General features: G+C 47.2%; 3 protein-coding genes and 2 long non-coding RNA genes across 11 annotated transcripts; 2 read left to right on the top strand and 3 right to left on the bottom strand.

Moving 5' to 3' along the window:
* The first annotated feature begins 62162 nt into the window (after positions 1–62162).
* Positions 62163–65280, top strand: LOC116953269 (uncharacterized). The gene is made up of 3 exons (XR_004404568.2): positions 62163–62775; positions 64122–64168; positions 65081–65280. It is a non-coding gene; the product is annotated as an uncharacterized LOC116953269 (long non-coding RNA).
* A 66980-nt stretch (positions 65281–132260) lies between these two features.
* On the bottom strand, positions 132261–177125 carry LOC116953171 (uncharacterized). Of its 3 annotated transcripts, none has more exons than XR_004404548.2 (4): positions 159707–163920; positions 151080–151140; positions 149104–149214; positions 132261–133344 (listed from the first exon to the last, which is right to left on the bottom strand). It is a non-coding gene; the product is annotated as an uncharacterized LOC116953171 (long non-coding RNA). The 3 variants fall into 3 exon arrangements; XR_012947185.1 differs by lacking the exons at positions 132261–133344; positions 159707–163920 and adding exons at positions 146070–147694; positions 176876–177125; XR_004404547.2 differs by lacking the exon at positions 132261–133344 and adding an exon at positions 146070–147694.
* Positions 177126–199272: 22147 nt separating this feature from the next.
* On the bottom strand, positions 199273–314825 carry LOC116953185 (BMP/retinoic acid-inducible neural-specific protein 1-like). Of its 2 annotated transcripts, none has more exons than XM_076074841.1 (11): positions 314807–314825; positions 313034–313847; positions 265944–266317; positions 252966–253156; positions 243857–244026; positions 228324–228429; positions 223470–223706; positions 215935–216157; positions 213466–213835; positions 205740–206309; positions 199273–202537 (listed from the first exon to the last, which is right to left on the bottom strand). In XM_076074841.1, exons 3-11 carry the CDS (start codon positions 266270–266272, stop codon positions 202046–202048), a joined length of 2688 nt encoding a protein of 895 aa, XP_075930956.1. In that variant the 5' UTR covers positions 266273–266317; positions 313034–313847; positions 314807–314825; the 3' UTR covers positions 199273–202045. The 2 variants fall into 2 exon arrangements, with proteins under 2 accessions (XP_075930956.1, XP_075930957.1); XM_076074842.1 differs by lacking the exon at positions 314807–314825 and adding an exon at positions 268639–268818 and having other exon boundaries at positions 313034–314701.
* LOC116953184 (astrotactin-2-like) lies at positions 314790–798324 on the top strand. Of its 3 annotated transcripts, XM_032973123.2 has the most exons (25): positions 314791–315258; positions 372538–372725; positions 429896–430148; positions 433253–433456; positions 440846–440995; positions 456828–456935; positions 460691–460837; positions 465259–465429; positions 520593–520677; positions 568540–568614; positions 570455–570592; positions 605280–605430; positions 671902–672068; positions 683171–683437; positions 711602–711726; positions 727184–727288; positions 735447–735635; positions 754868–754927; positions 755953–756248; positions 763213–763346; positions 765233–765387; positions 783759–783900; positions 785474–785574; positions 786084–786267; positions 793111–798324. In XM_032973123.2, exons 1-25 carry the CDS (start codon positions 314901–314903, stop codon positions 793340–793342), a joined length of 4185 nt encoding a protein of 1394 aa, XP_032829014.2. In that variant the 5' UTR covers positions 314791–314900; the 3' UTR covers positions 793343–798324. The 3 variants fall into 3 exon arrangements, with proteins under 3 accessions (XP_032829017.2, XP_032829014.2, XP_032829016.2); XM_032973126.2 differs by lacking the exon at positions 456828–456935 and having other exon boundaries at positions 314790–315258; XM_032973125.2 differs by lacking the exon at positions 754868–754927 and having other exon boundaries at positions 314793–315258.
* Positions 798325–803127: 4803 nt separating this feature from the next.
* LOC116953181 (pappalysin-1-like) lies at positions 803128–929622 on the bottom strand. 2 transcript variants are annotated; one of them, XM_076074839.1, is made up of 24 exons: positions 929215–929622; positions 904130–904902; positions 901332–901669; positions 893751–893896; positions 892784–893080; positions 890334–890526; positions 889814–889935; positions 885441–885957; positions 880637–880765; positions 880366–880457; positions 865508–865704; positions 853189–853305; positions 852466–852607; positions 848993–849203; positions 844998–845262; positions 841016–841205; positions 839387–839595; positions 833731–833895; positions 832828–832966; positions 832000–832109; positions 828129–828200; positions 817773–817874; positions 813142–813183; positions 803128–810108 (listed from the first exon to the last, which is right to left on the bottom strand). In XM_076074839.1, the coding sequence occupies exons 1-24, from the start codon at positions 929516–929518 to the stop codon at positions 809995–809997; spliced, it is 4986 nt and encodes a 1661-aa protein (XP_075930954.1). In that variant the 5' UTR covers positions 929519–929622; the 3' UTR covers positions 803128–809994. The 2 variants fall into 2 exon arrangements, with proteins under 2 accessions (XP_075930954.1, XP_075930955.1); XM_076074840.1 differs by lacking the exon at positions 813142–813183.
* Between the last annotated feature and the right edge of the window lie 85120 nt (positions 929623–1014742).

Raw genomic sequence — 1014742 nt, 5'->3', positions numbered from 1 at the left:
GGAACCCGATAATATTTGCCCCGTTGTTTCAATTGCCGCGCCGGGAAATCGAACCGGCGATCTCTCGCTTGCAAGTCCGGTGTGATGACCGTTAAGCCACTGTGGCAGCATATTCGTGATATTTGTGTGTGGTTACATATATTTGCCAGTGTATTATTCGGGCATTGTTTATCTCTTGCTGGTTCACTGCTGATGTGAATTTTAATGAAATATCTTTTTTTTCCTCTTCCCAAGACTGCACAAGTGACTGCCGAATAATTGCCAGTTCACTTCTATGTACGCAGTGCATGATTCTAGCCTCGCGAAATATGTGTGTACAATCATCTCCAACGCATTTTAATAAGGGAATCGTCTTTTGTGTGTGTAGTGTATACGGTAGCGGACGTGTATATATTTTGGGGAGCGGTGGTGCTGCGATTAGCGTGCTGCTCTAAGATCCCGGCCCAACCGAGCTCGATTGCCACTCACGGTCACCAACAAACTCCAGTGACGATTATCTGAATAAGTTCAGGGCCTCCCCTAGGTCCACTCAGCCTTAAATGTGTTTCCCGTGTTCGACGTGTGGACAACACAAATTCGGAGACAAAGGCGGCCGGGCTTGGTGTTGGCCACCCACCTCAGCATGTGCCGTGCCGGCCTTCATAGGTGCTCACTAACTGCACTTGCTCCAACAGCCTGTTAAAGGAAATAAGGGGGATCTTTGTATATTTACCAATAATTACATCATTGGCCCTCATTAGGCAACTGCTGGATGAGCACCTCCCCTATGCCATATCAGTCATGGGTTTTGTTTGACCATACTTCACCACGCTGGTCAGTGCGAGTTAGTGAACGGATGTGGGTGGTAGATATCACCAGCAATGTGAACTCAGGTGACTGGTTTAATAGTCCATTGTGTCAACCACTGCCACTGTTTTCCCACCCCCTCATTAGTATCCATATGTAGTGACGTAAATGGAGTCACTATGGCGTATAGCGCCAGCGACTGTCACAAGAGTGTAACTGTGCGTCTTGAGCCTCTCTCTGGCACCAGGGTAGATATGGCATGGAAGCGGGGCCCTAGAGGGCATGGTTCGGATGACGGTCAGAGAGGGGGCATGACAGTCTGGTTGACCCCGAGAGGGCACGTGACTGGCACAGGGTAGCGAGGGGGCCCAAAGGGTGGCTTGAGGGACACGTGATGCTCGGTCGAGAACCTGGGAAGATCCAGAAGGGGGCGTGGCCGAAGGCGGAGCGACGCCACGCTCGGGAGCATAAAAGGGAGGTCTCGAAAGCAATCGCGGCTGTCTGTTGGAATGGAACCCGTCGGTGCTTCGTCTCTTCGATCCTCGGTCTTTGGTCTTTATGCTCGGCTTCGTGGGTCAGGCAGTGTGTTGCTGAATGACCCGGTTATGTAGTTACCCCGTTGTGGTATAGTTATCCCGTTGTGGTCTAGTTAACTGAGTGTACGTTTATGCAGTTACCCTATTGGGGTGTTAAAATAAACGTGTTGCCTCCAAGTTCTAGTGTGTGTCTCCGTAAAGTACACTACACATATGTAGTGAGCGACTTCCGAGACACGACGTGTAGAGGGCTCCTTGTTTATTTCTCACACTTTACAGGCACAATCGCAAAGCGATATATATACTGGGCTACCCGTAGCTGATCCACTCATTCAGCCCCATCGCCGGCATCTAACTATATAGCTGGCTGACTAATACAGCGACGACGATAATGGGAACCGTACAGTGGATCGGCCATGCGGCCGGACGATGAAGAAGGGATGACGGCGAAGACAGCGATGGCAGCCAGGACCCCCACGACAGCCCCAAACCTCCGATTATGTCCCCCTTATATACTCGTCGGCGTGGCCAAGCCCCGCCTCTGGCTACGCCCCCTTCTAGAACCTTCGAGCAGGTTCCCGGAGCTTCCCGACTGATCCCCGCCCCTGACCTTTAGCCCAGTTACGCCCCCATTATGGTTGGCTATTATATAACGCACCCATACCCGTAATTATCCCTCCTGATCAACAGATGGCACCCTGTCACTACACATATTTTTAATTTCACCACATTAAAATAAGTAGTGTTTTATATTTTTATTATTTTATTGTTTCCCTTCTACGTGACTTTACCGAAAGAACCAAGAATATAGTGTATTATCCTTGCGCAATGTGCATCTCCATGAACCCATACTGGCTAGTGTGGTGAAGTATGGTCAAACAGTGGCCTGGTTCGTGGCTGTACGTGATTATAGCATGAGACGCAGGCTTTCGCGACAAACATTACAATTCGTAATTGATTTGTGTGGCCAAGTACAATGCGTACGCAATCCCCAACCCAACATAGGCAATTAATAAAGCTGTCACGGGAACCGACGTGCCAATTTATTACTGCTTCAGCAGCACCATCGGTGTGTTGTTTTTGTTGAACGATCCAGAACATTTAACAATTGGGTAGAATGTTTCGGCGGTACAGTAGTTACAACCAGCATCGTCAGGCAACTGCCACTAGACATGTGCGCAATTAATAAAAACACGTGTTTATTTTGCATACATTTTCCACACTTTATAGCGTCTGTACAAATGGTTGCACCACAGTTTGTGGATCAGCAGTTCGCCTGTGGTGGAGTAAAGTGTGGGAACTCTCGACATGGCATTCACTCTAATCTGCCTCCAATGGTGTTGCAGAATATAGAGGGACATTGTTGAGGCCTTCATCCAGCAGTGGATTGACTATGGCTGATGGTTCATATGATGATCACGATTTAAAAAAAAAAACGAATCTTCGCATTCGTGTATGTACGATGTTGAGGCTGCAAAAATCTAAAGAATACGTCATTTTATATTTAACAGCTTAAGATTAAACAAAGGTTCACCTTGTAGCATACGTGTACGCAGACACGCATGCACACATGTATAATAAATCGCACCCAAAACATTTTGACTCCCGCAAGACGAATGACTTATTGCCATTTAATATGTGCGTTTAATTTGTCTGAAGACATTTGACTTCACGTTTTTATTTATTTATCTTACATTTTTAATCACGTTCATGAATTTTGGCAGCTTAATTAAGGACCCAGTAATACCAACCATTTCTAGCCATAATCAATATTAGTCATGCTGGCTTAACAATTTCGCTGCTCATGCATTCACGTGTACTGTATGGGAAATCACACCACGTGTGTGAGTGCGTGTGTACGCACGTCTGTATATGATGTGTTGTCATCTTGGATGTGCGGGGAGTGGTGATGCAGCGGTGAGCGCGCTGCGCTCCGAAACCCGGCCACCCGAGTTCGATTCCCGCTCAGGGCCACCAACACCTGTGACGATTATTATCTGAACTGGTTTCCGGGCCTGCTCCAGTTCAACTCAGCCTCAAATGGGTATCCGGTGTGCGATGTGCAAACATCACCACAAGGGAGACAAAGGTGGCCGAGCGTGGTGTTGGCCCCTTCGTGTGCCGTGCTGGCCTTCATATAGGTGCTCGCTAACAACACTTTCCCCAACAGCCTGTTAAAGGCTATACAGGAATCTTTGTCTTTTGTATGTGTGAAGAGTGGTGGTGAACACCGAAGACTGAATTTTGATTTAAAGCTTTCGTGACTGCAGGGATTCATATTCTTGGTTCTTTTGGTAAAGTCACGTAGAAGGGAAACAATAAAATAATCAAAATATAAAACAATAAAATTCTCACGACGTTTCGACTGCAACACAAGCAATCATCATCAGGCGTGAAAACCACAGCAAGAAAATTTGAAAAAAGTGGCGGTTTTTTTTATATAACGTTAGCACCACGGAGAGCGATTTGACAGTTTGTTCAGATGGACGAGGCCATCTATGTTCGGAAAAGAGGAGGGGGGAGACGAGGACTGAGTTCAATTCCCGCACACGGCCAACACCAGTGATGATTATCTGAACCGGTCCTGGGCCTTCCCTAGGGTTGACTCAGCCTTAAATGAGTACCTGGTGAAGGTGTGCAAACAGCAGCACTCGAGAGACAAAGGTGGCCGGGCGTGGTGCTCGCCACACCACTCCCTCGTGTGCCGTGCCGGCCTTCATAGGTGTCCACAAACAGAACCTGCCCCAACAGTCTGTTAAGGCTGTAGGGTGGAGGAGGGGGTATCTTTGACGTACGGTGTGTGCATAGTTAACAAAAAAATCTGATATTAACTGGCCAAACATATAGATCAAAATTCGTTTTATTCCAATCACCCCTACTGGACACAGCAGGAAAAAAATAAATGTGTTTTTATATTTTAATGTGCCATAGGCTCTCTCTTAAATTGGTCTAACTGATCCTGGCCTGCATTTATAAATGCCACCACACCCCCCCCTCCCCCCTTTTATTACAGCACAGAGGCTGAGCCGAAACAAGCGCATCCAATCTTCTGTCTGTTGCTTCTGCATAGAATATCACCCAGATTCACCGCCAGACATTTTATTTATATGCAAAACTGAAATCCTAATGAAATGTTCAAAGGTGGCCTTGGGCAAGTATACGAATGCGGAGAGGTTTATGATTTTACGTGTAATACGAAATAAAAATTGAGTAGACCCCCCCCCCTCCCCAACATATTTGTTGGTAATGTAGCGGTTAGCGCTACGCTGCGATACGAACCTGGCAACCCGAGTTCGATTCCCGCTCACGGCCAACACCAGTGACGATTATCTGAACCGGTCCTGGGCCTCCTCTAGGTCGACTCAGCCTCAAATGATTCCCCGGTGCGGTGTTAGAACATTGCCACCGGGGAGACAAAGGCGGTCGGGCGTAGTGCTGGCCACTCACCCCCTCGTGTACCGTTCCGGGCTTCAAAGGTGCTCGCTAACAGCACTTGCCCCAACAATATGGTCAGGCTATAGGGAGATATTTGGCTTTGTTATATATGAACGCTCGGTTGCTTTTGTATTTCAGAATTATCTCAGTCCTTAAAAAAAGCATTCTCCACTGTTCACATCGGTGTATTTATTGGTCTTCGGGGACATAACTCTACCAGTCGTCCAGCTAATAATATTGATGGGAGCTGATGTTGATGCATCACTTAGAGCTGATTCATTCAATTGAGTGCAGTGAATTAGGGGAGTTGGGAGGGAAAAAAAAACAACTCAAACATTGGCTTTTGGATGTCTCGTATTGGTCAAGAAACCTGAGCAAAGTGCCTGGCTTCAGAAGTCTTTGCCTGGAGCGTGCTCGTGGTGAAATGGAAGTAGTTTCTCTCATTCTAATCGGAAGAGAAAAACAACACTCTTTGATTTGGGTGCATCACTAACGCTGGATAGCAGCTGAATGTAGAACAAAAGGTGAATTGTGTATGCGTGCAGCGATGGCAATGGGGAGCGATAGTGTAGCGGTTAGCACGCTGCGCTACGAACCCCGCGAACCGAGTACGATTTCACGCTCACGGCCAACACCGGTGCCGATTATCTGAACCAGTCCTGGGCCTGCCCTAGATCGACTCGGCCTCAAATGAGTACCTGACGCGATGTGTAAACATCGCCACTGGGGAGACAAAGGCGGCTGGCGGTGGTGCTGGCCATCCTCACCCGTCGTCTGCCAATGTCAGCCTTTACAGGTGCTCAACTAACAGCACTTGCTCCAACAGTGTGTTAAGGCTGTACGATGTATATTTGTCTTTGCAGTAGTGGCGTGTGTGTCTTTCTCGCCAGGGGTTCACAAGAAAGGGGTTGTTGGCAAGGCAATGTCTTTGTTGTTTGTTTGTGTGTGTGTGCGTCAAATCAGTGGTTCGATCAATACGGTTGCACCTGGGAGCCTGGTCAGAGATTTAGAAACCCCTGGATCGTCCTCCTCCTCCTCCTGCTGCTGCTGCGATGGCTGCAGGTCTGAACTCGCCTCGGCTCCGATGAACACCTCGAGTGGAAGTTGAAAGAGAAAGGAGGAGGAGAAGGAAAGGAGGAGAATGCCTGCCAGCTTTGCGTAGGGCACGTGGCAAAAACACAAATGTGCGTCGTTTACCAATTCGTTTGAGGTTCATAACCTCTGGTTTGACAGCTGCGCAACTATAATTAGTGTGGCCTTACAGAAAATAACCACCTTTCCGCCCGACGACTGCCGCAAAGCCAATTTTTTGTCTCGCTTGAAAATGTCATTTAAGAAGGGACAAGTTTTAACCCTGGCAAAGAACAACCCAATTAAATGCAGACCCGATTAAACTGCCCACCCATTCCGAGGGCAATAATGGCGAGGGAGGATGGCTGACTTTAACCCCCTACCCCCTACCAATTATTTGTATTTATTTGTTTCTTTGCTCCGGGCACGAAATTGTACAAAACGCGAGAGGACGATCCAACAACGGCTCTGGGATAATAATAATAAAAAAAAACGCGGCGATGGCTGAGCGCTTCGCGAACGACTGATTTTTTTTTTGCACTGACCGTCACGCGCCGCCGTCGCCAGCTCCGGCGCGCCGCTCGAGTCCGACCCCCAGCAAACGAGCGTCCGATCCGCTCCTAGGACGGAATGGGATCTTGCTGTCAAATTCCCCATTGCCGGACGTGGATTTTTTTTAGGCGTTTCTCAATTTATATTCCTGGCCGCACGCACGCTCGCTCAAGCTCGCGCTTGCATTTTATGTTATTTTTTTTTGTGTCCGTGCAGAGTTGCCGAGCAGATTCTCCTGCAAACCACGACATTATTTTAAAAGGGGCGTTGTCAAAGTAACTACAAATGCGTTCCGGTCATTGTCAATACATCAACGGATGAAGGGCCTCACCCATGCAATGTTGGTTTATTTAGGGGGTGGTGGTGGGAGGAGGGGGGGGGGGGTTGCCCGACTTCGCCACGCTGGTTATTGCGGGTTGGTTATGGAGGGGTTGGATAGGACATGATCAGTTCTGTTATCACTTGCCACTGATGTTAGCCTTAGCTAGGTTTTGAACCCGGGTAACTAGGTTCCAAAGCGTAGCATGCTGACCACTGTACCACCGCTCCCATATCATTTATATTATTAGCCAGAACGAAAATGACGTCCTTAACGCCGGTTTTGACCAGAAAGGCTTTCCCAATCGCAACAGTGAACGTTTTTGTCACGTGGAAACATTAACGTGTTTGCAGTTCATATTGAGGATACCAGGTGTTCATTAAAAACAGGCGTTATTAAAGAGGCATAAAGCCTGATGGGGGGGCAATTGTCGAGTTAATATGCCAAAATTGTTCAGACAAGTGTGAATCCACACAGATATATCTCACTGAAGGGGCGCGGTGGCGCAATGATTAGCACGCTACGCTATGAACCTATCGTAGACGCCACGGTGGTGAGATGTTAACTCCATCGCCTGGTATACAGGAGGTCGCGTGTTCGATCCCGACCCTGACGCTTGTATATCTGCACGTCCTCCGCGATTAGAATCAACGTGCGTTTCGAGTATTTGGCTGCTCTATATTTCCACGTGATAAGCCACTTCGTCGAGTGATCATTTGTGGCCAGGTCGCCTCTGAAAAAGAGCTACATAGCTCAGTGGGCCTTATACCTGGTAAGATAGAAAATAGTTTTTAATATTTTAGATCAGTTCAATTGAGTTGGATTCCCAGCCACGGCTAACATCAGTGGCTAGTGATAGCCTGACCTGGTATTGGCCCCTGCCTGCACCAACCTGTCCTTGACCAGCGTGGTGAAGTATGGTCAAACAAAGAGGCCTTCAATTTTGATTTAAAGTTTTCGTGACTGCACTAATTCATATTGTTAGCTCTTTCGGTAAAGTCACGTTGAAGGGAAACAATAAAATAATAACGTGACTTTACCGAAAGAGCAAACAGGCCTTCGTTCAGCAGTGGATTAACAAAGGACTGTAACACAATTATTTATTGAATTATTCTAATCATACTTTCTGGTTATTTCGGTGAAGTCACGTAGATAGAAATAATAATGTTAGAAAACACGACGTTTCGGTCGCAACACAAGCGGCCGTCTTCAGGTGAGAAAAAAACTCCCCCCCCCCGCTCCCCGCCCCGTGCCTATATAAAGCCACAACAGCAGATAATGTTTTTCTCACCTGAAGACGGACGCTTGTGTTGTGACCGAAACGTCGTGTTTTCTTTTATTACTTTTTTCTATCTACGTGAATTTACCGAAAGAACCAGAGAGCATGGATTCCTGCAGTCACGAAAACTTCGAATCATTATTCTAATCACCCGTGATGCACGCTGTCATTAAATCAAGCGGTCAGCTCGAGCCGGTACACTACGGTACGCTCTACCCGCCAGGCACGTACGAGAAGAGTTCCACTCACGACGAAGTTTCCAAGAAGCTGTAAAACATAACGGCAATCGCACACGTGCATGGTCTCCAGTGTGACGACATTCATCCTGCGGCACTCCTAGATTTCCATTTAGACCGCTCATTAGGGGGCCGTCCATAAATGACGTCACGCGATTTTGGATTTTGGACGGCGTCACAAAAAGTCAGACTCCCCCTCAAATATGACGTCACAAAGCTCTGCCCCTCCCCCCCCCAAAAAAAACATGCTTCAAATCGCTTTAAACTATTGTAATTGTAGTGTGTATTTAATGTGGCCGCTGCACTCTGATGTTGTAGGAGAAAACGTTTATTTAAAAAAAAGTATATTTAATTAAGTAGAACGTGTTGTCTATATTTATTTAAAGTTGCGCATTTCTCAAACCCCCCCTTCCTCGTCCCACATCGTCACAAATGTCTGACCCCCCACCCTAGGTGCGTGACGTCATTTATGGACGGCCCCTTACAGGGTGGGGTGGGGGTGGTAATTCTACAAATGTGCGTGATTTCCCTCGGCATAGACTCCCTTCTTTCTCAACACTAAGAGGTTGCTCGTATCCGTTTCCAGTGCCTGTAAAACTCCACTTGATCACGACTGAGCATTGTACCCTCACCACCGTTGTATTATTGTTGTTGAGTGTTTAGCAGTGACGCATGTGGTAATGTCTGTAACGCAACTCGTCATGGTTTTGCCCGCGTGTCATTACGGGCGGGAGTTAATGCACGTTCAAAATGCGGTCCGCTACACAAAAAAAAACGTCCCACACTTGTTGAGTTGCACGCTGGGAATAATGACTCTACTCTGAATTCTAGGAATATCTCCTCATTTCCCCTTCCCTCAGACGTTGACATTAAAACCAAAAGCAGCACACACACACAATATCCCATGATCACCTGGGGTCACGAGAACGCGCTGGCAGTACCGTTGTATTCTCGAAGGTGGTTGTCTACAAGTATGTGTTTGTTTGAGCAACTCTAGACATATACTCGGAGACGCAAACAAATGTTGGCCGCGTCCATCATGTGCGGATCCCACGTGTATGGGGGGGGGGGTTCATTTTCCATTCAGCGTTTGAATGCAAAGTGCCCAGAAGGGATTGCAAGTCTGTGATTTGGTGGTGGGGAAAGAACACTCCGGATAATGCTGCATCGGGCTTTGTTACCGCATTTGTGCCTTGAGGGCATTGTCTTTTCAACACTTGGATAATGCAAATGGGATGAACGGCTCTGAAGCACAGCTTATGTCCCGACAAACACGGGGCGTGCTGCGTTTGGTTCAAACATGTACGTACGCATGTTGCATGAGACATCAAATCAAGTTGCACGAGACATTGGATACGTATGGTGGTACGGGTGTTCAAATTTCAGCAGATATGCTTAAACTTAAAGTATTTTTTTTGTTTTTATTTTACCAGGTAAGGCCCACTGAGCTATGTAGCTCTCTTTTTTTTTGTTCAGAAGCGACCTGGCCACAAATGATAATCCAACGAAGCGGCTTGTCGCGTGGAAAATGATAGCGGCCAAAGACTCTCAACGCACGATTCTAAATGTGGAGGGGAAAACCCGGAGGACCCGGAGAAAAATCCACGCGACCACGGAGAGAGAGACACGCAGACTCCAAAATATACAGCAGGCATCAAGGTCGGGATCCATCCCTCGACCTCCCGTAGACCAGGCGAGGGAGACAACATCTCGTCGCCCCTGTGGCGTCCCCTAACACGCCCTGGTCATGAGACAACGAGACCCAGGTGCTCTCTCGAAGTAAAATAACGCTTTGAGGGAAATTAAGAAAGACTTCGCGACCGTTTGTGTTTAAATCAGTTGAAGGTCGGGTTTGGGTGAGTGGGTGGATGGGTGAACGGAGCAAGAGCCCCCAACTTTTAATGTCAACAGCCACTTTACGTATTTTGATGGAGACAACCGACTGTGAAAATGTGTAGCTTCCTCTTTTAAACGCTGTGACGGAGCAGTGGGAAAGATCATTGAAGTAAAAACAAGCGGGGGAGGGAGGGTTTTTGGGGGCGGCGGGGGGGGGGGGGAGGCGGAGCTGTAATGTTACTGGACTCTTAATCCTTATGGGATCCAGAGAAAACAGTTTGGAGGTCAGATGGCGTGCCCCTCCGCTCCGACCTGGCTCGGCACTCCGAGGACGTTCGCCCGGCCCCGGAATCTCGAGTGGGACGTCGATCCTTTTGCGAGTCGTTGCGGCAACGTGGGCCAAATGGGCCCACGTTGCTCGCCTCTTTGCCTGACGCTGCAGGCGTCGACCAGCATAAGGGGCCGTCCATAAATGACGTCACGCACCTAGGGGGGGGGGGGGGGTCAGACATTTGTGACGATGTGTGACGAGGTGGGGGGGGGGGGGGGGTTTGAGAAATGTGACGTCACATCAAAATGCGCAACTTTCAATAAATATAGACAACACGTTCTACTTAATTAAATTTACTTTTTAATAAATGTTTTCTCCTACAACATCAGAGTGCAGCGCCACATTAAATACACACTACAATGACAACAATAGTTTAAAGCGATTTGAAGCATGTTTTATTTTGTTTGGGGGGGGGGGCAGAACTTTGTGACGTCATATTTGAGGGGGGGTTCTGACTTTTTGTGACGCCGCGTGACGAAGGGGGGGGGGGGCATCAAAAATTGTCCAAAATCGCGTGACGTCATTTATGGACGGCCCCTAAGTCCAGAACGCGATTCGTTCACGTGTCACCGTGCCAATTCGGGGTGGTTGCTGCTGCTGATGCTGCTGCTGCATGGGAAGCTGTCACCACTTTGAGACAAAGATGAAGACCCCCCCCCCCCCATAACCTTAACATACTGTTCGGGGGGGCAAGTGCTGTGAGGGAGCAGCACCTCTGAAGGCCGACACGACACACGACTGGGGGGGGGGAGTGGTTGGCCAGCACCGCGCCCGGCCGCCTTTGTCTCCCCCAGTAGCGATGTTTACACACCTTCACGGGGGTACTCATTTGAGGCCGAGTGGACCGACGGGAGGAATCCCAGGACCGGTTCAGGTAATCGTCACCGGTGTTGGCCGTGAGCGGGAATCGAACTCGGGCGGACCGGGTTGGTTCGTAGCGCAGCGGGCTTCCCGCTTCACCACCGCACGCACGCACGCAGACACACAGACACACACACACAGACACACAGACACACACACACAGACACACAGACACACACACACAGACACACAGACACACACACACAGACACACAGACACACACACACAGACACACAGACACACAGACACACACACACAGACACACACACAGACACACACACACAGACACACACACAGGCACACAGACACACACACACAGACACACACACACAGACACACACACAGGCACACAGACACACACACAGACACACACACACAGACACACAGACACACACACAGACACACACACACAGACACACACACAGACACACACACACAGACACACACACACACAGACACACAGACACACACACACAGACACACAGACACACAGACACACACACAGACACACAGACACACACGCACACACACACGCAGACACACAGACACACACGCAGACACACAGACACACACAACAAAGATAACAAAGATCCCCCATATAGCCTTAACAGACTGTAGGGGCAAGTGCTGTTAGCGAGCACCTAGACAGACACACACACAGACACACACGCAGACACACACGCAGACACACACGCACAACAACAACAACCGCCATTCGCCACTAAGTGGCGGTGACGTCACCACGACGCTTGTGCCAGGCTATGTGCACCCTGAGGCCACGTGAAGTGTCGAACGCCCGCTGGCAGGAGGTCACGGGGCAGACCCAGGTGCCACGGGTCGACTGACTGAGATGACTGGCTGATGCACCACCTGTGCCCCCTACTGTGCCAATCTGCTGTGCTTTAGCCACCCGGCGCTCCGCTCGTTGTTCTGAGCGTCGCTCCTCCGCCCTCCGTTGTTGTTGGAGGGCGACTACCTCCAACTGCCCAGTAGCGTCCTTCACGAGCCTCCTCCACAGAGGCCGATCTTGACACCGCTGGTACCAGTCATCGGCAAGCCCACTCAGCTCCACGTCCTCCTGTACCACATCACTCCATCTCTTCTCTAGCCCGTGCCGCGCCCCCTTAGCCCCCTCAATCCGGCCGAACAAAAGCTGTTTCGGCATGCGGTGGCTGGGCATGCGGGCTACATGACCCAGCCATCGCAGCCTTCCCCGCCGGAGGACCTCACCGATGGGACCTTGCCCAGATCTTTCAAGGATTTGTGAGCTCCTCACACAATCCAGTCTGGTGAAACCCAGGATGGATCGTAGGCAGGCCAGCCTAAATGTTTCTAACCGGCGAAGATGTTCCATTAGGGGGGTCCACGTTTCGCAAGCGTAGAGGAGGGAGGGAATGACCGTGGCCGAGAAGACCTGAAGCTTAGTGCGGAGCGACAGATCAGGTAGCTTCCACACAGCGTTACGCAACCGATGAAAAGATATTGCCGCTCGACTGATTCGGAGTGAGACCTCTGCTGTTAAACTGGAGCCAGTCATAAGCACACTGCCCAGGTATGGGAAACTCTCCACTCTCTTCACAACTGCCCCATCACCGATTGGGAGTTGTGGGGGTGGAGTGTCCGATGGTACAAAATACCCAGGCAGGTGCTTAGTTTTGGTGGGGCTGATGGTAAGGTCCCACCTCTTAGTGGCACGCTCCAGTCTCAGCAGCAGCGTCTCCAACTCCTCCTCTGAATGAGCAGCTATTACCAAATCATCAGCATACATAACTTGGTTGAGCAATAGGGAGCTATCCCTTGACCGCACCCGGGCATCGATCAGCCTCCCATTATATCTGTACCATATGGAGATTCCCCCGGTACAGCTATTGAAGGCTTCACGAACTACGTGGTCAAAATAAATGTTAGATAATGTGGGAGCCAGAGGACATCCCTGTCGCACCCCAAGGTGTACAGGGAATGGCTCTGACTCCCGGCCACGTAGTTTTACCCGGGCCCGCTCACCATCATGAAGGTCCTTAATGATCGTGAGCAGAGGGTCAGGTACTCCAAAAGCACGAAGAACAACCCAGAGCCCAGGCCTACTGATGGTATCATAGGCCTTGACCAGGTCAATAAAGCAGAAATGTAGGTCTTGTTGGAATTCCCTACACCTTTGCTGTAGCAGACGGACAGAAAATATTGCATCTGTGCAGGACCGCCCTTTCCTGAAACCGCATTGGGGCTCCGCAAGCCTCTCCTCAGCGTGCCTGGCAAGGCTATGTTGAATAATCCTTGCCAGGACCTTTCCCGGCACACTGAGGAGTGAGATGCCCTGTAGTTGTTACAGTCTGTGCGGTCCCCTTCTTAAAAAGGGGGACCACCAGGGCATCCTTCCAATCCTGCGGAACCCGTCCAGTGGTCCAGACTGTTGTTATGATGTCATATAGGGCAGTCTGTGCGCAAACGCCGTCCTCCCTCAGCATTTCGCTTGGGAGATCATCTCTGCCCGCTGCCTTTCCTGGTCTCAGGCTCCGGATCGCCTTCAGTACTTCCTCAACAGATGGCACCTCAGCCAGCCACTCACAGGGGGTGACTTCTTCCAATATTTGAGGCACCGCAGCCTCAGCAGGGTCATCCTCACTTTGTGCCACGATGTTTTCCTGGCTGAGGGATTTTCCCTCCCCCAGGACCTCACATAAATGCTCAGCAAATCTGCAAACCTGTTCATGGGGGTCGGAGATTGGGTCACCGTTTTTCCCCTAATGATGGTAATAGGTGTGGCGCTGCAGATTACTTTTTTGATGGAGTTAAATAGAGATTTGTGATCACGGGCCACTGAGGCAGACTCCATCTCCTCAGCAACCCGCGACCACCACCCATCCTTGCAGCGCCTCACGGCTCTCCGAACCTCCGAGCGAAGGCTGCGGTAAGCCTCCTCATTCTCTGACGTGGGATTCTGTAGCCGATGACAGTGGGCCTGTCGCTTTTTCTCAACCATCCTGAACACCTCCTCTGTCACACACAGACACACACGCACACACAGACACGCACACACAGACACGCACACACAGACACGCACACACAGACACGCACACACAGACACGCACACACAGACACGCACACACAGACACGCACACACACACACAGACACAGACACACGCACAAAGATAAAAAGATAAAAAGATCCCCCATATAGCCTTAACAGACTGTAGGGGCAAGTGCTGTTAGCGAGCACCTATGAAGGCCGGAACGGTACACGAGGGGGTGGGTGGCCAGCACCACGCCCGACCGCCTTTGTCTCCCTAGTGACGATGTTTACACACCGCACCAGGTACTTATTTGAGGCTGAGTCGACCTAGGGGAGGCCCGGGACCGGTTCAGATAATCGTCACTGGTGTTGGCCGTGAGCGGGAATCGAACCCGGGTTTCCAGGTTCATAGCGCAGCGCGCTAAACGCTACGCTATCGCTCCCCACACAGACACAGACACACAGACACACACACAGACACATAGACACACAAAGATCCCCCGTATAGCCTCAACAGACTGTAGGGGCAAGTGCTGTTAGCGAGCACCTATGAAGGCCGGAACGGTACACGAGGGAGTGGGTGGCCAGTACCACGCCCGACCGCCTTTGTCTCCCTAGTGGCAATGTTTGCACACCGCACCAGGTACTCATTTGAGGCTGAGTCGACCTAGGGGAGGCCCGGGACCAGTTCAGATAATCGTCACTGGTGTTGGCCGTGAGCAGGAATCGAACCCGAGTCGCCAGGTTCATAGCGCAGCGCGCTAACCGCTACACTATCACACAGACACACAGACACACACACAGACACACAGACACACACACAGACACACAGACACACACGCAGACACACAGACACACACACAGACACACACACAGACACACACGCAGACACACAGACACACACGAACACACACAGACACACAGACACACACACGCAGACACACAGACACACACGCACACACACAGACACACAGACACACACACAGACACGCGCAGACACACAGACACACACACACACACGCAGACACACAGACACACACACAGACACACACGCAGACCCACAGACACACACGCACACACACAGACACACAGACACACACACGCAGACACACAGACACAAACAACAACAACAACCGCCATTCGCCACGAAGTGGCGGTGACGTCACCACGACGCTTGTGCCAGGCTATGTGCACCGTGAGGCCACGTGAAGTGTCGAACGCCCGCTGGCAGGAGGTCACTGGGCAGACCCAGGTGCCACGGGTCGACTGACTGAGATGACTGGCTGATGCACCACCTGTGCCCCCTACTGTGCCAACCTGCTGTGCTTTAGCCACCCGGCGCTCCGCTCGTTGTTCTGAGCGTCGCTCCTCCGCCCTCCGTTGTTGTTGGAGGGCGACTGCCTCCAACTGCCCAGTAGCATCCTTCACGAGCCTCCTCCTCCACAGAGGCCGATCTTGACACCGCTGGTACCAATCATCGGCAAGTCCACTCAGCTCCACGTCCTCCTGTACCACATCACTCCATCTCTTCTCTAGCCCGTGCCGCGCCCGCTTAGCCCCCTCAATCCGGCCAAACAAAAGCTGTTTCGGCATGCGGTGGCTGGGCATGCGGGCTACATGACCCAGCCATCGCAGCCTTGCCTGCCGGAGGAGCTCACCGATGGGACCCTGCCCAGATCTTTCAAGGATTTGTGAGCTCCTCACACAATCCAGTCTGGTTAAACCCAGGATGGATCGTAGGCAGGCCAGCCTAAATGTTTCTAACCGGCGAAGATGTTCCATTTGGGGGGTCCACGTTTCGCAAGCGTAGACACACACGCACACACACAGACACACAGACACAGACACACAGACACACACACACACACGCAGACACACAGACACACACGCACACACACAGACACACACACAGACACGCGCAGACACACAGACACACAGACACGCACGCATACACACAGACAGACACACAGACACACACACACAGACACGCGCCGATACACAGACACACAAACACGCACGCAGACACACAGACACGCACGCAGACACACAGACACGCGCGCAGACACACATACACACAGACACGCGCGCACTCACAGACACACATACACACAGACACGCGCGCACTCACAGACACACAGACACGCGCGCACGCACAGCCACACAGACACGCGCAGACACACAGACACACAGACATGCGCGCACGCACACAAGACACACAGACACGCGCACGCGTACACGCGCAGACACAGAGACACGCGCGCACGCACACAGACACACTGACACACTCGCGCACGCACACAGACACGCACGTACACAGATACACGCGCGCACGCACACAGACACGCACGCGCACGCACACAGACACGCGCGCGCACACAGACACACAGATGCGCTCACGCACACAGACACACAGACACGCGCGCGCCCACACACGGAGACACACAGACACACTCGCGCACGCACACAGACACACAGACACGCGCGCGCGCACACACGCAGACACACAGACACACTCGCGCACGCACCAAGACACGCGCGCGCGATGCACGGGGACACATTCTCACCCGTCGTTTTGTTACTGGGGCAAAAGCGCACGTGCGCAGTGAGAGTGTGCGCTCGTCGTCGCCCCGTTCAATTACAAACGCGTCCGTTGAATGGAGAGAGAGCGAGCGAGCGAGCGATGTTTGTATTGTAAAAAAATATATTGTCCTAAATCCTTTCACGCATGGGGGGGGGTTTCGTAATGGCTCGTTGTGAATATGCTCGCTGCGTCCTTGCAAAGCTGTCAACGGCCGACCGCTTGTCTGTCCCTTTCCAGGCGACGCGCACATTGCCCCTGCTATTAGTAGGTAGATTTTTTTTTAATATATAGTTTTACAGGCAGAATGAAGTGAAATTCACGAGTGAATAAAGTGATTAGCCACGGCTCGCCCTTGCCACGGTGAAGCCATCCGCTGGAGACCCTGCGCGCCGTATAAGTCTATGAAAGCTGATTGAGACAGCTCTTTGTGGATTCATTGCGATGCCTCAAGGGCCAATATCTTCCCCCGTCGCCGGCAAACGCGTCGTTGTCTTGAGAAAAATGTTGTTGTTGTTTTTAATTAATGAACTACACACGTGTCGGTACTCCGCTCGCAAATGAATCCGCGACGACTGCTGTCACAGCGGAGGAGCTGTGCTGCCTATTGTTAGTCCACTTGGGCCATGAACCCGACAGCAGCCTGCAGCCACGCCACACACCCAGAGGAATATCTTTATTGGGGCTGGTGCCAAGGGGCCGTCCATAAATGACGTCACGCGATTTTTTTTGACGATTTTTGACCCCCCCCCCCCCCCTCGTCACACGATGTCACAAAAAGTCAGACCCCCCCTCAAATATGACGTCACAAAACTCTGCCCCCCCCCCCCCCCAAACCATATTTCCATTTTGAAAATAAAACATGTTTCAAATCGTTGATTTAAAGCTTTCGTGACTGCGGTGATTCATATTCTTGGTTCTTTCGGTAAAGTCACGTTGAAGGGAAACAATAAAATTATAAAATATATATGAAACAATAAAATTATCACGACGTTTCGACTGCAACACAAGCAATCATCATCAGGTGTGAAACCCACAGCAAGAAAACCACAGCAAGAAAAATTCACACCTGATAACCACAGTTAAAAAAATGTTTCTTGCTGTGGTTTTCACACCTGATGATGATTGCTTGTGTTGCAGTCGAAACGCCGTGAGAATGTTATTGTTTTATATTTGTATTATTTTATTGTTTCCCTTCTACGTGGTGACTTTACCGAATGCACCAAGAATATGAATCCCTGCAGTCACGAAAGCTTTAACTCAAAACATCAACAATAACAATTCAGTGGGTATCCCTTCACTCCATCCCCCCCATCCTAAAACACAGCTATCCGTTGTATGATTTCTCTTAGGGGCTTCAATCATCTGCCGGAAGATTGCAAATCGCATAGCTATGGGGTTCCCCTTTGCACAGTATCAAGATGTTGAATGTTCAAGAGAGGCTTCTATACCTTTTCTGGCATAAAAGCAGGAGGTGTTAAGATGTTCAAACAACCACACGGATACCGATTACGTGGCATCAAGTCTGCATGAACCACATGTACTTGCGGTAAAGCACACCAAACAAACACGCTTTGGTGATATAATGTACGCACTGTGTTCTTGACTCTGATTGGCCTGCACCAGAGACGGCCTCTTTCACGGCTTCGTCTTATCGGGGCTTTGATCAAAGGCTGTCCAAAAGGTGAGCAGTGGAGAGGCTCGAACCATCGATGTTGCCGTTGTTTGTATTGTCCTTGTACTTGCTTTGTTTTAATCATTCAGCGTGAATGGTGGAGTGGATAAGCAACGCATTGGTTTATAATTGCAATTTTCATTTTGGGACGGGAGGTTCATTTTGACCTCGGTGCAATGAATTGCGTACCATGATAAGTTTGCAAGTGACACCTCGTTCAATTGAACGGGTGCGGTGGTCCAGGAGAAGTTATCTGGACAAACATACATAATACGTATCGCAAGATGACCCACGTGTAATCGTATATCGTTTTCTCAAAAGGGCCAGAACAGGTGGGCTCATAATGCCTTATTTAAGTCTACCCATGTACAGTAAAACCTTGGAATGCGAGTAACTTGGTCTGCGAGTGTTTTGCAAGACGAGCAATTTTTTTTTTAAATAAATATTAATTCGATAAACGAGCGAGGTCTTGCAATACGAGTAGAGTACGTATACGCTTTGTCTGCCGAGCGTCACGTGATCACAACTGATATACGAGTGCTTTGATTTACGAGTGCTTTTGATTACAAACACGATTCCGGAACGAATTATGCTCGCAATCCAAGGTTTTACTTTACTTAGTTCCCTTGATCTGCAACGGTGCTCAAAATCATAACTCTTGAATTATGCATGCGTCAGCGTCACACTGCGAGTCGCTTGAATTAAAACGGAGGAATTCAATCTTTGCCCGACGCTGCTGAGTATTCCATACCGGCGTGCGTTCTCTTACCGGATCACACCACGTGAAGAGAAACGTTGACAAGCTGAGCCGGTATTATTGAAACTTGGGTTCAAGTGTACTGTAACATTGCAGCGGTTGAGAACAGAGTGGCCAGGAGATGGGATAAGAATAGAACACAACCGTGCCCGAGTGAAATTCCCTATTGTTGGATGTGCCAAATTGCAAAAATTATTTTATTTCATTTAAAAAAAACATATCAGCAAATATGTGTTTTAGTATTCATTTCATGGGGGGCGTTGGGGGTTAGGAGTGGTATGAACAGTGATTAGCGCAATGGGCTTCAAACCCGGCGACCTGGGTTTGAATCCCATTAACAAATAACATCAGTGGTGAGTGATATCTGAACCGGTCCTGGGTCCCCTCTCGCCTATACCAACTCAAACTGATACAGCGTGGTGAAGTATGGTCGACAATTTCCCCGTGATCCAGATGGCGCGGAGGAGGTATTCATCCAGTAGTGGATTGATAAAGGGCTCTATTGACATTATGATAGAGTTCAGGATTAAACATGCTTTTTTTGTAGGTTAAAGTTAAAGGTTCAGCGCTGCAATTTCCCACTCACGATGCTGCTGGCGGAAGGGTCTCGGGTGGAGGAAGCTCGAGAGATAACTTGTCAATGGCGTTGTGGCCGTTACTGTCAAATCTCAAGGATTACCCTCGGGACTCACGTTTTTTTTCTCTCTCACAATTTTGAGTGTCTAAACGGCCGTACAATTGATTCCCCACGCTGTTTGTTGTTGTTGTTTATTTACCTGTTGTACATAAGTCACTCAGTCCTATGTACTGCAGTGCTCCGGCAGTGGCTGCCTCTGGTTCATATCTTACGCGAGGGTCATCTATAAAAAGTGTTGTCTTTACTCCCAGCCCCTCTGTGAGAGGAAAACTGCAAAATAATGACAACTATCCAGGGTTACTGTATTATTAATTCCTTTACTACGCGGGGTGCTCACTAAGTGACGTTAAATTCGCCTATTGCTGCTGCTCTAAAACTCATTCAGTAAACGCGTCACATCCCCCCCCCCCCCCACGTCTCCCACTTTTCGCCAAAAGTAAATATGCCCTTCCCTGCTGCGTGACAGTAACATCTTTCTTTGCCTCACTATTCTTGTTGTCTTTCTGTTTTCCCTCCTCCCCCAAGGTTTGTTAAGTAGAGGGTCTCACTGACTTTAACCCTACGATAATGATCGTAGCAGCAAAAGTAGCAACATATCCTACGGGCCCCGTACATTCATGGGCCACGCGCTAAATGCTTTCAAGCTATCAATTCCGGTTCAGTGATTCTGCACTTGCTCTATTACTCTAGTACTATACTGCCTTCAACTTTTATGAACGACTGGGTGTTTAAGGTTAGCGATTTGTCGTATTTCCTGGCTATAGAGCAAATGAAAAAATACAATAACTTTACTATGCAAGTTAAAAATGTGTGTTTTAATATTTATGTGTGTTTTTAATTTAGGGCCCCTTTATAACATATTCTACAGGCCCTGCACTTAGCTTAATCCGGCACTGGCCGATGGAACAATCTGCTGACCAACTTCCCGTGTGGTACCGCTGTGGGTGAGGGTGGGGGGCGGACAGAGGCGAGAGAAGGGATTTCAGAAACTTGCCACCGTCGTCTCGACTGCCTGCCGCACCGGGAGATCGAACCGAGGCCGGCGGACCTCTCCTCTGCATCGCGAGTCCGGCAGCGCGGTTAAGTAACCAACCCACCACGGAAGCAGCAGCAGCAGCAACAGCAGCAGAATCACCATCACAATTTATATCACAACGCCAGCGGAATCTACCCCCTTACATTTCCACCGGTAAATTACTCAATCCGGTACCCGTGTCTCATAAATCATCGCTCCATCCGAAATTAATTGGCATTTACCGCACTCGTCTCCCGTACAACAAGAGCCATGACAGGGGGGGGGGGAGGATTAGCGTCGAGCGCGCACTTTTTTTTTTGCATTCAAATATATCGCAGCGTTCTTGCGGCGTTTTAAGTTTTTCAGTTTTCAGTTTCATTTATTAGGTACTAGCTTTACTACCCGACTTCGCCCGGGACTTGGATTCACCACGCCCGGCCGCCTTTGTCTCCCCAGTGGCGATGTTCACACACCACACCAGTTACTCGTTTGAGGCTGAGTCGACCTAGGGGAGGCCCAGGATCGGTTGAAATAATCGTCACCGGGAATCGAACTCGGGTCGCCGGGTTCGTAGCGCAGCGCGCTAACCACTACACTACAATGCGTTACGCTTCATGCGCGGGTCACATGACAGATTCGTCTTCACAGTTCACTTGCCATGCAAAAAATAAATGCATTATTGAGCTCCCCCCCCCCCATAAAAAGTTTATTTTTAGAATGTTTGCATGGTGTACAGTCTGGAAAGTACCCACATGTCAAATTTCAAGTTTGTTGCATGTCGGAAAGTACTCTAAACATTTTGAACAGACACACACAATCACAACTTTGCCTTGTTATATTATTAGGTATAATCCTGTGAGCCATGCGGCTCTTGACTCGGGTGCAACCGCAACACACCAAAAACATTAACAAGAAACATCTTAAAGTGACTACACGCAACAGAAACATCCAGGAAAAAAAAACAGCAAAGTCTTCCAGAAAAAAAACACCGCATTTAAACGCTGTGTGCAAAACTCGAAGGCAACGTCGCCAGAGTAAGCGTCCGGTCGCGAATTTTGCTGATGTCAAGTTTCGGGTGGGCTGCGGTATGTGAATAGGAATACCCCACGGGCCTGACGTAGCAGTTAAATCATGAAATACGACGAGTTGTCTGGGGAGACCGACGCAGGGTTGGTGTTCGTCCGCGCGGATTCGGAGTTACACTCGGAATACGTTTTATTATCCGAGGCAATAACCCATTGAGCTGGGCTGCTCCTTTTCAAGGGTCTCTCGGCCAGCAGACAGACACTGCGGCAAAAAAATGAATAAAACTCGATATAAAATAGAATAAAATATTTTTTTTTAAACCGAATGATCTTACGAAACAAGTACGCGCATTCGCATTTGTATTGTATTCGACCTCAAAGATGTCTGCTTAAAAGAGTTACAGCGATGGCACAGTGGTGATGGCACGGTGGTGACGGCAGAGAATAGAGACACCAGTTGGTCCCAAACCTTTGGAGCAGCTACTACGTTCATCGCTTCAAAAAAAACAAGTTGCATAACAAAATCTAGGAATCTTGAACCAACGATGGGAGTCTGGGAGCCTGTGAGCCACCCGTCGTATGGAGAACCCTCTCGGACGCGCGAAAAATCGATCCAACTTGTCCGCCGATGATCCAACATTCTGGGGGACATCATAATAATAATAATAATAACCGAGAGCTCGTTACGCGTTGAACATTTGAAATTCCAATAAACTTTTTTCCCCTCTTAGAAATGGTAAAATAAGAACAATGGTGCGATTTTATTAAATGAAAAAAGGTTATGCCTCTCTTTACAGCCTTTAAAGGGTGATTTGAAGCTTTCGTGACTGCAGGAATTACTCTTTGGTTCTTTCGGTAAAGTCACGTAGAAATAAAAACAATAGAGTAGGACATCTCTCTGTGTGTCTCTGTTTGGCAAATGTCACACTTAACTTCAAATTTTAGCAATCTTTGGAGATCGTAATCAACCAGGCTATGTGTTAACTGTGTTAGCCGACTCTCTGTGTTGCATTACATTCTGCCCCCCCCCCCCCTCTCTATTTAAGGCCTCGACACAGAGGCATTGGGTCTCTGTGTGTCTATGTGTGTGTGTCTCTCTGTGTGTCTCTCTCTGTGTGTCTGTGTTGTCTCTCTCTGCTTGTGTGTCTGTGTTTTGTCTCTCTCTCAAATTTAGTTCTACCTGATGATGGTTGCTTGTATTGCAATCGAAACGTCGTACTTTATTATTTATTTTATTTCTACGTGACTTTACCGAAAGAACCAAAGAGCCTTCAAAGAGGTTACCGAAGGTCTCCTATTCATGAATGCCATCAAATACCCAGATTGCCGGAGCTGTGGCTGTCAAAGTAAGAGTTTACTTGATTGGCTTGTGGCTTCTTGGTGTGAACTCAACTTTAATTTAAAATAAATCAATCCTTTAAAGGTCCAATATTCTCAGGCGCAGACAACCCCTAACCCTTTCACAAGCAAATAAAACTTCAGACCTACTAAATATTTTAGATAGTGGATGTTTTTCTCATCACTCGAGTAATATTATCATGCTGCATGAAACCTTTCGGCAGATTGGTGTTGCTTTCTTAGACGCTTCACGCAATGATGTTCACGTATTACCAGTTTGCTCAGTGGTAGAGCAAGCGGCTCGTAATCGGAAGGATGCGAGTTCAAATTTTGGTTGGGGTTTAACTCAACCCAACGTCCCTCTGGGGTCGACAAAATGGTTCGGACTTCCTTTGTGGGGAAGCCAACAGCGGTTGTCGAATGGATATACTCACGCTCGTCATAGCAATGTGGGATTGCCACCAATGCCTCAGGGCTGTAAACGGGAGATGAGCACTGCCTCAATGCTCATTTGATCCGAAAAATCACTCTGGTTAAACATTTTTGCTATCAATAAAATTATTTTAGTAATTAATCCACCAAATAAAAATTGGGATTTTGTCCCAATTCAACGTTGTATACTTTCCTGAAACGAGCAAAATGTGTGGAGCTGCCGAAGCAATTGGCAGATGTTTTTATTTTATTTCAAATGAAATAAAATTGGAAGCTCAGTGAGAGCGTCACTGACCTGTGGAATTTTAGGAACACTTCGCTATGGCCGGAAGCCATTGCCTACAATTGCGTTGGCACAATTCATGTTTTGCGGAACGGTAGCGAAGATCGCAATTTTATTAACACTCAGGAGTGCACGAACGGGGTAGATAGGCTAAAGTCCCCTCCCCCTCCTCCCTCTGAAGGAGAGCACCGTGCTTTATATCGTTTCCACTTCTTGGAACAATATTGGTTGGCCAAGTCTGTAAGTGCCTGTAATACCCATGAGCAAGGGCCTACGTTTGAGGCCTGCGGCATATCCGCAGCGAGATTTATGCCCCACTTAGTGCAATCTGGTCAGTTATTGTCAGCGAGAAAAATTATTTACCGTCGATAGGCTGTGGACCATTAAGCCTTTAGGAAGCAGTCAGTACTGGCACACTCTAAAGGTGATCGTACTCTCCCGACAATTTGGGGGTTTTCCCACGCCATTTCCCCCGATGCAAAATATTATATGAGCTGCTCAGATCGGGACAAATCTGGATGAAGCTTGTGTTTTGGATAAATCTGACCACTGCTTCCCCTAGTGGGCAACGGGAACGGACACTTGCAATCGGATCGCAGACAGATGTCGCATTGCTACAGGCCAATATTCATCAAACATATCATCATCATCGGGTAGCATTATGCATCTCCTCCCTTAATTTTTTTTTTTTACTAGGTAAGGCCCACTGAGCTATAATGATCTTTTTCAGAAGCGACCTGGCCACAATTGACAGCTCAACAAAGTGGCTTATCCTACGGAAATATAAAGCCTAATCCTCTAAAACGCATGTTTATAAATGTGGAGGGAAAAACCGGAGGACTTGAAAAAAATCCCACGTGACCACGGAGAGAGATACGCAGGGTTGGGATCGAACCCACGAATTATAAAACGATAAAAATATATATACGATGACAAATTTGTAGCAAATTCATATGGCGATAATCGTCATATCTTGAGATATGATATCGTTTCGTGAAAATGAAATCGCGGCCACCCTACATGTCACAAGTCAGGGCACGAGAAGGCTGTCATCTGCTTAGTCCATGCACCGAAGCAGAATTTGGTGCCGCCTTAAGTAGCACACCGTGAGTTTGACCAATTATTTTTTTAAGGTGATTTAAGTTATTTTATAACCCACTTGTTACAATTTGGCCAGGTAGCTCAGCGGTAGAGCGAGTGGCTCACAATCAGACGATTGTGCGTTTGAATCCTCGTTTGGGTTTGATTCAGCCCATTATCTTTCCGAGGTGAATCAAAATGATTACAATTTTGTGGGGAAAGTCAACAGCGGTTTATTTTTCCATGGAAAGACTCATCCACTGCCATAGGAATGTGGAATTTCCACCACTGGCTCAGGGCTGTGAACATGAGATGGGCAGCGCCTCAATGCTCATCTGAGCAGCAAATAACTTTGACTTTTTCACTCTGCATCATTCACTGTTGAGCAGACAAAGACGTCGGAACCAACCTGTCAACACGGAACGTTGGGCCAACGTTACATGTCGCACTGGGGCACTAAAGCTACACCGCCTCAGGTGGTACCGACGAGTGCAACATCTGGTCTGGGCTCATGGACTATCTTCCCTCAGCACTCACTTCAACAACGAACTACATTCTGCATTAGAGGTTTGGCAACTTGCGCAGGGAGTTACGAACCCGGCGATCCACGTTCTATTCCCACTCAAAGCCAACACCAAGTGACTATTATATCTGAACCGGTCCCGAGCCTCCCCTAGGTCGACTCAGCTTCAAACGAGTACCCGGTCTGCGATGTGTAAACATCACCACTAGGGAGATAAAGGCGGTCAGGCGTGGTACTGTCCAGCCACTCCCTCGTGTGCCGTGCCGGCCTTCACGGGGTGCTCGTTAACGGCACTTGCCCCAACAGTCTGTTGAGGCCATACCGGAGATTTTTGTCTGTGTTGTGTAGGGCACACGGACGGTGCATCAGCCAGTCATCTCGGCCAGTCAAGCCATGGCACCTGGGTCTGTCCCGTGACCTGCTGCCAGAGCAGCGAGCCTTTGACACTTGACGTGGCCTCGGCGTGCACCTGGGCTGGCACAAGCGCCGTGGTGACAGCGGCTCCACTGTGTTGGCATCGTGCGCGGCCGCGTGCGGTAGGTAGGATTACGACGCACGCGTCGATGCGAAATGTTTGCAGAGGCCTGCCTACCGCAAAAAATGTTGGGACGTGAGGAGGACGAGGGAGGAGCACGCATCCTGCGGGCCACGGGATAATTGTGGAGATGGAGAGATGATCACGTGCCACGTGGCACCAGCGTGGGATCAGCCCTGCTGATTGCTAATTAGTTTCTCCGTTTAAACTGTGAAGAGTCGCGCGCGCGCGCTCGCATCACTGCGCTCTAATTCTAGCGCGACAGTGCAACGTGTCCCCAGTGCGATAATGATATTGGTGGGTTTACTTTGCGCATTTGGAGCATCATCTTCGTCATCAGCGGTGGTCATGGTCGATCCACTGCTGGATTTGTTTTTCAAATCTTTAATTGCGGAATTCTTTGATTTTGTGTGCCGGCCGAGTCTCCATTGAAAGAAAGATCTTCCTATACCATTGGGCTTCACTCGGGAACGAAACTTATCTTGATTGTGGAAAACGTAATCTGTAATCCGCCAGCTTCTCCCACGATCCAGCGACTTTAACGACCCACACAGCGCCTGCACCATGAGCTAATTTCACTCGTCCGTCTCCACGGTGGGTGTCCTCATTTATTCACTCCTTGCTTTATGATGGTTGTTCTTCTATCTTTTTTAAACTGATAAAATTTATATATATTTTTTATTGTTGCCTTTGGTAGTATTAATTTGAAGTGTTATATATAAAACAACACTTGTCTGCCACACAAAAAAGCAACTCTGCTATAATGGTGATGATAATTGCTATGAAAATAATGGTAGTTGTTCGATGCTTGTCAAATTTGTCGGTAAATTATTGCAGAAAATCGTAGCCTATTTCACATCAACAGATTTACACCGTCAATAAGCAATTGGCAGAGTGACTAAGATACAAATGTAATGCATGTTACCATTACTGAGCTGTAATTAAGAAATTAAAAAAGTCAAAGTGATTTCCTCCTCAAGTAACCATTAAGGCGGTGCTCATTTCATGCGTAGAGCATTGAGCCAATGCTGGTAATTTCACATTCCTATGGCGGGGGCAAGCCCATCTATAGTTATAATCACTGTTGACCTCTCCATACAGCGGTACTAATTTAATCGACCCCGGCGACCGCTGAGCCACCCTGAACCAAATCTGAACTAATCCGACTGGGTTAAATGTTGATTTAAAGCTTTCGTGACTGCAGGTATTCATATTCTTGGTTCCTTCGGTAAAGTCACGTAGAAGGGAACCAATAAAATAATAAAAATATAAAACAAGCAAGAAAATTGCTGTGGTTTTCACACCTGATGATGATTGCTTGTCCTAGATTTGAAGCTTTCGTGACTGCAAGGATCCATACTCTTTGGTTCTATTCGGTAAAGTCACGTAGGTAAAAAAATTCTAAACAAATACAAGATCCTGGTCCGGTTCAATACAGTACACAAAATCCGTGACCTGATCCCATCCGTGAAGGATGTCATTCCTGACTTACAGTACCCCGGAGTTTACAAATTGAGTTGTACCTGCGGTGATTGCTATATCGGGGAGACGAAACGACATATCTCTGACCGAATTCGCGAGCACAAATCAGATCTGAAACACGGCAGAACGAATTCATCTGCTGTGGCTGATCATTGTTACAACGCTATGGGTGATCATGAGATTGTCTTCTCCGATACCAAGGTTCTCTGTAAACCTACAGGTTATCACCAGAGATTTGTCCACGAAGCCATTCAGATATACAAACACAGACATAACTTCAACCGAGAGGATGGTTTCAAATTAAGCAACCATTGGAAAGACGTTTTAAATCATACCAAACGTCAACTAATTTCTAACAGCAATTTCAAGTAATGGTATACCAAGCATATTCCTTCCGAACTTTCTATTGAACCCTTTTTTCTACTCTCCCCTGACAGCACATTCTTGCCGATCTTTATTTTTTTCCGTTTCTATTGCACACACACAGTGACCCATCCTCCGCACCCTCTACACAACAACATGCTGATCCCCCAGCTAATTTTCTGACTGTAACACCCTGCTGCTTCAACACTTTAACACAGCTATTTTTGATATGTAAACTCCTTTGTCAAGGCGCCCTGCTCCTCCCACCGAGCTTAAAAGACGCTGCGAATCTTAGCAGCGGTCATTGAAGTGCTGTCGTCCCGACAGTTCTGTTCCTTCACCTGAAGAAGGCCACTTGTGTTGTGGCCGAAACGTCGTGATTTGTGTTGTTTTATTTTTTTACCTACGTGACTTTACCGAATAGAACCAAAGAGTATGATCGCTTGTGTTGCAGTCGAAACGTCGTGAGAATTTTATTGTTTTATATTTGTATTATTTTATTGTTTCCCTTCTACGTGACTTTACCGAAAGAACCAAGAATATAATCCGACTGGGTTAAGAAAATAGTGTGGACAATATTATACGATTCCTTTCCAGTAAAATGTAGGTAGCACACCACACGATACACTGCATGTAAAAGGTGTGACAGCAACGCTTGCTTATAACCTTTGGCTAGTACCCCAAAAGGCCCCTTCCTATGCACATCGCCTGCGGGTGTGAGTCGCATGGGTTATCACACCTAAGGCCAGCCCTAAATAATAAATTCAACGGCACACTCCGTACAATTTGGCTCACAATGATAAACTTGTGTGGAGCGCAAGGAGCCAAAAAACTCGGACGCGTTCGTCCGTAAAAGACCACCACCACCACCGCCGCGCAATGACACGACGGTCCTCTTATCCGAGACCCGTTTTATTATTGCTATTCGCGAGAGCTATAGGATCCCCGAAAGCTCCCGTTATCCGTTATAGGATCCCCGAAAGCTCCCGTTATCCGTGCCCCTATTCTTCCCCCCTCCCCCAGTCCTGCATAGGTATAACTGTTTCCGATCGTTCGTGTATGTTTTACGAATATGTGAAGTTCGTCGTCAAATCCATCCTACCATCTGCAATTTATTCAACACGTCACCGCGGTTCAAGAGGTGTTCTACTATCGTCGCCCAAATCTGTACAAACATGATCGCTGCCTCTTATCGTGGGCAACTGGGATGGAAACTTCCAATCCTGAGTACAGACACTGGCGGAGCCAGTGGGGGGGGGTGGGGTGGCACGTCCCCCCCACCCCACCCAATGATCCGATCGAAATTAGGGATTTTGCGACCCCCACTGCCACTGTGTAGCATAGTATTATGTGCCAGGGACTCTATGAGATGATAGGACAATAGTCTGAGTCCATAATTGGCAATAAGTAACGGCAAAGCGGTTATAAGTGACTCACAGAATTGTGCACTGTTGCGTATACAGAGTCCACGACTTCCCTGAAGGCATCAACACCTTCAGCGAGCGCGATGCCGATCACACAACGCGGTTCGCAATTCGACCCTCGATCGATGGCTGAGTCATCGCCGCACACGCGCCGAATAAAAAACAAGGGACAAGTCCTTACTTACTAACAACTCCTCTATCATTTTTCATTGCTGGAGGGGTTGACCCCCCTACCTGAAAATCCTGGCTCCGCCTTTGATTACAGAGATAGGTTAGTGCCTACCCGATGTCGTGAGCTCTGTTGTAGTAGACCAATCGTTGCCGGGCGAACACAATGTTTTTTTTTTAATTGGCGAGGCAGCACTCCCATCACTGAGCACCAGAGCCATACCAAGTTGCCACAGTTGCTCATTTTGGATGTGTTGCCGGTGACGATTGCTCTGAAATTCCCCGAGCATATGGCTTTTAAAGAGGGGCCAGAGAGAGGCCGACAAGGATATGAAGGGCACGTTCAGTAATGCCATTCTCATCGCAAAGTGCCAGGCGTGAATTTGATTTCACGTTGCCACCTTGTCCACCGTAGGCCAACCCCGGACACGTGTCTCAGTCAGGCCTCGGTCTATTAGCAAAGCTGTGCAGTGTATTGCAATAAAGTTCAACGCAATACCAGTGCCATATCTCGGTACAAGTAAATTCCCTCCACCTTGACAAATCGCCACACTGTTCGGGTCAATCCCGGACAGGTGGCAACCGAAAATGTATTAGCCAACATGGTTCGGCCTGACATGACAATCGTTGCCTCAGTCGCCTGCTCCTGCCTGCACGCGAGCAGAAAATATTCACGGTATTGCATCCGACTAAGTAGCCCTGAATGTGCCCCAGCTCATCGGACACTGGCAGCTAAGCCATATTGAAGGTTGGTTAGTGCTCGGATGGGTGACTGCTTGGGAATGCCTAGTTTTGTTGGCTTGGGGAGCGAGGTGGCCCGCAGATGACAGACAGTACAGCGATTGAGTCTTGATTCCACCTGTGCAGAGCACTTAGCGTTTGTTACCCCCTCGTATGCATGGTGGGGTTCCTTTGAGCACTCTGCTTTTCTTCCACATGAAGCCAAACTCTCGTAAATGGAAGCGACCAGGTCCCTCCTAAGCAAGCAATTGCAGGTTCTGCACTTTTACCTTTTTATTATTATTCTATTCGTAGAACATATCTATTGATGCTGAAAAAAATGCAGCCCATCTTTTCAAAGATCCCAACCTTCAAACCGCCTCAACCCCCTCCGAATGTCCCTCCCACCCGACATCACTCCCTCAAATTAAGAAGGAGCGCTCTTCCTTCCGATATTAGGAAGCCACTGGGGCGATGCACTTTGAACTCATCGAGATTGACAAACTCAAACTTGATTTGGTGCTTTCGTGACTGCAGGAATTACTCTTTGTTTTTTTCGGTAAAGTCACGTAGAAATAAGAAATAATAATAAAATGATATAATAGCATACGACGTTTCGATTGCAACGCAAGCAATCATCATCAGGTATAGAAGAGCTAAATTTAAGAGAGAGAGAGGAAACACAGAACCGCAGATATATACAGACACCTAAGTAGAGGGAGTTAACACAGAGACACAAAGAGAGACACAACGTACGGAGCACAGAGAGATAGGGTCTCTGTGCCGAGGCCTTAGCATGTAGGGGAGACAAAGAGAGATGGAGAAGCACATCAAATCGAACAAGATTCAGTAAAATTTGGAAACAATATAATGCAGCACAGAGTGTCGGTCAAAACACAATTAACGCATGGTCTGGCTGATTACGTCATTTCAAAGTTGCTAAATTATAGGTTAAGAGTGATAGAGCACAGATCGCAGACACATATATAGACATCTAAGCGGAGAGAGTTAACACAGAGACACACAGAGAGAGACACACATGGAACACAGTGAAACAATGCTTCTGTGTCGAAGCCTTAAATAGAGGGAGAGGGGGGGGTGGAGACAGAGATAAAGGGATACAAATTAGCATGGACTGGGCTGAGCAAGTAGAGGAGCCACCGCACATGCCGCTGCAGTGTGGTGAGGGGGTGGAGGGACACAACAAAAAAATCAGATTAGCATGCCCACAGGGACTGTGGAGAGAGACAAGACACATACACGTAGACACAAAGGCAGAAACACAGGGAGAGACAACACAGAGACACAAACTTAAGTTAAGTGTGACATTTGAGATAGAGACAAGACACATACACGGAGACACATACAGAGACAACTTGATTTGGTGCTTTCGTGACTGCAGAAATGACTCTTTGTTTTTTTTCGGTAAAGTCACGTAGAAATAAGAAATAATAATAAAATTACATAATAGCATACGAAATTTAGCTCTTCTATACCTGATGATGATTGCTTGCGTTGCAATCGAAACGTCGTACGCTATTATGTAATTTTATTATTATTTCTTATTTCTACGTGACTTTGCCGAAAAAAACAAAGAGTAATTTAGCAATCTTTGAAATAACGCAATCAGCCAGACCATGCGTTAATTGTGTTTTGACCGACCCTCTGTGTTGCATTATATTGTTTCCAAATTTTGCTAAATCTTGTTCGATTTGATGTGCTTCTCCATCTCTCTTTGTCTCCCCTACATACTAAGGCCTCGGCACAGAGACCCTGTCTCTCTGTGTCCCATACGTGTGTCTCTCTTTGTGTCTCTGTGTTAACTCCCTCTACTTAGGTGTCCGTATATATATCTGCGGTTCTGTGTTTCCTCTCTCTCTCTCTTAAATTTAGCTCTTCTATACCTGATGATGATTGCTTGCGTTGCAATCGAAACGTCGTATGCTATTATATCATTTTATTATTATTTCTTATTTCTACGTGACTTTACCGAAAAACCCAAAGAGTTAATTGACAAACTCATTTCTTTGGAACTGATTTTTTTGTGTTTAGTTTTGTTGTCCTTCTCCCGCACCTCCGGTTAGCCACGGTTGGATACAAGGCGCCAAAGAAGTTCAACGTACAGAACATCCACACGAATTCTCACCTGCGGAAGGAGTTCGAGCGGTATCTGTTGCCTTAAAGCCACAGTCATCAGCCGCCTCTGGCCCCGCGCGCACTCAGTTATTTCTTTATTTTTACCCGCGTATTTACTTATTCCTATCAGCAGCAACAGAGGTCATTTAGGCAGCTGAATATTAAAAGTTGCCCGTGGCAACGGAACAGCTCTGTCTGTGTTTTCCGGGGTCCCCTATTTTTTTTTGGGGGGGGGGGGGGGTCAGGTGGTCCATGCAAGGCTGACGATGCGAACTTGTGATCGCTGAAACAATTCACTCTCACGGTGCTAGTTCCAACTATCCATGTTCTTGAATGCTTGCATCGCGGTACATTTCAAATATATCTGGGCACAAACGTCGGTGAGATGTTAACTGCGTTGCCAGGTATACAGGAGGGCGTGGGCTCGATCTCGTCCTTCTCTCTCTTTCCCTGTGGTTACCTGGACTTTCAACGGGTCCTCTGGGTTTTCCCTCCACATTTAGAATCAACGTCACGCGTTTAGAGTATTGGGCTTCCATGAATTTCCATGCGATAAGCCACCTCGTTGAGCTATCGTTTCTGGCCGGGTTGCTTCTGAAAAAGAGCTGTATAGTTCAGTGGCCTTACCTGGTAAAATAAAATAAAAAATAGTTTAATATCGTCTTATTATTCGTGAATTATTTTCATGCAGTGGTGGCTGGTTGGTCAAGATATTGGTGGTGCATGGGTCGAGAGGGTGGGGTTAACAGGACAAGAGAGGAAGATGGTAAGGAGGGGAGGGGGGTGTAGTCACTCACAACTGCAGGGTGGGGCACAGTGGGGAGCGGTAGCGCATTGCGCTAAGAGCCCGGCGATATGAGTTCGATTCCCGCTCACGAGCAGCACCAGTGAAGATGATTTTAATCGGTCCTGGGTATCCCCTAGGTCGACTCAGCCTCAAATGCGTACCTGGTGTAATGTGTGAACAATGCCACTGGGGAGACAAAAGCGGCCGGGTGTGGTGCTGACGATCCACCCCGTCGTGTGCCGTGCCGCGAACAGCACTTGCCCCAAAAAGTCTGTTACAGGCTATACGGGGGACGCATGTCTTTGGTGGGGGGAGGGAGGGGGGATACAGCAGTGAAGGGGAGGGGGGGCAGGATCCCGAGCCCCCAATCATTGGCCAGAAAAGGCGAATTCACCGCCAAGTGGGAGCTGCTGTATTCGTTGTGTCATTGCATCACAGCGGGTGGTAGGGATCGTTTGTACAGCAGCAATGACGTGCACGTTTTCACCAGCGGGGCAATGCACAGCAGTCGACTTGCACTTACGAACAGAGCCGCCTTAAGGCAGCTGTGTGCGTGCAGTACGATGACTTAACGAGTGCAATACGTCAAGTGTTTATTCGGTGTACGTGCTTAATGATGAGCAGGCGAGTACTGTCTTTGTATTATTAACTCCACCTATCAATGCGCTTAATAAAAAAAAAGGATTTACTTTTAAGTAAAGAAAAAAAACGGTTATAACCATCTTTTCAAAGTAAAAAAAAAATCAAACTTAAACCCAAAACACAGCGCGAGATATTCCTAATGGTTAAAGCAAATAAAGTAAGTCCCTAATTGAATGCATTTCAGAATATCAGGATCACAATATTCATTCATACTGGAGGAATTCGATGAGCTATAAAGCTCTTTTTCACAAAATGTCCAGTAGGGGCGGGTAAGAAGGTTACAACAACAAACAGTTGAAAAACATGATAGTCGTGCAAAGTTCAAGAAAAGTCAACAAATCACCCAAACACATATCCACAACTATCCCCAAGATTTCACTTTACACTTGGCTCACATTCACAATTTCAGCGACCACTGTGACCATCTCCTTGACAGCATCGTGGCATTAATGACTGAATCCGTCTGTGCAGAAGTTCAGGGCGTTATAACCCAACCCCCTCGTGCGCGCGAGTTTGTATGGGCAAGCATTCCAACGCAGGGTGGAGTTTTCGGCGCTAATAAATTGCACTCGCCGAGGGCAGGCACCTGCTACAAGCACTGCGTGGTTCTTATTCTTTGGTTCTTTCGGTAAAGTCACGGAGAATGAGAATAAAATAATAAAATAAAACAATAAAATTCTCACGACGTTTCGGCCACAACACAAGTAGCCGTCCTCGGGTGAAGAAACAGGACTGTCCAGTAGACAGCGCTTGAGCGAAACGTCGTGAGAATTTTATTGTTTATTTTATTATTTTATTCTCATTCTACGTGGTGACTTTACCGAAAGAACCAAAGAAGGTGAATCCTTGCAGTCACGAAAGCTTTAAATCGAAATTCACTGCGTGGTTCTTCGAGTGCGGTTAAGTGTTACATTTGATCTAGATTTGAAGCTTTCGTGACTGCAGGAATCCATACTCTTTGGTTCTTTCGGTAAAGTCACGTAGGTAGAAAATACAAAATAAATCACGACGTTTCGATTGCAACACAAGCTCCTGGTTGATTATGATTCCCACCTGATGATGATTGCTTGTGTTGCAATCGAAACGTCGTGATTTATTTTTTAATTTTATTTTTTATACCTACGTGACTTTACCGAAAGAACCAGAGGGTGTGTTGCATTTGATGTTTTATTACTTTCAAGAGTGGAACATTTTGGGGTGCCGAAACGTAACTCGGCTTTTAACATGGGAGTCAATGGGAAAACGATTTTTGTTTAACGACTTTTTTCACTTAACGAGCAATTTTTGCCGAACGCATCTCGCTCGTTAAGCGAGACGCGCCTGTTCTGTACACGAGGCCGTGACGCTCCGCTCACCACTGCCATCTCCTCGTAACGACGATCGTTGTCATCAGGGCTTCATTTTTCATGGAATATTTTTTTTCCGGGAACCTCACCCACACCACATCCCCAACAACCTGGAGCTCAGCACCGGAGAGCTCTGAGCTGAATGGAATCCCTGATGACGATGATTATAACAACACACATTGTGGTATCCTCCCAGTACACGGCGGTCCAGATGTCTTGTGACCCCCCCCCCCCCCCATTTAATTCTCTTAAACGTAATATGTTTTAAGTAAGGTTAATTTGAAACAAAAATGAATGCGCAAAAGGACAAACAATGTTAGGGGTAAATTCATTGGCGGTATCAAGACATCTGGACCACTCTGGAGAACATCCATGCAACAAAGCTAAAGTGACGCATCCCCAGTATAGCCTTTTAACAGACTGTAGGGGCAAGTGCTGCTAACGAGCACCTATTTCAGTTTTCAGTTTAATTTATTTGGTATAGCCCTGTGAGCCATTCAGCTCTTGAATCGGGTGCAACCGCAACAAACAACCGCACACGAGGAGGTGGGTGGCAAGGACCACGCCCGGCCGCCTTTGTCTCCCCAGTGGCAATATTTATACATTGCACCAGGTACTCATTTGAGGCTGAGTCGACCTAGGGTAGGCTCAGGACTGATTCAGACAATCGTCATTGGTGTTGGTCATGAGCGGGAATCGATCTCGGGTCGCTGGGTTCGTAGCGCACAAAGACAAAGATCCCCCGTATAGCCTTAACAGACTGTAGGGGCAAGTGCTGTTAGCGAGCAGACATAAAGGCCGGCACGGCACACGAGGGGGTGGGTGGACAACACTACGCCCGGTCGCCTTTGTCTCCCTAGTGGCGATGTTTACACATCGCACCAGGTAACTCATTTGCGTCTGAGTCGACCTAGGGGAGTCCCAGGACCGGTTCAGATAAACGTCACCGGTGTTGGCCGTGAGCTCGCTGACCACTACACTACCGCTCCCCGGACAGGCGCACACACACACACAACCGCGCGTGCATGCATCAAACACAATGGAGACTGTCATCGTCGGGGCAATGATTGTAAAGAGAGGGAATGGGACTTGGTGAATGATTCAACATCGCCGTTGGCGCTCCGATTACCCGCGAACCCTAGGACCCAGCCCGCAGGACATTTAAACGCCCGGGCTCTCGCGTGTTTGTTGCGGGGGATGCGGCGATGCTTTTTTGTTTGTTCTGGACCTTGGGGTAGCTGCAATTGCAGTCGAGGCATTTGTTCAAAGGCATTCGCGGCAACATTGCACCGTGTCTCAGTCAAGAGACCAAGCGTACGGGCGCTCATTAATTTGTGCAATGTGCTCCTTACGATTGACTTTGGGTGTGGGTTTTTTTTTTTTGGGGGGGGGGGCTTTGTGTTAATTCATTGATATTCTTTGTTCTTTCGGTAAAGTCACGTAGATTGAAAATAAAAATAACAAAATAAAATTTAAAATAAAAATAATAAATTGAAAAGAATTAAAGCTTTTTTTGCTTTTTTTATCTACGTGACTTTACCGAAAGAACCAAGAATATCAATGAATTCCTGCAGTCACGAAAGTTATCTAAGTCAAAATTAAATTAATTAAGTCGCGCGTGAAACTCGGTTCGAGGCCGTCGGCTCGATTATATCCGCCGACCTCGGCGGTGATGATGATTGCTTGCGTTGCAATCGAAACGTCGTATGCGATTATGTAATTTTATTTTATTATTATTTCTTATTTCTACGTGACTTTACCGAAAAAAACAAAGAGTAACTACCCTATTCTTGGTTCTACGTGACTTTATCGAAAGAACCAAGAATATGAATCCCTGCAGTCACGAAAGCTTTAAATAAAAAAAATACAACTACCTTGTTTCGTCAAAGCTATATATTCATTAACATTATAAAAACATGTAACGATTGTGAACCAAAGGAATGCCAGGCTGAAGTAAAGATTAAGAAGCACTGCGCTAGACCCACGTCACTTGCCATGAGATGGAAATAGAATGGGAATGAGACTCTTTATTTATACTGGAGCAATCCGATTAGCTGTAAAGCTGTTTTTTTTTTCTCACAGACACTTCGTAAGATGAGAGGAGAGAGATGCAGGCAAGAGATAGATGAGAGAGATTATAGTAATTGTCTCGTTTCTGTTTATTGTGATTTGAGCTGATATTTGATGCACCCCTATCTATGCTAGCTTATGCCTAACGCAGCCACGATGCAGGAACACACACAATATTTCGCATGAGCGGACTGCTCAGGGGATTATTCATAGTCTGGTTTTGAGCGATGTTTCAATTCAGCCTCAGTGGCAAACACCGACTGCTGTGGCCTCTCCGTCATTGCCCGAAACGTCGCCTGGTTATATATTTATATATAAATATTTGCTGCCACAGCAGTATAAACGGGTACACGCTGAGTTAGTGGCTCGGCAGGCGGTTGTGTGTGGTTGGGTAAAGTGTAAGGAATCCTACCTCTGCCTAGATGCCTGTTCAGCATGAACGAATTGCCCAAAATACGCACCCTTTAGACATTTTATATGTGGACCTTCCCTCTCGTGGAATCTCTTCTGTTAACAAGAGCGTGGACAAGCAATTGCAGGCCTGCACCTTTTGACGTATATAATAGTGCGATCTTTGTGCTGAAAAGGGCCCCATGTTGTGGATGGAGAGCCCTCGCTGATCACACATGGGAGCCCAACAGTATCTGTTTAACAAGGCTGGCGCTGCTGCTGCTGATGATGATGCTGATGATACCCTGAAGGGTGAAGCAGGCCACCTCACAGCTCGTTTTGCTTGCATGCTGAAACAAATCCTGCTGAGTGATATTGGCCTGGAAAGTCCATGAATGTAAGCCAATGGATCTAAAAATACATGTTATTGTTATGTTGAGAAACAGGCAGATGTCTGCCTCTATACTATAATCTGTCGATGGGATTTTTTTTCGTACCAGTATCATAATGATGCCCTGTTCTCCATGTCGCCTTCTCTGGTCTGAAACACTGGTGACATGGGGCCTTGAAGAAGGCTGTCGCTGGTGTCGGCCAATTAGTTACAAGGGCAATGCATATATTACCAGCGAATGTTATTTGGGTCTTTCGTTAAAGCCACGTAGAAGGAACAAATAATAAAAACAATACAAATAATAAAAATATCACGACGATTCTATCACAACACAAGCAATCGTCATCAGGTTAAAAATATAGCAGGAGAGCTGCTGAGAATATATATAATATTTTTCACCTGATGACGATTGCTTGTGTTGCGATCGAAACGTCGTGATATTGTTATTTTTTTATTTTTTTGTTCCATCTACGTGGCTTTACCGAAAGACCCAAAGAATATTAATTCCTGCAGTCACGAAAGCTTTAAGTCAGAGAAAATTTGCTGGCATGTTTTACCACAAGCATGTGTGGTTAATGCAGACTTGATGCCTTGAAACAGGTGTCTATCTGGTATTTGAACATCTTAACACCTGCTGTGTTATTTCCAGGAAACCTAAATCCTATTCTTATTTTCATCAAGATGCTCTGCGACCTAAGATGACAATGTAGCAACGCGTGTAAGACTTGGCCATTTAAAAAAAGGACTGACAGAGAGACGACACTGGCACTCGCAATGTATCGCTCCAAGAAGGGCACTCTGCATCTAAGCTGGGCCCAAAGAGTGACCAACGTAAAAGAATAAGACCACCTGATGATGCAGGCAGCGATGAGAAGGGAAACTGGCACTGTTTGGACACGTGTGTAGGATAGACAATAACAGGAACATTAAAAGTGTGTTGTTTGGAAAAATTTGGAAGGAACCGGAAAGAGAGGGAGACCTAACAGAGGATGGCTTGACGACAACGACGACGACAACATCAGAGACCGGTGCCAGAAAGACGTGGCCGCTATTTGGGCATCTTAGCGCAAGACAGAGAGCAAAGTGTAAACAAATTACCAAATGTGCAGTGGACATTTATGGGCTATCTGCCCCATAGATAGTGATGACGATGATGATGATGGTGACGTTGAGAAACATTGCTGGCAAAGTCCATGGCGATGCCGCTTTGCCCGAAGACGATCCCACAATGATCCGCTGCGGAAGTTTTCCTTCCTTTTGCCCCCGTCCAGCCACTTCACGATCTTCCGACGACTACGTGAGCCGTTGCATAGCTGCGCCTTTAACTTCGTTCTATTCCCTTTGGTTCTTTCGGTAAAGTCACGTAGGTACAAAATAAAATAAATCACGACCGTTTTCGGGCGCCCGAAACGGTCGTGATTTATTTTTATTATGATTCCTGCAGTCACGAAAGCTTCAAATCAAGATGCTTCGTTCTATTGTTTAACGTGTTCGCATCCGCGAGAGAGAGTGCAGTTTCACTTGAAAACTCAAAATACGTACCCTTGAAAACGAATTTCTTTAAAACTGCGTTTTGTGCTTAGTTTTGTTGTCCTTCCCCGCCCCCCCCCCCCCCCCCGCGCGTCCGATTGATTAGCACGGTTTTGTTACGTACGGTGGAAAAGAAGTTCATCATACGTACACTAAGGCGGCTGCTGTTAAGTGCAAGTAGACTACTGTGTAGCATCAGCTCCCCGAGACCCACGTTCTGCTCCCTGGACTGATCCTGAGCACCCGGTGTGAAGCGATCACACCGTTATGGTGATTAGCAGAGCGGCGAGAGGAGGCCAGCGGCTTTCCGCTCTTGGAGATCATCGTCGTCATCATTTCCAAATCTGTTGCTGAGCTTTTCCCCCGGACATTCCAACTCTACGCGTCCACCGCATTTATCGGCCGTCCCTTAGTCCTCTCGCCAACGCATTTGGTTACATTTCTCTTCGCTGTCGTCCTCGACACATCGGGGGTCGTGGTGTGCAGATTTCCACGCAGACGCTGCCCTTTAAGGGCAGTGTCTGCCCTTTAAGGGCAGTGTCTTTAAGGGCAGTGTCACGCCAGCAGAGGGCAGGGCGACGCCTCCGTGTCGTGACCACAGTTGTGCGGAACTCTTTTCGGTTCAGAGATGCCCCCTTTTTTGCAGTGATTGAAAGAGGCGAGTAGCTCCGCGAGGCAAAATGGGTTGTTGGGTCGGTGCCACGTGGGGTAGAAAATGCGACTCGTGTCCACCATGGGCAGTGTCTCACCTTGGGCGGAAAACCTTCCCCTATGTATATGTTTACCTTACTCTTTGGTTATTTCGGTAAAGTCACGTAGGTGAAAAAATAAATATAAAAAATAATGGAAATAAACAAATCGCGTCGTTACGATTGCAATCGAAACGTCGTGATTTGTTTATTTCTATTTTTTCTATATTTATTTATTATTTATTTTTTCCACCTACGTGACTTTACCGAAAGAACCAATGAGTATGGATCCTTGCAGTCACGAAAACTTCAAATCTGGTATGTTTACCTTGTTTCACGGACACTGCCTATTCAAATTGCGTAGGCATTTCATATCGTGTACTGATTTTTGTTGTGTTTAGGCTGATTTTCCTTCTCCCCGCACCTACGATTAGCACGGTTGGCTACGTACGATGCGAAAGAAGTTCAACATACATGCATAAGTACGTGTAAGAGTTTTCCTTCAAAAATAAAATCTCAATGAAACACACTTCTTGCGTGACATATTCTCTCTCACAAAAGCTACCGCGGTGACCTTGCTATCACCCACATTTGTGATTTAGAGATATAATGCTCCGATACACTTATCAGTAGCCTGTGTCACCCGAAGGGCACCGATGAGTCATTTTGGGCCTCTGGCTCAAAGGACAAAATAAGGTTTCCTTTGGTATCCCATGGTAAACATTGCGCAATGTCACATGTGGCGAGCACGTCCGTGGATAATGAACCAGACACTCAGATTGCACTCTGCCTCTGTGGCCTCTATCTGATGTGAGTGATAGGGAAGGCGCCTGACATTCGTGGGTTCGTTTCTCAATCCGCTTTCTCCTGGTGAGGGTCGCGCGGGCAGCATGTTGAGTGGGGCGGTCCAGACCTCACTTTCCCTAGCGACAGACTCTAACACTACGTTACTATACACTGCTATACACTACATTACTATACACTACACCATACACTACATTACTATACGCTACTATACACTACATTACTATACACTACTATACACTACTATACACTACGTTACTATACACTACTATACACTACTACACACTACATTACTATACACTGCTATACACTACACTACTATACACTACAATATACACTACTATACACTACACTATACACTACTACACACTACATTACTATACACTACTGTACACTACACTATACATTACTATACACTACATTACTATACACTACTATACACTACTATATACTACACTATACACTACTATACACTACACTATACACTACTATACACTACATTACTATACACTACTATACACTACTACACACTACATTACTATACACTACTGTACACTACACTATACACTACTAAACACTACACTATACACTACTATACACTACACTATACTATACACTACCATACACTACACTACTATACACTACTATACACTACGCTATACATTACTATACACTACTATACACTACTATACACTACACTATACACTACTATACACTACTATACACTACATTACTATACACTACTATACACTACATTACTATACACTACTATACACTACATTACTATACACTACTATACACTACTATACACTACACTATACACTACTATACACTACACTATACACTACTATACACTACATTACTATACACTACACTATACACTACTACACACTACATTACTATACACTACTATACGCTACACTATACACTACTATACACTACACTATACACTACCATACACTACACTACTATACACTACTATACACTACACTATACATTACTATACACTACACTATACATTACTATACACTACTATACACTACTATACACTACACTATACACTACTATACACTACACTATACACTACATTACTATATACTACTATACACTACATTACTATACACTACTATACACTACACTATACACTACTACACACTACACTATACACTACCATACACTACACTATACACTACTATAAACTACCACACTATACACTACGTTACTGTACACGACTACACTATACACTACTATACAGTACAATATACACTGCTCCACTACACACTACTATACACTACACTACACACTACTATACACTACACTAAACACTACACTATACACTAGTATACACTACACTATGAACTACTATACACTACCCTGTACACTACACTATGAACTACTGTACACTACCCTGTACACTACTATACACAGACTCTAGCTCTTCCTGGGGAATTCCCAGGAGTTCCCAGGCCAGCCGAGCGACACACTCCCGACACCGTGTCCTGGGCCGGCCCTGAGTTCTTCGCCAAGTGCGCCTTACAAGTAAATTATTATCATTTATAGAGAGCACTTTTTTTTTGTTCACGTATCGGACTAATTTTATTCTATCGAGAATTCGGAGGTGCCAAAATAAGGGGCTATTGCCTGAAACGTCATCTTTTAAATGCTTGCTTTTTTATTTTCAAGGCCGCAGTGTTTTTGATGAACGTGTTGAAGTTGTATTGGTTATTTGCGCATTGCACGATCATTTACGTCGGTACAAGTGCATTGTACATTGTATATAAATACATTGTCAACATCATCATCATCAGCAGCAGCAACCATGATCAATCCACTGCTGGATGATGACCTCCCAAAACCACCGCCACCTCTCGCATCGTAGGTAGAACACAGCTCATTATGTGCTGCTGCAGAGCACTGCGGGCAGCAGGAGCAACAACAACAGCAGCAGAAACAACAACAGCAACAACAGCAGCAGCAGCAACAACAACAACAGCAGCAGCAACAACAACAACAGCAGCAGCAGCAACAACAGCAGCAGCAGCAGCAACAACAACACCCAGATCTGGCTGCTGGCTCAAGGGGTGACAACGGTGAGCTAAGGTCAGACACTAAGCATGGAGCGCTGAGATGCTGGGTTCAGATCTGGGCCAGCCACCTGAGATTACATCTGGTTCTACGCCGAGTGGTGGGTCCAAGGTCTTGGCCATGCAATGGATTTTCTTTTTTCGTCTTAATAATGCATTGTACTGTAGAGGCTGCCACCGTGACAATGTGTGACGTTTATTATGTTTTCAACTCTGCGTTTTGATCGGTTGACGCCCCAATCCAGTGAGGATTTATTTAGTGTCTAAATGTTGCCACATCTGTTCTGAACCAGTAGGCATATGTATATATATATAATATAGGTAATCAGTCATAGGCAGAGATACATAGTTCTTGAGACGAGACTGGAACAGGGGCATGGAGAAGACAGCATGGATGGCAGTGAGAAGGGAGCTCTAGACAATGAGGGCAGCAGAAGAGAATAAGTGACCTCCCTTTCAGAGAAGGTTGACTGGGGACTCCAACAGAAAGTCTTGGTTGCTGGAGCAGAGAGGTCGTTTAGGGGAGAGGAGTGAGATGAGTTGGCAGAGATAGGAGAGTGAGTGGAGGGGAGGGTAGTGAGATGAGAGATAGGTGAGTAAGTGGTTGGGAAGTAGAGCGAGATGAGATAGGACAGTAAGAGGAAGGGATAGTTGGGAGATGAGAGGGCAGTGGTAGGAGAGTGCGTGGAGGGGAGTAGAGTGAGATGAGAGGGAGAGGTAGGAGAGTGCGTGGAGGGGAGTGGAGTGAGATGAGAGGGAGAGGTAGGAGAGTGAGTGGAGGGGATTGGAGTGAGATGAGAGGGGAGAGGTAGGGGAGTGAGTGTAGGGGAGTAGAGTGAGATGAGAGGGAGAGGTAGGAGCGTGTTTGGAGGGGAGTAGAGTGAGATGAGAGGGAGAGGTAGGAGAGTGCGTGGAGGGGAGTGGAGTGAGATGAGAAGGGAGAGGTAGGAGAGTGAGTGGAGGGGAGTGGAGTGAGATGAGAGGGAGAGGTAGGAGAGTGAGTGGAGGGGAGTGGAGTGAGATGAGAAGGGAGAGGTAGGAGAGTGCGTGGAGGGGAGTAGGGCGAGACGAGAGGGTGGAGGATGTTGAAGGCGGACGAAGCATGCGATGCTGACATCGATGTGTGACCTGGATTGGGAGCCAGCTGCAGGAACCGGAGTCGTATCGGGGGAAGACTCGGCAGCAGCAGCAGCGTTTAGTATCGCCGGGAGTTTGTCGACGAGAGATATGGGGGGCAGCCTGCAGTGGTGAGAGTTGCCCGTGGTCGTGCCAGTGTGTGATCAAGGCACCGACGATGCCGAGTTGTACACGATGCTGTGCTATGTGCAGCCATGCAACTACTTTGCTTGCACCACTGTTGGCGGTAAGGTGCCTCCACTAGAATTAAAAAAAAACAGTTCCAGGGAACCCCTCGAGAGGACATTTGGCCTACTCTTCCATGTGGCCCGACTTCTGGGAAGAGATGGAAGCACAACGCACCGTGGGTTTGACCGCTGCGATCGGGGGAGGCGGGAGGCGGGATAGAATTGAACCGTGCGACCTCCGGATTGCAAGTCCGGTGTCCGATGACCTTCCCACCGCCGTGACGGCACCCCAGACAGGCGCCAATGGCATTGGCATCACCGTCTCAATGTGAAAATCGCCGTGCGTACGTTTCACTCAATAACCTCTGTGGCGCAAGAACCCATAAAAAAAATGGTACGGCCGATGAGTGTCGGAGGCGACGATTGAGAATGTAGGACAAGGTGGGGCCGTCAGGGATGCGTTCAGCGGCAGCTGGCATGTGCGAGGTGTGTTCGCGGATGGAGGCACGGGGGTCGTGCGGAGTTGAGATATTTGGGAAGAGAACTAAGGCCCCTTGATCAATGACGGCGATGTTTTTAGTTTTTTTTTTCTTTTTTTCCCGTCCAGGTCTCCCTCCACCAGAGAGGCGTCTTGGTCCGGACGAGCTCTTGCGTTGTGTCAGAACAAGGGGATTGCAAATGTATCCACGGGACGCTTTTGTGGCCAGGTCAATATTGAGATGGGTGAAGTATGGTCAAATAACCACACATGCCCGACGCGGCGTGGGGAGGCCTTCAGTCAGTTGTAAACTGTGATAACTGCTGTTCTTTTGAACACGATTAAATAGGTATATACTATCTGCATGCATTCATACTTTTATACATGTTTTTACATCGTTGAAGATGTATCCATTTTTTACGTAAACGTACGTATGCATTTACTAAACGTACTTTTTTGGGACTAAGGGAAAGGGTAAAGTTACAGCAGCTCTGAAATTTGGCCTACTCTTCCACGCTCGCCAGACACCTGGGACGTGGTGGAAGTGTCCCACGATTTGCCCAACGACACACGACGTTCTACCGCTGGGAGGACAGAGGGATATTGGATGGATTGGTGAGGGATTTCATCGAGCATATTGCCCCATTGTTTCATCGAATCGAACCGGCGAGCTCTGAGTTGCAAGTCCGGCGTGGTGGCCGTTACACCGCCCACCACCATCATCACCATCATCATCATCACCATCACGATCCATGAGCACATAGCCCCCAGCAGGTGTCCTCCACTACACATTTCGTCATTTGTTCCCACTGTCCTCTCCGTCTTGTGCCCATCTGCTTAAGTAGTGCCGCATTTTTCTGGCACCAATCTCTGATGTCGTCCTCCTCGTCGTCGTCGTGGTCGTCAATCCATTTTCTGTTAGGTCTTCCTCTCTTCCCGGTTCCTTACATTTTTCCAAACAACACACATTTTAATGTCCCTTTTGTTGCCCGTTTTAAATGTGTGTTTACAAATAGTGCCAGTTTCCTTCTCATCACTGCCTGCATCATCAGGTTGTCTTCTTCGATGTGCAACCTTTTTTTTTACTTCTACGTGGTCAACTCATTTGGGTCCAGCTAAGATGCAGGGTGTCCTGCCGTAGCAGTACATTTCGAGCGCCAATGTCTTATCTCATGTCAGTCTTTTCTTTTTTTAATGCCCAAGTCTCGCGGGCATACAAAGCCGTACTCAACGCGCATGTTCTGCGCTGAACGCCACTCGTGGCAGCGCGTACACATCGATGAGCGGTTTCAACAATTAACATCGGCGTGGAGAGAGAGAGAGAGATCCACTTGCGCAAACGCGTATGCGTCCTCGCTTGCGACTGAATGCCCCTTTAGATCTTGCCACGCTGCGACATGGCACGCAGCGTCATTACATTTGAGCGTTTTTACACGCGGCACGCCCGTTAAAAACCACCCACTGCTATCGTCCGCAGGGAGACCGTTCTCGGAAAGGATTGAGGAGTGACCGGACTGTCAGTCGGCTGAGTTTGTCACACGCACACAGTTCAGGCGAGTTGGATTGTCGCGCAAATGCAGAATAGATTTTCTGTGCGGAGGTTGCGTGCATCCTCCGGAGGTGGGGTGGTGGGGGTGGATGAGGACCCGCAACAGATTGGTAATTGCGTTGTAATTCGCTTGCGCAGGTCCCCGTTTCCACCGGGAGTTGATGCTCAATGACATAGGGAGAGGAATATTCATCTGCTCGCCACTCCATGCGAATTTTTCGTCTCCGCGCGCGTCCTCCACCGGCGAACAGTCACTCCGCGCGCCGCGCAATGCAAACTGCCAAGCGTTCTCGGAAGGCCAGGACTAATTTTGGACCACTACAATTTTTCTGTCAAGTGACTTCTTTTTTCTCTATCTCTCTCTCTCCCTCCGCACGTGTCACGTGTCTCGTAACACTTTGCCGTACTGTTCTTTGTCGCAGTCGGAGAAAAGGCTTATTAATTCAGACGCGTGTAACGCTTAGTCGCGCACGTGCAAATACCGGTGTGCGCGAGTGCTCGTGCCAATAAAAGTATCCTGGAGTGAGTTTTAAAATAGACGCGGGGGCTGCGGGAGGGGCGGGGAGGGGGAGCGTGGTTTTTTTTATTTTATTTTAGGAATGAATACTGAACGGAGGTTGAACAGCCCACCTTGTCTTACATTCTCGATGGCCGTACTTTTGTTGTTGTTGTTGTTGTTGCGGTGTAGAGGTCATTGAGTGAAACGTCCGCACGGCAATATCAACATTGGGACGGTGATGCCAATGCCATTGGCGCCTGTCTGGGGTGCCGCCACGGCGGTGTGACGGTCAGCGGGCATGGGACTTGCAATCCAGAGGTCGCACGGTTCGATGCTATTCTCCCCGGCGCAGCAATTGAAACAAACGGTGCATCGCTCTTTCCATCTCTTTCCAGACGTCGGGCCAGCATGGAAGAGTAGGCCAGATGTCCTCTCGATGGGGTTCTCTGGAACTGCTTTTTTGTATTCATAGTGGAGGTCCTTCCCGCCAGCAGTGGTGCAAACAAAGTAATTGCATGGCTGGGCCTTTTCCTCAATCACTTATTGTACCCACACAGCACATACCACACGGCATTGTGTGTAACTTTGCATCGTCACGTGACTCACGCGCGATGCTTTTATGAAGAAGGACACTTTCCGAAACGTCAGCGTTGACTAGGTGATTGTTTTAGCTCATCATCATCTTTGTTCCACCGGGTATACAAATAAAAAAACCGACGAGCATTCAAGTCTCATTCACAAGGGCGACCTGTGTCAAAACAATGGTTAGTTTGACACGTATTTTCAGGTGCCGCACGTACTATCCAACCCAGTCATTCCGACAAAGAGAAAAATAATCGGATGGTTACTAAGCTTGGTTATCACGGTGTGGCTTTGGCTCGGACCGGTAAATTACCTGGAGGAAAACCACTCGTACCGCGACGGTTTGACGCTCAGCTCGGCTCGGATGTGTCAGTGGAAGAAGGGCTGCTAATGTCTTAAAGGGTTCTCACGTCGTAAAAGTCTATGAATCACTCAATGAACTGTGAATGACTCTTGAAATATAACCACGTAGCATAATACATCTAACGTTGAAGAGACACTTACAGTGTTGGAAAGCCCCCTATCAATTTCTAATTATTTTAACATTGAATCTCCACCCACGTGTGCGGCCGCCACAAGGTCCGCCGAGCACCCAGAGCGATCCATTGAGCTGCGGCATTTAAATCTGCGCGTGCCAGGTGTGTCCCACAGAGTGCGTCGTTAATGCACGGACCCTGCGTCTGGATTAGCAGTCGCCGTCCAAACAATTATCCTCTCTCTCCGCTGACCCGACACGTTCGTAGCTGGCACAACACGACGTCCAAATTTTCGGAGGGGGCAGCGCTGTCTGCTCGGCGAGACAGATCTGGGACGTTAGGTGGTCCTAAGCCTGGATGGCGCTTGGTGACCACCGTGCACAATCGGGTGCTATAGGCTGCGGGGCGACACGGCGAGCAGCAGAGGGCTTTGCAGCAACATGATTTGTTCACGGGGGCTTCCATGCTGCCACGTCTACTTCCTTATGTGTACACCGGCCCGCACTGACTGGCATGGTGAAGTTACGGTCAAATGACCCCCGATGACCTCCACGCTGTTTGTGTCCAATTTGTTTTCCTTCTCGCACGCACCTCCGATCAGCACAGTTGGCTACGTACGGTGCGAAAGAAGTTCAGCATGCACGCAGACATACAGCGTGGCCTTCCATCCGGTTGTGGACCCTCAGCCAGCAGTGGTTGGGATCCGTTCAAATATAATTCGCCACTGATGTCAGCCGTGGTCAGGTAATGAAATCAGGTCGCGGAGTTCATAGTACAGTGCGCTAACCACGTCGCCACCGCAGGGGATACAAAATCGCTTTCACGAGCGAGAGGCCTCGCCGTTAGCCATGGTCAATCCACTGCTGGATGAAGGCCTCCCCGAGCCCCCACGAATCCTGCAATGTTGACACATCTATCTGGCACCTACACACAAACTGATTTAATCGCTCCATCTCCTCGGTGGACATCCTCTCCAGAAGCTTGAAAGGTACATTTTCATATCCACCAATTATTTTGGTCGGGATCTGACGTACGGTATCACATATAAAATCCCTGCATGGCATCGTTGCGCTATGCTGCACGTAATGCCGCCCGTAATTCGCATGCATGAATCGGCGTCACAAACACAAATCTGACGAAACCCGAGGACAGACTTGACCATATCTTGGAGCATTGCCTTTAACCTATGACGAAGACGGTTAAAGCCTCACAAGACATATACCGAGAGTGACCCTCCACTGATGCGGATTTTAGTGCATGATACAGATGCATTCATCGCAAATAATTGCCCTAAATCAACCAAATTCACAATCACTGCATGCATAGGTTGCGTGCCTATATATATAGAGCAATCAAGGAAGCCTTACAAGGAACAGTTTCACACATGCATAGGCAATGTATTGGTGCATTTGGGCATGATCCCTTGTGGTCTGTATGTGCAGTTCCAACGAGGGCAGATTGGAATAATAGCACAGAGACATGGGTCTGTCTCCGTGTAATGGCGTAAGTATTCAGGGCTTTGCAAGCTGGGGTCATTGTGTATGTGTATGTATGTCTGTGTATGTATGTATCATTTATTTTGCACCGTACGTACGTGAGGGGGAAGGACAACAAACTAAACACCAAAAGCAGTTCTAAAGGAATGAGTTTTCAACCTAGATTTAGAAGTACGTAGCTCCAGTGGCTTTCTAATATCGGAAGGAAGAGCGTTCCAGACGGTCGCAGAAGCGCATCTGAAAGCGCGCGATGCGGTGACCATTTTTGTTCGATAGAGAGCAAAATGCTGATGTTAGGATCACCGGCGTTGGCACGATGGTTTATTCTCCTTGGCGAGGTCAGCAAGGTATTGCTGTTAATTTGTAGCAGGATCTGTGTGTGTCATGAACATCTTCAGTGTACTGCAACGTTGTGCATCTGGATACTCATCGGACGTGTGCTCTCATGCCTTACATTATCATTGGTCATGCGGTGAAACTCCAAACTCCTCGTAATCGCGACACCCATTATCTGTGGCCTGTAATCGATCTGTGGGACCTACTTTTTTTACCTGTGTGTTTTTTTTTGTTTTCTGATATGAGGGTAAGAGTCCCACGGCAAATGAATCCTCTAATCCCCTTTTTGTGTTGCGCATGGCAGACGTCACACAGCAAAATTGAGCCAGGCCCTTCCGCCTGCAGTGGTGTGAGCAAGAAATTGCAGGGATGTGCCTTTACCTCTATTATCCCCTCACCCCCCCCCCCCCCCCCACCGCATCAATGCGGGATAAAAGGAAATTCAGTCTTGGCTTTTCATTCAGTCTAGAGACTCGGCAAGGGGCATTAATGGTACGCAACACAGGGCCAAGCATAGAGTGAAATATAAATGCGCAGCCCTGTGATTGCTTGCTTACTGCAACGCTGACCGAAGTGCCTCCACTCGAGGAAGACGTAGACTTCCCCTGCAAGAGGGTATTGTGGGCTACTCGTCCACACTGGCCAGGCATAGTGGAAGAGATTGGAGTATCCCACGGTTGACCCCACCAGAGTCGACCTGCCGATTGCCCAACCGTGACGTAAACCCCATTCACGCATTCACACTGCCGGGTGGCAAGAGGCGTAGGGAGATTTAAGAAGATCGCACCGTCATCTGCAACCGGCGACCCTCTGTGTTGCAGAGGCCAGCGCGCGAACCACCATGCTTGTTTACCCGCCGTTTGCCATTGCACGTGAAAACAATGGGCATGTGAACACATCGCATGGAGGCATAATTGAGCTGTCTTCAGCTCTCAAATGGAGGCACATCTCTCAAAGGGAGTAGTCACTTCAAGGGGAGATGTCAATGATTTAAAAGTGGTGTGGGCTGGGACACCGCAAAGGTGGCTTGTTCGCCCATCATTGAATAATTGCCGCCGAGCAATTAACCGAGCACTCTGCTTACCCTGCACATGTTTTCTAGTTTCATCAATGCAGGGATCGTCTCGATTATGAACTGAGCGAATATGTTTAACAGTTAGGGGCACTGTCGTAAACAAAATGGCATTTTAATGACCCAGGCAATTATGGCCAAAAATAGAAATGGTGAGTGTGTTCTAATTCTGTCGATTTGCTCTTTTCGCCATCATTAAGATTAACGCGGGGATTTTTTTTTTGGTGGGAATTGTTATTAATGTATGAATTTTATAATTGAGATTTTATGTTTTAATTAATTTTTTGTTTAAACTCAAAAACCCAACACACGTCTGAATAGTTGTTTCCAACCTGGGTCCCAGAAAATGGTCGCAAAAACGATGATGGCAGCTGATGAGCACGAACCATGATTTCGGTTCCCACTCAACGTTTGCCAAATACACCGCTAGACTGGCGCGAAGTAGGAATTATTGGCATGAGAGACGCCTATCCATAATAATCCCATATAGTTGTATATTATTGGTCCATCCTCCGAACAGGCGTAGAGGGATGCAGTGTATAGCGAGGACAATATAAGGCGAGATGGATGTGGCGTGCCAGCGTAATTTACGGAACAGCATTTCGGACCTTCCCCGATTAAATTAAGCATTGGCTGAACCCAACTAGTGCAGACGGGTGTTGGATTATCATTATTGTATTATGATTATTGCATTCTTCTTATTATTATTATTGGTATCGTGCGCTCATCTCGCCAAGCCAGGCAGCAGCAGCAGCGTGGAATGAGGGCCCAGAGACAATCGTGTCCGGTTCAGGGGCCGCAGGGTGGTGGTGGTTTGCCTACAAGGCCGTATATATAAAAAAATGCTATGCTATGTAAATAAAAACAATAATTTGTTCAACCTTGGCCACAATATCTAGACTTGTCTTCATATAAATCAATGCATAGTTTTCTGTTTATATGATTGTGGTTATGGTTGTACTTTATTAATCCCTAATCTCTGCCATTACATACAATGAAACAAGAAATGGTAAAAAGTTAAAACAGAGCAATGTAAAACAATACACTATTAGACATTATTGTAAAAAATAAAATAAAAGTCCATCCCATGTGTTAGTGAATTTTAAATATTTTAGGCAGGAAATTAGTTTTCAAATTTAGATATTTTTCTGGGTTGGGACCCCCAGACACCCTGGAAGATTTGGTCCCCCCCAATGTTGACTCCATGGCTACGGCCTTGGTTGGCCATGACACACGGACGGACCCTGCGCCGGTACAAAACCTTTTGCGCAGGCACCCTTACCTAAACTAAACATTATTTTTTCGTTTTAACAGGTAAGGCCCACTGAGCTATGTAGCTATTTTTTCAGAAGCGACCCGGCCACAAATGATAGCTCAACTCAGTGGCTTGTCACGTGGAAGTGTATCGCAGCCAAATAGTCTACACGCACGTTTATAAATGTGGAGGTGAAAAATCGGAGGACCTGGAGAAAAATCCATGCAACCACGGGGAGAGAACTCCTAATATACAGGCGTCATGGGTCGGGATCAAACCCACGACCTCCTCCATACCATCTCGCCGCCGCGAGATGTTATCTCGTCGATGCATGGCAGGTCGATGGCAGGAAGACGTTGGCGATGAGGAAGTGGTTCCTAATGTCTTGGTGGGTGGAGCATTCCTCACGCCACTGTGATACCATCGACGAGTCTCGAGATCTAGTAATAGGGTTTACCCTTTTAACTGGCACAAAAACTGACACCTTTATTCAAGGCATCATGTTTGCAATAACCACAACACAAGCAGTCAAAATGCAAACAAAAGAGACAACTCTGATAATAATAATATGCACTGTCCTTGGATTTGATTGGTCAACACCCGAGACGGCTTTTCTTAGAGCCCAGTCTCCACTGGTGTTGGACCAGAGGTGTAGCACGTCCGGGTTTTACATGGGCAGAGTTCTGAGTGATGGCATAGGACGGGGGATAAGCACTGGGTTGTCCGATATGGTTTGCTCGTGATGGATTACAGTAATTGCCAAGTGTGCTTTATGTTCTTTAATATTTTCTTTTCCACGTGCGCCTACAAGCACCGCGCGGCCGCGTTACACGCCCTTTCGTTTTCCTGAATTATATCGGCGTACGGGGGCCCAGGTGGGTTTTTAAACTACGAGAATTTCGCCGGCCTGCGGGTGCCTTATTCTAACTCCTGCGGAGCACTTCTCAACGCTTCATGCCTCGCCCCCACTGACGTTCCCTTCTCCCCCCCACCCCCCCCCCCCCCGGCAATGAGTGCAGATACTACTGACTATTGTATATATGGTGTGTAGGCATATATGCCGACAAAAGAAATGTATTTATATATACGTCGGGGGGGAGTCGACAATTTTTGGAACCCTGTTGGATCAACTTTTTACCCCCACATCTGGGGAGAGGGGGGGAGGGGGGGGGATCCACGTTCTATAACTTTTTGATTCAGGCCTTCTGAAAGGCCCTCATAATTTAGTTGACGGACAAGCAGAACGCCGGGCTTTTATAATGGATGTACAGCTGAGGGAGACGAGGTGGTGATGACGTTGTACTCTCCAGCGAACCGGCGTGTTTGGTGTATTTAAAGTGCATGTACAATAATAATAAAAAAAATGTTGTCATTCCACTGCTGGATGAGGGCCTCCCCAATCTGTGGGGCTCAAGTGGAGGGTAATTTCATCATACTTCAGCACACTGGTCAGCCTGGGTTGGTTAAGGTGGGTGAGCATAGAGGATGGAGTGCAGTACGCTACGATGATACGGGTTGATGTAGTGACCTCTGCTACCCACCCCATTACAAAGGCGTTTCACGCATGGTGGTCACCCTTCCAAGGACTATCCAGGCTCAAGCCTGCTCCGTTTCTGAGAGCTGAATAAGATCAGCCCCATTGCGGGTGAGCTGGCCGCAGCAAGTGTTAACTGTGGTGCAGTAATTTATGTGAGTGTGGAGGGAATCAAAGTGAAGAAGGATGCATGCGTAAAGAGAATCAGGGGTTAAAGGATTCACTGGATAGTGTAGTTAGGGCTATAGTATTGGCTAGTATGTTTATGGTTAGATCTATGATTAGGATCTAATTGGCAAGTATAGATGATGTCATGGGTAGAGCTATTATTAAGCTCTGATTGGATTGGAGGTTTATGAGTAGAGCTATAATTAAGCTATGATTGGCTGATGCGGTTCGGGTTAGGGGTAGGGTTATGTCTTCTTTGGTTCTTTCGGTAAAGTCACGTAGAATGAGAATACAATAATAAATTGATAAAATAAAATAACACAATAATATTCTCACGACGTTTCGGCCACAACACAAGCGGCCTTCATCAGGTGAAGGGGACGAGACTGTCTGGAGGACAGCGCTGTCCTGTCGTGAGAATATTATTGTGTTATTTTATTTTATCAATTTATTATTTTATTCTCATTCTACGTGACTTTACCGAAAGAACCAAAGGTAGGGTTATGATTAGGCTCATATTGGCTCGTGTGGCGAGTGATAGGTATGTGATGAGGGTCTTATTGGCTAGTCTGGTGTGGATTATTGCTATTATAATTATCAAACGAGTATGGCAAGTGTTAGGGTTAGAGCAATGATTACGTTTTCATTTGTTAGCAGGGGAATGACTAGAGCCCCACTATTAGGCTCTGATTGGCTGGTGTGGTACATCACTTAATAGTGTTGCCCATGCCCTTAGTACCAATCAGAAACTTTTCTCAATTGATCCACTCTTCCACTTTCGTTTGTTTTCACGAGGAATTAAATAAATAGCATCTGTGAATGGCTAAAGCAAACTTTTGTGCGTGTGTGTGTGTGTGTTTTTTTTGCCCATGATCACACTTGAACGTGTAAAGAACAAAGTACGTAACACACACGGCACAGCAGTCGCGCGTGCAGCTTCCACGACATCGGTGGAACAAGCAGCTCCCAATATCGCGGATCGGGATTGACTCAGCCCATCATTCCCCACGGCGAGCTTGACAGTGCCTGATCCTGCGCAGAGAGAGATTCGTCCCCGCCATAGGAATGTGGCATTTTTATGCCACTGGCCGAGGGCTGTACCACCTCAATGTCCGAGCTAGGAAATTCCTTTAGCCTCGACAAAACGACACAACGGGAGAGGGGAGGGGGAATAATGCCATAGATCGATTAAGCAACTCCATCTCGATTAATCAAACTCACCGTTAAAGTGGAGGAAAAAAAGCAAATAACACTGAGGCAAGTGTATGTCAGTTGGAAGGGCCGTGACACGGGGAAGCGACCAATGATGGAACGGGAGCCAAGTGAGGGAGAGCCACACTGAGAGTGGGAGAAAGGAGCCGGGGAGGGGGTGACAGAGCAATTACAGACGTGGGATAATGCGCGCATTTTTAATCTGCACGCGATCACGAGACATTGGGCAGCGTCTTCACGCTGCGTGTATTTGACAACGATGATGAAGATTATTATAATTAATGAGCCTGCTCGGTTCTTTGTTAAATCAACTTGTGGCACGAGAATAGACCCGTACAGTCTGTTTTTGTCAATCCACTGCTGGATGAGGGCCTCCACAATTTGTGCTGATTGGGTGGGGTTGGGTGGGGAGGTTATTTGGCCGTAATTCACCACGCTGCTCAGCATGGGTTGGTTAAGGTGGGGAGCATACAGACCAAGCTAACACTAAACTACGTTTATTTTTATATTCTTGGTTCTTTCGGTAAAGTCACGTAGAAGGGAAACGATAAAATAATAAAAATATAAAACAATAAAATTCTCACGACGTTTCGACTGCAACACAAGCAATCATCATCAGGCATGAAAACCACAGCAAGAAATTTTTTAAAAAGTGACGTTTTTTTTTACGTTAGCACCACGGAGAGCGATTTGGCAGTTATTCAGATGGACGAGTCCATCTATGTTCGGAAAAGAGGAGGGGGGAGACGAAAATAATGGATGCGGTCTGAAAGCCACCGTAAGCGTGAACAATCAATTAAGACCCGAAATGGTTCATTAAATCCTTCCAATGATTGCTAAGCCAGAATCCATCTTCTCGGTTGAAATTGTCTCTGTGTTTGTATATGTGGATAGCCTCATGAACGAATTTCTCATGATAGCTAGATGGCTTGCAGCTAACCTCTGTCTTGGAGAAGTCAATGTCATGTGAGCCTACTGAATTATAACAGTGATCTGCCACGGCCGAGGTGTTGGTCCTACCGTGTTTTAGGTCTGCTTTATGTTCACGAATGCGGTCCGAGACATGTCGTTTGGTTTCTGCACTGTTACTACCACAGAGGCAGCTTAGTTTGTAGACGCCAGGGTACTGTATATCCGGAATCACATCTTTTACGGACGGAACCAGATCACGGATTTTATGTAATGTGTTGAATCGGACCTGGATCTTGTGTTTATTCAAGATTTTGGAGATCTTTTTGTGATCCCCGCAATGTAGGGTAAAGTGATGGTTTTGAATGGCTCCTCAAGAGGGTCCTTCTTCATGGTTGGAGTGATAGCTTTGCGGATTGTGTAGTAGGAGTAACCATTAGCCTTTAGAGCTTGGTGTACGTGCTTGAGTTCACTGACTATGTGTTCCTGGTCGGATATGCATTGGGCTCTATGGTGCAGAGTCTTGATGAGGGAATTCTTCTGGGATGGATGGTGGGAATCCGGTTTCAGGTAAGCATCCGTATGGGTAGCTTTCCTGTAGACCTGATGGTCATTGAACCATCAGGTCTCTTTTTTATTAGGACATCCAAAAAAGGAAGCTTGCCATCTTTTTCGACTTTCAAGGTAAATCTGATGGCTGGGTGTATGGAATTGATGTGGTCGAGGAATTGGTCTAGAGCAGGCCGGCCATGTGGCCAGATGACAAAAGTGTCATCCACGTACCTCTTCCATAAGGTTGGGCGCAGAGTGGCAGTCTGGATGGCGTCAGTCTCAAATTTCTCCATGAAAATGTTGGCTACAACCGGAGATAGGGGGGAGCACATGGGGGTGCCCTCAGTTTGTTTGTAGAAAGTTCCATTCCAAGTGAAGTATGTATTGGTTAAGCAGTGTCTCACCAGTGGGGGTACCTCAGTGTTTAATCCTTGATGAACCAATTCTTCAATGATTGCGATGGTGTCAGGTACAGAAACTTTCGTGAATAAGGAAACTACATCAAAACTGACAAGCAGGTCGTCTGGGGACAGGGAAATACCATTGATTGTCGATACCAGGTGAGTAGAATTTTGTACCGCAGAGGTGGTTTTTCCAGTGAAATGCCGCAGGATTTCAGACAGAAAACGAGCCAGTTTGTAGGTGGGGGAGTTGATAGTACAGACGATGGGACGAAGGGGTGTATCTACTTTATGTATTTTTGGTAAGCCGTATAATCTTGGTGGCCTGGCAGCAGAAGGTTTCAACGAGAACTGTTTGGTTTGATCAATTAATGCAGTTAAATCAGAAATGATTTTGTTGGTTTGTATGACCAGGCTGTTGGTGGGATCTCTTTTTATTTTTGTATAGCTGCCATCGTTGAGTAATTCTTGAATTTTGTTGTTATATTCTATTTCTTATCCAGGTAAGGTCCACTGAGCTACATAGGCACTTTTTTCAGAATCGACCTCGCCACAAATTATAGCTCAACGAAGCAGCTTATCGTCGTGCGGAAATTTCTAGGAGCCAATTACTCAAAACACACGTTGGTTATAAATGTGGAGGGGAAAACCCACAGAACCCGGAGAAAAATGCACGCGACCACGGAGAGAGAGAGAGACACACCGCAAACTCCAAATATACAGCAGGCGTCAGGGTCTGGATTGAACCCACGTCCTCCTGCATACCAGGCGAGGTGATTAAGATCTCCTAGCGACCGTGATGATGATGAGGAGAGAGAGAGAGAAGCCCACTCCAAAGATACAGCAGGCGTCAGGGTTGGGATCGAACCCACGTGCTCCTGCATACCGGGCGAGGCAGTTGGGTGAGATCGCGTAAATTTAAATGTGTCGTTAAAACCCGCCACCACCCGACACAGCCAACTAGTAAGGGTTGTCACGTAAACAGAACGTGGCCAATTAGTCACTAGTACAGCACACCGGTGTGTTGGAGAGCCAAGCCACAACATTTACAATCTGAGTACGACGTTTCGCCAGTAATTACAACTAGCTTCATCAGGCGATTGTGCTGAAGCAAAAGCGAATTGGCACGTGTTGTTCACGATACAAACCTAAATAATTGGCTGTGTCGGGTGGTGGCGGGGTTTAACGACACATTTATATGTACGCGATCAAACCCAAAACGCTTTATTATGAATAATAGTGGTCGCTAAAGCCTACGTTTTAAATTGTATTCAAATTATCATTATAATATTACACTGTGTAAAAAAAATGTGTCCCTATTGTAGTAAGTGTTATTTTCTAATTGCGTATGCCTCAAAAGTACAGAAAATGGCTATTATTCCCCACAAACTTTGCTTTTGTGACCAGGACAGTGATATTTTGAAATGTACCTATTTTCAATGAGAATTCCAGATAGATTCAGTGCTGAGTAAACTTGGAGTAACTTATAGAACATTCTAAAACTTTCCAGTAATATAAATAGTAGAATAAATACAGGGGCCTTAAGCCCACCAGTGCAGTTTAGTTCCAGCTGCCTAAGTGGATACATATCTCCATTTTTCTGAGATGGCAACAAGAGACTGCAAAGCATCCGGCAGACGCATTTTGCTATGTCTGCGGCAAATGTATCAAGACAAGAGTGAAAAAGTACTCTGTGGAAGTATCTGCTAAGATGTGTGAGGCCGACAAGGCATATTTCGGCATGCCTGTCGGGGATCAAGACAAACCCTGGGCACCTCATTTCACCTGCGAGCAATGCAAAAAATCTCTGGAAGGCAAGATGGACAATTGTGGCTCGGGATTTAATGTTATAAAATTTGTTACAAATGTTTTAATTGTAAAAGTTTTTAATTTTAAAATGTTTTATAATTTTCAATGTTATTGATAAAATATATCATATATGAAAAATGTTGCGAGAATCTCTTACACATTAGTCATGGGTGAAATAAATGTATTTTTGTAGGATGGTACAGAGGGGAAAAGAGAGCCATGAAGTTCGCTATCCCAATAATTTGGCGGGAACCCACTGACCACTCAAGCAACTGCTACTTCTGCATGGTGGACCCTTCCAAACGTCGGACTGGCCAGAATGCACCTGCTATCACGTATCCGGACCTTCCTTCATCCATCGCCCCGGTGCCACACTGCCATGAGCTCCCCGTACCCACTCCTCCGGAGAGAGAGCAGCCGTCTTTAGAAGAGAGCAGCAAGTCTTAGAGCGAGGAAGACGCTGTAGATACAGATGACAATTTCAGAGGTGGAGCTGAGGAGAGAAATCCATACTACCCTAACCAAAAAGACCTCAACGACTTGATCAGAGATCTTGGTCTCACAAGTCCAATGCCGAGCTTTTGACATCTAGGCTCCAGCAGTGAAACTTGTTGGATGAAAGTGTGCAAGTCGCAGACCAGAGGAAGCGTCACTAACCTTTTTGCAGCTTCTTCACCCTTCAAAATGGGCTCTGCTTCTGCCACAATGTGACCAGTCTGTTCAAGGCAATCGGAATCGCCTGTAACCAGAATGAGTGGCGCCTCTTCATTGACAGCTCAAAAAGGAGCCTCAAAGCCGTGCTGCTCCATAATGGTAACAAGTACCCGTCTCTTCCCCTGGCTCACTCGGTGCACCTAAAAGAGGATTACAACAGCATCAAGACCTTGCTGGACGCTATGAAGTATGATGAGTACGGCTGGGAGGTCATCGGAGACTTCAAAATGGTGGCATTCCTGATGGGTCTCTAAGGCGGTTTTACCAAGTTTCCCTGCTATCTTTGCCTTTGGGACAGCAGGGACACCAAGGCGCACTACCACAGGCGGGACTGGCCACAGCAGACCGAGTTATCTTTGGGGAGGAACAACGTCAAGTGGGAGCCACTGGTGGACCCCCGGAAGGTGCTGATGCCACCACTGCACATCAAATTGGGCCTCATGAAACAATTTGTCAGAGCTGTAGATAAGGAGTCGACAGCCTTCAAGTACCTTCAAGACTTCTTCCCAAAGCTGTTTGAGGCAAAGGTCAATGCCGGTGTCTTCGTCGGACCACAGATAAAGAAGATCCTGGAGTGCAATAAATTCCCCAAGAAGCTCCACTAGTAAGGAGAAAGCGGCTTGGAACAGCTTTGTCGCAGCGGTTCGTGGCTTCCTGGGCAATCACAAGGTCGAAAACTATGTGGCGCTCGTTGAGACTCTGGTGAAGAACTACGGCACAATGGGCTGTAGGATGTCCCTCAAAGTCCATATCTTTGGTGCTCATCTTGATAAATTCAAGGAGAACATGGGAGCGTACTCGGAGGAGCAAGGCGAGCGCTTCCACCAGGATATACTGGACTTTGAACGCCGCTACCAAGGACACTATAACGAGAACATGATGGGAGACTACATTAGGTGATTCGTGAAAGTGATTTACAGTATAATCGTAAATGTCGAAAAACTACTCACTTCTAAATCTGTTGTAGTCATTTTTGTATTACTTTAGTATAAATACATGTACATTTAGATTCATATGTTGTTTTTTACTTTAAGTGAACAAAAAGACACAAAGTCGCACGTTTTCTCATTGAAAATTGGTAAATTTCGATATATCACTGTCTTGGTCACAAAAGCAAAGTTTGTGGGGAATAATAGACATTTTCTATACTTTTTATGGCATGAGCAATTGCAAAATAACACTTACTACGCAGGGACAAAAATTGTGTTACATAGTGTAATCATCGTGTATAGTGAATTTACTCAGGAGGATGCCGCTGCATTGGGATGCGAATACCAATTCCAATGCTCAGTGACGTGTGGCAGGACCCCGGAGTGTCCGGAGAAAGCCCACCACGCGCACAAAGAAGGCACGACACTCGAAGCATCGCACAGATAGATTCATCAATTGTCGTATTGCACCGCCATCTCCTGGACACCTCGCAAGCCTCACACACTCGGTATTCACAGGCAGTCGCCCATCCAGCTGCTAACCGGGCGCACGCCGGGCTCAGCTTGCGAGATCCGACGTGCACAAGTAGAGCGATTCGATCGAATGATTGTTGATTGTTTTGGATTAGACACGTGATTGCAGAGCACAAATAGATACTCTGAATTTAATTGAGCCATAGTCACGCATCTTCCTAATCCGAAGAGCACCCTGACCACCTGAACAGGTGTGATCCAAAGGTCCATTCTCTATTGTAATTTGAATATAGTTAACCCAGCTCAAATATATATATACACACACGAAGGATGACACATTTATGGATACCCCACTGATCTCCAATGACCCTCGTTGTGGCCTTTGCAACAGGTGATTTAATGCTGTGTTGTAAAAGCGATGGACTCCGTATCTTACGGAGGAACAGCGAAGGGTCGTGTTGTACGATGCGTCATACAGAGCGTTACAAGATTTCGCAAGGGTGTTGATATTGGTGGAAAGCGCGTGGAGACATTGAAACAACATGCAGTTTTCTCCAAATGCATTTTTAGTTGCGTAGCTATAAATGGATCACTGCATACACGCCGTGCTTATCGTAGTCGTGGCTGAAACCACTTCTTCTTCTTCTTCCGTGTGTGGCTGATGTAGACGCAGAGCGACAACTGCAATTTCACATTCAGGTGGTCAAATCAGATAACCGCATCAGGAGCAGTGTATCGCGCTGCGATGTCTCCTTCGCATTTGTGGATCGGGGGCATTGCATCGTTGTTATGTTGTGCTACGGTCTATTCTGGATGACCACAGTCACACACTCCTGGAAAGTTTTTTTGTTTAAATGTTCCACGCGTGCATCGGGAAGGTTTCCCCGCATCTGCAAATTGTGTTTGTGCGGTGAATGCGGGCTTGGGGTTGGACCACGGCCTTCACGAATGCCGCGAAGAAGTACGTAGAGCAATCTCCTTGTTTGTGACTTTTATTTGAACGTGTGTCGCAGCGTTGATTCAATTGCTTTTAGTCGTTTCAGTCTTCAAACGCGTGGCATTTTAGCCGAATGCTACTTTGGTCCGTGGATTTCATTTAGTCGTGAAATCAAATTAACAATGCCATTTCTTTATTGTTTTATTTCACAGTTGCGTGATGTGAACTGTCTCTGTGCCGGTGTTTAAGAATTTATTCTGCAAAATTTTTTATGACCGCACGAAAGCCAGGGACCGACAGCTCGATTAAAATCCCCGACGGGTTGTCTCGGCTGGACCGAGAGTATACGAATACAATATTTAAACCGCTGATTCAATTAGCACTCGGTTTTATTGGGCCATTTTACGACGCGAATTGACAATCAAACGGACGTTAAGGTGGTAGAATATGGAAGTTTATACAGTATTTGATTGAGCATAGCTGGTGATGATGATGATGGGAAACAGCACTTAATGGCTCTCAATGCGCCCGATCTCGGAAGCTAAGCGAATTTGAGCCTGGATGAGTGCTTTGGATGGGTGACCACCACGGTTTTTAAAACACGCTGCTGCGACGCTACGTGGAAATGGAACGGCGCGACAACATCCATTGTTGTACTGCACTTGCATGTTCCCACGCAGTGGTTCTTATCCTTTACTGCATATATAATGTATAATAAATGCATAGCTTTGAAACAAAGTAGTTGTACTTACGTGCCCATGCTTGCTTTGGGTTTCGTTGATTTGCCTTCTAAAAAAATAAATCTTGCCGTGTCTCGCACCCCCAGAAAGGGCAACTCGCACCCCGGGTTAAGAAGAACCACTGCTCCCACGTCTGCGCTCTGGTCTGGCTTTGACAAACACGCACGGACCAGCAATGCGGTAATATTGTTACGTAAGTGCCACTATCTGCAACAGTGTGGGGTAGGCCGGCATCCAGCAGTGGATAAACAAAAGAGGCTGCACATGTACAGCCATGTCTGATACGCACACACAAATTAACAACAGCACAGTTTGCGAAGTGCGTTGAGAATAATGTCGCTGCATGATTGGTCCGTGAAACTTAGGTTTTCCGAATGGATATTTTTTTTTTTACTCGTCTCAAGTTTAATCGTTGCGTGTTCTCTGGTCAACGTTTAGAATCAGAATATGCATTTAGACTGGAGGAATCCGACGAGCTATGAAGTTCCTTTTCACAGATGTATAATTTATCCAGCAGTGGAACTGACTTGGAAGAATACGTTGAGAATGTCACCTTCAGAATGTTACACATACAGTGCAGTGCTCGGTTGGGAATTATTTGTGATTTTATATATAAATAACATTTAACCTATAGGGTATGTGGGATGAAATGTAAATATGTTGAACTTCTTTCGCACCGTACGTAGCCAACTGTGGTAATCGGGAGGTGCGGGGGGAAGGACCACAAACTCAGGGGCCGTCCATAAATGACGTCACGCACCTAGTGGGGGGGTCAGACATTTGTGACGATGTGTGACGACGGGGGGGGGGGGTGAAAATGTGACGTCACGTAAAAATGCGCAACTTTAAATAAATATAGACAACACGTTCTACTTAATTAAACAGACTTTTTTAATAAATGTTTTCTCCTACAACATCAGAGTGCAGCGCCACATTAAATACGCACTACAATGGCAATAGTTTAAAGCGATTTGAAGCATGTTTGGGGGGGGGGGGCAGAGCTTTGTGACGTCATATTTGAGGTGGGGTCTGACTTTTTGTGACGCCGTGTGACGATGGGGGGGGGGGGGTCAAAAATCGTCCAAAATCGCGTGACGTCATTTATGGACGGTCCCTAAACGCGAGGCTGAGTTTTCAATGGAGAGATAACGCAGCCGTGGTGTGGTTGTTAGTTCGATCTCCCGGTGCGTCAATTGAAGAAAAAAACACAACAGGGGCCAAGTATCTTTAACGTGCTTAACCGCTCCCGCATCTGTCCCAGCCAGCAGTATAAAATGTGAACACCCCAGTCGAGTGTCGAGTTGCCGCGTGTTCCGCGACGTTTGGCCTGCGTGCCGAGAGTAGTCCGAAGAACCCTCCCGAAAGAGGGACCTTCAGAACCCCATCGTCGAGGCTCTTCAGCGAAAGTGCTGACGTGAGCAAGCCATTGCAGGACTGTGCCTTTAACATTTGCTCGGCACGGGGAGGAAATGAAATCTGGAATTTGCTGTTGGGCTGATCCGTTGAAGAAAATTAACGCTGCCCTTCGTATATTCACAGACATCTGCATCATCAAAGAGGGTCACCACCACCGTCATCGCGAGGAGGTAAGCCCAGTATGCAGTCTAACAGGCAGGCGGGCAATTCATTGTAACACGTACGCTTTCGCAAACCATTATTATCTATAATAAAGTGGTTTTCCCGGTGTGATCGCTTAACCTGCCACCACCCGGCAGAGTCAAGGAGTAAGGTTTGTCACGTAAACCAAAACGTGCCAATTAGTTACTGCTGCAGCACACCACGTGTTGTGTTGGTTGAGTAAACCCCACAACATTTAATAAATAAACTGAAACATTTACATTTCGACTACTCGAATTCATGGCTGCAGGAAACTTTTTCTTGAGCATCGCCATTCATTTTACAGCCTGCAATGGAAGTGTTGGGGTGCCCCGTGAAATTGGGATGAGAGACGGGTGGTGGTGGTGGTTGTTGTTTAGCTGCGCTGTGCTAACCCTGTGCATCTGCCCACGGCTCACGAAAGGTTTCGTTGTGTTTGCCGGGCAGAGTGGTCCATAAATGATAATGCAGTCGGTGAATTTTATTTCCAATATTTTTTTCCCGTCATTCTCTGTAACTTTTTATCCCGATTGTGCCACTGCAGAACAGCGTAAAACTCCCGTGTTGGAGAATGGGCCACGGAAAGTGGCTCTCACAGAGCTACCTCCTTAGATCCCTTTATCAAGTGACCTCTGGTCCTCCAAAGTAGTGGGCAGCGCTTTCCCTCCCACGCAGGCGTTTGAGAGTCGTTTTCATCGCATGACCGGTCAAAACCGGCGTTTCAATTCTCGGGAGCTGGAATTGATCCGAATATTTTAAGCATAGAACCAAATCTAATGCGACGATGGACTCGTTGCGGTCCTTCGTGACCCGGCGCTGAGGACCATCAACTCACTGCGCTTGCTAACCTGAATTCAACTCCCCCCCCCACCCCCCCCCCCCCCCCCACCGGCTCTCGGCAGGAACAGTTCGGCGCCCGAACGGGGGTGGACGGAGGAGTTAATCGCTGCTCTGCGGGACTTCTACTGGCGATGATTTCACTTGGCACGCGGTTGGTGTTTTGTTCTGAAGATTTATTGTTACGTGCACTTCCCCCCCACCCACCCATTTTCCCCCCTTTTAAAGAACCCCTACGTTCCACCCCCCCCCCCCCCCTGCTGGCAGTCCCTGCGTGAGATGGGGCAGTGAGCCCCGACCTTGTGCCCTTCACAGAACCCGGGAGCACCTCGTTCTGTCTTCAGTCCGCTGAATTTCTGTAACCCCCCCCCCCTGCTCTCCCTTCCCGTATGACGGTTCGTGATTATTTTTTACCGGGCTCTTGTCAAATAAAAATAAAAACAGCTCTGACCTATGAGCCGCTTGGCCACGTTCACAGGAGGTGAATTTGCTTAAGCATAGAGAAAGCGGCACCTCGATAAAAGCCCTCGCCAGCGCATAAATTGCTCCATAATGCATGCTTGTGTGGATAAATACGAAAGAAAAAAAATCCTGCACGTGCATAAATACATATTTACTATGTTTTAATTTATTTAACCGGGGCATCCTTAATAAGGCGAGTATTCAGTTGCCATGAACAACCAGGGAAAATTGACAGCTCACTGAGTGTGCTATGCACACACACACACACACGTAATTAATGTGTTTTTGCTGCTGCTGATTATAATGGTGCGGCTGAATTGCAGCAAGCCGGAATGATTTCCGTCCCGTGGAACACCAAAAATATATAAAGGACGGAAAATAGTGTGGTGAGCGATGCACTGAAATTTTGTTGTGGAAATTATGTTGCATTAATAATAATATGAATACTAATTAATTACCCAGGAAAGACTCATTGAGTCTCAACATTATTTCGAGGAGGGTCCCTGGCCCGTTAGCATGTTTGCCCAAATACCATGAATGTATTTCATATATATGTACACAGTTGCTGAGCACAGGCTCAAATACATTACAATGTCCGACAGCCAGCAATAAACGGCACTATCGCTGTTGTAACAGGTAAGCGTTGATGAATTTTTTGGTCAGCGCTCTTGGTTTGATGTGAGAGGAGGGGAAACCGGACGAGTATCCGGAGAAAACATACCGGCATGGAGGGGTGGTGACTCCACACTCGCCGAGACTTGGTAACATCTCGAAGTCGAATGACTTCGCTACAGCACCTGGAAAGCGCTTTGACAGTCATCATCCCCCGGCACCTCCAATTAACACGGTCGGCTTCGTACGGTGCGAAATAAGTTTGACACGCGGGTACATACATCTTCCTTTGGCGCAGCTTTCTAATGAGTCACTCACGAGTCCATGTTAGGGGCTGATAGGCAAAGCGCAGGCCTGCAATTGCCTGCTCACGGGGCCGCTGGCAGAAGGGCCTCCGCTATAGGAAGTTTTGGAGAGTGACCCTTTAGCGCAGGGGGTTTAACCCCCGGGCCTGCGGACCGGTACTGGTCCGTGCCCTGTTAGGAACCGGAGGTAAGCGGTGAGTCCGCGCGTGGCCCACCCATTATTTTCTTATTTATCACTTCCGTCCGCGCACTTGTCTCAGTCACAGTGTTGGTAAGCCCACAAGCTAACAACCCTCGTAGCAAAAATGAGTAAACAACAAACGTCGCTGGAGAACTTCTTTGAAAAGGGGAAAAGACCCAATGATGACCACCCCCCCCCCCGCCCCGGTCCGTAAAAACAAAAATTGTCTTCCACGAAACCGGTCGCTGGTGCCAAAAAGTTTGGGGACCGCTGCTTTAGAGAATCCTTTGGTCTAACATTCCACGCTGAACAGATGTGCTTGCCACAAGTGAACTACACAATACCTTGCTGATCGCGTCGTAAACCGTCACACGAGGCCCCGGTCAGCATCGCAGAAGCTTTGAGCTCAGCCATCGAACGAAGACGGTCACTGCATCGCGCGCTGTCGGACGCGCTACTGCGCCAGTCTGGGAAACGCTCTCCCGATATTAGGAAGCCCCTGGAGCTACGCATTATTTTTAAAATTCAGATTGAAAGCTAATTTATTTTTCACAACTGCTTTTTGTTGCGTCACCTCCGATGAGCACGATCGGCTACGTACGGTGCAAAAGAAGTTCAACATGCATACATATATGCGGTGGAAGAGAGGGATGGGAGTAACCCGCTCTTCGCGCCACCACACGCGGCCTGCCCGATCGACGATCTGTTTGCACCCCCTTGAGTAGACCGCCGGGTGGACGGGAAACGTATGGGCGTGGGAGTGGGGATCCTTTAAAAAGCGTATCCCATTGTTTCAACGGCCGAGCCAGGGAGATGGATGCAATCGAACCTACGACATGTGGATTTAGAGTCCATCGTGCAGCGTGCGAACCACAGCGGCATAGTATAAACAATGCCGCTCATTACGATGGATGTTGAGCAGGAAAGCCTTCTTAATTTTGACGCTCATTTGTCAGCAGGGCCTTGCTCTATTGGAATGCTTGGTCGGTTCTATTAATGAGAGATTGTCGCAAAATCCCCATTTTACAATAAGGGCATCTGTGGGGGGGGGGGGGGGGAAGAGTTCCTATAGCTCATCGGATTCCTCCCAGTAAATAGAAATAGTCTGAATCTGGTTTTGATAAATGCAGGCAAGCGATTATGCGATTTAAAAGCAACGCATTTTTTTTATTCTTCTTGTTTTGTTTAAACATCCCAGTTGTGATCCAGTCCATCCCCACGGACGTGCCACAGTGACTTCGCGGCTGTACGGCGTGCGAGCATTCTCTTCCGTGTGGAATGTTTAATGCTCAAGGTCAGCCGTGATGACTAGGGCAAAGCCATACGCTGTCTCGTAACGGAACTCAAACTGTGACTGATTACACGGACAGCTATCAAGCTCTTAGCGGTTTGGTTAATAACCGTAAATGATACGGAGATGCCCTTTAATTTGCCGCGCGGCATGCGCATCTCGGCGCGAACAGCGATTCGGAATAAGGCAAATGGATGTTGGTCATTTTCAAGATCATCCTCCTTTGGTGGAGGAAGTCGCCCACTGCAGAGGTATAATTTCCCGTGCGAGTTGTTCGTAATTATTTTGATGCAATAATCATTTTGCGCAGATGGGCAAGAGGATTGTTGCACACCTTGCTGAGCACGTGCCGATTATTATTTTTTTGCTTAACAAATGTGGGCGCGTCTCGTCTGGCAATGCGGGATCTTTTTTTTTACTTGCTTTCATGATTACAGTAATTATCGTGTGCGCCTGCATTGCCGGAGCGGTGGGTTAGTGGGTGTGGATGGCACGGACTGAATGCGTCAGGCCCCCGCTTCAATTGGAAAACAAGATAAGTCTTCATAGGAGGCTCTGCACGTATCTACCTCCCTTTCTTAAAGTTCTCGTTCATCCCACACTTGTAGAAACAAACCACTTAATTTTTTTTTGTTTTAGGCACACCTAATTATTTCCACACCCCCCGCCCCCTCCCCCATGATTTATGAAAGAGCTGAACCAGTACCGGCATTTTGAGACCATATACAGTGCATGTAAACGTGTGTGTGTGTAGTTTGGTAGGTCACCAGTTCATTTCCCAGTGCTCGCTCACCCATGCACTTAAAATAATTGGGTATCGACTGTCATTCTGCTCACCACTCTATGGTGAACGATGTGAGCCAGGGTAAGCCCCAGCCCCCCCCCCCCCCGTCACCTGCTCGAGCCAAGAGATTCATCTTCTCGTCCAACAAGCCACTGCGGCAGGCGTGAGCGTCATCCCACAGACTTTCGGGTTAAGGCAACGGTCCAGATGGTGTCGCTGTTGTGGGATTGTGGAACGGTTGAGAGCCATCCCCATTTTTTTTTACAAGCTGCCCCGGGTGGAAGTGCTAACAGCTTAGACCGGCTGTGCTGTGACATGGGAGGTGAGGGCTCGTCACTGTGGGTGGCTCTGCTCGCGTAACGGTTTGACGTGGAATGCGATGCAGGCATTTCTCCATGAACGCTGGCTGTGTTTATTGAATCATTTACTGAATGGGGTGCGCATCTACCCGTAAACAGAAGGCACGCCCTTTCCCCCCCCCCCAGAAATGTCCATAGTCTGTTGTTGTTTTTTGCACGATAAATTGGTAACCTGTTTTGAACAGAATTGTTTAGTTTTTTTTCTACGCAGCAATTTGCAGTCGTTATCTTTTTTTGTGCTGTCATTTTAAGCCCACTCGGCTTGCAATGCAGAGGTGGGCAGTGTCGATTGCGTGCACGGTATGTTGAACTTCTTTCGCACCGCACGTAGCCAACCCTGCTAATCGATTCGTTCTTCAAGCACGGCGGTTGTAACAATGTTGGACGTTTCCTAACATCGCCCCTCTCGCCTGTCTCCTCCACCCAGCAGTATAAATGTGTTCACCACAGCATTGGTGAACACGTGCAGGTAATTGCAGGGCTGCACCTTTAGACTTTGCACTTTTAATTAACAGCGCCATTAGAGGTAAAAATAGATATTTGCAGCCTAATAGTGTGTGTGTGTATACTGTTGTAGCGATGGAAATATGCTGGCAAATACATATTATATGCATGAAAACAACCTGGTTTCTGTATCAAAGCTCGGCGCAGGCATGCTTTTATGATGAGAGCAGGGCTCTATAACAACTTATTTCCGGTACAACCTAAGGGTGGCAAATGCTAGCAATTATTTTTCAAGAGCATTTTATTTTCCAATTGCGAATATGCATGGTACCAATTGCTCTTTGTAGCCTCGTGATAAAATCGGGTGGTTTCATAGATATCGTCACGGTAAAACGACACATCTGCAGAATATGAAGACGAATATAAAATTGCGTGTGAACTTAAACGGACGGGTATTTCTGCCCATGGCAGACACTACCCCATGGTGTATACCGGGTAGCAGTTGCCACCGCAGGTGGTACCGACAGACCTTACCCCCCTCCTCCTCCTCCTTGGCTTCTGAGACCGAGTTAATGAGGGTAGGTGCCAACGCTTGCGGGTGCGTGTGGGTGTGGGCCGGATAAGACAACCTCGGGCAAAAGCTCGGCACGGTGAGAGTAGATGGAGGAACGCTCCTGCTCAATGGACACATCCCCACGCAAAATAGCTCGACGTCATGCTAAAGAACAGATTATGTTTGGTGGACATTGCGAAGCCAATGCAACTTCAAATGACTGGATCGCTGGCAATTAAATCTGGGGAAAGGGGAGGGCGGGGAGGGGGGGGAAATATCTGTAGAAAAAGAGATATATTTGTTTTAACTTTTCAAAATATTGGCACATTGCATCCCGCGTGTCTATCGCGTAGGTATTTATACAGCGGCGCGTTTGAAGGCAAAGTATAAACACTTCAAAAGCACGCGAGGTGTACATGCAGCATTTCAACGAAAAAATGTTCAACTCTGAGCTAATATTTGTTTTTGGACAAATAGTGCATGCATGCAAGCCTAATTAGTATAATTTGAATCCGCTCTCGAAGATAATACGAATACTGTATTTATAATAAAGTTTTTCTTAATATTGTATTTCTAATTACTTTTGGCAGCGAGTCTTAAGCCTTTTTTTTCCAGCAGGGTCCTGTTGTTTTCACGGTTTGGCTACGTGTTAAAGTAGTTCTACGTACATAAAACGTTTTAATTATTTTTTTTACTTACATGTGGGAGGAAAGCGGAGGCCGTGGACAAAAAGTTACACGCATCATTGAATTTCCGAGGACAAATCGTTTCCTTTGTAAAATTTATGCGGAATGTTCCTCGATAAGCAACGCGTAGAGCCCTCGGCCTTGATTACACACTCGTAACAATTCACGCCGTAGTTGTGCACCGTGTGTGTGTGTATATAGCCCTCCGATTAGCACGGCTGGCTACGTGCGGTGCGAAAGAAGTTCAACAATGCACGCACAGTCGAAAACTCATCAACTCGTGCGTCGGTTCACCCATCTGGCTGCGTAATTGAACTCAACGCGGTTTGGCCCAAACGGCGGCCGCCGATAGAATCATTCTCCGTCGTTCGAAAATGATCATTAAAAGCGGCGGCATTCGAAGAGAATGAAACGGTCACGAGAGGGAGAGCGAGCGGCTCGCTTTTGCGTGGTGGCCTCACTCGGAGGATGTGCCCTCCTTTGGAATGAGCAGCCCCCCTCTGTCAAGTGGCAAAGTGAGCGGCATTCGCTGTCCGATCATTTCCACCCCACCTACCCCTACAACCCCACCCGAGAGAGGATGTGATGGCCACTGACGGGAGTCGCCACCACCACCACCACCACCCACCCCCACCCGCTCCCCCCTCTCGGAGACCAGCGAGCAGAAAACCAACAGCTCCATTTGATGACGAGTCGAGTGAGAGATCGCACGTGCCGGACAGCTGACGGAAGCGACTTTGGCAGCTGACGAGGTGGTACGAGGGTTCGTGGTGGGGTGGCGGGCGGATGGGGTGCCACTGGTAAAGTCTGAGGGGTGTGGGAGGGGAGCGAGGCAGGGGAAATTGAGGTTCTTGGGTGCAGTAGTGAAGGTGGTGGTAGTCGGGTTACCTCCTTACTAATTGGCTGTGTCGGGTGGTGGCGGGTTTAACGACACATTTGCATATTTACGCGATCTAACCCCCAAAAAAATCTTGTAATGAAGGGTTACCACCTGTCCGCTTTTTTTTAAGGGATCGTCTTCTTGTTAAGGTGGCTGTCGTGGCGGTCAGTAAGCTTCCCCGTGATATTAAATAGTTATTTGTCATTCGTGTTGTTTAATGCAACCCAGTGTTTTCAATTCAGCTGGAATAATCTGAAATACTGTTCTGGGAAATGTTGAACTTACTGTTGTGTTCATCCCCCGCCCCCAAGCTCTACAAGATACACATATATGAATATATGTGGATATATGAATCGGCATACTCTAGTGGTAGTGCCTTGTGCCAAAAATCCAGCCGAGCGGCGTTCCGTAAAAAAAAACATCGAGTGAGAACACAACGCTCTGACTGCGCCACTCAAGACAACGCATTTGCATGAAGTCCCTTCCCCTCTTCTGCCAGAGTTGAGATATTCCACTTCCCACGATGTGTCCTCGTACTATTTATTTATTTCCACACCCTCCAGAGGTGGCAACCTTTAAGTGGAGGCGGGCGGGGGCGCGGGGGGACTGCGGTTGATGGATTTGGTGACGGCGTCTGGAAACCTCGGAGGCAAATGCCCCACGCTCTTCTCTCGCCGCATTCCTCGCACGATGCGCGAGCCCGACTCTGACGAACTGCGGAGTTGCAGGCGCTTGCTTCGGCTCGCAGTAAGGGTTTTTTTTTATTTTTAATCCGAGGACGCTAGGTGGTGGCTACACCGCACGTGGCTGCCTGTGTGGTGTTTTCGTGCATGGACTTCTTCCTGCCGTACTAATCGGATGTGCGGGGGAAGGACAACAAACTAAAAGCAAAAAGCAGTTCTAAAGAAATGAGTTTTCAATTTATGTGAGTCTGTGGGCCTTTCTGTGAGTCTATGGGTCTCTGTGTGACTCTGTGGGTGTCTCTGAGCCTGTGGGTCTCTATGTATTTACGTTAAAATTATTCCCAACCGTGCTCATGGGAGTTGCGGGGGAAGGACATCATGTGTGCATGCTGCGATCCCGCACTGTTCGGCGTCGAGGATGATAAGGAGGAGGAGGGGGAGCCGTACCCGGGCTCGACAGGAGAAGGCGGTCCAGCAAAGTTCGTGGCTTCCACGTGTACAGGATGGTGTTGTCACACCCCCCCCCCCCTCCCCCCGGACGTGTGCGTTTTCTCCAGGCACTCCGGTTTTCCTCCCCACATGTAAACCACTCCACGAATTGTCTGAAAGCACCTTAATATACAGAGGCCTGCAGAGCTTGGGCAATCGTTGGCGGCGGCCCGGCGCATGGCTTGCTGCGTTCTCGCTCGTCCGCGGTTTCTCCTCGCACCTCCGAGGTAATTCTCTCGGATTGGAGAGGTGAGTGAAGTAAAACTCACAATGGTATTCATCAGTGTGCCGAGCAGTGCATCTCCACAGCCATTGGTTTCCGGATATTAGGTTCGTGACATTATTCCGTTCTTTGAGTGGCTTCAGATCCCCCTAGCATGACGCTTGTGTGGTATTCATATTAGTAAATACATCCGATTTTGTAGCGCCCCCCAAAAACGTTGTGCAGAGAGCCGCTCGAACAATTTCGAGGCGCGGAATCAACGGTGCAAATCTCGCCGGATCCTCACACTTTTGAATGCCCATCGGTGTAAGATGAGCAGTGTGTCTCCATGTAGCCGTCTCTACACATTTAAACTAAAAAAAAATTGCAGTATTAATTCATACCGAATCGAACTCTTTTTTTTAGTTTGTGCCAGTATCAAGATGTTGGAAAAAAGGCCTTACCTTCAGGGGCGGAGTCACAGGGGGGGCTGGGGGGGGGGGGCTTAGCCCCCCTGCATTTTTTGGAAAATTGGTAATCGGGATAACCGAATATCCGGCTGCTGCAAAATGCTGCAGGCTGCCACCTCGTGTGCTGCCCTGCAGGCTGCCACCTTGTGTGCTGCCCTGCAGGCTGCCACCTTGTGTGCTGCCCTGCAGGCTGCCACCTTGTGTGCTGCCTTGCAGGCTGCCACCTCGTGCGCTGCCCTGCAGGCTGCCACCTTGTGTGCTGCCCTGCAGGCTGCCACCTTGTGTGCTGCCCTGCAGGCTGCTTGAGCGGCAGCCTTTCGAACTTATCGAACTTATTAGCCACATCAGCGGCTCCGAACCTATTAATAAACTCCGCGTTCAAATCCAATAAAATTTGTTTTATACATTTGTGGCGCCCATTGGAAAACATAAACACTGGATATCTCAGAATATTGAAGTCAGCCCCCCCAAAGTCGAAATCCTGGCTCTGCCCCTGCTTACTCTTTTCCGGCAAGAATACAAGCAGTATTAAGATGTTCAAACACCAAATAGACACCCTTATTTACAAGGCCCCAAATCTGCATTAACCACACGTGCAAACAAACATGCTTTGATACTAATGAATGCATTGTACCTTGCATCTGATTGGCCTACTCCTTGTAATAGGTGTTTATTTGGTGTTTGAACATCTTGACACGTGCTTTTTTTCTTGCGGGAAGCATTAAAGCCTATTGTTTTGTTTTCATCGGGATTGATTCACAATGGATTTGTTTTGTTGGGTCTGTTAGCGTAAATGCAAATACAATCAATCGTGATTCATAATATTGGTCGCGAAATCCTACGTGTTTAAAAAGAAATTAAAAGTGTGGCCCCACGTCCTTCTGGTAGCGCGTAATCACAGCGATATATAGATGGGTGGGTACAGCAGGTCCTGTGTGGTGGGGGAAAGTGTAGGTACCTCTTTCACACCATCTGGCCGGCATTGGAAGAGAAGGCCTAAAGCTCTCTGAAACTCAATGCAGATGATACCCCCCCCCCCCTCCCATCTGTCCAGCAGTCAGTTGAATTAACAAGCAATTGCAGGGCTGCACATTTTTGATATTGACTTAAAACTTTCGTGACTGCAGGAATTCATATTCTATGGTTCATTCGGTAAAGTCACGTAGATAGAAAAAAATATAACAATAAAATTATAAAAATGAAAATAAAGTGAATAAAAAGAATACAAATTTCACGACGTTTCGATCGCAACACAAGCAATCGTTTTTTTTTCTATCCACGTGACTACCGAAAGAACCGTAGAATATAGTAATAAGTTTTACCCTTTTAACTGGCACAAAAACTGACACCTTTATTCAAGGCATCATGTTTGCAATAACCACAACACAAGCAGTCAAAATGCAAACAAAGAGACAACTCTGATAATAATATGCACTGATCTTTTACAATTCACGTCTAGATGCTTACAGTGAGGGGAAAAAGTATTTGATCCCCTGCGGAATTTGGACGTTTGCTCACTGACAAAGAAATGATCAGTCTATAATTTTAATGGTAGGTTTATTTGAACAGTGAGAGACAGAATAACAACAAGCAAATCCAGAAAAATGTATGTCAAAATTTTTATAAATTGATTGGCATTTTAATGAGGGAAAAAAGTATTTGACCCCCTCTCAATCAGAAAGATTTCTGGCTCCCAGGTGTCTTTTATACAGGTAACGAGCTAAGATTAGGAGCACACTCTTAAAGGAAGTGCTCAAAGAGCTCTCCAAGGAATGTCAGGGACAAGATTGTAGACCTACACAAGGCTGGAATGGGCTACAAGACCATTGCCAAGCAGCTTGGTGAGAAGGTGACAACAGTTGGTGCGATTATTCGCAATTGGAAGAAACACAAAAGAACTGTCAATCTCCCTCAGCCTGGAGAGGGGCTCCATGCAAGATCTCACCTCGTGGAGTTGCAAGGATGATGAGAACGGTGAGGAATCAGCCCAGAACTACACGGGAGGATCTTGTCAATGATCTCAAGGCAGCTGGGACCATAGTCACAAAGAAAACAATTGGTAACACACTACGCCGTGAAGGACTGAAATCCTGCAGCGCCCGCAAGGTCCCCCTGCTCAAGAAAGCACATATACATGCCCGTCTGAAGTTTGCCAATGAACATCTGAATGATTCAGAGGACAACTGGGTGAAAGTGTTGTGGTCAGATGGGACCAAAATGGAGCTCTTTGGCATCAACGCAACTCGCCGTGTTTGGAGGAGGAATGCTGCCTATGACCCCAAGAACACCATCCCCACCGTCAAACATGGAGGTGGAAACATTATGCTTTGGGGGTGTTTTTCTGCTAAGGGGACAGGACAACTTCACCGCATCAAAGGGACGATGGACGGGGTCATGTACCGTCAAATCTTGGGTGAGAACCTCCTTCCCTCAGCCAGGACATTGAAAATTGGTCGTGGATGGGTCTTCCAGCATGACAATGACCCAAAACACACGGCCAAGGCAACAAAGGAGTGGCTCAAGAAGAAGCACATTAAGGTCCTGGAGTGGCTTAGCCAGTCTCCAGACCTTAATCCCATAGAAAATCTGTGGAGGGAGCTGAAGGTTCGAGTTGCCAAACGTCAGCCTCGAAACCTTAATGACTTGGAGAAGATCTGCAAAGAGGAGTGGGACAAAATCCCTCCTGAGATGTGTGCAAACCTGGTGGCCAAATACAAGAAACGTCTGACCTCTGCGATTGTCAACAAGGGGGTTGCCACCAAGTACTAAGTCATGTTTTGCAGAGGGGTCAAATACTTATTTCCCTCATTAAAATGCAAATCAATTTATAACATTTTTGACATGCGTTTGTCTGGATTTTGTTGTTGTTAGTCTGTCTCTCAATGTTCAAATAAACCTACCATTAAAATTATAGACTGATCATTTCTTTGTCAGTGGGCAAACGTACAAAATCAGCAGGGAATCAAATACTTTTTTCCTTCACTGTAAGCAGAGGTGCTGAATGTACTCAACCTCCTTCGAACTGAAGCGGCCGACGCTGACAGTCGAGTCCGCTCGGAGTCTTCCTCGTCGATTGTTATTCATCTCGCCAGCCAAAACTTGTTTATTTATTTATTTATTTATTTTAGACGGTGGGCTGGGGGGGGGCGTGGAGGCACCGCGCTGGGGTGGCCTTCGGTGTCGAAGGTGAGGGCCTCCCCCCCGCACTCCCAGCCCCCGCCCCGCACCCCCCGGAATCTCGTGACTCACCGTTTCAAACAATAAAAATTCCCCCACAGCCTAGCACAGTGGACGTGGGGAGATGTCTGCGCACGTGTCATCGTGGTGACGAATTGCGATGCCCGATTTTCTTGATAATAATTCTAATAATAACATTATGTGTGGGTGGGTTGCGGGGGGGAGAGGTCCTGTGGCTGTTCAGCGCGCTGCGCTACGGACCCGCCGACTCGAGATCGATTCATGGCCATCGACACCAGCGGCGATTATTTGAACGGGGCCCGGGCCTCGTGTAGGTCGACTCGGCCTCAAATGAGAATCTGGTGTGGTGTATAAACATTGCCACTGGGGAGACAAAGGCAGCTGGGTGTGGTGTTGGCCACCCACCCTCTCGTGTGCCGTGCCGCCCTTCATAGGTGCTCACTAACAGCACTTGCCCTAACAGTCTATGCAAGGCTATATGGGCAATCTTTGTATTTATGTAAAGGGTGGCCCACAATTCAGGACACAGGGTTATTATATTTATTTTAACAAATGTTCAAACTGACTTGCATTTACATGAATGCATGCACGAATTCTCTCTTGAAATGCAGATAATATTTTAATTAAATTACAGGTGCAATCTGTGAATATTAATCACTAACGTATTGTCTCAGTTCATTCAGGGTTCCTCGTCGAGTTTTATAAACGACGTATTTGAGGTGACCCCACCGCAAGAAGAAGAAGAAAAATAGATATTAATACTGATAATATATAAAATATAAATGTAAATAATCAGAAACATTTTAAATACCAGTGTTCAAATAGGCGAAACAACTCCGTGCCCTGACTTGCTCGGCCACCCCATGTTTAGCTTAAGTCATGCAAGAGATGTTAACTACCTCGCCTGGTAAACAGGTCGTGGGTTTGGACCCGATCCTGACGCTTATATAAACATTTGGAGTTTGCGTGTCTCTCTCTCTCTCCCCATGGTCGCGTGGATTTTTCTACGGGTCCTCCGGTTTTTCCCTCCACATTGATAATCGACACGCGTGTTGAGTTCTTGTGGCTGCAATGAATGTCCACGTGATGACAAACCACTTCGTTGAGCTTTCATTCGCGGCCAGGTCGCTTCTGAAAAAGAAACTACAAAGCTCAGTGGGTCATACCGGCTAAAATAAATGAAAAAAAAGTGGTGAAAAAAATGCATTTCAAAACGCCGTAGGATTTGTAACTTGCACACATCTCGCATGGAGGTGTCAGAATGAATAAACATTTCCAAACTTGTAACGCGGCCCCTCTGCACAGCATCGCTCGCTCTCTGAAGCGAGAGAACACCTCGGAGACGAGATGAGGAACCGCAGACGATCGGGAATAGCAGCCGGTGCCAAATGTCTCCGCCCTCAAGCCCCGCGGTCCTCTATATATCAAGGTGTTATTGTATTTGTGTTTTATTGGCCAATTAGTGGCTTTTAATTGTGGAAGGAAACCGGAGCGCCCGGAGAAAACCGATGCGTTCGAGGGGGGCAAAACTCAATCCAATGCAAATGGAAGAGATGGAGCCCACGTTTCCTGTACCACCGGATTACGGTTCGGTGGATCACACAAGATCTCTGCGTGATCCACCAACCCTTGCCTCCCCAACTTCTGGATTTAACAGGCACGCGTAGCCACCAGCGCTCGGAAGTCCGACTGCGGTGGGTTTATGGGCCGTCCATAAATGACGTCACGCACCTAGGGGGGGAGGGGGTCAGACATTTGTGACGATGTGTGACGAGGGGGGGGGGGTTGAGAAATATGACGTCACATCAAAATGCGCAACTTTAAATAAATATAGACAACACGTTCTACTTAATTAAATAGACTTTTTAATAAATGTTTTCTCCTACAACATCAGAGTGCAGCGCCACATTAAATACGCACTACAATGACAATAGTTTTAAGCGATTTGAAGCATGTTTCATTTTTCTTTGGGAGGTGGGGGGGGGGCAGAGCATTTGTGACGTCATATGTGAGTGGGGGTCTGACCTTTTTGTGACGCCGTGTGACGAGGAGAAGGGAGGGGTCAAAAATCGTCCAAAATCGCGTGACGTCATTTATGGACGGCCCCTTAAGCGATTGAGCCGTCTAGCTCTCTCACGCGTCTTTTTGCGTTGTACAAAAGCGTGTGCTGCTGCTATTATTTACGCGGTGCGGTTGTTTTAAAACAAAATCCCCACCCCCAAAAAAAAATCCGTCTCCGTTTCAAGAGCGATTAGGATAGCGCCACGACCATGACGCCAACACATAACGCGTTCTGCACCCCCACGTGGAACCGGCGGGAGACTTGCCGAAAGTGTGCGCCGTCCTTTTTTTCAAGCGGGAGCTCTCTCGTTGTGCCCACGGTGCACGGAGGCCGAGGGCTTAATGAGTTTCTCGCGGCAAATAATTGCGTGCGCGCGCGCGCCTTAATGAACAAACAGACAATGTCCAAGGGAATTACAATTCTCTCTACCCCCCCACCCCCCCCACTCGGGATGCTCCCAAATTTCCTGGTGGTTTAGTTACAAAAAAATGTATGTTATTTACAATTCTGTTTTCACAACCGCTCCCGTGCAGTGTCTTACATTTTATTTATTTATTTTGCATTCTTGAAAAAAACAAGTGTCATTGATGTCCATTTTCATTTGCCGTGCAATAGCTTGTATAATTTAACGCGATTTCTCATCTGTGGAACGCAACCATGCTCCCCCCCCCCCCTCACTCACCAGATGTTTCCCAATTCTGTGTTCAACGGAGTGATTCAAGCCTCCTTTCATGATCGCCCGCACGCATTATAGATTTTTAACGGACGTATTCTTGTCCATTAATTACCTCCTCGTGCCTTGTTTATGCGGGTTTCTCTATCTCTCCTTTCTTGTTGACATACTTCAATGGATCCCTTTTTGTGTGCCCGTATCCGTTCCTCACAAGCCGACGGCACCGCTTTATGTTTGCTGTTGCTGTTGTTGTTGCTCAATGTCCCCGCGAGAATTAAATTCCTCGGCGATGTGATTCACGACTCTTCCCTTACCTGCATATCGCAACGCCCCCACCTCTCCCCCCCCCTGCATGCATCTCGAACATTGTGTTGCGCAGCAGATTCGTTTGTAGATCGAATAAAACAAACAACCGATCAAACGAACGTGCATGTGCACGGACGATATGTGCACGTTTTTAAAAAAAAATACTTCTATTTACTCTTTCTTTGACGCATCCCGTTCCAACGTCGCCCGATACGCACCGTGCAGCACAGCGGAACAAAGTGTCCACGGAAACGGCGCCGGTTGAACCACGGCGACGAAAAGGCAGGAGTGTGACGAGTGAGTGAAATACGATGACATTCAATGCGAGCGTAAAAACATCACTGTAGTCCGGCAAACCCCCCTCCCCACCCTCCCTCACCCGTCCGCTCCCTGATGGAAATAAATGCGCGTGGCGCGCGCTTCCGTCGTAATGAATACAAAATATGTACAAAACGAAACTATTACATGCTTACTTTGCCTCTAATCTTCCGTCCCATCTGTTCGCCCGCACGTGGGGCAGTTCTTAATACAAATACGTTTTTGGAGGTCATTGTCTAAGAAGGCTCGTTAAGCGTGTCCCTCCTCTTCGGCTCACTTAGAGTGATTCTCTGTTGCTGTTTTTTTTCAATGTGCCTTTCTTTTTTTAATAACCCGTGTCGCATGTGTACAATAGATCTCGTTTAAGGCTGGCCTGTAAAAAAAAACAACAACACGCAACTGGAGGTCACCTACGTGAAGGGTTTTATGGGTTGCTCTGCTCCACCTTTAAATAATAATTTCATCACAGCATGGCGGGTAATGCTATCACGTGGTTGTTTTTTTTTCAAGCGCGATTGTGTTTTAACTGGCTCCCTGTCGTTATCTTTATCGGGTGCTCTTATGCGCAATGTCCGACGTTTCGCCGGCACCTTTTTTATTTTGTTTCATTGCTCTTCCTGAAGAAGATGCCCTCCCCCCCCCCCTCCTCCTCGTCCCCAAGCATGTGGAGCGAAACGTCGGACATCGTGCCGAACAGCACGCGACACAACCCAAAAACACGTTAGAGAGCAAAGGGACATTCATCTTCGGTGGTTGAGAATCTCTACTGAATCTGTTTTAAAGTGTTGGGTTGATGATGATGATAATCATTTACACCCCTTTGTCAATATGCTGATGGGTGAATGTCTTACTAGAATCCGAATCTTTATTTAGACTGGAGGAATCCGATGAGCTATTAAGCTATTTTTCACAAATGTCCAATGTGCGTTAGTCATCACGGATCACTGCACCGTACTTCGTCATGCTGGTCTGTGCAGGTTTTGGTGAAAGTGGGGGGAGGAGAGTAGAGGGGGGGGGGGATAAAATGTATAACTTTCCTGAAGAAGCAACCAGCACGTGGAATGAAACGTCGGGGTATTGTGCCGAGCAACACACGTGACAACCCGGATGAAAACACGTGCGATAAATATACATCACGATCGTTTAGACCTTAGTAGTTTGTTAGTGTGTTTGCTATCGTCACAAACTTAGGGGCCGTCCATAAATGACGTCACGCACCTGGGGGCGGGGGTTAGACATTTGTGACGATGTGTGACGAGGGGGGGGGGGGTTTGAGAAATGTGACGTCACATCAAAATGCGCAACTTTAAATAAATATAGAATTGTTATAACAACACTAATTGTTATAACAACACTCCTACAACATCAGAGTGCAGCGCCACATTAAATACGCACTACAATAACAATAGTTTAAAGCGATTTGAAGCATGTTTTATTTTCAAAATGGAAATATGGTTTTTGGGGGGGGGCGGGGCAGAGCTTTGTGACGTCATATTTGAGGGTGGGTCTGACTTTTTGTGACGGCGTGTGACGAGGTGGGGGGGTCGTCCAAAATCGCGTGACGTCATTTATGGAGGGCCCCTTAGCATACAGCCACAGTGGTGACGCTATATATATATACCCTTGGTGTGGCACGGTGTGTCTTGGGATGTGTCGCATCACGCTCATGAACAATTCCATCTTCAAAGTTGGAGGTACAAATTGAAAACGTGAGTCTGTTGCGCAATACGGACTCTGTTGCAGTGTGCATGGAATCCAGAATAAGTAGACACGACTTTCTATATTGTGCTTTATATATCGTGTGAGACAACACAGAGACACACACAGAGAGACACACAACATAGACACACAGAAACAACACAGAGACACACAGATAGAGACACACAACATAAACACAGTCTCTGTGTGTCTATGTTGTGTGTCTCTCTCTGTGTGTCTCTTTGTCTCTCTCTGCTTGTGTGTCTGTCTGTGTGTCTCCGTGTCTGTGTTTTGTCTCTCTCTCAAATTCAGTTCTACCTGATGACGACTGCTTGTGTTGCAATCGAAACGTCGTATTCTATTATTTAATTTATTTTCTTTCTACGTGACTTTACCGAAAGAACCAAAGAGTAATTCAAGCAGTCACGAAAGTTTCAAATAAAGTTTACATACAGTGTCTATATAACATGGCAGGGGGAAATTGCCTGGTCATGGAATGATGCTTCCTACTATTTAAAGACTTCACAGGAGTGCTGAAACGATGTTCCATCATCATCCATGGTCGCGATCCTGCGATGTAACAATCCACCTAGCACTTGTAAACAAGCTGAATGGATCACTCCATCTCCTCGATGGGTGTCCATTCGGGCGCTTTCCCATCCCTTCGCTACCAATGCGTTGCTATGCTTCACAATCGAAGTTTCATCCCTTCTAGCCATGACGTGTCCTGTACGAGCCCGCTAATTTTCCCAAACAGTTCAAATGGTGCTGATTTTTAAAACCCGCGTGTGTTCTCTAATCCATGCTTTCCTCGTTCCGTCTCTCTCAAGAGGACTTCCAAACGTGCTTCTTTCTGATATGTTTCTCAATGTTGCTTTTGCTCTAACTTTTTTTGTTGCACGAATGACCATGTTTCTGAACCGTGGAGTATGGCAGGTGGTAACACACCGGTGACATGGATGGACATTGGTTAATTGTCTACAGAAAGTTCACCAAACAACTGGAAATAACTTCAGAGAATGTATATCTAGGGCAGCGTTAGAAGACGGACCAGGATTTTTTTTAAAATCATCTAAAATAATGAGCTTGGCGTGTTCTTAAAAAACTTAAGTTTAATAATTAAATCCAGCCATAACATATGCAAGCGTGGGGTTTACTCCTGATACTCCCTGTCTCGTCCCACGTTAAAGTTAGAACGCTCCTCAATAGAATTGGACAAACCTCGCAAATGCTGCTGCAGCAGCAGCGCCCTCCTCCAAAGAGATTCTGTGACGCTTTCGTCGACAACCAAACGGGATGTTACAGTATTTTATTATGCCTGGATGCAGCCAGCCGTGGTGTGGTAATGTTTCGCACACTAGACTTGCAATCAAGAGATCGTCGGATGGAATCATTCTCCCGGCGTGGTAGTTTAATCAATAGCGCAAATCTTGATTTGAGGCTTTCGTGACTGCAGTAATTCATACTCTTTGGTTCTTTCGGGAAAGTCACGTCGATAGAAAATAAAAATAATAGATCACGACGTTTTGATTGCAACAACAAGCGATCGTTTTCAGGTGAAAGAAACAGACTGCTGTGGACGAGGCATTAGTGAAAGTTTCACCCCCCCCCCCCCCCCTTCCCTGTCCGCAGGGCAATATGAATATAGAAATATGTTCACCACACTGAGTCGATCAGCAGGTTGCGTGTCGTGGGGTAAAGTAAGAGAAAATTATACCTTTTCAAATACTTAAAAACACACAAGTAGGCCCAAATACCACGGATAAGCTCCTTGTAGCGGCCCTTCTGCCAGCAGTGACACGAATGAATTTCAGGGAAGCACCTTTAACCTCGTTTAACCACTAACCAATATACCTGTGCGTGTGTACATTTTGCAATTACACGTGCAGTGTTGTGTTTATTAGAGAGAGTAAGAAAATTGGTATTTGGCCAAACATCCGCCGATGCTGGAAATGTACCTCCCGAAATGACTCAACTGAGGGGGGGGGGGGTTGCACACGTGAGCAACTTTTTGGGCCCCCCTGAAAAAGAGCCGTGAAACTCGGCGAGGCTGAATAAAAGAATAGAATAAGACCAGGAAAGCCTTCCACCTCAGCCCTATGGGACGCTGTGTGTAGGTTTCAACAGTGCCCGCACAGACCTGGACATTTGAATGCAGCGTTAGAATGGATTGTGTGTTCCACCAAATTAATATTTACCTCACTCATATATTGATGACCGCCCCTAAAGATACAGAATATGAGGTTGTTGTGTTGTGTGTGTGTGTGCGTGCTCTCTGTCCGCCTCGCATGTGTGGTTTGGGGGCCATGGAGAATATCCTGTAGCAGGATATATTGTCAAGAGCTATTCCAGTCTCCATTTTCTATCCACGGGAGTCCATGCAATATTTATTAAAATCCGGAGATATTTATGCCGGCTGGATCCATGGTGATGCACACACATCTCATTTACCCGGGGCAAAGTCCAGCGTGGTCAGCAGCTTCCATCGCAGAAGACATTTTTTTTTAAGCCACTCGGGCATAGGGGAAAACAATTCCTCCCAGGTCAACGATATTGTTGACGTTTTAGTGAGATTAATTAGCGGCGTTTGAAGTCCAAGCGTGGACATTAACGGGCTCTCCCCTCGCCGTTGTCTCCATAATGCAACGGGGATATATGGAGTTTGTAGAATTTGAGAGCGGTGTGAAATTGCCTCTTGTGCCTGCAGTGCCGGATTAAGCTAGTGCGGGGCCCTGTAGCAAATGGTATAAAGGGGCCCTAAATAAAAAAAAAACACTTAAATATTAAACCACAGATTTGTTTTTACTTGCATCGTAAAGTAATTGTATTTTTTTATTTACTATACAGCTAAACTTAAACACCCAGTCGTTCATAAAAGTTGAAGGCTGTATAGTACTACAGTAATAGAGCAAGTGCAGAATCACTGAAACGGAATTGATAGCTTGAAAGCATTTGGCGCGGTGCCGCTGAAAGTGCGGGGCCCGTAGCTACTACTGCACACGTAGCTACTACTACATGTGTAGCCACTACTACATGTGTAGTAGTGGCTACACATGTAGTAGTAGCTACTACACACGTAGCTACTACTACATGTGCAGTAGTAGCTACATGTGTAGTAGTAGCTACATGTGTAGTAGTGCTACTACTACATGTGTAGTAGTAGCTACTACGTGTGTAGTAGTAGCTACTACTACTACACACGTAGCTACTACTACTACACATGTAGCTACTACTACACATGTAGCTACTACTACACACGCAGCTACTACTACATGTGCAGTAGTAGCTACATGTGTAGTAGTGCTACTACTACATGTGTAGTAGTAGCTACTACGTGTGTAGTAGTAGCTACTACTACTACACACGTAGCTACTACTACTACACATGTAGTAGCTACTACTACACACGTAGCTACTTGTGCCACTGCGATAATCAGGCACTGCGTGCCTCCAGCGCATTGGCCGCTGACCGTGCCGTGAGTGGCGACAGCGCGTAGCGGCAATTCGATTCGTTCGATGGTCCCCGGCGCGGGCAGAGTTCGAAGCGGGTGACGCAAGCTTCTCACCCCCCCCCACCCCCTGCCCCACCTCCCGCTCTTGTCCACACAGCGTACGATAAATAAACGTGGCATTTTGGGGCCGTCCATAAATGACGTCACGCACCTAAGGTGGGGGAGGGGGGGGTCAGATATTTGTGACGATGTGTGTGTGGGGGGGTTGAAAATGTCACATCAAAATGCGCAACTTTAAATAGATATAGAATTGTTATAACAACACTAATTGTTATAACAACACTCCTACAACATCAGAGTGCAGCGCCACGTTAAATACGCACTGCAATGACAATAGTTTAAAGCGATTTGAAGCATGTTTTATTTTCAAAATGGAAAAATGGTTTTGGGGGGGGGGAGGGAGGGTTCAGAGCTTTGTGACGTCATATTTGAGGGGGGGGTCAAAAACCGTCCAAAATCGCGTTACGTCATTTATGGACGGCCCCATTGAACGCCGCGGTTTATTTTTAATGAGCAGGTCACATGCGATGAGGTTGAAGCGAAGGTAACACTCCTCACCTCATTCACGATCTCTGGCCGGCGTGAAAGACAAGGCCAAAGTATCTTCGGGGGTGGGGGGGTGGGGGGCAATTCCCTGGCGTCACCTTTAACCTTTGATGACGATTAACAGGCTCCAATAACACAAAAGCGTCGTATACGGCACGGCACGTTTTATTTAACGCTGTTCCATTTGGCAATCCGTTTTAGCTCCCATCTCACCGCTTCGGCCGTCACTCGTCACTGATTTCCGTGCCGTGGCCGGGAATTAAACTGGGGTCACAGAGTTCACAGTACAAGGCACCACCCATAGTATCACACCCCTCCCCTCCCCCCCCCCATGCATCATGTCTAGGGAAAGGTAAAGTTACAGCCCTGCAATTGCTTGCTCACGCCACTGCCTGCGGAGGTATTTAAACCTGCTCTGCCATGCTGGCACGACGTCTTGGAAGAGGCCACCGTGCCCACACTTGACCCCACCACACCCAGGCCTACCTGCTTTGTCAACTAACTGCGGCATAGCAATTATGCTCGTGACAAGTTGAGCTGATTTTTTTTTAATCTTCAGAGCCTTGGATGCAACTGGCCGCAGCTGTGTAGGAGTCCAGATTGACGGAAGAGTGCGAGTGTGCATGTGGGACTGCCACTGGCATTATGATCCCAATGCATTATAATTATAATCCCACTGGGTTATAATGCCAGTCTGGGTGTGGACTCTCTCTCTCTCTGAGTTTCCCCGGAGGGAAGAGACGCGGGCTGAGATGACCAAAGCCTGCCTTTTAACGGAATTGGGATGATGGCGCATTTTTCCACAAGTCGTGCCAGAGATATCGGGGATGATTTCCCAAATGTCAATTAAGGCTGTTGAAAAGCGTTGGTGCATTAGCGCCAGTCTTTCTGTAAAACGGGGTCACGATAACCCTTGTATAGTCGATCCGATATGAGTGAAATTTGTAATCCATGGTTATGTTGCCATTATGGACTTGCTCTAAGAAAATCTGGCAAATCGATCGAAGGGGTTTTCCAAAACACTTGTCGATACATATCCGAAAGGTATCGGTGTAAGCCTTTTCGGCCGATGCGATGACATCACGCGGCCAATGCGTGTGAGCCCTCGAACACTTCACCGCGTTGGCGCGTCGCCTCTCACGGTGTCGTCACACCTCACGCTCCCGATTACGTCACTACTGTTGACGTCATTCACCATAGCCAATTAAAAACTCTCCGTAGGGCAGGAGGCAAATAGTTTCAGTTTTTTGCAGTTTCATTTATTAGGTGTAGCCCTGTGAGCCATTCGGTTCTTGAATCGGGTGCAACCGCAGCAAACGAAAAACAAAAACATGAACAAGAAAACATCTTAAAGTGATTATGTGACTGTGCAAACAGAAAATCCAGGAAAAAAACATCAAAATATTCCTGAAATAGCACCGTACACCAACGCTGTGTGCAAAAATCCCAGTGGGATGCAAGTCAAACAACGACAACAACCACAAGACAACTTAGATTAAAGCCATCAGTTTAACTCCGTACTACAAAAAATAAAACATGGCCAAACCAAAAAACATTTTCTAAATCACCAAAATAAAGCCATAAAAGCAATGTAACAGTGATTATAGGAACTGTGACCGAAATTTTACAATAAACGATATAAACAACATGTACCACCAAACCCTGTAGCCATAGTTGGCTGCATGAGTCACTCCACAACAGCAGGGAGCATCAGTAGAAGTATCAACATTTTTCAATGCACCTTTAAAGATCAGCACACTAAATCAAAACACAAGATCATACTTTGCAGCGGTCATCCGGAGCAAAACATTTGATTTTAGGCCACTGAATAGCACCACGGCCTCACAAATAAGGGTTAAAAAGAATGCATCGCGTGTGCGTGATTATTGTTATTGCTAGCCTTTTGCCCGTCCAAGGACTGGTGTATTTTAGTAAATCTGAAGCTTGCAAGCGAAAAGCAGACCGCGACGTGATATATTCATTGCATCAACTCGTGAGCAATTTGTAAGGCCGTGGTGACACAGATCTATTGTTCATCATGACGTCCTTTTTACTTCGATGTCTCAACAGCGTTGCGGAGATCACGTGACGTGAGGGTTCAGCCTTTGTAGTGAGGGTTGTAAGTAGACACCGAGGAGGATGGACGAGGTGCCTCGCCCCCCCCCCCCCCCATGTGGAGTGACGTCAGCTGCTAATTATTATTAATGGTGGGGGTGTCCATTTTGAGGACGTCACCTCTTCATGATAATTAATGAGGAGGGCTGTTCGATGTGGAGTGACGTCACCCGTTCATGATTATTAATGAAGGGCAGGTCCGTGTGGAGGATGTAACCTGTTCATGATTATTAATGAGGGGGGGGGGGGGTGCTGGTCGACGTGGAGTGACGTCACGCGCGTTACACACAGACGTTCTTGGGTAAATATTGTAGTACATTTTCGTCCTCGTTTGTTGACACGGCGTTGCTACTGACTGCCACGAGAAGCGATTACTGTGCGTAACGTATCCACCGTGTTGAGCTGCTATGCCCTCTCCCCACTCCATCCCCCCATCCGTGATCGTGTGGTACCTTATAAACTACAGGAATGATGAGCGTTGCCCCTAACAGAGCATAACAATCAGTGCCTTCATTGTCTCCTCCCCCGCCCCCCTCTCTCGCTGGCGTAACGACCCAGTAAAAGCTCGTAAACTCTGCTGAGATTCGACGAGATACGGGGCGGCGTGCGATGTCCAGGACAAGGACATCCCCTCCCCCCACCGCTCCCCGATGTCTCCATTGGGATGTCACTGTCGATGAACATTTATGCGCGCGGAATAAAAACCGTTGGGGGGGGGAGGAGGAGCGCAGGAGCAACGGGTTAGGGGCCCTGCGCTGTGAGTTAAACTGTTAGGACAAGTGCTGTTCGTGAATCGCTAATGAAAACATGGCATGGCACATTAGGATGAGGAGGATGAGGAGGATGAGGAGGTGGTGTTGTCAAGAACACGCAGAGCACGCCTTTGTCTCCCCAATTCTGATGCATTGGTACACGGCACTCATTAGACGGTTAGAGGTTCAGTCGACTTAGCCGAAGCCCAGAACACGTTCTGTAACTTTCTACTGACATTAACCATGCGCACAATACCCTTAACAGGCTGTTGTTGGGGCAAGCGCTGTTAGCGAGCACCTATGAAGGCCGGCAGGGGGTGTGTGGCCAGCATCACGCCCGGCCGCCTTTGTCTCCCCAGTGGCGACGTGTACACACCGCACCAGGTACCCATTTGAGGCTGAGTCGACCTAGGGGAGGCTCAGGACCGGTTCAGATATTCGTCACTGGCGTCGGGTTCGTCGCGCAGTGCGCTAACCGCGACACTACCGCTCACAACGTTCTGTGGACACACAGACAAATATCCCCCGTATAGCCTGTAACAGACTGTAGGGGCAAGTGCAGTGTGTGGAAACACTGCACACACACAGACGAGTCGTGGAGGCGGGACATTTCACTTTTGGAAGCGGTGCAAATTGCCAAAGTGGACGAGTGAGATCGAGTTAAAGGGAATGAGGAGGAGGAGAACCCTGAGCAGAAACAGAACTCCTTTGGCGCATTCTTTGAAACCCGCACCCTGTGTGACTTGGACGTGTGACGTTCAGGGGCAGTGCCACCCCTTCCCTCCCTTCCTCCACCTTCCCGGCACGGCACACGAAGGAGTGGTGTGACCAGCACCCCGCACGGCCACCTTTGTCTCCCTGATGCTGCTGATTACACAACTTCCCCGGGTACTCATTTGAGGCCGAGTCAACCTAGGGGAGGCCCAGGACCGGTTCAGATCATCGTCACTGGTGCTGAGCACCCTTATAGCTTTCACAGCATGTTGGGGCAAGTGCGGTTAGCGAGTACACACACACAAAGACAAAGATCCCCCTGTTACTTTCACAGCCTTTTGGGGGAATCCGGTGAGCTCTAAGGCTCTTTTTCACAGATGTCCAGTAGGGGCGGGTAAGAACGCTACAACAACAAACGGGATAAGGACACGACAGTAGTGCAAAGTACAAGAAAGGTAAACATCACTCAAGCACAAACAAATACAACAACTAAACCATCACCATCCTAGCAGGAAAAAAACTCACTGAGGTGCTAACTTATTTTTAGGAAGCCACTTGGCCACAAGTGATAGCTCGACAAAGTGGCCCACCATTTGGACATTTACAGCAGCAAAATCATCTCAATGCGTGTCTTGATTTGAAGCTTTCGTGACTGCAGGAATCCATACTCTAAATAAGGCAAAGTAAAAACAGTGTTCATTTATTTGACACAGATGAACCCCGCAATCCACGCCCCACTTGAAACATGCATCACGTAGTTAGAAATAAAATAAAATACAATTATATTATTTCTAACTACGTTACTTTACCGAAAGACTCAATGCATGTTTCAAATGTGGCGCGGAATGTGGGGGTCGTCTGTGTCAAATAAATGAACACTGTTTTTACTTTGCCTTATTTAGCCATGCTGAAATGTATCGGTATAGAAGGATACTGCATCTAAAGTGGATCCTAAGAGTGACCACCATAGCAGTAAAAAAATAAATATTGCACGATATTAATCTCCTCATACCGATTCAAAACACGCTCATTGTAACCTGCCTAAGTTACGTGTCGACGGTTCTAAAACACCAGATAGACCTTAAAAGTTTGCCATTGAAGTATGAAGTCTATTTCTCGTCTTTTAAAATTGTCGTGTTTGTTCATCGTGCATTTCAGCTTTAATCTTGAGCGCAGCCGTTACATCCTATCTTCCGTTGCGTCTTCGGACATCAAGAGGACTTTTAAAAGTGGAGGCTTTTAAAACGGAATAGTTTTGGGTTCTCAAATCCCTGGTGGGGAGAACAAAAAAAATGACACGTTTTAACTTTCTGCGAACAAAGAAATTCCAAAGCTGGAGATGTGTTAAAAGTTTGCAATGACTCTCGCAGGGATTGTGAACGGTGCGCAGGACGATGTCTTTCTTTCCCCTCTTGTGAATTAGCTCCCATTCTCAGAATCTCTATTTAGACCGAAGGAATCCGAAGAGCTATGAAGCTTTTTTTTCTTCACAGATGTCCCCCAGCAGAGGTGGGTCAGAAAAGTAACGACAACAAACAACACAAAAACAGAAGTGCAAAGTATATCGGCGATCTGATCCCTTCCCCATTACGCGATCTCTACCTGCCATCCTGCGAAACTCTACCTACAGAGTGGCGTAGTGGTGATCATCGTTCCTCACAGCAAGGAGGACCTGGGTTCGTTTCCTGACCCGAGCGCCTCCTCTAAGCGGAGGTTGTCTTCTCTCCCGCTGTTCTGATTGGGTTTCCTCAAGGTTCTGCCGCTTTCCTTTGTTGGGAAAAAAAATGAAACCCCATGCAATATCATCGGTATTGGGCCAAAACGTCCCAATGCTGAAAGATTACCTGAAAGTTACTCAGGATTTCACACTCAACAGCGGCATCATCCTGAACAAGTCTTGGGAGACTCGGTGAGGCTTTCCTAAGTCAACAATCTCAATAATAACAAACTGTCTTCCTAATGCCCTCGTTAATCTTTCCCCTATCCCTGTCCCTCTTTCTCTCATTCCCTCTCTCACTCCCCAAGTTCACAAGTGGAGATCACCGTGACTATGCTCGCGTTTGTCGGCTGTGTAATAGATGCATACCCCGATTATTTTTGTCTCTTGTTGTTGTTGTTGATGTTAGGAAACATGTGAAAGAAGTTGACAGTGACATAAGTTTTGGAGGCGATGGTGGCAACATCAAGTCACTTTGCTGCGCCTTTTTGGCACAAATCTGCCACTCAATGCGCCATCGTCATCATCATCACCGCCACAGTAATACTCGTGAAGTGGGTTCCACGGAGACTGGAGACGTAGTCTTTAGAGGCAACACGGTTTATTGTAAATATTAACAGAAAGCCCCCCCCCCCCCTTTACTCCCGCTACCTGGGGAGGTATGGCCTCCGGGCTGATGTGCCCTATCACTGGGGCTGCGGGCTCTGAGTCCTCCGGCTAAGGGTGACCTAGGGGAGGCTACGCTGACCCGACCCAGCCAGGGTACGGGTCCCGACCACTGGCCCACGCTCGGCCCCGCCCCTTAAAAGGACGTCGGGTCCCGGGGTCCTGGGGTCCTGGGGTCCTAGCCTAGCTGGCCGTCTGTCTTCGTCTTCAGAGCACTGCCTCGAGACGTCCTGAGGTCCGTCTTTTATACCCACCCCTCGCGGACTCTCCGCCCCCGGTACCGCCCCCTTTCTGGAACCTTCCAGGGGGCTCTGGAATAACCCCCCAACCCCTCTCAACGGTCCGGCTCTCTCTCTCTCTAGCTCAGGGTGGCACCCCCTATAGACCCGTGGCCGCAACTACAGGTAAGTATTTCCGCCGCTACACTCGTAAGCATAAAAAAGACAACATTCTCTACAATGAGAAAAAAAATATGTATATAATACAGGATATCGAAAGTTATTTTTTTTTAAATACTTAACCAAATTGTGGCCTGCTAGTTAGTGATATCACCACGGGGACCCGCGAGGAGCACGTGGGCATGGCGAGGCACCGACGCGCGCACGTGTGGCCACGAGATCGGCACACATTTCGCGCACGTGGTGCCCGTGAGCTCGCACTTGGAAGATTGCAATTACGCCGGCAGGAAGCAGATCCCCCGCTCCCCACTGCCCCATAGCCGCATCCGTGCGCAAAGCGGCGATGTTTTTGCTGGAGACTGTTTGTCATGCCTTAATTGAAAGAGCGTGTTTACTGTAATCCTGATTTATCGACTCATCTGGAAATTAAACTCCCCCACGCCCCGTAAATATTATCATTACGCAGCCCCTTCCCACAATGCAATGAGTGGTAGGTAACGGGCGTCGGGAGTTGAGCTGGCGATAAACAATGAAACTTTTTTTTTTTGCGGAAACTTGGGATGCACGTTTCTTTTTGTTTCCTTTAAAAAAATAAAACCAGAGTGAGTGTTGTTGCGAGTGGAAGTGGAGCGGTTATCACACTCTGCTGTGAACCAGGCAATCTGAATTTTATTTCCAGCTATGGATAACATCAGTGGCGAGCGGTGTCTGAACCGTCTTGGGCCTCCCCAAGGTCGACTCGGCATTGAGTGGGTACCTTGTGCTGTGTGTAAACGTCAGGACCGAGGCGACAACACTCTAATTTGTGTGCTGTAACGACTATTTTAAAATCATGATAAAGGTTTTTGGGTTGGATCGCGTAAGTATAAATGTGTCGAAACCCTCTACCTTCCGACACAGCCAATTAGTAAGGGATTTGTGTAGTAAACAACGCGCCAATTAGTTACTACTTCAGCCCACCGGTGTGTTGGAGAGTGAATCCACAACATTTACAATTTGAGTTCGACGTTTCGCTGGTAATTACATCCAGCGTCATCGGGCGATTTTCCAGAATAGTGATGGGAGTGGAAGTGTAGCGCCCGATCATGCTGGATGTAATTACCAGCGAAACGTCGTACTCATTGTACATGTTGTGGATTTACTCTCCAACACACCGGTGGGCTGAAGTAGTAATTAGCTGGCGTTTTGTTTACGTGACAAATTCCTTACGAATTGGCTGTGTCGGATGGTGGAGGGTTACGACACATTTATACTAACGCGATCTAACCCAAACATCTTCATTATGAATAATATTGGTCGCGAAAGCCTACGTGTTAAACTGCAATTTTAAAATGTTGCTTTTTGTAAATGTCCAACATTATATTCTGATTGTACTATCACGTCACCTTCAATTTAGTAAACTTTTGAGTGCAGAACCAATTTCATGCTGTTGGTTTTATTTGCACTCATTGGCGACTGGACTGAAACCATCAACTCGCCGCTACACATGAACATCGGGTTTAATCACAGACTGGTTTCTAATCCTGGAGATCTGTGGTGCCAACTCTGCGCTCTGATCTCCGTGATGTCCTTAATAGGTGCTCATTAACAGCACTTGCTCCAGTGCTGGCACATAACACTGTATCATTTTAATAAACTGATTTTGTTTTGGTTATATATGTACATGACTGCAATAGCTTACAGCCACCTTCACACATTTAAGGACAATTTATGCCATGGGAATAGTGGGAAATCTAAGTAGGAACCTTGCGATTAAAGCCATTAGCAGATTTCATCATGGACAGTGAAGTGACTTATTTATTCTGCAAATGAAAAAAAATAAACACGTTTTTGCGATGAATTTATGCGAAAAGCAACGTGATTAGGGATTAATGTGTGGATATCACGAGATAGGGGAGGGACGCTCACGCCGTGGTGCAATGCAGAGATCGCCGGTTAAACCCGAGCTTGCCCCGCAGTAGTTGAAGCAACGGACACCTTTCTTAAATACATCCGCAGCAGGACAGATGGGTGCACCACAGTTAGTCGATTGGCAGGTCATGCGTTGGGGTGAAGTGTGGTTAACTCTCACCTCTTCCCATGATGTGTGGCAACCATGGAAGAGTAGGCCCACATACCTCCGGAGAAGGGGGGTTTAATTTCGATTTAAAGCTTTCGTGACTGCAAGGATTCATCTTCTTTGGTTCTTTCGGTAAAGTCACGTAGAATGAGAATAAAATAATACATTGATAAAATAAAATAACACAATAATATTCTCACGACGTTTCGGCCACAACACAAGCGGCCTTCATCTTTCGATTTAAAGCTTTCGTGACTGCAAGGATTCATCTTCTTTGGTTCTTTCGGTAAAGTCACGTAGAATGAGAATAAAATAATAAACTGATAAAATAAAATAACACAATAATATTCTCACCACGTTTCGGCCGCTTGTGTTGTGGCCGAAACGTCGTGAGAATATTATTGTGTTATTTTATTTTATCAATTTATTATTTTATTCTCATTCTACGTGACTTTACCGAAAGAACCAAAGAAGAAGGGGGGTTTCTCGAGTTCCCTAAGATGTGAACTACCCCACCTGGTATACAGGAGGTTGTGGGTTCGATCCCGATCCTGACGCCTGCTGTATATTTGGAGTTTGCGTGTTCTCTAAGTGGACGCGTGGATTTTTTCTTTCTTCGAGTCCTCGGATTTTCCCCTCCACATTTAGCATCATGCGTGTCGAGAGTATTTGGCTCCTGCTATAAATTTCCACGTGATAAGCTACTTCGTTGAGCTATCATTTGTCACCATGTCGCTTCTGAAAAATACATTTTCAGCTCAGCGGGCCTTACCTGGTAAAATAAAAATAGCTTAGTTTAATTCTAGATTTGAAGCTTTCGTGACCGCAAGGATTCATACTCTTTGGTTTTATTCGGTCAAGTCACGTAGATAAAATAAAACTAAATAAAAGAAAAGAAAATAATTAAATCACGACGTTTCGGAGGCAACACAAGCTTCCGTCTTCAGGTGGAATAGTCACAGCAAAAGATCTGTTTACACATTTTTTATTTTATTTTGTTTTATTTATCTACGTAGCTTAGTTTAGTTTCAGCAGTGGCGTGAGCAAGAAAATTGCGGGACTGCACCATTTACATTTATGCTCGTTGCGAGATAACCAGCCACTTCCGGCTGACTTCCAAAAGGTGATCAGAATTCAATTAACGTTTCAAACTGCACATGTGTGCATCTTCCATGAGCTCCGGTGGATGGGGAAGAGAGAGGGGGGGAAAAAAAAGGAGGCGAAAAAAATCATCGGAGTGGTTCAGCCTCGAGGAGGAGCAGGTCAGGGCGTGAGGGGTGTGGGGGAAATGACAAGCATAACGCCAGGTCAGCATTAATTATAGCGCGGCTGTCAAAAGGCATGTCAAACTTTATCAGCGGGCCCACCGAGCGAGAAATGAAGACACGAAGCATCTCGCGGGCGTAGAAATTAATGCAAAGCATCAGCAGCAGCAAAAAAAAGGGGGAGCTTCGCTGATAACCACCGAGGTATTAAATTTGCAGAGTCAAGCGCAATGGGGGGGGGGGGGGGGTGGTAAATGCGCGTGCGCGTGTGTGCTGCCGTGTTAGGGCCCTGCACTTTGTGTATCGCCACACAAGCTCAGTTGCCGGCCTCGTCTGTTATAATTGCTCACCGGGTCGTGAAGCAATTAGGGACGAAAGAAACATCCAATTTTGTCCTTGAAGGCATTTGTTTCGGATCGCTCCACTGCTTTGAGAGCACGCGTGCGGAGCAGTCTTCCTACAGCGGAATTAAAAGTTCCGCGTGTAAAAAAAATGTTTGATAAATGTTCGTAAATCCTCGTTCTACATGCCCCGTATTTATTTATTTTCTTCTTCGCGAATTTAGAATCGGCGGGGCCTCGTGCATCGAGTGAAACCACCACCTGCGTGCAGTGTGAAATTGATAGATTGGTTTATTAATGTGATTGACAGTTTAACTTAATAAAAAAATTTCATTACGCCTATGTTGTGCAAATGAGTCGCAGGCCTTTTGTTGAAATGCTAACCCGTGCAGTCCACATAAAATATGATCCCTTAACCGTAATCCCCAGACATGACCTATGCGCATGGGCCATTTATTTAATTGGTTACAGAGAAAAAAAAAACATTGACTGGTCTATTTAATTGGACACATTGGGAAATCTGCCCAACAATTTGTTTAGTTCGTTAGTTATACACACACCATACAATGCAGGTGAGTGATGCATTGCTATAAGCGTTTCCGTATTGCAGTTATTATTATTATTATCAATAAATGAAAATCCGTCATGTCGTGCCCGATGACCTAAATATTACCACGGTAAGTTTATTTCGGATGAGGCTTGCTTGCCTCGGCAACATTTCGCCAGAGCTCTAGCGCAGAACGAAGCCTCTCATCAATCTTTTTTTGTCAATTGGCCGAATTTTCCAGGAGAGACACCGATATCCGGGCTCATCTTTTATGACAGCTGCACGAGCCAATTATGTTTGGCCAGTCACACCTCCTACTGTTGCCGTAGCCCATTTCGCAGTGAGTCAGTAGAGCAAATGGAACACACTCACGGATTGCGAACCGCGAAGCCGTGGTGCAAATAGTCGGGCCGCACTCGTCGCAAATTCGATTCGATCGCCCGAAGCGGCAGTTTCTTGAATCCCACCGTCTCTGTTCACCCGGCTGTGTGACCGAGCTCAGCAGTTGATTGGTCGGTAGGGCAAAGTGTGGGTGCTGCCATTTTCTTCCGAGATGCTGTGGCGAGCATGCAAGAGTAGGCCAAAATACCCTCTGGCGGAGGCTCTCGACAGCTCTCTGTAGTGAAGAAACCCCTAACGCGAGGCAGTGTGGGGTAGTCGAGCAATTGGTGGGGCCGCATCTTCACCTCGCTGCGTAAACAAGCGGCCGTATGGGGAAACGCGATTTCGATGACTGTGCCATTTAATTCCTCCGCGCCGATAAAAAGGTCAGCGGCGTTCCTGCTAATGTCGGGCCGCATGATTTAAGGAACTCGTTTCCCATAGCCCCTCTGCCAGCTCGAGTGAAAAGTTTTGGGAGCTGCCATGTTTTGTCTTGACATTGCACAGAAAACACAAACGCGCGTGCGCACACACACGTTTAAATGTCACGCTCGCTTCACGGCTTTCCACGGTTGCGCCGTACATAACCCCGCGATGTTGTTGCTCGGCACGATGTCCGACGTTTTGCTCCACGTTGAGGGAGATTCTTCCAGGAACCTTGTTTTTTGCCGCACGAAACGTCGGACATCGTGCCAAGCAACTCGCGCCATCGCCCAAAATAAAACTTCTGAAGAATGCCGTTAATGTGGAAGTACGCGTGCTCGCTTGTTAAGGCTAATTTTTTTAGTTTCTCCCTGCTTTTTTTGACCAGTCGGAATTTGAAGATGGGCGAGGAGTAGAATCTGGGTGCGGTTGCGATGAAACGATGAGATGCGGAGTGCATGCCGATGCTTTGTTCTTTTTTTTCGTCGTCGGAGGAAGGTGTGAGTGTGTAGACGTTGGGTTGTTGATTACGATGTAAAATAAAATAAAACATTCTCTTGAATCCACAAAATTCGGAAAGTTCAAGCAACGAAGAGAGTTGCCTCACTAAACTTTTTGCTCTTAACGCCACAAAGTTTATATATTTGTGTGTGTGTGACCGAGTGGAATTTCAGTCGTGTAAAAAAACAACTAATATACGCAGTATACAACACCAAATGCATTCTTTATGACAGTCGACTTCAATGTGATCTCTTTCATAACGACATTTGGCAATTAGCAAGCATCCCAGACAGAGGGATTGGGCCCTCTGTCTGGGATGCGTGCTAATTGGCTTGTGCCCTCTGTCTGAGATGAAAATATACCAGCTCAGAAACTGATCACTCGTAATGTCCATTAACCTAATAAGCACACTCTGTAATTGCAAGCTATTCCATGATGAATCACAGCGATTCTTTCATCTTTGCTCGAATGGCAAGATTCCCTTTAAACTAACGACCGGGTTCTGTTTTATGGTGCCCAGAATATAAAGGCTGTGATGATAATTCAGTTGCTAAAAGGTACACAGATGAACTGGTTGACCTTTTTTGGTTCTTTTTTTTCACCCCCTTTGACATTTTATCCGTGCGTGAGCACAATACGGGCGTAGGGATGTGCCAACGATTTTCTTAGAAATTATTTTAAACAATACTAAAATCAGGCTTGGATCCTGATTTTCTGAAACTTTAATTTGAATATTTCAGACTGATCCAAAAGCCGGTAATGTCACTGACACGAGGTCACGTCCTCACGTTCTTCCTGTCAAAAATTATGTCGCGTGACGTCGATGTCGTTAGCATGTAGACACTTGAAAATCAAACATGACGTAAGCCAGCATTTGCTCGTGCCGCTGCTGGCGGAAAAACCTCCACTCGAGAATAGTTCTAGAGAGCATTTGGTCTCCTCTGCCACGTTCATCTGACGTCGTGTCGGAAGAGGTGGAAGTACCCACGCCTTACCCCACCGCGCACAACCTGGAGTGTACCCATTTACAATCCTGGGTGAACAAAGGCAGTGGGTGGGTGGGGGGTGCGGAACTCAGAACCTTTCCCATTGCTTCAACTGCCACGCGGGTAGATGGGATTGAACCGGTGACCTTTGGATTGGAACTCCAGTGTGCTGACCGTTACAACCTCTGTGGCGGCTCCCTTATCAATGGAATGAAAATTATTCAAAATTTGTTGGGAAAAAAATTTATACTAAAAAAAAACAGGATTCAATATGTCAAAATCCGAAAACCATTCCGTATACGTCGCTGTGTCATCAAAGTCTTGACGTGGAATAATTTAGAAATGAGACACTAAAGTGGGCGTTAAAAAAAAAACCGTTTCATAACCAGGTAGGATCCGACTGAGACAATGTATCTCTCTTTGGGAAAGCCATCTGGGACGATAACCTTGTAATTTTCACGGAGTATCTGGAATCGCTTTGCCCTAGTGGAGCGTAATAGAAATATTTAGGGTCAATTTCCACTTCAGCACATGAAACGCATTGTCATTTTCGCCTAGAAAAAAAAGATACATCTGCAACAGGGCACCATGCCAGACTCTCAACAGGTGGCACTCGATTGCGAAGAGAAGCTTCCTGCAAAAGGCACACTGACAACGCGACTCTTGTTCATGCTGCTGGGGCGGTTGGCGCACTGCGCCATAATCCGTTTGGGCCACGTTCAATTCCCATTCTGAAGCCAGTGATGCGAGTTCAGTTGAATGATATCCAAACTGTCCCTGGCCTTTGCACATACCTCTCCACCAAGTTCACACTCACTCACTTCACCAGCGTCGTGAAGTGTGGTGCTTGTTTTTTTTTTATGAAGGTGTGAGTGGCGGTGCAGTTGTTAGTGCAGTGTTATGAGTTTGATTCCTGGCTTTGGCTAACATCAGCGGTGAATGTACATCTGGACGTCTCGGTTGCAAGTCCAGTATGCTCGCCATTACATCTTGGTAGCATCCCGAGCGCATAGTTAGAAAAAATATACACAGCAGCATAATTTATTCAATGACTGCTGATGAGACACTTTATATTGAAACCGGCCTCAGAGTTTGCTGATGCAGTATTTGAATCAATGCTGCTAAAATGAGGCGTTCCCAGAAGGCCGTGCGGCTGATGGATTGTATATAAATACTTCACATTTTTTTCGCGTGCAGAGACGCGTTGTCTGCTTCTTTATATTCTCCACAAATACGCTGATTATTATTTTGAATCGACGTTTTAGCATCGATTCCGTGTGCACCGCGCTTCGCGCACAGACAGCAGCCACTGTCGAGGCAGCTGCACTCACCACGCGAGGAACCATAACACAAACAAATAGCTCCTCGAATTTGTATCTCATCGTCAACCGAATCGTGCCAACTCATCAAATCCCGCCCCGCTTGCGGGCACAACCGGGATGTCTGCCGTAGTAATGAGCCGTTGAGCTAGCTCGCGGGCATTCAATTGGCATTCTGCGCTCTTTGCCACCTCGAATATTGGCGGTGGCGGCAGTTTGGGCCATCTCGCGCGCACTTCAGACTAGGGGGCCCACGGATCTCTCCGAGGTGGAATGCGCATGTCGAGAGTGTGCGTGCTCGCTAACAGCACTTGCCCCTACAGTCGGTTAAGGCTATACGGATGATCTTTGTCTTTGTGCGTATCGCACGTGTGCAAAATCCCACCGGGGTTTGTTTTTAATTTAGTTTGGTAAACACGCAACTTGTAATTGCCCCAAAACCATTATAATTAGATCAAACAGAGGTTTTTTTTTTGGGGGGGGGGGAGAGATTCTCTTTGGATTTGAAATGGATATGTGCAGAGTGAATACTTCGTTTTTTTTATTTTCAGGACTGAGATTACATTTTCTTGCATTTAAAGAAATTGGTTATTAAATACTTATTCACAACGTCTTATTTCAAATTTTATGCCTCGCTAATCAGGGGTACACATGGGAAATTATATATATATACACGTGTTTTGTCAATAATCGCAAAAGCATGTGCTTATGCGCCAGATGTCCATTGAATTATTGTTATTAGCTACAAAGGAGAAAATGCACCCAAGAGGTGGACCACTGCGCAGAATAAATTTTGAGAGCAGTTCGCGTGCTGGAGAGAGAAGGAGGTTGGCATCGCAGGGCCAGTGAAGAATGGTGCCAGCATGGGAAACTTTCATCCAGCGGTGGATGGATGATGGATGATGTTTGATTAAGTAAAACGGAACATTACGACAACCGTTTCTTTATGCCACTGCCTACAGAAGGGCCTCCACGAGAGGAAGTTCAATCCCTCTACAGGGTAATTTGGCCTACTCTTCCCACGCTGAGCAAACAACTTGGAAACAAGGCGAGAGTGCCCACAATCCAACCCACGACTTGCAACTCGCTGATCGACTCGCTGTCGTGAACCCGCTTAATTTACAATGCTGGGTGGACAGAGGCAGGAGACATTCAAGAAAATCTGCAAACCAGTTTCAACTGCTGTGCCGGGAGATGGAGTTGAATCGGTGATCGTTGGATTGCAAGTCCAGTGCGCTCAACACGACACAACATTGTCGTTGACGATGATACGAAAAACATGTCTGTTTATCTTTAAAAAAAAATGTAACTATTATTAATGAAATTACTGCTTGATAACTTTACAAGGCCAGTTTACTTGCTTCCTACAAACCGCCCAGTGCTTCATAAGGCGCAGTATTAAACACACAGCTTACACAAAATGTGTCTGGTAATGAGCTGGGAGTTAATTAAGTACAAATTTTTGCAACTACGGGAGCAGCCTTTAATTGCGCATCATACTTGACACGGGGAAAATTTCAACCTCGCGTAAAATTTGCATTCCGACGTGGTCTTGCCAACGGGATGTGCTCTCATTTAAGTGGCTTTGAATTTGCACGCATTTAAAAAAAAAACAATAATTGTCTTGCATTTAGATAATAGCGTGTGCAGTTTAGATTTAAATATTTTAAATGAAATTTCCATGGAGATGAAATGTAAAAAAAAAGAAAAAAACGAACGTGATTTTTTTTTCTGGCACTTAAGAAAATTGCAAAGAAATTACAATTTAAGAATGCCATAATCATAATTATAATCATGAACCATTTTAGCTGCCGAGAGAATTCTATTTTTTATACAGATAATTATCATACAGAGTATCCACATTTCCAGTCACAGCCCCCTTCAGAATTAACGAAGAAGAATATCGACCAGATTTCGGATTTCCTGGCATATGCAGTGACACCAAGACCCATAATAATATTCATCCCAATCCACATTTACAATATTACCTTGTGCCTTGACCTCTACCCTCCTAGCAGTGACATCAGCCCTAACCCCGCAGAGACCTCATGCCCTCATCGGGGACCTCATCCAATGACTTGCGCCAGCATGCCCTTGCCTGTGCACTTTTTCGCAGATTAATCATTATATCCTGGTGTGTTCCATTCGTCCAAGAATCGGTAACTAAAATAACAAGAACAGACATCTTTTTTGTCGAATTTGGTAAGAAAAAAAAAACGGAATATGTCAAGTGACGCAATGCATAAAATAACGTTATTAAGCGGTTCTTAAAGAGCCGTATGCAGCTCTGGAAACGCAGATTGCACACCCCTGCCCATGGTAAAATGGACATCCATGGTAAACTGGACTTCCATTGTAAAAATGTACTTCCATAGTAAACTCGACTTTCATGGTCAAATGGACTTCCATGGTAAAATGGACATACATGGTAAAATGGACTTCCCTGGTAAACTCGACTTCCATGGTAAAATGGACTTCAGTGGTAAAAATGGATTCCCATAGATTAGTCTTCGTGGAATCGCCGCTGCTGTGCACGTTGCTAATTATTTACTCAAAACGTTCACGTGCCCATGATGTTTAGTTGAAACTACACGGAGCTGACACTGCTGGATGAAGGTAAAGTGACGCCGTCCACGTCATGGGGGAGGTTGTTTTTTTCTTCTAATTTACTTATCACACTTCACCACGCTGGTGAGTGCGGATTGGTCAAGGCAGCGAGCAAAGAAGTGCAGTACAGTAATGCATTGTGCTGAACTTCCGAGCCGATATTTTAGCTCGCGGGAGGACCCTGGACCTACCGCTGCGGTGCCAGCTCAGCGCTGCGGCCTCTGAGTCACCCAGCATTTGAGAGTGAGGACCACGTTCGTAAAATCGTTAAGACAAAGATCCCCCCGTATAGCCTTAACAGACTGCTAGGGCGAGCGCTGTTAGCGAGTATCGGCGAAGAAAGCCGGCACGGCACACGAGAGGGTTTCGGTGACCAGCACCGCGCCCGGCCGCCTTTGTCTCCCTTGTGGCGATATTTACGCACAACGCACCGTGTGCTCATTTAAGGCTGAGTCGACCTAGGGGAGGCCCTGGACCGGGTCAGATAATCGTCGTGTAAAAGCATCACACACACACATATACGTGTGCACACAGAAGGGTCCACACACCCCCCCCCCCTCTCCTTTACCTGAGCTAGAGGTCCCTTGCGGACAATGTTGGTGAAACCGGTAAATTTTTGTCCTGGTCGTAAACCCCCCCCCCCCACAATCCCTGCTGCCCTGCAACTCTCTTTTGCGCTCCGGCACTGTGGAAAGGCAGAGAGAGAGAGATGGGTCGGCCGAGTTGCCTATTCAATCTTCCCGCACAATGCTGCCTCGTTCAATCTGGCTGGCCTATTAATTACATCACTGTTTATTCCCTACATGCACCGTAAATAGCAAGGTGTACCTTTCACGCGTTGGTCCAGGCTCGCGGATCTTAAGAAATGCTTTCCGAAGGGTTTATTACAAGGACAAAGAGAGTCGTGCGCTTGCACGTGTACAGCGAGTGCCGTGCGAGCTTGTTATTGAGACTCGCCCACAATCGTGTGCTCAACTTCGCATTTGCACACTTAACGAAGCGAGGGGACGTTGCATCGCCACATCGTGTGCGGTTGTAATTGCCACCGCGGCTTACGATGGTTGTTTATTTGAGTTGGGTTTTTTTTTTTTGCGTGTTTATTTCGTCTTGCGGGAAAGTTGCTTAGTTATGTGCACGGTACCGGTGTACCGGTGAGTGCGCTGGACTTGCGGTCCAGAGGTCATTGGTCTCGATTCGAACTCCGCGGGTAAAATTGTCTCCATCGCCACAGTTAGTCAAACGGGCAGGTCGCGAGTGACGGAGTCAATTTGCCTCTGGCCAGTGTTGGAGTGTCGGCCAAACGCAATCTAGAAGGGCCATCTTAGGCTTCCTCGAGTGGAAGGCCCCCACGTCAGCGGTGGTGTGAGTGGTGACATTTCAGGTCTGCTCCATTTAACTTTACACCAGCTTGAGTGCTTTTTTTTGGAACGTTAGCATTGATAGTTTTGAGGAAATGCATGTTATATTTAACGCTTACTTTTACAGCATACAATAAAGTTGTTGTCTATGATCCAGTCCAGTAAATAACCGCACACACACACGAAGCAAGCGCCTTCCATAAAGCTGATAACATACTTCAGGGGCTACTAACATTATCAAGCACCTATTAATACCATGCCCGGCTGATTTAGTCTTCCCAGTGCTCGTGTATTTCATATCCACCACATCCGGAACTCGCTTAAAAGCTGAGTCGATCCAGGAGAGGCAAGTACCCGTTCAGATGACTTGCCACTCAAATTAGCCATAGCGCCGAATGAAACCTGGATCGTCTGCTTTAGTGGTGCAGTATACTGCACCACCGGTACACACACACACATGATTCAAATAAGCAATCTACTTAATATAATTGGGACCAAAATGTAAATATTTGTTTCATATAATCTACTTATTCTTGGGCTAATTATATGCAACGCATTTAGTTTATTGCATTGCCAAATTAAAAGACAGATAAAGCGATACAAAATAACATCTTCATCATCTGATGGGTTACTGTTTTGATTTAGTTTTTGTTGCTCTAAACTTCTTGCACAAACCATGAATTACCGCTGGGTTGTGCTTCTCTGAGAGCTGAGACCCAGCTTTGAAGCAGTCAAGTTGTTCTTCAAAAGTAAACATCAGTTTGTCACCACGGTCAAATAAGATTCGTGGCAAAGTCCAGCTCCATTGGTGGTCCTTAACCAGTGATGTACATTCCACATTGCCATGCCGGGGCTGATTCCATCCAAAACATTGCTTCTCACAAAACAAATCCTTCTTTTGTCCACCTCATGGGAATGATGGGCTGAACTGACTCTCCCAACTAGAATCAAAGTCAACTACTGTTTTATAGTGAATCTAGTACTCTTACCACAATGCCACCCAGACGGACATCTGTGAGTGCAATTTAAGCATAGCCTCGATTTACCGTATTGTTATCAGTGTTATTGTAGCTTCGTTCGGCAATGCATTTACACCCTCTTGAGAATATAAAAAAATATGATATCAGCTCTCTGCTCTTCTAATTTGCAGTTGTGCAAGCCAGGGTACAACTATCGTGAATTACAATACATCTGACATTCAGTGGTAAAGTCTGAGCAAGGTTATTATACAGAAAGAAAAAGAGGGAGGCCCGATTCACCTAAGGATGTTTACTGCAGTTGCACTTTCATGGCTTACAGAATTATTAACTTACTTGCTCAAATACGCTTACATATGTAAAAGCATTTATAAGTATAGACTCGCTCCTATGTCTCCACGTGTAATGTCAAATATGTTTAATCCGTTAGCCCATTGGTTTTCCAGACCAATAATATCAAAGCAGCATTTAAGTAATCAAACTCTGGACTGGCTTTGACCTTCTGGGTCTTATCACCTGTCATGCATATTATATATCCGTACGCACACAGAGTGGTGTTCACTAGCCTTACATTTTGCTGCGAAGGTGCAGAAAGATTAACGTATAACTTCTATTATCATGATTGCACCGAAGCGTGCATGAAACATGTTCACACTGTCAGGGAGAGAATAAAAGTTAACGTAAAGAAAAGCATTATATTGTTTTTTTTCTTTACGTGCATTTGAAGAATGGGTCTTAAACAGCCAATGAATAAATAGGCCCTCTGAGATTTTCCGGCCACGAGTGATGCATTGCGCGATGGGGAATTCGCTACTCCGCAAATGAACGAGGCCTCGGTCGCAAGATGGCCGGTCCCTGTGCTTATTTTCTGTTGTTGTTGTTTTAAGCGCGCGTTTTTTTTATATTTCGAGAATATTTTTTGTTTCGTTCCACGCGAGTTCACGGGCCGAGCGCGAGCCAGCGGGGGGCGAATGGGACGGATAATAAGGTCACCGTTCATCACGTCTCATCGGAAAGCGCTGTGTTTTAATTTTCATTGAAAATTACAAGTGTTCCCGACGTGAAAATCAATGGACGTACAGAAGGAGGCCCTCCGAGCCCTGACTTCTGGGGTCACGTGAATGCCCCCTGTGAGGGTTGTTGCGGTGTTTGGATGGATATTTTATTTTTGCTGGCCAGCGATCGCGTTCCCTTCATCATTCCCGCCTCTCTACTCTGACGTAGCGGAGTGATCTGAGCAAGACAAATGTGCTCCCATACACTGCACACGCAGCTGTAGTTAGTATTATTATTACTATTGTTACTATTATGATTGTTTATCCAGGAGAGCCTCATTGACACTCATAACTATCTTTCTGGAGGGTCTTGCCAAGTTTTTTTTGCAGTAGGGGGCAATGTTACAATGTGCAATCCCAATTGAGTAATTGGCAGAAAATTTTTCAGCAGTGGGATGGTTTGGCCAATGCCAGCCACATTGTTTTTTTGTTAGCTATGAGAGGGAACCAGAGAATCCGGAGGAATCCCATGCAGAACAGGTGGAAGGACATACAAACTCCACACAGAAAGGCCACTGAGTTGGGATTCGAACATAGGCCCTTCTTCCTGCGAGACATACGTTTCGCCACTGGCAATTGAAGGTTTTGCTTACCCAAGGACGTTGGTGCTTAATACAGTTGTTATTACCCATGAATCGTCAGTCTGAACAAGATTATATAATGAAGATCACCATCCATGGTCAATCTACTGCTGGATGAAGGCCTCCCCAAGTCGTCAGCATCTTTCATGAAAAATAAGCTGGCTTGGGCACGACACATCACGACTCGAACGTATGATTGCCAGTGGTCTAGAGAAAGGATTGTGTGGGAGCCAAGGAATGCATAACGTTCCAGAGGACGTGCGCTGAGGAGATGGAGCAATTACATCAGCCCGTGTGGAGGCGCTCGGTGGATTACACTATGTAACACAATTTTTGTTCCTGGGTAGTAAGTGTTATTTCGTAATTGCTTATGCCTAAAAAGTATATAAAATGTCTATTATTCCCCACAAATTTTGCTTTTGTGACCAGGACAGCGATATTTTGAAATTTCCCTATTTTCAATGACAAAACGGCCGAATTTGTGTCTTTTCGTTTAGATGAAGTCAGAAAAAACAACATATGAATAAAAAAATACATGTATTTACACTAAAGTGATACCTAAATGACTACAAAAGATTTAGAAGTGAATAGTTTTTCGAGATTTACAATTATACTGTAAATCACTTTCACGAATCAGTCCCCAAATGTAGTCTCCCATCATGCTCTCGTTATACTGTCCTTGGTAGCAGCGTTCAAAGTTAGGAAATGGCACTTACTACCCAGGAGCAAAAATAAATAAATATTTGTTACACAGTGTTATCACAACACCGGATCGTGATAGATGGCAGTGGCTTGGGGAAGTCCTCATCCAGCAGTGGATTGACCACAGCTCGCGCTCATGATGATGAGAACAAACGTGTTGGAGCATTAACGACTGAACCAGGATACAAATGCCTGACGATATCATCAGAGGCGATTCCATGACTACACAAGTAGATAGGAGGGAGCAGCGGTGGGGAGGGTGATCAGAAAGCTCGGTGCTGGAGAGAGGATCTGAAAAAGATCAGAATTTATATCAGAGATCGCAGCCGGCGAGGATATGAAAATAATGAACATTTTTTTTCCGTCAAAAGGTACTTCAGCTACAGCTGCCATGATGACATTAAGGCTCTCAAGCCACCGAATACCGAAGGCAATTCGAATGAACGCTTTGGAAATAGGCGGCGGTGTACGACGCAATTGAGCCACTTTTAAACGAGCTGAACAAAATAAAAGAACCACGCTGCGTCATCGTAAATGGGAGCATCAGTGCGGAGGAAGCTCGAATGGAGCGGTGGTGAGAGGACGAGTGGTGAGTTTGGCATTGGAGTGAAGAATGAGAGAAATGAGGCTTTGTTCGATTGCCCAGCCATGAAGGACATCAAGATAATGAAAATAAACCTTTTTTTCGAAAAGGAAGGAATCTCTGAAATGCGTGTGTGAGAAGCCCATATAATTCAATTATAAATGATATTGACTTTGATTCTAATGGACAAACCTCACATTGCTGGAGACATCTGTCCAACTGATTCAACGCAGGAAGCGATCACTTGGCGTAGATAATTACAAGGGAAAAAAAACCGGAGGATTTGTTGAAATAAAAAAAAAATCTGGGTCAGAATGTAGCAGATTTCAGATCAACCATTTAAGCAACGAATTCAAATTTCATGGAGCAGAATTATTATTCAATGGATGTTTTAATAATGAATCTACTGACGTAGCAAAGGTTAAAGATTGTTTTGGTTATGCCGCATTGGCAGTTGGGGTGCACAAGCACAAATGACAACATTAAAACTCGGCACATTCCTCGGTAGCACTTTGGCCTTAAAAACAGACAAGACAAATAAAATTAGCTGTGCTTCAGACGCATCGCACATGAAACGATTGCCAAAACTGTCACCGATAATGTACGTTTCCTTTTTAAGACCACAACATTATTGAATTGATGGTAATGGTTACTCCATTGAATGTGGGGGGGTGGGGGTGGAAGGTTAAAAAAAAGTAGAAAAATGGATCTGACACCACAAAAAAATGGAGAAATTTAAAAAGAGACACGAGATGAGAAGCCGAGGACTGAACACACAACACGGCAAACGATTATTAAAGAATTAGAAAGGCATCGTAGCAAGCAATGAGTGAATGAAAGCAGCAAAATGGAAATGTGATGATTGGTGATGAACAAATGGTTAGGCCTTTGTGGAAAGATGGAATACTCTTTTATTTATTTCTAATTTAGTCATTACACTTGTTTATCCAGGAAAGCCTCACTTGAGTGCCGAGTCTTTTTTTCCAGCCGGGTCCTGCCAAGTTTTTTTTTTTGCGCAGTAGCCGCGGCAATGATTTTCCCCGTACGATTCCCAGTGGACAAGTTTTCAAACGTGCCAAATTTGGGCCATGACGCTGGCACGCAGGGGCCCACCCCTTGCAAATGTCATCACGGGATCTTCAACGTCCGCTGTGATTCAGGCAGCGTGTATTAGAGATAAACAAAAACAAAACATGAGAGGAGGAATAATCTGACGATCTGTGTCGTCAAAAATGGACAGTTTTTCCTCGCTTTATGCACATTCGGTTTGTGTGATTTTGCGTATAAGCGGCAAACCTATTCCCAAAAATCGCTATATGCGATTTGAATTCACTCGTATGCGGCTACGTGGCCGGGCGTGGAAAACATTCGTGTACTGTATGCGTGTATACTCAGCATGTGCACATTTTGTTGGAATACATCTACGACCGCGTAATGCGACGGAAACCTGTACCTAAGGGCTCAAAACATATTTTACGATGAAGAAGAGAAACCAATCTTGATTTGAAGCTTTCGTGACAGCAGGAATCCATACTCTTTGGCTCTTTCGGTAAAGTTACGTAGGTAGAAAAATAATCGATCACGACGTTTCGATCGCAACACAAGCAATCGTCATCAGGTGGGACAACCACAGCAAGAAACAACTGCTGAAGTAGGCGAGAGATTTGCCTTGGCACGAGATTATATAGTAGGCCTCGGCAGTAGGGGGGGGGGAGAAGGAGGGGGGAAAGCGGCATCTCTTCAGAAAGGTCAGAGACTCGATCAGGTGACCCTTCTTGTCTCGCAGCCTGTTAAAATATCTAATAGTTGTGTGGAAACCCTCCCCTTAGAGGCAGTTGAACAATGGCTCGCTTGAAGAAGCAAAGGCTGCCCCTCGCGGTATGAGAATAAGAAAACTCCTGGACCAGATGGAATTCCTGTGAAAATCATCAAAGAAGTAGAGATACATTTATTAAGTGTTTACATATAAATGAGACACCGCGATCGTGGAATTATGGCTCCAATCATTCTTATATTTAAAAAGGGCGAATCTACTGATCTAAATAATTGCAGAGCCATTATCGTGAGAAAGAATGGGGGCCACTTCCAGAAACGTTGCCTATTATATACTTGTATTGCGTTTAAGGCCACAGTGTTATTGACGAATGTGAGCTTTCATTTTCCAACGGCTCTGTAATTCCACATGTGTATAAATCGTGCACGAAGGTCATTGGGGGACGGGATAATGAAAGATTTTGAGGCCAAACGGTCACATGAGCAAGCTCGCTTTAGGGATACCATCGCCCAAATACACACTGTCAATATGATTCGGGTACAGGATTAATGAATATCAAATGCCATTGTGCTGAGCCTTCATAAGACTATGAAAAGGGCATTTGACTCTGTGAAAAAAAATCGATTCAAGCATTCACAATTTCACAACCCATGACCCAAATTAAATAAATGTGTAGAAATTATGAAGATATTTTTTTTTTGTTTACGAATATGATTTGGAAAAACCCCCCATCTACTTCAAGCTTTCGTGACTGCAAGGATTCATCTTCTTTGGTTCTTTCGGTAAAGTCACGTAGAATGAGAATAAAATAATAAAATAACACAATAAAATTCTCACGACGTTTCGGCCACAACGCAAGCGGCGGTCTTCAGGTGAAAGGTACAGACCTGTCGGGACGACAGACGACAGAGCTCTGTCGTCCCGACAGAGCTCTGTACCTTTCACCTGAAGACGGCGGCTTGCGTTGTGGCCGAAACGTCGTGAGAATTTTATTGTGTTCTTTTATTATTTTATTCTCATTCTACGTGACTTTACCGAAAGAACCAAAGAAGATGAACCCCATCTACGTTTGAGATTGCACGAGGAAAGAAAGAAAATATAACAAGATGAATCGAACAAGGAGACACGCTCTCACAACAGTTATTCACTGTGAATTTAGATTGTTTTTTTTTAGCGAAAAACTCGAGTTGACAAATAAAGGCATAACCACGAAGGGCGAAACTACGAACCGTCTCTAGTTAGTTGACAACATATTCATGATAACAAGTCGTGGAAATGAACTGCAGGGAATTATTGAAGAACTTAATAAACAAAAAGGTGGCTGTGCAGTTGGGCTCGAGAAAATAAAATCTTCAGCAAACCAAAAATCAGCTGAAGATGTCCGTTGGAAGAATACAACTGGAAGACGCACTGCACATCTGTGAAAAAGAGCTTCATAGCTCATCGGATTCCTCCGGTATAAATAAAGATTCTGATTCTGAAGGCGAACTGGGAACAGTTAGATCGCGTCAGTATACATGTGATAACGTCACCTTGCTCTATTTAAAACCGGAAGCAGGTCGATCTCTTCACAAATATGGCAAAATGGGATGAAGTAGCAAACTAATTGGTACGTTTTGTTAACCTGACAAACTTTACTAACTGGCCGTGTCGGGTAGGGTGGTGGGTTAACGACACATTTATACTGACGCGATATAACCCAAGATTATCAAGTAAATATGTGGACCAAACGAGGTTGGAGTGATTTTGAAAGAACGTAACTTAACACGGTGAAAAGCAACATAACCAGTTTAAACGTTGGGACACCGAAAGAGCAGAGCGCACGACGAATCCTTGCCGAGGCACACGCATTGAGAGTCCACCGAGAGACAGAAAAAGGGGAACGCGTCGATCGGAGAGCGCACTCCGGTTTTGGAGGCGTCGTGTTGACCGTTGAGGAAAAGCGAATGGACTTGGCCAGGACGCGTCACTAGAAGGGACGATGGCCCCGCGGGGTCGAGGTTGACAACGGAGTTGCAGCTAAAGGAGGACGGGGGGGGGGGGGTTGTGCGCGCTTGAGAGGACGTCGGTCATGAAAGTGGAGTGTGGAGTGATGAAATTAGCTCGTGCACGACTGGGGCTAGATTTGAATGTTGCGTTTCGTAACCATGGCCATTTGAGCAAATTGACACGGTGATCGTTTAGACTTCAGAGCTACATTATTAACTTTTTTTAAATGCGGCGATTTAACAGGAGATTGCGCTTTCACTGCTTGCTCCGGTTGTCCGGAATTCCATCCCTGAATTCCATCCCTGAATTCCATCCCTGTGGCCATACACAAGACTGATAACCTTGCCCTATCCAAGTTCAGGCTCTAGGCTTTCTCCTCTGCTGCTTATGACCGGTCGCTCCCTATGGAGTCTTCTCCACGAACAGATTTCCCGTTTTTTTTTCTACACCAGAGATGCAATCCCAGTAAATACGCTACGTTGGACCAACATCGGCACGCGGTTCGAAACATTGGACCACCGTTTACTGCGATGGCATTTCAGCCTGCAACCTGGCACTGCTGAGCAAAGGGCCTTTCCCATCTGTTTCCATTCCTTCCTTTGTTTAAGTGTTTCCTGTTCCAGGAGTGGCGGCTTCGTACGTGCAGCTTACTCGTTGTACGAGCGCCACGGTGGGGAGATGTTAACTACTCCGCTGCTATACAGGAAGTCGTGGGTTCGATATTGACGCCTGTATATTTGGAGTTTGCGTGTTCTCCCCGCGGTCGCGTGGATTCTTCTCCGGGCCCTCTGTTTTTTTCCCTGCACATTTAAAAACATGATTGCGTTTAGATAGCGTTTGGCTGATTCCACGTGATAAGCCACTTTGTTGAGCGATCGTTTGTGACCCAGGTCGCTTCAGAGAAAATCTATATAGCTCAGTGGGCCTTACCTGGTAAAATAAAGACATATATTGTGTTTTGTTTAATTTAGCATTATATTATTCATAATAGTAAAGGTTTTTAGGTTAGATCGCGTAAGTAAAAATGTGTCGTAACCCTCCACCACGTAAACAACCTGCCGAGTAGTTACTACTTCAGCCCACCGGTGTGTTGGAGAGTAATGCAACACCACACACGTGGGCTGAAGTAGTAACTAATCTTCGCGTTGTTTACGTGACAAACCTTACCGGCTGTGTCCGGGTGGTGTAGGCTCACGACACATTTACGGGATCTAACCCCCCCCCCAAAAAAAAAAACTCCTTCATTGCGAACAATTTTGGTCGCGATAGCCTACTGCGTTGTTGAACTCAGCATTATATCGCACGGTGAAAACCAACGCTCCCGGCCAACAGCAGGGCAAACAATCGTTACCCGTGACCGGTTCGTCCGATGAACGGGAACCATTGCGGCTCGGGGCGCAAGGCGATCTCGCCTTCAATCTGCGCAAGGCGGACGAGCAATCGCTAGCGCTCCGTCTGACAGGCTGGGCCGCTGAACTTGCCCGGTTGCTCATCTTGCCTACATGCGGCAAAGGTGAATAACCCGGCGCAGAGGGGACTCACACTGCTTGGGCTCCACACTCTCCCCCCACCGCCACCGCCACCCCTGCCGTCCTCTCCGTGACAGCCAGCCATCCACTCGGGCGGGCGGGCGGGGGGGGGAATTGCTTGCGTGAGTGATTATTTCCAGGGTCCTTGTTTGGTGACGGCAAGCGGGTCGCCCATAAATCCTAGGCAGCCATCCGGCACCCACTCAAAGTCAAGGTGTTCACATCAGCTGCCTAAATAAACCCAGCACCAGCTCTCCCGAGTGCTCGTAAAAAAAAAGACAAAGATAAAGGGCCCCCCCACCCTCTCTCTCTCCCCTCCCTCCCGCCTCCGCGTGCAGCCTGCACAGTCTGTTGGGGGCAAGTGTTGCCGGCGAGGATCTGTGATGGCCGAATCGGTGCACGAGGTGGTGGCATGGCCAGGCACCACGCCTGGCTGCCTCTTTGTCTCCCATGCGCTGGTGTTTACAGACCGCACCAGCAGGTATTCGTTTAAGGCTGAGTTAACCTAGGGGAGGTACAGGACTTGGTTTGAGGGAATCCCCGCTGATGTCAGATTTGGCTGGGAATTGGGCCCTGGTGTCCGGGTTTCCGAACGCAGTGCGCCAACTGCTGTACCACCATTCCAACCACAACAACAACGGCTTCTATTTGCCACAAAGTGAACGATTTGACATGATCAGAGTACTTGTGCCAGGCTAGAGTCACTTTATTGCCTTGTGAATTGTGGAAGGCTCTCTACTGGCAGGAGGTCACGGGTCTCAGGTGCCATTGGTTGACTGACTGAGATAACTGGCAGATGCACCACCTGTGCTCCCTACTGCGCAAACTTGCCTAATTTTAATCGCCCGGCGCTGCGCTCGTTGTTGTGAGCGTCGCTCCTTCTGCCCTCCGTTGTTGCTGCAGGTCGACTGCCTCCAACTGCCCAGCAGCGTCCTTCAAGAGCCTCCACCACAGAGGCTGACCTTGACACCGCCGGTACCGGTCATCGGCAAGTACACATCGTTCCAGATCCTCCCATAAAGCAGCAACCCATCGCTCCTGAGTAGCGCACCGCGCACGCTTTTCCGTCAGACTGTCGTCATGCTGTGTTGCAGTGGTGTAAAACATCTGCAGTGTGGCCAGCGTCGCTTGCACAGCTGATGTAAATATAATTAAGATGCACAGCGCACACTTTCGAAGGCCCAACAGACGCTGTCTCCATCCATATGCGCAAGCAACGCCCTTCCTATTCATGCAAGTTAATTCAATTAACCCTTGCTAACCCCAACAATAAATAGGCATGCCATAGGGAGCAGGATTATTATTATTCTACTCATAAGGAGCTTTAAAGTATAATCCATTTGGGTAAAGTTAGTGGAACACATCTGCTGTGTGCGGAGTCGTATATTGTATCTGCATGTCTCTGAGTTAAATTAATTGTACAAAGTAAACACAGTGCTGTGTTCTGTTTATGCCATGACTATTTTCATCTCCTTTGATATTGTAGCTGTTTGATTACGTCCGCGCGCGCGCGCGCGCGTGTGTGTGCTTGCCTATCATTTTTTATCAATTTCAGTGCCGGTTTTGCGTCAATTCTAAATTGGCTTTTGGATGCATTAGCGGCAATAACTTGCCCAACTACTGTCGCCGCAGCCTCCGCCGCCCTTGAGCTTACATCCACGGAGATGGCTTCGCTTTTCTTTATTTATTTTTTGTTGAAAGGCGGGTTTTCTTATGAAAGATATCCCGCAAACTTGACTTCAATAATCAACGGCATCCCGTAAAAGCTCCCTCCTTACGGCATCTTAGCCTTTTGTGCTCCGTTTATCTCCTCATTTCCGTCCACATCTTATCTTTTTTACCTTTTTATATATTTTTTTAGATTGAGAGCGCTCATTGATTCCTCAGTCATGATCTCCCGTCGTCACATTCGCTCTCTCCCCCTCGTCCTATTCCCTTGCCCACCATTTGATGCCTATTTGCCGGGGTTGGCATTCCCTTCGGAGGTGAGAAATCGAATTAGGACAGTGGCTAACTCGATCATCTCAACCTCGGGCTGAATGGGTTGGGCAGCCGTAACCGAATTATCACCAAGAAGTGATGCAAAGTCATTATATGCATATATGTGTACAGTCGCAAACTCGATTTAAATAGAAGTGCTGTTCAAGTGAAGCCAGCCAAGTAACAACCCTCTTTGCACCTCCGATTAGCACGGTTGGCTACGTACGGTGTTAAAGAAGCTCATCATACATTCATACACCCTCTCTGCGTTGGCTCTTGCACTTGCCACGGGGTTTCTTACGTGTTTTGTTTGCTTTGGAGAGAGGTGCGGTGGGCGGTCTTATGCCTATAGCCGATCGATGAGAGGTGTGGGGTATATGACGTACCCCAACATGTGCAGCCGATGTGTACGGCCAGCCCTTCCTAGTGTGCGGCCCAGCCCTTCCTAGTGTACGGCCCAGCCCTTCCTAGTGTACGGCCCAGCCCTTCCTCGCTAGCTCGCTCGCTTACCCGCACGATGTCCACCGGTACGCGTGCGCACATGGGGGCGATCGAGGACGCGCAAAGATGTGCGCCCCTTCCCCCACCCCCCACCGTTCATGTTTTATGAACATTTGCTTCGTCACCCTCCATCAAGTGTCCTCTTGAGTGTAAAACAAAAATAAATGTGCAGCTCTGAAGTAGCTTGCTCGCACCACTAGTGCTTGGGAAGGGGCCACCACTAGAGGGAGCTGAAGAGGGCCTCTCTCGAGGGTTTTTGTCCTGCTATTCCACTCTGGTCAGACGTAATGAAATAGGTGCTTAGTAGCCACACTTTTACCCCACCACCACGTGACCTGGCTGTGGTGCACGCATTGTATACTGCAGCTCGGCACTGCGGATTCCACTTCCATCTGGGACCGCGTGCCCCTAATAGCCCAAGGATCTGCGGATCCGTAATTGGACTCCTCGGCCACCTCAAGAGCCACCACCAAACCTGATGGGCGTCATCCTCGAACCCCGAGGGATTGCCGATGACGACGACTGGTGGATAGAATTTCAGGAGTGAGGAATTTAAGAAACCTGCTCTTTGCTTCGATTGAATAACACCGATGGCCTCCGGATTGCAAGTCCAATGCGCCAACCCCGTGACACCGCGGTAGAGAACCCCTTGAGTAGAAGTCATTGCAAGAATAACAACAAAACAGCTTAAATATAGACGTGCGCACGTGGAATGGTGGTGCTATCAAGCCGATGTCCCTGGGCTGTTTTTTTTTATTTTACCGTGCGAATAACAGCAAGGTTTCTGTTAGAAAATAAATCTATTAAAAAAAGGCAATCTTGCCGTCCTGCAATTGGGCCAAAAAAATAATAACATCACTGTGTTATTTTGCTTATTTTTGGCTCTCGCAACCTCTGCGCTCCGCAGTGTTAAAGTTAAAGCCACGAACTTCGGGCTTTTGTTCGTTTTCCTGGAGCAGGTGGTGGTGGTTGATGCGGTGGCTCTAAAATCCGCAAATGGCCAGACTGCGAACGAATGGGCCGTCGGGCGATTCGGTGATGTCTACATACAACCTTTGGCTGCCCTCACTGCATGCTCCTGCCATGGAAATTCGTCTTGCCTATGGTTTAGTGAATAGCAACTTGAGGATCAATATCCAACTTTGAAAGGCACGCGACTGCTTCGGGTGATGCCGAATGAATTGCAGCTGGTGCCGGCGCCTCCGTTGAATTTGAAAACTTGGCAGCGGTCGTTCACAATGTGCTCCGTATGTGTGTATGCGTGTTGAACGTCTTTCGCACCGTACATCGCCAACCGTGCTAATCGGAGGTGCGGGGGAAGGACAACAAACTAAACACAAAAAGCAGTTAAAAATAAATGAGTTTTCAATCCAGCTTTAAAAGTACATAGCTCCAGTGGCTTCCTAATATCGGAAGGAAGGGCGTTCAAGATGGCCACAGAAGCACATCGGAAAGCGTGATGCAGTGTGTGAGTCCATGGGTCTCTGCGTGATGAGTCTATGGGGTTCTGTACGATTATATGGGTCTCTAATGCATGTTGAACTTCTTTCGCACTGTTCCGAGCCAACCGTGCTAATCGGAGGTGTGGGGTCAAGGCAATAAACTAAACACAAAAAGCAGTTCTAACGAAAATAATTTTGATTCTAGACTTAACAGTTCATAGCTCCGGTGGCTTCCTCATATCGGAAGGAACAGCGTCCCAGACGGCCGCGGAAAGCGCGCATCTGAAAGCTCGCGACGCAGTGAGACCCATCTTTGTTCGATGGCTCGCCAAAAAGCTGCCTCTACGAGGGTCTCCACGGTCACAAATTCGAGACATCCTTCGATTCGCCACCCACGAAGGTGGCGACCTGCGTATGACGCGATGGGTCACGTGCAATGGCGGAGCCAGGATTTTCAGGTAGGAGAGAGGCAACCCCTCCAGCAATGGAAAATGATTGGGGAGTTGCTAGTAAGTAAGGACTTTGTCCCTTGCTTTTTATTCGACACGTGTGCGTGGCGATGGCACAGCCATCGATCGAGGTTCCAAATCGAACCGCGTTGTGTGATCGGCATCGCGCTCGCTGAAGGTGTTTGCGTTCAGGGAAGTCGTGGACTGTATACACAACTGCGCAAAATTCTGTGAGTCACTTATAACTGCTTTGCCGTTACCTATTGCCAATTATGGACTCAGACTATTGTCCTATCATCTCATAGAGTCTCTGGCACATAATAACATGCTACACAGTGGCAGTGGGGATCGCAAAATGACTATTTATTACTAATAAACCCCAATGATCCGATCGAAATTAGGGATTTCGATCGGATCATTGGTGGGGGGGGGGGCATGTGACACCCCTCCCCCCCACTGGTCACGTGAATTCCGTTTGAGTCATGTTGCTCCGCCGATTTGGGGGGAAAGGCTCCGGCACGAGGTGGTTTCGCGGTAATTAAAATGGATATTGCAAGGGCCAGACTGGGCACTGAAGTAATCTTGCATCAAGCTCATAGGACAGTTCACTCGATCACGTGGAAGACTGTGTTGGCCTTTTGCTTCAGTCACGTTTGTCCTTCTGGGGAAATGAATTTAAGTGGAATATTTCCGAGATATCGTCTCGGTGGCTCTGAGCTTAACTAACTCGCGCTAAGTTCCCGCCAGGTTTTTTTTTTTGTTTAGATTTTTTTAATTGACTGGTTGAAAATGCATCATTATAATGCGTCCGCGTAAGATCCAAAATTTGTCAGTTCTATCTGATGCTAGTTTGGCACTGGTCCCATATAACAGCAGTGAGTCGATTTTGCAGCTGATGACATTTCTTTGATTCGTCGTTTGCATTGGAAGACGCCGCGTGCTCGACAGCCTGCCGACTGTACTTGCTAGGTAGTGACAGTCAGAAGAGACGGATGTGTGACTAGCGTGCAAGCACATAGGGCGCCTCTAGTTTCTTGACGTGTAGAATAAAGAAGGTGCCTTCAGAACCCTGAGTCATTCACTACACATGGATGAGGATCAAAGTTACAAATCAGCGGTGGCGGTGGCACCCGAATGGTGAATTTTGTTTTGCCTCTCAGCAAGATGGCCGCCTGAGGCGTGCGCGATCCCGGGGGCGATCCCGGGCCGCGTTCCCAGCAGCGGCTGGCGGGGGCCGCTTGTGGGGGGGCCGCTTGTGAGGGGGCCGAGGGAGCCGAGGGGGCCGACGAAGCCAGGGAGGGGCAGACAGAGCCGGGGGGGGGGGGGGGGGGGGCGACGGCGCGAGCAGAGGGAGCCGACACTGACTTTCTCATACATCATGCACTGACTCACTCACACATCATGCACTGACTCACTCACACATCATGCACTAACTCACTCACACATCATGCACTGACTCACTCACACATCATGCACTGACTCACTCACACATCATGCACTGACTCACTCACACATCATACACTGACTCACTCACACATCATGCACTGACTCACTCACACATCATGCACTGACTCACTCACACATCATACACTGACTCACTCACACATCATGCACTGACTCACTCACACATCATACACTGACTCACTCACACATCATGCACTGACTCACTCACACATCATACACTGACTCACTCACACATCATACACTGACTCACTCACACATCATACACTGACTCACTCACACATCATACACTGACTCACTCACACATCATACACTGACTCACTCACACATCATGCACTGACTCACTCACACATCATACACTGACTCACTCACACATCATACACTGACTCACTCACACATCATACACTGACTCACTCACACATCATACACTGACTCACTCACACATCATACACTGACTCACTCACACATCATACACTGACTTTCTCACACATCATACACTGACTCACTCACACATCATACACTGACTCACTCACACATCATACACTGACTCACTCACTCATCATACACTGACTCACTCAATCACCATACACTGACTCACTCACATCATGCACTGACTCACTCACTCACACATCATACACTGACTCACTCACACATCATACACTGACTCACTCACACATCATACACTGACTCACTCACACATCATACACTGACTCACTCACACATCATACACTGACTCACTCACACATCATGCACTGACTCACTCACACATCATGCACTGACTCACTCACACATCATGCACTGACTCACTCACACATCATGCACTGACTCACTCACACATCATACACTGACTCACTCACACATCATGCACTGACTCACTCACACATCATGCACTGACTCACTCACACATCATACACTGACTCACTCACACATCATGCACTGACTCACTCACACATCATACACTGACTCACTCACACATCATGCACTGACTTACTCACACATCATACACTGACTCACTCACACATCATACACTGACTCACTCACACATCATACACTGACTCACTCACACATCATACACTGACTCACTCACACATCATACACTGACTCACTCACACATCATGCACTGACTCACTCACACATCATACACTGACTCACTCACACATCATACACTGACTCACTCACACATCATACACTGACTCACTCACACATCATACACTGACTCACTCACACATCATACACTGACTCACTCACACATCATACACTGACTTTCTCACACATCATACACTGACTCACTCACACATCATACACTGACTCACTCACACATCATACACTGACTCACTCACTCATCATACACTGACTCACTCAATCACCATACACTGACTCACTCACATCATGCACTGACTCACTCACTCACACATCATACACTGACTCACTCACACATCATACACTGACTCACTCACACATCATACACTGACTCACTCACACATCATACACTGACTCACTCACACATCATACACTGACTCACTCACTCATCATACACTGACTCACTCACTCACCATACACTGACTCACTCACATCATGCACTGACTCACTCACTCACACATCATACACTGACTCACTCACACATCATACACTGACTCACTCACACATCATGCACTGACTCACTCACACATCATACACTGACTCACTCACACATCATGCACTGACTCACTCACACATCATACACTGACTCACTCACACATCATGCACTGACTTTCTCATACATCATGCACTGACTCACTCACACATCATACACTGACTCACTCACACATCATGCACTGACTCACTCACACATCATGCACTGACTCACTCACACATCATACACTGACTCACTCACACATCATGCACTGACTCACTCACACATCATACACTGACTCACTCACACATCATGCACTGACTCACTCACACATCATGCACTGACTCACTCACACATCATACACTGACTCACTCACACATCATGCACTGACTCACTCACACATCATGCACTGACTCACTCACACATCATACACTGACTCACTCACACATCATACACTGACTCACTCACACATCATACACTGACTCACTCACACATCATACACTGACTCACTCACTCACCATACACTGACTCACTCACACATCATACACTGACTCACTCACTCACCATACACTGACTCACTCACATCATGCACTGACTCACTCACTCACACATCATACACTGACTCACTCACACATCATACACTGACTCACTACTCACTCACCATACCCTGACTCAATCACATCATGCACTGACTCACTCACTCACCATACACTGACTCACTCACACATCATACACTGACTCACTCACACATCATACACTGACTCACTCACACATCATACACTTACTCACTCACTCACCATACACTGACTCACTCACACATCATACACTGGCTCACTCACTCACCATACACTGACTCACTCACATCATGCACTGACTCACTCACTCACACATCATACACTGACTCACTCACACATCATACACTGACTCACTACTCACTCACCATACACTGACTCAATCACATCATGCACTGACTCACTCACCATACACTGACTCACTCACACATCATACACTGACTCGCTCACACATCATACACTGACTCACTCACACATCATACACTGACTCACTCACACATCATGCACTGACTCACTCACACATCATACATTGACTCACTCACACCATGCACTGACTCACTCACACATCATACACTGACTCACTCACACATCATGCACTGACTCACTCACATCATACCCTAACTCACACCATGCACTGACTCACTCACACGTCATGCACTGACTCGCTCATCATGCGCTTCCTCACTCACGCATCATACACTGACTCACTCACACATCATACACTCGCACAACCACTGACCCATTCACTCATCATACACAGGTTCACTCAGCGTGCGCTGGCTGACTCACACATCATACACTCGCTCACACTGCCGCTGACTCGCTCACACATCATACACTGACTAACACATCATGCGCTAACACATCGTGCGCTGACTCACACATCATACACTCACTCACGCTGCTCGTGACTCACACATCATACACTGGGAGTGTCGTGCTGCCAGCTTTGGCTGCAGGTTTTGTCGTACGTGTTATGTATATCGTTTATTGTTAAATTTAATTTCACAGTTCCTATGATTACTGTTGTTACATTGTTTTTGTAGCTTTATTTTGGTCTGGTTGTGGTGTAATAGTTTTCTGCAATGTAGATTCATATTTTGTTTGTTGCGGTTGCACCCGACTTAAGAGCCGCATGGCTCACAGGGCTATACCTAATAAATGAAACTTGAAACTTGATTAACATAATAAAGCATTAAAGCTTTCGTCACTGCATGAAATTACTCATTGGTTTTTTCGGTAAAGTCAGGTATGTAGAAATACAATAAAATTATATTTTAAAAAAACAATCACGATATTTCGATCACAACGAAAGCGATCTTCATCAAGATGAACATAGTGTAGAGAATTTTGATTTAAAGCTTTCGTGACTGCAGTAATTCATATTCTTAGTTCTTTCGGTAAAGTCAAGTTGAAGGGAAACAAAAAAAATAATAAAATATATATAAAACAATAAAAATTCTCACGACGTTTCGACCATAACACAAACGGTCGTCTTCAGGTGTGTTGGTTTGCATAAATTAATTTTTAAACGTTGTATTTATTTATTTACTTATTTAAACGCGTTAGCGGCACGCGCAGCGATTTGGCAGTTTATTTAGGACTAATCCATTTATATTCTGAAAAGAGGAGGGGGGAGACGATTTTTTTTATTTTTTTTTATTTTTTTTATAAATGTATGCTGTCTGAAAGCCACTGTAAGCGTGAACAACCAATTAAGACATGAAATGGTTTATCAAATTTTTCCAATGATTGCTAAGATAGAATCCATCTTCTCGGTTGAAATTGTCTCTGTGCTTGTATATGTGGATAGCCTCATGAACGAATCTCTCATGGTAGCCAGATGGCTTACAAAGAACCTCTGTCTTGGAAAAGTCAATGGCATGTGAGCCTACTGAATTATAACAATGATCTGCCACGGCCGAGGTGTTGGTCCTACCGTGTTTAAGGTCTGCTTTGTGTTCACGAATGCGGTCCGAGACATGGCGTTTGGTTTCTCCATTGTAACTACTACCACAGAGGCAACTTAGTTTGTAGACACCAGGGTATTGTATGTCCGGAATCACATCTTTTACAGACGGAACCAGATCACGTATTTTATGTAATGTGTTGAAATGGACCTGGATCTTGTGTTTATTCAAGATTTTGGAGATATTTTTTGTGATCCCCGCAATGTAGGGTAAAGTGATGGTTTTGAAAGGCTCCTCAAGAGGGTCCTTCTTCATGGTTTGAGTGATAGCTTTGCGGATTGTATAGTCGGAGTAACCATTAGCCTTAAGAGCTTGGTGTACGTGCTTGAGTTCACTGCCTATGTGTTCCTGGTCGGATATGCATTGGGCTCTATGATACAGAGTCTTGATGAGAGAATTCTTCTGTGATGGATGGTGGTGGGAATCCGGTTTCAGATAAGCATCCGTATGGGTAGCTTTCCTGTAGACAGAGTGGCTCATTGAACCATCAGGTCTCTTTTTAATTAGGACATCCAAAAAAGGAAACTTGCCATCTATTTCGACTTCCATGGTAAATCTGATGGCTGGGTGTATGGAATTGATGTGGTCGAAGAATTGGTCTAGAGCAGGCCGGCCATGTGGCCAGATGACAAAAGTGTCATCCATGTACCTCTTCCATAAGGTTGGGCGCAGAGTGGCAGTCTGGATGGCGTCAGTCTCAAATTTCTCTATGAAAATGTTAGCTATAACCGGAGATAGGGGGGAGCCCATTGGGGTGCCCTCAGTTTGTTTGTAGAAAGTTCCATTCCAAGTGAAGTATGTATTGGTTAAACAGTGTCTCACCAGGGGGGGTACCTCAGTGTTTAGTCCTTGATGAACCAAGTCTTCAATGATTGCAATGGTGTCAGGTACAGGAACCTTGGTGAATAAGGAAACTACATCAAAACTGACAAGCAGGTCGTCTGGGGACAGGGAAATACCCTTGATTGTCGATACCAGGTGAGTAGAATTTTGTACCGCAGAGGTGGTTTTTCCAGTGAAAGGACGCAGGATTTCAGACAAAAAACGAGCTAGTTTGTAGGTGGGGGAGTTGATAGTAGAGACGATGGGACGAAGGGGTGTATCTACTTTATGTATTTTTGGTAAGCCGTATAATCTTGGTGGCCTGGCAGCAGAAGGTTTCAACGAAAACTGTTTAGATTGATCAATTAATGCGGTTGAATCAGAAATTATTTTGTTGGTTTGTGTGACGAGGCTGTTGGTGGGATCTCTTTTTATTTTTGTATAACTACCATCGTCGAGTAATTCTTTAATTTTGTTGTTGTATTCTATTTTATCCATGATGACAGTAGCATTGCCCTTGTCAGCTAAGAGGACTACAATATCATCCCTCTTTTTTAATTTATATAATTCAAAACGCTCATCTTTGCTGAGGTTACTAGCTGGCATCTTAGCGTTTTTGAGGGTTGCAGCGATTTCAGATCTTGCTACGTTTGCAGCGATGTGACCCAGGCCCCTGAGAGCAACGTCTACTTGGGCAATTATATCATTAACTGGTATGTGTTTAGGTGTGACTGCAAAGTTTAGACCTTTAGCTAAAACGGATTTCAGACCATCGGAAATAGAACTGTTACTGCGATTAATTACGACTTTGTTAACGTCTAACTTTTTGGTGTGTGGGTCCGGTCTTTTGTTGAAGAGGAGGTTAAATTTGGAAATCAGGTTTTTCTTACATTTGGTCGACATAGTAGCAGCTGAAGAGGCAGTCATATTGTCTACATGTTCCCAATCCGATGTGGACATTGTTGCCGTCAATGATAAGTGTGATTTGTAGAGTGTCTTGTCTAACTGATCTAGTTCGGTGCGTATAAGTCTAAATTTTTCGTCTCCCCCCTCCTCTTTTCAGAATGTAGATGGACTAGTCCTAAATACACTGCCAAATCGCTGCACGTGGCGCTAACGTTTTTTTATAAATAAATAAATACACCGTTTAAAAATAAATGTATATGCAAACCAACACACCTGAAGACGACCGTTTGTGTTATGGTCGAAACGTCGTGAGAATTTTTATTGTTTTATATATATTATTATTTTGTTGTTTCCCTTCAACGTGACTTTACCGAAAGAACTAAGCATATAGTGTAGAGAAGTTAAATGGGAACGTGACGTCAGGTGTGCGGTCAGGTGCGAAGGCGTCACGAAACGCGACGTCATGCGCGCTGGGCGGCTCGATGACGTCACGTCTCTAGTATAAAAAGGGGACCCCGTGACGTAAGCGGGATCGTTGCTGGAGTCGGGGTTGGGAGTAGGGTGGAACGGGGAGCCAGGGGCAAGAGGGTAGGAATAGGGGATAGCACAGCGCCAGGGCTGGAGGCGATTGTGCTCCTCGGTCGGCCGTGTTGGCTGAACCCACGGCCGGCTGCAGAGGAGACAGCACAGGGCAGCCGGCTGTGACGGGGGCTAGTGGGACGTAGGCCGAGACCCCTAACCCCTGTGAAGTTGTTACACCCTCGTGTATTGCGATAAGCTTCGAGTAAACTTACGGCGAAAGCCCCTAAACCATTACCTTGGCCTCCGAGTCGTCGGGAACTCTTCAACAATAGTGCAAGATGTGGCTTTTTTACCGAATACCCAGAATGCACCCGACCTCGAAATATCTAAAGCTCAACGTGGGTTGAGTCTGTATGGTGCTTTGATGAGCGACCATCACACGTAGCGGGTGAAGCGAACTTCGGGGCTTACCGGGTGAGCAGTAGAGGGCAGTTTCGCAGAATTCACTCCCAGTAACCCACTCTCACCAGTGTAGAGAAGCAATCATCATACAACTCCCACAACATACGCATGGACTGACAAAAGTGTTGTCCATCTACGTGATCAGTTAATGAATGACAATGGTTCTTATGTATTGTGAACCTGTAACTGTATTGTCTATGACTTGATTTGAAGCTTTCGTGACTGCAGGAATTACTCTTTGTTTTTTTCGGTCAAGTCACGTATAAATAAGAAATAATAAAATAACATAATAGCGTACGACGTTTCGGTTGCAACACAAGCAGCCATCATCAGGTACAGAAGAGCTAAATTTACGAGAGAGGGGAAACACATAATCTCAGATGTGTATACAGACACCCAAGTGTCTGTATACAGCATACCAGCCAAACAGGGTTTAGCAAAATTTGGAAACCATATAAAGCAACACAGACGGTCGGTATTGTCTATGTTGGGCAGCAATTGAGAGCAACTCATTATTTTCAGATGTTTTAAATTACATATCCCAACCTTACAAGATTTAAATACACCACAGACATCTATAATAGCAAAATGCTTTAAAACGTCTATCACCTCCATGGTAACACCGCAAAACTCAAATTTATGTCAAACCTCTCTCGTTGATTTATGTTAATGGTTTATTGCATCTTAAATGGTTACATGTAAGGGCCATAAATAGCAGGAAAGCCTGCCATATAGTGCCGAGGTTAGGGGTTTAGAACTGGGCGGACGATGATTTATGAAAAATGCACGGACTTGCAAAAATGTCTGTTTCAGCAGCGCTATGCGGGATGCTGTCGCGGTGTAAGGGTCAGCACGCTGGACTTAACGAATTTAAGGTCATCAGTTCGTGTCTGTACTTTGAGCTTCTTTCGAACCGTGTGTATCCAACCGTGCTAATCGGAGGTGGGGGAGGGTAAGAAACCATGGGTCTATGTGTGAGTCAGTGGGTCACTGTGTGACTATGCATGAGGGTAAGTTGAACTTCGTTCACACCGTACGTCGCCGACGATGCTATTCGGAGCACTTGTTTGATAGTGAGGACATCCTAGAGATGGTCTATGTATGTCATAAAACGTTTTTTAGTTTTTTTTAATAATCATTAGACGTGGTTAATCTACTGCTGGATGAATAATAAACCTAAGAGTGTGATTTGTAATGCGAACAATATTTAGCACACATAAATAACCGGAGCCGAGCTTAGAGTTACTTGACATCCAGGCAAAAGAGCTGGAGCCTTTTAAGCGTCTCTTAAAAGTCCGTGTACGTATGCATGTATGTTGAACTTCTTTCGCACCCTATGTTGCCAACCGTGTTAATCGGAGGTGCCGGGGAAAGCCAACAAACTAAACACAAAAAATCAGTTCTCGAGAAATGGGTTTTAAATCTAGATGATTTCAAAGTGCATAGCTCCAGTGGCTTCCTAATATCGGAAGGAAGAGCGTTCCAGACGGCCGCAGAAAACGCCGCGCGATGCGGTGACCGTCTTTGTTCGATGGCGAGCTAAAAGCCGCTGCGAGGACGACCGGAGTTTGCGCGATGGTTTACGCTCCTTGCCGAGATCAGCAAGATATCGTGGTTCATTTGTGGCGAGCACTTAATGAGTGTGAAAAGTTAGATTGGACCATCAGCTGTCGTATAAATGGGCACACCACACCGTCGATCGGTAGGTCGCGTGCGGTGGGGTCAAAGGTGAGTACTCCCTCACATCCTGAGACGTCTGGGCCAGCACTGCAAGGGCCCTTTAGAGGTCAATCTTCACTGGAGGCCCTTCCACCGCCAGACGCGTAAGCAAGCAGTTTCGGGGGCTGCACCTTTAACGCCCTAATGCTACGCGGCCGCAATTGTTGACAGCGCTGGTCAAAGTGACGCACACGCTGCACACTTAAATTCCGCGCGTTGGCGATGTGAATTGAAAGCCTCCTCTGCACGAAAGACGAATTAACCTAATTTAGCACGCTCCACCTATGGGGGACCTCGCAGTCTAAAAAGTGAAGGCTTCATTGCAGACGTTGCCGTTCTGCCAACTCGCTGCAATTAACAAGGACACATACGTTGGGGAAGGGGGGGGGGTAGTAGGGCGTTGTGCCATAATGCAATTTTATTTTATTTCATTATATTTATTTATTTTTCTCTCCACGGGCAATTAATATCGATCGGTTACGCGCAAGGCCATTTCAAATTCTCGAAATGGGTTTGGATTCCCCGTGTGCCCGCGAGCGCTGGATGTTAACGGAACGCGGAGGTGAATGACCTACGGGGCAGATATATACACTACGCCCCCCTGTCGCCACCCCCCCCCCCCGTCCTCTCTAACTAAATACACTCGTGCATAAATAGAGAAAGACGAACATCCCCTCTTTAGCCTTGCTTGCTGTTCGAGGAAAGGGCCGTTTGCCAATAATGCACTTTGGGTTTCCTTCGCACTATGCGGGTTCGGTTTGTGCGATTTCTTGCTGCATATATGCGGCTAAACTATTTCTACTCACCCCCCCCCTCCCCCCACAATTCGCTCTGCGTGGTTTCAATTCACTCTAATGCGCGACTATGCGGTCGGACGTGGAACAACAATCCGTGGGCTACTCGGCAGGCAGCTGTCTCGTGCGCTGTGGGTTTGGTGGCCTGTGTGGTCCACGCTACGCGATTTTGCTTTGTCGGGCCCTTTTGTTTCTTTGGAATGCATCTACCGCTAAAGGTCGTCTTCGTCTCCCTATGGCCCAGCTGACTTAGAGGGGGGCACAGGTCAAGTTCGGATACAAAATGCGCCTTAAGTCTTGTTACCGTGACCAGTTATTAAGCACGGGTCAAATGGATTTCAGGATACAAAGACAAAGATTCCTCCATATAGCCTTAGTAGACAGCTGGGGCAAATGCTGTTAACGAGAACCTATGAAGACCGGCACGGTACACGAGGGGGTGGGTGGCCAGCACCACGCCCGGCCGCCTTTGTCTCTCGATTGGCGAGGGACAAAGGCGCCAGGCACAAGACTCATTTGAGGCTGCGTCGACCTAAGGGGAGGCCCATAACCGGTTCAGATAATCATTTACTCATGTTGGCCCTGAGCAGGTATCGAACTTGGGTGGCCAGGTTCGTAAACAAACGCACACACACACACGCATGCAATAAAACATAGCCAGGAATTGGCCCATCCCGTGGATTAGACAGGACTACACCAGGGGACTAATGTGCAGAAATCCACATCTCATACATCAGCACGTGATCTGAGGGAGCCCCCCTCCCCCCCCATCGTTGGCACGTTATTTATTTATTTACTTACGGGGGCTTTAAATCATCTTGGCAATTGTTACACGCGCCGCAAATGTAACGCGTGCACAAAGTTGGAAGTGTGAGAGAGACGGGGCGGGGGTGGACGGGGGGAACCCACCGCGCATTGTAAAAGCGAATTCATTTTTTTTCTTGAAAGCCAACGTACGAAAAGCTTTTGAGCTGACCTTCCGAGTTCTAAAGAGGGCTGTGCATTACTCCTGCTGAGATTGAACTCTGACATTTAACCGTGTAAGGCATCCAAAATCCATTACACAAAGGTCTCCAGTTTCGGCCGGTGGCATTGAACCTTGTCGCTCGTCGTTTTTTTTCACTTCATTTTTTTCCCTCCTTGTTCATTTAACGCTCGATTTTTTTCCTCTCTCTTTTGTCGTTGTGTTTTGTGTCTGTGGTTTTCCCCACCTCCCCTCCTCCCCCCAACCCTCCCCTATCTCCCACCCTCCCCTTCCTCCCTCCTCTCCCAGAGGTTGAAGGGGTACAGGAGTTTCACAAAATCCCCTTCCCAAATGTACACAGCCCTCGGGCGTCTGTCGATAACCTCTTGTGCGCCTGAGCAGCCGTGGCGACGTTGTGCGTCGTACGTGCGGTGAGCTTCTTTCACGCCGTACGTAGCCGACCGTGCTAATCGGAGTCGCTCTCGTCGGAGCAGTTGTTTGACAGCGAGGGCATCTGTAGATGACCTCTGCCCCGCGCAGACAGACATACAGACACACAGACAGACAAACAGATAAACAGACACATAGAGAGACAGACAGACAAACAGACAGACAGACACATAGACAGACACACAGACAGACATACAGACACATAGAGAGACACACAGACAGACACATAGACAGACACACAGACAGACAGACAGACATACAGACACATAGAGAGACAGACAGACATACAGACAGACAGACACATAGACAGACACACAGACAGACATACAGACACATAGAGAGACACACAGACAGACACATAGACAGACACACAGACAGACAGACATACAGACACATGGAGAGACAGACAGACAAACAGACAGACAGACACATAGACAGACACACAGACAGACATACAGACAGACAGACACATAGACAGACACACAGACAGACAGACATACAGACAGACAGACACATAGACAGACACATAGGGAGACAGACAGACAGATAGACAAACTGACAGACACACAGACAGACACATAGACAGACAGACAGACACATAGAGAGACAGACAGACATACAGACACATAGAGAGACACACAGACAGACACATAGACAGACACACAGACAGACACACATACAGACACACAGACACACAGACAGACACACAGACAGACACATAGAGAGACAGACACATAGAGAGACAGACAAACTGACAGACACACAGACAGAGACACAGATGCTTGCACGGGGCGTGTGCTGTCAGTGCGGTACTTCGGTATTTGAGTACCTTTACCTCACCATCATCCATCCACTGCTGGATGAAGGCCCCCCATGCTGGCACCTCTCCTCGCTGGTCCTCCGATGCCAACCTCCTTCTCTTCACAGCTTATCGATTGCTCTCATTATTTCTTCTCTGCGGTGGGCAACCTCTTTGGGTGCATTCTCTCCTTTGTAGCTAAAGCACAATAATTCATTGGACATCTGGTGCATGAGCGTATGCGGCTTTTGTTGTTGTTGTGATTATTGGCAAACATCCAGCAGTATCGATGGATACTGCGCCGTTACACGAACGGCCGTGGCGCTCTCGAGCTCCGTCTAGTGGATGCCCTTCCACCAGCAGTGGCATGAGCAAGCAATTGCAGGGCTGCGCTTTGAGAAATTGAACTACCCGTTCATTTGGAAGTGTCTTGCATTATATATATTTTTTTAAATGTAGGAAACGTTAAGGCTTTAACATATGCGTGCGTGTTACAACGTGAAAATGCCGCCCGGAATGCGCCCGATCTCGTCACATCTCGGAGGCTCAGCGGCGTTGAACGCGGACAGCCCTCGGATGGGCGACGTCCACCGTTCACGGAAGCCAGGCGCAGTCGGCGTTGTTGGCGACAGAGGGCTGTGCAGAAATGTCTCTGCAGCGAAATCCAACGTGCATTGAACCCAGGTATGGTCAGATATATATGTCTCTCGTGGGCACACAGGGTACGAACCGGGGGGGGGGGGGGGGGGGTGCCTCGTACAGCAGTGGATTGACAAAAGACGTCCTACGTGCACACGCAGGAACCTGTATTCAAAGGTTGCACATCGACAAAGACCGGATGGTGCAGCCGGTGATGAGAAGGACACTGTCACTATTTGGACACATATGTCGGATGGACGACAGCAGGAATTATTTGAAAGTGTGTTGTTTGGAAAAAATGTAAGGAACCGAAAAGCGAGGAAGCCCTAACAGAGAGTGGCACGATAATCTACGAGATTGGAGCCAGAACGATGTGGCGCTCCGTGAGCATGTTGGCACAAGGCAGAGGAGAGTGGAAATAAATGACCAAATGCGCAGTGGACGCTTATGGGATATCTGCCCCATGGATCGTGTGGTGATGACGATGATGATGTGGACGGTAAGATAAGCTAAAGGTGCAGCTCTGCTATTGCTTTCTCGTTCGGTCGTGGAATTGCAAAATCGTACCACCGGCTGAGCGTTCAAATCAGATACGGACTCTCAAGCGGCGCAAACGGCAAATACAAAAAAGCAGCGGCAACGGAAATCGTGGACGCGAAAACAAAGACGGTGGCGAGACCCACGCTCGAGTGCGCTATTAATTGTGTATTGTTCAGCAGGGCATTACGCCGATAAACAGAAACAGAAAGTCACATCTAAATTGGTCATCAGTGTTTTTTGTCAGTCGATCATGCTGGCTTCGTGTGAGAGCTTGGCACCTTGCTCTGGGATGTCACTTTAGTACACCCACTGCCCTTGCTGATGTGGCGGGGAAGCAAAATACGTTGAACTTCTTTCACACCGTACGTAGGTAGCCGCACTCAATCGGAGGTGCGGAAATGGCTAGCTCAGAGTTGGACATTTGTACGATACGTAATTTTCTATTCTTATGTTGTGATAACTTTGAGATTTTTGTTTCCATAACATTTATTGATTTGTTTATTCTTTCTCGTATTTTTTTAGCGTTTAATTTACTTTCATTGCTACGAATAGGATTCAGCGCTTAATGTGATTATGCATGTTATTATTGTAAAAATTGTCAGATGCAGTTAGCATGAATGATGCTGTGTAGAATTTAAATCGTTATGCGTGCTACTTTATTCTATTTTAATCATGCATTGTTGTGTTTGTTTGCAAATTCGAAGTGTAAATTATGTTCTGCTGCCATCTTATCAGAGAACCCCATTCGGAAATGAGATGTGCATCTCAAAGTTTCAATCCCTGTTCAGTGAGGAACGAAACGAAATCCAAGCATTAAGTCCGATTCACAGATTTTATTAAAGGCCAGTCCAGTCCCATCACCACCGTCTGGCTGCTCAACCACACCACTCGCACCAACCACCTCGACACCGCAAACCACCAAGTATAGTTGAAGCGTGGCGATGCCGTGAGTTTTTACTTTTGTGATACCTGTGACTCTACTAATACGTAATTATTCAGACGACTATTTGACAAATGGTCATCGGAAATTATTTTTGTTAATTCTCATCAGGCCCCACGGTGTAAACTCCTTATTATCCTCGCAATTTTCCTGGCCTCTCTATGTGCTGCGATACCGTGAGTTTCACTTTTTGATACCTGTGACTCTACTAATACGTAATTATTCAGACACCTATTTGACAAATGGTCATCAGAATATTCTGTTTTTTTTATTCTCATCAGGCCCCACGGTGTAAACTCCTTATTATCCTCGCAATTTTCCTGGCCTCTCTATGTGCTGCGATACCGTGAGTTTCACTTTTTGATACCTGTGACTCTACTAATACGTAATTATTCAGACACCTATTTGACAAATGGTCATCAGAATATTCTGGTTTTTTTTTATTCTCATCAGGCCCCACGGTGTGAACTCCTTATTATCCTCGCAATTTTCCTGGCCTCTCTATGCGCTATGAAGTTTTCATTAGCTTCCGACCAAAATTAGAGAGGCGTTCTACTGCTTGGGCTTTTCACGCGCGTGGCTGTGTCGCCCTGAGATGTTTTTGTTCGGGTGTTGCCGCACGTCGTTTAGCACGTCTGATGATTTCGCTCCGCGCAAACCAGTTCCCGGAGAAGCTCCCGGCGTGCGTGGAGCGGAACGTCGGGACGTGGTACCAGACGACACGCGGCATGACCTGAAAACCACATCGGGGAGAGCTATTGAGAGAGAGGCATGAAGGGGAGGTGTCCGTCAGACACCCTTGAAGATTGTGGTGCATTCACCAAATTACCAGTGCCTTAAGGCTCCGAGACTTGAAGTCACTGCTTCAATCTTGTCCCTTGAGGACATACTTTCGAGCACAATAGCAATAAATGGGCGCTCGCTCGGGTTGTTAAGCCTGGCCTCTCATCCTCTTAACGTGCAAAACACTGCACACCACATTTCACAAGAGTAACGGGTTTTTTTTGCACGGCGTATTGGGAGTCTGTAGAGGGGAAAATATGCTCGAGATCAATTCAGAGTCTGTAGACTACACTACAAGCTCCACACTGGTCCACACATAGTAGCAATATACTTTGGTTATTACGGTAAAGTCACATAGGTAGAAAAATAAAATAAAAAAATAATTTATCTCGACTTTTGGATCACAACACAAGCGGTCGTCCTCAGGCGGAAAAAAATAATAATAATGATATCAATAAATAATGACATGTATTTCCCCAGGATAGACTCAATTGAGCTTCAAGAGGGTCCTGCTCTGAGATGTTTGGCCAATGTCATTAAAAATTTGTTTGGTTACGTGTAGGAAGAAACTGGAGTACAGTACCTGGAGAAAACCTTACCATGTGTACGAGCATGGCACAGAAACTTCACAACAATTTTTGTTTTTATTTTACCAGACAAAGCCCGCTGAGCTACGTAGCTCTTTTTTTTCAGAAGTGACCTGGCCACAAATGACGGCTCAACAAAAGTGGCTTATCACGTGGACATTAATATCAGCAGGCAAGTAACTCTAAAGATCCCATTGCTGTGGTGCCATCTTCTGGTACCACCTTGCATCCCACGTCTACAGCACCTGGTTGGTCTTCTACGGGGCTGTCTGCCGTCCAAGAACTAACCAGACTCAACCTTGCTGAGCTACTGAGATTGGCTGCAGTTCAGGATGATGTGGTTGTAGGCGCCCTCTTGTAAATGTAAAACTCGTTTCGCTTTATAATTTTTAATTTTGAAAAAAAAAGTTGCAAGAAACTTGCACAAATTTAGTTCGTAAATGGAACAGACGCAGCCCTGCAATTACTTGCTCACGTCGCTCCTGACAGTAGAGTCTCCACCTGCATCTCTACAGAGTCCCTGTAGAATATATATATTTGGCCTGCTCGTCAACATCAGCCAGACATTTTGCAAGAGGCCCGGAAGGACCCACAATTCACCCACCACACGCGATCTGCTGGTCGACTAACTGTGGTGTTGTTATGCATTTACACTGCCGGGGTGGATAGAGGTGGCAGGGGATGATTTTAGAAAGCTGCCTTAATTGTTGCAACTGCCACACCGGGAGATCGAACCGAAATGGCGACCTCTGGATCACAGCTTCGGTGCGTTGACCGTTACACCAACCATGGCATCAACCTCCCAAGTAAAGCTACCGCTTGAGTTAGTGCCTAACAGAGCTTGCGCACATGGACTTAGTGACCGATTACACCATGCTCGCACGTATGTATGCTGAACTTCTTTTGCAACGCACTTAGGCAACCACGCTAATCGGAGGTGCGGGGGAAGGACAACAAACAGGGAGCTCACACTCCTGGAATTGCGCGAGGCAACTACTGACAAATTTACTAATTCCCCCACACGAGAGCCTCCAGGAATAAAGTATTTATTCGCCTCTTTACATTATTTGGCCGACTGCACGGAACCAAATTAAAAGTATGAGATAGAGGATCGTCTTAGTGTCGAATGCTTCGATGATTCTCTGCTCGTGCGGGTTACGTTACAGGGACGCGATATGCCCTGGATCAATGTGGGTAAATGTTAGGTTTAAAAGGTGATTTTTCATTTAATCTTTGTTTTCTTCTTCATCAAACCTAGTCAAAGTCTGTCGCCGACTTGAAACCTGCTTCTGAAAACATGCGCTTTTAATTATGTTTTTTAAAGAAATCAATTTTGAATAGTGAAAAATCGCCAGTGGCTAAACCAAAAAATGTGATTTGCGCATGAATAATTAAAGGTAATAAAATATTAAGTGTGGTTCATTCCGGTGCCATCAATTCGCAGAACTTGCTGGGTACAGCTTGTCTGTGCCGATGCCACGTGTCTCATTTCATTCATGTTTAGCTGGGAATTGCATATATTCATGTGCATTATCACCCTTTGTATATGAGGCTATCAAGCAATGCACGCCTACGGGACAGGAGAAGATAACGCAGTTTCTGTCATTGAGCACTTTTTATTTTTGCTCTGTGATGCACCTGTCTGTCTGTGATGTGCTGCAAAAACTTGAAGCAAGCCAGGCTTAAAAAAGGCAATCCTGATTGCTCCTAGGACTCTTTGTGGTGCATCGCGTTATTTGCCAAGTGATGGGCAAAAGCACCAGATCACCCTGTGAGTTTGTGTCCCTTTGGGGCTCATTTTTTAAAACCGCAGGCTTGCTCAGCACAAAGACAAATATACCACAAAATATCGCCTTTAACGGATCGTTTGGGGCAAGTGCCGTTCACGAGCGCCTATTAAGATCGGTTGCGGCACACGATGGGGTGTTGTGGCCAAGGCCGTACCCGGCCGTATTTGTCTCCCCAGTGGGAATGTTTACGCACCCGCACCAGGATACCCGTATGAGGCTGAGTCGACCTATGGGAGGCCCGGCGCCAGTTTAAACATTTGCCACTGTGACTACGCTGGGGTCGTGGTCGCGAACCCGCCGCTCCCCTCGCGCAGCACACACACACACACAAAAGACAAAGATCCCCCATATAGCCTTTACCAGACTGTTGGGGCAAGTGCTGTTAGCGAGCATCAATGGAGGCCGGAACGGCACACAACGGGGGTTGGTGGCCAGCAACCACACCCGGCCGCCTTTTTCTCCCTAGTTGTTGATGTTTTGCACACCGCGCCAGATACTCATTTGAGGCCGAGTCGACCTAGGGGAGGCCCAGGACCGGTTCAGATAATCGTCACCGATGTTGGCCCGTGAGCGGGAATCGAACTCAGGGTTCGCACCGGGTTCGTAGCGTAGCGGCGATAAGCGAGGCACCACTGCTCCCAACACGCACACACGCAGACCCACACACACACAGAGCCCACACACGCAGAAACTCACACACACGCACGAACACTGACGAACACACGGTAACACACGTGCACAAAACACACCGTGGACACACGGGAATATGGTCACTAATAGCCCAAACCTGCATACATCAGCAGACGCGTTCTGCAAACATGTCCTTCGTGAAAAATGTCCCTGTGCATGTGATTCACGGATTTTAAAGCAATTAAAATACATAAATACTGAGTAAGTGCGCAGCTGTATACACAGACGGACATCGGAGGTGAATGCTTGCGTGTTTCTGAAGCATTACGTCGTGGCTCTTTAAATGCTATAATTTATTTACTCTTTGAGTATTCGGCTATGGTGTAGCGGTGTGCACGCTGGACTTGAAACACGGAGGTTTCTGGCTACATTCGATCTCCGGGAGCGGCAGTTGAAACGATGTTCAATGAATGTGTGTTCAATGCCTCCTTGCCTCCATCCACCCAGCAGTGTGCGTGGGTACACAACAGTTGGTCGATCAGCAGGGCGAACGTGGTGGGATAAAGTGTGGGTTACTCCCACCTCTTCCAATGGCCAGTGTGGAAGAGTAGACCAATTACATTCTCGTGAGGCTGCATTGAGCTCTTTCTAGTGGATAATGTCACGTTGTCACTTTCCCACGTTCAGCTCTTCAACTAAGCCACGTTATAATTATTTTGTATTTAATGTATTAGATAATTTGGGTCCAACTGGGTAGGACCCATCACCATAAAAAGAAAGCATCCTAGCCTGTAAGGTCAGTTGATGCAAGCGAGCCTGACTGCTTATGAAACGATATGTCTTAAACCAGTCCAGAGTTTGCTTGTCTTGAACGAATGCTGCTGAGATCATGCACTCCTGCGGCTGATGGCTTGTGTAATTTTTTTGTTATTATTTTCACGTGGAAAGAAATATATATATAGACGAGAGAGACACATGGTTTTCTTATTTATTTTGTGGTTTATAATCGGTGATGGTGGATAGCGCAGCGAAGGACAACTATTAAAACAAAGTTAAGGTGCAGCCTTGCTATTGCTTCTTCCAACACCACTGCTGGTGGAAGGGCCTCCACTGTAGGGAGTTCTCGATCAGTGTTATTCACAAATTTTCGGACGGGGAGGGGGGGGAGGCACTTTCGCCCATAAGCCATCATCAGTGTCAGCGCCCCCACAAGCGCATTGTCGGGTGGCCGCATGTCAGAGGCCCGCAACCAAAGGCCACCAGGGGCCCAACAGTGGCACGCGGGCCTTGCATTGAAGAACACTGCTCAGGATAGTCGCTCAACAGGGTTTACTATTGCACGTGGGGCAGCCGTCTTGGAAGAGGCTGGCATGGCCACGCACTTTGTCTCAACACACGCGACCTTACCCATCAACGAACCCTGCTGGGTGGATAGAGATGGCATATGGCGAGGGGTGTTAAAGGATTAACCTGCAAACTCTGGGTTTGAAAGTTACAGGCTTGCTTCACTTAACCACGACACTTCGGCAGCATTCCAAAACAATGTAACGTGTAATACATGCTAAAATGTTACGGTGTATGAATGCAAAGCGTCCACTTTCATTGGAACAAGGTAGGAGGCAGTGCAGCAAGTAGGTTCAATTCATATTTTATTTCTCCCCTGGAAATCTACTTTGCACTAATTTCTGGATACGTCTTGTGTCTTATTCAGAAAAGCCTCGATCGTGACGTTCAGTAAGGTCTCGCACTTAGGATGTTTTGCCATTTTCAATACAGAGTGACATATGTAAGAATATTAAACAAAACCCGAGTTTTAGCCAATCGTTCCAACACAAATGAAGGCTTTTGCCGTGTAAAAAAACACGACGACGCTGTCCCAAAAAAACGAACAGCTGAATAAGTAATGTGACGTTATGCTGTGAAGAGAATTGGAAAAAATTATGTTACAAACAGTGAAGCTGTATTATTAATAGCCGATGGTATTTTAATTACCGTCACATTATTGTGGAGGGTAATTATTGGAGCCCTAGGCACATCGGAGGCCCCAGAGCCGGGCCTTCTCCAGCAGCTGCGGAACTGGCTGAGACCCAATCTCCAACTTGTGTGTGCCACGCAAAAAAAAAAGATTGATGATTATTTTTCAGAAAAGTAATTGTCCATTAAATTACATTACGCATGTTTGGAATTGTTTAGTATCGTATTTTTTAATGCAATTTTTTCAGGCTTATTTTTCAAAAGTCCAATTTTAATATCAGTGCAGTATTTATAATAAATAAAAATAGTTCACTGTATGAATGTTCCAACTTCACTGGCAAGTGGTGTGAATCGCTACAGGCTCGGCGTGTACATGGTGAGGTGCCACCCCTAAGGTCAGTTTCAGTTTAGTTTTCTTGAACCAGGTGAGATCTCAAAGGGAAGGGTGCAGGTGCCATGACTAGACTTCGATACGACTTAAAGTCCACGATAGCCGTATCGTCCCTTTTGCAAAATACAGCTATTTCGTCATTATCCATCGCTAATTGTGTTTTTTTTCCACAAACAGTTTCTTTCCCGACGAAATAGTTACAGAATTACATGCAATGTTTAACGTTGTAAATAAATAGCTGTTGTGAAATTAATTTGCTCCCGTGCACTGCAAACATTTATTTCGGAGTAATTGATGGCATAGCAATTCAAATTGTAAATGCTGTGGGTTTACTCTCCAATCCACCGGTGTGCGGAACTAGTAACGATTTTTAATGTTTTGTTTACATGACAAACCTTACTAATTGGCTGTCGGGTTTCACGACACATTTATATTTACGCGAAATAACCTAAAAAACCTATATGAGCAATTCTATGATGTCATAATTTTCGTTAATTACGTGTTATGGTTTTTTTAATTTTTAAAATATAAATGTTGTAACTGACGGCAGGCATGTGCGTAGCACAGATTGTGACGTTGCGATTATTGGTAGGCTTACCCGGAGGCTTTTGGTGATGTTGCAAAAATCATCACGCAGTGCGATTTGACAAAGTGCAGCATCGCGAATTTTTGTTTAATTTTAGCATGCAACTCTAGCTTAGCAGTAACCGTTACTCTCGATTGCAAGGGTCTCGCTTCATCCGGGACGCGTTGTCCCATTGTAAATAATACACGAGCGAACGCATTGTTTTGATTCTAAGTGGATTTAAGCAAAGCCGTGAATAATAGAATTAGAAAATAATGGCACGAGGAGGTCTACTCGGTGGAATTTGAAATGCCAGACATGGCCAGTATAGCTCAAGGGCTGTAAGCATTTGCAACATTTCTCTGCCAAGTAATTTTGGAAACTTTTTCTTGGGGGCCAAGTCCCAATTTGTTTTGATTAGCAGAAGAACAACAGATTGCACGGGAATATAGTGTGTTGCATATTTAATGATTTGAGGTTGCATTAATATTTATGCGTCTATTAAAAGATGCATAGCTCTATACATCTCTCTTTTGATCAATACCCCCCCCCCATCTCCGCCCCTTGCAAATGCGTAATTAAATTAATGAAGTATATTTCTTCGTTCGTTCGTTTCTCAATCCGCTTCTCCAGGTGAAGGGCGCAGTGGCAGCATGTAGAGTAGTGGCGGTCCAGACCTCCCTTTGCCTGGCGACAGCCTCTAGCACTACACTACTATACACTACTATACACGACTCCACTATAAACAGAGGGAAAAAAGTATTTGATCCTCTGCTGATTTTGTACGTTTGCCCACTGACAAAGAAATTATCAGTCTATAATTTTAATGGTAGGTTTATTTGAACAGTGAGAGACAGAATATCAACAAAAAAAATCCAGAAAAACGCATGTCAAAAATGTTATCAATTGATTTGCATTTTTATTAGGGAAATATGTATTTGACCCCTCTGCAAAACATGACTTAGTACTTGGTGGCAAAACCCTTGTTGGCAATTACAGAGGTCAGATGTTTCTTGTAGTTAGCCACCAGGTTTGCACACATCTCAGGAGGGATTTTGTCCCACTCCTCTTTGCAGATATTCTCCAAGTCATTAAGGTTTCGAGGCTGACGTTTGGCAACTCGAACCTTCAGCTCTCTCCACAGACAGGCTAGGCCACTCCAGGACCTTAATGTGCTTCTTCTTGAGCCACTCTTTTGTTGCCTTGGCCGTGTGTTTTGGGTCATTGTCACGCTGGAATACCCATCCACGACCCATTTTCAATGCGCTGGCTGAGGGAAGGAGGTTCTCACCCAAGATTTGACGGTACATGGCCCCGTCCATCGTCCCTTTGATGCGGTGAAGTTGTCCTGTCCCCTTAGCAGAAAAACACCCCCAAAGCATAATGTTTCCACCTCCATGTTTGACGGTGGGGATGGTGTTCTTGGGGTCATAGACAGCATTCCTCCTCCAAACACGGCGAGTTGAGTTGATGCCAAATAACTACATTTTGGTCTCATCTGACCATAACACTTTCACCCAGTTGTCTTCTGAATCATTCAGATGTTCATTGGCAAACTTCAGACGGGCATGTATATGTGCTTACTTGAGCAGGGGGACCTTGTGGGCGCTGCAAGATTTCAGTCCTTCACGGCGTAGTGTTACCAATTGTTTTCTTGGTGACTATGGTCCCAGCTGCCTTGAGATCATGGACAAGATCCTCCCGTGTAGTTCTGGGCTGATTCCTCACCGTTCTCATGATCATTGCAACTCCACGAGGTGAGATCTTGCATGGAGCCCCAGGCTGAGGGAGATTGACAGTTCTTTTGTGTTTCTTCCATTTGCGAATAATCGCACCAACTGTTGTCATCTTCTCACCAAGCTGCTTGGCAATGGTCTTGTAGCCCATTCCAGCCTTGTGTAGGTCTATAATCTTGTCCCTGACATCCTTGGAGAGCTATTGGTCTTGGCCATGGTGGAGAGTTTGGAATCTGATTGATTGATTGCCTCTGTGGACAGGTGTCTATTATACAGGTAACAAGTTGAGATTAGGAGCACTCCCTTTAAGAGTGTGCTCCTAATCTCGGCTCGTTACCTGTATAAAAGACACCTGGGAGCCAGAACTCTTTCTGATTGAGAGGGGGTCAAATACTTATTTCCCTCATTAAAATGCAAATCAATTTATAACATTTTTGACATGCGTTTTTCTGGATTTTTTTTTATTCTCTCTCACTGTTCAAATGAACCTACCATTAAAATTATAGATTGATCATTTATTTGTCAGTGGGCAAACGTACAAAATCAGCAGGGGATCAAATGTTTTCCCTCACTGTACTACACTATACATACACCACGATACACTGCACTACACACTACCATATACGACTACAGTCACTGCACTATACACTACTATACAGTACTATAAACTACTACACTATATACTACATTATACACTACTATGCACTATACACTACTGCACTACATACTACATTATACAGTATTATACACTACACTATACTATACACTACTATAGATTACTAAACTATAGATTACGATACACTACACTATACAGTACTACACTACTATGCACTATACTCTTTGATTCTTTCGGTAAAGTGGCTACTTCACCCGGCCGACCGAGTTGGCTGATCCCTCGGTCGGTGCTGAGGGAAGAGCCTGAATAGCCTGGGTGGGTGCTAGGGACCTCCCAGTACCCTTTCCCTGGGGAATTATACGATAGTCCACAATAACTGTTAGGCATAAGCCCCTACTTAGTTCCTAGGCGTAAGCCCCTAATAAACCTGGCGTGAGCCCTTACCAGAAGATACGTCTCCTTGTCGATTCTTCTACTCAACATTTGTATAAGAACTCTGCACGGATGTTCTCTTGGGCGCGTTCTCTCCTACAGCTGCCACTCTGTCACCACCGCCGCGCATCATCCGTGTCTCACAGTGTCCTGCTCAAGCCCACTTGACGTTTAACGCGTCAAAAGTACGTCTCCCCCTTGCCAATGTTCTTTCATCCACGTGTTCATCTTTCTGACGCTCAGAAATTCCAAGGTCACGCCTCTGCATACTTCGTTATGCGCCTTTCAGCTTTTACACTTTTTTTTTGGGCAACGTGGATATTTCTCATACGTACTTTTTGTTATCACATTCTGCATACGAAATCATCCTATGACATCGCGTGAGTAAAATGTGTGGACAATTCCCTTCCCGGAGAAGCTCCCAGCACATCACGTCACATGTGTCAGTCTACCTGAGTGTTTGATTGACACTCGCGTGGGAATTGACGTTTTGATTATGGGTCTGTCTTGGCAAGTCGCATGTTCAGAATTTCACTGCTGTCAATTGTAGTAGAGTATTTGTAGCAGTCGTGCTGTATGTATGTATGTTGAACTTCTTTCGCACCGTACGTAACCAACCGTGCTCATGCAGAGGTGTGGAGGAAGGGCAACAAACTAAACACAACAATCAGCTTCAAAGAAATGAGTTTTCAATCTAGATTTGGAAGTGCATAGCTCCAGTGGCGTCTTAATATCGGAAGGAAGAACGTTCCAGGCGGCCGAAAAAAACCCCATCCAATTGGCAGATGTACTTGTTTTTGATGGAAAGCGCACACAGCCTGGGCATATGCGTCACGTGTTCCTCGAGTCACCTTATTGAAGTACACCAATACATTTTGACTTAACACTTTCGTGACCGCAGGAATTCATATGCTTTGGTTCTTTCGGTAAAGTCACGTAGGTAGAAAAAAATAAAAGTAAATAAAATAAAAACTACGACGTTTCGATCACAACACAAGCGATCTGAGTGACTTTACCGAAAGAACCAAAGAATACACCGTTCCAATCAGCTGATTGCCCCGAACTCACAAATAAATACTGGCGAAGGATACACAGGACAGGGATGTTCGTGACAGGTATTGGCCGTTGCCTTGTAGAAGACTTGTCTCACGAATGTCGGTTTAACCACGTAACAAATGGCACTTTGCAAAATGTACACCTCCGACACGGGCAAAATAAATCCGGATTGTTGATAAGCAACTCAATTTAATTATCGCTTCGTATGGAAGGAGGGATGGGCAGCCAAGCGAACGGCTGATGAGTGCGGCGTTTTTGAGCTTTCACGGAGCTCTGCTAGAGCCGTGCTGCTATGAGCTGGGCATTTTAAGCCTGGTAGATGTCACCCCGCCCCAACCCACCCATCTCTACCACCCCCACTCCTCACTAGAGATTTGATGAATTTTAAAGAATCGGGTGCTGTGATTTGATTTAATGATCGACTTAACACCCTGCAGCAAGTGATTCACAATTGATTGTTTGGGTGAGTACTAAAGCTAGTGTGGGCAAAGGGACACGTTCACAGTTCCATTTTACCCCCAACTGTATTCATATGAGTCCGTGCTACATCTTGTAGTCCATCGGCTGAAGTGGCTAGGCAAGTGAATGGGGCTGGCTGCAGTGCTGGATTAAGCTATTGTGGGGCCTGTAACATATGTTATAAAGGGACCCTAAATAAATAAAAAATACATAAATATTAAAACACAAATTTTTTACTTGCATAGTAAAGTAATTGTATGTTTTCATTTGCTATACAGCCAGATAATACGACAAATCGCTAACCTTAAACACCCAGTCGTTCATAAAAGTTGAAGGTGGTATAGTACTATAGTAATAGAGCAAGTGCAGAATAACTGGCATCATCTGGTCGAGCACCAATTGGGTCGAGGCTCAAAAGAAAGCCGTCCCTTGGTGTGGACCAATCAGTTTCAAGGACAATGCATATATTACCATAGTATGTTTTTTTTGCATTTTGACTGCAGGTATTGTGGTTAATGCAGACATTAATCCTCGTAAAAAGGTTTCAGTTTTGTTGCCAGAAAAAAGGGGAAAACCCCTATTATTATGAACCGGAATTGATAGCTTGAAAGCATTTAGCACGGGCCCCTTGAAAGTGCGGGACCCGTAGCATGTGTAGCTACTAGGATAATCCAGCACTGGCTGGCTGTGTGGCTGGTGGGTGGGTGGGTGAAACTGGGTCCGTCAATGCAGCTGCATTGCAGCTGTGCCTCTAAGTGTCTGGTTATACTGGTAGGAACGAAGTTGTAAACTGAGTGTACCAGCCTGCAATAGATTAATGCGTCCGTCCGTCCGTCCCCTTTCAATACTTTAACGAAGTGAAATCTCGTGCTGTTGGGTGTAAAAAAAAAATTCAAATGTTCCTACCAGCCCACCCTGCAAGGACCTGTTTAGGCCTGCTATGAGTTAGCCACCTCACCAGCGAATTTGACGATGATTTTTCTTTTTTAAATGTTGGGTTCACTATTTCAATTTAATGATAATAAAAAATTTAGGTCCCATTTTTACCGTCCCGTTAATATTGTTTCTCATTTGATTACGTCTCCTTCGTACGGGTTTCCACCGTTAACATACGTGGAATATTTGCATGGCTAAATGCGTTGTTTATTAGCGCAGGCAGCATTCGATGTGTGTGTCTCGTGAGCGTGAATATAAATTGTAATTGATTAATCGATGCATTGTTACATACTCTTTGATTATTTCACGTAGATAGAAAATTAATCGATCACGACGTTTCGATCGCAACACAAGCAACCGTCATCAGGTGAGACAAACACAGCTGTGTGTTTTTTTCACCTGATGACGATTGCAGATGACGATTGCTTGTGTTGCGATCGAAACGTCGTCATCTATTCATTTTCTATCTATGTGACTTCACCGAAAGAACCAAAGAGTATGGATTCCTGCAGTCACGAAAGCTTCAAATCAACATTGTTACATGCCTGCTGGAGTTATTATATTGCTGTGGTGTTGTGGCTGTGTTTGGTTTCTCATTTAAATCTGGTTAATTTCAGTCTAACCTGCCATAGGAATGTGGTATTTTCAACACCGGTTCAGGACCACCAATTGAAATGAGCATTACTGTCAAATGGGTACAGTGTATGAGCAGCGATACACTTGTGGATTTGACTTTTACAACGATCTAAATTGCAAACGGATATATCAGTCGAGGCACATGGAGCTTAATTACAACGGCTTTTATATGGTGTTTAATTAAACACGTCTGGTTAATCGTCAGTTATTTCCACGATCAATTAATTACCACTCTATTTGGCCTCGAGTAAAAGCGGCAGATACAGCAAACGCTTCCCTACCCCCAGGTATTTATATATATTTTTTAATGAATAATTTACAGCCCACTGCTAAATGACGGCCTTGCCATGCTAAGTTGGTCATGGGGGATTGTTTGACCATACTTCACCACGCTGCTCAGTGTAGGTTGGTACAGTGATTGGGGGTCCCCAGAACCAGTTCAGATGTTACCAGCCACTGGGGTGAGCTGCGGGGTTCCAGATTCGAACTCAGAGTCCGCTGTGTCTCGAGCACAGATCGCTGACTGATGTGGCCACCGCTACATTGAGCCCATCATTTTCGACGTTAATTTGTGACCCAGAGGCAATTTATATTGCTCCGATCACTCCACCACCATCTAGAGTGGGGAAAACCTTTCAAAGCTGCTGAATGCATATGACTGCTGTTACCTTGTATTTAATTATGAATGGGCTGACACAATCACACTAGTGGACAATGAGTCCAGGATCTCATGTGCAGCAGCTCAAGAGTTCTGATGTCTGACAGCAATATCACTGAATCAATAATTAAGCAACCACTCGCAGATCATTTAAACATGAATGCGGCTGAAGGTCCCTCCTCCAGACAGGAATTGAGCCACATTGATGATTTACGCTTGTCAGATTGTTAAATGTTTTATTTTCAGAGATGCAGTATATACAAAATAAGACTTACATTTGCATTGCAATAGTAATGATTTGTTGTTGATAAACACGAGGGCAGGGCTCGGCACTCAAATTAACAAGATGAGACATTTTTTCGAATTCGGTATATATTAAAAAAATACAATATTTCAAGAGCCGCAATGCACTGTGGTGGTGACTACGTGACGGGTGAGTCCCTTAATAAATAACGTCACGAGGCCAGCCCTTGAAGGTCGGTATGCCACTCCGGAGGTGCGGGTTTTGCCGACCCCTACACTTGGGTGTCTCCAATGGCGGAGCCAGGATTTTCAGGTAGGTGGGGGGGGGCAACCCCTCCAGCAATGAAAAATGATAGAGGAGTTGTTAGTAAGTAAGGAGTTGTAAGTAAGGAGTTGTTAGTAAGTAAGGACTTGTCCCTTTCTTTTTTATCCGACGCGTGTGCGGCGATGGCGCAGCCACCGACCGAGGGTCGAATTCGAACCACGTGGTGTGATCGGCATCGCGCTCGCTGAAGGTGTTGATGCCTTCAGGAAGTCGTGGACTCTGTATACGCAACTGCGCACAATTCTGTGAGTCACTTATAACCGCTTTGCCGTTACTTATTGCCAATTATGGACTCAGACTATTGTCCTATCATCTCATAGAGTCCCTGGCACGTAATAATATGCTTACACAGTGGCAGTGGGGGTCGCAAAATGCCGATTTATTACTAATAAACCCCAATGATCCGATCGAAATTAGGGATTTCGATCGAATCACTGGCTCTGCCAGTGGGTGTCTCAGAGTGCTTTACATTGGCGTCTCACCTCAACACAATTTCAAAGGGCACCCCCAGTAGCAGCCGTCCCTGTGGACGCAAGATGCCTCATTGCCTGGCCTACATTTGGGCATGAGTCTTCCACCATGCATGATCGGCATTGTGTAATTATATACAACACAATCATGCAAACAGTGGCAGGATGTTAACTACCTCGCCTGGTATACAGGAGGGTCGTGGGTTTGATCCCCACCGTAACGCCTGCTGTATATTTGGAGTTTGCATGACTCTCTCCCTGTGGTCGCATGGATTTTTCTCTAGGTCCTCCGGCGCATTTAGAAACGACACGCGTTTGGAGTGATTGACTGCTATAAATGTCCACGTGATTACCCACTTCATTGGGCTATCATGTTTGATATCCAGGTCGCTTCTGAAAAAGAGCTATGAAGCTCAGTGGGGCCTTACCTGGTAAAATAAAAAAAAACAGTTGAATAGTTTATTAATATTAACGTGCGCTTTTGCCTCTGAAAAGAATGGGGATTAAAACACATTTAGAACTTTCAGTAACGATTATTTTACGACAAAATTAGATTCAGTCGGCAATTAATCAGAATGTTTGTTTAGGCTGATGCTTTGAAGCTCCCTTTTTTACATTTGGCCGGTATGAGCGATGAAGAACGTGGCAGGAAGTTGTACCCATCTCGGACACGCTGAGAGAACGGGTAGACTCAGGTGGTTCAGGAGATATGTCTCGTTATGGTTCAGGGCTCGGGGATCGTGTTACCCATTACAGGCCACGTGCTTAGGGGCCGTCCATAAATGACGTCACGCACCTGGGGGGGGGGTGGGGGGGTCAGACATTTGTTACGATGTGTGACGAGGGGGGGGGGGGGTTGAGAAATGTGACGTCACATCAAAATGCGCAACTTTAAATAAATATAGACAACACGTTCTACTTAATTGAATAGACTTTTTAAATAAATGTTTTCTCCTACAACATCAGAGTGCAGCGCCACATTAAATACGCACTACAATGACAACATTAGTTTAAAGCGATTTGAAGCATGTTTTAGATATATTTTTGGGAGGGGGGGGGAGAGCAGAGCTTTGTGACGTCATATTTGAGGGGGGGTCTGACTTTTTGTGACGAAGAGGGGGAGGGGGGGTCAAAAATCGTCCAAAATCGCGTGACGTCATTTATGGACGGCCCTATAGCCACCACAGCTCGGCATAGGTAGCCGATGTCACGCCTCACCAGCGTCCGAAACGTGCCGGTGTGTACGTACGCACGTCTGTACGATGAACTTCTTTCGCACCGTACGTTTGCCGGATTACCGTAGGCGAGCGTGTGGCTCGACAGGACACGTCGTAAGAAGAGAGGAAGGTGACGCCTGGCCAAGAGGCAAGGCCTTGAGAAAAGGTGCTTCTAAGAGATGGGCCGGGCTAGGAAGGAATGTGGAGTGGACGTGGAGCTGAGGGTCCGGGGTTCCGGAAAAAGTGGAGAAAGATCGTAGTCGGGGGAAGGCACCCTCTCCCCACGTGACAACATCAGGAAAGAAGAGTAACGGATAACGTACAACACCAACAACGCATCTCTTTTTGTTCTTCGTTAATGGTGCAATGTGTTCATTGTAATGGTCCTGAGCGGTGGCTTTTTCTCCGCACATTATTTGTGCTTATCGCCAGAACAGCACACACACGAGGCAGCACACCGATATGCCGTGCGCAGCGCCATACCCCCCACCCCCCACCACCACCACCACTCATTTTTCCCGCACCTCCAAACGGGGGCGCGCGCCGGTTAACAATTGTGGCGGTCCCTTCGAGGTGGGTGTCTCCAATCATTCTCGCTCCGTGGGCTACCCGGCTCCGTTGCCATATTTGACACGGGCAGACAATTGCAGAGATCCTCCTCATCCCTCCTCCTTCTCCTCGTTAATATTTAAAAGCGTGTTTGCATTTAATTGCGAGCAAAGTAATTGGCAAGTCGCGATTTACACGCATTCGTGACTGCGAACGCTGCATTTTTTTTCCCTCCTTACGAAATGGAAGCACATTGCTTCAGACGCGTGTCTGTGTTTAAAGATGGGGGGGGGGGGAGCGGTGGTGCAGTGGTTAGCCCGCTGCGCTCCGAACCCGCCGACCCGAGTTCGATTCCCGCCTCACGACCACCAACGCCTGCGACAATTATCGCAACCTGTCATGGGCCTTCCCTAGGTCGACTCAGCCTTAAAATACGTACCTCGTGTAATGTGTTAACGCGAGCATTGGGGAGACAAAGACGGCCGTGCTTGGTGCTGGCAACACACCCCGTCTTCCATAGGTGCTCGCGAACAACACTTGCCCCATGAGTCTGTTAAAAGGCGACACGGGGGAATCGTTATCTCCCTTGCAGATACCGCCTGTGTGCATGTATACACGTTTTAAACTCGGAATGAAAAGGTGGCAAACACATGGCACAATTTATATCGGCGTCCAGCGGTGTCAGGGCCGCCACTTCCCCGCTGTAGACGGGGGTAGGGTAGGGTGGAGGGGGTGGGGGGGAGAAAAGGTGACTTCAATCCATCCTTATTACCTCGCGTGCCCCACAAACGTCTGGCCAAGTTAAGCAGCGCGCCAAGCCGGTGCCACCGTGGTAAACTCCCGCGGCCTTGGGGCGCTGACGGCGAGGTGATTTACGCTCGGCTCAAAGGGAAGCGTGCCTCCTGTGAGACAACCAGCGGCCGATTGGTTCCCACTGACACTCGACCTCTGAATGAGATGAAACAAAACTAATTCAAGACATTCGCCGATAACACCGTGGCATTAAAAAAAAATACATAAATATACAAATAGGTGACGTTTTAGGTAATGACCCTTGCCCATCGTACACAAATTAGAAAGGGTCGTAGCCAAAACATTTACGGGTTTTTTTTTTTAAGGCCACAGCGTTATTGACAAATGTGTTGTTGTTGTTGTTAATTGTGGTTGTGCACCGCTGCGAAGTCAACACCGCTAACGCAGTGGTAGTGGCGTCACCAGAGAGCTCCTCTGGATCAGGATCCGTGCATTTGGCGGAGGGATGATGGTGTCATCTTTTGATGGAACCGCTGTCGCGGGAGCGGGCACGACCTTTCGTCTTCAACGTGGGACCGCAAGGAGATTAAATGAATCAACAATTCAGCCTCATTTCGGCCACTTAAAAAAAAAAACATGTGTGTTTTCGAAGATGGAATAGGTTGTTTCTGTGTGTGTGAGTGTGTGCGGGGTAAAGAAGCTTGAGAGAGGTGGGGTTATTTTTTGCCGCTGATGCGCGCGAGTTATTTTTTTCTTCTTCCCGTTGTCGCTTTTAAAAGTCGGACGCAGCCGTTGTGGTCGATGCGGCAATCTTACCAATGAGCCGGAGATTAAAGCAACGAATGAAGGAACCTACGTTGACGATGTAAGGAAGTGCCCATTGACAACAATGCATTAACTGCATCGCCGTAAGATGTGCATCACCCATCTGAACGCATTTTAATGGCATGGCTCGGTTGTGCGGACCAACCCGGCCGGGTGTTTGAAAAGTCAACGTCGTTAATGGAAAAAAAACCCGTAATGTGCCAGCCTTTTTGTCCGCCCACTGCTGGATCACCAAATTGAAAATGGTGCCTGGTCACCAGATGTCGTTGGGAAGCGCACTCAATGTGTAATGTTAGGGCCCCTTGTTAATGCAGCAGCAGCAGCAGCATTTGTTTAACAAGCACCGATGAAACTGAGAAGTTTGAAACCGGTCCAGAGTTTGCTTGTTTAAATAAATGCTGCGTGATAATATTGGGCTGGAAAGACAACGGGGCTTATGGGTTTTTTGTTTATTATCTATGGGGAAACAAAACAATAAAGTTGGGCTCATGTTTTTCTTTTACCAATACTGCTGCACGTCTATGCATAATGAGTGTGTGTTCTTCATTTCTAATGTGGTTGGTTATCTCATTAATGTCTCATTTATGTTGTCTAAAAAAAAATATCATTTGTAAAAAAAATGTGTTCACGCCATTAGTCTAAATACAACATTACCATAAACTTTACATATAATTTGCATGCATTCAGAAATAATGACACGTGAGTCTACGCATGTATCCCGAGTGGTAACGTTTATAAATATTAATCAATGACTCAATGCATTGTTGCACCCCTAAAAATATGTATTTTGCATAAAAGACAAACACTGGACACAGACACACCAATCAATTGCCTTACCATCATTATCAACCTTGATTAATCCACTGCTGGATGAAGACGTCCGCCGAGCCATCGCCATCTGGCACACGGAGCGATCCGTTTCAGCCCCTTGCAAACATTATGAAGCGAAAACAAGTCGAGATTTTTTGTTTGTATTCTCGTTATAAATGTTTGATTCCCCCATTAACATTCCTCTTAAGAACGCCTCCGCCCGGGAGTAAAGATGCAGCTTGCAAACGGATGTCTCGCTGACTCCCACCCCCTCCCCCCTTATCGGTTAGTGTCCATGTCTCGCAACGACAACGGGGCGCTCGCTTAGGCCACATGAGTGTTGATTTATTGCGCTTTGGCGAGGCAAGTACTACTTGGGCACTCGGGGAGGGAGGGGGGGGGCAGGCACCTGCGTGTGAAATGCTGAGACGCTGGACTTCTGTTTATGCCCCCCAGACCCAGCGGTCCTCTGCTGACTCCGTGGAAAGCAAAAATGCGCCAAGGCTGGGGTGATGCATTGCAGGGCGCGATGCGATTTGGACTTTTGTTTGGAGCCTCGAGAATGCAAACAGCTTTCTCGGGATGCCGCGAAAAAAAAAACATTGGGACCGCCACGGGCGTACTGCGGGAACGGGAAAACGGAGGCGTTGATATGTTTAAAGATGAGGTGCAAGTTTAAAACTACTTCCACGGTTTCGGGGGGACCCTGCCGTGCCACGTCGGTTTAGCGCACTGGACTTTGCAATCAAGAGGTCGCTGGTGAGTGCATCTGTGGTGTGGTGGTCTTAAGTTTGGGTGTGCTCTCCATCTCTTCCGAGACGTTTGGCCAGCAGGGAGGAGTAGGCCACATACGACCTTAAAAGGGGGCTCTGAAGAGCCCCTCCCCCTAGGCGGAAGACCTCTCTCAGCAGCAGTGGCAAGACCAAGCAATGGTTTCAACTCAGGATTTCAAATCCAGCGCTCAAAGCATCGCAACCGAGGCAGCGTTCCATAATGAATTAAATTAATAATGAATTCATCGCTCTTGATTATTAATTGAATAATGCATTCGGTCTTAAGTTGCTGAGAAACGGGCTAATAGCCATAGGAGAGGTCCAGGGAGCACTGCCCATCACCGTGTCCCCACTCTTACTTGCCTTGCCCTCCCCCGTCCCACCAGGGATCTAATTAAGCAGGCGCCCAAGTAAATTAGATTGCCCATTCCTTCCCTCTCAGCCGGCTTTGGAGCTGTCACGTAAAAGCATTGCGTTAGGGGCACCTTCAATGTCGGAGACCAAGGAGAAGGGGAAACTCAAAAGTCGGATGACGGGAGGCTTGTAAGGGGCAACGGTTGGGAGGGGGGTGAGGGGTCAAGTGTCGTCTGTGCAGCAGCAACAGCAACAACGACAGTTGCCTTATCTGGCAGAAGGATAGGAAAATCAATTGATGGTACCTTTGTGGTGACATTGATGATGTGTGTCGAATTTATTTGGCACCGTACGTAGCCAGCCGTGCTAATCGCAGGTGCGGGGACAGGACAACGACACCGGCATTTGACCTCGCGACTTTCATTGTCATTTTAAATTTTTACTTAAAACTTTCGTGATTGTAGGAATTTATATTCTTTGGTTCTTTCGGTAAAGTCACGCAGATAGAAAATTAATTGATCACGACGTTTCGATCGCAACACAAGCGACTGTCTTCAGGTGAGAGAGAGAAAGCTTCTGAAACAAGGTCTTATATAGGCCTGAGATGGGTGCAGCCTCAGGGTAAGAGGACAGGGCTAGAGATGGTCTCCCTGAGGCTGTGGAAGTGGCTATTGTAATGTGAGAGATTAGCATGTCAATGCACGAGCTTAGTATGCCGCAGCATCGGTGACTTGCCTAGTATGTCGCAGCATCGGTGATTGAGGGAGGAGGACATCCAGCCCGTCAACACAAAGGCATCCAACGCAACTCAGAGAGTCAGCTACAGTCTGTTACAGGCTATACGGGGGATATTTGTCTTTGTATTTGTGTCCACAGAACGTTGGCAGCGGTAGTGTCGCGGTTAGCGCACTGCTCTGCGACCCGACGCCACCCGAGTTCGATTCCCGCTCACGGCCAACGCCAATGACGAATATCTGAACCGGTCCTGAGCCTCCCCTAGGTCGACTCAGCCTCAAATGAGTACCTAGTGCGGTATGTAAACGTCGCCACTGGGAAGACTAAGGAGGTCAGTTGTGGTGCTGGCCATCCACTCCCTCGTGTGCCGTTCCGCCCTTCATAGGTGCTCGCTAACAGCACATGCCCCGACAGTCTGTTAAGGCTATACGGGGGGATCTTCGTTTTTGCTTGTCCGTGGAACACGAAGGTGACACCAAGCCAAGGCACTTTGGGACTCCGTGACACACAAAAAATGCAGACTTGCGCAACACCAACGAAGCGACAAAGCAAGAATAATTGTATGCAATCGCTTATCGCCAACAGCTAAAATGCAACGAATGGCCTTGTGAGTGTGCTTCAACATTTCGCGGCGTGGGAGTATATCTCAACAACACCACCCCCTAAACTCACGGCGCAATCATTCACAATGAACGTTGAAGCGGCGTCTGATGGACTATTTGCGTGACTCCTCGCGGCAAATTAGCTATCTCATCCGCCGCATCTGTAATTGAACGTATTATAACGTGGAATGCATTTCCCGCCGTTAATTATTCATTTGTTAAGCGTCTCGGCGGTGATTGCGGGACGTGGGGAAATATATTCGCGGTTTGTCACGTCGTGTTTCATTATTGGACGCGTAATTTGGGTAAGACGAAAAAGTTGACACGTCTCGGGAAAGCAGTCATCGCTCCGTCTCTTTCCAAGGACGTCCTCTTGGGAAAGTTCCCTCACTTCGTTAGCTCTGACCACCGGCCACCGGTCCCTTCTAGCGCCGTATCCATCAAGGTGATGCCTCTAACCTTGGGTGCGTTCTCCAATTCCACGTCTTTCTCTCTCTCTCTCTCTGGGTGCCCTGTCTTTCCGAGCGTGCACTTTTTGTTCGTGCACATTTTTCAGCTTTTATTCCATTCCCTTTGTCAGTCAACACGTCTCTGTGCCATATGCATCGTCAAACAATGTAAGCCAATTTTAGTTGCATAACGTAATTTGCATTTCCCACGCCCTCCTCTAACTTGTGTATGTTTGCTACAAATCCATAGACCAATTGTGTTTGCAACGGAGTGTGTGTGTGTGTGTCAGCATGTTGGATTTCGAAAATGGCCCTGCGTCTCCCCTGGATTTGACTTCTCCTTAAATGAGCACCTGGTGCAGTGCGTAAACATCGGCACTGGGGAGACAAAGGCGTCCGGGCGTGGTGCTGGCCACCTCCACCCTCTCGTCTGCCGTGTTAGCCTTGATTGGTGATCGCAAACAACCCTTGCCTCACAGTCTGTTGAAGGCTCTATGGGGGGGGGATCTTTGTCTTTGTGTCAGCCACGAGACTCTTCGGAACGCACGACATATACCGTTTGGTTAATCGAGGAAGTAGTAAGACATTAGGTGATGACACTGGAATAATATGGAAAAGGCAGACTGCGGTGGCATATTAAACGTATGCACCAGCATCAGAGCACCAGGCACACCGCTTTGGACAACTTCATTGTCACAGCTGTCAGTGTCACGACTGCTCTGTCTCGGAAAAAGAAAAAAAAGACACGTCCGTCAATAGCACTTGTGGCCTTAAAAGTAAATTAATATAATACGTGACGTTTCAGGCAATGGCCCTTCTTAGGTCATGAATAGAGAGGCCAGTGCTGTCAACCTCGCTGGCCTCTCAATTTACGTGCTATGCAAAAGGGCCCCAAAACGTCGCCCATTGTACACGTGTTTCCTGTTAACGCCGATACAGTGTTGTTATTGACGAATGTGTCAAGTTATTGTTGTTGTTGTTGTTATTATATTTGCTTGTGCAGCACTGCCAATCTAAGCAGCCGGAGCAGCAGCTTCGCCACCAATTCATTTGTACCGGAGGCTCCAAAACATCCAACGGTCTGCAGGGCGATATAGCACAAGTTGCTGCTGCACACAGATGCATTCGAAATCGTCATTATACTTCACGTGTCAACAAAGATCGCTAATTGGAAGCGCACAACAACGATGATGATGATGATGATGATTAAGAGATGCATCTGCGTTCACTAATGTGTGCCAGCTCACTGTGGCGCTCAGACTCTTTGAAGTGTATCTCCGGAACGCAATGAGGATTATTTTTTAAAAAATATATATATACCGTTGAGAAAAATGCGCGTCGTATTCATAACATCTTCAGCATGCAATCGAGCAAACAAACAAAGCGAAACGAAACAAACGGGACTTCTGCGGCAATCCGTCATATCATGCATCTCGTTTAGACACACAATTACTGGCGGTGGGGGGGGGGGGGAAGAATTACGGAGTGAAAAAACGGAGGCGCGCAAAGAAGCTTGGAGAGATGCACGCTTGCGGTCACGTGCATATAGGCGGAAAGAGGAACACGTGGATGAGAGCAGGTGCGCAGGTTCGTCGCTTCATTAAAGCTGTTGAGAAACGCTGTTTTGTCGCCGGAAGGGTCGGCCATCCGATGGTACCGGGAATAATGACGGAGTGGCAGGCAGGGAATAAAATCGGGTCTTCGAGGATGTACACCAAAGGGACGAAGCAAAATGTAAAACTGTTTAACTTGCAGTGGGGCCAGGTGGATTATTACGTTGCGGGATCACGAGAGGTGGCGGCAGCTTAGGAGGCCTTCGATGAGCAGTGGGTCGAACATGGCTGATGATGATGAATAGAAAGGAATGTTAATTCCAATACAACAGCTATCAGAGTGCAAACGCAACCTGGGAGCGGTTATCGTTTAAACTAATTTGCATATTCGGAAATTAAACTCTGGAGCTTCATATCATCCGGCATTATGTCACGGATCTTGTGGTGCAAGGACAACAGACTATGAAGAAGAAAAAAAGCAGCTCTAAAGAAATTAGTTTTCAATCCAGATGTAAAAGTGCATAGCTCCAGCGGTTTCCTAATATTGAAAGGGAGAGCGTTCCAGAGGGCCGCGGAAGCCCATCTCAAAGCAGGCGATGCTGTGACCGTCTTTGTTTGATGGCTAGCCAAAGGCCACTGCGAGGATCAACACGCAAGATCCAGGTCCGATTTAACACAGTACATGAAATTTGTGATCTGATCCCATATGTGAAGGACAAGATTCCTGACATGCAATATCCCGGCGTCTTCAAACTAAGCTGTGTCTGCGGCAGCAGTTACATTGGGGAAACTAAGCGACATGTCTCGGACCGGGTTCGTGAGCATAAGGCAGATTTGAAACACGGTAGGACCAATACTTCTGCCGTGGCTGATCATTACACGAAATTGATTTCTGTAAGATAATGGTACTTTGCAAGCCTACTGGCTATCAACAAAGATTCGTTCATGAAGCCATACATATATACAGACACAGACACAATTTCAACCGAGAGGATGGTTATAAACTCAGCAATCATTGGAAATATATCATCAACCACTTTGGGTTATGACTTGATCTGTGTTTTCTTGTCAACCTCCACCGTCAGCAGTGTGGGTGTGTGTAGCGAGGTACAATGATTGCCTGGAGGCCCTTTGATTGGTGTAGACCCACTGCTGCTGATACACTAGGGCTACGCCCATCTCTAAACCTTTATAAACATATTATTGGTTCTTTCGGTAAAGTCACGTAGAAGGGAAACAATAAAAAAATATAAAACAATAAAATTATCACGACGTTTCGACTGCAACACAAGCAATCATCATCAGGTGTGTTTTATATTTTTATTATTTTATTGTTTCCCTTCTACGTGACTCTACCGAAAGAACCAACAATATGAATCCCTGCAGTCACGAAAGCTTTAAATCAAAATGTAACCGCCTTTTTAAACAGTTTGCCTTTAGAGGCTAACCCCCCTTTTCCTGATGACGACCGCTTGTGTTGCAATCGAAACGTCGTGGTTTTTATTTTTTATTTATTTTATTTTATTACTGAAAGAACCACAATAAGTCTACATTATAGACTGCCAGTACGCTCACTCAGGTTAATAACCATTGCTACAGTCTACACCATAGACTGCCAATATGCTCACCAGCTTAAAAAACAGTCTACAGTCTACATTATAGACGGCCAGTACGCTCACTCAGGTTAATAACCATTGCTACAGTCTACACCATAGACTGCCAATACGCTCACCAGCTTAAAAACCAGGCTACAGTCTACATTATAGACTGCCAGTACGCTAACCGAGGTTAAGAACCAGGCTACAGTCTACATTATCGACTGCCAGTACACTCACCAAACTTCATAACCAGGCTACATATTCTTGGTTCTTTCGGTAAAGTCACGTAGAAGAGAAACAATAAAATAATAAAAATATCACGTAGAAGGAAACAATAAAATAATAATAAAAATATAAAACAATTGTTTTATAAAACAATTGTTAGCCGTGGTTCTATAAAACAATTGTTTCGACTGTTGTTTTATAAAACAATTGTTTTATAAGTTGTTTTATAAAACAATTGTTTTATAAGTTGTTTTAAACAATTGTTTTATAAGTTGTTTTATAAAACAATTGTTTTATATTTTTTATTATTTTATAATATAAAACAATTGTTTTATATTTTATTATTATTTTATTTTCATCGCTTCCAATTGTTTTATATATTTTTTATTGTTTCCCTTCTACGTGACTTTACCGAAAGAACCAAGAATATGAATCCCTGCAGTCACGAAAGCTTTAAATTAAAACCAGGCTACAGTCTACATTATAGACTGCCAGAACACTCACTCCGATTAAGAATCAGGCTACAGTCTACACCAGTGTTTTTTATTATTATTTTTATTCACTTAATTTTTATTATAATTTTTTCTATCTATTTGACTTTATCGAAAGAACCAAAGAATATCGGTTAGCATTGCTCATAGTGCAGTGTACCAACCACTGCATCGCCGCTCCAACCGAGTAAAATTAAGGAAAACGTCATTCCGTGAGAGGCTTGATGGTTGGGAATCATTTCACCCACAAAGTTTGCTCATCCCATAAAAAATCAAACTTCGATTTTAGTTTTTTACCGGGTACAGCCCACTGAACTATATAGCTCTATTTCAGAAGCGACCTGGCCACAAATTATAGCTCAACGAAATGGCTTATCGTGTGGAAATTTATAGCAGCTAAATACTCAGAACGCACGTCGATTCGAAATGTGGAGGGAATAGCTGTAAGACTCGAAGAAAAATCCACGCGACCACGTGGAGAGAGACACTGAAACTCCAAATATACAGACGTCACGGGTCGCGATCGAACCCACGCCCTCCTGCATACCCAAGGAGAGATAGTTAACATCTCGCCACCTTGGCACCCCAAAATCATCATCATCATCATCGTCATTAGGCGTGATCTATCCCACAGGCTGGACGAAGACGGCACGGCTCACAAAGTCGTCGCTGTCTCTCGGCGTCCTGCGAGACGGCCAGGCGTCGAGCTGTCATGCCTCCACGGGGGCCACGTTCAATTTCCATGGTGGCGTGGCGTCAGTGTTCGTGGTTGTTAGCCGTGGTTCTATCCACTGCTAGGTGAACGCCTCGAAAGGGCTGTAAGCATTATGTCACGGGTCTTGCGATGTAATGACGCGTCTGGTTCCTACGCGCTAGCGAATCCCGTTGCTCCATCTCCGCAGTGGACGTGACACTGCTACTTATGTTGTTCGTTTCGATCAGCGGCCGTCATCGCTTCCAATGACGTGTCCTGCCCAAAGCCCATTTATACTTTTCCTAACAGTCGATAGAATGTCCTCAGCCTGGGTGCATTCTCTACATTCTCTACATTATCTTACTGTCTCCCAGTGTAATTCGCAGTGTGATCCTTTGCATACTTTTTTACTGTGTTTAAGTGAATTTCGCATTCATCTATTTGCGCATTGTTAAATTGTGTTCACGTTATCGAGTTCAAACATTCCATACGAAACCGAACAATCTTATTTACCAGGGAAGGTGCACTGAGCTCTTAGCTCTTTTCAGAGGCAACACGGTCATAGAGGACAGCTCATCGAAGTGGCTTAGAACAGGCATCGCCAAGGTCTGGGATGGAACCCAGGACCTTCTGTGTACCAGGGGAGGAAGGTGACATCTTCTCGCCACCGCAGCATCGCCCCATACACATTTAACCTATCGTTTCCCTCCATACTTTATAATTTTGATCCCGGGCCGCCTTCAATAAACGCCCTAGGCATACACGAATGTGCGGTACCCACATCTGGTTAATCGGAATGTATTTCAGCCCGGGAACCCCACCTCAAAGCTCCCTGGTGTGAAGTTTATCTATCTTTTTTTGCTGGTGTCATTGCACCGTGTGCTGAGGCTTGAAACACTACATTTCTAAAGGGTATCAGCAGGGAGAAATTGAAAATCATCTATTCACCCTTAACTGGGCCACATATTGATTCGCACAAGCGTGTTTACAGCGCATGGCTATCTACGGCTTAAGCTGGTCTGGTGGCTCCGGTTTTTTTTTACTGATTCGGAATCTGAAGTTTCTGAATTCAAAATGTTCCCCATGGGGGTTTCTGAGCAGTTCTGGGCCATTCCCATTGGGTCCCCTCCCACCCCTCTTCCACCGCCCTCCTCCTCATCCCTCCATCCCTCCCTCTCACCTCTCTTTGTGGCCACAGGGAGTGCAGTCGCCGACTCGTATCCACTCAAATCTCTCTGGGCGCTCTGTGTACTGGATGAAGAAAGGCCATTGCTAAAAAAGACACATTGCCATTTTCACGAACAAAAAAATAACAATTTCAAGGCCGCAGTGTTATTGACGGATATGTGATTGTTGTTGTTTGTTTGTTGTTTGTTCTTGTGTACCACTGCCAATGAAGTATCACCAAAACAACGTGGTGTAATTTTTTTACGTGTGTGTGTATACATGTATATCTGCGTGAGCTCATGCGCCTTAGTCCATTGAGACGTGTGAGCATCTCCTTCACCGATACGGGTGGGGAAAAGTATGGGGTACTCCCCCCACAATTTTTCAAGACGTCTGACCGGCGTAGAAGAGTATCCGCCAAGCATCCTTTTCGCAGGTCACCTCTCGAGCTCCCTCCAATGCAGATTGCAGGGCTGCACCTTTGCTTTGTTTATGGTCCCTCCCACGGTTGATAGAAAGAAAAAAAAACGAGTTCACATTCAGTGGGGAAGTCAACGACAGCGGTCGCCCTACGATTAGAAACTGGACCTCTTTGCCTTACGAATGCGCCTTGCTTTTAAAATATATATCAGTCTTTATTGAGCAGGTTTATACAATTAAATCCGGCGAACTTGCAGCTATTGAACCTGCTACGGCTGGAATAAGACGCATGGGGCTCGAACCATGATCTCGGCGGTGCTAGCTCAGTTCCCCCGTGGCATGCAAATGTATCGACACTTTCTGAATCACGGCACACCGTGGAGAAGCCCTTTTGCTGTTAACGTCCGCCGCAAATAAACCATGAATCCCTCTAGGAGCTGTGCTTTCATTGCGTCTAATCCTGGTTTGTTTGCAAACTGCAGTGTTGGCCTTCCCTTATCCACCAGGGCTTTTGGTCCCGGCCGATATGCAGATGTCCAAGATTCGAGCGGTTTTGGTATTTCCAGCCACGGCAATTATTTTATTTGCTGCCAGCCACTACGGAAAAGCAGCGGTGCATCAGCACATACACAGTTCCGTGTGAACATCTAAGCGAGCAAGTAAATAAATAAGTAAAGCGCGAAACCAGGGTCCTACCAAATGGCATTTCATCTGCAGGGAGGACAGGGGGAATACTTGATGAATTAGCTGACCTTCAGGCAGAACATTGTGGGCCCAGCTGTGTGAATGTCAGAACCTGACATGCACTACTTTGCAAGTTTTATTGCAGTCAAAAAAGGTGATTTGCTGGCGCATGTTTTGGCGCAACAGTCCAGACCGATCTGTCCCCGGAGCTGCTAGGGAGTGGCTGATATTTTTAAAGTGCCTTCCGTATAACGTGCCCCCATGCCTGTGGTACACGCGGCGAGACTCCCCTTATCCAAGCACCGATTACCAGATACTCGTATTATATGGGCACCACAGTGGCGATGTTAACTACCTCGTCTGGTTTACAGGAGGTCGTGGGTTCGATCCCGGGCCTGACGCCCGCTGTATATTTGGAGTTTGCGAGTTCTCCTCCGTGGTTGCGTGGATTTTTCTCCGGGTCCTCTGATTTTACCCTCCACATTTATAAACATGCGTTAAGAGTATTTGGCTGCTGTGAATTTCCACATGATGATGCGCCACTTCGTTGAACTGACATTTGTGGCCAGGCTTCTGAATATATATAGCTCAGTGGGGCTTACCTGGTAAAAAAATATAAAAAAATAAACAATAGAGAAAATATTATAATAGCATGAAAATAATCTTGTGGGCAAATGTTTCCCAACTATCAAGCCACTTCCGGAATGACATTTTCCTTCATTTTACTGGGTTGGAGCAGTGCTGCAGTGTTTGTTACGCTGCACTATGAACCCTGCTAAGCGAGTTCAATCCTCGCATTGGATTTTGGTTAGCCATCAAAGAAAGACGGTCACCTGGTAAAATAAAAAAAAGCTTATCTTATTAAAAAATACATATATACCTCCGTATTTACGCAAGCAAAATCCTGTTTAGGCATGACAATTTTCAACGGGCTATCGACTGGATCGTCGTTGCCGTGTAGGTTTTGAACGTTGCACTGTGATTTTTGGGTTTGCCAGCGCGTGTTGTTCGGCGCGGAGTCCGACGTTCCACTCCGCGCGCAGGGGGCCTCTTCAGGTGCTGAATATTCAGTTCTTTATTCGTTGCAGTTCAGCGCGCCGAAGAAGCCACCCCCAGCATGTGGAGCGAAACGTCGGACATCGTACAAACAACGGTGCCGTACAGCGCAACCGCGAAGAGAAAAACATCCTACACAGTCCTATCTATTGTTGAGTGTATGTAGGGGAGACTTGGAAGGGGATTTGTTTTCGATACAATTTCGCCGTAATACTGTGGTGAAGTACATCTATATATGGATCACCCTACAACATTTACGAACAAACAAAAATCTCTCTCTTGCGACGGCCGCAGAGTGGTGAGACGGTGCTTTGGAAAATCGCAAATGAGCCTTGTGCCCCGTGGTCATTTGAGGTCTCTGTATGGGGCAAATGCGCCTCGTAATGGCAGCACGATGCCTGCGCGATAGCTTCATATTTATGTCGGAGTGAAACAGCATTTCCCTGGAAGCCCCATGTGGCTACATAGCTTTGTGTGTAGGTGTAGCAGCAAAAAACGTGAAGGCAAAAGCACAGCCGTGCAATTTCCTTGCTCTCACGTCAGCGCTTGTGGGAGAGTCTCTAGCAGCGGTAGCTCTGTAGAGCCACTCTAGAGGCTATTTGGCCTACTCTTCCACCCTGGTCAGATGTCTTGGATGAGGTCGGGGTGCCAACATTTTCCCCCACAGTACGCAACTCGTCGACTCTCTGATTCATGAGTTTATTTGGATAGGTGGACAGATGTTCGGGTGAATTCAATGAACTTTACGCCATTTATTTGTACTGCCACGCAGGGAGATCGAAATAGACATTTGGATTATAAGTAGTGTGCAAACCATTACACCACAGCAGTATGTAGTATGCAGTGAATACAATCAATCTCGTAGACTAGAATATTTGTGCTAAACATTGCATTGAAGTGAAAGAGATGATTATTAAATAAAATATTTAAAAACATATATATTCCAAGTGTGTTATTGGCATCGTGTGATGGCATGTTGAAATACATTTCCATTAGGAATTCCTGCGGTGTGTAGTGCCTTTACCCTGTGTTTGAGGATTGTCACATATGTCATCACAGGACTATGTCTGAACTCACTACTGCAAAACAGGACTTTTCATCCACGCTACGAGCCCAGCTTTTATACGCCTTCCAGGCAGTGTTCATCGCACGTCGGCCAAACTGAAATTTAAAATTCTCACCGCTGGAATAAGACAAATTACGTGCCAAATCAAATTTAATATGACGGACGAATTTAATGCAAGTCACACAGCCACTCCAATAAATATGACTTTGATGGACATGTTATAGAGTGAGCAGTGGTTGCTCGGACAGGCAAGTGTTGAGTGCAAGCCGCCAATGATGTCAGGGTTCATGGATCAGTTCCTGAAGTCATCACAATGCCAAGTGTGTGGCCTTACCAAAGTGCACAGTCTGCTTAAACATGAAAGGTTATAGCATTCACAAGGGGTGGGTCATTGCATATCAAGTCCAAACAACGCAAACACCAATTTTGAAATGCCTACGGGGTAAAGATGAAGGTGCAGCAGTGACTTGCTCACTCCACTATGTTTGTGGATAGGCCTCTCCACTCCAGGTAGCTTCTAGAGGGCCTCAGTAAAGGGTATTTGTCAAGTCATCTCAATTTCTTTTTGGTAAAAATGTGGCACAAATGTGCCACCCAAAGCGCCATCAAATCATTAAACGTAAGAAAAAACAATTATATAGAGTTAAAACATAACTGAAAGCAACTTGTGGCTGTGAGTTCGTTGTATTGGTGAGACTACCAAGCACTTTACCCCACCACATGCAACCTTCGGATCGACAAAACTGTGGAGTCTCCGTTTTGTGATGCTGTTGCGAATAAATGCGAAGAGTTTCACGAAACTGGCCCATTGCTACTTCATCCGGCAGTTCGCCAGCATCGGCTTGAGCAAGCGTGACCCTACTGATGGAACGCTGTGCAGCGAAAATTCGTCCAGATTGTGCTTTGCATTAAACTAATACTGCTGAAATTATGCACTGCCAGAAGGCCTCGTGGCTTTGCGGTTGATGGGAAGTGTAAAACATGTGTTTATTTATGTTTACGTGGAGAGACAAATATATCAATGAGATATATTTTCTGCTTATTTATATTGTCAAATAATTTCAACCGCCATACAGGGAAACCAAATCGGTGGTCCCCCTTGGAATGGATTGTAATTCCAGTTTTGCGAACCGTCACACCGCAGCAACTACTGTAGTTGTAAAACAACTTGTTCCGTGTAAAACTTCAATGAACCAGATGGCCCTTAACAACTATGAGATAACAAATGTGGCACGGGTTATTGCGCGCGTTAGTAATATCAAGGGTTTTAGAGGTAGCTCACAGTTCAGAGCGCAGGGCCAGCACTGCTGGACTCTTGGGTTGCGATTGAACCGGGTTTAACGAGTCTAGCGAGTCCATGGGCTCTGCCCGCTCACCAACGCATGTTCCTACACACGCACAAATAAAGAAGAAGAAGAAGAAGAGAAAAAATACCCCTCATCCTATTACACTTTCTTAATTCGAAAGGTTGTGAAATAAGTTTTCGATTTTTCACGTGACGCATTTGTGTTTTTTTTACCCGATTTAAAGTTGCTTCATTGCTGTACTTTTTTTTATTTTGCGAAAGTAATTTTTGGTGACTCAGGGTCCCCCCTGCAATTGAGGCTCTGGCTTGGTCACTGGAGTTCGTCACCTGGTTAAACATTATAAACTTGAAACTTACCCTTTTTTTTACTTCATTCGGCTAAACTCCAGCTCTTAATGATGGGCCATTTCTGTTGATTGCCATTTATTGAAAATCAGCGGTGTGTGTGAGAGAGTGCCTTCCCTCACGTAGAAAAAAATGAACAAAAATCACTGAAATGGATTTCAGAAGAAGTCCTCCAAACTCCGCTTCTGTGGGAAGTGTTATAACACGGTGGCGAAATGTTAACTACCTCGCCTGGTATGCATGAGGTTGTGGGTTCGATCCTGGCCAACGCCTGTATCTCTCAGCACGCGTTTAGAGTATTTTGCCGCGATACATTTCCACATGATGATAAGCCAGTCCTGTTGAGCTATAATTTGTGACCAGGTCGCTTCTTGAAAAAAGAAAGCTGTAGAGCTCAGTGGGCCTTACCTAATAAAATAATAATATTTATCCAGTGCTGTGTGACAACTTTAAGAGGGTTTGTCATTTTTGTTCTGACACTAGGGGCACAGTATAACAATGGGATGACATTTTGTTAACATTGTTAACATATATACATGCGTAGGAAAAAAGAGTAAATAATTAAAGATGCCTTAAGTTGAATTGCTCGCTGAGGAGGAGCGTACGAACGATTTGTAGACCCCCACCACCTTGCATCAGCGGCGCGTGTGCTGCTAGCTCAAGCGGACTCGTTGGTGGCGGTCGTTTGTTGTACAGCGAAGAAGTGACAAGGCTTGTGAATAAGCGACACATTCAGAGCGCCTACGTTTTTTTTCTTTTCGCCTGGAGAATAAAATCAAAAGTAAAGCGTGCCCCCCTCCACCAACCCCCCCCCCCCCCCCTCACGGCCTGGTCTGGCAGAATGGGGCCGGCACCCTTGGTGTAACTTGAAGTGTGTAATCTGTGAAATTCCACCCGTTCCCTTTCCTCCATCCACCCCCTTACCAAGCCATACACTAAGAATATTGAATATTATAGGTGCATCTCTCTCTCTTTTTCTCTCTGTCTCTGCCAGAATCGCTGCTTATTAATTTATGGCGTGGTTTTCACATTTCTGCAGCTGTGTGTTGTTTTTCGGAGCCTATCGTGAGTTTCTCTCTCACCGTGCATCAGTCGTTTGTCAGATCTAAGTGTGTCGCGCCTTTGCAAGTGATCTGCCGGCGATGCTTAAGGATCATCTGACACTTTCTTTCATCTCCAAACACTCCTCCCCCCACCTTGGCTGCTTTTTTTTTCCCACAGCTTGACATATTTTTTAAACTTCACAATGACAGTGGTGTTGGCTCTCCGATGTGTGTCTTCGGGGTTGTGTCGCGCAGTGTCCGGCATGACATTTGCGTGATGTTATCGCTCCACTTCCTGGGAATTTCTTCAAAACCCTCAATTGAATTGAGAATGTTCCTGAATTTGAGCCGCACGTGCAATAGCGTTCTTGAAGAAACTTATTCAAATCTTTACCACCGCGTAGGTTTTTGCGGTTGCGCCAAACATCTCTCCGATGCATGCACGTTTTGTATGTTGAAGTTATTTTGCCCGTCATGGTGTCCGACATTTCGCTGCATCATGCTGGGAGCTTCTTCAGGAAACATTTTTTTTTCTAGAATGGGTTCTACGGCGTCGGTTTTTCGCGCTTGTGGCGTGTCACCTCACGATGTGTTGTCGGGACGTACCGCGCGTCGTTTAGCACATCTGGCGATTCCGCTCCACGTTTTTCAGCTCCTGCAGAAGCTCCCAGCACGTGGAACGAAACGTCGGCCACCGTGGCACAACCGTGAAAAAAATCCGACGCAGTGCAAAAGATGTGCGTTTATTTTACGGGTTGAGTCTTCCACGGTATAAACTTATTTCCGGCAGATGTTGGCACTGTTATAGTGCATGCCGCTCGAGGTTAGCGATTGGCGGACCGATAATTTGTACCACCTTAGCGGATTTACTTATCACGCGAGGTGCGTACCTATAAATGTGTGAATGTGCACATTAATATTTAAATTTCGGGTCAAAAGATGTTGTGCGCGGTTAATTTAGCCACTATAAGTCGGATGAATTAAACTCCACCTATTTAATTACCAAAGTTAATTAGGAGCCCGAGTTTCTAGGGTGCTATTTCCTTGGCAAAGATGGAGGGAGGATACTAAATTAACTTGAACCAGATGTCGTGGTAATTGTGTATAATTTAGGATAAAATAACGGATTGAAATTAAACCAAAAAACGTCACGTTCCACATAAACGCACTGTTCTTTAAATTTACTTAATAAAATAGGGTAATGTAATTTTTAAAACTTCCAAAACTTAAATTCGTAATGTCCTTTATTCAGGAAATCTGACTCTTCTCACAAGGGTTCTGCTGGATTTGATTGTTTGGCCCGTTCCATTCATCCGTGTTTGGTTTCATGTGCGAGGGAAGCGGTGAACCGAGGCGTACAAGGGAGTAACACTCGAAGCTCCACACAGATAGATTCAAGGATCCACTGCTATATTGCAATATCCTTGTCACCCCGAAGGCCAAGCCGACGACACCTTGTATTCCAAGGCAGCCTTCCATCCAATTACTATCCAGACTCAACTGAGCTTAGCCTAAGAGATCTCTCGAAACCGGGAACATTGACGGTGATTTGGTTGCAAATCAGCCGGGTGCCGTGTCGTGGCTCGGGAAAAACCAGAGGGCTTCCATCGGAACGGCGAAGCGGATTCCTCTTCGTCAGCGTGCGCCGCGTAATTTTGTTTTTATTACACGCTTTCTTTTAACTCACTCTGTCTGTTGTTGTTGTTGTTGTCGTTGTTGTCGTTGTTGTCGTATCCTCAAATCTTGTAACTCAATTTTAACCCACTTCCCAATGTGGCATCGACTGCAAACTTGGTATACTTATGTCATACTGATGACAATACTATATTCTATCATAAAAATATATATTTTTACAACATTCTTTTTGGAAATGTTATGTTTCGGCTTGGGTCTAATTGTCCACGGTCAACTGACGTTGGCTATAATTGGTCACGGTCCCCCTTACGTTGTGGCAAGCTTCGGGGCCACTTCCTGGAGTAGTGGAGTTCTGCCATTACTAGTACATTGCTTAAAAGCGTGTTTTAAAAAAAAGTTGTTTTTAAATATTACTTATTTTGCAATTCGCGTCCCGGTAAAAAAATGTTGCGGGTGAGGGGAGGGGGCCGGGCAGATTCGCACAAATGCCCCTGAGGAAGGAGGCCAATGGGGAGAGGCAGGAAAGGGGATGGATGAGGAAATCCCTTGGATTTTTGTTTTTTAACGAACTCGCTCATAGGGGGGAGAACTGCACGAAAAAGTAATAACGAAAATAAATAAATGAGCTCGTAATCTCACCGGAATGCTATTTGTATATTTAACTCGCAGTAATAAGGATGTTAAGCGAACAATTCATAATAAGTCACTTTGGTTCCATTGAATCCAAAATAAAGGAAATAATACATCGTTAGTCGTGCTTTTAAACGGACGCAGTTTTTAATTTCGGGAAATCCCAAGGGCTTGGTTTCCCATGAAATGTAATTTCCCTAAAATGGACAGTTTTAAAGGATGTCGAGGGAGGGCTTTTTCACCCTTTTGATGAGCAACGGTTTAACAACGCAACCTTTGTTAGGAATGCACGAAGTCGTTGCCGATCGGCGAGTGGTCGCGTGACTAGATACCAAGGCCGTAGCCATGCAGTCAACATTGGGGGGGACCAAATCTTCCAGGGGGGTTGGGTGTCCCCCCCCCCCCCCCCAGAAAGAAAATCTAAATTTGAAAACGAATTTCCTGCCTAAAATCTTGAAAAATGTTACTAACACATGGGATGGACTTTTTATTTCTTTTTTTCAATAATGTCTAATAGTGTATTGTATTACATTGCTCTGTTTTTTATTTTCTTATCTTTTCTTGTTTCATTGTATGTATGGATTAATAAAGTATAACCACAATCATATAAGAGAAATCTATTTTATAGCAATATATTGGGGGGACATTTTGAGCATATTTGAATATTGGGGGGGGGGATGTGTCCCCCCCCCCCCAATATATATATTATAATTATGGCCTTGGTAGATACCAACGCCCCCCTTTCGCTGATTCGCTCTCAGCGTCATTCCTGCTCCACACACACACCCGCCTCCCCCCTCCCCGCATCGCCCCCCCACCTCCCCCGTCCAAGCTCTGCGGTCCTCTATGCATGTGACAGGAAAACCACGCGTGTGAGAGGACAACACTCTCTCCCATGCAGAAGGGACAGGTGGGAGTCCACATTTAAGGGTATAGCGCCTCAATGCCCGCAGGGAGGGAGCCTCACAACAATTGTGCGATCCACCAACCCTTATCTCCACAACGCTGGATTACCGGCTATGTGCATAGCCACCACCATCCTCAGATTCTCACCCATCTGCTCCCCAAAAGCTTGCTCAGCTCTGCCTTTAATTTCCCCAGATCACGGACGGGGGAAAACAGCAGAATGGGTTCTTTTTTTGTGCACTAACCCTCATATTTCTGAATTCTGCTGGCTCTGTTGTGTCGCTAAAGAGGGTAAATAAGAAATTAATATTTTTTTGCAAATTGGCACCGGACTCCGGAGCGCGTGGCAATATTCTGCAAAGCAGCCGCGTGTATGCACGTGTGTGTGTGTGCATGTGTGTGTGCATGTGTGTGTGTGTGCATGTGTGTGTGTGCGTATGCGTGTGTGTATGTGTGTGTGCGTCAAGGGATGGCTCCCTATTGCTCAACCACGTTATGTATGCTGTTGACTTGGTAATAGCTGCTCAGTCAGAGGAGGAGTTGGAGACGCTGCTGCTGAGACTGGAGCGTGCCACTAAGAGGTGGGGCCTTACCATCAGCCCCACCAAAACTAAGCACCTGCCTGGGTATTTTGTACCATCGGACACTCCACCCCCACAACTCCCAATCGGTGATGGGGCAGTTGTGGAGAGAGTGGAGAGTTTCCCATACCTGGGCAGTGTGCTTATGACTGGCTCCAGTTTAACAGCAGAGGTCTCACTCCGAATCAGTCGAGCGGCAATATCTTTTCATCGGTTGCGTAACGCTGTGTGGAAGCTACCTGGTCTGTCGCTCCGCACTAAACTTCAGGTCTTCTCGGCCACGGTCATTCCCTCCCTTCTCTACGCTTGCGAAACGTGGACCCCCCTAATGGAACATCTTCGCCGGTTAGAAACATTTAGGCTGGCCTGCCTACGATCCATCCTGGGTTTAACCAGACTGGATTGTGTGAGGAGCTCACAAATCCTTGAAAGATCTGGGCAGGGTCCCATCGGTGAGCTCCTCCGGCAGGCAAGGCTGCGATGGCTGGGTCATGTAGCCCGCATGCCCAGCCACCGCATGCCGAAACAGCTTTTGTTTGGCCGGATTGAGGGGGCTAAGCGGGCGCGGCACGGGCTAGAGAAGAGATGGAGTGATGTGGTACAGGAGGACGTGGAGCTGAGTGGACTTGCCGATGACTGGTACCAGCGGTGTCAAGATCGGCCTCTGTGGAGGAGGCTCGTGAAGGATGCTACTGGGCAGTTGGAGGCAGTCGCCCTCCAACAACAACGGAGGGCGGAGGAGCGACGCTCACAACAGCGAGCGGAGCGCCGGGTGGCTAAAGCACAGCAGGTTGGCACAGTAGGGGGCACAGGTGGTGCATCAGCCAGTCATCTCAGTCAGTCGACCCATGGCACCTGGGTCTGCCCCGTGACCTCCTGCCAGCGGGCGTTCGACACTTCACGTGGCCTCAGGGTGCACATAGCCTGGCACAAGCGTCGTGGTGACGTCACCGCCACTTAGTGGCGAATGGCGGTTGTTGTTGTTGTTGTGCGTGTGTGCATGCAGGGTCGGAGCCAGGGGGGTGACAGGGTAGACAATTGTCACCCCCGAAAAACAAAATCGAAAATCTGAAACATTCTGCGTATAAGCGTACGACACTCGGTCTGGCCGACTCCGTGCAACTGCATTGTCAGAGTGTGTCGCCAACCGATGGCGTCTAGTTCAACAGCCTGACTCTCTAATCATTCTTGAAATTAAAATTTGTTGAATGTCACCCCGGGCTGAAAATCCTGGCTCCGCCCCTGTGTGCATGTGTGTGTGCATGTGTGTGTGTGCATATGTGTGCATGTGTGTGTGTGCATGTGCGTATGTGTGTGGGTGTGAATGTGTGCGTGTGTGCATGTGCGTGTGCATGTCTGTGTGTGCGTGTGCGCATGTGTGTGTGTGTGTGTGCATGTGCGTATGTGCATGTGTGTGGGTGTGTGTGTGTGTGCATGTGTGTGTGTGTGTGCATGTGCGTGTGTGTGCATGTACGCGTGTGTGCATGTGTGTGTGTGTGTGCGGTCGGGCGTCGTGCTGACCACCCACCCCCCTCGTGTGCCGTGCCGGCCTTCATCGGTGCCCGCTAACAGCACTTGTCCCAAAAAGTATGTTAGGCTCGGGGGATCTTTGTCTTCGTGTGCGTACATGCGCACGTGCGTGCGAGAGAATTCAGTGCCGGTGTGAATTCCCACCCCCCGGGGGGAGGAAAGCACGACCCGCGTCTGTAACGCTGCGAGCGAGACGCTGCGCATCGGGATTTTGCGCATCTTGGCGAGCGAGTAATGAATAGTCGACTGCATAAGTACGCGGACGGATAGCTACGGTGGTTTCAGCTGGAACGCGCGAACACGAGGAGTGAACGTCGACGCGTCGAGGCGCGCGTTTCGCTACCCGCATGCAAGAGCGTGGATTTTCAAAAAAAAAAAAAACAAATGTGCGAATGTCTCGTCGCGGTTTAAAAAATGTTAGTTGCATTCGTGCCCATCGTTTAGGTTTTTATTTTTGAATGTGGTCACCGGTGGATGTTGGACATCGCTTGTCCATTTTATTGTTGTTGTTGTTGTCGTCAGGCGTCTGTGGGGCTCACTGAGCTGTTGACGGATGACCCAGTGGGGGGGGGGGAGGGACGCACGGACCAGTCGTGCGTCCGCGTCGTCGTCAACTGACAACTGCGCGACGTTGGACGCCGGGAAACAATACAGAGGATGTTTCAGCGTGGCACCAGCAACTGTGGGTGCTCGTGCCCTGCTGAGGAGTGGGCAAAACTATCGGGGGCATCTCAGGCAGGGCCTCCAACAACAATTTGACAGAAAACAGAACTATTACAACTCTGTCCCCTGTTCGAACTTTATCGAGTAACCAAAATAAACTCCAACAGTTGCATAACCATCTCGTTCATGTTATCCTTGGCTATAGATTGCTTTACCTCCCTCCACTCCCTCCTCCACTAGCTAACCACCATCACCAGCAGGGCCAGGCTACAAGATCTCCTGCCTCCACTTCCTCCTCCACTGGCTTCCCACCATCACCAGCAGGGCCATCTACAAGATCTCCTGCCTCCACTCTCTCCTCCACTGGCTTCCCACCATCACCAGCAGGGCCAGCTACAACATCTCTGCCTCCACTCCCTCCTCCACTGGCTAACCACCATCACCAGCAGGGCCATCTACAAGATCTCCTGCCTCTACTCCCTCCTCTACTGGCTAACCACCATTGCCAGCAGGGCCGGCTACAAGATTTCCTGTCTCCACTGGCTTTCCACCATCACCAGCAGGGCCATCTACAAGATCTCGTGCTGCCTGTGCCACTGTGCCTCTACTTTCACTTTTCCACCGCACCTCTCTCCGCTGCTGTCACGCTGCACTAAAGCTCACGGTGGAACTCTCAGCAGCACGACCCACAACCTCCTCTCCACACAGAGGACCGGAAACCGCCACAGCCAGGCATAGTTTCTCCGTAGCAGCCCCCGCACATCTGGAACTTAGCCATCATCGTCCCGCTGCTACTGCACATTCGCAGCAGCAGCATTCAATTGACAGCACCCTCTAAGCGACACTTAAAGGCCCCAAGCTCCTCTCTCGCCTGGCTTTCCAGAGACGCTGAGCTTGGCTCCACATTTCAGAGTCACGGTCTTTTATGTCTCTGGGATATTGTGCGCATCTTTCAACTGGGGAAGGCTTCCGTCTCGATCAGCACTTTGATGTTTGATGTCCGTGAGATTGAGGTTTTCCTCTTCCCAAAGCTCCTCCCAGTGTTCCCTCCATCACTGTCCCCTGCAGCCGATCACCATTCACACCATGCTCACGTATTCATGGTATTTTTGTTTCCCGTACTTGATCTCAACTTCCTAGTCTCGGTTCTTTGTCTGTGCCTATTCTATCTAGGGTTTTATCATTCATTTCACGTTCATAACACATTTCAAGAATTCTCCTGAAGGTTTTCAATTTCCAAGGCAGTGATTACCATTTGTCCTCCTTGTTCAAAGTCCGTATTCACATTTACTCATTAGCTATTCAATACACCTTCACTGTTAATTCAGATGTCTATAATTTGACATGCTTATTCAATTACGTGAATGCGTAATATTTAATCACTATTATTATAATATAATCTCGATGGCGAGATGTTAACTACCTCGCCTGGTATACAGGAGATCGTGGCTTTGATCCCGACCCTGACCCTGTTGTATGTTTGGACTTTGCGTGCTTTCCCTGCGGTCGCGTGGATTTTTCTCCGGGTCCTCCGGTTTCATCCCTCCACATTTAGAATCAGCGTCACCCGTCTCGAGTATTTGGCTGCTGTAAATGTCCACGTGATAAGGCAATTAGTTGAACTATCATTTGTGGCCAGGTCGCTTCTGAATGAGAGCTATATCGCTCAGCGGGGCCTTACCTGGTAAAATAATAACATTGAAATATGCTTTTATTGTATGAGCAAACCTTGTGGGCAAAATGTTTCCCAACCATCAAGCCACTTGTGGAATGACGCTCTCCTTCAATCTACTGTTTTGGAGTGGTGATGAAGTGTTTGGTACACTGCACTATAAACCCTGATACCTGAGTTCGATCTCCAGCTGTGACGACAAAGTTAAATCTGAAACGTTTTGGGTCACCCCCCCACCCCCGCCAATCCCCCTACACCAACCCGCACTGATCTGTGTGGTGAACTATGGTCAAACAACCCTCATGGCAAACATGGTGTTGGGAGTCCATCAGTATTGGATCGGCAACAGGGCTGTACGGTACATTGCGATTATTTAACCTACTGATTTCATTGCAAACGTGTTGAACTTAGCCAACGTCACGAGAGAACTACTACAAGGAAGAATCACACGAGTTGCAACGTACTGTATGTTGGTGACAAGAGTCCGCACAGCTGAAGCTTTGGAGGATCAAAGTGAACATAATCGTGCGTCTGGGTGTTGACCGCCAACTGCCGTGACGTGCAACGCCGCGGGTGACGCCGGTGCCGAGCCGAACGTGAGCGAGGGTGGATTTCAGAGCGGCTGAAAGGCTCCCCCAAGTTACGATCGGACCAATATCGCATCCATATGCAAAAGGCGTCTCCGAGACACGCCGCGGTCGTGACGACAATGTATAATAAGGGTGAAGTAAGAATCGTGGGTACACACCCGAATGCGCAGTGCGTTTGCGTGTGTGCATAATAGACAAATGTGGAGTACGATCCTGGCCACATTAATCTCGATGTGCCGTGACTAATTTAATAGGCACTCACTATCAGCGCTTGTCCCAATAGTCTCTGCAGCTAAGCAGGGCCCTTTGTCATTGCGCTGTCTGCGTTGGAGACGCTGCACTCTTACACATTGTTCGGAGGGCCATTCCAATCATGAGAGCGACAGACGCTTTTAGGGAAAGCAATGTGCACGGCGCATTTCACGCAAATGGGGTTATAGCATTGGACGGAGAACCTCACGATGAGAAATGTTCAATAATATTTTTCTCTCATAATAAAGGTTTTTGGGTTAGATCGCGTTATTTATAAATGTGTCGTAACCCTCCACCACCCGACACGGCCAATCAGCAAAAAAAAGTGTCACGTTGACAAAAGACAAATAATTCACTACTTTAGCCCACCGGTGTGTTGTTAAAGAGTGAATCCACAACATTTACAGTTTGAGTACGACGTTTCGCTGGTAAATACATCCAGCATCATCGGGCAATTCGCCAGAAAGCCTACGTGTTAAACTGAATATTTTTCTCTGTAATTGTTTTAACCACAAGTCCACCCTTCCCTGGATGTGCTCTCGGCAGAGTGTCCATTAGGATTTCTCGCAGAGCAGTGGCCATCCCTTCGTGTATTAGAGAATGGCCCACGGAAGCGGACATCACAGAGCTACCTCTGAGATCTCTTTCTTCAAGTATAGCTTCCGATCGACGGCAGTGAGATAACATTTCCCGTCCAATCTAGATTTGAAGTTTTCGTGACTGCAGGGATCCATACTCTTTGGTTCTTTCGGTAAAGTCACGTAGGTATAAAATAAATTAAATCACGACGTTTGTTGCGCCCGAAACGTCGTTATTTAATTTATTTTATTTTATACCTACGCGACTTTGCCGAAAGAACCAAAGAGTATTTACCGCCCACCCCAATACGTAGAATCACGTTTATCACGTGACGGTCAACCCAGTGTTTGAATTACCAGAGCTGGAATTTATCCAAATACTGAAACGAATTAAATGTCATGGCTTTTATTTTGGACAGTCAGTGGTGACACGTGAGGATAAAAACTATATATATAAAACATAGGCACCATTTTTTAAAATTAATTTGTAAAGTTTCTTCCACAGTAGGTTGGTGCTGCGAAACGCTAAATAACCCATTTATCTCGCTCGTGGTGGATGTGCACGCTTGCAATTCAGAACTGTAGAGATGAGGGCTGGTGGATCGTACAAATGTTCCAAAACTCCCGTCCCGAGCCATACCCTGGGTTTGCCAGGCAAATGCAGTCAGGGAAATGTGGACTCCATCTGTTCCGTCTGTATGGAATCGAGTGTTTTCCCCTTCCATGCATTTGTTGTCTCTGGGTGCTGCAGTTTCCTCCCACATGTCAACGCCGATTGGTCGATAACACCTTCATATATAGAGGACCACAGAGCTTCGGTAATTGTTGGCACCAGCTCATCGTGTGGTTGCCTTTATGTTTGTCTGTGGTTCCGCGTGCCTCTGAGTCGACTCTCTCCCTACGAGAGTGAGTGAATACTGTTCGTCACATTACAAATCGAAATTATTATTTTCATTTCAATTTCATAATTGTAATTCCACAGCTGCGGGATCACAAACCGTACCGTGTTCACACAGAGATGTAAATATTCCCCAGATGTGCATTACAGATGGGTGATTCCCATCTTAATGATCTTAATGATGGGAATCACCCATCTTTAATCGAATGCGATTCCGAGTGATGTGGCTGCGGGGGAGGGGTGCGATACATTGCACAGAATCAATTAACCGATAGCAATGATGGTCCGGATTCAACTGCTTTGGATCCAACCGGCCAGAATTCGTTTTGCGTGCGCACGTGTGTGTGTGTGTATCGCAAGAGTGTGCAAGGATAGACACAGAGAGAGAGAGAGAGGGCAGGGTAGATTGTCGAAGGCTAGGGTTTTAATGTACCTGGCCACACATAAATATATCGGTGGCAACAAATATATTGGGAATGCGCTCCGTGCGACAAAAATAAATAAACATTTGCCCATGTGCGTGGATGCGTGCCAATGAGCATATTTCATGCCGTATTTATTTAAGATGTGTACAGTCGCACACATGTAACATGTGCTTGCGCTGTTGCGTTCGTGTAACTATGGCAGTATATATCAGTGAAATGCAGTGAAACAATTATTCCGTTTCTTTCCACGACATCGATTTAAATAAGCAGTTCAACGATCAGCATGGAAATATGACACGGGTTGCATGCTATGGGGATGTTTGCAGTCTAAGTTTCCCAAAACAAAGACATTGCGCATTAGAATCGCAGCGGGTGCCACTTGTCGAATTACCACGGCAATAAATAGCACACACATGGTTTCTACATTACCGAAAGAATCAAGAATATGAATCCCTGCAGTCACAAAAGCTTTAAATCAAAAAAATTATTTCTACATTTAACGATTATAACCCCCCCCCCACCCCAAACACACACAGAATTACAAATCATCACAATTGTTCCTAAGAAAACTACCAAAACACCGCAACGTCTACGGAGCCCAATCATCCATCTTATTCCAAAGTGACTAGTTACCAAACACGGTGATGAACGCTCGCGATAAGTTCGCAGCTTCCCGTCACGGAAATGAAAGTGGGAATGATAAATTAAAAGACAAAGTTCAATCCCTGCGGTTGGCCAAATCTTTAGCGCTATTGATTGCCGGTGCTCGCAGTCCCGGGCATACGCCGCGGTAAGCAAAAAATTTGCCCGTAGTGACCATCCCCGTCACGCAATAAATACCACACGCCGGCGCATTTCTGTAGTGCTTGTGTTTGTGTCACCGGCCACCGCTTCCTGCTCACGTCCATCTCCACTCCCTCCCCGCCCAGAGAAGAGTCGACGGGCGAGGGGCCGGTCTACGAAGCAGGCTGCGGGCCCGCGCAGTAACTCCTTGACCGTGTGCCATCGCTCCATTGCCCTGGGAAGACCGTTCGGCTGTAATTTGAAGAGGCCCTCCACCGTTCTCTCTTTTTTTTCTCTGTCTCGCTCGCTCTCTCCCCTCGGTTCCGTTTTATATTTGCGGACGATAACCATGGGGCTCGGGATATGTTTGATGTGGAGGGGGGTGGGGGGGGGGGGTCCCCTTTGTTGATTCGCTTTCCGCCACCTCCCCCACCCCATCGTGACTTCGCATTTCCCTTCTACGACCTCGTCCTTCCCACTCCCTTTTCTCTACCCCTATAACTACCGACCTATCTCAATTTTGTCCCCGTTGATGAACATTTTTGAAACTTATTGAACTATCAAATTAGCAGTTTCCTGTCCACCAACAATCTACTACTTCTAAAACAATCTGGGTTCCGAAAAAAATACAGCACCACATCTGCTGCATTAGACTCTCTGAATCACATTTACAATAGCCTTGATGATAAGCAGAACTGTGTCCGTCTCTTTCTTGACCTGTCCAAAGCTTTTGATACAGTAGACCACAACACCCTGCTTAGTAAACTAAGTTGCCTTGGTTTTTTTCCGAAAACGCAGTAAAATGGTAAAAAATGTACCTCTTTTCTCGCACCCAAACTGTATTCACAGATGGTTGGAGGTCAAACAGTGTTAAGATAACAAAAGGGGTTCCACAGGGTTCCATCCTCGGCACCCTCTTGTTCTCTCTTTATGTCAATGACTTGGGCACTGACCTGGATCATTCCAAGGTAAATCTTTTTGCAGATGACACGATACTGATTACTGCTGGCCGCTCTCAGGATGACGTGATTGCTAAGCCTCAGGGTGATTTCAACAAACTACAACATCAGCGAGTTGCTCTTAAACTAGTCCTGAATACCTCCAAAACCAAGGTGCTATGCTTCTCACTAGGACTAAAGCAGGAAGTTATTTTCCACAATTACATTCCTTAAATAATGATCAAATAGAGCAAGTCAAGATGTATAAGTATCTTGGGGTCATCCTGGATTCAAAACTGAATTTTAAAGATCACATTGATTATATTGGTAAAAAGACAAAAATAAAAATTGGTTTTCTGTATCGACACAATCACTGCTTCCCCCCTATGTTCCGTTTGGAATTGATAAAAACTACCATACTGCCGCTACTTGATTACTGTGACATAGTGTATAAATCAGCCCCAAGTACTGTACTGAAGAAGCTTGATTCCATCTATCACTCGGCCTTAAGATTTACATTGAACTGCCCATATAGGACTCACCACTGTGATCTCTACATTGGGTCAAACTTAACATCTCTTAATGTTCGACGGCTTGTGCACCAGATCTTATTTAGTCACGATGTACTTACAAAAAAAATCCGCAGAATGGTTGCTGGATCTGCTCTCTGTTTCAAAGAACAATTTTGACCTAAGGTCTTCGCTCATTTACCAGCTTCACATTCCCTATTGCCGTACAAAAACTGGAGGAAGGGCTTTTGCTATTGATGCCCCCAGGGTCTGGAATGCTATTGCCAATAAACTGCAACTTGAATCACTACTTATGAGATCTTCACTCAAAACTGCTCTAGTGGAGTTACCCCTAGCTGCCACTGCTATTCAGTGGCCTAAAATTAAATAAAATGTTTCGCTCCGGATGACCGCTGCAAAGTATTATCTGTATTTTGATTGAGTGTGCTGATCTTAAAGGTGCATTGAAAAATTTAATACTCCGACTGATGCTCCTGTTGTTGTGGAGTGACTCATGCAGCCAGCTATGGTTCCAGGGTTTGGTGGCACATGTTGTTTATGTCGTTTATTGTGAAATTTCGGTCACAGTTCCTATGCTCACTGTTACATTGCTTTTATGGCTTTATTTTGGTGATTTCGAAAACGTTTTTTGGTTTGGCCATGTTTGTTTGTTGTAGTACGGAGTTAGACTGATGGCCTTAATCTAAGTTGTCTTGTGGTTATTGTTGTTGTTCTTTGACTTTTGCACACAGCGTTGGTGTACGGTGCTTTTTCTGGAATTTTTTGCCGTTTTTTCCTAGATTTTCTGTTTGCACAGTCACATAGTCACTTTAAGATGTTTTCTTGTTCATGTTTTTGTTTTTTTGTTTGTTGCGGTTGCACCCGATTCAAGAGCCGAATGGCTCACAGGGTTATACCAAATAAATGAAACTGAAACTGAAAGCTTTCCCTTCGGTGTCCTAGAGCCCTAGATCACAGCCGCGGGGGGGACCGGGTGGGGTGTGGGTACGGCTGTTTTGTCACAAGCTCGCCTACCCACCCCGTTGGCTGTCTACTTCGATCCTGTTCTGTTGTTGAAAAGCTTAAATAATTATTAATGGTATTGTTTAAGGTTTAATGGGGCTATACTTTTTGGGAGATTCCCATCCTTGCATTTTCAATTTCTGGACTTGATCTAATTTTGCCACCACCCCTGAGTCGTTATTTAACATTAATCTGCTACGAGGAAGGGCCATATGCCAAAAGTTTCGTCCCTTATAGATATATATTTTCCCTCCTCTTAGGGCATTTCCATTGACGAATGTGTTACCGGTGATGCGTCACAACTTATTTTTGCTTTTCCACCTTGGGTACTTGTCAGTTCCGGATTTTGAATGTTGATGTCGCGATTGTACAGCAAAGTTCAAATGAAAACGGAAGAAAACACATTTTAATTCTGCCTCATATCTGCCAGTACTACACACAATGATGCAGTGGTCCTTGCTACGCAACTACCTATACGATTAATCATTGTGCTACGGTCTTGCTTGTCAACCATAGTGGTGTGTATTTTTGTTATGCGTTTTTTTGGAGAGGGCTCCTTTAACATCTGAGACTCCTCGATCTGGAGTCTCCCTGCAGTTTGATACAATTTGCTTGTGGATCACGTTCTTCACGCATAGCAAACCAGCGCGCTTTCAGAATTAACACAAAAAAATATCTCTGGCATTAATTATAAAAACCCAGTTGGCCTTGCAGTACGGCACAAAGGATAAGCTAAATGCAAACAAACGTGCGTTTTTTTTAATTCGGTCTAAAATATTCAACTTAGTCTACATTCCTAACACTACTTGGAAACGCAGTTGCAAGGGCGGTGGGGAAGCATGGCAATGATGCCCTCCCCCCACGACTTTCCCTTCCCTATTTTAATTCCGCCGCGTTAATCCGGCGCTCACGATGCCAACGCAACCGGAGTGCGACTTTGAGGCCAAGGCGTTTGTGCCGCATTGGCACGTGGTGTGGCGGTGGTGGTTGCGGTGGTGGCGGTGGTGGTGTCGGTGGCGGTGGTGGTTGCGGTGGTGGCGGTTGTGGTGGTGGCGGTGGTGGCGGTGATGGTGGCGGTGGTGGCTCGTAAATAGCGGCACGGGGCAACTGAGCCCGGCCGGTGACGTGCGGTAGCCACCATCCACAGTCCCCGCTGCATTTACAAGATCAAATCTAGATTTACAAGATCCGTTTGTTTTTGGGGGTGTCGTCCTTCCCCCTCGCACCTCCGACGAGCACGGTTGGCTACGCACGGTGGCGAAAGAAGTTCAACATGCGTAGATCAGGCGATCAATTAAGGGTGCAGTTTGTACTCCCTCGTTTCGTATTTTTTGTTTACCGAAAAAATACACACCGTGCTTTTTACCCGCTGCAACGTGCGTTCGCCTTCACATCTTTAAAACCAACAAAAAAATGCTGATTGCGATACCGGCATCACGTAATGAGATAAAACGTCTGTTCGGATCTCCCGCTGCGCAGTGCAAACCTTTTGGCGTTCAGAACGGCACGCGAAAGCGGATACCACCAGAGCTTCCCTGTTGAGATCCCTTCTACCGTGCGGACCACACAGTCGCGGGCAGAACCTTCCCACTCGCTGTGCATATGAGAGTAATATTCGTCGAATGAAGGTCAAACCACTCCAGTTTATTTACTTCTCAAAGATTGAATTCTGCCATATGAAGTGTAGAACAATATTTATTTCGATGGTGTTTTTGTGTGTGTGTGTGCATGCAGTCTTTGCTGTGCCGGCTGAGACCATCAAGCTCATTTATACACGTGGGAACCCAGATCGATCGTAGGAACCCAAAATCCTGCTTTAGAACCCAGAAATCCCAGCGGTGCACGTTCAGCGCTCTGACCTCTGAGCCACCTTTGCCACCTTTCGGCTCGCATTGATGCATTAACGCTTGCCGACCCGGTGTCGCCTCGTCCCTTGTGTTCTTGCCGTGTTGCTGTGTCGCTTGAACGCCAGGAGCAAACAACCCACGCCCAGTCTCTCCACTCCCTAGGAGAGACTGACCCCGGTGACCTCTCGCGTTGGCTCGTCCGCGCGGAAAGAAGGCCTGGCAGTAAATTTGCAAGTGTTGGGATGTTCGGTGTCCCGGACAATTTAACCGACACTCGCGCTAAATAATGAACCACCCTCAGCAGCAACCTGAGAAAACAAGGTGCTGCTGAAATTAACACCCCTGACTTGCACGGCGAAGCGCAGTGTTGCCACGAAGCACAATCTTAATATGAAAATAGTCCAGCCAATTATTTTTTAAAATGTTCAAAGATGACTTTGTGGTGAGGTCGTTGCTGTTGTTGTTGTTGGGATCAAATTGTTGCGATAGCTGCATTTAAGTACCTTTACATTTTTTAAGGGCGCATATAAATTTCACTGAACATTAAGCGCGCAAACGATATATACAAGGCAAAGGTGCAGCCCTTGCAATGGCTTCCTTCTGTGACTGCTGGCAGAAGGAGCTCTACTGGAGAGAGCCCCCTCCAGAGAGTATTCTGTGGACTCTTTCATGCTTCACCGAAACAGGTAGCCACTCTTTACCCCACCACACGCAACTTGCCGTTCGACTGACTGCGGTGTAGCCATTTAGGGGCCGTCCATAAATGACGTCACGCACTTAGGGGGGGGGGTCAGACATTTGTGACGATGGGTGACGAGGGGGGGGGGGTGAGAAATGTGACGTCACATCAAAATGCGCAACTTTAAATAAATATAGACAACACACTCTACTAATATTCTTGGTTCTTTCGGTAAAGTCACGTAGAAGGGAAACAAAATAAAAAATATATAAAACAATCAAATTCTCACGACGTTTCGACTGCAACACAAGCAATCATCATCAGGTGTGAAACACACAACAAGAAAATTTGAAAAAGTGGTGGGTTTTTTTAAACGTTAGCACCACGGATAGTGATTTAACAGTTTGTTCAGATGGACGAGTCCATCTATGTTCGTTCTACTTAATTAAATAGACTTTTTAATAACATCAGAGTGCAGCGCCACATTAAATACGCACTACAATGACAATAGTTTAAAGCGATTTGAAGCATGTTTTATTTTTTTATGGGGGGGGGGGAGGCAGAGCTTTGTGACGTCATATTTGAGGGGGGGTCTGACTTTTTGTGACGCCGTGTGACGAAGGGGGGGGGGGGGTTAAAAAATCGTCCAAAATCGCGTGACGTCATTTATGGACGGCCCCTTATTGCAGACTGCTGCGTGGACACAGCGTTTAAGAACCTTGCCCCATTGTTTCAACTGCCTTTGAATCGCAAGCCCAGTGTGCTGACCGTTACGCCATATCAGCGTATGACAATAGCAGCATAATCATTTACACGCTATAAATATAAAATACTAGCTTTACTACCCGACTTCGCCCAGGACTTGGATTCACCACGCCCGGCCGCCTTTGTCTCCCCAGTGGCGATGTTCACACATCACACCAGTTACTCGTTTGAGGCTGAGTCGACCTAAGGGAGGCCCAGGACCGGTTCAAATAATCGTCACCGGTGGTGGTCGTGAGCGGGAATCGAACTCGGGTCGCCGGGTTCGTAGCGCAGCGCGCTAAGCACTACACTACAATGCGTTACGCTTCCACATGCGCGGGCCACGTGACAGATTTGACGTCACAGCTCACTTACCGTGCAAAAAATATATGCATTATTGAGCTCCCCTCCCCCCACCAAAATAAAAGTGTATTTTTTTTATAATGTTTGCATGGTGTGCAGTCTGGAAAGTACCCACATGGCAAATTTCAACTTTGTTGCATGTCGGGAAGTACGCTAAACATTTTGAACAGACACAACTTTGCCTTTTATATAAATGGAGATAAATATTCTTCTGAGTTATTGGCTCCTTTGTGGTCGCGTGACGAGGAAGGAATTTTTATTTTTTGGGATTTGAACCTCATGGCAGGATCCCGGGGTAACATATCCCCCGGCTCTCGCATAAACATTATATTATCATGTAAACAATAACTTTGCTCTTTTTCACCAATGGGTTTGAAGGATGGTGGCAAGTGTTGTCATGTTAAATTATGCCTTTAAAACTGAAAACTACTTACCTGCAGTACCTATATTTAAATACACTATAGAAAAAACAATTTACACCCCTCTGTCAATCATTCTCAGTGTGGATTTGTGAACACACTTTGTGACTGCAGGAATTCATATTCTTCGTTTATTTCGGTAAAGTCACGTAGATTGATAGAAAAAAATAATGAAAAAAAAGTTAATCAAAATATCACGACGTTTCAATCGCAACACAAGCGGTCGTCGTCAGGGGTTATCCTCTAAAGGCAAACTGTTTATAAAGGTTTGGAGATTAGCGTAGCCCAAGTTTGTCAGCAGCACCAGCAGAATGGACGGGGCAGTAATGCCAATGCAGCAACAATGCCAATGCAGCAGCAATGCCAATGCAGCAACAATGCCAGTGCTGTAGCAATGCCAATGCAGCAACAATGCCAGTGCTGTAGCAATGTCAATGCAGCAGCAATGCCAATGCAGTAGCAATGCCAATGCAGCAAACGGCCGCCAGGAAATCACAACACCCCGCTCTACACACCACACTGATGACGGTGGCGGTTGATTGACAAGAAAACAAGTCAAGACCCAAAGTGGTTGATGACATCTTTCCAATGATTGCTGAGTCTATAACCTTCTTCTTGGTTGAAATGTGTCTGTGTCTGTATATATGGATGGCTTCATGAAGGACTCTTTGTTGATAGCCAGGAGAATTGCAAAGTAACATCATCTTAGAGAAATCAATTTCGTGCGAGCCAGCCGCATTAAAATGATGATCAGCCACGGCAGAAGTATTGGTCCTATCGTGTTTCAAATCTGTCTTATGCTCACGAACACGGTCAGAGACATGTCGCTATGTTTCCCCATTGTAACTGCTGCTGCAGATACAGCTTAGTTTGTAGACGCCGGTATATTTCATGTCAGGAATCGTGCCCTTCACAGATGGGATCAGATCACGAATTTTATGTACTGTGTTAAATCGGACCTGGATCTTGTGTTTGTTCATAATTTTGGAAATCTTTTTGGTTACCCCTGCTATGTATGACAGGGTGATGGTTTTGATTGGATCCTCAGATGGCTCCTTTCTCACGGTTGGGGTGATGGCTTTGCGGATTGTGTAGTCAGAATATCCATTCACCTTGAGAGCTTCGTGTACGTGTTTGAGTTCACTGGTTAGGTGTTCATGGTCGGAAATACATTGAGCTCTATGGTGTAGCGTTTTGATGAGGGAATTATTCTGGGATGGATGGTGGTGGGAATCAGGTTTTAGGTAGATGTCAGTATGGGTTACTTTCCTGTAGACAGAATGGCTCATTGAGCCATCTGGTCTCTTTTTGATTAGGACATCCAAGAAAGGTAGCATGCCATCCTTTTCTACCTCCATGGTGAATTTGATTGCTGGGTGTAAGAAATTATGTGGTTGAGGAATTGGTTCAAAGCTGGTCGGCCATGTGGCCAGATGACGAACATGTCATCCACATACCTCTTCCACAAGGACGGGCGTACAGTGGATGCCTGGATGGCGTCTGTCTCAATTTTTTCCATGAAAACATTGGCTACAACCGGAGATAGGGAGAACCCATTGGGGCGCCTTCAGTTTGTTTGTAGAATGTTCCATTCCAGGTGAAGTATGTATTGGTGGGGAAGTGTCTCACAAGGGCCTGTGCATCAGCATTCAATCCTTGTTGGATCAAATCTTCAATGATTGCAATGGTATCGGGCACAGGAACTTTGGTGAACAAAGAAACTACAACGAAACTGACTAGCAAATCACCTGCGGTCAGTGAGATGTCCTTAATTGACGATACCAGGTGAGCTGAGTTAAGTACAGAAGAGGTGGTCTTACTAGTGAATGGCTGTAAGGTCTCAGACAGATGTCGGGCCAGTTTGTAGGTGGGTGAGCCGATGGTGGAGATGATGGGACGAAGGGGTGTACCTTCTTTATTGATTTTTGGTAAGCCATATAATCTGGGTGGTCTTGCAGTCGAACGTTTTAAGGAAACCCGTGTGTTCTGTTCAATGAATGAAGCTGAATCAGTGATGATACTGTTAGTTTTTGTAACGAGGCTATGGGATCTATTTTAATTTTTGCGTAGCTACCATCATGAAGTAGATCCTAAATTTTGTTGTTGTACACGGTTTTGTCCATGATGACCATGGCATTGCTCTTGTCGGCTGAGATGGTGATGATATCATCCCTGATGTTGCTGACTGGTATCTTAGCGCTTTTGAGGGTTGCAGCGATTTCAGATCTTGGTCACGTCTGCAGCGATGTGTCCCAAATCCTCAAGAGCTACATCGACTTAAGGGTAATGATGTCATCCACGGGTATGTCTTTGGAGGTGACTGCAAAGTTTAACCCTTAAGCCAAAACCGACCTTAGACCATCGGGAATTAGGCTATTACTAAGATTAATAACAAACTTGTCAACGTCTAACTTTTTAACGTGTGGGTCTGGTTTCTTCTTGGAAAGGAGGTTGAACTCAGTAATGGCCCAAGAATGATCCGCGCCAGGTGGGTCGCGGCGTTTGTGTGCGCGGTTGGACGGAGTCGCCAAAAAGTAAATTAATTCATTACGATTTTAACTTCCGTTTATTCGGGACCCTGGGGTCCCGCCATAATGTTCATTTGTACATATATACTTTTTTTCGTATTTTTTTAAAGTGATCTGCTTAACTTTCCTATACTTTGCACCCCAATTGTTAATTGTTTTGCATTGTTTTTTGTAACTTGCTGACCCACTCCAACTGGGAGACATCTGTGAAAAAAGAGCTTTATAGCTCATCGGATTCCTCCCCCAGTCTAAATAAAGATTCTGGAAGCCAATTCGAGTGTCGTCTGCGGTTCAATAACGTGATGCGGCATCGCACAACAATGTGCCGGCAGGCGTGTTGACAATTTTTCTTGTTGGTTGCGTCTTTAAGGAAACAGCCGGGGCTTCTGCGTGCAGATGGCATCTTCATGCTTCATATTCTTCTCCGCGGAGATGATCGCGAGACCATCTGCACACCGAGAGTGCTCCGCGTAGCTTCGGGGTCCGCCAAACTAACCGCAGAGACGGGGCGGTATGAGCCTGTCATCTTCCACAGATCGCACTGCAGTGGCGTCAATCCTTGGCCACAAAATAAAAACGCCGGGCAGACTTCAGATCACAGTTGGGGCCCCGGGCGCTGGGCCTAAGCAAAGCTAGCGAAAGGTATAGGGGCCCAAGTAGCGCAAGGGGGTCCACAGATTCGTGACAAATTTGGATGCAGTCGTTAATTGTCAGCTCGAATTATTCAAATCCGACAACCTCCGTAAATGCTGGGAAAACTGATTGCACCAGGAGGATGTGTGCAGGCTGGTGTGAGCACACCTTTTGCGTGTCATGCAATGTCAGGTTAAATTTAAATCATAATAAGTGTAAAATAATTGGCATGGCGGAGCCAAGTCGTCTCTCTCTCTCTTCTCTCGTCTCACTAGATCTCACCGTCTCTAGATATAGATGTCTCTTGTAACATCTCCTGAGGATTTTATGAATTGAAAAAGGCTGGCCCTCCAAAAGTAGTTTCTGCTTCGGGCTTCAAATTGGGTTTGTGCCAGCGCTATCTGTAGTGTTCATAACAAGGCTAAGTTGTACTCTCTATAATCGTCAACATTAATTACAGTTAGTATTGTGACGCTGTTAAGGGATACATAGAACTGCATTCTAATTGATTTACTTAACCGTGCAGATTTAATGAATTCGCCTCGTAGGCGAGTGTTCACAATTTTTGTACCATTAATAATCTCCAATGCTCTAATTTTGCGTCCATAGGAGGAAGGTTATTTTACTCTCACGGGATTAATGATCTCTGCCCAAGCAGTGCTGAAATCTTGTGGAGTTTGCATGTTCTCCCCGCGGTCACTTGTATTTTTTTCCGGCTCCGCCGGTTTTTACCCCCACATTTATAATCAACATGCATTTTACCAATGAATTCCGTACGGAAGCATATTTTAACAACAAAGCCACTCCTCTCATTTGATCGACATGAACTCTCTTTGTGCCAACATTATGACGTGTTGCTCACAGCTCGGGAGCAGAGGTCCGAGGTAACGTCACCGATCATGTGATTGTCATCACGTGCACTGTGTGCACCACGGTGGCTAGGAGATGTTAACTACCTCGCCTGGTATACAGGAGGTCGTGGGTTCGATCGCAAGCCTGACACCTGCTGTATACTTGGAGTCTGCATGTCTCCCTCCCCATGATCGCGACGATTTGTCTCTGGGTCCTCTAGTTTTCCCCTCCACATATTAGACTCAACATGCGTTTAGAGTATTTGACTGCTATACATTTCCACGTTATATAAGCCACTTGGTTGAGCTATAATCTGTGGCTAGGTCGCTTCTGGAAGAAAAAAAAAACTATATAAAGCTCAGTGGGGCCTTACCTGGTACAAATAAAAAAAAATCTTTATAGTTTTGCATTGAAATGTTCCCCAATCTCCCAGTGGATATGGGGAGCTTGTTCTTCAAAGGAGGAGAGGGGCAAGCTGGTGAGTGGGGGGGGCGGAGGGAATACTGAAGAATGCTGCAGATGCAAAAATGTTGCTGACAAGAAACACTGCGTGGGTGGAGGCTGGCGACAATGGGCCCCGATGGAGCATGGCGGCAGACGGCGGCAGCCGAAGGGGTTAACGCCGGCTCGGGGTTTTCATTTCGGCATCTTGCAAATCGCGATCTGTGCACACAATGCGGATGGCCATGCATTAATACAGAAAAGTCGGTGAAATGGTCCAAATGCGGCTGCCAGTGTCGGCGGCGCTGCGGGGAAACCGGCATCGTTTTTCATTGAAGAGTGCTTTTGGCCGGTAAAGTAAAATATGTATTATCACGTTTGGACTGCTAATTAGTGGAACACATGGCACCAATTATCATGTCGCTAAATGCATCCAGCATTCCGGCTATCGCAGAGAAATGCGAATGCAAGCCCAACGTGACATTTTTGGATATTGTTTGAAAATGAGAAAGGAACACAAAGGCACGATCATCAAACACTCGCACAGACGCAAGGCAGAGGGAGGGAGGTGGTGGTGGTGCTCGTGTAGTGGATTCGAATTAGGTGCACACAACTTCTTGGGAGGCAACACTTATTTATTAATGAACACAACAGTTACCTCTTACATTACGTATAGGGTGGTGACCACCGACCTACTCTAGCTAACACACACTTCTCAGATACTCTAGCGTGGCCCAGCCAGGTGGGCTACTGGCAGGTCCGCTGACTGGAGGCTTGACTCTTCTTGGCGTCTTCACGATGCATCTTCAGTCTTGATACGGGCAGCAGCCTCGAACCTCGTGGGGAGGCTGCTTATATGGGCCTCGGCGTGCCCGGGCCCTGCCCCGGCCACGCCTCCCTTCGAGAACCCTCTCGAAGCCCCCCTGCTGTCCACGTGCCCCCCGAGGTGCCCCCGGCCCCCCACTGGGGTCCAGTCACGTGTCCAGCCGGGGTCACAGAGAATGCCACGGCCTCACACCACCCTCGTGGCCTCCAGAGTCCAGAACCGGCCCTGACGTCATTCCCGCCTCCAGCCGGGATGACGTCACGTGTGTGTGTAGACCCGCGTGGTCGTGACGCTCCCCCGCATAGTGACGTCACACGTGTGCGTATGTACACAGTAGTGATGGTACAATCACTACACTCGCGTAGAATTACACTTAGAGGCGGACATAGAAATCCACGGATTAGAGAATCCGAATCTTTATTTAGACGCAGTGAAGAAGACTATACCATTGTATATAAACTAAACTGTATACAAATATATTACTAACACCAGGGAAAACCCACGGAGCTATGTAGCTCTTTTTCAGAAGGGACCCTGCCACAAATGATAGGTCAATGAAGTGGCTTATCACGTGGAAATGTACAGCAGACAAATACTCTAAAGGCACGTTTCTAAATGTGGTGGGAAAAAAAACTCGGGACCCAGACAAATATCCACACGGTCACAGGGAGAACATGCAAATTCTAAATATACAGTCGTCAGGGTCAGGATTATAACCCACGACCTCCTGTATACCAAGAGAGGTAGTTAACATCTCACCAACCGTGGTGTAATATCTAGCTACCATGGTGTACATTTTACGTACGTATCGGAATAAAAACAAAACCATGGGTATTTTTTTTTCCACCAAACTCTAACTTAGTGCACTAAGTATTGCAAATTTCAAGCTCAATTAAAATCTCACTGCTTTTGCCAAGCTGTGACGGAAGTTGTGTGGGATTAATGTGGAGCAGACACCACGTGGGCTCCCAGTGGGGAAACGCTGCGATGCTGACACAAGGAGACAATTCCCCATTACAGTCACACACGCGTCTGATTAAAACTTTTGCTGCCCCATGAGCATGTGGCATCAGCCGGCAAAGGTGGCTTATAAATGTCACTTTCACGGTGTGCCTGTTATTACTATTGATATAGAAAGGAAAAAAAATCACACTTGTGTGCAGTTAACCATGCGCAACCGGAGAAATTCTGTTCTTTTGATTAAATGATTACACTATGCAACACGGTTTTTGTCCCTGGGTAGTAAGTGTTATTTTTTATTTGCTTATGCCTAAAAAGTATAGAAAAGTGACTATTATTCCCCACAAACTTTGCCTTTGCTACCAGGACTTTACGTGAAGGAATGACACAAATGCACACCACGTTTTCTCATTGAAAATAGGTCAATTTTAAAATAGCAATGTCCTGGTCACAAAAGCAAAGTTTGTGGGGAATGATAGACATTTCCTGTACTTTTAAGGCATAAGCAGTTAGGAAATAACACTTACGATCCAGGGACAAACATTTGTTTTTGTTACAAAGTGTTATCATCTGCCGTTGTCGATCTGCTTCTGGTTTTGATCTTCCACGAAGCTCATGGTCCACCCTACAACTCATCCACACAAACCATGGCAAATGCGGATACCTGAAGCACAAAAGGAAAATATATATATATTTTTTAAAAAAATTCTCCAGGAGTGTGCGACTGTGGTCATCCAGAACAGACCGTACACAACGTTTAACGATGCAATGCCACGATCCACAGGAGCCAGCGGAGTCAGCGACACGCTGACTCCGCTGGCTCCTGACGTGGTCGTCTGGTTTGACCACCTCAATGTGAAATTGTCATTGTTGCTCTCCATCTACATCAGCAGCCATACGAAAGAAGAAGAAAAACGGAACATTGTGAATTTTAATTGAATGATTATCATCTGTCGTTGTCAATCCACTTTGGGATGTGCCCCCCTCGCTGACTGTTTATGCAATGTCGCAATCCACATTCTCCTTGTGGATGATCTGATAGCATCGCTAGATCTCCGCTTTGATAGCATCGCTACATCTCCGCTTTGGTCGCTTCTCGGGAGTGTTCTCCCCATTGTCCTTTGGCTGCCATTCCATCGCCAGTCTTGTCCATCAGCCATCATCCCGACGGGACATCTATAAAAAACTTCTGGACATCTGTGGAAAAGAACTTCATAGGTCATTGTCCCCCAGTATAAAAAATATATATTCTGATTATGCTTCAATGTGCCCTGGCCAAGTGAACTTATTTTTCCTTCACTGTTACATTTTTGTTTCTTATGAAGCCACTGGAGCAATGCACGTTTAAATACACATTCTAAACTAATTTCTTTCGAATAGCTGTTTGTGTTTAGTTTGTTGTCCGCTCGGCTACATACAGTGCGAAATAATACCAACATAGAACGATGTCTGCGTCTGTCATTTGATCTCCAGTGAACCTGTTCCCCTTTCTGTCTCAGGCGTGCATCTGATCTCTCCACGCATCTCTGAGCACCCGTCAGTCTTTCCTCCTTTCTCCTTGTGCCTGTGTCTCCGATCTGCAGTTATACGCCACAGCTGGCAATACGCAATGGTTGAAGAAAAAAACGTTCCTGTTTACCAAAGGAACTCCAGCATGATCTCCTCTTCGTTTCGTAATGTTCATCGCACATATTGCAAACCCTGTCACATAATTGATGAATGACGTTTCAAATGTGGTCCCTTATTATTGTGTACATGCATAGTGGCAGTTTTGTTTAGAGAAAAAAACATACCTTAACGTCATGCATTTTTAATTGGCTACAAGAACACTCCGTGTGAAACAGCATATATTTTTTAAAAATCTGCCAATGCTATATTTCCTATGACTCGTTAATCGATGTCATGTGGTACTGCTTTGGCTGTACAATACGTTCTTAGACCGATCGTGATGAAATCAGCTAATATTGGGGGAAAAAAAAAAAACTTCAAAGTACAAGCTTTGCTCGGCATTTGAATACTCCCGCAGTTCTATTCGATCCTTTGTTGCTAATTATCTCACGGTGAACCCACGGTGTGTCTCGCTTTTAAGGAACAGCGTTGCATCGACGTTGATAGTGCCCTGGGCGCGTCCACTTGTGTTTTTTGTTTTGTTTTTAAAGAATTCCACCCATGGATTAGCATTCTTGCTTTGATAATCCTTTTAACACAAGGAGCACGTGCCGTGATTTAACGGGAATAATGGATGATGTATGTGGGCCTGTCCGGCTGTTATGCTACCAGGCGTGGTGGCGTTTCAAAGTAGCTGGTTGCAGAGGTTCACAGTTCAAGCCTTGTGGCCGTCCTGGTTAATCCTTTCGAGTGGACTTACAATTGTTATATTTTTTTTAACGAAAAAAATCCATAGCATGTCGGTTATCTCAGCCTATATTGTGGTTGGTAATTGATTTTTGGCTTGGGCTACATAATGATCTGACCAAGTTTGTGTCATTAACACCCTCTACCACTCAACACAGCCAAACAATTTAATTTTACTAAATTTGCTTTCTCAAACTTTCGATTTTCTTGTTCTAAACCATTGTCTCTCCTCCTGCCACTGTGGTCCGGAATTCTACACTGCTCCCTCCTTGTCCCCTCGTTTGTCCGCCTCCCCAGTCCTCTCTTTGCCCAGGCCCCTCCCACCCTCTCTCTATTTAAGGCCTCGGCACAGATTCGTTGTCATGTTTGTCTTTGTGTGTGTGTCTCTCTGCATGTGTGTCTGCCTATGCTGTTTCCGTGTCTGTGCTTTATCATTCATTCTTACCTGATGATGGTTGCTTGTGTTGCAATGGAAACGTCGTATTCTATTATTATTTGATTTTATTTTCTACGTGACTTTACCGAAAGAACCAAAGAGTAACTCCTGCAGTCACGAAAGCTTCGAATCCAGTTTACAACCAAACAAGTTTAACACGTAAGCTTTCGCGAGCAATATCATCCACGTGTATAAGTGTTCAACAACGCGCTAATTATTATTTTTTCAGTTCGTACCGGTAAGTTGAAAAACAATTCTCACAACCAAATGTGGCAATTCAATGAATCAAATCTATTATAATTAAGATATTTGACTTGTATAATCCCTTGACGTTGTCAATTGACGCACACATAGCAATACATAACGACGCGTATACAAACGCTTGAAATCGATCAATTATACATCGATTAAACAGACGTGGGTAACACTTCCAATCGGACGCTTCGCCATGGAATTGGAGCTATAAAATCAATCGTCTCGTGTGTATGCAGGTACTGGATGGATTGTGGCATCGCGAGCGTGAGAGAGATGCCAAAAGCATGGAGCGCCACGGTGGTGAGATGTTAACTGCCTCGCCTGGTATGCAGGGGGTTCCTGGGTTTGATCCCGACCCTGACGCCTGTTGTATATTTTTAGTTTGCAGTGTCTCTCTCCCCGTGGTCGCGTGGATGTTTCTCCGTGTCCTCCGGTTTTTATCCCTCCCCGTTTAGAACCATTTGTTTAAAGTATTTGGCTGCTGTAAACTTCCACGTGAAAAATCCACTTTGTTGAGCTATCATTTGTGGCCAGGTCGCTTTCGAAAAATAACTGTACATCTCACTGGGCCTTTTTATCTGGTAAAATAAAAAAAAATAAACGTTTAGTTGAGCAGATATTTGGTGCATGTATGTTGGACTTCTTTCGCACCGTAACGTTGCCAACCGTGCTAGAGGCCCTCATACAGCAGTGGATAGATCATGGTCGACGACGGATGGCGACGAACGTGGCACCAACAGCGCAAACAGAGAATAGGACCGCAACGTTGGTGGTGATTGTGACGACGATTGAAAACGAATGGGGTGGTGGCATGTGGTGGCAACGTGAAACCCTTAACACCGGGTGCCTGACAATTGCTCGGCGCTAGAGACTCAGCAGTACTCTGGTGGATGTTGACAGCGCTACCACTGATTAAGTAACAGCAGCTTCACAGAAGCGTTTGGAGTGATGGCAAGGCGGTTAGTTTTCATTTTGTATTTTTTTTGCTATCCCCTTTTGTCTATCATTTCTCTCCTATTTTCACACAACAAACGCAGTCGTCGCCAATTAAATGTGGTGCCAGACGAGGATTATAGATCAGGCTGCTCATAATGGGTCTTCCGTGCCATATATATTGTCAAGTGTCTAGTTAATGAGAACAGATTGTCTGCTCAGCTGATGCTGCAGAATCACTGGCGAAATGCAGGGGCATCATTCACACTTGGGACATTGACTACAGTTGGCCACACAATAACAATCAAACGGGAACACTAAACATTTAAAATATCGTGCAGATTTTTTTTCTAAAAAAAATATATTACTTAAAAAGCAGCGGGCGTTTGCTAAATAACCCAGTGGCCTGGAGTCCAGGGGGTGCTTTCAGTGGGCAGACTACCGTGGCACTACGAGATTGAAGTTAGCCCCTCTTGAACGTTGTGTGTTCGCAGAGGGCTTGTTTAAAATAGTGGAGATAACTGCACAGCTCCTGTCACGATATGCTCTGGGCTAACAGCTCATTAAATAATAATGTGCCCCAGAGTATTGTCCAGCGCTCCGCCCATTGAACGTACCGGAAAGGGAGTACAGTACAATACTTTTCAGGTTATTATTTTCCACGCGCAAAAATATATATCACGAGCCTGTAATTACAAGTTTGGTGCCACATTGTCCAATTTTACAAGCAAAATAGGCACCCCCTATGATTCAATCGATGCTAAAAGCATAACTTGTAAACAAAAATAAACGCCCTCTGCAGCGTACGATCTGCTGAGATGTGTGGTTCAGATACATCGCCGTGAGCAACAAAAGGCGCAAACTGAAAAGTGCAAAAAGTATTGAGAATTGCTTCCTTGCAAGTCGGCTTATAAACAGGAACGCATGGATTCAGACGACGTAAGCAGGCTAAATATATAATTGTGCTTGGTTTGTTGTCTTTCCCCCACACCTGGATGAGCACGGTCGGCTACGTATGGTGCGAAAGAAGTTCAACATACGTACTGTACATTGAAACCGTTAACCCATTTCAGCAGCCTTGGGCAGGACACATCGCTAAAATAGATTTAGAGCCGATGGTCAAGAATAATAAAAGAGCGGCGGCCAAGGCATGGAACACAGTCCTGCACACGGCAGAACAATGATGAATGATCCGCGGGCGAGAGGTTGCAGTGGAGCGGGGCGGCAGTGGGTGGCAAAGATGCTGACGAAATTAAATTAAAAAAAAAATTCCACAACAGTGCGAACAAACAAAAAAACCAAACCAGACGCGTCGCGCCTGCTAGGAATGTTGCGGGCGAGTGCTCACGCGCGGCGATTTATCAACAGACTCCGACGGAGGCCTCTCATCCGTGGCTAATACTTAAGCGTTATCTCGTCAATGAGTGAACACGGTGAGGATGTGGAGTGCCAAATCGATACGCCCGTGGAAATTGTTTTTTGTTTCGCCACTAATTTGGCCACGTTTTTTTTTTGGGGGGGGGGGGCACGGGGAGGCTAATAAAGTCCCGCCACGCCTTGGTGAAGGATTGCCCGGGGTCGAGGCTCTCGGTAATTTCAGGAAAGGATTCCCAATCTCACTTCGTAGTGGAACTGCTGGTGGGGTTGGGTTGGGGGCGGTTCGGTAATAATGGTGAGATGCGCAATTACCGAGAGAGATATTGATGAATGCGGTGCTGCCACTGTGTGATGCTTAGCACACCGCATGCCGGAATACGGGCGGTTCAATTCAATCTCTCCGTGAGCAACAGTCCAAGCAACGGTGCAATCTAGATTTGAGGCTTTCGTGACTGCAAGGATTCATGCTCTTTGGTTTTTTTCGGTAAAGTCACGTAGGTAAAATAAGAATAAAATAATAATAAAATAAAACAACTAAATTAAATCACGACGTCACAGCTGTGACTATTCCACCTGAAGACGGAAGCTTGTGTTGCCTCCGAAACGTCGTGATTTAATTTAGTTGTTTTATTTTACTATTATTTTATTTTACCTACGTGACTTTACCGAAAAAAACAACGAGTAGTAACGGTGCAATCTGTCCACCCCACCACTCTGCCTCTGTGCACCGAGCCGAATGAATGGGTACCACCACCATCACCAACGCAGTTAGTTGGAAGGCAGGCTACGCGTAGTGGGGTAAAATGTGAGTATTCACATATTCCCACCTCTTCCAAGACCGGCGTGGAAGTGTAGGCCACGTGCTCTCTGCAGGGCCTCTCTCTCGAGCTCGCTCGAGTGGAGGACCCTTCTGTCGGCAGTGATGTGAACAGGCAATTGCAGGGCTGCACCTTTACCCGTATTTTGATACGCGAAAGTCGAATTGGCTGTTTTTATTTGGTTCATGCCAAGGGACACCGAGCACGTGAGTCGTCAAGGCGTTCTATATTTTTTTGCCGATGAGAGCTTGCTTATTAAGCTGGCACAGTGCTATGAAGCCGGTCACGCAAGTTCACTTCTCAACCAACATTGAGATGGCAGAGTGATGTATGAACCCATCCTGGGCCTACCCCCCCCCCATCTCCCCCCGCCTTCAGAAACCCACACTGACCAGCATGGTGAAGTACGGTCAAACAACCTTTGTGAACAACATGGCACGGGGAAAGCCTTTATCCAGCGGTGGATTGAGATGGGGCCATAATTGTGTGTATATTTAAAATAAATAACAATACACTCTTTGGGTTCTTTCGGTAAAGTCACGTAGATAGAAAAATAACTAATAGAACACGACGTTTCGATCGCGACACAAGCAAATCGTCTTCAGGTGAAACAATACAGCAGGCGGACTGCTGAGGCAGGAAGAATTGTAGCGAGAGAGCTACTGCAACCAAAGGTTACATGCGTTTGACATGGGTACAACCCAAGGGTAAGTGGGCGGGGGGCTAGAGATGGAATTTGCAAGTCAATGTAAGATCGCAGAGCTAGGCATAACTCGGCTAATCCGAAGACGACTGCTTGTGTTGCGATCGAAACGTCGTCATCTATTCGTTATTTTTCTATCGACGTGACTTTACCAAAAGACCCAAAGAGTATGAATTCCTGCAGTCACGAAAGTTTCAAATCAAGATTAAATAATAATGTGTTTATAGATGCAGGTAGATTGAAATGGTGCCGTGCAAGGATGATATCTAGCCCCCCCCACCACACTGATTTACAATGACCCACTTTCTTTATTTTGAGCAGCTGATTGGATCCCGTGGAAGCGATGGTCCCCACATCCTACAGAGAGTATTGAGATAAACAAAACAAGCAGTGGCGAAGAGATATTTTTCAGAAAATTGGATCGAAAATGAAAAATAATATTGTTTTAATAACGACGAGAATTAGAAGTGTGTTATGTGTGCAGGTCTGTTCCCCCTGTGTGGATGTGAAAGCTGGATGGATGTGAAAACAATTAAATACAATTATAAAACAATTATAAAGACCCTCCAAAGGAAACGTTGAAGCAACAGAAGGAGGAATTTAAAAGTGATTATGGATGGACAATGAGTGAAATAACTATAATACGGGTAACAGCAGGGTACACAAAAATAAAATTAATGATAATTAGAAAAAAGCTAATTTAGATGTCTCGGACATTTGATGGGACAATTTGAGACTGAATATAATTGTTGGAAGGGGACAATTATGCGGACAAGAAGCCAGGGCAGACGGGCGAATTACGTTACATAAGCAACTGAAACAAAGATATGCAACTGGGAGAGAGAGAGAGTATATAATGCAAAGTTCTTGAGCAACATCATTGACAAGAGCTACATGGCAGCACGAGATCGCCAACATGCTTGAGAAAGGACATGGTGGCATGTTGAGAGAGAGTGACATTGGTGAGAGATGCGTAGAGGCTCTGAAAAGAAAACGTACTTTTATCTGTAATTTCTCCCTCCTTTTTTCGTGGTGTATCCATACATGGATCGAGCTGCGTGGTACAATAAGCATCTATTCCCAACATCGGGCCCGAGTTTGGGTGTGCGTGTGTGCGAGCGCGCGAGTTATGCATCGCCTCTGCTGCACACTCACCGCCGTCCGAAGGATGGTTTTAGCCATCGCATCTGGCGATGTTGAGACAATTTAACAAGATTGTGCGTCGACCGAACTTGAATGTGTGTGCGCAAGTGAGAGCATGAGAGAAAGGATATGTAAATAGATGTACAATGATAATGCCAATTGTTTAGCCAGGGAAAGCCTCACTGAGTCGAGAGATTCATGTTTTCCGAAGCGCCCTGATGATCAGTGCCGGATTAAGCTTGTGTGGGGCCTGTAACATATGTTATAAAGGGGCCCTAAAATAAAAAAAAGACACAAATATTAAAACACAATTGTTTAAATTTCGATTCAGCCATTTCAATGCTAAATTATATGCTAATTCCTTTGTCAAGGCGCTTTGTTCCTCTCACACAGCTTAAAGGCCGTGATCTGAACGTGGCTCTTTCACTCCAGCGCTGTCCTACCAGACAGTCTCGTCCCTTCACCTGATGAAGGCCGCTTGTGTTGTGGCCGAAACGTCGTGAGAATATTATTGTGTTATTTTATTTTATCATTTTTTTATTTTATTCTCATTCTACGTGACTTTACCGAAAGAACAAAAGATGAACAATTGTTTAACTTGCACAGTAAAGTAATTGTATTTTTTCACTTGCTATACAGCCAGATAATACGACAAATCGCTCACCTTAAACACCCAGTCGTTCAAAAAAGTTGAAGGCGGTATAGTACTATAGTAATAGAGCAAGTGCAGAATCACTGAACCGGAAATGATATCTTGAAAACATTTAGCGCGGGGCCCTTGATAGTGCGGGGCCCGTAGCTACTACTACATGTGTAGCTACTGTTGCTACTGGGATAATCCGGCACCGCGGCTGATCCCGACACTGACGCCTGTATATTTGGAGTTGGCATTCCTTGCATGCTTCTCTCTCTTCCTGTGGTCGCGTGGATTTTTTCTCCTGGTCCTCCGGTTTTTCCCTCCACGTTTAGAATCAACACGCGTTTAGTATATTTGGCTATGCATTTGCACATAAGCCATTTCGTTGAGCTATCATTTGTGGGCAGGGCTCTTCTGAAAAAAGAGCTGTATAGCTCAGTGGGGCTTACCTGGTAAAATAAAACGTTAAGGTTTAGATTAAATACTGGTATGATTGGCCAATGCGATTAATGGGGGTTTGGCTCTCCGATGTGGTTTTCGGGTTGCTACGCGTGTTGTTCGGCACGATTTCAGACGTTTCGCTCCACGTTCTGGAAGCTCCTTCAGCTCTTTTTTTGTTTTGTTTAGGAACCGGATGCTCGCAGCACGTAGCGTCAAACGTGGGACGTCGGTGCCGACCGGCTGGCGGTACACCCAGGTGAATGCACCCGGGCGCTCCACGGCCACACCCGCGAATGTACGCAGTGCTTCACGAGCGTCTTGACTTCGTGCGAGAGAAATCCCGGAGTGCACGGACACATTTCTGGCCACCCCACAGTTCCGCGCGCACACCACCTCGCAAGCACTGGTGGTCACTACCCAGCCAAGTGCTAACCGCGCTCAAAATTACCTGCTTAGCTTCTGAGAATGTGACAGTTTTCGGCAACGTTCGGGGTAGATTTTGTCGCTGGCGAGAGAACCGCCTTTTCGTAAACGTGATCGTGAGATCGAACGAAAAATCGGACTCGGTGTAAACTTGCAAATATAAAACAAACGTAGAAATAAAATTGAAAAAAAAAAACGCGAGTTACGGAACCCGAGCAGTCACAAACACGACGGCAATAGAAATACCTTTTAATAAATGTGTATTCCAACATTTAAAACTCTTGTCATTACATTTTGACTTTCACAGTTATAAATTAAGCATAGAGTGGGCTGCGTGGGTCCAACTTCGCGGTTAGCTGTGCGAATCCTTCAAACCGTCATCCCAGTCTTAAACAAAATAAAAAAAAAAACAACCTCCCCACCCTCCCCCCCCCCCCCAGAAATAACGAAACACTTAAAATGTACGACTATTCATTCCGAAATGTTTGTTAAGTCCATATTTAACTACAATTGTTGGCTTGGTCTTGTCTTGTTCACAGAGTCGGTGAATTCACAAGAGTCCACAGCGCGTCTTTGATTATAAAATGTCGCCACGTCTTGCACTGGTCAAAGTTAAACCCAGATCCCTCCCCTCACCCTGCTGCCTCTGCCCATCATCCATCGTGCTCATGCAAGGTGCATCTCCTGGGTCGCAACTCGAGACAAACACAACCCATGACAGGTCCACTCTGGCAACAATGAAAAGGCAGGGGCCACTTGCGTGCATCATTGTTTTTCTCCAACGACAATGAAAAGAAAAGAAAGCAGAAAAAATATTCCCCGATCCACCGCTTGCATGAACAACAGTTTTGCTTTGTCTACAAGAGCGCATTACTTAACTTCACCCGCGCATTTGAATGCTGAAAATTAGACATGTTTGATCCGTATTTCACTTCCTCGATATTCTAACGCTTGGTCGAATCATCATTGATGTTATATATATATTTTTTCCCGTCATCAAAAACACTCGCGCGGAACGAAATGCACGGTCGTTTCAGCCTCCGTTTTCGCTTCATTCAATAAATACAACTTACATCACCATGGACACAAGTAGCGATTGCACTTAGGAGCCACCTCGACCAATCGCGTTCATAGCTTCAGCATTTGCCGATAAAACGCATTTGCTGTCTCAAATGGTATGGCAACATCTAATAGATTTACAAACGAATGTGATGTTTCTTTTTGGTGCTGTTGATAAGTGTGCATGTTTGTTTTTGCGCGCGAGCGTGGTATGGGGCGGTTCTGTAGCGGTTGGTGCATTGTGCTATGAAGACGATTATATGAACCAAACCTGGTCCTCCCCTAGGTTGACTTGGCCCTCAAATAAGTACCTGGTGCGATTTATAAAACATCGCCACTGGGGAGACAAAGGCGGTTGGGTGTGGTTAGGGGCCACCCACCCCCTGCTGTGCCGTGCCGGCCTTCATGGGTGCTAACAGCACTTGCCCCAACAATCTGTTAAGGCTACACGGGGGATCTCTGTCTTTGTGGCGCGAGTGTGTTTGCGTGTGCGTTCACGAGAGTTGGTCAACAAGTTCTGAGAACAAGATCACTTGAACAATCCACTTTTGTTTGGGTCATCGTTTAGGCCCTATCACTGATGTAACTACCGTGCGTCAACGTCAATAATAATGTACAGCCCTTTGACAATCTAACCCTGAATGAAGGCTTTCCCCCTACGCCTGTGCATGTCACGAGGGGTTTTTTGATCGTACATCAACGTCAATGTCGCTGGGCAGTGCATGTGGGTGTGGGCGAGGGGAGCATAGAAGTGGTGACCTAAGTGCAGCGCAACAATGGATTTCGCTACGCTGCCAGCTGCAGTCCTCATAGCAAGAGCCCTGTACGCTTGCGGTGGCCGCATTATCAAGCACCGTGCAGACAAAAGAATGCTTCGTTGTCGAGATCTGATATTTAATTTGACCAGAGGTAATAATAATATTATTAAAATTTGTATTCTCGATCATCCTGATTATTAACCATTAACGTATTTTACAGATTAAGACGCATTTTCTTTTCGCCCCCACATCTGTATGTTACAGCCAAAGTTGGGGATGCATCTTTTAATTTTGGTCGGTGTGCGCGTGGGTGTGTGTGTGTACGCGTGGGTGTGTGCGCGTGTGTGCGTGTGTGTGTGCGTGGGTGTGTGTGTGCGCGTGTGTGTGTGCGTGTGTGTGCGTGGGTGTGTGTGAGTGTGTGTGCGTGTGTGAGTGTGTGCGGGTGTGTGTGCGTGTGTGTGTGAGTGTGTGTGACCAAATCTAACAAAGGCAGCCGGGGCGTGGTGCTGACCACCCACCCCCTCGTGCGCCGTGCCAGCCTTCATAGCTGCTACTCGCTAACAGCACTTGCCCTCAAGGTCTGTTACAGGCTATACGGGGAACCTTTGTCTTTTTGTCCTTAACCAAATCTCTAGGAGCCTAATGAAATAAAAGCAACAAGTTTTGGGTGGGTCTTACTCCCCTGGGCGTCTTACTCCCCTGGGCGACTTACTCCCCATGGGCATCTTACTCCCCATGGGCCTCTTACTCCCCTGGGCGTCTTACTCCCCTGGGCGTCTTACTCCCCTGGGCGTCTTACAGCAATCTGGCGAACACGATCTCTTGTGTGCGAATGTTAAAACAAATGTAAATGAGAATCATTAGGGGTGCATTTCTGGGTGATCTGCTCGTGGAACATGAACCCGATGTATATGCGATATCTTGTTCTCAAAAACGTTTCCGACGCCGCTTCAAAACGCATTCACGTCGTGCGTTTTGATCCGCGCGCGAGCGCATCTTTGCATCGTTCGACTTTTATAGACAGATATACATATATGTTCATTTCTTTATCCTCATCTTCTAATTTCTTCTCGCTCATTCCTCCTCTCTCTCGCTCGCTCGTTCTCTCTCTCTCTCTCGCTCTCGCTCTCGCTCGTCCTCTCTTAAAATTCCCTCGTCGACGGAAGCAAGGGCTCGCCGCGCCGGACGACTACGTGCAGAGCTTTGTCCTTTCCGTCTCGGGCATGAGCAGCGCCGCGGAATCGAACGCGTCCAGCGCCTGGTTGAGCCGCGCCACCTCCGTGCCGTTGAGACGCACGCGGTGGCGCAGGAGACACCCGAAGAGGTCGTAGGGCGGGTGGCGCGTCGCCGGCGCCAGCCAGTTCACTCGAGCCCGCAGCTCGGACAGCGCCAGCATCTGCTGCTGCTGGTGCTGCTGCTGCTGCTGGGTTTGGGCGGCGGTGGCGGCGATAGCGGCGCCTCCCTGCGCCTGCACCTGGCCGGAGCGCATCACGGTAGAGCGCAGCAGCTCGGCGTTGAAGGGCAGGCGGTAGCCGAACACCTGCACCGATGTAATCTTCATGAAGCCGCGGCGGGGCGACGGCGGAGGTGGCGGTGGTGGTGGCTGGGACTTGGCCGGAGGGTCGGACGTGTCGGCCGATTCGCTGCTCTCCGTCCGGTTGTTGGTCAGGAGCCCACCTGACTTTGGGTTGCAAAGACGGGAGGGAGTGGAGGGGTGGGGGAGGGAGCCAGGGAGTGGAGGGGTGGGGGAGGGAGGGAGGGGAGGGAGTGGAGGGAGGTAGTGGAGGGAGTGGAGGGAGGGAAGGAGGGAGTGGAGGGAGAGTGGAGGGAGGGAGTGGAGGGAGTGGAGGGAGGGAGTGGAGGGAGGGAGTGGAGGGAGGAAGGAAGGGAGTGGAGGAAGTGGAGGGAAGGGAGAGAGTGGAGGGAGGGAGTGGAGGGAGGAAGGGGGGGGAGGGGAGGGGGTGGAGGGAGGGACAGGAGGGGAGGGAGTGGAGGGAGGGGAGGGAGTGGAGGCAGTGGAGGCAGTGGATGGAGGGAGGGAAGTTTGTGAGTCGTTTTACGGTGACTATGGTGGAGTAATGCAGTGGTTAGCGCGCTGTGCTACAAATGTAACGACCCCAGTTCAATTCCCACTCACGGCCAACGTCACCAGTGGCGATTTTCTGAACCGATCCTGCACCTCCCCTAGTAGATCGACTCAGCCTCAAGTGAGTACCTGGTGTAAACATCGCCACAAGTGAGACAAACGTGGCTGAGCGTGGTGCTGACCAACCACACCCCACCCCCCTCCGTGTGCCGTGCTGTCCTTTATAGATGCTCGCTGACGGCACTTGCTCCAAAAGTCTGTTGTAAGGGAGATTTTGGTTATATTTGGTCTATTGATTGTTCCGGATGCAGTTGCAATAAACCATCGTCATCGGCCACGTTGTGTGACAGTAAATATATTGGTTGGCACGAGTAAGTCCGTGGGGGTGGGGAGCATGGGAACGAGAGAAGAGGGATATCATTTGTGCAGTTTTTACAATGTTTGTAATGAGCAGGTAAGTAGAACGAGTTTTGTTGAAGCGGAGGGAGTGGGGTCAAATGGCATGGGGTGAGCTCGGGCGATGGAGCCAACAAGGGGAGATGGCGCTCCACCACACGGCACAGCAAACAAACTCGGCTTCTGAAATGCCACGCATTGTCCCGCTGCCGTGCAACGCTGGCACTGCTGTTCCTGCTGGTCCTGTTTTTATCTGCTGCTGATGACGAACGCACGTACGTTGAACTTCTTTCGCGCCGTGCATCGCCAAACCGCGCTATTTGGAGGTGCGGCGAAGGACAACACGATGTGGGGAAGGATGCTGTTTACACTGTGGCTGCTATTTTCCAGCTGTTGTTGCTGCTCTCTCTGATGTTTCGTCGTGACCCATTACCATTCCGATGACGTACGTGCACTAAGATTAAATCACTTTATCGCCACGGCTTCAGATCGGAAGATGCACCGAGGCTCCCCACGAGGCCAGTTCGGCACTACACTTCTCTGCGGTGAGTGTAATGTCTTTTAAAAAAAAAACGGTGATGCGCATCTCAAAATAAAATTAACGCTGAGCCGCTTACACGTTCCGAGCTTCAGCGGTGAACGGGACACCCACCCTGCAGCTTGGAGATGTTTCAGAACGGGAATGGGCGACCTGGTCTGGTCCCTCTATCCCATCTGATCTCGCTCCCCCTCCCACCACCGCACAATGCTAACCCTTCGTACTACATAACACAATGTAACGATGAGTGTTATTTATCGTTTAATTTTGAGTTGAGCAAGGACCCTTGTCTCACGGAGCAGAGTCCTTGCCTGTGGCATTGTGGCGGTTTGCCAGTGCTTGATTCCGACAGGCCCGGCTCAGCCGATGAGACGCTGTGTGCCGGAACCGGTCCTGATTTTGCCTGTGCTCAATCAGCAGCAGTGCTGCAGAAATCATGGACTCCGATGGGTCGTGCAAGAAATGTTTTTATTTTTATTTACGACGGACAGATGTATGAAGGAGACAAAGTGGCAGCTTATCCGCTCTTCATACTTAAGAGTTATCTAACCATAGCCTGGATAGGACAGCCGAGGTGGCTTTTCCCTTGCCTTCCTCAGCAATGTTTTTAGATGACACAAACACCAGATGCGGTTTATTGCCATCCCCAGGACGCCTGTTTGCACCACTGCTGCTGTTTATGCTGCTGCTGCGGCCGATATATTTTTTTGTATTAATGATGCTTCCGCTGCTGATGCTGCGTTGCAGTTTCTAAAAGCAACGCTGATTCCGTTGGCGCTGCCCATGCCGTTATTAATGCCGCTCGCGTGGCATTGTCTTACATGCCCAATTGTGGCAAGGAACACTCGTGCACAAAGAATATAACAATAAAATTGCGCACAGCCCTCGCTCAATCCACTGCTGGGATGAACGCCTGCCTATGCAGTGTCGCTCACGGCCGATGTGTGACCATACCTCACCACGCTTACCAGTGCAGGTTGGTGAAGAGCGGTGGGGCCCAGGACTGGTTCAGATGTGACGCTCCCTCAAAACGGTGATATTTCCTGTCTGGTGTGATGACTCATGGGATCTAAAACATTTTAAAGTTGCGAATGCTTCGTGGAAAGGTAGAAATCTGTGCTGAGCGCCATCGGCGAGTCGTGATGAACAGGTGATGAACACGCGTAATGATGAACACATGTATGGAGACCGTGGTTAGGAATATGGAGGAGACCCCCTTCAAATACCATGTTCCAGATCGCTACTCCTACGTGAAAAGGGGGACAGTGAGCCCAATCGCCCTCCCCTTACCCCGTGGGTACCTAGCCTCGGGCTTGTCGTCCACGGAATATCTGTACCCCTTTTCCCTATCGCTCGTGCTTTGTAATGGACTCTTGTTCAATAAAAAAAAACGTAAGAAAAATAAGGAGTAGAGTTTTTTCAAGTCATCCAATAAAAATGTAAACGTCAAAGGGAATTGCTAATAAAATGAGCATCGAGCCATTGGTGCTCACCTCCCGTTTACAGCCCTGCAGAGCCAGTGGTGGAAATGTCACATTGCCGTGGTGGGCCCGAGTTTCGCCATAGCACAACCACTGCTGACCTCCGCAACGTTACGTTTTGATGAGATTTCGATCGCAACACAAGCAATCGTCATCAGGTGAGTGCCCGTGCTGCGATCGAAACGTCGTGATCGATTATTTTTCTATCTACGTGACTTTACCGAAAGGCCCAAAGAGAATGGAAAAAGCGTTAACCAGGGCGGCCGCGGGGTGCTCTAAAACCGCGAACCTCCGCAACAAGCGGCGACGGCGCCACCGATCGTCCGCGTCGCCGGCACGGAACGAGGGGGGAGCCGCGCACGCGATCCGCCGTCCCCCGTACCTTCAGGCCTCCCCTGCTGCGCATGTAAATGTGCACCGTCTCGAAGAACGACTTGTAGCGGTTGCCCAGGCTCAGCGTCCAGTTGTGGCACTGCACGACGGTGCCCGGTGGCGGGAAGGCGCCGGCGGCGCCCGAGCCCGTCGCGGGCCCGGCCTCCGGGTGCCGCACCTTCTCCCAGCCGGGGTAGCCGTCCCTCCCGGCCGGCAGCTGCCAGCTCTCTGAGTGGCTGCCGCCGAAGGGGTTCACCGAGACGGTGAGCAGCGGCTCCCCACGCGCCGCGCTGCCGCCCGTTCCGTTTGCGCCGCCGCCGCCGCCGCCGCCGCCGCCGCTGTTGCCGCCCCCGCCCGAACGGCCGGCGCCCGTCTTCGCGTGGCAGACGTGCAGGCTGATGCCCAGCAGCACGTGCAGCGAGGTGGGGCGGTGGCGGTTGCTGCGCAGGCTGATGAGCATGCGGCGGCGGTAGAGCGGGTCGAACCACGAGTCGAGGTGCAGCTCGTTGCTCACGAAGGCTGCGTCCGGGACGACGAGGCGGTGGTCTCGTTTCTGCAGGAGGTACTTGAGCTCCAGGTCCTGCGGAGGTGCGTCGGAGAGTGTCGGTGAGGGTTTAACATCACGCGAACTCCGGGCATCCGCGCAGCAGCAGCGGCTGTTGGCTCGGCCATCGAACAAAGACGGTGGTCACCGCATCGCGCGGCGCTTTCAGATGCGCTTCGGCGGCCGTCTGGAATGCTCTTCCTTCTGATATTGGGAAGGTACAGGAGCTACGCAATTTTAAGTCATCTCGATTGAGAGCTTATTTCTTTAGAACTGCTTGTTGTGCTTAGTTTGTTTTCCTTCCCCCACACCTCCGATTAGCACGGTTGGCTATGTATGGTGCAAAAGAAGTTAAACATACATATATGGGTTGTTATAAAGGGTGCTAAATGGGTGCGGCATGGGCTGGAGAGAGATGGAGTGATGTGGTACGGGGGTATGTGGAGCTGAGTGGATTTGCCAAAGACTGGTACCAGCGGTGTCAAGATCATCCTCTATGGAGGAGGCTCGTGAAGGGCGCTACTGGGCAGTTGGAGCCAGTCGCGCTCCAACAAGAGCAGAGGGCAGAGGAGCGACGCTCACAACAACGAGCGGAGCACCGGGAGGTCATGTGCCATGACCTCCTGTCAGCGAGCCTTTAACACTTCACGTGGCCTTGGAGTGCACCTGGTCTGGCACAAGCGCCGTGGTGACTTAATTCCCACCTAGTGGGAATGGTGGATGTTGTCGGTGGGTGGAGTAATTGGTGGCTGGCCTGAGACCATCAATTCACTCTTTCCAGTTGAGGACTCGGTTTAATCACGGGTGGAGGAAAACCCAGACTCAAATTACACTAATAGCTGATTTACATAAACTTCACAGCATTATAAAGCTGCACTTAACTTGCCCGTTAAAAAAACGAGTTCATTAATCTTTATGTATGGAACCTGCGGAACGATTGTTATACCAGTGGAAGCATCATTGTCATAATTACCTGTGACAATAATACTACCAGCCTGATGGCTCGGCGGGAGGCAGAGCGGTTCGAAATGAGTAGGTTGCAAGTTCAAATCCTGTTTGGGGGTTGACTCATCCCATCATTCTGCCGGGGTCAATAAAATGAGTACCGCTAGGCGGGGAAGTCAACAGTGGTCGTCCTATGGGTAGATCCATCCACACCATAGCAATGTGGAATTTCCACTACTGGCGCTGCAGGGCTGCGAGGAGAGGTGAAGGATGGTAAATGGGATTGAGCACAGGGAAGAGGACGAGAGGTGAGGACATGGAAGGAAGTTGAGAGAGGCAAGATGATGAGGTGGGGCAGGGCTTTTGATGAGATCTACAGACGAGTGTCAACGAGAAGCGGGCAGAGTCGAAGGAGGAGGAGAGGCGAAGTGTGAGAATTAAAGAGGAGGAGGAGGAGGGGGGGGGGCGCATTGACCGACTCTTCCACGCAGGCCAGACGCGGGGAGAGCGGCACACGCTTTAAAACCGGCACGCGCCACCGTCCTGCCGTGATCCACCTGGTTGTACCGCTGGGTTGGACGGCAAGGTGTGGGTGTCTGGGCGAGTGGTTGGACCAAACAACAAAAAAAAGTGACAACCATATTGCGGCCTCCGCCTTGGGGATGCTGTATACGGTTGGAGGGGCTCATCCACCCCCAACACCCCCCCCAACAGTCCCCAGGAATTTGAGAACTCGAGTGTGATTAATTACCCGCACGATGCGCCAGTGCCTGCTATTTAAATTTAGGTCAACGTGTCCCCGGTCCCGGAGGCGACTGTGGATTCATTATTAGTGGGATGCGGTGGGTGGGGGATTGGGAAATTTTGTCCGAAAGCTACGTTCTAAAGCGCAAATAAAATCACGTTGAAAAATGTTTTTTTTTATCTATGAACATATTGGCTTCCTTAGTCTACGAGACCAGGTCAGATATTTCACTTGTTGGTACCACCTGAGGTGGCATAACCTTCGTGGTTTCAATTGCCCTATGTGGCCGATGACGGTGAATTATGCAAAAGCATTTAAAACGAGTGGGCCTATCAAGTAATTCACTCTTATTAGCCATATAGCTACATCGGTACGACTAAAGTTGTTTTTGCCAACTTAAATGGTCCCAATTTCTGCTCTGACTTATGGGCTACACGGATGACCGACGTTACCCACCAGCCACCTGTTCAGGTAGTTCTCTGCGGCGAGTAAAACGATGCCTTTAAAAACAACGGCACTATGCCACTTGCTCCTTGCAAGACTCGGCGGTGAACGGGACCCCCACCCTGCATACTTGCAGCCGTCTCGGAATGAGAAAGAGTTCACATGAGTAATAAAGGCGTCCGAGAGGGTGCTACTGCTTAAGGTCCCACCACCCTCGTGTCAATGGAGCCCTGTCAATGCTGACCAAGGATAATAACAAATGCATACCCCCTGTGTACTATAGGTAGAGAATCATGAAATCATCAATTAAAAATATATTTTTTATGCTCGTGATTCAAACGTCAAAATGCATGTCGAAGAAAAGACGATTTACTGTGAATTCAAATATTACACCAACATTGCGGCTATTGTTTTTTTTTATTTTACCGGGTAAGGCCCACTGAGCTGTATAGCTCTTTTTTTTTTTAAAGCGACCTGGCCACAAATGAAAGCTCAACGAAGTGGCTTACCACGTGGACATTTATAGCAGCCAAATACTCTAAACGGATGTTTCTAAATGCGGAGGGAAAAACCCGAGGGCCCGGAGAAAAATCCACGCGACCACGGGGAGAACGTGCAAACTCCAAGAGTCGGGATCGAACCCACGACCTCCTGTATACCAGGCGAGGGAGATAACATCTCACCACCGAGATGTTAACTCAGGGTAATAGAATAAAAGAGATGGAACAATACACAGATTCCACATACGAGTCTGTACCATTGAGACCAAAAAAAATTACAATTTGCTAATTGAAACATTTATCCAAAATCGTGACAATTCATCATATTGTATAGAGTACAAGAGGTAGTAACGTAATGGGATTGTATTCCACTCTTAAGCTATGACCCACGATTCCACGAGATCAAACATTGATTTTACTGCAACATATTTTTCCATTAATTCTGTTTTGACGCACTGCCTTACAATAATCATAACGAGATTACCGTACTTAGGAAAGAAGGGCATAACAAATGTAACTGATTATACCCTCCACTGACATCTGAGAGCCATTGAAAGGGAAGCACCCCTTTCCTATCAAGAGGCGCATTTGCCTCGGGGAAATGATCGGTTGGGCTGATCGGAGTGACACACACACAAACACATGCACGTGCATACACAAGGCGTGAAGACTTGAGTTGAGCAGCTTCAACACAAAGCACATCCATGCGTTCACCATTCTTTGCTGCACGTTCACAGCGGGGCCGTTTGATGGCACACCACCTGCAGGCGTTAGGCCTCTTATTCTGATGCAACCATTTTGTCAAATTGAGTCGCCATCATTCCATTGATGTGCGTGATGCATTGAGGGGGGGGGGGGGGGTGGAGTTCCCTTCCACAGATTGAATGCCAGAAGCATGTTGATGACCCACGCTTGTTTGCGAAGAGATGTAAAATGCGCAACAAGTGTGATGGTGGTGGTGCTGCTGGCTCTTTGAGGACCCCTCCCACACCCCACCACATTTAGATATATAAAGTCCTCGTGAGGGAAGAGATCTGGACAAGCGAAAGGGACGTAGCGAGGAGACAGAAGAAGAGAGATAGCAGGCGAGGCAGACGTGCAGTGAAACTGACAGATACATAGTCGAGAGACTGAAATAGATGATGCGAGATACAGAAAAATAGGGATCAGGAGGGATTATCCTTTGAATGTTATTTATTCATTTTTCTAAATCCGATAATAATTACACTGCAGCTGATTTATCGCTCGCCCCTATTCCATTCATAAATCCGGGGCTCCCTTGAGCTATTTGGGCGCTCTTACAGTGAGGGAAAAAAGTATTTGATCCCCTGCTGATTTTGTACGTTTGCCCACTGACAAAGAAATGATCAGTCTATAATTTTAATGGTAGGTTTATTTGAACAGTGAGAGACAGATTAACAACAACAAAATCCAGATAAACGCATGTCAAAATGTTATAAATTGATTTGCATTTTAATGAGGGAAATATGTATTTGACCCCCTCTCAATCGGAAAGATTTCTGGCTCCCAGGTGTCTTTTATACAGGTGACGAGCTGAGATTAGGAGCACACTCTTAAAGGGAGTGCGCCTAATCTCAGCTTGTTACCTGTATAAAAGGCACGTGTCCACAGAAGCAATCAATCAATCAGATTCCAAACTCTCCACCATGGCTAAGACCAAAGAGCTCTCCAAGGATGTCAGGGACAAGATTGTAGACCTACACAAGGCTGGAATGGGCTACAAGACCATTGCCAAGCAGCTTGGTGAGAAGGTGACAACAGTTGGTGCGATTATTCGCAAATGGAAGAAACACAAAATAACTGTCAATCTCCCTCGGCCTGGGGCTCCATGCAAGATCTCACCTCGTGGAGTTGCAACGATCATGAAAACGGTGAGGAATCAGCCCAGAACTACACGGGAGGATCTTGTCAATGATCTCAAGGCAGCTAGGACCATAGTCACCAAGAAAACAATTGGTAACACACTACGCCATGAAGGACTGAAATCCTGCAGCGCCCGTAAGGTCGCCCTGCTCAAGAAGGCACATATACATGCCCGTCTGAAGTTTGCCAATGAACATCTGAATGATTCAGAGGACAACTGGGTGAAAGTGTTGTGGTCAGATGAGACCAAAATTGAGCTCTTTGGCATCAACTCAACTCGCCGTGTTTGGAGGTGGAGGAATGCTGCCTATGACCCCAAGAATACCATCCCCACCGTCAAACATGGAGGTGGAAACATTATGCTTTAGGGGTGTTTTTCTGCTAAGGGGACAGGACAACTTCACCGCATCAAAGTGACGATGGACGGGGCCATGTACCGTCAAATCTTGGGTGAGAACCTCGTTCCCTTAGCCAGGGCATTGAAAATGGGTCGTGGATGGGTATTTCAGCATGACAATGACCCAAAACACACGGCCAAGGCAACAAAGGAGTGGCTCAAGAAGAAGCACATTAAGGTCCTGGAGTGGCCTAGCCAGTCTCCAGACCTTAATCCCATAGAAAATCTGTGGAGGGAGCTGAAGGTTCGAGTTGCCAAACGTCAGCCTCGAAACCTTAATGACTTGGAGAAGATCTGCAAAGAGGAGTGGGACAAAATCCCTCCTGAGATGTGTGCAAACCTGGTGGCCAGCTACAAGAAACGTCTGACCTCTGTGATTGCCAACAAGGGTTTTGCCACCAAGTACTAAGTCATGTTTTGCAGAGGGGTCAAATACTTATTTCCCTCATTAAAATGCAAATCAATTTATAACATTTTGACATGGGTTTTTCTGGATTTTGTTGTTGTTATTCTGTCTCTCACTGTTCAAATAAACCTACCATTAAAATTATAGACTGATCATTTCTTCGTCAGTGGGCAAACGTACAAAATCAGCAGGGGATCAAATACTTTTTTTCCCTCACTGTAAAGCGCGACTGCTCGGCTTGCTGCTGCCTAGCGCCAAACTGCGTGTGCCTGGCAAAGCACCTCCTCGGAATGAGACCACGTCGTCAGAAACTGACATACGTACGTCAGTTTCTGTACGTAACTGACGTACGTACAGAAACTGACGTACGTACGTCAGTTTCTCTTCCGATTCCGTTCTGATGATGGGACACATATGTCAACGCCGATGATGTACGCGTCCACCATCAAAGCTAAAACCGGTAGGAAAAGCCAACGTGTTAAACCGTGAGAGAAAAAAAAAAAACTACAACTAACTAACTTTGTCGGTACCGAGGCTCCCACGAGGCCGTGCGGGAGGGCGTGTGCCACAGCTTGGCGCCAGCTACCGTAGAGTGGCGGTCGTGCCGCTACGTTGTCTCGGCGCTGAGGACAATGTCTTTAAAAACAACGGCGCTACGCCTCTCTCAATAAACCTAACGGCGAGCCGCTTGCGCGTTCACGATATTCAGCAGTGAACTAACTGGACACCGCACCGTGCAACTTGCAGACGTCTTGGGAAGGGTTAAAAAAACACACACACACACACGGACGTGGTACGAGCTGCGTTGCGCAGATGGCGCTCGGCATTTTGCCCTCGGGCTGCAGAATCCTAGTCGCATCCCTTCAACCATCTGCACGGCAAATGACATTAACACAGATCCTACATTGCCCCTAATCCGCCCGTGAACACTGGTTCATCATCCGGATTATTTGTGGGGGGGGGGGGGGGGGGGGAAAGAAACAACAACAACAACAACGATCGACCAAGCACCTGCTAATGAACGCCCCCCCCCACCCCCCCCCGCTGTTGGCGGGGGGGGGTGGGGGGGGGCGCGCCTAATTAAACCCGACACATGCCAGCTGTGGACAGTTGCGTTCACACTGAATAAGACTTCGCGGGCAGACGCTCGTAGGGGGAGCACTTGTTGGAAGCGCGCGGACGTGGCCGCGGCTAAGGACGCACGAGCAGCAATGTAGGCGGTCAGGGTGGGCCGTTAGGGCGATAACGTCCGCGGAAGGGAGATCAAGCGGAGCCGCCGATATTCCTGGGCTCGGGGCTACGGTATCCGCCGGATGTTTTGCGATGAACCCTTGTTGCACTCTGGTGCGATCGCTGACACGTGCATTAAACAGCTGTCGATGTTGCGGCGCCTCAGTGCCGAGTTGTTATCTCTCTGGCCTCATATGCAGGAGAGTCGTGGGTGGGTTCAATCCCCGTGTGCTGGTCGCGTGGCGTTATCCCGGGGTCTCTCCGGTTTTGCCCTCCACATTTTAGAATCAACATGCGTTCAGAGTAAAACGGCCGCGACACATTTCCACGCGATTATAAGCCACTTCGTTGAGCTATCATTTGTGGCCGGCTAGGTCGCTTCTGAAAAAAAGATCTACACTTGCTCAGTGGGGGCCTCACCTGGTAGGTAAAAAAAAAAGAACAGTTCACAACGTAAACATTATTCATATTCTTAGCTCTTTCGGTAAAGTCACGTTGAAGGGAAACAATAAAATAATAAAATATATATATAAAACAATAAAAAAATTCTCAAAACGTTTCGACCATAACACAAACGGTCATCATCAGGTGTGTAAAAAAAAAAAATGTGATTCGTGTTCACGAACGCTCCGCCGTCGCACCTGCAGGTCGAGGTCCGACTCGAAGTCGATGAACAGCTCCGTCTCGTCCGGCCGCGCCGCCTGGGGTCTGCACGTCCCGTCGGGCGCCAGCGTGTAGCCGGCGCCGCACCCGCCGCACCGCGTCGCGTTGCCGCGGTCGCACGACGTGCAGCGCGTGCCGGGCCCCGTCCGGCACGGAAGCGGACGCTGGCACACGGCGGGGCCTGGCGAGCCGGCGGGACACACGCACACGCCGGACTCCTCGGAGAAACGGCCGCCACTTCCGCCGGGGCCGCCGGAGCCGCCGGAGCCGCCGCTGGCGACGCCGCTGGCTCCGTGGCCCGAGCAGTAGAGGAGAGATTGGACTCGCTCCAGCCAGACGGACAGCGGCCTGCCAGGCAGCATACGGGGCGGGTGAGCGATGCGCTGTCTCAGGTGTGAAGCTGCTAAACCGGTCCTTCACCCGCGCCTCCGAGCAGCACGGTTGGCTACGTACGGTAGGAAAGAAGTTCTACGTGCGTACATACAACAACAAACCGTTTTTGTTCCACCAGGTAAGGCCCACTGAGCTAAACAGCTCTTTTTCAGAGGCGACCTGGCCACAAATCGAAGTGGCTTATCACGTGGGCATTTACAGCGGTCAAATACTCTAAGCGCGTGATGTTGAATCTAAATGTGGAAAGGAAAAACTTGAGTACCCGGAAAAAAAAAAAAACACGCAACCACGGGGAGAACACGAAGACTCCAAACATACAGCAGGTGTCAGGGTCAGGATCGAACCCACGACCTCCTGTATACCGGGCGAGGTAGTTAACATCTCGCCACACAGTGCACGTGCGCGTGATGACATCACATGATCGGTGACGTTTCCTCGGACCTCTGCTCCCGAGCTGTGAGCAACACGTGATAATGTTGGCACAAAGAGAGTTAATGTCAATCAAATGTGAGGCGTGGATCTCATGTGATTGACATGTTTTCGTAATGCTTGTGTATCTTTAGTTTCATTCATTTAAGATGCTGTTTTGATATATAATTGCTCGCCATTTTCTAAAAGACGCGAAGGCTCCCTACGAAGGAAAAAAAACAGATGCTCTCTAGCACTGCAAAAGTAAATTACTCGAAATAAAAATACATATTGGCTCCGTAACAACGTGCTTAACTAACGTTCTTTGAAATATAACAATGAGCATGCAATTTGGTATCCCCATTCAGGTTAATTACAGTAGTGAATACAATTTAGCCTGCCGTTTAGTTAGTCCTAACATTGCTGTCTCAGTACATCGCACACTTAAAACCAATTTAGAATTATTCAGGTTAAGAGTACATTATTGTTTCATTATCTGGAAGGTTTTATCCGGTGGGGTGACTCAGTGGCAGAGCGAGCGACTTGCAATCGGAAGGTTGAGAGTTCAAATCCTGGTTGGTGGGGGTTGACTTAGCCCATCATCCCTCAATGGTCGATTAAATCAATATAATTTTCTGTGGTCGTCAACAGTGGTTGTCCCTAAGTATAGACTCTACCCCAGCATAGCAATGTGGAATTTCCACCACTTGCTCAGGGCTGTATATAGGAAATGAGCATTGCCGTAATGCTCACTTGAACAGGGAACATTCTGAGTTAAAGCTTTCGTGACTGCAGGGATTCATATTCTTGGTTCTTTCGGTAAAGTCACCACGTAGAAGGGAAACAATTAAATAATAAAAATATAATACAATAAAATTCTCACGACGTTTCGACTGCAACACAAGCAATCGTCATCAGGTGTGAAAACCACAGCAAGAAAATTTTGTTGCTGTTTTAAATTTTTATTATTTTCTTGTTTCCCTTCTACGTGGTGACTTTACCGAAAGAACCAAGAATATGAATCCCTGCAGTCACGAAAGAAAATATTCTTGCTGTGGTTTTCACACCTGATGACGATTGCTTGTGTTGCAGTCGAAACGTCGTGATAATTTTATTGTTTTATATATTTTTTATTTTTTATTGTTTCCCTTCTAGGTGACTTTACCGAAAGAACCAAGAATATGAATCATTCTTTGACTCTGTTTGACCTCAAAGGATTTTCTGCACTGGATTTTCCTGTCCACCTGTTTTTCACAAATAATGATCGCGCTCCGCCAGTGTGATATACTGTAACGCAGTCCATAATTTGATCCCATTTACGCAGTTTGTCTGGCAAAAAAGAAAAAGCTAAATTCGCAAACTTAAGAGGTCAAATTCCGGTCGGAGGTCGACTCACGAGACCATGATTCTCTCCAGGATCGATAAAATAATTACCACTTTGAAAAGAAGTCGACAATGACCATAGCCGTCCGATCACGCGTTTGCAGCCTGTACGGTGTGCTGTTTGACACGTTGTCCGACGTTTCGCTCCACGTGCCGGGAGCTTCTCGAGGAACCGACTCGGGAGAAGCTCCGAGCACGGGGCAGCGAAATGTCGAGCGAAATGTCGAGTGAGTTCCCGGGCAGAAATGTTAACCGACACCGACCTCTCAGCCGGCATCTGCACGGTGGGGTTGCTGTCGCAGGTGCGACTCAGCGAGTAAATCCGTCGCGCCGTGCGCTCCGCCCTGGCGCGGACGCCGGCCGCGTAGACGCGGACGCGGCCGTACTGCAGCTGCAGCTCCCGCTCAGACGCCCACAGCTGGTAGAGCTCGGAGCGCGAGAGGAAGCGGCTCGAGGGCAGGCGGCGCACAAACGCCCGGAACTCCTCTGCGAGCCAGCAAGGGAGGGAGGGGAGGGAGGGGAGGGAGGGAGGGTTAAAGTGGTAGAAAGAGGCTTTGATTAGGTTTTAATTACAATTAAGATACGCGTTGATGGATTCTGTACAATTACTAGAATTTTTTTTTTTATTGGGGCGTTCCTGTAAAAACAATGTGTAAATCACGGCGCGCGATGCCAGGGAGAGGCCGTTATAAGAGGTCTCATTTATATTTTTGAAAAAGCATCCGCCATTCAGAAATCTTTCAGAATCAGAATGCTTATTCATCTTGGCAGAAATCCGATGAGCTATACAGCTCTTTTTCACAGACATCCAGGAGGGGCGGGCCAGAAAGTTACAACAACAAACGGTACAAAAAAAAATACAACAAACAACACATTCAATGTATTTCAAAATAAAAACAATATTGATTAGCAAAGGGTAAAAGCTCAGGTGGCAGGCTTTCAATAGCGTGCTCACACTACCACGACTGGCGGAAGAGCTCCTACTCGCGGCAACTCAAGAGAGCCCTCCCCCCTGGAGTGTATTTTGCCTACTCCTCCACCAACTGCAGCTGCAGGCAAAACTTGAGAGAGGTGAGAGGGGCCGGGGCCACACTTTACCCCACCGCACGCGAACCGCCGAGCGACTAAACTGTGGCTCACCGATTTAGAAGGCTTGGATTTTAACAAACGTTCACCATCGTTTTCGTTGCCACGCCGGGAGATCGAATCGAACCGGCGTCCTCGACGGCATTGCCCGGCGAAGCACAGAATGCGGTGATAACGTGGTAATGCATATTCTTACCGAAAGAGCTAAAAATATGAATTACTGCAGTCACGAAAGCTTTAAATCAAAATTTAACGTGGTAATGGTAGACAGAGAGGTTGATGGGGGGCTTAATATGATTCGGGAGATCCGAAAGCCACACATCTTTGGAGCGTGTCTTTAATTGAAGACACCGCTGAGTGCTGGGCACATTTCTCTTCTGACACTCGAGCCAAACTAAAGATACAAATTTTAGGGAGCCGTATGTACCATTTGAATAAGGTTACTGTTTGGCGGAGGTCAGTCAAAATCCCGTGTATGAGAGGGGGTGGGGGGGGCAGAATACAAAAAAACTCAATTACCACTGCCATCAGTCCTCAATTTAATTCTGGGTGCGTAAATATTTAGTAGGCCGTTTCAAAGGCTGTCACGCAGACTCGGCAAGTGAATATGAGGATGTGGCAAAACTGCGATGATTCGCTCATCTCCGTTCAGTGTTACTTAGACAGCTAGCAGTGGTGCACGTTCCTTGCACTGGCGGCAGGGCTCATCAAATGCCACTAAGTACTCTCTCCTGGAGCCGGAGACCCCTCAATCACGGGACTGCTCTTCATTATTCGCCTTAATTATTTTTAAAAGGGGAAGTGACACATTAACCAAATGTTTCGCTCGCCCGCTTTTGCAAATTATGGCAGGCGTTACTCGAGAGGAAATTCTTCTTGCGGTAGACCACAGAGGCCATTAAAGTGTCGGTGCCAGGCTCGGAGGATCTAAAGGCGCCTTCGGAAGCATGGAAAATTAAATCTTATTGCCCCGCCACCCACAACCCCGCCCATCGGTTCCTGAGACTCCTCGCCAATCCGCCGCCGCTGCAGCCGCTGTATGATTTGAGCGCCAGCGTGTAACTCCTGCAACTCGGGCCACTCAGAGACATTATTACATTTATTAGCAACGAGACACCTGGGCAATTTCCACGGGCATCGCGGGGATACGCGGACACGTTGGTGAGTTATTGGACACTACCAATTTCCTAACGGCATCTTGAACCCTCCAAAGAACCGAGGGAAAGACGGGCTCGGGAAATGTGCCCGAGTTAATTTCATTTAAAGCTGCACAGTCTCAAAGATTGAATGACCGTCCGGTCGCTGAATGGCCACGCGTGATAATGCCATTGATATTCCGCGGCGGTGCTCTGCAAGGCAAACATCGAAGCGTCAGTGGGAAAGGATAAGTCACAAGTGCGGCACTTTCCGCAAATGCAATTTGCTTTCATTGCCGCCCACTCTTTCTCGTCTCAGGGCGTTGATTAATCATCTGAATTGTTCTACATGGGGAAAAAATAAATAAAATGAATAACGGTAACACTTGGTGTGCGCGCGCGCGCGGCAATATCACGATGGAATGAATTTTGACATCACGGTAAATATGCAAAAAATAAAACGCGTATATTTTTTTGTTTTACTTGGCCGTTTAAGAAAACGTGATTCTTGAGCTAACATTACTGGTACAAACGTTGCATTATTGCCAGGAACAAGGGAACCATACGACAAAATAATCGCCGAGGCCTTGCTTTCCCATAAGTCTCGTGAAATGGGGCAACAACAATTAATGAACTGTTTCCAGAGGACATCGATTCTACCTCCCGGCGTGGCAGCTGAAACAGGTAAAAGCTTTATTGCAGCCCTTCCACCCAGTCAACCCAGCAGCGTAAATGGGTTCAACCCGGACAGTCGATCGGCAGATCGCATGTGACGTCTGGCTTGTGTGGAAGAGTAGGCCAATTACCCTCTGAAGGGGCTCTCAAGAGCTCCCTTCTGCCAGCAGAGGCATGAGGAAGCAATTGCAGGGCTGGTTATACAGGAGGTCAAGGGTTCAATCCCAATCCTGACGCCTGTATATTTGGAGTTTGCATGTTCTCCCTGTGGTCATGTGGATTTTTTTCTGAGTCCTCCAGATTTTCTCTCCATATTTAGAAACATGGCGTTTATAATATTTGGTTGCTATAAATGTCCACGTGATGAGCCACGTCGTTGAGTTTGTGGCCACGTCACTACTGAAAAGGAACTATATAGCTCAGTGGGCCTTACCTGGTAAAATAAAAAAAATAGTTTAGTTTCACAATTTACCGTTATCATAACTGTTCAAACAAAAGGGGTTGTAAGGTTACTGACAAACGTTAACTCATAAGCAAAATGAAGAAACACATTTGAAGTAATAGAGTCATATTAAGTTTACAAACCTAAATGCATAGTGAATGAATGTGCAGCCCTTGGTCAATGCACTATTGGACGAATGCTTCCACACGCTGTGTCAGTTATAGGGATGTCTGATCATACTTCACCAGGCTGGTCAGTGCGAGTTGGTGAAGTTGGTGAACCCAGTAATGGTTCAAATATCGCGAGACACTGATTTTAGCCACGACCAGGAATTGCATTTCAGGTCGTCAGGTTCACGGTGCAGCGTGCTAACCACTGTGCCACTGCTCCACACCGGCAGAGTTTATTGAATACAAATGATCAGAATACAAATCATTTATTTATTTGAGAGAAGAAAGGAACGAGGCAACAATATGGACAACTGGTCTTTTGAGATATAGGCTGTATGTCAAACTCGGGTAATATATTTGCTCAAAGAGATTTACACAGGGATATCTCGATTTCTGTCCCGTATATATATGAGGAAGCTGTATTGGTGTTTGAAATAAAAAATGAAAAATATCAATATCAACTGGCTCTTATCACAGCGGTTGTTTATTTGGCACTGATAAAAAAAATGGTCCACATGAAAAATATGTGCGTCTCATCTCTTGCATATCCGACGGCCTTATATTTTCACTCAATATGGTTTTGCGGTCAATGTATCAATTATCTTTTTTAACCGTGCATAACGATCTTGGCGATGAATCACTTGGAGATGCTAATCATTCAATATTGAAGAAGAAAAACCCACGCCAAATGTGCATTATTATTTGTATTTGTACTTGTATCTTGATCTCAATATTGCATTTACTTGCCGTTCAGGTTCCGCCAAAGGATTGTGGCCAACGGCCCTCTAGCCAGGGCCTGTGATGACTTAGACATTTCACTGCCACGAATGTCAACGGCTCCGTTTTCACCAACTCCGACCGCCACTGCACCTCATTACATTTTTCATTGCAAGTTTAATCGCCTCTTATATTAGCCGTGCGGGTGGTGCCGCGATTGGTTCACGCTCGAGACTCCTCATTCCGAGGGTTGCGAGTTAAAATCTCGCGTTGGAGGTTTTGGCCCGGCCTATCATCTCTTCAAGGGTCATGAAAACTTGTATCGCTTTGTGGAACGTCAACGTTGGAGAGGATTTTTTCTGTCAAAATACATTTTTTTGCACTGTGCCCAATGCTCCTTTGAGCATTAAACACCACTTTCATTCAATGGTTTTAAAGTAAAATATGTATGTGTGTGTATATATACTGAAATAAAGGGAGTGGTGTAGCGGTTGGAGCGCTGCGCTACGAACCCGACGACCTGAGTTCGATCCTTGCTCACGGCCAACACCAGTGACGATTATCTGAACCGATCTTGGGCCTCCCCTAGGTCAAACTCAGCCTCAACTGAGTATCTGGTGCGATGTGTAAACATCGCCACTGGGGAGACAAAGGTGGGTGTGTTGCTGGCCATCCACCCCCGAGTGTGCCGTGCCGGCCTTCATAGGTGCTCGCTAACAGCACTTGCCCCAACAGTCTATTAAAGGTTATACCGGGGATCTTTGTCTTAAATACTGTAACGTATTTATTGTCTTAATGGATGCTCCCATGGTGTAACAGTCAATGCGCTGGACTTGCAATCCACATGTCGCTGGTTAGATTCGATCTTCTGGCGCGACAGTTTAAACATCTATCAATCAATCAAGTCAAAACTTTGTTTCTTTAAAGGCACATTTCTTAAAACAGGGAGCCTGTAATACATTATAATTCTTCAATATAAGTTTAAAACCATTGAATTGCAATAATAATTAGGTGAACCTTCAACCACGCATTTGGTTACAAATGTGTTCACCACGTTAGTCGATTCTGTAGTGTCACGTTCGGTGGGCTAAAGTGTGGATACTCTCACCACTTCTAAGATGTCTGACAAGCATGAAAAAGTCAACCAAAATGCCATCGAGAGGGGTCCTCTAAAGCTCTCTTTCGTGGAGGCCCTTATACCAGCAGTGGCCTGAACAAGCAATTGAGGTCGTGTACCTTTCCCATACATTATAGATTTTTGTTAAATATATATTGGTATCCCTAAGCGATGAGTAAAACTTAAGACAGTCTTCTAATGAAGGCTTAGCCTCACCTTAGAAATACAATGCAATACCATAAAGCGCGTCCATACATTTTCAAAATTATTCCTTCAGCTGCGTTGCGTGCAATTCAAACGGAACTCCTGCCATGAGCCCTGCACAGCATCGCACCCACATACCAAACGCTACAGCTATCACATCGCCAATATGCAGTAAAATGAAATTGCTGCTGCTTTGGCCACTTCATTTGCTGAAATCTCCCGCGGTGGCCACGGGGACCGGCAGATGTTTTTTTTTTGTCGGTCATTTTATCAAATTGCCAATAGTTCTTAGTTCCGTTGGGATCCCGTGAGAATTGTTAGTTCTGGCCCTTTCCGTGAAAGTTTATTGAACCCAGCGGGGACTTTGCACATTGTCCCGCACCGTCCTCCTTTTTTTGTTGTGAAATTATTATTAAGTCGCCTCCTGCGCGGTGGTTAGCGCGACAGACAACGGGGTAAACGCTGCGGCGGCCGAGAGCGGGCAAGCAGTTCAATAGCTAGAATAGAAACTGCTCTCCCGCAACAACAAAAAAAAAGCTTAATTTCACCTTTGAAAAAGAAAATACATTTCAGACGCAATACTGTACATTCAATTGGCACCGCTCAATGAGCGACAGGTGAACAAGGAGCCCCTTTTTATTTGTGAGATCCAATTCACCGCGGGCACACAAGACGGGTGGCAGGACCCAGCTGCCAATTTCACCCGTTTGCTCCGAGGGCCTCTCGGAGCTGATGAGAGCCTGGTAGAGTGACAATGCCGCAATTTTTCGCGAACGGTTTGTGCTTCGGTTTGACCTGGCTGTTTCGCGGGACTACAGCACTTGGGACATGGTCAACGCTCACTAGGCGCTCAAAGTAGTCGGTGGTGAGGTCATTTCACGCCACCCTCCGCTGGCATTCAATTCTGTCGCCAGTAAGTGCCTGTCGTCGCGTCCCGAGAACTGACGCGAAGGTAATTTACCACGGATGTCACGATGCAACGCTGTCCTTTTTTCTTTTTTTAAATGAACGGAATGTAAATAAGGCTCAGATGTTTTAAGTGCCGGTCCGTATTCAGAGCGGGGCACAAGAGAGTGGAGGGATAAAGTGTGTGCGATGTGTAGTTTACAGGCGACATTTTACGATGTTTAGGCTCAAAAATAATGCGGAATTCGAAAATGCGTCGTCATGGATGAATGACTTCCCACTCAACTGCAATTTTGCATAGTGTGGCAATAGATGATGTCCACTTGTAATGCGCAACACAGTAATTGCTCGCTCTCGAACAGACAACTACTCACGAGGCACAAATAATCACAGACATCGCCTCCGCAACGAGCGGTTAATGCGCAGACTCTGATTCTTTATTTAGACTCGATGTATGTTAAACTTATTTTGCACCGTACGTAGCCAACCGTGCTAATCGGAGGTGCGGGGGGAGGACCACAAACTAAACACGAAAAGTAGTTTTAAACATTAATTTTCAATCTAGATTTAAAAGGGCATAGCTCCAGTGGCTTCTTAAGGAAGAGCGTTCCAGACGACCACGATAGCACATCTGAAAGCACTCGATGCGGTGACCATCTTTGTTCGATGGCAAGCCAAAAACTCATTCTAGATTTGAAGTTTTCGTGACTGCAATGATCCATACGCTTTGGTTCTTTCGGTAAAGTCACGTAGGTAAAGAAAATAAAAAATAAAAATAAATTAAATCACGACGTTTCGGACACAACACAAGTGTCCGTCATCAGGTGGGACAACCACAGCAAAAAAAAACAGTTGCTGAAGCAGGCAAAAGAGCCACTAGTGACAGGGGGTTATATAGATGAGGGAGGGGGGGGCAGAGCCAAGGATAGCCAAAAGCTGTCACGTGATGGTTTATGCTCCTTTAGGAATCTGTGAAACTATGAAGCTCTTTATCACAAATGTCCAGTAGCGCTTCCCATCCCGCCCCCCTACGCCCCACACCCCCACACCCCGTGCCCCCACACCCCCACACTCCACACCCCCACACTCCACAAGGATAGCCAAAAGCTGTCACGTGATGGTTTATGCTCCTTTAGGAATCTGTGAAACTATGAAGCTCTTTATCACAGATGTCCAGTAGCGCTTCCCATCCCACCCCCCTACGCCCGACACCCCCACACCCCGTGCCCCACACCCTGTGCCCCCGCACCCCCACACTCCACACCCCCACACTCCCACACCCCCACACCCCGTGCCCCCACACCCCCCGCACCGCGCGCACCCCCAGCACCCCACCAGCACCCACCAGAGTTCTCGAATGCCTCGTAGGCCGCCGACCACTTCTGGCGGAGGCGGCGCAGGGTGTCCCGCAGGGCACGCACGTCGGCCTCGGGGCAGTTGCACTCGGGGAAGGCGGCGTGGCAGCGGCACGAGCAGGCGGCGCCGCGGCACTCGAACCAGCCCTGCCCGTCGCACAGCACGTGGCCCAGCGCCGCGCGCACGAAGCGCTCGCGCAGGTACGCCGGCAGGATGCTCTGCATGCCTGCGCGGGGCGGTGGGCGGTGGGGTCAAACGTCGGTGGCGTTTTCGGCGGTCACTTCGGAAACAAAAATAATAAGTTACATTTTGATTTTAAGCTTCCGTGACTGCCGGGATTCATGCTCTTGGTTGTTTCGGTAAGGTCACCAACGTGGAAGGGAAACAATAAAATAATAAAAATATAAAACAATGCGATTTTCACGACGTTTCGACTGCAACACAAGCAATCATCGTCATCATCATCAGGTGTGAAAACCACAACAAGAAAATTTGTTATTTTTATTATTTTATTGTTACCCTTGTACGTGACTTTACCGAAAGAACCAAGAATAATAAAAAAAATAAGTTAATACCTCGGTGGGCTTTGCCTGGTGGGGTGGGGACGGCTTGGTTTTATTCGTGTGCTTTTTGGGTGATTTGTTCGCCTTTGCTGTGCTTTGGGGCTCCTATCGTCTTTTTGTATTGATTGTTGTAACGTTCTTACCCGCCCCGAATGGATATCTGTGATAAAGAGCTTTAGAGCTCGTCGGATTCCTCCAGAATAAGTACATTTTCTGATTCTGATTTTGGGTGGTTCAACCGTTGTGCGTGTACGTGCGCGTGTTGGACTTCTTTCGCACCATACGTAGCCAACTGTGCCAATCGGAGGTGCGAGTTAAAGCCCTGCTCTGGGCGACACCTGAAAAACGCATAGATTGTCCACAGTGCCATGGAAAGGACACTGCCTGACACAGACGCGTGATTCGGTGTTTGTTCACTGGCTGGTTGCATCGCGTTCGGCTTGCCCCGATCAAATGTGGCCCCGAAATAAAATACTAACAATTTGTATTTATAAAGGCGGAAAATAGTTAACAACAGCCACGTGAAGAAGCAGTGAGAAAGACGTTTGAGAATAACTAAAGAGAGAAAACCATTTTAAACGGATACGTTTTCAGTGGTGATTTGGGTGCAGCATCGAAATATCTTACTCGTGCCACTGCTGGCGGAAGGGCCCCCTTATTCAAGAGTAGAGCTCTCGGGAGCCGCTCTAGAACGGCCGTTCTCAACCCATCGGTTGTGGGCCCCTGACTTTCAGGCTGCGGCATGGACACCGTGCAGAGCGAATATTGAATGTTGCACGGGGAGACGTGGACGCCGCTTTGCGGCGGCAAACGCACGGATGCAAGACAACGCGCCAATAGCGATTTTTTGTTGTTGTTTAAGCACCATGATCCCATCTTGACGTATGATATCGTTTCGTACGGTATCGTGAAAATTGATATCCCGGCCACCTTCCCCCCCACCCCACTTAGTGTTGGGCGAAGCGGAGGAAGAGGGGGCGGCCGTAGAGGTGTCGTTATTTATTATTCATCGAACGCCTTTGGAAACGGCGCGGTTCAATTTTGCCACGATCAGCTGCTTTATAATGAGGTCCCGTTCGATGGTTAGCGCCGCTGAGTTACAGCCCTGCCGTGTGGTGCTGTGCATGGGATGCTTGCCTCCCGTGAGCCACGGGCAGAGAGTTTCCCCACTTGAATCTCAGACGTTGCCAATTTGCTCGTTCTGCCCAGTGTGGGCCTTCCCAAAAGGGGTGGCCAGGTACAATACATTATGCAGAAATGTTCTCACTTTAGAAAAAATCCGAGCCACATTGACTGATATTTTGGCCGTCTCTCCCACAACGTGCAATTTCTGAGATGCCGGTTGCTGCAAATGTCGCATTCTGAGATCTATTCAAACTATAACTATTTTTTTTATTTTACCAGGTAAAGCCCACTGAACTATATAGCCCTTTTTCTATAGCGACCTGGTCACAAATGATAGCTCAATGAAGTGGATTTTCACGTGGAAATGTATAGCAGCCAAATGCTCTAAAAGCACGTTTCTAAATGCAGAGGGGAAAACCAGAGGATGCGGAGAAAAATCCACGCGACCACGGGTAGATGATGCATCAGGGTCGGAATCAAACTCCTGTATACCAGGCGAAGTAGTTAACATCTAGCCACCATGGCACCAGATCAGTATTGAGGTGATTCCCTGCCAGTTTCTGCTCACGCCACTCTTGGCAGAAGGGCCTCCACTAGCTGCAGGTTTAGAGAGCCACCCTAGAAGGACATTTGTTGGCCTATTCTTCCTTACTGGCCAGACATTGTGGATGAGGTGGGGGTACCCACCCTTTACCCCTACCACAGACGACCTCCCGATTCGACTGACTGTGTTGCTCCGCGTTTATACTGCGGCTGGTTGCACAGGGACAGCCAGAAGCATTTATAAGAAGCTCACGCTATTGCCTCAATCGCCACGGTGAAAGATCGAATGGAACCGACGACCTATGAATTGCAAGTCGTTGAGTGTGATCGCCATGTACACCACGGCATCATGAGATCAATTGAATGCCCGTAATTTCATAAATGCAGCGAGTGCGTGTGAAAAACAACGAATGAGTGGTTTTGAATTTTCAATCCGTCATTTCGAAGAGTGGCAGCAGTGTCAGCGTCAAGACTGATTTGGTTAATGTGCCTGTCAAAGCCATTACGATGGCACAATTCATGCCAAAAGCCGGCAGTAAAACAAATAGGATACAAAAAAAAAGAAGAAACCAATTGAGCGATAAATATTTAATGATGTCTAAAACGGTCCACTCCTGAACTTCCTGCCGTAATGACGGCTTAATTTTTTTTCTTTCGCGTTAGCAGATGTGCCGAATCACCCTGGGGAAGGTGCTTATACATGCAGGACAAGTGCTGTGCTGACGTGCAAAAGGCACTGGCTTTATCAGCGTTGTGCAGAGAATTTCCGTTTTTTTTTAATTCTATTTATTGCATTTTATTGTATTATTTATTGGATTTCGCCACAGCTCTTAAAGAGACTTCACCGCCGCTGCTGCTGCTGCAGCCGCCGCCACCGCCAGACAAGCACGGAAAGTCCGCCCACGCGACCGCACACGCCTGCGCTGGGTGCATTAACCTATTCAGGTTTCGCGGAACACTCCTGTAGGTGTCATAAATATGCCAGATTAAGTAAATTAATGTCTGGGAGTTGTGAAAACTCAATCAGCTGGATCGGAAACACACGTGGCCCGGGCCGTGCAAATGTGCTCTCGCCAAGCCTGAGAGTGCTTAAGTCTTTAAAGTATGTTATTTATCTACATTTTAAAAGTATAGTGGGTTTTCAATGAAGCGGCTGGTCACTGGCGAAGGTCGTGAATGAGAGTGTCCGTTCGCAGCCACGTATATTGCATCGTTATATATTTATTTAAATCCAGAGGTCTCTGGTTTTCGATTCGATCTCGTGGGCGGCAGTTTAAGCAATGGGGGGCGAGTTTCTTAATTCCTACCCCTCTTGCCTCTTTCCGGCCAGCAGTCGAAAGAGATACACCGCAGTTAGCCCATCGACAAGCCCCCGTGTCGATGGAGTAAAGGGTGGGTACACCCACCTCCTTCAAGACGTCTGGCCAGCGTGAAAGAGTAGGCCAAGTGACTCACTAGAGACTCTCATTCTCGTGGAGGGCCCTTTCACCAGCGGCGGGGTGGGAAAGTAAAAGCAGGACAGCATCGCGACACTTCAATAAAATTGTTTTTTTTTCAATCTTGGCTTTCCCCGTAATTTTAAACTTATATACATCTGGACAGTTAGGCAGTAAATGAGCTGGATTTTTAAAATATATATTCCCGCTTCGAATTCACGTATGGGATTTATGGATTGCCCTAACCGTAATGACTATTCTGGCAAAACAATCTGTTGGGGGGGGGGGGGGGGCAGCAATTTATTCCAAATGCTCTGAAGGCCCCCCGGAATTGCGAACAATAATGGAATGAGAGCAAGTGAGTAAGCCAGGGTTTGGAAGCAATACACCTTGAGATAGGCACACAGGACAGCAGATATTTTGCTCAGCAGACCTTCACGAGGGTTACACGAGAACATAAAAAAAACAGCACCGCAATGGAGCCGCAATCTTTACTCCCTAATAATAGTGGTGCTTTGTGCCAGGAAAGCAGATTTGTTAGCTTTGTGTAAAAAAAATAGCTTTTACTACATATATCGGTTCAAGGATGCAGCGTTTGCACGTTGCGCCAATAGCTTAACTGCGACGGCTTTTCCAATAGCGTGCGGCCACACGGCAGCAAGCCTGAAGCCTGACCCCCACTGATGAGACCCGTGAAGGTCAAAACCAGCCCAGAGTTTGCCTGCTTAAACACAACGCTGCTGCGAAAACACTGCCCAAAACGCCGACGGACTGGATTTTGTTTCATGTGGAGAAACAGACTTTTGCGTGTGTCTGGTCATCAAATCTTCGTAAAACGACTGAGTGCTGTACATTCGCACACACACATGCATACATACATGCATGCATAAAAAGTAAAGTTTAACTCATTGGCTTACTGGTTTTCTACACCGATATTATCCAGCAGGATTTGTTTAGGCGAGCAAACAGTCTCATCAACAGAGGCAGGCTTGTTAAATAAATTATGCTGGCTTGCTGGATGTTATCGGATAGGCAAGACCTCTCCATCCAATTGTTGGGGCTATGTTCAACACAACAACAAAAACATATTGTGGGTTTGTTTATTTATAGTTATTTCCAGATTCATGGTTTAACAACAGCCACAGACGTAACATGATTCCTGGATGGAGCACTCACCAAGAAGCTGTAACTTGTTCTCCGGCGTCTGGATAAGAACCGAACTGACCAGGTCCAGGTTTTCGTAGGAACTGCATCCGAGGGGACCCTTCCTCGTCTCAATCACCTGCGGGCAGAGCAGCAGCGGTCAAAGCCAATCCACCCCTCCCCAAACCCCGTCTTTACCACCGCTTTCCATCAAAGTCAACGACAGGAACACAACGTGAACCACATCCGTACGCTGGCCCCACATTACAAGACCCCTTCCCTGCTGCGGGCTGTTTGGTCAGCTCAGCGGTCATCAAAGCTTCCACCAGGGAGGTAAATATCCCCAGTGGTCAGTGTCCTTATTAGGTCTGAGCCAGGGGACTGCAACAAAATTACACAAGGGGAGTCAATTTTGTTTTCCAATCCGGTAAAAAAAACACACGCAAAAAAAACCTAAGCATTTAAAAAGCCGCCAATGCACGTGAAGAGGAGACGGCGGTCCTTAACGGAGAGGGAAACGTGAATAAAGATTCTGATTCTTCTCTCAACTCATTACACCTCTATCTTTTGTTCACATTTCCCTAACCTTCCTATATTTGTATCTCTGCCTATTGCTCCTCTGTCATTGAGGAGCTTCTGCATTGAAAGAGGTTTGCAGGGTGCCGAAAAATTGTCTGCTTTGGGCCCCAAATGAGCCGCCACCAACTAAGTTACTAACTTTTTATTTCCCCAGGTAAGGCCCACCGAGCTACATAGCTCTTTTTTCTAGGAAGCAACATGGTCATCACAAATGATATCTCAACGAAGTGGCTTAATGTCGCGTTCAAATTTATAGCAGTCAAATACTCTAAACGCATGTGTCTAAATGTTTCCTCCGGGTCCTCCGGGAAACACCGGAGGACCCGGAGAAAAATCCGCCCGACCACGGAGAGAACATGCAAACCTCCAAACATACAAGCGCTGGGGTCGGGATCTAACCCACGGCCTCCTGTATACCGGGCGAGGTAGTCATCTCGCCACGGCAACCAGTGGTGTCAGTGAGCAATGTTCTGGGACATTACCATTGCCACCAATTGTGTTATGAAGTGGATGTCACACACCCTAATGGCTTTGTTCGAAAGACATAGGCTGTTAGTGTGCACGTCAATGCCCTCTGGTGCAGGAGGACCTTCAGCCAGAGTTGGCATGAGCGAGCAATTGCAGGCCTGCGCCATTACCTATTTTACCTTTTACTTAGCGGGAGGGTTTTGAAACGGGTCAGCCCAAGCCTGGGAATTGCTATTTAAGAGCCCCCTTTTCTCACCGGTGAACATTATTCGATTTCATTTGTCTGATGGGGCCCAGCTGGGAATTGTGGTGAATTCGAACGGGGCCAATTTCAAATCTGTTTCTCCCCACGTGCCCGTGGCAAAACTGAAGAGCCTCGCTCTGACCGTTGCGGGGACATGATGGGGGGCGCTTTCAAAGCGTAGCCCCTCCAGTTGCCGCTGCCGCCGCCGCCGCCGCTGCTGCGTTTTGAGCCACGGGAGGCAGCAGAAAAGAAAAAAAACCACCGCGGGAGCTTCGCGTGCGAAACTACAACGAACAGCGAAACGCTCCGCACGTTTAGTCCAAAAACACGGCCCTCAAAAGGAGTCGACGAAAACGCGGTCGTGAAAGTGTTGTTCCGTTACGCGCACAACCGTGGTACGCTTCGTGATTCCGCGTCGGGCCGCGCTGGCGCACCGCTACGGTTACCGGCAGATGTTCGGGGTTCATCCTCGAGTGCCAGCCAGTGTTGCGACAGAGTAAAAACAGTGTGGCTCCAAACCAGCTTGCTGTATGCAAGTATGTACGTTGAACTTCTCTCGCACCGTACACAGCCAACTGTGCCAATCGGAGATGCGGGGGGTAAGTACAACAAATCAAATGCAAAAATCAGTTCGAAAAACAAACATTTAATTTCTATCAGCGTGCATTCGTGATGGACCAGACTCACAAGAGTGTGTGGTAACAAGTGCCCAGACTTGCTTGCTAACGCCACTGCTGCCAGAAGGGCCTCCACTAAAGGGAGCAATGTTGGGCTCCTCTTCAGGGTATTTTGGCCTCGTCTTCCACTCCACGGAAGAGGTGGGAGTACCCACAGTTTACCCCACCCACCCACCCACTCACCGCACGAGACTTGCCCATCGACTGCCTCTGGTGGTACCCATTTACACCTCTGGCCGGACGGAGGAGGTTTGGGGTATTCAAGAAAATTGCCGATTGTTTCGACTGTCACGCGGGGAGGTGGAGTCGAACCGGCGGCCTCTGGATTGCAAGTCCAGCGCGCTAACCAATGCAACCATGGCTGCATCTCGGCGTACACAAGCTAAAAGCAATGCCCCACAGAGGAAAGCCATTACAGCATTATGAAGCCTCTCTTTGACAAAAAAAAAATGTCCGTAATAATGTGTGCTTGGGAAGCAATATATTCCCTTAATTGAGAAACTGGTCTGTAGTGCGTGCCACTGCGGAGCGTGCCACGACACCTTTTTAATTAAATACAGAATCTTAACCCTTCCGCTGATGGCATTATCATCATCGTCATCATCTTCCAGCGCCAGCAATAACGGCTGAGGCAATTTTGCACTTGCATGATGGTCATGAACCTTTGAGAGAGGGCGATCAACGATCGTGTATATTTTGTGTCTGCATTTGTTTGTGTTTGCCTATTCGTCCAAATAGCTGTTTTAGAATAAAAATAAGAGGTCTGTGAGAAGCTATTCGTTGCGCTTTTAGGTACGCGTGCACGCACGTGAGTGCGCATCCGCGCTGGCGAAACTGTGGGCGACATGGTTAGTGCTCCCTGCAGCGGTTTCTTGAGTGTACTTTGCCAGACTGCGAGAAGATTAATAACAGGGCCAATACACTAGGAGAGGTGAAAAAAATGTAATCAAATAAAAATTAACGGCAGGACGTAAATTAAGAGCGTATCATAAAATGGTGGTAATTTCATATGTTGTATTCAAAATGAACAATTATTGGTCAGCTGGGGAACGTAATATCATATTTATCAATGCAAATGTTCAGCATTTCATATTCTCGATGGCGAATTAATCCTTCCAAATGGGCAGACTGCTTACTGCAAAAACGTCAAGTGCCGAACGATATGTGAACATTCCCTGGGAAACCTTACATGTGTAACTGTGTTTTTATATCTACACGTTATCGCTGAGCGATAGCGCGTTTTGTCGCTTGTTGCAAAAGTTTGCGGTGTTTTGAGGCCGGCAGCCAACCCTGGGTAAATACTTTGGGGGCGTTTTCACCATAAAATACTCCGCGCCGTCTGCTCACGCAGCGACCGTTAGAGATCCCGTGACGTCGTTCTAAGCCATTAGAACCCAGGCGTCACGGGGTCTCAATTTCCCCCAACGTGAAAGCTTAACTGCTAATCAAATTAATTTGGTAAAAAAATGACAAAGCAACATTGGCAGGCTGTACTCACCTGTGAAACGTGCGATTAGGCATACACGTGTCTGCTTATTTATTTAACTAGTTATATATCGTGCAACAATTACGTAAAAGATGATTGGGTGTTACGTATAATATCGTTTCGTGTCTAACTAAAACCCATATGTAACTGAGAGGACTTCGATCCCGACACTGATGCCTGTATATTTGGAGTTTGCACGTTCTCCCTGTGTTCGCATGGATTTTTTCTCCGGGTTATCCGGTTTTTGCCTCCACATTTAGAACATGCGTTTCGACCATTTATATTCTTTTGCTGCTATAAATATCCACAATAGTAAGCCACTTTGTTGAGCTATCATTTGTATCCAGGTCGCTTTTGAACAATAAGTTAATACCTCAGTGGGCTTTGTCTGGTATGATCGAGATGGGTCTATTTTTATTGGTATGTGTTTGGGTGATTTGTTGTTGGAACGTTCTTACCCACCCCGACTGGACATCTGATGAAAAAGAGCGTTATAGCTCATCGGATTCCTTCAGTATAAATAAATATTCTTGATTCTAGACAAACATGGCAATTCACCAGGATCGATTTAAGCGAGCCTGACTCTGCTGACGTGGCACCGAACATCAAAACCGTTCAATCATTTTGTTTGTGTTGAACCGAACGCTGCTAAGATTATGCACTCCCAGAAGGCCGTGTGGCTGATGGGACGTGTAGCCATACGTCTCCATGATGACGCTTATGGTTATCTCGCAAAACCAATCGGCTCCGCGATAGCTTCGCGCTATAAGAATGGCGGCGACGCGAAGTGTCCGAACATTTGACGACTGATCATGACGTAAAATTCCCGGGTTTGTTTATTGTTGTAAACTCCCGCGCAAGTGAAGCCGGAGTATTTACTGCAAATGACACAGCGGAGGAAGAACGGTAGCTACAGAAGGTTACCGGTAATTGAATTTGATATTGATCGATCGACTTTATTTCACCAGGTGAGAATAAATTGAGACCAGGAGTCTCTTTAACAAAGGGTGGCCGGGGTCAAACACACGATGACAGCACCGGCGGCACGCATGCGGAGTTCTGATCCTAAACACACAGAGCTGAGAGATCTACGCGAGAAGTTTCCAAATTGCCTTCCTTCAGTAGACACCGAGGATTGTCAGAGCAAACAAAGAATGAACAAGTCGTGCCAACAGAAAAACCGTGGTATGTGAAGACGAATGTTAAGTGCGAATGAGCGTAATTTTTTGTAAGATCACATTGTTAAAATTAACTTTGTATTTTTTTTCATATTCAATTGTGTGATTTGTGGACGCTTGCTGCTGTGCCTGTCTGCTGGCCGAGTGACCCTTGAAGAAGAGTCGTATAGCTCCATGGGTTATTGACGCGGGCAATTAACTTCCGATTCTGATGTCGCGTACGTCAGGATGCCACGGTGCATCGCGAGCCCGGTTGGCGCACCGGGCTTTGCGATCCACAGTTCGCTGGTTTTAAATTCCCCCTCCGCCGCCTGTGGCCCACCCCGCAGTGTCTATGGGAGAACACCGCGGTCGATCGATCGGCAGGTTGCGTTGTGGCGGGGCGAAGTGTGGGTAACACCCACCTCTTTCAAGACGTCTGGCCAGCGAGCCCAAAATGCCTTTGAGTGGATGCCTTTCCGCTAGCAGTGGAGCAAGCAAGAAAATGCAGAGCTGCAACTTTACCATCGATTTTTTTTGTCTACCGGCAAATTACGAGCGCAACACTTTTCATAATAGGGTGCAAAATTCGATCAGGAGAAGATAGCGATGTGATAAGACACAATCGCACTCAATCTTTCCGAGTAGATCATATTCGGTGTCGTAAAATAATGGGACGTTAACTGCGGAGCGGACGCCAGGATTATTCCAAGTCACAAAGCATCACGGGTGACAGCCCCCGGTGGGAGGGTCGCTCATCCTCCTCTGCTCCCTCCAGAGCCTGAAATTTCCTTCCTCCAGCCCTCCGTGCTGTCGGCTCCCTGCCCCTGTTCAAGTCACATTCTCTGGAGGCCTTCATCATTATAACTCAGCAAATGATCGACTGTCTTTACAAATATTCTTTGGTTCTTTCGGTAAAGTCACGTCGATAGAAAAATAATAAGTTAATATAAAATATAAATAATAATAAACCCAAAAAACATTCATGTAGACTGTAGCAATGGTTATTAAGTTGGGTGAGCGTACTGGCAGTCTATAATGTAGACTTATTCTTGGTTCTTTCGTGAATAAATAAAAAAAGAAAATACAAAGGTGTCACTGATCCTTCTCTTCACCAATCCACATGGACCTGCATGGTGAAGTATGGTCAAACAACTCTCACTACCAGTGCAGATTGGGGGGAGGTATTCATCCAGCAGTGAGAACCCAAGAGATCGGGATGGTCTCTTGTAAATGAGACCATCCTAGTGTCTTGAGTTCTTACCTGGTGAAACAAATATCTGTAAAACTTCAATCGCCTGTTGGATTGACAAAGTGCCATAAATAAATAACTGCAATGATTGTTCCTGTCCCAGCATTTTGAGATGCACTCAAATATTAGCGCAATATCAATCTAAACTGTGTTGTATTCTCTAAATTTGGTGTGAACTCGCGGTATCATATAGAGGAAATCTTAGGCTCATCTTAAATTGCAAGGGTTAATGTTCACTGAAGGTTTATTATATACGCTCAGGTAACTCAGCAGAAACCTCAGGATCATTAAAATGCCACAGAATATGGAATAACATATCATTCGGATTTAAAGTGTAGATCATTTATTCCGGAAGACTTTGAGATTTGTGTGCCACATGTTCAGTTTTTGGCAACTCAGGCCCAATGTTAATCCAAAGGATTTACACTTGGGAAAAAAATATAGCTAAATTTATCGCTTTGGCACATTCCTGTCGGCAACAGCGATTATTAAACAGCTCATTAAAAGTTCATACAAACGACATTGACTGCATGAAATTGAGTGCAAATGCCAGTGTGTGCGAACGCTGGGTTGGATCAATCTGTGAATTTCTGTCGGATTATTGACGCAACGCAGCTGATTTCACCTGCACGGTAAATATTAATACCGAGGATGTGCATCGTCTGCAATTCGTAGTGTGCCCGTCTCACTGTTGCCACACGGAATGAATTTGATCACGTGCCATAATTTAAAGGGAAAGTGGTAATTTGGTCGCCTTTATTAGGCCATTTGTTTTTCTTACAGGACATTTAGCACTTTACAAGTTTGTAAACTTTTATTGCCCCGCGTGTCATTAGCAGTCACGTGGGAATTATGGGAAGACAACGTGGAAAGTGTGCATAATATTCCCACTGGAGATGCTCAACAATCTTGGCCCGGGTTAATGTTCTTGGAGACGCGATGGGATTTCCCCCCCACCCCCCCTCTAATTATTGAGAGCGGGGAAATTGCGCAAATTGGAATATTGAGCCGACAGACCACTTGTGCATATCAAGCAATGCAGAGACTCGCAGCGACATGGATTTTCTCGCTGTCGATGGGAAATCAACCGCGCATCTGTTTTTTGGCGGAGTACTGTTACTTTTGATAAATTGACGGGTGTTATTATCGGGAACAAATGCCACATTTATAAGATTACTTCATTGCTCAGGGGGAATGACAGCACGGGGGAGCTTAAGTTAGGGGGGTGGGGGTCTTGCTCAGACTGCATTGGGCGAAAATATCTGTGAAAGTCGATGTCCGAATTGGCAACGCTCTCCAGACAAGAATGGAGAACGACGTCAAGGGTGAAACTACGGAACAAAAATGCCAACGATGAAAACAATCGGCAATGAATTTCCACCCTTGACACAGAAGGATCTGCACGTTTTGAAAATGTGCCCATTTGGAAAGATTTTATAAGAATAACACATTTAGTTATCACGGAAGAGTAGGCCAAATACTCTCCATCCGGGCTCTCCAGAGCTCCCTCGAGTGTTAAACACTAATGCCAGCAGTGGCACGTGCAGGCAATTGCAGGGCTACACCTCTACCCTTTAAAAAAATAATTCTAAAATAACACTGAATTATAGTCTGTAAATGGCCATAAAACCAATCACAACAGAACAATCAGTGCATGTCAGTTTCGTTGAGCTGGTGGCATGAATAAGGACGAGAGCTTTTTTGCACGCAACAACACATCTTTGTGCGTGCGTTGTTCAAATATAAACAACGATGCAAATGAATAAAATCGCCAGCATCACAATCATCATCATTATCATCATCAGTGCCCAGCCAGAGGGCACATAGCCTGCTTTTCAATGCGTGCAGCCCGCTTCTGCCACACAATTTGGGCCGGTGGCTTCCTCTCGGCGCCCTCTCCCTAGAGAGACGACCGGCGCTTACTCGTGACCTAAACGTGCAGCCCTGGCGCGAGCCATATGGGCTGAGGCGATGCCACCGACCCAAACCCGCATTTTGCGCGAGACGTAAGTAAGCGGACAGGCGACTGGGCCTTTGCGACCGTCAAGCCCATCTGCCCGTCGGCTTGCCAGCGGATGAAAGGAACGCTTGGAGTATTCGCGGCTGTGCGACTTAATGGGCAGGGGCGTTCCTCCTGCCCATCCCTCGGCAGCCTCCGCTTTCCATTCGGCGCGTGAACGCTGCTCCGTGGCGCCCTGCGCCATCGGCTCTCCGCGCGATACGCAAAAATCTGTTCGCATCGGGCTGCCCGTTTGCCTTGGAGCCCAACAAAAGCCAAAATTTATTACGTCGCAGTGCTTTGCGCGATGTACATTTTTTTTCACCCTTTACTCGTATATGGATTCTTCCGACGCGGCAGTTTCCCGAGTGCCCCCTCGCCTACATCCGTGCGCCCACCGTTACCGGTGCGTTCACCGCGGTTAGTCGATCGGCACAGCAGGTCGCGTGCCGTGGGGTACAATGCGGGTACTACTACCACCTCTTACAGAATGTTTCGCCAGCGTGGATGGGTAGGACAAATACCCTCTCGTGGTGCTCTCTAGAGCTTTCTTGAGTGGGGGTCCCTTCAGCCAGCAGAATGCGCGATTGTTGGGCTGGAATTTTACAAATTAATTTGCTTGGACGGGCTGCCCACATTGTTACATGTTGATCATGTTAGAGTGGTGTGCAGCCGTCTAAAGAGATGCAACACCATTAATTATATTGTAAAATGCTTTGTTTACCCAGAAAATTCCCGTGAGTACTTTAAAATTATATATATTTTTAAGAAGACTCCTGCTTATAATTTCATGGGTATTTTTGTAATACATATATTTGTTTGTACATATATATACGATCTGGGATGCATCTGTAGAGCCTGGAGAAAAGTCAAGTTTACAAGCGGATATCACTTATCTACTGGCACATCAGAGCTGAGCTAGCATCGAGGCCCTCACAAATAGGGTGGTTTTCCAAATGGCCAAATGCAAAAACCCGGCCAGAACCAAAACGTGAAACCTTGGCCTGGTGAGCAAGCAGGGCCAGGGCCAGAGTTAATCATCCTTGCAAGCAGCGGCTGTTGGCTAGGGGCGCTGCGATGGTGAGATGTTAACTTCCTCGCCTGGTATGCAGGAGGTCGTGCATTCCATCCCGACCCTAACAGCTGTATATTTGGAGTTTGCATGTTCTCCCCGTGGACGTGTGGATTTTTCTCTGGATCCTCCGGTTTTTCCCTCCACATTTAGAATTGATTTGGCTGCTCTAAATTTCCACGTGATAATCCACTTTGTTGAGCGATCGTTTGTGGCCAAGTCGCTACAAATCAAACAATCAAATTATCACGACGTTTCGATTGCAACACAAGAAATCATCATCAGGTGTGAAAACCACAGCAAGAAAATTTGAAATTTTCCTGTTGTGATTTTCACACCTGATGGTAATTGCTTGTGTTGCAATCGAAACGTCGTGAGAATTGTATTGTTTCATTTTTATTATTGTATTATTTCCCTTCTACGTGACTTAACCGAAAGAACCAAGAATATGAATCCCTGCAGTCACGAAAGCTTTAAATCGAAATTTAAACTCATTTCTTTAGAACTGCTTCTTGTGTTTAGTTTGTTGTCCTTCCCCCGCACCTCCGATCAGCACGGTTGGCTATGTACAGTGCAAAAGAAGTTAAATATGGTGCTGTTCAGTTGTACCGTGGGAAAGAGGTAATAATACCTCCACTCCACCCAGACAGGACTGAAACCTACTCTCTGGTCGTTAAAGAGGGGTTCCACTGTACGTATGTATGCTGAACTTCTTTCGCACCATACCGTAAGCCAGCCATAGTAACCGAGGTTTGTACCCGCACGCCTTTTGGTGCAACGTCCAATATTCTGGTGACCTGAAGAAGCTCGGCGGCAGGTGGAGCGAAATGTCACAACACCGGCGGCCGAAACCAACACTCGTCGCGACCCACAAACACACCGGACAGCTTCAAGCAAAGGATGTTTGATAACGTGGGCTAGCAAGCACTGGGCTGATGCGTTTGTGTACATGGGATTATAGCTTTCTCTATGTTTATATATTTACCGTGTCCTTTCTCAAAGAGGTTGGCAATCATGGCCTTCCATTTAGCTCTGTCGATGATATCATTCACGGATTTTGCATTAGATACTCCCTAAAAACGAAACTATCTTTTTTATTTTACCGGGTAAGGCCCACTGAGCTATACAGCTCTTTTTCAGAAGCCACCTGGCCACAAATGATAGCTCAACGAAGTGGCTTATCACGTGGAAATTTATAGCAGCCAAATACTCGAAACGCATGCATATAAATGTGGAGGGAAAAACCGGAGGACCATGAGAAAAATCCACGCGACCACGGGGAGAGACATGCAGACTCCATTTATACAGGCGTCGAGGTCGGGATTGAACCGACGACCTCCTGTATTCCAGGCGAGGTAGTTAACATCTCGCGCCCCAGTTGCATCCAACTGTTCAAGTTGCCTAGGTAACTTAACTCACTGTCAGCTTCTTGTAAATAAAATGTTTGTTGTCTCGCTGTCTCGTTACATTTCCAAGAATTCTAACTTGCCTTTCGGAACTATATATGTGTAATCATATACTTTTAATGATTGTTGCTATCTTTGTATGTGTGCTTGTGTGTGTGTGTGTGAGATCAATGTCATGGAGACAGTGATTAAATATTTGTTTCAACCTAAAGCAAATGATCATATTATCACACTAAATCTTGATTTAAAGCTTTCGTGACTGCAGGAATTCATACTTATTGGGTCTTTCGGTAAAGTCACGTAGATAAAACAAATAATAGATCACGACGTTTCGACGACAACACAGGCAATCGTCTTCAGGTGAGAGAGACAAAGCTATTGAGACAAGGTCTTATATAGGCCTGAGATGGGAGTCCCCTCAGGGTAAGAGGGCGGGGCTAGAGATGGCCTCCCTGAGGCTGAGGAAGTGGCCATTGTGAGAGATTAGCATGCCAATGATGCTTCGGTGGCAGATCGAGTAGGACATCCAGCCTGTCAATACAAAGACATCCAACCTAGAAATGCAACTCAGAGAGTCAGCTAACATCGGCAGGAAGGATGGAAACATCACAGCAGGTTAAGACTTTACCTGGTTAATCACGACCTTCCAATGATTGCTCAATGTGTACCCATCTTCTCGGTTGAAGTTGTGTCTGTGTTTATATATATCTGGATGGCTTCATGGACAAATTTGTCTGCTAATTTCTGACAATACAATGGCCACTTTCACAGCCTCAGGGAGACCATCTCTATCCCCGCCCTCTTACCCTGAGGGGCACCCATCTCAGGCCTATATAAGACCTTGTCTCAGTAGCTTGCTCTCTCTCACCTGAAGACGATTGCCTGTGTTGCGATCGAAACGTCGTGATCAATTATTTTTCCATCTACGTGACTTTACCGCAAGACCCCAAAGAGTGTGATCACACTAGCTTATTCATCAGCGTGCACACGTTCTCACGCCATTGCGACACAGATGTATATGACAATAACGATAATGAATTATGATGTGAGTGATATTGATTGAAGGCCCTACCACACCATGTCAGCCATGAATGTTATTTGACCATACTTTACCATGCTGGTCAGTGTGGATTGGTGAATATTACACGAAATACAGGCACAGACACTATATTACGGCCAGCAGCACTAGTTATTTATGGAAACATCTACACGGGCTTTCGAAAATATGAAGAAGCACTGTTGCCATATACTTACTGCCCCTGAAAATGTATTTGAATGGCACGAAAAATATCCCGAAGCAAAATGTGATGCCAATTCGCTCGTTAAATTCCTTGAGATTATAGCCAGATGAGAGCTCATTGAGACTATACGTCTCTCTGTCAAGGCAGACCTGGGATACGCACACATACATACAAGGATAAACATCAATTGCACAACAACAACATTAAGTGCAATATATCATAAATACACCTTTAAAAAATATCAAGGTATTTCACAGACGATGGGATAAAAAAACAAACAAATACAAAGCCACTATGCGCTGTTTGTAGACCGGATGAGGAGAGCGAAATGATTACAAGAATTTGCACTCCCATTTTCTAAGAAATGTATCCAATTTATTACAAAAAGACCAGCTGTTAGGCAACACATGCATTGAGATTATTTAGATTATTTTGGTGCTTATAAATGTCCAAATGACGGGCCACTTTGTTGAGCTATAATTTGTGGCCAGGTCGCTTCTGAAAAATAAGTTAACACCTCAGTGGGCTTTGCCTGCTAGGATGGGGATGGTTTCGTGTTGTATTTGTGTGCGTTTGGGTGATTTCATTACCTTTCTTGTACTTTGCACTACTATCATGTTTTTGTACTGCTTGTTGTAACATTCTTACCCTGTCCCCCCACTGGACATCTGTGAAACAGAGCTTTATAGCTCATCGGATTCCTCCTGCATAAATACACATGCAAATTCTGATTCTGAATACACATGGGGCAAAGAGGATGGGGAGCGAGGGATGAATGGAGCGATAGAGGAAGGGAGCAGAAAGGGTTGCAATGGCAGAGATGAGCTCCTGATGAACGGTAACAGACAAAGCAATTTTTGGGGGGCCCAAGTGAGCCAGCTTGTTTGAGGCTTCCAGAAGGCCCACGAGCAAAGCATGCCATCAGCTTGACACGCACGCCGCCTTTCCCCAACTCCATGAAGCACTCTGCTCGTATTACCATAACTGTAATCGCAGGGACGGGATAGCCGAACACTCCAATGTAATGCAATCGCAATTCAACACAATTGGGAATTATAAAGTGCCCGAATACAACATTATCGCAATGTCAAAGGAAATAACAACGGTGGAAATCCTACTTATCATTCTGCACTCCACCCAGCACTTTCTGCCGGCACGGATAAGTGGGGTTACCGGTAAGACTAGGGGAGGTTTATAAGCAGGTAGGGATGTTTATAAGCAGGTAGGGAGGTTTATAAGAAGGTTGGGAAAGCTGCCGCGGTTGCAGTGGCAAAGCCACTGGACCTGCGATCCAGAGGTCACCGGTTAGTTTCGACCTCCCTCAACGCGGCAGTTAAAACGATGGTGGGAAGTTTATTAAATTCCACCCCCGTCGTGCCCCCATTTCCGCGTCTGTCCTGTCCACCCAGAAGTAGACATGAGTATGAAACAGTTAGTCCGATTAGTCGGTCGTGTGTCGTGGGGTAAAATGTGGGTGCTCCGACCTCTTCCCAGATGTCTGGTTAGTTTGGAAGAATATGCCAAGTAAATATCCTCTAGGGAGGGGCACTCTGTAAGGGATCCCTACAGTGTGTGAAGGCCCTTCCCACCAGCAGTTACACGAGCACATCATTGCAGCGCTGCGCCCCCATCCTTTGCCTGGAAAAGCTCATCAAGTGAAAACGTTAGTGCAATATGATGAAATTCCTTAAGAGGCTGCGTTGGCAGTGCATGGAAATGTATAATATCAACCCCCAACCCTCTTCATTCATCGTCAACACTTGCTGAAGAACGGGAGAAATGCAACGATAGCCCGACGTGTTGGGCAACAGCCCTTCTTCAGGAAGGCCACTGATGGTAAAGGACGCCGACTAGCGGACGGTTTCCCGGGGGTTGTGCCGCGTCTGGTCGGGCACGACGACCGACGTTTCGCACCCCCGCCTCGTGCTGCGCGGGAGCTGCTTTGGAAAGTGAATTATCCCGAAAAATGAAGCTCCCAGCAGCACGTGGAGTGAAACGTTGGACATCGTGCCGAAACGACGACCCGAGAGCTACGCGGCAGCACGACGGTGAAAGGCGACGCGGCGGCTGAGATTATACTTCACGGCAGCTGCCTGGGAAACTCTGAGGTTGACAAATGAACAGTTTGTTACTCATTATCTGTTAATGGAAAAACTGATCATTTATCAACTTCTAATTTTTCAAGGCGCCGCAGTGTAAAGATTTGTCCTCAAAGAGATTTCCGTTGTGAATTTAAGGGCATTTTGATGATGATGATGATGATAAAGTGTGCTCCCCATATAAATGCTAGTCTATCTCTCTGCCTTCTCCCCTCTCTGCTCTAAATAATGACCTTTTTGCGTACAACTTGAGTTTCATGCATATTTCTCAGTTATAAGGCAAAATATAATGGAGCTGGCGAAACATCCCGAATGTAGGGACACAGAGCTTGGAAAATTGTTAGCGCTGGTTCTGGCCGTTGGACAGCAACTCACAATATTTCACAATTCGGTGCGACGTTTCACTTGGTAGCTACAATCGGTATCATTGAAGGCCCAAAACTGAAGGACATTTTCACAATTCTGGCTACTGCTTGATAATGGCGGTTGTTACAAGCAGCGAAACGTCGAACCCATGTAAATGTTGTGAAATTACTCTCCAACACACTCGTGGTGCTGCTGAAGCAGTAGTGAATTGGTGTGTTTGTTCACGTGACAACAACATGAATTGGGTGGAGGAGAGTGGACAGCACACATTATTGAAGCTATCTGACCCAAAAATCAATGACGAATCATTAAATTGGTCGTGAAAGCCTTCGATGTATTCAACAGCAATGCTGTCAGTTCCATTGGAAAACGTTTCACAGAGCACTTACGTAATGGGTAACGGGTATTTATTTACATCTGCAATCGTTACGTTCGTCATTTCATCACGGGAAATGAAACATTAAAAAGTGAATAGATAAATAAACGTAAAAATGTAACATCATTTCTTTTGAACGGAAACCAAATGAAACATTATTTAAAAAAAGTGAGCCGCGATAATCACGATGCGGCAGTGGTGACATTTCTCAACAACAACAAAACGATTCTAGATTTAAAGCTTTCGTGACTGCAAGGATCCATACTCTTTGGTTCTATTGGGTAAAGTCACGTAGGTAAAAAATAAAATAACAAAAATCACGACGTTTCGGCCACAACACAAGCAGCCTTCATCAGGTGAAGGGACGAGACTGTCTGGAGGACAGCGCTGGAGTGAAAAAAGCCACGCTCAGATCACGACCTTTAAACTGTGTGAGAAGAAACAAAGCGCCTTGACAAAGGAATTAGCATATAATTTAGCATTGAAATGGCTGAGTGATTAGCTTGTGACTGGTCACAGAAATGGCTATGTTAAAGTTAAAGCTGCTCGGTCTGAGCGTGGTTGTGTTTCGCTAAATTCTCCTGTTTGATTTGTACTAGGTGCCTCGGTGAATGTATATGCTCTGATTTAACATAGCTATTTTTGTGACCAGTTACAAGCTAATCACTCAGCTATTTCAATGCTAAATTCTATGCTAATTCCTTTGTCAAGGGGTGCCTCTGCGGATGTGTATACTTTAACTTAGCTATTTCAATGCTAAATTCTATGCTAATTCCTTTGTCAAGGCGCTTTGCTTCTTCTCACACAGCTTAAAGGTCGTGATCTGAGCGTGGCTTTTTTCACTCCAGCGCTGTCCTACCAGACAGTCTCGTCCCTTCACCTGATGAAGGCCGCTTGTGTTGTGGCCGAAACGTCGTGATTTTTGCTATTTTATTTTTTACCTACGTGACTTTACCCAATAGAACCAAAGAGTAAACAACAAAACGGACGGTGCCACCCTCGTGGACCTAGCTCTCATCGGTGGTGTCGCGCCCTCATCTCTCGCGCGTGGCGTTCGGCTTTCCCGAGCAGCACGGCCACGCACACAGCCCTCCCCCCACCCCCCCGGCCCACCCAGCCACCACCACCGCCGCGGTCGACTCACGTTGATGTGCCCCGTGGAGATCTGCATCTCGTGCAGGCGGCGGACCGTGGTGTCGCGGTCGATGAAGTAGGCGGCCGTGAGCTGGTGGAGCAGCTCCTGCGTCTGTGTCGCGTTCTCCACCTGCTTGTCCACTTTCCCTCGGTCCACGTACACGGTCAGCGCCTCCTCCCCTGCGCCATTCCGACAGCGCCGTGGTTAGCTCTCGCGCCTGACCGCCCGTCCGCCCATCCGCCAGCCCACTCACTCAGCAGCGCTTGTTCAAAGCCCACCATCACAAATGTGGTACGGTGCCGCCTTACACAGGGACAAATAATGGGTACAAACGTAAAACATAGGTTGAATGGGAAAAATGTGTAGCCTTTTAGTATCGCTATGCCGCTGATGTCAGCCATGCTCAGGAATTGAAATCACCGATGAGATGAGCTCTTGCACAGGAGCAAGATGCATTGTGGGATCATTGTTGGACCCCAGAAAAAAGTGTACACGAGGGGGTGGCACTCGGCACTGGCATCTCCTGGTCGTCTCACGACCCAGGCCTACAACACCTGGCAAGTCCTGGTGGTGGTTACCCACACACGTGGTAAACTATCTTAATCCGCTTAGTTTCGGATATCTGATAAAGTCGTTTAAAGTACATTTGACCCGACAGAACCTTAAAAATCCTACAGCTGCCCTCGCAAAAGCCTCTTTTGCAAATGGGTTTGATGTAATTACATTTGGAAAAAGCCGAAAACTCTGAACACATCGAAAAAAATGCTTCTAAAAATATCACAACATAATTTTCATTTCTGGTTTAGGATAAAATATATATATATGCGTGTATATTTTTTATTATTATTATTACCACAAAAGAAGAATATCGTCACTCGACTATTGGAAGGAGGCTTCCTTCCCCATGCTGTGTCAGTAATGGGAGGTGTTTGACCACACTTCACCAGACTGGTCAGTTGAGTTGGGTAACTGTGGTGGCGGGATAAACCGGGTACAATTCAAGCAGCACTTGCCACTATGGCTCAATTAAAACTACCTCGCCTTGTTTACAGGAGGTTGTGGGTTCCATCCTGACCCTCACGCCGATATATCTGGAGTTTGCATGTTCTCCCCGTGGCCGCGTGGATTCTTCTTCGGAGTCCTCCGGTTTTTCCCTCCACATGATCAACATGTTTTCGAGAATATTTGGCTGCTCATACATTTGCAAATGATAAGCCACTTCGTTGAGCTATCACGTGTGGCCAGGTCGCTTCTGAGAGATATACAGTATAACTCAGTGGGCCTTGCCTGGTAAGGTAAAAAAGAGTTTTAGTTTGATTTTAGCCATGTCCCGGTATCAAACCCAAGTCAGCAGATTTCATAACACGGTGCACTATCCGCTACCCCACCTCTTCCCGTGCAGACAACATGTAATGAAAAATACATTTCCCAAAGCTGCAATCCACCTAAAGTGTGGCAGATGAGAGCCGAATGATAAAATTTTAAAAACACTATTAAAGCCTCGGCAGAGTCTTCACAGAGGCAATCGCTTGCTCGCGTACAATTTATTTGCTGAGCAAAACACCGAGAAGCCTCCTGACCCAGATAGGAAAGTATATAAAAGCGGATTGGCTTTCCTGAATGCAAACAATGAACGGGAGAGCACTTATTGGTGCGCCATCTGAGACATCACAACTCGGAAAATATGTGCCTGTAGCCTGTATTTATTGTACGCTCACAATTTTCCGAAGCACACACAGCTCTGTTGAAATATTTTTTTAATATATATAAAATTTCCCATCGAGTTGCACGCAGCAGCTGACGTCAGGAGCCAGCTGTTACGTCGACTCTACCGCCACCTTTATGGTGACAGCGAAGCCAAGGGCGCAGTGACCTGCCCGCTGATTAATAATGTTACACAAAAACAACTATTTATTTTTTGTCCCTGGGTAGCAAGTGTTATCTCCTAATTGCTTATGCCTCAAAAGTAGGTAAAATGTTCTTTGGTTCTTTCGGTAAAGTCACCACGTAGAATGAGAATAAAATAATAAATTGATAAAATAAAATAACACAATAATATTCTCACGACGTTTCGGCCACAACACAAGCGGCCTTCATCAGGTGAAGGGACGAGACTGTCTGGTAGGACAGCGCTGGAGTGAAAAATAGTTTATTATTCCTCACAAACTTTGCTTTTGTGACCAGGACACAAAGGCAAAGTTAATAATCGACTCAATTAATAACACTGTGTAACACAAATTAATTATAATTTGTCCCTGGGTAGTCAGTGTTGTTTTTGTATTGCTTATACCTAAAAAGTATAGAAAATGGCTATTATTCCCCACAAACTTTGCTTTTGTGACCAGGACAGTGATATTTTGAAATTTACCTATTTTCAATGAGAAAACGCGGTGTGCATTTGTATCATTCCTTCACGTAAAGTCCCACTCACAAAAACAAAGTTCGTGGGGAATAATAGCCAGTTTCTATACTTTTTAGGTATAAGCAATAAAAAAATAACACTTAGTACCCACAAAAAAATAATTGTGTTCACATCGTGATATATATAATAATAATCAATGGGCGATCGCTTTAGCAGTGCCAGGCCAGAGGTAAAACAGAAGTAAAAACGGAGCAAAAACTTCGTGGGCCCCCAGAGTTGTGTGTACGTTGAACGTCATTCATGGCCGTATGCAGCCAAGCGTGCTAATGGGACTTGTGCGGGTAAGAAGCACAACAAACAAATCACAGTTCACTTGTTTACATCACTTGTTTACATCACTTGTTTACATCACTTGTTTACATCACAGTACACTTGTTTACATCATAGTACACTTGTTTACATCACTTGTTTACATCACAGTACACTTGTTTACATCACAGTTCACTTGTTTACATCACTTGTTTACATCACAGTACACTTGTTTATATCACAGTTCACTTGTTTACATCACTTGTTTACATCACTTGTTTACATCACTTGTTTACATCACAGTACACCTGTTTACATCACAGTACACTTGTTTACATCACTTGTTTACATCACTTGTTTACATCACAGTACACTTGTTTACATCACTTGTTTACATCACTTGTTTACATCACAGTACACTTGTTTACATCACTTGTTTACACCACAGTACACTTGTTTACATCACAGTTCACTTGTTTACATCACTTGTTTACACCACAGTTCACTTGTTTACATCACTTGTTTACATCACTTGTTTACATCACAGTTCACTTGTTTACATCATAGTACACTTGTTTACATCACAGTACACTTGTTTACATCACTTGTTTACACCACTTGTTTACATCACAGTACACTTGTTTACATCACCTGTTTACATCACTTGTTTACAACACTTGTTTACATCACAGTACACTTGTTTACATCACTTGTTTACATCACTTGTTTACATCACAGTACACTTGTTTACATCACAGTACACTTGTTTACATCACAGTACACTTGTTTACATCACTTGTTTACAACACAGTACACTTGTTTACATCACGGGCGCGTTGCTAACGCAGGATGTTGTTGTTGCTGCCGTCGTCAGCGTCGTTGCCATCGTCGTCACGCGTGCAGCGAACGAAGCGTGAACGGAATATCAACTCAAATTGTCGTTATTCTTTGGTTCTTTCGGTAAAGTCACGTAGATAGACGAAATAATAAAAAATAAAAACCACGAATAAAAACCACGGCGGTTCGATCGCTCGTGTTGCAATCGAAACGTCGTGGTTATTTGATTTGAAGGAAACCATCCTCTCTGGTTCTTTCGGTGAAGTCACGTAGATAGAAAAAAAAAAGAACAACAAAAAAACCACGACGTTTCGGTCGCAACACAAGCGTCCGTCTTCAGGTGAGAAAATTATCTGCTGTTGTGGCTTTATATAGGTACGGGGAAAGGGGGGGGAGAGGAGTTGTTGTCGAGTCGTGCCCGCAGGAGTTCATGTCAATTAGCTTGAATTAGTAACCATACACTAAGACGAGACGGGTGGGTGAGTGAAAATCATAGCAGTTCAAACTTGACGTGTTTTAGCACGTCCTTCCAATGATTGCTCATTCTGAATCCATCTTCTCGATTAAAGTTGTGTCTGTGTTTGTTTGTATATCTGGATGGCTTCATGAACAAATCTCTGATGGTAGCCCGAGGGTTTGCTGAGCACCTTGGTCTCGGAAAAAAAATCAAATGTCACGTGTGCCCACAGCGTTGAAACAATGATCCTCCACCGCCGAGGTGTTGGTTCTGCCGTGTTTCAAATCCGCTTTGTGTTCGCGAACCCGGTCTGAGACACGTCGCTTCGTTTCACCAATGTAACTGCTGCCGCAGACATAACTCAGCTTATAGACACCAGGACATTGCATGTCTGTAATCGCATCCTTCACCGATGGGATCAAATCACGGATTTTGTGTACTGCATTGAACCGAACTTGCCATCGAGCCCCCCCCGCCCCAAAAAATAAAAAAAATAAACTCTATTAGGAAAGGGTGCCACTTTGGAGAGATTGTGATTGATCTCAAGATAGACTGGTCAGCGCCATGAGAATGTGGAATTTCAATCACTGGCTTCGAAGCACCAATGAGAGACAAGTGCCATCAGATTGCACACTTCTGCTTTTGAATGAGAGCATGTGTACAATTTGGCCGATGGACTGTTTCGACAACGCACTCTTCCCAATGACAAAACGAATCCTGAGAAAACACACCACCCTCTCGTGTGCACGGGTCCTTTCGGGCCACTCTGGTTTCCTCCCGCACAAAGCCAAACACTCATTAATGTAATTTGCCAAACATCACAATATAGGACCTTTTCTGAAAGCAAAGAAAAAGTCTTAAATCCGAGTGAGACCTTCCTGGGTAATCCGGTGCCAATGCTCCAATCAAACGCTCTTACCGCTCGGCTATGTTAACGCGGGCATGATCTGAAAGCAAATCAGAGAGCTATGCAGCGCAGCACAGCCACCAAAACCTGCCCAAGGAGATAATAATTGCCGCTGTTATTTATGATTTCAAATCAACGATTGTATGCATTTTCTCGGTTCAAAAAATATACATTTGGATTGAGGCATCAATTCAAATTAGCAACGTACGCTCTAATGGAACTTGGTGAGAGAAATTATGTCATTCATTTTTTTTTTAAAAGGTAACCAAATAAATCGATAAACACTGTACGTACGCTTGGCTCCGCAAATGCACTTCGTATTGGCAGGCCTCACCACAGAGGTAGGATGGGATAATGGCAGGGACCCCACACCCACAATGGCAAAGCCCTGTCCGTTTACAGAGAAGAAGTGATTTATAATGACACGTTGCCTGACGTTGGACTACAGTCATCACAAAATACAAACCAGGAGTTTCAGCATTCATGGACAAAAACGGATGTACCAAATATGAGATAATATTCAGATATGAATGATGTGAAGTTGTGAACATAAAACAAACTAGTGAATCTAACATGAATATTCAAGTTAATCTCTGCACCCCCCCCCCACTTCACAACTTCCCTGTCACTTGACTACATTGCTCTCATTTCATGACATAACAGTCTCATCTTTGTCTCTCGTTTCTAATCTCACTACATCTCTCTCCCTTGACGCCATCTCTCATTTCACTCCACTTCTGTCTCATCCGCATCTCTCTTCTCTCATCTCAAATTTAGTTTTCTCTCTCTCTCTCATCTTTCCACTTCTCTATCAATTTGCCAGTATCCCTTTTACCATTTCAATTCGGGGATTATAAATTGAAAGTGGGGGAGGTGGGGGAGTCACAAAAAATGATTTCTGTGTCTGGCCCCCACAGGACAGCAGAGACCACTGGTCGCTACAGTTTATTTTTTATTTTTTTGTGTGTTCGATGACCATAACAGATTTCTAACAGGAACTCGACCTCTTATGGGACTTTACACTCGGGGTCAAGTGCTTGCTACTACCACCGTCACTGCAAGGTTTCCATTGTTTTCCAATCACGAGCCGTGGGCAATGTCCCGATTAGCGTTCATACTAAAATCGCTCGGGTAAATACGAATAGGCAGACTGAGGGGGTGTTCATCTGAATGGAAATTCTTCACGTGGAAAATTGTGCTTTTTATCAGTGCCGTAAACGCAAGGGGTATAACGATGCATCAATCTGCCGATTAACATCGATTCGTACGGCGAGCGGTGGCACAGCAGTTAGCGTGCTGCACTACGAACTCCGGTCGCCAGGGTTTAATATGCTGGTCCTGGGCGCCACCTCCCCCCCCACACCCACCCACCCTCTATCACCAACCTGCACCGACCAGTGTGATGAAGTATGGTCAAACTATTTCAATGACCAACGCAGGACGGGAGGCCTCCGTCCGGTATTTTATTGACCGACGGCTGTAAATAATAATTTAAAAAATGTATAGAAGCAATAGCAATGATAATAATACTACAGATGGAAAACAGTTAGGGTGGGAGAAAACACGTGACCCGAGTCCTTCCTCTTAAACGGACAACACAGTGAGGTGAGATGTAAAAATCCACCTTCTGCACGTACGTACGTTGAATCTCTTTCGCACCGCACGTAGCCAATCGTGCCAATCGGAGGTGCGGGGGAAAGGACCTCTCCAGCAAACACGGCTAGAAAGGTCATCAAGCCGATGCGATTGATGCCATCACACCTCACGGTCGCTTCATCTCTTGCTGGCAAATCCCTGCCGGCTGTTAAATAATTGACGTGGCCGAGCCGTAGGTGCGTTTGCCACTCGTCGCGGGGGGGGTTCACTGTTCGAAGCCGGCAGGCCGTTCCGATCAATACCGCAACAACACTGCGTGCCGTCTGTTTCGCAGTGGACGTCAGAGATCCAGTGACGTCATTCGCAAGGAGGAGGCCATTGTGTGCCGGCGTCGTGGTTCATATTTTGCCAAGAATTTTGTTTTAGAATTACCCCGCAGATGACTCGGTTAGGATCATGCATGGCAATCCTCAGCCCCCAACTGCGAAAACCTGGCATGACCGCCAGCCACCCCATCCCCCTTAGCGAAAAATATTCACGGGCGGTTTATATGAGACCACGCTTCAAGTCTCATCGCCACTACCGTCTGGCTTTTGGACTGCCGCTGGGTCTCTGATCTCTGGGTTGCCTTCTCCAGTCAATGTCTCAGTCGCGAGAACATTCCCTCCTCCATCCTGCCCACATGTCCCATCCATCACGACGTCTTCTTAATCCTGATGAAATATGCAGCAATTCTCCTGCCTTGCTCTGTTGTGAACTTCCATGTTGCTTACCCTCTCCTACCGTGACATTCTTATCTCAGCTGACAGACGTAACTGATATATTGCACGCCCGTGATCCTTCTCTTGGGAGGACAGGATTGGTGGACGACACAGAGATGAGTGAAACCCCCAAACCAGCTGGGCTGTGAGGTGAAACCAAGAGTAAAGGTGCAGTCCTGCAATTGCTTTTCCCAAGCCACTGCTGGCGGAAGGGCCTCCAATAGAGGGGGCTTTAGAGAGCCACTCTAGTGGGCCATCCTGGCCAGATATCTTGGATGAGGTGAAGGTACCTGAACTTAATCGCACCAAACGTGGCCTGCCGATCACCGATCTGTGGTGTCCCCATTTATACTGCTGAGTGGACAGAAACAGGTGGAAATAAGAAAGTTGCACCACCATTGCAGCTGCCACGCCAGGAGACAGAACCGGCAACTTTTGGATTGCAAGCCCAGCGTGCAAACTATTACCACAAGGTAGCATCCCTATGGCTATAATAAGTTGATTTAATTAATCTGCGTGCAGCTTTCAGTGCTATCGCCTCGTACGTGTGGGTTTTCTCTCAGCACTTTGCATCCCTCCCACGTGACAAATGCTCATTCATGAAAAATAATCCGAGTGTCCATTGCAGCCTTTAGATTCAGTGAGCCTTTCCTAGGCACATTATGATCATCAAAGTGCATGGTCGATCCACCGCTGGATGAAGGCTTCCCAAAGCCGCCGACACCTCTGCGATGTGACAGTTCACGTAGCGCCCGCACACCACCAGATTTCGCCGATCCATCTCGTCAACGTACGTCCGGCCGGTCGCAATCATTATTCTAGAAAATCACGGATCAAATAAAACCAGAGGGGGTGGTGCACCCATGACCACATTCACATATTTTATTATCTCTGTCCAGAGCCAATGCTCAGATGACCTAGACGGGACCCAGGCCAGATCGACTTCAATGAGCACAATGTACTTGTTGGCAGAGGGCCAATTAAACCTGGCAGAGGCAGATGGTCATTAGTTCTGCCAGGCTTGAAGGAGGGTTGTATTTCAGAAAACACACAAACAGCTCTTATCTCGTGGCGTATACCTGCCTGTGCCGTGTGCCCCGGGCGGTGCGAGCTGAGATTGAAGCTTCGTTAATGAGAGGACACATACACACGGTGGCCCAAAAAGTCAGGACACATAGGGTTATTTAATGCACTTTATCAGTGGCATGAAAAAAATAATCATTCTTGTTCATTCTCTCGGTTCATATTTTATATCTCTTAAAATGTTTTCCTATTTTTCCATCTTCCCTTTCAGAGGACGTTTAAAAGCGGCAATAAAATTAACTGAAGACGAACGAGTGCAATTGTTTTTTTTTTATGGATCAGAACCAGAATCTTTATCCGTACCGGGGAAATCCGATGCTAATGACAGCAGTGCTAAAGACGGTGAAGGAGGCAGTGATTGGGGTTGAGATGTAAAGCAGGGCGGGGGGGGGGGTGGGAGAGCCAATGGGAAGGAGATGGATGAGCGAGAGTGGGAAGAACGCACTCGTACTGGGGGTGGTGGGTGTGATGAGAAATGGGAGGTAACGAGCTTGTGAGGAGGGTCGGTGGGGGGGGGGGTGGGGGAGTGCGGTGTGGTGGGGACTGGGTGAGGTTAGAAGATTGACGTTTAGGTGCGATCGGCGGATGCGTCGAGCTCAGGGCCGCGAAGGGAAAAGGTGGCCAGATGAGCACCTCCGACTAGCATCTCTGACGAGCACGGTTGGCTACGTATGGTGCGAAAAAAGTTCAATATACATACATAAACATGCATACCAATGCCCCGACGCTCAAAACTGATCTGGAACTTCGCCCTTTGATACCGAGAAGGGTGGGGAACGTAAGGTAGGCGGCGGTGGCGCCGTTACCTCCAAGCGTGGCGGAGAGCAGGACGTGCGTGCCGTAGCGCCGGATGAGCCCGTCGGTGAGCTGCTGCGCCGACGGCCGGCGGCCGAGCCGGCGCAGCGTCTGCAGGAACTCGGGGGCGAGTCCCACGTGGGCGCCCAGACCCTCCTGCCGGCCGATCGCCACGTTGTTCACCCTCCATCGCGCAAACTCCCTGCATGTGACGGACGCGCACGCGCAAGCACAACACGCACGTGGGTCACCGAACTCAGCGACTGGCAGTCGATCGGCAAGTCGTAATGCCATAACGCCTTTCCTCTGTGGGGCACTGTTTTTCGCTTGTGTGCGAGCATCTACGGTAGGTCGAGATGCAGCCACGGTTGCATTTGGTAGCGCGCTGTACTTGCAATCCAGAGGCCGCCGGTTCGATTTCGCCTCCGTGCTTGACAGTCGAAACAATCGGCAATTTTCGTTAATACCCCAAACCTCCTCCGTCCGGCCAGAGGTGTAAATGGGTACCGCCAGAGGCAGTCGATCGGCAAGTCTCGTGCGGTGAGTGGGTGGGTGGGGTAAACTGTGGGTACTCCCACCTCTTCCGTGGAGAGGAAGACGAGGCCAAAATACCCTGAAGAGGAGCCCAACATACTGTACATACATACGGGATCTGTACGCACAGCACAGATCCACGATATGGCCTGCTGCAAGTATGACCAGGTGTGCATACACAAATACAAAGATCTCCCGTGTAGCCTTTAACAGACTGTGGCCGCAAGTACTCTTGGCGAGCACCTATGAATATCAGCATGGCACACGAGGGAGTGGGTGGCCAGTACCACGCCCAGTACTGATGTTTGACATATCACACCGGGTACTCGTTTAAAATGAGAAAATATTGAGAAAGCAACCTCCAACTTTTCGATTTAAAGCTTTCGTGACTGCAGGGAGTCATATTCTTGCTTCTTTCGGTAAAGTCACGTAGAAGGGAAATAATAAAATAATACTAATAAAACAGTAAAACTATCACGACGTTTTGATTGCAACACAAAAACCGCCACTTTTTAAAAAAATATATATTGCTGTGGTTTTCACACCTGATGATGATTGCTTGTGTTGCAATCGAAACGTCGTGAGAATTTAATTGTTTTATTTTTATTATTTCATTCTTTCCCTTCTACGTGACTTTACCGAAAGAACCAAGAATGTAACCTCCAACATTTTAACTTTGAATTTTTTGGAAAAATGTGCTTTCTTTTGTTTTATTGTACTGATACAATCTGGCAACATACAAATACGTTTCAGGTTCATGATTTTTTGTTAACAGAGATAATAGTCCCGTTTAGCCAGTTGCCCATCTATTTTTGCGAGGGAGATCAGTGGCACACGGACACAGCAGCAGTAACAACATCAACAAAAATAAAGACAAAAAGCGTTAATATTGCAGAGCACAAGTACAGGGTCCTTAGGGAACAGTGCACAAGTAACAAACGAGGTCTTTGAAAATACAGTAAAACCTTGGATTGCGAGCATAATTCGTTCCGGAAAAGTGTTTGTAATCCAAAGCACTCGTAAATCAAAGCACTCGTATATCAGTTGTGATCACGTGACGCTCGGCAGACAAAGCGTATACGTACACTACTCGTATTGCAAGACCTCGCTCGTTTATCAAATTAATATTTATTTAAAATTTTTGCTCGTCTTGCAAAACACTCGCAGACCAAGTTACCCGCAATCCAAGGTTTTACTGCACATGCAAATAGAGTCCACAAAATATATAGAATTAAACGGATATTGGAAGCCACTGGAGCTATGCACTAAAATCTAGATTGAAAACTCATTTATTTTTAGTTTATTTTGTTCCCCTTCCTCCGCACCCCCGATTAGCACGGTTGGCTACGTACAGTGCGAAAGAAGTTCAACATATGCACGGTACACACGCTACCAATCGACCAAAGTCAGATGTCCTTTTATAGGCACTCCATTAATGAATGCAGTTCCCATGGCCGTCGCAGGGAGAGAGACGTGAATCCGAATGGGCAATCACTTCCCACACACCACCAGCTGCACTTTGTTGATCAAAATGAAAAATAAATAAATCCATGCACACTCTATTCCACTCTTTTAAGCCTCAAGGGAATCTTGGATTTTTTTTCACTCTTCGTCTTTGACCACCCCGTTACCCTCTTTTGCTAATAGCGGGTCTGGCAATTTCAATCTAAGCGGAGAATCCCACGCTGCGCCGGAATGACATTTACCATTGACAGGCCTGTCTGTATAAACCCTCCAAGTGGAATTGATGAATTTGTCCTCTTCCAATTAGTGCCGGTCTACTAAGGGCCGGATTAAAACCGTCCAAACTCATTTCCCTTGTGTCCCCAACAGCTGTCAGCGAAAGGACACCTACGTCCCATTAGACCGAACGGGAGTTGAACCCGGGTGCAAAAAGGTTGAGAGGCTAAGGCCACAAATACGGATTGCGTCTCCCCGCGCCTGTTCATTTTTAATTTACTGTAGCCGCACGGCCCCTGGCCGCGGGATGGGTCGGCGATCACCGGTGGAATATCCACGGGCTCGTGCGGGAGGAGGCGGTGATCTCGGCGGCAAGTGCTCGATACAAGGCAGCCGCTTGCGACGGCTTGGGACGTTCCTCCAGTTCCTCGCGTGATCTTCCATAAGATGCATTCAATCCGAATTGTAAGAATCCTAACCGTGATTCTGCTGCGATTTGGTCAACTCGCAGCGACACGCGGGGTCTTAATACACCCGTTGTGAAGACATTTTCTTAAACATCAGTAGTAGTAGTAGTATTTATATTCTTGTATCTTAACTTACATTTGTCTTCTGCTGGATGTGTCTCACCAATCGCTTCCACCTGCCACAACTTTGTGGCGCTGACTGTGCAGCACGCTCTCCCCTGTTTTGCTTTTGCGTAAAATGATATATTTTTTTTAAATCGCGATTTTGTAGAAACTACAATTTCTCGTGATTTTAAAATGTGCAAAACAGAGTTCAAGAGGGACCATGTGGTGTACACCTTAACCTCGTAGATGATGCGTGGATGAGGGCGATCGCGATTCAGTTTAATATAGAGTATATAAGATCCCGATTATATGAGTACATTCGTGAGAGCGAAACTTAAAATCAGACCATTGCTGTGCGGCTCTGTGGCGTTATTCCATGCGGTACACCGTGTCGTTCGGAACGGTGTCCGACGTTTCCCTCCGCGTGCTGGGAGCGTCTTCAGTGACTTAATTATCCACGTGCTGGGAGCTTCTCCAAGTGAAGCAACTCATCGAAGGTCGCACCTCCGATTAGCACGGGTTGGCTACGTACGGTGCGAAAGAAGTTCAACATGACACAGGCGGGAGACGCATACCAAGGCGTGCTAGACAGCTGCCGCGCTATGCCACGCGCATTTCTGCCTTCTCTCAAATTAGCCGGTAGATATATGCATATATTGTTATAAACGTGTGGCTGAATTAGATTCAGTTCCTAATGAAGCTCGAAGCACGTGGGGCTAAACGTCGGACATCGTGGCGCGCAACACGGGGTAGCAACCCGGAAACACAAATGCGAGATCGAGGCATGAAATCACACCGCACACGCGGCCACAAACGGAGTTTACCTATAATTACAATACACCCCCCCCCCCCCCCCCCCGCCTCTAATCACTGCACCTGATATGAGTTAAGTGATGACGTCACCCTGCTGCTCTATATAAAACCGGGAGCAAGCGAGGGCTTTACCATTCTGGCGAATTGCCCGATGACGCTGGATGTATTTACCAGCGAAACGTCGTACTCAAACTGTAAATGTGGATTAACTCTTCAACACACCGGCGGGCTGAAGTAGTGAATTATTTATCTTTTGTCAACGTGACACTTTTTTTGCTGATTGGCCGTGTCGGGTGGTGGAGGGTTACGACACATTTATAAATAAACGCGATCTAACCCAAAAACCTTTATTATGAATAATATTGGTCGCGAAAGCCTACGTGTTAAACTGGAGTTTACCTCCGCTAACGGAGAAAAATCCACACGACCACGGGGAGAGAGAGACACACACAAACTCCAAACACACAGGCACCGTCAGGGTCGGGATTGAACCCACGCACCTCCTGCACACCAGGCGGGGTAGTTATCATATCGCCAGCGTGAGCGCTTTAGTCGGGAGCGCGCTGGTGCTTAGCTAGACCCTTCCGGCGTGCGAGGACTCGAGCCGATAAGAGAGCGGGCCCCCCCCCCCCCACCTCCACATCCTCGGGAGCTTACGGCCGTTAGCGTAACGCGTGGATCGCACGCCCTTGAGACAACGGGACGCTCGGAAAGCTAATGTTACATCCCCGCAAGAGGAAAATAACGGAGTTTGGCCCTTCCCCCTGGGGATCCGGAGCCGCTACTCCCTGACACCTGCCTGGCCCCTGAAACAATAATGACGATGGCTTTTTATCGCATGAGATTAAAAAAAAAAAAGTGTTATCGTAAATGCTTTCATAAATTATGAAAAGCAAAAAAAATTGGTCATAACTTTGACCCCAACGCTAATGACTTTAAAAATGGGGGTCGAGCAGCTAATTAGTGTTTAATTGCATGGCTTATACCTCTAACGGTAATGGATTCTCTGCTTGCCTTGCCAATTGAGCCTATCTGTAATTGCATTAAAAGTTAAAAACACACCTCTCCTATTCAATGTGCGACGATTACTTGTAAGTGAATTGCCCTTCGATGGCTTTTGATGCAAGATTGCTGACGTTAATTTAATCAATGTGTTTTTTTTAAGACCCTCACCCCACTTCTTCCCTCCAGATATAAGTTAATGGTATTGGGAAAATGTAAAAAAATTAACACGATGCCATCCTTGATGTGAACTTAAAGAGCATCTTAAAAAAAATCTGTATTATTCTACCCATATTAATGCGCTTAAAAAAATAACTTAATTTTTTTATGCTAAGAAGCGGGAAACATTATAAAAGCATCAGACGTTGAAGATGTGACACACTGATGCGCGTGCAACACCACCATGCTAATAGTCGGGGCAGCAAGTGTGTTTAAGGCCTTTTTAAACGTAAGTGCATGCGATAATTACATTTTTGCAGTGTGCTTTGACGACCGAAATTAATTGCTTGTCTGTGTATATTGAGCCGAACAGCCATGCATTAGTTATGTGTCTGTACAGCTAATGCCATCAAAGTGCTGCTCCTGATTATAGACGGAGAAGCATTTTCTCCAGAGCACAACCGTGGAATGGCAGAGTTGTTGTTTTTTTTTAGCTCTCTCGCCGCCTCATTCCAAATGTTAAACACGACACTCGGACATTAATGTACAATGTCGTACGTGTAAAAACTTATCAATGTTGTGAAGTGCTAATGTTATTATCGAATGCACTTAACCGAGCAAAGGGGATGGCTTTATCAATTGCAGTGACGCAATTTGTGTGGGAGCGGGTCGTGTGGTGGTTATGTATGTGCGTTGAAGTTCTTTCGCACCGTACGTAGCCAATCGTGCAAATCAGAGGTGTGGGGGACGGACAACCAATTAAACACAAAAAAGCAGTTTTAAATAAATGAGTTTAGATGTATGCTGCGCTACAAACCCAGCGACCCGAGTTCAATTCCCGCCCGCGGCCAACACCAGTGACGATTATCTGAACCGGTACTGGGCCTCCCTTAGGTCGACTCAGCCTCAAATGAGTACCCGGTGCGGTGTGCAGTAAACATCGTCACTCATAAGACAAAGGCGGCCGGGCGTGGTGCTGGCCACCAACCCCCTCGTGTGACGTGCCGGCGTTCATAGGTGCTACTCGCTAACAGCACTTGCCCCAACAGTCCCGCAAAGGCTGTACGAGGAACCTTTGTACGTGAGTATCGTACGAGCCTTGAGTGGTGTGCATCTCCATCGCTGGTGCTCAGCAAGCAATGGGAAAATCCACATTGCCTATGACGGGGGCACCAGTCTTGCATATAAAACCGTCAGAACGTTTGGTGATCGCGCCATTCTCATTGAGCAAGGCTATCTTACGAATGCAGGGTGCTATGTTTCACGGGCTGTCATAACCTGCAGTGGTTTCACGGTACGTGACGATGCAGTTATACGTAGCTTTGCAAAAATGAGGTAATTTTGCAGGTAATTCTTCAAACTTGGAAAATTTTGACCTTGGCACTTTCATAATAACATCACGGAGGATATTCGACTTCTACCGTGAAGCAGACAGCGCGTTTGCGTTTTTTTTCTCATTTTATTCAAACATCCGCAGTGTAAGATATTGGCCGTCTACAAGGTTAACGTACTATCACGACAAAGCGGTACTAGTTTTACTGACCCTGCAGGAAAGAAGGAAGGGGTAAGTCGACCCCGCAGGCCAACGTGTGAACCCTGAGCCTTCACATTGGCGAGCCGGGCAACGCGGCCTATCGCAGGCCACCCGGATGGACAAAATCGGAGCTGCGATGTACGTTCGTGCCTTGAACTTCTTTGGCACCGTACATTCGCCAACCGCGCCAATCCGGACGTGCTCGTTCTGGGGGGGGAGCGTGTAAATGCGGCGCTGGCAAGAGCACCCTGACTGACACGGGTGAAGACAAAGGTGGTGTTTTGGGCGGTGATTGCAGTTGCCAGCAAGCTGCGGCCTTGAGCTCGCGATGAAGCTCTAAATCGTGCCTCGCACGCAAACATAGATTCGTGTCTCTCGTCGTTTGACGCAAGCGAAAAAAAAAAATCTGCCTGCAGAAAAAAAAAATCATCTTTCACCCAGCCCTAATCCCCGGCGAATCGATCGAAGCTTGCATTTTTTTTTTTTTGCTGAAGATCTCCGCGACGGAATTGAATTCTTGAACGCCCACACCTTCTTTTTGAGCGCGTATGTTTTTCTCGCCGAAGTCACGGCAGGCCTACTGAGGCGCAAGACGGTAAACGACGCATTTGCGGTGGCCGCGGAACGTGAACGCGGCGGAAATTCGCCTGCGGCGAAGCAGTGCCGTTTCGTTTTTAACTCGGCTCACTCCTTCGCTCTTGGTTTTCCTTGACGACGGTCGCCAGCATTCCAAAACGGCGTCCATTGTCTTCCGAATGTTGAATGGGGCAAAAGCAGGCATACGTATTTATTTATCTATCTAAATGGAACTATTTTTACGTTGATTTTCATTGCAAGCTCAGGGCGAATAACGCTTTTACTCATGAAATCTCAGAAAAGGCTTCGATCCATAAAGTAATGAGACGATAACATTACGAATAATTTGGAGAAAAATAAAACCTTCAAAATATCAATGACGAACCAAATATTACATAAAGCAGCAGCTTCCAGACACCCGTCTTATCTTGCTCTTTTACAGCATTGTCAAGCTTGCAAATATGGGAACTTAAAGCTATCTTTATGACACTAGCCGCTTTGAAAAACACCACCTATCTGGACTGCCACATGCCATCCACACTCCCCCACCCCCTTTGAGAAAACCAATTCCGATGATTTCATTGCAGAGAGACACACCTCTGTGGCCGTGTTTACTCGTCAAAAAACGGTGAGGAAAAGTTCAAATTTCGCATCAACAGCAGAGTGCTGATCGAGACGTCGTGCCAACCCGGGAGTTTTTCGGAGGACGTGCGCCATCTGTGCTTCGTGACAATATTGGCTCTGAAATTTGCACAAGGGCCCAGACATATTGAGAATTAATGGAGTTGGGGGAGGAGGAATTCCTAGAAAATCCGATGAGAATGTTCAAATCCCGGTGCACCTGCGGTATGTGACGGTTAACTTTTCGAGCACGTCGGTAGCACCGAAGCCGACGGCCGATTGCTCTTTTGACACGTTATAGACGTGCTGGATAACGGAACATACGCATTTTCATGACATCATCCAGGATATTCTTGGTTCTCTCGGTAAAGTCACGTAGAAGGAAAACAATAAAATAATACAAATATAAAACAATAAAATTCTCACGACGTTTCGACTGCAACACAAGCAATCATCATCAGGTGTGAAACCACAGAAAGAAAATTAGAAAAAAGTGGCGGGTTTTTTTTTTACGTTAGCACCACGGAGAGCGATTTGATAGTTATTCAGATGGACGAGTCCATCTATGTTCGGAAAAGAGGAGGGGAGTGACGAAAATAATGGATGCGGTCTGAAAGCCACCGTAACCGTGAACAATCAATTAAGAACCGAAATGGTTTATCAAATCCTTCCAATGATTGCTAAGCCAGAATCCATCTTCTCGGTTGAAATTGTCTCTGTGTTTGTATATGCGGATAGCCTCATGAACGAATCTTTCATGGTAGCCAGATGGCTTGCAAAGAACCTCTGTCTTGGAGAAGTCAATGTCATGTGAGCCTACTAAATTATAACAGTGATCTGCCACGGCCGAGGTGTTGGTCCTACCGTGTTTTAGGTCTGCTTTGTGTTCACGAATGCGGTCCGAGACATGCCGTTTGGTTTCTCCAATGTAACTACTACCACAGAGGCAACTTAGTTTGTAGATGCCAGGGTACTGTATGTCCGGAATCACATCTTTTACAGACGGAACCAGATCACGGATTTTATGTAATGTGTTGAATCGGACCTGGATCTTGTGTTTATTCAAGATTTTGGAGATCTTTTTTGTGATCCCCGCAATGTAGGGTAAAGTGATGGTTTTGAAAGGCTCCTCAAGAGGGTCCTTCTTCATGGTTGGAGTGATAGTTTCGCGGATTGTGTAGTCGGAGTAACCATTAGCCTTAAGAGCTTGGTGTACGTGATTGAGTTCACTGGCTATGTGTTCCTGGTCGGATATGCATTGGGCTCTATGGTGCAGTCTTGATGATGGAATTCTTCTGGGATGGATGGTGGTGGGAATCCGGTTTCAGGTAAGCATCCGTATGGGTAGCTTTCCTGTAGACAGAGTGGCTCATTGAACCATCAGGTCACTTTTTTATTAGGACATCCAAAAAAGGTAGCTTGCCATCTTTTTCGACTTCCATGGTAAATCTGATGGCTGGGTGTATGGAATTGATGTGGTATTCACCAAAGTTCCTGTACCTGACACCATCGCAATCATTGAAGACTTGGTTCATCAAGGACTAAACACTGATGTACCCCCCCTGGTGAGACACTGCTTAACCAATACATACTTCACTTGGAATGGAACTTTCTACAAACAAACTGAGGGCACCCCAATAGGCTCCCCCCTATCTCCAGTTGTAGCCAACATTTTCATGGAGAAATTTGAGACTGATGCCATCCAGACTGCGACTCTGTGCCCAACCTTATGGAAGACGTACGTGGATGACACTTTGTCATCTGACCACATGGTCGGCCTGCTCTACACCAATTCCTCGACCACATCAATTCCATACACCCAGCCATCAGATTTACCATGGAAGTCGAAAAAGATGGCAAACTACTTTTTTTGGATGTCCTAATAAAAAAGAGACCTGATGGTTCAATGAGCCACTCTGTCTACAGGAAAGCTACCCATACGGATGCTTACCTGAAACCGGATTCCCACCACCATCCATCCCAGAAGAATTCCCTCATCAAGACTGCACCATAGAGCCCAATGCATATCCGACCAGGAACACATAGCCAGTGAACTCAAGCACGTACACCAAGCTCTTAAGGCTAATGGTTACTCCGACTACACAATCCGTGAAACTATCACTCCAACCATGAAGAAGGACCCTCTTGAGGAGCCTTTCAAAACCATCACTTTACCCTACATTGCGGGGATCACAAAAAAGATCTCCAAAATCTTGAATAAACACAAGATCCAGGTCCGATTCAACACATTACATAAAATCCGTGATCTGGTTCCGTCTGTAAAAGATGTGATTCCGGACATACAGTACCCTGGCATCTACAAACTAAGTTGCCTCTGTGGTAGTAGTTACACTGGAGAAACCAAACGACATGTCTCGGACCGCATTCGTGAACACAAAGCAGACCTAAAACACGGTAGGACCAACACCTCGGCCGTGTCAGATCACTGTTATAATTCAGTAGGCTCACATGACATTGACTTCTCCAAGACAGAGGTTCTTTGCAAGCCATCTGGCTACCATGAAAGATTCGTTCATGATGCTATCCACATATACAAACACAGAGACAATTTCAACCGAGAAGATGGATTCTGGCTTAGCAATCATTGGAAGGATTTGATAAACCATTTCGGGTCTTAATTGATTGTTCATGCTTACGGTGGCTTTCAGACCGCATCCGTTATTTTCGTCTCCCCCCTCCTCTTTTCTGAACATAGATGAACTCGTCCATCTGAATAACTGCTAAATCGCTCTCCGTGGTGCTAACTTAAAAAAGCTACTTTTTTCTAATTTTCTTGCTGTGGTTTCACACCTGATGATGATTGCTTGTGTTGCAGTCGAAACCTCGTGAGAATTGTATTGTTTTATATTTTTATTATTTTATTGTTTCCCTTCTACGTAACTTTACCGAAAGAAGCAAGAATACGAATCCCTGCAGTCACGAAAGCTTTAAATCAAATTCATCCAGGATATTATAATGAATAAGTGCGCTTTGGCAGAACGCATCCCTAGAAAAAAACTACAGACTATTTTTTTTTATTTTCCCAGGTGAAGCCCACCAGCTGTTGTTCAGAAGCGACCTGGCTATCACGAATGATAGCTCACCGAAGAGGCTTATCACGTGGACATTTACAATAGCTGTCAAACACTGGAAATGATAGTCAACAGTAATAACGGAAGGAACGTGTCCAAAATCACACCCACCGAGGAGACGCAGCGATGGAATCAACTCATGTGCAGCTGCTAGGCGGATTATTATCACAGACTGGTGAGAGATTGATGACAGTGGCTCAGGGGATTCCTTCAACAAGCAGTGAATTGAACATGGCCGATGATGATTACGATGCCAGAAGTCGGCTTTCTTTGGGCGAGTCTGGATCCACGGTAGCTGGTACCCGATGGATCGGGTATCGTGAGGCGCAGTTCGGGTTTGTAACGAAGGGCGATCGCATTGCACCGTACGCTTAACGGTGCTGTATTACACCGCATGGCTGAACGGCCAAGGTCTTTCGGTTGTATTTTAGTGTCTCTGTACCTCATCCTGCGTTTTGTCTTGTCCACACGCAATCGTGATCAATGTGCGCACAGAATTCAACACGTATGGCTCGGAGCGCAAAATGACGGGAGAGAAGTTAAGCGTTCACGGGCCAGTGTCAGTGTGCATTCCTCACATATCAATTACAGATTGAGTGTTTAACGATGAAGAGCAGTGGCACAGTCCTTGGCACACTCCGCTGTGAACCCGGTGACCCGAGTTTGAATCCTGGCTATGGATAACATCGGTGGCAAGTGATATCTGAACTTGCCAGCGGCATCTCGATCAATCGATCAATCGCCGTCCTTTATTCAACTGGGTGGAAGCCAATTTAAATAATCTATTTTGCAAAGGAGATCTTAGAACTTTAATTAGGCCAACGTGTGTTTAGTTTATATATTTTTTTACTTAGCACGTGGCCTCTGCGACACCTTGCATCTGACATTCAATAATTACGAATGACCCTACGGACGCTGTCTTAATGTCTTGATATTCATCAGATAGCATGCTTCCAGCAATCCCATGAAACTTATACACACGGGATGCAGTGGTGGAAGCACGGGTCAGTGCACCAAGCTATGAACCCGGCATCCCACGGTGATGAGATGTTTTCTTCCTCGCCTGGTATTCAGGAGGTTGGGGGTTCGATCACGACTCCGATGCCTGTTCTATATTTGGTGTTTACATGTTCTCCCCGTGGTAGCGTGGATTTTTTTTCTTTGGGTCCTCCGGTTTTTCCCTCCACATTTAGAGACATGCATTGAGTTTATTAGATTACTTTGGTGCTATAAATGTCCAAATGGTGGGCCACTTTGTTTGTTGAGCTATCATTTGTGACCAGATCGCCTCTGAAAAATAAGTTAATACCTCAGTGGGCTTTGTATGTGTATGGGTGATTTGTTTACCTTTCATGAACTATGCACTACTATCATGTTTTTTTTTTCCTGTTTGTTGTTGAAACGTCCTTACCTGCCCCTACTAGACATCTGTGAAAAGGAGCTTCATAGCTCATCGGATTCCTCCAGTATAAATAAATATTCTGATTCTGATCCCGACTTCAAATTCCGTCCATAATTGATGTCACCATTGGCGAGCAACATCTGAAAACCGTTGCCCTCACCTTGCGCTTTTACCAAACCCGAACTAACAAGCGTGGTGAAGTATGGTCAAACAAGCCCCCGTGACCGACGGGGCCGTATAGAGGCCTTCATCGAGCAGCGGATTGACAAAGAGCCACACACGCTCACGTTAACTTCGAAAAAGAAAAAAAACTAGGCACTGTGTGCCCAGGTCACGTGCCGCAATTCATTACGCGGCAAATAACTTGCAGAGATTACGCTGCAAAAGTTCAAAGTCTCAAAACCTTGCAGTTACATTTTATCAAAATTTAATAGTGAAATGTTGTCCCTCAAATTAAATTGCGCCCTCATCGGCGTAAGTGCAAGTCTTAGTTGGCGACACGTGTCGCTCCCAGCCCCTACCCCCAATCACCATCCCCCCATGCGTCCCGCGCCTTGCCAAGATCTGCACGCTGGTGGCGCGAGGTCACGGCATTGGCCCCTTGAATGGAAAACAATGATAATAATAAGAAACAACAACCATCATTCACAGCCGGACATCAAGGCACAGCCAGATTAAGACCTCCCGCTCCCCCCATTGCCGTGGCGGTCTGTCATGGGGCACCCTCGGTGGCTAGGAGATGTTAACTACCTCGCCAGGTATACAGGAGGTCGTGGGTTCGATCCCGACCCCGACGCCTACATATTTGGAGTTTGCGTGTTCTCCCCGTGGTCGCATGGATTTTTTTCTCCGAGTCCTCTGGTTTTTTCCCTCCACATTAAGAAACAAGCGTTTTAGAGTATTTGCCTCCCATAAATTTCCACCCGATAAGCCACTTCGTTGCGCTATCATTTCGTGGCCAAGTCGCTTCTATCGTCGAAGCCCCGGGCTGCCGCGTTGCCCACCTGTGTATGCGGTAGCGGGTGGTGAAACCCTGGCGGTAGCAGTCGCTGAAGTAGGAATATTCCGGAGCGTGGTGGAACGGCCCTCTCTCAGCCAGGAGCCATGATAGAGGCTCCGTGCCGCCACCTCTCAACTGCTGCTGCTGCTGTTGCTGCTGTTGCGACACCTGCTGCAGCTGCTTTGGCTGCTGCTGCTGCTGCTGAGAGAGGGAATGCAAAATTCTGGAGGCTGGGCCAGGTCCGATGGCCTGCGATGGCAAGGCCAGCCAGGGCTCGGCGATCCAGGGCCCCAGCAGCAGCCAGCAGAGGAGGTCAAACGGACGCCGACGCATCCTTCCCGACGGCGACCGCGCGCCTTCATTCTCGCACCATCGTCCCTGCACGCGTCACGACAACAACAACAACAACGATGACGACGATGACGACGATGACAACAAACTACGTTAGTAACGCGCCCGTGACGTAAACGAGCGTACCGGAGCGCGGAATGACATGCGAAGAGCAGTAGGGGAACGGGAGAGAACTATGAAGGGTAGGGATTGTTTTTTGTGTTTAGTTTGTTGTCTTTCCGCCGCACCTCCGATTAGCACGGCTGGCTACGTAGGTTGCTAAAGAAGGTCAACACACATATACACGTAAAGAACACACTCATCCATTCGCTCACCCACTCAGTCACCCACTGACGCACTCAACCACTCACCCACCCACCCACCTACTCACTCATTCAACAACAACAGCTTATATTTACGATGCACTCATGACATGACGGACATCTCAGAGAGCAAATAATGTATTGAAGAGGAACGGGAGAGTTGAACAAGGAAAGAAGAGAACGGAAGCTATTGCAACTATTTTTATTCTAGCAGGCAAGGCCCACTGAGCTATACTCTGGTTCTTTCGGTAAAGTCACGTGGGTAGAAATAAAATCAATCACGACGTTTCGAACGCAACGCAAGTGAGCTGTGTTAAGTACTGCTGAGGTAGTCTTGCGAGTGAATGGACGCAAGGTCTCAGACAGAAATCGGGCCAGTTTGTAGGTGGTTGAGTTGATGGTGGAAACGATGGGACGAAGTAGAGTACCTTCTTTATGGATTTTTGGAAGACCATAGAATCTGGGTGGTCTAGCAGCCGAAGGTTTTAGGGAGAGCTGCTCGATTGGTTGGATTAGAGACGTCGAATTAGTGATGATATTGTTGTTTTTTTGTAGCCAGGCGATTGGTAGGATCTTTGTTGATTTGAGCTATATAGCTGTTTTTCAGAAGCGACCTGGCCACAAAAGAAAGCTCAACGAAGTGGCTCATCATGTGGAAATGTATAGCGGTCAAATACTCAAAATGCACTTTTATAAATGTGGAGGGAAAAACCGGAGGACCAGGAGAAAAATCCACGTGACCACGGGGAGAGAATCACGCAAACTCCAAAATATACAGGATTCACGGTCGGGATAGATCCCACGACCTCCTGCACACCAAGCGAAGGAGTTAACATCTCGTGATGAAGGGGGGGGGGGGAGCCCGGCGTTTAGTTTTTTGGGAGAGACTTAAAAGCACAGGGGGGGGGAGGGCGACTGGGTGGAGTCGCTTGTGGAGGGAGTCATCCCTGAGGCTAAAACGTCGTACAGTGAGGGAAAAAAGTATTTGATCCCCTGCTGATTTTGTACGTTTGCCCACTGACAAAGAAATGATCAGTCTATAATTTTAATGGTAGGTTTATTTGAACAGTGAGAGACAGAATAACAAAAAAAATCCAGAAAAACGCATGTCAAAAATGTTATAAATTGATTTGCATTTTAATGAGGGAAATAAGTATTTGACCCCCTCTCAATCAAGACAGATTTCTGGCTGCCAGGTGTCTTTTATACAGGTAACGAGCTGAGATTAGGAGCACACTCTTAAAGGGAGTGCTCCTAATCTCAGCTTGTTACCTGTATAAAAGGCACCTGTCCACAGAAGCAATCAATCAATCAGATTCCAAACTCTCCACCATGGCCAAGACCAAAGAGCTCTCCAAGGATGTCAGGGACAAAATTGTAGACCTACACAAGGCTGGAATGGGCCAGAAATATTTCTGATTGAGAGGGGGTCAAATACTTATTTCCCTCATTAAAATGCAAATCAATTTATAACATTTTTGACATGCGTTTTTCTGGATTTTGTTGTTGTTATTCTGTCTCTCACTGTTCAAATAAACCTACCATTAAAATTATAGACAGATCATGTCTTTGTCAGTGGGCAAACGTACAAAATCAGCAGGGGATCAAATACTTTTTTCCCTCACTGTACACCGCCGGTCGACCAGCGGATCTTGGGAGCAAGGACGAGTCTATAGCACATGGTTCGGTGCAATACGGTAATATTATTTTCTGAAAAAAACACCTTATTTTTTGGGCCTATGGAATATTCAACAAAGGCACACCATCTAATTTCCTGTGCAGTTGTGCGAAGTCCCAGGGTCACTGACAGGTGAGAATAGCAAAATGGGTTCTCAAATAAATATATAAGTAGAACAGGCAAGTCCGTTCCCTTCAGCAACGTGCAGCCACCTAAATCTCCGCGACGGGAAAGGAGATGGGAATCTGTGACTCAAGATTGCATTTTTTGCGCGATTGTTGGTGCTTATATCTTTGTTAACTCAAGCATAAAGTTCCCTGTTTCGTCGCAGTCACGTGAAGCCGCCGCGGCGCAGTGGTTAGCCATACCGGAACCGCGATCCAGAGGTCGCCCGGTTCGATTCAATCTCCCAAAAGGCGCGGCAGTTTCTTAGCTCCCACCGCCTCGGTCGACCCAGCGGCGTGAATGGTTGCAGCGCGGTCGGTCGGTCGGACGGTCGGTCGGCAGGCCGCGCAAAGCATGGGGAACTCCCACCTCTTCCCAGGTGGCTTGGCCAGCGTGGAAGAGTAGGCCAATGGAAAAAAAAACAACAAATCTCCTCTAGAGAAGGCACCTCTGTAGAGGATCCCTAGAGTCTGACGGCCTCTTTCCACCCGCAATTTGCAGGGCTGCACCTTTCACCGCATTTGATGTCCGTTTCCCTTTTGGCAAAGACGTGAGCGTCCAAATCTCCGCAATGGTAAAGGCAGATGGGGAATGCGACCTGAGATTGTATTTTCGCGCGACGGCTGCATCTCATTTCTTTGAACGGTCACCTCAAGGATAAAGTCCCCCCGTGTTGGTCACCACTTTGAGTTCGGCAGTGGTCGTGTGCCGCTTGTGTTTTAGCCACCGTCCTGTCCTGGCTCCAAGCCGAGACCAGGTCAACTCCGCGTGTAAATTTAGCTGATTGGCATGAGCCGATTCAATCAGCTCGTGTGTTTTTTTTACAGGAGCGGGTTTAAACAAACAAAAAAATCCACAGTATTACAAGATTCGTAATGTATCGATTGGCTCCAGATACCTTACGTCCGTGTGATTAATCGCACAACGTTTTGATGAATGCGTCTTTTAATTTTAGAACATTTTTTTACCTTCTCTGCTCATGAAAAAAAAATTACGTGAATATTTTACTTTAGTATCTTACACCGCATTTACAATGCCAAAAATGCAACACAGTGCTCTGACGGTGCAATATTAGTTGCTTGCGTCTGTTAATTTTGTCATATCTAAAATTTAGATTTCAAGCTTTCGTGACTGCAGTAATTCATATTCTTAGCTCCTTCGGTAAAGACAATTTCAACCGAGAAGATGGATTCTGGCTTAGCAATCATTGGAAAGATTTGATAAACCATTTCAGGTCTTAATTGATTGTTCACGCTTACGGTGGCTTTCAGACAGCATACATTAATTTTTCGTCTCCCCCCTCCTCTTTTCAGAACATAGATGGACTAGTCCTTCTAAATAAACTGCCAAATCGCTGCGCGTGGCGCTGACGTTTTTTATAAATAAATACACCGTTTAAAAATAAATTAATTAATGCAAACCGACACACCTGATGACGACCGTTTGTGTTATGGTCGAAACGTCGTGAGAATTTTTATTGTTTTATATATATTTTATTGTTTCCCTTCAACGTGGCTTTACCGAAAGAGCTAAGAATTTGTCATATCTAGTTAAATGATGACATAACCCTGCTGCTCTATTTAAGACCGGGAGCAAGTGAGGGCTTTACCATTCTGGCGAATTGCCCGATGATGCTGGATGTATTTACCAGCGAAACGTCGTACTCAAACTGTAAATGTTGTGGATTCACTCTTCAACACACCAGTGGGCTAAAGTAGTGAATTATTTGTCTTTTGTCAACGTGACACTTTTGTTTTGCTGATTGGCCGTGTCGGGTGGTGGAGGGTTACGACACATTTATAAACAACGCGATCTAACCCAAAAACCTTTATTATGAATATCTAGAAATACTCATGCGTTTCCGCTTGAAACAACGACGGACCAGCGTGGCGAAGTATGGTCAAACAATCCCCACGACCAGCACGGCGTGCGTAGGTAGGCCCGCGTCCAGCAGCGGAACGAGAAAGCAATTTTGACAAACGCGCGTGACTAATCCAAAGGCGTACAATATTTTGTTGTTGTTACAGGCTCAAAATACCCAAAACCCCAAGCAGCAGTGACAAAACAGCGCTACTGAAAGCAGAAAGAGATAAGCATTGATCGTTTTAAAATTATTATTATTAAGCAAAGTTGCAAGAACTTGGGAGAATAGACGATGGGGGGGAATTTCAACGTTGAGCGGCGCGAGGGAAGAGGCGGAGAGAGAGGGGGGAGCCGAGCGGTGGTCGAACGGTAGAACACTTTGACTCTCAGTAAGGTAACAGTCAACAAGTAAAGCACGCATGACGAACTTCTTTCACGCCGTACGTAGCCAACCATGCTCATCGAAGGTGCTGGTAGCTACACCACCCCAATGTGTGCCAACCAAGCCATAGCAGGTCCATGCTAACGGTCGTTGTTGTTGCAGAATACCACAATGAGGGTGCATCGACTGTCTAAGCTCGTGTGTGTGTGTGGATCACGTGTGTGTGTGTGTGGATCACGTGTGTGTGGATCACGTGTGTGTGTGGATCACGTGTGTGTGTGTGTGGATCATGTGTGTGTGTGTGGATCACGTGTGTGTGTGTGGATCACGTGTGATGAGCAGTCATGTACCGTGCTACGAAACCCGGCGGCCCAAGTTCAATCCCCTGCCACGGCTACCATCGGTGCCCTTCTGTCGTCCGGCTGATGTAGATGCAGAGCATCAGCCACAATTTCACATTCCGGTGGTCAAGCCGGACAACCGTGTCAGGAGCAGCGGATGTGCATCGCATTCGTGTTTGTGGATCTGTCAATGCGTCGTTATACGTTGTATGGTCTGCTCTGGATGCCCACAGTAGCAGACTGGAGAGTTTTAAATTTCCCATTTGTGCATCACGTATACCATCGGTGGTGATTATGGGAAACATGTCCTGGGCTTCCGCCGAGGTCGAAACATCCTCAAAAGAATAGCTGGTGTGGTTCGTAAGCATCTGCAGTGGTGGTACAATGATAGCCAGGCATGGTTTATTTATGTACGTCGAACTTATTTCGCACCGTACGTAGCCAACTGTGCTAATCGGTGGTGCTTGGCCACCCCGCACCGTTCCGCACCTGCGGGTATGGTGGTCGCACGCAGTGCGGGTGACACAAAACATTCAACGGCGCACAGAATGACTTTGGGCAACAGCCCCCTAAACTGCGTCGCACGAGCGACGAACGCTCCTGTGATTCCCAGAGCGATGAGCAGCACGCTGCAGGGTAGCAGCGCGTCTCCCACGGCCGGTGCGGCCGCTCGCCGTAATAATATTGAGGAATGATCGCTTGCAAATTGTTTTCAAAATTTGGCCGTCAAGTCTCCTTACGCGCTCCGCGTTCTGGCATTTACCGGCACACCATTCTTTGTTTAGTTTGTTGCTCCTTCCCCCCTCCGCACTCTCCGACTAGCACGGCTGGGCTAGGTGCGGTGCGAAAGAAGTTTAACGTACGAACGTTCATCTCGCCCACCCCCCCCCCCGCCGCGCCCCAAAATCGACAATGCACATCATTACCTCCACTCCAATGTGCCATGAGTATGGATGACAGTGTCCCCCCCCCCCCCCGGTACACATCACGTGTGTGGCTAAAGTATCCCCGGATTATTAGAAAGGGCAGCCCTGCTTCATAACGCAATGCGACGTCGCGCTGTGCGCTGGCGGTCAAACGAAACAAAAGTCGCGAGCGAAAAGATTCATTGTTCATCGAAACCTGTCATCCAAAATATCCTCAGCTATTGCTTCCTACGTCAAATTGAAACCTCTGAAAATATGTTAACTCCCTGGCCTGTTATACAGGAGGTCGTGGGATTGTTTCCGACCCTGACCCCTGCTGTATATTTGTAGTTTGCATTTTCTACCCCCGTGGTCGCGTGGATTTTTCCTTCCGCATTTAGAAACGTGCGTTCATATCATTTGGCTGTTGCTATACATTCCCACGTGACAAGCCACTTCGTTGAGCTTCCCTTCTTGGGTAGGTCGCTTCTGAAAATTAAATTGTTGAAGTCTTCCAAAAATAAAAGGAGGTTTTATTTATTTATTTTATACTCCCCCCCCCTCCTCCCTGCCCCCCCCCCCCCCAAAAAAAAATGGTAGTGTCTAGTAAAATGCGGCAAGATATATCCATCTTGAAAATGTGGGTAAACTGGCTTTTGTCTAATTCACATCTCGAGAGTAATATAACTGCAACGGACCTCAATTACACCGCGTAAATATTTCATTGGCACAACTTCATTACGACAACAATAAAACATTCATGTGGAACAAAATGTCGTACAAACTAGGGGAGTAACGATGCATCAATTAACATAAATTAATGAGATTGCGATGCAATGCATTTGGAGGAGGAATGCTGCTGCAATCATAACACATTAGGAAGCCACTGGAGCTATGCACTGGATTGCAAACTCATTTCTTTAGAACTGCTTTTTGTGTTTAGTTTGTTCTCCTTCCCCACGCACCTCCGATGAGCACGGTTGGTTACGTTTCTGTGTGAAAGAAGTTCAACATGCAAACATACATGATGGTTGGCACACTGGACTCGCGATTCATAGATCGCAGGTTCGATCTCCAGGCACGCGCGGCCGTCAAAACAATGCCCACCATTCTTACATTTCCCCACCCAGAAATGGGTACAACCACAGTGAGTTGCCCGGTAGATCGTATGTGGTGGGGTAAAGAGTGGTTACTCTCAACCCGACGGAGCCGAGGGGGGGGGGCGACAGAGCCGGGGGGGAAGGCGACGGCGCGAGCAGAAGGAGCCGACACTGACTCACTCACACATCATACACTGACTCACTCACACATCATACACTGACTCACTCACACATCATGCACTGACTCACTCACACATCATGCACTGACTCACTCACACATCATGCACTGACTCACTCACACATCATGCACTGACTCACTCACACATCATGCACTGACTCACTCACACATCATGCACTGACTCACTCACACATCATGCACTGACTCACTCACACATCATACACTGACTCACTCACACATCATGCACTGACTCACTCACACATCATACACTGACTCACACATCATGCACTGACTCACTCACACATCATGCACTGACTCACTCACACATCATGCACTGACTCACTCACACATTATACACTGACTCACTCACACATCATGCACTGACTCACTCACACATCATGCACTGACTCACTCACACATCATGCACTGACTCACTCACACATCATGCACTGACTCACTCACACATCATGCACTGACTCACTCACACATCATGCACTGACTCACTCACACATCATGCACTGACTCACTCACACATCATACACTGACTCACTCACACATCATGCACTGACTCACTCACACATCATACACTGACTCACTCACACATCATGCACTGACTCACTCACACATCATGCACTGACTCACTCACACATTATGCACTGACTCACTCACACATCATGCACTGACTCACTCACACATCATGCACTAACTCACACATCATGCACTGACTCACTCACACATTATACACTGACTCACTCACACATCATGCACTGACTCACTCACACATCATGCACTGACTCACTCACACATCATACACTGACTCACTCACACATCATGCACTGACTCACTCACACATCATGCACTGACTCACTCACACATCATGCACTGACTCACTCACACATCATACACTGACTCACTCACACATCATGCACTGACTCACTCACACATCATACACTGACTCACTCACACATCATGCACTGACTCACTCACACATCATGCACTGACTCACTCACACATTATGCACTGACTCACTCACACATCATGCACTGACTCACTCACACATCATGCACTAACTCACACATCATGCACTGACTCACTCACACATTATACACTGACTCACTCACACATCATGCACTGACTCACTCACACATCATGCACTGACTCACTCACACATCATACACTGACTCACTCACACATCATGCACTGACTCACTCACACATAATGCACTGACTCACTCACACATCATACACTGACTCACTCACACATCATACACTGACTCACTCACACATCATGCACCGACTCACTCACACATCATACACTGACTCACTCACACATCATGCACTGACTCACTCACACATCATACACTGACTCACTCACACACCATACACTGACTCACTCACACATCATACACTGACTCACTCACACATCATACACTGACTCACTCACACACCATACACTGACTCACTCACACCATGCACTGACTCACTCCAACATCATGCACTGACTCGCTCATCATGCGCTTACTCACTCACACATCATACACTCGCACAACCACTGACTCATTCACTCATCATACACAGGTTCACTCATTGTGTGCTGGCTCACTCGCACAATATGCACTGACTCGCTCATCATGCGCTTACTCACTCACACATCATACACTGACTCACTCACACATCATGCACTGACTCGCTCATCATGCGCTTACTCACTCACACATCATACACTGACTCACTCACACCATGCACTGACTCACTCACACATCATGCACTAACTCGCTCATCATGCGCTTACTCACACATCATACACTGGGAGTGTCGTGCTGCCAGCTATGGCTGCAGTTTTTTTGTCGTACGTGTTATGTATATCGTTTATACTGATAGGAACGAAGTTGTAAACTGAGTGTAACAGCCTGCAATAGATTAATGTGTCCGTCCCTCCGTCCCCTTTCAATACTTTAACGAAGTGAAATCTCGTGCTGTTGGGTGTAAAATCAGCAATAGACAGTGCAGAGACTTGTCCTACCAGCCCACCCTGCAGGGACCTGTTTGTTAAATTTAAAATCGCAGTTCCTATGATAACTGTTGTTACATTGTTTATATAGCTTTATTTTGGTTATTCGAAAATATATGGTTAATCTAAATTGTCTTATGGTTGTTGTTATTGGCTTGCACCACATTGTGATTTTTGCACACAGCGTTTTAACATGTTTTTTGCGTGGAATATTTGTTGGTTTATTCCAGGATGTTTCTGTTACGCGTTGTCGCTTTAAGATGTTCTGTGTTCAAATGTTGTTTGTTGCGGTTGCACCCGACTTAAGAGCCGCATGGCTCACAGGGCTATACCTAATAAATGAAACTTGAATCCAGCGTGCAAGAGTAGGTCTAAACACTCCCTCGAGTTGAGGCCCTTCAGCCGGCAATGACGTGAGCAAGAAATTGCAGGGCTGCGCCTTTAGCCCCTTACACTACAACTGCACCTTCACAGGCATTGAGTCATGTATGCTGTGTCAGAATGGATGTTTTGCCAATTTATATATTTTGTACATAATGGGTTCGCGTGACCCCCTGCAGTCACTTGGAAGGTGGCTGCTTCTGAAAGGAATTGCTGAAAAAAATATATACCGTGCAGCAGCATGGAAACCCGCTACAAGTATACACGCATGCTTAATGAGCAGTGGACTCTTAAAGCCATCCTCACGAAATGTACTTCAATCCCCACTGATTGCACGCCCCGAAAAAAAATGGCAAGCCGAGAAAGCTATCGAATCAACCGATCCGAACGGCTCAAGGTGCGCGGGCAACACCCCAAGCGAAATCAGAACCCTAACAAAACATATTTACAGCCAGTGTTTACGCAATCAATTCCCTGCGTCCGAGGTGTACATTACTAGAGCGCGCAGACGAGACAGCGGTGCCTAATGAATGCTGAATTAGCAGGTGGTAGGGCGACGGCGCTACGGCGTGTGTCTGGCATCGAAATTAGCCTCGGCGCGTCCGCCGTGGCGGTCAGGCTAAGGTGCCCCCTTTTTTGGGGGGGAGGGTGCGACGTTTGGAAAATCCCGTGATTGCGTTTTTCCTTCTGAGCAACAGCTAAATGTCAATTATCTCCCTTTGGGCCAGATGTTTCTTATCTGTGAGCAACAGAGATAGCGCTTGTGACCTCGAATTGCGAGTCCCTTGTTAGTCAGTATCTATAGTACGCCGCGATTGCGCGCTTATTTATTTATTCGTGGAATTGCCTCGAAATCCCAACGTTTGAAAATGAGATCCGAAGGAAGGTGCATTAGCATCCGCTGCACGGGGCTTCATTTGCAATGCATTGCTTATGGCTACCGTCTAACGGCGCAGGCCAGCAATTGCTTGTTCACGCTGCTGATGAGAACTCAGCCCCTCCAGGGGGTAAGTTGGCCTACTCTTCCGCACTGGCCGGACATCTCGGAAGAGACGGGAGTACCCACGCTTTACCCCACCACAGGTGACCTGCCAATTGACGAACCGTAAAATGCTTGCGGACAAAGTCAAACATTTTTTTAGTTGAGAAATTGAATTATTTTCGTTTTTCTGCTACGCATTGCGCAGTCTAATGAAGCTGAGCTGCCTTACCTGTGTGGCCTTTTCAGTTCTTGGCCATTTTATGAATGCTGAATTTTTTAGCCATTTTACAAAAACGATAGATCGTTCAAGGGGGAAGCCATGTCGAGTAAGGTCAGCAAAGTTGGAGCTTATTCTTTGGTTCTTTCGGTAAAGTAACGTAGAATGAGAATAAAATAATAAAATAAAACAGTAAAATTCTCACGACGTTTCGGCCACAACACAAGTAGCCATCCTCAGGTGAAGAAACAGGACTGTCCAGAAGACAGCGCTTGAGCGAAACGTCGTGAGAATTTTATTGTTTATTTTATTATTTTATTCACATTCTACGTGACTTTACCGAAATAACCAAAGAAGATGAATCCTTGCAGTCACGAAAGCTTTAAATTCAAAAAGTTGGAGCTCTTTGTGAGATTTTTTTTTAAATAATAAAGCAAACAATAAAGTATTGGCTCATGTTTATGGGTTGGTCGTAAATTTATCATCCATTTTTTTTAATGAATACAGACGTCAGTTTGAACTAGGTTGATAAAGCTACTCGCAGCCTCACACACTTGATTGTGTAAAGATTGTATCGAATGTGTCTCATCCCTCTAATCCCCCACGTGGCCTCCATGGCATTACCAAAAAAACAACGTCGTATAGAGGTTCAAGAAAGTCCCAGGTGTTCGCCACAATTTCAGCTGTGGTCGTTTCGAAAGTGCTCCTGAAGATCACTCAAGATAACCAGTAAAAAAATGCGAATAAAAATAATATTTCCGGCATTTCAGTCACACGGTCTAATTACAATTCTTCAATAAGTCATGTACGGCCCTTTGTTAATCCACTGCTGGATAAAGGCCTCCCCAAGCAATCACCTTCTCTCATTATTCCTCAATGCAGCAATGCACCTAGCCTCCCATTCCTTGGATGACACTCCGTGGAAATTCCTGTACGGCCAACATCATCCCTTCTAGCGACGTGTCCTTTCCAAGCCCACTTGCTTTTCCACAAAGTTTGAATGATGTCTTTATCCACTGAATGCCCTCTAACCCACGTGCTCCTCTCTCTCTCTCTCGTCTCTTGGTTTAATTGCAAGCAGGCGTTTTTTTTGTTTTGGCTAATTGTTGCACTTTTGATGAATTCAGAAACACTTATCATTTTTCGACGAAAGAAATGGACAAGACCGTGAAAAGCGCACAAAGAAGCACGGGAGAGGTGGCACGTGTCGCTTGCTCCGAGAGACGGGAACAAGGAACGCAAGTCAGAGACGCCGCTTGGGCAGGACACGTTGCTAGAGAAGGCGGCGGTAGCTGCCCGTCAAGAGCGATGGCAGAGTGGCAGCCAAAGGGAGGCGTCCACTGCGGAGATGGAGCAGCGAAATCGGCCCGCGATGGGTGCGTTGCGAGACCGTGGGAACGTTCGCAACGGATTTGGATCGGCCCTTCGTCCAGGAGTGGTTAGATTACGTCCGCCGTTTCTAACTGCGGATGTATTGTCGGACATGTGGAGTATTTTTAGAGTGCACGTAAGTGTTAAAGTTGCCTCTGTGAGCTTCAGCGCTGCTCGTTATTTTCGCGGCTATGGGTATCTGTGAATGCGATAATTACTGAGTGCCGCATCGCACTATAACACTAACTTTAACAGTGGGTTTCATCTATAACTCAGTGTCTCCGAAATTAAACAAGTGGGTCTTTTCGATTTAAAGCTTTCGTGACTGCAAGGATTCATCTTCTTTGGTTCTTTCGGTAAAGTCACGTAGAATGAGAATAAAATAATAAATTGATAAAATAAAATAACACAATAATATTCTCACGACGTTTCGGCCACAACATTTTGGATCAGCGCTGTCCTCCAGACAGTCTCGTCCCTTCACCTGATGAAGGCCGCTTGTGTTGTGACCGAAACGTCGTGAGAATATTATTGTTATTTTATTTTATCAATTTATTATTTTATTCTCATTCTATGTGACTTTACCGAAAGAACCAAAGAAGTGGGTCTTTTATTTTAACATGAAAATAATGAAATCCGTAGCAATAATAATAATAATGCTGATGTATTCATACAGGTAAGCTCCAATGAGTCTCAATACTTCTTGAGCAGCAAGAGGGTTCTGCACTGTGATGTTTGGCCAGTTTCCACGAGTGTTTTGCATGTGGCAAGAAACCAGAACGCCCGGAGAAAAGACACAGACACACGTGAAGAGGTGACAGATTTGATAATTCGATTATTGTACGGCCATCTCCTGACCTTTCATCAGCCACTTGTTAAGCAATAACTTGGGAAATTGTGGATAAATGTACCATGCCATTTTTTAGTGGCCTGGAAATCATACATTTGAGGAATTTGTCAATTCGCTGCTTTGAAGAGGACCTCAAATGCTATGTCAAATCTAGATTTGAAGTCTCCGTGACTGCAGGGATCCATACTCTTTGGTTCTTTCGGTAAAATCACGTAAGGTATAAAATAAAATAAATCAAATCACTTCAGCAATTGTTTCCTGCTGTGGTTGTCCCACCTGATGACGGATGCTTGTGTTGCGCCCGAAACGTCGTGATTAAATTTATTTTATTTTATACCTACGTGACTTTACCGAAAGAACCGACGAGTATGCTACAGTGTGTCAAACTTGGGGGGGCAGCGTATGACGATGCCTCCCCATGCTGGTTCGTGCGGGTTGATCACAACGGGTAAGGAGGATCTCAAGGCCGGTTCAGGTATTATCCGCCAAACGCACGAGCCGTGGCCGGGGATTTGAGTGCGACCTCATAACGAGTACGTTATTATTCATAAGGTCAAACTCGCTACACACACACACACACAGTGTTTGCCACAAATGAATAACGACACCTCGCTGATCTCGTCAAGGATTGTAAACCATCGTCACGCGAAAACTCCGGTCATCACATCGCAGCAGCGGTGGCTTTTGGGCTGCTGGCCATCGAACAAAGACGACCGTCACCGCATCGCGCGGCGCTTTCAGATGCGCTTCCGCGGCCGTCTGGAATGCTCTTTCCTTCCCGATATTAGGAAGCCACTGGAGCGATGCACTCTTAAATCAACTAATTTCTTTACAACTGACTTCTGTGTTTAGTCTGTTGTCCCTTCCCCCCACGCCGCCGATTAGCACGGTTGTCTACGTACGGTGCGAAAGAAGTTCAACATACATGAGTAGAGTAAAAATGTGGACGTGACGTCATGTGTGCCGTCCAGTGCGATGACGTGTGACGGAACATGAACGTCATGCGTGCTGGGTGGGGCAATGACGTCACGTCTCCTCGAGTATTTAGGGGGGGGGGGGACCCCGTGACGAAAGCGGGGTCACTGTGGGAACGGGTCATGGTAGAAGGGTGAAGGTGGAGCGAGTGGTGAGTCTGGGGAGAAGCCAGTGGAAGCCGTTGGAGGTGCTTCTCTCTCCGGTCGGTGGAGTTGGCAGAGTCCCCGATCCGACGCGAGAGAGAGAGAGAGAGACCGGAGCTAGCCGGGCTGGGACCAGACAGAGTAGGGTCGTGTGGAAGGACTCGGTCTAGGAATCCCTAACCCCTGGGAGTTGTTACACCCTTGTGTTATTGTTAATAACTATAATAAACCTTTGGCGCAAGCCCTTGACCTTCAAGTCGTCGCCGGGAAGTCCTCAACACATCTCTGGTGAACCGGTTCATGAAACGGTGCGCTAACCACTGTGCCACCGCTCAATATCCAGTGTGGTTATCTAAAAATATTGTGCGACATATGACTTTTAAATGGGTCTATTTTCTGCTCGGCGAGGACACATTAATATTTGAACACTTAATTTATTTTCTATTAATGAAAAAAAATCAATGTTATATTCAATTTGAGAAAATCAATTGGGATCACTCTAATTGTATCGCGTGTTCATAAAATTGAAAGAGTTAGTGTCAGTGCTGATGCTGCATCTATTGTAGGTGCCGTCACTTTGCATTTCAGTTTCTCAAGCTCACAGTTTCTCTGCAGTAGAGCTTTAATCTGATTAAATGCTTAATTTATACTTTGGAATGCCCTTAGGATAAACCTCCGAGTGTATTTTAAAACGAATTTCCCGCTGAATTATTTGCATGCTTTGGCGGTGATTCTGGCACTGCCTTGCTAACAAAATGTCACCAGTTGCTGTCCATTCACCAAACGCGTACTGTTCAGCACACTATTCCCTGGTATTCAATAAATATCCATTGCTTCACAATTCGCAGATGGCAGTGAGGCAGGGATCGCTGAGCTGTCACTCCGGTTGTCTCCGTTAAATGATTTATTTTCACCACTTTCCAAAATATAAACCTGAAATTTATAAAGGTGCATTTATTTGTATTTGCTTATCCTGGTTGCACTTTTGGCTGTCGAGTTGTAAGCATGAAGAAAGGTTAAATCATCTCTGGATAAATTACTATTGTTATAATGATGAAAAAACATGTAAAAAATATATGGCTAAAACATCCTGACATTTAATTGATGCTGCAGCCGCATAACGTGGTTGAGCAAAGCTAAATGAAAATAATAATTATATTAAGATGGAAAACAAAGAGGCTGTGAACCCATTAGGTAATCTGAGAATTATCTATAATTATTATAATTATTGTAATGAAATACAAAGGAGGGCGGGCATTCGGTAACAAGGGCGAGTTAATGCACAGCTCATCATTACGATGAGCGGAACCGATTTCTTGAGGCCACCGCGACGTGAATTGCCACGAGGCGGAAGAGCTATTCATACCATCGACACCTTTGGTCTATCCACTGCTGGACGAAGGCCCCCCCCCAAAGCCACCGGGCATCGCTGGCAGTCCTGCGACGCAACGGTGCGTCTCGGTCCTGCACTCGATCGAATCTCATGGTTCAATCTCCACAGCGGAAGTTCTCCGGGTTGCGTTTCCCTACCCTGGGGCCGCCACCCCATTGTTAATCTCGACACATCGCCCATTGTCCCCTATCGAGACATTTCGTACCCACGTTCCGCAAACGTCATTTATGATTCCCCTCCCCCCCCCCCCCCCCACCGTAACTTGCGCATTGCTCTCTCATCAACCCCCTCCTCTTCCTATCTCCTGTGGCATTTCCATAGAACGCATCTCGCCGCATGCTGCATCGCGCAGTTTTCGGCATTTCTTCATCATTGTGGTGCGTGATTGTGATCCAGATGTGGCACGCGTAAACGAACACCCGAATACATCGAGAATGGTGAGTGATTATTTGATATTTAAAAAGAACAATCCGCGAATCTTACCCAGCCAGCCATGGAGAAAATCATCTCCCTTTCAAACGAAATCTACGAACAATACGGCGAATTTAACCTCGCCAATTACGCTTTGTGAAGAACAACTCGAGGTAATGTGGCCCCATAAACTACGGCTGTGCATTCCTCGTACGAGCCATTGCATCAAGTAGCCGCCGAGATAAAGCATCTGCATTCGTGTCGTTAGGGTTAGCAGTTCAATTTGGCTTCAAAACGCCTCCATAATGAGGTTATAATCGTCCGAGCCTGCAAACGCATTACAATGACATTTTTTTTCTCTCCCTCCAATTAAAAAGACGCAGCAACGGCATAGGCCGGTACATCCCGTTTAAAAATCAAACGCGCCGCCATCACCACCTGCACCGCCGCCCCTCCGACTATCTCGCTCCAATCACGGTGACATTTCTTTTTCGCTCAAAGCGCCACGTGTGACAAAGCGGCGCCGTTCCCGAAAAAGCAACCCCGCTTCGAATCGACCGTCCGCCCCCACGGATAATTTCGCGTGGCCGTCCACCAGAGTTGAAAACGTGTCTGCTGGGGGGGGGGGGGGGGGTCGCATCGGTTGTACCGCCCCGAGTCTGTATGTACGTTGGACTTCTTTCGCACCGCACGTAGCCAATGGTGCTAATCGGAGGTGCGGGGGGAAGAACAGAGCTGAACACAGAAATCAGTTCCCAAGAATGAAATGCAGCAGAGGTTTCCACCTCCTTGTTTTTTCAACCAAGTAAAGCCTCAACCTGAGCTATTAGCGTGATGATAGCTTATCCAAGTGCCTTATGTCATCATCATCACACGTAGCAATGTATCGCAGCAGCCAAATAATCTAAACGCGTGTTTTCTAAATGTGGAGGGGTGGGTAAACCCAGAGAAATATTCACGCGACTCCCATGGGATGAAGGGAACACGCAAGCTCCATACATAGAGCAGGCATCGACATGGTCTGGGATCAAACCCACGACTTCCTGCATACCAGGCGAGGGAGATGACATCTCGTCGCTGCGACGGCAAAAGCTCCTTTGGCGAAACTCTTCCCTGACTGTTTTGAGTCGCTTCGACAATGCAAGCTGTTTGGCCAACAAGTCGGGCAACCGTGTCAGTGGCATCGGTGGCATGAGTGCCGTGTCAGTGGCATCGGTGGCATGAGTCCCGTGTCTCTGGCACCGGTGGTATGAGTGCCGTGTCTCTGGCACCGGTGGTATGAGTGCCGTGTCAGTGGCTCCGGAGTGTGGACTGATGGGGGGAGCTGTGCTCAGAGAGGGCAAACCTTGCTTTCATATTTATTGCGTCAAGGGGGTTGACGCACGCTTTTTGCGCACAGTTCATTCTCGTAGCAGTTTAGCATTCACTTCAGCACACGCCAGGCTTACAGAGCCCGCGCGGCTCGCTCGACTGGTAGGGCAGTGCCCAGTTCGCTCGACTGGTAGAGCAGGGCCTAGTTAGCTCAACTGGTAGGGTAGGGCCCAGTTCACTCGACTGGTAGGGCAGTGCCTGGTTCACTTGACTGGTGGGGCAGGGTCCGGTTCGATTGACTGCTAGGGCAGGGCCCGGTTAACTTGACTGGTAGGGCAGCGCCCGGTTCGCTCAACTGGTAGGGCAGGGCCCGGTTAACTTGACTGGTAGGGCAGTCCCCTGCTTGGTCGATGGGTAGGGCAGGACCCGGCATGTTGCAGAAGACCCATCTCCTGACACCGCTACCGAGGCCACGTGAACACGGAGCCACTGCGACCAATGGGAAGGGCTCTCGCACGGTATAAACGTTACGTTTCATTCTGGCGTTCCAGCTGACTGCGTCAGATTTGCAAGTGATTGATGACCACATGGCAGACTCCACTCCCGTTGGTGGAAAGGAATGTACGTTGAACTTCCTTCGCACCGTACGTAGCCAACCGTGCTAAACGGAGAGGTGCGTGACCAGTACTGCACCGCACTGGCAAGTTGTGCTGGGGAAGATTGAGGTTGGGAGAGGTTGGGAGTCGTCGGTGTGTATGAGTGGTGCCCTCCCCCGCAGCCGTGCAGCGGTTATTGCGCTGTGCTACGAACCCAGCGACCCAGTTCGGTCCCCGCTCACGGCCACCAACACCACCAGTGACGTTTATGTGAACCGGTCCTGGGCCTCACCGAGGTCGACTCAGCCTCAAATAAGTACCTGGCGCAGTGTGTAAACATCGCCACAAAGGAGATGGAGGCGGCCGGGCGTGGTGCGGACCACCCACTCCCTCGTGTGCCGTGTCGGCCTTCATAGGTGCTCGCTAACAGCACTTGCCCCAACAGCCTGTCCTCGCCAGTCATTCTCAGTCAATCAACCCACAGCACCGGGGTCTGTCCGGGTGACCTCCCGTCAGCAAGCCTTCTGCACTCCACGGCGATAGCCTCGGCGGCCTGGCACAAGCGCGCCGTGATGCCACCACCACTTAGTGGCGAATGACGGCTGTCATTGTTGTTGGTGGTGCCTTCCCCCCATGCAAAATGTGTATCTCATTCTAAACTCAACCCGAGCAAGTGCAGGGCCCTCACAGTTATGGGTGGTATGTCCACTGGATGTTTGCTGAGCCCAGCCAGGACCAAACCACGATGCTCTGGCCTCACAAGATGCTTGAATCTTGCCCGGAGCATATTCATCTTTACAGGTTCCCCATGCGTAGTACAGTTTCTTTCAGAGCAGGTCCAAGCATCCATTACGCCAGCGATGAGGTCCTCACACTGGCCAGCTTCAGGTCTCTCCCGCTGCTCGTCACGATAATTGAGTCGTCCTTGAATACCACTGTTGCTGAGCACAGGCCCGAAGGGCCAACAACAAACAGCACTAGTATAACACGTAGCCTTTCGCGACCAATTACATCCACAATATAGGTTTTATTGGGGGTTCAATCGCGTAAATATAAATGTGTCGTTAAACCCGCGACGAATCTGGCTGTCGCCTAATGATCCTAGTTGTAATTACTGGTGAAACGTCGTACTCAGATTGTAAATGTTGTGGCTTGGCTCTCCAACACACTAGTGACGAATTGGCACGTTCTGTTTACGTGACAAACTGTGTCAGGTGGTGGCGGGTTTAACGACACATTTATACATTTACGCGATCTGACCCAAAAAAAACCTATATTACGGAGCATAGTATAGTTGTACCGGATATAAGGATCGAAACGGCTCTTTAATTGAGCAAGGTAGTGTGGCGGTTGAATGCAGCACGGCTTGGATGAAAACAGTCGGTCTTGCTAGACCGGGTCCTCGACGTGCGAGGAGGAATCAATGAGTGGAGTTCGCGGAAACAGCAAAACCACGGCAGCGGTGACAGAAGAGTGATAAGGAGGCGACTGACTGCCAGTTAGCGTGTGGCCAGAGTGAACGGCGAGCGCTGGATCATCGATGGGCCTCACTGCCTTTATGTTGAATCCTATCAAGCGCGGTCGACGGCTGGACGAAGATTCCAGCGAGAGCGCGTTGTGGGATGCTGTTGGCATGAAACACGCCGTATAAAATGCAAGTATTATGATTACTATCTACCTGCAGGTGGAGGGGTTGGTTAACTGAGAGCCCAGGCAGGCAGCTGCGTGCGCTTCTAGCCCCAGCATTGTTGCTGGAGAATAGAGAGAGCCGGCTGACACTGGACAGTTAAATTGTGAATTATTGTGTGTGTGTTTGTATGTTGAACTTCTTTTGCACCATACTTAGCCAACCACGCTAATCGGGGGGGGGGGGGGGGGAAGGACAACAAACTAAACACAAAAATAAGTTATCAATAAATTAGTTTTTTTCTATCTGCTTTTCAAAGTGCATAGCTCCAGTGGCTTCCTAATATTGGAAGGTAACGGTGCAGCCATGCAAACAACCGCTTGCTCACGCCACTCCTGGCAGAAGGCCCTCTCCGCTAGAGTGTGCTCTAGCAACCCTCTCCAAATTATATCTGGGCCTACTCTTCCAAGCTGGGCAGACATCTCCCACACTTTACTCCACCACGCACGAGCTGCCGAGCTGCCGATCAATTGCATTCATGGTTGTACGCATTTATACCGCTGGGTGAACAGGGATGGAGGCATTTGAGCCGAAAGATCGAACCAGCGACCTCTGCAGCCATGCTAACCTCCGATGAGCATAGTTGTATGTACGTGTGTTGAACTTCTTTCGTGGCCAACCGTTGTTAATCGGAGGTGATAACCAGTTGGCTACGTACGGTGCGAGAGAAGTTCAACGTACACACAAGTCGAGTGGCACTAACCACTAGTGTATGGCAGCATCCACACACTGCCCAGTGGCCATTACTGGCAACTAAGTATTCTCTTGGTTGTGGAGCTAGCATGTCCTGTTCACGTTCATGGGCAAGGAACTACTCTGTACCTAAAGACAATGCCACGGATATTTCAGTTCTGCGGATTTTCGAACGCGAACACAATTCTCTCAAAAACAAACGGGCAGACAGCACGGAGTTCCACTAAGTATAATTGCAACGGCTTACCCAAGGCCATTCTTCAACAGCATAGATGTTTGTAATCAAATTCCGTTTTCCGTATCGATGTTTGGTGGCTGAGTGGTTTGCTTGTGTATTTGCTTAGTCAATGTCTGCCCGTGAGAAACCTTTCATGTGCCAACCCGAAACGTCTACTGTCAACTTTGCGTCTTCAGCTAGACTACGTCGCCTCTCGGTCTGCCCCGAGGAAGACGCGCGCCCCCTTTGCCAAAGTGATCTTAAGTTAAAGCATTTCTCTACGTGCCTCTTTGCACACAATTTGCACTTTGTTACATTGCCTTTACGAATGTCCACGTTTCGTGCGCATTTGTATTTATCACAAACCGAGGCCTACATTGATAATAGGAATAAAAACATCGCACACATATATACAGTGAGGGAAAAAAGTATTTGATCCCCTGCTGATTTTGTACGTTTGCCCACTGACAAAGAAATGATCAGTCTATAATTTTAATGGTAGGTTTATTTGAACAGTGAGAGACAGAACAACAAAAATCCAGAAAAACGCATGTCAAAAATGTTAAAAATTGATTTGCATTTTAATGAGGGAAATAAGTATTTGACCCCTCTGCAAAACATGACTTAGTACTTGGTGACAAAACCCTTGTTGGCAATCACAGAGGTCAGACGTTTCTTGTAGTTGGCCACCAGGTTTGCACACATCTCAGGAGGGATTTTGTCACACTCCTCTTTGCAGATCTTCTCCAAGTCATTAAAGTTTCGAGGCTGACGTTTGGCAACTCGAACCTTCAGCTCCCTCCAAAGATTTTCTATGGGATTAAGGTTTGGAGACTGGCTAGGCCACTCCAGGACCTTAATGTGCTTCTTCTTGAGCCACTCCTTTGTTGCCTTGGCCGTGTGTTTTGGGTCATTGTCATGCTGGAATACCCATCCACGACCCATTTTCAATGCCCTGGCTGAGGGAAGGAGGTTCTCACCCAAGAGTTGATGGTACATGGCCCCGTCCATCGTCCCTTTGATGCGGTGAAGTTGTCCTGTCTCCTTAGCAGAAAAATACCCCCAAAGCATAATGTTTCCACCTCCATGTTTGATGGTGAGGATGGTGTTCTTGCGGTCATAGGCAGCATTCCTCCTCCTCCAAACACGGCGAGTTGAGTTGATGCCAAAGAGCTCCATTTTGGTCTCATCTGACCACAACACTTTCACTCAGTTGTCCTCTCATTCAGATGTTCATTGGCAAACTTCAGACGGGCATGTATATGTGCTTTCTTGAGCAGGAGGGCCTTGGGGCGCTGCAGGATTTCAATCCTTCACGGTGTAGTGTGTTACCAATTGTTTTCATGGTGATTATGGTCCCAGCTGCCTTGAGATCATTGACAAGATCCTCCCGTGTAGTTCTGAGCTGATTCCTCACCGTTCTCATGATCATTGTAACTCCACGAGGTGAGATCTTGCATGGAGCCCCAGGCCGAGGGAGATTAACAGTTCTTTTGTGTTTCTTCCATTTGCGAATACTCGCACCAACTGTTGTCACCTTCTCACCAAGCTGCTTGGCAATGATCTTGTAGCCCATTCCAGCCCTGTGTAGGTCTACAATCTTGTCCTTGACATCCTTGGAGAGCTCTTTGGTCTTGGCCATGGTGGAGAGTTTTGAATCTGATTGATTGATTGCTTCTGTTGACAGGTGTCTTTTATACAGGTAACAAGCTGAGATTGGGAGCACTCCATTTAACAGTGTGCTCCTAATCTCAGCTCGTTACCTGTATAAAAGACACCTGGGTGCCAGAAATCTTTCTGCTTGAGAGGGGGTCAAATACTTATTTCCCTAATTAAAATGCAAATCAATTTATAACATTTTTGACATGCGTTTTTCTGTATTTTTTGTTATTCTGTCTCTCACTGTTCAAATAAACCTACCATTAAAATTATAGACTGATCATTTCTTTGTCAGTAGGCAAACGAACAAAATCAGCAGGGGATCAAATACTTTTTTCCCTCACTGTATCATGGCATCAAATTCTCTCGGCCAGATCTATGGCGAGACAGGATTTCAGTACCGATGACATGGGCAGTGAGTTTTTTCGATCAATTCGTGCAAAATTTTGTCTGGGCCCCTTACCAATTTGGCAGTGACTTGTCCACTCAGACGCAGAGTCGGTGGCGATGAGTGGAGCTCCGTTGAAACACAGCCGCGGTTTAGGAAATTGCCAGCATGGGAAATGCATTTTGGGGGATACAAAACTTTGACATCGCGTGCACATACCTACGTCGCAAGTGCGTGAAGAGATTCCATCAGATAGGTTGATATGTCTGCATGTTTGTCTGAATGTGTTTTTACCCATATAAACAGGTTGATCGAGTGAATGATGCCTAAAGTTCAGCTGCGTCGCTTGAATAAGTAGCTGTGGGGCTTGTTCTTGCTTTCACGTCAATAGCACACGTGGGAACTCACCTAATGCAAGTGCTTTGGGCGCAACGTGAAATGTGAAACACACTTTTAAATATCATAGGTTGATGGTAATCGTGACAACTTTAATGTTGTTAGGTTGCCGATGGGGCTATGTTGCCAGCAGAGGGCAGTACAGCAGAAGCTGTTGTTATACCGTACTATGCCACCCGTCATTGAACCAGGATCTCAACTTGATGTTAAATGATGACATGTCGTGATTGAGCGGACGCCGAGACGGAAGTGTGGATGCTAGAGAACCATGACTGGTATACGTGATGGGCGATAGGAGATTCAGAAGAGTTCATAGTCTGCTCTTAAGAGCGCTGGTTGTCATGGCAAGAACCAGATTGGACGGGAAGGGTCTTACCGGCCATGTTGTTATTGTTGTTTTCCTCGCACTTTCTGTTTATAGGTGGCGTTGTGTCGCCACTCTTCGCGGCCATCGTGGGGTCTAACGAGATGACGGCCCCAGCCTGGTCACCGATGACTGCGCGAACATTTCCATCGCAGGAAATGTTGTTTTTCCACGTAATCTTAGAAATTAAAAGAGCGTTTGGCTTACCTGTCAACCCCTTATCAGTGCCTACCTTATAACAGGCCAATTCAGACCTTGTTGGTAACCCCGTGACCTTATAAACCTCATACAAAGTCACATCACAAGGGAGAAACACAAACAATGAGGCACGTATTGAAACGGCTATACGCCGTACGGACCTGAAAACTCAATTTCCCTGTACAAGAATACGGGGTGAACCGTATGGGTTGACAGCTATGAGTTGGACTACTCAAGCGACAAACAATCTCGCAGCAGAGTGTGTGGGACAGCGTGCTCTCCACACCCCTCCCCCCCATAATGTGCAAACTATAAGAGAAAAAAAAGTGCCACCTGCACGATTTATTTGGACGAAGTCCTGTCAAAGAATTACATCAATCTCTTTCGCACCCTTTCTCTATCACTCGGGGCAGCACTGCTTTGTGAGATTCGGAAATTGATTATTCGTCTAATGACACGACACCGATCGCGCTCTTGCAATGATTGGGGGAGGGGGGGGCAGGGGAGGAAAGACAAAAAAACGTTTCGCAAAAAAAACGTTTAGTACGGCCTGTTCACTGATTGATGGCACGTGGACTTGCTATAAATTTGGTAAATATAGAGAGGCACAGCTGGTCATCATTGCCTTTGCCGGTGGGCAACGAGTAACCTTTAGGTTAATCGCCGAACGCAAGATTGAGGATTTCTGCCTGTTCGAGCGGGCTAAGGGATACCTGGGTATCGTTCGCTGCGCACGGTCTCTCTCAACGGTGAAGAGTGGAAATATCATCTTGAATGAAATATGCACTTCTAATGAGAAGCATATTATGCTGTGTTGGAGCCAGCTGGGGTAATTACTGATTGAGGGGACCGGGCGTATGGAAAAACCTGCGTCAAGCGGACCCTATTTGCATCGCGTCTGGGCAATTGCATGCATGGGCAAGTGATAATGACAGTCATCCATTCTCATCATCGCTATGCCAATTGTATCCTCGTGGCAGTCTGGCAAAGGAGGGACACTCGACCGTACGTCATTTGAGCATCCGGGTGCTCATTACTGTTTTCGAATTATTCAGAATGTACCCTTTTTTATATTGTAGTGAATTTGAAAGAAAACAAGAATATTGCAAACTATTATTTTTTTATGATTAATTCCACGATTAAATTGTGACTTGATATAACCAAGACTGAATGTCGTGGTGTCTTTAAAATCATTGCGGATTTAACCGTTTTCAATAACTTACATCGTTGTGATGAATTGCACAGTTCCGTGCGTGTCAAAATTAACACCCGAGGTTTGGGTTGGCAGAGGCCAGGATGTTTCATTGAGGAGAAGGCGAAGGGAGCAAAAATTGAGTTCTGGCCGCTGATTCCAATCATTGCCACTGAGGCTCCCTTCATTCTGAGCCCCAAGGGGCTGGCCCTGGTCATTTCCTCCCCGTTAACACTCTGCTTGTAACAGTTTGGACGATCGCCCAATGCGCAGATCCCTCACGGCCAATCGCTTTTGGGTGCCGTTGAAGCTACGGCGCATGTGGCACACTGCACGGTAGACAGATGACCTTTGGCACCAGGGTTATGGCCCCAAAGTAAGAGACTTGGCAGTCTCTTTTTCAGGTGAGATCTAATTTGAAATTAATATTGAAAAAAAAACTATAAATTACTAACTTTTTTTTTGTTACCAGGTAAGGCCCACTGAGTATGTCCTCTTATTTTGATATTTGCATAGGTTAATTGATTATATAAGGATGACTTCCTTCGTTAAATATATACTGTAAAGTATCGCGATGCCCTCTTTAGTGGGGGCGACTTTTTACTAAAAAAAAATTAATGTAATGAATGTATGTTGAACTTCTTTCGCACCGCACGTAGCAAACCGTGCTAATCGGAGGTATATACTGTAGCTCTTTTTCAGAAGCGACCTGGCCACAGCTGATAGCTCAACGAAGGTGGCTTATCACGTGGAAATTTACAGCAGCCAAATACTCTGAATGCACGTTGATTTTAAATGTGGAGGCAAACACCGGAGGACCCGGAGAAAAATCCACGCAACCACGGCAAGAACGTGCAAACTCCAAATATACAGGCGTCAGGCGCGGAATTGAACACACGACCTCCTGTATACCAGGCGAGAGAGTAAACATCTCGCCACCGTGGCACCCGTACGTTGTTCAAGGAAAGATATTCCAAGAAGTCAAGAAGAAAATGCAAACAATCTAACAAAACGATACAGGAGCAGCCGCTAACTAACTAAATACATGAGTAAACAAAAACAGATTCTAAACGTAAATATATGCAATTGGGAAATGAAATCCAGAAAGCACTTAAAAAAGAAAGATAATTTAAATTAAAATGAGGTAGCAATTTAAGATTCAGTTGTTATTGCAAAACGAATGGTACCTTAAAATCATGTGCATTCATTTCACCCAAGTAGCTTCATTGTGGGACCTCTTTTCTATAGTGTGTAGTTATTTTAACTCATATCCACCTCGAAACACAGGCTGATGTCCCACTTTTGGGTAAACGTGCTGCGAGGTTCCTCTCGGCAAGTGGAGCGAAACGTCGGACATCGTGTTGAAAAACATGCAGTACAATGGAAGAACGCATCAGAGAACTGCATATCTGTCACCGCAGGGGTTTCCACTGAAATTCCTCCTGAGCAGCCATATACCGCAGATTTTACAAGGCATTTGACTCACTACAGGCATTTTAACTGTCATACGACAAACACATTTGGCTACGTACGGTGAGAATGAAGTTAAACATACATCCAATCTCGTAACAGAGTGTGGGAAAGTGCGCCCCCTCGCGATTAAAGTGGCACTTGCAGGACCTTTCGGATGAAGTCCTATTCGTGAAAATCTCTTCCGTGCCCTTTTAATATCACACGGGGCAGCACTGTTTTGCTAGAATACCAAATAGATTGTTCGTCTTATGATACGACACCAATAGCGCTATTGCAGCGAATAGACATTTGGAGCGGGGTGGAGGCAGGACAGAAGAGCAAAACATATATTTCGCAAAAGTTTAGTACGGTTTGTTCGCCAATGGACGGCATGCGGACTTTCAATGAATTTGGCAACTGTATTGAGAGGCGCAGCTGGTCATCACAAGCCCTGTGCTCTCAGGGTGGACCCTTTGAGCGGCCTTCACAAAATGGTGAGCCTGGCTGGATGGCAGGAGGAGAGAGGAACTAGAGATGGCACTAACAGCACAACCGCAAAAAACACACAGAGCTAGCATAACGCCAAATATTGACACGCATGCACTCCCATCTCGTATTTTGAGGTTCATTCTGACGAATTGTTTGCATCTTTGATATTCTGGGACACGTTGGGCTTGCTATGCTAATGGCAGTGCAGGTCAGGAATTCGATAAACAAGCTTCAAATAATTGCTTGCAGTCGCAAGCAATTCCTCAACTAATCTTGCTTCGGATTTTAAACTGGGCAAACGTGCAATGTTACCAAAGCACTGTAGCGCACTCAAGCAAGTTGAATGCTGATAACGGATATTACTATTTCTGGTATTTCTCAGCAGACAATTATTTAGTCATACATTCTAATCTTTTTCACGTAAATGTGTATTAAAAATATTTTTGCAATGCATCATGCATTTACCCTTCACACGGTGTACTTATATTTTCATTGAATATCAAACATCGCTATCATTTCCAAAAGATAGCAATGTAGCAGTAATAAATGCAAAACTCCTAATCTTGGTTCAACGGCGGACGCGTGCGAAGAGTTGATGAGCAACGGTGAAGCGTTGTTGGGTGCAGACACTGGTGGGCTATAATTAATGTGTAGGGCTGTAATATTGCGTGAAGGTAGCGAACAAACCCCTTACGCCTCTTAACATTAACATTTTCACATCCTACCCCAGCTCACGTTGCCTTCCAAGCACATTTTTTTTTCCGCGCAGATGACACAAGGTGTAGGTTGCGTCAAGAAAAAAAGGTTAATCGCCCTGCAAAGCTGCTATTTCTTTGCACCGACGTGATTAATTGTCAGTGTTTGTAAATGCAGCGCCCTTATCAATTACTTCATATTCAATTGTCAACTTTGATTCACCGTCAGTTTCATTTTTTTTTTAAATGCCAGTAATAATTAGTTTTGTGTATTTATTGTCGTGATATATACTTTTTATTCTTATTTTATTTGAGAGAAAAACGTAATAAAATGAGATTAAGGTTATCGTGACATTTGCTTTTTAATGTATGCATTGACCTTCTGTGCTGCTTTACCTGCCACCCTTTTTGCCCATCCGCCCACCCAGCCCGCACCGTCGCGACCGCCAGGCTCACCCCACCCGAAAAGAGCAGTGACTCCTAAACTATATATATATTTTTATGATTGTATACAAGGGAAGGCCCACTGAGCTACGTAGCTCTTTTTCAGGAGCGACCTGGGCCACGACTGATAGCTCAACGAAAGTGGCTTAACATCACGTGGACATGTTCCTGGTTCTTTCGGTAAAGTCACCACGTAGAAGGATAAAACAATAAAATAATAAAAATAAATAACAATAAAATTCTCACGACGTTTCGACTGCAACACAAGCAATCATCATCAGGTGTGAAAACCACAGCAAGAAAATTTTCTTGTTGTGGTTTTCACACCTGATGATGATTGCTTGTTGTGGTTTTCACACCTGATGATGATTGCTTGTGTTGCAGTCGAAATGTCGTGAGAATTTTATTGTTCTATATTTGTATTATTTTATTGTTTCCCTTCTACGTGACTTTACCGAAAGAACCAAGAATATGAATCAGTGCAGTCACGAGAGCTTTAAATCAAAATAATGTGGACATTTACAGCAGCCAAATACTCTAAATGCACGTTGATTTTAAACGTGGAGGCAAACACCGGAGGACCCGGATAAAAGTCCACATAACCACGGGGAGAACACGCAAACTCCAAATACACAGGCGTCGGGGTTGGGATCGAACCCACGACCTCATGCATACCAGGCGAGGGAGTTAACATCTCGGCAGGATCTGTTTGCGAGCGTGGTGCAGGCCGGTGACAGACCGCTGATGTTACATAAAAAAACATAAATCTGACAAAGCGTCCCCATTTATCCCGCGTTTAATAACATCCTGCGCCATTTGTTATCGCGTTTGTCCGAGTGCAGGGCTGCCAAATTTATAAAGCGTTTAGAAAATAAATAATGGGTACCAACCCCCCACAACTCCTGAAAAAAGAAACCCACATTGGATAACATAAAACACAGCACGACAGTAACAATGAATAAATCATGCCCCCCTGTCCAAGCGGTCGTTCAAAGTAGGTGCATACACCCGGCAATTAAGAATAATTCCAATGCTGCTTTTGAGCGTTTCGAGGAAACCAGCAAAGCGGCAGCAACAATTTCACCGGGCGCAAAGCCGCAGATCCCACTGGGTCTGCCCCGTATCTACTTTCGGGATGATATCCAAAAATCAAATCCCAGCAGGCCGAGCGGGTGGTTTTTATGCGATCGGGGACAGCGGTGGCCAAGGGGAGAGGCGTGTGATTGACTGGAGGTGGCCTGTAAGGAGGTGCGGGTGGAGGATGGATGAGTTCTGTTGGCGTTGGGAATCGGTGGAGGAGCGATTGGCACGCCGCGCTACGAACCCGGCGACCCGAGTTTGATTCCTGCTCGTGGCCAACAGCAGTAACGATTATTTAAACCGGTCATGGGCCTCCCCTATGTCGACTCAGCCTCATGTGAGCACCTGGAGTGGTGTATAAACATCGCCACTGGGGACAAAGGTGGACGGGCATAGTGCTGGCCACCCACCCCAGCATGTGCCTTGCCGGCCTTCATAGGTGCTCGCGAACAGCACTTGCCCCAACGGTCTGTTAAGGCTACACGGGGGAATATTTGTCTTTTTTGTCTTTGTATGCTGGGGTTGGGAATGGAGGCAATAATATCCTTGCATTGTATTAAAAACATGATACATGTTCAGTGCATAATTATAATAATCTCATTGTAAATTCGACTGCGTAGGTTATCGCAGTTGTGCCGTGTAGGTTTTAGATATGTTCACGGGTTGTACCTCATCGGACACCAAACAGCTAATTATAAATAGGGGATAAATATGAATGCATGCGTGTAAAATAATGTTCTGCCACTCGTCAAATCGTCTGCTGGACGAAGGCCTTCGCGCAGTGTCGGCCATTGGAGTTGTTTGACCATACTTCACCGCCTGGGTCTGTGCGGGTTGGTGAAAAGTGTTCACCAGGAGGAGTGCAGATATCACTTCCCATTGATGTTAGCCACTTTGTTTTAGCCACTGCGCTACCGCTCCCTCTGAAACATTTGCGTAAAATGCTGTGTGTGTGGACATGTACAGTGAGGGAAAAAAGTATTTGATCCCCTGCTGATTTTGTATGTTTTCCCACTGACAAAGAAATTATCAGTCTATAATTTTAATGGTAGGCTCATTTGAACAGTGAGAGACAGAATAACAACAAAACATTTCAGAAAAACGCATGTCAAAAATGTTATAAATTGATTTGCATTTTAATGAGGGAAATAAGTATTTGACCCCCTCTCAATCAGAAAGATTTCTGGCTCCCAGGTGTCTTTAATACAGGTAACGAGCTGAGATTAGGAGCACAATCTTAAAGGAAGTGCTCCTAATCTCAGCTTGTTACCTGTATAAAAGACACCTGTCCACTAAGAAGCAATCAATCAGATTCCAAACTCTCCACCATGGCCAAGACCAAAGAGCTCTCCAAGGATGTCAGGGACAAGATTGTAGACCTACACAAGGCTGGAATGGGCTACAAGACCATTGCCAAGCAGCTTGGTGAGAAGGTGACAAGAGTTGGTGCGATTATTCGCAAATGGAAGAAACACAAAATAACTGTCAATCTCCCTCGGCCTGGGGCTCTATGCAAGACCTCACCTCGTGGAGTTGCAATGATCATGAGAACGGTGAGGAATCAGCCCAGAACTACACGGGAGGATCTTGTCAATGATCTAAAGGCAGCTGGGACCATAGTCACCAGGAAAACAATTGGTAACACACTACGCCGTGAAGGACTGAAATCCTGCAGCGCCCGCAAGGTCCCCCTGCTCAAGAAAGCACATATACATGCCCGTCTGAAGTTTGCCAATGAACATCTGAATGATTCAGAGGACAACTGGGTGAAAGTGTTGTGGTCAGATGAGATCAGAATGGAGCTCTTTGGCATCAACTCAACTCGCCGTGTTTGGAGGAGGAGGAATGCTGCCTTTAACCCCAAGAACACCATCCCCACCGTCAAACATAGAGGTGGAAACATTATGCTTTGGGGGTGTTTTTCTGATAAGGGGACAGGACAACTTCACCGCATCAAAGGGACGATGGACGGGGCCATGTACCGTCAAATCTTGGGTGAGAACCTCCTTCCCTCAGCCAGGGCATTGAAAATGGGTCGTAGATGGGTATTCCAGCATGACAATGACCCAAAACACACGGCCAAGGCAACAAAGGAGTGGCTCAAGAAGAAGCACATTAAGGTCCTGGAGTGGCCTAGCCAGTCTCCAGACCTTAATCCCATAGAAAATCTGTGGAGGGAGCTGAAGGTTCGAGTTGCCAAACGTCAGCCTCGAAACCTTAATGACTTGGAGAAGATCTGCAAAGAGGAGTGTGACAAAATCCCTCCTGAGATGTGTGCAAGCCTGGTGGCCAACTACAAGAAACGTCTGACCTCTGTGATTGCCAACAAGGGTTTTGCCACCAAGTACTAAGTCATGTTTTGCAGAGGGGTCAAATATTTATTTCCCTCATTTAAATGCAAATCAGTTTATAACATTTTTGATATGCGTTTATCTGGATTTTTTTGTTGTTATTCTGTCTCTCACTGTTCAAATAAACCTACCATTAAAATTATAGACTGATCATTTCTTTGTCAGTGGTCAAACGTACAAAATCAGCAGGGGATAAAATACTTTTTTCCCTCACTGTATGTATACATCCTTCGTGTATGCACCGTCGATACCATGTATCCTGTCTATGTATAATGTGACAGGTGGATCATTTGTGGTGGAGTAAGGTGTGGGTAACAACAGCTTCCTCCAATTCGCCTGTTCAACGTGCAGAGGGTTAGGATGAAAGTGTCCCCCTAAACCTCCCTTGGTATAAGCAGACCCAGAGATTCAGCGGTATAAGCAACTGACAGACCTTTGCCTGCACGGGGCAAGTCCTTCATGTCTGCGTGCGAGGCTATGCAATTCGCGTATTGCAGCTCTGACCCCCTTTTTCACATTCGGCAAAAGTGGATGAAACCACACTCAACAATATTGCAGCCTTCTGCATGGGGAGCTGACCCAACGATGGATTGGTCAATGAGCCTGGGAAAGCACACGTGTGTTGCGTGTGTATGTGTGTTTAGTGGGGAGGCGCAAGTGTAGCGGTTAGCGCACCGCGCTACGAACCCGGCGGCGCTGGTTCGATGCCCGCTCACGGCCAACATCAGTGACCATTAACTGAACCGGTCCTGGGCCTCACCTAAGTCGACTCAGCCTCAAACGAGTACCAGGTACGGTGCGTAAACATCGCCACTGGGAAGACAAAGGCGGCCGGGCGTGGTGCTGGCCACCCACCCCCTAGTGTGTTGTGCCCGCTAACAGCACTTGCTCCTCCAGTCTGCTAAGGCTACACGGGGGATCTTTGTCTGTCTATATGGTGACCCAGCGGGGAGTGGTGGTGTCGTGATTAGGGCACTGCGCTGCAAACCCGGCAATCCGAGTTCGTGACCCAACAGCGGTGGCGGGCATCTGGACCGCTCCTCGGCCTCCCCGTGGTTGACTCCGTCTTGAACGTGTACCGAGTGCAGGGTGTCGAAATATCATCACCGGGTAAACAAATGATGCCGACCACACCACCTCCTTTGCGCGTCGCGCCGTGCCTTAACAGGCGTTCGCTAACGGCACTTACCCCAACAGCCCGTGTCGGCTATACGGGAGATATTTGTCTTGCGCGGTCACCCACCCGCCCTGGTCTATGCACCACCTCCAGTTTCGTCTTCTCGGCATCTTCACACCCCTGTCCAAAGTGCCTGTCAGTTTGCAGCCTCGGGGTTTGTGCGTTGCGTGCGGATGCGTGCGAGTGTGCATGTTGCGTGGGGGAGCGGTGGTGTAGCGGGTTAGCGCTGCGCTACGAACCCGCGGAGCCGAATTCCATTCCCGCTCACGGCCAACGCCAGTGAAGATTATCTGAAGCGGTCCTGGGCATCCCTTAGGTCGGACTCAGCCTCGAATGAGTTCCTGGTGCGGTGTGTAAGCATCGCCACTGGCAAGACAAAGACGGCAGGGCGTGGTGCAAGTCACTCAGACAAAGGTGGGTGTGTTGCTGGCCATCCACCCCCCTAGTGTGCCGTTCTGGCCTTCATAGGTGCTCGCTAATAGCACTTGCCTCAACAGTCTGCTATGGCTATACGGGGATCTTTTGTCTTTGTGTGTGTGTACGTGTGTGTGTGTGCGTGTGTGTGCGTGTTCGTGCGCAGGCAGCCCAATCGCCACTCCATGGTGACAAGCCAGACCAGCCCTCTGACTGCGACCGCTGCAACTTCTGTTTGGGACAAATTGCTTTCAGGATTGCACCGGGGTCAGTTCACGACCCGCAGAGTAACCCTGTGTATTTACCAACTTGTTTCATTATTTTCTTACTGCCGTCGCTCGTTCTTTCCACCCCCCCCCCCCCCCTTGTTAGTTATCGCCCTGGTGGCACCGCGGTGTGAAATGTTGCAGACCCGCTGCATCTGGTGGCCCCATCCTTGCGCTCTAACGGAGCCCGGTTAGAGCGAACAACGTCCGTCACTTCCATCGAGGTCCATCACGGCGATTTGCGCTCCCGACGCCGGCTCGCCCACGGGTTTTCGGATCGTGCCGACAGCAGGCGTCCGACGTTTCGCTCCAAGTGCCGGGAGCATTCTTTTCAGGCAATTGTTCAAATTCAGGACTTGTGCTGCGCCCGAGAGAGCCGTACGGCGCAGCCACGAACAGCCATGCTGTAGACATCCGCACAAATTACGTGGCATGTGCTCGCGCGAAGTCTAGTTCGATGAGTTATGATTACAGTATAACACGGAAGTCTAATTGAATGTACATGAAATATTAAATGTAACATGAAACTTGGCAGCCCTTTTTGCTAATCGACTGGATCGCGGCCCGCCCAATGCCGTGCTGGCCATGGGGGTTATCCGACCGTACGACACCGAGCTAGTTAGGTGTGGTTTAGGAAAGGGGTCACCAATGATACAATTCATACATCACTCTAAACTGATGTTAGCCACGTCCCGGAGTTAAACTTATCTCGCCGGGTTCATCACGCAGTGTGCTACTGCACAAATAATCATCATCATCTTCACCCACGTTCAATCCACTGTTGGGATGAAGGCCTCCCCACGAGATGTGATGCTCCAACCAGCACCTGCACATTAACTCCACAAATACCGTGACGCAGATAACAGCTGTAGTGTATAAAGTGTATATGATAACGACAATAATGGTAGCGATAGTGTTAATGCCATTGACTAATATAGGAAAGTCTCACTGCGACTTAAGTCTACTTTTCAGAAGGGCTCTGGGTTGGGATATTTAACTTCCATTGTGCATTGTACTGGTAGGAACCTCCTGGTTACACTAGCCCACAGGGGATTATTGTGTCCATCCGTCCGTCGTGCATCCAAAATGGGAGGGGTGGGGCTGGGTGGAGAGGGGAGGGTGGGGAGGGGCTGGGTGGGGAGGGAGGGGCTGGGTCGGGAGGGGAAGGTGGGGAGGGGCTGGGTGGGGAGGGTGGGGAGGGGGCTGGGTGGGGAGGGTGGGGCTGGGTGGGGGGTGGGAGGGGTGGGGCTGGGTGGGGAGGGGCTGGTCACCCCGTGGTGCCCTTATAAAACTCAACGTCTAACCTACTCACGCCGGCTTGTGCCCGCCCTCACAGTCGGGCATATTTGCGGAATACACCACGTGGTGCCGCCGTTGACCCTGGCCATTGACCGAGCAACCCAACGTTCCTACCAGCTCCCTCCGCAGGAATGTGTTATATTCCGACAGTACTAAAGTGTTATACACATCTATAGACTGTGTCTGAAGAGTAAAGTGTTGCGTACGACAATAGCAAAACAGGGGCGGTGTAGGTGTAAGGGTTAGCGCGCAGTGCACTATGAGTGTGGCAACCCGAGTTTGATTCCCAGCCAGGGCTAACATCAGTGATTTCTGAACCAGTCTTGCACACGTTATATGATGCCGACTGTACAGTAGTACTCTACAGTATAGCATACTGCACATGTGAAATAGGTTTGCAGCGGCTTAATTAAAATGTCCTTCTATTATAGACACATTAACGCCATCACGATTGTACCCAAATTCACAGCTTCTTGGTGATAACACTCGCTCCCGCCCACTGAATCTAAAAGCGAGTCTGTCAGCATTTGGCTTATTAAAACACATCGCAAGCGTGAGGATTCTACACCGGCACCTCATTTGGCAATTTTTTAAAACGTCAAAATTAATTTCATGCTCAAATGAGCAGGAGGCGGTGCTCATCTCCCGTCGGTAGACCTGAGCCAGTCGTGGACATTCCACACACCTATGGCGAGGGTGAATCTCTCCACAAAACAACCACTGTTGACTTACCCCACCAAGTGGTGCTTATTTTATCCACCCCGCAGGGATGATGGGCCGAGTCAACCCACCAAGCAAGGTTCGAACTCACAACCTTCCGAGAGCGAGCCGCTCGCACGAACCGCTGAGCCAACATGTAAATTGTGAGTGGGTCAAATTGACATTTTGAAGGTATCAAGGTGATCCTTAAGTGAACCAAAGCCTCGGAATTTAATGGGTGGTTGGGAATAAGGATTTGGTTGGTGAGTGAATGGTGTATGTATGTGGGGGGGGGAGGGGGGGGGATGTTAATGATTTAGGTTATAAATTGCGTGCTCAGATATTCGTTATAAGGTCAAACGGGCGATGTAAAGCGTGGAAAAGAGCACTTAGTAAAGCCTACCGTGACACCCCTGATGAATCGGTGAGAGGTAGAGGGGCGACAGACTGACGGCTGAGGCTACACCCCGAACCTGATGGTTCTCTGCACCCTAAACCCGACACGTTGGGGAATAGAGGGCCCCTCAATTGCGACCAGTTGATTATTTGCAGTCGAGGAGCTGCGATTGAAAGTCCTCCACGTGTGCTGCTGCGCACAGTCGCGGTGGCGAGACCGAGGCGGCTTGAGGATGGACGCAGGATTTAGGGTGAAAGCCATGGCAATGAGCAGGGGGCACGGGTGAAATCGGGTTGCCAGGGTATTGGAGTGTGGAAGGGCTTGTGTGTGTGTGTGTGAGAGTGGGGCATCTCAGTCAGTCGACCCGTGGCACCTGCTGGGTCTGCCCCGTGACCTCCTGCCAGCGGGCGTTCGACACTTCACGTGGCCTCAGGGTGCCCATAGCCTGGCACAAGCGTCGTGGTGACGTCACCGCCACTTAGTGGCGAATGGCGGTTGTTGTTGTGTGTATGTAAAAGTGTACGTGTGTCGAGCTGCTGGCTGGCCACCCGCACCCTCGTGTGCCGCGCCGGCCTTCGTGAGTGCTCGCGAACAGCACTTGCATCGACAGTCCCCTAAGGCCATACAATGGATCGTTATCTTTACCTTGTTGTGTGTCATGCGCCATGCCGGCCTTCATTGGTGCTGCTCGCTAAGAGCTACATACGAAGCTCGAGGCCAAGAAGACCCACAGCTTCCTATGGAGCGATAGGCCAGGTAGCTTCCACACAGCGTTACTCAGCCGATGAAAAGATAATACCACTCAACTGATTTCTGCTGCCCTAACTTGGAACTAGTCGTAAGCACCATAAGCACACTGCCCAGGTATGCGAACGTGTCCCCTCTCCACAACCACCCCATCACTTGTGGGGCGTTGAAGGGGTGAAGTGGTTTGACCACACAAAAATACCCGGGCAAGTGCTACACAACAACAACCGCTATTCGCCACTAAGTGGCGGTGACGTCACCACGACGCTTGTGCCAGGCCATGTGCACCTTGAGGCCACGTGAAGTGTCGAACGCCCGCTGGCAGGAGGTCACGGGGCAGACCCAGGTGCCACGGGTCGACTGACTGAGATGACCGAGACGACTGGCTGATGCATCACCTGTGCCCCCGACTGTGCCAACTTGCTGTGCATTAGCCACCCGGCGCTCCGCTCGTTGTTGTGAGCGTCGCAAACACACGTGCACATACACACTGACGTCTTCTCTGTGCCCAGATAGAGGGGGGCTAAACGGTCCAGGAAGGGTCTAAGACGGGGAATGGGCTATTGTCGCACAGCAGGATGTAGAGTTGATTCGACTTTCCGGTGATTGGTATCAAGATCTCTGCCTGTGGTGGAGGAGGCTTGTGAAGGACGCCTGCTCGACACTTGGAGGCAGTCGCCCTCCAACGTCGACGGAGTGGGGAGGAGCGACGCTCACAACGACGAGCGCCGGGCGGCTAAAACGCTGCAGTTTGGCACAGTGGACAGCACAGGTGGTGCATCTGCCAGTCCAGTCATCTCAGTCAATGCGTAACACCTGGTTCTGTCCCTTGACCTCCTGCCGGTGGTCTTTCAATACTTCACGTGGCCTCAAGGTGCACCGAGCCTGGCACAAGCCCCACGGTGACATTACCGTCACCTTGGGATTAATGAATGTTGTTGTTGTTGCATGTGTGTGTGTGCGCGTACGTCGGTGGAGCAGTGGTGTAGCAGTTGTTGCACTGCGCGAAGAACTCGGCCACCTGAGTTCGATCCCGGCCAAGGCCAACATCAGTGTTAATTATCTGAACCCGTCCTGATCCTCTCCTAGATCGACTCAAGCTCAAACGAGTGCCGAAGACGGTGCATAAATATCGGCACTGGGGAGAAAAAGGTGGCCGGTCATAGTCCAGCAGTAGCCTCACACCACTGTCTCATGCATGAGTCAAAAACATTCCGGCCTTCAGAGTAAAAGAGGTATAGAATAAGCAACGTTTCGGGCGACGGGTCTTCTTCATAGCACATCGAGAGGTCAGAGAGGTGGAGTGAACAATCGTTTGAGTCTGCACTATACACCTGGTTAAAGAAAAACACGAGAAACCGTTTTAAGAATGTTTAGAGATTTGCCTGCGTTGGGTGTGTCGGTGTGTGGGTGTGTCGGTGTGGGTGGGTGGGTGTGTGGGTGTGTCGAGGTGTGGGTGGGTGGGTGTGCGGGTGTGTCGGTGTGTCGAGGTGTGGGTGGGTGTGCGGGTGTGTGGGTGGAAGGGTGTGCGGGTGTGTGGGTGGATGGGTGTGCGGGTGTGTGGGTGTGTCGGTGTGGGTGGGTGGATGTGCGGATGTGTCGGTGTGTGGGTGGGTGTGTGTGCGGGTGGGTGTGTGGGTGTGTCGGTGTGTAAGAGGGTGTGTAGGTGTGTCGGTGTGTGGGTGTGCGGGTGGGTGTGCGGGTGTGTGGGTGGGTGTGTCGGTGTGGGTGGGTGTGTAGGTGTGTCGGTGTGTGGGTGGATGTGCGGGTGTGTGGGTGTGTCGGTGTGTGGGTGTCGGTGTGTGTGTGCGTGTGTGGGTGTGTGGGTGTGTCGGTGTGTGTGTCGGTGTGTGGGTGGATGTGCGGGTGTGTGGGTGTGTCGGTGTGTGGGTGCGTGTGCGGGTGGGTGGGTGTGCGGGTGTGTGGGTGTGTCGATGTGTGTGTGGGTGTGTGGGTGTGCTCGGAGCAATCCGAAGACGCTGACGTGGTTAACAAAGTACAACTCGGGGCTGTGAAGCAGACGAGAACACTGACACGTGTGGCACGGATAGCCCAAGGGGACCTAAGCCACACGCTGGCTGTAAAACCCGATGGAACGATGACCCCAGTGCGTGACTTTGGAATGCCGGGGGGAGGGGGTGGCGGTCTTAGAAGAGGATTAACGTGAAGTGATCAGCGAGCGCCTAGCGGCAGCCCAAACAACTCCCTTAGGTGATGGCCATGAAATGTGGCATAGCAAGCAGCTCGGCGTTTAAATCGGTTCCACACCTGAGCCGTCATTTGAGCAAACCACACTTGCTGAGCGCATCTTTGAAGAGCAGGGTCTGTCTGTCTCTCTCCCTCTCTCGCTACCCGAGTCTGTAGAGTGTGTATTAATCAGGTGATTTGGTAATTCTGCTGCTGCTCCTCCTTTTGCGTTGTCAGTGGTGCATTACAGTGCCATTGACAAAGAACTGAAGGCAATTACATCGCAGCCTTCAAAATTAAAGAAAATAAACAGACGGCGATAGTTAGGACAGTGACAATTATTCATTGCACCTATGAATGAGAACCATTTTTGTGCGATAAAGACGGGCAATTACAAGAACCGGCGCATTATATATATTTTTTTAATTTCATGACCACGTCACGAACGAACGTGCCGAGTCGTATTTATCTATTAGTCAGTGCGATCGCACGGTCTAGCGGTAGCCCATTCGCCGCTCGTTCCAGACGTTGGTGGTTCGAAAACCAGTGGCCGCCCTGATTAACACTGCGGGTGCATTCACCGTTAAAAAAAATCAATAAATTACTACGCGCCACCTGCGTCACCGAGGACATTAAACGCCACGTGGTGTCATTCGCAATGCTTGGCCACTGTGTGCCGGTGTCATTGTTTACGGGGTTTTTTTTTTAAAGATTATTCCGCAAATTACTGTAATAATTTTGAATAAGCTGTACGGTGCATAGGAATCATGCGTGCCCCCCCCCCCCACTACCGCAATACCGTAATAACAATATCGTCGTGATAAAATAGGGAGCCCGATTGCGCAACTGCCCCGCAACCGGTTGCAGAAACGCTCGGGCGTGGACTGGGCTTCAATTGGCCAACGCACAGTCCACTTTGTGTAAAGTCTGCTTTGTATAAATTGATTCATGAAAGCCCCATTTTACGTCAGTCTACTGCTGGATGAGCACCTCCAAGCCACGCATGTGCGTCAGTGCGTGTTGGTGAAAGCCAGGGGAGCATAGCCATCGGAGCATAGTACAGTACAACAATGCATTGTGTTGCACTGCCCCCTGCTGGGCAGCTCGTAGCATCGCAGCAGCAGAATCCTACGACAACTTTGCTATTCATGGCTGTATCCCATCTAAGCAGCACAGCAGGTTCAACCCAATTAGCTTATAACACGGCCTTAAACAAAATATATATGCAGTGAGGGAAAAAAAATATTTGATCACCTGCTGATTTTGTACGTTTGCCCACTGACAAAGAAATGATCAGTCTATAATTTTAATGGTAGGTTTATTTGAACAGTGAGAGACAGAATAACAACAAAAACATCCAGAAAAACGCATGTCGAAAATGTTATAAATTGATTTGCATTTTAACGAGGGAAATAAGTATTTGACCCCTCTGCAAAACATGACTTAGTACTTGGTGGTAAAACCCTTGTTGGCAATCACAGAGGTCAGACGTTTCTTTTAGTTGGCCACCAGGTTTGCACACATTTCAGGAGGGATTTTGTCCCACTCCTCTTTGCATATCTTCTCCAAGTCATTAAGCCTTCGAGGCTGACGTTTGGCAACTCGAACCATCAGCTCCCTCCACAGATTTTCTATGGGATTAAGGTCTGGAGACTGGCTAGGCCACTCCAGGACCTGAATGTGCTTCTTCTTGAGTCACTCCTTTATTGCCTTGGCCGTGTGTTTTGGGTCATTGTCATGCTGGAATACCCATCCACGACCCATTTTCAATGCCCTGGCTGAGGGAAGGAGGTTCTCACCCAAGATTTGACGGTACATGGCCCCGTCCATCGTCCCTTTGATGCGGTGAAGTTGTCCTGTCCCCTTAGCAGAAAAACATCCCCAAAGCATAATGTTTCCACCTCCATGTTTGACGGTGGGGATGGTGTTCTTGGGGTCATAGGCAGCATTCCTCCTTCTCCAAACACGGCGAGTTGAGTTGATGCCAAAGAGCTCCATTTTGGTCTCATCTGACTACAACACTTTCACCCAATTGTCCTCTGAATCATTCAGATGTTCATTGCCAAACTTCAGACGGGCATGTATATGTGCTTTCTTGAGCAGGGGGACCTTGCGGGCGCTGCAGGATTTCAGTCCTTCACAGCATAGTGTGTTACCAATTGTTTTCCTGGTGACTATGGTCCCAGCTGCCTTTATATCCTTGAAAGATCCTCCCGTGTAGTTCTGGGCTGATTCCTCACCGTTCTCATGAGCATTGCAACTCCACGAGGTGAGATCTTGCATGGAGCCCCAGGCCGAGGGAGATTGACAGTTATTTTGTGTTTCTTCCATCTGCGAATAATCGCACCAACTCTTGTCACCTTCTCACCAAGCTGCTTGGCAATGGTTTTGTAGCCCATTACAGCCTTGTGTAGGTCTACAATCTTGTCCCTGACATCCTTGGAGAGCTCTTTGGTCTTGGCCATGGTGGAGAGTTTGGAATCTGATTGATTGATTGCTTCTGTGGACAGGTGTCTCTTATACAGGTAACACGCTGAGATAAGGAGCACTCCCTTTAAGAGTGTGCTCCTAATCTCAGCTCGTTACCTGTATAATAGACACCTGGGAGCCAGAAATCGATCTGATTGAGAGGGGGTCAAATACTTATTTCCCTCATTAAAATGCAAATCAATTTATAACATTTTTGACATGCGTTTTTCTGGATTTTGTTGTGATTCTGTCTCTCACTGTTCAAATAAACCTACCATTAAAATTATAGACTGATAATTTCTTTGTCAGTGGGCAAACGTACAAAATCAGCAGGGGATCAAATACTTTTTTCCCTCACTGTAAATGGGTGACATTTCAAGAAATGGTCCTTCTCCATGCCACATCTTTTGGCGAATGTATCGAGTTGTTATTTATATGCATTCCTGAATTCCCCCCCCATCCCCCCTTTGCACGTGATGGCCTCACAAGCGACGTCATCACGTATACGGCTCTATTTAAGGAACGAATCAGAAGGCGGATTTCTCTACAAACTTGGCTGTCCGTCTGATGATGCTCGTTGTAATTCCTGGCGAAACGTCGTACTCAGGTTGTAAATGTTGTGGATTTGCTTTCCAACGCACCGGTGTTGCTGTACTAGTAACGAATTGACCACGTTCTGTTGGCTGTGTCGGTGTTGGCGGGTTTAACGACACATTTACATATTTGCGCGATTTAACCCCCCAAAAAAACTGTATTGTGGGTGATATTGGTCGCAAAAGCCCACAACGTATCGAGTTGCGTGTGTTAAATTTACGAATTTGGCAAGTTTAGATCCATGGACGCTGGCACGTAATGGCCTAACTTTTGGGAAGTAGGCAGTGTCCGAACTGAAGCAGACTATAGGTAAGATACACCACGGCAGTAATATATCATCGGAGCGGTCCCTGGATTCGAAACCGCCAAGCTCTTGCAACAAGCAGCAAACAGCGTTAGGCGCATGGCGCTGTGCAATCGTCCCCGAGTGTGACGCTGCAGTTCATGGAGAGCAATGACCAGTACCGTAACTCTACTGTTGTATGCATCGCATCTCAAGGGAATGGGGAACGCGTTAATGGAGGACAGCCACGGGAGAAGTGGAGAGAAGGAATCGGATCGCTGGGTGAATTGTTACATCACAATAATCAGAAGAATCAATCAGAATATGCATTCATAGTGGAGAAATCCGATGAGCCATGAAGCTCTTTTCCTACAGACGTCCACTATAATTGTGAGAAGCGGCGGCGGCGACGGCTTGGGAAGATCTCCATCCAGCAGTGGATTGACCATGGCTGCTGCTGATGAAGATGCGCGTCTTAACCTTTCGTGACAAATCTAATTTCCTATCGACGTGGTCCTCGCTCAATATCTGCGTCTCTGTGCCCTTGGTCTCTGACACTTGGAGGTGTCTCGTCCCCGGCGTGCTCACGCGATTGTGAAACCCAGCAATTATTACCGACGGTGCAAATAATCGCATGCAGAAATATAAAATTAATAATTCACAACCCCTTCGTCAATCCAACGCCGCGTGAAGGCCTCCTTCACGCTGCGTCGGTCGTGCTGCTTGTTCGAGCATACTTCACCACGCTGGTCTATATGGATCGGTGAAAGATGTGGTGGAGGGGGGGGGGGGTGGTGGGTGGTAACTTGATCAGTGGGTTGAGAGTCAACATCGGCGAACTGATGTTAGCCGTGGCTGGGAATTGAACTCGGCTCGCTGGGTTTTCACAGCGCGGTGCGCGCGAACCACTGCGCCACCCCTCCAAACAACAACAACAACGCCTTGCCGCCTGCTCCAAGCGAGATGCCTCGTGCAGAGTTCCTTGTCGTCTCTTCACGTCAACGAGAGGCGGCGCACCGCGTGGCGGTGAGCGCTGTCCACGCGAGCACCCCCCCACGGCGTTTCACTTACACTTGGCAGAAGGCAACGCGTGTGCACGTGCGTGCGCATATTGTATGGGAGATGTATGAAAAGCGATCATTCGCGGAGGCGGTGGCGTATTTGGTGAGCGCATCCGAGCTTCCAGTATAATTCTCGACAACGGGCTACTCACATCGGTGGCGATCGATATCTAAAGCGGTACTGGCCAACAGCAACCACCTCCTCCCCAATGCAATTTAGTGGTGAAGTATGGTCAAAGAACAACACCCCTCCACGACCGATACGATGTGGCGGGGGGAGAGGAGGGGGGGGGCAAGGGTGGGGGAGCGGCTTCACGCAAGGGTTATACAGTATTTATAAAGGACTGTCAGACCCGACTGATCAATGTGGTTTAAAGTGTTATCAAAGAGCCCACAGTGAATTGCCTATCGGGCTGTAAATAGACCGGCAGCTATCGGGTGTCGAACTGCAAACACGGCTCCAACTTGCTTGGTGGATGAGCACTGTGGTGTGCGCATACACAGTACGTGATTTACTAAATAATTAAATTAGATGTGCCGCACCAACTACGAAACGTGCTGAGCCTTCTCCGCCAGGCGATCACCGTGGCCGACAGAGAGGTCCGTGTGTAAGTGTCCGCGTGTTTCGTCAAGGCGGAGTCGACCTAGAGGAGGCCCAGGACCGGTTCACATATTCGCCGCTGATGTAAGCCGTGGTTTGGTGTCGAACTGAGGTGTCCGAGGCAGTGTGGAGACAAAGATAGCCGTGCGTGGTGCTAGTCACACACCACACCGTCGTGTTCATTGCTGGCATTAATAGGCGCTCGTTAGTAGAATTTGCCCTAACAATTTATACGGCGCGAGTAGGATCTTTGTTCCGTCTTTAATCTGAGGAGCGGTGGCGCAATGGTTTGCGTACTGCGCTACGGACCCGGCTGCGTGCATGGTGCGTGATATCGGAAGAGGTTCTGAACCACCCCTAGGTTGACTCAGCCTAAAACGATTACTGTGCCCGGTACGGTCTACACTGCAACCATCAGCACCGAGAGACAAAGGCGACTCCGTCGTGTGCCGTAATCGCCTTGGTAGGTGCTCGCGAACAGCACAACACCCTGCCCCAACGCTTTATATATAGGATACGCGTGGCATACATACATACATGCATACACAGAGAGGAGCGGTCACGCAGTGGTAAGCGCACTGCGCTATGAACCTGGTTGCTTTCAATTCGCCACGGCGGCTAACATCAGTGGCCCTTGGCTCTCACCCGCCCCCCATCCGTTTCACCCAACCCGCACTCACCACTGTGGTGAAATAAGATGAAGCAACTACCGCTAGCGACAAGCGTGGGGAGAGGCCTTCATCCAGCAGTGGATTGGGAAAAGGGGGTTTAGGACATTAGTCTACCTGTTATTCATCTGTATTATGCCATTGAGAGAGTAGAGAGCACGTTGTCACCAATTAATGGGTTGCGTTAATTAGGCATTTCAACATGACTAAGAAAAACAATCATTCTCCGCAGACATGAATATCACCTCATTGTACATGCTGACATGTTTAAATATCACCGCCAAATGTAACATAATTCATAAGACTCACTGGGTCTTATGACTTGGTTTTTTTTCAGGAGGGTCCTGCTCCTACATTGGGATGGTTTGGTCAATTACATGGATGAGCGTCTGTGTTGGCCGCGTGAGAGGAAATCCGAGTAACACGGAGAAAACCCCACGCATACCAGGGGGATAACACGAACCAATGACTACACACAGGTAGATTCACCGACCCACTGCCGTGGTGCCGTCCCAAATCTCTACCACCAACCCTCGCCGAACAAAGGGACGCATCGCAGAAACTCCGGCTGCAATTAAACCCCTGGATAACCTCTAATAACCAAAGTACCGCATAGGGCTGTAAAAAAAAACATGCCTTCGGAATGCACGGGGGAAGGCAACGGCCATAAGGTGGTAAGGTTCTGTAAGCAGTCAATTGTTATCAGCGATCACGAGATAGCGAAAGGGTCCATCAGGTAGAGAGGCGCGGGAAGGCAGAGCGAGGGCGTGATATGGAGGTGAACAGTCGTGGGGAAGTGGCCGATTTGGGGGATGGTGGTGGTGGTAGGTAGCCGGGTCGTACCATAAATAACACAATACAAGCAGTTCAGGGGGTGGCGTGGTGGCGCAGTGGTTAGCGCAGTGCGCTATCAAACCCGCTGATCCCGGTTCAATTCCCCTGGCACGGGTAACATCAGTCATTGGTGAGTGGTATCTGAACCGGGTCATGGACCCACCACATCCTTGACCAACACTAGCGTGGTTCAATAACTCCCAAGACACGTAACGTCGTGGGAAGGGGTGTCCTTCATCTAGCAGTGGATAGAGAAAGGGGCTGTACAAGTACAAACCAATAGATACGTACACACAATGAGAAGGGTTTCTGTCTGGTGGGGATGAATGTGAAAATAAAAAAATCACGTTTGCCCCACGCCTTAAAGGCCAAAGTGAATGCAATTTAACGCGCGTATCTGTGCGTATAAGGTCCGGCCGATGTGTATGTTGGCTTTCCGTTCACGATGTGTTTATTATTCGCGGCGTTATAGTGAGCGCCTATCCGCGCGCCCACGACGTTCCTATCATTGCGTGAATACAAAACCTGAAAGCGGTCACCCATGTGGAGGGGTGTCATCGGCTCTGGGGGGGGGTTTGGGGGGCAACGGACGGATGGAGCGATGGGGCGACGTTGCGCATGCACGGGAAGGGTTTGTTAGGCGATGGTGGTGTGGTGCGTATCTGTGTGAAGGTAATGAGTATGCGAATTAGCGACTTTGGGATGGGAAGGCGAAGGGGTGGCGAAACGCGTTAACAAAAGCCGCAGCCTCTCGCACAAAAAAAATGAATCCACGAACCTTCATCCTTCTTACGCGTCCCCCGGGCGCAGCACATGATATGACACACGAAGGTTACCAAACGCTGGTGTGTGAACATAGGCTGTACTACACATGGCTCTGTCGCTCGCCACCCACACTCACTTACCCACACAACGTAACCTCCCCCCAACACCTCTCTGATCTCCCTGCAGTGGCACGGACCACTGTCATATCTTGTGGCACCGGATCGTCGTGATTTCGATAGGCGGCTCTCAGCGGTGCACACACACACAAAGATCCCCCATTTAGCCTGTAACAGACTGTAGGGGCAAGTGCTGTTAGCGAGCACCTATGAAGGCCGGGACGGGACAGGAGGGGGTGGGTGGCCAACACCACGCCCGGCCGCCTTTGTCTCCCTAGTGACGATGTTTACACATCGCACCAGGTACTCATTTGAGGCTGAGTCGACCTAGGGGAGGCCCGGGAACGGTTCAGATAATCGTCACTGGTGTTGGCCGTGAGCGGGAATCGAACTCGGGTCGTTGGGTTCATAGCGCAGCGCGCTAACCGCTACACTACCGCTCCCCAACACGCACGCACACACACGCGCACACACGCACGCGCACACAGACACACACACAGATCCCCCCGTACAGCCTTCACAGACTGTTAGGGGCAAGTGCTGAGAGAGAACCACATTAAAGCAAGTGCGGGGCACGAGGGGACGGGGGTTTGGTGTGGTTAGCACCACGCCCGTCCGCCTTTGTCTCCCCCGTGCAGAAGTTTACGCTCCGCAACAAGGCATGCACCTTCACCACAGACTGTCCCGTCTCGTATACCACCAGATCCACATTGTTCACCATGAATCAGTCGATCAGAGCGCTCACTACCCGCGCAACTCAGCCCAGCATCTTATGCGTGCTACATACACACACACACACGTGTAGGTATACCTACTTACATGCCCTGCCTGCGATCACTGCCTGAATACGACGCATACCTGGGCGCATGGCCCAATTAAACCGAGGGCGTCACTGCTAAGACGCGAGTGCACGTGTCTCTATTGCGAGGTGGGGGGGGGGGCACGATAAACTAGCCCCCCACACTACTAGCACCGCGGTTGCGAAGGTTTTTCGCAACATTCAACGCCACGCGGTGTGCTCCCTGCCACATCCCGTTCGGTTCCTGCGCTCGGGGCAGTTGATTGCGTGGAGGGGATGGGTCAAACGCACGATTGGCAACGTTGGGTTAAATCCGACAACATTATCGTGGGCAACATAACCACCCCCAATGGAATGAATGAATACATTTAACAAAAAATAATTTACGCGTGGAGTTTAATAAAAGGTAACCAAACACCAAGCTTGTCCTCCCAAGCCCTCGGCTCCCCAAACATTTCCCTTCCCCGAAAATTTGCACGCGTGGAAAATCTCAGCGCCTGCCACTTACTTTATTGCGTTCCGTTCGCGGTCCTTTCTCCGCTTCTCGCTTGTCCGCGTATTTCACTCGGGGCGCATTCTCCCTCTCCTCCTCCTCCTCTGTCTCGTGGCGGATTGTGGAGGCAGCCGTTCGGCGTTATTGTGAAGGATTCAAACGGATCGAGAAGCCGTCGAGAGAGAGAGAGGGCAGGGGGGGCCGGGCGAGAGAGTGTCGAGCGAGGGGAGGTGTGGCGGAGGTGACTGGGCGAGCGAGAAGGCGCAAGCCGAGGGTCCTCTTCCGACTCCTCGGCGGGTTAGAGGTGTCCTCGAGAGAAAACGCTTGCGGGCAGCACGGCCACACAAATCTGTGCCGCTCCTCCTCCTCCTCCTACCCCTCCTCCTCCAACACCACCCAACACCAACCCAGCAAAAACGCGCCCGCTGGCAAATAATTAACTCCCGCACATGAAGTCTGACGTTTCGCGGCTTCCCCTCTCCGGACGAAAGCTCCGTCGTTTGGTCAAAGAGCCCACGCGTGGTGCTTCCTTTTCTTCTTCGACGTCCACCTCCTCCTCCGCCGCTTGTAGCCAAGACTCGACCGGTGTCGCTCCCGGGTCCCCCGAGATATGGGGCATCGACTCGGCGTGTAGATTACGTTGGCTTCTATCCCTCCACCCCCAGACCCCCGTCTCCTCTCTCTCTCCTGTTGTCTCTTTATCTCAAATCTTCGTGGGGGGGGGGGGGGGGGTCACACAACGTAGCGGCGGCCGCCACCTACGAGGAAGCCCTCACTTGGCTCGATGGTCCGCCGCGGTGTGCACGTTGCGATGAAATGTGCAGTCTCTCTGGCAGACGGGGGGAGGAGGACGCACGGGGAGAGAGAGAGCGAGAGAGCGAGCGAGAGAGCGTGAAGGTGTTGGAGTGGGGTGTGGGGATAAAGGACCGAGGATGGGGTGGTGGTGCTGGGGATGGGGTGGTGGTGATGGGGAGGAGGAGCACGCAGATACTACTGACGGGGTAATTAATTAGTCCACCAATTACGCCGGCTTTGCGACATGTACCTGCCTAGAACAAACCTACAAAAATACAATTATTTCAAAGAAATACAATAATACCACCACTCCCAACTATGCATCGTCGTAAGACATCTTCTACACGTCACCCCCTCCTCCTCCAAAACACAAAAAAGCAATCCCCTTGCCAGTCCGCGTTCGTCCTCCAGCCTCGTGCCCCTTCTCGCCGACTTGCAATCACTGCCGTACCTACGCCCTGCGCCACTGCAAGCGACTGGGAGAGGCGAGGAAGCGTCGCTTTAAGAGCGCTCCCTCATTCCCCACTCCCTCTCTCCCTCTCTCTTTCCCCTCCCTTCCCTCTCTCTATGTGTGTGTGTGCTGTCCTCCCTTGCGTCTCTCTATATGTGTGTGTGCTCTCCTCCCTTGCGTCTCTCTATATGTGTGTGTGCTCTCCTCCTTTGCCTCTCTGTGTGTGTGTGTGCGCTCTCCTCCCTTGCCTCTCTCTATATGTGTGTGTGCTCTCCTCCTTTGCCTCTCTGTGTGTGCGCTTTCCTCCCTTGCCTCTCTCTATATGTGTGTGTGCTCTCCCTTGCCTCTCTCTGTGTGTGTGTGTGCTCTCCTCCTTTGCCTCTCTCTATATGTGTGTGTGTGCGCTCTCCTCTCTCTCCCTTGCCCCCCCCCCCTGCGTGTGTGCGCTCTCCTCTCTCTCTCTCTCCCCTCTATAGCAGAACAACACCCCCCAACACCCTCCTCCTCCTCTGCTCACCCCCCACCCCCGCCGCCTCCATCACCTCGGCTCCGTGCGCACTATTCCTCCTCCCTCTCCCCTTCATCGCTGCTGCTGCTGCTGCCGCCGTCTCATCTAGCACGGCTGGGGCAGCAGCTATGATGGCCGCAAAGCCGCGGCTCCTGCCCGTGCCGTTCCCATTCGTGTTCACATCATCGGCAGCTGCTCCATCATCATCATCGTCGTCATCGCACGCGCTCATCATCATCATCCTCCTCCTCCTCCCCGCGTTGTCATCTGCGTCCGTGGCGCACTCCGGCTGTAGGACACACACGGTGACCGTGTCCACGCTGCCGGTCCTGCGTGAGAGCGAAGTGGCCTTCCACGGCCTCTCCTCGAGCTCGTCCTCGTCTGCCGCCGAGTCCAAGCTGCTGTTGTCCATCAGGCACGACCTCCCCGGAGAACTGGCCATCGCGGACGACCTGGAGAACACCGAACTGCCATACTTCGTGCTCGGTACGTGAGTTGTTGTCTTCTTCGTCCGTAGTCTGTATGTGTGTGTGTGAGAGTGAGAGACGCATGTTTGGCAGGTAGCTTCCACCAGTTGCCCCCCCCCAACCCACCACCTCCTCCTTGTCTCATCACCACTCACGGTCGCTCAACCTCGCCACTTGTACCGCGAGGGTGGCCCAGGAGATGGCGCTCCGGGCATGGGTCGTTGCAATCCATCTGTGCGGCGCGGGCGACGCGATCTTGGCAGGCGCCGCGCGCCTCCGCTCTGCCCAACGCCAACGTCGATTCATCCTGTGGCTGCGAGAGGGCCAGGAGGTGGTGCTGCCCACAGTGGATTCTTGAATGCATCTGTGCGGAGTTTTGAGCCTAACACCCCCCCCCCGCTGCCGACGCCGCCGACCCTCCAGTTTCCTTCGACGTGATAATTAATCGGCCAAACATCTCGATTTGTATAACAAGGACCCCCCCTCCCCTCCCTTGAGACTCAAGCTTTCCCGTGTAAGGAAACATCATTGTAATTTGTGACATTGCCATGATGAATGCCATTGCCTTATATTGCACTGTCTGCAATTACGTTAACGACACGAATTTCACTCGTGCCACTGCACTTACCAACAGGGAATTATTCATGCGGACGAACGTCGCACTGTATTTTACACGGGACTCATTATACCTGTGTCCCCATTGTTTCAAGATCGGAGCCCACTGAGCACGCCTGATCTATTGCTCTGTAATCAAAGTCGAGAGATATATCCTGGTGTATAATTACAATATTGCGTACATCCGACAGCGATACCCCCCCCCATTGAGCACGTGCACACGCAGATGAATAACAGCGCATTTTGAATACACAACGTTGGTAATATGAACCCCAAAGCGTTTACTATGGCAATCCTAACAGTCCATTATATTACATACTGTCTACGTGCATTGCAGACGTTAGCAGCAGCCTTAGAAGCCGAACATATTGGGGCCTTGTAGGCCCACACCACGACAGTACTACTGGTGGATGCACGCACAGCATCAACAATAGACAACCTGAACGTCGTCAGCATCATCATCATCCCCATTGTTCTGCTGTGCAACAAGGACGCCTCTGTCATTTTGACGATGTGCTCCTTAAATAAACGTGGTGCGTTCTCTGAGTGCCAACGTGCGGTTTCATTGAATCGCTTACGCATAAGCCGAGATTTCGTATATATGTATATATACCTATGTGTGTATACTGTACAGTACTGCACACGTGCATTAAACCTGTTAGGTTTTTTTCTTCCAATTACAGTAGGCTGTTTAATTATTATTATTTGGAGTATTATGTGTTTTTTAAGTTTGTTCGCCCGCTGCTAATAATCTGGGCAAGCAATGAACAATCCTCAGTGCCAATGTGCTGATAATTGCATTTCTGCTGACGTGTTTTAAGTATTTGTGTGTAATTATACGTGTAGGGTTGTGTGCCTTGTTACAGGACTGCACGTATATTCTTGGTTCTTTCGGTAAAGTCACGTAGAAGGGAAACAATAAAATAAAGAACCAAGAATATGAATCCCTGCAGTCACGAAAGCTTGAAATCAGGACTGCATGTGTTTGTGTGAACACATATCTTGTACGCTATACGCAATGCAATATAATTGGTGTGGCCACGTGTACCGTACTGCACATTCAATATAATGATATTTCTGTACAGTAAGCCTCATGATGGCCCTTGCATTGGATTATTCGGCCAAATCATTGGATAAGTAACTCAATAATAAAGTAATATCTCCTTTAGATGTGCAAAACCGTGTCTTATGCACAGCGTGTCGTCGGCCGTTTGGCCTTGCAGCATTGACACGATCCAATCAAACTCTGGACCGATTTTGACATTCATTGTTCTCATCAGCAGAGTCAAGCGCGCCTGAATGATGCGTGTTTACACGTAATGCTAATGCCCTATACAGTATACAGTACATATGCAGTGTATGTTTTTTTTTATACAGGGAATCCTCTACTTACGAACGAGTTAGTTTCCAGAGGCCTGTTCGTAAGTCGATTTGTTCGTAAGTCCAACTTGACGCCTGTTGATTCCAAAGATGTACGGCACGTGCACTAAATACTAAAACTTTTATAATCTCCTGTAGATGCCACTGGTTCTTCTTAATACCACCCTCAACACTTCCACCACTATTACGCGTCTGAGACACGTAAGTCGGATGTTCGTAAGTAGAGGAGTCTCTGTACATAACAATGGCAATGGGCAAACATCCCAATGGAGGACCCTCATGAAAACGAGTCTTGAGACTCAGCATAGCTTGGGTGGAAGGCTGCAGAGATTGCCAATATATTATAGTACAGCAGTGGATTCTTGACTCCATCTGTGCATGTTACTTCCTAATACGCACGAGTCTTTTCCAAGTACGACGTTGTCTGGCTTCCTCCAGCAAGCCAAACGTTCATCAGTGGAATTCGACGATTCTCGTAAAGGAATATTGAGACTCGGTGATGCTCTCCTGGGTGTATATTCAGCATTATTATTTCTACGTTTATGCTTGCGTATGCGTTTCCATGGGTAAGCAGATTTTCGTTGAGCAAATGAAGCAGCATCATATTGTAGCCCCCCCCCTCCACTAGGTGGTCCGATGGATGTCAACCTATGTCGTATACAACACAGAGCCAGCCTCCTTCTTGACAACACACCCTAAGAGGTGACACTAATGGGAAAATGCCCTCCCCTCTTGTAAACACTGGGCCGTGAGAATCTGGAGCGATGCTAATGGCATGCGTTTAAAAAAAAAATCTTAAGGTCATACGCATCAAGCTCATCGTCGTCCGCGTCATTGCTGCGGCTCGCACTGTGTAATGTGTCTGCCGAATTAAGTACCTCTGATGTCACCGCACTACCGAGTCGTGCCGGGGCCGTGCCGTGCTCAACCAGCCCGGGTTCGGTGCGGCTCGGGAGGCAGAGCCAGGTGTGGTTTTTTTTTTTCACCGCAGAAGCCGAGCCGAGTCGAGTCGAGCCGAGCCGTGCCGCTGACATCACACCCAACGGGGCGAGTCGAGACGCGCGTAGATGACGTGGGAGCGACGATCTCTCAGTGTTGCTGACTTGACGGTCTCATAGCAGCGTTGGAATCGGTTGACCCCGGACACTTGGCCCTGCTAGGTCCCCGAGGTAGATGCAGATGTCGGGCTTGCATATCACGGTTTGGTTCTGGCTCGGCTTGGCAAATACCCGGTGGAAAAACGACTCAGATGTGCGAGTGGAGAAAGGATTGAAATGCTATTTGTGGTGGTGATGATAAAACTGAGGGCAGATATTCGAGGTTGGGTGTCAACTTTGCTGCAATTAACAGAAGGAAGAGACACTGAGGCACAATAAAGACTGCCACAGCAGATCTATCAGCCCCCTACCCTGCAGACTGGGGGAGGGGGTGGTGATGAAACTTTGGCCACCAACTCGGGGTGTGTGGCTCAGCGGTAGAGCACACAGCTCGCAATCAGAAAGTTGCGAGTTCACATCCCGGCAGGGGGATTGACTCGGCACCGTCATTCTGATGGGGTCGATAAATTTAGTACCGCTTTCTGGAGCAGTCAACAGTGGTTGTCCTATTCTTAGTTCTTTCGGTAAAGTCACGTTGAAGGGAAACAACAAAATAATAAAATATATAAAACAATAAAAAATTCTCACGACGTTTCCACCGTAACTCAAACGGTCGTCTTCAGGTGTGTTGGTTTGCATAAATTTATTTGTAAACGGCGCATTTATTTATTTATTTAAAAAAACGTTAGCGCCACGCGCAACGATTTGGCAGTTTATTTAGGACTAGTCCATCTATATTCTGAAAAGAGGAGGGGGGAGACGAAATTTTTTATAATGTATGCTGTCTGAAAGCCACTGTAAGCGTGAACAATCAATTAAGACCTGAAATGGTTTATCAAATCTTTCCAATGATTGCTAAGCCAGAATCCATCTTCTCGGTTGAAATTGTCTCTGTGCTTGTATATGTGGATAGCCTCTCCCCCAACGTAGGAATGTGGAATTTCCACAACTGGCCCAGGGCTAGAAACGACAGATGAGTACCGCGTCATTGCTAATTTGAGCAGGAAATAACTGACTTTTGTGACTTAAGAGTGTAATTATCGATTCATCAATTAATTTCGTTTCTTAAGCGCACATGCATAAGATTCACATTTTTTTAATTCTTGTATGTTGTATGTAATGGATTATTTTGACTATTGAAGCCACTCGTGGCCACTGCATGTCAAACATGTGAAAAATATTATCAATACTGCCACGTCTAATTCTGTCAATCGTGATGTATTTGTTAGTTTTTTTCCAGCCATAAATTTTGAAATGAACTACCCTGACAGAATTGTGGCATAATCGTGGCTGATGATGATTACTGTAGTTTACAGGTTAAGTTAAAAACAGCGTCACTCCATTCGCAGACATTGTAACTGAGTTTGGAAAGACACTGGAGAGCTTTTTACATCAGTAACGTGGATTCATTTCCACGATTCTAGCAATAATTGTTGTGTTCATAAACTATCAGTGCATATCAGTGAATGAGTACTACAAATTACTAAAAATATTAAATAAGTTAAGGCCCCACTGAGCTATATTTCTCTTTTCAGAAGCAACCTGGCCACAAACGATAGCTTAACGAAGTGGCTTATCATGTGGAAATTTATAGCAGCCAAATACGCTAAACGCATGATTCTAAATGTGGAGGGGAAAAGCGGAGGACCTAGAAAAAAATCCATGCGACCACGGGGAAAACACACAAACTCCAAATATACAGCAGCAGGCGTCAGGGTCGGGATCGAACCCACGACCTTCTGTATACCAGGCGAGGTAGTTAACAGCACTTGTCCAAATAGCCTGCTAAGGCTTAGGGCGATCTTCTTTGGTTCTTTCGGTAAAGTCACGTAGAATGAGAATAAAATAATAAATTGATAAAATAAAATAACACAATAAAATTCTCACGACGTTTCGGCCACAACACAAGCGGCCTTCATCAGGTGAAGGGACGAGACTGTCTGGAGGACAGCGCTGGAGCGAACAAAGCCACGCTCAGATCGCGACCTTTAAGCTGTGTGAGAAGAAACAAAGCGCCTTGACAAAGGAATTAGCATAGCTTTGTTCGCTCCAGCGCTGTCCTCCAGACAGTCTCGTCCCTTCACCTGATGAAGGCCGCTTGTGTTGTGGCCGAAACGTCGTGAGAATTTTATTGTGTTATTTTATTTTATCAATTTATTATTTTATTCTCATTCTACGTGACTTTACCGAAAGAACCAAAGAAGATGAATCCTTGCAGTCACGAAAGCTTTAAATCGAAGCTTAGGGCGATATTTGTCTTTGTTATTTGTATATTGTAATCACCAGCTTTGACATGGACCAGAATCAAGCACCCTCACAAAGGAAATGGAGCAAAGCTGAAATTGTATAAAGAAGCTTGGAGAAATTTCATTAATAACACCAAGAGACAGAAAGAGGCTCACATGGTTTATGAAAGAAAACACAGAGAGATAATATTGATTGTTAAAGTAAGTAAGTGAGCTTGATAGACGGGTTCACAGACAATGAAAACAACGGTTTATCAGGATCAGAATATTTATTTATCCTGGGGAAATCCGATGAGCTATGAAGCTCTTTTTTCACAGATGTCCACTCGGGGCGGGTCTCCCCCACACCACCACCGTCCCTTGCAGTTGTCCTGCGATGATAAGAGTCCACCTCACTCCCACAGCCTTTCATCTCAGCGGTGGTTACGTTTCATGTTTAACTTTATTTAAATTTTTTACCAGAAAAAATACCAGGATGGTCTTATTCATCCAAGTTGTGTATAGGTAATGGCTGCTGCTGGTGACAGTTTCAAGTATTTCCAGAGTACTTAACCCAGCTTATAAAAGAGGCAGTTTCCATTTGTGTTTCCTGTATTGTGTATATTCTGTCAGCATTTTCCCAACAGCTTGCCATGGCTAAAAGTGTAACCTTTGTAATTTTATAAGCACTTGTGCTAATAGCACTTGTTACAACAGTTTGTCAAGGGTAAAAGGATGATCTTTGGCTTCGGTTTTATATTCATGCTATTAATCTATTTACGTCGTTATGTTCTCGTGCTCACATAATTTGCCACATTGGTCGCCTAAATTAAGTGTCGGTTGATTAAATTGTTTTGTTATTTACATGTGGAGTACCCATCATGCAGTGGCGTAGATGGGGGTGCTGCCACGTGGTGAAGGTCAGTGCACTGGACTAGCAATCCAGAGGTCGCCAGTTCGATTCGATCTGCCGGACGCGACACTTAAAACGGTGGCGCAAGTTGCTACAATTAATTCGCCGCCACCTCTGTCCACCCAGCAGCATAGATGAGTACACCACAATCGATCAGAAGGTCGCGTTTGGCGAGTTAAAGTGTGGGCCTTCTCACCAAATCCAAGAAGTCTGTGCAGTGTAACGGCGTAGTCCAAGTACTTGGGTTACATTTTGATTTAAAGCTTTCGTGACTGCAGGGATTCATATTCTTGGTTCTTTCGGTAAAGTCACGTAGAAGGGAAATAATAAAATAATATTGTTTTATATTTTGATTATTGTTTCCATTTTACGTGACTTTACTTGGGTTACATCGCGTGAATAGAAATGTGTCGTTAAACCCGCTACCACCCAACACAGCCAATTAGTAAGGTTTGTCAGGTAAACAAAACATGGCAATTAGTTAATATTCTTTGGTTCTTTCGGTAAAGTCACGTAGATAGAAAAAATAATAATTTTTTTTTTATTATTTCTTCTATCTACGTGACTTTACCGAAAGAAGCAAAGAATATGATTTCCTGCAGTCACGAAAGTTTTCAGTCAATTTAATTAGTTACTAGTTCAGCAACACCGGCGTGTTGGAGATTAAACTCGAAACATTTACAATTCGAGTACGACGTTTCGCCGGTACTTACAACCAGCCTCATCATGCGACAGCCAATTCGAGGACGACGTTTACGTGACAAGCCTTACTAACTGGCCGTGTCGGGTGGTGGAAGGTTTAACGACACATCTATATTCACGCGTTATAACCCCCCCCCCCCCCCCCGCAAAAAAAAAAAACATCTCATGGATATTGGACGCAAAAGCCTCCTACTACGATGTGTTAAAACTAGAGGGGTTCTCGCTTTAGTGATGGCCAGCAATAACAAGCTAATTGCAGACCTGCACCTTTACCGTTTACAGTGATTCTTACTCACCGTGAATGGCGGAGTGCAGCACAGTTACAGTCTATTCACATGAAGACGGCAGTTGCTGCCAACACTTTTCATCCATGCTGGCCTCTTCCCCCCCCCCCTTTCCGAACGTGTAATTGCGTGTGTCTGTGTGCGCGTGCGTGGCCACGGCAGGCACGCAGAGGCATTAAACGACTATATTCTCACTGCCCACCCACGCATCCAAAATGATTTTTGGCATGGCCCGGTGCACTGCAGCAGTATTTATGACGCCTGGGTTTTTTTTATGGCTCTGCGCCTGATTCATGCCATGTCCCTGAGTCTCCGCATCGACTCCGCCAAACACGACGATTCCCAAAGCGACTCAGTCTTAACGCTGTAATGTGGTGTAATTTAACTGACCAATGGCAAGCGAATTAAATGGTAAAAAAATATATATATAATATTGCACGTTTGCGGCCAGACCTACTGAGAGTTGATGATATACGATTTTATGTCTTTGGGCCCATCCAACGCTGCGTAAATTGTATTGCACGTCGATTCCCAAAAATGCAAGCTGGGTAATGGTGCAGTAGTCAGACGTTAGAGAATCGACTCCGGAATTGGTGCCGCCGTTCTCTCGCCGACCAATTACCGTGGGTTCACGCGATGCGGGGGATGAGTGGAGGAGACCTCGGCACCATCCTTCACCCATTGTCATCATCATCATCCGGTGGATCGCACATTGGTGAGCAGTCATTTCTGATAGTTGGAACAAAAGTCAATATTCGCCTGCCAAACACGGAGAAGCGTGGCACTCTGCATCATCGCCGCGTTTGTTTTTTTTTTACGTTGCGGCCAATTACAGCGAGGGTATCGATTGGAATTGGCATAAAAGAAAGAATAAGACGGATGCTTGCGTAATTTCTGATCGCGCTTTTGGAGGCGATGCTGAGCGAGGCTTGCAGATGGCAAATGATGAAGAAGACTTTGCCCTGCACCTTATGTGGTCTAATTAATGACCACGTAAGGCTTGTAAATGCTAGTCTGTCGATTCTCATAGTTAATACTTGAGTACATTTTTTTCCCAAATAGCTTTTTAACAATATATAAATTCACATTTGGGGATGTACGGTAATGCAATTGATGTCCACCTTTTGGCAAGAGGAACCTCTTGCAATACTCTTTATTTGCCCACATCGTGCCCATCTGGGATGCTGCCATGGTGAGCTCACTGGGAATTGCAATCCAAAGGTCACTGGGTTGAATTCGAGCGAACGGCACGCGGCAGTGGAAATAATGGCAACGCTACTTGAATTCCCCGTCCGCCTCTGTTCACCCAGCAGTATGGATGAGCGACAACTGCGGTCTCCGTAAGTCAGTCGACAGGTCACGTGTGGTTGTGTAAAGCTTGGGCTCCTCCCAGACCTCTTCCAAGACGCATCTCGCCAGTTTTGGAAGAGCAGGCTAAAAAATACCCTCGAGGAACTCCGCCTTCTCGAACTCCCCTTCTGTCAGCAGCGGTGTGGGCAAGAAATTGTAGGACTGCACCTTCGCCACTTCAAGGCCCCGTCCAATATGATTGCATTATTAACTGGGAAGTGGCGAGCGAGGCCAAGCGAGCGATACGTGTTGACTGACTGGCAATTCGTGGTTCAATTCTGTCACGTGCACTGTTTGCCGGAGCAGTAACAACCTCATTTATTGACAAGCGCAAGCAGTTTGAATGAAGCTCGGTTGCCGCAGGAGTCTTAAGAGCGCCGCGTGCAGTGGAACGTGCCGACAATGGGCAGAAGACGTTTCTTATTGTCTCGCATGGATGAGTGACACTCGGGGCGTTTCAATTGCTTATTATCAGAGCGCCGCGGTGCACGGGATGTTAACTACCTCGCCTGGTATCCAAGAAGTCGCGGGTTTGATCCCGACCCTGAGACCTGAATATTTGGAGTTTGCGTGTTCTCAGAGTGTTCGCGTGGATTATTCCCCGTTTTTATCCCCCCTCCACATTTCGAATCAACATCACGCGTTTCGGGTTTTTTTGCTGCTATAAATGTCCACACGATAAGCCACTTCCTTGAAGATATAATTAGTGATAGCCAGGTCGCTTCTAATAAAACAGCCATGCAGCCCAGTGGACCCTTGTAAAATTTAAAGCAAATATTGTTGAAGTAGTTTAGTTTCCCGAAAACATAATAGACGATGCAGTTCGGTTTTGCGAGTCGCAGGCATAGCTGCGACAGCAGCAGCAGCAGCAGCGATAGCTGCAGCCGTTTCCGTGATAATGGGAGCAACTTCCTATTTTGTGGGATTTACACCGTTCGTTGATTAAAAAAGTGAATTGGTGTCAAAGGCGCATTATAAGGTTGCAAAGCCTGCACATCTTGGGGCTCGTGGTCTGCGTCCCGAGTTGCCCCCGGGGTCGAAATGGTTTTCGTTCGCAGTGAGTTCAATGTTCTCAGCTCGGTAAATAAGATTTGTACAATGCACCCCCCCCTTCCCCCCCCCGCTGTCCACCACCCCCGCCCCACTCTCCCATCATAAATAGTTGTTTGCATTTGATTCAGATATACACAGTGCATCGTGTACAAAGGTAAAGAGGTTAAGGTGCAGACCCGCAGTAGCTTGCTCACGCGACTGTCGCTGGAAGGGCCCCCACCAGAGGGAGTTCTCGAGAGCCTCTCCAAAGGGTATTTGGCCTACGCTTAGCAGACGCATTGGAAGAGGTTGGGGTGTACCCGACACTTTGCCGCACCACACACGACTCGCCAATTGACTGTGGTGTACCCGCCACGCAAACTCCGGTCATCCTCGCAGCGGCGGCTGTTTTGATGACCACCGAACAAAGACGTTCGCCGCACCGCGCGCTTTCAGATGCCCTTCTGCGGCCGTCTGGAACACTCCTCCTTCCGATATTAAGAAGCCACTGGAGCTACTATGCACTTTGAAATAATCTATAATGAAAAGGAATTTCTCTGGAACTGCTTTTTGTTGTGTTTAGTTTGTTGTCCTTTCCCCGCTCATCGTTTGTGCCAACAGCTTCACCACCCGTCCCCCCACCCGCAGTGTGTACCACCTGTACGGGGGGGAGTGGTGGTGGGGCTCTTCATCGCCGTAGGTAGAATCTCCGGGATAGGTTTCACGTTTCACACCCGCTCTGCTCAATTTCCGTGCGGCACAATGATGCCGCTGTCGGCGCGGCGTTTCATTAGCGGAGCTAAGTTTGGAGCCACTGCTGGTGGCACAAAATATCAAATAATTATGCCAAGAATAAAAATAATGAGCATTTTCAGCTCCCTACCACGTTTAGAAATGTGCGTCGATTCGCGGTTGTGGTTGTTTGATGGCCTGATTTCCCCGATGTGGATTAATGCAGCGTTGGTATGCGTCCGCATATTTAAGTTGCTGTGCGGAAACAGTGGAAGGAAGCAGTCAGTCATAGACACCCCTCCGATTTACACAGAAATCCGTAGAGATCCAATGACTCACACAGAGAACCATAGAGATCCATGAGAGGAGAGCAACAGACTTTTACGGACACAATAGTCTCAACACAAAGATCAAGGGACCCACATAGAGACCCACAGACTCGCAAAGAGATTCACAGTGGGATACTTATTGTTTGATACCCCCGATATTTTCATTGCGGATTAAAATAGCCGGTGTACAAGTGACCACATGTCAAGAGGATGTACGGGGGGAGGGAAAGGGGGGGAAAGGGGGGAACATTTAGTTTTTTTTTTAATGAAAGAAGCAGTCAGTCATAGAGACCACGCAGATTTATGTAGAAGTCCATCGACTCACGCAGAGGAGAACAGGAGGCTCACGCATGCACGCACAGACCTGCGTAGACGCCCATTGGCTCACACTCGGATGCATGCGCCCTTTTCCAAAGTCAAAAAGATGCCACGTCGCAGATGCTTTGAAGAAAATGTTTTAGCTCGAGGTATTACGAAAAAAAGGCTGAAAGAGCTTAAATCGCCGTGGAGTGTGTTCTTGTCTCGAGCATTCGACTTCAAAGCTTCGCGAACGAGCTCTGGAAAAAAAGAAAAAAAATCAATTACCCTTTGCGCGGTTTAATTGGTGAGATACATGTTAGCGCTGATGGTTCATCTATCCTGCCGCCTTTCACAGCAGCGGTATCAATTACACCGTGGATCATTATTGACTTGATGGGCCCCCTCCCCTGAAGTTGCGGATGAGGAACTACGAACTTTGATCGGGTGGTCACGTTGCTTAGGGGCCGTCCATAAATGACGTCACACACCTGGGGGGGGGGGGTGTCAGACATTTGTGACGAGGGGGGTTTGAGAAATGTGACGTCACATAAAAATGCGCAACTTTAAGTAAATATAGACAACACGTTCTACTTAATTAAATTGACTTTTTAATAAATGTTTTCTCCTACAACATCAGAGTGCAGCGGCACATTAAATACGCACTACAATGACAATAGTTTAAAGCGATTTGAAGCATGATGTATTTATTTATTTATTGGGGGGGCGGGGGGCAGAGCTTTGTGACGTCATATTTGAGCGGGGGTCTGACTTTTTGTGACGCCGTGTGACGATGGGGGGGGGGGGGGGGGGAAAAAATCGTCCAAAATCGCGTGACGTCATTTATGGACGGCCCCTTACGTAAAGCGTAGCCGATTTGCCCCTGGATTCTGACACGATGTGATTGCGATAATGATGGTGACCGATGGTCAAGGATAATGATGTAGCAGCGGCAGCCGTGCAATTGGCACGCGTCTAAAGAAGTGTTCACTGATTTGGTGGAGCGGTGAAATGAGTCCGTGTTGCAGGCTCTAGCGAGGTGGAATGTTGCGTCGTGGGATCTTGAGGTGTGGTGGCTTGGGGAAACCTTCATCCAGCAGTGGATTGAGAATAGCTTATGGCGATGTACCAGTGAGCAGCTGTCACTGAAAATCACCGTTTCTCTCGTTCAAAATATGAGCGTGCTGTTATTTTCGGGTTTCATCATCGTCATTGCCAGACATGATCGATCCACTGCTGGATGAAGGCCTCCCCATGCGGTCGTCATCTCTCACTACCCTGCGAAGTAATAATCCCCCCCCGCCACCTGCACATGAACCGACTCCATCACTCCATCTCCCTCCTGGACGTTCTCTCAGTTGCGTTCCATGCCTTGGCAGCCGCTCCATCGTTATTCTTGACCATCATCCATCACCGCTTCTCGTGGGGTAACCCTGCTTAAGCCTATATTACTTACTTCCCATCGCGGTTTGAAGGATGCCATTAACCTGCATGTGTTATTCAATCCGTGTTGTTCACTTTTCTGTCTGCCAATGTCAATCCGTGCATGGCCGCGTGCATTTCGACATTATTCATATGTTTACGTTTTGTCGTTTTTATACGTACACAGTGTTGCTCTTCATCGTAGGAGCACTGGACAATTTATTTTTCTCATTTCCCTTTAAATGACAAAACCCAGGTAGCTTCGTGGTTTATAATCGCGAATGCAGGTGTGGGCACGGTGACGGGTCTATTTTATCGCTCGGCTGGAGTCGGTTAACTGCCGTACAAGGTGCAGCGGTGAGGAAAAGAGTCCGGTTTTAAAGCGAGACGGACAACTGCCTCTCTGTGGTGCCACACGGCAGCCCTTTGGGGAGATGTCGTGCGTTTCACGCAAAACACAAGAGCCTTTTGAAAGTCACCCAGACTCTGGTTTCACCGAAGAAGTGCATCGCGGTCCCCTCGTCTGAGGTCACCGTCCAAATAAATTACCGGCCGACCGGCAGCATTGGTACAGAGATAGGCGATTGTACACCAGCTTCGCCGTTGTGAGGACTCGTCAGTGGAGCGTCAGTGCTCACCGCTGCCGAGTCTGCTCATGGGAACCATCCGCGTGGAGTTCTCCACTTTCACACGATGTTGCTATGGGTTCAGTCGCGGCAGTGGAAGCGCAATGCCAAAATTAGACTTTTAACAAGCGTAATGCACTGTATTGTTTCTACTATACATACGCTTTAATTGTATATTTATGAAACCTGAAGTGTCAATTGGTTACCCCCGATCTTTCATTTTTGTATCTCACCGTTGCTAAGCACAGGCCCAAATTCCCAAAACGCTTAACGACCAGGAAAACAAAACAGATACTCTTACAGGTGTAATGGACAAGATTGACTTGAGCAAGGTTATTATTGTAAGAGCTTGGGTGGGGTGGGGGGAAGAGACGATGGGAAGGCATTCAAAAGTGGAGCAGCGTGAGAGAAGCAGCAGAAAGAGAAGTGATGTGACCCGAAGTGCGGTGAGTGAGCGGGCGCGTGAGCGAGCGAGTGAATAGGCGAGCGAGTGTGAATGGGTGAGGGGGGTGTTCATGGAGGAGGCTCGTGAGGGACTCTGCTGGGCAGTTGGAAGCAGTCGCCCTTCAACAACAGCAACAACGAGCGGAGCGCCGGGCGGCTGGAATGCGTGCAGGTTGGCACAGCCATCACGGTCAAACCATGGCACCTGGGTCTGCCCCGTGACCTCCTGCCAGCGGGGCCTTCGACGGCGTCACGTGGCCTCGACGTGCACCTAGCCTGGCGCGGGTGCTGCGGTGATGTCGCCGCCACTTATTGGCGAACGGCGGGTGTTGTTGATGTTGTTGATGTTGTTGGGGGGGGGGGGGGAATTGGTGAGTGAGTGGGTTAAGTGGCTGGGTGAGTGTGTCGCCGTGGCTTTGCAGTGTGGTGGGTGAGACGAAAACAGTCGAAGTGTCTGGTAGACCGAACCCTCAACACAGGTGGATTTGCCGTCACACAATTTAGTCACGTGATATTATTAATACAGTAGAAGCCTGATATAAGCACACCGAACGTTCAGCATAGTCCTGATATAAGCAATACATGATTACAGTTCACTGGTGGGGGGAGGCAAAGGGCATCTTCTGATACAAGGACACGACTTCTGATATAAGCACAGCCTGCCTTGCTCTCAATGGGCGTGCTTATATCCAGATTCTATTGTAATATATGCCCGAAGGAAAGCAAAAATCGCGATAAAATGTTCTCAGGCTCATCCGGATCTCAGAAGCTAAGCAAGGTTGAGGACTGGTCAAGTACGTGGATGGAAGACTCCATGGGAATACCAAGGGTTTGTATCGCTTAGTGGCCAGAAGATGTGAATAGAGGAATGGATTTATTAAAAAAAGTATTGTGGTAAGCACACAAGCCCCGGTACAACACGCTGATGGTTTCTAGGGAGGGGGGACAGGGAAACCGAAAACATGCGGAGGAGAGGAATGGATTCTTGAATCGCCGTGCTTTGAGGCTTTTAGTGTTATCCAATCATATGCCTGGACTTTTTTCCACACTCAGCCAAACACGCCTGAATGGAATTGGCCAAATGTCCCAATGCAGGACCCTTCTCAAAAACACACATCGAGACCCAGTGAGGCTTCACATTACGTCACTGCTATAATTACAGTACTACCTACAGAATAGTGTAGCCAAATGCATACGTGTTTAATGCAAAGCATTACAATCTTGACGTTATGAAACGTGTATTTACCACCATTCATTTAAGAAGCCAAATGCTTACAAAGATAATTGTCCAAACGTCCTAAGGTACCAGAACGTTCTTGAAAATGAGTCTTAGAGTCGAAGTGAGACTTGGATGGGAGGCTGTCTGGCAATACCATTTGTTACAGGCTTATGCTAAGAGGCTGCCTGAAAGTGGCAGTACAGCAGTGGATTCTAGACTCTCTCCAAATGGAACTTGTGAGTGCGTTACCCCCTCACATGCATGGCTCCCCTCGTTTCCTCCCACTTACCGGAGGCCCACCGAGGTGGAAGTATATCATTCTTGCAAAGGGAAATTAAGACTCAGCGAAGCTCTGCTGGGTAAATAATTGGCGTATTTATCTGTACGTTTCATCTCGCGAACAAACACACACACACACGCACCTATGCATGCTTGTGTGCACGCGCGCACACACACACTGGAATCGGCGAGACCTTCCCGGATGAGGGCAGGGGACGTTGGACGCGCGTCCCATGGGGAGCCGAATTAAGCGGACGCCAACCAACCGTGGGCAGCCGCGTTTCCACCTGCAGGTGGTCGCCAGCCGCCACGTGATGTATCGAGTGGCAATACGGGGTGAGAGAATTCCCCAAAAAGCCGTGGATCATTTCGTTTTATTGCCCCCCTCTCCCCACCCCCCCCCCCCCCTCGACGCTCCCCACGCCCCCCACGCCTCTCGCCAGCGGTGCTACCAGGGAATGCGAAGGCCGAGAGGAGCGGGCGAGGTGAGAAGGCGACCACCGCCTCCGTAAAAATTCTTGACCCCCAGCTGCCCCCTTCGCACGCCCCCGGTGGAATTTTGTTGGTTGCGGTGTTCTTGTCCCACGTCCCAGAGCACCTCCGCCAGCTGCGCGCTTTGTAGCGGTCGGACGCGAAGTGTGCTGACGAGCGGGCTGGCGGGCGTGTGGGCGGCAGAGTTGAGTAATCCATCTGTAGAACCAGGTAAGGGTGGTCTTGTCAGCGGAGAGCTTGCGCTGAGAAAGGACTCGTGGCAATGCGGACAAAGTTGTGAATTTGCACAACGCCAACCTGAAGAATTATTAGGAACCCTGGCGTAGGATGTAATAACATTTATGGAAAACTATTTTTTTAAAAATATATATATATCTCGGATGTCGCAAACGTTTAATTGGAAAAAAGTAAAAAAAAAAACATTTGAATTTTTAAGGAAGAAAATGCCATCGGAGGTCATTTGGATGCTGCCACAGTGGTGTAATCTTTAGGACGAGACTTGCAGGTCACCAGTTAAATTCCATCTACCGTTGCTACAGTTGTGCTCGTTCATTAAATTCCCCCCACCACTGTCCACCCGGCAGTATATATGGTTACATCGCAGTTGTACGTATGTATGTTGAACCTTTTTTGCAACGTACGTAGCCAACCGTTCTAATCGGAGGTGCGAGGGAAGCACAACAAACTAAGCACAAAAAGCAGTTCGAAATAAATGAGTTTTCCATCCTGATTTAAAAATACAGCTCCAGTGGCCTCCTAATGTCGGAAGGAAGAGTTTTCCAGACGGCCGCAGAAGCGCACCTGAAAGCGCGCGATGAAGTGACCGTCTTTGTTGAAAGACAGCCGGTTATTGCGTCGGCCGTGTGCGGTGGAGAAAAGTGTGGGTACTCCCACCTCTTCAAAGACATTTGGCCAGTGTGGAAGAGTCGTCCCAACACCGACCAGAGCAGTAGTTCTTAACCTTTCACAGCAGCCTTGCACACACTTTGGTTCTTGAACCATAATGTTTTTAAATAATATTAATAAATATAAAGGTTTGATGAAACAAGTAGTTGTACTTACGTGCCCGTGTTTAATTTGTGTTTCAATTATTTACCTTCTAAAAATAATCTGCCATGTCGCGTTCCCCCCAGAAAGGGCATCTCGCACTCCCAGGGGCTGCAGTGTGCACCCCAGGTTAAGATCCACTGCTCTAGATGGCCTCTGTTGATCTCCCTTTAGACGAGGCCCTTGGCGTGTGCCAAGAAAATTGCAGGGCTGTACCTTTACTCTTACCTTTTAGGTGTCGATTCTCAGAAGCGATGACGTAAACATTGTCCAAACGTTGAGTCCGTGAGCCCTTTAGAAACTGCGGGAGGAAAAAGCGAAATGAGACACAAGTGCAATATTGTTCCATGGGAATTGGAGCGTCACTGTGGACAGAACAGGGTGGCATGAGACACGGTTGCTGGTGTGCTGGGCGAGGCGTGGATACGTTGCGCTCTCGCGTAAGTATCATCAAGCTACTGAAAAACCATTTGTATTTATGTGTGGAGGCACAGAGCAGAGATCTGATTATGCATTCCTTCACCCGCAATGCTGCACGGCGACGGGTAATGAGGTGTGCAACGCGTAATGAGCTGTGCGGGTGAGTTTTAGTTGAAGATTTAAATAAGCCGAGCCTGGCGGCGCAGTTTCGTCCGGGCGGTCGTTGCATGTCGAAGACGTTCCTGTAGCACCTGGAAGCGAACTTTGGAGAAACTCCACACCTCATCAACATCATCATCATCCTTACGTCTCTGTATGCATGCATGTTCAACTTCTTTCGCATCGTACGTAGCCACCAGTGCTAATCGGAGGTGCCAGGGTGTGCCGTAATTGGAACGGGCCACACCAGACGCCCACGCGGACCACATCTGACCCACAGGCCACCGGCGGACGACCCGCGGCTTTAAGCCAGGTGCACACCTGGGCGATCAGTTCCTTGCAACTGAAATCGCTGATTTGTGGATGTCTCGGCAGACACTCGACCGGTTGCTCAGAGTAGAGACAAAACTCGACTTTCGGTGAAATCTGCTCGGCGATTTGTAGCGACGCGTTCCATCGCGTGCCGTACATTTGCTAGCGCGTGAATGGTCGTTACAATCGTGAATATACATATACACAGTTATACGCGCTGTCGTAATTCATAACATATATAATAGGTATAACATTTGTGCGCAGTATGCGTGCTGTCGTAATTTCCTGTTGAAGAGATGCCGTAAAGTCACACGGATTTCACCAAGAATGACGACGGCAATGGGGTAATCATAAGAGAATAAGTTTGAGTTGCTTGTTTTGCCTTTCGAGACCACCGTGGGTAATTAACGAGGACGCCGCTGCCACCCTCGTTTGAAAGAGGCCACAGCGGCAAAAGGGCGAGTCACTGCAATTACCGGGAAGAAAAATAAAACACTCATACGCTTCTATGACCGTTTTATGACAATTAGAATTTATTTATCCAGGAGAGCCACCCTGAAGTCTTAGGACTCTTTTTCAGTAGGGTCCAGCCACCGAGTTATTTATTTATTTATTCTAAGATGTTTTCAGCCAATTTACGATCAGCGTTTAGTAAACAAGTGTGGGAGGAGACCGGAGCACCCAGAGAAAACCCACGGGCTAGGGGGCACCGCCCTACCCGCGTGCAGATGGAAACAGATGGCGATCAGTCCACTCGCTGAACTGCCTTCTCATAGTGAACCAGGAGAATGGCACATCCTCGACACCCACAGGAAGGGAGTTTCACAACACTTGTGCGGTGATCTACCAACTCTCGCTGCCTCCACAGTGCTGAATTACAGGCAGCCACGTACAGCAAACTAAAAACTCAACATGTTTCTTTTTTATTTTACCAGGTAAGGCCCACTGAGCTACGTAGCTCTTTTTCAGAAGTGACCTGGCCACAAATGATAGCCCAACGAAGTGGCTTATCACGTGGAAATGTATAGCAGCAAAATACTCTAAATGCACGTTTCTAAATGTGGAGGGGCAAAGAAATAGAACCTGGAGAAAAATCCACGCGACCACCACGGTGAGAACTTGCAAACTCCAAATATACAGGCATCGGGGTTGGGATCGAGTCCACAATCTCCTGTATACACAAACAGATGGTGTACTTCGTATTGCTACATGTACACGGTAAGAAGATAATTGGGGTACAGATGTAGAATTCCGTGTGAGTGGCTTGTTACGGTAATGGGTGGATCGCTTAAGCACTGCTAATTGAAATAACAAATCAAACGATTGGTTCGTATGAAATAAGTGAGACAATTAAAGAGATCAGTGGCATTCAATGTAGTAAAACTCCACATCTGATTTGATGTGCGAGTGCTAGGATCACATCCTATTATCTGTTTTATCAGCAGCCATGATCCATCCACTGGTGGATGAAGGCATCGTCCGCAAGCCGTCAGCATTTTTCCATTGACTCGATGCATCGTGTGCCGCCCGCGCCGTGAGCTGGGCTAACCGCTTCGGCCCTTCGCTGGACGCCGTCCCCAGGAGCGTTCCCGTCCCTTTGGCGTGCCATTCCGTTCCTTGGCCTCAGCCGCTGGCCGTCATCCCTGACGAGCGGCGTGCCCCGCCGAGACCCTAGCGCTTTACCTTGAGAAGCAAAATATTGTGCAGAGCACACCCGAGTTGTGTGCGTTTCGAATCTCGCGCCTTTGTTTCGTAGCGAGCCTCTGGATTGCAAGGCGAGGTGTTGGCAACCATTGCGCCCCACGGCAGCCTCGGCGCACGCACTGATATACAATGCGAACTTATGGAGCGGAGGATATTCAGCGTAAACATTAAGTGGCGAGGTGTATTGAGATAATGAGAAAAATATATATATATACTCAATGTCGATATAAGATATATTGTCAATCATCATCATTTCATGATTTCATTATGTAGTAAAAAAAAAGAATGATCCGGCCAATATAATAAAGGTTATTAAGTTAGTTGACAACCATCCCCCGCCTCGCCCAAGATAACCATGTCTATAATCCATGACCTTAACACGCAATAAAATTCCCACCACCTCTCTAAGCACCACCATTTAATATGAAAATTCCCCTCCCGTTACGAAAAGTGAAAGCCATTTAAATGTAGATAGCTCCTTTTGTAGCACGGCTGCATTTTTAAATGTGCCTCTCCAAGAGTAGATACAATTATGGAAATGGCGTGGGGCATTAAAAAAAAAAGATAAATGAATGAAATAAAGTTGCAAAAAGCACCGTCATTGCTAAACCTGTATTGGAGTAATGACAGCTGCTGAAACATCCACTAAGCCATGGATGAGTAGCTCGACCAAAACCAATTACGTGTATTCGTCATGCTGTGGATAAGGGAAACCCAGAGAGAGTCTGTCTAAATGTCGGCAAGTCAAACGCAAGTTGGGAAGCGTATGGGTAGATATTTTTTTTTGGAAATGTAAGATAAAACTGCCATTTTTCACGTTGCGATGAAGTCGATGTGATGTTGTTTTGTTATGTTTTGCAACGGCAGTGATTCCGTATATATGAAATCCTCAGTTGGGTGCTCGCCCATGGAAATCCAAAGCAAGCGTTGCACGTATTATTTATTTATTACTAGTACTATTATTATTATTTTGCCTCCCCCATTGTAGGTGTTAATTTAACCCCTGCCTGCCCCCCTGACAAAATATGAACAAATACGAAAACAACAAAAAATAACTGGTGCGTGGAAGGCAGATTGCATTGCGAAGAAAAGAGTTGGCGTGATATCACACGCACCAGTGATGCTGCTGCACCCCAGTGCATTTTAATGACAAAACCACACAAACAGCACAGGAGTGTGTTAAACGAAGTTACATTTGTAGTGGTTTCTAATCAGGCGCATACCAAGACTGGATGGCAACACGTTTTATTCTCTAACACAACCAACGCTATTCAAAGTTCCAAGGTTAACTATGTACATTCCGAGCGACTATGTGCGTTCCTAACCACCTAACCACTTGAACGGAATCCCTATATGGTTGAACCAGACCAGCCGACACGCCGTCGTGTCGTCCCGTAGGGAGAATGCGAAGATCGAAGAAGACGACTTCTTTCCCGGATTGAACAGCCACGCTCCCTCTCGGGGCTCGGCTTTTATTTCCTGTTGCGTAACCGGGCTCCGTCCCTGGTCACGCCCCCTTCTCGATCCTTCGCGAAGAGTCTGGGTCCACATCACGTGGCCCGCTCACCCCCTTCTGGTGGCCCTCGTGCCCCCTCGTCCGGTCACGTGCTCTTCGCGTTTTCACCCAGACTGTCATGTCTTGACCCCACCTCCGTGACATCCGGAACCTGCCCTCTAGTGAGCCCTTGTGTATAGTATACCCACTGTCGCCATAGAACGGCCCATTTACTCTGGTAACCGATGGTCAGTCACTCTTCTCTCACTGCTACAGCTACTACCACTTCCATGTTTAATTTTCCCACAGACGGTGTTCGTTGATGTCTCCATTCACATCGTGGACTGTTTCGTATCAACCACACTGTGTTCACCCACCGCCACACTGCAGGTTACTCACCCACTGACTCACGCACACACTCATTCACCCACTCACTCACAAGCTCATTCACCCATCCGCTGATGCACTCACCTATTCACACACGCACACACTCACCCGCTCATGCACTCACCCACTCACGCTCACACTCACCTACTCATTCACCCAACCACTCACCCACGCATTCACCCACTCACCCACTCACCACACTGCAGGTCACTCATCCAACTCATTCGTGCACGCATTCAACCACTCACAAGCTCATTCACTCATCCGCTGATTCACTCACCCATTCACACACGCACACATTCACCCACTCATTCACTCACCCACTTATCCACCCACTCACCACACTGTAGGTCTCCACACTTCTATTTTTGCTTTCCTTGCATTACCACACTTTGCAATTCCCTCCCGTCCTCGTTTTTTCTTGTCGCCAAGTTATTTTAAATAACCTCGCTCAGTTCAAGACGTGTGCTTAAGATTATCCATTACACCTTCAGGAGTGCTTCTTGTTACTGGCTGCTTGGCGTTTTGCAACCCTGTTGAATGTGTGCTCAACAACCCCAATTTCAACAAAAAAACAAAAAACATTCACGAGCGTGTATATTTTTTGTTGTTTCTACTTTGAACCCGTCCGTCCTAAACTTGAAAGTCACGAGGCTGGAAGAGCCTCCCCTTAATTAGAGGCTTTGCCAAACAATTTCATGGGAATGCCACTCCCCGGCAAAAGCGGTTTGGTATTTTGTTGTGGGATTTCGACGGTGATGAAGTGGGGTGCCCGGCAGATCACTGCAGATTTCGTCAAGAGCTAATACGTCTGGATTTGCTTACGCAATGTCACGGAGATTGTGTTGCGGGCTGAGACGTTCTCACCCGCAATTAGGTAGTTACCCATTTCACGCCGATGCTGTGAAATTGGCTATTGTGCGGGAGCCAGGTGGATTATAAACATCGCAGGATCGTGGCAGATGGTAACGGTTTGGCGTAGGCCTTCATCCAGCAGTGGATTGACCTTGGCTGATGGTGATGATTGAGGTTGCTGTCGTGTAATGAATGGTAAGCTCTGGAGAGCTCCAATACTAATCCAAGCTGGCCGAACGTCACGGAAGAGGTGTGGGTACCGTACACTTTTCCCCCACAATACTTGACCTGCAGGTTAATTAACTGTGGTTTGCGCCCATTTACGTTAATAGTTAGACAGATAGACTGAACTCTTTTTTATTTCACCAGGTAGGGCCCACTAAGCTATATTGCTCTTTTTCAGAAGCGACCTGGCCACAAATGATAGCTCAGCGAAGTAGCTTATCATGCGATAATCTATAGCAGCCAAATACTCTGAACGCTTGTTGCTAAATGTGGAGGGAAAAACCAGAAGACCTGGAGAAAGATCCACGCGACCACGGGCAAAACACGCTAACTCCATTTATACAGGCGTCAAGGTCAGGATCGAACCCACGACCTCCTGTATACCAGGCAAGGTAGTTAACATCTCGCCACCGCGGCGCCCTGAGATGCGGGAGGAATTGAACCATTTGCCCGAATGTTTCAATGGGGATTGAATCGGTTACCCTTGGCAGAGTCCGGTGGACTACCCGTTGCACCGTTGTACGAGGGCAGCCCCCACCCCTTTGCGTGTACACGGTAAACGTAATTGGGCCGCTGCGTGGGAATATACCGAACGCGCGTGTCATGTGCGAGCGCGTCAGCTGGGGACACTTTGTGACGCACTCTGGAACCCGGCTCATCCTCTGCACCCCTTGGGTCGCCCCCGCAAGACGCACGTAAGCCGGCTAGGATCAACAACGGTGGCGGCAGCGGCAAGCTTAACCCCCCTCTGCGATCTCCATGGAGATTCCGTGAGAGTACTGTGTCAGCAGGTTTCAAAATGGCAGAGGCAGTTCACTTCATCGATGAATTTCTCACCAGCTGCTGGCAGACCTCATGTAGGTGACGCGTGACAACGAGAAGCCAGAGCCCACAGCAAGATGCATACTGCACAGTGCCGGATTATCCAAAGGAGCAAAAGTATCACGTGCTACGGGCCCCGCACTTTCAAGGGCCCCGCGCTAAATGCTTTCAAGCTCTCCATTCCGGTTCAGTGATTCTCAACTTGCTCTATTACTATAGTACTATACCGCCCTCAACTTTTATGAACGACTGGGTGTTTAAGGTTAGCGATTTGCCGTATTATCTGGCTGTTTAGCAAATGAAAAAAATACAATTACTTTACTATGCAAGTAAAAAATTAGTAATAATAGGGTTATGAGATGAAAAAATTAGTGTTTTCATATTTGTGTGTGTTATTAATTTAGGTCTCCTTCGTAGCATATGCTGCAGGCCCCGCACTAGCTTAATCTGGCACTGGATGTTGCCGTCATCCCGGCTGAAACAAAGCCCTGCTCAGCTGATGCACATCCCCACCGGCATTCTAATTTCGCGAATGCTGATGTGAGAGGATTAATAGTACGCGCAATACGGGATTTATACACGGCAAAAGGCACGATTGTGACCATAGGCTCGGATCATCCCAGCATGCCTTGCATGTCACGTGACATCATCAGTCTTGGTCAATCTACTGCTGGATTAAGGCCTCCCCCCCCCCCTAAGCTGCCACCATCGCTCACAATACCCACCTAGCGCCCACACTGGTGCCGACCGATCGCCACGCTGCGCGTGGGACGCACACGGCCTTCTTCTTGTTTGAACCCACCAGCTCCGGTCAAACTTTGCGGCCCATGTTACATTAGGCGGCAGTAGGACAGTTAGTCAACTGTATATCGTTAGCGATCAAGTTTTGTTGGGTTTGGATCGCGCAAATGTAAACGTGCCGTGCACCCACCTCCACCTGGATACGGCCAGTTAGTTAGGTTTTTTCTCGTGAACAAAACGTGCCAATTTGTTTCCGCTACAGCACACCGGTGCGTGTTAAAGGGCAACGTGTCACGACCCGTGCTAATTGGCTGTGTCAGGTGGAGGTGAGTGTACGACACATTCGCATTCACGCTGTCTAACCCAACAAAACCTTGCCATGAAATAACATTGCTCGCGAAGAGCGCACGCGTTAAACTGACCGTCGGTTTCATCCGCTTTGGGAATCATCGGCGAAAGCATCGTAGCCTCGTGCCTACTGCTGCCTTGTGCCCGCATCGCTGCGCGGGGCTCAGCCGTCCGCCATCGCCCCGGGAATGCATTTTTTTTTTTTCCATGGCCTAAGGGGTGGCAATAAACTAATTCTAACGCTTTCCGTAAACGATGACAAGCTCATCGGACGGGAAATGGAGACGTGCAAATTGGCTCACGGAGTGCTCTGTGGGATCGTTTGAGGCGAGGTATTTTTAACGCTTTCCAAGTGCTCGGGGCGAAAGTGCGCGGGCATCGGCTCTCGCCGTCCATCCGTCCGAAAGGTCAGTCTGTCTGTCTGCCGCGATGGCTCTCCTAAAGGTGATCCGCTGTGAAAGGAATACAATACGCAAGCGTTCACGTTTCATACAAAACTCCTTCAGACGTCAAACGCACGCTTGAAAGCGTCGCGGAATGCAAGCATACGCACGCCTGTCCTTCCTTGGCTATTATTGCGGTAGATGTGAATTTTATCCATTTACATCCCAAATTAAGCTTGGGGGCCGCCCATAAATGACGTCACGCACCTGGGGGGGGGGGGTGGGGTCAGACATTTGTGACGATGTGTGACGAGGGGGGGGGGGGGGGTTTGAGAAATGTGACGTCACGTCAACTTTAAATAAATATTGAATTGTTATAACAACGCTCCTACAACATCAAAATGGAAATATGTTTGGGGGGGGCAGAGCTTTGTGACGTCATATTTGAGGGGGGTGGTCACAAATCGGCCAAAATCGCGTGACGTCATTTATGGACGGCCCCTTTGCTAAAAAGATGCCCTAGCAGGTCGAGTTGAAATGCTGTTAACTCTGAAGAAGAAAAAAACAGTGCTCGTGTTATATGTTTGTAGCAGCACGATTTGACTTGTAGTGGGGCTGGAACCTTAACAACGAGGGAGTTCGCAGGAATATCAGAGGCTCAGGCCGTTCCCCTCCATCCCCCCACACTGACACGATGGGGCCGTGATCCACCAACCCCTGCCTTCAGAATGCTGCGGTACAGCCGTAAGTCCCCCCTAGCCTTAACATGCCTTTGGGGCAAGTGCTGTTAGCGAGTAGCACCTATGAAGGCCGGCACAGCACACGGGGGGGTTGGTCAGCACCACGGCCGCCAGCCGCGATTGTCTCCCTCCTGGCGATGTTTACACATCACACCGGGTACTCATTTGAGGCTGAGTCGACATCGGCGAGGCGCAGGACTGGTTCAGATAATCATCGTTGGTGTTGGTGGCCGTGAGTGGGAATCGAACTGGGGTGGCCGGGTTCTATGGCGCAGCACGCCAACCGCTACACCACCGCTCCCAACACGTGGTGCGGTGGTGAGTTCACACCACACGCGCACGTACACACGCGCGCGGCTGTATTTGACGTCTGCGCTCGGACGGAGAGTGGGGGCGCGAGTCAGGCTTGTGAGATGGTCCGCCATCACGTGTGATTAGGAGCAATGACTGAATGATTAAGACCCTCCTCTTTAATGCAGTTCACGTGAAATGTGTGACAGGCTGTCAGGAATGCTTTGCAAGCGCAGGACTGACATTTGGCTGTGCTATGCACTCCCTTCGGATCGTCTTTCAAAGTTATACTTACACACTCCATTAGATTGGTGAGAGACATTCTCACAGAATTACATGTAATGTTCTTACATTTATCTGCGTATGGTTTTTAGGTTTTGTTGGACTACAGCAGTGAAGGTTATATGTAATGTATATTATGGATAGGTTTCCGGTTTATTTTTTTTCTGTTTTAGGATTTTTCTGGCCCCTCTTTTATTTTCGTATTTTCAGATTGACGTTCGTTCATTTGAGGAAACTGTCATCCATTTACGCAGTACTTTTTTTCCTCTTTCACATTCATAAATGCTAAGAATCCTATTAACATTTCCTCGGCAGTGTTTTTTTGCAGGAGACCCCAGTACCGGCTGCAATTTGGTATTGTGCGCCTACATCAAATAACAAGCTCAGTGCCTGGCTTGCCGTCTCCTCTTCCCAGTGGTTCCTCCCCATGCCTCTGAGTCGTTGTCCTCTTTCTTCGAGAGTGAGCGAATACAGAGACTCCTTTACTAACGAACTAGTTAGGTTCCAGAGGTCTGTTCGTCAGTCGATTTGATCATAAGTCCGATTTTGCTCCTGTCGATTCCAAACGTGTTGTACGGCGTGTACACTAAATCATGGGCAATGGCTTTAAAAGTTGTATAATCTGTAGATGCCACTTATTTTTCAAGTTCTGCAGATGTAGATGCCACCACTGCCATCTAGAGCGCGGCGGTTGTTCGTATCTCTCTGAAAGTTTGTAAGTCGAGTTTGTAAGTCGAATGTTCGTAAGTAAAGGAGTCCCTGTACGTTGCGCGTTCGCAGCCGGTCCGCCCTGTTCTCTCTCCTCCCGTCATTAATCATTTTGAGGGGGGCGGGAAAGGTCTGCTAAATAGACAATAACAGCGATAACAATAATACATTTGATTTAATTTTATTATTTTTTATTTTTATTTTCTATCTGCGTGACTTTACAGAAAGAACCAGGAACAACAATAATAAAGTTCGGAGACGATGAGTAGACTCTGCGTTGTGTTCTGTCCTCCGAAGAAGTTGGCGACTCGACAACGGCTGAACACCAGGGGGTTTGTGAAACGGCAGAACTTTATTTCAGGAGTTCACTTCGGAAGGGCAATTGTGTATCTGCAATAGCGGTCGGAGATGCCCTCCGCGTCACAACACCGCAGCTGAATTCCTCGGTCAAAATTTCGCCCAAATCTAAACTGGCGAGGGTGTGCTTCGTACTCATGGGGCTCTGGGTCCAATCCCACATCACCATTTCCCTTCTCTTATAATCATAAGAAACTCACCTGGCCCTGCATGAGCAACTAGCAGAGCGCACAATTATACGTGCGATTCATCACAGGCGGAGCTCACACCGGCTACACGTTACAAGTTGCAATTATTACTGTGGAGAAAAAAATAAAACTTGTGACATCGAAGCCTCTACACGTCTCGAGCTCATCTCAACATGAGCGCGAGACGTGTTAGCCGCTCTGCTCATATTGCACTCTGTCCAACATCCCGGTGTGATGTGCTTAAAGCATTCGGTGATGCGCAAGCGGAGGTCGTAGACATCTCACGGTTCTTTTGTCGCGCGCGCAAGCCGGTGCGCAAACGCACGCACGGCCTGCAATGCAACCCCACTTTAAAAAAAAAACACAGTGGGGTCATGCAGGTGAATGCAGGGGGCCACTCAATTGTTCCACCTCATTCAATCCGACACACAAGCGTACATCGTCTCCGAACTTTATTATTGTCTCTTATGACCAGGGCCTAATTCCTCGCTCAAATATTTTCTGGAGCGCCACCACATTGGCTTGGAGTAAAAGGGATTATTGGCGGCGTAAGGCACTACCACTGGAGCACACATTTACCTATACGTAACAATCCTATAATATTGTGTCCAATAATCTTAAAGGCAAAATTAAGTACCATAAGGACAAACTTAGGTGACACGGCCGAAATTAAGCACCGCTTGTAACCACCGATCATATTCTGCACGGGTCCAGGGTCTTCAGAAATCAGTGGGGAGTCTGTAAACGAATCGCCCTGTATTACAGTGCGCTTCAGGTGCATTAATCCCAACCGAGATGGTGACTTGCGTCAGATTATTAAAACAAAGACCCCACCCACCCAGGTGCTTTCTGGCTAAATGCCTCCGTTGTGCAAGTGGCGGTCCACCCTCGGGACTCAACGCGCGTCACGGTACCCCGCTCAACCAGCGCCACCGCGTTCATGGCTCAAACCCTCATTACCAGTGGAATTAAGGTCCATCCACAGACTGGCAACTGTGTACAATCACTTTATCTTATTCTTCCTGGCATTGTCCCCACCCATGTGGAATCTGCCTTTCCTGCTCCCTCCTCCTCCACTCGTTGAGCGCCACCATTGCCAGATTATCCTAGGAGGAAAAAGTAGCTACATATGTTTCGATTTAAAGCTTTCGTGACAGCAATGATTCATCTTCTTTGGTTCTTTCGGTAAAGTCACGTAGAATGATAATAAAATAATAAATTGATCAAATAAAATAACACAATAATATTCTCACGACGTTTCGGCCACAACACAAGCGGCAATTACCATTACCTGGTAGGACCAGACAGTCTCGCCCCCTTCACCTGATGAAGGCCGCTTGTGTTGTGGCCGAAACGTCGTGAGAATATTATTGTGTTATTTTATTTTATCAATTTATTATTTTATTATCATTCTACGTGACTTTACCGAAAGAACCAAAGAAGATGTAGCTACATATGCTACGGACCCCACACTTTAAAGGGCCCCGCACTAAATGCTTTCAAGCTATCAATTTCGGTTCAGTGATTCTGCACTTGCTCTATTACTATACTACTATACTGCCTTCAACTTGTGAACGACTGGGTGTTTAAGGTGAGCAATTTGTCATTATCTGGCTGTATAGCAAATGAAAAAATACAATTACTTTACGATGTATGTGTTTTTGTTTTATTTAGCGCCCCTTTATAACATATGCGACAGGCCCCGCACTAGCTGAATCCGGCACTGGGTGCCACGGTGGCGAGGAGATGTTAACTACCTCGCCTGGTATACAGGAGGTTGTGGGTTCGATCCCGAACCTGACGCCTGCTGTATCTTTGGAGTTTGCGTGTTCTCCCCCGTGGTTGCGTGAAATTTTCTCCGGAACCTCCAGTGTTTTTTTCCTCCACATTCGGAAACATGCGTTTAGGGTATTTGGCTGCTACAGTGAGGGAAAAAGTTTTTGATCCCCTGCTGATTTTGTACGTTTGCCCACTGACAAAGAAATGATCTTTAATTTTAATGGTAGGTTTATTTGAACAGTGAGAGACAGAATAACAACAAAAAAATCCAGAAAAACGCATGTCATAAATTTTATGAATTCATTTGCATTTTAATGAGGGAAATAAGTATTTGACCCCTCTGCAAAACATGACTTAGTACTTGGTGGCAAAACCCTTGTTGGCAATCACAGAGGTCAGACGTTTCTTATAGTTGGCCACCAGGTTTGCACACATCTCAGGAGGGATTTTGTCCCACTCCTCTTTACAGATCTTCTCCAAGTCATTAATGTTTCGAGGCTGACGTTTGGCAACTCGAACCTTCAGCTCCCTCCACAGATATTCTATGGGATTAAGGTCTGGAGACTGGCTAGGCCACTCGAGGACCTTAATGTGCTTCTTCTTGAGCCACTCCTTTGTTGCCTTGGCCGTGTGTTTTGGGTCATTGTCATGCTGGAATACCCATCCACGACCCATTTTCAATGCCCTGGCTGAGGGAAGAAGGTTCTCACCCAATATTTGATGGTACATGGCCCCGTCCATCGTCCCTTTGATGCGGTGAAGTTGTCCTGTCCCCTTAGCAGAAAAACACCCCCGAAGCATAATGTTTCCAACTCCATGTGTGACGGTGGGGATGGTGTTCTTGGGGTCATAGGCAGCATTCCTCCTCCTCCAAACACGGCGAGTTGAGTTGATGCCAAAGAGCTCCATTTTGGTCTCATCTGACCACAACACTTCACCCAGTTGTCCTCTGAATCATTCAGATGTTCATTGGCAAACTTCAGACGGGCATGTGTATGTGCTTTCTTGAGCAGGGGGACCTTGCGGGCGCTGCAGGATTTCAGTCCTTCACAGCGTAGTGTGTTACCAATTATTTTCTTGGTGACTATGGTCCCAGCTGCCTTGAGATCATTGACAAGATCCTCCCGTGTAGTTCTGGGCTGATTCCTCACCGTTCTCATGATCATTGCAACTCCACTAGGTGAGATCTTGCATGGAGCCCCAGGCAGAGGGACCTACTCTTGTCACCTTCTCACCAAGCTGCTTGGCAATGGTCTTGTAGCCCATTCCAGCCTTGTGTTGGTTTACAATCTTGTCCCTGACATCCTTGGGGAGCTCTTTGGTCTTGGCCATGGTGGAGAGTTTGGAATCTGATTGATTGCTTCTGTGGACAGGTGTCTTTTATAACAGGTAACAAGCTGAGATTAGGAGCACTCCTTTTAAGAGTGTGCTCCTAATCTCAGCTCGTTACCTGTATAAAAGACACCTGGGAGCCAGCAATCTTTCTGATTGAGAGGGCGTCAAATACTTATTTCCCTCATTAAAATGCAATCAATTTATAACATTTTTGGCATGGTTTTTCTGGATTTTTGCTTTTGTTATTCTGTCTCTCGCTGTTCAAATTAACCTACCATTAAAATTATAGACTGATCAATTATTTGTCAGTGGGCAAATGTACAAAATCAGGAGGGGATCAAATACTTTTTTTCTCTCACTGTATAAATGTCCACGTGATAAGCCACTTCATTGAGCGACTATTTTTCGCCCAATGAGGCGACCTGGCCACAAATGATAACCCTCTTGAGTGCCTCATGTTGAATTTTTTAGCAGCCTCATGGCCACGGGGAGAACATTGACAACAACAAATATACGTGGGTCGGGATCGAACCCGTGACCTGTACACCAGGCGAGGCAGTTGACGCAATGGGCAACTTTTCTTAACTTCCCCCGTCCACCCCCGCCTATGTCCAGCCAGCAGTATACATGGATACGCCACAGTGAGTGGATCAGCTGGTCACGTGCGATGGGGCAGAGTATGTGTCCAAGACAAATCACTCTAAGACCGCAATAGAAAAATATAGACAAAAATACAATTTGAACAGATTGAGCAGCCTTAGTTGTATACCGCACGCAGTTCACCTGAGCCAAAGCAACCCCAAACAAATTAGACGTCACTTTGAAACCGCCGAACCCTCTCCGTGCAAATCTACGAGGGTAATGAACAGGCAGCCGAGGTAGCGTGTAGTGAGTGGAAATTTCCCATTAGCAGAGCTAGGCGATGTGCCCAGTAATGCAGGAAAAGTGGTCGGCAAATTGGCATATGCAAAGAGCCCTTGCAATATCTCAATTCCAAACCGCTCCCACCTACGAAACCTCCCCCCCCCCCCGCACCTGCTTCTGAAATTGGGGCTTTGCAGTAACAAAGCCTGCACTCTGCCGCTGCCAATTGAGAGTTGCTTCGTTTATGGTCGTTCAAGTTGCTGCCTCGGTGAGCGTGTACGTATATAACAGGCTCATTAAAACTAACAACTCTCTTTTTATTTAATTCCTGACACTGAGAGGAAAGGAAGATCTCAACGCTTTGGCTGACGGGCCTGAGTTTTGTACACGCTGTGCAAGAGCCGGCGTGTGTTCTCCATGCTTCGCCGCGCACGTATAAGCACTCGTCTTCTGCTTACAGACCGGAGCGAAGGTGGAAAGTCCACATTACTATGGCAGGAGTGGGTCTGTCGGTAAGGAACCACCGTTGACTTCCCTGGAGGAATGAAGGGATGAGTGTCCTCATAATAATGATTTCAAGGCCATTTTCAAATCTCCTTGATTCCCTTGAAGAATTCCAGATTTCAGACGGACACATTCTCAGACATGCACGTTTGAGATAAGTCGGCGGTACATATTTAGCTCATACTACCGAACCGACACTTTTGGTGAACTTTTCCCCAACGAAATAAATGGCAGTTAAATTTAACGTGAAAACACTTTAATTGCCTTAACATCACGTGTCACCGCAATGCCCTTCTGCAGCCTCGCCAAGGGGACCCACACGGTGGCAGCTGTCCCCGTGTGGCAGTAGGTTAGAAGGCAACGCCGGACTGCCAACGGGGATTTGTTCTGCCAGCCGGGAGCAATGTTGCCGCGTGGTTTTTTCCAACGAAGTAACTTTGTGCAAGTTGTTGTTTCTGCAGCGATCGCGAATATCGCCTGTACTACTCCAGCACCACGGTGCCTTTAATGCACTCGCGTATTATCTTCCCGTGTACGTGTGACTTAATGAATTCTTAATGTCTGCCGATTCACCCGCTCGCACTGATGTTGGTTGCCCCGTCATGCTGTGCATCTGCACGAGTTCTTAACTGTGTGGCGCACAATATAAATAACTGATGACGGTGATGTCTGAGATTTGAACTTGCAGCCATCCCATCGCGAAGCCACGTGCTGTATCCGTTTCACCGCACCGGCTGCATATACGCACGCGCAGCAGCATTAATATGCCGTGAAGGCAAACGGGTACAGTTTCAGCCCCGCAATGTCGTGCTCACTCCCCTGCTGGCAGAAAGGCCTCCACCAGAGGGAGCTCGAGAGCGTCCCTCTTGAGAGTAATTGGCCTACTTCTGTTGCACGCTGGTCTGATGCACTGTAAAATGTGGAAGCACCCATGCTGTACCCCACTGCACCCGACCTCCTGATCGACTAGCTGTGGTGAACCGATTTATACCGCTTGGGTGGACAGAGGCCGATGGGAGAGGGGGGGGGGCAGTGGGGGGGAGGGGGGTTTTAAGAAACCTGGTAACTTCGTTTCACTTGCCGTGCAGGGGAGATGGAGTCGAACCCGCGACCTCTGGATTGCGAGTGTGGCACGCCGCTGGCCCCTCACAAGCACAGCAGCGAATTCCGTAACACGTGTGTGTGTGATCTGTGCTTATTGAAGACATCGTTTGGAAAAAATTGCGTACGTACAAATTAAAGAATGGCAATGAAATACTGGGGGGGGGGGGGTGGCGTGGAGGGAAGGGTGGTGGAGCAGTTGGCACAAATGATGAGCGCCCTGCGCTCTGAACCCAGCGACCCGAAATTCCATTGCCGGCCGTGGTTAACATTGGTGGCAAGTATGTACAGTGAGGGAAAAAAGTATTTGATCCCCTGCTGATTTTGTACGTTTGCCCACTGACAAAGAAATGATCAGTCTATAATTTTAATCGTAGGTTTATTTGAACAGTGAAGGACAGAATAACAAAAACAAAAATCCAGAAAAACGCATATCAAAAATGTTATAAATTGATTTGCATTTTAATGAAGGAAATAAGTATTTGACCCCCTCTCAATCAGAAATATTTCTGGCTCCCAGGTGTCTTTTATACAGGTAACGAGCTGAGATTAGGAGCACACTCTTAAAGGGAGTGCTCCTAATCTCAGCTTGTTACCTGTATAAAAGACACCTGTCCACAGAAGCAATCAATCAATCAGATTCCAAACTCTCCACCATGGCCAAGACCAAAACGCTCTCCAAGGATGTCAGGGACAAGATTGTAAACCTACACAAGGCTGGAATGGGCTACAAGACCATTGCCAAGCAGCTTGGTGAGAAGGTACACAAGGCTGGAATGGGCTACAAAACCATTGCCAAGCAGCTTGGTGAGAAGGTGACAACATTTGGTGCGATTATTCGCAAATGGAAGAAACACAAAAGAACTGTCAATCTCCCTTGGCCTGGGGCTTCATGCAAGATCGCACCTCGTGGAGTTACAATGATCATGATAATGGTGAGGAATCAGCCCAGAACTACACGGGAGGATCATGTTAATGATCTCAAGGCAGCTGGGACCATAGTCACCAAGAAAACAATTGGTAACACTATGCCGTGAAGGACTGAAATCCTGCAGCACCCGCAAGGTCCCCCTGCTCAAGAAAGCACATATACATGCCCGTCTGAAGCTTGCAAATGAACATCTGAATGATTCAGAGGACAACTGGGTGAAAGTGTTGTGGTCAGATGAGACCAAAATGGAGATCTTTGGCATCAACTCAACTCGCCGTGTTTGGAGGAGGAGGAATGCTACCTATGACCCCAAGAACACCATCCCCACCGTCAAACATGGAGGTGGAAACATGCTTTGGGGTGTTTTTCTGCTAAGGGGACAGGACAACTTCACCGCATCAAAGGGACGATGGACGGGGCTACGTACCGTCAAATCTTGGGTGAGAACCTTCCCTCAGCCAGGGCATTGAAAATGGGTCATGGATGGGTATTCCAGCATGACAATGACCCAAAAAACACGGCCAAGGCAACAAAGGAGTGGCTCAAGAAGAAGCACATTAAGGTCCTCGAGTGGCCTAGCCAGTCTCCAGACCTTAATCCCATAGAGAATCTGTGGAGGGAGCTGAAGGTTCGAGTTTCCAAACGTCAGCCTCGAAAACTTAATGACTTGGAGAAGATCTGCAAAGAGGAGTGGGACAAAATCCCTCCTGAGATGTGTGCAAACCTGGTGGCCAACTATAAGAAACGTCTGACCTCTGTGATTGCCAACAAGGGTTTTGCCACCAAGTACTAAGTCATGTTTTTGCAGAGGGGTCAAATACTTGTTTCCCTCATTAAAATGCAAATCAATTTATAACATTTTTGACATGCGTTTTTCTGGATTTTGTTGTTGTTATTCTGTCTCTCACTGTTCAAATAACCCTACCATTAAAATTATAGATCATTTCTTTGTCAGTGGGCAAACGTACAAAATCAGCAGGGGATCAAATACTTTTTTCCCTCACTGTATGTTGAACTTCTTTTGCACCCTACGTAGCCAACCGTGCTAAATCGGAGGTGCGGCGGGGGGTGGGGGGGGCGGACAACAAACTGAGCAGTTCTATTATGAGTTCTAGAGTAATGATCCTTCCTGAATCACGGGGGAGGGGGGGGGGGTGCAAAAGTGTGGAGCCAGTCCAGGGAGCATAGTTCGCTGGCTGGGCTTTAACATCGTTTGTGATTGTCGACGATGACTTTCACCTCCACGTGTGGCACGTGTACATGTCTGCCTGGCTTTCAAAATGAGGAATTTCATATATCCTGGTGGAATCCGATGAGCTATGAAGCTCTATTCTTATATATTTGTTTAACAGATGTCCAGTAACGACGGCGGGTCAGCAAGTTACAACAATAAACAGTAAATACAGGAGTAAGATAGAGACAGGTTAAGTCGCAAAGAAATGCACACATCTATAGAACATAGACGTATAAGTTGTAATCCTACATTATGACAGCTCACGTGTTTGCTCTTTGACGTTGCGGATGAGTTTGAGCATCTGCCTTGTCCAAAAAGTCATTTTCATTAAGTGTGATGTAAATTAATGCGACGTTTGTTTATTTAACCCTGGGCCTCGTTCATTAGGCATAATCACGAGAAAGTAAACTTTTGTTTTAATTTCATTCAAAAGTTTTCCGATTTGGGAAGCCACAGTTGGGAGGGAACACATTTTGCATTCGTCATCATCATCGTGATCATCGTGATCATCAGTCGTGATCACTCCACTGCTTAATGAAGGCTGCCACCATCCCTCAGGACCCTGTGATGCAGCAATCCACCTCGCTCGCACCTGCACGCGAGCTGCGTGTGCAACGCACACAGCATTGTTTTAGATACATTGTTTTAGACCAATTGTTTTCGATCCATTGTTTCAAATGCTTTGATTTGTAGTGGAGTATGAAGGTGTGTTGTGGAAACTGCGCGATTGCATGATCACACGGACAGTGTGGGGTTATCTGGGGTCAGCCTGTGGAGAAGGCGAAAAAGTGTGGGTCGTGTTAGGACAGCCAGGTGCAAAGGCTGGGATGATGAGGTAACGGTTGGGCCAATTAAGCCAGAGGACCAGCAACGGCGGTGATTGGCTGTGGCTGTTGTCAAGGGCGGGGAGGCGTCGAGATGTCTGGAGAAAGGCAGGTGTTTGAGGACGCGAAGCGTGCGGAGGCACGCGGGCCAATTAATTAGCGATAATGAGAATGGGGATAAATTTGGGGGAGGCACACAGAGAGCGGGGAGTTTGAAGCTGGACAAGGAAGACGTGGAGTTGGAAACAGAGTAGAAACAGAGTTTGGAAACGGAGTTTGGAGACGGAGTGGGAACAGAGTGTGAAGCAAGACGAAGTAGTTAGCAGTGGAGTGAGCGTAGCGATAGCGGAGCTGAAGACGCTGTGTGCGGAGTTGCTGAACGGGGAGTCGCTGAGTGCGAAGCAAGCGAAGTGATAGTGTGGAGACAAAGGTGGTGAGCGAGACGAGCGGAGCACGGTGAGCGAGCCGTGGTGACCAGGATACTGTGGAGTGTGGAGGACATGTTGAATGTTGTAAATAAAGCGGTGTTCGAAGACAGAAGTTGTCCGCGTAAAGTCGAACACTACAGATTTATAGCCATTGTTTTAGATCACTGAGATTTCAGACGTGTGTGGCCATATTATTTTAGGCAGCAGTTGGACGATGCGACTGCATACAGTTTCATTCTTGTTAGAAATCATCAGTGCAGTTGAGCCATAGTTGCCCGCTTTTGGCCTTCTGCCTGAGGTGCTCCACGTGGATAACACCCTCCCTGACCACTGTGGGGACAGCTTGGCACTTCCCCGGGGGCGATAATGACCACGTTCAAATGCACGTTGTCAATAATGACAAACCCATCAAGTCACCACACACTCACGGTCGTCTTGTATTCATTCTAGGAAATGTTCTGAATACAGGAGCCCAGGGAACTTTGCTTAGTTGGCCAAATTTGGCCAATTTCATCGATTTCCTGCTGGTAGTGTCCCAGGTTATCATTCTGCATTAGCAAAGCTGGGATTCGTCAGCGCTCCAGCGTAATCGATATATGGATTAATGCATAAAATATGGCACCAACTTTCGCAGGATATTGAATGGGCCAGGCTCTTTGGCAGAACACATTCCAAAGGGTGTGATTAATCCAGACTAATATTTTTTTCCAATTAAATGTGTTTATTGATCGGCATCGCTCTCTCTCTCATCTATTCCATAATGGCTCTTTTGAACGTAAAAATGTTTCAGTGTCCTGTTTTGGAATGTGTACACGAATGCTGTGGCTCAGAGGTGGAGGAGTGGTGACACAGCGGTTAGCGCTCTTTACTCGATGCCCAGCGACTTGACTTCAGTTCCCAAAATTCACCAACCTCTCCATCAGGCAGTATAAGTGACGCACCACAGTTAATTTGTCAAGTTGGGTGTGGTGGGGTAAAGTGTGAGTGCCACGTCGAGGAGGTTTGACCAGCGTGGAAGAGTAGGCCAAATACCCTTGAGAGAGGCTCTCTTGATTTGCTTCTGGTTAAGGCCCCGAGCAATGGCGTGAGCGAGAAATTGACCAACCATCCCAATACAGGACCACAGAGCTTGGGAAATTGTTGGCCACAGTTCTGGCTGCCTTCCCAGTTCTCTGTGGCTTCCCTTGGCTCTAAATCATGCCGTCTCTGAGAGTGAACAAATTATAAATCATACTTAAATTATAAATTGTTCAGGCTGCACCTTTACATGTAAATCAAGGCAGACTCACGCGGTGGATAAGACGCACGAGAGCATTAGATGAAACACACTGATGCATTTTGACACGGGAGATGATAATGTACACAAATGCAACTCTGCTAATTCCCGGCTCTCGGTACAGATCACCAGCAAATGCAATTAAGCGCACGGTGAGCAAACGATTTCCTCTCTCGTCCTTGGCATGGAGCAATTCTTCGCCTGCGACACTCCAGCCCACCGCACAGTGCAGCACTGACCAGCTGCCTCTCTCTAGGATTAATGGCGAAGCCAGTATGGATTTTTAATCCAGCATAGCCTCTTCGATACTCAGACTCCCCCCCCCATCCCGGGTGCGAAATTAATTGCTTCGAGCTCAGACAAAATGTTATAATTTACTCCCTGGCAATTTGGCGCAAACAGAATTTGCGCTAATGGATTGACGTCGCATTGAGAGTTGTTGTTTGTTCAGCGTGGATGCCCAGCATTGTGAATCACCCAGGATTCACTCTGACCTCGTCGCATCTCGGAAGCAGAGTGGGGCTTAAGCCTGGACATTGCTTGGATGGGCGACCATCCAGCTCGTCAGGTTGCTATAGGCGCCTGTAGGGGCTATGTGTTGCTGCAAGGCAGCAGGCACTGCAGCAAAATCCATCGTTGTACTGCAGTCCTACGCTCCCGTGTCTGTTTTCCCACCTTCTGCCCAACCATGCTGACTGCTATGGTGAAGGTTGATCACATACACCTCCCATGACCTGCACGGCGTATTATGCCGACGTGTTTAGCTCTCCCATGTGCCTGTCCGCCTGTTGTTCAGTGCAATGTCTGATGTTTCGCTTCTTTAGGAGCGGAATAATCCGCGTACAAAGTGTGAGACAATTAAGGTGAAACGAATCGCGGTTCCAACTCTTTTCAGAATCTCCCGGGCCACCTGGGGAACTTGGGAGTGTGTAAAATCGTCACCCCACTAAATTGTAATGCCCAAGTCTTGACTCGTCATGCCGTTTAGGCTGCAGCACGCATGCATACGATACAATAACCATTACGAGCGCAGACCACTTGGCTGATGTCTCCCAACAACGTGTGGTGGACAGTGCCCGGCGTTCTCCACTTAAACAAAGAGCGAAGCGCTGGCCACCGACGAACAGCCCAGCCAACGATTGATCGTCGCTTTGGGGGGAACCTCATTTTCCTTTGGGACCCTGCGGTTTCGTGTTCTCGCGACGCGCCGGCGGCGCTGCCTCTTTATTCTCGTGCCAGAGTTGCTTTTTTAGCCTCAGGTTTACCGTTTACGCGGTAACCACCCGCCCACGTCCACCCCTCGCCCGCCACCCCCCCCCCCCAATAAATATTCGCGTTGGACTCACGTTGTCAATGGCCAAGCCACCGCATCACATCATTGAGCGACGGTCCTCTGGCGTCCGCAGCTTCTGGGACTTTCCAAACGGGCTGCTTGCGAACGCCCCCCCCCCGCCATTCCCCAGGTTTTCTACCGCAGCAGACGTACGGTGCCAAAGATGTTCACCGTACGTACGTACAGACGAGCGAACGAGCGAGCGTAGTGGAGGCAAAATTGCGTTTGTGTGGCGGAGATGCCCGCACGCGCTCGCGGCTCACCCGAAGCGATGGCAAGCGCGAGCGCCGTGAATACGTCGAAACATGCGACTCAACCATCTGGCACCGCAGCCACGGCTTATTGTTTGAGCCCACATTAGAACTGGAATTCGATGTCACGCGTTGCGCAAAAAAAGAAAATCAACCAAAGGGCATGCAATTATTTAATGGATTTCAGACGTTTTACCAGGAGCGGTTGCAGCCTCTCGCTTGGTTATTCCAACGGGATGTAATGGTCCGCTAATGACAGATCACGATGGTGTTATAATAGTAGAGCATTTGTTATATCGCTCGTTGCTTTTCTGGATGAACGTTTCCAGAAACATTGCAAGTCGTGGGATGTGCTTGACCAACATTGCATGGCATTTTAATTATTATTTTTTACTTCACTACAATCCTGGAAACGTCAGTTTGATTCTTGGTCATGCCCAACTTTTGGCAATTGGCATTGGATTTATTTGTGAAAGTGACAAACACACCCACCAGTATTATATGATTCTTTCGGTAAAGTCACATCGATAGAAAAAATAATAAGAAAAAATGAAAATAAAGCGATTAAAAAAATATGACGATATTTCGATCGCAACACAAGCGGTCATCATCAGGAACAGGGAGGTTTGCCCCACCAGTGTAAGTGGATTAAAGCCCTCTGTGTGCATCTTTGAGTATGTTGCCCCCTCTAATGTGTGGGTTTCCTCCGAACACTCCACCGGTGTCCTCCCCCATGAGCCAAACACCGAAAGATGGGATTGGCCAAACATCCCGATGCAGAGCCCTCCTGAACGTGCAATCCGCGAGGATCACCGAATAAACGAAGGGAATTACTATCGCACGTGCGAGGTGCTCTCAGGACCTCTCCTCGACTGACTCGGGTGCGAATGTGCACTCTCGTGCACTCCCTATCGCCGCGTGTGCCATGCTGGCCTTGGTAGGTGCCTGGGATTGCACCTCCGATTAGCGTGGTTGACTGTGCACGGTGCGAGAGAAGTTCAACATACATCAGCACTTGCCTAAACATTGTTTTAGGCTACATTGAGGCTCTTTGGTCGCCTTTGTCTCTGAACAAAACAATTACTTGGCACGGCTTGGCACACGGATAACAATGTTTTCGTTTGATTACACTTCCCTCATGAGAACACTGCATTCTCCCACTCCACATCAAACACGCAACTCTACTAACTATTTTTCACTCCTCCCCTAAGACTAATCTTTTTTCAATAGCGTATCCCTCTCCTCCTTCCAGTCCTCATCCTTAAAACCTTAGCCATCCTTCCCCTTCCTTAACTCACCCCTCCCTTTCGCTATCACCACCCTTCCTAGTCATCCTTTCCCCTCCCCAACACTCGAATCCCATCCCTTTTCCCCATCAGTCAAATACTCAAGTAGCATTTTTAATTAGTGTACAGCGCTTTGGCAAAAGCGCCGTATAAAATAATCGGTAAGATTCTGTAACCAAACATGAAAGCAAAACGCAATCTCACGTTCATCTCCTAATATAAATGCTCCGATAGCGATTTTATTAAATAATTAATTGCTAATTTCATCCACGGAAGCCACACTGAGTTCAGATCCTCTCTTTTTTTGGGGGGGTTCTGCATTGGGGCGTCTGGCAAATATCAATGGGAGGAAACCCGGATGACCCGGAGAGAACGCACGCAGAACAGGGGGAAAACGTACACACTCCGTGCAGACATTTTTTCCAGGTTGCACTACGTGTTGTTCAGCAGGATGTCCGACGTTTCACTCCACGTGGTGTGAGCTTTCTTCAGGAGGAAAGAAGAAGCTCCCAAGGTCTCACGAGAGCAGTGGTATTAACGAGCAGTTGAAGGACTGCACCTTTTATTTTTAATAGATATACACACACACATAAAATGTAAAGTCAGCTTGAGTAAAATATGTCTTGTGAATGTTTCAATGGGTGGCCTGTCCAGTTTCTAGAGGGCTGGAGCACCGGGGCTTGTGGTTTATCACTCTTATATGGGACGCCACAGTGGCGAGATGTTGGCGACCTCGCATAAGGGGCTGTGGGTTCGATCCCGACCCTGATGACTGTATATTTGGAGTTTGCATGTTCTCCCCGTGGTCGTGTGGATTTTTCTACAGGTCCTCCGGGTTTTTCCCTTCACATTTGGAAACGTGCGTTTTAGAGCATTTTGGCCACTATAAATGTCCACGCGATAAGCCACTTTCGTTGAGCTATCATTTGTGGCCAGGTCGCTTCTGAAAAAGAGCTACGTAGTTCTAGATTTGAAGCTTTCGTGACTGCAAAGATCCATACTCTTTGGTTCTATTCGGTAAAGTCACGTAGGAAAAAAATAAAACAACAAAAATCACGACGTTTTGGCCACAACAGGATCATGGGTCAGTGCATTATGAACTGTCGGGACGACAGAGCTTCAATGAAGCTCTGTCGTCCCGACAGTTCTGTTCCTTCACCTGAAGAAGGCTACTTGTGTTGTGGCCAAAACGTCGTGATTTTTGTTGTTTTATTTTTTACCTACGTGACTTTACCGAATAGAACCAAAGAGTATAGAGCTACGTAGCTCAGTGGGCCTTGCCTGGTAAAATAGAAATGGTTTAAAATTATTGGTTTATATCTGGGACTCTGAGTCGCTAATCTCCCTTTGGTTTGTGGTGAGAGAACAAGCCTTGGGACATTGACCCATGGCTTTGTGGCCCGAACACGAAGATCGAACGCCATTCCACAATCGGGCGCAGTAATGAAAATACGCAGCGTAATAATCGCCTCCAGAATTCGCCATGGTTTGAGAATCGAACGCCAAACTAATTAGCAAAACATTCCATTTGTATTCACAATTTCAAAGAGAGAGAGAGAGAGAAAAAAAAAGGAAAACTTTTTGTCAATTTTTTAATGTCTCGCCCAGTAGTAATGGTATCATGCCGGGAGAGCATTATACCATTACTGTACTTTAAGGGCATAAGATGTATTAAAAACGACAGAAGCTCATTGCAATGGCTGGGTGACTTACGCGATAACCAGGCACCCGTTGAACAGGATCATGGGTCAGTGCATTATGAACATTGATCTGCAAATAGGCAATTTAAATGCAGAGTTTTTGAATTGTGGCTTTTTTTAACAGCCCCCCCCCCCCTCTCCCTCCCTCCCCTCGTGCAACGTTTGGAATTAGCCCGATTTACCGTCACATCACGACACCTATAAGTGCTTTCGTTTTACATGCCTGTGAACATTCGCGGGATTAATAGGGCTCCTATTTTACTGAAACGCATGACGTAGGTATATTGGTAAACCGAGACAGCTTAACAACTGGTGCTTTATCAGACACTTTTTTTTGCGACGCAGTTTTTTGTGCGCTTGCTGAACAAAAAAAATTCAGCCTCATCACAATTTTAGTGCCCACCACCCCCGTCACCCCCCCTCCCCCTCCTGAAATGAGTTAAGTAAGGAATCCGATGCTTCTTGGGAGAAAAAAAAACCGTCGAAACTGGCCAATGTGGCGTCACTTATTTAAACAACTTGGCGAAGAATTCGTTCCATACTGCAAACGGTTATTTTTAGTCGCCGCATAGCGGGACTTTGTCGCGCCATTGTTTGTTATTGTCGAATGCATTTTGCCTCCGGAAATATATTCTCCGGGCTCGACTGCAGCGTCGGAGTACCAGAAGTTACCACGAAGTGCAACTCGATGGCGTGTTTTTCATATATATAAATAATGGATCGACTCGCTAGAGCTATCCGACAACTCATTATTTACACCGGTGTCTGTCGGCGCGGTCCGTCCGTGGCATTTTAAAGAAAGCGGCACGTGAATGGTTGCCAATTGAGATCATCACCCCCGGGGCGGAGCGGTGGCGCAGCAGTTAGCGCATTGGGCTGTGAAGTCTCCATTCCTCGGACATGGTTAACATCAGCGGCATGTTTGGAACTGGTCCTGGGGACCCTCCCTTGCAAAGAGGGACTGCGGGGGGATATGTGGTGGGCGATTGAGGGCAGTGGAGCAAGATCTGTCGTTGTACTCGGCTTCCCACAGTTTCACCAGCCCCCGCACACCGACCAGAGTGGTGAAGTATGTTCGAATAACCTCCAGCCACCCGCGTGGCGTGGGGAGGCCGTGATCCAGAAAGGGAACAAAAAAAGAGCTCCGTGTGTTTGCGTACGAGCTGTTGGCCAGATTCAAAGTGTTCACTAAAAACGGGCACATTTTCACGTAAAACTGGCACAACATTGTCGGATAGCGTCATGGGTAAAAGCATATATAAGCAGAACTTAGATTTGTGCCTACATAAATAAACAAAAATCATTGAATCCATCAGCCTGTTGGCTTTCTATACCACACTAATCCCGCAGCGCGCGGTTTAAAGCAAGCAAACTCTGGACCGGTTTTGACTTGTCTGGTTCTCGTCAGCAGAACCGGCCTTGCTAAACAATTGCTGCTGCGTTGCCGGATGTTGTTGGCAAGAGCACTGCATCAAAGCAAAAGTGCCTGTGTTGATTGCATCACTTTATATTCAGGGTCGGGGGGGGGAGGGGCTTTTGTTGGCATCGTGAGGAGTGGGCCACGTACACGAATGATAGATTTGACAGGATATTGAGGTGGAGAACCTGGCCGAGACAGTAACGGATGACTTACTTCTCCGCTGCTGGCTGGAGCTTGAATTTGTTTGACCCTTTTGACGCGAAGGTCACGCCACGTGCTTGATTGTTCATGTCAGCAAGTCAAACGTGCCGGTGTCTCCGTGCTGTCTCGAGTGTCCCGGGGGGTTGCTCTTGACTCCATGTCTCTTGGCGGACCTGAGCCAGAAGGGTGGAAAGTCGACATTATGATGGCAAGGAAACCAGCCTGCGCTCAGACATCCACTGTTTAATTCCCACAATCTGGTAGTTGATTTATTGGTCCGAGTGTGCTGATGGGTTCAAATACAGGATACCCAGCGTGATATAATACTGTACTATGAAATGTATATGTCTATAAATATACCGGGTGATCCAATTATAGATTCCCCACCACTAAAATAATAGGGAAAACATTTGTAGAGGGAACATAATTTTGTTTCAACGTCTTGCCACCAATGCTTCGCTGAGCCTCAACACTTTGTTCCAGCAGGGTCCTGCATTGGGTTAGCAGAGGACCTGGAGGAAAACCCACCACTCATCACGAGGGGGGCGACAGTTGGCACTGGCCTGAGCTGGCCGCATCTCGCAGCCCCAGCCTACAGCACCTGGCAAGCCTTGGCAATTACCCATCGCAGTGCTAACCAGGTTCTATCCTGCCCACCTTGTGAGATTTGATGAGATCGGTCTCACTCAGGGTGCTTGGTTTGTTTGTTGGCAGATGTTGCCTAATATACGCACGTAAAAATAAATCAATCTGCTAGAACAAAATCGTGAAAAACATCCCCGATTCTCTATTATCGTACCATCTGGCAGCTGCTCAGAAAATAAAAAAAAACCCTGATGATATTCAGTTTGAATTTGAGGACTTAATTTCTTTGCCCAGAAAAACGCTTGAAACATCCAGCCCACTCTGCGCTCAACTGCAACCGCAGAAGATGAAGGGAACAAAAAAGCAACGCTGAGCACAAACGCTGGACTAAATCATTATCGGTATTCAAAAGGTGAAAATCCTTGCGGCCAGAGGTGTGCGGATATGGCGGAGGGAGGCGGTGGATGAATAACTCTCGAAATAGCCATTAGGCAATTGAGTTCTTTATTTCAGACGTTATCTGACATTTACTGCTATTTAAACTGAACTATTTTTTTAAATGTTAGTAGGTAATGCCCATTGAGCTATATAGCTCTTTTTCAGAAGCGACCTGGCTATCACAGATGATAGCTCAACGCAGTGGCTTATCACGTGGAAATGTAAAGCATCCAAAAAACTCTTTTCACGCATGCTTCTAAACGTGAAGGGATAAACCGGAGGACCCGGAGAAAAATCCACGCGACCGCGTTGGAGAACGCGCGAACTCCTCATATACACAGCCGTCAGGGTCGAGATCGAACCCACGACCTTCTAGACGGCATGCGAGGCAGATAACATCTCCTGGCCACCGCCGCGGCGAGGTAATTCCCTCGGTCCAATGGCGGAGCCAGGATTTTCAGGTAAGGGGGGGGGGGCAACCCCTCCAGCAATGAAAAATGATAGAGGAGTTGTTAGTAAGTAAGGACTTGTCCCTTGGTTTTTATCCGACGCGTGTGCGGCGATATCGCAGCCATCGATCGAGGGTCGAATTGCGAACCGCGTTGTGTGATCGGCATCGTGCTCGCTGAAGGTGTTGATGCCTTCAGGGAAGTCGTGGACTCTGTATACGCAACTGCGCACAATTCTGAGTCACTTATAACCGCTTTGCACGTTACTTATTGCCAATTATTGACTCAGGCTATTGTCCTATCATCTCATAGAGTCCCTGGCACATAATAATATGCTACATAGTGGCAGTGAGCGTCGCAAAATGCCGATTTATTTCTAATAAACCCTAATGATCCGATAGAATTGAGGGATTTCGATCGGATCATTGCGCGGGGGGGGGGGGGGCACGTGCCACCCCACCCCCAATGGCTCCACGAGTGCCTCGGTCAGTTTCATTGCTCGTGACCTTCGCACGCGGTAATTAGCTTAAGTGGGCGTGCGCTAATGGTTGGGCGGTGGGAATAGGAGGGAAGGGGGCCTCTTTCGGCTTCATCGCGGCAGACCATTTTGGTGTGACCTACATCGCCGGAGCCAGGCAGGGTACGGGCGTAGCGCCATGCTTGGCAGCGCCGCCCCCCCCCCCCCCCCTCCCACGTAACGAGGTATGGATTGCGGCTCCGCTGAGTTATCTGTGCTTCTGCCCAACGTCGGAAACGCAACGGCGCTGGACGGAACCGGCGGAGAGACGCTGTGGCAGCGGCGTGACTGGGATTGATGAATGCTGCTTCTGTGACTGCGCGTATGTTTTTTTTGCGGCACTACCCGCGCGTGAGTTGTTTATGTTCGCTCGCCTTTGTGCAGCTCTCCGATGTGTTTCAGGGTTGTACGACGGGTTGTCCGGCGTGATGTCTGACGTTTCGCTCCTCCTCCCCTCTTCCTTCTTCTTTCGTATGAAAAGGAAAGCCCCCCCCCCCACCCATAAAAAAATGAAACAGGATGTTCGGAAGTTCAGTTACACAATCATCCAGAGATACAGTGTCATGCAACAATATTTTTTGTTCTAAATAGAAACTGTTTAATGTTTCGCCTTCATGTAGAAATTGTCATGAATGGTTCAGGGTCATGGTTTAATCAAAGTAAAATGTGTGTATGTGTGTAAAATCGCGATGTAAGTTTTCCACTTGTGCTAGCAGTCCCATATTGTGAGACATGTCACATTGCTATTCATGAGAGATCGCCCGTTACGAACTTGGCCCAGTGAAAGAGCTATCAAATAACTACTTCTGATATACCTTCAAGTGACTTCGTATACATCCTTCAGACACTTTTTCAGAGATGCTCTTTGAATGGACATTTACTTTTTTCATCTTCAACTCAATTTACACTTGAGAATGCAGTTTAATCGTGAGTGACCGATTGGATTTGAACCCAGGATTTTGCCAGTGCTGGCTCAGTGCTCTGGATTGGCTTTGGCATTTTGCACCAAGCAGCCACCTCAAGAATCCATTATATTTTGGCATGAGGCTTTCTGTACAATCTATAATGGTTGGAGGTTTTCATGAACCCCAAATCACAAGCTCTGAATCGCGACGCTTCACGGAATTTCAAGGAGGGGCCGAATGATCACGTGTAATATAACCACTTTACTCTGTGTGTACCTCTGCATTATTGTCAGAATCAGGCTGGTGTACGGCAATTAAACAAATAATTTGGTGAAGCTGCTGCTGCATTGGCAGCGATACACGAGCACAATTAGCAAAAAAAAACTGGTCGTCAGAAGCAATTATTTCTCCTCTCTCGATCCGATCGTCCTGGTGAGGGTCGCGGTGGCAGCATGTTGAGTAGGGTGGTCCAGACCTCACTTTCCCTGGCGACAGACACCAGCACTACATTACTACACATTACTATACACTACACTATACACGACTATACACTACACTATACACTGCTATACACTAGAATACATTAGTATACACTTCACTATACACTACACTATACACTACTATACACAGACTCTAGCTCTTCCTGGGGAATTCCCAGGCCAGCCTGAGCGACACAGTCCCGACACCGTGTGCTGGGCCGGCCCAGGGGTCCATTATTTATTTATTTTAATTATCATCAGGTCCCATGCTGTGAAGTGGAGTTCTCACACCCGCATCATCCGCTCATCTCTCTGGCCTCTCTATTTATGCACAACGAAGAAGGGGGTCATTGGTCCGAAACATCACCTGCTGCACGTATTTGTTTTCCTTTCAAGGCCGCGGAGTTATTGGCGAATGTGTTCGAGGGTTTCACCACCGCGATTGAACCACCTACAGTCATACCGTTGCTGATCGTGGCAGAATATTGAATCAGAATCAGACTATTTATACTGGAGGAATCCGATGAGCTGCAAAGCTCTTTCTCACAGATGTCCAGCAGTCGCAGAGATGTCCAGTAGTTAGCACCTCAACACCAGGCAGTGGTATGACAACATCTGCTGTATGCAGGGGCGGAGCCAGGATTTTGACTTTGGGGAGGCTGACATCAATATTCTGAGATATCCAGTGTATGTTTTCCAATGGGCACCACTTTGTGTGTGTAACGAGTTGCGACCTCATAACGCATTTCGTTCGGCAACCGGACATCTGTTGCGCCGACGGGTTAGCGGGACAGCGCGAACACGTCACGCATGACAGGGGCGGCCACGTGAGGAAAAGCTGTCGTCCTGATCCCGGGACAATAGGGAATTGCGCTACTCCGGTCAGCAATTTCAAAGCCACTGACCGAACGGTAACGCAAATGCCCGCTTACGTATTTGCCGTACTGCTCCTGAAGTTGTCCACTGTGCTCACGCATCAGCATCGACGCGAGCACGTGAATAAAATGTTGCCAAACAACTCCCCGCCACAGGCAGCACGACGTGTCTATTTCAAGACGATGGTCTCTTTGTGGTCCACGGGTTTTTATTGTGAGCCCCTGTGTCTTCGTCATGTGAGCGTATTCACGTTTCGAACCGTGGACCACATCGCAGCGCCACGTGCCCGATCGATAATTCGCTGGCAGCGGTTCAGATATTCACCAGGCTTCTCCTGAAATCAGGCCACTGGGCTCACCCACCAAGCTTCATCATGAACTCACACGCTGCTAATGAACCCTCCTCCGCTCCCTGCCATACATAAGAATAAGTCAACCATACTCACTTATTTTTGCAAGGTAATGTATGTTAAAAGTTTAACGTGTGCTGAAATTCTTTTGCGCCATACGTAGCCAACCGTGCTCATCGGATTGTGCAGGGAAGGACAACAAAATAATGAGGGTAAGCAGTTTCAAAGTAATTCCATGTCACCGATGACTACTTCGAGCTGCGCGTTATGCCTGCAGAGTCAAAAGTAACTGACAACCAGAGATAAACGTGCTGAAATGCTGAAATGTAATATTTACCCAACAATATTCTACAAGAAGCATTTCGAGCAAAAAAAATGATTGCGTTTATGTGAAAGAAAAAAATAAATAGATTGACGGCCCTTTTGTCAATCCACTGCTCGATTTTTATTTTCGTTGGAAAGGGCCCAACCACCCTGTGTCGGTGATGGCAGGGGGGGGGGGTTGAGACCATACTTCACCAAGCGGGTAAATGCCAGCTGGTGTAGGTGCGGTGAACGGGGCAGGACAAGTTCAGATATCACTTTCCGTAGATGTTAGCTATTGCCAAAAATCGAACAGAGGTTGCATGCTTCACAGTGCAGAGCGTAAGCCACCATACCTCAATAGGCTTCTGTTTACACAAGCCTGTAACTGGCCAAGCGGCTTTGATGAAAGGTTTGTCGCATGGAACAAGAATAAAACAACAAAAAATACTTTTCCCACATTTACGGTCTGCTCACATTTTCGAAATTCCCTTTGAAACATGGGTTGTGTGGTGATATCTGGCAAGTTGCGTAGTTTGACGCCTTTCCCGATGGCTGTGCGCATGTGCTTTTCATAACGTCTGCATCCTCTGCCGCTCAGAAGTTTCAAGTTCATTTTGTTTCACCAGCCAATAATTTTTGAATTTGACAATTTCAGACCTTGACGCCGGCTCACACAGCGGCCTACTCTTGCGTGCGACGTCAGGGGACCTTTCACGCCCCCTCTGCAGCAGACGGCGCTTGGTATGATTATGACGGTTATTGCACACCGCGGTAATCACCAGGGTGGGGGCTGGATTCTAGCTGTGGTCCTCTGCAACAAGCGGCGAACGCGCTACCGCTGGTCCGTGTCACCGGAAAGCGGTCTCTGCAGCAGAGTCGCGCAGCTTATTCTGCTGCTGCTGCTGCTGCCGCCAACGTTTCTGCGAATGTGTCGGTTCTGTACGGTTAAACGAGCTCGTTCGCCTTCCCGTAAAGTTTGACCATGGCAGCGTTGCGGGCGCTCGCGTTCGTCATTTGTGGGATTGGGGAGATTCGTTTTGATCATTGCCGAGTCCCCCTTTACCCACCGCTCATGGGCATTGGGTCTCTCCGCAGCAGCTCCCGTTCGTCCGTCCATTAATCCATCCATCCATTTACCCTTTGGTTCACCCACCCATTCATCCATCCATCCGTCCATCCACCCATTCATTTGTTCAGTCATCCGTCCATTCATCCATCCGTTCATCCGTCCGTTTATCTGTCCATTCATCCGTCTGTTCATTCGTCCATTCATCCGTCCGTTCATCCGTTAATCCATCCGTGCGTTCTTTCAATCATCCATCCATTCGTTCGTCCATTCATCCGTTCATCTGTCTGTTCATCTATACTTTCAACCATCCGTTCACCCGTCCGTGCATCTGTCCATTCATTCGTTCATTCATTTGGCGGGCAGGGCCACCGACGTCTTCACACCCACGAGTGGCCGAATCCTGCTCGAAAAAGCTGGCACCGCTGCCACTGTGTTTACCCGCCCAGGGCTGTCCTGCCCGTGTCTGAGTTTTCTCACGGGGATTTGAGTCGGGCAGAATGTCGGGCAACCCTCCGACCTTACCCGCCCCGGCACGCGGGTCTGCCTCGCCCGCAGCCTTGCCCTTCTTATCTCGCGGCGAGACAGGTGTCTGATTGATGCTCGGCGATGATGGTGATAACGATGATTGCAAAAGTGTGGGGTAGCCGATGACTTCCACTCGGCTGGCTGGCACACAACGGGACAGTGTCGAAGCGCTGCGTTGAAGGTCACCGGAAAAACCGCATCGGGATGCTGTGCTTGACGCTACGTTCTCGGTGTAGTGGAACTCCTGTTATCCACGATGAAGGTGGGCAGTGATATGGGTGGATCTCTATTTTCATCCGTGGGAGGAGGTCCTGCTCTCCGTGATGCATTTGCGGATAATGGGAGAGATTTAGACCTTCTAAGAGACGATTTTTTTTCATTCACAAACAGGGATAATAGGATTAATTTGTCACGTTACTCCAGTTATCCCGCACCTACGATTGGCACGGTTGGCTACGTACGGTGCGAAAGAAGTTCGACATACAGACATACATCCATGAAAATACGCAGATAATAGTATGGATTATGTGGTTCTGGAGGCCACTTGTAGGTGATTTGTCCACAGATAAATGCGAGTAGAGGACAAATTGCCGGGAAAACTCATATGTGATATATTGACACATAATAGGGGGATGCACTGGTTGATTTGGGGCAGCAGTTAATAGGAAAAGCAGATAATATGAAAAGCATTGCATTTATTAGGAACGTTCCGGATATTTAGATTCAATCTGGAAAATATGAAAATCGGGCCCGAGATAAACCAAAATGTAATGTTAACTAATTAGCATTTATCACCAAAAATGCAGTCACATGACCTTAATTTCACAACACATGATGCCACTTTTTTGTTTACATTGTAAAATATATTTTTTAAACATCACATCAAAGTTATTGTTGAATTGCTTAAAAAATAAATTGGCGTTAATATTAATATTACAATTGTGAACACGACTGCACGCCAGCACATAGCCTGTTTCATTTACCTTCTTCATTAAGCATGTTGCGATGCATCAGTTAAAACCGATTCTTACACCCATGATAAGGGCTTCACGTTGTGCACAGCAAGAATGGATTACTCACGTTTCATGCAAATGACATGCAAACGGTACGCTAGAGAAAAACTGATTGCCCACGGCACACCCACGGGCAGGGTGAGTAGAGTCAAGGATGCAATGGATGGAAAAAGAGAAAGGGTTTTGGGATGTCGGAATGGAAGTCTCCAAGACGGACAGAGAGGAGGGCACGACCTCCAGATGAGCAGCAGGGAAGAACGATGGAGGAACGCTGGGGCAGGAAGCGAGGGAGGAGAATCAATTAGCCAAGCCAAGGTGTTAGGGTAGGGGATGAGAGGGTAACGATGACGATGATGGGGAGGGAGGGAAGAGAGGGAGCGAACAGGAGTGAGCTGCAACAGAGAGGCGTCTGTTTTCACAGTGGGTTGGGATTCGGAGAGAGGGTTTGCCACACAGAAGTCACGTGATTTACAGGAGGCTTGAGCCCCAGTTAGATCGAGAGATGTTACATTTGGGCTACTGGAGGGAAGCGAGCTTGTACGAAGGGGGCAGAACGAACGAGACATTAATCACGAGAAGAAACAATTGATTCATTATCGTATCAAATCGTGACTCTGAATCGTGGCAATTCGTCGCATCGCCAGTGCATTGAATCATTCCGTCGCTGTCGTTCCAACGTGGCGCGCTGACAGATCGTTGCATTTGGCATGAGCTGTGCTGACGAAAAAAAATGAAAAAATAAGTTTAAATATCTCTTTGTGAAAAAAAAAAAACCCCTGAAAGTGCCCTCTGTTTTTTTTTTTCTCCCACCCTGTTCTTGCCCTCGGTGCACAGTAATACACATGATGACTCATTATCGTATCAGTGATTAATAATGCATCCTCGGCTGCGGCACGTCGAGCAGCGAAGCGCGCGTGTTGGTCTCATAGAGGTGCCTTTCTCTTTGAATTTCAAATGCGCTTTTAAAAATAGCCGGTGACGATGCATTGTGTGCGACACAGTTCGAAAGGTAGGACGCGGTCGCAGTCGTAGGAATAGTGGTAATGGCTGCGTTAATAGACACTAATCTATTAGCCAAGTGCCCGTTAATTTGCCTCTGAGTAGGATATGAATGCTGTGCACAAAATTGCGTGCACTGACACCAGGCAGAAAAAGAGACACAATTATTTTATTTATTGTTTGTATTTTACCAGGTAAGGCCCACTGAGCTCTGTCCCTCTTTTTCACAAGAGACCTGGCCACAAATGATTGCTCAACGAAGTGGAAATTTATTGTCGCCAAATAATCCCAACGCACGTTGATTCTAAATGCGGAGGGAAAAACCGGAGGACCCGGAGAAAAATCTCCATGACCACGGGGAGAGAGAGAGAGAGATCACAAACTCCAAAATACAGGTATCAGGGTCAGCGTCGAACCCACGACCTATTTACCAGGCAGTTAACATCTCGCCATCGCGGCAAAAAAAAGTCCGTCGGGAATACATGTGACCTTAAAATTTTTGGGGGGGGGGGAGAAAATAATAAAAGTGGACATTGTGGCCAATGGCACATCTCAGTAGCACATAACTGGATAGGCCGGAGGGATTTAGTGAATAATATTTGGAGACTCCACGATACATCATGGGGCCCTGGTAGACATTTAATTTTGAGAATGTTTCCAGATGACCGGTCTTCAATTGGCATGTGAACTATTTGCCCGTTTTGTAGATATACTGAGTTCAAGTAAAACCTAAAAAAAAAAAATCTTAAATGTGTTTCCGAAACCGATTCACTTTAAAAGTAAAAGTCGTCAGAGGTTGTTCGCACTTCACACAAGGTGGGTGGGTACGCGTCGGAGCCTTTGCTTATTCATCTGGGTGTGAATGTGCGAGCACGTGATCCAGCACCCGAGAGCCAAGAGTTGGTGGATTATGCAGAATATGTAAACCTCTCAAACCCATTGGGCTGCACTAGGGGTGACCGGCCGCGTGGGTTTGAGGGGTGAGCACGCACGGTTGGCTACGTACGGTGCGGAAGAAGTTCAGCGTGCATACGTGCATGCGTGCAGGTGGTTTCCTGGACCCAGCTGTGCAGACTTTGCGAGGGTTATCCTCAGCTGTGCATCGTGGGTGTCCTCCAGGGAATCCGGTTGCTTTGTGCTGGGCGGGGGAGGGGGTTCCATGCGCTCGTTCTGCACAGCTCTGCGATGTTGTTAGGTCGTGCCGCACACTTGGTGTTCGGCGCTACAGCGTCTCGCCTTTTTGCAGAAAGAGCTCGGAGGAGTTTTTTTGTTGGACCTGGATTTTGTTCGTCCGCGTAAAATACCTTTTTTTTCCTTTTAATATACAAATTCGCTGAGCAACGCCCATTGCGGGATCCTTCCCCCCTAGGAAGGACTTGAGACTCAAGTGAGGTTTTTTTCCCCCTATTTCTTGGATTAAATAAATAAATGGCACCATTACAATCAGGTGTGAGCCCTTTGAGATCACGCGCCTCTTTCGACGGAAAACACAACATAGCACACATGTTAAACGAACATTGTTGATTGAGCAAGTTCCCGCGTTAGATACATGCACTGCAACGTAAGCAACTTATTACTCTTTTAACATCGCCATCGGTGATTTCAGTTAGCTTATTCTGAGTTTCCGGTCAATGCTGTGGTGTTGCCAACGCTGGGCTTGCAATCCGGAGGTCGCCGGTTCGATTCTATCCCCCCCCCGGAGAGGCAGTTGAAACAATGGGAAAAGTTCCATAAATTCCTCCCCCTCTTTGTATCCACCCAGCGGTATGAAATGGGTGCAACTGCCGATCGCCGATCGTCAGGTCACGTGTGGCGGGGTGAAGTGTGGGTTACTCCCACCCCTTCCAAGAAATGTGGAAGATTAGACCGAAATACCTCTTGAGTGAGAGAGTGAGAGGCTCTCTCGAGCTTCCCCCTAGCAGAGGCCTTTCCACCAGCGGTAGTGTGAGCGAGACATTGCGGAGGGTGGCTGCACCTTTACCTCGTCCACGACAACGATGACGGAGTGGCGGAGGCCACGGAAACCCACCCTGCGCGTTGTCAACGGTGGCAGGGTAGAGACGATTGGCAGAAGAACGCTGGCACCAGCATTCAAGGTCACCCTTCGGCAAAGACAATGACGATGATGGATTCTCATGAACGGCAGATACGGTATTAATATCTCCCTGCGGGGAGAATCTAAAACTGGAAACAGCAACAGGTGTGTTTGGGCATCCTCGTGGCAGAGGAAATAAATGTGGTAATAAATTGCATCGACGGGTGGGTAGGGGGGAGGTAGGAGAGGGGTTTGGGCGGGGGGCGGAGATCGGGGGGCATGGGCGTGAAGTGAACGTGGCTCAAGACGAGGAAGAGAGGAGGCAGCGTGCGTGACGGTGAAAGCGTCTCCAAGTCTCTTAATAGAGCGGCCGTTAAGCGGGCTCGTTTGCACGGCATTGCCTCTCGTTGCTTGTGCTGCGAACAGACTCGTTTCGTTCACGACGCTTTTACGTGGCCGCGTTGTTTCACGAGCGATACGTTACGTCTTTTTTCGCCGTATGTGCGCGGATCGGGCACCAGGTAAGATTACGTAGACGCAGCTCAACCGACCGCGACGTGAACAGAAATCATTGCATTTACGCCCGTGGTTTTATTTTTTGGTGTGAAAAAAAAATGCCCTACTTGTATCCAGTGATGGTGTCGGCGCCCCGTCATGTCATTGAGATGTCATTGACATGAAGCTATCGTTCAGAATTCCCACAGAGCGGTATGTCTGTACGTATGTTGAACTTCCTTTGCACCGTACGTAGCCAACTGTGCTAATTGGAGGCGCGGGGGAAGGACAGCAAACTGAACACAAAGATCAGTTCTAAATAAATGAGTTTTCAATTCAGATTGTAAGTGCATAGCTCCAGTGGCTTCCTAATATCGGAAAGGAAGAGTGTTCCAGACGGCCACAGAAGCACATCTGAAAGCGTGCAATGCAGTGTGTGAGTCCATGGATTTCTGTGACGAGTCTATGGGTGTCTGTATAATTCTATTGGTCTCTTTGTATCTATGTATGTTGAACTGCTTTTACACTGCACGGAGTCTGTAGTGTTATTTGGAGGTGCGCTTGGACGAACAACAAACAAAGCACAAAAAAGCCGTTCTAAAGAAGTGGGTTTTCAATCTTGATGATTTAAAAGTTCGTAGCTCCAGCGGCTTCCTAATATCGGAAGGGAGAGCGCTCCGAACGGCAGTGACCCCGTGTAGTGGAGAACAGACCACAGAAGCAAATGTCACAGAACCACTCCTTGAAAATCAACCTCAAGTGAACATGGCTCCACACTAAGGGTGTCCTTTCCTGCACATCTGACGCAACGGTCAAACCAGTTGTATTAATTCTCACCGTGGGAATTGTGGCACGTTAAGTGAAAAACTAAGTTTAATATCAGCGTGTTTTTGTTGCACAGTTATTGGTGACAAGACTGAGACCATCGGCTCGCTATACAACACTTTAATCTGCTCTGGCGAAAAACTCCCGAGTCGAAATCAGACTCTCAGTTGTACCAGATTATTACTCTGAACCCTGAGCCATCTGGACATATTTTATGTCTGTGGTTTTATTTAATGTTTTCATAAACGCAAGTGAATGTGATTTGCTGCTCAAATTAGCATTGAGGCATTGATGCTCATTTCCCGTTTGCAGCCCTGAGGCAGTGGTGGAAATTCCACAATCTTATGGCGGGGGCAAGGATATCCGTAGGACAACCACCGTTTAGAGGAGGAACGGGAGGGTCGGGAGATTGGGCTTGCTGCCCCTATTGAGTGGGGACTGCGAGCGGGGTGTGTGTACTGTCATGTGGGAAAGAGAAGGCGAGGGAAGAATAACTTAAGAAAGGGAGCAGAGGGAGTGGTGGGAAGACGGGGGGAGGGGTAGGGTAGGGGGGCAATGGTAAAAGGAAAGGGAAAGAGCACTTAGTAAGGAATAACTGAACACGCGCGTTGGTGAACTTATCAACCTGTCATAGTCCCGGCGAATGCGTCCGTGTTTATTTTGACGCGTTCAGCGCTTGAATTTTCTTTGGCTTCGGGGTTCACTTTTTGCGCTGGCGATGTTTCGCTCCCTCCGCTGCGCCGAGAGCGGCAGCCGTTTGTAAAAAGGAGGGAGCCTCTCGAAAATCAATCGCCCACCGTGCCTCTCGGCCAAGTCAAATGGACATTTCATGTCCGCGTGTACCAAATGTGTTCGTTTTCGAATCTGGCGGAACGGCAAAACGATGCGAACGTTTCACAATGACATCACGCAGGGCATTGCGCGGGGGGGGGGGGGGGAAAGAAAAAAGGGGGGAAAAAAAACATCTTCTCATTTTATTGCCAAATTGCATTGTCCCACGGCTTCCATAGCCTTCGTGAAGTAGATCACCAGCAACGCATTTGCGGTGAGCACTTCCGCCGATGTGAAGCGAGGTGGGACGAGTGTACGTGGCTGCGCTTGGTTTTTCGCGGTTCCTGTTTTGTGTGCGATGACTGAACAATCGCGACGACGAAATTCGCCGCTGACGCGGCCGCGCTTTATTTGGTCATCTGGAGAAACATCATAATGTGCGTTTTTTTTTTGTTTGGTTCGTGATGTGTCAAAATGATTGAACCTTGGAAATCCCTCGTGATGTCTTGTTTGCAATTGAGCCCAAAGTTGGTTTGAAAGTCCCTTGTTCCGCCCGACAGGCAGCTGCCTGCACCTTCATTGGCTCGTGTGTGTGGTCAGGCTAACATCCGTTTGAATCTCTCGGCCAACACCCTTGTTTCGATTGGACCCCTGCATATGACCAAGCACGTATCTTGCACAGTTTCCGAGCACTTTCAAAAGTCGCAGTGATTATTTGCTCAAATGAGCATTGAGGCGGTGCCAACCTCTTGCCTACAGCCCTGAGCCAGTGGTGGAAATTCCACCTTCCTATGGCGGAGGCAAGATCATCCGTAGGACAACAACTGTTAACTTCTCCACAAAATCGTAGCTATTTTATCCACCCCGGAGAGATGCTGGGTCGAGTCGACCTTCCCGTTGCGAGCCGCTCACTCCACCGCCTAGCTACCGTGCTTTACCCACAATACTGTTCAATAACACCGGTGATTTGGAGAGTAAACCCACAACATTTACAATTTGAGTATGACGACAGACATTTTGCTGGTGATTACAACCAGCTTCATCAGGCGATTTGCCATAATTGTGAAAGAGTCTTTATATAGAGCAAAGGCAATTGGCACGTTTTGTTTAAGTGACAAACCTTACAAATTGGCTGTGTCGGATGGTGGCGGGTTCACGACACGTTAACATTTCCGCGAACTAACCTAAAAAAAAAACCCGTTATCATGGATAATATTGGTCTCGAAATCCTAACTACGTATTCAAACCGAACACTGTTCAACTCTCCCTCTGACCCCGTCTCCCCGCCTCCAGAAATCATGGGCCCTGCTGAGGAGCTCCCCGCCGTCCACTGGCGCCAGCGGTGGCTGGAGAACGGCACGCTGCACTTCCGCGTGCTTCGCGACAGCGTGGCGCTGCGCTCCCCCGTCGCGGTGCCCACCCTGCGGCCCAACTCCCAGCAGCTCGACGAGCAGCTGCACATGCTGCACGTCTCCGTCATGGTGAGCTTTGGCGCGAGGGGCCGCGATTGGAACGCGCGTCCGCTTGTGCGCGTGTCCGTCACCCTGCGCCCGTGCTCACCACGGGCAGAGAGCCCTGGCCATCGTCCGCGCCATGAGAGTGTCCACACGCCCCTCCCCCCACTTCCCCTGCCCCCACCTACAACACCGCCACCCATCCAGTTGGGTTCAGATGTTGCTCAAGCCGGGTCGACGCCTGAGCAGTGAGTCGCGCAGTTCGGCTGCATGCGACCGGAACGCTTTGGCTGGGGCCACGCTCGAGCCACTGGTTCGCTCTACTCAGTTGCATGCAACTGGATCGATTAGGCTGGGTCCACGCCAGGGCATGTTGCTATTCACTCGCTCTTGAGTCATCATCATCATCATCATCGTCGTCGTCATCACCGTGCCTCATATGCAGTGCAATAGGCAAAACGGTGCACCACAACTAGTCGATTCGGTTATCGCATGCGGTGGGGGTAAAGTGTAGCTACCACCACTTCTTACAAGATCTCTGGCCAGCGTGGCTAGAGCAGGCCAAGATACCGCATAGATGTTCTTTCCAGAGCCTCCTGTAGTGGAGGCCCTTCCACCAGCAGTGCAGCGAGCAAGCGGTTGCAGGGGCTGCACCTTCACTTTTTAATCTTCTACCGCTGGCCCTGCCGTGTTCCACTTTTGCAAGTGCCAAGCATGGGCAGCCCGGGAAGCTGCCCTTCCTTCTCGCGGCAAAAGCGATGAGGGTGGCAAGCGCCGGTCTAATGTTGCGTAGAACGTTTGTGGAGTCTCTTTAAGGAAGGCAGGCAGGCCGAACATCAGGATATATTGTGTCCTTCACAGGCAGGAGTGATGTGTGTCGTGTTGCCGTGTCTTGCCGCGCCGATGCCTGGGGGCGGGGGGGGTGGAGGAGAACAGCGATGAATTTCAAGTCAGGGAAACCCGGGACACCGACAGGGTCATTTTGCCTCTGACCTCTAAACCATACCCGAGGTTTTGTCGACACAGGAGGCAGCCTTGAAGTGTTCCAACCCTGGGGCGATGATGAGAATGCTCGACGCCTCCGCAAGGCAGTGTTTTCTTGTACTTCTTCTAACTTGCAGCCATATAACGAATCGCCGCGATGGGTGGGAGAGGTGGCGCAGGGAGTAGCACGCCGCTCCGTGAGCCTGCCGATGTGACTTTGATTCCCAGCCGCGGTGGCGAGATGTTAACTCCCTCGCCCGGTTGGCAGGAGGTCGTGGGCTCGATCCTCACCCTGATGTTTGTATATTTGGAGTTTGCACGTCTCTCTCTCTCCCCGTGGTCGTGGGGATTTTTCCCGCAGCCTCCGGTTTCTCCCTCCACATTGAGAAACGTGCGTTTAGAGTATTTTGGCTGCTATGAATTTCCACACGATAAGCCGCTTTGTTGGGCTATCATTTGTGGCCAGGTCGCTTCTGAAAAATAGCTATGTAGCTCAGTGGGTCTTACCTGGTTAAATACAAAATAGTTTTGATTAATAGTTTCACAGGGTACCATTGTTACCTTCACCAACTGCCCATATACCAGCATGATGAAGTATGGTCAAACGCCTTTTGGGACAGCCTTGTATAAGATTCGCGTCGAAATTAGGTACACGTGGGGTGGAGCGCTTGCACGAGTGGTCTGCGCCGGTGAGTTAAATTCCAAGCTATGGCTGAAATCAATGGCAAGCGCTATCGGAACTGGTTCTGGGCCAACCCGCACTGACCAGCGTGGTGAAGTATGGTCAAACAGCCCACGTGACTGACACGGCGTGGGGAGTCCTTCATCCGACAGTGGATTGGAACAGATCTCTAAATGATTAATCATTAGACGTAATTTATAAAGATTATGAATCACCTACCCCCGGGTGATTTGATGAATCATCCTTATTAGTTTGAGTCTTCTTGTATTTTTTTACGTTCTCTTTTATTTTTATTCTCTTATTCTTACCATTGTGTTTGCTCAGTTTGCCCGAAATGGCTTATAATTTACACGAGTCATGAACACTTCATATGTACGTTGAACTTCTTTCGCACCGCACGTAGCCAACCGTGCTCATCACGCACACGCACGGTCCGTTTTGTCGATTGAAGCCAGAGTTTTGCCAGGTGCCTGCGAGAGTTGGCATGGCCTGCTCTGTCCGGTTTCACAGTTTCACAACCACCACGCCTCCACCAGCTGACATGACGGCACACCGCTTGTTGAGCGCGAAGCCAAACAGACATGACATGGTCGCGGAGTCAATCTGCGTGTGTGTGTATATGTTGAAATTCGTTTGCGCCGTACGTAGCCAACCGTGCTAATGGAAGGTGCGGCGGAAGGACAACAAACCAGACGCAGAAAGCCGTTCTTAAGAAATGAGTTTTCAATCCAGATTTAAAAGTGCGTAGCTCCGGCGGCATCCTAACATCGGAATGCAAGAGCGTTCCAGACGGCCGCAGAAGAGCGTCAGAAAGCGCGCAGTGACCGTCTCTGTTCGATGGCCAGCCAAAATTTGTCAGCATAACATTTGCCTCCTGTCTGCTTGCGGACGTGCGTGCGGTAGCACTTGTTCGCAGTGCAAGCAAGTGTCGCAAGCAACTGGAATAACGTTCGCAATCACGACGAGGCTCTATTTTGCCTGCGTTTGCCGCAACGATGAGGCAGCACTGATTTTACAGTGGTTGAGGGGGGGGATCCCTCTTTGTCAGATGGCTCTCCCTTCTCTCTCGCTCGAGTAATGCAAACTCGTGGGAAAACTGTCAGACATTCAAATTAACCACTCAGCTGTGGATTTGCAATTCCACTTTACTGGCCCTTGCTCGGAGCAAACAGACTGCATCCCTTTCAGACCACAAGGGCGGTCTAAGCCGGTTTAACTCTGATAAGTGGCCAAGTGGGCTTAGTGCGTACCAACACCGAGTCAGTTTGCGTGGGGTCAGTGGCTTGTCAATTTATTTTTTACAGGATTGCTAAAGTGCCCGTTAATTGTAAAGAAGTGGAAGGCTCGATTTCATTTCCAGCAGCGGGTGGTTGCCACTCGTATTCCAAGCACTGGAGAGGGAATCGCCTCCCCGCCGTCCCATCTCCTTTTCCCGAGCTCGAAGAAACGCGTTGAGTCGTTCCTGTGACGAGCTTTTGGTGGTGCTGTTTGTTGCTCGCCGTTTTTTGGGGCATTTGAGCCCACCGTGCTCAGCAACAGTGGTGTAAACAAACGAACAAAAATCAATGCCACGTTTGAAAAAAAATCCATGCCAGTCCTATGCAGCACTGGCGCTGGTCCATTGGGAGCATTCATTCCCCCCCCACATTCAATTTATAAACTCCTCGAGAGGTGACAGATGCGATTTATAGACAAGAGATACAGGCAGATAATGTAACTGTTTATATGTACCTATATATGTATGTGTATAGGAGGGATGTTTTTGGGATTTAAACATTTATGATTTTCAGATTTTCAAGGAAAATGTTTGATATAGTGTCAGGTTATCCGATCATTGTACGTCACCTTATACATCTGTGCGTCATCGGTCACACAGATCTTGTCTTCACAAGTGATGTCACTCGAGGCCACGTTAAACAATTTTCGTCTGTAAAATCAGCAGAAGGGATGTTGTGATATTCGTGATGTCGCTTCCCTTTTGATGCTTTAATAATTATTATGCTCGTTTACACAGGAAAGTCTCACCGAGTCTCACGACTGTTTGTCAGGAGATGCCTGCCAAGTTTTCCGTAGTCGGGGGGGGGGGAAGGAGGGGGGTAATTGCGATGTGTAATCCCCACAGGGGGCATCACGGTGGCTAGGAGATGTTAACCTTCTCACCTGGTCGACAGGAAGTCATGGGTTTGATCCCGACCCTGATGCCTGCTGTATATTTGGAGTTTGTCTCTTTTCCCCGTGGTCACGTGGCTTTTTCTCCGGGTGCTCCGGCTTTTCCCCTCCACATTTAGAATTAACATATTGCGATACATTTCCACGCGATAAGCCACTTCGTTTAGCTATCATTTGTGGGCAGGTCGCTTCTGGTAAAATAAAAAAAAACTGTTTAGTTTTTAGTTTACAGTAAATTGCGGTGTAATGTTTCTCATTTTAAGCATAACGCCGGCACACAATGGCCTACCCTTGCAAAAGACATGACGGAATCTTTAAATGTCCACTGTGAAAGCAAAACGGCGTTTGGCATTTTTCGCAGCCATTACACCCGCAGCGCTAACCAGAGTGGCCGCTGGATTCCAAACCACGAACCTCCGTGACGGGCAACAAACTAATTCTCGCCGGGCCGCGTCACCGCGCATTTAAACGAACTTTTCTCTCTCCCGATAGTCAGTCGGAACCTCGGTGGCTGACACCACGCCGTGCCAAGCGCGCGGCCTCTCTTCTCGGTCACACGGCAGTCTGCGAAACAGCTGTGCTCGCAAGTTGTGTTTTACTGGGCACTTGCAACAATTGCACTTACAGTCTGAATGCGGGTGGGCTGTTTGGCTTGGCCAAACGTTGCACCTTTGTAGGGCATGTGCAACCGGCCAGCTGCACACCCACAAGGTCCCGTTGTTCTTTTGAAGTTTTAGCAGGCGGGCACCTGCGTGATGACCGTATTTGTGCTTGCGAGTGTGATAATGTGAGCGCGCGCGCGTGCGTGTGTGTGTGTGTCGAGCGGTAGCGGTAGTGCAATGGTTAGCGCGTGCTGCACTATGGACCCCCCCCGGCGACCCGAGTTCAATTCCCGCTCACGGCCAGCGCCATTATCTGAAATGGTCCTGGGCCTCCCCTAGGTCGACTCAGCCTCAAATACATACCTGTTTGCATGTGTAAATATCACCATTGGGGAGACAAAGGCGGTCGGTCGAGCCGGCCTTCATGTGTGAATACTAGCAGCAATCTTTGTTGTCCTTCCCCTGCACCCTCCCATATGGCACTCTTGGCTACGTACGGTGCGAAAGAAGTTCAACATACACACACACATGCTTGCCGCAACAGTCTGTCAAGGCTATACCGGGTAGTAGTTTGCCTTTGCGTGTGTCGAGCGGTGGCGCAGTTACTCACGCACTGTGAACCCAGCGACCCGAGTTGTATTCCCGCTCACGGCCACCAACGCCACTGACGATTATTATGAACTGATCCTGAGCCTCCCCTAGGTCGATTCAGCCTCAAATGAGTTCTTAGTACTGTGGGCGTGGTCCTGGCCACCCACCCCCTCGTGTGTCTTTGCCTTGTATGTCACGTGGAGGAGTGGTGGCGCAGCGGTGAACGCACTGATCTACGGATTAGCCCGGCAAACCTGAGGTCAGCTCTCGGTCAGGGCTAATCAACAGGGACGAGTTATATCTGAACCAGTCTGTGCCCTCCCCTAGGTCGGCACAGCCTTACATGAGCACAGTGTGTAGACGTTAGAACTGGGGAGACAAAGAAGGCCAGTTGTGGTGCTGGCTTATCGTGCTCCGTGTCTGCGTTAATAGTTGCTCGCAAACTCAGCTTTCTGCAGCAGTGTACACAAACTCTTTGTGTGCTCCAACTCTTTTTACTTGTGTGCATTTTTAGACCGATTTGTGTTCACGCATAGGGCCGAATGAATGCACTTGACGAAGGTGATAAATATTAGCCAGTGCACTTTGTGAAATGCCCTTTTCAAATCTGTCTCACTTTTGAAATTTTGCAGGTAAAAAATATCCCGTGTCCTTAAACAAAAACTATCGGGTATATTTAATCAACGTGAAATGGCTCTGCGCCAAGACACGGTTTGCAAAGATCACAATTAAATATTGTAGGCACACCGCTGTATTTATTTATGAAATGCATGCCTGGCATTGCTTCATGTGCGTGCTATGTCACAATGTCATCACGATCATCATTAGCCGTGACCTACCCATTCGCTATATATCTCTGTAACATCACAGATAAATTAAGTTTGATCAGTTTAACCACAATTTATCACGACTATAAATGGCCAGACATCCTCATGAATGCAAGTCAGCTGATCTCATAAGCGACGATCCTGTCATGCGTGCTCCTGTTCCTTGGATGGTGACATGGACCCATAAAAAAGTGGATATGAGCACAGTTTTGATATGAGCAACACATGGTTACGTTACTCTGGTGTGGGGGGAAGGCAAGGAGATTCATGGTTCTAATCCAGCAAACCGCCCTGAATAATACTGCAGGTGTAATACAGTGAGGGAAAAAAGTATTTGATCCTCTGCTGATTTTGTACGTTTGACCACTGACAAAGAAATGATCAGTCTATAATTTTAATGGTAGGTTTATTTGAACAGTGTGAGACAGAATAACAACAACAAAAATCCAGAAAAATGCATGTCATAAATTGATTTGCATTTTAATGAGGGAAATAAGTATTTGACCCCTCTGCAAAACTTGACTTAGTACTTGGTGGCAAAACCCTTGTTGGCAATCACAGAGGTGAGACGTTTCTTGTAGTTGGCCACCAGGTTTGCACACATCTCAGGAGGGATTTTGTCCCACTCCTCTTTGCAGATCTTCTCCAAGTCATTAAGGTTTCGAGGGTGGCGTTTGGCAACTCGAACCTTCAGCTCCCTCCACAGATTTTCTATGGGATTAAGGTCTGGAAACTGGCTAGGCCACTCCAGGACCTTAATGTGCTTCTTCTTGAGCCACTCCTTTGTTGCCTTGGCCGTGTGTTTTGGGTCATTGTTATGCTGGAATACCCATCGACGACCCATTTTCAATGCCCTGGCTGAGGGAAGGAGGTTCTGACCCAAAATTTGACGGTACCTGGCCCCGTCCATCGTCCCTTTGATGCGGTGAAGATGTCCTGTCCCCTTAGCAGAAAAACACCCCCAAAGCATAATGTTTCCACCTCCATGTTTGACGGTGGGGATGGTGTTCTTGGGGTCATATGCAGCATTCCTCCTCCTCCAAACACGGCAGGTTGAGTTGATGCCAAAGAGCTCCATTTTGGTCTCATCTGACCACAACACTTTCACCCAGTTGTCCTCTGAATCATTCAGATGTTTATTGGCAAACTTCAGACGGGCATGTATATGTGCTTTCTTGAGCAGGGGGACCTTGCGGGCCCTGCAGGATTTCAGTCCTTCACGGCGTAGTGTGAAACCAATTGTTTTCTTAGTGACTATGGTCCCAGCTGCCTTGAGATCATTGACAAGATCCTCCCGTGTAGTGCTGGGCTGATTCCTCACCGTTATCATGATCATTGCAACTCCACGAGGTGAGATCTTGCATGGAGCCCCAGGCCGAGGGAGATTGACAGTTATTTTGTGTTTCTTCCATTTGCGAATAATCGCACCAACTGTTGTCACCTTCTCACCAAGCTGCTTGGCAATGGTCTTGTAGCCCATTCCAGCGTTGTGTAGGTCTACAATCTTGTCCCTGACATTCTTGGAGAGCTCTTTGGTATTGGCCATGGTGGAGAGTTGATTGCTTCTGTGATTGATTGCTTTTGTGGACAGGTGTCTTTTATACAGGTAACAAGCTGAGATTAGGAGCACTCCCTTTAAGAGTCTGCTCCTAATCTCAGCTCGTTACCTGTATAAAAGATACCTGGAAGTCAGAAATCTTTCTGATTGAGAAGGGGTCAAATACTTATTTCCCTCATTAAAATGCAAATAAATTTATAACATTTTTGACATGTGTTTTTCTGGATTTTGTTGTTGTTATTATTCTGTCTCTCACTGTTCAAATAAACCTACCATTAAAATTATAGACTGATCATTTCTTTGTCAGTGGGCAAACGTACAAAATCAGCAGGGGATCAAATACTTTTTTCCCTCACTGTAACTATGATTACACTTGGCGCCATCCTCATGACATTGGACATTAAAGATGCCCTGACCTAATTTGCAATATTTGGCCGTTGTGTGCTTGTGTTAGGGTCCAAATTTGCCAAATTCGATCATTACACCACAAATGACTCAATTTGGATTATAGATAGCAATCATTGGCCCTCCCCCACTGGCAGACTTATGCCCCAGGTCCTAGATCACTCTTGCGAACGACACTCATCCTGATCTCTTGAGTGAATACTCACCTGGAAGTTAAATCTTCCCTCTTTTGGTTCCCACTCCGTCGCCAGTCTCGGCCATCGTCTATCGTCTTCATTTCGTCATCTTGCGAGGACCCACGTCATGGCTCTGTGTGACATCACCTCATTGCGTGGCTTGAAACTCGTTATTAATAGAGGCGCAGCCCTGAAATTGCTCGACAATGCGTCGCGGTGCAGAGATGTTAACTCCCTCGCATAGTATGCACGAGGTCATGGGTTCGATACCAAACCTGACACTTGTATATTTGGAGTTTGCGTCTCTCTCTCTCTCTCTCCCCTCGTGGTCACGTGGATTTTCCTCCGTGTCCTCTGGTTTTTCCCTCCATGTTTAGAAACGTGCGTTTAGAGTATTTGGCTGCAATTAATTTCCACGTGATAAGCCACTACGTTGAGCTATCATTTGTGGCCAGATCGCTTCTGAAAAAGGGATATATAGCTCAGTGGGCCTTACCCGGATAAAATAATAATGCCACCACTCGTTGCATCCATTGTTGAAGGGCGTCTCATAAATCTAAATTCGTATGATCATCACCAGTTAAATACCTCCAAGGACAAATGCATGTTGGAAAGCGAACGAAGATATATCCCTGAACAATCTGGGTTTTGGCTGTCAGAATTGAGTACATTTTAATCTAGTATGGTCTTAGATAACTTTAATTCACCCTGTAAGTTAATGATCGCGTGCCACTCCACATGAGTAACAGGATTGATAATACAACTGCCATTGTGTCAGTTACAACACATTGCAATGCAAACGTTGAAGCTGCGAGATTGAGAGTTTATTTTATTATTATTTGAAAGGGGAATGGCCTTGGGTGGCCATTTCACAAAATGGTAAATATATTAAAAATGCATGAATAGAAAAGTGCTGCTGATAATCTAAGAGAGGAATAAAAACCAATGTACTCCGTGATTGTTTGTGTGGGCTTCTTTACAGAGAATTTATATATATTTTTTACGAGGAGAATACCACACCTAAAATATTTGTTTGTTCCTTGAATGCCCTCTTGAGCAATTCTCCACATTCTCTGTGTGCTCGCACACTGTGGACATGGCTTTGAGTGTACCTCTCTTCCCATTCACTGCGAAGGACAGCAACCCATAGCACAAACGGACGACAGCACCTACGGCACTTGTTACATTGTTATTCTGGTGCAATGGTTCGCAGCACCAATCCCAGAGCTCGCCGATTCGATTCGATCTCCGCGTTGCGGCAGTTGAAACAACGGTGCAGGTTTCCTAAATTTCACCCAGGGCCAACATGCCCGCCTCCTCTCCAAACGCCACCTCCACCCACACCAGCGGCTTAAGCGTGGGTGCACCTCCTGTTAGCACGGTTGCCTACGTACGTTGCAAAAGAAGAATTTCAACGTACACACACACGTACATGGGTGCGTCACAGTCGGTCAATAGGCAGGCCGCGTGTGGTGGGGTAAAATGTGGGTATTCCCACTTCTTTTGAGATTTGCTGGCCAGCGCGAAAGAGCAGATCAAGAATTCCCCCCCCCCCCCCCCCCAGGAAGTTAGTCCCTCTAGAGCTCCCTTTAGCGGAGGGCCCTCCGCCAGCAGTGGCATGAACGGAGCAATTGCAGGGCTGCACCTCAACCGTCAGCTTGCCTATCATGAGCGTAGCTGTGGTGGGCTGCTTGCTGGGATGGCACCAATCCAGAATATTTATTGATAATGGAGGAATCCGATTAGCTATAAAGCTATTTTTCACAGATGTCCAGTCAGGTCAGGAAAGTAAACAAAACACAATCTAAAAAAAACATGATAGTCATACAATGTACAAGAAACGTAAACAAATCACTCAAGAACAAACAAATGAAACTAAACCATCCCCATCCCAGCAGGCAAAGCCCACTGGGGTATGAACTTATTTTTCAGAAGCGAACTGGCCACAAAGTGATAGCTCAACAAAGTGGCTCATCATTTGGACATTCACATAACAGCAAAGTCATCAAAATAATCCCAAGGCGTGTTTTTTTATTAATTTATGTGGCAGTGGCTCGGTGGTGATGTGACTCATCTAAAGCGAATTTCAGGAGCGCCGCACCTTACTTATCAAGAGAGCGGCCGCCAGTTGTCGAGCTCCCAACGCCGGCGGTGCGCGTTTATCGGCCGTCTGGGTGTGAATACGATGAGGGTGGAGAGAGGGACAACTGGCGGTTCTTTACCGGGTGCCGTGGCGACACGTAGCACTTAGTATGCCCGCGGTGCGGTCGCGATTTAAACGTTCTCAAAGCGACACGTCCGAGCAACCTCTCGACCGAACGCTTTTGTGTGCTTGCAGTGAACGATCGGTTCGTCCTCGGTGGCCCGTAAAGGTTGCGTGACAATTGGCCGCGTGGGCGTGCGCGGTCGTGCTGGTGATGCGCGGCGCTACGGTTTGCTCCCGGGGTTTGTGTCGCGTGTGTTGTTCGTCATCCATGTCCGACGCTTCGCCACCGCGCCGTTGGGAGAGATTCACGTGGCCCATTTATCCTCGCACTTTTAAGGGGCCGCTGCACTTTCCCACGGGCCCTGCTAATGGGGATGTGTCCGTCACATGTCAGTCAACCTGATATACAACCCACGTTTATTTTCCTCACTGGAATTTAGGCAACTTAAGTTGGGGAAAAAAAGGTGTGTGATTGGGCTGACAGTATCAGCTCTTTTCAAGTTGAGATTTTGGTTGTTGCCACAGGTGGCTAAAACCCAAATTCACTCCCAGGAAGTCGGCAGTGTTCGCTCAGTTGCTTGGACCCCAGAGGCACTCAGCCACATGCCTGATGACTGGCCTCATCGCTGAGGGGGGGATGAGTGGAGGCCATTCTCTGTGGCGCAGTTGTCCTCCAAAAGCCCCTTTTCAAACATTCCCACATTGAGCCCCATTTGTGGTGAAGAGAAAAATCATAAACTATGCTCAGATTGAAAACCATGGAAATCCATTAGCTTTGTTGAATTCCACAAAGCCCTTCTTTGTTGAAGAAAACTTGGGAAAACATTTGCTTGAGGTTGACAATGCGCGATAGGTTACTCATTCGCCACACTTTACATTCCAAGTGGCAGAGCTTTGTACAGGTAAAGTAACCACAGACCCCACTCTGTGCCTCCTTCTAGGGGTGACTCATGCTACTCTGTGCATTATTATTTTTTGTTGTAAAATTCGAGTTCTCAAAGGGGCTCGTTGATGAGTGGATTATGCCTCGTCTTCCCACAATGCAATGTGGCAGCCACATTTTTTTACGTTACTTTTAATAAAAATTCGTTTAATTAATGATCACTACTCTTTGATTCTTGAAGGATTGTTTTTCTGTTACTCAGTCGCTAGGGTTATGCAATTATTCACGTGACTATTTACAGAACTGGTTATCCGGAAACAGTTTTAAAATATTATTCTTATAAGGCCCCAATGGTGTCAAGTGCAGTCTCCATCTCTTATTGTTCACACTGTCAGTACCCTCCCTATGTGTGTGCTGTCAAGAAGGACCCTTTGCCCAACACGTTTGCCAATTATATACAGTAACACCCCGGTTTACATCAGGGATGCGTTCTTGAAAGGTGCGATGACGAATATCGGAACGACGTAAATCGTAGCGATTTACCAGGGTAGTAGCTGGAGGCGACAGATACCAGAAAGGATGGACGATGATGCCGTTGGCGACGTGTGGGGTTGAGGCGACGCAAATCAGGGCGCGGTATTGATAGATTGCCGACGTATTTGCGAAACGACTTAAAAGCGGGAGACGTAAATCGGGGTATTGCTGTATATCGATTTCCTTTTCATTCCGCTGTGTTATTGACCATTGCGTTGAGTCAATATAGCACGTAAGATTTCATGACGATTGTTGTTCACTATGAAGTTGTTGTTTTTTTTCGGTGGAGGTAGATTGACCACAAATTACATTTGTACGAGCTAACCCATTAATTTATTGATTTTATTTTTTGTCCACAATTAGTTCGGTCGGTCGTGGTGCGCACCGCTGCACTGTGGCGCAGCGCTGCGCGGTCCGTCCGTTGTGTCTTCGGGGTTGCGAGCGCGGGTTTGTCCAGCGTGGTGTCCGACGTGTTTCTGCGCGTGCTGGGGGCTTCTTTCAAACACGTCAAGGGCGTGAAAACGTCAGACATCGGTGGCAAGCAACGTGAGTGGCGCAACCGGATAACACATCAGAGAGTGAGTCTGCAAAGCCGCAGAGACCTACGGTGTCATAAATATTTGGCGCGTGTTGAAACATCAGCACGGCGGAGACAAGTGGCCAGGTGCATTGCTGGCCACATGACCCAACTGGTATGTGCCAGGCTGAATTGGCACTCCCTAGCAGCATTTGCTTCAACAGTCGATAAGGCTATGCGGAGGAGTCTTTGCCTTTGTGTGCACGCCTGTGCAAGTGTTTGCTCTCCTGGGATCGGGTTTTGATCTTGTGGTATAAATCCAGCATTCCAGACAAGAAGAAAATAGCAAAGAAGAACTTGGTAATTATGTGGCAGAGACTAGGATATCAAATGGATGTTTCCCCTCACCATTTCTCTCACTGTATGCATGTTAAACTTATTTCACCACCGTACATTCCCAACTGCGCTAATCGGAGGTGCGGAGGAAGTACAACAAACCAAACACAATAGCCGCTCTCAAAGTTTTTAATCTAGATTTAAAAGTGCATAGCTTCAATGGCTTCCTAATATCGGAAGGAGGAGCATTCCAGACAGCGGCAGAAGGCATCTGAAAGTACGCGATGCGGTGACCGTCTTTGTTCGACGCCTAGACAAAATCTGCTCCTGCGAGGATGACCGGAATTCGCTTGATGGCTTACGCTCCTTGACGAGATTAGCGGGGGGGTTTTTTTTGTGGTTCAATTGTCGCAAGCACTTTGCGTGTAATGCATTGCATAATGCCACCTGGTCCGCCGTGCTAGTGGTCTCTGGAGTTTTGCCATGATATTCTGGATTCCTCTGCTGCTCTCTGCGACGAATGCGCACCAGAGGTAAAACTTTGCGGTGCAGCCCTGCAGTTGCTTGCTCACGACACTGTTGACGGAATATCCTCCGCGAGAGTGGGCCCCGGGAAAGCGTATTGTGCCTACGCCTGCCAAATAAACGAAACAATTTTTTTTTATTTCACCAGGTACGGCCCACTGAGCTTTGCCGCTCTTTCTCAGAAGGTACCTGGCCGCAAACGATAGCTCCACTGTAGTGGCTTATCGGGTGGAAATTTAAAGCAGCCAAATACTCTAAACGCGCGCCGATTCTAAATGCGGAGGGAAAGAACTGGAGGACCCGGAGAAAAATCCACGCGACCACGGGGAGAGAGACACACGCAAACTCCAAATACACAGCAGGCGTCAGGGTCGGGATCAAACCCATGCACTCCTGCATACCGGGCGAGGTAGTTAACACCGCGGTGCCTTCGAAGAGGTGAGGAGTACCCACACGTCACTCCACCACATACAATCTGCCGTTGACACTGCTGGGTGGACAGAGGTGGGTGGTCTTTTTAAGGAACTTGCTCCATTCTGTCAACTGCATAGCCGAAAGTGCATTATGCTCTCCGTTCCACCAAGGTGGCATAGAATTGCACAGCTACATGCCTCTGAGTGGCGGTAATATCACCAGAGTGCTTGTGCCAGGCTGAGTGCACTTTGAGGCAACGTGCAGCGTGAAAGGCTCTCTGCTGGCAGGAGATCACGGGGCAGACCCAGGTGTTGCCGGTTAACTGAGTGAGATGACTGGCAAATGCACCACCTGTGCTCCCCACTGTACCAACTTTCACATGCACAAAGCCTGCACATAGCCTGTAACACCTATGAAGGCCGGCACGGTACACGAGGGGGTGGGTGGCCAGCACCACACCCGGCCACCTTTGTCTCCCTAGTGACAATGTTTACACACCGCAACAGATACTCATTTAAGACTGAGTCGACCTAGGGGAGGCCCAGGACCGGTTCAGATAATCGTCACTGGTGTTGGCCGTGAGCGGCAATCGAACCCGGGTCGCCGGGTTCGTAGCGCAGCGCGCTAACCGCTACACCACCGCTCCCCACACACGCGCACACAGACGCACAAGCATGCATTGACAAAGATTCCCCATGTCGTTTTAAAAAAAGAGAATCGTGGGCCAAGTGCTTTTGGTGAGCACCTATAAAGGCCGTCATGGGGCACAAGGAGATTGCGTGGCCAGCGCCACACCCACACAGCCGCCTTTGTCTCGCCAATGCTGCTGTTTGCACTGCGCGCCTGCAACGAGTTTTGAGGTTGAGCCGGCCCACGGCAGGTGCTGGAATTCTTCAGCGGTCACTCGGGCCCTGAAGGTGACCGTGGCCGAGAATCAAGCTGGGGTCCGCCGGGTTGCTGTCCAGCTCGGTGCGCCGACCACGGCTCCACCGCTCACGCCGACGCACAGTCATTGAAAACGACAAGCGGCCGCCATTCAAGCAATAAGTGGCCGTGACATTTGTACCGGTGGTGCTCGAGCCCGGCTACAGACGGATTTTTATCCAAAACAACAACAACAAAGGCAGCCGTGCATGTAAACCATTACGAGAAGGAGGAAAGAACACGAGGCTTGAGAGAGTAATACAAAAAAAAAACTAAATAATTGGAGTGACATGAGCATATAATATGTTTGCGACCAAATAGGAGACTAGTGGGAGGTGGTGGGGGTGGGGGAGTTTTCCACGGGTGTATGGATTGAAGCCTTTTGTCACGGAAGTAGAATTTCACAAACAAAAATATTTGAATAGATAAATCGAAAGTGTGATGTAATATTTAGAAGGTCAGCTTTTTTTACTTTGCAACAATAACAGAAAGGGGGAATTAGCGGTGCCTGAATGGCAGTGATTGCCCGTGGCCTACTCATCAAGGCAGCACCAGCATGTGGCAAACAATGTCTCTCAGCTATACAAACACGTGGGGCCTCCTCTTACCTGCACTTATCATGACCCTTTAGATGGCTCCCAAGGGCAAGCCCAGAGTGTTTTGGATAAATTTCCATGGCTTATTGTCCTCGATTTATTTATTTATTTTGCCCACGTTTTCTCGCTCTCTCTCTCCCCCAGCACCACAACCAGTTCCACTCATTGTGTAGACTACTTGTTAAGTCTTGGCGTCACCATGCTTTCATTATGATTATTATTGTTATCATCAACACCCGTGGTCAATCCACTGCTGAATGAAGGCCTCTCCAAGCCGCCGTCATTTACCCGCGATCCTAGAGTGCAAAGATCCACCCAGTGCCTGCACAGGAGCTGGTTTCATTGCTCCATCTCTTCACTGGACGTCCTCTCGAAACCTTTTAGGGCGCCACCTTGGCAAGATGTTAACTACCCCTCCTGGTATACGGGAGGTCGTGGGTTCGATCCTGACCCTGACGCCTGTATATTTTTGTGGTTTGCATGTCCTCTCTCTCTCTCTCTCTCCATGTAGTCACGTGGATTATTCTCTGGGTTTTTCCCTCCACATTTAGAAACGTGCGTTTAGAGCATTTGGCCGTTGTACATTTCTACGTGATAAGGCCACTTCGTTGAGCTATCATTTGTGGCCAGGTCGCTTCTGAAAAAGCACTGTGGAGCTCAGTGGGCCCTTTCCTGGTAAAATAAAAAAAAAATACTTTCCTAATAGTTTTAGTTTTTTCAGTTTCCTGGCTGGCACTCCCGTCAATATTCTTGACCCATCATCCATCGTCCCAGACATTGTCTGTTCTCGCGACGTGGCAATCTGAACTACGGTGGCAGTTTCTCAAAACCCCCCTCCCGCTCCCGCCACTCGCCAGCGATACGTTCCAGAGATGCTCGGAAATGTGAAAATGTTGCAGATAGTGATGTTGGCATACGGAAATGCCATCTTTTGAATTAATTTCCGTAAATGGAGGTTTAAATAACCTTTTAAATACATGAAAGTTATCATGGCACGCAAAATAAAATTTGGTTGCGATAAACACGAAGTAAAAATAAATATTCAAGTATTAAATAATAGTTTATAAATGAGCTTACCTTAAATGATGATAACGCTGCGCATTATCACTTCATCTCATCACTTTATCGCATCACATTTTCACGTCACATTCTCTCCCATCAATTTGTCTCTGGTCATTTTCTCTCTCTCTCGATGCAGCCGAAAGAGAGAGAGAGAGAATGCGTTCCAGATGCGAATGGCGGATAGCGGAAAGTCGCGGACGGCGATTTCGTGAATATCGAGGGAATGCCGTAGGAAACACCACCGTTTAACACGAAGGGTGGAGTAAAGTGTGGATACTCTCGCCTCTCTCAAGACGTCTTTCCAGCCCTTCCACCAGCAATTAGCGCGAGCAAGCAATTACAGGGGTTGCACCTTTTTCCTTAAAAGTAAAAGTTTCAACCTTCGTACGCGAGGGTGATATTTACGTATTAAAAAAAAAAACGAGGTCTGCCTGAAAGATGCTGACATGCGATCGGGGTGATGAAAGCGAAATAAAACAAAGTGGGAGCGACCGAGTTGACAGGATATTTAGAAGAAGAAGAAGAAAAAAGCCATTGCTTGCGACGCAGCTCCGGACGAGGAGGGGGGACATAAATCACGCTGAAAAATGAAATCACGTTGCGATCTGCGATGAGCTCCATTTCATTCTCGTGGCGAGCCCCGCTCGGTGGTCTATCTCTTCATCTTACCCGGAGCGGTTGAATCCCCCCCGCGCACCACCCGGGGGGGGGGGGGGGGGGGGGTCGTGAACGTGGCTACCTCTCTCCCCATTTGTTGCGGTGAGCAGAAGTGACAGCCGTGACGGATCCTCCATTGGCGTTTTCGTGGTTACATCATCGCGAGCGAGCGAGCGCGCTCGGCAAGTCCCCCTCCATGTCTAGACGCTCGCGCGCTCGTCTGCGTGCGTGCGCTTCCTGCGTGCCGTATGTGTGTCTTATCTGAACCGGTCCTGGGCCTCTCCTAGGTCGACTCAGCCTCAAATGAGTACCTGGTGCGGTGTTCAGAAACATCGCGACTGGGGAGACAAAGGCATGCTGAGCGTGGTGCTGGTCACCCCCCCCCCCTTGCATACCGTGCCGACCTACCTAACAGCACTTGCCCCAACAGTCTGTTAAGCCTATACGGGGGATCTTTGGCTTTGTTCTTAAATGTTGAGCCGATCAAGGGGAGGTCCAGGACCACTTCGGATAATCGTCACTGGTGGTGGCCGTGAACGGGAATCGAACCCGGGTCGCCGGGTTCATAGCGCAGCACGGTAACCGCTCCATTCGGTCGACTCAGCCTCAAATGAGTACCTGGTGCGGTGTAGAAACATCGCCACTGGAGAGACAAAGGCGGCTGAGCGTGGTGCTGGCCACCCGCCCCCATCGTGTGCCGTTCCAGCTTTTATGCGGTGCTCGCTAACAGCACTTGCCCCGACGGTCTGTTTTATCTTTGTTTTGAAACGCAAAGCGCACCTAGCCTGGCACGGCCGCGGAGGTGACGTCACTTCCACTTGGTGGTGAATAACAGTTTGGAGCGGTGGCGCCGTGCTAAGAACACGGCAGGTTTGCTCAGCCGTAAGTGAGTACCTGGGGCAGTGTGTGAAACATCAGCATGGGTGGAAAACAAAGACCACCGCCGGGTAACAGTGCCCGTCAAATCGATGCCTGTCTTCACAAGGTGATCGCGAAGAGCCCTTGCCCCAGCAACCCTGGATGGCCTCTACACAAGGGAGTCGGTTGTCTTTGTGAGGTGTGTACGTGTGCACAGCTGTAACCCTAACCACACGGATGGCTAGGGATTGGTGTAATCTCTTCTCCCTCTTCTGCCTCGGGGGGGTCTGGGCGGAGTTGAAGTGCAGTGTTTCCAAAAGATTGTTGGGTCCACTCTGTTATTATGTTAAAGCCTTTCATTTTAATGCCACCTGCTCTTTTATGATTTAGCGTGCATCAGGCCCTATAGACTTTGTCACCCTGCGAAAATGTATAAATCAATGATTTAGTTCGAACTTTTCAGGTTGCTTTTTTCAGGGGTGGCTTTAAATCCACCACCCCCCCGCCCCCGCCAGAGTTTTGTAATCTCTGTCGCAGACGCATATGCTCCACTGTGTTTTATTTTACGCTTTAATACCGGTTACTCGAGGGGTGCAAAGCCATCCGTTAATTCCCCTGGCAAGGGAGTCAGCGATCTGGTTTTTCCTTTCCCATTTTAATGCGGCCTCTGTGATGTATTGCCCCTCGCGTATCCAGACCTTTTTCACTCCGCCCCTCAACCTCGCCGACGCTTCACCCAAAATTTATGACGACCAGAAATTTCTTGTCTGGTTGCCGGCGATAAATTAGCGCCCCGTGGAATTTCTTGCAATTATCTTAGACCCGATTCAATCCCTCTCCTCTCCTACCCGTGCGTGCGTGCGTGCGTGCGGGCGTGCGGGCGTGCGGGCAGCTGTGCCAGCATTCGTGAAGTCTCTTCCCGCGGTGGCCTGGTTGCCTGGTGGGTGATCGTTGGGCCTGGTCCGTGATGGACGACGGTAAATTCCGTCGACAATTAAAGCGGCCCCCTCGTCGCTTCGATCGTGGCAGGGCTCTCGACCTTTTGCGCGCCGGCGACTGAACCACGACCGAATGAGAGGAAAGTTGGACGGGCGGGAAATAGGAATACATTTTTTTTTTATCCACTCAGCTCCCCCCATCCAAGTGAGTGTGGGACAGTGCTCACCGCTGCTCACCTTCCTTCTGCACATAGCCCCCTGAGCCGTTCCTATGGCGAGGGTAAGTCACTCCTTGACGGGTGGTATTTGTTTCTGTCCATGTGATATTTTTATTTTTTGGGGGGGGGGGGGGGTGGGGCATTTGGGCTTGTGCGCAACAGCTGTGGTAAAAATGTACAATAATTAATATTTAATATTGGCCACGGATTGCATAAGGAAGTTCGTAGCCTTAGCCTCAATTCTGGACCACAGATACCATAATTGGTATCTGAACTTGGTATCTGAACTTGGTATCTGAATTTGATTGTGGGAAACCCCATTCACCGAATCACACTGAATCGCAGTGGTGAAGTCTGGTCAAACAGTCCCCCACCATTGGCATGACATGAGACGGCCTTCATCCAGGCGTCAACTGATGAAGGGTCATGCATTATCAATTTTTGTTATAATTTGACACAATGCAGCGTGTACCTTAACTGTGCGTGTATATTATATAATTGAATGAAAAGTGCGTCATGCCTCCAAATGATTTCGCAATGCTCCTTGTCAATTCATGATATCTCAATGATGTATTTTTGTTCATAAAAAAATAATAACAACCTGAAACCACTGCATATTGCACACGTCTGAATTGACAGCGAACAAGGCAGACCGTTTAAACGCTTCACTGTTTCGCAGTAGGTATTAATGAGGAATTCATTTTTATTTTATTTTTGCAGGTGGCTTTATGGCTTCTGTGTCCCAATCCCAAAGGCATATTCACCACATTGATGTTTACCTCTGTAATCAATTATTAAGCAATGACACACATGACACATTTTAGACATCATCCTTTTCCTCTGCAATGCAAGAGACAAACCTCAATCCGGGTACGAGACCAGCACAGCTGGTTGACTCTGCCACTTCACGCAGATATAATGTAAAGCCAATAGCTACATTTTCAGCAGAAGTGGGATTGTTTGTTTCGTGCTGCATCTTTAATGGCTCATTCCGAGCTGGCTCCTATCCCTTAAAGTCCCAATTTGCTCCACATCAGAGGACCCTTTGTGAATCACCACCTTCAAAGCATTGACTGTACCGAGACATTCATTGTACACGTAGCACTGATGTTAGTGAGGCCATTTCATTAAGAGACGGCTTTCCGGTATTTTGCTTCGTTCTGCATCGATGATGATGAGGATGGTAAGAAGAATGATTTGCACGAATGACCGTAATTTATTCCCGGAAAGTTTCATTCGAGTCCTTGTGTCAGGAGGGTCTTGCTACTTTGGGATGTTTGGTCCGTCACACTAATGAGTGCTTGCCTTGCGAGAGTACACTGGTGAATGTGGAGATAACCCATGCATACGAGGGGGTAACACTGAAAGGTTCCACACAGGATAGATTCAAGGATCCATTTCTCTACCGCCATCTCCTACCCACCAATATGCTACCTGCTATTTCCAGGCAGCCCTCCATCCATTTAATAACCAGGCTCAACCCTCCTTAACGTCTGAGGTCTGACAAGATCAGGCACATTCATTGTGATTTTGTCAAAGCAAAATTCTAACACGTGCCACTATCTTACTGACAATCAGCTGGTACCTTACAGACTTTCCTTTAAAAGTTGGTGATTCAATTCTCCTTTGGATGTCGGAGAGCCCGGTGAGATGTATAATCTTTCTTGAAAGTGACACTTGGAGAACCGTTGGGAAATTTGTTACTTTTTTTTCACGTCCAATTTAGTTGCGGAGTATTTCTTCCTTCCACCCCCACCGCCCCCATTACAGAATTTGGGCCGCAACTTTGGCCACGAGGTGGCCTGTCAAGCCTGGCAGAGTTAATGAATGGACTGCCTATTGATTAATCCGTGACTCTGTTTTCACTCGAGAGAGACCTTGCCGAGCAACGACGGACGCCCCACGTGGCCACAGATAACGCCAAAGGCTGACACTGCCAGTTCTGGGTGGCACATGGCATTTATAATGACATCTCCTTCAGGTGTTGTCCCTGTGTCCCTGGTGTATGTGCGTACGGTATGTGGAGAGAGGTAGTGTAGTGGTGAATGCGCTGCGCTATGAACCCGGCGACCTGAGTTCGATTCCCGCTCACGATCAATAAGAGTGGATAATATTTGAATGGATCTTGGGCCTACCCTAGTTTGGTGTGGGTGAGCTTTGGATTTAAAATGTCAATTCCGTGTTAGTTTTTTTTCAACAACATAGAGTAACACGAAGAACTGCGGTCCATATTTCTGGCAGAGAACGGGTAAGTAAGTAAGTAAGTCTGAACGCTTGTTATTGTGCCCTCTTTGCGTAACCATGGTAGTCTCCAGCTGTGATATAATGAGCTTTTTGTGTAGGTTGGGAGGGAGAGAAAAGAATGAGAAGATGGCAAGAGGCAGAGACGAGCACAACAGTGAGATTGGACGTCTTACGGGGAGTCAGATCAGGAGCAAACGAACAGAAAGATCTCGATGCAATGTGTTGACGTTCCATTAAATGTGGCCCCTATGGATTTTTTTTCGTTTAAAATACAATTTCGGATCTTTTACGGATTAAAAAAATAATAATTTATATAAAGGAATAATTTAACGTGCCTCTGTACTCACAAACCCCGTGCCCTCCCCCCCCCCTCTCCGCACTGTGTGATGGTGTAACGCCACATTTGACGGGAAAAAGCAGGTTCGTGGTGTAACTTTAAGTGACACCATTGCCTGTGACATCAGGTTTTCATTGAACAAATCCATTTTTTGGGGGGATGCTTGATACGTCCCAAACTTATCCTCTCTGTTTGGATTCTCTGGGATTCATGATAAAATGGGGAGCATGTCCCTAATATGTGGTCATTGTCATTCGGAGCTAGCTTTGCTTACTTCTTCTAAAGCTCATGCAATCTCGAAGTCCCCAGGCATGCTGACTTGCTTTTATTTATGCAGCACTAATCGTCACGCCATTTCCTCTTGTTCTCTTACAATTACAAACCGCACCACTCGCTTGCTGGAATTGTTATCTAAATGAACACCTATGTGGATGTCAAAAAGCGTACCGATATCCTGAAGATTGCTTGGTTTTGATTTAAAGCTTTCGTGACTGCAGGGATTCATATTCTTGGTTCTTTCAGTAAAGTCACGTGGAAGGGAAACAATAAAATAATAAAAATATAAAACAATAAAAATTCTCACGACGTTTCGGCTGCGACACAAGCAATCATCATCAGGTGTGAAAACCACAGCAAGAGCATTCAAATTTTCTTGCTGTGGTTTTCAGACCTGATGATGATTGCTTGTGTTGCAGTCGAAACGTCATGATAATTTTTTTGTATGTTTTATATTTTTATTATTGTTTCCCTTCTACGTGACTTTACCGAAAGAACCAAGAATATTGCTTGGTTTGTTTATTGCTATTGGTATTGTTTAGATGGTAGTCGTCTCACCATTCAGAGTCCTTTTAGCAATATTACCTTGAAATACTATTACTTCTGAACCCCTGACATCCTTGGTTTGAATATGGGTAGCCACCTATGATTAAAATGAGTTCTCAAGTGGAGTGAATTCATGGTTTTTGCCTGGTCACCAATTTAATGAATGCTAAATTCTAATTTCTAAACATTAGACATGTCAGTTTGGCTGCCATATGATAACTTTTGTTGTGGCATTTACAAAAGTTCAGTGCCCCGAGTATAGATAAATGGTTATTGAAGGGATTTCTGTAGTAGCTCTGAGATATCTTCTTCTGCGGCCTGTTCTCGAAGATAGGGTGCTACATTGCTCAGCAAGACTTCTGTGCGGCCACTTAGTCAGAATCTGAATTTTTATTTAAACTGGAGGAATCCGTTGAGCTATGAAGCTTTTTTCGCAGATGTCCAGTAGTCTCAATACATCAAAGCTCAAAGCACAATTTGAATAACATTGGGGGGGAAATTACACAATAAATCTACGTAAATTGTATGAAAAAAGATGTTATGTATGCTTTTTAACAACAGAAGAGGACCCAAGTAGACAGCCGATGGATGATTGGTGAGCGACAAAGCAGCCTTGTCCCCCGGTTGTGATCTGGGTAAACAAAATGCAAGCTAAAGGAGGGTGAAGAGAGCGGGCGACAGTAGGAAGGACAGGAGATGATAGAAGAAAAGGAAAAGATGGGAGACGGGGTGACAGTCTGAGTTCACGTCAGCAGACAGATAGCGAATGAACAAAGAGGAAATGTAGATATTCATACACAGCGACAGCTATCCCCCTACCAAAAAACCCGAAACAAAATACGTACAAATATATTCCCAGGTTATTTGGGGCAATAGCAACTGCACTTGCGAACAACAAGCTGCTCCGGCAAAGCGATCCAACACTCATGGGGCTGCAAAGCCAGCTCCGCACATCGCACCCGTGGCCCAATATTGGACTTGGCAACAGACGTGGCTGGGAGACACGGGCTGGACTGCTACCGGCTACTGTGCCTTAATAAGCAAACGCCGCGGGGGTATATGGACTCCCTCTTTTTATTTTTTTATTTCATTCGTTCATTTTTGTGTGCGTGCGTGCGTGCACGCGTCTATGCGCGCGCCACGAGACGGATGGGGCCATTTAGACCGCCGTTCCCGCGATTGCTGCAGGGAGAGTGAGATGCGACGCAGCCAACATGGAAAGACAGATTGCGCCCGCCGTTAGATCTGGGGAGAGACGGAGCCAGCAAATCGGCGGACGGGCACCCGTGCCTTGTGACAAAAATATAACTTTTAATTTCTTCCCCCCCCCACCGCCCTTTGCTGGCATTGGCTGATTTTTCGTCTCCAGACTGTTTGTTTTTTGCGGGTTGGACCGCGGTGTTGTTCGGCGCGATGTCCGACTTGACGCTGCACTTGCCAGGAGAGAAACGTCGCAACAGAAAAAAGGAGAAAAAACCTATTGTCATATTTTGGTACTGGCAAAGGAGGTCCCGTGATTTTATAACCTTGTTTTGGCAATACGTAATGCATACTCAGGCCCTTCCCTCCTATTAGCCTGAGGCCCATACATAGCCTCAATGTGGCGCTGTATTTGGCCACATCCATTAATTGGTGGCGTGTGGAAGTAAACTAAATTGCAGAAATTACAATACTGCCATCTGCTAGCCTCCTCACAACACAAGTTGGTATTCACAAGCGGTCTCCCATCCTAGTACGAACCATGCTCAATCCTGCTTCGTTCCTGAACTCTGGTGGGATTAGGTTCTTTCAGAGTCAATTGACCACAGTCAATACAGCCAAAATCAATGACTTCTCTGATTAAGCTCTCTGTAGTATTGTCGGGTTGTGCCGCGAGGGTAATCCGGCGTTTCGCTCGTCGTTCCCGAAGCTCCTAAACACGTGCGGCGGGAACGTCGTTTCCAAATGACAGGCGGGCGGTTGTATGAGCCCAGAGAAATAAACGCGATGGGAGGGCCGTAACGGCACAAGCGCGAAAACCCACGCGAGTTTAGGCCGGCAAAGGGCTGCGGCGATGCCGAGTCTGCAAAGCGCGATCGTTTGGCTGGCCGGATCGGGGAAAAGCCGTGGCCTTTTGTGTGCCACGCGGCAAAAGAACGAGCTTGTGCTCGTCTGTCACTCGGGCTTTTGCCCGATGTCAGGATTCGTTAGGGATGCGGGGAAGAAGAGATTTGTCCGCCGCCCTCCAACGTGCTCTTCGGATCGGAGTCACGCGTGCTGTTTGGTCGCGACGCCTCCAGCCGCCCGCCGGAAGTTGTTCACTTCCCCCGTCCGGAAGCTCTCGACCGAGCTCGCGGAGCGAAACGTCGGACATCCGCGCCCATTGCCTTGCATATGCACGGTCGTGCGCCGCTTGCCGCAAGAGCTCCGAGTGGAAATGTGGCTCTCGTCTCGTGGCGTGATTCCGGTAGCACACTTCAGAGTGTGTATCCACAATGCAGGTTTTTTTTTTTGCGGTTAGATGGCATAAATATATAAATGTTGTGTGGTTAAACCCGCCACCACCCGACGCAGCCAACTAATAAGGTTTGTCACGTAAACAGAACGTGGCCAATTCGTCACTATCACAGCACACCGGTGTGCTGGAGAGTAAATCCACAACATTCATCGTGGATAATATTGGTCGCGAAGGCCTACGTGTTAATCAGAGTATGCGATTTGGGAAATAATGAAGAACAAAAATTAATGACAGATGCTCCTAAATGACCGCGAGTTTAAGATCGAAGCAGCTCATGGCAGGTGAACGTCTGTTACCAGAATGCGAAGAAGACCAACACAAGACACAATTTTACCACGTAGGTTTTGGCGGTCGTGCCGCGTCATCGATCTTTGGCACAGTTTTCCGGTCGTGCCTCGTGTGGTTTTGCCCGGCACAATGTCCGACGTTTCGTGCTGAGAGCGCCCTCCTTGTTGCGCCCTAAATTTATCGCGCTGTGTCCGTTGCTGCATATCGACGGGCGGGTGGTCGGACAAAATAATATAAAAAATATAACTCCTTGGCAGAGGCCCACAGCACTCTGTTGCCGGACCACAAAGTCCCTGCCGACGCTCTGCAGACACTGAAACATCGGCGTGAGCGCATCGTTCCGACGTATATCCCACAGCGATGAGACGCATTGCGTTTCCTATCAGTGCCGGCAACAATAAAGCAGCAGCAGCAGCGACAACGGCAGCTGCATTTGAGCGATCGGTTCCCCAGGGTTATGGGGTTTCTTGTTATTGGCACAAAAGCAAACACAAGCAGCACATCGCATTACCTTGAGTAGGCTGCGTTGGGACAACGTTTAATTGAATTGGGAACCCGAACAATATAGTTATGAACGTGTTTTAATTTATATATATTTTTGACAAGGATCTTTTGTTCGTGTTTTCTATTGGAGAGGCCCTCAAATGTGCAGTTTTCCACTTCATATCGAACGGATGATTGCTTTTGAGTGCGACATTCATTTTAATTATGTGTAACTATCCGATGTGTTTTCGGGTTGTGGTGTTCGGCGTGACATCTGATCCTTCGCTCCGCGTACTGAGAGCTTCTTCTGGAACTGAACTCATACATACAATATTAAGCTTACAATTATTCTGGAACTGATATAATTAAGATAACAATTATTCTAGAACTGATATGCATACATTAAGCTTACGATTATTCTGGAACTGATATATTCAGATAAAATGTATTCTAGAACTGATATACATATATTAAGCTGACGATTATTCTGGAATTGATATCATTCAGCTAAACATTATTCTAGAACTGATATCATACATATAAACGAACACTTATTCTGGAACTGATATCATACATGTTAAGCTAAAATTATTGTAGAACTGATATACCTAAATTAAACTGACGATTATTCTTGAACTGATATATTAAACTAAAACATGTTTTTAGCTGATATCATACATATTGAGCTAACGATTAATTATTCGAGAACAGATACCATACATATGAAGCTAACAATTATGATATAACTGATATACACATTAAGCTAACAATTACCTATTCTAAAATTAATATCATGCATATTAAATAAAAATTATTATATAACTGATATCGTACATGTTTGAAGGAGTTTCAGCCCAAGTAAGTTTTGGACTTTTACTACGCCTACAGCACACTGCACCAGGTGCCCCTTAAAGGCTGAGTCAACCTAGAGGTTTACTAAACTGGTCCAGCACCAGTTGGCCATGGGCGGGAATTGAACTCGGGTCACCAGGCTCGTACCGCAGGGCACTATCCACTGAGGTCTCGCTTCGAACATTATTAATGCAACGTACAGACCAAGACTAAGATCCACTCCGTATGACTTAAAGAGGGTTGTCGGAGCAGTCGCTGTTAGCAAGAAACTGCAGACATACATGAACACAAAGCCAAACAAAGACACAGATCCCCCGTATAGCCTTAACAGACTGTTGGGGCAAGTGCTGTTCACGAGCAGCACCCATGAAGGCCGCATGGTGCACAAAAGGGTGGGTGGCCTGCACCGTTCCCGACCACCTTTGTCTCCCCAGTGGCGATGTTTACACACCGCACCAGGTACTCGTTGGGGGCTGAGTCTACATAGCAGTGGCCCAGGACCGGTTCAGGTAATTGTCACTGGCGTTGGCCGTGAGCGGCAATCGAGCCCGCGGTCGCCGGATTCGTAGCGCGGCGCGCTAACCGCTACACTACCGCCCGCACACACACACACGCACATTGTTGTACGGTGGCACACATACACCCTCATACATAATACAAACGTATATATCAAACACTGACCGTGCTCTTTACTCTGCAGCTTGTGGTGGGTGGAGCAGCTGCGGGTGATAATAGATGGAGACAGCGCAATGCAGCAGATAGATGGCCTTGTAAATGGTGCCAGGCAGACAATATAACGAAAGGACGAATACAGTTATTCGACACACGGGAGCATTCCTTTCTTTTTAGCTCGACAGAGCAATTTCAAGTCCGCGGGCAAATCACTAATGCGCACGCATCCCAAATCTTGGCTCGGGTACAAAATTGGCATTTTCATTTTGCGACCGAGCAAACGAAGCGAAGCGAAGCAACACAAAAAAAAGAAATCTGGCCTTGACCAACTTTTGGTGTGGGACGACCCCCGTTTGCTTTGTGTGGCATCACCGTGAATGTTGCGGCCAGCGTGGGCCGATCCTATCTCCGTTTAATTCACGAGTTCGTTTTTACACTTCGCTCGGGCACGCCGGGCCTTGCAACTCTGGCAAAGTTGATTAGAGGCCTAATGGCGGGTGATTGCGTTGGTTTGCTATAGGGAAGGGAATCGATGAGAAGGGGGTAGCTGTGCGTGTGGGGGTGGGTGGGTGGGTGGGGGGATGTTTGGGTGGTGTGAACTGTGAATGAAGGAGGGTGTGCGAGTGTTTTGAGATCAGGATGCTGGGATTGCTGGTGAGGATGGGGGCTGCATGTCGGAGGTTTGAATTTATTGATGCCGGGCCACTTGTCATGTTGAGCAATCGGGGAACTGAGCGCTTCAGTTGCTATTTCCCATTTTCCAGTCCGCGCCGCGTCAGTCTTTTTGCAATGATTATTTGTTCTCGTGGTGAACGCGCTTGCTTTGTTGCTCCAAGTTCTATTTGCTTCAGAGATGTTTCGAATGTTTGTAATTGTGGTGACCCAGGTCACTCATGCAAAACAAGACTCTGGCCTGGTCTCTTTTGGGTTCCCTCCCGCCTGGTTTAAACATTCTAACAAAAAAACTTTAAACCTGAAACTTCATCAGAGGGATTATCTTAAAGTGGCTGGACTCCTGCCCAGCTTTTAACTGTGAGCAAATATTTATCTGAGATTCTCGGTTCAAGAAAAATATATTGTCCATCCACTCTTAATCAAATGCAGTTATGTGCAGCAGATATCAATGTTCTTGACTTGACCACTGATGGCTGCACAAAATCATATCTATAATTGTAATTAGAGCTGTCATTGATTATATATATTGACCATGGCAAAATCACTCTGAAAGCACTCGATTTCATCAGAGCTCAGAAACTAAGCAGGGCTGAGAATGGTTAGTAGTTGGATGGGGGATTGCTGAAGGATACCGGCTGGGTTATGAGATGGACAGAAGGCAATTTTATTGTATGCATGGGTTCTCTGCACTGGATTTCTCCCACGTGATATTCATCTGTAGATTTGGTAAAACATAATAATTCAGGACCAGCCTGAAAAGGTTTTGAGGCTCAGGATTTCCTAGTAAACAAAAGGCATTGTTATTAAATTCCAAGGGGATGTTTGTTCAATGGTTAGCCGGCCATAGCTAATGTCATTGGCAAGTGATACCTGAACACTCAAATGACGGTCACAGTGAAGTATGGTCATACAACCCCCACTACTGACGTGGCGCAGGGAGGCATTCATCCAGCTTTCAGATACTTCAATATGAAAGGCGATTCATAAAATCGAGGTCATTATTATTATTACGAGCAGTGGAATGACGAATATTCGTATTGTGTTTCATTCATACCATTATTAATATCACCAGTATCTTCGGGCCCTCACAGCTCAACATTGCTAGAGCGCTAGAGGACAGAATGTAGAACACAACTCCGGCGCATTTCCACCGCAGATGAAACGGAGCGTTTTCCTGCAGCCGAGATAAGCAAAGTGTGCGTCGAATGAGACGGGGGGGGGGGGGGGATGGGGGAGTCACGCGGTGAACGTTCCGGGACTAAGCACCGCCGAGATGACGTTACCCTCCGGCAAGGGCCCAGCTCTCCAATGGCGCAGCAGTGCTTCGCTTTGTCGCCAGGAAATTTGGTAGCGAAAATGCGAACAAATTGGAAAATGGCTAGCAAAACAAAGGTGTTTTTTTTTAACTTTACTACCAGGGATGGATTTCAACCACGGCAGCGGCGACTTTGTAAGCTGGCACAGAGTCAGTGGTTTGTCACCGGGTCGAGAATGAGCCCTGGTAATGGACACCCTCGCCGCCACCCCCATACGTGGTCACAAAGACGGTCACCGCGTCATCTGTGACCGTCTGGAACGCTCTTCCGATATCAGGAAGCCACTCGAGAAATTAACTTTTAAATCTACATTGAAAAGATAATTTATTTGAAACTGCTTTTTGTGTTTAGATTGTTGTCCTTCCCCCGCACCTCCGATTAGCACGGTTGGCTACGTATGATCCGAAAGATGTTCAACATGCATAAAGACCAAAATAGAAGGGCAAATGCAAGTAAGGGGAGACAGAAAACCAGGCAGATAGATGCAGGTCAAGGAGAAAGACAATCGAGATTGACATGCTGCGGTAATACTGGCTAGACACAGAGAAGGAAACAGGGGTCAGGCAAGACAGAAGACTAGGTGGATAGGTGCAGTGGTAAAACATAACTTTTGTATAATAATAGGGGTTGAGATTGAGCGAAGCAGTGGTTCTGCCTGAAGAGAGGGAACCACGGTGGAAATGAGTTCTACGCCATCTTCGCTAATGAGCTGACGGATTGGATGGATGATGATGACAATGGGTTATAAACATCTTATTCGGTAAGTACATTTTATCACCTTAACCCTTCCTTATTCCAAGACGCCCCCAAGTTGCAGGGTGGCTGTCCCATTCACCGCTGAATCTCGGAACTCGCAAGCGGTTAGCGTTCATTTTATGTTTTTAAAGACGTTGTTACTCACCGCAGAGAACCGTAGCGACACAACCGCAGTCTACGATAGCTGGCGCTAAACTGTGCCACGCACCCTTCCGCATGGCCTTGTATTTCATTTGAGTTTTCTGTTTTTTCTTTTCTTTTGGCTTTTCCTCTGATTCCATTCCAATGACGTACGCGTACACACGTCCGTCACCGTACGCGCACGGTCATCGGATTGGGAAAGGGTTATAAAGGCCAAGGGGGCAGGCATCAGAACGTGTCGCTCGTGCTACGTGTCCAGTGTGGCACACGTGTCGCGCGTCGCCGATTCTGACACCACCTGAGAGTGCGACTCGGTTTGGCGGTGGAGCCATCCAGCCGACTGATCGCGGTTTAGCCTGAGCAGCGTTTACAAGTGCAAAAAAAAATATATAAAATGCCACGTTCAAGTTCCCGGACGAGTTTATATTGTATTTTATCCCCCCCACCCTTCCCACCTGCCCCTCTGGCTGTGACTTTAATACAAATTTTGAGCCACATGATTTTATTTCCATATATATGGAATAAGTAAGACGTGGAGATTTGCAGGGAGCACATGGGTTTGTAGAAACACAAACACGCGCGTGTGTGTGTGTGTGCGCAAACTCTTGCAAGAGTCTCCAGGAGAACATTATTGCCTCCTTCTGCCATGTGCGTATCACAAGTTGCAGTTAGCTAAGCAGTGAATAAATTCCACAATAACCAGGTACAGGTAGAGGTGCATCCCTGTAATTGCTTGCCCATGCCACCGCTGGCAGACGGATCCCTGTGAGAGAGTACTGTGCAGTGTCCCTCTAGTGGGTGACTTTGGTCTTCTCTTCTGTGCTGTCCAGGCATCTTGGAAGAGTGCCTACACTTAACCCCACCACAGGCACCGCTGTTTAAACTGCCTCGCCGGGACATTGAATCGAACCGATGACCTCTGGATTGTAACTCCAGTGTCGTAACCATTGCACCCCGGCAGCATCCAAGAAATCCATTATAGAAACTGGAAACATATATTTATAAAAACATCCCCCCCCCCCCCATTTAGCTTCAGAGACTGTTAGTGCAAGGCTGTTAGGGAGCAACTATTAAACTAATTACAGCGCATAATGGGGTGATATATTATTGCTGGCCACCTTTGTCCCTCCGGTGCTACAGTTAACATACTGCATCGTGCGCTCGTTTCAGTCTGGGTCGAATTAGAGAGGGCCCTGGCAAGGTTTTTAGTTGCCACCCCACCACCACTGCCGCTGAACTAATCAAACACATTTTTAACAAAAATATATATAAACAAACAAAACTAATACATTTTTTATTCTACTAGGTAAGGCCCAACTGAGCTATATAGCTCTTTTACAGAAGCGACCTTGCTATCACAAATCGTAGTGCAACAAAGTGGCGTAACGTGTGGACATTCATAGCAGGCCAAATACTCGAAAAGCATTTTTCTGAAAGCGGAGGGGAAAAACCGGAGGACCCGGAGAAAAATCTACTCAACCACAAGGACAACATGCAAGCTCCAAATGTGCAGGCGTCAGGGTTGGGATCATACCCAGGACCAGGCGGAGTAGTTAACATCTCGCCACCGTTTCGCCGCTGCCCGTGCAACATCAACCGCGCGCAACTTTCAATCGTCGTCGTTTGGAGTTCTTGCATCGTTTAGCGAAACAAACAAGAGGCCAGCGTAGACAAGCCTCCTTTGCAAGAGTGACCTGGTCCACCGAAATGGCAAAACGTAAAAAAAAACTTAAAAAATTCAGTTACAGAGACTCCTCTACTTACGAACATTCGACTTACGAACTTTCAGAGATACGAACAAACATGTCAGTATATCCGGTTGCCTGTTCTGACTGAGAGAGTCGTAAGTTCAACCGCCGCATAATAGACGGCGGTGGTTGTTTGGTGTAGCTACCCAGCATTCTCATGATTTCTGCCTGGCTTGCAGTCATTGTCCGTTGTTTTGTCGTTGTTGTGCGGTTCACGACGACATTCTCTGTGTTTTTCACGAACATAATCAACCCCCACCGTGTCTCAGAAGCATAAGAATAGTGAAAGTGTTGACATTCCACTTGTGAACCAGTGGAATGTACATCGACAGGAGATTATACAACTTTTAACGCCATTCCCCGTGTTTAGTGTACATGCCGTATCAGCGTGTTTGGAATCGGCAGGAGTAAAGTTGGGACATTCGAACAAATCGACTTACGAACAGACCTCTGGAACCTAACTCGTTCGTAAGTAGAGGAGTCCCTGTAGAGCAACAAAGCAAATATGATTCTGAGCCATAAAACCACGGTGCCACGTGGGAAATTGAAGACACCGCATTGTGCCCCATGCGTGTGGTCACGCATGTAATCACGCATCAGTTATTGAATGATAATCGATTTCCACGCTCGCCGGCCCCTGTCTTGTGAATCCACTGCTGGACGAGGGCCTCCCGATAACCCCTGCGGGGTCATGGGGACACACCTGACCACGCGTCACCCCGTTGGTCTGCCGGGGGTGGGTGGCGTCGGCCAAGAGCGTACATGCGGGACCATAGAAGTGCAGAGCAGCAATTGATTTTGCTTCAATGCTTTTGCAGCCCACCGCGGGGCCCCGGCAGCCCCATGCCCACCTGTTTGTGCGTTGGTGGCCACCCATGCAACCGCTGTCCAGGCTCAAACGCTTGCTTAGCTCGTGAGGTCTTGATGAGACCGGGAAGGTTTCCGGGCGACGTGATCAAAGCACGCTCACCGTAGACGCATCGAATCGGAGCGTGTGGGAATGGATCTTTTTTTAAAATGCTTTATACAAATGATTCTTGAATTCATATTGCTTCATCTCAACCGGATTCAAGTTCGTTTTTTTTGTAATTATTTGAGAACTCAAGCGACAAGGACAGTCTCATTTACAAGAGTGACCTGAACCACTGAACCAGACCAGAAGCCACTCGGACTACAAAATCGCTGTGTCGAGATATACCCGGCTTTCCAACAGGGGTGGAGCCACGGGGGGGGGGGGGGGCTGGGGGGGGCTCAGCCCCCCTGAAATTTTGGGAAAGTTGGTTATCGGGATAACCGGATATCTGGCTGCTGCAAAATGCTGACTGCCACCTTGTGTGCTGCCCTGCAGGCTGCCACCTTGTGTGCTGCCCTGCAGGCTGCCACCTTGTGTGCTGCCCTGCAGGCTGCCACCTTGTGTGCTGCCCTGCAGGCTGCCACCTTGTGCTGCCCTGCAGGCTGCCACCTTGTGCTGCCCTGCAGGCTGCCACCTTGTGTGCTGCCCTGCAGGCTGCTTGAGCGGCAGCCTTTCGGACTTATCGAACTTGTTAGCCACGTCAGCGGCTCCGACCTATTAATAAACTCCGCGTTCAAATCCAATAACATTTGTTTTATACATTTGTGGCGCCCATTGTAAAACATAAACACACTGAGATATCTCAGAATATTGAAGTCACCCCCCCCCCCCCAAGTCAAAATCCTGGCTCCGCCCCTGCTTTCCAAAGGAAAATTCACGTCGAGTGGACAATGAGGTGAGACTCATCACTGCCATCTCCTGGCCGTTGCGCATCCTAATGCCAGAAACATCTGGCAAGCCCTGGTGCTCTCCCACCCACGATATCCGAGTACTTTACCGAACAGGCTTAAAAAAAAGCCTCCACAGCTTTTAAGATCTGATGAGACGAGACGCATTCCTGCTTATTTAGCCCAATGACAATACCTTCGCATCTTAGGCCACGTGCAAACACTCTCATGGGGTGGTGGTGGTGGGGGGGGGGTCTGTTTTTTGTTTTGCTTTCGCCAATGCACACGTCCACTGAGTCACACGCCAGCCTAAATGCATGCACAGGGCTAACACGGGAGACCACGCGGTGAAGTGGCCCTTGCTTGGCAGTTGGATGTTGACCCCACGCCCCACTGGAGATTGCCCGACTGGAGTAGGGGGGGCTGGAGCATAGGTCTCTCCGCAGTGGGGCTGATGTCCCATTAACATTCTGGCAGCGCGGCAGCTTTTATTTTTTGTTGTTTCCACAAGTGCCGTGACCTGCATCACCTTTTTATTATGGACCGCGGCTGACGGCGTATAATCGAGGCGCAGGTTATTTATTTTGAATATGGTTTATAATCATCGGAATGGGCCATCTGAATGTTGTAATGCAAGTCACGATTTTTTTGCGTCGGGGGGCGGGAAAAAAACCCGCACAAGACTGCAGGGTTAAGTCCGCAGCACATACAGTGCAAGTGTATACGCCGTATCCATTTGTTTGATTGATATTTACCGCCTTTAGATAATGTAAAGTAAGTATATATAGAGTTTTAAACGCTGCATTCACATGTAGAAAATATATACTTTGGGGGGGGGGAAAAACATTTTTTTCTTCGAAACCGCATTATCTGCGAGACACGGGTCACATTTTATTCACAATCGGTATTTTAACGACTGCAAATAATTCCTGTGGTTGCGGAGGGAATTGAGGCAGTCGGATGATTTAACGTCGTTCGGTTGTGAAAAGCCTGCGTTTACAAAAAAAAAATACCCCGACGAATAATAAAAGAATCTTCCACGAATTTCCTGGGAACTATTTTTTTTGTTGACGAATATTGATGTTTCTTTACGATCCCTTTAATGGTGGGAATTTTTTTTTTGGTTCCACGACAATAATAACGCACGTTTCGTTGGGCGCGTGCAGGTGCAATGGTTGTTAGCAACGCAAGACTCGCAATCCGAAGGGATCTCTGGGGCACTCACTTGAAAAACAATGGTACTCATTTAAGGCTGAGTCGACCTAAGGGAGGCCCGGGACTGGTTCAGATATCACGCTCACGGTTTGCCAGCCGTGGCCGAGGAATTAAACTCGGGGTCCACTGTACAGACTGTGCCACCCAGAGTAAGCCGTATACAGGAGCAAACACTATTATTTGGTGGTGGCGGCGGCCGTGGTGATGCTCATAATGCTGCGTTGGCAGTGGTTTACAAGCGGCGAGCAACACAATACACTGAACACATTCGCCAACGACACAGTGGCCTTACAGGGAACAATATATAGTAGGCGACATTTTGGGCAATTGGCCTTCGTCGTAGCAACATAGAGCAGCCAGCGAGATTGACTCGCAAGGGGTTGGAGACTGCGCTTCACACCGCAGGGTCGCCTGATGAGAATTGAATTATCCTAATGTGTTTTGAGGACCACTTTTAAAATTGGCAATAGTTACCTATTAGTCGCTGCCGAGTAACAGTGAAACCTTTCAAGTAAAAAAAACCTGTCAAAAAAATAAACGAATTTATCGTCAAAGTAAACGTATCGTAAGGTCCCGGTCTCCAACCCTTATCCACTGTACCTCTCAGGCCTCTGTTTTATCGCTATGCAGGACTATTGCCCGAAACGTCATCTATTATGTATTCCCCCTCCCCCCCCCCGAATGTGTTCAGTCTGTTCTACACATACAGAACAGTGGTAGATTACTTGTAACACGTATAGTCGGCTAACAGCAAGAGCATCAGATATAGAAGGCCGACGTTTCTTTCAAGCATCTGTTTGAAAGAAGGACCACTGCCCGTGAAACATTAGCTAAAGGAGGCCATTTTCCAAGACATTAACAGAAAAAAAGCCACATTAACCCCTTTCCCCCCCCCCCCCCCCCTCTAAGTTGAGGCAGCGTTAATAAACAAGGGCGGAAGGCAATTAAGGGTTGTCCGCTTCCATCGTGTGAGTTGAGCATCGTGTAATACGATGCTTAAACCACCTCGAACTGGATTTTTTTCCCTTCTAATTCTCTCCGGTCGGCTCGAGTCTGGCCTTGGATACTAAAAATGCCACCGCGTTGATTCACGTCCGGTGGATGAGTGGCTTCTGGGGAAATGTGGTCGAGGCTGCCTTCAGTGTCCCCCTGGCCGCTGGCCTTGCATTACGCGCGCGTAAACGGACCGCGTGAGTCAGCTCCGCATTTCCCAGGATAGTCCCGCGGGGACAAATGCCAATTTTGATCATAATGGGTAAACCGCAGATGTGTGGGTGGGTGTGTGTGTCTATGTATGCTGAACTTCTTTTGCACCGCACGTAGCCAACCGCGCTAATTGGAGGTGCGGGGGAAGGACAGCAAACTAAATGTAAAAAGCGGTTCTACGGAAATTAGTTTTCAATCTAAATTTAAAAGTGCGTAGCTCCAGTGAATTCCTAATATCGGAAGGAAGAACGTTCCAGACGGCCGCAGAAGCGCATCTGAAAGCGCACGATGCGGTGACCGTCTTTGTTCAATGGCTACCCAGATGTAGTGATAATCAAGTTCACTGGAACCATACTCCGCTGGTAATGGAAACAATTGTTTTGATAATCTGAAGAAATGCAGAATCTTCATTGAAACAAAATTGGCATCACCTACGTCATCCTTGCCACAGAAATGAGCTGGAACTGGGAATTTAATTTCGTGCATGGGGAACATAGCCTCTAATGAAATATTAGTCGTCGTAAATATACAAATTCAGTTTTTAACATATGGTGCTCGTTAAGGTCAACTGCAGCGGGCGAGCAAGCGCACCTTTTGCTCCCTTAAGAAAATATATAAAAGAAAAAGTGGATGTGGTTATAAGCACATCCATATATAAGCAACATATTGCTTACATCACACTGGTGGCAGGGCGGGGGGGGTCGAGAAGGCAATTTCTGATACAAGGACACTGCAGCGGCAGTCCATTCACTGCTTGTTGCAGAGGATCATGGTTCGAATGTAGCGGCCGCCCTGGTTAACACTGCGGTGTGCCATGACCGTGACAACACTGAGCGCCGTCTGCTTCACAGTGGACGTTGACGATGCCCCTGACGTCATACGCAAGGGTGGGCCGTTATGTGCCGGAGTCCAAATTTGCCAAATGACACGAGTTATGCAATTGGGATGATATGCATAGAACTCATCACCCCACGCATCCCCCCTTACTGGCAGACCAATGCACCAGGTTACTCTTGCAAGCAATACTATCCTGGTTTATCGAGTCCTCTCCTGGTTAAACAAAATTAACTTGAATCTTGAGATATGAGCGCAGCTGGCCTTGTGCCCCTCTGGGCATATGTCTATATCAAGCTTCGACCAAACTCTTTATCTTCCTGAAAATAATGCCTTCTCGTTTTCAGCGAGACTTGTTCTGTTTCCAGCGCTCATATTCTCACCCCCCCCTCCCCACCCACTCCCCGGCGTTACATCGTTCGCTCGAGGCACACTTCGGCACCACCTCAGCCTAAATGGCGGGGATCAGCGGGCAAGGTTCACAATCCGAACTGCACAAAGCACACGCGTGGAGCGTTGCAAACAAACAAGGGAGAGAAATGCATGGATCGGAAAGAGGCTCGATGCTGAGAAAATGTGTCAAGGAGAGCCATCTGCTCTCTTCGGTGGACATTCAAGGTCCCGCGACAGCATCTGAAAAAAAGAGTAAGCCACGTGTTTCGGCGTCATGGTCCAAAATTGCCAAATTTATTACACATTCCATCGGTCAATCAGTGTTTATTTGTCACACGGAAAGTCCCAATGAGCCGGTTGCCCAGCTGGTTTTCAAGGGAGATATTTGGTGCATCAGCATGGAACAAGACCAACAACATCAAAGCGATAGGTACAGCAGAGCAGGCAACGACGGAACTTGCTCGCGAATTGGTAACAGCGACAAAAAAAAACCACATTGCAACATCGCTCACCTACTGGCAGCCTAAAGCCCGCTCGGTGGCTGGTGCTGCACTTAATTTGAGCCGCACTGAGACCAGCTGCCACGGCGTGGGTCCCTGCTGCAGAGTGCTTCGAGATGCACCGCATGTGATGATGATGACGACGACGATGACGATGATGGCGGTGATGTAGGGCGGCAGCGCACATTCATGGAAGGAATGAGCAAAACAAACGAGTTTAAGATTTCTTCGCCTTGACATTCTCGAGCATGTGACCAGTGGGAGTTGGGCCACTGGAATAATGTGAGATAGATTACAGCTGTGCAGGGCTGTACAGACATCGGTGCTGACATGCTGGAGCCTGCAATGGGCAGTGGAAACGATAAATATTTGCTGTTCCTCGTAATAGGTTGCATTGCAAAAAAGGCAATGCAGTTCTGTATACTAAACAGTGCAGAATGGGTGAGTTGATTATATTTATTTCTGCGTCGAACAGGCTCCCATAGTTCGGATGGAGTGCTTTTGGCAATAGCGGCTGCTAACTCAGCAGTTTTTAACAAGAATGACTGCTGATGAGACCCCGAAGGTCAACACCAGTCCAGAGTTTCCATGCTTTAAACGAAAGCTAACGCACAATAACGGGTTTGGAAAGCCAACAGGCTGATTGCCGATTATTTTCAGCAAATTTGGAGGCACAGAATGGACTTTAACCCACAATGATCCACATCAGCGCTTGCCTCAGCATATGATGTTGCATGTGACAGGAGGATAATTGTCCATCTGCTAATCTACAATAATCACGCGTAGCCTTTCGCAATCCGACCGCTGGCTGAATGCAGTGTTGTTATAAATAAAAAGGTTATTTGGCCACAATACGTATCTCGAGCTGAAGGTCCAGTCGTGAGATTATTGTGCTCTCCTCTCTTGGTACCTGACCTCTGTCTTGCATTTTAATTTTCACCGATCGTGGAGTCATCATTCCCCCCCCCCGCCGGCATGCCACATTATAATCACCGTTCTCCTCCCCAAGCAAAACCTCGGTGTGCGTAATGAATAATTGACCTGACTTTATCTGGGAGAGCCTGAATAAGTCGCAAGAATCTATTTCTCGGGATTGAATCTTCAGAGTGGATGAAGTCAGGAGATTCCCCCCACCCTCTCCCACCCTAGCCTACGTATATGAGCTGTAACACCCAGCCGTGTGCATATACAGGTCACAACACCGACGTGCTGTCTTGCTGTCTCCAGGCCGCATCGCAGCCCAGCAGGCTTAGAGAAAGACATCTGGGTGCTTTGAACTCTCTAATTATATGCTTTGCCACTCCATTGGTTAATCTCAACCACCGACTATCATCTCTTTCGGTGTTATGCCCAAGCTGTCTAACTTTCCTTGACAGTCGCGATATCTTTCTCTCTCTCTCTCTCAGCGTGATTCTGGGGACACGTGCACAACGTGCTTCCTTGTGCATTTCTCAGCTTACTTACCTGACATGCTGTATAAATCCAAATCACACCGTATTTCCTCTTTAACGAAGGCGCCTCTTTGGAATAAACACTTCCATTCAATGCATACAAATCCCTTCCCCCGGGACGCCGCTCTGGTATGAAGGTCAGCGGGCAGGGCGCGCAGTCCAGAGGTTGCCGGTTCGAGCTCTCCCGGTGCGGCAGTTGAACCAAGGGTCAAGTTTCTCACGTCACCACCCAGGCCCCTCAAACCCCTGTACATCCAGCCGTACAGATGGGTACGCCGCAGTCAGAGCCGATGGGCGCGCGGCGTGTGTTGCGGTCAAGTGTTGGCGCTCCCGTCTGTCCCAAGGCAGTTTGTCCATCGTGGGAGAGTCGGCCTGAGCACCTCGTGGAATGTGGGCCTTCTAGAACCACCTTGAGTCGAGTCCCTTCTGCCAGCAGGGCCAGCGGTGGCGTGGGCAGCACCCAGGTCACGCGGGTCTGTGCCTGCTGCGCCTGCTTCGCCTGCTGCTATTGCTGTGCCTGCTGCGATTGCTGCAGTTGCTGCGTCTGGTGCACCTGCTGCTAATGCTGCACCTGCTGCTACTGCTGTGCCTGCTGCTACTGCTTAGAATGCTATGCCTGCTGCGCTGCCGCGACTGGTGTGCCTGCTGTGCCTGCTGCGCCTGCTGCTACTGCTGTGCCTGCTTAGACTGCCGCTGCGCCTGCTGTTAATGCTGCACATGCTGCTTCTGCTATGCCTGCTGCTACTGCTGGGCCTGCTGCTACTGCTGTGCCCGCTGCGCCAGCTGTGCCCGGCAGCTGGTGGTGCTTGCGGTGCGCTTAACACGCAAGGGCACGGCGAGGACCGTCACCGTGGATGGCCTCTCGTGTGACCGGCGCCGCAAATGTGAAATGTATTTTAAAACATCAGTGCGAAATATTTCCCCCCCCCACCCACCTTCCCAAAAGGGAATATTGTATGAAGCGACATGATTTATTCATGCCCCCCTTTTTTTTCCCAAATGTAATCGGGTCGGTCACCAGGAGATTACCGGTGTAGCCGCGGGCTCGGTAGCTTGAATTCGCAATGAAAGAAGCCCTACGGTTGAGCCATCACCAAATTGAAGCTCCCGTAGAATACCTTAAAACTTCCTGCTGTTATATATGTAAATATATCTCTATGTGTGTCATTCAAAGAGATGCTGCTGTCGTTGTAATGGGAAGCACAAGGGAACTTGCAATCCAGAGGTCACCGGTTCGATTAGATTCCCGGCATGGCATTTGAATGATGGACACGTGTTAAATCCCTAGCCTCTGTCCACCCAGCAGTATAACCGGGGGAAACCACAGTTCATAGATCGGCAGGTCGCGCGTGGTGGGGTGAAGTGTGGGCACAGCCACCTCTTCCAGGGAGTCTGACCAGGGCGGAAGAGTAGGCCGAATACCCTGTAGAGGTGCTCTCTAGGCCTCCGTCTAGGCAGAGGCCATTCCGCCAGCAGTAGCACGACCAAGCATTTGCAGGGCTGCACCTTTAACTTGTTTTACGTAATTAATACGTTTGGATTCATAATGCGCCCTTAAACTATGTGTGTGCAAAGGAGGAAAATAAGCAAGAAGCAATCTGGGAGAGGAAGACTAATGAGACAAGATAGAGAGTTCGTGACGTGAAGCGTTTTTAAACATGTGAGGGTCTTCAGCTGGGAGTTAAAATTCCCCAACGACTACAAATTCCTAACCTCCAAGGGCAGGGAATTCCACAGTCTGGGTGCCATACAAACAAAAGTCCGGTCATCCCAGGTTCAAAGCCTGCACTGAGTATGCCGAGTACATATATAAGTGAGATGTCAACTTGTGCCCCTGCTGATGTGAATGTGAGACAATTATTGTGTTTCTGAGCCAGTAATGAAACTTCGACATTCCTACGGGGCAAGACATTTTCCCCCATGGCACAAACACTGTAGACATCTCAATTCAGTGATACCCATTGTATCTTTCCCAGAGGGGGTGATGGGCCGAACTGCTGACCTTCGGATGGTGAATGAGGCCCTCTGTCACAGCACCACCCTGCAAGCGTCCATTGCACATGCACAGGCAGCGCGCGTGCTTAAGCACGTGTCTTTGGTGGATAAGAGGAGTTCACTTGCAAGCCCATGCTATTAACTGCGATGCATTTTTTTTTATCATGAATAGGTGAAGTAAATTCACAGCTAACGTCATGGATAATGACATCCGTGATATGTGTCATCCACAGTGAACAAGAGAGGTTCCACTGCTCGTATTTTGGGTTCTAAAAATTTAATTTTTCACGAGTCTCGGGGGATTTTACATTTTCTTCAAGTCATCAGTTTTTTTTTTTGCCTTCATGGTGATGATGACATTGCCTGTGATCACATCACCTTCTGTTTACCTAACCTCTTTCTGATTCTCCACGGTTGTGCATATATTTCCGGGGGCGTTAGGGCAGGCTGGTAAAACAGCAAGTGGATGAACCTCAGATGACGGGAGGCCAAGGCCCCGGGAGCCGGGATCTTGAAACGTACTGAGAGCTTCCCCATCGCTCCAGACCGTTCCTTCGAGTCACTTTCGGGAAGGTAGCGGCGGGTCACGCTGTTCGAGTGGTTGCAAGATTTTCACGGGATTTTTTTTTTCTCTCTCCATGAAATTGTAAATGATCACCTCAAAAGTGCTTTCATGCTGCGAAAGGGCAGGCATTTAAAATGTACATTTTCTAAGTATTGACTTGACATGTGGCACAGGTGTGTGTTTTTTTGTAGTTGGTGGTGTGATGATGTGGTCACTTTATTATTTAAACATTGATTAGGTTATCATACATTGAAAGCTTGATATGTAAGCCCTAAAGAGTACATTTATTTTTTTACACTTTTAGTCTCCATATAATATCGGTTTTTACATAAATTCTACATTTACCATCGCAGGGATATTGTTCTGCAGTTTCATATTCATGTCCACAAGGATTTCCACATTTTTTTGGAACATTATGCATGCATTTCTTAAAAAAAAACGCTAAGGTTGGCTTTAAATGTATACAAGCGCTCCTGAGAACACAGCACAAGAACAATGTTAGATATGTTATAACAATGGACAAAATAAGTAGCTTTGTGGGGTTTTGGACCTTTATATATTTATAGGAACTTAGTGCTCCCATTTTGGTACATTAAGATCATGAATTGCTCGACTTTTGGCAGTATTCTAGTAGTCCTTTGAAATCAGGAGGGGAAAGGACCTTGGGACCTTGCGGTTTTTTTGCTTCTTTGCCTCTGGAACTCCATCCCAAGTGAGATCAGGAATGCTGGCGTCGTCAAAACGTTTAAATCCATTTTATAAACAAGGATTTTTTGCATAAGCTTGAGCTGGATTTATTTACCTCTGGGATTTATTTATTGTCAGAGATTCTACTGCAATTCATTGTGACCTGTGCTACATGCAGGGGTCAAATGCACCGCATTGTGCTGTATTCGTACGGCGATTGTCCGTCTTGCATGTGTTCACCATCATGGGATCTCGTGCTGTTGATTGGACAAAGTGAGTTGGATGGAAATAAAGTTCTGGAGCAGGTACTTCAGGAGAGACGTACGATTATAACAATCTAGGCAAGGCAAACACTCTACCCTATACAGGTTGAGTCAACAATTTCTGTACCGCCTTCTCCCGGAGTGCCAGGGTACGGCACCACCACCTCGTTGCCCGCAGAAAGGGAATTTTGTAACTTTCGTGTGATCCACTCTAATTGCCTCCTCCCACAGTGCTGGATTACAGGTGTGTTCCACAGTGCTGTATTACAGGTGTGTTCCACAGTGCTGGATTACAGGTGTGTTCCACAGTGCTGGATTACAGGTGTGTTCCACAGTGCTGGATTACAGGTGTGTTCCACAGTGTTGAATTTCAGGTGTGTTCCACAGTGCTGGATTACAGGTGTGTTCCACAGTGCTCTATTACAGGTGTGTTCTACAGTGCTGGATTACAGGTGTGTTTTATAGTGTTGGATTACAGGTGTGTTTCACAGTGTTGAATTTCCGGTGTGTTCCACAGTGCTGGATTACAGGTGTGTCCACAGTGCTGGATTACAGGTGTGTTTAACAGTGCTGGATTAGAGGTGTGTTCCAAAGTGCTGGATTACAGGTGTGTTTCACAGTGTTGGATTACAGGTGTGTTCCACAGTGCTGTATTACAGGTGTGTTCCACAGTGTTGAATTTCAGGTGTGTTCCACAGTGCTGGATTACAGGTGTGTTCCACAGTGCTCTATTACAGGTGTGTTCCACAGTGCTGGATTACAGGTGTGTTTTATAGTGTTGGATTACAGGTGTGTTTCACAGTGTTGAATTTCAGGTGTGTTCCACAGTGCTGGATTACAGGTGTGTTCCACAGTGCTCTATTACAGGTGTGTTCCACAGTGCTGGATTACAGGTGTGTTCCACAGTGCTGTATTACAGGTGTGTTCCACAGTGTTGAATTTTAGGTGTGTTCCACAGTGCTGGATTACAGGTGTGTTCCACAGTGTTGGATTACAGATGTGTTTCACAGTGTTGGATTACAGGTGTGTTCCACAGTGCTGGATTACAGGTGTGTTTCACAGTGCTGGATTACAGGTGTGTTCCACAGTGTTGAATTTTAGGTGTGTTCCACAGTGCTGGATTACAGGTGTGTTCCACAGTGCTGGATTACAGGTGTGTTTCACAGTGTTGGATTACAGGTGTGTTCCACAGTGCTGGATTACAGGTGTGTTTCACAGTGCTGGATTACAGGTGTGTTCCACAGTGCTGAATTTCAGGTGTGTTCCACAGTGCTGGATTACAGGTGTGTTTAACAGTGCTGGATTAGAGGTGTGTTTCACAGTGCTGGATTACAGGTGTGTTACACAGTGTTGGATTACAGGTGTGTTCCACAGTGCTGGATTACAGGTGTGTTTCACAGTGCTGGATTACAGGTGTGTTACACAGTGTTGGATTACAGGTGTGTTCCACAGTGTTGGATTACAGGTGTGTTTGACAGTGCTGGATTACAGGTGTGTTCCACAGTGCTGGATTACAGGTGTGTTTCACCGGTGCCCATAAGCCTGATGAGGGATGTTCTGAAAGGAAGGATGCTGGGGATGAGGGCCAAGGGGCAGACGAGAAAAAAGATGCTGCTTGATATCTGAAGGAAGTGGGGCGGGAGGGTGCAGGGATGTTGATGGTACAGGGAAACGGAGAGGGGAGTTCTTAGATTGGGCAGAATGGAGGGAGTTTGAGTCATGGACCAGTCATAGGGTAGTGTCTGAAAGATAGAGTATCTTAGACTTTCTGTGAAGTCACACACACACATGCATAACGTATTGTGATCATTTCAACATGATCAGTGCAGTGTGACATTGGCACTTAGCTCCTGAACGTCATGCCATAAGCAAAGATGGAATAGTGCAGCGTGGAATGCTCGACGCACTGCAATTAAGAACAATAATTCTCAACAACACTGCTTCTTTCAAAGAAAACAATTAACAATGAAAAAGTTAATCACTCCATCTCTCTGGCCTCTCCACGTCGTCAGTACAAAGAGGGACCATCTCTCAAAATATCACTTCTAATTACGGAACAAAAATGTTTTTCAAGGCCCCATTTTCATTGAGTTTTGTTATTTCGGCTTGTGCACACTTCCAATGCACTATCACGACAATGTTTGTTCCCTGTCCTACAGATTATCTTTTTTTCACCGCATAAGCAGAGGAACGTGGGAATAACAGTCCCTTATTTTACATTTTCCCATATCTAACATTTAATCTGGCTCGTCCTCTGAAACAACAGCATTGCACAGAGGTTTTAACGGTATCGCAAATTCCTTGCGTGACTGCACTTGTACCGGGGAGATTATTCTGTCGGCCCTCGTGAATATATAGCGCTTGGTTTAAAAAAAAAATATTGCGCAAATGTTATTTGTTGCCTTTTTAATTCGCTCTCTAAGTGCGTGTACTGAGTCCATCGGGAATGAAAAATGTTGTAGGTCATTAAGCCCAAGGATCTGGTCATGATAAGAGCGGGACCCGACCTCTAGCGCAGCCCATCTGTCCAGTCTAGTCAATAGAATGGCTCAAAATAATAATAATAATGATGATGATGAGGGGGGGGGGGATATAAACCAAGAGACTGATTAAGCTTGCTGAACACGCGGTGCTTCTTACAAATTCGCCTCGCCAGCAACTCGTGGTGGGGGTTTTATTTCTTCCTCCTCTGGCATAGAGGGACCTAGGTGCAGAGTAATTGCCTGGGACGCAGAAGGTTGCTTTTTTCAATTTGCGGCGTTCCGGAGGCTGTGGGGACCCTCGGTAGAGGGGTGCAAAGCACGCTGGGGGAAGTTGTGTTAATGAGTCTCCGTCATTGCCTCCACTGCCCTTCGTGTATGTGCATCCCCTACCTGAGCACCCCCCCCCCACCAACCAATATCACAGCATTTTAATTTGAAGGCCATGGAATTATCTTGCATCCAAGGTATACACGGCATCAGACTATTCAGCCGCGGTGTGGAGAGCTAACGTGTTCGTGTTCTTTGGTTCTTTCGGTTGCGTAGATAGAAAAAGAAGAAAAATAAAGTGGATAAAAATGATTTTAAAAAATTTATAATAAAAATTACAAAAACGAACGTGTTTACTGAGAAAGAATTTGCATCCGTAGAAATGCCGATCATCGGCCATCGTTGATCCTCTGCCGAGTGAAGGTATTCACTTGCTATCACCATTCCTCCGATAGGCATGGTTGGCTATGTACGGAGCGTAAGAAGTTCATCTTAAATTTTGACTTAAAACTTTCGCGACTGCAGGAATTAAAATGTTCTTTGGTTCTTTGGGTAAAGTCACGTGGATAGAAAAAAAAAAAACCCACGACGTTTCGATCGCAACGCAAGCGATCGAAACGTCGTGGTTTATTTATTCATATCTACGTGACTTTACCGAAAGAACCAAAGAACACGATGTCAATCTGACATACATACATACACACACACATCCATTTCCCTCGTGATGCCACAGTCCATCTCACTCCCTGCACACGAGCTGATATCAATGCTCAATTACATCCATTGGTGGCCATCATCGTGCGTGCATTCTCTCGCTTACCTCCCCTCATCCGCCCGCCCACTGGTGCCATCAGCTCTTTTGGTACCATTTCTAGACAAGAGGATCTGAGCGCGGAGGTCCGGTTCTTTGTGTTGTTAATGACGTGCTCTCGCTCGAGAGCCAATCTGAGCAAATTGATGTCAAAAATCCCCGCTTTTTTCCCCCTTCGAATAAATTGGGACACCTGGACGTACGCGAAGCGTCACGCCGCAAGTTATTTTCTGTTGGCCGAGTTTGAGTTGCACGACGATAACCCCACAGCAAGGCTGCTCGGCCGGCAGAACGAGCGGCTTGCAACCAGAAGCGTGCGAGCGCAAACCCCGGTTGGGTTGTTCTAAAACGAAACAATGTTTCATTTGACCAGGTAAGGCCTACTGAACTAGCTCTTTTTTTTTCATAAGCCACCTGGCTATTACAAATAATAGCTCAAGGAAGTGGCTTATCACGTGGACATTTATAGCGGCGGCCTAATATTCTGAAAGCACGTTGATTGTAAATTGTGGAGGGAAAAAAATAACCTCCGCATTCAGAATCAGCGTGCATTTTGAGTATTTGGCCGCTATAAGTTCCCACGTGATGATTAGCAAAAAACTATCAATTGTGATGGCCATGCAGCTTCTGAAAAAGAGCTACTGTACAAAGCTCAGCGGCCCTTACCTGGTAAAATAAATAAATAAAAACCTTGCAACAACTGACAGATAACTCAGCTGCACGTGATACACATCCGTTTATTCATTAACTAATTATAGTCTCCGTCGTGCCGGGCTTGAAGAAGCCAGTGGCTCCGGGAGGGGTGAGGGAATTATCGGCAACGCGACAAAAAAAAAGCACATTCTGTGTTCAGGAGGCGGGGGTGGATAATGGATCAATCGAATGAATGAATGAATGATGCTGCTCAAAATCAAAGTAACTGGCATTTTGAAATATATGCCATTTGGCACCTTGTTAAAAACAAATTGGAGCCCCTCTTTTCATACAGACCGCAGAGCGGAAGCAGACAATTGTCGTGTTTGTGACTTAATAAAGGTTTGGGACCGAAGGCTCTTACTATTTACTAGGTCAGGCTCATGATGATAATTTTTACTCTTGTTATTTACAGCTAGCAATCCACGGCTTGGTTAATGCCTCTCCCAAGCTGTGTCCTTCGTAGATTCTGTTTGACCATACTTCACCATTCTGGTTGGCAAAGTGGTGAGGGGACTTGCACAGGCCCACAGCACGGAGTACTAACCACTGCGCCACCACTCCCCAATTTGCATTTCTGTCAATAACTTGAAAGGGAATCATATTATCGTACTAACCCGTACACCGCTTGCACACTTTCAGTTGTTTCCACTCTTTTAATTTATTTTTAAAGTCCAAAACTTTATAAAAAAAAAATAAGATTAATAAGCCAACAAATGCCGTTGGTTTCTGACACAGTGTGACTTTGAGGTCTGGTTTTACTGCGGCTCAGCAGGCTGGCATGTTTACCATAAACACAGCGTGTGTCCCATAACTCCTACAGGCATATCGCTTATCAGGCGACACAATAAGCAAAACACTACTGGCTCAACACGTGTGTATAAAGTGTCCGTGCAAATATTTACAAAGCATCTTCTGAGGTGGAGCTGAGATGCAACTGTGCTGGGGTTGCCATTTCTGGGATTTGGCATCTGCATTGGATTGATTTGTACCGAGATATGGCAGCGGTATTGTGTTGTTGTGTCGGAACTTTATTCACGGTGGACTGCACACATTTGATAGTCGACCGCGTGCCGACTGCGAAATATGCTCCGGATTTGATCAACGCTGAGAAAGGTGGGAACCCTACTCAGGAGTGAGATGGGAGTGTGGCCTAGCAAGACCGTGAGGGGTGCAAACGGCATGAGGAGAGAGGGGATGGGGGGGGTGCTTCATCCAACAGTGGATAGAAAATTACCAATGGTGATTGAGTGTTATTGTTTCCAATCGAGGTGGTCAGGCGATGGAGGGATTGGCGGTGCGTAGTAGCACCTCCCCTCCACTTATCCCTGTCATCTGCCTGACTCTCGGAGCATTGTTCATCAAGATCACCGCCCCTTCGCGTGTGCCGCCCGTCCGTTGTGTTCTTAAAAAAAAAAGTATAGAACCACGGTTGCCGAGCACAAGCCCAGAGGGCCCAAAACTTCAAGCGTTGGCGTCTTTCCCCCGCACCGCCGATGTGCACGGTTGGCTACGTACGGTGCGATAGAAGTTGAACGTGCACGCGTACTCCAAAAGGCACTGTAAGTTGTAAGCGATGTGAGTCGATGCATTTCTTGGCTTGAGCAGTGTTGTACGAACTGGGGGAATGAGGTGACGAGAGAGAAGTTCAAAGGTCGAACGGCGTGAGGGAAAAAGCAGAGGCCTCAGGATCTCTCACCAGCTGAGTCTCCTGGCCTTTTGTGGGCAACTTTTCCCGGGTGTCCAAGGAATTGTAATTTACAAACTTTGTATGCATTCACAGAGTTCCCTTCTCACAGCCAGGGTTTCAAACCAACATGATATACAGGGTGGCCCAGAAGTCAGGATACATCGGGTTATTATGTTTTATTTTCGTACACCACAAAGGGCTATTTAATTTATTTTAACAAATGTCCAAGCTGACTTACATTAACAATGAATGCGTGTGTACATTCTCTTTTGAAATGAAACGAGGACAGTGTTTTTTTTCATATTACAAAGTAGTAATCTTCGAACATTCAACAATTATGATTTTGTCTCATTTGATTCAGGGTTCTTCTTTGTCGAGTTTTGTAAACGACAGATGTGAGGTGACCCCCACAGGAATAACAACAATAGATATTATTAACGATAACAGATACAATGTTAACATAGAGACTAAGCTTTTCAAGTGTTTTAACGCCAGTGTTCTAATAAATCAAATAACCCTATGTGTCCGGACTTTTGGGACACTTTTTATGTTGCTTTTATTTGGACCAGTCAATGTTGAATCGTAAAACTTTTTTGTTTTCTTCCTGTATTTAATCGTTATGCACACAAACACATAATGTGCAAATTGTGGTATGATAACAAATTAAAAGTAATGTAATTCGAAATTTTACAATTGAACGCGTAGGCTCTCGCAACCAATGTCATTCATGATAACGTTTTTTGGGTTAGCTCGCGTAAATGTAAATTCGTCGTAAACCCACCTCCACCCGACACAGCCAATTAGTAAGGTCTGTTATGCGTACAAAACGTCCCAATTGTTTGCTCTCTAACGCATGCCGGTGTGGTGAAATAGGAAGACCACCATTACCACCACCATGATCAGCACCAACACCGCGATCATCACCACCACCACCACAAGTGTTGCTGCTTTGTGATCATCGGTGACAGGCATGCATAGTTCCGACAAATAGCGACGGTGTGCCATACCTTATAGGCCCTTGTACAGTGAGGGGAAAAAGTCTTTGATCCCCTGCTGATTTTGGAAATATGCCCACTGACAAATAAATGATCAGTCTATAATTTTAATGGTAGGTTTATTTGAACAGTGAGAGACAGAATAACAACAACAAAATCCAGAAAAACGCATGTCAAAAATGTTATAAATTTATTTCCATTTTAATGAGGGAAATAAGTATTTGACCCCTCTGGAAAACATGACTTAGTACTTGGTGGCAAAACCCTTGTTGGCAATCACAGAGGTCAGAGGTTTCTTGTAGTTGGCCACCAGGTTTGCACACATCTCAGGAGGGATTTTGTCCCACTGCTCTTTGCAGATCTTCTCCAAGTCATTAAGGTTTTGAGGCTGACATATGGCAACTCGAACCTTCAGTTCCCTCCACAGATTTTCTATGGGATTAAGGTCTGGAGACTGGCTAGGCCACTCGAGGACCTTAATGTGCTTCTTCTTGAGCCACTCCTTTGTTGCCTTGGCCGTGTGTTTTGGGTCATTGTCATGCTGGAATACCCATCCACGACCCATTTTCAATGCCCTGGCTGAGGGAAGAAGGTTCTCACCCAATATTTGATGGTACATGGCCCCGTCCATCGTCCCTTTGATGCGGTGAAGTTGTCCTGTCCCCTTAGCAGAAAAACACCCCCGAAGCATAATGTTTCCAACTCCATGTTTTACGGTGGGGATGGTGTTCTTGGGGTCATAGGCAGCATTCCTCCTCCTCCAAACACGGCGAGTTGAGTTGATGCCAAAGAGCTCCATTTTGGTCTCATTTGACCACAACACTTTCACCCAGTTGTCCTCTGAATCATTCAGATGTTCATTGGCAAACTTCAGACGGGCATGTATATGTGCTTTCTTGAGCAGAACGACCTTGCGGGCGCTGCAGGATTTCAGTCCTTCACGGCGTAGTGTGTTGCCAATTGTTTTCTTGGTGACTATGGTCCCAGCTGCCTTGAGATCATTGACAAGATCCTCCCGTGTAGTTCTGGGCTGATTTTTCACCGTTTTCATGATCATTGCAACTCCACGAGTTGAGATCTTGCATGGAGCCCCAGGCCGAGGGAGATTGACAGTTATTTTGTGTTTCTTCCATTTGCGAATAATCGCACCAACTGTTGTCACCTTCTCACCAAGCTGCTTGGCAATGGTGTTGTAGCCCATTCCAGCCTTGTGTAGGTCAACAATCTTGTCCCTGACATCCTTGGAGAGCTCTTTTGTCTTGGCCATGGTGGAGAGTTTGGAATCTGATTGATTGATTGCTTCTGTGGACAGGTGTCTTTTATATAGGTAACAAGCTGAGATTAGGAGCACTCCCTTTAAGAGTGTGCTCCTAATCTCAGCTCGTTACCTGTATAAAAGACACCTGGGAGCCAGAAATCTTTCTGATTGAGAGGGCGTCAAATACTTATTTCCCTCATTAAAATGCAAATCAATTTATAACATTTTTGACATGCGTTTTTCTGGATTTTGTTATTCTGTCTCTCACTGTTCAAATAAACCTACCATTAAAATGATAGACTGATCATTTCTTTGTCAGTGGGCAAACGTACAAAATCAGCAGGGGATCAAATACTTTTTTCCCTCACTGTTTGTACGTGTATGTGTTGAACTTCCTTCGTACCGTACGTAGCCAACCGTGCTAATCGGAGGTGCGGGGGTGGGACAACTAACGAATTTGGTTAGCTCCTTCTCGCATCAGTTTACAGAGACCCTGGTCGTATTGTAAGTCATCTGGCTGCCGCATTCATGACACCCAGCAGTCTTTTCTTCACTTTCAATGATAGGTATTAAATTTATGTTGCGTATACGTGCCTGCGTCTCAGGGTGCCGTACTCAAATTAAGACAGGGTAAGTATGTAGATGTGTGCACAAAACACTTGATTAATTTGCAAGAGGCTTGTCATTAACTGGCAACCGTTCACTTTCTGATGCAGCCGGCTTCTTGAAATTCAAATCATTAAAATGTAAGCTCGCTGCGAGTACAACCACGATTGGGCTCTGGGCATACATGACAGTGTTTGTCTGAACAGGGAAGTGTAAAGAACATTTTGGCCTGGGATGGCAATGACTTCCAACTTGTCTGAGCAAAAACTCCGAAATATTTTTTTAAGGAGTGGAAAACGTGTCATGCTTTATCCCTCGTACGATTTGAAAGACCCCCCCCTCAGACTTGTTATTGGAATTCCGCGTCTGTTTACGTTAACTTAATTTAAAAAATAGATAAAGTTGAAACACACGCACATTTGCGACGTAATCCTATTGAAGCCATTCAAGCATCTATCTGTATCTCTGTTGCAAAAGTACGACGTTTAGAACGTCTGAAAAAAAACATTGTTTGTTGGTAGCAAATAAATGACATTAAACAGTGGCAACGGTGCAAACCTTGCACTTTCCTGCTCATGCCAATGGTGGCAGAAGGGCCTCCTCTATAGAGAGCTCTCGAGTAAGTTGACCTACTCTTCCATGCCTAGCCAGATGCCCAACACTTTACTCCGCCACGCATGACCTGACGATGAACAAACTGCTGGGTCTACAGAGATGGGGGGGGGTTGGAGCAATGTAATAAAAACTTGCTCTCTCTTTCAACTACTGCGCCGAGAGGTCAAACCAAGTGACCTTAGCATTGCAAATCCAGTGTGCCAACCATTAAACCGCGGCTAGCATTCCCAGTAAATACTGTGAATAAAAATATGAAAAATAGCACATCACTGGGGTTCAACGTGCAATTAAAATTAATAATGGGCCACCTTTCGTCGCTAGTTATTCTGAAGATCACGGTGCAAAGCTAATCGGCGCAATTCACCTGAGTGTCTCGTACGGTAATCTCATTGAAGGGGGGCAGGGGGACGGGGGGGGGGTAGGAGGGGTGGAGGGGGACACCCCCCCCCCCCGCCCGACTTTGCAATGTGGCGGGATAAACGCAGGCGACACCGTTTCATCGCCAACCGCTGATACTCCCCCCCCTCCCCCCCCCCCCCCCCCCCCACTGTGCAGCTGTGCATATATCTCCGCGTTGGAACGGAGCATAAATCATTATGGGTGTCAGCCCCGTCCCATTTCGGCATTCACTCCGCCGAGGAGTGATGAATGTTGCTTTTGGTGTTCAAGGTGCCACCCCGCACAGTGAGGGCGTTGTCGGTCGGCCGCCCGGCTGAGGCGCGACCGACGGACGGTGCAGACGCGCAGACGCTCGGCGCTCGAGGACCGCGGTGATTTTAACCCGGAGTGGTGGCGCGTTTGGTTTGAACGGAGCGTTGCCGTTGGCGTGCATTGCATGTCTCGCACGCTCGTCGACGAACCGCAGGCAAGCAGGAAGGCAGTGAGCGCCCGCGAATAATTGCCCCACGTTCTGCAGTCGCTTTATATGTTAAGGTGTATATATATACACAGGCAATTAGTGTTTACGCGTGGGAGGAAACCGGAGCACCTGGTGAAAACCCACTGATGCGAGGGGGCAGTGCTCTTATCCCATAGAGAAGGAACAGATGATGTTGGTCGGCACTTCGACATGCCGCGTATTCCTGGCGAGCCGGGCTATGCGGCACCTCCTCGACTGCCCACGGGAAGGGAGTTTCGCAAACATCTGCGTGCGGATCCACTGACCCTCAAAGCAGCTGCCTCCAAAGTGCTGGATTGCAGGCTGCCACGACCGCCCAACTGGCTCAGGCCGACCGTGTGGTATTTTTAGCAGCCGCTTTGATGGAGATGTTTTTGGAAGGAGGCGAGGAATGAAAAATATGTCAGTGTCGTCATCATTAAGGTGCACCCAATCGTTATTAGCAGAGTGTAATGTTAGGCTAACATTTCAGGGGGTGGCTAATACAGAATAATTAGGGGGTTGGATTTGAGCGATGGCCTCTGCTGGAGAAGGGAAGATGAGAAGTGTGAAAGAAAGCAGCATAGGCGTTTGAGTCTTGGAGGCAGATTTTATCACAACGTGGTGACGAGAAAGGACTGACATTTGGACAGATAGTTTGCGAGTGCATAATCCTTCATTATCGTTCCCGTTCTAAATGTTCGAAGAGAATAGTCCTCGTGTTTTCCTGAGATTTCTTAAGGGAATTGATTTTGCGAGACGCAATTTGTTTTACGTGTGACGGGATTAAAACTTTGGTTGACGACTTCGTGCTTCCTGTTGACTCAAATCACGTGATAGTTTCAGCTTTTAAACAAAATCCATTTTGAAATTGATTATATTTCGCCTGCGATACCTCGCAATGCCAAAAAACAACAACACGCGCGCTGCTAATCTAGACACAGTGGAAATGTTATGCTTTTTAAATACACGTATATGAATGTTTGTATTAATATTTCCTCGAGTCAGTGAGGGACGAGATTGCGTATTGACTGAGCGCGCACATTCCACGTAATTGCAATCGCCTATTGAATTCCCACACTTGAAGATGCAATGAAGACGTCACCTCCGCAGCAACAACAACACGATACGGCCGAGCCTGCCTCAAGATTATTATTTCGGCGTTGCACCAATCAATAGTCTGTTGCGTTCGCTTGGCAAAGTCCTCCTCCAGCGGCGTGCCAAAGTGAAGGGAAATTAAAACGCCCGCTCGAAACGGCGGCGGTGTCGATCCAACAGCGACGTCGCCAAGATCCCCGCGAGCGGACCGGGGCAATTGTCTGCCCCCCCCCCCACCACCACCACCACCCCACCACTCGGTGCTCCGTGCCCAGCACAGGGAAGACGGCTTTTAAGTTTCGGTGAGGCGTGACGGTATTATGATCACGCTACGCGCGAGCTGGTGAGCGCCGGGGCGGGCGCGCGTGCGTGCCCACGATAGTCCGGTCCCGTGAGCAGCTTTCTGACGATGCGTTCCCGCGCGCGTCTCGTCCGCCAGCCGCGGGGATTTGCACCGACCTGCTGCCGCGCCGAACCGAGAGCCGTGACTATCACGACGGCCCAGTCTGCCGCACAACGGCTCTTCCCTCTTGCAACTCTTTTGTGCCGTGCGAATCTCGGGTTTACTCCGACGCCTGCATCCCCGGGGTCTGATTCTCAGATATCGCCCTCGGTCTTGTCCACTTGCCGTTGGTTTTCCCTGCCGCGGGGTTTTTTTTTACTTCTTTGCTTCAATGTCTGTGCTCCCCACGTTCGTCGACTCACACTGAGCAACGTGGTGAGTCGTGAAGTCAATTAACACAGGCGACCTGAACGGTGTCGGGTGACCTTCACCCAGGCAGTGGATGTGCAAAAGGGAAGTGTTTCTATTTGTTCAGCACATGCTGGAAAGGATCATTATGAATAACCACGGCACATTTGAATTTCAGGAGAGACTGAGAAGGTACCAGGCAGGCATCATCAATCAGTCAGTTTTATTCTATCTTAGTTCCAGGCTTGGAAAAAGGAATGGGAAAATTAAAAACCAGCCGTGAAGTTTCCTCGATTGCTACACATCTCTCTTTGGGGGGGATGACGGCCCATGGGCGAGACTGGTGACGGAGCGATAGCCGGAGGCGAGAAGGCTTCTGCAAGGAAGCCACCCTGGAGATGCAGCGATGATCTCGTTTCATGCGCAGGACTAAGATGGATCGCAGCGTTATTGGATTTGTGAGGGATGGCAAAGGTGTTGGGAAGTCTTCATCGAGCACTAGATTGCCAATTATTAAATAATTAGAAGATATTTTTTTTTGTTCCCAGAATAAATATGTATTCACATATGCATACATGTTCATGTTGTTACAGATGGGTGTTTTTTGGAATTGCTTTGAGTTTCAATACGAAAATAATGCACACACACGTTGATTATTTTCTGCATATTTGGTTTATTTCTGACTAAGATCGCAATTCTACATATTGCTTGTTGTGCTGAAAGTGGAACATTTTATATTTATAAAATTATTTAAAACTTTCTTATTTGTTTATTGACGAATTGTCATGAATGGCTCATTAATTATTTCTGTGAATGGAGTCTCTCCTGTGAGACAGAGAAGGTGGATCGATTCCCGTGCTCCTAATGTTGCGCTCCCTGCTAAATCTGGATATTCGTTAAGAGCCCATTCCGTACATTTCCTTGCGTTTTCATGGTCCTATTTCACCTTCAAAGACACAATCGAATAATCCTGCCATAATTTCACCAACAATTTCAACGGAGATTCTGGCTAACTTTACTCTTTTTTTACTGCATGGATGTAAGTTCATAAGACAAAATAATCTGTACCGTGAAATTAGAGAAGATAAATAATGCAATAAATAAGCCGATGAGACTCCTCCTTTATATATCTCTCCGCCCATCTAAAAACTAAATTGCTCATGACTTTTATTTCTTTACGAACGTTGTCGGGAGTGTTAAACAAGTTGGCTTTCAGTGACTTTCAGATCAGACTACATACGCTGGTAGCTCAGGGATGGTGAGTTTGAAACTTGAATTTCAGCCCCCAGTGAATTATTTGAGTTTCCAAGCAGAGTAATTTGATTTTCTTCCAAGAATGGACTACATGTTTGACCGCTTTAGTCAACTAGACGGAGAAAATAATAACTGTATTAAAGCCACGAACTCTTAAGACTTGATTAAAAATTCCACAGGTTGTTGTCAACGATTGTAAGAAGAAGAAATTATGCGTGGGTGGCTTAGAAGGAAGAGAGCTGAGCCTGCACAGCTAAGCACCTGGGTTTCAATCCAGGCAACGACCTGTGGTTAAACCGTGTTTTCAAGACGTGTGGCGAATTGATGGCCTCAGCCTGATCACCAATGATTTCCCCCCCCAAAAAAACAACATGACTGTACTGTATTTTTTTTTTCTACGCTCAATTTGGGCCACATTGCAGCTCTGCGAAAGAATACATTTAAAAAAATCATGTTTGACTGTTACGTGATGAACATTAACCTCGTATGCAGAGCCCGTGGGAAAGTACTGCCATCTTCGGTGAGGACCAGAGGTCACTGGGTGGAATCTCAGAGGTGTAGAGTTCGTGGGCCAGAGCAGAAATTGGTACCACTCAAGGTAACAAAAATGCAGTCGGACCAATTGATTAATAATTGCTAATACGAGTGAATTTAATCTTGGTTTGAAGCTTTCGTGACTGCAGGAATCCATACTCTTTGGTTCTTTCGGTAAAGTCACGTAGGTAGAAAAAGAAAACAAAATAAAAAAAATAACATCGCGACGTTTCGATCGCAACACAAGCGGTCGTCCTCAGGCAATCGAAACATCATGATTATATATTATTTTTTATTTTGTTTTATTTTTCCACCTACGTGACATTACTGACAGAAGCAAAGAGTGCGAGTGAATTACTTGATAACGCACCCGTTCAAAATGGTTATCACGTATTCTTGGTTCTTTCGGTAAAGTCACGTAGAAGGGAAACAATAAAATAATAAAAATATAAAGCAATTAAATTCTCTCGACGTTTCGACTGATTGTGTTGCAGTCGAAACGTCGTGAGAATTTTGTTGTTTTATATTTTTATTATTTTATCGTATCCCTTCTACGTGACTTTACCGAAAGAACCAAGAATATGAATCCCTGCAGTCACGAAAGCTTCAAATCAAAAGGTTATCACGTAATTCACTGTTTTTGGCGACATCGAGAAATTGGAACCAGTAACGCTATGATGCTACCTCAGGTGGAAGTGACGAGTGAAATATTCTATCTGCTCTGGGCCCATGGACTATAAGTGAGTAGCTCTCTGATATCTGCTTCACTTCCGTGGGTCATTCTGCAACGCGATCGGTTAGCACCGCTCCGCGAGAGGTCCGACGGCTGCTTCATCTTGACAGCGCGACAACAACGAAAAAAATCGCGATGCATCCGCGTAAAAAATGACGATTTTAAAGAACGACATTTTTCCTCAAGACAAAACGCCATTAACGAATCGCACGACCCGCGATGACCCGCCCGTGTCTGCCGCGCGTTCCAGGGCGGCCTCATCGCGCTGCTGCTGCTGCTGCTCCTGCTGCTCACGCTCGCCCTGTACACGCGCCGCGGCGGCAGCGGCGGCTCCTCGGGATGCTGCCGCGCCCAGCGCCACCGCCCGCCGATGCCGCCGCAGAAGAGCGCGAGCGCCGAGGCGGGCGACGAGATCCACTACATCCCGTCCGTGCTGCTGGGCGCCCACGGTCTCGACTCCCGCCGCTCCAACGCCCGCCTCCTGCAGGACTCGCACGCCGACGGTGATTGTCTGCCTCGTTTGACATTTTTTACTTTTTACTTTTGACGCATTTGCTGAGCTCAGGCCCAAATGGGGGAAGGAAAACAAAAGTCACGTGGCGAGGATGCATGCCGTACGCACCGTACGTAGCCGACCGTGCTAATCGGAGGTGCATTAATAAACAGACAGTGGTAGGTTCAAAGGTCGGGGGGAAAGGGATGTGGTGGGTTCGATCGTCTCCCCCCCCCCCCCCCCCACAACTCCAGCCCCGCCCCCCACCCCCATACAAAATTCTTATTTTATCGATGTTCACCAGGTGCGCTGAAGTTAGTTTTGTTTAAACGGGTGAGAACTCTGGAGACCACGAGGATCGGTCTCAGTTGCAGGAGAGACCCCGGGAATATTTTATTTTTTATCTCAGTACAGCACCTTCTGACCTCCGGCTGAAAGGCATTTTAGAAGTGTAAAGTATTATTATGAATGATTAGTCTGCCGTTAGGGGGTGATGATTGCTATGTGTAATCCCAATTGAGTAATTTGCAGTGTAACTGAACAATTTGGCAAATTTGAACCTTGACGTCAGCGCGCGATGGCCTCCTCTTGCGAGGGATCTTTGACGTCCACTGTGACACAGACGGTGCGTGTTGTTGTGGTTTATACGCGCAGTAATAATGGGGGCGGCCTGCTGGAGTCGAACCGGGAACCTCAATTGAGCAAGGTTCTGAGATCTCTGGGAAAAGAGACGATGGGAGGGAATTCCAAAGTGGAGCAGTGCAAGGTCAGAGGCAAGAAGAGAAGTGGTAAAATAGAGTCTCAACATGGGTGGAGGAATCAATGATATCATGATGATGTCAATGATACTGATGGTGATGATGGGGAGTGGTAGTATAGCGGTTAGACGCTGCGCTACGAACCCGGCCACCTGGGTTCAATTCCCGCTCACGGCCAACATCAGTGCCAACTATATCCGAACCAGTCCTGGGCCTCCCCTAGTTCGCCTTAGCCTCAAATGAGTACCTGGTGCGGTGTGTAAACATCGCCACTGGGGAGACAAAGGCGGTCGGGCGTGATGCTGTCCACCCACCCGCTCGTGTACCATTCCGGCCTTAATGGGGTGCTCGCTAACAGCACTTGCCCCAAAAGTCTGTTAAAGGCTATTCGGGGGATCTTTGGTGGTGGTGATGATTATGATGGTGCAAATGATGATGGCTCTTCACGGATATCCTGTACAGTTCTCCGATATGTCGGGCTATTTCACTGTGTGTTGTTTGGCACAGTGTCTGACATTCCCCCCCCCCCCCCCCCCCCACGTTCTGGGAGCTTCTTCGGGAACTGATATGAGCAGCTCGATTTCATCTCCCGATAATAGAGCGCTTATAGCAGCAGGTGGAGCGAAACGTCGGACAACGTGCCGAGCAGCACACAGTATAACCCGGAAACACATGGGGGAGAGCCCTTAAAAGCTACAAGGCGAAGGCTAATCCCGTCGTATATTTTGCATCGGTCACCAATGGAGGTTGTGTTATTTCTGCCATCGGCAGTTCCAGAAAGAAAATTTATTCAACTCCCGGCTTGGATGCACAACGCCACGATCGCCATACCATGCCAAATTTCTAAAAGTCAAAATGAATCGTTTCTAATTCGAGCTTTAACGAAACGGAACAAAAAAAAAACTTTCCCGTAAGATGAAGGAGTTCTCCGCTCTGATAACAGAAAGGTACGGCGCGTGCTGTGTGAGCGACTTAGTGGCTCCTATTTAATATTGCCACGAGCAATATCTTATTTTGCTCTTGCTGCTGCTGCTGCTGCTACAAAGTGCTCTGATACAATTCAGGGGAAATGATAAAGATATTGATCCACCTGCGGGTCGTGACAGCGGGGTTATAAGACCGCTGCGCGAAAGTAATAAACACGGCAAACAACGCATAACCCCACCCCGCGTACGATCGCAAACTTTTACCCGCGCGTTTTTCAGCAGCGCTTCAGCCATTGACCCAAACGCCACGGGGCAATTTGTTATTTGACACGTCAATATTCCGTTAGAATATGTAATATCATCTTTAATCCAGGACAGAAGTTATATTTCCCTTGGGATTTCACGGAACCGGCGTTTTGAACGCGTTGCTTCCCCGGGAGGGAGGCTGAGTCCAATCCGTGTCCCCAAAACCCGTTCGCCCCGACGGTCGAACTTTCACATGAGCTGCATCCACGGGGGGACCAGCCTCACAAAGTTTCGTTGGATCGCAGCTGTGATTGGAGAAACACTCGACACTCAGCTCGCGGGGGTGGGGAGGGGGTTATACATGTATAACCATACTTTACCGCGCTGGTCAATGTGGATTAGCAAAGTCGGGGAGCGTTAAAGGGCAAACACCAAAGTGCAGTGCACGGTGCGACGGTGGATATTGATGAAGTCCTCTGCTGCCCACCGTCACATCCCTGCCTCGGATAAGATACAGAACAGGCAAAGAGAAAAAGATTAAAAAAAAAAATATCCCCTCAGATGTGTATCGGTGTAGAGTGTGACGATGCGGCCTAGCGGGGGCTCGGTTTTCTAATCGACTGTTCGAGAGGTTCACCGTTCCGATCCAAACGGCCGCCCTGGTTAATGCTGCGGGGGGTGTATTAACGGTCAAAATACGCACCGTTGGAGAACGGTGACGTGTGCAAGCGTAGGGGCGTTGTGCGCCGGCATCACGGTCCACATTTGTAAAGGAAAAATGCCCACAAAGTACCCAATTGGAATCTGCATAGGAATTATTTCCCCCCCCGCCACCCACCCCCCCAACTGCGAAAACTTTGTGGGGACCTTCCTGAGCAAAGATTGTTGGTCAGACTCGGTGAGGCTTTCCTGGATAATAATAATAGTAATAGAAAATGCATGCAGTTAGGCCTCCGCATTCATCACCTTGCCCCATTCACTTTCCAAAATCCGCGCTAAAGATCCGCGCTGTGTGTTGTATAACGAGAGAGATTTTTTTTTTACCGGCTAGAGGAAGTTGTTTGTTAGACGACGTCGACGGCAAAAATTACGGACAACAGCGCGGAAAACATTCCCTCGTAAATAACTTTCATATTTACCCCCCCCACCAACACCACACCCCCCATGTCCCCTCCCCGTCGCAGCGGACGGGACACCGGTGCGCGAGACGCCGATCCTGGACGACTTTGACTTCGAGAACGGCGTGGGCGTGAGCGGCACGGTGCAGCGCATGAACCACCGGGGCGGCGGTGGCGGCGACGAGGATTACGGGAGTCAGGTGACGCGCACGCTCGAGAGCCTGGGCCGCGTGGACGAGGACTGCCACGGGCACTGCGACGCGAGCCCAGGTGCATCTGCCGCACTCCGGCCAAGCGCTCTCTCTCTCTCTCTCTCCCTCTCTCTCACCCACAGCTCCCTTGACCCCGCACCTACCAGACTTATCCCCTACCCCCCTCCCCCCACCCCCCCCGGCACCTTCCGATTGGCACGGTCGGTGGCGACGTACGGCGCGGGAGAAATTCAACGTACGTACGTACGTTCTGTGAAAAAGAGTTCCGTAGCTCATAGGACCTTCTGCAGGATTTTGTCGCGTCGGTGCTGACGGCGGCGGCTGACAAGTCCACCTAGCGATTTTTCCACGCAAAGCGGTGTGCGTGCGCCGCCTTGGCTGTCCCGTTCCCGTTCTTGACAACACGCCGTAAGTGTCTTTTGACGTCGTACAAACGTGCAGCCACGCGTGCTTCGGACGCGAAAAATGTTCGCGTTGTGCACGTCGTTGCGGGTTTGCTTCCCGCGCGGGAGATTTCCGCGCGGACGTTCTGTCCTCATGATATGACGGCGATAGAGCAATCGGAATGAAACTGATAATACACCAAAAAAAAAAACCGGGAATATTTCGCGCGAACAAAACTTTTTGTTGGTTGGTCAAACCGCGCGTCGGTGCCGGAAACGTAAAAATGTACCACACATTTGTTCGAACTTTTTTCCAATAGCCTCACATCAATAGTGCCTTTCTCACGCTCTTTCACACACACGCTCCGATGTTCCCTTGCACCTTGCATCTCGCGAGTTTTCGTTACACGGGGCCACCTTTTCACTTGCACGTGCGCGGGCGTCCGTATGAGACGTCGGCAGTTGCGGCGTGGATTGTTTTTAAATCCGGGTCACCTAATTTTGTCGCCGCCAGCAAATCTGCGGGATATCCGGGTCCGCGCAGCGGCGAGTGATTGTCCGGCGCAGTTGGTGCGGTAGCAGCCAGGGGTCCTTCTTTTTTTGGTTTTTGGCGAGCCTGCGAAATCGATAGTGTATTTCGCCAGCGTCAGGTTGGCGAGCCACGTTAGCGCCACGGCGAGGAGGCGAAGCCCCTCCCCCTCCCCCCCCCCACCCCCCGTGCGTCCACACACAACGCGGATCAATGCCGTCCCGTTCGCTGTCCGGCCCGCGTGGGGTCACCCCCCCACCCCTGCTCCACCCACCCCCCCCCCCATGATCGCGGCTCCCTTGAATGGTTCCTTCTTCCTTTTTTTAGGCGGCCGCGCAATAAATATCTGAAACGGCATCATGGGGCAATCAACAGACGCACACTCGCGAAATAGATTAAAATCAATCCACCGGCATCTGGCGGGGTGATGGCGGTTCATGGTGATACTCTGCCGAATTCGGTGCTCAACGCTTGGCCGGTTGGGAGATGGTTATCTGGAACGTTGTGGGTCCAGCTCTCCCGAAGCTTTTGTTTTTGCTATTTTTCTTCTTATTACCACCGCCGCCCGCCCGCCCCCCCCCCCGCCCCCCTGCTGTGTCTTGGCAAGCAAGGGAATCTCGCAATTCCCCCTTGTCGGGAGCGGTTTGTCAGATGCTATTACTGCGGCAGGGCGCTGCAGTTGCCATACACGGTAGCTCACCACGATTCCTACCCACCCACACATTTCGGCATCGGTTAAAGCGGCGCGCGCACATTTCTTCCCCCCTGCTCCCCCCTTGTTCCCCCTGGTTCCCCCTTGTTCCCCCTGGTTCCCCCCCCCCACTGCCCCCCCCCCCCCTCCGCATGACAGCCACGTGATTTCCTTTCACAAAAGCTCCTCACGCCTTTAATGCAAGACTTAATTTATCAAACGAGCCACACTGGAGAGGGATAAATGCAATTGCTCGTATGAATGATCTCTCACTGCTGCTCGTGAATTGTTAAACGCGCCACGCGATGCCGCCTGCCCTACCAAATTCTAAATTGACTCAACCTGTGCTCTGTAGAATTGGCGTGGAGATTCTGAATTATCATTTTTATTCTCTTCCCAAATCCAAATAGCCGCTCTTATTTTAATAAATGGGAGCGTTTTAACCGCGTGCCGTTTTCCCAGGCACTAATGTGCTCTCTCGCTGTTTACTGCCCTTTGTCAATCCACTGCTGGATCACAGTCTCTGCATCCCCGTGTCCGTCTTAAGGGGGTTGTTTGATCCCGTTCCACCACGCTGATCACCGTGCATTGATGAAGTCTGGGAGGCCCAGGACTGGTTCGGATATTGCTCGCCACCAATGTTAGCCGTGGCCAGGAATTGAACTCAGGCCACTGAGTTCATAGCTTAGTGTTCTAACCGCTGTGTTCTAACCACTACTCCCCCTCATCGTTTTGACAGCAGTTATTTACAACTATTGCCGATCCACTCGTGGACGAAGGCCTCCCAACTCCGTCAGTTGTGGTGATTTACTCTACTTCGCCAAAACTGGTCATTGCAGGTTGGTGAAGTGGGAGGGGGCCCTCGAACCGGCTCAGATATCGGTGACCACCGATGTTAATCATGACCGGGGATCTAACTCAGATTTGCCACGTTCGTAGCACGGTGCACGAGCCGCTGCTGAATTGTTAATGTTTGCTTTTAGAGCAGATGGAGCATTTTTTTGCAATGGACTTTATTGCCGAGCATGTAAAGTGAATGATGGTGGGTGCACTAACTGCTCGACTGAGTGAGAAAGCAATAACTCCTAATAAAATATATATATTAAAGGAAATGACAGTATTCATATACAGAATATATACTTGCAATCTGAAGGTCGCCAGTTCATCTTCCCTGCACGGCAGTTTCTTAAATGTTTCCCCGTTCGTGTCCATCCAACGTTCGATTGGCAGGTGGCGTTGGGTGGGGTCAGGTGTTTGGTGCTCCAGATCAGTCCTTCCACGACGTCTGCTCAGCATGGAGAAGTAGGCCAAACAAATACCCCCTTGAGGTTCTCTCTCGTGCTGCCTCCAGCGATGTCCCTTCCGCCAACAGCGGCGTGGGGAAGCAATTGCAGGGCTTTGACTTCATATGCATACAGTACTCTATATGCGTATAAATCCCTACCACAAGAACAAGTACACGGGGCTGCCATCTGGGCACGTTTGCAAATCGCATCGAGGTAAAGAATTGGGGTGTATTTGTTTATTTTTTATTTTTGTGGTTGCGTTTTCTCTTTCAATGTCATACTGCATTTATTTCTCTTGTTTTTTGTTGTTGTTTTACAAACCATTATTCTGCACTGCTTTATTCACACTATAAACCGCTCCGTTCCTCGGTGTTTGTGTGTGTGTTTGTGTGGAAGAACAAATATTTACTTTAAAGCAGAACTGTCTGCTGCCTGGCCGAGCAGAGAGAGTTTGGTAAGCGATTCATTATTCTATTAAGGATTCATGCGCAACTGTCGGAAGCAGGCGGGTGTTACGACTGTAGCATTTTAAGCCCCTGCAATGCTCTTTAGAGCTCATCCCTTCTGAAATCTAAACACAACCGGTCGCTGTTTTAATCAAAAAATGGAGAAAAAAATCCAAGAAATACAACCGTGACGAGCAAATGATATCCAGAAAAAAAGTGGAAGTGCCACTGCGCATGGTTTATAGATGCCAATATCAGTTTTATTGTCCCGTTTATGAGAAGGCTACCTCTTAGACGGTCTTGTCTTATGGCCGTTTTTATGTCTCGGCGTTTCTCTCTTAACTTCCTTTAGCCTGTGTCGCAGCACGCTCACCCATCAATACATAAACTCTTCTCCACTCTCTCCACTCTCTCTCTCTCTCTCACACACATAATGGCACAATAGCCGAGGCGACGGGCCGTGAAATTCCCAGCATGCACGGCGCGTGGTGCCTCCCCACCCGGTAAAATAAAAAACGCGTTTGCCGATCGACGTGGAAATTAAGCGATGATAAAAATCACGATGGAGGCACGCGTCGTTTTTATCCGTCGTTAAATCCACCGCAGGCAACGGGAGCCAACCTCGGCCCCGGCCCGGCTCGTCGTATTTTCTCTCCGTTGTGTGCAACGGGGCAGGGGGAGTCGGCAGACCTTTCCGCTCAAGGTCACGCCAAGGGTGACCTACTCTCTCTCTTGCTGCCCCAAATAAATACTAAATAAGTGTGCATGTCTATACGGAGATAACTCCCTCAGCACCACGTTCCACCTAGTCTTTGTCTGTTATTTTCTGCTTCTCCTTGGAATATTTAAACCCAGTTGTCAAGGTTTGTTTTTATACTTAATACTCCGTTTGTATCATTTTCTCTCTCTCTGCACTTAATTGCACTTTGTTTTGCCTCTGCAGTGAGGGTGTTAGAGCTTTGCCCTGATGTTGGGGTGTTGTTGCCAGTTGTAGTATAAACCATCGCAAGTGATATTTCCACGTCGTTTGCAATGTAAATTGGAGTGGAGTAAAGATATTATTTCACTTGAGGGATTTTAAGCAGCTTGGCTCACTGAGCTTTCACCGAGATGCATCTCTCCATCCTCATAGTCTTCCCACGAAGGCACAACGACAGTGAAACTCCTCGGGTCTGCGGTACCTTTTACCCACCCCCAATCCAGACGTCGGCATCGGTTGTACTGGTCTCTCCAAGCAGGAGCACGTCAACCATGTGGAGTTCGAGGAAACGTCCCAGGAAGTCGCTCTTGGTGCCTTAATAAGCCCCTCTACATTTATACGACACAGACGTAGTGACGGCCCCACGCTGCGGTTAGTTTGGCCCTGCAAAGGACCTTTTGGTTTTGCAATCCCAATCGGGAGGCCCCTTTCGGGCGTTCGACAGCCGGGTTTGATGACAGTTTGTGATAAGCGCGTAACAGTGGAGACAATTCGCCGATGATGTTGGCCCCAGCCGGGGGGAATCAAGCGCAGGTGAAGCCTCAACTTCTCACGTTCATCACCTTGCACCAGGTGAGGACTCAAGAGTCCAGGGACAGTCTCATTTACAACAGTGGCCTGGGGCATTCGTCTGCCTGTAGGGAGGTCGGGGCGATGATTGTTATGTTTCATCCCAATTGAGCAATTTGTGGTGTAACTCCCCACCTTGGCAACCTTGGACCCTGACGCCGGCACACGATGGCCTACTCGCGTGAATGACGTCAAGAGACCTTTAGCGTCCGCGGCGAGTAAAGCAAACGGTGCATGGTCGTATTATTCCTACTGCGGTAATTACACACTGCAGTATGAATCAGGCCCGGCGGCTGGACTTGAAGCGTGAGCATCCGTAGCCTGCGGTCGAAAGCACTGCGGCTAGGCGATGCCGTCGCACGCGACGCGGGGTTATTGTACAGTGTGCTGTCCGCAGTCCCACCGCTGCACCCCATGTATGCCCCGTTCGTGACCGTGCAAGTGTTCGCAATGCGTACGGAGTCCGACTCACAGTGCACCCTTTTCTGTTGCTTGAATGCAACTGGCGGAAAGTGATGATTTTTTGACGGCTTTTTTTGCCAAACTTTTTTCTGCGTAGAGTTTGACAACATTGACCCGCTATGCATTTAAAAACAAATATCGTAACTTATTGAAAAAAAAACAACCTCTGTCTCCCCCATGACAATTTTCGTTCTGCTAAGATTGTGAAGCAGCATCTGCTGTTCTATTTATTATACTTCAAATTGTGTAAACTTACACGCATTAAATATTCCACGGTGGTCCCGTTTGCAGCCTGCACTGAGTTCCAGAATCTTCTTCCTTGGTTTTACTGTTTTCAGGACTCACAGACAAGTTTCCCTGTTTTTTTTTATTTCTGTAAACTTTCAAGCACTGGCTTCAGATGACTTGCGGAGCACAGGACGCAGAACGCCAATGGGCCAGCAATCAACAGCGAATGAATAATAGTTAATGCGTTTCTTAGATTGAGCGAGGTCATTATAAGATGTTGGGAAAAAGAGAGACGTTGTGAGGGACTTCCAAACGTCGAAGAGTTCGAGGGGAGAAGCAGAAAGAGAAGTGTTTTGACCTGCAGTGTGGTGGTTCAAGAGAGTATGGCTGGGGATAACCACACCGATAATGCACAATGCGAGTTTTCTCACGTCTTATATCGTGGTGGAGTCACAGTGGTAAGATGTTAACTACCTCGTCTGGCATTCAGGATGGTTGTGGGTTCAATCGTGACCCTGGCGTCTATATATTTGGAGTTTGCGTGTTTTCCTCGTGGCCGCGTGGATATTTCTCCTGGTCCTCTGGTTTTTCCCTCCACATTTAGAAACGATGTCACGACGCGTTTAGAGTATTTGGCTGCTGCTATAGATGTCGACATGATGATAAGCAACTGCATTGAGCTATAATTTGCGTCCAGGTTGCTTCTGACAAAGATATATATAGCTCAGTGTATCTTACGTCGTAAAATAAAATACAATTATTTAGTGTAAATAGTTTATAGAGTCCTCAAACATTGGTGGAACAGTCGACGAGCGATAATAGCGATAGAAGAGTGATATGGAGGTGAGTGAATGCCAGTGAGCGAGTGGCTGTGGAGTGAATCGCCGAGTCCTGGATCATCAATCACCCCGACTGTTTTACATTTAATTGTCTGTTGCAGTGAAGGTAGGAACTGGGCACTCTACCTGCCATATACGACATCAGCAGGATTCCAACTTTGGCTGAACTTGAGCTGTGTATGGCCGTCATAATTGTTGATAGTGAAAGATGGAGTTGTCGCGCTAAAAATAAAATCGAGTTTCTTAAATGTCTCCTGCACATTCGTAGCATGGCCATTCCATGATGGCATTGACGCTGTCTCTGGTACCGCATATCCATCACGGACAGCATTGTGCATAGGATGGTTACAGTGTACCCAGGAGGATTCATCGTTGTACGAGTTTTGGCTGTCGCGTTAAAAGCTGAATGTTGGGCAAGCTTCTCTGAGTAAATCAATAGCAGCGTGCTGGCTAACGATGGCGATTTCAAAACCATTGCAATTCAGCCATCGATAAATAGGTGTCTCTCGTGAGCAGTCACTTCCAGACAACCTCTCCGTTTGCCCACTCTCCAGGGGAGGTAAAAAAAAAACATCGTCGATTTGTTGTTGTGCAGTTGAGATCACTCCGCTGCCTTTGCTTTGGCAAGCTGTGACCGTAAATGGCAAGCGAACATCTGAATAAACCGGTAGTGCAATCGTGATTCACCCGGTTACATGGGACTCCCTTGCCAGGCTTCGACAATTACCTTAGCGACACATGCATTCTCGAATTTGTTTTTGTTCCTCTACCCAGTTGTATCCCTCTTGATCGTTTAGCAGAAGGGATGGAACGATGAAATCGGCTCGTTCGCAGGAGTCAGACGTTGCCGTCGTATTGCAAGACCGCGAGAGGTGGCGACGGACTTGTGGAGGCCTTCATCCAGCAGTGGATAAATCACGGCTGATGACGACGACGACGATGCTGATGAAATTGGGGGTAGGCGGGAGTTTAACGACCCTCTTCATCAACCCCACCCCACCCCCCGCCGCTCTCGCCCCACCGTCGTCCATCAGGCCGGGACGAGACGGTGGAGTCGCTGGTGATGAAGTTCAAGGAGAGCTTCCGCGCCAACGCCCCCGTGGAGCTCAACCGGCTGCAGCAGGTGCCTACGCCGTGCGGCTCCGACAACCGGCGCAAGCGGCGGCGCCGCAGCCGCAGTCGAGGTGAGAAGCCGATGGCGGCGGCGGCAGCGGCGGCGGCGACGGTGGGCAAGCACATGGTGCCAACCGAGCGACAACTAAGCAAAGGCCTATTGGCATCACAAGTGGCTCAAGAGGCCCGAGGCTTCACGTTTACTTCGTGCCTAAGCCAACACGTATGTACGTACGTACGCACGTGTGCTGAACTTCTTTCGCACCGTACGTAGCCAACCGTGCTAATCGGAGGTGCGGGGGAAGGACGACAACCCAAAACACAAAAAAGCAGTCCTACGGAAATGAGTTTTCAAAAGCAGGTGACACAGCAGGTGTTTCCCCGTCGATGGCCGATGCACCGATCTTTGCCGTGTAACAACCCAGCACCTCGTAACAACTCGCGTAGATTCATATACCCAAGTTTGGCCGGTGTTGCGGCTTTTGTCAGCCACGGCGAGTTTCCCTGCAGATGTACCAAGCATTTCCTAAACAAGGGGGCCTGGATTCATGAAATAGTAATAATAATAATAATAGGGATCGTTTACAATATCAGCTCAAATTGAGAGAGTAATTAACGTCGCGCAAATTTTTTTTCAAAAACTCAACATGTTCGTTGATAATATTAGCCCCAAAGAGGAAAAATACATGCAGGAGTACTTTTATTCGTGGCCCTATTACCATCAACTCTGTTATCCGTGGCAGCTGGAGGGTCCGTGAAGACTCCCAATTATCCACTTCCTTATTTCTTCATATTATCCATGGTGATCCACAATGTTACCCATAATGCGTGCAAACGCGTCTTCCTAACGTACGTGATTTTTTGTACATAATCGGAGATACATGGCAAGTGATTCCTATTACCGACGGGGTTGCCTGCATATCTTTCCCAGTGGATGAGAGGAGTAAAATTGGCGATAACCCCGCGAACAACATGATCCCCCAAAGAGCTCCCCCACAACACCGCAAATGAGAGAGTAGTTCTGTAATAGTTGACGTTTCGGGCAATGGTCCATTTCTGCAGCAAGGAAATATTTTTCCTCTTTCGGGCAGTGTTATTGACGAAAGTGTTGCTTTTTTGTTTGTTATTGTGATCTTGCACTACTGCCAATGCAGCATACGTTCATTTTGGTCTAATGAACATCAAAAAAAATTCCATTAAAGCAAACAAGCGAGTTAATCTCTCATCTCTATCTTGTCGGGAACTCTCTTCTCATCATCTCACGACATTTGTCTGGCGTGCCACATCTCTCATGACACGACATCTCTGTCTCATCTGTATCCTCTCCTTTCACTATTCCACCACGACTTTTTGTCCACATTCGTTCATCTCACTACGTCTCGATCGCTTGAAAAGGTGTCGGGGGTGGGGGGAGGTTGGCGGAGGCAGGGGTGAGGGTAGGGGGCCAAAAATAAATTCTGCTTAGGGCCCTCAATGGGCCAGCAGCGACACTGTTTGCCAAAGTGACGGAGCGCTGCGGTGCGGTGCAAATATTATTAACAAGTGCTAGCGGATCAATTAACACACTGGACCTCTCAGTGTAGTGTAATGGATGTAACACACACACACTGAGGCTCACAAAATCTATGCCGCAAAATCCCTTCTCTCCCGGCGGGATTTGCTCAGCGAGCGGTGCACAGCAATACTTTCCCACACATTTAAACGATCGAATGGAACTAATGGAAATTACAATAATGCCGCTTTTGGGGTGAGGTGACGACGTGGCCGGGCGGTAGTGCGCTTGCCGCTTGTTAAAGATGCCGTAGGTGGGCGCAGCGGTGGAGGGATGTTAACAACCTCGCCTGGCATACAGGAGGTCGTGGGTTCGATTCTGATTCTGACGCTTGTATATATGGAGTTTGCATGTTCTCCCCGTGGTCGTGCGGATTTTTCTCCGGGTGCTCTGGTTTGTCCCTCCACATTTAGAATCAACATACATTTAGAGTATTTGGGTGGTATACATTTTAACATAAAGTCACTTCATTGAGCTATAATTTGTGGCCAGGTCGCTCCTGAAAAATAGCTGGAAAGCTCAGTGGGGCCTTGCTTGGTAAAATAAAAAAAAGAAGAAGTTCAGTTTCGTTTTAATTTGCGATTCGAGCCCAGCAAACCACCCTGGTTAACACTGCGGGTGAATTGACCGTTAACCGTGGATATGCTTGGTATGCTTCGCAGATGACATGAAGGATCCCCTTGACGTTATTCGTAAAGGAGTAGACACGTGCTCGGGGGTCATGTTCCACCTTCTCCTCATTTGAAATGTACTTACAAGTCACCTGGTTGTTTATGGTCATAATAAGTAATGAAAACAATTCTGTGATTCTAAGTTAACAGTCGTGGACAAATAACAAATAAGTGGATACAGCCACATAGCAGCATCCCCCCAACTCTGAAACTACTGCAGAACCACTAAAATTTGTGCGCTCTAAGAACGGCGCAAATACCAAATATAGAATTGATTGTGATGATTTGCTTGGTGGTGTGGATGGTGGTGGTGGTGGCTCGTGAAGGACGCTGCTACTGGGCAGTTGGAGGCATTCACCCTCCAATAGCAACAACTGAGGGCTGAGGAGCGACGCTCACAACAACGAGCGAAGCTCGGACGGCTATAAGGCAACGAGTTGGCACAGGAGGGGGTACAGCTGGTGGTGCATCTACCGGTCATCTCAGTCAGCCAGCCCGTGGCACCTGGGTCTGTACCGTGACCTCCTGTCAGTGAACCTTTGACACTTCACGTGGCCTCAAAGTGCACCTGGCATTGCACAGGCGCAGTGATGACGTCACTGTCACCGAGTGGTGAATGGCGCGGTATTGGTATCGGTGGTGGGCGTCTGATGCCGTGCTTAGACGAAGTCGATGGGGCCTTTGGCTTGGCCAAGGTGGGCAGTTAGGGCCTACAGTCTATGGCGAGAGTAGGGCGGCAATGCTGGTGGTACCGGCCGTTCAGGGACCCTGAGGGAAGAAAAAAACAACGTGAGTGCATTCCAAACATGACATGATGGAGGTGCTACGTTACTTATTTTTATTACGGTTGCGTAAAATAAATGTTTTCGTTATTAATAACAATTGACCGATTACAATTGGAGTTATATTTAGGAGTGCTATTGGAATGATACGGTGATATTGTATTTGGTGTCGCCTCAATGCGTTTTTTTTTTGTTGTATAAATCCTGGGCCACCGTTGAGCTACTTGGGGCATGAAGCTTTTTTGTATCAGTTTGCTTACCTTCGGCGTCACCGCTGCAGATAAAAGTGTGAGACCGAGATTGGCGGATGGACCCTGCCTGCTTCGTCTTAAATATGTGGAGGGGAAAGGTGCATTCAGACCCATGGAGAGAGAGAGAGAAAGGAGAGAAGCAATACAACAACAAAAATGGTTGGCACTGAGGTTTGCTGAACGTTTAAAGAATGTAAGCCGTTGCCGTGTGAATGACGGGGATTGAGTCAAAATGCGAGCGGAAATGCCCCCGAGTCATCATGCTCAGCGGCATCCTTTACATAAACTTGTTTGGATAAAGGTTACGACCTCTGCGCCCGAGTGTTTGTTTGCCCGTTTCAAGTTGAAGACGGGGACGCGTGTCAAGGCCTCAGATTCCTTCTCGAGACAATTCGCCGGACTAACTCCAGCCTGTTCTCAAATGGCACACCATAATAGGCAGCATTTTCTTCAATATTCCATGAATGCTTTACCCTTATGGGACTTGACATTTCGAGAGAAAAAAAAACAATGTTTGTCTTTCGGGGTAATTGCCACAGGTACGATGCTATTTCAAGCTTGCTCTATCAGCAGCGAACGGCCGTGCGGCAGACAGGGAGTGCATGTTTTTTTTGTTGATGCCCAAAACACCCAGGCAAATTGGTATATGGGACCAGTCGACCATATCAATGCAAGGAAACGGTTTATTTTGTATCTCAAATGCATTTAACCTTGAGGTCTTTCCTCCCACGGAATTTCAAATCCCAAGAAGCCAGGGCACTCGCACGCCTATTCAAAGATTGATGCTTTGACAAGGGAGCCATTTGTGTCAATTAAAACAGCCATCATTCATGCAATAATATATAATACACCATAGCATTAAACTTGGATGACCCGCCCAGATTAATACACACGTTTTTCTGCTTTACGCTACCAATTATTATATATGTGCAAAAAGATTAAGTTTGAGTGTGGGGTTTTTTCCCCTTCATTTTACTGAAAGTACTCTACTGACATTTGGTTAACCAGTTAATTAGAAGAGAATCACTCTCACAATTATGTGGGTGTTGACTTGGAAAGAGACCAACATTTGTTCCGGACATTCCTTAACATAATTATAATCGCTGAACTATTATGTCACGATGTGTTTTCGTTTTTATTTTGAGGAGCCAAGGTTAATTTAGTGGTTTGAATACATTTAGTAGTAGATGTTATGCCACGCATGCCATTGTAGGGCAATTTGTAGTATCCAGCAGTCGTCTTTTTATGCAAATGTGGCTTGCAGTAGACGCATTTATTGGCGATATGAAGGGTACAAGCCCAGGGGTATTGCACAGATGTGTGCAATGTGATTTTTTTTTTTTTACAAAACCGTTGTCATCCCCCCCCCAACTTAATCGTGATTGTGTGTTATCGGTGTTACGTCATCATGAGATGACGTCTCCATTCGCTTCTTTCAAAGCAGAGTAGGGCAACCCCTTTGTGCTAGAGAATGGCCCACGTGGCCCCACCACAGAGAGAGCAGTCGCGCGACAGTCGGAGCGATTGTTTTTAATTAACAAGATCGGCAATTTCACCAAATGAAGAACCAAAATTAACGTGCTGTCATTGGTGACCGGGCTGGCACAATCGACTCACTCCACTTGATAACCTGGTTTAATCACAGGCGGTTTTGCCTGAATTTAAACCCAGGATTTCAAGCCGTGTTGGCTCAGCACTCTTGAACCCGGATCCACCTGTGACCACCTTGTGCTAATGCGTTTAGTGAGTGGCCACAAAACGCAGTTTTCTACAAAGACAACTGCAGGTGTGTGTGGGAGTGATTATAATTATTCGTTAAATAAACTTTTGTTGCCATTGTTGTTTTGCATATATGTTAAAAACATATTTCTACCTATGAATACCGCTTCTCTTGCGGGAGTGATAAATAATCCATACATTTGCGAGGAAAAAAAAAACACGAATACATGAAATTAAACAAAACGGTGCCTTCAGTGCAGGTGTACCCTTCCAATGGATCACAAAGTTTACAGGGCCCTCTAACTAGGCCACGTTGTCACGGCGACCAGGCACTGCCAGATTTTCCTCGCATAACGCCGATTCTCGTGAAACGCACGCTTTATTTCCTACCTTCCAATCAGGATGGAGAACCAAGTCGATCTATTGCGAAGTTAGGAGTTTTTTTTATTGATGTAATTGTTATTGCCTGTTCGTGGTAAAACATAGCCACGGGCTGCAAGGCTGACGCTGCCGCCAGAACGATATTGAGCAGCTCATGTTGCTGAGATTGGGTCTCTTTGTTTTGTTACAATTTGCAGCAGGCGGTGGTTGCCTTGCTCTCCCCACATCCCACTGCCTGGACGGTTCACCCATAGCCCTATGGACATGGCAGAAAGGAAATCGATTTACCTATACCCCCCTTTATCCGCTCTCTCTACTATCCGCAACCCACCCCCCCCCCCCCCCCCCTTATCGTTCATATATGTATGTTGAACTTCTTTCGCGCCGTACGTAGCCAATCGTGGTAATCGGTGGTAGCGGGGGAGGGATAACAAGCTCAACACAAGCAGCTTGTGTTGATGTATTGATTCTTCTTATTATTATGATTATCAGTGCTTATCTGCGACAAAAAGAGGAGCCACGCCCCATGAGTATAGGGGAGAACTGCAGGTCATGAGTGTTGCATTATCACGCAACCAACACAAAAAAAACGGATTTGGATCTAGAATCTTCCCAGGACAGCTCCCTCCTCAAAAAAAGAGGATGATCGTGGAGAAACGAGGACAGCCGGAAACCCTACCCAGAAACGGTTTCCCTGTAGCATTAAATGCATCCTATTATCCCCACGTATACCACAGATGATAGAAGTTACATGCAGTGTGCAGCAGACCCTTCTTGTTATCTGTGCCTAACTGCGGAATAAGAAGTCAGCGGATGTGGCCGCCCAGGAGCACTGAACTCCCCATATTATTCTTGTCCTGTGAAGAAGGGCCATCTATAAACCTGCGTTTAGAGGCTGCTATAAATTTCCACATTTATAAATATCCTTTGTGGTGGCCAAGGTCGCTTCTGATAAAAAAAAAGGGCTATATAGCTCAGTGAGCTCTTCCTGGTAAAATAAAAATTGTTCAGTTTTATTTGAGTTTCATTGCCCGAAGCGTTACCCATTGTATTATTTTCCTTTTAAGGCCACAGTGTAATTTACGAATGTGCTGATTTTGTTTTCTATCAAACTGGAATAGCCACGCACATAGTAGCGGTCATTTTCACGGAAACAAGGATCCGGCAATAGCATCCCCCTCCCCCTCCACGCCCTCCCACATCACCTAGGAGAAGTTTCAATGTATTCGCCTGTGCATGTGTGTGCGTCAGTGTGGGCCATGGGTCATCTGGTTTGTGTTGAAGAGCCAAACCTCTGCATATGTGTGTGTGAGTGCATATATATAATGTGTGTATATATATAAATGCACAATGTTGCAATTGACAAACATTTGCTCTGCTCATCTGTGCTATGATGTGTGAATGTGCACGTTTGTGCTCTACGCGGGGAGCGGTAGTGTAACGGTTAGCGCGCTGCACTACGAAACCTGGCCAACCAGGTTCGATTCCGCCTTACGGCCAACACCACTGGCGATTATATGAACCGGTCCTGGGCCTCCCCTAGGTCAACTTAGCCGCAAGTGAGTACCTGGTGCAGTGTGCAAATATTGCCACGAGGGAGACAAAGGCGGCCGGGTGTGGTACTGGCCACCTCGCCCCCTCGTGTGCCGTGCTAGCCTTCATAGGTGCTCGCAAACAGCACTTTCTCATACAGTCTCTTAAGACTATGAAGGGGATCTCTGTCATTGTGGGCCATGGGTCATATTGTTTGTGTTGAAGAGCCAAACCCCTGCATATGTGTGTGTATATACCGTGTGTACATATATATAAATGCACAATGTGGAATTGACAAACATTTGCTCTGCTCATCTGTGCTATGATGTGGGAATGTGCACGTTTGTGCTCCACGTGCATGGCCCTCGGACTGTTGTGCAGCCCAAATGCTTCGTCTCTTAACCCTCTCACGTTCCGAGACGTCTGCAAGTGGCAGGGTGGGTGTCCCGTTCACCGCTGAATCTCAGAACCCTCAAGCGGCTCAGCATTAATTTTATTTAGAGAAGCGTATCGCCATTTTTTTTTTAAAAGGCATTGCACTGACCGCAAAGAACCGTAGCCGCGCTACCGCCACTCTACGATGGCTTGTGCCAAACTGCCACGTGCCCTCCCCGCATGGGCCCTGTGGGAACCTCGGTACTGATAATTTTATTTTATTTTATCTTCCGAAGAAAAACTGAGTTCAAGGAGCATTCCATTTCGAGTCACTCACATATCAGTATCATGGGGAAGCTTGTAAGTGGCAAATTAAAGCACAACACTTATTTAGTTTTTTTTTCACGCTGAAGCCATCTTCAGCAATATTGTTTTTTTTTTACATTTGAGACACATCAGTGCCCAAGTTAATACACCAGAAGATTGCCCCACGTTGATCGAAATCACCTGGTTTGTGTTTGTGTGGTATTCCATGCATTGTCAGGATCGAATCTGCTTAGCTTTTGGCACATTTATGGTGATTGTCAGAAAGTTGTATCTGTGATCTCCACTGATGCACCCTTTTAGAAGGCATGCACAATATGAAATAATGATGGAAAGGTGAATGATTTCGATGATTGATTAATGTATATGCTCTTCATCACAATACGTACATATAATCCCTTATTTAAAAAAATCAGTTGATGAATATTCATAGCCCTGTGCCAATATACTGCTGGACGTGTCCTCCCTACACAGTGTAGGTCGTGGGGGATTTTTGACCATACTTCCCCATGCTGGTCAATGCGGGTTGGTGTTGTGGGAGCCCAGTACCGGTTCTGATGTACGCCGTGGCCACGGATTTAACTCAGGTGGCCGGGTTTATAGCCCGGCACACGAACCACTGCACTGCTACTCCCCCCTTGATTCGGAGATGTTGCAAGTAATGAGTTCACATGACCCCTTCAATCACTAGAGAGGCTCAAACCCACCACCCCAATGGTATAAAATAATTGATTTTTGTATTTGAATTGTGCTACCGAGTTGTGACAATTTGCCAAATTGCCACTTGTGGTCTAGGGGTTTGGTGGGTGGGTGAATAATTTATCTCAACCAGGCTTCCACCTGCTGAGCTGTGGCGATCTGGAGCTGTCGCAGTGATATGATCACCGGCTGCTTGTGTGACATCTAGTGACTCTCCACAATGCCGCTTCGGAAGATGCGGACCCTTCAGGGTGCTTTGCTGTGTGGCTGTGACCCAGAATGAGTTGTGCGGCACGCATAATGGTCTAAATTCTACTGCAGTCACCCAACCACCGGCCCACCTCACCGACCCAGCAGGAACTATTTTGAATTCACTTGCTTCTGCAATAAATGGCAACGACCCCCTTCACCATTCCACTTGCAATAGCCTGCATCATTTATTGACAAACCACATTATATCTTTGCTGCCGGATTTTATTTTAGTGTTCCTGTAGTCTGGCACTGTGACAGAATGTGCCCTTCACCTTGAGTCCAAATAACTACGACGGCATGAACACGCCAGCGCTTATTTATTCATGTGCGTGTTTATTTCTGGGAATGGGCACGGGGCAGAGTTAACTTTGTTGCGGTGTGCAGCAAAAAACAAGGAAAACCCACACACGCACACACACAATGTGACTGGTATTGACCAAACATCCCACAAGGCTGAAAGATTAGCTGCGAATGACTCAATTGGGGATCACATACACACACAGCAACACAGAAACATTTGCCCACTCCTTCGAAAAAGCTGTCAGGACCCTCCTGAAAATGAGCCTTGAGACTCGGCGTGGCTTTTCCTGAGTGAACGTGCACAATGTAAAGTCACGGGTGTGGCGCGGTGGTGGCGATATGTTAACTACCTCGCCTGGTATGCAGGAGGTCGTGCGTTCGATCCCGACCCCGACGCCTGTTTATTCGGAGTTTACATGTTCTCCACCGTGGTCGCATGGATTTTTCTCCTGGTCCACCAGTTTGTTCGTCCACATTTAGAATCAACATGCGTTCAGAGTATTTTTCTAGCTGCTATAAATGTACACGTGATAAGCCATTTCGTTGAGCTATCATTTTTGGCCAGGTCGCTTCTGAAAAAAGATCTATACAGCTCAGTGGGTCTCACCTGGTAAAATAAAAACAAAAGTAGAGTATCTTCTCTGGTTCTTTCGGTAAAGTTCCGTAGAATGAGAATAAAATAATAAATTGATAAAATAAAATAACACAATAGTATTTCGATTTAAAGCTTTCGTGACTGCAATGATTCATCTTCTTTGGTTCTTTCGGTAAAGTCACGTAGAATGAGAATAAAATAATAATTTTATCAATTTATTATTTTATTCTCATTCTACGTGACTTTACCGAAAGAACCAAAGAAGAACACAATAGTATTCTCACGACGTTTCGGCCACAACACAAGCGGCCTTCATCAGGTGAAGGGACGAGACTGTCTGGAGGACGGCGCTGGAGTGAAAAAGCCACGCTCATATCGCGACCTTTAAGCTGTGTGAGAAGAAACAAAGCGCCTTGACAAAGGAATTAGCATAGAATTTAGCATTGGAATGGCTGAGTGATTAGCTTGTGACTGGTCACAGAAATGGCTATGTTAAAGTTAAAGCATACACATCCGCAGAGGCACCCATTGACAAAGGAATTAGCATAGAATTTAGCATTGAAATAGCTAAGTTAAAGCATACACATCCGCAGAGGCACCCCTTGACAAAGGAATTAGCATAGAATTTAGCATTGAAATAGCTGAGTGATTAGCTTGTAACTGGTCACAGAAATAGCTATGTTAAAGTCAGAGAATATACATTCACAAAGGCACCTAGTACAAATCAAACAGGAGAATTCAGCATTGAAATAACTAGGCGAATTTAGCATTGAAATAACTGAGTGATTAGCTTGTGACTGGTCACAGAAATGGCTATGTTGAAGTCAAGGCCTACACATCTGAGCTATTCACAGTAACTGGGTATACACTACAATATATAATGAATACTATATAGTGAACCAATAAAAAACTAAAATATATATTACCTCAATGTTATCAATAAACTCTATATATTCTCCAATCAGCTAAGCTACCAACAATAAGTCGTTACATATCACAATGCTATATGGCGAAAAAGAAAAAAACTGGGTGGTTTCTTACCCTCAACTTTAGCAACACGGATAGCTACGGGCCCCGTTCAGACGGACGAGTTCATCCATGGTCGGAACAGAGGAGGGGGAGAGAGACAGCTGCGAGGCGCTGTTATACTCCATGTTGTAAACCATACCATTAACCGTGGTGTGAGAGGTATTAAGAGTCAATGCCAGCGAAAGAGCTGCGGTCTGAAGGTCATCGTAAAATACAATTAATTAAGAATGGAAATGGTTTAAAACATCTTTCCAATGGTTACTAAGCCAGAATCCATCTTCTCGGTTGAAATTGTCTCTGTGCTTGTATATGTGAATGGCCTCATGAACGAATCTCTCATGGTAGCCGGTTGGTTTGCAAAGAACCTCTGTCTTGGAGAAGTCAATGTCATGTGAGCCCACTGAATTATAACAGTGATCTGCCACGCAGAGGAGTTAGTTCTACCGTGTTTCAAGTCTGCTTTATGTTCACGGATGCGGTCCGAGATATGTCGTTTGGTTTCTCCAATGTAGCTACTACCACAGAGGCACTTTAGTTTGTAAATGCCCGGGTACTGTATGTCTGGAACAGCATCTTTTACAGATGGAACTAGATCACGGATTTTATGTACTGTGTTGAATCGGACCTGGATTTTGTGTTTATTCAGGATTTTGGAGATCTTTTTAGTGACCCCTGCAATGTAGGGTAAGGTGATGGTTTTGAGTGGCTCCACAAGAGGATCCTTCTTCATGACTGGAGTGATGGCTTTGCGGATTGTGTAGTCGGAGTAACCATTAGCCCTGAGAGCCTGGTGTATGTGCTTGAGTTCACTGGTAATGTGTTCCTGGTCGGAAATGCATTGGGCTCTATGGTATAGAGTCTTGATGAGGGAGTTCTTCTGGGATGGATGGTGGTGGGAATCCGGTTTCAAGTAAGCATCTGTATGGGTAGCTTTCCTGTACACAGAGTGGCTCATTGAACCATCATGTCTCCTTTTAATTAAGACATCCAAAAAGGGTAGTTTGCCATCTTTTTTGACCTCAATGGTAAATCTGATGGCTGGGTGTATGGAATTGATAAGGTCGCGGAATTGGTCTAGAGCAGGCTGGCCATGTGGCCAGATGACAAAGGTGTCATCCACGTACCTCTTCCATAAGGTCGGGCGTAGAGTGGCAGTCTGGATGGCGTCAGTTTCAAATTTTCCCATGAATACGTTGGCTACAACCAGAGATAGGGGGGAGCCCATTGGGGTGCCCTCAGTTTGTTTGTAGAAAGTTCCATTCCAGGTGAAGTATATGTTGGTTAAGCAATGTCTCACCAGGGGGGGTACATCAGTATGCAGTCCTTGATGAACCAGGTCTTCAATGATAGCGATGGTGTCAGGTACCGGGACTTTGGTGAACAAGGACACCACATCAAAACTGACAAGCAGGTCGTCTGGGGACAGGGAAATGCCTTTGATTGTCGATACCAGGTGAGTAGAATTTAGTACCGCAGAGGTGGTTTTTTCCAGTGAAAGGTCACAGTATATCAGCAAGAAAACGTGCCAGTTTATAGGTGGGGGAGTTGATAGTAGAGACGATGGGACGAAGGGGTGTATCTTCTTTGTGTATCTTTGGAAGGCCATATAATCTTGGTGGTCTGGCAGCAGAGGGTTTCAACGAGAACTGTTTGGTCTCATCAATTAATGCTGTTAAACAGTTCTCGTTGAAACCCTCTGCTGCCAGACCACCAAGATTATATGGCCTTCCAAAGATACACAAAGAAGATACACCCCTTCGTTTCATCGTCTCTACTATCAACTACCCCACCTATAAACTGGCACGTTTTCTTGCTGATATACTGCGACCTTTCACTGGAAAAACCACCTCTGCGGTACTAAATTCTACTCACCTGATATCGACAATCAAAGGCATTTCCCTGTCCGCAGACGACCTGCTTGTCAGTTTTGATGTGGTGTACTTGTTCACCAAAGTCCCGGTACCTGACACCATCGCTATCATTGAAGACCTGGTTCATCAAGGACTGCATACTGATGTACCCCCCCTGGTGAGACATTGCTTAACCAACATATACTTCACCTGGAATGGAACTTTCTACAAACAAACTGAGGGCACCCCAATGGGCTCCCCCCTATCTCTGGTTGTAGCCAACGTATTCATGGGAAAATTTGAAACTGACGCCATCCAGACTGCCACTCTACGCCCGACCTTATGGAAGAGGTACGTGGATGACACCTTTGTCATCTGGCCACATGGCCAGCCTGCTCTAGACCAATTCCGCGACCACATAAATTCCATACACCCAGCCATCAGATTTATCATGGAGGTCGAAAAAGATGGCAAACTACCCTTTTTGGATGTCTTAATTAAAAGGAGACATGATGGTTTAATGAGCCACTCTGTGTACAGGAAAGCTACCCATACAGATGCTTACTTGAAACCGGATTCCCACCACCATCCATCCCAGAAGAACTCCCTCATCAAGACTCTATACCATAGAGCCCAATGCATTTCCGACCAGGAACACATTACCAGTGAACTCAAGCACGTACACCAGGCTCTCAGGGCTAATGGTTACTCCGACTACACAATCCGCAAAGCCATCACTCCAGTCATGAAGAAGGATCCTCTTGTGGAGCCACTCAAAACCATCACCTTACCCTACATTGCAGGGGTCACTGAAAAGATCTCCAAAATCCTGAATAAACACAAGATCCAGGTCCGATTCAACACAGTACATAAAATCCGTGATCTAGTTCCATCTGTAAAAGATGCTGTTCCAGACATACAGTACCCGGGCATTTACAAACTAAAGTGTCTCTGTGGTAGTAGCTACATTGGATAAACCAAACGACATATCTTGGACCGCATCCGCGAACATAAAGCAGACTTGAAACACGGTAGAACTAACTCCTCTGCCGTGGCAGATCACTGTTATAATTCAGTGGGCTCACATGACATTGACTTCTCCAAGACGGAGGTTCTTTGCAAACCAACCGGCTACCATGAGAGATTCGTTCATGAGGCCATTCACATATACAAGCACAGAGACAATTTCAACCGAGAAGATGGATTCTGGCTTAGTAACCATTGGAAAGATGTTTTAAACCATTTCCGTTCTTAATTAATTGTATTTTACGATGACCTTCAGACCGCAGCTCTTTCGCTGGCATTGACTCTTAATACCTCTCATACCACGGTTAATGGTATGGTTTACAACATGGAGTATAACAGCGCCTCGCAGCTGTCTCTCTCCCCCTCCTCTGTTCCGACCATGGATGAACTCGTCCGTCTGAACGCGGCCCGTAGCTATCCGTGTTGCTAAAGTTGAGGGTAAGAATCCACCCATTTTTTTTCTTTTTCGCCATATAGCATTGTGATATATAACGACTTATTGTTGGTAGCTTAGCTGATTGGAGAATATATAGAGTTTATTGATAACATTGAGGTAATTTGTATTTTCGTTTTTTATTGGTTCACTATATAGTATTCATATATTGTAGTGTATACCCAGTTACTGTGAATAGCTCAGATGTGTAGGCCTTGACTTCAACATAGCCATTTCTGTGACCAGTCACAAGCTAATCACTCAGTTATTTCAATGCTAAATTCGCCTAGTTATTTCAATGCTAAATTCTCCTGTTTGATTTGTACTAGGTGCCTTTGTGAATGTATATACTCTGACTTTAACATAGCTATTTCTGTGACCAGTTACAAGCTAATCACTCAGCTATTTCAATGCTAAATTCTATGCTAATTCCTTTGTCAAGGGGTGCCTCTGCGGATGTGTATGCTTTAACTTAGCTATTTCAATGCTAAATTCTATGCTAATTCCTTTGTCAAGGGGTGCCTCTGCGGATGTGTATGCTTTAACTTTAACATAGCCATTTCTGTGACCAGTCACAAGCTAATCACTCAGCCATTTCAATGCTAAATTCTATGCTAATTCCTTTGTCAAGGCGCTTTGTTTCTTCTCACACAGCTTAAAGGTCGCGATCTGAGTGTGGCTTTTTCACTCCAGCGCTGTCCTCCAGACAGTCTTGTCCCTTCACCTGATGAAGGCCGCTTGTGTTGTGGCCGAAACGTCGTGAGAATATTATCGTGTTATTTTATCAATTTATTATTTTATTCTCATTCTACGTGACTTTACCGAAAGAACCAGAGAAGATGAATCCTTGCAGTCACGAAAGCTTTAAATCGAAAAGTAGAGTAGTAACATACAAAAATAGAATTGTGAAATAGTATAGGAGTGGTATAATATAGTAGTAGTGTAATAGTATATAAAACTGCATTGTGTTGGTGTAGCTGGTGCAGCGCACTCTTTTCTATGAAAAAACGAAGCACCTGTCCCCCGGTGGAGGACTGCACAGTGGCCACTCATTACGCGATCCTCCTGCAAGCAGGCGCTGCACACCGTTGCGTGGCAAAGCTTTAAGAGGAGGCCTTTGCCGTGTGTCTTTGTGTGTGGGCGAGTGTGTCTGTGTTGCGGGGGCGGCGGTGTAGCGGTTAGCGCACCGCACTATGAACCCGGCGACCCGAGTTTGATTTCCCCACTCACGGCCAACATCGGTGACGAATATCTAAACCGGTCCTGGGCCTCGGCTAGGTCGACTCGGCCTCAAATAATTATCTGGTGCGGTGTGTAAGCATCGCCATTAGGGAGACAAAGGTCGGCAGGCGTGGTGCTGGCCACTCACCCCCTCGTGTTCCGTGCCGGTCTTCATAGGATCCCGCTTACAGCACTTGCTCCTACAGTCATTAAGGTTACATGGGGGATCTTTGTCTTTGGGAAGCGGTGGCACAATGGTTAGCGCACTGCGACGTGAACTCGGTGACCCGAGTTCAATTCCCGTTCACGACCAACAACATTTGAGATTATTTGAACTAGTCATGGGCCTCCCCTAGGTGGACTCAATTGAGTACCTGGTGCGGTGTGTGAACATTCACCACTGGGGTGACGAAGGCAACCAGGCAAGGTTTTGGCCACCCACCCCTTCATGTGCCGTGCCTGCATTTATAGATGCCTGCTAACAGCACTTGCCTCAACAGTCCGTTAAGGTTATATGGGGGATCTTTGTCTGTCTTGGGTGTGTGGCAAAGTTGTCCGTGCCTCGTGCTGTGGATCCAGCAACCTGAGATGATTTATCGACCTCAATTTTAGACCTGGTGATTTGAGATTGATCAAGTTAGGTGACAGGCGGTGTCTAAAAATGCATCCACGCGGTTAAATCAGCCTTGAATGAGGAGCTAGCAGGCTGTGTATCAGTACCGGGGAGTCAAAGATGGCCAAGCATGGTCCTGGCCACATCGCTCCCTCGCACGCCGTGCTCGTTTTCATAGGTGCTCGCTAACAGCACTTGCCCCAACAGTCTGCCTGGCTCTACAGGGGATCATAGTCTTTGTTTTTGTGCATGCGCGCGTGCGTGTGTGTGTGTGTGTGAATGCGTGCGTGCGTGAAGGAGGCACCAGTCTTTCACGTGGTGGGGAGGACTCCGGGACAGATGCGGATGACGAGACGCAGCTGGCGTTTTATACTGAGCAGCATCGTGGACGAAGGAAAAGCCGAGGTTGCCCCAATATTTTTTTTGGTTTCTGGTGTCGTCTGAGATGAGCTGTTTTGTCTTTTCATCGTCGAATGAAAACGTTTTTTCTGCGATTTTTAAAATATATTTTTTGCGGTTTGCGCTGGTTTATTTTGCGCGTGGGGGGGCGGGGGGGCGATTGTAGTCGTGCGTTTTTATCGTCTGGATGTCCGACGTTTCGCTGCATGTATTCGGAGCTTCCACCAAAGGCGAAATAAACTCAACAGCGTATTTGAGAGCTAAATTAAACCTTTATTTCCCATGGTTATTCGGCACGGTGAGTTATTACTGCAGTAAAGTGGTGGAGCTAACTACATTCTCTTAATGCTATAATATGGCCATTTCTTTTGGTAGTCATTAAGTAATGCGGTGTTATTTTAACTTCTTTGTAATTCAATTTACATTCTGAAGCTCTGTGTAATGCATTTCATTGAAGCGGTTTCTTTCTTTGGAAATAGTTTGTTTATTTTCTTTATGAAGACCCTTGGTTTTTAATTTTTGATATTGAAAAGCAACATACCATTGCTCGTGAACAGAAAACACTTTAATTGGTGCATATATCAGCCACGAAGCACGGATCAGAAGCATGAACTCTGACAAAAAACTGACGAAACCTGGAAATTATAAACAAAGAAGGACATGGTGGTGGATCCGTGGAATTACACGAATAAAGTCAAACACGTGGATCAGGATGATAGGGGAGAGTGTGTGAGGGAGAGTACAGTAAAACCCCTCTTAACGACCACCCCTGTTAACGACTAATCGCTTAACTAAGAGCTTCCATAGAGCCCAATGTGCAGTGTATAGTGTAGTGTATAGTAGTGTAGTGTATAGTGTAGTGTGTAGTAGTGTAGTGTATAGTAGTGTAGTGTATAGTAGTGTAGTGTATAGTGTAGTGTAGAGTAGAACCCCTCTTAATGACCACCCCTGTTAACAACTAATCGCTTCACGAAGGGCTTCCTTAGAGCCCAATGTGCAGTGTGTAGTGTAGTGTATAGTAGTGTAGTGTACAGTGTAGTGTAAGGTAGTGTAGTGTATAGTAGTGTAGTGTATAGTAGTGCAGTGTATAGTGTAGTGTATAGTAGTGTAGTGTATAGTAGAACACCTCTTAATGACCACCCCTGTTAACAACTAATCGCTTCACGAAGGGCTTCCTTAGAGCCCAATGTGCAGTGTATAGTGTAGTGTATAGTAGTATAGTATATAGTGTAGTGTATAGTAGTGTAGTGTATAGTAGAACTCCTCTTAATGACCACCCCTGTTAACAATTAATTGCTTCACGAAGGGCTTCCTTAGAGCCCAATGTGCAGTGTATAGTGTAGTGTATAGTAGTGTAGTGTACAGTGTAGTGTATAGTAGTGTATAGTGTAGTGTATATAGTGTAGTGTATAGTAGTGTAGTGTATAGTATAGTAGTGTAGTGTATAGTAGTGTAGAGTAGAACCCCTCTTAATGACCACCCCTGTTAACAACTAATCACTTCACGATGGGCTTCCTTAGAGCCCAATGTGTTCGCTTACCGACCATTCCCCCCATTTACGACGGTGCTGTTGTAGGTACAGCAACTGGGACTGTATGTTTTGATTGACCATGTTTCTTTAAATAGCATGCGTTTATAATCTTGTTAGTATCTTTAAGTATTACTATCCATTTTTTAATACTATAAAGCACGTTTTTTTGGGGGTGAAAAAGGGAAACATTCGATGCTACTGGAACGAGTTAAGCCTCTGACGTGTATTTCCTATGCTCGCTTAACAACCAATGCACTTATCGACCGGTTTCGTGGAACCAATCACCGTCGTTAAGAGGGGCTCTCCTGGAGCTGTATGTCGGAGATGACTGCACTGCCTGTTTATAATAAAGCAAGTGGGCAATTGGCAGAGCACATCAGACGGGACGAGGCCGGCGATGGAACGGTATCCAAACGAGGGAGTGTACCTTGGGGCAGCGACGGAACACAGAGAGGGAGCGACGGGATCGGTTTCCTGTGCAGCGGCGAGCGGCGAAATGGATCGTGGCTGATGACGATCGTGACGATGAGGGAACTCAACATGGATCGAATTGCCGTGCAGAGTTTTGTGTGTGAATTCGATCTTTTGTTTAGCCCCTCCGTATCATTATATATGACTTCTTTCCTAACGTATATTCGCCCGTGGTGTTGCCTAATTTTTGTTTACGTGGTTTAATTGGAAACTCGTGCTACTGCAATGAAATGTTGAACCCTTTGACGAATCTTAACATAGTCTACTTGCTTCTTGTAGTGATTCTATACTCTTGACTTACTCGTGGTTTCTTACGATTATTTCGTCTCTTTATTTCATAACAATAATCATTCAGTCTTAAGAGAATAGCCTCCGCAAGCCGAAATGGATCGCTGGCAGCCTGATAAACTTTTGAGCATTCCTCCTTCTGTAAGAATTTCGTGTAGTTGCACGTGACAACTTAAAATAGCCGCACGTGCATTGTGCGCATTGAGCAAATATTGCGTTCAGAGAACGCGTGCGTCGCCTTCATGCGGCACGAGACTTTTTGTGAAATCATGAAAGAGTACGACTGCGAAACCTCCCCATCGTCGCTCGCGGCTCCACGGCTCCATGCCTTTCCGCTAAGCTCACGTTGATGCCCAGGCACCGAATCGTTTGGGCCGCCGCAGGAGCCTGGCGATTGAGCTGTGAATGAGCTTGGGTTGGAGCGCATCGCCGGACGGCGATGATAGCCGATGGGCAGGCGGTGTTCGGGGCCCGGACGGAGATGGGGCGACGAAATCGCTTCACGTGCGGGAGTCAGGTGATTAAGCGGGTTTAGACCGTGGCGGATGGGCACGGCGTGGGGTTGCCTCCATCCAGCAGTTGATAAGACAATGTCCCCACAATGATGATGATGATGATGACGTTGATGGTGAGGGTCGTGGTTGCGCTGCCTAGCTGTAAGATTCTCAGTCCCCAGTGGGGGGGAACTTGTGGCTTTGGAAGATCCAGGCATGAAACACCCCACTGCACCATTAACCATCACAATTGAAAATAAATGCACTTGAGGCGGCAGTAACAAGACATGATTCAGTTCTGTGAAATGAACAATTAGGGTGTTTTTTCTTCTTTATTTATGAGATCGCTGTATGTTGCCGTAAGTGTAATGGCTGGAAATCCAGAGGTCACCGGTTTAATTCGATCGCTTTGCACGGCAGTCGAAACAATGACGGTGCGAGTTTTATAAATCCCCCCCCCCCCCCCCACCGCCGCTTCTGCTCTCTCAGCAATGTAATGCGGTTACACAGCGTGGAAGAGTAGGCCAAAAGTACCCTCTCTCTCGAAGCTCTCTCTAGTGGAGGCGATCGCACAATTGCGGTGCTGAACATTGTTCTTACATTTTTATCAAAATGTTACAAAAACACGCATGGGGAGGGATATTGCTGCCGCCTCCACTGGCCGAAAGGCCCTCTCAGACCGCGTTACACAACCCCTGCTGTCAAGGGACCACCTTGCAGGCGCGATGCATTCGGTCTCTAGGTTACAATGCCTCTCCTCCTCCCTAAGGGGGGGGGGGGGGGGGGGTGGCCGCATCCGGTGGGCACGCGGCATCTGTACGCCAGCCTCAATTAAATCAGAATTGAATAAAAGTAGAAGTAATAATTTCCCCATCTCCCCTGCCGCGTATTTCCCATGATCCTCCTCCTTCCCGCTAACCCCCCCCCCCCCCCCCCGCCGCCCGTCTCTCGCCTCCGTTCCCCCCTCCGAACCTCAGGCTCTCCCCGGAGTCCCGTTGGCAAGACGACGCTGGCCCTGCTGAGCGTGACGACGTGCGCCGTGGCCATGGTGTGTGGCGTGCACCTCGCCTGCCCGCTCACCGTGCGCGTCACGCTGCACGTCCCCGAGCAGTTCGTGGCCGACGGTACGATCGCCCCCCGCGACACGTACGTGCGTGCGCGCGTCCGGGGGCTTCGTTCGCACCGCACGTGGGCCAACACGCCCTCCCCAATCGTGACAACGCCATCCCTCCGCTAAGCCGTCGCCATCTCTGACGCTCGTGCGATGTGCCAATTTCACGTAGCGCCTGCTGATTTTCCTTTCTCGGCTAAACACGCAGCTGCTGAGCACAGGCCTCCAAAGGCCCAACACCCCCAAGGTGGCCGGCAAAAAACGGCACCGTCACGAATTGAGCGAGGCTTTCTAAGAGCCCCAAGGTTGAACAGGGTGGGGGAAAGAAGCGGACCGAGAAGCAATTCGACCCACGGTGTGGTTGTTGAACACAGTGTAGATGATGTAGATTAGACACCGGCGGAGGAATCATAAGGTGAGGTTCATGGGAACTGTAACCATGGCCGGAGCGATAGAGGAGCGATGGTGACTGAAATACAGTGAAACCTTGGATTGCGAGCATAATTCGTTCCGGAAACGTGTTTGTAATCCGAAGCGCTCGTATATCAAAGCACTCGTATATCAGTTGTGATCACGTGACGCTCGGCAGACAAAGCGTATACGTGCTACTCGTATTGCAAGACCTCGCTCGTTTATCAAATTAATATTTATTTTAAAAATTTGCTCGTCTTGCAAATCACTCGCAGACCAAGTTACTCGCAATCCAAGGTTTTACTGTAGGTAACATTTTGTTGACCTGTGACATAACCGGCTTTAACCACAATCCGCTTGTTGGCTCAGATTCACGAACAGACTGTAATTGTCACTTCACGTGCTCATTTCGACTCAACAATAGCGATTAACACAACAAACTAAGCGATGGCCTCACTCCGCGTAGCAACTCTGTGCGCACGGCTCTGAATCGTCGAATTTAAACGTTGCAGCTAAGACGTTTTGAGTGAGGTCACCACCTCCTCGGACGTTCGGTGGGGACCCAAACTTCCACGGCTGTCGCCTAATTAAACCGTCCAGCAAACGCGGTTCACCAACGCGGCCGCGGGCTGCTCGTCGCACGGCGACGACGCGCCCATGCTCTCTCTCCGGCTGTCCAACTTCGATTGTCGAGCTCGGTCGGCCAATTAAGGCGATTTCACAACATCGGTCGCGACTGTGGAAATTTAGGCTGAGCACTCGAAGGTCGGAGTCGCTAGACGACGGAGCCATCAGGTGATCCGTGTATGTGTCTGTACGTTGAACTTACTCTTTGGTTCTATTCGGTAGAACCGAATAGAACTTCTTTCAATGTACATACGTACATGGGGAGCGGTTGTGCAGCGGTTAGCACACTGCACCACGAGCATGAGTTTGAGTCCCGCTCATGGTCGGCACCAGTGTCGATTATCTGAACCGGTCCTGGGCCTCCGCTAAGTCGACTCGGCCTCAAATTAGTACCTGGTGCAGTGTGTAAACATCGCCACTCGGGAGACAAAGACGACCCAGCGTGGTGCTGGCCACCCAACCCCCTCGCTAACCACACTTGCCCCAACAGTTTGTTAAGGCTATACGGGGAATTTTTGTCTTTTGTCTTCTTTCGCACCGTGCATAGACAACCGTGCTCATCGGAGGTGATGTCTCTTCGAAAGGAATGCCGACCCTCGCCGTTCAAGAGAGACTAAAAAACTTTGATAATAAGCTGTTCCCGCCCCCGCCCGCCCGCCCTCCCAACCACCCACCTCCCTCTTCTTGCTCCGAACGCTGACCCGACCCACGCAGACCGGACGGAGCGGCATTGCAGACTTACCATGCTCAGGCACGCTCGTGTGTACACGCGCGCGTGCTCAGGCACGCTCGTGTGTACACGCGCGCGTGCGACAAGCACACGCGCGTCCAATTTGCGCACGTGCCCAGGTGAGCCAGGTGACAAACGCGCCACGGCGTGAGCCTTTGAGGGGGATCGCGGACATTGGTTTGTGTTAAAATAATAAATAAAGAGCTGGTCTGGCAAAAGCCGCCGCCGGTGAAAATAACCAGAAGCAAAAAATAAACCACGAGGAACGTTGCGTGTATTGGGAGGCCGGGGGTAAATGGGCGCCGATGTATTTGCGTGCAAATGCGATGTCCGTTCTGCATGCGAGACGTGTTGATGGAACACAGGATGATTGTACGAGTTTCCGTGTTGTTTTATCCGCGTGCTACTTCTTCATCACGTGTTCACCGCGTGCCCTAGGGGTGGTGTCATTAGGTCGCCCAGTGCTCTAAATATTTGGGGCGAGAATTGTGATTTTTTTTCGCAATGAAAAATATGAAAAGTTACATGCAGGCTCTTGCTTGCTGACTGATTTTTCATTACGGTGTCTGGTGAAGTCAATACCCTAATGTATTACATAGTTTATACACAACGACAGCGCTGGAAAATAAAGGTGACAGTTGTTTTTTGCGACCTTTTCATATGCGCTTCTAAACAAAAACTTTATTCTTCGGTTCTTTCGGTAAAATCACGGAGATAGAAAAATTATAATTAAAATAAAGTGAATATAAAAAAAAACCTCTTTACTGTTTGTTGGGCATGCAACGGCTCGGTGGTAGGGATGCTGCCGTTGTGCACTGCCTAGCGCACTGGGACTTGCAGTTCGCCTGTTCGATTCGATTGCACCACGCTCGCAGCTGAGACACTGGGAAACGTTTTCGAAACCCTCCACCTGCGTCAGCCCGAGCAGTTATAAATGGCTTTGCCACGGGCGGTCGATCGGCAGATCCGCGTGCGGTGGGGTAAAGTGCGGGTATGCTCCCGCCTCTTTCAAGATGCCTGTCCAGCGTGGAAGAGCTCCAGAAGCGGAAGGGCTTCCGCTAGCGGGGGGCCTTCCGCCAGTAGTGTTCGTGAGCAAGCGCCTCTGCATGCAGGGTGACCTTTTCAACTTCCACCTGTGCAATGGACATTGCGTGCTTTGCGAAATTAAATGCGCAACACGTTGAGAGCCAAACGTCTTGACATCATGCAGAGAGCTGTGTCTGATGTGCCGTTAAAAAGCCTTCGTCTTACTTTTACGGCCCAAATTGATCTCGCACCACAACTCCCTTCACGAATGTTTTGCTTTGACCCCTGCGTTCCATCGAGATCTCCTTTGCTCTCCGAGGTCAAAGGCTCCGCGCTCTATGGGGCAACGCTGTATCAGTCCAATTTATTATTATTACCTTGCCGGGGATGCAAGGTGATTTTATTACTAATTATGACCTTGACGATGAGCACGGGTGGTGATGTATGGTGCAAAAGAAGTTGAGCATACACACGTACAGTACGTACCCTTAGTCGCCAACTACGCTCACCGCGGTTAGCATGAGCGGCATTTTCAGAGAGTTGCGATGCGGGGCACCACAGTGGCGAGATTAGCACGGCTGGCTACGGGCGCCACGGTGGCTAGGAGATGTTAACTACCTCGCCTGGTATACAGGAGGTCGTGGGTTCGATCCCGACCCTGACGCCTGCTGTATATTTGGAGTTTGCGTGTCTCTCTCTTTCATCATTATCATCACGGTGGATAGGAGATGTTAACTACCTCGCCTTGTATACGGAAGGTCGTGGTTTCGATCCCGATCTTGACGCCTGCTGTATATTTGGAGTTTGCTTGTTCTACCCGTGGTCACGTAGATTTTTCTCCAGGTCCTCCGGTTTTTCCCTCCACATTTAGAAACATACGTTTAGAGTACGTGGCTGCTATACATTACCACGTGACAAGCCACTTCGTTGAGCAATCACTTGTGGCCAGGTCGCTTCTGAAAAAGAGTTATGTAGCTCGGTGGGGCTTTACCTGCTCAATAGAAAAAAAGAGTTTGTGATGGACCCAGGACACACTGGCGGAACAATGTCACTCGGCTGGCCTGGGAACACCTGGAAATTCCCCAGGAAGAGCTAGAGTCTGTGTATAGTAGTGTACAGGGTAGTATATAGTAGTTTATAGTGTAGTGTATTGTGTAGTGTATACTAGCGTATAGTAGTGTATAGTGTAGTGTATAGTGTAGTGTATAGTAGTGTATAGTGTAGTAGTGTATAGTAGTGTATAGTGTAGTGTATAGTAGTGTATAGTGTAGTGTGTAGTGCAGTGTATAGTAGTGTATAGTGTAGTAGTGTATAGTGTAGTAGTGTATAGTGTAGTGTATAGTAGTGTAAAGTGTAGTGTATAGTAGTGTATAGTGTAGTGTATAGTAGTGTATAGTGTAGTGTATAGTGCAGTGTATAGTAGTGTATTGTGTTGTAGTGTATAGTGTAGTAGTGTATGGTAGTGTAGTGCTGGAGTCTGTCACCAGGGAAAGGAGCGCCCTACTCAAACATGCTGCCACCACGACCCTCACCAGGACGATCGGATCGAGAAGCGAACGAACGAATAACAGCAACGGCTGCGAATGTCAGAAACGAAACACCGACCGCTCGCCCGCCTTCCTCCGTCTGCGGTGACGCAGGCAGCGTGTTCGTGCTGTCCGAGGGCGCCCACCTGGACGTGTCGGACTGGCTCAACCCAGCCAAGGTGGTGCTGTACCGGCAGGGCGCCAACGAGTCGATCCCGTGGGTGCGCGACCCCTGCGCCGAGCGGACCCTCAGCCCCTGCGAGCACCTCTGTGACCCCGAGACCGGTGAGCGGAGTGCCGTTCCCATTCATCGAGGAATCTCTCGGTCGGTCGTTTTCCCATCCGCCGTGATTCATTTGCCCGGTTGTTTCTCGTCGTCGTTGGATTTATTTGGGGTTGGTTGGGGTATTTTTTTTTCTCTTTCTCTCCTCTCTCTCCTCTATCTTATCATCACGGTTACGGAGCACAGGCACCATTGGCCCAAAATGCCAAGTGGCCAGCAACAAACAACACCAGTGAAGGTTTAATAGATGAATGAATGTGTTTAATGAATCGGGCAATCTAGGAATGTTTGTTGAACGTCTGTCGCACCGTACGTAGCCAGCCGTGCCAATCGGAGGTGCAGGGGAAGGACGACAAACGTAACACAAAAAGGCAGTTCTAATGAAGTGAAGTCATTATTATTATGAAGCAACTTGGGAAAAAGAGACTATTGGAGAAGAAGAAGAAGAACAATCAGGGGGAAGAATGCTGCGACCTGCAGTGTGGAGGTTGGACACAGCATGGGATGAGACGAAAAACAGTCGGTCTGGTAGACTGAGTCCATAACATTGGTGGAGTGATCGTAGTGAAGCTCATGAGAATGGTGACCATGAGAGTTGAAATACTGTTGTGACACTGAAGTGACTGACCGCGTGTGTGCAAGTTGACGCACAGAACCATAACGAGATGCAAGTAACGGCATTTGGAAGCTCTTTCTTTTTTCCACACGTAAAATATTTGGTTTCAGTAAAAGGCGGCTGTAGGAACTTATACATTTTTACTAGGGAGGTGGTCACGTATACTCAAATCCTCTTTGGAGGATTGACTCAGCCCAAACACAGTGTGCGGGGAAACGTGGGATTTTCACAGTGTGCAAACATCAGCCATATGCCGCGTCGTAGGCCCTGCAGTGATAAGCTGTAATATGACAGGGAGTAGGGGGTGGGTGTTGTCTGAGATATGAATTGCTTTGAAAACTTTATTGGAAATAAATAATGTGGAATGACCGGGTCTGCTACAGCAGAAATGAGAGGCTGAGGGAATATTTTATTTCATTTACAGCTGTGTCCAGGTCTGAATTGTAACAATTGGGCAATGTGGAGAAGACATTTGGGTGAGGTCCACCGCCTCTGCACCGCTGTGAATGCCGATGAACTCCAGTCATAGGGCATTGGGCAGGGGCCAAAACAGCTGAACCCAAATCACACGGCCCATCAGTGTGGTTCTTCTCGACAATATCGGTGGTCATGGTGCCAGTGGGTTGGAAAATAGTTTGGTGAGTGCACGATCAGTACAATACTCATGATTAAGTACAAATTATATGATACGGTGAAGCAGCTTCAGCAAATAGACAAATTAAATGTTGGCATATGTCGAGGAGAATGTGGAATTACAGGCGGAATTCGGCCATAGGAATGTGGAATTTCCACCATTGGTTTGTGGTTGTCGGTAGAGATGAGCGTCTCACTGACTGACTGCAGGAGGGAGACAATTTGAGTTTGAAAATTGACTCGTGTCTGGAGTGTGAACTACCCTCTTAAATATATGAAAATTTCTCAGGTGGTGCGATCGAATCATTGATGATTATGGCACTCAATTGTTGGAAATTAAAACCAATTTGAATAATTTCCTCAAAGCTCACCTAGTAAACATGTGAGGAATGAGCGCCTTCCGCAAATTTCTATAAAACATTTAATTGGCTCACAAATTAACATCAATTATATTTATCTTACTGTTTCACAGACTTTTAATTACTTAAAATATCAATATGCCTATAGTCTTGGTTCTTTCGGTAAAGTCACGTAGATAGAAAATAAAATGAAAGATAATAAAAGTAAAAAAAACAGAAAATAATTGAAACAAAAAACCATGTCGTTTGGGTCACAACACAAGCGGAGATAAAAGAGGGGGCATGCCTCCAAATGCAACTGCTTTTCAAGGCTTTCAAAGTGCATGGACGGGCCAGCCAGCCCAAATGTCGGTGACAATGGGGGGAGGGAGGGGGCAGAGACAGGGGGAGAGAGAGGGGGGGGGGGAGCTGAAGGCCAGGGCGTAGTCCAAGTGTGTTAGACAATGGGGAGAGGAAGAGGGTGGAGATAGAGGGGAGAGAGGGGGTGGGTAGGGACTTTTCCGAAAGAACCAAGAGTATGAATTGATAAGCCGTTTGATTATAATTAACGCATGCAATACAAAAACAAGTTGTATTCCTGACAGTTGGAAAAGTTAAAACAATTCCTAAATCGTGCGCCTGCAGGGCATGTGTCCTTGGTCATGTAAGTACTGCTGCATGCATATTTTAATGTTTAAATAAATACATCCAGTATGTGCATTCATATATATGTATGTGTTTATTTATACATTCATAATGAATACCGCATTTTGTCACGCTGCTGTCGCTGAATGGCCTCTTGCCCATGTCAGTCTTGAGGGCTGTTTGACCCTACTGCACCTCACGGGTCTTCATGAAGGGCGAGGGGCCTAGGACAGGTCCAGATACAACTCCCCCGAGGTGATGTCGCCTGTAGCCGGGATTCTAACGTAGACCTCCAAATTCACAGCGCAGTGCGTCAAACGTGATGGAGTTTTCTTTTGTACTGTCTAATCGGCATAACTAGCCTTGGTAAAGCCACTGCTGGATGTGGACCCTTCCCCGAGCTGCCACCGCCTGTTGCAATCTTGTGACATATTAAGCCACCGCAGCAAGAACAAAACCATTGGGTTCAGTCGCTCCATCCGCTCAGTGGGGTTCCGTTCACTCCGGACGCATTTTCTGTTCCCAGGCTGCCACTCTTTAAACCGTCGGACTTACAGCTATGAGTCCTTCACAAGGCCCGCTCACTTTTATTCTCATCTCGTCGTAATGATGATGTACATAAGCGCCTTTACCAAGGCGCTTTGCAGAAATTGTAACATTGTACATAGCATGATAACAACGTGAAATTAAGAATTGGGTTATTTGGAAGTGGTGGTGTAGTTTTGATGCCGTAAAACAAGAGGGATTCGCGGTTTGAATGACGCCATGGAATGGATATTTGTTTTGTACTCCTCGCGATTCAGTGTAATTTCAAGCACGCTACCTCGTGTTGAACTCTTCGTACGCGCTGTCTGCCCATCGTTCATTCGCCAAGGATCTAAATGTCGCCCCCGAAAGGAACGAACAGGAGTGACTGCGTGCGCCAAACAGAACGGTCGGGATTTGCCACGTCTGCCATCACGCTTTTTATCAAGGTGTGTGTGGACGTGTGCATGCGTCTAGCCCCTTGCTTACACGTGAAGATGAAGGCGGCGCACGTGTGGTTAGTCTCTCGGTTTTCATGTTTCCCACGCCAGGTGTGTTCCATTGAAGTAATTGAAGGCTTATTTTATTTTTCTGCAGTTTTCCCCGCGCGTCTTAATCTGCCACATCTGCATTAGGGTCAACGGAGGTCTTCACACTTGTACATGTACGTATGTATGTTGATATATGTACTGTATGGACCGGTTCCTGGGCCTTCCCTAGGTCGACTCAGCCTCAGATGAGTACCTAGTGCGAAGTGTAAACATCGTCACTGGAGAGACAAAGGCGGACGGGAGTGGTGCTGGCCACCCACCCCTTCCTGTGCCGTGCCGGCCTTCATAGGTGCTCGCTAACAGCACTTGCCCTAACAGTCTGTTAAGGATATATGGGGGATATTTGTATTGTTTTGGATGTATGTTGAACTTCTTTCGCGCCGTGCGTAGCCAACCGTGGCTAATCGGAGGTGCGGGGGAAGGACAACAACCTAAACACACAAAGCTGTTCTAAACAAATGGGTTTTCAATCTAGATTTAAAAGTGCATAGCTCCAGCAGCTTCCTGATATCGGAACGGGTAGATATAACCGTAGACCTCACCAGCTCAAACCAGAGTGCTGACCATTATCACCGTCAAAGAAACATCCCCTTCGGTAGATTCAGCTCAAAATGAATCAGCTGACACCCATACGGAAAGGCGCACGTGACCAATTCAGAATAATCACCAAAAAGTTATGTTTTGCTCAACATAACACGATAAAATTAGTGCATCGAAATGTAGCTTTTTTGAAAGTTATGTCACGTGAAAATTATATAATTAATCCGGCAGTTGATTGACCCTGGCTGGTGACGATAGGAAAATTATTTGCAAATGTTACCTTCAGCATACTGCACACAATGCATACACAAGCAGTAGGGAATTGACAGAACACGCGGCAGCAGTCTGCGAGATCAACGATACAAAGGAAACACAACAAACGAGACGAGCGATCACTTCTGGTGTCCGGGCACAGTGCTGGTTAGTCATGCTTAGGGGCCGTCCATAAATGACGTCACGCACCTGGGGGGGGGGGGTCAGACATTTGTGATGATGTGTGACGAGGCGGGGGTGGGGGGGGGTTTGAGAAATGTGACGTCACATCAAAATGCGCAACTTTAAATAAATATAGACAAAACGTTCTACTTAATCGAGTAGACTTTTTAATAAATGTTTTCTCCTACAACATCAGAGTGCAGCGCCACATTAAACACGCACTACAATGGCAATAGTTTAAAGCGATTTGAAGCATGGTTTATTTTCAAAATGGAAATATGGTTTGGGGGGGGGGGGACAGAGCTTTGTGGTGACGTCATATTTGAGGGGGGGTCTGACTTTTTGTGACGCCGTGTGACGAGGGGGCGGGGGGGGGGTCAAAAATCGTCAAAAATCGCATGATGTCATTTATGGACGGCCCCTTATTCCTCATGCTCCATGTGAGCTGAATGAATAGGCCCTCGCTAACATTGCTCGCCCCAAACAGTCTACGAGGCTACACGGAGTGGTAATCTTCATAACGTTTTTTTTTTCTTCAAATTACCATTCATTAGCATTTTGAAACGTGTGAGGTGGGTTTACACATCCGGTCAAAAAAATAACAGAACGCCCTACAACGTTACACCTTGTAAAGTGCCAGCGTCATCATCGGCCAGCATAATTCGATTAATACGCAGTAAACTTTGCTCACTCATTCCATTAATTAGTTTGGCCTCAACCGAGGCTGGCCCTCTGTGAAATTCACTTTAACCAGATGGGCAGGGCTACACGCTCCCCATTAAATGAATCTCTCGCTTCAGCTTGAGCATGAGCCAGAGAGAGAGAGAGAGAGGGAGTGCATGGGGAGGGGGAGAGATACAACAACAAAAAACCTCCAGCAGCATGCAGATAAATAAATAAGTGAATACATAAAAAGCATCGTGACCCTTTGTTCCTGCCAAAGGACTTGGGAGCAGGGGTCCAGATGGCATTGATGAAGGGAGAAAAATATAAAAAAACACGTATTTATTCTCTTCCATCCTTTTCTTCCCTTCCGTCTTTCTTTTTGATCATTCGCCCGCGGCAAAGCCCGCACGGTTTGTCCACACGCCGCGCTGCCGCGCTTTAATAAATGCCGCAGCTCATGTAAGCCCCTTGGCGCGTGCCGGCCCTTGCTGTGGACTCCTTCCTGGCTCGATGGATTTCTCTTTCCACCCTCTTAAACTGAACGTAACTATTTTTTTGTTATTATAATCAGGTAAGGCCCACTGAGCTATTTAGCTTTTTTTTTTTTTAAGTAGCGACCTGGCCACAGATGATAGCCTAAGCGAAGTGGTTTACCACGTGCGAATTTGGAGCAGCCAAATATATTCGAAACGCACGTCCATTCTAAACGTGAAGGGGAAAAGGCTTGCAGGACTCGGAGAAAAATCCACGCGACCAGGGGGAGAGAGAGACACACACACACGAACTCCAAATATAGAGGCGTCCGGGTCGGGATCGAACCCACGACCTCCTATATACCAGGCGAGGTAGTTAACATCTCACCACCGCGGTGCCCCGAGATGCAAGATCCTAAACCGGCAACCTCCGCCGGAGATGGCCGAATGGCGGAGCCTTTGACTCATGATTGCCGCTTCCTCTTCCTCCTCCTCCACCACCTCCTCCTTATCCTCTACCACTTCTTATTCCTCCTCTACCACTTCTTATTCCTCCTCTATAACCTCCTTATCCTCTACCACTTCTTCTTCCTCCTCCACCACCTCCTTCTTATCCTCTATCACCTCCTCTTCCTCCACCACTTCTTCTTCCTCTGCTACCACCTCTTCTTCCTCCTCTATAACCCCCCCCCCTCTCCACGACGAATTGAAAGCACAGGCTGTTTAAAAAAAGTTTTTTTAATGAGAGAAAGAGCCGGGGCGAGCGGATAGCGCCACGCGCCCATGCCAGTGATTATATCAACTTTGATTTATCTGGCCAGAGCCCAGGCTGGTGGTTGAATATCAGATCGTGGATGGTGGTGGCCAACAACAGAGCGCTTATGAAGATAAGTGGGGGAAAACAAGTGGGGGAAAACAAGTGGAATTAGCGACATAAAGGGTGACTAATGAGCGCATTACAGCGGGCGGTGCGGTCTCGAACGTCTATCTTTTCGAATCGCTCCGGTCAAATTAGGTGGCGATGGACAGTGGGGAACCTCGTAGGGAATTAAAAAAAAAAGGTTTCAAAACATTGTGCTGGCAGGGTCCTTGATGTGTGAGAAGCTGCCCCCGCCACCAAAGGTAAAGCGAGCGAATGATGAATAGAGATTGGGTAACAAAAAACAAAACAAAGGGGCGGCACCGAGGGGAACGCGCAAATTCGATAAGACATTTCCGCCGTGAGACTCTTGCAACAGCGCCCGCGCGCGGGCGGCACGTACATGGATCACGCGTTGACGGGCGCACACTTTTGAACGTGCCGCCGTGTGACCGGAACAAGCGTCTCCCGGGGCAGCGCCCGTGCGGAAATGCGGATCGGCGGCCACAAGCGTAAACCGAGCGGGGCGAGATGCTTTACAGCCGCAAGTGTTCACGCACACGCCCCTTGGCACCCGTGGAAATGCTCAATGCGGCTGTGTTAGCTGCCGATTAGTTCCCAAGGGTGGCTGGTCGGGTGAGAGGCCGGCGGGAGGAGGGTTATGACTTTGAACAACACGGAGCCGTGCTCCTACCCAAGCTCTAATGAGCTTGACCATGTATATATGTACGTTGAACTTCTTTTGCGTCCAGGGCCAATACCGTCCGTGCAAGTGTGTGTAAATGTGTGCAAGAGTGTGCTTGTACATGCGCTTATGCATGTTGCATTTCATTCCCACCGTACGTAGCCAACCGCGCTAATTGGAGGTGCGGGGGAAAGACAACAAATGAAACACACGAAGCAATTAGTAAAGTTTCGTCACGTAAAAATGTGTTACTAGTTAAGCACGCCAGTGTGTTGAAGGGTAAACCCACAACATTTAATATTCGAGTACTTCGTTTCGCCGGTATTTACAACCAGCCTCATCAGGCGACAACCAGAGTTTACTCTCCAACACACCGGTGTGCTGAACTGGTAACGAATTTGCACGTTTTTTTCACGTGAAAGACCTTACTAATTGGCTGTGTCGGGCGGTGGCGGATTTAACGACACATTTATATTAACGTGATCTAACCCAAGCAAAAGCTCCACTACTGCTACGTGTTAAACCAAGGTCCCCATCACTCGTGGCTTTGCAAGTCGGCAAATTTGACGTCTATATCCTACGTCCACTGGTCCTTGGCAGCCCTCGGTTTTCGTTCGATAACCGCGACAACAAACCCGCGGTGTGCAGAGGTAAAAAAAAAACACGTGTGGGATTTTCACATTTTGCGAACATCAGCCATAAGCAGCTGCATCTTTGGCCCCGCAGTGATTAGCTGTAATGTGACAGGGAGTGGGGTGGGTTGTCTGTGGGTCTGTGATATGCATGGCTCGGAATGAGATAAGACTTTTTTTTTCTTCCAACAAAGTAATTGCTGCTCTTCCATCACGAGTGGCTCAAACTCACTGATGAATTGGAAAATTATTATCTCTGCTAAGACAGGGCCCTATGACTTTGCTGTGGACGTGCATACTTATTTCTCAGCTTAATTAACTCAAAATGTGATTGGAACTGACAACGTAAAGATTAAAAACTAATTTTTGTAGGATTATAGCAGAGCAGAAAAGCCATTAAGGGTTGGGGGAAGTCTCGTATCTTGTTCTTGACAGACATTGCACATTCACACGTGTTAGCTTGTAAAAGCATATCAACAGCCTTTCGGATGTAATTTTCTCTGTCCGAATTTAAAAAAAAAACGATAGGAGAATGTCTTACAAACTCGCGATTCTTTGCGCGTTATCACGAGCGGAAGAATCCGTATTTGATCGATGAATCGACGCACCGCGTCACACCTTTAATCCTTCGGTCGCCAAAACATTGATAGCGGTGGCTTGTTCTAAAAAAATCTTGACGCCGTACCATCGCTCCGCATCACACGCGTGGCTTTTGAGGCTTTTGAAAAGCCACTGGGCCATGCACGATGGGGGGGTGAGATGGGGTGGTGTGGGTTTGGGGGGGGTGGTCTCCACACCCCCCCTGCCCCCTCTGTGTTTGGTGTCTGGTGTTTGGGATCAGCAGTGGCATATTCCAAGGTTGATGGAATAAAGAGGCACACGGTGAAGAGCACAAAGGGCACGGCTTAGAGGGCAGGGCGGGACGAGAATGTGCAACGTTTATATTAACCCGGCAGCGGTGGGTACCGCGTGACTCCTGGTCAGGATTTTCAGAGTGGGCATATCGGGCCTGTGTCATGCGTGGCCACCCACAGAGGCATCCCGTGGGTAATTTTGCGATAATGAGCCATAGGCAAGACAGACAGAGGTCGCCCAGATTAAAATTTTGCGGGGCAAAAGGGGAACACTTAATGCTTTGCATGTAATATATTTGAATCGCGTTTATATACATTTACACATGAAAAGCCACTTCATTAAGCTATCATTTGTGGACAAGTAGCTTCTGCAAAAGAAGCTAATAGCTCAGTGGGCTTAAACAGGTAAGAAAAAAATGTTTAATTTTATTTGTATATTTTTTAAAGTGATTTGTTTACCTTTCCTATACTTTGCACTCCTATTGTGTTTTGTATTGTCTGTTGTTGTATCATCCTGACCTGCCCTTACTGGATAACTTTGGAAAAGAGCTTTATAGCTCATTGGATTCATCCTGAATAAACACATTCTGATTCTGACATTTATATGTAACTTGTTTTAGGGTGTAAACACACACTCTTTTTTTCAGCCCATCATTTATCTGTGGTCGATCAAATCGGTACTACTTTGTGGGGAAAGTGACAGTGGGTGCCCTATGGATAGATTGACTTCTTCCGTAGGAAAGTGGAGTCTTCACCACTGGCTAAGGGCAGTACACGGGAGGTGAGTACTAACATCATTATCATGAAATCACTTTGACTTTTCTTCTTTGGTTCTTTCGGTAAAGTCACGTAGAATGAGAATAAAATAATAAAATAAAAATAAGACAATAAAATTCTCACGACGTTTCGGCCACAACACAAGCAGCCTTCTTCAGGTGAAAGAACAGAACTGTCGGGACGACAGAGCTTCAAACGTCGTGAGAATTTTGTCTTATTTTTATTTTATTATTTTATTCTCATTCTACGTGACTTTACCGAAAGAACCAAAGAATATGATTCCCTGCAGTCACGAAAGCTTTAAATCGAAATTTAACCACTTTGACTTTGCTTTCTACTTTTATGCTTTACCAGCATGAGCAACTCTCCTTTTGAGAGACATTGTAATAGGACAGCAGCGATTATTTTTCTGACAAAATAGCTTATTCCTTCTGTTACAAGTGTTTAACGGTGTAATAAGTTGTCTATTTTATTTGCAAGTATTGCATCTTGGTTTGAACACAATGTTTTCCATTGCTTATAAATAACGTGAAATTTTTTTACAAACATTCCTTCCGGTCTCACATAAAAAAAAACGATTATTCTCCTTCCATCTCAGAGATAGCCAGAATCTCAGAATCTGACAAAGGAATGCTTCAACAAAGGCAAACAATGGAAGGGAGCTGAATCACTTTAAATTGAAGGCCTTGGCATTTGCTTCTATCCAAGATTCAAAGAGCATCAGGATATTCTGCCACAGTGTGGAGAACTTACAGCTTTCATTGAGAAAAATATGTAGCCTGGGAAAAAAAAACGGTTATTTCATTTACTTTAGCAAGTTTTCTAAACACAATAAAAAATATTTGTTAAAACTAAAATGTCTATATTTTGGTTGTATGTATTATTTGTATTGGTTTTATTTATTAATTAAATGCTCATAATAATAAAATTATAGTTAGGTTTTTTTTGCCAATAATTTGTGGGATGAAGGCCTTCCCATATCATATTGTTGATTGAGCAGACTTGACCATACTGGTCAGTGGAGCATCTCTAGAGATGAAACATCTCATTTGCAAGGTTGTCCATGATATCGCTTACCAGCGATGTTAGCTGTGACTAGGAATCCAACTCAGGTCTCTTTCATTTATATCGCTCGCCAACAACTATGCCAATTCTCGAAACGGGTTTATTTTCAGCATCATTATTATTAGTTGTTACTGACAAAACTATACGAAAATAAATGTTCTTACAAAGTCCAATCAACATTTAATATCAATGAGTGTTTTTTTTTGCAGCAACAACAACAAAAAGTATACATGCTCCCATGATCAAATAACCACAACAACCCACAGTTTGCAGAGAGGCCCTCATTCAATAGTGGATTGGCATAGAGCTTACGTGCACCGTAAATGTGATGTGGTTCGCATCCAAGGCATATTACAAGACTGCAGTGTGTAGGGTATGATGTTTCCCAAATGAAATTTGTGAATTTGAAACGTGCCAAAATTCTGGCTAGTCGTGTCGAAAGTGGCGCCCAATGGTGTTACTTTTCATTACTTTTTGTCAAGAGATTGGATTGTAACAAGCTCATCGCAGGAGGGCATCGTATTTTTTAAAATCTAATTTGTTTTCTTATTTTGTTCTTTATGAAAAATCATGTATGCTGGTAGGCAGAAGACAAAGCTCAAGCCTCAACACGCCATGTAATTGCAAAGGTGGAATATCATTTTGTGTTTGTTTATAAAGTAGAATATAGTTTATTCATGTGTGCTTGAGCACACGTAATGTGACCTGGGTTTGTATCATCCTCCGCTTATTGTCACAAACATTTGGCGTGGAGGCATATAAATCCCTTGGGTTGAGTTGTGTTTAATGTCAAACCCAATTATTATCACGATTTTGTTTCTCTTCTTGCTACCCCAGGAGTCCATTAAGCTGTCCTTGCTGCATCTGAACACTCAGTCACAATGCTGTGCATCGGATTCATGCCCCACAGTATTTCAGAATTTATATTGTGGCAGGATGCGGGATGTGGACCGAACAAGTGTAATCCTTTCTCTACAAACAAAATGAACAGGGCCAATTTAAAAATAAATATATTATTGACATTTGTTTGGCTTTGTTCAAAGTAAATGCAGACTGTGTTATTTTGTTTGTTTTTTGCTCTCGTGCTGCTGTTAGACGTATGCTGGTATGCTGGACGACGCTGCTGCCGTCTCACTTGATTGCACACCTTAAAACGATTTAAGGTCGGGAGGGAAAAAATAACAAGCAGTGCACGTTTCGTCTTCTGAAAGAAAAAATAATAACCAAATGATGGAATGGTAACATCAAACGGTTATAGGTGCAGCCCTGCAATTACACATCCACGCCACTGCTGGTTGAAGGGCCTCCACTCGAGGGATTTATTGAGAACCCCAACTTGAGTGGATCTACGCTTCCAAGGTGGCCAGATTTGAGTGGGTCTACGCTTACACGGTGGCCAGATTTGAGTGGGTCTATACTTCCATGGTGACCAGATTTGAGTGGGTCTATACTTCCACGGTGGCCAGATTTGAGTGGGGTTATACTTCCACGGTGGCCAGATTTGAGTGGGTCGATACTTCCATGGTGACCAGATTTGAGTGGGTCTATACTTCCACGGTGGCCAGATTTGAGTGGGTCTATACTTCCACGGTTGCCAGATTTGAGTGGGTCGATACTTTCACAGTGACCAGATTTGAGTGGGTCTATACTTCCATGGTGGCCAGATTTGAGTGGGTCGATACTTTCACAGTGACCAGATTTGAGTGGGTCTATGCTTCCACGGTGGCCATAATTGAGTGGGTCTACTCTTCCACAGTGGCCAGATTTGAGTGGGTCGATACTTTCACAGTGACCAGATTTGAGTGGGTCTATACTTCCACGGTGGCCAGATTTGAGTGGGTCTACTCTTCCACGGTGGCCAGATTTGAGTGGGTCTACGCTTCCACGGTGGCCAGATTTGAGTGGGTCTATACTTCCACGGTGGCCAGATTTGAGTGGGCCTATGCTTCCATGGTGGCCAGATTTGAGTGGGTCTATACTTCCATGGTGACCAGATTTGAGTGGGTCTATACTTCCACGGTGGCCAGATTTGAGTGGGTCTATACTTCCATGGTGACCAGATTTGAGTGGGTCTATACTTCCACGGTGGCCAAATTTGAGTGGGTCTATACTTCCACGGTGGCCAGATTTTAGTGGGTCTATGCTTCCACGGTGGCCAGAATTCAGTGGGTCTATACTTCCACGGTGGCTACATCCGTGCTAATCAGAGGTGCAGGAGAAGGACAACGAACTAAACACAAAGAGCAGTTCAACAGAAATTCCTTTTTATTCTAGATTATTTGAAAATGCATATATCCAGTGGCTTCCTAATATCAGTGGGAAGAGCGCTCCGGACGGCCGCTGAAGTACATCTAAAAGCGTGTGATGCATTGACCGTGTTTGTTCGATGGTTGCCCAAAAGCAGCTGCGAGGATGATTGGAGTTTTCATGATGGTTTATGCGTGGACAGAGGCAGGAATATTTAAGAAACCCGCCCAATGTTTCCACCGCCTTGCCGCAGGATGGAACCGAACCGGCAACCTCTGTATTGCAAGTCCAGTGTGCTCACCGTTATATCCGCGGCAGCATCTTGCATCACGATATTGTAACGCTCTATATACATTACACCGCAGCAGCGCCTCATATCTGTTTGAGCGAGGAGATCCAGACCTTTTGACCTGGGACTTAAAAGAGATCCATTGCGTTTTGCAGATTCATAGATACCGGCATCCTCAGATGTAAATGTCAGCGTTATGCATGGAAATGTAGAGCCCGGCCTTATGGAAATGCAAGATATCCCTTCCTCTTGTTGCTTGAAACCTTACCGCTCCAAGCGTCCATGCTAAGAGACGAGCGGTCACGCACACTTACCCCACCGCCTCCCTCCATCCGTCCCCTCGTGCCACTCTGAAAATGCCACTCATGCCAGCCGGGGTGAGCGTAAGGTGGTGAAGGAGTGACAGTTTGCACGGTCAGTTCTCTGCATGGTGAATTAAGCCATGGGAGAGTTCGCCTCGGGCTGGTATCTCACTCCTTTCCGTTGCTCATCCCATGCAAACCATTTGAATTGAGACTTTTTTTTTTCATTTACGATGGCCTGGGTCAATACATCTCTGTGGAAGTCCGAACGTGTGGCTGTAATGATGCCTTCCTTGTTAATTGATGAAGTCAAGGGAATCACTGCGGGCTGTACAATGCCGAATTGTCGCAGCTGCAGTGCGTACAGGCTGCTGAGGAATAGCAACATCCTGGCTTTGAGCCCAATATTCACTCGTAGGATAGCATTGTGGGGTGGACTGGTATGGTGGTTTAACGCAGTGCGCACTGAACCTGGCGACCTGAGTTTGATTCTGTGTCACTGTTCTGGTCTCTTACCCCACTTCACCAATCCGAACTCACCAGTGCGGTGAAGCACGATTCGGGTTGCCACCTGTCCTCGTTTTCCCGGGATCGTCTTTTTTTTTTTTTGAGGCAGATGTCCTGGGACATCTGCAAGTTTTCCCGGGAAATAAAAAAGTCCCTATTTCTCTACTGTCAGTTGTACCAAAACGCGCCGCTCAAGACGGTGTGTTGACATCTCCTTCTCCCCTCTTCTGGTGTTGTGAGATAGTCTCCTTTGAACAATATGTCCTGGTTATTGTTGCACTTCAGAAGTACAATAACTGTGTGCAATGTATATTGAACTTTTTCTGCACCGCACGGAGCCAAACCGTGCTCATCGGTGGTGCCCGGGAAAGGAGACGGCGTTGGGGAGGCTTTGATGCAGCAATGGGCAGACAACAAGACGGCCAGCACGGGACCTTTTTTTTCGGCAGTATCAAAGTCCGGGCAAAAATAAGAATAGGTTTTTTTTCCCCCTTTTCTGGCAATAAAACAGAGGGGTGTTAAGATGTTCAAACACCAAATAGAAACCTTTGCGAGGAATCAAGTCTGCATGAACTACACATAGTTGTTGGTGAACACGCAAACAAAAACATGCTCGGGTTCGCCTTTGGTGTCAGACCAGAGGACGCCAAGAGGCGAACAGTTTCGCCTTTTGGTCTTCTCTGGTCTGACACTTGTGAGACTTGGCCCTAAAGAAGGCCGTCTCCGGTGTAGACCAATCATTTTCATAAGACAATGCCATGTATTATCAGAGCGTGTTATTGTTTGCATGTTCACCAAAACTATGTGTGGTTCATGCAGACATGATTCCTCGCAAAAAGGCTTCCATTTGGTGTTTGAACATCTAAACACCCCCTGTTTTATTGGCAGAAAAGGGTAAAAACCTATTTTTATTTTTTGTTCATGACAAAGGGGCCGTCCGTACAATAGTTTAGCGTTCAGCACGTGCACTGTCCGTGCATTGTGCACGCACGGACCCGTCCTGGATATTGTCCCGCCGGGGGGTTACAAACGAACGTGTGGTTGGAAGTGGCCTTGCAAAAAAAGGTTTAACTACAACATCGCTGCACATCAACATGCCATGTTTTTATTTCGCCTCGGAGAATAGACAAACGCGAGACAATAAGCGCGGGCCGACCATTACACAGATCCTAAATAATGCAGCTAAATTCTAAGATTCCATTCCCGCGCATGCGGACGCAGTTGCACTCGCTTAAATTACTTCACATCTCGTACTCCATTAACAACCTTTTTTCTCGTCCGCTTGCGCTCGTGCTTTTTTTTTATTGCTTGATTCTGTTTTTAATTTCGTTGTCTTCACGGAATCAGACAAACTGGCAACGTGGCGCACCAATAATAAGCAAAGTGTTTTGCCGGGGCACAACGGACGGTTCAACCGCCGCAGTTTGCGACGCAGAGGTCTCGCCCGTTGGATCTTCCGGCGCACGGGCAGTTGAAACGATGGGGGCGAGATTCCTAAATCCGCCCCCCACCCACCGCCTCTGTCCATCCAGCTGTGGTGTAGATGCGGCGTGCACCACAGCTCGTCGCGATAGGGAGGTCACGTGCGGTGGGCCAAAGTGTGGGTGCTCCCCCACCTCTTCCGTAGACGTTTGCCTCGCGTGGAAGAGTAGGCCTAATTGCCCTCAGGAGTGGCTCTGTGGAGCTCCCTCGAGTTCGGGAGGCCTTCATATACACGTAGCTACCCCCTGTATATGCTAAGGCTATAGCCAAGGTCATTTAAACATAGGTGCCTCATATATATATTTGATATCCAAGGTCATTTAAACATAGCTGCCTCATATATATTTGATATCCAAGGTCATTTAAACATAGCTGCCTCATATATATATTGGCTATCCAAGGTCATTTAAACATAGCTGCCCCATATATATTGGCTATCCAAGGTAATTTAAACATAGCTGTCCCATATATATATTGGCTATCCAAGGTCATTTAAACATAGCTGCCCCATATATTGGCTATCCAAGGTCATTTAAACATAGATGCCCCATATATTGGCTATCCAAGGTCATTTAAACATAGCTGCCCCATATATATTGGCTATCCAAGGTCATTTAAACATAGCTGCCCCATATATATTGGCTATCCAAGGTCATTTAAACATAGCTGTCCCATATATATTGGCTATCCAAGGTCGTTTAAACATAGCTGCCCCATATATTGGCTATCCAAGGTCATTTAAACATAGATGCCCCATATATTGGCTATCCAAGGTCATTTAAACATAGCTGCCCCATATATATTGGCTATCCAAGGTCATTTAAACATAGCTGCCCCATATATATTGGCTATCCAAGGTCATTTAAACATAGCTGCCCCATATATATTGGCTATCCATGGTCATTTAAATATAGCTGCCCCATATATATTGGCCATTCACGGTTATTGAAATACATCAGCCTTCTGTATGTGCTAGGCTATAGCCAATGCTAAACATGCAGGCAATTAGGCAGCTACCCTGCCCCAATTACTTGAACGTCACTCCGATCCCAGGATTTCGTTCGCAATCGATTGTGAGGATCGAATGGCGATGAGGGTCGGAATTATGAGAATCACCGCAGTTCTCTGATGCTCATTAAAATCCAGGATCTCGCCTATGACGGCTCTTATTGCTCCGAGCCCTGGGCTATCTGGCCACCCTGAGTGAATGTAAATTTGTGTAAATTGCACCGGCGCTTTCTTAATCATCGCCATCATGGCCGTTTTTTTTTCCTTTCTTTATTTTCGGGAAGCCTTTCAAAGCTGAAACATTCAGTTCCTATTTTCCTTCCGGCTTTTAATATTTTTATTGACACATTTGTGTTTTTTTTTTAATGTGAGCAGATGGCAAAACCAATATACGTGTAAGAACAATCGTAGTACACGGGTCGTTAATTGTCAGCGAAACGCTGCGAAAATTTTCGTACATTTGAGAAATGTGTATTCAGGGCAGTAAAACCCATCGAGTCCACGAGGTTCTGCTGTAAAGAGCGCACGAGGCAAAAAAAAATGTTTCGCAAGTGGCATCCTTTAACATATATCTGGGTAAAACAGGTGCATTTTGAGAGCACATCAGCCTAGATTGCGGTCTTTGGCAGCTTCACGGTAATGCTGTCCTCTGTGTCATTGCTTGCCGAGTGAGGGGGACCCTACCCACCGGCGCCACGCGCACTGCCCGATGTGTTTGCATTCTGTGGTGGATGGGAATATTTTGCTGTGGTTTGATTGAGCCGTGCCTCCCCGAAGGCATTGCAGAGGGGAACAGCGCTGTTCCTATCCAAAAGCTGTAATCAGGACACCTGCAAGTTCATGAATAATTTTTCCAAAATGTACGTTTTCCGGCCCATTCTTTGCCGAAATGTCACCGCTATGGGGGGGGGGGGGGCGGGCAAGCGCCGCTGAGAATTGTAACAGCTGCTCGTTGTGAAGCTGCAATAAAAAAAATCACAGCGCTGGTAGCGATGCGTGTGTGTTTAGGGGAAGCCATTTCACGGGGCGTGACAATTGTTGCACTTACCTCCGAGCTACGCTGCTGCGTGTGCTGTTTTGCTTCATAATGGGAGCCTTGCCGTCGGGCGCCTTAAACGGCAACTCACGTCAAGAAATGTGCATTAACGCACTTCGCGCATTGAAATGTCCGCGCGTTAAAATGGAGGAAAACGAAACGGCTTCTGGCGTCGCTTGTCACCGAAGAGGAAAAAAAAACGAACAGTGGCACGTAATATGAATACGGTTGGCGGTAATAATAATACAAATCATGATACGCAAATATTGCGCAGCCATTTTCAATCCACTGCTGGATGAAGGGCAATCCATCAGTTTGTTCGTTAATGAATATTCGTGACGTGCCAAATATAAATTGAGCGATAAAAGGGCGTTCAGAGAGGTGTGGTAGGATACATTAAAGAGGGAGGACGGTCTTAATGTTCTGACAAATGGTCGACAGTAATGAGCACAGTGAGTGAGAGAGGAGGGAGTGAAATCCGTGCTCTGTTGGCCGTGGTGTTTGTCTGACCACAACTTCGCCAGGCTGGCCATTGTAGCTAGATGCAGGGCAGATGGAGCGTTCACGGGACTGGTTTGAGATATCACTCAGCGCTTATATTAGACGTGGCCAGGGGGGAAAAAAATTTACCGAACTACATAAACGAAACTATTTTAATTTTACCAGGTAAAGCCCACTGGGCAATGTCGCTCTCTTTCATTTGCGACTTGGCCACAAATGATAGCCCAATGAAGTGGCTTATCGTGCGGCAGTTTATAGCAGCAAAATAATGAAAACGCACATTGCTTCTAAATGTTGGAGAGAAAAAACCAGAGGACCTGGAGAAAAATCCACGCCACCATGGGAAGAACATGCAAACTCCAACCACGGTGAGAACATTCAAACTCCTATATACCTGGCGAGGCAGTTAACATCTCCTAGCCACCGCGGTGCCCAGTAAGCTCGCCGGGTTTACAGTGGAGTGCGCTCACCTCTGTGCCAACTCTCCACCCTGTGATTCTTTAATTTCCACTAAATTCATTTCCCACCCCGTCTCCAATTCCACATCTCTTTGGTAGGAGGAAGGCTATCCGTAGGACAAACACTGTTGACTTCCTAGAAAGTAGAACATGCTAGATTCGAAGCTTTCGTGACTGCAGGAAATACTCTTTTGTTCTTTCAGTAAAGTCACGTGGAAATAAATTAAATTAAATAATAATAGAATACGACGTTTCGATTACAAGACAAGCAACCATCATCAGGTACAAATTAATGAGAAAATAAACCTAGTAAACTTGGAAATATAATGCAACACAACACAGAGAGTCGGCCAACAAAACAGTCAACACCCCACCTGGTTGATTACGTTCTTCCAAAGATTGCTAAATTTGAGAGAGAGGCAAAACATAGACAGTAAAGTAGAACATGTTTCGTCTTCCCGGGGAGAATTATGGGCCAAGTTGTCCGCACCGTACGTGTGTTAAACTTATTTCGCACCGTACGTAGCCTACCGTGCTAATCGGGGGTGACGTCTGATCGGGAGTTTCTGAACCATTGTCCCCAGCCGCAGGTCACCAGTAATCGCAGCACATTGTGCTAACCACTTCGCCACCGCTTACCCTGCTGCCTATACTCTTTGAGTGTTGCACTGGAACATTTAGAGCGCAATTCAGCGATTCGCACGCTCATTTGTATTACATGCGCGGCGATGTAAGGGTTCATAACAACATCAATGGTTCCATATTTTCAAATTTGTTTTTCCACGTAAAAAAATATTCTTTACACAGCCCATTGGTTGCATGGCCTCCTGGGAAAGCATCTTCGTAGCAGCATTGGTTCCATGATACGCAAACTCTGTACCAGTGTCAACATTCAGTGTCTCATCAGCAGAGGCAGGCTCACATGAACCAATTGCTGGTGAACTGCCAGCTGTTCATAGGTTAGGACACTTTCTGTAAGAAATTGGTCCTAGTTCGATGTGAATCTATATATATAGTTAGAATAAAATGCCTAACAGAACATGATCCTGACTTGAAGCTTTCGTGACTGCAGGAATTCATATTCTCTAGCCCCGCCCACTTACCCTTGGGCTAAACCCATCTCATACCTACGTGACATCACTAACACAGCCACCGTCGCCCCTTGTCCTCAAGTTGGCCGGTGTCCCTCGTATTTTTTAACGAGCTGAATGTCTCACTAGCACAGCCACCGTTTGCGGCAGTTCGCTTACATTGACATGCTAATCTCTCGCAATACAATGGCCACCTCCACAGCTGCGTCGTCGTGGAGGTAGCCCAGCTCTCCGATCTTACATTGTCATGCAAATTCCATCTCTAGCCACGCCCACTTACACTTGGGCTACACCCATCTCAAACCAATGTAACATCCTGCTTCAGCAGCTCTCCCGCTATATATATTTTTTCACCTGATGACGATTACTTGTGTTGCGATCGAAACGTAGTGATATTGTTATTTTTTTTTCTTCTATCTACGTGGCTTTACCGAAAGACCCAAAGAATAGCACACAATCCTTAAGCGTCATGATGGAGAATATAAATAACAAAGTAAATGGTGTGTCTTATGCTGTGGTTCTTTCGGTAAAGCCACGTAGATTTAAAAAAAAATGACGATAACATTATGCAAATGAAAATGAAGTGAATAAAAAATAATAAAAATACCACGACGTTTCGATCGCAACACAAGCAATCGTCGTAAGAGGGTGTCCGATCCATGTTTGTCTCTCCACATGTAAAATAAAGGTATTTTTGCAAGACCCAATAATGGTTAATAATTGACTGCACGGAACATTTCCATTGTGGCATGGCGTAGCAGCCAGAGGGTTGCATTTTTTTTGCTTTTGTGTGTACGTGTGTTGAACTTCTTTCGCACCGTACGTAGCCCGCCCGCGCCAATCGGAGGTGCGGTTTACTTCCTACCCAGGAAAGCCTCCACATTGAGTCTCACGACTTTTTCAGGAGAGTCCTGCCAAGCTATCGCAGCAGGGGGCGATGTTGCTGATTTGCGTGATCCCAACTGAGCCGTTTTCAAGCATCTTTTTTTTAAGTATTGGAATGTATGGCCAATACCGGTTACAATGGTTTTGTTTTCTCTTAGCTATGGGAGTAAATTTGAGAACCTGGAGGCAACCCTTGCATAACAGGGGGGAGAAGATACAAACCACACAACGGAAAGGTGGCCGCCACTCATCGGGAATCGAACCCAGGCCCTTTGTTGCTACAAGGCGCAGGTGTAACCACTGCCACCGCCCTGCATGAACTAATGCAGCACGCGTGCATGCCCGGGAACCATCTGTCACGGCGTTTTTGCGCACAGCGCTAAACAGTGGACGTGTGCAAAGGCCCTTAGTTGGCTGGGCACCTATTTCATAATAACATGCTACCTGCCCTAGGTGGCAATTCATCACCTGGCTCCAGCAGGGCTCACGAGTGAAATTAGTTGCCCTGAAGGACCATGGCAAGGACTTACTGAATAAGCCGACCGTAAAATAATCTGACTCTGTGTACGAGGAATAATGGGCGATGCCGCTGGAAAATGCTTCCGTGTTGACACCGTCGCCTTCATTTGCAGCACCGGCCCCCTCCACCCCGCTTCTCAGGTCCGTGCGGATATTCCACTGCTAGAGAGAGGTGAGGGGTTGTGTCACGGTGACCCGCCGTGCGGGCAGAGAGGGTTCGCCGCTGACGCCGCAGATAAAATCGGCGGAATTCTCTGCGCCGCGTGAGTCAGTGGGAGGTCCTGTAGCTGCGGCCCTTAATATCGGTGTAAAAAAAATAAAATGACTATTAATATTGATGTACAATAGTGGCCTTTTCTGAATATGCATGTGCTGCCCTATGTGTGGTGAATCGGTTAGTTGCATTCTGCCTGAAGATGTGTTTTTATGTGTTGATAATACGGCATACGGACAGAATTTTGCATATTTTGCATAATTTTTGTTTCATGTCCGTAGGGCTGTTTTTCAGGAGTTGGCACCGTTTTGTTCACAGAATAACAAAGGATCCCCCCCTCCACCCCTGCGCCTTATAGCCATGCATTGTGCTGTTAGTAAGCACCTATGAAAGTCGGTACCGCCACATGTGTGGCCATAGCCATGCCCGGCCACCTTTGTCTCCCAAGTGCCAATGTTTACACAATGCAGCCGGCCCAGAACTGGTTCAGATATTCACTCATGTTGAGAATCAATCGGTGTGCTAATCCACCAGGTGACGACCGCTCTCCATGCCCGTAGAGAAGAAACACACGTGCTCACACACAGTGGAAATTTGATGCAGCGAAAAAAAATAAGAGAATTTGATATAATCTTTTGTGGAATGACTGTGCAATATCTGCAGTTAGATTAAATTTAATTGTTAAACTGATTCTGTTGAACATAAGAGTTGTATATTGAGATGGGTTTGACCCCTCCAATTGGCACGGTTGGCTACGTATCGTGCGAAAGAAGTTCAACATACATAATAAAATCACAATTGGAAAGTTAATGCAGTGTTAATGTATGTATGTTAAACTTTTTTCGCATCGTATGTAGCCAATCGCATAGATTTATGGCAGATTTACGCATACAGGTTTTTACAGATTCGGTTTCGTGAGATTTTTTGCGTTGTTTATGCGGATAACCTATTTCTACCCAAATTCGTATATTATGCGGTTTTAATTAGACTCACGTGTGGCTATGCGATTGGATGTGGGACAACACCGTTTGGCTGCTGTGTGCGCTACACGGCAGGGCAGCTGTCTCGTGCGGTTTCGCTTTATGTCCCCCCCCCCTTTTTTCGGTGTGAATCTACCTACCACGCAACGCGAGGGGTGTGTGCAAGCGAATTTATAGCTGGAAAAATGACCAACGCCATTTACTGCGCACCGGAGGTTAGACCCTGCACACAGCAGTTAGAATTCCTTATTAGATGTCGAATCGGCTCATCATTCTTCCTGGGTATATAGACGTATTACCACTTTCTGGGACGTCAGCAGCGGTCATCCTAAGGATAGCCCTGTTCCCGCCACATTGATGTGGAATTCCCACACTGGCTTAAGACTCTCTATTAACTGGAGCTGAATGGGACGCATATGTAGCCGCGGTTAATGCAGCGTTAGGATAGAGCAGTGTGGCAGTGGTTTGTGCATTGCGCTATGAACTTGGCAACCTGAGTTCAATTTCCGGCCATTGCTAGCATCGGTGACGAGAGATATCTGTACCGGTCCTGGGTGTCCTTCCCTTCAGCAACCTGCATTGACCAGCGTGGTGAAGTATGGCCAACCAACCCCTGGTTTGGAGAAGCTTTCATCCAGTTGTGGATTGGCAAAGGACTAATTATACGTAAAAAAAAATACTTAATGAAGCTTTAACCAATTTACAATTCATTCACGAGCTTCATCATAGATAGATAAGTAATTTTTTATCATATATATGGTCACATGAATTACTGCTTTCTTATGAGATATGATTTATGAGCGCTCTGTTCTTCACTTCAAAATATCCATAATATAATTTGTTCTGACTACATTTAATTTAATTAATCTTTAATTAAACCTTCAATACATTTGAGAGATGGGTGTCAGCTTGGGGGACTTTATCCAGCAGAGTTTTGACCATGGCTGATAACGATGACCTTTTTATATATAGTCACTTAACGTTCATATTTAATCAAGCCACTATCATTGAAGTGTTTTCGATGTATTTCCTCATTAAATTGCATTTCAAGTGGCAAGGGTCTCCCAAGACCGTATCAAAGGTAATGGTTCAGTCCCGCAATCCCTTGTTCAACACCACTGTTGGCAGAAGGACATCCAGTAGCGGGAGGTCTTAAGCAGTGTATTTCACTAGTTTTCAGAGGGGGGCCACTTTCTCCGACAAGGCATTGGTAGGAGGGCCGCCATAGATTTGAAACCATTGGGATTGACAGCACGATGATAGGATATTTTCACGTTCGTGCCTTGTCAATGACCGCACGTAAGGGGCCCGCACTGAAGGTCAGCAGGCGCCCGCCAGTAGCCTGCGGGCCTTGCAATGAAGAACACTGCTCTAGAGAGAGACCTTCCAGAGGAGGTTGTTTGGCCTACTCTTTCCCGGAGCCCACGCATGGCGGTAGAGGTGAGCGCGGCCACACTTTACCCCGCCGCACGCGACATGCCAACAAGCTGACCGACCGAGTTATCGCCGTTCACACTGCTCGGCGGGCACAAGGTGCTGGACCGTTCAATAAACACGCCCCACTGGTTTAAATTTTTTAACTGCCGTGCCGAGAGATGGAATCGAATAGCGGCTTCATCTGTCCAGCGCGCTTCGCCGTGACAGCCGCTGTGGCAGCTCCGCGACACGCATGACGGCCACGAAGCGGTGTAAGTGGGCCTCTGCGTGCCTGCCCGGGCTGCCGGTAATCGTCCGTAATTCGGCCGTGCGCTCGCCGAGTGCAACTCAATTGTGAGTACGCGGCACTGCGGCGGTGCCCGCCGCGTTTACCGCTGGCCGCCGCACCGATCGCCTCGGCTCTTTGTCGCTTGGCCGTGCGTCTCGTGCGATATGAAAATGAGAGCCCCCCCCCCCCTCCCCCGCCCACTCTGCCGTTGGCCCGTCGATGCGTAGCGGCGCAGCGACAGCAAATGCCTTCACCTGGGTTGCGCAGTTTAATTCAGGAATGAATGATTGATTAGGTGGGAAGGGTGGAGACCTGCGTCGTGGTAGTTACCTTCGAGGATTAAGCGTGTGAGTGAATGCGCACATCGAATCGCGCCTGTGCAGGGAATCGGCCCTTTTTTTTTGGGTCAATCCACTGCTGGATTGAAGGCATCCCCCCTGCGCTTTGTCGGCCACGGGGGTCGTTTAGTCACACCGGTCAATGCAGGTCAGCGAAGGGGAACCCGGGAGTGTTTGGGACATCGCTTCCCATTCACGTTAGGCACAGCCAAGAATTGAGCTCAGGCGTGGTTGAGTTCGTCGTGCAGAGCGTGAACCACTGTGCCACTGCTCCACCCAATTAAATAATAACAGCAACAACGGTTATAAAGTTATTAACCAGGTGCAAATGAATCTGGAAACCCAGCGAGACTTCCTTGGGTAAACAAATAAGTTATTATATTATGTGTCTCTGTGTTTGCAGCTGTTGTTGTTTTTTTTTATTCATAGCTTAATCCAGCAACAGTGCTGGATTAAGCTAGTGCGGGGCCTGTAGCATATGTTATGAAGTGGCCCTAAATAAATGAAAAACACTTAAATATTAAAACACAAATGTTTTACTTGCATCGTAAAGTAATTGTATATTTTTCTTATTTGCTATTCAGCCAAATAATATGACAAATCGCTAACCTTAAACACCCAGTCGTTTATAAAAGTTGAAGGCAGTATAGTACTGTAGTAATAGAGCAAGTGCAGAATCACTGAACCGGAATGTATAGCTTGAAAGCATTTAGCGTGGGGCCCTTGAAAGTGCGTGGCCCGTAGCATATGTAGCTACTTGTGCTCCGAGGATAATCCGGCACTGCTCAGCAGTAATGGTATATACTTAATAGGACGAAACATTGCACTGCCACCAACAACAATAGAGGGTAATGCAAAACAACAACAACAACAACAACAAAAAGCTGATGACGCCTCTGACAACTTGAGAGATTACAGCTTGTTTTCATAACTAAATGTCATTGAAAAGTCACAAACGTGCAGGCGGGGGAGGACAGGGGAGGTGAGAAAGGTGTGCGTTTTTTGCGATGTGTCACGCGTGCGATTCACGCTAATGCGTTTTGTCCGTGCGGTGGGGGCAGCGGTCGTGGGGGAAGGGGGGCAAGCCTATTAATTCAAGATGTGGATGAAAGGCCATTTTAATTGAGGAGGAGAGCCCTGTAGTCTGGCCCAGTGCGCAAGTGTAGAGAAAGACAGAGAACAAGGCAGGCAGGTAAGGATGACGTTGGATGATTCCCCTGTCACTCTTGAGGATGTTCGGTTGCGCCGCTGTAGTTTCGGTGTAAATGTGGAGGGAAAAAGCGGAGGGCCCGGAGGAAAAATCCACGATAGCACAGGGAGAACATGCAGATATACTGGCGTCAGGGTCAGGATGTAACCCACGACGTCCTGCATACCAGCAAGGTAGTTAACATCTCGCCACCGTGGCGCCCCACATTGAATCCAAAGAAAAGTTCGTCGGCTTCGCTGTGAGAAATGACGGACGATGATCAAGAATAATAATGAAGTGACAGCCATGGAATGGATCGTGTCCGAAAGAGCGTACGTACACCAAGTAGATGGGGCAATGAACTCAATTCACGTACAGGTAGGCAGCAGGCGTATCATTGAATTGCGGGATCATCAGCCACGGATTGACCTTAGCTGATGATGATGCTAGTATCTATATACCCACATAACTGAAATGTAAAATATGAAACAAATTATTTGATGATGCTGCGCTGGCAATGGTGCATGAGCACAAATATCAAAATAAAACCTCAACACATTCTTAAATAAAAAACTGTGGGCTTAAAGGAAATATATGTAAAAATACTTTTGGCAACCTTAAAGGTGATGGCCCTTCTTCATAGCACATACATGATTGCTGTGCAATGCCGAATGACCATGGACTATAACGTCGTCTATTACAGACATATCCTTATAGAGCGAATAAGTGCTTTTTATAATTAGTAAAACAAAATGAAAATGCAAAAGTTAGTAATTTACCCACTGTGGGAGAAACTACAGCCATAAAAACAAGACCTCCCGTATAGCCTTAACAGATTGTTAGGGCAAGTGCTAGCAGTGAGTACCTATAAATGTCGGAACGGCACACGAGAGGATCGGTGGCCAGCACCACGCCCGACAGCCTTTGTTTCCCTGTGGTGATGTTTTACAAATCGCGCCAGGTACTCATTTAAGGCTGAGTGGACCTAGGGGAGGCCCAGAATCGGTACAGATAATTGTCACTGGTGTTGGCTGTGAGCTGGAATCGAACTCGGGTCGCCGGGTTCATTGCGCGTTACGCTAACCGCGACACCACCGCTCCCCACACACACACACTGTGTACAGATCAGGCGGCTGGTCAGAATGCTAAATGGGCCGAGCGAGCACACGTGCGAGTTCCCGGATGATCATCAATCCCAAACCAATTTGTAACGCGCGCGCGCGCTCACTACCAGAGACGGCGAAGGTGTCAGCATGCCACCGCTCCGCATAAATCTGTCGCAGCATCGCGACGTATCTGCGCAGCACCTCATTAGAGAATTCCGTATTCAGAAGAATTCTAGCTGGAAGTTCCAAGCGAATGGTTTTTGGGCCACAGGGGGGCATGGGGGCGGGGCAGGGGACAATTTGTACCTTTTCGTGAAATAGGTGGGAAAGTGTATCTGGCTACGAGGGGGGTGGTGTTCGGAAATATGGCCATGAACAGCAGAAGACGCTGGATGGGACCGTGTGCGATGGTCAAGAATGAGTGACCAGGTTATGGCCAGGCTGTGGAAGGCGTCGCGAGAGGAGATCCACCAAGGAGGCGGAGCAAAACAGGTGCTTGTTACGTCGCGAGGATTGTGATGGTGTTGGCTTGGGGAGGCCTTTATCACCCAGTGGATAGATCGTGGCTGGTGATGATGATGATGATTAGGTGATGGTGTTGGTTGGCCATTTGCTTCGGTGGGAAAATAATTGGTTGGTTGGGTGTTTGGTTATTTGTTTGATCGGAAGGTTAGAGAAAAAGATAATAATGCCATTTTGTCTCGGGGGTGTTATATGGCCACGGCTCTGAGAACAACGGTGGTGTTTGAATATGGCCACGGCTCTGAGAACAACGGTGGTGTTTGAACGACGCGTGGAACGACGTGGAAATTTCAGGGTGTGGCACGTGCTGATGCTGGGCGCCGTGCCCACTGCAAGTTGTGAATTCTCGACTGCCCCCTCCCTCCCCTCGGCTATCCCTGCGGGGACGGAAAAATTGGCCGGCGCTTTTGTGATTTGACAACCACGGACGCTTCACTATTCTTTTTTGTTCCACCCACCTTCCCCTCCCCCCCGCCCGCCCGCCCGCCCGCCCCCACATCTGATTTGATTCTTAATTTTCAATTGGCAATGCATCCGGCAAATTGTGGCGTTCTTCATAGGATTCACTTCCCCCCCCCCTCCCCCCGTCCAGCGCAGGCCACAGGAATTATAATAGCTCCGGGCGAGCGTGCTGTTCAAGAGAGTCGCGTCACGAGCGCTCGCACAGCTGCCTGAAAATCGCCCGATTTAAGGCCCTCATTTCTGCCACGTCCCACCAAGATTCAGGGGGGGGGGGGGGGTACGGCGCACCGTTGACAGCTTAAATGTTAGCTTTACGTGAACAACAACGGCAACAACAAAAAACAATCGTCGTGTTGCATTCCTTGAGTGGAATGACGGCTCTTTCTTTCTCTCCGTGTGCGTGCCACTCTGCAGATGCATGAGCATAAGCGTGATGTCAGGAAAGAGCACGGAGTAAATATATATTTTTTTTGACAACGTCAAATCCTGTCGTTGAACGGCGCTAGAACAGTGAACAAGACCGCTAACGCCTGCACAGCTGTAACCGCTGCCTCGGTTTAATCACGCTCTTGCATTCCCTTCTCAAACAAAAAAACTTTGTTGCGATCCTTCCCTATGTGCCGTGGCACCTGCTACATTATATCTCTGCGCGTGCAACACCTGCCCTCTGAAACAGCGCCTCGTTATTTTTTCGCCCGACTTCAACGGGCGCCGATTGCGCGCCCAACGCGGCGAAAGCAAAGGCAACAAAAACTTTCCGTACAAACAAAAAATGTTTAGCCGTCCGCTTTTTGCCACCGTGAGCCAGGGGCGTGCAATCCTCACGGCGTTAATTATGCATTCCCTGCGGCTACTTCTCGTGAACCAGGAGGATACGGCGGGTGACAGAGATCAGGCGATGAATGCAGCCGACCAGAGCGCGGAGCCAATACAAGATTTTGTGCATCTTGAAGAGAGAGAGAGAGAAGGGGCATTGACACTGCAACAGCGCTTTTTGCGACAATGTGCATCTCAAAGGCTGGTGCCGGTTCACGTAACTTGTTTCATAAATGCGCACCCCATTAGAAGTCACTCTGCGAAAGTGCTTGCGAGTTTGATAAATAAAGAAATGCGTAACTGGAAAGGAGAATGCATAGGCGGTGAGTTGGGGGGGGGGTAACGTTTCAAATCTTGTAAATGAAATAGGTGCGCATTTCTGGCACTCGGAGACCATTGCTTTCCCAGCGCACGATTACCCCATCACTGCTATCGGCGTCGAGATTAATAGGCTGCTGCCAGCGTTGCGATGTTTGTTGCATGTTTAATTAACTCAGACGATAAAGCTCTGCTGCGGAAAGAGATATTGAGGTCACCGCAAAGGTTCCAGCACTCACGCTTGACTTACTTTGAGCGTTCTCTGCTGACGTATAGTTGCAAAGATCATATTCGAAAACGCATCACGACAAGAAACACTGTGTCTTAATTTTGTTTTAACAAAGGATTAGCCGTACAACCCCCCCCCCCTCCCCCATAATATTTTGGTGCGAAAATGTGTACAGTAAGCCTTTTTTTGAAATATGCAGTGCGTTTCATTTAAATTTGGACGGCAAATGTGCATTGTAAATGTTCTCATATTTCTTTGCAGTCAGCACAGTCAACATTGTTTTAAAATTTTGCTAATGTTTACATTTCTAGAATCCCCGAAGGGTGTGGATTTCATTAGATGTCATGATTGCAATATTTGATGTCCTTATGCAATTTGAGATTCGATAGGTTGCAATGGAATTTTCGGTTTAATCAACAATCATGAATGAAGCGACGGCTCTGTCAATGTCCCATATGGATTAAAAAATAATCATCCAAACAAGACGCAAAAGTATGTTACAGTGACATGCCGGTTGGTTTGAAAGCGAGCTCCTCAGTGTTACAGAATTATTTCTCAGCATAATTCCGTATTTTATGAAACATGTATGCAACAAAACACCCTTGTGATATTTTTCTATTTGTTTATTGCATCATTACGCTGAATTGCTGTGTTGTTTGGTAGGCCAGTAACGGTGGTGTTTTATTGAGAAATGACTGCTTCTGCGAAAAAGCAACACAATCCTGAAATGTAACTGGAGGTGGTGCACGCTTGTAGTTGATGGATCCGTGAGATGTTGTGGTCGTTTGATGTTCGAAAGATTTTCGTGATACCGTGAATAACATTCGTAAAAAATATATACAAGTCAACAGGATTCATTTGCGGAATGCTTGGAATTATTTTCTGTATTTTCCCCCTACCCAAAACATTTGCATGCTACTTGCCAATGGTGTAGAAAGAGGGCACTTTTCCTGTAACATCAGGTCACTAAGTGATATTTATTTGGCAGAACTGACTCTGCTGATGAGCCCCCAAAGGGTGGAAACCGACCGGGAAATTACATGTTGAATTAAAATTAAGTGATTTTAAACATACGTCTGGGAGGCCAGTCGATTGTTAAAATAAAATATGATTCTACAACGAATATTTTTCCTTGGGGTTCACAAATGAAATTGGTGTGCGCTGACGGGCCTCGTGACATCGTGCTTTGTGATGTCACGTGGTGTCGTGACGTAATAACGTTGCGCGTATGCGACCACCAATCCGTTTTCTCTCATCTCGAGGCTTCTTCTCTTTTTGCCCTTGTTTATCTCACTTTGATCTCTCACCGATTGCTGCATCTGGTCTACGGCTCTTGCTTGCGCCTCTTGTTCGTGTCGCTTTCATCTTTCCCATCGGCATTTGTTTACGTCTCCCTGCGTGGCCTTTCACAGCTGTGCCTCAGCGTAGCCCTACGAAGCCCATCGGCGTTCGGCGGCGTCGTGTTCAATCGTTTCGCTGCCCCAAACTCATTCCGGTTGCCGATGAAGCTCCCGGCACACGGCGGTAAGCGTCAGGCGTCACGCCGAACAACGCGAGGCACGGATCCCTTTTTTTAAATTTAATATAAAGTGAGCCAAAACATTTTCGCGGTGAGCTAACTCCTAAGGGGCCTTCATTTGGCCAGATTGTCACATCGGCCACCGACTGCATAACTCGGAGATGTATTTTGTACGTGTATGTACGTTGAACTTCTTTTGCACCGCACGTAGCCAACCGTGCTTATCGGAGGCGCGAAATGTGGTCACGCAGAACTGACGGTGATTGATTTCATTAAGAAGCAAAGGTTCCCGCTGAGTTCATTTTCAAACAACGTGGGAGCTGAAGGGCACGTGGCTTTCTTTGTTTGGTCGTAGAACTCTCCACAGCCACGTCCTCTTGTCCTCCCTTGCACTGCCAGGGGCCACAATTGCTCCCTCGGCTCAATTCTTCACCAAGTCACCTTGTCCGTGCATTTGTGTGGAAGCCGCGCGGTGCGGCTACTGTGGCTTTCGCGAACTGAAATTCAGATACAAATGCATGCGGATGACATCTGCTGCAATACAGTTGCGGGGCTTTAGCATGACAGCAAACGCGCACGTGTGATGGATTTGACATTGCATCTGGATGAATCTTTCATTCAAATGGAAAACCTCACTGTAAACTTGATGTCTGATGCACTTTGTAGTTATTATATCTGTGACTTTCCCCGAACGCCCCCTTGGACTCCCCCCCTTCCCCCTTTCAATTTTTTCAATTTGATGAATTGTCACGATTGAAGTTAACGGTTTCATTTGAGGGAATCAAATATTTGCTCGTCTCGTTTTGTGCTGTAACATGTGCCACGTGATTTTTCGCGAAATTTTTGTTTACGTTACAATTAAAAAAAAATAACCAACAACAGTTTACTACAGTTTTGTTAATCCACTGCTTGATAAAGGCTTCCACGCACCGTATCGGTCATGGGGGTTGTGTGGCCAAACGTCACCACACTGACCAGTGCGGCAAAAGCCAACCGTTGTTAGCTGTGGCCAGGAATCGAACTCGGGTCGCCGAGTTCATAGCGAAGCGGAGCGCACCTATCACTGCACCACCGCTTCGCCCGTTGTATAATTAGCCCTTTAAAGTGTTTTCTTTCAATGGAGGTGTAGATATTGCCCTTATTAATACGGTCATTCATCATTATGGGGTGTTTTTTTCTCTCTCTCTCGCTCTCTCCAATTTTGACATTTTTAATGATCTCTTTCAATTTTAATGCGCACGTATTGTTAGCGTGCCTGCTGAGATTATTGGCACGTTTTTACGATCTACTGCTTGTCCGCACGCTTGTATCATCCTGGCCCCTATTGCCAAGCATATTGTGTCTCGATGGCGTCTCACTGGGTTGAGAGTAATGGAATTCATTGATGTTTAAAGAATGTCCATATGGGCGCATCCGACTGCGCCCGTATAACAACAGTCCATTAATATCCACTTCGCTGTCGGAAGCGAGAGCGCAACGTTCGAAGGCTGCCGCAGTTGATTTTTTTATTGGTTGCTGAGTCCATGGCCAGAAACCCTAAATGTCAAGCGGCCAGCAATGAACGGCGCCGATGAAGGTGCGTTCGGCCGCGGTTGACGCACTTCTCGAATTGGGCGAGGTTGCGAGAGACGACGGAAGATTATTCCTGCGAGGCGCGGGGGGGGGCACCTGCGATTGGTGATCCGGCACTCGCCGATTCATTCAGATGAAGACGAAGATCCCCCGTGTAGCCTTCACTGGCTGTAGAGGCAAGTGCTGTTAGAGAGCACCTACGAAGGTCGGCACGGCACACGAGCCGGTGGGTGGCCAACACCACGCCCGGCCGCCTTTGTCTCCCCATTGGCGATGTTTACACGCCGCTCCAGGTACTCATTTGAGGCTGAGTCGACCTTGGGGAGGCCCAGGACCGGTTCAGATAATCGTTACTGTTGTTGGCCATGAGCGCAAATCGAACTCGGGTCGCCGGGTTCGTAGAGTAACGCAGCTAACCGCAACTCCACCGCTCCCCACTCCTGTCACTCGCTCACCTGCGGGTCAGTCGCCTCGCCGTCAACTCTTTCATCGCTACTACCGTGGACTTCACTCGTTGATTCCTCCGCACCCAGGCTGAGGATGCGGTCTGCGAGACTGGCCGTTTCATCTCACCCGCACTGGGTTCAACCACCGCACTCCCGATTCGCAATGACGCATTCGCTTACTCGCCCACCCACTCGCCCACTCACTCGTTCACTCAATCATCCACTCATTCACCCAATCGCTCACCCACTCACACACCAACTCACTCAGCTACTCACTCGCCGCAATGCAGATCAAAACACATCTCTCTGCTTCTTCCCTCGCACTGCTCCACTTTGGAATTCCCTACAAGCTGCTCTTTTCCCCAGTTCTATTAACCTTTCTCAAATCATGACACGTTAACTCTTATCTGTTACGACTGTAATTGTGCTGTTTCTTTCTGGCCGCTGGGCGTTCTGTGCCTTTGTGACACAATGCAAACTCTAAATTGATTTAAGGTGTTCCTGGCCCTTAGATCCCTGGCATCACCCACAGATGTGTGTGTTGTTTCTCTTGTTTTAATTAGCATAACCTAAAAGTGATTATTCACGGATTTTACGACCACATTTAATAATTGTACACATCAAGTTGCTGCTGAATCACAGATTCGGCGTTTTAAGCCAATTTGCCCTGAAGCTAAATTAAAGTGAGGATTATCTTTTGAGTAAGTATCCTATGAAATTAAATGTTAAACTTTAAATTAGAGAGCTATGGAGGAGTGGTGACGAAGTGGTGAACGCACTGCGCTATGAACCCTGCGACCTGAGTTTAGCTTCCCTGTCGCAGCCGACGTAAGTGGCAGGCGACGTCTAACCGAGTGCTGGGCCCCCCTCTTCCCCAACCAGCACTGACCAGCGTGGTGAAGTATGGTCAAGCAAAATCAACGAATGACCATGCCATGGGGGGTTGGGGTGGCGTGGGACTTCAGCAGGGAATTAGAAACATCTGCAAGGTATTGACGTAGGGAAAAAAACCATACGTTTTATATTGTAGGCTGACAATGGCTTGGGTAGGACACAATGCGTACAAGGGCAGTCGAGGCTTAACACCGGTTGTTGAGACTAACAATGGAGTGGCAGCTAGCAGAGGGCCCACGTCCAACCCTCCGCCGAAGAGATGGGCCGATAATTCATACATCTGGCACCGACACTCACTTGCAGGTGCCAGACGGATTGCTTTGTCACAGGATTGTGAGATATGGTGATGAGCTTTGAGATGACTTCATCCAGCAATGGACAGATCATGGCTGATGATGATGATAGTGTGGCTTAATCGACGCTTAAACCACGTGTCTGTGCACGCTCACACACGTTGCTGTCGCCTCCACAAGTGCTATCGTGAGCAGGGTTTTATTCTCATATTCGTGGTGCTCTGTCAGGTCTTACCAGGGTTACGGCATGAGGATCAGACCTGAATTGTAAACGCAGGTTTTCGGCAGAAATCAATCTCGCCGTTTTAATTGTCGACATGAGATGAACCGATATTCAAAAGAGTGACAACGCTGAACGTTAGGGGCCTAGAAAGGGCTGGGCACTGCAGCGCCGAGATGTTTGATGCCGATTTAGCACAATCATACGGGCTCAATGTATGCGACAGCGCATCTTTCGCGATGTTTTCATGAATGCGCGATGGATTTTTTTTCGTATCAAAGAAGCCCCGAATTTGTGTAACCCTCCTGGGGCTCTGGGGAAACTGTGCCTTAACTATCTCTGAAAGAACGCGCACCACACCGCGTGTTCGGCAGTTTACGGGATACACTTTTGTACCCGTGTATTTTAAATTAAGAGTTGGGCATTCTTCAGTCCGTGTCTATCTGTGCGTATAAATGTAACTAAAGTAATACAGTTATAATACTAGATTGAGGTTGTATTGTTGACACCAGTGCACGAGTTTTAGGTGCGCCTTACTTCCCAGAGGATCTTGTAATCGGGAGAATATGGTATTGGCTTTGTCAATTTTTTTATTAATTCGATAAAAAATTTTTTTACTAACGTCGTTTTGCCATATTATCCTAAGTAATTTTGACTTCTTCTTGGCCAACATTGGCTCATCATCTCCCCGTACGATTAACGTGTATCCCCAATTGTAATTTTCGTCGCATGAATGAATCGTATTAAATGGGATTGTATCAATTTGTATCAAACTATTTTTTTTGGAGATGAGGATAGTCGGGAGGGTTATGGTGGGCAGTGTGAGGTCACCCTGGCGACTGATGTATAACATGAGGAGTGAATATTCAGAGGTTCCAAATTTTTTTTCTTCTTCCGAGCAATCTCGTCGAGGGAGAATAATGAATTTTGCACATTTCTGTTATATAACGCGCCTCTCTCTGCTCCTCAATGCAATCCATCATTGGTTTTTCGCCTTGAGTCTCAGGCACTGTTATGCAAGGCGCAATAGCCTCTCGCCGTAATGTATGACTTGTTGCGCCGTGTGGCGGTGACGTGATGCTTCGTGCAAATTCGCCTTCTGAGGAGAACGAGGGTAGAAGCAAAAGCAAAAATTCCCCTCTGCCTTGATGTCGTGCAACTCCGATAGCTTCCAACGGTCTTTTGTCTAACCAGGAAAGAGGGAGCCCATCGAGGCTCGTTATCTCCTTCGCAAGAAAACTGTCAAATAGTCGCATTTTTGTAAGGTGTTTAGACGTGGAACGTGAGCGTTGGATTTCACATTTTCAGTTGGATTTTTGTGGGGTTTTTTTCAGGATAACTTCGGGATTTCTTTTTTTTTTGGGGCGGGGGGGAGGGATTTTCCGAGCGTTTACATCAGGTAATAAATGCGACGGGCCTTCGTCGTCATCGCATTGACGTCAGCCTTTCAGATCAATCCAAAGCAAAAATGTACATCTTCCCAAAAACATTTTCATGTTAAAATGGGGAACATATCCTCAAATTAAGATATTTTTTGAGAGTTACGCTTTGGTGTTTTAAGACTGTCGTGAAGTTATGGGAAAAAAATCTAGGTTTTAGGTTTTGTAATATAAAAGATAATCAGTGCCAAAATACGAGTCAAAAGTGGTAGGTAATTATATTTTTGAGCCCTTATTTAACTTCTCTAATTACATATATAATTGTTTTCATTTCAAATACACCAACCCAGGTTTTAGAATAACGTATACATCAGAGTGAAGAGGTTTGAATTTTCCTGCTCAGTACAGCAAAACCAGCATTGAATAACCTTCACATTTTCCCAAGCCAACAGAGTGACTTCGGTGTGCCGAAGAGGAAAGTTTTTAATCAGTGCAATAGAGCCCGCTTTAGGATCAGAAATATGAACACTGACAAATAAAATTAAACAATAGCGTAAAATTACATGGATAATTATGTTTGTTTTAGATACATGCTGGCAGTTACACTGAGATGCAGAAAGAGGAACTCAAGGATCTCATAACAAATACAAATTAGAACCTTTTTTTGACTGATGAATAACAAAAGGGACTTGGGGCAAGAAGGAATGACGGCCGACGCACGAGGCTGGTGATGAAATAGCAGCTAAAGCAGAGACAAAAAAAACTTCGAGATGGAGCATTGAAATGGGCGCACGTGCGGGAGCGAGATGGAATGTGACACTGGGTGAATCATGATGGATGGCGTCATCACGACGAGGCCTTCATCCAGCAGTGAATAGATCATTGCCGAAGATGACGTTATTGATGCCATGGTGGGATGGCTTGATGTTTAAGGGCTCAGCGCCCTTCATGAGTCTCAATCGATTTCTTGAAGGAGCTTTTAATATAACAGTGCACGCCTTCTGTCCCTGACTTCACAAATATCAAGGGTACTTGGAGCAGTGGCTGCCGCCCATTGTAATAAAGGCGCGACACACAGAGGCCACCGTCTTACATTCTACACCTGCTCCTTGACAGATTCTCCGGTTAGATTTGCTGCACGTTTTTAATTTTCTTGATTTAATCCTCGCCGCGTGCAGTTAATAGAATTACATTTCGAGCCTCGGAATAGATTTGGGTAAGCGATTGCATTCTCCGTGATTGCGAGCCACTTTTTTGGAATCGAAATGATGCATTGTGTTTCATTATTAATGTTTGAGATAGCGGAAGCCGTTCCGGTTATTTTATTTGCTTCTCCCCCAGCCTCTGACCGCACACCATTCCCTCCCCACCTCTCAGCACCCTGACAGCTCTTACCCCACCTACCACCCCCCCCCCCCCCCCACACTTTTTTTTGCTTGCTACGAATCAACTGCAGCGACTTGCCAAAAACGAAATGTTTGCGTGAAGGTGATAATGTCACAAAACGGATTATTGCTGTGCCGCACGATCGCGGCTGGTTAAGCCCGAATCGGATTGCACTGCGAGCGGAAGCCAGCGGCGGGGTTCGGGGAGGCAGGAGGCGTTCGTACGTCACGGTGGCTCGGTAGATGTTGACTACCTCGCCTGGCGTGCAGGAGGTGGTCGGGTTCAATCCCGACCCTTGACGCCTGCTGTATATTTATAGTTTGATTGTCTCTTTCCGCATGGCCGCGTGGGTTTTTTCTCGGGATCCTCTGGTTTTTTTTGCTCCACGTTCAGAATCAACAACACGCGTTTAGAGAACAACACTCGTTTCGAGTATGTGGCTGCTATTGAGTGTCCACGTGATAAGCCACTTCGTTGAGCTATTATTTGTGGCCAGGTCCCTTATGAAAAAAAAGCTGTATAGCTCAGTGGGCCTTAGCTGGTAAAATAAAATAAAATGGCTTCATAGCTTAGTTTAAGTCATAAAATAAAATTAGTTAAAATTTTAGTGGTTTAGTAGATGGGACTGCAGCACAACGCTCGAGCTTGACCTTGTTTAAAAAATGGGGGCAGCGTGCAACAAACCCAAGGGGTGGGTGGGTGAGGGGGATGCGCAGCACAGCCAATGTGAAAGAAACTTTAAACGAAAGTATAAACTTTAAACCGGGCTACACGTCGCGTCCGGACATCGTAATACAACAACAACAAAACGCCATTATCAAGATACCTTACCGAACTCCCATGGTGAACCTAAACTTTTCTGGAAAGCGATAAAAGCCCTTGAAGGTTAAAAATCGAGGACGGCGGTCGACCGCCTAAGCTTTCGTTCAGTGGTTACCTGCAATACGGATGCAACCAATATCTTTAATTCCCGCCACGTGTCTGCAGGGCCGCATCTTACGCAAAACTTTAACCCCTTCCAAAGTCCCAATTCCTCGTCTCCCCAAGGCCCCCACCAATTGCTCCCCCCACGTTGCAATTGTACGCCAGCCTCTGACATCGCTGACGTGCTCACCGCATTGAACAACAACAACAAAAAATCTCACGCTCAGATGGCGCTGACAATCTCCCTGCCTTTGCCCTTTGATGTGTGGCAAACCTCATTGCTGAACCCGCATCCCATATTCTTAACCTCTACGTCTAGGTATCGACGCTGCCTGAGCTATGCAAAACTGCTTTTGTGCCCCCCTCTTCATAAAGGAGGAGGTGCCACTGATGAACCAAATAACTACCACTAGATTTTCCATCTTATCCCTCCCCCCCCCACTAAAAATACAAATGACTGATTTCATCCAAGAGAATAACCTGCTGCACCCCAAACAATCAGGCTTTAGGGAAAAGTTTAGCGCAACTCGGGCGGTGCTAGACACGCCTGATGTCTATCTTCAGCCTGGATAGTAAAGATCGCTGTTGCCATCCTCTTCCCTGACCTATCGAAAGTATTTGATCCAGGATATCGCGACATCTTACTCCGGAGCCAACTGAACTGCTGAACGTGTCCGATCCTACAATGAACTCGTTCCAGAGCGACCACTCAGACCCCTCCTCGCAGGTCACGTCTGTAAGCTTCCTTTTTCTCAAAAGGAACCCCCTATCAGTTTAACACATAGGCTTTCGCAACCAATATTATTCAAACTTTACTGGCTGTGTCGGATGGTGGAGGGTTGCGACACATACTCGCACGATCTAACCCAAAAACACTTATTATGGAACCCCCCTATCAATAAAGGTGTCCCTCGGGGCTCCATAAATTGTCCGTTCTCCTTCTCTCTTCATGTCTAGAACCTATGAGACTCACTGATCCACGCCATCCCTAAACGTGTTCGCTGATGACGCCGCCGTGATGGTATCTGGCAAATGCGAGGCTGATCTATGTGCTGAGCTGCAGCGAGGCTTTGACTTACTCCAAATGGACATAAGTTATCTCAAACTTGTTCTTAATGACAGCAAACACCAAACTCCGTGGCGTTCTCTGGAAAGCCGTCAATTGATCCCCCCCCCCGTTAATCAACTATCAACAACCTGAACGTATCAACAAGTTTAAATACGTAGGCGTCACTCTCGATCACAAGCTATCTGTTGCTGTGCATAGCGATCATATTTGTAATTAAACAAAATTAAGACGCAAATTGGCTTCCTCTACAGAAACGAACGTTGCATCCCGCCCCGACTCTCGATGTTTTTTTTCGACTCTTTAGAGAGTTGGTATGAGTTGTGCCCCAGTCCGGTTCCATTGCCCCACTCCTCGATGCCCCCCGCAGTACCCATCATCACTGTGAACGTTATTTATACTCCCGTGAGCCCCCCCCCACCACCACCACCACCACCCCAACCTACATAGGCAAAGGCATGAAGGCCGTCTTCATCCTCAAAGTGTTGCAATATAAGTCTGCTGTTAAATATCTTCTGCTTATTTTTTTTCTCCACAGGTAAATCCCCAAATCCTTCGAAGCTCCTCCAACCTGTTCCTGATCAAATTCCCCCTGCCCTCCCCCTCGTCAACCCCATGTGAGAAGCAAACTCGGTTTAAATTCCCTCCGTGTGGCAGCCCCTAATCTCTGGAATAACTGAGCGAAAATGTTGGATAAAAACCTTAACCATCCTTGTCTGACTTTAAATCACGTTTAGACCTCAGATTTCCCTTAAAGTGGGTGTGCAATTGATTGTTCTGCTTTGCGGACTGTAAGTTATAAATGCTTGTTTTTGTATGTGATGCGTTCTATTGGCCTTGTTGCATTTTCCGTGGCTGTTTATACCGTGTTGATGTACGGACCCTGCCGCTTGAAACTTGACCCTGGAGCAGTTGTGTTTGGATTATTTTGTTGACCTTTATTTTGCTGCAGTGTGGCCAGGTTTTTGCAGTGTAACCAGGTCCCCATCGACAATGAACATTTATTGCCCCATGGGTTTACGAAAACCAGAATACAACCTAAATGCCAAATGAGATGAGTGAAGATGCAATCTGGGTTTCTCTCTCACACCATTCTGCTCCTGTCAATAGAATTAAGCCAAGTATTGAAATAGATTGGGAGCCATTTGATGAATGGTTGCAATGCCCATTGCTTAATGGTATAATTTTTTGTACTTATTTTTTTTTACTTCATTCTACGAATTTTCCAAACAACCATGGCAATCTTTGGAGCAAGTCGAAGAGAACGCCAAAGGGATTTTAGAAGTAAGGAAACGAGAAAGGATCACCAATGCTGTTCTTAAAGCCACAGAAATCGAGCGCTAATGGGCAGAACGCATCACAGCTGGCGAGACACCAGAGGAGACCGAGAGAAGGGAGGAGAGAGAGAGACGGCCGAAGGGACAACAACAGCGGTGAGACGACATCACAGAGTTCGAGGATTACCGATAAACGGGAGCCACTGGGGAAAGGGAGGAATGGAAGCAAATAGGGGAGGCCTTTGCCAAGCAGTGGGAAGCTTAGGCTAAACAACAGCAACAACAACATAATTTAGTGAGATAGCTGAGCCATCAACATAGGGGAACTTAGCCCATCCAGGCTCACCCCTCCTGCCCCCTGCTCCTCACCGTCACCCCCCTCTCGACGCCCCTCGATGCCGAGTATCAGGAGGTCTAATGGTGCTCGGGAAAGTGTCTGTTGATGTACACCACTGGCGGGACGACACGGGGCATTGCGTTTAAGAGGCACATCACTCTAATGTGCGTTCAAAGTTAAAATCAATACTTCGTTAACTGACCTGCGGAGGCGATTGGCGATTTGGGTGATAGGATGGGATGCGGGCCTGTTGAAGCTTTTTCTCTGTTTTTTGTTGGCCGTGCCATTGAAGGGACGGTACTTTTCGACAATGGATAAAACATGGCCTCAGTGGTTTAATGGCATTGGCTTTTGCTTTACAGATGACATAAAAAGAAGCGACTTCAAGTTGAATACCTGTAATTTAAAAGGGGGCAGGATGCAACGGCCAAGGCAACTGCATCTGATATTGACGATGCCTCTGCGTGAATCTTTTTTTTTCGTTAAAAGTTATTTTCGTAAAGTGTGTGTGTCTTAAAAACATTTTTACGAAGTTATTTTGTCACGGTGGAATTCATTATTCGGAGATTTGATGACGTAACACGATTTGATTCAAGGAATTATTTCATTTTTAAACACGTGGCGGCGAGTTGTAGCACCACCCGTGGCAGCTGTTGAACACGCGCCATTCATTGCACGCATTTGAAGCATAGCAATCCATATTAATTGATCCGTCAGTGCATCGTTCTGCCGCCTATAATCCGAACGTGAGTTGAACGCGTCATATCGACTGTTGAGAAAAGTAAATGGGCTTGGGGAAGACGTATCGCTAGAAGGGGCGACGGCTGGTGATCGAGACTAGCAATGGAGCGGCAACCGACTATTAGCAATATTTAAATAGTTTTTTTTTTATTTTACCATGTAAGGCCCACTGAGCTATACAGCTCTTTTTCAGAAGCGACCTGACCGCAAATGATAGCTCAACAAAGTGGCGTATCACGTGGACATTAATCACAGACAAATGCTCTTAAGCGCATGTTTGTAAATGTAAAGAGGAAAATAAACCTGAGGACTCGGATAAAAATCTATACGACCACGGGGAGAACATGCAAACTTTAAATATACGGCAGGCATCAGGGTCGGGATCAAACTCACGACCTCCTGTATACCAGGCGAGGGAGTTAACATCTCCTAGCCACCGCGGTGCCCCAAAGGAGGGAATCACGCTCAAGAGGGCGTTCACCGCAGAGAGGACGGAGGAAGGGTCGTCTTGCGTGCCAGAGGAGCTGGAGTGCTTCATCGCGAGGCCGCGTGCGCTGGCAATGGCTTGTGGATGGCGACGGCCTTACATCTAGCAGCGGATAGATCACAGCTGGCGATGATGACGGTGGTGATGGAGTGCGTGCACGTGCGTGCGTGCGCGCATGCTCGCGCTCACAACGCTGCCTTCTATCCCAGTGCGGTGAAAAGTACTTGTTTGTTTCCGTTTTTGCCGGAGAAGAAGATACGAACAAAAATAAACGGCGTGTGTGTAACAGCCTAGCTCTGGATTTCAGATCACACAAATACATACAAGCGAGAGGCTGGAGGCCGAATAACCGTTGTGGATGCATCTACTGGCAGTGCACGTACAGATGCTCAAGAGAGAGAGGTCGGGGGGGGGGGGGGAGTCGACGTCCACAAGGAAGGGATGGCTTTCACCAGGTGTGACCATGGAAACAGTGAGCCATTTAATGTTTTTTGTTCGATGTTTTTTCTCGTAGAAATCTGGTACAGAGCACAAACCGCGATGTTGGGGGAGAGCGGTAGAGAAACTCCGCGGACAAAAGCCCCGAACGCCGAGGAAGGTGGGATGATTGGGTTCGCTTCCCAATCTACGTTCCTCAATTATGGCCATAATTTGTCTTTGGTCCGAGATCCATGAGTCTCTCTTCCTGTGTCTCGGTGTAATTGGGTACCGTGAGCCGGGGTGCGTGTTGAACCATTTCATTTTCACAACAACAACAAAAATATTCCAGGAAGGGGAATTTATGCTTTTATTTCATAGATGGCTTTCTGGTCTTCCGTATTACATTATTTTAGGAGCAAGTTAATTTGCTTGAGGGGAGCGGTAGCGTGTAGCGGATAGCGCTACGCTGCGCTACGAACCCGGCGGCCCGAGTTCGATTCCCGCTCACGGCCGACACCTGTGCCGATTATCTGAACCGGTCCTGGGTCTCCCCTAGGTTGACTCAGCCTCAAATGAGTACCTGGTGCGGTGTGTAAACATCGCCACTCGGGAGAAAAAAGCGGCCTGCTGTGGTGTTGGCCACCCACCCCCTCATGTGCCGTGCTGGCCTTCACAGGTGCTCACTCACAGCACACGTGCCCTAACAGTCTGTCCATGGCTATGAAGGGCTCCATACCGACATCTTACTATGGCTGAGAACTACGAGGCACTGAGTTGGTCATGTGGGGTGGCCACCTGGGGCGTTCACGAGGTCGATTCGCTCGCGTCGGGTGACTGGATTTTTTAATTCAGGAAATCTGCGGGAGCGCCCCGCGAGTACTCGTCCCTGACACCCTTACCAGGGACGAGTGCTCCGGGCCACTCGCACTTCCGCAGATATTCTTTTCCTGCGTCAAAGAAAGTTTCGTCGAAAAGTGTGAAAGTCAGCAGCGTCTGGACTGGGTCCCTGACTTGATCATCTTGCCCCAACCTTTACCTGGCTCCCACCTTTATTCTTCTCTTTCATTCTCTACTATTTTATTTCTCTTCCCTCTGCTACTCTCTCTTGGATCCCAATCACAACTGGGATCTTATTTAGATGCGCCCGTTTGTACGGGTCAGGGTGATCACTTGCACCCTGCCAATATCTTTGTTGTTGTTGGGCTACATACCAAAATCTCTATCGAGCCGCACTCAACTTGTGGTACTAGGGCCCAGCACGGAAACCTCCAAAGTAAATGTCAACGGCACCCACCTTCGCGACTCTCTGCCCGCTTAAGCTGCCATGGAGTGCCTCCGTTGTCGCAATCCTATTTCGTTGGAAAGCATCGGCAACAGTTTTGCGAGTCGTCGTTCTGACCGCCGCCGCCAATGCGTGCAAACGAATGCCCACACTGAGCAAAGCTCCCACCCCACCATCCCACCCTCTTGCCTGACCGTCCATCAGTCCAACGGCCCGCGAAAGGTTGCAGGGGGGAGGGGGTGGTGGGGGGATGTTCATGTTTTGCTCGCTCGCACGCCGTCACGCTCAGGAGACACGGCTGCGAGGCAAAACGAAAAGCCGGAAAGAATCGCAAAAAAATCCTCGCCCGCCCGCTCTGGCAGGCAGCCGCTTCTCATGAGAACAGGACTGATTTACATGAAGGTAAATTAGTTTGGAGCTCATTTTAGGCTTATTAGATAGTACGTTAATATGTATCTCGCTTTTTGCCGGTCCCATGAGAAATACGGGCCGATAGTCAGGAGCTGAATGCTCAAAAGTGCCTCTAATTGCGTGTCTTTGCACTCGTTACGGGGGGGGGGGGGGGAATGCATATCCTTAGTTTTGCGTCGCCACCCATTCCTGGGTCAACACTAAGTTGCCACATTTTGGTGGGTCCCACTGGAATAGAAAACAAGGAGCTCTGAAAGTCTCGTTATGAATACGAGGAAGCTAAAGATGTACAATTTGCTTTTTTTGCAAAATAAAATTTTGAAATATCCCGCCACCCCCTCGCCCCGATTTTATCCAGATTATGCGGTCAGCGTTGCATCACGAGAAAATGCACCCTTGCAGATCTCTCGCAGAGCAGCGCAATCTTTCATGTTGGAGAATGGCCCACGGAAGCGGATATCACAGAGCTACCTCTGAGCGCCCTACAGGTGACCTCTGGTCAAACGCAGTAAGGGGGCAGCACTTTCCCACCCGCTCTTGACCGGCGTGTGGGTAATGTCCATCGCACGCCGGTCAAACCGACATTTTAAGCCTCGCAGCTGGAATGTGGCCAAATTGAGCGCGGAACCAAATGTAACGCTTGCGCAGTCTTTGGTGACCATCAACACGTTTTTGTAATCTTTATTGAGACCGGAGGAATCCGACGAGCTGTGAAGCTCTTTTGTCACAGATGTCCAGCATGGGCGGGTCACACTGAGACCATCAACTGATTACACTTGATCACCTGTTTTACCACAAGCATGCGTGTTTAATTCAGACTTAATAATGCCTTGTAATAGGTGTCTATCTAGTCTTTAAAAATCTTAACACCTCCTGCGTTATTGCCAGAGAGGGTACAGCCTTTTCTGCTTTTTTATCATCTTAATACTGGCAAAAAAGGGTCCTGTAGATAAAAACTGCTTAACACAAGCTATTAATGCTTTGGCGTCTGCATCGTCTGTGTGCTGTTCAGCTTTTGGCGCTCTCTGGTCCAGCACTGATGAAACACGATCATGAAGAGACAAAGCAGTTTCGAGGACAATGCATAGATTACCAGGGCATATCTGTACGCATGTTTCACCATGACTGTGTGTGTGTGTGCGTGGTTAATGCAGACATTGTGCTTTGTAATAGGTGTGTCTATTTGGTGTTTGAACATCTTAACACTAACAGTGAGGGAAAAAAGTATTTGATCCCCTGCTGATTTTGTACATTTGCCCACTGACAAAGAAATGATCAGTCTATAATGTTAATGGTAGGTTTATTTGAACAGTGAGAGACAGAATAACAACAAAAACATGCAGAAAAACGCATGTCAAAAATGTTATAAATTGATTTGAATTTTAATGAGGGAAATAAGTATTTGACCCCCTCTCAATCAGAAAGATTTCTGGCTCCCAGGTGTCTTTTATACAGGTAACGAGCTGAGATTAGGAGCACACTCTTAAAGGGAGTGCTCCTAATCTCAGCTCGTTACCTGTATAAAAGACGCCTGTCCACAGAAGCAATCAGTCAATCATATTCCAAACTCTCCACCATGGCCAAGACCAAAGAGCTCTCCAAGGATGTCAGGGACAAGATTGTAGACCTACACAAGGCTGGAATGGGCTACAAGACCATTGCCAAGCAGCTTGGTGAGAAGGTGACAACGGTTGGTGCGATTATTCGCAAATGGAAGAAACACAAAATAACCGTCAATCTCCCTCGGCCTGGGGCTCCATGCAAGATCTCACCTCGTGGGGTTGCAATGATCATGAGAACGGTGAGGAATCAGCCCAGAACTACACGGGAGGATCTTGTCAATGATCTCAAGGCAGCTGGGACCATAGTCACCAAGAAATCAATTGGTAACACACTACGCCGTGAAGGACTGAAATCCTGCAGCGCCCGCAAGGTCAACCTGCTCAAGAAAGCACATATACATGCCCGTCTGAAGTTTGCCAATGAACATCTGAATGATTCAGAGGACAACTGGGTGAAAGTGTTGTGGTCAGATGAGACCAAAATGGAGCTCTTTGGCATCAACTCAACTCGCCGTGTTTGGAGGAGGAGGAATGCTGCCTATGACCCCAAGAACACTATCCCCACCGTCAAACATGGAGGTGGAAACATTATGCTTGGGGGTGTTTTTCTGCTAAGGGGACAGGACAACTTCACCGCATCAAAGGGACGATGGACGGGGCCATGTACCGTCAAATCTTGGGTGAGAACCTCCTTCCCTCAGCCAGGGCATTGAAAATGGGTCATGGATGGGTATTCCAGCGTGACAATGACCCAAAACACATGGCCAAGGCAACAAAGGAGTGGCTCAAGAAGAAGCACATTAAGGTCCTGGAGTGGCCTAGCCAGTCTCCAGACCTTAATCCCATAGAAAATCTGTGGAGGGAGCTGAAGGTTCGAGTTGCCAAACGTCAACCTCGAAACTTTAATGACTTGGAGAAGATCAGCAAAGAGGAGTGGGACAAAATTCCTCCTGAGATGTGTGCAAACCTGGTGGCCAACTACAAGAAACATCTGACCTCTGTGATTGCCAACAAGGGTTTTGCCACCAAGTACTTAGTCATGTTTTTCAGAGGGGTGAAATACTTATTTCCCTCATTAAAATGCAAATCAATTTATAACATTTTTGACAGGCGTTTTTCTGGATTTTGTTGTTGTTATTCTGTCTCTCACTGTTCAAATAAACCTACCATTAAAATTATAGACTGATCATTAATTTGTCAGTAGGCAAACGTACAAAATCAGCCGGGGATCAAATACTTTTTTCCCTCACTGTACCCGTATTGTTTACCAGAAGGGGTGAAGCCTGCTATTTTACTTTTACTTGGATTAAGCTGAAATCCTGAATTCGAACCCAGGCTTCAAGTGGTGCCGGCTGAGCGCTCTGCCCTCTGAGCTCTGCCTTCCCCCGTCCCCCCGGATGTAATTTTTTTGTTGGGCCAAGCGTGCGCATTGCGCGGTGGCCAAAATGTATTTTGCCCGCGAGCGCGTAGCTCATCGTGCTTGACCCTGGGCTTTATGCATTCCGCTCGTCACCACAGGACTGTTGGTTGGCATGAGAGGCTGAGAGAATTAATCAGGGTCGCTGTTGTTATCCAAATTGAAACATGAGGAATGACGATAAAGCCACTGACTGCACCGTGCGTACCGCCGATACGGAGTCAATTTTTACCCGTTAAATGAAGTAGACGCGTGTTTTTAATTGAATTTTAATTCTCTACATTAAATCATCTAAATTACTGTGCTCCGTGATATGTTAAAAAAAAAAACTTGCAATCCAGTCCATTAAGGGGAGGTTTCACCGTGTGTGTTGGTTTCATGTAAAAAAATAATCCCATCGCCATTGCACATTGGTTAGTGATGCTGCTGATGCATTGGCAGTAGTGCATGAGCAATAAGCATTTGTCAATTAACACTGTCTTAAAATACATTAATTAAAAAACGGGACATTTTATATAATGACGCATCACCATTTTTTATAATATGCTGTGAAGAAGAGCAATTGTCCAAACGTTGCCTACTATATATGTTAAGGCCACAGTGTTACTGACCAATATTTTGAGTTCCAATCATATTGCAGCATATTATTTTGTTGCGATAGTACATCCCCATACAACTTTGCATGTGCCCTGATTATCTATTAGAATGTTGGAAGCTAAGCAGGCATTTAGCTTGGTTAATATTGGAAAAGCAGGTGTTCTAGGCTCGAGGTGGCAAGGGAATTGCAATAAAGTATTGAATTCTTGAATTCGTCCGTGTGGAGCTTTGAGCGTTATCTTCTCTGATTTCATCCGGCGTGAAGGCAAACACTCGTCAATGTAATGTAATTGGCCACGCATCCCAATGCAGGATCCTCCTGGGAACGATTCTTAACATTCAGGGAGGCGGTACTGGTTACATGAAGAGCATTACTGTTATTATCGGTGGAAGTTGATTTTTCACACACCGACATCACGAACGTGTTTTCTGTTTGAATATTTTAAACAAAAAATCCTACCAATTATATGGAGCATTCTCGCTGTGGACCAACCATGCATGCTCAATCAATATCCATCTTGAAGAATCACTAAATAAAAATTCTGAACACAAATAAGCAATTTGCATGTTATCTGGCTTATCCTTTCACACTGCACAATGTATGCCCTGTTAACTTACCTCTGTCAGGAATACGTAAGTTTGTTTGTACCCTGCAATTAACAAGGAGATGAAATGCACCCGTTGAGATGCATGCTACGTTGCCTCTTGGAAGGGTGACCTGGGTCATTTTTTTAAATGTTCTCTACTTTATAAACAGGTTTTTTTTTTATTCTTAAGTGAGTGGATCGGAGGGGAGGTGGGTGAGCGAGTGTATGGGTGAGTGGATGGGTTGGTAGGTCGGTGAGTATGTGAGTTATTGGATGGGTTGGTGGTTGAATTACCAACACAGGGATAAAAAGCACAACAACAATAACAACCATTCACCACTAAATGGCAGTGACGTCACCAGGGCAGTTGTGCCATGCTAGGTGCACTTTGAGGTCACGTGAAGTGTCGAAGGCCCATTGGCATGAGGTCACAGGACATACCCAGGTGCCATGGGTTGACTGACTGAGATGACTGGCAGATGCACCAACTTGATGCGTTTTAGCCACCCGGCATTCCGCTCGTTGTTGAGAGCATCGCTCCTATGCCTCCAACGTCAAAGACAGAGATCCTCCGTATAGCCTTAATAGACTGTTTGGGCAAGTGCTGTTCGCGAGCACCTATGAAGATTGGCACGGACACACAGGGGCGGATCGCCAGAACCACACCTGGCCGCCTTTGTCTCCCTAGTGGCGATGTTTACACATATTCTTTGGTTCTTTCGGTAAAGCCACGTGGATAAAAAAATGAATAATAATAAAAAATAAAGTTAACAAAAATAAATAAAAATAATACTGTAGCCTAGTTCTTAATCGGAGTGAGTGTACTGGCAGTCTATAATGTAGACTGTAGCCTGGTTCTTAACCTGAGTGAGCGTACTGGCAGTCTATAATGTAGACTGTAGCCTGGTTATTAAGTTTGGTGAGTGTACTGGCAGTCTATAATGTAGACTGTAGCAATTGTTATTAAGCTGGGTGAGTGTACTGGCAGTCTATAATGTAGACTGTAGCCTGAAAAAAAAAATTCGCGACTGCACCAGGTACTCATTTGAGGCCGAGTCGACCTAGGGGAGACCCAGGACCAGTTCAGATAACAGTCACTGGTGTTGACCGTGAGCGGCAATGGAACCCGGATCGCCGGATTCGTAGAGTAGCGTACTCACTGCTGCGCCACCACTCCCCTCCAGTATCACACACGCACGCGCATAAACACGGGAGAACAGAATGTGACATTACCACGAATGGGCAGTGGTAGGTTATGCGCTGTTCCAAAGGCGCGAATACCAAATGCGCGTTTTTATTTATATGTATACTTATTGACAAGTGAGACAACCTCGCAGTTGAAGTAGGTAAAATCGTGCGAACACATCGACGCACGTGGGATGTAATTTTGACGATGTTTATCAACAGTTTGAGAGGGAGCTATCCCGCATTAACGTTGAAAGTCATTAGTCTGGCACTCGCATGAAGCTCTACGCGCGGAGTCTGAACGCGTGGCATTCACACGAGCATGTCTCCCTGGCCACAAAGGGGTGGGCAAATCATATCCCTCTGCATGGCCAGTTCCTAATTGGTTTGGCGCACGATGCCCCGGGTCAAACAAAACAAAACACACAAAAAAATACTTGGTCGCGATTGCACGAGCCATTGCGCGAACCATTGCCCACACCTTGAACGTGTCTGAGACGCCTGAAATCGTGGAGGCGTCGCCGTTAATCTTGACCAAAGATTAGTTTGCAACAATAAACAACAACAAAAACGCGCGCGCGTGCCTCTGCGAACTGTGAAGTGGACGGAAAGTCACGCGTCTTGTCCCATTAATGTACAACGGCTGCCCTCAAGTCTTCCACAGTCACTTTGGAGGGCCTTCCCCTGTGCCCTTTTGGCCATAGGGTGGTTACTTTCGGTAAACTCAGCTGTGCTTGCGCAAACGTCGCCTTTACGGCGCGCAAATACTGGGATTTATTCCCAGTGTACTGCCACCTGAGTTTCTGTATTTCATTGCAGATACATTCACAGGCCTCAACATTTACATTGACACTTAAGTGAGCTCACACATTTTAGATAATAATGGACACATACAGTATATATGCGTGGTTCACCGATGTGTTTTCGGGTTGTACCACGTGTTGCCTGGCTTGATGTTCAACTCTTCGCTCCACGTAGCTAAAAGCTTGTTCAGGAGTGAGGCAGTGGGTAGGTGGGCGAGTGTGTGTGTGGGTAGGAGGGCGATTGAGTGAGTGGGCAAGGGAGTGAGTGAGTCATTAGGTGGGCGACTGATTGGGTAGGTGGGTAAGGGAATGGGTGGATGAGTGAGTTGATGGGTGGGTGGTTCCGTGAGTGAGTTTGTTGGTGTATGAGTGGATAGTTTGGTGGGTGAGTGGGTGGGTGGTTGAGTCAGTTTCTAAAGAAGCTCCCAGCATGTGGAGTGAAACATCATTGAACATTCTGAACAACGTGGGGTACAACTCAAAAATACATCAGAGACCTGTACAGCACAACCGCGGATACCTTAGTGGTAGTAGTAGTAATGATGATAATAATAAGAGTCAAATATACGAATAATGAAATAACTATTGAGTTTTTTTGACAAAAACTTGAAATGAAAAATTGTACTTGCAAATCCTCCACATCTGGAGCGGTACCTGTCAGGGAAGCCTCTAGCTGCCCACCTGATGGAAGGAAGAAAAAAAAATCCAGACGAATCATGTTTTATCCTGGGAAATCATATATATATATAAATAAAAAGGAGAAACTGTCCCTTGAACTTAATAGCCTGGCATAATGAGCCATAGCCCTGCCATCCGTCAGAACTCACACCTCTGGACAGTTATGGATGGGATCTCAACCCTTTTTGGCCAAGCCTGTCAGAGACCGCTTTCGTTATCACACCAAACACGGAGAAGGAATCTCTCCGCCGCAAATGGACCGGCCGCTATTTTATTGTCGGCGGCGACAAGGGGTCAGCGTGCCGGACTATTTCCGCACGCACTTTTTGGTTTAGATGCATTTCCCCCCCCCCGCCCCATACTCTTATTTTGTTAATGCTTTACAACAATGGATGACAGTGTCATCAGCCACTAGCTTTGTCGGTCTGCGCCATCTGTCTGCAACCTGAGGGCATGATGACGGGTTAATAATGATGTGACGTAAACCAGACGTCAGCATAAAGTTACGTTGCTGTTAGCGACTTGCCCGATGGGGCGGCTCGGCGTTAATTTGACGTTGAGAGGCGCATCGCCGATGACGCACACGTCCTACGCGTACGTCGTCGGGAACGGGAGAGTGTTAAACGCTTCGGAGGGTAAAACGCGGTCTCGAGAGCGTTGCAGGATCCACGCGTGTGCACGATTCTCAGAACTTGTTTATACCACGGTCGGCTGGTGAGGACAGTTGCGGCGGCGTCGTTCCAAGCAGCCTTCCGAATCGCCCACCGCTGTTTAGCGCGGCGGTGGGCCATGCACCGTTGGCAACTGCGTGGAATGAACAGTTGTTACGTGATTTTAATGATCACATTGTACGTGTATGAAAACAAAACAGAAACTATTGCGGCTGGATTATAGACTATACATAAGCAAGCTGTTGTGGATTTACATTAGCCATTCATTTGTTCTGTTTTTTTTTTTTTTGTGGAGCTCCTGGATTGCCCACTTTAACATTTCGCGTCCAGGAGCACATTTGCTTTTAATGGCCTTAATAACGAGCATGGATGCGTGTTTGAGCGTGCAAAGCGCCAAGGGACGAGACGCAGGGGCTTTGAATGTGGCTTGGGTGCCTTCAATATCAGTTTATCATTTGGGAGGGGGCAGGGTTAGGGTACCTATACTGTAGATGTGACAATTCATCCGTTCGATGGTTCATCTTTATTCTTAAACTCGCAAATTTGTTGCGTCAAGCTGCTCGAGGTGACAACCATTCGCCTGCCGTGTAAAAAAAAAAAAAACATTTATCAAGAGGAGGAGGAGTCGGTTACTTGAATCGAATTGTGACCCTGAGCTTGCGGCAGTTCACCGCGCCGCCGGGTGGAGAGGGGCGAATCGCCTTCGTCAGCGGCGGTCAGGCGAAGGGTTAACAACAAACGTACAACAACAACAACAACAACGGTACAGCGCTTTCGCTGAGTGTGCGCTGCCAGCGTACGGCAATGATGATGTCTGCTCGCAGTGCCCGGAGGAGACCCTTCACAGCACCTTGTGGGTTGTGTGCCGATGTTATGGCCCTTTACGAACTCCCAATGACAAACAAAAGAAACAAAAATACCCGTCAGAGCCGACTGGGCTCAGTCCGCACGAAGGACGAATTGCGGGCGCTTCACGAGTGGCCTTTTTGCCGTGGCAGCAATGTCATTACCCCGGCACGCATGTCGCGTTGGTGACTTGCCAATCGCGGCGTCGTCATTTTATTTATTTGCACGTCACGGTGAATGCGGCATTACGGCTCTCTTGGAGCGCACCGCGGCGATGCCGATGCGCGAAGAAGAGTCGATTGCCGAATGTGTGTGCGTTTCTCAAAATACACTTACTGCCCTTAAGCTAATCGACACATTGCGTTTAGTTTTAGCTGTTGGAGCCTCAAACATTTACAGTGAATCCGAAGAATTGTAAAAATGGACGGCTGTGACTAAAGCTATCTTCGGTCGCCGACAGTTATTATTACTGGACTTGCAATAAGGAGGTCGCTGGTTCTTAAATGCCACCAACCTCTGTCCAGCCAGCAGTATAGATGCGATATAAATACAGTTAATAATGCGGAGGCAAATTGTGGGCACACCCACCTCTTCCACCTAAGACATCTGGCCTCTAACGGGGCACTCTTTCTCCCTCTCGTGGAAGACTTTCTGCCAGCAGTGGCATTAGAATGCAATTGCAGGGCTGCGCCGTCATCTTGGTTTATTCACTACCAGCACAGATGCACTCTTGTGTTTCCGTACGTAAAGATATCAGTTGCAGAGAGACAACTGGAGAACACATCACGGAATGCGTGCTCATGGCAGTTATTGATCACGGACTGGAATATGAAAAAGTTTAAATAGAGAGGCGAGCAATTGCAGGGCTGCCCCTTTACCTCTTGATCTGACCAAATACATAAGCGTATATGTGTGGGAGAAAGCCAAAAAGTGGACATCTAAATCCGACTAAAGACACATTTTCTCTGGCCTTTCCACATATTACATGCGGAAACTCATTTCATATTCCAGCAATGACCATATTTTTTTTGACCTTATACTTAGGGCTCCAAGAGTCGGGTGTTGTGCTTTGTGTGAGCAGGGAAATGACTTGTGGTCTGCAGGGGAAGAGGCAGAATAATACATTTGGTTCATTGAAGAAGAAAAAACTGCGCAATTGAAAATATTCAGATTTAAGAATTAAGTTTAAAAAAAATGTCTGCTTGAGGTCTGAATGTCACTTTAAGTAGACAACTTAGAAGTTGGTTGCTTTTTCAAACAGTTTATGAACCTGTAGCCCCGTTTAAATAGGATTGGCCACGGCTCGTGATAACATTACCTCTCTTGCAAATCTGTTCCACATTCATCTGCAAGATGCATTTCACTTAACCGAGGTCACGCTCGAGTCGTTTTATGGAAAGTCAATAATTATCAATGCCAAACGTGAATAGTTGTGGCCCCACCGATTTCACAGTCATTTTAACAGTCAAAGTGAAGACATTTATAATCACAATTGAAGGTCAAGCCACTTCGCTGACGTTCTTGTGCCATGTTCCGTCCATGGTGCGTGACCTTCAGCTGACCTAGACACCGGTTTTAAGTGGTAGTTGAACAACAGGTAGACCTGAGGTGTGGCAGAGCGATTAGACAATTTAAAATGGATATGAGGGTGGTCAAATGATTGTCAGTTTTGGGTATTAAACATTCTACCTCTTGGTGCTATCTAACGGCCACAGCAGTCGTCTTCCGTGGATATAGACACATGGCCTGCAATACCCAGTCGTGGCCTGGTCCAAACATGCACTCTTGTGCACTTCTCTGGCATCCGCTAAATATCTATTGCTTTGTAAATAACACAAGCCCCCTCTTGAGGCTATTATGGCCTATTCATCCAAACTGTCCAGGTGTTTTGGAAGAGCTGAGAGTACCCACAATTGAACCCACCACATGCCACCGGCCGATGGACTAAATGTCGTGAACCCATTTATACTGCTGGGTGAACAGAGGCGATGGGGGGGGTGTTAAGAAAATGTAAACGTTCCATAAACTGCCGTGCTGGAAGTAGGAATTGAACCAATGACCTCTGGATTGCAAGTGCAGCATGCTCACCATTATACCCAGGCAGCATCCAAATTTTTGTATGTATGGATGTAAATATGCATACTCTGCCCATAACTGACACTGTATACATATCCATAACCTGTACGATTCCCCAAGGTTGTCTTCCTCCTGACAATACTTGATACACCCCCAGACTGTGTGTTTCGCACACATAGGAAGTTACATGTAAATTACTGACCGTATTTTTTCCAGGGTTTCTGCGATTGTGATTTTCCACGGTGCGATGTCACGTTTCACGACGCAGCGATCATGCTGATATTTAAGGAGGCTTACCGGCTGTAATAACTTAGCAAGCGGCGGAGTCAAAAGTCAGTGTTTTCCTTCCACAATGAGCATTGAGGCATTGGTGCTCATTTCCCCATATACAGCCCTGCAGAGCCAGTGATGGAAATTCCACATTCCTATGTTGGGGGCGAACATCGCCATAGGACAACGACTATTGACTTTACCACACAAAGCGATAGTAATTTTATCGACCGCAGAGATATTCATATTTTAGACTCCTAAACCAAGGTTTAAACTTGCAAACTTTGACTGTGAGCCGCTTGCTCTGCTGCTCAGACACCTCGCTGGTTATTCTGATGTCAGTTTTTCACAACTTTGTAAATTGTTATCAATTTATTATTTTATTCTCATTCTACGTGACTTTACCGAAAGAACCAAAGAAGATGAATCATTGCAGTCACGAAAGCTTTAAATCGAAATTTAACCGCCTCTACGGGGAGGGATTCCACACATCCTTAAGATCATTCAACAGACTCCGGGATAAGAAGGCTCAACTAATCGAGTCTCTCACCTTTCTGAAGAGATGCCGCGACTCTAAGGCGCTTTGTTTCCTCTCACACAGCTTAGAGGTCGTGATCTGAACGTGGCTCTTTCACTCCAGCGCTGTCCTACCAGACAGTCTCGTCCCTTCACCTGATGAAGGCCGCTTGTGTTGTGGCCGAAACGTCGTGAGAATATTATTGTTATTTTATTTTATCAATTTATTATTTTATTCTCATTCTACGTGACTTTACCGAAAGAACCAAAGAAGATTTGTAAATTGTATTTATTTCTGTGTCCTCCTGCTTTGCTGTGTTTCTGGTAAAACTAAAGTTCACTCGGACGTTCTTCAACGGCATGCAGTTCGCTTGACATGAGACTATCATGCCCTCTAATGCAACCTTACAATCGATAACGCACATGCTGTTAGTCGCGTGATAATATAATTGATAATTCATTGAGCGATGAAGATAATTATGCTGTATAACCCCCACGCAAATGAATTGCTCCCAATAACATTTCACGGAGCACGTATTCAATTGACGGTAGCTATTTCTGTCGAAATATAATTGCTTGGCAAATTCATGAACATTTTCGTCTGGACGATTTGAAGCGAAGATAACCTGACCGACGGCATGTAACGAAATGGCGTTTTTTTTCCTGCAAAACGGACTACACGATTAACACGGATCTCATGCTGTGCGATTTATCGCTGGATCGTCGCATCGCTAGATCCCGAGTCTTTTCCCCATCGTCCGAACCCCTTCTCCACCTGAACTCTGATCCCATCTGTCCACTGCAGGAGACTGCAGCTGCCGGGATGGCTACCTACCTGACCCTGTCTACAGCCACCTTTGCGTGCGCAAGCAGTGGGAACTAAACCAAGGGTGAGTCTCTCGTGACACGTGACACAAACTGCCTGCACCACCACCACCACCGACTTAAGTTATGTACAAGATAAGAGCTGCGATTATTCACCAAGTCAAAATATGTGTGTGCAATATTTTCAGAGGGGGTGAGAGCTTGAGTAGAAAGCAGGATATACCAAATACGATCGTAGCATATATTACTCATTCTCTCTAGCGATGAACATTCGTTTAAATCTTGTTTAACATTCACTGTGCCATGCCCCCCCCCTTCCGCTGACTTTTCTCGGCCCCCCACCCCGGTCTGAATAATATCTCAATTGAAAACTATTTTCTCTAGATCTGCTTTTTGTGTTTAGTTTGTTGTCTTTCCCCCCGCATCTCGGATTAGCACAGTTGGCTACATACGGTGCAAAAGAAGTTCAACATACATGCATACATCAGCCAATGATCAGTCAGCTGCTGAACGATGTCTTCCTACGCTGCAACAAGCGCAATAATGTTCCACCTATATTCTTGGTTCTTTCGGTAAAGTCACGTTGAAGGGAAACAATTAAATAATAATATATATAAAACAATAAAATTCTCACGACGTTTCGACTGCAACACAAGCAGTCATCATCAGGTGTGAAAACCAACGGCAAGAACATTTGAAAGAAGTGGCGGTTTGTATTTATGTATTTTTAAACGTTAGCACCACGGATAGCTATCCGGATAGCTATCCGTGGTGCTAACATGGCGCTGATGTTTGAAAATAAATAAATAAATGCGGACCGCCACTTCTTTCAAATGTTCTTGCCGTTGGTTTTCACACCTGATGATGACTGCTTGTGTTGCAGTCGAAATGTTGTGATGAGACGGGGGTAGGGGGCCGAGAAAAGTCAGCGGGAAGAGGGGGGGGGGGCATGGCACAGTGAATGTTAAACAAGATTTAAACGAATGTTCATCGCTAGAGAGAATGAGTAATATATGCTACAATCGTATTTGGTATATCCTGCTTTCTACTCAAGCTCTCACGCCCTCTGAAAATATTGCACACACATATTTTGACTTGGCGAATAATCGCAGCTCTTATCTTGTACATAACTTAAGTCGGTGTCCATTCCCGAGTCTCGCTTGTGTACTGTACTAAACAACATCCTTACAGTCTCAAGCTTTTGTGCACCGCAACAATCCAAACTGATGTTCATGCCTGTATAATGATATTATTGTTGCAGCACTGGTGACCTTTTCAAAGTGTTTTGATGTTGATGTTTTTATTTTATTTTTTATTAGGAATAATATTCAAAGCGTTGTGTTGCTTCATTCAAACCGCTTATGTAGAGGCATTATCATTTTTTATCGTCAAGCTTTAATCCTTGGAGACACATGGCACATGTCAAAAAATATATAATATTAATAATTAAAAGATATAATACATTTTAATCCACTGTTGCACTGGCTGTGACCTTTCGTAGAAAGCCTTTCACTGCTTGTGCAGTGACACCCGTGCCAGCATGGTACGTAGAGTTTACCCTTGACTGGTTTGAATGAACATCTACACTTAAATCTTTCCCGTCCCGTCTGCATACTCTGCGAGATAGGAGGCCATCCTCAGTCAAGCACAATGGAAGCAAATTGTCTGATAAATTGCATTGTTGATGCATCAATTACTGGGGTTCATGTTCTACAAAATTCTATTCGGGTTTATATCCTCAAATTGTGTTGACAAGTGCTATCACCCTTTGTATGAAATCCAATTTTTATCTCCATCCATTATGTATATGGAGTCTGTTCATTTGAAAATTAAATGGAAGGGGTTTTTCTGAGTTATTTTAATACAAACTCCGCACCCCCTATTTGCTCAGAAATGAGAAATGAATTTAACATCTTAATGAACTCTAGTTGATTAAAAGGTTCAATTTAATCAGGGAAAAATATGCCGTTTAAAACATTATTTTCACTCTATCTTTCAGCACAAATTACACTTATGCACAACATTAAGATAATTCCTTGGCAGTAGAGCACACGAAAAATAAAATCTCACCACACTCATCATTGACCCGAACTAATGACATGAAACTATTCCACAGACTGATGTTTCAGGTAGCTGCCCTTCCTTCTTTGAATATATATATAGTTTGACTAGACAGCGGTAATGATGTAAGTGCTGATTTTTTTTTTCCAATTTGATTCATGCATTTAAGATGCTGCCATGTTTCTGAAATGGTGAGAGCACTGGGCTTGTGATCCAGAAGGTCGCCGGTTCGATTTAATATCCTGGCATCGGCAGTTGAAACGATGGGGCGAGTTTCCTGAATCCAACCCTGCCGCTGTCCACCAAAAAGCGGTATAAATGGGTACAACCATGGTTAATCGATTGGCGGGGTAAAGTGTGGGTTGCTCCCACCGGATCCAAAGACGTCTTTGCCAGCGTGGTAGAAGTTGGCCAACATACCCTCTGGAGGGGCTCTCGGGAACTCCTTCTCTTGTGGAAGCCAATTCTGCCAGCATTGGCATAAGCAAGGCATTGTAGGACTGTTCCTTCACGTACTCTTTTAATGTACTCACGACCAGCGCACATATTTACGGTGGCATTTACTCGTGTAAATATTGATGATTTATATCGGAGGGACGCAAATGGAAAATACGACAGTGGACGGTAATTCATGGCCGGGAGCGGGGTCACCAATCTGAAATGAAGATGACGACGAGAGCAAGGTGGAGTGGAAAGTATAATCTGATAACGGAAATCAACGTACGCCAATGTGGCCGAAGAGGAGAGTTATCAATCAGTGCACACTACCTGCTGTGACCTATGGATCGGAAACGTGAACTGTGACAAAGTAAATTGAGCAACATCTGAAAAGCCATTAGGCACGCCAGAGGCACGGAGAGAAACACGTACATCGGCGTACCACGAGTTAGAAATGCCGTGTTGACTGTTAATGAAAACGAAAAGTAGGGATGCTTGGGTGAGACACATCGGCAAAAAATTGGATGATGGCCGGTGGTCGAGATTCGTGACAGAGTTGCAGCCGAAGTAAGGGTAGACGCGCATGGGTGCGTCCACTGGGGAGACGGAGCAATGAAATGGGCTCGTGTGCAAGGGGGCTATACGGAGAGAGACGGCCACGGCTGAGGGAGGCCTTTGTCCAGCAGTGAATGGATAATGGCTAATGACGATGACGAGAGAGACATCGCACTGCTGATGAGCACAGTTGGCTAAGTGCGATTGGAAAGAAGTTCCACACACGTACATACATCACGAGAGTATCAAACTAAACATGGATGTTCAGCCCGTAATTTTTTTTATATTCATTTTCAGATAAATTGAATTGCGTAATCTTTTCTCAAGAGCGTCTTGCGATGGGTTCGACATGAACATTCCGATACAGATCTGGCGCTGCGCAGCTTTTTCACAGAAGTATGCACACCCTGCTGTCCGTATGCTGCATATCAAGCAATTGCTCTTGCGATAAAATTCAAACTCAGAGCTGCGGTCTTGGGCTGATCGGGTGTTTACTGCAGTGGGACCCCCAGCTGTAGAACTCTCTACTAGTGGCCTCCCACCCCCAGTTGTGGAACTCTCTAATGGTGCCCCCCCCCCCACTCAGTTGTGTAAATCTCTACTGGTGCCCCCCCCAGTTGTGGAACTCTCTAATGGTGCCCCCCCCCACCCAGTTGTGTAAATCTCTACTGGTGCCCACCCCCAGTTGTGGAACTCTCTACTGGTGCCCCCCCCAGTTGTGGAACTCTACTGGTGCCCCCCCCCCAGTTGAGGAACTCTCTACTGGTGCCCCCCCCAGTTGTGTAAATGTCTACTGGTGCCCCCCCAGATGTGGAATTCTCTACTGGTGCCCCCCCCCCAAGTTGTGGAACTCTCTACTGGTGCGCCCCCCCAGTTGTGGAATTCTCTACTTGTGCCCCCTCCCAAGTTGTGGAATTCTCTACTGGTGCCCCCTCCCAAGTTGTGGAATTCTCTACTGGTGCCCCCCCCCCAGTTGTGGAACTCTCTACTGGTGCTCCCCCCCAGTTGTGGAATTCTCTACTGGTGCCCCCCCCAGTTGTGGAATTCTCTACTGGTGCCTCCCCGGTTGTGGTACTCCCTACGTGTCGTGATGAGGCTCTCCCTCTCTTTAAACAAGTTCGTTTTTTCTCCCGAATTCGTTTTTATTTTTGTCTTCGGGTCTTGTTTTCCCACGCAGTTATATTTTTTTACCTTTCTCATTTTTATGCACGGCACCTTGAGACATTTGTGAAACGTGCCTTATATAAGTGCACAATGTTATTGTTACAGTGAAAAGCTAAGTGACAGCCATTTTGGCAACTGTCAAGCAGCCTGACGTTGGTTTTTATGAAAGTGGCTCGTGTATTTTTTCTGCATCGCATGTAAAATGGAACAGTTGAGCCCATTGCTGTATTCCGTATGCAATGTGTATATATTATCTGCGACAATATTTCACAAGACACAGAGTGGTGCATACAATAACGCATAATACGTTACAGAATAGCAGCAACTTTTTTTTTTAAATATTAGAAGCCATTTTACAGAAGCTTTGACCTTGGCATACAGCTCGCTCATATCCATTTTTATTTAGTTGTACATGTATAAAAGAGAGCTCAGCTTCCAGAGTGATTGCAATTGGGTAAGCGTTCATTTTCAAATCATAGCTCACACGCCATTGTGATGCACGGGACTGAGTCCTTGACATTTGGCTCAGTTGATTTTAAACTAAAGTCCTATTTTGTGAATCACTTTTGTGCAGACGAAATGTTGCTGCGTGATCAGGCTGTGCCGCCGCGCCTCATGTTGCATTCACGGATTTCCGTTTAACTCTTGCGTCTGCGGTGGATTTTATTTGTTTGGCCTGAATATTAATGGGCAAGCGAGCAGGCTTGGGCTAGTTTTGTTTTTTTGCGTAAATGTCACCATGGCACGTGTGTGTAAACTGACGCCGTGAATTAAATTGACGTCGGTGGAACCCCGCGCCAAGGTTTACGCCGCGACGCGGGAACACCTTTTGTACGAGTCCATAAAAAAAAATTATACTGGCGGTAGAAACACCGTAAGATCTTGTCCCGGCCTATAGGGTTATCAAAAAAGATATGGAAATTTATTTTTTTTAGGCGCAGCTACAGAGATGGGAAATGTAATGTGCCGTTGACAGTTTTATTCAGATCAATTATGAGATCCTTTGTTAATAAACTCAGTCTTTTATTTTTAGCACATAATAGCAATAGCCCCAATTTATCACTTTCAATTTCAAAAAGTGAAAGATGTTGGTTCCCAAGGTTGAAATGCGTTGCCGAAGGCCGTTATTAAGCTGCTTTATGGTGCCTGGAAGCCAGATGCAAGAACAATGAAAGTTTGAGAGCTATTTCCATACACAGCGGCAATGTCCGCTGCCACACCCTGAACGCCACACGTCCCGCGTCACATCCTCATATGGGCCAGAATAGGTCGCAGTGGCTCTGCCTGTCCATTCACAGTGTTAGAAGACGTGGTAAATAGGTAAAAGGTGCAGCCCTGCATTTACATTATGCTCACGTTATTGAGCATGATGTGCGAACGACAATTGATCGGTTTAACACTTAGGCTTTCGCGACCAATATTATTCACAATAAACGATTTTGGGTTAGGTCGCATAAGTATAAATGCGTCGTAACCCTCCACCACCCGACACAGCCAGTAAGGTTTGTCACGTAAACAAAACGCGCCAATTAGTTTACTACTTCAGCCCACCGGTGTGTTGGAGAGTAAATCCACAACATTTACAATTTGATCAGCAGGCAGCATGTGGTGGAATCAAATGTAGATACTCCCTCATTTTCGAGACATCTGGTCAGCATGGAAGAGTAGGCCAGAGGCCCTCTAGAGGGTGGAGGCCCTTTTCCCTGCAGTGGCGTGAGTGGGCATTTTCAGGGCTGCACTTTTACCTTGCGTTTGTGACTGTTGTTCATTAAAATGTTAATATGTTCGAATAGCAATGCTCTGAAATCTCCACGATTCCCAGAAGGGAACAGTTGCCCCTATATCCACCACGTGACAATACAAAGGATCGTAATTCAAAACAAACATTTAAAATGCCCTGCTAATATGTGACCAAACTACAGCAAAACAACAACAACCACAACAACAACGATTAATGCCAGCTGCAGAATTCCCAGCACAATGAACAAGTGTTCATATGGCTGGTATATAAATAAATAAATACCCGCGTGGCTTGCGGAATATTGTTAATTCTAGTCATTCTAAGTCACGGCTGGTCACAGAAATCCCACCAGGAATTTAATTTGCATCGGCTAGTGGGGTGGTGGGAGGGGGGTTGGGAGCGAGCCATTTTTTGAATTCTGAATTTGCGGTACACACCGGCGCTATACAGACCTCCGTGTACGGAGCCTCGCGCCTTTGTACGAAATATAAGAGCGAAGACAGAAGTGAAAATGCATATGAATTTTTTGGCCGATTATAATTGTATGGATTTTTTTTTTGTTACGTGCCAGAGAGCCCCCAAATAAGATTATGGTGATTTATTCCTGTGGCATCGGTGGAATAATGATAAAATGAGACACAGGGAGAAAAAAAAGTCCCACACCTTGGTTGTCTCTGGGCATTTGGGAATGCGTGCAAATGTGGAAGCCATTTGTCACTTGGATGACTGCATGTAAGGTATGCAAAGGATCCCTTTTTGAATTAACCCCTTAGTTGAACTACCTTCGTAAATCATCATCATCATCATAATCTTCAAGTCAAAAGTGATTTCTTGCTCAAATTATCATTTAGTTAGGGCGTATCTATTATGCGTACATCCCTGAGCCGTTGGTGGAAATTCCTCGTTCCTATGATGGGGCTGAGTTTATCCTGAGGGGGAAACAATGTTGGTGGCCTCCACAAAGTGGTTGATCGTTTTATCGACCCCAGAGGCATGATGGGCTGAGCCAACTGCCAACCAGGATTTGAACTCACGACCTTTCGGCTGAGAGCCGCTCGCTCTACCGCACCTGAGCAAGTTTAAGGCCTATCCAACCAACAGCGGACTGAACAAGAAATTAAAGAGCTGCACTTATACCTTGCTATTTGCATAGGCTATGATGTATTTTTATGAATATACTTGTGGGCCATAGGGCAATAGAGGTTGCATTGATTTTTTTTTTAAATACTCTGTTCTGTTCAGGCCGACCAATGTTATGGAGGTAATGTTCTTAAAGCAGGGATGAAATTATAATTTGACGAGGCAGCTTTGCATTTGTTTTTCCTTAAGCAGTTTTTGTATTTTGCAGCCGTGGTAATGCAGCTTGAAGCAAAATCTAATTATTATGTAAATTATGCTTTCCTTTGTAACAAAAATAATGCAAAAATACACGCAGGGCAATGCGCAGTTCCTCGTTGGCTTTTTGCGTCCGTTGGTTTGTCTGCATGCCCCGTTCACTCCGCCTGCGTAAAGCCTGCGTGTTTAAACTGTCACCGCGTCTTTTGCTTATGCTGCCGTGCGTCCCGAAGTCTCCGCCACAGTCTTCCCCCCTTATAAGAAGTAGCCCAGGGTGTGTGTGTGTGTGTCAGATCCGTCACCATGTCAAGTGAGATTCGTGCCATCCTCGACAGCTCCCTGTTTTTTTTATTTTAGTTTTTTTCTATCCACAAATTCATTCCAAGTGCGCTGTCGGCATCGAGTTACAAGATGAAGTCCGCTATTTGGAAATCGTCACGGAGCGGCACATCACCCCGCCCCCCCGTGTGCGTTAGAGAATGGCCCGCGGAAGCAGACTTCAAGGAAATTGTTCTGAGATCTCTTACATGACATTTTTTTTTCCACGTCCCAAGGGATATTTTTCATTCTCAAGAGTGGGATTTTTTCGCTCAATATTAAGTGAAGACGCAAAGTTCATGCAGTGGCTTTTTTGAGCAGTAATTGGTGATCGGACTGAGGCCATCAACTCACTACGCTTGAAAATATGATTGCCACTTCTAATAAAAAAAGCCTAATTATGAATAGTATCTCACAATGTCATAAGAGGTGGGAACTATATGTAAATCAGAATATTTATTTAATACGACAAATTGCTGACCTTAAACACCCAGTCATTCATAAAAGTTGAAGGCAGTATAGTACTATAGTCATAGAGCAAGTGCAGAATCACTACACCGGAATTGATAGCTTGAAAGCATTTAGCACAGGGCCCTTGAAAGTGCGTGACCCGTAGCATATGTAGCTACTTGTGCTCCGAGGATAATCCGGCACTGCTCAGCAGTAATGGTATATACTTAATAGGACGAAACATTGCACTGCCACCAACAACAATAAAAGGGTAATGCAAAACAACAACAACAAAAAGCTGATGACGCCTCTGACAACTTGAGAGATTACAGCTTGTTTGCATAACTAAATGTCATTGCAAAGTCACAAATGTGCAGGCGGGGGAGGACAGGGGATGTGAGAAAGGTGTGGAGGAATCCGATAAGCTATTAAGCACAGACGCTCAGTAGTTTCACAGATGTCCAGGAGTCTGCAAATGCATTGTCTTGAGTGGTGAATCATTACAAAACTGGGAACTGTTAATGTCCTCCGAAGACTTGCAGATTTCCCATGACAGCCACCTCAAAAAGAGGATGGCCCTAGTAAAAGCAGGACAGGTGGGCAACTCGACTTGAGAACCCAGTTTAATCATGGGTGGCTGAAATCCAGATCTAAAAGCCGTCACACTCAGCAGTGGCAGCTCAATGCCCTGACCCATGCGTCATGCAGCCACCAGCCTCTGTGTTCTAATCTTATAAGTACGTGCGGCTGTGTGGCTCAGCGGAATAACGCTCACGTCCCTGCAGATGCAACGGGACCGCGCGGTTTGAGAATTCCAATCTTTGGCACGGGGGGGGCGAGCAAAAAGATGCACACTTGCCTGCGTGGGCCGGGAGGGACAGCTCACGTGCAACGCGCATTCTCGGCGTCTCGTCCCAGAGTCACCGACGGCTGAACACTAATGCATCGGCTGCAAGGAACAGGTTGTTTTTACTCGCTCCGTTCGCACGGGCACTTTAACGGAGAACAATACAAACAGCTCCTGGCCCGTGACAAATATTCCTGTCTGGTCCAGCGGAGGCTGCTGCTGTCTGAGTGCTGGAATGCAAAGCGACGTCGAGGAGTTGCTGCGATGTAAATTTTCGCAATTGGATACGATATCGAGCGTCATGACGGGACGATTATCGCGATATCAGTTTGTGAACAGCTTTGTAACTGCGCTGCGCTTTTCCGTCCTGTTGTTTTTGTGGCCTTGCTGCACGTCCAAGCGCAGGCAAAGGTTGATTCAGAGTTCTTCAGCCGCAATTCACCCGATACCAAGGAAGCGTGCGACGTTTGGCCAACGTTGTTGGCACGCGGTTGAAACTGCTAGATCCAACGCTTGCCCAGCGTTCGAACCCCAACGAGGTTCCATGTCTACTGGGTGCAAGCCTGCCATGAGTTACTATAGACAACCCTTATGATGCATTATGAGGTACACAAAAATCCGCCACGTAGTTTTATGAACCAAAGCAATTTTGCCGTAACATCACTGTCGCTCTGTCAATTGATGTGACTTATTTTGTGTATATTTGTATATTTTATAAATCGCTCATTTAAAGGATTACATCTTCCTCATTTACATCTTCAACCCTTTACTTTAACGTAAACACTCGCAACTGTCCGCGCATTTGCGTGGGGTACACGGCCGTGGTGGAGGGTGGGTGTGGGAGGCATGGTGGCGTCACCCGGCCGATTCGGGCTGTGGAATGCAGTCGTAGTCATCGCAGAGATGTGCACGGTGACGTCGCCACTGGGGAACTTGCCCGCCCGTGCGCCAGTCAGCCGGCCAGTGAGCAAAACTTTTTTTTAATTATAATATCGTGCGACTTGTGTGGTGCGAATGCGGTGGTCACACACCCAACAAGGCCACGGGATCGGTTGTAGGCTCGACTTCAAATTTAAATGTTAAAGTAAAAACCATGACGTCTCTTGGGCAACTCAACAATACTCACAGGATGTAATATTTCATAAAAGAAGAATGAAATGAACAACAACAATAATAATTTCAACTTGTTCTTTCAACACAGTATTCACTCGCGAAGAGAGACTCTTACTTAATTGTGCGAGGAGGAACCACAAACGACCACGCGGTGCGATTTGAACGGGCGATATGATTACCGTTCACCCTGTACGGTATATTGAGGAATATCCATGTCACAGCAACTCTGGATGATGCTAAATCTCCAAGCGGTGTCTTGTTGCCGTGCTGTATGCTGGGATAATACACAGTATACTAGTCGAGTGTTTTAAGACAGCTGAACTTGAGCATGAAAAGTAACATAGCAACGTGTCTCGGAAAGAAAGTTTCTAATCGGCGCGTACAACCTGCTCTGGCATATGGTTCAGAAAGAAAAAAAAGGTCGTTAACAAATGGGTAGAAACCTAAAAGGTGTGCAAAGAGGCGTGGAGAGATGCATGGCTCGTAAATGAATTGAGGAGGCAGGGAGAGGAACACGTGGATTAGAGAACGCACGCGGGTTTAAATGACATAATTCAAGCTGTCATGTAAAAGCGAGTGGGCTTGGGCAGGACGCGTCATCACGGGAGGGAAGGCGGCCGATTGGTCGAGACGGTTGACGGAGTGGCAGCCAAGGGATGGAACGTGTCAACGGAGAGAGAGGGAGGGAGTGTGCGTTGACCGATGAGATGCAGCGAGGACATCGTCAGCTCATGCGCAAGGTGCTGCGTGATGATTTTGTTGCCGCATCGCGAGCGGTGGCGATGGCGACCTCACGTCACTCGATGCGAGAATAAATCTCCATTGGGTCCTGTTCATCCGTGAAATCCTTATTGGCAAATCTGCGGTATACTTAGCTAATTCATTAAACCCATTGTCGTACCCAAGAAACCTCAGACGTCCATCTAATTGCCTTTTAACTATCACAAGAACAAGAATAGGAAAAGGTGACAGAGCCTTTATCTTTGCAACAACGACGTTTTGGAAGAACCTTCTTTCCTCCCTTAACATGGTAAATCTTCCTTCAAAAAATGTTCCAAAGCGGAAGATTAATGCTGGATACAACTTAATTTGCAAATCTGATTTGTAACTTTCATCGTTACACGTGTATCAGTATTTCTATTTTAATGTGCAATGTTATTGATGGACTGTGTGTTGTTTTCTTGGTGTGGTCTGGGACTGTTTTTGTTGTTGTTTTGTTGCCTTACCCAAGCTTGGGAATTGGTGTACTTATGAAATTTGAATGTATACACTTTATTTATTTTATGCATTTATTTTTAGTGATTTGCTAACCTTTCCTACACTTTACACTCTCATCGTGTCTTGTGTCGTTTGTCGTAACTTGCTAACCCGCCCCTACTGGACATCTGTTGGGATAAAAAAGAGCTTCATAGCTCAACGGATTTATCCAGGATAAATAAATATTCTGATTTTGGATTGGGGAGGCCTTCATCCAGCAGTGACTTGACCATGGCAGCTGCTGCTGTTGATATGTTGGAAAGTTGCACCCCACACTATGGCTTGGCACACACAGAGGTGTGATCTTCGCTGCAGGCCCCTGCCGTGGTGTTAATAACTGAAAATATTGGTGTAAAAAAAAACCCAACAACAACAACGAGTATTAGCAAGACCCATGCTGTTGTGGCACAGTATTTAGTGCTTCTTGCCTAAGTGGACTTGCGCTGGGTGCAAATGGCCTGTTCGGCATTTGTGTGAATGCTCGGGTTAAAGTGTGGGCCGATGTTGCAACGTCTTAATAATGGCCCGCATTTAATACCCAAGGATATTAATAAAAGCAACAAAAAAATAAAAGAATCGGAGTGCCGTAATTAGCAAAAAAACTTAATAAAAGCCACACAATTTCCAGTCAATAAGGCGATGATTAGATCAGCGTTGATATATCGCAGGAATCTTGCTCAGATAAAGCAATTGGTGATAAAAGTGTTCAATAAACAGGAGGAGACAAGGCAGAGGCACGATTACTAATGAAGGCATTAAGAAGCAATTAGGGGCCGGAGATTCTGTTTCAAGGATGAAAACAAAATTAAGATAAAATAAAATCAAACGGTGTGACTAAAACGTGGACTCGTGAAAAACCGTTGTTGTTTAGATGGTTTAAATTGGACAAATGTATGAAGGTTTAAAGATTTGGATTTTTATGCAGATAGGTAACTGGTCGGGGTGGAATGGTGGATCGGTATTTGCAACATTGCGTTTACGAACCCAGTGGATTCCCGGTTACGGTCAACATCAGTGGCGAATGATATCTGAACCGGTTCTGCTTCCCCCCCCCTCCGCCCAGCCAACCACCTTAATTAAGTTGCACTGACCAACTTGGTGAAGTATGGTCAAAAAAGATCCACTTCCAACACGGCGTGGGGAAGCCTTCATCCAGCAGTGGATTGATATAAGGCTGTAAAGTAAACCTCTTGAGTTATAATTCACAAAGGTTTGGTTGTTTGCTCATTGCCTACGAGTGAATCACCAGCAATGCGCCTGACCTGGTTTGACCTGAGAGGCTAAGCAGGTTTTGAGCCTGGTTAGAGCTTGAATCAGTGACCCGCTGGGCTTCCTAGATGTTGGAGGCCCAGAGGTGGCAGTGGCTGATCGGAATCAGAATTTTTAATTTCTACTGGAGGAATCCGATGAGCTATGAAGCTCTTTTTTTTCCACAGATGTCCACAGATGGCCAAGAGAGTGTCATTGCCTGGGACGCGTGTAAGATTACTCTGGTTCCTCCGGTTCCCCCCCCCCCCCCCCCCGCATACTATACGCTCGTCAGCGGTATTTCTCAACTAGAAAATGTAAAGATGCAGCCCTGTAATTACTTGCTCATGGCATTGCTGGCAGAAGGGGCCTTCTCTCGAGGCGGAGCTCTGGAGAGCTTATTCAGAGGGTATTTAGCCCACTTCTTCTTTGGCTCTTTTGGTAAAGTCACGTAGAATGAGAATAAAATTATAAATTAATAAGAGAAATAACACAAAATTTTCACGACGTTTCGGCCACAACACAAGTGGCCTTCATCAGGTGAAGGGACGAGACTGTCTCGAGGACAGCGCTGGAGTGAACACAGCCAAGCTCAGACCGCGACCTTTAAGCTGTGTGAGAAGAAACAGAGCGCTTTGATAAAGGAATTAGCATAAACATTAGCATTTAATTGGCGGACTTAGCATGATGAACGGTGTAGAGGGGGTGAACATGTGCAGACCGGCGAGGGGGGGAGGGGGAGTTTATATATTGATGGTGTGAAAAGGGAATTTAAGCTGCTGCGAAAGTTTGGGATACCACTACTTGAAAAAATATACTGTACCATTGAAAATTAGTTTAATGTTTGGTTCGGATAATTTAGCATTGAAATAGCTGCGTGATTAGCTTGTGACTCGTCACAGAAATGGCTATGCTAAAGTCAAATCCTACACATCCACAGAGGCACCTAGTACAAATCAAACATGAGAATTTAGCATTGAAATAACTGAGTGATTAGCTTGTGACTGGTCATAGAAATAGCTGCGTTAAAGTCAAAGCCTACACATCCACAGAGGCACCTAGTACAAATCAAACAGGAGAATTTAGCATTGAAATAGCTGAGTGATTAGCTTGTGACTGGTCACAGAAATGGCTATGTTAAAGTCAAAGCCTACACATCCACAGAGGCACCTAGTACAAATCAAACAGGAGAATTTAGCATTGAAATAACTGAGGGATTAGCTTGTGACTGGTCATAGAAATAGCTATGTTAAAGTCAAAGCCTACACATCCACAGAGGAACCTAGTACAAATCAAACAGGAGAATTTAGCATTGAAATAGCTGAGTGATTAGCTTGTGACTGTCTTCTTTGGTTCTTTTGGTAAAGTCACGTAGAATGAGAATAAAATAATAAATTGATAAAATTAAATAACACAATAAAATTCTCACGACGTTTCAGCCACAACACAAGCGGCCTTCATCAGGTGAAGGGACGAGACTGTCTAGAGGACAGCGCTGGAGCGAACACAGCCAAGCTCAGACCGCGACCTTTAAGCTGTGTGAGAAGAAGCAGAGCGCCCTCAACTTTAGCACCACGGATAGCTACGAGCCCCGTTCAGACGGACGAGTTCATCCATGGTCGGAAAGGAGGAGGGGGAGAGAGACAGCTGCGAGGTGCTGTTATACTCCATGTTGTAAACCATACCATTAACCGTGGTGTGAGAGGTATTAAGAGTCAATGCCAGCGAAAGAGCTGCGGTCTGAAGGTCATCGTAAAATACAATTAATTAAGAACGGAAATGGTTTAAAACATCTTTCCAATGGTTACTAAGCCAGAATCCATCTTCTTGGTTGAAATTGTCTCTTGTGCTTGTATATATGAATGGCCTCATGAACGAATCTCTCATGGTAGCCGGTTGGTTTGCAAAGAACCTCCGTCTTGGAGAAATCAATGTGAGCCCACTGAATTATAACAGTGATCTGCCACGGCAGAGGAGTTCGTTCTACCGTGTTTCAAGTCTGCTTTATGTTCGCGGATGCGGTCCGAGATATGTCGTTTGGTTTCTCCAATGTAGCTACTACCACAGAGGCACTTTAGTTTGTAAATGCCCAGGTACTGTCTGTCTGGAACAGCATCTTTTACAGATGGAACCAGATCAAGGATTTTATGTACTGTGTTGAATCGGACCTGGATCTTGTGTTTATTCAGGATTTTGGAGATCTTTTTAGTGACCCCTGCAATGTAGGGTAAGGTGATGGTTTTGAGTGGCTCCACAAGAGGATCCTTCTTCATGACTGGAGTGATGGCTTTGCAGATTGTGTAGTCGGAGTAACCATTAGCCCTGAGAGCCTGGTGTACGTGCTTGAGTTTACTGGTAATGTGTTCCTGGTCGGAAATGCATTGGGCTCTATGGTATAGAGTCTTGATGAGGGAGTTCTTCTGGGATGGATGGTGGTGGGAATCCGGTTTCAAGTAAGCATCTGTATGGGTAGCTTTCCTGTAGACAGAGTGGCTCATTGAACCATCATGTCTCCTTTTAATTAAGACATCCAAAAAGGGTAGTTTGCCATCTTTTTCGACCTCCATGGTAAATCTGATGGCTGGGTATATGGAATTGATGTGGTCACGGAATTGGTCTAGAGCAGGCTGGCCATGTGGCCAGATGACAAAAGTGTCATCCACGTACTTCTTCCATAAGGTCGGGCGTAGATTGGCAGTCTGGATGGCGTCAATTTCAAATTTTTCCATGAATAGGTTGGCTACAACCGGAGATAGGGGGGAGCCCATTGGGGTGCCCTCAGTTTGTTTGTAGAAAGTTCCATTCCAGGTGAAGTATGTGTTGGTTAAGCAATGTCTCACCAGGGGGGGTACATCAGTATGTAGTCCTTGATGAACCAGGTCTTCGATGATAGCGATGGTGTCAGGTACCAGGACTTTGGTGAACAAGGACACCACATCAAAACTGGCAAGTAGGTCATCTGGAGACAGGGAAATGCCTTTGATTTTCGATACCAGGTGAGTAGAATTTAGTACCGCAGAGGTGGTTTTTCCAGTGAAAGGTCGCAGTATATCAGCAAGAAAACGTGCCAGTTTATAGGTGGGGGAGTTGATAGTAGAGATGATGGGACGAAGGGGTTTATCTTCTTTGTGTATCTATGGAATGCCATATAATCTTGGTGGTCTGGCAGCAGAGGGTTTCAACGAGAACTGTTTGGTCTGATCAATTAATGCTGTTGAATCAGATATGATTTTGTTCGTTTTGGTAACCAGGCTGTTGGTGGGATCTCTTTTTATTTTTGTATAGCTGCCATCGTTGAGTAGTTCTTGAATTTTGTTGTTATATTCTGATTTGTCCATGATGACAGTGGCATTGCCCTTGTCGGCTGAGAGGACGACAATATCATCACTCTTTTTTAATTGAGATAATTCAAAACATAAAGCAGACTTGAAACGCGGTAGAACGAACTCCTCTGCCGTGGCAGATCACTGTTATAATTCAGTGGGCTCACATGACATTGACTTCTCCAAGACGGAGGTTCTTTGCAAACCAACCGGCTACCATGAGAGATTCGTTCATGAGGCCATTCACATATACAAGCACAGAGACAATTTCTACCGAGAAGATGGATTCTGGCTTAGTAACCATTGGAAAGATGTTTTAAACCATTTCCGTTCTTAATTAATTGTATTTTACGATGACCTTCAGACCGCAGCTCTTTCGCTAGCATTGACTCTTAATACCTCTCACACCACGGTTAATGGTATGGTTTACAACATGGAGTATAACAGCGCCTCGCAGCTGTCTCTCTCCCCCTCCTCCGTTCTGACCATGGATGAACTCGTCCGTCTGAACGGAGCTCGTAGCTATCTGTGGTGCTAAAGTTGAGGGTGCTCTGCTTCTTCTCACACAGCTTAAACGTCGCGGTCTGAGCTTGGCTGTGTTCGCTCCAGCGCTGTCCTCTAGACAGTCTCGTCCCTTCACCTGATGAAGGCCGCTTGTGTTGTGGCCGAAACGTCGTGAGAATTTTATCGTGTTATTTTATTTTATCAAATTATTATTTTATTCTCATTCTACGTGACTTTACCGAAAGAACCAAAGAAGATTAATCCTTGCAGTCACGAAAGCTTTAAATCGAAAGCTTGTGACTGGTCACAGAAATGGCTATGTTAAAGTCAAAGCCTACACATCCACAGAGGCACCTAGTATAAATCAAACAGGATAATTTAGCATTGAAATAACTGAGGGATTAGCTTTTGACTGGTCACAGAAATAGCTATGTTAAAGTCAAAGCCTACACATCTACAGAGGCACCTAGTACATGGACGCCAAAGGGGCTGCAACAACTCGACTATCATATAGTAAACCGATGTGAAAAAAACCTAAGTCTAAATTACATCAATATAATAAATGTACTCAATATATTCTTCAATAAGCTGAGCTATTAACAGTAACTGGGTATACACTACACTATATAATGAATACCATATAGTAAAACAATAAAAACTAAAATATAAACTACCTCAATGTTTTGATTTAAAGCTTTCGTGACTGCAGTAATTCATATTCTTAGTTTTTTCGGTAAAGTCACGTTGAAGAGAAACAACAAAATAACAAAATATATATAAAACAATAAAAAATTATCACGACGTTTCGACCATAACTCAAACGGTCATCATCAGGTGTGTCGGTTTGCATAAATTTATTTTGAAAACGGCATATTTATTTATATATATAAAAATAACGTTTGCGTCACGCGCAACGATGGCAGTTTGCCAGGACTAGTCCATCTATTTTTTGAAAAGAGGAGGGGGGAGACGAAATTTGTTTTTATGTATGCTGTCTGAAAGGCACTGTAAGCGTGAACAATCAATCAAGAACTGAAATGATTTATCAAATCTTTCCAATGATTGCTAAGATAGAATCCATCTTCTCGGTTGAAATTGTCTCTGTGTTTGTATATGTGGATAGCCTCATGAACGAATCTCTCATGGAAGCCAGATGGCTTACAAAGAACCTCCGTCTTGGAAAAGTCAATGGCATGTGAGCCTACTGAATTAGAACAATGATCTGCTACGGCCGAGGTGTTGGTCCTACCGTGTTTAAGGTCTGCTTTATGTTCACGAATGCGGTCCGAGATATGGCGGACCGCATTCGTGAACATAAAGCAGACCTTAAACACGGTAGGACCAACACCTCGGCCGTAGCAGATCATTGTTCTAATTCAGTAGGCTCACATGCCATTGACTTTTCCAAGACGGAGGTTCTTTGTAAGCCATCTGGCTTCCATGAGAGATTCGTTCATGAGGCTATCCACATATACAAACACAGAGACAATTTCAACCGAGAAGATGGATTCTATCTTAGCAATCATTGGAAAGATTTGATAAATCATTTCAGTTCTTGATTGATTGTTCACGCTTACAGTGCCTTTCAGACAGCATACATAAAAACAAATTTCGTCTCCCCCCTCCTCTTTTCAAAAAATAGATGGACTAGTCCTGGCAAACTGCCATCGTTGCGCGTGACGCAAACGTTATTTTTATATATATAAATAAATATGCCGTTTTCAAAATAAATTTATGCAAACCGACACACCTGATGATGACCGTTTGAGTTATGGTCGTAACGTCGTGATAATTTTTTATTGTTTTATATATATTTTGTTATTTTGTTGTTTCTCTTCAACGTGACTTTACCGAAAAAACTAAGAATATATACCTCAATGTTATCAATAAACTCTATATATTCTCCAATCAGCTAAGCTACCACTTGTGTTGTGGCCGAAATGTCATGAGAATTTTTTGTGTTATTTTATTGTGTTATTTTATTTTATTAATTTATTATTTTATTCTCATTCTACGTGACTTTACCGAAAAAACCAAAGAAGATGAATCCTTGCAGTCACGAAAGCTTTAAATCAGTATTTAGCCCACTCTTCCATGTTGTGCTGATGCCTTGGAAGAGGTGTGAGTAGTCACATTGGCCAAATTTCCCTGTTGAATATCAATCCCGAAATCCAGTCTCGAGACTCGGTGAGGTTTTACTGGATTTATAATTTGCATCATCGTCATCCTGCAAGTTCTGAAATCTGGTCAGCAGTTAATCTTGGAGGAAATTCGTCAACTTATACAAGCTCTGTTGATAATTCCCCATTCATACGGATTCTAAAGATGCATCAATGATTCTCATCATTAATAAAAGCTGATGCTACAATAAAGATAGCTGAACTCACGCATCGATCGTGTTCCTTTAGGCAACACAGTCCAACAATGATAAATAATTTAGCTTGGTTGCTTGTTAAACTAACTTCTTGTTATAAAGTGCTTACACTATGCTTTGCATTCCGTTCCTTGTTCGTAACATCTTCGTCCTAATCTTTTGTAATTTGTTTTTCTCTTGCTCTCTCTCTCCATTCTGTTTAACTTTTGTTTGGCTTCATTTTCCCGCGTGGCGATATAAACGGCTGCAGGGCCCGTGCCACTTCCACTTAGAGTGTACCTTGCGAGCGTTGTCATCTTATGAGTTCTGCAACGAGATCACGGTAATCATACCCCAGCTTGCGGAAGGTAACGTTGGAACGGCTAACCGGGGGGGGTGACAACGCCAAGGAACGTCAGCAAACGTCAGTGAGAGGGGCATGCTGTTCAGCACACCTGTGCTGGTGAGAGGGGCCTGCTGTTCAGCACACCGGTGTTAGTGAGAGGGGCCTGCTGTTCAGCACACCTGTGCTGGTGAGAGGGGCCTACTGTTCAGCATACCTGTGCTGGTGAGAGGGGCCTGCTGTTCAGCACACCGGTGTTAGCGAGAGAGGCCTGCTGTTCAGCACACCTGTGCTGGTGAGAGGGGCCTGCTGTTCAGCACACCTGTGCTGGTGAGAGGGGCCTGCTGTTCAGCACACCTGTGCTGGTGAGAGGGGCCTGCTGTTCAGCACAAACGTGTTGGTGAGAGGAGCCTGCTGTTCAGCACACCTGTGCTGGTGAGAGGGGCCTACTGTTCATCACACCAGTGCTGGAGAGAGAGGCCTGCTGTTCAGCACACCTGTGCTAGTGGGAAGGGCCTGCTGTTCAGCACACTCGTGCTGGTGAGAGGGGACTGCTGTTCAGCACACCGGTGTTAGCGAGAGAGGCCTGCTGTTCAGCACACCTGTGCTGGTGAGAGGGGCCTGCTGTTCAGCACACCTGTGCTGGTGAGAGGGGCCTGCTGTTCAGCACACCTGTGCTGGTCAGAGGGGCCTGCTGTTCAGCACACTCGTGCTGGTGAGAGGGGATTGCTGTTCAGCACACCGGTGTTAGCGAGAGAGGCCTGCTGTTCAGCACACCTGTCCTGGTGAGAGGGGCCTACTGTTCATTACACCAGTGCTGGTGAGAGAGGCCTGCTGTTCAGCACACCCGTGGTGGTGAGAGAGGCCTGCTGTTCAGCACACCCGTGCTGGTGAGAAGATGGCGCCGATGATGGTAGCCTCAGCCGGTCAGTGCACCCTGTTTTGATCTTGTTTTGTCTGTTAATTCAGTGTTTTGCCAAGATTTTCAGAGTTCCCTAACAAGAGACGAACTTTTAAACATCAGGGAAACAACTCCTGTGGATTTATTTCCCACTTTTCTGCTTCCAGCGGCAGAATTAGTGGGCATTCTAGTCAAAGCCGCGCTAGGCTTTGCTCAAACAGCGAAACGCCGCCCAAGGGGTAAACGATCGGGGGCTCTTGTACGGCTACACAGACGCGGGATCCGAACAGTGCTTCTGAGCTTTTTCCTCTCCAACATACGTTCACTGTGCAACAAAATGGACGAACTTCAGCTACTGATGGTGAAAAACAGAGACTTTCTTTCATCTTCTGTTTTGTGCTTCACGGAGACATGGCTGTGTGATTTGATTCCGGACACTGCGCTACAACTGGCAGGATTCCATCTTGTAAGATCGGATCGTGACATAGCACTCTACGGCAATACGAAAGGCGGTGGTATTTGTTTTACATTAACAGTGGCTGGTGTGTAGATGTCACAATGATTCTGCAACATTGTTCTCCGCTCCTTGAATATTTTTTATTAACTGTAAACCTTTCTACTCGCCTGGCAAGTTCGCGTCGCTCATTTTGGTCGGAGTTTACTTGCCGCCGGATCCTCAGGATAAAGAGGCCCAACGCATGCTCGCCGACCAGATTCTGAGTGTGGAGCGAGCAAATCCAGATTCGCTGGTTATCGTACTTGGCGACTTTAACAAAGGTAATCTCAGCCACGAACTCCCCAAATACATACAATTCATTAAATGCCCTACCAGAGAAGGGAACACTCGGGATCACTGCTACACTACAGTCAGTAGAGCCTACCACGCCGTCCCCCGAGCAGCACTGGGACACTCTGACCATGCCATGGTCCACCTGATTCCTGCATACAGGCAGAAACTAAAGCTCTGTAAACCTGCTGTGAGGACATCTAAACAGTGAACCAGTGAGACTGTGAAGGATTTGCGTACTGACTGGGATATGTTCACGACTGCTACCAATAGTCTGGATGAACTCACAGAGGCTGTGACGTCGTACATCAGCTTCTGTGAGGACTGCTGTAATCCAACACGTACCAGGGTGAACTTCAACAACAACAAGCCCTGGTTCTCAGCAAACCTCAGAAGGTTGAGGTTGGAGAAGGATGAAGCGTTTAGGAGTGGGGATAGAGACAGATTCAAGGAGTCGAAGAACAGGTTTAGCAAGGCGGTGAGAGAGGCTAAACGACTGTACTCAGAGAGACTAAAACACCAGTTCTCTGCTAACGACTCTGCTTCTGTCTGGAGAGGGCTCAGGCAGATCACCAACTACAAGCCCAGAGCCCCCCACACCACTAACGACTCCTGCCTGGCCAACGACCTGAACGAGTTCTACTGCAGATTTGAAAGACAATTGGACTGTCCTGAACTACCCCTTCCCACCCAAGAGGCCCCATCCCCCACCCCTACTACAGAGACGACTCTCTCCTTTCAGGAGGGAGAAGTTAATAGACTTTTCAAGAGGCAGAACCCACACAAAGCAGCTGAGCCGGACTCTGTCTCTCCAGCCACCCTCAGGCACTGCGCTGACCAGCTGTCTCCGGTGTTCACCAACATCTTTAACACCTCCCTGGAGACATGCCATGTACCAGCCTGTCTCAAATCCTCCACCATCATCCCTGTGCCCAAAAAGCTAAGGCCAACAGGACTAAATGATTATAGACCGGTCGCCCTTACCTCTGTGGTAATGAAGTCTTTTGAGCGCCTGGTTCTGGCACACCTCAAAGCCATCACAGACCCTCTCCTGGTCCCCCTTCAGTTGCCTACAGAGCCAACAGGTCTGTGGACGACGCAGTTAACATGGCCCTCCACTTCACCCTACAGCATCTGGACTCCCCAGCATCCTACGCCAGGATCCTGTTTATGGACTTCAGCTCTGCCTTCAACACCATCATCCCTGCCCTGCTTCAGGACAAGCTCTTCCAGCTGAACGTGCCCGACTCCACCTGCAGGTGGATCACAGACTTCCTGTCTGACAGGAAGCAGTGCGTTAAGCTGGGAACACAAATCTCTGACTCTAGGTCCATCAGCACCGGAACTCCTCAGGGCTGCGTCCTTTCCCCACTGCTCTTCTCCCTGTACACCAACAGCTGCACCTCCAATCATCTGTCCGTCAAACTCTTGAAGTTTGCGGACGACACCACCCTCATTGGGCTGATCTCTGGTGGGGATGAGTCTGACTATAGGTGGGAAGCTGACAACCTGGTGACCTGGTGTAGCCAGAACTTAGAGCTAAATGCTCTAAAGACAGTTGAGATGGTTGTGGACTTCAGGAAGAATACAGCCCCACTCACCCCCATCACCCTGTGCGACTCCCCAGTCAAAACTGTAGAGTCCTTCCGCTTCCTGGGCACTATTCTCTCCCGGGACCTCAAGTGGGAACTGAACACCAGCTCCCTCACCAAGAGAGCTCAACAGAGGATGTACTTCCTACGGCAGCTGAAGAAATTCAACCTGCCAAAGACAATGATGGTGCACTTCTATACAGCAATCATTGAATCCATCCTCACCTCCTTCATATCTGTCTGGTACGCTGCTGCCACTGCCAAGGACAAGAGCAGACTGCAGCGTATCATCCACACTGCTGAGAAGGTGATTGCCTGCAATCTACCAACCCTCGAGAACCTGCACACCTCGAGGATCATGAGCCGAGCGAGGAAGATTGTGACTGATTCCTCCCACCCTGGACACTCTCTGTTCCAGCTACTCCCTTCCGGCAGAAGGCTGCGGTCCATCAGGACCAATAACCTCACGCCACAAAAACAGTTTCTTCGCATCCGCTGCTGGCCTCTTCAACATGGCCAAGGGCTTACACTGACTTTAACATTTTATCTACAAAATGACACCTTGCCATATTTACACTATTTTACCCTATTTGTATTTTTGTATTTTTAGATTGTGTCTTATAGCTACTTCCACGCTGGCCATAATGTCTCGGAATAGGTGGGAGTACCCACGCTTTACCCCACCACATTCGACCGGCTGATTGGCCTTCAACACACATTTGTATCTGCCGAGCGAACAACCCGGAGATCAAATCGATCTGGCGACTTCTGTATTGCAAGGCGAGTGTGCTAATTGTTACACCACGGCAGGATAAAATATATATTTTCTAAAGTACTTACAATAATTATCTATACTTCTCGTAAGCAGTATTGTTATTCTTATTACACTATGTAACACAATTTTTGTTTCTGGGTAGTAAGTGTTATTTTGTTATGGCTTATGCCTACACAATATAGAAAATGACTATTATTCCCCACAAACGTTGGGTTTATGACCAGGACAGTTATATTTTGATATTTACCTATTTTCAATGAGAAAACGGGCGAATTTGTGTATTTTCGTTCACATCAAGGCAGAAAAAAACAACATATGAAACAAAATTAACATGTTTTTATACTAAAGTAATACAAAATGACGACACTTTCACGAATCAGCCCCCAAATGTAGTCTCCCATCATGTTCTCGTTATAGTGTCCTTGGTAGCAACGTTCAAAGTCCAGTATATCCTGGTGGAAGCGCTCGCCTTGCTCCTCCGAGTACACTCCCATGTTCTCCTTGAATTTATAAAGATGAGCATCAATGATATTGTGATTGAGGGACATCCTACATTCCATTGTGCCATAGTTCTTCACCGGAGTCTCAACCAGATCCACATATTTTTCAACCTTGTTATTGCCCAGGAAGCCACAAACCACTGCGACAAAGATGTCCCAAGCCGTTTTATCCTTCCTAGTGAGCTTCTTGGGGAATTCATTGCACTTCAGGATCTTCTTTATCTGTGGTCTGACGAAGACACTGGCTGACCTTTGCCTCAGACAGCTTAGGGAAGAAGTCTTGAAGGTACTTGAAGGCTGCCAACTCCATATCTACAGCTCTGACAAATTGTTTCATAAGGCCCAATTTGATGTGCGGTGGTGGCATCAGCACCTTCCGGGGGTCCACCAGTGGTTCCTACTTGATGTTGTTCTTCCACACAGAGAACTCGGTCCGCTGTGGCCATTCCCACCTGTACCATTCTACAAAAATGCATCTATTTCACCCATGACTAATGTGTAAGAGTTTCTCGCAACTTTTTTCATATATGATATATTTTTCGATAACATTGAAAATTGTAAAACATTTAAAAATTAAAAACTTTTACAATTAAAATATTTTTGACAAATTTTACAACGTGAAATTCCAAGCAACAATTGTCCATCTTACCTTCCAGAGTTTTTTTACATTGCTCAAAGGTGAAATGAGGTGCCCAGGGTTTGTCTTGATCCCCGACAGGCATGCTTAAATATACCTTGTAGGCCTCACACATCTTAGCAGATGCTTCCACAGAGTGACTTTTTCGCTCATGTCTTCATAAATTGGCCGCAGACATAGCAAAATGCTTCTGCCGGATGCTTGCAGCCTCTTGATGCCATCTCAGATAAATATAGATATGTATCCACTTAGGCAGCTGGAACTAAACTGAACTGGTGGGCTTAAGACCCCTATATGTATACTACTATTTATATTACTGGAAATTTTTAGAATATTCTAGAAGTTACTCCAAGTTTACTCAGTACTGAATCTATCTGGAATGTTCTGGAAAATAGGTAAATTTCCAAATATCACTGTCCTGGTCACAAAAGCAAAGTTTGTCGGGAATAATAGCCATTTTCTGTACTTTTGAGGCATAAGCAATTAGGAAATAACACTTCCCAGGAACAAAAAAATTGTACACTTATTATTGTAGATTAAAAACTCAATTATTTAAAACTGTTTTGTGTTTAGTTTCTTGTCCTTCCCCGCACCTCCGATGACACTGGTCAATGCAAGTTTGGCGAATAGGGTGCTTAGAGTCGGTTCAGATATAATTCGCCACTTATGTTAGCTGTGGCCGGGAATTAAATTCAGGTCACTGAGTTTTGCAGTGTGGTTACGCTAACCGCTTTCTTTCACCTCCTTCACCTCCGCACGCAATTCTACACAGCATCGCAAAGCCAGGGATCTGGTGGTGAAAATGAATCATGAAAACCCGGCGAGACTTTTTCCGGGCAAGCAAAATAAATTATTACGTATCTCTGTGTTTGCAGTTTTATTCACGGACAACAAGTTTAATGAAATACACACCAATCTTGACAGCTGATAAGAAAATAATGCAAGCAACAGAGATATGCTGTGTTTTTTTTTAAGTTACAGGGGCACCACTGCTTCCTAGAGATTTTTGTTTTATCTGGTGGCATTATTTACTTCAAGCCCTGCCAAGTCACCCGCTTGCCTCTTATCCCCACACACCGCCCTCCCCGATTCTTGCTTGGAACATTTCATGCCCCTCCCCTCTGTAGCTCCATGCTGCATTAACAGATACCTATCATCAACCACCCAGTAGCTGTTGTGGGGAAGGGCGGCAGTTTGAACATCGCGCTGCTGGGTGCGGAGATAGTTGTAGCCATCGCGCCTGTGATTAATGTGCTTGTCACGGCCAATAGGACCCCTCACAACATTACACGGACGCTGCAATTTCATCATGGCCGGTGTGGCCCACGCGTTGTACGTTTCCAGCCACCCGGCTAAAGGAATGACACATATACCGTACCACGGGCGGTTTATCCGACCCACGCAATAGGCGCGAGCGTTGTTATTTACCCACTCCGCTTGTTTGTTCGTGTATGCGTGTGTAGTGTTTATAAAGACGAATAAACTTCTTAGGAGGTACACTCTGTTTATTGTAATTATTTCCTTATACAGTCCTTAACACACACAGAGGGGTATCCGGTCCCCTCACCCGATACCCTAGGAGGTACAGCCTCCGTACTTGGCGGGACTCACACGTCTACCGCTATCCTAGCCTAAGGAGGTACAGCCTCCGGACTTGGCGGAACTCACACATCTACCGCTGTCCTAGCCTAAGGAGGTACAGCCTCCGGACTTTGCGGGACTTACACGTCTACCGCTATTCTAGAGTCCTCCGGCTGGGACCTAGGGGAGGCTATCTGATCCACCACTGGCACGGTGGGTCCTGACCACTGGGTACCCGAGCCTTAGCCCTCAGAAGGGCTGGAAGGCTGGTCCAGGGTCCTAGCTAGTCTTCAGCCCGAGTGTCGGTCTTCGTTTAGGGAGAGAACTCCCCGAGCTCTGTTGGGTCACTCTTCTTATACTCGTTCGTGGCCAGGTATAACCAATCACATTCCCACGTGGAACTGGCTGATTGGTTCTTACCAAACCGTGGCTATGATTCACTTCACCTCGTCTGACCCCAACCGTTATGCACCCAGAGGTAACGCTGCACTGCCCCTTTAAAACCTGGTGGCAATGCAGGTTATCGAACAGTGCGTAGTTAACACCTCTACATCACCCCCTCCTTCGGAAGCTCCAGCCGTCCCAGCTGCAACAATGTGAAATTCCGAAATGATCAACGATGGAAGAATTGTGAGTGTGCCTCACGAAGAACAAGAACAATAAAAAACCCATATAAATACCCCCCTAACAACATAACATATATACAAGGCCATAGAGCAGGCAAGAGAACATCATAACAAACGGCAAGATTTTGCGCGCGTGTGTTTCGCGGGGCCATCGTAGGGGATGGTAGGCTTCGTCGGTGGCACAAGAGGAAGAGGAGGATGGACAAGAGCATCTGGTGGGTCTTGAGGCGTCACCCTGGGGACACCTGATGCTCCATGGCCCATCGAGGCCGAACGTGGCCTGCATGGAGCCGTCACTCCCGGGTCATCTGCAGGAGGAATGACACGCCTGCGCCGTGGGTTAGGCACCAACAGGGCAACATCTGGCTCGTCGGACGCGTCGCACACTCGGCCCCCGTGTTGTATGTGTTGAGGAGAGACGCGCGGCGTGACGAAGGGTTTTAACCGAGAGGTTTGAACGAACCAGCAACGCCATCCCCAGTGAATTTTAATACATTGGGGACGCAGGACCTCAACCACCTCTACCGGACCCCGCCATGGCCTGAGGAGTTTTGCCGACGTGGACACTGGCACCTGGGGGCAGTGAAGCCATGCCCTGTCTCCCGGTGTCCACCGATGCGTGGACATCCGAGGGTCATGCAGTCTCAAATTCACTCGTTGGTGGGAAGCCGAATTCTCAATGGCAGCCTCCCGTGCCTCGGCCAACTTACGGAGGTTGAATAGCAAGTGGTCAACGAGCTTGGACTTCTCCGGTGGCTGTTCGATCTCCAGCCGAACGTCGGCGGGACGAAAAGCATCCCTCCCGTACATTAAAAGAACGGGGAAAATCCCGTCGCCGCGTGAGGTGCCATGCGGTACGCGGCGAGGACCCCCGGAACCTGGAAGTCCCAATCGAGGTGGGATTCATCGACCTGATGGCATAACATAGCGGTGAGAGTTCCACCATGCCGTCGGTTTGGGGATGGTAGGGCGAAGTGCGCACTTTCCTTGTGCCCAACAGGCGGCACACATCATTCAGCAGGATTCCTAAAAAATGTCTTCCCTGGTCGGTCAGCAATCGTTCTGGTGCGCCCTTGTCCAGGACGTAGCCCTGAACAAAGGCGTCCACGATGGCCGCTGCCGACTGGTTGGGGAGGGCCCAGACCATAGGCCACCACGTAAAATACTCCACCCCAACCAGAAGGTACTTATTACCCCGTGGCGTAGTAGGAAAAGGGCCCAAGATATCGAGCGCCACCAACTCGTTTATACGAGACACCGAAATGGATTGCAGGGGTGGACATGCCGGTTTAGCCGGCGGTTTACGTTGCGCGCAGTGGGTGCACCCCAGCAGAATGTCAGTTACGTCGCGCAGCATGCCTGGCCAGAAAACTTGCAAAAACCCAATGGTTTTCAGAACACCCAGGTGTAATAAACGCTCGTGCGCTGCCCATACGGCTTTACATCGCAAGGCGGAGGGCACGACGATTTTATGTTGACATGAGTCAGCATCTCAATGCATCAGCAAACTGCATTTCATGACAAATGAATTAAATTTCCCCAGTTGTAGTGTTTATGAAGACGAATAAACTTCTTAGGAGGCACACTCTGTTTATTGTAATTATTTCCTTATACAGTCCTTAACACACACAGAGGGGTATCCGGTCCCCTCACCTGATACCCTAAGGAGGTACAGCCTCCGGACTTGGCGGGACTTACACGTCTACCGCTATTCTAGAGTCCTCCGGCTGGGACCTAGGGGAGTCTATCTGACCCACCGCTGGCCCGGTGGGTCCTGACCACTGGGTATCCGAGCCTTAGCCCTCAGAAGGGCTGGAAGGCTGGTCCAGGGTCCTAGCTAGTCTTCAGCCCGGGCTTCGGTCTTCGTGTAGGGAGAGAACTCCCCGAGCTCTGTTGGGTCACCCTTCTTATACTCGTTCGTGGCCAGGTATAACCAATCACACATTCCCACGTGGAACTGGCTGATTGGTTCTTACCAAACCGTGGCTACGATCCACTTCACCTCGTCTGCCCCCAACCGTTATGCACCCAGAGGTAACGCTGCACTGCTCCTTTTTTACCTGGTGGCAATGCAGGTTATCGAACAGTGCGTAGTTAACACCTCTACACGTGCATGCAGACTTCTTAAAATCGTTGTCGATTATCACCACTGCAGCAGTTTTTATTTCGCCCTCCTCCTCTTCCTGGGATATTGTATATAGGAGGACTCCCATTAACCGCTACGCTATTGCCCGTGACTTGAAATATCCATAGGAGCGGTAAAATCCACAAAAAAATTCCTGTTGCCCGAAAATCCATTCTCCCTATCATCTGCAGTTATCTGTAGATTTCACCAGCATACCTTAAGGAAGGCATCCTATTATCCGCAACCATCTTGCAAGTAAGAGGAGTTTATGGGCGAAAATGTAGAGGATAATACGCGATTATTCACTACTTCTTCCTACGGTTAAGTGGAGTAAATTTGCGGATGTCCCTGGCGGGTGACAGGGTCCGCGATACTTGTTCTCCGCATCACCACGGATAAAAGGAGCTCTCCTGGATTAAATATTTTTTTTATTTTACATTTTTACTTAAGTTTAATGTCTGAATTTGGGAATTTGAAATGGCAATACTTCTCTTGCTTTTTAAAAATATTCTCAACAAACTATTACGGAGCGGTATTTCACGTTGGAAATGCGTCATGAAAATCCCATGCTGGAAAGAAAAAAAAATGTAAATACGATAAGAAAAGAGCTCAGCATAAATCAGAAATATAATCGCAAAATAATCTGTAAAGCTTTTGAAATTGCTGGCATAGCCCTGTCTCGATTTAAAATCCTTTATGTGTGTGATTGGTTTTTAGTTAAGGTGAGGAATGTCAAGTTTAGTGGGCATACCGACAGCTCATAGATTAATTTTCTTGTCTCTGCACGGTTCACCCATCATTTTTGCACCTTTCCTGCAAGACCCTTCCCCAAGCGACTTTGGGCACACATCTTACCAAGGATCACTCTGCCAATTCTGCCTACGTGCTAATGTAATGCTCATAACCTGTCCTCAAATCATCTCACCTTAATTGCTTTCCTACATCTTTATTACATCAGCTGGTACCCATAATTCCCTATGCACCCACTTGGCAGTAAAACAAGTTTATGGTGACAATTAAATGTCATATTTTCTCCGCTGCTGATGTATTATACATACACAGTAATTGAAACTGGCAGTGTGTGTGTGTGTGCACAATATTCGACTTTTCTCGATACTTATCATATAATGGAGCCATTTCAGTGGTTGTCCTTTTTTGTACAATGCAATTGCCTAAAGGCCGGGCGTTAAGCGAAACGCTTTCTCTGAAAGGAGCCTGCGATGCAAGTCGTATGCCAGGCGTAATTCCGGCCGCATCCGAGTGAGTGAATCGCCAAAAAAGGAGAGCGTTCGACCGTTGCCTCTCACTCGTGCGTAACCTCCGTGCATTTTAAAACGACTCCGGCTCACAGTGTGCCTTTCCCCTGGGAACAGGAAGAAAGTAATGAAATAAGAAAAACGGAAATTGTTACCCGTGAACAAATGTGCAAATAAACGTCCGTTCGTTTGCGCGCATTTATATCCGTCGTCAGACCCAAAGACCTGCACGTATGCCCATAGACCCGCATAGAGACCCATAAACTCACGTAACATACACTTACACATTTACACATATGCGTACAACACGCTGCTGTGATTAATTGAACTTATGCGTGCATGATCTCATCACCTCTCAGAAGCTTAGCTGTTTGTAGCCTGGTTAGCACTCGGATGAGGAAGACAGTCGATGAATGCAAGGTGATTTTGGCTTGGGATGTGAGGTATCTCAAATAAGATAGTATCGCAAAGGAATCTCAGTTCTCTCAGTGTGGAACTTTGAATGACTCCCCCTCGTATGAGTGAAGTTCTCTCCAGAATCTCTGACTGTCCGCGACAAGCCAAACACTCATCAATAAAATTGGCCAAACTTTCCGATGCAGCACGCTCCTTCAACGTAGTCTTGAAACTCAGCGAGGCTTTCCTGGCTAACTGCAGGAAATTATTGCCTTGGAGTGTGCACAACACTCTCACAATCGCCGGACCAATGGGAGCCACAAAACGTCAAACGTTCCTCGTGGAAAGTTACCTGTGATGGATTGATTGCTCGCGTAAAAGAAAAATGTCTTGCCAATGAGCAGGCAGTGTGCCTCCTCCTTCTTGTGGACATCTGTGAAAAAGAGGGCCATAGCTCATCGGATTCCTTCAGTATATGTTGTGTATGTCGGACTTCTTTCGAACTGTACTTAGCCAGCCGTGCTAATGGGAGGTGCGGTAAATAATATGATTATTCTGATTCTGGACCGGACCAAAACTCAACCGTATGGGGCTCGCCCGAGGGGATGCCCCCACTCAAACCCGGTGCTTGCGGAGCCCCGGCTAGTGGCGATGAATCGTGACACCTGCGGGAACATTCGATGAAAACAGCCCTATTGATGGCTGAGCGAACACCACTGCAGTACTATCACTGCTGCCACCCACCCAAGCAGTTCACTGATTTGTTCAGAATTGGGGCCCACGATTCAAGTGAAAAATTCGAATCTTCTTCTGTCGTATGGCTGATGTAGATGCAGAAGCAACAACTGCAATTTCACATCCAGGTGGTCAAGCCAGACAACCGTGTCAGGAACAGTGGAGAGTATCGCTGTGATGTCTCCTTCGTATTTGTGGATGGGGCATTGCATTGTTTTACATTATACGGTTTATTCTGGATGACCACAGCCGCACACTGAAGAGTTTTTAATGTTACACTTGTGCATCAGGTGTTCCATGGTTTGTGCAGCGGATGCGATTTAACGTTGACCATGAGTCAAATAATTTGGCATCGTATTGTTTTAAAAGTCTCGTCTGCATTGCTTCTAATTTTCTACTGCTGCCGCCCTCCCAGGAATTCACTGAGCTGTCAGTGAATTCGAATAATGTCTCACGTCTCTCGTTTTCAACTTCTTGTCTGCATTACTTCAAATTGTCTCCGTCTTGTGCACAACTTCGTTCGCCCCATTCGCACATGGCCAGAACGTTCATTTGCGCGCAAAACAGTTGATCGATTCTCGCACGTAGCTAATTCGACGTGTGTGTATATTCTACCTAAGCATGACAATCGAGTGCAATTGGTTGAATCTATAAATGCATCTAGGGGAGGTGCGGGCGATGGTGGCGGTGGGGTAGAGGAAGCGGGGGGGGGGGTGGGGGGGGGTTACATCGGTGTAGGCCGTGCATTGTGGGATCGAACGCCCTGATGTGTGCGCTGCAGCGCTATTGATGCCGCGTGTCCTTCACATCGGAAAGGGCCCCCGTGGGAAGAGGCGAGAGACAACTCTGCCGCAGATGGCAACGGTGCTTCAAATTGCACGCGATGGAAGGAGATGAAAGTTGTGACGATTTCTGACGATGGAAATTTCAAATATTAATTCGTGAATTGGTTTTTGCTAAGTGAGGGATCTTGAGCATCATTCGGTGTTCTTGTGTGTGTGTGTGTGGGGGAGCGGTAGTGCAGCGGTTAGCGCTCTGCGCTACGAACCTGGTGATGCGGATTGGATTGCCGGTCACGGCCAACACCGGTGAACCGTGTCTGGGCCTCTCCTAGATCGGCTCAGCCTCAAATGAGTACCTGGTGAGATGTGTAAACATCGCCACTGGGGAGGCAAAGACAGCCGAGCGTGATGTTGGCCACCCACCCCCTTGTGTACCGTGCCGGCCGTAATAGGTGCTCGCTAACAGTCTGTTGAGGCTATACGGCGGGGGGTGGGGGGGGGGGTCTTTGTGTTGCTTTATCGTTTCTATTTGGTAACCACTCGAAGCTACTTTGTGATGCTTCTGGCATAAAAAGTCCAGTATCACCACATTTTCTGGACTCCCTTCCCCCCCCCTGCCCCGTATTTTAATGCAAAAGTTGGGGGTGCGTCTTATCATCCAGAAGATGTGTGTGAGAATAGATGTATCGAACTTCGTGGACACTGGCAACAAGTTTGGGATACGGCTTACTTTCCGCACAATATGGGATGCATGTGTGTAAGACAATAGTGACTAAGCGATGTGATATCCAACAGTGTTCTAGAAAGGCCAGCAAGCTGAAATTTGGCACAAATGCATTTTAAAGAGTATGCTTGTAACTTGGAACGATTTGAAATGTACAATATGAAAAAAAAAATAGTTTCGTGAAATGAGAACCCGTAGGTTGATTAGTTTCACTCATAGGGCAAGGTCATTCAAAGGTTAAATCTACATCACAATAAGTCAGTTCGGTCGTTTCTCAGCTTGTCCTGGTGAGGGTCACGGCAGCAGCATGTTGAGTAGGGCAGCCCACACCTCCCTTTCCCTGCTGACGACTCCAGCACTACTTCACTCTACACTACACTATACACTACTACACTATATACTTCACTCTACACTGCACTATACACTACTATACACTACTACACTATATACTACACTATACACTACACTATACACAACTATACAATACTACACTATACACTACACTATACACAACTATATACTACACTATATGCTACACTATACACTACACTATACACTACTATATACTACACTATATGCTACACTATATACTACACTATATACTACACTATACACTACACTATACACTACTATATACTACACTATATGCTACACTATATACTACACTATATACTACACTATACACTACACTATACACTACTATACACTACTACACTATATACTTCACTCTACACTACACTATACACTACTACACTATATGCTACACTATACACTACTATACACTACTACACTATATACTACACTATACACTACACTATACACTAATATACACTACTACACTATATACTACACTACTATACACTACTACACTATATACTACACTATACACTACACTATACACAACTATACACTACTACACTATATGCTACACTATACACTACTATACACTACTACACTATATACTACACTATATACTACACTATACACTACACTATACACTACTATACACTACTACACTATATACTACACTATACACTACTATACACTACTACACTATATACTACACTATACACTACTATACACTACTACACTATATACTACACTATACACTACTATACACTACTACACTATATACTACACTATACATACACTACTATACACTACTACACTATATACTACACTATATACTACTATACACTACTACACTATATACTACACTGTACATACACTACTATACACTGCACACTAATATACACTACTACACTATACGATACACTACCATACACGACACTACTACACTATGCACTACTACACTACGATACACTACACGACTATACACTACACTATACACTACTATACACTATTATACACTACACTATACACTGATATATACACTACACTATACGCTACTATACACTACGACACTAGTATACACTACATTATACACTACTATACGCAGACTCTAGCTTTTCCTGGGGAATTCCGTGGCGTTGCTAGGCCAGCCGACAGACATTGTCCCACCAGCGTGTCCTGGACCAGCCCCGGGGTCTTCGCCCAGTGGGACGTGCTGCTGCCCAGTAGAGTTCCAGGGGGAGTCCATGGGGGGCATCCTTACCAGGTGCCCGAGCCACCTCAACACCACAAGTCTCATGCTAAACATTTACCAATACACACTCGCCGGTATGAAGTAAGTTTGCCGCATGTGAAGTGTGACACTAAAGCCAATAGAAATACAGTATGGTAATGCCTTCCACTGGCTCATTGTAAATAAAATCACCCAACTATTAAGTAAACAGTGGGCGTGCTACGCAGAAGACCGACCCTGTCATAGCAATGTGGACATTCCAACACAGGCTCCTGACTTACAATGGAGATGATCACCATAGTTTGAGCAAGGAATACATCGATGTTCCCGCCTTACTATTGCTCTTTTGTATATGTCTAAACCTGCTCATGCCTTCTGTATATATAATATAAAACTATAATTTTTTTTTTACCGGGTAAGACCCACTGAGCTATATAGATTTTTTCAGAAGTGACCTGGCCACAAATGATAGCTCAACGAAGTAACTTTAATGTATATCACCCAAATACTCTAAATGCATGTTTATTCTAAATGTGGAGGGACAAACCGGAGCAGCTGGAGAAAATTCTGCCAGACCGCGGGGAGAATATCAAAACTCCAAATATACAGGTGTCAGGATTGGGGTCGAACCCACGACCTACTGTATATCAGGCGAGATAGTTAACATCTCAAAATAGAGTATTTGGCTGCTATGAATTTCCAAGTGATAAGCCACTCTCATTTGTGTCTAGGCCGCTTCTGAAAAAGAGCTATATAGTGCAGTGGACCTCACCTGTTAAAATAAAATAAATGTTTAGTTTACTGCGGCCTCTTCCTCCCTATCATCTTTCCTGACCCAAAGGTCCTGTTTTCCCATTATTTTCCTATCCCTTTCCTCTTATTTACCATGTTTTTATCTTCTCTCTCTCTTACTTATCCCGTTAATCTCTTATTTTTTCCACACATTACATCCTTGACTCGTCTCCTCATCTTGAGGTGCGCCACGGGTAAAAGTTGTTTTGTTTGTTTGCCATAAAAGCGTTCCACCGTTGTAAGCAATGTCCCAGGATAGCTCGGTTCGACGTCCCAGAGATTGAGCTATGTCTACGTTACTCTTTGTTTTTTTCGGTAAAGTCACGTAGGTAAAATAAAAGAAAAGAAAACAACTAAATTAAATCACGACGTTTCGGAGGCAACACAAGCTTCCGTCTTCAGGTGGAATAGTCACAGCAGAATATCTGTGTCAAGTGGACAGCTCTGAGACGGCCGGGATTATATATACAGGTTAAGGGGGGGGGGAGGAGCCAGAAAGGGACGTGGGTGGGGGGGAGGGCTGAGTTAAGCTGCCTTTTGTTATGCTGCAGGGGGTTCGGGGGGAGCGGTGGCGTGCTGCACGAAAGCGAGTACAGCCCCACTTTTTAGAAAGCAATGTAAATGGCTGTACAATTATAAGGCAGCTATGGTCTTCCCAAGATCCATAAAGAAGGTACCCCACTACGACCCATCGTGTCCACGATCAACTCCCCTACCTACAAGCTAGCCCGTTTTTTTATCGGACACTCTGCTTCCCTTCACTGGCAAGACCACCTCAGCAGTACTTAACTCAACCCAATTGGTTTCTATGGTCAAGGACATTGTACTGTCTTCTGACGATATCGTCGTCAGCTTTGATGTGGTCTCTGCTTACCAAGGTCCCAGTACCTGACACCATAACAATAATTGATGACTTGGTCCAACATCGACTGAAACCTGATGTCCTTGCGCTGGTTAGGCACTGCCTCACCAACACTTACTTTACCTGGAATGGTACCTTCTACAAACAAAATGAGGGTACCCCTATGGGCTCCCCCTTGTCACCAGTGATTGCCAATGTTTTCATGGAGAAATTTGAATCAGACGCCATCCAGACATCCACCCTTTGCCCTTCCTTATGGAAGAGATGTGGATGACACTTTCGTCATTTGGCCACATGGCCTCCCAGCATTGAACCATTTCCTAGACCACATTAATTCCAGACACCCATCCATCAAATTCACCATGGAAGTGGAGAAAGATGGCAAGCTGCCATTCTTGGATGTTCTGTTTGAGAGGAGGACTGATGGCTCTTTGGGACATTCTGTTTACAGGAAGCCCACCCACACAGACTTCTACTTGAAGCCTGATTCCCACCACCACCCGACTCAAAAGAACTCTCTCATCAAAACATTATACCATAGGGCTCATTGCATTTCTGACCAACACCACCTGGCCAGTGAATTAAAACATGTACATCTGGCCCTCAAGATGAACGATACCCTGACTGTACCATCCGCCAAGCTGTTTGTCCCACCATACAGAAACAACCACCTGATACTCTGATCAAAATCATCACGTTACCATACATAGCAGGCGTTACAAAAAAGATTTCCAAAATTCTAAACAAATACAAGATCCAGGTTCGGTTCAATACAGCACACAAAATCCGTGATCTGATCCCATCCGTAAAGGATGTCATTCCTGACTTACAGTACCCCGGTGTTTACAAATTGAGTTGTACCTGCGGTGACTGCTATATCGGGGAGACGAAACAACATATTTCTGACCGAATCCGCGAGCACAAATCAGATTTGAAACATGGCAGAATGAATTCTTCGGCCGTGGCTGATCATTGTTTCAACACAGCGGGTTCTCATGACATTATTTTCTCTGATACCAAAGTTCTCTGCAAACCTCCCGGTTATTACCAGAGATTTGTCCATGAAGCCATCCAGATATACAAACACAGACACAATTTCAACCGAGAGGATGGTTTCAAATTGAGCAACCATTGGAAAGATGTTATACATCAAGTCAAACGTTAGCTGCCTTATAATTGTACAGCCATTTCCATCTCTCAGTGGGTTGTATGCCAAACTTTTGCTGCCTTATAATTGTACAGCCATTTACATTGCTTTCAAAAAAATGGGGCTGTACTCGCTTTTGTGCAGTGCGCCACCGTTCCCCCCGAACCCCCTGCAGCATAACAAAAGGCGGCTTAACTCAGCCCTCCCCCCCACCCATGTCCCTTCCTGGCTCCTCTCCCTCCCTTAACCTGTATAGGATGTAAGGATAGGGAAGGGCGTGACACAGGAGAGCCGCATTGTTCTAGAAGCGGTGGGAAAACAGTGGATCCATGCTGCACCGTGCCAATAACAGGCCAGCGAGGAGTGGCTGTGGAAACGCGGCGTACGAGACCGAGGGCCCTATCCTAGATGGCGTTGCGCCATCAGTGCTCAACTTGGACAGGACGTCAGTGGAATCTATCATTTGCCCCGCAAAACAACACATCAATCTGCCTGCCCTTTGGATAGTGTTTCCAGCATCTGATATATCTCTTGACACTTTGTCACTTTTATTTTTAAAAAATGTGTCCATACAGTAATTGCCTGTTTGGAGAGGGTGATTTTTTTGCCATTGAGCTCTGTCTTTGTCGTGACAGTAAGGGGTCTCTTTACCATCCCCAGTGGGGGGGTTTTGTTTACTTTTTGCTCTTTCCCCAATTATATTCCAATTCGCGCCATTCAAGTCACCATGCGAAATGGCTCAATTTCCGTGAAGAAGTCTTGTAGCCAGATGTGCATCTCACCCTGTGTCAGAGAATAGTCCCACGAGATTATGTCACAGAACTTCTTCTGAAGCACCTTCAATAGCTCATTATTCACACATAGGGGGTCCGCATTTTTTTACGTGCCCCGTAAGGTTCATCACATGGACCAAAGATTTTCGGCATAAGTCAACTTAAGTTAAGCACCAAACTTAAGGATAGTTTAGTTTGTGTGTGTGTGTACAAAATCAGGGGTTACTGTGCTGAGATCATCAACGTATTACAATTGAGAACCTAGTCTAATCACGGTTGGCTAAGTGGATTCGTACAGAGGATTTGAAATCATTGGTGCTATTTGAGTGCTTGTACCCTAAACTACCCAAACATCTTACTCTGATAAGAACTCAGCCTTGTAGTTGTTAAACAGAAGAAGATGGAATCCCCTGGGTGACTCCCAACGAGCCCCTACCATATTTTCCCGCATATTGCCAGCATGCGCATGTAACCCGCAGAAATAGCGTTTTATGTAAAACATATTTCAGATAGCCCGCACCTCCATATACCCCGCATACATTAAAATCTTTAACGTCGTTACCGCAGCTTAATTTCATCATATTAATACGAAGTCTACATTTGTAATACATTCCACTATCAATTGTTAACATTAAAATCATAACGTGCACAAAGACAACAAACTAACCGGAAACGAGTGAACTTAAAACAGTAAATAAGTAGCAAAAGTAAATATCCAATAAATAAGTAACACATAATTGGTAGATAAGCAAGTACAGTTTTAGCACAGACAATAGCGGCACTACGGTGACGCCGTTGCCTCGCCCCCAACCCCCCACCTCTCTCTCCCCCCAGCTCCCCCGATTGCTTGTGCTGCGATCGAAACGTCGTGATTTATTTTACTGTATTTCTACCTACGTGACTTTACCGAAAGAAGAACCACAGAGTATAAGCCATTGGAAGTTTGAAACAAAGGTCATGGTCGCGATTGTATAGTGCTCAGCCAATAGCAGCGGCCTAAGGGACTCAGCAATTATGATTCCACGTCTGGTAGACGCTTGTTAAGGCCCTTCCCATTGTGCAATACATAGCCTCAGCTGAAACTTTCGCACCCCCCACAGCCACGGTAAACATAGTGCGCCCACTTCAAACATTGTCGTTTCATTCAGCAATGCTTTAGTCAAAGGTAAGTGTTGCATAGTGGATAGTCCTACCATGAAAAAATTAAACGAGTTATGACATATTCTTAGCTCTTTCGGTAAAGTCACGTTTAAGGGAAACAATAAAATAATAAAATATATATAAATAAAAATTCTCACGACGTTTCGACCGTTTGTGTTATGGTCGAAACGTCGTGATAATTTTTATTGTTTATATATTTTATTATTTTATTGTTTCCCTTCAACGTGACTTTACCGAAAGAGCTAAGAATATGAATTACTGCAGTCACGAAAGCTTTAAATCAAGAGTTATGACATGTCACACGTGTAAAATATTTTTGGGATAGCCCGCACCTCCATATACCCCACAGGGTCTTGTTTTGTTTGTAAAAAGTGGTATTCCCCGCGGGTTATATGCGGGAAAATACGGTACTTACACACCTTCTTCTTGGGAAATGTATAAGGTGGGCGGCAAGAGAAAGACAAAGACAGACCTGGGGTGGGTGGGCCGGGGGTGATGTCTAGGAGCGGACCAAGATCGGCTCAGTGAGTATCATGAGAGCTTGTGTCGAGAGCAAGTGCTGCAACACGTTGACCTTCGACCTCCGAATCCCAGGGCTTGCATAGACCGACGGATTGATGGAAATGTAATTATGCATCCCTGGGACTACGTGTTGCAATGTCCGAGCAGGCATAGACATACTTCAGCAAAAATAAAAATAAAACACAGATTGATTGCGATCGTTAAAAAAAAAACTGGATGAAGTGCATTGCACACACCGCAAACCTACACGGATGCACCGCATCTTGCAGGCGCGAACAAGGCCGCAGAGGATGTGACACGGGACTTGACTGTCAGATAAATCCATGCCCCATCGTCGAACTGAGGCCTGAACAGTCCCCGCGTGGGTCTCCCCGAGGTGTCAAACGTTGACCCGTCACCTCCGTGGCAAACGGCACGGATATGGAACTGTCAGGAATTTGGCCCGCCGCTCGAATGGTTATGTGCGAGGGAATCGATAGCCGGGGATCCTGTGTCAGAACACAGCCCGTGGTGGTGAAGAGAGGGGCTGAGTGATAGAAACTTACTGCTGCAGATCACAAACATTGATAAATACTGGTGTGCTTTGCAACTGCACGGCTCTGTACTCCAGCATGAATTTTACCAAATGACTTCCGCACCGGCAGACTAAAGTATACGGCCACTGTAATACACTGATACTTCGTCTTTCCGTACACCCTGTTATCTAGCACACTCTGCCCCCATCAGGCCCGTGTTGGCAGCGTATCTGTCTAGTCCGTCATACAAATGAACTCCGCAAGCGGTGTGCTGAGTGTGTGCGCTGACGCCGTTTGTGAGCGCCAACCCGGTGTGTAAGCCCCGACGCTGTGTGTAAGCGTATTCTGCGCAAGGGATCTGGCCAACTTTGCAGAGGCCTGTATTTAAATGTTGCAATAAAAAAAAAATCTTTTTTTACAATTTGTGATTTAAATTTGATTAATTTAAAAAAATCGGCCCCGCTTAAATGTTACCCATTAAATTAACCCCCGTAATGAAATAGCAGGTAATCATTGCTTTATTTTTTTTGCCTATAACATTTAAAATCAAACTTAATTAAAATTTCAACTTTTTGGCCGCTTTTATTATTATCACCTTATTTTCCAACGTAATAACTCTTTTGTATAATGTTCGTGTCTGTCAGGTTGTATTCTGAGGATTAGCGTATATGGAACAAGCAACTTGGGCAAACAAAATCAGAACATCTGTCTCCAAGTTGCGGGTCAGTGGATTCGAATCCAATGTAGGTGATATTTGGCCTACTCCTGCATGCTGGCCAATCACCTTGGAAGAGTTGAGGACCCACACACTTTACCCCAACCACTCATGGACTCCCATTTGGAGTGCACATCGTAAATCTTCCTTCAACCAATATCCCGAAGCAAAATATTAGTGCTGGATTCAACTACATTTGCAAACGTGATTTGTAACTTTCATCCTCACCCGTGTATCGATATCTCAATTTTAACGTTTCATTTTACTAAGGGACTGTGTTGGTGTTGTTGTACTGGTGTGTTCTGGGACTGTTCTTGCTGTTGTTTTTCTGCCTTACCCAAGCTTGGGAATTGGTGTACTTATGCAATATCAACGTATACACTTCATATCCATTACGCATTTACTTGTCATGATTTGCTTACCTCTCCGAAACTTTGCACTCCTATCGTTGCTCGTATTGTTTATTGTTGCTGTAAATTTATGACCCGTCACTACTGGACATCTGTGAATAAAGAGCTTCACGGCTTATCGGATTTCTCCATGATAAATAGAGATTCCGATTCTGTTTAAACTGCTGGGTGGATGACAGCGGGGGTGGGCAGGGGGGGGGGGGCGGGGTTTAATAAATAAATAAATAGAACGCTCACGGTTTCAAATGCCTGTGGCGGAAGATTGAACCTCCTGCCGCTGTTCCATTGTCCTAACCCTCGCACCAGGCCAGCATCCCATGTGCAATACGGAACGTTATCAAATAAGCCTGCCCGAGCTGACTGGGCGGCTCGGAGATCAGAGCACTGGGCCAGCACCGCTGAGGCCCTGGCTTTGGAATCTGGGTCGAAGCCACCCACGATTAAACTCGCCTCTTGAATGTAGCAGGTTGATTGGTCTCGCCCTGTACGCCGCTGATGACAGCGCACAAAACAACAACAACACCCTTGCTGGAACCCGATGGTAGTCCGCGTGCGAGAGCTGTGTTCGCCAGCACGAGCCATTAGCATGGCTAATGAAAGTGGATTGTGTAAAATCTCGGTTATTGCACACTTTACTTTTAATGGTGTTGGTTTCAAATCACATTTTACCAAACCAGATGGCATCAATGAGGGCATATAGGTCGTGGGCCCATGGGGTATGTGATGTGTCTGTGTTGAGCTGTAAGGCCACACCTGTGCACAAAAAAGTCTCGCGACAATAATTACGTCTGTACTTGACGAGAAGAAAGACCCACGATGACCTGAATAAACCCACACGTTGCAACTGAAAACGCAGAGACGTGAACGGCAGGCAGACGGCACTTTTGTGCATTGTGCTCGACACCATCAACAGTTCCTGAAGGATATGCTGACAATGTAGTGCTGAATTGGCTACAAAACTCCGAGGGGTAGATACCAGGACAGGAATTTAGCTGCCCAAATAAATGCCGCTCAAACACGTTGGTCCCTGAAGAGTCCTACTACTGCATTAGCTGGTATTGGAAATTAGATTTTTTTTACGTGTATCCATAATTTAACGTTTTGTGTATATATATGAAGCAGTGCAAATAATACATTGTTTTTGGTAATCTGTGTTTGTATACACCACTGGCCAGCGAAAAAAATGTTGTTTGTGTGTGTGTATCTAATAGAATATATACAATCATGACTGACTGAGTGACAGATGTGACATCTAGTGATGTTTCATAACGGCTATGAATCTGAGTGAATTTTAATTATCTACATTCTATTGGTGTTCTACAAAGGCTAGACAACTGAAATTGGGTGCAACTGTAATTGATTGGATATACTGGAGATATATAAATATCTACAGAATTAATTTTTCAAATTTGTGCGCAACATATTACAGCCCAGATTCAGGGCCCAATGGGTGATGTTAAAAGCATAATTTAATTTTTGATCACCTGATTGTCTGTGTTGTTACCGGTTACCGTACAAGGACGCCTAGCAATCTATGGGTGTCCAAGCCAAAGGACTGAACAGTAATAGTAATGCCAAATCTATAATTACCATGCCCATTGTTTGCGCATGAAAGCCGAGGCTGAGTCTCAGTACTTTTGTCTGACGTGTGTTACACGTCGCTATGTTTGACAGTAAGCAGTCTCATTCTTGAAAAATGAGACTGCTGGTCTCTTAAAGTTGTCGCGTGGTTAAGCAAATAATCTTCAAACTCGGCTGATCCTTCCCTTGCTTTAGGATATTACACTGCAGCAGCATGAGAGTTTAGTACAGAAGTCAGGCAAGGGTGGGCTGAGGTTGGGAGGTTTGGCCAAACACAGGGCCACGCAGTAACACGCCCACACTGTAATGCGGACAAATAAGCGTATAGACATCTGGAACCCGGGTAATTAAAGTTTGTTGAGCTCAGTGTGAGGTGTCTGTCTGTTTGAACAACACACAGAGACCTGGTGTAGTCCCTCTATCGAATGATGCACGCCGGCCCTGTCTTAGCTGCTCAAATACAGACAGATCAAATGTGTTAGGTTTCATAAATGCGAGTCCCATGCATTATTATTATTAGCGATCGCAAGGTTCAGCTGAAAACGCCGAAGAGTATTCGTAGCAGCAGAATTTCCGTTGTGGCAGGGGGACAGCATTGTGCACTGAAATCGGGGACAGCATTGTGCACTGAAATCGGACCAACCAACTTTTAGAATAATGCACAAGACCTGTCAGGCAATCATTTACATTTAGTTGGTGTGCTGTAATGGGGGTATATAAGTGGCTATTCATCACTATTATTACGAATGTTAATATTATTTTGACTGCTTACTGAAAGACCCACGTCCGCACTTGCCAATAATCTACCAAACCGCCCAGTGGTTGCGGTCATAACCTGGTTGTGAGTGTGCGCGTTGTAAACACGGGCCATTAATTTATGACTTATCACCAACGCATTGATGCCCTTTGAAATTCGGTCTGCAAAAGCCCCTTAATATTTCATTCCGGACCAAATGGTAACTTTATTATCTCTCTCAATGAAAAGCAATGCCGTGGAGATATTTTTTGTTTGTCCTTTGCACTTGGCTGCTGTCGCCGCAGACACCTCGGGACGCATTTAAATAACGCGTGAAAAGTTCACCTACCGCAGTTCATTTCAAAATATCAAGATTAATTTGATTCGCATTATTCCTCGGCAAGTGCTCTGACCGTGGATTTCTATGCACAGCCACGCACCTGGCATTTTTGCTACTGAATGACTCGGTGCCTATGCTCATGCACCCGGCGCTCTGCCCCGGCGCGGTGTTTGCGCGCCGCAATTTATTTTTTTATGCCGCGCAGAAAAAAATATTCAGCCCCCTGTGGCATTTGCGCCGGAGCTGCTTTGCACGGTAAAGGCGCGGCCCTGGAATTGTCTTGCTCACGCCGCTGCTGGCGGAAGCGGCCTGCACCTCGAGGAAGCTCCTGGGGAAGCAACCCGAGAGGGCATTCGTTTTGCTCACTCTTCCACGCCGGCCGGACACCTCGCGAGGGCCTCCGATGCACCGGATGATTGGGGGGGACACAGACGATGTGATGGGCGCGCGCGAAGCCGGGTACGGAAGCATTACCGGAGAGATTTTCACTTGCAGTTGAAAACCAGCACGTGCGCTCAGAGGAGACTAGGGGACCCTTAGCACCACTCGCCACTACGCTCACCACCACACGGCACACGCCAAACTCATGACCACGCTTCACCGCAGGCAGTGTGCTTCTCGACTAACCGTGGTGTACCATTTGTACTGCTTGGTGGTCGGAGACGGGGGGGGGGGGGGGGGGGTCGGGGGGGATTTAAGAACCTGTGCTCCGTAATTTCAACTGCCGTGCCTTGAGATGGAGCCGGCGACCTCTGAGTTGCAAGTGCCGTGTGCTATCCCATTACCACGCGTCAGTACAGGCCTTCTAAATGTACTGTGTTTGGTGTATGTGTGCCAATATTCGCAGTGTTGGCAAGATTGCTTTTGAAAAGTAATCTATGAGCAGGCCCCTTACAACCTGGGTAATATAATGTCTAATCTAGGACACAAAACAAATGAGAAACTACGCTCAGCTTGCATTTTCTAACTTTTAAAAAAATATACTTTACGTATTCATAGTAAACAAACTGGATTTACCTGTTTTTCAGTCGTTTTGACAGTGAGTGCGCTTTGAGTCTTATTATGTTTCTGTACATATTCACGCAATGGTTCATTCTGATTGGAAGGAACCAGGCACCTATGGCGTTGATGATTAAAATCCTACAACCTATAGACTTTCAGAATTAAAAGTAATCCCGCCAACTTCATCGACCATAATACAGGTTTTTTTAGGGTTATATTGTGAAAATATAAATGTGTCGTTAAACCCGCCACCACCCGACACAGCCAATTAGTAAGGTTTGTCGTGTGAACAAAACATGCCAAAACATGCCACGTGACAAACCTTACTAATTGGCTGTATCGGGTTGTAGCAGGTTTAACGCACATTTATATTTCTACGATCTAACCCCAAAGAAACCTATATTATGGATAATATTGGTAACCAAAGCCTACTACAGTGAGGGAAAAAAGTATTTGATCCCCTGCTGATTTTGTACGTTTGCCCACTGACAAAGAAATGATCAGTCTATAATTTTAATGGTAGGTTTATTTGAACAGTGAGAGACAATAACAACAACAACAAAATCCAGAAAAACGCATGTCGAAAATGTTATAAATTGATTTGCATTTTAATGAGGGAAATAAGTATTTGACCCCTCTGCAAAACATGACGTAGTATTTGGTGGCAAAACTCTTGTTGGCAATCACAGAGGTCAGACGTTTCTTGTAGTTTGCCACCAGGTTTGCACACATCTTAGGAGGGATTTTGTCCCACTCCTCTTTGCAGATCTTCACCAAATCATTAAGGTTTCGAGGCTGACGTTTGGCAACTCGAACCTTCAGCTCCCTCCACAGGTTTTCTATGGGTTTAAAGTCTGGAGACTGGCTAGGCCACTCCAGGACCTTAATGTGCTTCTTCTTGAGCCACTCTTTTGTTGCCTTGGCCGTGTGTTTTGGGTCATTGTCATTCTGGAATACCCATCCACGACCCATTTTCAATGCCCTGGCTAAGGGAAGGAGGTTCCCACCCAAGATTTGACGGTACATGGCCCCGTCCATCGTCCCTTTGATGCGGTGAAGTTGTCCTGTCCCCTTAGCATAAAAACACCCCCAAAGCATAATGTTTCCACCTCCATGTTTGACGGTGGGGATGGTGTTCTTGGGGTCATAGGCAGCATTCCTCCTCCTCCAAACACGGCGAGTTGAGTTCATGCCAAAGAGCTCCATTTTGGTCTCATCTGACCACAACACTTTCACCCAGTTGTCCTCTGAATCATTCAGATGTTCATTGGCAAACTTCAGACGAGCATGTATATGTGCTTTCTTGAGCAGGGGGACCTTGCGGGCGCTGCAGGACTTCAGTCCTTCACGGCGTAGTGTGTTACCAATTGTTTTCTTTGTGACTATGGTCCCAGCTGCCTTGAGATCATTGAGTAGATCCTCCCGTGTAGTTCTGGGCTGATTCCTCACCGTTCTCATGATCATTGCAACTCCACGAGGTGAGATCTTGCATGGAGCCCCAGGCCGAAGGAGATTGACAGTTCTTTTGTGTTTCTTCCATTTGCGAATAATCGCACCAATTGTTGACACCGTCTCACCAAGCTGCTTGGCAATGGTCTTGTAGCTCATTCCAGCCTTGTGTAGGTCTACAATCTTGTCCCTGACATCCTTGGAGAGCTCTGTGGTCTTGGCCATGGTGGAGAGTTTGGAATCTGATTGATTGATTGCTTCTGTGGACAGGTGTCTTTTATACAGGTAACAAGCTGAGATTAGGAACACACTCTTAAAGGGAAGGGGTCAAATACTTATTTACCTCATTAAAATGCAAATCAATTTATGACATTTTTGACATGCGTTTTTCTGGATATTTTTGTTGTTATTCTGTCTCTCACTGTTCAAATAAACCTACCATTAAAATTATAGACTGATCATTTCTTTGTCAGTGGGCAAACGTACAAAATCAGCAGGGGATCAAATACTTTTTTCCCTCACTGTACGTGTTAAACCTGCTTCATTGTGTGGTACACGAAGGACCACCCTATGGCTGTACCCAAGTAAAAAAAAATACATGCAAGTAATTGGGGAGGCCTGTAGACATTTTCTTAAAAATAACCTAGCCTAATCAATGACAACATTAACCTTTGTTGGAAACAAAGTTGGTGTTTTATTAAAGATCACTTCCCAATGAGGTCGCCGGGTTGTTCAAAGGTCTCGACCTGGTCATCACTGACTGCACAATAATTCTCGTAAAATTATTCCAAAAAAAATGCCTGCACTTAATTTGGATAAATTCCAGCTCTGAGCATTACAATTGCAAGTTGGTCAAGCGACGAGCATTTGCTGTCCGTAGCAGGCAGGTGATGAAGTGCTGCCCCCTAGCCTGTGGAACAGAGAACACTGGACGGGATCTCAGAAGGATCTCTGTGACATACATATTCACTGCTGAGAAGGCACACGGTTGTCGCTCACGTTTCGAAAGGAGAGAGGAGCGACAGACAATTACCGAAAGGCAGGCGGGCGGGCCATGAGCCGGTGCCAAAAAATTCCCCTAAACTCTGCGTAACTCTCTTTATGTTAAGGTATTTTCAACCAATTACTGAGTCAGTTTAATGCGCTTTCGCGAGCAAAATTATCAATAATGTATATGAGGAGGTCGTGGGTTCGATCCCAACCCTGACGCTTGTATATTTTGAATTTGCATGTTCTCTCCGTGGTTGCGTGGATTTTTTCTCCGGCCTCATTGGTTGTTCCCCTCCACATTTATAATCAACGTGCTTTTAGAGTATTTGGCTGCTATAAATTTCCACACGGCAAGCCACTTTCTTGTGAGGTACCATTTGTGGCCAGGTCGCTTCTGAATGAGAGCTATATAGCTCAGTGGGCCTTATCCTGGTGAAATAAAAATAGTTCAGTTTAGTTTACCTGTCTAGGGAAGGCAAAAGAACCCCACCAATGTTGATTCATCGAGCCCGGCGCGCCAGATGTGCCGCAGATGAACATCGCATGAAAGTGTCACGAAACGAGATCACACCCTGGGCGTCGGCATGTGCGCGTTCCGATGACATTATCTCCCTTACCATAAGCCGAGCTGCACCGCAAGAGAAGTGTTGCACTGGGCGTCGACAATTCATTTTGACGTCCTTCGTAATCCTTGCGAGAGAGAGAGGGCATCGTTTTTAATACAAGTCATTAAATGCGTCGCCATATTTCATGCAAGAACAAACTCGGCTGCCTATTTTTAACTTGCCCGTTTAAATGAGTTGCCGGGGACGCGTGCGGGGTGACTGAGAGCGATTCAATTGTTTCCCCCCCTACCTGTGCCGTTCCTCTCTCTGCCCAGGCCTTGGCCGTACACCACGTTTGAGAGCGGTTACGACCTTCTGAACGGAAAACAGCCAACAGACAAAATCTTCAGGTATGTAACCCGCGCCTGCAAGGCGATTGCTTGAAATACATTATTATTATAATATAACGGTCACGGTCGAGGTCAAACAGTCAAAATTCTTTGCTGCTGGAATGGACATCGACGCGGAGTGCTCAGCTCCTGTTGGCACTCCTGGGCCGGGAGTGGAAATTCCACATCCTTACTGCACGGGTGAGTCTGTCGTAGGACACACACTGTTGACCTCTCCGCAAAGTAGTATTCCTTTTATCACCCGTCTTGAGGGGTGACGGGCTGAGTCATTGCGAATCGATGATTTGAACTCTCAACCTTCCGATTTTGAGCCGCTCTCTCTTTGCCGCTGAGCCGCCGGCCATTTGGGTTTTTTCGCTCACGCCGCTGCTGGCGGAAGAGCCTCCACTAGAAACAGCGACAGACAGCCCCTCGATGCAGTGTTTGTTTGGCCTACTCTTCCACGTTGGCCAGGCGTCTTCGAGGAGGTGGGAGTGCATCCACGCTTTACCCCAACACACGTGACCTGCCGATAGACTAACTGTGCTGAACACATTCATACTGCTGGCTGGACAGTGGTGGTGGTTTGTGATTTAAGTAACTTGTTAATTGTTTCAACTGCTGTGCCAGTAGTTTGCTAGTCCGGTGTGCTAACCATTACACTGGCAGTATCCCCCGGTTTTTAATAACACTATCAACTGAAACTGCTCACATATAATGCATATATTTTTCTTTCGATGAAAGAGCCAGTTAAATCATTTGTTTGGCCCCTATTCAAAAGAACAAAAAAAATATTGCCGCTAATTTTCTTGTATGGGCATTCATTTTATCTTCAAACAATTTTCTATAACTTTAGGCCGAGTACTTTTTTTTCAACCTTTGGAATTTAATATAGTCCACCAATAACGAGATGATTAAAATTCATGATCTGTAAATTGTTATCGCAATGTCCATTATAAGTTCGGAACATTTTTTTAATACCACTTGGGGGAAAAGAATTCTCTTTCACGCTAAAATTGCAAATTAACAACTCGGAGTTTCATGTCTCCATCCTTGCCTGAATCACTCAGCAACATCCACAACTGCCTATGCAGCTGGCCGGTGGTGCACCTTGATGTGTGTGTAAAGCTGTAACACTAAAAACTTTTTTTTTTTACCAGGTAAGGCCCCACTGAGCAATATAGCTCTATTTCAGAAGCGACCTGGCTATCACAAATGATAGCTCAACGAAGTGGCTTATCATATAGCAGCCAAATTACTCTACAGCAGTGGTTCTCCCCGGGACCACCGGTGAGTGGGACGCGATGGCCCTCCAGGTGGTCCGCGAGGCTGTGATGCAGAACACAGCTTGGTCCGGACAATAATGACAACGTTTATACCTCTTGTTTCACGCATTCATTCATGTGTTACCATGATATTTAATTAAAAAAATTAAGTTGGGTAAACTACCCTGGCCATGAGATTTAAATGCGCCCCCACCCCCCGCCCTAAAAAGAAAATGTATAGCTGTGTAAAAATAATATTTTTATGTTCCAGTAGTATGAATCATATTGTATTAGTGGTATTTAGAGAGAAGTGATTGCGTTTCGTCACCAGGGGTGGTAGGGCAGGTTGGTCAGCGAAAAATATTTTCATGGTCCGAGGGCGAGAAGAAGAGAAAGAAGCACCGCTCTAAACGCTGTGATGTCGATTCTAAATTGTGGGGGGGGAAAAACCGGAGGACCCTGAGAAAAATCCACACGACCACGGGGAGAACATGCACACTCCAAATATACAGGCGTCAGGGTCGGGTTCGAACACACGACCTCCCGCATACCAGGCGATTGAGTTGACATCTCGCCACCGCGGCACGTGCGGACAGGTTCACGTACGGCATGGGTCAAGGGCTGTGGCTGCCCTTCAGCAAGACTTTCGTCGTTCCTCCCGTCGAGCTGGACATCAGCCCACTGGCCAGCTGCCGTACGGACCTGTCCATCACGGAGGAGACGGCTGAAGTCCGGTAGGTCCCCCTCCTCCCTCTCACTCCTCCCGTGCAGCCAATCCATGAAATGTTTGTTAAAATTGCGGGTGAAATACTTTGGCGGGCGAGGGGAAAAGCGAAGACAACGATGCATTAGACGTGTTGTTTAGTAACGCTGCATTGGCAGTGGTGCACGAGCACTTATAACAAAATACTCAACACTTCCCAAAATGTAACATCACATGACAGCGACTATTACTACTATGAGAGAGAAGTTTATTTGTGCATCTGTCATTCCTCATAATCAGTATGCGTCTATGCTCCGACCATTGCCAGTTGATGTGCGTTACGCCCTTGAGCCCTGTTATCAAACCAGGTGTGGGTTAATCTCGGTGTGTGTTGGGGAGCGGTGGCGCAGTGGTTAGCACGCTGGGCTACAGACCCAGCGACTCGAGTTCGATTCCCCCTCACGGCACAACACCAGTGACGATTATCTGAAGAGGTCCTGGGCATTCCCTACTTCGACTTGGCCTCAAATGAGTACCTCATGCGGTGTGTAAACATCACCACGAGGGATACAAAGGTGGCCGGGCACGGTGCTGGCCACCCACTTCCTCGTAGGTCATGCCGGCCTTCATAGGCGCTCGCAAACAGCACCTGCCCAAAAAGTCTGTTCAGGCTATACGATCTTTGGCTTTGTGTTGAGAATGCATTTCTCTAATCCCACCAACTTCGAGGTTAAGCGGTATTGGTGGATCATGCAGAGATGACGCCTGTGTGAGACCCACACACATGCAGCGCAGGCATATTTCCATTATAAGTTTGTACGGCTGCCCTGGCTCGTGAGTTTTTCCCCAAGTACTCAAATTTCCAGTTTATCCTATTCATATATATTTTAAAAGAGAGACATATATATAAAAAGCCCTTAAAATAATCTCCAAAAAAAGGGTCCTCCTGAAAATGTCGTTTGAGGCATCCTTGTGCAAATGTGGACTTGCTCGCAGTTAAATGACAATTGCTGTATGAAGTGAAATTATCATCGCCCTCTGTTGTCATAGACAATTCTGGGGGGGGAGGGGGAGGGGTATTTTTAGCCCTAGAAAGTAGCAATAACAACAGTGAGCATCCACGCAGACGCAGGCAAAAGAGTTTCCCCGCAGCCACCCGGCCGCTACCTCCCACTGCATGTGCTACCGGCCGGCCAACGTTTCGTGTTCCAAACAGCCCGCAAAAGCCCGCGGCGTCATATACGCTTCACCATCACGGCCTGGCATGGAAGGTGACAGGTGGCGGCCCTGCAATTTGCCTCCTCACGCCGCTTGCTGGCGGAAGGGCCTCCACTCGAGGGAGCTCTGGAGAGCCCCTGGAGTTCTGCAACTTCTATGCTCCCCACGTCTATGTTTCCCGCCTTAAAGCTACCCGAGCGGATCGGCAGGGCGAAGTGTGGCCAAGTAACCCCGCCCCGCGGTGCAGACTTTGAGGCCGGTGGCCGACATCCAGCAGGGGATTAATAAGAGGGGCTGTGCATTGGAATCTTGTGGGAAAAGCCGAGGTGGGCTTCACGGAATCCTTGCAGTGGATGCCTCACATCCCACCGATTGCCATGCACAGCAGACAACCTTCTGACCCACAGCACAGACCTCCCACCATTTCCGTCATGAATGGAAAGTGTGCCAACTGTGGCCTTTGCAACCATGGACCATATAGTAAACCACTGCAGTCTGCGCTCCTCGCAAAACTACACAAACTCTCTCCTGAAGCCTCCTCGTGGCTAGCAGACCTCGACATTGGCATTTAGTTCCTGAACATATTGCCACATGTAAGAATAAAATAGAATGATAAGTTTTTTATTTACTTTTAAAGCGAAGTTGTTAGCAATGTGTTTTATTTAAGGCAATGTTACACTGCTTGTGCCCGCACAGTATCGCCAAATTATTATTTTTTTGCGTGGGACTGCTTCATCTCGAGTGGTGCATCATCACATGACTGACACAAGCATGGAATGCCGAACATCTCGGGAAGACTCAGAGATGTCCCAGCAGCAAGGACCATCCTGGAAGAAAAACAGGACACAAGTGGCAACTCTGTCTGGAAAAACGTAGAAATATCCCAAGAGAGATAACGGATTTGAGCATATGCACGTTCCTCATTAGCAAAACGAATGTAGCCTCCGAGTAAGTTTGCACATTAATTTCAACGCGCATTGTTTACTGGAATTCTTAATTAAGTGGAGAACTGCTCCGAGCTGCAGATATTTTTTTGTTGCACTGTTCATGGGAAAGAAAGCAAGGCAGAAAGAGCGCGCGTTAAATTAATTTTGGCAATTAATGTATTTCTTTATTGGCGGATTGATTTGATGTGAATCTTACCGTGGCTGCTGATTTTAAGCTGAGTTAACCTCAGGGGAGGTGGGGGGGGGGAGCTTCCCCCCACCTCCACCCACCCTTGCTGTCTGGGTTGAGGAAACCTGTGGCCTGAGTGCATTGTGCATTTGTTGATTGGCCATTGAAGTGGAAACAAAGGTGAGAGTGAAGGAGGCTTACCGACGCAAATAACTTAGCAAGCAGCGGAGTCAAAAGTCAAAGTGATTTGCTGCTCAAACGAGCATTGAGGCATTGGCGCCCATCTCCCATCCACAGCCCTGCAGAGGCAGCGGCGGAAATTGAACACTCCTATTGCGGCAGCGAGTCTACCCCACGGGACTACCACCGTTGACTTCCCCACAAAGTGTTACTCATTTTATTGATCCTAGAGGGACGATGGGTTGAGTCAACCTCCCACCCTGCTGCGCCCCAACGAGGATTTGAAATCGTAACGTTCGGATGGCGAGCCCGCTCGCTCAATCGCTGAGCCACCTGTCCTGGTTTGGGCAGAGGAGCGCTCAGTTTGAATTCTCCCTTAATCAAGAGATATTGCAACCCAATGGACTCTGGACTGCTTTAATATAAAGAGTTAAAAGGAACAGAAAAAGGTTGCATCACGACCCAAATTGATCGCATTCAATATACATGGTCCCAAACCAATAAGATCCAGCTCGTGTATAAGCTGCTTGGAGCTTATTGGAGCTGTCCCTTACCGAGGTTTTTTTTTCTTTCATATAAATAAAATGAAAGTCATCAAGTATCGCATGATGTTGTAAATCGAAGCCGTGCGGTGTTCCGCGTGTTTTCTGGATGCTTATTTGTTGACTTCCCTCTCCCACCAGCTTACATTGCAATGTCGAATTTTATTTTAGAAATGCCTCCATGAGCGTCTCCTAATGGAAAGGTTGTGAGTTAAAATCATGTTTGGGGGGGGGGGGGTTAGCCCATAATCCTTCCGTGGGTTGATAAAATATCTACCATGTTGCAGGGAAGTCAAGATTGTTTTTTTCTATGGATTGATTTTCCCCCACTGCAGAAATATGGAATTTTTACCACTGCCTCAGGGCTGTATACAGGAGATTTGCACCAACGCCTCAATGCTCATTTGAGAAAGGAAACACTGTCACTTTTTATATTTGTGCAGTGGGCAGAGTAAGTGATTTAGTCTTATTGCTACATACAACCTTTGTAGCTGGTGAAGGACTTTGATCATTTATAATTTATAATACATGCACATAAATTTCCTCAATTTGCATCTCACTTCCGCATTAATCAAAATCAACAGAAATCATAATTGTGCAGCTCGTTGATGTGTGTAATAAATTGTGCGTTTTATTTTTTATTTTATTTTTATACGTGCTCTTCTGACTTTTTCTTTTCAATTAGACGTCAATGTCCTGGCCCCCCTCGCCACGGACAGACTTTGTCTCATCACTGGTCCACACATCGCCTTAACAGAGCCACGGCTTCATCACAAATAAATGTTTACCCTTGTTTCTTTATTTGCTTATTATCGAATAACTCTGTTTTTTCTGGAGGTTCCTGTTACATTGGTTTTTTTTTCCCCTCACGTGTTTTCCGCCATTTGAACGATCAGTTGTGTTTATAATACATGTGTCTGGGAGGAAACCGGAGCGCCCAGAGAAAACCCACGGCCTCGCGTGAGGGTAGTAACACTCTCTACCCCCATACAGATGGAAACTAATGGCGATTAAGCCACTTTTGCTGGACTGCCTTCTCCTGGCAAGCCAGAGTATGGCACCTCGGTACCCACGGGAAGGGTGTCTCACCACATTTGTGCGGTGATCCAACAACCCTCGCCTCCACAGTGCTGGATTATGGACGCGTGGATGCACGACCGCTCAGCTATTTATTGTTAAATAAGTGCATTGAATGTAATGATTACGAGAAAGACCTTCCCTTGTCCTCTGCAGACTGACTACATGGCCTGTCACTACAAAGCACTGGGGCTTAATGCTATGAACCTACATGCGGATTTTGGGCTTTTGTCGCCCTAGAATTCCCCCCAGTGTTTGTGTGTGTGTGTAGTAATGACCATGAAATAAATGCCTTCTGGTGAAATAATTGATACCCAAATAAATAAGAATGATTTGCAACTTTAGTCTCGCTATACACATGGGTCAGCATTTTGCTCGCATGATTCTGGAAAAAAGAATAGTTTTTTCAGCTCATTTAGCAATTTCTTCTTGTGCACCACACAGCTATGCTTGACAGCGTTCCTTTACGAATGAGACAACAATTCAGAATAACGAATGCACATTGGCTTCATCTACCCCTTGCCAAGTGAACTCACGAAGCATGCACTGATTTGTCAATTAAAATCAATCGCGATGCTCACAATCGTTTGCAGCTTTAATGCGGACCGTCCTTTGTCAATGTGCTACAGGGCGAAAGGCCTGCACTCGCTCTGTCAGTTAGCAATGTTGTTTGATTATACTTCACTGTGCTGTCAATGATAATGGTTGAATTCGGCACCCAGGATAGGTTCAGATATTACTCAGAGTTGATCTTAGTCATTGCTTCGACTTGAACTTAAGTTGCTGGATTAGAAGTGCAACGTGTTGACCACTGGCCGACACACGCTCACCGTACGTGTGCCGTGTCAACGATTCAGAGACAGAGTTTATCGGAGGCACTTTCTTTATTAACAACTTTCACGGTCTCGTCCGCACACTCCCCACAGTAGCTCCAGCGCCTCGCCTGTACACAACACTGGCCGTCTAACACTGACGGCGCTGACCGAGATAGCCAACTTCTCTCCTTCGTAGCGCGATGTCTAGCGGAGACGTTTAGCGACGACGGCGACGAGACGACAGCGACGACGAGACGAGTCCACTCCCAGAACCGGCAGCCTCGGGCCCCCCGCTCTCAGCTCCTTTTATGCTCCCAGCGTGGCCTGGCTCCGCCCTGACCGCGCCTCCCTTCTCGAACCCGCCAGCAGGTTCCAGGGGCCTCCAGATGGGGTCCTCCGTGACCCTTGCCCCAGTTCCTCCGCCCTGCCAACACGCCGTGCAGGTCCTCACTGGCGTGTGTACTGTCTGTCCACCACAGTTGCCGCTGCTGTCCACCAGCCTGCGCTATTACACTACACGCGCATATAATTACTTTGAGTAGGAATCTGTTCTTTCATATTTTCGTCAAATGGAACAAACGAATCAGGCGGTATAACGGAGACTATGAAAAAAAACAATAGAAAAATCCTCGTGGTGACAAACTCATCGACATACGGAGTTGGGGGTGACAAGTTTAACATTTACAAACTCGTCGTTTGCGACGTAACTACGTTGTAACTGAGGGTTGAGTGGGTGTCGCGGTGGTTACTGCACCGCGACATCGACCAGGATATCTGTCTTTGATTCCTTGCCTGACCCCCAACTGAGATCAGTGGCCATCGATATCTGAACCTGTTCTCGCCCCCCTCCTCCGCCCTCCCCCCTGTATTCCAGCCCCCTCGTTCAGCAGACTTAACTGAGCCAGCTGAGTGAAGTATGGGGGGGGGCGACTTCCTATTGGCAAAGAGCTGTGGATTTACAAAGGGCTGCAAATTATATATACATTTTTTTATATATATAATAGAATTGCATCCCTTAGACCCTTAGACTTAATTCATTTTTTCATTCAATTAGTTTCTCAATTTTGAGCCATTTCCGAGCAAACGAGACCCTGTGAGAAACATAAATTGTTGCATCAGACACCTCGCTATGTATTTAATTCATTTATGTTATTCTTTTGCAGCACCTTTTCCCTCATGAGCCTTAAAGCACCTCGTATTACAGGGCTGTTAAACATGTTTTTAAATGCGTGAGCCTACACATTATAAGTAAATATATACAACGACGACGACGATGATGATGATGCATTTTTATAGCGGCGCACACGGTACTTGAAATGGAAAGCTAATCTTTTGTAAAACGGCCGAGGTGTTTGCAACTGAACACGGTTCATCGGGTAAACTGAAAATGTTGTCAATTGTGTCCGATGCGTGCATTGTGTACACGTGCGAGGAGGCACTTTGGAGGTGAAATTGAGGGGGCATGTACGGCTTCTGGGCTAACTTTTGTGGACGAATACTTGAGTGTGGTCAAGGCACCGATGTAGCTCTGTAAACTTAAATCTAAAATGCATTACAAATACGATACTTCAGCGTTCTGACCAAATCAATTTGGATTGGAGACGGTTAATGCATTTTTTGTATTACATTTCTGTTACACTGTCCCACGATTCTAACCTTTTCCTCATGTCAATTTGCCTCGCATTATCATTCCGTCCGAGAGGCATTCCCACGAAATCTCACAAATCCTTTAGTCATGAATATGTAACTACAAATCTCTCCAGAATGCGTCAAGCCACATACAAGATTGGCATCTCCGTATGCTGAATGCTTACAAATATTTCCATTGGCTTATTTCAAAATGCATTCATCGTGTGCGGCTGGGTGACTTCGGGGCTGAAAGACGGTGCTGGCACCACCTGAGGACCTGGATTCAAGTCGTTTATCTCCAGCCACCCGTGATGGACGTCTCAGGCAATTATCGAAGATGAACTTGGTGAAAAAGAAATCTTAATTAAATAAGGATATAAGCTAGAGAAGGCGGGGCAGTGCTTTTGAGTTGTATTATGAGAAGCACAAAGCTAGTGTTCCTAATGAGAAAAAAATGTAGATCAATTTTAAACTGTATGTGTATATGCTGTATATAACCTGCTGTGATGTAGGCAAATGACAGCCCAAATAGAACAAAAGCTGAAAAGTACGCAGTGAAGCACATGATGATGCCGGTTTGGTGTTACTCTTGAGAGACAGCGAGAAGAAACCTGCTGATCACAGAACAAACACAAATTAGAGACATCGTAGTCCCCGTTCATAGACATAAATTGACGATTGCATTGCACATTATGAGCATTTGCAAGTCACAAAACAAGAGGAATGTTCAGTAAATACCATTCACCATATCCTTGCGTCATGGATGTTGAATGACTTGTCACTTAGGCGAGTACATTGTACACACACAGTAAAAACAAACATAGGGTAATATATGCAAACAGTATACAGTATTCCCTCATTATTCACGAACTTGCTATCCACGATTTTTGCTATCCATGATTTTTGCTATCCGCGAATTGGATCTGGAACTCTACACATCTGTGTAGAGAGAGAGAGATAGGAGTGATGAGCGATACAATGATGAAAGAGAATATGATGAGAGATAAAGTAATGAGAGAATGCGATGAGATAACATTCTGAGAGATAAAGTGATGAGATAAAGCGAAATATTTATATATAATATTTCATATTTAGTTTTATTTGCCATTTTTTGGGGGGTTATAATAATTTCCACGCACGTAACAGCTTATTTATGTATTTATTTAAGGTAATTTTTTTTCCGTTGGCCAATATCATTATCCGCAAAATATTCTATTCATGAGCATCTCCGGAACGTATCTCTCGCGAACAACTAGGGAACACCGCAGTCGGATATGAAGGCCAATGACTCGCAGAGCTGTAAATGTTGTGGCTTTACTCACCGACACTCCGGTGTGCTGCACTAGCCACGAATTCGGCATGTTTTGTTTACGTGACAAACCGTACTAATTGGCTGTGTCGGGTGGCGGCGGGTTTAACGACGCATTTATCTTTACGCGATCAAAGCCAAAACAAACCTTTTTCTATGGATAACATTGGTCGCGAAAGCCTGCGTGTTAAACTGACTCGCAGAGGCCGGGCATGCGTGAAGTACATGCCATGCCCAAATTTCCACGCGCGCAGTTGAAAGTCGGCAGACAGCGCGTGATCTCACACGGTGGGGGTACGAGCGTGGCAATGCACACCTGCACGAAGGTAATATGCAGTAGGGGCAGTGGTAGAGAAGGCCTTTTGTACGTGGTTGTCGTTTGAGTCATTCCAAAGCATTTTTTTTTACTGTCAAACGACTGCGTATCATTTTATTCACAGCCCCCCCACCTCGGTTAAAGACTGCAAGGCAGGCCCGAGAGAATGGTTGTATTAGAAGTCTGATTAAATACCTCCACAGAATACATTTGGGTTCATGGCCAGGCAGTCGGTTATCTTCATGAGAAATGTACGGCCCATTTTACTACTACTACCCTTGTTCAGCGCTAGAAGACTGATTAAGAAATCTGTGCTTCTTGACTGGATATAATTTTTGGTTATCTCGCCCATGCATGTTTAAAAATTTAATTTGAAATTTAATTTGATCGTCATTGTTTTCTTTTTTTATAAACTGCGGTTTCCCAAACAGCCAATTATTCATGGACAAAAAAAATATTACTACAGAATAATCAGAATTTGTTTTAGCCGTCTCCAGGTACAGCTTATTTCCTTAAGTATGAAGTGAATAAATGTTCCACGCTAATATTTTTACTGTTGGACGAGTATCATTAATTCATAGAATTAAAATGTATCAAGGCAGTAAAACATGTTTATGTGCCAAAGCAAATTAAAAAATGCGATGCAATCTTATGCGATATAATTATATAATTATCGTGTTTATTCGACTTGTGTGGCACTGTTTTTTTTTGGTTGATAATTGATTGTCATGAATAACTGAAATCAATCCAGGGGCAATTTAATTTCTTCCCATCTCATTTATTACAGTGGCTACTCAGGGCTGAAGATAAGAATTGTTTGTTTAAAAACATTATTTTCATTCTGTTATTTTGACAGCGCGATGGGGAAAAAACGGTCTCGGTGTTGTGACTCTTCCTGCCTTCCTTGAAGATAATTTAAAGCTTAAAATCCACTCATTTTGACTCCTTCATGAGCAATTTAAAGCAAGTGGGAGATTATTCAAAAAACATATTATTTTTTCCAGTATATTTGAAATATGCTTGCAAGGGGTACAATTCAAGTCACATTCAAGTTCCGTGTATTGTCAATGCTGCCGTGGTGTGCTGGCGAAGCACACTGCATGCCGGTTCGATCTGGGAGCGGCATTTGTTGAAACAATGGGTACGTTTATTCAAATCCATCCCTCCTCTGTCCACCCGGCAGTACGTATCGGAGTACAACACTGTTAGCAGTCAACCGGCAGATCACCTGCGGTGGGGTTAAAGCGTGCGCAAGCCCCCCCACCTCTTCCAAGACGTCTGTCCAGCATGGGAGACCAGGCCAGCAATGCTCGAGGGACGCGATCTGCAGTTCCATTCCGTCGAAGCCCTTCTTCCGTCAGCAGTGTCACGAGCAGTTGCGAGGGTCTGCACCTTTACCCTGACCTTCATGTATTGCATTTGGGAGTGACGGGTCATCGTTGCTGCAGAGAGGTGTTTTCGTGTTGCTCGATGATATCGAAGTTGGTCTGACTCCCATACTCCCCCGACAAGAACCGCCCTGGCAGAACGACAATTCACACCATCAGAGGAGCCCCGTCCAAACTTTGAGTGACTTTCAGACTTTCATCGCGCTCACTCTTTCTCTCTCTCATTCTATGGTGATCGCGAGAGCGACCGCTGATGTTGCTGTTGGCACTGCAAACTGTCAGATAAACCCGCGAAGCATCGATCACCTGCGCTGTGTTCTCTTCGGAAATTGTCCCGGCTAACCCTGGCCGCTCCGCCACATAATGGTTATGCAAAACATTCCGCGGAGCGTGCCGGATTAATCAGCTGGGAAGTTCGCGTTTGCCATTGGGCTTAATAAGGTAGCCCCACCTAAGGGGTCAGTGGGTTGTTTTTTTGGAATTTATTGTTATTTATTTTAATCCACAAATGGCAATGGTGCTATTTGCATGCACGTACCGTTAGTATCATATGCCACCTGCACCGGCAATCTGTGGATTATCATTTCCGTACGAACCTAAAGCTCTTGCGCCGCGTGCGCGCGCATATGTTAAAATAAATTGACTCTCCCTGTTCACAGTGAGGGAAAAAAGTATTTGATCCCCTGCTGATTTTGTACGTTTGCTCACTGACAAAGAAATGATCAGTCTATAATTTTAATGGTAGGTTTATTTGAACAGTAAGAGACAGAATAACAACAAAAAAATCCAGAAAAACGCATGTCAAAAATGTTATAAATTGATTTGCATTTGAATGAGGGAAATAAGTATTTGACCCCCTCTCAATCAGAAAGATTTCTGGCTCCCAGGTGTCTTTTATACAGGTAACGACCTGAGATTAGGAGCATACTCTGAAAGGGAGTGCTCCTAATCACGGCTTGTTACCTGTATAAAAGACACCTGTCCACAAGCAATCAATCAATCAGATTCCAAACTCTCCACCATGGCCAACACCAAAGAGCTCTCCAAGGATGTCAGGGACAAGATTGTAGACCTACGCAAGGCTGGAATGGGCTACAAGACCATTGCCAAGCAGCTTGGTGAGAAGGTGACAACAGTTGGTGCGATTATTTGCAAATGGAAGAAACACAAAGAACTTTCAATTTCCCTCGGCCTGGGGCTCCATGCAAGATCTTACCTCGTGGAGTTGCATTGATCATGAGAACGGTGAGGAATCAGCCCAGAACTACACGGGAGGATCTTGTCAATGATCTGAAGGCAGCTGGGACCATAGTCACCAAGAAAACAATTGGTAACTCACTACACCGTGAAGGACTGAAATCCTGCAGCGCCCGCAAGGTCCCCCTGCTCAAGAAAGCACATATACATGCCCGTGTTAAGTTTGCCAATGAACATCTGAATGATTCAGAGGACAACTGGGTGAAATTGTTGTGGTCAGATGAGACCAAAATGGAGCTCTTTGGCATCAACTCAACTCGCCGTGTTTGGAGGAGGAATGCTGCCTATGACCCCAATAACACCATCCCCACCGTCACACATGGAGGTGGAAACATTATGCTTTAGGGGTGTTTTTCTGCTAAAGGGACAGGACAACTTCACCACATCAAAGGGACGATGGACGGGGCCATGTACCGTCAAATCTTTGGTGAGAACCTTCTTCCCTCAGCCAGGGCATTGAAAATGGGTCGTGGATGGGTATTCCAGCATGACAATGACCCAAAACACACGGCCAAGGCAACAAAGGAGTGGCTCAAGAAGAAGCACATTAAGGTCCTGGAGTGGCCTAGCCAGTCTCCAGACCTTAATCCCATAGAAAATCTGTGGAGGGAGCTGAGGGTTCGAGTTGCCAAACGTCATCCTCGAAACCTTAATGATTTGGAGATCTGCAAAGAGGAGTGGGACAAAATCCCTCCTGAGATGTGTGCAAACCTGGTGGCCAACTACAAGAAACGTCTGACCTCTGTGATTGCCAACAAGGGTTGTACCACCAAGTACTAAGTCATGTTTGGCAGAGGGGTCAAATACTTTTTTTCCCTCATTAAAATGCAAATCAATTTATAACATTTATGACATGCGTTTTTCTGGATTTTGTTGTTGTTATTCTGTCTCTCACTCTTCAAATAAACCTAACATTAAAATTATAGACTGATCATTTGCTTGTCAGTGGGCAAACGTACAGAATCAGCAGGGGATCAAATACTTTTTTTTCCCTCACTGTACATCAGTCTGCCAGAAGCGTATCACTTTTACGTTATCTGACACACAGTAGCCGTCCAGCTAGGCATACATTATTAACTGCGCCGCGAGTACACATCCGTGCCATATCCCGGAAATAAATCTTCAACGTGTGGGAGGGGAATGGGGGGGGAATAGGGTTTTTTTTCCCCCACGAGCAGCGATCCCTCTTGTTGATTGACATACGCCTGTTCGCGCGACTGCGTGGAAAGCACTCGAGGATCGCCGTTTCTGTAGTTTTTTTGTTGTTGCTGCGAGCCAAAGCGAAGCTCGCCTACACGTGGACGCAGGTCAAACTTTTAATTGGCTCAGGGCTTTAAGAGCTTGCAGAGTGCAGCTAACGGGCGCGCGCAACGCGAACCGCACGGACGTGGACACGCGAGGCCACGCGTTCTTGCCACAAACTTGTCAGGGAATTTTGCAATTAGCGAAACTCGAGCTCGGAGCTGTAACTAAATTTAGTTGGGGCTTGATGTTGTTGTTGGCAGCCTTCCCCCCCCCCCGCCAGAACACAATGCAACACTTTAATGCGCTGAGGGACGTAAATAATCAAGTTTGATATTTAGGCTTGTTGAATGTTGGTGGCGCTGAGCGGCGGTTATTTTCGATTTTATTGGCTGACAGCTTGAGTTGCTGGACAATTACCAGCGGGCTGCCATGTGCGCGTGATTAATTGGGCCGCATGCAGCACCTGACAGGACATCAGACCCCGTCAGTTGAACGAGGGTTTACACCTTGGCCTCCACCGCTCGCAATTAGTAAGACAGGACGCAAAGCATTTCAATTCTTTAATGCCCCCCCCGCCCCTGCACCGTCCCAAAATAAATTCAGCCACTTAAAATGGAAAACTGTCCAGGTGGCTCAGTGGTCGAGCGAGTGGGCGAGCGGGCTCGCAATCGCAAAGCTTGCGAGTTCAAATCGTGGTTGGGGGTGTTGACTCGTCCCATCATGCTGCCGGGGTAGATAAAATAGGTTCCACCTGATGGGGATGTCAACAGTGGTTGTCCTGTGGATAGACTCGCCCCGTCCATAGGAATAAGGAGTACGCACCACTGGTTCAGGGCTGTAAACAGGAGATGCGCACTGATTCAATGTTTGTGTGAGCGAAAACATCGCTTGACTTCTTATTTCCAAATGAAAATGTGTTTATTCCTCTCCTTCGACCTTCCCCGTCTATTTATTTATCTCGCCGCGATTGTGACAAGCATTGTGATTAAGGCTCGGCGCAGACACAGCCGTCTGAAGTGCTGTAGAAGAAACAGTTATTAGTGTGATGAGTCCCATTTCTTCTTCTGCAGAACTGAATGTCTTCTAATTATAGGTCATGAAATGTGTGTGTGGAGGGTTTGGGGGGTGGGGGGCTTGGATGAGTAGGCAGGAGAGGCTTCGAATCGTTGTGTAAACAGATTTAGCCCGTCACATTGATTTACTACTGCAGAGCTCTGTGATTATATGGAAGATCGGAGGCTTGCACAATCACACCAGAGCGCGGTTCCTAACAGGATGGAAAATTTCACGAGGCACATTTTTTTTTGTTAAAGATTACTGACCGTTGTCATATGCAACAATAAGAAATTGCTCCGAAGTGGTTTGTCAGACTGAAAATGCCTAATGGCACTGCATTGTAGGGCCTTAAAATGATAAGTGGTGGTGAAAATAATGCAATGCCAACAATGCTGCTTCAGTGAAGTTTATACACAAAAACAGTAGGTTAATAAATAGAAGAAAAAATAGCAGGCATTTATTTATTACTTTCACTCATTGAGAGGAAATAAATCATCTAGAATCTTTTGGCCAACTAGTCTTCATATGACCTAAATTAGTTAGACACGTGATATTCAGGACATGATGCCACGTGTAATGATGTCTCGTTTGTAATTGATTCATTAATTTAAATAACAATTGAGTTGAGGCCTTGTGCCCAAAACCAAGCCTGCCTCAGCTGGTTACACTGCCCAGTTCCTCACACCTCCCCAGGCAAAGAAATATCCAAGGGACTGGGTAAGGCTCAAGTCACATAGCGTCATCACCACCCTTATCATCAGTATAATAAAATGAATAATAGTTATCTATTTCTATACGGCAACTTTCGTCGTCAGATCACAAAGCGCTATTCATGTGAAAATGTTACCGCTCCTAACAATACAAGAGCAACGGGACAACCAAGATGTAAAGAAAAAGTCCTCTCACAAGACAAAATTATGGTAAACAGATTGCACCAAGACATTAGTCCAGTGCTCCAAGAGAGATGGGTATAGAAAAGCGATTTCGGGCGTAACTTAAAATCATCGACAGTGTCCCGAGTCACGGATATGGCTGGTGAGGGCATTCCGCAGATGGAGAGCCACGCTACGGAAGGCCCGGTCACCAGTGGCGTAGTGGCTACATTATCAGCTCGGGTGGTGCGGCAATCCGTCAGTTGGGGCCCCGATATTTGGTTTGTCTGGCACGGTCGCACCTTGGCTATGGTATATCGCGCCTCCTCTTGCCCAAACACATCGTTAAGCATTTTCATTAAAAAAAAAATAAACCGCGTTTTCAATTAGTTGTTCTTTTACACTGTTGTTGAAAACATATCTCACGATGGTTGTCAAAGGGGGCCCCAACTCGGAGCTTAGGCCACCAGGGGGGACGGGAGGGGTAAGGCACCCCCTGCCTGCCCCGCACTCGTTACGCTACTTGCCGGTCGCCCCAGGAGCAGAGTCTCGTCCTCGTTATTATTTAGCGAAGACCAGGGATCCGTGGACCACAGATTGCGATATGGAACAAAAGGATGCAATAGGTCCTGAAGGCAAGGTGGGTGCAAGGCCCTTCAGCACTTCATTGGTTAGCCACAAGATTGATTCTGAGCTGCATCAGGAGGCAATGTAGAGATGACAGAACAGCTGCGATGTTTTTGGATGAAGCGGCTCTGGATAAAATGTGGGCTGCTGCGTTCTGAACACTTTGCAGCCTCTTGAGAACCCTGACGAGAGGGCATTGCAATAATCAACCCGAGAGAAGACGAACGCTTGAACCAACTTCTCTGTATCAGAGGCAGACAAGTATGATCTCATGCGGGCGGCAATAGTTTGGAGATCAAAAAAAGAGTATATCATAGCAATGGGCCAAGATTAAGATGGAATTAGTGATGAGGATTTTTGTCGCTGAGTGTCGTTCGTAGTTTGGATAAATGTCCCCGGTCGTCTGTAGGGTAAGTCCTTAATAGCTGCACAACTGTATAACAACCCTTCAATTACATAAGAGTTATTTTGACCTGCACCCATTCTCCCCCACTTTAGACAAACAGATGGACGGATGGATGGGCAGACAGACAGAGCTATTGCATCAATGTCTTCAAATATAGTTTAAAAACATAAAAAAGAGCATTACACGACGTCAACGTGTTCCTGATGAGCTCTCTATCCTCCACAGTATGACATTTCGGCGGTGTTTGTTGCGTGGGGACTTCTAAAGGGGGCTGTCTGGAGCTCCCGTTTTTATTGGAGGCCCTTCTGCCAACAGCAGTATGAGCAAGAAATTGCAGGGCTGTACTTTTGCTCTTGTGTTGGACGGGTGGAGAGATACATTGATCACGATATTTTCCAGTGTTCTACATCGGTGACTACAATAGCTAAGCGTAAACGTCAGCCAGCGGGCTCTCAGTGTCAATTTTGTTTTGAATTATTCACCCAGAGCCCAAATGAATATCGTCAAGATTTTGCGTGTGTACCCTCGAGGTTTCAATGTTGTTGTTGTTTTTTTAGTGGCGTCAGCAATCAAGGTGATATCCTGGCTTGTCATCCAAAGAGAGTCTAAAAGATTGACAATATATTTTTTTACAATATATTTATTTATTTGGCTGCTTTCCATTCTCTCTGCTTTCTATCTTATTTAGCGGTTAAACCTAAAGTTTAGCCGTTGTGGTCCTATTTACAGCCGATAAAATATGTAGGATTAAAACGTTACTATTAATAGTACGTTTTATATTGACAAACAGATCCAGTGGCTTTGTAAATGCTTTGAACAAAACACCCTCATTGAACCTGAACTCCTCAGATCTCGGAAGCTAAGCCGGATTTTAAGCCTGCTTAATACTTGTGTGGGAGACAACCTGGGAATGCCAGGTTTTATAGACGTAAGTCTCCAAGGTTGCCAGATGGACGTGCAAAAATGTATTCTTGAATGTACCCACGTGAAGCTTTGAGTGTTACCCATTGGTATATGTTGGTTGTCTCTGGGTACTCGGCTTTCTGCTTACATGCAAAACAAACACTCGTTAGCGTAATTGGGCAAACGTCCCAATGTAAGGGCCCTCTTGAAGAAGAGTCTTTACGCTCACTGAGGCTTTCCCGGGTAAATAAGTTTCAATTCGTGACAATGCCCATCACTGGCAAGTAGCAGCAGAACCAGCCTTGGGTGTCTCCTAGATTGTCGCGCCGTGTTGGCGAGATGTTAACTACCTCGCCTGGTGTACAGGAGGTCCTGGGTTTTATCCCGACCCTGACGCCTGCTGTATATTTGGAGTTTGCATGTTCTTCCCGTGGTTGTGTGGATGGGTGGGAAAGTAATATAGGTTTTTGGGGTTAGATCGCGTAAAGATATAAATGTGTCGTTAAAACCCGCCGTCACCCGACACAGCCAACTAGTAAGGGTTGTCACGTAAACAGAACGTGGCCAATTCGTCACTAGTACAGCACACCGGTGTGTTGGAGAGCCAAGCCACAACATTTACAATCTGAGTACGACGTTTCGCCAGTAATTTACAACTAGCTTCATCAGGCGGGTTTTAACAACACATTTACGCGATCTAACCCCAAAAAGTCTCTATTATGGATGATATTGGTCGCGAAAGCCTACGTGTTAAACTGGGTGGGAAAGTGTTGCCCCTCTATTCTGGACAAGAGGTCACTTGAAGATATTTCAGATGCAGTTCTGTGATGGCTGTTTCAACGGACCGTTCTCAAACACAGGGACAACGCGCCGGTCTACGAGAGCTCCGAATGGATTTCCCCATCTCGTATCGCAATGCCCGATACCGTGTCATTAGCCATGGTCAATCCACTGCTCGATGAAGGGCTCCCCAAACCGCCGCCACCTCTGACAATCCTGGGATGTAATAATCCACCAGGCGCATGCATGTGGACGTCCCCTTTGACGCGTTCCCTTCCACGGCTGCCACTCCGTTATTATCCCTTGACCGTCGTTCATCTTCCCTACAAGCCATGACGTGTCCTGGCTAAGTCCCCTGACTTTTAAAACTCAGTAGTTTCCCCGACGCTGAAACATTGTTAGTAAGCATCTGACGACCGTTGCTCCTAGGGGAAAATAAGAAGGATGAACCCAGACATTGCCCCTTATGTTACTTTTATTTCTTGTTTTGTTATATTACTCGACCCCGTTAATCTGCTGCTCCCGATCGTTGCCCCTACTGTGGTGGGGCAGTGAGCCCAAATGCCTCCAGAAGGCACCCCCACCCCCCATTTGAGGGTATACTGGTCCGGATTCGACCACGTGTTTGTCGTTTGCGTCTCCCTCTGTGATGTCCGTGTTCTGGGTTTTTTTTTTTAATAATAACAAATAATTACAAAAAAAAGCTATCGTTTCAATAATGTCATTAAAATGCGCAATCGGGATAACGTTGCGAATAACGACTAAAGAAAAATAAATGTCTCTTTTTTTTATAGTTACGGAGACGACAGGGCCACGTGGAAAGTGTGGTACATGCCTTGTCAAGCTCCGACTGGTTAATTAACACGGATCGATGAGCGTGCGCCTCGACTCACCTCGCTGGAGGCCGTTGTCCCAAGCCATTGTCCAAGGTGGAGTGAATTTGTTATGAATAATAAAAAAAGGATAGATGCCTCATGCATGGTTGATAAAACTACTGCTGGTGCATGCATGTGAGACAATTAAACTTTAAAATGCCATAAAAGAAAGAACAAAGGGATACTGAAGCGGGTAGTTAATTAATGTTGAATGAAAAGTGAAGCAATTACGGAAATTGATTTGCTTAAATTGCGAATATACGTTCTGGTTGAGCTGCGTGGCGCAGAATGATTTTTGAATTGCAGGCATGCTTCATGTGGAAATATTGCGGCATATTACAGCGGAATGAGAATGACGGAGAGGGCTCGCCGCTCATGAGAAGCCCGATAAGAACCGGCGCCTCTGTGAATGTCTTAACATCGGTTTCTCAGTGCGTGCTACAAATGTGTCAATGATAGGGGCCCTGACATGGCACCAGCGTTAGTGCATTGGCCGTCAGCTGCAAAGGTTCGTGGTTCAAAACCAGCAGGTGCTGCGGAATGTTATCTCCCTCGCCTGGTACACAGGAGGTCGTGGGTTCAATCCCGGACCCTGACGGTCAGTGGTGGCTCGTGCCATTTCTACTAGTTGGGGGCTGTTAAGAGTGACCTCTGGAAATGTGGTGTGCCAGTTAAGAAAAACCTCGTCATCTTATTGGCCTTCCCGTGAAAGCCATTTAACTGTATTATCTACCAACGGTAGGCTTTTATAAACAATACGAAACTAAACAACAACGCACTCAAATGCTGTCCCCGTGACCCTCAAAGTCCACACCACACAACCACTTTCATCCGTTCAAATGGAATCTTTAGGAGTGACTCCACAGTGTCCGTTTGATAATTCTTCGTTTGCTGCACCTGTGTAGGGGTGCTATGGGGAATAAACACATGGCACGGGAAGGTGTGGTTCACCCACACCTTGGTGGCTACAACAACGTCCGCTAAGGCTCCAGTGGGTATAAAGTGCGGGGAGCCAGGGAGCTCGGGGCAGAGTGTGGGGCCCGAGGCTGAAGCAACCAGTGAAGAAAGAAGGCCAGCTAGGTGAGACCCTGGAACTCCTGTGACCGCTGCCCTTTTCAGGGCCGGCACAGCAAGCCAGTGGTGCGGCCCCAGAGCCCCAGAGTCAGAGTCCTTCTAAGGGCCGGTCTGGTCGGCGGGGTGCCGAGATCTGTGCCTAACCAGCGCCGGATCTGATAGCCTCCCTTAGAGCCCTACCAGGAGGAACTGGGAGCCTAGAGCTTAGGCTAGAGAGCCTGGGGTGTGTTCCTGAGTTATACGGGTGGAGGGGCCGCTACCCCTTCTAGTGTAACCCTTGTTAAGGTTTAAATAAATAGTGCTGCTTCTATTCTGCCGTCTCCGTGTCCTGGAACCCACTACACCTGCTTCAATCGCTAATTGCTGTTTCCTCCTCGCGTTGTGACGTCGTCATCCCAGCCACGGACGCCTCTTTCGCCATCCTGAATGGGTCTCAAACGGCGTGGCTAAAAATCGAAGTTAATCGCAACGAATGACGGGAAATGTCTCAGCCAGCCCCGAGACCTCCCCGAGGCACAAATCAGACTGTGGTGTTGCAGCGGTTTCTAATGTGAGCAACTTAAAATGTTACCTGCATGAGGCAATTAGGCAATTCACGTTGAAAGAATCATTGCGTTTAATTTATTTGAAACACAACAAAACAATTGATAGAAAAGTGCTTTTTCAGAGAATAATAATTCCTCACCTTTGTATGTAACCATACAATGTGTGACGTCTGCTTCACCATGGATGTTAAACCTCCAGTGACTTAATTCGAAATGAGTAGCAGTCGTGTGCCACGTACGAACGATGACACTGCAAACGACTCGAAAGCAGCATCGCCCCCAGCCGTGAGACTGCTGCGCATCGTATCTGTGAAACACAGCGCCTGGATCATAACATTACACGATATGATCTGCGCGGAGATACCATTTGTACTTAATTCTCACTCTCATTAATGCAACAGGTGATCAGGTTAAATACTGACGCAGGGATGTACCTATACAAAAAAACGACACGGTGCGTGAAACTGCTTGGTGTAATGGTGTTGTCAAAAGTGGTGGTGGTGGTGATGGTGACGTGGGTGTTATTGGTAACGTCGGTGGATTGGTGGTAATAGCCACTGTCTCTGTGGTGGTGCTGGTGTAGTCGTAAAGGTGCTGGGTGATGTTGGTGGTATGGTGATAATGGTAGTGGTGGTGGCCAAAAATAAGTACCTGGTGTGGTGTGTAAACATCGCCACTGGGGAGACAAAGGTGACCAGGTGTGGTGCTGGCCACCCACCCCCTCTTGTGCTGTTCCAGCCTGAATAGGTGCTCGCTAACAGAACTTCCCCCAACAGTCTGTTAAAGGCTTCATGAGGGTTCTTCAGTGGCCACGATATGGCTGATGGTGGTGATGGTGGTATAATAATGATGATGGAGGTGCTGATGGTTGAGACATTTTGGTGGCACACTGCTCCTTTGTGCCCCGCAAACTAGGCCTCTGTGGGATGATATTTGACAGCATTTGTGCTTGACAAATGCAATGACGAAGCTGCCAAAATCATGTTAAACATTTCCTCCTTACGTTAATCTGCGTATCTAAGTTCGCAAAGTGACAACGTAACTGGCTGAGACTTGGAGCCTTTTGTCCTTCCCATGTGCTCAGGAGTTGAGACGTGCCCTTCCGTGTCAGAACGCATGTACGTAATGGTGGAAACAGATAACGATGCAAGAAAAGCTGGTCTGATTCATTGTGTAGTGCAGCCCTCCTTGGCCAAATAGCCCCCCGCCCTCCAACCTCCTCTGCCACCAACTCCGGACATTCTGATTCCCATCAGAACATGACATCAAATTTAATATTTACCTCCAATTCCCCAGGGGCCTTGGGCAGAGCCATGGCAAGGAGTATCTCCTTCCTGAGCCTCTGTATACAAACACAAAGGAAACTGAATGGCTCCTAGCTGCAGTACATGGCCATGAACATTCTCTGAAAACCTCAAAGGACATGCCAGTGCCTTGCTTCATTTATTACAATCAATGATTTCCCGGTATATACACGTGCAGTCCACATTTGGTCAATCGGTAGGTTACGTGTTTTTGGGGCTAAAGCGTGGGCAGTCCCTCTTTCTCCAGCGTGGAAGAGGAGGCCAAGTACCCTCTGCCATAGGGGCCTCCAGATCTCCCTCTATTGGAGGCCCTTCTGTCAGCAGTGGCGTGAGCCAAACATGTGCAGGGCTGCACCTGGATACTGACCGTATTAATATAATCACAGCTGCATCAGCTTGTGTGATTATATGATGTTTGTATATGGTGTATGTCATTGGTTCATTTAACTCCGGCAAGCCACCATCGCTGCTACCATTCAATGCATTGTAAAAAAAAAAGAAGAATACATTCTTAAATTGAGTCATGTTCCAGAATCATGATTATTCATTGAAATGTGAGAGGGGTGAGAAGTATATATATATCCACCAGGCGTGTAACAATGCGTGAATACAGCTATTAAAATTCATTCCAGTGCCCGCAATGCATGCATAGAATCGTGCGTGCCAAAATTGATTATTTACGGTGTGTGCAAAATATTTCAAACCGTGTGCCGCCGTCTGCCGCATAGGGCGAGCAGCCCGTGGCGTTATTTGAAATGGAATAGATTGTGTGTGTGGGTGCTGGCGTCGCGGTAAAAAAAAAATTGCAATTTCGAAAAAAAACGTATATTCACAAATGTCTTCATTAGCAAGCTCGCCTCTGCTGGCGAGACACTACCGGCCTGTGAAACATAACACCTTTGTGATCGCTTTTTGTGCTCTAAGATTGGTGTAAATATTAACAGAACAAATATATGTTAAGGTTAGTGGAATGAACAAAACTGTTCAGTTGGTGCTCACGGTATTTTAAAAATATATTATTTGGGCAATGGAACAGTGCCCTGGATGTGTATGAGGACCATTGATAAGATTTAAAGTTTTAAAAGTGTTATTTTAATAATTAATTTCAATAGTACTGTTTACCTGTTGTTTGCTTCTTAACTGTTATTCTTACAAATGTTATTGTTAGCTGTAATGTTATGTGAGAAATACGTAGTCTCTGCTCTCCAGTTGCCTGGGTAAAAAAAAAAAGTGGAGCTAAGTTTTATTCCAATCCTGGCCAGCTGACTCAAGAACTTTACCTCACTAAATGAGACAGAAAATAACAACCCGAAAATAACCAGAAAACAATATAAACAAGGGAGTAGAAAATAATGCAAAAAAATAGTTGATTTACGAATTGACACAATAGCCCCAACTCGAGATCATTCATTGGATCCCTGGAGGCATGGTGGGAAGGAGGTATGTATGGGTTGCCGGAAATTTCTACTTGCGTAATACCCAGTACATCTCAGTACATTGACTAGATGCTGGGCTAGCAATCTTTCACAATCTCTGGAAAATGCCCTTTGAAAAATGCCAGCTCTCAGCGGAACAACCTCTCCGGTATGGCAAAACCATTTAACACTATGTTTACGTTCGGAATTTATCTTCAAAAACGTTCCGGATAAAGAACGTTACCCGTCTGCAGTAAATTGGTATTGCCATAATGATCTGTATGTTCTACTCGTGCAATCAGTCACTGCCGCTAATGTAAGTCACAGGGCGAGAGGGAAAGTAGCATGTTTGCCTTTGATACCAAGGTTCCCTGGCCTGAATCCCAGCCCTTGATAAAATGCCTGCCTCGACTCTTTACAAGATCGCTCCGTTGCGTTATACAGTAATGCAAATGGAAAATGAACCATTTGCATTACGTGATGCATCTGCTGTATGCGCTGTATGTACGTCCGCTTGTGGTTGCTGCTACTCTGCGGTGCCGCTGTGTGGCTGAGAGATACGCGTTGCTATCGAGTCGCCGCTTCGGTCGACTTGTGCATTAAAAAAAAATGGTTGATTGAAAAAAAACAACAGGTTTTTGATACTGTCACCGAGAGGATATGATGGTATCGACGTTTCGGCCGACCGGCCTTCTTGAGAAAATGTTGAAGTTTGCAGAGCGAGAGAGAGACGCTCCATCACCAAGGGGTTCCTCAACAATGGATTGCCACAAGGCTCAGTAGTCGCGCCAACGCTCTTCAATGTCTATACGAGCGATGAAGGGGGTGGCTTATTACATCGCAGGATCATGAGATGTGGTGGTAGGAAGGCCTTCATCCAGCAGTGGATTCATCATGGCTGATGATGAGGATGTTGACAAAGAGAGAGAGGGTGAAGTAGTCGTGGCAGAAAAAGTTTGGTAGTTGGGTGATGTTAGATTGTGGGTTCACTGAGGTGTAATACAACATACAGTGAGGGAAAAAAACGTATTTGATCCCCTGCTGATTTTGTACGTTTGCCCACTGACAAAGAAATGATCAGTCTATAATTTTAATGGTAGGTGTATTTGAACAGTGAGAGACAGCATAACAATAAAAAAATCCAGATAAACGCATGTCAAAAATGTTATAAACTGATTTGCATTTAAATGAGGGAAATAAGTATTTGACCGCTCTGCAAAACATGACTTAGTACTTGGTGGCAAAACCCTTGTTGGCAATCACAGAGGTCAGACGTTTCTTGTAGTTGGCCACCAGGTTTGCACACATCTCAGGAGGGATTTTGTCCCACTCCTCTTTGCAGATCTTCTCCAAGTCATTAAGGTTTCGAGGCTGACGTTTGGCAACTCGAACCTTCAGCTCCCTCCACAGATTTTCTATGGGATTAAAGTCTGGAGACTGGCTAGGCCACTCCAGGACCTTAATGTGCTTCTTCTTGAGCCACTCCTTTGTTGCCTTGGCCGTGTGTTTTGGGTCATTGTCATGCTGGAATACCCATCCACGACCCATTTTCAATGCCCTGGCTGAGGGAAGGAGGTTCCCACCCAAGATTTGACGGTACATGGCCCCGTCCATCGTCCCTTTGATGCGGTGAAGTTGTCCTGTCCCCTTAGCAGAAAAACACCCCCAAAGCATAATGTTTCCACCTCCATGTTTGACTGTGAGGATGGTGCTCTTGGGGTAATAGGCAGCATCCCTCCTCCTCCAAACACGGCGAGTTGAGTTGATGCCAAAGAGCTCCATTTTGGTCTCATCTGACTACAACACTTTCACCCAGTTGTCCTCTGAATCATTCAGATGTTCATTGGCAAACTTCAGACGGGCATGTATATGTGCTTTCTTGAGCAGGGGGACCTTGCGGGCGCTGCAGGATTTCAGTCCTTCACGGCGTAGTGTGTTACCAATTGTTTTCTTGGTGACTATGGTCCCAGCTGCCTTGAGATCATTGACAAGATCCTCCCGTGTAGTTCTGGGCTGATTCCTCACCGTTCTCATGATCATTGCAACTCCACGAGGTGAGATCTTGCATGGAGCCCCAGGCCGAGGGAGATTGACAGTTCTTTTGTGTTTCTTCCATTTGCGAATAATCGCACCAACTGTTGTCACCTTCCCACCAAGCTGCTTGGCAATGGTCTTGTAGCCCATTCCAGCCTTGTGTAGGTCTACAATCTTGTCCCTGACATCCTTGGAGAGCTCTTTGGTCTTGGCCATGGTGGAGAGTTTGGAATCTGATTGATTGATTGCTTCTGTGGACAGGTGTCTTTTATACAGGTAAGGAGCTGAGATTAGAAGCACACTCTTAAAGGGAGTGCTCCTCATCTCAGCTTGTTACCTGTATAAAAGACACCTGGGAGCCAGATATCTTTCTGATTGAGAGGGGGTCAAATACTTATTTCCCTCATTAAAATGCAAATCAATTTATAACATTTTTGACATGCGTTTTTCTGGATTTTTGTTGTTGTTATTCTGTCTCTCACTGTTCAAATAAACCTACCATTAAAATTATACACTGATAATTTCTTTGTCAGTGGGAAAACGTACAAAATCAGCAGGGGATCAAATACTTTTTTCCCTCACTGTAGTCATCAATAACACTGTGGACTTAAAAATGAAAAAAAAAACGTAAAGTGACGTTTTGGGCAATGGCCCTTTTTCATAGCACATAGCAACGGCTCTTCATTGTTTACGGATTGTTTTAATGCATTCCGGAATCGCTATTCAGATTGTCTGACTGAAGAGTATTCTCACTGTGTGGACATCCCATTGATGCTGTCAAGCTTTTTTACCCAACGTCCCATAACGTAATCGATACTGCTTCAGAAAAAAAACATATACAGGGTGATTCATTTAAAGATAACCCATTCATTTCAAATAACCCTCTCTCACAGGTGATTAGATGTTATTGTGAAAGAGATGTTGGACAAAATTGTATATCAGGAGAGTGTTAAAATATTTCAGAAATTCCTTTGAGATTGGTGGGAGAGAGAGACGGTCTGGATCGAAACGGACTTTTATCTGCAGCTTATTTGAGTGGGGTATTTATAAATGGATCGCCCCTTTTAATGATGATGCCAAAACAAGATCAACCCTCTGTTTGTTGGAGGACGTGGTCATAATGGGGCAGCGTTATTGCCGAAGGGGTTACATCTGTGTTATCAGTTGCGTTATTTGTGCAAGTGTGCACCACTGCCCAAACGCGATTTCCCAACAGAAACGTCTCGAATAAAAACGAGGCTTTTTGTAATTTAAACAGAAACCAAACACATCGAATAATTATCGCGGACCTCACACTGATATAAATTAAGCTCGGATAAGATGGGTGTATGTAAGGAGCGGTGGCGCAGCGGTTAAGCGCACTGAGCTACAATCTTGGGGACCCGGGTTGGATTCCTGCTCACGGCCAACACCAGTGCCGACTATCTGAATTGGTCTTGGGCTTCCCCAAGGTCGACTCGGCCTCAAATGGGTACCAGGTGCGGTGTGTAAACATCGCCACGAGGGAGACAAAGGCGGCCGGACGTAGTGCTGCTGGCCACCCACCCCTCGTGCGCCGCGTCGGCCTTCATAGGTGCTCGCTAACTGCACTTGCCCCCAACAGTCTATTAGGGGCTATGTGGGGGATCTTTGTCTTTGTTGTCTGTGTGTGTGTGGGGATCGGTAGCGTAGCGGTCGGCGCACTGCGCTACCAACCCGGCTACACGGGTTAGATTCCTGCTCACGGCCAACACCAGTGATGATTTTCTGAACCGGTTCTCGGGCCTCCCCTAGGTCGACTCAGACTCAATTGAGGACCGAGTGCAGTGTGTAAACATCGCCACTAGAGAGACGAAGGTGGTTTGGGCGTGGTACTGGCCACCCACCCCCTCGTGTGCCGTGCCGGCCTTCATCGGTGCTCGCGAACAGCACTTGCCCCAACAGTCTGTTAAGGCTACACGGGGGATCTTTGTCTTTGGAGCGGTGCGCTAAAAAGCCGGCAACCCGAGTTCGATTCCCGCTCACGACCAACAACAGTGGCGGATATTTGAACTGCTCCTGGGGCCTCCCCGCGGTCGACTTGGCCTCGATTGAGTAGCTGGTGCAATGTGTGAACATCGCCACTGCCAATGGGGGCATTAAGGTGGCCCAGCGTGGTTTGTTTGGCCTACCACCCCATCATACGCTGTGCCGGCCCCAACAGCCCTCACCCCAACAGTCTGCAAGAAGCTAGACGGGGGATCTTTGTTGTGTATGTGTGCGCGCACGTGTCTGTGTTTGTGCGTGCTGTGTTCTTCACTCAAGGCCATTGCTCATGGTCTCGTGAGGTCACCCCGCTTTAGCCACGACCGCAGAGCTTTCAAAACTGCAGGGCATCTTACCTCTGGCCATTGTTAACCCCCTCCGTGACCCACGAGCCTCTCGTGGAGGCAGTCCGCGCAAAGCTGCGTCGGTAGCGGTTTTCCACTTGTGTGTGAGCAGTTGTGTTTGTCACACATAAGCGGCTTTCCCGCTCACATAACGTGTGCGGCTGTGGCTTATCTCCTCTTCACGACACTGATCCACGAGCGTGGAAATTACACGTTCGGACGGCAGGGTTGAGTATGGCCAGTGGACATCCAATGCTGACTTGCCGCAAAATGGTGCCAGCTTTAGTGACTCCAGATGGATGATGGGCTGCCTTGCGATTGCGAGCCACGTGCTATTAACTAGGGTTGTCGCGGCATAGTTGCTTACGATATGATATGGTATATTATTTTTTAAGATGTAGTGGAACTCCAAAAAACGCTGAAGTCGTATAACCACTATGTCGTCAGTTATCGCTGGGATGTGTTTTCGAAAGCACTTCACTGGGTCGAAGACATTTATTTCGAGTCGATTGCACTTTTATTCAATTAAAAATAACCACGTCGTTGCAATAGTTTGGAGAACGGATGATGTGTTTTTTATCGTAGACCCTGTACCGTGCGATACATTTTATGTCAATATCGTGGCAACCCCGGCTCTAACATATGTGCCGCTCAGTCAGATTCACACGTCAACAATTATTCATTCTTATTGCTACGAAAAACACGTAGAAAACTTGCTCTGAATGTGGATGCGAATTCAAGATACGTGTGATAATCAATTTTGAGATTATATCTGGCTGGCTATTTCTATGTGTGTATATTTATATAAACGTGTGTTCTTGGATGGGCGTGGGGAGCGGTAGTGCAACGGTTAGCGGTTCTGCGCTACGAACCCGCGACCCGAGTTTGATTCCCGCTCACGGCCAACACCGGTGACGATTATCTGAACCCCTCCTGGGCCTCCCCTAGGTCGAATCAGCCTCAAATGAGTACCTGGTGCAAGTGTGTAGTAAACATCACCACGAGGGAGACAAAGGCGGCCGGGCGTGGTGCTGACCTCCCACCCCCTCGTGTGCCGTGCTGGCCTCCATAGCACTTGCCCCAGCAGTCTATTAAGGATATACGGGGGATCTTTGTCTTTGTTTTGTTTTGGATGAGCGACTATGCTGGTCTCCTGAGTCGTTAACTGGTTTAACAAAAATAACTTAAAACTTGAACATTCATGGGTAAATGATAATAAGTATTTGTTTGTGTGTGTGCGAAATCGGTGTCCACTTATATACCCTGACAGCCTATCAGGCTGAAAGTATGAGGTATCATTACCCGCGTGTGTGTGTGTGTGAAAAATACTACCCTAGATCCACCGCAAATATACAAAAAAATCGATGCCAGCTGGATAAGGATTACACTTTATTGACGTATCTCTTGTCTTAAAAAATATTGCGTGCAAACCTACGGCTCGGATAATATTTGCTCGGTTGTTCGGTCTGTAGCATATCTGGCGATGCTCTTTATTAAATCGATTTTAACTTCTGCTGCCACCTAATTCAAAATACTCATATGTGCGGGGTGGGGGGGGTGGTTAGAGACCACGCGATGGTCGCACCGGGCCCGAGGACGACGCATCTCCCCACCCACCCCCTCCCCCCCCCCGGGCTCCTCTCAGAAGCACCACAACACGTTAATATTATGACGCTAATACCGACGGCTCGGGCACAAACGCTTTGTGCACCCAAGCAAACGCCCGCTCAGTTTCTAAGCGGAGACGGCAGAGGACCTGGCGGCGTTGCAGGGGCTCCTTTCGGGGTGCGCGGGGGGGATCTTTACACGCACACCACTCGGGACATTTGCCTCGCGACCGCTCCCCGGGCTGCACTTCGCATTTTTGTCAGCGACTCACGCGGTCACGTTTCTACCTTTTAAACTGTAGATATATCTGCCGACGCCGACGCTGCCGTGCCATCGGTCGCGTGCGAGTGACACACTTTGATGTATGTGTTCTAAGTGACAGCGCGTCAAACCGAGCCGCGACAAGAAAGAATTGGAATCTCTCGCCCTGCTATTATGCGCGGGTTCCTTCTTTCTTTGATTTCATTATTTATTAATCTAAGCCAGAAATCGCCAAGGTCTGCTGGTCAGACGTGTGGCAATGGGGAGAGAGGCCTGCTCTATTCATCCTACGGCTCCAGATGTCATAAATCCTTTCATTCGTCTTGACTCACCTGACACTCGTAGATTACACAATAAAGCATCTCTACCTCTCCCCGATTTTTTTTAAATCCCCCCCCCCCCCAGCCCCATCCTGTCTTTTCGCCTGACGTACCATTCTGGCGCATTTTCTGCACGTGGACATTGACCAGTGCGCACCGCACATCTCGCAGCAGCAGCAGCGGCAGCACGCTAACACGCAGAGCGCTTGTACACGGCAAGTTGATAACTTGCATTACCATAATTGTCATTATACTCTGATCAGTCTAAAAATATTCTGCCCGAGTCGAGTTATGCGACGTGGAATTTATTATTTTAACGATGATTTATGTTGGTGCGACATTTTTAATTTCTCGTGTGGTGCAATTATTTTGCTCCGATTTCTATTTGATTCATTGCACGTTTTGCTTTTGTAGCTTTGGTTGCCTGTTGCTCTTGAAAATGTGACTTTTTTATCCAAGTCTTTTGAGTTCTCTCGCCTGATTGAACAAAATCTGCTTTAAACTCCAGAAGCAGGGAGACGATGGCTCGTGATGATGATAATGACGACTTGCGACGATGATGAAAACAGGAAGAGAACCACGGTTGCGAGCTCACGTTCTGCCAAAAGTGTGTGCCCTTTACTGGAAGGACGCTGAGTACAGAATGGGATTTTGTAATGATATATGGGGTTTTATACTCCCGCTGAGGGCTACAAAAGAACAGGAAAAAAACACCAAAAGGCTTTGACACTGCTCACATTATGTGGAAAAGGTGCACACGCGCACAGACATGCATGCATACAAACAAAACGTGAATTGTGAATCGGCTCAAGCTTGATGTGTGCTTGCTTACCCAAAAAATAATTTGGTGGCCCGGGTAAATTATAGCAAAGCGCGGCTGCGTCTAAAATCCGCTGGAGCTGAACCACGGAGAGCATGCTGACACCGTGTGTAATTACTTGAGATTTATACGTGCGCTGTTCTACGTGACATTATTACGGCAAGTCGCAGCCTTCATGCGGGAGTGCTGGCGTAACCATCAACAGCGTCAGAGCATCAACGGGCCGATGCACACATCCCCTTCGTGAATGCAGAATTTAAAGACATAAGTCACGGTGCAACTGTGGCCTTGCAAACCAAACTATGGACTTCATAGTAAACCACGATAGTCTGCACTGCCTCAATGGAGGAGGAATAGCAAAATTACACAAATTATCTCCTGAAGCCCTCTCGTCGTGGCTAGCACACCACTAGAACAAGGAAAGCAAGCCAGACGATATTATTATTATTATTTTTCATGGATGCATCAATTTCAACACGTGTCCATAAGTGTGCGCTTCATGCAAAAGAAGCCGCCCAGTCTGAGTGTCTCTGCTGCGCAATGCCATTGTGAATGCAAAATTAACTTGCGGATTTTGTCGGCGCAGTATATCGTGGGCAACGTTTGGTGCAGCAGCGTTAAGAAAAGTTGGCTTGGTCTCCCCACTCACACGAACGTTGGCCTCGAACCCAGTCGTGGCAAATTCCACACTCTCATGGCAAGAGCTAATTTAATCCGTATTCTTTTGGAATCCTTCATTTTAGACCAGGTAAGAGGAGGCCTAAGTGGTGGAGCGGTGGCAAAGTGGCTGGCGCGCTTCACTGTCAACCCGCCGATCGAGCTGTTCGATTTCCGACCACGACTGACATTAGTGACCTCACACCTCGTCAGTCGTTGGGGGTTGCCTAATCATACCAACACCGCGCTGGTCAGTGGCAGGTTGTTGAAGGGTCCGGGGGCATCCAGGACCCGTTCGGGTATCACTCGCCACTGATGTTAGCCACGTCCAGCAGGAATCAAACTCGCGGGCACCAGCTTCACTGCGTGTTGCGTGCAGCACTACGCCACTGCTCCACCCTCTGTGAAAGCTGCCGTCTGGACGCTCGCATTACAAAGCATTACAAAGCATAAATAAGCTTGGGAGAAGGAGGGAGCATAGCTAAGGAGATGAGCTTCGACATGTACGACGAGAGGTACGGTCAAATCTCTCCTAAATCCTCTAGGTCAGTGTCGCCGTTCTTAATCCCGCCAGGCAGCAGGGCACTGCATCACCTACTGCACTTAATGGCAGAATACTGGGAATCCCCTCTAATCTTGAATTCTACAGCACCTGTCTTAATAGCATGTGAAGGGCTCTGTGTTAATTTGCAGAGATTAGGCAGTCAGTATCCTAATGCTTAAATGGACGTGCTTAGCTGCTTCTATCATTGTTACCTATATATTTAATGAAAAAAATAATTATCGTATTTGGCTATTATTATTACTAGGTGCGGGTACTCCTACCCTTTCCAGCCCGTGTGAAAGGGTAGGCCGAAATATTCCTCCAGAGGGTCTACCGAAAGCCCCCTTCCATGGAGACCACCCTGACAGAGGTTGCTGGAGCATTGCATGATAAGCGCCGAAGAGAATCTGCAACGGCGTACACGCGCAGGGCAGGAGTGATGCCTGGAGCGATCTACGGAATCCTCGTGATTGTGGACATGCTTTTTTTAAAGGCAGATGCGGTAATACGATGCGCTCCAAAATCTCGTGTGATCTGGCGAGACGTTGCCCCTTTGTCGCTTGGCTTTGGGACATCTTTCTCCAATTCTCTTTTTTTTATATATATAGAATCGGCTCTCTTGTCTGGCAGGGCCAGCATCCAAAGGCCAAGAGGGGGTTTCCCGCAGGTGCAGTGTATCGGCTACTCCCGATGCAAGTGTGCGATTTGCGAGCCACTTTAAGAATATCTCACTTCCCGTCTAACGTTGAGGCTGGGATTATGGATTAAAGGTCTTGACGGCAGTCTGAAATTTTTAAGTACGCGAAATAATCTCTGCCGGGCCGACGCGCTGAATGTGTTAGATAGCGTCTGCGACACAACGGGACCATTGTCAGCGGCAAGTATTTTCTCCAGGCTTGGCTATTCCTGTCCTCCTTCCGCTTGTTGCAGAGAAGAGTAGCAGCACCTCAGCTATCCTGTTGGAAGGAGATAAGTTTCGACATTCATAACATCCGACCGCCGTCTCCCCCCTCCCCCCATACATGCTCAATACCTGATAACCAGTAGCCCCCTAAACTTAAAGTATAAGGTTACGTACGTGGTGGTGAAGCTACATGATGTCCATAAACCGTGAGCCGTGTTTATTTTGAATGTTAAATCACCTCCACTCAAAACATTGGAGACGAAAATAAAATGCAAAGACAAAAAAATAATCTTTCAATCAAAGCCATGACAAAATAGTGAGGGTTGTACTCCCACCTAAACGCACTGAGGCCCGTGGTTGGCATTTGCAAAATGTATTGTTCCAATCTACGTCTATGTTCTCATGTATTTGGTTTCTTGCCTTTGCCAATCTGCACTGCCCGGCGTGATGACGTTTAGAAATGTGATTGAGTTCAAAGGTGTTGTTTTTGGTGGATGAACCGAATTGAAACATACTCCTTGGTTCTATTGGGTAAAGTCACGTAGGTGAAAATAAAATAACAAAAAATCACGACGTTTCGGCCACAACACAAGCGGCCTTCATCAGGTGAAGGGACGAGACTGTCTGGAGGACAGCGCTGGAGTGGGAGAAGCCACGCTTAGATCACGACCTTTAAGCTAGAACCGAATTTAAATTGGCGTAGCAGCGGCGGAGTGGTTAACGCACTGCGCTGTGCACCAAATCACCAGAGTTCAATTCCCGGCCATGGCTAACATCATTGAGGAGCGGCATCTCAACCGATTTTGGCTGTCCCCTTCAACCCCCACTGATCAGAGTGGTGCAGCGTGATCAATCGACCTGATGACCCGATTGGCATTGGAATGCTCTTATCTAGCAGTGGATTTACGACAATACGTATGTTTATAAAGGGTCATCGATATTGTTATCTTCCCTTTGAATTACACATGGTCGAAAGTTAATAAGAACAACGGTTACATGTCTTTATCTTCAAAATTTGTATTCCAATTGTGCTTTCGACGTCACTGTCAGGAGGCGTCGCGTCCGTTTGGAATAACAGAACCTGGGCATGGCGCCGTGTGTCACTGATCGACCCACAGCGGGACATTTCGTAGCACTGTGCCCGAAATGTGAAAAAAAATAGGTTTTGGTCGCTCAATAGATTCTCTACAGTGTAATTAAATATTGAGATTCTGAACGGAATATATTAAGCTTGTTTATGCACACTCCATTGGGCGCACCTTCCCATACTCCCTGCGACAGAAGAGGTGTCTCTCACTTGCCATTGAGAGCAGAACTTTAACCACATCAAGTGAAACATTTACATTGTACATGATGTTTCTGTGGCACACGTGGGAACCCGGTGGTTGGTTCACGGGCATCAGTAACCCAGACTTGAGCCCAAGATCCCGGCAGTGCTGGTTCATTGCTCTGACTTCTGAGCCATCTGGCAACCTCAGACAACTGAAATGTGAAATTGCTCTTCCCTGGGTCTGTGCCGTAGTTTCAAAATCGTTCAAGAAATTGGCATAAATTATCTCTTGTTACCTGAATCCATCGAGAGCTGGTTAGAGGCTCCGGGGTGGCTCGAGTTGGTAAAGGCGCAATTTCAAGCAGATCTTGCGAGGTTTTTTTAGACGGTGTAGCCTTCTCGAATGAGGGAAGCATTCAGTGTGTACCACTTGCGTATGCTTTCGCTGTCATGCTGCAGCTGCAGCACGGCTCTCTGGTGCCTTCGTGGGTTGTACCGCGCGTCGTTTCCGGCGCGAAGGCCAACGTTTCGCTCCGCGCGTTGGGAGCCTCTTCACTTTTTTTCCGCCGAAGCTTCGACGCGAGGCACAGATGTCGGGAGATGCGGCAGGCTCCCAGCGCGTGGAGCGAAACGTCGTCGCGCGTCCCGCCGAACAGCGCGCGGCACGGCACGACCGCCGAACACCGTGGAAACACTGTGGAAATCCTGGAGCGATTTCACAAATGCGTCTCTCATTTTAATCGTATCGGCGGGGGGATCCCAGCAAGATCATGAACATAATTGGCACGTGTGTATGTAGAGAGAGCTCTACCACTGAGTATTTTTTTAACCGGCAAAAGTTCATTGCGTGAAGGGAAGATTGTGATAGATTTATTCTGTAGCATAATCCCGGGTAGATCTATATAAAGCCTCATCTCACGTGCAGTTAGTGCAACAGCAACAGAACAACAGGGCAGAGGGCATCCGTGCCATGTGCCTCTATGGATCTTTAAAGAATCCGACTGACACCCATTAGGGGGATCTCTAGAGGAAAGGTTAGTATATAATAACTGAACTCGGGCAATTAGGGACTTTCCGATTGGAAACCGACATTGTGTGTCAAACAGGTAGTGCAATACAGCTCAGGGTAGTAATGGCATGAATTTAATGAATCCTTTATGGCATGGAATATCCTGTAAATTATTGCAAAAGGGTCGCATATAAAGCACATCAACGTTACGTCAAAATGCCTCCATATTTTTTGCAAGAAACGCAGCGTGTGTGCGATATTTATTTATTGAAACAATGCTAACTAGCAGCTCGAATAATACGTCACTATTGGGACGTTAAAAAAAACGTAACACATTCGCAACATCGGGTCCACAGTGTGACCCGTCACAGCCCGAGTCCATCCTGGCCCGTCGCGTGCAGCGTGCAGCCACTCCCTCCCGTCCAGTGGTGGCAGCAGCTCCGTGCTACGAACCCCCGGCAAAAACCTGAGTTCGACTGCCAGCCAGGGTTAATGTCGGTGGCGAGTGATTTTCTGAACAGGTCTTGGGAGCCTACCCATTCGCACGACCTTCGGTACTGTTGAGCGAACCTCCGTGCCCGTCATCCAGCAGTGGATTGACGAAGCGCTGTGGGTTCCCACTGTGTTAAAGGAACAGCGTTGATTGGTCAATCGACGACTCGCTCTAAGATGACAGAAATGAAGCCATTGGTTCACTCCTCCTCCTCTGTTCCCTTGGACTTTCTGGAACACCGTGATGTCACCACTCCCTTCGCAGATATTGCACTCGCAGTGCGAGTGCAATAAGATATCTCTCCACTTATCTCCGTCTATGGCTGAGGACAGCTTCCATCTCCCTCCCCATGTTTGATATTTGACATCCGGCCGGAGCGCGGTATTGCTCGTTCCCCAACCACTTTCGAGCATTCCCCTCATCGATCTTACGTTCCACCCCATTAACCCCCACAACTCCCCGCCCCCCCCCCCCCCCCCCCCCCCACCTGGCCTTACGCAGGGAGGAGGCGATGCGCTCGACGCATTTTGAGTCCCTCGAGGACCTGCTGGACTCGTTCGGCCCGGTCCGCGACTGCTCACGGGACAACGGTGGCTGCACGCGGAACTTCCACTGCGTGTCTGAGCGTCGCATCGACTCGTCGGGCTGCGTGGTAAGGAACTGCATCTACCCCCCCCCCCCCCCCCTGTCTCACTCGCCACCCCCCTACTCCTCACACCAACTATCCTGATGTTGCCTAAATGGGTAACAGGTGCAGCCCTGCAATCGTTTGCTCTCTCCACTGTTGGAGAGCCGCTTTTTTCAACGCTGGCCGGATGCTCTGGAAGAGGTAGGAGGAGTGGTGGGGCGAGCGATTGAGCAGTCGCACAGGGCACTGAGCTATGAACACAGCGATCGGAATTGCAGTTCCCGACCAAGACTAACATTCGTGATGAATGATATCTAAATGATATCGCAGCAATCCGGTCATCCTCGCAGCGGCTTTTGGCTAGCCATCGAACAAAGACGGTCGCTGCATCGCGCACTTTCAGATGCGCTTCTGCGGCCGTCTGGAACGCTCTTCTTTCCGATTATAGTTCAACAGACATACCGGCCACCTCCCCTGAGTGACAGAGACTCGCCGGATTGCATAACAAGTGACGTGAAAATTCCCCGCTTTTCGATTCTTGCGGAAGGCACCCCACCGCAGAGAGCTGCAGGGAACACCTCTCTGGAGGGTATTCCACTCTGCCGAGTAATCCCCCACCGCGCACGCGACCTGCCGATGGACTGACTGCGATACACGCATTCATACTGCTGGGTTTGCAGTGTGAAGGGGTTGCATGGTTTAAGATAAAAAATAAAATAAATAAACCCTCGCTCATTGCTGTCAAGGATAACATGGCCACAATTTTTTGTTTACTTTTTGTGCTGGCGGTCTGAAGCAAGGCTTTGTGAATGATACACAGAGTATGGTGACGCCGTGTGACATGCAGGGCATACGGTGAAAATTGCACCCTTTGCTGCCTAAAATTCACCTGTTACGCATTATTATCGTTATTGTTTCGAGGCTGCGCTCACCTGTCTGTCCAGCGAGTAACAACCGGTCCACCCCACCCATTTGCCACGATAGCCAACGGGACGAATGTTCTCGCCACTGCACTTAGAATTACCCGCCAACTCCTCCTCCCTATTCACCCTGTCCATTAAGACCATTATTGCACTTTCTTTTGAGAAGGCGATTCACATCTGACCACAAAAATGTCACAAAAAAGTGGATCTTGCACCGATCCCTTGATATTCCCTTGAACGCGAGTGTGTGCGTCCGACCACTCGATGTGATACATCTCATTATAACGCCCAATCCCCCCCACACCCCCCCCCCCCCCGTACGTGTTTTAATGAAGCATAATGTGAGCACTTATCACGGCAGCTTGGGGTGCTAGGCCTTGCGAAGCTGTGGAGGCTCGAGAGGGCCTCAGAGACGCGTGGAGCGATGGTGGCTCCAGTCTCACAGTTTTGTCTGCTCCTCTGTGCAATTTGGAGCCCGTTCGCCATTTAAACTCTCGCTATCCTGGAAATGCAGAGGTGTGTGAAGTTTCATTATCGTGCGCCGAGGGACGCTTTATATATTTGTCACTATGCCTCCTCCACTGGTTGCGAATTGCTTTGCATGTGGCTGTGCTCTCTGCGCGCGTGCGCGCGTTCGGTCGTTTTTGTTATTTGTTGTCGGCAACAACTCGGAAAAACGAAATCATTCGTGTGCACCTCCCGTAATACGAGAAACGATGGCGGCGCAGTGCACATGGCCGACAATTTGAGACAACAACAACCGACGAACGTACGTTGGTAAAAAAAACAAATGCACAATGTAACTGGTATCGGCCAAACATCCCCAATACCGGAGGGAGAATAAAAATGTACTTGCAAATTACTCAATTGGGATTTCACACAGCAGCAGCAGCAGCAGCAACGTGACTTCCAATTTGGCAGGAGACGCTCCTGAAAAGGATTCTTCATAAAACTGTAATGCTTTATTGGGTAAACTCGTGTAGTAATAATAATAATCACAGCAAAAATTTATGTATTCAATAACCAGGCAACATCTTCTCATTAATTTCTTTAGAACTGCTTTTTTGTGTTGAGTTTCATCCTCTTTTCCTCGCACCTCCGATTCACGCGGTTGGCTACATACTGTGCGGACGAAGTTCAACATGCATACACACATATGATGATGATGATGATGACGAAGATGATGAAGAGAAATATAATTTTTTTAATGTATTACAGTACTCTTTTGATATCGAGTCCAGGGAGATGCGGAGTGAATTCGAGAGATGTTTTTTTTTTATGGGGGGAATGAGGAGGAGTGAACGGTTGTTCAACCCATGTTCGCTCACTGAAAATTGTTCGGCACATTTCACACCGTGGAGTTGTCGTTGAGCCTTCGCTAAGCAGCAGGGTGACACAGCGGTAGCATTTGTGCCTCCCAGCAGGAAGGGCCTGAGTTCGATTCCCGACTTGGGCGCTCTGCCTTCCTGTGTGGAGTTTGTACGTTCTTCCCCACAATATTTTGCACGTGGTTTCCTTGGGGAAAATTTGAAATGTCACAATTTTTTGGGCCAAATATCCCAATTCTGAAAATACCTTCCGAAAACTTGGCAAGATCTGAAAAAGATTATTGAGACTCAATGAGGCCGTCATGGATAAAACGCGCATATTCACAGCGATGCAAAGTATTGGCCCCATAAGGTATCCACAGATGTTGTGATCCAGTTCACCACCAACCAACTCTTGCCGAGGGATCGCGAAGCCAAGAAGTGTTCGACCGTTGGGTCAGCTAAAGTGTGGGTCAGCTAAAGTATTAAATGTTACACAAACGTGGAAGAAGAAGGGGAGGGCATGGGGAGAAATCTGTCAGCAAAAGTGACGTAAATCAAACAGAATGAAATGGTGAAGTTAAATGTGTGCACTTGTTTTTCATTGCTCATAGCTCACGTTACATTACCTCTCTCGCTCTCTCCTAAATGTGTGGTGCCACTTGAACAATTTATAACCTTAGATGGTCATTTTATATATTAATTAAACGTGTTCTGTGCCTGCATTGTCTTTCAGCTCCCTTTGGCGGCAATCACCTAAACTTACCGAGATAATGCCAGAGCATTACGCGCATGCAAATTTCATTCAGCGCACCGAGTGATTGCTTTAGGGCCACGGTGAACACTTGTACGACTTTTCATAATGAAATCTCGTTAGTCCGCAATGCCACACGAGCTCAGAGAAATCGTCTTTGGGAGAAAGTTTAATAAGAGGTGCTGTCCACCACTCATAATGTTTATGGAGTACATTTTAAGATAAAGGTTTGCCTTAATAAAATTTGCGAATAATTTATCCTGGATTGGTCATTCGTTGTTGGAATTATTGTCAGGCTCTTTATTTATGTCTTGCTTATTTTAAATTTGCTTTTAGCCGTGTTCTACAGAGGTAGAGATTATTTTGTGTGTGTGTCATGTATTTTTTTTCATAATCTCTCACTGTTCACAGCTGTCAAAACTTACTTTCAAGTAATCCATTATAGCTGCTCTGTATTTATAATGCATGCCAACAGGACATACTTTGTAGGAAGGCATTTCTGTTGCAGTTTAAAACTTTGCAAATGACATGCCTCTGCAGTGTTCGATTTAACATTTCATTTCCACTTTTTTTTTGTTCACGGGAGTTCGAAAGTAATTAATTATATTGGGCCACTCGCAAGGAATGTGGTGTATTTTTGTCGAACGGTCAAGTAATTTTTTTAAAAATAAAATGAACGCTTAACATATGCTCACGAAGTAGCATTGTTAATCCGTTAGAACGCCGCACGTCTCCACCCTGACCAGTGCAGTCTTTGTGCAGGCTGTAAATGGTAATTTTCTCTCGATGTTCTCACGTGTCAACTCTTCATATAGCCACCCATCTCAATGTCGAGCAAGTCAGACATGCGATTTTGTACCGTGCTTTGACAAATCACCAACTGATCGTTTTTTTGGTTACACGAAAATATATAAAAGTGAACAACGTTTTTTTTAATGGAATATTTTCTGGAAATGTTTTCCCCTTCTTAGTTTTTCATATAATAATACACATATGCATATCATCTGTAACAAACGTGCATGTTTGAGAGGCAGTGTAGTACAATATGCGACCAGAGTTTGATTCCCAGCCACAGCTACCACACCTCCGATGGGCACGGTTGGCTCTGTACGGTGCGTAAAAGAAGTTCAACATACAACATCGCCATCCTCCTCTTCCGACAACTAAGTTAATGTAGCCATCAACAACCTAACATCGTTCAAGTATGCAGACGACGGACTGAATCTTGGTGAGTACAGTAGAATGTGATACGTTCAATGTAGGTATGATACATAGTTTTGGCGATTTCATTTTAGGGTTATCACGATACGATACATACGTTCAATGCATGTTAAAAGTTTTTTTTTTATAGCAGATAGGATTGTTTCCTGAAAAAAACTTTCTTTAAAATTGCAGTTCATATAGGTAGGCTAAGAATTAACCTTGCTTTTTACTTTAAATTTTACTGTGCAATACAGTATTGTAATTAATAAATACATACAGTATATAGTTTATACAGTACGGTACTGTAAATTGCTCTGTTTTGCTAAATTATCACCATTCTTTAACACTCCTGGGTAGGCTAGGGCCATGTTCGACTTACGATATTTTCGACTTACGATGGGGTCGTCGTAACGTATCTCTATCGTAAGTCGGGGACTACCTGTACGTACATTCTCTGGATTATAAAAAAAAACACATTCCCCCCTTTTATGGGGTGCATCTAACTTTGCGGAGAGTCATAATCTGGTGAATAATGTGTATCAGTGGCGAGTGGTATCCAAACCAATCCTGCCACCCCTTCACCTTTACCAGCCTGCACTGACGATTATAGTGAATTTGATGAACCAAACCACTATCGCTGACAGATTGCGCAGGAAGCCTTCGTTAGATGGTGCATTGTATGTACGTGTAAGTATGTTGAACTTATTTCGCACCGTACGAAGCCAACCGTGTTAATCATATTGACAGAAGGCTGTTAAGTGTGTCCTCTTTATTATTCCTGTCGACAAACACGAGAACACAAAACTATATAAAAAAAAAACATATCAAAACGTGACAAAAAATATATCAGCACGTGTCAGTCTCCCCGAGGCGGATTAAACCGGACCACTGATAAAGTTGTACTGTCAATGTTAACCAGTTTCCAATATTTCATTGTCACCAATTGATTAGCGCCATCTCCTCCGTCCAAACTTTATTGCTGAGAGATTGGTTTTCTTTGAAGCCTGGATGGAAAAGGTGACCTTTAAGTGAATTTGTCATCCGAAGCTCATTATCGCACATCTCTCTCACCACCACCACCCCATTCGTTTGCTTTTCTCATGGCCAAGAAGGTTGTCTCCAAAAGCCGACCATGAAAAGAGCTTAAGAAAGTTTCCTTGTTTACAGCAAGTCTACACTGCTTCCATTTACACCAGCACGTGTCAAAGACATCAGGGGCAGAGGCAAACACACATTCACGTCTAAATACCCCCTTTATATATATAGACCATTCCCGTGGTAAAGTTTTGTGTGTGTGTGTGTGTATGTGAGGGGAGCTGTAAGCGGGTTAGCGCTATGAACCCGGCGAACCGGGTTCGATTCTCGCTCACGGCCAACACCAGTGATGATTGCCTGAACCGGTACTGGGCCTCCGCTAGGTTAGCTGAGCCTCAAATTAGTAACCGGTGCGGTGTGTAAACATCGCCACGGGGGAGACAAAGGCGGCCGGGCGTGGTGCTGGCCACCCACCCTCCCCCCCCCTCGTGTGTCGTGCCGGCCTTCGTAGGTGCTGCTCGCGAGCAGCCCTGGGCATGATATTAAGTCCCTGCGTAGTGTGCTGGCTCATTGCAACTTGTTGTCTGTGTGCACGTGGCGGGGTGCACGTGCTGTAGATGATTGTTATTCGTATGGGGAGCGGTGGTGTAACGGTTAGCGCGCTGCGCTACGAACCTGGCTACCCGGGTTCGATTCCTGCTCACGGCGAACACCGGTGACGATTATCTGAACCGGTCCTGGGCCTCCCCTAGGTCGACTCAGCCTCAAATGAGTGCCTGGTGTGATGTGTAAACATCACCGCTAGGGAGACAAAGGCGGCCGGGCGTGGTGCTGGTCACCCACCCCATCGTGTGCCGTGCCGGCCTTTATAGGTGCTCGCCAACCGCACTTGCCCCTACAGTCTGTTAAGGCTATACGGGGGGGATCTTTGTCTTTGTTATTCGTAGCTCCCGTCAGGTTTCACGGTGTCACATTGTGAGAGACCTCTTGGAAGGTGCCCGTCGCTTCACGTCTAAGTGGAAAATTGTTTTGCAAGTGTGAATTACTTCATTCGCCATGTTGAGCTGCATGCAGAGTGTCCGAAAATGGATATACCAAAAATAACGTCGAAAGGTCGTATTGTTATTTGATATGAATACACGTAATAGACTTGTAAGTTCAAGGTTATTTAATGTTGTATGGTATTGATTAGATATTCTAGAATAGTGATTAAGCTTCTACGTGTTGTCCGTCATTCGCTGTAATAAATTAAAATCGGCATTCAAACTCTAAAACATTTTACAACAGCCGCAGGGATGGATGACGACACAGCAGCATCAACAATACGATGTTTAAATTCCTCAAGGTCCCTTGGTTTGCTCGTGTAAAACTTCACTTAAAAAAACAGCCAGAGATAACATTCTAACGGTATCAAGTCGGGTGCATGGGCATACTTGTCATATCAGAAAATTGGGTTTCTCCTGAAACAGAAAGAAAGTATCAATCGATATCCACAACAAAGTAAAACTTATAAGTGTAATGCATATGTTCATATTAAAGTTATGTCAGTATCTAGAATGAAAATAAAACGATTAAAGTTTTTCGTGTATTCATGCTGCACATCATTTCCCTCCAATATATCGTAAGAAAAGTGATTCGCACCAAAGTTTAATTATTCGTTGGATTAACTGCATTCGGTGAAAAGAAGCGGACAGTGGTGCGGTGGTTGGTGCACCGCACCGTGAAGCCAGTGCCATGAGTTTGATGCCCAACCACGGCGAACATCTCAGTGTCGAGCGATATCTGAAGAGGTCTTGGCTCCCCACCTTTACGAACTCTGAGTGACCAGCGTGGTGAAGTATGGACAAACAAACGTCACGAACAAGACGGTACGGGGAGATCCTCAACCCAGCATGGAATGGGCAAATGACTATTATGTATTCTTATTTTTATTACAACTGCGTCAAAATTATAAGGCAATATTAAATCAAGTGATGCAAGCAGATATTCTTTATTGTCATAACCTAGCACCTATCTTGCCATCAATCATGGAAATACTTTTGCTTTGCAAATGGGTTTTGTAATTGTATAACTTATTTTAATTTTCAGTGCCTGAATTATTGATTACTCTTCCGCAACATCGATGATTACAGCCATATATCTGGTCGCTGTGGGCCATTCACTGTGGTCAAGTTGAAACACCAAGGAATTCAATTTACGCAGGGAAATAAAAAATGAATTAAACATAACTTGATCAACACTTGGGCAGATGAGCTTCATTAAGAGTTGGAAAAAGTAGGATCATCATCATACAATCCTTCCAGTCACTGATTATCCCACCACATTAAAGGGTTAACTTTTAATAAGGTAAAAATTGCTCCCTCTGCTGAGACTGCGGTCTATAATTTAGGCGCTGCATTTTCATTATTCCCTGCCCAAGTGTGTTTTATGCGAGACTGCGCGAGTGTGTGTGTGTGTGTGTGGTGGTGTGTGTGTCGGTGGAACAGTGATGAACGCACTGCGCTGAGCACTGCGCTATGAACCCGGCGACCCGAGTTTGATTCCCACTCATGGGTAAACATGAGTGGCGACTATCTGAACCGGTTCTGGGTCCCCTTTAGGTTGACTCTGCCTTCAAATAAGTACCTGGTATTGTGTGTAAACGTCAGTGCTGGGCCTGATTAACGGTGCCCTGCCTGGTGCGCCGTTAATACCTGCAATGCCCTACTCACACTGCCGCTGGCAGAAAGGTCTCCGCGAGAGGGAGCTCTCGACAAGCCTCTCTTAAGAGAATGATTTGGCCCGGTCTCGCATGCCGACCAAACGACTTGGCAGAGGTGAGAGTAGCCACACATTTACCCCTCTGCTGGGTAGAAGGAAGTGGAGAGGTGGCTTGGGGGCGGGGGGGCTTTGGGGGAGGGGAAATTTAAGATTCCTACTCGTGCACCGTGTGGCCTTTAATAGCCCCTCGCTATCGGCGCTTGCCCAAACAGTCTGTAAGGCTGAACGGGGGGATTTTTGGCTTGTGTGTGTGTGTGTGCACGCATTCTTTTCTCTCTATATCCAATTAAGTATGCATAGGCATTTTGCACATTTCTCTTCACATAGAGCCCAACTGTTGTGAAAGGTGTGGGGTGGTGGGGGCAACTGGGCAGCAGAAACATGCGATTGCAGCTCCGTTAAACATTAAGGGTGTGCATGGCTCTTTAATCAGAGCTACGCGGACCACTTTGATGGTTTACAATAATTGTGCAGTCCAGTGCAAGTATGTGTGATAAGACGCCATTTGCATATTTTAATGTATGTTATATGAGAATGAAAAGGGGTTTCGCCATATATATAGGAGATTATTTTAAAAATCGCTTAATGGAATCTTCCACTTAGAGAGAATCCACGTATTGAATATTTCACGATGTGTAACGGTGTTTATATGCCGGTATAAACCTCACCCTTGCGTTCTCCTATTAGCGAGATATGGCAGATTGCAACCTAAAAAAAGTAGGAGAGTCGGTGGTACAGGACTAATCGTCAGGAATAGTAAGATTAAAAAAAAAGGTGGAAAACATGAATTGGAGAACATTAGCAAGTTTATGGCATTATCAAACTGTCCTGGAAAAGTATCCAGTTTAACTCCTAACGAGACACCGTATGTCGAAACCGGTTTGGAGTTTGCTTGCGTTGAATCAACTCTGCTGCTGAAATGACGTACTCCATGAAAGCCGTGCAGCTCATGGATTGTGTCAGACTACTTTTACGTTTCATGCTGAGAGTGGGATTTGTGAAGGAGGCATCTTGTCGGCTTTTTTTATTTTGTTGAGAAAAGTCAGCGAGAATGGACGATGGCCCACGGTCAAGAATAGCGACGGAGATCCAGCGATGGAATGCCACGTGCCCGAGAACACGTCCAACGAGGAGAAGGAGCGATGAATATATATATCAATAGCATCCATTGATGTGCCGGGAGTGAGATGGATTGTGGCTTCATACGGCCATGAGGAAAGGAGACAGCATCAACACATCTTTTCTCCAGAAGTGGATAGACCTTGGCCGCTACTGCTGCAGGTGACAATGATGATGCTATAAACATAGTGATATTAATTAGCATTCAAAATCAATTCGAACTAAACCAGTTTTATTTTACCAGATAATGCCCACTGAGCTATATAGCTCTTTTTTCGGAAGCAACCTGGCCACAAATGATAGCTCAACGAATTTGGCTTATCATGTGGAAATGTATTGCAGCCGAGTACTCTAAATGCATGTGTCAAAATGTGGATGGAAAAAATAAATTATATCCAGCCAACGTGGCTGAGTGGTAGAGCGAGGGGCTCACAATCGAAAGGTTTCAAGTTCAAGTCCTGGTTAGGGGGGTTACCTCGACCCACGATCCTTCCGGGGTCAATAAAAATGATTAGCAGGAATGTGGAATTTCGACCACAGGCTCAGGGCTGCAAACAGGATATGAGGACGGACTCAATGCTCATGTGAGCAGGAACTCACTTTGACTTTGATAAATATTTACAGTTTATACAGCACGGCTGCTGTCCATCAGCAGCCTACAGCTGTGGCCAGATTCCAATAAAATGTACTTGTTTTATTTCCGTGGGATTTCCAGTGGCTCCGTGCAACGACGAACCACAAATTATAGCATCATTGCTTAATGGGTACCGCCTGCTGTCTTTAGGCTAATTGAAAAGGGCCACGATTTAAGACCCTCCCGTTTAGCACAGTGAGGAATTGTAGACAGAACTGATTCCTTAGCGCAGTAACTAGCCAAGAGTAGGTTCCTATGCGAGGTGTAATTCACTTGGGGTTGTCCGTCACAGGATATAGAAGGCAATCGGAATGTCAATGTCGGTATTATATATTAATATTATTTATACCCTCCGTACACTGGAATGCACAGGCACGTGCCCCGGCATATAGAACGCTAATATGAAGGACAGCCTACCGAGGGATATAATTTAATATTGAATTTAAAACACCGTCAACTCCAAGGCAGGGCGGTTAAGTCAGCAGGATGTAATCAAGCGTAGCCCCCGAAACACATTATGTTATTGTTCATTGTTGTGTTCGTGATGCAATGCGGCTAGTCATTTGTTTGCGAGGAGCCCTATGCAGTTCCGTATGTTGATATGACGAGATGTAAACTACCTCGCCTGGTACACAGGAGGTCGTGGGTTTGATCCCAACCCTGACGCCTGCATTTCTCCAGTTTGCACGTTCTCTCTCCGTGGTCACGTGGCTTTTTCTCCAGGTAACTCTGGTTTTGTCCCTCCACATTTACAAACGTGTTTAAGAGTTTTTGGCTGATATAAAATGTCCACGTGATAAGCCGCTTAGTTCAGCTATCATTTGTGGTCAGGTCGCTTCTGAGAAGGAGCTATACCTGGTAAAATAAAATAAAATAGTTTATAGTTTTATATTTTTGTTAATATAATACTGCATTGTCCTGGCATTGTATACAGTGAGGGAAAAAAGTATTTGACAAAGAAATGATCAGTCTATAATTTTAATGGTAGGTTTATTTGAACAGTGAGAGACAGAATAACAACAAAAATTCCGGAAAAACGCATGTCAAAAATGTTATTAATTGATTAGCATTTTAACGAGGGAAATAAGTATTTGACCCCTCTGCAAAACATGACTTAGTACTTGGTGGCAAAACCCTTGTTGGCAATCACAGAGGTCAGGCGTATCTTGTAGTTGGCCACCAGGTTTGCACACATCTCAGGAGGGATTTTGTCCCCCTCTTTGCAGATCTTCTCCAAGTCATTAAGGTTTCGAGGCTGACGTTTGGCAACTCGAACCTTCAGCTCCCTCCACAGATTTTCTATGGGATTAAGGTCTGGAGACTGGCTAGGCCACTCCAGGACCTTAATGCGCTTCTTCTTGAGCCACTCCTTTGTTGCCTTGGCCGTGTATGTTGGGTCATTGTCATGCTGGAATACCCATCCACGACCTATTTTCAATGCCCTGGCTGAGGGAAGGAGGTTCTCACCCAAGATTTGACGGTACATGGCCCCGTCCATCATCCCTTTGATGCGGTGAAGTTGTCCTGTCCCCTTAGCAGAAAAACACCCCCAAAGCATAATGTTTCCAACTCCATATTTGACGATGGGGATGGTGTTCTTGGGATCATAGGCAGCATTCCTCCTCCAAACACGGCGAGTTGAGTTGATGCCAAAGAGCTCCATTTTGGTCTCATCTGACCACAACACTTTCACGCTGTTGTCCTCTGAGTCATTCAGATGTTCATTGGCAAACTTCAGACGGGCATGTATATGTGCTTTCTTGAGCAGGGGGACCTTGCGGGCGCTGCAGGATTTCAGTCCTTCACGGCGTAGTGTGTTACCAATTGCTTTCTTGGTGACTATGGTCCCAGCTGCCTTGAGGTCATTGACAAGATCCTCCCGTGTAGTTTTGGGCTGATTCCTCCCCGTTCTCATGATCATTGCAACTCCACGAGGTGAGGTCTTGCATGGAGCCCCAGGCCGAGGGAGATTGACAGTTCTTTTGTGTTTCTTTCATTTGCGAATAATCGCACCAACTGTTGTCACCTTCCCACCAAGCTGCTTGGCAATGGTCTTGTAGCCCATTCCAGCCTTGTGTAGGTCTACAATCTTGTCCCTGATATCCTTGGAGAGCTCTTTGGTCTTGGCCATGGTGGAGAGTTTGGAATCTGATTGATTGATTGCTTCTGTGGACAGGTGTCTTTTATACAGGTAATAAGCTGAGATTAGGAGCACTCCCTTTAAGAGTGTGCTCCTAATCTCGGCTCGTTACCTGTATAAAAGACACCTGGGAGCCAGAAATCTTTCTGATTGAGAGGGGGTCAAATACTTATTTCCCTCATTAAAATGCAAATCAATTTATAACATTTTTGACATGCGTTTTTCTGGATTTTTTTGTTGTTATTCTGTCTCTCACTGTTCAAATAAACCTACCATTAAAATTATAGACTGATCATTTCTTTGTCAGTGGGCAAATGTACAAAATCAGCAGGGGATCAAATACTTTTTTCCTTCACTGTACATTATGAGGGAAACTACAATGGCATCGCCATCAGCTGTGATCAATCCACTGCTGGATGCTCTCCCAAGTGCCATCACCACGTCTCATGATTCTGGGACGTAATAATCCACTCTAGCGCTTGCACACAAGCTGATCTCTTCCTCTCATTGTTAGACTTCCACAGCGTAGTGTGTCGTAATAATAATAAAACAAAGTTCCATTTCATCCTTTGAAAGGGAATGAAATAACACAACATTGATCAATCAGTGTGCTGCAGGCTTTTCTCGACCAATGTTTTTCAGCTGATTTTATTTAGGGAGGCGATCTCTGAACCAGTTTCGACACATCTGAGTCTCATCAATTTTCTCTTCGATTCTCTGAGCCAAAAAAACTGTCTCAGAGTTGGTCTTCTTAACCAAACACTGCAGACAAATATTGGTTCAGAAGGTACAAATGCCTGCGGGCTGTGTAAGATATTATAATGCCAAAAAAAGACCCATCAAAATCCACTATGAAAGTGCGTGATTTATTATTTGCGATGTAATATCCACGTTTACGCATGTACTTTTTTTTCATTTGGCAATGGAACAAGAGCTGAAGAGGACACAGAGACGCATGAAGAGATATAAGGGAACACAATATATTAGGCAACGAATACAAAATATATATGTTATTGACTGTTACGAAAGTAAGTGGAATTAGGCAGGATCCATCGTAGCCAGAAGGGATGCTGGCTGATGGACGAGACTGATGGTGGAATGGCAGTCAAAGGATAGAACAGGGAGTGGTCGACCTGTAAGAGACCAAGAGCCAAGTGTATATACAATATTATACAATACAACGTATCGTACAACTTGCATTCATTATTCTTTGCCACCGTGCTGGCACGTTCTACGTTGTGCCCCTTCGATAGAGCCGCATGCGGTGGATTAAACAGCCACCGCATGCGGCTCGGGAGACGCCAGTCGGCTATCGCTGGGATAGAACCATGCCTGAGTGGATGCCATCGGAACGCATGGAGCAATGTATTCGGTTGACGTGCAGGAGTGAGATGTGTCGTGACATCGCATTACCGTGAGGAGCTGAGTAAATAGACATTTGCAGATGATGATGATGACGACAATTATGAATTCCTCTATTTACAACTGCTGAGAAATGCCAGTTCCAATCAGACATTTGCCGGGGGAGGCTATGATTTGATTTCAGGCGCATGACCCTTTTCGGCTTGGAAGTGAGCACACATCTTATGATAACAACTCAACACACCCGTCAATGACGCTGTGGACTTATGAGATAATAACGTTCTTGGGCACTGGTACTTCTTCACGCGTCGGAGGAGTCTTCCTACTCCCGGACACCTCTCTTGTGTAAGGTTGAATGGCGCAAGCTCACACGATCGTACAAAAAAGACCCACTTCGTCAATATTACATTTGTGTATTTCCGACGAAGGTCACCCAGTGCCATGACATGCGGTGGAAAAAAAGTGTAAGTTTCAATTGTTTCGGATTAATTTTTCATCTTTGACACCTCAGCTTGCCAATTTACACCTACAAATTGCTATATTAAACCTCTACTGTTAGTGTGCAGAACATTTAGCACAGTGCTACATTCCACTCCTAGCTCCAGTGTACTCCCTTTTACAGTTACCTCTCTCGTGTTTGTAGCCAACCATGTTAACCGGAGGTGCGGGGGAAGGACAACAAACTTAACGCAAAAAGCAGTTATCAAGAAATGTTTTTTTTAAGTGCATGAGTAGTGCATCTTTGTTCGGACATAGGACTGTGATAAATTTAAATTTGGATAATTGTGCCAATAACTAATGAACCGGATGCACTGATGATGGTTCCTTGGCCGGTAAATAAACGACTGTGGGTGGGACACTGTGCGAAGTTGATCTTGGTAAATGACGAGTGTTAACACAACGTGAGTATCCGTACAAATTAATTACAACACACGAAAATAAAATTGTTATCGTGTGCGTTTTCTTTAAAGCCCCTAAGCGCAATGGCAAAGTATAAATCTGATTTGCAGTTCATTTAATTGCCATTTCAATTGCTGGCTGCTTTTAATGGAATATCATTTCCGTGTCAAGATTCCTTGTAAAGCATTTCTTGCATTGATTCCTATTCCCATTCGTCTTCGTGTGGCCATATTAAAGCGAGGCCTATAACAATTATTGGTCTCCAGTGGGCTGAGCGCAGTGATCAAATGACTTCAACTGGACACAGTCTGATTAAATAACCCGGTGGAATCAAATCTGAACTGCTTGCATATTCATGGTCCACTCGGTCAGAGTGTGGGTCACGTAGGGCACTGTCTCAATGTCCCAGATATCCAATTTGTGGCACTTTTTTGGCTGTGACAGCATTAGGGCACCACGGTGGTGAGATGTTAACTCCCTTGTCTGGTGTACAGGAGGTCGTGGCTTTGATCCCGACCCTGACGCCTGTATATGCGGAGTTTGCGGGTTCTCCCTGCGATTGTGTGGATTTTTCTCCAGGTACTCCGGTTTTTCCCTCCACAGTTATAAAGATGCGTTCAGAGTATTTGCCTGCGGTACATTTCCAAGCCGTAAGCCACTTCGTTGAGCTATCATTTGTGGCGAGGTTGCTTCTGAAAAAGAGCTACATAGCTCGGTAGGCCTTACCTGGGAAAATAAAAATAGTACAGTTGTTGTGTTATATATATATAAAAAAAAATCATAGCGGCAAAATTAATGTCCAGTTCACACACGTCTATTTGTATTCTGCGAGACCGCGGTGTTACGGGAACATTTTCCCGATGATGATTCACACGCCCGCGCCACCACCCCTCTTCCTCCCTGACAATTCGATGTATTGTCCCAAGTCGTGATCGTAATTCAAGCCCAGAATTGTTGCCTCCTCTGCATTGTTTGTCGCTCTTATTTATGCCATAATTGTGCTGCCTCGTTCGTCCTATCGGCATGAAGGAATGCAATTTGGATGCTGCCATGGCGCAGCGGTTGGCACAATAGACGTGCAATCCAGAGGTCACCTCTTCAATTCCCCCCCCCCCCCCCCCCGACGTGGAAGTCCAAATAATGAGAACGTTTGTTAATATCCACAGCGCCTCTGTCCACCCAGCAGTATATATGGGTGCACCACAGTCGATTGACAGCTCGCTTGTAGGTGGGGTAAAGTGTGGGTGGCCTCGCCTATTCCCGTGATGACATCCGTCCAGCCTGGAAGGATAGGTCAATAATGCCCTCTGGAGATTTCTCGTCGTCATCATCACGATCCATGGGCAGGTAGCGCGTGGCTGTGCACTGCACAAATTCGTCATTCGTTTCCACTTCGACAAATCTAGAAATCTTCTCCTGTGGAGGCCCTTCCACCATCAGTGGAATGAGCAAGCAATTGCAGGGCTGCACATTTACCGTTTCCCTAGCCATCGCAAGTGGTGGGCACAGTGGTTTGTGTGTGTGTGCGCATTGCTGGCAAGCCGAGTTTGATTCCTGGCCCGCGGCTAACAGTGGCGAGTCAAATCCGGCAAGAGAGGCCCGGGTCAAACGGGTGGAAATCGCGACGCCAGTGCAGGTGACACCGAAACACGCGGAGCCGTGAGATCCGCAAGGGAGGCTTAATCGCACGTCGGAAATAGATGCAGGTTCGAAAAAAAGCAATCGCAAAAAAGAAATGAGTCATGCCAAAACAAGTCACGGTAAACAAAAGGCAGAGGTGACATTTGTGCGAGCAATTACGAACATAATGCTTTCGAAAGCAGGGTGCAAAATTTGATCACGTGAGATGGATGTATGACTGCGTTAGTTACCGACACTGTACCGAACCGTATATCATCAGCCAATCAATGTAATGCAATGAGTCTATGGGCAGAAAAAGACCCAGCGTCTGAAATCCTCTGATGTACAATGTAATCAGAAACCTGTGTGTGTTGAAACCAGCCTGTGTGCTATGCGTGTAACAATGCATCGATGTAGCAATTTAAATCTGTTATGATGCTCATAATACGTGCATTGATTCTTGTTCCTTAAATCAGTTATTCACAATCATGCAAAGTATATGCTGATTGATATCAACGTTTTGCAGCCCTTTGTGAGTCCATTGCTGCATGAAGGTCCCTCGATATTGTGTCCGTAGTGGAGGTTAGTGTAGCGGTTAGTGCGCTGTACTACAAACCCGGCGATCTGAGTTCGAATCCTGCTCACGGCCAACACGGGCGACGATTACCTAAAACGGTCCTTGGCCTCCCCTCGGTCGACTTAGCCTCAAATGGGTACCTAGTGCGGTGTGTAAATATCATCGCTGGGGAGACAAAGGCGGTGGGGCATAATGCTGGCCACCCACAACCCTGTGTACCATGCCGGCTTTATTAGGTGCTTGTCTAACAGCACTTGCCCCAACAGTCCGTTGAGGCTATAGAAGGAATCTTTGTCTTTGGGGTCAGTCAGTATGGGTTGGTGAAAGGGCAGCCCGGGACTGGTTCAGATATCTCTCGCCGCTGACGTTAGCCGTCGCCGGGAGTGCGACTCAGCTTTGATGGTTTCGTTTTGCAGTGAGCTCCCGCTGTGCCCACCGCAGCACCCCACTGAAATACGTACACACATTTATTTGCGTCACTGCACTCACCGCATCGACATATTACTAAACATATCCCATCACGAACGCGCCGCCTTCCAGGTCCAAACGACCCTCGTGCGTCATCTCGTTCCGCAAAGAATCAATCTGAAAGCTAAATAAGACCGAGTCGACAAAAGTTTACTCGTGCCGCGTGTTTGCGTGAATAAACGCGTCACCAATGCAAGCAGCCGCCGGGTTTACAGCGATCGTTTATAACGGGGCTTCCTGCCCGACGACGAAATTCACGGAACGGAATTAAAAGCGCCGCCGCCGCCGCCGCGGCGTTCCGAGTCAAACGAAAGAGGGCCTGCGCCCGGACGCGGAGAGGGGGGACGTGGCGAAGGATGGTGCCGGCACCGCTCGGCGGCAGACAACATAAATCCCGCAGATTGTTCCCGTGTAGCCGCGTTTGAGCTGAATTAATGAAGCAGAGATTCATGCGACGTTAGCTGGATCTTCGCTGAATTAAGGACAAATCGGCTCCGGAGCATGTGCTTGTGGTGCTCCGCTCATTGTCCTTGCGCCGATTGTATTAGTTCAATATTTATTTATTGTGGGTTTTTTTTTTTTCTCCCCACGTGGCCCAATAGTAACGTGCCACATTTCAAAGCAGGGTCTGACAGGGGTGTGTTTTATCACACGTTCCGTTAGAGGTAATAGTGGTGCACATCACAAGAGAGTCACCAGCCTTGGCACATTCCTAATGGAGTGGAATTCAGATGACTCATTGTGCTTTTGCAACTAGCGTGTCCTCTCCGCCCTTCTCTCTCTCTCTCTCTCCAGGTGTCTCTCTGACCCGTGAACAAAGCAAAATAATTTGTTTCCCTTGCTGGTAAAGAAACAGAAAAGTAATGTACACGTGTTACGATCAACAAAGAAGGTACGAACTGGTGGCACCGCATGGACAAATCATATTGAATGGACATGCCAGAGTGGAAATGAAAATAATTGTACTTGGTAGGCGGCGGAAATGAAGCAGCGGGAAGAAAATAGCTTGACAACACGGCATTTGTGAAGCTTGTCAAACATGCAGTGGGAATGAGGATGCGGTTGATATGTAGCGTAACTTTGATACGAATACTGAATTATAGTAATGCGCAGCCCGTCATCATTCCGTTGCCAGAGGAAGGCCGCGTCGGTCATGAGAGCCGTTTGACCATACTAGTTTGTGTGGGTTGGTGAAGTTGGATGGGGGAAAACCGGGACTGGTTCTTATATTGATTTCCGGCGGTGCCTGAAATCGGCAACGATGCTGATGTTAATTGTGGCCGTGAATCGAATTTGGGTGACTGGTTCATAGCGCAATGTGCTAACCGCCGCGCTACTGCTCAACCCTCCTTACGACATATGTACAGTCTGTTAAATAAACATTGTATGATATAACATTCCTGAATGCCCCATAACCTCCAACAATTCCCTACCTGCGTGTCAAGACCTTTACATGATCTCTTGACCTAAGCAGACCAATACATGCCCTCTGTAGTCATTACACGTGCAACGATGTACTTTTCTTATCGTGTCGGAATCAGTTTTCAAACCATACGAGAGATAATGTTCCGTGACCACTACAGCCACTCGAGGCACAACGTTCAGTACAATGTCGAACAAATGTATTTTTTAAAAAAATCAGATAAGCAACTCCTGAACCGTGACAATCCATTGTAAGATCAGGGCAGCAAATCGTGAGATGTACCACCTCATGCTGTTCAATCCCTCTGCTCCAAGTAATATTCCGACAACTTTGTTTTCTTTTAACAGCGCCAATAAGTTGACAGAATCTTCTGACCTGATCGGAATCTTCCCGTGCCCTCCTTAGTTCCTCTAAGGGCATCTCAAGGAATGGCTGCATCGTATCAGTGAGACCTGTCGTAAGGTGTTGGAAGACCGTGCCATACTACCACGAGTTGCCGCCTCTGAAGTGCAAACAAAACCCGGAAAACACGTCATGGTAATAAGAATATCTCACAATACCACACGACGGCAGAGCCACGTATCCCTGCATACAATAGGTATTGTATTAAAGGGTGCGTACATATTATGATTAAAGCGCTAAAAGGAACGGAACCAGTTATTGTCTCCCTATCAATGTACATATGTTGAACGTCGTCTGCACCGTGTGTAGCCAACCGCGCTATTCGGGCAGACAGTGGCATTGAGGTCGGTTAATAGTGGCCTCAGCTTTGCATTCCAAGGGTCAGGCTCAGGAGGCAAAGAGGGGAGGCTGTTTTGTGTGTTCGGGCCTCCTCGACTGTGCCCCATCGCGTCCGAGGTTTTGCTCAGTGGCTACTTTTAAATCAGAGGCTTAATGCCTCTTGCGATGATTTCGCCTTCTGATTATCCATACAGTGGTCGACGACACTCTCCGGACGTAGACATTGGAACGCCAATTCCAGCGCCCAGCCCTTCCGAATTTACTCTGGCATCAAACGATTATTTCCCCGCTTGATTCATTTGTCGTTTTTTTAAATGTTTTTTTTTTATTATTAAAAGAGTGGGCAATAACGCGGTGTTCTCAGTGGGCGAGTGTTTATACAACATTTGTTGTCTTTGTGAACGCTTGTTCTTTTTTCATCCTAACGCGTGTGAAGCGACATTGCACCACGCTGACAGCAGCGGCACACTCTATAAACGAAGATTATTCGTTGTAAATGCGCAACTGATGAAAACGGGACTTTTGATGCCCTGGATAGACTTAACAGATCTCCCAGGGCAGCGACTTTAAGAAGAGAACGGTCCTGAGAAAACCAGGACCGGTGGCAACTTTAATTCGGCCGGCCGGGTGGTTCAGCTGTAGAGCGAGCGGCTTGCGATCAGAAGCGTTTGAGTTCAAATCCTGGTTGGGGGTTGACTCAGCCAGTCATCTCTCCTGGCTCGATAAAATAAATACCACTTCAGTGGGGAAGTCACCAGTGTATTTCCTACGGAGAGTGTCACCCACAACATAGGAATAGGGGAATTGGCACCATTGACTCGGAGCTTTAAACAGGAGGCGAGCGCCACTGCAATGCGCAATTGAGCCGGAAACCACTTTAGCATAACTTTTTTTGACGTCCCCAAAATAGGACGCAAGTCCCCTGCGACGAGGCAGATGCCTGGTGTCATTTGTGATCTCCATCGTGACCGCCGTGGCCCGCAACATGTTGGATAGACAGGTGGACAACTACTTAACATATGGGCAAATGAGCGATGCGTTGACGTCCGACGGAAGACACAGCAGGGGAGGCAAGGTTCACATCACTGCATTTCCCCGGAGTAGTAGTATCTCCCCTCCTCTCTCGCCCTCCCAACTTCAAATTACAAATGTTCAAAACTTTCATGGTAAATGTCACCATTTGCCGACGAACCAGCGCACCAGCTCGAGTCTCACCACTTCAAACCACTTGTGCCATCATCGCTGAACCTTTGGCCTCACCGTGTACTCGTCTGCTCGTAGTAGAGAGAGAGAAAGAGATTGTACAGATAGCCAAGAGGGATCGTTGATACCATGGCGGGTGGCAAATGCTTCCAGAATCCACCATGGGCAGAACGGAGACCGTATACCGTATATATCATGTGATTTAGACACACACACAACACATACTTCATATATATTTGCATATTCTGTGGGTGTTTATATCGCATTACGAAGTTTATATTTTTTTCCAAAACAACCTTCTTTATCAAGTGTATTTCATTACCTTCTTAAATACGTTTTTTTCCCATAAACAGCTACCACAGATATATTGCTATCGTGTATATATATGTGTAATCTAGAAATAAACTGCTTCAAGGATATAATTGTTCACATATGCCATCTATGGTGGTACTGATAGGCCATGTGCAGGCCGATGGACCAACAACATCTATTGAGAGACCTACCATCTATTGAGAGACCTACGATCTGTCCTCCAACGCCCACAGTATGCGGCATGAGCTTAGCACGGCACCTCGCCCGTAATCGGTTCCACTGGGTTTCCTCGCCTATAAATACAGCAGCAGTTTCCAGGGCATCGGCATACTTGTCCTGCGAAGATAAGGGAGTGCATTACAAATACAGCCAAGCGACTTTCCTTCGGCACATCTCATCCGATCTTTTTTTTTCCGTTATATCTCCGTGTGTGTCTGTGGTGCTTTTAATACATCTGCATATACAAACTCCACCTTGGATTTATGTTTTATAGATATGCCAGAAATCCGCCTAAGTTTGTTCAACTTTCTGAGCCAAAACTGATTAAAATAGCACCGTCACGGTCGATGATGTACTAAAGAGAGGTATTTGATGTGCCATTGCGTCTGTATGTTGTAAGGGATGGCATTCATTGAGTTTGTTTCCAATTCATTTTTTAACACATTGATCCTTATACACTGCGTGCAAAGCGTAGACTCGTCCGTCGGTAACGTTTTACAATTAATGCGAAGCGTATGGGAATGTAATTGCACTTTGGGGTTTATTGAGCTAACTCCAAGGAGACTAAAACAAAGAAACGATGCAAATAATATGTGGGGGGCGGGGGAATCCAAACAACAACAACAACAGTATTATTGAATCGTATCGTCGCTCATATTTTTTTTACTTTCCGCAGAAGAATCTCTGGCAGCGGTGAATCCCAACAAACCTTATATTCAATGTGGCTACAGTAATTACATTTGAGACATCTGGAAGTGGGTTTATTTTTTTAGGGGGGGGGGGGGTGGTGGCAAATGTAATTAAGGGGTTCAGTTGGCCTGCGACTGATTTAGATATTAATGTTCATCTGGCTGCCACTGGGAATGGGTGTAAAGAAGTTCATCTTCGCTTTCATCCACGGTGCAGTGAGCTTAATGGGCTGCATGGTCTTTTCTGCCTCTGTGGCTTTCTATGTTTCCATGACGTTCATCTCCCATGCGACGCTAAGTCTGGGTATTACCAGAGTAATGAATTTTTCTGCCCAAGTTGCGTGTGTTTGTGTGTGCTCGTGTGTGTACACAAACCCTGGTGTGTGTGGTTGGATGTGCGTGGTTGGTGCTGTTGCGGGGAGCGGTAGTGCAGCTGTTATCGCGTTGCGCTATGAACCCGGCGTGGTTCTTGCCACCCACCTCCTCTTGTGCTGTGCCAGCCTTCATAGGTGCTTGCTAGCAGCACTTGCCCCAATAGTCTGTTAAGGCTATACGGGGGATCTGTCTTGGTTTGTGCTGGCCACCCACCCCCACCCCGTCGTACTCTCTGCTGGCCTCCGTTGGTGCTCGCGCACAGCGTGGCCCAAAAGTGTGTACCAGCCTACACTGGGCATCTTTGTCTTTGTTGGCGAGCGGGGAGCGGTGGCGCAGCCGTTAGCGGATTGCGCTAAGAGCCCCTCTCACAAACAATAACCGTGAATAATATCTGAACCAGTCCTGGGCCTCCCCTAGGTCGACCCGGCCTCAGCTTGTGCTGTGTGTACGCATCAGTAATGGGGAAATATGATTCCGGCCACACCACCCCCTCCATGGTGAGCCATAATTCGTAGGCGCCTACTTAAAGCACTGCGCGAGATCTTTGTCTTTTTTTGTGGGTGATTGGTTAGCGCACTGTGCTACAATGCCAGCCTCCCAGCTTTGCGTCCTGACCACGCACAACACCCGTGGTATTTGTTATCCGAAATTGGCGCGGGATTCCGTTGGGTCAACCGGGCCCGAAGTGATGTGCAAATAACAGCAGGTTGCAGCTTTCATCACTCAACCCGCTAACGTGCTGTGGTGGCCTCAGAAGGTGCCAAGCGCTAAACACACACTGGTGAGGTGCAATGCAAGCGCACCCGCGCGAATGACCTACACAATGCCAGTCGTGCTAACTTTTCAACCATCGCGTGATAGATGCAAAGTTAGATTACGGAAGATGCGTTTGTCTCATGTCTCTCTCGTACAGCCACGGACAAAGTTGCGACATTTAGAGAGAGAGAAAAAAGACGTGGAATATTTTTTTTCTCTCAATGGCCTATTAAAAATAAGTGTGAGAAATGTCGGCTTTAAGTGATTTTAACCATGCAATTGCTTTGTCTGAGATTTGAAGAATATCAGACATATCCACCTACCCACCCACTCGCTCACCCACCCACCCACTTGCCTTCACATTTTCACTCGGGGGAGTGCAAAGCTGCGTGGTGCAAGGCATGGCCAAGTCTGTAGGCAGTTACTCACAGGAGTGAGAGTCTACGATTTTCCACATGTGCAACAGGTATAGCATGAGCAATGGCACTTGCGAATTAGGTACCCACAGCTTCTGTTGCTTGTGTGGATCTGGTGAAGCACAGTCCGTTATATCTCTTGAAGGTCGAATATGGGGCATTGGTGGTGGTGGTGGCATCACTGATCAGGTGTTAGTTGCTTGAAACTCAACAATCGGTCCATGTTACTTCCAATGATTACTCGCAAAGTATGGCAATTTTGACGGTATATTTCGTTTTATTTTCTGATCACGATTACTATTGAAGACCCCACATAATAAAATATACCTACTGAAATGTGTTTTATAGTTATTACAGAATGGGGGTGGGGGGGAGGTAATTGATGAACATCAATATGTGCAGGATTCACAGCAATAGTCCAAACTAGTAGAATGTCTGTGTTGTTCTCAGCTAATAAACGAAGAGGTATAAATTACTCTATAGTTGTAAACACGGGGCAAATTTTCACGGGCAATTTTCTAAGTAAACCAATATTATTTTATGTTTTTTTTGGGGTTCAGGAGACCCCTGGGAAACATTACATTGCAAGTAAATAAAGGAAAACAATATCGCGGTAATAATTTGCTGCTATTTGCTCTAAAGGGTACATTTTTATTTTACAAAGTACAATATTAATTTGTGGCAAATGGAAACTCTGTGCTACTATTTAAATCGATGCAATTTAATTCTTGTTTTATTTTACTGAAAGGTGGGATGTTGCCGTTCCAAGTAATAAAACAAACAGCGGCATTGAGACGTCGGAGGTTTTAATTGATCGGAGAAATAAATCACTTTTATCTTCTTGGTTCTTTCGGTAAAGTCACGTAGAATGGAAATAAAATGATAAAAATAAAACAATAAAATAAAATTCTCACGACGTTTCGGCCACAACACAAGTAGCCTTCTTCAGGTGAAGGAACAGAACTGTCGGGACGACAACGCTTCAATGAACGCTGCTAAGCTTCGCAGCGTCTTTTAAGCTGGGTGGGAGGAGCAGAGCGCCTTGACAAAGGAGTTTACATATCAACAGGAGAATTTCACATTGAAATAGCTGTGTTAAAGTGTTGGATCAGCAGGGTGTTAAAGTCAGAAATTAGCATGTAACTGGGAGATGAGCATGATGTCAATGTGAGGGATAAGCATGTAACTGGTCACGGAAGTAGCTATGTTGAAGTCAGAGTTTATATATCAACAGAGGCATTTAGTATATTGACGCTAAAGGACTGCAACTACCCAACTATCATACAATACACCGATGTGAAAGAACTAAGTATAAACTACAGCAATATAATAAATGTACTCAATATATTCTTCAATAAGTTGAGCTATTAACATAAAGTAACTGGGTATACACTACACTATATAATGAATACCATATAGTAAACTGATAAAAAACAAAGCTAAAATATAAACTACATCAATGTTATCAATAAACTCAACATACTCTCAAATCAGCTGAGCTACTAACAATAAGTCGTTATACATTACAATTCTATGTCGAAAAAAGGGTGGCGTTTATTTCTTTTCAACGTTAGCACCACGGAAAGCGACGAGCTTTGTTCAGACGGACGAGTCCATCTATGCTCGGAACGGAGGAGGGGGGAGAAACAGCCACGATGCGCTGCTCTGTCCTGTGTTGCGTTACAACTATGTTATAAACTAGATTACTATAGATTGCAATGTTATACCTTCCAATCTAAACTACATTGTATAATATCGTATACACAGCCCAATGTAAGCTCTAACATTATGCATCATATTGGTATGTCTCCAACTAAACTTTTTTCTACATTACACGACTATACACCGTAATATACACTGCCAGAGACAAACCCACCCTTGAATTATACAATGCGTTACTATACACTACCCTTTAACACCCTGCTAATCCAATACTTTAACACAGCTATTTCAATGCTAAATTCTCCTGTTGATATGTAAACTCCTTTTGTCAAGGCGCTCTGCTCCTCCCACCCAGCTTAAAAGACGCTGCCAAGCTTAGCAGCGTTCACTGAAGCGCTGTCGTCCCGACAGTTCCGTTCCTTCACCTGAAGAAGGCCACTTGTGTTGTGACCGACGCGTCGCGATAATTTTATCTTACTGTGTTTTATTTTTTATTATTATCATTGTTTCCCTTCTACGTGGTGACTTTACCGAAAGAACCACAAGAAGATGAATCCCTGCAGTCGCGGAAGCTTTAAATCGAAATCAATTTTAATTTAATTTAAAAAGATCCCGCAGACGGCCCGGTGATCACGTCGCGCGCTCGGGCGCAGAGCGAGGGAATGTGTAGTGTTTACAAGTTTGTTTGTACATCGGCTCACGCTGATCTCTCGTAATTATCATCACGAGTCAGTGGGTAACTCAAGGATAGTGGCTACCTGCTGACACACAAAAGCCCTGCTCGAGCTCTATGGGCCCAGCTTGCCAGGGAGCACTGAGCAACAGACGGTGAACGTGATTAATTCAAAATTAAAGCCCTCCTACATAGGATGAAGAATGCCATTTGGAAGCCAAGCACCCCCTACACAGAAGAACATTACCACCATATGCGCTGCTTTGCCATTTTCGCCGGCCTTGCATTTATCATACTTGCGTTCTCTTCCGCAAATGTTATCCCGACTGTGCCGTCAGTGTCATGTCAGGAGTCGAGGAATACGCTCGGAACTCGCGCGGAGCAGTGGAAACTCCATTCCCGTATAAGAGAATGGCCTGTGGGAGAGGATATCACAGAACTACTGCCGAGATCCCTTCAAGTAATCGGGTATCCACACTCGAGTGACAGTTTCTCACCTTACCTGCTGGAAAACTTTAAGAAAACTATTCTACTTAAACTATTTTTTTTTTTTACCAGGTAAGGCCCACTGAACTAAACAGCTAACCTATTTCAGAAGTGACCTGGCCACAAATGATAGCTCAACGAAGCGTCTTATCACGTGGACATTTATAGCAGCCAAATACCCTAAATGCATGTTTCTAAATTTGGAGAGACACTGGAGGACCCGGAGACAAATCCACACAACCAAAGGGAGAATATGCAAACTCCAGATATACAGGCGTCAGGATCGGGATCAAACCCACAACCTCCTGCATACCAGGCGAGGTAGTTAACATCTCACCACCGTGGCACCCCAGATTAACGTTCAGCACATAAACCAATATATTTTTTTATTCTCCCAGAACTAGAATTTTGCTAAATGAATCGCAAAAACCCAATTTAACACGATAGGGGGTTTGCACGCTCCCATTTATTGACTGGGTGGAGAGCATCAGCTGACTGCGCTTGGGAACCCAGTTTAATCTCAGGAAAGCGGGAAAGTAATTCAGGCAGTGAGCCGGTGTCAAATTCCCCCAAGCTCTGCGGTCCTCTATATATTAAGGAGTTATGGGCCAATTAATGCACGTTTACATGTGGGAGGAAACCGGCGCACCCAGAGGAAATAAATGCATCAGTGGTGAGTGATGGTCATACGAAAATTATTCTTGTTGGCTATTACGCTCTTCAATCGGCAGCCTTTTTGGATGGGGATATGAATACCAACTGGTTTAACTCCTAAAGAAAATTCGTATTCATTACAGTATAATAATCAATGTCATATCCCTCCAGCTACAGCTGCTCCACACAGTTCACCCCATCACCCTAATGTCCTATCCCTTCAGCTACAGCTGCTCCGCACAGTTCACCCCATCACCCTGGTGTCCTATCCCTTCAGCTACAGCTGCTCCACACAGTTCACCCCATCACCCTGGTGTCCTATCCCTTCAGCTACAGCTGCTCCACACAGTTCACCCCATCACCCTGGTGTCCTATCCCTTCAGCTACAGCTGCTCCACACAGTTCACCCCATCACCCTGCTGTCATATCCCTTCAGCTACAGCTGCTCCACACAGTTCACCCCATCACCCCTGTGTCCATTCCCTTCAGCTACAGCTGCTCCACACAGTTCAACCCATCACCCCTGGTGTCATATCCCTTCAGCTACAGCTGCTCCACACAGTTCACCCCATCACCCTGATGTCCTATCCCTTCAGCTACAGCTGCTCCACACAGTTCAACCCATCACCGTGCTGTCATTTCCCTTCAGCTACAGCTGCTCCACACAGTTCACCCCATCACCCTGGTGTCCTATCCCTTCAGCTACAGCTGCTCCACACAGTTCACCCCATCACCCTGGTGTTATATCCCTTCAGCTACAGCTGCTCCACACAGTTCACCCCATCACCCTGCTGTCATATCCCTTCAGCTACAGCTGCTCCACACAGTTCACCCCATCACCCGTTTGTCCCATCCCTTCAGCTACAGCTGCTCCACACAGTTCACCCATCACCGGTGTGTCCTATCCCTTCAGCTACAGCTGCTCCACACAGTTCACCCCATCACCCTGGTGTCCTATCCCTTCAGCTACAGCTGCTCCACACAGTTCACCCCATCACCCTGGTGTCATATCCCTTCAGCTACAGCTGGTCCACATAGTTCACCCCATCACCCTGGTGTCCTATCCCTTCAGCTACAGCTGCTCCACACAGTTCACCCTATCACCCGTGTGTCCCATCCCTTCAGCTACAGCTGCTCCACACAGTTCAACCCATCACCCCTGTGTCATATCCCTTCAGCTACAGCTGCTCCACACAGTTCACCCCATCACCCTGGTGTCATATACCTTCAGCTACAGCTGCTCCACACAGTTCAACCCATCACCCCTGTGTCATATACCTTCAGCTACAGCTGCTCCACACAGTTCAACCCATCACCCGTGTGTCACATCCCTTCAGCTACAGCTGCTCCACACAGTTCACCCCATCACCCTGGTGTCCTATCCCTTCAACTACAGCTGCTCCACACAGTTCACCCCATCACCCTGCTGTCATATCCCTTCAGCTACAGCTGCTCCACACAGTTCACCCCATCACCCGTTTGTCCCATCCCTTCAGCTACAGCTGCTCCACACAGTTCACCCATCACCGGTGTGTCCTATCCCTTCAGCTACAGCTGCTCCACACAGTTCACCCCATCACCCTGGTGTCCTATCCCTTCAGCTACAGCTGCTCCACACAGTTCACCCCATCACCCTGGTGTCATATCCCTTCAGCTACAGCTGGTCCACACAGTTCACCCCATCACCCTGGTGTCCTATCCCTTCAGCTACAGCTGCTCCACACAGTTCACCCCATCACCCGTGTGTCCCATCCCTTCAGCTACAGCTGCTCCACACAGTTCAACCCATCACCCCTGTGTCATATCCCTTCAGCTACAGCTGCTCCACACAGTTCACCCCATCACCCTGGTGTCATATACCTTCAGCTACAGCTGCTCCACACAGTTCAACCCATCACCCCTGTGTCATATACCTTCAGCTACAGCTGCTCCACACAGTTCAACCCATCACCCGTGTGTCACATCCCTTCAGCTACAGCTGCTCCACACAGTTCACCCCATCACCCTGGTGTCCTATCCCTTCAACTACAGCTGCTCCACACAGTTCAACCCATCATCCGTGTGTCACATCCCTTCAGTGACAGCTCCCCTAACGAGTAAACATCTGTGGCACTGCCCCAGCCTTGCTACTTGGTCCCGTTTCCCATTCCTTCATGCGCCTCGCTCCCTTTTGCGATGCTGTTTAGCGCACCCATGTGTGAGTTTGATAACCACCAGACAATGTGGCGTCGTCCTCCCCCCCCCCCCCCCTGTGCCCGCTCGCTCTAATTCGCTTCTAAACCCCTCGGTGTAGTCCAATAGTCGTGTTCACGCGAAACGCAGAAAGTTTGTTTGGCGAATGCCTTAACACGCGACGTGCCGCGCAGAGCGCCAGATGGTGCACGAGACGAATGATGACACGTGCGTGTACGTCGATGTCCTTGCGAGTGGACGTCAGCACACGTAGCCACGTGTGCTGACGGCCTCGTCCTCCAGCACCGCATTCACACAGCGGGGCTGTCGTGTAGCCTGCCCCATTGAGGTTCAGAATCCGATGAGCTACGAAGCTCTTTTTCACAGATGTCCAGTAGGGGCGGTTTAGAACGTTACGGCAACAAAGAGTACGCAAACACGATAGTAGTGCAAAGTGCGAGAAATGTAAACATCACCCAAACACATACGAATAAAACGAAACAATACCCATCCTAGCAGGCAAAGCCCACTGAGGTGTTAACTTATTTTGCAGAAGCGACCTGGCCACAAATGATAGCCCGACAAAGTGACCCACCATTTGGACATTTATGGCACCAAAGTAATCAAATAATCTCAGTGCAAAGTTTATAAATTTGGAGACAAAAGCCGGACCAGGAGAAAAAAAAAATCCACCGGTGGCCTTGAGAGGTCGAAGCCAGGCAGACTTTAGACTTGGAACATTTCTAGACCTTGATGGGCCTTACTGTATCAAAAGAATAAAAAAAAATCCCTTGCACACAACACATGACAGAACAGAACAAAGAGTTTAGTCTGCGATATTAGTTCGTTGTTTATTTTGTGTGCAGTGGCGGTGGTGGCGTTTTTATGAATGAGTGGCGCAAACTAATTAACTTTACTCCGTGCGCTTTGGAACAGAATAGTTCAGTAGTGCGGCGCAGCATTCATTTAAAAAAAGTAGACTTTGGCAAGTGGCGGGGGATCGCTCTCTCCCGAAGTTATGGCAGCGCATGTCCCCGGGCTGAGACACTCGAGTGCAGTTGTGACCTTTCGATAAATCCAGGGACGTCTGCTGTGGAGCAGTTTTCCTTCGCAGCGAAAAATGTCTGCCGTCAATCAAGAAAACAAATAAACGTTGGCGCCCGTGCGTCACGTCGCGTGTGCGAGAGATTTACGCCAATTACACACTCGCGTCGCATTTAAGCCAACGGCGAACCAAAGATGACGAGACGGCGCACACGGTTGGCAAAAACGAGACGGAGGAGATCGGACCGTGACCGTTCGTCGACCCGTGCGTGCTATTTTAACCGACGCGACCGCAACTTATGCGATGGCGAAAGCGGCCGAGACGGTGGGAGGCATTTTGATTGGTACATTTTTACGTTGGGTCGTTGAAATCGCAGCATGCTTTGAATGCACCGGATGCAGACCGTACCGCGTGGATTTTTCGCGGTTCTGCCGTAGACCTCTCGGTTGCGTTTCCTGGCTGTACCGAGCGTGGTTCGACACGATGTCTGACCTTTTTCCTCTATGTGCTGGAGGCTTCTTTTAGGAACAAAATTCAGCGGGCACACTATCCAATGCGTCTCATCATTTCAACCTGTAGTGCGGCGCACGGTATTCGCTCGCTCGCGAAGAGAGAGAACGACTCGGAGGGCGCGAGGAGGTCTCGCAGACGAGTGGGAGAGGCAGCAGCCAGGCGGTGAGCCGGTGCCAATGATTTGCCCAAGGTCTGCAGTCCTAGATATCAAGGCGTTAATCAGCAAATTCATATCTTAAGTGTTTATACAACGTGGAAGGAAACCGGAGCACTTAGAGAAAACTCACGCATTCGACGGGGGCAACACAAAGGTGAAACGGGCGGAGTCCATTTTTGTTGTACTGCCTTCTGGCAAGGCAGGGTATGTATTGTATGTATGTTGAACTTCTTCCACACCGTACGTAGCCAACCGTGCTGATCCACCAACTCTTGCCTTCATACAGATTACAGGTTACAGGCATGCACAACCAGACAAACATATAACAGAGGAAGGAAGTGAAGGTACTCGTGAATTCTAAATTAATTCAGAGTGGAGCCTGCAGGGGACTTGGATGGGCGACCACTGTCAACAATACAGGTTGGCATCGGCTGCTGTGCGGCGACGTTTTGAGTGGCAGAGGGCAGTGCAGCAAGATCCATGGTGGCGTGCGTATGCATGCTCCCCCGCCTTCACCAACGGGCACCGACCAGTGTGGTGAAGTATGGTCAGATAACCCCCACGACCAGTGTGGTGCTGCGAGGCCCCTTATCCAGCAGTGGATTGACACAAGGGCTACACGAGGCCACCGTGCCTGCTTGCACTTTCAGAATCAGAATCTGAATATTTATGTAAAAGTGGCGGTTAAAAATAACCGCCACTTTTTTTCAAATTTTCTTGTTGTGGTTTTCACACCTGATGATGATTGCTTGTGTTGCAGTCGAAACGTCGTGAGAATTTTATTGTTTTATATTTTTATTATTTTATTGTTTCCCTTCTACGTGGTGACTTTACCAAAAGAACCAAGAATATGAAATAGCATTTTTGCCCGTCCTAGGACGGAAGCTATAATATTTACGTAAAGAAACGTCAAATTTAAAGCAAATTTGCGTAATTTTTTATTGCTTATTATAGTAATGACGAGGGGGGGGGGGCTCTTTTGCAGTGACGTCACGTACGGATGTAGCACCATGCTGCGTATATTTATTTTTGACCGTCACTTTCTGTAAAGAAACGTGATATTTGAAGCGACTTTGAGAAAAAATATATCTTTCCACTCGACCTTCTTCCGCGTGAGTGTAAAAATCCATCCATTCACGATTATTTTATTATTAATGACGGGGGGTGGCATGTGGAGTGACGTCACGCGCGTTACACACATTTCTGGGCTATTATGGTAGTAATACTGGAGGAATCCGATTAACTATAAAGCTGTTCAAACTTGATAATACGAATGCGAAAAAAAAACACGGTGTTTACAGAGTGATTATTAGTCTTGAATCAATGGACAAAAATTAAAATGTTGAGCCAAAGTGTTCACACAAAAGCGATGCTCGTCTGAAATGATACCTCTGCAGACACCTTTTTCAGCACCTCTGCCCCACCCCCAACCCCTACCCCTCTGCATGCCCCCCCCCCCTCCAAAACATTTGCCAATTGAGGATTTGGCTGAGAAATTGTTGCCACATGCCAAACCATTTGTCCTTGGGAAGGCATTGTAAAAGCCAGCCCACACGTGCACTCTCAGCAAGGCAATAAATATTTTATGATGCACTAGTGTACGTGATGGTGTGTGAGTGGCTGCCCTGAATGCATTTGTGTGCATTTGCCGGTATTTTTTTCTCCAGCCCACCCCCCCCCACCGTGCCCCCCTCACAGCCCCCCCCCCCCACCGTGCCCCCCTCACAGCCCCCCCCCTCCTCGGAGCCCCCCCTTCCCAACCCCCAAAATGTTTCGCAGTTGTTCAGTGGCACTTGACATTCCAGCTGTGCGCTTTGCCAATAGTAATGTGGGCAATGTATTATTTAAGTGATTATAAATATGGCCCTTTCTGAAGATTGTCTGCGAGTGGCTTTAATTGTCAACGCGACGTTAATTCAGGTGGCTATGAACCGGTTTGCTGACAATGTCAAATCAATGTCAGTTGTTTTTCCTTCCCCTGTCCATGTCGTTTGGGTGTTTTTGTGGCACATGAATAATTCAGGTAATTCAATTTAATTTTACAAACCGTCATATATGCTTGGGTGCTGCTGCTGCTGCTGCTGCGGCCGCCACCACGGTGGTGGTTGTTGCAGAATGGTTAGTACACTCATCTTCCAGACGGACACGCAATCACTCAGTCTCCCGGCGTGGCAGTCAATACAATGGGCGAGTGTGATACATCCCCCGTAACCCCTCTGCACCCAGCAGTATAAACGTTTACGCCACAGTTCGTCAATCGACAGGCCCGTGTGGGCGGTGGTAAAGTGTGGACGCGTCTGCCTTTTTCGAAGATGACAGTCCAGTGTAGAATAATAGGCCACATGCCTTCTAGATAAGTGTTCTCTCGAGGTCTATAGTGAAGCCCTTTTCTCCAGCAGTGGCATGAGCAAGCAACTGCAACAGCTGAACCTTTACCTTTTTATATACGCTCACCGTCATTATTCATAATCGTGCATCATTATCCCCGCTCCTCCAATTAGCATGGTTGGCTACGTACGGTGCAACATTTTTTTACATACATACAGGGCTTCACTTTTGCTCCCATACTCTAATGTTAACCAAATGTAAAAAGTCTGCGTGACTTGATCATTGACCATCCACTAATTACAATTAGTGGATGGTCAAAGCCGGTGTCTTCGTCAGACCACAGATAAAGAAGATCCTGGAGTGCAATGAATTCCCCAAGAAGCTCACTCGTAAGGAGAAAGTGGCTTGGGACAGCTTTGTCGCAGTGGTTCGTGGCTTCTTGGGCAATCACAAGGTCGAAAACTATGTGGAGCTGGTTGAGACTCTGGTGAAGAACTACAGCACAATGGGCTGTAGGATGTCCCTCAAAGTCCATATCCTTGATGCACATCTTGATAAATTCAAGGAGAACATGGGAGCGTACTCGGAGGAGCAAGGCGAGCGCTTCCACCAGGATATACTGGACTTTGAACGCCGCTACCAAGGACAGTATGACGAGAACATGATGGGAGACTACATTTGGGAGCTGATTCGTGAAAGTGATTTATAGTATAAATCGTAAATCTCGAAAAACTACTCACTTCTAAATCTTTTGTAGTTATTTTTGTATTACTTAAGTATAAATACATGTTAATTTTGGTTCATCTGTTGTTTTCTGACTTTCTGTGAACGATAAGACACAAATTTCTCCCATTTTCTCATTGAAATTAGGTAAATTTCAAAAAAATCACTGTCCTGGTCACAAAAGCAAAGTTTGTGGGGAATAATAGCCATTTTCTATACGTTGTAGGCATAAGCAATTACGAAATAACACCACCCAGAAAAAAAGTGTTATTTTCTTCAGTGCCTGTCTATCACTGAAAACAGAGGGGCGTCATCATAGCTAATTGCCATGGCAGGAAATTTTGACAAAAGCAAAGTGCCTCTTTGCAAAGCTTCTACAACCCACTTTAATCTCTGTCAGAGCAAAACTCTCCTTCTGATCTAAATAGATGCTGATCTGTTATAAAAACGTGAACAAATATCTGAGTTCTTGTTTAAGCTGCAAGTTGTTAGTACGTATATTTGTTTACACAAATTTTATTCACATTTTACGATAATTACCCCATAAAACTCTTCAAACAAAAAAAACCTCAAAAACATTAGCTAATTAAAAACTCGTGATGCAATATTTGAATTCCACTTCATTTAAAACCTCCGGATACACACATCACCAGAGGTACGCCTGAACACCCGTTCTCGAACACTCTCATGAGTCCAGTTCGTCACCAATGTGCACTGATCACATCGTCAGCTCTGTGGGACAACAACAAAGTATATATCAATCTTAATTTGAAGCTTTCGTGACTGCAGGAATCCGTACTCTTTGGTTCTTTCGGTAAAGTCAGGTCGGTAGAAAAATAAAACAAAATAAAAAAATAATATATCGCGAAGTTTCGATCGCAACACAAGCGGTCGTCCTCAGGCGGAAAAAAAAAATAATTCAGCTGTTTCCACTGCTGTGTTGCGATCGAAACGTCATGATATATTATTTTTATTTTTCTACCTACGTGACTTTACCGAAAGAACCAAAGAGCAACAAAGTATATATATTTTTTTACAAAACTGTCTCAGACTCGAGGATGTGATCCAGAACATCTGCCGGTAACCGGTTCCAGGTCTTAGGGCTGGTTAAACTGTACCGGCCGTATCGCTTCAGTTTTCAGTTTGATTTATTTGGTATAGCCCGGTGAGCCATTGGCCTCTTGCACGCGCACTGGGGCTCGAGTACAGCGGTGGGATCACCGCGGGTCGAGGATCGGAGCTGTTGTCGATTGGGTTCCATTGAGGCTGCTACTGGCACGGACACCGCTGGACGAGATAGGGCTTGCGTGGATTCGTGCAAAACCCTTTATCGACGAGTTAGGGCATAGTTTGTAAGGAGTACTTTGTTTGATAGGTAGCCAATGTAACTTGTCTCGTATCGAGATCGTTCGAAAACAAACAAAAAACGTGTTTGTTTGATGACAAATGGTGAATGTAGTGATGATGGTAATTATGGTCATGGTGCTGGCGATGGTAACGATAGTGATGAATTTGCTGCTGATGGTGATCATGGTGTTAATAATCTTTTAGCCTTTCTAGAAATGTCATTAAAATATATAAAACCTGAGCTTCATATATTTTACACACTCGGTTATACCTCGGATATTGTGTGTGTAATTATTGGGTAGGACAATTATTATTGCTTCTATTCACTGCACCTACACTGACCACAATCTCGTGTGTACGTCTGTTGGTGCGGTGGCCCACCGCATACTTGCTCGTTACAAACTGCCTGCATAGGTAATGCATTTGGTTTTGCCGGTAAAGTCACGTAGGTAGAAACATTAAATAAAATAAAACAAAAAATAATTATGAATCACGACGTTTCGATCGGAACACAAGCGGTCGTACTCAGGCGGAAAAAACTAATCCAGCAGTGAAACTGCTTGTGTTGCGATCGAAACGTCGTGATATATTATTTTTTGTTTTATGTAATATTTCTACCTACGTGACTTTACCGAAGCGAACCAAAGAGTATGGATTCCTGCAGTCACGAAAGCTTCAAAGCAAGATTCAATGCATTTGGAACAAACAGATATTAAGCATGAGAACACAAGCAATGCAAATGACACGATATAGGTTTTGTCGTTTAACAAATCGCCCGGAATGTGGCCCCATCTCACCACATCTCGGAAGCGAAGCAGAAATTGGGCCACGTGGTGGGCGGTGGAGGGCATTGCGACGGAACCACTTATTGTCCTGTACTTCTACGCGCCCGAGTCGATCCCTCCGCGCCTTCACCAACTCGCACCAACCAGGGTGATTGATACCACACGGCGTGGGGAGGCCCTCATCCAGCAGTGGATTGACAAAAGCGGCTAGACGTGTACACGTGATAAAGCGCGTACGTACATTTTAATGCTCTCTGTTTTATCAGCATTGTTGCGTATGTGTGTGTATTCACATATATTTGTTTTTTTCTCGCTATGCTTTGCGAACTGTAACTGTGTTAGTTACAGCTCATAAGCTTTTGCAAAGCGAATAAAAAATATACAACAGGTGCAGTCGTCTTCACTTTGCTGTGGCTGTTAAGGTTTTAGTGTTCATTTATTACCCATAATCATTTTCCATTGTCAGCATTGTTTATCAACGTAAATTGTTCCACATTTATCCCTTAGAATTGCTTCGCTTCTTTCAGTGACCCATTTTAGTGAAGAAAATGTCGACGCAGTTGCAAAGACACAGATCTCCCGTATAGCATTTAATAGACTATTGGGGCAAGTGCTGTTTGCCAGTAGAAACCTATGAATGCCGGCACAGTACGTGAGCGAGTGGGTGACTGAGCGTGGCCAGCACCACGCTCAGTCACCTTTGTCTCCCCAGTGGCAAAGTTAACACACCGCACCAGATACTAATTTACGGCCGAGTGGACTTAGGGGAGGCCCAGATAACCGTCACTGGTGTTGGCCGTGAAGTGGGAATCGAACTCGGGTGTCGTCGGGTTCGTAGCGCAGTGCGCTAACCCCTGCACTGCCGCTCCCCACTACAGTTGCTCACGCATGTCCGCAAACGTACCCAGGACTGCACGTGACCAATGGCTCAGAGTTAGAGACGATAACCAGAATCTGGTATTGGGCCTCATCCACTTTCTATTGCATTTATAGAAGAAGAAGAAGACGACGAATTATTGACTTACCCAAGAAACCCACACTGAGTCTAAGGACTCCCTTCCAGGAGGATCCTGTATTTGGATGGTGTCTTGAATTGTGCGTTTGTAGCTGCAGGAGTAAACCCATGCAGGGTCGGGGGAGAAGATAGAAACTCCACGAAGAGAGGGACCCAAGTCAGGAATAGAACCCATGTTTCTTCTTCCTGCGAGGCACAAATGCTACCACTGCGCCGTTGTTAAAAAAAAAGAGTACCGCTGATCTGTGAGTTATAAGAATGTCCCTCTCCACTTGCACTCAACCCCCTATCTAAGCCTCCAGATGCAAACATTAAGTCTGGGTGGTGAAAAAACAAAACTCGTCAACAAAAATTTCATCCGTGAGTCTCAAATTAATGGTACACGTAAAACTATACGGCACATTGCATGTCACCAAAAAATAATTTGCCGTGTCAGTTTAAAGCGCACAAGCCCAACCAACCATGTAGAATTTGCACAGCTTGCGAAATCCGAAATGCTGTGGCGTCTGTAACCCTCCTAGGCAGTCCTAATTTGTTCTGAATTCAACTTGGTGCTATTTGCTGAACATTAAAGCAATAAAAGGCAATTAAATTTTGATTTAAAGCTTTCGTGACTGCAGGGATTCATATTCTTGGTTCTTTCGGTAAAGTCACGTAGAAGGGAAACAATAAAATAATAAAAATAATAAACAATACAATTCTCACGTTTCGACTGCAACACAAGCAATCATCATCAGGTGTGAAAACCATGACAAGAATTGTTTTTTTTGTTGTGGTTTTCACACCTGATGATGATTGCTTGTGTTGCAGTCGAAACGTCGTGAGAATTGTATTGTTTTATATTTTTATTATTTCATTGTTTCCCTTCTACGTGGTGACTACCGAAAGAACCAATAATATGAAAAGGCAATTAGTGTCGGTAAACGGGTCTGCGGAACTATAGGGTACTGACGGACTTTTGTTAATTAATCGGGTTGGCTTTCCTACATTGGTGTTTGCGTGGCCGATGCTGTGGGGTTTTATTTTTGGCCAGTGATAATTGCGGCCCTGCAGCAAACCGCATCCGATGCGCGTTTGAGTCTCATTGCTCGCCCAGTAATTTCTCGCAGGTGATTTTGCCTTTTTTTTCTTCGCTGTGCCACACGCGGAAAACTGCGCAGAAATTGAGTGCGGGGCTTGGGTTTGAGTTGTTTTGATAATTTTGACTCTCGCAATGACAAGCACGTGTAAGAATCGCTCCCAAACCGCCACACTTCCCCCCCCCCGCCCCCCCATCCAATTTGTAGCGCCTTTGTTGAAGAAGACCTATTGCCGTGCATTAAAGCAATTAGGGAGTTGATTGTTGCAGCCGGCGGTGACCCAAGGCAAGATCGTCAATCAGTTAGCATTAGAGGAGTCACCGAGCCCCGCGTATCATACGATGCCGCCCGCGTGCCGACTTAGAGGGACGGATTCGGAATGCGCGCGAGTGCGCGGTTTAGGCTGCTTTTGATGAACGCGCGTGTGACGGGGCATCCTCCGCCGCAGCATCCCTCCTGCTCGCTTGCCGTTAAATGCCTCCTTGAAATTGGCTGCGGTCATTCGGGCGCAGGTGAGGCCATAAGACGTCGCGACAACAGCAGCAGCAGCAGCAAATCCAGAAACGCGGCCAAAGGAACCGTAGACTCTCACGACACCAACTTGCGTGGTTATCTCGTGCCAGAGGTTGATGGTTTCTTGTACGCCGCCTGGAACTTTGACTGCTGATTTCCATCGCCGCCCCCCCCACCACCCCGGTGTCCCCCCCTCCACCCCCACTCAGCAAAGTACCCGGTAATTCGCAGCAATTCTGAGAGAGAATTTTGTCTTAAAACTTTCGTGACTGCAGGAACTCATATTCTTTGGTTCTTTCGGTAAAGTCACGTAGATAGAAAATAATAAAATAAGTAAAAGAAAAACCGTATTTTTATCGTATTATTTAATTATTTCCTACCTACGCGACTTTACCGACAGAACCAAAGACTATGAATTCTGAGACTGGTCGATTAATTAAGAGCCACGCGTTTAGCGACATTCGGTTCGGTTGCTTGCGCATCTCTTCGGCCTTGTTTTAGTTTGCAAATGGCTCGGGGGAGCAAGAGAGAAGCATTGACTCTCGCAACGCGTCAATGAACCCGGCAACCTGAGTTTAATTCCCAGCCATGGCTAACGTCGGCTGTGATCAGGGCACGTGGGGCCCACAGGCTATTCTGGTTTTCTCGGGATCGTCTTCCTTTGAAGAGGTAGCTGCTGTGACTTTTTTTGTCAGTGGTATAATGATACAAAACCACTCGAGACAATTCAGGTGTATGTGTGTGTGTATATATAGCTCGTCCAGTTTCGTGAGATATTCTTCTGCCCGTTATAACTTCCTAGTGGTGGGCGAGTACCCAAACCAGTCCGTTCACCAACCCGCACTGAACATAATGGTGAAGCATGGTCACATAAAACCCCCATGAGTCGTACTGCATAGACGGGAAGGTCTTCCTCCAGCAATGGCTTGACAGAGGGGAATACATTATTATCATCATTATTATAATAAATCGGTTGTCTGCTGCCAAACCTGAGACAGCTCCTCTCCCCCACCCCGATTAAATAGTGGGTTGGGCTTCTCTCCTTTCTGCCTTCTTCGCTTTTCTTCTGCGAGTTGACATCGATGGAACTGTCAAAACAATCCCTCCTGTTGGGGGCATTTTGTGCCAGATTGAATGCCGTGTATCTACCGCAAGGTCACTCGGTAACAATAACTCGCAGTTTCTATGGCTTCTAATGAAATATCGGTGCTTTTGAGCGCTAGGCCATTTTCACGGCAATAGTTTAATCTCGGCGTTGGGGTAATTTGGAGAAGCTTTTCAAAGGCATTGCCCGCATTTTTTTTTAGCCGGCCTCTAATCCAGCGCTGTGGAGGCAGCTTGGGTTGGTGGGTCACACAAAGATGTTGTGAAATTCCCTTCCTCGTGGACACCGAGGGAAGTGCCATTCAGACTCCACCTGTTCCATCTTGACGGGATAGAGTGTTGTCACCTCGCACACTGTTTTTTTTTTTCTCTGAGTGCTCCAATTTACCTCCCACGTATAAATAATCGTCAGTTGACAATAACACTTCGATATGTAAGGGAACGCAGAGCTTTGGGGTGGAATTTACTGCCAGCTCGCCACGTGGCTGCTTGCCGCCTTTCCCGCTCGTCCGTGGTTCCTCCTCCTCGCACCTCTGATTCGTCCTCTTTACTAGAGCGAATGAATATCAGTCGCGGTGGCGTGATACAAGTTGACTTTATTATCATTGTTATTTATCTTAGGTTTGCCCGAGCTTTGTTTGGAATTGAAGTCACTTTTCAAGGGCAATACCACATTATAAGATGCACTCCCCCCCCCCACCCACCCTGTAGTTTAAAGTGAAAGTTGGCTGTGTGTCTCATAATCAGGACACATTACATTGTCTTCCGGAAGACGTGTTAAAATCTAGTTGTTTAGAATCGTCTCCTTCCACACGGTTCTCCGTAGCAATGCGCGACCACCCAGAGGGCAGAGTCGACGGTGCCTGCCATTCAGAAACATCTTCCACAAGACATCTCCCATTTTTTAAGCAGTGCCTCCTTACTCATCTTCCGGAAGATGGCTCTCCATAGTACCGCGGTTTTTTTAAATTTTCATGAAACCCCCTTCTTTTTAGGTTATCAAAATGACCCTCAATGGTTTTGGGGTGAATGTTCCTTTCTGCAGCGTTTTATAATCTGGAAAATTGCAAAAATATTTTAAGAACTCCCCTTCGTTTAACTAACATTTGGTGTTCATTTGACCAAGGGAACAGCAGCTCACTGCTGTGTACCCAGCCGAGTTCAATTCCTGTCTGTGGCTAATATCAGCGGCGAGTGTTATCCGAACCGACCCTGGCCTACATCCCCCCCCCATCTGCCGACGCCACCGTGCACTAAACCAGCGTTCTGAAGTATCGACAAACCACCTGCACAGCATGCGGAAACCTTCATACAGCAGTGAATTGACATGGGGGCCTGCAATGATTATTGCATTATTAATTATTCATTTAAGGCAGATTGACACCCTCGTATTAACGCTTTTCAGTACCTCTATGACCAGGTTTTATTTGACACGTGTGCTTCAAATATAAGCTGCTGATGTAGCAGACTTTTTTTTGTGCGTGGGATGTATATTTTGAAAAACATTCTATGCAGAATAAACATGCCTTATCGACTCAAATATGTTTTACCGATATCATCAAAATACGCCCACATAAAACAAAATCCATACATTTCCAAAAATATGCGAGAAAAAGCAATAAAGAATTATCTGGTGGCCCTCTGGCTCAAAAGGAATTTACCAATAAATTGGAAAGGGTTGGAGAATGGACAGGATCTGTGTCCAAGAATGTGTTGATCATAAAATAGATCAGAAACTTGATTTAAATAATACCAAGGGGCTAGGATGGTTGATAGTTGTGCCACTGCATTAACCTAGTTCGTGGGTGTCGATTGAGACTTGCGTGTCTTGGTTTAAGTCCTAGCAATTGTAAAAATATATATATATAAATTTTACCCTGGCCTTTGACCGTATCCGAGAACACACATGCAATTGATTTTATAGTGTCGTCATGGCGACCGGTAACTATGCCAAAAAAGATAAATTCTGAATTTGTATTTGCACCAGCTTTTGTCTTAAAGTGTCAGGGTTTCTTCACCGCGACACGAACACTGCCCCCCCCCCCCACCCCCCCAACAGACAAAGAGCGCCCTCTGTGAAAATTCTGATAACATGGCCTTTTTGATACGCTACCGGAAGAGGGCTTGGATTGCACTTTGCTCCACATGTGCTCAAATTTATTTCGACGGTAACCAGAGGTAAGAGGAGAGACCACAATGCACGCGTGAAATGCTGGTGGATTTTTTGGGATATGCGCGGAGAGGCTGTGTGCTTACGTTTACGCGTCTTTTTCGTGTTGTTTGAAACTTAAGGTCGTTGAAAAGTCTCGGATTCGGGAATCGTCCAGTCGTCATCAGTTTATCATCACCAGTTTATTTCAGTTAATTTTTAAGTAACCTGTGAGCTAAGAAGCTGTTGAATCAGGCGTCATCAACAAAAGCATTCGATAAAATCGTACGTGTACGATTCGACGCGAGTTTTCGTGTGGTTTAATAACCAATATTGCCAACCCGGGATTCCATTCCACCCGCCTGAAAACTCCCATTCCACACGCCTAAAAATTCCCCGTACGTCGCCCTCATCAACCCTCGACTAAATTCGGCCAATTCACGTTGTTTCCTGGGCATCTATCGCCCACCTTCGCTGTAAACTTGGGAATAAAATCCACGGCTTCAATAAAATCTGTTCTAAGCCCCATACCAAACCACCAACCCCTCGCGTTCTCCGTTGTGAACCAGACCCTTCACCTCTCTCTCTCGTGCAGCCTTCAACGCCCTCAACCTCGGATCTCTGCATGTGTAGCCTTCTTCCCTGTATACGCTCTCTTATTGTCGATAGAAAACTAGGCTCTGCAACGGCATAATCTCGACCAATGAGCAGGACACTCAAGCAAACGTAACGGGACAGACGCGCTCGGATTTGTAATGTTTACCGTTGTTGATGTACAACGGCGTTTTGACAAATAAAGGTTTTTCAAAAGTATCCCTATGAATGAATAGACCTTCGTGGCACATACATTTGCCATCAACAAGGGCCAATGCCTGGCGTTATTCACGAGCGTGTTGAGTTTTATTTCTGTTCATTGTACTCGTGCACCACTGCCGACGCTGCAGCAGCAGTCGCAGCAGCAGCAGCAGCCGCAGCAGCAGCAGCAGCATCCGCAGCAGCAGTCGCAGCAGCAACAGCAGCAGCAGTCACAGCCGCAGCAGCAGCAGCATCGCCTAATAATGTTTCTATGATCCGATGAACTTGTCACATGCAGATTCGGGAGCGCGTCTGGCCAAACAGGGTCCACGCGTTGCGATGCACAGATCGCGAGAGTGAAGGTCGAAACACCGCAACATCAGGAATTGCCGCTTAAAATAAAATTGTGTAATAAAAAAACATGTGACTTTTTTCCATTCTATTATCGACCTATCAGCAAAAAAGAATGCAATGAGCCCTTTACATTTTGTGTGTGTGAGTGAAGTGAATGCATTGCACAGGGCGCGCAAAATGGTTCTCTATTGAAAACAGTGGCTCATTTAGGGGTGGATGTGAAATATAACATGACAGGGATAGTGAGGGTTTGGGCTGTTTATGTTTTATTTATTTTTGTGGTGCGCTTATTTAAAACGAAAACAACAGCAGGAAAAAAAAACGTCTCCTATGGGCCAGTAGATACATTTCCTGATGAGGTTTGGTGATGATGCTGCGCGAGTGTGTGGGGTAACAGTCCCACAGGGGCAAGGTGAAAGATTAAATGGTGCGCATGCGCTTTTGACATGCGTGCGAGAAAGCCGTTAAAACGGATTCGTAACACGAATAATGGTGCAGCGTAAACTGGATGTTGCCGTCACATATTGCAAAACAATACGTGAACAGTACGTGTAGATAATGTCCCTAATGTGTCATCATATATCAAGATATGCTTACATCGTTGAGAATACAAAAAAAACCGAAATAGATTTTTAAAACGCTTACAACCTCAAGTCGAAAGCACAAATGCATTAGTTAGGGCGCTGCGGTATGTGAGATGTAAACTCCATCGCCTGGTACGCAGGAGGTCGTGGGTTCGATCCCAACCCTGATGATGCCTGTATACTTGGAGTTTGCATGTTCTCCCCATGGTAGCGTGGATTTTCCTATGGGTTTTCCCTCCATTTAGAAATGTGCGATTCGAGTATTTGGCTGCTATAAATTCGCATATGATGATAAGCCACTGAATTGAGCTTTTGTGGCCAAGGTAAAATAAAAAAATATTAAAACGTCCGTCGGTCTGCCTATCCATGTCTGGCTGTAACAGGGGGCGTAAACAGGATCCAGTAAATTCTGAAACGCCCGTCTAAAGTTGTGTCTTGCTGTTACGGACCTGCCCTATAGAAAATTGCTCAAATCGATGAAAGCATTGCACGAAACTTGGAGACAAAAACCAGTGGTAAATTTACTACTTGCGAATACAGAAATGTTTCTTACCCTGACGGCCACGCATGATGTTTCATGCTGCTTATAAATGCCATCCGAGAACAAACGCTTGTTGGAAAGCATTACTGAATCCATGCATATGCGTGATTTTTTTCCCTGTTGAATGCATGTAAATAGTAACACTTAAACTATGACTTTTACTGTAGGTTTAAATAACCTGAATACCATGGTTGCAGATGATGAAACACTTAAACAATGCCGGAATCACATGAGTTTGTGACCCATTTTCGATACCCGCTCACAGCCAACAACAGCGACGAACATCCGAACCGTTCCTGGGCCTCCGCAAGGTCGATATAGCCTCAAATTAGTTATTGGTCAGGTGTGTAAATATCAGCACTGGGGAGACAAAGGCGGCTGGGCGTGGTGTTGGCCACCCACTCCGTGATGTGCCATACTGACATTCATAGAGCTTAGCCCAGCAGTCTTTTCAATGCGATACAGAGGATCCTTCGTCTTTGCACTTGATTGGGGAGAGGTCGTGTAGTGGTTAACGTGTTTAAGACACTGTACTTTAAACACGGCAGCCCAACTTTGATTCTCAGCCACAGGTAACAATCACTGGAAAATTATCTGAACCGATTGCAATGCCTCCGCCGGGAAAACTCTGCCTTCAGTGACTACCTTGTGCAGCGGGTAATTCAATTGGGGTAACACGCATTGGCAATCATCGCCCCCTACTGGCAGACTAACGCCCGGATTGCAGGCCAGGTGCCGAGCCGCCCTGTGTCCACAGGGACAGCTGCCCCGCTGGGAGTTCCCTTTCAAACGTGCTGAGGTGAGATGTCGTGGAGGGCAATCTGAGAGGCTCCGGCGTGTCGGGCACTATATCGAAAACAATGCCACTGCCATTCTTGCCATTGTTAGCACGGGGAGACAAAGGTGGCCCAGGATAGTGCTGACACCAAACCACTCCTGCATGCACTGTGCCGCCCTTCGTAGCCGCGAGCTGAACGGAACTTGCCCCAACAACCTGTATAGGCTACACGGGGATTTTCAGTCTCAGTTTTTGGTTGCACACGTGCATGAGTTTATGTTTTGCATTGAAATTTCAGTGTCGTGTGCATGCATTTATAAGCAGCGTGTCTTTTACACTCTCCAATGCTTAAAAAATAAGGCTTCCTCCCCTAAGCCCCCCCCGAATCTGAATTATCCCCGCCCCCCCCCCCCGACAAGGCGTTAAGGTTGGAACCATTCCGTGCGGGAGGCGTTCACCTCCGAGTGCCGTGAATTTGATCGCATCGGCGGAATTGGCTATTGACGTTAATCCACCACACAAATCCACCCCTGAATTTGTGACATTGGGCTCTTGAGTTCGTCCAATAGGGGCTTAAAATGGACCTAATAAGCAACAGGGGCCACGGCAGCTGGAACGCAGACAAATTGGCAGGGGTTGCAATAGCCGCGTTGGATTGCCACAAGATGCGTTTGACAAATACCCTTGTGTGTGTGTGTTTTTTTTTGTTCCATTTATTTACACGGTGATTGTAAAGTCTCTCACTGGTTCTAAAGTAATGTATTTTCATGACGGATAACGTTACAAATGTAAAATACACCTTAAATTGTAGGGTAACTGAATAGGTTTTTTTTATATTAAAAACTGAGATTTATTTGACCACCTATCACCTTGGATGCTGCTGTGGTGTAATGGTCGGCACGCTGGGCTTTCCGTCAAGAGGATACCTGGTCTAATGTCCTGGCGTGGCGCATTTCAGCAATGGACAAATCCCTCCCCTGTCCACCCAGCGGTATATTCGGGATGCACCACAGGTCATCAATCGGCAGGTCCGCGTGCGGTGGGGTAGATTGTGGGTACTCCCACCTCTTCCAGGATGTCTGAGCAGTGTGGTGCTCTCGAAAGAACGGGCCTTCCGCCAGCAGTGGTGTGAGCAAGCAACTTAAGCAGTGTATACTGCGGAGAAGGCTGCTGTTCACTCACAATTGCTGCAGTTAGGGGGAAGCGGCTGCATGGAAGCTCGTTAGTTTTGTAAGAGTAATGTTCCTCCTTCAACGACTCAATGTGTTCATGTCGTTTCGAGGCTATAATTAGATTCACGGATTTATTATTTTACGGTGGAAGTTATCTGCACCACAGATTTGCTGAACTTGGTAAGGGGTTCCCCTGGTAAATCCGTTTCAAATTTCACGGGAGAATGCACAAACTTACCGTGAAAAGACAAACACGTGTGCGTGTCAACAGCGGTAAATGATGGGCGTACAAAAATAAGGCTGATGAATGTTGCATTTGTGTTTTTTCCATGGCTTTCTGAGGCCCCCCCCTCCCCCCCCCCCCCGCTTAAAAAAAATATGTTGACCCCAACAAAAAAAAGAAACCCCTCAAAAGCACAGCGTGCGGTGGAAATGGATGGAAAGAATGGGAAGCGGCAGTGCGTCGGTAACTGCTCGCAATCACGCACTCCGCAAGCACAATAGGGTCCACGCGGAGCGGGAGTCCTTTTCATCCCTGGCACCAACGAGTGGACGCGATCCCGCTTTGACCGACGCCGCGCAGAGGAGCCCCATCGGCGGAGATGTAGGTGCGGCCTCCAATCTGAAGCAAATTTCGGCAGAAAAGCATTCTCCTTTCCTCGCATCAATTTGCGCCTCTGGTTAGCACGGTTGGCTACGTGCGGTGCGAAAGAAGTTCGACGCACCTACAACACCAAATAGTGTATTTTATTTTTTTGTTCAGCCACATCGGCCAGAACAATATCCTCAAGCAGTATTTGTTTAGGTGAGAACGCTGAACTGGTGTCAACTCTTCTGGGTCGCATGAACAGAGTCAAGCTTCTTCAAACGAATTACTTGGTGGACCACTGCATTGGCAGTGCTGGACAAAGCACAAATAACACAACACTCAAGCGCATTCTTCAAAACACTCACGCGCATTCTTCAGGAATGCTGCCATCAAAGGAAAAAAAAAACGTAATGGTCGACATTCGATGCAATTATTTTTTGCAGAAAGGCCAATTTGTAAAGCAGATTTCCATACAAGGGCCGTTTCATGTGCTGTAAAGTATGGCCAGTGCCTGGGTCGTGACCTATTATACTTGTTTTTCTCCTTTTAAGACCACACATTGTTATTGACGAATGTGTTTAGTTTTCAGGGGGTTTTTTTAACAAATGCTGTTTTATTACCAGACGTTATTGGCAAGAGCACTGCAATTCAATAATGAAGGCCAGTATTATCATGGGTTTTTTTAAAATTCTGTTTGAAAATTACTCGCAGCTGGAGTCTTGACTACATCGTAAATGTCGATAAATCAATTATATGTATCTGCATTGGTTTTATGTGTATGTTTGTTGAACTTCGTTTGCACCGTGCGTAGCCAGCCATGGCAGTCAGAGGAGTGGGGATGTTCAGTGCACGTGGAAGTCTTGTTATTTTAGTTTTGTGGATTTTTTTTCGCTTGAGTTTTTGGTTTCAGTGTTGGTAATGTTGATTTTTTTATTTAAATATGACATCATCATCATCAGGCATGATCAATACACTGCTGGACGCAGGCCTCACCAAGCCAGTTACCATTTCTCATGATCAAATGTGCCACAGTGGGGAATATATACGGATGGAAATCGCTTGACATTTTCTGATCAAAATCTGAAAATGTCTGGCAATTAAGTATGGAAATGTGCATTACCTCGAATTGTAGATAAACTCATGACTCCTCTTATAAGCAGATAAAATGCAGATATGGGGATGAATTTTGCCACCACATTCACAATACAGCACTTCTATTATATGATTTAAATATTTCATGTGAAAAAAACGGCATCGTCAAAGGATTGATGCGGGAACATGGACGGATGAGGAGAGCTGTTTCTCTGCACCTCCTATAAGCACGGTTGGCTACGTATGGTGGGAAAGAAATTCAACATACAGATATAAATTCATGCGTTAATAAGGGCAGGGACAACGTGCATTCTTCTGCAATGCTCTTTCTACAGTGAACATTCCGTAAATGATGTCCGGTGAAGTGAAGGGCTGTACCGATGGGCCAGAAATGCAAAGCGTAAAATTAAGGCAACGTGATTTTGCTGAGATTTCCCCATTCATGCGGCACGCTAAAAGTCTCACCGATAAACCTTTGATCCGCAAGGTAGAGAGTGGGTGATTTAAATGTCTGCCCTTCTTGGAAAAACCCACCGTCTGCTCGGTGAAACGTATAAAAGCAGATTGCCATTTGGCCAAACCATTCTTTGTTCAGTCACCACCTTTCATTATTAAGTGTGCCCACGTTTAACCCCTTCAATTGGTTTGATTTAATTCCTTCACTTCCCCCTCTGTGTGACCATGAGGCTCTGGCATCGCTGCTTTCTTTGCAGCGCCTGAGACACCGACAGCACCCTCGGATAAATGCGATGCCACAGACAACCAGTTAAATACGGATGCTTGTGCTGTATAGCGTTTCGATGTATTGTTTGGGTTGTGCCACCAGTTGTTAGGAGTTATTATTATTACACTCTTTTTTCCAGAAAGCCTCACTGAGTCTCCAGACTCACCTGCCAGGTTTTAAAAGTAGGACAGCGATGTTGTTCTGTGTAATCCCAATTGAGGAATATTGCAGGTGATTTTTTTTAGCATTAGGATGTTTTGTCCAATATTAGTTACTTTTTTTATTATGGGAGGGAACCCGGTGCACCTGAAGGAAACCCATGCAGAGCAGGTGGAGAGCATGCAAACTCCACGTCGAAAGGTGCCCGAGTTGGGAATCGAACTCAGGCACTCCTTGCCGTGATGCACAAGTATTACCATTGCACCGCCACCCTGCTGTGCGATGATGTCTGAGGATTTACTCCATGCGCTGGGGAGATATCTTCGGGGACTATAAATATTCAGCACGTGGAGTGAAACGATGGAAATCACGCTGAACACCACGCGGTAACAGACAGCTACACACACATATATATTTTTCATTTATCCCAGTTGAGTTCCCACTGACACTTCTATACAAATGGGGCACGATATCTAACAAAATAGTCCTGACATCGAAACCAAAATTGAACGACTATTGAAAAGCAATTCCCAATAAAAGTTAAATTAGCAATGCATGGTTATTCAGTAAGACTCATAACTGGTGAGCAGCGTTTGGCTAAACGTATACATTCATAGTGTCCAAACATTTTTCAAATAATTAGCTATCCTGTGCATCATGTCAACCATTATCCGATGTACTCTAGTTGGAATTTAACTGAGTAATGTGTGGCTTTTGCAAAAGAAGACTCAGGCCACAGTAGTTACTTACCTATGTACGTGGAGGTACAATCATACTGCAATTGCTTTAATGAAAAACGATGTTGTGTCATTTTATGATTAACTCCAAGCAAAAGCAGCACAATGATGAACAGTTCGCCAAATTTCACCGACAATATTTTCCACTTTCCAAAGCCAAAGTTTACTTTTTCGCAGAGTGTGACCTGACCTGGAGAGTGAGCAAAATTATTTATTGGAGTTTGTGATTGCCAGCTAGAGATACGTGGCTTCGTTCTATCTTACAAATCAACATGCCGTGGGGTGTAACGGTCGGCACACCGGAGTTGCAACTCGGGAGCTTGCCGCACCGATTCACTCTCCCAACGCTGCATTCATAATGAACCTCATGGCGGGACCACGAGGCCCCAAATAAACGGAAGTTAAAATCGTGATGAATTTATTTCACTTTTGGCGACTCCGTCCCACCGCGCACATAAACGCCGCGACCCACCCGGCGCGGATCATCCTGCTGTCGTGTCGTCGTCCAAGCGCAGCGGCGAGGACGAACGTCCGTAGTCATAAACAAGACTTTTAAACTTTGATTAGCGCATCGTGTAGAGCTCGTCGAGAGGAATAGATCGCCGTGTCGTTCGCCTTCGACAGACATAAAACGACGTCGCAACGCAGTTTATGCGAGAGCCGGGGGCTTATGGGACCCCGGGGTACTGCCATGAGGTTCATTTGAAGCAACGGTGACTCGGCGGAGGGGCGAGCAACTCGCGAGTTCGAAATTCTGGTTGGGAGTTCACTCGGCTCATCATCCTTTCAGGGTCGATAAAATAAAAAGATCACTTCGTGTGGGAAAGTCACCAGTGGAATGCATAACTTCCCCCCGCTGGCTCCGAGGAGATGAACACCGGCTCAATGCCCATGTGGGCAGGAAATCACTTTGACTTTGAGAGTTGTGTCAATCAGCCACTTGTATGTATGTGTGTATGTTGAACTTCTTTCGCATCGTACGTCGCCAACCGCGATAATCGTAGGTGCTAAAGACCATGAGTAGAAGATGTAATGAACATATCCACTCTCGCAGCACCTGGCCTCCTGGTCATTGAGAAACACAAATTCGCCGGTTTCACTACGCACCATTCCATTGGCCTCGCCCGTCCTCCCCTTAAACTCCATACATTTTGTCCACAATCCACTCGTTCATTTGTTCCATTCGCTGGCTAAATTAGATTTAAAACGACAGTGATTTGTGATATTGCTAAAGTAATGCGGTCCGTGTGTACGGTCGGCTGGTGGGGGTTGACGGAGGTGCAGGAGGTCCGTGTAGGTATCGGTCGTCCAAATTAGTAAGGGGGGGGGGGTGGGGGTATTAGTAATGGGGTGGGGGGGGGCAGTGGATTGGTTTCCATGTTGTCCTTGTTATTTTTCCCCCTACCCACAGTTGTCCATCTCGGGCGGCCATGATCGCTTCGACATCGGCTTGTTTGTGCACCCACCGCTGCCTCGCTGGGTGGCTTGCGAACGCGCGCGGATTATTATCATTAGCACCTGCGTTGAGGTGACATTGCCGGGCAGGCCGTAGGAGGGAAGGGGAGGAGGGGGGTAGTGTTAAAACCTCCCCTCCCAAAAAAAACGACCAAAAACCCCCATCCTAAGTAAACGCCATTGCCGTCATCCGCGCGATGACGTCCCCTCTTACTCAACCGGCATATATTGTGCCAAGTCACATCTCTTCTTAACACGAGCGTATTTATTCTGCGTGTCAAACCGCGGCGGTGTCGAATGTATTTGGGCGTTTTTTAAAATTTTATTTTATTCGGCGCGTGAAGCGTGGGAGAAATTCTCGCTTCTCAGCTTTGGGGGAATTGCATTTTTTTTTTGAATGCGTATCCGCTATTATCCCGAAATGGCTCCGGATGTGCGCCGCAGTTCCTGTCGCCGGCGCAGAATCCAGCGTCACCTTTACGGCTTGTGAGTCTCTGAACTTCATCAGCGTGAGGCATTGCTTTGGGAATTCATCCCGAGGCCTCCAACGGAGTCCTTGGCACCATTGAGCATACTAATGTGACGTGTTATTGCACGTTTGAAAGTTCCCAAAGCCACAGTTGTGACTGCAATTAGGATGCATTTTATTTCACTTTTTTCTACCTGAATATGTATTCGCCAAGCCCATTCTTAATCGCGGTATATCACGATGTATACTACAAATTGGGCGTAAATGGTACACTATTGACTCTGCCATACGCAGGCTATAGTGACGTAAATAAAATACGTTAGTAGCAATGCAGTTTGATCCATTTATAGATACACCACTAAAACTAGTGAGAAATGACGGTTGTTATATATTTTTTCAAAGCGTCTACCTGTCTACCGCCAATCTTAATCCACTTATTAACATAGATGGTGCAATTTGCTTGCCAACTTTCAGTGACGCTTAAGCCGTGGTCATTGATTTTTTCTTTCAGTTTTGTTAGAATTGGTGGGACATCTATGAATGGATCGGCCTATTACGTAGACAAGAGCGGTGGTGGCACACTGCATTATGAACCTGGCAACCCCGAGTTCAGTTCACGACCACCGTCAACATCCGTGGCGAGTGATATCTGAACTGATCCTGAGTGTCCCACCTCCTGTTTCACCCATTCCACGCTGATCGGCGTGGTTAAGTATGGTCAGCATCCTCCATAGCTACGCTGCTATTGTATTTTGGCAGGTAAGGGGCCGTCCATAAGTGACGTAACGCACCTGGGGGGGGGGGGGGGTCAGACATTTGTGACGATGTGTGACGAGGGGGGGGGGGTTGAGAAATGTGACGTCACATTAAAATGCGCAACTTTAAATAAATATAAACAACACGTTCTACTGAATTAAATAAACTTTTTAATATATTTTTTCTCCTACGACATCAGAGTGCAGCGCCACATTAAATACGCACTACAATAACAATAGTTTAAAGCGATTTCAAGCATGTTTAATTTTTTTGGTGGGGGGGGGGGGCAGAGCTTTGTGACGTCATATTTGGGGGGGTCTGACTTTTTGTGACGCCGTGTGACGAAGCGGGGGGGGGGGGGGTCAAAAATCGTCCAAAATCGCGTGACGTCATTTATGGCTTGCCCCTAAAGCTCACTGAGCGTATTTGCTCTTTTTCAGAGGCGACTTGGCCGCACGTGATGATAGCTTGTCGACGTGGCTTAGATCATCATCATCACGCGTTGGAATCTATAGCAGCAGCCAAATAATCTAAACGCACGCTTCTGAATGTAGAGGGGTACGGGCGGGGGGGGGGGGGGCGACACTGGAGGACCCGGAGAAAAACTTAAGCGACAGTGGGGAAATATGCAAACTCCGAATATGTAACAGGCATCATTAGGGTCACGATCAAACCCATTACCTACTGCAGAGCATGCGAGGGAGATAAATAACGTCTCGCCACCCTGACTTGATGTTGGAGGCCATCATCCAAAAAGAGCTTCGCAATAGGCTTTCAATGATTGTGACTATTTGTATTTATTCCCATAAATAGAAGCGGCATTATTTATCCACAATTGAAATGGCAGGAGAGAGGAAAAGGGTGGGGGGGGGGGTGAATTACACATGCGGAAATAGAGAGGGCAATGAGCCTCGATCAACACGCGCGGCATGTTAAAAATACAAGCGGATAAAATAATATTCCTGTCGCGTGCCAGCTAATTAGGGCAGTGAACGGCAGGCCGTGTGCATTGCCATGCTCGAGAGTTGACGGCGGCGACAGATCAGCTCTATTAGGGGGGGATTATCATTCCATAACAGCGGCTCCTTGAAATTCCCCGTGCTCGCTCACTTGAGTCGTGAGAGCATCGTGCTCCCCTCCCAGTCGACTCCAACCCCCCCACCCCCCACCCACCCCAGGAATGGCAGGCAAGCCCAGGATCGGCGATCGGCCACGTCGAGGTTGCCAGCGCAATGAATGGAATGCGTTTAGAGCACAACGTTTGGGCGGTGTGGCACGCTGAGAATTATAATCGGCAGCGCTAAGTAAACAGTAAAAAAAAATTTTGTTACAGTTGCTCAAACACCACCCGCACACACCCACCCTTCCACATGCAGGGATGCTTTTCCTTGTGGCTGTTGTTGATGGAGAGCAACCTGCGGATCCGGAGCCGCATGCGGCTCTTCACGGACTGCTGAGTGATGTAATATTAACAAAGAAACTAAAGATGGGGGGGGGGGGGGGGGGAATCCCCCGTATAGCCTTAACAAACTGTTGAGGCAAGTGCTGTTAGGGCAGGGGTCGGGAACCTTTTTGACTAAGAGAGCCATGAAAGCAAAAAATTTGGAAATTTATTTCAGTGAGAGCCATATAATATATTTTAAAAGTGAATTCAACTAAATGTCAGTATAATAAGCCTCTGAATTTATTCTTTTAAATAATGTTGTTATAACACTCACCATTAATGCGACTTCTGGTGCTGCATGGATTTGCTGATGTCTTTGTAGTCGGGTTGGTACTTGGTGAGGTTAAGCTTCATGCAAGCGTTGAGGCTTTCATCCGTTAAACGTGATCGTAGGTTGGACTTGATGTTTTTAAGATGTGAGAATGACTGCTCACATGCATACGTAGATCCAAACATGGTCAATACAGCAATACTCACACGCTGCAGTGTGTGGTATGTGACAGGAAGCGCGTTCCAAGTTTTGAGAATCAGCTGGTCTTCGGGTTGGAGTTTTTTCATTTCTGTCCACATGTGCTTGCTCGCCAACTCCGCTTTCTGTCGTGTGATTCTTTCCAAATCTTCATTCAGTGACTTGAACTTATTCACCCACATGTCTGAGGCCTTCAGGTCAGCCACTTCTGCTTCAAAATCTCTAACGGAGACACCAGGGATGTAATTCAGGTCGGCTGTGTTCAGTGAACACTCGTTTGGATGGGTGATGAACTTAAAAAGACGAGTGTGCTCACGAAATTCTCCAAAGCGTGCTTTGAAGGACTGTAGGAGACTGGATGTGCAGCCAGCTAGCTGGTGGAGATCAAGGTTTTGAATGGGCTCACTTGCTGTGCATGCATCTTTAAATTGGCTCAGTTTTTCAAAATGTAGTAAACGACCTGTTTCAAGATCCGTGATGAAAAGCTCCAGCTTGTTTTCAAAAGCAAATACAGCTTGTTGAAGGGATAACACTGTATTTCCAATGCCTTGCATTTTCACGTTGAGCTGGTTCAGATGTTCAGTCAGATCTACGAGATAGTAAAACTTGAGGAGCCACTCGGTGTCGGCTAGCTCAGGATGCCCGACGCCTTTTATTTCAAGGAAAGTCCGGATTTCGTTCAGGCAAGCCGCAAAACGGCTAAGCACCTTCCCTCTTGACAACCAACGCACATTGCTGTGCAAAAGCAGACCAGGATAGTTATTTACAACTTCATCCAGCAGTGTTTTAAACTGGCGATCATTTAAGGCTCGGGCAACAATAAAGTTGATCATACGAATGACCAGCGACATCACTTCGCCAAACTGCCTGTCACACATCTGAGCACAAAGTGCCTCCTGGTGTATAATGCAATGGAAACTTAGGATGGGTCTATTTTCATGTTCACGGAGAAGCGCCACAAATCCTTTGTTTTTCCCCACCATACACGGAGCACCATCAGTACACACTGAGAGAAGTTTATCCATAGGTAGACTTTTTTCTTGAGCAAACTCCATGAAAGACTTGAATAAATCCTCACCTCTTGTGGACCCTTTTAATGGCAGAACAGCAAGACTTTCTTCGCGCAGTGTGTCACCAACAGCATATCTTGCAATCACGCTGAACTGCGACAAATGGCTCACGTCTGTTGACTCATCCAAAGCCAGAGAAAAGAACGGCGCTGCATTTATGTCCTTCACTTGCGTTTCCTCCACTTTGTTTGCCATCACGATGGTACGATCATGAACAGTTCTTGCCGACAGAGGCATGTCTTGTATCCGTTTGATTATCTTGTCTTTGTTCGGAAGATCATCAAAAAGTTCATTGGCTACATCCAGCATGAACGTTTTAGCATACTCACCATCTGTGAATGGTTTTCCGTTCCTCACTATTGCTAAAGAACCAGCAAAGCTAGCCGAATTATAGTCACCTTGCCGGGTCCATACGCAGAGTTGCTGCTGGCTAGCTTGCACCCTGCTCAGAAGCTCTTGGCACGCTTTCTTTCTGCTGTCTCCCGCAGGGTATTTTGATGCAAAGGTAGCGTGGCGCGTGTCGAAGTGCCGCTTTACATTCGACCGTTTCAACGATGTAATTTTGTCATTGCAAATTAGACACACCGCAGAACCCGCTCTCTCCACAAAGGCGAATTCTTCGGTCCATTCGTCCTGAAATGTACGATACTCGTCGTCTTTTTTTCTTTTCGCCATCTTCTTCGTCGAAGGGTTAGCTTTGAGCTAATGACCGAGCAGACGCAGTCTCAGACTGATTCAAAAGGGGGTGTTTACCTGTTTTACCCAGCAACGGCAAACGTAGGCCAGTATCATCCAATTAAAATAATGGACAATTGCTCCTGCAGCCCTGAACAGGACATGCGCAGTGAAAAATCGATGGATGGATTAAAACAAGTGAGAATATTTTGTTTTATCTGCGAGCCATATGCAATCATCAAAAGAGCCACATCTGGCTCGCGAGCCATAGGTTCCCGACCCCTGTGTTAGGGGAAGGGCACACGAGCGCGTTGGGTGGCCAACACCGTGCCCGGCCGCTTTTGCAATATATATGTGTGTGTGTATGTACGTATTCACATGCATTGCAGTTGTTGCAATGTTGAGTTTTGTACCGAATGAAAAAAAAATAATGGCTCTTCTTGTTATTTTGGCTGCCGACCAGCGATGCAGAGCAATAGCTATGATTTTACATTGAGGTGGTTGAGCCGGATGATTGCGTCAGGAGTAGCTGAGTGGTTCATCCCCATGTGATGACGCCTCGTGTCTTGTACGTACATTGAACTTCTTTCGCACCACACGTAACCAGCCGTGCTTATCAGAGGTGCGGGGGAAGGACGACAAATGAAACACAGAAAGCAGTACTAAAGAAATGGGTTTTCAATGTAGATGATTTAAAGGTGCATGCGTAGCTCCAGTGGGCTTCCTAATATCGGAAGGAAGAGCGTTCCAGACGGCCGCAGAAGCGCATCTGAAAGTGCGCGATGCAGCGACCGTTTTTGTTCGATGGTCAGCCAAAAGCCACTGCCAGGATGACCACCAGAGTTGGCATGATGGTTTATGTTCCTTGATGCGATCAGCGAGGTATTGTTGCCTCGTTCATATTTGTGAATCGGGCATTGAGTCACGATACGTCCTATAGTCTGTCCTGGGTGACCACAGTTGTACACCATGGCGTTTTACGTTTTCCTTTTGTGCATCAAGTATCCGCATGGTTTGTGTGGTTGCAGTTTAAGGTTCCATAATCAGAATCTTTATTTTGGATTGGAGGAATCCGATGAGCTATGAAGCTTTTTTTCACGGATGTCGAGTAAGAGAGAGGTGACCTGCGGTGTGGTGAGTGGCTGGGTGAGGTTACCCATGAGCTGTAATGGTTCACACACGGACACTTGCAATCCAAAGGTTGACAGGTTCGATTCAATATCCCCGGCGCGCCAGTTGAAGTAATGGGCGAGTGTCAAAAATCTGCCAGCCTCTGTCCACCCAGCAGTCTAAATAGGTCCGTCACAGTTTGTCGATCAGCAGGTTTGCATGTGGCATGGTTGAAAAAAAAAAGTGAAGTGTCATCAAACGAGCCCCCTTGTGCGGCACCACGCAAGGGGGGGGGGGGGGAGACAATTCATCCAGCAGTGGATCGACAAAAAGGGCCGTACGTTGTACCACGCGCACATCGGTTGCAACGATGGGTCAGAAAACATCACGGGAGATAATTTCCAACAATTGCCACCGGAGCTCGCCGCCAATCCGTTTCTGTCAGTCGCTTCAAACGTTTGCGCGGTGGAGACCTGACCTCGGGGATCCGCTCTCACGGTCTCATCACCACCGTCTGACCCCCAGGTCCGCCCCCTTGGTGGCTGACCTCTGCCTCGGTAACCAGTCCCCCCCCCCCCAACCCCACCCCACCTGTCTTCTACCCGCAGCGCATGTGGCCGCACATATTGCGAACGTACTAGGGTCCCAAGAGTAAATACTATATTTGGAAGCTGTTACTTCTTGCCCCGACGTTTTTTCGCACGCGGAATAATATTGCGGTCTTTTTTTTTACGTAGATAAATAAAAGGCTGGTCAGTCGGGTTTAAATGGAAGTTGGACTTGTTGCTTGGTCACTATGGCAGTAAGGTTTTTTGTATTTAACTATAACCTGTGTACCATACTGAAATATGAAGTGTATCATTGTTCAAATATCCTGGTGTAATTTTAAGGATTTTTTTGCACGAAAAATGACGACAACCCTTGCCGTGTTTTGTGCGTGTTGATTGAACCTTGTGGCGATTACATTAGTATCACGATTCAGTGTTGTGATTGGATTGAAGAAGTAATTTTAACATTACCATCATTGTGGTGAGAAGATCGCTCTTCAATAGCTCGATGAAACCACATGAAGCCAGACATTACACATATCCAACCTTATTGTGAAGTCAAAAACAAAATATTTTCATTCATTAATTTACAAATTGTAATATCTAATGTTCGCCGTATCGCTGTGTTTTACCCAAATCTATTTTTAAAAACAGAGAGTTAGGCTCAGCAGTCTCTCACCTGGAGTTAATATCCCGTCATGGCGGCGGGTTGTTAACTACCTCGGCTAGTATACAGGAGGTCGTGAATTCGATCCCGACCTTGATGACTGCTGCATATTTGGAGTTTGCATGTAAAATAAAATTAAAAAGTAATAGTTAAAGTACTTTGCCGTGCATTCATTAATAACCTGTACGCAAACGTTTCTGTTCATTTACAAAACCGAACAGCAGTCACACAGCAGGCTTTGCATGCCGAGATGATGTCACTGTTTTTGCACATCTTTTGCACAAATGAAACAGTGCTTGACTTTAGTTTGCTTTAATTACATACGGTAGACTCTCGATTTTCCGTGCTAATAACGGGGAGGACGGCCGCAGATAATTAAAAATCTCGGATTATCCTATAATATAAATTTTCCGCGGATCTCTATGCCAAAAACCACTAATATAAGTGTACATTATGTTGAATTCGCACAGTTTCGAAAATTAAAACTCCCGAAGTAAACGATCGGATAAATCACTCAAAATGAGGCACAACTGACGATTTTGATTGTTACTCTTTTGATTGTAAACGAATACTAACGATTGACCGATCGATGCGCATGCTCAGCGATAACCAACACTTTCCTGCTCCCGCGCAGAAATTCGTCCCACCAATTGGATAGCAGCAGAGCCATGCCAATCAACATCAATCAAACTCCGCCCCCTGTTGTAAAGACATGCAACTACTGTACTGTAGAGGCAATCACGTGAATTTTGGATTAACCGGAGCACATATTTGTTTGGTTTAAGCACGTGACTTGTCGTAAACATTTCCAAGAATAACAGTGTAACTGTTTTAGATGATAAATTTGGGCTTAAGGGGAAAATCTATGTGTTATTAATTTAAGTCAAAATCTCAGGTGCACGTTTAATCCGCAAATCGGATAAACCGCACGCGGATAATTGAGAGTCTACTGTGTAATCATTACGGTTGCTGTCAGGATAAAATAACGATGGAGGGGATCGCTAACATGCAGCGGGTAGTTCGCACAATGAAGCCAATGACCTATAGAGTTAAATTCCCACCCACGGCTAACATCAGTGGCGAGTGATATCTGAACCGGTCATGGGCCTCCCCCCCTCTCCCATCATGGTGAAATATGGTAAAAAAAAATCATCATTGCCAGCATAGCGTGGGGTAGGCCTACAACCAGCAGTTGATTGACCAAAGGGCTCCAAGTGAAATGTTACAAGTAGCAACATACCGTGAAACATTGTAGGGTTCGTGGGCAAACATGCATAGCCTAGTTTGAAAGAGTGGCTGGCACCACAAAGCACTTTATTTGCAAAGATGAGCAAGTTGCCATTACTGTAATTACTAATGAGGCTTAACACATAAGTCCTATACCAACTCAATTAAAGGCAACTCTGAATGCCACACATGCCTGCACAGAATAACCACTTTGGCCAATTAAGGGATAATGTGACTTCTCGGTTATATTTTTGTAATGTTTAATTAATGAACTTGGATGCAGTTTTTTTATTTATGCTTGCTATCTAATGTTTGCAGTTTCGGAGGGGGGGGGGTGTTTAATTACTTTACCATATTCCTTGCGTGAGTGATTTACAACTATTGAATCGGTCGGAGTAAAATCAATACCACGGGCTTTCTGCTTTAGCTCGTCCTTCCAAAGTACACGTGTTATGGTTGAAAGTGCAACATTTGAGCTGCGATTGTTTTGGTTGGTTGGTTTTGCCCTCTCCTTTTCATCGCGAGTTACCGCTTGACTTGCGTGGCACGGCAGAAGGGCAAACATTTCTCCCCCAGAAACCCATTACCGCATTTTGCGTTTGCCTTTTTCTCATCAGTCCGCTGGGACCAAATTTGCAGGCTTTAGCCGCTTCTGGGAGCCAGGTTTTATCCGCACGCACACTCGTGCGCTCGTGCATTGTGCTGTTAGCCTTCCTTGGTATGGGAGTTAGTGGGCGGGACGGGTAATTGTCGACGCATGACAACAACAACAACAAAAATCCCCATAAATCAGCTACGAAGAGAGAGAAAAAAGAGAAACATCCTTGCGGAGAGAGAGAAAAAAGAGAAACATCCTTGCGGATGTATACCGGTGCTTGCCCGCCACTGGCGTTATGCACTATAATTTCATATTTTATCACTTCGTTGGTTTATCGATCTGCCTGGTTGTACGCCGCAAATAGGCCTCACTCTGGAAACCTGGAATGATATGCCCCTTTGTGATGTTTACCTGTGAGACAAAATACTCCACATTCTTGCCGAGCTGCGATTCACGAGGTGCAAACATTTAGCAAAGGCAAACAGATGGAAGGCCCTCCTGCCTGTCAGCAGCCATCCAGTCTTTGGAGGTATTTGGGGGTTTTATCTCCCTGTGTGGCAATTGAAACAATGGGCAAGGTTCATGACAACCCCCCCGCCCTCACCTCTGTCGACCCTGCAGCCTCAATGAGATGCCACCCATGGGCAATGGTGTGGGTACTCCTACCTCCTATGTCCTCTATCGGATTGTGGAGGCCACCATCCAGCAGTGGATTGGTTATGGCCGATGTTGATGATGTCCTCTACACCCTGTGAGGAGCGTTAAAGTCCCATCGTATTATTCGACGCGAGTTGGAGGTGTTTGACTGAGTTTCTCGAATTAAAATCCCATTACACCATCAGTGTCATGACCGCATCCTCCCCTCGTTTGACAAAGTCTCAAAATAATAATTCTGTATACATTCCCCGTGCGGGATTGCAAACACCTTTAAATGAGATATGTGCATCTCACCGGGCATTGCCACGATGAGTGGCTTTACAGGAAAAAAATAGATTACGTTTGCGCCAACACTCTGTGGTCTACACGTTTCGCCAACGCCGGGGAGCAGCTGCTTACGTGTGATTTGCCATGTCCGCGCCTAGAGCCTCGCAGCAACACTCGCAACTCATTCACCCAGGCCAGCAGCTTTTTAGGGCTAGCAGATGGACGCAGGCTGCTGTCCCGGACTGGTTGCACGTGATAAGGGTCTCCAGGCACTCTCTGCATGGAGACCATTGTGTGTCGGTGCCAAAGGGATGAACTGCTCACCATTTTTTTTATAGAAATCACTTCGCGTATCGTTTTGTCATTTTCAAAGTTCCCGTGCTCAAAATGAGAATGAGCTGCCATGGTTGTAAACGGTCGACACGCTGGACTTGCGATCCAGAGGTCGCCGCTCCTATTCGATATTTCGATACGCGACGTTTGATACAATGGTGCGGTTTTCATTGAAGCCTTGGGAACTCTGTCCGCCCAGTGGTATAAATGGGTTCACCGCAGTCAGTCAATCGGCAAGTCACGTGCGGTGGGGTAAAGTGGACGGTGGGCGGGCACTCTCATCTCTTTCGAGGACTCTGGCCAGCTTGGAAGAGCAGGCCAAATTACCATCTAGACGGGTTCGCTATAATGGGGCCTTTCCATTCAACAGTGGCATGAGTAAGAAATTGCCTAATTGTGTTGGGATAAAGTTCCAGATAAAACCAAATAGTCCGGAGGCCATCGCTGGACATGAACTGCGAATGTTTGGAATAGAATTATTCATTAACGGGATTATAATCTCTTAATATATAGAGGATCACAGAGCTTGGGCAATTATTGGTAGCGCCGGCTGATCACCTGGCGCTGTCTTCTCACTTCTTTGTGGTTCTTCCTCGCGCCTACGACTCATTCTCTCTCTCCGAGAGCGAGCAAGTACGTTGCAAGTTGAAATTATTGTTTTTGAATTGTTATGATTATTGTTATTAATATTTGGGGAGGCCTTTCTCCCAGCAGCGTAAAGTTACTGACTGGCAACAACAAATTGCAAGGATTTCTGCTGACAATAATAACGTGTGTTAAATATTACATTTTAATTGCAGGCTTGCGTTGTTGTTTATGCTTTACTGGAGTCGTAAGTGTTGGCATCTTTCTGACCAGACTTGAACTAATAGACAATGTTGCGTGGAATGTAATCTTTAATACCTTGGTGTGTAATTAACTGCCTATTTGATTTACAGGCCAGTCTCACACTGGTAACATGTTAATACATCGCACGTGACAGGCAAAACAAGTGTAATTACAGACAAAGAGGCATTTGGAATAATTTGGGACGGCTGATATATTTTACCCATGCCATTTGTGGGCCCTGTTGTATGTCTATTAAACAGGGGTCATCGTATTATCACTGTTTATGTTGTTTATTCTCAGAATAACAACTACTTTCACGTATTCATTGAACCATTGAAAAAAAGATGTGTATTGATAAAATAAGAATCAGTTTCTGGTTTAGTTTTATTTTTGTGTGTTTGGGTGATTTATTTGCCTTGTGCTTTACACTGCTGTCGTGTTTTTGTGCTGTTTGTTGTTGTAACGTTGTTACCCGCCCCTACTGGACATCTGTGAAAAATAACTTTACAGCTCATCAGATGCCTCCAGTATAAATAGATTAGAATCAGTATATTAATTTCAACTGGATGGAATCCGATGAGCTATAAAGCTCTTTTTCACAGATGTCCAAAAGAATAAACATGGTATGCAAGTGGTACATCCCGGTACACATGACAATATTGATCCAACCTTGGCATGCGTTTGGAACCGTTGAACCAATGAGAACGCTGGCTCGGTACATCCCAGTACACATGACAATGTTGGTCCAACCTTGGCATGTGTTTGGAACCGTTGAACCAATGAGAACGCTGGCTCGGTGTCCCATATTTCCTGGGATGTTATAATGACGTAAATGTACACCGTAGGAACACGAGACATGGTGGCTTTGGAGAGGCCCTCGTCAAGCAGTGCATTGACCATGGCTAAATATGATGACGAATGATCATCATGCTGTATTGTAATATGAACATGTGCTATTCAAAGGGACCACCTACAATTATTTGACAATTTAATGAAATTTACAGATGTGGTAGACGTGAAGATAACATTGTGCACTTAAATAATTACACATTTGTGGGTGCAGTGGCGAGCACGGCAGTTATCGGACTGCACTTGGAATCTGATCACCCGAGGTCTATTTCTCAGCCAAGGCTAGCTTCAGTGGTGACCGACGTCCAAACCCGGTTCCTTGGGCGCTCCTTTCACCAACCCGCACACACCAGCATGGCGAAGCAATGTGTGCTGACTTTTTTTCTCAACGTACGTAGCCAACCGTGCTAATTCGAAGAATGATTAGACACCCCTCCCCTCCAGCCCTCTCTCATGACTGACACGAAATGCAGAGGCATTAATCCAGCAGTGCATTGACAAAGGGCTGAAATTTAATACAAATTAATACAACTCATTGCGCTATTGTGGGTTTTTATTGCACTTATAATAAGGGTCATAACACCGCCGTGTTTTATGCTGTTTAAACATAATTTTTTCTTCAAACAACATTTGTTCACGAATCAACAGAGAGCCCTTTTTTAATTTATGTTTTAGCGTATTCTGGCATACACAGCAGCGGATAGTGAAGAGTTAAAGATGACAACACAGAGCAAATATGAAGCAGCCACAACATCTATATTTGTACTCTTTGGTTCTTTCAGTAATGTAACGTAGGTATAAAATAAAATAAATAAAATCACGACGTTTCGGGCGCAATACAAGCGTCCGTCATCAGGTGGAACAACCACAGCAAGAAACAAATGCTGAAGTGGGTGGAAGGAACTCCCGTAATAACCATCGGCATCACGTGCAATACGTCTTATTCATTAGCAAACAAGAACAAATGCAGACGTAACCAACGCGCAGTGTCATAATTACATGTTCAACCATGGATATGCCAAATACCCCTGCCCAGTGAAGAGTCCCAACGCCGGAGGGAGTGGAAATGAAACATTATATTCATTTAATCTAAGGCGGGAAGTAATTGGCTCACGGAAAGGCCCCCCAAGTGTATTTGTATCTCCTAATTCCCCCCCCCCCCCCCTGCCATGATTGAAGCGCCCAGATGTTTCCCGAGCCGCCGTTTAATGCATTTGTCAAAGCTAAAATATTACTTCCCCCTCCATTCTCGCCACATGGGAAGTCACTCTGTAGCATAAGACATCTGATTGAGCAACTCCTGTTAATTCAGTCCAGCGGCACTTCGGCCGTGTCGATTGCCAGACGACTGGCCAGTGTAGAGGAAGTAGGCTAGGATTTTAGAGAGGCTCTATAGAGTTGCCTTTAGTGTATGTACGTGTGCATGTTTAACTTATTTTGCACCGTATCTAGCCAAACGTGTTTATCGGAGGGCCCATCCACCAGCAGTGGCCTGACCAAGCAATCGCAGGGCTGCACCTTTTGCCTTGAACATCGTGTTATTTTTTAGTAGATATAGGGCGGGACATGGAAGAAATCGGCGTTCTTTTGATAGGTGACAAAAAACGGTTGTGTGGAAATGTGTACGTGGTTATGTAATGCATCGCAATATTTGAAACGTATACTGTTCGGAGTGTGTGGCGAATAGGCTGCCGCCTGCAATGGAATACTGCAGTAATTGCCAATGTGCAACGTGTGAAAAACACAAAGCACGTTTAAATACCGATTCAAATATCATTTTTCTTCATTATAATGACCGTTCGCTGTTTAAAATGGTCCAAGGATGCATGGCTTTTCAATGGGTCACCTACCACTGTGGCTTGCATGCATTATAATGTGCTATCTAAAGCATAGCTTAAAAAGGTAAATTTGCAGAACTGCAATTTCCCGCTCATGGCACTGCTGGTGCAGAGGCCCTCCGCCTGCATCATGTTCTGAGGCCATCCTCTGACACACCGTGGTGCACTGCTCACTATGGGAGGTACAACGACATGATATCAACAGCACGTTTGGAATCTAACTGGGGAAGGTGTGCGTATGTGTGTTGAACTTCCTTCGCCAACGTACGTAGCCAACTGCGCAAATCGGAGGTGCGGGTGGGAATCACAATAAAAGCAATCTTGATTTGAAGCTTTCGTGACTGCAGGAATCCATACTCTTTGGTTCTTTCAGTAAAGTCACGTAGGTAGAAAATTAATAGATCACGACGTTTCGGGCACAACACAAGCATCCATCATCAGGTGGGAAAGCAGTCTGCCTCAGCAGCAGACCATGCTTTCCCACCTGATGATGGACGCTTGTGTTGCGCCTGAAACGTCGTGATTTATTTTATTTTATACCTACGTGACTTTACCGAAAGAACCAAAGAGTAATAAAAGCAAGTTAAGTTGATTTCTTCCTAAAATTAACATTGCGGAGATGCCCCCCCCCCCCCCATCCCGTTTACAGCCCTGAACCAGTGGTGGAAATTCCACTTTCCCATGACGGGGATGAGTCTCCCCATAGGACAGCCAACTATTGCCTTTCCCTCAAAATAGTGCACATTTTATTCACCGAAACTCTGACCAGGAATTGGACTCTCGCAACATTCCATTTGCGAGATGCCCATTCTACCGCTCAGCCCGCTGGTTGGTTGTCTATTTTTATTATTGCAAGGTATTTAAATGTTTTTAAAGTATTAAACAGCTACCAGAAAGCAGTAGCTGTTGAAATGTGTAGTGGTGTATATTGAGCCACTACGGCGTTTAGTGCCAGCTACTGAGAAAAGTGTGGAACTGTGCGTTGTTGAGTCTCTCTGGCACCAGAGTATGTAGGACATGGAAGGGGTCCCTAGGGGGCATGGTTCTCCTAATGGTCAGAGGGAGGGCAAGTGAGGACGTGACAGTCTGGGTGAACCCGGGAGGGCACGTGACTAGGTGAGGGTAGCGAGGGGGGGCCAAGGGGTGGCGAGAGGGACATGTGACATGTGGTCCAGAACCTTCTCTAAGGATCCAGAAGGGGGCGTGGCCGAGGGCTGAGCCAGGCCACGCTCAGAGGCATAAAAGGGAGGTCCCGAGAGCCGATCCGGGCTGTCTTCAGGAATCAGCCCGCGGTGCTCCGTCTACTCGCTCTTAGGTCGTCACGTCTGGCATCGTGAGTTAGGCAGTACGTTACTGACCTGACTCAGATGAGTAGTTATCCCGTTGGAGTCTGAGTTTAACCGTGGTAGTTACCACCTATGTCGTTATCCCATATGTGTTATGTAGTACCCTGTTGGGGTGTAGTAATAAACGTGTTGCCTACAAGTTCAAGTGTGTGCCTCCGTGGAAACCACTACACATGCATTCGTAGCAAATATGTTATGGGAATTGCAAACTGGACATGTACTTCAACATTAATCTTAATTTTTCATAGACCAAACTATGATTGATGTCACCGCATGTCTTGAAAAAAAAACTAATATTGGCTGACTTTCCACCCTTTCGCTGGTTATTCACATTCTAGGGCTCTTGCAAAAAAAAAACTGCCATTCCATAATGTCAGCCCTTATTTATGCAGCATCGTTTTGCTGTCAAGTGCAGGGAAAAATTAAACCAGTATAAAATGTCGGATCAATGTTATCAGCAGTGTGTGGTATTTATGTGCATGCGTAGATTTTGAAGCCCGCCAGTCCTGCATTTGAATCCCATTCCATCAGCGTGGCAGGCACATCGGTCAAGGACCTTATATCTGCTCTATTGATGAATGCCAAGTCGAAGTCTCGTCTGAAAGGAGCCTCACAGTAATTTATCCCCGGAATTGTTAAAAGTGTAGGGTTTTATTGTTTTTAACGACTGCTCAATGCAAAACTTACAAGAAATAAGGCGACAACCTTTATGCACAATAGAAAGAGAATAAAAACTGTCGGCGAGATGAGAAAAAAACGAAAGTTAAATATATTTTAATTCGGACAACTATTTATCGGGGCGGTGTTGGGGGGGGGGCAGTGGGGGGGGGGGGTACGTCAAATGCCGATGCTTGACGCGCGGTGACGAGTGCAACGGAAATAAATGCGTGCAATTATCGGAAGCCGTCTGGCGTTTGGCGTCTAGGCATTCCTCCTGTCCTGCTTCGGCAAGTTGTCCGGTCCCCACGCTCACGCCCCCCCCCCCCCCCCCCCGCAACCTCCCCTGCCCCGCTCTGCCATCAGTGTCCTCGGGGCCTGCGGCCCATGAAGGATGGGTCTGGCTGCTACGACTACAGGCTTGGCGTCGACTGCTCGGACGGGATGAATGGGGGCTGCGAGCAGCTCTGCCTGCAGCAGACGGTGCCGCTGCCCGACGAGACGTCCTCGTTCAACATCCTCATGTTCTGCAGGTGCCCCGGCTTGGCGTGAACACACGGGCGCACACGGTGGGCGGCACGAGGCGTTGTAAGCAAGCAAAGCAAACAGGGGCGGAAGGACGCCAGGGTGGCTCAAGGGGCCCCCGAATGAATGGGGACGAAAAAAAATCTATACAATAGGGGTGCACCAAATGCCAGCTTGAATGAAGGCCCTAAGAAACCCAAAGATGAGGATCACTGTTCCGTAGATTGTGTACAGCTCTCCTCTCACTACATATGAACCTCATGGCGGCACCCCGGGGTACCATAGCACCCCGGCTCTCGCACAATGTCCGTGACGCAGTGATTTTTAGTCTGTTGATGGTCGGCGTTGGGGCAATCGACTCGTCTCGACGAGCTGTACACGATGCACCATTCAAAGTTGCATTTTTCGATAACGGATTTTTTTTTTATGCTGTTTGGCGTTTCGACATCGCGGAGTAGCACTGATTTCGGATTGATTGGTACCCCAGTCGCGGAGTGAAGTACACCCCTGGAAGAAATAGTGTCCCAGAAATAAAATATTTAATTGCCTCGGCCATTTTGTATTATTTGGTACCCCAGGGTGCCGCCATAAGGATCATATATTCCTCTACACCTCTGATTTCATCACATTTCCATCGAATCTGTGTCTTTCTTCTCTCATCTCACTACATCTCTGACTTTTCTGCCTTGAGCTCTTCTGTCAAAAGTCAATGAGTTTATACGTTGAAAGAGAGGGGCCCACCTCTAAATAGTTTCTGCTTAGGGCCCCCAATATCGGCCAGGACGGCCAGTGCACGCTCACTAAGGTGTGCAACCTCTTCGTCACCACCGTCACCATCATCTTCATCATTATTTATCACTACCCTCCTCGAACAAAGACAGTCGCTGCATCGCACGCTTTCAGATGCGCTTCTGTGGCCGTCTGGGATGCTCTTCCTTCCGATATTAGGAAGCCACCGGAGCTATGCACTTTTAAATCCAGATTGAAAACTCATTGAATTGGAACTGATTTTTGTGTTTAGTTTGTTGTCCTTCCCTCGCACCTCCGATTAGCACGGTTGGTTACGTACGGTGTGAAAGAAGTTCAACATGTACATACATCACCCCATTTTCATTACAATGCCACTTTGGAACATCATGATGATGAAAATGATGATGAATTACTACGATAATATTGTAAATGCCACTTTCCAATAGTGGTCATGCATAGAGCGTAAGACGTGTGTGCGGGTTGTAGCCGCGTGCTGTTTGCTAGGATGTCAAGACGTTTCGCTCCATATGCCGGTGGCTTCTTGAGGTAATCGGAGCAAAACGTCGGACATCGTGCCGAGCAAAACACGCGGCGCATCCCGAGAATGAGTCAGAGAGAGCCGTGGATCCCACGAACAAACCTTGCGTAGCGTTTGCACAACATGCCAATCTCGGCCCACTTTTTAATGAATAAATAATGGACACCGCCCAACGCTCACATTCTGCATCTCGCATTAACGCTGCAAATCGACCCGTGGGGTTAACCAACCTTGCCAACGCGGCAACAGTCATTCTGGCCGTTTTGTTTTACTTTCCGTGTTTTTTTTGTAAGTATGTAATTTTTTTTTGCACTCAACAAGAGACCATTACAAAGCACAAGCGATAGGGAAAAGTGACACAGTTTTTTTTGTTTTTTTACCCCCCCCCCACGGACATCAAGCTCGAGGCCAGGTGTCCACCGGGGTAAGGGAAGTTGGAGGGGTAGCGATCGGGAATGTGGTATTTTTTGGGGAGTGGGGATAAAATGTGAATTAATGTTTTTTTTTTTAAACTTCGAGCAAGTCGACAGCTCGGAAGAGTGCGCGAAACCGCTCTCCACGACCAAGGTTAAGTCGGCTGCACCCTGCGGTGTGCTGATTACGGCCCTTTCGTGACGCCATTCCAGGAAGCGTCGGCCTCAATTAGCTCCCAATTACATGCCACTCCCGTCTACTAATGGGCCCCAGCCGGAGTAATGGCACCTTGCCTGCCCAGACAGGCGAGGTGCCCTGCTTGGCCGTCCGTTGATTGAAGTTTAAAATTCTTCCCCACCGCGCTTTGAGGGCCCACCAATTACGGACGGCAAATAGTTTTTTTTCAGGGAATTAAGTTGCGGAGACTTAATACCGTTTATTAGGCCGTCCGCATGCGATTTCGTTTTAACGAACTGTTTTAAGCACCACCGAGGCTATTTTTTTGTTATCCTCGCAATTATGAGCGTGCTTACTCCAGGTAAAAGTGAGGTACTTTGCGTACTTGAGAAATGGCTGCACGGGAAAATTGGATGAATATGCAAACGTTGTATTTACGTAGGCTAATTAAGTGCGTGTAACATCGACGCGATAATGTGCCTCCCTCTTGTTAAGAATGTGTGGCGGAAGCTACGCAAGGATTTTGGTACTCGGGGCCTCCATTAATTTTTTTTTACGCGGTGCTCCGCGTGAGTTTGTGTGCACGCGCGCATGTGCACACACCCTGCACGTTTATATTTTCCACTATGTTTGCCGAGCACGGGTTGTCCAATTTGCCCAGAGCGCCCAACTGCCAGCAACAAACTAGCATTGTTTAAGTCGTAATCGATGGGCTCATACGTTTCCTGAATTCGAGCGAGGTTGTACAAACTCTTGGGGAAGAGCGACAATGGCAGGGAATTCCGATTGCAGCAGTACCAGGGGCGGGAATCGATGAGTAATTTTCATGGAAAGAGTAACCATGACAATACCGGTTTCTGTTAGGCTGGCTTGGAGAAGGTTATGTCGGTATAAGGCACCACCACTACATTACAATATACTCCTCTGTAATCCTATATTATTGGACATGTGCGCCAAAATAATTGGATACGTGGTGTGCCAAGCTGTGGTAGTAGCAGTAGAAGAGTGACAAGGCAATGAACTGACCACGAATGAGCGTGTGTGGATGCTTTTGGAGACCAATTGTGCATCCCCCAAATCCGTTGGATATTGAGCTTTGCACCGTCTGTCTGATTTGTAAACAGGACAATGCTATTATTTCTGTGTTTAGCATCAAAGTTATCATGCGGTACTCCATCCCTCTCGGTGATGAATGGGCTTACATGACAAAGCAGCTCCACACAAAACGGGTAATACATCAAAACCCCGTTCCTACCTCCAGCCTTCTGCGTTCGTTGCAGCATGCGTTGATTTAGCATTATTTTTTTGTTCACGCGATAACCTGCTTTTGTTTCCGGCCTGTGCCAAAATGTTGGTCTTCTTTTTTGGGGTTTTGTTTGGACAAGTTTACAGCTCTCCTCCCATTGCAAGAAAATCTCCCGTGGAATTAAATAACAACGACAACAACACTCACCAAAGTGAACAGCGGGACGGTTAAGCGCCCAGCCAGGCCACTGGAAGTTGTTAAATCTTTCCTGTAGGAATATCAGTAGGGGAGTGTTCATTAGGTAATGAATGTGTGGGCATGTTTATAGTTCTTTTTACAGGCGTTTTCTCGTGACACGGCTCACTCCCACCAGGCGTTCCCACCGGGAGCTTGCGCGGTGTCTGCGCGCCTGCTACGAAATTGCCGATCGCCAACGGGTTTCCGCGGGTCTCATCGCGAGCTGCCCGGTGTGGCGTCCGGCGTCCCGACGGTTCGCTCGCGGAACTCGGTTCAGTTCACGGAGAAAAACTCTCGGAACGGACGGCGAAAACGGTGGACGCCGTGGCCGAGCAGCACGCTGCCTGGGGCCGTAGAGGCACCGCCGTGAAAGCCCCAAGCTGCAGAAAACCAAGACGCAACCTCTCCCACTTTATTTTCATCTTCTTGCTCGCCCTTGGGCAGGTGAAAATAGCAGAGCTTTAGTTACACGTTAAAATGTGCCTGAAAAAAAATAAATGTGTATTTTATGTTTTATCGTTTGCAATGAACGATACAATTTGGGGTTAACAATTGAGCTATACTGTTTGTTTGCGTTAGTGTTTTGCGCTCGTAAGCCCCAAGCTAATAAACCACCTGCTGTAAAAACGATAGTTCTCAAAGCAAGCTGAGCTTGCCTTTATAATTGTATTGCATAAAATCTCACTGAGTGCCTTCCCGCTGATGAGCCCCAGAAGAGCGAAACCGGCCGAGATGTCGTTTGCTTCATAAGTCTGGGAGGCCAGTCGACCGATATTATAAAATGTTTACTTTTATGAAGCAAAACGCAATTGAACCAATGGGAAAGTTTCGTAAATATCTCCCCCGATGTCCACCCAGCTGGAGTTGTAAATGAATGAGTGCACCGCAGGTAGGCAGGTGGCTGTTAAAGTGATGGGTACTCGCGCCTCTGGCAAGACGCCTGTTCAGCGTGGAAGAGTAGGCCAAGAATACCCTCTAAGAGTGGCTCTCGAGCTCCCTCGAGTGGAGGCCTTGCGACAGCAGTGGCACGAGCAAGCGATTGTAAGGGAAGGGCGTTTGGCCAGAGTTAGAGACTGGTGCAGCTCTCACGAGTTGTTGGTGAAGGATGCGCCGAGGACAGGTTCACACATCACTCACCTTTAAACGATAAACTATTTTTAGTTTTACCTACTGAGCTGTATAGCGACCTAGCTATCACAATTGATAACTCAGCGAAGCAGCTTATCATGTGTAAATTTATTGTAGCCAAATACTCTAAGCGCATGTTTCTAAATGTGGAGGGGAAAAACCGGATTACTCGGAAAAATCCACGCGACAACGGGGAGATCATGCAAACTCTAGGGTTGGGATCGAACCCAGAGCCACTTGCATACCAGGTGAGGGAGTTAACACCTCTCCACCGTGACATCCACCATCGATATTTTCCATGTCCAGGGATGAAACTCAGGTTGTCGGATTCACAGTGCTGACCGCTGTACAACCAATCCATGCAATGGTATTAAGTCGGCCAAGCCTCCTTCCGTCAGCGGTGGCATGAGTAAGTAATTGCAGGGCTGCACCTTTACCGGATTTTTTTTAAATACAGGGCAGTCGTTATTTCTTTTATTTCCAATCAAATGATCTGTGCGACTAATGAAACGTTTGCTGTGCAATTTACGTGCATGTGCTGAATGTGAGAAAACAATCATAATGATAGTGATAAATAGCACATTCTTGTAAACAAATCCACGTGAAATTTCCTGGCACTGCACTGTGTGGAGGTATTCAATAAAAGTCAGTGAAAGGGCTGCTTTGTAGACATGCTGATCACAGCGGTGTGTCCCTGTGACTTTTAAATGGAGCTTAATGCTAGATACCTGTTAAAGTACTTTGAAAAAAAACAACAACATATGTTGCACCCTGCAATGCATTTAATTGTGTTGGTAAAATTGTAATAATTGGGAAATTATCTTCCGTGTAAAATGCATGAGATTGTAAATGTTGTTGCCTTTAGCTTCAGTGAAGAAGATCGCCACATTCTGTGAAAGAATTCTATGCAATAAAACAAACTTAACCAAAGTGATTCTTCCCCAAGAAGTCTGAGTGGCGCTACACACAAATTCACATTTTGTCAGTCATCGTCTCTTGTCAACAGACCTAAGTCAACGGAGGAAAGTGGCTGGTAGGGTTGCCACCTCCGATCTACAAACAAACCCTGAGACACTTCATGGGAATACGATCATCTGCATCGACATGGAGAAGGTTAGCGCTACACACCAGTGTCTGAAGAGGTGACATTATTCAACTGACAAATGTTGGGACTTTTAATGTCTCTAAAGATAGACTCGCTGATGTCTCAGGACAAACTGCTACCTCAACAAGAGGGTGATACTGGGGAAACCAGGACAGCTGGCAGGGAACAGTCCATCCGTAGCACAATCACTGTTGACTTACTACACATTGGAACTACTTTTATACGCCTCAGGATGTTGAAGCGCTGAGTTTTCCTTCCAACCCCATTAGGATTTGAACTCCCTAACCTTTTTGATTTGTGAGGGCCATGCTCTAACCTCTCTGTCACATGGCCAGATGCCGAGTTATCCATTGGGAAAGTTTAAATTAACATGATTTCACTTTCCCCGTGGTGTTGGAGTTAAGAGTTGAAGGGTGAAGTCGCTGTGTGTGAAGAAGAGAATAGCCAGCAGTGGAGAGAGCGTAGTGACGGTGATAGCGGTGAACAGAGACGAAGCAGTTAGCAGTGGAGAGAGCATAGCGATGGTGATAGCGGAGAGCGGAGACGAAGAAGTTAGCGGCGGAGTAAGCGAAGTAATCGTGGGGAGTGGAGAGACAAAGGTGGCGAGCGAGTCGAGTGAAGCACGGCGGGCGAGCCGTGGCGACCAGGATACTGGGAAATGTGGAGGACATGGGGAGAGTTGTAAGTAAAGCGGTGTTCGAAGAAAGACAGAAGTCGTCCGAGTGAAATCGAACACTACCATACGTGAAGACAAGCCACTGGAGCACGATTCTGGGCATGCAAATGAATGGAAAATCAAAGACAGGCCACAGTGCGATCGTGGTCATCGGTAAACTCCTCTTTTGGAGACATAACGAGGAACATGTGTATTTTATTTGCACGTATTACACACAAAGTGCTTGACACACAAAGTGCTTGACACAAATTAACCATAATACCTTGCTGGTCTTGTCAAGGTGCATTAACCATCACACAAATTCCAGTCGTCCTCACAGCGGCTTTTGGCTGGCCCTCAAACAAAGACGGTCACCGCACCGCGCGCTTTCATCCGCGCTCCGATATTATGAAGCCACTGGAGCTATGCACTTTTAAATCTAGATTGAAAACGAATTTCTTTAGAACTGCTTGTGTTTAGTTTGTTGTTCTTCAATCCTGATTTGAAGCTTTCGTGACTGCAGGAATCCATACTCTTTGGTTCTTTCGGTAAAGTCACGTAGGTAGAAAAATATAAAAATAAAGAAAAGTTATTGTTCTTCCCCCGCACCTCCGATTAACGCAGTTGGCTACGTCCGGTGCGAAAGAAGTTCAACATACATAGATAACATACACAGGTCCAAAGACATAATTCAAGCCACTAAGGAAGTATATGGGCTTCGGCAGGACTATTTTCTGGAAGGGGTGATTGCTGATGGTCAAGATGAATGATGGGAATGGCAGCCAAGGGATGGAATGAATCAGATAGGACCTCTATTGCGGAGATGGAGCCATGAAATGAGCTCGTGCACAGGTGCTTAGGTAGATGATTGCATCGCAGGAACATGAAGGATGGAGGTGGCTTTGGGAGCCTTTCATCCAGGATTGGATTGATCGTTACTTTTTTGTACCCCCCCCCCCCTCCTATACTTTTCACTCCTATCATTTTTTACTGTTTTTTGTTGTAACTTTCTAACCATCCCCTGCTGGACATCTGTGAAAAAGAGCCTCATAGCTCATCGGATTTTTACTGGATAAATAAAGATTTAGATTTTTATCAAGGGAGCAAAACTATTTGCTCAGAATATTAAATTTAAAGGGTGAGTCATCTGCCTTTTTTGGGAAGTTCAAAATGTTTACTTAGCCTTCCGAGTACGTGGATGCATCTTCCTTGTAAACATGCTGAATAATGCCCCGTGCGTTGCCTCTCGGGGTCCCTATTTATTTTCGCGACATGCTACGAAATGTCCGGCCACTTTCCAACAACAACAATGGCTTTTCTACGAACGCGTGTCCACAGGCACTTTAACAGATTGAAGGCAATTGACATTGGCAACAGCCTTGAATAAAACAGACATCACAGCGTTTGGAAAAGGGGGCTGAGACATCCCGTTCCCCAGTACCTGACATTCAGAGTTGTATTCTGCTCTTGCAGAATTTATGAATGTACCAAGCAGGGTTCCCAAAGCCACGGCTTTGAGTCACAATTTTCAGAACCTTTTACTGACGCACGGTCCCCCAATTTGCGGTGTTTGCCATTGTATATGCGGCAGCAGATTAAGACGCTTCGATCTCCACGCTTCCATCTGTGGGTGCAATTTGGCTTTTTATCATTTGGAAATTTACTTATTCAGGTTCTGCGATGAGTGATCCGCTGGGTTGGAACATTGACTCCGAGTTGCGTGGCATTCGTTTGACTCGTTCATATCCCCCCGCCTCGAATTTGAGATTCCCTTTGCACTGTCACCTGTACAGACACCTCTGCCCCCGAGTGGGCTCTGCTCGCTTGACATTGATTTGATTGATCTCGGAGTTTCAGAGAGCGCGCCTCTAAGCCGGCGCTTTGGACTCGAGGGTCGGAAAAAATTGCGCATGTTTCTTCAAAACTTCCCGAACATCGCCAGGCTCACGAGAGGTGGTGGTTTCTGGAAACGAAGGTACGGAAAGAGATCGCGCGGGTTTTTGGAGCCTGCAGGCGCGGTCCCTCTGGGCCGTTGTCCCGTCGTAGTTGTGGGCTCTCTTTGCGCGTTCTGGTCTTCCCTCCCCACGTAGTTCTCGCCCCTCGTTAGCAAGGAATTAACCAAACTTTCGAGTGCAGGGGGTGAAGGAGTAAAAAGTAAAGATGCAGCTGTGAGTTCTTTTGCTCGTGCCACTGCTGGCCAAAAGAGCCTTCCCTTGAGAAGGTGGGTTTTTTATGTATTCTTCCATGCTGGGCAGTTTCTACACTGGGCGCTCTACTCCACCACACGTGACCTACCAATCAAATCACTATGGGGTGCTCATTCCTTTTGCAAAACCAAACTTGATCCCAATCCGACAATGGTCATTTCCCAGGGTATCTCCGTTCCGCTGTGCTTTGCGGTCGTAGCCCTGGAACAAAGGTGTAATTTAGTTCCCAACACTTGTTGATCGTGCCTTGTTCCGCTCGCAATGACCTCAAGCCCAACTTTGCAGCCTTTTGTTAATTTGGGTTAGATCGTGTAAATATATAAAAGTGTGGTTAAACCGGTCACCACCCGACACAGCCAACTAGAAAGGGTTGTCAAGTAAACAGAACGTGGCCAATTCGTCACTAGTACAGCACACCGGTGTGTTGGAGAGCCAAGCCGTACTAGTAACGAATTGGCACGTTCTGTTTACGTGACAAACCTTACTAATTGGCTGTGTCAGGTTGTGGCGGGTTTAACGACACTTTATATATTTCCGCGATCTGACCCCAAAAAAACCCCTGTATCATGGATGGTATTGGTTGCGAAAGCCTACAGCGTGTTAAACTCTTGTTAATTTTTTGCGAATTCTCAATGGTTGTCATGGAGACTGTCGGGGATCAGCACATCCGACACGACTAATGCTTTATCTCGGAGCACCTTCTGCCTCCTGCTCTTCAAGAGCACCGGATGGAACAAAAACAAATACAAATAAACCGTCTTCGACTTGAGAGCGGCTATCGGTAGAAAATAAAAGCTTCCATCAAACTTCACCTTTCCCCTCGACCGTCTCCGCTTGGCCGCCTTTCAACCCAGCTCACTCCCCATGACGTCTTGGATTAAAAAAGAAATCGCCAGAATCAACGGCACCTCCCTCATTGCTTGGAAATGTGTTCACAAACCGACGAATTTCAAACATCCAAGTGCATTCCTTCGCCCACCGGGATCTAGCTAGCAAGCGTCTGATGTGCCCCTCCGGTTAGCACGGTTGCCCTACGTACTGTGCGAAAGAAGTTCAAGTTCAGCCTTCTGGCAAGTGTGCTGTGAGCGTCCCCTGCCTCTTGTCCATATCTCTGCGTCCTTTCTCGCCGCGGCGTAATCACATCGCTGCTTCTAAATTTTTACTTTTATTTTTTTTTGCCGAGTTTCATATATCCCATTGTGTGCGTGCGTCTCTCATGCTGTTTGTGTCAAGAGCGGTTAGCGCGCTGCGTGATGAACCCGACAGCCCCGGGGTTCGATTCCCGTTCGCGGTCAACACCAGTGACGATTACCTGAACCGGTCCCGGGCCTCCTCTGGGTCGACTCAGCCTCAGATAAGGACCTGGTGCGGTGTGTAAATGTTACCACTGGGGAGAAAAAAGCGGCTGGGCGTGGTGCTGGCAACAAACCCCCTCGTGTGCCGTGCCAGCTTTCATAGGTGCTCGCGAATAACACTTGCCCCAGCAGTCCGTTAAGACTACACGGGGGATGTTTTGTTTTTTATGTTTGTCCCGCTTAAAGAGATTTCCCATTCTGGTTTGTATATTTGGCTTTGTTGTTTTTTTTTTACAAATCAGCCATCCATTGCAGAAGGGCACATTGTAAGCAAAACATTATTATTTTTTCATCTTCCACTTTTTATTCCAATTAATCGCACTGTTTCAAACTATATTTTAAAAAAATATTCAAAAATTATTTGATGCTACTGCCACCGCTTCGGCAGTAGTGCCCAAGCACAATTAACAAAACTCATTAATCAAAGACACCGCCTTAAATTACAAAAAAAATAATATTGGGCGACGTTTTGAGCAGTGGCCCTTTCATGTAGCACAAATATATGGAGGGCCGGATAAATATTTTGGGCATGTCACTGGTTCAACACGCGGATGCCTAAAATATAAATGTCACTTGTTTTTTTGTCCTTCCCCCGCACCTCTTGATTAGCGCGGTTGACTATCTACGGTGCGAAAGAAGTTCAACAGACATACATTAGCACTGCAAAATAACATCGCCGACAATAATGATGATGATGATGACGATGACAATGACGATGTCGATTATTTTGCTGCTGATGATTCTGCCACCGATGATGAAGCAGATGATACAAATGGTGATTCAAATATATCCGCTCGCGTTTGCTGCCGCTGTCGCTGCTTATGATGATGATGACATCCGAACATGAGAAGGGTGGCTAACAAGAGGACCCTTTGGTCAATCCTCCTCACTCTGTTGTGAGTAGCAGGTCGATACGAGAATCTCATTGCGGTGCTTCCCGAAGAGTCGTCGTGAATCGGCTTCCGCCACACGCGTGCTGTGTGGGCCTCCCAGTTGCAGACTACCGCCGCTCTCTGCGTACGAAACGCGGTCGCCTCCTCCGAAACTTCCCCACCCCCATGGCCTTCTTGTGGTCCCCTCTCCTCTGTGTTGAGCTGTACGTAGCAGCAGCAGGAGCAGCGGTAGTAGTAGCGGTGGCCTGCGTCAGCCCGGTCGATGGCCTCTATGGTTTTGTACACCTGGATGTGAGACCCGATGATGATCATCGTGATCGCGATGACGACGACTGCTATGGCAACGATGACGAAGGCCGGGCGTGCGTGTGCCCGCCGCTGCCCCCCCCGCCTCCCTCTCCGCAGCTGCGTGGAGGAGTACCGCCTGGGTCTGGACGGGCGCTCGTGCATCCTGACATCGGAGCCATGCCCCGACGCGCCCGACTGCCCGCCGGACGTGCGCCCCAACCCCAACGAGACGCTCTTCGCCGAGATGCTCCACGGCTTCGAGAACTCGTCCGGGAGCCTCGGAGGCGGCAGCCACGGCGGCGACGAGAATCGCACGGATCACCTCGGCAACGGCACCCGCTCGGGCGACATCACCAGGGGACTGATCTTCCGAATGACCTTCCGGTGAGCGGAAACTCGGGGGGGGGGGGGTGGGGGGTTGGGGGGCTGGGTGCGCGAGTGGTGTGTCTTGTTGCGTGGATGATTGTGTTGGCATGTGACAAGAGAGTGTGAGTGTTTGTGTGAGAGTGTGTGTGGGGAGCGGTGGTGTGGCGGTTAGCGCTACGCTGCGCTACGAACCTGGCGACCCCGAGATCGATTCCCGCTCACGGCCGACACCGGTGACGGTTATCTGAACCGGTCCTGGGCCTCCCCTCGGTCGACTCAGCCTCAAATGAGTACCGGGTGCGGTGTTTAGTAAACATCGCCAATGGGGAGACAAAGGCGGCCGGGCGTGGTTGTGGCCACCCACCCCCTCGTGTGCCGTGCCGGCCTTCATAGGTGCTCGCTAACAGCACTTGCCCTACAGTCTAGTGTGTAAACATCGCCATGCGAGAGACAAAGGCAGTTGGGCATGGTGCTGGCTGCTCACCTACTTGTGTACCATGCTGGTGTACATAGGTGCTCGCTAACAGAACTTGCCCCAAGAGTCTGTTAAAGACTCTACGGGGTGGGGGGGGGGGGTCTTTGTATCGGCGATGCAGTGGCTAGCACGCTGCCTTATGAACGTGGCGATCTGATTTCAAATCCCGGATATAGCTAGCATGACTGGTGAGTAATATCTGGACCAGGTTTTAAGCCTCCCCAAGATCAGCAGGACTCTTTAATGGTGCAGTGTGTAAACGTTAGCGCTGCAAATGCAGCCGAATGTGGTGTTGTCCACAGCACACTCTCATATGTCATGAAGGCCCTAATAAGATTAAGATCTCACTCAAAGCACTTGACCCAAACAGTCAGTGAAATATGCCAATGTTGGGGGGGATGTTTTCCTATGCGTGAGCATGTGTGTGTGTGTAATGTTTATCTTCCAGTCATTTCAATTCAGTCAGGACATTGGGTCTGTCCCGTGACCTCCTACAGAGAGCCTCCGACGCTTCACGTGGCCCCAAGGTGCACCTAGCCTGGCACCAGTACCCTGGTGACGACATGGCCACTTAGTGGCGAGTGACGGTTTGTTGGTGTTGTTTTTTGTGTCGGAAGCCGCGTGGCAGCAGTTCATTAACGCCACTTGTCCCAACAGTCCACAAGGCTAAGCAGTGAATCTGTGTACGTCTGTGGTGTATATCAGTGTTGGCATGTGTGAGTCCAGCTGTTTGTGTGTAATAACAGGGAGGGATATTCACACGTGTGGAAGGACACCACTTATGAAAGAGCCGGACAATCGTCTTCATAGCCATCCTATAACTGAGACGCGTGTTCTGTCTGTCCATCAACTATTTACAAAGCACATATATATAAAAGTGTACATGCGGTGTAAGTATGAAGCGTGATATGATAGATAGGCTTTTGTATCTATCTTAGCGCAAAAAAGCGTGAACTGATGAATCCTTGGAATTGCATTGGGAGGACAGAAATAGGAACGTGGATTGGAGAACATTCCCCGGTCAATAATTCAAACTGTAAAGAAAAGTCAGCTGGCTTGGGCAGGACATGTTGGTGACCAAAGGTCAAAAATAATGGCAGCCAAGGATTGGACACGTGTGTTGGATGGACAGCGACGGGAAGATTAAAAGTGTGTTGTTCGGAAATATGGAACTAACCGGAAAGAGGGGAAAACCAAACGGAGTAATGGCTTGACGACGACATAAGAGATCGGTGCCAGAAAGATGTGGCACAAGACAAAGGAAAGTGGAAACAAATTACTCAATGTGCAGTGGACACCTCTGGGCTATTTGCCCGTGGACCATGAGGATGATGATGAAGATGTGGAATGTATCCGAGAGGATGTCCACTGACCGAGATGCTGCGATGAAATCTGCTTGTGTATGCGAGTCCTCGGAGGATAACTACATCACAGGTTTGTGGGCTGGCGATGGCTTGGAGAGGCCTTCATCCAGCAGTGGGTTAATCAAAGCTGATGATGATGATGGGATTTTAAGGCCAGGATGATCCATGCAACGAGTTGAAAGGCGAACTCACCTATTAGGAAGCAATTTAATATATCTTTTTTTTAAAGACTTCAAAAACACATTTATTTCATTCTTTCGCAGGCACATTCAGCCCGTGAAATATAAATGTCCTATAATGCGTCATTAAAGGGGCGTTAAAATTCCGCTATTGCGAGTCTCCCCTCGATCGGAACGCCCTCGCGCGCCTGCTGCCGCCTCTGAGATTGCCGCCGCGCAATCCAAGGCAATTGTTGTCTCGGTTTGTTGTTGTTGTTGTTGTTGCACAGCCGTCGTCTCTCCGCGCACCCACAACGCAGAGGCGGGGGGGACTCCCAATGAGATAGACACGGGCCTGCGGGACAGCCCGATAACGCGAATTTTTTTGTTTTAATTTGTCTTGCTAAGCTGGGGTGGGGTTGGTGCGCAGACTGCGTTAAGACGCCGACACGTGCTTCGCTCGCCGTTTTTCTTTTTTTTGAGACGATGAAACTTGGAACAAAAATATCTCCCCCTCCGCCCCCCCCTCCGAACCACCCGCCGGACTGGGTAATGACGGGCTGCCTCTCGTGATTATCCAACACGGGCGCTGGTGGCGGAGACCTCGGCGTATAAAATCGGCACCAAATTCACTAGACGCCCTCGTTACTTGGGGGGGGGGGGGGAGAGTGCAGAGAGAGAGAGAGCGATCGTAATTTTTAGCAGAGGCTTTTTGTCGCAGCGCGTGCAGATTTAACGTCGCGAAGATCTCAACCGCGAGCAAAAGCTGATTTGCGCGCGTATCCCATAATCCTCTCTGGCTGTCTTTCCCTGTACATTGTAATGTCTCCCGCTGATGTAAATGCTGCTTTTTATGCTTGATTCACGCCGTCTAATAACAATGATCTGGGAGAAAAAAAATCTTTCGGAGTGTGTGATTCAACTGACAGAAAATTAAATCCACTTTTCACTGGGCAAGATCACCTTGGGTCCCTTGGAGTCCGGTATGGGGGGGGTGAGTGAGACTGAAATTCACCCCGAGATGTTTGGCTTTTTCCTCCAAGGCCTCGGACTGGATACAGAGATGTATATAAATCATTGCCTCGTACGTGCATTAGACGGGAGTGAATTTGCCCCTTGCACTGGGACGTACAATCTTAAAACTACCTTTACTGTATTCAAATAAGTGCATACTTGCCGTGGTTGTTATTGGCTGGAATATCACGGTATGGCAATTCTGGAACTGCATGGTACATTTCCACCACTCGTGCGTTTATCCGACCATTGATTGTTGTTTTTTTACGGCGTTTTTGCATAGAACTAGCATCCATTTTTATTTAATGGGTCATTTTGATTTAAAGCTTTCGTGACTGCAGGGATTCATATTCTTGGTTCTTTCGGTAAAGCCACGTAGAAGGGAAACAATACAATATATATAACAATAAAATTCTCACGACGTGACTTTACCGAAAGAACCAAGAATATGAATGGGTCCTTGCCTATAAACATCTTGCATTTCACCAAAAAACTGCTTTCAGAAAGCCTTACTCTGCTGATGACACAATGTGTGTGTCAAACTCACTCCAGAGTTTTCTCGTGTTGAGCCAATGCCGTTGAACAAATGCGTGGCCGATGGGATGTGTTAAGAGGAATTTTTAATTTCCTTTCTTGTTCAGAGACAGACATTGAACGCAGGTTATGTCTGCTGAGTTAGTTTGTAATCTGCAACTGTCCATAACAACCCTCAATGGGTTTTTCTTTCGTGCATTTGTATAAGGAGTTCGTTTTATGCGCTACGAAAACGTTGCCATTTAGAATCTTATTCGTTCTAAAACCACAGTCTTATTGACGGTTATGTTGAGTTGTTTTGTTACATTGAATACGTAATGCGCCAGTGCCATAGTGCATGAGCCCTGGCTAGTGCTGGGATGGGCGACCACCATGCATAGAACAAGTTATTGCGTGCCGCTGTCAGCAGGCGGCAGTGCGGCAAAAACGTTGCACCCCGAACAAATCCTTCTAAACGTCTTTGCCGATAGCCTTTACCAACCCGCACACTGAGCGAGTCTGGTCAATTAATGGCCATGACCGGCGTGGCACGGGCGAAGGCCTCAATCCAGCAGTGGAATGACGGAGGGCGCTGCACGCGGACATACGATCTCGGCCCGTACGGTGACACAAGGCGGTGAAATTGCTCGCACGGCCGAGGGAAATGTCGCAGCTCAAGTAGTACGAGACGTGCGTTGGGAATTGTAAGATTGCTCTTTTTTGCGCGTACCCTCTGTGCGAGTATGGCTTTAATAAATCAATCAGCCTTAGCTTTGGCGGGCATTATAATAGCGATATTTTATTTCCGATGGGAAATGGCTTTGGAAGATGGAAAGTCTTGAAATTTTGCAGCCGATGGGGGTAATTTTGCATGAGAATCAAACGTTGTGCTCGAAATTCAACTCGGAAGGGGCTGATTTCACGTCGGTGTCAATGCTGTTCTTTGTTTGAGCGGTAGCAATCGCACCAAACAAGCCACGAACCATGTAGTTTCACAACTCACAGTAAAAAATAAAAGGGGGAAAGTAATCATTGGGGTGCAATATAGCGATCGGTTTCGCATTTTCTTGCCGTTCGAGGGAACGTCAGGCAGCTTTACCATCCAGTTTGGCCGATCGCGTTACAGTGCGCTGCGGTAGCGAGATGTGATCTTCCTCGCCCGGTACGCAGGAGATTGTGGGTTGCGATCCCGACCCAGACGCCTGTACATCTGGAGTCTGCGTGTAGTCCCCGCGGTTTGCGTGGATTTTTCTCCGGGTCCTCCGGTTTTTCCCTCCACATTTAGAAGCGTGCGTTGAGAGTATTATGGCTGCGATACGTTTCCATGTGATGAGCCACTCGGTTTAGAAACTAAATTAATACATTTCTTATTTATTATCAGATGTATGTTTTAATAGCAAGAAAATCGATGGAAATGAATGCGTTTGGATTTAGCCAGGCTTACTTTTACATGTGCTGGACGTTATAAGTGTTATCCCCCATTCGCAGCGTGATTTAGGGGGGCTGCCTCGCAAGCCATCTCTACTGGGCGTGAAAAATGAATGTTGCTGCTACTGTCTGTCGCTCACACACACACACATTAGCATTCAGGGAGCACACGTTATTTCATGCCCCTCATGTTTTCTCACTGGGCTGTGGTTATTTTATAGACGTGGGATTATTATTGTTTGGCACATCAGTATTATTAATTGTGCCCCCCACAGCTTGAAGTACCTGGGTTCGATACCTGTGTGGAATTTCTATTTTTTTTCTGCGTGGGTTTCCTCCCATAGCTTAAACTACAATCTAATTGGTTTTAGCCAAACAGCCCCGTGCATGAGCCTGCTGAAATAGACATCCTCAGATTTGGCGTGGCTATACTGGGTAAACAAGTCATTCATATTATTTATTACGATTACGGCCCCATTGACATATTTTTATGTTTTACCTACGTGACTTTACCGAAAAACCCCCCCCCAAAGAGTATGAATCCTTGCAGTCACGAAAGCTTCAAATCTAGAAATATTTTTTTTGGGTTAGTTTTATTTTTTCTTTTACACCTTTATTTTCCTCTTAATTATACATCAACCTCAATGCTGCCATTCGCGTACACGTTTAGGCGGGGTTTTGCCAATTGCTTGGGGCTTATCATTGGTCTGATGGCCCAGCGTAGGGCCAATTTCTTTGTGGACATCAGCAGAGTGTTGTTTGTATGCTCTTTGAAATGTAATGCAGCAGAGGGGGATGCTTTTTATCTCCCTGCACCCAGCGCGCATGCGCAAACAATTAACCTGCCCGGTTACCACGACAACCTCAACTTACAGGCTGACCTTCATGGGGGGTTGTAGGCCTCAGATATGATTATTATCTGACGTTCTGAAATAAAGTGATGTTTCAAAAAATGAAAGTGGTTAAAGGTGCGGTACTGTAATTGTAGAGTTTAATGCCGCTGCTGGAGGAAAAGCCTCCAAGGATTCTGTTCTATTTTCTAATTTTTATTTTACCAGGTAAGGTTCCGCTGAGCTATTTAGCTGCTTTTTTTCAGAAGCACCATGGATGCAAATGATTGGTCAATGAAGTGGCTTATCACGTGGGAATCTATAGCAGACAAATACTCAGAGAAAAATCCACACGACCACCGGGAGAACTTGCAGACTCCAAATATACAAAAAACCGTCAGGGTCGGCATCAAACCCACGACCTCCTGCATACCAGGTGAAGGAGTTAAGATATCACGACCGCAGCGTCCACTTTTAGCCTACGCTTCCAATTTGGCCAGATACCTTCGAAGAGGTGGGAGTACCGACACTACACGCCATCACGTGCGATATGCTGATCGACTAACTGTGTTGAACCCACACCCTGGAGATCAAACCGACGACCTCCAGATTGACAATTTGCTCTGCGAACCATTACGCTCCGGAAGAATCCTGGTATTTAAATTGTTATTATTACTTATTATTATTTACAATGTGCTTTCATCTGTGAAAATAACATGCACAAGCGAAATTGCTTGTGCACGCTTTTTTTAAAAATTAACAAGAACAAGTCCCTTTTATTGTTCTTATTAGTTCGGCCCATCGGAAGACGCAACAAAAGCAGTTCATAAAAATCTTAATTCATTTTGTGTAATCCTAGTGAAACAAACACAACTATGCACATACGCCGGCAAACGCCCAATGTACGAGAACCGTATCCTCCAGATTATAAAGGCACCGCCACCTCGGCGGTGCCTTAGTTTCGGCTCCTGCGTGCACCGTGCCATATATTCCCACGCAGAAAGGAGGGTCCGAGCTGCCGACCAACGCGATTTCCGTAGTTGCGTCAATTCCGTCGTAAAGGCAGAGAGACACTCGGCCGTGACAGAATGATGCACGGCGGAGGGTTTCGAAAAAAAAAAAAACACGTGTCCTCCGGGTAGACTGGCTCTGCGATGGGTGTTGGTCGGGTCGCTGGGTGTTTTGTTGAGCGTGGCGTTCACGGCGTTTCTCCCCACGTGCTGAGAGCTTCTTCGGGAACTGAATTGAGCAGCTCGCGAGCAACGCGTGGCACCACCCGACAAAAACACGACGACGGAGCTGTACAGCACAATCGCGAAAACCTACTCAAGTTGCTCGGAGTCCAAATGATGTAGTTCTCTCCTGAATCTATGCAAGTGGTTCTAAAGAGCCCAGGAAAGCTAATTTGTACCTATCTAGTGGCACAACAAATCTCCTGCAGCCTTGTGTTTATTAATTTACGGGCTTGCTTTTCGTTTTTGTTTTACTTTATTCAGCATCCAGCGTAGAGCATAACTTTTTAATGTGCGTATTTGAGTTACGTTCATGCACTAGCATATCATGAATGAATAAATTATAGAACTAAGCTCTACTCGGCTGTTGGGGTTACCAGACATACAGCGCTGCACCCCATGATTGAAATACTTAAAGGTTTCTGGGAAAGGCAGAGCAGCTTTTACATGTAAAATTTTTTAATAAATATAACAAGCCAAAAATAATCTGGGGCAATCCACGCTTTCTTTGTATGCTTTTCTCAATGCCTGATGGTTTAAACATGAATTTGAGTCCGATTGGAGCTGCACTTTGGGCAACCAGCCAACACGCCCCTCTCTGACTTGTCCCGATAATCGGAGATAATATTCATTTGGAATTTGTGAGCACCATAAAATCTCCTCTTAATAAGTCCGGATGTCAAATGTAAACACGCAGCCCTGCCATTGCACGGTTTATGTCACTGCTAGGGGAAGGGCCTCCGCTGTAAGGAGCAATATTGGTTTGCATTTTTGTTTTCAAAATTAATTGAGTGCAGAGATGAGATATGGGCATTCAATGTACTGCTACAGTATGATACTGCATCTAAGCTGGACCCAAAGAGTGACCAACATAAAAGTAAGAAAATGGTTGCACATCGAAGAAGAACATGATGATGCAGGCAGTGATGAGAAGGAAACTGGCACTAGAATAACAACAGGAAGATTAAAAGTGTGTTGTTTGGAAAAATGTAAGGAACCGGGAAGAGAGGAAGACCTAACAGAGAATGGATTGACGACCACGACGACAACGACGAGGAGGACGACATCAGAGATTGGTGCCAGAAAAATGCGGCACTACTTGAGCACATGAGCACAAGACGGAGAGGACAGTGGGAACAAATGACGAAATGTGTAGTGGAGGACACCTGCTGGGGGCTATGTGCTCATGGATCGTGATGATGATGATGATGATGAATTAAGATCGTTGAGAGTAGTTGTTACAATTTGGCGAATTTTGACTGTGACGCCAGCGCACATGTCCCTCTCTTTTTCGAATGACACCGCGGGATATTTCACGTCCACCGCGAAGCAGACGGCACGTATGTGCGTATGTATGTTGAACTTATTTCGCCCCGTACGTAGCCTACCGTGCTAATCGGAGCTGCGGGAGAAAGGCAACGAACTAAATGCAACAAAAAGCAGTTCTAAAGAATTGGGTTTTCAATCTGGATGATTTAAATGCGCATCGCTCCAGTGGCTTCCGAATATCGGAAGGAAGAGCGTTCCAGATGGCCGCAGAAGCGCATCTGAAATCGTGCGATGCAGTGACCGTTCTTTGTTCGGTCGCTCGCCAAAATGCGCTGCGAAGATGACCGGAATTCGCGTGATGGTTTGTGCTCCTTGAGATCAGTAAGGTAGGTATGAGAGCGACGAGTGGTGTTCGGAGAGAGAGAGAGAGCGGGCAGGACGAGAGAATAACCGCGCGGTCTTAACGGTGCACGTAGGATCCCGCGCTGATGGGACACCAGCCAACCCCATCGCTGACACTCTTTTGAGGTGCCGCGGTCATGTGACCACTTCTGAGAGAGACCGGCAATGAGGAACGTCAGCTGTTTTCTCGTGTCTGTGGTTAGTGCGGGTCATAAAGGTGCCGGCATGAGTGGCAACCAAGGGAAGGAACGCATCTGCAAGGATGCCCACCAGGGATTGGTGGTGAGGTAATCGACTCTTCTGTGGGCACTTAGTCGGATTGTTGTTGCATTGCAGGATCATAAGATCTGGAGGTGGCTTTGGGAGGCCTTCATCCAGAAATGGATTAATCGTGGCTGATGATAATGATGTGAGAAGGCCACTATCATTTGGTCCGTGTTCATAGCTGACTTGGTTGACCTGTAGGCCCTCTTTGTTGTATGAAACGAGCTTCTAGAAATGTTCATCTTTTGTCAAATGTATCACAGATATGACAGAGTAGCCGGTTCTTATTTAGAAGATCATTATTGTATGGCTTGGTCGCATTGTGTCCTATTAATGTGTATTATTTCTATTTCCATGTTACCAGAATATGGGTCAAATAGTCAAAGTGATTCCTAGTTTAAATATTTAGAGCCTTGACCAATTGCTGGAAATCCAATGTCCCTATGCTGGGGATGAGTATCCATAAGACAACCACTGTTGGCTTCCCCACAAAGTGGTAGTCATTTCAATGAACCCAGACAGATGGGATGAGTCATCCCCCAACCATGAGTTGAACTCTCAACCCTCCAATTGCGAGGCACTCGCTCTACCGCTGAGCCCCCTGGGTGGAAACCTAATCCATTGGCAAAAAAAAACATTGGTGAATCATCCCTTTTTCATATTTTCTATGTATATTTTATAAAAAATATATATAAAGCAAGGATACATGTATAGATGAGACCTTTCATGCTTTTCAAAGGTTGTGCCAAAAGTGGTTATCCCAAGCTCAATATAACATTTAATGCATGACACATTATAGACCATTTTGAAGCAAAGCCTTAATTTCTTGCACAAAGATTATTGCTATAAAGCCGTTTTTAAGCCTTTCTAGCATTCCAAGGTCATTTTTGTGATTAATTGCGTTTTATAGCACCCACGGAGTGCATTGTCCTATCATATGCATTAAATGAACATCTATACCAATAGGATGTAATTGTATTTGTTTCCTACTGGGATCAGGCACTACTCATGTATTCTGGCCACACGCTATCCTTGTGATGTAACTGGGCTTTAAAAAAAATAAATGTAAAACGACCAGGCGATCGGCGTGCATATCCACGAGAATTACACTCGCCAAAGGTGAATGTATGGTTCGGAGGTCATCGGCGCCGAGCTGGTACTGTTGAGGTCCTGGTTTAGAATCCAGACAGCTGCCTCTGATTAACCAAGTCCTTGAGTCTACTGAGTTTGATGGTCCGGGGATGATCCCAAATAACAGCAAAAACAAAACTAAATCCCATCACTTAATTTGGTTTTAATTTAGCTCTGATAATAAAAAGATAGGTTTGATGAACTTGACTTGTTTATGTAGAGTGGGTAGGAAAGTCCTTCCATCTTACTCTGTGTGAACCAGAGGTCACTTGAAGGGATCCGAGGTAGTTCTGTGATATCCACTTCCGTGGGCTGCTCTCCTCCACTACTCCGCGAGGGATCCGAAGGGACACTTTATTTCTCGCGATGTGACGACGATTTCACTCATTGGGCAAAACTGACGATAACATTTTAATTTTCGCAAAAAATACAATACATTTATAGCGGCTATTTTTTTTTTGTCTACCGTGTCAAAAAAGAAAAGAGGGTTTGGAGCGGCAGGGCAGTGATTCACGAAGTGAGCTATAGGCCTGGCGATCTGCGCTTGAACACCGCTAACACCAGTGGCGAGGAAGATCTGATTCGAACCTGGACCACCCTTTGAATAACCCTTTGAAAACAACTGACCAAGACCTTGAAGTATGGTCAAACAGCCCCCATGACCAACACATTCATACAGCGGGTAGATTGTCAATGTCCTGTAATGATGGTCTTCATTCCGATGAAGCTGTCATGATCTGTTTAGCGACCTTTGCGTATAGTAACACTCGTCACAGTTTATATTTGGGGTAGTGACGTGGCCCAGCGGCCTTTTGCAGAGGTTCGTGGTTAGACCCCATGCGGCTGCCTCGGTTATTACTGACTGTGTACGGTGTAATAACCATAAAATGTGCGCCTTCTGCTTCACTGGGGACATTATTGGTCCCGTGACATCATTCAAAAATGAGTAGGCCGTTGTGTGCTGGTGTCATGGTTCAAAAATTTGACAAATTTCAAAAATAAAATGAATGCCAATAACTCAACAGGGATTACACGAAGCAATAAACACCTTTTACTGGCAGACTAATGCCGGAATGTAGGCCAGGTGCTAAATCACCATGTGCCCATGGGGACCGCTGCCACTGGGGGTGCCCGACGAATTGTGTTGCTATGTAATTATGCAAGTCACTCGTCACGTGTAAAGCTCCCTGAGAAAGCAACTGCTGTAAACCATGCCATATCAACAAGTATGCCGTTATCATCCTCGTTATTACAAAAAAAATTGTAGGTAATGGAATAGAAAATGCGAAGATCATATTTGCTCACGTATACTGACGTACATTTTTTTTTGTTTTACCCACAAGACTGTAATTCAAAAACGCTGCTTTAAAACCGCTTGTGTACACGATTGAACCGTTGATAAATTCCCAGGTTAAAAGTGTCCCGGGCGCCTCTCAATATCGCGCAGAACAACGGCGTGGCGGCAGTGCGATTCGAGCGCCGGTCAGCCATTGCCCTGGTGGATTTTTGGCCGGATCTGCCGGGATATTTATTTGTGCAGACTTTGCAAAGATTGCAGCAGCTGTGGCTGAGCCACGACAGCTGGGAGTGTGCAGATGGGGCCAAAGTCATTCATATCGCCACTGCAATCCCTCCCCTGTGTTGGTGTCCTTCTTTATGTTTGCCGGCTCAGAGGGCGGGCGAGCATAGCCGTATAGAAAGCACTCGGATCCACACACACACACACAAAGACAAAGATCCCCCGTATAGCCTATAACAAACTGTTGGGGCAAGCGCTGTTAGCGAGCACCTATGAAGGCCAGCATGGCATGCGAAGGGGGTGGGTGGCCAGCACCACGGCCGTCCGCCTTAGTGGCGATGTTTACACACTGCACCAGATGCTAATTTGAAGCTGAGTAGACCTAGGGGAGGCCCAGAACCCGATCAGATAATCGTCACAAGGGACAAAGACAGACAGAATCTGTGTCGCTAACCCAAACTCGGCCCCAAACTGCACAGCCAGGAGCTGTCCAAATCTCAACGGTACTAAACTGTTACGAACATCATTATCGCTGTTTAATTGTTGCGTTCATAAAAATAAAATATATTTTTAAAAAAACTACACCATGATCAGGCAGTTTCCAATGCTAATAAATCTATACTGCGGAAATTAATGAAGTTATCGAAATGGCATTTGTTTTTAATATCACACAAAGTAAACATTGTACATATCCATTTCCAATAGATGATGCATTTTTTTTAATTTACAGTTGCATGAGTTTTGTTCATATAATACTCTATCCACAGCATTCCAAGCGGGAATATTTATTGCACGTTTTTGTTCATAATAAGTGAGTAAGATGCTTGAAGCGGTGGCAATGCACTATTAACCTGGCGACCTGACTTAAATTCCCATCCCTCACTAACATCACTGGCGACGAGTGATAACTGAATCGGTTCTGGATGCCCATCTCCCTGCCTACTCTGCTCGCCCCCACCACTTCCTTTAACCAACCAGTGTTGACTAGCGTGGTGAAGTATGGTCAAGCAACCCTCATGGCATAGCATTGAGGCGCTTTCATCGAGCAATGGGTTGACAAAGAAGCTGAAGATTGTGATTTTTTTAACAGTCGGTTTGTTACAGAAACCTGCATTATATTTTAGTGAATGAGGGTTAAAGGAAGATTTGTAGACCTGTTATTGCACAGAACAGGCGTACATTTTTTTGCTGAGAGGCAGAAGTGAGAACTTACATGTAAACAATGTGTAACTAATTTTTTGAGATGGGCTATTACAGCCGATTGAGATTTACTTTGCAAAAGCATAAGATTTCCGTTCTTAACCACTGCAGCTCAGTCTTGCCATCCTGATAAGTTATTGGGGAAGTTAGGGTTTAGTATTGTTTTAGCTGCACAAGAAAGTTTTAAATTTTACGATCGGTAAACATTTGCAGTACAAACAACAGAGAGCAGAGAAAAACACATCCAAGTAACTTTTCTTCGGCACAATGAGAAAACAAATGTGCTGTTTGTCGGCCATCTAAAAGACGATGAATGCTTTGCGAATGTGTAATTGGATACATTTTGCACAATCATACCAATATTTTAATTCACAGTCATTTCATACAGATGCCTGTTGAAAACACCATTAAGAAAGGCATAGTTTGTACCAGTAATGGGCTCCTCCATTGGCATTAGCATTACACTTTATGGGAAGCAATTTATTTGATTTGCTGGTGATGCCATTCATATATTACGTAAGTGATTTTAGCACGGGACTTGAAGCAATTTAAAACTTTAAGCTAAGCCTGTCCTGTGAGTGAAACCAATGAGCGCTCTTGGCCATAATTCTTCAGAGCCCAAATTCAAACCCGTTGTTGACTGAACTTTTCGAATTACACATTTTCCAAATTGAAGCCTTTCTAAAATACTAGGATGTACGTATATTACTGTCAGTCTTGTCTCTGTTGGTCCTCTTGCCTAATGGCACATGAGGGGCTCAAACCTGACCTTCTGCACATTTCATTGAACACCAGCTTCAGTTCTGCCTCTTCTATGTATATGTAGTGTCAACGATTCAGAGACAGAGTTTCTAGGAGGCACTTTCTTTATTAACATCTTTCACGGTCTCGTCCGCACACTCCCCACAGTAGCTCAGCCTCGCCTGTACACAACACTGGCCGTCTAACACTGACGGCGCTGACCGAGATAGCCAGCTACTCTCCTTCGTAGCGCGATGTCTAGCGGAGACGTTTAGCGACGACGGCGACGAGACGACAGCGACGACGAGACGAGTCCACTCCCAGAACCGGCAGCCTCGGGCCCCCCGCTCTCGGCTCCTTTTATGCTCCCAGCGCGGCCTGGCACAGCGCTGACCGCGCCTCCCTTCGCGAACCCGCCAGCAGGTTCCAGGGGCCTCCAGATGGGGTCCTCCGTGACCCTTGCCCCAGTTCCTCCGCCCTGCCAACACGCCGTGCTCATGCTCACGGGCGTGCGTACTGCCTGCCCACCACAGTTGCCGCTGCTGTCCACCAGATGGCGCTATTACAGTACATCTTGAATTTCTTTCACACCATACGTAGCCAACCGTGCCAATCGGAGGTGCGGGAAACCTGGCCTCTTTCCCAACAACCGTGTCTTCCGAAACCTCCGACTTAGCATGGTTGGCTTACGTACGGTGCCAAAGAAGTTCAACGCACGTGCACACATACAGCTCGCTCTCACCTGTGAAGAGAGAGTGCCCAATTCACAGCTCATCGCCTTCATTTGCTCATTCACATTGGGTTACCCCGACTTCTCAAGCTGCTCTCGCGCTTCCACAATCACGTGCGGTCACGATCTCGCTCGCCCATCCGTGCGTGCTACGGTCGCAGTCATTTCCTGGCGAATGCTGAAATGCTCCATCTAATATCGCCAGGGAAAGTACACAGCGCAGGGCAGGGTCGCCCCACGCTGTGTACTTACGGTGGGGGGTTTTCATAGGCGGTGGTCTGGAGCATCGTAGATTGCCAGTGTGTGTCCGCGTGTCCAGGCCCGAGCGAAATGGGGGACCCAATTCTGTTGTGGTTGCAACTGACCTCTGCTATTTTGTTATTCACATTCGCTCACGACACGAAATGGATGAAATGCTAGAGCCGGTCATTTTCTTCGGCAAAGAACATCACTGCACCATTTGCACGTTTTGCCAGTCGCTATTTCTACGCAATTAGTTAGCAGCGTTTCTGTCACTGATAGGAAATGGCCGGGGTTGTGGCGGGGGGGGGGGGCGGTAGTTGGGGATGGGGGGGTTAAATCATGATGCTTTCAGAAATCGCAGCCCAAGCGTGACTCTCCTCAAAGTCAACGATAACATAAGGCTCAAATTCATTTTGCTGCCGCTCTCCAAAAGAACGTTTTTTCTTTTTTTTTTCTTAATATTATTTCAAGCACCAAAATAAAATTGAGGCTTTGGTTACAAAAAAAAGTTACCCTACAAAGCAGCATTTATCGAAATTATTAACTGAGGACATGTGTGGGCTCGTGCGTGTACATTGCAGCGGTTAGAGCGCTGCACTACAAAGCTGGCGATCCGAGTTTGATGCGAACGCCAGCGACGATCAGCTACCTCGTGCGATGTGTAAACATCGCCACTGGGGAGACAAAGACGGTCGGTCGTGGTGCTGGCAACCCACAGCCCCCTGTGCCAAGCTGGCCATCAAAGGTGCTCGCGAACGGCACTTGCCCCAAAAGTCTGTTATGGATTTACGGCTCATTTGTCTTTGGTCAATGTAATTACCATTGACAGAGTTCTGAATATCAAAAAAATGTAAATCTTCATGGGGAGCCGTAAACTCGCTGCTTGCTGTTCTGCCCCGACTTGTGACATTTAAAGCTGTTTTCCTAAGCCACTTAATGCAGGCCTGATTTATTCCTTGATTTATTCCTTGAGCTCATCAAAAATTATGGTAATCCGAAAGAAAAATGCTGTCCAGAGAAGAAAATTGCCTGAATTTGAAATCATTATTTAAAGAAAATGAAATGAAGATAAGTTTGAAGTAAAGGCTCAGTTTTCTATTGAAGATTGTAGGAAAAAATATACATGAAATACCGAGGATTTATTTACCCCAACGTGATTTTAATATTGTACAAAATCCATTTAAGTAAAACATTCAATATAGCTATAGAGAGGTTACTTTCCAAAGCCGCATTGATCCTACTCTACAGGTTTCACCCACTGCAATTGATCAGTGGTGAATTATGGTCAATTAACCCCCATTACTGCAAAGCATTGGGTAGGACTTCATCCAGCAGTATACTGAAAATGGGCTGTAACTTAATTCAAATTTTCATGAATTACAATAAGTTAAATGACTAAAGCCACATTATTATACGTGTAACCAGCAGCCCACAAGTCACTTGGATATGCCCCCCACCTCACCTTCACTCCCCACCCATGTGCCACATTGCCGCATCGGAAATTCACGATGATGCTAACGACGATAACTAAAGCAACATGATAACTAACAGTAACACTTCCAGTGGCCGTTCCGGGGTATGCTGACGTGCGTTCAGGATGTACCGTGTGCCTCGCAGCCGACTGTCCGACGTTTCGCTCCATGCACTGGGAGCCTCTTTAGGAATATTCAGGAATTATCTTTCCTTGAGAAGCTCCCCCAGCTCGTGGAATGAAAAACTCCACGGTGAACAATCACACGGCGCAACCCGAAAACACAGCCATGCAGCACAACAGCGTTAAAAACTACGCAGTAGTCGCATGGAAAGACTCGCATAGGACACAACATTTTTCTAATACCATTTAATCGCAGATATTTTTTTTGTTATTATCCGACTAAACTTGGCTGGGAGTTGAACATTTAATTATGCTGGTGCTAACGTAAAAAAAAAAAGCCCGCCACTTTTTTAAAATTTTCTTGCTGTGGTTTTCACACTTGATGATGATTGCTTGTGTTGCAGTCGAAACGTCGTGAGAATTTAATTGTTTTATATTTTTATCATTTTATTGTTTCACTTATACCGAAAGAACCAAGAATATGAATCCCTGCAGTCACGAAAGCTTTAAATCAAAATTTAAGTATGCCTCAGTTGTTTGGTGGAAAAGGGGGCTTGCTAGTGAGACCACCCACTCAGGATTCGTGTCTGGCTCCAATGTCATCAGTTGGCCCTTGCACTGAGAATTAAACTAGCCCGGGCTTGTCTGGGAAGGCCTCTCCCATGGGCTTAGCTTCACATAAATGTCCCTTTCCCTTACCCTTTCATGTTACCCTCCTGTCTGCCTAGATCACAGCTGGAGGACGCTACAATTATACAAATGCACACCGGTTCACTGGACAAACGTTTATTCGGGTTCTGTTTGCTTCCGTAGAGTGGTCTTGAAAAACATGCATAAATTATGTATGAAGAAAATTTTCATTTAGAAATAAAATGAAGACGTAAGGAAGACCTCGGTGATGGACTGAACAATAGTGGAAATGTTTGAGGAATGGAGACTTCTATGGTCGAGTTTATGGATACGTTCGGGATATAAAACGTCACATTTTTGTACTTTTAAGAACAATTTTGGATATGTTTTTTTGGATCTTCAAATAATTAAAATTTCATACGAATGTAGGAGAAACAGTGGTGCAACATGACACCACTTTTGGCGGGAAAAGTGCCGAATTGACATCATGTTGATAAAGTCACTTCTTTTTTGGGTCAATCTGAAGCCACACATTCGGAATGTCTTGACATTCTGAATTTAGGCCTGACTTTTCTGATGAATCCACATCCCTACGATTGGCACAAGACACCAAATCCTGCACAAGCAATGGCAACACACTTTTGGGCCACTCCTCTACCTTTCAAGCAACTTTAACCTATTCTTAAAATGACGGGGGGAGGGTTTTTTAAGATATCACGGTTTTTTTTTTTTCTTCACGTATGAGCGTAATGCTCGCGGAGGGTGTAAGAGAGGAAAATGATGGATCGATGGAGTGGAGTTCAGTTTAAATGTGCAATTGTATTGAGGGACTGGATTGTTGTTGGCTTGTTGTGGTCTGGGATTGTTTTTGTTGTTGTTTTGCTGCCTTGCCCAAGCTTGGGAATTGGTGTACTGATGCAATTTTAACTTATATACTTTTTCTATGTTACGTTTTTATTTTTAGCGATTTGCTTTTCTTTCCCATAATTTGCACTGCGATGGTTTTGTTGTTGTTGTTTTAAACATTCTGACGTGCCCCCTTACTGAACATCTGTGAGAAGAAGAAGACGAAGAAGAAGAGCTTCATAGCTCATCGGATTTCTCCAGGATAAATCAAGATCCTGATTCGGAAGGGGGTGTCACTTAGAACGGAGAGGAAGGTGTCCGTAAGCATCGGCAGCAGATGGGTTGTGATAACGACGATGGCCACGAGTGGAAGACTCCCATCGCTACTGCCGTTGCCGGAAGTTTCTTGACCCAGAGGCCTGTGTACGGGGGGGCTGGATGGGAAACAATAGAAATGTGGCGGACTGAGCTTCCGCTCGTTCGCCAAAGCTGCAACTATATCTCTTAACATTCACATTCTCTTGTGGGTGGAATGATTCATATATTAATATCATGGTTTCATGATGAGTGCATATAACCGCTTAAAAGATGTCTTGTCATGTTTTTTTCTTCATTCGCGTGTGTTATATGTTAATGGATTCGCTGCAATGCTGCAGCCACTAGAGGTGCTACCGTTCATTGGAATAATTGATTCCGTAATTACATTGAGACTGAATCTTGACAAATGCAATCAATCGCCTGTGGAAGGGGAATCGTTCTAGCCCTGTTAGCACTGTGATGCCACTCTGCGGTTCAATTTCTCCACCCATTTAGGGCCGCCTTTCCAATGTCTGCCCCGAGCTGTCTCCACGGGCCACGATGCACTCGGGAAATTTTCAGGCAATCGCTGATAGCAGTCTTGTACTGGCAACAGGTTTTCCGCACCCTTTTCTCCCGTAAAAAAAAAACTAAAATTGCGTGCTTTTTTTCGGTCGCCCAGCTTGTTGAAAGTAAGTTTCCGAAGTTTTTCTCCGAAACGTCGGACATTCTGCCGGACGACACACGCGGTACGGTTAGACCCGTACGGCGCTACTGCGAAAACATACGTAGTGAAAATGAGTGGCTTTAAACGTGGACGGAGGCGATTGCTGCTGCCCCCGATGCTCAACGTTTGGCCGGCCATCGGACAAAGACGGGTCACTGCATCGCGCACTTTCAAACGCGCTTCTGCGGCCATCTTGAACCGCTCTTCCTTCCGGTATTAGGAAGCCACTGGATTTGTGCACTTTTAAATCACCGAGATGGAAAACTCATTTCTTGAGAACTGTTTTTTTGTGTTTCGTTTGTTGTCCTTCACCCGCACCTCCGATTAGCACGGTTGGCTACGTACGGTGCATGAGAAGGTCAACATACATACATTAATCCATTATAGAGGTTTTTGGGTTAGATCGCGTAAATATATGTGTCGTTAAACCCGCCACCACCCGACACAGCCAACTAGTAAGGTTTGTCACGTAAACAGAACTGCCAATTCGTCACTAGTATAGTACACCGGTGTGTTGGAGAGCTAAGCCACAACATTTACAATCTGAGTATCTAGGCGGTGTGTGCTTTGTTGCGAAGGTGTTCACTTCTGGGTACCTTTGTAAAGAAACGTACATTATCTGTTATTCCGGATGATGCGCTGTCCTCCTAAGAATCGACATTTTGGGCATTTTCGGTCATTACATATTTAAGTAATTTTATACTCATTTTAAAGTACCGTTTTTTTTAAAATAGCATTTCAGTTTCACAGTTTTGTGTATTTCCACATACGGTATACACGCACACACACGGGAAGATGCCGTGGTGTAATGGTCAACGCACAGGACTTGCAATCCAGAGGTCGCCGGACTGATTCGATCTCCCGGCGCTTGAATCCTCCCCCAATGCCTCTGGCCACCCAGCAGCAGCACAGATCGGTACATCCACAGTCGATTGACAAGTTGCATGTGGTGTGGGTAAAATGTGGGTACTCTGGCTCCTTCTAAGATAACAGCACGGCATGGGAGAGTAGGCCAAATACCATCTAGAGCTCATTCTATTGGAAGGCTTTCCACCAGCAGTGGCTTGAACGAGAAATTGCAGGGCTGAACCTTTTACACGTACATGTACGCACACGTGCACATGGACACGAATTTGAGCTTTAAAATACGTGTATAAAATATTTAAAAGAACGTGATACCTTTTACTTGTTTATTTTGCACACACAAACGCATATTTTTTTTTATAATATATCGCGATTTATATACACAAACGCACACAAATAAAAATGCAAGCTTACTAGAATTCACAACCGCTGTCCCTCTTAGCTTGCAGTCGCACAGTAATTCAGTGGAGATATGTGTCAGCTTATTTTTCCAATTTAAAAAATCAGCATAAATCAGTATGTATTGCTCCAAGTTGTTTTAGTGGTTGCATTTTAATTGCAATGAAAAGCCATTGCTCGTTTTCTAGTGGGGGGAGGGGGTTGGGGAAAGAATTATACGAAACGCATCGTAATATTCGTCGCAAAGAAAGTAAATTTCTGAGATTAATTTCTCGTCTCGCCTGTGTGCGGCTGGGATGTGTGCTCGGGCTCAAGAAAACAAACGTGATCTTTCCAGCCGCTCGTAAGCCTTGCTGACTTTCAATTTGTGGCATTTCAATCCGTCTCCTGCAAGTCGTTGTTGGCTGCAAGTCCCAGATGGAATTGGAGGTCTAGTTTTCTTCCTTAACCTTCTTGTTTATGACCAGCCAATAGCCCGCGGAGGCACGGGCTAGCATCTCTTTTGCAAATGGGGATGCGAGGATAGAGGGGGCAGAGTGGGTCCGACGAGCATTGTGGACGTTCAAAATTCAGCGCCGCCTGCAGATTTAATAAAAATACGCCGCCCGGTCAACGGACCAACGGTTCTTCTGCCGAAGTCACGGCCCTGCGACTTCCCAGGCTACGATGGGGGGACCGTCGAACGTGTACGTCGAGGTACTCGTCGCGCAGGCTCGCCGTGGGTACCCTTATTTGTTTGTGCGCTCACTTTCACCGGACACACCCCACTGCAGTCATCGTGGGTGCGGTGTTTGGGGTCCAGAGATCACCCGGTTGGATTTCGTTCCCCGGAGTGGCGGTCGAAACACTGGTGCCAGGCTTATTCAATGTCCCCCCCACCACCCACTCCACACCACCTCTGTCCGCCCAGCAGTATAAATGGGCTTACCGCAGTTAAGTCGATCGCCAAGTTGCTTGTGGTTGGGGTAAAGTGAGGGTACACCCCATATTCCCCCCCCCCAAGACACGTCTCGTCAACGTGGAAGAGTAGACCAAGGACCTTCTCGGGTTCGTTTCAGTGGAGGCCCTTCCACCATCATTGGAATGAGCAAGAAATTTGCAGGGCTGCACCTTTACCGTAATTATAATTTAATTCAATGCATAAAATTCCCTCTCTCCTCTCTCGACCAATTTTTTTTTTACAATTTCTCTTTGGGCATCGAGTATAGCTAATGGACTGTATGCTGACTTTGAGATGTGGTGAATTGTCTTGGTTATTTAGAATTTTACTCGAGCATTAAGCTATTACATTAAATAGGCCACTATAGACATTTGTTTAAAGCCTGCTCTCTCCAATGCAGAAGCTGTATTACACTTTCCCCATGTGCACATGAAAATAAAATAAAATAAAAATCCCTAATAAATGACTCTGCTGAGGTAGAGTGCTCCGGCAAAGCTCAGCTGCAGACTCCTTTCCACTCAAAGGACTCGCGCATGCACACACGCGCGCACACGAACACACGCTCGTACGCATATGCGGGTGCACCAGCCGGCCTCTGGAGAGAAATCCTGCCATCTGTTTCGTGTGATTCTCCGTGGCATCGAGCGAGACCAACTGCAGTCTTTGTTCCGCTTGCCTGCCTCCTTAACCCGTTCGCATTTGGCCCAGACGTCACCTCCATGCCTCACTGCCTGCCTGTGTGTAAAAAAAAAATCCCTTGCACAATTAAGGATGAAAATATAGTGGAAAACATCACTGTTATTCCTGCTGTGTAGACAATTTTTTTTGTCTTTTTAGGTTTTTCTTTGTGTTTAAATAGTTTTATTTTTCGGTAAGTGTATCAACTGGACCCTACCAGTGAATGAATGCTTGTTAAACCTATTTCGCACCACACGTAAGCCAACCGAGCTAATCAAAGTTGCAGAGGCTTTACACTAAATTGTGTGTTTATGTAGTGTGGAGTGGTGGTGTTGTAGTTAGCACAGTGACCCGATGAGTTTAATTCCCAGCCACGGCTAACCTCTGCTTCCAAGTGATACATCAGCCAGTACGCGGACTCTCCTAGGTCTACTCAGCCTCAATTGAGTGTGCAATGTAAATGTAAGCACTGGGGAGATAAAGGAAGTCGGGCATGGTATTGGCCATACCGACCCTCTCATGCACCATCCTGGCCTTAATAGGTGCTGTCTAACAGCATGTGGTTATATATTTGTGCGCATGTGTGGCGGCTGCATGATATACGCGATGATTCAATTAATCAAATTATTTGGTAATTCCGCTGTTGCAGCGATGCGCGAGCACAAATAACAAAACAATACTCAACTCATTCGTCAATAACACTGCCTTGAAAGGAATAGTATCCAATTCGGCAATGGTTTGAGGAATGGTCCTTCTGCATAGAACACAGGGAGGGCAGAGAGGTGGTGCACATGAGTTAAACTCTTATCCAGCTGAAGAAGGTCCATTGTCAAAACATTTCACCAATGATATAATTTTATTTTTAAGGCCACAGTGTTATGAACGACAGAAGCCAGTGCTGAGTTAAGTTGGCGATCCAACAAAAAATGGTTGCTCTCATTTTTCCATGACGTGGAAAGACAAAGATCCCCATATAGCCTTTTAACAGACCGTTGGGGCAAGTGCCGTTGGTGAGCACCTATGAAAGCTGGCATGGCGCAACGAGAGGATGGGTGGCTAAAACCACGCCCAGCTGCCTTTGTCTCCCCAGTGGCGATGTTTACACACTGCACTTAATACTAATTTGAGGCTGAGTCGACCTAGGGGAGGCCCAGGGCTGGTTCAGATAATCACTGGTGGTGGCCTTGAGCAGGAGTCGAATTCGGTCCACCGGGTTCGTAGCGCAGTGTGCTAACCACTGCGCCACCGCTCTCCATAATAATATCCACACAGACTGACACTTAATGGTGATGATGTCCCCACTGCATGCATGCCACGACGCTTAACACCTCGTGAACCCCTGCGCATTTAATTTCAGGACGTGTTAAAATGTGCAAACATTTCTTTTATGTGTGTTTATAAATACCCGGTATAATATTTACGAGTGCCGCCAAATGTTTGCGAATTTCTCACGTGCAAATAATTCACACATTTGTTATTTTCATTATTTATTCCTGCTAAAAGAAGTTAATTAGCTCTGATGCGAGCGGCATTCGTGTCTCTTGAATATACGTTGTATCCCACTAGGTTATTAGAGCGCAAACATGGTGCATTAATTCTTTTTTTGTACCTTGTGTTGGCAATTATTTATTTTAGTTCTGCACCTGCAGATTTGAAATGTTTTGACTCACCCTGTATATGTGTACAGATTGTACACCCATATTGTGCTTCAAACACATGTACTTGCACAGCGTAATATCTATATAATAAGCCACATCTTTACTGTGCCATGTGTGTGTGTGCAATGTGGCTCAGAGATGGGATAAACGGAGCCAGTACCGCTGATAACCCTGGGTTTGAATCCAGGTATCAGCCCGTCTGTTAAAATGAAGCAAATTGTTCGGTGCTGCTGCATTGGCAGTGGTGCACAGGCACAAATAAAAAAAACCCAGCATGTTTTCCACTAAGGCTAGCAAATGTGAAGCCTCTTCTCCTTAGTGCTGGTAAGAAGGGCCATTGCTAAAAATGTCACTTTATTATTATATTATTATTGTTGTTATAGAAAAATAATGTTGAAGGTCACGGTGTTATTGACGAACGCAAGTCGTTCCGTTAGTTGCGTTGGACGGGAAAATTATTTTTTCACGGAGCACGTGCGATATGCGTGCACTCAAATTTGGCAGGGCTTTCTCGGTCATCCTTGTATTTGTGTGCCTCGGTTATGGAGATCATCGCCGATGGGTTTAAAGAAGAAAATTAATGGGGGAGGGAAAAAAATGCTTGTATCGTTTCTCTAATCATCATGGCCCATTTGAAGGTCCAGAGAGTTGCAGGATGAAAGCTGTATTAATTGACCTTCTAGCTAATCTGTTATTTTTGCTGCTTCTAAGCTCGTTATTTTCAGCGGCAGAAGTAAGATTATAGTTGGCCTTTTGTTGCATATTTAATAATTTAACTGGTGTACTGTAACCTTAATAACTGAATAAATAGATGTTCTGGGACATTAATACATATGTATGGACACAATTTGAAATATAATGACACTAAATAATTCTTAGCATTTACCTATTGTCAGACAAGCCGATAAAATCCGCATTTCTCTAATGTCCTTTGTTGCCCGACGGTAATGGAATATAGACTTAACGGTTTAGTTTAAAATAAAGCCTGCAAATAGATGCAGAAACAAGCAGTTTAATTAATGTTCAGTGCTTAAATATTTATTTAAAGCAATCATATCTGTTAAGTGAAAATGTTATTTTAATCGCTAACTCAATCAGCTTAATAATCGGCTGCATAGGCTTCGGGGTAGCGATGACCTTTGTGTAATAATGCAAATACAAAGCTCATTAAAAGCCATATTTTTACATAAACACGCTGATAATTCCAATGTGGGCACAGCAATTCAAGCACTGATGCCAAATATACTACCGTATTCCCCAGATTATGATACACTTTACCCCCCACCCCCATGTGTCTTTTTAAACCAAAAGTTTTGGGTGTGTATTAAAATCAGGTAGGTGTGTGTGTGTGTTATTGTCGATGTGGGGAGCGTTAATGTAGCAGTTAGCATGCAGCACTATGAACCTGGAGGTTCGATTCCCGTTCACGGCCAGCACCGGTGACGATTATCTAAACCCGGTCCTAGGCCTCCCCTAGGTCGACTCAGCCTCAAATGAGTACCTGGTGCGATGTGTAAATATCGCCACAGGAGAGACAAAGGCGGCCGGGCGTGGTGTTGGCCACCCACCCCCTCGTGTGCCGTGCCAGCCTTCATAGGTGCTCGCTAACAGCATTTGCCCCAACAGCGTGTAGCCTATACTGGGGGATATTGGTCTTTGTGGCCAGAGCACCGGCCTTCATAGGTTCTACTCGTTAACGGCACTTGCCCTGGAAATGTGATCAGGCTATACGGGGGATCTTTGTCTCTGCTGCCATGTTTGTGGGGAACGGTAGTGTAACCGGTAAGCGCACCGCTCTATGAACCCGGCGACCCAGAGTTTGATTCCCGCTCACGGCCAACATCAGTAATGGATATCTGAACCGGTCCTGGGCCTCCCCGAGGTCGTGCCACGTGCGATGTGTAAATATCGCTACTCGGCAGACAAAAGGTGGTAAGCTTGTGGTGCTGACAACCCACTCCCCCCCCCCCCACCTTGTGTGCCAGATCGGCCTTCACAGGTGCCAAAAGTCAGATTAGGCTATGTGGGGCATCTGCGTCTTTGTGATCAGATTTGTAGACATTTATCAACCCTGGGCAAGGTTTTGCATAATTTCAGCCGGAACAGTGCGGACCGCTGCTCTGGGATTTATTTGGGCACGCCACATCCGTCTTTGCCTCATGTAGTCCATCCGATGTTTTTGTTCTTCAATAAACCTGTTCATATGATGAATGCAATATAGGGGTACAATAATAATGATAATGGATTGTTGTGGATAGGGGGTTACCTTGTACTCGAGCGGAAGTGGCTTATGCCAATAATCCCTCGCGAGACGGTTCTTTAGCGTTCATGCAAAATAACTGGCGTGTTGTTTTTTTTGTAGTTGTTGTTGTTGTTGTATTGCTATGACTACTGCTACCATCGCTGTCGCAGCAAGCCTCCTCTTCGCCCTCAGGCACGACACAAGGTGTCTTGGTTGGTGTTGAGGGGAGCAGGCGGTGGGGCGGGTGAGCCGTGTGCGAGGCGAGGTTTGTCACTTTCGGGGTAAAGCTTTCCAACTCATAATTGAGGCTTTTTGGGTTAGATCGCGTTAATATATAATAGTGTCGTTAATTCCCGCCACCGGTGTGCTGTACTAGTGACGAATTGGCCACGTTCTGTTGACGTGACAACCCCTACTAGTTTGCTGTGTTGGGTGGTGGCGGGTTTAACGACACATTTATACATTTACGCGATCTCACCCGAAAAACTTCTATTGTGGATGACATCGGTCGCGAAAGCCTACGTGTTAAGCTTCCCAACTCGTTTATTTGACCCTCTGACGTTGCCGTCGAGACTCGCAGGAAGTGTGTACACATTTGTTTTTTTTTTGCCGGTTTCATAACAACAGCGCAATGATAAAGGGCTCCATTTATACCTTAAAATGAACGCTTCTCCTGGGAGCATGGCCTGATGTGATGTCTAACAGCTGAACAGCAATTAGACTTTTGCGACGCTGGCAGTGTTGGACGGAATGCGATTACCGACTAATAACGAAGGCTAATAAACTGATTAATGGCCATTGCATACACTCGGTTTCATACAAAGATTTAACGATTCACCCAGTAAAATAGGTCCTGACCCTCGCAACACATGCAGTGAATTGTCCGTCTAAGAATCTATTTTTTCTCATTCGTTTTTTTTTAAGAGCCGCTACTGTAGATTCCAGCACCTAAGATTAGCACGGTTGGCTACGTACGGTGCGAAGGAAATTCAACATTCATACATTGCAGATCTGTAATGTATGATTGATGAATCCTCACCGTTTGGGGTCATGATTCAATGCAAGCCAAGCTGGGACAACTCGTCAATCAGTCGAATACAAATGCCATCGACTTAAAATGTAATCGACTAAGTTGCTGCGTGGTCGATTGATCCGTTCATGCCCGTTTAAAATTGGCGGTCGAAACGAGCCTAGTGATGACATCACTAGGCTCTGCCCATCACCTCCCATCCAGCGGCACACGTGGGAACAGAGGTGAGACTTTTTTCAGTTCTTTTCATGTCTTTTGATTAGTCGAGTAATGTAACATTATATGGAGAGTAAGAAATTATATAAATAATCGGTTAGTCCAGCTCTATATTCCAGAATATTAACTTTTTGAAGAATGGTAAGTGATCGAAGTCACAACTCATGGCTAAAGAGGATAAAGCGACTCCAATGTACACAATGCAATGATAAAAATGCAATTTGTAACGCATGCAATAATTTGCAGGCACAAATGACCATGACCCTGAGGCGCAAAGCCACACTCAGTGTCGCTGGAGAGCCAGGCGAGAGAGGAGGTGGGGGCCTTGAAGTGTCTCTTAGAAGTCGGTGTAAATTGAATGCTGCTGCGAATGTGCAGCAGCGGTCTTCCATGTAGAGAGGAAGAGGAGGTTGTAAGTCACTCTTCGGAGAGTTTTCCTGTGAGCTGTAGCGCAGTGTGATAGCAGCGGAGAGAGGTGTGGTGGATGACTGAAAGAAGAGGCGCAGTGGCACAAGCAGCAGTCGATCTTGTAGCCGGCCCTGCTGGTGATGCTGGGAAGCCAGTGGAGGAGGGAGTGGACGCAGGAGATCTTGTAGCTGGGCCTGCTGGTGATGGTGGTTAGCCAGTGGAGGAGGGAGTGGAGGCAGGAGATCTTGTAGCTGGGCCTGCTGGTGATGGTGGTTAGCCAGTGGAGGAGGGAGTGGACGCAGGAGATCTTGTAGCTGGGCCTGCTGGTGATGGTGGGAAGCCAGTGGAGGAGGGAGTGGACGCAGGAGATCTTGTAGCTGGGCCTGCTGGTGATGGTGGTTAGCCAGTGGAGGAGGGAGTGGAGGCAGGAGATCTTGTAGCTGGCCCTGCTGGTGATGGTGGGAAGCCAGTGTAGGAGGGAGTGGAGGCAGGAAATGTTGTAGCTGGCCCTGCTGGTGATGGTGGTTAGCTAGTGGAGGAGAGAGTGGAGGCAGGAGATGTTGTAGCTGGCCCTGCTGGTGATGGTGGTTAGCCAGTGGAGGAGAGAGTGGAGGCAGGAGATGTTGTAGCTGGCCCTGCTGGTGATGGTGGGAAGCCAGTGGAGGGGAGAGTGGAGGCAGGAGATGTTGTAGCTGGCCCTGCTGGTGATGGTGGTTAGCTAGTGAAGGAAGGAGTGGAGGCAGGAGACCTTGTAGATGGCCCTGCTGGTGATGGTGGGAAGCCAGTGGAGGAGGGAGTGGAAGGAGAAAAGGGGAGGGTGACTTGAGCGAGATGGTTCGGCAACTGTTGGAGTTTCTTTTGAGATTACTCGATTTAGATCGAACAAGGATGGAGTTGCAATAATTGAGACGAGACCCGACTACGCTGCACGCACGGGGGTTGGCGATTTTGGTGGTGATGAGTTGACGTCAATGACGGGAGGGCTCACAGGTGTTAAGTTGCAAGATCAGACGATGTCGTTGGTGTAAATTGTCAAAAAGAACGGTGGAGTCGAGAGTGACGGTGGTGGTCATATTTACCAGCTCGTTGTCTATCTACTGCCGCCCTCCCCACCCCCACCGCTGTACCCTTTCCTTTCAGGGAGAACAACTTCATGAAGGATTTCCCGCAACTTGCCGACGGACTCGAGGTGATGCCTTTGCCGCCCGACCAGCAGTGCCAGGCTCACCTGTCTGACCCCAGCCCTGCCCTGCAACAGCTTAATGGTAATGCCATTACGCGTGCTAAATTGACTCACCACCTCTTAATTATATAGTCATTGTAATGAATACGGTGGCCTAGCGTGGTTGGTATGGGGTCCTGGTGCAAGGAATGAAATGGGGGCAGCCCCTGTGCTGATCATTGCATCCCACCCCCTGTGTTGCCCCGTGCCTTGCCCCCCCCCCCCCCCCGCCATATGGAGCCCGGTGCGTTGCACTGCCCACACACTCGATAGCTACTCAATAGTTAAGACCGAACATCATCAGTCGCTTTATCAGTTGTATGCCTTTAGCCATGAATGACTAGAGCAGAGGTTTCTTCTCTTGCCGTGGCACACAAGTAAAGTAGATATGCAGTAATTAGGGCAGTTACATTTATTTTGGTCAAATTATATTTGAGCCCGAGGAATGCATCGTGGGGCGCATTCTGATTAGCCCTCGTAAGAACAAAATGTGCCAGCAACATTTTATAATGTAACCTTCAACATTAAGTTTTGTTTTATAGTTTTGTCTGTTACCCAATAGCTACTATTAGGTAACTGTTCATGTGCCAATAAATAAAAACTGTCAATCAGAAAAAAAAATTACGAAAAAATTATCTTGCCCCATGGTGTAAAGTAGCGTATCCAACCATTATCATTCACCGTGTCTCTCCGGCCTCTCTATATTTGTATGTGCTACGGATAAGGGCCCTTGTCTCAGACATCCTCTATTGTGCATTTGTCCTTTGAAGGCCACATTGTTTGTGACGAATGGGTCGAGTTTTTTCGGTTAAAGTATAAGTTAGAGCGACGGGGTGAGAAAAGGAGAAATAAAAATAAAAAAATAAACGCAAAGGCGGTGACAACTCGCATCAGAGAGTTTGAAACAATCGCTCAGCTCAACAACTCAAATATAAAATCATGCTGGTTAAACACCTCCCCAACACCGGGGCCCGACTGCTCGTGTCAGAGCAATGAGTCAATTGGAAATGAGTTCTTCTTCCGCGCGTTAATACCGGCAAGAGTGAGCGATTGGTGGCCAGAGAGCACTCAACGCTCAATAAGAACAGCATGGCCCGGGAGGCTGTTTAGAAGCTATAACTATTGGTCGAACACAATACCGCCAGATTGAATGCGAGGAACACCCACTCACAGTACACAACATTAAGCTTCCCATATCAATATCTCAATATCACCTTTCTGCTTTCCCATAAGTCTCCTTGTCAATTCAAGGTTCCATAAATTAACCCTCCCCTTCACCTCCCCCCTTACCCCCACCTCACCCCCTTCCGATTGAAATCAGTTCAGCAGCCAAGTAAGTATAAATCAAGTGGCAGGAAAAATCAGACATTAAAGGGATAGTAAATTATATAATTGCTTTAATATTAACATTGCCTCTCTGACTAATAGGGTTGGAATAAATTGGGGTATCTAATAGACAATTCTCATTATTATCCACCAAAAGTCTCCCGCTGAATAATAGGCATTAATGTCTGTTACTAATGATACTGCATGGCCATTCATTAACACAGGAAATCCAGACCAAGTCTCAGTACTCTTTCATGAGCGTCCTGCATTGGGTTGTTTGGCCATTTTTGTTAAATTTATTAATGGTTTTGCTTCACGTGGGAAAAAGCCACAGTGCCTGAAGAAAACCCACCATGCATGTTATAGGAGACACTGAACCCTGAACTCCTGAGCACATTGCAGCTGTATGCCCAAAACAGCTAGCAAGCCCTGGTGGCCACCACCCATCCAAATACTAACCCAGGTTAAAAGTTGCTTCGCTTCTGAGGTCTGACGAGATGTGATACACATAAGGTGCCACCTGGCTTGGTATTTACATGTGTCATTTGGACGAGAGTTTGGACCTGGTATGCCCCTGGATGGCTGGCACGTTGCCCCACTCGTAAATATCCCCTTCACATCAGAATGTTGACATTACATATTTTTTCCCCCGATTTTATTCCAGTTGTGCTATCGATGTCAAATCACGAGTAGAAGAAAAATCCATTCGGCTCTCCCACAGGGCAGTGCATTCTTTCGTGTTAGAGAGCCGCCCATGGAAGTGGACACCACAGAGCTACCTTTGAGATTGCTTAAAGTGACCACTCGTCCACACGGTAGAGGTCGGCACTTTCCCACCCACCCTGGATGTGAGAGCAATGTTTGTTGTATGGTGGTCGGAATGATATTTTAATTCTGAGATCTGAAATTTAATGTGATGATTGGGTTTTTTTTGCAGTCGATTGTGTTTGCGATGACATTTAGGTTTTTTTATGGTTCGATCTTATAAATATAATGTGTTGTTAAACCAGCCACGACCTGACACAGCCAATTAGTAAGGTTTTTAACGTACACAAAATGTGCCAATTTGTTACTAGTTCAGCATACCGGTGTGTTGGAGAGTAAAGCCACAACATTTACAATTCAATTACCGTGACGTTTCACCGGTAATTACAACCAGCATCATCAGGCGACAGACAGAGTTGTCGTCATACTCAAAATGTAAATGTTGTTATGGGTTTACTCTCCAAACGCACCGTTATGCTGAACTAGTAACGAATTGGCACGTTTTGTTTTACGAATTGGCTGTGTCGGGTGGTGGCAGGTTTAACGACGCGTTTATATTTACGAGATCTAACCCAACAAAACGTCCATGGTGGATCACTGCACTTGAGAACGCGGTTTAATTACAGGGGCCTTGCCTGGATTCGAGCGCAGGATCTCAGCATTGCCAGCTCTCTGTGCCCTCAACCTCTAAGTCACCCAGTCACCTCGAGGCAACTGACAGGGTGGCCACCAAGAACGATACTGCAATCTTGCAGCACCTCTGACCAGCTTTTTGTAGGTCAGACTAAAAAAAAGTCAGTACCGTACTCATCGATTCCTGCGTGTTTCAGTTTGTTGAACCATGCTTTCAGCAATAGGTCTTAAAAAAATGTTTTTTTTTATAGTAACAAAGAGCGCCAGATTTTTATTGATATAGAAGTGTGAACTTTTTATTGACACTGAATGTTTTCCGGCCATGAACAAAGTACGGTTAAATGAACAAAGTTCTTAAGTGGCAGTGTACAACCCCAGGGCTTAACTCCTCGCACACTACAATTACGCACGTCCAAGACAAAAGCTTCACTCCTTGCACTCTATTATGATGCATGACCAAAGCTCTTTGTCGGGCAAGGGTCACTGCGTAGAAATTATCTCATGCGTCGACCCTCCTCTGGGGTGGGGGATGTCTCCGTGCCAAACACGAGCAAGACTTCGGCGCTTGCTCACCCCCACTGCTGGCGGAAGGACCCCACAAGAGGGAGCTCTAAACACAGAGGCCCTCTAAATGACATTTGACCGTCTCCTTCCACACTCACTAAGTGGTCTTGGAAATGGTGGGGATATCCACGCTTTATCCTACCACGCGCGGCCTGCCGATCAACTTACTGTGGTGAACCCATTTAGACTGCTGGGTGGACAGAGGTGGATTTTATGAACCTTGCCCATTGTCTCAACTGCCGTGTCAGAAGATTGCAAATTCAGTGTTCCAAACATTGCACCACAGCATTGTCCACACACTGAAATTGAGATCTTAATAGCACAAAAGTCTGATCTTTCCTACAGATTTTATATTCTTCATTCTTGTCATGGTTACGCAATTACGTTGCAGATGGACATTGTCATGTTGACTGTTAGGCTGCACTCTCCTCCACAATACATTTTCATTGAAATTCCCGACCACATGAAGTGTGCACTAACATTAGCCTTTTTTCAGCCCGTGGACCAATTTGAATTCACGGTTGTCTGTTAATGACTCTGCATGAACCACAGCAATTGTGGGTTGTCACTGCGAGGTTACGGTGGGATTACGGCTCATTGAGTGTCTTTTAATACTCCTCTGCGTTTGCACAAGCATGGGCTCACACACTCTCGCACACAACTGTGCATTCATGCCAAGTAGTCTTGCTACAGATAGGGCGGTGCTACGATACACCGTGCAACATTAGCGCCGCGGTGATCGGTATGGACAGCTTTACAAAATATTGCCACATTGAGATTATTGTTGCGCGTTGAATTGCAAAAAAAATTTGATATTTTTATTTCCAGACAAAATATGTATTATATAATACAATCAATGCTTAACATTTTAAATGCATAGCTATTATCCATCACATTAGTGATTGTGTTTTTCAAGTGAATGATGGCATGACGATTATATGACACCATCATTTTCATAATTCATGTTGTTATTTGATTCTTGCAACCAACAGAGTGTGCGTTATAAGCATCACACGATACCGTAATGATTAGAACGATTATTGGCAGACCTATGATGAGTCATCTGCAGATGAAGATCGTTTAAGTGATCTTTATTTGCATTTGGCAGTTCAGCAAATCACGTAAAACATTGCAATACAATTGCAGAATTTCATCACACAGTTATGAGAAACTGAAATCGAGATCACCGTCATATCGTGAAATTATAGATCGTATCTTATTGAGAAAAAAAACATGCCAACCCTAGTAGCTATAGTAAACACAATCTCGTAAACCTCTCTTGTACTTCCAGAAACCCAGTTTGGAGACCTCAGATCCCAGATTTCTATATCAATACTGTACTTCTGAATGTATGTTGGACTTCTTTCGCACCCCACATAGCCAACCATGCTAATTGGAGGTGCAGATGGAGCGTTGGGAGTTTACGTATTGTTGCCGGGGGAGGGGAATGAGCATGGGATATTTTAAGGGGGAATTTGTTTTCATATTAATATGATGCTCGCTCTGAGTAGAGACTTCCAATGTGACAGCTAAGCTAACTTGCACATCCTTTTATTGTAAAAAAATCCCAGAAGGCGGCCAGATAAGTTTCACGGATGAGCGAGAGAGAGGGAGACGCCTGCTTTGCATATTGAATTGAAGGTGCTAAATAACTCGCCTTTTGAAAAGAAAGGGGTGAATTGAGCGATCCGTCACCTTTTTCGGAATGAGTTAACCTACTCAGCCATCAGGTTTAAAATTGCAACTGACAGAAATTTATCTTTAACGAGGTTGTATTAGGGAATAGTGAGAAAGGGGAGATGGGAGAGGAGAATGAGAGAACAGAAAATAGAAGAATGGCGTAGAATTGCAGGTAAACAAGCCTAAATCACCGAGGTCATCGCCTGCCCGGTATAGTTTAGCGGGTGGATGCGGCAAACGTGAGGTGTGGATTTCAATGTTTAACAAGTGGTGAGGAGGTGTGGTGGTGGTGGTGGTGGTGGGGGGAGCAGGTGTTAGGAATGGGTGTTGGTACAACACACGGAGAGGGATTTGTGCAGATCTTGGCAGTAATAAACAGTCCACAGGCACCACCCTCGCGTTCCTCAGCGGGTCGCGCACACACATGCTGCTGGGACACAGTGACGCTGTACACCTTATCCAGAATATTGAGGGTTTTTTTTTTGGGGGGGGGGGTGGGGCGGGGGGTTAGATTACGTAAGTATAAATGTGCCGTTGAACGCACCGCCACCCGACACGGCCAATTAGTAAGGTTGATCACGTCAACGAAACGAAGCCAATTAATAACGACTTCGACACACCGTTGCTGTTGGAGGGTAAGGCCGCAGCATTTACAGTTCGACTACGACTGTTTCGCTGGTGATCACAACCAGCTTCATCAAGGCGATCTTGCCGGAATTGTGAAGGAGTCTTCCTTCGCCTGGTCCCCTGATGGAAGTCGACCCGTTAAACTGACTGCAAACCGTACTGCCTGGCGCCACCTCCTCTCCGAATGGATAAACATTGGCTTTCTCCAAAGTAAAAAAAAAAAGACACGAGGCATTGCGCGTTTGCACGCAAACTGCACACCACGTGACGACGCTGCCGTCGTGTGCCGCTGGGCAGCCACTCAACGCCTGACCCCAGGAGGTCGCTGGTTCAACTCAATATCTGACGACGCGGCAGTTGAAGCAATCGGGGGGGGAAATGTCTTTATAAAATCCATCCTCACCGCCTTGGTGTGTACCGAGCAGTACAAATTACAATTTGGTGCGCCGCAAGCTTTAGTCGATGGGCAGGGCACGCACGGTGGGGTAAACGTGTGGGTATTTACACCTGCAGTCCTAGCTCCTAATTCGGCACCTTACCAACGAGTGTCGTCAAAGACGATCGCACTCTCAGCGTGGACTTTCAACAATACAACTCTTTAACGATAGCAATGATGACGATCGCGAACAGCCACAAAGCGCCGCCCCACTGTCCAAAACGGCGGAAAGAGATTGCTTAACACGTGGGCTTTCGCGACCAATATCATCCATAATGAAGTTTGTTTGGGTTAGATCGCGTAAATGTATAAATGTGTCGTTAAAACCCGCCACCACCCGACACAGCCAACGAGTAAGCAGAGGAGTCCCTGTAGGACCTTTAGGGGTCAAATGCAATTATTATTCAGTTTATTACGACCCAGGAAAATCGCACTGAATCTCATGAACTCGCTTCCAGGGGGGGTCCTGCCAGTAGGTGGGAGGCGATTGTGATGTACAATCCCCAGTCGAGTACGCTAAGCGTCGCTGAGCGCGTTCTTCACACGACGCGTTTTTCACACAACGCGTTTTTCACACAACGCGTTTTTCACACATCGCGTTTTTCACACAACGCGTTTTTCACACAACGCGTTTTTCACACAACGCGTTTTTCACACAACGCGTTTTTCACACAACGCATTCTTCACACAACGCGTTCTTCACACAACGCGTTTTTCACACAACGCGTTTTTCACACAACGCGTTGCTCGGCCTCACGCAGTTTTTCTACAAAGGGACACTTTTTGGCACATCATGGAATGCGCACCTTCACGGCGCAGCCTTCTGGGCGATCGGAGACGAACTACCTCTTTAAACCGCAAATGTACAGCCCTACAGTTACTTGCTGCTCTCGAGAAAAAAACTCTCAATCGAGAGGGCCTTCAAATGGCGTTTGGCCTACTCTTCCACTCTGGCCAAGATGTCTTGGAGGAGGTGTGAGTAACCGCACTTTATCCGACGACACGCGACCTGCCGATCCACTAGCTGGGGCGTACTCTACCTATTTTTTACTTCTGTGTACACAGAGGTTTGAAAGATTCAATATCGTTGCCCCATTGTTTCAACTGATGATACAGCCATCTCTGGATGGGAAGTCCAGTGTGCTAACCATTACACCATGGCATCATCCTTAAGAGTTTTAAAATGAATTGCAAGAGAAATGAATTGTACTTTTTAATTGTCCATCGAATACTGACAGGTCTGTTGCATTAAGTTGAGATGTTTACATTGTTGGCGTTTGTAATTAGAGAAAATTAAAAACTAACAATTAGCAGTTTAATTAATAATGGCAGTGTGTTGGATTGTGTTACAAGCTGTCACGACATGAAGATTAGGAGAGTGCGTCACGGATATTAAGTGAACAATAAAGACCTGCCTATTTTGGGAGATAATTACAAAACTGTCTTTAACAGCGTTGATGGTGTAATTAATTCTGAAAAGAGATATGCACATATACAGTTAATTTCAGGCCAATTATCTTATTTATAGTAACTTATAGCCATGTGTCAATCGGTGCTGTGTCTGTAAAGGGGAATTGTTTTATTAGGAATTCACCAGAGCGATGCACTTTAAAATTTAGATTTAAACCTCATTTCTTTGCAACTTCTTTTGGCGTTTCGTTTGTCGTCCTTCCCCCTCACCTCCAATTAGCACGGTTGGCTACGTACGGTGCGACATAAGTTCTACGTACATGCATTATCTAATGCCTGTGGAGAGCGGTGGGGCAGTGGTTATCAACCTGTGCTTTAAAACTGGCCACATGAGTTCCATCCTTGGTCTTGACTGCCATCGGTGGCGAGTGCTCTCTGAACTGATCCTGGGCCACAACCCACACTGTCCGGCGTGGTGAAGTATGGTTAAACAAACCCGATGGCTGATCCGTCGTGTGGGGTAAGCCTTCATCCACCGGTGGGTTTTGACGCTTTCTTTCGAGTCTAATTTAATCAGTTTACGGAATGTTCCGGAAAAAAAAGGAAAAAAAAAAACAAGAGGACAGCGAGATATGGATTGGCGAGAGCACACGACGACGGAGATACTCGCGTTAAGCGAGAGCGTTCGTTGTGATTGGCAAGTGCCGTGCAACGCCACCGCGACGTAACGTTAGGGCTTGCCCACGTCGTTTCGGAGACGATCGTCGAGAATTGCAATGGACGACGTGTTCCCTCGGGCGCGGTTTTCTGCGTCGCGCATTTCACGGAGCATTGCCGTCACCGGACGCGGCGGTGGCTCGCTTTCGTGCGATTTCGGCAAACGCCTGGAATGAAATCAACTCCTTTTTGTTTGGGGGGGGGGAACATCGCTCTCTGCCGTGAACAGGGCCTCGCTTAAGTACCGACCCACCGACGCAAAACTGCCGTGGGTCGCGCAGCTGCAACGAACAATGTTCACACCGACCAAGCGGCATAAACGCTCGCAGATCCCAGAGCCCGCGGTTTTGTTTTACGTTTTCTGCCTCGGATAACCGGCTCGCAGATCGACGTCCGATGGCTCTCTCGTGATGCCTCCTGTCTGAGTTAAAAAAAAAAAAAAAGTCACTTGGCACATTGATCCGACGTTAGTGCTCTGGCGTGCACGTCGATTCCCACGTGCTTTGCCGATGACCAAATTGACCGAAACGGGGCCGTAACCCGGGCGTCCGCGAGGTCTTCATTCTCCTCGGCAGTTGACCAATGAGCACCGCTGCTGCTTCACTTATTTATGGCTGTGCCTTGCCGAACAAAAAAAATTGTATCGCGTAGAAAATTGCGGTGCGTGCCTTGGACAAAAAAAAAAGTGTATTCCTAATGGCACCACAACTGCTGGATTTTACGAGCATTTATAGACTCTTGCCTCACGTGGATAAACTGCGTGCTTCCAACTGTAGCAGCTCTAATGCGTGTGTATTTAATGTGTTAATAGGTTGAATGTTGTCACTAGGCTGTGTATGCTCTCTAAACCACGTGCCCCTCTCTTGTCTCCGAATGTAATTCCCTGCATGCACTTTTTCACATTTCCTTGATCACATTTCCGTTTTTGTTCTTTCTTCCCTCCCCTACAATTATTGACCACGGTGTTTCTCAACCATGCCGCAGGATTACATATCTCTTCTTTAGGCCCCATTGGTTTGTTGTTTTTTCATTCTCAATATCGGCTTTCCAAAAGCACTCCACTCTGCTCTCATCCGCCTTTTCATTTCATCTTTGATATTGCTTCTTCAATAGCGCTCTCAGGTACACATTCCTCAGTGTGTTTTTCCAATTATATCTCTCCAACAAATGTCTCCCAATTTGTTGCACATGACCTCTGTTTTTGCTCATGTTTCTACGTAGTTTAAATACCACGTAGAAAAAAATAGTTGCCGATTACGGCAGGGAACATTCTTCTGGACGCAAACAAACTCGGTAGCCCCGGCTGATCGGACTCCTGAGGCCCTTTGCGAATGCGGTGTTCGAGGAAGCGTGTCAACGCACAGAGGGGGTCACCCTTTAGTTCTATCGCATAATCACACGCGCGCCGTGATATCGAATCACAATACCTTACTGGACCACAACACTTTGGTGATCTCGTATTCTTAGCTCTTTCGGTAAAGTCACGTTGAAGGGAAACAATAAAATAATAAATATATATAAAACAATAAAAATTCTCGCGACGTTTCGACCATAACACAAACGGTCAACGTCGCGAGAATTTTTATTTTTTTATATATATTTATTATTTTATTGTTTCCCTTCAACGTGACTTTACCGAAAGAGCTAAGAATATGAATTACGGCAGTCACGAAAGCTTTAAATCTAAATTTGATCTCGTTCTCGTCAAGGAAGCATAAAGCGTCATGCAAGCTCCGGTCATGCTCGCAGCAGCGGCCTTTTGGCTGGCCATTGAACAAAGACGGTCACCGCATCGCGCGCTTTCAGATTCGCTTCTACGGCCTTGTGGAGCGCTCTTCCGATATTAGGAAGCCACTAGAACCGTGCACTTTTAAATCCAGAGTGAAAACTGCTTGTTGTGTTTAGTTTGTTGTCCTACGCCCGCGCACCTTTGATTGAAACGGTTGTCTACGTACGGTGCAAGAGGTCAACAAACGTTAACCACCACCCGACACAGCCAACTAGTAAGGGTTGTCACGTAAGCAGACCGTGGCCAATTCGTTACTCGTGCAGCACACCGGTGTGTTGGAGCGCAGAGCCACAGCATTTACAATCTGAGTACGACGGTGCGAAAGAAGTTAAACACACACACGCACACACACACCCGCACGCTCGTCTGCTACGTGTGAGGCGAAGGCTCACCCCGCACATCGTGAACCCAGCGCTCGGGTCGGAGGGAGAACTAAAAACGCGGGCAAAATAGCGGCATCCAACTCGGTCTCAACCCTCTTCGGACGCTCGTAGGTTGCAGTGAAAATGCGCACTACTTGCACGTTCGTATGTTGAACTTCTCTAGCGTTGCACGTAGCCAACCGTGCTAATCGGTGACGGTGGTGGTGGGGGGGCCAGACTGCGCCGGCCAGCGCGGGGTGAGCGAGCGGGGAATGGGAAGAGGGCGGCCCGGGTTGAGAGAATGAGTTGCTGAACGATTAATCGATTTCAAATCGCAATATCTTGTCAGAAAAATCGCAATTAGATATTTTCCCCAAATCGTTCAGCCCTAAATTTCGATTGAAAGCTTTCGTGACTGCAGGGATTCATCTTCTTGGTTCTTTCGGTAAAGTCACGTAGAATGGAAATGAAATTATTTTTTTTATTATTTTATTCCCATTCTACGTGACTTTACCGAAAGAACCAAGAAGACGTTCAGCCCTAGTTGAGAGGGCGGTGAGCAGGCAGTAATTAGGTCACGCGGTACTCGGCTAACCGCGTCCGTCTGTCCGTCCCGTCCATCTGTCCGTACGTTCGTCCGTCCATCGGCGCAGCTCCTCTTGGGTTCCGCGAAAGGAAATGTCGCTACCATTCCGGAGGAGTGAAGCGCTCACTGACATTCATGGCAACAGTCGCTGCGTGTTAATCAATGCAGGGCTCTTCAGCTGTGGCACGCCATGCATTTGCAGCGCATCGAGAATTGTTTTATATTTATGTGTGTCTGCACAAAGACAAAGAGTGCCCATAGGGCCTGCACAGGCTGTTCGGGCAAGTGCTGTTGCCGAGGCACTTACGGCATCCAGAATGATGCATGATGGCGGTGTGGCCAGCCACCACGCCCGGCTCATTATGTCTCCTCTCCAGTGTTGATGTGCTATACACCGCGCATTTTAAGGCTGAGTCAACCTAGGGGAGCATCAGGGCACAGTTGAGATATTTTCCACTGATGTCATGGTTTAGGAGTCAAACTCAGGTGATCGGGCTCATAGGGGCGGTGCGTTGACTGCTCTGCCACCACTCTGCGCTATTTATTCTCATTCACACTCGCACAGGATGGAATAGCGGTGCAGCGCCCGAGAAACCTGGCTAGCCGAGTTAGATTCCCAGCCACGGCTAGCTTCAGTGGCGAGTGGTCTTTGAACCAGTCCCCGGGTAACAATCCACTGTTAGATGAAGGCCACCAACCCGCACTCACCGGCGAATTCAACTGTGCGTGGTTAACAATCCCCCACGACAAAAATAAAGGGCGTTGGGAGGCCTTCGTCGAGCAGTGGATTAAGCCCCGTTGCATCACATTGCATTTCACACACACGGTAGGCTTCTTAATATCCGATGATTCGTCTCGAAGTGGTTTTGTATCGCCTGGAGGCATGTTCTGGCTCGGAAGTCTCTGTCCAAATAAAGCGCCGTGCCGCTTGGCTTCTTAGTCCTCGTCTTCCTGAGCCGCCAACCACATAACAGAGCCGAGGCGTTTCCACTTTCATATGTCCCGGGCACGGTGTCCCGGGTCTCGTATGTCGATGTCAAGTGCTCTGGTGTCTGATGTTATGGAGTGACAAAGTGTCCCTCTAGGCCGGCATCTTTGTTACGGAACAAACTCGGTTTCCGCTCGAAAGCCGGTTTTGTCATTATTTCATTTTGCAACGCTGAGTACAGGACCAGGGAGGCGAGCCAAAGAGGGTTCACCTTAGCTTCCATTCTCCAACTTCTGCCGGTATTGTTCCCCTGCTGCTCATAATCTGACCAGCGTGGTGAAGTATGGTCAAACAACCCCCACATCCAAGATGATGCGGGAAGGCCTTTATCCAGCAGTGGATTAACAAAGGGGCTATGCTATACATTTGCATTTCATTTCTCAAGAATGCTTTACTTTATTTCCTGATATAACATCTTGGAATATTTGTATTGTTCTGATCCACCCGTTAGTAAGGATATTGAGGTTTTCCCCTTGCTGAAGTTATTGTTTTCCATTATTCTGAACCATCTGTGTGTGGGGAGGGGGTCGCGCTGGCGAGATGTTAACTACTTTGCCTGGTATACAGGAGGTCGTGGGTTCGATCCCATCCCTGAAGTCTGCTGCTGTATATTTGGTCGCATGGATTTTTCTCCGGGTCCTTTGGTTTTTCCCTCCACATTTATAAACGTGCGTTTAGATTATTGGGTTGCTTTAGATTTCCACGTTATGATAAGCCACTTTGTTGAGCTATCATTTGTGGCCAGGCCGCTTCTGGAAAAGAGTCACATAGCTCAGTGGGCTTTGCCTGGTAAAATAAAAATAGTAAAAAAATATATTTAGCGAGACATAGTACGGTGCTATGTGTGCCGGTGCTAGGTGGATTATTACATCGCAGAATTATAAAAGATAGTGGTGGCTTGGAGAGGCCTTCATCCAGCAGTAGATTGACATGGCTGATGATTATGGTCAGCTTTATAAATACTGTAGCGGCCCACCCACTTTGCATTTAACATCATTGGTTAAATCTCCATCCACATCCCCGATTAGCACGGTTGACGACGTATGGTGTGCAAGAAATTCAACATACGTACTGTCAAAATGTACTTCAAAGATGCACAAAAATCTATCTCCTCTATAGCTGTTGTCTATGCATTTAAATACTCTCCGAGTGCCTCGTGTATGTATAGTCACAATATCCATATCTGTCTTATTAATTAACGGTCCGATCCGTTTGGAGATTGTTGCGATCTCTTTTTTTCTTACGCATTTCAGCGACGGAGATGTAGGGAGGCATAAATGGTCGCAGCGACTAAGCAGAGCTTCTTAATATGTATTGCATCTCAGTGGTATTCACCGTCTCGCACTGGGCGAGTGCCACTTAATGAGGTCTCTAACAATGCCAAAGAAAACTCTCGTGACATTATGCAGCCTTGACGGACGGCGCTATTTACTTCAAAGCTTCCGCTCTCTTTATTATTGCCATTGACCGTACACGGTGAGCCAGTGTATGAATCTTTTATCGTATTAATAATAATCTTTTGCGCAACACCATATGATTTGAGAATATTCCGCAGCGATTGTTCATTTCTACACTTTAAACAGACTTTTTGAGAGCCAAAGCAGTTCATAATTAGCGGTGCCTGCCATTCAATTCTACTTTTAAAGGGTAAAAACGTGGCATATTTGCCAGCGGACAGCAAGTCTGAAGCATCGCTTGTTCTTCCCGTAATCTTTTATCAACCGCGTCTTTGATCCCATTGCGCATAACAAAGCGGACAAATTATATATTTTTTTCCTTGGGACCAATGAAGGGCTGAAACTAACACCAATTATTGCAGTTTGTCAAGGCGTCCTTTTCTGCTAGTTTCATAATGGTTCCCTTTCTTGCATCCCATATGAGATCAAATGATCCGAGTCAATCTTTGAACCCTTTCCCGTTTCGAGACGGCTGCAAGTTGCAGGCTGTGGGGTCCCGTTCACCTCTGAATCTCGGAACGTGCAAGCGGTTAGTGTTAATTTTATTTAGAGAGGCGTAGTAGCACCGTTGTTTTGAAAGATATTGTACTCACCGCAGAGAACTGTAGTGACACGACCGCGCTTCTATGACCGTTAGCCCCAAACTGTGCCACACGTCCTCTCGTGTGGCCTTGTGGCAGCCTCACTACCGGTTGCTTGTTTTTTTTTCGTTACTTATTTTTTCTTCCGGTTTCTTTTTGAGTATGAACATGTACGTCGTCGGAACGGAATCGTAAAGAAAACTGAACAAAAAACGGGGTTAAGAAGGAGCGGTGGCGCGCTTGCATGCCGTGGTGGGCTAGCACCGCAAAGCCAGGCCAAGTGAGCTCCATCCACGTCCAGCGGTCGACCGACGCCATCGGTGGCGAGCGATGTCTTGATCTGGCAACTGGGCCAACCCCGCCCGCCAACTTTGGCCAAGTATGGCCAAACAATCCCCGTGTCTGGCACGGCGTCAGGATGCCTTCATCCAGCAGTCGATTGACGGAGCGAGAAATGAACGAGTAAATAAGCAGTTGGTGTTCTTGTTTATCTTTGCAAACGTATATTTAAATTTTGGGAATTCAATGTTTGCTAAAAGTTTATGTGAGAGAGGCATCTTGTCTTACTAACAAAAGTCTCAGTGGTTTCCCACTCGTTTGAAAGAGTCAACAACGGTGAATCGACAAAGAGAAGATGATGATTATATTATATTTAACGACGAGAAATGTTTTCTTCACCACCTGCTTGTAGACAAAATGGTCACAAGAAATATTTATCATGTGTGATGAAGAAGATCCGTTATCCAAATCGTCAGCTTTTATATCTATTTTGTTTCTTTAAGGCCACTGTATTGATGCGATTGTGCAATAATGTTGTCTTCGCAAGCTGCTTTGCTCTTCAGTCCGGTTGAGGCAATATCTCAAGTCTTCCTCTGTGATACCATTCACGTTGATGCTCATTTCTGGCATTGATTCAGTCTCTTAAAGTTGGACAGTTTCGATGGGCATGGTGGGGCTTGGGCTGTGAATCATTTACCTTTGCTCTGCAGGGTTTGGTGATGCATTTGTCCATCCTTGCCTTAACAGGGTCCCAATTACTTTTCAATTATCCTGCAAGATTTAGTTTTTCTGAACGACTGTTCACGCGCCTTCTTTCCACACGGCTATAATCTGAAATTATAACGTGCAAAGTATTCATTCGCTTTCGGAAGAGACATAACGGCGCAAGGAACCAGAGACAAGCAGAAAGGCAGCCAATTGGTGAGCCGGCACCAATAATTGCCCAAGCTCTGCGATCCTTCAGATATTCAGGTGTTATCATCCATTTAGTGAGTGCGTACATGTGCAGGGAAATCAGAGCACCCGGAAAAAAACCCAAGCATATTTCACTCTTCAATTATTGTTTTTTACTGTCCCAAAAGCCATTCCGGCATGTGTTTGTAAACGTGAATACAGCTCAGAATGTTGTGAATCACGCATTTTAAAGCGGTCAAAACCAATCTTTGCTTTTTTGTTGTTGCTTTTAATCATTCGTGCATGAGAGAGTTATTTGAAACCGGTCCTTGACTCGAGGTTTTTTTTGGTGACCGAGTTGGTGGCGTTTGCGTAACAGTGACGCCCGCCGTCGTTGTTCCCGCAGGCCACGTGAACTACAGCGTGGTGACGGGCTACCCCATCGAGCAACACTGGACCCTGCGCAGCAATTTGAAGAGAGTGACTCTCAGCACACGCACCCTCTCCCCGGGTAAGCCACTGACCCTCGGTGCGAGTAAAAATCAACATCACGAATATTCTCTGCTGCATTCCCAATAGCGTTCGACGGGTTTGAGTAAATCGTTGGTGTTTAATAATTCCTCGTCAAATATCTATTTTTTTTTTTTTACGACCAGGCCACGCAATGTTCCGACTAAAAATGTGCGTTGTTAAGAACCCTCCACCAACCGACAAAGTCAAATAAATGAATTTGTCAAGTGTTCCAGCATTTAGCGCATTATTATTTTTAGCTCAGAGGTAGGTTTATGAACAATTCTCACAACAAAATGTTCGTTGTAATTTACCCCCATCATAGGAATGTTGAAATTACCACTGCGAGTTTAGGGTTGTAATGAATAGATTGGCACCTTCTCGTGCCCTTCCGAGTGAATACTTTTATTAGCTTTAATAGCACGATATTTTGTAGGAAAGGGGTAAAGATAAAGGTGCAGCCTTGCAATTGCTTGCTCACACCGCTGCTGGCGGAAGGGCCTTGACTGGCGGGATCTCTTGGAGATCCCGTCTACAGCAGATTTTAAACTAAACTTAACTAGAAACTAAACTGTTTTAATTTCACCAGGCTAGTCCCACTGAGCTATACAGCTCTTTTTCAGAAGCAACCTGGCCGCCACAAATGATAGCTCAACAAAGTGGCTTATCAATTCCAAATTTATAGCAACCAAATACTCCTAAATGCATGTTTCTCAAATGCGGCGGGAAAAACCGGAGGACCCGGAGAAAAATCCACACGAACATGGGGAGGGAGAGAGACACGCAAACTCAAAATATACAGGCGTCAGGTTCGGAATCGATCCCACGACCTCCGGCATACCAGGCGAGGAACATAGGGTGAGCTTACTCACAGTTCACCCCACCTGCCAAGCCTTTTGACTGTGGTGTACCCATCTATCTTACTGGGTGGGTAGAGGTGGAGCGATTGCATAAACTTGCCCATTGTGCTAGGGCATGGAGTCGAATCGGTAACCTCTGGACTGCAAGCCCGTTGTGCCACGCGTTACAATCGCTGTGGCAGCATCACTGTGGTAGACATGGTGGGGCTTATTTGGTGTTTGTTTATCGGCAAAAGTTATAAAGTCTCAGGTGGCAGTTAAATATGATTTTATTTATTTATTTTGTGTGCGTGGTTGCGTGTGCATTGCTCACTGCTGCTCGGAATTAGCATAACTGTGGTGGGAATGCAATGTACAAATCTGCCAGATCATTGAAACGTCTTGCATGGAAGCGGATCGGTGCTGTGTTATTACTTGTCAAATCATGGCAATAAATTGACGTGTGCTGAAAATATTTCCTTACGTTTTGCGGTCAAAATAAGCTCTGTGATGCATTTGCATGTGCACTGCATGGGATCAGCTATATTTGGACAGCGCAGATGCAGATTTACTGACAGGTATAATCTGTATCAGATTCTCCCCCCACCCCGCACCCCCCCCCCCCCCCCCCCCCCACTCTAAAATTAACCTTTTCCCGTTCCGAGACATCTGAAAGTTTCAGGGATTGTTCCCGTTCACCGTTCAATCTCGAAACGCGCAAGCGGTTAGCCTTAATTTTATTGAGAGAAGCATAGCGCCATTGTTTTTAAAGACATCGTTTCTCACCGCATAGAACCGTAGCGACACGCATTCTATGATAGCTGGCGCCATGCCACATGGCCCTCCCGCATGGCCTTGCTGGAGCCTCGGTACTGATACAGTTATTTAATTTTAGGTTTTGCTTCTGGTTTCGTTTTGAACGTATGCGTACATTATCGGAATGGAATTGGAAGAAAAACTGACGACATACACGTTCGTCATCGGAAAGGGAAAGGGTTAATTGCCCAAACATTCTCAGCAGGGCCTTCCTGAGATAGGCTCTCATCGTCGTCATTAGCCATGGTCAATCCACTGGTGGATGAAGGCTTCCCAAAACTGTCACCATTTCTCACGTTGCCGCGGCCGATTCATTATAGCACCCTGGATCATAAAGGACTTTGCAGATACAAGGGGATGCTGCCATGGTGTGATGTTTACACACTGGACTTGCAAAACAGAGGTCGCTGGTTAGATGTTCCTGTCGTGGCAGTCAACACAATGGACACTTAGTTTAAATGGCCCCTGCCTCTGTCCATTCAGCGGTATAAATGGGTGCGCGACAAGTTCGTCGATCAGCAGGTCGTGTTTGATGGGGTAAAGTGTGAGTGCTCCCACCACTTCCAAGATATCTGGCCAGCGTGGTGGAGCAGGCCGAACGCCCTCTAGAGAGGCTCTGTACTGCTCCCTTTAGCGAAGGCACTTCCACCAACAGTGTGCTGAGTAAGCGGTGGCAGTGCTGCACCTTTACCCGTTTGCAATTACAACTAAAACAATTTACGATGAAGGCCATTCAGCAATTGGGAAAAGTCGCTCGGAAGGTAACCATGGTTGAACTTGCTTTATACTTGGATGAGGCGACACCAGGGCTTGCCAGGCATTGCAGGCATAAGGCGAGTGGATGAAGTGGCCAAGAGATATCAGTGCTAATTTTGAAACCCTCATACTCATGGGTTTTCACTTGATTCTCCTCCAGTTTCCTCCCACATAAATAAAAACGCTCATTAATGTTATTGGCAAAACATCTGAATGCAGAATCTCTCCGGAAAAAAAAGGAGCCTTGGGACTTGGTGAGGTTTTCCTGGTTAAATAATTGGCATTATCACGATCGCAATTATGATAATTACGGAAATAAAATTGTAAAAAAATATACTATTGGTGCATCTTGTCATTTCTGAGAATATTGTGTATTGGAAGGCTCTCTGACCAAAGCAGCCACATCATTATCGCTGCTCAGATTGCCCACTGCCTCAGATGTAGGACCACTCCCAACACGAACCAGAATCTGGACACCGCTCGAATGACAATGGAGCACTCTCAAATGAGGTGTAAAATAAAGCACCGACGGAGACCTCTGCGGTGCAGCATTAAGCAAAGCTCTCCTAGGCCCGTGGTAAAAGTACTGAGGCTTTAAGGCGGTTTCCATCGCTGCCTATTTTTGTTGATGTAATATTAGGATTGCGTTTGCTAAGAATATGCACACTCGCGTATGAGTGTGCAATTTCGTCGCTGCAAAAAAAATTCCCGCGTGACAAAATTGTTCATCTATAATAGAGTTTATTTGGAGGGGGTTAGGTTTTTTTTGGGTTAGGTTTTTTCGGGTTAGATCGCGTAAATATGGATGACATTGGTCGCGAAAGCCGACGTGTTAAAATTGTTCTCGGTGCCTGTCACCACCTCAGGTGCCTCGCTGTGAGGTGGAGATTCTTTTCCAAGGATTTGTCGGGCGAAGGCAACATTCGCAATGCTTTTTTTGCCTATTGTAACACGCAGGCCGATGTGATTTGATCACTTCCAACTTGCCGCGAATGTTTCCGTCGTGTTACGGCAAGCACACTGGTCCTGTCGTGCAGAGATCGTTGGATCCATCCGTTGAGACAATGGGGCAAACTTGTTGAAATCCCCTCCCCGCCGCCGCCCCCTTGCCTCTGTCTGCACAGCAGTACAAATGGGTGCAACCACAGCCGATCAGCAGGTGGTCGCACGCAGAGGGGTAACATACGGGTTGATCCCACCTCTTCCAAGACGCCTGCCCAGTGTCAAAGAGTAGACCAAAGCACCGCCTGGAGGGGCTCTCTCCAGAAAGAGCTTCTTCAATTTGAGGTTCCGCCAGCAAGCGGCATGAGCGAGCAATTTCAGGGCTGCACCTATGCCTAAACCTCCAAGCGTCTCGCTCTGCGACTCCCGCTCAAACACTGCATTTATACCAATGTGACATCAGCTCATTTCATTAGGGGGGGGGGGGGTGCGGTGGGGTGCGAGGGGGAGAAACTGTGCCCAGCGCGACAGGCTGCATTTTAATAGCAAATATGCGTCAAGTAAAGAGGCGTGCCTGGCCACCGCGGCTGCCTCTCCACCAGGGGATTGTATAACACGATCATGCAGCAACTGCTCCTTCCTTTTTTTTTCTTGCCAGAAGTCTTTCCGGGCCCCCTTTTTTCGCGTGGTCATGAAATGGAAATAATTGCAATAAACAAACTGGGAGACAGATTGCGGTTACCATTCAATGACATTCATGCATTCGAGATCTAACGAAGGGACCTCGCCTTAGGGAAAACACAAATAAAAGGTCAGACTAAATCACATGTACGCTCACCCCTTCCGAGACGTCTTGTCAGCATGGCGGCTCAGCGGTGGAGCGAGCGGATCGCGTTCGGGAAGGTTGCATTTTCAAACCCGGTTTGGAGGTTGAATCAGCCCTATCATCCCTCCGGGGTCAATGAAAAGAGTTAGCACTTTGCGAGGAAGTCAACAGCGGGTTGTTCTATGGGGAGACTCATTCCCCCCACTGTAAGGGTATTGGAATTCATATCGCTGGCTCAGGGCTGTAAACAGGAGACGAGAACGGACTCGATGCAGATTTGAGCCGGAAAGTCACTCTTGACGCTTGAATTACCGACGCGCAAATGAAATCGACATAGGCATTTTTGTTTGTGTTTCGTGTTTCCATTGCATTTCCCCATGGAGTATATGCCCGCAATTTATATTTCATATAAAGTTCTATACGCACAGTGCATCACAGTCCGTCGATTGGCAGGTGCGGTGTAGTGAAACCTGAGGGATTCCTCTTCCCAGATATCTGGTCAGGGTGAAAGAATAGGCTAACATATATGCTCTAGAAGGGGCCTTTCTAGAGCTCCCTCTAGCGGAGGGCCTTCCTGCCAGCCAGCGATGGCATGAGCAGGAATTTGCAGGTATTGCGCCTTTGCCCTTTTCCTATAAACACAAACGGATTTTCGCTGTTTTGCATCTATTAACTTGTCACGGGTAATTAATCGTGCAAGTTTTATCCACGCGTTCCATCGATTTTGTTTGTTTCCGATGGGAAACGCACCTGTGGGGTAACAAAGCCAGGTGTGTGTATATGTGTGTACCTACATTAACGAGCAGGATACTGGCCAGATGCCACGTTCTGCAAAATCGTGTAATTAATTGGCCGTTTCAAATTTTTTTTGCAATTATTCTGAAGATTGCGGCAACTTCAGACAGCACATGCGGCGAAACCTTGCCTGTAATATTGCACTGTTGCTTCGGCATTGTGCAAGATTTGCCCATGGGTTAGTATGGTGTGAGATCGGTCATGTTTTACTTTTTTTGTTATGAAAGCCTGACTTGTAAATTATTCTGTCCTCGACAGATGGTGCTCACGGCATTCTCTTGTTTTGCTCCTAAAATATGTAGGAGTACACGCTGACCTGTGACCCACTCCATAGTTGTACCTTAGGGCGTCTGTCTCCATGCCGCTGAGAGGTCTTCCTTATCACAGATGTTTGAGAGAGCTCGGACATTGGATTATCTACGTAATCAATTACTCTTTCGATTATCGATCCGATTACCCAACTAATCGAATAACACATGCAAATAGTTGTAAACGAAAAAAATATCACGGCTGTTCTCACGTGTGCCACTGGACGGGAGGTGACAAACAGGGCTTTGTGACGTTATCCGCATCATCAGCCTCATCGTACTGAATGTAGCTTCTAGGGGGGGGGGGGGGTTCCTGTCTTCAGGAGGCAGGGTGTGGCGTGGGGGGGGGGCAATATTTTTTAAGAGTGCTGAGTCATCGACCACAAACAAATAGGTGATGACAATGATTAATTTAATTAATTGACGAAACGTCTCGGCCGTAATATTTGAGAGAAGTAGAAATTTGTCTTGATTTGTTTAGGGGCAAAACAACAACACAGCTTATTTTTGGCATGAATTACTCGATTACATGTTACGGTCGATTGAATTGGTAAACATTTCATAAGTCCAAATTCAAGCACTGTTAACTAAGGGATAATTTCAATTAACAATGTTTGGCAGCTGGTCTCTGACATATTTCTCTTGGTTTAACGCAATTAAACGCCTGTGCCTATGTTATCCTGAACTCTGTTTATTATGGTCGAGTTGTCCATTGCTAAAAAACACTGATGGAGATTCATGATTATAACGTAAATAGTATTTGTGCCCTCGCTTGCAACTGTTTTCCCCTGGCGCTCATAATTTCATCTTTTTTTTACAATCCCAACTGTTGGCGCTTTTGAAAGAATGGGTATTATTCCAGTGAGCAGATGTATTGCGCTAATGGTGAACATACTTTTTCCTTTTATGACGTGTTTTCTGGGACTTTGCAGAATTCATTTGTTGTCACCATAAGCCAACTAGAACTGTCAAGTGTTCTGGTCTGCGTGCTTTCTAGTTATTCCAAGTGTCAGCGGTGAATTTTTTTACGACAGAAAATAAGGTTTTGATTTAAAGCTTTCGTGACTGCAGTGATTAATATTCTTGGTTCTTTCGGTAAAGTTACCGAAAGAACCAAGAATAGAAAGTAAGGTTGCCAACTTTTCCACAGCCCCAACCCCAGAAATATGTCTGTCAGCCTAGGTTTATTAGAACTGTGCAGTATACTGGAATAAAGTTGAACACAATACCACCGTATCTAGGCACGAATCGATTCCTGCGAAAGATGCCATTTCCTGGGCTGTTTGGGTCAAGCCCAGACAGTTGGTGACCCTAGACTGCAGCCTCACGGAGACTTGATTGACACTGAGCCTTTATTTGTGGATTTTTTTGGGGTCTATATAAAGTCAAAGGTCACAGTTCCTCTTTTGCCAAAATCACTGGAATTAATTTCCATTGGTAATCCTTCAACATTTGTGGATATTCTTACTTGAAATGGCAGGGGAGAAGTCTATCCATATAACAACAATGGCTTCGGACTCCCCACCTGGTGTTCTCATCATAACCGACGTATACAACGATACCCAGAAGGAATGATGAGCCGAGCGGAATCCCCCAACGGGGATTTGAACCACTGCTCTAAACGTGTGAGCACGTGTGTGTGTGTATGTATGCATGTAAAAGCGAGTAACACGTAACAAAAGTCTCAACACATTCGTCAAATAACACTGTGGCCTTAAAAAAGAAACGTATGTGATAGGCAACGAAGCAGATATGCCATGACGAAGGGCCGTTGCCCCGAGTTGTCAGAGAATATATACTTTGTTTGCGAAGGCCACAGTGTGTTTTTGACGAATGTGCTGAGGTTTGTGCAAGCAAATAAAAACTCCGTGCAAAACGTAGCAATGCACCTAATGTATTGTTTGTTTTCAATTCGTATGTTGAACGTAATTTGTCCACGTGATCCCTGCAGCCAACAGAAGCCGAGGCTTCGCCGCAATGACATAAGAAAGAGAAACTATATTCTTAGTTTTTTTCGGTAAAGTCACGTTGAAGAGAAACAACAAAATAATAAAATATATGTTGCTTTACATATTTTATTATTTTGTTGTTTCTCTTCGACGTGACTTTACCGAAAAAACTAAGAATATGAATTACTGCAGTCTCGAAAGCTTTAAATCTAAAGAGAAACTAGTCTGGTTTCTGAGCAAGATTCCGAATGGCGACTGGCAGGAGTGATACATGCATGTCGATCGAGCCTCGCGCTTATTGCGCTCAAAGATACACACATCGAGTCATGCACATGATAAACAATGCATTTTGATTGCAGGAAATGTATTTGCTAATGGTATATTCTGGCCCAATGCAGTGAACAAAACCCCCTACAAACGGTACGGAAGAATGTGAGGGCCGGATACAAATGAGGCGGTGAATGGAGACAAAAAAAAAAGATTGACTCTTGACTCAAAGCGGAAGCCCAAATCATGGCATTATCAAATCGCTGAGGTGGAAAGAGGCTGTGGGGTGTGAGGGTGGGTGGTAGATTGTTCCTTTTCCCTGTACGATCGCCACAATATAGCGACACTACGAAGCAGCGTGCGAAACGCGGTCCACGATAATTGCGCCGTCCATCCTGCAAAATATTTTCGCGCGTTGATATTTTCAAAAAGTCGATGCAATAAAAGTGCAAAATGCGACGCATTTATGCTCACGCGATCTAACCCAAAAAAAAACTTTATTGTGAATAATATTGCGTCGCGAAGGCATGCTACGTGTTAAACGGTTGCGAAGTTAGGCGGAAGCGACGCTGCGATGGATTTCCACGTCGTGAAAAAAAAATGACCCTTGCATCGTTTGCGACACCAGCTCGCCGGCTAAGACGTCGTTCCCGCACCGCAGGCTTCGTCAAGGCCATCGGAGCCCTGAGTCCCGAGAGCTCGCGGGACGAGTTCCTCGCTCTGGCCGCCGACTTCGGAAGCCGCTTCATGACCGAGGCGCTGTACGGCTCGGAGCGCCACTGCACCATGCGCTTCCCCAGCAAGCGCCTGCAGCGACAGATGTGGATGCAGTACCAGAGGCTCAGCAAAGGTGGGAGCTATCGCGGTTCTCCACCGAGCTTGTCTCTCTCGCGAGTGTCCCGTCCATCCGGGCGTTGTTATTACTTTCATTGTCTTTTGACTCGCCATGGAACGAAGACGGTCACTGCGTCGGGAAAGACAACGAACTAATATCTTCCGATATTAGGAAGCCACTGGGGCTATGCACTTTTACATGTGGATTGAAAACAAATTTCTTTAGAACTGCTTTCTGTGTTTAGTTCGTTGTCTTTCCCCGGGCACCTCCGATTAGCACGGTTGGCTATGTACGGTGCAAAAGAAGTTGAACATATTCTTTGGTTCTTTCGGTAAAGTCACGTAGAATGAGAATAAAATAATAAAATAACACAATAAAATTCTCACGACGTTTCGGCCACAACGCAAGCGGCCGTCTTCAGGTGAAAGGTACAGAACTGTCGGGACGACATTCTACGTGACTTTACCGAAAGAACCAAAGAAGATGAATCCTTGCAGTCACGAAAGCTTTAAATCGAAAGTTGAACATACATACATACATTCATGTCTGTCTGCCAATATGTTCATATTATTGTTGTTATGGTTCATTTCCTGCTTCAGCAAGCCAGTAAATGATCGGTAGTGCTTGCTTATTCTTTAGTTCTCTCGGTAAAGTCACGCAGATGGAAAAAAAATAAAAAGAAAGTGAATAAAAATAATGAAAAACATTTATTTTTCATTATGTTCCCGAGAGAACATCGGGGGACTTCAGAAGTCCCCCCGGGCTCGTGCGGCGAAACGACGCCGGACGTCGCGCCCAGCAGTGTGTGGTGCGACGTGAACGCGCGTGGGAATGTGCTAAAAGCGCACACGTACGCTTGCGCAAGTGCAAAAAAAAAACACATCGGTGAGACGCTGATGGTTTTTTTTTGTACAAAGGCCGTCGTGCTATTTTTGCACATTCTTGCGTGTCGTTTCAACTAAGAGCAGATAAGAATGAGCGCGTTTCTTGGATCGATTGAGATTGCAAGAACTTGGCAAGAGAGACGATGGCAGAGGATTTCCAAAGCCAGCAACTATGAGGACCAACGATGGTACACCATGCGTAAACAATACCGTATATATGTATTATAACTTGGAAAACGAGATGATGGAAGTTTTGCAAAGTCGAACAATCGTAGGAAGAGCAATGTTACGCCGTACAATTTTAAAACGGACTCTACTCTTTCGTCACTAGCACTGCCTTGCACAGAACAAGTATGTCATAGGGGACGTTCTAGGCAATAGGCCTTCAGCAGAGCACTCTCTCTCTGTGCTGTTCACCATCTTTGCCATTGGCCAGCTCTGCTACGAAGAAAGACCATTGTCCAAAATGTTGCACATTCTATAATTTGACATTTTTAAGGCCACATCATGGTTGGCGAATGTTAGTTTTTTGTTTTGCTATTTGTGCTTATGCACCACTTTCAGCGCAGTACCACCAAATAATTTGCTGTTGCAATTTGATCGTGAACAAAAAGTATGGATGAGAGGAAACAGTCTGACGGGGTGGAAAGAGTCACCGAAAGGGGTGGAGGCAGAGAGAGGCGTGGAGCTCATGAGAACAGAGACCGTGCTAAGTAGCGGCGAAGAATAACAAAGGGAAGCAGCTTAACGGCAGTGAAAGAGAGACTGGAGTCATTCGGTAAGCACAGGAGGGTAAATCGGCTCTACCGATTCATGTTGAATTTCATCAAGCAGAGTCTGGTCGGAACGAGGAGTTTCACACCAGACGTGACATATATATTCCAGGCGTGGATGATTTTTCCCAATAAGTAATAACAATTTCTAGCGACATCGGTTGTTTTAATTGTCACACTTTGCTACTGGGCCTGGGGAAGGCTTACACCAAGTCCAAGATCGTCTCGTTTTGATCGGTGCCTATTTGCGTGTATCTGCACTTCTGCGTGTCCTCGTGTTTTGATTATATAATTGTTGTGCAAATTAATTGCATCGTGCTAATTGTACACTTTGTGGCGACTTATAAGACAGAGTGGCTAATAACTTATTTTTCTTTTAAAGAAGTGATATTTTAATAATAACTTGACATGTTTACAAACATCAAGATTTTAATTAATCACATGTAAAATAACTTCATCTTTGTTGTTTTGCAATTACAAACTCCGCATGGAATCCTTATTTTATTTTAAGGCAATGGTGAGCAATGATTTATTTCCCCCCCCCCCCCCCCCCCCCCCAGTATGACCAATCGTGGTCTGAAACACAGAGTTGTGAGGATTGGAAGCGTAATCTCTGCACCGCACGAGAAATCCAGCATTTAAAATTACCTGTGCTGCTCATTAACATGATCCTCCTTCTTGCTGCCAAACCCAGCAATGAATAGCCGGGAAAATGTGGGCTGGGGAGAAGTGATGGGGTCTGGATACTACATCACCGATAATTAAATATTAGCACGGTTGACTATGTACGGTGCGAAATAAGTTCTACATGCATACATTATATTCTTGGTTCCTTCGGTAAAGTCACGTTGAAGGGAAACAATAAAATAATAATATATATAAAACAATAAAATTCTCACGACGTTTCGACTGCAACACAAGCAGTCATCATCAGGTGTGAAAACCAACGGCAAGAACATTTGAAAGAAGTGGCGGTTTGTATTTATTTATTTTTAAACGTTAGCACCACGGATAGCGATTTGACAAACTGCTGATGACTGCTTGTGTTGCAGTCGAAACGTCGTGAGAATTGTATTGTTTTATATATATATTTTATTGTTTCCCTTCAACGTGACTTTACCGAAAGAACCAAGAATATGAATCACTGCAGTCACGAAAGCTTTCAATCAAAATTTATAGATACATTAGTTTAACACGTAGGCTTTTCGCGACCGATATCGATAACAGAGCTTTGTTTGTGCACAAATCTGGCTGTCACCTGATGATGCTGGTTGTTGTAATTACCGGCGAAAAGTCATGCTACTCGAATAGTAAGTGTTGTTGGTTTACTCTCCAACACACCGGTGTGCTGAACTGGTAACGAATTGGCCACGTTTTGTTTACGTGACAAACCTCGCTAATTGGCTGTGTCGGGTTTAACGACACATTTATATTTCTGCCATCGATCCCAAAAACCTCTACTATGTTTGCATACGTTAACACACGGTGATAATTGCTCCTGGGCAAAAACAAGAATGACAAACTTGGACATCGAGTTTATGTTATTTTATTTCTGGTTTTTGTTTGGTTACATTATTCCTCTCCTCACCCCCGCCCCCCACCTTCCGTGACAAAATAACAAAATTAAACAAGGGGAGGCACAGTCCAGCGGTAGTCACCCTCATTATTACTGCAGGAGTAATAATCAACAATGCCATTACTACCCACCGATCGAGAGCCCCCCGACTTAATTCGCAAGAGGAGGCTTGATTGGGCGCTGGCCTTCATGGTCCAGATTTGTAAAAATTCGAAAATGACACTGAAAATTATTCACTTGGGATTATGCATGGCAGTCATCGCCCAACAGGCATGACTAACACGCCAGGTCAAATAAGACTGTCCTGACTCCCCTTGAGTTACCGTCTGGTTAAATGAACTTGAAACTTCGTCACTTTAACGATGAACGGCAAATGTTACAGCCCAGCTATTTGTGGCTCGCGCCACTGCCTGTGGAAGGGCCACCACTGGAGTGAGCTGTAGAGATTCATACGCTTGCAAGACCTGGGGGGTAAGCCGCACGTTACCCCATCCTCCACGTGTGTGGCCTTGCCGATCGACTGTGGTGGTCAGGGCCGTCCATGGGTTGGGGGGTGTGGGGACCGGGGAAATTCACACAGTGAAGGTCCCCAACGCCTTCAAACTAAACCGAACGTATCACGTCTGACATTGTGATGTCGAATCGCGGGCCCCCCTAACCCCCCCCCCCCCAAAGAGCGGGGCCCGGGGCAGTCGCCCAGATTCACTGTGCACACCACCACGATTCACTGTGCACACCACCACAACCAGACGGCTCTGGTGGTGGTGTACCCATGTTGAAGGAACTTGAACCGTTGATTCGACTGCCGCGCCAGGAGATGGAATCGAATGGGTAACCTCTGGGTTGTAAAGTCCACTGTGATTGCAAGTCCATCTCGGCAGAAACCCCCTCCCCCTCCACTACAACAATACTATTTAAAATAAGCGTATATCATAACTGTAGATACACATTCGGTACATTTCCACAAGGTGGCGGTGTTTCACCATCTCACCGCAAACATCCTGCGACTCTTTGGTTTTTATTGCTCCGTTTTTCCACCCCGCTCTCTCTCTCTCGATTCCTTGTTTTTATTCCGATTGTGTTATTGGCATTTAGCGAGATAAGTTTACAAATGGAACTCCTATCGGCGCATCCACCGTTCTGTGTCAAGAGTACGCCGCCCCCCCCCCCCCCCGCAAGTTTACGTTACAAGATTCCTTCCGAAGTCGCTACAAGAGGCCTCTTTATCCACACTCGAGGCACACATTTTCATATTATATTAAATCAAATTTTAAAAGTCTCAAATTAAGTAAAACAACTTATTTTAAATCGTGGGCTTTGTGTGTGTGTGTATGTGTGCTTTCATTGGTGAGACTTGGCGTGAATTAAGACCATAAACTCAGGACACTTGCAGAACCTGTTGCATGGTTTAAGAAAGCCCACGTGTTCAAAATTAAGAGAACCAGGTTATAATGACGGGCGACTGGAACCAACATTTGGGGTGGGTTTGTTCGTGGAATCGTGATTCAGGTGAGAGCCCACAGGCGTTTTGTCTCGCTACAAATTTCAAGCTCTGATGGTACCCACTGGTTTTGCACACTTTGGATTCTCGTGCGTCTAATGAGCGGCAGTGAACAGGAGGGGGCAGTATTGCACTTTGATTGAAATCCCAAATACCAAGGCCGGCCATGAGAGAGAACGTTAATGTTTAACAGTTCATAGCAGCATGTTTTTTTTTGCATGTATGCATTGTCAATTTAAAGTTACGTATTGTTACTTACGCACATTTGCCATTGAAATTATGGGAGGAAAAACATTTGTCCGCTACATTTTTTGTTAAACGGCCGCATTCTTATTTGACAAGAAGTTTACAAGAACGTTCCAGAAGGAAATTACATTAAACTCGCTGCATATGGCGTGTGTGTACACATGTAGTAAAACTATGTAGCAATCTTTAATGCAGCCCCATTGCACGCAACTTATTTTATCCTAATTTTTTCCCCTATAATATATTTTTTCACAGATAGGAGTTCTATTCTATTCTTGCGTATGATGGCAACATGTCCAGGAGCTAAATTCCAATGCCGAGGGTCTGCTAGACACGACGAGAGAGCTTCGGGAGAGTGTTCGTGTAGATTTGCTGTTCCTCCTCCGTCGAAGGATCACATACTACAGTGGCTTACTCTCTGGCCCATTGGACGAATAACCCAAAGGTGGAAGCATTTCCGCCCTGTTATCCAGGCTCGTCTACGTTGAGGTTACCCCATCAGTGGTCTCCCCAAAATGCTGAATCATCCTATTATCCGCATTTTAAAGATAATTGGCGCGAATCAAAAGAACTGGCACCCAAGTCATCCACTTATCCGTGTTTACCCACGGGTAATCAAAAGTACAGATATCGGGAGGTATTCGAGCTCCCCCGATGTATTTTCGTGTCGTACCACGTGTTGTTCGGAATGATGTCCAACGTTTCACCCCACATGCCCGCGGCTTCTTTGGGATCTTCACCTCCCGTCGAAGCTCCCGGCGCACGTGGAAAGGCGTCACGGTGCAAGCCGAAAGCACACCGCAGGACGCTACACAACCACGGCCGCCAAAAACCTGTGCGATAAACATCAGCAGTTGTGTCTACAGATGGGCACGTGGAATAGGATCTGACAAAAGTGACCCCCGTGTTGATGCGGATAAGAGGAATATTGCAATGTCGTAAATATAATCCTGCTGCAAGGATAAGGGTAATAAATCAGAAATGAATGTTCCTCATATTAATTGTAAACTAACGCAGCTCGTTTATGAGTCTGGAAAAGTAGTGACAGAGTTTATGTTTAATTTGCGCACACACTCAGTCTAAACATTGAACATCGTAAAAAAACGTTATAAAAATTAGAACGTTAAACAGTTGACTTTAGACATTCAACAATGGATTAACAATGAACAATAATATAGGACTGTATACTGGCATGAGGCATGCACTTTGTGGTGCTAAATACTCGCGAGTATCTTTGCAGATGCCACACGTGTGCTGCACGTGCACCCCAATTCGGCGGTGTGACGAATAGTCTCGAAGCATGGTCACGATTCGATTAAAAAAAAACATTATTTTCAACATTGTGGCCACTGCAGAAGACTCCACAGTGGTGTATGGAAGGGCTTCCATCAGCTCCCATTGAATACGTGTAGGAATTGAAAAGCATTACTAGTCCTTACAAAGGCAATTGCATGCATATGTCAAGAGCTAAGAATTCAATATTAATCCCATAAATGGATGCATCGATACACTCTCCCACTCTACACGAGCACTAATCCACACCCCTGGGTATTCACACGCTTGAGTGCATGGGCTGTAAGAAAGAAAGAAACGTACGTTTTCATAAGTAAATGGACGAATAAAATGCGCATGTATTATGAATATATTTACCAGTAATTTCAATGAGGCCATCTTTTATTATGGCAAAAGAACAGTCAATGCATCTTACATTTGCATTCTTTATAAATATACCTAGCCCAGAATACTTGCTGACCTGGACAATGTGCACGTTTGGAGTCCGTATAAATATAACACGTAGTCTCACAAGTGACGTAATCACATCTATCCCTCTATCCCTCTATTTAAGGAAGGAAACAGGAGGATTTCTCCACAAATCTGGCTGTCCGCCTGATGATCCTAGTTGTAATTACTAGCGAAACGACGTACTCAGATTGTAAATGTTGAGGCTTTGCTCTCCAACTCACCGGTGTGCTGTACTAGTGACGAATTGGCCACGTTCTGTTCACGTGACAAATCTTACTAATCGGCTGTGTCGGGTGGTGAATGTGTTTAACGACACATTCATATTTACGCGATCTAACCCAAAACAAATATATTATGGCTGTATAAATATAATATAGAATTATTGTTTTATATTATTGTATGCATATATGAAATAATTTTCAGCCCTTTGTCAATCCGATGTTGGATGAAGGCCTTCCCATATCGTGTTGGTCATGGGGGTTTGTTTGACCATACTTCACCACACCGGTGCAGTGCTGCTCGGCGATGGTGGGTGGTGGTCAGAGCAACGGCGAGAACTGGTTCAAATATCACTCACCGCTACCATAGCCACGGCTAGGAATCAAACCCAGGGGGCACACCAGGTTCATTGTGCAGTGAGCTAACTGCTTCACACGTGTGTGTGTGTGGTGTTATTGTAAACATATTACATATTGTGTTGTTTTAATCAAATTAATCTCACACATTCACACTTGTATATATTCGTACCCTTGGTTTGTTAGCTTTTTTGCTTAAGAGTTACGCTGATGTTTGGGAAAAAATATTTCTGTTGCAAAGCCCTTTCAGTGGTCAACTAACAGCAGTATTGGCGCAAGCCTATTGGCGGCCCTATGCAATGTATAAACTCCATTTTCATTTCATGAACCCTCCTGAAATGACAATTAGAAGGTTGACATTTGTGTGACAGAAGAGATGTGGCTTACAGATGGAGTGAGATAAGATGTAGGATCCGGGTAAAGAGATGTGGAGGTGAACTTGGTTGGGGATGCGAGAGACGTTGGTTGAAGACAGAGCTGGTGTGGATGACAGGAGCGATGTGGCTATCAGATGGAGTGAGTTAAGATGTAGACACCAGTTAAATAGATGTGGAGGTGAACGGTGTTGGGGATGCCGAGAGGTGTTGATTGAAAACAGAGCCGGTGTGGATGATGGGAGAGATGTGGCTAACAGATTTGAGTGAGATAAGATGTCGAAACCAGGTAAATAGATGTGGAGGTGAACGAGAGATGTTCAGTGAGATGGTGTGATACAAGACTGTGTGATGAAACACATATAGATTTACTCAGGAGATATTTGGTGCATGCCTATCCCCCCCACCCCAATAAAATCTCAGGCTCTTTTTAGCTGGTTGGGTCCCCAAGCTTTTGCTTATTCGGCATTTGCCTAATGCCCACAAATCGAGTAGAGCGGATACATCATCGAAGGAGTTAATTTACAGCTGTTTGTTATTACGAGACATTCACAATGCACTGGCTAATGTGCACGTATTAATATTTCATTTGTGATTGTTGTGCTTGTGCTCTGATTAAATTTACATTAGACCTGAGTGTAATCTTGGCAGACTATCCAATCTGGTCATTATGATGCACAGAGAGCAGGCACTTGGAGTTACACGAATATTGTGTTATTGAAGGTTTTTTTGTTGTTGTTGATTATTAAAAAATAAAATCGGATGCTTCTGATGATCACGGTGAGTTCGTAAGGGTCGCATATGTGACCGTGAGATGGCTTCGGCAAATTGATGCTGGGGTACGAAGGCATTGGCTCAACGCTCCCGACTAAACTTCACAAAGATGGTATACTGTGCCGTGCCACCAACCCTCGTGTAGATGTACTTCCCATGACCATCAAACTGTAATCAATGGGTTGTCCTTATAACCTTCTCCGACAAATGTAGCCATTTAAATAAATTTACGGCGCTGCACCTCTGCACTGGATTTAGTTTTTCCTCTGCCTCGATCTAAAGTGCATTTGCACACGTTATACATTCTCTCTTTTCATTTGTTTCCGTGCATATTAAGCATCGGTGTCGATGGACCTTCTGTGTACTCATCGATAGTTGTAACATCTGGCAAACTTTAACCCCCCCACCCCCGCTCCACCCCACACAAATCTAAGTCCCCCGCCTCTTCCGCGGACCGATCACCGTTTCATTACCGACGTGAAGCGCTGCGGAAGCGACACTGCGGATTTAAACGGTGCCATTGATTCGTCGATTGGGCCAGGCAGCGGTGACCGTATGCATTGCCCCTCTGTAGTCCAGCACTGTGGAGGGCGAGCGTCGGTGGATCTCGACAAACGGTGGCGAAATTCCCTTTTTCCCGCGGGCGCCGAGGATTGGAGCTGCGTACCCACCACCCCTCAGCTTGCCAGGAGATGGCGACGCGGCAAAAAATGTGGGCTCCAACCTGTTCCATCTGTGTGGCGTAGAAAGCTGCTGCCTTGGCATGTGTGGGGTTTCTCCACATGCGTCGGTTTCCACCCACACATGTAAAAAACAACCCCATTGATGTCTTGAAGCACGATTGTTGATGAAAAGCGTTTCCTTGCTGACGTCACACACACTGATTATACCGTAGGTGTAAAGAAAGCATTGATTGATTGATTTCAAGTAGTATGCATGCGTAATGTAAGCATTGATTATCTTCTACTCGTATACACTGATTGTAATTAATTCGAACGAAGTATATTAAAATATTATTACGATGATATATATTTTTTTATATAAAGCTTTCGTGACTGCAGGGATTCATATTCTTGGTTCTTTCGGTAAAGTCACGTAGAAGGGAAACAATAAAATAATAAAAATATAAAACAATAAAATTCTTAGGACGTTTCGACTGCAACACAAGCAATCATCATCAGGTGTGAAAACCACAGCAAGAAAAATGTTCTTACTGTGGTTTTCAGGTGTGAATTTTTCTTGCTGTGGTTTTCACACCTGATGATGATTGCTTGTGTTGCAGTCGAAACGTCGTGAGAATTTAATTGTTTTATATTTTTATTATTTTATTGTTTCCCTTCTACGTGACTTTACCGAGAGAACCAAGAATACGATGACATAGTTAATGCACCCATCTCCTTCGACACCTGTTCCACTAAGTTACAGTTTGAAGATCGCCTCGAAATTATAAAAAAAACTCTGCCTTCGTAATAATTCCTGAAAGTGGCCAAAAGCTCGATCCAGTTACATTTTAAATCACAACGGTCCGACTTTGAAATAGTGCCTGCATTCCATCACAACTCCGTCTTTGTCCAAGTGGCAGCACCAATGCCCCTTGCCTGATACAGGGCCCGACTTTCATGAGTCAGGCAAAGTGGGCACACGGTCGGCGCAGAGCATCAGTCCAATGGGGTGAGGTCTTTACCTGTAACGTAAGTCCACACCTGAGTGAGTGGTTTGAGCAGCTTGGTTGCATGCAACTGAATCATTTGTATGCGGACGTCTCTGAAATCAGTTGCGGGAAGTTTCTCGACCCAGGGTGGCTTTGAGTAGGGACAGACTCGACCTTCCAACAGTGAATCTGCTCGGCGATTTTTTGCAACGTATTTAATCACTGTGTGACGCATTTGCTTGGTCGTTGCAATCCCGATTTGTGTCTGTTGGGGTTGGAGCTAACCAGGGAAGTGGTGGGGCTCTGCTGTAAGGGTTGTGGCCAGACACGCCCATGTTGAGCAACTTCTGGCTCAGATGTGGACAAAGCAGTTGCAGCTGATTACGTTCCGTAGGGCACATGGGGCAACGCAGCATCACCAGTTCCCAGTTGTCGGCCAAGCTGAGCCAAGTCTTACCATGCTCTTCCAATTACATTTAAGTCCTTCATACCCAATAGTTATCCAAGTGTACATGCATCAGCTGTTTTTTTTTCCACCGTGAAACATGTTTGGCACGTTTAAGTGCAATATGGATTATATCAAGATTATAATTACATATAGGAATTCATGCATTTCTCCACTTTCTGCTCTTTATTCTTTCCATTGTATCTTTGCATTTCAATGCATTGCCTGCCTGACGATTAATTCTGTTCTCATTCACATTTGATGCAGTTGTCCTAACCAACTTAATCTTTTCTTAATCTGATGTTTTTGATAGTCTCCTTGACCTATGGGGTAACGGGAAGAAATGAAAAAAATATAGCAAAGAGAAATTAGACATATTCTTGGTTCTTTCGGTAAAGTCACGTAGAAGGGAAACAATAAAATAATAAACATTATTTCCCTTCTACGTGACTTTACCGAAAGAACCGAGAATATGAATCCCTGCAGTCACGAAAGATTTAAATCAGAAATTAGACAATTTTATTCGTGCCTTGAAATACCTAATTTAATGACAATTGTTGACAGCAACCGTCACCAGCAACATATCAGCCATGAGTGACCGTGATGACTTAGCAGGCGACAAAATTAGGTGATCGCTTTATTTAATCCAATATCACCAGTCACTCGGTCAACAGAATATGTACAGTAAGAGCTGTGCATCGCTCAACAACCATAAGAATTTTCATTTGTCTTGAATACGCAACCTCTAAATATGCAACAGGCGTCAGTGTGGGGATCGAACCCACGACCTCCTGTATACCAGGGGAGGTAATTAACATTTGGCCACCGTGACGCCACCGTGGAAGTAAATGTTGACAATGGGAAATTCCGCGGCAACCATCGCCGCTGACAAATGCCGACGACAATTGCCCTCAAATGACCCCAGTGGATTGGCTCGTCGATTGTAATGCACTGGTGGTTGCTTGAAGGCAGCAACTGAGACAAAGGCAAAGATCACCCGTGTAGCCTTAAACGGACTGTTGGGGCAAGTTCTGTTAGCGAGCACCGATGAAAGCCGGCACGGCACACGAGGAAGTGGGTGGCCAGCACCACGCCCGGCCACCTTTTGTCTCCCAAGTGGCGGTGTTTACACAACCAATTGGGTACTCATTTGAGAGCCGAGTCAATCCAGGGGGATTGCCCAGGACCAGCTGAGATAATTGTCACTCGTGTTGGTGGTCGTGAGCGGATTTAAAGTCGGGTGGCCGGGTTCGTAGCGTAGCTCGCTAACCGCCGCACTACCGCTCCCCCACACGCACCTGAGAACCACACACACACACGTTACCATCTGTGTCAGCCCACTTGATTCATTCCTCACCCATTGAGCTCGTTTCAAGTAAAGATAAATCTCTCTCGTGCCAAACGAAGCTTTGAGAAGAATAAACGTCTTCTTCCATGGGTCTCTCTTTAACTGCAAACAGCAGCGGGTGGGGGGATAGGGGAGCCACAGATTTCAAATTTTTGTTTGTTTGCTGCTTCCCCTCCTTTTGTCTGGTTGTTGTCACCGCAATATGCTGCAGGTGCGCTTCATTTTTTCGTGTTCTTTTTACCGCAACATCCCGGGCCAGAAAAGCACGAAATTTTGCCTCGTCAAAACTAACTTCCCCACGGGGTGGGCCTGTGCACCGAGCGCCGAGCGATCAAAATTAATTTGAACGCTTGTAGGAGTTGAGCACTTTCTCAATTGCTCCAGTTGCTTCTCAGTCGCTGGAAAGCTCTTTAAAAACGAATCCATTGTCAATTTAACAAATCCCGTGAATTACCCAATGCCTGCGTTGCACTTCACAGTTTGGTTCGCATCGTTGATGAGCCGTGCTGTGCTCCAACACCTTGAGCTACTTTGTAGATCTACCATCGATGTCTTTCCTAATGTGGGCAAGTCTTCCGGTCAGCTCTGAATCAACATGTTGATTAGTGCTCTGTGATTAGTGCACCGTGCCGTGGCCGATTTCAGTAGATCTGTAGGTATCTAGGGGCATGGCAAATACTCAAAGTGTGGCGGTTTTATTTTGTATCAACGAGACGGCGTGTTGCATCGCTGTGACGGATTTCTTCAGCATTTGACGTGATGCCCGTAGTGCGGTCAGAATTACATAGGAATGAGTACACATTTTGCGATGGAAACTCTTATCCTGAGCATCATAATTGGATTTTTTGGAGGTTTTTTTTGCGCTTCGTTTGACTAAACTGTCGCTTCGAGCATCGGCAAGTGAACCTCATGGCGGGACCCCCGGTTGTCCCGCCATGAGGTCCAAATGTTGGTTGGACCGTGGCGCGACGAAGGCATCTCACCGTGGCGGGTGGGGAAGTGCTGTTCCCAGAAGATGATTCCGCGTGAAATGTAACCAATCGTTCGCAGACGATTCGACGACTTAAATACAGAACTCTTGATAGCCCATCTATATTCGGAAAAAAATAAAAAAAGAGACATTGACGCGTCGAGGATCGACGGATGCACCAAGACCCATTGGCACAATTCAAGGGTTACGGCGATTTTCTGCTCAAATGAGCATTGGGAGGCAGTGCTCATCTCCCGATTTTTTTTCCAGCCAGGAGGCAATGATGTAAATTTCACATTCCTATGGCGGGGAAAAGACTGTTCGTTGGACAACCGCTGTGGACTTTCCCCCACAAAGTGGTACTAATGTTAACGATCCCCGGAGAGATGATGGGCTGAGTCAACACACCAATAGCTAAGATTTGGACAGTGCGAGCTGCGCGTTCGACTGCGGAGACGCAAACTGTGGGGGGGAAATGAGAACGAGAAGGCGAAAAAGGTACGTTGGACTTCTTTCGCACCGTACGTGGACCACCCGCGTTAACAGGAGGCGCGGCCGAAGGACAACGAGCCGAGCGCAACAGCAAAGCAGCCCCGAAGGCAATGGCACGGAGTTGGACGTTTCCCGGACTGAGCGACGCGCGGCAGGACGACGCAATTTGTTCGATTGGACGCCGCGATCGGCGTCCACCGAGCGGGGCCGAGCGGTGGAGCTGCCCGGGGCCCCTCGGCGCGCCCCGGAGACCGCAGCGCCGAGGCGGGCGGTGGCTTTTTTTTTGTTTATCGACGCTGACTTTGACTTTTTTTTGTTTTCAGGGAGATGATGTCATCCCTCGGCGGCGCGCGCCGCGCGGCATCAATCTCGGGGAGAGAAGCTGGGGGAGGGAGTGGTGGCAGGGAGGGACGGAGTGGACGGAGTGGATGGAGGGAGGGAGAGAGGGAGTTGAGGAGGGAGAGAGGGAGTGGATGGAGAGAGAGAGAGGGAGGGGAGGGAGTGGAGGGAGAGAGAGGGTGTGAGAGATGGAGTGGATGGAGAGAGAGAGGGAGTAGAGGGAGTGAGAGAGTGAGTGGATGGAGAGAGAGAGAGGGAGTGGAGGGAGAGAGAGAGGGAGTGAGAGATGGAGTGGATGGAGAGAGGGAGTAGAGGGAGTGAGAGAGTGAGTGGATGGAGAGAGGGAGTAGAGGGAGTGAGAGAGGGAGTGGAGGGAGTGAAAGAGGGAGTGGAGGGAGTGGATGGAGGGAGAGAGGGTGTGAGAGATGGAGTGGATGGAGAGAGAGAGAGGGAGTAGAGGGAGTGAGAGAGGGAGTGGATGAAGAGAGGGAGTAGAGGGAGTGAGAGAGGGAGTAGAGGGAGTGAGAGAGGGAGTGAAAGAGGGAGTGGAGGGAGTGGATGGAGGGAGAGAGAGGGAGTGGAGGGAGGGAGTGGATGGAGGGAGAGAGAGGGAGTGGAGGGAGGGGATTTTTTTTACAAATATTACATAGAAAACAGGGAGAACATAGACATAGAGTGGGGAGAAAGGGGGTCGAGAGAGAGGGGTGGGGGTAGAGAGAGGGGGTAGAGAGAGAGGGAAGGGTTAAGAAGGAGGAGAGCAGAGCGTGAAATCTTTTGTGAAATCTTTCATTTAAAAAGGGGGGGGGGATACATAAAGCAAAGCATTGGAAAAAAACGAATGATGAACGAAGCAAAGTGCCGACTACACCGAGCATCTTCTTGTTTCCTCTGATCGTAAAAAAGAGAGGGAGTGGAGGAGGGAGAGAGAGAGAGAGAGGGAGTGGAGGGAATGAGTGGATGGATGGAGTGGAGGGAGTGGAGTAAGGGAGAGAAACAGCGGGTAAGTAGAGGGAGGCGAAGAAGGGGAAGGAGTGGAGGGAGGGAGACAAGAGGGCAGACGGAGAGGGTCGCATGGGGTGAGGTGTGCGAGCGAGGCGAGGTGCGCGGCTGTCGGGCTTTGGCGTGGTGGGTGGGGGGGGGACGCGACCGGGGCCACTGCGTCCAAGACGGTAAATCCTCACAGATGCCGCCCAGCGCAGGTGACATTAGGTGACATCAGGTGACATTAGGTGACATCAGGTGACATTAGCCGAATGGCGCGGGGGGAGAAGCGGCAGTGCCGCCCACCGACGGGTGAACTGCCATTGATTTGTCGCACGCCGTCGTCTCTCATTGTCGCGCGCGCGCGTGATGAGTGAAGGGGGTTAAAGGTGCAGGCCTTGCAAGCGCGTCCCTGCGTCACTGCTCGAGGGAGCTCGCCGCACCTCCCGGTCGGCAGGGTTGGCTCTGCGCGCGGTGCGAAAGAAGCTCAGCATGCAAAACGTTGAGCTCCAGAGAGCTCCTCCCGGAGGGTCTCTTTGTCCTGGTCTTTGCCATCGATATTCCGAGACTCCGGCACAAACGGGATACACTCTCGGTCGAAGAGTTAAGAGTAGCCACGTTTTACCCCACCACCACACGCAACCTGCCAGTCGACTAACTGTCGTTACTGCGGGTGGACAGAGGCAATGACATTGTCACCATTCTTTCAACTGCCACGCCAGGAGATGGAATCTAACTGGCGAACCTCTGGGTTGCAAGTCCTGTGGGCTGACCATTACGTCAGGGAGAAGGGGATGTTGTGTTGCTTTGTCTACAATCCCAAATGTTTTGTCACGTGTCTAAACTTGAGTCATGTACAAATCTCCCTTTCTGTCCCCTCGTGTCTTCCCAGCTGTCTTCCATCTGTACATTTTTAGGAAGCAAAATTGTATTCAATGCAGTGACAATTTGGATTTGCATTCTGTAGAAGTGCAAATGCATCTCAGAACTAAAAAATATTTAAACTAAACAATTGTTTTAATTTTACCAGGTAAGGAACACGGAGATATAAACCAATGTTTCTTCCATGAGAGACCTGGCCACAAGTGATAGCTCAACGAATTGGCTTTTCATCCAGGAGAAAAATCCACGCAACCACGGGGACAACATGCAAACTCCAAATATACAGCAGGTATCGTCAGGTTCGGAATCGAACCCATGACCTCCTGTATATCCGTCGAGGCAGTCAACATCTCGCCACCATGGCGACCATACAGATACAGTGGACGTATTTATTTGATAGAAAAGCGTCAGTCAGTCATAAGCAGAGGGATCTTCGAAGAGACTGGATTGAGCCTGGACTTGAAGAGGGACACGGAGTCGACAACACAGATGGCTGGGAGGCAAGGGAGTTTCAGACTATCGGGGCAGTCTTAAGAGATAAGCGACCTTCCACGGTGGAGGTTGAATGGGATATTCCATACAAAGCTGTGGTTGCTGGAGCAGAGAGAGTGTGGAGGAGGAGTAGAGTGAGATGAGATGAGAGGGGAAAGCTAGGATGGAGAGTGTGCAGAGGGAGAGTAGAGTGAGATGAGAGGAGAGTGGTAGGAACGTATGTGGAGGGCAGAGGTAGGAGAGTGCGGGATGGGAATTGGAGTGAGATGAGAGGGGACAGGTAGCAGATTGAGCACAGTGGAGTAGAGTGAGATGAGATAACGAATAAGGAAGGGCCTTGTATGTTGGTCTTGGCGCAGATGCGTTGGGTCGGTGTGAATGACTGCGAGGAGCGTTTCCCAGCGGGCCAACGCCAGACGTTAATCAAATTTCTCGTTTAGGAATTAAAACATGCGTGCACAGCTTGTATATTTGTGCTTGTAATATAACACGGCCGGATTGACGTTTCGACGTTCCTGGTTTCGATGGGGGGGGGGGACACCTGCACGTCGCGGGGTGATGTAAACCGTGTCATTTACTGTGACGCAGGTGTAATGTTTCACATATGTTGTGCTTCCAACAGGATGTGAAATCCATGTTGTTATCCAGTGGTGGTGCCCTTTACAAAGGAGTTACGTCCTGTAACCGACACTAGTCGGAAGACCGAGGGAAGGGGGATAGGGGGGGGGGAGAAAAATACATTAAAAGCAAAAGACAATATAAGAACATCGCATTGATATTTGATCCCCTGTTGGAATTACGTCATCGCTATTACATTGATTCAAGGAGCCGCAATGTTTTGCCGCACACTGGCCTTGCAATCCAGAGGTCGCTGGTTCAGTTCCATCTGCCGGTGCGGCAGTCGGAACAACGGGGCAAGTTTCTTAATCCCCCCCACCGCGACTTCTCCGCTCTGCCGCCACCACCACCTCTGCCCACCCTTTGGTGTAAATAGTTGTTTGTGTGTACGCTGAACTTCTTTCGCACTTGCACGTAGCCTACCGTGCTTATCGGAGGTGCGGGGGAAGGATAGCAAACGAAACACGAAAAAGCAGTTCTAAAGAAATTCGTTTTCAACCGAGATAAGTTAAAAGTGCTAAGCTTCAGTGGCTTCCCAACATCGGAAGGAAGAGCGTTCCAGATGGCCTCTGAAAGCGTGCGATGCGGTGACCGCCTTTGTTTGATGGCCATCCAAAAGCCGCTGCGAAGACGACCGGCGTTTGCGTGATGGTTTATACTCCGTGAAGAAATCGGCAAAGTACCGTGGGTCATTTGTGGCAAACACTTTGTGTGCAATGACTGCGACCTTATAATGTTTTCATTCGGCAACCGGAACCAAATGCAGCTAAGGGATCACCGGACGGACAATGGGCGCACTGCGGTTAAGTCGATTGGCAGATCATATGTGGTGGGGGAAAGTGTGGGTATGCCTGCCTCTTCCAACGCGTCTGGGTCGATGTGGAAGAGTAGGCCAAATACCCAACTAGAGTTCACTTTAGCGGAGGCCCCTTTCCGCAGGCGGCAGCAAGATCAAGCAATTGTAAGTCCTCATGCACTTTTAGCATCCAGTATACGGTGACATCAGCGACCAACTGATTATATCAGTGACCGATCACCGATCAGAACGACGTGTGGCAGGGGTTTTTCTCTCCGTCTTTGACTCTTGAGTGAGCCCGCATAGACAATAATGCAGTCCCTGGTGGTTGGCCAAGCAACACCAAAGCCACCTTGTAAATAACATTCACTGCCAGGTAATAACATTCCTTTCCTGGGTGCCAGCCTTTAATGACATTACCGCCCATCACGCAGACAGGCCAGGTATTATGTATTGCCTTGTGTTGCTCCGAGGCAGGATGAGCGAAGCACCTCACATTTAACGGCAGGAGCCGTTGGTTTTATTAAGTGCCTAGTTCATCAGTCTTTGCCCGGGACAGTCGCGATGGATGGGAGCGCTCCACCATCCTGATTAATTGCACATGCCATCATCTCTTGCCCCTGAAATGTAACTTTCCCTCTCATGGCCCCCACCATCGCACAACTTGTGCAAGGCGGTGTGTGAGAGTGTGTCGCTGTCTCTTTGTGTGTGAGTCTGCATAAAAGTGTGTGTGTGTGTGTGCATGAGTTTGTATGGAACTGCGCTGCGAACCCAGCGACCTGAGTTCAATTCCCGCTCATGGCCAACACCAGTGACGATTGTCTGAAATAGTCCTGGGCCTCCGCTAGTTTGACTCAGCCTTAAATGATTATCTCGTGCGATGTGCAAACATCGCCACTCAGGAGACAAAGCCAGCCGGGTGTGGTGCTGGCCACCCACCACCTCGTGTGCCATGCCAGCCTTCATAGTTACTTGCTAGCAGCACCTGCCCCAAAAGTCGATTCAGGCTATATGACAGATCATTGTCTTTATCTTGTATATGTATGTGTATGAATGTATCTGCATATGTGTACACGCTCATCTGTATTTGTGTGTGTGTGTGCGTGTACAAGTCTGTACGTTCGCGCACAATAAATGTCTCCTAAATATTCGCCGCCAACTTTTGCCTGAAAAGTTTGATATGCCAATTTGTTTTATGGGCATGCTATTTGCGGGAGAAGCTTTGACATTGCTACATTATTATTATTATTGCGACATCTAATTGCAGCGTGTCTTTATACTGGCTTGGGGCGGAGGGGGGTTGGCTGTGGGATTAGAATTACATTTTAGAATTCTTTCATGATTTTTTGAGTTTGACGTAGGCCCAGTTTTTTCTCTCTCCACATACAATTTTTTTTGTCCACTGTAGCCCGTGCCCGTGCCAGTTGGCTCGTCGCATAAATACAGCTGCATGGAACTGTAATGGGACCGCATGCAACGTACCGCTCGCTCGCAGATGTTTACACAACATCAAAAGAGGGGGCCCTTAATCTGCACGCCATGCTTAATTCACGTGTGATTCCCACACCGTTTTCATTCGTCAAGCTGCGGATAGCCAAAAGGAGCGGCCGTCAGTTCGAGCACCGCACGTGTCCATGAGTTGAGTCCCATCTCCCTTGAAAAGTGACGTACGCGAGGCCCCGAGTTTGTCATCTAAAGCATCGTTACGTGCCCACCTTGTTGTTTCATTAAAAAAAAGTGACGTGCGCCACTACCTCTTGCCCCCACCAACCTGTCCCTCCCATCAGCTGATGCAGCCATCCATCGGTCGACGGGCCCGCCGTGCCTTTCGCCGTGCCATCCACGAGGTGCTCGCTCGTTTTCATGACACCGCGTTTATTTTCGCCACGAATCGTATCCACGGCGTGCGCGTGCGCGTGCGCGCCGCTCGTGACGGCTTCCTTGCGGGCGTTTCGTTGGTTCGAGCCGTGGCGGCCTGCTGCCCCGGTTAATACCACGTGGTGCCGTCTGCATCGCAGTGAGCATTAAAGATGAAAAAAAAGTCTGGCCACGTGTGCTGGCATCACGATCCAAGTTTGGCAAACTTTGAAATATTGCACACGATTTACTAGATGTCGTTAAACTACACGACAAGTATGCACTCTGCCACACATTTGTGATACTCCTACGTTGTTGTTTTTTTGTTTGTGCGGTCGTGGCTGTACAGCTCTCTGGTACGTTTTCATACTGTACTGCGTGGTATTCCGATGTGCCGCTCCGTGCACTGGATGGGACACCGTGACGAACAACACGCGGTCCAAACCCGAAAACCAAATATGCCCAGAGAGCCGTAACAGGCACAACCCGCACACACATACGCAGGAGTATGAGCAATGGCTGACGAAGCGGCGTGTACTTGAGCCACCTCCTGCAACGCCACGCCCGTCTTTTCAGAATGCGGCACGTGTTGTTCAGAATGACGTCCGACGTTTCGCCCCTCCCCCCTCACCGCCCCCATCCTGCTGAGGCCATCATCGTCATTGAATGCATGTGTGTTGAACTTTTTTCGCGCCGTACATAGCGAACGTTGCTAATCGGAGGCGCGGGGGAAGGACAACAAACTAAGCACAAAAAGCAGTTCTATAAAATTAGTTTTCAATCTCGGATGATTATAAAGGGCATAACTGTATTGACTAATATGGGAAGGAAGAGCGTTCCAGACCGCCGCAGAAGCGCATCTGAAAGCGCGCCACGCGGTGACCGCCATCTTTGTTTGGCGGCCAGCTAAAAAGCCGCCACCGCTGCAAGGATTCGTGGTCCATTCGTGGAAAGAAGTCGATGGAATCTCCGTTTTTTGTTCCCACCCCCCCCCCCCCCCTGCCGGGGCCGGAAGTGATGCATGAGTCCGGCGGCGAGACGCACCGGGGCCGCGACCCCAAATATACGTCGTTCGCGGCGTACATCTCCGGGCTGGCCGGCGGCGGCATCGGCGGCGGCGGAGGTGCCGGGGACGGCTCGGGCATCCCGGGGCTGGAGATGAGCTGCTGGGAGAAGGGCGGCTGCCCACCGTCGTGTAGCCTCTGCGCCGAGCATGGCCAGCCGCACGTCGCTGGCCCCACGCCCGTGCTCCTCGAGGCCGCGAGGACGTCCTCCGTCTGCGAACTCCTCCACGACAATCGCACGCGGGAGGTGAGAAACGCGCCGGGCGGGAGGAGGGGTGAGAGGAGTGAGGGGGTGAGAGGGTGGAGGAGGAATAGGTCGGGAGGGCAACCCCTCCAGCAATGAAAAATGTTAGGAGTTGTTAGTAGCTAAGGACTTGTCCCTTGCTTTTTATTATAACGCGTGTGCTGCGATGGCACATCGCGCTCCCTGAAGGTAAATGCCTTCAGGGAAGTCGTGGACTGTATGCGCAACTGCGCACAATTCTGAGTCACTTATAACTGCTTTGCCGTTACTTATTGCCAATTATGGACTCAGACTATTGTCCTATCATCTCATAGAGTCCCTGGCACATAATAATATGCTACACAGTGGCAGTTGGGGGTCGCAAAATGCCGATTTATTACTAATAAACCCCAATGATCAGATCGAAATGAGGGATTTTGATCGGATCATTGGCTGGAACCTCTAGCAGTGAGGACTGGTCATGGCGCGATCTTCCTTGGGAATAAACAGGTCGTGATGAAGATTAAGATGTTGTCGTGGGCAAAGCCGCTGATGCCACCACACCTCACCAATGCGTTCGACCATCTGCCAATTATTATAATATTTTTTCAACCGGGTCAGGCCGACCAAGAGCTACGGAGCTATTTTTTCATAAGCGACCCGGTCACAAAGCGACAGCTCAACGATGTGGCTCATCAAGTGCGAATGTGCAGCAGCCAAATACTCGAAGCGCGCACGTGACGTCGATTCTAAACGTGGAGGGAGAAACCAGAGGACTCGGAGAAAAAATCCACGCGACCACGGGGAGAACGTGCAAGCATCACATTTACAACAAGCGTCGTCGGGGTCGGGGTCGGGACCGAATCCACAATCTCCTGTACATCGGGTGAGGTAGCTAACACCTCGGCACCATGGCGCCCACGATAGCGAGCCAAATCGCGCTGCGGCGAGCTGCACAGAGGGCAGGGGGGGGATTTTGGAAACGTGTTCCGTTGTTTCAATTGCCGCGCCGTGAGATCGCAGCGAACCGCGAACCTCTGAGGTTGTAGGTCCAGTGCGTTGACCGCTGCACCACGAAAGTGTCCTTAAATCATTAATAATGAACCTTATGGCAGGACCCCGGGGTCCCGAATAACCGGAAGTCGAAATATTAATGAATTTATTTCACTTTTGGCGACTCCGTCCCACCGCGCACATAAACGCCGTGACCCACCCGGCGCGGATCATCCTGCTGTCGTGTCGTCGTCCAAGCGCAGCGGCGAGGACGAACGTCCGTAGTCATAAACAAGACTTTTAAACTTTGATTAGCGCATCGTGTAGAGCTCGTGGAGAGGAATAGATCGCCGTGTCGTTCGCCTTCGACAGACATAAAACGACGTCGCAACGCAGTTTATGCGAGAGCCGGTGGCTTGTGGGACCCCGGGGTCCCGCCATAAGGTTCATTTGCCGTCTCTGAGTAGAAACTTAGTCCGCCTGATATTCCAACCCTCGCCGTATGAGCCGCGTTCATCATGATTGCTCTTAGGGCAAAATAAAATCCACTCTCACCTGCTCGTGCGTAGTAGTTTTATGCCCCACATGTGCTCTGCTTTAAAGTCATGCGTGAAAACAAGACAATCGCCATTTTAATGGACATTGCAAATGTATATGTGCATCATTTTCTATTGCGGCACCTCCTCCTCCAAATTATAATTGGGAAATGTTCTGCGCCATTGACAGACCACAGCCCATGGTATACAATCCAAATGGATGTTATTAGCTGCTGGATTGTGGCACATGTTTCGTGGCAGGCATTGAGTTGAAGCAGTTGTGACTGCAAAGGTCAAAGTGTCCCTTTAACTGTTCAGCAGTGGAGCAGTGCTCACGTCCATTAGAAGCCGCAGAAGCAATGGAAATGATTTTATGTATACGGCGGAATTCGTGCTAATTGCATCCCACGACGCTGTACGTGAAATATATATATAAAAATTACAGGAGTCGTAGTAAATATGATAGTGCCATTTAACAATGATGTGCATTGTTTACCCAGGCAAGCCTCACCGAATCTCAAGACTCGTATTTTAGAGGGACATTTTGGCTGGGGGGCTATGATGGGTTGAGAAGTTGACCAATGTGCGTGTAAGTTATTCTATCCTCAGTGCTCCTCCCTTTCCTTTTAACATTGCCCCTCCCTCTCTTCCCCCCCCCTCTCCTTTGCCCCTCCATATAAAAAATACACACACCCCGCTCGTGGTTCCCGCTCGGTGGGGCGGCGAGCCCACGTTCCCCCCTGATTTGAACCCAGATGCATAAAATTCGGAGCTGAGATCCGCGGATTTTCTGTACCCCCCCCCACCGCCTCACGGCACGGTCTGTGCTCTGCACCGAGCTCCTATTGCAATACAACAACAATAAATAATGTTAAAAGAGGGACATTTATTTGGCCAAATGTATTCGAGGGCGGGTTGGCCTCACGTGGGAAGCGACTGGGGGGAATCCGGAGAGAGAAAAACAACCACGCCTAAGAGAGGGTTTAAATGGAGAGAGCACGTAAATATTTACGCGATCTAACCCAAAAAACTATTTTATGGATAATATTGGTCGCGAAAGCCTACGTGTTAAACTACACAGAGAGAGGGCTTGCTGACCAGCCAAGCTATCGTGTGAGCATCCCAGTGGTGAGTGGCTCACCAATTGTGGGGGGCCTTCAGTGATAACTATCAGAAATTATTTTGGCGCTCCCCATTTCGAGACGACGAGAGAGTGACATTGGAAAGATACTTGGATGGAATGAGATAAGATACTTTTTGAAAAAAATTGAAAGAGAGAAGCGGCCCAGATAGAGCAGAATAATTGGCTTTTTTCATGTTAATTTGCTTGTTGTAATTTGCAATTGATTTTCTGGTTTGGCCAGATAATGATCTGGCTACATTTTTGGTGTGTAATTCTCCACCACTCGATATATAGCCTCGGATTAAACCGTCACGTGTACAGGTGTTCATTAACGCGCTATCATTGTCTGAGCTCAGCGGTAATTTGAACAGCAATCCCCACAAACGAAAGTGTCCGTGATGTTTATTAGGATTTTAATTTGAGACTGGGACCACCCCCCCCCCCATGAGCTGCTTGGGGCCCTAAACTTCTGCTTGTGTTAGTATATCTAGCGCCGCCGTTGTTCGAATAAACCATAAGCTGTTAAAAGTAAACTATTTTTAAAATTGTATTTTACCAGGTACGGCCCACTAAGCTATATCGGTTTTTTTCAACAAAGTGGCTTATCATCTTGTAGACATTTATATCAGCCAAATACCATGAACGCGATGTTGATGTTAAATGTGGAGGGATAAACCGGAGGGCATGGAGAAAAAAATACGCAACCACGGGGAGAGAGAGAGACACGAAATATCCAAATATACGGACAACAGGGTTGGGATCGAACCCACGCCCTCCTGTCCACCAGGCGAGGTATTTAACATCCAGCCACCGTGATTTGTGAGCTTTTTGGAAAGCTTCAACGCAGCCGTGTGCTCTCACTCGTTAACGACGTGGCCTAAGAGCCAGGGCGTTGAGCAGGAGGAGAGCAAAAAAAATACATATCAGAGATTGTTGGGAACCGCTGGTGGCCAGTGCAGTGGTCAGTGTAGCGACCACGATTCTCGGCTGATATTTTTTCCCGAGCCGTCGCTGTTCATCATCTTGCGCGAAAAGCATTGCCCGCGTGTGCTGCTGCATGAGCTGCCGCAATTAAGCCGACAACCATCGTAGTAGATCATTGTTAGGTAAAAAGAGGCGTCCGTACGAGAGTAAATTAGGAGTGCAATTTAAATGTCCATTAACTATTTTTTTTTTATGAAACACTTCTGGAACAATTGGAAGATTTACATACGCATTTTCAAGAGTTGACTAAGTTTGAAGAGTTCATGAACACTTTCCTAATTTCTAATGTGTTGACTTATTTATGGTGGCCAGCCCCACGCCCAGCCAGTGCTAATCTTTACACACCACACGAAGCACTCATTTGAGGCTAAGTAAACCTAGGAGATGCCCAGGACCGGTTAAAACATTCGCCACTGTTTTTGGTCATAAGCAGGGATTGAACCCAGGTCCTCAGGATAGTAGCAGAGTGCGCTATCTACTGCACAATATGTATATAGACATACATATACACACACACACTATGAAGCCATAATTTCTTACCACACCCTTCATCATATTATCAGCCTCTTCATCCGAACATTTTGCAAGAACCCTCTTTAAAGCTTTCCAATTCAAGCGTCAGGAGATACCGCTGGCATTCTTTCTTCAAGTTCCTGCTGAAGCTCCCGGGCATGTGGACGGAAACGTCGGACCCCGCACCGAACAGCACCGCGACGCCACGCAGCAGTACGGCCGCGAAGTCCTCCCCGGCGGTCATTCACAAAAATAATCGGCTGCTTAACCCCCTAGCGATGTAGGCCGTAGCTCAGCAAAGGGAACCGGTAAGAGAGGGGCGAGAGAGTGCCGTGCCCCTCCCCTGGTTCTGCCCTCTGGTTCAACGTTCGCCGCCTTTAAAACGAAACTATTCTTCGTTTCACCGGGTAAGGCCCTCTGAGCTACGTAGCTCTCTTTCAGGCGCGAACTGGCCGCCAATGATAGCTCACGACGAAGTGGCACATCGTCCCGTGGAAATCTAATGCAGCCAAATACACAAAACGCACGTTGATTCTAAATTTGCAGGGAAATACCGGAGCACCTGGAGAAAAATCCACGCGACCATGGGGAGAGAGACATGCAAACTCAAAATATGCAGGCTTTATCATGGTGGGGATTGAACCCACAACCTCCTGCATACTAGGCGAAGGAGTTAACATCTCCGAGAGACCATGATGATGATGAGAGAAATATGCAGCAGGCGTCAGGGTCGGGATCCAACCCACGACCTCCTATACACCAGGCGAGGTAGTTAACATCTCCAGCCACCGTGGTGATGATGATGAGAGAGATAGAGACACCGCAAACTCCAAATATACAGCAGGCGTCAGGGTCGGGATCCAACCCACGGCTTCCTGTATACCAGGCGAGGTAGTTAACATCTCCAGCCACCGTGATGATAATGAGAGAGATAGAGACACCGCAAACTCCAAATATACAGCAGGCGTCAGGGTCGGGATCGAACCCACGACCTTCTGTATACCAGGGGAGGTAGTTAACATCTCCTAGCCACCGTGATGATGATGAGAGAGATAGAGACACCGCAAACTCCAAATATACAGCAGGCGTCAGGGTCGGAATCCAACCCACGGCCTCCTGTATACCAAGCGAGGTAGTTAACATCGCCTAGCCACCGTGATGATGATGATGAGAGAGATAGAGACACCGCAAACTCCAAATATACAGCAGGCGTCAGGGTCGGGATCCAACCCACGGCCTCCTGTATACCAGGCGAGGTTGTTAACATCTCCTAGCCACCGTGATGATGATGAGAGAGACACGCAAACTCCAAATATACAGCAGGCGTCAGGGTCGGGATCCAACCCACGACCTCCTGTATACCAGGCGAGGTAGTTAACATCTCCTAGCCACCGTGATGATGATGAGAGAGATAGAGACACCGCAAACTCCAAATATACAGCAACAGGCGTCAGGGTCGGGATCCAACCCACGACCTCCTGTATACCAGGCGAGGTAGTCAACATCTCCTAGCCAGTGAGGCGCCCTTCCGGAGCGACCCCTGTACCTCCGTCCCCTGCTCCAGGTGCGGCCGGCACAGGCCGAGGCTGCCGCGTTGCGGGTAGCAGGGGGGACGACGTTATCGAGTTAGCGCCCTGTCCTCTCCTCCAGGAGAGAGAGGGGTCACCCCCCGCTCGCTCTCCCGCAGCGGCGGCGGCGGCCTCGGATGATCCCGCACCCACGACGTGAAGCGGGGTGGGGGGGTGAACCAACGCGGTGGCTGAGTCGGAGCCTCGCGCGCCCGCAAAATCCATCGGCATTGATCCGCGCCGCACATTAGAGGCCGCGCCGAAGAGGCCTCCCTGCAAGCAAAGGCTACATCCCTCTTGGTCGAGACTCTCACGAGGAAGTAATTGAATTGCGCGCTCGTTTTGCGCGTGCGCTTTTGCCGTTTCGGGTTTCAACCCCGCGGAGCGTGAATGTTTGTTTTTCCTTGTGGGCGGCCGCTCACTGAATGGGACGTGATGGACGTGCGTATGTTGAACAATCTCTCGCACCGTACGTGGCCAGCCGTGCTAACCGGAGTTGCGGGGGCGGGGGGACAACAAACTGAACACAACAAATGATGAGGCAAAGAGGTCCAGTGGGTTAGTGGCACCGCACTCCGAAGCCACTGACCCGTGTTTATTTCTCCGCCGTGGCTAACATCAGTTGCCAGTGATATCTGTGGGCTGGGTCCCGGTCGTTCCTCTTTACCAACCCACACTGGTCGTCCTATTCCTTTGGTTTAATGTCTCTTGCGCCGGTCGTCCTATGGAGAAACTGGCCGCCACGACGATAACGTGGAATTTCCACACCAGCTCAGGGCCGCCAATTGAAAGGAGCAGCATCCACGAAGGGGCCGGCGTTCGTGTGGAGCATTGGGGCTCTGCCCCAGCTAAAATGTGCTTGAAAATGTATATTTATTTAGTAATAAAAATGCAAAAATTGCGGTCACATATTTGAAAGTGAATGTACGAAAAATACACAAGTGGCTAATTTAAGACATTTTTCTTGCATTTTTTTAAAAAATCAATTCCGATTTAATTGAAATAGGGCAGCGCCCACATTTGTCCGGCCTCTCATTACGTGCGAAAAGGGCATGCAATCTGCCCCCTGGGCAGCGCGCTCCCCGCCGGCAGACCGATGACGGACTCTTAACCCGTGGGGGGCAGACGACCCTCCCCGCACGGCTCGCCCGCCGATTGAACCTGCGTGGGGACACGGACGGAGAGACTTAAACGGGCGGCTGGGGCGGCGTGGCGCATCGTGGGGTGGCGGATAACGACGGGGCTTGCTGTCGTTGCCGTTCGCGTTGCAGGCGTGCCGCACGGCCATGCAGAGTGCCGCCTGGTGCTCGGGACGCGGCGAGGTCGTGGGGAACTGGTGCCGCTGTGACCCCGATGCCTTCGACCACCAGGGCCTCCCCGACTGCGCCCCCCTGCCACGGCCCACGTATGTGCCCCCCCATGCCCCCTACCCCTCCTCCCCCCCCTCCCGCCCACCTTCCCTCTGCCCTCCCTCCCCCTGCACCCCCCTCCCCCCCTCCCGCCTGCTTTCCCTCCCCCTCTCGCCCGCCTTCCCTCCCTCCCTTCTCCCTCCCTCCTCCTGCCTTCCACCCCTCCCTCTTCCCCTTCCCCCCCCCCGACTCCTGCACACGACGCTCAGACAGCAAGATCCACCACACATTGTATTAACAACAACAACAATAAGTCATATTTGTTTGTAAGTTGAACTTCTTTCGTACTGTGCATAGCCAACAATACCAATCAGAGGTGCGGGGGAAATACGACAAACTCAACACAAAAATCTGTTCTAAATAACTTGTAAAGTTTCGGGAAATATCCCTTCTTTGTAGCACATCAATGCTGCGAAAGCGATGAAGAAGGGGACATTGGCGGTGTGAATGATGAGTCCGTTGAGTTGTTTGTTAATCATGCTTGTGCACCGCCACCAATGCAGCAGCAGCAGCATCACCAAATCAAACTCAAATATTCATCACTCAGAACCGTTTACCATGCATCCGCTTCTCACGGTCGGCTACGTACGGCGCGAAAGAAGTTCAACACACTTACAAGCATCATAAGCCTCGTACCACACCCAAATTTGTGTCAGTGAAGCATCCAGTTGTTTATCGCACCATCCTCTACCCATAACCTTCCAGTAAGCCTGTACACCACACATCATCGCGTAACATGAAAACAAAAATGTGAATCGCCCATACCGCGTGGCTGCATTTTTAAAGCGGCTGCGAGTCGTGCAGAGTTGTTCTTTGATCGAGTCTTCACTTCAGACTCGTGAGCCGCTGTCGCCTCGTCGTCGCACATCAGTCTTCGATCGGTAGGTTGGACTCGTGGTCGTTTCGCCCGACGGGTTATTTCACTAAAATTTCGAAGAAGATGAAAAATATGCGCTTGTTACATCAGTAGCTTCATCCCGGGTCCACGCTAAGTACCGACACGGAGCTGAGATGATACTACAGAGGTAGTAAACTAGGATTAAGCTGAGACTATACTGCAATCATCTCTGTCTCCGAGTCAGTACTTACAGTGAGGGAAAAAAAGTATTTGATCCCCTGCTGATTTTGTACGTTTGCCCACTGACAAAGAAATGATCAGTCTATAATTTTAATGGTAGGTTTATTTGAACAGTGAGAGACAGAATAACAACAAAAACATCCAGAAAAACGCATGTCAAAAATGTTACAAATTGATTTGCATTTTAATGAGGGAAATAAGTATTTGACCCCTCTGCAAAACGTGACTTAGTACTTGGTGCAAAACCCTTGTTGGCAATCACAGAGGTCAGACGTTTCTTGTAGTTGGCCACCAGGTTTGCACACATCTCAGGAGGGATTTTGTCCCACTCCTCTTTGCAGATCTTCTCCAAGCCATTAAGGTTTCGAGGCTGACGTTTGGCAACTCGAACCTTCAGCTCCCTCCACAGATTTTCTATGGGATTGAGGTCTGGAGACTGGCTAGGCCACTCCAGGACCTTAATGTGCTTCTTCTTGAGCCACTCCTTTGTTCCCTCACTGTAGTGTGAAGCCGGGATGATACTACTTTTGGTAATACCAAGATTAAGGTAAAACTTCATCTAAATCCTCGTCTTCTTACCTCGGTAGCATTATCCCGGCTCCGAGTCAGTACTTAGTGCGAAGCCAGGATAATACAATTTGGTAAAACCAGGATCAATGTAACACTTCACCGAAATCCTAGCTCCATTGACAGCATAATCTCGTCACGAATTCTGCCAACCGAATTTGTCGCTGCGGGCGATGGCACTGGCTGACCCACGGGTGTCCGGGGGGTTGTTGCCTCGCTCTGCGTCTGACGGCTCAGGCTGCGGCTCTCGCCGGCGCTGGAGCCCACCAGCACGCTGGTGGCACTCGAGTGGGAGGACCTGGAGCCGCCGGTGGGTGCCCGCATCGTCGACTTCGAGCTGCAGTACGAGACGGTGGCCGAGCCGGGCGTCCGCGGCGCCGAAATGCACTGGGGTGAGGGCCCGCCGCCGCTTGCCATGCCATGGTCACGGTTTTGTTGTTCTCCAATTAACGAGCGACTTAAATTAAAATCCATCCCTTCTCATCCCCCCTCCTCCTCCTCCCCATAAATCAATCAATTTTGGTTCCCAAGAGATAGTGAATTTTTCCACTTGTTGCAGAGGTTTGTGGTTCGAGGATAACTCAAAGTTCCGAGTCAGTTGTACGCGGCCACCTTGTATTTATACGTGTTTTATGTCTTTACATATATATATCGCGCCCCGAGTAATGAATTCTCCCGTTGCGAGACTTGATCAGAGCTGTGAATTATGGCGGCCTGAGATGCACCGGGGTGAGGGCCTGCCGCCTGCCGTGGTGCCGTGGTCGTGATCTTATTGTCCTCCCAGAAACGAGCGACCAGAATGAATATTCACCCATTCCCTCCCCACTGCCTCCCCCCCCCCCCTATAAATCAATAATTGTGAATATCGATTCCTAAGGGATAGTGAATTTCGCCACTTGTTGGAGAGGTTCGTAGTTCGGGGACAATTGAATGTTCTGAGTTAGGTGTACGTGACCACCTTGCATTTATACGTATTTTTATATGTTATTTATATACGGCAACCTGTTAAGAGTCATGGTGCAAGTCGGTGGTCAGAGCTGTGAATGCGGCTGACGGAGATGCACTGTGGTGAGTGTCGGTGTCGTGTGAAGTTTGTTCCCCCAGAATCGGATGAATGTAATGAATCTCTATCCATCCATTTCCCACCGGGAATGTTGTAGGTTTGTGGTTTGAGGGCCAATCAGATTGTAGACTGAGTCATTTGACAGATCCTCTTAAGTTGGTGGGCGCAGCCACCTTGCTATATATAATTTTTTTATTTAAAGCTTTCGTGACTGCAGGGATTCATATTCTTGGTTCTTTCGGTAAAGTCACGTAGAAGGGAAACAATAAAATAATAAAAATATAAAACAAAAACATTCTCAGGACGTTTCGACTGCAACACAAGCAATCATCATCAGGTGTGAAAACCACAGCAATAATATTAGATTTTCTTGTTGTGGTTTTCAGTTGAAACGTCGTGAGAATTTTATTGTTTTATATTTTTATTATTTTATTGTTTCCCTTCTACGTGACTTTACCGAAAGAACCAAGAATATATATAATTTTGTCCATAAAATGAATGATTCATACCCTGTTAAGGAGCTGTGCTGGATTCATTGGTCAGAGCTGCTACTCTGGGGGGGGGGGGGGGGGGAGGACTGAGATACACTGACAGTGCGAGTGGTCACGTAATGTTGTTTCCCCCCAGTAACAAATAAACATTAGTTTTCCCATCGGAACCAATATTCATAAATATCAGTTCCTAAGGCGAACTAACAGGAACCCATTCATCTGGCATATTGGTTACCCTTCTCAATATTTGTACCCACCCCCACTCCCATTATTTTTTTCTACAGACACTACTATGGTACTAATGCATAGCAATTCAAAAGGCTGGAAGTTCTTATCAGGGTGCTCTATCTCATGGTGATGGGCGCGCTACCAAATTCCACTCGTGAATTACAACAATCTTCGGTGTGTGCCACTTGTTCATCTATTCACTGTGGAACCTCGATGGCCATCTGTCAAGTTCAGTTTTTCCATCCTCGTCCAGCACCGCCACTACTTCAGAAAAATACGTTTTATTGTCTGCACGTGAACCCTTTCCCGTTCTGAGACGCCTGCAAGTTGCAGAGTGTTGGTCCCGTTCACCTCTGAATCTCGGAACGTGCAAGCGGCTCAGCGTTTATTTTATTTAGAGAGGCGTAGCGCCGTTGCTTTTAAAGCCATTGTACTCACCGCAGAGAACTGTAGCGACACGACCGCCACCCTACAATAGTCTGGCTGAAAACTGTGCCACACGCCCTCCCGCATGGCCTTGTGGGAGCCTCGGTACCGACAAAGTTATTATAGTTTTTCTTCAAGTTTCATCATCACCGATGACGTACGTGTACATCATCGGAACGGAATCGGAAGATGTGTATGTCATCGGAACGGGGAAATGTTAAGTGTGCACGTGCACAGAGGGAGTCACGGTTCAGCCCAGCCAATTGCTGTCTTGCCCCACTGCTGGCGAAAGGGCCTCCTGGAGAGGGAGCTCAAGATTATGTTTGGTCGACTCTTTCACGCCGACAAAGGTTCCCCTTATAGCTTGAACTGTTTTTTGGCGGAAGTGCTGTTAGCGAGTACTTTACCACACCACACGTGGCCGGCCAATAGACAAACTGTGCACACGTGCAGACGCATCAAAGTTATTCGGCCAGTGTAAAATTAAACGCTTCTGTTGTCCACTGTTGCCCGTCGTCGAAATGTAAGTCGCACGGAACCTTTCGCATTACAAAGGGGTCCGCCACCCTCTGCGCCATGCTCTGTCACGACAACGTATGTGACTTTGCCAACGTTACTCAGCCGCCTCTGCCCTTAATCTTGGCACACGCTTGGTGTTGCACATTTGGCTTCGGCCTCGCGCCAGATATGGTGATCCAATTTCAAAATTAATATTGATCGACGAAATTAAATGGAACGCCTCTCATCCGCATCTTACGTCAACCCAATACCAAATCCATAACAGAAGCCAAATGAAATTGTAAATCGTTTTGCCCGTGATGGATTTCGGTAAAGAGGCGAATGTTCAAAATATATTTGTATAATTTTTTTTTCTTTCAGCTCTGTGTTTATCATTGTCCAGCTACGTTGGATGACACCTCATTCTCTAAGTCCCCGTTTTAATCAGGGCATTGCCTATGTTTCTGGATCTCATCTATGCACAAATATCAAAGCGGGGATCCTGAAACCAGTGAATTGTATTTTCACTATTCTTCTTTAGTCGATGGCTCCTGGATTCTGTGTCTAAGTACATATTATATATTTCCCTGATGTTTAGCTAATGGCAACAGGAAGGGAAACCCTTATTTTTCTACGTATATTTTGTGTCATTATTTTCTAAAATGTATCCTTGATTGTGCTGCTACTGGCACCGTATCATAAGATGAAGTATCCTATCCTGATCTCTCCTCCTTCAGACCAGTGCATACCTTCACATTAGAGAATAGTTCATGGAAGCAGATATCACAGAGCTACCTCTGAGGTCAATACAATTGACCTCCGGTTTACACAGTCGAGGGCGCAGCACGTTACCCCACCCGCTTTGCCACGTGACGGTAATGACGTTCGTCTCGTGACGGACAAAGCAGATTTTTAAATTGTCAGAGTTGGACCCAAATTTAATGTAACTAGAATTCTGGCGGCCTAAGGCCATCTTTTTCTAGCTCCTGCGGAGGGCTCCTCAGCACTTCTCACCCGTCGCCCCCACTGATGTCCTCTCACCGCCCCCCCCCCCCCCCCCCGATGTGTGCAGATACTACAGATTCGATTGTACGTAGGGTGTGTAGGAAAATATGCCCTACAAAATATTTCTTTTTTGTGGGAGTGGGGAGTGAAAAGCCCTGTTGGGTAACCTTTTTACCTCCACATCTGGGGGGAGGGGAGGTGGGGGGGGTCAACTTTCTATAACGTTTTGATTCAGGCCCTCTGAAAGGCCCTTATGGTTCAATTGATGGACCAACGGACAAACAGAACGCCGGGCTTTCATAATAGATCGTTTGGTTGTGCCGTCATCGGGGACCAGCCTGAGACCATGAACTCATGACACTTTAGAACTCACTTTAGTCACAGGCAGCTTACCTGGTATGTACTCAGGGCCTCGGCAATGCCAGTTCAGCACTCTGACCAAAAAAGGAACATTTACATTTTTTTCTCAGATACAGCAGGATGAGTCATCCTGCTGTATCTGAGAGTTCTCCTGTTGTATCTGTTCCACCTGATGACGGTCGCTTGTGTTGCGATCGAAACGTCATGATTTATTTAATTTTATACCAATGTGACTTTACCGAAAGAATGTATGGATTCCTGCAGTCACGAAATCTTCAAATCAAGATAGCATACATCTAATTAATTCATTATTTCAACCTTCGGTGTTAACAGAAGCTCAGCTCAGCTCTCATATAGACTGAGCTTCTGCTAACACCTGATTATGCCGGATGTAATCATCAACATTTTGCGGGCTTTTCAGCGTCCCTATTTGCTGAAAACCCAAATCGATTGACATATTTGCCGAGGTGACAATTTATTATGATTGGCTCTGCCGAACTGGCAGAGGGTATATCTGAAAATTTCCATTATACCCACATGACCTCAGCCAAAAGTAACTAATTGTGAATAATGACATTGGTTGTAAAAGCCTACGCATAAGACATCATTCGCCATTGTCTGTACACTGTTGGATGTTGCCATCCCTTGTGCTCTTGCGATGCCACGATTGATCTCACTCCCGCACCTGCACTGATCTCTGGTTCTCGTCTGCTCTGGCGCATTCTAGCATTCCGTCACCAGTCTCTCATCCCGTCGGCCGCCATCCCTTATCGCAATGTGTCCTGCCCATTCGCTTTTCTCACCAATCGAAATTGTGTCTCCTATGATTCTACATTCCAGGGTCGAAATTTGCCAAATTGTAAAATCGCGCTCAATTGGGAATATGCTGTGCATTCATTGCGCCCCCCCCCCCACCCCTTACTAGCAGGCTCATGCCCCAGGTCACTCTTGCAAGTGACTCATCATGGTCTATTTTCCTCTCACCTGGTGAGACAAAATACATTTAAAACTGGAGCTGAAAACTATATGATGGGGCAGCTCGCTCGCACAAAGAGTGGAGCGGCATTTTCACAAATTGGTTGTTTAGAATCTCTTGAATGGGGTGGCAGCGTACCCTTGCTCTGTTACTCGCATAATGTCCACTGAATTGTTATTTTACTTGATTTTAACTGAAGTAATGAAATGGGTTCAAGCTGCAGTGTTCAACGTCAACTGTTTTGACTGCCAAATGGGTCAGCGAACCGATTGAACGTTTTGTATGAAAACATTTTGTTCTATTTCTGGGCTACCAGCTGAAGTATTCACATGTTAAAGTCGGTCGCGGTGGATTCGTGAGATGCCTGCCAGAGAGAGCAAAGTGGTTTTTTTTTATGTAGAATACGGACAGAGCAGACATTTCAATCATCAAAGTAGGCAAGCTACAATGATCACCTTGACGAAATGCCATGCATAACAGAGTAGAGTTATTGCCAATTATGTTAGAGGATGTATTTTAATGCATTAATGCTTATTGAAATTACATTTTTGGACTTTATAGAAAATGAAAATACATGCATGGAAATACTACTTTGAAGGCAATTCTTTTTTTAGTGGAGGTTTTATATGGATTAATGTAGAAACGTTTCCCAACTATAAAAAAACGAGCGCTAAATAGAAGTGCAGCCCTGCAATTGCTTGCTCATGCCACTGCTACCTGCAGGGCCTCCTCTAAAGAGATTTGCTAGAGAGTCCCTCTGGAGGATATTTGGCCTACTCTTCCACGCTGGCAAGAATTTTGAAAAAGTGAAAGTACTCACAACATGCTCTGCCACACGTCCTGGGTGGGCAGAGGTTAGGGAGGTTTTAAGAAAATTGCCCCATAGTTTCAACTGCTCCGTGTAGTTTATGCACTTACATCCATGTCATTATATATGAGATTAATACAAAATATATATACCACAAATATAACAATCGGGCTTGAGAACTCAATTTTGGAAAATTCTAATTGTTTTCATTTATTTGAGATTTATCTAAAAAAAAGATCACTTCAGTGCTTATTTCAGCAAAGGTGGCAGTCACGTGGCATCGAGTGACCTCACCTTGTTGGCACAAACACATGCTAAATTGTCACAAAATGCAAAAAATCTCAACAACAAAAGATCAAAATTTGTCTTTAAAAAAATCATCTAATTGCAAATGTTTACATCAAGATCAAAGGTCAGAGCCATCGATGCCACCACGATGTGCAGCGATCTCCAAGAACTGCCCTGACAGTCTCCTAACCATCATCTGCCCTTAAGTCTTCCTTTCCCTTTGGTCGTCAGACTCATGTTGACCACTCTTGTGCATGTGTCGGTGACCCTCCACATATTTTTTTAGGTGGGATGCAATCTGGTTGTTTCTACAAACTGCACACTCACTCACTCAGCCCCTTAGGGGGATCACAGTGGGAAGCTAACAGTGTCCTGTACTGGTCACTGCTGATACCATGTATAAACGCTGCCTGCTAAAGTTAGTGTTAAGTCCGCTCAGAAGTGGGAAAAATATATTCGCAACAGTTGCTATCTTGTTGTACACGTGAGATTTACCTCAACTGAAGATCGAAAGAATTGGTGGTATTTTTGTTGTTATACATGCAAGCTCTTTAAGATGGCCAAGGAAGGTGTACTAGTGTTAATTCATTTGATTGATGGTTGAATGAGTATAATAGAGTGAAGGATCAAAAATAATGTATGTATGTTGAAATTCTTTCACACCATACATAACCAACCATGCTAATCGGAGATGTTGCCACAACACTTGGAAACCTTACCTGCTGATAACTGATTAGAGTTTATCTTAACTAAGAAAGACCACATTTACAACTTTTAATGCCTTCGTAATCCTCTCAGTAATTATGCGTGTTATCAACATAATCAGCCATGGTCATTCCACTGCTGGATGATAATCTCTTCAAGCCTCCTAACATCTCTCGCGATCCTGTGTCAGAATAATTTACCGAGTACCGAGAAAAGAATCTCATTTCGTTGCTCCATCTCCCCGGTAGATGTACTACCTGACAAATTGTATTCCTTGGCTGCCGATCTTATTACTCTGTTATTATTCTCCGTCACCGACTGTCATCCCTTGTTGTGTCGTGTCCTGCCCCAAGCGCACTGAGCTGAGCTGAAGTTAACAGTGGTCACGATGTTATTTACCTGCTTATATGTTTGTTGTTCTCTGAAATTAACGTGATGTTTGATAGAAATCAAGCTGCCAGAGGCCATACAGATTGTCAGTGGTACAATTGAGTCTAGGTATCTTAGACCTGGTGTTCAAGAAAATCGACCTAGGTGGCTCTGCAACAGAGCGAGCGGCTCGCAAATCGGAACGTTGCAAGCTTAAATCCTGGTTCGAGAGTTGACGTGGGACCCATCATACCTCCGGGGGCTAAAAAACATGTACCACTTTGTGGAGCAGTCAGCGGTGGTTGTGACCAACGCTGATACTAGTCCTCACCGTAGGAATGTGGGGATTTCCACCACCAGGCTCGGGATCATAAACAGAAGAGCTCATCGCCTCAAATGCTCATCTGAGCTGGAAACCACTTTTGACTTTGGTGTTCAAAACTCAGGGCTGCACCCGACTGTTTGAATCAATCGAACGTGGCCAGCAGGTCTGCTCCGGGCAGGGTCTCACACTCACCTGGACCACCCATGCTTTTAGATTGACGTAACCAGCACCGGCCATGCCCATATGGGTTTCATCTTAACAGGTCTATTGTGTATTCATCGGGCACATATCAACCACCTCCCCCGCACCGCTCCCCCACCCTAAAGTCTACTTTATTGCGAACACATATTGGGACAGTGTCAATTGTAGGGGGGGGGGAATTAAGGAAAAGCTGTGAAGTTATCCTGTCAAAGCGTGACTTCTTTTTGCCTTGCTCAGTAAAATAAAACAAGTAAAAAAAACATTTGTTTACGGAATTAATTGAGCCAAGGTGTATATTTTACGTATTTGTTTTTGTTTTACACGGATATATAAATAACAAAAATCAAAGTGAGAAACCAGAGTATTGTTTTTGATTTGTTATTGCTAGGATACAAACGCCATCATTGATCGCAGGTGTTATTTTGTGATATGGCATAAATAAGTGAAAGCAGAAAGAGCAATATGTTACCAAACAAAGGCGCACCTTTGTCCGGGAGCTTTGAGTTTTGTTTTAACATTGCCATACTTATATATAACGTTCAGAGGCAAGGTTGCTGTGGATGGACATATTCAAATGAAATCCATGCTGTGCCCCTGTGGTCCAAGCCCTCATTTTTACTGCCCCCCCCCCCCCCTCTCCATCCACCCGCAACGTCTTGACACCCGAGCTTAACCCAGAGATGAGAAACATCGAATTCGCACATTCACCGCCGGGTGCCAGCAGTCTCGCGATCCAGAGGCCGGCCGCCGGTTCGATTTTCACCTCGTGGGCTTGGCAGTTGAAACGATGGGTGCCTATATGTGTCTCTCTCGGTGTGTCTCTGTGTTATCTCTCTCTGCTCATGTGTCTGTCTGTGTGTCTCCGGTTCTGTGTTTTGTCTCTCTCTTAAATTTAGCAATCTTTGGAAGAAAGTAATCAACCAGGTAGGGTGTTGACTGTTATGTTAGCCGACTATCTGTGCTGTATTGCATTATATTTCTAAGTTTACTAGGTTTGTTTTCTCTTTCATTCGTACCTGATGATGATTGCTTGTGTTGCAATCGAAACGTCGTATGCTATTATTTAATTTTTTTTTATTTTCTCTTTCGACGTGACTTTAACGAAAGAACCAAAGAGTGATTGGGAGAACGCCTTAAGTTCCCGCGGCCTCTGTCCACCCAGCAGTGACAGTGGTTGCACTGCAGTTGATCGGCAGTTCGCTGTGGTCCAGTAAAACCTGGGTACTCCCGCCGCTGTCAAGACAATTCGCCGGGCGTGGAAGAGTAGGCCAAAATCAACTTTCAAGTGCATGACCCTCCCATTTGTTTTTTTTTTTCCCTTTAGTTTAAGCCATGTTCAAGCTGAGACAAGCAGCCAATCTAGAAGACTGGTCTGACCGGCAAGCTGTCCGCTGATTGGCCAGTAGGAAGGAAACAAGAGGATGGATTCCAATTTGTTCAACTAACGTTGAAAGTTGCTGGAAGGCAGTGGAGGGGTGCGCGAGATATAACGGATGCATGGCTATTGTGCTGTCCCATATGTCGCCACTTATTCCATGTGCGTACATCACGGACAACCGCTGTCTCTTGCGAGGTTGCAGTGGTTGTCCCCCTTCTCACGGCCCCACTCCCCGGACCCATGCTGCGTGCCAGGCCCCGTTGGCCGACCACGATTTGGGATTGACCCTCGGATGACTGGTGGCAGCTTCAGAATGAGGACTTCTCCTCGCGATCATGATGTGAATGCACCAGCTCTGGTGCCATGCGCGCGTCTGCTCAGCTTCAAGAGTGTGGGATGTGGTCTGTGCAAAGACCACATCGTTGGCTGGGATACGTCCACTCGGCATCGTTGCGTAGTGGTGCCGACGTTTTTACGACAAGAACTGGTCATGAGCACACACATGTCCGGCCAGCTTCTTCACCTTACTGAGCATGAGACTTTGTCCATCCTTGCAGAGTCGCTATTTTTTGGCCTGGCATGACAGACCGATGTGCATCGATGAGCTGCGACTCGTCCACGAATGCGCTGAATTCGAACGGTTGCTGTTCTAATGCAGCGCGGTGGGCCCTCCCAGTGGCTCAGCGGTAGGCGAGGTGCTAAGCGGAGGAGCCAGTCGCGAAGAGTCGCCTGAATGGCGGTAGTTTTCAAATTGAAAAAGGTGGGTGGATTCAAATGGAATAAAATGTTGCTGGAAAGGGATCGTGGTGGGGCAGGGGTGATATATAATGGACTTGTGGCCGTTGCAAGGGACTATTGAATCAAGCTCCCCTACGCGTAGTCAGTGCGCCTAATAAACCCACCCGTGGAAGGCACTATACGCACGTGCGCTGGGTACTCATTTTTTTGCGTTCCCAGGGGCCTCGCCCACTCCTGGCTCTGGCCTTGATGCCCAAAGTCGTGCGCAGTTATTTACTTTGTCATCGGTGAGCGCCACTTGTAATATCGGTCGTAGACAGCAGGGAGAGCTGGAGCACCTATTGAGCACATCTTGTGGCCAACACAGCACAGTTGGGGGGGGGGGGGGGGGTGGGTGATGTGTTTTATAACATGCGTGTGGACAACTCCTGTGTCACTCCACTGCTGGATGATGGCCACCCCGCGTCTTGTGTGGGTCGGCAAAGTTATTCCACAATAACTTTGACGGGCGGCTTCACCTCCTGTCGTCTGCTGCCGGAGTTTGGCTTTGACATGTGGCTGCGCTGTATTCACTCCAGTAGCTGAATTAATCAGTCGTTTCGTGGAAACGTTTATTGACGGCGAGCTAATTTTACAAAGTCTAAAAAAAAAACCACTTGGAATCTGTCACTGTTGCCTTTCAGTCGAGAAGAGGCGGAGAGAAAATCCCTGTCACTTTCAAGTAAACCGTGGGTCACGCGACAAAATGAAGGATACACATGCAGACAACGCGTTACTAAATATATCGCGTACGCTTAAGTGGTATTAAGTGAGTGTTATTAATCAAAATGAAAAAACCAAGGGGCTTTTCCAAACCAATCAGACGTGCCATACCAAACTATTATCGTTTATCTTTTGAAAGTGTGATTGATTGGTCCATAAAGTGTACATGATCATGATTACTCTTGTGGCTCTATCCTTGCCGTCTATCAATGAACAAAGGGCCTTGGAGGATGAGAGGGGGTGGGGGGTCTTCTGAATATCCTTTAAGGGAATTGCAGAGGAGATAATGAATGTTTTATATATTTATTTTTAAAAGATTAATTACAAGAAATAATTCAGTCGAGTCCGTCCATTGAAACAATTGCGGCTTTTATTTACGGGAATAAAACCCCGAGTGCAGCACGCGGCGGCATTTAACATTTAAAAATGCATTAGCTACGAGCCGGAATTCGTGGCATGGTGTTGAAAGCAGTGCCGGGTGATCTTAGTAGCACAAGTCGCTACACGTGTAGTAGCTACGGGAGCCCCGCACTTTCAAGGGCCCCGCGCTAAACGCTTTCAAGCTATCAATTCCGGTTCGGTGATTCTGCACTTGCTCTATTACTATAGTACTATACCGCCTTGAACTTTTATGAACGACTGTGTGTTTAAGGTTAGCGATTTGTCGTATTATCTGGCTGTATAGCAAGTGAAAAAATACAATTCACTTTACTGATGCAAGTTAAAAAATTGTGTTTTAATATTTGTGTTATTTTATTATTTGGGGCCCTTTTATAACATATGCTACAGGCCCCGCTCTAGCTTGATCCGGCACTGGTTGGAAGACGTAAGAAAACAAATATACAATGTGAAGGGACCTTGCGCTTTTGTTTTTGTTCCTCATAAGTACAGTTTGCTCACAGTGATAATAATTATAACAACTATGCAAATTATTTACCGAGGAAAATCCTTGCAAAGTCTCAAGACGCCTTTTTTTCAGGTGGGTCCTTGCGTCACTGAGTTCGTTCGGCCAATTCTATTAATCAAACTTTGGCTACGTATGGGGAGGAAACCAGAGTTCAAAGATAAATCCCGCCGTGTATAGCCGAGGATTTGTATACATGGTATATACAAACAATCGAGCACTTTGTCATCTGAAGTCAAGCGCACACGTTTTCTTAATTGTACTCTCAAAAAAGGGGGCTCACGTTCACCTGCTATTGAACACTGTTGCCCAAAGGCGTCTGGGTCTTGACTGTCTTTATTGGATGCACTCCGTTCGTTGCGTCTGCAAGGGCCAGTTGTTTTCCACCATCATTGGGTCATCAGTAGTTTTGTGCGTGTGTTTTTATTCTATTATTCTGGAGGTGAGGTAGAGTGGCGTGGTGCCAGATGCCGTTAAAGGCAAGCACGTGCGATAAAAGACCTGCATGTCATGTCGTCTGCCCGTGCCAGTACCAATCTTGCAACAATAAAGGCACTGAAAAGCAGAATTTTTTAAAAATAAATCTTTCGCATGCGTGGGCAACGTGAGCAGATTTACCTCATTCAACGTCTGCTATATTGTTATATCATCACAGTGGAGGCCCCCCCAGAGCTGACATTATGTAAAGCGCAGTGGCTGGGTGGCTTACGGTGATGTAAGTGGGGGGTGTAACGAATTCCATATGCCCCAACCTGGACTTACAATCCAGAAGTGTCTATTCACTTCTGGATTGGTACCACCAAAGTTAAGGTAGCAAGAATTTCGGAGTACTAACTTATTAATATCGTTAATAAGATGAGCCCTACTCACTCGAAGTGGTTATCACATAATTCCCTGTTTTTGGCCACAAATAAATTGGAGCCACTAATGCAATGCCTGAACAGCTGGTACCAACAAGTGAAACATCTGGTCTGGGCTCATGGACTAAAACAAACGTACAAGTTTATCAAATCCCTGCGCCCCTATCCACCCAGCAGTGTAAATGGGTACGGCACGTGTCACACGTGGTAGAACAAAGTGTGGGTCACTTCCAGCTCTTCCGAGACTTCCTGCCAAAGTGGAAGAGGAGGCCAAATATCCACATCCCCGGCGATTGAATGACTCATCGTGATTGAGCGCTGCAGTTTTATTCAATAATGATTTATTTGTTGTCTCACATGTACAGCTTTGTTCAGTCCATTATCCCGTTTATAACGCAAGTATATCGCTTGCACATGACACCGAGACGTAAATAATAACGCGCTGATCGCAGAACAAGTGGGAATTTAGAGACATCGACTTAAGTGAGACAAGTTTGTGGGGCTTGGGCTTGACGTAATGCTCCAAGGGATGATGGTCGGTGGATGGGACTGGTGATGGAATGACAATCAATGCAGGGAGCTCGTCATATCGTATGCTCAATGTGGAGATGGAGCTCACGAGATTGTGTGGGACGGCGGTGATATGGGAACGCCATCATCCAGCAGTGGGTAGCTCTTGATAGGTTTTGTGATAGGCACCTTCTAAGTGCAGATTATTATTATCATGAGGATTATATTATTTGGCGTTCAAGAACTAACCGACACCGATGGATGATAATATTTTAAAACTGTATTTGCCTCGAATTGTAAATGTAACTTGTTTATCAATTATGCATCTGTGTATTATGTGAATTTTTAATGCCTAAGTTCCATTAAGGGTGCACAGAGTGCGATTACATCGTTACTTTCGATGTCTCTGTGCGTGTAGACTTATCTGGATGTCGGTGCCAAACTGAAACGGGGGTCATAGTCTTGGTTCTTTCGGTAAAGTCACGTTTCTTTCAACATGACTTTACCGAAAGAACCAAGAATATGAATCACTGCAGTCACGAAAGCTTTAAATCAAAATGGAACGGGGGTCGTCAATGTTAAGAGGATTGGACTGAAAACCTCAAAGTGCTTTACAATGGGCCCACATCCTTAATTTAATACCCCGGCAATTTTCCTACTGAATTGTGGTTCTGTTGAGAAAGTTCGGTTTGGTTCGCTTCACAGATGTCCTACTGGCCACGCACGTCCTACTGGATATCTGTGGCCAGGTCGCTCCCTCCTGGACATCTGTGAAAAAGAGCTTGATAGCTCATCGGATTCCTCCAGTATAAATAAATAGTCTGATTCTGATTCCCTCACGACCAATAATTTACTTATTTTACTTATGTATCCAGGAAAGCCCGCACATAATCGTAAAAGGATGGTCCTGCCATATTGGGTTTGTTATTTTAATATGTTTTCAGACAATTGATGATGAGTGTTTACACAAGTGGGAGGAAGCCGGAGTGCCCGGAGAAAACACACGCACGCACGCGCGAGAGGGGGGACAACACTCAATGTCCGTAGATATGGATACACATGGCAATTAGTCAACTTGCTGTACCGCCTCCTACTGGTGAGCTAGGGTACGGCATCTCCTCGACGCCAACGGGGAGGGAGTGTCACAACATTCGTGTGGCGAACCACCAACTATCGCTTTTACAGTGTTTATTTTCTAGGCGTGTGTCACCCACTGCCCACAATACTTTAGACACAAAAGGAACGTTAGTCTCCACTTGTTTTTATTAATTGTTGACGGAAATGGTTCCATAGGGCGTGTTTATATGGGTGTATTGAACAATAAGGTGAGACGGTAACTACCTCACCTGGTATACAGGAGGTCGTGGGTTTGATCCCAACCCTGACGCCTGCTGCTGTATATTTTTAGTTTGTGTGTTCTCCCTATGGTCGCGTGGATTTTTCTCTGGGTCCTCCGGTTTTTCCCTCGACATTTAGAGACATTTGAACACGTAGGCTTTCGCGACCAATATCATCCATAACAGAAGTTTTTTTGGATTAGATTGCGTAAACATATCAATGCGTCGTTAAAACCCGCCACCACCCGACACAGCCAACTAGAAAGAGGTTGTCACGTAAACAGAACGTCGTGAGAATCGTATTGTTTATTATTTTTATTATTTAATTGTTTCCCTTCTACGTGGTGACTTTACCAAAAGAACCAAGAATATGAATCCCTGCAGTCACGAAAGCTTTAAATCAAGAAACATCTATATATTTACGCGATCTAACCCCAAAACCTCTATTATGGATTTAGAGACATGCTTTTAGATAATTTGTCTGCTATACATTCCAAATGATAAGCTACTTTTTGGATTTAAAGCTTTCGTGACTGCAAGGATTCATCTTCTTTGGTTCTTTCGGTAAAGTCACGTAGAATGAGAATAAAATAATAAATTGATAAAATAAAATAGCACAATAAAATTCTCACGACGTTTCGGCCACAACACAAGCGGCCTTCATCAGGTGAAGGGACGAGACTGTCTGGAGGACAGCGCTGGAGCGAACACAGCCACGCTCAGATCGCGACCTTTAAGCTGTGTGAGAAGAAACAAAGCGCCTTGACAAAGGAATTAGCATAGAATTTAGCATTGAAATAGCTGAGTTTAGCTATTTCTTCTCACACCAAAGAAGATAAGCTACTTCATTGAGTATTGATTTGTGACCAGGTCGCTTCTGAAAAAGAACTATATAGCTTAGTGGGTCTTACCTGGTAAAATAAAAAAATAGTTGATAGTTTGGTTTATAAGATCCGCAGTTTATTTTAAGCCATACCTATCACTTTCTCGTGTCACGTCAAATGTGCCATGGCTGTTCGCGACAGACATTTATGCGTTCATAAGTTAAACGCTCGGCATATTACAATGTTCTCTAGTCGAGTCTTCAGTGGCGTTCTTGTTGTTACGTCACCCTGGCATTACCGTGACAAATGGCACAACCTCACCCAAGCGCAAACTTGCAATGCGTTCGTATTTGTGTTACCTTACTCCTAATTACATTTCGTCAAAACATTCAGTAGCTTGGCAGTCACTCGGTAAAAAAATATTTTCCAGCGATAAAACTGCCGCCTTAATCTATGATTATCAGATGTTCTTTCATTCTTAATCGGAGGGAGATTCTAGGAAATGAAGAAGAAAGTACAGTAGCTGAACTTTTCAATTCCAAATCAAAGTTGAAAGCCTTTATGCATTAGCTCTATCCGTCCGTCTGTGTAATGGGGAGGGGGGGGGGGTGAGGGGGGGGAGGCACTATTTCATTTGTGAACATGATCGAATACGAACCACACTTTAGTAGAATGCTGTGCTGATGTTCGGGCAGTGCCCTGTTCAAAATTGGCCTAATTGATGAAACCGTCGCTCAAAAAGCAAAATGGACCATTTGCGAGCGTGCTAATTAATTTGTCCTCGATAGCTCCTTGATTAACAGCCCATACTTTGAGACCAGTGGTTCTTAACCTTTACCGCAGCCTTGCACCCCTTTGGTTCTCCAAATTGTAAAACAATTAAATGCACAATGTTAATACATACGTAGGGTTTGATGAAACAAAGTAAGTTGCACTTACGTGCCCGTGCTTAGTTCGTGTTTTGAAGATTTACCTTTGAGATTTACCTTTTAAAAACGTCTGGGCATGTCTCGCACCACCAGAAAGGGCGTCTCGCTCCCTCAGGGGGTTCTTGCACGCCGGGTTAAGAACCGCCGCTTAACGCTATTCGTTCCCACAGTCTGGTTCGCGCTGCATTTTGGTTGTGTAGTTGAAGAATGTTTCTCTGCTAATTATTGCGCAATTGGGAAAAAATAAAAAAACGTAATAACTGTCATCCTCTACTGAGAGACTTAACAGGACCCTGATGAAATATAAGCTGATGTTCTCCTGAGTAAACAAAAGTTTTACACATACGCTTCCACAGACAAACACATGTTGCAAAGCATTACCCCAGTGGTTCTTAACCTGGGTTCGATCGAACCCCACGGGTTCGGTGAGTCGATCTCAGGGGTTCGGCAGAGCCCCCGCCACGGAGGTCCGGACACACTTGAATTATTGTGTAAATTTGTGATGACACACACGGCCCGCTTGGCCATCACTGGCTGCAGATGATCATGCTACACTGCTTGGCCAATCAGCGCTGCGGGGAATTTAGTGCGTACTCAGTAGTCAACGTGTGACTGTTGTTGTCGTACGTCGTGTGATTTCTTTAATATTTTATCCATACTAACTATGTCGGGCAAAAGAAGAAAGTGGTCGGACGAATATGTACAACATGGATTCTCATGTATCACGGAACGTGATGGGAGTGAGCGTCCTATCTGCATGATTTGCAACGCCAAGTTGAGCAACTCTAGTCTTGCACCGGCAAAACTAAAGGAACACTTCTTGAAGCTGCATGGAGACGGAGAATACAAGAACACAACACTTGCTGAATTCAGGGTGAAGAGAGCCAGATTCGATGAAAGGGCCACTCTGCCTGCTCTTGGATTTGTACCTGTTAACAAACCGATCCTGACAGCATCGTACGAAGTTGCTTACCTGATCGCAAAGCAGGGCAAGCCACACACCATTGGTGAAAAACTTGTGAAACCAGCTGCATTAAAGATGGCGAATCTGATACTCGGAACAGCGGCCGAAGGTAAATTATCCCAAATTCCCCTTTCAAATGACACCATCAGTGACAGAATAGAAGACATGAGTAAAGACATCTTGGCTCAAGTAGTCGCGGATCTGATTTCAAGCCCGGCAAAATTCAGCCTTCAACTCGACGAAACCACAGACGTTTCTGATCTAAGCCAGCTTGCTGTTTTTGTACGCTATGTGAAAGACGACATGATAAAAGAAGAGTTTTTATTTTGTAAGCCTCTTACAACAACAACGAAGGCAGCCGATGTGAAGAAGCTTGTGGATGACTTCTTCAGAGACAACAATCTTTCATGGGATATGGTTTCTGCAGTTTGTACGGACGGAGCTCCAGTCATGCTGGGAAGAAAGTCTGGTTTTGGTGCGGTAGTAAAGGCCGATGCACCACACATCATTGTGATGCATTGTATTCTGCACAGGCATGCGTTGGCAACAAAAACCTTACCTCCAAAAATGGCAGAAGTATTAAAAACTGTGGTGGAATGTGTGAACTATGTGCGAAAAAGTGCTCTGAGGCACCGCATCTTCAGTGAGCTGTGTAAAGAAATGGGCTCTGAATTTGAGGTACTTCTGCTCCATTCTAATATTCGGTGGTTATCCCGGGGACAGGTGCTGAATCGTGTTTTTGCCATGCGTGTGGAATTAGCCCTGTTTTTGCAAGAGCACCAACACTGCCATGCAGATTGCTTCAAAAATCCTGAGTTCATTCTCATTTTAGCGTACATGGCTGATATATTCGCAGCTCTCAATCATCTCAATCAGCAGATGCAGGGTGGTGGAGTCAATATCATGGAAGCGGAAGAACACCTGAAGGCTTTTCAAAAAAAGCTACCGTTATGGAAACGACGAACAGAGAACAATAACTTCGCAAACTTCCCGCTTCTGGACGACTGTGCAAGTAAGATCGAAGATGTGTCTGGAATCGGAGATATTTCTGTATCCACGGAACTGAAGCAAACAATTGCCACGCACTTAGATGAGCTTGCAAAGTCTCTCGACGGATATTTCCCTACAAGAGAGTCATATCCAGCATGGGTGAGACAGCCGTTCACGTTTGCTGTTGAAACAGCAGATGTCAATGATGAATTCCTCGACGAAATCATTGAAATTCAGCAGAGCCAGGTTCAACAGCAACTCTTCAGAACAACAACGCTCTCAACGTTTTGGTGTCGACAAATGAACAAGTATCCAGTTATTGCTAAGAAAGCCCTGGATTTTTTTATACCATTTGTTACAACATATCTTTGTGAGCAATCCTTTTCGAGGATGCTGGACATAAAAACGAAGAAAAGGAACAGACTTTGCTGTGAAAATGACATGAGAGTGGCACTTGCCAAGGTGAAGCCACGCATATCTGAACTGATCTCTCAAAGGCAACAGCAGAAGTCACATTGATTTCCAGGTATGTAATTTGTTGTGAGTTTATGCATTGTGTTGGTTTTATTCTTTGAACAAGGTAATGTTCATGCACGGCTCATTTTGTGTACCAGTAAAAAACATATCTATGTCTTGAATTTGAAAAAAATCACATTTTATTTTTCACTAAAGAGGGGTTCGGTGAATGCGCATATGAAACTGGTGGGGTTCGGTACCTCCAACAAGGTTAAGAACCACTGCATTACCCTAATCCACGCATATCCACGTTTTTTTTCCTAACTTATATTTTATTTTGTGATTTTGTTGTTTTGTTTACGTTGCAGAGAACTACCTGAGCTTCACCGAGGACCTTCTGTCAGGGTCCATGTCGCCCTGCGTTGTGATTGGCCGTAACGTGAAATCAGGCCCCCTGCCCGGCGTCTTCACGCTCATCTTTCAGTGCCTGCGTCCCGACACACTTCACAAGTGAGTCCCGCGGGAGACACTACTTCCGTGTGCTCCTGTGTGCACCCCATCTCGTTCATGCCCCCCCCCCCCCCGAGATAATTCGGTGTAAAACGTGTGCACCGAATTTAATCGGAAATGTTTAAGCGGGGTCAGTTTATACTTTTTCGCCAGATTAGAACCTGAGGTGCCAGGATGAGTCTCGTTTTCGAGAGTAAACTTGGGCATTAGTCTGCCACTTGGGGACAATGATTGCTATGTTTTATCCAAATTGAGCAATTTGCGGTGTGATTTTTTTAATTTTGAAAACACATTGACCCTGAGGCCCGGCCTTTTCCTGCGAGCTACGTGAGGGGATCTTTAACGTCGTATCATTGTGGTGATTTCCGCTAGGCCACGTCACCCCTCAATTTGATTATCCGTGGTATTTCCACCAGTGGTGGAAATTCCACATTTCTATGGCAGGATACGTCTCTGAAAACACCTTTTTTTGGTTGAGTTTCTTCAAAACGGTACTAATTTTATTATCAGCGAGGGAATTCGATTCCCCGTCATGGCCAACATTAGTGATGAATATTTGAACCGGTCTTGGGCCTCCCCTAGGTTAACCCAGCCTTAAATAAGCACCTGATGAAGTGTGTAAGCATCCGCATTGGGGAGACAAAGTCGGCCAGGCGTGTTGTTCGCCACCCACCCCCTCGTATGCCATGTCAACCTTCACAGGTGCCTGCTAACAACATTTGCCCCAAAAGTCTGATAAAGCCTATATGGGGGATCTTTAAATTTTTTTGTATTTAGATACAAAGCACTACTTTGCTTTCTATTTAAGGAGGGATTCATTAAAAAACATGTTCAATCGTGTCCCATTGATGCCAATTATATTAATTACAATTGGCCTCGGTGCTCAATTGTTGAATTCCATCAGAACTACTGCCACACGTATAATTGTATTTTCTCTTGTGCGCAACTGTGTAAATCACAACGCCACTGAATATACCCTCGTGCAATTATTTTCACATGTCTAATTAGTTGGAAGACTTTCCTGAGAGAAGTTTGCCGAATGCATTTTTGTGTAACTTTATTTACTCACGGAGGCATGTTGGACTCTGATTCACGAAACGCATTTATATTGTCGTAGAATTCTTGGCAATAATAATTATAATGCCGACGTTCGACAGCGTTGTCTTCACCGTGGGCGTAAACGTAAGAAATATTAATTTGCACTCACACGCACGATTAAAAGCACGCATCTTGAGTGAATGAGTCAAATTTAATGAACGTCACGCACGCGAACTGAAAGCACTACACTACGTTAGGCAGTCTCTGTAAGGCTTCACAAGTCTGGCAACCAAGGGAGATTGAAGACCTGTACGTATACATGCTGAACTTCTTTCGCATCGTACGTAGCCAGCCGTGCTAGGTGCGGAGAGCAGATGGTGGGAGATTCTTAAGGCACGTTTTTGGAGGTCGCGCGTCGACCGCGCAGCAGCCGCGACATCTGGGGTAGAGAGCGTCGGTGAGGTGCGGCGCCGTCAACAGCCGTGGCCCGTGGTGACGTCGCGACCGTGATCTCGATCGTCGCGTCGCCTCTCAGGTTCACCCTGCGCGCCGTGGACCGCACGGGGCGACGCTCGGAGCCGTCCTCGCTTGTGATGCGCATGCCCTGCGAGGTGGTGGATGACAACAAGGCTGAAGGTACAGCCCCCCCCCTCGCCCTCACCCCGCTCCCTCCCTAATTAGTAGTGCCACTGTTTTCCACGTTTGGGGTGGGATTATGGGTGGGCGGAGGGGGGGGTAACGTACTCTACAGAGGAGTTAAGACTGGTTGAAGTCGCGCTTATTCAACGTTAAGCGCGTGGTCCAAAAACTAATTAAAATGGCTAATTTGTATTCTACCAGGTAAGGCCCAATGAGCTGTGTAGTTCTTTTATCATAAGCGGCCTGGCCACACGAAGCGGCCTGGCCAACAAAGTGGCATATTGCGTGTACATTTATAGCAGCCAAAAATACTCTGAATGTGGAGGGAAAAACCGGAGGACCCGGAGAAAATTACACTCGACCACGGGGGAGAACACGCAAATTGCACAAAAATATGCAGCAGGCCTCAGGGTCGGGATCGAACCCACGACCTCCCGTGTACCAGGCGAGGTAGTTAACATCTCGCCGAGAGTGAGAGCGCGTCACTCGCCCGCTCTCGCCCGTAGACGTGGCGGACCGCGTGCACACGCTCTACAACGGCTACACGAGCGGCAAGGAGCAGCTGTCGGCCTACCAGTTACTCATGGAGGTGACGCCCTCCGCCCTGCACCGCGTGCAGCGCCACTACAACAAGCACTACGGCAAGTTCGGAGACTTCGCCTGGCGCACCGAGGACGAGCTGGGACCCCGGTAAGGGCTGTGGCGGTGGTAGTGGACGATCGTGGTCTGCAGATCGAGCATGGTGGAGACAGCAAGAGGTTGGTTGTATCAGCCACAGTACGCAGCCCCTGTAAACCCTCCCTTCCCATGTAACGCGCTCACTACCATCGTATCAGCCACTTTGGCCAGGTTGCCATTGAAAATGAGCTTCTTAGCTTAATGGGTGTTACCTGAAATAAACCAAAGGTTTGCGCATACTGCACCATGCTGGTCAGGTTAGTGAGGGAAAGGGACGTGGGACGTGTGACTAGATGAGCTATCACTTGCTATTGAATCTTAGCAGTGGCGGAAACTCGAACTCAAATCTCTGGGTTCAAAGTGCAATGCACTCACCACTGCACCACTTCTTCACGCCCCAGACATGATTTTCTTTTTAAAAGGCACTGGACGCCGCCTTTAATTTGCCATCGTTGGAAATACACTTATGTTCAGAGCTGCTCTCTGGGCGTTATTTACCAGTTATGGGTAATGCTGTTCCACATAACAACGCACTGGGAAATACAATTTTCCCAAAATATAAATGTTTCTGCTCTGAAATATTTTTGGCCTCGGTTAGATTTCTCAAAAACCTATTACGAAGCCCCAGTGTGAAAGAGCACATCTCCGCTGATGGTATCTGACCCTTTAATGGCAAAAAAAAAATTGGGGAAAATATTTTTAAAATGCCATTAATGTTGCGATTACATATTTTAATAAATGTGATGTATTAAATATTAAATAACCATTATATAACTTACTTACTGCCGGGAAATAACTGGGAACTCCCTCTGTTGGTGTTGCCAAAACCTTCAAGGGAATTCGTGCATTTGCTCACATCCAGGGCTTGAGTGTGACATTAGGGATTATACAGCTGAGGTCTTTGCACCACAGAATTCTTCGAATTCTAATTTCCACCAATCGGCAAATGTGCCAGATCCGATTGACGTAACATTGGGGGCTATCTTTTAGAATTTTGGTTCAAGTAAATTCTCCAACGTTATACCCTGCTAGCTGTATTTATGTATCCGTTTATTAGAAAGAACATCTTAAAGGAATGCTTTGGCAGTGGTGCACAAGCAGTGCTCAATAAATGGCAATTATTAACCCTGTTAAGCCTCACTGAGTCTCAAAGCTCTTCAGGAGGGTCCTGCTGTGAGATGGACAGTTTATAAATCGAGCCGAGAGGAAACTAGAGCAACCAGAGACAACCCATACATTAGAGGATGGGTTAACATTCCGCAAGGCCATCTCCTGTCCACCTTCCCGCTGCACACGTGGCCAGTCCTGGTAGTCACTGGCAAGTGTTAATCAGGCTCAAAACTGCTTAGCTTCCGAGATCTCCAGAAAGTCTGCATGCATTCGTGATTAACACGACATGTGTTCATTTTGCAATACCAGCGTTTAATTCTCATTTGAATTCAAAATTCCACGTTGCTGTGGTAACTGCGGTGTGCAAAGAAGCAATTGTGTTCGGCTATTGCACAACACGCATTGCCCATGCGGGTAACTCATGTTGCTGTCATCAACATTACACCCATTAGCCCCGTTCCCATTGCATGTTAACTCCTCAGCAAATGACATGGCTCTTAAAGATCCATTATGTTCAGACATTGGGGCCTGTGGCATATGGTTTTCAATTACGAGCAGGATCTCCAAATTGCCATGCTTTGACGTCACCGCAGCCCCTTGATCATCGAGTGTGACAATCATCTCGGCCTCTCTCGCCCATTATCCTCAACGCTCCACAAACGTGACATTCCGGTTTCGTTCGGTCAGCCGCAGGTTTCTGTGCGCCCACTTCAAAACGCGACACTCTCCTTTGTCGTGTCCTCAAAAGCCGTGTGCGTCACGTCCACCACCTGCATTGTGACACTCTGGTGTTTTGCCCCCCGAGTAAATTTTATTTTTTTATTGACCACTGACGTTTTTCCTATTGTGCTCCAAGCAATTATTGTGTAACGTGCATCGATGTATCGATGGTGAGACCGGTGTCGGAGTTGATGATGACGAAATCACCCCCGAGTTGCGTATGACGTCGTCGCATCCCAGAGGCCGAGCAGGATAACTGCTGGTCCATAATATTGATTTTTTTGGGGGTTAGATCGCGTAAATCACGTAAATGTTTACGCGTAAATCGCGTAAACAATCTAGCCCAAAAAGCCTACATTATGGATGATATACGTGTTAAACATTACTACTGCTGGTGTTAGTACTTGGATGGGGAGACCAACTGGGAATGACCCAGGCTACTGCTGTAAGCGTGGGGCTGGAAGCGGTGGCCAGGAAATTGTTGCGCTGAGCGTCACCCCCTCGTACGTGCGGTGGGGGGTTTTCTCCCGGCTCTCCGGTCTTATCCCACAGGCCAAACGCGCATTAATGCAATTGGCCAAGCTTCCCCAATGCAACGGACCCTTCTACCCAATTGATGGTTTCCTTTGTAAATTACTGACACGATTATTCCGAATTATTATAAATCAACCACACTTCTACTCTTAGATCATTACAACTTCATCTGTTTGTGTTCAGCCCTTTATATCTCCAATAATCTTGAGACGAGATCTTTAATTCCTTTACTTTTTCATGATTGAATAATGACTCGGTTGTCCCGGCACTATCAAACCAGGGCCAGAAAGATATATAAAACTTATTTAGAAAGATTGAATACCTATCGTGCAGTAAGTAACAACACACAAATCAGAATGTGAATCACGCAATAAGATATAATCTCGCCAAGGCTAAAACAAATCTTCTAAGTTATAATAGTTTATTTTCTTTTTATATAATTATTGTGAGTATTAATGCACACTTTTTGCACGACAGAGACACAGTATCATAAATTTCTATACTTTGTATTAAAAAAAACTGAAATTATCAAAAGCATGAATGAAGAACAAAAACGACTTTAGTGAGATCGCACAAATAAGATGAGAACGTACGGATCAGAAAGGGAGTCATGCAAGCGGATACCCTCTCACAATAGCTTAAGCACACACGTGTGCAAAGTGAAATATAACATTGGTTTTCACATACGAGACGTTGTATATTTTTTGCTCAGTCGTACAAAGCGCGCAATCTTTGTTACGGTAAATTTTTGAGAAGCGTTTCAAAGCTCGGGCAGACGGCTGCCCTGCTACAGAAGTTACAGGGCGGGCCAGTGTCCTTGGTGGGGGGGAAATCCCGTAAATTTGCTCCAAATCTCCCATGACGGAATTGCCTCTTGCGTGCAAGACACGAGCATGGGAAATGAAAAGGGGAGCCCCCCCCCCCGCTCCCCCGCCCCCCCCCCCCTCTTGAAAGCGCCGACAACTTGGTTCCCACGTCACTTGCGTCGCCGGTTCCGTTGAGCAACGGGGATCCGAGTGGAGGTGACTGTTGTGCCACTCGTGGCATTTCACCCACCTCCCCCACCCCCGAACGGAGAATCAATGGTGCACGGAGCGTGTGCCTACGAAAGCGCGGTGCACGCGCACGCACGCACGCCCCCACGCGCACGTGATTCCGTGGGAGAAACAATGGGTCCCACGCCAGAAAGCGCAAGTGGTGGTGAACCTTCAAACAATGCACACGCAGTTTTTTTTTGAGTAACGATTATAATTAGTTTTGCTACACTGCGTATTGCCATTGCGTCACACGTGTCCCTGTAATTTTGTCATCAGAGGTAGCCAATCTTGCTCCATAAGGGTAGGTTGTGGAATGGTTGCACCGCGGTTAGTGCCCTGTAATATGAACACGCCGGACCTGGGCTCAAATCCACTTTTAATATCAAATGCGAGCGATATCTGAACTGGTACCGCCCTCGCTAGACACGTACCAGCGTGGTGAAGTGTGGTCAAACAAACCCCATGATCAAAAGGCATTGGGAGAGGCCTTCATCCAGCATTGTATTGACAGAGCGGCTGATTGTTCAGTTGAGTGCGTAATCTCCGAGCCATGTGGTGCCTAATCGCCGTAGAGCTCTGCTGAACTTAGTCAGTGGACAGTCATTATGTTGTTGTCCTTCCCTCGCGCCTCCGATTTGCACAGTTGGCTACGCACGGCGCGAAAGAAGTTCAATATGCATACGTACGTCAACGATACGCGGCACCGTTTGTACGGTGCCACAGCTGCGGTGTGGGTCATCGCGAAGACCCAATGGCGGAGGTTGGCTCCACAGGTGATCACAAATCAGAATCTTATCCGTCCTGGAGAAATCCGATGAGCTATAAAGCTCTATATTCGCGGATGAGACCTTACCCTGTCCAGAGCCTGTTCAGCAGGGTCCAGACCGACGGCAGTTGGATAAAGTTGAATAGAGCTGCAGGAAGATTCTCGATAAGGAACTGATGTTGCTGCCGATTTTTTTCCCCACCATTCCTGCCCCCAGCCGCTCTCCGCCAAGCAAAAGCGCTGTAAAAAAATGGATTTCATTTTTATGCGTGTGCGTGCTTGCCAATGATTGTGCAGCTTGGATGAAGCCTGTGCTTGGTGGTTCTCCGCTGCATTGGAAGCACCGCTCAACTTGCCTCATTCATGTTTTACGTCTCCTTCACTTTCTTATGCAACGGAGTGATTTCAATTTGGAACCCTTGGCGGATGAGCATGGAATCCTCTGGCGTCAGAGCGTTGCCTTTGACAGTGATGTCACACACGACGGCTATTCGTGAAGTCCCTTTAACACAAGCCCTCGTTTTCTGCCGGTTGATGCACCTTTTCCCGTGCCCCGCGCGTCACGTGGCAATGTCCACAGCGAACATTTTAATCTCGAACTCAATTTAACAACGATTTGTTGTTGTTGCAAACTGAAAAGTGCGCGCAAAGGAGAGAGAGAGAGAGAGAGGATGCAAGCTTTGAATTTAAAATTGAGAGACGGAAAGAGGAACACGTGCCTTAGAGAATGCAGGCAGGCGAAAGACATCTCGAACGCTGCTAAGAAAAGTAAGTGCGCTTGGGAAGGACCCGCCGCAAGAAGAGATGATGGCTACAGCCGAAAGGACGTACACTTAGGAGGTGGAGCAATGAAATCGGCTCCTGTGCAGGCGTTAAGTAGAATGTTAAATATCGTGGGATCGTGAGGAACGGTGGTTAATTGGGGGGAGGCCGTCAACCAGCATGGAATTGACCAAGGCCGATGATGGTTGTGGTGATTTTTGTTGCAATAACCAGGCTGAGGCAATCAACTCCTTTGCACTTGAGAACCCAGTTTATGCGCAGAGAAGATGAGAGAGAGAGAAAACGCTGGTGTGGTTCGGTCATGTTGAGAGTCGGCAGGAAAATTACATGGGTCAGAAGGTGCAAGTGATGCAAGGGGAAGGAAAGAGATCAAGAGGAAGGCAGAAGAATAAAACCGGTGGGGGGGGGCGATGTGGTGCGATCGGACAAGTTGGCCCGAGGAGCGGAAAGCGAGATGGCGCAGGATGGGGCGGCGTGGAGGAGGTCGTCAAGGACAGCGGACACCCCCACGTGAGTGGGACAAACGCGTGGAAGAAGAAGGAGAGGCTGGAAGTCAGCATTAAAGCTTAGGACGTCAGCGGCTCTGGCTGAGTGACTCTTGACACAGCCTTAGGCCCCCTGACTCGCCGCAACCACCGCCAGCCACGGTCATCCTTGGGCAGCCTGCTCTCACCAATAATCTCAGCTTCACAAACACACGCGCGCTTAATCATAACGTCCTTCGCGATGTCTCCGTGCTTACGAGTGCGTGCACAATGCAATTTATTACACAGCACCCAGTGACCCAAAGCCGGCCAGGGCTCTACCCTCTGGCTCGCTGCCAATATAAATTCCGTGAAATTACATTGCGCAAATTAGCGTTTGTGAACTGTGTTAACGGACACTAATTTCAAAACGTTAAATTGAACAAAAGGTTGAAGCGCGTGCCAATGATTATGGGGGGAGGCGCACGCTTGGAACTTGACTGTGAAACAGTCAGAGGAGCAAAATGAATCAGATGCTAGCTACTCTATCGGGACACCATATTGGTGCTCAAGACCAACAAGGAAGTGGCACGAGGATCACGGCCAGTCGTTAGGCATGATGTCCGGCGTTTCGTTGCACGAGCCGGGAGCCTCTTCAAGGAAGTGAATTGGTTCGAACCCGGTGACCCGAGTTGGACATCGGTGTGCGATTCCCTTCAGCTATTCGGGGGCCTTCCCCAAGCTGACTCGGCCTGAAATAAATACCTGGTAGGTTTGGGTAAACATCAGCATGGCGGAGACAAAGGCGACCGGGCGTGGTGTTGGCCACACCACCTTTTGTAATAATTAATGATGTTATTGTTAATAATATTATATTATTATTAATGTAATATTATTATTTACTACGCAACAACAGGTACAGGAGAGCGCAGAACCGGGGTGGACGGTGTCCGAGCATGAACACGTTTAGCGATAGAGGCCCCGAATGACGATCGAGGGAACAACGGAGAAGCGATGAAATGAAAGTGGAAGAGAGGGAAAGCTGGAAGAACAGAAAGTAGATTCAATCAAAGAGGGAAGAGTGAAGTGGCAAGTGGAAAATACGAAGATGGGTCAGTGGACTCAAATCCCAAGCGAGTCAACAAAAGCAATAAGCGAACCACGCGTCAGCGCCACAAAATGTACCCCTTGAGTTTTAATCATCGTCAGTCTTAATTAATCCACTGCTGGATGAAAGCCTCCGGAAGCCTCCACCCACCTCTCACTATCCCGCAATGCAACAATCCGTTTCAGCGCCGTGCCTTAATCGGTGCTCGCTAACAACACCCGCCCCAGAATTGCGTACGACCGCATGCGAGATGCCTGTATCTCTGTTCCTGTCGTCAGTCTGTTGGTGTGCGCGTCTCTTTCTCTCTCTGCGATTCACACACCCCCCCCACAGGAAGGCCAGCCTGATCCTGCGGCGCCTCGGGGAGGTGAGCGCACGCTGCGCCGCGCTGCTCACCGAGCCGTCCATCTACATGCACACGGTGTCCATCCCGTACTTGGTGTGTCGCGGTCTGGGGGGACCCCCTCCTTGGGGATTCCTGCGACCCTCCGACCTGCCGCGCGTCTGCGAGGAGCGCTGGCTCAGCGTGCTGCGCAACTTCTTCCCGGAAAACGCCGAGGGCTAAAAAATAAATAAAAATAAAAAAATAACAGATCCTAGATCGCCCCCTAACCCGCGGAAGGGCAGCGAGGCCCCACAGGTGCCCTCGTTCGTTCCCGAATTTTGAGGGCGCGTTACGCCTGGCTTTTGTTATACATCACCTGTTGAATTTTCCCTCCTTTTTAAATTCCTATTGTGTTCTCGGCTCTTTAATGGCGAAGAAAAAATGCTTGCAAAAAACATCCAATAGCACCCCCCTAAACCGCCGGTAGGGCAGCCAGGCCCGGATGCCCTCGTTCGTTCCCGAATTTTTAGGGTGTGTTACGCCTGTAATTTGTTTCATATATATACGTTACCTGTTGTCCCCCACCCCCCCGTACTTTTGAAATTCCCCACTGCATTCTGGATTCTTTAATAACGATTTTAAAAAAAAGCTTACAATAAAAAAAATCCAACAGTACCCCGACAAGCTTAGCGCAGAGAAAATGATGGCGTTGGGCACCAACCGGTCCCTATTGGTTGAACTCAGTGGTTCTTAACCTGGGGTGCACGCTACACCCCCTGGGGGTACGAGATGCCCTTTCTGGGGGTAGCGAGGCATGGCCAGACTTTGTTTAGAAGGTAAAACGTCGAAAACACGAATTAAGCACGGGCTCGTGTGTACGACCACTTTGTTTCGTCAAACCCCTATGTCGTTATTGCCATTAGACTTTTTTTAATGATTGAGAACCAAGGCCGCAGTAAAGGTTAAGAACCGCTGGTTCAATCAGCCGGCGGCTCCGCAGCGGTGAACACTTGTGTCCGGCGGCGTAGCTTTTGTACGCTCTTGTGGCCGTGTAGCTCTCCGGCGTGGTTTTCGCGGCCGTGCCGCTGCGCGTTGTTCGTCACGGAGCCCGACGTTTTGCTTGCGCCTGCTTGGGAACTTCTTCCGAAAGGGTGCATCGGTTCAGTTCCGAACTCTCTGAATTGGCTCTTCGGTCCTTGAAGGTGAAGTTCCTAGCACGTGGAGCAAAGCGTCGGACTTGGCGGCAAGCAACGCGCGGTACGAGTGGTAATTAACTCACCTTGCGGCGTTAGGTCGAGTACGACCTCTGGTGACATCTACGACCATACTCTGCCATCCACACCTTGCTGCTTCTCGTAGCTGGGTTAGTGTAAGGCCGGTGGTGTTCTTGATGTCGTCCATCCACCTCCTCTGAGGTCGGCATACAGATCCTAGATGTCAGTGAACTCGGATGGACAGGAATGGGGCACTTTAATTCGGATGACTGTAAGATTCTATACTCGGGCCACGAATCGTACAAGAATAATGGAGTGATTGTAAACTGGGCATTTGACTGCTGCGCCTGAATAAACACGCTTGGTGGTAGCCGTGTGACCTATGGAAATCTATGATGACCACAGCCTCCGATTTAAACACTGGTGTTTTATGTTATTTTTGTTGTCGTGTTTATTTTACATCGCCGCACTCCTTTTTCTAGCGTATGCCAAGTAGGTGTAAATTATACGTCCAGGTTTAAGTTTGTGTGCCATGTGGTAGCTTCGGGGAGGAGCGGGCCTCGTGGAACGCGTCGAAAGACTTCCCATTGAGACTTTGGTTCGGAACCTCGTCAGAAATCCGTGGAGTTCGCCAGCGGTGACCAGTGAACCCCGCTTCATCCGATTGTCTCGCGCGGCGATCCCAGATTGCTTTCCGGGATCTCAGTCGAGTTCGTGGAGGGTCGAACAAGGTCTTGGATTAACGAGAGGTAGGCCAAAATACCCTTTAGAGGGCCTCTATAGATCTCCCTCTAGTGGCTATTCTTCCTCTAGCTGTGATGTGGTCAAGACATTGTAGGGCTGCATCTTTACCTTCTACTTCAAGTGAGACTTGCTTCACACTGTGGCTGTCTTCCCACAGTGCTTTGCAGCTCAGACACTTTGACGTGAGTCTTTATGTTGAACGGTATATTTTCGTTGCATGCAATTATTTTGGCTTATCAAACTGGCTTTTGTTTAACAATAAAGGAAAGAAGGATATTGATAATTTTAATTGATATTTTTAGTTTGTTCACTGGACTGCCGTACATTCTGTGTGCTTTATGTCTGTATTACCTCCATGCTTGTGTGCGCTGGCGCGTTTGATAGACACGCTCGTGATGTGGAGAGCGCTAAGTTCCGTGGTGAGTGCATTGCATGTCAAACCTGGGTGACCCGCGTTCGATTCCCGGCTAGAACTCACACCTGTGAAAAATATCTCAGGCAGTCCAGGGTCTTCCCATGAGGTCAACTCAACTTTAATTGAGTATCTGCCAGGAGGGGGGGACATTTGCACTGGGGAGACAAAGGTGGCTGGGCGCTGTACTTTCCACACCACTCCCTCGCACGCTGTGCCGGCCTTATATGTATGTTAAACTTCTTTCGCACCATACATCGCCAACCGAGCTATTCGGAGGTGCGGGGGAAGGACAACAATCTAAATACAAAAAGCAGTTCTAGAGGAATGCCTTTTAAATCTAGATAAAAAAGTGCATAGCTCCAGTGGCTTCCTAACACCGGAAGGAAGAGAGTTCCAGACGGCCACAGAAGCGCACCTGAAAGTGCGCGATGCATTCACTGTTTTTGTCCGATGGTTAAGCCAAAAGCCGCTGCGAGGATGACCGGATTTTATCGTGATGGTGTACGCTCCTTGACGAGATCAGCAAGGTAAATAGCTGCTCGCAAACAGCGATGACCTCAAATGCTACACGGGGGAATCTTTGTCTCTCTGTTGGTGGATGCAGTTTGACCACCCCTGTGGTTTACCCGGATTTGCTCATCATGCCATCCGTAATGATGACATCACGCCCACAGGATGGGCAACTACCCCGAGACATCGCAATGTCAAAGCAACGTTTCCCTGAGAGAGAGGCTGTGCTGTCGCAGTGTTGACTCGTGACGCCTATTTATGGAAACGGCTCCTGACAAGTCGCTATCAAATATTCCCAGCTCAGTCCAGCCATGCACCACTTTCCGACGTCGTTCTTGCCCAGATGGGTTTGGCGGTGTGCCGTGTTGTCGAATACGAATATATATTGAGTTGATTGCAAGAAGATTAGTGATGATGATAGCCTACAATCCTTTGTCAATTGTTATAATCAATTTCCTAAATAACTCCTCGACAATCGCACAATTCTCCTCTCCCTTGCTCCACTGGTCGAGCGTTTCATGCTCACTGATCAACAGTTGCGTGCAGTTTACACTCTTATGATTTTTCGGGTTGATCGAGCGTATTGGTTGAGAGTTGCACATGGACCGTTTTGAGTGCCGTCGTTATTGCAACATGTGAATCTCTCATGGCCGTGAGTAAAAGATATTGTGATCAGTGCCGCTTATTGTCAAAGGCCATTGGCGGTCACAGGGAACCGTTAAAATACGTCTAGTAATGTGTTAATTCTTTTTATGTATTGCCGAAAATTTCAGTTGGTGCTAATTTTTGTTTTGGTAAAAAGTAAAAAAGACAAAACTATAAAATACTAAAATATATATACCGAGGGCTGCAGAAATGTAGTAATTATTGGTACCGGCTTACTGCCTGGCTTTTGCGTCTAAGCTTATCTGATGTTAGATGCACATTACGTGAAGGATGACGCTCTATACATCTAAACATTATTATTGCCTGCATTTAATTCCAATCGGTTGTCATAAACGGCTGTGTTTTCAGTAAGAACTGAGATGGTTAATATTTTCTGCATTTGTAATAATGACTGTTTATTCGAGCCAATTGTTCGTGAAATTAAAACAATCCCCCGTGTGTCTGCGAATATCTTGGGGCGAAGGTGCCACACCACCTTGTCTGACTCGCGTGTATGTCGTTACTGTGTCCACCCAATCATTTTTTGTAAGCGGTTCAACCTTTTTCTTTTATTTTATTTGGGAGTCAGTTTCCTAAGAGCTTTCGCTGACTGCATCACAGCTATCTGAATCGAATGTTTTTTTCTTCATTTTAAATGAAGGCTCGGCGTAATAGGATATGATGTTAGTCTATACCATAATCCAATTAATAATGTGTATGTGGTCAATGGTTAAACGTGGCTTGCCTGTGGATTTTGCCCCCTAAATTCCCCGTAAGATCCTTGTGAAGAATGTATATACATGTGCGAAGAGACTATTGGCTCTGTAATTCTTGAATTCTCTTTTTCATCTTTTTAATAGAATACAATGAGTCGTCATTCTGTAATTGAGGGCTTTAACGTCGGTGTAAACATACATTAAATTGCTTTCATTAATTTAATTATCTTAACAGTTATACCATCTGGCCCGGGAGCTTTCGTGAAGTGAGGGGGTAGTGTTTTGTTCACACTCGCACATAGATATTACTCGACAACCGTGATGACGTTCGGTGTCGGATGAAAACTTCACAATGTAAGCTGTGCTCACTAAAACTGTCATTTGGGATGGCTGTGACAATCTGTGTTAACTCAAGAATTCCCAAAACAAGGCCCACCCGCTGGCGAATCGTTATACATTAGTCGTGTTGTTGTGATGTGAACGTGTGTCAAGTGGGAGTTTGATTTTATTTCAACTATTCCACCGAGCTCAGCAATGCTATGTGATTAATGAATGTGGCACTGCATCAATGGTTTTCGTGCGGTTTTACTTTGTCTCTTTAGAAAACGTGGCTGGCTGTCCGTGAACAACTGCATCTAACGTCCTACCTAGTGCGTGGTTGAATTGTCAATATAAATAAATGCATTGTATTTGGATTTAGGAAAGCCACCGAGCTGCCTATGTATTTGTATTCAAATGGAATGTTTAAGAACAATATCGTTTAATATTCGTAAGAAGTAGCCGCATCACAATCAAGAATTTATGATCGATTTTTTTTTGTATTTGGTGACTTTTTTTGTAACGTACATTCGGTGTTTTACTCTTTACAAAACCTTGCCGTTATTCTGCTGGTGGTCATTGCCAATGACTTGTGCATGATGTCTTGTTTGCTTTTGCAAGTTCATTGGGAAATAAATGCCTTTGTGGTGTTCCACGTAACGGTTCTGTTCTACGGTGATTTCCACGCGTCTCATTGTGGCAGCTTTCTCGCATGTCGTGTTGTATAACTGGTGACGCCTAATTTAGCCCACAAAATGCCCTTCGAAAAAGTGTGTGGTGATCAAAATAACAAGACATCTTTGGATTCAGGGAGATGTAAATCATTTGTTATGGAACCGTATATCCCCTTTTCCATTGGCACATCTTAGCCACACCAGCATGGGGCTCTCAAAGCATGGACAGTTTTCCACCGGCCATTTGCTATGCTGAGCCGTGACCAAACAGTGACACGGCTGGCCTCACAAAAAAAAAACATCGGAATCTACCTTGGGGCCAAGAAGGGCCAAAGGGACAGGTCGAAGTTGATGCATTCATTGCGTGCGACTTCAGTCGGTAACACTGTGAGGAAGACGGCACACCATCTACCTGCGCGTGTCCGACTCGCGCGTTCGTTTATTGCGCCTGCGACTTTAGCGGCACGGCTCGGCTTTTGCGGTGGAAAGAAAAGAAAAAAACAACCTGGCGCCTCCTGAGCCGCACCGGGACTGCCTCGGCACGGCTCCGGCACCACGACTCGGCGGGTTTTAACGACATATTTATATATTTAAGCGATCTAACCCAAAACAACTCTATTGTGGATGAAACCACGTGCGTGTCTTTCAAAATGCGGCATCGAGCCCGTGGTTAACAAAAAAAAGACATACTCTTTGGTTCTATTCGGTAAAGTCACGTAGGTAAAAATAAAATAACAAAAATCACGACGTTTCGGCCACAACACAAGTGGCCTTCATCAGGTGAAGGGACCGGACTGTCCAGAGGACAGCGTTGGAGTGAAGACAGCCAAGCCCAGGTCGCGTCCTTTAAGCTGTGTGGGAGGAAACAAAAAACGCCTTGACAAAGGAATTAGCATAACAATGATGTACTGGACCGGCACGGTGGGGGGGGGGGGGGAGTTTACATAATGTTGGTGTGAAGGGAAATAAGCTGCTGTGAAAGTTTGGGATACCACTACTTGAAAAAATATACTGTACCATTGAAAATTAGTTTAATGTTTGGTTTGATTTAGAACATCTTTCCAATGATTGCTTAATTATTAAATTTTTAACCTACGTGACTTTACCGAATAGAACCAAAGGGTATGGATCCTTGCAGTCACGAAAGCTTCACATCTAGAAAAAAAAAAGACATCACGAGCCCCACTCCCACCCACCTTCACAGCCGTGGCCGAGGTAGGACGTGCCCGTGTTTGGCGTTAGGGCCCAACGGCGCGTCCAGGTACACGCTGGTCTCCAGCGAGTAACTCCGCGGTGAGTGCCCCCGTCATCTGTTCCTCCTTGCACTTGGTCCCCATGGATTTGTTGTTTTGCAGCCACCAGCTGGAAATGATGGAACTGGCAAAAGGTGTGTGTGGTTTCTTTTTGAGCCGCTCATGAGTGCCTCTTTGTGATGACGTGTCTGCCTCCGAACGCGTCTGTTGTAACCACGTTTACTATAATTTAATCCATGAAGAGATTCTGTGACAAATTTAGGTGTTTTGGCAGTGAAAACGTATCAAAGGGGCAATTTTTTCACTCTCACAATCCCCCACTCTGCGTCGATCACCCAGGTCGTTTTTTTTTAATCTTTGGATAAATATATCTGCTGAGTTCATTGTTTACAGATGTGCAAAAAGTGGACTTTGAGCCAAGTCATTTTTTGGATTGTTGTGAAGGGTTTCGACACGGTTGGCCACTTACAGTGCGCGAAAAGAAGTTCAACATACGCACATCCAGAGAGGTGATGGCAGTGCGGTCCGTGGTTTCCTGGATCATCCCTCCAGACGTCGGTGTGGTGACGTTATGACTCTATATGATGATTGTGCTTGCAAACAATTATCGACCCAATTTCCTTCTCAAATTCGCATCGAGGTAGTACTCACCTCCTGCTTGCAGACCTAAGCCAGTGGTGGAAGTTCCTCATTCCAATGGCGGGGGCACGAGTCGATCCACATGACATCTACTGCGGGCTTGCCCACGAAGTGGTACTTCTTTAATCGACCCTGGAAGGATGATTGGCCGAGGCGACCGAATCTACCAGCAATTGAAACCCGCAACTTTGGGATTACGAGCCGCTCGCTCTACCATGCTGGCTTGTGACATGTATAAACAATAATGCTGCGTAATGTTTTTAAATCATAATCCTATTGTCAATATTTGAAAGCGAAATTTACCAAGCTAACCTATGTTACAGAAATATTATTTCACGTAATATTGAGACATTTTCGTGTGCAGTCGTTTTGATGTCTCCTGCAATGTTATTTGGTTCTACTGATGGGACCTCCCTTGCCAGTATCAAAATATGAGAATAGGTTTTTCCCTTTCTGGCAATAAAACAGGTGCTTAACAAAAAAAACGTGCTCTGGTAGTCTCTGATGTGGACCAATTAGTTTCAAAGACAATGCATAAACTACCAGAGCATGTTTTTTTGTTTGCATGTTCACCATAAGTATATGTGGTTAATGTAGACATGATTCCTTGCGAAAGGTTTCTGTTCGGTGTTTTAACATCTTAGCACAACTGTTTTATTGCCAGAAAGGGTAAAACCTTGATTTAAAGCTTTCGTGACTGCAGTAATTCATATTCTTAGTTCTTTCGGTAAAGTCACGTTGAAGGGAAACAACAAAATAATAAAATATATATAAAACAATAAAAATTCTCACGACGTTTCGACCATAACACAAACGGTCGTCTTCAGGTGTGTCGGTTTGCATAAATGTATTTATTTTTAAGCGATGTATGTATATATTTATTTATTAAAAACACACGTTAGCGCCAGCGCAGCGATTTGGCAGCTTATTTAGATGGACTAGTCCATCTATGTTCTGAAAAGAGGAGGGGGGAGACGAATTTTTTTTTTATATATGCTGTCTGAAAGCCACTGTAAGCGTGAACAATCAATTAAGACCTGAAATGGTTTATCAAATCTTTCCAATGATTGCTAAGCCAGAATCCATCTTCTCGGTTGAAATTGTCTCTGTGCTTGTATATGTGGATAGCCTCATGAACGAATCTCTCATGGTAGCCAGATGGCTTACAAAGAACGTCCTCTTTTCAGAACATAGATGGACTAGTCCGCCTAAATAAACTGGCAAATCGCTGCGCGTGGCGCTAGCGTTTTTTTTAATAAATAAATACGCCGTTTGAAAATAAATAAATTTATGCAAACCGACACACCTGAAGACGACCGTTTGTGTTATGGTCGAAACGTCGTGAGAATTTTTATTGTTTTATATATATTATTATTATTTTGTTGTTTCCCTTCAACGTGACTTTACCGAAAGAACTAAGAATAGGGTAAAACCTATTCTTATGGCTTTACTGATATTGTATTCTTTGTCGCTGTGATATTGTTTCACCCGCTTTCATATTGTTGGTGACCAGGGTTCAGAGTCTGGTTAATGAGACTGGTGAAGTTAAACTAAGCAAAATTATACACAAAAATGCACTTTGTCGCTTTCGGACACAGGACATAATTTTTTTTGTTTGTAACATTAAGGAACATTTTTTACGTAATATTAGTTCAGATCGCTGGCCAAAATATAAAATTACATTATTCGCAAATCAATAATTTAATATGAATGAACAAACTGTTTGAATCCTGCATGAAAAAAATAATCTTACGTTAACAATGCTTATCAATAATTGTGCAATTATGTGATAGCCAAAGAATGGAACGTGTCCGAGTGCACGGGCACAGAGGAGATGGAGCGATAGAATTAGGTACGAGGCAGATTTATTGTAGCATGGCAGGATAGTGATAGATCTTGGCAGCTTGGAGAAACGTTCATCCAGCAGTGGATTAACCAATACTGATGTCAGCTAAGTAGAGGATACCCCCCCCCCTCCCCCTGTTTAAAGTGAAGGTGTGACACCTGCTGGGTCATGATTGGTTGGCCACAGATTAGATTGAAAATGAATGGCAGCGATTACATCCTATTAGCCATGTCTGACATGAGTTCCTGGAAAAATCTCAACAAGCTCTTAACTTTGATTAATCTGCAGTTCCCTGAGGTGGCTGGGTGGATTGGGGGTGGACTCTTACTATTTCGACGCATTGAGCCGGCACTTCCGAGAGCCTGGGTTACAATCCGGGTTTTTCGCCACCCGTAACTAAAGCCAGATTCCCAAGCGTGGTGTAATGGTCAGCGATAATGAACCACACCAACAGTCGATAGGTAGGCTGCATGTGGTGGGATGAAGTGTGGGTACGACCACCTCGTTAAAGTAGTCTGACCAGTGTGAAAGAGTAGCCAAGAATTATCTGCATAAGTGGCTCTGGAGTTCCCTCTCGTGGAGGCCCTTCTGCCGGCGGTTACGTGAGCAGGGCATTGCAGGGCTGCACTTTTATCTTTTGTAGCGAGTTGTGTGGTCTTGGGTCAGCAATGGCTGGACGTAAACGTGACGTCACGTAAAATTATTATTTTTTTGTTTTACTTCACTTGCCAAAAAATTCCAGCTCGGATGAAATATTATTGTTAGAAATGTAACGAATATCCGTTGCGAAGTGTTTAAAGGTGTGACCCTGGGGGTGGATAAAGGGGACCATTGAAGCGTCTTCAAAAGTAGTTCTGAAGACTCATCTTCTGTGGGCCATTCTCCACCACAGGGCGTGGGTGCTCCACGATCGTTATCGGAATGTATTTTGCGATGTTGTTGCGTTGGCAGTGGTGCCACAAGCCCGATTAATACTAATTTTAAAAGGAGGAATATACAACATGCGATGTGTCCATGAGTAGCTCTCCTTAATGACTCTTCAAGCACAACATTTTCCAGTCGACCATTTATTTGGTAGTTCATAGATACGCAACAAACACAAACGTACAACGCGTGTAATTCTAGTTTACCCTTTTGAGGATACTTTAGTTAAATAACTATTTCATCGCTTTGTTCTCAGTAATGAAAATACAATGATTGATATAAATTATACGATGACTCCACAGACCCACAGTAACATGCCTCCAAAGTGTTAAAAAGTTTGAAATTGCATTGATTTAAAAGCCACACCAAACAGCGAGCCCCGAGTGACCGCATTCACAGGAAATATCAGGCCAATGCCACTAAAATGTAAAATATCATGTAACATCATTGTCAGTGACGTGAACACTTGATGACAAGGAATTGAGAGTGAGTGCTTCTTAGTACTGGGCATATGTGAAAAAAGAGCTTCATGGCTCATCGGATTTTATGGAGAATATATCAAGATTCTGATTCTGATAGTAACACGGTAAAACAGGCGGTGGGAAATTTGACGGAGCACTCTTTTTGTAGTTATTTGAGAAAATCCGTCGAAATAAAGAAATTAAAATGGACGCAAGCACATGCTTTTGAACGGAAAGGGTTCGACGGGAAATCCCAGCATTCTTTGAATCTTAAGATGACATCATCTTCTTCTTGGTTCTTTCGGTAAAGTCACGTAGAATGGAAATAAAATAATATAAATAAAACATAATAAAATAAAATTATAAAATTATCATGACATCATCTCTTCTGAAAAGCATCTACAAACAGCTGCTGGTGGCCCACCAATTCAATGGCCGCTAAAAGTGTGGCATTTTATTTTATGTTTGCAGCAGAATTATATACTGGTCTCCCTGTTATGAGAACTTATCGGGATAGCATAGCCATCAGAGGTATAAATAAATCACCCGTTGATTCATTAATTGATATAGATTATTAAGCTCGTGATACTTTTCTTGATTATCGCGAATAAGATTCGATGGTTTTCAGTGTGCGTGTCACACACAAGGTAACGATTCCTCGTGCTCGCTGCAGCCACTCGAGGCCGATTCATTCACAGCATTGCTAAACAATACAAATATAGATTCCAATTGTGGCAATTTGTCGAATCGCAGGGGTTGCGGAGAATCATTGCTCCTACAACGATCACCATCGCCTTGCCACTGCCAATTATATTTAAGGAATTTACACTGTGCAACAACTTTTTTGAATACGCCAAAAAAACACAATCGTAAATAATACTTTTTATTTACGTACTAGGCAGGACCCTTGCCCAAAACGTCACGCATTATATGCTTCTTTTTAATTTTAAGGCGACAGCGTTGGCGATGTGTTTTCGTTGATTGTGCTCGCGCACCGCTACCAATGCAGCAGCAACAGCGTCACCAAAAATTGATTATTATTTTTGTTTACACTGTTTTTTTTTACTTTTGCAGAAAATAGATGATTAAAAGTCCATGCCATCAGCTCGTTTGAGTCGGCGGCTATCATGTGCTGCAGAGCGTATACGAGAAATAACGATGTCATCTTAACATGCAAAGTATGCTGGGACTTCGTGCTGTGCTTTTGGCGCTTAGACCGCCTGTTTTTCCGCCAAATCGAGCATGATATTTGCACCACGAAGAACAACGCGCGCAAATATGTCCTGTGAGCGGAACCCACGGACTGAACACGGAGTGATGGAACCTCATTCAGCAGCGATCGTAACTTACATAATTTACTTACATTAAGATTCATAAATAAGACAATGCCGACGATGGGGAAACAACAACAACAGACAATGAAAACGGACACGCAACTTTTCTTCATGTTCAAATAAATAATACCACCGTACGCAACTTTGTTTTCCGACTGAAAAGTTGTAAATAAATTCTGCACGTTTAAATATTATATATATATTTTTGTATACTATTTGCGCAAAGTAGGTAGTAAACGAGACGATGGTGTATTAGCAGCCATGTGACGAACGGGTGCGACAGTTACAGCCCGACGGAGAGACGGCAGCAGCAGCAGCATTTGTAAATGGGTGCGATTGTCTCACCGAACAACAGCAGTGTTTACACACGGTGGATCATGGGGGTGGTGGTGGTGGTGGTGGAAAAGTTAGTGGGCAGCGGTGGTTAGCGAGCAACGCTACGGACCCGACTACCCGAGTTTGATTCACGGCCAACACGGCCAACACCAGCGACGATCATCCGAACCCCGTCCCGAGCCCCGCCTAGGTCGCCTCAGTCTCAAACGAGTACAACAGTGGCCAGGGCGTAGTTGCTGGCCACCTTGTGGGTCGTGCCGCCGTTCACAGAGTGCTCGCTGACAGCACTTGCCACAACAGTCTGTTACAAGCTATTACGGGGTGTGGGCGGGGGTCTTTGGTGGTGGGAAAGTTATATAATTCTGTACCGTGCCCTCGCTCGCTCCGATTTACGAGCGAGCAGGAACAAACTGACCAAAACAATGCTGGCTCAACCTCACTTATAGATAACGCCATGCAGCCGTATGAAAAGAGTTCGTACCAAAGTGACACGCCGTGAGCTTTGCTTAGACGTAAGGAAAGGTTTCATCGCACGGATGTGTTATTAAATGATGGCACTGGCTTCGACTGATGGACTCTGCTTGTGGTTGTCAGCTGTGTGGCTAAAGGTGCAGCCCCGCGTTTGCCTGCACGCGGCACTGCATGTCAGAAGGGCCCTCTCGCTCGAGAGAACTCTGAATAGGAGGGTATATTTTTTAGCGCCTCTCTTCCACGCTGGCCTGGTTTGGAGTACCCACACTTTATCCCACTACACAACAACCTGACGATGGGTAAACTGTGGTTGCACCCGTTTGTACCACGGGCTGGACAGAGACGAGGGGTATTTAATAAACTTGCCCCGTTGTTTCTACGGCCGCGCACGGGGCATGGAATGAATCAAACCGGCGAACCTCTGGATTGCAAGTCCAGTGTAACCTTATTCACATCTCGATGTAGTTTACATATAAGTGAAGTAGGACGTATCATTACTTACGACTCGTGAATTGACTATACACGGTTCAGAAAGAGTGGAATATTCTGTTCGGTGGGTGAAGACTAAGAAATCAGGATTTAATCTGACTGGCTTCTTTCATAAGAGTTGGCAAAAATAATGATTCCTTTGCTTCCACGGAACATAAACGGCCTCTCTTTAGTTTCGTGTGTGCGTGTAACGCCATGCACAACCGCGTGTGCATTTGACGGCTCCGTTTCCAGTTCAGCAGTTCAAACGTATTATTAGACCGCAGATTCTTCAAGATTTCACACCAAGTCGGAGGAGCTTCCTCGCCCGCAAAGCTTCACGAAGCGTAATTTAATCGATCGAAATAATATAACGCACGCGGCGTTCATTCGGCTGTCCACGCGAATTCAGACAGCCGTGCAGCTCGGTGTGTCCGTCCATCCGTCCTTGCGCGAGTGCGCGCAAGTGTACGCGAGTGTGCCGGAGTGTTGCCGGAGTGTGCCGGAGTGCGCGCGAGAATTCCGTGGGTTTTGCGGGGTGTGCAGTGGCGGTGCCGGCCCATTTGGGGGCAGCCGCAGTACGTGTAGCGGTTCGCACGCTGCGATACGAACCCGGCGAGCAAAGTTCGATTCCCGCTCGCGGCTACCAACACAGGTGCTGGGCCTCCCCTGGGTCGACTCAGCCTCAAATTAGTACCTCGTGTGGTGTGCCAAAACATTGCCACTGGGGAGACAAAGACGGCCTGACGTGGTGCTGGCCATCCCACCCCCTTGTGTGACGTGCCCGTCTTAATCGGTGCTCGCTAACAGCACTTGCCCCAAACATATATTGAGGCTATAACGGGGCTCTTTGTCTTTGTATCCAACTTATAGGATGCAGATGCATGCAATGTTTTCCATATTAGTGGTGAACGTCCACTGCATTTCAGGTCATCACCTTGCAAAGAAATCAATTTCGTATGTACGGAGGTATTTTTTAAACTTTTTTTGCTTTTTGGCCGGCGAAAAGAGCACAGCTGCACCCGTGTTGCTGATGACTCAAAGGAGGTTTGAAACCCCACGTAAAATGATTCGTCTGTTGAGAATGCACACTCATGTGCGCGCGTGCCGATGCTTTCGCGTATAGGTCGTGGTATGCGTAAGGAAACTGGTGGCAGTTGACGGAATATCCACCCAAACTTATCGAAACCACGGTAAAAAGGATTTATTTGTGTGTGCATGCACGTGTGTGTGTGTGTGTCTGTGTGTGTGTGTGTGGAGCGGTAGTGTAGCGGTTAGCGCGCTGCGCTATGAACCCGGCGACCTGGGTTCAATTCCCGTTCACGGCCAACACTAGTGGCAATTATCTGAACCGGTCCTGGGCCTCTCCTAGGTCGACTCAGCCTCAAATCAGTACCTGGCGCGGTGTGTAAACATCGTCACTGGGGAGACAAAGGCGGTCGGGCATGGTGCTGTGTACCATTCCGGCCTTCATAGGTGCTCGCTAACAGCACTTGCCCCTGCAGTCTGTTAATGCTATACGGGGGATCTCTGTCTTTGTGTAACCGGAGTCGGTGGTGGCCACTGCTTTGACGCCCAGTGGGCATCTCACAGTGCCAACGAGGTGAAAAGCTCATGCCCCTTCTCGGTCAACTTTCCTCTCGTGATCAAAGCCATAGATATTACTCCGCTGTGTGGCCTCCGGCCATACGTTGTTGGGTTGTCATGGCAATCCGGCTGGACTGTGTTACTTGTTTCCTTTAGTTTACACGTTTCTTCAATGCATCACTTTCTTTTTCTTGCAGTGAACTGTAAATTGCCCGCGATGGCACGTGAAACCCCAGGTTAGTCTGTGCTCATGGCGTACCAGCGGTTTGTGGATTTTCCATAATGTGAGTAATAATTTAATAATGGTTTTCAGCGCTTCGTCAATTCACTGCTGGACGGTCTCTGTAAAGCTGCGTCGTTTTTTTTTTTGGCCATACTTCACCACGCTGGTCAGTGCGGATTTGCTGAACCAGTGCGGGTGCCCGGGACCGGTTCAGATATCACTCGCCGCTGATTTTAGCCCTTGCTGGGAATTTAACTCGGTCCTTCTGGGTTCACAGCATTGGGCATTAATCACTGCGCTCATGCTTGCACCCTGGGTTTTCCATAAGGGACGATTTATAATAAATCAGTTTCAGACATTGTACATTTAATATACCATAGGTATTATTTTCAAAGTACACCCTTCTTTGGTGAGTTAATACGTTTGGCGGTGCCCTTTGCCAAAATAGTTTTAGACGATAAAACGCGAATGTAATAAGTGATCTGTTTTTCTTCATCTATGCCTCTCTTGTTATTTTGCATCTACACCTTGACATATTTTTGGAGTTCCGATTAGTCGTAAAAAAAAAAAATCATTTTCCGCCTTGTGCCCTATCCCCTCCCATCACGGTTCAGTGCAGCACACCACAGCGCCTTACGTTAAATGTTGTACTTTGAACCCGCACAACATGTCAGGTAAAAGGTGGCAGCCCTGCAATTACTCGCTCACACCACTGCTGGTGGAAGGGCCTCCGCTCGAGGGGAGTCGCTTGAGGGCCCCTCGAGGGTGCTTGGCCTACTCTTCCACACTGTCCGGACGTATTTTAAGAGGTGAGAGTGCCCACACTTTACCCCACCGCACGCGACCTGCCTCTCGACTAGCTGTGCTGTACCCATCTCTACTGCCGGGTCGACAGAGGTGAGGAGGGAGAGGGGGAAGCCATAAATCTTGCCGAAGATCTAACGTAACGTAACATAAATTAACATATAAAATAAAATAACACCGTGTCGTTTAAATAGTTCAACGTACGTATCGTTATAGCAGTAACACGCTCTTGCTTGCATGCATTTTCACTGGGTGACAACAGTGCAAAATCAGAAAGTGGAGGAAATTCAGAGGTCAGTAAAGTACTTTCCAAAAATGCCTTCGTGGTGCACGCCGATGAGTTTGCAAACCAATTAGCGATCGTAACTTCATTTTCTAGATGTTTAACGTCCCAACAACTTGAGCTCCACATACCCGCCGAGGGCTGGATCGCCCCTTGGAGCCAAAACGAGCGAGATTAAACTTTTAGTCTGTTTATCCTTTGCGCGCACCCGTCTAAGTGACGTTTTGTACTCCACTTTTGGCGACTGATACCCGGGCGGAAATAATTGTAATTAAGCGAGCGCACATCTTCGTCACCTCTGTGTGTGTTTTTGGGTTCTTGAATTAAATCAAATAAAAGAGGGCTGATTAATAAGGTTTGGAATGCGACAGATTTTGCGAGAGAATCTCTCGACACGTTCATTGGCCTCGCTCGTTCGCCTCGTTTCGATATTCCACCATGGGTCATCTTTCTTCAGTTGCTCACTCAATACCGCTGCCGTAAGTGAATCGAAAAGTCTTCGACGGCCAATGATTTTGCCACGCTGCAGCCACTTAAGAGCTCGCTCCGCAAACGCGTTGCTCCAGTTGCTCGAGCCACATTGGTAGCTGCGTGTACAATGGCAGCGGCAATCGGAAGGGTTCTAAGGCTCCTTTTATAATTTGCCGGCTACAGTAACTCGCCTTGCCAGGAATTCGTAAAAACGCCCGCAACTGAGACAAGTGCGCAACGCGTACACGCACGCATGTACACGCGCGCACTCACACACACACACACTCACTCCGGACGTAGCAATGAGCAATTTCCTCTCGCGCTACGCGCAACAAGAAACGCGTTCTGCAGACGTGGCGGACACTGATCGGCTGCAGCGGGGCCCTACAATGAAGGCGCCGAGTTTGTGTCGGAACATCTTTGTTGAGCATGACCGTCAATTTTTCTGTTTTTTTTTTTTAATGACACCGTTAATGTTATTTGAATTGTTATCGCTTCCTGCGGAATATCCCGTGTCATTTCACGGCGGGCTTTTTTTTTTGTACGTTGGTGACCTCTAAAGATGCGGTGGCAAGCGGAGGTCTCCTATCCGATGCCGGTTTTCCCGCGCCTCGGGATCCCGGCAAGCGCACTCGCCTTGGAAGTCACATGGCTGTCCGAATGGAATCACCTGCAGGGCCAAGCGAAACAAAAACGCAACGGTTAGAATTGATTGCCACATTTATAGGTCACGCTCCCCCCCCTCCCCCCGCCATATATTTGCATTCGAAGTAAAGTCAGGCTCGAACGATGGTCCAGGGACTCACTGATTCAGACCAGAAACCACTCTTCTCACTGGCGATCGGGTCACCGTCAATGCCAGTGTGCTGTCGCTACTTCCACGGTTGCTGCTCCAATGAACTCGGCTCGTTTATTCCTCAACTCATTGTTGAGGATTCGGTCTACTCAGACTGACCGTTTCACATCGATTCATCTGCACCGTGTTTGGCCACCAATACTGCAGATCACAACACGACTCTGCTTTGCAACGCGCGACGTTGGAATTCCCTCCCGTCGTCTGTTGTTCCAAGATCTTACAACCTTTCTCAACTCCAGGGACGTATTCGCTGCTTGGTGTACTGCGCGTCTTTGGGCCTGTGCTCAGCAACTGTGATGAACAAATAAAATGCTGGGCTTCCCTTTACCAATAATTGGAAGATGACCAATTATTTCGTAACCAACAAAAGTTATTGGGATTTCCTGCTTGGATGGGATTCGTCTCCTTGTCTGTAGCTCTAAACTAGTGGTGGTAATTCCATATATCTATGACAAGGATCAGACTTTTAATCGGACAACCACTGTTGCAATATTTTCTAACATTAACAGAACGCTGCTTTTGGCCATATGCTTTTACACAGCCACATACAGGCTTTTTTTTTAATATTCCGCGGAGGGTGACTCTCATTTACTGAAGACTTGAAACTCCTCTCTCAGGGTTAATAATTTCACGGGCGCTTAAATCTTGAAAAATCGTCGGTTGTCCCCAAAATCCGAATCGGATGAAAAGCACACGGCGAAAGTTTTTACAGCTTGTCTCTACCACAGAGCTCCCACGCTGCTCACAAAAACAGTCGCCCGCCCCCCCCCCCTTCTCCCAGCTTCTCACAGCAAACATCGAAGGCTAACAGAAGACGGTGCTAAGAATAATCCAGGGGCAATTCCTCAGCTGCCTATTTCTGGAACTCTTACGATCGGGAGGGATGTTGCGACCGTGGCGTAATGGTAAGCACGCCGGACTTGCAATTTGGAGCTCGCTGGCTTGATTCCATCTTCCGGCGCGGTGGTTGAAGCAATGGCAACAAGTTTCTTAAGTCACCCCAAACGCCCCCCCCCACCCACCCATCACCGCCTCAAGTCCACAGCGCAGTGCAAATGGGTACTCCAGTTAGTCGATCGGCGGGTTGGGAGTGGTAAAGTGTGGGTTACACCCGCCTTCAACGACACGTGGCTAGCGCTAAAGAGACGTCGACCAAAAGATGCCCTCTTAAGAGGTCGCCGCAGTGGGCGGTCCTTCGGCGACCAGCAGCGGCGTGAGCAAGCGATTGCACGGCTGCGCCTTGTGAACTGGAGCAAAGAGGGGCGGCGTCATGGCATTGGGCCGAGAAAACGTTTTCGTTTTGGCCACTCTCTCGTCCGGGCACTCCGCAGCCCCATGAATTGGCCCTTTTCATTCAACCTCGGCCGTCGTCGCTGCCACAAAGAGAAGGTATGAGCGATGTATTTTTTTTCTGCTGCTGCTGGATACAGTCCACCCCCCCGCCCCTCCCCCCCCGGCTAATGCGCCCCGAAGTACGTCTGTCGCATCCATGTGGAATGTCACAACGGGGCGATCGGAGCAGGGCCCCCCCATGTTTTTTTTTTTTTTACGCCCGGCTGCTCCGCGAGGCACATCCCCCAGCGTGGCCAAAGGGAGCGCATCGCGACGGGGGAGCTCGTCGCTGCGGATCGTCGCTGCGAATCGTCGCTTGCTGGCACATTCCAAAAAGCTCCGAGATATCCGACGAATTAAATAGATCGATTACCCCCTGCCGATTGTCGGCTCGAGCACGCGGCTAATCGGATAAGGCAAAAATAATTGTGGGGGGGGGGGGAGGGGGGGGACAGGCGTTACTCTCCACGTGTGCCGCTGGACGGGAGGCGATAGGCGGGGTCTCTGTGACCTCATCGGCATCATCAGCCGTGTCAGGCTTGTAAGGGGGTTTCCTGCCGTCAGGGAGGCAGGATGTGGGGGCGGCCAACATTTTAAAAGGGGTCCAAGTATTCAGCTAAAAGTAAAGTAGTCAATGAGAATTTTGGAAATGGCCTCAGCTCTACTCTAAATCAGTGTCTTAAAAAAAAGAACTGCTCCACCATTTAAAAATATACATGCTGCCCTGGTGGCAAGCACTCAGATCCTAGGTTCTAATCTAGGCTTTGGCTGTCTATGATTATCCCAGGTTCTCAAGTGTAGTGAGTTAATGGTCTCAGACTGGTCACAGATGACTGCACAAAAGGAATCGTAATAATAAATGTACTTTTTCCATTTAATTTGCATGCATCCCAGCTCTAAGAATGTGTATATATGTATAATATCGGTTGCATGCCGTGCAACAAACATTTATCTGTAACAGGACTAGGAGGAAAGTGTTTTCCCCTTGTGTATGGATAAAATAGTCACTTGAAAGGGTCTCAGATATACTTCTGTAATAACTAGTTCTGTGGGTCACTTACTACCATGAGGTGATGCAATACTCTGCAAGAAGCACTTTGTCTCATCACATGAAACTGACATAACAATTGTAATACAATTGGGATGGGGGGAAAAGACACATAATTTAATGTACATGATGCATTGCCTGTTTTAAGAGGTGTATTGCAGCTTTAATCTGCTAATGTGCACGTACAAAATATTTGTTTCCCCAAAAACATCTACAAACATGATTTATAATAGATGTTTGGGTCAGATCACCACGTAAGTGCAATGCAAATGTGTGTCGTACACCGTCCTCCACCCGACACAACCAAGCCGTCAATTAAAAAAGAAACTCGCCAATGTATCAATGCCTCAGCACACTGACATTGTGTGTCGGAGATAAATCCCACAACATTTGAAAATTTGAAATCAAGTGACCTGGTGGCTTTTTTTTAATCACGATGGGCGTTGATCGGTCAACGTGAACTGTACCTGTGTGCGAACTGGTAGGTGCAGAGGGTTGGAGTGAAAATCCTGGTGTAGAAAATTGCGCACATCAGTCACTTTCCAAGGCTGTATATGACAGACAAGTAGGCACGTGACAACGCACTGATCCATTTAATTAAAATCGAATTTCTTATGATCACGTTATACATACACATGTTTCAAGACGTATGTGTGTGTACGAATTTACGATTTACCATTCTTCAAAATCACACCACTGTTAACGATTCATAATTGACCTTTGCGTTCAGTCACGTAATGATCATCTCGTTTACAGGACCCTTCACAACCCGACAAGGCCAACCGAATTAATTTGTCACAAACTTACAAGCGTTATAATAGTTTCAGCTCACAGCGGTGAAGTTGAAGAACGGTTTTCAAAGTCCAGTTTACCCGATTGATACTGCAATAATTGCATCAAATTGCTAACTCTGGTTAGATACTAATTGTAGATACTAAATGCGTCTAATTGCTACCCTTGAATGCGAGAATTGTTTACTTGTTGCCACGACCAACCCTCCAGCAAAAACGCCGCTCGTGCTTTTCCATGTTTGAACACATGGCGGTTATAGCTACGAGAAATGTGCACGTGGTTTCGCAAGGAGCCTACAATAAGAGCCTCAGTTCTGCCAAGGTGTGGGAATTGCACTGGAGGTGAGTGATACGTACCATGGAATATTCCGCAAATGGAAAGAACAGCACGTGCTTTCAAAGGCTGTCTGGTTGAGCCTTTGTGTGGCCTCCTTGACAACGATTATTTTCTCGTAACTCTTAACAACAAAAAGTTCGGCTGCCTGCGTAGGATTTTTTTTCGCGGTCGTGGCCCTCCGCCGTGTTTATTTCGGGTCGCGCCCCGTTTACAACATTTTCGGCGCGATGTCCGACGTTTAGCTTGCGCGCGCCAAAGGTTGGGGCACGTGAAGCGAAACGTCGGACATCGCGCCGAACAACAGGCGCTGCAATCTGAATACACGACGGAGAGCCGTCACGTTGCGGTTATTAAATGCAGGGATGTAAAATGTATCATAATTGTTGAATGGTTGGTGAGCCGTTGATGCCAAATACATTTTAATTCACCGAGCGATAATAATATAACACATCTTGGTACGTATCTACGTGACTTTACCGAAAGGCCCAAAGAATATGGTTTCAGGTACGTGAATGCGATTGAAAATTCATTCATGATTTTAATATTGCACGGTATAATTACAACAAAAAATTACTGAACATGAAATACAACGGAGTATGAAAGCGACCGATGAAAACAAACTGAACAATTTAACTTTTTAATGATATAATGCCTGGGGAACAAAGTACAGGGCGGATACGTGACAAGGTAAGATATGTGAACTTCAAAAGAAAGATTACAGTTACGCCGTGCCAAAAAAAGATTGCACTGGGTGTGTGGATGGTTAATTGACTTCAGGGCAGACGTGCGACATTCTGCTTTATACAAAAATGTCCGTGTGCAGTGCGAGTAGCAGAGGTGTAAGATTGTACGTGCGGGAGATTTAAACGAATGGTCTCAATTCGAGGTCGGATTTGGTTTCTAGAATCAATAGTCAGAAGAGAAAAACTACTTCTTATCTAATGTAGCGGTCACTAGTGGCCTGTAGAGGTCACATTAACCCATTAAAAACAACGCGAAAATACAAAACAAAAAACATTACCGTGAGCTTGTGAATCAAGATTTATCGATGAATCGATGTGCTATTATGCCTCACGGCGTGCGATTCGTATACAAGCTAAATTTGAGACAAAAACCTTTAAACGTTTATTGTTTGTGGTCGCGCCATTCAAATCAGATGAACACGTGTCAATTATTTGTACGTGAATAGCACACAACGGTAAGCAAGACGCATACCTTTTTGCCCGTGAACACAACAACGCATTGTGTGGGGGGGGGGGGGGGGGTTCGAAATCAACTTGAAAAAGTGCATCCCATGCCCACCGTTAAACTTACACGAATGCAGCCTTGCCAATAAATTCGCTTTTTTTTCCGCCGCCCCCCCAACCTCCTCCTACACCTCCCCCCCCCTCCCCCCAACGCCGAATCGCGCCTCGTGCCTTACACGCGTCGCTCTGTTGGCGCACGGCGGCGCGAAGCCGTTACCTGTGAATGTGTTGTAATGTTTTGGAAAATCACCTCGGCCAAGACCGGGAGCTGCGCTTAAAAAAAATGCCGTTGCTGTTTTTTGCTACCGCGTGAGTCAGGCAGGAGCGGCGGGGCCCACAATACGCACTTGTGTTCGACCCAACACGGCCATCTCAGCAGCCACCTACCCGTGGGTGTCACGGGAGTCTGGGCAGCCTCCAAAATGTTTTCGCATGGGCTAATAGACAACCCCCAAAATGTTTAGATATGTCTAAGCAACACCCACCATCCCCTCCTCCCGCCCCCTTTTTTTTTAGAACATGGCTATGAGAGACAATCAGAAAACGTTTGTACGTGGCGCAAATCATTTTACAGCTGCAAATCGAACGACGGTAAAACTTCGATTGGATATGCGCATTGCGTCGTGGTATTTGCGATGGCGAGTTGTAAATGTTCGCGAGGCAGGTGTGGTTATGCATGCACAGCGTTGCGATATTAACACAGCTGACGAATTGGACACACGGAACTCGACCCCGCAATCAACCCCCATCACCCCACATAAGCAGTTTGGAACCCATTAGGCCAAATTAGGGTTGATGGCCCGTAATTTATCTAGCAGTCATCTGAAACGGACTCTTCTGCCGACAATTGCTCTAATGGAGTATTGACATGCCTTGAAACATAGACGTGTGCAGTTTTTTTTGTATATTTACAGAGCAAGCTATTTCGTCTGCGGTGTCCGTGTGCCTGCGTGTGCGAAATGACGTGGTGCACGGGGCGTCAGCGCGACGTGTTAGAGTGCACCGCGCTTCCAAACCCGGCAGCCTGCGCTTGATTCCCTTACATGGCTAACACCAGCGGTCGTTATCTGAACCGATCCCTGGGCATCCCCTAGCTTGACTTCGATTCCTGGCAACGCTTGCTACAGTAACTGCCAATTATCTTAACTCGGCAGGTTGATCCAACACACAATGAGTAAGCTGGTCTGATGCGGTCAATGCCAGCACTGGCAATGACCAAAATGCTTGGTGCGTTTGCCAGTCAAAACAAAACAAAACAAAAATTAGAACAGTGCCATCGTTTTGATTTAAAGCTTTCGTGACTGCAGTAATTCATATTCTTAGTTTTTTCGGTATATTGTTTTTTATATATATTTTATTATTTTGTTGTTTCTCTTCAACGTGACTTTACCGAAAAAACTAAGAATATAGTGCCATCGTTTTTGAACAAAACTTGCTCGACGTCTCTATGGCTAAAGGGGAGAAAATTGTGATGGTGCGTGTTCTTTATTATTATTATTATTTACGGAGTATATAGGCCAATAAATGTTACGTCTTGCCCATGTGTGGCCGTCTATCCAACAACACCACTCGTCAAGTTCAAATCAAACCACTGAGGGCGTTTGGTATTTGCGCCGTTCTTAGAGCGTGAGGCTATCGGTAAGGAACGAGCAACTTCCATAGACGGGTAGAGTCAACTTCCAGTGGGGGCGATGTTGCCGTTTTGCTCAATTAAGTAACACGAGGGCAATTTTCTCACCCGGCAAGTCCACAAAAACAAACTTAACATCATCCCAACGCCAATTCATAAATGGGCGTACATTCGCGGATAGAGCTGGCACCGCAATACATTTCTAAAATATTTTCTGAACAAATGTAATCATGTTAAGTGGTGTATCAGTGAGATAAACACTGATAAATCCCTCCCCCCACCCCCCCCTGCCAGAGGTTAGATGATAAATGTATGAAAATCATGGTTACAATTCGATCTATTTTTTTTGTTAACATCATGGTAAGATAAATGGTAGCAACTTCTTGTGGCCGGTGTGAATCCATTACATACCACGCACATCCGTTGCCCCACTGCTAGATGAGGGATTTTCTCATGCTGTCACCATACGGGTGATATATTTGAGTGGTATGAGTGGTGCGGTTATGCAGTGGTTAATACACTGTACTATGATCCATTTGACCTGGGTTCAATTCTAAGCTGCGGTGCGTGTTCAACCCAGCCTCAATTGAGCACCTGGTGTAGTGCACACTCATTAGTGCCACACGACCGCTTTGCCAGCCTTAACAGGTGCTCACCAACAGCACCAGTCCCAAACCAAAAGGCTACGTGGTTCAACGGTGGATCCTGTATTTGCGTGTGGTCACGGATGCACATGCATGATCGGTTGTGTGCGATTCTTTTTCACGCGTCGACTTTTGCGACCAATATTATCCACAGCAGAGGGTTTTTGGGTGAGATCCTTGTCGAAACAGGAGGAGGATTTCTCCACAACTTTGGCTGTCCGCCTGATAATGCTGGTTGAATTGTAAATGTTGTAGGTTTACTCTCCGAGTCACAGCAGTGCTGTACTAGTAAGGAATTGTCATGTTTTGTTTACGTGACAAACCTTACTAATTGACTTTGTCGGGTTATGGCGTGTTTGAAGACACATTTCTATTAATGCAATCTAACCCAAAAAAACTCTATTATGCGATTATTACCTGTGTGTGTGTTTTTGCAGAATGGCATTTACCTCTTTGGCATTGGCAGTAGAGGCACAGCAGTCTCCGCGGTCATACTGGCAGTAGGCCCGGTTATTATGAGGATCACACCAGCCGTCCCCTTTAAAGGTATCCTGCAAATATAATGAGCGAATGCATCAGAAACGACGCACCTTCACACGTATTCTTTCATATGGCAGCGTGACATTGCACAGGCAAATCCTTTTTTTTATTATTATCTCGTGCATATGTTGAACGTTATACATTTTGGTGAGACTTCTGGTTTAAATAAAATGATAATCACAGGTGCGTGTGGAAGGACAACAAACTAAACACAAATAACTGCTCTGAAGAAATGCATATTCAATGTAGATGATTTAAAAGTGCATAGCTCCAGTTGGCTTCCTAATAACGGAAGGAGAGCGTTCCAGACGGCCGCAGAAGCGCATCTGAAAGTGCGCGATGCAGCGGCCGTCTTTGTTCGACGGTCAGCCAGCTGTTCGATGGGAACAGCAAATTAAATGTTGAATCGTAAATAGTCTATGAAACACCGCGGCTGGATAAGGGCCTCCCAACACAGTGCGGGCGAAGGGGATAATCCAACCATACTTCGCCACAATGGTCAGTGCAGTTTGGCGAAGGCGGCGGGAGTTGGAGGGGTGGGCATCGTAGGTAAGGACGGTGGAACGCGCAAGTGAAATACAAGCGGTGGAATTTTCTGCGCCACATCTTGCCATGTCCAGTTAAATATCCTTTATATCGTCAAGTTCATGATGAGCATTTAAAACAAGGTCACGCATCGATTCGCCATTTAAATTGCACTGAATACGGTTCCTGAAGAGCCTCGATAGTGCTAGCTTGGGTGACCACCGTGCTTATCAGACATGTGTAATAGGTATCGCAGTCAGCAGAGGGCAGTGCAGAAAAATTAATTGCGATTCTGCTGCTTCCTCCACCTTCACTAACTGGGACTGACCAGCACGATGAAGTACGGGGCCTCATCGACTTACGAACATTCGACTAAGGAACTTTGAAAGATACGAACAAACATGTCCGTATGTCCAGTTGCCTGTTTGGATCCAGATTCGTAAGTTCAACCGCCGCGCGATAGACGGCGGTGGTTCTCCGGTGTCATCACCGAGCATTCCCCGCTGTGCGGTTCACTACGACGTTTTCCCTGCTTTTCACGAACATTATCAACCCCCATCGTGTCTCAGAAGCGTAAGAGCGGTGAAAGTGTTGAAGGTGGTAGTAAGAAGAACCAGTGGCATCTACATCTACATGAGATTATACAACTTTTAAAGCCATTCCCCGTGTTTAGAGTACATGCCCTACGTGTTTGGAATCCACGGGAGTAAAGTTGGGACTTGCGAACAAATTGACTTACGTTCGGACCTCTGGAACCTAACTCGTTCGTAAGTAGAGGAGTCCCTGTTTAGAAAACACCCCCGCGGCTAGCCAGGCATGGGGACCCCCCCCCCCCGGGGACCCCCCCCCTCCTTCACCAAACAGCGCATTGGCAATAACAGAGGCGGTTACGTGAAGACAACTTGTAAAAGCGCGACCGCTACACGTCAAATCGTTTGAACTCGCAACCCCTACGTGCCCAGTCGAGGGGCTCGCGCTTACGACGGCCGGTCGCCGCCTCCCCTTCCGCGAGGGCGCAAAAACAACAACAACAACAACAAACACCACCGGGCAAGGGAGCGCGTACAACTCGGGAGAGAAGAGAGAGGAAAGAGGGGGGGGGGGGGGGTGGTGGGTGAGGGGCACGGAAGGACGAGTCCCCTCTTTTCAATCGTAAGCTCAGCGCGGGGGGGAGAGGTGCTAGGGGAGGGGGAGGGGCGCCAAATCGCCGTCAGATGAAAGAGCCCGGCCACTCGGGGGCGACACGGTTAAGTTTTGGCAACGAAATGAAATATTCAGGGGGAACAGTTGGCCCCACGTGAAGGGCCCCCCCCCCCCCCACCGCTGAAGCTCGAGAGAGGCACGCAGGATTTTCGGTCATTGCGTCAGCGATCTGGAACCGGATCTGTCGGTGTGCTGCAGCGGTGTGCGCTGCATCGCGCATGTCATCACGTTGTGCGTGACATTTCCACCACTCCGAATGGGGGTTCAACAAGTGCGGTGAGCTCATTTCAATGGGCTAGCTGCGTTCGTGTTTTTAAGAGCGACGTTTTACTACCTCGGCGCGTATGTGGAACACTTCATACAAAATATGGCAAGTCTTGAGCGCGGCTTTCTCGTTAACAGTACTAACTGTAAATCAACAATATATCGTAATGGAAATATAACGTTACAGAAATATAAGGGGAAGGTGGTGGTGGTGGTGGTGCAGCGGTTAAGCGTACTGCGACTCTGAACACTATGACACAAATCCGATTCCTGGCCATGGTCAACATCCACTGACCAACAACGTGGATAGACTGAACACGAGAGTGCTCTGACATTATTTGGCACGCGCGTAGGGCGAACGGATATGCACAACCAATTTCTACACGATTGTGCAATGGAAGAACACGTGTGCGAATGCTGTAATGAATACAGTTTTCATTCAAAGGTATCAATTGAAAATGCTCCCTCCCTCGTGTTGTGATACAAATCTCACGGTAAACACTGGCTCCCTTGCGCCCAGTGACTGACAGCTTTGCGCGTTGCTGTGCAGTCTGCAAACGGCTAGGGGAGCGTGTTTTATGTTTTCCACCGGGAGAGCTTTTTCACCCCTTGACTTGGTTTTGGATTTGGTGACCTTCCCCCCCACCCAGCGCCAAGACGCACACACTTTCGACAAATAACACTGTGTAAGAAAACATGTTTTTTGTTCCTGGGTAGTAAAAAAAAGTTTGCTTTTGTGACCAGGACACAAAGCAAAGTTAATAATCCACTCCATTAATAACACTGTGTAACACATTTATTATTTTGTTCCTGGGTCGTGTTATTTCACAATTTATTACGCCGCAAAAGAACATGAAATGACTTTTATTCCCCACAAACTTTGCTTTTGTGACCAGGACAGTGATATTTAGGAATTGACCTATTTTCAATGAGAAAACGTGGTGTGCATTTGTGTCATTCCTTCACATGAAGTCCTGGTCACAAAAGCAAAGACTATTGTGGATAACAATAGTCGTTTTCTATACTTTTGAGGCATAAGCAATTTAAAAAAATGACGCTTATTACCCAGGAACAAAAATCGTGTTACATAGTGTCATTATCACGCCTGCCACCGGCGTGAACCTCGTCACGAACCCACGACGCTCTTTCGCGAAAGAGTTCTCCTGCGCGTTGTGAAAAAACAGGGCGGACTGCCGTGGGGTTTGTGTTTTGTTGCTGTTGTTGTTGTTGTGTGTCGCTTCGCTTAGAGCACAGCCAGCCCTACGGTCCGGTCCGTCAGTGTGTGCCGGACGGCCATGAGCTACGATTGTGCATCGTGGTTTCCACCCCCCCCACCCCCCTCGGGTTAACAACGAGGCGTGTGCGAGGAGGTCCACCGGGCCCCTGCGATCTTCTCGTCGTGCGTGTCGCCATCTCCCAGGAGGTAGCACTGTCAATTCCCGCTCCTCGCACATTCGCCAGCGACTTTGTATTTTTTTTTTGTCCGGGCGGTGGTGGAGGGGGGACCAGGGGGGGGGGGGGGTGAGAGCAATGTTTTATTTTACAATATAATTGCCTCTTAACATTTTTGAAGAGTTGGTCACACGATACCTCGTTGGCTTTAGCGCGCAACTTTCCAGGTTTTATGAATGCGCTCAATACAACTTCGGCTTCGCTATTAAAGGCGGTTGCGTTCGGCCGTTCGCCGCAGGTGTTTAATGTCGAGCGTCGGGGGGTTGAGCGCGCTTAGTTTTGTCCGTCGTTCACACCCCCCCCCCCCCCTGCCCGCCTGGGGAAAGCAGAACACACCCCCCCCAGATTTGGTGGTGGTAATGATGGGGCCATTCAACTCCAGGTGGGCAAAAACCAAACTTTGCTCAGAGGAACCAGCTGTTCCGTCTGCCTGTGTCGTTCTTCATAAGTCTTGGGATGCTTACATCCTTGATTGATTACTCGTATATGTGAAATGGCTTTCGTGTGTGTGTGTTTTGGAGCACAACGTGAGTTGCTCTCCGCAGGGATTGTCCTGTTACCGTGCCTCTGGTTAGCAGGTAACATTTTTGGCTGCGCGCTCATCGTTCCAATGATCAGGGCATACTCTGGAAGCTCTCAGTCAACATCTGCTTAATAGGTCACTTCTTGTTCTCTGTTGCCCGTGAAATCTGGAACTCCCTGCTCCTTATCTAGCTCTGTGCTCAACACTTTAATCTTCTCTTATACCCATGACTGATCGCTCTATGTAAAAACAAAAATGTAGAGCAGATGTATTCACATATCTCCGTCTGTTTTGGATGGTCCCAAGTGACATCCTACTTTCTGTGCAGCGTTTTGACATTCGGCCGCGTTTTCTCACGGCGTAAATCCAGGTCACGGTGTGCATATGTACACCTGTGTAAAACATTGTACTTTAAGTGGCTCATTGTCCCTTTTTATTTCAAGCTATACAAGATTGTCTCGAAATCTTCGATAAACCCGAAGTGTTTATAGTTTCAGGCTCGCGTTGGCAGGCCCCACTCCCTCGTCTGTCAGTTGAGATGTTGCGTCTGTGTAGAACTTCCTGAATATTTACGGCAATGGCCAGATCACGTGCAGTGTTGCCCCCATCTCGTCGGGTGTCAGAAAGAATTTGAGCCTTGGCCGGAGCTTTGACGGTGTGAGACCACCAGCATTTCCAGGTCGTCATGGGCAGCTCTGGAGCTACATGTTGGGCAGCAGAGTTCAGCAATGCTTCCACCTATCCGCTCCCTTGCCCTTTTACCGACCCATACCGAGCAATGTGGTGCGGTATGGTCAAGCAACACCTGCTGCCTTGCACGACAACGGGGGTAGGCCCTCATCCAGCAGTGGATTGACAAATAGGTCAAGAGGACATCGGGGCCCTAGCTGCGGTTGAATGCAGGCCACAACTAACGTCAGGAGCTTTCGACAATACGTGTAGTCTACTGGGGGGAGGGGGGGGATGCCCTGCTCCAAGTTCACAGGTGTTGGCACGGCTCGGCCTTGTACTTCAACAGCACGCCGTGAGAAGGCTGCCGAGAAGTTGAAATGGAAAGCAAAAAGGCTAAAGGCGGAGCCCTGCAATTGCTTTGCTCACGCCACTGCTGGCAGAAGGGGGTCATCGCTCGGACCCTCTTAGAGGGTAATTTTTGCCTACTCTTCCATGCCAGCCAGACGTCTTGGACGAGGTGGGAATGCCCGGACTTTCCCCCTACAAACGCGACCTGCCGATCGACTTAACCGTGGTGTCAACCATTTATTATACTGCTGGGTGGACAGAAACGAGAGGGGCTGGGGGGATGGTGGGATGATTTAACAAACTTGCAGCGTTATTTCAAACTGCAGCGCCGGGAGAATGTAAGCAAAGCAGCGACCACTCTGGATTGCAAGTCCAGCATTGTAGCCATTGCACCACATCGATATAAGTTGTAACTTTCTAAACTCGATTTGGAGCTTTCGTGACTGCAGGAATCACTCTTTGGTTCTTTGGGTAAAGTCACGTAGAAAGAGAAAATAATAAATTCAATAATAGCATTACGACGTTTCGATTACAACACAAGCAATCATCATCAGGTACGAATGAAAGAGAAAACAAACCTAGTAAACTTATAAATATAATGCGCCCTAGTAGGGTGTTGACTGTTATGATAGCCGACTCTCTGTGTTGTATTGCATTATATTTTTCAGTTTAGAGCTTTGTTTTCTCTTTCATTTGTATCTGATGATGTGTTGCAATCGAAACGTCGTATGCTATTATTTAATTGATTATTTTCTCTTTCTACGTGACTTTACCGAACGGACCAAATAGTTATACATTTATTATAATTCGCCGGAGAAGTTAGCTGGTGTGTAAAATGGGCTTCTCTCTGGCATGTCACCCCCCACCCCCCGCTGCACGTGAAATAAATGTTGGCCGCATCGTCGCTCATAGCTGTACTGTAGCTTTCATCTCGGGTCAACGTGACTTGCTGGAGTTGATCCTATTAACCAAGAGCGGCGCGCCCGGCCCAGACACACGCATTATACACGGCGCATGCATATGTAAAAATTGCAGAACGTCTCGCGCAGCAGCATTAAAATCCTGTTTATGGGGCTTCGTGCGATGGCCTGATGGGTAACGCAGATAGATTTGTAACTGCCGCTGAGCCACTGAGAGCCACTATAACCAGCTCTGTGTGTGTAAGTGCTTCTCTGCTATTCGCATCTGTAAACCCAGGCTGCGTACGTAGAACTCATAGAGGCAGATGTTAAAAGTGCGGGCCTGCAATTTCTTGCACACACTGCTCCATGTGAAATAAGACCCCACGAGAGCCCCCTTTAGAGGGCACGTGGCCTACTCTTACACGTTTCCTGTGACCGCCCACTCGTTGCACAATAGCTTTGGCAAGTGTAACCTATACGAAACTCCTATCAGTGGGGCCGTTCATGAGAGTCATCTGATCAATGGTATGTGGGACCATAGAAGTACTGGACAACAATGCATTTTGCTGCATTGCCCTCTGTTGCCGATGACATAGCCCCGTAGCCTCTAACATATTTCGTAGCGTGACAGTTGACCTATCCGAGCACTCCAGGCTCAGCTATGATTCGCTTCCAAGATCTGACAAGGTCGGACGTATTCTGGGTGATTTGTTGTATGCCGGCCCAATGTAAGAGCATGCTGTTATCTGTTTGGGGCAGTAGTCTGCAGCTTAAACAATTCAGAATTGATTGCATTGAATTTGGCACATCTAGCACTTATCTTTTGTAAAGCAGAGTGTGTGTGTTGTGTGTCTTTTGTCTTTGTGCATAAGCGGTGAGCGGTGGCGCAGTGGTTGATGAACCAAGTTTTAGTCCCATGGCTGACGTCAGCGGCGAGTAGCATCAGTATTGCTACATGTGCAGTCCATTGTCAAGCCACTCCTCACTGAGGTCCTCCATGCAATCTCCAATTATCACGGTTGGCTACGTACGGTGCAGAAACAAGTTCAACGTGCGTACACACAACCACGTAAAATCCCGACCGCGGGTCGACTCAGCCCATCACAAGCACCAATGCCTGCCTCGATGTCCGTTTGAGGAGGAAATCACCTTTTGAACTTTTTCGAGTGCTGTTTGTTGGTGGCCCACGTGGCTCTTTGGGCCTTTGAGCCCTGGTGCTCAGCCAGCCAACCTATGGCTCACGTGCAAGTGGTCACAGGGCCCAGTCTCCGCAACACCACGTCTCTCACTAAGCAAGCACTTTTCCTTCAACCCAAGGCTCTTGCAAATGTTTTGAGAGCGGAAAGTCACGTTGACTTGCATCCACCAGGGGCACTACCATTCAGGGAATTGTTAGAAGAAGAAGAAGCAGAAACAAACTTGACTTAAAGCTTTCGTGACTGTAGGAATTCATATTCTTTGGGTCATTCGGTAAAGTCACGTAGATAGGTTTAAAGAAAATAACCAAAAACTACGCCGTTTCGATCACAACACAAGCGGTCGTCTTCAGTGTTGTGATCGAAACGTCGTAGTTGTTTGCTATTTTCCTTGAACCTATCTACGTGACTTTACCGAAAGACCCAAAGAATAATAAATAAAAAAACTCAAAATGATTCATTATTCAATGGGAATGCTGCCAATAATCTCGAAAAGTCACCAATGTACCGGGGAAGTACATAAATTACATTGTCATTATTTTATGAAGATTAGCTTCAAAAGTTCTTCAGCTGCAGTTCACGTCACGTGAGCCCGCCATGAAGTCGTTTTAAGGATCACAACTTTACAACCTATAACACTTATAATGCACGTGTATTCCATTACACGCGGTAAATAAATACATCGTTTTGTTGCCTGTGGTAAATGATGAGGCCATATAATGGCTGTGTCGTCAATTACTCTGGAAAACATGTTGGGTGGAAAAAAAATGTGCGCAAAGCACTAATTAAACGTGAAGAAAAAAATATAAATTAATTAATAATTTAAATTATTGAGCTTTAGAGAATACAAAGTGATTTTATTTCGCAATTAAAATTTATTTCGCAATAAAATCATTTTAAAAAAACTGTATACGAGCCACGATAATCACGATATGACGATATTTAGCGATCACCGAGGACCTTGCATTGTACGTGGCACGTCTTGGGCATCGGCACATCGTGGCAATCCGAGCGCAACATTAACTTTCAGACGTAGAGCGTCACCGGCGGAGAATGACGACGCGCTGCCAATCGAACGCATTCAGATCAAGTGACGTGCTCCACGACCTCCCGGCTTTTGGCCAATAAAAAAGTTTATTCTTCCCTTCTTGTTTTCGGTTTTCACCTTGGAGCGATCTCGCAGCCGCCGTGCCGCCGTTGGTTGGGATAATCGCGCGCTCGGTTCACGTGCGGTCTCCGTTGATGCGGGGGGTGGGCGGGGGGCGATGTCAGGGTGTTCTTAATTCAATATATGCGGCTGTAACTCTAACAGGTTACAGGGTAATTTGCTGCAAAAACACATAACTCACTGGGCCGTGCCCAGGGAGCCACAAATTAGATTTTCATTATTTTACCCAAAGCAGAAGTTGCAGTTGAAGGCCGTTATTTCAGCAAGGCTGCATTACACCTCGCCATAGTTAATTATTATATTACGCTGCACGTAGCGCTTCTGGCTGTTCTCTAAGCAACGTTACAGTGCCCGTCCGGCGGAACGGGCATTGCGTAAGGATTGCGAAGTCGCGCTCAGCAAAAGTTCCTTTCGGAACTTTCAACAAAGACGTTAACGGTTCGTTGCGTTTCACTTGCGAGGGTGAGAGACAACGTTGCTGGGGGTTGGCTCGCCGCCTTATGAGGTACAAAAAAAAAAACGGGACACATCGTGGGAAGGAGGAGAAGGTAAATCTCAAAATGCCGGAAGAGAGAACTGCAAAGCAATGAACTGCAATGTGGTGTGATATTACGCAACTGACAAAAACTGGGACTTTTGGAGAGTGTGCCCTATCATCCCTCTCTTTAGTCCTCTGCCTAGTCGCTCAAACTCCCACCATTCGGCCCAATATTAAGCATTATTTATATTAATTTGCCTTGAGGCATTAGTGAAAGGCGCCTTACAATGAAATGTAAATTATTCTCATCATCATCATCATCAATTCTACGCGTCTTCAGGTTGTCAAAATGGAATTTTACTTTTTTTTGCCTCGGCCTCGTTCCCTTACAAGGCCACCAATTCCATGCCATTTAAGGATTTGCCAACTCTTTAGGGTTTCCCAAGGATTGTTCTCTCTTTCAGGAGGTAGCTGCTGTCCTGGGCAAACTGTAAGTCTTCCCGGGACATTAGAAGTCCCCATTGTTTTTTTTGTCGGTTTGTGGAATAATGCACCACTCAAGACGATGCACTGGCAATCAAGTTCTCCCGTCTGAGACTTAAAGACGTTCATCATTCGGCTGGCAAGGCCCCGTCGAGATCAGTGGCTCCGTCACAAACACCGTCGGCAGCTGGCGGCGGTCGTAGCACATGGCAGGGTGGGAATGCGCAAACTCGCAAGACCAAAAAGCAAAACAATCGTTTACGCAGAAATTCAAGCCAAACTTTAACGCGCAAAAGGATGAACACTAAACAGTGCCTGCATACAAATCAAAAACGGTGTCAACAAAATCACGTCACAGATTTTCACGAACTTACGTACAACGTCAGACGTAACGGAGCTTAGCTACAGCATTCCCAACGGTGGCACAGGCGATCCTGCAGCGTGGCCTTCACACACATGGCTACAGAAGGTCAATTTGGAATATTAAGATTGATTATGTGGACACTCCAGAGGGTGGGTGCCGTGCAAGAGAACGCTCTGGAACTAGACTCGATCTAGGAATGATCACCGGGCAGAGATCTCTTGAGTTTATTGGATGCTTTAATGGATGGAGGACGTCACGTGAATGCTGAGCTGGTTTGGTTTTAAGAACTTTGCAGGTGAATTTTGCCGAGTGGAGATCTCTGCGTAACTTCAGTGAGGCTCGACTAGTTTGGGAGTAAAACTGACAGCGATGAGTTATATGGCAAATCTGCCAGCCGTATGATGAAGAGGATTTAGTTTACTTTTGTGATATTCTTAGGTGGTCTTCTTCCCAATATATGTCCTGGTTCTTGTGCAGCTCAGAGGTTGCAACCGTAATGCTACCCAATCTACGCTTAGCACGAGGAGAGATTATAACAAAAAATCTGAACCGTTCGGGGATGATGGTTGAGGCTTGGCGTTGTGGTATAACCGTAAGGACTGAGCCTCATCATCATCATCATGATCAGCAGCAGCACAAATAACAGAATCAGAATATGTATTTAGACTGGAGGAATCCGAACCTCACCTCGCAAGACTTGATGCAATTCATGGTCGATGGGTCTGGGTACCACTTTTTCACGGCTGTGCAGATGATGTGCTGCAATAAAAGAAGGGGGTCGTTGGGGCCGGGCGGGGGAGAAAGTGGGGCGGGGTGAGCAAAATGTTTGGCAATTTCAGAGCGGCGACTTCGCTAGGGGGTTGGCGAGTTCACCGGGGTCGTGTGCCAAGTGTCCCGCACGTTCGCCCCGCATAAGGCGTGGGGGTGGGTGGGTGGGGTGGGTGGGGTGGGGCAAGAGACCGTTTAGCATTTGAGACGCTCCCCCCCCCCCCTCCTCCCAACGTAGTGGCGGACGGTCGAAGACGGACAGGACGAGAGACGCGGGTTAAATTTGTCGATGATCTAATCCGCGAACCGCCTTAAATATTCATGAGGCGAGATGAGGGATTGCAGGGGCCCTCGTCTTCCGTGGCGGGTTATCTCATTTGGCCGACGGCACTCCGCCATCCCCCAAGGACACCACCTGAATCATCCATCAACGTCTTGGGCTGAATGCGCTCACGGCAGCGGGCGCCCCGCCAAATGGCGCTGAGGCCCCCCCCCCCCTGCCTCGACCCACCCGGCACCGCCACCCCCCCAGCCCCCCCCCCCAACCCACCACCACCACCACCACCACTCGTGCTTTCTGTAATGCGCGCCCTAATGAATGTTCCCGGGCCGTGCTCTCTGCCCCGGCGCCGCACTGGAACTAAAAAAAAAAACAGGGAGCGGACCGAGAAAGCAAACGAACAGACGAGGAGTGCGGGAGTGAGCATCTTCCTTCATTCGTTTAGGCAATGCATCCCTCCCCCCCCCCCCCATCTCTTGTATAGTGTATAGCAGTGTAAAGTGTAGTATGTATGTTGAACTTATTTCGCACCGTACGTAGCCAACCGTGCTAAACACAAGAAGCAGTTCTAAACAAATCAGTTTTCAATCTAGATTTAAAAGTGCACAGCTCCAGTGGCTTCCTAATATTGGAAGGAAGAGCCTTCCAGACGGACGCAGAAGCGCATCTGAAAGCGCGCGATGCGGTAACCGTCTTTGTTCGATTGCTAGCCAAGAGCTGCTGCGAGGATGACCGGAGTTTGCGTGAGAATGGAACTCCCTCCCCAGGCAACTCTGCCTGGTCCCCTCTCTCGTTTTCAAATCTCACCTCATAAACTCCCTCTTCAACTCCCTGCCTTTTGCATCTCCTGATTTGTGCTCCCCTTATCTCCTTCCCTTGCTCGGTCACATTGTGACCTGTCGCGTGAAGTTTTGTCTTCCGAGACATTTGTTCTCATATGGGCGCATCACTAATGCGACTTGTTGTTGGTGGGTGTCCCGTGACCTAAGTCCCATGGAACGATTTGAATACGAGGGCGAAACGAAACGACGCGATGACCTTGGATGTTTTAACTCGACTCCCAAAAAAATATACAGCAGCCCGTTCTTTCAATCGCCTAGGTTTTTTTGGGGGGAGGGACTGACATCTTGCTCTGATGATTAAAATAAGATCGCTAAATCAATTTTTTGCCGAACCCAGACTAAGCGTTAAGAATAGGTTCCTCTTAAAAACGGGACAATTGGGATTTCCCGTCCATCATTTAGTTGCCGATAAAATGTCCACTTACGCTCTAAGTAGATCAATCCTTAAAGGTTTACTGCGCATTTTGAGCGTCCGATTATCATTGCGCGGTGTACTGTCTGTTGTGAGTTCAGTGTTGAGACAGGTAAAGGATTTCCATCGAATCTCATGCACCTACATTTGTTTTGATCAAAAACATAATTCCGGCATGGCACAGTGATACCACTAACCACAGAGCCACAACCCCTTATTCGAGGATATTATTCGGCGTGTGCTGGTTGACAATTTTATTTTTGAGGCCGAGATGACTCTCCCTGCAGATTCACGCCAAGGAAAGCCAGGCCTCCTTTAGTATCGTGCTCACTAATCGTAAACCAAACATCTCGGTTCCCTTCACTCCCCCTCTTTACGCCCCTATCATGCCCAAGACACAGAGCAAAACTTGCATCTGTACCTAGCTCTTTTGTGCTGGCACCTCTTGCTCCCGCGTGTTTGTGCTGTTTTTTGTTTGTACGCCGTTTGGCATCCTCTGGTCTAACACCGTTTGAGACGAGGCTCAAAAGAAAGCTGTCTCTGGTGTGGACCAATCAGTGTCAAGGACAATGCCATATGTTATCAGAGTATGTTTTTGTTTGCATTCTGACCACAAGCATTGTGGTTAATGCAGACATGATTCCTTGTAAAAGGTTTCAGTTTGGTGTTTTTAAATTCTTAACACTTGTTTTGTTGCCAGAACGTCACTTATCACCTTTCTTAGTCGTGCAATACTTCCTTTAAGGACCCTGCGCTCGTTCTCGATAATATCGATGTGTTTGTCTTTCGTTTTTGTTGTTGATGTGCTCACGCAGCACCCCGGAAAATCTCCCTTTGTAGAATAGGCGAGCAACTGGCCTGAACGGGATCGTCCGTGTAAAAAAATAAAATCAACTCAAACTCGAGCCAGAAGCTTCAACCTTAGTTCTATTCTAACTCCTAACCTTGTACCTTAAAACCTCGACCCTTAACCTAAAGCCATAGGCGGCGTTTGACTTCTATATTTCGGGGAAGGTGAGCAGGGGTTTGCATTGTTCCTCACATTAGGAATCGGGGGTGCATATCATTTTTCAAAATCTTAATTGTAAACTGCTGAAAATAATTAAACAAAGGTGTCCGGTTTTAGCGAGGTATTGGCCACATCCCCGTGCCCCCCACACAAACGCCAACCCCATGCCTAACCTCTAAACCTTTAACCCATAATCCTTTAACCCTACACACCAAATAAGGAAGTGGCCTCCCTTCAATAAATCGTCAAGCAATTGCTGAAGAGGCAAGCATTGGAAAGGACCGCTTGTGGTTAAGCAGGACCTGCGGGTTGTCTGTGATCAGATACAATTCTGCTTTGTGATTGGAAATAAAAATCTGCTCGAGAGCCTTGCCAGAGCCTCGGGTCTTTTTCTCTCTCTAACGCATTTTAAGGAACGGGGAGCGGTTTCTAGTTTGTTTCAATATGACCACTCGGCCCAGATCTATCATGAATCTGATTCTGAACAAGTCCAAATCTAATCCATGATTCTAAAGTATGTATCAGGATTTGTCGCTTTTCCTTGATCCAGCATAGTTTGGATGAGATTTAAATTATAGTGAACGCATGGGTCAAACCATACGTGGCATTGAGAGTGTGTGAACCAATTACAGGATTGAGAAAAATGGATATGCATCGATTGTAAATAATCATGATGTCGATGGTGATAATGATGACGCTTTAGAATGTGACATTTTTGTGTAAATGTTACATTACACCTCATGAGAAAAATAAACAAGCATGAAGACAGAACAAATTAGACATAAAAAAATACGACAACAACGAATGATGTTTGAATCGACACATGATTACAAATCATGACAGAGTGCATCATTGCGTGTCTAAGTTCTTTAGTTAGTGTGAAGAAATTGGAGTTACAGTGATCTGTATGGCAGGAAATGATTAAATCACGTTTGCTATTCCATAACCAACGACGGGTAACCAAACCGTTACTTAACTTTTTCTTATTCACAATCAAAATGATGACGTTAATGTTTAGGGTTTATAAATGTATATACAGTCAGCGTTATTAAATTGTATCTTCGTCCCCACACCGCATCGCGTTACATTCTGCTCAAACACCGCGCTGCGTGTGCAGAACTGGAACGCGCGCGGTTTCGGTGACGCACTTCCCGGCAGACTTGAAACTTTTCGGCGTGCGCGAGAGGCTAAAGCTCAGGCGCGATCACCTGGCCGCGCTGCCTGCCGTTGTCGAGACGTCATGTCACCTGGATTCGAGGCACGCTGACCCAGTAGGGCAGCTTCTCCGCCGACGTGTTCACCGGAAGCACCACGGGGTCGTGCATCGGTTTGTTGCAGCTCGGGTTGCACTGAGCACCTGGCAGGTAGACACGAAGGTGAAGGTCGTGCGAGCCCTTGCTAACGCACCACCGCTGGCGGAAGGGCCTCGACTGGGCGCAGCTCCAGAGAAAGGCCCTCTAGGTCGGTGGTTCCTCCTGCCCGTGACCCGCTGACCACGACTGCGGTCCGCAAGGCGGTCGGCAAGTGGTCTGCAGAACTGTTCCAGATTTTGAGGTGTTTTTTTTATTTTTACACTCCCCGCACTGCACAAACCTTTTGGATCGGTCGATAAAAAGTGAATCGTTTCCATGGCCTTGTTATAGTTTGTTGGTCGATAAAAAGCGAATCGTTTTTCTGGCCTTGTTATAGTTTTTCATGGGTCGACAGTCGTCTGTGTGTCTATAAAGGTTGGGAACCACCGCTCGCATTTTAGCCTACCCTCCCAAGCTGGCCAGACGTCTTGGAAGAGGTGGGAGTGCCCACACTTTACCCCGCCACGTACGCCCCCCCGGGCCGACTTAATGTGGTGAACACATTTCTACTATAGGGTGGACAGAGGCTGGAAATGAGGGCGGGTTGCGGGATCCAGGAAACCTGCACCATTGTGTGCAGATGGCAGGTGTGAACTCCAATCGCTGGATCGTCAATCAGCTGAGCCCCCCCCCCCCGCTCAGACACCCCCCCCCCACCCCCCCGGATTTTGATCGCAAGGTATTTGGAATCACCCCTTGTCTTCGTCCCACATGGTAACCTACCTATTTTGTGGCCCTGGTCGCACATGAAGAGGACTGTGCCACTTGACTCCGGAGGGGAGCATTCCCCGTTGAGGTTTGGGCACTGGCGGAGTTGGCCCTTCCAAACGCCGTTCTTTGTGCACCGCTGGGAGCTGGAACTCTGGCACGGCCACGCGCAGGAGGGACGGGTATCGTTTCAATGCGTCGCTCTTTACTCAACGAGGCGAGATGCAGTCGATATTTAACGTTGAACTTGTTTCGCACCGTACGTAACCGACCGTGATGACCGGAGGTGTTTCTTCATAACCAGTTCTGGACAGCACTCGCCAAAAATGTTAGCAATGGCTTGTTTTACAACTCAACCTTATGAATTAGTTCTGAACCGACAGCATAACTTACAATATTTAAAACGTAAAAGCAAACACTGCTAGTTGCACGATTATGACATAATATAATTTTTCAAAGCACTAACTTAATTGGTGATTAGCTATTTATTTATAAACTTACATTTTTGAGTTTGTTATTTATGAAACGTTTGGTAAAGGAATTTTTTTTTGCATGAAAAAGAAAATAGTTGCAACTATCACGTCGAAGCAATTTTTTGCAAAATGCAGGACACAATTAATGTGCACCTTTGTATCGTATCGTAAATTATTGGGTGATTGTACAGCGTTGGAAGTGGTGCACAATAACAAAATAACCAAAATAAACCACACGTTCGTCAATAACACTGAGGCATTAAAGGAAAAAAATATCTAATGGGCAATGTTTCGGGCAAATGCCTTTCTTCACCATAGCACGCAGATATCGAATTATATTTATCATATGATATGTCATAATATTGCCATATCGCGGCAACCCTAAAGTGGACCGTCTCATTAATGGGGTCACGGTGGATGGGGGTGGGTGGGGGGAGATTCTCACCGCCTTGTCCTTTCCCTTGCAGGTGATGGAGCAGCGGCTGCCAGCCTCAAACCCCCGTGTGCATTGGTAGAGTCCGTGGAGAATGGTCGGTGGAGGCTTGCAGAGCACTGGAACGCAGCCTCCCTCCTCCCACCGGCCATCCTCCGTGCAGCGCACCTGAAAGTTCTTCCTGTGAACATCGTGAACGCACACGCGGGCATGTAAAGGGGGGCACGCGGGGTGGGCGCTGGCGTGATCGTCGACGAGTTCAGGGGTCTTTCGTGGGTTTGAGCGCCACCGTTTTCACGCGAGCGACGTTCAGAGTTATTTCTTTATAGTCGCTTTCTTACCTTTTTTTGTACTTTGCACTCCTATTGTTGTTTTTGTATTGTTTGTTGTCAATTTCTGACCCGCCCCTACTGGACATCTGTAAAAAAAAAAAAGAGCTTCATAGCTCATCGGATTTCTCCTGGATGAATATAGATTTTGAATCTCATTCATTTTTATTTTGTTTAACCAGGCGGTGAGAACTCAAGAGACCAGCATAGAGCGTCATATGCTAGAGTTACCTTGGTAATAAAAAAATAACAAAAGCAATAAAATAAAGTACAGCCACATCGGGGGTGTTTCATCAAAGGTTATTGACTGTTCAGTGTATACGATACCACGTGCTGGCAGTCCTTCGATGTATTCACACAATTCTGAGTGACCATTCAATTCAAGAATGTGTCCTCTCTGCGTCCTGTCTTGTGTGTTCCTTGCTATCGTTTGTCTCACTTGCCCCGTCGCTCACATACGTGTTCTACTATCTCTACATTATGTCATCTCGTTTTATCCACCTTCATTTTCACGTCATTTGGCATCTGTAAGCGTACCGCCCTTCCTCAATCAACTGCTAGATGTAAGTCTTCCAACATCATGCGGGTTTGGAGGGAGTTTAACCATATGCACCATAATAGTCTGGGTTTGTTAAAAAAAATACACGTAAGGCCCCCTGAGTCAAGTAACTCTTTTTCAGAAGCGACCTGGCTATCACAAATGATTATTTGCACGGTAAGGTTAGGTTTTTAACGCGAATTCCACAGATTTCTTGCAATTGTGTCAGCGCAAATATGCACGTTCAACTTCTCTATCAATCGTACGCAGCCAACCGTGCTAACTGGAGGGAAGGACAGCACACAAATCAGCTCTAAAGAAATGAGTTTTCAATGAGAAACAAATATGTAACCATCTACGAGTGAATACGATGCAGGACACGGAGCTATTGCTGCCATTCTTTGTGAATACGGAAGCATCTGTCATGGGCCGCCAAACACGAGGACCCGCACCATCAAATCTGTGTCAGATCAGCTTGTTTAAAGTGTTTTTTTTCCGTATTGCGATCAATACATCACTTTATCTGCAAAAGCAGTTAATCGATCGCCCTATCAATTAATCTATCAATCTATCAGCGAAAGGAAGTGGTGGTGGGGGGGTGGAGTGGGGCGAGCGAGCGAGCGAGCGATCAAATCACTGCACACAAAAGCCGGATTAATTAGCTGAAATATGCAGAACGATTTCCGTCCACTGACTTGACCCCGCGAGCTAAGCCGTCTCCTGCAAGCCCACCTCGACCTCACCCGAACGGCAGCTTCAGCAATGCGCCGCACGTGACCGCATCACAGGCTCTGTTTGTCGGTGACATCATCGCCGAGAGAGGAGAGAGCGAGAGAGAGAGAGAGAGAAGAGAGAGAGAGGCAACACAATTTGACGCGCCGTTTGAATCGAACTCCCTAACCTGATCAGCCACTTACGCTAAAAAAGCTTAGCATCGACACCGCTCGCCAGGTTAGGCTGATGCCTCGCGATATAGATCACGGAAAAACCTGAGCCCAGCCCAAAATCCGAAAACTATCCCCCCGCCCCCCTTCCATTTCTCTAATTGCCTTTTTGGCCACTGATTATTTCTCAATGACGATGATTAAATATTCCTTCGGTTAGGGATTGTGATTTTTTTTTATGTGTGGCTGCAGATCTTCTGTAAAATATGTACGCTCCTATGGCAGTAGAATAGATATATTTTAAAAAAGAATGCTTCATGGCGCTTTGTGAATCCACTGCTGGATGATGACCCCCTCCCCTCCCCCACCCAACACCGTATAATGAATGGGGTTTGTTTGATTTCACTTCAGCATGCGGGTGAAACAGGGGCGCATGACCCGGTTAAGAGGTGTCACTCACGAACCAATGTTAATAACACAATAAATAAAACATATAACTCGCTTAATCTACTGCCGGATGAAAGCCTCCCCAACTCCCGTGTCGGTCATGGGTTTTGTTTGACCGCACTTAATTACGCTTATCAATACGGGTTCGTGAAGGGGAGAGAGACCCAGAGCCGATCCGGATATCGCTCGCCACTGATGTCAGCCGTGGACAGGAATAGAGCTCAGGTTGTCGGCTTCAGAGTGGAGTGCACTAACCACCCCTCCCACCAGGCAACGGTATAGAGTACTCACATTTAAATAGTTGTTCATGGAAGATTTGTTTTTTTTGTGGCTAAATATTTTATCCATTGGGTGGTTTCAAAGCGTGTCTGCAAAACCAAACGAAACCATTGTGCCCAATTCGCGCATGTGTTTTCCTTAACGCGCTTTTCATGAATAAAAACAATAACAACCACGGATCAATGTTTTTTTAAGAATGCAATTTTTGCCAATTACACGCCCTGTAAGCGTGTAAAGATCGAGCGCTACATCAGTCGAGACGAAAACCCATTGAAAAATTATAACTGCTAACGTGGCACGCGGTGGCCTTTCGGAAGTTCAATTATGGGTGCCGTGTTAGGAAAAAAAAATGAAGCCGTTGTAACTTTCAATAATTAACGCGCAGAGCGGGCGGGACGAGTGCTTGGCACAGTCCGGACGCATCTCGGGCAAAACAACGCCAGGCCGGCAAACACCGATGGGTTTAATCTTGATTTGAAGCTTTCGTGACTGCAAGAATCCATACTTTTTGGTTCTTTCGGTAAAGTCACGTAGGTGTAAAAGTAATAGATCACGACGTTTCGATCGCAGCACAAGCAATCGTCATCAGGTGGGACGACCACAGCAAGAAAAAAAAAACTGTTCGCCTGCTTCAGCAATTTTTTTCTTGCTGTGGTTGTCCCACCTGATGACGATTGCTGGTGTTGCGATCGAAACGTCGTGATCTATTATTTCTTCTACCTACGTGACTTTTACCGAAAGCACCAAAGAGTACCGATGGATTTGTAGCCACGGGGCGGCAGGGAGGGAAATGGTGCCGTGGTGTAACGGGCAGCACACCGGACATCCGATCCAGAGGTCGCCGGTTCGAATCGCTCTCTCTCTCCCTCGTGGTGCAAAGGTTCTTAAATCCCCGCGTCCTCGTTTGATCGTCTCCCATGCTACCTCTATGAAGTCTGTCAACCCATCCTTGTCGCCTTCTTCGCTTCATTTGGCCAGGAGGATGTTTTCCTTCGTTCGACTCTTCCGCACAAAGCGCTTCATCTCATCACCTACGGTCTCTACTCTTCAAGGGAGCTGTTGCACGTATGTATGTTGACCTTCTTTTGCACCGTACGTAGCCAACCGTGCTAATCGGGAGGTACGTTGGAAGGACAACAAACTAAACACAAAAAGCAGTTATAAAGAAAGACATTTTTTTAATCTAAATGATTTAAAAGTGCATAGCTCCAGTGGCTTCCTGATATCGGAAGGAAGAGCATTCCAGACGGCCGCAGAAGCACATTTGAAAGCGCCGCAGGATGCGGTGACCGTCTTTGTTCGATGGCCAGCCAAGAGCTGCTGCGAGGATGACTGGAGTTTGTGTGATGGTGGTGTAATGGTCAGCACCCTGGACTTGCTAATACAGAGGTCGTAGGTTCGACTTCATCTTCTGGTGTGGCAGTTTAAATATTGGGGAAAGTTTTTTTTTCTTGAATCCACCTCCCCACTGCCTCTGTCCACCCAGCAGTATAAATGCGTACAGCCGCGGTTAGTCGATCAACAGGGTCACACGTGGTGGGAAGAAGTGTGGGTACTCCTACCTCTCTCAAGACATCTCGCCAGCGTGGAAGTAAAGGCCAAACACCCTCTCGAAGGGCTGTCCAGTGGGGACCCTTCTGCCAGCAGTGGTGCGAGCAAGCAATTGCAGGGCTGTGCCTTTACCTTCGCAGTCACAATTATTATTTCCAGGCGAGGGAGTGACTGGAGAGAAGGTGAATGATGCATTTGCAGGCTATTTCCCTGTTGCTCACTGCCTACTGTGAAGTTGCCATTTAAAGACCTGCTGACGTCGTTCACGAGACGTGGCTCTCATTCGCTGCATGCCGTCCCAAAATTACGGAAAAAATATTTGCGTCTCCCTGGACAAATAACACCGATGGTCAGAGTGCGTCACGCGTGGTTGTTTTTTGTTTGTGTTTGTTTATTTATTTGTTTCCCAGGCTCTGAAACAAACGAGGTGAGAAGTTGCTCGCGCGAGGCATCGGAAATCTAAGCAACAGCTTCGGGCTCCCAAGCAACCGAAGGGGCCCCAGGTTCTTGAAAATCGAGATTGCGCCACATATCAGCTCAAAATTCCAGCACCTAATACGCGCGTGTGTACGGTGAACTTATTTCGCACCGTGCGTGGCCAGCCATGCTAATCGGAGGTGCGGGGGAAGGACAACAAGCCAAACACAAAAAGCGGTTCTAAAGAAATTAGTTTTCAGTCTAGATTTGAAACTGCATAGCTCCAGTTGGCTTCCTAGTATCGGAAGGAAGAGCGTTCCAGATGGTCGCAGAAGCCCCTCTGAAAGCGCGCGATGCGGTGCCTGCCTTTGTTAGATTGGTCGAGTTTTGGAAACTCCATGGATGTATCTTGTGTGTATGTTCATACGTGCATGTGCGGCTATTTGCAAATGATCGTTCACGTGGAATGTGCCCAAGGACAACAAACTAAAAACACACACACACACAAAAACCCGTAAAAATACATTTGACAACATAAAACATGGAATTAATCCCTCGTCTCTGTCTGACCTCCTGATGTCTTCTTGGATGTCTGTCCCATGTCCACAGCTCTCTCTCATATCACCATATTTCTGCCTCGTCTGTATCTTTCATCCTTTTGCACCTCTATCCGTTGTCCACATTTATCTCATCTGGCGAATGGCTCCTTCACTACGAGTGCTTTCTAAGTACGGGACTGGTGACTCTGGTAGCGCATGCCTTGAAATGCATGGTCAAATTGTGTCGCTCGATCATCACTGTAACCCTGCTAGGCTGGCCTGGAGTGGAAACTAACAGAGGAAGGGCACTGCCATAAAGGTACGAGGTACCGCCTGTCCGCATCACCCTACATTGTAACCGATATTCCAAATAATCCTACGAAAGGGTCTAAAAGAAAAATAAATACGTGAACAACACGCGCAGCGACTGCTGCGTTGCGCCAGAGCAATTGGCGGAACAGCGTTCTGGAGTGTTCCGCATGATAAAAATTACGGTAATCGCGGCCAACATCAACGATCAACAACGTGCCGTGCGTTTCCCCCGCGCTCAAACAAGCCGTGCCGCGGGGCTGCGTCCAACCCGTGGCCGGCGGTTCCGACTTGCCGCCGGTGTGTCGGTGTCTTCGCGTACCGACCCCACCACCCCCACCACCCCGCATCCCCGCACCGCGCCACCACCACCACTTGCCTCTTGCCCTTTCCGCCGGCGATGCGGTATCCGGGGCGGCAGCGGAACTTGCAGACGGAGTCGAGCTTGTGGGTGCCGTTGGCGCACTGCGACGTGCGCAGCTCGGCGTGCGGCAGCGCCGGCGGCGGCAGACACACCAGCTCGCACGACGCCTCCGGGTGCGACCACATGCCGTCCGCCAGGCACGCCACTGCCGTGTTGGTGCCTGCGCGCGGGAGCGGCACGGCGCAACACGGATGAAGTCTCCGACCTCCCCACATACCGTCTTCATATCTCGTGGTCTTACGATGCAGCGGTCCGTCCGGGCTCCCGCGCACGGGGGTCAATCCCGTCGCTCCGTCTCAAGCCGTGTGTGTTCCGAGCGCAATCAAGCGTCGGGGCCAACGTTGGCACGTGGTTGAAAGTATCGGGACCAACGTTGGACGAACGTTGACACGTGGTGCGAGCTTTTGGATGGACCAACGTTTTCGCATTCACCGGGAAGCCAAGATGGTCGCCGCATCGTGCGCATTCAGACGCGCTTCTGCGGCCGTCTGTAACGCTCTTCCGATAATATAAAGCCACTGGAGCTGTGCATTTTTAAATAATCTATCGTGAAAACTAATTTATTTACAACTGCTTTTTGTGTTTAGTTTGTTGTCCTTAACCCGCACCTTCGATTCGCACCGTTAGCTACGTACGATGCGAAATATGTTCAACAGTCACACATTAGGGCGTCAAAGTCTGCGACCCAAATCATGCAGAGTGGTGCACCCTCCCTCTACCCCCCACTGCACTCCTCAATAGGAAACCTGGACAATCACTTGTTCGCAAACACTGGCGCAGCCAGTTGGGGGGGGGGGATGTGCCCCCCCCCAATGATCCGATCGAAATCCCTAATTTCGATCGGATCATTGGGGTTTATTAGTAATAAATCGGCATTTTGCGACCCCCACTGCCACTGTGTAGTATTTTATTACGTGCAGGGACTCTATGAGATGATAGGACAAAAATCTGAGTCCATAATTGGCAATAAGTAACGGCAAAAACAGCTATAAGTGACTCACAGAATTGTGCGCAGTTGCGTATACAGAGTCCACGACTTCCCTGAAGGCATTCGACTTCAGCGAGCGCGATGCCAATCACACAACGCGGTTCGAATTCGACCCTCCATCGATGGCTGCGACATCGCCGCACACGCGTCGAATTAAAAGCACGGGACAAGTCCTTACTTACTAACAACTCCTTACTTACAACTCCTTACTTACTAACAACTCCTCTATCATTTTTCATTGCTGGAGGGGTTGCCCCCCTACCTGAAAATCCTGGCTACGCCTTTGTTTGCAAACATCGTTTTTGAAACATATTCTGAGCCAGCCGCTCACCGCGTGGCACATTTGCCATCTGCCTTCTCTAACCTACACTGACCACGGTGGTGAAGTATGGCACCCCCCATCCATTGGAGAATTGTTAAAAGGGGCTGGTCATTGGCCGTAGCCGATAACCAAATCGTCCGCAATGCCGCGGGTCTCATCACATCTTCCGAAGCTAAAGGTGGTTGAACCTGAGACTTGGATCGAAACGGGGGTGGGGGAGGCGGGGGGGTGGCACCACCAAACGCGACAGGGGGCCCATCGCAACCTCACCCTTCTGCTGGGCGGGTGGGCGGCACTGGAAGGAGCAGGACTGTCCACGCGCGGTGCCCCGGGGACACGAGAACGCGGCGTGCGGGACGAGCGAGGGGTGCGGGTGGCCGCAGTCGACGGGACGGCAGAGAACCTCCCCGCTCCAGCGCTCCGAGGCGCACGCCAGGGTCACGGACTCTGCCGGGCTCGCCTGCCGTGTGCGGTGGCGGTGGGAGGGGAGGGCAGGCGACCGGTCACAGCGTTAGTTTCACCGCGTAGGTTTTGGCGGTCGCGTGCCGCGTGGCTCTGCGGCGTGTTCGCCGTTTGGCGGGGCCCACGTTGCGCTGCAGGTGCCGAGAGAAATTCAATTAAATTCCCGAAGAAGAAGAAGAAGAAGCACTCCGAAGCCCGCAGAGTGAAGCGTCAGCAGGGCAATGCATGCCGAGGGCGGTGATTGAACGCTGACCGGGATCAAAATTGTGAGAGAGAGGTGGACGACAAGGGGTGTTTGTTGCAGTGTTTTTGGAAAACTGAACTTGATGACATGAATCATTAATGTGAGGTTTTTTTTTCCCTCCACATTTTAATTGTGTTCGTGCAACTACTCGCCATCGCAAGCAGCAGCAGCATCACCAAATATATTGCATCAACAGCGACGGTTATCGCTGGCCTTTGCTGAGCAAACCATCACGGAGTTATAAAACCAGAAGTTCCCTGGTTTTGATCTTCCATGAGGGCTCATTGTCCACCCTAAACCGCATCCGCACAAACCATGGCAAATGTCTGATGCACAAATGGATGATAAATACAAAACCCTCCAGGAGTGTGCGATTGTGGCCACCAAGAACAGACCGCACACAACGTTTAACGATGCAATGCCCCGATCCACAAATACGAAGGGCAGACGTCACAGCGACACGCTGACTCCGCTGGCTCCTGACGTGGTCGTCTGGTTTGACCACCTCAATGTGAAATTGTCATTGTTGCTCTCCATCTATATTAGCAGCCGTACGAAAGAAGAATCATAAACATGGAAATTGATCATAAAAAAATAACAAAGTTACATCGCAAAGGCAAAATAATTACACAGAAGGATATAAAGTGGAACACATGGATCTGAGAAGTTGCCTCTGTTAAGCGAAAATTACGTACAAATAGCATCATGGTCCAATAATTATTAGGACTGACTCAGCCACTCATTTGGCAGTGGATGTTTAATGATGTACCGAGATGCATGCAATGTTGTGTCAGAACCAAAATAAAATGCTTGTAAACAGAAAAGGGTTTTTAGCTCGACCCGCTGTCTTGACTGCAGCGATACGAGCTTTCCAGGAAACATCTCATGAATGTGCCGTCCTCTGCAAAGGTCATTCCGTCGGCAGGCTCACTGTTGCGCGGAGAAACCTAAAACACCATCAGTGTAATTGTCCATCGTGCAGCGTGGTCATTACGCGTGCGCTAAAAGTGTGCAGCATTGTTTGCATAGAATAAAGCGGATGAAATTTATGCACACATTTTCATTTGATGCCTCTAAAAAGGCAGCTTGGTCGACGTTATCACTCCATTTTGTTTCAAATACCGGCGCAAAAAATCTAAAGCTCCCGCTAATTGCAGCGAAAGCAGCTCAATTTTCTTTTCCAGCACCATTATTATTATTACGTGTATGTCAGGACCAAAAGTTAAAGATTCCGTATCGCGTGCCACTTGCCTGGAAACTATGACATATCCCTGCGTGTGCTGTGCATGGCGGCGCTCGTTGCAAAGACAACAAAAGCGCTGCAGCAGTGAAATGTTTAAAGTGATGATGTCATTTTTCCACAAATAGCCATCTCATTCGCGAGAATGGATGGATTTTTTTGCTTCTCAAATCCATGAGAGCAGATTGGCGTTGTGGGGGGGGGGGAATTGGGAAGCAGACAGAGAGAGAGGGAGAGAGAGAGAGAGTGGAAGGCAGGGAGGAAAGGAGGGAGACCGAGAGAGAGAGAGAATGACAAGCGTGCATGCTGTGTATTCCTGATAGCTAAATTACTTTCAAGTCGGGTCTATCTGACATTTTTACATTTTCATCTTTTTTAACTAAATTGCACATGCAGGTACACTCACTGTGAATCAGCCTTATTGATGAGACATCATGCGCCGTGTCTGCTCGCGATCCTGACGCAAATCAACGCGTGCGTGCGCGCTTCTGTGTGCGCGCAGGATAACGTCATCGTCGTTTTTACAAATTTAAAACAAAAATGACTTTGGTTTCGCAGGAGACGGAACATGATACGGGCGTAGGTGGGGGAGGATGGGACCGAAAGTCCCTTGCAAACCTTGCAGAATGAGTACCTAGCCATCCATGATCCCAATCAGCTAATCGCAAACGCTGGCATACTACTAATGCTCTGGGCAGTTGTTTTCATTTGCATATGTTTAGGCTGTGATTTAATTGAAATGCGTTACACTCTCTTACGAAATTTCCACTGCTCCCCCATTGCATTCCCTGCTCCCATGAATCCTCCTTCCACACACTCATTGACAGGTACCTGCATATATTTACTCAGGCCAAATTAGGGTCTTAATTTATTCTTTATTATTTCCGGAATGAACAAATGTTGTATGTATGTTGAACTTCTTTCGCACCGTACGTAGCCAACCGCGCTAATTCGAGGCGTGGGGAACAGACAAGAAACTAAACACAAAATGCGCTTCTTAAATTAGTTTTCAATTTGAGCTTGTGACATGACCCCAATTGGAAGACGATTCTGGAGAATTGTATGAAATTGTTTAATGTAACATGGTAGAAGTGCATATGAAGATGCCAACTAGAGAGGGTGGCAGGCATAGCAATAAAGGAAAGTGCTGAGGTTGGATTGAACCATAATCTGAATCAGAATATGTATTTATACTGGAGAAATCCAATGAGCTGTAAAGCTCGTTTTTCACAGTAGGGACACGGGGTTAGAACGTTACAACAACAAACAATACAAAAAAACACGATAGGAGTGCAAAGTACATGAAAGGTTATCAAATCACTTTAAATACAAATAAAGCTAAACTATGTGTTTTATTACCAGGTAAAGCCCACTGAGCTATGAACGTATTTTCAGAAGAATTGGGCCACAAATGTCAGCTCAAAACAAGTGGCTTATCGCGTGAAAATTGACGGCAGCAAAATAATATAAAGGTCTCAGGGTTGTCGATTTCCATGCGAAGGAAATTCCAGACCAGTGGGTGCAGTGGCAGAGAAAGTGTGATCTCAAAACCAAAATAAATTAGCGTATTTACCTCAACCAAATCATGCTCATTGAAAGGTTGCATGAGCTCCAGGAGCAGCCTTGAAAGAATTGTATGATAATCTGAAAAGAAATTGTATGGTAATCTGAAAATAATTGTATAGTAATCTGAAAAGGACACAACTGGAAAAATTACATCTGCCTATGCGCAACTCGGAGAGCCGTTGGCAGTCCAACAGAAACAAAATGGTAAAATATAGAGGAGGAAGTGATCATGTTGGAGGGCTTTGAAAAAAGTGGGTTTGGTCATGAAAAGTTAAATACCAATAGAGTACCCCGAAAGAAGCGCGTGTTTAATGTGTGCGTACTACCTGTTTCACAGACACGGTCTTTAACAACAAAATACAGAACAAAAAGTGAAAGGTGCCCAAAAAGGAAATGCGGAGAGATGCACGCCCGGAATTACACTGGGAGACAGAGGAACACACGGATTACGAGGACATGTGCAGGACAATGCCGTCATTAAAAGTGTAAGGAAAAAATGTAGGTTGACTTGCGCAGGACATGTTGCAAGAAGGGATGATGGCAGATGGTCAAGAATAACAACGGAGTGGAAGCCAAGGAATTTTAATACGCCCGAGAGAGTGTCCACTGAGGAGATGGCGCAAATTGAAAGCGGCTCGTGCGGGCAGGAAAGTAACATCGCGGCGTCTTGGCGGAGGCCTTCATCCAGCAGTGGATTGACCACGGCGGACGACGACCGCGACCGAGCACCGCGCGCGTACCTTGCTGACGTTGGTCTCCTTCTCCCCGCGCGCGTACAGCTGGAAGCCGTGGTTGCAGGTGACGGAGCACCGCTGGCTTCCTGGCGTCATCCCCTGCCGCCACGCCACGCCGGAGTCGCGGGCCTCCGGCTCCTTGGCACCTTCGGCCCACGCGGTCTGCACCCCGCCGTCACGTCCGCCCAGGGCCTCTCCGGCGTCGCCGGTGCAGACCACGGCGCCGTTCTCCACGTGCGGCCGCGCGCAAGGTGACTCCTGCATCTCGCAGCTGCAACACAAGGTATAGAGGCAAAGGTGTGTCCCCCCCCCCCCCTCCTCCCCCCGTGTAAACCTTCACACACTGTTGGGGCAAGTGCAGTTACTGAGCAGCTAAGATGAAGGCTGGTGCGGTATAGGCGTTGGGGTGGTGTGGTCAGCAACCCTCCCCGTTCTCCTGCTTGCACACTGCACCAGGTACTCATTGAAGTCAACCTGGAGGAGGCCCGGGACAGGTCCAGACAATTGACGCTGATGTGAGCCGTGGCCAGGAATCTAACTCGGGGGGTTTAAGGGATTATTGGCGCAGTGTGTGTGCGTAGCTCGGCTATTTTGTTGTATTCCCATGCCTTCTTAGCAAGTCTTGCGAGTCTACCCTCATTATTTTCAAAAGTATGTTGTGTTCCGAATAATAGTACAAATATCACGTAGTTCCTTCTACAAGCTGTGAAATGCTTTCTGATATATATGTTTTGTAATCCTTAAAACTATAAGATTACAAGTGCAGATGAAGATGCTTAAACATGCAAACGAGTAAAATCTAAATCTAAAACAATATACACATTGATATTGGCAAATAACCCCTGCATGTGCCTAAACATGTCAAAGCTTGTAAGCTAAGCAGGGTTGTTTAAGCTTGGTGGTCTCGGCTTGGGCTCTGCGAGATCGCCAGGAGATATTTGCATAGCAAGATATTCCTGAATTCATCTGTGTGGAGCTGTCATTTTAATTTAATACTCCGTGTCAGAAATCATTAATGTCGCGTGTTCAGTCATCCTTGATGTGGCTGTTGAGTAGTCTATGTCCTGTGTCATGACTCACCCCCACCACAGGAATGTGGAATACCCACCAATGGCTCAGGGCTGTCAACAGGAAATAAATGCTTCTACTATGCTCGTTCGAGCAAAAAACCGTTGACTTTTTATTTACGATTATACTTAGCCCGCAAAACGTCAGTTTTCATTAAAGTCTATAATCGCACGGAAGCTGTTGTTGTTTTATTTGTGTTTTTCCACAATATTTCTTTAAGTGATTCATATTAAGAACTCTCTTCCGACATCACGGTGCACAAACACACAGCACGTCCGGTTTAATTTGAATCAGCACTCTGCACGTCATGGTAGGATGCGTTCAGCAACCATCAGGTGTGTGTCGTGTGCGACGACTTAATTTGTAGTGTTTTGCCTAGTGCGGAGAGGCGTATGCATGTATGTCGAACTTCTTTCGCACCGTACCCAGCCAACCGTGCGAATCGGAGGTGCGGGGGAAGGACAACGAAACCAAACACAAAAAGCAGTTCTGAAGAAATGAGTTTTCAATCTAAATTTCAAAGTGCCTATTGCCAGTGGCTTTCTGGTATCGGAAGGTAGAGCGTTCCAGACGGCCGCAGAAGCGCGTCTGAAAGCGTGGCGATGCGGTGACCGCCGTCTTTGTCCGATTGGTGGGTTGTGAGGCGTCGAGTTTTGGAAACTTCATCGATGTGTCTTGTGTGTATGTTCATGCGTGCATATGCGGCTCTTAGCAAATGACCGTTTCATTCGAAACGTCCCCAACCTCATCCGACCTCGGAAGCTACGCCAGGTTGAACCCTAATTATGCTTGGAAAGGTGACCACCATGCATACACATGTCTTAACGGCTGCTAAGTTGTCAGCATAGTAAAATTCAGCGTTGCGCTGTACTTCTAAGCTGCCACTTCTTCTATTCGTCTTTCCTTCACCAACCCAGTGCGGGGATGTGTGGTCATATAACCCCCACATACCCAGGCGTGTAGAGGAGTGGCTCGCTGGCTCAGGGATACTGAGCCAGCACTCCTGATCCCCACCCCCCCCTCCCCCCCCCCCCATGATAAAATAGGGTTCTCAAGCATTAGTGAGTTCATGGTCTCAGCCTGGTTACCGATGACTGCACAACAACAACAAAAACAATCGGGCTACATTCGAAGTTCTGATTAATTTCGCAAAAAAATCCAACTCTGAGAATCGCAAAAAAGTACGGTAACCCTTTCGTTTGACTGTCACATGACAAACCAAATCCCTGCCGCAGAGCGATGCACCGCCCAGTGAAAGTCCCCAAATGGACTTGACTTTATCGAATAATGTGGGGTTTTTTTTTTTAGGATACTTCACGCTTTCGCGACTTAAAGCACCTTGCATCAAATTACAAGCCCCAAGCCATTGACATTTCACTGGTGCAGTCGAGCCAAGGGGGACCCCCCCCCCCACCGCCCAATGGCAGCTGTGCCTATACCGCACAAGGTGAACACAGGACCGCCCCGCAAAACGGATGTATCTGCCAGTAGGTGGCAATGTTGCCGTGTAGTTTCATCGAAATTTAGTTACGGTAATTAACGTTGAAACACGAACTCATAAACTCCGTGAGGGTCCGCACGTCAACGGGTTGACGTGTATAAGTCGATGACATGAACAGGTTGCCGAGTTAACATTTACAGACGTGCATGCCGGATTGGTGCAAGGGTGGCACAGTGGTTACGCTCGCGCCTCACAGCAAGCAGGCCATGGGTTCGATTCCCGATTCGGGCGCCTCTCTCAGTGGGATTTGTGCGTTCTCTGCCCGTGTTCAGCGCGGGTTTCCCTCCAGAGATAAAAAAAAAATATCACGCACTCTAACTGCCATTGAACAAACATCACAACGCTGAAAAAAAAAGACTGCAAATCACTCAATTATTTAGTTTGTTGCCCTTCCCACCGCGCCTCCAATTAGCCGAATAAACGAAATGCATGTTCATGAAAGTGGAGGGAAAACTGGAGGGTCCAGAGAGAAATCCGCGCAACCACGAGGTTGGATTCCGAACCCACGACCTCCCGCGTACCCGGAGGTCGCGGCTTTGAGGAGGTCTGATTGGCACGGTTGGTTCCGTATGGTGCAAAAGAAGTCCAACGTCCACGCATACATACACTGAGCAAGAGCGCTCTCCACTGTGAAAGATCAGCGTGACCCTCTTGAAATAGAGTATCGAGACTCAGCGAGGATTTTCTGGGTAAACAAGCGAAGTGATACCAAAAAAAAAATCAAACATGCCGATAAGCAGATCGATCCACACGCGTCCACACTCGTGCACACGCATGCACACACACACACATCCAGACGCGTCAACACGCGTGGACACACGTTCACGCACACGAACATTTCAAAGCACGCAGCCCGCTTAACAATAATTGACATTTGTAAGGCGCATTTCATCCATAGATTTCAATGCGCCCGTGTATGGAAGGCAATAAATGAACAGAACCTGTAGGGTAAATGGGCAGTACTAAGTGGTATCCAAAGGGCTGTTTAAAGAGGTGAGTTTTCAAGACAGACTTAAAACATACCTAACGACTCTGAGTGTCTTATTAGCAAAGCGTTCCACAACTCGAGAGGCATACTGTGGCAAAAAAAACCCAAACACCCCAGCAAAAGATCCTTGACCTTGGAGTCCTCAGAAGAAGGTGATCCAAAGATCGTAGGGACCTCGTTGGGCAATATCTGTCGTCCTTCCCCTGCGCCTCCGATGGGAATCTTTGTCAAGGTACGGTGCCAAAAGAAGTCTGATGCACGCATGTTCGTACATACGTAGAGCTAAAGGGAAATCGGTTCCTGCAAAGCATCGCGGGGGCTAACCCATCGGCTGCTCGCCGCTGACGGAGCGGCCGTCGCTAATTTGACGACCGAGCGAAACCCCCGGGAGGGGGGAGGGGAAAGGAAAACAAGCGAAGCAACGACAACGCTGACTCCGGTGACCTTTTTGATCCGCGCGGTTCCTCATCCTCCTCCTCCTCGCAGTGCGGGCGATCCCCCTGACTGGCTGATCGCAGCGCCACCCCAGAGATGGCGACCTCCGGTGACCCCATGCTGACCTGCACACCCCGAGTCAAGACCTGGGGTGCCGAGGGGTCAGGGGAGGTCACCGGAATCACCAAGGGGTTGAAGCTGCAGCTGATGGGGTAGCTCCCTGGAACACAAAAGCAGGGAGAAGGGGGGGGGGGACACAGAGGGAGAGAGAGAGAGCAGCAGCACTCTGATTTTGCTTCGCCCTTGTGATCTCAGAATCTTTATTTGGACTGAAGCAATCCAATGAGCTATGAAGCTCTTTTTGTAGATGTCCAATGTAAATATATCTTTACTCTTTTGTTCTTACGTGACTTTACCGAAAGAACCAAAGAGTATGGATTCCTGCAGTCACGAAAGCTTAAAATCTAGAGTAAATATATCTATTTGATTGTCTTCTTCAAAAGATCTCACCCCACAATACTTGCAGGAACTAATACATTTTTATATATATTCCATCAAGGTGCTTACGATCTTCTGATCTTCAACTGCTCAGCACTCCCAGGTCTCTAGGTTGCGCTCCTTTTGGTGATCGCGCTTTTGCTAGTGTGGCACCCACTTGAAATCAGGCCATCGGAGTCGGTAGAGATATTTCAGTCTGCTTCGAAAACCCATCTTTTTCAAGTGGCCTTCCCTCTTCAGTTTGGTCAATTGCCCTGGGCTCCGTTTTTGTTTCCTGCTTTCCACGCATGGTGCATTGGGATCCTTGGATGGGACGCGCAGTATTCATTTTAATTATTATCCGCTAATATCCCACCCATGTCGAGGACGTGGTCTACCAGAATGACTGCTGCATCTCATCCGTACGGTGTTCGACCAAACACACACTTCTCTGTTCACGGAACGCTTCTGATTTTGCGTCTCCTGAATGTGAAGTTGTAGTTGTTACTCTGCATCTACATCAGCCATAGGAATGAAGAAGAAGAGGAAAAAGACAAATACAGAGAGAGAAAAAACCCACCTACGGTGAACTCCGTACAGCCGCTTTGACTGTCCACTGCTGGATGAAGGCCTAGCCACATTGTTTTAGTCATGGGTGTGGAGTAGAATATGGCAGGCTTCACACTGCCTACTCTGCTAAGTGACAAACCATGACTAATGCCATCTATCAACGGTCTCCTGGTCTCCAGTGCAACAAATGAAGCCATGGGTGGTATTTGTTCATATTCGCCTTGAAGGGTGCGGGGTGCTGAAGGAGCGGGGGACCCGGGACTGGTTCGGGTATCACTCACCGCTGACGTTATAGCCGTGGCCGGGAATCAAACGCAGGTCAGCGGGGGTTCATAGCACAGTGCGCTCACCACGATGTACTCTATGTCAGCGTTGATGTTTTTTGGCCAAGCATTTGCTCCTCACAGGGCATTGATGATTCATCCCCCAATGCATGAATAGTATTGGTCTTGGTTCGTGATTATTTTGCGTTGTTTAACATTTTTTCCATCTCGTTCTTACGGCTTTTTCTCTTGGGAAGGTTTTTTTTCTCCGTTTCTTCCCATTAACCTCACTTGCAACAGCGGTGCATTATTTTCGCGTTCGTCTCTCGCATGCGTGACTAAATGCATGCATGTTGGGAGCGCATGAGAATTGAATTCATTCTACCCGACGTTGCACGCGCGCCAATTCGCTCGCAAAGTCTTCAGCGAACTCACAGGACCCTCTGAAATACGAGTCGATATGTGGTCTGAGCAATAGCCCCTTAGCACCAGTTGAATTCAATGCATTTTGCCAGAAAGGTACGCACAGGAACAAAATGCATTGCATCTCCCGTTAAAAGCAGCTCTGTGCATTGTCATTTATACCGTGCAATGCAATATAGTCCATTGGACTAACTTTCTGGCATTGCAGCACCTCACAGCGCTTAGACTATTGATCCGAGCCCAATAACGATTTTACCAGCCCGTTGCATGAAATAAAAATAAAATAACAATAATAGAAAAAATGTGACCTCCCCCACTCTGCTACCCATTTTCTCACCCCAGTGACTTCCACCGCCAACAATTGCCAGCGAAGTGAAATCTCAACGAAGCTAAAGCAGCCGTGGTGGCTGCCTTTGGGGCGGCCCGTGATGTCGACCAAATTGTCGTCCATCATGTCCCCGCGGCCACGGTTCAACCTCTGACCTCTCGTCCATTACTGTAAAAAATAAAAAAAAGACTCGCATGAGGGGTAACGCGGCTTTCCCCGTCTGCACATTTCCATCAACCATCAACCCGCTCCCCTTTCCTTTGTGTTTGCCTGGCGCCCTGTACCAACCGTGGGGAAGCTCTCCCTTACCGAGGGCTGAGCGGGACTTTGAAAAGGCTTTTGGTCGGCCACACTTCTGACACAAAAAAGACAACGATCCCCCCGTACAGCTTTCACAAGCCGTTGGTAGCAAGTGCTGTTAGCGAGTAGCACCTATGAAGGCCCGGCCGCCTTTGTCTCCCCATTGGTGACGTTTACACACACCGCACTCATTTGGCTGAGTCGACCTAAGGGAGCCCCAGGGCCGGTTCATATAATCGCCACCAGTGGTGGCCGTGAGCGGGAATCGAACCCGGGTCGCCAGGTTCGCAGCGCAGTGCGCTAACCATTCCAATACAGAAGACAAAGACAAACACACACACATCTTAGGGTTGTCTGGAAAAAAAATCTCACTTTTTACCACACTAATTCGATGTCTGTGCCCGCTCTCTTCTCACTCACACATCGATGTGGAGATTGCAATTCAGTAGCAGACGCTCGGCCAAGATCAGGGCAGGATTAAGGTTACGAGGGGCCTAAGCGAATAGGAGGGAAGGATTAGAAATTGTAAAATACCATGATGAAGTCATCAAACATTTATTTACCGACGTAAAAGTAACGCGTTTATTTGAGTCAAGACACAGGTTGCTTGGGGAATTTGAGAAACGTGGCCATTGTTTAAACCGCCGCACCTGGGAGATGAAATCGAACCGGCGACCTCTGGATAATAAGTCCAGTGTGCTCACCGCTACATCACAGCAGCATCCTCATAATGACAAGAACACTTTTGCTTGTCGCTGGCCGATTAAATGGAAGAAAAAAACCTGGATAACGGGAGATAACTAAAGCACACGAACATAAACCGCGAGTACATATACATATATAGAAGCAGCCTGCATCAACAGCTTGCCTGCTACCTTATATAACCTCTTGTTGCAGCAGCTCTTTCTCCTTCGTCAGCAGTTCTCCTGCCTTGTTGGTCTCACCTGATGACGAGTGCTTGCGTTGCGATCGAAACGTCATGATCTATGAATTTTCTACCTACGTGACTTTACCGAAAGAACCAAAGAGTATGGATTCCTACAGTCACGAAAGCTTCAAATGAATATATATATACCGTGATGTAAATCTATAGGTAACTATATGTAAACATATAAACTCACCTAGGGAGTAACTCGTGCCATCGTCTTCGATGAGTGACACGTGCACGTATTTCTGGCTCCGGTTGGCCAGGGATCTGCCGATGCCATCGGCAGAGAAGTAAATCACCACCGCCGTGGCGATCCGAGGGTAGGGGAAGTTCACCTGCGGCAACAGACCGCACAGTCATCAGCTTCATGAAGGCAATGGTAATACTCAACCATCCTCTGCCAATCCAGTGCTGCAAGGCAGGATTGCCCCGCATTCGTGTCGGTCGCTCGGTCGCTGGTCAGTGTGTCTTAAGCAGATATTACTTCGTTTGTATAAAAAAAAAACAAGTAAAATATTTGTATGTTACCACATAAGGCCCACTGAGCTGTACATCTCTTTTCCAGAAGCGAACCTGGCCACAAATGGTAGCGCCAACGATGTGGTTTTAACACGTGGACATTTATAGCAGCCAACTACTCCAAACTCACGTTTGTAAATGCGGAGGCAAAAACCGCAAGACCCAAGAGAAAAATCCACGCGAGCACGGGGAGAACACGCAAACTCCAAATATACAGGCATCAGGTGGGGTCGGGGACGAACCCGCGACCTCCTGCATGCCGGGCGAGGGAGTTAACATCTTGCTACCGCGGCACCTGGAGCGGAGAGCATCAATGCCACACGCCCACCCAACGGCGTGGCTCCGAACCTGACGACGCGAGACGAAGAGCGACCTTGGCGGCCCGGCGCTCGCTCACCCATATCCAGTAGGGGTTCTCGGAGGGGTATGTGTCGGGGTCGGCGGCCTGCAAGCACGGGAACCACGCGTAGCTCGACATGTCCTCCGGCAGCACCACGAACTTGCTCCGGCAGCCCTGGGTGGCGGCGGGGAGGGTGGAGAGGTCGCGGCCGTAGGAGGTGCGAGCGCAGCAGGGTAAGAGAATCAGAATCGGAATCTGCATTTTGACTTGGAGGCAGGAATCCGATTAGCTATGGCGTTCTTTTTCATAATCAGAATCACTATTTATCCTGAAAAAATCAGATTAACTATGAATCTCTCTTTTTTTAATGTCCAGTAGGGGCTGGTCAGCAAGTTACAGCAACAATACAAAAACGGATAGAAGTGCAAAGTGTAGGAAAGGTAACCAAGTCCAGATAGAACCGTTCATCGCTTGACAGTCCAACCAACAGTTGCATTATCGGAGCTGCAATTGAAACCAAATGAAGTGAAAAACCTATTTATTCACACGCACTTAAGAAACCCGGTATCATCACGGGCGGCAGAAAACATGGATTCGAACCCAGGCTCCCAGAAGTCCTTGTTCAGTCTCTCTGATCCCTGAGCCACCCAGCCACCTCCTCATTGCTCTCTGTCTCTCTCTCTCTCTCTTCAGTGGTGGTGGGGGGGGGGGGCCGCAGCCACATCAGATTTACACTCCAGGACACGGGAGCCCTGCGTGAGGCTGCCCTTTTCACCAGGGTGCCTTTCATTTTCCGTAGAGGCAGTTGGGGGGGGGGGGGGGGGTGCACGCTGCAGAAGAGATTGGCAATTTGCTGATGGAGAAAGGTTAGTCAAAACATCAGTTATCTTGCGGAAGGAAGTTCGCGAAGATTGAGTCTGGCCGTCGAAGCTCGAGCAGCGAATTATGCACGTGTTGAAGCGGTGCACTATTTACTTGCGCTCTAATGTCATTATGTTATCGTATAAAACTCTGATCTACGTGTTGCTCCCTCGCGTGCGCGAGAGAGAGAAAGAAATGGCAGAGAATGCCTTGAGTGACGGCGACATCACAAGAGATTCGGTGCCAGACAGATGTGGCCACCACGTTTGGGCATATTGGCACAAGTGGAAACAAATGACGAAATGTGATGATGATGATGGTTATTGATAGGCAATCCTGTAATCCGATTTGTCACAAGGGCTATGGCTAGGTTGTGAATCCTATTGTCTGTGATTATCTGAGAGTTTTGCTTCAGTTGTCCGAGCAGCATGGAAGAAAAAAAGAAACGAGATGAACCTGCTGCCAGGTGTTTTGTCCGCAGGAAGAACGTAGCGCACGGGTAAATAGTAAGTCGCACGGGACACGTAGATACGAGTTGTATGCGATAGCATAACGAGATTGGAGCACAAACAAATAGAGCACCAATTCCATCACGAACGCGGTCGCAGCACAGATGCGCGAGTTAATATCGAGCCTCCGAGCTAACGATGCACCGCATCGCGCGCGTAACAATACATTTATTACAATTCGTAGCTGTCGAATATCGTGGGTTCACGTGGCCCCGTTCCATCCACTGGAGGCCACTTGCATTCACCACAGTTTAATAAAAAAAAGAATCCATTCTCTAACCAAATTTGCCACCATTGAAATAAAGGGATGTTAGTTTCGTGCGCAGGACTGAGATGGATGGTGGGAGCGCTGGGTCGTGATCAAATGCGGCCGAGTGGGGAGAGGGCCTTCATCCAGCGGTTGATTTAAAGTGGCTGCTCACGACGATGCTAATGACTCAAATTAGCATGGTTTGGCTAAGTACGGTGCAAAAGAAGTTCAACATAAATTTGCAGCCTGTAATCACAGCCAATGCTTTGCCTAGCCAAGAGAACGATAATTTTCCACCTACTCAGCGTTAACGTTGAAGGTGGGTGGATTTTTTATTCATTAATTGTGCTTGTACATTAACTCCTGTCACGTATGTCCCTTATTATAATGCTTTTTTACGTGGGCCATTGCAATGTAACAGAGTTGCAATGTGTCTAATATGCCTGAACAAGTCAAGCATGTTAGGCTCATTAATGGGATGTGCTCCCTCTGTCTCTGATGTAATAATAGGAATCACAGACGATCAGGAAGGTAGCCACGCAGTCATCCGGCGTCAACAATTGCCCAAGCTTTGGGGTCCTCTATATATCAAGGTGTCATCGACCAACTACTGAATGTTTGTAAGTGGGAGCAAAGTGTTGCACGCACCAACCTGCTGTGTGTGGGACGTTGAGTGTAAAAAAAGCCAAAGTGTTGTTCGGAGTAAAAACGTCGTGATCGTCGCGTTTTTTTCTCACGCCCTACTGCTGGATGAAGGCTTCCGCCACACTCGGTGGGGCGGAGGATTTTGTCGCCGTCTCACCGCGTGGCTGCCGCCATCTTATCCCAGTCGACCGCGGTCGCTCCGCACGCCTCCGAGACCGTCGCCTCCGCCTCTCCGCTCGAGAGCGAGGACGAATACTGGCGCGCGGCGGCGTTACAAGTTAAAGTTACCAAATCGCGAGTGGCCAAAGCTCGGTATTTCAACCCTCAGCTCAGTTCTCTGACATGGTATTTAACTCGCCACTCTGTGCCACCTGGTCACCTCTGGTATTGGGGGGGGGGGGGGGCTTTAACACTCTCACAAGGCACCAGGGAACAACTGGAATTCTGTTCAGGCAAATTAAATGCCTCATTGAGCAGCTTTTACTACCACTGTGCCGTTAAGCGTCCCTTGACGAGTTGCTTGTTTTGTTTTTTATTGGGTGCTCCCCTAATACGTTTGAGAGGATGTGCACTAATACCCACTGCGGGTTGTGCTTTCACAACTCGCCCATGTCTGACGTTTCGCAGCAGAGCATGCGGTGCGAAATATCGGATGTCGAGCAAATCAGAATCAGAATCTGAATATTTTATTATATTGGAGCAAGCCAATGAGCTATTAAGCTCTTTTTCACAGATGTACTAGTAGGGGTGGGTAAGAACAACAACATGATAGCAGTGCAAAGGGCAATTAAGGTAAAAAAAATCACCCAAACGCATACAAATAAAACTAAACCATCCCAATTCTATCAGGCAAAGCCCACTGAGGTGTTAACTTATTTTTTCAGAAGCGACCCGGGCCACAAGTGGTCACTCCACAAAGTGGCCCGTCATTTGGACATTGATAGCACCAAAATAATCTAAATAAACACAATGCTTGTTTCTAACCCGAATTGGCTGTGCTCGTCCTTGTAAACAGAGTTGCTCGGCTCCGTCCGCTGAGGTGGCGAGATGTTATCTGCTTCAGCCTGGTGTACAGCACTTAGCATAGGTTCGATCCCGACTCATTGTAACCAATCGGCCGAACCTAATAATCCCCAATTCGTCTCGGCGAACATCCCCACGTGACACGGGCCGCCGTGCGGGAAGCGGCTCCCACGCCCCTCCGGCTCGCCGCGCCGCACTCGTGCGGACCTGCCCTCGGATCCGAGGTCGGCAGATCAAAAAAAAGACACAAGCGAGTGTGACGCACGGCGGCTCGAGTCCCGGGGGCTGTTCAGAACGCAACGGAGTGCCATTTCGCCCGCGTCTCCTGGCCGGGGAGGGGGTGCGTAGGACCCTCCCCCGCCTCCGCCTTCCAAGACACCAACCCCACTCCCACCCTCCCCAGGTAGAGAACACCTTTCTCCCATCGGACGCGGCAGCACCGTTGGCATGCCCCTTCTTCGGCCGTCTGCGGCAGCGGGTTTGCCATCTGTGGCAGCGGATCGCACCTTTCTTTAGCCCGCCGTCATTGTTTGTCATCAGCAGCAGCACATCAGCTGTGATCTATCCACAACTGGATGTTGGTGTCTCGGTGTCGGGACAGAATGCCATGTGGTGGCCGCTTTCAATCATGAGTGGGGGGATGAAATTGGCCCATTGTTGGGGCCTCTTTTGTGTGAGGCCTCCCCCCACCTCTCTGGGCTGGCCTGATCACAATCCGTACAACTACTGCACATGAGCTGATTTCATAGCTACATCTCTGTAGTAGGCGTACTCTTGGACAGACGAGGATTTCTTTACGTGACCATATTTCACCGCGTTGGCCAGAGCAGGTTGGTAAAGGTGGTGAAGGCAGGATGGCAGGACTGGTTTTGAATATCACTCGCCACCGATGTTATCAGCGGCCGGGGACTAAACTTCTGGCTGCTGCATTCATTGTGCAGCAAGCCAGTCCACGTTGCCACCACCCCACATTGACAACGCTGCCTACACAAAAGCACCCACCTATATATTTATATTTTAATTGAAGATTAAATACTGATCTTCGCAGTCGGCAATGGCAGGTGATTGAAGAGTGCCGTGCCGGCACATTGTAAGCTAATGTAAACTGGCTACCAAGTTAAATGACCTCTCGCTGTGCATGTGTGTGTGTGTATGTGCCAAGTGCCACTTCAAGTAAACACAAGTGCGCTGTTGTGCATCTCAAGGGGGCAGTTCTTGGCACGTCGTGGCTCGCGGATTACTTGAAAGGAATGTGTCCCTTAACCGCACGCTAGCGACGATGCCTAAAGTCATTGGTAACATCTCTCTTTTTGTAGACCGTCTGCATTGGCATTTTATGCAGTGATTGTTGCTGTTGAGATACATTTTGTGAAATTTCAGAATGATATGAAATAAAATATGATAATGATAATAATAATATACAGGCCTTTGTCAATCCCCTGTTAGATGAAGGTCTCCCCCTAGGGCCGTGCCAATATTGGGTACTATTTGACCATACTTCACCACATTGGTTGGTGAAGGAGTGCGGCACAGGATCAGGTTTTCGTATCACTCGCTGCTGATCTTAGCTGTGGCCAGGAATCAAACAGCGTCCGAACCACTGCGCCACTGCTCCACCTGAAAACAGTATCGCTGGAGATTAAAAGAAAAGCGTTTGAAAATACTGTAGCTAATCTATTTATTTATTTAATTGTTCATGAATGGTTGTGAGAAATGCCCTATTTTGGATTATAATAATTTACCAGCTCAGCTGTGGTCTGGATGAAAACTGTTTTAACGAATTGTGATAATCCCATTAGATTGTCTACAACCAAATTTTGCCCAAACGCATCCTGTCTTATCGGAATGTCAGAAACTAAGCAGCGGTGAGCCTGGGCGTAGTAAGCGGAAGGCTGACAAGACGGCATGCCAGGTGCTGTTGCCAAGAGGCTTCGAGGTGGCCAGGAAGTGGCAGTGCTGAGTGTTACCCCCCCCCCCCCCCCCCCCACATGAAGCCAAAGACTCAATAACGGTTTGGCCAAACGTCCCACTGTAGCAGGACTCTCCGGAACAACAGGCCTGGGGATTCAGCGAGTTCGTCAAGGGCAACTGACTTAGAAATAAAAACGTATTCACCTTGTCCTAAATGCCACAATGTAAAGGACATGTACATGTTCATCCTGTTCGCAAGTAGGATAGCCTTCATGGAAGAACTTATTCAGTTGTATCCATGTTACCGATTTTACAGGCAGATATTAACGCGAATGAGTCGCACTCATTCCAATCGGGAAGCAGAATCGAAAAACGCCACGAATGAGGTTCCGCATTTGCAACTTTGAGCTCTTGATCTCCGATCCTCTTGGCCCTCCGCAGCCGTGCATGGCCACAACGATGATGCACGCGTATCGTCCTTTTAGAGAGGCGCTCGCAAACTCTTCGCTGGTAGGCGTAGCGCTTCCCGCTCGCGACGCTACTTCACAACTAACGCGTTTTCGCCTCCCTCGCGCGCCAAAACGTTTTGACGCCAACATTTAAACCCGCAATTCGGCGCGTGATGCCATGGTTGAAGAAAAAAAAAAGTGAGTCCTCAAGAAGCTCTAATCCCCGCCGAGTCTATCCATGTCAGAAAGCGCTAGGCGAATAAGGATATTGTTAAATAAATTAATCTGGTTTAAAACCTCTTTGCGAGCCCTTAATCCCATCCACCATCGCTTCCTAATCCAGGTTATATGAACCGCACATTAGGCTGGGTTTTGATCCAGTTAGAGGGCTCAGTCTGGATTAAGGCGCACGTTTGATGCGGGCAAGCGCCCGGGATTAGAAAACTTTCCCAATATCTGTTAGGATTTGTATCTGTCGGTTATACACCCGTCTCAGATGCTGCTCTTGAATGAGCACACCAAACACCTGCATCTACAGCCCTTTTGTCAACCCACTGCTGGATGAGGGCCTCCCTAAGACCGTGCCAGTCCTGGGGTGCTGTTTGACCATACTTCACCTCGCTCACCTGACGTACGTGAAGTGTAATTGTGGCATGTTGTTTTTTTATATGTAACAAAAAAAACAAGCCTACACTGTACTGTGAATTCCATTTGTTGAATTATATTGTTTTTAGGCGTTGTTTGCCGGCGTTGTTGATGCAATTAATGTAAGCATTAAAATCTTGCGTGAGACACGTGCGTAAAATTGATTGCATCAAATGGTCTGCACGCATAATTATTGAGCGATTCTGTACTGCGTTGGCATTGGTGCACGAGTCGCTATTGTACAAATTGGCCAGAACAAAGAATTAACGCAGCAGTACAAACGAGGTGGTGGTAAAACTCAGGCAATTATCTCGCGATTCTTGGGTCGTATTTGGAACCCTGAATCGTGACGATTCACTGCATTGCTGGAGGGAGGCATCGAAGGGGCAGAGGATTGTTTTGGGGGGTGACGGGGTGAGGCGGGGGGGGGGTGAATTATCACCAGCATTGTGTAAAAAAAAAGTTAAACGGAACCTCAACACGGTCATGCAATTGCAGCCCGCCACTAAGATAAAGATCCCCCCCCCCGTAGCCTGAACTGACTGTTGGGTCAAGTGCTGTTAGTGAGCACCTATGAAGGCCGGCACGGCACACGAGGGGGTGGGTGGCCAGCATCACGCCCGGCCGCCTTTGTCTCTCGAGTGACGACGTTTACACACCGCACCAGGTACTCATTTAAGGCTGAGTCGACCGAGGGGATGCCCAGGACCGGTTCAGATAATCGTCACTGATGTTTGCCGCGAGCGGGAATCGAACTCGGGTCACCGAGTGCATTGCACCGCGCGCTAACCGCTGCACTCGCGCTCCCGCTACGCACACGCGCGCACGTGATCCATCCATTATCATTAGCACACTTCCAATTACACGGTGGATTTATTTAGCATTCCTTTGTGCCATTCATGTCAAGGCGGAGGAGGAGGGAGGGAGAAAGTGAGCTCGCGTGCTTGTGTTTAAACGGCAGCGAGGAAATCAGTTTTATCCGCAGATTTCTAACCCTCTGCGGTGCATTTCCCTGTGTGCGAGTATGAAATTTAATTATGATGAGGTCAGTTTTTTTATTGCATGTTTATTTCAAGGCAGTGATGTAACCGCCGGTGGGATTTCAGATCACGGTGGGCCCTCTTGACTCAGACCGTTGTAAAACGTTGCCTCCGTAATAGCAGCAGCAGTAGTTAGGAGTGGTCTTTCATCGCCAAACGGCTGGGGGCTGTGAGTTTCACGAGTACTCGTTGGTGAAAGGGCAAGTTGTCTGTGGATGACTTTAAAGCCCCGTGCCTCCAATGTGTAACCCGGCTAAAGGGAATGTGTCTTTAAATGCATTGCTGTGCGACGAGCGGACATATCATGTGAATGTCAGCGGTGTTTCACTGAGCATCACGTACGTGTAAATATATGAATTATGTTGCCAATTCACACCCCAGCAATATTGAAGAAATGCCACGATCCAGTTCAATAGCCTGATTATTCATTTGGCTAATTTTAACGTCTATTTCACTGCGTAATATGCCTCGGCTGTTTGTTATCTGTCTCGCACGTACAGCTGTGTGCATTCCATTGATCTAAATTCAACGCTTGTGTACAGTTACATATCATTTGCATTACTGACCGAATAAGTAAATAAACTGCTATTTTGTGCTACACAAAACCATTTAATACCTAACAAAAAGTTGTCATCGATCATCCCAATAGTATCCTTAATAGAGGTTTTTTTGGGGTTAGATTGCGTACGTGTCAATGTGTCGTTAAACCCGCCACCACCCGATACAGCCAATTAGTAAGGTTTGTCACGTAAACTACCGTTCCCCACTGACACACACAACAAATATCTCCGTATAGCTACATCATGTGACCTCCTTTGCCAGTACCAAAATATGAGAATAGCTTTTCCCCTTTTTTCTGTTTGCATTCTGACCACAAGTATTGTGGTTAATGCAGACATGATTCCTTGCAACAGGTTTCAGTTTGGTGTTTTAACATCTGCCAGAAAAAAAAACCTATTCTCATCCCCATATAGCCTTAACAAACGGTTGGGGCAAGTGCTGTCAGTGAGCATCTATGAAGGCAGGAACATCACACAAGGGGGTGGGTGGCCAGCATCACGCCCGACCGCCTTTGTCTCCCCAGTGACGATGATTACACACTGCACCAGGTACTCATTTGATTGCTGAGTCGCCCTGGGGGGCGGCCCGGGACCGGTTCAGATAATCGTCACTGGTGTTAGCCCTGAGCGGGAATCGAACCTGGGTCACCGGCAGCGGCGCTACCCGCCACGCACGCACACTCACACGCTGCACCGGGCAGCAACAACAACCACGTCGCAATGCTGTGTAGCGTGGCCCTGACGACAACGGGGAGAGAGGATGGCCGAATCAGCCACGGGCAATGCCACCCAGGAAGCAAAGAGGCGGCCAAGCCACCCAGGCTGACTCCTCTATGGAAAAGGGGCGACGGTTTAGCGGGCTTGGGATTAACTGCGTTGGGGCCAGTGCCCAGTAGAGGACCTCTGATTAATGTGTTAAAGGTCACTGGAGGTTGTGGATGGGGGGTGGGGTAGGGAGAATTTGCCCACACGGAATGCTTTGCACAAATGCAGAGTAAATCAATAGGAAGCTTTGCTTTTCGCATTTAACCTATGGTGGTGGTGGCGGGGGGGGGGAGGTTTCTCTCTCCCACCAGCAGTGCCTGAATAGCAAAGGTAAAACCAAGTGTGAAATATATTGTATGTTGAACTTCTTTTGCACCATACGTAGCCAACCGTGCTAATCGGAGGTGCTAATCGGAGCGGTTGTTAGATAGCGAGGAAATCTGTAGATGACCTTTGTGTGTCATAGATCTTTTTTATTTACGAGACATGGTTAATCTACTAGTGGATGAATAATAAAACTGAGTGCGATTTGTAACGCAAACAATATTTTACACACATCATAAATTAACCGTGACTCAAGACGCACGGAGCCAAGCTCAGTGTTACTTGAAAGCCAGGCGAAAGAGGGTAAGCCTTTAAGAAAGAGCTGAAGCCTTTTAAGTGTCTCTTGAAAGCCCGTGTACAAAACAACGTAAGTTGAACTCCGTTCGCACCGTGCGTAGCCAACCGCGCTAATCAGGGGTGCGGAAATCTGATACTTTCCAACGGAGGTTGTCGGTGCCGATGCGTGAGCTCCGTCCTGCGAGGCAATTGGGAAAGATTTCTTAAATCCCACAAAGCCCTCGCAGCCGCCTCTGTTCACCCAACAGCAGCAGCGGAATAAATGGGTTCTGCCGTAGTTAGTCGATCGGCAGGTTGCGTGCGGGTTACTCCCACCTCTTCCAAAATGTCTGGCCAACGTGGAAGAGTTGGCCCACATACCCTCTGAAGGGGCTCTGTAGAAATTGTCCGACTAGTGGAGGACGTTTATGTTTTTTTCCGGCAGCGGTTTAAGAAAGCAATTTCAACGTAAAAAAATATATTCTTCGATTCTCATTGCTTTACGAGTGCAGGCTCAACGTGAAGTGATTAATTATTACCGAAGTGATGTCAACGGATGTACCATTCAAATGTCTCATGCTTCATGATTTTCTTTCCACATGATTGCTCTTTTTTCGTACTATTTTGTCGTACTATATTTGTATAAAAAAACATTATTATTATTATTATTAACATATCTCTTTCAAGATGCAGATAGCCAATCTGGCAGAGGAGTAGAAATCTCTCTCTGAGAACTCCCTCGAGAGGAGACCCTTTGTTCAGCGGTGGCCTGAGTGGAGCAATTTCAGGACTGCCCCTTTACCTCCACATCACCCCCCACCCCAAACCTCCACCGTCTCGCCCTTCCGTACGCCAGCCCTGCACTGCAAGCAGAGATCTTTGTTCCTTGGTCTCGCACTGAGCACTTCCCTTGCTTCCCAAAGCCGGGTCGAGGACTGGGGCGCAATCCCCCCCCCCCCACTCCACCCGCCCCCCCCCCCTCGTAGATTTATGGGCTCCGTGGTGACCGTTTTAGTTAATTGACTTGGCCTGCTCCTTCTTTTTCTTAGCCCTCGGCTGGGGAAAGCCGGGCCGAGCCGGGGGGAACGATGAAACGTAGCGTTGCCGCTCGTTCCGACCGACGAGAAATCAGACTTAAAGGGCGCGACAACAACAACAACAACATAAAACAACAACAACAACAATCCGGCGCACCTGGAAGGCCCCCACGTGCCCCTTCCCGGCGTTTGCCTCAACGTAGATCACCAAAAACTCAACGCGTTTATCAACAGCAGTGGCTTTAAAAGGAAACACTTAAGGTGGCGTTTTGGGCAATAGCCCTTCTGCACGGTACATCTATGTGTACAACATGTCACCCGATGAATTTGTTGTTTTTTGTTGTTATTGTTGTTGCGTGTGCTTGTGCACCGCTGCAAACGCAAAATCGCCAAATATATATATTTTTTAATCCGTGACGTTTTATCCCCGCTGTTTGCGAGCACCCGCCCTCGAATCATCAACTCGCACCCCGGGCCTGCGGGCGTTCTCCTCTCGCGACGGCGTTTTCTTTGTGTTTTTTTCTCATCGCCCACGGAAAGCACCCGAATTGGACCCGTTGTGTGCCCGCCGACACAAACACCACCACCACCAAAGACAAAGATCCTCCGTATAGCCTTAACAGATTGTAGGGGCAAGTGCTGTTAGCGAGCACCTATGAAGGCCGGAACGGTACACGAGGGGGTGGGTGGCCAGCACCACGCCCGACCGCCTTTGTCTCCCCAGTGGCGATGTTTACACACCGCACCAGGTACTCATTTGAGGCTGAGTCGCCCTGGGGGCGGCCCGGGACCGGTTCAGATAATCGTCACTGGTGTTGGCCTTGAGCGGGAATCGAACCTGGGTCGCCAGGTTCGTAGCGCAGCGTGCTAACCGCTACACTACCGCTCCCCACACATACACACGCACACACCGGGTCAAGGCACGGTCACGTGCACACGAGAACCGGGATTTCGAGTGGCTTCGAGCCCCGGCTCCTTCAAAGCCAAGCCGATCGCTGGGGTCGTGTTGTTTTTGTCATCTCCCTTCCTCCACCTCCACACACCCCCAAAACAAAAAAAACGCGAGCCGCAAGTGACACGCGCCATCCTATGACGCACGACTGCAAAAAGCATCTCAGGAAATTCTCATTCGCCCCCTCAAGGGGCGCAGCGTGGCCAGGTCAAGTGCACGTGCAGCTCTCTGCCCTTCAGCCAATGGGCAGGCCGCAATTATATCACTTTGTGCGTCAATCGTTTTTTGTTTTGCCCACTAATCTGGATGAGTGCGTGTCGTGAAAACACCCAGCCACTCACTCTCAACTCCCCTACTTCCCGAGCCTCGGTTGCCTGCTGCACATGCAGAACTTGTGTCTGAACAGACAATTGAGTGGATAAATAAAAAAAATTACGTATTTAATCTGCTGCCGTTGCTCGAGGCGTGTCTATGGTGTTGTGGGCGTGAAGGTATACCTGGCAGGGAGAGGGGTGGAATGCCAACCTTCGGAAATAGAAACTGTGCCTACTGCCATTTGTGTGTGTAGATGCTGTGCTTCAACAGCTACAGTATATGCGGCCACCTCACCAACTCATTCACTCACAAAGCAAAATCTCATCGCAGCGTTCTTCATTGCAAGGCCCGTGGGCCACTGGCGGTCTCTGTTGGCCTTCAGTGCTACCCCTGACGTTTGGTCCCCTACAATAATACAAAACACGCGAATGATTTTGTCTTGCAGGCAGTGTGGCGATCCTCGCACTGAAGTCTTATCGGCGAAAGTGCACCCCCACTTTCCCCCCTCTCCGCCCCCCCCCCCCACCGTGAAAATTCGTGAAGACCACTGCCCTTGACGTAAAGCTTTCGTGGCTGCAGGAATTCATATTCTTTGGGTCTTTCGGTAAAGTCACGTAGATAGGTTCAAAGAAAATAACAAAAACCTACGACGTTTCGCAGCGCATGGACCGCTTGTGTTACGATCGAAACGTCGGATTTTTTTCTTATTTTCGTGGAACCTATCTACGTGACTTTACTGAAGGACCCAAAGAATATGAGGACCGCTGCCCTACTGGGTTACCGTCACTGCCCGAAGCAAAAGACGACTGCTTACCTTTGACAGGGCCGGAGGACCCACGAGGACACTGGCCGGGCAGTGGAGGCTGTCCTGGTGGGAGGCCGTGGCCTGGGACACCCACTGATCCGCGTGACCCGGAGGCGTGAATATCCCACAGTCCAGCCCGCTGCCCTCCTTCTCGAATTCTTCGCACAGCCCGTCGCCGGCGTACGCGTAGCACACGTTCGGCGAGCCTGGTGGGAAAACACGGCACGGTCTGGGCTCTCTGATGTCAGTCTTGTCCCGCTGGCCTCTCTCCGTGTAGGCTGCGAAGAGCAGACTTTGCCCGAAACATTGCTGACGGCACCCTCTTCCTTCCGACGTGAGGAAGCCAATGGGAGCCATGCGCTTTTAAATCTGGATTGAAAACTCATTTCTTTAGAACTGCTTTTTGTGTTTAGTTTGTTGTCCTTCCCCATGCACCTCCGATGAGCACGGTTGGCTATGTACGGTGCGAAAGAAGTTCAACATACAAGGCCACACAGTTGTTGTTATTGACAAGGAACGTTTAGAGTTTTTGTTATTTGTGCTGGTGGACCACTACCAATGCAACAGCGGCAGCATTACCAGGCAATGTTGTGCCACACGTTGTTTTTTCAGGCTGTTCCGTGCGTCGTCTAGCATGATGGTGCAGCGTGTGCTGGGAGCATCAATGAGCGCGAACAGAAGCTCCCAGCATGTGTCCCGCGAAACGTCGGACATCGCGCCGAACGACACACGCGGTACAGCCCGAAAACGCATCGGAAAGCTTCACAGCAGTACGGCCGCTAAACCCTGGCAGAATTTAGAGGTAATGTTTTTTTTACGTATTAATTTTTACCCGTAAATTTTTGTTCCAACTGTCCTACCGGTATCGTATTGTGAGACGAAGTGGACGTTCAGAACGCGTCACGCAGAGCCCCTGCAAGTGGATTTCACAGAACTGCTTCTGAAATGCGTTAGTGACCTTTTTTATTTTTTAAATGCAAAGATGTACACGTTCCCCACACACTCTGCATTAGATAAACGTTTGTTGCACGGTAATGGAAGGCTATCACGAAGGCGCTATACGTTTCACAGACGGGTATTGCCTGCTGGTAGGAGATGCTGCTGCCACGTGGTTTCCCCAAGTTAAGTAGAGCTGATTGGGAAAGCCAATTAATACGATGGGTTTTTGTTCAGTCATTAGTGACCGCGCTGAGACCATCAGCTCACTATTCTTGATCACCTTGTTTCATCATGGGCGACTAAAACCCAGACTTCTATCTCGGGATCTTAGCGATGCCAGCTCATTGCTCAGAGCTCTGAGCTACCCGGCCACCTGCAAATTATTTTCAAGTTAGTGAGGCACCTAGCCTGGAGGATCCACGCAGTGTAGCCAAGGGTAACTAATGAAGGCTCGTTAATTTACGAAACGTAATTCAAAGCCTGTCCCCTGTGTTCCATTATCTCCCCTGCTAATGAATCAGAATCTTTATTTATCGTGGAGAAATCCGATGAGCTGTGAATCTCTTTTCCACAGATGTCCAATGAGACTTTATCAGGACAAACAAGTGAATTACCGGCTCAAATGAGCATCGAAGCACCGTTGCAAATCTCCTGTATACAGCCCTGTATAGCAAGTTTTGAAACATTCCACATTCCTATGGCTGGCGCAAATCTCTCTTATCAAAAGGCCACTGTAGAGTTGTGGTCAGTACACACACTTCACCTGCACTTGAACTCTCAACTTTGCGATTGCGAGCTCCTCGCTCTAGCTCTGAGCCTCATGGCTGGTAAAGTTCCCAGCTCAGGAAAATCCACGTGAAAGCCCACGCTATTAGAAGGGGAGCACACCAGCACTGTAAGATCATAAGTATCTACAATCTAAATTCTCGACTCTTTCAATGCCTCTCATGCTTGGGAAAATGACAAAAGAAACATCGGTTGTGTGTATTTACGTGGCCAATCGTGCTAATCGGAGGTGCGGTTGTCTCGGCCCTGCCGTAGGAAACGTGGAACTGTCTGCTACTGGGTCAGGGCTGCACACAGAAGATGAGCACCTATGCCTTGGTGTTGACTTAAAGCTTTCGTGACTGCAGGAATTCATATCCTTTTGGTCTTTCGGTAAAGTCACGTAGAACAAAAAAAAAATAACAAAAACTACGACGTTTCGATCGCAACACAAGCAGTGACGATTGCAATGACGATTGCTCGTGTTGCGATCGAAACGTCGTAGTTTTTGTTATTTTTTTGTTCTACGTGATTTTACCGAAAGACCCAAAGACTAGGCCTTGGTGCTCGATTTGAGCCAGGAAATCACTTCGTTGTGGGCTTTACTCACCAACACACCGGTTTGCAGAAGTAGTAACGAATTGGCACGTTTTGTTTACGTGACAAAGCTTACTAATTGGCTGCGTCGGGTGGTGGCGCATTCAACGACACATTATATATTAACGCGATCTAACCCAAACAAACAAAAAAACACCTTACTGTGGATATTCCGTCGGCGAAAGGCAAACTTGTTAAAATCACTTGGACTGTTGACTCGGGAAAAAAAAAAACTACCGTTCGTAAATTAAATTCCTGTTATGCATACACGTAAAAAAAAAAAACCGCATTCCCTAAATTACTTGCAAATAATGCTTAATGGTGCCCATTGTTATTCGTGGAAATGTTAGACGTAACAGAGACGCGTTCATTGTGCGCCCCTCACGCAGGCCGCTTGGCGGCACAATGGGGCGACGATGAGAAAGGTTCCCCTGGTGGGGGAGGGGGGGGGGACAAACGAGGGGGAGTGTGAAGAAGAAAAAAACCCCGCCCCCCCCCCCCATCACAAACCCATCGGTCCTTTTCCGAACGAGCGAATGACCTTTTGTACTCCCCATAGAAAATGTTCTCCCGACAATGCACGAGCATCTGCGAGAAAAGTTAATCCGTCGTAAACGCCGTTTTGATAGGGACGGGATGGTGGTGGTGGTGGTGGAGCGGTGGTTTGTTATTCGTGGGACATTTAAGAAAAAAAAACTATTGCTACATAATCGACTGCTTTCGGAAATGTAGTCCGCTGGGTGCAAATCCGTAAAATGTGCAAAAATAACAGATGGATTTTTTTTAAGTTTTTTACCACCTTGGGAATTCCTCCGCAGCAAAACGCGTCGATGTTAACACAACGGGACGGCTGGAGGAGGAGGAGCTAAGGGCAAGTAAGCAGTACCTCCCCCCAGACATGCACGCAGGGCTCACCGTTACACAGGTAAAGGGATAGCCCTGAAGTTCCTTGGCAGAAAGGCCTCCACGAGAAGGAGCTCCTCCAAGAGAGTCCCACTCGAGGCTATTTTCTGCATTTAGCTTTTTGGCCTTCTCGTCTACGCTGGCCAGGCGTCTTCGAAGAAGTGGCAGTAACCCACACTTTACCCCACCGCACACGGCCTGCAGATCGATATCAACGCGGTGAACCCATTGATATCACTGGGTTGGCAGAGGCGGTGGGAGGCGGCAGGTAAGAAGCTTGCATCACAGTTTCAACTACCACGCCAGGAGATAATTTAACCTGCGATCTCTAGATTGCAAGTTAAGTGTGCCGCTAACCACAACAGCGTCCACACGCACGGTTAAAGAATTTGTTTTTAGCTCCACGTTAAGCTGGACCACACAATCACTTAAGAAGCTATCGTCTTACATCAGCACAGAGATACTCAAGTGAAAATACGAAAAGAGCAGGTTAATAATGTTCCCATTTCAAGGTTTCCCCCCCCCCCCGCTCACCATGGTCTTGGGGCACGAAGATTACGGGGCACGGCTACCGGGTACAGGATGTCTCTTCCGCGGGCCAAAAAAAATCGCTCAAGCAGCCCTTTGTTTTTGAGTGACGCCTAAAATGGGCGCTTTCATTCAACCACCACGGGCAGCGGAGAACTGTGGGGAGGACCACTGTGGTCCGGTAATTCGATTTGTCCGTTTGTGCCACGCGCGGGCGCGCAATCGAGCGTTTCGAAAACCTCGCCCTCGGAGGGCTCTTGTCCACCGCCAATCTAATAAAACAAACCCGCGGACCCACCCTTGGCTGTGATGTTCCACAGTCGCGTATCATCATAGGAATTGAAACGCAGGATCGGTAACGTGTGACAGCCACGGCGGGTGGAATGTTTCGCACACGCTGCAACCTGCGATCCAGAAGCCGACGGTTCGATTCGGTGAATGTCCTGCTGCTATCCACCCAGTGGTATTCGTGGGCACGCTAAAATTAGTCGATCTGTGGAGTAAAGTGTGGCCACTCCCACCGCTTCCAAGATGTGTGGCCAGTGTGGAAGAGCAAGCCAACATACTCTCTCTCTCGAGGGGCCCTCTGTTGGAGTTGTGGAGTACCTTCGGGCCATCATTGGCGTAAGCGAGCGACTGCATTCTAGGAGTGCACTTTTACCTTTTGTTGTTGTCGTGCAAACCCGTACAAATACACACACGCGTGCACACCGAGCACGCGCACACACGCGCGCACGTGCAAAAAAAAAGGGGGCAAACAAAAAAGACGGGAGAGAGAGAGAAAAAAAAATTATGTGCAGACGGATCCAGTGGCAGTGGCGTTTCAGTAACCGTAACCCACGGACGTTAGGTGATTGATTTTTTTATCTGCCGCTTACATAATAGGATATCGGCTGTCCCACGTCTGGATGCCAGTCCAGTGAGTGTAGACGTGCCATGGTTGAAATGCCAACCTGCTCCCGTATCCGTCCCGGGCGCTGTTACAACCTCCTTTTGAGCAGAGACTCTTGACAATGCAGTGGCTCTTACAATGCATTCTTTGCAATTAAATGATTCAGTTACTTGTTTACCAATGCTTTAAAGTTAGATTTTTAGAAATACAGAAATGTTCATCGCAAATTATCATCCACATCACCATCAGTGCATCTTTATAAAGTATTAACTATTTGGTAAAACAGGATGATTCTGTTGCGTGTGTTTTGATTTAAAATTCCCCATTTTATTTCAATTGCGGTGACTTATGGCGCGTGTAATCAGGCCGAGAAATTTCCTTATGAAACCATTGCAGTGTGTGCAGCGCACAAGCCTGTTGCAGCGAATTGTCCCTGGAAGATAATATCACTGAACTACTTTTGAAGTCACTGTAATAACAATACGCCTCTTTATCCACACCTAGGGGCAAAATTGTATACGCCCCTGAAAACAGCGTTTGTGGCATGTAAATAAAAGCTAAATCATATTTAAATTCACAGAACTAAAATTTGAACAAAAATACGTGATAACACTGGCCAGAAATCAAAGTCAGTGCCAGCACTCCACCCAGAAATCGATCCTAATCGATCATTTCATGCACTGTTATGCACCCCTGGGAAATAACTCATTAAATCACATTGGAATGTAATATTTAGACATCTGTCTCTGGGCCTGCCCCAAAATGAAATAACTTTACATTGCATACATCATAGAGAAATATATTTTAATTGTATTTTTCAATTCCACGTGTCAAGCGTGTGGAGGAGGGTTTACTTGACGTAACTTAATCGTTGGCATTCATAAAAGCCAGAATAATAAAGACCACTGTGGAATATTAATGTTGACTCAAGCACAACACGTCATCCCTGTTATGCGGTTGCCGTTGTTGAGCTAATATATACACAATTATCCCTTAAATGAACGGCACTTTGCAAAAAAAAAGGAAGTGATTGGTTTTTTTGTCCTCATTTGGTCCTGTTTGACATAGAGAAAGACACGTGTCCTGAGCGGTTGACCAAAGGGATCATCATTACGAGCATTGCGTCCGCGCATTAGTGAGCTTCCGTGATCAGCGGCAATTATTTCGCGAGCCCTTCGGCGCTATTCCAATTGTCTACGTTCTGGTTGCACTGAGTGACTTGGTTGAGTCACGGGGTGGGGGCAGGGTGGGGCGGGCGGTAAAGGGGTGAGGGGTGGCGACAGGGGATGGCTTAAAACGTCTAGGTCGGAGACACTGAGCCAACACGAGATCTCGAGTTTGAATTGCAGGGCAGGGCTGTCCCCCAAAAGTAGGGGAAGGTGCGGCCATGCAATTGGCTGATCGTGCCACTGCCGGCGGAAGGGGCCCTCTGCTCGAGCAAACGATTTGGTTTACTCTTCCACTTTGGCCAGACGTGTTGGAGGAGATGGGCGCCCACCCACGCGTCATCCTTGACGCACACAACCTGGCCATCGACTAACTGCGCCCGCTAATGTATGATTTTTGTTTTTAATGTTTTGGTCGAACGTGATTGCGTTGAACATTGTTCGTATAATTACGTCGCAGTCCGGCGAATTATAGAAGTCCACCGTAGTGGGAATGATGCATGAAAGGGTAAAACTGCATTCTCAAATGCAGTGAGTTTATAGTCACTGGTAACTCCACAAGAGTCAGAGAAATATGAAAATCAACATTTTTGGGCGGCCAAATAATATGACACTTTATTTTAAAACCTGGAGTGATATGAAATATTGCGTTTTGATGCAATTTGTTGAATCGACATATGGCATCATATTTGAATGATCTCACATTTTTTAAATATATTTGCAAGATTATGACCCTAAAGTTGATGTAAATTACAGTACAGTACTAGTTTCACAAAGCAATGGGCATGACCTGTTTTTTTCCCATCATCCAGTTATACTTTCACTTGAGCATTTTCATTCCAAGCAGTTTATGTTCAATATTTTGACTGTACGTTTATAATGATTCCAAACGTCGACTCACTACAAAACCACGTGCAGTCTACGTCAATTCAAACTAATTCACTTGTCAATGTCCTTAAAGTTTCCAAGTTATCGCAATGTCCCATAGTGTAATGGGTGAGCTCCAACTACAAGCCACTCAATCTCGCCACTCTGAAGGAGAGGCATCGCCTCACAACCCCAATCCACTATACTGTTAAAAGTTCTGTTATCAGGCAGTGCCAGCAACAAATATAGTGAGTGCTGCATTTTTATTTTATCTACACTTTGTAAATAAGCAAGTGCCTTATAATAGTCTTGAAATCGGAGTATAAAATCAAACTCAACACATTTATCAATAACACCGCCTTAAACGGAAAATAACGTTCATATGATTCTCCTTTTGTTGGGTTGTTTCGTGATGTGTCCGCAACATCATGGGAATACTGTGCTTAATGACCTCATGACTTGAGTCCTACATCAAAATGTGGATGATGCATCATCATCAGACGAAATGAATCCACTGCTCCTGTAAACAGATGACGTCGACATTGTGTGAAGTGGCTCATTCACGAATTACATCACGTGTATCTGGTGCTCTAACTGTGTAAAAAAAACACGTGCATCAGAATCAGAATATTTTCTGAATCAGAATATTAAATTATACGGGAGGAATCCGATGAGCTATAAAGCTCTTTTCCACAGATGTCCAGCAGTCTTAGCATTCGCTAATTAAAAAAAAAATCAACCTGCTGGACGTAGGTATCTCCAAACCGCGTCCAACTATCGCCATCCTGCGATGTAATAGTCCACCTGGCACCTGCACACGAACTCATGTCATCCGCTCCATCTCCCTGGTGGACGTTCCCACTCTCTTGACGCGTTACGCTGATCCGCGAATCGTCCTCTGCCTAAGCACGGTAAACTCCTTAACCAACACTTTGAATGATGCTTTTAACCTGTGTACGCCCTCTCATCCAAGCGTCCATCATTCCATCTGTCAAATGCAGGACTAACACGCGTACATCCCTCCACGCTCGGATAATGTACAGGCTTTAACGTGGTGCTTATATAAGGCTTGGGATAAGTGAAGGCACAAAGGCGCTGGCGCCCTGGATATCTACGTGTAGACGGAATCTGCTGAAGGTGGGGAAAAGTGTGGTCGCCATATCTGGGCTGGAGCACTCGGTACCTACTTTATTGCACTTGACGGACGCAAAGCAGTTAGGGTGAACACCGATCCAGGCACTCGCGCATTCACTTTGCTCACGCACCGGCAGTGAATCGCCTTCATATCATTCTTCGGTTGTGACTGCCACGGTGACTTTTTCCCCCGTGGATTTCCCCCCGCTTGATGCCTCCCACACATGTCGAAGACTCGGTCCAGCAGATTGTTTCGTCTCAATAAAAACCTTGGGTTCAACCGCGTTTCGCGATGCAACCCCATCCGCTTCATCCCTTTGCACTGTTCCACTTTTCAATTCCCTCCCATCGTCTCTTTTTCCAAGTTATTATTATAATTACGACTTGGCTTCAAACAATGAACGCACAAAGTATTTTAAGTCAGGTCAGCCACGTGGCTCAATGGTAGAGCGAGCAGCTCGTAATACGAAAATTTTCAATTTCACTTCCTGGCTAGATATTGTCAGCCCATCATCATTTTGGGGCCAATAAAATACCTACCACTTTGTGGGTAAGTCAAGATTGGGTTGTTCTCTGTATAGACTTGCCCCCGTCGTAGTAATGTGGAATGCCCACCACTGGCTCCAGGGCTTTAAGTGAGAGATGAGCACCGCTGCCCTCGATTCTCGTTCGAGGGGCAAATCACTTTGACCTTTTCGAGGGCCGTTTGTTGCTGACCCCAATTGCCAAATTTGGGCCTGGTGCTCAGCAGCCGTGATTTTAAAACAAACAAACAAAATCCATGGCTCACGTGCGAGCGCCTTACGGATGAACTCGCAGAGCCCAGTCCCCCGTGACACCACGTCTCTCTCTCACTCGGCACTTGCTTTTAACCAAGACTCTTGTAAATGTTTTATTCACTCCGTGAGTGTCTTGTGTGAGTGGGCTTTTTTACGCGCGTGCCTAAATCACGCCGAGTAAGGGGTACTTAGATATACAAATTACATAATCTCCGCCGTCGCTTTAAACGAGGGTGTCAGGCATTTGCGCGCACAAATATCACCTAAGTTGTTTGCATTCCCCTTAAAATAATTGGTCCGGCTTTCCATTTTGTTAATTAAACCCTGGGCAAGCCGCGGTGATGCGCCACACGCATGGCGCACACTTGCACTCAGAGTGATAGCTTTTTTTCTTCTAATATATATTTCTGGAAGAAGAAAAAAAAACATATCTACATAGCTGTTGGTTATTAAGTGGTGTTATTGTGCGGATAGGGGGGGGGGGAGAAGAGGTGTTCTATAGATACATGAGGAGAGACATGGAGAGATACAGAGAGACACATACGGAGAGATAGAGAGACGTGGAGTGAGAGGTGAGAGTGAAGTCGACACGGAGAGATCCAGACATTAAGAAGTACAGAAAGAGACAAAGCGAGGAGAGAGGCATTGAAATAAACAGAAAAAAAGACGTGGAGTGAGACAGATACAAAGAGAGAGAGAGGAAAATCTAGACACAGTGGAATACAGACACAGTGACGTGCATGTAGATACGCAGAGAGAGAGAGGGGAGAGACAGAGCACGATATTAAATATTATTAATTACACAGATGCAATGGGAAAACAAAAACATGGCAAGGCCAAAAAAAAAGACGCAGAGGCACAGAAAGAGACTGAGAGAAACAAAGCGCGAAAAATGTTGGTGACGGGAGTGGTTGCCCTGTAGAAGTGGGGCAACCTGTACTCGTGCCCACGTGGTGCTTGCTGTCTTGCGAGGCAGTAGAATGGGTTATTGTTGCATGCGAGAGTAGCAGACTGCCCTCTATTATTCAGAACCAGGGACTAAGCAGGCGTTCGCATGGGGAACGCGCCTTGAAGACCTTACGTTAGTGCTATCTACGGCTCCCGAGCGCGGTAAATGAAAGGGGTCGTTTATTGTTGTGAGCGGTGATGTGGGCAGAGGAAGGAAATTACATTTGAGAAAATAATAAATTAAATCGCTCTTTTTTTTGGGGGGGGGGGCTAATTTATTTATTGATTTACTAGATCCTATAATGAACCTGTGTAGCTAGCTGCTACTTCAGTTTGTGTTGGTGCGGGCAGGAATAAACACAGATAATTACGATTGGCAACCTTGGTAAATTCACTGCTAGATGACATTGCTCATGGGTGTTGTTTTACCACGCTTCACCATGCTTGGCGGTCGGCGAGGTTGGTGAAAGAGAGCTTGCCACTGTTGTTGGTCACCACTGGGAGCCGAACTCAGGTCACCGGATTTAAAGTGCAGCGTTGCTAGCCACTGCTTTACCATTCCCTCACACTCTATGTCCCTGAACTTTATGACTGGATGAGTGTATCCGAGAATAACACAATTGACAGTCCATAGTCAATCCACTGCTGGATGACGGCCTCTTAGACCTTGAACAATCATTGCGAACTTTATTCATTGATTCTTGCGTAAATAGTTTTTTTTTGTCAAGGAATCAAATATGTATTTAAGGTTAAAAGAAGCCTTCTTTGGTTCTTTCGGTAAAGTCACGTAGAATGAGAATAAAATAATAAATTGACAGTCCATAGTCAATCCACTGCTGGATGACGGCCTCTTAGACCTTGAACAATCATTGCGAACTTTATTCATTGATTCTTGCGTAAATAGTTTTTTTTTTGTCAAGGAATCAAATATGTATTTAAGGTTAAAAGAAGCCTTCTTTGGTTCTTTCGGTAAAGTCACGTAGAATGAGAATAAAATAATAAATTGATAAAATAAAATAACACAATAATATTCTCACGACGTTTCGGCCACAACACAAGCGGCCTTCATCAGGTGAAGGGACGAGACTGTCTGGTAGGACAGCGCTGGAGTGAGTGACAGTCTCGTCCCTTCACCTGATGAAGGCCGCTTGTGTTGTGGCCGAAACGTCGTGAGAATATTATTGTGTTATTTTATTTTATCAATTTATTATTTTATTCTCATTCTACGTGACTTTACCGAAAGAACCAAAGAAGATGAATCCTTGCAGTCACGAAAGCTCTAAATCAAAAGTTAAAAGAAGCGTCGATGATCACGATCGTGCGTGCGATCGCCGTGGACCTTAACATCACACAACAGGTTGCGGTATCACGACGTGGCGGTCAGCTGCATGCAGCAAGGGTCCTTGAGCCATTACAGAAGGAGGCGCTATTCTAGATTTGAAGTTTTCGTGACTGCAAGGATTCATACTCTTGGTTCTTTCGGTAAAGTCACGTAGGTAAAGAAAATAAAATAAATAAATTAAATAACGACGTTTCGGGCGCAACACAAGCGTCCATCATCAGGCGGGGACAACCACAGCAAGAAACAATTGCTGAAGCAGGCAAAAAAAGAAACGTCGTGATTTAATTTAATTTAATTTTTTTATTTTCTTTACCTACGTGACTTTACCGAAAGAACCAAGATTAAGGAGGGGCTAATTGACGGTGTTTTCCCCTTGGCTTCTTCGTCAGCGTGTTTTGTATGACAACCATCCATTTTTTTTGTTAAACTGTCGCATTCAGTCTTGCAACACAATAACGCAAGAAAGTGGCGATGAACCGGTTCTAACATGTATTCCGAACGTCGATGACACCCTTGTAGCCCGTATTAAGATCACAGTGGTCGTGAGAAATGGGAGTGCTGCACTCATTGCAGATGCTACGCTGCCTGCCTCTCCAGTAGACAGGCCTAACAAGGCCTTTTTTAACAGAAGCACGTCCTCGATTGTTGCCAACTCGATGGACGCATTTGCGGCGCTAGGTTGCAGCAGGTCGACGATCATAGGACGCTGTTGAGGTGTCGATAACGCAGAAAATACAAGCTAAAGCACTCCAGGGAGCACGCGCATACGGCAATTGGAACATATTGTAATTTGACTCGACTGTAATTGTTTTTTTGGTTTGTTTTTCATAATAACTTTAGGTATTTTGTAAATTTTTGTTCCACAACTGTGCTCATCGGCGTTACGTCGCGAGATAAAAGCATCGGTTTGCAGCTCTTATCGGGCGTAACGCTTCATCTGTTATAGAATGGCCTGCTGTGGAATGAAATCACAGAACTAACTAAACTATTTTTTTTTATTTTACCAGGTAAGACCCACCGAGCTTTATATAGCTCTTTTTTGTCCATAAGCGACCTGGCCACAAGTGACAGCTCAACGAAGTGGCGTATCACGTGGACATTTATAGCAGCGAAATTCTCTAAACGCGTGACGTTGATTCTTAACGTGGAGGGGCGAAAGTGGAAGGGCCCTGGAGAAACTGTTACTGAGATCACTTCTTTAATCGACGCATCACGCGGCAAACTTGCCCCACAAATGCCCTGACTACACACAGAGCAGTTTCCGCTCCTCAGTGTGGAAGTCAATCTGATGTAATTGTTTTTTCGTGGAGCTGGAATTTAGCCATATTAAGTAAAAAAAAATGTCTTCAACATGAGCGGGTTTTTTTTGACGTAGATACATATTTGATGGTTGTTAATGCCATCGACTTGCGACACTTTTGCTGATTGGCCGTGTCGGGTGGTGGAGGGTTACGACACATTTATAAATAAACGCGATCTAACCCAAAAACCTTTATTATGAATAATATTGGTCGCGAAAGCCTACGTGTTAAACTGACACTTAAGAACTCGGCTTAATCATCGGCGGCTTAAATCCAGATGCCATCCCAGGATCTCGGCAGTGCCGACTCAATGCTGCCATCTCTAAACCACCCAACCGCATCTTCAACTTCGCCGTGTATGCCAGCTGTGTCAAATAATTTCGAAGTGTTAGCCATGAAAGCCTCGCTCAGCCTGAAGACTCTTTATTTCAGGAGGATCCTGCATTGCGATGTTTGGCCAATGTCATGAATTGAGTGTTTGTCGTTAGGACGGAAACCAGAAGTGCCTGGAGAAAAGTCAGACACACGTAGGGGGGTGGGAGGGGGGTACACACTCTACATTCCCATCTCCTGGTCACCTCGCAGGCACACACACAGCTACAACACCGAGCAAATCCCTGGTGCTCACGAGTCTAAGCACCGAACCGCGTTGCAACCCCGCTTTAGACTGTGAGATTCGATAATATCGGCTGCGACTTTGGGGCAATTTGCCAAATCGGTGCGTAACCATCCCGGGGTATCTCCCGGGTGAGAATGCACGCACGGAACGAACGACGTCCGTGGCCGTGGTGCTCAATGGGCAATCCTCATTCCCCCCCCCCCCTCCCTCACCTCGGTCGCTGATATTGAGACATCGACTCGTCCAGGTTTGGAAGGAGGTGACCTCGTGTGCGCACAGCGTTCATTCGTGTAGAGAAGGAAGGCTCGGGCAATGACGTATTCTATGTAGATTGAGTGTGCCCCCCCCATTGTGATCGCAGCTTGCACACACAGTCGAAGCATTATTCTCCCCCATGCCCCCCCCCCCTCCACCATTATTTATTAGTCTCTTTTCCGTTTTTCCAACTCAATTCTGATCAAGGACCACATTCACATTTTTCCCCAGCCACTCTCTCTGATTGCATTTCTGGGGAGTGCACGGTTTTCGCGCACGTACACACGCGCGCGGGCACATGCACACACACACACGCACGTACACACACGTACACGCACGTGCGTGCGTGTGTGTGCGTGTCTATACCAATACCCGCCATTCGCAACTAAGTGACGGTGACATCATCACGGTCGCCTGTGCCAGGCCAGGTGCATACCCATGCACGCAATCACATGCGTGCACGGATATGCACACGAAGATGCATACACTCACGTGCCAATGTACGCGCGCACGTGCATAATCGCGCACGTGCAAACGCGTGCACAAACGCGCGCGCGCGCACAGATGCATGGTCGCACGCAAATGCACACCTACGCAATACGTGTACCAAAAAAACGAATAGCCTTAACAGACTGTTGGGGCAAGTGCTGTTAGCGAGCACCTATGAAGGCCGGAACGGTACAAGAGGGGGTGGGTGACCAGCACCACGCCCGACCGCCTTTGTCTCCCCAGTGGCGATGTTTACACACCGGAACCAGGTATTCATTTGAGGCTGAGTCGACCTAAGGGAGGCCCAGGACCGGGGCTTCCCTTAGATCACCGGTATTGACCGTGAGCGGGAATCGAACCCGGGTTACCAGGTTCATAGCGCAGCGCGCTAACTGCTACACCACCGCTCCCCAAATACGTGTACCATGCACATACCCACCCACCGCCCATCCCCACGAACAAAGACAGCGATCCGCGTGCTGTTAGTGAGCACCTTTGAAGACCAACACGGCACACGAGGCGGTGGGTGGCCAGCACCAACAGAAATGTTAGCCGCCGAAGAAATATGTAAACAATTGGACGCAAAATCAAAAGCTTTGGTTCTCAGGTGGCTGTGTTTTCTTTTTGTTCTGGAAAAATAACACCGTTGCGAATACCTCGAGCAAGTTTCATGCTTGTATCACAATTTAAATTATTCCTGTTAAAAAAAAAAGAATTCACTTATCTGCTCCACTATGCGAGCGTCAAGGCCATCGTGAGCGGAGCACCTGGTAAGCTGATGCAATGGTCGAACCCACGCAATGTAATCTAATGCGAGGGCAAGTCCAAAATATGCATTCCCTCCCTCTAGCGCCCGATTGGCGTGGCTTAGATGCTTGCAGTGAGAGATACATATCACCTGTGGGCCGTGTTGAATTTAAATCATAGGCCTCGCGTGGCCACGAAGAACGTAGGCAAGTAGATATTGTTTGCACCCTTGGGCAATGTGAGTCACCAGCCGACATTGCTTGCTTTGTTAACACAACTGTTCGGCCACACATGCAGCCATCGCCTGCTCCACCCATTTCGCGGCACTGATGGCCATGCATGTGCATGTTGAACTTCTTTCGCGCTGTACATAGCGATTCGCGCTCAACGGAGGTGCGCGGGAAGGACAACAAACTAGACGCACAGAAAGCATTTCTAACCAAATTTAGTATTCAATCGAGACTTAAAAATGCATCGCTCCAGCGGCTTCCACGGGCCATATGAAACCCTCGGCGCACTTTCCAGGCCGTGGGCCTGCGGTTATCCAACCGCTGCCGTCGAGAAAGCACAAGAGCAGCACCCCCGCGGTCACGTACCCACGCAGTTGAAGTCCTTCTCCAGGCGGCAGAACGCGGAGCAGCCGTCGCCATCACGGACCCCGCCATCGTCGCATTCCTCTCCATCGGACCTGAGTAGGGAGGGTGCGTTGCCCGGCGTTCCCGTGAAAATCACCCCCACAAGACGCGTTGGCTCATGCCCTGGAACCCCGCAGTCGCCAGAGTCCGCGACGTCGGTGATCGGATGATGATAGACGGCGTAGATTAGAATACCAAATTAGAATACCAAAACCGAGGTGACGAAGCTCACCTGTCCACCGTGCCGTCACCGCAGAAGGCCGCGCCGTGCCGATGAACGAGCGGAGGTGAAAACTCGGAGAAGCCCGAACCAGAGACAACGCGAACCTGGTAGGAGTAGACAGCTCCCTCCTCCACGTCCCTAGCGCAAAATTCACGGTGACACCTCTTAGATTAGCACGGCTGGCTACGTACAGTTCGAGATAAGTTAAACATACGTGCAGTATAAATAAAGCTTCTGATTTCTGACATACACTCAGGGTGCAAGGGGTAATTATTGTACTGTAAGTCACGTTCTTTTATTTTTTAAATGGTCAAAACCCTGTTCGTTTTCAAATCATCATTGCCAGCCATTGACTCCCCAAATATATCCACGATCAATTTACACGATTGTCGTTGTGGGTTTTCAGTATCACCTTGTGGGGAAGTGAACAGTGGTTGCTCAATGGAACAAGTCTTCCTCCACCATAGGAATGTGGAATTTCCACCACTGGCTCAGAACTGTAAACGGGATATGAGCACAGCCGCAATGCTGCTTTGAGTAGTTAATCACTTTGACTTTTATATTTTTTTGGGGGGGGGATCCTAAATTATCTCGCTTATGCCTCCCTCTCTTCTCTCATCTCTCACTCTCTCGGTGACCCTACTCACACACTCTGCTCCAGCGATCCAACCTCTGAAGTGCAGGAGGTCATTCCTACTCCTCTGCTGTCCTTAGGGGCCTGGAACCTCCCTCTGCTGCCCCTGGTATCATCCAATTGCTGACACCGAGGTAGAATTGCCACCTCATTTCTTTAAAATCAATTTTTGTGTTTAGTTTAGTGTGTTGTCCTTCCCCCGCGCCTCCGATTAGCATGGTCGGCTACGTACGGTGCGAAAGATGTTCAGCGTACTCGGACGTATGGTTGGGAAGATGAAAGCCGGGAACTTTGACGTGTCGGCAGAAAACCTACGCATATTGCAGGACAGTTCGTTTCAAGAGAGGCAATCCTTGAACAAACCGGGGCAGGTGGCAATGCGAGGTTGTGGGAGGTGCCTGGCGTTACAGCCATTCTGGGCTGAAAGCCAGGAACATAATACGGGTTTCTTTCTGCAACTTTACTGCAGAAACCACTCCTGCCTGCCACACCGCCCCCAACCTCCGAAGAAAACGAACCTCTCGAGACTGTTGCATGGCCACTCTTCTATCGCTACGACCACGCTTATTTCCGATTGCCGAACGAAATGCGTTATGAGGTCGCACTCGTTACACACAACGAGGCTCGCCACAAATGAACCACAACCCCTCGCCGATCTCGTCAAGGAGCGGAAACCGCCACGGCTTTTGGGCTAACCGTCGAACAGAGACGTCACCGCATCGCGTGCTTTCAGATGCGCTTCCTCGGCTGTCTGGAACGCTCTTCCTTCCGATATCAGGAATCCACTGGAGCTATGCACTTTTAAATGATCTAGATTGAACACTCATTTATATAGAACTGTTTTTTGTGTGTTTAGTTTGTTGTCCTTTCCCCTGCACCTCCTGAGTAGCACGGTTGGCTACGTGCTCTGCGAAAGAAGTTCAACTTACATACGTATTGTTCACGTGAACCTCACTCATTGATTCTTCCACAAATGTTGAGGAATTAGTCTACCGGACGCTGACCGTTTCATCTCGGCCATACTGTGTTCAACGACCACGCTGCCGGTCACACCAGCGCACTCACCCACTCATCCCCTCACTCACTCAGCCCAAACGCTCCCCTTGGGAATTCTCTTGATAAAGAACCTTACGTTCAAGAAACGTATCAAGTCATATGCATTACACCTTCATCCAATACAGCAGAGCTGTTTGTTGCTTGGGCCATGGCGATTTTTGCGTCATTGGGCCTGTGTTCAGGAACTGTAATTAAAAAAAAACTGAGCACATTCAGGGTTATTTGGTGTGTGTGTGTTTTTTTTTTAAACGGCTACGGTCAACGACAGGGAAAGCCTTGAAGCTAATGCTGCCGCTCCTTCTGCTGCTGATGTAGGTGTCTTTCGAGAGCTTGCCCTGGGTCAAAGCCATGCCTCCTCCCTACGTCAAAAGCGGGCGAGTGTAAGGGGCCATCCATTAAGTACGTGCGCATGGAGGGGGGAGGGGGGGTTAACCCAAATGCGTACGCATGCGTATGGGGGGTCTACTCACAATGTCCGCATAGGAAACGGGGGGGGGGGCGGTGAAGCCTCGATAATTTGTCTACATTGGCCTTCAAATGAGCCACAGTTCAGTTTCTCCAGCTGTCAGACCAAGTACAACCGGGAGAAGTGGGACTGTGGGAGAGGTGTCACTTGTATGCCACCGTACCCCTGACTGTTATCACGCAGTTCAGCAAAATAAGTAGCCAAGGTACGTAACTTAATTATTTAATGCAGCCGGCGGTGGACTGTCTGTTTGCTTAAACACGTTAATATTATTAATCCTTGATCGTTTCTGCGTGGATTAAATATCGGCCGTTCTATAGGATTCGGGGGGGGGGGAGGGGGGTACATCAGGCGTACGAAAGCAGTTGGGGGTGGGGGGGTGTAAAAAGTCCGCGTGCGTACAGGGAGGGGGGAAGGGGTCAAGTTTTGACAGATTTTTGCTTACGTACTCAATGGATGGCCCCTAATGGGTAATCAGAGTGGCTGTGGGACCTTGCTCTTGAGTCACTTCGCTGAGTGGCCGGGGCTCCATTGAAACTCGCAACACCGTCCTTGTAAAGTGGCTTCGATGGTTTCCAGTAAGGGCTCATTGTTCAATGTGAAATGCCCTACAAACGGTTGAGGTGCAGCCGCTTCGACTGCTCAGCTCACACCGCTGCCGGAGGAAGGGGCCTCCACTTTAGGGAGCTCTAGATACGCCCTCTACCACAGGGTACATATATATATTGTTTGCCCACTACCATTCCATGCTGGCCAGACGTCTGAGAAGTGTGTGGCAGTGCCCACAGTTGATCGCACAACACACGTGACCTGTTCATCGACTGACTGCGGCTGCAACCCATTTACGTAGCCGAATGGACAGAGGCGGAGATAATTAAGAAACATTTGTGCCATTTTCTTTGGTTCTTTCGGTAAAGTCACGTAGAATGAGAATAAAATAATAAATTGATAAAATAAAATAACACAATAATATTCTCACGACGTTTCGGCCACAACACAAGCGGCCTTCACAAGGTGAAGGGACGAGACTGTCTGGTAGGACAGCGCTGTCCTGTCTGAGACTGTCTGGTAGGACAGCGCTGTCCTACCAGACAGTCTCGTCCCTTCACCTGATGAAGGCCGCTTGTGTTGTGGCCGAAACGTCGTGAGAATATTATTGTGTTATTTTATTTTATCAATTTATTATTTTATTCTCATTCTACGTGACTTTACCGAAAGAACCAAAGAAGATGAATCCTTGCAGTCACGAAAGCTTTAAATCCAAATTTGTGCCATTGATAAAAACCGCCTCACCAAGGGGCATTGAATCGAAGCGGTGTCCCATGGATCGCTAGTCCAGCGTGCTCACCGTTACACCACGGCAGATGATGCTCGTAATTGTGACGTCATTTTGTTCCCGCGCTTTTTGTTGTTGTATTGCCACGTGCCTGTTACGCGGACGTGTCTGTTAAGCTCGTTTGTGCCTGTGGCACGTTCTTCTCTGGCGCAATGTGGTTCTCAAGACGCACGTTGTTTTTTTTTTGTATTACTAATATACTTTGGATTGTGCTCCCGAGGCTATGTTTTATTGGCGAGGGCCTCGTCGTAACAGTTATTTTTCTTGTAATTGGAAGTTGTTTTGCGTGAGTAATATGGGATTTTTGGATTCGAGGACGTGTTTTGACATAGTTTGTTCCTGTGGTCTTTAAATGTTTAATCTGCTGCGATTTAGATTTCAGTTTATTGTCGGAACAATCGTTCAATATTTGTGACGCACTCTTAGAAGCTTGAGTGGACATTGATGATGATGAAGACTATTATGATGATGACGATAATGATGATTATATATAGTTAAAAAGCTCTTAGTGACGTCACTCACAAAACAAAGTCAGACGCGAAAATGATTTGCTGCTCGGATGTGTGGTGAGTTGATGCTCATTTTCCGTTTACAGCCCTGAACCAGCGGTGTAAATTTCACATTATCATGGTAGGGGCATGTCTATCCGTTTAATACAACTTAACTTATCAATCCCGGATGGATAATATAATTGGCTGATTCAACCACCTATCAGTATTTCTAAAACCACATTGCATTGCACGAACTCGCATAGAATCCCACTCACATGGAGACCCATAGACTCGCATGAAGACTAATAGGCTAACACGGAGACTCATAGACACACATGGAAACTCACATGGATACTCATAGACTCACATGATGACTAATAGACTCACATGGAGACTCATAGACTCACATCTAGACTCATGGACTCACATGGAAACTCACATGGTGACTCATAGACTCACATGGAGACTCATAGACTCACATGTAAACTCATGGACTCACATGTAAACTCACATGGAGACTCATAGACTCACATGGAGACTCATAGGCTAACATGGAAACTCATGGAGTCACATGGAGACTCACATGGAGATTCATTGACTCACATGGAGACTAATAGACTCACATGGAGACGCATAGACTCACATGCAGCCTTAACGACACATATATGGTCAGATCACGACATGGCCTAACCTAAAATTAAATTACAAATCATCGTATGATTTGTACATATATCCATTCATCGACTCATCCGTCCGTCCGTCCGTCCATTCATTCATTCATGCCCCCTCCCCCCCCCCCCACCGCATTTAGAGCATTGGCCTCCACTCACCTGTCCACAAACTCGCGGCGCAGTTCCGAGACCATCGACGGCCACCGCCCCCTGAACGGCGGCTCGCGCGCCACCTCGTACCGCAGCGGGCGGCACCGGCGGCACAGCTCGCTCCCGGGCCCCGAGCTCAGCGCCGCCGCGTCCACCTCCAGCTTCTCGTCGAACGTGTGCAGCCTCAGCCCGGCGATCGCGGGCTCCTCGGCACCGCCAACGGCCATCGGCGGCACGCGGACCGTGAGCGGAACGTCGCAGGACACCTTGTGCGGCCCTAGCGAGACGGCGGTGCCGTTGGCGAGCAGCAGCACGAGGTCGTGGATGGTGTGGCCGCTGCGCGCGCTCACGTAGGTGACCCAGAGGGTGACGGAGGCGGCGGGGGTCGGGCGGCAGAAGGAGAGCTTGAGGGCGCAGCCGCTGGGCGGCAAGGGGCACGGCACGGACAAGGTGCCCCCCGGGACGCTCAGCTCAGGGCTCCAGGTGCGCAGGCTCGCGTCGCAGGGCGTCTCCACGTCGGGCGGGCCTGCCCGCGGGATGCACAGAGCGATGTTCGTGGCCGTGGGCATGCGGCTGTGGTGAAGAATGCGTGGCTCAGCGGTAGAGGGGAGCGGCTGGTAACAGGAATGTCGCGAGTTCAAATCCTGGCAGGGGATTGACTCGAACCCATCATTCCTATCGGGTCGGCGAAATAAGTGCCGTCGACGAAAGGAGTGGGGAATCTAATAGTGGTTGTCCCGTGGATAGACCCGCCCTCGCCATAGAAACGTGTAATTTCCACACCGGCTCAGGGGCTGTGAATAGGAGATGAGCATCGCCTCAATGCTCGTGTGAGCAGGAAATCCCTACGAGTTGTTCTCTTCATCAATCATTTATCATCGTAATCGTGGCTCAGAGGACCCAACAATGCAACGTGACCGTGAATCCTATCAGTTGCGTTGTGTTGTTATCGACATCTTCAGCCAATTAGCTTATCATGCACAATGATAACAATGATGCCATCTGACCACACCGCAGGTTAAAAGTAATATTTACACGTCATTGAATTTAATAACAACCCCCGAGTAAATTCAAAGCGCCATTGAGATTCAGATATACCAACCGTAAATACTATAGACTCAGACATATTCGTTGCATACTGGTTTAACACAGTTCTGGCTAGCCTATGTTTTGTTTGGCATTTTTATCACTTTTCATGTCGATAGTTTTTTTTGCTGTTGTTTCAAATGAACTCTGCCTCGCACCCCGCTCTCAATACGCTGGCCATTACAGTGTTATTTATTCTTTAAGGTGGCAGCAATCCATTAAATCCAGTTGCTTCCCCGTGGACGTAACTCTTGCACAGAGCCAGGACAACGTTGCCCTACTTGTTGAGTTGTATCCTTTGCTTAATGTGCGCTGTCGAGTTCATGAAATACGGAAGCAAGCAAGAGCGGTGCTTTTGGAGAAATGTACTTAATAATAAAAATGAGAAACGAGGTTTCATGGGTTCGATCGCGTAAATATAAATGTGTCGTTTAACCCGCCACAACATTGTGGGTTTACTCTCCAGCACACCGGTGTGCTGTACAAGTAACGAATTGTCATGTTTTGTTCACGTGACAAACCTTACTAATTGGCGGTGTCGAGTGGTGGCGGGTTAAACGACATTTATATTTACGTGATCTAACCACAAAAAACTATTTCATGGATAATATTGGTCGCGAAACCCGAAGTGTTACACTGCATATCGCACGCGATTATACTCATGTGTATGATGGTAATATGATCAGTAGCTTAATGTCAATATCGAGTGATGCTCGCCATGACGAAAGGGCTTCAGGAGAGAGTTTGTGTAGTTTTTGCTGTTTCTCCTCTGTTGGCTTACTATTTGGGTCCATAGTTTGGTTGCATGTCCACAATTGCACAACAGTGTCCTGTCTTTAATTCAACATTCATGGGAGATGGCAGCCTCCTCATGGTGGTTCCGTCTGTTTGTCTGTTTCCACGTTGTCTTAAACACAACTAATACCGTCAACTTGCCGAAATGGCCGCCGTCAATTTGAATCGAGACGTCGCATGCAAAGACATCGGATAAGAAACACGAATGCTGACAAAGAAAATGGAACAAAGGTTGAAAAGTACAAAAAGAGGCACAGAGAGAGAGAGAGAGGCACGCTGGTAATTTGACAAACGGAGGAGCAGATGGAACAAAAACGCAAATTAGAGACGTCAAATGAAGAGTAAGTGAGCCGAGGGCAGGACGCTGTGCCGGGGGGGGGGAAGGGGGGGATAACGGACGGACAAGGCAAGTGACATAATGGCAGACAAAAGAGAGAATACGACCACCACGGAGATGGAGCGATGAGACCAGCTCATGCGCAGGCGCAAGATGGATTGTGGCGTCGCAGGACCGTGAGCGGTGGCGACGGCGTGGGGAGGCCTTCATCCAGCAGTGGAGAAAACATGACTGTTTATGATGATGATGACTCTGCTTAAACACATATATTGAATTCCACACGCCTGCAAAGGTCGTTTTAATTAATCTTACATACGTATAAATACGTAAGCGGATCGTGTAATTTACACATAGGCTTATTGACGAAACATTACCTTGTTACGGTTAACAATAATAAGAATATGTTTCAGCCCTCTGTGGAGTTATTGCTGGATGAAGGCCTCCTCCCATGCCGTGTGGATTTTTGTGTTTCCTTTCCAACTTTCAAATGCAACTGGGCGTAAATGAACGTCGGCAGTTTTATCCGCGTAGCTTTCAACGCTTGAGACTTATATGTCCCCTCCATAAACGTAACGGATTCATTTCGTTTCATATCGTGCAAATAATTTATATGTGCGCACCACTTTCCGCCTTATTGAGCGATCCTCTCCAATAAAAAAAGATCATTCACCGCTCTCCGACCCACGATTTTTTTTTTAAATGCCTCATTCCATTAAAGCGGAACAACTTACTCCGCGCGGCGCGCGGATACTTTGTTTACAAATGAGCCGGCGGCTCGCGCCAAGCACCATGAGAAATGAACGACGTTGTCATCTGCCGTTGAGACAAAGGGCCGTGACCTCCGACCTTTTGCCCTGCGGAGTTCACACATCCCCCCCATCCATCCCCACCCCGCCTACAGCTCACCATTCGATGGCAGCAGACAGAGTTTGCTCGTCGCCCCTTTTGCACTCCGCCACTGCACGTTTGTTCCTCAAATTATCCTTCATCAAATGAATACAATTTAAATGTTTAAGAGTCTAAGTGATGCCCTGCTCAAATGAGCACTGATGGTGGTGCTCATTTTCTGAGCGTGTGGCGGACAATTCACGTTCATATGGCGAGGGCGAGTCTATCCATAGGGCAACCACCGTTGATCTCCTCGTAAAGTTGTACCTATTTTATCGACCCCGTGGGGGGATGATAGGCTAAATAAACCCCCAACCAGTAATTGACCTCAACAACCTTCCAATTTCGATTTAAAGATTTCGTGACTGCAATGATTCATCTTCTTTGGTTCTTTCGGTAAAGTCACGTAGAATGAGAATAAAATAATAAATTGATAAAATAAAATAACACAATAATATTCTCACGACGTTTCGGCCACAACACAAGCGGCCTTCATCAGGTGAAGGGGGCGAGACTGTCTGGTAGGACAGCGCTGGAGTGAGAGAGCCACGTTCAGATCACGGCTTTTAAGCTGTGTGAGAGGAACAAAGAGCCTTGACAAAGGGATTCGCATAAAATTTAGCATTGAAATGGCTGAATGATTAGCTTGTGACTGGTCACAGAAATAGCTATGTTAAAAGTTAAAGCATACACATCCGCAGAGGCACCCATTGTTAAAAGGAATTAGCATAGAATTTAGCATTGAAATAGCTAAGTTAAGGCATACACATCCGCAGAGGCACCCCTTGACAATGGGATTAGCATAGAATTTAGCATTGAAATGGCTGAGTGACTCGCTTGTAACTGCTACAGAAATAGTTACGTTGAAGTCAGAGCATGAATATTATTGTGTTATTTTATTTTATCAATTTATTATTTTATTCTCATTCTACGTGACTTTACCGAAAGAACCAAAGAAGAGGAACCTTCCAATTGCCAATCACTTTATCGCTCCATACAAATTAATGGTCATCGGTCAGAAAATATCGGGGGGTGGGGGGGAAGGGGGAGGAGGCGCGGAGGGTGGCTACAGGGAGTCGAAGCAGACTGCGCGTATATCTTTTGTTCGCTAATACAACCGCAGTATTAACCGGGGCGGGCGCAGGGTTCGAAACCGCTAACCTCTGCACCGGCCAACTAAACGTGGAACATTGGGCCCACGCCGACGCCGCGTGTGTCGCCGGGGCGAGGCGGGGGGGGGGGGGGCGATGCTCGCGAGAGTGCGCGGTGTGTCCACCTTCAGCCTGCCGTGGGCTCCAGTGCCCCGAGGGGTCGCAGGGTCGCGGCGACGAGGCGTTGCACGCGTACTGCACCAGCTCGCCGTCCTCCCCGCACTCCTCGCACGGAACACCTGGCTCCCTGGGGCACACACGGCAAGGGGGCTCGGCACAGGGCCGGGAAAAGCCGGATCCCGCCGAGCTGTGCGGCGGGTGCCGACCGCGGGGGTATGCGGGTGGGAGCGGGATTTGTGTTCGAGGCGGCGGACGGTGTCACGGGTTGAGAGGTTCTGTGAACCTGTAATCGAGTGCGAGCGTTTCGCTTGAACAACAAGGGACAAAAAAAAAGATGCGTTGATGTGGACGCGGGCGGCGAAGGAATGGAATGCGTCCCGAGAGGAAGACGTCCTCCTCCTCCTCCTCTTCCTCCTCCTCCGAGGAGATGGAGCGAGGAAGTCAGTTCACATCCAGGTTCTGAGTAGATGCATTAAATGTGAAATTTACCCCCCCCCAGCCCCCCACCCCCCCCCCGTTGCTTACCTTTCAAAGACCTGTCCACTGATGGGGGGCATCCATCGCAGGCTGAGGAAGTCGATGCCCTGTTGGTGAACCCGCGGCGCCAGCGGCACGGGCGTGGGACCGGCCTCCTCCCTCCAAGTCTCGTACACCATGTCCAGGTAGCAGTGCATGCGCGCCACCTGATTCGGCGTGAATGAGCTGGTGCAGTCGTCGTCTGCCGGCGCAGGGGGGAGTTGGGGAAGGATTTTAGAGGCGGTGGTGCGTAGCGCGGCGGTTAGCGCCGTCCTACGGGCTTGGCGACCCGAGTTCGATTCCCGCTCGCGACCACCAACACCAGTGACGATTATCTGAACCGATACCTGGGCCTCGGACTCAAATGAGTACTTGGTGCGGGGAGACAAAGGCGGCTGGGCGTGGTGCTGGCCATCCACACCCTCGTGTGCGGTTCTGGCCGTCATAGCTAACAGCACTTGCCCCAACGTTCTGTTAAGACTATACGGGGGGATTTTTGTTGAACGAGGTGGTTAGTTCGCTGGAGTTGCGGTCCAGAGGTTGCCTATTCAATCTCAAAGCATATCAGGAATTAAAAATCATTCGTCTCTGAAGAACCACGACGAGGTCATGAGGTGTCATCAACATAACAGGCGGGGCGTCACGTAAATGTATCGGAGAATAAATATCGCAGAATACAAGCATTGCCACCACGGTGCAATGGTTCGCGCACTGGACTTGTGATCCAAATGGACCCGGTGTGGGAGTTGAATCACTGGCCAAGTATTTTAAATCTCCGAATTGTCATCACGTTAATTTCTCGTAAGGGGCCGTCCATAAATGACGTCACGCGATTTTTGACGATTTTTTACCCCCCCCCTTCGTCACACGGCGTCACAAAAAGTCAGACCCCCACTCAAATATGACGTCACAAATCTCTGCCCCTCCCCCCCCAAAATAAAAAAAAACATGCTTCAAATCGCTTTAAACTATTGCCATTGTAGTGCGTATTTAACGTGGCGCTGCACTCTGATGTTGTAGGAGAAAACGTTTATTAAAAAGTATATTTAATTAAGTAGAACGTGTTGTCTATATTTATTTAAAGTAGCGCATTTTGATGTGACGTCACATGTCTCAAACCCCCCCCAGTCACACATCGTCACAAATGTCTGATCCCCCCCCCAGGTGCGTGACGTCATTCATGACGGCCCCTAAATTTTTGTCTGCATTGGAGGTCCTTCATCCAGCAGTGGATTGATCATGGCTGACAATGTTGATAATAATTTGATCCTGTATTTCATTCGTATGCACTGATGTCGAACCCCGTTAGATGGTGATGGGCTAGGGTCTCCCTTGAAAAATAGCATTAAATTAAAGGTCGTGATTCCTTTGTTTATTTACGGTGGAATTTTTGGAATGCATTGGCCGTTGGACCTCTGTCAGCGCTTACCCCATCAGACAGGAATCCATGCAGCTGCCAGAGCTGGCGTGAGATCCCAACTCCCGTGTATCACTACAATTACAATTGCAACCACATTACGATTTATGTGCATCTAGAAAGTTCAAGATTCAATTTGCCACCTCCTAAATCCAGAGGCACAAACTGCCACCACCCAACAGAAATTTTCCAAAACGGTCACCTTTGCATAATAATGTAAAGCTACCCTATTCTGATGTAACTTCACAAAAACGTGAACGATAATATATACGTGCAAACGTAACCCAGATTCCAAAATATTTTTTTACGTCTAATTATAACAAAAATGTAAACTATTTTGCCCTTTATATTTGCCAGCATTAGAAGTGCCTGTTTTGAGCCAAGAAGGAATCCTCATTGGGGGAAGAAAAAAACACTCTTCCTGAAGAGAAGTGAAAGTAATACCATGAAAAAAATCATCATCATCAGCAGCCATGGGCAATCCACTGCTGGATGCAGGGTCTATAAGCCGCCGCCATATCACGATCCTGCAATGTCAAAATCCACCCAGCGCCCGCACACTGGCTGATTGTCTAATTTAACCGCTCCACCTCCTTGGGAGACGTGCTCTCAGACCCCATTCCATTCGCCATGCAGTATGCGCTCAGTCTCGAATGATCGAGAATGACTCGGAGGCATGAGGAACCACAGACAAGCGGGAAATGCGGCCACGCAATGAGCCAGTGCCAAGTTTCTCCTCAAGCTCTGCAATCCTCTCTTTATTGAGTTTATACCGGGCCAATCGATGGGTGTTTATACGTGTGGGAGGAGGCCGGAGCACCCGGCGAAAGCCCCACACGTGCGAGCGGGCAACGCTCTCTCCCGCAAAGGTGGAAGGGGTGAGGTCCATGATTTTGGTGTTCCCGTCTTCGCCATGGCAAGCCAGGGTAGGGGCACCCCCCGGTCGCAACGGCATTCGTTGCGACAACCACCGTAGCTGCGATCACAGCCGCGCACAGCCACCGCCGGCCCAGCTGTGCCGAGCACGCCGTCGGGCACGCACCGGCGTAGCTCATGTAGTTGTGGAAGGGGGCGTCGTAGAAGCGCCTCGCTCCGCACATGTCCTTGCTGTCGACCTCGGCGTCCCCGCAGCCCTTGTGGCGCGGCACGGGCGCCGTGTCCTCGCAGAGGTCGCCGGTCTCGAACGACGGCTCCACCTCGAGGCACGGGTCCCCGCAGTGCTCCACCTCCGACACGCCGCGGAAGACGTGGTACAGGCCGAGCGCGTGGCCGATCTCGTGGATCATGGTGTGCGTGTGGCCCGGCTTGCCGTAGTACGTCGGGTTGAGCGCCATGCCGCCTGCCGCGGGAGGGAGGGAGAGAGGGAGGTGCTCGTCGGTGATGAGCTGGCCCGTTGGGTTTCAAACGGAAAGCGTGAATCTTGTCGACTGTCCCCCCCGAACCCCTAAATAATTATATGGGTCAGGGTTAAGGGTCAGTATGAACTAAACTTAACTATTTTAATTTTACCGAGTAACGCCCACTGAGCTATACAGCTCTTTCTCAGAAGGGACCCGGCCACAAATGATAGTTCAACGAAGTGGCTTATCATGCGGAAATGGATGTACTCAAAAATGCATGTTTCTATATGTGTTGGGAAAAACTCGAGGACCCGGATAAAAATCCACGCAACCACGGGGAGCAAATGCAAACTCCAAATATACATCAGGCGTCAGAGTTGGTGTCGAATCCACAACCTCTTGTATACCAGGCGAGGTAGTTAACACCGTGGGGGTGTCACGGTGGCGACACATTAAGTAGATAAATGGACCATCTGGAATCTCTTATCTAGGCCCAATTTTCATATTTTTCCCAGATTGATGCGACATCCCTACCGCATACCAGTAGGGATGTCGGATTCCCCCGACTGCCTTTTCATTCCTACACCTTCTGTAGAGTGAAATCTGCACCTCCCACCCCTCGCAGCCAGCCACCGCACGCACCCCACCGCTCACTTGCTCACTGCTCACCCAGGTGCGTGAGGGCGTCCTTCTCCCAGGGCCACATGGCAACCCCCGCCAGCACGTCGCCCAGTGACGTGGGGAAGTAGACGTTGAGGTGGGTCGCTCCATCCAGCCTCAGGGTCTCCTTGAGGTCTTGAACGCTGAGGTAGGCCCTGCGAATCGTCGAGCCACCGAGATGAGCATACGAAGCACTTGATTATTATTTTTGTATCTTAGATTGAAAACTAATTCCTTTAGGGCTGCTTTTTGTGTTTAGATCGTCCTTCCCCGCCCGCCCGCACCTCTGATTAGCACGATTGGCTAGGGTGCGAAAGAAGTTCAACGTACTGTACATACATTGTTGCATGCTTTAACAGCAACAAGATCAATCAAAGTCTGAATATTTCTTAACACTGGAGGAATCTGATGAGCTATAAAGCTCTTTTTTTACAGACGTCGTCACGGCCGTAGCCGTTATCGCCGCCTCCCCCAATGCTCTCCGTCCCCTGTAAGTTCGTACAGCTGCTGGACACATTGGGCATAATATTTTGTTGAGAGTCAATCAATCATAGGGGCCGTCCATAAATGACGTCACGCACTTGGGGGGGGGTCAGACATTTGTGACGATGTGTGACGAGGGGGGGAGGGGGGGTTGAGAAACGTGACGTCACATCAAAATGCGCAACTGTAAATAAATATAGGCACCACGTTCTACTTAATTAAATAGACTTCTTAATAAATGTTTTCTCCTACGACATCAGAGTGCAGCGCCACATTAAATATGCACTGCAATGACAATAGTTTAAAGGGATTTGAAGCATGTTTTATTTTCCAAATTGAAATATGGTTTTGAGGGGGGGGGAGCAGAGCTTTGTGATGTCACATTTGAAGGGGGGTCTGACTTTTTGTGACGCCGTGTGACGAGGTGGGGGGAGGGGGGTCAAAAATTGTCCAAAATCGCGTGACGTCATTTATGAACGGTCCCCTATGCAGATCAATCATGGTAGCTGGTCTTTGTATCCCGGACCTGAGCAGAGGTGGGGATTCAACCGCATGAGCAGCTGAGGGATAGGAGTTCCGGACTATGGAGGTAGCATAGAAAAATAAGTAACCTCTCACTGAACGAAGGTTGGACTGGAGGCTTCGACGAACAGCAATGCTATAATGTTTGCGATTTGTCAACGTAATAATCATCGTCACTACATTTTTAACAGTACCTTTCGCATACAATCGTAGAATCGTGCTTTAATTGAGCAAGAGAACAGGTGAAGAGAATGACCCAAAAACAGGCAGATCCAAAATATGATACTGTGAAGTGAGAGTTGATCTTTCACTGCAACTAAGCAGGTTAAGATTATATTCTTGGTTCTTTCGGTAAAGTCACGTAGAAGGGAAACAATAAAATCATAAAAATATAAAACAATGAAGTTATCACGACGTTTCGACTGCAACACAAGCAATCATCACCAGAATAATTCCCTCATCAAGACTCTGCACCGTAGAGCCCAATGCATATCCGACCAGGAACACATAGGCAGTGAACTCAAGCACGTACACGAAGCTCTTAAGGCTAATGGTAACTCCGACTACACAATCCGCAAAGCTACCACTCCAACCATGAAGAAGGACCCTCTTGAGGTGCCATTCAAAACCATCACTTTACCCTACATTGTGGGGATCACAAAAAAGATCTCCAAAATCTTGAATAAACACAATATCCAGGTCCGATTCAACACATTACATAAAATCCGTGATCTGGTTCCGTTTGTAAAAGATGTGATTCCGGACATACAGTACCCTGGCGTCTACAAACTAAGTTGCCTCTGTGGTAGTAGCTACATTGGAGAAACCAAACGACATGTCTCGGACCACATTCGTGAACACAAAGCAGACCTAAAACACGGTAGGACCAACACCTCGGCCGTGGCAGATCACTGTTGTAATTCAGTAGGGTCACATGACATTGACTTCTCCAAGACAGAGGTTCTCTGCAAGCCATCTGGCTACCATGAGAGATTCATTCATGAGGCTATCCACATATACAAACACAGAGACAATTTCAACCGAGAAGATGGATTCTGGCTTAGCAATCATTGGAAGGATTTGATAAACCATTTCGGGTCTTAATTGATTGTTCACGCTTACGATGGCTTTCAGACCGCATCCATTATTTTCGTCTCCCGCCTCTTTTCCGGACATAGATGGACTCGTCCATCTGAATAACTGCCAAATCGCTCTCCGTGGTGCTAACGTAAAAAAAACGCCACTTTTTTCAAATTTTCTTGCTGTGGTTTCCACACCTGATGATGATTGCTTGTGTTGCAGTCGAAACGTCGTGAGAATTTTATTTTTTTACATTTTTTATTATTTTATTGTTTCCCTTCTACGTGACTTTACCGAAATAACCAAGAATATTAATCCCTGCAGTCACGAAAGCTTTAAATCAAAATTCAGGTTAAGATTGCTTAATGGCGAATCACTTGGCGATGCTGCTGCTGCTTTGCCAGTTGCACCCAGGCAGGAATAAAAACAAAACTAAACACATTTACCAATAACATGTATTGGCAATATTCCAAACAATGGCCCTTTCTCGTGGCACACGCAAGAAGAAGGGATATTTCCCAAACCGTCAGATATTACACATATATATTTCCATTTAAGGCCGCGTTATTGACGAATATGTAAGGGATTTCGTTTCTTCCTTTTACTCATTGCCAATTGGTTTATCATCTAATAATAGAAGAAAATACACGCCTAACGGACGCATCCTGCAAATCCTCCTTGCATGGCTTTCGTTAGACGGTGATAAATATTCGTGAAGGTGGATTTCTGCTCTCATTACAGACAGCGGTGCCGTGTTCTATGATCCATCATTAGGGGTGGCAAGCATTTAAATTAAATCTTGATATTTAATTTTCCTGCACCGTTAAATCAAACAACCAATTTACCTCGGTCGCCGGCAAACTTGATTTGGTTTAATTCTGAGCAGCGTGGCAATAAAACGTCTAATTTTAACACGTCGGACAAATACGTTCAATGTCGTTTCGCGGCAAACCGCGTAAATAAACCCAAATAAAAAAATTCGTTAACAAATGTTACGTTCACGAGTCCGCTCGTATCAAGTCATCGGCCTGCTAATTTATTTTAACGCCCAACATAATGCTCAGTGTGCTAGTTGTCAATGTTAATTTTTTTTACGAGCTGGAAAAATGCAAGAAGCAATTTGGAAAAATTGTAAAGCAGAAAAATGTACTCGTTCACATCGCAGGCGGCATGTAATTTTATTTTTGAACACTAAAAAAAAGTATAGACATTAGACGTGTCCCGTGAGTTAAAATAGCGCATTACTCAAATGAACGAAAAAAAACATACAGCACAAATGACGCAACCTCAACCCCGCATCTGCAGTGTGGCAAACGGTCTAATCGCCTTCCCCTAAATAGTAGTCTGGGGAGGTTAAACACATCACATTGTAAAGTAAAGTAATTACAGAGCCTGTGATATCAAACATCGTGCGTTCGCATCTTTCATCATGCGTCCCATTCTCCACCCCTTGCTGCCTCGTGGTCTCGTCGCACCCGGTGCTTAAGGGGCGCCGGGGGAGACGTCGATGCCGCGCGCTGTCTGGGATTAATAGGGCGCAGCGGCGATCTTAAGCAACGCGCGGGGGGCACGGAGCGACGCGTCCTCCCTTCCGTTGGCCGACACTATTTCAGCCCTCCGAGAGACTTCACCGCCAACCCCCCCCCCCCCCCCCGAGCAACGATCTACCGTCTCGCGCTTATCCGGACGGGGACCCCCACCGGTGCCCGTGAATCAATGCAGCTCATGCTTACTTTGTGTTATGTATAAAATTCTATCGCGTCGAACTCAAAACCCATATCTCAGTCCTTGCCTATAACATCTGGCAGTTCCCCCCCCCCCCCCCAACGTTTATTCAAGCAAGCCTGACTCTGCCGATGAGACACACCGTATGTTGAAACCGGTCCAGAGTTTTCTCACATTGAATCAATGCCGCTGAAGCTATGCACTCCGAGAAAACCGTGGGGGCCAATCGGTTGCGAAAAGGTCAACTTTCATTTCATTGCGCGGTGAGACAGATACACAAAAGGGGAAGCAGCGGCGATGCGGGCGCTCGGGAAGGAAGAGGAGAGAAAAAGGAGCGCCTGAAAGGACAAAGATGAGAATGCTGAGATGGATGTTGGGAATATCTCTAAGCAGGGCTGAATTTCTCATTCGGAACGCTGCGAAGCTGGCAAGGTACTACCACAAGAGAACAAAGGTATGCCTATCCATAATAACCTCAAATACTAAGCAGACGATATTTATTTGCCCCTCGCCTTTTAAAACAAGGTCACGATATACGGTTGAAGCAGGACAACCGGATCGCTCGCTCACAGATAATATTGTGACTCCAGAAACACGCGGTACACGCACACACACACGGATAACAAGAAAAACGTGCCGGTTGTCGTTTTTCTTTGTAATTCAAGTAACTCTTTATTGTATTTTAGAAACTCAATTGACCCTGAACTTTGTTTATTGTTATGGCAGCTCGGACACACGTGCCGAGACGTTGATCGAGCTTGTATTGAAGTCCGTACAGAGACCGCGCACCTTCGGAAAACTTCTTTGGCCAACAGCTACGGCCGACCCATCACAATAACAGTGAGTGGCATCAAATTTTGATTTAAAGCTTTCGTGACTGCAGGGATTCATATTCTTGGATCTTTTGGTAAAGTCACGTAGAAGGGAAACAATATTTTTTTATATATATTTGTATTATTTTATTGTTTCCCTTCTACATGACTTTACCGAAAGAGCCAAGAATATAAGTGAGTGGCATCATTGAGTGAATGCCTCCTTTCGTCCGGGGGGATGGGGATGACGGTGGATTAACGTTTGAGAGCTGAGGCCAAGTTCAAAAAGTAGTGGCCGCGAGTCGACGAATTACGCGCGATGTGCTAAATGAGCACCCTTTTTGCGACGCGGCGGCTGCCAGGTTACAGGAACACTCACCGCGGATCCTGAGCCTCGTTCCGAAAGCAACGCAGACGTTCAGTCGCGGGCGCAGAACACCGCCCGCGCGTGTGCCGTGCATGGTCGCAGCTGCCGTGATGTCTGCGTTTCGGTTTTTTTTTTGGTTTCGTCGCTCACTGGGATGACGGCAACTCGTTCGCGATTTTGTCAATCCACTTTGGGCGCGCGAGCTTTCTCACCACCTCCTCCCGAGACGCCAGGCCGCCAACATCGTCAAAGAAGAGGAGGTCCAATACCCTGTCGAGGGGCTCACCACAGCTTCCTCTAGTGGAGGCCCTTTGCGTCAGCGGTGGCGTCAGCAAGGCATTGCGGTGATGCCCCTTTGCCCTCATAGCCTCATGCACGTGATGTATTGGTTATAGGCGCAGTGGGGAGGGGGGGAACTGTTGTTTGACCATACTTCACCACGCCAATTAATGTACGCGTGGGGGAGTGGGTGGGGGGGGGTAAAGTGTGGGTACAACCAGCTCTTGCACGACATCCAGCCAGTTTGGGCTAGTGGGACAATTCCCTTTGGAGTGGGGGCGGGATGGGGGGATTGGGCTCTCAGAGAGAGGTGTGAACAAGCAATTGCAGGGCTGCACCTTTGCCTTTTAAAAAAAAAAAATAACAAGAGCCCGGTAAAAGGCACGAACAGTCATAATAAGGGAGGGAGGGGGGGGTACAGAAATTCCGTGGACAACCGAAGTCCTCACTCGGTGCTCCTGGGCTCTGTAAAGGGCATGAGGTTGGGCTCACTGCCCCGCCTCATGTAGGGACTGTGAGCAGTGGGAACCTAGAGGGGATTTTTTAAAATATATATTGGGAAGGTAAGGCAAAGGGAGGAGGAAGAAAAGTAAAAGGAGTGCGGTGGGGGGGGGGGACAACTTTAATTTAAAAAAGAAAACCCTGCAGTATAACAAACGTATGGTCAGTTGTGATGGCGTGCTTAATATATATGGGTGGTTCAATCTTGATTTGAAGCTTTCGTGACTGCAGGAATCCATACTCGTTGGTTCTTTCGGTAACCCTTGAGCTAACCCTTGAGCTACACCCAATTCAAACCTTTTAAAACAGTCTGCCTCAGCAGCAGACCATGCTTTCCCACCGGATGACGGACGCTTGTGTTGTGCCCGAAACGTCGTGATTTATTTTATTTTATACCTACGTGACTTTACCGAAAGAACCAAAGAGTATAAATGGGTGCCGCAGTGGCGATATTTTATCTGCTTCGCCTGGTATACAGGATTGAATGGGTTCGATCCTGACACTGACCGCTGTATATTTACAGTTTTCCCGTGGTCGCGTGGATTTTTGCTCCGGGTCCTCCGGTTTTTCCCTCCACATTTCGGGTGAACTCGCGTCCATGCTATTTGGCTGCCGTAATTTCCCACGTGATGATACGCCGCTTCGTTGAGCTATCACGTGTGGCCAGGTCGCCTCTGAAAAAGAGCTACATAGCTCAGTGGGCTTTACTTGGTAATATAAACAAATTGTTTAGCAATAATATATATAAATGGGATACGGTCATCGCGCCGATGAAAATGCAACCCGATCGATTACATTCCGTCACAGGGCCCCCGCCGACAACGAGCGCAGGTGACACGGCCAGGGAGGGTTCGCGTCCCAGTTGCGTGGCTGGCCGGCCCACCGTGACGAAGCCTCGCCCAGCGCAGTGCCACGGGGTCAGCGAGTCCAACGGGGTCACGGCTCCCATGAACCGGCGAGACAAGGGCGTTTTTTGGCAGTACCAACCGGGATGGTAAGTTACGACCGGTAGCCACCGCGGGCATCGTCTGACCTGGGGAGTGTCCACCAATTGGCAGTGTCCACCGTCGGGTAGTGTTTATCAAGGGAAAGTACGTATGTGTGTTGTACGTTTGTTGGACTTTTTTCGCACCGAACATAGAAAAGCGTGGAAGTGTCCACAACGGGCAGAAAGCTTAGAAAATAAATTTTCTTTTGGTTTTATAAACAAGCTTCATATTTAGTTTCCATATTCCATGGATGTTTCATTATATGTTACGAGTTTTTTTTATTCTTTTCTAAATTATATTCTTCATCAAACATACTATGGTACCCTTCTTGAACATTTCTTTCATACGAAGCTACTGCGGGGAACTTGTTATCATACATTTAGCAAAAACTTTTGCCACCTGCTGCGGTACCAACAGGCCATATTTGGACCAATGGCTCAAGGTAATCAACTGCAATACATTTCCGCGTGATAAGCCACTTGGTTGAGCGATCATTTGTGGCCAGATCACTCCTGAAAAAGAGCTCTTTGCTCAGCGGGCCTTACCCGGTCAAATAAATATAGTTTTTTTTCTTAGACGATTCACAGGATGGGCAGGCACACACAAAACAAATATGCGCGAGGTTGGCTCAAAGGTCAGAGGGGTGAACTAGCACCCCGCCGAGGTGCTGACTTTGAACGCAGGCGTCCAGCCAGCCGCCTGTAATTAAACCGGGTTTCAACGGGACCCGCCGACTCACATGAGACACCCACAGACTGAAATTTCGGAAACCAACCCAGTAAACGAGCGCGAAAAAAAAGAAGAAGAAAAAAAAAAAACCCCCACAATGCACCTGTGCGGCGAGTCGGGGTCGAAGCACGTCCGCGCGACGTCGGTGACGGCCGGGTCGCAGCAGTCGCCGTTGTCGTAGCGGTAATTTTCGTTGTTGCACTCGGGGTTGCAGCGCCCGTTGGAGGCGCCCCAGTGGCAGGCGGGCGGCCGCTGCGTCAGGCACTCGCCGCCGTCGTAGCCCGTGAGCGTGTGGTTGCACTCGACCTCGCACGCCCCGTTGCCGATCTTGCTCGCCTCGCAGTTCGCCAGCACGACCCGCCGCCGCAGCCACGAGTCCGCCACGTCCTTGACCGTCAGCTCCCAGGTGATGTTGTAGGGCTGGAACGCGGCGTTCAGCTCCTGCGGCGGTGCGTGGGGGTGGAGGGTGGGTGGGGGGGGGGGGGGGGGTGCGGGAGAGGGGTGCCATGAGATTTGGGGTGGAATTCATGGATTGTTTGTCCGTAGATGATGAATAACGGATTTCAGATCAAGATCAAAACGTAACTCCCGACCGTGCCTCCACATACAAATAAAACAAGTCCACTGTTCTGAATCTACGGGACGTATCTGCTATCCAGACCAACACATTCGAGGGAAAAATCTGTATGAATAAGCAGTCCCTGGGCCGGTTTGCACCACCTCCTGGGGCACACTACTAACGGAGTGGGTCTCCGTGGGCTTGGCATGGCACGGTTGGCATCGACTCTGGTGCAAGGAATGAAATGGGCCTCGCCTCTTCATTGCCAAACATGACGAGTAGAGAACGTAGGCAATGTCGATATTTGAACACGTGAGGCTTTTGCGACCAATATTATTCAGAATAAAGGTTTTTGGGTTAGATCGCGTTATTTATAAATGTGTCGTAACCCTCCACCACCCGACACGGCAAAACGGTAAAAAAGTGTCACGTTTACAAAGGACAAATAGTTCAATACTTTATCCCACCGGTGTGTTGAAGAGTGAATCAACATCATTTGAATGTGAGTATGACGTTTCGCTGGTAATTACATCCAGCTTCATCGGGCAAACTGCCCGATGTTGATTCACTCTTCAACACACCGGTGGGATAAAGTAGTGAACTATTTGTCATTTGTAAACGTGGCACTTTTTTTACTGTTTGGCCGTGTCGGGTGGTGGAGGGTTACGACACATTTATAAATAACGCGATCTAACCCAAAAAAATCTTTATTATGAAAAACAAACGTTTGCGTGGCCAAATGAAGCGAGGAAGGCAACAAGGATAGCTCGACACACTTCATTAGATGTACCGCAGGAGAGGATAACGGAGGCAACAAGAGGTGGCTGGGTGGCTTGGGAGTCGGATACCAGGTCAAAACCACTGAGTTGGCGTTGCTGAGATTTCACATTTGAATCTGGATTTCAGCCACGTGTGATTTGACTTGGTTTTAAATTCCAACGAGTTTATGTACAACTGCACGGGCTCTTTCTTGGTTGTGCTGTACGGCTCTCCGATGTGTTTTCGGGTTGTCACCGCTTTGCGTTGCTCGGCACGATGTCCGACTTTGCACTCCACGATTAGCTACGTACGGTGCGAAAGACGTTCAACGCACGTACGTACGTTTGATGGCGAGTTTAAACCCATGCAGATTAGGTAGCAACTTAATGATGAGATATGACAATGAAGAAAGGACAGTCGGGCATTCACAAAGCTTTCGATTCGATCTATTTTATCGAGGTCTCAATGTTTATTCTGATGGAGCAGCACAGATTGTGGAGAAGTTAGCTCTATTCCGTGGTGATGCAATGATGCATGCGGTGGGAATAAACGTTATAAACCCCCTTTGTGTATGTGTGTTGAACTTCTTTTGCACCCTACGTAGCCAACCGTGCTAATCCGAAGTGCGGGGAAGGACAACAAACTAAACATCAAACGCGATTTTAAAGGAATGAGTTTTCAATCTAGATTTAAAAGTGCATAGTTCCAAGTAGCTTCCTAATTAGCATGCTCTGGAATACTTATTGGGAAGCCACTGTGTATCTGTCAACACAAACAAACGAGCGGAATCTATTATCAACAAGCTACGGTTTCAGTCGAGAGAGAGAGAGAGATATTTATCCCAGAATAAAACACTGATTATATCTTGTTTATAAGACCCGAGTGGCACGCGGTGACCCTTGACATTAAGCGATGCCGCAATCGCAGGGCTAATGCCGTCCCAGTAATAGTCTACGGGGTGAGGTAGGGAGCTTAATCCGTTTATTTTTGTTTCTTTCCAACGCACGCGACCGACCTGCAATGTCAACCATTGCGACATGTAACGTTGTGGCCCCTGATGGCGCAACGTCGCATCGTTAATACGGGTCGGTTGTGTCCTTTGTAAAGTCGAAGGTGCGCCGCTTGATTGTGAAATGGCCGCGCAAATTAGCGTGGCCGAAATGACATTGGCACATGGGAAGTTATTCGGGCGCTGTTGCTGCATGACAAAACGAAGGTAACATCTTTTTTAAATCTAAGTTTACCGCCACGAGGCTCAAGGGTACAATTTTAAATGATGAAAAAGTCAACGTGCTATGCTCCTGAGTTGTTTACAGACCTGAGCCAGCGGTGGAAACTCTGTGACAGGGGTGAGTCAATTCCACAGAACAACCACTGTTGACATTCCCACGGAACTTTACTTAAACCACCTTGCAGGGATGATGTGCTGCATCGAACTGATGGAGAATTGAATTTGAAACCTGTCGTTCTGCTCCTAGCAAAGTGGTGTCGGCGGTTTTAACACGGACTACCGCTCGCCAATCACCACATCACCGCCGCATCACCACCACCAACCACCACCGCCTCGCCAACGCCGCACCCACCCGGTGCTGCAGCTGAATCTGCTCCTCCGTCACCGTGGGATTCGACCGGTCATCCTCGTGCACGTTGATCACCCTGTAGCGCACCACCTTGCCGCGCCGCAGCCACCAGTGCCGGTTGTAGCTGCCGATCACCCCCACGTCGTCGCACACCGTCTGCCCGCACGTGGGCGCGAAGAGCACCGGCCCGTCGCTCGGGGTCACGCCGGGGTCGTCGGCCTCCTCCCGCCGCGGGAAGCGGCCGTCCTTCGCCACGGGCTTCCAGCGCTGGCGCAGCTGCTCCACGGCGCTCTCGCCCATCACCAGTCCCGGCGGGTCCGCCCCGCACAGGCTGAGCGGGACGCCGGAGCGGATCTCGCCGTGCGTCCGAGCGACGCTCCACAGGCGCGGCGCGGCCACGTGGCCGCGGTAGCCGCCCAGGGGGTCCGAGCCGTGACCGCCGAGGATGAGCGCCTTGCAGCCGACGGCGCGGGGCGAGAAGAGCGGCCCCCGCTGCGCCGTCCCGCGCGCCACCCGCGCGCCGTCGACGTACAGCGACATGGCCCGCCCGTCGTACGTGGCGGCCACGTGCGTCCAGACGGCGGGCTCGTAGCGCGTGCGGGCGAACACCATGGAGGAGGAGCGGGCGCGGTCGGTGCGGAGGCTGAAGAAGAAGCGAGAGGGGCCGACAGCGCCGCCGCCGCCGCCGCCGCTGTCACCGTGGGACTCGTCCCATGGGGCCAGGCCGAGGGCCCAGCCCTTGTCGGTGGACACGTACGAACACTCGTCAAACATCCCTACAAAACACCATCGCTTACGGTCACGATCATCGTCGTCAGCAGCAGAAGTAGCAATAATCAACAGCATTGCAACAATGTAAATCTGACCGTTTGCAAAATTCTATTTTGACATACTGTATCCAATTTTTTGTTCTGAATCAAGAGCAGAGACGTTAAAAATGGGGTGCACAGCTTTCAAGCGACCGGCACATCCGAGGCATGATTGTAGTTATACCCAGCTGTGATCGAGGGAGCAAGGGAGAGAGAGAGAGAGGGGCACAGGATAGAGGAGAAGGAGGGAGAGAAAGCCTAGCAGGTAGAACAAAACTCGGGGTTGCTTGAAAATTCGTTGCGAGACTCACAACCTCCACGCTGGTCCAAATGTTTTCCGGATTTACGTTTGAATGTATAAGTCAGTCCACCAGCTTATTGGTGTTCTGGACCGATATTATCCCAAAAGCGTTCGTTTAAGGCAGCAAAACACTGGACTGGCTCTGAGCGTTCTGGGTCTCATTAGCAGAGTCAGGCCTCTTATACAAGTGACCATTACTGTGGATCAGTGTTTATGTTAAGAAATATTACAGTTTTAATGTTGATGACAATGACGATGATAGTGACAATGACGTTAGGACTGGGGAATCTGAAGATGATGATGATGATGACATCAAGGACGGTGGCAATGCCAGGGGCGGTGATGAAACAGGAGTTAAGTAAAGTTGTTGCAACTGTGTGCCATTTATTTATTTGCTTACGTTAATGCCACTCTCTCCCCGATGAACTTTCGAAGCGACACGTCAACAGGGGATTGATGTACGTCTCCGTGCTTCGAGCTGTCAAACACCCAGCAATGTTTATCTCTCAGGCGCAACTTTTTTCGCTCATAGTGTTGCGCCTGTCTCGCCTCGTATCTGGACGGACCCGTCAGCGGGCGTCACTTTGTGACATTTGAAACTTTCTTTTAAATTGGATTTCCGCACAATGCAATTTTAACAAAAGGTTAGAATATTTGCTTCAATCAGATACGACGTTCACAGCGAACTAAAGTCATTTTGCAGATGGGGTTGGCAAAGTTGTCACTTCATGACTCTGAAAAAGAGAGACGTTTTGCTGAAGGTACGAGGAGAAATAATATTCTGCCTTACCACTGTCTCGTGCCAGCCTGCCAGGATACTGCCACGCACGTACGATGGGATGTGTGCGTGTGAAGCAGATGCTTTTTTTTGTGTTACCAGCTTTTAAATTCATGTGGGTGGTTAGCGCTACGCTGTGCTACTAACCCGGCGGTCCGAGCTCGATTCCCGCTCACGGCCAAACACGAGTGACGATTATCAGAACCGCGCCTGGGCCTGCCCGAGGTCGACTCAGCCTCAAATGAGTACCTGGTTCCATGTGCAAAACAATTCCACTTGAGAGGCATAGGCGGCCCAACGTGGTGCTGGCCACCCACCCCCTCGAGTGCCGTGGTGACCTTCATAGGTGCTCGCTAACAGGACTTCCCCAAGAAGTCTGTTATGACTCTTTGGGGTATGTGCATCTTGTCTCCTTGTGTAGGGCCCCAAACGGGGTGCGGAGTGGTGGTGCAGTGGTTAGCACACTATACTCGTGCGCTCACTCATTCGGTCGCTTACTCACTCATTCACTCACCCTCTCACTCACTCGATCACTCACCCATCCATTAAACTGACCTCTCACTCACATGCTCGCTCATTGTCTCATTCACCTGCACGTTCACTATATCTGATTATTGTTTCACTCAATGCTGAGTTAAAACTTGGGATTTTGCAGGCAATACATTGATCGGTATTTGTTTATGGGTTAGGCCACGCGGTGGTAGTTTTATGCCAACATTCCGAGCATTAACCCTCCACCACCCCGACAACATTGTCACGTTTCCAAATATAGTGTCATCAACTTCTGAAGCGATCAGTAGCACCAAAGGAATCAAAACTTGAGTTGCACCGATTCATTAATACGGCTAATAAGAGTGTGGACTACCTGATAACCCCACTAATTTCAAATGATTATCAGGTAATTCACTTGTTGGCCATACAACCACAATGGAGCCTATAAAGTGATAGCACCTCAGGTGGTTCTCACAAGTGAAATGTCCGATCGTCACGGACCACTGCCTTTGAAACTCCGTCCAGAGTTACACCAGCCACGCTGCCACCGTCAAATCTTTTGAGTCAAATAAAAAAACACAACCCTCGTGCCGTATTGATTGGCGAATGGGTTTTCATAATTGTCAGAGTTCTTTTTTTATCGTGAAATTCCCTGGGACGGTCTGCGTGAAGTGCGCTGTACGCAAGCAAGTTGCATCGCATTGCGTCTATCGCATCCGCACTGGTGTTCAACCACCACGCTGTGGGTCGCGATCACTTCCCCCTTTAATCGCGAAGCTTTCCTCCTCTTCGCTGATCCACTTCGGAATTCCCTCCCGTCCCGTCGACTTCTCTTTCGCAAGTTCAGTGGGGGAGGGGGGGGCACTGCGCTCCACAAACAAAAAATCTTTCTACGAAAAATCAAGCCCTGGTCTCAACTCTTATCTATTACCCATTCAACGGCGCCGTTCGTCGCTGGCCTCTCGGCATTTTGGGCCATTTGCGTAATTCATTTAATATATTAATATCCAAAAATGTAAATAAAAGTGTATGGTTTCCCACACCGCGCTCTGCCACTCGCTCGCTCGCTCGTTCACTCGCTGCACTGGTTTTCACCAGGGCAGCCCGTTAGCAGGGTGATTGATACGGCAGATGCGGTGCGATGCAGCGCTCCTTGTGAGCATTCCGCCACCGTTGGCGTCACGCGCCCGCGTGCAATCGAACGATCGTTCCGCCACCACCCCCGCTTCCTCTCAACTCCTCTTTCCAGACAGCAGGGAGAAGGCGGGGAGATATGGGTAAAGTGGGCTTTGGGGAATAGGCGTAATTTCCCTGCATTGCGTAAGAGATTTACCTAAAGCGAAAAGACATGTGCTTTAAAATTGAGTTTTTTTTTACAGCGGTTTGACTGCACTGGGCTACGTTGGTTTAAGTTATGTAATCCCAGAACGGCATCTGTGTCTGTGTGTGTGTGAGCACGTGTGAATGTGTGTGCGTGTGTGTGGCTGGATGTGGTACCAGCTACACTAATGCTTTCCACTTGAGCTGTGAAAATGAGTAGATTAAATAGATTAACACGCTCAAAGTATAATGAAATACTTTGCTGTGATGTGATATGTAGGCTTTCATGCCCAAAGTTATGATTTATAATTGGTTTATTTTGGGTTAGATCGTGGAGGTATAAAGTCAATATTTTTAATTATAGCCCTCCAGCACCTGACAAAGCCCAAACAAAATGAGGTTGTTAAACATAGAAAACATTTTGCTTGCTTTTCAACATTCCAATTTGCCAAAAAAAACGAATCAATTAACAATCTGATTTCATTGTCCGTATTGGGTGGTTGGAGGGTTATAGCCTAAAAATAAACATTGTACCTACACGATCCACATCACAGCCAATCGAATCATTCGCCCCCAGCCATCCGATTCGTCGAGCAATCACGCCGATCATTGGAAGGGTCACCGATTACTTAAATAATCCGATTTCCCAGCTCTTACTTGCAGCCGATGACTGGAAACACCAAATTGGCCCACGACGGGTGCTTTTTATCAAGACTTACCCCGACGGTACAACCAGGATTAGTACTACCCGGTAAACGTTGCCAACGTTGAGCAAACGTTGGCACGTGATTAAAACCGTTTTGCCCCAACATGTTAACTGGGAAGGGCTGCATTTGTCGTATTGTGTTTGCGAGTCGGCCGGGCGCGGTGCAGGCCACCCATCCCCATCGCGTGCCAAAGTGTCGGCCTTCATAGGTGCTGTTCGCAAACAGCACTCGCTCCAACAGTCTGTTCAGGTCCATGCGGAGGATCTTCGTCTTTTGTCGTTATTTTTCTGGGTGACTTTTCGGGAGTGGTGACGTAGGCGGTTAGCGCGCTGCGCTACGGACCCGGCGGCCCGAGTTCGATTCCCGCTCACGGCAAACACCAGCGACGATTATCTGAACCCGGTCATGGGCCTCCCCTAGGTCGACTCAGCCTCAAATGAGTACCCGGTGTGGTGTGTAAACATCACCACTGGGGGAGACAAAGGTGGCCACCCACCCCCTCGGGTGCTGTGCGGCCTTCATAGGTGCTCACTAAGAGCACTTGCCCCAACAGTTTCTTACAGGTTATATGGGGCGGGGATCTTTGTCTTTGGGTCAATATGGATACTTAAGTTAGAAATTCATATATAGACACGGAAGGTATCTGTTTCCTTGTTTATTTTTTCCTAATTTACCGCCGGTTGCGTCTTTGTGCGTTCGCGTACACGCATGGCGCACGACAGGGGCGATGTGGGAAACCGCATCATCAATCATCAAACACCATCAATAATGATAGTCATCACGGCCATCATCACTCACAGCACTTTGACACCGTAAATCATTACGTCTAACTCGATGTGAGAGTAACCTGCGATGACCTGAGTCTGTGTCTTATTTTTTCCCCTAACCCCCCCCCACCCCGCGGTGGCATTGTTGGTTTGGAGGCATTGAGGGTTGCCACCGTCACCCCACTCACACGCGGCTGTGATAGGGCACGGCTCGGACGTTCAGCTGTCTTCTGTGGCACGGCGCTTTAATCAAAGGGCAAGCACTGCGCCACGGCCGGGTCACTGGGAAGCCGCGATCGCGTCGGGATGACGGAATCGATCCCTTGAGCGAATATTGACTGCCGAACGTCGACATGAGTGGCTTCTGCTACTTGGGGGGGGAGGGGGGGGGGATACTGTAGATTAGATGCCAGGTTACGTTTTTTTTTCTTTCTTTCTTGAAAGCCAGAGGAATGCTCCCGTGCTCGTGGCGGTCAGCGCACTGGACTCGCGAGCCAGAGGCCGCCGGTTCGATTCTATTTCCCGGCACGGCAGTTGAAACGATGGTGGCAAGTTTCTTACATCCCTCCACCCCTACCACGACCACCGCCACCACCACCAGCACCACCACCACCACTGCCTTTGTCCGCCCAGCTTCATGAACGGGTGAACCCGCAGTTAGTCGATCGGCAGGTCGCAAGCATGCGGTGGGGTGAAGTGTGGGTAATCGCACCTCCTCCTAAGCAGAGTTGAGTCTGGATAATGCTCGGATGGGCAAACCACCTTGCACAAGATAGGCGTCGTGGGCTGCGGGGATACTTTGCGGGCAGCGATTAACAGCTTAGAAAAATCCATAGCCGCGTTGTATTCCTCTGCTCCGATGTCTACACAACTCCCTATGTCGCCAACCTGCGCTGACCAGCATGATGAAATGTATTGCAGCCAAATATTCTGAACGCGTGATGTTGGTTCTAAATGTGGAGGGAAAAACCAGAGAACCCGGAGAAACATCCACGCAACCACGGGGAGAACACGCAAACTTCAAATATACTGCAGGCGTCAGGCTCGACATTGAACCCACGACATTCTGCATACAGGGCGAGGGAGTTAGCATCTATGCCACGGTGGCGAGATCGCAACTCCCTTCCAGTGGGCGTCGAGGAGATGCCATACCCTGGCTATCCAAGAGAGGGCATTACAGCAAGTGGACTAATCGCCATCTGTTTCCATCTGTACGGGCGTAGAGTGTTGCCTCCTAGCACTGGGGTTGTGGGTTTTCTCCGGGCGCTCCAGTTTCCTCCCCACCCGTGTACTAAGATGTTTCCAGCCATGAATTGGCTGAATACATCTTAAAATAAAATAAAAATCTAACACCGCACGACCCTCCCGGAAAAGAGTCTTTAGACTTTCGTGGGTAAATAAAGAATCAGTAAATTAGTGAGGATTGACAACAAGGGGCGTAATAGTTACACCACAGTGTTGGGGGAAGCAGTGTGAGAGTGGTTAGTGCACTGCCGCTATGAACCCGGCCCACCTAAGTTGGAATCCCGGCCATGTCCAAATTATAACTGAACAAGATCCGGGCCACCCACCCTAACCACCTTAACCAAACCTACACTGACCGGCATAGCGAAGTATGGTCAAACAACCTCCATGAATAATAAGTGGGCGCCTTCATCCAGTAGTAGATTGGCAAAAGGGCCCTGAATTGTTGATCTTAAGATCGTTATACATTACTACACCTGGATGATTTGAGATGTATTATTATCATTACCATCATCAAAAGCAGCGATGCAGAGTGCAGGGGCGCTCAATTAGCGAGCCTGTTCTCATGAGTGTCAAGTTGCTCTCATAAAGACACGGCTATCAAAACTTTAATATTTCACGAAGCTTGATAAATAAACGATGAGCGGCTTGGGTGACTCTGAGACGCATAATGTACTCGCCCCCCCCCCCAACCTCCGAGTCCATTCCTGCCCGGTTTGAGTCCTTTACCATCGTGAGAGCATCACGGAGTGCGCCAACCTGCTCATGGAACGGTACACCGATTCCTACCGCGTACAAGTCTGCGGCTGCACATGCGGGAAGTAGCGTTGTCGTCGCCCGCGCAAAACTGCATCGCACAAACGCTGAGAGAACACAAGCACAGGCCGGAAGGCGGTGGGCATGGCTGCTGCCTTCCAACAATTGCCCAAAGCATCACTGTCCTCGATGCGTTATGATTTCATTGGGCCAATTAATGAGCGCTCGTGCATACCGGAGGAAGCCGGAGCACCCAGAGGAGGCCCACGGGCACGATGTGCTGTTCTCGAGTTGTTTCGGCATGATGTCCCCCCCCCCACCCCCACGTGGAGCTTCTTCGGTTCTTTAAGAGGCTCCCAACACGGATATCCCCCCCCCCCCATCGCTCGTGCTTTGTACTGTGTTCTTGATTAATTAAAAAAGCAGCTCCCAGCACATGGAGCGAAACGTCGGACATCGAGGCGGACAACAGACAGCACAAGCAGACGCATCACAGAGCTATCCTCTGCTTAGTATATGTGAATGTTCAGAGATGCCAAGGCCTTTGCACGGTAACGAGTCTTCATTACTAACAAAATAGTGTTCAACCCTTTGGTCAGTCCGCTGATGAATGAAGGCCTCTCCACACCGTGCCGGTTGTGGGCGTTATTTAACCATACTTCACCACTCCCTATTAATATTAGCCATGGCCGGGAATCTAACTCAGGTGGCGAGCTTTGTTGCGTAGTGTGCTAACCACACGCCCTTATAATTGTTAGAATGTTTCACACGGTGCGATTTCCATCGTTGCGTTGACACATTCGAATGTCCTTTCTGTTCTGCCGTAATTATTTAAACCCAGGTCTCCCTTGACAAAAGAAACGTTCGGTCTCAATGGACCCCACCCGGTCGTATATACAGGTCGTCTATCTAAGACTCGCAAACTCAGTCTCTATCATCACCACTTTCGTGGCTATGATATGATACCTTTGGGGAGCACAAGATCAAATCCTGTTACCTGTTACTCTTTGGGATTAAGGTGGCGGACAGGGCCAGTGTTTTTGCTTTGATAAAAAATGTACATGGGAGGTGGTCTGGTGATTCAGAGCTCGCACCGCTGCTATCTTGAGTTCAAATCCAGATTTCAGCCACCTGCGATTGGTTCTCGATTTAAGTAAAACTCTGGTCTCGGCCGAGTCACCAACTGCTCGCATACGCAAACGTACACGCGTTCGGAGGACCTGGAGACTTTTTGCAAACTATGGTGAGGTTACACAAAGTTCTCAAGGTTGCAGCGAGTTGATGGGCTCAACCCGGTCAACCGACGACTACACGAAAAAAAATAACAACAACTATTTTATGTTTTATAATGTTTCATCTCTTAAAATTAAACAAATTAGTTTGATGCTCGTGGAACAAACGATTTCATAGCAATGTGTGTGTGTGTGGGAAAGTGTGTAAATGATAACAACAACAACAGGCACCATGTGCATGCTTTGTATGCAGCTGTTCTAACTGACAGTCGTCGAATTCATTTCTGGGAGATTTCCAAATGGATTCATCTTCTCACGACACGATGCTGACAGCAGCGTAATTGTAATAATGTTGGAGGGGGGAAAGAAATTAACGAAAAAAAATGTCAAACAGCACCCCATGTCTCATCGCAAGTAGAGAGGGTTCGTGCTCAGTAGCAGCGGTAACGGCCAGCAGGTGTATCGATTCAGGTCCATTTGCGCTGGTGAAAAAATATATATATACGGCGCTATTGATTGCGCGGGAAATAAATTAACTCCTCGAGTAGTGACGTCATGTTATGGCGTGTGCAAGAAAAAAAGCCTTTCAAGTTACGGTCAAGAGGCCTTTGCAGATGTCACCGTGACATCACGTGTATGATGCTCTCCCGAATGCAGCGACATCACCACGGTGTTCTTCTGGCCGTACCTTTAAATTATTATTTATCCCTCCACCCCTTTTTTATATTAATTAAGCCCCGGGAACACAAGTTTGCCTGAACAGCAGATATAATTCAAAAGTTAAAGCAAACTTGCAAAATAAAATAAAAAAAACCTCATAACCGCATCTGAAGACACTTTTTACCAAAGATTCCAAAATACTGCGTTAGCAAAGTGAAGTGGGAGTGGGTGGATTGGTGAGTGGAGAGGAAAGGTGAGGGCAAGGAAACGTGGGAGAGAGGAAGGAGGAGCAACGTGACAGCGGGAGGGCCCGGACTAACAAGCCAGGGACCTAACAGCAACGAAACAGGGATGCACATATCCACGTACGACAACGCGCCGATGGTTTGAGATGTCAGCCAATCGGTTAATATTGCGGTGTGCATGCAACGCGAGATGATTGCGAAGCATCGCAAAATGTGATGCTGACGAAGTTGGGAAACCCAAACAGCGAAATTGCCTCCATGGTACGCGGGCCCTCCTATGAGCAAATAAACCGGGTAAACAATCATGCCCTCTTATTTATATCAAGTTGAAACATCACCGAGTCTCAAGACTAGCCAGGGTATGGCATCTCAAGGAGGCTTTTCTGCATTGGGATGCTGAGATCAATTCCATTACTGAGAGTTTGGCTCCATGCGGGAGGTAACCGGAGTACTATGCCCAAGCACGAGCGGAGGGACAAACACTCAAATCTCTACACAGACTCAACAATTCATCGCCTTACCAGAACCTCCTGGCCACCTCAGCAATGCATTATCGTTACCACGTATCTCCTGGGCTCCTCACCGCCTAAGCCTAACAACATCCAGTATTCATTGGGCAGTCTCTCTGCTACGTACTTCCGAGATCTCACGAGACCGTCCGCATAATACAACGCTCGCGAATGAAGGCGCTGTGGTTCGTGGGCGGTGAATGCACCAAAACACAAATCCACCGTAAAATGTTACATTCTCAACACGTATGGGTCTGAGCTATATACGCTTAGCATGATATAATTATTAGTACAGTTCTTCATAAATGCAATCGCTCCCTCTCCTACCTCCCCTCCCTCCATCTAGCCTAGTGTGTGTGTGTCTGTGTGCTTGCAGACTGACCTGCCAAGAGATATCAAAAGGATGGCTGAGCGCCAGTTAAAGGTATCCTGGCAAGAGCCTTGTCTGGAGATGCTCCTGGCTTGCGAGCCTCCCCCACCCCCTCCGTAGATGCCACGTAAAAGCGCGGTCGTTACATCTCATCTCAAATAAAACCCAAACGGCGAGTGCCCAGCTCCTTTTACACGTGGCCATAAGCGGTGACGCGAGGCCAGTGTGTAACAAACATTGTTTGGGAATTCCTCTTTGTGCGGTTGTTTTTTGTTGCCAATATGTTAACAGACTCTGGACCGGAGATTCTCAAATTCCAGAGGCCGCTTGCATGAAAGTGGTGACTTAGTGGAATGTTTTCTCTCTCTGTAGTTTGTCATGTGGACAGACAGATGAAATTGACGAACTATACAGGGGAGAGTCCACGGGATGCAGCCGTAATGTTAATGGCGAGCACACTGAGGTTTGCAATCCATGTGAGCCACGGCAGAAACTGGTAGCCAACTAAGGAACCTCCAAAGATAGGAAAAACCTTAGAAGTGGCAATTAGTTTAATGGCTAACAAGGGTGTATGATCTGATTACCCACTCATTCCAAGTGGTTTGACATCATTCACTGTTGTTGGCCACATAGAGACATTGCAACCACTAAAGCTACGCCACAACAGGGGGTACAAACAGGTGAACTGTCTGCTTGGGGCTCATGGACTACAGCAATGGTGCAAGTTTCCTAAAAAAGCTGCGCCCCTATCCAAGTGGCAGTATAAATGGGTAACGGCAATTGATCGGTCCACAGGTCACGTGAGGTGGGTTAAAGTGTGGGGCCCTCTCACCTCTGCCAAGAGCTCTCCGTAGCGCAGAAGAGTAGGTCAAAGTAACCTCGAGAACAGCTCCCTCGAGCGAGGCCCTTCCACAAAACGGTGGCGTGAGCAATCAATGCCCCCGACCGAGAGCAGACATTGGATGCCGAATTGTGAATAGGAAGCGAATTGTGCAACTCTCAGCTCGAGAGGTCAAACGGGTTCTCGTGGTCACGACGCTGCGTGTTGTGATAGAAACAAATAACGACGTGGTTTGTGCAACTGGCCACAAACTCTCTCGCTCTCTCTCTCTCGCCCCTCCCGTGACTATTTGCGCTGCCGCTGCTTGTTCTTTATTTCGGTTCAACGCAAAACACAGTGGATGGCGCCGGGGGGAGGTGCGTGCTTGAGGTGGACCGGCGCTTGGGAGTCTATCGCTTGCCCTGCTTGGGAGTCTATCGTTTGCCCTGCCTGGGAGTCTATCGCTTGCCCTGCTTGAGAGTCTATCGTTTGCCCTGCTAGGGAGTCTATCGCTTGCCCTGCTTGAGAGTGTCTCGCTTGCCCTGCTTGAGAGTGTCTCGCTTGCCCTGCTTGGGAGTCTATCTCTTGCCCTGCTTGAGAGTCTATCGTTTGCCCTGCTTGGGAGTCTCTCGCTTGCCCTGCTTGAGAGTCTATCGCTTGCCCTGCTTGGGAGTCTCTCGCTTGCCCTGCTTGAGAGTCTATCGCTTACCCTGCTTGAGAGTCTCTTGCTTGCCCTGCTTGAGAGTCTATCGCTTGCCCTGCTAGGGAGTCTATCGCTTGCCCTGCTTGAGAGTGTCTCGCTTGCCCTGCTTGGGAGTCTATCGCTTGCCCTGCTTGGGAGTCTAACGCTTGCCCTGCTTGAGAGTCCATCGCTTGCCCTGCTTGAGAGTCTCTCAGTTGCCCTGCTTGAGAGTCTATCGCTTGCCCTGCTTGGGAGTCTATTGGTTGTGTCTACTTGGGAGTCTATCGGTTGCCCTGCTTTGGAATCCATCGCTTGCCCTACTTGAGAGTCTATTTCTTGCCCTGCTTGGGAGTCTATCGCTTGCCTTGCTTGAGAGTCTCTCGCTTGCCCTGCTTGGGTGTCTCTCACTTGCCCTGCTTTAGAGTCTATCGCTTGCCCTGCTTGGGAGTCTATCGCTTGCCCTGCTTGGGAGTCTATCGCTTGCCCCGCTTGGGAGTCTATCGCTTGCCCTGCTTGGGAGTCTCTCGCTTGTGTCTACTTGGGAGTCTATTGCTTGCCCTGCTTGGGAGTCTATCGCTTGCCCTGCTTGGGAGTCTCTTGATTGCCCTGCTTGGGAGTCTATCGCTTGCCCTGCTTGGGAGTCTATCGCTTGCCCTGCTTGGGAGTCTATCGCTTGCCCTGCTTGAGAGTCTATTGCTTGCCCTGCTTGAGAGTCTATTGTTTACCCTGCTTGGCAGTCTATCGCTTGCCCTCTTTGGGAGTCTATCGCTTGCCCTGCTTGAGAGTCTATCGCTTACCCTGCTTGGGAGTCTATCGCTTGCCCTGCGTGGGAGTCCATTGCTTGCCCTGCTTGGAAGTCTATCTCTTGCCCTGCTTGGGAGTCTATCGCTTGCCCTGCTTGGAAGTCTCTCACTTACCCTGCTTGGGAGTCTATCGCTTGCCCTGCTTGGGAGTCTCTCGCTTGCCCTGCTTGAGAGTCTATTGCTTGCCCTGCTTGGGAGTCTCTCACTTGCCCTGCTTGGGAGTCTATCGCTTGGCCTGCTTGGGAGTCTCTCGTTTGCCCTGCTTGGGAGTCTATCGCTTGCCCTGCTTTAGAGTCTATCGCTTGCCCTGCTTGAGCATCTCTCGCTTGCCCTGCTTGAAAGTCTATCACTTGCCCTGCTTGAGAGTCTATCGCTTGCCCTGCTTGATAGTCTATCTCTTGCCCTGCTTGAGAGTGTCTCGCTTGCCCTGCTTGGGAGTCTATCGCTTGCCCTGCTTGGGAGTCTAACGCTTGCCCTGCTTGAGAGTCCATCGCTTGCCCTGCTTGAGAGTCTCTCAGTTGCCCTGCTTGAGAGTCTATCGCTTGCCCTGCTTGGGAGTCTATTGGTTGTGTCTACTTGGGAGTCTATCGGTTGCCCTGCTTTGGAATCCATCGCTTGCCCTACTTGAGAGTCTATTTCTTGCCCTGCTTGGGAGTCTATCGCTTGCCTTGCTTGAGAGTCTCTCGCCTGCCCTGCTTGGGTGTCTCTCACTTGCCCTGCTTTAGAGTCTATCGCTTGCCCTGCTTGGGAGTCTATCGCTTGCCCTGCTTGGGAGTCTATCGCTTGCCCCGCTTGGGAGTCTATCGCTTGCCCTGCTTGGGAGTCTCTCGCTTGTGTCTACTTGGGAGTCTATTGCTTGCCCTGCTTGGGAGTCTATCGCTTGCCCTGCTTGGGAGTCTCTTGATTGCCCTGCTTGGGAGTCTATCGCTTGCCCTGCTTGGGAGTCTATCGCTTGCCCTGCTTGGGAGTCTATCGCTTGCCCTGCTTGAGAGTCTATTGCTTGCCCTGCTTGAGAGTCTATTGTTTACCCTGCTTGGCAGTCTATCGCTTGCCCTCTTTGGGAGTCTATCGCTTGCCCTGCTTGAGAGTCTATCGCTTACCCTGCTTGGGAGTCTATCGCTTGCCCTGCGTGGGAGTCCATTGCTTGCCCTGCTTGGAAGTCTATCTCTTGCCCTGCTTGGGAGTCTATCGCTTGCCCTGCTTGGAAGTCTCTCACTTACCCTGCTTGGGAGTCTATCGCTTGCCCTGCTTGGGAGTCTCTCGCTTGCCCTGCTTGAGAGTCTATTGCTTGCCCTGCTTGGGAGTCTCTCACTTGCCCTGCTTGGGAGTCTATCGCTTGGCCTGCTTGGGAGTCTCTCGTTTGCCCTGCTTGGGAGTCTATCGCTTGCCCTGCTTTAGAGTCTATCGCTTGCCCTGCTTGAGCATCTCTCGCTTGCCCTGCTTGAAAGTCTATCACTTGCCCTGCTTGAGAGTCTATCTCTTGCCCTGCTTGATAGTCTATCTCTTGCCCTGCTTGAGAGTCTATCGTTTGCACTGCTTGGGAGTCTCTCGCTTGCCCTGCTTGAGAGTCTATCGCTTACCCTGCTTGAGAGTCTATCGCTTACCCTACTTGGGAGTCTCTCGCTTGCCCTGCTTGAGAGTCTATCGCTTACCCTACTTGGGAGTCTCTCGCTTGCCCTGCTTGAGAGTCTATCGCTTGCCCTGCTTGGAAGTCTATCGCTTGCCCTGCTTGAGAGCCTATCGCTTACCCTGCTTGAGAGTCTATCGCTTACCCTACTTGGGAGTCTCTCGCTTGCCCTGCTTGAGAGTCTATCGCTTGCCCTGCTTGAGAGTCTATCGCTTGCCCTGCTTGGGAGTCTATCGCTTACCCTGCTTGAGAGTTTATTGCTTGCCCTGCTTGGCAGTCTATCGCTTGCACTGCTTGAGAGTCTATCGCTTGCCCTGCTTGAGCGTCTCTCGCTTGCCCTGCTTGAAAGTCTATCGCTTGCCCTGCTTTTGAGTCTATCGCTTGCCCTGCTTGGGAGTCTATCGCTTGCCTTGCTTGAGAGCCTATCGCTTACCCTGCTTGAGAATCTATCGCTTGCCCTGCTTGGGAGTCTATCGCTTGCCCTGCTTGAGCGTCTCTCACTTGCCCTGCTTGAAAGTCTATCGCTTGCCCTGCTTGAGAGTCTATCGCTTGCCCTGCTTGGGAGTCTATCGCTTGCCCTGCTTGAGCGTCTCTCACTTGCCCTGCTTGAAAGTCTATCGCTTGCCCTGCTTGAGAGTCTATCGCTTGCCCTGCTTGGGAGTCTATCGCTTGCCCTGCTTGGGAGTCTACCGCTTGCCCTGCTTGAGAGTCTATCGCTTGCCCTGCTTGGGAGTCTCTCGCTTGCCCTGCTTGGGAGTCTATCGCTTGCCCTGCTTGAGAGTCTCTCGCTTGCCCTGCTTGGGAGTCTATCGCTTGCCCTGCTTGAGAGTTTATCGCTTGCCCTGCTTCAGCGTCTATCGCTTGCCCTGCTTGGGAGTCTATCGCTTGCCCTGCTTGAGAGTCTATTGCTTGAACCTGCTTGGGAGTCTCTTTCTTGCCCTGCTTGGGAGTCTATCTCTTGCCCTGCTTGAGAGTCTATCGCTTACCCTGCTTGGGAGTCTCTCGCTTGCCATGCTTGAGAGTCTATCTCTTGCCCTGCTTGAGAGTCTATCGCTTGAACTTGCTTGGGAGTCTCTCGCTTGCCCTGCTTGGGAGTCTACCTCTTGCCCTGCTTGAGAGTCTATCGTTTGCCCTGCTTGAGAGTCTCTCGCTTGCCCTGCTTGGGAGTCTATCGCTTGCCCTGCTTGGGAGTCTAACGCTTGTCCTGCTTGAGAGTATATCGCTTGCCCTGCTTGGGAGTTTATCTCTTGCCCTGCTTGATAGTCTATCTCTTGCCCTGCTTGAGAGTCCATCGCTTGCCCTGCTTGAGAGTCTCTCAGTTGCCCTGCTTGAGAGTCTATCGCTTGCCCTGCTTGGGAGTCTATTGGTTGTGTCTACTTGGGAGTCTATCGGTTGCCCTGCTTTGGAATCCATCGCTTGCCCTACTTGAGAGTCTATTTCTTGCCCTGCTTGGGAGTCTATCGCTTGCCTTGCTTGAGAGTCTCTCGCTTGCCCTGCTTGGGTGTCTCTCACTTGCCCTGCTTTAGAGTCTATCGCTTGCCCTGCTTGGGAGTCTATCGCTTGCCCCGCTTGGGAGTCTATCGCTTGCCCTGCTTGGGAGTCTCTCGCTTGTGTCTACTTGGGAGTCTATTGCTTGCCCTGCTTGGGAGTCTATCGCTTGCCCTGCTTGGGAGTCTCTTGATTGCCCTGCTTGGGAGTCTATCGCTTGCCCTGCTTGGGAGTCTATCGCTTGCCCTGCTTGGGAGTCTATCGCTTGCCCTGCTTGAGAGTCTATTGCTTGCCCTGCTTGAGAGTCTATTGTTTACCCTGCTTGGCAGTCTATCGCTTGCCCTCTTTGGGAGTCTATCGCTTGCCCTGCTTGAGAGTCTATCGCTTACCCTGCTTGGGAGTCTATCGCTTGCCCTGCGTGGGAGTCCATTGCTTGCCCTGCTTGGAAGTCTATCTCTTGCCCTGCTTGGGAGTCTATCGCTTGCCCTGCTTGGAAGTCTCTCACTTACCCTGCTTGGGAGTCTATCGCTTGCCCTGCTTGGGAGTCTCTCGCTTGCCCTGCTTGAGAGTCTATTGCTTGCCCTGCTTGGGAGTCTCTCACTTGCCCTGCTTGGGAGTCTATCGCTTGGCCTGCTTGGGAGTCTCTCGTTTGCCCTGCTTGGGAGTCTATCGCTTGCCCTGCTTTAGAGTCTATCGCTTGCCCTGCTTGAGCATCTCTCGCTTGCCCTGCTTGAAAGTCTATCACTTGCCCTGCTTGAGAGTCTATCTCTTGCCCTGCTTGATAGTCTATCTCTTGCCCTGCTTGAGAGTCTATCGTTTGCACTGCTTGGGAGTCTCTCGCTTGCCCTGCTTGAGAGTCTATCGCTTACCCTGCTTGAGAGTCTATCGCTTACCCTACTTGGGAGTCTCTCGCTTGCCCTGCTTGAGAGTCTATCGCTTACCCTACTTGGGAGTCTCTCACTTGCCCTGCTTGAGAGTCTATCGCTTGCCCTGCTTGGAAGTCTATCGCTTGCCCTGCTTGAGAGCCTATCGCTTACCCTGCTTGAGAGTCTATCGCTTACCCTACTTGGGAGTCTCTCGCTTGCCCTGCTTGAGAGTCTATCGCTTGCCCTGCTTGAGAGTCTATCGCTTACCCTGCTTGAGAGTTTATTGCTTGCCCTGCTTGGCAGTCTATCGCTTGCACTGCTTGAGAGTCTATCGCTTGCCCTGCTTGAGCGTCTCTCGCTTGCCCTGCTTGAAAGTCTATCGCTTGCCCTGCTTTTGAGTCTATCGCTTGCCCTGCTTGGTAGTCTATCGCTTGCCTTGCTTGAGAGCCTATCGCTTACCCTGCTTGAGAATCTATCGCTTGCCCTGCTTGGGAGTCTATCGCTTGCCCTGCTTGAGCGTCTCTCACTTGCCCTGCTTGAAAGTCTATCGCTTGCCCTGCTTGAGAGTCTATCGCTTGCCCTGCTTGGGAGTCTATCGCTTGCCCTGCTTGAGCGTCTCTCACTTGCCCTGCTTGAAAGTCTATCGCTTGCCCTGCTTGAGAGTCTATCGCTTGCCCTGCTTGGGAGTCTATCGCTTGCCCTGCTTGGGAGTCTACCGCTTGCCCTGCTTGAGAGTCTATCGCTTGCCCTGCTTGGGAGTCTCTCGCTTGCCCTGCTTGGGAGTCTATCGCTTGCCCTGCTTGAGAGTCTCTCGCTTGCCCTGCTTGGGAGTCTATCGCTTGCCCTGCTTGAGAGTTTATCGCTTGCCCTGCTTCAGCGTCTATCGCTTGCCCTGCTTGGGAGTCTATCGCTTGCCCTGCTTGAGAGTCTATTGCTTGAACCTGCTTGGGAGTCTCTTTCTTGCCCTGCTTGGGAGTCTATCTCTTGCCCTGCTTGAGAGTCTATCGCTTGAACTTGCTTGGGAGTCTCTCGCTTGCCCTGCTTGGGAGTCTACCTCTTGCCCTGCTTGAGAGTCTATCGTTTGCCCTGCTTGAGAGTCTCTCGCTTGAACTTGCTTGGGAGTCTCTCGCTTGCCCTGCTTGGGAGTCTACCTCTTGCCCTGCTTGAGAGTCTATCGTTTGCCCTGCTTGAGAGTCTCTCGCTTGCCCTGCTTGGGAGTCTATCGCTTGCCCTGCTTGGGAGTCTCTCGCTTGCCCTGCTTGGGAGTCTATCGCTTGCTCTGCTTGGGAGTCTATCACTTGCCCTGCTTGGGAGTCTATCGCTTGCCCTTGCTTGGGAGTCTATCGCTTGTTCTGCTTGGGAGTCTATCGCTTGCCCTGCTTGGGAGTCTATCGCTTGCCCTGCTTGGGAGTCTATTGCTTGCCCTGCTTGGGAATCTCTCGCTTGCCCTGCTTGAGAGTCTATCGCTTGCCCTGCTTGAGAGTCTATCGCTTGCCCTGCTTGGGAGTCTCTCGCTTGCCCTGCTTGGGAGCCTATCGCTTGCCCTGCTTGGGAGTCTCTCGCTTGCCCTGCTTGGGAGTTTATCGCTTGTGCCTGCACAATGGTGGTTTCGTCTGCGCAGCTCCCCGTAAGGCCACTTCGTGCACGCGACTGCTAAACGTGCGCGAGTGCGCGGACGGCGTCACGGATGAACCGCTCGTTTCGCTCGGTCCCCATCGCGTGACAAACCTCCAGAGTTCTCCCCGAGTGCCGTTTCTCTGCCGGTCGCAACATCTCCCGAAGAGGCGGCCGCAAAGTTTCCCCCGTCGAAACTCACAACCCGGCTTGCGAGGGAAACCTTCCCGATCCAGCACCGTGGCTACTGAGAGAGAGAGAGGAGGCAGTGGGGGTGCAGCCCCCTGGAGTCGCTTGCTCACGCCACTGCTGGTGGAAGCCCCTGCAACTGGAGGGAGCTTTGGAGAGCATCTCTAAAGGGGGCGGTGGGGGGGGGGGGAGGGGTATTTGGCCTACTCTTCCACACTGAGATGGGAGTACCCACTCGTCACCCCACCGCACACGCGAGTTTGCCGATTGACTAACTGCGGGCTTTGGGGGAGGGTAGTCTGGGCCGCAGATAGACACGCGTGTGTTCTCCACACATCCCGGCGTGATGTCTCCGTCAAATTGGCCGTGAATAAATAAAAGGAATAGCGGTATCTGCCCTAATATGAAGGAAAAAAACCCTATACATCTTAGTGCGGTTGCAGCCATTGGCTGTCTCTGGGATAGGTGCCACCTCTGCCATGAAAAAGGACCATTGCCCGAACCGTTGGCAGTCAGGGTGTAGGTATGGAGTGTGCAAAGCAAACCTCCAACCCTCCACGTTCTGCCCTCCTCGTAGTGGCAATGTTCATTTCACGCGTTCTGTTGTTCGCGAGCACCTATTAAGGCCGGCAGGGCGCACGAAAGAGCAATGTGGCCGGATCCATGCTCGGACGCTTCTGTCTCCCCAGTGCTGATGTTTTACACACCGCACCAGTTACGCATTTAAGGTTGAGTCGACCTAGGAGAGGACCAATGCCAGTCGCCTTCACGTATTAACGTTACTTGCTGCTGAGAGGTCTTGTAGGCATGTTGACAGCTGTCTGCCATAATTGTCTTGTTGAAATCCACTCGCTTCTACTGGGGTTTTCTCCTGCTCACGTCCAATGCCAAATATCTGACTGCAGGACCCTCCTAAAAAGACAGGATTCTTAAGACTCATTTGAAGCTATCCTGTGTATTCAAACGTGAATTTTATAGCGGGGGTATCTCAGTACTGTGCTGTATTCCATACTGTAACTTTATGATTACCACGAAATGAAAACGTCTGACCTTTGTTTCCCCCCCCCCCCCCTGTGCCGCTGGACGGGAGGTCACGGCCGGGACTTGGTGACGTCATGGGGGTGGGCCCCGCTTATGGTGGCAGGATGTGTTGGCGACCGCTGTAGTAATTGGCCAACAAAGCAGTAGTCGATTCTAATTTCCCGTCGCTCGATCGACTTCATCCACCAAATGTCGCAGCCCTCCCGTGAACTATCCCATTGTCTCGCCGTCCGCACCATCATTATCGCCATAACGCGGCTCTAACGCGGCTATGGGGCCGTCCATAAATGACGTCACGCGATTTTGGACGATTTTTGACACCCCCTCCCCACCTCGTCACACGGCGTCACAAGAAGTCAGACCCCCGCCCCCCCTCAAATATGACGTCACACAGCTCTGCCTTCCCCTCCCCCCCAAAACCATTCTAACACGCTTCAAATCGCTTTAAACTATTGTCATTGTAGTGCGTATTTAATGTGGCGATGCACTCTGATGTTGTAGGAGTGTTGTTATAACAATTGGTGCTGTTATAACAATTCGATATTTATTTAAAGTTGCGCATTTTGATGTGACGTCATATTTCTCAAACACCCCCCCTCCCCCCCCCCCCTAGGCGCGTGACGTCATTTATGTACGGCTCCTATAACGAGCCCTTGCCGGCGAACACGGCTCGCTCACTTTTTTTGCCGCGTCCCCACGAGCACGTTAAAGCAGGCCGTGGTTGGCGGCGGTTTGGTGGTCGATGGGACGCGCGATCCGTGGTGCCTAGAGTGCGTTCGGAGTATTTTTGCCACTGCGCACGCGGCCAGGGCAAAGCAGAGTGGGGATGGGGGAGTTTGGGGCGGTGGTGGTTGGGCGGAGAGTCGTTCCAACCTCCTCCCCGCACACGCCAAAAAACCTTCCCCCTCCCACCACGCACTGTGAGTTCTGTAATCACTTAGAACCGCGAGCACCTCTTCCCGCAAGACGCATGCCTCTCGGCTTTCGCCGAGCAGTGACTGGCCCGTCGGCCGCGCCAACAAAGCAAGACCCTTTGAAGTGCCACTGTTACAGGCAAATTGGATGACCGCGACGTGAGCGATAGGGCGCACAGCAGCAGCAGCGGCGGCAGCGGCGGCGCGTTATTTATTGCAGACAGTCCAAATGCGCCCACGACTCATTCGCTATGGAGTGCGTGTGCATGTGTGTGTTCGAATATGTGGAGCGGTAGCGTTTAGCGCGCTGCGCTACAAACCCGGCGACCCCGGTTCGAATCACGCTCACGTCCAACACCAGTGTGACGATTATCTGAACCGGTCCTGGGCCTCCCCTAGGTCGACTCAGCCTCAAAAGAGTACCTGGTGCGGTGTGTAAACATCGCCACTGGGGAGACAAAGGCGGTCGGGCGTGGTGCTGGCCATCCACACCCTCGTGTACCGTTCTGGCCTTCATAGGTGTTCGCTAACAGCACTTGCCCCAACTGTCTGTTAAGGCTACACGGGGGATCTTTGTTGGTATATAGAGGAGCGGTAGTGTAGTGGCTAGCGCGCTGCGCTACGAACCCGGCGACACGGGTTCGATTCGAGCTCACGGCCAACACAAGCGACGATTACATCGTTCGTCGCTGGAAAGACAAAGGCGGCCGAGCGTGATGCACACCACCCACCCCCTCGTGGCATATGCAATACGGAGACCACGGGCGGATGGGTTTGGGTGTTCGCTCCATCGCACCCCTCGTTCACGCTATGCGGACCTTAATAGGTGCCTGCTCCAACAGTCTATCAGAGACTGTTTGTGGTGCGAGACGTTCCTCCTTTGTATGTTTGGGGCGAGCCGTGGTGTAGCGGTTTGCGCACTGCGCTTCTCTCGTTTCCTCCCGGGCACGGCTAACACGTGGGGTGCGCGCGCGTGCTCGTGTCTGAACCTGTCCTGGATTTCCCCCTAGGTCGACTCGGCCATGAATGATAACTGGGAAGACAAAGACGGCCGTGCCTGGCGATGGCCACACCACCCAACTCGTGGGCCGTGCCGGTCTCAATAGTAGCTTCTCGTTATCAGCGATTGATCGTAACGTCTAATAGTGCGCACGGGAGGTGTTTTTTTTGCTTTTAAGTTTTTGTGGTAAGCGTCATTCTTTGCTCGTTCGCAACAACTCTGCTTACAAACCGAGCACGCGATGTCACGGCAAAAAGGGGCGCTTTCAACGCGCCCCGATTGTCTCCTTGAGTGGCCAAAACAGAAACTCGAGAAAGTCAAATGAAACAATAAAAAGGTCATCTGTCGCGGGTGAGCTTCCCGTTCCAAAGTTTGACAGCTGTTCGTGTCCAGAGAGGACACTGTGTCACCACACTGTCGTGTCCGTTCGACTTTGGACAGGCACTGGCCAACAAGAGCCGAGCGCCTCGGCACCAGAGCTCTGAAATTTGGATAGGGAGGGTCGTTTTGACACCCAGATGGGCATGGGAACACACACACACGTATACGTGCGCGTGAATGCGTGTGAATGCACACACGCACATACGCATCCACGCGCATGTATACCAGTTCACACACACACGTTGTACGCACCCTCAACACACACACATGCAAAGACAAAGATCCCTTATATAGCCTTAACAGACTGTTGGGGCAAGTGCTGTTAGCGAGTATCGCCTATGAAGCCCAGCACGGTACACGAGATGGTGGGTGGCCAACACCACGCCCGGCCGCCTTTGTCTTCCCAGTGGCGATGTTTCCACACCGCCCCTGGTACTCATTCAAGGCTGAGTCGACCCCGTGGAGGCCCATGACCGTTTCAAATATATACATCGAACTCGGGTCGCCGCTGGGCTCGTAGCGCAGCGCGCTTAACCGCTACACTACCGCTCCCCCTTTCGGTGTACGCACGCACCCGCTCAGTCACCCACTCACTCGCACGTGTGCGCGTGCAATGAATGACGTTCACACAGGCGCGAACGAGTGCGCCCAACGCCTCTCTCTGCTCGAGCAAACCGCAGCACGCCGTCGCTGATTCGCAAGGGCGGAAACGCGCGGCAGATTTCAAAACGAGACGAAGCAACGCAAGAGACACTGCCGTTGTTGACAAGAAGAAAAGAAAAAAAAAACCGCGTGCGAGGAGAATCCATGAATCGGAACCCGTGCCACGTTGAACAAGAGCGAAAGCGGCTGTCAACTTGATCTTCGTTTTCAGGCTCAGGGATTATTTGACGCACGGCACTTGCACTACGCTACAGGGTACGCCTGTCAGTAACGATGATACCTGACTGTGCTCTACATTAGTTTGATGTAGGCTGCATGTACATCGCTCTCAAACGCAACCGTAGTATGATGAGGACAAAAATGCCGAGAGATGAACGATTGTTACGTGATCATGTAGTCTTGCATGTCCAATAAAAGTCAACATTTGTTATCATATGGACCCGTCATAGGAATGTGGAATTACGACCATCGCCTCCATGCCCGAGCACCGCATCATTGCTCATTCGAGCAGGAAATCACTTTGACGTGACTTATGATCTGCGTGGCCTGTGTGTACGCGTTTTCAACCTGCGGAAGGAAGAGCCTTGCCGATGTTAACGATGACCATTTGAAGGGGAATGGTGTACCATTGGTCTCCGTGTACAACGCCATGCACGCAGAGTAAGAGGAAAAGGCGTATTTACAATCGGGGGGGGGGGGGGGGGGAGCGTTCACCTGCAGCGGAGTCGCAAGTTTCGTTTTCGTGAGAGACCTGCCGTTAAAAAGGCAAACGATACTCTTATCTCATCCGACGTCTTTCCGTTTTACATGTCGGGTCCTGTGTCATGCATCGTGTTCAAGGTCGGTTGAGGTTTACTGCTCGAGCAAGCGTGGAGAGACGCCGGTCTTCCGTGCAGAGCCATGAGCAGCGGTGGTGATTGGATGAATAGGACGAAAAACTTCTCAACAACCCCATAAATGGGTACCAATTGTATCGACCCAATAGAATTGTGTGACTTTTTTTCCGCACGTCCACACGCTTTCACAATAATCGCCCGCTCAGTCTTCTATTGGAAGTCCTGAGCAATTGTTGTAAAGTCCACGTTGCTCTGACGGGGATCAGTATGTCCATATAATAAGCTATGTTAACTTCTCACAATTTACAAAACGATGATATTTTTGCTGAACTCCCGAGGTATGATTGATTAAATAGACCACCTTGACCGAGAATTGCACCCGGCGTGCTCAAGGCCATGAGCTCACTCAGTCGGCCACCGACTCGGCTTCGGCAACACCACGGTAGTTTCGGTCGATCTTATTGCGTACGCTTTCTTGTGTTGAGTCACGACATTTTCATTTGCCTGTCTGTTATGTCCTCCCCCCCCTACTTGTGCCGTCGACGTCATCTCGCAACGAGCGGTGTCATCATCCCGTCGTGTCATGCAACGGCCCGCGGAAGCAAACATCGCAGAACAACAGTCTGAGATCCATTCTCTTTGGTTCTTTCGGTAAAGTCACGTAGATAGAAAGGTTAATAGATCACGACGTTTCGATCGCAAAACAAGCGACCGTCTTCAGGTGAGAGGAAGACGGTCGCTTGTGTTGCGATCGAAACGTCGTCATCTATTAATTTTCTACCTACGTGACTTTACCGAAAGAACCAAAAAGTATGGATTCCTGCAGACACGAAAGCTTCAAATCAAGTCTGAGATCCATTCAAGTTACCTCTTATCCACCATAGACAGAGGTGCGAGGCAGTGGAATCCTTAAATGTATTTTTTTCGAATTCTCAGAGCTGGAATTTTTTTGTTTGTTGCCAAATTAAGTGAAAACTCATGACAGTACTCGATGCGATTGGTGAACCCGGAATGACACCCATGTCTCTGACCACAGATACCTCGTTGTATTAGACACCGTTGAAACAAACAAAGGTCAGAAATAATCATGGAGCGGCAACCGATAGATGGAATGCATCCGAGCGGACACCGTTCGAGGAGACGGAGCGATAAAATCAGCTCACGCGCAGGCGCTCGCTGGATTGTCTCGTCGCAGGATCATGAGAGTTGGCAAACGTTTGGGGATGCTTTAATAGAGCAGTGGATTAATCATGGCTGATGATGACGACGATGCGAAATTGCATTCAACTTCGAGGACTGCTGATGAGCTCCATGTGTGCGACACCCTGCAGGCGGTTCTCGTTAAACGTAGGAGCGGATGTCCAGTCAGTTGTTGGACTTAATGAAAACAAAACGCACCGAGTGGGTGTTCGCTGTTGTGCTGCATGTGTGCTCAAGGATTGAATCAAGTGATGTTCGACGTTTCGCTCCACGTGCCGGGAGTTTCGTCGGCTCACTGAATTGAGCAGCGCTGTACAAAATCTTTCAACGCGATATATAATCGCGAGGCCAAAAAAGTTGGCTATTTGCGTTCAGTTCTTAAATAAGTTCCGATGACGATGAACGAAACGTCGGACATCATGCCGAGCAACACGCAGTAAAACCGGCAAACATCGTAGGGAAGAAAAAATAGCGTATTTATTTTACGTTGAGATAATACATTTACCGTACTCTTTGGATTAGAATACTCACTTTTTTGTCCCTGAATTCTAAAGCAATAGTTTGCGGGGTGATGTGGGGCGGGGGATGCGCCTTATAAACCGGTAGCTATGTGTCTGCGTGTCTTTGTGGTGTGTGTGTGTGTGTTTGTGTGCGTGATCACATTTGTACAACTTTGACCAACAGCTTAATTTCCGGCGCGATCTCAACCCAACTCACGGCGGCGTCTTTGCGAATCGGGATAGAGCACCGGTGAGCTGATCGAAGTCTCTCACCTGCGATTATCGCCGGCGAGTGCTGCCCTCCCTCGGGCCGAATCCACATCTCGACGGTGAAGGCTGCTTGCGTTCGCAAGAGCAGCGGCGTGCCGCCCTTGAGTTTCAGCTGCTCCCTCTGTCCGCTGAAGTAGAGCGTCTCGACTCCCACGCCGGGGACGCAGCCGCCGCCCGTGCCCGTGGGGAGCACCGTGGGGCCGCGCCTGGGATAGCGGCTGTAACGGCCGTAACGATTTGCGGTGCGCGCCGGGGTCACGGCGACGAGGAGGCAGACGAAGAGCGTCATTGCCTCGGCTGTGCGCATGGCCACTACCTGGGTTCGTTTTTTGTTGTTGTTGTTGTTGATGTTGATGCCGTTTCCTTTTGAAGAGAGACGCTGGCAACTTCCCTCACCACCACCACCACCACCACCCACCCCCCCCCCCCCCCTGGTTAGTTTAGCGAGGAAGGAACCAACGAAATGTACTTGATTTATGAATTCAGAAGGATTAATAATAATAATAATACGAGTCGTAAGTACGAAGTGTCAATTTAACTATTGTGCGTAATGATCAGTCTTGTAACACAGGTCTGACGGCTATTGCGCTAACCCAGTCATACTGAGCGAGCCCTTTGATGTTTCCCTGCACTTTGCACATAAGTTAGCGGACGAGATTGTGCCAGTCGCGCGCACTGTCTCAATCTTCTCGCGTGTGAATCTCCTCTTGTCCTCTCGTGTCTATGTCTCCTTGTCCTTCCAACCCTCTACGCGCTACTCTCTGCTTTGCTTCTCTCCGCCTGCTTCATTCAATCTTGCTTTTCCCTTTTCACTCTTTCTGCAAGCCTCCCTCCCTCCCTTATCCTCCTCCTCCTCCTCTCTCTCTCTGTCTTTCTTTGCCTCACTACTGTCCGTCAGCGGAGACCACCCTCCCATCTCGCCCCGAAGGGCTTTTATAACCCAAGGCTAATCAATCACGCGTGAGGCACCGTTCCCTTTACTTACGTCAGCCCCGCCTCCACGTGTTGGGCCTAAGACGCACGCATTTTCAAAGCGCGCAGAGACGCAACATCGTCGCACCTACCACGCTGATGAGCCCCAGCCCTGTGCGCGCGTGTGCCCACACACACGCGCGCACAGGGAACACACACACGCGAACAGGGAACACACACACACACAGGGAACACAGACTCACACACACGCAGGGAATACAGACACATACACACACAGGGATCACAGACACACACGCACAGGGAACGCAGACACACACAGAGAACACAGACACATACACAGGGAACACACACACACACACACGCCCAGGGAACACACACACAGGGAACACAGACACACACACAGACACATACACACACACGCACAGGGAACACAGACACATACACACACACGCACACACAGGGAACACATACACACAGCGAACACAGACACACACATACAGGGAATACAAAGATCCCCCGTATAGCCTTAACAGACTGTAGGGGCAAGTGCTGTTAGCGAGCACCTGGGAATACATGCACACACACATAGGGAACACAGATACACACACAGGAAACACGACACACACACAGACAGGGAACACACACACAGGGAAGACAGACACACACACAGGGAAGACAGACACACACACAGGGAACACAGACACACATACACACAGGGACACACAGACACACAGAGAACACACACGCACACACAGGGAACACAGACACGCACACACACACAGGGACACACAGACACACGCACACACAGGGAACACACACAGGGAATACAGACACACACACAGGGAATACAGACACACACACACAGCGAACACAGACACACACACACAGGGAACACAGACACACACACAGGGAACACACACACACAGGGAATACACACACACACACACAGCGAACACAGACACACACACACAGGGAACACAGACACACACACGCACAGGGAACACACAAACATACACACACACGCACACGTGAACGCCCACGTGCTTAGCGTCGAACAAGACGCGCGCGCGCTCATGCAAGTTAGTTAAAGACGCAAAGCGCACTTCTTTGACGGTCAAAAGACAACAATTATCCGTGTTGCCTCTCATAGACTTGGGGCAAGTGCTGTTTGCGAGCACATATATGAACGCCGACACGTGTGTGGTCACACTTTCAGTTTATTTATTAGGTGTAGCCCTGTGAGCCATTCGGCTCTTGACTCGGGTGCAACCGCAACAAACAAAAACATGAACAAGAAAACATCTTAAAGTGACTACGCGCAACAGAAAAATCCAGGGAAAAAAACAGCAAAGTCTTCCAGAAAAAGCACCGTATATCAATGCTGTGTGCAAAACCATAAAAAAACCACAAGACAATGTAGATTAAAGTTATCAGTCTAGCTCTGTACTACAACAAGCACCGGTGTGTTGTGGATTCACTCTTCAGCACACCGGTCGGGCTAAAGTAGTGAACTAATTGTCTTTTGTCAACGTGACACTTTTTTTTGCTGATTGGCCGTGTCGGGTGGTGGAGGGTTACGACACATTTATAAATAACGCGATCTAACCCAAAGACCTTTATTATGAAGCACATATGGCTCAGCCAAAACGTTTTCGAAATCACCCAAATAAAGCTATAAAAACAATGTAACAGTGATCATAGGAACTGTGATTCAGCACCACGCCCAGCCGCCTTTCTTTCCCCCGGTGCTGATAATTTACGTATAGCACCGTTCATGCACTCATTTAGTGCTGAGTCAACCTAGGAGAGGCCCACGGGTGGTTATGCTGTGAGCGGGACTCGAATTTGGATCCACGGGTTCGTAATGCAGTGCGCTAACCACGACACTATCGCCCCCGCCCCCCACTTCTCTGTAACGCACGCACGCGTATACACAGGAGTGGGTGCAAAGACAAAGACCCCCCGTATAGCCTTAACAGACTGTTGGGGCAAGTGCTGTTAGCGAGTCCCTATGAAGGCCGGAACGCCACACGATGGAGTGGGTGGCCAGCACCACGCCCGACCGCCTTTGTCTCCCTCGTGGCGATGTTTCCACACCGCACCAAGTACTCATTTAAGGCTAAATCGACCTAGGGGTAGCCCAGGACCGGTTCAGATAATAAAATCGTCGCTGGTGTTCGCCGTGGGCGGGACTCGAACAGGGGTGGCCGGGTTCGTAGCGCGGCGCGCTAACCGCTACACCACCGCTCCCCGTGGACAGACCACACGTACAGACACGCACAACAACAACAGCAGTCGTTCACCACTAAGGGATGCGCTTGTGCCAGGCTACGTGCGCTGGCAGGAGGTCACAACGCGGATCCAGGTGTTATGGCTTAACTAACACACACGAATGCCCACACATATATATAAAGACAAAGACCACCAGTATAGGCTGCACAGACTTACGGGGCAAGTGTTGTTAGCGCGGCGCCTACAACCTCACACATGCATGCACAGACACACTAACACACACCTCAACAGACTCGACCACAGACGAACCTGTCAGTTCTGGCACGTGCCTGGCATTATGCACGCTTCACATTACGATCTACAGTTCCTCACGCGTTCCTTTCTCTCTCTATGTCCTTTTCCTTACCAGACACATTGCTCTACCGCTTTCATGTTGACTTTGTCGCCACGCGTACCAAGGTAAAGATCCCCCTTATAGCCTTGAACTGTTGTTGTGGCAAGTGCTGTTAGCGAGCACCTATGAAGGCCGGCACGGTACACGAGAGGGTGGGTGGCCAGCACCACGCCCGACCGCCTTTGTCCCCGCCTGTAGCGATGTTTACACACCGCACCAGGTACTCATTTGAGGCTGAGTCGACGTTTCGGGAGGCCCATGACGGGTTCCGATATAATAATAATAATCTTTGTCGTTGGCCACGAGCATGAAAATCGAACTCGGGTCGCAAGGGTTCATAAGCGATGCGCGCTAACGACTGCGCCACCGCTCCCCACACGTGCACACGTGCACACGTGCACACGTGCACACGTGCACACGTGCACACGTGCACACGTGCACACGTGCACACGTGCACACGTGCACACGTGCACACGTGCACACGCGCGTTGCGTGCATTGCCCCCCCCCCTTCGTTTGCGTGACTCGAGCAGAGGTTATGAGTTGTGGTGTTGAGCAATTAGCAAACCCACTGAGCGCACGTCATAGCCAACACACACACACGATGATGATGTCGAGTTCCGCGCGCACGCATGCCGGATAGCTTCAAGAGGCGATGTTCAGTAGCAACTTACTCCAGGGAGTAGCGGTTCTCAACATTTTAGGGGAGGGGATGGGGGAGGTGGTGGTGGGGGGCGGGGGGGTGTGGGGGCGTAGCCTGCAGCGTGGATACCGTGCAGGGAGGCAATTCCAACGTGAGCAGGGAAACGTCAGCGTCACGATGCGGCGACGCGACGCACTCGCGCGCAACGTGAAATAAATGAGCGTGCCTCATCAAACGTTCGTCATTCGAAAACACAAGACGAACGCCTCCTTGACTAGAGGTGCGGGCATGTGATCTATCTGGTTATTGTGGCCGTAGTAAACGGGAGAGGAGGGGGGGGGGTGCACAGGAACCTGTGGTCTTGATTGGGGTGGGGGGGGGGGCATACCAAAAAGATTGAGAACAATTGCTCGAGTGTCCTGGATTTTATTTGATATAATAATGACTGTCATTATGACGTCCATTGGTAATGAACAATGAGTGAACCGAAGGAAATGGCATGGGACGAACTTAACGAAGGAGGCTGCAGAGTTGCACTCGGGTTAAATAACCGGCACAAGCAGAGCGCCCGTGTACGGCAGGCTCCCTACGCATGCATCTGTTTGTAGGGTGGCAGCAGCAATACGCAGCAGAGACTGTGTACCTGGGATGTCTATTGGCGTGCGGACCTAAATTGTTTTCATCTTTTGGTTATTCCAAATCAGCCACACCTTCCGTTCGATACATATATGCTACGTGAAAGTATTCGTATTTTTTTAAGGGTATAGGTCCATTGCTCTTTTGCGGACTTGCATTGAGAAGCGGCATCTATTCAATTTTTTTTAGACCAGTTTCACTCTTCTGGGGCTCATCAGCATTGACGAAGAGCTTCTTAGGTCAATGGATCTTATCCGAAATAAAGTAACTGTCTGAGCAAAGTCAGGCGTTTAATCTTTATAATCAGCAATTGGCATGGCCTATTCACTGCTGGATGAAGGCTTCTCTACTGCTTGCCGGTCATGGAGGGTGAGAGGGCGTAAAGGAGGCCTAAAACCGGTTCAGTTATCCCTCGTCGCTATTGTTAGCCGTGGCCGGTTATTGCAATTGGGTGGCTAGGTTCAGAGCACATTGTGTAAAGCCGAGGGGCACATACGTAAAAAAAAAAACTATTGAAGAACTACAATGCCATTTATTTACACAGCAGAGCATCACTGAGTCTCAATACTTCCACCCCCCCCCACCCCCCCCCAGAAATATGTTCGGATAATTCCACGAAATATGAAACTAAGAGTGGTTGGGGAAACCCACCACGTGCACCGGAGTTTACCGCAGCAGCACTGCCATCTCCTGACCGCACCCAGCAACCCCAGACCTACAGCACCTGGCCGAGTCGTGTGCACACAGCACGTGTCATGGCATGGCAGTCACCGGCAGTGGCATCGCTTTCGAGTGCGCAGGTGGTGCAACTGCACCGGCCGGATGGGGCCCAAGCACCAGGTTACAAAAGAGCAGAGGTAAAAACAGCTAGACAGGGGGGGGGGGGGGGGGGGAGGGGGCCCCGTTTAAGATCAAGTTAGATATATTTTGGTCCTATAAATGTCCAAATAATGGGTCACTTTGTTCAAGCGATCATTTGTGGCCAGGTCGCTTCTGAAAAATAAGTGAACACCTCAGCGGGCTTTGCCTGCTAGGATGGGGATGGTTTCGTGTTGTATTTGTGTGCGTTTGGGTGATTTCATTACCTTTCTTGTACTTTGCACTACTATCATGTTGTTGTACTGCTTGTTGTAACGTTCTTACCCCGTCCCCCCACTGGACATCTGAGAAAAAGAGCTTCATAGCTCATCGGATTCTCTCAAGTAGACATCATTTTTCAAATTCCGATTCGTTCCTTGCACCAGGACCCATGCCAAGAGCCTTCCCAAGGGCACGGTTGACGCCGTTGCAACTGGGTGACCGAACAAGCTCAACCCCCCCCCCCCCCCCCCTCGTCGCTTCCGAGATCCGGCGAGCTTTTGGCACATTCCAAGGTGTTGGCTTGAGTCGAGAGTTCCTCTGTGACAGACAAAAAACAAAAATCAGTGTCGCGTTCGTCACTGCCGCTGTGGTGAGCAGTCCGGGTGGGGTGTGGGTGGGGGGGCTCAGAGGAGTGGGAGGGATGAGACAAAGGCGTTCATATATATATTTTTAAAATCCCTGCCTCTTGGATCGATACTAAACGGATCGGCAGTCCCGGGCCACGACTGAAACGCAGCTAAGTCCGCCAGGTGGACACTCGCGAAGCGTCCCGCGTCCCTTTCCCCTTTGTTTAAAATAATTATATTAAAACCTCGAGCGATTTAGTGAGCGAAGCAGAACCGTCAGCGTCATATCGCACACACAGGACAAACACGTCATGCGTCTCCATTTAGCCGCTGGCTTCCAGGAGAAATCGATCATCGTAATCTTTTTTTGTTTCTCTCTCTGTCTCTGTGTGTGTGTCCCCCACCATCGACAAATGTTGAACAAAGCCCCTATCGGAAACAGACGCCGCTCTTTTTGCGTGTGCACTTTTTTTAGTTTTTCGTTTCCAATCCTTGCTGCTTTGCTCACTCGCCCTTTTTCAATAGCGCGGCGACAAATGGAAGGCGATCCAAAACATCTTTTTTTTGCCATTGTTTTGCGAACACGTTATTTTTTTGGGGGGGGGGAAATGCGTCGGGTCCACACGGACGACAAACGCGAGCGAGACGGGTCGTGTGTGTGTGTGTGCTCGCCAACAGCACTTGCCCCGACAGTCTGTTTAAGGCTATACGGGGGATCTTTGCCGTTAGTACCTACGCGCGCTCTTGCCAGAGTGGCATCGGTTTTCACGAGAAAAAATGTTGTTATCGCGCACGGCTTAACCAGCTGTGATATCAGAGGCGCGTAGTAACTAAAGGCAAAGGTGGAGCCCCTACAATTGCTTGCTCATGCCACTGCTGCTGTAGTGGCCTCCACGAGAGGAAGCTCTGCAGGGCACCTCTAAAGTGTGTGTGTGTGTATTTTGGCCTACTCTTCCATCCTGCGCCAGACGTATTGAAAAAGCTCGGAGTACCTCCACTTTTCCCTACGGCACGTGGCCTGCCGATCGATTCGTGATCGCGAACCCGCTTATTACTGCAGGGTGGACAGAAGCGATTTAAGAAACTTGCCACCAATGCTAGATTTAAAGCTTTCGTGACTGCTAGGATCCATACTCTTTGGTTCTATTGGGTAAAGTCACGTAGGTGAAAATAAAATAACAAAAAATAACAGCTTAAAGGTCGTGATCTAAGCGTGGCTTCTCTCACTCCAGCGCTGTCCTCCAGACAGTCTCGTCCCTTCACCTGATGAAGGCCGCTTGTGTTGTGGCCGAAACGTCGTGATTTTTTTGTTATTTTATTTTCACCTACGTGACTTTACCCAATAGAACCAAAGAGTATTTGCCACCAATGCTTCAACTGCCGCGCTGGGGGAGGTGCAATCGAACCGGCGACCTGTGAACTCCAAATCCAGTGTGCAAACCGCATTAAATATGAGCCTTTAAACTGAAATGTTCGGCCTTATGAGGCAGTGGCGGACAACGCTGCAGATGTAATTGGGAAGAGGACGTTGCGATGGGTGGGGATACTTGTGTATGACGGGAGAGAGGGCAGGCAAGCACACTGACCCGCCCGGTGAATTATGGTCGAACAAACCCAATGACGACGCGACACGGCCGCCCGGGGAGGCATTCAGTCAGTAGCGGATTGACATCGGGCCGTAAATTACGTTTCAACTTCCTGTGGATATAGTTATGCTACGGTACAACGTAAATACATCAGTCAGTGTGAAACCAACGATGCATCTCCTTTTATGAATGTATTCCTTTCCGTTTGTACTCCTTTTATGAATGTATTCCTTTCCGTTTGTAAGGCAGGTGTTTTTTTTCAGATTATGATGACCGCGGTGACATTTTACAGGCCGTTTTGAAACGTTGGGGTTTTAAACGTGCCAAATATATATGACGGTCGGTCTCAGTCACATGCGGTGTATGTCTGAAGCCAAAGTGAAGCAAAACTTTCGCTTTGGCTTCCGATATACACCGCTCCAGCATATAATCTACGACCATTGTCACTTTTTTTTATTTTACAAGGAAACAGAACACATTCGTCAACAACACTGCCTTAAAAAAAAACAATATATCATCGGCGATGTTTTGGGCAATGGCCCTCCTGCTTTTAAGGCAATGATGTTGACGAGTGTGTTGTTCTTTTATGTAGATACGGACGAGTTTCAGATTTAAACATTTCTGATTTCAGATTTTTAAGGACAGTTGAACGTGTTTTATTTTTATTTTTTAACAATGTACATTCTGCAATGACTTAACGCGTCTTTGCGCGAAAAACCCCAAAACAACACGACCACCCAAGTGGCACGTGGTGTCTCTTTTGACAACAAAAGCACGGAAGTGACGTACTGTGAGTGTAATGAAAGTTACGTCATTTCACGTGATGTCATGGTTTCGGATGAAAAATTGGTACCAGGCCCAATTTTCGGATATTTGTTTCATGTTGACCCGAAAGTCTACTGGAAGCACATCCCTAATGTATGAATACTGGATAGTTTTCACGCTTGTGACTGAGCCCACATTATCCAGAATACATCTCTTCAAATATCAGACGCTAAGCAACATTGCGTCTGGGCAAGTGCTTGGATGTGTGACGAAGTCATCACGAAGTAAAGCGATCGATCTCGACAGATCTTAGAAGCTAAGTTGGGGTTGGGACTGGTTAGTACTCGGATGGGTTGGCAACCGGAGCTGTGAGGTTGCCAGTTAAGATGGTAGTGCCACCTCCTCGTACGTATGGGTTTTCACCAGATATGTCCTTTCCTCCCACAAAGCTGAACACTCATTTGAACTAAAAACAATTGACTGCCATGCATGGTTCGTTGCCAAGGGTGGCTGGAGCGTGAAGTGCAAAACAATAAATTGTTGTACTCTGGTGCGATGCTCACACGTCTACGTTCTCTGCCTTCACTGACCAGTCTGCTTGGTGAGGTATGGTCCAATAATCCCCACGACCCACCTGGGCACGGGCGGGCAGGCCCTCATCCAGAATCAGTGGCAAAAAGAGCCGTACATTTTACACACATTTAAAATCAAATTTAACAAAAACTTTGTGTCTTTACATAATCATCAAACCAATTATCAGCATCTAATCGTGATCATAGAATGATCAGATGAAGACGATAATCATCATCATCATCATCCTAGAGCCATGCAAAATCAATGATTGATGGCTTCTTGAGTAGCCTTGCACAGATTAATATGAGTCACTTTAAGTCTGACTTCACATGTGTCAGGCACATTTGATTGATCACATTAAGTAATTGTCGACCTGTCACTGTCAGCAAATCTGTAACTTGCATCCTTTTCTATTAGTTTTCTGTACTTTTTTCTTTGGCGTCAGGTGTATCACTCTGCGCTTGTTCAATCGGAAGCGGGAATGGATACAGTCTGTTGGAATGTCACGTTTGGTGGGTTAAAGTGTGGGTACTCGCCACCAATTTGCAAGGCTGCACCTTTTATTCTGGGATCGCGCTGCTGTTACCATCCTCGAATCTTGCCCAGATCCGGAAGAACACCGGCGATCAGATTGGAACAACGCGGACGTCCAGAATAAACACCTCACTCGAGACCCAAACATCGCACCTCCTGGCTTTGGCATTCCTCCTGGATGACACTGGCAGAACCATCAATCACATCAGAACATCAACAAGCCACTTTGCACATCTTCGTGAATGGAACATTAAAGACAAGCCACAGTAGTGTTGTGGTTGTGGCCATGCAACCCACACTATGGACCATATAGTAAACCACTGTAGTCTAGGGTCCTTCAACGAAGTTGAGCAAAACTACACGAACGCTCTCCTGAAGCCCTCTCGTTGCTAGCAGACTTCGACGTTGGCATTTTGCTCCTGAGGACATAGCTAAACGCAAGAATAAAATGACAGTCTCAATGAATAGTTTGCATTGTAGCATGATGCCAATTAGGAACATTGGGATACATTGGTGGTGGAAGGGGAAAACGAAAATGAAAGTTAAGCCCAAAGTTCACGTGCAAATGTTTCAGGAAAGTTTTCATGTCAACGTTTGTATCTTTTCAATTTAATGTACAAGTGTCTATTTGGCAGAGCACAGGTTTCTGCATATGTTCGCAACCTTGACAGGATGGTTTATTGAGAGCTTGGGGCGATTGCTTTTGTTGGAGTGGCTTTAACGGTATTGTATCATGGAATACACAAACGAAGACAATAGCATGGTGTCTAAGAGCTGGAATATGCTAGATTGTCAATTATCGGTTAGAGTAATTGGCTCACGTGAAAATTACGTTACATCACCACATTAGCAGAATATAAACCCATGATGAAGAATAGTCCGCGGAAGGTGATATTACAAAACTACATCTGAACACTTGAATTCTCACATGCCTGGTTTGGACGTGTCAATTGCGCATACAACATCATTGTGTTAATTTCTCAGAGTGTGCACTCTACCCATGCACACGAACATAGTTTCAATTGGCTTAATTGCCATTTATATATCCTGGAAAAGCCTCACTGACTCTCAAAATTATTTTAAGGAGTGTCTACAATCGATATGTTTGGCCAATTCCATCAAATTGGCGCCGCGGTAGTGAGATTTTAACTACCTCGCCTGGTATACAGGAGGTCTTGGGTTCGATCCCAACCGTGACGCCTGCTGTATATTTTGAGTTTGCATGTTCTCCTCGCGGTCACACAAGCCACTTCGTTGAGCTATCATTTGTGGCCAGGTCGCTTCTAAAAAAGAGCTATGTAGCTCAGGGGGCCTTGCCTGGTAAAATAAAAAATAGTGTTTTATTTTTCTATCGTTTTTAGTTTAAATGAGTGTTCAGCTTTGAGGGAGGAAATTGGCGTACGTACCCGGAGATAAGTCATACGTACGAGGAAATAGCACTATCATCTCAGTGGCAATCTCACAGCTCCTGTGACCAACCCATCCAAGCACTTGCTAGTCTCAACCCCAACTTAGCTTCTACGATCTGTCGAGATTGATCGCATTACTTCGTGATGATTTCGTCACTTTAAAGTTGTTAAGCGGGGGTGGGGGGTATAGCTACATGGGTATCATGTTCATCGCATTGTCCCATGTACGTTTAAACCCAAGTGTTTCCCCGTGGCTCGTACGCTTCACCCGCTCCGTGTAAACTGCACGTGATGTGACGACCGTGAGCCTCCGTGGCCTCAGTTGGGTTTGTGACTTCACCATGGGCCGATCGTCAGTGCAGGACGGGTGCCATCATCAGGCATAAATTGTTCCGAGCAGTGGCGTCAGTCGCGTAGTGCGGGGGGGGGGGTACGGACCGTACCGGGTGACACCATCGGAGAGGGGTGACACCAAAATGACTGTCTATAAAATAATCTTGTGCAGTGTTTCAGCGTGAATCTTGATTTGAAGGTTTCGTGACTGAAGGGATTTCATATTCTTTGGGTCTTTCGGTAAAGTCACGTAGATAGGTTCAAAGAAAATAACAAAAAACTACGACGTTTCGATCGCAACACAAGCGTTCGTCATCAGGAACAATGCTTGTGTTGCGATCGAAACGTCGTCGTTTTTTGTTATTTTTTGTTATTTTGACGTTACCGAAAGACCCAAAGAATATGTTTCAGCATAAAGTTTAATTTTTTTAAATATATAAAAAATATCCCTGTAGTAAGTTACAACAACAAAAAAAGTTTTTGTTGTAATAACTAAGCCCAGCTTACATGTGCTGTATCAATATACCTACAAGGCTAAAACTCTATGCTAATTAACTTTTTGAACCTTCGAATGCGCTCCTGTCAGAGCCGTCATTGTTACCCAAGCGCAGTGACGCTTCGAGTCACGTGGTTTCGTCTGCACGCGCTACGAGCACGCGCTGTTGTTTTCGTCGCTGCTGGCGTTTTTATAGTCGCTGGTTTTGTTAAAAAAAATTGGTGTTTTAGCTACAATATTGTGGTAATTAGTATTTTGTGAACCTATGTCAATTACTTTTTTGAGAATGAAGTAGTAATGAAAGGAAATATTGTAATTTAAAGGTGTAATATTAATTTAGCTAGTTGTTTATGTCACTACCATTTCCATTACATTCAGTGACATACGGGAATTACGATTTACGAGTGACATTAGTACACAAAACATTACTAAGGGTTCTGTATGGTCTGGTACGAGCAGAGGTCCATGAGGGGTGACACCAACCCAAGTGACTCCACTGGCTGCGAGCCTCCCCGATTCACTCCCCTCGTGCATCTGCCCCAGACATAATTCATCTCCGTGCAGTATTCTTCTTCTTTATTATTATTATTTCTACAGTCCTGTAATTGCTTCTACAATGTTATTCAAGTTGTGATATCGTCGTCCACATCCGCAGACTTTTAAGCGTAGGATTCGGAACTCTCACAGACAAACGCCCACTCGCCAATCCGCGTGTTTCTCTCTGCATTGCCAAAAGGGTGCGCGCACACGCGCGCCTCTGTCTCCACGCCGCTTTGCGCACTTTGTCAGCGTGTGCTCAATTGGAAGCCCTACGAAACACTGGAAGCCCTACGCTAGCAACAATTTTGAGAGGTTAAAATAATCGTTTTGTTGCATTGCATGTTCAGGATGATTGTGTTTATGTGCGTATATGTGGCGGTGGGTCATGAAGCCCGCATGCTCAGCCACCGCATGCCCGGCCACCGCATGCCCGGCCACCGCATGCCCGGTCACCGCATGCCCGGCCACCGCATGCCCGGCCACCGCATGCCCGGCCACCGCATGCCCGGCCACCGCATGCCCAGCCACCGCATGCCCCAAGCAGCTTCTGTTTGGCCGCATAGAGGGGGCTAAACGAGCACGACATGGGCTAGGGAAGAGGTGGATTGATGCGGTACGGGAAGATGTTGAGCCACCAAAGACTGGGCAGAGGAGCGATGCTTACAACAACGAGCGGAGCGCAGGGCGGATAAAATACAGCATGTTGGTACTGTAGGGTGTACAGCTGGTGCATCGGCCAGTCATGTCATTCAGCCAACCCATGGCACCTCGGTCTGGCCCGTAACCTCCTTGCCAGAGGGCGTTCGACACTTCACGTGGCCTTAAAGTGCACTGGGCCTGGCACAAGCGCCGTGGTGACATCCCCCCCACCCTGTGGCGAATGGCGGTTGTTGTATGGGGCGCGGTTAGTGTAGTGGTCAGCGCATTGTTTACCAAATTCCAGACCTCTCGACTAGCCACGCTACGTCGTTCCGCAATTACCAATTCACTCCCCATGCAAATACGAATGAACTCATCCCACGCAGCACGCACCCAATCATTGTTAAGCACGCTCCACGTGAGGCTGTAATCAATGAACGCTGTCAGCGTCACCTGGAACACGTGCATATACGCCCACTGAATGTGAATGGGATCTATGAGAGCATTCGTTGATTAGCGCGTCACGTGGGGCGTCTCTAACAATAATTTGCGCGTGCAGCGTGTAACTAGTTAATTTAAAATTTGAATGGAGAGTAAATTGGTGACCGTGGAAACGAATAGTGCGTGGTGGTGGTGGGCTGTCAGGACTGGAGTTTGGGAAACCCTTTTGTCGGAGGCACTGCGCAATGAACCCAGCGGACCCAAGTTCGCTTCCCGCGTACAGCCAACTTGGGCAGAGACTATCCGAACCGGTCCTGGGCTTCCCCGAGGTTGACTCAGCCTTAAGTGAGTACCCGGTGCGTCTGTAAACATCGGACACACACAGAACGGCGTGGTTCAAGCCACTCGTCGCACCCACCCGCCCTTTTTGCCGTTGCGGCTTCATGGGTGCTCGCTAACAGCACTTGGCACAACCGTCTGTTAAAGGCTACACGGGGGGGGGGGATCTTTGTGTGTGTTTCTTTTTTTAGTCGAGAGTAGGTATGGGATGAAAGCCCACACAGTCCGCACCCTTTGAGTCAATGGTTGCGCGAGTAAGCAGGTGAGGAGCGAGGTGTTGAGGATTGAGAGGAGAGATCTGTTGCGTGACGAAAGAGGCGATTGTTTAGGTGGCTGGTGACTTACAGGTTACTGTTGCGATTCGAGTGTCGGCAGATGTGTACGCGATTCACGGTGCGGTGACATGCACCTGAGAAGTGCAACGATGCTCGGAATCGTATATAGTCTCAAGGGTCAAGGCCGTCTTCATAATCATCAGCCATGATCGATCCACTGCTGACATTGATCCACGTGGGGCGTGCTGCGATGTTGACAGTCTCGCCCAGCACCTTCATTCAAGCTGATTTGATTGCGCCCATCTCGGCGGTGAACGTTCTCGACTTTTGGCTGATCGTCCGTGTTTAAATATCTTACGTGATGCATTGATACAGCGTCTTAAGCAAGGCGATGTACGGTGAACTAACTACGGTACAAGGATGCTGGGCGAGATGAAACGAGATGAGTGGATGGGATATGTGTGTAAAATGCGGTGGTGGTGATGGTGGTGGCGATACGTGGAATCAAGGAAGATGGAAATGAGTGGATTGATTGATGCTGGGTGGCCATGGAGAGTTTGGGGGGGGGGGGGGCACGGAAGGCGGCGTTCGTGCGAGGTGGTGAGGACGACAAGGGGAGGAGGAAGGGTGGCGACCAAAGAGAACGAGTGGGGTTGAAGAGAGGAGCGGAAGGTAGCAGGGGAGAGGGTGGTTGTTTGACGTGCAAGGGCAGTTGATTCGAGTGAAGAGGGTCTTGGAGCGAAGATGAGCGACACTGAGACTGTGGGCACTTTAAAGGTGTGAATGATGTCGTTAACCTGGGTATGTCCTCGAATACAAGTCTCTGGCTTTACGTGCAATTCCATTTTGCTCGCCGTATTTTCCGAACGGTCAATCTATGATGGATCTAACTTTGCGTTCTCCTCTACAAAATGAGCGGTCTTCATCTTTCGCCTATATGTACGTATTATGTACGGGGACTTCTGTACTTACGAACGAGTTAGGTTTCCAGAGGTCTGTTAGTAAGTGTAATTTTTCGTAAGTCCATCTTTGCGCCTGTCGATTCCAAACATGTTGTACGGCATGTACACTAAACACAGGGAATGGCTTTAAAAGTTGTATAATATGCTGGTAGATGTAGATGCCACTGGTTCTTCATGTTCTACAGACGTAGATGCCACTGGATCTTCTTGTTCTGCAGATGTAGATGCCACTGGTTTTTCATGTTCTGCAGATGTAGATGCCACTAGTTCTTCATGTTCCGCAGATGTAGATGCCACTAGTTCTTCATGTTCTGCAGATGCAGATGTCACTGGTTCTCCATATCCTGCAGATGTAGATGCCACTGGTTCTTCAAGTTCTGCAGATGTAGATGCCACTGGTTCTTCACGTTCTGCAGATGTAGATGATACTGGTTCTTCATGTTCTGCAGATGCCACCACCGCCATCTATTGCGCGGCGGTTGAACTTACGACTCTCGGTCCGAACAGGCAACTGGACATAAGGACAGGTTTGTTCGTTAGTCGAATGTCCATAAGTAGTGGAGTCCCTGTACAGTACAGTAGTTGCAATAGCTTTGCCCTACCCCTGCAGCCACTAGAGGCTGCTACATCACCACTGATGAAAAATATATATTAATGCTGAAAATCGAATCGTGAATACACCTTAAATCTATACACAATGCTACCTTCAACAGCAAAGTATATCAGCAATCCCAGCGTAGTTTGCATCGTAAGGGCGCCATCGCCAATTATAATTGGATTGGTTCCTCAGCGTTGTTATTTTAGCTTTAATAGGTTGCACTATTGGCTCGCGGTGTTAAGTTTCATTCCTCAGGCTAGAAAAGAAACTCGCCACGACCAAAAACGCTCCGAGAAGGCGGCCCCGATCGCTTCGTGTCTCGGGAAGCTCTAAGGAATTAATATTCTTGGGTCTTTCGGTAAAGTCACGCAGATAGGAACAAAGAAAATAACAAAAAATACCAAAAAAAACTACGACGTTTCGATCACAACACAAGCGGTCGTCTTCAGCTTTAAGTAAAGATTTAAGCTCTAAGGAGGTTTTTTTTTTTTTAAACCGGTTAATACTTGGATGGGATATTGTCTGGGAATACTAGATGCTGTATAGGTGGGCTCTTGCCTGCAAGGCAGCCATGGAAGTTTACGCTACAGCAATGGATTATTCAATCCATCTGTGCGGCTATTCGCGTGTCACCGCCTTGTATAATGTACATGGTGGGGTTTTTTATCTCCGGAGGGATACCGTTAACTTTGCGACGACGGTACTACATTTGCCGACTGTATCACGTACGCTATGGTATAACACCGTTGATTTAATCGCATGCGATGCCCAAGTCAATAATCTAACAATGCGGCTAAAGAAGAAGAAGAGGAAAAAAAAATCCGTGGTTATCAAATCCCGTGGGTCGCGCAGGATGTGGCCGGCCGGCATGGATACCGTGCAGGAGAATAGTTGAACGCGAGCGTGGAATGTCAGCGCCACGTTGCGGCGACTAATACAGGCACGCACATGCAACATGCCAAACGAGATTAATGAGTCGGACGGGGGCCTTTGGGGAGAGGGGGGGGGGGTGCTGGGAGGAGTGGGGTGGGCCTGTGGGGGGGGGGGGGGTGGAACCGTTCAGTGGTCTAGATTGGGAACGGTGACGCCAAACGAAAGAAACAATATTTGGAACCACACTGCCGCCTTTAATCCACCTTGAGACTCGTTGGCGAACCCACGGCACAAATGAGATGGGGCCGTTTGAATAATTGATGTCGGCTTGCTTGCACCGCTGTGCAAGACCCAACGCTCATCCTAAGTGATGCTGCCGATTCGTGTCTGGGAAAAGCGGTTGGTGGGGGACTGCTTTGGTGAGGGTTGGTGGTGGTGGTGGTGGGAGGAGGAGTGGTGGTGGTGGTGAGGTTGCGGGGGGGGGGGGGGTAGGAGCGCGGTGTAAGTCTGCAGTTCATGCAGGGACGAGGAGCGAGAGAGAGCGCAACAAGATTAATCCGCGACCGTCGGACAAGAAATCGAGTTTGGGAAAACCCCTAATTTATATGAGAGGTGCCCGGTATAAATCAGAGGGGGGGGGGGGAGTGTGTGGGGGTCTCTCCCCCCCACCCCCACCCCACATTCCAGTCCTGCAGATGCACCAGCGTGCAACGTTACCCTCTTTACCAGATGTACAAAGCCCCGTTACACGCTGCACGCGTCTGATGATTGCTTAACACGCCCCACGTGGGCCTGGAGAGCAGCAGATTCAAATTAAGATAGAGATCATCTGTGTGTGGTGTGGTGTATGTCACGCGTGCTGCGGAGTGCTGATTAAAATCTAGACTTGTGCGTCCCACAGGGACTTGGTGGGGATGAATATTAAGACATCTTGTATGCGTCCACGTGATGAATAGTGTTTGCTTGAAAATAAAGACTTGTTGCGAGTGTATGTGTTTCCCATGTGGTGGAGAAATTGCTGCTGACAATTTGAAACGTGTAATCTGTTCCACTGAAATGAAATGGAGATTTCTAATGTGTGTGTATCATAGTGGGGAGCGGTCGTGTAGGGGTTCGCGTGCTGTGCTACAAACCCGGCTACCCGAGTTCGATTCCCGTCCACGGCCAACACCAGCGGCTAGTATCTGAACAGTTCCTGGTTCTTCCGTAGGTCGATTCGGCCTCAAATGAGTACCTGGTACGGTGTGTAAACATCGTCAATGGGGAGACAAAGGCGGCAGGGCGTGGTGCTGGCCAACCACCCCCTCGTGTGGCGTGCCGACTTTCATAGGTGCTCGCTAGCAGCACTTGACCCAACAGTCTGTTCAGCCTATACGGAGGATTTTTTTTTATCATAGGTCAACGCCTATGATACCATCAACAGGCCAGGGCTCTGGTCTATTATTTGTGCTTTCGGAGTTCCTGACCCTATGCTCACAATCATTAAGCAACTTTGTTATGGTGGACAGGCCTGAGTAAAGTGGAACTGACATGAGTTGGAGATATTTTCTTTTCACCTTGGTGTGACAGGGATGTCCTCTGGCCTCTCCACTATGTAACATCTTCTTTGACAATATAGTTCTACAATCTTTGCGTGGCTGTATTGGAGGAACGTCTATCTGGTACAACAGATGCAATGGGATGCTGATCGTTACCCAGGTGCAATCTGTGCGGGCCCTGTAGTATGAGTTATAAAGGGGCCCTAAATTACAAAAAAAAACACAAATATGAAAACGCATTTTTAACTTGCATGGTAAAGTAATTGTATTTTTTCATTTGCTATACATCCAGATAATACGACAAATCGCTCACCTTAAACACCCAGTCGTTCATAAAAGTCGAAGGCGGTATAGTACTATAATTATAGAGCAAGTGCAGAATCACTGAACCGAAATTGATAGCTTAAAAGCATTTCGCGTGGGGCCCTTGAAAGTGCGGGGGCTGTAACATATGTCGCTACTTGTGCTACGAGGATAATCCGGCACTGGATGGCTCCCGATTGGTCAGAAATGTTACGTATGCTGCTCAATCTGAGAAGTTGGAGACGCGACTGCTGAAACTGGAGCATGCTACGAAGAGATGGGGGGGCCTTCCCATCAGCCCCACTAACAAAGCACCTGCCTGGATATTTTGCCATAAAAGACTCCTCCACTGGATGTGCAGTTGTGGAGAGAGTGGAAGAGTTCCTATAGCTGGGCAATGTGTGTATGACCACTTCGGGGTTTGGCAGCGGAGGTCTCGCTCTGAATCAGCCCCAGCAGCATTCTCTTTTCATCAGCTGCATAACACCGTGTGTAAGCTATCTGGCCTATAACTCCATATGAAGCTCTGGGTCTTCTCACCCACAGCTATGCCCTCCTTTGTATGTTTGCGCAATATGAAGCCCTTTGAAAAAACACATCTGTGCTGGTTTTATAAATTAAGGTTGGCTTGCCCCTCCGATCCATTCTGGGTTTAACTAGACTGAATTGTGTGAGGAGCTCGCAGATCCTTGAAATGTCTGGACACAGTTCCGTCGGTGAGTTATTCTGGCATGTGAGCCTGCGTTGGCTGGGTCACGTAGCCTGCATGCGCAGGCAGCCACTGCATGTCCAAACAGCTTCTCTTTGGTCAGAGAGAGTGGGCTAAACGGGCATGGGATAGGCTGGAGAAGAGATGGACTGATGCACTATAGAAGGATGTGGAGCTGAGTGGACTTGGTGATGACTGGTACCAGCGGTGTTAAGATTGGTCTCTGTGCAGGAGGTTCGTGAAGGACGCTGCTTGGCATTCTCTTTTAAAATTAATTCAGGATTTTTTGTTATATTACAGCATACATAAAATTAATTTAACTCGTTCGTCTTAGATTTTTTTATTTTAAAATGTCCTCAGAAAAAGAAGAAAAATGGATATTAATAAAGCTAATATATAATATTAACTTAAAGATCAAGCAATGAAAATGTGTTGATGCCAGTCAGGATAGATAATTATATCCTGACTTTTGGGCCACTCTGTACGTTGTCCATTCCAATGAATGGAAAATGCCAGTATAAATTGGCAATTTGAATGAAAGTTAGACTATTAAATGCACATGTAATTCCCCTCCAACTCGAGGGTTTTGGATCGATTTGGGACATTGGCCAGAAATAAAATGCAAATCCATCTATAACGTTGGCCGCTTAGCGAAATTTCACTCATTGTCCATCGTGAATGTTATTGAACCGTATGTAGAGATTCCCTCTTGTAATCCTAGCAAGATGTGGAGGGCTGTTTGTGAAGATCGAGCGGGTTGATACTGTACGTGCTTGTAAGCAAGAGTCGGAGAGGTGGCCCATGATGTAGATCCCGATCATTGTGCCAACGCGATTTCAATCTTAATGGTTAAGTAAGCTCTCGAAGGCATTGGCATTGGTGAGTGCACTAAACGGCCAATATATTTTCAATTTCCGTATGGGATGATGATAAGATGAACCAGTGTCATTATGGTCGAGACGAATGATAGTGGCAGCAGTACCGCATTATCCTAGTAGCAAAAGTAGCTACATATGCTACGGGACCCGCACTTTCAAGGACCACGCGCTAAATGCTTTCAAGCTATAAAATTCAGGTTCAGTGATTCTGCACTTGCTCTATTACGATAGTACTATACTGCCTTCAACTTTTATGAACGACTGGGTGTTTAAGGTTAGCGATTTGTTGTATTATCTGGCCGTATAGTGAACGAAAAATTATAATTTACTATGCAAGTAAAAAATGTTTTTTTTTAATATTTGTGTGTTTTTTGTAATTTAGAGCCCCTTTATAACATTCTACAGGCCCCGCACTCGCGTAATCCAGCACTGAGTGGCAGCCAAATGCGGGAAGACACCCAAGAGAGTGACCCCGGTGGTGATATGGGAGCAACAAAATCGTACCGTAGGCAGGTGCCAAGTGGAATGTGCTTCAGGATCATGAGAGATGGCAGCAGCTTTGGGCAGCCTTCATCCAGCAGTGTATTGACAAAACCGGCTGTACATGCACCTTACTAAGGGCTTTACTTGGCAACGCAGTGTATGGATTCCAAAATGATCACTTGTTTTAACCATGAACACGGTATGAAGTGGTATCGGTGATTTCGCTGGCTGGCAATGAAGCTTAGAATTGAGCGCTTGGAATTGCAACGATCTTTCGGATAAAAATTCAGCGCGCGCAGGGAGGGTGGGTGAGAAGAGAAAGCGTCCTTAACCAGGTCAAGCACACAGTGGCTTGCACATGCGTTAATTGTTCCGACACTTAAATGCTGGAAATGGTTAAAAGTTTGTTTCCGATGAGTGAGATTGGTCACATACAGCTGTGAGTGGGCAAAGCAATTTTAGTTTTTTTCAAATGAAGCCCAATTGGTTGTTATTGCTCATTTTACTTTATTATTTATTTTTTGACAAGTCAGTTACGAAATAGCATGTTGAATAATGAACGTTTTAAATCAAGTATATTAGCCACAAACAATTGTCCGGAGTAATTGATATGTACGGTCATCATATGACGTTATAATTTTTGTTCTTCATTCGATTACGGTCTTTAGTTATTTCATAGTCTTAAATCAATAGTGCATGTCTTGTTTGCCTCGGTGTCATAGCAACGATTAGGGAGACTCATGGGGAAGGCTTAAATTGAGTGCATGCAGTTTTGAACAACTTTTAAGTAAATCTTTATTTGTCATCGGCAAAAAAGAAACAATCCAATAAAAAGTGAAAGACAATTACAAAATTACGGGGGGAAACTGACATCGCGATTACCGTCACGTTGCGAAATCTAGCGCCGTATCATGGACCATTTATATTGCCGCAACCCACTAGCGCACGAGGTCTCGGGTGTGCAAAGTGCAGCATGCAAAACCAACACAAGGTCACGTTTCAGTTCCTACTCGGCGGGTCATGAGGATGAATCCGGCCCGTACTTCGCAACAAACACAAAAACAACAAAAATACGTTTATTTAATTTCACCAACTTATTTTTTCTGCTTATCTAAGAGAGACTAAGCTTGAAATTGCTTATGACACACCCATGCGCAATGAGGGTGGTGGGGCGCTGTCATCCGATCGGCTTAAGAAACTATTTGGGGCAAGTTCTGTTAGCGAGAACCTATTCAGGCTCGAATGACGCAGGAGAGCAATGGTGATATCAGCACAAAGCATTGTGACCGCCTTTGTCTCACTGGTAATGATGCACGCGCTGCACCCAGTACTCGCTTAAGGCCGAATCAACCAAGGACAGGCTTGGATCATACGTGCTACAGACGTTGACTCTGGCCAGAAATTGAAGCCGGCTCGATGGAATTGCGAGGCAGTTGCATGAAACCATACATCACCACTGTTGGTTGTATTTAACTAATTCATTTTAATTGATTACATTCCTTCTATTGGAGCCATTTGTTCTGCCAAATAAATAGATTTTATGCCAGATGGCTTTTAAAAATTCGGCAATATTGCTGTTTAACAGAGCTCGTTTGTGTAATAAATAAACGAATCTGTGGACACGAGTTTTAGCATTAAAAAAAACAAGTTTGGAAAAAAATAATGCGCGCACAGGTTCTGTAATGCTTTTCAAAACGTGTTTGTCTTCGGAAGTATCCAATTTGCGGTACGGCAGATGGCAGGCAATTGTCAGGGGCAAAACGGGCTTTTTACATTTGCAAAATGGTAAAAAAAAGTTGGTCTGGTTTGAGTCTCCCAAGTTTTCCCCCCCCCCCCCCCCCCCTTTTAATGAATGCTCCCAGTTTTTGTGGAAGGCCATAATAGCAAAACGACTCCATACCAAAGTATTGTGCACATCAGATCGCCTTGGCAAGAGTTGTTGTGACCCCCGCGTTTCAGACTGAGAATGCGTTACCGCTTTCGACCTTGGTGTGAAAGCGTTGATAGTTTCGTCAATTTTGCCACACAATTGCAAGACGAACTTGCAGGGAAATGCGATCTCAACAATGATGACGAAACTTCATTCAACATTTGTGGGAATTTTATAGCGAGGCAGCTGCGCTGGACAATGTTACACTTTATAGACGTTGCAAAATAGTGCTGTAATACAAAAAAAAAACATTATTCCATGAAATGCCACGGCTCTTCCATTGCCGGCTGGGGCACGTGCGGCATTGCATCCACTCTCTGGTACGGTAACCTTGACCCGTCCGGTCACCAAATCATCCCTGAGATGTAGACGCATCAACTGCGGCGGGCGCTGTGCACTTGTTTGCGAGAAGCGAGCGGGAGAGATTCCTGAACGGTGCGCGAGGGCGGGGTCCATGGAGATGTTGATAACGAAGTCGTAGTATTGACGCAGTTGGGCCCCTGGTGTTGTGAACGTTCAAATAGCGTAGACTTAAAACACTAAAGTGCGGAATGTTGTTTCTTTGGATTGGTGGACGCTCTGTGCCCAGAGTCGTTTCGCGGCGACGTCTCGTGGCCTTAGCGGCGGCTATTTTGGTTACTTTTTGCAAAACCCTGGTTGGTTTTTGTCTTTGTTCTGTGGCTGGAGGGTGGAGGGGGATGCAGGGTCGGCATCACTGGAGCATTAGTTCTGCCCCTTTTTAACCGTTGATCTCCAATAAGTAAATGTAGCACAGAATGGGACTAACACTGCAAGTCAATCATCATGATTATCATTACTATCCACTTGTAGATGAAGGCCTCCCCGTGCCGTCACCGTTCTTCTCAGGGTGCCGCGATGCCACAGTCCGCGTAACGTGCGCTCCATCTCAACGTGTGGTTTGTTTCGTTGCCTCCGGGCGTCTTGTCCATCGGTCCTCGTCGTCCGTGTGCGGCTGATGTTGGTCAAGAGCAGCAACTAACTCTTCGCGTGCGGTAGATGAGCCGTTATTGCGTCAGGAGTGGCAGGGGTGTGATCGCTGTGAACTCGGGCACCGAGTCGTGATGTGTTCCATGGACTGTTGTGGACGACCCGCAGTGGTATACCGGAGACATTTTTTTAAATTGCTCCACAACTTTTCATAAAGTGTAACTGCCATGGTTTGTGAGCGGATGCGGTGTGGGCTGGTGGCCCAGACGTTTCGAAGCCAGGGATCTTCTGTCGCTTGTTTCACGATGTCACCGTTATCACCTTGTGAAATGTGCTGTCAAAACCTCGTTTCTTAACTCAGATATCAAGTTTGTAATTAGTATTGTTTGTCCCTCCCCTGTGTATTCGTGTATGATGTTTGTGTGAAGATCAAGGTGTTAAATGCGTGTAACCGCGAGCACCTGTGTTTATGCAAGTATGAACCCTGTGTATTTGTAAGGAACCGGTCAAACCTTATAACCCAACATGTTGCAAGATCTTAAAAGATCACAGAATTAAGCAGGGTTGAATCTGGTTAATATGTTTAACACGTAGGCTTTCGCGACCAATATAATCCATAATAGTTTTTTTTGGGGTTAGATCGCGTAGATAGAAAATATGTCTTGATTTGAAGCTTTCGTGACTGCAGGAATCCATACTCTTTGGTTCTTTCGGTAAAGTCACGTAGGTAGAAAAATAATAATAGATCACGACGTTTCGATCGCAACACCAGCGACCGTCTTCAGGTGAGAGAGAGAGAAGCTACTTTCCCTCTCTCTCTCTCACCTGAACAAAACCCGTCACCACCCGACGCAGCCAATTAGTAAGGGTGTGCTGTACTACAAACTAAACAACAAACTAAACACGAAGCACTTCTAAAGTGATGAGTTCTCAACCTAGATTTAAAAGTGCATAGCTCCAGTGGCTCTCTAATATCGGATGGGTGACCGCCAGGGTTTGCCAGGTGTTGCAGGCTTGTGGCCCCAGGGTATGGCCAGGACATGGCCGTTCTGAGTCTCATTGTCTGTGTGGTGGATTTTCTCAGTTTTACGTATGAAAACGTAAACGCTCATTTAATCCTTATAGACAAACATCCGAATGTATCCATACTCTTTTCCTGCAGTCACGAAAGGTCTGAGCTTGGCTCTATTTCACTCCAGCGCAGTCTTCGAGAGACTCTGGTCCCTTCACCTGATGAAGGCCGCTTGTGTTGTGGCCGAAACGTCGTGATTTTTGTTGTTTTATTTTTTTTACCTACGTGACTTTACCGAATACAACCAAAGAGTAATGGATCCTTGCAGTCACGAAAGCTTCAAATCTAGAATAGTTACGAAAGCTTCAAATCCGAATGTAGCAGGACCCTTCTGCGGAAACACCTTGAGATTTTTAAAATAATAAATAAATGACGCTCGTGTTATCGTCATTACTTTCCTGATTAAACGCCGCTAAAACCGCCCAAGTCTGCTCGCACTTGTGCAGTCTATGGATCCATGCTGCTGAAATTAATGCACTGCCAGAAAGGCTTTGCGGCCAATGTTGCCGTGTACCCGACACTTTTATATTTTGTGGGAAGATGTATTTAGGTGACGTAGACTATCTACACGTTCAATTTGTTACTGTCGTTGTAGATTGGTTATGCTAAACTGTGAGCGTTGTCAACGACTTTGGAAGGTCGTCGTTTAGCGGCGGATCGATCATGGATGATGCTGCTGCTGGCGTTTTAACATACACACAAAGACACAGACCCCCCCGTATCGCCTTAACAGACTGTTGGGGCAAATGTTATCAGCGAGGAGCAACCTTTGAATGCCGACACGGCACACGAGGGGGTGGGGGGTGGAGTTGGGGTGTGGGTGGCCAGCACAGGGGACCGCCTTTGCCTCCCAGTGGCGGTGATTTTACACATCTTATCAGGTAACTCATTCTTTTAGGCTGAGTAGACCTAGGGGGGAGGCCCAGGACCGGTTGAGATGATCGTCATTGGCGTTGGTCGTGAGCGGGAATCGAACTCGGATCGCCGGGTTTGTGGCTCCGCTAACGCTCCCCTACACACGAGGACACCGGCCAACACTGACAACCCCGGTCCCGTTTAACGCCATGTGCTCTGGCCTGTCGGAACTGTTCATATTTTCATGTAGCGTGCGCGCCATCTGGTGTTATTCCATTCTATTTGTACGTGGTCAGCGGACACGATGGCCTATGTAAAAACTGCACTGCACACGAAATACACGTTTCAAAGAGATCCATCCAAAACGTGTGGTTGAATCGAAGGGAAAATAAATACGGTGCACATTTATACGGTCTTAAAAAAGGTTGAATTGGCCTCCCTTATCACAAAGGGCAGCCCCAGTAATCATTATTTTATCTTGAAACATAATCTTTCTATTTTAAGGCTTCGTTTACGTTGAGTGTACACTTAGCTCAGGGGTTGAAGGTTAAGAGATAATTGCGTCACAGGACCTGTTTTTGGACCAATTCTCACTTTTCACCGTTGAACCTGTGTGTGTGTGTGTGCGCGCGTGTGTCCAGAGATTAATCGAGCGTTTTAATGATGGGGATTTCTATTGGGTGTGTGCATTATTTCAATAAAGAGCTGGGATGATGAGTCGATCGAGTTAAATCGGCTAAAATAATTCAATCCACTATACTTTGGGGTCGATTTCACCGCCACAAAAGTCGCGTCCAACGCAACTCGGCTCTTGGTTGATATCGCCATTCAAGCCTTGCGGGCAGCTGGGCCGTATCATCCAAAAGGCCCCGAGTAGAAGGCACTGTGCCGAGGGTCCACCAAAAATGTGACCGCATTTGATTGTGTGATCAAAATAATGCAACCAGGATATCGTCTTGAATCAATATATTTACGTAGCAAGGGTAGGCACAGTGAATATTCAGAGGCAGAGAGTCATGTCAACCGAATCGTTTTCCATAAGGTGAGATCAATTAACACCGGAGGTTAACTTTTGGATATTTTTTTTCCATTGCAAAATTAGCAATAACATCTTAAAAGGGTGTTTTTCGCACAATCTCATTCTCTATTTTAGAGGAGTTCAAGGGAAGACGAGGCGGCGTTGTTGACCTATGGTTGATTGCTTTAGCGAGTGACAGGGGCGGTAGTTAGTAACCACGGGGCAGCAGTGCCAACTGTAGAGAGTCATCACTGAAGACCTTCGAAACAGAAGTGTCGAGGGCCTCTAAGAACCTTCATCCGGCTCTGCCTTGCCCATCACCTCCAGTACAGCGGCACACGCTAGAACAGAGGTTCGGCTTTTATTTGCCGACTTTGTCCACGTTGTCCGCGCTGGGTTGAGCAATCGAATCGGCAGACAGGAGAGTAATCGATTTACTGCACTGAATAATCTGATCTGCCTGGCTCTCGATTTCCATGGCTTGAGCACGGATCTGGAACGCTCTTCCTTCTGATGTGAGAGCCACTGGAGCTAAGCACGTTTAATTTCTCATTGAAAACTCAATTCTTCAGAATTTATTTGTGTGTTTTAGTTTTTCGTCCTTCCCACGCACCTCCAATTAGCACGGTTGACGACGTACGGTGCGAAAGAAGTCCAGCGTTTCCAACGTAGTTTTATGATCGTCTTGCTCGCTTGCACATTCTCTACGCTACCACCAGGTGTCCCACTGCAACCTGTTTTCCCGTGTTCGGCAAAATATGTCGATCTGTCTACGAATGTCAATCAGCTCTTTTGTTAATCCATTGGCTGGATGAAAGCCTTTCCCGTGCCATGCGGCTTGTACTTCTTGTCTAATTTGATCCACTAAAGCAATCTGCTAAAAAGCTACCGGATTCCGTTCGGATGTGAATGTCGTTCCGGTGCAGAGCTGATTAGATTGTAGCAGCATTGTCGTGCAATATGCATATGGAGATGTGTTCAATTCTTCGACGGGACTTCAAATCCAGCACAATTATCAATTACGCAACGTCCTTAAGATTCAACAACTTGTACGCACCTAGAGATCAAAAGTCAACTCTTTCAAGGGAGCACAGAGTCTAAGAGCATTGGGTAATATGGTAATAAATTACGCAATTATGTTACGCTCTAAAAACAACACGGAAGCACGCTGAGTAGTAATCAACGAATTTACTCAGGAAAGCCAGTCTCAAGACTGTGGCCAGTTCGATGTTTAATTGTTGTTTGGCTTCAGGTGAGAAGGTTACTGGAGTACCCGGAGAAAACCCACCACTCCTACTTGAGAATAACATTCGAGGTTCATGAACACTGATGACAACTTCGCAGCTCTGTGGGCTTTGTACGTTTTGGCAAAATACCAACAACACCCGGTCCTCCAACCACTTGCCTTCAAAGTGTTGGTTCACAGATGTGCACAATCACTCCGTTCGTACGGTAAAATACATCAGTCGGTTCGTGGATTGAATCAGGTCATATGTTTGAATATTTAAAATTTAGAATCCATTTTTAGAATCGGAATCAGAATTTATTTTAATGAGATCGGGTTCTGATTTTGAGAAATATGTCTGCAGGTTCCCGAACCGATTCCGATTTAGTTCCTCCAAACATCTGGTCGATCCAATTCCCAATAGCAACCCAAGGCAAACCCCACGTCGTTCATTGTTCCCCTAATGCGTAGTTAATTAGGATAGTTTAACACGTAGGCTTTGGCGACCAGTATTATTCATAATAAAGGGGTTTTTTTGTGTTAGATCGCGTTATTTATAAATGTGTCGTAACCCTCCACCACCCGACACAGCCGGTAAGGTTTGTCACGTAAACAAAACGCGACAATTAATTACTACTTCAGCCCACCGGCGTGTTGGAGAGTAAATCCACAACATTTACAATTTGAGTACGACGTTTTGCTGATAATTACATCCAGCATCATCGGGCGATTTGCCAGAATAGTGAAGCAATCCACCTGCTTCCGGTATTAAAAACAGGATGGCCAAACAGCATAATGCAATAAGGTGGGATGCTGCCCTGGTGCAATGGTCAGGGTGATCTTGCAATCCAGAGGTCGTAAGTTCAATCTCCAGGAAAGGCGATTTGAAACAATGAACGAGTTTCTGTCCAGCCAAGCACTATACATGGGTACACCACAATTGGTTAGTCGGCAGGTCACGTGTGGTGGCGTGAAGTGTGGGTACTCCCATCTCTTCCAAGATGTGTGGTCAGCGTGGAAGGGGAGGCCAACATTTTATCTAGAGGGTCCCCCTCCTCATATTGGAGGTTCTTCTGCCAGCAGTGGCAATAGCAAGCAATCGCAGGGCTGCACCTTTTGCCAGATTTCACCTGTCACGTAAGATACTGGGATATAGGTTGGTCATTAATGTACCAAGACTATCTTTTGTGAGGACGTGGCTCCAAGTTCTGGCCCAAGATGACTCATCGTTCACTCGCATCATGCATTTATGGCCAGGTGAGAGTCCACAGAGACCAAAAGTCTCCCTTTTGAAGTATAGAAAACATACAATTGAATTCCCAAATGGGATCGCCCATCCGAGCACTATCGAGGCTCAATCCTTGCTTGCCTTGAGATCTGATGAGATCGGATGTACTGCAGGTGATTTTAGTATATGGACTAGATTGTTTCATTTCCATCATGAGATAAAAGAAATCGTTAATGGGTTAAACTGCCTCATGCTAATAAAGAATTAAAGCTTTCGTGACTGCATAAATTACTCATTGGTTTGTTCGGTAAAGTCACGTTTGTAGAAATGCCATAAAATTATATTAAAATAAAATAAATCAATCACGACGTTTCGACCACAACACAAGCGATCTTCATCAGGTGTAAAAAACAAATAGCGAGGGAGCATATAGGGCGACACCAACGCAACACATAGAGAGCGACAAACTGCACGGAGGTAAATGCAACAAGAAGATGAGAGACGAGAATTATCTATGTGTTGCGTTGGTGTCGCCCTATATGCTCCCTCGCTATTTGTTTTTTACGCCTGATGAAGATCGCTTGTGTTGCGGTTGAAACGTCGTGATTGATTTATTTTAATATAATTTTATGGTATTTCTACATACGTGACTTTACCGAACAAAAACCAATGAGTGCCTCATGCTAGTTTAACATGTAGGCTTTCGCGACCAATATTATTCATAATAAAGGTTTTTGGGTTAAATCGCATAACCCTCCACTACCCAACACAGCCATTAAGGTTTGTCACGTAAACAACGCGCCAATTAGCTTACTACTTCAGCCCACCCGTGTGTTGGAGAGTAAATCCACAAAATGTACAATTTTAATACCACGTTTCCAAGGTACAGTAATTACATCCAGCATCATTTGCCTGAATAGTGAAGCCATCCACCTGCTTCCGGTCTTAAATAGAGCGGGATGACGTCAAAACTGAACCCATCAGCTGCAGAGATCAGAGGCGGAGGAGGGGGGGTTATTGTAATAATATAATATATTAGTAATCAGTTCATTAGTATGTGTTTCCTCTATAAGGAATTGTAGTTTTAAGATGTATTACTGAATAATACGCTTCCAGACCCCCTCCTCCGCCTCTGATCTCTGCACCTGATTGGATTCAGTGATGACGTCATCCTGCTGCTGCTCTATTTAAGACCGGAAGCAGGTGGATGGCTTCACTATTCTGGCAAATCGCCCGATGATGGTGGTTGCAATTCCCAGGGAAACGTCGTATTCAAATTGTAAATGTTGTGGATTTACTCTTCGACACACCGGTGGGCTGAAGTAACTAATTGGCGCGGTTTTTTTTACGTGACAGACCTTACTGGGTGTGTCGGGTGGTGGAGGGTTACGGCAAATACTTACGCGATCTAACTCAACGAAACTTTATCATGCCCCATGCTGCTTTTAAAGCATTGGAGGGGGGCGAACTAGCTCTCCGATGTGTTCTCGGGTTGTAGCTCAAAGTTGTTCGGCATTATGTCCGACGTTCAACTCCACTTCAAGACTGGCACCTTCAATCAGTCAAGAGTATTGCATCTCATCGTTCGTTGTGCCAGTCTATTACTCGGCTAATGTTGCAACGGCGAAAAAAAAGTCGACGTTTTGTCATTGTGCAGTCAACTGGATTTACAACAACAACTTCTCTGACCGTTTTCAAAATGTCTCCATCAACATTTGACAAGGCTCCCGTTACTGAGGGGGTTCCTAAGGCCCCTGTGCTTGACCCCTGTCTCATTTTCTCTGAACATCAACAGTCTTGCCATCTCTAATCTCCACTTTTTACTTTTTTTGCTGATGACACAGCCCTGATGGCCTTCAGATATATTTCACAAAAGAGTTGCAACAGCATCTACAACTTCAGCTTCAAACCTAATGCTCTAAAACTGCTCAACGTAACAAAAACATTTCAAAAGCTACGTAATTTTCCAGCTACCTAAAACCTGCCTCACCACCTATGCACATTGCGGCTCTAGACACCTTTAAATATCTAGGGGCTATCCTGGAATCAATTGCCTTTCAACACTCGCATTGATCACTTGGATAATAATACGTAACAAAAACAATAATTGGACTCCTGCACAGAAATAATCACCATTCCTCCTCATCACCGCATGAATATGGTTAGTGTCACTATCACGGTAGGTGTCACCATCCTGGTTAGTGTCACCATCCTGGTTAGTGTCACCATCACGGCTAGTGTCGCCATCCTGGTTAGTGTCACCATCACGGTTAGTGTCACCATCCTGGTTAGTGTCACCATCCTGGTTAGTGTCACCATCACGGTTAGTGTCACCATCCTGGTTAGTGTCACCATCCTGGTTAGTGTCACCATCCTGGTTAGTGTCACCATCCTGGTTAGTGTCACCATCACGGTTAGTGTCACCATCCTGGTTAGTGTCACCATCCTGGTTAGTGTCACCATCACGGTTAGTGTCACCAGCCTGGTTAGTGTCACCATCCTGGTTAGTGTCACCATCCTGGTTAGTGTCACCATCCTGGTTAGTGTCACCATCCTGGTTAGTGTCACCATCACGGTTAGTGTCACCATCCTGGTTAGTGTCACCATCCTGGTTAGTGTCACGATCACGGTTAGTGTCACCATCCTGGTTAGTGTCACCATCCTGGTTAGTGTCACCATCCTGGTTAGTGTCACCATCCTGGTTAGTGTCACCATCCTGGTTAGTGTCACCATCACGGTTAGTGTCACCATCCTGGTTAGTGTCACCATCCTGGTTAGTGTCACCATCCTGGTTAGTGTCACCATCACGGTTAGTGTCATGATCACGGTTAGTGTCACCATCCTGGTTAGTGTCACCATCACGGTTAGTGTCACCATCCTGGTTAGTGTCACCATCCTGGTTAGTGTCACCATCACGGTTATTGTCACCATCACGGTTATTGTCACCATCACGGTTAGTGTCACCATCACGGTTAGTGTCATGATCACGGTTAGTGTCACCATCCTGGTTAGTGTCACCATCACGGTTAGTGTCACCATCCTGGTTAGTGTCACCATCCTGGTTAGTGTCACCATCACGGTTATTGTCACCATCACGGTTATTGTCACCATCACGGTTAGTGTCACCATCACGGTTAGTGTCACTCTCACGGTTAGTGTCAACATCCTGGTTAGTGTCACCATCCTGGTTAGTGTCACCATCACGGTTAGTGTCACCATCCTGGTTAGTGTCACCATCCTGGTTGGTGTCACCATCCTGGTTAGTGTCACCATCACGGTTAGTGTCACCATCCTGGTTAGTGTCACCATCCTGGTTAGTGTCACCATCACGGTTAGTGTCACCATCCTGGTTAATGTCACCATCACGGTTAGTCTCACCATCCTGGTTAGTGTCACCATCCTGGTTAGTGTCACCATCCTGGTTAGTGTCACCATCACGGTTAGTGTCACCATCACGGTTAGTGTCACCATCACGGTTAGTGTCACCATCCTGGTTAGTGTCACCATCACGGTTAGTGTCACCATCACGGTTAGTGTCACCATCCTGGTTAGTGTCACCATCCTGGTTAGTGTCACCATCCTGGTTAGTGTCACCATCACGGTTAGTGTCACCATCCTGGTTAGTGTCACCATCCTGGTTAGTGTCACCATCCTGGTTAGTGTCACCATCCTGGTTAGTGTCACCATCACGGTTAGTGTCACCATCACGGTTAGTGTCACCATCACGGTTAGTGTCACCATCCTGGTTAGTGTCACCATCCTGGTTAGCGTCACCATCCTGGTTAGCGTCACCATCCTGGTTAGTGTCACCATCACGGTTAGTGTCACCATCACGGTTAGTGTCACCATCGCGGTTAGTGTCACCAGCCTGCCCATATTTGATCACTGCGACATATCCCGCCAAACTTCTGAATGTACTCCAAAACGTATCGTGCCATTATACCACTCCACCCTCCGTTTTGCCCTTCACGCCCCCCTACAGAACTCGTCATTGCAACCCTATCCCGCCTGGATATCCGTCGAGAACATAACTGGGCCGCCTTCATCCTAATAGTCCACTTAAACAAATCTGTCAATTACCTAAAGGACCACTTCGTTCCTCGACCTCCCTCCTGGAGCCTCGGAAGTGGCTCCTCATTACTGCTACAATTGCCATTTGTTCAACCTTTGTTTAAAAAAAATGTCCTTTCTCGTTGCTGCTCCACGTTTCTAGAATACCCTTACCGCTCGTCTTCAATTTGATTCCCTCCCTTTGCTTCCCACTGTTCCTAACACGTGTCCCTATTATCTTACTTGGAGCTGGACCTCACTTTCTGTCGTTTGTCCATTTTTAGTCCAAATATATAGAGCTTAACTTGCACATGCAGCTTCTTAAGCTTTTATTAGGTTTGCACTTTTTTGTAATTCTCGCGTCTTTCAATTTGCAGCTTTACTGCCGTTAAACAACTCGTTTTGTTACTCGTGCAATGTTCCTTAAATACTCTGTGCTGAATTCCCTGCAATATTAACGTTTTTCGGCTGTTGCTCCTGCTGTGATCCAGAATCTCCCTGACAAAACAGCCAGGAAAGTGGCTAAATGAGACCATCCGTCTAACAAATCAAATAAACTGAACCGTGCCGGGAGCCTCTTCCGGAATTGAATGGCACGCGTGTGTGTATGTGTGTACGTTGAACTTCTTTCGCACCGCACATAGCCAACCGTGCTAATCGAAGGGGCGTCGAGAAGGGCAAAAAAAATAATAGTCTGAGATTGGAGCGCTATTCGGTGCAACCGTGAAAACTGAGACGGCGATATGGGGTCACGTTGACCTTTTGTTTAAAAAAGTATCTTGGTAGTGAAAAATAAGGAATGTAAGCCTGTTGAAGGAGCCTCTTGGTGAACCGCATGACAGTATTTCTATCATAATTTACCACGTCAATGAAAGTAACGTGCGTTCCAGAAACAACTTGAACCAGCAAAAACAAAAGGTTGGCCTTTTTATCATAAACGCTGTTGAACACTGTGCCAAAGGTCTATAACTGCAAGCATCGAGAGAGAAACAAAACACTCGTGATAATGCAGCGGATAAGAACATGATGTTTCTTAAATTGAGCAATGTTATTGCGACCTTTGCCTTTGACAAAATCACCTGGAATGCGCCCGGATATCAGAAGATAAGCAGTGGTTGGGCCTGGATAGTTCTTACACGGGCGACTGCGTGACAGGCGTTTTATATGGACCGATTCTGTGCGACAATGTCAGCGAGAAGGCAGTGGTAGCAATACCCATTGTACGTTCATTCCATGCGCCCACAAACGCTTGCCGCCTTCGCCAAGCCACACTGGGCAACGAGCGGCCCCTCCAAGACGCTGTGCGGAAGAGCGGTTGGGATTTCGGCAGTTAGTTATAGCATTAGCAGTTAGTTGTAGTTTGTTTTCAATTGCCCTGTGAGCCAAGGTGCTCTTAAATCGACTTTTTCGTCAACGACAAAAAAAAACACCGCGTCTCCGACATGCGCAACGAGTCGCGGTAAAAAAATAAATGAATAATGAACAGGAACAAGTAAGCGAAACAAAAAAATTGCAGAGAACGATTACAACAATTCAAATGTATTCAAGCGCATTCGATCATAAGATCCCAATGCGCAATGCGTGGAAATCGGGAATCAAAAACAGAACCAGGGGGGGCAACCGACCAAACTAAAGAGGGCAGGCCACTTTAGTGAGATGGGTTTTCAAAGCAGACCTCAATATATTTATCGACACCGATGACCTGATTTCAAGTGGCAAGGCGTTCCATAGCGTGGGTGCCACGCTAACAAAAGCCCGATTTACCTAAAGAGCGCAACCACGACCCAGGAGTGCGGAGCAGCTGAATATCAGAAGATCTTGAGAACCTTGATGGAATATACAAATGTAATAGTTCCTGCAAGTATTGTGAGGGGGGGGGGGCGGGGGGGGTGAGCCCTTTTAAAGCCTTATGGGTTAATAGCAGTATATTTAAATCCACTCGGAATTTGACCGGTAGCCAAAGAAGAGATAAGAGGACCTTGGTGCTCAGGGGAGATAGCAAAAATCATAATCGCAATATAAGTGGTGTAGTGCGGAGAAAACAAGAAGTCTTTTATTTGGGCCCTGCGGAGGCTGACGGTTGAACAAGGCACGGATGCGCGAGGAAACGCTCTCGATGCATGAGTCATTGATGGGCGGGGGGGGGGGGGGCGAGGTATCAAGTTCACGGGAGCGACGACCGTGGTGGTAGTAGTGATAAACGAGTGATTAAGGAAACGACTGAACAACCGTGTGTGTCAAAATACAACGGACGTACTAAATTTCGTTTGAAAGCTTTCGTGACTGCAGGGATTCATGTTCTTGGTTCTTTCGGTAAAGTCACGTAGAAGGGAAATAATAAAAATTAAACTAAAAAATTCTCACGACGTTTAGATTGCAACGCAAGCAATCGTCATCAGGTGTGAAAACCGCAGCAATATTTTTTTCTTTTAAAAACTTTTTCAAAAATTTCTTGCTGTGGTTTTCACACCTGATGATGATTGCTTGTGTTGAAATCGAAACGTCGTGAGAAATTTATTTTTTATTTTTTCATTTCCCCCCCCCCCCCCCCTATGTGACTTTACCGAAAGAACCAAGAATACGGACGTACTATAAATTAATAGATGGTTCAGTCGGGTTTATTTAGTTTGACCAGGTAAGACGTCAAGAGGCCAGCATTAGTCTTATTTTGGCAAGATTGACCTGGGTGTTGGTAATAGAAAGTAATACGAATTGTCTTCTTTGGTTCTTTCGGTAAAGTCACGTAGAATGAGAATAAAATAATAAAATAAAACAAAAAATCCTCACGACGTTTCGGCCACAACACAAGTGGCCTTCTTCAGGTGAAAGGAACAAACCTGTCGGGACGACAGAGCTGCAATGAACGCTGCTAAGATTCGCAGCGTGTTTTAAGCTGGTTAAGAGGTGCCTCACTTCTCTGCCTCACTTCTCTCAACCAGCTTAAAACACGCTGCGAATCTTAGCAGCGTTCATTGTAGCTCTGTCGTCCCGACAGGTTTGTTCCTTTCACCTGAAGAAGGCCACTTGTGTTGTGGCCGAAACGTCGTGAGAATTTTATTGTTTATTTTATTATTTTATTCTCATTCTACGTGACTTTACCGAAAGAACCAAAGAAGATGAATCCTTGCAGTCACGAAAGCTTTAAATCGAAATTTAATACGAATTGCCTTTGGCAAAAGGCTCAATGTTCCATGCATGTAAAGGCGGTCTCATTTTTCAAATTGAGACATTATTTTATATGGCTCCCTATGAATCCCTTAAGAAAGGGTGTGCTGTGATGTTGAACAGATTTTCAGATTGAGAAATTTGGCAAAGTCACCGTTTTGGAATTGTCACTCCGCCACATTTTCACTCGATGACCAGCATTTGAGTCGCCTTCCGATCACTCTTGTACACAATACCGTGGTTATATTGTTTCCAAGAAAGTCGCTCGTAGATTTCTCTTCACGTGTTGCAGACTCGGTCAACCAGACAGACTGTTTCGTATCATGCACTCCGTGTCCAACCACCACCCACCACCCACCAACCACCACCCACCAATCCACTCACCCATTCACCGCACTGCAGGTCACAAAACTTCTCGTTCTGCTTTCCCTCGCACTGCTGGACATTGCAGTTCCCTCCCTTCGTCAAGATTCTCAACTTTGCTTAATTTAACAAGCATATTGGCCCTTACGTATTGCACCTTCAATAGTACCGTCACTGGCCGCCTGGAATTTTTTTTTGCCTCGACAATCCTGGTTTTCCGAAGAAGGACAAACAGATCGTGAAGATCGCCGCACGTTCATGTGCATGTGTATCGGCACTCAAGGCAAAGGTTGTGCACGGCATGTTGTCTGTAATTCGCATTACAGTATGGATGGTTGCATTTCAGATAAATATAATGCCAGTGAACACACGTTGGCCTTTCGATGTATCTAGCTATGGCGTGGGTCCAAATGCATAGATGACTTTGTCAAATGTCAATTTAGGCAAATCAGCGGCGAAACTCTCCCATATAATCCAGAGGTCACTGGTTCGATTAAATCTCCCGGGGAATGTTTCTTTAATCCACCGGCCACTGTCCACCCAACGGTAACAATTTAATTTATTATTATTATTATAAATTTAAGGTTGCATGGTGGTGTGGTAAAGTATCGGCTACCCCTGAACTCTTCTAAGACATCTGGTCACCATGGAAGATTTGTCAGAAATAAATTTTCAGACCGTCTCGAGCTTCTTCCAGTGGAGGTCCTTTCAACGAGCAGTGGCACGAGCAGGCAGCGGCAGGGCTGCACCATGACCTATTCACCTTTTCACAACGGTACCCTTCGCCAACGGAACAAAATAACAGTTTACCAAGAGGGAGTAGTTTTTAGGCATTAAGCCGCATTCCTATTATCAAGGCTAACAACAACAACAACACTTATAATAAACCCCGTTGACGATCATCTTAGCTGAGGATCAATGTCATAGTCTACAGGACACGTGTAAAAGCAAGTCGGGAGATTTAAAAAAAAAAACTTCAATGAAGGGACAATTGAGGGAGCCTCCGAACGATGGGCCGAATGGCCCAGATTAGCAAACTCGGAGGGTTGATATTACTCTGGGGGGAAATATTCCGTTTAGCCTATGTATCGTGTATATTTTATTTCTGGGCGCATTTTGCTTGCGCATGAATATCTTCTAAGGTCCTCGCCGAAAGGGGCAGGGGGGGAGCTGATCACGTTTGTGCCTTGCGCACATAAACAACTGTTCAGCATGCATGCAGATACTTTGTTTGGATGCAGCACAACATACTAAGGAGAAAAACGTGTTTGGCTCATCAATAGGTCTGCGCGACTCAATGGTGGCTCCAGTTCCTTGCTGGGCAGCTTTCAAAACCATTCCATGAGGACCCCGAGAAAAGGAGCAATTCTGCCGAAAGACAGATGCTGCCCCCCGTCCCCCCTCCCACCAACATCTCCCAACATCGCCACTAAACTGGAATATTCTGCCTTGATACATTTCTGGACGGACGCAAGAAAAACCAGCACATTGATTAATACAAACAAAATAAGATAATATTTTTTTTTTCGATTTAAAGCTTTCGTGACTGCAATGATTCATCTTCTTTGGTTCTTTCGGTAAAGTCACGTAGAATGAGAATAAAATAATAAATAGATCCAATAAAATAACACAATAATATTCTCACGACGTTTCGGCCACAACACAAGCGGCCTTCATCAGGTGAAGGGACGAGACTGTCTGTTAGGACAGCGCTGGAGTTAAAAAGCCACGTTCAGATCACGACCTTTAAGCTGTGTGATCTGAACGTGGCTTTTTAGCTCCAGCGCTGTCCTAACAGACAGTCTCGTCCCTTCACCTGATGAAGGCCGCTTGTGTTGTGGCCGAAACGTCGTGAGAATATTGTGTTATTTTATTTTATCAATTTATTATTTTATTCTAATTCTACGTGACTTTACCGAAAGAACCAAAGAAGATGCATTTTTTTTATCATGCTTGCGAACTGTTTTAAGCGGACTTTTGAAATCTCTCGAAGGACTTTCAAACGTGCTTGTTAATTCTCTCGCTGAAGAATCCGAGGTAAAAGGGGTGGAAGTTGAACTGACCGTCACGTCCCAGCTGATTGGAGTTGTTGGCAGAGGCGGTGTTGTTGATGCAGACGGAGGTGTGTGTCCATTTTCTCAAGAGGTCGTGCGTGTGCAGACGATGTGGCACTTTGAGAGGCCGTCTGGTTAATGCCTCTGGCTGGTCCTGGGTAGATTAGACAATTTGAAACCGATTTTTCTGATGCAGGAGCAGCAGCAGCAACAGCTTTGAAACAAGGGCCACTGCCACAAAAACATTTCTCAAAGGACAAATTAATACATTCATAATAAAGGTTTTTGGGTTGGATCGCGTTATTTATAAATGTGTCGTAACCCTCCACCACCCGACACGGCCAATCAGCAAAAAAGTGTCACGTTGACAAAAGACATAGTTCACTACTTTAGCCCACTGGTGTGTTGAGTGAATCCACAACATTTACAGTTTGAGTACGAGGTTTCGCTGGTAATTACATCCAGCATCATCGGGCAATTCGCCAGAATGGTGCCTACGTGTTAAACAAATGAATACAGTTTGCATCATCCTCATCAGCCGTTATCAATCCACTGATGGATGAAGGCCTCGCCACAGCCACCTTGCATTTATTTCGTGCTAAAAATTGTGCCATCTGCTGCAAAATGGACATGAAAGTTAGTCAGTCAGTCGGTCCGGCCAAAGTGGCTTGATACAATTGGCCACAAGCGCTTTACGTGGGAAGTGAGGTTTTACAGGGGGCTGCCTCGAAGAAAAGCAGGGACATTTTGTAAACATGACTAATAAATAATAAATGTAACAAAATTATAAACCAGAACTCATGCACAATGAAAATGTATCTATCAACCCGAATGAATATGTACGCTCAAATGTCATGTTGTGTCAGTGTCACAGCCAAATCATGGAATGGCCACCAATGGAGTTATTATAGTGGTAAGAATGATCGTTCATTGGACATAATGCGAACATTTTAAATGCATCTCACAAGTCATGGAGCGAGCTCCGATGGGGCCCTGTGGTTCGGTTCCAGGTTTTAGCCACCCATGATTTAGCAGTCATTGAGCGCAGCGAGTTTGTGAGTTTTCCGAGCGGATCATTAGTTGCTATTCATAACAATTATAACAATTTAAACGTGTTCCCACGGGGTAGTGTTCGTTTACTCTGGAAGAGAGGACTCGGAGGTGCGAGCGAGGAATCGCGAACAAGCGGGCAAGGCAATGAGCCAGTGCCAACTCCCACCCCTCCACCCCCAAGCTAAACTAAAACGAAACAATTTTTTTAAATATATATTAGTAGGTAAGGCCCACTAATTGGCGCGTTGTTTACGTGACAACCCTTACCGGCTGTGTCGAGTGGCGGAGGGTTACGACGCATTTATACGTGTGCGATCTAACCCAAAAACCTTAATTATGAATAATATTGATCGCGAAAGTCTACGTGTTAGACTATTTAGCTCTTTTTCTGAAGGTGTTATCGACCAGACAGTGGGTGCTCATACATGTGGGAGGAAACCCAAAGAATACCCGGGCATGGATGGAACCACTCGCTCCTGCCATTCATACTGTTCCCATGAAATGTTTTGGATCGTCACACGTTTCGTTCCAAACTCGAGCTGTTTGGGAACCGCCGCGTAGAGCAAGGGAGAGAACACAAGACACTCCACACAGAGGCACCCAAGTCGGAAATCTAATCCAGGCCCCTGATTGCTGTGAGGGCGCGTGTGTCACCACTGCGTTGGCATTAAATGCAAGCCTCGTGGTTCTGATGACGCACCAAGTCGCTTTGCCAGGACACGTCAATGCCAGTTGCTTTCGCTTTGTGGGTTACACTTGGTTAACGGTGTGGGGGTAACGGTTGAAAAATGTTAGCCCGAGGTCATTTTCTTTTGTTTTGTGTGCTAAGAGGGCTATTATTAACACCCCCCCCCCCCCCAACCGCCCTGCCAGTTTTGCATGTTTGATTTTTCTGATTCTAATAGTTCGTTTGGGGATTTTGGTGGCTCGCCACGTTTTCCCAGAGTTCCCGTACACAAGTTGGCTTGTTCTCTGCGTGAGCCACACATCCCACAGGTCTTGTCTGGACAAATCGTATAATATACATGTGCTCGCCGGGAGATGTGCAGTGAGGAAAAAAGTATTTGATCCCCTGCTGATTTTGTACGTTTGCCCACTGACAAAGAAATGATCAGTCTATAATTTTAATGGTAGGTTTATTTGAACAGTGAGAGACAGAATAACAACAAGAAAATCCAGAAAAACGCATGTCAAAAATGTTATAACTTGATTTGCATTTTAATGAAGGAAATAAGTATTTGACCCCTCTGCAAAACATGACTTAGTACTTGGTGGCAAAACCCTTGTTGGCAATCACAGAGGTCAGACGTTTCTTGAAGTTGACCACCAGGTTTGCACACATCTCAGGAGGGATTTTGTCTCACTCCTCTTTGTAGATCTTCTCCAAGTCATTAAGGTTTCGAGGCTGACGTTTGGCAACTCGAACCTTCAGCTCCCTCCACAGATTTTCTATGCGATTAAGGTCTGGAGACTGGCTAGGTCACTTCAGGACCTTAATGTGCTTCTTCTTGAGCCACTCCTTTATTGCCTTGGCCGTGTGTTTTGGGTCATTGTCATGCTGGAATACCCATCCACGACCCATTTTCAATGCCCTGGCTGAGGGAAGGAGGTTCTCACCCAAGATTTGACGGTACATGGCCCCGTCCATCGTCCCTTTGATGTGCTGAAGTTGTCCTGTCCCCTTAGCAGAAAAACATCCTCAAAGCATAATGTTTCCACCTCCATGTTTGACGGTGGGAATGGTGTTCTTGGGGTCATAGGCAGCATTTCTCCTCCTCCAAACGGCGAGTTGAGTTGATGCCAAAGAGCTCCATTTTGGTCTCATCTGACCACAACACTTTCACCCAGTTGTCCTCTGAGTCATTCAGATGTTCATTGGCAAACTTCAGACAGGCATGTATATGTGCTTTCTTGAGCAGGGGGACCTTGCGGGCGCTGCAGGATTTCAGTCGTTCACGGCGTAGTGTGTTACCAATTGTTTTCTTGGTGACTATGGTCCCAGCTGCCTTGAGATTATTGACAATATCCTCCCGTGTAGTTCTGGGCTGATTCTCCACCGTTCTCATGATCATTGCAACTCCACGAGGTGAGATCTTGAATGGAGCCCCAGGCTGAGGGAGATTGACAGTTCTTTTGTGTTTCTTCCATTTGTGAATAATCGCACCAACTGTTGTCACCTTCTCACCAAGCTGCTTGGAAATGGTCTTTTGTAGCCCATTCCAGCCTTGTGTAGGTCTACAGTCTTGTCCCTGACATCCTTGGAGAGCTCTTTGGTCTTAGCCATTGTGGAGAGTTTGGAATCTGATTGATTGATTGCTTCTGTGGACAGGTGTCTTTTATACAGGTAGCACGCTGAGATTAGGAGCACTCCCTTTAAGAGTGTGCTCCTAATTTCAGCTCGTTACCTGTATAAAAGACACCTGGGAGCCAGAAATCTTTCTGATTGAGAGGGGGTCAAATACTTATTCCCTCATTAGAATGCAAATCAATTTATAACATTTTTGACATGCGTTTTTCTGGATTTTCATGTTGTTATTCTGTCTCTCACTGTTCAAATAAACCTACCATTAAAATTATAGACTGATCATTTCTTTGTCAGTGGGCAAACGTACAAAATAAGCAGGGGATCAAATACTTTTTTTCCCTCACTGTATGTTGACAATAATTTTTACGTACAAATAAAACATCTCAACCAAATTGTAATCGTCATCGTTCGTCCTCGCTCACCTCGTCAAGCTAAGGATGCTCTTTCATTTCAAATCATTTCTGACCATTAATGCAAATGTGATTGCAAACTGCTCTTGTGAATATTTAACTATCTTGTCAGGTAATTGTAATTTTGGTGCTTGCGGAGTCCATCAACGTGCAGATTAAAATATTTTTGTTTGGCTCACGGTTGTCCTGCACAGTGGCTCACTCCTGCCATAGGAATATGGAATGTCCAATACTTGGTTGTTAATAGCTGTGACCACTGCCGACGATGCCCATTTGAGAGGTAAACTTATTCTTTCATCTTTATCTGTGCTGTCAAATACGTTTTCATTTCATCCTCTGTGCATGGGATATGTACCATTTGTGATGAAAATTTATTTGCAGATAGGCGTCTTCCTTGTCTTAAAGAGCCAATCATAACAGGAATCTCAGCATGTTGTGCATATTAAGATCACATCACCATTGGATATATTTTGCACAGTCGAAAGCTCAACATTTTCAAGACTGGCCTTTGTTTAACTGTAGGCATCAGAAGAAACGACAAGATGAATGTGTATTGCTTTAATCATCATCGTGGCTAATCGGTAGAGTATGTAAGGATAAACATTTATTTTGGAAACGCCGCCATCTTAACTTTTTTGCTGGCGGGTTTCACAAGGCTGTAGAATATGCACGTGAACGAGACAGTAATCTTATCCCTCTTTTGCTGGCCCTGACTTCTCCACGTGTCAGCCATGGAGGCACCGCCCATGTCAACATCACATCCGAGTAAACGTGGAATATTGGGCCAACGTTGGCCCAAAGTTGGGCCAACGACATGCCACAATATTAGTCCAATGGTGCTGGACCAACGTTGGCATTGGTCCAACGTTGCACGTTTACTGGGATGGCGCTGACTGTGGAGGAGAGGCGGCGGTGACCCACCTTAGGCGTCCCAGCCATTGACCTGCAACGTAGGAGGCTGGCATGCCAGAGTGAAACGCCCTACCGCCAGCCGCTTGGCATGTCTGGCGTGAGACGCACACACGTGCTGAAAAGGAGGCGGTGGAAAATCGAAGAGCACAAAAGGGCCTTTTATTCGCGGCGATGGCTCATACTGGCCTCCCGTCGTAACTCTGTGCCACACGTGTGTGTGTGTGTGTGTGTTTCACGCTTGATGGCTACTTCCATGGTAATGGCGGAGCTGTGTGGGAAGGAGCACTCTGTTGCTGGATGTTTTTTTTTCAAATTGTTATAATTTCTTTGCCCCGTTCCTTTGCAATTTTTGCCGTTGGTGTTCTGCCATGAGATGCAAAAATCCATTGGAAACCTTCCGACGCGCTTTCAGGCCTCGCCACGTGCCCGTTTGGCACCGTGTCCTGACGTTTCGCTCCATGTGGCTGGGGAGTTTGTTCACGGACGTGAGGAATTGAATGAAGCTCCCAGCACGCGTATCCAGGAGAGGCTCGCCGAGTCTCGAGATTTTTTTTGGAGGTGGTTCTGCAACCGGACCTTCGTGAGTTATTTGATGCGTTTTCAGGTTGTGCCGCGCGGCTTTGTCGTTTGGCGTGATCGCCAACATTTTTCGCACACGCTGGAGAATTCGGCAGCCTCCTTTCGTCCTCGGTTTTCGTAGATGGTGAGCTGCTCAATTCGGTCCGGCGAAGGAACCCTCCGAGCACATGTCGAGCGAAAACATCGGACATCATGCCGAACAACACTCTAGTGCAACCCAAAAACGCGTCGGTGAGATGTACAGCAAAACCGCGAAGCCCTACGCGGTAACAAAAACTCCACTGGGGAGGTCTTGCAGTGTGCCCCGTGTGTGTCCGAGAACGGCTTTGGGAAAAGACTGAGCTGGCTTCTGTAAGTCTCCCACATGGCAGAGGAAAATAAGGTGAGTATTAGGAGCTGGTACAGCAAGTCCAGCGACACACATTAGAACCAGGTGTTTGGTAAAGGCATGTCCCAATCCAATGCGGTGAGTTGAAAACTATCGGGCGTATCACCGACTCCCCAATACAACACGCGTGTTCTGGTGACACAAGGGGACTCTCAATTTAGCCCTGATGCCATGGAGTGGCTTGCGGAATTAAAGGTGAATTTTGAGTGTTTGTGGCGACTGAATGCAAACACCTTTTCTATAAAATCATACCAATCTGGTCCGTTCTAAGAGTCGGCAGGATTGAGCCTTGATACTGCTTGGATGGGCGTCCAGCATGCACAACAGGTGTCGAAGACTGGTGCTATGTGGTTGTCCAGCAGAGGTCTGTGCAGAAAAAAATACGCACCCCTGTTGCTCAGTATTTCTGCCCCCCTCTCCCCTCGCACTATAACAAGACAGATCCTGCCGCACCATCCCAAAACAATGATGATATTGCCTGCAAACCAGTGCTACTAGGCTGACAAAGCATTGGGGATTGTTATAACGGTTCAATTATTTTACTAAAGTATGTTATTACAGATTTTAGAAGCATGCCCAGTCAGACTCCGCCAGATGACCTTTGATCCATCCTGTCTCACGAAACGTGAAATAAAACTATTACAAAGCGTCATTGTTTCGTGTGGCCTTTTGGCAATTGGACCGAAATTCACCAGCACCTCGACGCTCACAGCACCCCCACAGGTCTCGGGCCTTGTGCCATCGTCTCGAAAATATGGCGCTGGACAAATAAATGTGCTTATTATTTAATGTCCAACTGTTTGTCACATGTCCAGCATGGATCACATTGTGCAGCTGTGGTCAATTGAATGTTTTTTGTTTTTAAGTGGAGCACTCTTTTTTTTAATTTATCCGTTCGTTTCGCCGTTAAGCTCTAACGTCAGCTGACGCACCGAGGAGTTTGCGGGCGTCATGAGAATCCGTACCGCATTGGTCGTAGCTGTCCGTTATCAATCGGAGGGCTTCCTTGCGTCCCCACGGTACCAAGCGAGGACGTTGGTTGTTTTTTCTGCGATCGCGCCTTTGGTGCCCACTCGCGGGCGCCTGGTTGCCAAGTCGGAAAATTTTAATGTCAAGCACGTGGGTCGAATGCGCACTCTCCCGGGTTGCTCGTCCGCTTCACGCACAAATGGTCACTCGCCCGAGAGACCCCTGATTGTGAAAGCACGGCATGTGAAGCCACCCGGGGTCTGAGAACACATAAGCAGAACTGGGACGTGCTTGGTGAATGACACATGCAGCTCCTTAGTGGCAACGGACTTACAAGTTTTAAAGGCCCAAAAACCGCACAAGGGACTTTTACTCTCGATTGCGGCCCTGCAAATTTTTTTTGGGAGGGGGTACTTTTTTGATAAATGCATGTATTATTAAGAGCACATTTTGTGAGAATATTTAAAAGAAAACGACACAAATGGGGCAAAAACTGCCGAGTTGGAAAAACGCTGCGTAGCTCCGCTCCCCCATCCCCGCACCCCCGATGTCCGGATCGTACGCAGGAGAGCATTGGAGGCTACGGGGGCGACATGGATCAAATACACATGTTTGGTTTCAAGTAGGATTTCATCGTGGGTGGTTCGCGCGTGGGGATGGAGGGCGTTAAAGAAGATAACGACCATCGTGAATGGCCCATTGCATTTTCCACTATATGAACGTAACAATAAAATTAGTATAACAATGTTGCGTCCGTCAGAACTGCAGGAATGTAATTAAGCGTTTCATCTGGCATGTAGTTGAAGAAATGAAAATGGGAGAGAATATTTGGTCATCGTGTCGGCCAAGATGTTGTGCATGTGTAATGAGCGACTACCGCGACACATCGTGTAGAGGGTACTTCTTTATTACTCACACTGGCACGACTCAGGCCAATACTTATTCCATCTCACATGGAGTACAACACTCTATTAACGTCTCTACTGACTACACACAGCCGATCACTCGGCGTGGCCCCATCGCCCTCACTCGGCCACGCCGTTGGCTGGCGGCGTGACGATGACGGCGATGGAAACCACGCAGGAGATCTTCCACGTGGCTGGACGACGGAGAGAGATGTCGGCGAGCGGCGACGCAGCCAGGACCCAGGACCCCACACGAGCCCCGGGTCCACTCCCCCTTATATCCCCCCAGGCTTGGCTAGGCCCCGCCTCTGGCCACGCCCATTCGTGGAACCTTCGAGCAGGTTCCCGGAGTATCTCGGCTAACCCCGCCTTTTACCTCTGCCCCAGATACACCTCCTTCTCTGATTGGTTGTTACTCAACCGTCCTTCCAGGCCAGCAGGTGTCGCACTGTCATTACACATGCATTGTTCTATTTTCTGATAACTGACCTCTCGTCCACAAGTCGGGACCTCTGGTCACTTGTGTGACCTGTGTGATCTCTTGTCCACACTTCTGGACTAGTGGTCACACGGTGGATGGCGACACTTACCCCCACCCACCTGGCCACGTGAGAGCAATGTTCGTCGCGTATTTTCATATTTCGTAGAACTGGAATGTAGCTAAATGAAGTGCACAACCACATTCAATGTGGTGGGTTTTATTTTTTTGTTCTCGTGCAGTCATTGGTGGACTGGGCTGACATCAACTCGGTACTCTTGAAACACCAGTTAAATGACAGGCGAGCAATCAGGGAGTCGAACCTAGGGTTTTGGCTGTGCCAGCTCAGCGCTGACCTTTTTAATGCACACCTGGCCACCTCCTACACTTACACAGCTTACCTAACAACAGGGTGACATCACCTCGAGACATTTGTACTCTTCATGAATTTGATTAGTTCGCTGCTTTGCTTTGACCAATGATTCGTGTATTGGGGGGGGGGGGGGGGGGGAGTGACATTGCCAGCAGAAGACTCTTCCAAAGAGAAAGAGGGCACTGGAAAATCGTTGCTTTCACAAAGGGTAACATTTAAGAATCAAAGCCACATCTTGGCTCTCGTTTGGCTCGGAGCGGCGGAGACCCTATTCGGCTCGTGATGAAAGCTAATTGCGCTGCGTTGCTTGCCAAACAATTGGCAGGAGCTTAAGACGAGGGCCACGCACGTCACACTGGTATACAGTGGAGGTTATTACAGTCCTATACATGGTGTGTTCATTGTAATTTGGCACGATTGTTGCATTGTGGATGAGTGTGTTATTGTACATATTGTCCGCTACCTCCGATTAGCATGGTTGGTTAAGTACGATGCGAAATAAGTCCTACATACACAGCTACGTATTGTGAGTGTCTCTGTAGGTTATCTCAGTGACACAGATAAGGGCTCTATATATATTTTTGGTTACGAATTGATCTGCATTCATCATATAACGCAACTGAAGCAGCATCTTGGTGTGAGGCCTTTATCCTGCAGTGGGTAAATGATGGCTTTTAATGATACTGACAAATCTTTCGGTGTCTGCATGCATTGAGCTTCGTGGAGTTCTATGCGTCCACCTTTCCCCCTACTCCTGTGCGCAGAAGCGTAGCGGTTAGCCCTCTGTGCTACGAACTCGGCGACCCGAGTTCGATTCCTGCTCACGGCCAACACCAGTGTGACGATTATCTGGGCCTCCCCTAGGTCGACTCGGGCTCAAATTAGTACCTGTTGCGGTGTGTAAACATCGCCACTGGGGAGACCAAAGGCGGCTGGGCGTGGTGCTGGCCACCCACCCCCTCGTGTGCCGTGCCGGCCTTCATAGGTGCTCGCTAACAGCACTTGCCCCAAACAGTCTGTTAAGGCTACACGGGGGATCTTTGTCTTTGTTCTTTTGCGCACTTCTCAGACTAACCACAATATGAGTCAAGGGAGGAAATCGGGTGAAGGGGTTAGGTAGGTTGTTGCTTCTCAAGACTGACAGAGATGAAGGGGAGGCGTTCATCGAGCAGCGGATAAATCATGGTTGATGATGATGATGTTGTTGTTCTATGCAGAGTGAAATTCCTCCTAACCGTGGCAATGCAGGGGCACCGTTCGGGAAAAGTGTTTTTGTCTACATTACCTTACAGCCCGTTTGTCAATCCACTGCTGCTGGTTGAAGGCCTTCCCAGGCCGCGTTTGTCATGGGGGCGGTTGTGCAACCATTCCTCACGCTGGTCAGTGCGGGTTGGAGGGGGAGGTGGCGGGTGGGGGGGAGAGAGATCCAAAAACCGGTTCAGATATCACTCGCCGGTGATGTTACCCATGGCCATAAATCAAACCCACGTCACCGGGTTCATAGCGCGGTGTGCTAGCCGCGGCACCACCACGCCCGGTTCTTATCCACATTTATTACCTGTGCTCTGAGCGGCTATCTCCAGATAAAACGAAAACGATAGATTTGATGCCAACTTTCAGGTGACGCCTCTATCTGTATAATAGTTTTCGTCTGTGGATTTTGGGGCCACGGATGATAGGGAGGGTGGATACGGGAGATGTTTTTTTAACGGTATGTGTGTATGTAAGAATCTACAATTTATCATTGTTTAGGGAGCAGTGGACTGGGGTGTTTCCTAGGTGGCCTCTTCCTAAAATGAGTATGCCACGTTGTGTGTATTTGGAAGACAAAGGTGGCTGCGGAACATGTTAGCTAAGCCCCCGCCGCCTTGTGTACCATGCCATCGTTCATAGATGCTTGATAACAGCACTCGTCCCAAAAAAATATTGGAGGCTACATGGAAATATCTGAAGTCTGTTATGTAAATATAATGCGTGTGTGCGTAAAGAAGTGCGGTTTGTTTACATATCGCGAGCTGTCGGCTTTCATATACGTCCGCTGTAATTTTCACATTAATATTACGACGTAAATTTGTGGTTATTTCCCCCTCCGCTCTTCTGGCCAGAATACACACATTCTGAAACGTAATACCGTGGTGCTGTGTTGAGCTGAACGGTGTAGGTTACTATTATAGACTCCAATTTTTCGATTTAAAGCTTTCGTGACTGCAGGGATTCATCTTCTGGGTTATTTCGGAAAAGTCCCGTAGAATGGGAACAAAATAATAAAAATAATAACAGAATAAAATTCTCACGACGTTTCGGCCACAACACAAGCAGCCTTCCTCAGGTGAAGAAACAGGACTGTCCGAAAGACAGCGCTTGAGTGAACGCTGCCAAGCATGGACAGCGTCTTTTAAGCTGAGTAGGAGGAACAGAGCGCCTTGACAAAGGAGTTAACATATAAATTAGCATGTAACTGGGGGACTAGCATAATGTTGGTGTGAGGGATTAGCAGCAGTTTACATATCAACAGAAAATTAGCATGTAACTGGGGGATTAGCATGATGTTAGTATGAGGGATTAACACCACGGAGAACGACGAGCTTGTGTTCAGACGGACGAGTCCATCTATGTTCGGAACGGAGGGGGGGGGGGGGGGAGAAAAGGAAGCAGCCACGGTGCACTGCTCCGTCCTGTGTTGCGTTATAACTATGCTATAAACTGGACTACAATACAATATTATACCTTCCAATCTAAACTACATTGTATAATATCGTATCCATAGAGAAATCCCACCCTTGAATTATATAATTCGTTACTATACACTACCTTATACTTTAGACTATAAAATATTAGACTTGTAGTATTACACTATGTATTATTCTATTAACCCTACTGTATCACACGCTGCTGTATATTCACTATACAATTACGGTACTATATATTGCCTCATGAATTATGTTAAACATTACACTGTTATACTATTTATTATTATACAAATGCTATAAGCTATACTATTGACCGTCGTGTGATAGGTACTAATAGGCAGTGCCAGCGAATGGACTGCGGTCTGAAAGTCACCGTAAAATACAATCAATCAAGAACCGAAATGGTTTATAACATCTTTCCAATGGTTACTAAGCCAGAATCCATCTTCACGGTTGAAATTGTCTCTGTGTTTATATATGTGGATAGCCTCATGAACGAATCTCTCATGGTAGCCGGATGGCTTGCAGAGAACCTCTGTCTTGGAGAAGTCAATGTCATGTTGACCCACTGAATATAACAGTGATCTGCCACGGCTGAGGTGTTCGTCTACCGTGTTTTAGGTCTGCTTTGTGTTCACGAATGCGGTCCAAGACATGTCGTTTGGTTTCTCCAATGTAACTACTACCACAGAGGCAACTTAGTTTGTAGACGCCCGGGTACTGTATGTCTGGAACCACATCTTTTACAGACGGAACCAGATCACGGATTTTATATACTGTGTTGAATCGGACCTGGATCTTGTGTTTATTCAGGATTTTGGAGATCTTTGTTGTGACCCCCGCAATGTAGGGTAAGGTGATGGTTTTGAATGGCTCCTCAAGAGGATCCTTCTTCATGGTTGGAGTGATGGCTTTGCGGATTGTGTAGTCGGAGTAACCATTAGTCTTGAGAGCTTGGTGTACGTGCTTGAGTTCACTAGCAATGTGTTCCTGGTCGGAAATGTGCTGAGCTCTATGGTATAGAGTCTTGATAAGGGAAATTTTCTGGGATGGATGGTGGTGGGAATCCGGTTTTAAGTAAGCATCTGTATGGGTAGCTTTCCTCTAGACAGAGTGGCTCATTGAACCATCAGATTTCCTTTTAATTAAGACATCCAAAAAGGGTAGCTTACCATCTTTTTCGACTTCCATGGTAAATCTTATGGCTGGGTGTATGGAATTGATGTGGTTGAGGAATTGGCCGTGGCAGATAACTGTTATAATTCAGTAGGCTCACATGACATTGACTTCTCCAAGACAGAGGTTCTTTGCAAGCCATCTGGCTAACCATGAGAGATTCGTTCATGAGGCTATCCACATATACAAACACAGAGACAATTTCAACCGAGAAGATGGATTCTGGCTTAGTAACAATTGGAAAGACGTCATAAACTATTTCGGTTCTTGATTGATTGTATTTTACGGTGACTTTCAGACTGCAGTCCATTCGCTAGCATTGCCTATTAGTACCTATCACACGGCGGTCAATACTATAGTTTATAGCATTTGTATGATAAGTGTAATGTTTAACATAATTCATAAGGCAATATATAGTACCGTAATTGTAAATCCACGGGTTTTTATCAGAGATTTGTTCACGAGGCAATTCAGATCTACAAGCACAGACACAATTTCAACCGAGAAGATGGTTTCAAATTAAGCAACCATTGGAAATATGTTCTAAATCGAACCAAACATTAAACTAATTTTCAATGGTACAGTATATTTTTCAAGTAGTGGTACCCCAAACTTTCGCAGCTCTTAAATTCCCTTTTCACACCATCAATAGGTAAACTCCCCCTCCCCCCCGCGCCAACCGGCATGTTCACCCGCATGTACACCACCTCTATGCTAAGTCGGCCAATCAAATGCGAATTTTTATGCTAATTCCTTTGTCAAGGCACCTTGTTTCCTCGCACACAGCTTAAAGGTCGCGGTCTGAGCGTGGCTGTGTTTCACTCCAGCGCTGTCCTCGAGACAGCCTGATCCTTTCACCTGATGAAGGCCGCTTGTGTTGTGGCCGAAACGTCGTGATTTTTGTTGTTTTATTTTTTTACCTACGTGACTTTACCGAATAGAACCAAAGAGTATATTGCACCGTAATTGTATAGTGAATATACAGCAGTGTGGTATACAGTAGGGTTAATAGAATAATACATAGTGTAATACTACAAGTCTAATATTTTATAGTCTAAAGTATAAGGTAGTGTATAGTAACGCATTATATAATTCAAGGGTGGGATTTCTCTATGGATACGATATTATACAATGTAGTTTAGATTGGAAGGTATAATATTGTATAGTAGTCCAGTTTATAGCATAGTTATAACGCAACACAGGACGGAGCAGTGCACCGTGGCTGCTTCCTCTTCTCCCCCCCCCCCCCTCCGTTCCGAACATAGATGGACTCGTCCGTCTGAACACAAGCTCGTCGTTCTCCGTGGTGTTAATCCCTCATACTAACATCATGCTAATCCCCCAGTTACATGCTAATTTACTGTTGATATGTAAACTGCTGCTAATCCCTCGCACCAACATTATGCTTGTCCCCCAGTTACATGCTAATTTATATGTAAACACCTCTCCCCCCCCTCCCCTCGTCCGTCTGAACATAGCTCGTAGCTCTCCGTGGTGCTAATCCCTCACACCAACATCATGCTAATCCCCCAGTTACATGCTAATTTATATGTTAACTCCTTTGTCAAGGCGCTCTGTTCCTCCTACACAGCTTAAAAGACCCTGTCCATGCTTGGCAGCGTTCACTCAAGCGCTGTCTTTCGGACAGTCCTGTTTCTTCACCTGAGGAAGGCTGCTTGTGTTGTGGCCGAAACGTCGTGAGAATTGTATTCTGTTATTATTATTACTTTTATTATTTTATTCCCATTCTACATGACTTTGCCGAAAGAACCCAGAAGATGAATCCCTGCAGTCACGAAAGCTTTAGATCGAAAAATTGGAGTCTATAATAGTAACCTACACCGTTCAGCTCAACACAGCACCACGGTATTACGTTTCAGAATGTGTGTATTCTGGCCAGAAGAGCGGAGAGGGAAATGATCACAAATTTACGTCGTAATGTTAATGTGAAAATTACAGCGGACGTATATGAAAGCCGACATCTCGCGATATGTAAACAAACCGCACTCACCTAAGGAAGGCTACTTGTGTTGTGGCCGAAACGTCGTGATAATTTTATTCTGTTATTATTATTTTTATTATTTTATTCCCATTCTACCTGACTTTACTGAAAGAACCCAGAAGATATTATAGACTCATCCAGTCAATATCAAATGATGTTTAAATTACATTCTATGTACTGCAAATAACCAGTTTATTTACGTCGCATGTGTGGCCTACCCTTGTGCACGCTTTCAAAATATTTTCTGGTGATGGAACAGGAAATTTGTAATTCATTTAGAGACTATGTTCACTCTCGCAACGGGATAATAACCCGACTTTAAGTTATCACGTAAACATAAAAAAATGGCAGTGTAATTTCTCCAAATCGTGTTCCTCCAGAGTTTTTAAAACTTGAAAAATGTGTATATCAGTAACCAGAAATGATGGTGCTATCGTGTGATGGTTAGCACACTGGAGTTGCTAGCCTAAGGACATCGTTTGGATTCAATATCCCGGCGTGGCAGACGAAACAATGGTGGCAAGTTTTCTTAAATCCATCGGTATGCCAGTTCGTTGATTGACAGGTCACGTGCGTCGGGGACAAGTGTGGATGAATAGGCCAAATACCCTCCAGAGGGGATCCTCTGGAATTCCCTCGAGGAAGCCGTTCTGCGAGCAGTGGCGTTTAGCAAGGAACTGCAGGGCTGCACCTTTACCTCTTATGAGTATCCAGTGGGAGAAATGTTGCCAATTTGACGTCCGTCTCTGCATGGGAGCGAGTGAGGTATGTACATTATTTATATACCGAGTGTTTTTGAATGATCGTACCATGAGTCCCTTAATAGGTGCTCGAACATAACTTGCCCTGACAACCTCTGTAAAGTATATGGGGGGAGGTGGATGGTTTTATCGTGGTGACGCTACCATCCCAGCAGACCTGGATTCAATTTCCGCCCTCAGGTAACATCAGTGGCAAGCGGTTATTTTTCGTAATCTCTAACTGAAGTGGTGTGTGAACATTGCTGCTGGGACAGCCAAAGGCGGCGCGGTATGGTGTTGGCTTCACCACCTGGAGCTTTGCTGGTCACAATCGGTGCCAAGGTAAGGTTCGGCAAACCTCGCCGTTTTGTTTTCGGGCCTTGGCAACAAGCGCTGCTCTCAAACGAATTCTCGACTTGGGAATCCCCCCCCCTCCCTTACGCGCGCCTCCCCACGTTCTTGCAAACCTTTTCTCAATTTGAGAAGCTTATTCACTCCGCATCTCTTATTGCACCTTCGGTAAGTGACGTTAGTTTGCCAACCACTTTGCGCCTGTTGCGTGTGGGGGGGCTTTTGGGCCTGTGCTCGGCAAAGCGTGACTTGGAAAGGAAAAAAAACCGCCATGCTCTCAAAAAGAATCGCAGTGAAAAAAAAGTAGTGTGTTTCACAATTTATTTCTATGTTTATAATTTTTGCAGCTATGCGTATAAGAATAGGCTTCCCCCCCCTTTTTTTCTGTCAACAAAAATCCTTTTACAAGGAATCATGTCTGCATTAACCACACTACTTATGGTCAGAATGCAAATAAAAAACATACTCTGATAATATGATGCATTGTCTGAAACTTTTTGGTCCACACCAGAGCTTTCTTTTGAGACTTGCCTCAAACGGTGTTAGACCAAAGGACGCCAAAAGGCGTACAGCACATTTGGCGTCCTCTGGTCTAACATCGTTTGAGACGAGGCTCAAAAGAAAGCTGTCTCTGGTGTGGACCAATCGGTTTCAAAGACAATGCATATAATCTTGATTTGAAGCTTTCGTGACTGCAGCAATCAATAATCTCTTTGGTTCTTTCGGTAAAGTCACGTTGGTATAAAATAAATCACGCCGTTTCGGGCGCAACACAAGCGTCCGTCATCAGGTGAGAAAGCAATGGTGTGCTGCACCCGAAACGTCGTGATTTTATACCGACGTGACTTTACCGAAATAACCAAAGAGTATACAATGCATATAATATCAGAGTTTATTTTTTGTTTGCATTCTTACCACAAGTAGTGTGGTTAATGCAGACATGATTCCTTGTAAAAGGTTTTTTTGTTGCCAAAAAAGTGGGAAAAAAACTATTCTCATATTTTGGTACTGGCAAAGGAGGTTTCATGATACAGCTATGGGTAATGAAGTGACAAAGCTGCATTAATGATGATGGAAAAATCTCTGGAACTGGCACGAGAATGCCCACACGTTTTATGACGTTACATTTGTGGCGTCGACGTAAGAGCCAGCACAAAAATTGTCTCCAGCATTGGCGAAAGCTCTGCTTAAGGGGGTCCCGTCTCAATGCGCGACAGAAACACGGACCAACATGGCCCAGACCCCGCACATCACCGTATATCTACACGTGTCAATAATGAGCTAAATCAAATTTTAACACCTAAGGGACGTGTGGGTATATTTGTGTGTATATATAAAAAATAAAATTACTTTGAGCAGAAACATGCTTGTAGGAGTGTAGGAGGGGAAAAAAAAACGATTGTACAGGATTAACTGTTGGCTGCGGGGGAACTGTATTGCTGCCTACAGCAACAATGAAGTGAACGGTGTTTTGGCTGCAAAATAAAGAAAGCACACGTGTGCACTAAATTCTCGTATTTTAGGCGTACGAAGTTCCCCCCCCCTCCGGCCAAAGTTAGTAAAAATAACAATGACGCTTTAGGGTTACTACGCCTTTGTTTTTTTGGCGAGCAATGAAATTAGTGCTCCCAATATGAAAGGAGCGGGGAAGGGGGGGGGGTCGGGGGGAAAGTGGCGTAGAGGGAGGGGGAATTCTCAAACATGTGTTTTCAGATCCGCAGCGACCGTTTCTATAAACATCTCTAGTTTTTTTCTGTAATTCGCTTTGAGTAAAAACGAAACATTGCACACGAGCTGGATTTTTTTTTAGTTTAGTTTAAACGGCGTTCATTACCGCAATCCGATCGGTCATTTGGAGATTTACGGAGAGGTGTCGTCCTGAGCAACGTTAACGCACGAAACGCCAGCGGGAGATTTCCAGCCTCCCAAGTTGCCCCGCGGTGCTGTTTGTTGCTTGGAATAATTTTGGCGTTCGAAAGATCTCGCCTGTCTCTCGTGGTTTACGTTTCGGAGCTTTTTAATGATATCCACAAGCGCAATGCAGCTCGCGATTTTGTTACGCAAAGGACGGATGAGAGAGGGTGATGATGCGGCTGTGGTGTGACGAGGTCGGCACGCTGGACTTAAAATCCAGAGGTCGCCTGTTTGATCTCCTGGTGCGGCAGTTCAAATGATGAGGCAAGTTTATTTTGAATAATTCACGCCCACCACCACCCCCCCCCCCCCATCTCTGTACAGCCAGCAACCATAGTTCGTAGATCGGCAGGTCGTTTGTGGTTGGGTAAAGTGTGGGTAACGCTGCACTTCTTACAAGATGTCTCTCCAGTGTGGAAGAGTAGACCAAAATACCATCTGGACCGTCTAGTGCTGCCTTTAGTGGAAATCCCTTCCACCAGCAGTGTTGTAAGAAATACATTCCAGGGCTACACCTTTAGCTTAATGTAGGAACTTCGTTCTCGTTAGTGATTTCATGACCAATAAAATGTATCCCTCAGCGGCGCATATTTCAATAAAAATAAAGAACACATTTGTCTGAGTCAGCTTCTTTTTTAGCTGCCTTGATTGGGCAATGGTTTTGGGTGGGAGTTTTATTTTTTGTGAAGTGCCCTGGGATGATCTGCATGAATAGTGCCATATAAAGTAAATTGTATTGTAGAACTGAGTTTTCATGCAATATTACTTTTTTGTGTTTGAACCACGGCCCACAGTTTTACTTTTAACGTCACCTACGTGACTTTACCCAATAGAACCAAAGAGTATGGATCCTAGCAGTCACGAAAGCTTTAAATCTAGAATTGATAACCTCTATGGGGAGGGCTTTCACCTATCTGTTAGAGCTTTTAACAGACAACGGGACAAGAAGTCACAGCTCATCGAGACGCTGACCTTCCTCAAAAAGCTTAAAGGTCGTGATCTGAGCGTGGCTTTTTTTTCACTCCAGCGCAGTACTCCAGACAGTCTCGTCCCTTCACCTGATGAAGGCCGCTTGTGTTGTGGCCGAAACGTCGTGGTTTTTGTTATTTTATTTTTTACCTACGTGACTTTACCCAATAGAACCAAAGAGTGCTGATGAGAACCCTGAAGATCAAAATAATTCCGGAAGTTTTTTTTTGTTGTTGAAACAAATGCTGCTGCATAATATAAGGAAAGCCCATTGGCTAACGGGCTAAAACACATTCTACTTTAATGGTCCGTGCATATTCTTACCCACAATTCTCCACGAGAAAAAAAACATTTTCGCATGATACACAGGGTGAGCATTTATAGATAACGCCACAAATTTCAAGGGACCAACTTATTTTCTACTCAACAGCTGCTTGGAAACTGCAAAAGTGATTGCTGTGCATCTTTCACAGAGGAGAGTGAGCTTTAAGAAATTCATAAAGTAGTTAAACGCATTGCAGACGTGTAGATGGAGGTTTTGAAATAAAATGTGTTATCAAATTTCTTCCTCATAATAATAATACATCGATTGTCAATAACTCTGCTTTAAAAGGAAAAGTTCATAACGCCACAAATGTAACGTCATGAAACGTGTGGGTGTTCTCGTGCAAGTTCCAGAGATGTTTCCATCATCATTAATGCAGCTTCGTCACTTCATTACCCATAGCTGTATCATGAAGACCTCCTTTGCCAGTACCAAAATATGAGAATAGGTTTTTTCCCCCTTTTTTCTGGTAACAAAATAAACATTTGACAAGGAATCATGTCTGCATTAACTACACTACTTGTGGTCAGAATGCAAACAAAAAACATACTCTGGTAACATATGCATTGTCTTTGAAACTGGTTCACACCAGAGACAGCTTTCTTTTGAGCCTAGTCTCAAACTGTGTTAGACCAGAGGACGCCAAAAGTGCTGTGCGCCTTTTGGCGAACATCACGTGCCACAAAGAAGAGCAGTTTGCCTACAACGTCACCTCTTGCGTAACTTTCCTTTCAAGACAAATGTATTATTGACGAATGTGAGTTTTTTCGTTGTTTGTGCCTCTGCACCAACTGCCAACGCAGCAAACAATTGCCATCGAATATTTTAGTAGAGTTTAAAACGTATTATTTTCGTGGGGTATCTATAAGCGGATCACCCATGTATAATGCACAAGCAGAGTCGCTATACAAGATTGAGGATCTAAATTTTTTAAAAAAAGTTCTGCAACCAAACAATAAATCGCCTGTTCTTGAGGGGACCGCCGCTGCTGCCCTCTTGCCATGGGGTTACGGTTGATGGATCCAAGCCCCACTACTGGTTGTTCATTCTGCCTCTCAGGACACACAGTTGGTTCGGGGGGGGGGGGGCGGCCGGAGAGAAACGCGACGCGTGTTACTTCTCGGGCTAACGAGCAGCACAGTCCGTTCGTCACCACGTGTGGACGGCCTTTTCTACCAGGCCCTTAGACGGTTGTGCGTGGCACGTTGACCAACGGCGGCGCCCGCTTTGAAGCGTTGCCTTTAGTTGGCAGCGTTTTAACGCGGGGGGGCACCGTTTTAGCCGACGAGTCGGGCCCATATGCCGCCTGGCGCTCATTTAGCCGCGTTGGCTTTTTCAAGCGCTTTGCCCCCTCCGCCACCACTCCGCGCATTAAATTTGCAGCTGCCGATTGCTTTGGCGGGTTCCAATGGAAGCAATTGCAGATATTCATCCTGGGGCACATTATATTTGTATTTTGTGGGTTTTTTGGAGGTGAGCCGTCATGCTGTCCACTTCGGTGACCCAAGGCCGTCTCGTCAAAGCCGCCAATGAAGTCTGACCCAACGCAGAAGATCCCTGGCTTTTGATCTCCCACGAAGCTCACGGTCCACCCTAAATCTCATCCGCACAAACCATGGCAGATGCGGATACCTGATGCACAAACGGAAAATGTTAAAACTCTCCAGTTTACGCTTTGGCATTCTTGGATGAAATGCGCCTCGTGAATGTGAATGATTATTTTTACGTAAAATGATGCAATTGTCGATCCACAAATACGAAGGCGACATCACAGCGATATATTGTGCCACTCCTGACGCACTTCATTTGGTTTGACCACCTCAATGTGAAATTGTCGTCGTCGTCGTCGTCGTCCTGCATCCACATCAGCCATACGAAAGAAGAACAGTCGCCGAGTCCAATTTAACAGTCGCTCAATGGCATCTTCACACATTCTCTGACTGCTGCCCTCATCATTTGGAAAGTCCTTCCCATCGACCCCTACCGCACCCCCCAGCCATCCGTCATGTTGACACCCTGACCCTCTTCACATCCAGTCCCGATCTTCCTCGTCTCATATGCATATGGCTCGCTTTCTTTCTACAAAATAAATAAATATTCCTGCCCAGGATGTCCATGTCCCACTGTTCTGTCCGGCATATCTTGGGACCGTGGAATTGAGATGCTCAAGGCAATGTGTGACCGCATGCCCTGCTGCTCGTCACGATATGTTGTGTTCTCGTTTTGGGGAACATGAGTGCAGATGTTACGTGAATTGTGCCACAGCCACGATATGCAGCAGCTTCCCATTGTGAACGAGACTTTTGTCTCGATGCCTTCTGATCACTAATAGATGAAGGCCTCGGCGTGCCATGCGTGAGTCGTGGGGTAGGGGGAATTTCTGTTTTTAATCATACTTAACCAAGCTAGTCAAGGGTCGTTCTGGATCACTCGCAAGCGACATTAGCCACAACCAGGAATGGCACTTAGGCCGCCAGGTTCATAGCACTGGTCAGTGTGGATTGGTGAAGGAAAAAAGCATAGACGTTGTGACATAGTACAGTATGACAATGGATAGCTGCTCTGCCCCCTTCTGACAACGTAGTTCTATTCTTGTGCAGGGCAAATGTGTGCAGGAGGTAAATGCCAATTTCGAGGTCTGCTAGCCACGACAGGGCTTCGGGAAAGAGTTGGTATTGCTGGCCACGAGAGGACCTGCCGTTGATGTTCTCACGTGGTTGATAGGTTACACCAAGTGTTGTCGAAAGAATGTCGAAACTTCGGCGCGATGTTCGCGCTTAGAATTCGGCGTTTATTTTGGACGTTCGCGTTGTTCCGCCAATGTTTGCGGGCATCGTTATGGATCTGGAAGAGATTATCGGATGGTGGCAGCGGTGCGATCCTAGAAGGAGGGAATCGGGAATTGAGTCTGTGGCCATGAACATTGCTGCTGTCTTGACTGATGATTGATTGTCGTTGGCTAGAACGTGCAAACTCCCTTACAGTTTGCAATGTCTTTGATTATATTTGGTGGTGGAATGTTCTCCAGAACAGGGAACCAGGGGGTTGGTGTCAGTCTCGGTGTTCTGGTTATTATGCGGATTGCATTATTAAATTATGCATCTAGCAGTTTCACGTACGAGCTCCCGGACCAGACTAGAGTACAGTGACTCTGTCACTAAATATATCAGCAGTTCGTAGCACATTGACTGAGGTGCCTCAGGTTGCTCCTTTAAATTCTGTAACGGGACGATTCTTGATTTCGTCTTTTCAGAGATCTGTTTTATTTTGGGCTTGAAGGTCAGGCGTCTGTTCATGATAACCCAATCAACCTTTACGTCCATAATAACCCCTAGTTATTTTGGGGCGTAGACATGGCGCACTCAGCTACCGCAGAAGGACACATCCAGGGGGTGGCATTTGTTGCACGGATTGTTCAGGTTAGAAAGCGCTTGTGGCTTTGGAGGGATTTGGTCAGAGTCTCCGGCGACCGGGTGTGATCCGGTAGCCTTCACGTGGCAGCCCACCTTGTTACTCGTTTTTGTGTAACCTTAAACAACGGACACCGTCATCGCGGCGAAACATCAATTTGAATCCAAACAACGTTGTGGTGTAATACACATGACATCTGAATCCAGACGACGTTGTAGTATCATACAAATACACACATGCAAACCGTCGTCAGACGCAACTACCAGGGCTATCACGGTAATGTTGATTGCCTCGAAAAGTGCTGTGTTTTGCTTCTCCCTTTGGCGCAAAACAAGCTCATTTCCTGCTGCTGCTGCTGGGCCACACGAGCATGGAGCGGAAACTCGCCTCGCCAACACGCAGAGACACGTCAAGGTTCCAGTCCGTTTATTCCACCTCCGTGACACACACACACACAGCTCCCTCCTTCACCCACCGCTCTCTCCTCTCGTCCCTCCTCCGACGCGTGCCCTCTTTACCCCCGCGCGCGCAGTCCCCTCTGTCATTTCCTCCCCCTCCCCGCTTCATCCCTGCCACCCCATTCCTCAGCCGCCAGTCGCACATCGCCACGTCTCGGACTCGCGTCGCCTCATCTCTGCACCACAGATCACAGATCGTCACTCTGCGCGGGTTACTCCCGGTCAAGTCGAGTCTGTGCAGGGATTGATGTGAGCGAGTAGGCGGTGTTGGCATGGCCACTGCGCGCGGCAATTTGTCTTGTCGGCGATGTCGACTTCCATAAAACAGAGATTTAACCATTTGCGACGTTGAAGCGGCGGCAGGAATAGATGCCCATCCATCGGGAGAGCAACGTGGATTCTACATGACCCTTTACGGCATCCACTCGCCGACGAGTCCGAGCGGTACACGATGGGCACGTGTTTGACACGTGTTTCATATTAAATAATCTCATTACAGCCCTATGAAGTAAACCGAGACGTGTTCGGCGTTCTCTGAATGTAATCTGCCTGCAGCAACTCGCAAGCAGAGCATTGCCTCCACACCATTTAGTGTCGTGTTACATTGCATACCGTAAAGCCTTTTAAAATTAAACGGCAATAAATTACTTATTTCAGGGGTACCGCATCACCCTGCTCTCCTCACCCCAATTTTTGCTATTTTTTCGCTATTTTATTTTATTTTACCAGGCAAGGCCCCCACTAAGCACTGTATCTATTTTTCATAAGCAAGCTGGACACAAACGATAGGTCAGCGAAGTGGCTTACCATATGGAAATTTATAGCGGCCAAATGATCGGAACGCACGTTTATTATAATTGCGGAGGAAAAAAATCGGAGGACCCGGAGGAAGAAAATAATTCACGCGACCACGGGGAGAAAACGCAAACTCCAAATATATAGGCGTCAGGGTCGGGATAAAACCCATGACCACTTGTGTACCAGGCGAGATGGTTAACATCTTGCCACCGCAGTGAGATCACCCCACTCCTCACACACCCCTCCATAATGGCACACATCTACGCGTCTATATGCTGTATGATTTTGAATGGGGCTCCTATATGTTACGCACCTGGCTATTAGCAACGGTACATTGGATAAGCAGTATCAGATGCAATGACATCTTGAACTATTGGGTCAAAGGTAAAACAAGATATAATTTCGAAATCATTCCCATGAACTGCATTATCATAAGCCTTCAAATGACTCTTCATGCATTGCTATCTACTTACAATATTCACTTTCCTGCAATTGTCACACAAAGGGCTCTACTGCTGAGAGATCCGGATAGATACCTCTTCCCGCAACACTGGGGCCTAGAGCACAATCCGAATAGCATTGGTGATCAATTGGAAAGTTCATGTTCGGATGATTGGACCCAGACCTACCATATGGCAATCAACAGCACAGACCACGGGAAGATGTGGCTAGCTAATGCACAATTGGAAAACAAGACTCTCTCTGTGTGCGACTGTACTACAAACTCCAAATGATGGTCTTCGAATTGCCCCAAATATGAATTTAAAGGCAGGGGGTGGGTGGGTGATTGAGTGGGTGTGTCTGCATTTCACCAACTGTCAGACAAAGCAATTGCATGGTGAAATCACTTGGAACTAAATTTCTTCAAATTGCTCTTCATTCACCGTGCAAAACAAAATCACTGTTGACCTCACAGTCATTTATCAGTCCCATAGAGGTGATGGGCTGAGGCGATAATAGCCAAGATTTGAACTCATGATATCAGAATTTGAACTCTTTATGTCGCAATTTAGAGGTCTGCCACTCTGCCAAGCCAAATCCCAGCCAGCAATCCACATAGCGAAGTAAAAATGAGAGATTGTCTCTGTCGGAAATGGTCTGACCCGACCGATCGGTCTCTCTGACCACAGTGGGGTTCACGATTATGGTTCGTGAAAATTCCACTTTCTCCAGAATCCTAAGCACGCAACGGCAAAAGGGCAGCAGAACAAAAGGAGGGCTGTTGCCGTCAAAAAAAAAAGATGTTAGGAGTTGCCGGAATAGGCAAGTCACATTTTCCAGTGGCTCGTAGGATGATGTGCGTCTGCCAGAGGGTCCCGTCGTAACTGTTTATTGCGCATGCAATGGGCTCATGGGGGACAACCCTGTGACCAAAAGCTTCAGGCAAGTGCGACTGCCAAACAACAACAAAAATACTGCGTACATAAATTTAATAAGACTGACTTTTAGGAGAAAATTCTGTAGTGTAAGACAAATTATGATGTTTTATGTGCGAGAGTTTTATTTATTTTATGACTCCATTGCTCAACCACAGATCTCCCAGCTGTAATTAAATGGTTTCTTTGGTCGAGGTGTGTGTGTCTCTCTCTCTCGCTCTCTGTGGTGGTGCCTACCTTTGTGAAGAGTGGTGGCGCAGTGATTAGAGCGCTGCGTTACGAACCCAGCGACCCGAGTTAGATTCCCGCTCATGGCTACCCAACAACACCAGCGACGATTATCTGAACAAGTCCTGGGCCTCCCCAAGGTGTCGACTCGGCCTCATGAGTACTGGGTGTGGTGAGTAAACATCGCCACTCGGGAGACAAAGGCGGCTGAGAGTCATGTTGGCCACCCTCCCCCTCGTGTGCCATGCCGGGCTTCATAGGTGCTCGCTAACAAGACTTTCTCCCAACAGTCTGCTAAGGCTTTACGCGAGATGTTCTTTGCCTCTTCCATCTCATGTTACTCCCCTCCATGCACTCTCTTGCCCCACCCCTCTGATCTCACTCGACTGGTCTCTACACACTCTCTGCTCCAGCAATCGATGAGTTCTGTCGAAGTCCCCTGCCAACCTTCACTGTAGGAGGTCGTTCTTTCTCATCTGCTGACATCATTATCTGGAACTCTCTTCCCCTAGACACCCGTGCTCTCGAATTTCTGCTCCTGTTCAAGAAGTTAGGGCCCCAGACCTCCCTCTTATCCTCCTGCTTCTGACCAACTTTCTCTTCCTCGATTTAAATAAACAAACAAGCCATATTTCCCGAGGATCATCATGACGCCCCCCCCCCCCCCCCCCCCCACCCTGATGCTCCCTACAACGGCATCTTTAGAATGCTGGTTGCATCGAGACGCTGCGTAAGTCCAACTTGCATTGTTTCGCGGTCGTGAAGCGCATTCACTGATATCGTTTTGATATGTGGATGCGAAAAAAGAAAGCTGCACTGCATAAGCAATTATACTCTGGAACGGCCACAATTGCCTCGGGCACACGTGTTTAACGCACCAGCGCTGCAGCTGGGCAGGCTCGCTGGCGTCGGGAGTAGCGGAGCTGCAGTTTTGTGGGGTAGTTCTCTACAAACCAAAACAACAAAAAAATCCCCCAACCACCCAAGGCTTCTGGAAAATAAAAGAAACGAGCATTTCTCCACAGTTAACAGTACGTCCTGTAGATGCTCACGTGCATTTGGACCGTAATCTCGCGTAAATTACCGGGGGGCACATTGTAGCTAAATAAGACTTGCACGACGTTATCAGTGCGCAGCAAACTTCTCAACCCCACTACTCCCCCACGTCTCCCCACCCCACCGCCGAATATCCGGCGTCAGAATACCACCAAATACACTGGTAGCCAACTTGCCACTGTTAGGGGACGAGTAGATGTTTGCCTTGCCACCAAGTCCATAGCACGGGCTTGGGCAACCATTCCATTCAGTAAGTACTAATATAGAAATGTGCGCCTCTTACAACCTAGGTTTTCACCTGCGGAGGGCCGAATAGGACTTTCGGGTGAGGTTTATGGTGAACGGTATGCGTGAACATGGAACTTTTTTCGCACCATACGTAGCCAGCCGCGCTAAACGGAGGTTCAGGTTGCTAATCGGAGGTGCCGGTAACCATGGTAGACGTTGACACGTGGGTCAACGTCTACCAATATATTTGCATTTTTCAGTGGTTAGGCCACGCAAATTATATTGTCAAATTTGTGTTGTGAAAGAAACTACCTCCAACCCAACCCAAGGGCCAGAAGGAGTGTATACGTTGTGGAGTGTACAACCGTTTAACGATGCGCCAATTCTTATCGTTACAGCTCTTAATTGTCACCACCAAATGTACCGACTAGATACGACGTTCTGTTTTTACATTGCATCAAACTGCAACAGGACAAGATCCTGGATGGTCATTAGTAACAAAAAAAAACTATCCGCGTCACCTGACCCTGCTCTTGAAAAAAGGTCTTTCCTTGGTATTTCAGAAATGGGTATTTCATAAGCTAGATTGGCTACGTACAGTGTGAATAAAAGGCTACGTACACACGTCTTATGATACAGAAAGAAGAGATAAACTGCACGCTTATGCCTTCTCTTGAGTGACGTAGTAATATTAATTCACAACTGACGAAAAGCGGGACCGTGAACATTCCAGGAAGATTTACGGATTTGCCCAATTCTTGTAACAAGTTTATGTTTCTGGGGGGGGGGGGGGGACCAGGATTGGCGGAGAAGCTACAGTAGCTACCTTTCGGATGCAGATTAAAAAAGGTGCATGCGTAACGTGATGGAGCGATTTTAAATCGCCTCCTGTGCCGGTGCTAGATGGATTGTAATATCGCAAGAACACGACATATGGCGAATGCTTGGTGCAGTGGGGTGGGAGGCCTTTATCAGACAATGGATAGATCACGGCCGATGCTAATTATTATTGTTTGTGAATAATGCGTCCTTGGGATAAATGCATCATTCCATGGTGTGGGTGTTTTTTTAGGACCAATCATCAAGATGTGCGCAGTCACTACAAGTGTGTGGATTGTGTGTTTTAGGACCAATCATCAAGGACTTGCACGGTCACTACAAGTGTGTGGATTGTGTGTTTTTAGCACCAATCATCAAGGACTTGCACGGTCACTACAAGTGTGTGGATTGTGTTTTTAGCACCAATCATCAAGACGTGCGCAGTCACTACAAGTGTGTGGATTGTGTTTTTAGGACCAATCATCAAGGACTTGCGCAGTCACTACAAGTGCGTGGATTGTGTTTTTAGGACCAAGACCGACGATGGCGATGGAGCCTGGCACCCAGCCCCCTTTAATGCAGCTGCTGTGCTGTGCGGTGCTCCTCGCTGCACATGCCGTGGGTGGCTGTCTCCCTGGAGGGGCTTTCCTTGCAGACTCTGGCCGGCTCATAGCCCCGCCGACTAGCTTCGGACCATTTCACTGCGTTTTTGTGCTTTAAAACTCTTTTGCTCACGTTGTCTTGTCCGCAGGCAATCGATGTACATGTTTGTGTATGCACGCGGTTGTCTTTGAGGTGCGTGGGCTTTAATTTAAGAATTGGCAGCGCCTTGTCAATCCACCGCATCGCTCGCTTTCAGATGCGCTTCTGCGGCCGTCTGGAACGCTCTTCCTTCCGATATGAGGAAGCTACTGGAGATATGTACTTCCACAGCATCTAGATTGAACACTCATATCCCTAGAACTGATTTTTGTCTTTAGTCCGTCCCCCGCTCGTCCAATTATCACGGTTGTCTACATACGACGTGAAAGAAGTTCTACATACATAATGCTGGATGCAGGCCTCCCCTTACCATTGACGGTCTTGGCTGCTGTTTGACACAAACTTCACCCCCGTTGGTCTCGGTGTGGGTTGGTTCGGTGAAGGGGTGGGTGGGTGGGTGGGAGGCCAGGACTGGTTCAGGTCTCACCTGCCGCTGATGTCAGCCGAGGCCGTGAATCAAACTCTGTGCGCTAACCACTGCGCCAACAGTATAACGCATATTGCGTCAAGTCAGTTTGTGAAGGGCCTGTGGCTAACTCCTGCTGAATGTGCCTGATCTCGTCGGGTCTCAAAAGCCAAGCAGGTTTGCGGCCGGACAGTGCTTTTGATTGTCAAAGAAGAAGTGCTTTCGATGAGCGACCGCCACACCTCCGATTAGCACGGTTGGCTACGCACGGCGCGACAGAAGTTCAACGTGCACACACACAAAGCAGCGTGAAATAGGTTATTGCTCAGCAGAAATATCAACAGAGGACTGCGTAGCAAAAGTTCACCGTGATACTTTACTAAGCTGCTCCACCACTTATTCTCACCACGTTCGCCAACCTGTACTGCCCAGCCTGGTGATTTACGGCCAAATAGCCCCCCAAGACCTGCATGGCGTTGAGAGGTTCTCATCCAGCAGTGGATTGGCAAAAAGGGCTGCGCTTGAAACATGTCGTTTTTGTTTTTGAGGGCTTCTCTTCTCCCGGAAAGATAATGCGACGCACGGACGGACGGTCTGTTCGCCCGGTTGTGGTGCCGCGCGAGGATTTCTGTCCAAGCGGGGGGGGCGATAAAATGACCGCGAGTGAGCGAACGCGCAGCTGTTGCTGCAGGACGAGGAGCACGAGTCGCAAGCGTCTTCTCTGCCAGGACAACAGCATATGCTACCCTATTTTATTTTACGCTTCCAAAGTTCGGGGGGCGCAGGAGTGGGGGGGGGGGGAAGCGAGCTTCAAAATGTTGAGGTTGGGCTGACAACAGACGGTCGAGGAGATGGTCGGGTGGTCTCGCGCCCACGCTTGTGCAACAAATGTGATCGCGCCGTGCAGGAAGCGCCACCAAAAAGGAAACCCGTCGAGTCGAACGGAGGCAGCGTTCGGGCCCGACGTTACGTCGATTTAAACGTTGTTCGGTTTAGCACGTGGGCTTTCTCGGTTTAGCACGTGGGCTTTCGCGACCAATATCATCCACAAAACAGGTGTTTTTTTTTGGGTAGGGGTGGGGGGGTTATATCGCGTCAATATATAAATGTGTCGTTAATGTGTGTCGATGGTGGCGGTTTTAACGACACATTATATATATTTACGCGAACTCGCCCAAAAAATCCTGTATTATGGGTAGATGTTGTTCGTTTGCAGGGGTTATTGAGAGCTCTGAAATTGGACAGTCGGCCTCTTGTGGCCTGTTGAATATAATCCCTTTAGTGAAATTTACCCCGAAGTCACCCTGATTTACATTGCAAACTTAAGGAAACTATCACTGGATATGTTCCATGGTAACCGGCCGCCAATGTTTCGGGGACTTGCGTTTAAGCTACAAAGTTTGCTGGCTCGAATATGACCTCAGCTGCCTAACATTATTTATTTATTTCATTGTAATTATGTATCCACAAGGGCCGGGGGGGGGGGATGAGGCTGCTTTCTGTTTAAACAATCCCCCATTTGAAGGAAAGGCATGGCCTGGCCATTATGCAACAGTGAATTGACAATGTGCTGTCCATATACTGTACCCAGGAAAGCCTCACTGAGCCTCAAGACACACTTGCAAGAGGGTTCTGCATTGGGTTACGTATTTGTCCAATATCATTAACGCATGTTTGGCATATAGGAGGAAACTCCAGAGGACCTGGAGAAAACCCCATACATTGTGCAGCCCCATACCTCTCACCTGGCAAGCTAGGTGGTTACCCGCACAAGTACAAATACCAGGCTCGGGACCTGCTTAGCTTCGTAGAACTGGCAATATTGGGCTCGCTCAAGGTGATTTGATCTTTAATGCGAACATTAACAAGTCTGCTGATTTGCACAAATGTTTAAAAGCCCTCAAAATATGGGCAATCACGTGGTCAATTATTGTCACGGTTGAAACATTCTTTGAGATCGATCATTATCAAGATACATAGTGTTCAACGAGCACGCCTGGTTTTAATTATAATTAAATGCATCTCTTTTTAAAGGGAGGCTTGTATAACAAGGCAATATAATAAGTGACTTAGTCTAAAACCATTGTAAAACGATATGCACGGTCGTAATTATAAACATTACATTTAAACCATATGACTGTGAAACTTCAACAGCAATACAATTTTACACACTAACGTTTTAACATTTCGGGTAACATACAAAATTTGCAGCGACATTGGAAGACGTTTTCCGAATATTGTATTTGGAGAAACAAAGGCATCCGGTATGAAATGGATAAATAATTATCCACCAAGGGTTTGTTGAGGAACATGGCCATTATAACGTCCAGTGGGAACGAGTTGCAGGAAATGTGAATGGGATTTCACAAAGAGGGCTGAAACGTTCAGCTCGGGATACATTTTAGAACAACAAAGGCCACGCGTGACAAGTTCCCGAAACAATCGGGAGATATCCGTTAGATGGCCACAACTGGAAAACACACTGTGTGTGTGTGTGTCTGGACACATCCTAGCAGTGTGTGTACCTGGAATATCTATTGTAGGCCGATTTGGGATAAAAAAAAATTAACAAAGAAGTGGACCAGAGCAGGTTGCAAAATGCTTTTGGGAAAATAAAATTGCTCGTCAAATGCAACGCATTAATGTGCCTAAAGAAGACTAAGTCAATCAGTGCATGGCTATGATGTATGGATCGGATACACGAAACATTGACAAAAAAAAATCTGGATAAAAATCGGAAAGGTTTAATCAAGAAGCATGGAGAGACGCGTGCTTGGCATTACGCAGAGATGCGGACGCAGTGGGCAAGCGCGTGGATTAGAGAACGGTACACAAGTTTAGGACATCATATTGACTTTTAAGAAGAGTGAGTGACCCTGGACAGGGCACATCACGAGAAGGGACGATGGCCAGCGATTGAGAGTAACTACAGAGTGGCATCCCAACAGAGAGCACGCCCACCGCTGAGATGGAGCGATTTTAAATCGCCTCGTGTGCCGGTGCTAGATGGATTATAATATCGCAAGAACACGAAATATGGCGAATGCTTGGGGCAGCGGGGTAGGGGGGGGAGGCCTTTATCAGACAATGGATAGATCACGGCCGATGCTTATTATTATCGTTTGTGAATAATGCGTCCTTGAGATCAATGCATCATTCCATGGTGTGGGTGTTTTTTAGGAGCAATCATCAAGGCGTGTGCAGTAACTATAAGTGTGTGGATTTTTTTGTAGCTAACAAAACATGCTTTTGTTTTTACATGGATTTATTTCAACTGGTAGCTATGTCCGTGTCGCATGAACGTGGGACTACAATCCATTACAAAGCCATGTTTGCCAGTTGTTCACCAAGGGAATTGAAAATCCATTTGTGTAAATGTACACGAGGAATGTAATTGCACATAATGAGCATTTGATATCTCTGTTAAATTTCTGTAACACAATCCCCCAGCATTACTGGATTTAAACAAAAAGCTAAAAAGAAAATAGCTTTAACTCATGCTATTTTTTTTATATTTCTCATTTCCTTAGAGTTCCCCTGAAGGAGTTTGAGGTTAATTAACGGGGTCATTTAGACATTCTTTCAAGAAGGCCATGCCTACAACCTGTAGCTATGGTAACGCAATGCCAATATTTTAATTCCAGCAGCTGCTCGCTCCAGGAGACGAGTGACAAACATCCACAGCTTGAAGGCCGACGACCCCAGGAAAATATCTCGGCTCTCCGACGCGTGTTCAGGTTGCACAACGCGTTGTCCGGCGACACGTGCCGGGGAGCTTCTGCGGGAAATAGAGTTCTGAAGAAGCTCCCAACAGAAGTCGCCCTCGTCGCAGACCCACAAGCTTGGGCGCGCGCCTCCTAAACTTTGACACCGCACTTACCGCATGAATGGTGTACGAAACCTCAACAGTGGCCCATTGATCCCGAGCCATCGTTAGCTTTCCCACATAACTCAACTCTCTCTTTTTGCAGGACCTCGTGCGCCCATCTGCGCAACATCACCCGTGTCTGCCAATTCCTTGATCCAGCTGCCACTGGGATCCATGCCTTCATCGCATTCCGACCCGACCTATTAAAACGCCCTCCTCAATTTTTTCCCTCCAAATCCTAATCCCGGCTGCAAATGAGCCGGACTTCTCACCAGCAGCCTTACACGAGACGACATCAACCCCTCACTCAAATTCCTCTGCTGGCTCCCAATGTCATCCCAGATCGATTTCAAGATCGCATTCGCACGCTGTCTTCAAGATCCTCCAAGGACTTTTCTTTGCTTGCTTTCAGTCCTCTAAATTACCTCCTTTCTTAGTTTGCCTCCCCCAATGGCCATATATTTATTTTAATTTTTGTTACGTACAGTGCTTTGAGTACTTTGTAGAAAGGCACTTTTAAAAGTTATTTATTGTCGATTCTTTCTACTACACCCCCCCTCCCCCCTTTCATCTCACTCTACCACTCTCCACGTAATCTCCACTCTCGAAATCAAAGTCAACCTTAGCTCAGTGGAAGGTCACTCATTTTCCGTTGCTGTCCCCGTCATATGGAACTTCGTTCCCACTCCTCCTCCTCCATCGCAGCCAGCCATCCATGCTGTCCAATCCCTGCCATATTTAAGTCCAGGCCCCAGACCTTTCCCCTTCCTCTTCGCCTCTGAATTTGACCCGAATGCCTCTTTCCATGAAATCAAAGTGTCCCCCCCATTCTGTACGGAATTTTCAGTTGCAGTCAGATTTAGCTTCTGTGCGATTCCAAAAATTGTGGTATTTAGAATATATTTCTGGTAATATCCAAACCCGGACACTTCTCATAGAGCTGCCTGCCAACTGATCGCACGCAGCTGGTCCAGTGGAGAGTTTATTGGATTAAAATGCTCTAACGCTCTCTCAGTGTCGATCGTGATTAATAACTTTGTCAATTTGTGGCTAGGCGGGGCGTTGTTGCGAGCACTACACCAGAAAAAAATCCCAACTTGAGTATTACCAGCTGATTCTTGGGCTTGGCGGCAATGTCACTCATAGTTTCCACAATGCGCTGTGATGAATGAGGTGCCAGGTTTTTATTTTTTCCCATCACACTTTGCTCTCGGTAGCGGCGCAAAGGTGCGTGAATTGGAAACCGTACACACGCGGAGGCGTGGCTTCATTTTTAAATGACTGGTACAATTGGGCCCTTGCCAAGAACTACCACAGTAAAAGCGTCGTACAGGTATGTGTGTGTGTGTGCGTGCGTGCGCGCGTGCGCGTCTTCGTCTTACTCGGCAGCGGTTGTGCAGCGGTTAGCACACTACGCTACGAACACGGCAACTCGAGTTTGATTTCCACTCAAGGCCAATAACTGCGGCGACTATTTCGAAACTGGTCCCAGGGGCGTTCCCTTATGTCGACTCATCCTTAAATGAGTCCTTACTGCTGTATGTGTAGTGGGTTCACGGGACACGGAGACGGTGGATTAGAGGCAGCGCTGTTTATTCAAGCTTAACAAGGGTTACACTGGAAGGGGTAACGGCCCCTTCACCCGTATACACGCTGGGACACCCCCTCGGCTATCTAGCCTAACTCCAGTGCTCCCAGTTCCTCGGCTACATGCGCTAGAGGAGGCTATCTGACCTGGCCCTGGTCAAGCACAGATCACGGCACCCCACCAACCAGACCGACGCTTAAAAGGGCTCCGGCTCTGAGGCTCTGTGGCCGCACCACTGGCTTACCCTGCCGGCCCTTAAAAAGACAGCGGTCATGGAAGTCCCAGGGTCTATCTAGCCGGCCTTCCTTCTTCACTGGTTCTTCATTCTTGGCCCCAACACACTGCCCCGAGCTCTCTGGCTCACCGCCCTTTATACCCATACACCACTGAGGGCGGGGCTAATAGCGGACGTGGTTGTAGCCACCATGGTGTGACTGTGTGTCACCTTCCCGCAACACCCCTACATATGTAAACATCGCCACTGCAGAGACAAAGGCAGCCGGGCGTGTTGTTGACCACCCATCCCCTCGTCCGCAGTGCCGGCCTGCATAGGTGCTCGCGAGCAGCACTGTCAAGGGATATATGGCGGTTGCGGTGGGGGAGTCATCGTCTCTGGGGATGGAGAACAATTGTGTTTTATAAGTTGTGAAAATGCATGGGGTTGTTTGTTGGTGTGCAGCAGATGCTGTGCGTTGGTCACAAATCAATTGATCACTGATGGTCCCTTGATGATCGGGCGAAAGCCCACTGATATAATGGAGGGACATAAAGACTTGCGAGGAAGCCATGTGTGTTACAGGTCAGAGCGCTGAGCTTGCACTGCTGACATTTTGAATTCAAATCCTGTGATTCAAACCAGGTTCTCAAGTGTAGCGAGTTCATGGTCTCAGCCTGGTCACCAATGACTGCACACACACACACAAAAACCAGATCACATTGAATTAAATTTGCCACTTAACTCGGCTGAAGTGCAATTCTGAGAACAATATATAATTTGGTTTGGATGCCATATCATGAACATTCCTCTCTTGTAGGGCATGTAGGAGAGTTCCCGGGTGGATAAGGTCAACTTTGAAGGGATTTTAGCAGCGTTTCTCTGATTTCCCCTACTGTGGGCCATTTTCAAATGCACAAGATGAGGCACTGCATATAGAGGGCTCTTGAGGGGGACATCAGAAGTAGTTCTGTGACGTCAACTTCCCGAGCCGTTCTCTGGCACGTCGCGACAGTTTGCCGGAATGGACGGCTGCTCTCTTGACAAGACGTCGCTGGAACAATCTGGAATAAAATCTAGTGGCGGGGGGGGGGGGTTGGAAAAATGTTTTGGGATATACATACCACGAGCATAAACCGTACATAACCCGTGATGCAGAATTATTAATAAAAAATCTGTTTGTAAATCATGTTCATTATTGGGGTCTATAGGCTCTCTGGAATCTATTGCATCGAACAGGCAGAGCGTGGCTTAATGGTTGTTGTTCCTAGCCAGCATCCTTCTATCTGCTCTAAAGAGACGAGGACAATATGATAACATACACTAGAATGATGGGCAGTGTTTAATGATTATGTTATATGAAGTGTATGTGTATATATATATATAAAAAAATCACTGGAGGGATTTTTGCCATGTTGTGATGTTTACACACTGGACTTTGTGATCTTGAGGTTCCAGTTTCAATTCAATCTTCTGGTGGTGCAGCACTTGAAACGATGGTGGCAGGTTTCTTAAATTCCCCCGCCTCTGTCCACCCAGCATGATAATGGGGTTCACCACAGCTTATTGATGAGCAGGTCTAATAGCTGTGGTGCGGCGCCACGTTGGCGAGATGTCAACTCCCTCGCCTGGTGTACAGGAGGTCGTGGGTTCGATCCTGACCCCTGCATATTTGGGGTTTGCGTGTCTTTCTCCCCGTGATAGTGTGGCTTTTTCTCCGTGTCCTCCGATTTTCCCCTCCACATTTAGAAACACGCGTTTAGAATAATTTGGCTGCTATACATTTCCACATGATGATAAGCCACTTCGTTAAGCTCTCATTTGCGGCCAGGTCGCTTCTGAAAAGGAGCTATATAGCTCAGTGGGCCTTACCTGGTCAAGTAAAAAAAAAAATTATTAATCGTTTTCAGTTTAGATCGTGTGGTGGGAAACAAGTGTGGGTACTCTCACCTTTCTCAAGACTCTACAGCACACTCCAGTGGAGGCCTTTCGAACTTCAGCGGTGTTGGCAAGCGTTTGCAGGGCTGAACCTTTACGTTTTACCTTCTTTTGTATATATTACCACTGGAAGCGCGCCTCTCAGCTCACCCTTGGTGCACTGTGGGAGTGCCCTGAGGTCAAACATATGGGGACAATTGAATTGGCAAGTCCATTCCAAATGAACATCAGCAACGAAAACCCCTGCAATAAACAGACACATTGTCAAATTGTAAATGTATTATGACAAGCCGCGGTGGCTACGTTTTGGTTAATTGAATGGAAACCGGAGTGAGTAAGTAAGGGGAGCGTGGCGAATATCCACAGAGTTTGAGAGATGCAGTTGGTAGCTTGGGGGCGCGTTTTCGAATGCGTCAGCAGGCTGATTTTCTCGTCTGCGTGAAATATCTGGATTAAATCAGTGGCCGTGTGACTCGAAGTCAACCCCCGGTGGCATATGGGGTGACGTGCGAATAGGATTCTTAGTGGTGGAGGACTTCATGGTGATACAAAGGCTTCTTCTCAGAAATCCCATAATTTGACGGTTAAGTAACTTATTTTGTGATTCCGTGTTGGCGGCGGTGCACGTGCACAACTAACAACATAACTCGACACTCTCGCCAATAACACTGCCTTAGATGGGAAAGTACATGTAACACTCGACGTTTTGAGCAATGGCCCTTCTTCACGCGGCGGCTTTTGGCTCGCCATCGAACAAAGACGGTCCACTGCATCGGGTGCTTTCAGATGCGGTTCTGCTGCTGTTCTGGAACGCTCTTCCCTCCGATATTAGGAAGCCACTGGAGCTATGCACTTTTAAATCATCTAGATGGAGAACTTATTTCTTTTAGAACTGATTTTTTGTGTTTGGTTTGTCCTTCCCCTGCATCTCCGAGTCACGCGGTTCGCTACATACGATGCAAAAGAAGTTCCAGATACACCATTCATTGGTACTATTCCAACGATTTCTGCCACCCAATAACAACACCCTGGGGCTTGCGATTCAGATGTCTGGCTAATGTGGAAGAAGAGGCCAAACATCCTCTAGAGGGGCCCTCTAGACCTGTCTCTAGTGGAGGCCCTTCCACCAGCGGTGACATGAAAAAGCAATTTCAGGGCTGTACCTTTACCTTATTCCTTATGGATTTTTATGCACATGTTTGTCTAAAGCTGTAAAAAAAGCAGCAATCGCAGAATACTTTGCATTTTACCGACGAAATCACTATTCTCGTGTGCAAATTGCACACAGCCTTGTGATAGCGTGCAGCTCAAACGATAGCACAAGGCCACAGTGTACAACTCAAAAGATCGAATTGCAACTACATGGTGTTCAGTCACGGGCCGTGAATTCGGTTCGAGAAGGAGCTTGGGGTACCTCTTTGCAATGACATCTGAACACGTTTTTAAACGTTGTGAAGGCATGCTGGCCGAGTTCGACGGGCTAGTCTGTGCGATCGCCAAAACCCATCGGAGTACAGGAATGCCAGAATGCTGTGCGTGCGTTCAGATGACATCATTCGTGTGCATGTTCCGCACTCAGCCCTGTTACAGCAATCGCCTCGAAAGCGCCAATATTTTACCGAGTAGAACGATTGCTACAAGCGGTTAAGGCACAAAGTACGGATTCAGTTGTTTGCCTCTGCTCACCCAGTGGTGGTGGGGGAAAGTGTGGGTAATCCCGCCCCCTTTCAAGACGTTTTGCCAGCATGGAAGAGTTGGCCAAATGCCCTCTCGCGGAGCCGAGGTCCCTCTCGTGAAGGCCCTTCTGCCAGTGGTGGCCTTGAGCAATACTTTTGCAGGGCTGCACCCTTATCTTTTTATTCTGTACGATCGGTTCATGACGCTGGCTTGTGTGTGTTAGCTCTTGTCTGTTGCAACTTTAGAGATGTCTTGTCACTTGGAATTGTGTACCTTTTGGACCCATGCTCTATCGTATTGACTGGGAAAATCAAGGGTACAAGAAGCCAGCTGAAGGTGGAAAATTAAGGCTAAAAGCAGCATGAATAATCGGGTGCAACTGGCAGAAACGAATTCGAGTCTGTGAGCAAATATCAAGGACAGCTCAATGGAAGGATGGCCACGATTGCCGACGTCTTTGAGAAAGGGCACGGCTCGTGACTAGAACTTCCAAAGAAATTCAAATTAAACATCTGGCTATTAAGTAAACCAGTCAGAATTTATATGGAGAGAGCGAGGATCATCACTTCGTTTGGGGGGGGGGGAGGAGGGGCGTCTGGAAAAAAAATGTCGCGGCGGTCGTAAGGTCCGATGACTGAACACTGCAATGCGGTGTACCACTGGAACCCCCAAGTCGACCCCCAGACACCCAGGCTGCCTGTGCTGTCACACATTTCTCTCGCCACCCATCCGCCGCAACGCTGCAACCGTCCGATTTCACCAGGACCTCAAGAACGTCCCCCGTTATCGCTTGAAGTCACGGCAAGCCCGAGTGGAACCCATGCGCTTAACCTGAGACAATGCGAATTCAACCCCGATGAAGCTTGGGAAGCTGAATGGAGTTCAAAATAACTCTCAAACGAACACCTTGTGAAAGACCCAACGCAGAAAACCCCTGATTTTGATCTTCCACGAAAGCTCATAATCAACCCAAAAACCACATCCACTGCACAAACCATGACAGATACAGATAACTTATGCACAAATGGAAAAAATTAAAAATAAAAACGCTCCAGTGCGCGACTGTGGTCATCCAGAGCAGACCTTACAACATATATAACGATACAATGCCCCGATCCACAAAGACGGAGGACATCACAGCGATGCAACACAACTCCGCCGCTCCACAAGCGACCGTCTGGCTTGACCACCTGAATGTGAAATAGTAGTCATTGTCTGCATGAATGTAGAACTTCCTTACTCTTCGGTTCTTTCGGTAAAGTCGCGTAGATAGAAAACTATTAATAGATCGCGACGTTTCGATCGCAACACAAGCGACCGTCTATTAATAATCTTCTATCTACGTGACTTTACCAAAGGAACCAAAGAGTATGGATTCCTGCAGTCACGAAAGCTTCAAATCAAGATTGAACAACTTCCCACGCACCGTACGTAGCCGAACCGTGCCACTCGGTGGTTGCAGTCGCTCCCGCGCCGACATCGGCCATACGAAAGGAAGATGGCCCAGAAGCCGACATGTGAGTTCCACAAGGGCTATAGCACGCGCGCTCGCCCCGCTCGCTCGCTCGCTCACTCGATCGCTCGCACCGTCGCGAGACCGGACGAGTTGCCAAGTTCTCCGGGCGGTGTTGGGAAGCGTCCCGGCGGGCGGGCAAATCGAACATCGGCCGCTCCAGGAAAAAAAAAATTAACAACGGTTGGCGGTGGCGCCGTCGCAGCAGCGGGAGAGTGACACGGGCACTGGCATCGTCCCCTCTGGCCGATGTGTGGGGGGGTTTTTTTCCCCCGCTTTATTTTGAAAGGCGAGATGCCGAGTGTTGTGCGCGTTTTATTATTACTGTTATTTGCGCGGCCGAATTGAGCAGGCTGTCCAAAGAAAGCGGTCCATGTCCCGCGCGGTTTCCTGCTGCTCAGAAATGTATCACATTGACACTGACAACTCGGTCAGTATCTCACATGCAGAGTGTGTTAGTTGCCGTGCGAGTTTGTGATTTATTTGTATGATGATGATGATAGTAATGCAGTGCCTAATGACGTACGGATTAAGTTGTCACTGAATATTTTGCAGGTTCCGATCGACTTGGAGGAGGCGCGTGATTACCAGCAAGAGGCCACAACCGTAGCAAAGGGTATACTGGATGTGCTGTGCCGGTTGTGCATATATTTTCCAGGTCATTGCCCCGATGGACTGTGCTGTATTAAGCCCTCCGTTTGACCAACTTTTACAGTGCTTACATTATGAGACCTCCTTTGCCAGTAACAAGATATAGTAATAGGTTTTTACCCTTTTTATCTGGCACAAAAACTGACACCTTTTATACAAGGGATCATGTTTGCGATAACCACAACACAAGTAGTCAAAATGCAAACAAAAAAGACAATTCTGATAATAATATGCACTGTCCTTGAATTTGATTGGTCCACACCCGAGAGACGGCTTTTCTTAGAGCCCAGTCTCAATGGTGTTGGACCAGAAGACGCCAAAAGGCGTACAACTATTAGTGCTTCTTTCCAGTATTTTTTTTTCTATTTCAAACAAATCTGAAAACGTGCCAAATCTCACGCAGAAGCATACGTGTGGGAGAATGGAAGCGCACTATATATCACAAATTATCTCTACTGCGTTGCCACACCAGTCTATAGCCTACACCACCTTGTTATGCATGGGGGGGGGAAGGGGTGGTCACCCTCCCAAGCAATGGGCCAGACGCGACTTCTGCTTCGCTTCCAAGGCGTGATGAGCTCAGGTGGCTTTCGGGCGAGATGGTCACAGGCGATTGACCATCTCCCGTGCGGTTAGTTTGCATTGCCGACAAAAACGAGATGCCGTCGACTTTTCTATCCATAGCGACCGAGCCTTCTGCCCCATCTCCCCACTTTTCGCTGGTCAAGCCCGGTCCCTTTTGGTTCGTTATGTAATAACCACGGAAACACACAACTTCCTACTTGGTGAGAATTATTTATCGGCGTCAGCCACCACTCACAAAAAAACAAGAAAAGAGAACCGGCCGACTACCTAATCGAGAGGTGTGTGTGTGTGTGAACGCCTAACCCAAGATTTTCTTTTCAAACCACAACGATTCATTGCGGCAGCTATCCTTTTATTCATCTACAATTAGACTGCTTGCTAAGTAAAACGGCTGCGTACCCTCTTCCCTCCCTCCTCTTCCCTTCCTCCTCTTCCCTCCCTCCTCTTCCCTCCTAATTCCCCCCTCCTTTTCTGTTCTCTACCCCCTCCTGCATCACCACCCATTCAACCCTCCACGGGTACCCACGCATTCACAATCACCCACCCGTTCCAGCCAAGACAATAGCAGTCACCAATTTAACCACCACATCCCCACCTCCCCCTTTATCGAGCACTAAAATTTGCGTGTGATACCCGCGAATGCTCTGAAAAACCACCAAGTGTAAACACTCTTTACTTGAGAACTACTTTTTGTGTTTTAGTTTGTTCTCCTTCCCCCACACCTTCGATGAGCGCGGTTGGCTACGTAGAGCGTGAAAGAAGTTCAACGTACGTACGAGCGTGCACCCTGCCGAGTTTCGTCAACTCGGGAATAATGGAGAGCATTCGCGAGAGAGCCATCTCTCATCCTCCTCGGAAAACTCCCTGCAGCGTTGTCCTTAACTCCGTAGCAAACATATTAATAATGATATATAAGGCTCACACGTTTCAGACAATGGCCCTTCTTTAGATATAAAAGGATTCGCAAAGATAAAAGAGAGCATATATTTTTTAAATGCTTTGAATTTCACAGGAGCATTTGAGTTTCGAGAGGAAGCTTGGTTCGAGTAAAAAAAAGGGGCCGCATTAGGTGTCGTCTGTACAAGCACTGATATTTGTTTATTCTTATTAACAATCAGTAATCGTTCTACTTCCTTCTCTGAGGGAGGGTCATAGCCCAAAGTGTTAGTTAATCCACCCCTTTTGCTTCCGGTGTGCAGGAATCCAACTGAAAAAAAGTCTCTCAATGGACCGCATTACATTGCAGCTATAATAACTCTTCCATGCTGGTCAGATGTCTCGGAGATAACGGGAGTACCCAGACTTTACCTGATCACAAGCAATCTACCAACTGTGCTGAACACATCTACTCTGCTGGGTGGGGAGTGGGGGGGATTTAAACTCGCACCGCTGTTTCAGCTGCCATGCCGGGAAATCGAATCGAACGGGTGCCCTCTGGATTGCAAGTGCAGTGTACCGACCGGCTGACCGTTTACACCACGGCAGCGCCCCACACATGCGTAGAGACAGTGCGTTGACTAGCGGCCACGAGTGGTAACTACAGGTGTGGAGGCAGTACAGGGGACTGGTGGCCACGAGTGAAGCTTCTTCTTACTGAAGAAGCTTGATTCCATCTATCACTCGGCCTTAAGATTTGCATTGAACTGCCCATATAGGACTCACCACTGTGATCTCTACATTGGGTCAAACTTAACATCTCTTAATGTTCGACGGCTTGTGCACCAGATCTTATTTATTCATGATGTACTTAGAAAAAAATCCGCAGACTACCTACTGGATCTCCTCTCTGTTTCAAAGAACAAATTTGACCTCAGGTCTTTGCTCATCTACCAGCTTCACATTCCCTATTGCCGTACAAAAACCGGAGGAAAGGGCCTTTGCTATTGATGCCCCCAGGGTCTGGAATGCTATTGCCAATAAACTGCAACTGGAATCACTACCTATGAGATCTTCACTCGAAACTGCTCTAGAGGAGTTGTACACCCCTAGCTGCCACTGTTATTCAGTGGCCTAAAATATGGCTCTAGATTTTGGTGTTATCATTTATTTATGTAGTTTATTGTTAAAATTTCGGTCACAGTCCCTAGGATCACTGTTACATTGCATTTATGGCTTTTATTTTGGTGATTTCTAAAACGTTTTTTTGGTTTTGGCCATGTTTTTGTTTATTGTAGTACGGAGTTAGACTGATGGCCTTAATCTTAGTTGTCTTGTGGTTGTTATTATTTGACTTGCATCCCACTGGGATTGTTGCACACAGCGTTGGTGTACGGTGCTATTTCAGGAATATTTTTTTTGTTTTTCCTGGATTTTCTGTTTGCACAGTCACAATCACTTTAAGATGTTTTCTTGTTCATGTTTTTTGTTTGAGGTTGCACCCGATTCAAGAGCCGAATGGCTCACAGGGCTATACCAAATAAATAAACTATGAACTATGAAACGAGTGGTAACTACAGGTGTGGAGACAGTACAGGGGACTGGTGGCCACGAGTGGTAACAACAGGTGTGGAGATAGGGGACTGGTGGCCACGAGTGGTAACTACAGGTGTGGAGACAGATAGGGGACTGGTGGACACGAGTGGTAACTACAGGTGTGGAGACAGGGGACTGGTGGACACGAGTGGTAACTACAGGTGTGGAGAGAGGGGACTGGTGGACACGAGTGGTAACTACAGGTGTGGAGAGAGGGGACTGGTGGACACGAGTGGTAACTACAGGTGTGGAGAGAGGGGACTGGTGGCCACGAGTGGTACCGACAGGTGTGGAGACAGATAGGGACTGGTGGCCACGTGTGGTAACAACAGGTGTGGAGACAGACAGGGGACTGGTGGCCACGAGTGGTAACTACAAGTGTGGAGACAGGGGATTGGTGGCCACGAGTGGTACCGACAGGTGTGGAGACAGACAGGGGACTGGTGGCCACGAGTGGTAACTACAAGTGTGGAGACAGGGGATTGGTGGCCACGAGTGGTACCGACAGGTGTGGAGGCAGTACAGGGGACTGGTGGCCACGAGTGGTAACTACAAGTGTGGAGACAGGGGATTGGTGGCCACGAGTGGTACCAACAAAATACAATACACGCGACAGAGTGGGAACAACCATGCCAGGGAACGGACAGGGGAACAATCTGGGCCAGGGCGTGGCCAGGGGCGGAGGCATGGGCCACGCTGGGGGGTGCGAGAAGTGGGGTTAGAGGCTGCCGTGGGGATCGGGGTCGACGCTGTCGTCACTGTCGTCGTGGCGACGTCAGTCGTCGCCATGTGCTCAAGTCGTCTGTGTCGTCGAGTCGATGCTGTGAAATATCGTGTCATTCATAAAGAAACCCTCTGCAGTCCGCGTCTCCGAAGTCATTGCGCATGTAACAGCGCTAGTCGCAACATGCGGACCTACATATGGCTGCAAGAACAGTTGTGGCATTTGTACGCGTTCCTTGTCAGTTAATTGTCTTGGAAAATAAATGTTGCTTACGTGCTACGACAGGCTGCAAACAAGCCCCTGCTCTTGCAAGCGTTTTTGACCGCGCATGGTTAATAATGAAGAAGCCTTGCGAAATGATACCCGGTAGAGTTCAGCTTTTCACAAACGGGCTCGGCTGAAATTCACCGCAGTCACAGCAGCAATCCACTCCCACATTACTCATTCCCATCTGTTGTAGGTAATGCTACACATGTTATTTGCAATCGCTAATTTTCATTATCCAAAAGGAATTGCCGTGGGCAGTCAAAATTAAGGGTAGGTTTGGGACAAATTTCACTAATTGTCATCCCACTTTAAACAAATGTGACCTTCTGTACCCGAGTTTTCTTATCCGACCTCTCTCCCACCTGGATCATAATTACCAGAGTTCACCCCTTGCCGAGCAACACGCAGCGCAGTTTTAAAACACATCGGAGATGTACAGAGCAAATACAATGACCTCCCGTATAGCCTTTTTAAACAGGCTCTTGGAGCAAGTGCTGTTTCGCGAGCAGCACCTATGAAGCCCGCCACAGCACGCGAGGAGATGGGTGGCCACCATCGCCTGTGACCGCCTTCGTCTAACCACCACGCCGCCACTGCTCAGCAAACACAAACAAAGATCCCCCCCCATAGCCTTAACATTTCGGTTGGGACAAGAGCGCCTACACCAGGGGTCGGGAACCTTTTTGACTAAGAGAGCCATGAAAGCAAAACATTTGAAATTTATTTCAGTGAGAGCCATATAATATATTTTAAAAGTGAATTCAACTAAATGTCAGTATAATAAGCCTCTGAATTTATTCTTTTAAATAATGTTGTTATAACACTCACCATTAATGCGACTTCTGGTGCTGCATGGATTTGCTGATGTCTTTGTAGTCGGGTTGGTACTTGGTGAGGTTAAGCTTCATGCAAGCGTTGAGGCTTTCATCCGTTAAACGTGATCGTAGGTTGGACTTGATGTTTTTAAGATGTGAGAATGACTGCTCACATGCATACGTAGATCCAAACATGGTCAATACAGCAATACTCACACGCTGCAGTGTGTGGTATGTGACAGGAAGCGCGTTCCAAGTTTTGAGAATCAACTGGTCTTCGGGTTGGAGTTTTTTCATTTCTGTACACATGTGCTTGCTCGCCAACTCCGCTTTCTGTCGTGTGATTCTTTCCAAATCTTCATTCAGTGACTTGAACTTATTCACCCACATGTCTGAGGCCTTCAGGTCAGCCACTTCTGCTTCAAAATCTCTGACGGAGACACCAGGGATGTAATTCAGGTCGGCTGTGTTCAGTGAACACTCGTTTGGATGGGTGATGAACTTAAAAAGACGAGTGTGCTCACGAAATTCTCCAAAGCGTGCTTTGAAGGACTGTAGGAGACTGGATGTGCAGCCAGCTAGCTGGTGGAGATCAAGGTTTTGAATGGGCTCACTTGCTGTGCATGCATCTTTAAATTGGCTCAGTTTTTCAAAATGTAGTAAACGACCTGTTTCAAGATCCGTGATGAAAAGCTCCAGCTTGTTTTCAAAAGCAAATACAGCTTGTTGAAGGGATAACACTGTATTTCCAATGCCTTGCATTTTCACGTTGAGCTGGTTCAGATGTTCAGTCAGATCTACGAGATAGTAAAACTTGAGGAGCCACTCGGTGTCGGCTAGCTCAGGATGCCCGACGCCTTTCATTTCAAGGAAAGTCCGGATTTCGTTCAGGCAAGCCGCAAAACGGCTAAGCACCTTCCCTCTTGACAACCAACGCACATTGCTGTGCAAAAGCAGACCAGGATAGTTATTTACAACTTCATCCAGCAGTGTTTTAAACTGGCGATCATTTAAGGCTCGGGCAACAATAAAGTTGATCACACGAATGACCAGCGACATCACTTCGCCAAACTGCCTGTCACACATCTGAGCACAAAGTGCCTCCTGGTGTATAATGCAATGGAAACTTAGGATGGGTCTATTTTCATGTTCACGGAGAAGCGCCACAAATCCTTTGTTTTTCCTCACCATACACGGAGCACCATCAGTACACACTGAGAGAAGTTTATCCATAGGTAGACTTTTTTCTTGAGCAAACTCCATGAAAGACTTGAATAAATCCTCACCTCTTGTGGACCCTTTTAATGGCAGAACAGCAAGACTTTCTTCGCGCAGTGTGTCACCAACAGCATATCTTGCAATCACGCTGAACTGCGACAAATGGCTCACGTCTGTTGACTCATCCAAAGCCAGAGAAAAGAACGGCGCTGCATTTATGTCCTTCACTTGCGTTTCCTCCACTTTGTTTGCCATCACGATGGTACGATCATGAACAGTTCTTGCCGACAGAGGCATGTCTTGTATCCGTTTGATTATCTTGTCTTTGTTCGGAAGATCATCAAAAAGTTCATTGGCTACATCCAGCATGAACGTTTTAGCATACTCGCCATCTGTGAATGGTTTTCCGTTCCTCACTATTGCTAAAGAACCAGCAAAGCTAGCCGAATTATAGTCACCTTGCCGGGTCCATACGCGGAGTTGCTGCTGGCTAGCTTGCACCCTGCTCAGAAGCTCTTGGCACGCTTTCTTTCTGCTGTCTCCCGCAGGGTATTTTGATGCAAAGGTAGCGTGGCGCGTGTCGAAGTGCCGCTTTACATTCGACCGTTTCAACGATGTAATTTTGTCATTGCAAATTAGACACACCGCAGAACCCGCTCTCTCCACAAAGGCGAATTCTTCGGTCCATTCGTCCTGAAATGTACGATACTCGTCGTCTTTTTTTCTTTTCGCCATCTTCTTCGTCGAAGGGTTAGCTTTGAGCTAATGACCGAGCAGACGCAGTCTCAGACTGATTCAAAAGGGGGCGTTTACCTGTTTTACCCAGCAACGGCAAACGTAGGCCAGTATCATCCAATTAAAATAATGGACAATTGCTCCTGCAGCCCTGAACAGGACATGCGCAGTGAAAAATCGATGGATGGATTAAAACAAGTGAGAATATTTTGTTTTATCTGCGAGCCATATGCAATCATCAAAAGAGCCACATCTGGCTCGCGAGCCATAGGTTCCCGACCCCTGGCCTACACAGTAGGTTGCTCCGGAGCAGTTTCACCTTCCTGAGCCTCGTTGTCAACGTGTGGGCCTGTTGGGGAAAATGCCTGCTGAATTACCCCTGATGTTTCACACACTTCTTGCAATTCGGATTTCCGTATTGCTGGGGAATTCCTTTGCCTCGGGTAGGTACACCTGCAAAGCAATTGCATTGCTTTTGAAAGTGCCCGGCGCACGAGGGGGAAATCTCGCGGCGACGCGGCCGCCCCCGCGCGCGCGAACGGCGACCTTGAGCAGGAGCATGTGCACGCCACGCCGATCCTTGATAAATCGCGGTCGTTAGGCCGAGCTGCGGACACGCGCGTGCGCGCGTGCTTGCGCGTGCGTGTCCGTGCTCCTGCTTCCTAAGGTGCAAGCCACACTGCTGGGAAGGAGAGTGGTAAAGTTTGCCGCAGATGCGTGCGCCCGTGGGTCTCATGCC

The sequence above is a fragment of the Petromyzon marinus genome, chromosome 50, assembly GCF_048934315.1.
Source record: "Petromyzon marinus isolate PM22_M1 ecotype Great Lakes invasive population chromosome 50, UKy_Petmar_22M1.pri1.0, whole genome shotgun sequence".
Classification (NCBI taxonomy): Eukaryota; Metazoa; Chordata; class Hyperoartia; order Petromyzontiformes; family Petromyzontidae; genus Petromyzon; species Petromyzon marinus.
The sequence above is the reverse complement of the archived record's forward strand: the minus strand, read 5'-3'. Positions and strand labels throughout refer to the sequence as shown.

Coding starts and splice junctions, on each gene's coding strand:
- LOC116953181 (XM_076074839.1), bottom strand. CDS start 929,518: ATGCGCACAGCCGAGGCAATGACGCTCTTCGTCTGCCTCCTCGTCGCC. Junction 849,204..852,465: donor TGGCACGAGTTACTCCCTAG/GTGAGTTTATAT, acceptor TTTGTGTTCCAG/GGAGCTACCCCATCAGCTGC. Junction 828,201..831,999: donor TCAGCGTGCCTCGAATCCAG/GTGACATGACGT, acceptor CTTTTATTGCAG/CACATCATCTGCACAGCCGT.
- LOC116953185 (XM_076074841.1), bottom strand. CDS start 266,272: ATGCGTCGGCGTCCGTTTGACCTCCTCTGCTGGCTGCTGCTGGGGCCC. Junction 228,430..243,856: donor TCTCCACGGGGCACATCAAC/GTGAGTCGACCG, acceptor CTCTGCCCGCAG/GTGATTGAGACGAGGAAGGG. Junction 206,310..213,465: donor AGTCGGACCTCGACCTGCAG/GTGCGACGGCGG, acceptor GCACCTCCGCAG/GACCTGGAGCTCAAGTACCT.
- LOC116953184 (XM_032973123.2), top strand. CDS start 314,901: ATGATGGCCGCAAAGCCGCGGCTCCTGCCCGTGCCGTTCCCATTCGTG. Junction 315,259..372,537: donor ACTGCCATACTTCGTGCTCG/GTACGTGAGTTG, acceptor CCCCGCCTCCAG/AAATCATGGGCCCTGCTGAG. Junction 430,149..433,252: donor GCAGGACTCGCACGCCGACG/GTGATTGTCTGC, acceptor TCCCCGTCGCAG/CGGACGGGACACCGGTGCGC.